Source organism: Anthonomus grandis, chromosome 14 (assembly GCF_022605725.1).
Source record: "Anthonomus grandis grandis chromosome 14, icAntGran1.3, whole genome shotgun sequence".
Classification (NCBI taxonomy): Eukaryota; Metazoa; Arthropoda; class Insecta; order Coleoptera; family Curculionidae; genus Anthonomus; species Anthonomus grandis.
In genome coordinates, this window is record NC_065559.1 from 17,719,583 (window position 1) to 18,873,015 (window position 1,153,433).

At 33.6% G+C, this 1,153,433-nt stretch overlaps 4 protein-coding genes, 4 long non-coding RNA genes and 1 pseudogene across 8 annotated transcripts; 4 read left to right on the forward strand and 5 right to left on the reverse strand.

The window, feature by feature from the left end:
• Positions 1-7,279: 7,279 nt before the first annotated feature.
• LOC126744484 (uncharacterized) lies at positions 7,280-15,334 on the reverse strand. The gene is made up of 3 exons (XR_007663207.1): positions 15,228-15,334; positions 7,667-8,609; positions 7,280-7,478 (listed from the first exon to the last, which is right to left on the reverse strand). It is a non-coding gene; the product is annotated as an uncharacterized LOC126744484 (long non-coding RNA).
• A 104-nt stretch (positions 15,335-15,438) lies between these two features.
• LOC126744483 (uncharacterized) lies at positions 15,439-71,026 on the forward strand. Its single transcript, XM_050451919.1, has 4 exons — positions 15,439-15,615; positions 49,091-49,201; positions 58,350-58,519; positions 70,817-71,026. Exons 1-4 carry the CDS (start codon positions 15,519-15,521, stop codon positions 70,907-70,909), a joined length of 471 nt encoding a protein of 156 aa, XP_050307876.1. The 5' UTR covers positions 15,439-15,518; the 3' UTR covers positions 70,910-71,026.
• Positions 35,417-36,113, reverse strand: LOC126744482 (60S ribosomal protein L18a-like). Its single transcript, XM_050451917.1, has one exon. It carries the CDS (start codon positions 36,017-36,019, stop codon positions 35,489-35,491), a length of 531 nt encoding a protein of 176 aa, XP_050307874.1. The 5' UTR covers positions 36,020-36,113; the 3' UTR covers positions 35,417-35,488.
• A 54,185-nt stretch (positions 71,027-125,211) lies between the features above and the next one.
• On the reverse strand, positions 125,212-862,343 carry LOC126744772 (nephrin). The gene is made up of 14 exons (XM_050452323.1): positions 862,340-862,343; positions 861,907-862,039; positions 396,673-396,881; positions 334,100-334,414; positions 325,978-326,123; positions 290,777-290,921; positions 246,098-246,228; positions 223,905-224,064; positions 194,113-194,213; positions 193,839-194,037; positions 177,358-177,657; positions 177,043-177,294; positions 133,958-134,124; positions 125,212-125,813 (listed from the first exon to the last, which is right to left on the reverse strand). Exons 1-14 carry the CDS (start codon positions 862,341-862,343, stop codon positions 125,628-125,630), a joined length of 2,448 nt encoding a protein of 815 aa, XP_050308280.1. The 3' UTR covers positions 125,212-125,627.
• Positions 202,449-202,894, forward strand: LOC126744642 (uncharacterized). Its single transcript, XR_007663260.1, has 3 exons — positions 202,449-202,617; positions 202,673-202,754; positions 202,811-202,894. It is a non-coding gene; the product is annotated as an uncharacterized LOC126744642 (long non-coding RNA).
• Positions 520,821-523,763, forward strand: LOC126744640 (uncharacterized). The gene is made up of 3 exons (XR_007663259.1): positions 520,821-521,207; positions 521,575-521,680; positions 521,817-523,763. It is a non-coding gene; the product is annotated as an uncharacterized LOC126744640 (long non-coding RNA).
• Positions 862,344-1,061,271: 198,928 nt separating the features above from the next.
• On the forward strand, positions 1,061,272-1,128,445 carry LOC126744723 (glucose dehydrogenase [FAD, quinone]-like). Its single transcript, XM_050452259.1, has 8 exons — positions 1,061,272-1,061,656; positions 1,085,081-1,085,275; positions 1,085,369-1,085,628; positions 1,085,679-1,086,126; positions 1,101,767-1,101,957; positions 1,117,683-1,117,880; positions 1,124,870-1,125,214; positions 1,127,791-1,128,445. Exons 1-8 carry the CDS (start codon positions 1,061,366-1,061,368, stop codon positions 1,128,107-1,128,109), a joined length of 2,247 nt encoding a protein of 748 aa, XP_050308216.1. The 5' UTR covers positions 1,061,272-1,061,365; the 3' UTR covers positions 1,128,110-1,128,445.
• On the reverse strand, positions 1,119,262-1,122,370 carry LOC126744728 (uncharacterized). The gene is made up of 2 exons (XR_007663298.1): positions 1,121,550-1,122,370; positions 1,119,262-1,119,992 (listed from the first exon to the last, which is right to left on the reverse strand). It is a non-coding gene; the product is annotated as an uncharacterized LOC126744728 (long non-coding RNA).
• Positions 1,128,446-1,129,152: 707 nt separating the features above from the next.
• LOC126744773 (uncharacterized) lies at positions 1,129,153-1,133,215 on the reverse strand (annotated as a pseudogene).
• Positions 1,133,216-1,153,433: the final 20,218 nt, after the last annotated feature.

The following is a 1,153,433-nucleotide window of genomic DNA, read 5'->3' on the forward strand; positions in this document are numbered from 1 at the left end:
CGCATCCCAGGTCATATTATTTTAGTATGACATACCCTTTCGCCTCTTAGGGTCGTAAAGCCAAACCAAGCCACCGTTGTTGTACTTATGGTCTTTGGAATTGACATCATATGCATCCTTTGTCAGATTGCTGGCATCTTAAATGGAAATACACAATTCACTATGAATGAAATCTATTCTTCTACGCAGCTCACTCACGTAGTTCTCCCCGGCAACATCGGTTTCTCGCGGTCAAGCGAACATGGGAGACGGACTTCTTTTTCCATCAGTATTTGAGCCGAAAATTCTCCTGTGCTTTCATAGATGGCCGATCGGTAACAAATGAAAACACCTATCCCAGTCCTTTTCATTGCCAGAGACTACTTTGGCCAAAGACCGATCAATCTATTTATTCGTTCTACCATGCCATCTGACTGAGGGTGTAATGCAGTACTCCTTATTTTCTTGATTCCAAGCGTCTTGCAGATGTTCTTGAACAAACTAGATTCAGAATTTCGTCCTTGCTCCCAATGTAGAGGGTACAACAAATCAGCAGATCCACTCTTTTATTAAAATATCGGCGACACTAGAGGCTTCCTGGTTTGGTAGAAGGTATGCCTCCACTCATTTGCTGAAGTAGTCTATCATGATTATGATGTACTTATTCCCTGCATCTGATTCGGGAAACAGACTGGTAACATCATTAACAATCCTTTCAAAAGGACTTTCCAATTTGTACTGACGCATCAAAACCTTCTGTTTTCTCTGCAGTCCATTACTTGCTGCATATACAACGCATTCCTGCATCAGTTCCTTACGTCTGCCTTGCTATTGACTCAGTAAAATCTTTCCCTCACTTTTCTGAGGATGACACACCGGCATGGATTGTTTTGAAATCTGAAACTTAGGCACAATGATTCGCCTCTTTTCGTCTTTTCTCAACTATTATATCGCTGCAAGAGTCCATCTTCCAGAGTAGGGCATTTCAGTGTGCCCAATATGATTTAGGAGGCGACTTGCTCCCAAGTTGGCTTCTTGCCTTCTTATATCCAGGTTAGGAATATGAAATATTTAAATATATCATATTCGGGTTCTTCTTCTTGGTCTCCTATAAGAACCCCATTTTACCAAGTGTCATCCACGATGGTGGTTCTTAACAACTTAGCATAATTCTACTCTACCCGCAGATAATGCTCGAACAGCCTCCGGACAGGATCTTCTTGCTACTGCTTGCTGAATACAGGTCCACGATCGCTTCTTTGCATTCATCTTCCTTAGTTTGGCATGGTGGTGTCTTCTGGATAGTATCTTTTTATGTGACCTGCTTTGCCATATTTCTGGTACTCTAATAATCTCGTTGTCTGTTGTTCTACGTCCTCCATAAACCTCGTCGTCTAATAACGTCGTGTTCGTGTTCTTGGCAGCTTTGATTTCCAAAGCCCTTTCCAGAGCCACAAAGCCAAAGCTTAAGTGGATGTGCTAGTATTGTCTCATTTCATCGCGGCATCCATCCAGGAATGCTTGAAATGCCAGGAATGCTGCCAGTTCCATGATTCTTTCCGGAAAATCTGTTTATGCCAGTCGAACCAAACGTGCAATATCGGCTTCGAATGCTTGCAAGAACTCGCCTCACTTTTGGCACTGATTTTTCAAATGCGTGTGGTAGACATGTTCCGGGTGTGACTGGCTATGCGCATCTCTAAATGCCTCATTACACATTTTTTGCAGGATGACAGCAGCATCTCCTCTCAGAGCCAACATAAGGGCAGTCGTCTTCTCTCTGGATGACCGTTTGCTTTTACAATCGCTTCAAACTGACGCTGATAAATATTCCGTGATGTAGTACATCAAAATTGAGACGGTTTAAGCTGCATTAACTCAACATATTTCATATTGGAACAAGAGCGAAGTTTGTACACAGGGCAGCTCATCGAATGTGTTGACATCCAATGTTGCGATTTTGTTCTGAACTTTCTAGATCCTGTCCCCTATAAATAAAAGAATTTGCTTTTCCAGAGAAGAAGATTTTTCAGAGAAAAACTTTTTTTGTGGTAGTAATAAAAACTTAGAGGTAGTGAAAAAGGTTTATAAAAAACGTGCTGTTTCCTTTCCAAAGTAAGTCATCCCCCATTCTGGCTAGTGATTCTTGGGCAGGTGTATCCTTTACTTCCCACTTGGAAATCTTGTCATTGTCTTCGGTAGCCTCTCTTAAGAGCCAATAGTAATTTCGTACAGACCTTTTGCCATTAATACCACTTTTATCTGGAAACGCCAAATATTCCAGTTTGTACCATTTAGCTTTATAATAGTGGTCGCCTCCATTTTCTTTATTCTTCACTTTTCACTGTATAAAAATAACTCTTCAGATTACTACCAGAATTGAGAATGTGCCTCGGCCCATAACCTGTGCTTGTGGAAATTTGAGGTAGTAATAAAACTTAAAGCTGGTGAAAAAGGTTTATTAATATAAAACACGTGCAAGAAGTAAAGTAACCTTATATGCTAGAAGAGGGAATCATTATTCATTTTATCTTTCACTTACTGACATCCGACTACCGTCAAAATAATAGTGAAGTTCAACAAAACTATTATTTCAGGAGGGATCAGTTGTTTATTACACTACAGTTTTTACCGTTCGTTTACATGTGAATCAAAATACTCGGTGCATAAAAATAGTCAGCTAATTTATTTACACACTTGCACTACTAAACACGATCACTTAACACTACTAGAAATATTTATTTACTTCTATTTATGTCGATTCAAATATCGCGCTATTATTTCTACTTGAACTGACCTTTCGGCGGCGTGGGCTTCTGATATACTTAGCAGACCATGGTTCCGGTATTCCGGATGATTCGCTAATCTTCCACGTGTCTCCAGTATCGCTTGCGTCATCGCGATGATTCGGGAATGACGAACAACAGTTGATATTCGCGGTGTTGCCAATATCGTTACATTATCTTTTAAGTTTAATGCCTATTCACATTGAAAACTGCACAAACTAGTTTTCTTAAGTAATATCTAGTAAAATCTGTGAAGTATTATAGTCCTTATGAAAACAGATATTCCGACAAAAATACTTTGAGATTCTTTCTGGTTTAATGTCATATATTCAACATGATTTCAAAAAAGAAGGTAAAGTAAAGGGTGTTTTTTTTAGAGGCGGAGAACTTTCATTTGGCAACACTGTTTTTTATGACACCCAACCTGACAGTTCTGGGTTATTTTTAGATTAGTTTGGTTTGGCAATTCATCATGAACAGACTCACGCCGGAGCAACGTTTCCAAATTGTTCAAATTTATTTTGAAAGACATGGTTCTATTCGAGAAACACATCGGGCATTACGTGAGTTTTATGGTGCTCATAATCGTCCTTAAGAGAGATTAATTCGAGAAACTGTTGATCGTTTTCGCAATACTTTTCTAGTCGACAATACGCATCCCGTAAGACGCCGTACAGTGCGCACGCAACAAGCGATAGCTGCTGTGCAGCATAGTGTTGATAATGATCCAAATGTTTCGTCGTTCCCAATAAGTGAACTTATGTCCTTCCATTTTATGGAAAATTTTGCGCAAAGATCTCGGATTGCGAGCATATAAAATTCAACTTGTCCAGGAGTTGAAACCCCGGGATCATCTTTTGCGCCGTACATTAGCTGAATGGGCAGAAGGCAAGATTGCTGTTGATCCATGATTTCAAATAAAAATTTTGTTCAGTGATGAGGCACACTTTTGGTTAAATGGCTATGTAAACAAGCAGAATTGCCGAATTTGGGGGGATGAGAATCCAGGAGCTATTGGCGAAAAACCGTTACATCCAGAAAAACTAACCGTTTGGGGCGATTTATTGGCCGGTGGAATCATTGGTCATTATGTCTTCAGAAATGCTGATGGTCAGAACGTTACGGTAAACGGTGAGCGATACAGAAACATGATAACCAGCTTTTTTGTGCCTCAATTGGAAGCCGTTGCAGGCGTTGCAGAATTGTGGTTTCAGCAGAACGGTGCCACGTGCCATACAGCGCACCAAACAATTAATTTACTGCAAGAGACATTCGAGAAACGAATAATTTCAAGGTATGGACCTGTAAACTGGCCAGCTCGTTCGTGCGACTTGACGCCATTAGATTATTTTCTTTGAGGCTATGTTAAGTCGCATGTCTACGCTGATAAATCCGAAACACTTGAGCACTTGGAAGCCAACATACGACGCGTGATTGCCGAAATACAGCCTGCAGTACTGAAAAGAGTGTGTGAAAATTGGACCTCTAGATTACGCCACGTACGCGCCAGCCGTGGGAGTCATATGCCCGAAATCATTTTTAAATATTAATGGCAAAAAAAATTCTTTAATATAAAAGCAAATTCGTTCATATCAATAAAATATTTTGTGTTTAATTTCAATTTAAAGTTCTCCGCCTACAAAAAAAACACCCTTTATAAGCCAATTGAATCAAAGAGAAAAACATTACGGCAACGTTAAATAGGATCTTAAGAAGAGAATAGAAGGAGGATAAACCCGAAGAAGGAATAGTTAAAATTGAACAGAACGTCATTTCAGTAAAAATATAATCGGAACAATACATATTTTTATACCACAGAAGCAACTTCCCAACCTAAATTCAAATTCATATTATATATGGTAAAAGGTGTGAAAAGGAATTTTATATATTATATAATTTGTTTAGCTTAGTGTGTAAATCTAAGGAACGTAAGGGAGATGTCAATCAGTAGCCTGGCTCTTGGGAATTTAGTTTCTATGAAGCGTTGACGTGCGCGAATTTTACAAAAATATAATTTTAGTTTTGCGACTATTACACGAAGAAATTTCTGCAATTTATCACAGACATATAGTGACTAGTCGATAGAAATTTGCTGTTATCAAACAATACAACATCCTGTCTTAACATTATGGTCCTTAATTAAAAACCGTACAAAAGCATCAGCAGAAAAGGTAAGTGTAAGATAAAGGTACTTAAGCTTAGAATTTACAGAGCGATTTATAATGTTGTTTTAATTTGTTTTTTTTTATACAAATAGCCTTTGCCTTCCCTATTGTAATAATCGAAGACTTAAGAAGTAGCTCTACACTTAGAGTTGACCTTGGACTGAGTTTAAAAGACAAACATTGTTGGAGAACCAGATTTTCAGCAGAAAATTCTTGCGTAAAATAAGGTTCTTATAAAGATGGACTAGTTTTGCCTGACTGGCACTACGAAATTGAACGTACTCGTTTCTTTTTCTTTAAGAGACTTACTTATTACACGAAAGCTACAAGTTGCATCTCGAATATATATTTCAATTGAAGAAACTTTTGACTTTGCAACTTCGGTTTTTCTTGAATAACTTTTGAAGTACTTGGTACAATTTAATAAAAATTTTACTCTCTATCTGAGAGTAATAAATCTAGATCTCTTTGTCCCTTCACTCAATTCGCAGATTTTCCTTTTCCGTTCCTCACTGAGCCTCAGCTCCGCACTCTAAGGTGGCGTTTTGCCAGCTCCAAGGTGGGGGTTTTTAACTGTTTGGAGAATCTAGAATGAAGACGGGATTGTGATGAGGGTTTTTTGAATTTTGAGGAGTCATCCGAAGTCTTACCCCGCTCTCTCTCTTGTCTACTTTTTGATTTGTTGCTATCTTCACTTTTCGTTGACCTATCGGTTAGGTAGCCGTCGGATAGGTCCATTTTTTTGCCTTTCTGCGTTCTTCTTGCGGCGCTGTTTAAGCCCACCACTGATAATGGGGGGCGTGGACGCTTTTCTCCGCCGTTTGTTTTGGTGTCTTGGCTGGTTGATGAAATAGATGTGGTTTACGCTGTGGATATTGCTGTGCTGCTAACTGCTCACAACTGTTCAACTGCTAACTACAGACTGATTGGAATGGACTGCACGCTGCCAGTTAGTGCATCGCGTTATAAAGAGAACGGACATGCGCGGTACTCTAACAGTAGTGGTGGTACGGACATAAGCGGTGCTGAGGTATTAAACGCGATGGTAAATTAATAATTAACGCGGTCGCACGTTTATTATTAAAATAGAAACTTTCCTAAATTTACTGGCCAAAGCTTAGTTGTCAATATGAATGTTGAAAATTATTAATTTAAGTTGGAAAAAGAACCGAGTAATTCTATAGATAAATGAGAGAACTACAGATAATTTAGTAACTTCTTTACAACGTGTTGTTTTTTTTTAGACAGTTATCGATATACAGCTGTTCTTTTTAGACAAAGGGTAGTTCGTTTTAAAATGAGAGTAGATTCCAGACACGCTAGCCCTAACAAACATCTTGAAGCTTAATTTCTTAGACCTTTTAGGATTGGCGTGTGTTTTCAGCTTTGGTTCCTTTATAGGATTTTATCACACTGTCTATCAAATGATGTTTTTCACCTTTTTTTCTAACAAAGACTTATTTTAAAATTTCCGTTTGAGTCAGTCGGGTTGATAAAAGTCACGTAATAGGGGACAGTGTACCCACTGGTATAGATGGATCATTTTTTGAAATGTCTATATATACATTCTAAGGTATCGTAAATACGTGAACATTAATAAGAAAGATAACCCAAAAAATAAAAATCATTTGGGAATAAATCTGGAGATCTAGAAGGTCATTTCATATCGCCAGTCCCACTAACAAAACGGTTGGAAAAAGTATTTGTTCAAAATTCTTTTACCATAACCGCATTATAAGCAAAAATAGACCATCCCTAAATCACAAATGATTTGAATGGCAAAAAGAACTTGGTTTTGCAGCAACTTAAGGTATTATTAAGCGTTTAAAGTACGACCAACAAAAAAATGGTTCTATTATATGGTTGCCCAAAATACTAGCCCAAACATTCAATTTTTGGGGATACCGAGTACGGAATTGAAAACCGAGTACGGAATTGAATTGTGCGCTTTTTCCCGAGACCAATATCAAATAACTGAAGAATTGTATTTCACATATAATAGAAAAAAAGATTAATCTACAAATAAAATATTTCGTCAAAAATTCGTTTAATTTTCCTTTGCTTTATCCATCAAGGTTTCGCAGAATTCTATTCGTCATTGGTCTTCGGAAACTATCATCTGACTTTTGAAATATTTGAAATATTTGTACTCAGTTTTTTTCAAACACTGGCAAGAGTTTTATGGTCCATAATCAACCTCCATCCTCTTCAACACTTATCGTGTTGAATCCACTTCTATGGCACTAAAAATAATTTCTTCCAGTCGTTCTTGCTCCTGGACCCTTTCGATAGAAGCTTCTTGCATTTTAGTGTAGCATTTATGATTATCTTAAAAACAAAAAGCATGTCTCAAAATTCGAAACCACATTTAAAATTTATTCGTTTCTTTCCATTTTTTATTTTGACAACGTGTCGATAAAATGTAGCAAACGGCTTTGGCTATCCCTCTGCACAATAAGCTGGTAACGCTTGAAGGGCTTCTTTCATCATCAACCGTGCTCCAATCATTCTCTGTCATACTTTTGTAAGTTCTCATCATTTTGACAGTCTGAAAAGGCGAAAAAGAAAAAAAAACATAAATTCAATACTGATCCAAGTATCTCTACCAATAAGATTCACGTATTCCCTCAGTGCATAAGCTAATTATTATATCTCTTACAATTAAACAGTAAAAATTAACCTAAAAGTATTAGAGTAATATGGTTAAATTAACAAAAGGTCATATGAATATATTACCTTCGTTAAAAAACAGTGAAAGTGATCTGAACGAAAACCAATTTGGTTTTCAACACGTTCTTGGTACCCGGGAAACAATTTTTACTTCTTCAAAATCACTATCAACGTAAAGACATTTTCGTATGCTTTATACACTAATGCTACGAGAAAGCACTCGACAGGATACAACATGAAAAACATATAGATATTTTGAGGAGCTGTATTTATTAAGAAGCTGTATTGGTGACATAAGGCGGTGGTTCGGGTAAATGGAAAACTAACTAACGAATGCCAGATTCGGCATGGCGTGAGACAGAGATGTATATCGTCTTCACTATTTTTTAATCTATATTCTGATAAAATATTTAAACCGGTGTTGCATGGCCAGATAAGATTAACGGAATACTGAACAATTGAAAAATAGTTTATTTTTTAAATGTGTCAATCCACAAAGCTGTATGAAATAAAAAATAGTCAGACCATTAACAAGATCTTGTTTGTTACATTGCAGAGCATCTCGACCTGGATAAAGAGGTCAAGTGCAGAATCGAATCGCCTCGCGTAACCTTTCCAAAAAATGACATCACTTTTCTGCAATAATAATCTAAATTTAAAACTCCGCCATAGAATGATTAAATGCTACATATGGTCCATACTGTTGTATAGAGCAGAGATTTGGACCTTAAAAGCAGCAACCATTAATCATCTTGAAGCATTTGAAATGTTGCTACATAGACGTATGCTCCAATTTCCATGCAGACAAATGAAGGAAGGTTTTGAATAGAGCAAGTCCCCAAACTACTAACAACAGTAAAATGCCAAAAGGTGTCCTATGTAGTTCACATACAGCCTCGTGGTTAAGAAATTTCAGATAGTGGACGGGAATTCGAAGTGCAGAACAACTCTTTAGACTCGCCGAAGGCAGACCACAGCTCGCCATTGTCGTTGCCAACGTCAGGAGGACCTGAAAAAAAGAACATTAAACTTAGTCCAGAGAAATTGCAAGTCACGTTTTTAGCCGTTTTAAGCGTAAAAAACGTATTCTGATAATAGAAATGCTAACACTCGTAAAAGATTCATATTCTTTTAAAAAAAGTTAGGTTTTCGATAGAGTTATTGACCGATGCTAGCGTTTCCCAAAGGTTCCTAGGAGCAGTAAATTTGTAGTTCTTTACTAAGTAGGTAATATTGCAGTAGGTCTAAGTCTAACTAAGGGTTCGATACACTCCCTCTTTTTTAAATATTAGAACATATTTTGCTTTTTTTAGCTTAATACAGGAAATGATTAGAGACGTTTAGGACAATATTAGTATATTTTTAAACAGTTTTATTAATTTGTAATTTATGTACATAATAGACGAATTAATGACCTAATAGAGTAACTTAACTATAATTCCTTACCTTGTTACCCACAACAATACCTTAATAGACAACTCACTACTCTTAAATGGCATTGTACTTGTAATCAGTTACTGTAAACCCATCTTAATTAGAAAAAACCATTCAAATGCATCAAAATTTCGTTGTTTATTATAAATTTAGTAAGTCTCCTTAATGTTCTGGCTCTAAATATTTAAAATGCTATTTGTTTATTCGCGCCTATGGTTTTCTATATTTGTTGTTACTAAGACATAAGTAACTCTCCAAAAAAATATAAGAAAGTAGGTATGGCTTAGAATGACAAGGCATATTATTAAAGTTTTGTTGCTACATTATTTTCATTTCTAATCCTAAATATTATATATCTCAGACGACTTTTCAATTTATCGTGCATCTAAGATTTTTTAAATCGATTTTGCGTTAAAAGTAATTCAAATATTTATTTATACTTCAATTCCATGAAAAATATATATCTTTGGTAAATAAAAATTGTTAAATCTCCATATCAAAAAAAAAGTATAGCTGCTGATAATCAAAAAAGTTAGATTGACGTCAAGGATTTACTTGGTTTAATATTTAGGATTTTGTATTCTCTTATCTCATTACGAGTGCATATACAGATCTTTGCGTAACCAGTTTTAAAATTATAGAAAAATATATTTAAATAGACTGTAATATTAATTCTCTGGTTAGATGGCAAATCCATATACATTAAATTTTTTACGAAATCTATAAGATGCCAAAATAAGATATGCCACAGACATTTCTTAATTGTAATATTTCATGTCAAAAGCGATATTTTACGTTGGCAATACCATATATATCTTATGTCTTCGTATAACTCGTTTGAAGCAAGAGTTGAACATAGCCATTTTGGGTAATTTTTTGAAAAAAGTGAGTGCTATCAAAAGTTAATAAAAATAGCAAACGAAAGGATAAAGAGATAGCTAGAAATGATGAAACAAGTGTAGTACTGGTTTTCGATTTACAACGGGTTCTGCCTACTCCGTATTTATCTACAAACCTAGTATTATAAGCGTTTGTTATCAGTCTACAATCCTACTATTCGAGATTGTTCATCGACTGAATCGTCTGTTTTATGTGCTACGAAGTTATTGTAAGCAGAGGATCTGACCAACTTACGTCACGTGTTTATAGTAAATTAATGACTTTAATGAACCATTCAGCATATCACAACATATTCGGACACGTTGTCCGAATATGATATAATGCCACGAGACTGGTCTAAGTTTGTATGCTTTCTTAGGGGCAAATCCAAATTGATAGTGGTTGACCATGGCCAAGAAGATTTTCTGACATGTTTAAAGATTATAGGAAACATACTAGTGAAAACTATCGACACTGACGGGGAAAAGATATATTGGCTAAAGATTAAATGGCTAAGATATACCAAAAAGTTTGACATAATTCAATTTAAGTATACATTTAATGAAGAAGCGCCATCTAAAATCTTTGATTTAAAAGGAAAGAGAAGATGTCGATTACCACTAGATCTGATGACTTTTCCTCGATCGTACGTCTTTGTTGAACCTGGATTAAAGGACTGTCATGCTTCTTTTCAAAATTTATCCTTAATTTCTAACACGTGATGAATTAGGTGATGATAAACTCACACAAGTCCATTGTCTTTTTCTTCCTAATCTACCTATATTTCATTATGTTCTACTAAAATAATGAATTTATAAGAAGGCAATAGATATCATAAAAGATCAAAGTATCCTTGAAAATAAAATATCAATTTTTTTCATAACTACTTTCAGTGGTACATACAAATTACCAAAACTTTTACAATAACGTTTATTACCGAATTTTATATTGAACTTTAAAACTTAACACTGCTCTCCTCATAACTACGAAAAATTAACATTGATGATTTTGCCATCTTTCCACATAATTATTATTATGAAACATTTTTAATTTAGCCACTACATCTTTAGGGAAAAATATTTATATGCAGAAATAATGAATACATTGAAGTGTAACATATAAAAGAGGTTAAATTGTGAAAATCATAGCTAATTAAATCAGTAAATACGATCATTTCTCAAATTACTCCCGATCTTCGAGAGTTTTAGAAACTGGAAAAATGAAAAGGTTGAATTTATCAAAGCGTATTTGGTAAACTGAAAAATGTATTCAGTACAAATATTGCTACCATTGAAGTGAGAATTTGTTTTAATTATGCGCGCGACATAGTCAATATGCAAAGGTAACAGCTTGATCGTGAAATACAGCTAAGAGCTGTTGGTGTAATACTGGGTGGTACGCGACGTCGGAGAAGCTGTAAATTTTATCAAGAGCACTATAGGAAGGTTGTGGCAGAGATTGGTGATGTATATATATATTTTGTGATGTATGTATATATATTATCTTTTAAAATCTTAAAATTTTTTCTGTAAAATGCACAGGGAAGCCAATAATTGACCCCCTTAAAATTTACATGGGATTTCCTATGTTCCGCTCGGCGACGCACCACCCGGTAAAAGTTATATATCTTTTATATATATATATATATATATATATATATATATATATATATATATATAATATATATATATAACTTTTACCTTTTTTAAATTATTTGGAAGGTATTTTATATCACTAAAATCCAAAATACCCTCGAAATAATACAATTGTCATATTTTTCAATGTCAAAAATAAACTATTGCTATTGGCTTAAATTATTCCATAAATCTAGCAATACTTTACAAAAAAAGTACAACCGAAGGTTAGCCAACTAAGTCTAAAATCCGTTTATAATACGAAACAGTTCTGAACCGCCGGTTAGATTTCAACCATTGGTTGGCCAACCAGGGGTTGACGTTCATTTTTATAATACCGGCCCTGAGCAAGCCCTACCATACCCGGATCTGACATATTGAATGTTCTAGAATTTACGACAACGGTTTGAAGATAATCTGTATTACTGTAAAGTTGGCAGAAAGCAGTTTGATCATTTACTTGACCAATACGATAAATTATAATGTAAAATAAATCCACTTGTGTACTTTTTGTTAGTCGTATTGCCGGTAGCTTAAAGCGCTAAATTTTCCTAAAACTAAACAGCAATGTAAAGGGTATTAAAAGCACTCTTGTATCAGTTGTCCCTTATTCTAATTAAAAAAAAGAAGGGAATGATACCCTCTCTAAGAGGGTTAAAATTTTTGGTTTATCTTTTGTGTAAAAACTTATCCTTCTCAGAAACAAACTTTACGTGTTTTAGAATCTTGCCGAGTTTTTTTCTATCCTGTAATGTCTTGCGGAACGTTTTCGATAAACCAGGCTGTATACAACTTTAAAAATTGATAAAACTTATGGGTCCCGCAAGAAAACAAAAGCATTTTTTAAGATTTTTTTTTTAATTTTTATATTCAAAGCTGTAAATTTGGCTGAAGTGTTTTCAATGGGTGGTCCAGTTTAAATTTCATTAATTTTAATACGTGATAAAGAATTTAAAAAGAAATAGACTTTCATTATAAAAATTTTCTCAGAAATATTTAATAACAAAGATACAGGGTGTTAAAATTACGAATAATTATTTGTTTATTTATCATAAGTTTTAAACTATCATCAATTTGAATTAAATTTCACATGCAGGTTATTGTAGTAAATTGTCAATTACAGATAAAGCCAATTAAAAAAAAAATGCCAGTGGCGTAACGTACGGAGGGACTTGGTCTTTTTTGTCTCAAATCTGCGAGGTGATAAAATATTTTTTTATAAGAAGTCAACTGCTAGATTCTCCATTTAATTTGGAAAAAAAGTAAATCTTGCAAAATTATGATTTAAGGCACTGTTTTTAAAATATTGTTATGCTATAAATAATAGTCCGGCAAGACTAACCGGTTTACAGGGACTATTTCTAGGGAGTTGAGTTTGTTCGACAGTCTTGATTTAAAAGTTCTAAACAACAAGAACAACTCCCTAGATCCGATAGGTTCTAAAAGCCCTGTTAGATTTAAATTATGAAAAAAAAAGAACCTATCAGGCCGGCTTTGTGGGTTCTCTGTATGGTCAGTTGTCTCAGTCACACTCACTCACTCAGTAGTAAAACACCTTTATTTAATTTAAATAGGGTGTTTATTAGGAGGTTAACGTCTTACTTGGTCAGAGACAATGAGTCAATTAAAGTTGTAAGGCAAACAAAATCTACACGGTAAGTAATTACAAGTAAATATACATAATGGTATTAAAAATGTAAACAAAAATAAATAAAGTTTAAAACCCAAAGGTACCAGAATTCGTCAGTGATCACTTCGGAAGCATTATATAATAAGGCGTAACGTTGAATTGTTTTAATTTACATAATTATAAGATAAATATAGTTACTTAAGTTTCAAAGATTAATATGAGAAGGTGATAAGATAATAAATTCATGTTAAATCATACAAAGAAATCAAAAGAATATAGTAAAGATCAATTAAAGAGGAAAAGAAGAAGACTAGTAAGCTTACGGGTTAAGTTCCATGGTGTTCTTCTTTCGGGGGCGAGAGAGGCATGATGTGAGTTGACGGGGCTAAGGGCGGCAAAATTATCTGCTTTTAGGCTTCAAGGCGAAATCCTCACCACTGCTGGGTCATGACTGGCGGTTTACAACTTCATATTTAAGTAGCCGAAGTTTCGAGAGGCATCAAACCACTAAAAACCATCCTGCTTCAAAAAAATATTTGCTTGAAAATTACACTAATGAATTTTAGTTTTTAGTATTAATGTAGATAAAAATGTGCTGGCGGAGAGAGATGATACTAGATTTATTTCACGACACGATTAATCTCTCTCCGTCACAGTGGACAGCACGGTTCACCTTTGACAGACGCAGGAGCTGGAAAGACCCCCCAGATGCGTCGGAACTGCTTAAGTAGTGTACCAAAAGACGTCTGGGCGCAAGACCGGAGATTGAGGAACTTCGCTCGTTACTTTATGGGTTTAGCCGCTATGGGCCCAACCAAAACCCATACATAGATCACTAATAAGCAAACCATAGAGTGCCTAGTAGAAAGTACAAATACGGGCCAAATCGTAATAATTCGACACGCGGCGCCACTGGCGTCCGCTTTAGTAAACCAGTTGACCAATTCAATTGTCGTGAAATCTTCTCCATGCACAGCATATTGTAAATATTAACAAAGAATTAAAATGGTGATAATATTGATAGTGGTTCAATGAAAAATATTGGCGAATTCCATTCCAATTCCAAGAGTCGAAGGCAATTGTAATTATGGTGGGTGTCTCAGTCAGCAGTCTCGTACTTTGAAAATTTTGAAAGAAAAATTTAAAACAAAGTAATTTTTAAATATTTTAACCAAATGAATAAAAGTTAGGATTATCCAGATCCCGTCTAAAGCGTAATTAATCCTGTAACAACTTAGTTTAATTGTTTAAACAGAAACGCTTGTTAAAATGCTGCGAAAACTTTGAGAAAAAAAAAGAAAATTAGGCTTGAATCTTAAATTAAACCTGTCAAATGAAATAATGACTTAAGGTAAATTTTGATCATCTTTTATATTCAACTTTTTTACAAATCCAAGCCCGATTTCCTTTTTTTTATACATTTTTGCAACACTTTAGCAGGTATTTGTAAACAATTAAATTAATAAGATAAAGTTAACAACTAATAAAACATAATTGAGAAGGTGCTCTGCAAATCGCAGTTTTTGAAATTTTATCGATTTGAGACAAAGATGTTTTTTTATTATTATCATTATTTACTTTTTATATTTATTTGTGAATGTTTTTTATTTACTGCTCAACCAAATATACTATCTTAAATTTGAAAAGCAATAAAATTAATACACTTACCAATGAAAATCTAACCCTCAGCATTGCTAAGCTACATAAGAAACTGCATTTTTATTTTCTGCATCCATAAAATTGCATTTTGAAAAACCAATCTAGCTTTTTATTAAAAAAATACATCGAAACGACAAAAACGAAAACGAAATTTAATTAAAATTGAGCTGATAGTTATGATAAATAAGCAAATAATTATTCTTAACTTTTACACCCTGTATCTTTGTTACTAAACATTTCTGAGAAAAATTTTATAATGAAAGTCTATTTTTAAATTCTCTATCACGTATTAAAATTAATGACGTTTAAACTGGACCACCTTGTATATAGAGCCAAACTCGTATCCATATGCAAGATGTTAATTGGATTTGAAAATTGACAGACCACTTACGTAGCAATTTCCAGCTAATATTTGACGTGGAAAGAAATGTTCTGTAAGCTATATGTCACCCTTACTGCGCAAAATATAATCGACAAGTCAAGGGCCCTAAAAGTTTTTGTTTTTTTTTGTATATAATGCAATTGCTAAAATGTATTCGGTATATATCACATTCAAGATTACAATACCTGATATTTAAGGCACTTGAGATAATTTGTCGCATATATTGTAGCTTTAGTGTATAACAAAAAGTTTACGTTGTGTGATTATTTATTATATTTGTGGCGTAGTGAAATAAAAACAATGGCGGAAAAATGTTTTGTAAAAAAGTGTGTTTTCTGGTTTATATTAGTTCCATGTGTATCTTCAGAAAAGTTTTCACAAAGTTTTATTGATTGTGGTAGGAAAAATATTAATATATTTTAATTGTTTAGAATTTAAGTACCTACATACAAAATACCGATTACCGCATTTTTAAAAGTACTTTTCCATTAAATATTCCCAATTTTTTATTAATAAATCAATACTAGTTATGATGGACGCTACTGTGTAAATTAATTATTAAAAATCTTTCACAAAAACTTCTGAGTCCCCTTTAAAATAGTTCTTAAATAAGTTGAAATTTTTATAAATTTTTTGAATTTCTCTATGAAATAAAATCTGTCTACTTTCTTTACTAAATCAAATTTACATCAATATAAATTAATTACTCCGATATTTTAATCAATACCATCACTTTTAAATTAAATATTATGTTATATAAAAAACACCATAACTACGTTATTTCTTATGGTTATGCATCTTTTAGACATTCATTCTAAAACTCTTTAAATAATAGAGAAACTCATATTCTTTAATTTTTTTTAAGATCGCGATAAGTACCTTATAGTTTTTGTTTTTAAGGTGAAGTTTTCTATTATAATTTCAGGATATATATATTATTTATTATTTTGAATTTTAGAGTTTAGTAGGGTGTATATAGGGTGTTCTTAATATCCTGCAGATATTTCAGAGAGTGATAAATCTCGTTAAAATAAGCAAAAAATTAAAATATATATATGCATAGTCTAAAAGGCGACGTTTGGATGGCAAATATCAATTTTCTTATCGCATTTTGTGTTTTGTCTCTTATCTTTTGCAATAATTGTTTCAAATTTGGTATTAAGCGATATTAATAAAATAATAAGTTTCAAATTAAATCCGGAAAAATAAACGGCCTCTTTCTATGTAAAAGTAGAAAAATGTTGAAAATTCGAAGTTCTCAAATCTATAATAGATTACACCACATTACACCAGACTTTATTTATATTTGAAGGATCCTACGAATCAATTAGTATATTAAATTTTTTTCACCTACACAATTAAATAAATTTCTATTTTACAATTTTTATAGATCTATACATTATTTACGAATGTACTATTACCAATATTAATGCGAATACGTGAACTAATCTAAAACTTTTTTAATAGTTTTTCCGTAAATTATTCTCGCACGTCGCTACATTAATTTGTTCAAGATTTTTTATCAGAATCTGATATTACTTTCCGAATCTGATATTACTTCATCTTGTAGAGACAACACTATCGCCACTAACGTAACACTTATCTTCTACATCTTTTACAATTCATTTTGAACCTATTTGATTACATTGATGTTTTTATGAAAAATCGGTATTTAAAAGGTTAGGCTTAACTACAGTGCGTCCCAAAAGTTATGTCTAAATTCATTCAAAATTAAGCGATGGGTTTTTTTGTAAAAACGCTCGGACCCGTCGATTTTTATTTTAAATTGCCCTTTTTTATACGTGAAGTTTGTATATACAGGATTATTTAAAAATAAATTTCGACCATCAGCTTAATTTTTTTAAATATTAGCACCTTTTTAATTTTATTTTTGAATTTCGCGTGGAATTCTACGTATATTTCATGCATCATATCGTATACCTAAAGTCAACAGTTATAAAAAAAGCACTATTCATTTTACACATAAAAAAAAAACAAAAATTAGATTCTCAAAATATTCAAAATAATAATAATTTATTCTCAAAATAATTGTCATTTATGGCTTGACAATATCCAAGGCGATCAATAAATTCTCGTTGCAAACTTTCAATCACTTCCGCGAGTTACGGTGCCACACATCTCTGCGAAACCTCTCTTTTAAGTCGTCTAGATTATTTGACCTATTAACAAATACCTTCGACTTAAGGTATCCCCACATAAAAAAAAAGTCCATTGGGGTTAGATCAGGCGACCTAACGCCATTCGATGGGTCCTCTATTTTGCATCCACCGATTGATAAGGGTAAGGGTTTCATCCAAAAATGTACGCACAGTGGCAGCATAGTGTGGAGAAGCACAAGAGGAAAATCCTATGTCACTCTTGGAGTGGTGCTTGCGCGAAGATATTTGTGGGCATTTATCTTGAATCGGAATTGTATGCGTCGGGAAATATGTGAGGTGGAACTCCGTTCCACAAAGAAGATGTTCTCGACGTCCTTGGGGTAGGCAGGTGGACTCGATGTTGATGAGCCGCAACTGCTAGACGCGTCCTTCTTGCCGGAACAGCCCTGGGTGGAATCAGGCCTGCCAGCTCAGAGGAGCACTTACCGTGATAATAACGGTAGAATAAACAGAGATCAGCCACCTTTCTCCTGTGCTCCAGACTATCCAGACTCTTTGTCAGTGCTGGTTTGTCGATAAGACGAATAGCTTTCTTCTGTATAGAATCCAGCAGGTTTAAACTATGCTTGGGTGCAGAGCTTCAGACATACGAGCAATACTCGAGGGAAGGGCGTATTTGAGCCTTATAAAGAGTCAGCAGCTGTTCTGGTGTATACAGTTTTTTCGTTTTGAAAAGCACTCCGAGTTTTTTGGAAGCCGCCCTGGCGACTTCGGCAACGTGGTCATGCCAGGACACACTGTTGGTGACCTCGACTCCTAGAAGATGTAAAGATGATTTCATTGGCAATGTTTTCCCTGCCATAACCAGCTCCGGGCCACCAAGGTTAGTCTTCATCGTAAATACTGCAGCCTGCGTTTTTTTAGCGTTAAAGTTGACCAAATTGTTATCGCCCCACTCCAAGATTGCTCTAATATCGTTGTTGGTTGAAGCTACTTGTTGCTGCCTAAGATTCTGAGAACTTGCGGCTGTCGTTGGTTTGGCGGACTTAAATGTGGAAATAAGTGTGCTATCGTCTGCAAAGCTGTAGATTGGATTGACAGTGGTTCCTAGCAAATCGTTGATATATACCAAGAAAAGGGTGGGGGATAGAATGCATCCTTAAGGGACTCCAGCGTTAATGTTAAATTTGTCGGAGAGGTATCCATCGACGGCTACTTGGATTGTTCGTTGTTCAAGAAAACCTTTGATCCAATTCAATAATGAGTTTTGTATGCCGATTGAGGAGAGCTTGGTTAGTAGTCCCTCATGCCACACTCTGTCAAATGCCTTGGAAATGTCAAGAGCGACTGAGCGGGACTCGCCGTGCTTCTCCATGGCCTCCGTCCACAAGTGTGTGACGTAGGCCAGAAGATCGCCGGTGGATCTAAGCTTTCGGAAGCCGTATTGATGATCGCTGATTAGTCCAGATGATTCCAGATATCTTAACAGTTGTTGGTTGACTGCTTTCTCCATAATCTTCGATATTACTAGACTAGTGCAATCGGGCGGTAATTGGAGGGCATCGTCTTCTTACCCTTTTTGGGTACAGCTTCCACTCGAGCAGTTTTCCAGCTTGTTGGAAATTTGCCCTGCTTATACGATGCCGTGACCAGTCTACATAAGGGAGGAGTCAATTCGTCTGCACAACGTTTTAGTATTAGGGCTGGAATTCCATCGGGTCCAGAAGCTTTGTTGGTGTCTACGCTTTTAAGAATTTTATTTATAATTCGTTGAGGAAACGAAATTTCTCCCATCGATGAATTCACCCTTGGCAAATATGGCGGTGTTTTGCCTTGCGAGTGCAGAGTAGAATTGGACGCGAAGAGTTTACCCAGTAAGTTGGCTTTTTCCCTTGCTGTTACCGCGATAGAACCATCATCTGCTGTTAGGGGTGGAAAGCCGACTTAGCAAATCCTTGATTATTGGCTTTCGATACCTACCAAAAAGATCTTGTTCCATTTGGGCAGTTTAGCAGTTTGTTTTTGATCCTGTTGTTGTGACTCTCTTTGCATTCATCAATAATTCGCTTGCAGCTATTTCTGGAGGCTAAAAAGTTCCTACGATTTTCGATGGAAGGATGTTGACGCCATTTGCGATATGCTGCGTTTTTAGTGTTTACTGCCTTTTTGCAATTCAGGTTGAACCATTGCTTGTTGTTTGATCCGCATTTGGTAGTAAAAGGGATATAAGCTTCCATTCCTGCCAAGATCGTCTCTGTAATTTGGTTTGCACATTCTGAGATGTTATTGGTTCTAAAGCAGACTTCTTTCCAAGGGAATGAGCGATAAAATTCCCGAAGATGGTTCCACTCTGCTAATTTGTAGTACCATACCTTCCGCGGCATCGGAGGATCCTGCGTTTTAACCTCCAACTGGCAAGAGACTGTTATCAATTTGTGGTCCGATGTTCCTAGGGGGGCATGTACTGATACTGTGTACGAGTCAGGGTCTGAAGCCATGACCAGATCTAGGAGACTCGCGAACTCACCGTCTCGATCGGGGATTCTGGTAGGTTCCTCCACAAGCTGCGTAAGCCCGCATATGGTGGCAAATAGCTCACCTTCTCATCCTTCATCGTCGTTCTTGTTGCAGAAGCGCAGCCAGTTGATATTGTGAACGTTAAAATCACCCACGACGATGATTTCTGCGCTTGGGTAGTCAATTTGCAGATGGTTAATGCAATCAACCAGGTTCAAAAAGAGCCGTCTATATTGGGTGTCGCTTGGTGGTCTGTAGATACAGTAGATAAATTTTGTGGCACCACTGGTTATTATTTTGAACCACATGACGTCGAAGTCCACAGGTTCAAGCGTTTCCTCCCGCTGGCAACTCAAATCGTTCTTGACAAATACTGCCAATCCAAAGTTTAGTCGAAATCGGGTGTGTAGATCGTATCCAGGATAAATGAGGTGAACATTTCTTGTTGAAGGTTTCACCTTTGTTTCTGCCAATGCCAGAATGTGAGGCTTATTTGATTGCAGGTGTTGGTGTACTGCATTAATATTGGTGTTTAGGCCTCTGATGTTGCAGAAATTGATTTTTAGGCTTTTTGATCCGCCTGATGGACCCCCCCGACCAGCCTCCGCCCGGAGATCCGAATGGGAGGAGAGTTTACCTCCGGAAAGTTTTGGTCGTGAGGGCGCCATCATGCATTTACTTTTCTTCTCCATTTCCCCTTTGGAAACCAGACACATCGACTTCACGCCGCCTAAGACCTATGTGGTGGTATTGAACCGGGCGATGCAAGTGGACAACATCTACCGCCAAAGGGGTTGCTCTTTTAGTCGCCTTTTACGACAGGCAGAGCGTACCGGAGGGCTATTCTACCCCGGCCCTCCCCGGGGAAAAAAATTAGTTCTTCGTCAGGATAATCTAGGTCTAATGGTTATGGAAATAACGCTAGTAATGCTACTATGAACTAATTCAAATTGGAGAAAATCTACACTTGTCCCGTTAACGTCTGTTTAAAGAAAAATGGATCTATTACTCTTCCGCGCATGTCATCCAATGCAAATTTTCTGTACCACAATATCGACAGTTTTGACTATTCACACAACTATTGAGACAAACGGCTTCATCGGTAAAAATAATATTTGTTACAAAATTATTATTCACATTGCACATGTTTTGCAAGCGGTCACAAAACTCATTTCCCCTATCGAAATCGTCATCAAATAACTCTCGCACTGGAATAACTTTATATGGGAAATATTTGTGCTTTATAACTATTCGGCGAACTTCAGATTTTACTACTTGTAAATTAGTCCCAATCTGCGACAGAGGAGTGCATGGATTTTCTTTTAAAAAAAGCAAAACGTCAAGTTGTTAATTTTCAGCTCGAGCAGGAGGACCACATTTCGGCAGATCTCTAACATGACCGAATTCTCTAAATTTAGCCTTTATTCTACTTACCACCTTTTGACATATCGAAGGACGATCAGTTAGTTACTGTTCTATCACCAAACCCAACCATGCACACAATTTCCATTTTTTCTCGTTCCGATAACTTCACCATTGTGAAATCTACAATTTTGCTTTGTTTGGCATACAACTATCATATAGTTTCTATGAAAATGCACAGTCATCAGCCAACATTAGAAAAACACGTATGAATGGAATTTTGCTCTATTTATAAAAATTCTCAGAAAAAAGGTGCGACCTTTAATTATAATGTTCGGCCGTGTTTTTTATGATAACTGTTGACTTTAGGTATAGAATATGATGCATGAAACATACGTAAAATTCCAGGATGATTAATTTTTGACAAATTCAAAAATGAAATAAAAAAGGTGATTTTATTTGAAAAAATGAAGTTGACGATCGAAATTTATTTTTGAGCAATCCTGTATATAAAAAATTCACGTACAAAAAGCGCAACTTAAAAAAAAATCGACGGGTCCGAGCATTATGACAAAAAACCCATCGCTTTTTTTAAAATAAATTAAGACATAACTTTTCGGACGTACTATATATATCTTTTCCCAAAACACGAAGTGACGTCACTCATTTTTGTATAGTTTAACAGGAGAGCAAAAAAAACACAAAAGTGTCCTATAGGCCGCAATAGTCTTAATGGCCTTCTGTTCGAGCAGGATACCGATACGACAATAAATGAATAAGGTATTGAAATGCAATAACAATATTTATCATTTTTATTGACACCACTCAATATTATTGTATATCCTGAATAGAAGCTCATAAGGAATGTAATACTTCAAGTTACAAAAAAAATATTTATTTTTAGTAAGCAACTTAAAATTTTATAAAATGTCTTAACTTCTGTCAATCGAATTATACAGGTTCTTTCATTGCACAGGGAAACCAGGTCCTTTTATATGATAATTCCGAACTCCACTCCGCGAGAATTACTGAAGAATACTTAAACGATATAGTCATTCCTGTTTTGAAGTGTCCAGCGTCCAGATGCCAAATGCGAACCCAATTGAATTCGATTATGTCAAATTCGTCAATTAGATGGTTGGTTTTAAAAGATATTTTATTTGGATGTTGTAATGAATAAATGAGCCGGTTCGATTAATAACATATTTATTAATCGTCTGGTACAGTTTTAACCTTACTCTACGGCTTAAATTAATTACAAACAAAACGTTTCGTGATTTCGTGTTGGAGAAAAATTACCGACTAACCCTTAAAAATAGTGATGCCGCCGGTCGTCCGTTCGACCAACAATGATAATTAGCTATTTTAGTTTTAACATCATGTAGAAATCCGTAAAAACGAAATGTCTAATGGGTTGCATAATGCATACCTTATATTCGAAAAACAGCTATAAAAAACGTTTATCGGACGGTCGAGCATTGAGCCCGAAGGCCGAAACATGGCATAATTTGCCGAACGGGCAAGACATCGAACGGGTGAATTAATCCGGATGAAAAAAACGAATTTTCAATACATCCGAATCAATACTAAATCCGGATTATTACAACACTACTTAAAAACTAAAACCGGTCATGTCTTTCTTTCACGAACTTAAAAATATACCTGGACTGCCAATTCAATGAAAAGTAAATGACCACTACTAGGGGGCCGCCATTTTGCGTGATTGTGTCCTTTCGATGTTGGTCACTCTGACAAATTTTAATTGTGCCAACTGTAGGGAAACAAAACAATTAAAGTTTTTGAGAGGTAATGTTTAGAAAAATACAAAATAGAAAGTTACATATAGGTAAGAATTTAAGATAGTTGCGTTAGATCTGTGATTTTTCTGGTACTTCTTTAAGAATTTCGTTAAAATTTATGAAAGAAAGTAACCCTCACCTAAAATGAGACAAAGTTTCAATACACTTGGAATAGATGCGTGCACTTTAAAATATTTGTTTTATCATTCTGATAATCTTAAATCTTATAAATCCTAATACCATGAAAATCATGATATTCATTTAAATTTTTGCTTGTATTTACTTAACAAATTCAGTTAAAAACACTTATTTTCTTTCTATTTTTACTATTACTTTTTTTAAGTTTTACTTTCCTTCCATGTACAGTGTTTCCACATCCACATTAATAGATACAACCATATATAAGAATCAAAATATAGATGATTTTATGAGGGTTTGTAATTATAAAGGGTTTATATAGAAAAATCTATTATTCTGTCAACAACTCAATATATTATTCTATTATAAACAACACAGACGGACAATTCACAATAATTCGGTTTTGAGAAACTGAACCAAATACCTTTAAATAAAGATGGTGATACATTATTCACGTATTAAATAAAGAGAAAGATACATCGCCTGTTCCAGACGATATACCCTAGCGTCGTTTACAAATCGTCAAAAACTAGGCAATCCGCTATACTCACACGTCAAATGTCAACTTCATTACCGCTATTTAATATATTTTTTGTTGGCAACACAAAACATTTTCAGAGTGACCAACATCAAAAGGACACAACCACTATAAAAATGGCAGCCACCATGCAGTGGTCATTTTTGGGTATCGCGGCCATATGCATTAGCAGTCCAGGTATATTTTTAAGTTCGTGCTTTCTTTTCACACCACGCAAATTTCTCGTGGCGCTTATTGGTCCGTCTGGTAATGGCTACTACCATAGTGCTAGGGCTGGGCACTCTATTGACATTTGTTACACTCCCCCTCTACTTCACACTAAAACGCCCTTTTGTGGGAAGTAGAACTCTTAATTCTCGTATCTCTTGGGTCTACCTCTCTTCCGGACAGGACGAGTAGGTGCAGGAATTTCGAGCGGTGACTTTCCAGTGGGGTCTCTCTATTTCTGTAAGTCAGACACATGGTATCTCCCAATAGTCTTACTGGACTGGGAAGGAAGGCACAATTCAAAACTTACAGGAGGTAGTTCTCTTAAAATCCGATATGGCCCATCTCTCTTTGGATAAAATTTAGAGGTAAGTCCCTTTTTTGCATCACTCAAAGCGTGTGTTTTCGATAGAACGAGATACCCTTTATAAAATGTTTCTGCCTCACGTCTTTATTGATCGGCAATCTCTTTCTGTCCTCTCCTAATTCTGAATTAACTTGGGCATCATGAAGATGGTTTCCAAGGCTCAATAGGTATGGTGTTATCATTGGAATGAAGTTTTCATATTCAATAATGGTTCTCATGTCATGAGCAACATCATCAGCAGTTCTGAGTTGGCGTCCAAAAGTAAGGAACGTGGGAGTCGGCCAGTATTTTGTCACTTCGCAGTATTTAGGGAAAAGGAATGGCTGTCAGGACTGTCTATGACACTTTTGCACATCTCTGGCCATAAGATATCCCCTTTCTAACCATCGGTTAAAGTCTGATGAGTCTTCAAAGAATTTTATTTTCTTGGCAAGTTCTGGATTTTCCATCTGATCCTTGCAAATATCTGCAGTTTAATATCTAGGTAATTCAATAGTCATATTACAAATGGCAACCTCTGACTCATCTGGTACTGGCAACCTGGAAAGTGTGTCGGCCACAACATTACTTGGCGTATACTCCACTTTGAGGTTGAAGGATTGCAATACCAGCGCCGAACGTGCAATACGTCCAGTGGGTGATTTTATAGATAGCAACCAGCGTAAGGGTTGATGGTCACTTCGGATGGTCACAATTTGTTCTTCAATGTATCCTCTAAATCTTTTTACCCAAACTAACGCCACTGCTTCTCTTTCCGTTGTGCTGTAGTTTCAGCTGCACAGAATAGTCGACTAGCGTAGTCAATAGGCCTTTCATCCTGTGAGGACTTCCTTTGGAGTAAAGCAGCTCCAATGGCATCCTTTTCACACCACGTAAGTTCTTCGCGGCGCTTATTGGTCCGCCTGATAGTGGCTACTACCATAGTGCTAGGGCTGGGCACTCTATTGACATTTGTTACAATGTATGATATTGTATTGACAATGTATGATTTCCATTGTCCGTCTAGTTTACTGCTTTTTCTGATGCACTTTTTCATATGGATAATAAAAATTCTCAATCTCTTAGACAAAGTTTTGAATTCCAAAAAATCTTTGTATGTCATTGGATAAACTTTATAGGGGTGTTGGCGTCTTGCTAACTTCATAATTGGTAACAGCTGAGCAGGTTCAAAAACATCTTCACTTTCGCAATGGCATGAGAAATATTGCTGTGAGCCGAATCTCCTTTATTTTCTCCATGGTTCGTAACAAGACATCTTAGCAATATCACCATAACGTGGGAAAAAATATTTAAAGTGTACGAAAGCATTGAAATCACAATCATGTTATAGTATTTTTACTTGAGCTATAACAACTGCCAGAAAACAAGAATACTTTTCTTTTACCTTGGCTTTTAAATATGTTTTTTGATACATATATATATTTTTTTTGATATGTTTTTTGTAATGTTCTGTATCTGATGATGGCTGTTTACACAGCCGAAATGCATAATACATTTACCTAAGTGACCTATATCCATTTTTCCTGGAGATAAAGACTTTCCCTATTTGTAATCTTTAATATCTTTGTTTAGTTTTGCCGCAACTTCTTGCCAAGCGTCATTCTTTTTATTTTAGAAGTAATAAAAAGGATTACTAAAATCCCATAGTACTGTGTACTGGTCGTACATGTCAATTAACTCCAAACACATTTCGTTACTCCATTACATTTTCATGCAAACAGTTGGCTTGATAGAGAAATAGAAGACAACTAAAGAACTACAGTCAATAAGTGAAATACTCAAAATGAAAGTACGCGAGACAGACGACTGCATGAAGAACGTCTACACTGAGCACGCATACGCGGACTGTTTTCTTTCAGCGGGGACCGAAAACCTAGGCTCAACGCGAGTCAAGCCGCATGCCGTGAGAACCGACGACTGGACAGTCTATATTTGCATATGCGTGTGTACTCAAACTATGTGGTCTCAAGTATGTACCCGGCTTTAGATTAATGAAAAATGAAACGTATTGCTAACAAAAACTGCAGAGGGGTATTGTCGCATTATTGGGCAATATCGAGAGCGTTCTTCTTGGAATGCCTAAGTGACGAATGTCTTGTCGAGGAGTAAGTCCCATTACGCTAAAGAGAGCATATTGTAATTTATTTAAATATAAAGGAGCAGTAACACAACTTCGTAGCCTTCGCTTAAGCATGTCCCAATTATGTTCAAATGGGTTCGAATCTGAACTTTACGCTGGCCACTCTAAAATAGAAATTATTACATTGTTTAAGTATCCTTAAGTAATTATTGCGGAATGGGGTTCGGAGTTATCATGCATCAAAATACATTTCTTTTCAATAAAACCAACATAAAGGACTACAAAATCTTGCGGAATTTCGTAAATATACCTGACAGCAGTTAAAGAACTTCTTGGAAGAACATAGAACTCTGTGCGTGTCTCCAGAGAAATTCCAACCCACCTCATAAGTGAACTTCTTGGTAGCCTAACCTAGGATTAAAGATACATTCTGCAAAAGGTTCTTATGTTCCTCACCATATCCTTTAACGACTTTTATCCCAAGCGATCATGATTGCTGGCAAACTGAAGTCGCGTAACACGATAACGTATAAGAAGTTCTGGACTTGTCGCAGACGTAGAACCTGAAGCCAATCTAGCAAGATTGGCTTCGATTTCGAAACCTTTGTAAGATTATAAAACGATCATCATGAGCGTTAGAACTTTAGAAAAGGATCTTTGAAATGATCTTTTCTTATGTGATCTGCTTTGCCTCAATTCCGTAATTCAAACTTCCGGTCCTGGAAGCTACGTTTTCCATTAACCTCACCAATGATCCGTTTGACTAATTCCTCAAAGACGTTCTCTGTTGGACTCACTTGCCAGGCATCAGCCTGGAGTTTGTTCCTTTTTTTGACAGCTTCGAGTTTAATAACCCTTTATCGATGCATCTATTAGCTTAGGTGGATGTGCTAGTAGTATCATTCTGCAATAGATCATTTCACATTCAGGAGTCCATCAGGACTGCTTGAACTTCCAAACATCCATAATTCTTTCAAAGACATCTGGTTATGCCAGTCGAAGCACATGTGCAATCTCAGCTTCAAATCCTCGCAAGTACTTCCCTGATTTCTGACACCAATTTTTCTACTGGGTGTGGTAGCCATAGTCCAGGCTGACTGGCCATAATGCATCTCCAAATACCTCATTAGGTGGGCGAAGACTTCTTGCTCTTCGGAAATATTCTTTGTAGGATGGTAGCAGCATCTCCTTTCAAGGTCAACATACGGGTAATCGCCTTCTCCCTGGATAACCAACCGCTTGCTTTTACAGCCGCTTCACACTGACGCTGCTAAACATTTATAATGTAGTAACATCAAATTTAAGGCACACACTTCGTTCTTGTTGTCCACTTGTAGAGGTCAATAGGGCAAAGGTTCTAGACACTTGAAAACAATTTTCAGCAAGTTCTCATGGCCTCTTTATAACATTAATTTTTTTACTAACCTGGCCACATGATTAATATTTGTCGAGGTATCTCCTAGAGTCATTCTTAAGTCCATAATATTAGTGTTACACCTACTGCAAAAATCGAAAATATATAAAATGTACTAAATTCGTGCTCGAAAAATTTAAAACCCAGCGATTTTCAGAAAAAACTTTGATTTAGTATTACATTTTGTACTAAAAAATCAAGAAAAACTTTTTACTAAATGACGTTATTTTTAAAACATTGCAATGCGAAAATGTTTCAGTATGTCAATTTTCTACTTGGATATTTGGCGTTGTTGCTTTACTTGACAAAATTGCATAAGACTCAGGTAAAACTCGGCAGTTATTAAGATGTTAATGATAAATTATGGTTTTTACTTGGAATTTCTTATAAGTGAATTTTCTATTTCTTAATGTTTGTATTACTAATATAAAAATATTGAAATAATTACTATAGTAAATATGCACTTTTTATAATATTTTTTTTACATTTAACATAGTATAGATCGATCATTTGATATGTAAAATATTCTTATATAGAGTACTCTTGTATGTATACGACTCAACCGAATCCAACATAAATCAACAAATCAACACAACCGACCTCTAACCAATCCAACCCAACTCTTCTTTTTTTGAGGTTGAGGAAAACTCGTTTGAATTAGTATCTTGGACTGCGCTCAAGCCAATGAACTAAACCTCCTTTTCTTAATTTATTATCCTTATACACGTTATCTGAAACCGCGCAAATATGACTTCAAATGGGTGGGGTTCGCCTTACTAGTTTTGTTCACATTTTCTTTCTTCCGCACTATTTTTAATTAAAATTCTATAAATCATTAGGGTAACTTGATCCCAGTTATCGTTGTTTGCTAAAATTTTATTGATTATGTTATCTAGCACTCTTCCCTTTCATCTTTCCAATGTGGGTAGTAGAGGACGGTATGCTCGGCTGTGTTTACTTGTTCCCAATAAATATATTCATTAGTATTGGTTTTAATAATTTCTAATGTGAAATCTCTGAAACTAATGTTAAGAATTGGGTCATATAGAAGTTTACGGCACAATGATTATATCCATGACTATTTGAGAAATCAGGCGCTTTGTCCACCTACATTTTTTACATTACTATTGCCAGCTGCGTTGCCAAACTTCCATGGTCCTTTCTCTATTTTCTCTATTTTTTTTTGGTTTTCTTTCGTTTTTCTTCCAGTCTTGTATATTGCTTTTCTTTCTTCTAGTAGAAGCTCTAACGCTATTATTAGAACAGCATCCTTGGGAGCGGGTCGATATGAGCTGCAAGGCGCATTGTCTCTGCGCTATTTTGAAGGTTTGACTATTTGTTTTAAATTTCATAGCATCGTTTCAGATAGAGGCAGTATATAGAATTATAGAGCTAGCAACTATTGCAAGAATTTTACATTTGCAGGTCAGAGGATCGCCTATGTTTGGAATGAGTCTGTTAAGTCCAGCATTGTTTGACTGGCTCGGGCAGCTGTTTTCTCAATGTAAGTCTTAAAACTAAGCTTTTGGTCAATTCTAGGCCAATTTTGGACTTATATCTTTGTGAAAGATTTTTAATGAGCCTTGAATCGCTCTCTTTCCTTTTATTACTATCACTAGATCTGTCTTTTTCATTGCAAGTACTAAATCATTACTTACTTATTAGCCACTCGTTTATAGCAGACATCGCGACATCAGTTTTTGCCCGAATTTATTCTAGGTCTCGTCCAACCGCTACCACAGTAACGTCGTCCGCCTGACCCACTAAAATAACTTCCTCTGGTAATTGTAGCTTAAGCAGTCCATCGTAAAATATATTCCACAGGGTAGGTGGAATATATTTTATGGAAAGTTATATTTATACTGTGGAAGACTTCAGATGGGACCGCAATTCATCTGGAAATCCTCGATGAGGTTCTTCGTTTCAAGGGTACTTTTCTTATTTGAGAAATAACTCTTCAAAAATCAGATTAGGTACCGAGTCAGCTTACGTTTACACAGTTCCTCTACGATTTTTTGTCAAGGCGCGAATCCAAATGCGTTTTTAATGTCCAGTGTTGTTAACAATCAGATTTTTCTGTTTCTATAGCTCATTTTTTGTATCGTCGATAGGAGCGTCTCTGTGACTTTTTTTAAGGCATTTTGAGTAGATCTTTCTGCCCTTAATTCATATTGTCGGTCTGAGAGCGTCTCTTTCAGGTTTAGGTCATATCAGGGTAGGTATTTAAATCATATTTAAGATTAGGTGCTTAAGTAGTTTATCGATTGTGTTAATGAGGCTGGCAGGTCTATAACTTGTTTTGTCCATAGGGTTTTTCTTCGGCTTTTCGATAAGAACTAGTTTTGCAATTTTCCACTAATGAGTAATCTTCGCTTATTAGAAAAACGAAAATTTATGTTGTATATGGACGACGATTTTCCTATGCTCCTATTTACTTATGGACACAAATATTAAAAATATAGTCCCTTTTATATTGAACAAAAATATTCTTACTTAATTCCTATATTAAATAAAACTATAAATCTACTAATAAACCATACAAACAATAGAAAACATTCGTGAAGATGTTGGTAATGATAGACCAATAATAACCCCACAAGACTTTTACAATATGGAAACTAAAATATATGACAATTCAATGCCATTTAAGAAAACTAATCAGAACGATGAAATTGCTGAGATAAGAAGAAAGTTCCAAAGATCCAGAAAGCTGCTTACCGACAAATAGACGCGAGGAATGAAGAGATGAGTCGCTAATCACTGAATATCAAGTCCAAAAAGGAACTGAAAATTCATAAATTCATGTAAATGAAGCTGCTGAAAAAACGTTTTTGAGAAAATAAACAACAACATCTGGGAGAAAAACTATAAAAACGATACAAGGAAACTAAAACTTAAAAGCCAAGCCAACCACTAAGGAATCAATGATTTAGAGACAAACGACTGCCAAGGAATTAGTTTCTACATACAGGCTAATCCATTACTCCCATACTGAAAACCCGAAGTTACCCTGGAAGAAATTAACGCCTCTAGGAGATTAAGAACAAAATAATACCGGGCATCGACTGGATCCCAAACAAAACTGTTTAAAAGGTTTTAAGCAGCAAACCCGAAGTCTTTCTCCTGGTAATAAATAAAATCCTATAAGAAAAAGCATTCCCAGAAAAGTGGGAAATTGCGAAATCAGTATTCATCAAAAAACCAAGAAAAATCTCCGCAGACCAAAGTATAGACCTAATTGTTTCTTAAATACCCGTTTAAACTACTTTAGTATTACATTAGAGTGCCACTACGGAGTTAGAATAGAGATATTTACCTTGGATGCAATAAAAACAGTCAGAGACAATTAAGCTAGCATTAAAAAAACTGTAGGAAAAATCCTGAAGAGACTCAGAAAACGAAAACTGCCGCCATACCTAATTCAATTAATAAGTAGTTTTACCAACAAAACAATTCTTCTTGAAGCCTAAAACCAGACGAGTGAAATATGTATGATGACGCGGTGTTCCTTAGGGCTCCATTTCTACCCTTTGGAATATTATATGATGATCTACTTAAACAAACTCTATTAGAAGGCGTCACTATGTTGACGATGTCGCCGCAGTAATCATTACTGACGGAACTTAAAGGAAATCCATTCAGAAATAGATGTAGCTTTCACAGCCACTAATGACTGGCTAAAAACAAAGAACTTAACAGAGAAAAAAGAACTCGTAATAATGACAAAGATACAAAAAGTCGAAGGCTCGCTAAAAACTTTTAATGCAAACACAACATCAAAGTCAAACACAAGTCAAAATATGCTTTATTATCTGAAGAATACAAATCTTATAGACAAAGCTTTTATATTTTATAATATCTACTAGACAAAATAAAACTTATAAATCTAAAAGAGAGAATGAAATAAAATAAAACTAAATAATATCTATTATAGGCTCCTATAATAGGCCTTTCTATTTTTTATCTTCCTTTTTGATTTGTTTATAATTATAAATTGTTCTAATGGAAATAGGAAGATGGTCAAACATTTGGACAAAGGTTTATTTTAAATGTAGAGCGAATAATAATAGTCTTCTGAGAAGTAATTTCCGTGAAATATTTTTTATGCATTAAGCAAACAGATTCGAGTAAAAATATTGATGGTAAGATTAAAATATTTCAAAAATAAAATATGCTTTACAAGATTCTTTATATCGAATATTGCAAAGGTATCTTAGGGCGCGCTTTTGGAAAATAAAGTTAGATCGAAACAAGTAACCTGAGCAACATCTTCAAAAGCAAAGGTACCATATCTCAAGTGGGAATCAATTAGGGCAGAATAAGCACTTTTTGTTATTTGTTTATTAAGTTGACTGGCAATGGTTCTAATTGCAAGGCAACCGGAAGCAAATTTTAGGGATAACTGCTCTATATGCTTATTAAACTTTAATTTGTCATCTATTATTAGGCCCAGAAACTTGTTATTATTTGTGTTTAAAATAGGTTCTGTGTTCAAAAGCATATTTTCAACATTTTCAATGCTCCACTCAAAATTTAAAACATTTGTTTTAGTTTCATTTAAGGGCAAAGTTACAGTTACACCAACTCTTGATTCTGCATAAGTCCCCATTTGTTTTCTTGAGTGGAAAATGTGCATCTGTATCATGCCATAGTAAAATATTATCAGCGAAATAGGTACACTATCCATGTCTTAATATCGGGGACATGCCATTGATATAAAAAAGAAAAATAACTGGACCTACAACAGATCCTTGTGATACTCCTGCTGAAATCTTCAAATGATCTGACTGGCTTCTTTCAGACAAATGTAACAAAACCATTGCAGAATACTCCCTCTAAGCCCATATATTTCAAGCTTCTGCAAAAGTAACTCATGCGACACAGAGTCAAAAGTCTTAGTGACTGCCGCTGCTTCTTCGTCATTGAGTCCGAAGTAGAGTTTTTCCAACAAGTGAAATACTGCATCATTGGTATTTGTTAAACTTTATTAGCTTCCAAAAATTCTACCATCATTTTCTTCGTAAGTTTATCCACAATTTCAGTTATAGTAGGCAACAAGGAGATGGGCCTATAGTTTGCTAAAGTGTTTGCACCTTGCATATGTTTAGGAACTACAATGGCTCTCTTTAAAAGATTTGAAAAGTTTATGCTCAAGAAAGAATCATTAATACAATTATTGGCCAATGATTTCAGTGCAGAGATTGAAAGATTCAAAAACACTAGAAATACTATGCCAGCCAGGTAGATGGTTTTTTGGCCAGGAAGGGATTTTTTTTCTGGATTCGGAGCGTTTCAATTTGAAAAGAGCAAAGTTCCCATTACGTAATGCCTCACACATTTACCCATAGGGAGTATGCTGACATGATATTCGTTTATGGTTTCTGTAATGGTAGCGCATTACGTGCTGTTGATAAATATCGACGTCGTTTTCCAAATCGAAGAATTCCTAATCGAAAAGTTTTAACTAAATGTGGAGAAAACATATGGCTGAAGAGAACCCGGGTGTTATTACGAGGCGGATTACAAGAGAACTTCGATTAGCATCACATGTGGACTTTTGGAAGACACTTAAGAAAAATGGCTTTAAGCCTTTCCATATTCAACCGGTTCAATATCTTCAAGAGGGTGATTATGGCTTTTGTATTAAATGAGCGTCTTACTGGAGAAGGATATTTACGTTTTTTGGAAGACCATTTAATACACATGTTGGATGATATTCCGCTAATTGTTCGACACCGAATGTATTTTCAACACGATGGAGCCTCACAGTACACCGCCTCATTTTAGTCGCCGAGTGCATAATTTCTTAGACAATCGTTTTCCTAATCTTTGGATTAGCAGAGGAGGACCTCAAGTTTGGCCACCAGACTTAAATCCACTGAATTATTGCCTCTGGGGGTAGATGAAAGTTCTAGTGTACGAAACACCAGTAGAAACCGTAGAAGGACCCCACAATCAAATTTTGAACGCTTCAAATATTATTAAAAACAATCCCCAGGCAATTAAACGTGCAACACGAGTGCTTAACAAACGTGCTGCAGCTTGCCTTGAACTCGAACTTTTTTTTCACTAATATTTGTTTGTGTTGCTTTTAAAATAAAAAATCTTTCAAAAAAACTTCAGAGCCGATTATCTCAGAAATGGTTGAGAATCGGATTAAAACATATAAGTTAATTTATCTTATTTTGACCTTCTGAACACGTTCCCAAAATATTTCCTTTTCCTCCCGAAACACCCTGTATATTCTGTAAATATGTTAAAGGGTTTATTGTAGTGGCTGGAATAGTCTTAGCAAGCCCATCTGCAATTAAACAATAAGAAGTATTAATGATATTTATATTCAATCGCGAGCTGCTGGCTTAACAATATTTTTTAAGATTCTTTTTACTTGTTGGGAGCATTACAAGCATCCTACTTTCATAAAATGATTGTTATGAACTGTAAACTTGCGAATTGAGTGAAAACATCTTATATTGCTATCACCTATCCGTAGATCTTTATCGATCCAAGGTTTTTGAGTAAATCTTAAAGTTATAATAGGAAATACTCTTTCAAAGACGCTGATAAGAAGAGTATGAAAGCTGGTCATTGAATTAGCTCCCACGCAGATACTCCAATCAAGATGCATGCATTAAACATGCATTAAACATAGGAGGTCCCTTGCCCAGCAAACGAATAGTACTAGTTGTAAAAGTGGCCAGTGTTGCTAACTCTATAAAGTATACTCCGTGCTCCGATCTAAAGTGACGCCATAAAATAAAAAATAAGCAAACTTTTAGAAGAGTACAAGTGCAGCAAATATGCAGCAAAAAAAACAGAAAAACATAATAATTTAAGCAAAGAACACTACAAGCACGATAGATAAATCGAATAACAATGCTACTCAATCATTCAAATGGACAAAAGGACTAATACCACAAATGAACCATGGTAAGATAAATTTCTATTTGATAGAAGTTCTGACGGGCCATGGAAGCTTTAGAGATTCCACGATAACGATTGGAAAACAGATTACGACAAATGCTAACTATGTGGCGAAAAAGATACGGCTGAACATACTGTCTTCTACAGTCTCAGATGGATTGAGGAAAGAGATACAGGTATCAACCATGTAGGGAAAATACTCACCGCAGAAAATATAATTACCGAAATGTTGGACGAAAATAAAAATGGAAATAAATGAATAACATGCTCAGATTGGCTTGAGATGCAGTCATACCAGCCTTTACACTCTAAATTTTACATATTAAATGATGCCTTATCCTTATTTACAAATTCCTAGTGAAAACCAGAATTTATCCTTGGATTTATTAATAACGGCTGACTTTTGCCTAAACCTTATGGACTTTTGTGAAGTATGGCAGCACGGCTGAACATCCTTGTAAAAAATTGAAACATTGGAGAGTTTTCGCTTTGCAATATATTGCAATGTGAAAATTATGTCATTTAGTAAAAAGTTTTTTTTTAGTACAAAATATGATTTATCCAATTTTTTTTGTTTTAAATTATTCTATAGACCGTACCCTTTATACCAAGAAATGTTTTTTTTCTCAGGAAAATTAGTGGGTCTTATATTGCTTAAGCATTAAAAAATCTATCGTGGCATATTATAATTATAAATATATATTATTGATTCATAAAAAAAAATAAACTTACTTTTCATTTTAAAATATTTTATTTAAAACTACTTCATCTTACAGTTAAATATTAACAGAACAAAAGAAATATTTACTGAAAATAAGTTCTAGGTTTTCGTACTGAAAACTTGTTCATAGGCTTATGCTGAATCCTCTTTATTATAGGAAAACGAATTTTGGAGTTGTGAAACTGTTTAACCTGTGCTCTTCTCGTATCAGCAGCTTTAACTTGCTCTACTTTAATAATATGAATAGAATGAGTCCTGGCTCTATGCCTCGCTCCCATATCCCTGTAGCACTGAGTTACTGCTCCAGAGATGCTTAGATCCCTATATTCTCTGTACATGTTATGGGTTCCAGACCGAGAGTCATACCTGAGCCAAATTCCAAAGTTTTTGATCTTGGTAGGATAGGGTTCTAGTAAAAGTTTCATCGAAATTATTTCACCAGTAGATTTTTTGAATTTCTTTAGCTGCCCCAAGAAATACCAGAAACGAGATTTGGCAACAATTTGGTCCGGGGCGAATATTCTCATTTTGTATAAAGGTGTAGTCTTCTCTTTTCTAGTGGGAAACTTGCGTCCAATAACTTCATATTCTTTTAAATCCCCTTTGGCTTTCATGATTATTACAACCAAAAACTTACGACAAACTTTTTAGAAATTGAAATTTATTTTGACGTCTAATATAGAATTGTCATTACCGATTTGTTGTCAACGACGGTTGCTAGGATACAGTAATATATAATTTACCTGCTTATTACTTTTATAGACCTTTTAAGCAAATTTAATTATTGTAAATAATATAGGGTGTTTGTAGTATTTTCTAGCTTGCTTTTTAGAGATATTTTATACAGGGTGTGTCGAATTTAAGGCGCACTATTGGGATCTCGGAAACTGAGATTCTAGGTCAGTTAAATTGGAGCAGAAATCCGTAATTTAATCCTTATTCAAATGTCGTCTAGAAATAAAAAAAATATTTACAGAAATAAATCCAAGAACAACGGAAAATTGAAAAATTCGCTTTTATTCTTAGAACATTGAAAGACTAGAATCGGTAAACAATAACTTTGTTTAAGTTCAACATGTTCTCAAGGACAAGGGGGTGTTTTGTATACAAACATATTTACCGATTCTCTGTGGTGAAGTTTACACATATTTGCAAAAGAGGAAATTTTCAGCTAAAATACATGATATTAATTATTTGTATTGGATTTTGGATTAAAAATAACACGTTGAAATAAATATAACCTATACCACAGATTTAACTAGCTACGCTCGTAGCGTAGCTAGTTAAATCTGTGCCTATACTAAGAGGTTATATTTAAACTAAAGAGGTTATTTTTGGTTTAAATAAGAGGTTATCTCCAAACCAAAAAAAAAATATTAGCATTCTTATTCCTAACGCTTTGTAAGGATTTGATAACTTGGTGGTAAAGGGTAATCAAAAGAAACATCTCGTTTCTACATAGTCTGATTTTAATATGTGTTACCTTTGTTACAAAATTGGTGCCAGTGTATATTGGTCAATGCTTAGCTATGCAATTTCATCACTGGTTATAATAATGTAATATATAGTTTATTTAATCGGTATACTCGTGCACGAAAAACAATAATTATATTAAATATACAGGGTGTTCTACCTCTAAATTACACCTCCCCCGGGTAATTGGAAGAAATTTACTTCCTTTGAATGGAAATTTCTGGAGACTGTAACATAAAAGTAAAACACTAGCAACACCGTGGATACACTTACTATCCATTAAATACTATTTCTAAAATTAACAACAAAACCAATGATTATATATTAAGCAAAACCAATATTTATATAATATAAAACTTAAATACCAATAATAGCATAATAATATGTACTTACTTAATTACCTATTTAATACTAAGCCACATTATATCTTTTAGTTCTATTTTTGTATACAACAATATTTTTATTATCCTTCAGAATCACAACATTTAGAGATTCCTCTCTAATTACTAAATAAGGGCCCAAGAAACAAGAACTTGAAATTTTATTTCCTTCCTCATTTTTCACTAATCTTAAATCTCCCTGATGATATCTAATGGGATTCATTTTTTCGTCGTAAGTTCGCTTTCGTTGTATTTTTGAATTAATTAAATCTTCGTGAGCCTTTTGCAACCTATATTTTAACTCAAGGGGGTAGTTTTCGAAATTGTAAAGAGGTTCAACATTGGAATTAATGTTGGTTGGGATTTGACACTGTTTACCAAAAACAAGTTCGAAAGGAGAGTACTTAGTTGAACTATGGACTGAAGTATTGTAAGAAAAACACCAGTAAGGAAGCCATGTACTCCATGTGACGTCATGACTTTGTGTTTAAATTCTTAAATAAGCACCTAACTCTTTGTGTGGGTTTTCTAAGGCATCAATACTTTCGTGGTGATAAGCTGTGAATTGTAATTGATTAACATTTAAAAGTTTACAAGTTTCAGTCATAGTATAACTAATAAACTCCGAGCCCCTATCGGTTGCGACTTCCTTGGGAATTCCAAAACGTAAAACAAAATTGTCTACAAATGTTTTTGCAATAGAGACTGCGTCTTTATTTTTAAGAGGATAAGTCTCCACAAATTTGGTTAACTCACATTGAAGTGTTAATATGTACGAATATCCGTTTACGTCTACAGGAAGTGGTCCAAAAATATCTTCTGGAACGAAGAGGTTGCCGTAGAAGTTATCGTCATCGGCTCTTTAGTATAATGATTTGAATGCTTCTGTCTCTGACATGAGTCACATCTTTTAACAAAAGTCTTTATTTCATTATACATATTTGACCAAAAATAATATTTTTTGATATTGTTTATTATTCTATTTACTCCTGCGTGACCACTAGTAGGAAGCAAATGGAAATCGTTTAAAATTATTCTGATTTCATATTTATCCGTTACTCTAATAATTCCTTTAATAATATTTATTCGGGGGCCCCTCCAATTATTTTTTATTTCTTTATTTATATATTTAATAAAATCTGCATTACTCTCATTTTTAAGAATAGACAGTTCTTTTATATCAATTTTCTTGCTCAGCTTCGCCAAGTCTGTCAGCATTCCGTCTCGCGGCAACGCTGATCCAGAATTCTCAGCCAAATACAAAGCAAGTTGTGATGGTACATAATAAAATTTCTCTAACCTTTCTGTTATAATATTTTCCGTTTTCTTTATTTCACAAGTCGTAGTGAGTCGTAATTCTACACAATTATTCGGTTTTTTTAGAATCTCTGCAATATTTGGTTGATCAGGCCAAACATCTGTAGAGGTTCTATTTCCTAACTCATCACACTCTTTTTCCATTCTCGCTCTTTGCGCCCTAGTCATTACATTCATAGTTTGCTCATTCAAACTTTTAAGTTCATCACTAGTTAAAATTATCCTACATAATGCATCAGCTGTTACATTTTCGCCGCCTTTGGCGTATTCTATATAAAAGTCATATTCTTCTTACCCTAATCGAAATTTTGTTAATCTACTAGAAGGGTCATTAAGTGTAAATAGGTATAGTAAAGGCGTATGGTCAGTTATAATTTTAAATCTCCGACCGTACAAGTAGGGCCGAAAATATCTAACCGCCCAAAAAATTGCTAAAAGTTCTTTATGTATTATTGGTTAATTATTAATTAATTTCCGCTTTACTTAAACTCCTGCTAGCGTAAGCTACCGGTTTAATATTTTTATTTGACAAGACTGCACCGCTAGCGAATTTAGATGCATCCGTTTATACAATAAATTAATTTTCTTTTGAAAAATCAGGATATTCCAAAATTGGATAACACTAATAAGGGCATTTTTTAAAACCTGAAAACATTTATCACAATATTCACAATCATTTGTTCATTCAAATCTAGCATACTTCCTACATAGTTTATTTAGTGGAACTGACAACTCTGCAAATTTCGGTATAAATTTGCGATAAAAAAAATAGCAAACGCGACAAAACGTTTGACCTCTTCTGCATTCTTTGGTACTAGGTATTCATTTTACGCTTTTATTTTATCTGTATCCGGTGATATCCCTTTTTCGCTTATAACATGACCTAAATAAAGGATTTCTTTCTTTAAAAACTCGCATTTTTCCGATATTAATTTGAGATTTACTTTGCGAAGTCTAGTAAAAACTTCCATTAGGTTTTTATTGTGTTCTTTTAGATTTCTTCTAAAAACTATGAGATCATCTAAATAAATGAAACATTTCTCATAATTTAATCCCGCCATTGCAATTGTCATTAGTCGGGAAAAAGCACTCGGACTTATTTTTAATCCCATAGGCAGCTGTTTCATTTGCCACTGACCTCGATCAGTAGTAAATGCGGTTACCTTTCTGCTTTGTTCGTCTAGCTCTACCTGATAGTATCCTTGACTTAGGTCTAAATGTGTAAAATAAACTGCTCCTGCCAAAGAATCTAGAATGTCTACCACGTTCCCAATAGGCCATTTTATATCCACTAAATTTTTATTTAAGAATCTGTAATCTAATACTAGACGTGAACGTGTTTGACGTGACGCATCTTTTTTTGGTACCAGTAAAACAGGCGATGACCATTCACTCTGCGCACTTTCAATAATTCCATTTTCGCACATTTGAGTAATTTGTCTATTTATGTCCTCTTTTTGAGATTGAGGAAGTCTATAAGGTTTTTACATAGACCGGCTGCGTATTAGGCTTTACTTGAATTGTCTTTTTAAAAATGTTAGTGACTGACAATTTGTCACCTGGCATTTGAAATATATCAGAAAATTTTGCACACAATTCTTCGATTGATTTCTTTTCTTCTTTATTTAAGTAGGTAAGATTCAGTTTATTAAACAATACTTTAACTCGGTTTACTGATATATTTTGACTGGCAAATTGACAGTAATTATACTCACTTAATGGTTGAACATTAGGCACATAATTTCTCAAACACACTTCATTCTCACGAGTATTTAAAATCCTAACTGGAATTTTTCCCTCATTGGGTTCCGCTATTATACCAGCTATAAAAACTCCTTGCGTTACTTCGCATGGTAAAATAACACATTCACTCTGATAACCCGTATCAACATACTGTATAGTCTTACACCTTGGAGGTATAGCCAAAACATTATCATTCCGAGAACCGAGCCCTAAACTAACTGATTTACTCTTATTAAAAAGAACTAATGTATTATTTTCGTAGTTCAGTTTACCTTGATATCTTCTTAAGAAATTTTCTCCTATTAAACCATCCGTATGGCAAGGTAAGGATTCAAAAACATACATTTTTTCGTCAAAATATAAATCCCCTACGTTAAAATTTAAAAAAACATATCCTATGGACTTTACTTTTCCGTCTATGCCGTTAATTTCTATTCTTTCTTTATGTATGGTAATATTTGAATTAAGACTATTTAATTTTAAAGCACATATTGACGCGCCCGTGTCAATTAGGAATTTTAATTTTTTACTATGTACATTAAATGATATATTATTTGCATAATTTTCAGCATATGTAAAAATATACTGACAACTGTTAATATTTTTCCTAGGGACGAAAAAATGTTTGCTCTTCAGAAATATTATACGAACTTGATTCCTGACCTACCTAATTCTCTTGAATGGCACAGTTTATTCCGTGACCTCGTCTAGCACCTCGATTACCTCGCATAAATGAACGACCTCTATAACCTCTCGAAAACTGCTGACTATTAGTTGTAGTACGATTATCTGAATTAAAATCATTCGAAGAACGATAGTTACTATTATTATAATATTATAGGTGTTAAAATTATGACTTCGATTGTTGTGGTTTCGATTATGATTATAATTATTGCCATGATTCCTGCCTGCATTTCTATTAAACCTTCCAGAAAAATTTGTATTTGAAGTGCCTCTACCTCTCTGCGAAAAATTGAAAATTTGTTGAGGATTATTTTAAAAAGATGTATCCTCATCCTGTGCGGAGCGAATTGCATCTTTCAAATAATTAAAATCCCTGGAAGATATAATAGTACTGAGTTTCTGATTTCTCAGTCCAGTAGCAAATCTCTTAATTGCAAGTTTTTCGTTTATTGGCCTTAAGGTCTCAAATGTATTATTATTCCCATTTGCTTGCGAAATAGTTAAATCTACGAATAGGTCTTCTAATTCTTTTCCAAATTCTGCGATGGATTTTTCATTTTGTTTTAACGAAAAAAATTTAGCCTGAAGGGCAATATCTCATTTTTTAGTTAAAAGGTGAGTTTTAATGTTATTTAAAAGAGCCTGCACTGACTCGTAGTTGGATTTGAGCCTTAATTTTGCACTGTTGGAAAGGCGTGTTTTTAGAATAAATTTAATTAACATAAATTTACCTTCAGCATTAAATATTGAGTCGTAAAATTCAGTAGATTCGATTAGTTTTAGAGTAGTGTCTTTCGAGACATTTAAAATGGGTAACAGACTAGTTGCTACCTTCAGATCAAAACCCGACATGTTGAAATCGTTAGTTTTTTCTATACTACAGTTATTTCCAAACTCTACAATTTCCTGATATACTTTTTTAATTTCTGAAACTATATCTTTTATGATGTCGATATCTTTAGCATCTATTTCTGAATTATTTATTTTTCCATTAATAATTTTTACTTCGCTATTTAATTCAGAATAAATAGCTTTCGCCTCATGTAGTTTAGCTTGAACTATTGGCGTTTTTCGTCTCTCGTAGCTTAACTTAATTAAATTACTTTTAATGCCATTTAGAGACTTTAAAATTTGCTTGATCCTATCTCCCATTAAAATTTAGTATTTATGTTTATTGGATCCTTATTTTAACTACGTAATATGACAATATACCTAACCATACATTATTGTACATACTAACTAAACTTACTTGAATATTTCTTTACACATTCATTTTAGCTATATATTTCCATATTGCATACATATATTATTTTAATTTTCCCTTTGATACATTTACATGCAACTTCTATATAATTTTTTTCCCCATTCCTTATTGTAGATACCTAAAAGAGAACCTAAAATGTTAGACAGCTTCTTCTCTACTCAGTTCGTCTCTGGATCTTTTCGCAGTTCATTTCTGTAAATTTCTCTCCTTATGGTAGTCCTGAAGCCTCTACTCAGACGTTTAATTGTCACATAAGCTATTAGCAGTACTATTGCAACTACCAGAAATACCAAAAGAGATTCAGTCAAAATAAGCCCATCATTCTTCCACTCAGTTTTCTGGCTCCGAGCGTCTCCATTGGAAGCCTGATTGATAACAATTTCTTCTTTGGACTTGGCACTGCTCATTTTGTCAGTTATGTGCCATATAAATCCTTATTAATTATATATTACGCCATCATGCTATTATTTCTGCTCTGCAGACAGCTGGCAGGGTCGCCATGTAAGGATTTGATAACTTGGTGGTAAAGGGCAATCAAAAGAAACATCTCGTTTCTACAAAGTCTGATTTTAATCTGTGTTACCTTTGTTACAAAATTGGTGTCAATGCGTAGCTATGCAATTTCATCACTGGTTATAATAATGTAATATATAGTTCATTTAATCGGTATACTCGTGCACGAAAAACAATAATTATATTAAATATACAGGGTGTTCTACCTCTACATTACAAAAATATCTCTACATACTAAAAAATGTGGCATGGCAATACCGCAAACATAAGCGAAATATCATTTTGTCAAAGTCACGGCTTTGTGTTTACACACGGTAATTGTGAGGTTCTGTGTTTTTTATTTAGTTTCTGGTAGAAAAAGAGAAAAGAGGCAATTAAAGTCGAACTTCTCACAAGTAAATATCGATATTTCAATATATGTATCACATCATGGAGGAACAGTTCCGTCAGCGCTAGGATTCTAAAATCACGATACAATCTCGATACGATCACGACTTCAAATTTGATCGCGAATGAGTCGTGACGAGAAGGGTAATTCTAAACTTCAATCGTCGGATAAACTCGTTTTATTCGATTTGATTTAGGTTTTTTGGTATATATTTCTTATTTCTTTTAATATTTGACAGATGGAAACATCAATTGCCTGTTCCATTGATCAGCACTCTAAGAATTTTAATTTTTTTTGTTAATTTTTTTGCCTCTCTGTGTTTTTAAATATATGCTCATATTATTTCTTTAAAATAAAAAATGTCGCTTAAAGCCACCACTGCCCATAGGGAAATAATAATTAAATTCATGAAAAATCACAAAAACTTGTTGTGTTCATCCACTTTTGGTTTTAATATGGCATCAATAGCACCTATAGCAAATTCGAAGAAGGGAAATTGGATCTCTCCATAAATGTTAATTGTTCATTAAGTTGTTTTGTTGTTGGGAAATTTAATGAATCGGTCAGCACGGTGATTCTCAATAATTTCAGTAATTTTTATGGATCCAACGATTTGCAGTAGTTTCGGTAATTCCAAAATTAAAATCTTGTCCAATGCTTCTTTGGTAACAACCTGTGGCATAAAATCTTGACATACTAGAACTGCCAATTCAATGGTAACTCTACTTCCTCTGCCTCTATTATTGACACGAGGTTGTGGAAAATAGTGTCAAATTAGATCTATTAGCTGCTGTGTTTAAGAAAGCTTCTTCATAAAAAAATGTTTAAAAAAGGATGCTGTCACATTATGCACGTATTAAAAAAGGAAAAAGCTATATCGTCTGGTGTATACAATATACTCAAGCGTGCCATCGTTAAAAACTAGGCAATCCGCAAGACACTCACGACTAAAAATTTTATTTAGAATCAGTCCTATCGAGTAATCGTGTCGAATCGTGATTTTAGAATGGACAGAGTGGACAGTCGTATTGAGAGGGAGAACGCGGTAAAAGTAGCGCCGGCTGTTAAAGAGGAGCGGCTCACAACAATGATTGCTGCGTAAGAGCGTCAGGTCGAGACGTTGCAACAAGCAATGCGCGATTTAACGCAGCGATTGCCAGTGAACCGCAAGCCCCAAACGGCATCAGTCGGCGGTGTAACTGCTAGCCATGTCTCGGAATCGCATCAAGGCGATTTGGCTACTGTTGAAGTGTCACCGGAAGGCAACATGAATACGTCTAGCCAAGACGAGAGCAACGACAACGAGTTCCAGGTGGTGAGCTATGGCAAGCGAAAAGCCAAAAGCGCACCTGCGAAGGCACTAAAGCCAACCAAGCTAACCCAAACCCGCTATGATGCTATCTTAAGTTGCCTCAAGAAAGAAAAGGCAGATTATGGGAGGGCTGTGAATACCTCTGAGGGTATCAAGTTCGACCCACCCACGATAGAAGACTACCGAAAGGCACAGGTCATCTCGGACAAGAGCATGAAGCAATACCATTCGTTTTCCTTTTCTGATGAGCGAAGGTTACACGTTATCCTCCGCGGAGTGTTGGAACACTGGGAGGAATCATACAACAAAGAAGAATTATAAGCCCAGTCGTTTCATCTCTTCGGGGTGTACAGGTGGTATAACGGGAATGACGGGCCGGTGCCAAAGGTCCTGGCAGTCCTACCCTCCACGGAAAAGAAAATCTTTAATATCCATTTCCTGGGAGGGCTCAGAATTAGGGTAGAAACCTAGAAAACCAGGAGTCGTTCAACTCAATGCCATCACTGTCAGCTCTTTGGTCATGCCCAGGGCAAATGTACGGCGTTGCCCAAATGTCTTGGCGAAAATCCCCTGTTTTTATTCATGAGCCGTAGGCGAATGCGACAAGTTTCTAAAGTTTCACTTTTAACGCACTAAAAAAGTCTTTTTACACACTAGTAGTACACATACTTAGTATTATGTACTTAGCAGGTCATCTAGCTATAAGGTCTGATGATGCTTTATTAGCGAAACATGTTACCTGATTAATTAAAAAGGTATTTTGAGACTGAGACTTAGAGTTTTCATTTTTTTCTCTAGCCCTTATGTGACTGGAAAGGTACCCGGGTACCTTTTCAGTTTTCAGATATGAATATCTTTTTAACTCACCTTCGATGAAGCTTGTACTTTTGTGACATTTCTTAATTTGGTTTTTTAAGTTATTGTTAAAATTTAAAATATTTTTTTTTTATTTTCAAGTAAATAAGGTGTAAAAAATTTTTACCCATAGTTGACTGGATGGTTACCCGGGTACCTATACTATGTTTATAATACTAATAAAATTTTCAAGAGTTAAAATCATATGTTTTATTATATATACAGTAATAAGAAGTCATAGAAAATTACAGTTAGGTACAAATTAACGCAGCATAGCAAACAAACACTTAAAAACACTAAAAAACATTACTTATGAATTACAGTGTTGACAAATAGTTTGAGCCAATGAATGCTCATTACAAACTGGTTTGGAGCACGATTTACAGGCTTTACGAGTTTTTTTCTGTTTATGGGTTCGCTCTCGGCATATTTGGCAACTACCAACCACCTTTACACGTCCAGATACATCTCGTTCACAAACTGCTTGTTCTCTAACTGGATTATCTAAAGGAACAGGCATTCGTCGGTGAAGTACCATTTTTATAGCCTGACGAGTAAAATGATTACCAACAACTTTTGGAATTTGGGATCTTATTTGGATACTTGACAAACACATCTCATTACCAAAATCTTTTAAAAATCGCCGACGTTGATCAGTAGCTTTGAAAGAAGGATTAGGTTCCTTGTATATACAATAAGAAGCTAAACTAGCAACGTCAATTATGTTGAAAAAAAATGCTAGTGGCTAGCGATTTGTTCTACGTTTGACAGTATATTCACATAGCATTTGGTCCATAGTATCAACACCGCGTTTAGTTTTGTTATAATGTCTGTTAATTTCAGGCTTTGCAACAGAAGTATTATCTACTTCGCCTGTTGTGTGCATAGTTGATAAAAAAATCACTGCCTTGTTTTTTTTGGAACATAAGAGCACAATGTAGCATCTTTGTTGAATGCAAAAATGGTTGAATTTATGGCTCTATCTTTTTGTGCTTGCATATTGGAAGGTAAAAACGTTTTATTTTTTCTAACTGTTCCTACTAAAGTCATATTCCATAAATTTACGTACAAAAGTACGAGCAAGTTGCAAACTTGTAAAAAAGTTGTCTGTTGTGATATTTCTTCCTGATCGCTTATAATGTGCAACTAAGTCCAATACTGTTCTCTCACCAATATTTGCCTGACGTTCACCTCCTGGTTTTCCGGTATATAGCTGACCCTTTAGAGGATAGGAATTTATCGCATCACAAGCCCAAAAAACCTTTATTCCATATTTCGCTGGTTTCGAGGGAATGTACTGGGTAAACTTAGTGTGTCCTCTATATGTAAATAATTGTTTATCTACTGTAATACACTCTGTTGGCCGATAATTTTTTGCCAAATTTGAATTCAGCATAATCCAGATATCTCGTATTGGAGCTGCTTTATCTGTCTTTGCACGTTCTATACGCGTATTCTGGTCATCAAACCCAATAAATCTTAGAAACATTTTGAAGCGATCACGAGGCATAGCTGCGCGAAACAAAGGGAGCGAATCCATCTTCCACATTTCAGAAATATGTTCTTTATTGAACCTAAGTAAACCAGCAGTAATTAGAATTCCGAAAAATGCATCTAGTTCTACATCAGTAAATGGAATAAATACTTTTGGAGAAAATCTTTTCGGCGGCTTAGTTATTGCCAATAACCTTTGGTTATATTCCTCCGTAACTCTATTCCCTTTTTTATTGCTATATTTTAGAATCAGGGTACACATTTCTGGGGATATAATAGTTTTGAAAATCTCTTTGGGCGTATATAAACGACTTAAGGCTGGTGCACCATTTTTTTCACGCAAAATATTTCGACCTACCGTTTGTCGTTGTGGTGTAGGTGAGTCATTCCACTGAGTGCCATCTTTACTAGTCCAATGGAATTGTGAAGCTAAATCTGGATGAACGTCATCATCATCATCAGACTCCGAATCTTCTAGCTCTACAACAGGATCGTTTTCAACATCAGAATCCTCGCCCTCTCCATCTGACAGTTTTGGAATATACTCCTCTTCATCAGAAGCAATAAATGGCTCTTCTTCTTCATCACTTAGGTGTTCTAAGGCTTCTTCTAATTCCGAATAGGTCAACCTATTATAATATTCCTATTATTATTTAATTTACCTCCTTTTGCACTCTGTATTAACTTTGACATTTTACCTATTATGTAAAAATAATAAATATATTTGTTTTACCTTGTCTTCCGCCATGTTCCTCTTGCACTATCGCTTCGACTAGGACCGGCCTCACTATCCGACATTTTAACGTTTTAAAAAATACTTTAGATTTAACGTAATTCAAACTCTACTCAAGTAGGTACAACGCGTTACTGACGAATATGAACTGATCTTGTGCAAAAACATAAACAGTCCGAGGCGCCAGAGATAGGGAAAATCCCACACAGATGTGCATGTTTATAGTTAAGGGTAGAAATTCACAGAAAAAGCCACGGCTCTATATAAAATACATAGTAGGTACCTGGGTACCCACGCCGTCCTTAGAAGGTGTTTTTTTCCCAGTCACATAAGGGCTAGTTACGTAGGTCTCTTTGAGATAATGGACGAGTTCTTTCAATTACCCCTTGGATTTTTCAGTCTGGGGATGTATGAAAGACTGTGTATATTGTTCCGATTTTAAACGAGGATCATATAAGGGAAAGAATAATTGCAGCTCTTCAGCTGCTGATTCTTCAGGTTAAAAGCAAATATTTTTCAAAACCTTAGATTTTCTTTAATCAAGGGGGCTCGTATATGTATACAAATGAATGGAGTACGTAAAAGAAATAATTTAGGGTCATTATTATTATCACTATGATTTTTATTACAATAAGTAATTTAGCATTAATTTAGAAAAAATAATTTACGTTTATTTTGTTAACTTGTTAAAATGTATCTAGATTTTAAAATTAAGATATCTAATAAATGGATTGTCAGGCCTAGATTTACTAAGAATACTTTTTTTACAAGAAAAGATTGGATGCCTAAAAGAATTTTTTACTAGAACTTTATTATACACGGGTACAAAACGTTTTGGTATTTTTACCACATGCAATATACCGCAGGTGGCGCCCTTTGCAAAGTATAGCGAATCCGTGAACGGATTTCAATTTTTCGTTCCAAAAAACCCCTTCACACCAAATTTTGATTTATTATCTTATGAAACACTCGACTTACTTAAAAAAAAACGATTTTATATTTCTCATGTTGACGCTTTGTATATTGAATACCGAGCGCTCAATTAAAAAATTGCATAACGAAAGTCGCATTATTTTGGTCCACCCTATATGTGGCCGGCGGATTGGCCTCCTTTTTCCGGACAGCCTGTATATTTTGTCTTAAATATTTCGGTTTCTAACTTCCATCCATACGTTTACTGAGGATGATCCACTGAATTTTACGTTATTCGCTCAGAGAGTTTCATTCATACATTTTTAATAGCCTTAAATTTGAAATTACCACAGCTTCTCTCAGTAGTCATGATTTTAGTTTCTTCCTTTTTTGTTAAGAAAAAGGAAGTTCATCAAAACAAACAAGTTCAACAAACATCAATACAGCTTTTCGTTTGGAGAATGCGGGCTGCAAATAATGAATTATGGAAAGCAAATGTAATAATTTTATTACCTATAGTATTTAATTACCGCTTAATCACAATTCTGCATTTTTAATATTATTAATAATAAATATTCATGCAATAAATATACTAATTTTTTTAAACGTTTTTTAAGGTTCATATAATATACACGTGGACGACGTTTCCATCCAGGGATGTGACCAAGCTACATGCTATCTCTACAGAGGACATAGTTACAATTTCATTATTACACCATTTTTTATCGGTAAGTAAATATTTAAACTAAGGTAATTACTATCTTAACCATATAACCTATTACTGAATATTGTTTTCTTCCAACTTAGCTTACACCTTCTGGCGTTTATTTTTTTTTCAATAAGCCTAAATATATCAATAGATCGTCAGTTAGGACGTTTATTATTCCTGAATCAGTTTTATAAAGAGTTCTATAAAGATGATTCATTTACCTAATTCCAAGAGACGATCGTTGGTTCAGTTATGTATTCGTGTGCTTCAAAATCTTGATAATCAAATTCAGAATTCCTGACTGTTCGTATTTCGATTCAGAGGGCGAAAAAGGTTCTTTATCCTTTCTCTCTGAGAACACGTACTTACATGCTGTGTTCAATTTAAAAAGCTTTAATGCGAATATTTAGCAAAATAGAAGAGTTGGATAAACGTAGCTTGGTATAACTCTGATAATTTTGGAGGAACTAGAATATTTTCTATATAGGGTGAGCCGGAAGGAACGCACCAAACTCCAGGTGACCAATATACAGTGTATCACAAAAGTTATGTCTTCTAATTCATTTAAAATTCAGGGTGTGTTCGAAAAAAAACGCTCGGACTCGTCGATTTTTATTTCAAGTTGCGCATTTTTCTACGTGAAGTTTGTATATGCAGTGTTGCTTAAAAATAAATTACCACCATTAACTTAATTTTTCCAAATGAAAGCACCTTTTTTATTTCATTTTTGAATTTCGCGTGGAATTCTACGTTGTTTGTTTCATGCATCATGTCCTATACCTAAAGTCAACAGTTATCATTCATTCGTGTTTTTTTATTGTTGGCTGGTGACCGTGTATTTTCATAGAAGTTGTATGACACTTGTACGCCAAACAGATATTGTCAAGTGTGAAGTGTACAAGCAAAGTTGCGGTTTTCACAATGGTAAAGTTAACGGAACGAGAAAAAATAGAAATTTTGTGTATGGTTGGGTTTGATGATAGAATACGTACTCAAAGAGAAGCTGCTCAATTATTCAATGAAATCCATCCTGATCGTCCTCCGATATGTCAGTCAAAAGGTGGTGAGTAGAATAGAGGCTAAATTTTCGGTCATGTTAGAGATCTGCCGAAATCTAGTCTTCCTGCTCGAGATAAAAATGAACAACTTAACGTTTTGCTTTCTTTGGAAGAAAATCCATGCACTCCTTTGTCGGAGATTGGGGCAAATTTACACATGGCGAAATCTATAGTTCACCGAATAGTAAAAAAGTACAAATATTACCCTTACAAAGTTATTCCTGTGCAAAAGTTATTTGATGACGATTTCGATAGGCGAAATGAGTTTTGTGAACGCTTACAAAACATGTGCAAATTTAATAATTTAGTAGCAAATATTATTTTTTCCGATGAAGCCACGTTCTGTTTAAATGGTAGTGTGAACAGATAAAATTGTCGATATTGGGCAACAGAAAATCCGCATTGCATGATGGAGGTAAACACCCAGTACCCTCAAAAACTAAATGTGTGGTGTGGAATAGTGCGCGGAAGAGTAAAAGGTCCCTTTTTCTTTGAACAGACTTTAACGGGACAAGTTTATCTCGATTTTCTCCAATTTGAATTAGTTTCAGCATTACTAGCTTTATTTCCAAATCCATTGGACCCAGACTATCCTGACGAAGAACTAATTTTCCAGCAAGATGGCGCTCCTCCGCACTATGCTGCCACTGTGCGTACATTTTTAAATGAAACCTTTCCCAATCGGTGGATAGGAAGGAGAGACCCATCGAATGGCCTGCTAGGTCGCCTGACCTAACATCAATGGACTTTTTTTTGTGGGGATACCTCAAGTCGAATGTATTTGTTAATAGGCCAAATAATCTAGACGATTTGAAAGAGAGAATTCGCAGAGAAGTGCGCGCCATAACTCCGGAAATGATTGAAAATGTGCAACGAGACTTTATTGATCGCCTTGGATGTTGTCAAGCCGTGAATGGCAACCATTTTAAATATTTAACTTAATTTTTGTTCTTTTTTTATTTGTTACATGAATCGTCTTTTTTTCCATAACTGTTGACTTTAGGTATAGGACATGATGCATGAAACATACGTAGAATTCCACGGGAAATTCAAAGATGAATTAAAAAAAAGGATGAAATAAAAAAAAATGAAAAAATGAAGTTGATGGTCATAATTTATTTTTGAGCAACCCTGTATATACAAACTTCACGTACAAAAATGCGCAACTTGAAATAAAAATCGCCGTGTCCGAGCGTTTTTTTTCGAACACACCCCTGAATTTTAAATGAATTTAGACATAACTTTTGGGATGTACTGTATACGTGAAAATAATTAATTGAGCTGAAAGAAACGCACTAAACTCAGGTGAACAATATATACATGAAAATAATTAATAATAATAACATTTAAATAAAAAATCATATATTTGTATGGGATCCTCATTTGTTTTCAAAATATGGTTTTAAATATAGCGCTGTTTTAACAAGTGTTGAAAAATACCGCCAATAACCTTTAAATCTATTATACTTCGTCTGCGAAGGGCTCTTGCTGCTTTTCTAGTTAATCATGTCTTTCTTTGACAAACACTACCGCATTTCTCATGCTTCGAATTAGAGCCTCCCGAGTGTCGACTTTCACTTTGTACATTTTAAAACTAGCCCCACAAACAGCAGTCCAGTTGTGTGAGTTCTGGAGATCTTGAAGGCCAACTAATAGGACCACCCCGACCAATCCATAGTCCTGAAAACTCTTCGTTCAAACGCGGAAGCTCACAATAACACATAACTATCGACGATACCAATCTGCACGTTTACCGAAAACTCGTGCTGAAGCTCAGTTTCGACTGTTGCGTGTAGAGTTTCGTCTGACCATACATGAGAATTGTGAATATTATTAATGCGATCACGGGTGAATGTTAATCGGTAAAAATGATTATAATATTATTTATCCAACCACAAAACTGCATTTGTCTAACATAATCTTCTGGTTGTACATGCTCTACACGCTGTACATGGTATGGATATAGGCTTTGCTCGTGGAGTGTGTTGATTATTCTTTTCTGTGGAATGACCAATGGAAAAGTAATTATTTGTGAGATGGCCGTTGCATTATCTTCCACCTTATTCAAAATATGTTTTACTTCTTCTAAGCCTTGTCGAGCGGCTCGTTCAGATGTTATGTTAGGACTGGGCAGATTTGCGGTCTCTAGTTGTGAAAAACTCCGATAAATACGTTTTTATCTGCATTTCTCCTGTATGTGAACATTTTTTATTTGCCATCACGGTGTCACAAAAGTGTATTCTTTGCCGCTGGGCATCGGGAAATATCTCCTGTATATATTTTTTTCCAAAAACTAATAATTGGTTAATGGTTAATACCCAGTTCCTTCTCAACACTTCTACTTGATCGTGTTGAAGCCACTTCTAGGGCACTACAAATCATTTGTTCTAGTTTTTTTTCTATTCTATCTCTCCTTGCTCCTGAATGCTTTTGATAAAAAGTTCTTGCACTTTAGAGCATTTATGACAATCTTGAAGATAAAAGCATGTCACAAAATTCGAAACCACATTTAAAATTATTTTTTCGCAAGGAATCGGTCTATTTTTAAATGTATTTGAAAGCAAATTCCTACATTATACAATCTATATCTATATGTTAGCGTTTATTAAAAAAAAACACAAAATTTATACAAAAAAAACTAGATTCTATTCGTTCTCCGGATTATAAAAGAAATACAGATTATGAAAGATACCGCGCGCTCTCGCAAAGAAAAGAAGACTGTTGTTTTCCTTCCAGCACCCGCTTCTCTACCTATTCCCCACCAGCGATCGTAAATTAGCCGAATGGCGACGGAGTGGTTCGACGTCGCAGTCGGCCACAAGGACGACGATCACCAAAAATAGCTGATGGTGCTGATACTCTTTATCGCTAACACGGCCATCCTGCTTTAGAACGACCTTGTTCCACTGACTTCTGAAATTATAAACAGATGTTATTCATTGCATAAAATAAAATAAACAAGCATAAGGGTACTCCCCTCTTAGTTGGTACTCCCAACAAATTTAAAACACAAGGGTACTCCCCTTTAATTTGGTACTCCCAACTTTCAGTAAAATTAAAACATAAGGGTACTCCCCTTTAATTTGGTACTCCCAACTATCAACAAAAATAAACATAAGGGTACTCCCCTTTAATTTGGTACTCCCAACTTTCAGTAAAATTAAAACATAAGGGTACTCCCCTTTAATTTGGTACTCACAACTATCAACAAAAATAAACATAAGGGTACTCGCCTTTAGGTTGGTACTCCCAACATACCTGTTTCTTAACATGTAGGCCATTTTCTTAACTGCTCATGAGCAGCTACAGTTGTACGCTTTCCATTTCGACGCAAAACGTATCTTTCATTCGGCAACAGCTTTTGCACTGTATAGGGGCCATTATATTTTGCTCTTAATTTCCCCCCTGCTGCAGATTGCGAATCTTCAACTGCCACTAAATCTCCTTCACTGAATAACTCTGGTGCGTATCTGCTCATATCAAATAGTGCGGCACTTTTTTCTTGGGCTTCAAACATCTTATTTTGAGCCGTTTCTCGAAGTTTCCCATGATCTGCCTGAAATCTCTGTATAGGTACATCTTTTAAAAATAATTCTGTAGCTTTTAATCTCGGATTCTCTCCAAAATGTAATAAATTTGGTATCACACCTGTCGCACTATGCACTGTTGAATTCAAATCATCTTCAATCTTTGGTAGGATATTCACCCAATTTTTCTCCTTATCACTCGTGAGGGTCGCTCCTAACAAGCTGAATATTGTTCGCATTAATCGCTCCACTTGCCTTTTTTGGCAATTGGCTTTAAGCAGCAATACTTACAATATTAATAGAGGCAATACTAGATACTAGAGCAATACTAGAGGACCTGCATGATCTATATGCCAGGTATCTAAAATATGTTCTGGTTTTCTAGAGTTCTGCCACAATCCTGCTCTACGCCCTGTATGTGATTTTCCTAATACACAACCACGACAGTTTCGAATGTATTTTTTAAAACATTTACCCATGTGTGGCCAAAACAATTCCTCTTTTAATTTTGCAATCCCTTTTTCCCAACCAATGTGTGCCGCTTCGTCATGAAATAAACGCATTGTTTGTAAACGAGCCTCAATGGGAACGAAATATCTAGTCAGACTTTGTTTACAAACAACCATATTATTTATCACTGTAAACTGGGTCTGCTCCTTATCAGTACCGTTTATTATACCTTGACAAAATGAATCATCCTTTTGGTATTCAGCCAAAGTTTTATCTGTGGTCATGGCTATGTTATCGTTCTTTTTCTTTCGGAGTAAACAGATGTTCTCTGCCGGATTTCTGCTTAGATAATCGACGTGAGCCATTTTATGACTAGGCCTATACTCGATACTAAAATCATAATCTTGCAACTTGATCCACCAACGTGCTACTCGGGGATGTAGTGTTTTTTTCATTGCCGTGGCTCTAACAGAATTACAATCTGTGTATATTGTGAAATGCGTGCCGTACAAGTATACTCGAAAATGTTCGACGGCATTCACAATTGCTAGCGTTTCTTAATCATAAGAATGATATTTTGCTTCGTATGGAGTCGTACGCCGACTATAGTAAGCTACTGGTCTGATGACGTCATTTTCGCTTTGCAGCAAGGCCGCTCCAATGCCGATCGCACTTGCGTCTGTGTGTAACTCAATATCTAGGCTCGGGTCGAAAATTCTCAGAATCGGTGTGTTGGCTTATTTAGTGATAATGGATTGTCGTATTTTTTCCTGTTCAGCAGTCCAAGCAAATTCGGTGTTTTTGGGTAATAACATGCTGATAGGAGATGTTATTATTGAGAATCCTTTTATGAATCACCTAAAATATCCGGCTAAACCCATGAATTGACGAACACCTTTTATGTCCTTCGGGGGCATAGTTGCTGTAAGAGCCTCCACTTTTCTGGGACTTGGTCGTACACATCCCTGACCTACAATAACACTTAAATATTCAGTCTCTCTGGTAAAAAACGTACACTTTGCATAATTTAAAGAGAATCCGGCGACTGATAAAGCTTGCAAAGTATTGCGTAAATGTTGGAATCCTTGTTCGATTGTTTTTGATGGCACTAATACGTCATCCATGTACACAAGGGCTTGTTTTCCCTTTAGGTCACCCAAAGCCTTATCAATTGCCCTTTGATAAGCCGCAGGAGAGTTGATAAATCCAAACGGCATTCTATTGTATTCAAAATGGCCGTCAGGAGTTACAAAAGCTGCTATATGTCGTGAAGATTCCTCAACTTTCATTTGATGAAACCCGGCCTTCATGTCTAGAGTAGTGTAAAAATTAGCGCCACAAAGAGCATCTATTTGATCCTGTATATTAGGGAGTGGGTACCTGTTTTTAACGACTTTCTTGTTAATGTCTCGATAGTCAACGCAAAGCCTTAGCTCACCACCCACAGAAACTCTCATGAATGATGTTATTATGCAACAAGTCTTGAACAATTTTTTGCACTTGTAATCTTTCTGCGTAAGCCAATCGTCTTGGCTTATAAGCAACGGGAATATCATCTTTAAGCGTAATACTAAGTTCATCTGTTTTTATGTGGTCTGGAGTATTTGCCCGGCTTTCTGTTAGCATTTGTTGTAACATTTCTCGGCGCCGCTGTCGATTAAATATTTTATGGTTTGCGCCTAATTACCATCAAGCAAAGTTGCTATTGGAGAAGTTGATAGTCCACGCCCTCTTCTGACTAGCATCGCCTCACTAACCTTACTATTTTTTTTTATCCAGGAATCCTTTTTAATCTCAAATTGCATCGGTTTACTTTTTGGGGCACTTCGGCAGACGCTTTGTCGGTGACCTTTTTCTCCACATTTAAAACAATTGCCTTCAAATTCTCTTTTTTGTTGGGAAGGTCGTCTGTTTAAAGAGCTGCCTTGCGAATATTTCTTGGGCCCTGCCTTCTGAGATGCCCCTAAGTAGCGATTAGTACGGGAGGCGCCATGTTTTTGGGCTTTAGCATCACATTCACCGAACAACTTCAATAACTCCCGTTCGGTCAACGGACGTTGGAGGCCTATAAACGTTTGCACCTCGGCATCGTTAAGCCCGTGTTCCACAATACTTAAAATTTTAAGCCAATCCGTATTGCTGTCGTATCTTCGGATGCTTCTTATTTTTGCTACTCCATACTCTGTAATAGTATGAAATTCACGACTTTGCATAGTAGCGGCTCGATGCATTAAGGTACCAGGAGTATCGCGGTCCGGCAAACCCACTTTAATATCCTCACAAAAATTGTCCCATGTACGACTTGCGGGTCGCCACTCGCGAAAATATCGATAAGCCCGACCGCGAAGAGCTTCGCCGGCTTTTGCAATCATTAGACTGTCATTTATGCCCATGTCTGTTTTTAAAGTCGTAGCATCTTTTAGCCAATCCGTAATGCTATAAGTACTACTATCTGGGTCAAACTCTACAAGCCTAAATGACGTGTCTATATTTACGCGTCGCGAACTTAGCATATTAACTTGATATCCGCTAGAGGTCGCCGTCGAACTAGGCGTTATCCCGTTCACGTCACCAACCGCTCGTGCTTGTCTTAGCTCAGCAACAAGTGCATTTTGACTTCCAATCATAGCTGCTAAAAGTTTAGGCAAATCAATATTTGTTCGCTTATTCGAATGTCCTTTTGGTGTGTGAGACCCACTATCACTGTCACTACTGTCTGAATCATTGCACCGTTTACGCGACGTTCCCGCCATTTTTTGAGCAATTAAGATAAAAATGTCCAAAAAAAATGAAAAGAGAGAAAAAAAATTGTCCTAGAGCCACTGGTAGGCTTTAAAGGGCTGAATCCCACTTCTGATGTTAGCGTTTATTTAAAAAAAACACAAAATTTATACAAAAAAGAAATAAATTCTATTCGTTCTCCGGATTATAAAAGAAATACAGATTATGAAAGATACCGCGCGCTCTCGCAAAGAAAAGAAGACTGTTGTTTTCCTTCCAGCACTCGCTTCTCTACCTATTCCCCACCAGCGATCGTAAATTAGCCGAATGGCGACGGAGTGGTTCGACGTCGCAGTCGGCCACAAGGACGACGATCACCAAAAATAGCTGATGGTGCTGAATACTCTTTATCGCTAACATATATAAAAGAGTTTGTCCTGACTAACTGACTCATCATCGCAGAGCCCAAACTACAATAGCTAGAAACGTGAAATTTTGCCAGCGGGTTCCTTTTATAATGTAGGCACCGGATAAGAACGGATTTTTCGAAATTCCACCGATAAGGGATAAAAAATGGGAAAATTGTTACCCGTAACCTCGAGAACTAAGGGGGCGTGGCTTCAGAGTTTGAACGGAGACTGCCCGCACCAACGAGTCGCAGGCATCAACTTAAGAAAAAAAAAAATTAACTGCAACAATGTTTTTTTATAATGTAGGCCCCGGATACGAACGAACTTTTTGAAATTCCACCGATAAGGGCTGTTAGCGATATGATAAATATCGCATAGTGGTATAAAACTGATTAATAAATACGATTGAAAAAGTGCCTCTGTATTATTTATATTTTGGTAGACATAACAACAAGGCGGGTCCATGCGAGACTGATACCCGAGAGGTGACTCAACTCAGTCTTACCGCTCGCTCTGCATCTAACGAATCATTTTTAAGATTATTTTGTGTCTTGGTTTTATAATAATTATATTATATTAATCGCGCCCCTTAACCTCAAGAAAAATGGCGTGGCAATTGTGGGTTGCATGTACTATCAATGAGGCGAGGCTTCGGATTTTATTTTTGTGTATTGTGGGTTGCATTTACTATTATTGGAGGCCTTCTTCGACTTTTCTTTTATTTTCACGCGAGCCACGCCGCGGACATTCAGCTAGTGGGTAATAATTGATTCCCCAACCTGTATACATACAAATCAGACCATTCCAAGAAAATAATTATACCAATTATGACAAGTTGAAGCGAAGCGAATGGAACAAAAAATATGGTGCTTTTTCCTAAATGATCTGAACGCAAAAAAACATAAATATTTTTTATTTAAAGCCTATACCATAATTAATAAGTACCATTTATTTATTTATTTTTTAAATTATTTTACCTCTAAAGTGTTTTTAAATTTTAGATCCTTATAAAGACAGCGTGGAAGTAGATGTGAAGATTCTTATAAGAGGAGCCTTATTTAATATAAATTCTAAATTGGAGGAGCCCTGTGGACTGCCATGCCCAATTGCCAATAGAGTTGTTGAGCCTGAAATACCAATTACAATTGATATTGGAACTAACCTATTAAGAGTAAGGATTTAAATTTTTTAGTCATATATAGAAATTACATTAATTAGAGTAAAAAAAAGTAGCAAATTACCATTCATATATTTTATCTAGAAATAGTAAAGGTAATATCTACCGCCTTGGGTTGTGAATTAATAACGAATAAATTTAACAAAAGGTGCAGTATTTCTTTTTTGAAAATATCTTTTGACACGTCGATTTTATTTTTGGATCGGGAATATTTTGACATCAAATGTAAATATGCAGGGTGTCTCAAAAAAGTGTGACCGAACATTTTTTCTTAAATGGAACCTTTTATATACTTTTGCATTTTCGGATTCTCCAGAAATGTCATGTTTATGTACATGTCATGTTATGTTAATTCTGGACATGTTTTATGTACAATACCTATCTTCAACCGTTCACGTTTAAATAATAATTATAAGACTTTATTGCAACATAAATTGATAAATTACATTTCACATTCTTAAAATTTTATTTTATTAAATGTTGGAAATGGCAGCCGTTAACACGATTTGAAACCAGTTATAGTCATTTTAATTACCTACACCTCTGTTTGTGAATATTTGACAAAGTCTTCAAATAAGTGTCAATTTTTTAAAAATTCAACTATATTGCTAATCGAAATTATTTGCAATGCGTTTAACTAATTCTCAGAGAATCGCAATAATAATTATGCTTAGGTGTGACAAAAAAGATAGAACACACAGCAAAGTTTGAATAATCTTCAACAATAAATATCCGAACAGGAAATAAAGATATTGAGGATAAGTGGAGAGAAACTGGTTAAGGGTCATGGCAAACCAGGAAAAACTAAAGTTCCTAATAATAAAAAATTGGATATCCTAGTTTCATTACACGAAAGTCCGATTTTCTCAAGTACTCAGCTTGCTTTTAAAAACGCGTTTCATAGAGCGACTTTAACAAAATTAATAAAGAAATGTTGCACCTGTATAATATTAAATTACTTCTAGAGCTACCAAAAGATGATTCAGAGGCAAAAAACGAGTTTTGCCAGACCATGAACGATATAACTGATATTAAATTTAGACTAGTGAAACAGATACTTTTTAGATGAAGCAACTTTTTGTTTGAATGGAAAAGTAAATAGGCATAATTTTAGGTAGTAAGCATCTAAAAATAGACCCTGGTTTACGGAAAGTCATTCTCAGATATATAAAAATTATTAAATACAGAGTAATAGAGATTATTAAAGCGATTGTTAGAAGATTTCTAGATAATGTTTTCCCAAACCGGTGTATAGCCGTGGATTAATTGAGAGGCCACCTAGGTCATCCGATCTTTATTCATTGGACTATTTTCTATGTGATTATGTCAGAAATTAAGTATATAAGCAACAAAGATCGCATTCATAATGTAATTACGAATATTTCTCTAGAAATAGTTGAAAATGTACAGCAAGAATCCATCGATCGTCTGGGGTACTGCAGAGCTATTAATCGCTGCCACTTTTGCTCATGTGGAATTTAATTTATCAATTTATGTTGCAATCAATTTATGTTCAAAGCCTTAATTTTATTTATAAAAATATATCGAGAAACCCTTTGTTTTTGGAATACAGGGTGTTTAAAATTTTCAGAAAGGAAAATTTCTTAGTTTCTTAGTAACATTTTTATTACTTAACATATTTTAAAGAAATTTGATGCATGGCTTGAAAGCAACAAAAATTATTTTTTGATCTTATTAGTGGTGTCCGTACGATATTTTTGGTTGAATATTCTTGAAAAAAAAAGTACGCCACAGCTTTCTAAAAGCAAACATTATTTCTAAACTCCTACTTCAGTTGGGAGCAAATTTGACTCTCTCGCTTTTGTTCGTACGATGCAAGGTTTTCGAGTAAATAAATAAAAACCCTGTATGTTCTCCATCGAAATTCTTAATTTTTTTTAGAGGAGGATGAGACAAGTCCAAACTCCTTACACCTAATCCAACGTGAAACTAAGATGACTCACTAGCGTTTTCAAGTTCTTTGAGAACTCTTTGTGAGGATCCAGAAATTCATGATGGTTCCTTACGTAAGCTTCTGGTTTATGTTAGTACCTCCAGTGATATAATTCATTCATTAATCAATTGTTTTCTTGGGAGCGAATTTTGAGCTTGCTTACCTCTTAGGATCTCATCCATGGTCACCAATATCAGCTCCAGTTAGCAGCAATATAATAATCAACTCGACATCATGATTTTAGTCAGTAATGTTGAAGGATGTTACAATATAAAAAAAGGTTTTAAAATCTCAAACGAAAAGTTTCTTCAAAATGACAAACAAAAAAAGAATTGATAACCCGAGAAATATTAGAGCTAATGGAAGAACGAAAACTGTGCAAAATCAGAATGACAATAATAAGTACAGAGACCTACAAAGAAGAATCAGAAATTAGATTAGAGGAGTAAACGAAAAATAGCTTACTGTACGATGTGAAGAAGCTGACCTTCTCAGTCGTCTTAATGATACTTTCAACCTACACAAAAAAGTGAAAGAAATAGCTGGCATATATAAAAAAGAAACAGATTCAAACCTGATTATTAGAGAGATAGATGAAACTAATTAAATGGTAGTGGATACATACAGAATATCGAAAACTGAAAGAAATATGCTCACAATTAAGCTTTGCAGTGACAACCGACCAAACAATTGAACGATTCAATTAAAATACCTGACAGAACCAAGTATACTAATAGCAAAAACCAGACACGCGGAAAAGGCTTACGAAGAATAACAAGTTTGTTCTCACTGCAAATTTCTTACAAGTTTGAAACTGTTTCCAAACCATTCGTGATGCGCATGGGTAAAATATTTCAACTTCTGATCGATTTGAAACCGTCTGTGCGAACATCAAATACGTGTTGCGTGGAGAAGAAAAATAACCACACTTTTTTATGCCATTGGGAAATAGGAAAATAAATAAAACATAAACAAAAAAAAAAAAACACTACAACATGGTCGAGAAACTCTGTTCTATTAAATTGGGACACAGTTTCATCCAAATAGTTTTGATTTTTGGGCCTTATCCGTTCTTTAAGTAAATCTTCTTTAAAAGTCAATCAACAAAATTATGATCAGATTCTTCCGACGATTCAATATCATTTCCTTAATGTGTATTTTTAGAGTAATCCAACAATTTAAAATACAATTTTTCAAAACGAATATCAGGAACTATACAACACGACAAAATACAAACCACAATTTAGAGGTTATGTTCATATTCCGAAGATCGGCGTTGACTGGCTACACGAATTCTCTGACACTTTGCTTGAAATAAATCCGAAAACAAATCTGACTATCAGATGGCAATCAGAAATGTGTGTAAAAATATAAAACTTTTGATTTGAAACCGATCAGAAGTTTCTGTGCGAACGCATTTTACTCTATTGCACATGTTTAGACAAAACTTGTTTCTTACTGCTGTGAGAATAAACCTAACAAAACTCAGGTCATGATAATATGTTGTCATCTGTCAATCACGACTAAAGTGTTGCTTGCTGTTTTTATCCCGAATGTGCTGGTATTGGGTTAATCTTTTTATAGTGAGTTCGCGATTTATCGATAGCTCACCGTTCAGTCTATGAAATTAAATCTTTTCACATTAAAATCAGCACTTTTTGTGCTTTTTTCTTATTATTAGTCCACGCGAGGGTCGGATTTTCACTAGAGTTGAACTGTATTATCGGTATCGCAAAATCTCTATGTCTTGCTCCAGGTGCAACAGTGCTCTCTATGAGAAGGAGATGAAATATAAAATCATTTGTGATTTCTGCAATGCTGCCCACTGTCTTGCTTGTTCTCAATTCTCGATTTCAGAAACTCAGGTTACGCAGCTAAAATCAAAAGCGATGTTGTATGCTTGTGCCACCTGTATTAACGTAAAAAAGCAGCAACAGGACAAATAATTTTCGGCAACTAATGTTCACAAGCACGTCCATACGTCTTTGGAGCAGTTGGGAGAAAGACTGTCCAGGAAAATATCCCAGAAAATTGAGACTTTTAGCACATCTGATCCAAGTTAGTTGAATTGGAGACTCAGAAACCTATTGCGAATTTGTGCCAGAAGATATCACTGATATTAAGTCATTATTAAGTGAATTTAAAACATCGGTTTCTGAGAATTCAAAGTCTGCTGGCGACAATCACGGAGGTTCTTTAGATCACCATCTGATAAACAAAATCAAATCACTTGAAACCTCAAACGCTGACGTAACGAAGCAACTACAAGCTATTGACGAGAAACTTAATAAAGTTTAGACGATCCAAGATGATAAATTATAATTATGAACAACATTTCGGATTGCCCGAGCAGGCTTGAGAAATTGTTGTAGCACAAATGCAGTACCTCTAAAGTCATCGGTGGAAGCTCGAGTTCATCATCCGCAACAAATTCTAATACGCAGCTCCATATCTCAGTCTATAGGTAAACCCCAACCGTCAATGCCAAAATCAGTAAATAATTCGTAATACCTCAATAGTTCGTAATATACATAAACAGTTGCAGAAAAGTCTCGGTCTGCACCACCAAGATTATTGGTAGCGACTGATGCCAGTAGCATATTATCTGCTGACAATCCGAACAAAACTGAATAGCAAGTCATCGAATATCTAGAGAAACAATTGTTAATAACCGATGTTAAGGATTTAACATGAGATAAAAACGAAGATGTAGCGTCATTTAAAGTTTATCTTAAGGATTTTTTGTTGAGGTGCCTACTTGATGCAAGCCTCTGGCCATTGGGAACTACTGTGAAAAAATTTCGACGCGACGAAACTTTGAAAAGTTTGGGAATGCTGTAAATTTTCTGCGCGGCCCAACAGAATGTCCGGGCCTGTAGATGATGATCTTCCCGTTTTCTACCAAAATGTTAGGAGCCTGAAAACTAAACTGAAGAAATTCTTGAGGGCTGCTCAATCAGAAGATTACAGTATCTTAGCTTTAACTGAAACATGGTTTGACCCTGACATTTGTGACTCTGAATTTCTTGACTCCTGCTATGCTGCGTACAGAACAGACCGAAACAACAAAAATACCTCCAAGAATTGCCGCGGCGGTGTACTCATCGTAGTTAAAAGTCATATAAAGTCGCATAGACTAAACATTTCCAATCCCTCTATTGAAGAAGCTTGGATATCTGTGACATTGGCTGATTCTCAGGAATGTTATATAGGCTGTGCAAACATTCCTCATTTCATGGATTTGTCTACAAACTGCACTGCAATACCGTGACCAAAGCCTGTGACCTTTACGATGAAGTGCTAGTAATTGGTGACTATAATCTGCCTAATATCTTGTAGGTTCATATTGATGGTCTCCATCCTAGTATTGTATTGCATGGAAAAGAGACCCTGCTATATGATACGATAGCTTTTGTAGCTTTGACTCAGTTCAATGGGGTGGTTAATCATGAGTCTATTCTGAGTCTTTGCTTCTCAAATCTTGATATATCTTTGACAGTTAAATGCAGTGGTCTTTTTAAACATGACCCTCATCACCCACCACTTGAATTGAAATTGCCTTCTCATCAACCTAAACTTTTGGATGCACCTGTAACTTGTTGATTTCAATCTTGTCAACAATTACTTATTAGATTACAACTGGGAAACCATCATGTTAGATTCTGATTTAGATATCACTGTTGCTAACTTTTATTCGAAGCTGTATGACTATTTTAATAAGCTTTTGCCTATAAAATACTTTTTTCCTTCTAAACATTATCCCCAATGGTTCCCCAAAAATTGAAAAAAACATTATAACTCGCATAAATTTTTTAACTCGAAAATCGCGCATAAATTTTATAAGCAGAGTGATTCTCTTCCTGCTTATGTAAACTTTAGTGCCTTGAGGTTAGAAGCTAGGAATCTGACCAATGAATGTGACAATAGTTATCTTATAAAAGTAGAAAATTTTATTATCAATGTCAGTAAATATTTCTGGAAGTTTGTTAATTCTCAGTCTAGTTATGGTATACTAGTCTTCCAAGTGAAATGTTTATTGGTGACTCTAAAGCTAAATCTGTTCTTTCTATTGCTGAATTATTTGCTTCACACGCTAGTATTTTAAACACAGGATTTGGATCTGGTAATGTTTTAAATAATCATGATTGTGAAAGATTTAATTTAGTGTCTTATGTATTAATAAGCCCTAGCGATGTGGAATGCTCTCTTTATAGACTAGACATCAACAAAAGAGCTGAACCTGATTTTATACCCAATAGAGTGCTAAAAGAATGTTGTCATTCACTCTATCTACCTCTTTATTATAGTTTTAATCAATCTTTATTACTTGGCGAGTTTCCCAATAATTGAAAATTATCAAATGTTAATCCTTAAATCTGGTAACAAGAATGACTTATCAGCATCTTATCATCTATCCCTAAACTTTTCGAGCACTGTATGGAAAATTTTCTATCTAAAGTTTTTCAAGAGAAAATTGTTGATCAGCAGCATGGCTTTATTAAGGGGCATTCAGTCGAAACAAATACTTTTTTGTGCAGAAATAGTCCATACTTGCAGTGGAGTCGTAGGCTAAGGTATTAACAACAACCAGGTAGGTACCTAGGTACTAACAACCACTTTGCCTTAAACTTAATCAATAAAATTTATTTCAAACATTTAAATAAAAATCTGATAATCAAACAATCAGACGATCAAAAATATTATCCAATCCCCTTTTGGGTACGGCAGTTTCATACCCAATCAAAAATATATTTAATTCACATAGCATCAATACTAGCTTTCAAACTAAACATACCGTTTTCTACCCGCAATGAACATTGTAGGGAGATTGAAAAGAGCAAGAACCGTAATATTTGCCCTACAAGCACCAAATCTAACTTTGCAAGGCATGTTTATACTAACAACCACAGTTTTAATCCAGCTACTGACTTAAAGCTTTTACATTTCTGCCGGAAAAGCAACAAACTTGATCTGTTGGAAATTTCGAAATAAATAAAGCTACACAAAACAACTACCATTACTGTGTTAATGATCAAGTACATCATTCTTGTACTCACTTTTTCAACTCACTGCGCCTGAACTCTTTATAGTCTCTTAATACATCGTTCTTACCCTTTACAATTTCTTTTATATCCCTTACGCTCCCGAGTCTACTTTTTTTAGAATTTTGAGACAAAACTTTACGCCAGTGCTTATTATGACCTCATTAGAGATCCTAATTTTTTCAGAAAAAAAAAATCACATTTGAAAAGATTTTAGGGACTCCCACGATTGTGTTGGATAGGAGTCAAAATGATACTGGAACAAATGTGAAAAAAACGAAAAATTTATTGAAAATGTTTATTTCTACGAAAATACACTACTTAACATGAAATGTTTTGAATTTTTGTTTTTTTTGTAAATATAAGTAAACATTACACTTAATACATTTGATTCCTGATCTACTTTCACAGGATTCCAGGCGACAAGTGTTGAGATTTTTTTGATCCTCATGTACTGGCCAATGATCAAACCCATCGAATCTTTATCTTCACAAGGTAAGGGTGTATATCTTACCTTCTTGGCAGAAGGTTCTTCATTTTCATCCGTTTGAGCGTGTTCATAGTTTAGATTTCTTTTTTTTGTTCCACAAACCATAAATTCTCCTAATGCTAGTCGAAACTGCAAAAAATCTAAGATTTGCTTCGAGCTATATCCATTTTTTTTACAGTCATTTCGATATTCCATCCAGCTATTCACAATAGCTATGTCAAATAAGTGTAAAATGGTTTTAAATGTCCATTTTCGGGTTTTAAAGTATGTTCGATAAGCCTCAGCCATTTGATCACAAATATCAACTCCGCCCATCTTTTTATTTAAACTTTAATTACATTTGGACAGGATACTTCTATATGTTTTTTTGTGTTTTTATCCCATCTCTGAACAGTTTTCACTGGTTCTATTCCAAAAGCCGTAGATGCCATGACGACTGATTTGTCATCTTTCCATTTTGTCAAACATACTTTTGTATCATTTTTTACGTGCACTTCTGCGTCGCCTCTTTTCATAGTAGCATCTTTTTGAAATACACATCCTTTTACTCCGTTTGTCATTATGGTTCCCGTTCCTTCCATTTTTAATTCTTTTAATTTTTCAAATAATGGTATTGTGGAAAAATATCGGTCAAAAAAAATGAAGCTTCCAGGTGGCAAGGTTTGTATTAAACGAAGAATAACTGATGGCCCTAAACCAAGTTGTTTATCTGGCAATGGCGTCAAGGAACCCTGGTATATTTCGAAGTCCAATATTCAACCGTCCTTGGTTTATTTTTGACAAATTGACGTATAGGACATCGTCCTAAAAAGTGTATCATTTGCTCATCAATTGAAAAACAACCATCCTCTGGCCTGTGAATTTCAAGACATCTTTGTCGAACTCGGTCTATCATTGGTTGAACTTTCCAGAGATGATTCTTCTTTTTGATATCATCCGATACTGATAGATTATCGACTACGTGAAAATTCGTTCGAAGTTTATAAAACCTGTCACGCGCCATAACATTAGCTATGAGAGGTAATCGATATTTGATACTCCAGTAAAGGTGGATTCTAGGAAACTTAAAACATCCCATAATTGCATGCATACCAAAAAATTGCCTAATTTCTTCATCAATCAGTTTTGGAGTGATTTCCCTACCATGTTGTTGCAAGTAATACTGAGAAGTTAACGCTGCCCCCATTTCAAAAAACTCATCATTGAAATATCTACTAAAATAACCCCATGGACTCAAAACTGGCTCAGGTTTATGGTTATCAAACAAAGTAGGGATTTCTTTGCCTTCAAATAGCTGCTTTACCCATGTTGGGGCAGAAGACTTTTTTTGGCTGGTACTAGGTCTAGGCGTGTCCTCCTCACTGCTGCTGTCGCTACTGCTTTCGGACTCTTCATCTTCCGATAAAACGCGTTCGGGTGGAGCAAAAAATCCATCATCATTATCGCTTTCCACCTCGAAATCGGACTCAAGTCCATCAAGGAGTTCATACACGTCATCTGGATTGGCTGTGAGCCTCTCCAAGTTCAATAATCTCTTGGATCCTAGAAAAAACATAACTATTAAAAAACGGTACCGAATTGTTTTTGTATTGGTTGGCTCTCAGCCGTTCCAATTGTGATACAGCGACATAGTACGCACTTCTAAAAATGGCCGCAAAAAATTTTAAAATATTTTTTAGCTTATTAGGGAAAACAATGCATTACTTAAATAATTTGACATTAAAAACACGGTTTAAATTAATTTTAGTTAAAACTTACCGTTATTCGCCATCACAAGTCACAAAAATTCGAAAAAACAAAAAAAACGGTAATTCATGCTCCTCTGCTGAAGTCAAAATGGCTACTTAGTCCAGCCCGTGCGTTAAAAGCATAAAGAGGTGTCTTGCACAATCGTGTCGTATCGTTTTGGACAGTTAAAATATCATTTTGATGTTTATATCCCATGTTAATAAGACTCACACAATTGTGACATGCTGGAGCGTAAGGGATATAGTACCTATCCGTTGCTTTCCTTCTCCACAGCGTACGAATCATTATGTTAACCGCGCCGTCTAATATGTTCTCTATGAACCTTCTGCTTTCCTCTTGCTTTTACCAAAAAAAATTGTAGTAACACATCATCAGGTACCATGGCACTTTTAGAACTTCTCCCATAGATGTCACCTACAGTGCTTGTCAACCACAGAATGTAAGCAAATAAAAATAAAAAATTAAAATTAAAAACAATAATAATAAATGGAGGGTTTTTGATATGTAATCAAACCCTGGGGCGTGTGCCTGTTACCAATTTTAAACCTTTATAAGTGTACCTTTTATTAATTTTTTAAGTTTTTTCTGTGTTTGTCTTTTGTTCGGAACTATTTCCTTTTAGTACCTCCTGATGATGGACACCACTATGTCCAAAACATGTAGGGAATTTTAAGTTAACTAAATGTTTAATAAATAAGTGGAGGGAGACTAAAGGATTTTCATTTAACCTTAAATCTATTTTTGCTTACCAACTATATTTTCAAATCTTTTGGAAAAGGCTATGAAACTCATGCCATTTACACAGACTTCAGTAAGGCGTTTGATAAACTCAATCATACCGTATTAGTTGATAAACTTGAAAAACTTGGCATTTGTGGATCTGTATGTATGTATGTACGCGAGCAGCAAGTAAAAATAGGAAACTTCCTATTTTCACCATTTCAGGCATCTTCTGGTGTTCCTCAAGGTTCCCATCTCGGACTCCTGCTTTTCAGTATTTTTATAAACGATCTTGGATCTCTCTTGAAATCCCATTATCTACTTTTTGCCGTCGACCTAAAAGTCTACAGACAAACCTCCAAATTATATTAATACTTTGCAAAATGTTACAAACACAATATATTTTATGAGATTTAGTAGACAAAAAAAAATTCACACTGTTTATTATTACATTAATAATGTTGCGTTGAAGAGTGTTGAATTGGTGAAGGCTCTGGGTGTTTATCTAGATCCAAAGCTGAATTTTTCTCACCATTTTGACGTTATGATCTGTAAGGCAAATAAACTCTTAGGCTTCGTAAGGACATCATCCAAGGATTTTATAAATATTCTGGCACTGAAAACGTTGTATCTATCTTTAGTTCGATTGAATCTTGAATTCGAAAATATAATCTGGTCCCTTTGTTATCAAAATAAAGTATGTCGAATTAAAAACATCCAATGCAGGTTTATAAAGTTTGTGAGATACAGACTATTAAAATTTGGGGTAGTTCTTAGTACTGAGCAAACTATGTCTTATTAGTCTATTACTGCGTTGTCACTAAGAAGAGAATTTTATGTCTGTTTTGCTTACAAAGGGCTGAGTGGTCTTACTAGATCTCCTGAGTTTTTGGATCTTTTCTCAATCCATATCCCATTTTATGCAACTAGAGGTCATATACCTTCTGCATATTCCTTTTTGTCAAATATATCTGTTAAACAATCCAATAAATAGGATTTCTGCAACTGTTAACAGATATGCAGTCTTGGTTTCTTTTACAGTAATTTAAAAAAAATTAAGAAATGTGCACAGGCTGTTATCTTAGTTTAGTTTTTCATTTCCAGATACTTAATAGTTAGTATTATACAGGGTGTTTCAGAACTATGGGATCAAACTTCTAAGGGTTGTTCAGTGCAACAGTAGAATCCCTTTGAGTATAGGAACCCTTATCCGGAAATGTGTCACTACGCCACTACGGCCCTAAGACGCGTTTAAATTTAGAAAAAATATTAATTACCTAAATAGGATTTGATGCATTTATTTTTACCTTTTGTATATGATAGTAGCTAACAGTTAGGCCGTGGATAGAGCTAAAGATTGCGACATATTCAAGATATTCAGTTCATATCATTTCTTCTTCACAATTCAGCTGGTTTCATAATAATCATTCGAATATTCAGCCGTTTCTGCTTTGATGCACTCTGTCAATGGTTGGAATTCATCAATAAATCAATAATTTTTGAGAGTGAATTGTGAATTTCTGTGTCCAGATTAAGGATACGATGAACCTCATCTCTGTGCGAACAAGAAAACTGTTCATTTTTATATAAACTGACATAGAACCTGCAGGAGATGGTTTTTATTTTTTTACTCGTAAACCTTGCATCCTACGACAAAAAAGTAAAGAATGCACTTTGTCCCAATCTGAATGAGAATTTCAGGACAAAAATTGGTTTTTTCGAAAAAACAGTGGCGTACTATTTTTTCTTAAAGAATATTCAATTAAATAATCAGTACCAAAGTTTATAAAAATATCTGAAGTAATAAAAAAGTTATGACTATAAAATTTTTCTCCTTAATTCTCTAGCACTCTTTTATTCTCCTTTCTCGACTTATGTTTATAGAGAAAATTAGGGCTTATTCTAATATACACTATAACGCGCTGTTAAATTATGGACACCCCGTGTATTTAAAATATTTTTTTTTAATACCTTCAATGTATCCGGGCAAAAACTTACATATAGATAATAAAAGGAAATTATTTAATTTAAATAAAAAAAAAATCCTATTTTTATTTACAATTATTTATCTCTTACATTAAAAAAATTCATGTATCTTAAATAACATATCAAAAAAACTATTGTTATTTATATAAAAAAACCTAAAACTAAATGTTCTTGCTATATCATGATTATCTTATGATTTTTAGATGAGATTCAATTTTGTCCCTTATAATTTTAAAAACATTTTAACAGTTTAATATCTTCCATAATATAACAAATATTTTTCCAATAATTTAGATTTATTTAATAATTTATTTGTTTCGTACTTGCATTAATATAAATATATTTTTTAGGGTTCAGCACCACTAATCATAAATGCGACCTATAAAAATGGACCCATTGGAGCCAGTCACTTTTGCATCTCTATTCCTGTGTATATTTGGTGACGCACTAATTTATTATTATTACTTAAGTAAATACATTTTTTAAGGGAACTTTGTTTCAAAGAGGGTTTAATATTGGATAAATAAAACACTTCTTGGAGTAATATTAGATTTATCAAAGTGCTTCTTATTCCTTAAAATATTCTTTTATACATCCTTCCCTTAGCCGTAGGTATACTATGTGCCAATTTTTTTAATAATTAATTGTTTTTAAATGAAGATTAAGAAGGGTCAATAGCAAAGTTTGACGAAGGAGTTCCGCAGATGCCATTTAGTCTCTTGAAAAGTAAAGAAATTAAGAATTAAAAAGTGGAAGGGGAGAGCGGTGAGAGTCTGGACGGCGGGAGCATATGGACGGTATTCAAACTTCCCGGCTAGAAAGCCTACATGTGATCAACGATGTGCAACCAAATTAGTTCTTCAGGTTGGATAGTACACGTTTAGCCAGTGCACCAGTCAGACATCGCACATGACTCCAAGCACATTTTCTACTATTCGAACTCCACTACACGTACACAAACACACTAGACTTATTATTGGAGTGTCACTATTGTGACCATGTTACATTTAACAGATATTTCGACTTTAGCTTTATATTATAAATTATTTTATGGCTACAACTTAGGGTAAGTCTAGATTCCTTGTTCATATGCTTTTCCTATTTATATTATCTGAATAAATATATTTTGCTTTCTGTCTTCGTGGGAGAAGCCAGGACGTATGTCCAAATCCTCCAGCATATGTCCAGAGGTCCCGCCTGTGTTTGTATGTATTATTTTTTTAAAAAACATGTCTAGAAAGTACTAAAGGGTGACAAACAAATCCTTTTCTGCAGAAAATATGAAAAATGCAACAGATGATGTTTTATCAGGACGAATGACATACAGGCAGAGCGCACTACGACATCATGTTAGAAAATTCATTTTAGCTGTTTATGTCAAGAAGTGTCGCAAAATTGGAATAGAACATATAACATTTTCTCCTCAGCATGTGTCAAACAATACAAGTGTTTTTGGGCGATATAAAGTCTGCACTAGTTAAATGTCTCATAAATTATTTGAATAAAAATTATGGTTTATCACCAAAATCGACACGCCGTTTAGCTTACGAATTTGCTATAAAAAATAAAGTCAAAACCCCAGCTTCATGGCACAAGAATCACCAGGAGGGAAAAGACTGGTTTATGGGGTTTTTATATTACCAATCTGACTTATAAATAGAGACGCCGAAAGCAACAAGTTTGGCAAGAACATCAAATTTTAACCCCATGACCGTTGGATATTTCCAGGACAAGTTAGAATCTGTTTTGAATCTATTTGAACACCAGTTTTCAGCATCCGATGTCTGGATAAAAGTTACTTATCATGAGAGGGTGATAAGTAATATATTAATTATAATTATTCCGCCGAAAAAAGTGCGATCCGCATAGAATGCTAAAAAATGTTCCACAGAATATGATGCTTTAGGTTTGGTTCATCAAAGTAAATGAATGACTAATATGAACTGACACCTTTCTAAAAGTACTAGAACATTTCGAAAAACATGCTCGGTGTTCTATTAAATACAAAGTTCTCATTATCATGAATTCTACCTATCGGTTGCAGGTATCGATCATTGCAAAGCAGTAGTTGCGGCAACGTAGCAAAAGAGTTGTAATTATTGTGTTGCAAAATATAGCTGAAATCATTTGTTTTGTACCATAATAATTGTTTTTCCTTTGTGATAGTTGTCCTTGGGTTGGGTTGGGTTGGTTATTGCTCCAGGGTATTATATGTAGCCGTGCTTCTGGGTTCTTTTTATGCCCTAAATCGTGATTGTTATTATTATAATATTGTAAAGTGTCGGATCATTCATCAAATTGTTGCTGTTATATGCTGGGCGTTATGAATTAATATCGCGGTGATCGACGTTAGCTAGCCAGGATCAACGAGCGTTCAAAGTTTGTACACAGTATACTATAACAACTGTTGTTATACTGTGGTTTGTACTTTCTTTTAGTTTTTTGATAAATTTTAATTATGCCATTGTGTTGTTCTTGTGACAGGCCCTTGTGAGTGCTGGCTTTACCGTTCTTGAATTCACAAGGGATGCCCTGGTCTGTCCAAATCGGAGTTTCACCAGTTGTAAGCTACCTTCAAAAAAAAAAAATTATAATGAGTGGAAGTGTAATTAGTGCACGAAAACAGTGTCTAGAAGGTTGAGTATGGGTCTTTATGTAGAAATGTTCTGGAAAATGCTGAATCAGGTCAGTCTGAGGTTTCCCAATTGCCAAAAATCCTTACTAAGAAGAATGGCTCTGTTAGTGATTTGTTGAATGGCATTATTGAGCTGCACGAACTCATCGTTTCGCAGCAGCTTACAATAAATAAATTGGTTGATGAAATGCCGAAGATTCAATCGAATCAGAATAACCTCCAGTCGACTGTCCACAAGGACATGGAAAATAATCTTAATGTAATTCCGATATAAATGATAGAAATTCCTGCAGAAATAATTTATTGATGTTTTACGTTAAGGAAAGCCGATCTGAAGTTATAGAGGCTAAAATCAGTCATAATAAATAGGTGGTATTGGAAGTAGTGACAAATAAGGTTGTTGATACCATACAGCATGCCTTTACCATTTCTACAGGCGAATCTACAGCATGGAAGAGCGTCCACCGCTGTTCTGTGCAAAAGGCTCACTGAGCTCCATATCGACGTCGCCTTATTACAGAAGCCCTGGACTTACCAGGGCTCTGTTAAAGGCCTGGGTTTAACTGGCGGCACAATACATAAACATGTACCTTGTGAGAATCCCCGCGCAATAATCCTTACTAGGAATGTGCGGTGCTTTCTCCTCTCAGGTCTCTGTACAAGGGACCTAGTAGCCGTCAAACTGTCAATGGACACGGGAAAGGATCTGGTAGTCTGCTCTGCCTACTTTTCCATCGACATTTAATCACCCCTCTTCCCCCCCGGCCGTCACTGCAGTGGTCAAATACTGTGAAGACTTGGGTCTCCCGCTTCTCATGGGTTGCGATTCGAATTCACATCACGGCCTTTGGGGATGCGGAGATGAGAACCCAAGGAGCCGCTCCCTGGTTGACTTCCTGTGCTCAAATGGCCTAGAACTACTCAACCGAGGCAGTGTCCCAACTTTCTACTGCAATAGGGGTCAATCAATTATTGACCTTACTATCTGTTCACCTAGTACTGTGAACCTTTTCAGCTCATGGAGAGTGTCCCTTGAGGTCACAATGTCGGACCACAGGCACATTCTTTTTGAATTAAAGAAGCAGGCTCGGTGCGATACCCCAGCCTAGAGAAACCCAAGGTGCACTGACTGGGACCACTTTCGAGAGGAACTAGTCGGTGGTCTTGCGGACATGCCGGCAAGGTACACACTTCCGACCAACACAGAGATCGGGACTGTTAACCTGACTCGTGTGATAGTCGCGGCATTCGAGGGCAGCTGTCCCCTCAGACGGAGACCCGCCAATGCCAAGAATGCCTAGTGAAACAGGAACATGGAAAAGCACCGTGACACTACGCGTGGGCTCCTTCGCAGGGCTGAGCGCACTAAGCTTTCCACTGACTGAGATGCGTTCCACGCAGCTCAACGGCAATACAAAAAGACACTCAGGGACTCCAAAAGACAGTGCTGGAGGCGGTTCTGCGATGACATTGAAAACACACCATCCGCAGCACGACTGTGCAAAGTACTGTCCAAGGAACCTGGAACTAAATTGGGGTCGCTGTCACTTCCAGATAGCGGCTTTACTACCAATGAGTCACTGGGAGTCACTGGAGGTCATGCTACGCACTCACTTCCCAGACTCTAACTCATCTCGCGATCCTCCTAGCTGTTCTCGGGCTCCGATTCGCTTAGAGTTCGAGACTGCTAGAAGAATAATTACCTACGAGAAGGTGAAATGGGCAATCAAGACATTCCCCCCCTTCAAATCTCCAGGCATGGATGGATTATACCCATGCCTTTTGCAAAACGGGTTAGAAGTACTAACCCCACACATAGTCAGACTATTCAGGTCGTCCCTTGCTCAGGGCTACCCCCTAAACTTATGGCGTTAAGTGAAAGTCGTCTTTATTCCGAAACCCGGAAAAAGCGATTTTACAGATCCCAAATCGTACCGATCTATCAGCCTTACCGGTTTTATGCTGAAGGCGATGGAGAGGCTGATTGATCGATACCTTAAGGAAAGCATCCTGGTCAACAAACCACTGCATGTGCACCAATACGCCTATCAGGCGGGCAAATCCATGGACCTGGCCCTACACCACCTAGTTAGGAAGGTGGAGGGTGCTCTGGGTAGGGGCAAGGCCTGTCTGGGTGCATTTCTAGACATTGAAGGGGCGTTCGACAACACTCCTTTTGCATTAATCTGCCAAGCACTCAAAAGCCGCGGCTCAGAACCCTGTTTGGTTAGCTGGATAGAGGCCATGCTCTCGAAACGTCATGTATCTGCCCAGCTCAACAACGAGATTGTCGAAACGTTGGCGGCTAGGGGCTGCCCGCAGGGAGAAGTATTGTCCCCTACCTTGTGGTGCCTTGTAGTCGACAGCCTGATGAATCTTTTAAACAATGCTGGTCTATACACACAGGCCTACGCTGATGATCTGGGGCCGTATTTTTGAAACCATTCGACTTTGATTCGCATACGAAATTAGAGGATTTCGCACGAAAAATCGATATTCGTATTTTCGACCGCTTCGTATGCGAACTTTTTCGCATGCGTGGATCGAATGGGTATATACCATTCGAATTTCAAGTTCGTGTGCGATTCTGCCACTTGTCTTGTTTTAATTTTAAACTAGCTTTGTTTTTTTTTTAATTTGTGAGTTGGTTAAGTATTTTCTTAGTGTTTTTTTATTGTTTATTGAAAAAAAAATAGCAATAATCAAATGGCAAGATTAAACAATCTTGTGCAAAGAAACGTGGTCGATGCACTGGAAGAGACTAAAACTCTGGCAGATAGAAGGAATAGGATGTACTCTTCATTTCTTGACGACCCATTTGAAATGTATGCAGATGCTTAATTTAATAAATTATATAAATTAAGCAAGCCTATTACGATAGAATGATTAAGCATATTACGATGATGTGATCTTTATGTGCTCCTGAGACTGTGTAATCTATCCACTAGTTTTAGATAAGGCTTGTGCAGTTTTAGCCGAAAAATTTTGGGTGAAATTGCCCGACTTTAATTCCGGGTGGTCTTCCATAAATGAAATTAGTTCTTTCTTTCGCTCACTCGACACAAAACCGCAATATTTTTTATTTTTTGAATTCATTAAAAAAAAAGTCAATTCGCAAAAACTTAAGAAACGCCATGAAAAAACCTCAAAATTCCTTGATGTTTTTAAACTTAAATTTTAGGTTAGGTTAAAAAATCGTTATCGTCTTCATCCCGGTTGACACGGCCTCCAATAGCACTCGACTTTGCTACGTTGCCACTACATTTCATGTTCGCATGCGAATGAAATATCGAATGCTGTTCAAAAATGCACTTTTTAATTCGTGTGCGAATTTTGCCGCTCGACTTTGTTCGCATTCGAAGATTCTCGCATGGTTTCGAAAATACGGCCCCTGGTAATCCTTTGCTCAGGGAAAGGCGCCGTCTCAATGCGGGGCCCTATGATGAGAGCCCTGCATATGGTGGATATATGATGCCTCTCGGGGGGTCTCAGGATTAACCCCAAAAAAGCAGAGCTCCTACTATTCACGAGGAAACGTAACTTTGGCACGCCCTCTGTTATATCTCTAGGTGGCGTGCAGCTGCATTACTCCAGGACAGTTCGATTTCTGGGAATCAAGTTGGATCCCAAACTCTCCTGGCACGATCATGCAGACACCAGAATGAAGAAAGCCACCTGTGCGCTATGGGCCTGCAGGCGGGCTTTCGGTAATAGCTGGGGTCTGTCTCCTAAGATCCTCCAGTGGATCTACTCGCGCATTGTGAGAGCATTTCTCACATACGGGGCTATCGTTTGGTGGCCATGTACGGAGAAAGCGAAAATTCGTGCTCAACTGGACAGAGTCCAACGTCTTGCATGTCTCAGCATAACGGGTTCCATGCGGACGGCGCCAACTAGAGCGCTTGAGACTCTGCTGAGCCTTCTACCTCTGGACCTCGTTGTGCAATTCGAGGCAATGAGGACTGCGTACAGGCTATACGTCCTCGGCGAACTACGTGCTGGCGAGACCGGTCACGCAAAAATTTGGTCACGGGCCATACAGGAATGTCCTCTCCTTCTGATGGGCAGTGACTGCATGGCTCCAGTGACTGTGGAGTGCGAGGGATTCGTGACGCACATTGCAGGCAGAGAGAAGTGGCAGCATTCCAACAGACCTGCATTGCTAAATAGGGGGACCATCTGGTACACAGATGGCTCCAGAATGTATAACAGAGCTGGATCAGGGCTTATTGGTGGGATCCCACACACCAGTAGGGCATACTTGTTGGGAGAGCACGCCACTGTCTTCCAGACCGAAGTATTCGCTGTATTAAAATGCAGACAGAAAATCCTAAGCTGCGGACAACGCAATACAGTCGTATCAATATGCTCGGACAGCAGAGCTGCCATTAAGGCTATCACGGCCGCAAAGGTAAGCTCCAAGCTTGTACTAGAGTGCATAAAAGTCCGGAAAAAACTGGTACAGGTTGGATGCAGGGTCCAGCTCGTCTGGATACCGGGCCACGCAGGCCATGCAGGTAATGAGGAAGCGGACTCTCTTGCCAGACTGGGATCCGCGAATGTGCCGATGGGCCGGAACCCATAGTTGGTATCGCCAAATGCGTTGCAGTCGCGTCAATGAAGGGTCTGCTGGACAAGTGGACCCTCCGAAGATGGACCGAGTCCCCTGGTATGAGACAGGCCAAAGCGCACATAAGTGGGCCCTCTGCTTGTCTCACCAAAAATCTACTACGCCTAAAAAGACGCGAAATTCGGCTAGTGACAGGTCTTTTAACCGGTCACTGGCACTTAAGAAGCCAGCTTCATACTATCGGTATTGCGGACAACCCGGAATGCCGATGGTGCTGTGAGGAGGATGAAACCGTTGACCATGTAGTCAGGGAGTGCCCAGCACTCACGCGCGCCAGGTTCAAATACTTGGGTAACACTTTCAGTATACCGAGCGACTTTAAGTCCTTCAGACCAGAGAGCCTTATCGGTTTCTCTAAGGCCGTTGGGCTCTGGTAACCCCCGGTGGGGCATGACGGGTCCATCAGGAGACCTATATGCACAACTGCCTTGGCAGCCCACTGTTTCGTCAATTCAATTCAATTCAAGGTTGTTGATGCAGATGCTGAGTCCTTCAAGGTCTACAGAATTGGCCGGTGTGGTACTTCTGACAGGCCTTTGAAAATATGTTTCAAAAATCCTGATTGTTGTTTACAAATACTTAAGGGAAATAAAGAAATTGGCTGAGACTAATATAGTTATCAAAACGGAGGAAATCAAGACTCTTCATGTAGAGTTGGCTAACAGAAAAGAGAAGGATGGGGATGTTGTATTACAATTTCTCAATGGAGTGCCTTCAGACAAGAAGAACTGATCGTGCTCCAAAAAACGGATAGATGAATCATTATTGATGTGTTATTTGAACGCATAAGGATCAAGTAAAAGCAGTTGAAGGTCTCAGTTCCGTCTCAGTTGGGAATCTCCGACTTTGAAGTTTTTAGATGTGACAGAAGTGCCCTGACAAGTGAAAAAAAAGATGGTAGTGGTGTTTTACTTGCTATGGTATCTTGTACATCTGTTAAGTAGGTTTTTATCTCAACGAAGTTAAATTATAAGTGTATTATTCTAGGTGAAGTTTATATGCCTCCCAAGTCTGATATAATGGGATAGAGGTGCCAATCCAAGTAATATCAAAGCTGGTTTTAAAAGTACAGGTATGCCATTCGACAAAAATATCTTTACTAAATAAGATTTCCTGTGTTCGTATGTCAGTGATAGACCCATATTTGCTCGAGACCTTGAAAAATCGGTATTCAATCGTATAGCTGATAACTCAGATGTAGTGTTGTCACCAAAAGCTGGTCCTTTCTCTGGAATAGATGATAGAAAGTTATGTTTTACATTTGTTATTTTTCAACAATGTTGCCATATTTGAAAACACCCGAAAAGAAGTCTACTTTGGCTAGAGGTCCTGTGTGGTGCATCTGCGAACTCTATAGCTAACATAAGTTCTAGATACACCGGCATGATTTGTTTTAATATAGATTTAGCAGAATTAAGATTTCTAGTTTTTAATTTTCTCTGTTGAGTACTCGGAAATTATATAACTTTTTTACATTTTTCCATTGTAACATTTTAAGCTATGCATTCTTAGTTTAATCGTTGATTGAATATTTGGGAAGATACGCAACCTTATGAGCTAAAGCGTGACCACAAATATGCGTGAAAAATAGATGGCGATTCTCTTCAGTATGCGCGAAAATAATTTCGTCCGTCGCTTCTCATTAGTAATCGGCCGATATCCCTGAGTCGTGTGGGAGAGTTTTTGCACAGGTTCGTGTTTCCCGTATTGCAATTTGGTAGTTGTTAAAAAAATTTCTTGGATATCATAATCACAAATAGATAGATATATGTAAAAGTGTTTAGTTTGTGAGACAATGGCTCCTTTAGGCAAAATTAATCAATGTGCGTATCGTGGGTGCAATAATGTAAGAAAATGTAAAAACAATGTTCTCAGATTTTCAAATTTCCGATTTTAAAACCAGTGTTGCTTAGCCAGTGGATAGAAAATATAGGCAATGCGGAAACATATGTTATGGATGAAAATTTATTAAAAAACAAAGTGGTTTACGAGAAACATTTTGACAAAATATATATTGCAGTAAGTAATAAGCGAAAGAGACTTTTAAAATCAGCTGTACCAATTTCATGGAAAGGTATTATTTTTGATATTTTACTGTTTCCTTCCAAATTAGTGTTATAAATTTACTCTAAATTATAGAACCGGCCTCTAGAAACACAATTTCTTTGTCTGATACCTGATGTAACGCTCAAAGCCTTGAGAGTTTAGATGCAAAAGTTTTATCAATAAATTGGGAAAATGGTAAGTAAAGAATATTATAATATTACTTAAACTTAAAACTTTATTTTTTATAGGCAGATTTTTTTAACTGTTGTATTAAAAGTACATGAGTGGGTATACTTTTAATACTCATTCTCGTGCTCGCATTACTGAAAATATTCCTATTTGCCCTTTTGCATATTTTCAAACCCTTTTACAAGTTAGTGACAAACCTTACCTATTACGACAATAAGTATTATAATATTATTATAACTATAATTATTATTATATATTACTTGCATATAGACAGGATAATTCTTTTAATGCACAAATGTAAATGGACGATAGATCTCATAATTTTAGGATAAAAAGTTTGTTTGTTTTTTAGCAAAATTTGGAAATGCCTATTTATTTTAAGAAAGCTTCGCTTTTCAAAAAAAGTTCTACAGCAAACAAATATTTTAAATTTAACAGGCCACTTAATTTGCTAACTAGAAGATGGATTAAAGACGTATCACAAACATTTTTGGGCGGGATAAAGATGCTTTTTATAGGATATTACTTTTTATTTATAGGGTCCGCTAATTATTTTTTGGTTTAAAATTTTTTTAAAGATTTTAGATATTAAAGTAAATGTTTTAAAAAGCAAATTACAGAAATGTAACGTTACAGGGAACAATACAGCAATTGTACACAAATAAATATAAGCTATTTGCAATACTCTATCCTTGTAATGTTTTTGTTTTAGCGGACACCATCAAAACTTATTCCAGAAAGAGAAATCCAGCAGTTGACGATGATAATGATGAGGCAGATATAAATTTATTTATTTATAGTGTTAAGCGTTTATGTACCACCCCCGAAAACCCTGTAACTGAAAAAAAAGAATTATGTAAAATAATAAGCCCAGAACGACAGGCAAATGAACTATGTCAAATATCAAGTCCCTCATTCACAAAATCCGATACAAAAAAACAGTTGGGTGCTGTACATTTCAAAATAGGTGTTTTAAAAAACTGAATTAGGGCTAAAAGAATGCAACATATCCGTTTAAAAAGAAAAAGAAATGTAAATACAAATATTTTTAGGGTTTAGGGGAGTTGCTCTAGAATGGTTAAAATTTTGTTTTGTTAGACAGAAAAAAGTTTGTTTGGCCAAATGGCAGTTTGTCTGAACTTTGTGTAGTAAGCAGGGTTCGTTTCTCGGTCCTATTTTATTTCTATTGTATATAAATGACCTGGCGTCTCTCCAGATAAGAGGATTCTTCACTATTTTTGCAGATGACACCACTATCTTATGGGCAGACAATAATAAAAGCACATTAACAAAAAAGGTTAGAATTTGTAAAAATTTGAAAATACATTTTGTGTTTATACTAGTATGTTGAACCCACTATTGTGTATTGCAATAATGCAAATTGTATATGTAATATTTGCAAAAAATTATTGACTTTAAAAAACTATAGTACCGTATATAGATATTAAATCTTTAATTATTTAATTTACTCTTTATATTTACGTGAAACCTACCTATATCATCACCTTTATTTAATATTTTTGTTAATTTTCTAATTAATAAATAAAAGCTTATTGAATTTTTTTTTGTTTTTATTTATTTATTTTTTTTCAAAAAAGGATTTTGGTAAGTAATTTATTATTTGTTAATAAAATTTAAGTTGTAAGAGATAGCACTTTCCAATACATTACTTGACCACCACATTTATCTAGTTATTTATGCGAAATCACAGCGCATTTAAATATCGGCAGTAACAAAATAAATAAAAGCGCTGTTATCATCATCGCCCTTGTCTTAAAAAAATAACAAAACGGCCGGGCGCCCAACGAGGGGGAATCGTTAAACTGCAAATGGTCAATATAGCGCCGACAAAGAAAAACAAAGTTGATGATGGCTCTTTAAAGACAGAACGTCGTATTTTAAATTTAAAGGTGTCATCGTATAGGCGAGAAAAAGTGGTCACAATAATTTATTCATTTAATAAATACTTTTGTCATATATTTTGAAATAACGCCAGAAAAAAAATTAAATGATTTTGCCAAATTTAGATTTTACAAAGTATTTAGATTTTATTATAAAAGGACACTATATCGCTCAACTTTCCTCTAATTATACCACCTCTATTGACGTCCTTTATAACCGTGATGCGGGGTCTTTAAACAAAATTTTTTTTTTTGTTACTAGATATCTTTTTATAGTTTTAAGCATAGTTGTAAAAATGTTTATTTTTTTTTGTTACTAGGTATCTTCTTATCGTTTTAAGTATTGTTGTTTACCCTAGTTTTACTGTGCAAGAAATTGTTGAAAAATGTTCTCGAATGAGTGGAATTGGAAAGTCCACCATTTTCAAATTGTTGCGGGAAAGAAAAGTAGCAGGTCAAGTGGAATCTCCCAAGCAAAAGCCAGGACGACCTACAAAAGTCCTTGATGAAAATGCTAAATGTATAATTCGAAGAAAAGTTCACTCTTTTTATTTTAAAAAGGAAATACCCACCCTAGACAAAATTTTAATGGAGCTTGGCCGAGATGACAGTATTCCGTTGATAAGTAGAAAACTTTTATGGAAAACTTTAAAAAATATGGATTTTGCCTGGGAAAAGCATAACCGCAAAGCACTTTTACTGGAGAGCGACGAAATTGTTTGTTGGAGACGACAATACTTGAGAAGTATCAAGCAGTACCGCAGGGAGCAAAAGAAAGTTTTTTATCTTGATGAGACGTGGATTAACGAAGGTTATTTAGTCCAAAAAATGTGGCAAGACAAAAATATAACCAGTGCTCGCCAAGCTTTCATAGAAGGCCTGTCTACGGGTATTAAAGTACCTTCGGGAAAAGGAAAAAGACATTATAATCACACATATTGGAAGCGAAGAGTGATTTTTAAAAGAAGGTCTGCTAACCTTTGAGTCGACTCGCACAGGAGATTACCATGAAGACATAAACTCAGACGTTTTCGAGGACTATTTTGGTGAAATGATAAAATTTCTTCCGGCTAATTCGGTGGTGGTTATGGATAACGCAAGCTATCATTCACGGCGAATAGAGAAGACGCCAACTTCAAGTTGGAGAAAGCAAGAAATTATCGATTGGCTGACTGCAAAAGGTATTGCGTTTGAAGCAAATTTGATAAAAAAAGAACTGCTAGCAATAGCAAACTTACACAAAACTCGTTTCATGAAATACGCCGTGGAAGATATAGCCGAAAAATATAATATAACTGTACTGCGCTTACCGCCATATCATTGCGAACTAAATCCTATAGAACTGATATGGGCGCAGGTAAAAGGATTTGTAGCAAGACAAAACACGACTTTTAAAATGAAAGATGTTAAGCTACTGTTTGATCAAGCCATTACGGAAGCGACACCAGAGAATTGGCGAAAAGCAGTCCAGCATGTAATTAAGCAAGAGGACAAAATGTGGGATCTTGACAACCTCATCGATCAGACAGTCGATCCTTTAATTATAATGTCAAGAGGTGATGACAGTTCGTCAGATGACGAAGAAGACTACAATCTATTATAATTTAAAATTGTTATACACTGTTCAAAAAGTGCCAGATCCAAAAGTGACATTTTCAACTGTTTTACTCTACATATTATGTTCAATAAATTTGTGAAAAAAATATATTATTCCATTTAAACAAAAGTAACTTTCTAAAATAAAATAGCATTTAAGTACATTAATTATAAGGTAAAAAACAAGTCCCAGTTGCACGCCTTTGGCGAACCGTTTTCAATGTTTATCAGTGGGTAACAATGGGCAAAACTCATAAATTGACCCAAAACCGGGTGGCACTACCTGCAATCAACGAAAAGAAAGAATTTTACATTGAAACTAATACCCAACTAAGGTAGTGGCATAAAATATTGGTGGATCACCAGGTACCACTTTTGCATACCTAATGAGGTTTTATTGCTCTACACACTTCTGAAATAGAGTATAGTTGTAACAACTGGTAATTGAGAATTTTCCTGTGTCGCTTAAAACCTAAAATGTGGCCTATTTTCTATTTCTATTAACATCCTCACTCACAACCCCTTACTTTACAGATCTCACTACGCTGCACAATTTTTCAGATATTGAATCACATGATAAAATGGGTTACTTTTTACAAAAAATTATTGATCAAGAAGTTACATTACCATCGGTATTAAGTCTTATGAATTATTTCAATTATTCTTTATAATATTTACGTGAAACCTACTTATATCTTAAAATTTGTTCCATATATTTTTTGTATATTAGTTTTTAGTTAATTAAGTGCAACGGGCTTTTTATTTAAAAACTTGACCCTTTTGAACACAAAATGAAAAAAACTTTTTTGATAATTTTGTAAAAATAGCTTTTTATATATATTATTTTATATATTTATGTATTAATTTTTGTCTAAAAAACATATTTTGGTAAGTAATTATTTGTTTATAAAATTAAACTTTTAAGAAATTTCAATATGCCTCCACCCTTAAGTATATCACTTATCACTTGACCACCACATAAACGACACGTGTTGTATGTTCAAAAAAAATAATAAAAACATAATTGGCAGCATCATCCCATATCTTAAAAAAATATCCAACACGGCCGCGTAACCGGAGATTCCAGCGTCGTTGAAAACCTGACTCAAAGAAGCCAAAAGCCATGTCCACGCAGCTTAAATAAATCGTTCCTAGATTTGACGCTTCGTGGCAGCACCACACGGTGCACGAAACTGAACGGCAATCCGATAGTCGACCGGGTACACTTTTTAATACAGGATTGCGTATCTTCCCAAATATTCAATCAACGGTTTAATTTTAAATAAATGCATTATTCTTATTTTGTAATCCTAACGTTGTTGTGGTCTGGATACTACATATAAATACCGAATAGCGCACGATAATTTTTATTATGAGTGAATTTAGTTTATTTAGGCCTTTATTTAGACACTAATAGTGTGGCAATTTATTGATATTTGTAAGTAGAAGTCCATTGTTGAAGTGAAGTGGCTATAATATAGCGGGTTGGAATGGGCGGGAAGACTTTTCTCTACAAATAGAAATATAAATTCAATTTTCTTCCCAACCCGCTAATTTATTGATAGATCAATTCACTTGGTAAGCACAATAAAATTTGTTTAAATGCAATTTAGCTGAAAAATGTCAATCCTCTCTCCGCTCTTCCCTATGTTAAAAATAACACAGGTCTACAGCGAAATTGATGTTTTTGAATCAACATCTCTTCTTAACTAATTTTGACCTCCTAAATACAAAACTCACCTTAGTTTTGTCCTATCACATCTTTATGTTTCCCAAACTGATATCTTAATAAAATTCCTTATTTTATAAGAATATAGTATATATAAAATTCTGCAAAAAGCTTTTTAGCATAAATGTGACAAAAACACATATTTTTTAAAAACATTAAAATACTTTAAACTTAACCTCGCTCAATATGGCCATACAAAAGGAGGCAGCCACGAGGGCAATATCTATCTATAGAAAAGAAAACCTTAAAACCTTACTGGTTCCATCATCCTGATGGAAATGTGAAATCTACTTGCTATGTCTCCATATGGACTCTGTAAACTACTTTGATAGGAAATTTGGGGATCCTGTAAGGGAAAAATGGTGTGTGGTGCCACCAGGATGGATCGAAAAAGCTCCGAGGAGTTGGGACAGGAGTAGTAGAGCCTAGAGCACACAAATCCATGAGAACACTAAGCATTTTAGTATTATAGCAATGACCCAGAGACTCGGAATCAGATCACTCTTGTCTAGGTACTAGGACATTAGGGGAACGCTGGTAATGAGATGGCGGACATGTGTGCAAAAAAAGGGCCTGAAGAGAACTTTATTGGACCCACCCCATCTATTGGGTTGAACAAAGGGTTCCTTAAAGGTGACGTTAGAATGATACCGATGGGTTGGTTTACTCTAAAAAGTTCCTAAGCTTCGACGCTAGGAGGGCGGATCCTCCTCTAATATGGACAGGAAAAGCCTACAGTATGGGTTTATTCGACACAGACATCTGCATATTCTGTGGTGAGACCGAATAGTCGATGGAACACTTGATTGCAAATTGTGAAGCACTGGGCCGCAGAAGATGAAGGATTTTACGCACATATATGCTGGGTGCATAGGATCTGCTGAGGGAGCTGATTCTGTACGCAAACGTATTGAATATAAGCACATATTGTGCTTATTGGGGAAGCACTATAGATCAACAATGGTTGCAGTGCATAAAATTTTAAAAAAATATGGTTTCTATTTGAAAATCTAAAGTGCAACGCTATATTTTATTTTTGGATTACCCTGTGTATCCTGTATACGTGTTCGAGCGTTTTTCGCCAAACATACCAGGAGAGTAACAAATAGAGGTGCGATTTTTATGTACATAAAGATGAAGTACAATCGTATAAGTATATACATGTATATATCGTCTATTAAATTTCTAGAAAGAAAAAGAAGAACAATGATATTTCTAAAGCTATCACCCCAAGATATCATCTAATACATCATACGTCCAACTACTGGGGTTGTAGTGTGTATGCTTTCTAAAAAATCCTGGTACCAGTATCCATCCAGAAACGACATCTACTATTTTCATGCGTTTATTTAGTACAGGACTTATAAGCTGCCTCTTTTTATTAAGCACATAGCCTGTTTTGCGAAACTTAGTCACCAATTCACGAAACATTTTTTCCAGGAACATGTTTACGACCATACTTTTGGTTCACATTGAAGTTCACATTTTTGGCCTCGTCTTGGTCCTTGAGACATAAATCTGGCTCTAGCTTAGCCTTAGAGGTTAATTAAGCCACAAGCCGCATTCATTCATCAAATTATTTAGTAAGGAGTGCACATACTTTCAGTGAAAACCTCGTGAAAATACTTACATTATTTTTTAATTTATTTTTCCAGGTTAAAAGTTGTCTTAAAACTTGGTTTATGAAAAAAAGCTCATTGGATTCTAGAGGTAAAAATATGTTTTAAATATCAAATCAATCTTCAGAAATTTTTTTATAAGCCTTTGAAAGAATTTTAAAAATATCTCAAACCCTTTTTCAGCAGCACCTTAGTGCTGCCAAAGTGCCCATTTTATACCCAAGTTTTTATTCTAGCTCTCTTTTCGTACTTGACTCATAAAACTCGCTCTAGCTAAAAAGTTTCTTAAAATACCAGGCTTGTTCATATATTAAGATATTCAGTGGGGAATGTAATAACTTTTAGTGAAAATCTAATGAAAATGCCTTGAATAGTTTTCAAATTATCTCAGTTAGAAATAGTACTAAAAAATCGTCAAATGTCCCCTCTATAAGTAGATAGTATACCTCGATTCACGAAAAATAACATAACTATGGATTATTATTTATAAATAATTTTTCTGGATATCGGCGTCGTTGAGTCTACACAAAAGCAAAGAGAATGACACACGTTTTTTATGTCTTATTACAAATGGTAAGCAAGCAAGATATGCAGAATTTTTATATTTAGAATAAATAAGCAGATGCAGAATTTTTATATTTAGAATAAATAAAAACACCAGACGTCTTTCCATTTATTACCTTGTAGTCATTAATGGACACAGTTTCCGTATTTAACACTCCATTCAATTTATTGCACTTTCCGTTAATATTTAATTCGTAAATGCTGTTATATTGCTGTTATATTTTTATAAATGTTGCTAGGATAAGGTCAAAAATAAAACTCACAGTGGTTACATTCAATGTTCTATTTATCTAACACTTAAAATAAACTACGCAAAATATCACATGGTTTTAAATTCAACTATATTATAAAAAAATGTCAGACTTGGTAGCAAGATATGGTTTTAAAAGCTTTGAAATTATATTTAAGTCAAGTACTACATTATAAGATAAAGTAACGTATTTTGAACATAGACTTGAACAGAAGTATAGACTATTAAGGAGCGCAGTTGAAAATGGTTATTTTTTTTATCCTTTTTAAAATACTCGGCTATTTAAACACCTATTTAATGTGACGCACACAAGATTAACTTTTAAAAAGAACTGATTTAAACGTAATTGGGCCGATTTCTATAAAATTGGCGTTATTGTATAGCTAAACTGGTTGAAAAGTAGCATTTATTTTATGACTATTTAAAGAGTTATAAAAAAATAATTTTCTAAAACACTCTTTAGTAGCCTGATCTCTGGAGGAGGAGCTTCTTAAAATTTCGAACATCTGAAATTCATAGATAGGACACTATATATTTACGCAAACACTTTAAAATAATACACACATTTTATATTATGACTTAATTTTATGATCTGTTACTAATTTTTAATTAAACCGTTACTAAAAATAAAAGAGATACATTAAGTAGCTAGTTATTTTCGTTTAAAATATTTATGAAATCCTTAAGTTAATCATTCTGCGGTTGGATCATTTGGTATGACACTCACAACACAAAACAGTTTTACCACAAACTTCGGAAGAAAATTGAAACTAGACTGAAACTACTTACAAGTGTTCTTATATACTAAATATGTAACTAATAGAGCGACAGATCCAATGAAGCAAGGCTGAATAAAATTCACTTTCATTGCTAAGCTTTCGTATGCATCTAATTTTCGATTGTTGTTAACTGGTCTTAGTAGTTTTAAGTTATTTATTCCTACAAAGTGGCCAGCATTAAAAACATGTCTAGCCCAACTTGACTTTTCAACTCTTCCATATTTCACATCAGCAACATTTAAATCTGAGATTAATTGATCTTTTTGTTTACCCTATGTATTTCATTTTACAATCGCTACAATTAATCTCATAGATCCGGGACTTCATCAGTCTTGGACGAACTTTGATAGACCAATCTTAGACATAAGTCTCTAAAAACCCTGTCAAAATCATAGGCAACGAAAGTTTGCTTATTTTCATCTTTTTGAAATGTGGTAGCATTTTTAAGATAGACCGTTTTGAATTAAATACAAAAAATACATTCCAATTCTTTCTACGAGTTTCATTAAGACATCCAGTTTGAAAAATTCCGGCCCTTAATATATTTCGTGCAGTCTATATGAAAAATCAGAAAGACACGTCAATTTTATTTGTATAAGAAGGACACTATATGGTTCAACCGCCTAGGAGGGGTAGATGTTACCTTTAGAATCTTAAATGGAAATAGGAATCAAGTGGCACATTGTTTTAAAGAGCGTTTAATTCTCTTTTTAGTGGTATCCTACTTTGTTGCTTTTTGTCAAGAGGTTTCCGAATAATCGCGTTTCAAAGTTGCAGCAACCATTAAACTTGCCTGCATTAAGATTTTGCTATTAACAAGAGCTCAACAAATACGTTGTTTTTCAACCAAACACGGTAAGCAAATTCAAAAGATCGTGAAGTGAGTTACAGATATGTGCTGGATTTCGTGGCAAAGTTTTCTGAAATTAGTTCGGTGGGTAATATAAAAAAAATAACGAGTAATGAATGAAAGAGCTCAAATTATAGTTTTGGGATTATTTGCTGCAGAGCCTACCAGTTTCTTGTGGACAGTGACTGAACAGACAAAAAAATCACACGAGACAGATTGAAAGGCACTGAAAATGCATAAACTCTATTCATACAAAATCCCGATACTTCAAATGCCATATCACGATGTTTTTGATAAACGAATAGAATTTTCTGAATTGATGAGTCAAGGTCATCCCTAATATTCTGCCCAAAATCTGTTTCAGCGATGAATGTTAATTTTTTCTAAATGGACATGTTAACAAACAAAATTGTCGATATTAGAGTGACGAAAACCCGCATATTCATCAAGAAGGACAATTAATGTTTGGGCTTATATTCTTACAAATAGCGTTACTGGTTATTTATTTATTTAAGGAAAGGAATTTATTTATTTATTTATTGAAAAAAATTATTTATTTGTTGACAGGTGATCTGTACCTCAATATACTTGAAGAAACCATTAATCCTCTTATCACCCATAAGCTAGAGACTTAAATTGGTAAAGAGGATAATTCAGTTTTACAAGAAGATTTTTTAACATTTTAGCAGGAGATTGCTTTACTTCATTATTTTCTTCCGGTCGGATAATGATTGAACGAGAGATTCCCCTATAAATAAATTAGCAGACGAGGACCAATTGAATGGCCTCCAAAATCACCGGATTTAACACTCTTAGTATTGCAAAACTAATTTGACAACAAAGGCAAATTTAATCGTACCTCCCTGTATAAAACATTTACTGGAACCAGAAATTGGTCGGCGTGCGTCGAGACTCGTTTTGTGCGACTTCGCGCAAATTTACTACCTCCAGTATGACGATAGATGCAAACCAAACAAGATTTCTGCTCAATTCAGCCACAGTTTGTGTCTTGTGACGACTTATTTTTAAATCTTTGCGTGGTAAAGGCCTGTTTCCTGTATAATTTAAATGAAAGCAAATTTATCCTGTACACACCTAAGGTATAAGCATAATCTCTTTAAACGTCTACTACGTTTAATGCTTAAACGTTAGTCGCGAAGTTTAAAAACTTAAACCTTTTTCTTTAGGGACATCTTAAATCAATCGTTTATAAAACTCAACCTGCTAATATTACTGATCTTAAAACACGAATTGCAGCACAATGCCTGTCAATTCGCGGTGAAGACTTTGTTATTGTTTACAGGAAACTAGAGACAACATTTTTAGCAACTTATAAGATAGTCCATAAGTAGATAGAAAATGTATTTTTTAAACTAGATTCTCTTAGTGTTATTCAACGATATTAACGGAGTATCCTACTCTTCTAATCATTTGTACCAGTAAAGTTTAATTGTTTCTGTAACTTTGTAACGCGATTATTCCGAAACCTCTAGACAAAAAGCAATAAAGTGAGATACTACTAAAAACGATGTGCCACCTGACCTCCATTCCTATTTATGATTCTAAGAGAGACATCTACCACCTCCAGGGGGTTGAAACAAGAAGGCTAAAAATATTAATTTAAAATGTTTTTAACAAATAAAACTGACGTGTGTTTTCGAATTTTCATATTTTTAGCCTCTTCTTCTTAGAGAGCCTATCCGTTTCGGATCGTGGTTATCATATTGAATATTCGAACTTTCTTAACAGCAGCGCGGAATAGTTGAGTGGTCGAACCACGTTCTTAAATTTCTTAGCCACGATATTCTCGTTCTTTCCACTTTATAGACCTTGACATGGAGGATCTTCTGCAAAAAGCATGCGCACATATCGGCGCTCATTACGCATTATACGTATGTGCAAGATATTTTTTGCTTTCGAGTCTTAACTTTATTCAGGACTTCTTTTTTCCTTTCGCATCCTTCTCAGCACTTCCGTGTTCTTCTCTCTGTCCAAGGTATTCGTTGGATTCTTTGGTACAGCTATATAACAAATGTTTTATACTTTTTGGAGGAGGCCTCCGTAAAGTACATAAGATTTGTATCTCTTCTTATTATCTTATTAACTTATCTGTCTGTCTACCATAAAATAATCCATCTGATTCCAGTAGAGATTTCTGATAATTTTAAGGACATCCAGGCCAGCTTTTTGCACTTCCATCGATTTCGTGTGCCGTATTTGATCAAACACCTTCATGAGAAGATATGTTTCATATATTATAAAGTCTACGAAATATACATAAGCGTATATATTGCAGTTGATATCTCGGCATCGCTGAATCAAGACCTGAATCAAAAATGGGGCCTCTCTAGTCCCTACAGCACTTTCAAAGCCGAGTTGCGTCTCAGATGTCTGTTCCTCTCATAGTTTAAAAATATTCTACTGTGAATTATCTTCAGGAGTATCTTTAGTAGATGCCTCACCAAACTTATTGTTCGAAACTCGTTACCATTCCTAGCATTAGGCTTTTTAGGAAGGGTAAATTAAAATTTCAGCCCTTCCATGGATATAACACTTTTGTAGGCCACTTTAGATTTTTGCCTTCGATCAACATCAATATTTTAGCACGAATTCTATTAGGACCCAACGTCTTTTGATCTTTTTCATTTTTCAAGGCTGCCTGTACTTCTTCGATTTTTACATAAAAGATTGAGTTGCACCATTCTCACGTCATCGAACAGCTGTTTAATGTACTCTTTCCAGGTTTGCTTAATTTCTGACTTCTTCACGATAACTCGGCCCTGGTTATTAGTACTTTACTGTTTTTTGAACTATTTCCGCCATTCCCTTATCCTTATCTTATTTTTCTTAAATTTGGCTTAACATTTGGCTTCGATTTCCGTGCATTTTTCAGGTTCTCCTTTTCCTTGGCTGTACTTATTTTCACTCTTATTTCTCTCTATATGTTCATGCATTCCCTTGTTTTATTTTTAAACAATCTCCTTCTTTCCATCAGTTCCAAGATCTCCTTCCAAGATTTCTTCATCTGTTTGTTATGTTTTAAGTACTTTTCTTTGATATTATGTATCTTTTCTTCAACCATTTTGAGTCCTTTTTCTACATTTAGTCTCTGTCAATAGATCACGTTTTTCCAAATTATTTGTATGTATATATATATATTATATTGCTGTGTCTTTTATTCTTCTGAATTCGTATAATCAAAAAAAAAAGTGATTAAGTTTTACTCTTAATTTAATTAAATAACTAATTAATTTACACCCGGTATGCTGATAATGTGTTTGCCGTATTCGACAAAAGTAAATGCAATATTGATAATTTTGTACAACCACTCAATACCTGTTTTCCATCCACTAAATTTGCCTTTGAACAAGAAACAAATAACGAACTTCTATTCCTAGAAACTCGTATCATCAAAAATAGTAATCAGTTAGTAATCAGTTGTAATCAGAATTCTATATTTATAGAAAAGAAACAAATACTTGTAGATAAATACCTAGTGACTCTAGCCATTGTTTTCAAACTAAAATGGCTAGCATGCATTTCTAAGTACATCGTTCAGTCTTCTAATTATATTAATAAATTTAATTGTTATTGCGATAGGATTATTGATAAGCTAATTACAAGACATACATTTCAAGTTAATCTTAAAAGCTCTACACATTTAAAAAATAAATAAATAAAGCTTCGTTACAATATCATAAGATCCTATCTTGAGAAAAGTCGTTGATAAGGTTTTAAAAACTTAGGTGAAAGAATGTTCTATGAAAGTTTGGCCAATTTTAAAAATCTTTTAGAAAACCCACAAGAGAAAAGACCAGTGAAAAGTACGAGGTCTATAAGATTAATTGTAATGATTGTGATAAGAAATACACAGAGCAAACAAAAAGTCAATTAATGTTAGATGTAAAGAACATGTAGCTCATGTGAAATATAAGAGTTGAAAAGTGAAGTTTGGCTGAAGATGTTTTAAATACTGGCCACTTTGTCGGAATAGATAACTCAAAATTACTAAAACCAGTTAACAATGAATCAGAATTAGATGCATACGAATGTTAAGCAATATTCAAAAATCAAAAAACGCTTCTTAATAATGATTAAGGTTCAATCCCTTATAGTCAATTGTATAGTTTAGTTAGTGTTTAAACTTTGTTCAGCTGTACTTTTTTGGATCTATTAGTTACATCTTAAGTATACATGGTGATTCATTAAGAATGGGCAATCTCTGAACTGGAGATACTACACACCAAAATATGGCGATTGAGCTTAACATGTCTTATACAAATGTTGCAGGTTTACGAGATACAGGGTATTTAAAGTTGGAATTTTAATTTAAAATTTCTTAATAATTTTGTGATTTTAAGCAGTATCGTCTTGAAAATTGGCAACTTTATGTGTTTTGACATGAAAATTACGAATTTTGTAGTGAATATAGCATTATTTATACAGGGCGTTAGTTACACCCTGTTACTTAGGTAAATTACAACATATCTTTTTTGCCTAATCAGCTATGGCTAAAAAGACTAGAAAACTAAATCTAAAAGACAGTTCAATTTTAAATAAAAAAGGAACTCTTGTTTATTTCATGTAACTCTATCAGTTTTGAAGTTCTTTGCATTTTAAACATTCAGCGTAAAGAATCCTAAGCCACCGTTATTATATTGACTTGGTTGATTGGACGAAAGGGTGTTTTCGTCCCAAAACCTTAAATGGTACTCCAAAAAATATCAACGTCGATGATGAAAAAGAGGTTTTAGCTCGTATTTCGGAAAATCCAGATGTCAGTACTCGTCGGTTAAGTACGGCAACAGGAACAAGCCAATCGTCTATCTAGAGAATTTTAAAGAAAGAGAATCTCTGTATATATCATTATACTCCTGTCCAAAATTTCCTACCTCAAGATTTACCAGTTCGCCTACAGTTTGCTCAATTTATGCTAGATAAACAATCCGAAAACCAGGAATTTCCTAATGACCTTCTTTTCACCGATGAGGCGACGTTTACTAGACGAGGTGTTTTTAATTGGAAAAACAATCATTTGTGCGACTCCGAAAATCCACATGCTTTAAAGGAACGACATTTTCAGCATGAATTCAAGGTAAATATATGGTGTGATATCTGGTTCTTTTGAACATCGTGCTAATCTGAACAGGTCCCTCTTTTTAAACATCCTTGGGCAAAGTTAAACTCACTACTAGAAAATGATACCTAAATGAATATTTTCCTCACCGGTGGATTGGGCGTGGCAGTGAGTTTGTTAAAAGTAATCGACAAATGTTATTTAATATTCAAAGATCTTTAAGGGGACGCCTTAGGGAGAGCGCCTACCAAAGATGTGCGCTTAAAGAGAAAAGGAATGATGTGCACATGATGCGTGCATTAAGTACAGTGTTTCTTGCTTTTATATGGACCGACTCTCACCGAAGCTGCGCGACGGCCGCTGGAAAGATTTTAAAGCATCTCGAGGCAGTGTCTCACTGCATGCGTGCTGAAACGTAGGACACGTACTATTTTCGACTGATGCGTACCGAGGTGCTAATATTATGTTTGGTTATGCATAAAATTGAGTTTTAATACTTTTGTTTATACATTTATTAAAAATATGCGTGATGATCAAGAATAAATTCTTAGAATAAATGCTAAATTCGTACAGTTAATAGAATCTCACCCATCTCTCTACGATATTACTAGCAAAGATTATCATCGAGTGAATGTGCAGAAGAAAGCTTGGCAAACAGCAAAACAATTAAATGCATCAGGTAAGCAGAAAAAAATATTTTTTTTTAGTTTTAAAATTGTTTATTTTAATTGTTGTTAAGTACAAATATATACATATGTATTATGCCATTGTTTTTAACTTTTAGAGCTGTGAAGCCAAAAAAAAGTTAAAACTTTGACAGTATTTTCTTATAATATTATTCTTGCACAAGGTATTTATTTTGCCATGGTATAGATCCTGTAGGTGTCATAAAAAAATCGGCGAGTTGGTCCCTAAAGGCTAGAGCTGTATTTGACGCTCGATTTTGGTTTTTGAGCCGAAGCTGCTCGTTGTTACGAAGAGTTGGAATTTGCTGGTCCACTGTTCGCCCTGAAAAAACTCCTTCACGTTTCCTGATAAAGTTATGTAAAACACATACAGCCTGGATGATGTCATCTACTTGCTTGACGTTGCAATTGATTGGTGTTTCTAGAATTCTAAACTTGGTATTTGAAGGGCATTTTAATCTGATGTGCTTCCCGTCTATACTTCCAATGCAGTTTGGTAGATTCCAGAGTTCCCAATAACGCTTTGCGGTATCAGTCCAAATTTCTAGTGTAGGGCTAGGTATATACTCTTGTTGCAAAGCATTCCATATACCAACTGCCGTATCTCTAATAATCATTCTCAAAGTGGTATGCCCCCTTAAAAAGTAGCACGACAGAGCTTTTAAGTTGCATCCTGTAGCAAAATACCTGTAATAAAATAGTATTAATTAGTCTTTAGTACTTCAGATTCTTTGTACTATTAACTAAATAAAAATGTGTTTAATATCTTTTACGCCTAATAAAACTAGTATAATTATAATTATAATAATAAATATACGTATTATAATTTTTATTCGGTTCCAGCTTCTGAGTGTAAGAAGCTACGATGGGGAAACCTGCGTGGCTGTTATGTTAGACGAAAGAAGAAATATGTGCCTTCTGGATCTGAATGTGTAAAATATAAACAGTATTACTTAGCAGAATATATGAATTTTTTGGACCCTTTCACCACTTTTCGAAAAAGCAAAAACAATTTACAGAGAACAGAGGATTCTGAAGAAGATGTTGACTTTTCACATTCTGAGCTTCCGGATAATTCCCAACGATCCAGTATCGGTGCAATAAAACGTGAAGACAGAACAGAAAATATGAGTATGGTGAGCTTAGATGAATCAAATGATGCTAACAGGTTGCCGATCAACCCGAAAATAACCTAGAAGAAGATCTTCAATTGCAGCAGCAAGATATAACTAATATTACTTCAAATGTTCACACTGACCTAATTCAAAGACAAAGCCAAAAAAGTTCGTCAACTCATTTAAATCAGGTACAGCGGGAACCAATTCAATCTCACCAACAAAGCGTGAACCAGAATGAAAGTAGTAAGAATTTTTCATCGAAAAGATGCAAAACAAGCACCACTCTCGAAGATGTCAATCGTTCGGCTCTTAATTATTTTGAATCAAGACGTGTAACGCAAGATCCTGAAGTTTCATTTTTATGAAACATATTATGAGACAGACATGCAAGCAATCAATCCAGAACAGAAGAGAAGATTCAAGATTGCTATAATCTAATTAGCTTCGGATATTTTAGAAGGGAAAAGTGTGATTGAAGTATCTTATCCCTCGCCCCCAACTCAGTGCTCAAAACAATCTCAAAATAGTAGTGTTGCTCAGTTTACAGTACTTCAACCAGCATCCCAACAAGATACTTATCTACTTTGGAACAACCCTCAGTAGAAAGAACAAGCTGAATCTGGTTTTAACGCAAATAATGGATATTTCACAATTCTAACAAGCCAGTGTGATTTATCAGACAAAAATAAAGAAAAGTTTGACAGCAGATTTTTTTACTTAGCTAACTTTAAATTAAATAACAGCCTACTTACTTCTGTTATTACTTGTAAAACATTTTTATACTGACCTCAAAGTAATAAGCAGACGTTCTTCTGTGGACACACTTTGCCTGTAGTTCGTATCCTTTTTTTGAATAAAAGGGCGGACTTTCTCAGTTAAAAGTTGGAAAGTCTCCTGACTTATCCTGTAGAATAACCTAAATTTATCCGGATACAGGTTTACTTCTTTAAAAACATTAAAAGCACTATGTCGTCTATGTTCTTGCCAAAAGGGATGCACCCAAAACCGCCTTCGTTTTTGTTGAAAATTAGCCTGGTTAATATTATTTAAAAACAAAACTGCAAGTAAATCATCTTCATCGGACGACGACATTTTAAAAACTCTCTTCAATTTGCATGCGTTTTGTACACCATTTTGGTATGCGATCATAAGACGCATGCATGTTGTACACTTGACTTGCTTTTTAGGTACGCTTCACCAACGCTTCACTTCAAGCATATCGCACCTTTGGTAGGCGTTCTCCCTTACAAGTGTATTATTTAAGTGGAAGGCGGGTATTTTAAGCATTTACTTTAAAGTTTTCTTTTAATATTGTTACTGATTGTTATTTGTTGTCTTTACTGTGTTATTACCCAGCATAGTAATAACTTAAAAGAATAAATTCCTATTAAGCCAATGTAATAACGGTGGCTTAGGATTTTTTACGCTGAATAACAAATAACTTAAAAACTGATCAGGCAAAAAAGCTATGTTGTAATTTACCTAAGTAACAGGGTGTAACTAACGCCCTGTATAAATAATGCTAAATTTACCACAAAATTCGTAATTTTCATGTCAAAACACATAAAGTCGCCAATTTTTAAGACGATACTGCTAAAAATCACAAAATTATTAAGAAATTTCAAATTAAAATTTCAACTTTAAATACACTGTATCTCGTAAACGTGCAACATTTATATAAGACATGTTAAGCACAATTGCCATATTTTGGTGTGTAGTATCTCCAGTGCAAAGTTACCCGTATAATGCCACTTGTAAGTAGTTTTATTTTAGCTTTAAGTCTTAAGTTATCAGTACAGGCGCGGTTGAAATTGAATTTAGAGGACAAAATCCTAAAATTTTTTTTTCAAAAAACTTATAAAAAGCAAATTAAAAAAATGTCACTTGCTACCATAAAAGAATATTTACATCAGGCAATAAAAACATGATTTTACATATTAAGATCAGATTTTTATACAGTTTCGATAATGATATACATTTTATTCTTAACAATTACTTTAGCGTATAAAATCTGCTAAAATTCGTTTACAATAAAAACTTCATTTTTCAAATTTTATATTTGCCAATCTAAAGCAGTTTGCCCACGTTGCATTACAATATCAGCTAAAATGCTTTGTTTTGACAAGTAAAATACAGTTTTTTTTTATTATTGTAACTGTTAAAGAAAATATTATTTTTAATACACCGCTTATATTTTATCTATCTACATTTTTCGTTAATGAGATATGTACAAAGTACTTTTTATTAGGTTTATATTTATAACAATGAAGAAATTACACTTTCTTACCGACAGACACTAAATTTCATAACTAATGTGTTAGTTATATACAATAATAAATATTAGAATTTGTGATATACTAACGTTTTTTTAATATGTAAGTTTACAAAGATATGTTACGTGTCAACCGCCAATTGATGCTATTCTTAATTTACTTATTCAAGCTAGTGCTATTACTACCTTACAACTAAAACTTATTTTGCTTTATACTTTTTACATATAAAATCTCAACCATTATTTGACCATTAAGAACTTATCATTAACATTTACCATAATTCTTAAAATTATCTGAGATAATTCCACTTATAACCAGGTATTCAAAAATTTAACAATATTCTTAATTATTATGGAAATTAAATATCCTTACTGATATGAGAAGTGTTACAGAGGGAATAAATTCTTCAACTTCATTTATCGGCAACGTAATGACTATATGCTAAGTAAATATATATTGATGGCGACTGAGACTCACATCTAGCGAGGCTTTTGTCAAGTACTGACATTTACTTATTAGTTCCAACCGCACTTTTGTCGTGTTAATAACTGTCTTTTTATTTTGAAATCATTTAATATTTTCTCTTAATTAAAACTCAAAAGTCATTTCCAGTCAGTCCAAATGAATTGTTTTTGACAGAAATCGATCGAAGCAAAGGAACAAACGTATTGAACAGTCACTATGTTAGCGACGTTTTTAAAAAGCAACGAGAAAATTCTGTTTTTATTTAAGAAAAAGTTTTGCGTGCAACCTCAGGAGCAAGTAGCACCCGAAAAAACAATAATTTTTACTCCCCTGTCATTCAGGTACTTTTTTGGTATCATCAAAATAAAATTCCTCTTTTGTGAACACTATGAATTTATACATGATACATATTAATATAAGATCGTGTTATCGTGAGCTACGTATTACCCAAAATAATGGCAACACCGTTTGGTTGCGGCTTGCAGGCGGCGAAATTTTTCGTTTTTATTTTTTGAACCGGGAGTCAGCAGACCTGACTTTGCTGTGTTACTGCACGTTGCATTAATAATTTTTGAGCGTTATTTTCGTGTTTTTTTTACTATGGCTGTTTATACCCCTTCCGAAAGAGTTCAACTAATTAAATGGTTTTATGGAGGCAATTCGGCATTACAATGTAGAGATTTGTTTTCAGTGACATTTGAGAATCGATTGATTCCTTGTGCAAAACGGTTTTAAATGTGGTTACAAATTTTTAGACATCTTTTTGTCTTCAAGATTGTAAAAAATGCCACACAAAACGTCAAGAAACACCTGTTGAAGTGGTCCAGGATATAGAACGGCGGGAAGAAATGGCTTGCAGTACCCTAGAACTTGATTCGATACGGTCCACTAGAAGTGTTGGAGAGGAACTGGGAATGAGCAATAAAACTGTTGCTCGTATCTGGAAAAAATATGGGTACAAATGTTTCAAGTATTCAAAAATTCAGAAAATATTTCCTAAAGACCAGTGGCGAAGAATGGAATTTTGTGAAATTATGATGGAAAAAATAAATGAAAACGAATATTTTTTGAAAAATATTTTGTTTTCTGATGAATCTTCTTTTCCATTACATGGCAAACACAATCCTTCCGTTGTTCGTTATTGGTCTCAGGAAAACGAGCACAGAAGTTTTCAGTTTCGTACCCAGTATCCTCGGAAATTGAATGTTTGGGCAGGTATTTTGGCGACAATGTTATAGGGCTATTTTTTATTGATGGCACTTTAAACGCCCAAAAGTACCTTGAGTTGCTGCAAAACCAAGTTCTTCCTGCCATTCAAATCCTACCTGATGTAGACCTGGGATCGGTTTATTTTCAGCACGATGGCTTTCCTGCTCATAACGCGGCTAGGGTAAAAGAATTTTGAACAAATACTTTTCCTAACCGGCTTATTAGTGGGACTGGTGATATTAAATGGCCTCCTAGATCTCCAGATTTGTCTCCAAATGACTTTTATCTGTGGGGTTACCTTAAGCAGACCATTTACAAGCATGAGTTTAGTAGGACAACAAATTTAGAGGAGTTGCGAAATAAAATTGTCGAAGGTGCCATTTCCATTTTACCTGAAACTCTTTTGGAGGTGCGAAATAGCTTTTACGATAGGTTAAGTTTTTGTTTAGCGAAAGAAGGTGGTTTATTGGAGCCTTTTATTTAAAAAATGATATGTTGTTAAGTTTATTTCTGATTTTTTATTATATTTTTATCAGAGTTGATATTTTATGTTTTATTAGAATAACGCTTTAATTTTCATTATGCAAAACACAGCATATTAAACATTTTAAGATTACAATTCTATGCGGGTTTTACACATTGTCATGTCTGTAAAAGCCGCATTGGAATAAATATTTTAAAAATGCCTGGATTTTCGCGTAATATTTTGGGACATTTTGTCGCCAAACCACGCAGCTCCCACGAAAGTCAGATGTTTACTAATCCCGTCCAGAGACAACCAAAGAGACGTGCAACTAGATAAAAAATTTTATCCTACTGTTGCTGCTCTCTTTAATTTATTTATACAGTATTTCGAGCTAAGGCGAGCTAAGGTGGCGTCACAATACTAATCTTTCGCAATGCTAAATGTATTTAATTATCAGAACACTCAAGAGAAAACATTCTTCCATCTCCGTCTAAATGAATGCAAAAATACGGGATAGCTTGTGTCCAATTCTCTTGTATTTCTAAAATTATAATTAAGTACGGCAACAGTGCAATCCCTGCTCAAAATAAACACGTGAATTTCAATATGGCTGAATAGTTGTTGTTGCTGATTAATTTTGTTTTGTTTTACACCATTAGTTGAGATTTTGAACGAGTGCTTAAATTTTACGTATTTTATTACCCATCGGATTTAGATGAACTTGATAATAGTAGTTAGTATTTGTAGTTTTTTGTAGGATACAGATTTTAATGTATTGATTTGTGTTAGGAACAGAAATATGTTCATTAAGGTAATTGTTAAGGCTGTAGTTAAAATAGGTATTCCATGGTGGTTCAAAAGGAAAAATTAAGAGATTTTCAAAAAAAAACATGTAAAAAAAATTAAAAAACTAACATAAATAGTCAAATGAATTTAATTTTAAATAATAAAACTTAATATAATTACAAGAGTAATATTTGTTCAGACTATCTGTGCTATTTTTAATTTAACTGTAATCTTCCTGTTTTATTCTTTTAATTAATTTTTATTGATTAAAAAAATACTACATCATTAATAATAAAACATGTGTATATGTATTTTATACACATACAAATTTAACAGTAAAATCTTCCATAAGAACCACTAAAATCTTTAAAAAAATCTTAAAACCGTTATGTCCGCGAATACTTCGGCCTGGAAGACAGTGGCGTGCTTCCCCAGCGAGTATGCCCTACTGGTATGTGGGATCCCACCAATAAGCCCTGATCCAGCTCTGTTATTCATTCTGGAGCCATCTGTGTACCAGATGGTTCCCCTATTTAGCAATGCAGGTCTGTTGGAATGCTGCCACTCCTCTCTGCCTGCAATATGCGTCACGAATCCCTCGCAGTCCACAGTTACTGGAGCCATGCAGTCACTGCCCATCAGAAGGAGAGGACATTCCTGTATGGCCCGTGGCCAAATTTTTGCGTGACGGTCTCGGCAGCACGTAGTTCGCCGAGGACGTATAGCCTGTACGCAGTCCTCATTGCCTCGAATTGGACAACGAGGTCCAGAGGCGGAAGGCTCAGCAGAGTCTCAAGCGCTCTAGTTGGCGCCGTCCGCATGGAACCCGTTATGCTGAGACATGCAAGACGTTGGACTCTGTCCAGTTGTGCACGAATTTTCGCTTTCTCAGTACATGACCACCAAACGATAGCCCCGTATGTGAGAAGAGGTCTCACAATGCGCGAGTAGATCCAGTGGAGGATCTTAGGAGACAGACTCCAGGACGAAGATGATATGATCGCGTTGGCATGCCTTGAGATAGAGAAACAAAATAGGAGATTTTGGGTCCACGAAATTAACCTCAAACGAGATGCATTTGGAGAATTTGTGAACCTGTTTCCTGATTTATTAAGAGATGACCAGAAATTATTCAAATTTTTTAGAATGTCACATGGAAAATTTTTTGATTTGGTTAAGATATTACCTTTAAAACGACAAGATACTAATTTTGGAAAAGCAATTTTCCCTGAAGAACGTTTAGCAGTAACACTGAAGTAAGTAAAACTATATTTATTTTAGTTTACCTAAAAACAAAAACATTATAACAAGAAAACTGATTTGAATATTGCCTTCATACAAATAAGCTGTGAATTCTTACCAAAAAAATTATAGGTTTTCAAAATGTGGCATGCATGGCTGTTCATATCCTATTGATAATTCTGACTCAGAAGGATAGAAATATTGTGGAGAAGCGGAATCCGCAAACTCGGGTGGTGAATGCGGTGAGTGATGTGATTATTATAGGTATTGTTGACCTAATAATGTAAATTGATTTGCCTGCTTGCGTGGCGTTTGTTGTATATTTTCATCCTGAACTGACTGAGATGATATTGTGGTCTCACGTTCGTAGAGATTTTTTAATTCATACTCTGTAACCAAGCCTGAAATTTTTTCAAGCCTTTAATTTTGATTTGTAAATGTGGCTCAAAAGTGCATACGGTTTCTTCCATAGCCTTAAAAAATTTTATTAGATGGTCTTTTTCTTGTAAGGGAGGTTTTTTTGATGCTACTTTTTTTTTTTAAATAGTTTTGTACTATTTTTGATATGAGTAGCTGTTGACGATCTTTAATACATTTAAATGAACTCATCGAAGAATGTGAAGGTGTAGGGTTGGAATTTTGTGGCGATTGTGGAGAATTTGGTTGAGAATCATTGATTTGGAAATTTGGAGTTTTGGTAACATCTATTCCATCCTCACTTTCATTTTTAGATGCAGTTCGTGCTAAATTTAAAGTTTGTTCTCGCTCACTAATAAACGGAAAGAGAAAATACATCTGTTTTTCAAACTTCCATGGCTTGTACTTTATAGCTGGTTGACCACTTTTGGTTTTTCGTTTTCTAGCAGCTTTACGGAAATTATCATAAAGAGCAGTCCATTTCTTTTTACATTTAGCCGCTGAAAATAATATATGTGGATATCAGTAAACTGGGTTTAGCATTAATTTGAGTATTTAATTATGTAAAGAGAAGTGTAATAAAATAATTTGCAGTTGCAGTAATTTATAACAAACAAACCAACACATAACAACAAATGATAAAAATCTAATTTTTTTCATTATTTGCACACGCACTGTAGTAATTTGTATATCTAACAGAATTTAGGTAGCTTTCTAATAATATTTTTACCTTGTAGGTTTTTGGGTTATGGTGATTCATTCTCTACAATTTCGTTCAGCTACCGATTGGGAGAAATCACATTTCGAAATATTATTTAAAATACATGTTTAAAAATATGGACAACATTGCAACCTTTGGTAATGCCAACTCCTATAACGGAACAATGGCAGAAAATGGAAAAAGGATTTTCCCAAAAATGGAATTGTCCGAATTGCTTGGGTGAACTCAACGGCAAGCATGTGTTATTTGAAAAACCACCTAATTCAGGATCTTTTTACCACAATTATAAAAAATAATTTAGTATCGTGCTTATTGCCCTACTAGACGTTGATTATAGATTTATAACTGTTGATATAGGAGCATATGAACGAAACAGAACGACGGTGGTATCTTTAATTTGTCACAATTAGGTAAAAAATAAATTTCTGGAAAACTGGGAATGCCACAAAGCAAAGCTCCGCAAAGGACAGACAAAGTTTTGCCTCATGTGATAGTGGGAGATGAAGCATTCCCTTTACTGCCAAACTTTATAAGACCGTATTCAGGTATACAAAGCGTTAATGACGAGGCTAAAAAAATTTATAATTATCGTTATAGCAGAGCAAGACGAGTAACGGAAAATGGGTTTGGCATTTTAGCAAAAAAATTTCGCATAAATTTAAAAAAATTAAATATTTCACCAGAGCATCTCGATTTGATTGTACAGGTCACTACCGTATTACATGATTTCCTTCGAAATGACAAATGTGAATGGCAGCCGGGGAAACTTGAGCACGAAGAAGAACTTATAGGCGTAGAACCTATGGCAAGACAGAGTGGCAATTTTCAAAGAAAAGTACATGCAATTCGAGCATCCTTTAAATAGTTTTTTATTTCTCCTCAAGGTTCTGTACCTTGGCAACGTGAAAGTATTTATCAAGAAGGAACATACCGTGATATGTATGAAAGCAAAATGTTGGCACACAAAATTACCTGCAACTACTAATGTTTTTATGTTAATAATATAATAATTTAAAATATACAGGGTGTCTCACGACGAATAGACGCGATCGATATCTCAGAAACTAATTTTTCAAAAATTTTGAAAATGTGGCAACATGGCACAGTCGATGGGGGCTACATAACTAAAATATTTTGACAGTTGTGACGTTTCCGGTTATACCGGAAGTAGGTGTCAACTTCGTTATTTTAAATGGAACACCCTGTATATTTTTACATTTTTGAGTTTTACGTGAAATTCTAAGTATATTTTGTGTATAATGTCCTATACCTAAGTGTAACCGTTTTTGACATATTTTTAATTTCATGTCAAAAACTATGTTTATAAGCCCTAACATAATTACCGATTACTCCCTTTTAGTAGCCTTCATTTATTGGTTAGTTTTGGTTTTATTTTAGAGGAAGGACCACTTTAAAAGACTATTATAATATTTGGCTAAAAAAAAGATACAGGGGGTCAAAAACTATCATTAAACATTAAAATGAAAAAATCATTAAAAGTCAATTTTTTTAAATGGAAACCTCCTATTTTTATAATTTTTTTATAAAGATAATTAAAAATAAGGTTAACTTTGTATAAGGTTATCTAGTCCAAAAATTGATAGTTTCCGAAATATTGGCAGTTTAAATTTGGCCTAATATTAAAAGCCGTATAGTAACACGGCTCAAGGATTGTTGATTAGTTGGGCATGACGGTTGTCATAGTAATCGCTAGAAGCGGCAGTAAGATAATGGATTATAACAGAAATGTACACTTTTTAATTAAATTACACTTTTACGAAGAAAACTTAAATAGCAAGTAACTTATAAATTGAATGACATACACAAAATATACTTAGAATTTCACGTAAAAGTCAAAAATGTAAAAATATATAGGGTGTTCCATTTAAAATAACGAAGTTGACACCTACTTCCGGTATAACCGGAAACGTCACAACTGTCATAATATTTTAGTTGTGTAGCCCCCATCGACTGTGCCATGTTGCCAAATTTTCAAAATTTTTGAAAAATTAGTTTTTGAGATATCGATCGCGTCTATTCGTCGTGAGACACCCTGTATACATGTGCAATGAAGAATTTGTCCTACTTTTTCCCAAGCATTTTCCTCTCGTGAACTGTCATGATAATATTTACTGGTTTGATCATATAGGTATCATATTCTCTAACAGTATCAATTAAAAGTTCTTCATCCATTGTGAACAATAAATAGCACACAAAATAATCAACTACAAGGTATCGGTGTATGCACGTCACATCAAACACAACGAGAAAGCTGATCGGACCTTCGGAATTTTTTGCCCTTTTTACCAAAACGGACTGATTCCGAAGCCAACCGATGGACGTTGCCGAACGTGACGGAAGAAGTGCGCGGATGTTAATCTATTTCTACGTATTTCAAATCATTCCGACAGGACTGTTCAGTGCCGATCCGATACGATTAAATGGGCGCCCTGCTTTAAGCATCATCAACACTAAACGTGTTCAGTGGGGCAAGCTGACACTGCAATGTTGTTTACAGAGCGATACACTCACATACCGACAAACACGAAAGCTCATTCAATTAGGACTTGACTAGAAAATTTTGAAAAATTAGCGCTAGAATAATTTCGAAATAATCGATACAGATAAGTATTGACGGAAGTCATGGCTTATGGTATAAAAACGAGAGAGCCAGAAGCAAAAGCAAGACTTTTTTAAGAAATGGTCTTGAAGATTTATGTATGCATGAGACAATCAGTCTTAGCTTGTAGTCTTTAGTCGTTTATTCAAAGAAGGATTTCATTTTGCTTAAAATCGAAAGAGATGAGGATTTTCTGAAAAACTTGATTCTACGTATTAAAGATTTTTTACTTTACCTTTTTTTTTGAATAAATTTATTTAAAACGCATCTTATCTTAACTGTGTTTGAAAGAACAATAATATACATAATAAGGTTACATTTGATGAAAACATGTTGCAAGCGTTAGTCACTATTTACAGCTGAGAGAGGTGAATCCCGCTACTATCAAATTTCACAAAAAGAGGGCGCCACGAGAGATATTCACTTAGATTATAGTAACAACGACAACGTATTATCTTTGTTTTTGTTTACCATTCTTAAAATTTTATTTTTTTAGTTTTTGAAAAGAAAACAATTCGTGAGAGCTAATTAGCATAGATATTTTTAGTTATTGCTCGTCCGTTTACTAGTGTTAAGCATAACAAAATGCCTTGAGTTTGAGGACGTCAAGATTGTCACCATGTAGTCGATCATCTTCTCTATTTATTGGAGGCAATATGACTGTGCGTGATGATGCCCTACAAACCAATTTACAGCTTTATGTAGAGGGCCGTGCACACGTCCTTTTTTAGAAAGATAACTCACGTCTCTATATTGCTAGTCATACTATGGACTTACTTCAAGAAGCAGTCGTTACTGTTTTGCGAGGTTACCTTATTCACCGGCTTTAAATTCCATCAAACATATGTGGGATATGATGGGAAGGTAGACTTAGCACTTTGCACTATCAATGACGTGCCACAACCAGACATCAATCAAATAATTTTGTCGATGCGTAGAAGTATATAGGAGTGTATTCAGCTGCAGAATCGCCAAACACAATGCAAAGTTGCATTTTTGATATAAGACTACCTCATTGCCGAAAAATTAAGTTGAAGAGATTATTCCTTCTGGGTGTAACACTTCTTATATCAGTGAGTATAACAAATTAAAATATGGCAGCCAAAAATAAGAAATACAGGCCTTATTAAAATACCAAATGCCATTAATCATTGGTAAATTTAGTTAAGTCTTTCTACATTACGAAAATAATTTTAATATATTTTTTTAACGGGTTTACCTACTATTGGCAAGAGGTGCCTTCTTACTAATCCCGTGCCAATTAAATTTTATTTTATTTCTTTATCAACAATATTTATGTTGTTATGGTTATGAATTAGGATAGGAAATTAACTCATCTATTCTTGCTGACCACATTTTACATAAAACCAAGAAGAAAATAATTTTAATCTTACCATGGCAAATGAACTAGATGCATTTAGAAATAAGGTAAACAGAATAAAAATAAAGTGAAGAGAGTATTCAGATACAGATAAACGAAGTATTCAATTTGGGTGTGCATTCGATTCATATCGAAGTATTCAAATACTGAAAAACAATCGAAAGCAGTAGCTCGATCGAGAAGAATCGATGATATTTGGAATTGGTATCAAACCAATTCGGTCCGGATCAACTGCGTTCGTCTTACGATTTTATAAGGCGACTGTATAATTTCGAATGCGGTAAGGTAGGTTTGATATGAGGTCAATATTTTTTAACATTTTTCAAAATTTAAATAATCAAAACACGTTATGAATAAAATAAAAATTTGGTAAGTGTGATACAAAAATTGTATTTTTACAGGTCGAATATAACATCAAAAATCAATAAAAGAAAAAAAACACAGGTTTACATATTACACATTCAAAATATTAAAATAATAATATTACCTGTCACTGGTGCTCGGCTCAGCACAATCTTGACTAACGACATTAATCGTCTTGATTTCTTTTTATTAGGGGCATTCGAAATTATTAGTATACAGGAATCCTGTTCAAAGCGTTGAGGACTCAAAAGTCAGAATTGTCGAGTAATATCTGACTATAAGAAATACACCGGATATTTTCGTTACTTAATGCTTAAGAGACTAGACGTCTGTATTAAAGGTGAAGGCGGCCACTTTAAACATTTATTGTACAACAATTAATCTATATTTTCTAGTGTTGTAATTTTTTCCCCAAAAATACAGGATATTAATATTTTTATCCATTTTCATATTGAGCCTCAGCGACCTGTAAAACCTGCAATATCGATCATAGGTTATACCAGCTGTTCAATAAATACGTTTCATTATAATGAACGTACCTAGAACATTACTTGCATTGCAATCTTGTCTATATATTTTATAAACATCCCGTATTTTAAGTCTTATAATAATCAGTCATAGACAATTTTAATTCGAAAACGAGACCCGAGACTCAAAAGTGCACTCGAGAGGTCGAATCGATCGCATTTTTGATAATAAGAAGTTCGAGAGACGCGACATAAATTATTCCATTCTTGGTATTTGAATATTGATTCGATTCTTAAAAGTATTTCAATATATTTAATTTTGAAAATCATTCGATTTTCTCACTACTAAGGCGGACTCTTTAAAATACTTGGGCCAATAGATAATTCGTTCATCAAAATGTTCGACGATGCGCCTGTCATACTTGTAGTTCGATTCAAAAAGACCTGACACTTTAGATAAATTAGATTTCCACAAGACAACTAAAGTTATGGAACACTTAAATTTTTCCTTTAGCCTTACTAGTGTAGAAGAACGGAAGTTCACAACATCTTAAATAACATAAAAACAAACACACTTAGTGTTGCTGGGATATACTTTGTTAAGTTAAACTACTGCAGCCCTTTTATCGATAAATTTATTCTACATATCTGCTGCATCGACAGTGAATATTTTACTGATTCTTGAAAGTACAGCTTAATCTAAAACTTTGTATAACTCAAACTAATATGGCTTTAATTTTTTTTTGTGTTAATAGCGATTTTACTCATTATTTTCATGCTTGTACTTGGCTACTTATTTATTGACTTTGTGGGTATTGCTCAAGATATTTTTGGTTAATGGTATAGTTGAGTAGGATAGCCTGACTAGACTTCGCCATAAACCATGTCCTGTATTTGATATTTAAAAAAAAAGAGATCTTTGCTTTTTCCCACATTTCAATTTTGATTACATATAATAAATTTTTGATTACAAATAGAACAATAAAAGAAAGATATAAATATTTTAAAACTCCTACCTAAAGTCTAGGGTTAATATGGTGCTTTTGCCAAAGAGTTAATTTATTTTGATTGGTGTATATTATGTCAGTATAAGAAGTCAATTATGTCCAGGGCTAAAAGAATAGTATTTCAAGCTACAGGAAACAATCAATTTTAAACAGGCCTAAATAATAATTTTAGCAGTGATTGACATTTATTAACGAATTTAAAAAATGATGACAAAAAGCTCAAACTTTTAAAACTTTTTCAGATTCTATTTTTATGTGAAAGAGAGTTCTCATTTTCTACATAAATAAATCTAAATAAGATTAGTCTTTCGGTAAGTTTTTCCGTTAACCTAATTAATATTCAGACATTTCTTACTAAAAATTTACGGGCCCTTATGCAATCATCCATAATTTCTTCAAGTGAATAAAAACTAATCATGAAATATATGTGTTAATTGTGTATACAGGGTGTCCCTTAGTCGACACAGAGCGACGGCATATTTTTCACTCAAAAATATTACGATTTGACAAAATTCTTTTAGTCTGAAAAACGATAATGACCAAGATAGATTATCTTGAAGCTTGAATTTTATTTTCATTATTTTTTAATAAGTCCTTCAATAAGTAGCATATCATCACAAAATTTGGTAGTATGGGATTTTTGGTGGCGTGAAATTCGAATTCAATAGTAATTTTTGTGTACCTAGAGGGCACAGTAAGCGACATTCCGATGTGACAAACACGTGTAAAACTTATACAATATTTTTGTGCCTCAGTGTATACTGAGACACGAGGTTTTTTTATAAAAATGTCAATTAATATTACTCTTAAAAGTTATACCTTTGTCAAATAAGTAAATTCCTATTTGTTTGTAAATTTTCTATTTGTTAAATAGAAAATTTATGTTATTTAGGATTTGAATTTTTTTCTAGGAAAATTCAGTTTTTATTTATCGAGGGGTAAATTATTCGAATATACATACAGAGCTAAGTAGTACTAATCGAAAATAACCCATATAAAAAAAAATTAGAAAGGCTCACATCCTGCATTATTGAAACCGTGACATTTGGATATACGTAAATTTTTAAGAAATATTAGGAGGCTTTGATAGAAATAAATAAATGTGGGGACCGCGTTATGGTGATATCAAATATGGTTTCTGTCAAAAGTTTGGTCGACTTTGCCATATGAGGAGGATACATGAAATCAGGTATTTATCAAGACACAATCAATACTCGGAAGGAAATATGGGAAAAACATCATGATTGCAGCAGAATGATTTTATTCGGACATCTATATTTATATAATTTGTATAGAAATTAACGAAGACCACCTTTAGCATTTGTTGTAAAATAAAAAAAATCATTTCCATTGCTATTGATATTACTGTTTTGTTCTTGGCCATATTCTTCATATTATAATAAAAAATATTATTTATTTTGTTATAAATTATTGTATGCAACATATATTTAACAATTAAATAAAGTACCGTGTCTCTATAAAACACATGAATATAACTAAAAATCAAAAATTGAAGCATTCCAAATTCAAAAACGGTTGCTCTCGACTCGAAAAAGATATTTTTTTTTAATTGATTGAAATCTTAGGATTTCTATGAAAAATCCATATACATAAGGGCACAAAAAAGTTGAACACGTTTTTATCTAATCGGAGTGTCACCGCGAGCGTCCTCTAGGATTTACACATAAGCTAATATTGAATTCGAATTTCTCGATATCAAAAACCCTCTATTACCAAATTTTGTGCTGATGTTTCTTAAATTCCGAGATACAGTATGTTAAATTAAAACGTTAACATACTGTATCTCGGTTATTATCAATTTTCGGACTACACAAGTTTGGTCAAATCGTAATATTTTCAAGCAAAGAATATGCTGTTTATATCCGCTAAGTTATGGGACATCCTATATTTAATGATGTTGAATATTATATTTCAATAATTCTTATTAATAACTATTAATCCGCAAACAATGAGCTCAATCATCAATAAATCATATCAATGCATTGGAGCGAACAAGTTTTTAAGTGTATAAACCCGAAAATCGTGGGACTGAGAGCTAAAAATAAGAGAATGCACTGCAAATTAATGGTTTTGAGTGTATTTAAACTTACAAACAAGATTCTAAACATGTCAAAGAAAAATCACCACCTCAGAATTCCGGGCCTGTTTAGAAACTCCCGGAGGAATTCCCCCCATTCTCTCCCCCTCTCGGTGGACCTGCAACTATTATTGTCAGCCAACCAAATCTGTGGCTACGGGGCATCGGTAAGGAGGACTCGGTTGTAAATAAAACATGGCTAATTTCATTCATAAAATGCACAGTTGCGTTTGTAAGTTTATATAATCATGATCACAGAACACTGAACATACGAACTTAAAAGGACACTAAACGAATACTTCGATATTAATCAATACTTTTAGAAACAACCAAATACGAGGTAGGGGTACGTGGGATATATTATGTCCAATTGCGAGTGGAGTTTCTCCAAAGCAGTAAGCATAGCAACCAAGTTAGATACGATTAGACTATATCGAGACACACACAAACATTTTTTTAGGCGAAATTTCATTCTTAAATGGTATCCAGTAGTAGATTAAATTAGATTAGATTAAAATAAGGGTAAAGTTACACTGCGGCCTATAAGACCTATTAGTCTCAAGTCAAATGACTTCGTACAATCGTATTGCTTTGATAAAGGCTAGTAATTGTGATGGCTTTAGTGACGGGTTGATTTCTTCCAAAAATCCATAGCTAACAAGATGTATGGCACCTTTTGTGACAACGATTTCGCATCTATTTACTAGATGTTTTGGAGTCTCTTCCTCGCAGAACTTGCATTCACTTGTCTGTTCTAGTTTTAATTTTTGCGGTATTCTCAAAGGTGACAATGCCCCGTTAAAAAACAAGTGAGAATATGTATTTTAGTTTTAGCTAAACTTACTAGAGCTATATATCTTTTCGGGCCGATGGTTCCAATTAATATTTTGGATTGCCTCAACCCCGGATGATCATCCTAGAGCAGTTCTTTGTATGGTAGGTATTCTTGCCTATGTCACCGAAAGCTTCCGGTCTCACAAACTGAGAGTTGGAGGCTTTTTCATTATCCTGCAATACAATATCTTAGGTACTTCTATATCCAGGTACCCAAAATATTGTAGCTTTATTTTTCTTTCTTAGCTCATTAAATTTCCCTAGACAGCCTCTTACCATTTTAGAACTGACGACACGTGAGCTCTGTGCTGCTATGGCCGCCTGAGTGTCAATGAAGATTGCGATGTCCTACTTGAGATAGTATCTATCCAGGATTAATTGAGGCTATCTTTCTATAGCGTGTATTTCTTTTTGAAAGACGCTGGTGTACTTACCCAGCGACTCAGAGTATTTGGTGCCAGGCCCGAATACTCCAGCTCCTGTTATTTTTTCGCATTACCAACAATCTGTGAACCATTTGATGATATTAGATTTAAGTAACTGGGTGACTTTTTAATTTTCCCAGTCACCTTTGCTCTCAATTTTTGTAGTGTAAATTCCTTATAAAGTTAAGGTAAAATGAAAATCCTGCAGTCCTCCTCCACCTATTTATTAAACATTTAGTTATTTAAAATTCCCTACATGTTTCGGACAGACTGGTGTCTATTTTGTGTGCATCAGTGGTGTCTAGTGGTGTGTTTTCATTTTACCTTACCTACGACTCCACTGCAAGTATGGACTATTTCTTCACTATCCTTACAAAGTGATATTACCTAGTTATATCGTTTTTGGCGCCTTCTATCTGGTTCTTATTTGTTCAACATAAACTCCTTCACAGTCTAATCGATGCGCATGCGGGTCTTGGTACTTTGTCGAGTTTACTGTGCTTAACTCTGTTGAGTGATGCCACACCACGGCCATTATGATTTTTACCATCATGGTGTACATCTATCGCAGATTTTGACAAAACATCCCCAGTTTTTTCCCGCTAGGTTTTTGCAGATCATAATACCTTTAGTACTGTAATTTCTAGATATTTATTCTAATTTAGTTTGCTATCCAGTGTCAGTCCCAGATATTTTACTTCATTCGATGTATGTAGAAGTTGTCCGCCCAGGTAGATATCCCTGGTGGGTTGCATCTTCCTTTTACGTTTTTGCTGTATTGATGCTCGGTCCTACTGATGTACACCATTCTTCTGTAATGGTTAGGCTTCTTTTATAATGTGTGCCCTCGTACCTACCTTTGACGATAATGACGATGTCATCAGCATACCCTATGCAGTTACCCCTTCTGGGGGCGTGCCACGAGTAGTTCTTATGCTTGTGGTTTGTTCACCCTCAGTTGTCTCAGCTGTACGTGTAGCAAGCATTTGACAAATCCATCGAATTATGATTTTGTTCAAACTTCTTTTCTCTAGGGAATTTTTGACCGCTACATGGGACGTGTTATCAAATGATAATCTACAAAAGCGCAGACAGCTATTCAGGCTTTTCTAGATGATTTGTGCTAGTTGATTTAGTGCGGTTTCTGTAGATCTGGTCGCTCTGTAAGCATGTTGACATGAATGTAGGGGTGCTCTCTCTCTAGAATGTCATTTCTGATGTGGTTTTCTATCTTTTCCATTGTTCTCAGAATAAAATATTTGTAGTTTGTAAAAAGATTTGAGGTTAGTCTCATTATTTTTTTAAACTTCAATTTTAAATTTAAATAAAAATATCTCTAAAATGAGATTTTGTAGCCATCGTTTAACACAACTGCATAAGAACGAGCCGTGAAATAAATCCCATACCTACTATCTGACAATGCTTTCTCCGACCACAAAAGAAATTTGGACAAACATTTTCGACGTTGCCGAATTTAATTGCAAAATATCAATTCAGCTAAACCAGAAGTCATTTTAATTTGTATATTATTTTAAGGTAAAGTGATACATTTTTATTACATTTTTTAAGCACCTTATCTGTACTGTAAAATTGGCAACGCCGCAGGAACGAAAACTGGTTATGTTGATTCGATCTTTTCACTTTAAATTTGTTGTTTTTACATCTCGTTGCTCTAAAGAACATCCGCAGTTAGACAGAGATGCCGTTTGTCTCCTCATGGTATTAGGTTTCCTCTAAAAAATATTTTGTTACATTGTAAATACTTTTTGGTTAGTTGTAATCGTTTTTATTTTTAATTTAAATAATTTATTAAGTCACATATACCACTGGTTATTTTATGAATGAAATCAGGTATGATAACTGTATCTCCGTTATCCCCTTGGATATAGCTGATTTGTTCGAAAATACTTTTCACGCTTTATCTAATATCAGCCTTCCACTAGAGTAACTTGGGATATTCCCAAAGTTGCATCTTATGTAATTATAAAAAATCAATTTTTATAAATTTATTGTCAATTTTTGTTTAAAATATGTTCCAATTTCAAAGTATAACTTTTCAACATTTACAGTATATTACCCAGCCAAACAGTAAGCTATGTCTACTTTATCTTTATAGAAAACTTATGTAACCCCAAAAGAAGTATTGTGTTTCGTTTTTACCTAATTTCAAGTATCTTTGTAAAAATTTCATAACAGAAAAAAGTTAAACTAAAAATATATTACGAGAAACTCAATGCTTACTAATAAGTTTAAAATATATATCAAAACTACAAAACTGATAAGATCAAACTGTGTGATTATTCAGGTATGCAACTCTTACGTCATGCGAAAGTGATAGTATTTAAAATCATCATGATAAGTACATCTGATTTATACATTAAAAATTCGAAATTTTCCTTTTTACTAACGATATTCAATATAGTTGAGATAAAAAGGCCCTCAAAATCGTGCTGCAGTAAGATTATGGCCTTTTATCTTTAAGATGTTTAGTACACATAAATTATAGTGTAATAATTACTAATTCTAAATATAATGCCTTTAACGAAAAATCATCTTCATCATTTGTAGCTCTACAACTCTTGGTGGATCTTGGCTAACTGCACGAGTATTATCCATCCTTCACCATCCTTAATGTTCCGTAACTTGTATCGTCCCCTATCTAACTCTTGGATATACTCTATCTAATGTTGTCAATGTCATATTGCTCTATGCATTTTCTTTAGATTGACAATCGCAATAATTTGGTTTATCAACTTTTTAAAAACCTCTGGGTTACTTCGCATTTTCATTACAAGCATTCTTTATTCTCGTAAATCTATGCTATAAACTTTAGGATATTAGAAGCCTCTCAAAGTAATAGTCGACAGGATCAGGAAAATCAGATCGAGATAAATATTAATTAAATTGTTTCTACCTTTCCACATATTTGGAAAATTGTCATTAAAAAAGTTAGTAACAGTGTCCGTCTGAAAAGTGGGGAAGCTCTGTTATTATCATGCTGAAACTATATATCTGCAATGTCTGCATCTCTATCAAATAGCAAAATTAGAAAAACATTTTTACTTAATTTTAAAAGAAATTCCACCAGGTAGTATATTTTGAAAAATATAAGGGCCAACAAGCTTATTACTATAGAATAGAATAGAAGTTTATTGGTAAGTATGATATAAATATAGTATTTTACAGGTCAAATATAACATCAAAAATTTATAAAACAGTAACACATATAGTTGGATCAATGGATCTTTGCGTTCACGTCACTAAACTCAAAAATCATTCAACTCAACACAATTGTTTTTCATCCGCTCTCTATCTAATTTAGACAAATCAAATGAGAAAGAGCACAGAACGTAAGTCTTCAAAATACTCGACCTACGGTCGGAGCGACAGTTATGAGTTAGACAAGGACAAACATTCGATCGCATGTCTATGATAAACTTTGACACAGCATTTGCTCCCCGTCGGGTTTTAAAATCGATTATTTCCTTCCGGGAGGGTGCCCGTTTTCTCAAAAATGTACTAAATATAATAAATTTTTTATATAGAAGTATACTGGTATAATATATGTTTTATGTTCAGATATTAAAAAAATAACTTTCTTCTAATGAACAAAGGAAACCACGGCTTGTAAATAAAACAAGTTTTAATTTAGAATTTTCTGTAATAACACCTCATGTTAAGTACATTTTGTGGAAAGTTCTTTGTACATCTTAGATCTTCGTCTGCAACCACAAGCAACCATGTTTGTTTATGCTCTTGACTTTGCTTTGCCTTGCCAAAGAGTTTTAGAGAAATTTGATTTGTTTTGTTTTCTTATTTACTGTTCATTGTTATGTTTTGTGTTTGGTTGAAGCTCTATTGAAATAGTTTTTTGCCAAACCTTTTTCTGTTTTACAAACAGTTCTTTCATAAAGACACAAGTTCTTTACATTTTTATAAAGATGAAAATGTACTGGATATGTGGAAAAAATCATTAGAGAAATGTACACCAGAAGTATGGAACGCTGAGGTTTGCCACACTGAAAAAATAATCAAGGACTGGTATGATAGGGAAGTCATTATTGACGAGATACCCCAAATTTCGATTAGTTTAAACAGTGAAACTAGCTCGGAAGATAGTGACAGTGATTATTCATAATTGAATTTTCTACCTTAAACTTATTGATATTTTTTTGTTCAATGAGAAAAAACTTGTTTTGAAAAAAATGTTTTGGTGTAAGAATATTTGGGTTACGGTATAATATACGGGTTGCTCCATTTATTTTAGCAATTATCATAATAAGTATCTCTTATTAACTAAATCTCTTGTTTGTAAAAAAAAAAATTAAATGGAGGTACAAATGATTCATTTTTTGTTTTTTTTTTGTCAATAACTTGTGTTTAGAAATAGGACTGCAATAAAGTAAATAATAATGGTTTTGTTTAAAACGCTCATGAAAACATTATAATTATGTCTCAAACCTTTATACAAAGCTTTTCATGAGCTTTAAAGGAATAAAGTTCATGGAAATTTATTGTTATATAATATGAATACTGTCTATTTTCGATGAAAATCTTTCTTTATTAAAAATTGTTATAAATATTTTATTGTGAAGTAGAAACAAATCTTATGATAACTTTTATGAGGTCCTAAAAGACACTGTGTATGAAGTACCTATTGCATTTATAAGTAGAAAAGACGTGAGTAATTTAAAGAAATATTCTACCAGTAATAAAGAACAGCAGGTTGAAATAGACAGCAAATAGCTATAAATAAATTAGCTGCCCTAAAAGTGACAATATACTAAAAACAAATTTCAAAGAATCGCAGAAATCATCTCTGGCGAAAATCGCCGCCCACGGAAATTGGGCATGAAATCCTATTATTTTTTTTAAGTTTAAAAATGCCGCCGCCACTGATGCTGGTTTGACAACTGATTGAATCATATAAACATCAACCTTGAACACGTGATGACGTAAACGCAAAGATCCATTGATCCAACTATAGGTTTACATATTACACACTAAAAATACTGATATAACCCTTTGTGTACTAGTTTCCCCACTGTGAAGCCACTTGAAAATAAATTTATTTCAAAGTTTCTAGTGTCTCTGTAACGGGCTCACCTATGATGACGCACGCTGCATACGCGTCCCACCACTGCAGAAATTTGCTAAAGCAGTTAAGCGGCGTTCTCCTACAAATTCGCCGGTCACTGGTAGCCGCGACTGAGTAGTTACTATCAATTCCTTAAGACAGCACTAATGTAATTTAAATAAGACTGTTCTCTTAGCTGCAACTAAGTAGCTGCTACTAACGACTATTCGCCAGTTGGTGGTCGTCAGTCGTTTATCTCGCCCGAGAGCAGTGCAGCGTCATATTCGCAACGAATTAAGTAAATTTATTATGTCGTTTTGGAAGACTTTATATTATTAATAATGAATGAATAAACTGCAGAAAATGATGAACAGCTTGTTCATCTCGTGAGTAAGCACCCAGAATTATATGGTCCTAAAAATGCGTCATATAAACTAACTTTAAAAAAAGATGTTACATAGAAGGCAGTCGCAGCAATTATAAATAAAGATAGTAAGTTTGTCAAAGTTTACTAATAAACATGTACATAATTATAAAAAGAAAACATAACGGTTTAAATTTGATTATTCTGTCACATCAGAGCTCCCTCGTTTAAAAAGTTGTTTAAAAAGCGAGTTCGTACATCAAAACCTTCGTGCAAGCATATCCACCCGTGCCTCTTAACGGAATCATATTCTCTCTAGGAATAGTAACAGTCATATCAAATTCTTGTTTTTTACTCGGGTGGTTCTGCACATATTCTCTGCGTAACATGTTGTGTAAACAGCAAGAAAAAAAAACAATTAGGTCGACAGTAGAGGGTTTTACGTTAATAGGAGTGAAAAATATTCGAAAAACATGGCATAGCATACCGAAAGCATTTTCAGTCACTCTTCTAGCACGACTAAGTCTGTAATTAAAAACTGGTTTACTGTTGTCTTCTAATGCTTGTTTTTTCGGGTACGGTTTCATAACATGTGTATGAAGTTGAAAAGCTTCGTCTCCAAGAATAACATAAGAGAGAATAGTATTTTTTAAATATGGAAGTAATCTTAGCTGAGGAAATTAAAATTTGTCTCCGTAAATTTCTTTGCTAATTTGAAATTTCCTAAAAATTTCCGCACCACCCTCTTTTCCATAAATGTCAACAGACAAAAATTTATAGTTAGCATCAACAACGGCCAAAAGCACAACTGAAAAATAGTTCTTATAATTAAAAAAAAGTGAACCACTTTGATCTGGATACATAATACGCACGTGTTTTCCGTCAATAGCCCCGATAACATTAGGAAAGTGCCTTGGGTTCCAAAATTCTTCTGCCTTTTCTTTGAAGTTCAGGTCCGATGGAGGTGGAAGAAACTTTGGCTTTAGCTTTTCGTATATGCTTTTCAAAACTAATAGTACAAAGACACATATGTAACTGTGACTTATGCGAAAAGCAAAAGATAATGATCTATATCACTCCCCAGTTGCCATGAACCTATAACAAAAATTAATGTTACGCATCTATTCATTATTTTGCTCATCCTGTATTTTATTTTAAAAAAAACGTTCGGACACGTCCATTTTGTTAATAAAATAAAGTGTGAGCAAAATAATGACATTATGTTGGATCTTATAAAGTCGCTCTTTGTAGGTACAGCTTTGAGAATTATAATATTAACAAATATGCATTTCAGCCGCATCTTGCAAAAAAAGATGGAAAAATATTCGGGATAATTTCTATAAACAAAAAAGCATGTCACAAAAACAACTGGCAGTGCTGGTTCTGGAAAGCGTAAAAGAAATCCAATTTTGGATTAATTAGGTTTTTTGGAGACGGTGGAACATGAAAGACAGTAATAATTATGTTTTAAGAATAAGAAAACTTGACTGCTATAATTATTTCTGTTTTTAGATTACTTTCAAAGGATGAGAATGCCGAAAGTATTAATAGTCAAGAGGAAATTAATGATGAATTTGATGAAACTGCGAACTCTCATGATACAAATACTTCTCAAAATCTAGTAACACATTTACCTTCGGTTAATAATGGTACCGGGCCTTTACTAAAAAAAGAAAGAAAGATTGTAGTTCTGACATCTTAAGGGCTATTAGCCAAAGTGCTGCAGAAAGGGAGAATTTAATGAAACAACTAGCAATAGTTCCTCCTACACCTCCCGAAGATGAAATTCATGCACTCAATTCAAAAGTTTCGCGATTACAGTGAAATCTTTTCCACCACTACTAAGACTAGAAAGAAAAAATCAAATTTTTCAGATAATTTCAGCTGCAGAACTTCAATTGGTACGACCCGAACCTCCCCCTTTGGGAAATATCATCTCGTATAAAAGCATCAGCTTTCCAATGCCTTCCCCTAATGTTTGGCAATAAGATGCGCCTTCGCAGCCTTTGACATCGGACACATCACAATATTTTGGAAACTTTAGACCTTAATTATGCCAACTTATTTAGTTCACTTAAAGTTTTCTTAAAAATTATATACTAAAATAAAATCGATTACTTATCATTATCATTTTCTTTACATTTAATTTATGCCTAGTACCTTTAAGCGAATCACTACATTCATGCATTTTTTAAGTATATACATACCTCAATGTTACTGCCAGTTTGTCTGATGGAGTTATTGGGTCTCTTACCCTATTACAAGGTTTTAGTTTAATATCGTCTTGTATACGATTTAAGATATAATTAAATTGAAATCGAGAAATTCTAAAAAAATTCGTTTCATTATCATTTAAATGGTTTTTAATTAAAATAGACTTAAAACCTTCTATTTGCCTATTTTTAAACATAGGCAATTCTTTCTTTCTACACTCCTCATTTTTTAGTGACAAAAGTAAAAGTAGATTCTCCTCTTAGCCCTGGTAATGTAATAACATTAAAATAATTGTCTTTTTACTAATATTCTTTTTACTATTTTGGCACTACATTCGCTAGAAATTAAGAAATACTGAATATGTAGGAGAACAGTTTCGGACCTGGCGACCAAGTAGCAGCTACTCAGTCGCGGCTACCAGCGACCGGCGAATTTGTAGGAGAACGCCGCTTAAGGCATCATTTTATTCAAATAGATGTCATTGAATGCACGTTATTTCGATAGGTGCGCGTTGGCCGTTTGTTTATTTATTATCATCCATATTTTATAATAATGGCGGGTAAGTTTTTACGCCATTTGTTATGTTGATCGTTTTATTATACATTTTACATATTGTAAATTAATAAATACAAATTAAAATGTGGGTTTTTGTCGAAAATTAATGGAGGCTTTGTCATGAGGACACTAGGAACTTAAATGCTTTCTTTTTTTTGTAGAGAATAAGCGCAATATTTATTTACAAGTAGTTGACATGGATCCAAATAATGTGTTTCATAGAATTGAGGACCTTCCTGATGACAATGTCAGTGAGCAGGGGATTCTGAAAATGATGATATCGAAGAAGAACAACAATCCGAAATGTTTGATATCGAGTCAATGCCCATTCTTTTTTGCAAATGATAACAATAGCAATGGGATAGAAGACAATTTTGGATGGGATACCGATGACGAAATACCTCTTTTAGTTATTCGAGCTAAAGAGATTTAAAAAAAACTTTGTGGACAAAATCTGTTACCAATTGTCTGCAAAATTTAAAACATTTCGATGAAGTATCCGGACCAGTAGTTGATATCAATGTAGAAACTCCCACCGACATGTTTTTATATATCTTTCCCGAAAGTATTTGTGAGAAACTAGTTTTTCATACAAATCGGTATGCCTTGCAAAAAGCTAGTGGAAACGTCCGTTCATTTATACCTACAAATTTGAAGGAAATGAGGGTATTTGTAGCAATAAATTTATTAATGCGCATAAAGAAATTGCTTAGCTATAAGGACTACTGGTCATCCAGACCAGAACTAAGATTTATACAGAATATATAAGTTAATCAATGTCAAGAGATCGATCTACCTGATTGTTAGCCCATGTCCACATAAATGATAATTTGTTGCAGCCAGGTAGAGATTCACAAGAATATAATAAATTATATAAGTTGCGATCTTTCCTAGATAAACTGTCTCAAACTTTTCTAAATTCTTTGAAACCTGATCAAAATCAGACTATAGACGAGTTAATGATTCGTTTCAAAGGTTGAAGCTATTTGAAGCAATAAAACAAATCATTAAAAAGGGGCTATAAAGTTTAGATTCATGCTGATAAAGGTCAAAGAAATCGTAGAAACAAATTTGGGTCACAGGGTAGTTGTTGACCTAACAAGGTCATTGGTTGGAAAACGTCATCTTGTCTATTTTGACAACTTTTTCAACTCCATGGTGCTTCAGAAAAAATTACAATCCGAATTAGGATCCGAGAACTCCTAAATGTTATTTTTACATTATAAATAAAATTTAGAAATTAAATTTAATTTATAATGTAAAAATATTCTTAAGAGAAAATGCCCGCCTCAAATATATAGTTTTTGCAAAAACATCTTGATCTAATCTTATTTGTAAGTTAAAATATTGACAGAAAAAAATTGCATATTTTTTTGGCCCGCATTTTTTATTACTAAGATTAAAAATGGTCAGTATTTTTCTACAGAATGTTTCCTCAAGAACATTTTTCAAATCTTTTACTACCTGTATTGAAACCTTAAACTTTTTTTATTAAAATTTTATGTGGAAAAATAAACATTACATTAAATGTCGATGAGATGTCGATTAGAGAATTTAGTACTTAATTCGCTAACAAAACAACATTTTCAAATACGCAGGGTATTATTTCTGAAAATTTACCAAGGATTGATCAAGTTTTTAAATTTTGGTAGTTCTAAGTTTCAGTTGGGCTAACATAAGTAAGTACACGAAATGTGGGAAAAAGTGTTCGAACTGCTCAGAAGTTATAAGTGAATTAAAAAAAATTCCATATTTATTAAACCCCCCAATATTCTGGACATAAAGGGCAATAGACCCATGAATTATGGGTTGGGTTGGGTTGGATCTCTTGTATAACTTCTATTTGCGTTTAAAATCTGTTAATTTTCCTATAAAACACCTTATATATATAAATCTAAGAAATTCATGAGAAGCCCTAGCCTTCCTTGCCTGCTCTAACTGACTGTGTATATATAAAGATTTACGAAATTGAGTTTCACCATCCTAATATAATATACTGTATAATACGTTATACTGTGATATACACACAAACTTATTAGGAATCATTTAGTGTTACATGACGCAGAGGCAAATCGCCAGAACGGTGAGAGTTACACAAGAAGTTGTTTCTGTTGGAACAACCACTAACTGGTAGCTAAATTTTGAAAAAAAGGTAGGTATACTATTCAGGGTTTTTGGAACTGAAAACACAAAAGAATAGACCGAAGAGACATCGTGGAAGAGTCAGTACAGAAGAGCAGGATCGTTTTGTAGCTCAAATACCAAGAAGAAAGCCTACAACATCTCATTCAGAGCTTCAACTGCAATTAGGAGAATCGGGCTATGATCCGATGACCGGCGAATTCCTATTTTAAGAGGTAAAGGAAGACAGGCTAGACTGCGTGCTGACAAACCTATCCCGAAATACAAAGGAGGTACTGTAATTTTTTGAGGTAGAATTATGAGTGGTGAAAGAACCCCTATAATTCCTATTTGACAAATCCTAACAAGTCAAAGGTTTGTTGATTTAGTTTTGTAACAATTAATGCAAGATAATGCACCTCCACATACCGGCAGAGTTTCCAGGCAAAGCCAAATCTTTTGGCCCAGTATCTTAGAAGGTGACGCTGTCGCAGTTTTTGAGTGGCCTTCTTGTTCACCGGATCTTAATCCTGGAGACCACTTATGACATAAAATCAAAAGATAGATTAAAGCTTGTCAATATAACCCAAGTAACACAAAACAACTTATACAGATGGTTTTAGAGGAATGGGTAAATGTTCCCCAAGAAGAAATTAACAACTTGATAGATAGCTACCTGGTCGAAGTTCGAATTCCACTGATGCTAGAAACTGATTATTGAAATTCTAATAGTGTTTCTGAAAACATCTTGTTGAACTTGCATTGTCTTATTTATTTAATGTAACACGACGTTTCGGTTGGTAAGTATCTCCAACCGTTATCAAGTGTAAACTGGATCCAGTTATAGTCCTTGATAACGGTTGGAGATACTTACCAACCGAAACGTCGTGTTACATTAAATAAATAAGACAATGCAAGTTCGACAAGATGTTTTCACTGTACCATTGTCTACCGCCTTCAAAAACAATAGTGTTTCTGTCAATACTATCAAAAACAGACGTCGCGCTCTAGAATTATTTAGTAGAAGACAGTTAAGACTTCCAGAACTTTCAAGGCAAATAAATCTTACCATTTAAATTGCTATTTAAAGCATGAAATTGGGTTATGAAAAATTGCACAAATGTCTTATTTTCGGATGAAACCAGAATCTCTTCCTATGATCCGATGACTAGCATATTCACGTTTTAAGAGATAGAGGGAGACAAGCTGCTAGACTCCGTGCTGCCAAACCTAAACCGAAATATAAAGGAAGTACTATAATGTTTTGAGGTGGAATTATGATTGCTGAATGAACTCCTTTAATTCCCATTCGACAAACCCTAACAAGTAACAGGCTTTGGTGAGCTAGTTTTGGCGATTTGTTTTTGTTTCTGCAAGGTAATGCAGCTCTAGAATCAGCAGAGTTGCAAAATATGTCTTAGAAGGTGAAGATGTTGCAGTTTCGACATGGCCTAGTCCTATAGAGCACTTATGGAATAATATCAAAAAATAGCCTATGCAGGCGGTTTTAGAGGAATGGACAAATGTTCCCCAAGAAGCATAAATAACAATTTGATAGATAGCTGATAAACAAGCTTCGTCGAATTCGTGCTTCAATCGATGCTAGACACTGATTATTAAAATTATTTAAATAGCATTATTTCTTGTTGAATTGACATTTTTGGAAAAATCTTTTTTATAGTAATCTATAGACCTGGTTCGAAAAAACTGCTCTTTACCATATAAGTTTGGTTGTGTGTATAATAATTATTTACTTTTCCGTACCGACCGTTTATCCAGAGTCCACTATGCTTATAAGTACAATATCAGATAATTTGAAACCCTGAAGCTTTATGACATAACACTTGGTATTTTTTACTTATATGTACCTGTGTAATATATAAATTGTGTTAAAATACAGTTACATACAAGCAGCATAGATTTCTTATTTACTCGCACTTGCAAGGAATCTATTTAGTACTAACTATTATAAGAAACACTTATAGCAAAAGTAATAACATAAATATTAAAATATTAAGACAAAACGATTATTTAAAAAAGTTTGAAACCGATATGAGAACCAAGATATGCATTAGTTTTTTATTTTGTGCAGTAATCATTAATTTTAAACTTTTATAAACATCTAATAATATTTTTTAAGTTTCTTTGATATATTAAACTCAAGATTAGTATAGTTTCCATATAATTTACTTTTGTCTTAACATTTCTTGCTTGCCCTCTTATTTTTTCTTGCTCTAAAATATGATTAATATATACAAGATATATTATTACATAAGCAGGAATAACAGCAACATGAAATATATGATAGAGTGGCACATAAACTGACATCTAGAATACTCGGAAAAGTTCTATCCTCCTGGACGGCAAGTAGACGGCTCCCGATGGATTTAGACACAACTTTCGGGCAAGCGGTTGGCCATCAGGCGTTCTTTTATAGCTAGTCCATTAAGTTCGACGTCCGAAGTTCGAGCGAGTGTTAAATGGTTTCCATTGTTAAGACACAAATCTTTTGGCCTAGTATCTCTAGGAAATGTTCCTGAGACCATTGCTACTGGATTGCTATACTGGTGGTACTAAAAGAAAATGAAAATGAGATTTTAAAAACAAATAGCAATAAAAAAAAACTAATATAAATATTAATTTATGTCATGTTACAATAATCATGCTCAAAACACTGGATAGAAATCAATAATTTTTATAAAAAAATATCATCATTATTTAATCATGGACATTCACTTGATATTATTATAATAATATTTTAATAATAAGGTATAATAATAGAAGAAGCCACCAGCAGCAAGATTCTCCTACAATTTAGAATCTAACTATTGTTCTGTTAATATTAATATTTTGCACTCTGGAGACTTTTTGAGTAATTTATTGTTTCCTAATGATTACTGACCTAACAAAGTTTTATACGGAACAAACGTATGTGGGCACCGAACCTACTTTGTGAATCGTAACTGAAGGGAAGTGATTGACATTATGATATTAGCATGCAACATAGCAGATATGGTAGGTAACTGAAGAGTATCGAATGTTATAAGTACGTCAGATCACCGAATGATTCGATTCGAACTAGAGGCGAATGAGGTGATTGTGTAGTGTAGTGAACAGTGCGATAAACGTACGATGAACGAACCAGAGCCAGAGCACCGCATAAGATACTCCTGATATAACTTTAAGGCCACTAGTAATTTTTAGTTGCAATTAAAAATCAGCCCTGTAAGCTTTCATGTACGTTTTGTGAATCCCGGCACAATAAAAAATATGGAATGGAGTGATTCGTGTTCATTTATATTACATAGTAAAGATGTAGAGGTGTCCAGACCGGGCGCGCCGAATCGCGCCAAGCAGTGCTGAACATTTGTGAACATTGCAGCAACGTTAGCGAACATAATTTGGTCTTTCCGCGAGAAACGTCTAAGCCAGCTGCTCCGCTATGTAACAAACAGTTGTTCGTCAGTGCTTCAACCCCTGCGATTAGTTGTTTGGTTTTGCCGTTGATATTGAAAAGAAAATGGTCAATTTCGACCAGGCTCTTGGCAACAAGAGGAAGATTAAAAAAATCGATTCTTCCTCTTCTTCGTTATTTTCGATGTGATAATATCGACATGCATATTTAGGCTATTAGCTATATCTTGCCAAGCGTCATACTTTTTGTTTTTTAGGTGGTAATTATTATTGGTTTAATCCAACAGTTCCGGTTTAGATTCATAAATATTTATTAACTACACGATTACCAAAAGCAGTCAATGTGAATATAGGACACTTACGTTAACAAAAAAAAACGTATGTTAAAGTCCAGTGCAACGATATATTAGAATGGTCACCCGTCAAAACACAAGCAGTCCACCTGCCAAACAATGTCATCCACCTTCTATTTACATTGTTTGAGAAATAAAATGCTGGTGTTTTGACGGGTGACCATTCTAATATATCGTTGCACTGGACTTTAACATTTCAGTTCAAACCGCGCCAAAATGCGCACGAGCCTCGGTTTTCTTTTGATGTACCGACAACTGGCAAAAGATCAAACAACGAACACGCGCAAAGAAGATCGTTAGTGCGCGTTTGTGCACAGTTTTTCGTCCTCAGTAAATGCCATGCAACGTTGCAAAACGTTTTGCGTGGTTTGGCGCGCCCGGTCTGGATGCACCTTAACAATTGGCGACGAGGATTTTGGAACAGTGAAGGTAATAAAGCCGGGATCTAGATTTTACAAGTTACGTCCGTAAAAATCTAAGTGTTATGAAAACTGTATTACACAGGAGTTAATTTACTAAATTGTGTTCTAATCACCATGGCGGACCATGAGGATCAGGCAGCACCAGTGGGCTACAGGCCCAAGTTTATAAACTAATAAGCCAGGTTTTGATAGTGCAAAATCTACTTGCGAAGTCTCAAAGTTTTCAAAAATAAAAAGAAAGTTAATGATATTGAGGAAGTAAAATGGGCCTAATACCTGCTTACTTATGTGAGATAAGAAAGTATGTCTCTATTAACTGAATTGTGTTTCCCTGAGGAAGTGGAGGAAAAGTCCATTCATGACCTTATCAAAATAGTACAGAAAGACCTGGACCGTGACCATTCTGAGATAGCAAAGACTTATAAATTTATGCGTAGAACTCAAAAAGAATTAGAGTTAATAACCGAATATGTAGCAGCTTTAAAAGCACTGGCTAGGACCTGCAACTTTGATAATTATTTAGATAGGGCTCTCCGGAATAAGTTTGTCCATGGGTTTAAAAACAAAACGATTATCCAAAAGCTATTTACTGCAGTGAATTTGGCCTTTCAGTAGGCAGCAAATATTGCCAAAAGTATGAAGTTAGCCAAAAGTAAATCCAAGATGGTGGCACAGAAAGGGGAAAGGTTCGTAGAGGTAAATAAGTTGACAACTACATGCAGTAAGGAGAGTGAGCCTGTTAATTTAGTCTGCCACGGTTGTGGTGAAAAATGGCACATAAAATCAAGCTGCAGTTTTAAGGATGAGAAGTGTCACAAGTGCAAAAAGAAGGGGCACTTAGCATTGGTTTGTAATAATCGCAATCCACCAGAAAAAAAGAAGTAACATTTTAATAAGCACCGTAAAGTCAAGGAAGTGGTTGCAGAAAACCAAAGCTCCGAGGACGAGGAGGGGTATTTAATGGTTCAAGTGTACTCTGAGGGTGCAAATGTTTTTCTTGAAGAAACACATCTGCTTAAGTCTAACAAAGCTTATGGAGTCGAGGTCCAAAAAGAAAATAGAGACATTATGCAGATTACAAAGTTGCAAAAACAAGGAGCCAGATCTCCGCATAAGACACTCGTGTACGTTTTGTAAATCCCGTTACAATAAAGAATAAAACATAATCAAGTAATTCGTGTTTCATTTAAATTACATGGTAAAGATGTAAAATATAGCGACGAGAATGGGCTAAGAAAGGAGAGGAAGTTTTACAACCATATATGGGTAAAGAACATGAGTTATACATAGTTAAAGGGGTCATTGTTTGGAGAGGTAGGACTGTCATTCCTGCTAAGTTAAAAGGGAAAACTGTTATTTCAGTTACATATAACAGATCTTGGATCATTTAAAATGACAACATTACCTAAGAGTTATTTTTGGTGTCCAAATATTTATTTAGATATTGAGTCTATTTCACAAAACTGTAAGGGGTGTTTACAAGTCAAAAATAAACCTGCAATTAAATCAATACATTGTTGAGAATGCCCTGGAAAACCTTGGCAAAGGCTTCATCTTGATTTTGCAGGTCTATTTTTGGGTTTAATGTGGTTAATTGTAGTAGATGCTCAGTCTAAATGGCCAGAAATTGCTCGAATGTCTAAAACTACTGCAGGTTTAATTATTAAGTGTTTATGCAGTATGTTTGCAAAATTTAAACTACCCAAACAGATGGTTCCTGATAATAGGCCTCAGTGAATTTCAGACGAGTTTAGCAATTTTTATAAAAACAATAACATTAGATATATTTGCACTGCCCCATACCACCCAGTCAGTAATGGCCAAGCTGAACTGGGGGCTCAATCCTTTAATAAAGCTCTGTTATCGAGTAAGTTTGATAGAGATGAAACTGAACAGAGGTTATTGTCTTGGTTGTTAAGTTATAGAACAGCACCACATATATCAATACACAAGGCTCCTTGTGAACTAATATTTGGGAGATCATTAAGAACTCGGTTGTCTATAATCAAAGAATCTGTTTTAATTCCGAAACAAACAATTAGTTTAAAGACAGTAAAGCAGTTTATGCCTAATTATAATGTGCAAGTTTCAATGTATAATGGTAGGGAAAATTGGTTGAAAGGGAGAGTTTTGAAACCTAATCTAATGTATAAAGTGCAAATTTCAAAAGGTGAGCTTGCAAGAAATGGTACACAGATGTTGCCAATTCGAAAAACAAATCTACCTAATAATGAAACCGAGAATGAAACTTTGATAGAAATTGTTAATACTCAATTAAATAAGGAAAACATACATGTAGAAAATAACGATAATTTCGAGTCAGCAGCAAATGATAGTATCTCGACTAGACCATAGGTTATAAGACATACTTCAACCCAGACAAGTGTTACATTTGTAAGGAATAAATTATAAGATTAGTGGGGAGGAATGTCGTGTAGCGAACAGTGCGGTAAACGTACGATGAACGCACCGAAGCCAGAGCCCCGCATAAGACACTACTGATATAACCTTAAGACCACAAGTAGTTCTTAACTGTAATTAAAAATCAGTCTTGTAAGGACTGGGTCACCTATATAGAAGGTCTGACAAGTATCTAAGATCCCAGGTTGGCCAATACTAACCATAGAAGATTTAAAAACAAGGGTAAATGAATTTGGACAACTACTCAATAAAGCTTTTAAGACACCATGTTCACTCAGCGGAGAAAGTATTCGCAAGTTAGGTGGAACAGGGCCCTCGATAAACTCAAAAGGGAGTCTAGGAGAGCCCACCACCGAGCACTTTGGAGAGGATCTCAAGAAGCTTGGGATGAGTATAAAAGGGTGAAAAATTGCTTTGAGCACGAGCTAGCTCGCAAAGGTTCTGTAGTTAACTGAATATCCGATTCCGCCTGACAGAAACTTTTCAACTGGGATAGAAGATATAAAATAGGCTCTTTAAAGATAGGATACAGCTGGACAAGCACTAAAGAGAAGACTCTTAAATATCTCCTTATAACTCACTTCCCAGGAGAGGGCGATGCGGTTATGAATCTCGTCAAGAACTATTAGGAACTATTAGGAGGTTCTAGATTGGGGATTGTCTGGACAAATTTTGACCGATAGCGCTATCAAATTGAAAGTGAGTGAATTTTGTCTATACAAGGCTACTGGGTCAGAAGGAATAATCTTAAACACGCTGCAGTTGGGCATGGACATAATATTTTCCGAGCCAATGCAGTAATGGGATATGTACTGAAGACATGGAGAATGGCGAATGTGGTCTTTATTTTCAAAGCGGCTAAAAAGGACTAGAGCCTGACCATTTCTTATAGGTCTATTAGTTTAACGTCCTTTCTAATGAGAACCTTAAAGAGGATGATTGACAAACATTCAGCTGCTAATAACTAAGGTAATTCTGAAGGCAAATCCACTCCGTAGGAATGAAGACGCGAAAAGAGCAGTCCACTGAAACTGCTCTACCGGCCGTAGTTGAGCAGAGAGAGTCATCAACAATAAGGAGGTTGTCATATGGTTGGAACCTTTGGTGTGCTCAAATTACGAGACAGTTTTACTACTAACCACAACTCTTTATTTTTAATCTCGACACGTGTTTCGCTAACGATGTTAGCATCTTCGGGAGAAGATTAAAAATAAACTAAAACTACTTACAGATCTTCTTATATACTAATGATGTAACTAATAGAGTGGAAAAAGCAATGAAGCATGGCCAAACAAATCATAAGCACTAACTGAACTATATAATTGACTATTAGGGATTGGACCTTTATCCCTGTTAAGAATATTTTTTTGATTTTTAAAATATTGCTAAGCTTTCATATGCATCTAATTTTCTATCGTTATTAACTAGTTTAAGTAATTTTAAGTTGTCTAACCCTACAAAGTGACCAGTATTGAAAACATGTTCAGCCACACTTGACCTTTCAACTCTTCCATATTTCACATCAACTACATGATATTTAAATCTGACATTAATTAATCTTCGTAACGTAAGATACGAAATCTTTTAGGAAACCCAAAAGATAAAATAAAGGCCAATCAAAAGTCTGGGATCTATGAGATTAAATGCAACCATTGTGATAAAAAGTAAATAGGATAAACCAGAAGATCACCAGGAACACGTAGCTCATGTGAAATATGGAAGAATTGAAAAGTCAAGGGTGGATGAACATGTTTTAAATACTGGTCACTTTGTAGGGATAGACAACTTAAAATTACTGAAACCAGTTAATAACAATAGAAAATTAGATGCACAAGTTTAGCAATATTCAAAAATCAAAAAAACATTCTTAACAGGGATAAAAGTCCAATCCCTTATAGTCAATTATATAGTCAAGAAGATCTGTAAGTAGTATTAGTTTAGTTTTAATCTTCTCCCGAAAATGCTAACATCGTTAACGAAACACGTGTCGAGAATAAAAATAAAGAGTTTTCGTTAGTGGTAAAACTGTCTCGTAATTTGAATAAGGAGGTTGCATTAGTCCTCTTCTTTGACCTTCGATAAGGCGAAAATCAAGAAGAACTACAAAATCCTACAGACGAAGAACGCATCGGCTTCGTTGATCGGTTGGGTCAGATAAGCGTTGCGAGAAAGGACTGCACACTCAGTAGATTCGAGTGGGGGGTATATGCCTGCACTTGCCTTTCGCCAAAGCTCTGGTGTCTCACCATGGTCTGTCTATGCGCAGACGATAGACTGGTCATAGTTACAGGCAAATTCATTGAGGTAGTGTGTATTTGCATGCAGAGCACATGCAGGATCTCATTGTCTTGAGACAAAACAGAGCTCTTAGATTTTACGAAAATGAGATAGGATAGCGTGAGTCCGTACAGATCACTGTAGACTCTGCATATATCATAGGCGTGTGTCATATCATAGTGTGTATCATGGTGCTGGGCACCACGCCTTTGATACACACCTCCTAGGGTGGCGGAGGAAACGGTATATTATATTATAGAAGAATGTTAAAATTAGGAGAGAAACCGTAGGTTCTCCTTTCCTGTCGCGAGAAGAACTAAAGGACCTTAACAAGGAAGGCTTGCCTTTCTTTATTTGAAGGCCGGGTCGCCGCTTAAAGAGACTAGGGAGGGTGGCTACCGGTAATGACGGGGTTTTAGGGGTTGGCGGAAAGGGACTCTTAGAGCTGACCTCCTGACACCATTACTACTATTACTATGTGATTTTTAATGCGCTAATAGTGCTATTAGTATTTTTTTTATTATTCGCTTCACATATTATGCTATATTTTTTCAATGTCACTGGACTTTTTAACTTTTATTCTGCTAGGATTTTATTCCGAGAATTAACTTTTTTAGTATTCGCTTTATAGGTATACAGGTTGGGGAATCGATCATTATGCATAAAGAAGTGCTCAAAGGCGAAATAAGACAACGCATAGACCCAAAAATAAACATTATTTGGGGACCAATCTGGCAATCTAGGAGGCTATTTAATATCGCCAATCCCCCAACAAGACGGTTAGGTATTTGTTATAATTTTACCACAATCGCATTATGAGCAGGATAGCTTGTTGAAAATAGACCGATCCCAGGTCTAAATCAAGGAGGATTTGAATAGCAGAAAGAACTTGCAACAACTCAAGAAATTTTTAAGGAATATGAAAGGAATAAAGTACCATCAATAAAAAATGGCCCTATAATATGATCGTAAAAAATATTTGCCCAAATATTTGTAGAACTGATTCGGATTTGAAAACTTCTGTACTCATTTTCCCTAGACTATAATCGTTTTATGGTCCATACCTAGTTCCTCTCATTTCGCATCTTCTTGATTATGTTGAATCCATTCCTAGGAAATCAAACCATTTTTCGAGTCGTTCTTGCTTCAGGACCCTTTTTATAGAAGGTTTTTGTACTTTAGTGTGGCATTTTTTTGCAAGGAATCGGTCTGTTTCCAAATATAATTTTATAATTTAAAACAAATTCATATGCATGCCAATATTATTATTGTTATTCTGTAAAAAAATAAAAACAGCAAATATCTATCAGACGAGTACTTCTCAGAGAAGTAGTGTTGCTATTATTCTGAACAATGCGTAATTTTCAATTCCCCAACCTGTATATATTTAAGAACTTCTTAGAAGCCGATTAATTTGGCATAAATGAAACGGTTTCTAAAGATGATTAATATTATTAGTAGTAGCAACACTTTAATGTAAACTAATTCCTGACCTGAAATCAATACCGAATAACTGAAAACTTGTATTGGAAATATTAGGCAACATAATTAAGTTCTATATTTTTTAATTGCATGGACAGTCCTTCATTCACATTTTTTAAAAATAAAAAGCATTCGCGATTTAAAAGTTAAAAAAGAGATAAGAGAATGTATGCTCTATTATTTTACCAACATAAAACGGAAAGTCACGATTACAAATTCTGTAATCATATGCTTTGCATGCAACTTATGATAAAAGCCGAGGGAAATATTAAATCATGCCGCTTTAAACTCCATCTCCGCAAACTAAATGTAATTATTCTGAAAATAGGAAAACACTGGTAAAGTTACCTGACTAACTTGCTTAATAGAGACCGGACTAGCAGGACTGGTCCATTGGGGAGCGGGCAACTCGGAAATGTAACAAAGGGAAGCCACATCAACGTCACCCATGGTCCCTATTTGGGACCCGTTTACCGACTGAAACATCAAGCGATTCTCCTCATTTTCAGCCGCTCCTGCAGATGAATACAAAATGCAAATTTATAGTGGGTTAGTTTAAGTTGATTCACTAAAGTTTTAAACACACAGTTACATAGTTTAACATTTGAAAAAGAGAAAGAAAGAGAGAAAATGTTATTGTTTTAAAAAATCCATATACGATACGATACGATATAAAGAAATAGTCACATAGTTTTACAGATTTAGTATACATAACATAATACAATTTACCCTTAGCCACTTGGAATTACTCAATTGAAGAGGGTCTGTTAGTTGAGTGCGCACTGACCTATCCAGCTAAAATAGTTTGTGAATCATTTTCTTATCTGAATATGAGACAATATAACACTATTCCATACAATCATGGTGTATTTTTAGATCTGATTTTTAACAGTATTGACAAATGCTATAAAATATCTGTTCAACAAGCTTTAGACAATCTTCTTTCAAACAACTTGCAACACAGCAACAATTTGTGATATTGTATTAGTGATAGGATTGAAAGGTTGGATTATAGTACAACTTATTTTGATTTTAAAAATGCTAATTTTGTAAGTTTGAAGGATTATTTTTCTTTAGTGGACTGGATTAGTATTTTTGATGATTTAGACATCGATAATTCAGTGAATAACTTTTATGAAGTAGTTTTATATGTAATCTCACTCTATGTACCCTAAAAAATATATAAACCTTCTAGGTTTGCTCGTTGATTTTTCCCAGAATTAAGGAATCTTATTTTATCACAAAAGACTACTCATGCTAAATTTCAAGTACTAACTTAGCTGAAGATTATATCCTGTTTGCTAACCTACGTACTCAATGTAAAGTTAATACTGAGCAATGCTATAGATCTTACATTGCTACCTTAAATGAGTCAATTCAATCTGACACCATACAATTTTGAAATCATATTAACTCCCTTAATAAAAGTCATGGTATCCCAAATGCTATGCATTTAAATGGTATTTCAGCAGATTCGGGGGACGATATTGCAAACTTATTTTCTACATATTTTTCTAGTGTTTATTACTCTGATAAGGATAATCTCACTAACTTTAATTTTCCAGTAGCAAATTCTGTCGACATGCCTTTTATCCAGTTCACCCTGTCTGAGGTTTTTGAATCTATATAGGGTGATTTTCAACCTATGCGCATAAACTTTTAAATTGGTAGGTGAAGATCAATAATGAATAATAATGAGAAAAAAAATTAGTAAAATATTTTTGGTTTCCGAAATAAAGTTAAACAAATGCCAACAGAACGTGTATCAGACGAACTTATTTTGTTTATTAATAACTGATAGTAAACAAGTCATAGGCACATTCTAAATCTGGAGGAGGATATTTTAAAAGTTATCGAAGAACAACCTGGAACTAGCACTAGGACAATTGCAGCGCAATTTGGAATATCGCAATCTACAAGTTGGCATATTTTAAGGCACGAGTTGCTGTACTCGTTTCATGTGCAGAGGGTACAAGCCCTACTTCCAAGAGATTTGCCGCTTCGAGTACTTTTGTAAGTGATTGTTACATCACCAGGAGTTAAGCCCAAACTTTACCATGAACATTTTAGTTACGGATGAGGGAAATTTTACGCGCAATGGAATTTTCAACTTTCATAACACTCATTACTGGGCTTTGGAAAATCCGTATATTACACGGAGAACATACTTTCAACAAAGTTTTTCTGTAAATGTATGGGCTGGAATTCTGAACGGGATGCTCATCGGATCTTTTATTCTGGAAATTCGTTTGACTGGTGCTCGGTATTTAGAATTTTTGCGCAACAATTTACCAGTGCTCCTTGAAAATGTGAATCTCAACGTTAGGCAGAATTTTTTTTCACCACATTTTTTACGACCAGTGCGACAACATTTAGATCTTGTGTTTCCCGGACGATGGATAGGCCGTGATGGTCCAGTTGGGTGGCCCCATCGCTCGCCTGACCTTAATCCATTAGACTTTTATTTGGGTCATATGAAAACAATGGTGTATGTAAGCGAAGTTGATACTGAGCAAGAGCTACGACATCGCATAAACGCTGCCAGTGATGCAATTCGCCTACAGCCTGGATTGGCCCGTGCATGTACGTCGTCATGGATTCGACGAGCTCAAGTCTGTATCGAAAATAATGGAAACAACTTCGAACAGTTGCTTTAAATTAGTTTAAATTAAACACGTTAAAAAATACACGTTTTTTATTTAAAAAAATATGGATATCTCCAAAACTAAAAATATTTTACTAATTTTTTTTTCATTATTACTCATCAGCTATCATTTCCCAAGTTTATGCGCATAGGTTGAAAATCACCCTATATGTGGTCTTAAGGACAAACTGAGTTATGGTCCTGATAATGTTCCTACCTATTTCCTAAAAAAATGTGTTTATAGGTTGTCTAGACCTTTGTGTACATTATTTAATTTATCTTTAAAATTACAAACTTTCCATGAGAAATGGCGTGACAGCTTTATAACTCCTGTATTCAAAAATGGTGACAGGGATGATATAAAAAAGTACAGGCCCATTGTTATGTTATCTGTTATCCCTAAGCTTTTTAAGCTTATCCTGAACAATCTTACTTGGCATTGTAGAGGTCTCTTGATCAACGAGCAACATGGGTTTAGGCGGGGTAAATCTACTTCTACAAACCTTATATTATATCATGATTTTATTGTCAGGGCTTTCGAGAAGGGTCATCAGGTCGACTCCATCCATACTGATTTCTCGAAGGCCTTTGACACAGTCATCCACTCATTGCTCATTTTTAAATTAAGATGCTATGGTTTCCCTAAGTGGTTTCTTTCTTGGCTAAATAGTTACCTACATAAAAGGATACAATTTGTTAAGGGGTGCCTCAGGGGTCACATTTGGGGCCTCTACTCTTTAATTTATTTATTAACGATATTTTTAGTATTATCAAATTCCAATTCCTATTATTTGCAGATGACCTGAAGCTATTTTTACATATTTTAAATTTGTCTGATTGCCTGATGATACAATCAGACATAGATTCTTTATATAATTGGTCTGTCTCTAATGGCTTACATCTTAATAAGGATAAGTGTTTTATCATTTCTTTTACTAAATCTAGAAAAGCTGTCCCATTTGACTACGACATAAATGGTAATATACTTTCAAGAGTATTGCTAATTAAAGATTTGGGGGTGTTGTTTGACAGTTCCCTGACTTTCATACCCCATATAGATAGTTTGTCTAGTAAAGCCCTTCGTACTCTTGGTTTTATAACTAGAAATACTCAAGACTTTTCAGTAGCTGCCTTCAGAATTTTATATCTTACACTTATTCGTAGTGTCATGTCTTTGTTACAGGATCAACTACGCTTTAGACGGAATCTGGAGAATTCTAACTTTTAGTCATTTGCTTAAAATATTTAAAAATGACCTTGTTCTAAATTTTTCTTTCAAAACTTTATAAGTACGAGACTGCTGACTGAGACACCCACCATAATTACAATTGCCTTCGACTCTTAATGGAATTGGCCAATATTTTTCATTGAATCACTATCAATATTATCACTATTTTAATTCTTTGTTATTGTTTACAATATGCTGTGCATGGAGAAGATTTCACGGTAATTGAATTGGTCACCGGCTTACTAAAGCGGACGCCAGTGGCGCCGCGTGTCGAATTATTACGATTTGGCCCGTATTTGTACTTTCTACCGGGCACTATGGTTTGCTTATTAGTGATCTACGTATGGGTTATGGCTGGACCCATAGCGGCTAAACCCATAAAGTAACGAGCGAAGTTCCTCAGGAGCGAATCTCCGGTCTTGCGCCCATATGTCTTTTGGTCGACTACTTAAGCAGTTGCGCGACGCATCTGGGGGGTCTTTCCAGCTCCTGCGTCTGTCAAAGGTAAACCGTGCTGTCCGCTCTGACGGAGAGAGATTAATGGTGTAGTGAAATCTATCTAGTATCTAGTATCTTCAAAACTTATCTTTAAAACTTAAGTAACTATATTTATCTTATAATTATGTAAATTAAAACAGTTCAATGTTTTAATTTACTGATGAATTCAGGTACAATGATCACTGATGAATTCAGGTACCTTTGGGTATAAACTTATATATGTATATCTTTTATTTATTTTTGTTTACACGTTTTTAAGACCATCATGTATATTTACTTGTATTTACTTACCATGTAGACTTTGTTTGCCTTACAACTTTAACTCATTGTGTCTGATGAAGTAAGATATTAACTTTAATAAACACCCTATTTAAATTAAATTAAGGTGTTTTACTACTGAGCGAGTGAGTGTGACTGAGACAACTGACCATACAGAGAACCCACGAAGCCGGCCTGATAGGTTCTTTTTTTTTCCATCATTTAAATTTAACAAGGTTTCTGGAACCTATCAGATCTAGGGAGTTATTCTTGTTGTTTAGAACTTTTAAATCAAGACTGTCGAACAAACTCAACTCTCTAGAAATAGTCCCTGTAAACCGGTTAGTCTTGCCGAAATATTATTTATAGCATAACATCTTATTCTTCCATAGTCTGGTCCCCTTATTATGCTAACCATATTTACAGTCTTGATAAGGTCCAAAATAAATTTCTCAGGACTTGTGCCTGGCGATTAAATGTACAAGATGAGTCTTTATTGGAACTTAAGTCAATGCTAAATATGACTTCTCTTTAGGGCTATCGAACTAGGTGTGATATGATATTTCTTCACAAGTTGATTACTAATGCTACTGATTGCCCTGAATTGTTATCGCGGATAAACTTTAGGTGCAATACCAGAGTCCTTAGAGAGACTAAATTAAACTTTTTTTGGTTGAATGTCACCATTTAAACTATAGTAAATTTTCTCCAATTAATCGACCCCACATGTTGGGAAATAGATTTAATCAGGCTTTTGACTTAGTGGATTTAAAGCCTTCAAAACTTAAAAGGTGTCTAAGTGAGTTTACTCGTTGAGTACCATATAAATGTATATAAATGTTAAGTATCAAATAAATTTGATTGCTTTTACTTTACTTTTTTTTGAATATTTTAACGGTATGTTTTTAGTTCTTTTATATATTTTTTTTATATAACTGGGGAAAACTATATATTGTTGTATTTATTTTTTTTGGCCCAGGTTGGCTTGTGGTTAAATTTTTCTGCAAGTTTTATCTTATTTGTTGATGGCAGAATAATTATATACATTTAGGGTTAGGAAATAATTTATTTTGTAATTTTGTTAGAATGGGGACATCCCGTAAATAAATAAATAAATAAATAAATAACATATTACATATCTATGTCATAGCTCATTGTAAATAAGTATTTTGAACTTGAAACATTGTGATCTCTGATGCCACAGGCAGTAAAATCATAATAATAATTAATAATAGAAACAACGAGTTAAGTTTCTCACGAAATCCGAACTGAACGCAGGCAATCTTATAAAGGCCATCAACACGTATACCCTCCTTGTTCTGACATATTCTTTCAGAATTTTCAAATGGAGTAATACAGAACTAGAGAAAATTCAGAAGACAACACGCACTATGCTTGCCTAGTCCAAGAATCAGCATCCAAGGTCTTTAACTTTAGAATGACATTTCTCAGGAGAGATGTCATTCTAAAGTTAAAGACCAGTTAAGGAGAGAGAAGTTGGATACGGATTGATTGATATCAATACTCTGCATGCGAACCAGGTAACGAAATTATCGGAACTCTTTGTCGGCAAGGCCCAATTATCTGAACTTCACTCAGTTATCTTAATATCTGATAGAAATTACTCGCCTTTGAACCTAGTGATGCCGTGACTTTATCATGACGTGTCTCTGATGCGCAAAAATAAGAACAAAGATCCCAAAGAAAATTTCTTGGAAAACATTATAACAAATTCAATTAACCACATGTCGATAAAGAGGCATCTAATAGATGGTTGATAAATGGAGAACTTCTACCTCAAATTAAGAGTTTTATACTGGCTATTTAGGACCAAATTATTAGTACAAATAACGACAAAAATGCATAATAAAGGATATAAATGCCGACATCGAACAAATGCAGTAAATGCCATCAGAAAACCGAAACTATTCAGCATATAACATCTAGTTGCTCGTACTTGGCTAACTCTGACGATCTTTACAAACACAACCAAATCTGCAATATTGTACATCAGAAACTTGCAAGCAAATACGGTATATTAAATGCATTTTCTTCCTTATTATAAATATAAAGACATTTTCTTAAACAGTCAGTTTAAGAAAATGATTATTTTAGGATGTATGACGATCGGCCTATTATCACTAATTGTATGGTTATAAATAACCGGCCTGATATTCTGGTACTAAATACAATGGATAATAAAGTATTTCTAATTGTCGTTGCTTGTCTAAATTTTATGTTATTGGATAAACACCAGAAGAACCGGGCGGTCAAAAAAAAGGCTAAATATGAAGACCTTGCCATAGAAATCAAACAAATGTTACATGTGAATTATATTGTTATTATACCAATAATTATTTCAGTCACATGTGTCGTTCCGAAAGGTCTCAAAACATATACAAGCTTTGATCACACAAAAACAGAAACAGAAATCTGAAACTGCTACAGAAATCCATCAGTTTGATAACCTAGCCAATTCCTTTTGATCCTTGTATCTGGGAAAGGTAAATAATATTCAGAATTTGCTGAGTAATAATAAAAGCCCCTTTTATTTTCACGAGGAGCAAATGCAACTCTTCCTTGCTATGACCTGTAAAATTTAAGAAATAAACGGGTAAAGCGGCATTGTACCGCCATAACCTCCTGTCGCGCTCATGATTTAGGTAGAGGATCTTGCGTGCTAAATGAGTTACAGTCTTCCTCGACTAGCGACGGAGGCAGCGTGATATCGAGTGTGGCTACAGCAACAAACCTATTGCCTATGGTCTCACCATCGACGTCTCAGGAGACAGTAACCCCACAAGAGCTGAAAAGCCAAGGAAGCGACGGAAATGGATCGAAGACATGAATTCTTTTATAATGAGCTCTTACTATAATATTACAAAACTTGAAATAGATTTAACCACCTACAGAACCGCCCTTCATCATGCTTTTATCCAAGAATATCGCGAATTGCAGATTGTAACCGACCGCTGACCAGAGTCGAGTATGATACTTTGGAAGAGCTTCAAACACTGATGTAGCTATTGCACTTATTCGATGCCATAAACAACAGGTGCATTCACAAGAACGGGAAAAAAAGACCAGTCAATAGCAAAAACCTGTAGGGCAAAGAAGAATCGAAAAAAGGGTTACAGAATTGAAGCAAGAAACTGGGAAGTATAGCAGAATTCCAGAAAAATAAAAAAAATATCTAAAAGACTGAGGCCTCGCATAAAGAATATCTGAGAGAAGATTGGCACACATCATATCGACCCGAACCATCACCAAATTGTGGCTAAGTATATAAACACACTGAAGCAGACACCACTAAAAGCTAAATTAAAGTGCCTGAGAAGATACATTAAGTGCTCCAAGAGAAAATGAAAAACTACCGTTTTTAACAACAACTAAAGGCAATTTTATCGAGAACTCAATAATGATAATATTACCAGTATTGAGAAAAAGTTGTCAAGCAAAGAATATCTCACCAGGTACTGGAAAACATATGGGTTATATCAAAAGAGCATAACCGTAATGCAAGATCGATTCAGACCCGACAGGACGCAATTACAATACTCCAAATGAAGTTTTATAGCTTCACAAGAGAGAAAGTCACCAACAACATCAAGAACTCAAAATAATTGAAAGTGGCCAGGAGTAGAAAACATCCACAATATTTGGTATAAAAAATTTGACGTCCTCCATAAATAGCGCGCTCGTCAATTTACTGCAATTATGCAGCATTTAAAAAAAACACCTGCATTCCTTTATGCCTGGATCAATAACTTACTCCTGAGAAGTAACATGACAAAAGACCTGTCCCAATATCGACCCAATACATGTCTGCCGACTAGGTACAAAATTTTTTTAACTTGACCATTCAGTAATACTAACGCAAGCTCAGGAAAAGAAACGAAACCGCGGAATGCCTTTATAGACTATAAAAAAGCCTTCGATAGCATACCTCAGTCCTGGCTCCTGGACGTGTTGAATATAAATAAAATTAAACCTACCACTATTCATTTCTTGGCCAATATTGAGCAATAATGAGAAAAAAACCTAAAAATATTTAATACATAACAGTCTCTCACTACCGAAGAAATATATATTAAAAGAGGAATTTTGCAGGGTGACCGTTGAAATGCCCGTTGAAAGGGATTTAACATTAGAGCTAACCAAGAAAACCTCCAAACTATCTCCCATCTCATGTACATGATGATATTAAGCTCTGCAGTGCAAACGATAGGCAGCTACTATGTTTATTTTCTAAGTTATTTAACAACAAATAGATATAACATATTGTCTAAAAAAATAATACAGCAGAAAATTATAAATTATAATACAGCCGGTCATTGCGCGCGATATTCGGCTTTAATAGGCCACTCAGGTTTAAATTTACATAAGTACATGTTAATATTATTATTTTAGTAAACTACATGTAGTATTTACTAATTAGCTCGGTTATTAGGTATTTAACAAATAGATTTACGCCGAAGGCGTAGCATTTCTCTCTGGATTGAGGGAATCTTTACTTATGCCAGATATCGAAGATATCAAATGATTCAGCTCCGTGGGGCTCATTTCCTTATTAATGGTTCTTTGTGAAATATTTATTTTTGAAACAGTTACATATAACTTAACAATAGACTTAAAGCTTAATCAGCTCACACTGTGAGTTCGTGTTCTAATTCGTTCAGTAATTAGAGTACATCTGAGTTTTCGATGAACATTCGAATGGGAACGATGAACATTCAGTTCGATGGGTGATGGGGATCACAATAGCGTTTTTTGCATTTATTTAAAGATGTTTTCATTTCATTTTAGTTCTTAAGACTATATACAAAGAGGCCATTGCAAAACCAACAACAACTACTACAAAAACACGCTGAGAAACCCTCGAAGACTCGTGACCTAGAAGTACGACTACCGAGACAATTGCAAATAAAACTAGAACATAAAATCGTCACTATGGTCTTGACAGTAGGAAAAACCTGCTACAAGGTCCCCTACACATAAAAATCTATATGCGTCTGCAGGGCCTTAATTTCCAAAATACAGGGTATTAAAATTTTTATTTAATTTCTCAATCGTTTAAATAAAATTTATGATAATGTAAATATTATAGTAAAATTGGTATGCGTGGGTTTTTTGGTATGACGAATTTAAATCTAATCTAAGTATGGGGCTTACTCATAGCGGCCCCACCTAGTTTTTCACAACTTTTTTTTACTATTTTAAACAATCACAACTTTTTGATGCGGCCCTGTATTATCCTTTGGAGTAAATTAAATAATTCTTTTGTAAATTTTACGTCAAAAAGGCATATTTGTTAAAGGTTAATCTGAGCAAGGGTTTTTGAGATATTTGGATTTAAAAAAAGATACGCCGCATTTGATTTTATTACAGCAAAATAAAAATAAGCATAATATATAACTAAACAATATGTATTTTAATTTTCAATAAAATTATTGTTCTTTATTTCTGTTCAACAAAATATAAGCTAGGTTTTCTGATTTTTAAAAATTCCACCATTTACTTCTAAGCACATGTCAGCTCTGTGGTGAATAGCTCGGGTTGCAGTATGGATAGATTCGGGCGAATTTCTTAGAGTTTATGCTGCGTTTGTTATCATGGAATTTCCCAATGATTTGAATCCTTAAATGCTTTAGTTTCTGCCATAAACAATTCTTTACATATTGGCATTTTTCCTTCATGTTTAAAAGAGGCAGTGGTTATCTCTTCATAAGGGTGGAGATTTGGATCAGCCTTGTAATTTCCGTCCCATTTCTATTTTGTCTACCCTCTCTAAGATAGTTGAAAAACTTGCAAAAAGCAGAATTTTGTCCTTTTTACATCATAATGGCATTTTGTCTGCAAATCAGTTTGGATTTCAAGCCGGTAAAGGGACTCATGATGCTGTTTTTAGCTTTTTGGAGAGCGTCTATGTGTCCTTGAATTCTGGAGAGTCATCGGCGGCAGTGTTTTGTGATCTATCCAAAGCATTTGACTGTGTGGATCATGGAAAACTGTTATCTAAGCTCGATAAATATGGTTTTAGGGGCGTAGTGTTGCGATGGCTTGAGTCCTATCTATCGAATCGTACTCAGAAGGTTACAGTGTCTGGGCGTTTGTCTGCTTCTAGATCCCTAAAATGCGGCGTTCCCCAGGGTTTAGTGTTGGGACCACTGTTATTTTTACTGTATGTGGAAGTTCCTAGGAATTACCATTGATGGTCGCCTTCGGTTTGAAAATCATATTTTACATTTAGCTGGGAAATTATCTTCTGGATGTTTTGCAGTAAGAATGGCAAAACAAGAGCTGGGAGGGGTGGTTGCACGTTCAGTGTACTTTTCACTTATTGAATCTCATATTCGGTATGGCTTGCCTTTTTGGGGTTTAACCAATAAGGGGCTACTTAACATTGTCTTTGTTATTCAAAAAAAAAAGCAGTTAGATACCTGTGTTCTGCTAAGTTAAGAGATCCTTGCAAACCCCTCTTCATTTCTGAAAAAATCCTAACTCTTTTTTTCACTCTTTATCTTAGAAACAGCTGCTCTTATTTACAAAATTCCCAAACTACCCTCTGACACTGGCCATTTGACTCGTCGTGTAAATGATGTTCCCCTACCTATTCCTACGTCTTCCCTTACCAAAAACTCATTAATTTACATAAGTACGAGTAAAAAAAATTACAATCATGTTCCTCTATGTGTTAGACATATATCGGATGTTAAGAAATTTAAAAGAGAATTAAAGACGCTTTTATTGGCTAAGGCATATTATAACCTGGATGACTTTTTTAATTATAGGTTTTAACCTTGGACATGTTGGAGAGTTTTTTTTTCTCCTTTTTTCTTCTCTAGTTTTGTCAACAAGTTTACCTTTATTTAGTAATTGATTGTTTTATTTAGTTATCTTTAATTCAAGTATGTTCAAAAAGTTTTGTCTTCTTGTGTTTAATTTTGTTTATTGTTTTGTCAATTTTTGAAATTGGATTTTTGTTTTGTTTTTTTTTAGCTTGTAGGATGCTTGTACACAAGCACATTTTCTTTCTTTCTTTCTTTCTTTCTTTCTTTCTTTCTTTCTTTCTTTCTTTCTTTCTTATTTTCTTTCTTTCTTTCTTTCACCCCCAAAAGCAATAATCCAAAGGATCCATTGGTTTGGAAAGTTTTAGTTTAAAAAATCTCTTATATATAAATTGTAGTGTGCAGGGACTCCATCATGCTGGAAATAAGTGTTTCGTCTTACTGTAAAGGAGGTATTTTCCAATAGATTGTGTAGAAGGTTAATAGATCTTTCCGAAGTGATTTTCAAGAAAGTTTGAATATTTTTCTTTAAAAGACTACTCTCGATTACAAATGGACCAATTAAAATGACCACTAAACATTTCAAACCACACATTAATACTTAATTTATGTTAAAAATTATGTTCCACGAAAGCAGATTCTACCTGTCGTTTAAATTTTTCCCGATGTATATTTGGAATTCCTATACTTTTAGCAAGACGGCTGTTTGCTTTATAATTCGGTTAGAGTAAAATATTTTTGAAGAAGCTATTTTCCTAACCGCTTTATGAGTAGGATCAGTGATATTAGGTGGACGTTTAGATCTCCTGATTTGTTTCCAAATGACTTTTTATTGTGGATATATATTTTAAAGAGACCATTTACAGTCACCACGGTAGTAGACCAGCTACTTTAAAGGAATCAAGGCAAAAAATTATTAAGTGTATATGTTAGGGTAGAAACTCTTTCGGAGGTAGAAAACAGTTTTTACAATAGGCCAAACATTTATTTAATATTGATTATAAAACTCGCCTATGTGAATTTTATCTGTTGTAATGTATATTCGTTGCATATTTGCTGCCTGACAAAAGTGTTAACAATTTTTTTGTAAGTTTTTCATTTTTGATTCGATTATTAGGGTCAAGCCCGTTATATTTAACGAGTTAACGTAAAAAGATGCCTTTATAAGTCATAAGTGAGATGGACTGTGCAAGAATAGTGGCTTTACTTAAAGAAGGCACTTCCAAAGGTTCGTACCTCATAGAGTTGAGGTTTGATAAAGTCATGCATCTCACACTTGGAATCATTTTCTCCAGAATAATTCTCTTCATGATAGACCAAAAAGTGGTAGAAGGCGTGTAACTAATCAACAACAGAACCGTTATATTCACTTAAACATCGAAAGCAACTCAACTATGCTAATACTAGCACTCCAAAGAGACATGCGTGATGCTTTGGAAATTCAAATATCGGTCTCTACATGCGGAGGTGAATACTAGCAACAGGTTTAAGGTGTCGTCGACCATTACCATGTACCTCGACTTGACTGAGCACAAAGCTTGTCGACTACAGTGGGCTCAAGAGCACATACCTGACCATGACGAAATAAGAATTTATAGAAGGAATTCATATGATCTGGGATAGTATCACGTCTAATGGTATCTAATAGCATCATGTATAATAGTATGAAAGCTGTAAATAGGTATCTGGAATCGAAAGACATCAATCGCTTGGACTGGCCCATACTATCGCCAGACATGAATCCCATAGAACTTGCTAGGGATATGCTTTCCAGGGCAGTTGTAGCATGCAGAAATCTACCTAAGACCATACAAGGGCCTGTTCATGCTGCTCGCGAAAAATGGCACAATATTCCTCAACAGCATAACTCCAATCTCATGTACAGTGTGGGCAGGCGTCTCTAACCCTGCATAAATGCTAGAGGTAAACATACACGGTATCATAAAATTCTTTAGCACTTTTGTTAATAAAAACTATGAATTTGTTAATTTTATTTGTATTAAGAAATTACCCTATATTAAGAAAAAACTTAAGGCTTACAAAGTTTTTTTCATAAGCATTTCAGTTGTTTTCTTAACTAATAAATTTATCGGCTTCTTATCTATTTTTGCCGATTAAAAAGTTATATAACTTATTTAATACATTATACATTATTAAAAAATTATATAACTCTTAGGCTCCAATGCCAAATATTTCTTGCGCTTATTATTTCAAAAACAAAATTACATTAGCTTTATATACTGGCAGTTTTACCTAAAGAAAAGCGTGGACTTTCAAATACATTTACTCGACATAGAAATAAAATATACAAAAAAAGCCAGTTTCTTTTCTGGAAAGTTTCTCTTCTAAGAAAATTGCGATGCCAGGTCTCAATAAGTCTTTAAAAACAGATAAAGAAATAATATTCTTGGGATATTTCTTTTTCAACATATACTTCTAGGTAATTACATGTCGACAGATGTCCCTTTGACTTTTTATGGCAAAAAAATCAATTCATATAATGTAATACTCCGCTAAGTCATTTACTATAAATTGAAAAACCAGGAAAAAATCAAAATATGTTAAGTCTGGTAAATACGACAATGGTCTACCGATCTAATCAATTTCTTAATGTGCATTATAGAGAAAATTAAGTTTTTTCGCAATTAAGGATAATACTCTTATATTATCTCTTTCAGGTGACTTAATAATGACGGATAATACTATCCAGTAATCGTCTGATATTTTTTCCAAATAGTTAATGAAGATTACCACATTTAAAGTCATAAAGTGTTTAAAATACAGGGGCAGCTGGGACATGAATTAAGTCCAACTTGATTTTTGAATGTATGATACCAAATAGTTTATAAAAAATAACGAAAATACAGGGTGGTTCAGCAAAAATACTATTTTTTTAAATTGACTTATAGCTTTTGAACCCAGTAAGCTTTTCATATTTTTTGGTGTAATCACTAAAGGTGGTCAAGCTAGAACTTTGTAAACATGAATTATTCTATGGATTGATATGGATTTGATCAACCGGTTTTCTAACAGACGTTTTTGGGAGGGATAATTGGGGACTTATATTGGGGACTTATATTGGGGACTTATATAGGGATAATTCGCCCGTTTTTCTTTACCTTAGAGACAGAAGAAGCGTAAAAAAAAATTTTAAAACAAACTTATGCATATTACTTTAAAATATTCCACTGATAATGAGGCAGCTAACGTGTGTGGCCTTCTACCAATAGTGTTTATTAAGCGCGTTTTATGTGTCGCTTTTAAAAAGTATATTTTGTTTAAGTAGTAGTCTCGCGGAGCTCATTGTATTATATTTTCTTGAATAAATAACTTTATTAAACTATTTTTTGTCTTGTCAATGGATTCTGAATCCTGCTGATCTAACAGGTTAGGGGCCCAGAAGCGCAAGACACTTTATTTTTTAAGTTATTTTACGTTTTGAGTTTGTTAAGTCGTGTCGTCGTCGTAAAAAAATATATAATGGCGAGTAACGAAAGCACGATACTCGGTTCGTCGATTGATAAACTTAAAGGACGTGAAAATTATTCGGTATGGAAGTTTCAAATCAGTGCGTTATTAAAGTTAGACGGACTTTGGAATTGTATTACCGGACAATGGGCTGCAGATGTTGATAGTGCGACAAAAATTCGACGTGAGGAGAAAGCTTTGTCCAAAATAATTCTTTCGTTTGACAAGTCAACGTTTCCGCATGTAATGCAAGCTGAAAATGGTAGATGCATGGAGTGCACTTGAAAAAGCGTTTGAAGATAAAGGCTTGCATAGAAGATTAAGACTACTAAGAAGTTTGTGCTCAATAAAATTGGAAAACTTTAGTACGATGGAAGAGTATGTCAATGAAGTTATGGCCTTTTCTCAGCAACTTATATCCATTGGTAAACCTCTAGATGATGAATTTGTAGGAGTTATAATGTTGCAGGGACTCGCTGAAGAATATGAGCCGATGGTTATGGCCCTTGAAAATTCGTGTGTTGATATAACGTCGGACTTTGTCATGACCAAATTACTTCAAGATAAAAAGTGGCAAAATGGCAAATTAAGCGGTGATAATGCTTTAGCTGCCAGGAAATACAAAAAACCTCTATGGTGCTGGAGCTGCAAACAAAAGGGATATTATAAAAATCAATGTCTTGCTCAAAATAAAAAGGATTCAGTCCATGATAAATCCTCACATCCTAGCAAAAATAGGGATAATCGGGGAGAAAAAAGTGTTTTATTTGCTGCTGCTCTGAGTGTTAATATGAAAGGATCGGCATGGCATGTTGACAGTGGTGCGTCCTCTCATATGACAGGAAATCGTAGTTTGCTGAAAGAGATTACTGATTTGCACTCAGAACAGGAAATTATAGTTGCAAATGACTCTAAGCTTTGTGTTAGTAACAGTGTTGTGAAACTAGGGGTAGATGGCAGGGAAATGGACGTTGTAGAAGTATGTTCCAGATCTTTCTGTTGATCTTTTATCTGTCAACTCTATTGTTTCAAAAGGATACTGTGTTTATTTTGATCTCGAGGGGTGCAAAATTGTTGATCAGGAAAGTGAAGAACCAACCGGTGGCTATGGCAACAAATGTTGATGAACAACTGGATGTAATTCCAGATTATGTCAACGTCGCAAGTATCTTAAATACACGGATGCTGTGGCATAGAAGATTAGAACATCTTAACCATTATAGCATGAAACTGCTACAAAATGGGTTGGCAGCAGTTATTTCTATTCAGAAAAACAGGTTCCGGAATACTGTAAAAGTTGTCTTAAAGGTAAACAAGCAAGAAAACCGTTTCTCTATAAAAAAGACAAAGAGGTTGTGTCATATAAATTGGACCTTATTCACTCAGATCTTATGGTACCTATGGAAGTTTGATCTTTTGGTGGTAAAAAATATAATATTTACCTTAATAGATAATAACAGCAGAAAAATATTTTGTTATTTATTTAAGGACAAAAGATGAGGTACCTGAAAAATTCAAGGAGTTTTGCTGTATGATGGAAAATCAAGTAGAACGAAAAATTAAAGTATTAAGAACGAATAATGGCGGTGAATACTGTAACGAAAAATTACAAAAATTCTTGCGTGATCGTGGGATTAAGCATGAACTGACAGTGCCGTACAGTCCTCAATAGAATGGAGTAGCGGAACGATACAATCGCTCCATACTTGAAAAAGTTCGTTCTATGCTGATTGATTCTAATAGTCCAAAGGAAATGTGGGCGAAAGCAGTCAACACAGCGGTATATTGGTTAAATCGTCCTCCAACAAAGAAAATACCTGGATTTACGCCAGAAGAAAAATGGACTGGCAAAATGGTTGATATAAGCCATCTGAGGATATTTGGGTGTCGGGCTTATGTTTACATACCAGACGTGAAACGAAGGAAATAGGATGCTAAAAGCAAGGAATACATCTTTGTGGGTTACTGTGAAAATAGTGTTGGATATCGACTTTTGGATCCAACCATAACCATAATTTAAAGATAGCCAGAGATGTTGTATTTTTAGAAGACTCAGTCACAGTGGATCCTACTAGCTTGGATGCTCATGCGTCATTAAGACACCTAAGATTTAGACTCACATTAAGTTTACCCTTATGATTAAGATTTATAATTTTTGGATGATTCAAAAATACAACCCGTATATTCGCTTATTTAACACCACAAAATGCTTCTATAATACTATCACCATTTCTTGTAATTATTGAAACTATTAGAAGAGTAATTCGTTTAGGAACATTTGTATGATACTCTACATAGCTCACACTTTGTAAGATACTCTAAAAGTCATAATACCTGTAGAGACTTTTGACAAGATTGTAGAAAATAATACTCTTAATTCTGACAACACCAGCAGTGATGATTTCGAAACATCGTCAGAACGTACACAATCGCCAGATAAAGTTAATAGTGAAGTGTCAGTGAGTGAAAGTGAAACCCAAGCAATAATCTGTGAAAAACCTGAGGAAGCTAGATATCCTTGTAGAATAAGACGTCAGCCTGAAAGGTACGGTGATTGTATAACTGATATTTCTGATTTTGCAATAATAAGTTTGTCAAATGATCTAGAGCCAACAACTGTTTCTGAAGCATTGTCAAGTACTAGAAGTTCTGAATGGCGACAAGCTATAAAAAACGAATTAGATGCCTTTAACCCTAACAATACTTAAGAAGTGGTTGACAAACCTCACAATAAAAACATTGTTAAAAATAAATGGGTTTTTAAAATCAAACATAATGAAAACGGGGAAATTGTTAAATATAAGGCTAGATTTGTAGCTAAGGGTTTCACCCAGAAATATGGTGTTGATTACCTTGAAACATTTTCACCTGTCATTAGATTTAGTAATCTGAGGTTATTGTTAGCTATGGCGGTAGAATTAAATTTAGAAGCCGATCATTTAGACGTAGAAACTGCTTCCCTGCTGAAGGCTTTGAAGCTAAAAGTTCGGAAAATAAAATATGCTTATTAAAAAAAAGGAATTTATGGCCTTAAGCAATAATCTAGACTTTGGTATGAAGAAGCTCATAAAGTACTTTGTAATTTAAAATATAAAGAATCAAATATTGAGCCTTGTATCTTCTTCAAAGTTACGCAGAGTTCTCTAGTTGTTGTAGCACTTTATGTTGATGATTTTTTTCTTTTCTATAATAACCATGAAGGGGCTAAACTTCTAAAACACGAATTAAATAAAAATGTCCACATCAAAGACTTAGGACCGATTTCTTATATGCTAGGTATGAAAATAGAGAGAAATCGTTCCAAAGGTAAATTAAAAATTAGTCAAGAAAACTATATACAAAAAATATTAGATAGGTTTGAAATGACTAACTGTAATACTGTTACTACTCCATTAGAGTTAGGTAAAAATTTTCTTAGTGAAGCAGTATTTTATGATTTTATGATGCCAGTTTAACAATAATCATTCAAAAGAACATTGGTTGGGTGCTAAGAGGGTTCTTAAATATTTAAACGCGACTAAAACTCTGCGAATTGTTTATAAAAAATCAAATAATTCTTTGACTGGTTTTGTAGATTCGGACTGGGCAAATAACAATGACAATAGGACATCTTTTTATGGTTATATTTTTACATTAGCTGGGGAGCCTGTATCTTGAGAATGTCAGAAACAAAAAACAGTTGCATTAAGTTCGACAGAAGCTGAATATATTGGTATATGTGAGGCATCTAAAGAATCATTGTATATCAAGACATTATGCTTTCACATTTTTGCGATTAATGATTCATGTAAATTTCTGAAGACAAATATGCCTATTGTTATCTATAACGACAATCAAAGTGCGATAAAATTATCAGAAAATCAAACCTTTCATAAACGCACTAAACATATACATATCAAATATCGTTTCATTCGTGAAAAAATACAAACAAATGATATTGAGCTTCTTTATATGACTACTTCAGAAATGGTTGCCGATATGTTGACTAAATCCTTAGGTAATAGGTAGCAAGAAATATATGTTTATTTGTAATAAACTAAATTTAAGTTAAAAGAAACCATGCTACTTAAGAGCAATCATCAGCACGTGACTTTGCCTGAAATGGATTGAACGCGCTTTATCGGGAAGGTGAGCATTTGGCAACAGCGCATCGTTAAAGCAAAGCAGAACACTGTTCGTCTCGCAGCAGACGGGTCAATGTTACCAGAGATTCATCGGGAGGAGCCGATTCGTGCATTTTTTAGTTTGCATGCGGTTGGAGTTTTTTGCGTTTACTAACAAATAAGTCTCACGCGTATTTTGGTATTTCAAGACGTTTGTCTCAGTAAAGAAAATAACATTTTTGTATAAGTTCAATCAAAATATCCTCATGTTCCTCTGGTACCTAATACAGTTTATTCACTATTCAAATTCAGGGATTCAATGTATTCATAAAAAATGCTTTTATATAGGAGGGTATTAGTATCACAAATTTAGAAGAGAAGGAATGAAATATAAAAATGTTTATAATTTTGTCTCACTTTCAAATATATGTACCTTAAACAGTTTTTAGTAATTAAGATATAAATAATAAATTAGAGACATGTGAGTGACTCAAAAAAGGGTAGAAGCAACCCTATAGATCGAAAAAATAAATTATCATATATATCATATATAAATTATATATATAAAACACTATTATATATATATATATATTTACAGGGTGTTCATTTGAAAACTTCCCACCACGAATTTATTGAAAACCACTGTTTAAAAAAAAAAAACGCCGAAATACGTCAAAAGGTTTGTCAAGGGGGACAACTTTCTAACCTAAAATTACTTCACCCCCTTTCACCATCTGCCCGCCAGGGTCATCCCCTTAAAAATTTTAAATGGCAAGGGGTATCGAGAAATAGCTTGTTTAAAAGGTCTTTCGAAGTCTTTTATTTTGACGGTTTACAGTGTCGTTTAAAAAGAACGAGATTCTGTATTATTATTCTGTATTATACAGGGTGGTTTTTTTTTTCGTTTTATCAATCTCACAACCATACATTCAAAGTAAGACACGTTAACATTACTTTTTTATCTAAACTTTTATTTAATATAAGCATGAAGTTAAATCAATAACAATTAATATTATCGATTATTAAAAAAATAATTTTATCATACTTAGAATTTGATTAAACCAATAGCAGTATCTGAAATATTTTCAATTTATTTTCCCATCAAGCCTATCTGGTCCATTTCAACCATTAAACCTATTGTTAGTAAATTCGAGTCCAAAGACATTGCAATTGTAAATTTTTAACTCAGAAGATCGAAAATAGATCCGAAAAAAGAGAGAACAGAATTCTTAATATTACTAAGTGTGGAAAAATTAAATAAAATAAAATAAAATACAATAACTTTTTTAAAAATAATAGAGAATTACATAAAAACATCAATTAATCAAATGTTCAAACAACCCCCCACTAACAGCTAAACAATATCCTAACCGATCATAAAATTCATTTCTACCGTTACTAAGTTGATATTGGGAAATTTTATGACATTCTAACGAAATAGCGTTTTGTAACTGGTTTAGATTCTCAAATTTTACACTTTTATAAATGAAACTTTAAATGACCCCACAAAAAGAAGTCATTCGGTGAAAGGTGATCAAGTGACCTGGCTGGCAAAAGTATCCGTTACCGTGGACCAATAATCTTGCCGTTAAAAGCATTTTCCAAGCACTCTCTAACCATACGGGCATTATGGGCCGGGCAACCATCCATTTGGTACCAGATCATTTGATCTTCCTGAACAACTTCTTCCAAGGCGGGTCCAATTTAATTGAATAATTCAAGATTAGTTTATTAAAATTTTTTAAAACTTTGCACAAGGGTTTGCCAGATTGGTCTCTTCAAAAAGTTATCTTACATTTTTTCTATAAAATGTACAGGGAAGCCAGTAATTGACCCCCTTAAAATTTACATGGGTTTTCCTATGTTCCGCTTGACGACGCACCACCCGGTATATTATAAAATCTATAAAATCTGTATTATTGCATGGCTTATAACGATGGCCATTTTCAGTATTTGTTGGACTAGTGTTTATAAATTTATAAATGAATATTTCAATAAAGAATTGCGATTTAATACAGTTTTTCCAAACACCCAACATTTAATAAAGGTTTTCCAAAAAACTATATTAAATGTTATAATAGTCAATGAGAACCGCTGAAGTAAAATCCTTTAAATTAGGTGTAGCCGTAAAGAAAATCAAAAGACCTCTCAAACAAGGTATAACTCAACCCACTATTCCATTTAAAATTTTTGAGGTTAGTTTCACCCTGGCTAGGGGATGACAGATGGGGGTGGTATTATACTCTGAAAATGTTTCCTCGTAGTAATCTAAATTGACGTGTCCGAGCGTTTTCTTTTTAAAATCTTTACGAGCCCGACATGGCCGCCGTTTCGTTTTCGTTTAGCCACCCTGTATACAGGGTGATTTTTAAGTTGATACCTTTTTTTTAACTGTGTATAGAACTCGGTATAATATACATTTTTTTTCAAATAACTTTTTTCGATACACTCAAAAACAAGGGACATACAGAATAAAAAAAGTGAATATGGGTTTGTTTTTCATCGTCTGTTTATGTTTATTTTTGCTCGCATTTTTGTATTATCGATCACGCAATGTACCGATCAGTTAGTCTTAGACACTTTTGGTTTATTGTTGTTAATTTTAAATTTGCAAAACCTAAAAATGGCACATCGTTGTGAAAACAATGAACTTGTGAATATGTTGCTTATTTATGGATAGTGTCTTCAAATTCTGCTGCTGCTTCGGTATTATACGCAGACCGCTCTCCTTTACGGAATCATCCTACACCCAGAAGTTTCATAAATCTTATTTAACGGTCTAGAGATACTGGCGATTTACGGGAACATCGTGGAGAGCATGCAGGAAGAGGAAGGAGACCTGAAAATGTTCACAGGGAAGAACAAATTTTAAATCTCATCGAAGAAGATCCAACCACAAGTAGTCAAGTTGTTGCAGGGCAGGTCGGATTAAGTCAAACAAAAGTATGGACAACATTGCGTGAGAATCAATTTAATCCCTTTCACGTTCAACGTGTCCAAGCGCTACTGCCTGAAGACATCCCCCGCAGAGTTCAGTTTTGTGAATGGTTCCTACAACAACATGAAAATGATCAACATTTTTCGAACAAAATTTTAGCCATGGACGAGGCAATATTCACCCGAAACGGAATTAACAATTTTCGAAATACGCATGTTTGGCCTGTTGATAATCCCCATGCAATTTGCAGAACCAATTTTTTAACATCGCTTTTCTGCTAATGTGTGGGCAGGAATTGTGAATGGGATACTTGTTGGACCATTTATCTTACCAGACCGTTTGACGGGCGATGTTTATTTGGACTTTTTGCAAAATAATCTGCCTTTTCTGTTAGAAGACGTGCAACTGAATATCAGGCAAGCTATGTGGCTCCTGCAGGATGGAGCACCCGCCCATTTTAGACGAGAAGTGAGCGAATTTTTGGATATAAGTTAGCCAAATCGGTGGATTGGCCGAAATGGACCAGTTGCATGGCCACCAAGATCGCCAGACCTAAATCCATATGACTTTTTTTTGTGGGGGGTATATGAAAAGTTTAGTTTTCAAGACGCCTATCGACACACAAGAAGAACTAATAGCACATATTGAGCAGGTTGCGGCAACAGTTAGACAAAAACCGATTTCTCTATTGCGTGCCGTTACGAAACAGTGGTTACGTCGAGCAAATCTTTGTGTTGAAGTTAATGGTGACAACTTTGAACAACTTATTTAAATTAGAGAGGACCGTATTGGACTCATTTTATAACATTTTGGCAATGCAATTTTTTTATTTTTCGGTTTTTTGAATAAAGTTATTTGAAAAAAATGTTTATTTTACCGAGTTCTATACACAGTTAAAAAAAAGTATCAACTTAAAAATCACCCCGTATACAGCTCTCGCAAAGAGAAATAAAAAAATAAATAAATATTAATTTCTTTTACTGTTAATCACCTTTAAATATGCCTTCTTAAACAGTTCTTAGCAATCAGAATACAAAAAATAAATTATGACATACGCGTGAGCTTCATCAAAGGGACATAAAATAAACCCCAAAGTTTAATTAATGTAAAAAAAATGTGTGTCTCAGTTTTGAACTCGTTACATTTACTTATTTTTTTTTGTATTTATGGATGTTGTGTGTACTTATAATGACGTAGGTACATGTTTTAGAACAAGCTGTATAAAATATAAGACAATATTAAACAGTTATGTAAGTAAGTATACAAAAATGAAAATTATAATATAACGAAGTGGTATATTCTAATGAAAATAGAAAAACCAAAGAATTGTAATTTACAGCTCAAGTTCTAGTATATGAGTCTATAATATGAGTTTCGAATTTCCATGCCTCTACTATGCCTAGGATCTATGATTCTACAGGCAGTAGACATTTAAAATAAAAAATCTTTAATTTTTCTATCATTTTTTCTTTCCAAAATAAATCATTTATTTTCATTTATATATAAATAGTAAAAGCAATGTGGCATTCTTATTCCATATTTGCAGCAATTCTAGGTCTAAACTGATCCTTTTTTGGCTTCCTACTTTTTCGTTTAGAATAATAAACTATTGACTTTCCTTCTTTTCTTTTTCCCATTTTTGAAAAATAAACGTAAAAAACTTAATAGTATAAAGAACAACGTGCAATAAATTGGAACACCTTTGCAATAAAATACTTCTAAGTGAAATCCCAATCAACATTTCAATTTTACATAATATTGAATTGTTGTTGACCAGTAGCCGATACCGTCGCTTGCACAGTATGCACAGATCGGGCCGAACAAGCGTCGCGCGTTTCTTGATTTGATACATGCTAGCCCGGGCATGCGTTGTTGCCATATGATACTAAAGTTATCGGCGGTTCAAGAAATTATAAGAAAAATGCCCGAATTTTGTATTTCCATTCTCAAAGGTTTATTATTAATTTTTTTGAAATGGTTTTTTAATATAATGTTTCTAAAATCGATGTATCCAGAGACGTATGAAAAGGTTTTTTTATTTATTTTTTTGGTTTTTAAATAAAAAATCAAAATTTCAGAAATTTAAAAAAGTGGCACCTATCAACTCTTGACAAAAATATGTACATTTCATTAGTGAAAACCGCATTAAAAAATATTGTAAAATAAAAAAGTTATCCAGGAAACAGAAATTTATGGGTGAATAATCCTCTTAATATATTTTTTAATGAAGTTAAGTTTAAGAATCTTTGTTTATGTTGATAAGACCTTTTATATTGAGGGAGGATGTTGTTATTTCAATATGTAAGGTCAAAATAATATTAATAGTACTTATTGGGCTCAACGTGTTTTAATTTCGTTACTGTAATATTTTTTGCTGAGCTTAGGATTCTGTATTTTTATCCTCTGGTTAGTGGCCTTCTACCAATAGTGTTTATTAAGCAAATATGTGTCGCCTTTAAAAAGTATATTTTGTTTAAGTAGTAGTCTCGCGAAGCGAGTCTATTTTCTTGAATAAATAACTTTAATAAACTATTTTTTGTCTTGTCATTGCATTCTGAATCCTGCTGATCTAACAGATAATGCACGATGGTGCAAATTTAAGGCTAACTGCTAGGCAATTTTTGAATCAAAACTCACCGACGATGCACAAGTTGAGGGGGTCCAGTGCCCTGGCAGCTAGATCTGCAAACCTCCAATGGACTTTTATTTGTAAGCTCATTCAAAGAAATTGTTTTTCCACACCTTTTGACTTTGATGAGACAGAGCAGGAATTTTGAAAGTTTGTTGGAAATAGGCCTCCTCTAAACGTTTCCAGTTCTCTTTGTTCTTGGCTGTTGCAATCCAATTTTTCGCTATCCTCTTTAGGTCATCCGTTCGTCAAGTGGGAGTCTGCCTCGGCTACGCTTGTCAGCTTTTGTTCTCCAATCCAACAGTGTTTTGGTCCATCGGTCGTCCTCCATTCTAGGAATTTGCCCACTCGTTTTCCATTTCTTTCCATCTACTCCAGTATGTTGGTGTATCTTTATTATCATGCACACACTTAACATGGCTCAATGGGAACCATTTTAAGTCATGATTTTGGTCTTTTTAAAATTTATTGTCAGTCCAATTGCTCCCGTGGGTGATAGAAGTCCAGCTTTGCTTTCAATACTTCTTATAATTCTGGTTTACAGTTTATAAAGATAATTAAGAAAACTAATTGGTGTATATGTTTCCAGGTTCGTTATATTTCTTTCTTGTACAAAAGTATAGTTATTGTATTGTTTTACTTTGTTGGGATATGCTGCTTCCACAAGTATATATTAAAGAGTTTTTGAATCATGGACATCATTACTGGTCTTCCTATCTTTATCGCTTCTGTGATGACGCCGTCATGCCCTGGAGCTTTAGTATCAAGAGAGCTCTCCAGAATATCCTCGGAGCCCTGATTTTGAACATCTCTCCGCAAATTTAATATTACTCCGGATTTAGAGTATTTTGTTGAGTATATAAAATTTTATAAAATGATATCACAATTTGTTACAAATGTTCTCTGTTCGACGTAATATTACCATCCTTGTTCTTGAGTTTGACAATTTCTCTTTTCTTACTTGTAAGTTTGCGTCCCATAACTTTCATAATTTTGTTCTCCTTGATAGTTTTAACCATTTTTTCCACTTGTACTTTCTTAAATCCTTTCTGATCGGTTTTTGCTACTTCCTTGTTCAATCTATTTATTTCTTCTTGGCTAGCGTTTTCGTCACTTTTCCGTGTTCTTTTCTGTTCCATTTTGTTGCGAGTTTCCATGCTTATATTTTCATCGTTCGAGATTTTATTATCATTTAATAAAGGTTTATTTAATTAAGTTTAGACAACACATTGGATCTACTAAAGAAAAAGAAATTTCATATATCCAGACAGAAATAGAGAACAAACTTAGGGAAGAATATGAAGTAGAACTAGAAGGACCAAAATTGCGTGAATAAAGAATAAAAGTGATGGGAGTTCATAAAAATTATTACAATACCGAAAACAATGTAATTATTGAAAAAATAATTAAACAAAATGAAGTAAAGCCAAAGGATAAAGATTTTTAGTGTTAGTAGTTGTTAAGTGGCCTTACAAACGAATAATTAGGTTTAACAAGTGTTGCAAATATGGGTATCAACAAAAAATGTGTGAAGAAAAAATTTTTTGTGCTAAATGTGGTGGCGAGCACGATGTTAAAAATTGTCATAGTAACGTAAGTAAATGCAACAACTGTGTATTGCCAAATAGCAAATGTGGATTGAAACTAAATATGGATCACACTGCATGCATTTCTTAAATAGCAACTGGACAGTAATACAGAGTTAATGTTAACAGCCGTTTATTTGAATTGTCAGAGTTTTATAAATAATAAAGAAAATACTGAAATACTGATTAATGACTGGAGGCCGAAAATATTGTTATTGTTTGAAATACATGTCTCTGTCGAGATAGATCGTGCTGAAATAAACATTGATGGTTATCAGTTGGAGCAGTGTACCACAACAAACAAGAGAACTGGTGGCGCTGTGATACAGAGTGTTTTCAAAACTATGGTTATTGTGCCTAGAAGTCGTCATAAGCGGGTTGAAATATTTCTTTACTGTTCTTTATCACCCTCCACAAACTGAAAATGCGGAATTTTTGGAATATTTTCTGGCTATTTGGATCTGATATCTAATTTTGAACGAGTCATTAACATAGATGTCATCAAATGCTTTTTGCTCAAAAACGATAAGTTTACGATAGACGACTTTTTGATAGAGTATCTTTTTTAGGAAAAATTATTTAAATTATAAGACAGTTTTACCATTAAGAAAAGATTAACACTTTTTGAGTTTTAGTTTTATCTTCTCCCGAATATGCTAACTGCATTTGCCTATCCACATATTATTGTTCAAGAAATTAGTTATAGTTCATCTGAAATGTGTGTAGCATCATTAAGTTGGTGTTTATATCTGTATAAACAAAATTGGTAAAACAGAGTAACATAAAAAAACAAATTTAAAAAAATACTAAAACAAATTTTGTCAGTTGGTTTATTGAGAAAAATACGAGGTCCAACAAGCTTATTGTCATTGGATTGAGTCCACACTACACCATTCGTTAGTAACTTTATGCTGGGATGGTGCCTCTTTTGTAGCTGTTGCATATTTTTTCTACAGATTTTTTTAAATTGTACACTTTATCTGTTAAAAAGTGATCATCACCCGTAAACAAACAGCGCTTAAACATTGTTTGATTTCGTATGACCTATCTGCTAAAATTCGTTCTACAATTTTTGTCACCAGCTTCCAAGGGTTGGGTCTCTATAAACGTCATAAAACTATAACATGGGGCACTTTTAAAGCATTAATTACTTTCCTGGTGCTGATTTTTATACATATGTTTATTATCCATATCCATATTTTCTTTAACATCTTAATAACGTCTTTTATTCGGGTGAGAACAGCTGCTTCTTCTTTTTCAAAAAGATGGAAACACAATTGTTTCATTGTGCCATTATAGGGACCTAGTGAACTTTAGTAGCTTTATTTTTTATTATGCGCGAAGGACCACTGCTTTTATAGTGCTTAGCCAATAGCATAATAAGTAAAACAAACTTGTACCAAAAAATATGCCCATTTATTAGCTCCAAAGATTAGTCATAGGGAAATATATTAAAAATAAATAACCGTTTCTCTATATTTAACTCTATATTTATTAAACGGACTCGATTCACTCACTTTCTCTGATAACGACCCAACTCGAGTGTGTACTGAAATTCTTACGCAAACAACTACCTGCAATTGGTTGCCAAGGGTCTGAAGAGAGAAGTTTATATTAGGGTTTAAGGCATATAGAGGAATAGGGGTAACGAATTTATGGGCGTAACGTATTTATAGCTTTTAACTTAACAATTAAAATTGACTGCTTTATAATCTCTGGAAACCTTTTAGGAATCGATTTCCTTAGACACAGGGTGTTGGGATAACACCTTTTTTGATGTGTTAAATATCTAGAATATTATTATACTTTTATGATCTCTGTTTTTCATTATTAAATATTCATAATTATGTCAATATCTTAGGCTTTGAGCTACGCGTAATAGATGGCGCTAGTAGTGTTATAATTTAATATTCGGGAATGTAAGTTTTCATGCTTTTACGCTTCTGTACTGTAGTAACTCCCTTATTACTATTAATTAGATTCATCTATATGTTTGTGTTGTTTGAATAGATTAAGAAGAATACTTTTTTTTATGTGATCAATGTGATCATTTATTTATTTCTGTAATCACCATCAAACGTTACTAATATACTTTAGTTTAATTGCTAACAAGAAGTTTAAATTAGTCCAATATTTTACCATGGTAGCAGAGCGTGGTTTATTGTTTTTGTAATACCTAAAATGTAAAGTGGTTGTCTGTGCTTGTAAACGTTTAGTGAACGTATTCTTCTGAAGAAATAAAGAGTGAAGCGAGTCCTACTTTTAGGATGTCCCTTATGAAATGTGATGATGTTGTTATACCGATATTTGATGTTGTGGAAATTGGAAGACCCTGTTATGTAAGTTTCTGACGTTTAAAAAAGCAAGGATGTCGTCCTTCGTGAAAAGGCTGCTACAGACAACGACGATAAGTGGAATCTAACGGAAATTAGGGCGGTCAATATTACATTTATAGTGGCATTTGTAACAGGCAGTTACAGTCTACTGCTTTACAGATTGTTTATCGAAGCGCTCTTGGGGGAATTAAGTTGGAGAACTTTACTGATGTAAATGCCTTTTTCGATGCCTTTGAAAGAAGTATAAATGACTTATAAGCTGCTGTGCTCCTATTAACGAAGTTGAACTATATGCTAAAGGTTCTGCCAAGCACATACAACTATATAGGAGACCTAATTGATGTTTTACCAGAAGCTGAAAGAACCTGTGAGTTTTTAAAGCAAAAAATTAAGTAAGCAGTTCAAATCAGGGTAGGTCTAATGTATTTATGGCCAGTCATTCCAGACCGCAGCCGCAATATCAATCAGGAGTGTGTTATTTGTGTGGAAAACCCGTACATATACAGAGAGACTGCAGAGTCCAAAGTTCAAGTAGCAATTCACATAGAGGATATGTTCATGGGAATCATGGCAATACCAATGAGCCTAGCAACAGAGGTGACTCTCAGGGTGGTCAATTTCAAGGCAGGAGAAGTAACTTTCATGTACATTTTTAATGGAGGACATGTTCATAAAAACCCGAACAGCAACAGTAGTGTATTTATGGTTAATGTAGGTGAAAATGTCAGTGAAACTGTAAGTAGTAAAATTTATGATAATAATGAGGTTACTTGGGTGCTTGATAGTGGATGCACAGACCACATAAACAATACATGTACAAATACTTTAGTACATTTATAACTTTAAAAACACCAAATAATGTCAAACTTGGAGATGGTCAAATACTACAAGCAACCAAGATAGGCACTGTTATATGTAATTTCTTTATTTATGATAGGGTGTCAACTGTTACTATTAAAAATGTTTTCTTTGTAAAAGAAATGAATAATAGCCTCTTAAGTTATAGTAAAATTACTAATAATAATAAAATTATATCTGAAGCTGATGTGAGTAAAATGTATAACAAAAATAATGAGAATAGTTGGAACTGCTAAGAAGTATAATAATTTATATTACATAAAATGCTTGTTGGTTAAAAACTAAATCAATGCCAATGTAATTACTTGTAAAATTGAACTTAAAAATGAAATGTCTCCTAAGGAAAAATGGACAGAATATTAGGGCATATAAACTTTAATTCTTTAAGTAAGGTTTGTAAAAATAATATGTTAGAGAATTTACCTAAAAATCTTGAATGTAACTTTATGAAATGTGCAATCTGTATTGAAAAATAAGATACATAACTTACCTTTTCAAAATAACAGAACTAAAGCCAATGATATTCTTGAAATAATTTACACTGATTTAAATGGACCTCATAGTACTGTTGGAAGTAATGGGGAGAAGTAAAGATCAAGTTTTTGAGTGTCTAGCTGAATATATTAATCAGGTTGAAAACATTTTTAATAAAAAGGTTAAAAGAATTAAGTGTGAAAATGGAATAGAATATATAAATTCGCAAAATTTTACATTTGCTTGTGAAAAAGGTATTATTGTTGACCCGTGTCCATCCTATGTACATGAACTTAATGGTACCGCAGAGAGATTGAACAGAAGTGTTATGGACATGGCTAGATGTCTTGTGGCTGAAGCTAAAATTAATCGATGCTATTGGCCTGAGACTGTTAAAATAGCTGCTTTCTTAAAGAACAGAATTCTAGTAAACCCCATAGAGAGACTCCTTATGAAATATTTTTTTAAAAAGAAGCCTGATACCAAATATTTAAGGATCTATGAAAGCAAAATATTTGTTAGAATTCCTAAAATAAAAAGATCTTCCAAATGGAATAAAAAGGCTGAATGTGGTATACTTGTTGGATATTCAGATGTGGGTTACCGAGTTCTAATAGGTAATAAGATTATTGTAGCGCGATATATGAATATAGTAGAGGAGGACACTGTTTGTATTGGTTTTGAAGATTCCAAAGAGATTATTGATCCCAAGGTAAAGGAAAAACTTAAGACAACTCAACAATTTAATCTAGAGGAACAGGAAGATGAGAATAGTGACTCAGATTATAGTGATGTACCGGATGACCTTAATCAAACTGTACAAGAAGAGAGGCAAGAAGTTGGTACATCCGAGGGTACACTATTAAGAAAATCAAAAAGAAACCCAAAACCAAACAAGAATGAAAACTATGTCTATCAAACAATGTGCTTAAATTATTGTAATGCAATGACTCCTTTAACTTTTGAAGAGACTCTGAGATTATCTTCTGAAGCGAAAAATTGGAAAGAAGCTATGGACTTAGAGCTGAAAGATTGGTTGAGAGACCCAAAGACCATCCAGTTATTGATGTTAAATGGGTGTATAAAAAGAAACCAGATGGGATTTTTAAAGCACGTGTAGTGGCTAAAGGTTTTCAATAAAAAAAAAACGTAGATGACACTTATTCGCCCGTTTTTAAAGGGAAAACTCTTAAAAGAGTTTAAGTTATCCTTTTGTCTTCAAAATAATTTCTTTATAGAGCAGATCGATGTCGAGACAGGGTTTCTAAGTGGAAAAAATAACGAGTAATATTTCTGTTGAAAAACCTGGAGGTTATAATGATGGGTCCAATAAAGTTTTTAAATTGTATAAAGCTCTATATGGCTTAAAAGAAAGTCCCCGTTTAAGGTATGAATACTTCCACCAGTACATGAGTGATGTTAATTTTTCTAGAAATAATTGGGATTATTGTTTATATTATAAAGATATTCAAAATGGCACCATTTACATATTACTTTTTGTGGATGATCTTCTCATTTGTAGTAATAATCAAACTTATATTTCTGATACAAAGCAAAAATTATCTCTACGCTTTAATATGAAAGATCTGGGTGAAATAAGCAATTATGTTGATATTGAAATAAAATACAATAAAAAGTCGATTATGTTGATGAAAATAATGATGATAGTGATAGTTTTTCCAGCTCATCAGAATAATAGTTGTTATGTTTATTTTCATTTTTGTTTTGAAACGTATATTATAGATATCATGTAAATTCAAATGTATAAAAAGCATTATATCATTTTTAATTCCAAAGTTATATCCTTACGACCCCTTAAAATTAAAAAAAGTTTAAAACGTAAAAAAATATTTAAATGTGTTTGCCACATCACTATTGTTTAATCAAAATTTTACGATAATATTTTAAACTATTCTCGAATCATTTACTTTTCAGCACTGTAAAAAACTCACTTCTTGCATATTATATTATTATTAAAGTGCGGCCCTGTTCAATACTTTCGCCGTGTCTGATCACGCGCTGGTGGCGTGTCACGGGCATGCGTTTGTTTTCGTCGTATCTACCTTGGAAATAAATAATATACTTTAGGTATATTATAGGTAGTCTTCTCTATTTTAGCACATCTACCAGACCTGATATATCATTAGATTTCAGAATTGCTATGAAGAAACTCATTTTAAATATGCCCTAAGAATACTTAAATATTTATATGAAACCAGAAACTTAGAAAGAAAGAAAGAAAGAAAGAAAATATGCTATATTACGTAAGACAACAAAATCTTGTGTAAAAGCATCCTAAAAACTAAAAAATTCCAAATTCACTTTAAATTTCAAACAAACATAACTTCTAAAACACTTTACCATAAAATTTACACACATTACCAAAATGAATCATAACAAAACAGATTGAGAAAAAAAAGCATCTTTTTGATAAATTTCATTAAAAAATAAGTAAAGCTGTCAATAAAACAGAATTTAGAAGAAGTAAATTACATTATTTAACAGGAAACAAAACTAAAACACTAAAATGATGTCAGAGCACAGGTTAAAAGGTATCATTAAAAAAATCGTCAAGGCTATAATATGCCCTGGATAATAAAAGTGATTTTAATTCCTTTTTGAATCTCTTAACTTCTAAAATTTGTCTGATACATAGAGGAACATGGTTGTAAATTTTTTTGCTGAGGTATATAAGCGAGTTCTTCGTGAGGGAGGATGTAGGGATTGGTAAGGGAAAATCGTTAACCTGACGAGTCATATGACCAGTGTTAGAGGGAGGTTTAGGACATTTATGAATAAGAGTAGCTGTTTCTAAGATAAAAAGAGAAAAAAGAGTTAGGATTTTTTGAAATATAAAGAGAGGTTTACAAGAATCTCTTAACCCAGCGGAACATAGGTATCTAACTGCCTTTTTTTGAATCACAAAAATTATGTTTAATAATCCCTTGTTGCTTAAACCCCAAAAAGGCAAGCCATAACGAAGGTGGGACTCAATAAGAGAAAAGTACACTGAACGTGCAACTTTCCCTCCCAGCTCATGCCACGCCATTCTTACTGCAAAGCATCCAGAGGATAATTTTGATGCAAGATTTAGGATATGATCTTCGAAGCGAAGGCGACCATCAATGGTAATACCAAGGAACTTACAGCTTTCTTTGTTTTGCAAGGGGGAGTTTTCACTAAACATAAGGCCCTGAACGTCACACTTAAATCCCATAATAAAGGTTTTGCCCACATTAAATACAAGCCTGTTTGCAGCACACCACTCCGATAAAATCTTAAGATCCTTAAAAACCTGGGCTCTAACATTATCAGAATCTCTATGATTCCATAAAATGGTGGTATCATCAGCAAACTGAACCACTTTGCCCTGCAGTTTTAATGAACCCAAATCATTTACATAGAGCAAAAATAATAGTGGTCCTAACACTGAACCCTGAGGTACTCCAGTTTTAAGGGATCTGGTATCGGATAAACATCCAGATACTGTAACTCTTTGGGTAAGATTAGACAGATAGGATTCCAGCCATTGCAATGCCACACCTCTTAAACTTAACTTATACAAAAAGTAATGAAAATTGTAAAGTTATTGACTTTGTAGACGCAGACTGAGCAGGTGACTCAAATGATAGAAAATCTACCACCGGTTTTGTTATTAGATTTTATGACAATGTTATTTACTGGAAATCTCGTAAACAGAATAGTGTAACTAAGTCATCTACTGCAGCTGAGTACGTTGCATTATCAGCTGCGATCTCAGAAATTCTTGTTGTAAGAGAAATTTTAAAAACTTTTAAAGTTAACTTAAATAATCCGATCCAAGTTTATAAAGATAATTCTGGCGCTGTAGCAATATCTAAGTACGGTAACTATACTAAAAATGCTAAGCATATTGAAATCCAATATCATTTTGTGCATGAGAATTATTTAGCTAAGGTAATAGATATCATAGAGATTTATTAAACTTAAAGTAAGTATGTGACTTGACTGTTTTAATATTGGAATTACCTGTTAAATTTTTGTAAGGAATAGGTAGAGAGCATAAAAGTTAGGAGGTGTGTTAAATATGTAGAATATTATACTTTTATGATCTCTGTATTTGATTGTTAAATATTCATAATTATGTCAATATATTAGGCTTTGAGCTACGCATAACAGATGGCGCTAGTAGTGTTATAATTTTATATTCGGGACTATAAGTTTTCATGCTTTTACGCTTCTGTACTATAGTAGCTCCCTCATTACTAGTAATTAGATTAAGAAGAATACTTTTGTTGTGTGATGTGATCAATGTGATCATTTGTTTATTTCTGTAATCACCATCAAACGTTACTAATATACTTTAGTTTAATTGCTAACAAGGCGTTGCAATTAGTATCATATTTTCACATGATGTTTATTTAATTTTACACTGGATAATGTACCGTATTTTTTAAGTTATTCAAATACTTTAGAAAACGTTCTAAAGTAGTAATCTTCTGTTGGGAAAACTAAATCACTTTTGCAGCATGAGCAGTACCAGTATAAAGTCCGTACACAAAAATATACTTCTGACTGGAATATTGGACTGGCATCTGTAATTATTTTAAAATAGATAGATATTATTTTGTAAAAAAGTTTGATCTTAATTCAATACAACTGTTTGATATTTATTGTGCAAATTAAAATAAAAGGCATTTAAACTAGCAACTTTAATTCCAGAGTAACTTTTTTAATGAAACTATAAAGGTATAATGATATGTCTTCAAGAAATATTGACTAACGATAAGTAAATCTAAAACTTTTTCATTTAAATTTATGTAGAAACGTACAATTAAATTTCGATTAGCCATTATATTTTCGATTATTATGTCATCCTCAATATTTTATCAAAACTTTACTATGATCTTTCATGTTTTAAGTTTTAGGAAGGCCGGTCACCATTAGTAATTACACCAAACCGCTCTTCCATGAAGCCTAAAAAAAGGTCAACATTTTCTAATTTTTTAAAGTTTTTTTGAGACGTGATAGCGCATGTCTAGAAAATATTCTCAAGTATACAGGGTGCTTCAAAAAAGTGTGGCGATATAAACAGCATTTTTTTAAAATAGAGTGCCATTATTTTTGGGACCACCTTAGGCTATTTGAATCGCTTATTTGAGAAACCCCACATGTCCATAAATTTGACATTTCGACTTTTTTAGCTTATCAATGTCTTCTATAATAGATGCATATTTTATAGAGAAATCACATACATATGTCCAGCCCATATATCGCTTTCAGCGCTACTTCAAAATATGTATTTATTTGAGAAACCCCATAAGTCGGACTTATGGTGTTTCTCAAATAAATGCCTACGTGACAAATAGCATGCCTTGCGTGTTGCGTTTATTTATATTTAGTTTTGAGGTAGTTATTCCTTAGAATAGAGAGAGAACGCAAAAGGGATTTAAACAAGTTATTTATAAAAATGAGGTGATTAAAAGTTCGCGAGTGAAGGGCAAAGAATATCTGAATTACAGAGGCATTAAAGTAAATGAGCGGGTAATGGGTGAACCATTCCGGTAAAATAAATAATTTTATTTTTGTCGATCTAAGTATCATTTCACTATGTTTTTCGCTTTTAGGTGTAGATCACACTGTTTCCATAAAATTCCCGAAGGTGATCGGCAAGAGATTTTTGATAAATTTTATGCTCTAGAAACTAACAAGAAAAAACTCTAAAAAATAAACAAGATGCATATTTGCAAACTTTAATTGAGTGTTCAGAAATTTCAAGAAAACGACCCAGGGCATTAACCAATAATGCCAAAAAGCAAAACATATAAATACTGTGTGTCTTCTAGTTTGGGAAAGTTTAGTGTCTGCAAAACCAAAACCTTTTAATAGTATCCATGGTGTTACAGTAGACCGTGTTTAAAGCTTGGTTAATTTATTATCCTTGGGAAAATCACCTAACGACAGACGAGGTAAAAGTACCCCAAGAAATGCAAAACCTAGAGGGGTGGTCAGGCTAGTAGAGGAACATATTCGAATATTTCCCGTAAAAAAATCACATTATGGCAGCCGAGACTATCCCTATCTTAGTGAAAAATTGGACATCAAAAAAATGCATGAGTTATTTATCATCAAATATCCTGAATCATCTGTAAAGTACAGCTTTTATCGCAAGTTATTCAAGGGACGTTTTAGCTTGTCGTTCAGTATACCACAGGTCGATACCTGCTGCACCTGTGAGGTACTTTCCAGCAAAATTAAATCTAAGGCTCTAAACGACGTAGCTAAACACTAAACATTAAAACAAACCTTATTCCAGTTCAAGATACATTTTACCTGCATCAATATGGGGTATATATACGCAATATTTTTCCCGGGGAGGGCCGGGGTAGAATAGCCCTCCGGTATGCTCTGCCTGTCGTAAAAGGCGACTAAAAGAGCAACCTCTTTGGTGGTAGATGTTGTCCACTTGCATCGCCCGGTTCAATACCACCACATAGGACTTAGGCGGCGTGAAGTGTTCCATGGAACTCACGTTTCGCCGCCATGTCGATGTGTCCGGTTTCCAAAGGGGAAATGGAGTAGTAAAATTAATGCATGATGGCGCCCTCACGACCAAAACTTTCCGGAGGTAAACTAGCCTCCCATTCGGATATCCGGGCGGAGGCTGGTCGGGGGGGTCAATCAGGCGGATTTAAAAGCCTAAAAATCAATTTCTGCAACATCAGAGGCCTAAACACCAATATTAATGCAGTACACCAACACCTGCAATCAAATAAGCCTCACATTCTGGCATTGGCAGAAACAAAGGTGAAACCTTCAAGAACAAATGTTCACCTCATTTATCCTGGATACGATCTACACACCCGATTTCGACTAAACTTTGGATTGGCAGTATTTGTCAAGAGCGATTTGAGTTGCCAGCGGGAGGAAACGCTTGAACCTGCGGACTTCGACGTTATGTGGTTCAAAATAATAGCCAGTGGAGCGACGAAATTTATCTTCTGTATCTACAGACCACCAAGCGACACTAAATATAGGCGGCTCTTTTTGAACCTGGTTGATTGCAATTGACTGCAAAATTAAACCAACTGCAAATTGACTACCCAAGCGCAGAAATCATCGTCATGGGTGATTTTAACGTTCACAATATCAACTGGCTGCGCTTCTGCAACAAGAACGACGATGAAGGACGAGAAGCTGAGCTATTTGCCACCATATGCGGGCTTACGCAGCTTGTGGAGGAACCTACCAGAATCCCCGATCGAGACGGCGAGTTCGGGAGTCTCCTAGATCTGGTCTTGGCTTTAGACCCTGACTCGTACACTGTATCAGTACAGTCCCCCCTAGGAACATCGTACCACAAATTGATAACAGTCTCTTGCCAGTTGGATGTTAAAACGCAGGATCCTCCGATGCCGCGGAAGGTATGGCACTATAAATCAGCAGAGTGGAACCATCTTTGGGAATTTTATCGCTCATTCCCTTGGAAAGAAGTCTGCTTTAGAACCAATAACATCTCAGAATGTGCAAACCAAATTACAGAGACGATCTTGGCAGGAATGGAAGCTTATATCCCTTTTTCTACTAAATGCAGATCAAACAACAAGCAATGGTTCAACCTGAATTGCAAAAAGGCAGTAAACACTAAAAATGCAGCATATCGCAAATGGCGTCAACATCCTTACACCGAAAACTGGAGGAACTTTTTAACCTCCAGAAATAGCTGCAAGCGAATTATTGATGAATGCAAAGAGAGTCACATCAACAGGATCAAAAACAAATTGCTAAACTGCCCAAATGGAACAAGATCTTTCTGGTCGGTATCGAAAGCCGTTAGTCAAGGATTTGCTAAGTCGGCCTTGCCACCCCTAACAGCAGATGATGGTTCTATCGCGGTAACAGCTAGGGAAAAAGCCAACTTACTGGGTAAACTCTTCGCGTCCAATTCTACCCTGCACTCGCAAGGCAAAACACCGCCATATTTGCCAAGGGTGAATTCATCGATGGGAGAAATTGCGTTTCCCCAACGAATTATAAATAAAATTCTTAAAAGCGTAGACACCAACAAAGCTTCTGGACCCGATGGAATTCCAGCCCTAGTCTTAACGTTGTGCAGACGAATTGACTCCTCCCTTATGTAGACTGTTCACGGCATCCTATAAACAGGGCTCATTTCCAACAAGCTGGAAAACTGCTCATGTGCAAGCTGTACCCAAAAAGGGTAAGAAGACGATGCCGTCCAATTACCGCCCGATTGCACTAGTTCCAGTAATATCGAAGATTATGGAGAAATCAGTCAACCAACAACTGTTAAGATATCTGGAATCATCTGGACTAATTAGCGATCATCAATACGGCTTCCGAAAGCTTAGATCCACCGGCGATCTTCTGGCTTACGTCACACACTTGTGGACGGAGGCCATGGAGAAGCACGGGGAGTCCCGCTCAGTCGCTCTTGACATTTCCAAGGCATTTGACAGAGTGTGGCATGAGGGACTACTAACCAAGCTCTCCTCAATCGGCATACAAAACTCATTATTGAATTGGATCAAAAGTTTTCTTGAACAACGAACAATTCAAGTAGCCGTCGATGGACACCTCTCCGACAAATTTAACATTAACGCTGGAGTCCCTCAAGGGTGCATTCTATCCCCCACCCTTTTCTTGATATATATCAACCATTTGCTAGGAACCACTGTCAATCCAATTTACAGCTTTGCGGACGATAGCACACTTATTTCCACATTTAAGTCCGCCAAACCAACGACAGCCGCAACTTCTCAGAATCTTAGGCAGCAACAAGTAGCTTCAACCAACAACGATATTAGAGCAATCTTGGAGTGGGGCGGTAACAATCTGGTCAATTTTAACGCTAAAAAAACGCAGGCTGCAGTATTTACGATGAAGACTAACGTTGATGGCCCAGAGCTGGTTATGGCAGGGAAAACATTGCCAATGAAATCATCTTTACATCTTCTAGGAGTCGAAGTCACCAACAGGTGTCCTGGCATGACCACGTTGCCGAGATCGCCAGGGCAGCTTCCAAAAAATTCAGAGTGCTTTTCAAAACCAAAAAACTGTATACACCAGAACAGCTGCTGACTCTTTATAAGGCTCAAATACGCCCTTCCCTCGAGTATTGCTCGCATGTCTGGAGCTCTGCACCCAAGCATAGTTTAAAGCTGCTAGATTCTATACAGAAGAGAGCTATTCGTCTTATCGACAAACCAAAACTGACAAAGAGTCTAGATAGTCTGGAGCACAGGAGAAAGGTGGCTGATCTCTGTTTATTCTACCGTTATTATCACGGTAAGTGCTCCTCTGAGCTGGCAGGCCTGATTCCACCCAGGGCTGTTCCGGCAAGAAGGACGCGCCTAGCAGTTGCGGCTCATCAACACCGAGTCCACCTGCCTACCCCAAGGACGTCACTGTATCGGGACTCATTCATCTGGAGAACATCTTCTTTGTGGAACGGGCTTCCACCTCACATATTTCCCGACGCATACAACCTGCAGCGATTCAAGATAAATGCCCACAAATATCTTCGCGCAAGCACCACTCCAAGAGTGACATAGGACTTTCCTCTTGTGCTTGTGTTTACCATAAAAAAAAATCAATCAATTTTAATATTCACGACCTTAAGAGTGGAAAAACAATGTTTTATGTATACCATGAAGGTATGGGCAAAAAAGGACCAAATGAGGTTTGTTCCTTTATTATGGATTTTATAAATAGTGAAATTCCACCAAACATTAACATCATATTTTTTCTGACGGATGCGGTGGTCAGAATAAAAACCATTCAGTTGTTAGGACGTGCTTAGGCCTTACAGACCTCGGATGATTTCAAAGTATGAACCAGTATTTTCCCATAAGAGGACATTCCTACATGCCATGTGACAGGGATTTTGCGATGGTGAAGAAGAAAATCAATAAAAATGATAGGGTTTTTTTACTAAAAGATTATGTTTCATTGATTGTCGGTTCAAGCACAAAAAAAAAATTTTTGGTGCACCTCATGGACGAGGAGAATAAATGGGGTCAAAAACTATAAGAGCTGGTGGCCCGTTTACTACAAAAAAAAGTTCTTTGCTTACGTCATCTTATGGAAGGGGTGTTAAAAAAGAAGATAAAGTTTCTTTTCTGATTTCTAATTTTATGCACTTCAGTTACAACAAGGACGAAAAAGGCGTCGTGACTGCCCGAGACTTTATTGATGGTCTTATAGAGCATGAATTTAGGTTAGGAATATCTACCTTTGTCAGATCTTTTACAGCAGTCATTGCATACCATAATACAAAAATCCCAATCAGTGCAAAAAAGATGCTGAATATCAAAAAGTTTAAAAAGTTTTTAGTAGGAAAAGGCGAAGAAATTGAAAATTTTTATCGGCAAATGTTTGAATGGCCAACTCTTGGTGGTGACGATCACGATGTTAATGAAGATTGATAGGGTTTTTGTATTATTTTGTATTGTATTTGATATTATTTTGACTTAATAAACTCGTTTTTAAAAAAAGTTGTATGTTTATTCTACAAACCCCACATGTCCACAGCCATCTTAATTTTTTTCTCACAAGACCAGAAGATTTTAGTTTTAATTTTTGCTAAAACCTTACAGCAAGTACCCATACTTTATTTTGGGACACTTGCTTTTTTAGATTTTTAACCTGTTTTTAATTAAAACAAGTTAAGTTTTTCCCAAAATATTGATTTTTAGACATGTGGCGTTTCTCAAATAAGTGATTCATTTAGTACCTGCGCTAAATATGGCTATTTTATCATCTGCACTGTGCAGTTTGGCTGGAATAATTTTTTTTACAAAAAAAAAAAGAAAATACTACATCATTTAAATTCATCTTGTCATTAGAAATGTTAATTCAATGTCAATAATAGGTTAAATTCGGATTCTAGAAGAACGGATGATCATTTTGACTTAACCCTTTCGAGACTAATGAGACAATACATCCCAAGGCAGATTTTATTTAGACTAGTGGGAAATGTGATCCCAAATAAGCGTGTAAAAACGCCAGTTCAGTCTTTTTAACGCCCAGAGTCATTTAGCCGTTGTTTGTTTACAAATAAAACAATATAATCTCAATATTTTCATACTTGTGGGTGCATGTGGTGCATTTATTTGCAATTTTTAAGTGTTTTTTTGATGAATAATCTGCTGTATATGGTGTATAATCATGTAAGTACCTCTATAGTAGTATGTCTAATGTTAGCATCATATTTAATGTTTTGGCTGAGGCAATATGAATGATTTTTTTTTCGTGGGACGTTATATCCCAGCAGGCTACTTTGGTGGGATTATTTATCCCAGTTGGCGTGAACATGTTTTTTTCTTTTCAGAATGAGTAAGAGAAAATTAACTCAAAAGGAGCCAGAGGCAATCGCTAAAAATTGTGATTTGTCTGACAGCGATACTGATCCCTATCACAATAGTGAGGATGAAGATCCAGACTGGACCTGCGAAAGTGAGTCTGCATCTAAAGGCGATAACCAGTCTTCAAGTTCTGATGAAAGCGTCATCGAGACTGAAGGTAATGAGGATTTTTTTGATAATAATATACCAGATACAGTTATGTCCGACATCCCAAATGCATCAGCAAGTCCTCAAACAGGGCCTTCAACTTCATCTGCATCAGACAACATAATCTGGAATTCAGTGCCGCAGAACTATACCCCAAGGATAGAACTTCCTATTGCAAGGAATACCGAAATTCTCTTGAGCTCTATAAATAGTCAGTCTACGCAGATTGATATTTTTCCAAAAAGCTTATATATATATCTATAAATATATATCTCTTATCTATATATCTCAGTGTACTAATGAAAGATTAATAATTTTTGAAAAAAAAAGTTAAGCAAACTGATCCTTCTGAAATTATGATGTTGACTGGTGTTATGATTGTAATGGCTTACAACACGGTTCTAAGTTTGAGTTGCTATTGGTCAAAGCATACTCCATGGGTAATAAAAATAAAAAATGCAATATCACGTGACCGTTATAAACTACTAATATCCAAATTATACTTCAACAATCTAGAGAAACCAGAAGATTGCTCGAAGATTTATTATGTGGAAGAGCTTCTAGAGTGTTTTAAGCATACATATCGAAGTGCAAGAGAGGATTCGGTCTATCAGTCTATAGATGAAAGTATGTCGAAATTCAAAGGGAGATCGAGTCTAAAGCAGTATTTGCCATTGAAGCCCATCAAACGTGGAATAAAGTTATGGATAAGAAGCAACTCTCTTAGCGGTTATGTATATGACCTCGATGTATATAGTGGAAAGCAGGATGGACAAGCAGATAGAACAGCAGGGGAAAGGGTTGTTAGAAAATTCACCAGCTCAGTAATAAAATCTGATGTTGTGATCTGTTTCGACCGAAATTTTACATCAGTGACATTTATGAAAACATTGTCATATGCTGCAGTAGAAACTTGTATTGGTACGCGAAAAAATATACCAAAAAGTAAGGATAAATTAGAAAAAAGTGAAGCAAAATTTTTATGCACGAATGACGGGATAACCTTTACTAGATGGCAGGATACCAAAGAAGTATTGGCAATTAGTAACTGTCATGGGGATCAGCGTACATTTGTTGACCGAAAACAAGAGGACGGCCAAAAACTTGCTGTCGAATGTCCCGAGATAAATCTCCTTTTACAACAAGTATATGGGAGGCGTCGATTTGACGATCATTTAGCTGACCTTTATGAATTCCGCAAGTCTACCCTAGACTAGTGGTGGAAAAAAGTTTTCTACAAATTATTAATGATAACAGCCGTAAACTCATTCATTATTTACAATTAAGTTAGACGTAAGAAGATACCATTTTTGGAATTTTTGATAGCCCTAGCCGAAAGCCTAATTGACCAAGGGAAAAGCAAAGCCAGTGCAAAGCGACAAAAAACTATGGTGAATGTTGGCGACCATATGCCAATTGTCGAGCAGAAACGGAGAAGGTGTATAAGATGTTCACAAAACAAGGTGGAGAAACGCACAAGAACTGTTTGCAGGGTATGTAGTGTGCCTCTATGCAATGACTGTTTTACCCCTTTCCATATGTGAAATTATGCAATATTTTGATAAAAACTATTTGTTCTACTTATGTATGTCTTTTAACCATTTAAGTAATCCTTCATTCTTCTAGAATCCGAATTTAACCTAATATTGACATTAAATTTATATTTCTGATGTCAAGATAAAATTAAATGATGTAGTGATTTTTTTTAATTTTTTTTTTTGTAAAAAAAAATTATTGCAGTCAAACTGCGCATGGCAAAGTAGCCATAGTTAGCGCATATACTAAGTAGCCTAGGGTGGTCCCAAGAATTAAATAAAATAAAAGCACATTATATTTAAAAAATGCCGCTTATATCGCTAAACTTTTTTTAAACACCCTGTATAAAAAAAAATTAAGAGGTTAGAAAATGTTAACCCTTTTTTTAGGCTTTATGGAAGACCGACTCACTGTTGCAGGAACCTGTATATCGGATATAAAAGATAATAGACTCATAAATTATGGGGTTTTTGAAATCTCCTTTACATTTAAAATATATTCCTTTTCGAGCAAAACCCTCTGTATATTCTATATTCTGTGTAATAAATACTATTTTAACTATCGGAAAAAACTTACCATATTTTGCAGGAATAATATCTGGATCCTTCTCATCAATGTCTCTTGGCGAAGCGCTTCTTAATAACGGTTTAGTTGATGAGGTGGTGTTACAATTATCAGGAACTCCTGCTATTTTTTCTTCTATCATCACCTGTGGGTTACTTTCTTGTTGCCGCGCTCTAATGACCACTATTGTAATTACAAGAATAATGGTAATTGTGGCTCCTATTAATATGCCTAGCATTGGAGAGATTCCATCACTGTCTGATGCTACAATATTTTGTAAATTTGAATTATCACTAAGCCAATATAATATATATTTATGGTAACTACCGGTTCTTTTCTCAGCATCCCTAAAAGTTATTTCCTCTAAAATAACTCCAGTACTTCTTCCTTTTGAATTAACTCCGTATACCACAATTTTAAAAGTGACGTCAGGTTCTAAATTATCCAGAAAGAAATAAGGTTCCGAGTAAGAGGTGATATTTAAACGAGGTACGGGGGAATTTGAAGAATATAATTCCAGTAAAAAATGTTGTGGAAGACCACCGTCGAAGCCAGGCTGGCAGTAAACTTCTACAGAGTTGCTCGTTTGGTTTGTAAGTGTGCAGTTTTTGACTGGAAATGGTTTAGCTGAAAAAACGAGTTTAAATTTAAATATAGAAAATATATATGTCAACAGAATTTAAAAAAAAATTCATTTAAGTCCGTCGATTTTAAAACAGTTGGACTTTAAGGCACATTGTATATCAAAAGACTTTTATTAACAATATATATAGTAGGCCAATGCACGCTGAGGTTTCAGATACCGAGCGTATAATAAAAATCGAGTTTTATTCACCCGATGAAAGATTTTGTCAGTATTATCAACTAAGCACTTTCACCTCTTTGTGGGGATGATCTTTAACTTCAAAATTTTGACGAGAATCGAGAAAGATAAAACATAATAAAAATATTTTACTTTAAAGGCAATCAAAATCTTTTTCCAATGATTGTTAGCTTTTAAAGTTAGTGTAAAAAAAAACGTTTCTTTTCTCTTATTTTCAACCCAAGTCACTTTAACCTCCTGCATATTAAAGTGGCATAGTCGTGTCTAGTTAACGGTTCATAAACTCATTTAATTCAGAATATTAAAACATTACTTAAGCTATTCTAACACATAACTAAAATTGTCATGATAAAGCATTTTCTATGAAAATTTTTTTAAATTTATTTTTAGACATGAAAACATTTTAAAAAAGAAGTTAATTTTTCTCAAAGAGACTTCCTAATAATATACACTGGCGGCAATTAAATTAGAGGATATAAGATAACATCAAAACCTAAAAGTGTGTGACCACCTTTATTGCCTAGAGTCACATGTCCGGACAATACCCGCTCAGTGCATCCGAGACATTCGTTCGGTGCGCGTCTGCTCGAGTTACAGCCAAGTTACCATTTTGACCTTCGTTGATGATTTTTGGCATATTATATCGCTTGCCATAAAGTGTGCAGGAAGTTAAAGTCAAACTTATTATTCCTACTGTAGTGTACCTGTATAGAAGCATCTTTTCACAAAAAAATTTATTGGTTATATTCGCCTATAAAAGGTAAGAAATACCTTTTGAAAAATACGTGCTTTGGGGCAAGATGGGATACCCTATTTGAGGCAAGATGGGGTATCCAAGTACCCATCTTGCTTCAATATATTTTTTCATGAAGAATTCAACGGAAAAATTGATTAGTTAAATATTGGTCAATTAAAATATTATTTTATTTGCAGCAGAATGGTTCGCAATTATAAAAAGAAAACAACGAGAGGAGAGTGGTCCAAGGAAAGCATGAAATAAGCGATTGAAAAAGTTTTGACCAAAGAAATAGGTTATCGTAAAGCTGCGTCGCAATACTCTGTTCCACAAACCACGTTGGAGAGACATGTCAACGCTATTAAAACCAAAGGTGAAATGAAATTGGATCTACCTTTAGGGTTGTTTTCACTGTTTTCACTGAAAAGGAAGAAAATAAATTGGTCGGATATTCGAAAGAAGTTAAGCATACCAACTTGCCGTCAAAAATGGCAAAAAACATAGATTTAATGAAACAGCCAAACTCGCCGGTGTTGACTGGGTTCAAGGATTTTTAAAACGTCACAGTGATTTATCTATAAGAAAGCCTGAGGCAACCTCAGCTGCTAGGGCTATGGGCTTTAATAAAATTTCCTTCACAAAATTTTATAAGGTTTTGGGTGATGTTTTAGATAACTATAAAATAGAACCAGATAGGATTTATAACTGTGATGAAACGGGAGTCTCTTCGGTTTCAAAAACAAAGTCAAAGATAATTTCACGCAAGGGTAGGAAGCAAGTTGGGTCGCTATCCTCAGCTGAACGAGGACAAACAGTTACGATCGAGATCTGTGTTAGCGCAGCAGGGAATTATATGCCCCCGATGCTAATCTTTCCTCGAAAACCAAGAGGAAGGAAAGCCGAATTAATGAATAACTCGGCACCAGGAACAACTTTTCATTGCAATACCAGTGGATGGATGACAACAGACATATTTGTCTCATGGTTCAAAGCTTTCGTCCAATTCAGTGGAGCAACTAAAGACAACCCGGTGCTACTTTTACTCGACGGCCACTGTACGCACACAAAGAACATCTAACTTATAGACGTTGCTAGAGATAACGATGTGATTATAATCTGCTTTCCACCTTATTGCACTCATCGGCTTCAGCCGTTGGATGTTTCTTTTATGAAGCCTTTGAGTGACGACCAAGCTGCAACAGCATGGCTTAGATCTAATCCAGGTAGAGTTATTAGCATGTTCCAAATTAGCGAAATTTTTGGTGAAGCTTTCATACATGCTGCCATTATGTCTACAGCGATTAACGGATTTTGGAAATGCGGCATATTGCCATTCAACTCTGAGAACTTTACAGATGCCGATTTTCTTGCTGCAGAAACAACAAACATAAGCCTAACGGAGGATGAGCAAGTTCCTCAATCACAAGCAAATGCAATTAAAGATGGTCTTCCCTCTATCATCCATGAGAAAAATCAGCCAAACTTAACTAAGAATGTAATTCTGGTTGCTGTTCCTAGTATTCACTCAACCATAGGTTCTAGTGATAATGTTCAGCCATCTACCAGCTATCAGGGCCATACAGATTATCATCTCACATCTCCCGGCTACTGATGAAGATAATTGCCCTTTGAGTAAGCTTGCCACATTATCTCATAGTCCGTTACATAAAACCCCAGAGGCAAGTGGGTCGCCACCTAAAAGAGTTTGGTCGAATTTTACAGAAAATGTTTGCCGTGACTAAGTACCAGCTTTGAAAACTGTACTTCAGCTCAGATAATACCTGTTCCTACTGTAGAAATAAAAGCCAGAACAAATAATTGCCGTCGAGGCATCCGAACTTGATCTAAAAACTTCTAGTTCCGAAGGAAAAAAAAAGCAAAAAGTGGTTAAAAAGAAAAAACAGGTCAAAAATAAAACTAAAGGAACAAATGGTGCTTCAGAGAATACAGCCGAAGCCGACACCGAATGTTTATACTATGGTGATAGGTAAAAGGGGGGTCCACTAAAGGATGGATAGCTTGTCAAATATGTCAAAAGTGGTCCCACAATTCTTGCACTGGAGTAGAAAAAGATGACTGTTTAGATATCTGCCATATATGTGATGTTTGTAAATAAACTCGTTACCCCCATCTTACCCCGAGGGCTGTCCCATCTTGCCCTGTACCCGGGGTAAGATGGGATTTTTCCTTTGTAAAGAAAATTGTGTTTTGTAATGTTACATTTTTATTGATATAAATCCTTAGCGTCTCCGTCTTTCCTCATGTTCCCCTACATCTTTATTTGTACAATTATTATGGCTATTGTTGCGGTTGGAATACGGTCTAAATATTGTTATTCTAAAGAATTTTTTGGATTCTATTACTATTCGAACTTAATAAACACGCTTTTTTGCTAGATTGAATTTAGTCGGTTTTAACTTTAGTTTCGGAAGTCGCTTATTTTATTCAAGTTTTTTTTATTCAAATTAAGAGTTGATTTTTTTACCATGACTTTAAAAGATTTAACATCCCCGGAAGTCAACAGAGCAGTTGGAATGATTCAAGCGGGGTTACGACAAGTTGATGTTGCTCGTGAGTTTAGAACATCATAAAGTGTTATAAGCAGGCTGGGGAATCCTTTTAGAGAACCAGGAACAGTCTCGAGGCGTGGACAAGGTCGTAGAAGGTGTACTACACAGCAACAAGATCGTTACATAAGTATTCGTTTGCCTTAGTATAAGAAGAAACCCAATTGTCCCTGCAACATAATTACGACGTCAGCTTGAACATCACATAGTAGTCCCAATTTCTGTAAGAATAGTGAGAAATTGTCTGCACGAAAGTGGTTTACTTGCTCGAAGAGCATTTCATGGTGTACCCATACACAGAGACACAGCATTTGGGCACAAAAAAGGGTAAATTAGGCTGCAGAATGGAGTTCGGTCCTTTTTACTGACGAATCTCGTTTTGGCTTGCATAGTGACTCAAGGCATTTAAGAGTCTGAAGAAGTCAACAACCACCTCGACATGGCAGCTTTATCTAAGACGTGCATCCCTTTAGAGGTGGTACTGTTATAGCTAAGCAGGAATCACTCTGGGACGTCGTACACCTTTCTATATATGCCAAAATAATATGACAGGAATGCTTTATGCTTCTGAAATCATAAGGGATATTGTCGAACCGATAAAGCAAGCAGTAGGGAAAAATTTTGTTTTTTTGGAAGATAGCGCACCTCAGCATCGCACTTTAGAAGTTCGAAATACACTTTAAAATTCGGGCATTTCACATCTTAGGCTAACACCACTTTCTCCAGACCTAAGCAGCCTGGGATATGCTCCAAACGGCTCCTCATAACCATCAACCCCTGTCTAAAAGCAGACAGGACTTACTGCCCCAATTATGAGAAACTTGTCTCAAGAACAGAATATTTCAACAATCAACTTGAATATTTAGTTCTTAGCATTCCAAGATGCATTAATGAAGTTCTGGAGGTCCACGGAAGTCACACACATTATTAATTTTTTTTAATGATTCAGCATGTTTTATTTTTTTTACTTTGAATAATATAACTAATTTCTGGAACTTACGTTTCGCCTTTTTTTAATTAAATTTGTTTTTTAATTTACAAAACTGCGATCTTTGTACCCGTTGGTACCCAGCCAAGTTTTAAAATTTTTTAGCTGTTTATAAGAAAAATAATTACTATATCCCCTATTTTTTGGCACCAGTGTATATACAGAGGGTGCAGGGACATAAAGTCAATGGGAGACCATTGACTTTGTGTCCCTTCACCCTCTGAATATATTAAAAACATTTTAATAGACTTTATGTGGCATGGTGGTTTATTATAAGCTTTTATAGTCATATAGATTGTACTAACTTGGACTATTATGTTTGATCATACTAAGGTTATGAGTATAAAGTATCTGCGCACCGTAACTAAGTTAGTTTCAGAGTTGGTTATTAAAAAATGGATAATATTTTGACGCAAAAGAAGTATTTTATAAATGTTTAATATCATTATCTTGCATTTTTTAAATGTCAGTCATTTTTTAATTCAACCAGGTAGTGCAGACTTCGCTTTTGTAAAATTAACAGCCTGTTTATTTCTAAGGAGCTTCCCCATATAATTATGCCATATGACAACTTGCTTTGGATACATGACTATATTTGATAACCATTTCTCTATTAACCTGACAAAGGTTGCTTATTATATAATACTCTGTTACCAGTTTTCATGCTGATTTATCGATGTGCAGGTGCCATGATAACTCGTTGTCTATGATTAAACCTAAAAACTTTTTGTTAGAATCTATTTTTATTATTTTGTTTTGGGCTTTTATATGAGCACTTTCTAAGAATTTCTTGAGAATAGTTCTATCATGGATAGTGAATCAACCCGTGCACTTCGTAGTTTCCAGGGGCCTTCTGGCTCAGAAATATAGCACCTAACTAGGACCTCTTGTCTAGGGTCATAGACAAAAACCACTATGGCAACAAAGGCCGAGAAGAATAAATATATTACAGCAGCACTGGCGGAACCTAGGTCGCTAGGGATGGTATAAGGTCAACCGGGCACCCTTTTTCTCAAAAAATACAAACAAGCAATACAGGTGTTGGTCCTGAGACTTATCTGAAGCTGCATAAGTATCAAGAGGATCTCAGGACCAAGACCTAATTATTATACCAAGAGCAGATCATGCAGCAAAGAAGAATTGAATGTTACATACTGAGCGATCGAGTAGCGCTCAGCGCCAGCTGGTGTGAAATGGGTGACCGGGCTTGCAGTGGTGAGCGACTAGGCCCTACACAGAATATGGGCTACTGATCGACCTAACACCGACCAACTTCTTAATAGTAGAGATATCGGAATATGGAATGTCAGGATAACTACTTCAGTCTAGGAGACTGCACATAATAGAAAGAGAACTGATCCGCCTCAATATAAATATCTGTCTTCAGAGACACGGTTGAAAACACTCTGCTATTAAAAACCGTATGGTACGGAACGGCGCTTGAGAACCAGTAGTTTACAATCCTTACCGGATGTCCGTTTCTGAGAGATCAATTTTACGGGAACTTATTAATGAATTGTTGTCCAATAATATAGGTTCTTTTGGTAAAGAAGAATATTGGAGGCTATCGACTAGCAATAGATTAGAGGAGACTAAATCTAAAATTAGTCAAAGAGAAATATCCCTTACCGTTGATAGAAGATCAGATTGACCGACTTGGGGGTAGTGATTATTTTATAACTCTAGATATGGCTTTCGGATTTTATCAGATATCTATGGATGAGATTTCTATTGAGATAACAGCTTTTATAACGCCAGAAGGGCATTATGAATTCCTAAGAATGCCTTTCGGTTTACTGCGAATTCTCCTGCAGTTTTTCAGCGGTTAGTTAATAACGCCTTAGGAGACTTGAAAAACACTATATCGTTTCCATACGTAGATGACATAATCGTTCCAAGCAAAACCATCAAACAGGGTTTAGAAAGTTTAAAACTGGTACTTTGCGCAAAAATAATTTAACGTTAAAGTTAGATAAATGTGAATTTTTCAAAACATCTATTGATTATTTGGGTAGAGAATTAAGTAAAGAAGGTGTACGTCCAGGGAGTAAAAAGATAGCTGCTTTAGTACATATGCCTTCACCTAAGAATGCAAAAGAAGTAAGGCAATTTTTAGGCCTGGCAGGGTGTTTCCGGAAATTTTTATAAAACTTTGCATATATTGTTGAACCACTAACGCGTCTTACACGCAGAGAAATCCGATGGTCCTGGACTGATGAACAAGAAGAAGCTATAAATAATATTAAAAAACATTTATCATCTAGACCTGTCTTATCCATATTTGATTAAACTTTACCTACTGAGTTGCATACTGATGCCAGTGCTAAGGGCGTTGAAGGAATCCTGATGGAGGGAGTAGTTAACGATAAAAAGGTTATGTGTTATTTCAGTAAACAAACAACTGATGATCAGAAGTGTTATCACTCCTACGAATTAAAGATATTAGCCGTAGTATTGTCTTTAAAATTTTTCAGAGTTTACCTAGTAGGAATCCAATTTAAAATAGAAACAGACTGTGACGCATTACGAACATTTTTAAAAAAAGATTTGATTCCTCGAGTTGGCCGTTGGTGGTTAGAGGTATAAGACTATGATTTCTAGATAGAATATCGCTCAGGTAAAAATATGCTACATGTGGATGAATTAAGTCTGAATTAAGATTTGAATGAATCTGATTGGATTCTAGCGGCGCAAATGCAGGATGAGAAGATACGAAAGATAAAAAGAATCTTAGATAAGACAGGAAAAAAATCGAATTTTGAGCAGTATTGAAAGGAATATAGCTTGCGAGATGGTAAAGTATATAGGAAGTTGGTGAACGGAAAATTAGCATGCGTGGTGCCTAAAGATGCAAAATGGCAAATATGTAAACTATGCCATGATGATGAATAGTTTAGTAGGACACCTTGCCTTGAAAAAGACTTTAGAAAGGATGTCACAGAATATCTGGTTCCCAAAAATGAGGAAGTTAGGAAGTTTACCTCTAAATATATTAAGGCTTGTCTCAATTGCCTTTATTATAAACATCATACTGGGAAAAGACAAGGTAAACTACATACCATAGAAAAACTCCAATTCTGTTTTAAACACTACATTTAGATCATTTAGGCCCATTTTTTTGCAGCACAAAGAAAAATCAATATATTTTTATTATTATTGATGGGTTTACAAAATTTATTTTTTTTTGGAAACCGTAAAAAGCACTAAAGTCCGTTATGTTGTCAAGTCTTTGCAGGATATTATGTATATATTTAGTTATCCTGTAAGGATAATTACAGACTGAGGAACTGCTTTCATTTGAGACATTTTTAATAAGTAAACGTTTTCTGTTGTTCTGTTTTTCTTAACTTGAGCCTTACATAATCTAAAATCAGAACCAAGTAGGGCATTCAAACCAGATGAACTATTAAAAACTGGACCCAATAGCTAAAACCATTAAACTAAACGCAAGTTGAACCCTCAATAAACTTTACTTAGCAACCTAAGCTACAAACTGAGAATAAGCCAGTATACAAAAACTATATGATTAATTAACTACATTTTCATAACACTATTATCATTAAAATAATCTTAGAAGCTTTTTCTTATCATCAACAGCGCGAAATGATACTGCACGGCAAATTGCTAAGTCGCATTATTTTACGTAACGACGACATCAGTTGGTCGTCGTAACAAGAAAAACCTATTGGGGAGCTGCAACAGGAGCTGATCATAGTAATCCTTTATCGCTTGAGCTGATTACACGTAAAATTAGCGGCATAGAAGCTGATCTATACATCAGATTAGTCGAAAATTTCCCCGAACGGATTACGTCCTACCGCATAAGCCGCGATGCATCATTTACCTGATATGATCTTTCACACATAATTGCAATTAACTATTGTCAAAGAACAAATATTATATATTTTTAATGTGGAACTAACTAGCGATAATTTTTTCGTAATTGTAAATGTAATTTACTTTAGTATTATTTATTACTATAAATAATAATTGCTATTATTATTATTTTTAATTATCTTTAACTTTTGTCATTACGTGCATGATAAAAAAATATTACAACCGAGCGGAATTTTTAGACTAAGGCATTTAATAAGAATTTCATCTTCCAGATCAAAAATGTACAGAGATTTTTTTTTCTAAAACAAGGCAATATACAGGAAAAACTTGTACTGCAATAAAATATTGTTATACTTGCCTCCGCTGATAAGTTAAGTTAACTACATATTTTTTATACTACCAAGTTTGTTACGTCCAAAAATGCTTACCTATTTAGCATCACTCTCACATCTCTCTTCAGAACTGGATTCGTTATTGGAATGTATTATAATTGGATTAATTCGCGGTATCTATTATACCTTAATTAAATTATTGTATTTAAGATTTTAGTTTGCTTAAAAATTTAAGTTCAAATATATTTTAAATATGTGAATAAGTCTATTTTCTTCTTCTTTTTAATATTTAAGCGTATGTGATAGTACTTTCTAAATTGATATTTAATATAAGTGACGTCGTTAATTTTAATGTCAAAAATTCAATTTAACCTTGAATTTTTGTCTTAAAAAACGGTACTGTATTTTCTTTTATTAAGCAAATATAAATGATATTTTTTATCGTACATTGTATTTAAAAGTTATAATTCAGGTTTAAAATATATTCAGGTCCAAAATGACACGTCTTAAGAAATTAATGCTCTTAAAATTTGATCGGTAAATCGATCATAAACTAACACATCAAAAACAGTATCAAAAGAAACAATATTTTCTTAAATTCATTCAAGTTTCAAGTAATTTTAAAAATTCCGTGAAATAAAATCAATAGTAGATATAAAATATGAAAGTATTATGGAAATTATTAAATACAATGGATGACAAAATAAAATCAAAAAATATGTTTAAAAAAATACGGGTATTGAATTTTATTATTCTAGCTACAGAACATATAGTTATTTCACGGTTCATTTTCAAATAACTCCTACTACTGTCTACTATGGATCTACAGCCTAATAAGTACAAAAAGTACTGCAGAAGCATCTCAGGCTTAAAAAAAAAACAGATTACTGATTAATAACGAAATATATATATAAAGGAGCAGCTGAACACAAGGGATGTAGATGAGGATCCAGGACTAGAAGAGACACTCAACAATCACAATATTACAGTTGGTTGACAGAATGACTCGAGCAGTGAACTCTATTGGAACTTAGGTTTTTCGATTTAAATGTTTACATATGGTTTTTGTTTTGTATTTCAGTTCATCTGTTGCTTTCTTGACATATATTGTAATTGCTTATATAAATAAAAAATTTAAACTTTATTTTAATTGTAATTTATAGGATAGAGGTTTTTTACCTTTATTAAGTCTTGCAAAAAAATCTGTTAGATGTTCGAGCCCTTCCAGCTCATTCTAATTTATTAAAAGATTATGTTGGAGTTTTCCCTCTTAATTGAGAAAAGTAAACACGACTCGTGGATATTCAGTTTGTTTATAAAAACAGGTGATATGAAATTTAACAACCCCAAAACAACATAAAAGTTTTTCTGCAAGAGCATTAGTGTAGCACCTAAACATATTAAGGTACAAACGATGACTTTTAATCCTTTTCGCTGCATTTCACACGTTAATAATATGACAAAAGGAAAGCGGCGTGGCCAATGTTATCAAAATTATGTGCCTTAATTCAAAATACATTATATATATTTACCATGTCGGAAGCATGGCTGCACAAAGATATCACGTCAGACAAAGTGGTAATTACGGGGTATATACTATTTAAAATAGATTGGTAAAGTAGGGAAGGGGGTTTAAAAATATATATTAAAAAAAGTTGGAAATTTAAATAACTTTTCACAAAATGATATAACTTAAGAACACTTCTTTATAAATGTTTCCAACAAGGGTCCCAATTATGGTATTGGCATTTTATCTCCACATCCTAAGTCAAATATTGATAATTTTTACGAGAAGCTTGAAAATATCCGAAAGTATTGCCAACTTGTATATTTTATAGATAGCTTGGGACTATTGAAAGAAAATAGACATGTTAAAAAGTGTAATATATTCTTATAATGTTATGGTTTAACCCAAATAATTGGAGAGAGTTAGTGGGATTAGTTAGGTTTTATTGGATGAAATCATCAGATCTAGTATTGAATTTATTTTTATTGAGATTTATATCATAATACGAAAAACGAGATAAAATAGGTGACTCGCATATTATTATATTACATATTATATATTATTAATTTAAATTTTTATTTTAATATAACTAGTAACAAATTTCCGTTCAGGACTATTGGCATCGAAAACATGCCACGGAATACGTAACTTAAGTATACGCAGTATATTTTTCCTTTCATTAGCTATACTATACTAAATTTATTTAAAACCTACGTTTTAATATAAAGTACAAATTCCTATTGACAAAAATAATAATTCATCATTGCTATCGGATGACGAATCCATTATGCAAGAGAGGAATAAACTACTGCTATCTACGCGACACCTGACAACAATGAAAATGTATTGTATCTTGTGATGTTCGTTTACGATTAGTTGATATTATACCATTAACTTAGTTGTAATTTATTATAAGCATTAATTTAAAGTTGAAATTGAAAGAAAAATCTTATTTGAAGAACTTGCCGATATTCAACCTGATTGAAGAGAGATATTTGAACTGTAGGCAACCTTATTATAAGACCGCTGCTTCTATCCATCACCCACTGGGACACTAATTAAATTTGAGAAAAAAGGTTTATACATGTGAGCTCGTATTCTAAAAAATTCTAGCTTAGTTGTGCCCTGTGCGTTTGTGTGGAGATATTTATCTCTATTTTTTGCAAAATAAATATTACTAAATATTTTCCTAAACCTTACAAATAACATATGGTTTCATTATAAAGAACCACTTTCATATTTCAGTGTAAACGTGCGCCGGTATTTAGATCAGCAATTTCTTTAATGATGGATTGAAACCTCTTTTAAGGTACCTGACCCGCGTGTTTCTCTGGTCTCAACCTCTTAGATTTTTTTTGGGTTATATGTAAAGGTTGGTCTACAAAACACCTCTTCGTAATGAAGAAGATTTAGTGATATTCAGTGGCAATAGCGACAGCGTAGAAACCATAACGAGCAGCTGACCACAAAGAAACCAAGCACTAAATAAAAAAAAAGGTAGTTTTTTTTATAGTACTTTCAACAGCAAAAATAGCCAACAGAACTAAACGTCGATTCACCCCGCGATTGTCAGTAGGGGGCCAAAGCAATGCCGAGTTTTCGATAGAAGACGAAAAGAAATGGATACGTCCGATGGTTACCTGACAGACCGGTCTACGAAGAGCGAGGATTCAAAGACCATAAAAAAAATAAAGAGCAGGGTAAGACTTCAATTCTAATCCAATCCAATCCATCACCTTTCCAAATTGTCAGTAGACTACCCAAGCCTCGAAAATCCATTCGGAATCCCGACTCAGTTGTGGTAAAGGGGATTATCTCGCGGGTGTACTTAGTACCGCTTTAGAGCAAAGAGATTTAAAAATGAAAGTTTTAAAAAGCAGATCTCTCAACTGTGGCTCAAGCTCGATTAGACGAAGCAGAACCATAACTTGATCACTTTTAACCAGAGCATCACCTCCCGGCTAGAGGTGCTGCAAGGACAAGTTTGTAATCATGTAAAACCGGAACAGATACTCAAAAACCCCAGGAGCCTCGCCCTCGCAGAGTGAGGAAGGGCTGCTTTCTGAACCGCAGAGTTCTGACACAAATTTAGTTCGGAAACTTGTTCCCTCACCATCTCCCGATGGGAGATAAGACATCAAAGAGGCTCCCAATGGTATAATTTGAATAAAAATAATAATATTATTTTTAATTAAGATATCTACTTTATAAGCCACTCAATAATCTCTTCCGAGTGGCAAACGGAAAAAGCGTTAAGCCTAGCATCATAAAAGTACCCAAAGTAGTTATTAGAGATATTACAAACTAGGCGGTAAAGTATAAACTTATTACAGATAATAAAATTAATATCACAAACATACAAAAAGATAGACTGGGCTTAGCGCTTTTTCCAAAAGCCCTAAGGACCACAGAAGTTTAATGAGACTTCTTAGGGAAAGAGAGGTGATTTTCCACTTTTGCTTTCTTTAGGAGAATACAACACTAAATGTCATTCTTCGAGGTATAGATATAAATTTAAACAACGAAGGATGGTAAAGGAAAAGCTGGAATTAATTGGCTTCAAACCTGAGGAGATGGACCCGGGCCCAGGACCCAAAAGAAAAACAAACCTAGTCAGATTCCTGGTCCCCAAAAAACAGGAAGACACATACAAAATGAACACGCTGCTTAACATCAGGTCGATGTCGAGAGCTGGAAAACCTTTAAAAATGACAATATTCGCCAAATAGGACAGTTTCATCGGTGTCATGTCATGAGTAATTGCAAAGCAAAGCCGCGTTGTCATAAATGTAAAGAAGAATATCTATATACAATCTATTGAATTTCGTCAGTTGTACGGTATAATTAACCATCGAGAAGGCCAAATTGACTATCGGCTGTAGGCCATAATCATGGCTATGACTTGGTTAAAGGACGACTCTACTTAAACGAATATACAGAAAAACCGAATGTTCGCATCTTAATGCTCAGTGTATATTCGGTTTATTATATAAGTTTTAAATAATAAAAAAAAAGTGGACCAGTTGTATACCGATAGCCTTCCATGTTCCTGTATGTTTAATTAAGTAGAGTCGTCCTTTAACGAAGTCATAGCTCTGATGATGGTCTACGGCCGAAAGCTCTAGGCAGATGTCAATATGCTGAATACTTATTTTTATTCCATTTGATTTCTCAATAATCTATATACAAAATGCACAAAATAAAAAAAAACAACACCGGCCCAGTTTCCTAATTGCGGTGGAGACCATCCAGCTAGCTTTTGTCGCCATTCTAAAAATACTTAATATGAGCAAAAATAAAAAAATAAAGATAAGGAGTTTTGCGGATATTGCAAAAAAACTGTTGGCCCAGACACGGTATTCAGTGAAGTGGAGCCTATGGCGATCATTTTGAGAGAGGGTAACTAGGGCGCTTCAGCGAAGCGAGTTGGGTTGCCTACCCAAGGTGCTCTAAATAACAACAACCTGTTGTATTTATTAAGTTTACCAGATGAGGTGCTGAAAAAAAATTGAAGCTCTTATGGCAAAAGTTAACAAACCAAACACCAGCGCAGCGGTCAAATAGCTCATCGGTTCGTGTTAATAAACATCTCTCCTCATACTTAAAGCGAACATCATTTCTGGTTTTTCTCTATTTTGTTTATAGCTTTGGTTCCGATTTTGAATTTTTTTTTCTTTTCTTTTCTTATTTTTTATTAAGTAAATAAATAAATGATATTCTTTCACTTAAATAAATTCATTTAACTAACAAAATTATCAAATTCAAAAACCGTTCACTCCTCCACCCGACTCATTTACATGAGTCCAAGAACCCTCGCTAGGAGAGGAAGTAGCCCACGCTTGGACTATCGCCCAATATACCAGACCAGTTCGAATATTATAAATATAACCAACAAACCCTTATTCACACACACATCGCAGTCGATTCCTAAGTTCCAAACCATCAACTACCTGAAGAACCAATGATACAGATAAGTGACGAAAAGACAAAAGATGGTGCTAATCTCAATAGAACATTGCTCACACATTCGGCAAGAGCCACTCATACTAGCCTGGAGGAAACCAGTGTAAGACATAATGAGAGTCATTGGTAAGGAAAATTATGAATTGTATTAATGTAGATGAGCTGATGCGACGGTACAATCTTTGCAATGCTTGATCGGCTTATGTCTTATTTGAAAAAAAATCAAATTATTTCTGCTGTTTTGGCATTTTTGTCGGGGTTAATCATTATTAATCAGGCATTAATGTCGAGAGGCTCTTGAGGCGGTTGAGCGACCTGCTGGGATATTTTGTGATCTCAGCAGGGCGTTTGACTGCGTAGATCACACTTTACTCTTGGATAGAATGGAATCCTATGGTGTAAGAGGAGTAGTGTTGAGCTGGTTTTCATCATTTTTGGCAGATCGCTCACAATATGTAGCAGTGAGGGATAGCTCCGGATCTAGTATGCGGTTTGAAAACCTTAAAGTGGAGATTGGGGTCCCACAAGATTCCGTATAGACCGCGGTATTGTTTCTTTTATGTATTAATCCTTTGCCTCTGGCAATAACACATAGAGTCATCACCATGTATGCTGATGATACATCTGCGCTGGTCCGAAGACAGAACATAGAAACAATTGATGTATCTGCGGGAAAAGCCTTAGAAGAACTTAGCAATTGGTTTATTTTAAATCAACTTTACTTAAACAATAAAAATACTAATTACATGGTTTTGGTATGCATTTTATAGTCAAATAAATAGTGATACTAATTTATGTGTAACCAATCATAATGATTGTTTGAGAAGCCAAAAATCAGTTAAGTTTCTTGGCTTAACATTGGATGAGTCAGTTTCTTGGGAATCTTATTTTGCTGAGTTGTCGATGAATCGGTAGTTTATGTTATGCCATTAGGAACCTTAGGGTGGTAATGGAAATTAATCAACTAATTTGTCTATACCACACTATTATACACTTACGAATTTCGTACGGTATGCAGCTCTGGGGCTGAACGTCGCAGGCACGTTGAGTATTTATTAGCCAAAAACAGAATCTAAGGTGTATTGCCGGAGTATCACCAATGACTTCCTATAGACCTCTTTTTAGGGAATATAGAATTTTGACGGTTCCGTGTGTGTATATATTTGAAGTTTGCTTATATGTTTTTGAGAATTTTAATTCCTTTATTGTTAATAATAGTTTTCATAATTACCCAATTATGAAAACAATTGCCTCATAGCAGGCTACTTATTTCTAAAAAAATTGTGCTCCAATAGCTCCAAAACTATAAAACAAATTACCGAATGATATAAAAATTAGCAAAATCGTTTCGATATTTAAAAGGAATTCCTAGCCAATAAATGTTTTTATGATGTAAATAACTATCTAGCCGATTAAGCAGTTAAGTATTATAACTTTTTTAATGATGTAATGTCACTTTACTTTTGACTATTTTAACTTTTTTTCTAATATATAGTATAGGTGGATATTTTTGAATTTTAGTCATCTAGGTAGTTAAAAATATTTCTTTTTTTTTGGGCTAAGATTATAAAATATAAAACTGACGAAATCACGAAATCCATACACTTTGTGTCAATTTTTTTTTTGGATAATAAAAGTTTTGATTTGATTAATTTGATTTAATTTTTATAATGAAGCAAATGGTCCATATTTTGAACAATTATTGTAAACCATGATTTATTTATCATTTAAAGAAAATTATAAATAAAACAGTGAATTAATTAATAACAACTACTTAATAGTGTTTTAATCCTACAGCTCCAATGGCTCAATTGCAAATATATGTTTAATAAACAAAAATGTTTGTCTTGAAGTGATATTTTTAGGACACTCCGTATATTAAATACATATATATGTATACTTGTTTTTTTTTAAATCCTGTTTAAATTAAGGCCTTAACCCTATATATAAGATAGACAATGTGACTTTTAAGTCCAATAGATTATTTCAAAAGTTTCATTATAATGTATTCAAATTTATCTGTTGATAGATATCTCTTAAAGATTTGTTACCCACCTGCTGCTACGACTTGAAAGACGCATGGGTTAATCTGGTATCCAACATCGTTTGATGCCCAACATGATAAAGAACCATAATCTAGTTCTGTTATGGGCGTATATTTTAGTATGCTTACGGACCCATTGCTAGTTTTTGCAAATCTCTCCTGTTCCAGCTCTAGAGTTTCTCCGGAGTTGTTAAATTTCCACTTGTAACTCTATAAACATTTTTTATTATTTTTTTTATTATTTGTCAAATGTTTATTCTCATATATAAATAAAACAAAACATACCTTTGCCGGTGGATCAGATTCAACTTCACAAACCACATCTATGTTCTCTCCCCTGGATGCTCCTACCACCATGATTTTGTCATATTTACAAGTCGGAGCATCTGAAATAGAAGTTTATATGGTATTATCGAACTTCAATGGAATTTTATTAGTTACTAGCACAAAAAATATACAGGGTGTCCCGAAAGTAATGGGACATAGAACAACAGTAAATTTCTTACGTCAAAATAATGTGATTGAGGTCAAGTTGGCTTATCCTAACTTTAATAGTAACTGCAATGCAGGGTGTCAAAGTATTATTATTTAATTTATCCTGTTTTTCTCATAGGTGTTGATAAAATTTCGTATACAGTTTTTGTGTTTTTGGTAGATGGCGCTCGTTGCATTAGCTTTTGCGTAAAAAATATATATCTTATTAAACCTTAATTTACCTTTTCAGATGCAGTGACGTTAATTCGCGTTTCAGAAATGACATTTAGAGGGTGCCACAGGCTGCTCTTTCGGAATCAAATGCGAGAACGAATACTTTCGAAAACTTTACTTAAAATCGGAATGTGTATATTTCGTAATAGTTGCTATGAAAAGGAAAATGAATTATAGGCCCTATCGCTTTCAACTTTATTACATATTAAAGAACACTAGAACGAGTAAGGATGGTGACTTTAACTTAGATTGTAATCATATTTTGAAAACTAACACATCCAAATATTAGGATGCCTTTTCAACAACCAGATGGAGGCCACAAATTGATATATTAGTATAACAGAAAAACAGATATAATTCTTGACTGGTGGTCGAAGTATCACCAATATTCTTAGCCTATTTTTATACAAAATACCAAATGATATTTATGTACTATGACAACTTCGTGCGGAAAAATTTATGTATGCTTAAATTTATTAAATATGTTCCTTCTATCTTCCCTTCCTCGCTAGAAGCAACCATTTTCAACATAATCACCATTTTTAAAAAAAAAATTTTAGAATAATATTTACTTACTACTTTATTTAAATCGCACACTTACTAGACACGGCGTATATAACTTTAAAAATGCTTATATGTGGGATACTGTAAACCTTCATTCAGTTGTCAGTCGTCATTTCCAGCATGAATTTAAAGTTATCATTTGGTGTGGTATTATTGGAAACCATATAATAGGCCCCCATAAAGCATTTTTACTCTAGTCAGGTGAGTTTGTGATCCATTTTAAAGTAAGTTAAGTAAAGTACTTAATTCTTCAATTTTAAATGTATGGTTTAGACTCAGGTGGTATGTTATTAATAGGTTATCCAGACTCAGTGATACTTTAACAGAAAGATATGATGATTTCTTTCTCATTAGAGATAGCGGATATCCATGTACGCCATTTAAAGATAGAGATGACTTAAGTAGAAGGCAAAGAAACATTAATTATCTTTTATGTTCGGATAGATATTTAATTAAACATTGCTATTAACGACCTAATTTGAACTAGACTCATACATAAACTTCTTACAAAATGAACTTGGAGCTCTTTTAGAAGATATACCAGTAAATGTTAGGCAGAACATGTATTTAATGCAAGATGGGGCGCCAGCGCATTTTTCTCGACACGTACGCAATTACCTTGACGAACAATATCACGGACGTTGGATTCGCCGCGGAGGACCTTTGCTTTGGCCTTCGCGTAGTCCAGACTTAAACCCTATGTATTTCTGTATTTGGGGATATTTGAAATAAATTGTTATGTTTATTAAATCTACTAAATTTAAGTCATTCACATATTATGAAAACATAAAATTGCGATTATTTTAAAAATGGTTGCTCCTAGCGACTTTAATAAGGTATACATTTTTTATGTAATATTAAAAAAGAAAATTATTTTGCTACTTTTCAAACCAATATGCGGAGCTGCAAAAAAGGGTATTTAAAAAAGTAAAAACCAATGCCACGAGTGCCCTCTTCCGAAAACACGAAAACTGTATAAGAAATTTTATTTTTCTTTTTAAAAATCTCGTATGTCCTAAATTTCATGTCAGTATGTCAATTGGTTAAGGACCTATGAGAAAAAAACGATAAATTAAATATTACTTTGACCCCCTGTATTTAAGTTACTATTAAAGTTAGGATGAAGCAAGTTGATCTCAATCACATTATTTTGACGTAAGGAATCTACTGTTGTTCTATGTCACATTAGTATCGGAACACCCTGTATATAAATCTTAAACTGTTTCATATAGTGTTTATATAATTTAAATAAAAGTTTAGATCTAACAATAAAATTCAAAGCTGATCAAAAAAGATTGAAAAGTGTTAGTAGCCAGACTGTCAACTTCTACGATTAATGATATTTTTGCATCGAATTTTACATGCTTATGGCAAATCGTTTCGAAAGCAAAACGTAGCTTCTGAGCATGGAAATGATAAAAGATGTTGAAGAAATCTTCTTTTGTCACATTCCCGTCATGCTCATTGGAATTAAAGTTTAAAAAACGGTAGGACTACTTCATAAAAATAAACGAGATTCACGGTTTACAATTTATATGGTTAACTTAAAAACCATGAAAGGAAAAAACTATGAAAAGGATTATAAAATTACACCTTAAGCAGTAGGCAGACGGAATAGTAGGTGCATTTTAACATTAATGTATACTTGGTGCTTAGGTAAAGTCCAGTTCAGAGATCTATTAGAATCTTTGATGTGCCGCGAATAGTCCGTGTGCTGGTGTTCTTTGTAATGTCACATGGCTTGCATGTTTAAATCGCAAAATTTTATTAGAAAGAGTCATAAAGTAATATTCTAAGAGATATTTAATCATTCCATTAAATAAATAAATGTTTTAAACATACATTTTTTTAATTTACACTATTGATTCGTAAAATTTGACTTCAGACGTCCACGTACTATTTTGTTAGACGTCTGACCTCAGTCCCAGCCACTCAAGCCTGAAAAGTTGCACAGGTCCGGCCTTTAAATTTATTTGTATGTAAAATTTTATTATTCCGGATTTTTGGGTTTAGTTTTATAAAGCTAGAAATTCAGGATAGTTCACAGCAAGATAATATTTCATTTAAAGATAAGGTTTAAGTACGTAAAATCAGTTTAACCAAAAATTTTAATTTAATAATTAGTTTTTAGCGCCATCGCAGTGGGATGTTTATAATAAGTGATGAGAGAATAGGTGGTACAAATTTCTAAGGCCTATTTATTCTGTGGATTAAGACATTAAAGATTTACTTTTTGATACAAAAAGGTAAAATGTTTTGGTTTGTCTTTAAATTTTATATATTTCCTTTTTTTGGGTATTGAGATTTATTTTTATTTGGAGGTTCTTATTAACGGGGATTTTGGCTGTCACATTCAATGTCCTTTATTATCGTTTTTCTTTTAATTTATACATATTATAATAATTTACCTATAAAAACCCCTTCTCTAAATTTAGTACCAACATCTTTTAATAAAAAGTAATTCTCTAGTCAGAAAAATGGAAGTATATTTTTCAAAATAAACTTTTACATTAAAAATCATCTAGCTGTCTATTTCTTATGCGTGTAAAAGACACAAGTTTTACTTATAAACAAAACACACTTTACATCCTGAATGTAATATATATTAATTTGTTTGCCTCATATTTAGTTATTGTGCATAATAGAAGAGATTAGATGAAAATTAACAAAAATAAACGCTTATACTAAAATCTTATACAAAACACTACATTTTAAGTATACTGGATCCTAAAACAACAGTGAGGATACTAAATACTTTTATAAATTTAACCACTTTTTTGAATCTGGCCCAAAGAGTTAATACAATTTTCTATAAAATTTATAAACTCTGTTTTTTTTGCCTTTGTTCTTTAGCAGTTTCTTCTATTAAGGAAGGAACGATTAGCAGTTTCTCTGTTGCCGCGATGGATTCTAACTTCATCTCGCACATCAGCATATGGATACTAAAACAGATTTAAAAAGTGTACACGAGTAGCAGAAATAATTTTTAAAATTAATTAATAATATAAATTTACAATAATTACAACTCAGATGTAAAATAGCCTTTTTTCTTTCAGTGAATTATGAAAGAAGTAGTCTTGCCTCTCTGGGACAGAACAAGTGTGGCAGCAACTATAAAAAAATAATTAAACTGGTTTTATAGTGTCTCTGTAAGACAAATCATGGACAAAAAACTGTAAAAAACAAAACTTTAAACTTGCTTAATTAATAAAAATAGGGTTGTCTTACCATATTACCATAACCATGTTACCATACCGCTGTTTTTTGCAAAGTACTACAATCATTTGTGAACTGAGGATCATTCCTTAGATTTATTAAAGATATTTTGTTGCTTCTACTTTCCTTACTTCTTCCTCTGCTTCCTTAACACTAGAAAATGAACCATCAGAACTATCTGAGTCTAAATCACTGTCCAGATCACTCTTATTGTTTTCATCACAAATGTTATTCTCTTTTTTGTGTACCCATGGTCTCCATAAGCCCACACAAACACTTTCCTCTTTATTTGCCAAATTTTCCTGCCTATTTTCCCAAGGTCGAAAAATTTTAAGGTCTTTAGGTATAATACCAAAACAAATCCACAAACACAAATAAAAAAAACACACTTCCTCACAGTAAAAAACTGCAAAAAAAAATAGACGAATACAGGCCAAATTCTAAATTTTCCACTTTCACAAACGCGTAAAAAACAAAACCGGCAAAACCCATCAAATAATAATAACCTCACATGACCCACCCCCCTCCCAACTATTAAAGGTGATAGACCCATCCAACAACTATTTTAAAGGCGATAGACCCATCCTTAAAGATCTCTTTAAAAACGCGACGAAAGTAATACAAAAACAGCCCAAAAATTTATTTGGGTACGGCCCTGTAATTCTCAAAATCAGTGGGATAGAGAGAGATACACAATCACTTGCACAGCCTAAAGTAGGAATCGCCAGAACGCAGATGTTTTATCTTTGTTTAATAGACTGGCTTAAAGAGGTGACAAGTCAATAAAAATTTGCTCTAAATTTGCCTCTAAAATGAATAGAAAACCTATTTCTTTGCATTTTTCAATTTTCGAACAAAATCCGGGGTCAAAATGACCATTTTTTCAAAATATGCTCCGAATTCAAAATTTATTTTTTCTGGTTAAAGGCCATTCAAAAACTAGTAAAAAGGCTTTATGATAAAATTTTCCACGATTTATACGAGTGCCACAATTTAAAGAGAAAGATCAGGTCTTATAAGAAGCAATGTATTAGGATAGGAAAAGGGGGTTTGCTTCCTGTTTTTTTTTTGTATTTTTATTTTAAAAGGCAATTATAATAGGAATAAAAAAAATTAAAGAAAAACGAATAAAAGAATTTATCAACTTACTGAATAGAAGCTATAAGAGCCGTGATATTAGTAATATGGTAAAAAAATACAAAAAAAACACCTTTTTTTGATACCGCATCAATGTTTTTTTTTCCTAAATTGGTAAACTATTAATATAAATTTATTACCAATTTAGCAACCCTCACTAAAAGAACCCTAACTAAATTAAAATATTATTACTGCTATTTTTTTCCAGATATTTATACTTTGACCTGACCTTTATGCTGCTATTACTATTATTATAAATAACGTCTTTCTTGTAAATGTCCTTAAACCTTAAAACCCACCGTATAATTCTATTTCTATACTATTATTATCCTCATAAATGTTCCGTAATATCAATACTCTCTGTATATTTCAAATATATATTTATTAATATTTATATTCATTTTATTTATCCTAGTAATTTATCAAAAAACCGTTTAAAATTGTCCCCTATAATATTAATAAATCATTAATAAAATAACTCATGACGTCACGAGACGAACACGACGCGTTTATAATTGTTGCCAGACATCCTTCATCCTTCTCTAAAACCGCTTTTCCTACTCTAACTCGTAACGCAAATGCGCCGAATTTGCCGCCGCGATACCGAAAAGTGAAAACCCCGCGATTACGTCATCTGGCCATGTGCGACTCGATAGTGACGTCCTAATGCTTTTACATTGGGTGCTGGACCGCCAACTTTATTGTACCATGAGCTGGTTCCCTGTGTCTCCAGGGTATGACTGGTTGATTGAAACGGCTTTTTTTTGGGGGTTTTTCTTAAATAACAGCGCGTTGTGGAAAAACGGAAACATTTAAAGAAAAACGGTTTTTAGTGGATAATAGCCAGATAGTGTCCGTTGATTTCAGAAAAAAAATGGTTCAACGGTTCAAACAATGGTTCAAACACAGCTCCCCCTATATAATACGTAGCGTCATGAGTAATACCTCTATTTAATCCTAAAGGATTAAGCTTTCAAATGGTGTTAACAAAAAAAAATTTAAAAATTTTTTTGAAGTAGAAAAAAATTTATTTCTCGAAAAATTTACTTTTTTTTTTTCGAAAAAAAAATTTTTAAGTTTGAGCTCGTTTATCTCGGAAGGAGTTTCTTCTGGAAAAAAATAGTTTTAATAAAAAAGAAAGCTACATTTACGTAGAAAAGGGCTGTTTTGTTCGCATTATCGGAAACATTACCGTTTAGGCCCCACAACCGTTTAAATCCGCGAGGTACCGCGCAAAAAGTTCAAAATTCATTCACAGAAAAATCCGACTTCTAACGGGTTTATCTTAAAAAGCGCCCTTTGGGAGCAGGTTTCTGTGGAGGTCTTTGATGTCAATGAGTTTCATAAAATCGGCTCAGTCAGTTTTCCACAAACTGCTGCACCGACTGTTTTCGCGAAAAAAGCGGTTTTTTGCCACGCCAAAAAAAATTTACATCATTACGTAGCCTCAACCTTCCCACATAAAACGGTGAAAACCAGAAAAAAAATTCGCCATAGAAGCAAAGCTATTAACGTTTATGTGACGCGAGTCCTAAAATCTGTCAATTCTTCACGAGCACATATACGAGCTTCGCTCTTAACAATATAAAATGTTGCCATTTAAACATGTATATCATGCGACAATAAATACGACATAGGCGCACGGACTAGTTAGTGCGGCATCTGCGACACATCAAAGATTCTAATAGATCTCTGAACTGGACAAGTCCGTGCGCCTATGTCATATTTATTGTTGCATGATATATATGTTTAAATGGCAAAATTTTATATTGTCTATCTATGAAATCATTTTAAATATACGTAAAACCCCATGTTTTATACTATTTTTTATTTTTCTTTCGAAAATGTCAATTTTTAGAAAGAAAATAATATCACAAGAAAATAATATCAAAAAATTGACCGCGGACTAAAATCCAAGCATCTTACAAAATATTTTAAACACTTTCAGCACTCACAGACTTGTCACCTCTTTTTAGCCAGTCTATTAAACAAAGATAAAACACCTGCGTTCTGACAATTCCTACTTTAGGCTGTGCAAGTGATTGTGTATCTCTCTCTATCCCACTGAATTTAAGAATTACGGGGCCGTACCCAAATAAATTTTTGGACCGTTTTTGTATTATTTTCGTCGTGTTTTTAAAGAGATCTTTACGGATGGGTCTATCGCCTTTAAAATAGTTGTTGGATGGGTCTATCAGCTTTAATAGTTGGGAGGGGGGCCATGTGAGGTTATTATTTGATGTGTTTTGCCGGTTATGCTTTTTACACGTTTATGAAAGTAAAGAATTTAGAATTTGGCCTGTATTCCTGTAAATTTTTTGCAGTTTTTACTGTGAGGATCAGTGTTTTTTTATTTGTGTTTGTGGATTTGTTTTGGTATTATACCTAAAGACCTTAAAATGTTTCGACCCTGGAAAAATAGGCAGGAAAATTTGGCAAATGAAGAGGAAAGTGTTTGTGCGGGCTTATGGAGACCGTGGGTGTACAAGAAAGACAATAACATTTGTGATAAAAATAATAAGAGTGATCTGGGCAGTGATTTAGACTTACATAGTTCTGATAGTTCATTTTCTAGTATTGAGGAAGCAAAAAGAAGCAAGGGAAGTAGAAGCTATAAGCTATTATACAGAAGAAATCAAGCAGTTTAAAAAAAAAATTATCTAAATATCTATAACAATCTAAGGAATGATACTCAGTTCACAAATGATTGTAGTGCTTTGCAAAAAATAGCGTTTTTAACAAGGGTTCCCTATAGTACAATATGCCTGTAAAAAAAAGGATTAAACACAGAATAAAAAGGAAAGATGCAGGACAATCAAAGGGACTTGACATGGATATTGTTAAATTGCTAAGGAAAGGTGTGTATTCTAAATACAAAAACAATGAGGTTCTGACCATATAGACACCTTATCGGCAAGGGAGAAACATTTCTCAGTCTCAACCTTGCGGAGATACCTGATAAAACTTGGATTTAAGCTTAAGATGGTTAACAAAAGAGCTGCTGTAATGGAATTGTCAGCTGGTGTATAGGATATTTGAGAGGAAAATTAAAAAAATTTGGGAGGAAGAAAGATCCATATATTATTTAGCCGAAACATGATATGATACATTTATGATTGATGTATGATTTCCATTCTCTGGGAAAAAAGTCTCTTTTTTGCCATAGTAAGAAAACCATATTTTTATTAATAAAACAAGTTTAAAATTTTGTTTTTTACAGCTTACTGCCCCTGTTGTCCTTCAGTGATACAATAAAGACTGCTTCTTCCACCATTCTCTGGGAAAAACCCTGTTTTGCTATGGTAAGAAAAACACTGTTTTTAATAAGAAAACAAATCTAAAATTTTGTTTTTTACAGCTTACTACCCCTGTTGTCCTTCAGCAACACAATAAAGACTGCTTCTTCCTCCATTCTCTGGAAAAAAGTCCCTTTTTTGCCATAGTAAGAAAATCCTATTTTTATTAATTAAACAAGTTTAAAGTTTTGTTTTTTTCAGCTTACTGCCCCTGTTTGTCCTTCAGCGACACAATAAAGTATATATAATGTAATGCTTTAGAATCCATATGCTGATGTGCGAGATGAAGTTGGAATCCATGGCGGCAACAGAGAAACTGTTTCCTTCCTTAATGGAAGAAACTGCTAAAGAACAATGGCTAAAAAACAGAATTTACAAAATTTGTATTAACTTTTTAGGCCAGATTCAAAAGAGTGGTTAAATTTATAAAAGTATTTAGTATCCTCACTGTAGTTTTAGGATCCAGTATACTTAAAATGTAGTGTTTTGTATAAGATTTTTAGTTTTTAGTATAAGCATTTATTTTTGTTAATTTTTATCTAATCTCTCCTAATATGCATAATAACTAAATACGAGGCAAACAAATTAATAAATACGTTAGGGATGTAAGGTGTGTTTTTTTTTTATAAGTAAAACTTGTGTCTTTTAAAGGCATAAAGTATAGACAGCCAGATGATTTTTAATGTAAAAGTTTATTTAAAAAAATATACTTCCAATTTTCTGACTACATAATTACTTTTTATCAAAAGAAGTTGGTACTAAATATAGAGATGGGGGGTTTTCATGAGTATATTATTATAATAATATATCATAATATGTATTAATTAAAAAAAAACTATAATAAAGGACATTGAATATGGCAGCCACAATCCCCATTAATAACCACCACCATGTAAAAATAAATCTCAATTCCCAAAAAAAGGAAATATGTAAAATTTGAAGACAAACCAAAACATTTTACACTTTTGTGTCAAAAAGTAACTATTTAATGTCTTAATCCACAGAATAAATGGGCCTAAGTAATTTGTCACCTACTCTCTCATTAAACTCAAAAATGCTTTATTGTCAATATAAACATAGAAGTTGTAGACAAAGCCAATAGACTGTACATTAAAGGAATAAAAACGAGAAACTAATTTAAAATAAAATAAAATTATATAGTAAAACTTTGAAAAATACTTAAATGCTAATCAATTCATCATAGTTTAGGTGCTACATAGTTTAGTACGCTTTACGAGCAAGAAATATTTTCTTCCTTGTACGTAGGCTTTTTTCAGTCTTAAGTTGTCTTATTTCTAGTGGAAGTTTATTAAACAGCTTTCTACCTCCATATATGATAGAGCTACGGACAAGTTCAAAATGAGGAATGGGTAGCCTCAACAAATAGTTTTGTCGCGTATTATAGTGGCTTCCTAAGTGGAGTTCCTGTTTATATTTTCTAAAAACTAAGCAAACTGTTTCCAAAATAAAAATACAACACAGGGTTAAAATATTATGACTTACAAAAAGCGGGCGACATAAATCACCAGGCTTGGCCCCACATAGATATCTAATGGCCCCTTTTTGGAGTACAAACACTGAACTAAAAAGTGAATTGGAACATGAACCCCAAAAGCAAATTCCATATCGAAGGTGCGACTCGATAATCGCGAAGTATGCAGATCTGGCGATGGAGAAATTAAGACTGGTGGCAATAACCCTTAGGGCGTAGCAGCCTGATGAGACTTTTCTACATACATTCACAATATGGTCTTCAAATTTAAGGAACTTGTCTATGGAAAGACCCAAAAACTTACTGAACGGTGGCATGTTGATGGCTTCATTATTTAAACATATATCATTTGTATTACATTTAAGGATATTTGTTTTGGAAACATTAAATGTCAAAAAATTTGCATCACACCAGTGTTTTATTTTTAACAAATCTGCACGTATATTGGCCTCCATTTGAGAAACATCAGAGTCGTGCCAGAGGATGGTGGTATCATCGGCACACCAGTTACCTGCAGTTGTGGCAGATCGTTCACATAAATAAGAAAAATTAAAAAACCAAGTATCCGCTGATCCTTGCGGAATACCCACATTTGTATTAAGTTCCTTAGACATACCACCATTAAAGTTGACAGCCTGGACACGATTTGATAAGTAGGAACGAAACCACTCAAGGGCAGTTCCCCTGAAACCATAGAGCTCCAGTTTCATCAGCAGCACTCTGTGACTCATGCAGTCAAATGCCTTGGACAAGTCACAGAATACCACTGCTGCAACTTCACCAACATTCAGTCGGTTGTACAGGTGCTCTAGAAAGCTAAAGATAGCATCATTTGTGCTCACAGACTCACGAAAGCCAAACTGCTGAAGACTCAATAGGCCAAATCTATTTGAAAATGAAACCATGCTCACCTTAACGAGCCGTTCCACTATCTTGGCTAAAGTAGGCAATAACTTTAGTTACGTAGTAACTTACTTAGTTTTCTATTTCGTTTCTTAATATTGACAACAGGAAAAGCAGTGTTAAAATTGTTTAATACTATTTGATGAAAGCTATGCAGTGGGTTAACAGTAGTCAATACATTATTCCAACTTGACATATTGCAAAGCAAAGAGACTTGACTTGTTATAAGGGACTGATGGCGCTAAAAACTAAACTTATGAAATTAAAATTTTTGGTTAAACTCATTTAACGTACTTAAATCTTATATTTAAATTAAATATTATCTTGCTATCAACTATCCTGAATTTCTAACTTAATAAAACTAAACCCAAAAATCCCGAATAATAAAGTTTTAAATACAAATAAATTTTAAGGCCGGACCTGTGCAACTTTTCACGCTTGAGTGGCTGTGACTAAGGTCAGGCATTTAACAAAATAGTACGCGGGCACATGCAGTCACATTTTACGAATCAAATGTATACATTCTTTAAAAAATGCTTAAAACATTTATTTATTTAATAAAATGATTAAATATCGCTTAGAATAATACTTTATGACTCTTTTCACATAAAATTTTGCGGTTTAAAGATGCATGTCATGTGACAATACAAGCAACACCGGCACACGGACTATTTGCGGTACATCAAAAATTCTAATAGATCTCTGAACTGAACTATAGCGGTATTGCGAGAGAAATCATCGTGTTATTACGCTTCTGTTTTTTCTTCCTTTTTAACTCTCGTAAAACAAAACATATCAATATCAATTTATTGTACCTAATATTAAGAAGGCTTTATAATATAAATAAGTAATTTTAACGTGTAGTTGCCTTTCTTTTATTAGTTAACGTTAGCAGTGTTAGAACAAACCATCATACAGTCCACTTTTAACATTTCCAACACTCACAATTTAATCAAATTATTATTTCTTAAGTGGCATAAAATATTGCTTCATCCGGGGCCTCAACTTTTATTTTCTAGCATTCGTGAATCATTTTGGCCTATATCAGGGCGTAATTTGGCTAGAAAATTTTATCATAACTGTGTCTGTTGCTTTAAAAGTAACCCTACGCCTATTTTACCAATAATGGGCAACCTACCAAAAACACGAGTAAATCCAGCGCCAGCATTTTTTACTACAGGTGTAGATTACGCTGGGCCGTTTTCGATCAAAGATAAACAAGGTCGCGGTTTTAAGGTTACGAAATCTTATATCTGTTTCCATATTTGTTTTGTTACCAAGGTTAACCTTCAGATCCGAAACTAACCTTGAGTTAGTTTCGGATCTGACTACGGAAGCATTCCTTGGTTCTTTTAAACGATTTATATCGCGTCGCGGTAAACCATATCAAATGTTTTCGGACAACGGAAGCAATTTTCTAGAAGCTAATCAAGAATTAAAACAACTTGAACTATGTCTACAAGAAAATAGTAAAACTTTGACTGAATCTCTTAACAATGAGGGCATTTCATGGTTTTTTATTTCGCCTCATTCCCCACACTTTGGTGGTCTGTGGGAAGCCGGTGTAAAGGCGACCAAATCTCATCTCAAGCGTGTTGCAGGTAATGCTTTATTAACATTCGACAAATTTTATACTTTGTTAGTTCAAATCGAGGCAGTCCTGAACTCGCGACCCTTAACGCCCTTATCTAGTGATCCCTCAGACTATACATCCTTAACTCTATCCCATTTTTTGATTGGATGACCATTAATAACATTACCTGATCCAGACTTTGTTGAGATACCTGAAAATCGTTTGTCACATTTTCAACAAATCCAGAAACTGCAGCAACATTTTTGGAGAAGATGGTCACTTGAATATGTCTCAGAGTTTGTGATAGCTTAGTTTGAGTTAGCGGTATTGCGAGAGAAATCATCGTGTTGTTACGCTTCTGTTTTTTCTTCTTTTTTAACTCTCGTAAAACAAAACATATCACTATCAATTTATTGTACCTAATATTAAGAAGGCTTTATAATATAAATAAGTAATTTTAACGTGTAGTTGCCTTTCTTTTATAAGTTAACGTTAGCAGTGTTAGAACAAACCATCATACAGTCCATTTTTAACACTTCCAACACTCACAATTTAATCATCAATATAATATTTTAAAGGCTAAATATTAATCGGCAACACGTATTTTATATCCTGTATGTTCTAAAGCTATCTGAATAATTAAATAGAGTTAAATAAATAAAGATAACAAGCATTTCCGAAGGCCTATTTTTAAAATGACAGTTAAAATTCGATTATCACTGTTAAATTTTACTGCTACTATATATTTCTTTTAATTATGTATAAGATTTTTGGCATGCTCCTCAAATATCAATTAAAGCTCCAAAATTCTGCGCGGCTTGACAAATCTCTAGTTTTAATAGCGGCAAATGTTTCTTATCTTTTGGCCGGAAAACAGTAATTTTAGATTTAGCAAAGTGAAGCTTTAATAGGCTGTTTAAAATAGAATATTTGATATTATTTCAAGGTCCCTATTTATGTTAACTAATTTAAATTTAAAATTCCTAATATTAAAGTAATAATAAAGTTGAGTATTGTCGGCGAATTCTTGACATTTCAAAACCTAAGAAACTCCAAAGAGTACCCTACATTCCTTTGAATATTTTTATCACCTAGTTCTATTCGCTGAATATATGATGTGATGTGAGCAGTCAGTCAACTCTAAGTTAAATCTCTTATGCCCTCTGGTAGCTAAATTATAAATTATTGTTTACATGCCAAATTTCTCTAAAATTTTTCACATTGCTGGTAATATAGATATTATTCTTAAATCGTTAAATAATTTGGACTATTAGCTTTTAATAAACATCTACCTATGCTCGTTTTCGAAGAGTTAAGGAGTACTGAGGGACAGGAGTACTCGAGTGATCGTCACAATAAGGGCTTACTATTGACCATAAAGGTAATAGGGACTAAGGCTTTAGGTCAACCAGAGGGGGTAATGGTGGGATAACTGGGAAGTGTCTAATGATAGAATCTCTCTCAGTTTTGAGACAAAAGGCTGCAGGAAAAATGTTTTGCTAACATCATTAGCGAAACTACTGTCGAGAGTAAAACTAAAGAGTTTTGGTTATTGGTATTTCCTGATTCGACAGAAAATGAAAGAATGTGAACAAAGTAATAATAATACCAAAGTGAAGATAATACCAAGATGCAATAAGAATAACATTAAATAGTGCTAAAAGTAAAGAAGGCTTGGAGATACAGAAACTTTAAGAACTAAACAAAATGTATAAAAAGGTACTGTTTAAAAAAAGAGTTTAGATAAACTCGGTGGCTGAGAACCGTGGGTGAGGGTATGAAAGGGGAAAGAATATTGGAGAAAAGGGAAAGAAGGAAATTAATAAATATAAATGCACAAATAAGTAAGCCGAGAAGATAATGGAATTCAGGGACAATCTAGGAACAGATAAGCAAATATTTCAGAAATGAGAAATAGCAGCAATCATAATTGGGTTCAATATGAACAATACATGAGGATCAACGGATGCTTTCCAAAAGTTTGGAGAACGACGAAGCTGATTAAGACTTCCCAAGGCTGCTAGACGCCCAAATAACCGTAACATATTGCCAAGGCTTGGAAAACTTCTAAACCGCTTACTAAACAGTTCAAAGTCTTATAGAGACCCAAAATAAGTTGAATAATAGACAAGTTGGATTTCGAAGGAGAAGTTTTATTTTGAAGGATCAATAGATGCTTTGAAAATATTGTAACGAAATTCGGGAACACACTTTTATTGTCAACGTCAAAAACACTAACCTAACTCGCTTTGACTGTCGTTTAATTGTTTCCAACGTAAAAACTGACTAAACAATTAAAACTGAATGATTTGTCACGAAGCGCGTCCTTTTTAAAACCCGATGGAACAGTTTCGAAATATTTAGAATTATCTTCATTGTTTTTGCCCAAAGAGACCAATAATTTTACGAGAATACTGACAGTCAAAGCAAGCAAGTATACAAATTCTAGAAAATTAGAACTACAGGGATTTACAATAATATAACCTAAATAACCTAAATTGGGGCCAAAATGGGGCTCTCAGACAAGATGAACTACCTAAAAACTAAACACTATAGATGAAAATAATAAACCAAACGTAAGTAGAACCCTAAAGAAACCCTACGAATCAACTTTAACTACAGAATACTAATAAAATTGTACAAAAACTAGCAGAATAATTAACGTATTTACATTTTCATAATACTGCTCCCCTCTTAAGTTTGATCGTCCCGATCAAACATGGGACCACCTGAGTCATGATAGGGCGCTAACCGGACGATGTTTACAATTTTCATCTTCGCTGTCGGATGTCGCTGGATACGGTACACCACGTCGTTGATTCTGGTGACCACATTGAATGGACCTTCCCAATCCTTCTGGAGCTTTGGTGACTTGCCCTTCGTCATCCGTGGATTGTATAACCAGACTTTATCCCCAGGATTAAAACCGGTAGAATTTGCCTTTATGTCATAACGTGATTTCATTCTGTTACTTTCTAGATGAAGTTTATCCCGTGCTTGTTCGTGAACAATTTGTAAACGCTCTTGTAAATGGTCGACGTACTCCTCCAGGGTTTCAGACTTATGGGGTCTTCCAGTAATAATGTCCAAAGGTAAACGAAGTTCATCACCGTAGACAACTTTTGCCGGGCTTTTTCCAGTTGACTTGTGGATAGAAGAACGATATGCCAATAGGAATGGTTGTATACAGGTATCCCAGTCGGTTTGCTTAGAGTTTACTACCATCCTTAAATAGGTTTCAAATGTGCGGTTAAATCTTTCAACCATTCCATCAGACTGAGGGTGTAGTGGGGTTGTACGGGTCTTATTGATTCCCAGCAACTGGCATACTTGTTGGAATATTTGTGACTCAAAGTTCCTTCCTTGGTCTGAATGTATCTCTCTGGGTACACCAAATCGACAAATTCAGTTCTGGAACAGCACTTCAGCTACTGTCGTTGCTTCTTGGTTTGGAATCGGATAAACCTCGGGCCACTTACTAAAGTAATCCATAGCAACAAGAGCATATCGGTTTCCGGAGCTACTAGTAGGAAAGGGTCCTGCTACGTCTATGGCAATTCGTTCAAAAGGTGCACCAACAAGATACTGCATCATCTTTCCTCTTGTCCGGGTTTTTGGGCCCTTGCTTGACGAACACTGCTCACACTGTCGGCACCAGCGTTCAACATCCTGATGACTGTTCAGCCAGTAAAACCGTTCTCTCACTTTTGCCAAGGTCTTACTAACTCCAAAATGTCCTCCGCCGACACCGCCATGAACAGCTTCAAGGACTTCCGGAATACGTTTTCGAGGAAGGACTGTCAGATATGTCTTTTCTTTTCCATCTACGCTCTCCCAGACTCTTTTTAATAATCCATCTTTTATAACCAATGAATTCCATTGAGACCAATAAGCTTTAAGTTCTGGAGATTTGTCAGAAATGTCTTTCCATTCTGGTTTTGAAATTTCTCGAGATTTCAGTTCGTAAATAAGACCAAATACTGGGTCATCACACTGATCTTGGATTAAACTAGCTACATCCCACTCTTTAGAACTGTGAAGGCCAATACGATTACAAGTAAATATCTCTGGATGCTGTTTTGATTCCTTTTTAAAACAATGTTGACATGTTTCAATACAGGGTCTTCTCGATAAAGCATCGGCATTTTGGTGATATGCGCCTTTCCTATGTTCTATTGTAAAGTCATACTCTTGTAATCGTTGAAGCCACCTTGCTATTTGTCCTTCGGGGTTTTTAAACTGAAACAGCCATTTCAACGAAGCATGGTCGGTTCTAAGGATAAATCGTTGACCATACAAATATTTATGGAAATGTTCAATAGCTTTTACTGCTGACAATAGCTCTCGTCTAGTGACACAATAGTTTCTTTCTGGTTTTGATAACGTTTTACTGAAATAAGCTATCACTTGCTCGCCATCTTCATATTTTTGTGATAGAACGGCCCCAATTCCAACATTACTCGCATCGGTATCCAAAATAAAAGTTTGTCCAGGAATCGGATATGTTAAAATTGAAGATGTGCATAGTGCTCTCTTTAACTGTTGAAATGCTTCTTCACAGTCTGTTGACCAACTAAATACCACTTTGGCCTCCGTGAGCTTATGTAGAGGCTTTGCAAGATTAGCGAAATTTCTTACAAATCTTCTGTAATAGGTACAAAGGCCCAGAAAGCTTCTTAACTGGTGTTTGTCAGTGGGTCGTGGCCATTTTTCGATCGCCTCTACTTTATCTGGATCAGTCTTGACACCTTTTTCTGATATTACATGGCCAAGGTATCGAACTTCTTTTTGAAATAAGCAACATTTTTTAGGACTTAGCTTCAGGTTGGCCTCTCGCAGTTTAACAAATACCTTTTGAATATTCTTCAAATGATCTTCAAATGTTTTCCCCAGTATGATAACGTCATCCAGATAAACTAAACATGATTCCCAAGTCATTCCACGTAAAACTGTGTCCATAAGTCTCTCAAAGGTAGCTGGAGCATTGCAGAGTCCAAAGGGCATTACTGTAAACTGCCAAAGTCCTGTTCCAGTCGAGAATGCGGTCTTTTCCTTATCTTCTGGGTGCATCTTTACCTGCCAGTATCCACTCTTTAGATCGAGTGTTAAGAACCATTGTGAACCTGATAGCGTGTCCAGGGTGTCGTCAATTCTTGGTAGGGGATAACTGTCTTTCTTGGTAATATCATTCAGTCGCCGATAGTCTACACAAAATCTAGTGGATCCATCCTTTTTCTTCACTAGCACAACTGGAGATGTCCAAGGACTCTGAGAAGGCTCTATCACTCCTTGTGTCCTCATTTCTTGAAGCATTGAGGAAACTTCTCCTTGTTTAGCTATCGGAATTCTTCGAGGTGCTTGTTTAATCGGAGCATTGTCTCCAGTGTTAATTCGATGCTGCACCAAATCAGTTCTTCCCAGGTCTTTATCGTGCAAGGAAAACACATCTTGATTTTCTTCAAGAAGACGTCGCAATTTACTACACTGGTCCATGGTTAAATTGGCAGAAGATTCTTCAAATAGGTTTTGTAAACATACAGGAAAAGGTCTGTTTGAATAACGACTTCTATCAGCATTTTTCATGACTGCCACTACTTTAGAGCATACGCCAATGTTCTCTCCTTGTTTCAGGTGTTGATCATATCCTTTTAAATTTACCATTCGAACCAAAATAGTAGATTTCTTCTGCGTAGATGTCTTGGCTGGAAAAATTCCTTGACCATATAGTTTGCAGTTTTCCATGGGCTCAATCAAAACAGTTTCTCCCTCTTTTCCTCCAGTTGTAGCATAAACCACCACCTCTGAATTACCTGGTATAGTAACATCCTTGAATACCTTAACGACTCTGGTATTTACTTTATCTTCATATAGGTGGTGCATAAAAATCTCTTCATTTCTCGTCGTCAATATCCGGTTATATACATCCATTTTAAACTGCTGAGCATTCATAACATCTAATCCTAATATGACATCATCCATGATTTCTGCCACTAGTACTGGCTGTTGGAATGTTGTTAAGCCAATTGTAACTGTAGCTTCATGCAATCCAAGAATCGGGATCCTTTTTCCATTTGCAGACTCCAGAATTAAATTGGGTGGTGCTGAGAGCTTACAGTGTGCTACGATGTTCGGCTTTACGATAGTATGACTTGATCCTGTATCCACTACCATCTCACATTCACGGCCGCATATTTTTCCCGGTACTACCAAGCTCTCTCCAGGATGTGGCAGCCGGTTTAGTCTTATACGTGGGGCTTGGTAGCACCCAGCCAGCTTGCGCCCCATAAAGCTGACTAGTTGAAGTTTTCCTGGTTCCTTGGATCTCTTAAAGGCTTGGGGCATTAACGTTTAAGGTGCCCCTCCTCATTGCAATTCCAGCATTGCAATGGTCTTTTAGGTTTCCTCGCTAATAATGATTCAATCTTCTTTAGGCGGTCTTCGAGATCACTTTCCGAAGTTCTGATTTGTCTTATTCGTGTCTGCCTTCTAGTTGCTTGAAAAGCTGCCTCATGTGCTGCCTGACTCTAGTCCATGGGCCAAAGCTTCTGATATACTTTTATGATGAACCATTCTTAGAGCGTGGTTAGTATCTGGATCTCGAACTCCGTCAATAAAACAATTTATAGAAATTTGTTCTCGGAACTCTGTTGGAGCTGAAGGGTAAGCCAGATTTACTAATCGAGCAACATCGGCCTCAAACTGTTGGAGTCCTTCCTCGGGCTGTTGTCTTCTAGACTTCAATTGAGCCTGGTACACTTGTTGTAGATGGGCTTCACCGTATCTCATCTCTAAGGTACGCACCAGTACGTCGAAATTGAGCTGATCCTCAGATGGCACCATTCTTAATATTTCTGTAGCTTCTCCTCTAAGGCTTAGCTTAAGATTGATTGCCTTTTCTTCGTTATCCCAGCGATTTCCCCTAGCAGCGGCCTCAAATTGATTCAAATAGGTACTCCAAGCTTCTTTGCCGTCGAATTTTGGTGGCTTTACTTTCATCATTGTTTGCATTCCAGGATCGGGATGAAGAGGAGTCCGTTTTACTTTCATCTCTAATTCTTGGATCTTTTTTTGTACTTGCCCCAATTCTTCTTCTACTGTTGCTTCAAAGTTAGTCATTAATTGTTTCTGATTTTTCTCCAGATCTTCTTTAAGTTGTAAAACTCGTTCCTCTTGTTTTCTGTCTCGTTCCTCCTGCTCCTTTTTAAGATTATTTTTTAAATTAAGTAAGTCATCTTTCATGGTTCGAATCAGGTCTTCATTTTCTTTCTTTAGGTCATCTTTCATGGTTCTTATCAGGTCTTCATTTTCCTTCTTCAGGTCAGATTTAATTGTCTTTAGTAAATCTTCCTGTTTCTTGTCTCGCTCTTCTTGTTTGCGGTCTCGTTCTTCTTGTTCTTCCTTCTGTTTACGGTCTCGTTCTTCTTGTTTGCGGTCTCGTTCTTCTTGTTCTACTTTTTGCTCGTCAAACTTCCTTAATAGCAGCTCCATCAATTTCTCGGTCTCCATCTTGGCCTGACTTCTTGTTAAAGGCATCCACTAAAATGAGCTTCCAAATATCCCACTTCTGACACCAATTGTAACGAAATTCGGGAACACACTTTTATTGTCAACGTCAAAAACACTAACCTAACTCGCTTTGACTGTCGTTTAATTGTTTCCAAGGTAAAAACTGACTAAACAATTAAAACTGAATGATTTGTCACGAAGCGCGTCCTTTTTAAAACCCGATGGAACAGTTTCGAAATATTTAGAATTATCTTCATTGTTTTTGCTCAAAGAGACCAATAATTTTACGAGAATACTGACAGTCAAAGCAAGCAAGTATACAAATTCTAGAAAATTAGAACTACAGGGATTTACAATAATATAACCTAAATAACCTAAATTGGGGCCAAAAATGGGGCTCTCAGACAAGATGAACTACCTAAAAACTAAACACTATAGATGAAAATAATAAACCAAACGTAAGTAGAACCCTAAAGAAACCCTACGAATCAACTTTAACTACAGAATACTAATAAAATTGTACAAAAACTAGCAGAATATTTAAGTATTTACATTTTCATAATAATATTAATGAGAGAGATAATGCTTTTTAAACCAGGGCAGCATCAGCTTATATTCATACGTTCAATTCGGTGGGGTTGAGTGCAGTGCTGAAGGAAGTGATAAAAATAATGATAAAAGCAATGGGATGGCAGTTTTGGATAATATTTGAATGAATTGTAACACCAGGGAAGGCTGAAAAAAAAATAGATAAAGTGTGAGGAGTGTTAAATGTAGCCCACTCACATCACTCCGTGAGATATTATTTCATCAGATTTAAGCGATGTGAATTAGCCCTGCGGGGCTCAAGTTTCGTCGTCATGCTCATGTGTCCGGTTTCTAGCGAGACGAAGGAAAAAAACACAAGATGATGTTCCCTTCTGGATCAAAACATTGCAGAGTTAAAATAGCCTCCCGTTCAGATCCCCAGGTGGAGACTGATCTGGAAATCTGTCAGGCGTGAAATATTTAAAGTGGATCTATGTAATATAAGAGGTCTAAACACGAACATAAACGCCGTGCATCAAAATCTGCAAAACAAACAGACCTCACATTTTAGCTCTAGCAGAGACGAAAGTGAACTCGGGAGTAATCAAGGTTCATATGTTGTATCCTGGATACGACATAGGGGTTTTTAGAACCAAAAGAACCACATAGTATGTCTGCTTCTTCTACAGACACTCATTGACCTTGCTGATCAAATTGACGATCTGCAAGCAAACCATCCAAGTGCCAAAATTGGTAGTGCTGGAGACTTTAACGTCCACAATGTCAACTGGATGACTTATTTTAACATGACTGATAATGAGGGGCGCCAGGTAGAACACTTTGTGATTAGTCACGGTCTAACACAACTTAGATCAGGTATATTCTGGTAGGGAGCCAACCAGAATACCACATAGACAAAAAGACTTTGCTAGCTTCCTGGATCAGTTTATGGCAACGAATCCTGACTGGTACAATATTACCGTATATGTACCACTTAAAAAACCAGATCACAAATTAATACCCGAAACATGTGAACTATAAATTAAACTTAGGTTTTACTCATGCCGTGTAGAGTTTGGCATTATACTGGAGATATTCAACAGTTCCTCTCTTCGGTTTTTCGGAATGATGTCTGTTATAAGACCAATGCTTCTTCAGCGCATGTAAGCGAGATTTCAAAGATGATTTGAGGGTATATAGGCTTATGTTCCGAACACCTTAAAAAGTTCTTCAGAGATCAAACAGTGTGATAAATGTTGCATCCAAGCAGTCAACAAGCCCTGCAAATCGTGTCAACTTTGTTGCCTTAAGAAATGCATGCAAGCAGACGATGGATACCTGCAGACTGGAAACTTGCGCGGATTCAAACGATGCCAAAAAACGGAAAAAAATACGGTGCCCATCAATTACCGTCGGATTGCTTTAGTTCCGGTAATCGTCAAGGTAATTGAAAAACTTGTAAACTAGTAAATTTTAAACCACAAGTAAGTCACGAACACGGGATCCATCAACATCATTATCGACTGTCAGTATGGTTTTCGAAAACACAGATCTACTGGGGATCTGTTGGGGATTTTTTTAGTTTGCCACCAAATTCTCGTTGTTTCGCTTGAAAGCTTTCTCTAGAACCAACCCATCTAGGTTATTATTGATAAACACATCTCGCAGAGGTTTCAAATTAACGCCGGTGCCCCTCAGAGATTCATTTTGTCCCCTACCCTTTTCCTATTATATATCAAGAACCTATACAAAAACAAGACTACAAGACTTCCAATTCAATTTACAACAAAATTTTATTTTGTTTTAATTTGCTTAGACATAATTTCCAGTAATTATGTTTTATGCAAATAAACTAAAAATAGAGACATATATCAGAACAGAGTTAAAAACCAAAAAGCTAAATTAAAAGTTCAAATTTTATGCCGAAATTCATATAGGGTTTTTTAAAAAAAGCTTTAAAGATAAGATTGTAGCCGATTTAACTGTTAATAGTCGAAAAAATGATAATTTTGATAACTTACGGTAGAGATTTTTAAGAAATAATTATTGTGCCAAATTTAAAACAATTATCAAAGAACATCAACAAAGGGAAAGAAATATCAACTAAGGGAAAGAAATTGCAAAATGGAAGATAAAGAAGCAAGTATTCTGGTCTATGTCTGATGAATACTATCACCTAAAATATCTGCATAACATTACTGCAGTCTGTATAAAAATCATAATAAACAAACACATTTAAATTAAAATAACAAAAACAAATTATTCATAAAAGTAATTCAAAAACTTATACCCTTGCCTTTCCAGACTTTTAATTACTTTAGGAGTAATCTTCTTTAAAAAATAAAAACTTTGGTTTCGTAATTAGGTAAAAGAGTAGCGGATTTTCCCTAAACGAGTCATTCTATTTTTAATTTAGTTGAAAAAACATGATTCAACTGAAAATTATATTCCATAGAACGACAGGGAATGTCTTTATTTAATATGCAAACGAGTTTTAAAAAGTATACACTCAGTACCAGTAAAGCCAAAGAGCTGACACTTAAATCTTTTACGAAGTTTTAAATTGCACTTCTGACTTCTTTATGTTTATTTAATATCCGGTCGGTTACAAGAAGCATTTGAGAGACTTATAAGTTCGCAAAATAAAAAAAAAGAATGCGATTAAATTTAAAATGATGTATAATGATAATATTTCAGTAATTTTCGTGTTAAAATAAATGTATGCTTTAAGTTTTTTTTTAAACATATAAAAAAATTATGAATTAGAAAAATGTTTAAAAAGATCGAATAAGGGCATAAAAGTGAATCAAAAAATGGTCTCGGAATTGTCAGCAACTCCAAAAAGTAGGCTAAAAAGACGAGATTGCCAAGACCTAATTTATGACAAACAGTTGTAACCTAAAGTTAAAAATAAAAGAAGAAAAGAAAAAGAAAAATAAAGAAATTTAATTACAAATATCACAGATACAAGATCCGAATGGAAAAAATAGGACAGACTTGAGATGGTTTTGGCACGCTAAGACATATATGCAGACAAGATACCGATATGTCTTAAAAGAAAGTGGTTTGAACAGGCGTCCTCCGAGCATATATATGGCTCGGAAACACTTTTGTTAACACAAAAAACTATCACTGAAAAAAGAATAACCCAATGAGCCATGGAGAGGTCTATGTAAGGAGTGACATTGCGGGATAAAATCCGAAATGAAAAACTACTTAGAAGAACAAAAGTAACGGATACAATTAAAAGAATTATACACTTAAAATGGAACTAGGCTGGATATGTCGCAAAAATGCCAGATAATAGATCGACAAAGAGATTAACGGAATGGCGTCCTAGAGATGAAGCATACAAAAATAGGAGACGACTGCTGACTAGATAGACGGACTATTTCAAGTGAATATCTTCAGATCCAAGACCGAGCAAAATGATCGCTGGAAAGAGACGAAAACTTAAACACAAAAATAATAGCAATGTTTACAAAACGTCCAAATGTCCCAAAAGTATGGACACACCCAAAAATCCTGGAAAATATGGGCGCTAGAAAAAATCTTTAAATACAAAAGTTTTGGGGAATCAATCGGTGCATCTGATGGTGACCTTAAACTTGACCTTGACCTTCAAGGTTATTTGAAGGTCAAAGCGATTTTTTTAAATGGGAACCCCTATTTTTGACACCGGATTCTGAAAGAGCGGAAAATTTTACGTCCGGGTATGTATTGAGGTATGAGGTTAAAGTAATCCCAAGAGGTCAAATAGAGGTCAAATAATGACTTCTTAAAAATCTCGCGAGTTCAGTGGTAAAGGAAAACAAATAAAGGTCATACTTACTGGTTACTGTTTTATTATTATTTTTTTTATTATTATTTTTATTATTATTTTAGTTTTAAACAATGTTTATTTGAGAAATCGGCGATTCTGCTAAGGTCATAATTAATAGCTGCTACGGCCTACTCGCTTTCCTCCCAACTAAATGATAAGTACCTTTGTGTATCATTAGCAAAGCTGTAATGTAAGCACGATGTTAATGTAGATGAACACTTAAAGGGATAAATTAAAAATAATCTCAGTGTCAAAACAGAACCTTGAACCACGCCTTTTATTATTTTGAAAAAGTTTGACATAGCCCCCGCATTTTCCACCGGTTGTTCCCTGCCAGTAAGGTAAGTGCTATTAAATTTTTCGACCCTTGTGATAACCCTATGTAAATTAAGATAGATAACATTAAATCATGATTCAAGGTATTGAATGCTCTCGAATAATCCAGTAAAAAAAGAATAGTTTATAACCCTTTATCAGTTGATTTTATTATGTAATCTGTAATGCTCAACAACGCAGTGTTACAACTGTGACTCCTCCTATAATCCAACTGATTCTGGCAAAATCTTCGTCGCATCAAGAAAATCTTGGAGCTGTTTATCTAAAATTTTTCCAAATAATTTCGAAAGGGTCGGAGTACACTAATTCGTCTGATGTCATTTAAATAGACTGGATTGGAGTTCTTAGGCAAAGGAATAATTTTTTATTTTTCCCACATACTTGGGAATACTAAATTTTTAATGTAGTGGTTCATAATATGCACATGATATGGCAGAAAAAAAGGCACACACAAGTTGATGGTAGGGATATTTATGCCATCGATTCCTGTGGCTTTACTTACGCTTTTTATAGCAATTAGAATGTCCGTTTGATTAATAAAGCAAAGCTAAAATTTAAGTGTTATTTGAATCTGTTATTTTGATAAAAGTCCGTTTGTTCTTGATCGGGTTATAGGTCAAGAATTGAATTTATAAAATGCTTATTGGAGCAACGTAAATTGCTACTTACTTGTGGCATATTAGGGAATCACATTTGTAACGAAGTTACTGAATTTTCTGTAATTCTCTTATTTATCTATAGAATTACTCGGTTCTTTTTCCAACTTAAATAAATAATTTTCAAGATTCATATTGACAACTAAGATTTACCCAGTAAAGTTAGGAATGTTTCTATTTTGTTAATAAACGCGCGACCGCGTTAATTATTAATTTATCACCGCGTTAATACCTCAGTAACGGTACTACGTGTCCATACCACCACTACTGTTACCGCGTTTACTAAGTACCGCGCATGTCCGTGCTCTATATAACGCGATGCACTGACCGGCAGTCGGCAGTTAAATCTCGTGCTCCGCGCCGCTCACAATCCAAAGCACTCCGATGCGACCGAATAAAACAAAGATAGGCGCCTATAAATAACGGTAACAAACACAGTACAGAAAACCGGCAAGAGCAGCAAAGGCTAGACCGGAAAAACAGTGGAGAACAATAGTCGGCAGTCCATTGAGTGACAGTCCGACCGAGGTAAGCCCCACAGTACCGTACATCGCTCCGCCGCTGTTGTCAGCATGTAAGTATAATAGGTAAGAAGGTAGGCAAACCCTTTTTTTCCTATTCCTAGTGTCTACAGGATACACAGGGATGCGTGCCGGACCATTACGGGGTAATACTGTGTATTCCTTTAAAAGTGCTAGGGGGCTACGTGTCGGACCGTTACGAGGTAGCACCCTGCATTGGACATTATTTGATTATTCCTAGTGTCCACGGGGTTAAGTGCCGGACCGTTACGGGGTAACACTGTGTATTCCTTAAAAAGTGCTAGGGGGCTACGTGTCGGACCGTTACGAGGTAGCACCCTGCATTGGACATTATCCTATTATTCCTAGTGTCCACAGGATACACGGGGTTGCGTGCCGGACCGTTACGGGGTAACACTGTGTAACCTGACAACCTTGCCATCTTCTACCTACATAATTAAGACCGCGTCTACCGACATTTTAAACAGAGTTGGCCAAGGTTACGAGCGACCGCATTTATATTAGACCTTAATTATCCTGTGGGTGACTTACCGCTTACCATTCCGATTAATACTGACCGTTTCATACTTTATTCTCTGGGCTGTATCTGATCCGTTCATTCACTGCCATAAATTACCGTACCGCTTTTACATTTTGCTTAGCGACATGGGTTCTCTTCATTGCACCTCTCCTCTTCCCGCACCGTACCGTATTGAATTTGGCCGTATGTAAAGCTTATTGAGAAGTGTTAGCAAAGAGATGACATGTTAGGTTTTGGGATTAATAAATGCGATTTTGTTACAATGTTGCCTATAGTTTTACTCACACAGAAGACCTGGATTACTTCCTCCACTGTCTAAAGGCTACCCGATAGGCCGTGGTCACTCATCTACATTAAACTTGAGGGTGGCGCCCGAGATAATGGTTGGATAACCAATTACAAACTTTGTAAATAACCCAGAAGATCAAGAGGGGATAGAAAAAATTAGTAAGCGCCAATAAATACCATTACACATTATTGGGCCTTTCTTTTTAGACCAAAATTTGACAGGGGACTTTTTCTTAAACATGTTGGAAAATGCAGTAGAACCACTGATCCTTGAGATTATTCAAGACAATCCTCATGAATTTGAGTTGGAAACAGTTTTTCAACAAGATGCACGTCTTACCTTAGCAGAAATGTTAGAGAATATTTGATTAATGCTTACCCTAATCGGTGGATTGGTCGCGGAGGGCCTACTGAGTGGCCAGCCAGGTCGCCCGATCTTACATCTATGGACTTTTTTTATAGGGCTACTTGAAACAAAAAGTCTACGTCACCCAGCCAAAATCTATCTTCGATTTACGTTAAAGAATGATTGATGCATGTTGCAATATTGATATTGACACTTTCCAAAATGTGAAGAGTTCTCCAATAGATTATTTTACTGTCTTAAAGTTAATGGTGCACATTTTCATAATTTTTTGTAGTGAAATAGTTACATTTCTGTGTTGCCTACAGTTTACTTATTTTAAATGGAAATAAAAATGCGAAAAATAAAATTTTGAAAGGCTGCCACTGCTTGCTATGGGTAAAAGTAATGACTTAATATTCTAGGACCAAAAAGCATTCAGAGGGAGCTTTCAAACTATGTATCGCATCTATTAAATTTAATTTTTCAAAATAGGGACCAAAATTTTAGTATTTAGGTTGCTAATTATGTGTGCCAAATTTCAAATTTTTATATAAACGCATTTAAACGATAAGAGGCGGGGGGAGGGGACAATTAAGAGCCGCACTGTATATGAAATATAGCATTCCATTGTATATTAAAAAAAAAATTTAAAAATGTTCGAGATTAAAATTTTAAAAATCGAAAATTTTAATAACTTTTTGTCTAGGTTTTTCAATTCTTATATTTAAAACTCAAAATGCATTTGTATTATGATCACTAATGTCTGAACTTACTGTACCGGAGTAAAGAAGTATTACTTTATTATTAATAAAAATTGGATGATAGATCACCTATTAAAGATTCTAGTAGTTTGTAATCAAGTTACAATAGCCGTAAGGATATAAAGTGTTGCGGATGGTATATTACTATTAATTATAAATATTAGTTTTAATATCCAGAAGCAGAAATTCAAAATTTACACTAGTTTTTATTATTTCGCATATAAGGTTTGCTCTAACGTAAACGCCTATACCACCTCCAACTCTAGTCTCTCTATTTCTTCTGTAAAATCTGTAACCTAGCAATGATAACACATCAGAAGATACATTACTTTTTAGTCATGTTTCGCTTACACAAATAATATCATAATATCAAGTGTTAACAACTAATTGAGAAAGACTTACAAAACTAAGGAGAAGCAATGTCACTTTAAAGTTAGCAATAATTAGTAACATGGTAAATATTTATATCTATATGTAAATACACAAAAAAGCTCTAAACAAAAAAAAGAATAAGAAAAAACGAAATAGAAAAAAAAACGTTTTCTTTGCTCATGTCAAATTGCAGTGAGTCGAAGAGTGCAATAATATTCGAAAGCTAGATAATGCAATATAGAGGGTTTCTGACAACTTAGGCCTATTTATTTTCATACTTTGCATACCCAAAGCGCTGTCGCAAAATGTCTTTTGCCCGCTTCACAAACTAGTTCTGTTTGAAAAGCACATCGGTAAAAGTGATTTTTTTAAATTTGGAATAGGGTATAACAAATTTATTTTAAAATTATTGTAAATTGTTCCGATAAGGATAAAATAAATTGTCAAAAACTTAAGAAATGGTAACGCTTTTTTTCTTTAAACTGGCCGTATAGTTTTGCCAAAATATTTCATATATATTCTTAGAGCATTGAAAGGATAGAGTTAGCATTGCCATGGAACTATGAGCTGTTTGCTTGCAACATCTATAATGCAATGATTCCAAAATGGCAAAAAAACACACTTTATAATAATATAAAAATTTGTCTCTTATTTTGACAGTCCAAAACAATATTATTCTTCTTCAATAAAATATGAAGCATTTTTTCATAAAATATGATAAGATACTCTATAAAGCAATTAATATTCAAAGTTAAATGAATGTATATAACATATACTAGAGAAAAAAGCAACAACATTGCAACGCTGCTCGAGGGCATTGTTGATTTCACCGACACAAGAAATCTTTACTCAATTTTTTCCTTTTTTAACCAAAAACTAAAGAAAAAACACAGAACTTCTCAAATGCCGAATGTAAACGCAAAGCCATTTGTCAAGATGATATTTCATAAGATGACATCAGCTTGTGCCTATGCTGTTGCCATTTCAAAATTTTTAGAAGCGTTTTTAAGAATAAGAATGTTGCTGTAAATTCTTTTTGCCCTAAAGATGTTATTTTTGCGCTTAGAATAACATAAATCTATTTCTAGTATCAATAAGTTAAATTAACATTCTGATATGTGTTCATATATAGCTGAAAATTTCCTCTGTTGAAAATACGTATAAACTTGACAACGGAGAATCGATAAATAGGTTTGTAAATAAATCACCCCCCTTGCTAATTTGTTGTTTACTAATTCTAGCCTTTCAATGTTCTAAGTATATATATCAAGCTTTTTTTATCTCTATAGCAATCCGTTCTAAGTAGTTTTAAACTCCCCTTTTATAACACTACTCAATCAAGCGATCAGTTTTTAATATGGCAAATGCATTGCCTGGCTGTCAAGTGTTTTAAATTTAAAAGTAGCGAACTTGGCTTCCGTAACTGTAAAGACCTTTTCCTAAGTAAAAAGAAGACATAAAAACCCACTTTTAAGTCTCGTTTTCTAAAGAAAAAAGTGCTTGTACTTACATTGCACCCTAAAGTGTAGCTCATCGCTGACGGTTTCTCCCTCGGAATTGACAACCGAACACCTGTAGACTCCTGCACTTTGCTTCGTGACCTTTTGCAGCACTAGACTTTGATTGCTGTGAATAATCCGACTCGACATGTTGTGCGCCAAAAACACATCCTGTAAAATTTCAACGAGAGAGGCGTTATTTTAATGGAACTACGACGTCGCAATATAATACAAGCATATCATTTTTTAGTAGCATAGTATATTTTTTATAGAAGAAAGTACATAAAATCTACTACAGGCATATTATTATTCCTATGACATTTTAGTACCGAAAATATTTTAGACGAAGTAAAAATTAATAAAATCTTTTACAAATAATAATCATATATCAATTAAATGACAATACTTATTAAGATGTAATCTATGCTACAGTGAAACATGGCAATCGTTCTAGAGAGTTTTTAGTTATAGGTGTACAAAAATCAATACATGGAATTTTTTAGATTTTCATATAATTTTATTAGGTTTTTATTTATTACGGTTTATTATCTATTAATGGTGTTCACTAAAAACTATGAAGATGATGTGTTAATTAGCATTGTTCATTAAGTTAACTCAGTCAAATAATAATATTAATAATAATAATAATTATACATTAAGGTAATAAAGGTTCTAAATATTAATTTGCTAAGAACTAAATTAAGCATTATTACATTATGTAAATAAAAAAAATCAATGGAATGGAGTTAAGAAAGTTATAACTGTATATTAATTAAGGTAAGGTTGGTAAAAGAGTATAATAAGAGGAAGAAAAAAAGAATTTACTCAAGAAATTTAGTACAGTCAATCTTCAACTTTTTTTGGCAAAAATAGGCGAAATCTTGATACTTTGCCAAAAGTTAGTGTTACTTTTTGTTTTTAGGCTTATGAAAAACCCAAAAATAAAAAGTTGCGATTCCTTCCCCGGTTTTTTTTTGAAAAACTGAAAATTTTTTTGTAATTTTTTTTTCTGCAAAAACCGTTGGTTTTAGGAAAAAGTATCAGGAAACAAAACAATGTTAGGAAACAAAAAATGTTTATGATTAAATTGCCTAGAATTTTTATATCCGGATCTTTTCGGTAAACTAAAATGCGCATAACCGAGAGCCATGGCTTTACACTCGTCAATATAAAACTATCCTAACATTTCTGTTTAATAATGGTTGGCGATTCATTATGAATCATTTAACGCTAAATCAATGCTTCCATGTTGTGAACACTCAGTTTGAAAAAAAATATATCTGTTTGTAAAGTATATAGAACACTTCGTCAATTTTACGGTCAACATAATCGGCTTAGTGATGAAGCAATTCATGCTATTATCGATCATTTTTGCACAAATTTTACTCTTGTCGATTAAAAACTATCAAGACAAATAAATGTGCGCATTGAAGCGCGAAGTATTGATGAAGTTGATTCGTCGTCGTTCTCAATTTGTTGGCATTTGTTCTTCGACAAAGTGACAAATTTTGGATCGCTCGGATGGATCTTGACTTACGTGCCTTTTAAATAAAGCTTGGGCTACAATTAAAGTAAAATGATCGTCGTTTACGTCATATTACGGCTAATTTGAAAGTGGCCGAAGGTTAGCATTTTTTTCACTCGAGACACCGCATGCGAAAAAGTTCGCATACGATGCGGTGGAAAATACGAATATCGATTTTGGGTGCGAAATCCCCTAATTTCGTATGCGAATCAAATTCGAATGGTTTCAAAAATACGGCCCCAGGACATCAAGTTGAACCATCTGTATAAAAATCTAACGCGCTCGAGTATTTCAAAGTTGCATTTTTTTTCATCATCTTCAAAAATCGGTCATGACTTTTGGTCCCGTCTGACGATTGACGTCAGACGGGACGTCAATGTCTGACGATTTGACATTTGATTATGACACTTTTCTGAGTTCACTTAGCGTCCCCTTTGAATATCTGATACGCTGTAATAACTTTTTTTTCTTTCCTTTTTCCTAGTCAGATTAATATCTCTTGGTTATCAGAAAGACATAGCGCGTATACACGATGAATGTCTAAATGTCTGACGTACTCGAATATTTCCGTGTGACTGTTTTCTTTTACATTTTTGAAGATTTGTACATGCTCACCTCCTCACTAAAATGGAAAACTTAACATAAGCTTTTTTTTCTTTTAGGACCTAATCTTCTCAATCTAATATTAAATAAGGGTGGGAGAATCAATTGAAAGTGTAATCATTAAAATCGGTGTAAATTCTAAACCACTTACTTGAGCAATTCAAAATTTGTTTGTAAGATCAATCTAGCTGTTTTAAATGCTCGATCTCATTATTACTCTATAGTTCCTAATAAAAGAGCTAGAGTACACAATTTCTAGTAATTCCAGTTTTTTCCATTTTACATCAACATTTTAAATCGAACGGCATATTTTTGATACATCGTATTGGAAAAGTAAAAAAAATGGAAAATTATTTTGAAAGTCGGACGATGATATCTTGTTTCTTGTTTCTTCATTCTAAAGTTTTAGCGAATTCAAGTTTTTTTTTACGCACAAAGTCTAAATTTTTCTACCGCCATCTAGCGCTCGACCTTCAAATGTCTAATTAACATTACTATAGCTGTTTTCTCAAGCTGTTAATTCCATGCAGCCTGTTGTCATAATTAATAAATTAATACTTAAACTAATGTATCACAGAATCAAAAGAAGCTTATGTGATTTTCTTGAATGATTGTCCTACATTTGTTAATAAATTTCTTGTCATACTAAAATTACGGTCTTCAAAAATACCGATTTTAAACCCAAACATGTTAGGTACCTATTTAATGCCTCGATAGATATTCAGACTGCTTTCAATCATATTCTAGACAAGCTTCCAATCTTCTTTGGGTGGATAAAACTGCTGTTTCGATTTCAGGAGCCGATGTTTATTTATGGTATCACGGATTCTGTTTTCCATATCATGTCTAGTTGTGGATGGAGTTTGGCACACAATATCTTTTAGGCGACCCCATAAGTAAAAGCGGACGAATTTTAAATCATGTGTGAAATAAAATAGACTTCCCCTTCCGATCCAGCGCCCATGAAAATAGTTATTAGTATGATCCCGCACGAAACGGGAAAAATATGCTGGACACCCGATCAATGGAAATACATGGCCCGTCTCACTTCCAATGTCAAATCTTTCATTAAAATAGACCAAGTATTTATAACAAAATTCAAAAAAACATTGCCGGTTAATGTACCATAAAAAAATAAGGACAAATAATATACATTCCGATAATGCCACACCACACCTTTACATTCCAGCGGCCTTGGTGCTAGAGCTTAACTCTAACATCGCTACTTAAATTAGCTTTCATTGTTTATAATAATTCATATGATCTCTACATTCTTTGTCTACATAGAACACCCGACTCTGACATCACTCCAGTCTATATTCGAGTCAATGGGCTTGATAATGTACATAGATTCACCCACCAGAATAACTAAAAATAGCTCCACCACCATCGATTACGTAGTATCATCCTTTGCTCCAGAACTCTTAAATTGTACTGTTTTCAGTTCGGACTTTTCAGATCATGAAGCTATATTGACCAGCTTCTCTTTGGATTCAATTAACAATAGCACTTTGCGTAAATTAGGCCGTGTTTATAACAAAAATAATTTTCTAAATTTTAAGAATCATTGTCTAGCGGAAAACTGGAACTTTCTTTCAAATGATGTCGATTCAAATGATTCTCCAGATTCTTAAATTTGCTATCAGATATTGCAAATATATCTTTTCCTCTAAGGCCAATTAAAACTAAAAAACAAAAGCTCTGGTTCTCCAAAGGTCTTCGTGTATCGGCAAAAAACATGCGCTCACTTTCCTACCTAAAAAAGTTCTCAGAATCTATTGCTTTTCATAATTACGTCAAGCAGTATAGGAAAACTTATCTTAAAACAATTAAGGCTGCAAAAGAAATCTATTACAGTGGGAGGCTGGCAAAATCTGGCAATGTAGCTAAAGAAACATGGTCTATTGTTAACGAACTAAGAAATAAGTCTACCTCAACTAGCACTATGTCTACATCACCCGAGGACCTAAACAATTACTTTGTAAACGTGGCAAAAAATATAATGGCCACCATAACACCTTCTGATGATCCTCTGTCATATCTTTCTAATGAAAATTTGCACAATTTATTTTTTACGCCAGTATCATTTACAGAACTTCAAAGTACAATTAACAAAATAAAAAACAAATCATCAGCTGGTACAGATGGGCTTACTCTTAAAATGTTTTCAAATATGCCTGATTGTACTCTAATCCATTTAGTAGACCTAATCAACATGTCATTTCAAAATGGGGTCTTTCCAAACTGCCTTAAAACTGCAATAATCATTCCATTACATAAAAGACGAGATAAAGATCAAGCCTCAAACTATCGTTCAATTGCACTTCTTCCAACCCTCTCAAAAATTATAGAACGCCTCGCTAAAAAAAGGTTTTTGTCATTTTTGTTTAACTATAATATCTTAACCCCTTAACAGTTTGGATTTCTGAGCAAAAAATGCACCAACGATGCTATGTTCTCCCCATTTAACAGCGTTTATTTAAATATCAACAAAAATTACTTAACAACAATTTTCTGTGACAAGGCTTTCGATTGCGTAAACCACATTATTTTAATTAACAAATTGCAGCACTATGGATTCAGAGGTATATCCCTTCAATGGTTTAAGACATATTTGTGCAACAGAAGTCAACTTGTAAAGGTCGATACGTCAAGATCTTCTTGTAAACCAATTGAATGTGGGGTACCTCAAGGTTACGTTTTGGGTCCTATGCTCTTTCTGCTGTTTATAAATGACCTGGCCAGCCTGAACATAAGCGGAAAAATCTGTCTTTTTGCTGATGATACTAGCTTCACTTGGAGCAATCCGAATGCAATGGCACTACATACAACAATATCCAACGACTTGGTCTTCATTAAATCGTGGTGCGATTCTAATCTTTTATGCCTAAATCTCTCAAAAACTAAAGTCTTATCATATAAAACGATATATATATTCCTCCATTTATTCTAAACAATACCAGACTAGAAGTTGTTGAGTCTGTCAAGTTCTTGGGTCTTGTTGTGGACGGCTCTTTGAAATGGGATTTGCACATAGATACGTTATCTCTAAACAATACCAGACTGGAAGTTGTTGAGTCTGTCAAGTTCTTGGGTCTTGTTGTGAACGGCTCTTTGAAATGGGATTTGCACATAGATACGTTATCTCTAAACAATACCAGACTGGAAGTTGTTGAGTCTGTCAAGTTCTTGGGTCTTGTTGTGGACGGCTCTTTGAAATGGGATTTGCCCATAGATACGTTATCTCTAAACAATACCAGACTGGAAGTTGTTGAGTCTGTCAAGTTCTTGGGTCTTGTTGTGAACGGCTCTTTGAAATGGGATTTGCACATAGATACGTTATCTCTAAACAATACCAGACTGGAAGTTGTTGAGTCTGTCAAGTTCTTGGGTCTTGTTGTGAACGGCTCTTTGAAATGGGATTTGCACATAGATACGTTATCTCTAAACAATACCAGACTGGAAGTTGTTGAGTCTGTCAAGTTCTTGGGTCTTGTTGTGGACGGCTCTTTGAAATGGGATTTGCACATAGATACGTTATCTCTAAACAATACCAGACTGGAAGTTGTTGAGTCTGTCAAGTTCTTGGGTCTTGTTGTGAACGGCTCTTTGAAATGGGATTTGCACATAGATACGTTATCTAAAAAACTAAGCTCGGCATGTTTTGCCATAAGATCAATCTCAAGAGAATTAGGCTTTTTCACAGCCAAAACAGTTTATTATACTCGTTTTGAGTCACATCTTCGTTACGCCCTTCCATTCTGGGGTACATGCTGCAAGACCCAATTTGAGCGTATATTTAAACTTCAAAAGAGTGCGCTTCGCTACTTATTAGGGCTTGATAGTAGAGCTCACTGCCAAGTAAATTTTATAAAATATAAGATCCTTACTCTTTCCTCGTTATTTATATTTGAATCTATCTGCCTTATCCGCAAACATATGTCGCAGATTCCAGAAAGACCATCCCACAGCTATTCACTAAGGAACGTTGATCATAATCTTCATCTGCCAATTCTACGGTCGGAATTAGTAAAGAACTCTATACTTTATGCAGCAATAAAAAGGCGCAACCATCTGCATTCCGTAATAAAATCGATGACTACTTTTAGTTGTTTTCGCAATTCCCTAAAATCTTTACTACTGCAAAAAGCCCTATATACATTAGAAGACTTTTTTAATATTTCCTTTTAAAGCACACACACGCTTTTTATTGTATGTTTTATTTTATTGTATGTTTTTTCTTGAGACTAAGGTTTTTGACAATTTTATACATATAATTGTGTGTATATTTGTATATAAAAATTATTTTATTTATGTATTTCGACCAAATTGTACAATTTGATAATTTGTACAGTATTTTTATTTTGTTATGTACCTATTTACTTTGTGTGTATTTTGTCTGAGTAATTTTTTTATATTTATATTTGTATTTTTTTTTTCCTTTAGCTTTGTCGATAAAATGTAAATTTTCTGACAATAAAGCATTTTTGATTGCTTCATCGGTCCACAGCATCTGTGACAAAAAATCATTCTGCGCTCAAAATCATGTTCGTTTAAGGCTTGATGTAGGATTATATCATAGGGATGTAGCCTTAAAATAAAGAGAAATGGCTATATATTGGAGGGGAAAATGATATTGAAAAGGTGTATCAAAAAGGATGTCCGCTAATGCAATTATTAACCTGTGGTCTTTTAGTACATTTATTTCCAAATCTAAAGATAATGCCCGGGTGTGAATATGCCTATGAAATTCTATGTACGCCAACACATTAATAATGTTTTCTTCTGTTCTTTCAGTAGACCGACGCCTTCTAAATCTGGGCCGACTAAAACTCAGTTTTAGTAATAAGAAGGTCAAGGTTTAAGTCATCATAACATTCTTGCCATAATAAGGGCGATTTGGATACCGAATGGAATGCTGTCTTTCAACTATTGCTACATTTTGAAAGCACTCAAAGAAAACCGCAATCACATCAACAGCTTCATCATTTTGTAAAAGGCATTTTACAAAAAATCGAGCAAATTTAAAAAAATATTCAGAACAGAAACCAAAATTTACAAAGATTAAAACTTAAGTCTAATAAATATTTGATGTTTCCATACAATATTATTTAAATGTTTTTTTTTGTTTTTGCCGCCTACTTCACTGCACCGCAAAATTAACGCATAATTTAAAATTTTGATTGGCCAAATAATTTGTTTTAAATGACGCCAATGGATCTTGGAGTACCAATTTTTTTTAAGAAAGAAAGAAGAAAGATTTTTTTAAATTTCTCTTAATATTTTTGGGCACCAAATCAGTAAAATCATACTAATAAAATCTGATAAAATTAATGAAAAAAATAAAATAACTAGTTTTTATATAAATTGATAGAATACTTTAAAAAAAAAGGAAAAAGTAGAAAAAGTTAGCCCAACATATATGTATGTTGCTAAAAGGGTAAAGAGAATTATGATTATTCTTAATGTATAAAAATTATTTAAAATAAGAAAATTAATAATTAGTCATTTAGGGATAAAGCCTAAAAATGGCAACAATCCTGCGAGTGATAGAAAATTTATTAGATAGATAAATTTCAAATTAAATAAGAAAATGTTATTAATTTAATTAAAATAAAAGATATTGCATTTTTGGAAGAATAAAATTATATTTATATTGATAAGGCTATATATTAGAAAATAGATTAATCAAATAGTATAAGATGAAAAAATGCTGCTAGCATCCAACCAATGTGGTTAATGATGAATAAGCTATAATTTTTCGTAGGCAAATTTGATTGAATCTTTGGATTCTTCCTGTAATTGTAGAGAAAATAATAAATAAAGACACAAAAATTGTTGAAAATCAAGAAATAACAATTAAAATTATAGGGGCAATTTTTTGTCAAGTTAGCAAAATAAAACTGTTTTCTCATGATATTCCACTGAGAATTTCTGTGTACCAAAAATGAAAGGGTGTGGACATATTTTTATAAAAAGGGGTGAATTTAATAGTAGGTAGGCTGAATTAATTAGCCTTGAATCTTTAGTTGTATTAAAAAAGTGGTAAAATTCTTAATAAATTTATTTCAAGAACGGTTCATACTGCGAACCATGAAATTCTCGAAATAGCTATTAATGATCCTAAATAAAAAGTATGGATGTTTTTTTAAATTTTCTTTTAAAATTTGCTAAAAGAAAATACAATTGTAATGTTTATTAACGTGTATTGCCTCCCCTAGCCCTGATCTATCTAATCCCATATTTCAATCAGCCTTAATGACAGTTCATTTAGGCCTCGGGATGGAGGCTGTAAAGCACTTCGACCCATCTTGTTCCATAAATGCTCTATGGGATTAAGGTCAGGACTTTTTGCTGTCCAAGGTAAAGTTGCAATTTATACTTCCTGGAGATAATTTTGTACCACTCTCGTCACGTGTGGGCGTGCATTATCATGCATAAATAAAAAATCATGTCCAACAAAGGCGGCGTTTTAGTACCTTCGCTTCTAAAATATCACTAATGTACCGATCAGCTGTCAGACGACCTCTATCAATTATGACTAATTTCGTGTGAGCCTCCAAACTAATGCCACGCCATACCATGACAGAACCTTCACCATAACTAACGGTTCTAACCATGTCACCCTGAGCATATCGCTCGCCAGGGCGTCGATATACTCTTCTTCCATATATCGATATACTCTCCATTCAGGCGCTCCCCAGTCTAACCCTTAACTGGTATGGCGGAAAAAATCACGTTCCAAGTATGGTGGGGTCAAATTAGACCTTTCGATTTTTCTTTAATCCTTAACTGGTATGGTGGATCAATTTTGACCCCATCCAAAATAAAAATTTTTATTAAAGAAAAACTATTGCAAGTGGCAACACTGCCTTCCATGTATTCCTCGGCCGTACTGAGTAGAATATTTCTGCGTGGCAGTCGCGTTTGAGTTTTCGTTTAGCTAAGGTCTGTGAATTAAATGGATCAAAATTGACCCCGCCATACGTTAAACGTTGGCGTTTGCATTTTTTGGGTTTTCTATTTTTTTTAATGTAATGGCTTCTTTAAAGGATAAAAAGGCACCACTAATAGAGCACGAGTTAGAACAGCTTGCTAACACTTTTTTTGATAATGACAGCGACATTTCTGATGCCGAGACTATCGTTGGTGAACATATTTCTGCAAGCGATAGTGATTCTGAACAGGGTATTGGTAATTTGCCAGATGAAATAAATTTGGATATTGAACCAGATAGTTTGGAAGATAGTAGTGATAATGAGAGTGAAATTGGCGTAAGAAGCTATTATGGGAAAAATAGAAAAAAATGGTCAACAAAAGCTCTTGCCACAAGCCGTGCTCGTGCAAGCAATATTGTTTCGCATCTACCAGGACTTTCTGGACCAGCACGAGTTAACAAACCAAATTCAGCCACAGAAGCTTTTAAGCTGTTAGTTGACGATACAATAATCGAGCAAATTACCGAGAAGACCAATGAAAAAATAACGAGCTTGCAAGCTAGTTATGGGCACAATGCCTTATCCTGCCAATTTTTAAACCATGTTGACGAAACCGAAATGTTGGCATTTTTTGGTCTCCTCTTCTTGGCAGGCGTATTCAAGTCGAACCACGAAGATTTTAATTCCCTTTTCGCAACTGATGGCACAGGTCGTGATATATTTCGTTCCGTAATGGCAAAAATATTTAATTTTCTCCTCACAGCTTTGAGATTTGATGATCCAGACACCAGAAGTCCGCGCACTGAAGCCGGAGACAAGCTAGTCCAAATTTCCGATATATTTTATCGCTTCGTGAATAATTGTCATACAAATTATTCATGTGGGGAATATGTAACTGTGGATGAAATGTTGATTGGTTTTCGCGGTAATTGTAGATTTCGAACTACCAAAGGAATTTTTGCCAAATAAGCAGCGACCGGTTTATTCTTCGATTTTCGGATTTACCAGAGACGTGACTTTGCTATCTTATGTTCCAGTAAAAAATCGAGCAGTTTGTCTTATATCAAGTTTTCATCATAATGATAGAATTTTGGACAGAGAAAATAAACTTAAAGATCTAATACATAACCAATTAATTCGCCGACCTCAAATGGAAAATATTCCCAGGGAATTAAAAGCGCTTATTCATCGAATTGGCCAGATTCCAGAGATAGGTCCAGGCAGAAATGAACATGGGGAAAGACCACCTAAGCGTGTAAGGTGTTCTATTTGTCCACGCAATTATAATAAACAATCACTTATATGTGATAACTGCCATAAATACGCTTGTAAAAATCATTGCGTAAAAAGAATTTGTAGCAATAATTGCCAATAATAGAAGGTTCAAACATGTTTGTTAGTTTTTTTATAAACCTTTTTAGGATTTTATTTTTAAGTGTTATGAACGTTTTCACATTTATATATTATAAGAACATTGTCTTAATTTTTCACCTAAATTTTGTGTTTTTTAGTTTATTTTCGAGTCATTTTGAAAAAAAGCCTATTTTTTAAAAAACCTTATATTTTTTAGTCTAGCTTTATTTTAAGTGCAATGTTTTTGGTTTATATGGCCTCAGAGTTGTTAATATATTATTATTTTCATATTTTTAAATTTGTTTTTGTTTGAGTTTAAATGATCTCGGGCAAAATGAAGACGCTGCCTTCGGTGATCTGTGGTGAAAAGGGGACCAGTTGCAGCACGATAGAGAGTAATTTCGCCTTCTGCCAACCTTCTTACTACTGTATCTTGACTAATATGGAAATTATACCTATGGAAAAATGCCTGCTGGAGTAAAGTGCTTTTAACAAATCGAGTTCGTTAGCACACGCCTGCAATCGCAAAAATCGGTCTTGATTATTGGTTTTCAACCGATTACGTCCCTGTCCAGGTCTTCTTTGGTTGGTGTTAGTCTCCTGATATCGTGCCAGTGCTCTGGATACCATTGATTATGCCACACCGACTCGAAGAGCTACTTGAACATACGACAAGCCTTTTTCTACACGTGCTATGCCAACAACACATTTCTCAGCTGAGAAATTTCTATTTTCGATTTTTGGAACTATGTGCAGAACAAGAAAGGAATTTCGCGTATTCCCGGAGTAATGCTGTTTCAGGATCGTACAATAAAAGATCCACAGCAAATTGTTGATGCATTTGGAACTTTCTTTCAAAGCATATATATTGAGTCGGACCCATCTAGTATTAATGTTGGTATTGAATCGAGCCAGACTATTAACAACTCCCTAAATTGCTCAAGATAAAATTGTCACCGCCTCTAATAAACTAAAAAGTAAGTTGACCTCCGGTACCGATGGAGTACCAAGTCTTATCGTTAAAGATTGTATTCGCGCTTTATCAGGGCCTATTGCCCACATATTTAATCTTATTTTATCTTCAACAGTATTTCCCGATAAATTGAGGACTGCAAGAATATCCCCGATACTCAAAAAGGGACCGAAGAACGACATTCAAAATTATAGAGCTATATCGATTTTATGTAATTTCTCCAAACTTTTTGAAATAGTTCTTTATAATAGAATATATGCCCATGTCAAATTAGACATAGCACCTAATCAATTTGGTTTCATCAAAAATCGCTCCTGTACAGTAAACCTGGCTTGCCTAAATGAGTATCTGTGTCAGCATTAGGATAATAGAGGTCAGGTTGATGTAATATACCTTGATTTCTGCAAAGCTTTTGACCAAATTGACCACTTTGTACTTCTTCATAAGCTAACAATTTTTGGTTTTTCTACGGATTTAGTTGCTTTGATAAAATCTTACTTACGAGGTCGTAAACAGTTTGTTGAATATAAAGGCTTTAAGTCTCCTATATATGAAGTGTGCTCGGGAGTTCCGCAAGGATCTAACTTGGGCCCGCTTCGTTTTTTATTATTTATAAACGATCTTGCCAATTTACTGTCTTGTCAGAGTTTACTGTTTGCGGATGATATAAAATTGTTCACAAAAATAGATACTGAAGACGATTGCGAATTTCTTCAGGTAAATCTTAACAAAGTAGGGAATTGGTGCAATGTTAATAGACTATATTTAAATGTTAATAAATGCTCTATTCTCTCATTTTCTAGAAAACTGTTGCCAATCAATTTTGACTATAGAGCAAATAATGTTGTGTTGGCCAGAGTGGATGAGGCGATTGATCTGGGAATTACTTATGATGCAAAATTAAGTTTCGCTTCGAAAAATAGAATACGGATCTCTAATTTGGTACTCAATTTATAGCTGATAGATGATATTGAGCACATTCAGCGCAAGTTTATGAAGTATCTCTAGTTTAAAGAGGAAGGTGTCTTTCCAGCCAGAGGTTTGGATAGTCAATGATACTTAAATAAATTTAATATTATACCCTTAGCAAAAAGAAGAGAAATTCTTTCCATAAAATTCTTATATAACCTTATTCATAACAAGATTGACTGTCCCACCCTTTTGGCTGGATTAAATTTTAGGGTACCAAGAATAAACTCTAGGCATTTTAGATTATTTTATGTAAATCCCGCTAGGACTAATATTTTGCTTAAATCCCCTATTAATATAATGTGTCACAATTATATTAATAATAATTTACATGAATGGTTCGATATTTTTGTTGACAGTTTAAAGTCCATTATAGAAGGTATTAACTAAATAGGTGATGATAGCAGAGTCTTTCTAGTATGTATATAGATAGTCTGTTTAAGTGCATAGAATGTTAAGCATTTTGATTTTTCATTTTTATACTTATTTTGGTAAATATATATATTTTTTTCCTTTTATTCTTTCCTGTAATGGGGTAACAAACCTGTTGGAAATAAAAGCTTTTTTTTTTTTTCACGTATATTTTGGGCCATTATAGACTGCAAGTATATGTAATAAAGTTTAATATTTTCAGTACTACGTACAACTGAAACTACACACATATAAATGGCAAAAAAGCGCTTTAACCAAATTAGGTTTATTTTTCATTATTTTTATAACCATGCACTAATGCCAGTATTTATTTATTGCATACCTAAAAAATTTTTCATTCATTTTTCAAAGGCATTGGTGTAGATTAAAAAAAAATTGTCCGGCCAAAATTCAGGTTTTTAAAATTATGCGGTAATTTTGCTGTGCAGTGTATATGTTAATTAGACATTCTAACGCCGACCGCTAGATGGCGGTACAAAATTTATAACTCGGTGCGTAAAAAAATGTAATTCACTATAACTTTAAAATGAGTAAAGAAATCATCGTCTAGTTCTTACAAGATTTTTGCAAGTTTTATCTATTTTTTAAATATGATGTCAAAAATATAGCGTTCAATTTGAACTTTTGAAGTAAAATGAAAAAAACTGGTATCACAACAAATAGTGCCCTCTAGCTCTTTTATTAAGAACTATAGACTAGTAATGAGATCGGAGATTTTAAAAATCTACATTGATCTTGCAAACAAATGTTGAATTGCTAAAATCGAATAAGTGGTTTAGAAAACACCGATTTTAATGATTACACTTTCAATAACTTCCCCCACCTCAGCTATCGTTTGTAGGTCAATGAGTCCTAAACCAAAATGATAAAGAATTTTCTAGGCTTTCTAACGAAAGAAAAAAAATACGTTTTTCTTATTTAATTCTTAGTTACGCCCTCTAGCAGTAAAATACGAAACTTGAAAATAATTTTCAGAATTTTATCATGGCCATTTTATAACTAGATGTACAGGTCCTGAGATACAGCCGCTTACCTGGCATATTTGCTCATGCTGTACTTATAGACAAACTATAACGCATTGCTCTTTTTTAAAGAACGCAGCCAGAATAAGACTATGTAACAGGGTATGAGTCTATGACGCAAATTCCATATCAGATGCGACCAACGATAGTTAAGCATTTTATCACAGCGATACTAGCCTTCCTTCTCACCAGTGGATATGAAGAAACAAGATAGCGACCAACACAAACTCCAGAACTTATCTTTAAATAGATGTGATTTTTTCAAACCTGACATAATAAACTTTACCTGTTAAGTAAGATTCGGATCAGTTCAACTAGTTTCCTCTAAAGCCGTGTATCTCCAACTTGCCAAGCAAAATTCCAAGACTGGTATAATCAAAACGATCTAAAGATATATACATACATTAAAGATAGATCAAAGAACATTTCACATTGATGATGAATAATTAACTTATTAATCAAAAATTAATTATTGTAAAATAAGGATGAGTAAATAAAATAATCCCTATATTAACAAAAATACTGGCATGAAGATAAATAACTAGTCTATTATTAATGATAAATTGACCCGACGTTTAAAGCATATTAAATCAATATGTAATTCCATTTTACATGTGTAAGTAAAACGGGCCAATGAACAGATAATGTTTTTATTATGATCAGCACACTAAACTAATGACCCGTGAGTAAAAAGGACTCCCATGAAGTAAATCTGGATTCGCTTATTCGATCCATGTGTTCATGCTTCATAAACTGTCCCGACGAATTTTTATAACCCGGGATTATTTATACTACCCCCATTATTATGTAAGGTCTCCCTTTATATCCTAGTTAAATTTTCACTTCTATTGATTTAGTTCGGTAATTAGTCTGTGAATGGCTTATTAGTTGCCTAATATTTGAAAAGAGCTTTGGATAGACAGACAAATTTATATATATATTTTTTGTTTAAAAGAAAAGAAAATGTGAAATCCTCTTTTACTCGCAAAGAAAACTTTACTCAACGGAACAAAGACTTCACGGAAATCCTTGTCCAATTTTTTATTTACAAGTCCATATAGTAAAGTTTTTGTTTTCTAAACAAATAAATTCCATTACTATAATAGTAAGGGATCCCAAGTGGGCTTTTTGCGCGTTACTCGAGCGCGTCAGAAAATCATATAATAACCATACCCCTATTAAACAGTGCATCCCAAAAGTTATGTCTAAATTCATTTAAAATTCAGGGGTGTGTTCGAAAAAAAAACGCTCGGACCCGTCGATTTTTATTTCAAGTTGCGCATTTTTGTACGTGAAGTTTGTATATACAGGATTGCTCAAAAATAAATTACGATTATCAACTTAATTTTTTCAAATGAAAGCACCTTTTTTTATTTCATTTTTGGATTTCACGTGGAATTCTACGTATGTTTCATGCATCATGTCCTATACCTAAAGTCAACAGTTATCGAAAAAAAGACGACCAAACATTATTATTGAACTTCAACTTACGAGTCACCTTATCTCTGAGAATTTTTATACAGAGCAAAATTCCATTCATTCGTGTTTTTTTATTGTTAGCTGGTGACCGTATACTTTCATAGAAACTGTATGACAGTTGTACGCCAAACAGATATTGTCAAGTGTGAAGTGTACGAGCAAAGTTGCGGTTTTCACAATGGTAAAGTTAATGGAACGAAAAAACAGAGAAATTCTATGCATGGTTAGATTTGGTGATAGAACACCGTACTAAAAGAGAAGCTGCTCAATTATTCAATGAAATCCATCCTGATCGTCCTCCGATATGTCAAAAGGTGGTGAGTAGAATAGAGGCTAAATTTCGAGAGAGGATTCGGTCATGCTAGAGATCTGCTGAAATCTGGTCGTTCTGCTCGAGATGAAAATGAACCACTTGACGTTTTGCCTTCTTTGAAAGAAAATCCATGCACTCCTCTGTCGCAAATTGGGGCAAAATTTACACATGGCGAAATCTATAGTTCACCAAATAGTTAAAAAGTGCAAGAGTTATTTGATGACGATTTCGATAGGCGAAATGAGTTTTGTGAACGCACAAAACATGTGCAATCTAAATAATAATTTAGTAACAAATATTATTTTTTCCGATGATGCCACGTTCTGTTTGAATGGTAGTATGAACAGACAAAATTGTCGATATTGGGCAACAGAAAATCCGCATTGGATGATTGAGGTAAACACCCAGTACCCTCAAAAACTAAATGTGTAGTGTGGAATAGTGCGCGAAAGAGTAATGGGTCCCTTTTACTTTGAACAGACTTTAACGGGACAAGTGTATCTCGATTTTCTCCTATTTGAGTTAGTTCCAGCATTACTAGCTTTATTTCCAAATCCATTGGACCCAGATTATCCTGACGAAGAACTAATTTTCCATCAAGATGGCGCTCCTCCGCACTATCCTGCCACTGTGCGTACATTTTTGGATGAAACCTTTTCCAATCGGTGGATAGGAAGGAGAGGACCCATCGAATGGCCTGCTAGGTCGCCTGACCTAACACCAATGGACTTTTTTTTGTGGGGATACCTCAAGTCGAAGGTATTTGTTAATAGGCCAAATAATCTAGACGACTTGAAACAGAGAATTCGCAGAGAAGTGCGTGCCATAATTCCGGAAATGATTGAAAATGTGCAACGAGAATTTATTGATCACCTTGGATATTGTCAAGCCGTGAATGGCAACCACTTTGAGCATTTAATTTAATTTTTGTTCTTTTTTTATTTGTTACATGAATCGTCTTTTTTTCGATAACTGTTGACTTTGGGTATAGGACATGATGCATGAAACATACGTAGAATTCCACTCAAAATTCAAAGATGAAATAAAAAAAGGTACTTTTATTTGAAAAAATGAAGTTGATGGTCGTAATTTATTTTTGAGCAACCCTGTATACACAAACTTCACGTACAAAAACGCGCAACTTGAAATAAAAATCGACGGGTCCGAGCGTTTTTTTTTCGAACACACTCCTGAATTTTAAATGAATTTAGACATAACTTTTGGGATGCACTGTATATGGATCCTTAGTATAGAGGCATTCGTTGACAGCAGTCTGTCAGATTAGTAAATCACCAGAAAAACTCGACCGCATCAGATTAAAGGTGCATTTACAATCAAATCGTGGGTGGAGTGATACTTGGACACGCATGCTAAGTAGATTATCAAATGGTCACAACCGCCCATTTTACATCCGATAACCAGTGATACCGTAATATGATGAATCAGCACAACAGATTGGACTCAAACCGAGAATACACAGCACCAGAATCAAACAGACGGAATATGTTACAGGATGCAAGGCCAGGTAGAAGGGATTTGCAAGGGACAAGTTAAAAAATACCTAGTCTTGAGGCAAAGTTTCACATCACCACTCTTATAGTCCATGAAATAAAATAGTCAATAAATATTCAATGATGTTATTACAAAAGTCTATTTTTACGGCCTCACTTCTGAAAGTTTTAAGACAGAATTGACCCGTTACAATGAAAAGTGAATCCAACGCATCACACCCGGGATAAAAAACAATCAGAACAATAGACTGAAAAGGCAGAGCTGGCTCCAAAGAAGGCAAAACCGTTTCATCTGTAGGCAAGGTCATGGCGTCGGTTTTTAGGATATTTTTTATTGATTATATTGAAAAAGATAAAACTATCAACACTGAGTATTATGCCAACCTATTGCAACATCTGAGGGAAGAAATCAAGCAAAATATTTATCAAGAGAATACACCAGCCCACAAATCACAAGCAAGCTATTACAATGGCCAAAATTAACGAATTAATGTTTAAATTGTTATCTTACATTACAATAAATTCGCCAGATTTACCCCTTACATTATTTTCTGTTCTGTATTTTCAAATTTCAAAAAGAATTGCCGCATGGTCAACGATTTTCTAATGATCAAGATTATTTCGGCAGTTAATGGATATTTTAAGAAGCAAGACAGAACACCACCGGGAAAAGTGTATAAAAAGGAGAATATATTGAAAAATAAAGAAATTTTTTCAAAAATTTTTATATTTTCTTTTTTGAGTCGGGTATTTCTGGGACCATGCTTGTATCTTAGTTAATGTTTACCATAGGGCATAATAAAAAATTGGCACATAGGAATAGCTCTCAAACAACGAAAGCGAACAAGTTGCTATTGAAGATCGGTAGGTATGATTTTTATAAAATTATATTAGATTAAAATAAATGTTTTTAATATCTATAATTTTTTGAACTGTGTATCTGGAGTTGGATTGCAACCAAAGTTTTACTTTTTTTTGAATAAATTTGAAGTTTAAGACTCTCTTATGTCTAGCGGAAGCTTATTGTTTTATTAGGATTTAATATAAGGAGGCAACTATTGAACCATTCATGTCATTGTAGATTATTACAGTATCACCTGTCAAACTAATAGTATCCCCGGCAAAGCTCAAATCAAAAAGATCATAGAAATATTTATTAATTATTTATTATTATACAAATAGGTATTAACTAAAAGCAACGGCCCTAGCCTGATGCCCTGGGGCATTCCATATTTGATAGTTTTAAACTCACTGATTCCTCTAATTTCACACTCTGTGGTCGATCTTTATATAGGGTCTGAATAGCTTAAGTATAGTGCCTACTCCTTTGCCTTAATCCAATTCTTTCAAGAACAGCAAAATATGGTTTTCGGTATCGAATGTTTTTTTGAAGCTTACGAAAATGAATAAGCTTTTTATGTATTAATTAACAAATTTATTAATTTTTTTAGTCAAAAATGCTGTTGCATTTTATGCGGACTTGTCCTCCGTAAATCAGAATTATGTATCTAAACGAATCTTGTATTTTCTAAGAATTTCTGAGAACTCGGATATTTTCTTCTGTAATATTTTTTCCATGATTTTAGCACAAATAGGAATTAGCGATGTAGAGCGAGCAAATAGGAATCTTCTTCCTCTTTATGCTCATCGGCATTCAATTTTATTTCAGTTTTTGTCACTTTACTATGTTTAGGATCTCGATCTTTGTATTTATACCTTTATGTATGTATACCTTTTTTGTTGCCAAGCAAAATATTTCACCTCTTTCTCTAAAAAAATTTTTGACATTTTGGTGAGAATATCATTTTTGTATGTGTATTATCAGCTTAAGTATTCAGTTATTTGAATTATCGTAACTTTGTTTGTAAAAGAAATTTGGAGTTTTGTTTCAGAAATCTAATCTGAACGAAATTTGCATACTCATAAAATGCATTTTAGCAAACACGTTGACATGATATTTGTGTTGGGGGAATCTGAAAAGAATTGCCTCTTAGCCTCTCGAATGTATGGGGTGCGCTATCCTGATAGAAGATGTCCAGAAGAAAAATCTTTTCGAAGGTTACTAGCAAGATTTGTGGAGACAGGGAGTGTTTGTTACCCCAAGCAAGATAGAATGAGGCCTGTTACTAGGCTACTATCAGGAGCAAGAGTTAGATGTGTTATTAAAGGTAACCGAAGATCCTCACCTAAGTCAGTCAAATATCGGAGCAGCAGTTGGAATAAGTGAAAGATCAGTACAACGAATTTTAAAAAGAAATCATTTTCATCCATACCACATCCATGAACATCAAGCACTTTTTGATAGGGATATACAAAACCGACTTGAATTTTGTACTTGGAGCAGAAATAAATTACAAAACGACCCCACATTTTTTAATAATGTCCTATTTACGGATGGGGCAACATTTCATAAAAACGGATTAGTAAATAGACATAACTTTCATTATTATTAATCCGAAAACCCCCATTTTATACGGCAGATCGACTACCAGCATAGGTGGTCATTAAATGTGTGGGGTGGAATTATTGGAAGCACCATTATCGGTCCCTATTTTTTTAATGGTCATCTCAATGGAGAAATGTACTTTTAATTTTTACAAAATGAACTGCCTAGATTACTTGCAAATGTTCCATTAATTACTAGAAACCGAATGTGGTTTCAACAGGACGGAGCTCCTCCACATTTTTCTGCAAATGTAACTGAATATTTAAATGTAACCTTTGAGGAAAAATGGATTGGAAGGAATGGACCTATTAATTGGCCAGCCAGATCACCTGACCTAACAAAATTAGATTTTTTATGGGGTTTTGTAAAAGAAATTGTTTATAGTGGAAATCCACCTACAACGGCAGTAGATATGGAACAGAGAATACGGGATGCGTTTGCTCAAGTAACTCCACAAATGCTACATGAAGTAGAAAGAAGTTTTCAGGAACGTATTAATTTATGTTTTGAACAAAACGGAGGACATATTGAACACTTAATGTAGTAATAATAAAAAGATAAATATTTTTAATATGCTTGTTAAATTATTATCGTGAATATTTTAAAAACGACTATGAAAATAGCTAATATGTTTACATAATAAAAAATGTTCACGTATTAAATTTTTAATAAATAGATAAAAAATATACAGGGTGTTCCATTTAAAAAAAGCGTAAATGGAGCTTTGAAACTCGTAAAATATGATTGCTAACTACGAACACCCTGTATATGACAGAAGGAAACAATTTACGTCAAAGTAATTCTCCATTCTTCTAGAATCCCAATTAAGTCCAATATTAATATTGAATTAACATTTCTAGTATCAAGATAAAATTAAATGATGTAATGATTTTTAGATTTTTCTTATAAAAAAAATTATTGCAGTTAAACTGCGCATGACAAAGCAGCCATATTTAGCGCATATACTAGGTAGCCTAAGGCGGTCTTAAAAATAAAATAAAAAGAATGGCATTCCATTTTAAAAAAATGCTGCTTATATCGCCCTACTTTTTTGAAGCACCCTGTATACTTCAAAATATTTTCCAGATATGCGCTATCAGGTCCCAACATTTTTTTAAGAGGTTAGACATTTTTTACCTTATTTTTTTAGGCTTTATGGAAGACCGAAGCACTGTTGCAGGATCCTGTATAGACTTTGCATAAATTTGGCATTTTTTTAAATTTTTTGGTAGTCTGTTGGCATTACCAGCCTGGTTAATTTATGCTAGTAACCATTGCAGATCCTTAGAAGAACTGCTGAATAATTCTGTATCGCAGCGGATGCTATTTATTGCTAAACCGTTTTCGTAAATTCCTTTTTTCGTTTTCAGACAAGGCTTAGAATAAAATAGATCCACAGTAGATATTAAACAATAAAGGGGAAAGCTCGCAGCCCTACCTGACTCTCTGAATTTCTATCTCATCTGATAAAAAGTTCTCCACCTGAAGAGAAGCTCGTTGATTCCAACATAGATTAGCGATCATTCTTGTCACGCGGATCCAGCCCCATGTTCTGAAGGTTTTGTATCATTTTAAAATGCGGTACTTTATCAAAAGCCTTGTCATAATCTAGAAAACACATTAATACTGGTCCATTCGAATAAGCGATACTGGTCTGTAATTATTGACATCCAGACGGTCCTTCCTTTTAAAAATGGGTGTTATGACGGCCAATTTAAAAATATTAGGGTATGCTCCTCTTTAACTAAAAAAATAATTATGTATGCTAAGGAAGGAAATATTTTATTTACTATTGCTAGAAGTTCGGCTTTTATATTGTCAATTAAGAGCGTTTTCTTATTTTTTAGTTTACTTATTAGATTTTTAACTTTAGATTTATCTGATTTTTGATTTTTATATTGGCTTTTAAGTTATTCCCAATGCTAATCTTATTTGTTAATTGACTTTTCACGTTTGTAATGTGTATGTGCTATAAGTGCTTACAAAATTTATTAGACATTTCACGATTATTTGTCACAATTAGTCCATTTGTTATCTTCTTGCACTTTCTGTATGACGACATTATCAGATTTCGCTTCTCGCTTTCTGTTAATTGAGTTGACACTGAATCAGTGATCCATTCTTTTCTTTTAATATATTTGTGCTTATTATACGTCTTTCAGTGTAAGATACCAGGAAATATTTGAATTTGATAAACAAATTAGCTGACTCGTTAGTTCAAATTCCGTACCACTTCTTTGGTAATGCAATGAAACTTTTAGTATAAAATCGATAATTATTAGTTAATTTAGCTTTATAAACCTTTTCAATCTAAAAAAGCAATAAGAAAATAGTTTAACGATATCAATTAAAGTCGGTATTAAATGGAAACCTGGTGATGATTAGAAGTTATAATACTTAAAATGTGAAGAAAATCAAAGATATGTATTAAAATTCCTCTCATACTTCTCAGGTCATTAAAGTTGAAGGCTCAAAGAACACAAGAGCCTCTCTATTCTATGTAATGCGAGTATGTGCAATGAATAGTTTTTGAATGATTATATACATAATTATAATTAGAAAAAAATGCTTAGGAGCTTAAAAAAATACCATCTAATATTAAAAACAAAACCTACAAAAATATCTAAATTTATTACTTACATTATGTAACCAAGTTAGACGTCTCATTGGAGGATTAGCTTTTACTTTGCACTCGAAATAAACGTCATCACCTTCTTTGATATCATTAGCATTCAAGGTACTGCCTAAAGATAGGTCTACTATAGGCGGATCTAAAAAAAAGAAAAAAATATATAAATAATGCAACATAAACTTAACAGATGAATTTGCTCTGCGGCCAACCTTTATTCGATTGGTCCGTTTTCAAAATTTCAAAAGTAGTTAAGTATAATTCTGAAAATACAACGAAATAAGTAGACTATTCAACACGGTGATGTAGAACTGATACACTTGCAAGTAGCTAATGCGCATGCGTAAAATTGACCGTATTTATTACAAAACTCACATATCTGCTGAGTCAATTAAGCTTGTACGTGTGTAGGATAAAGACGACTTTAGTTCTAGATGATCCCGATTAGCAATTTTTCGACGCGACAACGTTGCAAATTGCAACGCAACGTTGCATTGTTACGTTGTTTTAACCATAGAGACAACCCCGTTTTACACCAATTTGAAAGAGATTTTTTTGGTTGTCTCAACGTTACGCAGTGACTACCCGTTAACTTTCTAAACGCTTTTACAACGTTTTGAAGATTTACAAGCACTTAATTTGTAAACGGAACATAGTTTACTGTGAAAAGATGTTCTTTTAGTCCTAAATAACACGCGCGCCCTGAATTTATAGCGGATTTCGAAAAAAAAACTTTTTTTTTATTTACATAAGAAACTCGCTGTCGTTGTCCCTGGTTGGCCTGAAGCAAGAGGAAGAACAGATGGACCTATCCTAAAATTTTTATATTTCAATTTTTGTTTGCGGTTTGTTGCGGGTATGCAGCACGTTTTTTTACACACTTATATAAACAAAAACTTTAACTTTTAAAAAAAATTCAGAGGCTCTTTGAAAAATATAGACTCCGAGAGAATGGAAAGACATTTTAAAGTGGTTCATATCTTGGACCTGAAAGAAGTTGTAGCTGTACCACATTTGTGGGAAAGAAATGGTGCCGTGTACTGGCCCCCTACTCTTCAGCTTGTGCGAAAATTTTAATCTGATGCAAAAAGTAAGCCGGATGCTACATGGATAAAGTATATGTGTGTAGTTAAGGATGATAATATTCCTCTTTTTGTGTATGCATCAAAAAGCGCGGAGGGATATATGGACTCCACAGCAAGTGAATATAGCAGTGATTTCTGCTATGAACCATGCCAGAAACTTAAAACTAAACAGTCCTCTGACGAGTATATTTACGATTTCATAGGGTGCATCCAACCTTCAAAAAAAGAGACTTTGACTCCAAAGAAATCTGAGCAAAAACTAATAAAGATAAGAACAGAAGTTAAGGCAGATGAAGATTTAGATGTGACTCTGACACAAACAGATTACAACAAGAACATAGAGCATGAACAAGACAAGAAGCAGCTTCATCATATTGAAGAGCAGTTAAACAATCTAAGCAGCTTGTTCAAAGACTGTAGATTTACACTTAACCTTTACTACTAGCTAAAAATTTTTACCACAAATTCTCATTTACAATTATTTTTTTAGGAATCCTTAAAGTAAACTCTAACTTTGCTGAGCTCTCTGTTAAATTAGACCACATTGAGCAGATATTTTTAAAAAACAAGAATTATCGGACACTAGTACAAGTTTAAAAGAGTTTGAAATATTTTCTTTACAAACTGTTAAAGAGGTTTTAAATCTAGAGAAAGCATTAAAAGATCAAGATTACAAAAAAAAATATATTTAATTATATGTTCAGAATTGAGGCCTAACATGGAAAACTGCATGCTACAAGCTATGTAACTCAGTTTTTTCAAAAAAAGTCTTAAGCAGATGCTCTTGGACTGGTATGAGCCGAGGAAGTGACAAGAAAGCATTTAAAAAACTCAACCACATTTTAGATTTGTGGTACAAATTAATCTTTAAACCTGATGGCTCATTTACATATCCCCAAAGAAACTCATTCTTTCGGGATGGAATTCTAAAGCACAGCCATACTCGCCTCCGTACCCCATTGAAAAAGTTTTGAACTCAGGGCATTGACCATGGAGAAGATTGTTCTGTCAAACATGCAGAGGATTCCTCTGAGACACCAGCAGAAAATTGTGAAGATGAAGGCAGGGTATTTGGGAGGGGTCCAAGGGAGAACAGGTATTTATTTAATCGGGAGAGTAAGGAAGAAGAAGCAGCGTGCAGTATCATTAAAGTGTTTGTCCTATGGTTTGAACCTTTGGTGTGATGCTCAAATTACGAGACAGTTTTACCACAAATCAAAACTCTGTATTTTTAATCTCGACACGTGTTTCGCTAACGATTTTAGCATCTTCGAGAGAAGACTAAGACTAAACTAAAACTACTTACAAATCTCCTTTTATACTAATGATGTAACTAATAAAGCGGAGAAAGTAATGAAGCATGGCCAAACAAATCTTAAGCCCTAACTAAACTATATAATTGACTATAAGGGATTGGACCTTTATCCCTGTTAAGAATATTTTTTTGATTTTTGAAATATTGCTAAACTTTCGTATGCATCTCATTTTCTATTGTTACTAAACCTGCGATATAGAAAACAAAACCCTTGCAATCAACTGTACCAAGTCCTATATAGATAGCCCTGTATGTGAAAAGAGGTTTGACAATAGATGAATGGATCCAGTGAAGGAGTTTATGGGGCAGATCCTAGGTGTTTCCAAAAGCTTTCCTACAGTTAGTTCTGATATCTGCGTGATCGTACCAAGAGAGTGTGGAATCCAATGATATTCCCTGAAATCGAACTGGAATATTGCAACCCAAAGACACAACAGGTGGTAGGCCAAAGTTACGTTTCCTTGTGAATAGTAGGAGGTCTGCTTTTTCGGGGTTGGTTTTGAGATCCCCTGCGAGGAGAATTTTCATTTGTGCACTATACGTAGAGCCCTCATAATCGAGCCCAGCATTGTGGCAGCGTCCTCCTTAAGGTCAACTGCGTAGGTTTGTGTCTATAGGCAGGTCCTATTTAAATATTCGATGTCGACTACTAGGCACCACATGGTTGGGGATAATACTCCTCCCTACGGGTAGCTATTTGGGATTAGGCAGCAAATCCCCATTATAAAAGAAAGACCTTAATCGTCAAGCTCTGAGAGATTGCCAAAAAAAACGATGTTGTAATTACAGTGTGTAAGGATATTCATCTTGTAAGAGGTAATCACTGGTTAAAATGTGTTGAAAATGCAAATTTAGCAGTGCTTAAGGTGTGCACTCCAAACTGTCTTATCAATATATCTGTAACGTGCGGTCAGCATATTTTGGTTGCCCCAATATTAATAGTGCCAATTGAGATAAGTCTAAATAAGCCAATGATGTAGAGCATTTAGCTTTTTTATTGACTAGTAAAACGTGGAGAGACAAAAGGTTTAATCAAAATCTATGGTCCTGGATGTGAGATCCCAGTTTGGAATTGATGATAGTAATCTCATGGACCAATCTGTTAATTTCACTTCGATTAGGTTATAATTGCAATTTTTAAGCTATCTAGTGACATAGAAGTTGATTATCCTTCACAATGTTCACCTGCTTATCTAGGGACTTAATTTAGATTAAGATTAAGTAGATAAGATAGAGACTAGGAGTTTAATATCCATGTGGGTTACTTTATAGTTTGCATCTAATTTTGTTTTAACTTTTTGGGTGAGACTGGTTAATTTATCCATTTCATTTTGCAAATATTTTACAATTTTAAGAGTGGACGAAGGCTCTTTAAAATCAAGTCGAAATTCAGGGCATAGATGAATAAAAGTTCTAGTAGGACTAGGAATCATCCGAAATTTCAATGGCTGGCTCTTGTATAATCAGCACATAAATCGTGAATAGATGTGACATGGATGAAAAGTTTCTTTTTGAATCCAACATTTTTAATGTGGATTTCTTTTAAAACAGAAAATTTAAAAAAGAAACAGTCTTCGGAGCAAAGGACAAAGATAGAATTTATTAGCATTTCAAATATAAGTATGTTAGATTAAGAACATATGATTGTAATTGTAAGTAATTGTAAGGCAGTACGCTGCCAAAGGGGCTGTTATGCACATTGGTCTCCCAATAGACCCGTCGTGCTTCAACGAAGGTTACCAGAGGCTCTGATTTGAAAGATTTAATTTCGCTGGATGGATGGTAGGTGTTAACAAGATATTTAAACCTTAAGGGCGCGTTACTCACAATGCTGAGCATTCCTCGATAACGTGGTCTGCAGTTTCATTCTCCTTCCAATACCATCGGCAATTCGAGTTATCCACAATACTTATAGACTGGAGATACTGGCAATAGTTGAATTTCAGGTCTCTTTAAGAGCAGCAATGGTCTGGTGTCATAGGCAGGGTGTGTATTTATAGGTGCCTTAGCCTGTCACATTGCAGGTGCTTTTATTTTCCTCTGGAGGATTCATTTGTCCAGCAGACCCTTCACTGATGCAATGAGCCACCACACATTTGATAAAACGATTAGAGGTTCGGGCTTATCGACCGCTTCGCAGATCCCAGTCTAGCAAGGGAATCGGCATTCTCATTTACGGCATAGTCTGAGAGGCAAGACATCCAGACAAGCTGAACCCTGCATCTTACCTTCTCTAGTTCCTCCAGAACCTTTATGCAATCCAGTAAAAGCTTGGAGCACGCCTTGTCGGCCGTAATCGCAGATTGGTATGACTGTATTGAGGTGTCTGCAATTTCGGATTTTCTATCTCCATATCAATATAGCAAAGACTTCAGCATATAAGAAAGTAACGTGCTCCCCTGCTGCACCAGTTGCACCAGGTTATTCATTCTGTCATCTGTTCATTCTGGAGCAATCTGTATACCAAACTCCCTGTTTAGCAATGTAGCTGCTTCAATATCTAGGAATACACCGAGAGAGGTCCATTTCTCAGAGCACCCGCCACTTTTCTCACGATATGGTTTCGGGCTAGGTCGTTGATTTGTTGTATACAAAGTGGTCTTTAACCAAAATGCTTTATTTAAGGTATCGATCAATCAGTCTCTCCATTGTCTTCAGCAGAAACTTGGTGAGGCTGATTAGTCGGTACGATTTGGGGTCTGTGTAGTCGTCTTTTCCTGATTTTGGGATAGACACAATTTTCACCTCTTGCCATACTTGAGGACGCAGCTCTGAGTAACGGAAGTCTTGAATAGTTTTCGGATATGTGGAGTAATTACATTTAACCCATTTTGCAGGAGGCATAGATATGACCAAAAAATGATGTTGACAGTTCTAACCATTAACAAAGCAAAGTTCGCCACATACAAAAAAGCGACAAAACGTGGAAAAGTCTAATGGAAAGTTGACGAGACTACTGTTAGAAGCTGCTCTCAGATACTGCCAAGTATGAACCACAGTAGGCATTTTAAAATAAAAATAAATATCCAATTTCTAATCTAATTTTATACACAAATTAAGGGAGTAAAGCCAATAACATTTACGTCGCAATGTTTGGCTAGTTACTGAGTAAACACCCTTTAGATATTTATGAGGGATTGGGCAGTATGACAATTGCTTGGTTCACCCTATAATCTTGGGAAAATAATAGATATTGCCGGGTGTTATAACTAATTTATTTTGTAACACTTAATGGAGTTTACAGCCAAAAACACTTGTTTCAACGTAATCTTATTATACCTTAATATAACTAAAAACAGAGACAGCATACTTTTTGCGTATCGGGAGATAAAAAATAAAGAAGCTGAGAGAGAGAGAGAGACAGCTTACAGAGAGGGACTACCGAGGCATACACGTTTTTCTCCTTGTTGGGGAATCACCACAGTTTGACATATATCATTTATGTCAAACTTGACGCTATGCTTTACACATTTAGCCTGCTAAGCAAGGATTGGTTAAAATTAAAAGTAAATACCGCTTAATACAAGTGAAATTTGTTATTTATCGAGAGACGTCATCGGTTTTTCCGCCAGTAACCCTGCTTAGGAGGAAAGTTAAGAAAGAATAAAGAAGTTTACAAAAAATAGTAAACAAATAATGGACTGACCGCAATATTAATAAAGCATCGCATGTAAGCGTTAGCCTTAACCGTAACGTCATTTGATATTTTTGCCAGTAACCGTTGGTTCTTACCAGACTAACGCTTAGACAGACTAAGCCTTAATCCACAATGATACATAATTACGGATCCGTTGGGACCACGTGATTGATATGTGTGGTTTTACGTACCTACGTGAAGGAAAACATGGATAGTCTAGATCATCCACTAGAGACGCTTGTCTCTTGTGGATAAGATAAAAGTCACGGATAGGCTTGACAGCCTCACGTATCCGTAATTACGTAGCAATTTAGGCTAATTCACGCGATTAAAAGTCAACAATCCATCAAAGTCTTTTAAGATACATATTCACTGGTATCCTAACTAGCAAACGTTTTAAGGTACATATTTACTGGTTGTGCTGAGTCGCAACACTGATCGACCTTCGGGATGATGCTGACGTTGTGACCCATTTCCTTGGTAAATTTTCCCACTATTGGTTTAAATGGAATGGGAACATGTCACTTAGCGAATAATAAACCATATTATATGGCACGATATTTAAATATTAAATTTCGTATTAAATAATTGCCTAACAAAACATAAGTCCAAATATAAAAATTTTTATTGCTATTACTAAATAACTATAAATTTACTATTAAGGACGTAACAATTTGTTTTTAAATAATATCAAATATTGGCGAAAAAATTATATTTCCGATAGATAGATTTATGAGTTATATATTTATAACTAGATAGAAAAAAATTGGTTACGAAATAAAGCATTATAATGGATCCATAAATTTACCGTTTTTACAGTTTAAGCTTACATCTTAGCAAAATTTAACTTCTTATCTTGTATAAAACAAAATACACATAATTTTATTCTACTCTGCATTTCGACATCGCTTAAACCTTACACTTAAGAATTCAACACCCCTTTGTGCAAGATTTGACTCGGGATTTCGCTGTACGGGTTAGCATCGTACTAAATACTAACGTGAGCACAATTAATTAAATCCGGTAATTAGAATAAAGACGTATAATGTGTTATATAGCCGAATGTCTCCTGGTCGGTCTTATGTAGCTCACTCGCCTATTATCGGTATATTATCGATAATAGGCAAGTGAGCTAATTATAATTTAATTACCAAAGAGTGTCTCGGTTATAATTAAGACCCTAAAAATCTCTATTAATAAGGTAAAAAAAAACTCAAAACCGCAAACCCAATTGTTTTGGTATAACGCGTAAGTGCTCTAATTTTTGGTGCAATGAAACCTCTTACTCAGCATAAAGAAACTCTGCTGCGGCAGCAAGCTAATTCTCTCTAATAAATTAGTATATAGCGCCTATAAAAAATCCGCAGCGGGTTTCCTAGAGTAACTAAAGAGGACTAGTAATGGCATATAGCAAGCTTAAAACATTTAATGTTTGCCATTATAAAGCTGGAGAAGAATTTAATTCGTAATTTTAAGGCAGAAAAATGAGGAAGGTCGTAAATTCAAAAACACATTATATCAAGCGGGGGTAGCAGAAAATAAGTAACGATAATTAAAAAAGTTTTTTTTGTGCAACAATTTATTTTAAGTAATTAAAAACAGTTTTCTTTCGCGTCGCTAATGAAACGTTAAAAAAGAAAAAGGACGAGTAAGGTTACTCGGTTATTTTGTTTGAAAAATTGCCACTGTTTACCCTCTAGTGTATACAGTACCGGCGATTAAATAATTAGATTATTAAGTAATCATTCTATGGGGGAGTTTATGTTGGTAAATTACTTTTTATCTTTTCCGGAAATTGCTTCTGCAACAAAATTTAAAAAAAATGGTTTTTGGAATTAACTTAATACATTAGTATTATAGGTTTCAAATTTTATAGAGCGTTATTTGACAAGTCTGTCAAGTTTGAGCCTGCTATACAGGGTGTCCCAGAAGTCGACGATCAAACTTAAGGAGGGGAAGGAGGAGGTCATTTAGAATCTAAATATCTATATATGTGGGTATCAAAATATTGATGGGTAAAAAGTTATTCACCTTTTTGTATTTTTTATTAAAATTGAATACTGCGAACAATAAAAGAGTTATGCAAAATAAACGCGGTAAACTACTGTTTTATTTTTGATTTTGTTTAATTCTTAGGGATGTCCTTTTAATTTGAAAATAGTTTCAAAAACTCTAATGTCTTCTAGTCCAAAAAAAAATGTGTAAAAACAAGTTTTGATTTCAAAAAATCTTATTAGGTTTTTTTAATGGATGGTGATAAAAAGAAATTACCCTTTAAAAAACTGACCCGCCCTTAGAAAATCTTGAGAAATTATTGTAGATTCTTAACATAATAATAATAAATAATAAAAACAGATTTGTTTTACCAATTTCTAATGGAAAATACTTTACTTGTACCATTGTCAATTCTTTTAAAAATCACAAAAACTTTTAAAGGTTTTTATTTATTACCAATAAATATTAAGGTAGGTATTTACCATTTACCTATTCTTAAATTTAAGGTGAACGTTAAAGTTCAGTTTAAAAATATTTTGAATATTTTGCATTGTTCTTTTTTGTTGAGATAAAAATAACAAACGATTTGGTATTTTTCAAATCAGTCTTAGGTACGCTTTCCTCCATACTTTTTTATTACATTTCGACCTTTGCGATTAATAAGTACCTACTTTTTTTTATTTGTTAGTTCAACTATTAAAGATGCCTTATGCACCACAGGAATATGCAGAAATGCATTATGTCTACGGGTGTTGTGACGGTAATGCTCGGGCTGCTGTTAGAGATTATAGGGCACGATTTCCTAACAGAGCACATTATCCTGATTACAGAGTGTTTCAAATTGTTTATAGGATATACGTGAATGGTCAAATTCCTGGCCAGCATTTACCCAGAGAAGGAAGGCCTAAAGTTGATATTGGTGAATATGAGATAATAAATATGGTAGCAGAAAATCCGACTATTAGTATTCGTCGTATAGCAAGGCGTTTGGAAATATCATCTTCATCGGTGCATCGTACTTTGAGAAGATCTCTGTTACATTCATATCATGTGCAACGGGTGCAAGCATTGTTACCAGGAGACTACGCCACAAGAGTACGATTTTACAGGGATATGTTACGTCGCAACAGTACCGACCCTCAGTTTTTCCAAAGAATTTTGTGGAGCGACGAATCATTGTTTCAAAGGATAGGAATATTTAATATTCACAATTTACATCATTGGGAATATGTTAACACTAGAATTGTGCGCACTTCCCGTTTCCAACATCAATTTGGAATAAACATGTATGCTGGAATAATTGAGGGTAAGTTAATTGGCCCTTTTGAATTACCAAGACGACTCAATGGCGAAAGATATCTCAATTTTTTACAAAATCATTTAAATAGCTTACTAGAAGACGTATCTTTAGAAACACGTCGAAACATGTGGCTGCAGCATGATGGAACTCCTCCACACTACGCTCGAGTAGTGAGAGTTTATATCAACCAACAGTTTCCAAATTGTTGGATTGGAAGGGGTGGGACTATTCGCTGGCCACCGCGGTCCCCCGACCTTAACCCATTGGACTTCTTTTTGTGGGGTTATTTTTAAGAATTAGTTTGCGCTACAGAAAGTCGCACTGAACAGGAATTGCGTCAAAAAATAGGAGAAGCGATCAGAGTGATCAATAACAACCAGCGTTAATTCCAACGGTTAAAAAGAAATTTTATTCGACGATGTAGATTATGTGTAAGGGTAGGCGGCAGACATTTTGAACTTTTAATGTAGTTAATACCTTATTAATAATTAAATAAAAAAAATATTATTACAATTTCTTGTATTTTAAAAAAAATGTGGCAATGGTACAAATAAAGTATTTTCCATTAGAAATTGGGTTAGACAAATCTGTATTCGTTTTGTAAGTCTTTAATTATGTTATGAAACTACAGCACGGAAATATCAAAATGGCCAGTGAAATTTGGGTCCGCAGTAGCAAAATCCTCGAAGTCCATTTTAGGCCGTTGGTTTATCATTTTCTATCTTCATCGCACACTGACTCTCTCACTTTTTCTTCCCGCATCTCAAAGGCCATTTCGATATGGGCGAGTTGTACATTAATTTCTCAAGATTTTCGAAGGACGGGTCAGTTTTTTAAAGGTTAATTTCATTGAATCAGCATCCATTAAAAAAAATTATTCATATTTTTTGAAAACAAAACTTGTTTTTAAGATCATATTTTTCTTGACTAGAAAAGAACAGAGTTTTTGAAACTATTTTAAAATTAAAAGGACACTCCTAAGAATTAAACATGACTAAAAACAAATCAGTAGAATAATCTGTTTATTTTGCATAACTCTTTTATCGTTGCCAGCATTCAATTTTAATAAAAAGTACATAATATTAAATAACTTTTTAACTGTCAACAATTGGATAACCACATATATAGTTATTTTAATTTAAAATAACCTCCCCCTTCTCCCCTTTAAGTTTGATCGTCGACTTTTGGGACACCCTGTATAAAAATTTTTCATATTTGATAGTATTTTATTCCTTACAGGCCAATACAGAGCTAACATTTAAAGTTAAAAAACGAAAAAGCTGTATTTAAAAAAAAATATTTTTGAACATTATCAGTAACATCATGTATGTTTAATTTACAATGAATTCATGAGTTAAGACGTATTTTATTATAAAGAGAATTATATAAAATGGGGAAATTATTGACACATCGTAACACATTACTGTCCACATCCTAATACGCTACTCATCATGAAAACAAATTAGCAAATTAAATGACATTAAAGATTTGGTCGATTCTGTAGCTGTCTAGACGTTTGTTACTTTAACCAGGCACTTACGTAGCTGACGTCAAATCAATCAAATCAATTTTCAATGTTTTATCACTTATAGCATTTCGTATAAAAAGGCATTAGAAATTTTATGGAAATTGCAATAGTAAAAAGACATTACACTAAGGCCATGCCGACCCTAAAGTCAAACATCACAAAACTAAACTAACTTAAAAATACAATGAACTTAAACTGGCTGAAAGTAATAGGGAAGTATTCAAAAAACCTGAACAAATATATAACGGAAATAAGAACCAATAACAGCGTTAGAAATCAATTAAAGAACAAACAATAGCATAATATATGGTAAGAAAAGATAAACCGAAGAACCGTGGACGACATCCGAAAAATTGCACCTTATGGAGTAAAGGCGGCAAAATAAAACAAAACTCATAAAAATACAATAGGAGACACCAGGAAATAAAATAAAGAATTCGTAGACGGAGGACTAGAAATCCTAAAGTGTGAGGTTTTATATCTGCAAAAGCCAAAAAAGCCACCGGACCCGATGACATCTCAACGGAGCTGTTACGCATGATCGAAGAGGATGACATGAACATCGTCAGATAATAGTCCATTTTTTCTCAAAGAGACCGGCTTGAATTAAATTGTAATAAATTAAACTTCAAGTCATTAGTCTCAAATATACAGGGTGTTCCGTTGATCATGTTACAAACTTCTAGGGCAGATAGAAAACGTCAAAAGAAAAACAAAAGTTCATATAAACATGGGTCCGGAAAAGCTTCCTCAGGGAGCTAGAGCTCTTTGAAAATAACCTTTAAAAACTACTTTTTTTTTTATAGCTCCGGAATTACTTTAGCTACCGCAACCAATTTTGAAAAGAAATATTTACCAGGGGCTTCAGAATCAGGGGGGTATTTGGTAAATTAAGGCCCATTTCTTTAAGACTTTAATTTCTGCCCGTTTGGGCATTAGATTATGATGTTCCTATGCTTTTTACATAAAAAAGGTGCTCTTAGTAAAAGTCGGTAAATATCACCGTTTTTGTGGAAATTGACTAAAACCAAACTAAGATACAGCACCTGAATTAATTATTTTAATAATAATAATAATAATGCTAATTCATTGCCACTGTCAGTATTTTTTAAATTTGTCACTGACAGTATTTTTTACATGATATTAATTCCCTTTTTATTACGGTTAAGTAATGGAAGATTACACTTTTGCTGAATACGCCGATATGCTTTTAATTTGTGGGGAAGTTCGATGTAATGGTAGAGCTGCTTGTCGACTATATGAAGAGCGAAGAGCTTTTTGAAAGGGTCAATCAACGGCTCAGGGAGACTGGCTCCGTTAAAATAAAATGCCAAGATAATGGCGCGCAAAGGAACATCCGAATCCCGAATTTTGAGGAAGAAGTGCTTCAGCGATTTGAAGATAACCCATCAGTAAGTACTCGAGCAGTAGCTGATGCGATGCATGTAAATCATGTTAGGGTATGGTATGTTGTTAATGAACAGCTTCTTCGGCCCTACCACCTGCAAAAGGTGCAATCATTAGGACCCAATGATTTTATGCTCCGCATGAATTTTTGCCAGTGGTTTCTTGACCGGTGTACAGAAGAACCTCAATTTCCAAAATATGTCCTTTTTACTGACGAGGCTTTATTTACAAAAGAAGGCCTTTTTAATTCTAAGAATAATCATGTGTGGAGTGAGGAAAACCCTTATGGTATTCATTTTAGGAGCTATCAACATAAGTTTTCGGTCAATATGTGGGCCGGCATTGTTGGAGAACGCTTAATTGGTCCAATTATGTTGCCTCCTTTAACGGGAAATATTTATTTAATTTTTTTTAAGAAATGTACTGCCAGAACTATTAGATGATCTGCCCCTAAATATAGGACAGAACTTATGGCTACAACACGATGGAGCGCCAGCTCATTTTTCACTTATTGTCCGCGAGTTTATAAATGAAAATTTTGGAAGGGGCTGGATTAGCCGCGGAGGCCCTGTCACCTGGCCAGCGCGCTCACCAGATTTGATACCCTTAGATTTTTTTCTTTGGGGGCATATGAAAAGTCTCGTATATGAAACTCCAGTCGAGTCAGAAGAAGACCTGGTGGCCAGAATTTCCGCAGCTGCTGAAGTAATCCAAACCACGCCTGATATTTTTAACCACGTCAACCTTAATATGGTGCGTAGATACAATAAATGTATCGATCGTGGCGGCCGGCATTTTGAGCAATTAATATTTTAAGTTTATTTTTGTAATACCAATCTTTAATAAAATTTGTTTACGTTTCTAAAATTGTTAATTTGTTGGTTTTTTATTACACTTAAAATCATTTAAACATTTTACGCCTCAAGGTAATTAAAGTGACAGTTAATTAATTTAAGTACCAATTTAATTGGTTACCTTAACTTTTAATAAAGTGGCTACCTTAACTTTTTTTAAACATTTATTTTTTATTTACGCCAGATTTTTTTTAATTGTTTATTAATAATAATAGGTAATTCATTTTTGTATCTCATAACTTGCTTTTCGTCAATTTTCAAAAAAACGGTGATATTTACTATTTACCGACTTTTACTAAGAGCACCTTTTTTATGTAAAAAGCATAGGAACATCATAATCTAATGCCCAAACGGGCAGAAATTAAAAGAGAAAGAAATGGGCCTAAATTTACCAAATACCCTCCTGATTCTGAAGCCCCTGGTAAATATTTTTTTTATTTAGTAGGTTCAAAAGAATAAACGTACTAACAATAATTTACCTCCCAAAATTGGTTGCGGTAGCTAAAGTAGTTCCGGAGCTATTAAAAAAAAACTAGTTTTTAAAGGTTATTTTCAAAGAGCTCTAGCTCCCTGAGGAAGCTTTGTTTTTCTTTTGACGTTTTCTATCTGACGTATCACTATCGAAGCACTGTAGTTCTTCAGCAGTGGATCACAAGAGCAAAGTTGGTGCTAGTACAAAATCTGTAAAGCTGGTGCGCTATAAACGGCATCAATTTGATGGTACTACATCCTGGCATGCTTACCAGCATCAGTTTGAAGTGGCTGCAAAAGCAAATGGTTGGTCATCTAGAAAGCCACTGCCTTTACATTGGCCTTGAGAGGAGATGCTGCTGCTATCCTGCAAAGAGTGTCCTTCAAAAAACAAGATGTCTACGACCTAGTGAGGCATTTGGAGATGCGTTATGGCCAGTCACATCTGGAATATGTCTACCATACGCAGTTCAAAAATCGGTGCCAAGTCAGGGGAGTCTTTGCAAGCCGAAGTTGCACGTTTGGTTCGACTGCTATATCCAGATGTTTAGGAAAGGGTTATGGAATGTTTAGCAGTCTAAGTATTTCTGGATGAACTCCGCGATGGTGGAATGAGGCTGGCCTTACTACTAGCACACCTGACACGGGCATTAGAATTCGAGGGTCCCAAAAACGTGAATAGGAAAACTAAACTTTGAGGAATTGGTCAAGCGAATGATAGGGAGGCGATTGGAGGACGTAGCAACGATAACCGGAAGTTGGAGTGTTGGAATATGGCAAGACAGGTCACATAAGGAAAGAAGGAGCTAGTTCTACTCCCGCCAATCCAGAAAACTAAATAAGACTGATGTTAAGGGGCGATTGTATTCAGACAATGCTGGAGCACCATAGCAGTAGTGTTTACGTCGACGCGTGTGTGGATGGAACCCTCCGCATGCATACAAGTGTGACAAAGACAATCATAATACCCGATATAGTCCAATCTGCAGCTAAGGTTTGGCAATCAAACTGGCGTCTACGAACAGCGAAGGGGGATCGAGTCCTACTGAGCTTTGATACCCTACTGGTGTGAGATCGTTCTGGAGGGCTGCATTGATAGCAAGACCACGGAGAGTAAAGTAATCATGTTTCTAACCTGCAATGCATGACGAGGTTGTTGGTCGAAGAATCGCAGTCGGTAAGACTCTTGTATGTGCTAAAAGGAGTATTCCTGTAACGGTAATGAATGATTATTATATGTTATTAAAGAAGGTCACGGAGTTAGGACACTGCTCTGCAGTTTCATCAATACTTCGACAAGTTGCGGCTGTGGACATCAACCGGGAAGCCATTACAAAAGAATTAGAAGACCTGGTATCTTGATCATGCATCAGTCCAAGGCCAGACTAAAGAAAGAGGCTGCGATATTTGGTTCATAGATACCGAGACGTTTTAGACATTAAGAAAAAAGGAGAATCAACATAGATACAGCCCAAAATTGATACAGAAAATGCTCATCCCATCCGTCAGATAGCTCGAACACTAATACTGGCCAAGAGAGAGAAGGCCGATAAAATTATTAAGAGTATAGCCGAGGAAGGCGCCATAGAACTAACTGTCCATGGTCTTCACCGGTATTAATTGGTAAAGAAGAAAGATAGCTCGACCAGACTCGTAGCATTACCGGTAGATTAGTAATCTGATTAAAAAGGACGGCTATCCTCGCATTGATGATACTTTGGACACCCTGGCTGGATCGAAGATTTTCTCAGAGCTAGACCTGCCTCGTACTAGCAAGTTGAGTTGGCCCTTGAAGATCGGGAGAATATGGCTTTTATGGTAGGTGCTGGATTATGGCAATATAACGTGATGGTATTTCGACTGTGCAATGCGTCTGACACTTCTAAAGGCTCGGTGCTGGGAGAATCTATAAAAATGCAAATGCCTTATCAAGAAGATCTTGTCCAGAGAACTGCAAACATTGTGAGTGACACCTTGTAGAAACAAAGACCCTGGGAAAAGTAAGGGAAAGATTTTACTGAGTCAATAGCAGGGCAGACGTAAGGGACAGGTGCGGGAAATACGTTGTATGTGTGGCAAATAATGAGCCGCAGAGAAAGCAAAAGGCTTTTGCAATACGGCATAATGTGGGAAGTCCCTGAAAGGATTGCTGTGGACGTTGCTGGTGCGTTTCCCAAACCAGAAGCAGGGATTAAATACATCGTGGTCGTGATGAACTACTTCAGCAAATTGATAGAGGTATACCCTCTACCAAAACCAGGAAGCCTCGATTATTGCCGACGTTTTAATGAATAAATTTTAAAAGAATAGATCTGCTGATTTGGTGTATCTTTGGAGCTACAATCGTTACGTGAACTGTCAGTGAAACTTCAAATATCCTGGGATTGGTCTTACAAAGTCATTAAAGATGTTTTTTACAGAATTTATAGGCCGCCGAGGAGTAAAGCTCGAGTCATTCACTTCAACCGACTGCCTCCTTATTATAGAAACCAAGAAGACGCTAAGCTGCGGCATATTCAATGAGAATTGGATTTGACATCGGATGACTTTATAGCTCATCTTTCTAATAACCGAAAGAGTCGATACGGCGTGACAAGTACAGTAAGATTTGTTTACTGCTCCAGTGGAGGATGCTCTAGCACATTGTGTGGCTAAGGATTTACAAATGTAGGAATAGAGGAATAGTTAAAATTTTCCGAAGAAAGTTTCCGTAGAAAAATTCAAGAGCTGCATCGTTCTAGCCCCAGAGTTGAGCAAGCACTTAAGATAACCTATGAAGAGACTGGTAGAAAGATCCTGGTTACCAAAGAGGCGTCATACCAGAAGCCAACCTATAAGGCCTATTATATTAATGTACCTTCTATCCAAGCCTACATTTTTCAGAATTTCTACCAATTTTTGATGTTTTACTCTATCAAACCCTTCTCGTAGTCAATAAAACATGCAAACACGCGACAGTTAATGTCTCTGCATCGTTGGAATAAAACTTGGATGCTATATATGGCCTTTGGGTTGCATCTCTGCAACCAACTGCATAGGTGCTATTTGCTTTTCATAGGTCCTGTTTTTCGGTAAACGATTTTTAGAAATAGTTTTAGTAAAATGGCTCATTAGACTTATTGTTTTGAAGTCTTCACACTTTTTAGGTTTTGATTTTTAAGTTAAGGTGATGAGCTTCGATGCGAGCCATTCGTACGGATTCTTACCAGAACTGTTTATTTTTAATGTGTTGAATACATTTGTTAACCATCTCACGCTGTCTTCATCAAAAAGAACTCAAATATTTATAATATCGGGTCCTGGGGATTTTCCTTCCTCCAAGAATTATTGCTGCTGTGATCTCGTCAATAAGGATATCTTTATCATCATCTACTTTGGAAGGTTCGGGGCTTGTGTCAAAAAAGAGTTGTTATATGTATGAATTTATGTGTTCTTTAAGTCAGCAAAATTAGTTATAGGTTTTACCTCATTGTTGGTTAGGGTGGTCTTATGTTTAAGTTTACACATCCCAGTTAACTCTTCAATTTTTCTAGCGCTTGTTTAAAAAACAATAATGTTCAAATATTTGTTATCACTGGGAGATTACATAGTCGGTTTATAGTCGACTCATTTGTCAGAATTAAATGATGAAAGAAGCTGAAAAATAGATTATAGGTGGAAGGAACTATAGCTATTTATACATTATGCATGAATAACATGTGTCCATGTGTTCAACCCATGACACTAATTAAAGGCTATTTTTTGTTAATGAAAAGAGTCGCTTTCAATTGGTACAATTATTAATTAAGAAGTGCGGTATTATTATTTTTACTATGTTATTTTTTATATTTTTAGGCATAAAGAGTTTCAGGCCCTGTATATACCTGGTATATATTTGATTTATTTATTTATATATAAAAAAGGATTTAGCAAAACTCAATTAAATAATAATTAGAAACAGTTCTCTCTTAAAAACTACCATTTTAATTATTTAATCGCTTAACTTTGTACCTCCCTAATTAGTTCCGCCTTAAATACATTTCATCGTGAGCAAAAAATCACTTCCTTCTGCCAGGAGATAAGGGAATTAAGGCCGCCTTTGTCAAATTCCGGGTGAGTAAAAAGGACCGGAACCAGCAGCAGCGGGAAGATGTCATTAATAGGCCTTTACTATACATTTCGTCCTCCTTCATGCACATTTTGTTTCTCGATTCAGTAAACAATGCCGCAGAGATCTCTCCATCTTTATGTGGACAATTCATTATCTCTGGGCCTTTCTTGGTCTTTAATTTAAAATCGTATTTTTTTTCTTTTCCATACAATGGACAGAGCTGACAGGGTAATTTTTTTAAATAGGGATGAATCTGCTCAGCACAGTGATAATGAATTTGGCTTTCGATTACAAAAAATGAGTGTTTGTTCTTTTTTTTTCATTCCTATACTAAATAAATAATAAAGAAGTAATAATAACGGTTTTCAGTGCGTTTCTTTTCTACCCTCGCTTATTATTTGAACAAGTCGAAAATATTTTAATTATTTTTACTATCCCGATTTATGTTTTATAAGTAAATCGGAAAGCATGGCTACAACTTATTAATGTAAAAAAAAGATATGGAAAGGGACCAAGTCATTTTAAACATAAAGGGTGTTTCAATAAAAACGCAAGATTTAAATTCCGCACCTTGTTTGACAGTCATAAGGTCACATGATTATAAAAATTGACTGATGAGAGTTAGTAAACATGGAGCATTACACGGTAGAACGATGCGTCCTGGGGACTGTTACGTAAAAATGAAGAGTTGACAAGCGACGAGTGAAGAGTGAAGACTTGAGGAGTGAGAAGTAAATGCCGCTTTTGTTTCAAAATAAACTTGCATCTACTCCTCACTATTTATGAAGATTTGACAAGTACAACATAAAAACGAAGTATAGCCCGGTTTTTCTTTATCAACTATGAAATATCGTTGTACGGGCCGCAGATTCCCCAAATATCTGATAAAGTACTTTGACAATACAATTTTATATATAATACAATAACTGCGTATAAAAACCTTTTTGTATAGATTCAGCTGCTTCAGTACAGTGTACCAGTGTATCATTAATTTAGAGTAAAATTGCGAACAAAATGGAAAAAAAATTAATTTTTACGCAAATTGTGCGAATATAAAGAGATACTGGATGGAAATTTTCCAATAAGGTGCCAAACGAAAAAAAACAACAAGCGTGGGAAGAACTTTTGCAATATGCCAAATCAATTGGGGTGGTGACCGAAAGTTATACAAAAGAAAAGCTGAGAGACACAACTTGGGAAAATTGGAAAAGACGTGCCAAGGTAAGTGATTTTTATTCATAAATAAAGTCGGTTAATAATAGAGTTTCAATTTTTTTTTTAAAGTTTGTACAAAACTGTGTATCGATTAATTAAAAATTTTCCGGGGTAGGGAATGCTTTTTTGCTTGTATTGTATGCACGCCATTGAATCTTTTAATGCATGTAATAATTAATCTCTATTATTTCTTGGTGACAAAAATATTTTTTTTATTTTCAGGATAAAAGTCGGCAAATTAAAAGTGGAAAAGTGATTTTAACTAAACTGGATAATTTGGTGTTGAATATTTTGGGTGGAAATACTCCGTGGGTGGTGAGCATGATAGGCCTATCATCGAATAGTAAAGATGCCGATGAAGATACATGTAAAAGTGCAGTACCTATAAATTCATTCAGCAGCAAGACCAATACAGGAAGAACGACTGAAGAACCACCAGAACCTACACTACAAAAAGAAGAAAGGGTAATAAATAGCAAGACTAATAATGTAAAAACAAACGAAGGGCAGTATAAATTCCCACTAAAAAAGAAAACATAGTCAATTGACGATAAAATAAAGGTACTATATAAACAAAGAAAATCGCTCAAATCAGTTATCTCAATGCTTCAACGCATCTAGTTAATGCTCAAACATATAAAACTCAGTTAGAATGCCTTGCTTCAGTTACCTTCTACGCCTGTAACTTAAATTAAAAAGTGAATAAATGAAATTTATATATGTTCTTCCATAAGTATTTATAAAATAAATATAATTTTCTAATTTAACTAATGTTTTTATTAAGCCCCTACAGGGGCTGTATATAAACCATGGCCCTGTTTATTATCTAGCCCTTCCAATATGGTATTGCCTTACGACAATAAATCTAAACTTGTTATTTACATAAAATGTTATATAATTTCCTGATATCTGTTTTCAGCCATTTGTCTTCCAGCTGCATCGTTCTCGAACTGAACATCATTGTCGGGTTCAGGAAGGTTTTCGTCTGGTTCATCATTTTCTAGAAATAGTTCTCTTGCAATATCTTCTTCAACCAGTCTAATGAAGTTGCATAGCGCAACGCAGCACTTGAAAGTTCTCGCTGCAAAAATTAGATTAACATGCAAGCGGTAAAGATATGGAAATTTTTCTTTTAAAATCCCAAAAGCGCATTCTATGATTTTTCAGGTTGACTTGTGACTTTTAAGAAATCTTTGTTGCGCTATATTTTCAGCGTCTGTTCTGGTCAATCTTATTAAAGGATATAAGAAGTATAAGAGTATAGGCCAGCTTTTCAAAGGATATGCTCTATCTGCAAGAACAATTCCTCCTGGTAAATTCTTCCACTCTCAAAGTCACTAAATAAATTCGAGTTTCTGAAAACGCGGCTATCATGCGTGGATCCTGGCCAATGTGCATCAATAGCATAGAACTGAATATCAGGCCCACACACAGCCATACAATTAATAGATTGGTTCCCAATGTCTATCTACAAAGTCAGCTTAATTTTCTGTAGGAGCATCTATTTTTATTAATGTTCCATCCACTGCACCACACACCTAATAAAAAATTCTACTAGATAATAAAATTTATAGAAAATAATTGCTCGGTTAAAAACACTTCGATTAAAAAGACTTAACAACAGTGTAAGCGGCAACCGCGCTCCGTCATAGACAATTTCTGGGAAGCACACCTGCCCGTCTCCTGGAGCTTCATCAACAACTACGTTAGCAGTATCACCAGTATGAAGGTTGAATGTGGCGGGGCGGAATAGTCTGCCACCCAAGATGGCTGATTGATTCTGATTGTCTAATTTTTGACGTACATCAAATATGACAATAGTGACATTTTAACTGTCGCTTTTGACGATTGTCTTTTTTAAGTTTTCTTTGGGTGGAAAACAAGCCAAGCCTCATGATTTTCTTCCAATTTAAAGTTTTTAAGTATTTTATAGCTTTTTTTAGTTTTTTTGAGTTCTGGGTTGATACATTATTTTACAAACGTGCCAACATCGAATCATCGTGCAACTACATAGAGCAGGAGACAGGTAAATTTCAATTATGACATACCTAAGTGTTTTCTAATAATGTTTAGGTATATCTTGGATATTGGTCTTATCATTTTCCAGGATATAATTATAGATTTAATCCTATTTTGGACATATCTATGCCACTGTTCTCAATTTAACTTTTTTTTTACAATTCAGTTTTAATTCTTGAACCTTCACTGGGGAAATATGAAGTATTTCCTTTTCCTTGTCTTCATCTAGATTAAGATATTCATGCAAATATCCTTTATTCACTAGTTTATATATGAGGAATTGCCCAGACAGTCACAGAAATCATAAATATTTTAATTTCCATTGAATCCATCCTTACAAAAATCTTGTCTGTCATGCAAGTCCGACTAAAAATGTTTGCTCCAAACACTTTTCTGGTTCTTAAGTAAAAATGATATTCACATGGAGTATAAACACAATACCTATTTGTTCAATTTAACGAAAACAGATTGACATAATTATACTTCTCAAAAACTGATTTCTCTAATCGACTTAATCCACCTTAAGTTATATACATTTATGGATGGATAGCCATGGTCATTAGTCAATTTAGAGAAAAAGTTTTGGTTGGTTTATAAATATTTAAAGTATAAAATCAAAAGCAAACTTCAAAACCACAACAACAATCTTTAAGTGTTGGTCATTCTAAAAAACAGAAAAATATTTGACAATCTAAAATGCCTTTAAAAAAATAAAAATCTTGAATATCCTCATTTAAGACTCATGATACACAATCAGAATAATTTTGTTTTTTAACTTTTTAGCTAAGATTTTAGTATGTAATATCTTATTTTTTAAAATACTCAAATTACCTGAGACATTTTGATAGTAAATGCTATGCTTTTTACAGTCCTATTTTATTTTTACTGACCCATAATTAAATTCATATTATTAGCTTAAAGTAAAATTATGGACTAATATCAAATCTTTTAAGGTATTATTTAGAACCTTTATTGTAATCATAACTAATGTGATAATCAATACTTACTAATAATGAAAACTTATGTATTTTGGATCATTAGGATGAAATACTTTTAGGAGATTTAATTTTAACCCGATAGAATATATAATATTTTATACACAATACACTGTCTTAATCTGTTTTCTTATGTTTCATGTTGCATACTTACTGGAGACAACCCCACTGACTTCTGACATCTTTACCCGATTGTGACTAATCAAAAGTCATATTTTGTTTTTATTTGCTTATACTAAAAAAATAAAATAGAAAAAAACATGCATATTAACTCGTACATATGTATTTGTGTTATATCTAGTCATTATTAATTAACTTATTTACAATGAAAAGCTAGATTTATTTCAAGAGATAGGTTCAGTTTCTGTCTTTATAAGAGCTTATATTTCGTTTTTCATAATTTGTGGATATATATTATTTTATTGCAATTGTATAGATGGTTAAAAAAATATATGTTTAATTTTTTATTTAGGTATGTTTGTTATATATTTCTTATCATGTTTTACACACTTATGGAAACAAAAAAAAGCAGGTAATTTTTTTCTGAAACTCCAGAAATTAGGATTTTCAGTTAAAATTTGCTTTATACCTGCAACAATTCTATTTTTTACATAAAAGGTGTTATTAATACCATACTTACAGTTTGCAGTATTTCATTTAGAATATATTGTAACTTTTTTATGCATTTTAAAATCCTTTGTTAAATTTATTTTAATTCATCTTAAAATAAAACATTTAAAAGACAATTTAGCTTTGTTCTTTTTTATTTAAAATTTAGTCCCATATCTATCGGGCCAATTTATAATTCTTGGTAAGTATCTATAGCTAAATATCTTAAATAAGCAATGTCTTGAGAACCAAATTTAAATTAAATAATATTTTAGTTGATGTGTTAATTCTTGATTAAAGTGATGAGGGATGTCTGAGATGCAATATTTTAATTTTTTCTCAACATTTAAAATTAACGATTTTAATTAAATGTGGGTATTTCTAAAATGATAAGCATATTGTTTTTTTTTTTAAATAAAATAAAATTCTATTTAAATATATCTCATCACTCGTCAGTTAACGCATTAACTTTGTAATGCAACTGCAAATTTCTTGAAATTTAAATATCAGGCAATAGGTCAAGCTTAAATTTCCCGCCACACGCCACCCAAGATGGATGCCCCCGTCTTTGTCAATAAAGCTGTCAACAGAATTTCTGTCTGTTCATTAGGCAACACACATTTCTCTATATTTGTGTTCTGTGAGCAGGATTGCGAGAGAAACCATCGTGTTGGTACGCTTCTGTTTTTTCTCTTCCTTTTTTAACTCTCGTAAAACAAAACATATCAATCTATTGTACCTAATATTAAGAAGGCTTTATAATATAAATAAGTAATTTTAACGTGTAGTTGCCTTTCTTTTATTAGTTAACGCTAGCAGTGTCAGATCAAAACCAACATACAGTCCATTTTTAACATTTCCAACAATAATATTTCAAGAATGTACCTTTTAAATAATAGTAGTAGTAGTAGTATTTTTATTAATAATAATATATACATACAATGCATTATTACAAGTCAAGTCACTTACTTACAAATAAGGATAAAAGATAAAATACAAATTAACAAGTTTTGCCCAAAAGCAGATAAAATATAACATCTAATCACAATATTTGCACTAAACTTGAAACACTTAACATACATTCTTATTAGGACAATATTAACATATAATATTAAAATTAAAATTGGGATGAGAAATACTCCTCAAATGAGTAGAATGCACCCCTCAAAAGATGCATTTTTATTTGTTTTTTAAACTGCGGAAGGCTAAGAGATTTAATGTTTGTTGGAAGACAATTATAAAATTTTGGTGCAAAGTATCTGGTTCCATTTCTTGATCTCTCAAGCCGGCTAAACTCAGGCACTAGCTCATTACAATTCCTAGTTTCATAATTATGAAAATGTAGGTGGGTTCTATAGTGATCCAGATTTTGGTGAACACGCAAGAGGCACTGCATAATGTACACGGACTGCAAAGTTAATATTTTAAGCTTCCGAAAAGATTCCCTACAGTCATCTCGGTAACCCTGACCAGTCACAATACGAATACACTTTCTCTGTAGCCCAAATACTTTATCTATATGGCAGGAATGACCCCATGTCAGTATGGCATAAGTTAGCTGTGAGTGAAAACTACTATGATATGCCGTAAGTAAGACCTGCAAGGAAGTAATTCCCGCTAGATTTCTAAAGAAGAATAACAGACTGGACAGTATACTAGACAGTTTGATTATATGTTGTTCCCAAGTCAATCCTGGATCAAGGTGAACACCAAGAAACTTAGCCTCATCTGAACAGCTTCCAAAAGCAGGATGCTCAGTCAATGTATTGTGCCGCAAAGAAAAATTGTGTGTTTGTGACTTTGAACTATTGAGAGAAAGACGATTTGCCAAGAACCATTGAAAGAGGTTATTCTCCGGGGTCTGGAGATCTAAATTAATGATATTTGAAGGGTGATAACTTTGATAGTAAGTTGTGTCGTCAGCAAACAGAACAGTGCTAACAGAGCCCCCCTGTGAAAAGGCCAGATCATTTATGTAGATAAGAAATAGTATGGGTCCCAAGACAGACCCCTGTGGAACTCCATATTTCAAAGGCTTAATATCAGACTTATTCTGATTAAAGACAACAAACTGAACTCTATTCGACAGGTATGACTCAAGCATCTTAATTGCTTCCCGGTGAAAATTGTAGGCTTCCAGTTTTTTTAGAAGAATTAATAAATAATCCATTAAAATTACCTGTGGCATATTTGCTATTCGGTGAAAATTCTGGGCAACCAGATGCATGTTTTCTGGAAATTTAACGTTAGATTCATATATGCGTTTTAGTACAGCCTTTATGAATTATGTATGCATCGATGCCTGTGGCAGCGGATACACCATTCATGTCTCCGACAGCATGGTATTGTACGCCTGTTCCCAGCCAATGAAGAGACACCTCCATAATTTGTTAACTGTTAATCCTCCTCTTCTAGTACTTTGCTCAAGGTCCTTATTCACAATCATTTTCAGGGAAATAAATGTTTCTTCAGACATCCTAAATCTGGTAGTTGCATCAAAAGGTCTATTTTCTAATCACCCATAGCTATTTAAAACGTATCACTTGTAACACACAAATTTGTGGGTATACTGTGCCAAATGTTTTAACTTAGTCTCTTCCTATATAACTTTCTGTGCCTTTGTGGCACATTTTAATTCATTAATTCATCACTACTAATTAGTAGATTTTGCATGATATATGATGTGCACCAGAACATATTCATAATAGAAACGAGGGTCTTCGTAAACTCGTCAGTAAATCTTGACGAATTGAGGAGCGAAGAGTGTTTATGAAATGAAATTACACATTTTAAAAACTATTCAACTCTTCACCTCGTCACTCTTCAACCCTTTACTACTCAAATCTTCAAACTTTTTATGAAATGAAATTAAACATTATGCCGCTCCTCACTCCTCAACTCTTAAACTTTTCATTTTTATGAAGCAGGCTCCTAATTGTCATCAAAATGGTGAAAGTTTAATTGGCACTATTCGTCAACTGCGTCCAATAACGTGTAAACGTTACGTGAGTAACGTTTACACGTTATTGGACGCGTTATTGAATAAGTAACGTGAAAAAAATGATCAAAAAGTACTGGTTGGGTTAGTAATGTAAAACACACGATACGAGCTCATAGAGGTCGTTCAGAACAAAATACCACAGCAACTTGCGAGAGTATGATAAAGTATGTCAAGAATTAGATACCTATTTCAAGAGGTACTATCTAGCGAATTCTCACTAACTATTTACATCATGCCTACAAAATCCAATTGACTCAACAACTTCTGCCAGCAGACCAATTTAATCCTTAAGCAACCTGCTGATTTTGCAAATAATCAACCATAAGGCCTATTTTTATCGCGATGGCTTCAATAATAGGCAAAATTGTCACATTTTCGGTTTAGAAAATCCACGAATTATTCATCAGAAAGTAATGCATCCACGACGTGTCACTAGTGGTATGATGTGAATTATGGTTTGAAGAAATAATTGAAGCATTTTTCTTTAAAAGAAAAGAAGGTTAGCATTCACGATGAATGGCAAACGTTATTGTGTTATGATAAGCCTATTTCTTGTGCCTCATTTGAACGCTATTGATCTTGACGAGATGTGGTTTCGGAAACGGTAGGCATATGCCAGCAAAGCTGTGGCAGCTATTTTATTTTAAACATAATTCCCAAATGTATATTTTCTAAATCAATAAATATTTTAATATTTTCCTGCAGAAAACCATGTTTTATTAAACACTGAAATCTTTTTAGCGCTTTTATTGAAACACCCTTTACAATCGAATATAATGTAATGTGTAAAGTCCAGTGCAACGATATATTAGAATGGTCACCCGTCAAAACACCAGCATTCCACCTGCCAAACAATGTAAATAGAAGGTGGATGACATTGTTTGGCAGATGGAATGCTGGTGTTTTGACGGGTGACCATTCTAATATATCGTTGCACTGGACTTTATAATACCTACTTTGAGTTTAAGGGTCATATATTAACATTTTTCAAAATAGCGCTGTAATTATTATTATTTTCAAAAAATAACGGGAGGCAGCAATTACATTTTGGTAAAGACGACGAACGATAAATGGACCATTTTTAGCGACGAATCAAAATTTATTATTAGGCAGATGAAGTAACGCCAGCACAGAAACGTAGACATATGACGCAAACCCTGTAAATTTGATTTTTGCGACGTATTTTAAAAAAGGTCCAAAGTATATTTTTTTACGTTAATGTTAACGTAGAATCGATTCTGCACAAATTGTAGCGTTTACTTTTATATTTATAGGTTATGAAATGGAAATAGACAAAACTTAATAGAATATTAATAAATTGTTATTTGTTGTGATGTTGGTGATACAAGAGGGAAAGTTCTAATTAATTATGGACGAAATCCTCAATGCAGCCGCTATTAGAGATTAAGATTTTATTGACGATGATTTTGTAGACTCTCCTTTGGCATTTATTTCAGAACGAGCCCTTGGGAAGTAGAGCCGTGGGTGATATACCTAAACCAAATTACAAATACTAAAGAATAATCTATATTTTGATTTGACAATCATACAGCTGACTCATAAACGCTGTTTAGTCGGTTAAAATCGCTGCTATTCGCAAGTAATCGTAGCTAAGCGTAGCTATCTTAAGCGTTAGGATCGTCCGAGAAGCACCATATATATGCCTACGTTTCACGTAGAGACCTAAAGTCAAAGAGGTGAAACTGGGCATTCGCAGCTGTCCATTTACACGTATACGTATACATTCTTGATATCACTTCACCTTTTTATAAAGACAATATAGCAATCGCTACTTTGGGCGTGAGGTCTTTTGGAATGACCAGCAGGATCTCTTAACTTATCACGTTTATTTAAGTGAATAAATTTAAATTCAATATGTTACATATTGAATTACCTCACATTACTTTAAGCATCCCAATCGTACTAACACGAAATGCTATTCTGTTTCTAAATCTTGATTGTAGATATAGAATGCATGTTTGACAAAATGATTTATGATAAGTTTAAGACAATATTTGTTCTTTAAAATGTTAACATTTCATGGTAGCGAAATATAAAATAAAGGGCCATGATAATTAACAACATATCATATTGCTTTTCTTATTGCTCATCCTCTAAGATATTATGACAAAAATGTACATAGTACATAGCCAGTCTTGCAGCAACAAATATCCACATGTTGTTCCGATAACAGAAGCCTAGGAATTTTGACGTTTTTGTTTTTTAGTGGTTTTTTATGAGTAAAGTAAATAGAACTTAGCAGCATGCAAAACTTTTAAGGTAACCTCGCATTAAGGCTTCAAAGCAAGGCAAACGTGGCGTCCAGTGTGGAAATTATTCTGATTATTATTAAGCATTACGTAAGCACCGCATCTCGAACTGCTTTGGAAGTTCCCTTCTCCTCCTGACATAGGCTACATATACTTTTTTCTGGTGTTTAGAGCTACCACCTTGTTTTTCAAACCAGTTTTTAATTCTTGCTTTAGAAAGTCTTGAAATCCTATAAAACAGCTACAGTAGTAATAATGGAGGACAGTGTCTGGCGGGCATGTCTAAAGGTCCCTTTTCACCAACCTCTAAAGCCACGTCATTACCGCTGACCACCCTCTATAGTCTGCCTAAGTAGGCAACCCGTTCTCTTAATGAAGAAAAAAAAAGCCTTTCCAGTTAAGATTCTTTATTTCCTCTCATGGCAGGAAGGATGAGTGGGGGAGGGGGAGACAGCGGTAACGCTATCTTAGCTATAGTTTGATTTTATAGCAGCTGTTCCAGTTGTTTAGGATTTGGGATATGTGTCTCTTAATTAGTCCAAAATAGGGCTCTTAACTCTTTAACTCCAGAATGGCAAACACTTCTTTGAAAGAACGTCGAATATTTTCCAAGCGAGAAAGCTTGTTCTCAATCGGTATAGCAACGGTGTCGCAGTCCGGCTCCTGACAGCGTGACAGCCCTGTGTGGATCATTCTTAAACCAACTGTGTACCATATTTGCAAATTATTTAGAGATTAAACCTTAGTGTTAGGCCTTTCTTCCCTGTTTGCTATGCCAACCTTAAAAAAACTTCATCTGGCTTTGAATTGAGAGCAGAATTGGGATTTTCTTCTCCACCAGTTTGGTGGTGGATGTATGCCCTACTACCCCGGGTTAATACTGCCATGGCGCTATCCTTCATCCTTACATAGGGTGCAACGCCTCTTTCTGAAAATACATTGGGAGTTCAGGCAAACAAAGAAAAGGAAGAAAGAGGAGAAAACCCTTTTTTTGCCGTTCACCAGACCACCAATCCGTTTAGTACTGTAGATCTAATTACAGCGGTTTAAAGCCAGTGTGATGTTGGGATTTATACACCACTTTCGACCAACTACCTCGCTGAGCGTGGTGTCCAGGTGTACGCCTAAGTACTTGATCTTTTGCTTGATTTGCAGAGATCTCTAATACATTAATGGCGATTGTAGTACTGCAAGATTTCTCCTTTTCATAAAAAGTATGAGCTTTGTTTTGTCAGGATTGACAGAGATCGGTTTTTATGCACCATATGCGCTCTGCATGTGATTGCACACTACATAATAAATTTTCCTGTAACTATAACAAGTGTAGCGTCAGCATAAGCCTGCGCGTAGAACCATTCCTACTCAAGCTACCTTAGTCCTAGCTAAGGAGACCGTCTGTGATAAGACATAAAAAACTATAATTTCTAAAGTATTTAATAGTCTCCAACTCATTTGAAATTGAGTGTATGAATACTTTTAACTCCCGTTATTACCGCTTGACTGCCTAAATAAATTACTATACATTTAATCATTGATATTTCTTTTTTATAATTCTTTCAACCTGTGCCAAAAAGATACCGAAAATAATATCTTGAAATTTTAGATTGGGAGAATGTATGTGATATGCCACAGGAACTTCTTCAATCATCCCATCTCCACACTCATTGGGGAAATTGCTAATCTAAATACCGATACATATTTACACTAAAACTAAGAAATGCTTGTTTTGATGTCTCCTACAAACTCTTTTCAGAACACCCTGTATAAAGCACAGCACTATATAGCGGCGTCTTGCCTGCAATACTATGACAAATATTTCTAAGCTCGTAGCAATTTTGTCCTGGATCTGTCATCGTAAATTCCGGTACTACCTCCCCGGCCTTGATTGATCAGTTCTTTCCTGGCTGGTGTTGTGGACTTATTCTATATTGACTTGCTCTCTATTTTTCTTTATTTTTTAGGTCTCAGTTTAAAAACTAGATTCTATATATTAATAAGTTTTATCTACAGCGAAAACATTCATTTGAATAACCACGAGTATAGCGTGAGGTTAGTGGATTTGGCCCTAGATGTTCAGATATATTGATTGATTCGAATATATAGAGAACTATTTAAAACAAAATAGAGGTTTGTTGCCTCTTGAAATTGTTTAAGTAAAATTTCATTATTATCTACTTAACCTGGTTTATCTTATATATTATAACATTTCTTAGATGAACACGATTAAGATGAACCTCAGCAGAAGGAACAAAACGGTGACCTTATATAAACGTTATACGTTTTTAGATATTATAAATTAAACCGAAAGAATAATTAATTCAGTCTTATATGTTTTATTAAGGCCAATATATGGGTTACTAAGGTCAACCGAACCTCAAAAGATCGCTGCTGGTGTGGGATTCCTAATCAAAGTCTGACGATAATAAAAGAGCCGCATCGTGCCGACCCGAGTCAGAAGATGATTAAAGCGGCAATATGCTGTCGATGTATTTTGCCAACATCAATGATGGTATGTTTTTCACTACTGATTACATCTTTTTCAGCCATATCGCCCATAATAAAATATGTTCTATAGATTTTCCAACAGAAGCACATTTCCCTTATTGTTTTTCTATATTTAGCTAAAAACAGTAACAATAGTTTTTGATCTTGGTGTCTTCGGTTTCAAGATAAAGATCCTTTTTAATTTAATAAACTTAGGGTTTTTCATATTCTACGGTTGGATAGATCGTCAAGGTCGTATTATCCCTAAATTGTGTATTCTCAGACTTTTACAAATAATATTTTTGCTGCCGTGTTATAAATAGCAAGATGTATGTACTTTGTTAAACCATTTAATATTCTCCAAATGTGTTCACCTATAAGTGTGTTCCTTATGACGTTTTCAATGTTCTTAATAATTTTATATCTTAATACATAAAAGGTACTGTTCTGTGATCCTGTTAAGAAAGTTGATGTCGCTAATAAACTACACAGGTGATAGTTTCTCTTGAAGAATGTAATTATTTTTTTTAATCTAATGAAGCTCCATTCTCGCTTTATCACCTAACATTGTGCAGAAAACAAGTAAATAGGCATAAAGTAATGCCATTATTTGTAACTAAGTAGGTACTTAGTATGTTGCAGGTACTTAGTAAACCTGCAAGACACTATAAAATTAATTTATAAAACAATACATTATTTAGTAATAACACAAAAAAGGAATGCCTACACCTATATTTCAGTTAATACAGTAATTACTTCTCTCTTTTGTTTAGCATTTGAACATACATACTTAAAATATGAATGACTCCGCTGTCTAACCCTTTGTCTATCTTTGTCGGTCTATTACCCATCAGAAAATCAAGAAATGCAAGCATCAAGAAATGCAATAATTATGTCATTTTGCAGTCTGGGAGTTTCGAACTCATGCAAATTGATTAAATTTTAGGTCCGCTTTCTTGTATAAATCTTTGTAACATGTCAATGTTTCCTTAAAATAATTTAAATATATAACAATCTTAACATTTAATTTTACTCATAAAATGGCGAAACATTCAATAGTATAAATCGATAGTACCATTCCCTTCCTCTGAGTGTGCATAGATGGCATTGAATACTGGCTATTTAATAATGGTTTTAGGTAACCATCTACGCATAGTGTTTAAGGTCTTTCCTGCTATTGTACTACTTCTATTGTTAAGATAACTATGTATTTTGTTATTTAGTTAAGTTTGATTTATCATTCATATTAATTTTGCATTATGTATCACCTGAATTGTATGACCTCACGGTAACGTAATTTTACCTTACTTGACATCTTACGGCATTAACCGTTATTTTATTAAATTCAGCTTTTCTCTCTTTAACTTGGCAGAGTGCAGGTTGCCCATACTTCGGAATGTCTGTCTGAACATTTCACTATATGTTTATATTTCATGTTAGCAGTGCTCATTGCCTGTGACCTTGGCTGGGATTCTAAAATCACGATTCGACACGATTACTCAATATGACTGATTCTAAATAAAATTTTCAGTCGTGAGTTATCTAGTTTTTAACGATTTGTCGACGACACGCTTGGGTATATCGTATACACTAGACGATATAGCTTCTTCCTTTTTTAATACGTGCATAATGTGACAGCATCCATTTTTAAACGTATTTGTTTCATTTATTGTTTACCAATAGTCATACCAGGTTTTCATTAGTATATCAAGAAGCTTTCTTAAACACAATAACTAATAGATTTAATTAGACCCTATTTTCCATAACCTTCTGTTAATAATAGAGAGAGGAAGTAGAGTTACCATTGAATGGGCAGTTTTACTATGTTAAAATTTTATGCCACAGATTATTACCAAAGAAGCATTCGACAAGATTTTAAATTTGGAATTAGCGAAACTACTACAAGTCACTGGATCCATAAAATTACTGAAATTATTGACAATCACCTTTCTGACCAATTCATTAATTTTTCAAATATAAGACATGAGAGACAAATTAATAAATTAACATTTATAGAGAGATCCAATTTCTCTTGTGTTCTGGTCCTATTGATTGCACCCATGTTGCCATATTAAAACCAAGAGTGGATGAACACAACAAGTTTTTGTGATTTTCCATAAATTCAATTATTATTTTACTATGGGTAGCGGTGGTTTTAAAGGACTTTTTTTATTTTAAAGAAATAATATGGGCATATATTTAAATAAAAAAACACGAAGGCGAAAAAAAATAATAAAATAAAACAGAATAAATTCTTAGTGTTTACCAATAGAAAAGACAATTGACGTTTCCAGCTGTCAAATATTAGGGAAAATAACAAATATATACCAAGAAACCTAAATCAAATCGAATAAAACGAGTTTAGCCGACGATTGAAATTTAAAATCACCTTTCTCGTTACGACTGAGTCGCGATCGAATTCGAAGTCGTGATGGTATCGAGATCGAGTCGTGATTTTAGAATTCCAGTCCTTATTCTATTTCATTTCGATGTCAATATTTCAAAGCGACTCTGTCATGATATGCGTATTTGTTAGCGATTCTCAATCATTTCGATGTTAGTTACATCTAGGGATATTCAGTCAATAATGTTGGCATCGCATATATGTTATATTGGCTACACTTTTTCATTTGTCATTTATGGTGCATATTCGGCATATTTTTAAATGCGATTTTCGCGTTTTTTGAAAAGATCATAATTTACAATTGTAAGATTTAAGTTTTATTCTACTATATTTCATAGCCTACACACCTTTTTTATCATATAAGGCATAAAAAGGCTATTGAGAATCGACCACATTTTTTTGTTCAGACTTCCAATAAGTGTAGGTAAAGTTGTACTGTGTTGTGTTTTATTTGCATCTTTTGCCAGAATTTAATATAAAAGGTGAGCGTTTCGCACAGAGTAATATTTACTATTTAATGGCTTTTTTTTGAAAAATTTAATTCAAATTTGCTGATGTAAAACACGCTCAACAATAATTTATTACTGCATGATTATATTTTATATTATTTATCTGTCTTCTGATTGTAGTTTTGCGATCGTAAACGTTAACATTAGAAACCTCATTAATTGACATTTATTTCTTGATAAACCTTGTAGAAGGTTGAAGTTGTAATCTAATGATGTAATCCAAGATGTAATCTAAATCGAGTATTGCTCAATGAAAATGGGTTTTGCGTATCTCGGAACATTTTTATAATAAGTCGTTGTGCACGACTATTCTTTTCTACTTTTAATTCCCCCAAAGCAAGTAAATATGTATAAAGTAATGCCATTATTTGGAACTAAGTTTACTAAGTACCCACAAGACATTGTAAAATAAGAAATATTAATGTATAAAACAATAGGTACCTTATCTATTAATAACACAAAAAAGTCTTTAAAACATACTTATGTCTAATCACAAAAATAACTTTTAATGTTGGTAAATAATATCTGTTGTAAGTATTTCGACTTTAGAGGATGAAAGGTTGGGATATCACTTTTACCCACAAAACACAAACAATAATAATAGACGTCTGAGAACTAATTAATTCCATTCCATAATTTTGACTCGAAATTAAAATTTTAGCCATTTTCTTCAAGTTGAAATTAATTTCGATTAGTCGAGATTCAATGACTTCATATCCATAGTTCACCCGAAATCCGCAAGGCTCGCAAAGTCGCATTTCGATGTCACCATATTTATTTCGACCTGAAATATCAATTAGAATCAGGGTCCTGGACTTCTTTATCTGTCTATCAAGAAGGCTATTATGTGATTAAACCTCAATGAGACTAAGATGATAGCACTTTTACTCTATTTTTCAATATTCATTTCACGCAGTTTTTCTCATCTAGGAAATAAAAACAGTTTGACAATGACACTGACACTTGTAAACGTAATAATACAACTGTCAAATTTGACAGATTAGGATTTCTTTCTCTGCCTATCAAGGAGGTTATTATGTGACTCGACTAAAAGGATCCTAACCTCAATAAGGCCAAGATGATATGGGAACTTATCAATTCAATTGGTCAAGTTCGTCCTCTTTGCCAGTTCTTGGCTGGGATTCTAAAATCACGACTCGATCTCGATACGATCACGATTTCGAATTCGATCGCGACCCAGTCGTGACGACAAGGGTGATTCAAAATTTCAATCGTCGGCTAAACTCGTTTTATTCAATTTGATTTAGGTTTCTTGGTATATATTTGTTATTTTCCCTAATATTTGACAGATGGAAGCGTCAATTGTCTTTTCTATTGATAAACACAAGAGTTTTCATTTATTTTGTTAATTTTTTTCGCCTTCGTGTTTTTTTATTTAAATATATGCCTATATTATTTCTTTAAAATAAAAAATTGTCGTTTAAAACCATCACTATCCATTGGAAAATTATAATTGAATTCATGGAAAATCACAAAAACTTGTTGTGTTCATCCACTTTTGGTATGTTTAAACGTTTTAATATGGCAACATGTGTGCAATCAATAGGACCTAGAACACCAGGGAAATTGGATCTCTCTATAAATGTTAATTAATTAATTTCTCTAATCTCTTGTATTTGAAAAATTAATGAATCGGTCAGCAAGGTGATTGTCAATAATTTCAGTAGTTTTATGGATCCAATGACTTGTAGTAGTTTCGCTAATTTCAAATTTAAAATCTTGTCCAATGCTTCTTTGGTAACAATATGTGGCATAAAATCTTGATATATGTACTAAAACTGCCCATTCAATGGTAACTCTATTTCCTCTGCCTCTATTATTAACAGAAGGTTGTGGAAAATAGGGTCGAATTAAATCTATTAGTTGTTGTGTTTAAGAAAGCTTCTTGATATACTAATGAAAACCTGGTATCATAGATAATATATATAATAACTAAAAATGCCTGGTATGACTATTGGTAAACAATAAATGAAACAAATATGTTTAAAAAAGGATGCTGTTACATTATGCACGTATTAAAAAAGGAACAAGCTATATATATCGTCTGGTGTATACGATATACCCAAGCGTGTCGTCGACGAATCGTTAAAAACTAGGCAATCCGCAAGACACTCACGACTGAAAATTGTATTAGAATCAGTCATATCGAGTAATCGTGTCGAATCGTGATTTTAGAATCCCAGCCCAGGACTTCTTTCTCTTTCTACCTTACGACATAAATGTAGGAGGTCAATCTTTAAGGTAGTCATTTTTAAACCTTCTGGAAGTGGTACTTAATGTACTAGTTGACGCATTAAATCCTTCTATGTAAGTATGAGGTAGATTACCTTCCAATCTAAAATCAACAAAGGTTCTTTCAATCTAAAAGGCTGGAGCAATGGATAATCCTTCCAATTATCGTAACAGACCTCCACTGTCCACCCTGACGAAGGTGTTTAAAAAAAACTGATTAAAAATCGAGTCATGTCTTTCTTAAAATCGACTAATATCCTAAATTAATAAGTTTTCGTGATAATTTCAGTATATATTATTTAGTGGATTTGGTTCTATATTATAATGGTTGTAATAATGTTTTGGTTGTAATTCCTTCACATCCCTGTTCTTTATGGAACCAACTTTATAAAATGAGCTAGATTCTTTAAATCCCTAAATCTCAAAATTGCGTTTAAGATGGTCAATAATGTAAAGAACCAATGGGTCAGTGTAATGGACAAGGCAAACATCTTTTCTAAATCAACAGTTTACTCCTTAAAGTGCGGGGATTATAACGCAGCACACATTAACCAATCTGGTAGAGAAAGCGTTTTTTGAAAAACATAAAAATACCAACATCAGTGATACCAAATCAGCGTTTGCTAACAATTTACTGGCCTCAACACATATTTTTCCAGTACTTCAAGAATGCCCTAAAGGTAAGAAAGGTGATCTTCTATAGAAAATGGAAATTACAAAGGCTAAAAAGAATCCTGTTCTCGTGTGTGTGAATGACATTTTAACTTTAAGTTTTTACTAAGTTAGTTTTTAGCAACTTAATTTAGTTTAGTTTGTTTTCTTATTTTCTTACCATTATATACATATAGTCAAAATCTTCACCTTACGTTGGATAATTTTGATTTAAATTTTAATTTTGTTAGACTAATATTTTTGATTTTAGGCCTGATGATACTTTAGCTAGAGCAAAACACCTGTAGCCATTTACTATAAGCTGTGAGACTGTGTATTTTCTAGACTGTGTATTTTCCTTGTTTTCGTCAATTTTGTGTGTTGGTCTCTTTGAGAAGAATGGATGAGATTTTTGTATTATAGCCATTCATTTTTCTTCTATACATAAATGATATTATAATCTTAATGTTTAGCGAAAATCTTAGAAAATAGACCAAATTTAGGTCTATTTGCGGATGATACGATACTTCTCTGATAACATGGATTTTCTGCGGACTATAATAATCTCTGATCTTCAGGAAATAAGTACAAGTACTAATATAATACAAAATATTTGGATATAGTCAGTCATTGACGGAAAGCTTAGATTTAAGGGTATGCATTAGACATTTATAGAAAGCGTTTTGCAGGCATAACGGCTATTCAGGAGCTTAATGTATATTATGTCTCCGAGGTCGCAGTTTTTTGCAATTAATTGTTGAAAATCTTCCAAATTTTATGAGTTGCGTAGAGCTATCTGCAGTATATTAGATAATAACCAAATATTCTAAAAATAGTTTGCTCTTAAAATAGTTGAGCTCTAGAGATATAAAACACATGCAAAAAGATCCAGAAAAAAAATTAATTACAAAAAACTGCCACCGATTTTGATTTGCAGCAAATGAGTTTCGCATTTAGAGAATTCCTGTACTCCGTTGTTAGTTGACTGACATATAGAAGTGGTGTGCTCAATTATTCCGAATCGTTTTAAATTTATAACTTTAAATCCAAGATACATTATGCACAAAAGAACTGATTAAAATTTTCCAAGCTCCCTCTTCGCATTAAACACTATGCGTAGATGATTGCCTAAAACCATTGTTAAATAGCCAATACTCAATGCCATCTATGCACACTCAGAGCAAAAGAGTAGTAATATTGATTTATAAGTTTCGCCATTTTATGAGTAAAATTAAATGGTAAGATTATTATATATTTAAATTATTTTAACGTAACATTGACATGTTACAAAAAGTTATAGGAGAAAGGGGACCTAAATTTTTAATCAATTTGCATTAATCCGAAACTCTCAGACCGCAAAATGGCATAATTATTGCATTTCTTGATGTGGGTAATAAACCGTCAAAGATAGACAAAGGTTAGACAGCGAAGTCATTCATATTTTAATTATGTATTTTCAAATGCTAAATAAGAGAGAGAAGTAATTACTATATTAATTGGAATATAGGTGTAGCCATCTGTCTGTCTGAGTCAGAGATATGCACTTATGCAGTCTGAATCTGTATATATACAGGGCATCTCAAAAAAACAATTACAAATTTTAACAGCAGATTCCTTTCGAAAAAAAATGAGGTTAACTTAAATTTTCCTAGTCCGAAAGTCAAAGACAACCAAGATACAGGGTGATAAACTTAATATAATTTTTTGAATTTCGAGCCATAAATTAAGCATTTGTTTTTCGTTTTAACAAATTTTGGACAATGTTTTTAGTTTGATTGATCTTAAAATTAGCATTTTTTTAAATTATAGTATAGAGGGCGCCACCAGCGATTTTTAATATGTTTTGTTCATGTTCGTTACTTTTTTAGGGTTCGCAAAATTTAATTTTTTCTTTTAAATATGCATTATGCAAATAGGTTTGCTTATGAAAGGTATAGTTTAAAAATCCCGCTTTTTTTCAAGTCTTATATAGCTCTCGGAAAAAAGTTAAGTGGCGCACCTTTTAATTACTCTTCGAAAACGACAGAAATAACCACCTTTATCCCAGATTGGCCGTCGCTAAACAAAAACGAATTTCGGCCCCGGCTCTTAGACTAATAGAAATTGACACAGTCTCCTGCGGGACTTTTGTGGAGACACAACTGGGAAAACTACGTTAGTGTGAATAAGAAAACTATTATTTAGTTTTATTTTTAATTTTCTTTTTGTTAAATATTTTTTATTAGAAGCAATAGTCAAAATGATTTTTCTAACCTATTAAAAAGAATCTCATGCTCCACTGTATCAACAGCTTTAAATAAATCCAAAAAGATTGCTAGGGAATTATTTCTTTTTTGGGATTGTTATAATTAAAATAAATAACCTTTCTTAGATTATTAAAATAAAGTTGGAAAATGTTTGTTGATTTTATGCTGAAATTACATAAAGCATTATAAAATTTTTACATTCCATGGAAAGCTTTGTAATTTTTGTTTATTAGCCATTTTGAGCACTTCTAAATATCCCAGTCGTAATGTATAAGGTAATTTATTATTTGTTATAATCGTATATTGATGTTGTTTTTTATAAGTATAAACCTATTGAGAGCTTATTTATTTATTATATATAGAGTATTGTCTCTAAGATAGGTGTTTAATATAGATAGGAAATTACCTCGAATGAGCAAAGCCTATAAGCTGATGATTAAAAAAATGAGAGTTCCATTCTAGTTTTTATGGGGTATTTTACAGCTGAAAGAAATCGACACAATTTGAAAGGACTTTAGATCACCAATTTAAGAATTTTTTAATTATTTAAATAGGGTTCCCGTACTCTGTTGTTAGTTGACTGACATATAGAAGTGGTGTGCTCAATTATTCCGAATCGTTTTAAATTTATAACTTTAAATCCAAGATACATTATGCACGAAAGAAATGATTAAAATTTTCCAAGCTCCTTCTTCGTATTATCCTGTTTTTTGAATACAGAAATAAGTCGGTTCTGACTTATTTCTCTATTTTTTACAACAACAATTTTACTGCACTATATTATAATGATAATGTAAAATGCGTACCCTAAATATCAGATATGGTGAAGCTCTCTGTAGGACGTTTCGCATACAAATCTCTATAAAATACAAAATATACAAAGAATCGACCATGCCTCTAGGCCCTATTATAAAGTCCAGTTCAGAGATCTATTAGAATCTTTGATGTGCCGCGAATAGTCCGTGTGCCGGTGTTGCTTGTATTGTCACATGGCATGTATGTTTAAATCGCAAAATTTTATGTGGAAAGAGTCATATAGTAATATTCTAAGCGATATTTAATCGTTCCATCAAATAAATAAATATTTGAAACATTTTTTTTTTAATTTATACATTTGATTCGTAAGATTTGACTACAGATCCCCACGTACTATTTTGTTAAATGTCTGACCTCAGTCGCAGTCACTGAAGCGTGAAAAGTTGCACAGGTCCGGCCTTAAAATTTATTTGTATTTAAAGTTTTATTATTTGGGATTATTGGGTTTGGTTTTATAAAGTTAGAAATTAAGGATAGTTACTAGATAATATTTAATTAAAAGATAAGCTTTAAGTAAATAAAATCACTTTAACCGAAAATTTTCATTTAATAAGTTTATTATTTAGCGCTATCAGTGGGGTGTTTATAATAAGTGATGCGAGAATAGGTGGTACAAAGTACTTAGGCCTATTTATTCTCTGAATTAAGGCATTAAACATTTACTTTTTGACACAAAAGGGTAAAATGTTTTGGTTTTTTGTCTTCAAATTATATAAATTTCCTTTTTTGGGTATTGAGATTTATTTATTTTCCCAGGGTCGAAACATTTTAAGGTCTTTAGGTATAATACCACAAACACAAAAACACAAAAACAAATCCAGAGTAAGAATTAATAATTAAATTATGTTCTTTTGAGTATTGACTTATTAAGTGCAGTTATGGTTATAGCTTAGGTGTCATCAGCATATTCAGAATTCCTGACATTTGGTAGATCAAAAGTGTATATTAGGAGAAGTAAAGGATCTAGGATTGAACCTTGTGGCATATCCGAATCAATACGTTATCAAGTGTAAACAGTTAACACTTGATAACGGTTGGAGATACTTACCAACCGAAACGTCGTGTTACATTAAATAAATAAGACAATGCAAGTTCGACAAGATGTTTTCGCTTGGATTTTAGTCCGCGGTCAATTTTTTGATATTATTTTCTTTCTAAAAATGGACATTTTCGAAAGAAAAATAAAAAATAGGTTTTACGTATATTTAAAATGATTTCATAGATAAACAATATAAAATTTTGCCATTTAAACATGTATATCATGCGAAAATAAATACGATATAGGCCCACGGGTTAGTTAGTGCGGCATCTGCGACACATCAAAGATTCTAATAGATCTCTGAACTGGACTTTACCAGTAATAGCTAACTAGAAATATATTTTGATAGCATTGGCCTGTGGGTTAGAGTACTTAAAGTACGTCCAGCTTTTCTATACTAAAGGTACTTTGTATGAAAAAAATATTATTCCTAAAATTTGCTAGGCACTAATTAAATAGTTTTTAATATAATATTTGAGCTGTAGGACCGAATTTTTAATAGCTCCTTTCATTTGAAGCCCATGATTTAGGTTATTTTATTATAAATCTCGTATTTTCTATTTTATGTACTTGCCGGATTTCAGCAAAAAATTTTTAGTATTTTTGTTCGGCGAACTTTTAATCAGGTTTTTGTTTTTCTTAGAAACTTCCCAAAACTCAAAATTTAACGCCAGTCAGGTATAAGTTTTGTGACGTTGAGAAATAAAAAAATTCATTCCTGATAAAACTGTTTCTGAAATTATTCAGGGGCGGTTTCAATATAAAAATATTACCGTTTTTTGGAATCTCTCAAAAATGCAAACATGAATGCAAGCATGAATAATAAAATTCTTAAATATGAAGTAATACGTAATAAATTGAAGCCCAATATTCATTACTTTCATTGTAACTAAACAGTAGTTCTAAGAAAATACACTATAGAGCTGACATGCCTGAATATATATAAAGTCAATAAATCATAGCAACATTTAATTTTGGACACTAAATTTACATAAATAACTAATATGACAAATTTTAACAAAGCCAGTGATCGTACGAAAACCAACAGCCTAATCTTAAATATTAATACTCACGTAACAAGAATTATAATGAAGATAACATTAAATTAGCAGAAATGTTCGGTAAAAAGATGAATTAATTTTTTAAATCATCGTATAAATACATCCATTGAAGACAGTATGCCTTATCGATCTATATTTTTTAAATTCCACTGATCCTAATAAAATATTTAAATCAACCATTATTTTTCAAATAAATTTTGAGCAGCTATGGATGGGAAATATACAGCTTACATTGAATCTAGACCTCTATCTTATATTGTTAATGCATATTTTTCAATTGGGTCTTTTCTTTGAAGCTAAAATTAGCCAATACCAAAAAAAGTAATTCAATATTGGAAAAATATTGATCGACTTCTCCAATGCCATCAAAAGGACTTTGAAAAAAAAATATTTTCAGCTTACCATCAGTATGGTTTTGTACCCAACAAGTCAATTCAGCTGATAATTTTCAATGCATTCATCTAAATAACAAAACATTTTCATTATAAGCAAAAGATTATTGGTTGGTATTTTGATTGGTCTGTACTTTTTATTCAATGAAGTTGTCAAGCTTTAGACATTCCAAATAATCAGCTGTTTATTTATAGGCATTGCTCATTCGAGGTACTTTCCTATCTATATTAAACACCTTTCTTAGAGACAATACTTTATATTTTATTGATGAGCTCTCAATAGAATATTCTTCTGTTTAGGTAAGAAACCATAGTATTCTAAAGAGAAAGTGCTTCTAGTAATTTAACTTTACAGTATTAAAAAAATAAGAATTATCTTCAATTAGATATTGTTACGTCATTTCCTAATAATCTTATCGTCAAATTAAGAGTTGAAAAACTATAGCAACTGCACAATATTTACCTTTTTTAAATGATTAATGACATTTCGATTTGCTGATTTTCGTTATATTTATTAGGTAAATTAAATATATTTTACTTGCTGCATTAAATAAATATTTTCAATAAGCTTTTTAAAATGTGATTAGACGAATTATATATTTTTAGAATATTTAAATAACCTGTTGCTTCTAATAAAAAATATTTAGTAGAAGGAAAATAAAACTAAAGAAACTTCTCATTCACACTAACGTAGTTTTTCCAATAGTGTCTCCACAAGAGTGCCGCGGGAGACTGTGTCAGTTTCTATTAGTCTAAGAACCGGGGCCGAAATTCGTTTTTGTTTGGCGACAGCTAATCTGAGATAAAGGTGGTTATTTCTGTCGTTTTCGAAGAGTAATTAAAAGGGGCGCCACTTAAGTTTTTTCCGAGAGCTATATACGACTTGAAAAACAAGCGAGATATTCAAACTATACCTTTTATAAGCAAACCTATTTGCATAATGCATATTTCAAAGAAAAAATTAAATTTTGCCAAGCCTAAAAAAAAAATTACGAACATGTACAAAAAAAAATTAAAAATCGCTGTTGGGTCCTCTATACCATAATTTAAAAAAATGCCAATTTTAAGATTTGCCATATCAAACAAACAAAAATTGTCCAAAATTTGTTAAAACGAAAAAAAAATGCTATATTTATGGCCCGAAATTCAAAAAATTACAATAAGTTTATCACCCTGTATCTTGGTTGTCTTTGACTTTCGGACTAGGAAAATTTAAGTTAACCTCATTTTTTTTTTCAAAAAGAATCTGCTGTTAAAATTGTTTATATTATTTTTGAGATACCCTGTATATATTCAGATTCAGGCTGCCTATCTCTAACTCAGACAGTCAGATGCCTACACCTATATTCCAGTTAATACAGTAATTACTTCTCTCTTTTGTTTAGCATTTGAACAATTATGTACATACTTAAAATATGAATGACTCCGCTGTCTAACCTTTGTCTCTCTTTGTCGGTCTATTACCCACATCAAGAAATGCAATAATTATGCCATTTTGCAGTCTGGGAGTTTCGGACTCATGCAAATTGATTAAAAATTTAGGTCCGCTTTCTTGTATAAATCTTTGTAACATGTCAATGTTTCCTTAAAATAATTTAAATATATAACAATCTTAACATTTCATTTTACTCATAAAATGGCGAAACTTATAAATCGATAGTACCGTTCCCTTGCTCTGAGTGTGCATAGATGGCATTGAGTACTGGCTATTTAACAATGGTTTTAGACTACCATCTACTCATAGTGTTTAAGGTCTTTATTGCTATTGTACTACTTCTATTGTTAAGATAACTATGCATTTTGTTATTTAGATAAGATTTAATTTATCATTCATATTTAATTTTGCATTATGTATCACCTGAATTGTATGATCTTACGGTAACGTAATTTTGTAAATATTTTGTTATTCTCTATTTACAGGAACTTACTTGGAATCTTACGGCATTAACAGTTATTTTGTTATTTTTAACAATATTATTTGTAATTTTGAAGTAACTAAATTCAGCTTTTCTCCCTTTAACTTGACAGAGTGCAGGTTGCCCATGCTTCGAAATGTCTGTCTGAACATTTCACTATATGTATATATTTCATGGCAGTAGTGCTCATTATAGTGACCTTATCGGCCGACATGACGTTGACGGATTTTAAGCTGGTAGTCAGATCAGATGGAATTACTATGTTTTAATAAGCTTGTTTTTACAACAATGTAGATTCGCCGGACTTATTTATTTATATTTAGTTATTTTATGATTTTTCAGTATCAATATTTCTCCTTAATATTATTAACTACAGTGTCATTAGTGAAAAAGAGGCATTTAATTGTCTGGAAGCGTCACACTTAGTATATTTTTGAGCTTCTTTTATAAAATAAGAAGGAGACATTGACAGGCAAGGTGACTACCCTGGATATCACTTTAAATTTAATCCTTTCGTTGTTTTTTTTTAAATTTAATTTCATTTAATTTCTTTTAAATTTCGTATGTGTTATGTCAGACCTTTATTGGTTCTGAAGCATGAGGTAATTGGCATTTGTTTTAGCTCATCGGCTCTCATATAAATCTGCAGTATTTACTTAGCAGTATTTAATTTGCTGCATTCGAGCTCTATTCAATCATCTTATAGAAATGTGCTGAACTCACTGACGCCGACTTTACGTTACCTAGAGGTACAAAGGGGACAATCGAGTGATCTCAAATAGGTTTCAGACCACTAGAAAAAGAAAGTACCAAATAAACTGTGTTATCTTTTATTAAAAAAACTTTATTCCCACTGTCCCTACACACGAGAATATGTTGGTAGATTAATGGGTTCATCTATTTAACCTACACCCTACCAATACAATCTTGGCATATAGGGGACTAACTGTAAACCCCCAAGCTAACCCGTACAAGCTTGACACAGGCCTCAGCGAAGCTGAGTATTTATATGATGTAGTTAAAGGTTACATCATGTTTTTATGGTAAAAGGTCAAAAATACCTTCGAAAAAGGTAAATATATATGTGTATTTAATAAATAATTAGATAATTAAATATTATAAACTTACACACAACATCAATTTTCCAAGATGTTTCTAGAAAGAGCCCCGTTACATTTGGATTTTCTGCTCTACACGTGATTGATTTGCCGTCATCTTCTGTAGTGGGAACAAAGCTGAGTTCACTAATTGTTACGTTTTCCATCGTCTCTTCCTGCAATACAATAAATAAATGTATTAATTCTTGACATCAAAACTGGCTAGTGTTTAGTATTATAAAAGTATTAAGTATAGGGTATACAGTGACCGCCTAAAGTTCCGCATAAATTCGATAAAAATTAGAGACATGATTTTTTGAGAAAACGCTCGGACCCGTCGAATTTTATTTTAAGTTACGCATTATTTCACATAAATTTTTGTATACAGGGTAAAACAAAAAAAAAGATATCATCGTCATCGGACATTTTTTTTAAATGGAATGCTATATTTTTTATTGGATTTATGAAATATATGCGAAATTCCAAGAAACTTTCGTATAATCTCAAAACTCAAATGTTTCCGAAATATTTACATTAAAATAACAAGAAAACAAATAAGTACGTCTATTTACAAATTAAGGTAAAATCGAGGAGAAAAATAATGGTATAAACACTGCCAATTGTTTCTATATCCATGGTTGCACTTGTAAAGAATCTCCATTTTCGAATGTCACAGTCAGTTCGAAAATTAATACTTTTTTATCAGAATAAATTATGGCTAATTTAACGGAAACCCAACGAATTGAAATTTTGATGATGCTGGAGTACGGGGATCGAGTGCGCACGCAAAAAGAAGTAAGTGAACTGTTTAATACCAAATACCCAAACCATCCTACTTCTCAGTCAACAGTTAGTAGAATAGAGCACAAATTCATAACTTCAGCTCATGTTAGGAATTTGCCAAGATGAGATCGTCCAAAAATTTCTGAAGAAACAAAGTTAAACGTTCTGCTCTCCGTCGAAGAAAATCCAAACAATGCAACTTCCAAACAAATTTCAGTTGATAATAATATAGCCGAAACGTCAGTAAGACGCATCTTAAAAGCAAATGAATACCATCCTTATAAAATTAGACTAACACACGAATTAAATGAGGACGATCCTGATCAGTTTGTGTTACGAGTTTTGTGTTCGGATGAAGCAACTTTTTGTTTAAACGGTGTCGTAAATCGGCAAAATTGTCGGTACTGGTCAGTGTCAAATCCACACTGGGCAACTGAGGCTCATAGACGGTACCGTAAATATATTAATGTTTGGGCTGGTATCGTGGAAAACAAAGTAATAGGGCCATACTTTTTCGAAGAAAACTTCACAGGACAACGCTATTTGAACGCCACATTTCTTTCGAGATGTCCGTAATTACTTGGATACAGTGTTCCAAGGAAAATGGATAGGACGAAGAGGGCCAATAGAGTGGCCGGCTAGGTTACCAGACCTAAACCCCTGCGACTATTTTCTATGGGGGTACCTGAAAAGTAAAGTTTATATTGAGAAGCCAAACAACGTAGAAGATTTCAAAAATAGAATTATATATGAAATTAGACGTGTATCACCCGAAATAATTGGTAGTATTTTACATGAATTTGTAAACCGTCTTGCTTTCTGCCAAGAAGTAAATGGGGATAAGTTTGAACACTTGATACATTAATAAGAGTTTTCACAGTTCATAACATTTTATCCTCCATTTTATCTTAATTTGTAAATAGACGTACTTTTTTTTTTTTTTTTTTGGGTTGGTGGAGAAATTCTTTATGAACACTGGTTACGCGGCGCCGCCCCCAGTAGTGTGGGACTCAGTGTCGAGTCTGTTTCGTCCTATACCCACTAAAACTCCACCGCTGGGTGGTGCCTTGTGGCTCCCTACACTGCGGTCTGCTAAGAAGCAGTCCTATTGTGTCCCATATGTTTAGTCCCACAGGTTCAATTCTGTAGCTTCAAGGAAGTCCAGGATTGTGCCCAGTGGTAGATTTCTTATACCCTCTAGTGCGGGTTTCTCTTCCCCCAGGAATGTTGCCCTGGTTTGATTAAATGCTTCACAGAAGCACAGTATGTGAAGAGTTGTTTCGTCCTCCTTATTGCATCCCCTACATAGCGAGGTAACTGATTTCGCTAGCGTATGCAGGTGTTTCCTGCTAGGTGCATGGCCTGTAAGTAGCCCTGCGACCCTTCGCAGTTGTTGTCTGGAGAGGCCCAGTATGTTCTCACCCTTCTTGAAGGGTGGGCTGCCTATAAGTTGTTTGGATTGTTCCATCTTTGGCAGCTGCTCCCAGTAGAATTTGTTCTGGTTTGTTAGCCAGTTGCCGATTTCCCTCTTCCAGGTCTTATCGCTGACATAACATGTTGGTTCAGGGCCTACCAGGCTGTTGCTGGCTCCCTGGGTTGCAAGTTGGATAGCCCTTCTTGCAGCCTTATTGTTGCCCATATTCTCTGCTAGGATTATCTCTGGCCTATTTTGCGCTTCGGCGAGGTTCCTGAGATCCTCCCAGCAGCTTTGCACAGTCCTTGACTTAGTCTCGAACTGTTGTAGTGCAAGTGTCGCAGCCTGGTCTCCTGTGAAAATTGCGAAGGTTTTGCCTCTTGGCAGCCCTTCTCTCATCAGTTGGACACAGGTTTGAATTCCTATTATGCTTGCTTGTAAATTTGTTGTTTCGAGGCCCAGGTTTAGCATAAGTTGTCTGCCCTGTTGTTCGTCCTCCACCATGCCCACAGCTACCCCGATCTTGGATCGTTTGGTTGCCATGTGCCATACTGAGTAACCTCTTTGCCTGAGCCTGTTCGCTTCGGCGTCCAGTGGCCCCCTTTTTTCTTTGATGATAAAAGGTTTGTCTAGGTATGTGACCTTGGTTCTGTCTGTTCTTAGGGCCAGGCGCCCAAGGTCCTGTATCTTGTCAAATAGGGCATTGTGCCCATCTTTCGATAGGATTGTTGCGCCATTTGACAGCAGTCTTTTCGCCCCCGTTATAGCTTCAGCCCGTACCACTAAGTGTAGCGGGCTTAGTCCTATCAGGTTCTCTAGGGCAGCAGTCGGCGTTGTTGACATCGCTCCTGTTATGCCCAGACATGCTATTCGTTGTGTTTTGTTGAGTATCTGTATTACAGTCCTCTTTTCTGCCGCATGCCACCATATAGGTGCTGCGTATGTAATGATGGGTCTAACCATTGTCGTGTACATCCAATGTACCATTTTTGGTGACAGTCCCCATGATCTACCGAACATTCTCTTGCAGTACATAAGAGTTTTCGTGGCTTTATTTGTAGCCTGGATTACATGTTTCTTGAAGCTGAGTTTTTTATCCAGGGTTATACCTAGATATTTGACCTCATCTTCAAGTCGCAGATTTTCTCCATAAAATTTTATGTTTCTAATGGGCTCTAGTTTCCTTCTTTTGGTAAAGGAAACCAGAGTAGTTTTTGTGGGATTTACCCTTAGTTGTTCTTCCTCACACCAGTGCTCGACAGTAGTCAGGGCTCTTTGCATTTTTTCGAATACATGAGCCTGACTACCCCCTCGTGTAAGGATGACTATATCGTCAGCATATCCTATAGCAAGGATAAGCTGCCTCTCCAGTCGTATCAGCAAGCTGTCCGATACAAGGTTCCACAGCAGCGGTGACAGTACGCCCCCTTGCGGTGTTCCCCTGCACACTTTGGCCTTAACCGTTGTGCTGTTGAGATTTGCTGCTACTTTCCTATGATTTAGCATTTGGGTTATCCAGCCGCCAATCATGGGATGTATTTCTCGTGCTGCTATCGCACGGTTGATTGAGTCATATGATGTATTGTCGAATGCTCCCTCAATATCTAAGAAAGCTCCTAGGGCGATCTCTTTGTTGTTCAGAGATTGTTCGACCCTCTGGGTTATCTCGTGAATCGCTGATTCACAAGATTTACCTGTTTGGTAGGCATACTGGTGTCGATGAAGAGGGTTGACCCAATAGACGTACTTACTTGCTTTATTGTTGGTTAAATGTAAATATTTCTGAAACAGTTGAGTTTTGAAATAAGGTATGTTATACAAAACTTGCTTGGAATTTCGCCTATATTTCATAAATGCAATAAAAAATATAGCATTCCATATAAAAAAATGACTGATGACGTCTTATCTTTTTTTTGTTCCACCCTGTACACAAAAATGAACGTGAAATAATGCGCAACTTGAAATAAAAATCGACGGACCCGAGCGTTTTCTCAAGAAATCATGTCTCTATTTTTTATCGAATTTATGTGGAACTTTAGGCGGTCACTGTTTATATTGAAAAAAGTTAGGAATTAAACTAGGGAAGAAAGGCTCAGAAAAATTTTCAAAATTGGGTGCAATTTTGCACCCGAAATTTGCACTTTATTTTACCCCGTGGTAAGTAAGTAATTTTCATTGTTCAGCAGGCCGAAAGTATCACTTTCTTCCGGTGAAGCAAAAGTAAAGTTATCTCAATATTTTCTTCTAGGCTAGATAAGTAGTTATGAGAGAAATTCATATCTGTCTTTATCAGGTTAATAATTTTTTTTATATTTTAATTTGATGTGATATATTTGTAGCCTTGCCGAATCTCATCTATAGGGTATGCACGAATATGTCATAGTTAAGCTAATCTGAGATTTCCTTTGTCTTATAACACTTTCCCCTTGCAACTCCATATTTTTCTGACTTTTGGTTAAAGGCTTCCTCTAAATTAGGCTTCCAGATATCTCACTTCTGAAACCAATTGTGCGGAAAGTCAGGATCACACTCTTGAATGAAACACACTTTTAGTATAGTAAATACGTGCCATTTTATAATATTACCTAATATGCTTTCACTAGGCAGCTTATTCTTAATTTAACAACTTAGAGAAAAAAGAGTTCGTATTAGTAGCATAGTTAGTATTTTCAAACTGCTTTCGGTAAAACGATGCTAGGCTAATAAAGCTACTATACTCTATTTCAGAAGTGTGTAGAGCAATAAAACCTCATTAGGTATGCAAAAGTGGTACCTGGTGATCCACCAATATTTTATGCCACTACCTTAGTTGGGTATTAGTTTCAATGTAAAATTCTTTTGTTTTCGTTGATTGCAGATAGTGCCACCCGGTTTTGGGTCAATTTATGAGTTTTGCCCATTGTTACCCACTGATAAACATTGAAAACGGTTCGCCAAAGGCGTGCAACTGGGACTTGTTTTTTACCTTATAATTAATGTACTTAAATGCTGAAAACATCTTGTCGGACTTGCATTGTCTTATTTATTTAATGTAACACGACGTTTCGGTTGGTAAGTATCTCCAACCGTTATCAAGTGTAAACTGGTTTACACTTGATAACGGTTACATTAAATGGGATACATTAAATAAATAAGACAATGCATGTCCGACAAGATGTTTTCACTGTACCATTGTCTACCACCTTCAAAAACATACTTAAATGCTATTTTATTTTAGAAAGTTACTTTTGTTTAAATGGAATATTTTTTTTTTCAATTTTTATGTTTTATTATGTTCAATTAATTTTTTTCACAAATTTATTGAACATAATATGTAGAGTAAAACAGTTGAAAATGTCACTTTTGGATCTGGCACATTTTGAACAGTGTATAACAATTTTAAATTATAATAGATTGTAGTCTTCTTCGTCATCTGACGAACTGTCATCACCTCTTGACATTATAATTAAAGGATCGACTGTCTGATCGATGAGGTTGTCAAGATCCCACATTTTGTCCTCTTGCTTAATTACATGCTGGACTGCTTTTCGCCAATTCTCTGGTGTCGCTTCCGTAATGGCTTGATCAAACAGTAGCTTAACATCTTTCATTTTAAAAGTCGTGTTTTGTCTTGCTACAAATCCTTTTACCTGCGCCCATATCAGTTCTATAGGATTTAGTTCGCAATGATATGGCGGTAAGCGCAGTACAGTTATATTATATTTTTCGGCTATATCTTCTACGGCGTATTTCATGAAACGAGTTTTGTGTAAGTTTGCTATTGCCAGCAGTTCTTTTTTTATCAAATTTGCTTCAAACGCAATACCTTTTGCAGTCAGCCAATCGATAATTTCTTGCTTTCTCCAACTTGAAGTTGGCGTCTTCTCTATTCGCCGTGAATGATAGCTTGCGTTATCCATAACCACCACCGAATTAGCCGGAAGAAATTTTATCATTTCACCAAAATAGTCCTCGAAAACGTCTGAGTTCATGTCTTCATGGTAATCTCCTGTGCGAGTCGACTCAAAGGTTATCAGACCTTCTTTTAAAAATCCCTCTTCGCTTCCAATATGTGTGATTATAAGTCTTTTTCCTTTTCCCGAAGGTACTTTAATACCCGTAGACAGGCCTTCTATGAAAGCTTGGCGAGCACTGGTTATATTTTTGTCTTGCCACATTTTTTGGACTATATAACCTTCGTTAATCCATGTCTCATCAAGATAAAAAACTTTCTTTTGCTCCCTGCGGTACTGCTTGATACTTCTCATGTATTGTCGTCTCCAACAAACAATTTCGTCGCTCTCCAGTAAAAGTGCTTTGCGGTTATGCTTTTCCCAGGCAAAATCCATATTTTTTAAAGTTTTCCATAAAAGTTTTCTACTTATCAACGGAATACTGTCATCTCGGCCAAGCTCCATTAAAATTTTGTCTAGGGTGGGTATTTCCTTTTTAAAATAAAAAGAGTGAACTTTTCTTCGAATTATACATTTAGCATTTTCATCAAGGACTTTTGTAGGTCGTCCTGGCTTTTGCTTGGGAGATTCCACTTGACCTGCTACTTTTCTTTCCCGCAACAATTTGAAAATGGTGGACTTTCCAATTCCACTCATTCGAGAACATTTTTCAACAATTTCTTGCACAGTAAAACTAGGGTAATCGTGTTTTATGCAATCATGTACATTTAAAATAATAACTTTTTCACTCAGCGATAGTGGAGAATTTTTAGTACATCTTTTCGTTGGACTGAATACCTTTATATTATATATAATATAAATATTGGGATAATAATATTGTGATTACACTACAGCGTAGCAGTGACTACTAACGTTTAAAATATGATTTAAAAGTATTTATAGTCTGTATATATTACCTGACCCCATTTTTGCATGTTACAAAGCGTTAAAAGATAGGTACCTATACAAAAGGATTAAAAGTATTTATTTAGTATTTAATCTCTTTCAAAATAAAGGCATTTAATCCGTGAAAATTAAATTCATAAATATTATAAGTACCTGCCTGCGCCTATGAACTACCACGAAATGTAGCCAAACAGAACGGAATTCCCCAGTTTATTGCTCTATACACTTCTGAAATAGAGTATAGCTACTTTGTTTGATGCGTTTCAGCAAGAAATATTTGCCCTGGATAAAAATGATTGCTTTAAAAAATTTACATAGGTTAGCGACTATCTTACATATATTGCTTTTTATCTACATTTCGTAACGAGTTAATTATTCTGCAGCTAGTAATAGAATACACGTGTCCATAACTTCTTACTATGCTTTAATTGTCCTGCTTTATTTAGCAAAAAACATGGAAATAAAGTGATTCCCATACTTTTCTAATTTTCAGACTGAGATAGAGATATATAAATGAAAGTGTGACCTTTCCACCTTTTTATATACCTTCGTTAACTTTTTTTAATAAAGTATGGATCGCCTGCAAACAATGTTTTCTCCCTTAATTTGTCAAATCGAACCGAAAAAACATTACTTCGTTCCCATACTATTCTAATTTTCAGACTGAGATAAAGATATATAAATGAGAATTCGACTTTTCCACTTTTTTTTATATTATGAAGAAATTCTACTACCATTTTCAATTCTTTTTGATTATTTCACAAATATCATTAATATAAAAAAACAAATCCACCAAGAAAAAAGAATTTTTTTATAAGCATATCTTTATTTAACAATAAGTTAAATAAGGATTTAACTTTGAATTTTATTCTCTCGAACCCAACCCAACGTCGAAGATATTATTGCATCAGCCATTTATTTATTAAAAGCAAACTCTCAATATTTATCATTTATTTACACTGTATTTATTTTCTACTATTTATTTCAATTTAAAAGTCGCGTCAATATTTAGACTTATACTGACAAAAATAAACAGATATCTCCTAAAAAATTTAAATTTTTAACACACAACAGGAAAAATTAAAATAAAATTACACCCTGTAAAGCGTGCCCCAAAGTCCTGTCATGAAAATGAATACCTCGTAGGTCCACCCCTGGCACGTCTTAGTGCTGTCACCCTGTTGGGCATAGTTCTTATTAAGTTGTTAATGTAGTGTTGAGGAATGTTTTGCCATATTTCCGGTAATTAATTGGCTAGTTGTTCTAAGGTTAGAGGTGGCTGTTCGAGCTGGTTTAATCTTTAAGACATTTTGGCCCATACATGTTTCATAATTTAAAACTTCGTTCTAAAGAATCTAGTGCCAGCAAAACAAATATTGTGAAAAATTAGGTTAGCACTAAGTTTTTTTTATAGACTCTCTTATGTCTATAAATTGACGAACAAAAAATCACTTATTAGAACAACAAAAAATGCAGAATTCTTGTTGTAGATTGATTTTTGAAAAAAAAAATTAACATAATTCTAATAAAATATCAAAAACAAATTGGTTTCGCATGTTCAACCTATACAAAACTTTATCTTGGGAATTTTGTTCACAAACTCGTTAGCGGTACATCGATAACAACTTCTCCGACTAAGCTTCAAAGAAAATTTATTCCTCGGAGCAAAATTCGTAGTCGAGATATTGGAAGTAAAGATACCTTTACAATGCCTAAATTTAAAACAACTTTATTTAAACGGTCCTTCACTTTCAGCGCTATAAGTTTGTGTAACAATATTTTTATTCAATTTAAAGTTCTTAACATTATTGAATTTAGGTATAAATTCCCCATTATTAAGTGAAATTATTATACAGGCAATTACACCAACTAATTAATTTAATATAGAAAGAAGAGACAATGCCAACAAAATGGCAAGAAAGTATTATACCAATGCCAAAAACAAGGTGAAGTTAAAGTGCTCAAATTACAGGGAATCCTACAAAGTCTTAGCGAATATTGTTCTGGATAGACTAATGCTATATTCAGAGAATGTTCTAGAGGAATATTAGGCGATTTTCAGGAACTTTAGATCCACTATTGATGAACTTTGTACACTCAGACACCTAGAGAAATAATGGAATTTTAATAGTACTATTCATAATTTGGTTATAGATTTTCGGCAAGTAGACCACTGTATTGAACGATTTCAGGTGTGGAATGCAATGGCGAAGTTCGCAATTTTAAGAAAACTCATCCAAATGACGAAAGCATGTATGAAAGACGGAAAACCTAGAATGCGAATAAATAATAGGCTCTTGGATAGCTTTGAGGTACATAGCGGATTAAGACAGGGTAATATCATCCTAGAGATATCAAGTCAGCAGAAATTTAAACAAAACTCCTAAATGCCCGAAGCAAGAAACTATTATTAGCATATGATATTGACATCTTTAGAGACTTCACACCAACCGTAAAAAAGATCTTTAATCGCATAGAAAAATCCACGACAGAAATAAGATTAATGAGAAAAGAACAAATATATCTGTATAAACAGACAGAAGCTCAGAGATACAACAGGGAACAACGTGTAGCAATTATAGTCCAGAACGACGTCGCAGAAAAAATAAAACGTAGAATACAAGCCGGAAATCGATGTATGTTCTCTCTAACCAACTTTTTCAAATCCAAAAAGATTTCAAGGACCTCAAAGGTGAAATTCTACGAGGGTTGTCTTTTAAGTTTTGCATATGCAGCTGGAATAAAACAAAAAAATAACTTTTAACGACTTTATTCTTTTGAGACAAATGTTGCAACCATCTTTTTGGATACACCTCGAGAACGAATGACTTTTGTTGGCTTTTCTTCATCTTGAAATACCCATACAGACGACTGACGTTTATTTTCAGGTTCATATGAGTAAATCCATGATTCATCACCACTGACAATGCTGTACACATTTTTAGAGTTTCCTGCCTCAAAGCGGTCTAGAGTGGTTTGACACCACATCACCCTAGCTTCTTTCTGTTCTTCAGTTAACAGATGCGGTATCCAGCGGGAAACTAATTTTCTTACCCGTAATTCTTCATGCAAAATTTTTTGAATTGAGGTCTTTGAAATCGCCAATGAAGCCTCAATCTCACGATATGTCACATGTCGATCTTCCGTGATAAGCATACGCACAGCATCGATGTTTTCTTGGGTGACAGCCGTTTTTGGTGCACCTGACCTTGGATCGTCGCTAAGACTAACCCGTCCACGCTTGAATTCTGCATACCAACGAGAAACTGTCGACTGATGTGGTGCTTCATTACCGAAAACAGAAATCAACTCAGCACAGCATTCTTGTTGAGATAATTGCCTTCGAAAATTGTAAAAAATGATGGCCCGAAAATATTCTCTGTTTAATTCCATGGTATGCGCAATTTGCTACCTTTAAAAATTCACTGTAGCTGTAAAACTATATGTATCGCACTGACGTTTTGAATGTAAGAAAAGTAAAGTTTGAGGTTAAGTTTGACTAACGACATTTGATTAGTGACGCCCTCTATGTTTCTATATGCAAAACTTAAAAGACATCCCTTGTATAAAAGCATTATGAGGCCAATAGTCTCTTACGGGTGGGAGATATGACTAAGACTAATGAAGAAACACTCGTCTCGAAACAAAAATTAAAAAAAAATTGTTGCTTCCCTCCACAATTTTAATAGCAACCAGTATCGCATCAGGACAAACACCGATATTAGTGGCAACGCGATATTGTCAAAGAAATTAAGGCCCAGCGTCTAAGATGGTATGGACATGTACATACTTATACTACGAGATGACAGACTGAACTACGAGATGAAACTAAAATGCAAAAAGAAAAATAACCGTCGGGAAAAACGCCAGTTAAAAGAAATCCCGCCAAAGATGACGAGACAAACCGGATTTTATACAAATGAATATCCCTCTGAACACAATGGAGGATGGGAAAACTTGAAGGAGTATAATCAGCCAAGACTGGCATTCTAGCAGCAAAGGCTTCTTCACTGTTAGTAAGACCATTGTTGCAGAAGATTCGCTAACTTTCTACTTGTTTCCAGAGATGTCGCGCGGTATGCCTGCCGATCATGCGATCGAGATTCCTGATTCCTGAATGACCTAGTATATTGGCGCCGAATAAGATCTTTACAGTATAATAATTATTCTTTAGATATTATGCCTTTCTTCATCTTAAACAATTGCTTATGATGCAATGCCTGGGTTGTAGAGCTGCCTATGCGTTTGCAGCGGAGGCACTACCATCTCCTACCCTTTAATTTTTTTGGAAAAATGTCTCTTTTTTTTTAATAATAATCATTTACTTTAGAGGTATTGTAAAATATTCACTATTAGTCTTACTTGAATCATTACTCTGGTTAAAATTTTTAGTCTAAGGTGATTAAATTTAGATTGTTAAGTTAGACGACTAGACTTCGCCATTTTCAGCAATAATTGCTTAAATGTAATTTTTAAAATTCAAGTAAAGTCATTGTTTTTTAAACAACAATAATAATAGAGTATGTGCTCAAACTCCTGAAGTACCTATTAAATATTTTTCTGGGCATAGCTCGGCATTCATAAACTATTACTGCCGTCAGTTCGTTTACTAGGGTATTAATTAGAATAATTCTTTCCTAATAATTTCTTAACTAGAATTACATGATAAGGTGGTGGCCATTCCATTAAAAATTTAATAAATTTAAAAAAATTGGCATTATTAGCATGGTACGACTGTTTAATGAGATAGAAACTCAAAATATGAATTCTTTTGCTAATTTTTTACCATAAACATTTAACTCAGGACGATTAAAATAAATTGATGTTTTTCATCTACAGAAGACATAACTTAACTTAGACCCAAGAATCATATTCGATTAGACCCATTGCTATAAAATTCCATATTTCAATTTATATTTTATCGCTTCATTTCATTAATATAAAATTGCTTTTATGTATTTACGCTGCAAGGATCCAGACATAGTGGAAACAACCTGTTTACTAAAATTTAGTAAGTAATGCTAAAAAAAGTATTTGGTAAAGATCATAAAGAAAATCGTTAGGAAATGCCACAGTATAAGACTTAACTTTTATAGGTACTGTTTGTAATCAAGGATCAAATAATCGGTCAGCTATTCAAATGACAGTATGAAGTGTTTTTTCAGGAATTTTTTTAGTTTTTAAATATTAAATCATTGGCGAGCTCTTGCGAGGCACGCCATCTAGTAATAAAACATGTAAGCTATTACTTTCTTCCATACCGTTAGATGGCTCTAGGTGTGACAAAATAATGCTGTCGTGCATTAGCAAGGAACAGTCCATTCTATTTACTATGGTCTAGTCTTTATCTATAGTTAATAACAACCATGAAAGAATTTTAATTTTCCAGGTAGTTGATGTCATTCTAATTGTTCAAACTATGACTCGATAATGAATGATTCTCAAATGAAGAATTTGAATGAAGCTCAAAAAACGGCCAAAATATGAATTTTCTTGCTAATTTTTTAGCACAAAAATTGAACTCAGGACAATCCTAATAAAATGATGTTTATTACTTACTATCTGACTAATCTGTTTAATTGAGGTGCGCTTCTTTCTGATTCTCTAATTTATGAACAAACTATCAGATGCTGATTAGATCTTAATAGCATTTCAGATTATATTTCGCCATTTAAACCTAATCATCAATGCGTGCGTGAGTATGGCGGGTGAAGAAGGTGAGAAAAATAGCTCCAACAAATTTTGCAAATACTGCTAAAAAAATTTAAAATCGCCTAGATCTAGACCTCCAAACATCATATAGGGTACGGGTTGCTTTATAAATCACCATAAGTAAAGGAAGTCAAGTGAAATGTTGCCGTCAATCTAGTAATGAGACGATGTTAAAAAACTCAGGCGAGCAAATACCTAAGAGTGTTATTAAACTCTTGGAGGCAAAAGTTGAAATTATCAGAAGCAGAGATGAGCTAATGTTAGAATTAAAGGCAAAGGAAGTCATCTTTTATGAAAATCTTAAACTTCCTAAACAAACTACTTATAATACCCTGCCAGTTTTTAAGACTGACGAAGTTATCCAACAAGTCTGGCATGTAAGTCACGTGACCAGATATGTCGACGTCAAATGTAGCCGTCCATGCCCAAAACGTCGGCCGTTATTTTGATTCACTTTCGCGTTACCTTTCACCCACTCAACATGTAATTGTTCTTTGTACTTTCCGATCCTCCAAACCCCTTTCCCAGACCCTTCTCTAGCACTTACCGGCGGTAGCTGAACCTATTCACGATGGTAGCCAGGCCGGATGTATCGTGAGAGATGCAACATAATGCATTGAAGAATAAATAATATTTAATAACTATTAAAAAAGTCTCGAGTTGCTTTTTCAAAAAGAGGATGCTGCCAACACAGGTAGTTTCTCAAGATTAAATATTAATATCCTTACTACTCTAGATTTCATAATTTACTACCAACATATCCGAGGACTTCGAACAACAGTCACCGACTTCTATGTAACTACCTTGTCCGAAGAGCATAATATAATTACAACCACTGAGACTGGTCTTACTACTGATAAAGATTCAGAACTCTTTGATGTCCATTATGCTATCTACAGGAAGTCCAGTTTTAAAAAAAGATATTTATTATCCTGCATTCAGTTTCAGCTTGTCAGTATAAAATAATAAGGATTGTGATTTTTTATCTGGGGCTGGTCGGATGTGGAACTTGCCGATGATGTTACATGTGTAAATTTATTTTATGACAAGTTCGCTGGCTGTATTGACCAAGCTATACACAAAAAACAAACCAATAGTCGCTTACATCAATATCCTAAATTTCCAATTTTCTTCTTCATAAAAAGTAAACAAGATATTAGACTTGAAAACCTTCTTCATAAGCAGATCAAAGAAGGTCATGCAGATGTAGATACCATTAAAAAATTTAAAAACATGAAAACTTTTGTTAGCAGACGGCTAGTGAATTTAAGTTATAACAGGAAACCATAGAAATCCATGTTAGAATACTGATTGTAACAACTTTTGGAAGTTTGCGAAATCTAAGAAAAAACAATATTCCCACGGAGCTATTCTATAATTATAAAAAGGTCGGCACTCTACAGGATATAACTGATGCTTTTGTTCAGCATTTTAACTCTGCTTTTCAAATATCAAACTCCTACGTTAAATAAATTTCATGGTGATTTTGCTTTTTCTATTTTTACTGATAAATAGGTTATTATATAATTAAATGACTCGAAAGCAAAAGCTTGTTAAAAAAACAATTTATTAAACTTATACGAGTACAAGAACGACTTATACTAAAGAGACTACGAACTATACGAAAATCTATCAGCAAGTGTCTGTGAAAAGGGCTTACAGCTACTTAAGTATAACTATAATGTAAACAAATAAACAGTTATTATCATAATCTTAAGGGCTAAGGGTTACAATTTAGATAAATGGCTATGAGTCATATAACTCCTCCCTCCTCAAGTTCAGAAAATGCTGGCTCACGAATTTTCTGAGTGCTCGTGGGGTCAACTTTGGAGGCTTAAGGCAAGTAGTTTCTAAGTTTCCAAATGATTGCTATCAGGATTAGGATAATTCCTATTGGAATATTAGGTACCATCCATATTGAGGGCTAGAGTCCTTTGGGAATGTGCCGGCCATTTTCACATTGTTCAAGGCAGCTTGAGCATTTTTGATTTCTTCTAGGTTGACTTTTTGAACTACAAGTTGTGGGCTTTCGTCACTTGGTTTCGCAGTTAAGTCCAAGTCTGGAATTTCAAAGAAATATTGAAGGTCGGTTTTTTCTTCTTTTTCGTAGGTTCTTCCATTGATTTCTACTAAGCAATTTGATAGTTTTACTAGGTTGGTCTTCTTTAAATGGACTAGAAAGTTTTGACCACAGTTCGCTTTTGCGGTAGTTTTTCGTGCTAGGATTATGAGGAGTTCCTCTCCATGTAGCTTCTCTATCGTAGTTTCTGTGAAGTAAATACTGGTAGTTGGACATTTTTGTTATTGATAAGCAGATGTTTTCGAATACAAGTTTCTTCGTTTGACAACGTCTTTCGGCAGATATATACATCTTCAATTTCTGGACAGGGCGTCGTTGTAGACCATTGGGTTTGATCGTTCAGGAATACAAATGGTTTAGGAAGGATGATTGTTTGGTTAAGGATGGGTATGGGATATATTTTATACAAAGCAAATTGAATTGGGTCCAAAATTGGTATGTATATCGAGAATAAAATTATTTCATTTTTTAATATTACTTGAGTACTAAATAGATTATAGTAATTGATTAGTTCTTTAAGGTTTACAATTCTTTGTTTGCCATATATCTTTTGTAATGATGTTATTAACTTATTTAGTTGATAAGCATTTAAAATAGAGTTATGCATAATATTTACTTTTGCGAAGGAGATTACATTCTCAATATTATCAATTAGTTGTTTGATGTTATTTATTTGTGATAAGATATTATCTATCATAATTGATGTATAAAGTATCTTAATCGCTTCTAAATATGAGTCGAATCGTTTTTCGTCATCTGAATCTAATGATCCAAATAACCATTTGTTAGCTTTACCTACAATATTAAAAAGGCCTCTCTTATCTCTTTTATGTTTATAAAGAATAATAGAGTTATTTTGTAATGAATTTAGGAAGTCCAAGGTGATAATTAATTTCTTATCGTGCAAGCACCACTCCAAGAGTGACATAGGACTTTCCTCTTGTGCTTGTGTTTACCATAAAAAAAATATATATATATTTCTTATGAGTAATAGATATATATTTTTCTTTTGTAAAGTTTCCAAAGCTATTATTTAAACTTAATATATATTTTTCTAAATTGAATTAAACATTCTTCTATCTTATTGATGTCTATATGGTATAAAGCTGTATGCTGTGTATTACTTATGTATGCGGGACCTAGCGGACTTAGGTGATACGGGGAGGATTAAGTTTTTTAATTCTCTTACTTCTAGACTTACTACCAGTTGAATTGTCATTATGAGGACTAGCAGATGTTGATGCCTTTCCATAGTATTTTCTGCAATGATTCTTCCTGCCGTGAAATCGTGGAATGCAGTGGTAAATCTCGGATGAACAGTTTAAACTGACGGCTGCTTTTGTATTCAGGAACGGAGTTTCTCTTCTTTCCCAAGCACAGTCTTCCAAGATCCTACCGTCGACCGCATCAATTAAATAACTCGAAAGCAAAACCTTGTTAAAAAAACAATTAATTAAACTTATACGAGTACAAGAATGATTTAAACTAAAGAGACTAAGAACTACACGAAAATCTATTAGCAAGCATCTGTGAAAAGGGCTTACAACTACTTAAGTATAATTATAATGTAAACAAATAAACAGTCATTATCTTAAATTTTAAGGGCTAAGGGTTACAATTTAGATAAGTGGCTATGAATCATATAAATATATCGTCAATAAACTCAACCTTAAGAATTCAACTGGCAGTGATAATATTCCCTCTTGCATATACAGTGTGTCCTAAAAGTGACGTCCAAATAAAAGGAGGTCATTCGCAATCAAAAAAACTTTTTTAATAAAAATCGTTTCCTGCATCGTGTACAAAATTTATAGCAAGAATATCATAATTTATTTGCTTACAGGAAAAGTTACTTATTTAGAGAAGATTCTTACACGGTGATTTTGGTCAAAAATCCCCCCATAACTAATTCTTAATAATGTAAAAAAAAAAAAGATTTTATTGCTGCAATCACACTAGATGTTCAAAATCTGAACCACTTGCCCTTCACACGCATTCAGCAATGGCGGATAAAATTATTTTTTATGCGCCGGAAGGATCTTTTATAGTTAGTAATAACGTGGGCCGCTTGTCTTATTTTTCTTTTTAGTTCTACATCAGTCTGGCTTTCACTGATGAAAATAAGTTCTTTAAAACATCCCCATAGGAAAAAGTCTATAAGGTTCAGGTCAAGTGAGAGCGGCGGCCATTGGATAGTTCCTCCCCTTCCAATCCATCGATTATTAAGAGTAGTATTGAGATGTTACCTTACGAGGAGCTCTATCGCATTGCAGCTACATGTCTTTGCGTGTTGCTAGAAATACGTCTTTAACCAAACCGTTTAAGTTATGTTGCAACAAATGTAAATAATCCTTGCCGTTAAGTCTTCCTGGTAGCTCGAATCGTTCAATTAATTTGCCTTTAATGATTGACTGAAAACTGATACTGAAAATCATCATTACTTACCATTTTAGGATTAACATAGTCCGAACAATGTAAATTGCATATATTAAATATCCCAGCTCTTTCAACTACATTCATTACTCCGAAATTTAAAAAAAAAATTGGGTCTTGTCTATGACGATGCAACATTTCCTGACAAAACTGAATCCTTTTTTCATAGTCAGTGGTCAGAAAAGCTTTAAAAAAATTGTAAATAATAAGAATATAAAAGATTCCTTCGTAAAGTTCATAGAACAGAGAACTATAGATTTGGGAGGTTACAAACATCTTGATATGCAAGGAACACATGTTGGATTCTCAGATCTGCCCTGTGTTTGAATTTGATGGCCACCTAGTTTTTAATAACGGCGTAATAGAAGTGTATCATATAGATTCACAGAGCAGTAATCTGGGGTCTGAGTTGTTTGCCATCTTTGTAAACAATTTTCCTTGCTGTATTAAATATTCCTTTTCACCGATAAAATTCTCCTTTTCACAGATAATTTCAAATAGCACACTATTATTTTATTAAACTCAATTTCTATTGTTTACTATTTTGCTTTTTTGTTTTTTCTTAATATTTATGTATATGCTAGCTATCTTTTAGTTTTTTCATATAGTGTCCTAACGTTAATTTCATTAATCCAAGAAGCAGTCCTACATTTAATTAGTGTTCTGGTGCTTGTATGAGTAAAAAATAAATCAAATAATTAAAGCGGGTATTGCGTATGCCCTTCTCTTAACACTCCTGGATTCTCGTCATTCCAGCAATGGCAGATTTGTTTACTTAAGTGCCTAATATAAGTACATTCAAGGTCAAGGATCTACGGTAATGTTAACCGTCCCAATTTCACAAAATTCAAGCCTTCTCTATCGCTGTCATCATCAAATTCTTTAAAGATTTGTATTTTATACCTGCCTAGGATGCCTCTGGGTAAGTACTTGACCTGTTTTAACCAGACACTGATCTTCTTTATCATGTCCACATGTTTAGCTGTGATATAAACCATTTTGTCAGTTTTGAATTTGTCACCCTGCATACCAGTTAGAGATAGAATACATATAATATATCTAGATAATAACTATGAATTTTTTTTTCACTGCTATAATTAGCGATGTTAACATATTATTATACCGAGTTTCGATTATGTAGTCAATTTTGTAGCTATAAAGTAAAGCTGAGCTCATGCTTGTATATTATCATACACAATACAAGCACCTCGTATATTACTTATTTGTCCCGAATATTCATAAATTATCTAAGGCATTATACACCAATAATAAATTCATATAGTATATTGGAGTTTGTAGGTTAAAATTACTAAATTCAACGTTTTTCTTTCAAAAGATTGTATCGAGACTAATTTAAGACTTAACCTAGAAACTTTTTTAATAAAGACATAACTTGACTTAAGATAACAGTATTCTTGTAGGCCGAAAAAAAGTTTTAAAATTATTGTTATGCTCCTTTAACAAGTTTAAAAGTGGCTTTGTCGTCATTCTTCAAGAGGTAAGATAAATATTCAAATCAAAATGCAAATTTCATCGCACATTAAATTTACTTTCCATTAAAGTAATTACTTGGCCGGCAGTTTTTTTTCTTTTCAGCTTAATGGCCTAAAGTTTTCTGGATTCCTAAAAACCTCTTTAAGTTATTCGAAAATAAGCAAAAGCCAAGAGCACATTATGGAGCATGCTTATGACAGCATCCGAAATTTATAATAGAGTCTTATTACTGGTATAAATAAATTACAATCAAAAAGCTTTTTCGCCGTAATATATAAATTTTAGGTTAAACATTTCTCATTCCCAACAACGAAGCATTTTTCAGGGGATTAAGTTTTCTCGACCGCGGTAACGAGATTGAGATTGTTCTATTCTATAGAAAATAGTGCTTACTGTAGTTATGAGTTAAACACGAACATTTTCTATCATCAATTTCTTCAGCACAGCGAGGCTCTTTGTAAATTGTGTAACATTTTTCTTTCTTAAATCAAGAAACTTCACGATGCTCGAAGATTTCTGTAATAAATGGTCATCTTATAAATATTTGTGTTAGCTTTAAAACTTTCAACTTTAAAACATGTGAAACAGTTACAATAATTTTAGCTTACATCTGAAATGTATATATGCGTGTTTATAATGTTTTTTTTATTTTAAATAAAATATTATGGACTATATATTGACAGGCTGATGTTTTTGGAATTTGGTAGAAAAATATTTATTTTTTTTGCAGATTTTTTCAAACGTAAGATAAGGTGGGCCAAGTTGACGAGCTTAACTCTTTAAGGTACTTAGGGACAAAATTTAATCCACCTACAATTGTTTTTTCCCAGTAATGTACGTCGGTTTATTTATTAAACCGTCTGACTATATGATCATATAAGCCTAAAGCGGCCCAGTCACGAGCGAGCATCGAGCGAGCATGTTCGTCAACATGCTCCTCAACATGTTGTTGCGGTGGCTACACACAATTGCAAATTTTGATCGAACCTTGGATCGAACGTCAGTTTAATACCAAAGAGAAGATTCATATACATCATCAGGTGAGGTCCCCGTTCCTTTTGACTTGATTACTTTTCTGACTTCTCTTCGAAACGATGCCCGTAAACATTTTATTTTTTTATTTACAAATTCTTTATCCGTATCAGGAAAAATAGACTTGCATTTTTCTACCATTGTCTGCATTCCCTCCTCTTTCAGATGTTTGTTTGAATATTGCTTGTCTTTTATATTCCACAAGCAAGGCAGGGATTCATAAAGTTCTATAAACTCTTTCCAGAACTCTTTATTGTCACTGTAAGACATTTTTTTAATGTGCAATACTGGGTACGACTAACCACGCTGACGTCGACAACCTGACACAGCGGCACACACGTTGCAACATGCTCGGCTCTCGTTGCGGTTTTTCGATATTTTCCAAAAACCGGCAACTTGGCAGCATGTTGCGCAAATTACCCACACACACCAACAAATTTGTTGTCACCAACCACGTTGACGAGCATGTTAACGAACATGCTCGCTCGTGAGTGGGCCGCTTTAGAGATTAAGCGTATAAAGTGCAGATGTCGCTAGATTGTGCCTAGTAATTCAAGTGGTTATTCGTCTGTTTCTGTTTTGTTGTTGCACGTTTCCTTCTAAAAAGGGTAAGATATTTTTGTTTTTTTTTTAAGTTTTATTGTTTTTTTTATTAAAAATACTCGATATACTTTTTATATAACTGTTTTATACTAAATAACTTGAAATTATTGAGTTACTTACTTCTATATTCTGTATCTTTAACTATGGGTTAAATTTTGTCCCACCATACAAGTAAGGTTTTTATTTTTAGGTAGGAGCAAAATATTGCAAGTGACCGATTTCCAGAACCATTACCTTTTAACCTTATTGGTTTGACCGAAAAGGATCTTTATAATGAAAGTGAGAATATTGGAAATTCGGACAGTGAATTTTTAGGTAGTCCATCAGATATCGACTCGGATAATGATAGTTGTAATGGAAATGATGTAGAAATCACAAATAATTTATCAGAATTGGATAATATGGTAATATCATCATCTGATGAAGAACCGGAGGAATGGGACTATGAAGATCTTATTCCACTGAGCGAATTAAAAACATTATTCAAAATACAGTAAAGTAAGAATAATAAAACGGTTCCACCTGTCCAATTTATGGAATATTCAGGACTAGCCCATATGGACATATGGTGTTTCAAACAAATCTCTACGCAGAGCAAACTTTTCACAATTCCGGCAAAAGTTATAAGCCCACCGATAGTGTAGAAATGCGTACATTTATTAGTATAAACTTACTAATGGGTATCAAAAAGCTGCCGTCATATCGGGATTACTGGAGTACAGATCCAATTTTATATGATCCCTATATTAGTAGACTAATAACTGTCCATCGCTTTGGTTGGCTCCTAAGTAATGTACATCTTAATGACAACAACTTCATGCCCAACCGAAATTCCGATAATTTTAATAAATTATATAAGGTAAAACCATTTTTAGATATGTTGAAATCCAATTTTCAAGCTTGTCTGCATCCTCACGAATTTTTATCAGTGGACGAGTCTATGATAAAGTTTAAAGGCCGATCTACGATCAAACAATACATGCCTGCAAAGCCAGTAGAGGCTATAAAGTGTGGATGATAGCTGACAGCACTGAATATTGCTGGGATTTTGAAATATATTGTGGCAAAACCGGTCCTGTTGCAGAAAAATGTTTGGGTACCAAAGTAGTGTTTCAGATGACACAAAATTTAAAACATAGGTATTATAAAATTTTCTTTGATAAGTTTTTTACAAATGTAGCCCTAATGAATCAACTGTATCAAGAAAAGTTATATGCCTGTGGTACTGTTAGACATACCAGAAAAAATATGCCCCAATTTCTGGAAGATAAAGCAATGCACAGAGGTGACTGTGACTGATACGTGAATTCTACAGGACTTTCAGCATTTAAATGGCGCGATAAAAGAACAGTTCACCTTCTTTCAAATTATTACAACCCAGATGACAAAACTGAGGTCAAAAGGAAAGCGAAAGACGGCAGTGTAGATAACATACCTTGCCCAATAGCGCTGACTGATTACAATAAGCATATGAAGTAGATAAATTTGACCAAATGAGGGCTGTTTACGGCATCGACCGAAAAAGCAAAAAATGGTGGCATAGAATTATCTTTTTCTTTATTGATGCTGCTGTTGTTAATGTTTACGTGCTTTACAAGTTATCTAAAGGGCCTAAAATGAACATGAAAGAATTTCGTTTGAATATTATAGAACATCTAGTTGCTGACAAATTGGTAACATTATTACAGGGCACCGAAAAACCATTACCAACTCCCATCAAAAAAATAAATCCCTCCCAACTAGAAACGATTAGACTTACTCAAAGTACACATCAGCCAGTACGAACCAGTAGACGCAGATGTGCAGTCTGTAGTTCCAAGGAATTTGAAATACCCACAAACTGGACCTGCAGCGTGTGTCAGGTTCCTCTATGTTTGGGAAAGAACAAGTCTTGTTTTCAGTCCTACCATACAAAATAACTTTAGGCAGTGGTATGGTGGGTCAAAATATGTACCATGGGTTTTTTAAAGAAAAAAGTAAAAAATTTGATATTTCTCAATGTTATGTTTTATTTTAGAGCACCTTGAATTAGTTTTTATGTTTTTTTGTTATAAATTGGAATAAATTTTTTGTTGTACCACTTGGGTAAATTTTTACCATTTTTTCTGTACCTCAAAGAGTTAAGGTAAAAAATTGAATACACTACATATAATTTTAAAGTTTTCAAAAGTATAATAGAATCATAGAACATTACCTTGATTTTTCATAAAATATTCATAAATTAAAAAACAAATCATTACTAAAAAAATAAAAAATTTTCAAACTTGTTGCAATTTCGTCATCTTGCCCCAATGGTGGGGTATGATGACGAACATATTGGGGCAAGATGACGATTACATACAAATGTCACATATGAAGACACTTCTGTTCTCGTAGCTCGTGCAGGCCTCATGCCACCAATTTTCGCATACATCGCACTTTATCCAATCTTCAACTGAAGGCTCAGTGTATGGTTCCTCGCAGCTAAGACAAAAAATATCAGATTTTCTTTGCGCCTCTTTAATAGGTTTTCTTCCAGTCTTTTTGAAAATATTTCTTTTTGCTTTTTCTTCACACTTTCTTTTCCTAGCCTGAACTTTATCATTTTTTTCTCGTTCTTTCTCTTCAAGGTCTTCTTTATCGGGAGTAGAAGTTAATATCGACGCCTTTTGTTTCTTTGTCTTCGTTTTCAGGACCGGTCCATTTATTTTAGGCAAAGGCCTAATCTCAACAAAATTAATTTGCTGATTGGGTTTCAAATTTTGAAGACCCGATGGACCTGCGACATCATTATTTTGAAGTCCAACAACGCTAGGTTCATCATCACTAGACACTCCTTTTTAGACAGGCACTTTGTTAGAAAAAGAGGTATATTTGATAAAATGATGAAGGTATTGAACAAAAGCATCTGTATTCATCCATCCGCTCTGTTGAGCTATACCTCCGGAATTAGGAGGACATCCATGTAACAGAACGTCAGAACGCATTCTCACTCTGGCAAAAACAAAAAAGGGTGGAACGTACTATCCTTGTGCATTCATGCCACAAACAACAGTCGTGTTCCGGCCACGCATTAGCCACTAGCCACTTTTGCCACTCTCTTGCATCCAGTTGGTGATAAAATTTTTGGCTGCTTAGTTGCAACGGTGGACAAACCTGATTCGTCTGCATGATATATTCGATCAGGCGTAAAATTGTGTTTTATTTTAAGTCACGAATCAAAACAAAAAATCTCATCACTTCAACTCGATTAAATCCTATTAGACGTCTGATGGACGTAGACTCAGTCTTTAACCAGTCTTTACCAGCCAGCTTTAGAGTTTTGTTGAACTGATGGTGTGAAATATTGTTTCTTTCAGCAAACTCGTAGGCAAGTTTTCCGCATTGCAAAGAGGTGATACCAAATGCTCTAATGCTTAAATCATTGATATAGTTAGTTAGTTCAATTTCTTGTGCTTCTGTAAAAGTAGGTTTTAATCTGCCGCCGCCTTCTGGTAACATTTCGTTTTCCCTATTCTTCTTAATATACCGCCGCAATGTTGGTTCAGGCACTTCGTAAACAACGCTTGCTCTATTAACTGCCATATTTTCATTTTCGACGGCATAAATTGCAGAAATTAAACTATCTTTTGACCACGAATGGCGTTCACTTTTTCTCTTATAGTTATGCACCATCTGCAAAAAAAAATATTTGAAGAAAAACTCTTTGGGGCAAGATGACGAGTTCGTCAACTTGCCGCACTTTACTCTACATAACTATTTTTTTTAAGGTTTTGAAAGTCTTGTGTTTTCATCCAAAGGTTCCATTTGGCGTGACACTAAAATTACCAGACAGTTTTACCACTAACCAAAACTCTTTATTTTTACTCTCGACACGTGTTTCAATCTTCAAGAAAAGATTAAAACTGGCGTTTCAATTTTTAATTAAGCCAGGATCTTCTCCCGAAGATGCAAATCGTTAGGGAAACATGCGTCGAGAGTAAAAATAAAGAGTTTTGGTTAGTGGTAAAACTGTCTCGTAATTTAAGGTTTTGAAGTTGAAAGTAACTAAATCAAAAAGGACTGAAAATAACTAAAAAAGGGAAGGACATTTTATAACTTTAAATGTCTAACTAAATCTATAATTTATTTGACTTATACATATAATAATTATTAATTATTCACTTAATTATATAACTATAATTTACTTTAGACTTTTTATTATTTATTACTTATTTAATGGTTTGCAGGTGCCGACGCCGACCTCGATCAAGGCCTCAGCAACCCAGTAGAACTGGATGTAAAAAAGGTAGCATACTGGGATCTCAGAGACCCGAAAAAAAGACCAGAAACCCAAACTGGCAAGAAGACAAAGAACACATCTCGAAGGAGCAGGCTCACGCTCTAAAGTACTAGATCCTCAGGAGAATACTTCCTCTGCAAAGTGAGTCGCATTCAGTACAATTTTTTCTCAATAAAGGGAGTGCGATTATTCCCAATATGACTTAACGTTAGGAGAAGACTGAAAAACTTTTTCCCAATTTGGCTTTTTCTCTTCCTTCATTCAGGTTTCTCTGGTCTTATATCTTCCTTTTGGACTTTTATAAGATCTCTATTTTGCCAAGTATTATCGACGATGGTGGTCCTTAACAAATCAACATCTTTCAATGACATTGCTTGCAGCTTTCTGGATAGGGTCTTCGTAATCATTTCCATGGATTCTCCCTGCTCGATGTTCAGTATCAGAGTCAAACTCCTGTAGTCTCTCTTTTGATCTTGCCACTTGACTTCTTAAAGGAGCCACTTTAAAGCTGCGTCAGTTTGCAGCAGAAACTTCTACGCATACTTGTAGAAATGCTCCGTCGTCCTGACAACAACTAGCAACTCTCGGCGAATGATGCAATAATTACGCTCTGGCTCAAATAACATCTTTGTAAAATAGCCACATTGCTAGCGTCGGTGTTCCGTACAAAATTTTCTTCAGGTAGGGGATAGCTCAGGATAGGTATGCTTGTTAGAGCTTGTTTTAGGTAATTCAAGTTTCTTCACCATTGGAATTTTCGTTCTCCTTCTGGTCAATGTAGAAAATTGAAGGTTGCTAGCAATGGTCGGTAGTAAGTTGGTAAACCTAAGAAGCTGCGTAGCTTCTGGTTGCTTTTGGAAACTGGTCAATCTTTGATAGTTTAGACCTTTGTCAACTCCTCTTGACTGGAAACAACGTCACCCAGATACTGTACAGCCCTTTAAAATAGATGACAATTCTTTGAGTTGAACTTTAATCCAGAACCTAGAACACTTTGTCTAGGTTTTTTATGTGTTCCTCAAACGATTTTAATACCACAAAAATATCATCAAGGTAAACCAGATATTTCTAGGATTTGTCCTTTTAGCATCGTTTCCATAAACCGTTTGAAATTGGCAGGAGAGTTGCACGGTCCAAATAGCATTACATTAAACTGCGAAAACACAGCACCCACTCACTGCGAAAGCCGTCTTTTCTCGATTTTAAGGAGCCAACTCACATTACGTGTCCAAGGTGTCATCAATGCTAGGAAGACGACAGTTGTGCTTATTAAGCGCTTAGTCGCGTTGTTAGTAGCCGGTAATCGACCAAAATCTGGTCAATCCGTCTTTTTTCTTTACCAGTATCACCAGTGAAGACCATGGACTGCTTATATGGTACTATGATGTCTTCTTTGGCCATACTTTTAACAATGTTATGAGGCAGACACCTGGGGTCTCTCCCTTAAGATAACTGCACAGAGGCTACATGTTCTTGATAAACTACGGGCTGGTGAGACTGGTCATGTAAAAATCTGGTTACGGGCTGTACGGGAGGGCCCTCTCCTTCTGAGAGGGCCACTGCCACTGCCACAGTAACTGACTGTATGGTACCTGAGACTGTGGATTACAAGAGTTTCATCGCAGTAAATCACATCGCATCCAGAGTGGTATGGCAGTACTCCAATGGGCCTACACTGGGAAATAAAGGGACCATGTGGTATACAGATGGATCCAGAATGAACAAGTGAGCTAGTGCAGGGTAAGGTCCTACATACCAGCAGAGCATACTCTTCGGGGAAGCATGCTACTGTCTTACAGGTTAAAGTTTTTGCTGTGTTGAAATGCAGACAGAAAATTGCACTTGAACTGCGGACACCGCAACAGAGTCGTATCAATCTACTCGGACAGCAGGGCTGCTATTAAGACTATCACGGCTGAAAAGGTGAGCTACAAGCTTGTACTAGAGTGGACAACATTCCTGGTAGAAAGACACTGGTAAAGGTGGTCTGTTGGACTTAGCTTGTCTGGGCGCCTGGGTACTCAAACCATGCTGAAAATGAGGAAGTGGACTGCCTTGCTAGACTAGGATTTGCGAAATAGCCGGTGAGGCCTGAACCCATACTCAGTATAGCTAATGCATAGCAGGTTCATCGATGGCGAGCCTGCTGGCAAGTGTAGCCTTCGAAAATCTAGTGAGGCACCTGGCTTGAGACAAGCTAATGCACACAAAAACGGACCCGCTGCCTGCCTCACCACTAATCTACTGCGTTTAAAAGTGATGCGAAATTCGGCTAGTGACCGCTCTTTTAATCGGACACTTAAGACATTTAAGACAACCTGGAATGCCGGTGGTGTTGGGAGGAAGATGAGACTGCACACTACGTTATCGGAGAGTGCCCAGCACTCACGCGCACTAGGTTTAAATTCTTTGGTAACACTTACAGTGTACCGAGTGATTTTAAGTCCTTCAAATCAGAGAGCCTGATTAGTTTTTTCAAAGTTCTGATAACACTCGAAGGGGTACGACGGATCCGTCAGGAGACCTATCTTGATAACAGCCTTCGACCTCCCACTTTACTATAAATCAACAAATTAATAAGCCAGATAGGACAAGTATTTTCCGTAGTGATTTTGTGTGGGTCTACGTTGTTCCTCCCTTTCTTCCTAGTATAAAAATATCTCGATATCTGTGGTCTGGCCTTAGATCACTGCCTACCGACGATACTAGCTCTTCTAGTTTTTGCAAAATGCCTTCCCGAATATTTGCTACAACCGCAACTTGTTGCTAGTATTGCTAAAATTGCAGAGTAGTGTCCAAATTTCGTGCTTTTCTTTAACAATACAGCATAATCCTCAAACGATTACTCCTTTCAACACGTGCAAGAACCATGCCTTTTAGGTTTGAATATGATGTTTTTACTATGTGCGGTCTTGCTTTCAATGCATTCTGGTATCAAAGTCATCGTCTATCTTTGCAATTCGCTGCTTAAACCTTAGCTCAAAGCCCTTAGTGTCCAACATATCATATCATCTCATTCTCAATCTAAGGATATCACAGGATATTCAAATATGGCCTTTCCAATTATAAATGTGACATTTGCTTGATCTCCCGTTCGTTCCCGACGCTGTTCGTAGACGCGATTTTGATTGCCGCATCATAGTTGCAGATTTTACTACATCAGGTCTTATGAATATCTTTGTCGCACCTGTATCCAGCAGCACAAGGCGTAGGATTCCATTCATACAGGCATAAACAAAAAGACTGCTGGTATAGTACTGGAACAAGAAGACCTAAGCGGTATTTCCAGGGGCTTGCTGGAATATAGATCGACGATCGCTTTTTCGCATCAACCTTTTTTAATTTTTCGTATTGGCGAGAGTGGAACTAGCACCTTCTGGATAGGGTCTCCTTATATGACCTGCTTTATCATATTTTCAGCATTTAAACTAATATTCCTGGCGGCTACATCCTCCAGCCTTCCTAATAAATTGCTTAACCGATTTCTTAGTCGTCTTTTCCTGGACTCACTTGCCGGAAACAAGCCTGATCCTTGTTTGTGTTCTTGGCAGCTTTAAATTTAAGGAGCCGTGTTTAGTGCTTGAACTGCCAAACGTTTCATGATTCTTACCTACACATTTGGATATGGCAGTCGAGCTTCAAACTCTTGGAAGACTCCCCTGACTTTTGGCACCGATTTTTTAGCGTGTGAGATAGGCATGTTCCAGAATTAACTGAATATAGTGAATTCCCAAATGCCTCACCTTGCTCTTTGGAGAACATTTTTTGCAGGATGGCAGCAGAATCTCCTCCCCTGGCTAATGTAAGGGTAGTCGCCTTCTCTCAGACTGCGGCTGCTTTAAACTGATACTGTATAAATATTTTATGATGTAATACCATTAAATTGAGGCGGTTTGAGAAGCTTTAGCATAACGGATTTCATATTGACACAAACCTCGTTCTTGTTGTCCACTAGTGATGGCCTACAGTTTTTTTCTGATATTTCTAGATGCTGTTCTCCTATAATGAAAAAAAAAACCTGGAAGAATTCTCTCTTAGCTTTACTCTTACTCAAAGCTTACTTTTTAAATTGATGAGTGGGTTTTCGTTCATTTTTCAGAACTTTGCACCAATTTAGCTTCTAGTCCATCAGCTTTGCCATTTTAATACACTAATAGTCCGACTTATTAAAGTTCACATGTATTCACGTTCATTATTTATTTTTTAGTAATGTCCATGTCCAATTAACTGTTCTTCAATTCAGATCCCATATCTCACACCAATGTAGCTTTTTCACTGTTAGTTTCGGGTGAATTAAAACATTTGAAGACACAAAAATAGTCAACTGAATTATTGTCACGTATCAAATTTGATTTCATTATTTGGCTTGTTAACTATTTTAATTCCTTATTATAGATATTAAGCATTGGGTCATTTTACTTTATTATTTCATTGATTTATATTGCTTACAGTGCAGGTGTTTGACATTGACATTTCTTCGACCGCCTTCGGCCGGCAGGACTCCCGACTGACTTTTTTTCTGGTTATCGGTGGTTGAGCCCCTCGATATTTTCGTAACCCAATTTTAGGGATTTTGGGAGCTCACGGCCCACCATATTTATCTTGGCTTTTATCTTTGTTGCTTCTTGTGTACCTTTATAGCTTTGTGGATAACCTCCTTACGGGATTTATTTGTTCTTTTTCTTCTTGTTTTTTTTTTGCCAATGATTTTTTCCCTCGTATTTTATTCCACGTCCAACCGCACCTGCAAGCTGTAAAACCCTGCAGCCAATTGTGTTAACTGTAGTAACTAGTATTAGTTTTTTTTTAATAAATTGTAACATTAAGTGTGTGTTTTACTCGACCTCAGTGACCAAGGTAAATGCTTTTTTATTATTATTAAATTGTGTTATTGTTAGTGAGTGAGTTTTGGGTCTATCCAGGGAACTTTGGCTCATTCCGCCTTAAGCCAGTGGCGCTCTTTACTCACCCTATCCTCCTGGGCTGGGGCATAAATTTGTCACCACTGGGGCAACTTATCTACCAACAGGTAATCTTTCTTTTTTTAATTTTTTTTTTAGTAACTACTTAAAAATTGTTTAAATAACGTGACATAATTACATACTAAACACGATGACTTAAGGCTACTAGAAATATTTATTTACACTGTATGTATTTCGTACTAGTTATTTCAATTAAAAACTCGCGCCAACATTCCGACTTAAACTGACCTCCTAGCGACAAGGGCTTCTTATATACTAGCTAAACGATTGTTCCGAAAGATTAGCTAACCTTCTATATGTATTTCCAGAGATGTCACACGGAGTGCTCGCCACTTGCACCACCGAGATGAATTATGAATGGAGGAGAACAGCTGATATAGTTCTGCCGAATAAGACCGTTACAAAATTGTAAAACCTTTGTAGAAGCATGCCTACACATCGCAGTTCATATCACGACATCTCTGAAATAACACTTTTATGCAGAAAATTGATTTTCTTGTATCCATTGTAATCCTGAAGCCGACTTGCATTCTGCCAACATGTTTTTCACATAGCTTATATTAATGTTTGCTTATATGATGATTGTTGATGACTAATAAGTCATAATAGCGATATTCTGAACATTGTTTAGCATTGCGTTTCTTAAAAATTGGTATGACTTAAGCCATATTTTGGGTATGTTTCTCATATGTAGTCAAAATATTTATCAGCCATTTTATTCCTTCGCGATCGAGAAGTTTTAGGAGCTTAGAGTGGATGTTATCTGTGCCTGGGTCTTTATTGTCTTTCAAAAGTTTTATAGCTTTTTCAGTTTCATCTCTCAGTATAAGTGGGCTTATTTTGCCTTTAAAAATACCGATTATACTTTGTTTTAGCCTACTACCTTTGAAAAGTAGAAAGATATACTCTTTCCAAGTTTCGACTTTCTCTCTTTTGTCGGTCGTAACCATTCCATTGTTGTCGACTAGCTGTAGTATAGTGTTTGTATATTTATTACGTTGTTTGGTTTCCCTAATTTGCTGTCTGATTACTCTGTCAATTTGTTCACAAGGGGAACGAGATAAGAGACATTAGAAGACAAACGAGACAAGTAGAAAAAAAAAGAAAGAAATGAAAACGTCATTAAGGCCATGAAAGAAGATTTAGTGAATTTAAAAGCTGGTCTTCAAAAAAAGCAGCACAAGAGGTTGATAACACGAAAAGAAATAAAGAGAACTGATAACAAGCTGTGAAGCAACAGTTGAATAATTGGGACCAGAGCAGAGAAAAATACAGGAACTAGAATTAAAAGTAAAGCATGCTCCTGTTCGATTTTGTAGTGCAAATAATATTGTGACGTCACTCAAGTTCTATAGTAGAGAAGCATGGAGTATTAGTTTGAGGCTACTGGGATAACGAAGAAAAGGTATTAATCTTAAGCTATGCCTGAAAGGAGAATCTACCGAAATACTAAGAATGGTGTCTTCTGATGATCAGTTTAACTATGACGTAGTGGTAGGGTTCCTTGAGATGAGATACGATGAGTCATCTACAATAAGCATGCCAGGCCCAATTGGAATTAAAAGACAAGAACAGTCAGTTATATATCATTGTAATCTCTACGTAATTATTATCGCCGTAGTTTTAAGTATTTTGATGTAAATTTGATGATATTTCCAAATGAAGCAGTACATATTGTGGACGCATTTAACTCATATGGTCTTAAACTAGTTTTTTCTGAACCTTCTAGAGCTCAGGGATCATCCTGTACCTTGATTGATAATATATTCACTAACACTGTACTGTTTTCAACTGAAACCTTTGAAGTGGCGTTTTCTGATCATTGTGCTCAGGTAATGAGTTTTGACTTGGGAACCCCAATCAGTCACGATTTAGGCAAATTTTCTGTGAGTTCTACATCCTTTTCTGATGAAAATATACACTTTTTTAACAACTTGTTGTCCAAAGAACATTGGCTGTCAGTCATTGAGACTCTGAATTTTGAAAGTAAATTTTCATACTTCTTTGACACGTTCTCCAGTTTATTTAATATGAGCTTTCCTCATGTAAACAAATCGAAGGCATATCACAGAAAGTCTCATCAGTGGATAACACCATTGAGAATTAATGAGGGCAAACAGTTGACACTACTTCATACTCAACTAAAGACCGTTCATGACCATGAGTTACTGATATCCTATAGAAAGTACATAGAGAAAATATCGTAAATGCTAAAAATGCCTATAGTTCAACAAAGTTGCTTACTTCTAACAATATAACTCGAGTCTCATGGGAAATTATTAATTCAATCACGAACTTCTCAAGTCGCGGTACAAAGTGTGTTCCTAATTTGATTACTGATTATGGAAAGAAAGTTACTGCTAACCTCAATATTGTTAATACCTTTAATAATTTTTTTTCATGTCAGTGCGAAAGATCACACATAATTTTCAGGCACCCATGGGTATGAATGTGCCTTTTAATAGTTTTTCCCAATCTCTTTTTCTATTCCCTCTCACTAAAGGCGAAACATTTGAGATTATAAAATCTTCTTTGAGGAAAAAGCCATCTGGTGTAGACGAGGTACCTTGTTACTTATTGCTAGCATGTGCTGAGCATATTATCTCTCCACTTACCTATCTTCTGAATTTCCTAAAGAGCTAAAAACAGCTGTTTTCATACCCTTTTATAAAAAGTCTGTATTCTCAAAGATATTCGAAAAATCCTTTAAAAGAAGACTTAGTGCGTTTTTAGATTCTTTTGCTATACTGTCATGTCATCAGTTTGGATTCAGGTCTGGACTCTCTATATCAGATGCTATAATATCTCTTTATACACATATATTCAATAATTTTGAATTAAAGTTAAAATCTGTTGGTATCTTTTTTGATTTTACTAAAGCATTTGTTACCATTAATCATGCTTTACTATTAAATAAGATTTTTCATTATAGTATAAGAGGTCTGGCTTATAAATGGCTTAAATCATATTTGACAAAAGTTAAAAGTTAGTGGTCAGGTGACCATATCTGATTGGGCAACTGTCGTCACTGGGGTTCCACAGGATAGTGTTCTTGGGCCCATTTTGTTTTTACTTTTTATTAATGACTTGCCTCTCCTGGTTAACAACAGCTACATAACACTTTTTGCCAACGATACATCAGCGGTTGTCTCGGGTACTGACTATCAGTCTATCCACTCAAAAGCCACCAAGTGTATGGCTGATATTGCGGGGTGGTGCCAGAAAAAGGGTCTTTATTTATATAGTTTAAAAACCAATTTCATTATTTTCACTCCGATTTGAGTTATTCCGGACCGGAGCTTACTCCTTAGAGAGGAGTCATCAGTAGAGTAGCGTTATCCAACAACACTCCGCCAAGTTCTTGGGAATTGTAATTGATAGACATCTATAGTGGGATCCTCAGGTGGAATCTGTAAGCAATAGATTATCCCGCAGCAATTATGCCATCTTGCAGCGTTAACTTTACAGTGTTACTATTTTGCCAAGAGTTTGCAGACGGTAGCTCAGAATTATTGGAGGCTTGGGATTGTTCGAAAGTCCACTTATCACTGGCTAGTAAAGAATCTAAACTTGATTATAACTATTAATTAAGAGGGCGCCACTTAGTTGTTTTTTAAATGAAAGAAAACTAAGAAAAATAGTCGGTATATAGGTTTCAATTAACAATTAAATGACCCTGGATAAGGTAGATTAAAAGAGGCAAAAAAAAATCTCAACAATACAACCAAATTATATTTGCATCAAAGATGTACACACCTCATGTTCTAATCTGATAAATGTTAATAATTTGCTACGAATTAAAATATGAATAATGTTGATATGAATAAAATAAGTTTGACAAAAGTAACATTTAAATTATGATTTCGCTACTAGGTAGATTTCAGCACTTGAAAATTTAATTGCAATTATTAAAGTTTTTAGTATATATTGGTATTACGCAGGGAAAAGTTCATGAACCTTTCTACCTAAGGCATATCAGCCTTAACCGTGTTATATCTACTCAACTACCAAAAAGGGTACTGAAAAATACCGAACAAAAAATAATTAATATTATAGATAAGAAATTGACGTATTAAATTATGACATTGATTAATTATTTGTAATACTAAATTGAAATAAAAGGTATATTAATAAAAATTTAAATAAGTGAGACAAATCTATGGTTAGTAATATTTAAATAAAAAAAAAGCCTGCAGCCATCAACAATGTGAAGAAGAATAAAGAGGAAAACGGAAAAGTAAAACCCTAAAACAACAGTTGCCATTGTATTCACCGTCGATAAAAAATTAATGGCATTAAAAATGTGACACACTTATCTTGCTAGGTTTCATTATCTATCCATCAAAATCTTGGGCATCCCGCACCAGAATAATGAAATGAACGATTCTCTAAAGGAACAAGATTTAGGACCATAAATTATAAACCATATTGGCCACTTCCTGCTTCACAAACTTCGGAAATAAAAAAAAACTGGCCTTTTACGTGCGCCTACCTGCAACACGGGAACAAGTCGTCGAAAAATGGACGCAGTACCGACTAAATCAATAACGACCCCACTTGTCGCCTAAGCTGTCAATATCAGCCAATCAGAGAAAATATTAATTATGACCAATCAGAGAAGTAACGGGCCAGTCAACAGAAAGCATGGATAATTAAACCAGGAGAGTGATGCGTTACAGTAGTATACACTTAAAAGCTTTTATTATGCCTCAGTGCATTCCACTTTATCCTATGCCTTATTAGTTTGCGGTAATTCCTCCAGTAGTGGGAGAGTGCTAATAAATCAAAAGCATATTGTACGTACCATGTTTAGACTTTCCTTCAGAGAAACTTCCTTCCTTAACAAAAAATTACTTAAAATCCTTACTATAATTAACATCTATATCTTGAAGTGTGCATGTCAAGTACATAAAAATCTTTCCAACGACATGAGATCTGGAGATCTTAATTTTTATAAAACTCGAAATGCAGATAAATTATACATCTCTTTTACCCGGTTTTCGCAGGTACAGGATGGTCCGGAAATTACATCTCTTAAAATTTTTAATCATCTCCCATGTAGAATAAAGAGAGCTAAGACTTTTCCAACTTTTAAGAAAGCTCTTAGGACCATGTTAGCTGACTATCCTTTTCACTCGTTGACAGAGTTCTTTAACTGTAGATTTATTGACTAAATTTAGTTAAATTTGTTTCCTTTGATATTTTTGTAATTTTATACTATTTTTATTAGCGTTGTAGTTTTTTATTGACAATTCCTATACATTGTTATGATGTCGATGGAAATAAACGATGCTATGAACGATATACGATACAATATCATTTTATCATATCGGGATTCTTACAAGTCTTAATTTTATAAAAATAATTTTTGGACAATAGCATGCGATTGGATCGTATGATAAAAAATTAGTAAAATATAACTTAACGTTACATTTTAAAAACTTACAAACATATTTTTAGTATTGCCATATTCTGTGGATCTTATTAAAATACAAAGTCACAATAAAAAAATAATTTAAATTGTTTGTAGGAAAACAATAAAGCAAGATTCTAAGTAATTAACTACTTAATAATTATTAAAGTTTATATGTGCAATATACCTTTGTTCTTCGTAGTTGACGTTTCCCTTTATACCAGGTAATAATGGCGGGTGGTCTGGATCCTCCCGACTCGCACGAAACTTCGTATCTCTTGTCCGCTACCAAAGGGCTCTCGCTTTTCACGATGTTCACCGTCAGGGGCTTCACTGAAATTTCCGAACAACACGTTATTACTACGTAATATTAACCTCAATTACTTTGGCACTTCGTTAGCAACTAGTTTCGTAATTACAATTAAATTTATCGAGTTTTAGACTACTATAATAGGAAATAAGTTTTAAAGATATGTTATATACAGTGTGGTGACTTTAACTGGAATAAATTCAGTTAAAACTAATCAAATTTTATCTCGCAAAATTCCTGAGACCCGTCGATTTTTGTTTTTTTTTTTTCACATTTCAAGATAGTTTTTGTATTTTTTCACCTACAGGGGGGTCCAAATTAACCCAAACTTTTTTTTTTCAAATGAAAAGCCACTTTTTTTAAACTCTCATTGAAAAGAGCCCTTTTTCCTGATTAAATTGCCCTATTTACTTTTGTGATTATCTAAATGAGAAATACGAAAAAAAAAAAAAAAACATTAAATTATTAAAAGTCTCGAAATATTTTGTGTTGGTAAATTTTTGGCGTGTTTGTTTATTTTATTGGTATCAAGACATTTCCTGACATTGTTGTAGTGTCACTGTTAAAGAGAATTTCAACCAGTTGTTAAATAAGCTAACTTATATTGAAAAAATGCCTTATTTATCCGAATCTCACAAGATTGAAATCTTAATGATGATTGGTTATGGGGACAGAAGTCGTACTCAGCTAGAGGTTGTCCACTTATTCAGGCAGAAATATCAAGATTTGCCACCTATTAACCAAGGTACGGTTAGTAAAATCGAAAGCAGATTTCGAGAAGTTGGGCACGTAAGGGATGTTTTAAGACAAAGGTCTTCTAAAATCGATAAAAACACCCAATTAAATGCATTGCTAGCGATGGAAGAAAATCCGGTAACTGCAGACAAAAGAGTAGCTCGCGAAAACTCTATTCATCATAAATCTGTGCTAAAAATTTTAAAAAGTGCAAACAAACGACTTCATAAAATGCAACCCGTTCAAGAGTTATTGGAAGACGATCCAGATCGCAGAGTTCAGTTCTGTGAATTAATGATGAACACCGTTGACGAAAATCGCATATCTTCGGAGTGGATCGTTTTTTCTGATGAGGCTACATTCACCCTAAATGGCCATGTTAATAAGCAGAACTGTCGCTACTGGTCTGACGAGAACCCACACTGGGTAAGGGAAACTAATACACAATATCCCCAGAAAACTAATGTTTGGGCTGGCATAATTGGCAGGCAAGTTATAGGGCCCATATTCTTCAATGATACTTTAACTGGGGAAAGATATCTAAGATTTCTTGAATATGAACTAGTTCCAGTCTTACGTGCCTTATATCCGAGTCAGTTCGATCCAGATTTGTATGATGAAAGAATCTGGATGCAACAAGATGGTGCTCTCCCACATTATGCCTATAATGTACGCCAGTATTTAGATGACAATTTTCCAAACAGATGGATTGGTAGAAGGGGTGCAATCGAGTGGCCGGCACGTTCTCCCGATCTCACCCCACTTGATTTTTTTTTGTGGGGACATTTAAAAAGTCAAATTTATATGAGCAAACCAGGAAACCTAAACGAACTCAAAGAACGTATTAGGCAAGAAATCCGACAAATATCTCCAGGAGTGTCAGAAACGAATTTCATTATCGTCTTGGGCTTTGCCAACAAGTAAATGGTGCTCATTTTGAGCATCTTACACATTAAACGCAACTTTTAATAATTTAATGGTTTTTTTTTCGTATTTCTCCTTTAGATAATCACAAAAGTAAATAGGGCAATTTAATCAGGAAAAGGGGCTCTTTTCAATGAGAGTTTAAAAAAAGTGGCTTTCCATTTGAAAAAAAAAGTTTGGGTTAATTTGGATCCCCCCTGTAGGTGAAAAAATACAAAAACTATCTTGAAATGTGAAAAAAAAATAAACAAAAATCGACGGGTCTCAGGAATTTTGCGAGATAAATTTTGTTAGTTTTAACTGAATTTATTCCAGTTAAAGTCACCACACTGTATATAGAATAGGGTGTCCCTGTATAACATACCTTCATAAATTTAATTTCTTTTTGTTTGAAAGCAAAAAAGTTATAGAGTTTCTCTTTATCCTGAGCTTGCCGATATTTTTCAATATGCAGAGTGTTTTTCTAATATTGCAACAAAATTCAGGTCTTTTGGATAATAGCAAAAAAAAATCTTACGACATCTATCCTAAACGTCTTAAATTTTGAACTACTAAGTGATAAAGTTGTTAGAAAAAAATTTAATAATAATTGTAAGACGTGTGTTTCTTTTACTTATTATATTTTATCTGGTTTTTGTCGACCATCAAAAATGAATAAAAAAAGGCAAAAATAACCAACGGAAATGTTAAGAGCAGACATGTAAAGATAAGGACGATCTGTGAGAATCTTTGAGAATCGTGTAAAAAAGGTCACTTCGGAGAAAATTATAATGTGTGGGAATGTTGGTATTTACAAGTTCTCAAAAACATAGGCGATCACGACAGATGTTTACCAGGATTCTTTTAAGAGATATTTCTAATATGATCCTTTTTAGAATTCAGTTACGGTAATTTTACTCGAAAACAGTCGTGCAGCGGTGCCCACTTGTTCTCCCGTAACTTTTCGCTAGTTTTGGGGTTAGTGCCTAGTTGTCAAATTACAAAGGTGAGAGTTTTCACTGAGCAGTGTTTTACCTTATGCTTTTCCCATTATTTTAATCTTTATTAGTATAAAGAAAGTAGTACCTAAATTGGTACGTAAAACAACGCTCGCTAGTGCGAGTAGGTGCGTGGCACTAGTGCAATCCAGAGTGTTGAAGCACCTGGGATTATTTTGTAGACTGTGTAATTGGCGATTACATCAGTGTGTTGTTTTGTGGAGTGTTTGCTAGCACTATTCCATCAACTCGATTTCTATTGCTGGACATCAGATTTTGATCTGCCTGGATTGGAGAATAAATCTTCTAAGGCTGCTAATTTCTAAACAAGTTCTACTGATGTTTATAATTTGAAAGATGTTAGTCTTATTAATAGCTTTATGGTATTGTGTACAGGTGCTATAAACCTGAAATGGCCTTGTGTAAACGTATTTTACTTTTATTTAACAAGAACAATAACTAGGGTAAAATATTTGCTTACAGGTACCTTTTACTTTTTTGGTTTGTAGTATCCTATCATCTCATATCAATGATCGAATCTTGACGTAAGCAATACATATTCATTCTGTCTTCTTACTCGTTCCAAATATACACCACAAGTTACTGTAAGTACACTTATCGTTTTGCTACTGTTTAAAAGTTTACTGCTTACAAGTTTATTGTTGTAATACATCCTGACAAGATGTTATACATTTATTAAAATGAAATAAAAATAACTGGAAGTAATATAATACGCCCTCTCAAGAATTTAGGCAAATTTTCAGAATTAGGATTACCAATTAAAATAAAATGGGTGTATATTTTTCATAAGTGACGAGAAAGTTTATTTCAATGAATTTAAACTCTTATAAACCTTATCCACGATGTCAAAATATTTCCTACCTCTTTTGCACTGACTAAACGATTGGGGTGAATATATTGAGGCCAGCACTCGATTACCTGAAGGATGAGAATATTTCATTCCTCGTAACGTTATATCTATCAAAAACAGCCAAACTGCAGTTGTGCCATGTGTTAATTTATCCAACAAAGAAATTTTATTTCAGAAGGATTTGGTTCTAGTAAGAGGAGTAAGGTGCCTCGAAGATAAACCCGCTACCAAGCCAGTAATGAAAGTGACCCAAATAAAGTTACATCATTACCAATAGAGGACATTCATGTAGGAGCAGTCTCCGATAACCTTTAAGCAAACTTATATCAAATGCTCAATGATTATAGGGACTGTTTTGCATGTCGATCGCCAAACTCGGCGGCTCTACCTCTGCACCTATGAAGATTACTTTGAGCGATAACAAACCATTTAGTTATCAACCATACAGGATGGCAAGATCAGAACAAGAGGTTGTCAAAACCATTGTTGACGAACTTTTGGATAGTGACATTATACAAGAATCCAAATCTGAATATTCTTCACCTGTGTTATTCGTGAAAAAGAAAAATGGGGAGCAAAGACTGTGCATCAATTATAGGAAGTTGAATTCCATGACAGTCAAAGAAAATCAACCACTATCCCAAATTGATGATAAGATATGCACGCCGAAAACTTTTTCATAACCTTAGATCTTAAGTCAGGTTACCATCAAGTACCAATTGAAGACCCCTCAAAGCGATTCACAGCCTTATCACACCTGAAGGGCATTATGAATTTAATAGGGTACCTTTTGGTTTAACAAATGCCCCTCGAGTTTTCCAACGGCTAATGATGAAGATCCTAAGACCAATTAGCCCCAACTCAGCCCTGTATCTAGATGACGTTTTGAAAATTGCTGCGATAGCAGGAGCGGCCCTAAACAAACTAAGAGAAGCCTGAGAAATATTTCGAAATAAAGGTATTGCACTAAAACTAAATAAATGTTCATTTCTACAAACCACCGTCACATACCTGGGTTTTGAAATAGCCAAGGTAAAATAAGGCCAGGGACTGATAAAATATGTTTAGTTCAAGAGTTTCCCACACCGACTAATATTCATAACATTAGATAATTTTTTGGTCTTACTGGGTAGTAGAGAAATATGCATTAATAGCCAAACCATTAACCATGCTTACCAAAAAAAACTGTTCAATGGAAATAGGGACAAATTGAGACCGAGGCATTTAAGAGACTACGTGATGCTCTTACTACAAGCCTTATCCTAAAACTCTTTGATCCCAAAGCACCAACCGAAGTTTTTTGAATTGGACTAGCAGGTATATTACTGCAGCGCGGCGATAATAAGCGTCTACACCTTGTTGCCTAGTATAGTCGCCAAATTTCCGACAGCGAACAAAACTACCACTCGTACGAACTCAAAACTTTTGCCTTCGTGGAAACCTTAAAAAAGTTTTGCACTTATGTTGGGTATATCGTTTACCGTTATAACTGACTGCAATTCTTTAAAAGCCACTAGCAAGAAAAAGCAGTTAATACCCAGAGTTGCTAGGTGGTGGCTAGAATTACAGGAGTTTACCTTCGACGTCCAATACTGACCAGGTGATCGAATGAAATATGTGGATGCCTTAAGTCGAAATCCGTGCGAATGTAAAGCAAATATTTCAAAATCCAATACTATTTTACGTATTAAGGAAGCTGATTGGGTTTTATCGGGGCAGCCGGATGACACAAAGGACATTCGCAATATCTTGCTAAAACCCCCACAGACCGAATACGAAAAACACATTTATAAAAACTATTGTTTAAGGGACAGCCGTGTATCGTATAACAGTCAAAGGTATTTTATGGATTGTACCAAAGGGGATGAGGCAAAGAATACTTAAAGCTTCACATGACGATTTTGGGCATTTCGGAGTAGAAAGAACGCCACATGGCCTAAGCGAACATTATTGGTTCCCCAAAATGAGAAAATATTTAGAGAAATATATTGCCTGTTGCATACCATGCCTATACAATAAACGGAACTGTGGAAGGAAAGAGGGCTTTTTACACCCCATTCCGAAAAGAGTCCAGCCGTTGCGCACGTTTCACGGCGATCACTCGGACCATTGCCAAAGTCAGAAAGTAGTTGGAATTGACGGCTTTACTAAATTATCGTTTATGAGAGCGGCTAAGAATACGAAAACCAAATATGTAATCGACTACTTTAAAGATATATTTGCAACATATGGAGTGCCACAAGTTCTTATATCGGATCAGGAAAGTTCCTTTACCTCCAAAACTCTTCAGGTATTTTGTCAACAAAATAATGTCGGGCATATCATAAACGCAGTTGCAACACCGGGAGCAAAGTGTTCAAGTGGAGCGGTTAAATAACACCATTTTAGCAGCCTATTGCCATCCGTTCCCGAAGAAGAACTTGGGATGTACAGGTTCATATGGTTTCATATACAGGTAATAAGCCAATTGGCAAAACACCTAGTCAGTTAAAGTACGGATGCGTTACTGCTGGATCAGGTGCGTGAGATCCCAGAAATCTAAAACAATTTAACAGCTTTAAGGGACGAAGCAGCAGGAAAAATAAATTCGGTAAGCAAAAACGACATTACGATAAAAAACGTAAGAGGCCTAAAAACTATAAAGAAGGTGACTTGGTAATTATCATGAAGCAGGTGGCACCCACGGGTTCCAGCAGTAAGCTCGTTCCAACTTATAGTGGGCCAATGGTAGTTAAAGTTTCCAGCAGGAAGCCAGTTCCAACTTATAGTGGGCCAATGGTAGTTAAAGGCGTTTTACCGAACGACAGGTATGTCGTTCAAGATATGAATAATTCTCGCCGTATCTTATGATTTTCAAGGTACGAAAATACTATAGCTGTTGATCGCATGCGACCATGGTGTGTACCGGGAGGTATGTCATCCGATGACACGGATTATGAAAGTGGTGGTAAAGATGGAGTGCCCTTGTCGTCGGGTGAGGAAGACTACACCCCGACTAACCAACAAGTAGCTATCTCGGGACGAGATCATTGCAGGATGGCCTATTGTAAGACGAAAGTATATTTTACTTATTAATTTTACTCGAAAACAGTCGCGCAGCTGTGTCCACTTGTTTTCCCGTAGCTTTTCTCTAGTGTTGTGGTTAGTGCCTTTATTGAACCATTTATAGCTGTCAAATTACAAATGTGAGAGTTTTCACTAAGCAATGTTTTACCTTATGTTTTTCCAATTATTTTAATCATTATCAGTATAAAGAAAGTAGTACTTAAATGCGCATCTTTTTCTACTAACTGTAGTGGCCTGATACCCTGATACGTAAGACCACGCTAGCTAGTGTAAGTAGGTGCGTGGCACTAGTGCCACCTAGAGTGTTGTGGCACCTGGGCACAATTATTTTGTAGACTGTGTAATTGGCCATTACATCAGTGTGTTGTTTTGTGGAATGTTTGCTAGCACTTTCCCATCAACTCAATTTCTAATGCTGGACATCAGGTTTTGTTCTGCCTAAATTGGAGAACAGCTCTTTAACAAGGTCTACTGATGTCTATAATTTGAAGGATGTTAGTCTTATTGTTAGTTTTATGGTATTGTGTATAGGTGCTATCAACCTGAAATAGCCTTGCGTAAACGTATTTTACTTTTATTTAACAATCATAATAACTAGGGTAAAATATTTGCTCACAGGTATCTTTTGCTTTTAAGGTATGTAGTATCGTATCATCTTATATTAATGATCTCGAATTTTGACGTAAGCAATACCTCTATCATCCTGTCTTCTTACACGTTCCAAATATACACCACAAGTTACTGTAACTACACTTATCATTTTGCTACTCTTTAAAAGTTTACTGTTTACAAGTTTATTGTTGTACTACATCCTGAAAAGATGTTGTACATTTATTAAAATCAAATAGAAATAACAGGAAATAATATAATACGCCCTCACAAGAATTTAGGCCCTGACATAAGACTCTTTTACTACTCACGGATCTTAATTACAATGCATTATTTTTTTTTGTAAATAAGAAAAAAACAACAATTAATAAATACAGTAGTTACTATTAAATAAAAAAAAAATTAAGCAATAAAGTAATGCACCAAAATTATTTTTATTTTGTATAGGAACCTGTACAAAATTAGTCCAAAAGACCAGAAAGATTATAAATGAAATACACAATTCAAAAATATTATTGTTCAATGCCAGCATAAACGTATATGGCGAATTTAACAATTTATATTGTGTATCGAAAAATGCCGCTATTCAGAAAAATATCTACAGGGATATAAAATTTATTAAAGAAAATAATATTTTTTATTAAAATTTGTTAACCTGTATGTAATTCAAAAAATTTTAAGACTTTTAGAACACACGTCCATATAAACTTTTTTCCTTGATTTAATCTAGAAAACACATCCCTAAATTTTATTACAATATGAAAAAAAAACCAGTATATACGTATGAATAAATTGGGATAATATCATATTGACTTACAAATAAGATCCAAGACAACAGCAGCATCCTTGGATTCAGTTAATTTAGTATTTTGAGCTTGACAAGTGAAAATAGCGTCCAAGTCTTTCCTAGATATCGAAGGCCAAGTGAGTTTATTTTCAATAACATCTCCAGCATTATGTTCATAATCATCGTCGACAACAATGCCATTGACGAGCCATTTGACGGTCGGTTTTGGGTGACCACCAACCGCTCTGCATATCAAGATTATATCATCGCCCACTTCATGAGGTCCCACTGTGCCATTTAAATGACGTCCCCATTTGTCCAGGATAATCGGAGGTTCTGGAGGTACTAAAACAAAGAAAGAACTTAAAGAAACATGCTTGCTGATATTTAAATATGTGAAGAAAAAAAATAAATTTTAGTAGAAAAGTCCACGTTTTAAGTATTGCAATCATTCAATTTTGGTTTCCAGAAAAATCCTTCTTAGGCTTATCAATCAGGTTATTTATTATGGATAATGTATTTTTTGGCCGATTTAATTTGTATTTTAATTTCTTTCTACAATAATGTTATATTTCTAACACCAATGAGGTTCTTATATAGGGTTAGCATACCCTGGGTTTAAGACCTCACTAAATATTTTGATATTGACATAGTAAAACTGTGCTAATGTCAGAACTAGTTTCTATTTACATACCTATACTTCTAATTAAAATAAATAAAAACATTTTATACAACCCAACTCAAATACAATCAATACAGAAAAAAATGAAGATGAGAGACAGAAGTAAGAAAATATGTATTCAAAAAACAAGACATAAAAATACTAATTTACAAAAATCGCAAATATATTTGCCGCGTTCTGTGTCCGCACAAGCCTCATGTGACCACATCAAACAGCGTACCCACGACTCGCCCTTGACATCTTCCGAGACATGTCCTTCACAATAAATGCACGTTGCATCTTCGTTTTCAAGAGGAGTTTCGAATTCTTCAATGGCGTTATCTTTATCATCAGGAATAAATATTTGGACATCTTCACTCTCAGAGTCCGACGGTTCAACAATCTTTTTTTGTTTTGAAAGTTTTGGCTGGGACTTCGACTTACTTTTGGAGAGAGTTTTGCCAAAGATTCTGTTTTCCTTTTCCACTAATATTTTTTGTTTGTCCAATAGAAGTTTCTTATTCATCGTATGGAGAAGACTCATAGAATAATTCTATTTCGTATGGAAAAGATTAATAGAGAAAGACTCAAGAATAATTTCAGACTTAGAAGACTTTTTTCCATGATTAGTTACTTTTTTTATAGAAGGGATTGGAGAAATCGCAAAAGGCGACACAAACCTGGGTAATTTTGACAAACTAGGTGAAGTGAAGGCAGAAATATCATCAACATATCTAGAGCATCCGGGTTGGGGATCATTATTGGAACATGGCGGCTCAGTAGATTTAGTATTTTTGTTAATTTGACTTGCTGGACTGGACACGGGAGAGGAACTTTGATGAGGACTTATGATGAGGAAGTATTGCCGTCGGTGAAGTTTTCTTTAAAATCGCTGCATCTTTTAGCTGCTTCAGCTTTCTCAGTAATAAAGTCAGCATCACAAAAAATGTATCTATTAAAGAAGTAAATACCTGTCACTCGAAAACCGTTGATGGCTATTTGTGCAGTTTGTGACTTTAAGGATGCCTTTATCAATAGCTCGGCTATTTCAAAAACAAAAACAGGACGCTGATTAATACGTATCCAATTTCTTACTTCTTCGCTATAGTAGAGCTTAAATGGACCCATAAAACTTTTATCTAAGGGCTGTAATTTATGCGTAGAATGAGGGGGTAGTGACAATATTGAAATGTGATTCTCCCTGGCTATAAGCTAATAAGTTCCAAATTGCCGGTATGGCTGTAATGTCCATACAATATTAATAAAACAGGGTCATCTTGACATGGTTTAACAAATTTTATAAAGTGACGAAACGATTTGGTAAAGAGATTTTGTTGAATCTACCCACTGGAAGGTCCGTCATAAATTGTATCCAGGAGAGCACCACGAATTAACTGGTCATTTTTAGTTTTCCTTGAAAAATTAACATTGGCGGTATGAATTGTCCACCAGCACTCATACACGCAACGAATGTCACAAGTCATCCTCGTTCTGCTGAAGTGATGGCAGCTATCTATCTCTCAGATTATCAAAAAAACGTGATGCGTTTTCTGCATTAAAACCAAAAGCTCTTGCAAAAGACGTTCCAGTTGGCTTTCTCAAGCCAATCAAGCCAGCTTCTTCCTGCTATTTCATTTCTAAAGCTATTCTCACTATTTTTTTCAACTAAATTGTACGCCATAATTCGAATATCTCGTCTAGTGAGACCATAAATTTTGCCTCCATTGCCAGAACGTATTCAACAAGCTCCGTCTCCAGTTGACTACCTAAAACTATTTTTCGTCAGGATCTCCATCGACTTTAGAAAGAGTTTATAAAGTAGATCTTGGTACACAAAATGTTTTTTCTTTCTGCCTACAAGTTAATAAATTGTCTTTAATAGCAGTTATAGCTTTCGTCATATCACTGGTATTTAATTTTCTCATTTTTTCTGAAACGTATTTTTCCTTTGTTCGGGGCATTTTTATCTAAAAAATAACAATCGTGCCATTTTTCACAAGTCTATGATAAATATGGTCTAAATATGGGCCTGGCTCATATTTCAGACAGTTAAGTGGCCCATATTTCAAACATAACCAGAAAAATGTCCACATTTAAACAAAGCATTTTAATGCAATTTTGCGCGAAACTCTGTAGTAAATCTTAAACAGTAACATTTCAAGACCACAGATACCAATTTTTAATTTTAATGACTAAGAAATATTCACGAAAATACAAAATGTTTACACACTTGTATAAATTTGTGTAACCCTCGGAATATCAACCTGTCGATTGCTTTCCTATCCCATCTATGTTTAGACAGCTGACGCGAGAGATTTGTTCGCGGATCAAATACTGTTAATCTACTCTATGTGAAGCTCCGTATCGGTCCGCATTGTTGCCCAATAATAGAGGGGCCCATATTATAAGCATGGCTAATATTCGGATCTTCTCCTCTACTTTATTCTTCCAGGGCGCCTTCTACCAGCCGGCCTTTCGCTATGTCTCTAAAAACAGACCCTATAAATCCCTCTGTCGCCAAACAATACATAGACGACTCACTTAGAAATAAAATTGATAGCGCAATTAAAATTGGTCATTCATGATCATCAATTATCAATACGAATACTAGCACATATCGACTATTGTATACGAGTCGACCAAGAATGATATCAATTTAAGTAATAATATCAATCCAACTTAAAATTTTTCCGTATAAAGGTCGTTGAAAAAGTATAGTATACTACTCGCATGTAATAAGCTATGCACTTGTATGATTTCAACACTCGCCTGCGGCTTGTATCGCAAAGTTCATCCTCGTGATTCATAACTGTAATTACATGCTCATTAAATAATATACTATTTATAAATGATCGAACTGTATTTTCAGAGGAATCACGAAATTTTAAATAATTAGCTTAAAATAATTATTTTTAATTTATTAATAGATATTTTTAACTAAAGTCAAAGTCGTTTATAGTAGTCAGTGACTCATTCTTAGCATTATAGATGCGCCAAGTGAAGTAAGGAAAGAGGGAACTAAATTCAGTGGCGGCAACAATTTCTCTTTAATTATTAATTATTATACCTATTTTTCGACAACTTTATCTGTGTCTCGAAAAGGAATTTATGGGGTGTGCCATATCTATTAAAATGTTTAAAGTTAAGCTGTCATATTGATCCCCTAAAAAAACAAAATATTTTTGTAATCTTGTATATGCTATTAATTAATTTATTATTGTATATGTTAATTAATTCTTTAAAAACTAAAAAAAATAAACCTTTTTGTAGGTTCAATCTTATTCAACTTGAATAAAAAATTATGATATTGGATTGGCAATAACTTAGATTAAACCAATGCTACATACAACTATTTCCGCATATCTATTAAAAAAAAAACAATATGACAACATAGCATGGTAGAGGTGCAGCGCGCGATCGACAGGCATCTGATTGGATCGGTTACTACAACAGCAAAATCATGGCCGTTTTGCGCCGAATAAATTTTTAAACTCATGGGCCTCCAACCCAAATGTGTTCGAGGCGTTGGTGTTTTACGTCATTCTCAGGTTTTTTAGGAGGCGGTCCTCTACGACAAACACAAACGTAGGTATATTTATTATTTGTTTTATGCTACACGTGTTTATGAGACTTTATAAAATTTTAGTTATTTAAATTTTCTGAAAAATTAAAAATAGCACGTCAATGGAGTGGCCATATTTACCTCCCATCTCACCTACACCCTAGCTTCAGATAACTTTGTCGACCTGTAACAAATCTCGGCACAGCAACGTTCATCGAAAAGAAATCGTTGAACGTTGAACGTTGATCGAAAAAAAAATCGATCATTTAGTGTTGCCACCTCTGCACCGTCGTCGATCAATATCAGTCACGAACTTAATAAATATACCTGGACCGCTATGTGGTTAATATATCTATTTATCTATTCTAATGCATGCGGCCACGGAACCGAAACATGACCACTGCCTAGTGGCCGCCATTTTTTTAGTGGTTGTGTCCTTTTAATGTTGGTCACTCTGAACATTTTTAGTGTTGCCAACAAAGAATATAACGGTAATGAAGTTGACGACGCTGACGTTTGACGTGTGACCTGTCACGAAATAAATTAATATTTTTGTCATTGACATTGTATTTAAACCATCATTGGAATTCTAAAATCACGACTCGATATGACTGATTCTAAATAACATTCTCAATTGTGAGTATAGCGTATTGCCTAGTTTTTGGCAATTTGTGAACGACACTTGGGTATATCGTCTGCAACAGGCTATGTATCTTCCTCCTTACTTAATACCTACGTGGATAATGTATCTTTATTTAAACGTATTTGGTTCACTGTTTCTCAAAACCAAAATATTGTGAATTATCTGTCTATGTTCTTTATGATAAAATAATATATAGAGTTGTTAATTTTTACTATATAAACCCTTGCTAATTACAAACCCTCATAAAATCATCTGTATTTTGATTTTTATAGATGGTTGTACTTATTATATTTCAGCCTTGTCTCGTAAATAAGTAGAACAGGTAGTATCTCCGATGGCATCGAGTCTCACACAAATTCAAAGCAAATAAAAAACCCCCCCGGTCCTGCATACCTAAATCCATTGCATACCTTCAGTCTTCGTTTGTGTGTCGAGTCGACCATATGTACCGCTCGCCTTTCGAAATTGTCGATTTTTATTTTGTACCGTGTTACCGTGTTGTTCATTGTTCATTAAATAAATAGCTTAATATGCCTAAGCACAGCCGTAAACGACAACATTCTCGTAGTCGATCTAGAGAACGGAAAAATCGGTGTTTAGAAAAAAGACTGGCCGAAATGCAACGACAATTAGATGAAATTAATAGTCGGGAAAAAAAAAGGCGACGTTTGGAGGGTATGGGGAGCTCTAGAGGCGGTGATGCCGGAGAACCCAGTGCATATTCTTCACCGTATGATTTGTCGCCTCGCCACTCTGTTCGTGAAACAGTTAGGGTGGATGTCCACCAGTTAAATAGTAAGTACCAAATTGTACGTTTTTGGTGACGTACATTTTAAATTGTATGGTTTTGGTAACATACATACTTGTTGTTTTTGGTGACCACATAATATTTTGAGTATATTTTTGGTAACATACTTACCTACATTAATTTGTTGTTTTTGGTGACAATATAATTTAATGTTTAAAGTACCTATGTTTTTGGTAACATAAGTACATAATGTATGTATATATATTTGTTGTTTTTGGTGGCAACAGAATATTTTTAGTGTGTTTTTGTGGACATGCCTGTACCTTTGTTTATTTTTAGTGAAAAAATAAACTTAATTTTAAAATTATGTTTTTGGCAACATATTTTTTGTACAACCTACATGTATTTGTTGTTCGATACATGATATTATGTGTTTTTGATAACACTTTAATATGCTTATTGTTCTGATTCTGTTTTAATACAAATTAGAAATTAACATGTCTCTTTTATTGCTTCAGGTGATTCTGAACAGCAAGAAAATAATCCTCAGCCCCCGATCGTGCAATCAGAGGAAGCAAAAAAAAATCTTTGAGTTCTGAGGTTTTGCAGATACTTGGCGATGAGCCAATAAATAAGACCATCTTAGGACCTCCAATTTATAGGCAGTGTTTTAAGGCAGTAGTCCCTCGCTGGAGTAATATTTTACAGAATGGTTTAAGTGAGGAGAATATTCAAGTTCTTCTCCAAAAACATATAATACCCGAAAATTTTAAGTCTCTGAAAGTACCTCAGTTAAATCACGAGGTTAAGGCAGCCTTAACTGCTCAAATACTCCGCAGAGATGAGCGCCTGGTGCGAAAATAGCAGTTTGTGGCTGCAAGCATATCAGCAATTTCCCAAGCCTTAACTTTGATGCTAGCTGAAGAAGGGGGGGGGGGCAACAACGTATATATGCAATACCTAAGTAATGCTGACCGCCTATTATGTCATCTACACCATCTTGACACCATGACACGCAAAGATCTTATAAATTATTTAGAGCTAAAAGCTGTTTATTTGGTTTTAAAACATTTTGCTGAAAATACTTCAGATTGCAATATATTATTCCGAGTTGGCAATACAACTGTCATGGTTTATATTAATAAGATGGGAAGCGTACAGCACCAATCACTAAATAAATTATCTCGTATTATTTGGCAATGGTGCGAGGGTAAAAATATCTATTTATATGCCAGTTATATAAAGTCTAAAGACAATTTTGAAGCAGATGCACAATCCAGACTTAAATTATCCAAAGAAACCGAATGGGAAATAAGCAACTTAGTGTTTAAAGATATAATATCCACTTTCGGGAAACCAGAAGTTGATCTCTTTGCTTCAAAAATGAACGCTAAATGCAAAAAGCTTGTATCATGGTTGGGAGATTCAGAATGCATAGTGGACGCCTTTACGATAAAATGGAACAAGTTTTTCTTTTATGCTTTTCCACCATTTTCTGTTATTCTTCGTGCTTTGCACAAAATAAAAGAGGAAAAATCTAGAGGAATTGTCGTTGTGCCCTTCTGGACATCCCAGCCATGGTACCCAATTTTTACATCATGATTAGAATCAACACCTTTAGTTTTTGAGGCTGACGAACGTTTACTTTCTTTTAGGAACGTGCCTCATCCACTTTGGCGAAAAATTTTCCTGGTGGTAGGAGTGTTATCCTCCAAGCCCTGAGAGCTGGTTCAGTACCTGAAGAAGCTTTTGAAATTTGCTTGGCCTCCATTACTACCTCTACAATTCAACAATATAATTCAGGTCTTAAACTGTGGTGGCAATTTAGAAAATCTCGAAATATAAATGTTTATTCAGCCTCTGTCCCAGATATTTTAAAATTTTTTCCTACTCAATTTAAAAATGGAGCTACTTATACGTCTTTAAATTCATTTAGAGCAGCTCTTACTCAAATTTTGGGACCAGAATTAACTTCGGATTTTAGAATTAAGAGGTTTTTTAAAGGGGTCCATAGTTTAAGACCTACTGCTCCCAGATACAATTACACAGGGGACCCCTGTATTGTTTTGACATATGTTAAATCTATGTCTAATGAAACATTAAGCCTTCAAGACCTCACATATAAATTAGCAATCCTTATTGCCTTGGCTACTGGTCAAAGAGTACAGACTTTAGCCAACATAGAAGTTGAAAATATTATTATAGATGAAAACAAAGTTGAGGTTAAAATACCTAAAAAACTTAAAACTTCAGCCAAAGGTCGCATTCGAACTACTCTTCTTTTGCCTTTCTTTAATCAAGATAAGAAAATTTGTCCAGCTAGAACCTTAATTGAGTATTTAAATAAAACCAAGAATTTAAGACAGACGTCAAAACATATTTTTATTACCGTTAAGAAACCTCATAGAGATGTCACTTCTCAAACAATTTCTAGATGGTTAAAGGTGATTCTAAAGAAGAGTGGGTTGGATACGAACCAATTCACAGCTCATAGTACTCGCCATGCTGCAACGTCTGCAGCTGCGCGAAAGGGAGTATCTTATGACTCTATTTGCAGCTGGCTGGTCGGAGAAATCCTCTGTTTTTGCCAATCATTATAACAGACCTTTGCTTCAAAAAGACAATTTTGCAACGACTGTTCTTAGTTATTAGTATTATGATGAGTTTTTATTTTTAAGTTTCTTGTTTCTAATGTTAGTATAGGAAAATATTTTCCAGATTTGTTATTTGTCATATTAAGTAGGTACATTTTTATTAAGATATAAGTTATTTTAAAAAATAAATGTATAACCATATTATGTTGTTGCCATCCTTAGAATTAATGTTTTATGTACATACCAATTCTAAGTGTGTGCCTAATACTATTTTTTCTCGTTATTCTGTTCATTATGTTGTTTAATTATTATTAATATGACATGTTTCCAATGAAAATTGTTGCAACTTGCTTTAAATAGCTACCTGTTCTACTTGAACTACTACTGAAATATAATTAACAGATCAAACGAACTTACCTAAGTGAAGTTCGATCTGGATTATATGAAGCCTTGTCGAAGTAAATAAGTCCCTTCCCTACCCTATTATTTATTTCCCTTGGTTGCAACAATGTAGCTTTGAAGAAGACTGAAGGTATGCAATGGATTTAGGTATGCAGGACCGGGGGGTTTTTTATTTGCTTTGAATTTGTGTGAGACTCGATACCATCGGAGATACTACCTGTTCTACTTATTTACTTCGACAAGGCTTCATATAATCCAGATCGAACTTCACTTAGGTAAGTTCGTTTGATCTGTTAATTATTGTCGAAATACTGTACATGGAAAGAAAACAAAAGTGTTTTTAACTGAATTTGTTAAGTAAATACAAGCAAAAATTTAAATAAAAATCATCATTTTCATGGCATTAGGATTTATAAGATCAAGTTTAAGTTTAGATTTATAAGAATCAAGATTTTTAGAATAATAAAACAAATATTTTAACGTGCATGCATCACCAAGTAAATTGAAACTTTGTCTTATTTATTTACTTATGATTACTTTCTTTTATAAATTTTAACGAAATTCTTAAAGAAGTACAAGAAAATCATAGAACTAACGCAACTATGTTAAATTCTTAACTAAATATAACTTTCTATTTTGTATTTGTAAACATAACCTCTCAAAAACTTTAATTGTTTTGTTTCCCTACAATTGGCACAACTGAAATTTGTCAGAATGACCAACATCGAAAGGACACAATCACGCAAAATGGTGGCCCCCTAGTAAGGTTAAAAGATTTCAGTAAAAAAAAATTTCGCTGACTACGAACTTTCTTTAAACTAGATACTGCTTCAAATATTCCGTAAGCTACAAACCGTAAGCACCTCCCAAAATAAATTTAGCACCAGTGCACGTTGACTTTCTGGATATAAATTATAGTTTCAGTTTCTAAGGTTTTAAATAAGAGATCATATTTGCATTTAGATTTTTTCTGGTTGCGTAAAACTAATATTTTTAAATGGAATTTCCTTTAGAAATTTTAAATATATTTTCAGTTATTATAAGCATTTACTTCCGCCAGCTTAAAACAGCCTTTGTTTTTTAATTTTAAATTAGTGCATCTAACTCACTATTCAGTATAGTTAGAAAAGTTTATAAAGAACCGGTGACATCAACAGGAGGTAAAATCCGCGCATCTCGTTATTCTATCGATCGGGTCCGATGACTATGTCGAGGTCTGAAGACAGTGGAGGCGGCACACTTGTTGAAATTATTAATATTTATTTGTACTAGAGTATAAATAGCCCTAGATTTTTAGTAGGTATAGCTAGCGATATTATAAGTGCGTTTGATTTAGTTGAAATACCAACTAAGAATGCATATATTTGAATTTAATTGCTCCGAGATTCGTTTAAAAAAATGTAGATAAATTAAAATTATATTTTTTAGCATTGTGATGTGCCCATAAAAAATCTAATAAAAAATAGTTTTACTTATAGGAGGATGCTAATTATTTTTAAAACAGGACTTCAAATAGGTAGCTGAAAATTATTCTTTATTCGCATTTTTTTTTAAGGATTAGGTATTTTAAACGACTTGTGTAAAGAAACAAATTGGTATAAGCTTAAAGTTTTATTTCATTATTTTACATATTATATATTTTTATTCACTATCAGATAGTGTATTACAACCTAAATCAGATTCATCCGATGAAGACCATTCGATCTCTTCATCAGATGAGCCTGTATTTACTGTAAATTTTAAAGAATCCAATGCTTCATCAAAAAGGTGATGACTTTTGAAATATTGTTTTTCTATGTTGTCTATATGGTTGCAAATATTTATCCACTCATCATTCGAAATTTCCGCAAATTTCTGCCTTGTCAAAGTTTTCGTCATCCGCCAATTTAAAAGTGGAATTTCTGTTTGCTACCCAATTCTTAACAGTTGCCCAAATTTTTTCTATCGGATTAAGCTCTGGGTGGTATATGGAGGCAAACGTAACACAATATGTCCGTGCTTTTCCATTAGGTCGTCCAACTTGGTTTTTACAGTACAGTTACATATTTTTTTTTTTCAGACACTATTTCATATAACTCTGTCTTGGTGAGTTTTGCATCAAATGTAAAATTACGTTCCTTGAGCCAGTCAACTATTTCCTGCTTTTTACTTCCAGATGTAACATTCTTGACTACAGGCACATTGTGATAAGCTGCATTGTCTAACACTAGGACGAAATTAGGTAGTAAGGAATTAACTGAAATAATCTCTCTCCCTTGGCTGTGAATTATTTGTCCCTGTTTGCCTACTTTATTAGGTGACATCTAAAAAAAATAGAAAGTAAAAAAATTAATATACACATGCACATTCTAGGCTGTACATATATACCTACAAGTTAAATACCTATTATTTTGTCACTTAAAATCAAAGTATATTTTAAATAATTTAATTTTTAACAGTAATTAATTTTCATTTATTTTTTTAAATTATTAGACAATTGAATAATTTAAACCAATTTTACTTACCTTTTACAATAAAAATCGCATAGTCTAACTAAAAAAACTATAGTCTATTTTACTATTATACTTTAAAAAAAACACACAACAGATTTTAAATGCCTTATAATACGATTAACTCACTTTCCGTACGAGACGACACTGAGTAGGCCTTCAGGCTACCTCATAGGCTTTAAATTCTTGGCAGGTACAAAGAAACGAAGTACGGCGACTGCTTTGTTCTTGCGGTTTCTTTAATAAGAAGCGAGAGAAAATATATTGCGGTCGTCTTTTCTCTCTGCCATCGGATTTTCTATCGATTTTGTGTTGAAAAATGGGTTTGTGCGCATATTGAGCAGCCGGTTTTTAATAAACTTTTCTACCTATATGTCTGTAAAGTTTAAAATAAATCATTGCTATTAAGAAAGATCAGCATTACCAACCTCTTTCTCTACAGCTTAACTACTCATGAATAATTAGGCAAACATATTTTTTACCAAAGGGGTTACGCGTGCTAATAGGCGAGTGGCCTGAAATATTTTTTGTTCAATGTTAAAATAACAGAAAAATGTTCCAGAAATAAAGTATATTATTGTTTTTTAATATAAAATGTCATAGAATTTAATATCAATATCTCAACCAAAAACGTAAAAATAAAATCATCTGTTATTTTAACATTTATATTCTGATGCATCATGTAGTCAAGTTAATTAAGAATACCAATTAAAAATAAAATCCATCAGTGCTGTTTCGCGAATATTATTTTAAAAATTTTTTTGCTGCTATATTGCAGTAATATTGAATTTTCGGTATACATTTGTTTATAACAAAAAAATGTATTCATTGCTATATTACACCTAGTTAAAACTGTTAAAAAAAGAACTTTGTTTAAACGTAAGCATTCAGGAGTGTTTTCTAAAATTTTTGTAATAACGATTATTAAAAATCTTGTATCCTATAAAAAAAATCCTCATTCTTTCAACTACACAGGGTGTTCCGAAGCTATTGTGCCAAAATGTAAGGGTGGGTAGATCTGGCCAAAACAAACGTTTTTTACTTATTATACCCTATATCACAAGAAGAAAGTTTAACATATGTGCTTACACAAATAATATCGATATTGTGTGTGCCCAGTGCCCAGCTCTACCGAATTTGACGTTCGAGATCAATTTAACGTTCGCCGCGCGCTGGACACTCGCACTATTTACCATAGAGAAATGAATATTAAAAGAGTGTTCGAAAGGTAGCCTAACCTGATCATCAAGTTCTAAAACTTAACCTAACAAATTTAGTTCGGTTAGACCGCATCGAGGGCCAACTTCTGTCATAATTGTCATTAGATTATCGAATTTCTTTCGTTCCTTGACACCACCCACCTTCGCATCATCGATCGTCGCCATTGCTTATTCCTTTTTATTTTGGCGTCCATTGGGTGTGTCCTTTTGTTTTTTTCTCAACAAAAAATAGTTTAAAATATAGCTTAAAGTGTAATTTCATCATATAGAAGCTTTTTTGTTGTTTTATTGTGTGGCTTCAGATCCCTAGGATGGGGTAAGTGCAATTTTTTTTATCAAATAGTTTTCACCATGTTGTAGGTCACCTAAAATTGTTGTTTACCATTTTAAAACTGCCCTAATAATGTTATCACCAGGAAAATTCATTTTTAAATGCAAGGCACCTACTTGTTCTAATACATACTATTGGCCTATTGAGGATTCATACAAAAGTAAAATTTTCTTTAAATTTCCTGAAAGTGACATTATTAGGAGGTCCGAATGGCTTAAAATACTTGGTTTAAGCCCAACCTCAACAAGGTGTTATTTATGTCATGACCATTTTGATGATATTTCATTTACTAGTACTATACATACTCATTTAAGAAAGTGTGCTTTCCCAATTGCTGGCTCAAGTATTATTCAAAATGCCCCAGTACTGGTTGAGGCACAAGTACCTTGGGAAGATACATTGACTTTATTACCTGCTATCATAATCCAGCAATCTCAATATAATGTTCAGAATGAACATAATTATGCTAGACCACTTCTTACTAGGTCTGACGAAAGGTATCATCAGTGCTTTGCTGCTAGGAAGTACCAAAAGCACAATAAGTGAAACAACTTCCATTCTACCAGGTCACTACTCAAAGAAGTACCTCACCTCGATAAGGTGGGAGTAAGATCCAAGGATTCTCCTTGAATATTTAAGAAAAAGGACCGATGACATCTAGAATTTAGGGTATACATCAGTGTTAACTAATTTTTAATATCATACTCTACATAAAGAATATTTTAAATACAGGGTTAGTTTTTATATATTACCACTCCCCTAACATTTTTGGGTACCCTCTGTACAAAAAAGTAGGTAGTAAACGTAAAATTTTTAGAGCATATTTTTGAGAAATATAGTTCTTATGTGTATAAATAATTAATTTATAAATTTAATAAATTGTAATTTTTGTATCATATCCTCAAAATGTAGAAAAAGCAAAACACATACCATGGACAGTGTTGTGCTAAAGCAGCACAAAAACAAATTGTATCAGGATCCCTTTTAAGACAATAAATTATAGACTTAAATTATAACTTACTTTACAGTTGACTTTAATTCTACCCCTACCCTTGTTAATTTGTTGATAACAGTGAAATTAACATTGTTAGTATCGAGCATTTAATTCTCAAAATAGGACTTAATATATTATACTTAAATCTCTAAAATATTGTCTTACATAATTGACCCATTAAATCTTTTTTTGATAGCGTATTGGGCTGTAAAATCTATTTCACATTCTCTAAAAATCAATGAAAAAATGCATTATTAACAATTTATTTTTTTGAAGGGCCTTAATGCATTAACTTAACAGCTTAAAAGCAAATTTGATGAATTTAATATCAAAAAACTAACGAATTCAATTAAAAAATGTAAAAAATAAACTTAAATTACATACATTAGCCTCTTCAAAAATTAAATTAATACACTTGCACTATTTCATAATTTTTTAGAGTTTGTGATCGAGATTCACAGCCTTTACGCTGTTAAAAATTGATTTAATGGGTCAATCATTTTAAATTTCGCGCCATTCTAAAATTTTGAATAGCCTGCCCTTAATTTCTATGACGGATCGGTATTACAGTAGACTATTTTACCGACTGTGACAAATGTCAATTATTTTAGTTCGGTTAGACCGCAACCGTATGCTGCAATCGAGTTTAGGGTAAAGATGGTGCCTACTTGTCACTATAGGATTGAACCCTCTCATACTTTTAATTACTCTATGGTGTGCTAGTGCCTGCGGTGAGGACACTAACAAATTAATTTTTACTGACGGTCCTGGTGTGCTTACAGCGAAGATATCATTGATGACGTATGCGGAAGTGTGTCGCTCCTCTAAATTTAAGCGCCAATAAGAGTCGAATATTATTTGGACAGTTAGTTAATGTTCGCACGTGGTATTGTTGTAGTAACAAGTTTCCCTATTTTTTGGTTGTTAGAGCAGTTCTTGGGACCATGGGTGGTAAGATTTGCTTTTATATTAGAAATAAAATATCTTAGATGATATTTATGTTATCGCTAGAATGCAATTTTGGGAAAAAGGTATTAGTTTTATAGAAAATATATGGTGTGCTCAGGGCGGTGACACCAGTCTCTTAGACAAATAATTTTCTCAAAATTTCATGAGTATTTTTTTAACGGGTTTTTTATAATATTTTATTTTTATTTACAGATAAATGTTATAACAAGCTTATAAATCTCAACTCCATTGACCTGTATGATTATTTGGATGAAATTCCTTGTGACAACATTAGCGAGTTAGGAGATGTTAGTGAAGTGAGATTGAAGGGGACGCAGAAATAGTAGGCCCAACGGCAGCGGCGTCGCCAGCAATTGATTTTTTTGATATAGAAAATATGCCTATTATATTTGGGAATGATACTTTGTCCCAAGACGCTGATGCTGACTTAGCCGAATTGAGCAGTGAGGATGAGCTACCTTTGTCACTAATATGAGCCCAGGAATTTCGCAAAAAAACTATATGGACTAACTCCAACTCACACTGTGTTCGAAATTTTAAAGAATTTGGAGAAGAAATAGGACCAAACATTCCCACCGATATAGAAACCCCTACCGACATGGTTTTGCATATATTCCCTGAGCATCTGTTAGACCACATAGCTTTTCAAACTAACTTATATGCCTTGCAAAGAAACGGAGGTAATAGTCATGCATTTACGCCTACTAATGTAAAGGAAATAAAGGGTTTTATTGCAATAAATTTGATAATGGGCATAAAAAAGCTACCCAGCTACAAGGATTACTGGTCCTCACGATTGGCAATGAGAGAGCCATTCATAAGTTCAATAATATCAAGAGACAGGTTTTCATGGATGTTAGCCAACCTGCACCTAAACGACAACTCTGTACAGCCTGGCCGTGATCACCAAAACTTTGATAAGCTCTACAAATTACGGCCTTTGTTAGATGTATTATCTGATACATATAAAAATGCTTTGAAATCAAGTCAACATCAAGCTATTGATGAGTCGATGATCCGATTCAAAGGACGAAGCTCCTTAAAATAGTATATGCCAAAGAAACCAGTAAAACGTGGCTATAAAGTTTGGATTCGTTCCAAAAATTCAGGATACGCATGTCAATTTCTGATTTACACTGGTAAGATGGGTTGTTAGAGACCTTACGAGAGACTTAGTTGGAAAAGGGTACGAAATATATTTTGACAATTATTTTAATTCAGTCGAGCTGCAAAAACAACTGCAAACTGAGTTGATTTACGCTTGCGGTATAGTCAGAAAAGATCGAAAGAACCTACCAACAGATCTACTAGATGACAAGCAGTTAACAAGGGGTGAATTCGATTGGAGAGTTAGCACTGATGGGTTGACATTTTTGAAATGGATGGATAGTAGGCCAGTCCATTTTTAAACTAATTATCTGGATCCATGCAAAAATCAATGGGTTTTCCGCAAAAAAAAGATGGTTCCGCCGAAGATGTTACTTGTCCTGAACTAGAAAAGAAATATAATACGGATATGGGATACGTGGATAAGACGGACATGCTAAAAACTCTTCTCAGATTTATTTACATAGATTCATCCTTAGTAAATGCATTTATATTGTATCAAAAAAGAACGGATTCCAATGTGCTAAAACTTTTTCGACTTTCAGTGGGCCTAGGACTTGTGGGAGCTGAACAAGTTTTACCGAAAAGGGGTCGGCCATCAGCAACGGTGAATCATTTCAAACGTACTGTACCATACGAAATTCGGTACGACTCTTGTTCCCACATGCCTCTATATGGCAAGCCTGGAAGATGTGCTTTTTGTAGTACCAAGGTGGACCCTCACAAATCAAGATGGCATTGTACAAGCTGTTGATATTACATTGATAAATAAATAAACATAGTTAATTATTATTATTTTTTTAGGTGTGATGTTGCCCTGTGCCTTTCAGATAAGAAAAACTGTTTCCGTCAATATCATACCAAATAAATTTTTTATAATCGATGTATTTTTCTAGCAATAAAAAATTAGTTTTTTTTTGTTTATCTGCCTAGTGTCCTTACAGTGAGCACACCTCATTGTAACTAACGCATATGCAAAAAAAAGATTTAATATTAAAAACATATTAAATAATCTTTAATTCAGCAAAACAAAAATGTTCACCAAAAGTTAAAAAAAAATAAATTCGGCCTCAAAGGATATTAGGTCGTGGCAATGTGAAAAACCTTACTTAATCTGAATTGCAGTGTGACTGTTTAAAAGTTTAAAATAAAGAATTTTACATTCACTGAATTAGCAGACCTACACCTGGCTTATGGCACGGCTGATCGTAATGGAAAACGCGCGTTGTGGATTTATCAAGAACGCAGCGGCGCTTACCAAGTCGGCGATTATTTGCACGTTTGCATTCAAGATTGCGAGAGATTTGTTTATGTTCTTAAAGATTTGTTAATAAAGTGTTATTCATGCGGATTGTTTATGTCAACGAAACATTTAATTTGCAGCCTCATAGTGTAGGGGGAAGACCACGCACAGTACGTGTACCAGGCATGGAAGAGGAAATATTAACTCAAAATGACGAACCTCCTATCATAAGTACATGAGCTCTAGTGCACTCGTTGCGAATAAACCATGTTCAGATCTGGGAGGTCTTACACGAACAACAACCGCATCTATTTCATTTCCAAAAGGTGCACGCACTTTTACCTGAGGATTATCCCCGTCGGGTAGAATTCGCTTGATTGTTTTTTACAAAAAACGAGGCGCGACGCCGAATTTTCGTCCTTAGTGATGTTTACGGATGAAACCGCCTTTACCCGCGCAAAAATTTTCAACAGCCGCAACAGCCACGTTTGGGCTGAAGAGCAGATGCATAGCGCGAGGATTTCAACAAAAATGTATAGTGAATATTTGGGCAGAACTTGTTCATAATAGTCCGGTTAGCCTGTATCTCTTGCCACGACGATTAAATAGCAAACTTTACTTGACATTTTTGCATAAAACGCTTTCCGAATGGTTAGAAAATGTGCCCCTGAATGCTAGACAATACATGTGGTACCAACACGTATTACCGTAAGCCGTAAGGGAACATCTGAACCAGGTATATCAGAAAAGACTGATTGGCAGGGGCACACCAAATGCATGGCCTCTAGGTTCACCAGACCTGGGCTGGGATTTAAAAATCACAACTCGATCTCGATACGATCACGACTTCGAATTCGATCGCGATTCAGTCGAGATGAGAAGGGTGATTCTAAATTTCAATCGTTGGCTAAACTCGTCTTATTTGATTTGATCTAAGTTTCTTGGTATAAATTTGTTATTTTTCCTAATATTGGACAGATGGAAACCTCAATTGCCTTTTCTATTGATAAATACTAAGAATTCTCATTTATTTTGTAATTTTTTTCACCTCCGTGTTTTTTTATTTAAATATATGCCTATATTATTTCTTTAAAATAAAAAAATGACGTGTAAAACCACCACAACCCATTGGGAAATAATAATTGAATTCATGGAAAATTACAAAAACTTGTTGTGTTTTTTCACTTTTGGTTTTAATATGGCAACATGGGTGCAATCAATAAGACCTATAACACCAGGGAAATTGGATCTCTCCATAAATGGTGATTTATTAATTTTTCTCTGATCTCTTGTATTTGGAAAATTAATTAATCGGTCAACAAGATGATTTTCAATAATTTTAGTAATTTAATGCATCCAACGAACTGAAATAGTTTCGCCAATTTCAAATTTAAAATCTTGTCCAATGCTTCTTTGGTAATAATCTATGGCATAAAATCTTGATATACTAAAACTGCCCATTCAATGGCATCTCTACTTCCTCTGCCTCTATTATTAAAAAAAGGTTGTGGAAAATAGGGCCGAATTAGATCAATTACTTATTGTGTTTAAAAAAGCTTCTTGATATACTAATGGAAATCGGGTATGGCTATTGGTAAACAATCAGTGAAACAAATACGTTTAAAAAAAGGATGCTGACACATTATGCACGTATTAAATAAGGAAGAAACTATATTCCCTGGTGCATATGATTTACCCAAGCGTGTCATCGACAAATCGTTACAAACTAGGCAATCCGCAGACTCACGATTGAAAATTTTATTTAGAATCAGTCATATCGAGTAATCGTGTCAAATCGTAATTTTAGAATCCCAGTGCTGATCGCATGCGATTTCTTTTTATGGGGTCACATGAAAGTGCTTGTGTCAAAGCTCTGGTTGAACCGTGAGTGTCGTACTCCTTTCAACTAAAGGAAGAATTCGTGGAAAGGATTTTAGCGGCTGCTGCTGAAATTCAAGAATTTTTAGATGTTTTTTAACGTGTGCAGGTATGGGAGGCTTTACATAAACAATAACCGCATCTATTTCATTTTCCAAAGGTGCACGCACTTCTACCTGAGAATTATCCCCGTCGGATAGAATTCGCTTAATTGTTTTTTACAAAAAACGAGGCGCGACGCCAAATTTTCGTCCTTAGTTATGTAGTGTGAAGAGCAGGTGCATAGCGTGAAGGTTGCGTAGTTTTCAACAAAAATTTGTAGTGAATACTTGGGCAGAACTTATTCATAATACTTTGGTTAGCCCGTATCACTAGCCACCATGATTAAATAGGGAATTTTACTTGAAGTTTTTGCATGAAACGCTTCCCGAATTATTGGAAAATGTGCCCCTGAATGTAGACAATACATGTGGTACCAACACGTATTACCCGTTAGCCGTAAGGGAACCTCTGAACCAGGCATATCAGAAAAGCATAGAGAAATGAATATTAAAAGAGTGTTTAAAAGGTAGCCTAAATTGATCATCAAGTTTTAAACCTTAACCTAAGATATTTAGTTCGGTTAGACGGCATCGAGGGCCAACTTCTGTCATAATTGTCATTATTATTATCGATTTTCTTTCCTTCCTTGCCATCACCCACCTTCGCATCATCGATCGTCACCATTGCTTATTCCTTTTTATTTGGGCGTCCATTGGGTGTGTTCTTTTGTTTTTTTCTCAACAAAAAATAGTTAAAAATGTAGCTTAAAGTCATTAAAGTGTAATTTCATCATATAGGCAGAAGCTTTTTTGTTGTTTTATTGTGTGGTTTCAGATCCCTAGGATGGGGTAAGTGCAATTTTTTTTATCAAATAGTTTTCACCATGTTGTAGGTCACCTAAAATTGTTGTTTACCATTTTAAAACTGCCCTAATAATGTCATCACCAGGAAAATTAATTTTTAAATGCAAGGAACCCACTTGTTCTAATACATACTATTGTCCTATTGAAGATTCATACAAAAATAAAATTTTCTTTAAATTTCCTGAAAGTGACATTATTAGGAGGTCCCAATGGTTTAAAATACTTGGTTTAAACCCAACCTCAACAAGGTGTTATTTATGTCAAGACCATTTTGAGGATATTTCATTTACTAGTACTATACATACTCATTTAAGAAAATGTGCTCTCCCAATTGCTGGCCCAAGTATTATTCAAAATGCCCCAGTACTGGTTGAGGCACAAGTACCTTGGGAAGATACATTGACTTTATTACCTGCTATCATAATCCAGCAATCTCAATATAATGTTCAGAATGAACATAATTATGCTAGACCACTTTTTACTAGGTCTGACGAAAGGTATCATCAGTGCTTTGCTGCTAGGAAGTACCAAAAGCACAATAAGTGAAACAACTTCCATTCTACCAGGTCACTACTCAAGGAGGTACCTCACCTCGATAAGGTGGGAGTAAGATCCAGGGATGCTCTTTGAATATTTAAGAAAAAGGACCAATGACATCTAGAATTAAGGGTATACATCAGTGTCAACTAATTTTTAATATCATACTCTCCATAAAGAATATTTTAATTACAGGATTAGTTTTTATATATTACCACTCCTCTAACATTTTTGGGTACCCTCGGTACAAAAAAGTAGGTGGTAAACGTAAAATTTTTAGGGCATATTTTTGAGAAATATAGGTCTTATGTCTGTAAATAATTAATTTATAAATTTGATAAATTGTAATTTTTGTATCATATCCTCAAAATGTAAAATGTAAAAAGCAAAATACATACCATGGAGTGTTGTGCTAAAGCAGCACAAAAACAAATTGTATCAGGATCCCTTTTAAGACAATAAATTATAAACTTACTTTACAATTGACTTAAATTCTACCCCTACCCTTGTTAATTTGTTGATAACAGTGAAATTAACATTGTTAGTATCGAGCATTTAATTCTCAAAATAGGACTAAATATATTATACTTAATCTCTAAAATATTGTCTTACATAATTGACCCATTAAATCTTTTTTTGATAGCGTATTGGGCTGTAAAATCTCTTTCACATTCTCTAAAAATCAGTGAAAAAGTGCAATTAACGATTTATTTTTTTGAAGGGCCTAAATGCATTAACTTAACAGCTTAAAAGTAGATTTGATGAATTTAATGTCAAAACACTAACGTATTCAATTAAAAAATGTATAAAATAAACTTAAATTACAAACATTATCACTCTTAGCCTCTTCAAAAATTAAATTAATACACTTGCACTATTTTATAATTTTTTAGAGTTTGTGATCGAGATTCACAGCCTTTACGCTGTTAAAAATTGATTTAATGGGTCAATAATTTTAAATTTCGCGCCATTCTAAAATTTTGAATAGCCGTACTAAAATAATTGACATTTGTCACAGTCGGTAAAATAGTCTGCTGTAATACCGATCCGTCATAGAAATGACAGGCAGATTTCTATGACGAATCGGTATTACAGTAGACTATTTTACCGACTGTGACAAATGTCAATTATTTTAGTTCGGTTAGACCGCAACCGCACGCTGCAATCGAGTTTAGGGTAAAGATGATGCCTACTTGTCACTATGGGATTGAACCCTCTCATACTTTTAATTACTCTATGCAGAAAAGACTGATTGGCAGGGGCGCTTCAAATGCATGGCCTCCACGTTCACCAGACCTGACCGCAGTGACCGCAGTGACCGCATGCGACTTCTTTTTATGGTTACATGAGAGTCACATGAAAGGCTGCTGCTGAAATTCAAGAAATTCCAGACGTTTTTTAAGGTATGCAGGAGGAAATCGTACAACGTTGTCACGCTTGCATTGAAGCGGGTGGTCAGAATTTTAAACATCTTTAAAATTGAAACATGTTTTTTTTTCAGTAAACTCTTCCATTATCCTTGTGTCTTTATGTCGTTTACTAATATGGTTTCTGGTACAAACACGTTTCCTTCTGTTCGAGGTTGGATACCGCTGCACGGACCTTAATGCGCTATTATCAGTGAATGCATGCGCATGCGCCTCGGGTGGATATCTTAAATATCTTACAAATGGTGACATACTTAAGTTCAGCAGCGATAAAAATGTTATTTCTTAAATGTCATTTCTAGTTCTGATATCATTAATCATACTTAAGTGATTGATAGTCTCTGATTATTCTTAACTTAAAATTTAAAATTTGGAAAACATAAAAATAATATGTACTTCTAATATCTTTAAAATCTTGATGGCACTTTAGCCATGGGCAAAGTAAAAATAGCTTTTTTCCATTTACTTCACACTATTGGAAAACTGTTTTGCAAAATACAACAATTAATAATTTTTAACCTAGATTTTAAGTAGTAACGATGGCATATCCTAAAATCATTAATACAAATTTCATTAGTCCTACCGCATTCGTTCCAATATTTTTTATATTTATAGCTGCTTTTTCATTTATTAACTTTATGTTAGGTTTCTCCTGATTTATATCTTTTTTAGTTAGATAAAAATTGATTTTTCCATTATATGTCTATTATTAAATTTACAACTTAACTATTTCCAAGTGGCCGATCAAATTTGGATCCTTTAAGCTTCAGGCTTACATAAAACTTCCGGTCAGCAAAGAGGCTACTAGTTGAGGCAATGTTTTTATGAGTAAATTTTAAAAGTTGGTAGAACCTTGCGATTCCTATTTGGAACTCCTATATTCATTTTAAAAGTATGCTTACATTAAGAAATACCTTACGTAATAAAAAATATTTATGTTTTATCAGTAGTTCTTAACCACTAAGTTACTTAAACAATTCACAAATCATTGGTTAAGAAAATGTTTTGTACAAGTTACTACACTACTCAGGAAACCCCATTGTGTTTAATACATTTATAATATTAAATTCGTGTATATAATTTGCCTTGGTTATGTAACATAGTAAAACTTCTTTGAATATTTGAAATATTAATGGCAAGTAGCGAGTAGAGGTGGTTAGAATTAAATTAGTTTGAAGTTCAAGATGTTTAAGTTATGCAAGTTCAAACCTAATTCATCGAGTCTGACTACCCAACTAACACATTCCCACTAAAAAGTAAGTAATAAATATAAAACCAAATCCTAACAAAACAGTTTAATATCACATGTTTGTAAAACTTCTTCAAATAATGTTTCCTACATACTGGGTCCAAACAATTTAGTATATTATTTTAAATAATATTAATTTTTTGTATAAAGCCCAGCAATATTTAAGTTAAAACTTGTATAATAACTTCTTCAGAATCACCGTTTATCATTTACGGTTTAATATTCGCTCGTATAGATCCATTTTGTCGCATGTCGATGGCGATATTTACATTTTAAGTAGATGCTTGTGGCGTCACATTATCGAGCTATTATCTATATGCCTCGATATAACGCAGAAATAATTTACAAATATAGCATATAAATTGATATTTTGTAGTGGGAAATAATTTTCATAATGTTCTTGGGGCCTTTTTACATTTTGAATTATAGTATTTTACAGTTGGTTATTATATATACTTAATAACAAGATTCGATAATTCCTCAACACATATGTTTTAATGGTCAATAGTTTAATTATAGCAAATCATTCTCTATAAAAAAATATAATTTTAATCCTTGGGTGTCAAATAAAGGTTGATAAGCAGGGGCGTACCCAGGTAGGGGTTGGCAGTTGCCTTTCCCCTGGAACATAAAATAAACGTCAATTTTCCTGTCATGTGGGAATTAAAACTTGTTACCTACTCTACGCAAAATGAAGTGTTACCTTTTCTTTTAACAAAATATCTTTTCAGTCAAATATTTTGATTTAATATTTTTTTATCTATAATTAAATATATTATACTGTTAGCGACTCAATATAATTTAAATCTCCCGCGAAACCCCGTCGCATCTCATAGTTTCCGCTCCCGGCGAGACAATCAGAGCCATCTAAGATTAACGCCGAATATAATTGGAAGAAAACAACATCTAGCGTTATCTAGTTACGGACGACAGTACTTTTTCCAGTAAAGAGAATAAGAGAAATCTCAAATAGCATCAATTTATACGGTCATTAGGGACATCTTCTATTGAATAGCAATACCACGAAGAACGTTCTAGCTGGAAAGGAAAGGCAGTGATAGCAAGTATAAGACAAGGACGGAAATACAGTCGAGAGTCGAGTATTTTCTACGTATTTCGGGAACAGGAATATTTGAATATATAAGCGGGATCATGAGGCATAGCAAGGCAATTCAGTTCGATGAGACGACGGAGGACGACGTTTGGAGTTTAAAGGTGCGTGTCCACATTGAAATAAAAATGTCATAAAAATTTTATTTTATAAGACATTTATTTCATCATGGGTTTTCACAATGAGGATAAAATTTCTTCACTCACAAGTTTTGGCGATAGTTTGAAATTTTTGATTCATAAGACTCGTTGTACTATATTCTGCTGTTTCCACAGTGATTTGATTGTACGTATTTAGAAGCGATGGTTACAAAAAAAGATCGAAGAAGAGCTGTAGCTTATTATTAGTTAATAGCTTCCCGAAAAAAAAGGTTTCTCATAAATTTTGGATACGCGATTGGATTAAGCAAAGAGAAACACAAAATTTAATGAGTAGCTTATTGGAAAAGTTAGAGGATCAGGAGTGTTACAAAAATTTTCTCAGGATGTCGGCGGCCGATTTTCAGTATTTACTTAGCAAAATAAAACCTGCGATAGCAAAACAGAATACATTCATGCGAAATTCAATTCCAGGAGCTGAGAGATTAGCACTGACTCTTCGGTTTCTAGCAACAGGTAAGTAGTTATTAGCCCTTTTCGGATTTCACAATGGGACGGCTTTAGAACCCTTCAAAGCAGCAGACCAATACAAATATTGACAAATGTTATCATTTTAATGACATTACTATGACATTTGGTCAATCGCTTTGAACCGTTCTAAAAACGTCCCAATAAGAAACCCGAAAAAGGCCAATATTTTTAAAGAACTGATTTTATGATAAATACATATATTTTTTTGTAGGTGATAGCTACCATTCACTTGTGTATTTATTTCGTATACCTGTTTGTACTATATCAAGAGTAATACCTGAAGTATGCTCCACAATTTATAATATTCTAAAAGAAGAATACCTACATGTAAGTTCCATAAATTATATTTATTACAAAAGTTGTATTTTACATTTTAAATAATGCAGATCCGCTTTCCTCATAATACTTCAAAAGACTAATGTTATTATCCTCATCATCGGCAATGTCTTCTACCGGAGTATCATTAACTGCCGGTGCCAATGAAGGATTATTTACACATATGGATTGAAACTGTGAAGGTTTATTATAAGTTGGCCGCTGCAACTGTAAAGAAATATCGCTTAAATTGGCTGAATCTTCGTTAATAGACATCTGCGATTAAGACAAATTATCATTATGTAGCCTGGACTCATAGTTGTCATTCATATTTAACATGATTCGCTGTATTTCTCGTTTTGCATGTCTCTGCAAATCATGAGCTTTCAAATGTACGTTTAGCAATTCATCCGCCACATAATCTTCAAATATTTCAAAGGAATCTGCGGTCTTCGACATAACTCCAAGACATCGGTTCAGCAAGACTTGCTCTTGGTCTTTTTTTTTTTCTTTTTTCTCGAGCTTGAAGATGTGGTTGTATCTTGAGACATACAAGATGACGATGTAACACGTGATGTAGAAGCCACTGGAGTATTGCAATATCTGACGTTGAAGAGTCTCACAAAACTTCTTCGCTATACTTTGAATAATTACTTCCTTGATCTTCTGATAAATTACTCTGTAAGTTATCATCAGTCATATTGTCTTCGTTTGTCTAAAAACAAAACATTGTTTCAGGAATATAGTACCTAAAATTATTACTTATTTAGATTATACGTTTTTGCTTAAGCATGTTTTTTTTATTTGCAGACACCAACCACTGAAGAAGAGTGGTTAAAGATTTCACAGCAATTTGAGGATAAATGGAACTTTCCGAACTGCTTAGGTGGTCTTGACGGTAAACACATACATATTAAAACACCTCAACATAGTGGAAGTCTATTTTAATTACAAAGGCATGCATAGTATTGTTTTGATGGCATTGGGCGATGCAGATTATACATTTATATACATTAATGTTGGAAGCGTGGGCCGAATTTCTGATGGAGGAGTTTTCAATACGTGCTCCTTGGCAAGAAAACTAGATAACAATTGTTTGAATATTCCAAAGCCTAGGCCACTCCTAGGACGTATTAAGGCTATTCGATTTGTTATCGTAGCAGATGATGCTTTTGCTATGAAACCATATGTTATGAAACCTTACGCGTTTCGAAATATGCATGGTCGACAAAGGGTCTTTAATTATCAAGGGTCTTATGTGCACGTCGAATAATTGAGAATTGTTTTGGTTTAGCTTTAGCTAGATTCCGTGTTTTAAGAAAACCAATTGAATTAGACCCAGAAAAAGTTTCCACCGGAGTGTCGGCAATATGCGTTTTGCACAACTTTTTTATAACCCGTTCTCAAAGACTTTACGCCACTTATGGCAGTTTTGGTATTAAAAATCACCAAAATGGCAATATTCATCCGGGTGAATAAAGGCAGGAAACTCAAGGTCTTTACTAGTCTTACTTTACTTCAAGTCTTACTACCACTACAAGTTAATCGAAACCTTAGAGGAAATCTTGATGCCAAGGAAGTACAAGAGGAATTAATAACACAATATTTTCAAGAGGAAGGGGAAGTCCCATGGCAATATAAATATATATAAAATATTATATACTGAGTCCTAGAAATAATGTCTAAATTCATTTAAAATTCAGAGATTTGCTTTTTGGAGAAACGTTCGGATCCGTCGATTTTTATTTTTTAATGCGGTCTTTTCTCTGGAAAATTCATATATACAAGGCAGACAAAAAATAAGTTGGGACCATAACTTTATTTTTTTAAATGGAAATACCGATTTTTTAAATTTATTTTTCATCGTGGATCTGCACCTTAATACAAGCGAATATTTCATGCGCCATAGTGTCTTATAGTTTAGTTGCAGCGACACGAGATTTAATTTACGTTTACTGCGCAACAATTGAAGACTGGAAATATTACTCTGTCAAATGGATATCAGGAAATTCTTTGAAAGAGGTGAGTCAAAACAAAACAAAACCTAATATGATTATTTGATTTCTTTGTTCAAAGCACAAAGTTAACGAATTTTGAATATCGCAATTTTACTTTTACTGGATAGGAAGTCCGAAGTGAATGATATTTAAATGTGATGTTATTATAGGTATCTTGATTTTTATTTTCCGTATTTTCGTCCTATGCCTAAACACCGTAAGAGTAATTTTGTGTATTCATTTTTTAGCGACAACACGCGAAAAAAGAAAAAATGGTCGAGAAAGTAGCGGTGGAAGCGGAAGCGATGAAAATGACAACCATGATAAAACTACTCATGTAATGCTAAGATCATTGCGTACTAACATTGGACAATCGTCACATTCTCCAGCAGAACCTGTAAATATATCTGTTGCCGACTATTCTTCTCCATCGATGTCCCAACAAACTTATGACATCAACGTCGATACTGAAATTATAGAGGGCGATGGTTATCATAAAAATGAACCGGGTCGTTATGTTGGGTTGGCTACCCAGCTATCGATAGAAAAGAAGAAGGAGTTGTTACAAAATCCATGGATCCCGCCCAGAAATTACGATTTTGTAAGTGATGCAAGACATTTGAAAAGAAAATTTAATCATGCCTGGTTAGAATAATATGCAGCATGGCTAGTATATTCCAAGAGACTAAAAGGTGCTCTCTGTAAGCATTGTGTTTTGTTCCCTCTGCCTATCAGCACTGTGAGAGGAATTTTGGGATCATTTATGGTCAAGCCATATATAAAATTCAAAAATATGCATGACTGCCGAAAGCATAAAACGACCAACCTTCACCTAACAGCGACAAATGCTGCAGAAAATTTTCTTGAAAAAGTTCCTGTAGACATCCAACTGCAAAGTGGACACCAAAAAGCAATCGATGAAAACAGACAAATACTGTCATCAACTATTTCTTGTATAGTATTTTGCGATACACATGATGTGCCTGTTAGGGGAAAACAGACAAATAAGGGTATTTTATTAGATTTATTGAAGTTGAGAATCAATGCAGGGGGCGACAAATTAAAGAGTCAGCTGGAAAAGTGCCGTGGCAATGCAGTTTACACATCGCCAAAAATACCAAAAGTGAGCAACCAAATACCAAACACGAAGAGGGTGGCGTACAAGCCATTTTGAGAAAAAGACACAAATCCAATCTTGTTGTAAATGATGCAAATGCAGTGCCAGAAATTAGAAATACTGTCGCCACTGTAAAGGATGTTATAACGTTTTTAAGAGAATTGACCTATTACGAGTGTGTGAGACGAGATGGTCCAAAAAATATGAATCAGTCAGAGTTTTCAGACACAAGTTTTCTCAAAATTTCCCAGAGCTTGTGAAATTTCTAAAAACTTTATCCGTAGAGGGAAATTATGCCACCTGAAAATCTGCATATTAGTTGCATTCAACCGTTACAAAACCAGTGTTTATTATTACTCTACAAACAATAGCCAAATATTCAGTAGTTTTAGAACCAGTAGTTAGCGCACTGCAAGCTAAATCGATTGACATGATCTCGGTGGGGAAATACATCAAAAGTATCAAGGACATTCTCAGAAATGACCGCGAGTTTCCTGATAAAATAATTAATGAAATGCTTTAAAAAGCGCGAGCTGTTGCAATGGATTTTAACGTAGAAATTTGGTTCCACGTCTTGCTCACAAGCAAACACATAGAAGTAATCCGCCATCAGATAATGATAACGAATATTGGTGGCGTTTCCTGATAATACCTAGATTATTCACTGATTTCATCATGGAATATTCGATTCTCCCAAGAAAATACTTCGGCGTTTGCTTTAAGTAAGCTACTTCCTTGTATATGACCAAGACCAAAACCAGCATTACAGACTTACACAAGAACGCAGACTCATTCCAAGAATTTTAAAAACATGGATATCACCACCTGAACTTTTGGCATAATTAATGTGTGAAGAAGGCTTTATCAAAGGATCAATTAAGGGACATAAAGATAAATGATCTGTTCAACGAAGCCAACATTTTTTACCTTGCTATCAGAAAGGCATTGATTATTTTAAGCACCATCCCATGCACCACGGCGACCGTAGAACGGTTCTTCAGTACGCTGCGAAGAGTTAAAACGTGGCTTAGAAGCACCATGTGTGAAGAAAGGCTTTATACAGGTTTATGTCTGATGAGTATACATCGCAATTATTTAAAAGAAAGCAGTGAGTTTATTGAAAAGACTGTCATAGACAAATTTTCGGCAAATCCGAGAAGATTACTGTTAAATTAATATACATATATTTGAAATTGATATGATTATTATATATATAATTTTTTTTTTGTGTCAATCAGACTAACTAATAAAAGTCAATTTTCAAGATTTTTTCTTTTAATATACCCGACCGACCATCTTCTCGAAACAACACATAAAACAAAATACAATAAAGAAAAAATAAATATAATAATACTTATTTTGAGAGGAGAAAGTAACTGCAGACCATATAATTGAGAAATGTACAGCACTCATAGTTCGCGATATAAAATCAGACCGAAATACTTCATTGTCTTCTTAAATGCTATTAGGGGCGAAATAGCTTAAGCGATATTATAGGCTGCTTCTGATAGATTTTTAGGTACCTGACATTATCTGTATAGATTGCAAGAATATATTTTTTTAAATAGCTAAATTCCGGTAGACTTGGCTGTTTATACCATCACAAGCCAATAAACTACAAATACAGCAGCTCTACAAACAGTAGCAGACGAATAAAGAAACCCACAAAAACTAGATACATCCTGTTAAAATATTTAATACGTGTATGCCCAATTTAAAACATTTCTTTTGGATAAATTTATAATATTTTTTTTTAACAGATTATTGTAGAAATATCCCTAAGCTACACAAATTGTATCCCGACCAAGACCCCAGGCCAATAAATCTTCCATGCTAGATAAATCCCGTAATTCATTGCATACGGCCGTGAAAAATTTACCATTATTTCTAGTTTCTATAAATCGCTTTTCTTACAGTTTTACCTTTGTTTCAGTTCCTGCAGAGCTCCCCCATTATTCTTGATAAATTGGACCGTCATTTAAATGACAGAAGGTAGTGAGCTAAATAAGCAAATAGGGTAATACAATTTTATTTTGTAATAGATAAAATATGACATTCAAAAAGAAAAAATTAAAAATTATTTATTATACAAACAAATCCTTCTAGTCTAAAAGTTAAAATGCATAGACATTTATAAAATCAATTTCTCATATTTTTCAATTTTCTTATATATTTGCAAATAAAATCACACTATTTTAACTTGTATAGTGAAAAATATTATACTCTAAAAATAGTGTGAAAAAATATTTCGTCTATTAGTTTATACAAGATATATTATTAAACAATAAATGCTCTAAGATTCTAACTAAATAAATTACTGAGGAAACCAGATCTATTAAGCAAGAAGTTTCGGTCCAACCTTTGACAATTAAATAATACAAATCTGTAACAAATGTATCAGAAAATGAATTTCCTTGACATAAACCTAATAGCCTAATGCCAAGAAAATAAAGGCCAGGCCAGGGGTCAAATTAAATCTAAGATCCACTATAGTTTAAAATAAACCGGTTTCCATTCCAAGATTTCTCCAGATGGTATTCGGAGTATCGCAACGAAGGAGGAGAGTAATGAAACGCATCCGTCAGTCATTAAAACAGTTTAGTTGGTAAATACAGGCGATTAGTTTTGCTGTTTCTGTCTTTATCTAGATCTAAAACTTGTTTGTGGGTGCGGTAGTAATTTAAATGCAAAATAAATAGATTTGTGCAAGTTTGACAAGTGTAAAGGTCTTAGTTTGGTGTAATATTTTTAATTAAATTATAAATATCCAGTTAAAACTATTTAGTTTCGATAATAGTACGGGAGCCCGTGTACAAACATGTACACATGTGGTACAAGTTAAAAGTAATTTAAACTTGTTGACGACTTACTATTCGACGACGAATCGACCGTCAGCTGGCCAGGTTGCGTTGCGTAGGAGTGCTAAGGGGTTACAAAGACGTAAAAGAAAAAAATATGAGAACCATTAAAACTCATATGAGCGCAAGTTTATGTTATAAATTAATATAGAAAGTTGTCAGCTGACCAGAAAGCGTTGCTTTATCCGTCAGCTGACCAATCAAACCCAATAAAAATCACGAAAATTTAGAATCATTTGATACAAATTGATACTTTTGCGGATATTAGTATTTATATTGTGGCGCCACTGCCTACCAGCGCCATCCTACCAAGTCGTCGCCAACGCAAGCAAGTGCTTGTTCCGCGAACCGAGTTCTAGCCGTCTTGCCGTCTCTTCTCCTTGCCGATGTCACGTAGAGGTCAATGGTCAAAAAGGTGCAAGTCAGTCGGTCACGTTTGCTTTATGTCGAGAAATTCTCTCTGTTTTTGTTAATTTAGTTTTAGTTAGAGAAGTTGTAAAGAAGTGAATAAAACCCGAATCTGATGTTTAGGGTTGTTGTTAATTCCACCTCCGCAGTGCAGCACAAAAGCGGCCACCTGCGCGAGACTCATAGTGGATCTCGGGCGGAGTGCATTTAACACGAGGGAACAAGTCGCGTGATTCTCACGCCTTCACTCAAAACCCCTCTAAACTCTAAAATACTACTATTTATGGAAAACATAGTCAGCTGCAATTATGATGTTGCGAAAGTCGTCAGCTGATGCGGAAAAGGTGTTAAGCGCTTAACCATGTTTGCATTATAATACAAGCAGCAGAGACAGGCACAAAAGTCTCACGCTGTATCAAAAGGTTCTCATTACACCTTTTCCTAAAATAAAAAATCCAACGAAATTTAATCAAGTTGGTTCTATATCCATTCGTTAAGTATTCTCAAAGGTACTGGAAAAGATTGTGAAAAGCTAAATATTGGAATATTTAGACCAAAACAATCTGTTACCCGAGTATCAATCTGGATTTCGTAGAGGTTATAGTTTGTGCTCTGTAACAAGTTACTGATGATATATAAGGCCCTTGATATTCAGGCTATAGTTATGGTACTCCGAGACTTCACAAAGGCTTTTGACATAGAAAACCATGAGATGTTATTGGGGATATTGGAATATATCGGATTTAGTAATTCGGCTTTAGCATTGGTCACATCTTTTTTATCTAACCATAAGCAAAGGGTTATACTTGATGGTAGAGTAGCTGATGTACTTGCTGTTACATTATGGGAGTGCCTCAAGGTAGCGTTTTGGGCCCGTTATTATATACCCTTTATACATCACAAATCACTAATAATCTAACACACTGCAAACAACATTGCTATGCAGATGACACGCAGCTTTACTTTTTGTTCAAAAGTTTTGAGGTAGTTAATGCTAATCAATCTATTAATGAAGATTTAAATATGTTATATCTTGAGGTCCAAAAGCTAATTCGTTGGTTTTATCACTATTAAACTTTTGTGACACCATCTATGGCCCCTGTCTTGATTATTCTGATGCGGCCCGAATTCAGAAGCTTCAAAACTGTTGTCTAAGGCTTATTTATGGTATAAGGAGGAAATACCACATATCTCATAAGTTAACTAAAGCAAACTGGTTGAGTATGCTTTACCAACAAGACTTACATACACTCTGTTTTTTTTTTATAAAATTCTTAAATTTAAAACACCTCCATATTTATTTAAAAAAGTCAAATTTCGTACGAATTTGCATAATCTTAACATTATACGGAAGGATCTTTTAACTATCCCGTCGCACAATAAAGAATTATTTAAGAGGTCTTTTTCATATTCGATTGGTCATTATATAAATAAATTTAAGATTAGCCAGCTTGCTTCCTCCAAACTAAATTTTAAGCTTATAATGAAACGGCACTTTCTGAGTCAAATACAGCTCTGATGTCGGATTCGGTATGTGTTTTTTTGTTTGTTTGTTGAATGATCTCCAACACCAACGTGAATGAATCATTTGAGTTTCTTTATGTGGTAGTTTTAAGTGTGGGAGAGATCCTTTCTCTATCCTTCTGGTATTGATGTTATTTCTTTTGCTTCAAGCTCTTCTTTACGACTTAATGTTGATTATGTAATGTAATTTATTATTAAGTGTATGTAGTCTGTAGTATTTACTAGGCAATACCTAGCCTTCAATAGAATTCAGGCACTATTTTATTAAATGGTTCTGGAAGTCTGAATTAATGGCCTATTAGTTACCATATAATTAATTATTTTTAGCACTTATGAATAATAAATATAATTTATAATGTATTATTTTGGTAACTAATAAACTTATATATATTATAGGATAAGGTTCTTAATATATTTTATGAATAGAAACATTTATTATCGTTAATGAAAAAATTTATTGTTAACACAACTTTATAAAAAAATACTTCATAGAAAATTTTTTTAATCACTCTCTGAAATATAATCGTCTTCATCTAAATCATCGCTTTCTTTAAGTTGAACAGGTACCAGGTCATTGTCCACCTGTTCATTCTCTTCCAAAAATTATTAATTATTATTTATATGACAGCAACAGCCTGGTAGGCCCTGAACCAACATGTTGTGTCAACGATAAGACCTGGAAGAGGGAAATCGGCAACTGGCTAACAAACCAGAACAAATCCTACTGGGAACAGCTGCCAAAGATAGAACAATTCAAACAACTTATAGGCAGCCCACCCTTCAAGAAGGGTGAGAACATACTGGGCCTCTCCAGACAACAACTGCGAAGGGTCGCGGGGCTATTTACAGCCAATGCGCCCAGTAGGAAACACCTGCATACGCTAGGGAAATCAGTTACCTCGCTATGTAGGGGATGCAATGAGGAGGACGAAACAACTCTTCACATACTGTGCTTCTGTGAAGCATTTAACCAAACCAGGGCAACATTCCTGGGGGAAGAGAAACCCTCACCAGAGGGTATAAGAAATCTACCACTGGGCACAATCCTGGACTTCCTTGAAGCTACAGAATTGAACCTGTGGGACTAAACATATGGGACACAATAGGACTGCTTCTTAGCAGACCGCAGTGTAGGGAGCCAAAAGGCACCACCCAGCGGTGGAGTTTTAGTGGGTACAGGACGAAACAGACTCGACACTGAGTCCCACACTACTGGGGGCGGCGCCGCGTAACCAGTGTTCATAAAGAATTTCTCCACCGACCCCTACAAAAAAAAAATAAAAAATAAATTTATATGGCAATTTATAATAATAACAATTGCAATTAAATAAACAATGTAAGATCAATAAATACCTGTATTGTTTTCAGCGTCCTGAGTAATCATTTCCTCATTTTAAGCTAATTGATCGCCATCAAACCATTTGCAAACTAATTTTCCTTCCTCGAGCTGCCAGCCGTGCTCGCAGTAATCTAATGAGGATGGTACTTGTTTGTGTGCGTTCCGTTCTTGCTTTAATTTGATTGAAAGTTTCTGTATAATTTTAATTTTTTTCTAATAGTGTCTCGTTTTACCATTTTTCAAAAGTGCAGGATTATAGTCGCACCCTGTAAAAGCATGGAAAGTTGGCAGTGCGAGGCACCCAATGCATTATATAATGCGTTAATATCATAACCTTTTATTTCATTTCCTATTCCCATTTTCATCCACACTTGAACATTGTTATTTTTATTTTGCATATTCCCAGCATAGTTATTGCGATGTCAGTATCTAAACACCTGACTGCCATTTTAGTTAGCCACTAGAGTTCTCGGCGAGCTGGTAAATATGAAAATTTGGTGTCAGCCTCTTCATGAGTGTTCTTACATCGTCGTTTCTTCAGTATTTACATTTAAAAATGACTTCGGCATAGGCTCTGCTTCTACGCTTTCACGGATTTTCAAATTAAAACAATTAATTTGCTTTAATTGATTAATATTATTTCAGTAAACCTATAGTAAAAATTGAAAAGGAAAATAATTAGTTTTGTTATTTAATTTCAAATGAAAAATGTTCATCGTGCATTTTTTTATTTTGTTTCTTATTGAACGAAATAAACTGGTTGTCAGATTTATCAGGACATCTGAGTCCATTTTAACACTTGGTTAAACATTTTGTTTGATTATTTTAAATTTCTTATAGCCTAAAAAAATAAAAACCTTTTAGCTAGATGTTATTTACTTACTCAGCACTCTGATCGACAGTTGACATTTTCATATGAAAGATACACGCACTTTGTAAATACTGCGACATAAGCGAGGGGAAGCATCGTGATGCAACTTTACGGCGCAGGCGCAGTCAAGCCGTCTGCTCAGAAAAATCTGAGAGGGCGAGAGAGAGCAAGAAATATATAAAGGGCAGGTGGAGAGAAGGCAAAATATCCATCCAAGGATGCATCCTTTTCTTTCCTATTACTTTCAGTTCGGACTATATTCTTCTCACATTACAAGATGAGAACCATTTGATACAGCGTGAGACTTTTGTGGGAGTTAATTTAACATTAATTTTCCTGAAATACATCGTCAGCTGTATCATAACGTAAACATTGTCAGTTGATGTATGCAAGCAAGCGCGCGATACTATTCATCTATTCAACTATTTATCTATTGAGTCTATAGCCGGCAAAAGAATGTTAAGTATGCAATAGTTGAGTTCAACTGAGTTGCTAGCTTTTAGCTATGTTATGCATACTTTTTAATTTATTCTATTTGAATCTTAAAAGAAGAAAAATATGACTATAGTTCAGTTCAGAGATCTATTAGAATCTTTGATGTGCCGCGAATAGTCCGTGTGCCAGTGTTGCTTGTATTGTCACATGACATGCTTGTTTAAATTGCAAAATTTTATGTGGAAAGAGTCATAAAGTAATATTCTAAGCGATATTTAATTATTCCATTAAATAAATAAATGTTTTAAGCATTTTTTTAAGAATGTATACATTTGATTAATAAAATTTGACTATATGCACGCACGTACTATTTTGTTAGAGGTCTGACCTCAGTCACAGCCACTCAACCGTGAAAAGTTGCACAGGTCCGGCCTTAAAATGTATTTGTATTTAAAACTTTATTATTCGGGATTTTTGGGTTAAGTTTTATTAAGTTAGAAATTGAAGATAGTTGATAATATTAGCAAGATAATATTTAATTTAACTATAAGATTTAAGTACGTAAAATGAGTTTAACCAAAAATTTTAATTTAATCAGTTTAGTTTTTAGAGCCATCAGTGGGGGGTTTATAACAAGTGATAGGTGGAGAGAGAATAGGTGGTACGAATTACTTAGACCCATTTATTCTGTGGATTAAGGCATTAAAGATTTACTTTTTGACACAAAAGGGTAAAATGTTTTGGTTTGTCTTCAAATTTTATATATTTCCCTTTTTTGAGTATTGAGATTTATTTTTACTTGGTGGTGATTAATAAGGATTTTGGCTGCCATCACAGATATAACTAGCTAACGCAAGCTAGTTTTTTGCGTTAGCTAGTTATATCTGTGCTGCCATATTCAATGTCCTTTATTATTGTTTAATTAATACATATTATGTTATATTATTATTATAATTTACTCATGAAAACCCCCATCTCTATATTTAGTACCAACTTCTTTTGATAAAAAGTAATTATGTAGTCAGAAAAGTGGAAGTATCTTTTTTAAAATAAACTTTTACATTAAAAATCATCTAGCTATCTTATGCGTGTAAAAGACAAAAGTTTTACTTATAAAAAAAACACACACTTTACATCCTGAATGTAATATTTATTAATTTGTTTGCCTCATATTTAGTTATTGTGCATATTAGGAGAGATTAGATGAAAATTAACAAAAATAAATGCTTATACTAAAAATAAAAATCTTATACAAAACACTACATTTACAAGTATACTGGATCCTAAAAACTTTTATAAATTTAATCAATCTTTTGAATCTGGCCCAAAGAGTTAATAGAATTTTCTAAATTCTGGTTTTTTGCTTTTGTTCTTTAGCAGTTTTTTTCCAATAAGGAAGGAAATAGTTTCTCTGTTGCCACTATGGATTCCAATTGCATCTCGGACATCAGCATATGGATAATAAAGCATTACATTATATATACTTTATTGTGTCGCTGAAGGAGAAACAGGAGCAGTAAACTGAAAAAAACAGAATTTTAGACTTGTTTTCTTAATAAAAATAGTGTTTTTCTTACCATAACAAAAAAAGGGTTTTTTCCAGAGAATGGTGGAAGAAGCAGTCTTTATTGTGTCACTGAAGGACAAACAGGGGTTGTAAGCTGTAAAAAACAAAATTTTAAACTTGTTTAATTAATAAAAATATGGTTTTCTTACTATGGCAAAAACGACTTTTTCCCAGAGAATGGAAATCATACATCAATCATAAATGTATCATACCATGTTTTGGATAAATAATATATGGATCTTTCTTCCTCCTAAAATTTTTCAATTTTCTTCAAATATTCTATACACCAGCTGACAATTCGATTACAGCAGCTCTTTTGTAAACCATCTTAAGCTTAAATCCAAGTTTTATCAGATATCTCCGCAAGGTTGAGACTGAGAAATGTTTGTCCCTTGCCGATAAGGTGTCCTTAATCATCTCATGGTCAGAACCTCATTGTTTTTGTATGTCGAATACACACCTTTCCTTAGCAATTTGGCAATATCCGCGTCCCTTTGATTGTCCTGCATTTTTCCTTTTTATTCTGTCTTTAATCCCTTTTTTTACAGGCATATTGTACTATAGGGAACCCCTGTTAAAAAAGTTTTTTGCAAAGCACTACAATCATTTATAAACTGAGGATAATTACTTAAATTGTTATTGACATTTAGATAAATTTGTTTGGTGTCACAATTACGTTTTAAAACTGCTTGATTTTTTCCTGTAGCTTCTACTTCCCTTGCTTCTTTTTGCTTCCTCAACACTAGAAAATGAACTATCAGAACTGTGTAAGTCTAAATCACTGTCCAGATCACTCTTATTATTTTCCTCACAAATGTTATTATCTTTCTTAGGCACCCACGGTCTTCATAAGCCCACACAAATACTTTCCTCTTCATTTGCCAAATTTTCCTGCCTATTTTCCCAGGGTCTAAACATTTTAAGGCCTTTAGGTATAATACCGAAACAAATCCACAAACACAAATAAAAAAACACACTTCCTCACAGTAAGAACTACAAAAAATTTAAACGTATACAGGCCATTCTAAATTCTCCACATTCATAAACGTCTAAGAAGCAAAACCGGAAAAACTCATAAAATAATAATACCCTCACATGACCCCCCTCCCAACTATTAAAGGTGATAGACCCATCCAACAACTATTTTAAAGGCGATAGACCCATCCTTAAAGATCTCTTTAAGAATACGACGAATGTAATACAAAAACAGCCCAAAAATTTATTTGGGTACGGCCCCGTAATCTTCAAAATCAGTGGGATAGAGAGAGATACATAATCACATGCACAGCCTGAAGTAGGAATCGCCGAAACGCAAGTATTTTATCTTTGTTTAATAGACTGGCTAAAAAGAGATGACACGTCTGTGAGTGCTGGAAGTGTTTAAAATATTTTGTAAAATGCTTGGATTTTAGTCCGCGGTCAATTTTTTGATATAATTTTCTTGTGATATTATTTTTTTTCTAAAAATTGACATTTTCGAAAGAAAAATAAAAACATACTATAAAACATGGGGTTTTACATATATTTAAAATGATTTCATAGATAAACTGTATAAAATTTTGCCATTTAAACCTGTATATCATGCCACAATAAATACGACATAGGCGCACGGACTAGCTACTGCGGCATCTGCGACACATCAAAGATTCTAATAAATCTCTCTGAACTGAACTTTAACAGTGCATTTTTTTTTAACGTTTAATAATGAACTACGAATATATCGTGCGAGCTGTAACATTTTCAATAGGTTAAAAAGAAAAAAATTGTCCCACTGGCGTCCCATTGAGAATTGCCCATAAATTATGGTACATGTATATGCAGGTATTATATTAGTTTAATTATCAATTTATTAGTGTATTATAATAGTTGGAATATCAAGGAAAGAAAAATTTAGTACCTATATATTTATAAAATACTTAATAATCTATGACCTGCACCTAATCCTTTTATACATTTCGAGTTGCCTTTTTATTATTTACCAGTTTTATCTTAAAGGGCTAATCTGATAACAGTGGGTAAGCTGGGGTAAAACATGTTGTAATTAATTTGTTTTTGATATATATTCATATTATCATCATTAATGGTGCTGTTAGACTATAGTAAAGCATTTGATACTTTTGATCATACTATTTTGCTTGCCAAATTAAAATATTTTGGCCTACATGACTCAGCTTGTATCTGCGATTAGTTGGCTAATCGAGTGCAAAGAGTACGTCTCGGCTCAGCATTTTCGCAATATGTAGTTATTGGTCAAGGTAGTATTCTGGGACCACTTTTGTACTCAGTTTACACGTCTGATTTTCTTAAAACATGCAAGTCGCATCAATACGTGGATGATGTTCAATTTTATCACTCATTTTCAATTAATCAAATTAATACCGCCATAGGGAATATAAATTCTAATCTTGATGCTATTGTGCAGGTGTCTAGTTTCCATAAGCTGGCTCTTAATGCTGCTAAGTCAAAACTATTGGTTTTTCGGATTCCTGTGTGGAATGATTTGGGCGTGAATGTCTCCATCCAGGGAGTTAATCTGCAGCCGACTAGCTGCGAAAAAAACTTAGGTATATTTATCGATAATAGACTTAATTTTGAATATCATGTTTCTAATATTATACAAAAAGCTTACTATAAGCTAAAAGTCTTGCACAAATATTTAGATATTTTGAACTAACATTAAATTAAAGTTAACTCAATCATTAGTCCTCTCAGTGATCAGTTATGGAAGCGTCTTATTCTGGCCAGCCCTTGCTTAAAGAGATAAATATAGCTTGCAAAAATTACAAAATGCTTGCCTAAAATTAAGTTATTGTAAGCAAAAATATGACCATGTAACACGATTAATTATCGAATCTCAATGGCTAAGGCTGGAAGAACGATTCAAAGTTTATATGGCTAGTCTCATTTATAAAACTGTCCACAGTAGCGTCCCCAGGTACTTGTATGAGAAGCTGGTAATCTGCAGTAGCATTCATGGTCGTGATATGCGTCATTTTAAAAATTTTTGTGTCCCAAAGCATAGAACTACCAAATTTCAAGCCTCATTTAACTATACCGGTGTTAAAATATATAATGCGTTGCCTCATGATCTCAAGTGTAAGCACTCACTCGCTTCCTTCAAAAAATCTGCCAAACTCCATTTTAATAGTAGTTTATAGTTTAGTATTTTACGAAAATCATGGTTTTTATTTTTTTCACTTTTTAGTTAACTGTATTACTTGATTAAATGTATGATATGATTATGTCACTGTAGAATCGTTTTGTTTTATAAGCTTAATTATAATTACTAATTAATAGTTGGAACTTATCTATACGTATATTATTTTGAAGTACAATTTTTAAGTGTGCGGTTAGATAGAGTAGCCATAGGCTAGATTTATAATTATTATTGTAATTTTTTATTTCCGTAATATAAAAGCATATTTATTATTTCAGAGGGGGGGAGCTGACCTGGTCGAATTTGGAATTAAATTTAGTTTAAATTCAATGCATTTTCTTAATATCGTTGCTTTTTAATTTTGAATGGAGTATTTCACAAAATGCAAATTCCTAGTGTTCCTTTATAATTGTAGCTAATGATTGAGTAATTTATAGTTTATAATTTTTAATCTCTAATTTAAAGTATTTTAGCTTCAGTTATTGCTTTGTATAAAATGACTTTGCCGTCAATAAATAAATATATAATAATCTTCTTTCTTATCTTCGGGACTTTCTAAATAAAATACTTGCTATATCACTTTACGATATACGTCAATAGTTCGTCCTTGCAGAAGTTTATGTGCTCCTACAAAAAAAACGAGAAGAAGTATGATCGCCAAGAGAGCCACTCAATTTCACCCCTTCGTGTAAACCACTTTCCTGGAAACCTGTGAATTAAATATTTACGCGCATGTAGCGAATAATGGGAGGGGCTCCGTCTTATTGGAAAATCAGTTTTTGTTCATTGCATGCAGGATTATTCTCTATGATATTTATTAGAGTTGGGACGATGGTAAATTACAATAAATTCAAGATATCGCTTGTTAAATTAACAAGAAGGAAAAAACTAACAATGGAAATCCCAAAAATGTTTGCATTCACAAATGCATGTAAATTTATTCTGGGGATTTTGTGTGTGTTCTTAAAAATTGTAATATTGGCCCAGTATTGGCTATTATGGCTTACACTAAACCGTTCAAAAAAAACTTATAAGTTTTAATTTTTTCCTAAAGACGTTACCATCGTTAGCGGAACACGTTAGAGATCACGTCATCTATATTAAGTAATATGTATAATCCTCTATCCTAATAATAAATAATATAGGAGTAACATACAATTCTTTCTGCCTTTTTTTCAAAACGATGATGAATTTTTATGTTCTCTTGACTATAATTTAACACAAGACATTCTCACACTTTTTTTTTGCCAAGGTTCCGCTCCAATATATTGTTAAGATCCAAATTCTTTTTCGGTTCATGTGATCCATTGGTGCCTTAATTAATTTATTTTCTTTTTATTATTATTATTATTTTTTTTTTAAATACTCAAATTTATTTCAGGTGACGTATAGACTTTCACAACAAGATACGTACGCTGCTTCACGCTTCCAAAACTGACCTTACGATGTGTGTTGTGTCCAGGATTACAGATTTTTGCATAGTTTGATACTTTCAGTTTAATTACGTTCTTGTTCAGGTTCTTCGGGACGAGACCAATTGCTGATATCACCGACGGGACAATTTCGATACGCTTAAGATTTCAGAGCTCCCTGATTTCGCGTGTAAGAGGTTCGTAATTTTTAATTTTCTCTTTAATTTTTGACTTAATATTGCGACTATTAGGGATTGAAATGTCAACGAGCATAGCTTCTTTTGCTACTTCATCAACAATTATTATATCTGGTATGTTGTGTTTAACTGCATGATCTGTGATTAGTCCTTTGTCCCAATAAATTTCAACTTTCTCATTTTCAATGAATGATAGTGATTTTCACTGGTAGTATGGTATATCGGTGTGATGATTAATTTTTTGTGTCTTCAGTAACTCAGTGTCTTTAGTAAACAATTGGAGCCACTTTGTTATGGCTCTTCAAGTATCTTGTATTTGCTATTTGTGTGCATCCAGATGTAATATGTTGCATGGTTTCAATTTGGATATTGCACTTTGTCAGTCTCTATCTGTTGCTTCAGTATATATTTTTGATAATTTCTGGCGTTGATTACATTGGATTTGATAAGATCGATACCTGACTAGGTACCGATAACAGAACGGTTTCAAGTCTAAACGATATATGTCAAAAAAAGGACACTTCCGATGTTCATCCAGTGCACAAAAGCTGATTGGTCGATACCAGCCTGGTTTAAGGTATTTTGAACTCATGAACTTGTTACTTTGAATCATGTAGCTCTTTGGACAGCAGTTGTGTTCTCTTTTCGTCATCAGTTTTTAAGTTTAAGGTAAATAGTTTTTATTACTTAGATTAAGAGTTGACATTTTTACATCTGCTTTTGCTATTGTAATATAGAATGTGTTACTGTTTTAATGCTTTTGTAAAAATAGTTTCTTAGAGATTGTATTTGTTTGGCACATTGCTGAACGACGTCAAAGATTCCTCTGCCTCCATGTTCACGTGACAGTGTTATTCGTTCTTTGAAAGCGTTGAGGGGGGGCATTCTCTGTAAAGTCATTGTTTTTATGAGTCTGTTGATGTTTTCTAGCTCCGTTTGTGTTCAATGAATGACTCTAAATATATAGGATAATGTAGGCATGGTATAGTTATTTATTGTACTATCCTGTCTCGAAACAACTTCTTTTTCTTTTATAGCCATGTGTTCAATAAGGTTTATTTGAAGATATCCCAGATATTTATATGGGTCCTCAGTTATGGCCGATATATTAGTATCATCATTAAGTCTAATTTCACGACCTCCTGTAGATTTACCTTTTTTTACAATAATTGCTTGGCATTTGCCAACTCCTAATGTCATATCTATATCTCCACTAATCTTGGAAATGAGCCGCATGATTGACTTTAGATGTTGTTATGTGGCAGCATATATTTTCAGGTCATGAATGCACAGGTGATTAACTATTAATGATCTTCTAGTTTTAACTTTCATTCCATATCCACTATAGTTTAAGGTGGCTCACAAGGGGTTCAGCGCGAGACAAAACCACAATGCGCTATGTGAGGATAACCAGATATGGTGAAAATCTGTTGGTCGGCAGCATGTGGTAGTACCATGGTATGAAAGATATACCTCACACACAGCGTCACAAAATAGTTGCATAGTCCATATGTCCCACTATACGATCATTCCATTTATTTAACATGAAACTGAAATAAATATAAACATAGGCTTTAGTTTGGAACACCCTTTAAGAGGGGAGAGGGTGCGGAGAATTGAAACCGTTTATAAAAACTAACAGAATACACATATAAATAGGAAAGAAATCAAAATTGCAACGTAGAATATACGTACATACTGAAATTTATAGACTAGGGTTCAAGATCTTGGGGCTAGGCGAGGTACGATAGCCAGACACTGGGAATCATAGAATTAGAAATGGCGTTCCCTACTACTCTGGTGGCGACGATCCCAAATACAGTATGCCTCTGAGACTCACTACTGATAAGTTCTGAACATAATATAAGGGCATGCTACAACAGAGGATACGCCTAGTGAGACGGTTGACGAAATCTACTCAGCTTTAGAAGAATCTATGAACAACAAAACAAGGGGAGATGCGAGATGTTCTTGGCGACTTTAATGCCTTATTCGGCAAAGGTGTCGATGGTGCGGTATGTGAAGATCATAGTCTGAGAACACAAGCAACACTAGAGGTGATCGTCTAGTGCAATTTTGTACGGAGCACCACCTTTCTACTTTTTTCTTTTTGCCAACACTTTTTTCAAACAACAGCCTAGACCTCTATATATTCGTGGAAATCCTCAGCCGATCACGCTAACCACAAAGTGACAAACTAAATAGATTGCACCCTCATCAAGAGCCATTTAATGAAGTTTGTCGAATCAGTAACAACAGACTCTGGCCCCGACGTCAACAGCAATCACAATCCCGTAGTAATAAGTCTACAGCTTCACTACTTCACTAGAGCCCAATGTCCAAATATACCTAAGCGAATCAATGTCAACAATTTCTTGATCCCGAAATACGAGCAATTGAGTAACGAGCAACCGAGAATCTCGAAGCACGGCTACGAACAACTAACTTTTGTTATGACGACGACGTGGAGCCTAAGTTATCTTAAAAATAGCGCTTTTGGAAATCTAGGAAGAGGACATTGGATATGTACAGTACGAAAAAAGCACGACTTGTTTAAGCTCCCCAAAAAGATCAACAACGCAAACAGATCCCCGGTATTTTAAATGATACTAACAACTAGATCTTAACAAGCATTGAGGAAAAACTAAAAAGATGGAAGGAGTATTTTAAGGCCTTCTTCAATAACGCATGAACCAACCAACCACCTAGATATTATGATGATATCAATGAGCCAAGTCCTGTTATGATGACAGAAGAAGTGAGTGGAACTAGACGAATTCACGCGGTAACCCTGAAATTAATCGTTGGTGCAGACAATAGAGCCCTAAAAGTTCTCAAATCGTTGTTCACCTTATAATTTAATCAATAAACATTAATCAACATTCAATCAACTTTTATTACGCATATACGCCATATGTGAAGGTCAGAGTGTTGATATATAGGGTGTTTCAGAACTATGGGATCAAACTTCTAGGGGCTGTTCAGTGCAACAGTACAATCCATTTGAGTATAGGAACCCATGTCCGGAAATGTGTCACTACGCCACTACGACCCTAAGACGCGTTTAAATTTAGAAAAAATATTAATTACCTATAGGATCTGATGCATTTATTTTTACCTTTTGTATATGATACCATCACAACAATTGTTCAAAATGTCTTCCTCCAACCTCAATACACCGATTTAAAAGCCGCACATGATTTCAGCGGACTACACTAAAAATTTGATCCTCGTTTAGAATGATTTCAAATGCTGCTGTTATTCGTCCAATTAAGTCTAGCTTCTACGGGAGTTTCGTAGACTAAAGACTTTACATGTCCCTACAAGAAAAAATCGAGCGACGTTAAATCGGGTGACCTAGGAGGCCAAGAAACTGCTCCACCTCTGGCAATCCAACAGTGCCCAAACCGCTGAGCCAAATACTCGCGTACTGGTACCGCAAAGTGAGCCGGCGCTCCATCATGCTGAAACCACATTTGCTGTCTAACGTTTAGGGGAACATTTTCAAGGAGTTTTGGGAGAACTTTCTCCAAGAAACGCAGATAAATAGGTCCTGTTAACCGTTCCGGTAGAAGGTATGGCCCAATTAAATAATCATAGACAGACCAACAATTCTGATGTTTTCTTGGAAAAATTGTATAAGGATTTTCTTCGTCCCAAACATGGCTATTCCTACTATTAAAAATACCGTCTCTTGTGATAGAGGTTTCATCGGTCCACAAAACATATCGTAAAAAATTTGGGTGTGCAATGATGTGATCCAGAAGCCATCGACAAAATTGAACTCTAGGATGATAATCGGCTGCAGTCATAACTTGAAGTGGTAAGGATGGAGTTGTTGCTCGTGTAGTACCCGCCGGACAGAAGCGTTACTCGTATTCATATTCTTAGCGACGTCACGTGTGCTATTTGATGGTTCATCGGCAACTCGCTGAAGCACCAAAGTGGTTGTGTTCTCCAAGGCACCAAGACAGACAATACTTCAAATGAGCAACCAAGCGGTGGAACAAGTGCCGTCCATTAAATATCTTGGAACTCGAAAACCGTGACCTCAAAAATAGGAATCAGATTAAATACAGAACATACCAGAAGAACTTTTATCTCCATAAAGAAACTCTTCGCCAGTAGAGATCTAAATCTACAGCTCTACATACGTATATTGCGCTCTTATGTCTTCCTAGTACTACTTTATGGCTCCGAAAGCTGGACATTCCGTGAATCACTGTAGAGCCACATTGACGCCTTTAATATGTACTTATATCGCCATATACTATGTGTATTCTGGATAGACAAGATAACCCACGAGGAAATGCTAAGGAGAATAGTCAAAGATAAAGAACTGCTGACAACCATCAAAAAACAAAAGCTGCAATACATCAGGAACATTATCAGGGGGAAGCGATACGAATGCCTCCAAATCCAAGGAAAAGATTAGCAGCCGATCTGTGATCATACATCAGAACTCATGGCTGAGAGATTTATGTCGATGGTTCGGACGAACATCTATAGACATTTTCAGAAGTGCAATTTCATGACCGTCACAGCCAGTTGGATTATTAATCTTCGTAAGGAGATAACAGAGATGAAGGCAATTCGGCATTGTACTGCCAAATTGCCTTCCATTGTAGGGATCTGTTTTCAATTATATCTTAAAGTAGACCAATTCCTTGCAAAAAAATCATTTTAAATGTGGTTTCGAATTTAGTGACATCCTTTTTTCTTCAAGATAGTGTGGCATTACTAAAGTAGCTATAAAAGCCCCAGAAGTGGATTTAATTAATTCAAGTAGAAGTGTGAAAAGGAACTCGGTATGGATCGTAAAACTAGAATCGTACTTGTAAAACCAGTATTTGAGAAAATTATTGATACACCTATTTCAAATATGCTAAAGCTTAGGAGATATTTCCCGAAAAACAGTGGCGAAGAATGAAATTTAGATAATAAAATCATGATGCAAAAAGCAAATAAAAATTTAATTTTTTTATGAAATATTCCATTTTCAGATTAATCTTCCAGTGTAAGATATTGGTTTCGGGAAAATGAGCACTGAAGGTGGTACTTTAAACGCTCAAAATATACCTTAAATTAGCAGCAAAAATCATGTTCTTTCTGCCATTTGAATCCTCCCTGATTCAGACCTGGGATCGTTCTATCTTTAACAAGCCGGATGTCCTACTCATAATGTGGTTATGGTAAAAGAATTTTTTACAAATACTTGTCCTGAACGTCTTATTAGTGGCACTGGCAATATTAAATGGCCTCCTAGATCTCCAAATTTATCCTCAAGTGCCTGTTATTTTTGTGGTTATCTTGTGGAGACAATTTACAAACACGGATTAAGTAGGCCAACAAATTTACTCCTCTAAATTTGTGCATTTGTACAGTTGCCAGAAAAAATTTATAAATGTGTCTGTTTTATTAAAAACTCTTTTGGAAGTACAAAAGGCCTTTTATGTTAGGTGAACTTATTGTTTAGAAAAAGGAGGGCTGTTTAAGCCTTGTCTTCAAAGAATTACTTCTTGTTAAGTTTGTTTTTAAAAATTTTATTTTCTTAATAGAAATAGAACAAAAATTAAATTCTTTAGAATTTAATTTTTGTATAGTGCTTATATTTTTCTCCTTTTATTGTAGTTTATATTTTATTGCTATTAAAATAATGCTTTAATTTGCTTTATCCTGTGTATTGGATAATAAGAATTTTAAAATTTTTACTCATTCCATGTGGGTTTTAACAGGATGTATAAAAATCTGCATCAGAAAAATATTTTAGAAATGCCTGAACTTTCGCGTAACATTTTAGAAAATTTTGTTGTTAGTATTACTGTTACCCCCATCAAAATCAGATGCTGACAAACGTCAACTGAAAAACAACAACGAAGTAGGCAAGTAGCAGAGCGCACGAAATGGATGCGGGCGTGTTGCCATATTTCACCTTTAAGTACCTCTCTTTGCGTAATGACCGATTCCCTAACCTGTATGCAAAATTGCGTATTTTCATGTTTGTGGTAAAAAATTTATATTTTTTTTACATAAATAATTGGCATTAAATAGTTACATTTTATTCTGCGGATATCAAATAATGTTGCTGGGTTTTTCAAAGCATTAATAATTTATGACTCATAACCATACAGTTCTTTAGAAACTCCCTCTTAACTTTAATCTGAAATATCTCTTACTATTTGCTCCTAAATTTGCCCTAAGGTTATATTAAAGGAGCTTGCTTAATAAGTAAGTTTAACTAGCGATGGTAACATTTATATAAAATTCATAAGAAAGTATTCAATCGGTACTTGCTTTGGGACCTTTATCGATCTCTGTAAATATAATTTACCAAACTGTGTTTCTGGTCTAAATATCAAATAATAAAATAAAGTTTAAATATCAAATATTCTACGTTTACCACACATACATACATACATATATCGAAAGGATCAGACAAGCTAAATAAATACACCTGATTAATTTTGGAATTTCTATTTCAATCAGGACTTGAAACTTTGGTGTGTAATAAAATAAATGCGGAACAACGGGTCTGGACCTAAAAGTTTGTGAATCGCTGCTGCAACTTATGTACAGTTAAACGGACATGATACCTGATTTCCCAGCATTTGCTTCAGTTTTGCGGTGGGGTGAATGTGAGTCACGTAGTATGCGAAACTTTCAATTGGCCGGCGTAATTTCAGAGCACCCTTTTGTTTGTATTTTCTAGCTTTGTTATGACCTTTCTTATATTGAAAAGTTCTGTTAACTTGTTAAAAAATTTAAATTAGATTAACTTGTGATTCAGTATCAAACAATACCTTCTTATAATAGTTCCTACATTTAATAAAAATATTCTTCAGTACAATGCGAATAATACTATTGCCTTTAAACGAGCAATTAGATTAATTAAAATTAAATTTTCTTTAAAACTAATTTATCTTGGAGCGCAATTAATCTTGTTTATTAATGACTCTTGAATTATTATGTAATTACCAAAACCCCTTTCTTAAAACCTGCTTTAATTTAATCGGGCGCAGAAAGGTCGTAAATAACGTGACCCTATACAAACATGATAAATGGTAAAATATTATGTTTATTGAATTTCTTTTCTCGGTAATGTTAAACTCAGGAATACATTCTTTAATCTGTAACGTTACATAATTTTACTTAACGTATAATCGATTTATCTCCAAGATAAACAATACATTTTGTATTCAAGCCATAAGGATTTACAATAAAATAACCAAAACTTTACAAATATTAATATTTAGTACAAACATCACAATAGTCTAGGCAAAGTCTATACGGGTTGGCGAATAGAAGACTACGCATTGGCATTATAAATGGCAACACCGCTTCTCGCTTACTTTTTGGTTGTCTGATTTGCTATTTTCGACATCGCAAAATCAGCAGACCTCATTTTGCTGTGTGCCTGCATACTGCACTGTTGAGTCTTAAAGCGTTATTTTTTTAAATATTTATCATTATGACAAATTATACCCCTTCCTAAAAAACTCAATTGAATAAATGGTTTTATGGAGGCAATTCGGCAGTACAATGCAGGGATTTTTTCTCAGTGAATTTGGAAAATAGACTTTATGCTAAAGCTATTTTAAATGTCGTGTCAAATTTTGCAAAGGCACATGGAACTGAAAATTTCTTAGAAAATATGTTTTTTCACATAAGTCTTCTTTTCCATTGCATAGTAAACACAATCCTTCTATTGTTCGTTACTGGTCTCAAGAAAACGAGCACAGAAGTTTTCAGTTTCGTACTCAGTACCCCCAAAAGTTGAATGTTTGGCCTGGTATTTTGAGCGACCATAATAATGGGCCATTCTACATTGATGGTACTTTGAATGCCGAAAAATACCTTGAGTTGCTACAAAATCAAGTTCTTTCTGACGTTCAACTCCTCTTGGATATAGACGGAGATAGATGGGGTTAAAGTAAAAAAAAATTTAACAAATACTTTTTAACAAATTAGTGGCAAATTAAGCCTCCAAGGTCTTCCGATTTGTCACCAAATGACTTTTATTTATGGAGTTATCTTAAGGAGATTATTTATAAACATCATAATAGTAGGCCAACGAATTCAGAAAAGTTGAGAAACAAAATTGTTGAATTTGCCAATTCCATTTTACCATGAACTCTTTTGGAAGTAAGCAACAGCTTTTACTATAGGCTAAACTTGTTTATCTAAAGAAAGCGGTCTTTTTGAGTCTTTTATTTAAAGAATTATTTGATCCGTTTATTATTTAGAGTTTTATTTTCTGTTTTATTATATTATAATATTTAAATATTTTTTGAAAATTTTGCCGCAAGATATACAGCCTCCACCGACGTCAAACGCTTACTAAAATAAAGCTTAAAATAATCGAGCTCGAACCTCGAACATCAGCGTACTATTGACAAGACCTTAAGCAGCCACGGTCACAAAACATAATTCAGCTGGCAAGGAGCGCAACGTTGCCGATTCTTCAGAAAAAGAGCGACCGATCGTGTTACATTTCTGTTTGGTTTAAGTACCTTTTAGCCTTTGAGGTTTTGTTTTGTTGGCCAGTGACTATGAACTAACCTACTCTTAGTATTTATGCCTCGTCTCGTCTCTTCAAGCAAAATCTAAACGATTTCAGATTGAGACAAATGGTCTGCAATTTTACGTTCCATTTTTTTTTTAAGTTATCCACTAACAAAATTTTACATTTTGTTAACATTTTTGTAAGAAATATTTCTAACCAAAAACCACAAATTTTGAAAAGGAACAGGATTTTAATTTTATATTACTGGACAGCTTTTAAAAAGTTAAAGACAGACAAATGCAACGAAGAGAGAAAAAAACCACGCAACGTTTTTTTCTCTCTTAAATCGTTGGGATTTTATTAGTATGTTAAAGATGCAAAAAGGTTAGCAATATATAGACTTTTTTTAACGCATCGCCTTATGTGCTGTCACTGCATAGCTTAGGTATGGTTCAAAAATTTCAGGTCAGATAATTTGTGAAACACCTTTAATTTACCATTTATTTTCCTCTTTATACGATACTTAATTATATTGCTCTCATTTATTAATAAAAATTAGTCCAAAAGAATAGTTTTATTTCATCCAGAATTTGGGATCGGTTTTGGTGGAGATGAAGCAACAGGTAAAAATGAATCACTAAGAAAATATTACGTAATACCCATAAAAAAATCTTACTCTCTAAAATCGGAGTTGATGGAGGTATAACCTTTATAGCACCAACCAAAAATTTACAAAGCAAAATCAACTTAACAAATAGCCATCCACTAAGGAAAGAACTTTTCGATTTAGACGTAATATTATTGTAAATAAAAGCTTCGTATATTACATTCTGTATATTATGCGATCACTATAATAACGCTGTTCTTGTTGTGAGTGTTTACTATATAAAATTTTAATCATTTTATATTCAATAAATGAATGTATAAATCTTGATGGACTCTTTTTAATGACCATACCATTTAGCATACATCCTTAGGTATATTGATATTGATAAAGTTATATACTTTATCTACTTTATACATATATTATACATCCTATATATAATATATGTATAAAGCGTAGGTATACCTACCTACAAGAGAAATTTAAAAGCATTTAATAATTCTATTAAAATTATGCGAACATAAAAACTCGTGTTAATAGCTATATATTCAGACTCGTGTTAATGTCATATATTTTATAGATCTACCAATTAAATGCTTAATGCGGTTAAGAATAAGAAAACCTTATTTTTCAAACCAGAGAAAATACCGCAGTTCTGCCTTAATTGCAGTCAACTTGGCAACCGTGCCCGCATAACCCCCTGTCAATCAAATTGTGACCGTTGCTCTTTAAGGTCTGTGTACTATTGCGGTGGCGGCGTTGCAACATCTTGCCTGTTAGGAACTTTATTTGTGTAGTGATGCATTCGCCAATCTGTATATTTTAAGAAGTTGAAATATATAGACTTTGACTTTTATTTCAATTTGTTGAAATATATGTTGAATAATAACTTTGGTCTAGGGTACAAGGAAAGTAACCATTTTATTATTGGACGAAATCATTTGTTTACCAAATAAACTGTGTTTGTTACTTGTTGTACATTCCTTTAAACATATTCAATTCAATTAATTTATTGATGCAAAAAGGTATATATTTATATACAGATCGTGGTTTCGTTCGCAGGCAGTCGTTACTTATATGAAACCGCCTAGAGGCGAAATTTTGCAACGTCGCGCGTGTACGAGTGCCTGCGACAGAGCACCGCTCCGGCCGGCCCGAGGACGGGATTAGTAAACATCTGACTTTCGTGGAAGCTGCGTCGTTTGGCGACAAAATGTCCCAAAATATTACGCGAAAATCCAGGCATTTTTAAAATATTTATTCTAATGCGAGTTTTACAGCAGGGCATATAGCACACTACTAAAAAAAACTCAAAATATAAAAAATTTATAAACATAACAACCAAAATTCTTAATACTTTGTGGGATTAACTTTATTTTTAATCATCGCTTGCAATATGGATGGCATAGATTCCACTAAGGCTTGGCAATAGCCATTTGGGATAGGGGATCAAACTTCTTTTACATTCAGTCACAATTTTTCTTGTTTAATAGGTTTCGACCTTAAAGAGCCTGTTTTACTCGGTCCCAGAGGTTCTCAATAGGATTCAGGTCGGGACTTTGAGATGGCCACTCTAAAACATCCACCCCATTATCTTTAAGCCAGTTTTTTACCAGCCTGGATGAATGTTTTGGGTCATTATCATGCATACACTTATAGTTACGAGTAACTGGAAAAAATTCGTCCGTATATGTCATCGCTCCATTATATTTTCTAAGATTCTCTTGTATAAAAACTTATTACTCCGTTTATTTTATAAATAGGACCAACTCCCTGCGATGACATTGCTCCCCAAACCATCAAAAACCCACCGCCATGTTTAACAGTTTTTATAGTGTAACTTGGATAAAGAGCGAGGTTTAGGAGGACGTCTTACATAACATTTTCCGTCGGTCCCAAACAAATTAATTTAAGTTTAGTCGCTCCAAAGTAGGTTTTTCTAAAAACGTATATATTTATATTGGTGGTCACGCGCAAATTTCAACCTTTTCTTAATATTTCTTTTTAACACCAATGGTTTTCGCTTAGCAATACATCCTCGAAGGTTGACCTCATTTAATCTTCGCCTAACAGTTCTCACTGACAGTTGTATATCTTGATTAAAATCCAAGATTTCCCTTCTTATTGGAGATGCGTTGAAAAAAGCATTAGCTTAAGACATTCTAACTATTTCTCTTTCTAAGAGCTCTTTTCTAATTTTGTGTGCTCTATGAAGATTCATATAGCTTAAAAGCATTGTATACTAGCTTTCTAGGTCATTTTAGATTCCAGAGTCCAATATCTTTGAGGTGCGCAATAAGTCCTCTTCTTTTAGGTCCACAGTTCTTTGTTCCACCCACTAAAAAGGATACAGAAAAATAGCAAAATATAAAAAAATACATATAAATGAAAAACCACTTACTTTAAACAAGATGGAACAGCAATAAATTATTACAAACAAAAGTGTGCTATTTATTTGTCCTTTCACAGATGAGTGATACTTTAGTACTAAAGCCAAATGCCAACACAATTCGATAAGAGTTTGGGTTTTTTATTTTTTCTACTAAATAAACATAATCAAATCATCAGAATATTTAAATATTTCAATGTTAGTGTAAATATAAAAGAAATTCAAACTGTGCTATTTATATGATCGCGACTGTATATATAAAATGAATCTAACATTACTAACATAAAATACATTAAAACACTTAATTCCTCGTTATAGAATTATATTAAGATATGCATGGAAAAAATCCTCAAATTAATAAAATGCATTTAAAATTAGAAAGTTTTTTACTCTAAATTTAAATTTATTAAGCGACAAGGCTTTAACGGAGGTTGAAAAGGCATTAAAAACTTAACTCCATAGTACGGCACCCCACTGCGTAAATGCCATATTGAAGACTCTCCTTCAATATGGTTCCACCAAGGAACTTCACTTTACCTCTGATAAGTTATTGTAAGTATCAGAATGATTCACACACCTAGAAAGATATATCCTCACAAACAGCAGACACACAAGAATGTACGCACTGGGTAGGGTAAAAATCCTAAGATATTTCAAGTGGGATTTATAACACCCTTAAACAACGACGTTGCCGAGCAAATATTTTAGGCATATGTATTTAATGACCCCGACTAATTAGATTATACGTTATTAGGAGTGGAAAACAAGATGTCCTAAGTGTAGGAGTGGACATCAAACTAGCCAAGTTAAGGATAAGAAAAGTACATTTATATAGTTTAATAGCCATTTCCTTCACTTGACATTGCCATGTCAGACCTTAATCAAGAGTGACACCCAAGAAGTTCATAGACACCTCCAAGACCTGTTGATGAGTCGTAGCATCACGAAGGGAAAAAGTGATGTGTTGGGACTTTTGATTCATTCAAACATATTCTATTAGAAACAGTTTGGTTTTTTTTTTAGAGAAACAGACAACTCGTGTGTGCTAAGACAGATATCTAAATTTCTTAATCTAAAATCAAGTATCCTCAGCATACAAGTAACAAATGACATAGGGATGACAGTTGGGCAAGTCATTAGGGTACAGCAAAAAAAAAATGGGGCCAAAGCCAGATCCCTTAAGAATGAAGAACCAAATGAAGACCTACACCCTTCAAAGAAAAACTGACTTCTACCACTTAAATAGGACTGCAGTAACTTAATACTTTTATAAATGTATAATATTTATGACAGTTATTTTATGATAGTCATAATATTTGAGCTTATGTAGTAGAATATTGTGCTCTATACAATCAAATGCCCTGACGAAATTGTAAAAAGCAGCAAGGGCATGTAGACCTTCTTTAAATCCCTTAAGAATCTTTTCGCATAAGTCAATGGCTGCCCTGATGGTAGAATGTTACTTCCTAAAAACTTGTGCTTTACATGAATTAAAATTAAAATTATACAGTTCAAAGTAAATCTTCAAAAATCAAGCCGATAATTAGAACAAAGAAAATAGGGCAGTAGTTTTCGCCATCTTCTTTAGACCCTTTTTTGAAAACAGGTATTACCTTTGCAATTTTAAGACTAGTTGGAAATTTATTCTCAGAAATAGCCAAATTGATTAATTTGGTTAAGGTAGTAATAATCAGGTTTTTAATAGTCTCACTAATTAAATTTAAAAAGTCTTTGCTAATACTGTTTGTCATGCCTTCGATCACTACACGTACTTGACTGAAACTTACCTTACTAAAAGTAAAACCGGGACCGCAATTGCCAGTCAGAAAATCCAAAGGAGACTGCTTTAAATTAGTAGGCACACTATCACCAGCTTCATTAAAATGACTCGCATTAATTACACTATGTTCGGTTTTTCTAACATTATTATTGAAGGCTTTCATTATTTTCCACATAGCCTGGGCAGGATTACTTGCTTGATTAATTTTGTATATCATTGTATATCATAATAAAGTTTGTATATCATTGGCTTCTATTTTCTTGGCTCGGTATTTTTAACTATACATACGGACAGTATCCATCAATACTAAGTTAGAGTATTATTGATTACTTTGTTTCAAAAAATCAAGTATCTACCTCATTTTTGTCAGAGATGCGTCGAGTTACTTATATGCATCCAAGCCCCATATTTTGCAAATTGAGTAAGCCCCAGTCTATTATAGGATGATAACAAATACACACCGTACTTTTTTGATCAGGGATGCGCTTTTTAAATGGAAATATTAATTCCATATGGTCAGACAATGAGAGGTCATAAATAATTTAAACTAAAAATAATATTAAATATATTATCAAGAAAATTCAGCACTGGGATTCTAAAATTACGCTTCGACACGATTACTCAATATGACTGATTCTAAATAAAATTTTCAGGCGTGAGTGTCGTGCGGATTGCCTAGTTTTTAACGATTTGTCGACGACACGCTTGGGTATATCGTAAACACCGAGACGATATGGCTTTTTCCTTTTTTAATACGTGCATAATGTGACAGCATCCTTTTTTAAACGTATTTGTTTCATTTATTGTTTACTAACAGTCATACCAAGTTTTCATTAGTATATCAAGAAGCTTCCTTAAATACAACAACTAATAGGAATAATTCGACTCTATTTTCCACAACCTTCTGTTAATAATAGAGGCAGAGGAAGTAGAGTTACTATTGAATGGGCAGTTTTAGTATGTCAAGATTTTATGCCACAGATTGTTACCAAAGAAGCATTTGACAAGATTTTAAATTTGGAATTAGCGAAACTATTACAAGTCGTTGGATCAATAAAATTACTGACAATCACCTTGCTGACCGATTCATTAATTTTTCAAATATAAGAGATGAGAGACAAATTAATAAATTAACATTTATAGAGAGATCCAATTTCCCTGGTGTTGTAGGTCCTATTGATTGCACCCATGTTGCCATATTAAAACCAAAAGTGGACGAACACAACAAGTTTTTGTGATTTTCCATTAATTCAATTATTATTTACCAAAGGATAATGGTGGTTTTAAACGAAATTTTTTGTTTTAAAGAAATAATATAGGCATATATTTAAATAAAGAAACACGGAGGCGAAAAAAATGAACAAAATAAATGAAAATTCTTAGTGTTTATCAATAGAAAGACAATTGACGTTTCCATCTGTCAAATATTAGGGAAAATAACAAATATATACCAAGAAATCTAAATCAAATTGAGTCACGACCGAGTTATGATCGAATTGACAGTCGTGATCGTATCGAGATCGTGTCGTGATTTTAGAATTCCAGCCCAGATCCCTTGTAGCACTTTAATAACAGGACGAGGCCAAAAACTAGAAAAGAGATCAATCACACTACGAGTCTGGTTCAAGTTGAACTTAATATTAAAATCGCTAGTGATGACATATTTTTGGTTAATTGACAAACTGTCAATAAAACATTCAAGGCAGTTCAGACAAGAAATAAGATCTCCCAATGCTGATCTAAAAATATCTGAAAATTCTGATCTGAAAATACCGGGTTATAAGGGAATCCGAGCAGAACTACGAAATCGAGTATTTTTTCGACCTCGTTTTTGAGGCCAAAAATGGGCATCAGAAATGCCATATCTCCGCTATCATAAATGCTACGACCTTGCGGATGGTCTCGTTGAATTCAAAATGACAAAGACGAGATAAAACCGTTAGAATTTTCCCGATAGCTCTTATAGAAGCCGAGATATCAGCCTTAAAAGTTTGGGTTTTTTCGTTTTTTGGGTATACCCCCCCGTATCGATTTTTTTCAGAATTGTTTTTTTCCGAATTCGAACTCACTATACTAGCGGATTGTTCTAATTAAGTAGATCACGAAAATACCGGGTTATAAGGGAATCCGAGCAGAACTAACAAATCGAGTATTTTTTCGACCTCGTTTTTGAGGTCAAAAATGGGCATTGATTGAATCTCGGCTATCATAAAAGCTACGACCTTGCAGATGGTCTCGTTAAATTTAAAATGACAAAACTAAGACAAAACCGTTGGAATTTTCCAGATGGCTCCCATAGAAGCCGAGATATCAGCCTTCAAAGTTTGGGTTTTTTCGTTTTTCGGGTATACCCCACGTATCGATTTTTTTCAGAATTTTTTTTTCGAATTCGAACTAACTATACCAGCGGATTGTTCTCATTAAGTAGATCATGAAAATACCGGGTTATAAGGAAATCAACTAAGAAATCGAGTATTTTTTCGACCTCGTGTTTGAGGCCAAAAATCGGCATCGAATGCCATATCTCGGCTATCATAAAAGCTACGACCTTGCAAATCATCTCGTTGAATTCAAAATGACAAAACTAAGACAAAACCGTTAGAATTTTCCCGATATCTCCCATAGAAGCTGAGATACCAACCTATAACCCCCAGATCAATTTTTTTCAGAAATTTTTTTTTTTGAATTCGAACTAACTATACCAGCGGATTGTTCTCATCAAGTAGATCATGAAAATACCGGGTTATAACGAAATCCGCGCAGAACTACGAAATCGAGAATTTTCGACCTCGCTTTTGAGGCCAAAAATGAGCATCAAAAATGCCATATCTCAGCTATTAGAGGAGCTACGACCTTGCGGATAGTCTCATTGAATTCAAAATGACGAAACTAAGTAGACAATAAAAAATATAATACCAATATTCTAGTTGGTATTTCATAAATAGTTTAAATTTTGCAAGGCGTATTTAGTAAATTAAAAATTAATTCAGCACAACTCGCGTCGCAGAAACTGTAAATTCTTAAAAAAGCCCTATAGAATGGTTTTTTAGAGATTTGAAGAGACTGCTGATGTGAGAGAATGACCTACTGGTCGAACAAGAACAACAGCAGCTATATAGATGATAGGTTTACTCGCTTTTAGGCATTACAAAACCTCAGTATAACCAGCTAACAAGTGAGCCTCAAAGTTCGTAGCGCTATACGAGTTCTGGCTATTAAAGAACGAGACTGCGTGCCTAGAGGGCGCCCTAGACGGGTGGGGAAAAAAACGAGTAGTGCGTTGGGTATCTAGATATCTTGTCTATGCACGTACCAAAACACGTTTTTGTCACCCTTATAGTATTCGTGCAGTAGCGGTTTGAAACGAACGTGTTTTTTTTTTCGAAAACCATGTGTAACGAAAAACAAGAGCAACGCATCAATCTTAAATTTCTCGTTAAATTGAAAAAAACTCCGACTGAGTACTATAGATTGTTGCAAGAGACCTATGGGGAAAATTCTCTCTCTCGTGCGCGTGTTTTTGAGTGGTGTAAGCGCTTAAGTGAGGGCCGAGAGAGCACTGAAGATGACCAGCGCTCAGGTCGCCCTGTCACTGTTTCAACTCTGGAAACAGTGACCAAAATCAACCAAATTGTGCGTACAGATCGTCGAATGAGCACCCGGATGACTGCCAAGGCTGTAAACGCCGATAAAGAAACAGTTAGAAAAATTTTACACGGGGAATTACACATGATAAAAGTCTGTGCGAAATTTGTGCCAAAAAACCTGACTCCTAACCAAAAGCTCTTGCGTCAACAGGTCTGCTCAGATTTTCTTGCAAGGTTAGAAAAAGATCCCGGACTGATGAAAAACGTTATTACTTGCCACGAAACGTTGATTTTTCAATACGATGTTGAAACCAAGCGGCAATCGATGCATTGTAAGACGCCTGAATCGCCCAGAATAAAAAAAGCAAGGATGTCCAAATCAAAATTCAAGGCAATGTTGATCGTTTTTTTTGACATTAACGGTATCGTGATGACTAAATGGGTTGCAGAGGGTCAGACTGTCAACCAGACTTACTATTTGTCAGTTTTGGCAATACTGCGAGAACGAGTTCGTAAGAAACGGCCCAAGTTATGGAAAAACAACTCGTGGATTTTGCACCAGGACAACGCACCTGCCCATAACGCGCTATCTGTGAAGCAGTATTTGGCCGGTAAGCGCACTCCAGTGCTCGAACACGCGCCGTATTCGCCAGATTTGGCCCCGTGCGACTATTTTATGTTTCCGAAGATAAAATCTGCTTTGAGAGGGCCGAAAGGCCCTCACCAAAGAAGACTTCCAGCACTGCTTCGTTCAATGGAAAAAACGTATGGTAAGATGTTTGGCGAGGGGAGGGGAGTATATTGAAGGGGAGCATTCGAATGTATAATAATTTTTATAATAAAACCCTTTTTCGTAACCAGTCTCGTTATTTAATAGCCAGACCTCGTAGTTGCTCTGCTCAAATGCTCAACTGCTTAAACAATAAGCAACAGATGATATGATAACAATATTTACGCCAGAGGATAAAGCTCCAGTACTATTTCGTGGAAATCGCGCAAAAAGATAAGGACGGGTTGAAGAACATCAGCACGAGCGTAAGAGCTAAAACACACGGAGCTGTTTGGGAGCGTTTTGTGCCGAGTCTGCCGCCGATCGCCAGCCGACTGTTTCGAAACACACGGAGCTGTTTGTGAGCGGTGTGGGCCGAGTCGGCCGCTGGCGCTGGTCTCGCGCGTGTTGTGGAAAAAAAATCAGTTTGCTGTTGTCAGATGTATAGCGAAGACATTCGAAATGACTTCATCCGACAGTAGTAGTAGTGTTGAAGAGTTTCTTTTTTTATTAACTGTAAATGTATTATCACAAAAAATCTTTGATCTTGAAAGAATCTTTAGAATCTTTAGAAAGACCGCTTAATGTAGATCTAGAATTAGTTAAGGATATAATAAAAACATGCTGTGTATTACACAATTTTGTAAGAGTTAGAGATGGTCTTCATGAAGATGGCACTGCAAGAGGTAATTCTTTCGAAAATGTAAGGGCTGATATGCTTAGCAGAGGAAATCCAAGAGCCTTAGACCACAGGGAAAAATTTGTCAATTATTTTCTCAATATTGATCCACTACCATGGCAAAACCACTATTTTTAATGCGGCTCTCCAACTAAGTGTGGTATTTATTAAACTGTTATTTTCTAATAATATTTAATATATAATAAAGTACGTATCTACTATACAACTCGTATATATACATACATACTTATTATGTACTTATTAAATACAAAGCAAAATTAATGAAAACTGAAAGCAAAAATTAATTAGGAACAATATACCTACCAATTTGTTTTTTTTTTATCTACCGTAGTCTCTTCTGAAGAAAATATGGTAATTACCTCCTCCCACGATCTTTCCCTCTGAATACGATCGGAATATGCGTCATCGCGCATATTCCAAATCGCGGGTCTTAACTGTATCTCATTAATGAGTTTCTCGGTATCGAGCATGGATAATTCCATTTTTACTAATAATCAACTTACACACTGACAACACTGCCTTTTCGAACAGCTCGAAAAACGCTCTGCGTGTGTTTCGCAGCACTGAATACCCATAAATGATCCGCCGACTGAAGTAATAAAAACGCGTTCGGCACATGGCTGATGCGAGGGTACGCTAGGCCTGCACTGTTTTTACCCATGAATTAAAAATTGGTTCACGTCCTGATTTAGGAAGAATGCAGATAGGACGAATATCTAGCAATGCGCTTGCTTGCAAAGCATTTAAGATGTTGGCATGTATCAAGACGGAACTTTGATGGGTTGAGCTAAAATTTCATAGGTTATCGTACTAATCTGGTTCCCATTTAAGGGTTTTTAACAGCCAATGAATATCGGGATTAATCGACCGGGGATGGCCTGCGTAATCAATCCTAAAATAACTGAGTTACATGAACAAGATAATAACCTTCTACAAAATGAACTAATATTTAAAAAAAAAGGCACCACCACGTTATGCTGCTGCCGTTAGTCATTTTTTTAACGACGTATTTCCTGGACGATGGATTGGCTTGGGATTTGTTTTTTTTATGGGGCCATTGACAAACTAACGTCTTTCCCACAAAGCCTGACTCCCGTAAAGATCTTCGAAATAGAATTGTTGACGAATGTCAGTTAATAATGCCCGAAATGTTCGCTAATGTGCACATATGTTTTGAACGACAATTGTATTTTTGTATGGAGGTTAACGGAGATCATTACTAACATTTAATAAAATAAATGTTAGATACTTTTTTTCATTCAAAAAATAAGGTTAATTTTTTTTTCCATATTTATTTACATTTCTTGAGAACAAATTGAGAAAATAAAAAAATAAAAATAGGGTTATATAAAGAATGAAATTACCTTTAAATCAAGGTAATACTCGACCCTTATTTCCATTTAAGAGAATTGACATAGAGGCTCTGGGGTATGAGAGAATGACGTCAGAGAAACGCCTATTCTGTTAATAAATGTCCCGGTCAATATTAAATTTGACGTGTTCTGCCGTTTTTGGCTAAAGAATTTACTTTTCAAGATTTTCAGTATGGACTGACTGTTTTGTTTCGCACACCCTGTGCAACAAAGTGAGCAACATTGGCCATAAACCATTGGAGCCCTTTATTAGGTTGTTGTCTTCTAAATTTCAATTTTACTTAGTATACGTACCTTAGTATAAGAACTTTATCGTAAAGCTGATCCCCAAGTAGTAAAATTCTTTGTTCATTATCTTTTTTTGGGTCGTCTTTAATAATCATAAACAGGTTCCTTTTCTTTTATGTTATTTCCCATGTTTCGTTACTTGTCTTATTCCTTTTGTTTATTATAAATAACAAAACTTATAAATAGTATGAAACTCGACATCTTTTAAAGTTGCATGGATTAATTCAGAAATACTTGAAAAATGTTGTTTTATAGAGTCCAATTATTATTAATTTTACTCAATAATGAATAATCTTAAGAATCAGTCACTGTCAAAGCAAACTATAGTACATAAATATCTGCCTTGCATTTTCGCAACAATGTTTAATAGTTTAATATTTGGAAAATACTGATTAATTATTTTGTGAATGCGCATGCAAATTTAGATCCCATTAATGAACACATTTTATTGGTAGAAAAGGCTTATCTTGATGTTATTTCATCGTCATAAATGATGATGTGTTCTTGAATTCCGTTACAATATTAAATATGAGACAATACATTTAAAATGAGAAATGACGAGTAAATATTCATTTATATCTAACAATATGGAATAAAGATCTCCAAGCAAACCCTGAATTTATATTTTATAATATTAACGAGCATAAATGATGTGAAATAGCAACCAAGTTTCTATTAAAACCGATTTTTATCAATAATAAAATTATTACTTACCAATAACAGTCAAATTATACTTCACGCTTCGAGTCTGCGCATTTCGAAAATCAACCCTACAGCGATAAATGCCTTCGTCATGACGCTTAATGTCTTCCACTACTAATTGAGCAGGCTCAGACACTGTCCGAAAATATGCTCTTGTTCCAAATACTTCTGGCGCAGACCAATGGCGTGCTTGAGACATCGATTTGCCTCTCACGTCAAAACTGAAATAAATAAAAAATTATCGATATTTTGTCATGCTAGAATAACATAGTGGTATCTGACCCAAGTAAGAAATTGGGCTTTTGAAAGTTTTTAAGCCATATAGAATATTTGTCTTTATATTGCTTGAAATAAAATTTTACCAGGACATTTTGGAATTTTTGATTTACATACATTTATAAAATAAAATGTCGAAATATTCCATTTGTGATATTTCACAGCAGATAAAACTTTATTACTTACAAATACAATTTTGTAGTAATTTAGCTTAGGACTTACTTAGGAGCCTGTTAGTTAATTTTGTTATTGTTAGCCTAGTATTGTCAGAATAAAATAGTTCTAAGTGGTAAGTAGAACTATGTTATCATGACGATGGGTATAGTAAATAAAAGAAACCTGTGCTGGAAAAGAATACATATTACTGTATTTAAGATAAATTAACATTACAAATTAACATAAAAAATCTTTTGGTTTTTGTAGCGTCTTAGGGATTAACGATTTGAGTGGATGGGGAATGACGGAGGTTCTATTTGTTCTGGTCAAACGCGGAACTACGTCATAAATTAATAATTTTTGATGAAAATCTTCTTGTGTATCATGCAGCTTCTATTCCACATAATGTATATCTATATATAAAATTTTGTAAAATTTTGAATTGCATCGATGTAAATTTTGTAAGCGGAACTCCAATATAGCTCATAGAGGCACACTTTTTAAAATTTGTAAAATCATCAGTTTTCATTTGCATTATAATAAATGGTTTCTTTTTGTTCGCGTTTTTAAGCTCTTTAATAAAACCTACAGGAGAATATAACTCTTTTAAACTCATATGTCTCTCTATCTGACTATGGACGTTATCAACCTTCTGAACTGCCCTATAAAATATTTTATTGTCAAGCTTTTTAAATATGTATTCTGTCCAAGTGTGTCCAATACACAAAATGATATAAAGGAATTTCTATTCTGGGAACGCAGCTTTCGCTTAAAGTAATAAGATGCTTTACGTTGTTATCCTCTAAAACCTTGTCGGCAGTTTTTCGAAACGCATTGGCTAACCAGTTACCAGTTTGGCCCTGCATCATCTCAATCCAAATTACACAATACACTGTATTCGTGGAAGAAAGGTGAGCTGTAAGATTTTACATACTAAGTTTTGGTAAATAAAAGTGTTTTCCAACATAATTTCTGGGACAAGCTCTCACATTCTCTAAATCGAAACATAGAACTGGAATATCGCTCAATTAGCTTTAGCCATGTGCTATCTCATTTGTTCCTCTTCCTATTCATCCAGGTTATTTTTTTTTCTTTTTTATACAGGGTGTTTCAAAATTCACTACATATATTTTAAGGGCGTATTGAGGTCAAAATAAGACTTTTTTTCCTATAAACATGGGTCCTAAAATGCACCCCCTTCAAGCTACAGCCATCGCAAGAAGTGTAAAAAAAATCGATTTTTTAAAACTGTGTACTACAGTTTTGCATCAAATTTAACGAAATTTGGAATACCCCCGTTATTTTAGGCGGTCTATTTACTTTTTATCTTAGGAAAGGCGTAAAACTAATTTTAAGGGGTAAACTGAGGGGGTGCACACTTTTGACGGCCAAAATTTTATATACGCATACATTTTTTAAAAAATTAAGCTACACCAGAATATGGGCCATACAAAAATCTAAATTTTATGTCTCTTGTATTTTTTTGATAATACGAATAGTTTTTTGAAAATCACCGATTAATAAAAGGCTACCAATAACGTAATATTTAAAATTTAAACAGATAATATTAAGTAGTAGGCTGTGACTATTTGTTTTAGGACATTTTTTAAGCGGCGCGATATTTAACAATAAATAGGTAGACTGATTGTTGAAATTTTGTTATTGAGGTTTTTTCAATAAATTGATGAACAATTATTTACATTAAAGAATGACGGTTTATAAAAGTACAAAAATTGGTTAAAAAATTATTTAACATTTATTAACATAATAATTAATTATTTTTTAAATAAACAATAAACTTCTGAGAAACAAATATTTTTTTTTTATAAAAAGTGCTCGAAATGCGCACCCCCCGCTGCAATACAAGCCTCCATTCGTCTTCTCATAGATTGTCTTACTCGCTCTAAAATTCCGGGAGTATTTCTTATTGTTTCAAAGGCATCAATAATTCTTTGCCTTAGGACCTCGAGCGAAGGCACATGACCAGAATTATAGACGAGGCTTTTTACATATCCCCAGAAAAAAAAAAAGGATTGCTGTCCGGGGAGCGTGGAGGCCATGGTATTGGGCCTGCTCTACCAATCCATCTCTCAGGAAACACAAAGTTCAAATGGTCACGCACTGTTATACGGAAATGAGGGGGGGCACCGTCATGCATAAACCACATGTTCGCTCGCACATTTAAAGGTACATTGTCTAGTCAACCATTTAAATTGTGCTGTAGAAAGTCTAAATAAGTGTCGCCAACTAAAATTCTAGGAAAAAAGAAAGGACCAATTAACTCATCTCCCACTAAACCTGCCCCTACATTAAGGCTAAAGTGCTCCTGGTGGTAAGATTGCCTAATTTCGTGCGGATTCTCTGCTGCCCAAACATGCACATTGTGAAAATTCACCACCCCTTCCCGCGAAAAATGAGCTTCGTCTGTGAATAGAATACTTGATAAAAAATTATTATCTCTCGCGCATCTCTGAAGTAACCACCTTGCAAACTGTAAGCGCCTTGGGAAATCTTGAGGTAGCAAAGCTTGAACTCTTTGAATATGGTATGAATATAAGCTATTTTGCAAATTGCGTGCAAAAACCGCCAGACAGTTGCATGAGAAACATCAAAATTCCGAGCTATTTGTCGGGTGCTTAGGCCAGGATTGTCGTCGATGGCATTCAAAATTTGCTCCTCTGTCATTGGGTTTCGTGCTTGTTACGGTCTGCCTGCATTGTTCCTGGGGGTCCGAAAACTACCGTATTCCCTAAGATGCCGATGTGACTCTGAAAATGTTCGTACATTCGGGAGTCGGCGATTAGGAAACCTTAACTAATACAATCTTTGAGCTTTATACGCGTTACCATCAGCAAGACCATAAACAAAATGGATGTCTGCAAGATGTTCGAATGAATAACATTCATTTTCCATTTTAGCAATGTGTTTAGAGATAAAACATGGGAATAAAAACTACACTTTAAATCTAAAACGGGAAGTAAACTACTGGAATTAAACAAAGTCAACAATGACAGTAAATTTATTTTACACCAAATGTCAAGCAAGTTAAAAAATGTCTAAAACAAATACTCACAGCCTACTACTAAAACCTCAAAAATAAAAATGTCAACAATTGCGAAACACAGCCTACTTACTACAACCTACTACACATAAAATTTTGGCCGTCAAAAGTGTGCACCCCCATAAAGAGTAAATAGACCGCCTAAAATAACGGGGGTATTCCAAATTTCGTTAAATTTGATGTAAAACTGTAGACACAGTTTTAAAAAATCGATTTTTTTTACACTTCTTGCGATGGCTGTAGCTTGAAGGGGGTGCATTTTAGGCAAGACTAACCGGTTTACAGGGACTATTTCTAGGGACTTGAGTTTGTTCGACAGTCTTGATTTAAAAGTTTTAAACAACCAGAACAACTCCCTAGATCTGATAGGTTCCAGAAACCCTGTTAAATTTAAATGATAAAAAAAAGAACCTATCAGGCCGGCTTCGTGGGTTCTCTGTATGGTCAGTTGTCTCAGTCACACTCACTCACTCAGTAGTAAAACACCTTACTTTAATTTAAATAGGGTGTTTATTAAAGTTGTAAGGCAAACAAAATCTACAAGTAAATATACATGATGTTATTAAAAATGTAAACAAAAATCAATAAAAGATATATATCATAAGTTTATAACCTAAAGGTACCTGAGTTCGTCAGTGATCACTTCGGAAGCATTACATAATAAAGCGTAACATTGAATTGTTTTAATTTACATAATTATAAAATAAATATAACTTTAATTTTAAAGATTAAAATGAGAAGGTGATAAAATAATAAATTTATGTTAAATCATAGGACAAAGAAATCAAAAGAATAGGGTTAAGATCAATTAAAGAGGAAAAGAAAAAGTCTAGTAAGCTTACGGATCAAGTTCCATGGTGTTCTTCTTTCGGGGGCGAGAGCCCGCGATGGGTTATTTCTCACCACATAGGGCTTAAGGTATGATGTGGGTTGACGGGGGTAAGGGGCGGCGAAATTATCTGCTTTTTGGCTTCAGGGCGAAATCCTCATTACTGCTGGGTCATGGCTAGCGGTTTACAATTTCATATTCAAGGAACCCTAAGAGAGATTTCTCAATGGAAACACGGTACACCAAATAAAATGTCACCAATGGTGAAAACTACTTACGAGGTTTCAAGAGGCATCGAACCACTAAACACCATCCTGCTTCAAAAAATATTTAATTGAAAATGAAGAAACACTAATGAGTTTTAGTTTTCAGTATCAATTTAGCTAAAAATGTGCTGGCGGAGAGAGATGATACTAGATTTATTTCACGACACGATTAATCTCTCTCCGTCACAGCGGACAGCACGGTTCACCTTTGAGAGACGCAGGAGCTGGAAAGACCTTAAGCTTAAGTAGCACTCCAAAAGACGTCTGGGCGCAAGACCGGAGATTGAGGAACTTCGCTCGTTACTTTATGGGTTTAGCCGCTATGGGCCCAACCAAAACCCATACATAGATCACTAATAAGAAAACCATAGAGTGCCTAGTAGAAAGTACAAATACGGGACAAATCGTAATAATTCGAAATGCGGCGCCACTGGCATCCGCTTTAGTAAACCGGTTGACCAATTCAATTGCCGTGAAATATTCTCCATGCACAGCATATTGTAAACAATAACAAATAATTAAAGTGGAGATAACGTTGATAGTGGTTCAATGAAAAACATTGGCGAATTCCATTAAAAATCGAAGGCAATAATTGTAATTATGGTGGGTGTCTCAGTCAGCAGTCTCGTACTTACAAAGTTTTGAAAGAAAGATTTATAACAAGGTCATTTTTAAATATTTTAACCAAATGAATAAAAGTTAGGATTCTCCAGATCCCGTCTAAAGCGTAATTAATCCTAATACAACTCATCCTCTTCCCCCAAGAGAATTACCAGAAAAGTAATTCTCATGCAAAGAGAAGTAAGCATTCAACTGAGAAGGGAAGTAAAGATTGTGCGAACAATCTAATTATTTGAAAATGCTATTCAAGCATTAAAATAAGTCATAAAAATAAAAACTTCAAATTGATTGACTCATGACATAATAATACTATAATAACCAACGAAATACTAAATAACACAGAATTTCTAGTAACTTCTGACAGAATTCCTAATCGAAAATCCAAAACGCTTCAAGTGATAGAGTGGTAGGCCTTCACCACAAGAAACTTTACTAGAAAGAGAAAAACAAACAAGGTAGCTACTATCCAATAACCGAAAAAACATAAAAAATACCCAGTCTGCACAGCTATGAGGCAAGAAACTGGAGAAAAAGAAATTATATTAGGATTGAAAAATTAAAAAAACTAATAAGTAAAACACAAAAAAAAAGGATACGTCCCGACCAGTAAGCAAAATCGATAAAGTCTAATCGGAATCGGAATCAACAAGTAACTCTTCTTCTGGGATCTTTTTCAAGTCTTTAACATGCCAAGCACCCTTAAACTTGCGCTTTTCGTCAATCAGCTCATAGACTACCGGAGATAACTTCTTCTTTATTGTGAAGGGACCCAAAAATGTTGGTGTGAGTTTGGCAGTAATTTTTACTAGCATCAGAATTTTTTAAATAGACAAAGTAGCTTCTAAATATTTCTTATATGAACTAGCTCAGCAGTAATGGGATTCAATAACTGGAAACTTCGATATATGATCAATAACAAAATTTTGTGTATCATCATTAATTTTTCTGCTTCCAGTTTTGCCTCTCATGTTTTTCTTGGGTATGTTTTCTGACTTGATACTATGCGCTGTATATACAGGTTTTTGTAAAATGTTTAGTGTTCCAAGAAAGAATTGCTTGCAGACTTGAAATATTTTCTGTAAAAAAATACCTGAATATAAGACTTTGTTATAAGAGATTAACAGCTTTTCGCCCTTTTACGTATTTTTCAGCTGTACTTTTCAAGAAGAGATACTTTTAATTTTGAGTAAACCTGTAATATAAGTCAAAAAATGATTTTCTTTCTATGTTTGCATTTTTTTTTTCAAAAGAAAATTTACGTAAAACCTGTACTCTTCAAGGCAGTCCTTTTTATTAATCACTTTTTTACTTAAAACCATTTTCCCGCTACCACTAATGACTCTTTTTCAAACTGATACATCTTTTGCCTTTAATTAGTCCTTTACGTTCTCTTTTTTACCTTGTAGGGCGATTTGGTACAACAACTGAGGCGTCTCATAGCAAAACTCGTCTTATCCATGTTAAGTCGTTCTACGCCAATTCTGAAATACCTCTACTAAAGTTATTTTTTTGGATACAACGACAAAAAATAAATAATAATATAAAATGAGTTTTTAGAGAACACTCACATCAATTTATTTAAATTTAGAATATCCTTAATCGGCTAAAATAAATAAACAAAAATGGATAAGATAAGTTTTGATTAGTCATTTTGGATTTGACAAGTTATACTGCAAAAAAAAATAAAAAAACGCCGAGTTTGAGAAGGGACATCTATATTTTTAAAAGTACAAAAGTCTTAAAAGTTAAATTTTTAATTCTCCTTCATCTTCTGCTTCTCGTAGTTCGCAAAATTGATCTTCTGGAACTTCAGAATTAGGTCCTATTAATGGCTGCGATATTCCATCTAAAACATCTTTATAAAACTTTAAATCCTCTTTGCTCTTCCATTCATTTCCAAAATGTTTTTCTAGTAAATTATCAACATCCTTTAACTTGGCAGAATTTACTGGAGCTCCCATTGGAACAGTGTCTGGAGCAAAATGATCCCATTTTTTTCCTTTTTTTCAAATCGACTTAGGTACCCCAGTATCCGAGTAATAAAATTGTTCTCCTCTAACCATAATATTATTTTCACCAGAGTTTTTAGTCAATATAAACCTTTTAGCAAAGGAGAACTTAAAATGCCAAGAGCTAACATTTTTTTAAAAATCGCCAACTTGAGATTTCCAGTCCATAACCAGATAGTCTTGGCCTAAGTTTACTACAGTACCGTGTTTTTTAAATAAATCCAAATATATTTTAGGATCGATAATCGTCGACATTTTTTTAATTCCTTTTCAATTCTACCGAATACCCTATCAGGTGGTAAATATGAATGTCCAGGGACAGGAAAAATGATTTCTATGGATTTAATATTGGACGGTGCGATGAATGCGGTGTGAACCCTTTTTTGCTTTGGAAGAACCTTAAATAATAGTAAAGTTATATGTGTATAACTGCCTGCTATAATAAGCAATCTGGTCGGGGACCTTGGGATTGACCAAATTTTTTTGACAATCAAACGAACATGTATATCAAATGAATATGAATATCATATTGCAGTCAACCTCTTTAAGTTTAGCAAAAAATGCATTGGCTCTTAGCTTGTGTACCCTTTTTTCTATCATCAATTGTTTTTTTTTATCGACGTCTTTTTCTAATTTTATTTTTTCAGAAAGCTTAATGCACTTGGAACATGCATCGGTTATAGGACTTCCAAATCCAATGTTGTATTCTCTTAAAAATGTGATGGAAAAAAGTTTTTTTACTTTAAAAGTCGCTTTTTGATTGCAGAGCCTCCAATCCAAAGCTTGGAAACATTTAAATTACTACTCAAATATTGCCGACTACTTGATTTCAAATGACAATAATGGCTTTCCACTCCTTTCAAACTCTCCAGAAATTTTCTCACGGCCACTCACTTTTCTTCGTATTTTTTGCTTACGCGATCGCCACCACGATTTTCTCTGGGCAAAAGCCCATTTTTAAGATATCGCCTGGCAATTCTTTGGACGCGATCCTTAGAGATATTAAGAATATTCAAAAACGTTTTTTGGCAAACTTGTATTTCAAATTTTTGGCAATCGGACTTTTTCACAAAATACTTAACACTTACACCTTTTCGGCTGCTACCTACTTTTATATGTCTATCGCGCTTCGGTTGTGAACATTTACAAAATTTTAATATGTACGCATCTTGCTCCTTCTTGGTTTTCCTCTGATAAAAGTTTTGATGAAAGTCCTAAACATCTCGGCTGGTTAATCTTATACATTTGTATGTTTTTCCATTGTGACCGCAGGTTAGGATAGACTGGCAAACCTTTGGCGTAACGCCTAAAGTAGCAAAACAATTATCTTAAATACCCTGTCAATCTTGCAAAAAAAAAACATAAAATGCCTTTCGCGTTTTAGTATTTTTCTTTTCCACTGAGATCTGTCTTTGATATCTCTTCTGCATTTACCCCTTTCTGCGGGGATAATTTTTTGCTCCATATTAAAAATAACTAGATAGGTTTATGAATTATAACTCCAATAAAAATACCTTAAAAGTTAGTTAAAAACAAAGAATTTGGTAAGAATATCCCACAATAACTCTGTTATAACCTATACTAATCCAAATAATCTACAAAAATATAAAACGGGTGATACAAGCAGGCACGTGTTTCATGTTTTCGACTTCTGATTGGTCGCGCGGATAACGCGCGTTTTGAAACGACACATCAAGTCGATAAGGCAAGTTTTGCGATAACAGCAATATTTTGCCGTTGAATTTTAATGGTATAAGGCAAGTTTTGGTGAATATTATTCAGGTAGAAGGAGCATATATCTACCTATAGAGATATACAATCCTAAGAGAATATTGCCATATTTACCAAATTTTTCGTAAAATTTGGATAAGACGAGTTTTGCTATGAGACGCCTCAACTGTAATACGGTCTGTTGATTAATTGCGCCGAGTTCAAATAAAAAAATAAAATTAAAAAGTTAGTTAACTCACGATGAAAAAAAAGGAAAAAAAAAGGTAATTTAGTGGACTGTAAACACTTACTGAGATTAACTAAAAACTTGGAAAACGCTGTTGTGAGACCTTACCTTCTATTATTGGTGGCCGAGATTTACGAATTATCTACACTTTCACGCTAGCGATTTTTCGGTGTTGAGTCGCGACTCTAAACTGTTTGACGATTAGAGCTCGAATAAATCGCGCACTGTTTAAGGCCTCAAAACGAGGTGTTGAAATTCAACAAAAAAATAAATTATTTAAACAAATGAAATACTTCCTTAACAAGGTGAGTCAACCAAAGGCATTAAATTTAACTAAAGAAAAATACCGAGTGATAAAAGAACATGAATTAATATGAACTAAATAAACTAAATGAAAATTAAATAAAAACTTAACATACCGCCCACCAAAATGCATTGCATTTTTCAGTTCTCCGAAAGTGGCAAAGGACAGAGCTTCACCACAGGTCGCTTTAAAGTCCCATTACTAGTACGAACAGTAACAACTCTCACTATTCCATCTAAACCTGGATGTACCTCAGTTATGCGGCCCATTGACCAATGCAGAGGAGGGGCCAGATCATTGCGAATTAAAACTAAAGTTCCTGGTGAAAGATTACCACTGAATTTATGCCACTTAGCACGTTGGTGCAACGTATGCAAGTACTCACCAGACCAACGACGCCAAAAATCTTGGTGCATTTTTTGAAGCATTTGCCAACGATCCAATTGACGAACGGGAAGTGAGGTGACATCCAATTCAGGAGGAACACTCAGAGGTTCCAGGGTCAGGAAATGACCCGGGGTTAGAGCGGTCATATCATTGGGATCATTACTAAAAGGTGTAAGAGGTCGCGAGTTAAGAAAGGCTTCAATCTGAACCAATACAGTATTTAGCTCCTCATAGGTCAAACACTGCATACCAATGACTCTGTATAAATGAGTTTTTACAGATTTCACTCCGGCCTCCCACAATCCTCCAAAGTGGGGCGCAGAGGGGGGGTTAAAATGCCATGTTATACCTTCAGATGCGGCGGATTTTAACATAAAATTATTTAACTGCTTGGATGCACCAATAAAGTTGCTACCACAATCGCTGTACAAATGTTGGCAGCGACCTCGGCGAGCTACAAATCGTTTCAAAGCAGCTAGGAAAGCTTCCGTAGATAGACTGGATACCAATTCTAAATGCAAAGCTTTAGTCGCAAAGCAAACAAACAAACATAAATAGGCCTTACTGGTACGACAGCCGCGGTAACGAGACATCATGACATTGAATGGACCAGCATAATCAACGCCGGTATGAAGAAAAGGTTTTATCTGTGATACGCGGGATGCAGGCAAATCACCCATAGGAGGTTGAATTGACTGAGGCCTACATCTAAAGCATCTAACACATTTACCAAGAATACGACGAATAACGGCTTTAGATGACAATATCCAAAATTGCTGTGTAATAAGAAACTGAACACTCTGCACACCAGCGTGAAAATACTTTAAATGAAAAAAAGTAACTACAAGCCTTGTAAACTCGTGATTACTGGGTAGGAGAGTGGGATAGTTATTGCTAAAACTTAAAGAATGTTTTAATCTACTACCGACACGTAGTATCCTAACACTATCTAGGAAAAGATTCAATTTTCTAAACGCTTTCGAAGGTATTTTATTTCCCTGAATTAACATTATATCCGAGGAAAACGTTTGCGACTGAACATGTCTAACCAAAAGCATTAATGCATTGTGGAGTTCTACCAAAGTAAGGTTACCCTCATATTTTTTGCGGGGCAATGAAATATTATGCTTACAGCGAAGAATATAGGCCATAATGCGTTTCAGTTTGTCGAGCGACGAGAACCTTGAAATAAGATTATCCAGAAAACCCTTAGAAGAAAAAATTGAGAGACATGTTTTCTTTTCTTCAGGTAAATTGGGTGAAGTTGAAGGAGTGTTTATGACGGGGATCCAGTTGCGAGTTGAGCTAATTAAAAAACTAGGACCCGCCCACCAAAGCGAACTATTACATAACTCCATAGGGAGCAAACCTCTAGAACCGAGGTCGGCTGGATTATTCTCAGATGAAACATGATGCCAACAAGATAAAGGTAATCTTTCTTGGATAAAAGAAACGCGGTTGCTAACAAAAGTACTCCACCGATGCGGAGAAGCTTTAATCCAAGAAAGTGCTATTGTAGAATCACTCCAGGCGTATATTTTATTGATAACAAAAGATGTTTTATAAATATCGTAAACATGTGATAGCAAACGAGACAATAGCACGGCCGCACAAAGTTCTAGACGTGGTATAGAAAGTGTCTTTAGTGGTGCAACTTTTGATTTTGCACAACTAAAACGAGTGGTTGCCTGACCGTTAGGTAGTAAACTACAAAAATAAATAACGGCACAGTAACCCTTTTCGGAGCTATCACAGAAACCATGTAGTTCCAAAGTTTCAACAGGAGAATAAGGAAATAGTAGGCGAGGAATTTTGAGGCTAGAAAGGGTTGAAATATCTCTAACATATTGTTTCCAAAGATTAAGAATATCATTTGGCGGCGTTGCATCCCAATCCAACTTTAAATTCCACAAACGCTGAATTAAAAACTTGACGATAAACGTTAAAGGTGAAAGAAAGCACAGTGAGTCAAAAATTTTTGCCAAATTAGATAACAATAGGCGTTTAGTACAACCCCTATCCACAGAGTTAACGAAAAATTGAAACACGTCAGAGGAATGGTTCCAATAAAGACTGAATCAAAATTCAGAGAAATGTCCTCATTATACAAATAAGAAGGGGGTAAATCAGCTAGCAAGCGAGGATCATTGCTACACCACTTTCGAAGTTCGAACCCTCCTTTCTGCAGCATCAGTACTAAGTCTTTTTGAAGTTTTCTAGAATCTTCAATTGTGGATGAACCTCCAGTTAGATCATCAACATAGCATGAATTTAAAATAATTTGCGAGGCCTCAGGAAAATTATCCTTTTCCTCTTCAGCCAGAACAAACAATGACTTGATAGCCAAATAAGGCGCGCATGTTAGTCCATACGTTACCGTGAGAAGGCGGTAATCAGCTATAGGTTGATCTTTAGAAAGCGCCAAACAATGCTCTGATAATCAGTGTGGGCAGGGTTAACGATAATGCCGAAACATTTTACGAATATCCGCTAGGAAAACAAATCGATGAATTCTAAAACCAAGAAGCAACGCAAAAATGTCAGCTTGCAATTTCGGGCCAGACAGAAGATAATCATTAAGTGACATACCATCTGATGGTTTGGCAGAGGCATTGAATACGACACGAAGCTTAGTAGTGGGACTTGAATCCTTTAAAACACAGTGATGTGGAATATAGAACGACTTTTTTGGGATTACATCTGAAGATACTAATTCCATATGGTTCTGATCTAAATATTCCTTTATAAAAGCAGCATAATCTGCATAAAGCTTCGGATTTTGCTGTAACCTGCGTTCTAACGATAAGAAATTGCGAAGAGCTAATTCTCTACTTCCATAAAAAATAGGCTCATCACCTCGGAAGGGCAAGGAAACCACAAATCGGCCATCCCAATTGCGATACGTAGTTTTACAGAAAATATTTTCGCATTTCTCGTCCTCGGGAGATAAAACTTTGACATGTGGTACCTCTTCAACTTCCCAAAACTTTTGCATAGTATCAATAACTGATGCCTGATAACAGAGAAGCGATTGTGTAGCGATAGGTGAAGAGTTGGAAACCGTTTTACCCATCAATATAAAACCAAAAACAGTGTTAATTCCCACTGGCTCATTATAGTAACCGGTAAGTCTACCCTCCAGTAAAATATAGGGAAACAATGGAGCACCTATTAATAGATCAATAGAGCTAGGAGTATCATAGAAAGGATCAGCCAAGGACGCGCTGCGTAAATGAGGCCAGTTTGTGGTAGAAATAGGATGACTAGGTAATAGCCCGCAAATTTTTGGAAGAACTGCAGCTTCCAAATCAAAATTGGGAGTGAATTTATTACAAGGTCGAATCTTGGTAAATACACTTCTTGCACAGTTTTGTACATGAGCTTCTCCAATACCTTGAACGGAGCAAGGCGTCTTATAGGAAGTAAGTCCAAGACGTTTAACACAATTTTGTGAGATAAAGTGAAGTTGCGAGCCAGAATCAAGCAATATTCTAATTTTCTGAAATGTTCCTGACCCATCTAACATATCTATAAAAGCCGTAGAAAGCAGCACATTACTAGAATTATAATTGTTAAGGCTACTCGCTACCAGATGCGAAGAATTGGTAGACCTGGAGTCCGCCTGAGAGCTAGATGGTTGATCATTGTGGATGGAGCTGGTTGATGAGAGTGCGGGTGGTGTAGTACTGCTGCTACTACCAGAAAAATAATTTCTCTCAAAATGAAGTAAAGTATGATGTTTTTGTCTACATTTATGACAAACATGCGGCGATTTACATTCTTTGACAGAATGACTACTACTTAGGCAATTTAAACACATTTTCAGCGATTTTACAAGTTGGTATCTATCATTAGGAGTTTTTGTTAAAAAGATAGGACAACGATAAACAGAATGTGCTGTTTTACAAATAGCACAACTGCTAGATTTAGATTGCTCAGTGCCTAGAAGAGCAACCTTGGAATTTGAGAAGCGATCCTCTCTCTTAAGTGATTTTTTATCTTTCTCATGAAGGGCTGAGCAAACATTGTCGAGAGCGGCACAACGCTTATGTAGATAGGTTGTAAGCTGTTGAAATGATGGAGTAGTATGTGAATCATATTGCAATTCGAATTCAGTAGCAATAGAAATATGTAAGCGTTTAAGCAACATCTGAACCAAAATGAAATCCCATGAAGCTACAGGAAAGTTAAGATTTCCTAATGCAGCAAGATTATCAGAAAATGTATCCAAAAGTTGTCTTAACTCGGCAGGATTCTCAGTTGTGAGTTTGGTGGTATTTTCGATAGCTGCCCAGTGTGTGGCTGCAACTAAACGAGGGTTTTCATATCGCTTAACTACCATTTCATAAGCGGTTGTGTAATTGACATCTGTCATCGGTAACTTCTGAATCAAGGTCAGAGGCTGACCACGTAAGAAACTCAAAAGATAATTAAATTTTTCTATGTTACGCAAAGTACTGTTATTATGAATCAAAGCATCAAACATATCTTTAAACGTGGCAAACTTTGTAATATTTCCAGAAAAGGATGGAATCTCTAATTTTGGCAGTGTTACATGGGACTGATTAGTAGATAATGAAAACGAAGTATTTGTAGTCAATGATTCTCCAAACAGCTCAAAATAAATCGATTTAATATACCAAAAATCTTTTTCAAATGAGCTTCGTACCGCGTCTTGTTCGGTGAATTGATCCTCATCATCTAGAATGCAACTAATGACAACGTTATGCTGCTTGAAAAACTCAGTTCTAATTGATTCCAAAACATCATAACTCAATTTAAAGATTATGTGTTGGGAAGTGTCTTCTTTAGCACTTCTCGATATATTAAGAATATCCGATAGACGATTAAATTCAGTTTGTCTAAGAAGTTTGGCTCTTTTCAGTTTATCGGACATCCTACTATATCCGAAAAAAAAACGAAGAAAACAGAAGAAATTAAATGAATTTAGAAGAAAATTTCAAGGCAAGAAACGGAGTCTCAAGACCGACTTTAGACCGACTATAAAAAAACGAGAATGATGTTGCGTATACAGTACAAGCAACAATTAAAAAACTCCAATGAATGAACTTGTGACACCCTGTTAAAACCAATATAAAAATGAAACCTATTGGAAAAAAAGATGTGCACTGTTTACCTTTAGATATAATCCTGCAAAAGAATTCAACTTGAAAAACGACCTGTGTTGATTTAAACGATAATTCATAAATTCTTGTTAAGAAAATGCGATGAAATGTTTGCGATCGATATTTAAACTATCTGCAAACCAACTAAAGATGAAATGAATAATGCAATGTATTTTTGAAATTGAAAAAGAGAAGAAAATTGATCAACTAATTAATTGTACTTTTTAAGCCTATATGATTGAATTAACTGGGCGGTTTATTCTATAAAATTATAAGTTAATTTTCAAAAGGCCAAAGTGTGAATAGCAAAAAAATGCGGTTCGAAGTGACCAAAAATAATGTTGATTAATTGCGCTGAGTTCAAATAAAAAAATAAAATTAAAAAGTTAGTTAACTCACGATGAAAAAAAAGGTAATTTAGTGGATTGTAAACACTTACTGAGATTAACTAAAAACTTGGAAAACGCTGTTGTGAGACCTTACCTTTTATTATTGGTGGCCGAGATTTACGAATTATCTACACTTTCACGCTAGCGATTTTTCGGTGTTGAGTCGCGACTCTAAACTGTTTGACGATTAGAGCTCGAATGAATCGCGCACTGTTTAAGGCCTCAAAACGAGGTGTTGAAATTCAACAAAAAAATAAATTATTTAAACAAATGAAATACTTCCTTAACAAAGTGAGTCAACCAAAGGCATTAAATTTAACTAAAGAAAAATACCGAGTGATAAAAGAACATGAATTAATATGAACTAAATAAACTAAATGAAAATTAAATGAAAACTTAACACGGTCTTCTGAATTGAGAATATTTATTTCTGAATTATTAGTGTCAATATCATTATTTTGCGCTAAATTATCATTGCTTGATACGAGATGGATCAAGTTAATCTCTTCAGACTCAATACACTTTTATAGGAATTTGTAGTTCAGAACGATTGGAACTTGGTACTTGGAATGGAACAGATTATGTCTTTAGAAGAGCTTACATTTTTGTGACATATTTCAGCCAAACTCAAAAGTTCGTCGTCAGAAAGTGTTGTAAAATTGAAAAAATAAATACCTAATTTTATTGTAAAAAGAATTCGTTGACGCACTTTAAATTATTCAAATCATTCCTCCATTTTTTTATGCAAATTTCTTCTAACTCAGTTTATTCGTTTGCGACTACTACCTCATTCGAACAACCAACTTCATCTAACGAAACTGCAAATGAAATTAAAATACTGCAATAATTGATGAACCTTTGTACATAGTTTCAGATATATTCGGATCAAAATAATAGAAATAAACAAATCGGAAACACTACTTTCTTCTATTTTGTTCTCAGCGCGTCTGCAATCTTTTTTTTTTTTTTTTTTTTTGCAGTGTTTAAACCAACTGGCCACCACGATTTGTACCTGTGTAGTATTACAGGAATCGGCAAACCTATAATAAGTATGATTTAAACCAAACAATGAATAAAAGGAAATAATATTTAAACCTTTTTTTTCAAAAATTGCCGGATCCGAACACTCTGGTTCAGTCTCTACATAATTTGGCAACGAAGAAGAATCTGTAGCGTCTATGGCTCAGACCAAGATAGATCAATAATAATAACGAATTATTTAATTTTAAATTTTATAAATTCTTACCCAGTCTTATAATTTTAGATGTTATGGGTTCATATTCATTTGATAAGATATATAAACAATAGCATTAATGAAAGGGAAATACCTTTTTTATCTTTTATTAGAAGAAACAAAACACGTTAGAACAAATAATTTCTAGGTTATCTATAAAGTAACTTGGCAAAACAAAGGTGTATCTGCACATCTTAGCATTACAAAGTTCTATCTGCGCTTAAATAGAAGCTTGATAATCTAACATTCGCAAATAGGACTTTGTAACACTAAAGAACTTATACAAATAATATCAGATAGAGCTTTAATATAACGCACTTAGCTTAAGGTCGATGGCGCTAATACTTTGGAAATACCAAAATCTTATTTTCTGGAAAAACACAGATAGATCCTTAATATTCTAGTATGACGCTTTATTTCAATAACATCTATTATAACATACATTCTAAATATATAATCCGAATATTAAAAAATTTTAGACTTTTTGCTCTAGAAGTTATTTTCCAAGTTTTAGTCGAGAGTTACTAAATAAATTTATAAGCTGCTAATATAATGGTCAAAAATATAAAAGACCCTTTTAAGTCAAAAATTAAACTTTACTTGGTGGCGATAAATTTATTTCGCCCGCTTGGACAGAAAATCTTGGGCTATTAGAAAGACAATAAAGTCGCCGGCGAGCGATAAAGTCCTGTTTACTTAACCGCCTATATTTATTTGACAGTGGAGCTTTCCTTTCCAGGGCTCTGGATATTTGTTTTGTACTTCAACTCTGTATTTCTTTCGATACGGTTTTAGATTTACGACGGACGGACTTTGGGGAGGTCCTTTACAAACACTGAATCAGCTGCAGTAGCCCGTCTAAGCCTGAGGGTCCTTCTTCTTATTCCAGATGCCACCGGCGAGATTTATGGTTATTGGATATACTTATTTCGATATAAATTCTCGACCTCCGAGCTCTATTTTAAACTTTAAGGGCCGATGTTAAAAGAATTATTAGGGGACATCTGTTATACACCAACATTCTTTTGCGATAGGAATATTTTCCAATATTTTAAACGTTGTACATCTTGTGCTTATTTTTCAATCGAAAGAGGATCGTGATCTGTTAAACTCTAAAACTGTTGCGCTTTTGCCGGCATGATAAAATTTGAGATTAGAAAGCCGGTTAATAATTTCTAGAGGTGAATGGATTTAAAGAGCAATGTACTAAATACACCCTAGCACGTTACATAACATAATGTTTTGCATATACTTTTGGTATTTTAGTCATATTATATGATGTCACAGATATTGTCTCATCGTATCTCTATGACCAATTAAAGTAATCTTAAAATATCATGTACCCTTAATATTTTAATATTGCTCAGTTGTTATTGAAGTTTATTACAAGTAAATTACAAATTTTTATTACAAAAATTGTTTTTTCAATGCTACGTATACTTTCGAACATACGTAATTTAGTGCAGAAGTATCCTAAGTCCCCTGCCAATGAAAATCCCCGAAAAACCATTTCTTCCATAGTCTATCAATGTGGCCAACTCGTAGGAAATTTCCTGAATCATGGGAAATTTCGAGGTTCAAAGGGAAAAGGGCATTTTTAACCAAAACCACCATATTCGTGGGAAATTCTAACATTCATTTAAAAAAAATGTGTATATCATTCATACTCCTATATTTCTAGCAAACAATAAACCCAATTTTTTTAAAGCATTTTTATTAACAGCAATCGCGACTTACCAACTGTCAAATGGCCACATCGATAGTTTTCATGAAACATAAACATTACCATAACAGACTGCTGGTGGATCGAGAATGGTCACGAATTGCAGCAGATCTCCAGGAAACAAGTAAGTATTTTGAAATATATTGGCATGTTCTGATTTATATTATTAAAAAAAATTTTGTTTTTACACAATAAAACAAAATCTTGTGTTTACATACCGGGTGGTCCAGTTTTAATAAGATAAAGAATTTAAAAATAAATAATTTCATTAAATTTTTTTCTCAAAAACGTTAAATATCAATTCTCTGTCACATATTAAAATTAATGACCTTTAAGCACTTTAAACTGGACCACCCTGTAGAAATTAATTTTTTCTTCTAGCTATAATTAAAATTAAGTTTTTATTTTCAATAGAGAGTATTGAAATTAATTTTTTTTTTAAAAAAGGGTAATTGAATTGAAGAAAAAATTAAAATAAAACTAGCTGATAATCATAAAGAAAGTAAAAGAAATAAAAACAATAAGACTGAACTAAACATTTATTTATTAAAAAGAAGTTAAGAAAGGCCAACTAAAATAATGCTATTCATGATTTAAGGGGCAAAGTGTGAAAAACTGCAAAATTTCATTCTGGCCAATATGGCATCCCTCAATGATGCATTATGCCTTCTGCTGGGTCTCATACAATTTTTTATATCGATCGTAACGCTTCTATAATTGACCAAATCCACTTCAGATATGCCTTCAAGGTCTTTAATGATATTATGCAATAAAGTTATTGTTTTAGCACGGCAAAGTCTGTAGTTGAACATGTCATTTTCCTCCCCTTCTTGTAATTGTGCTTGTGGAAATTGTCTCAATAAATATTCCGTAAGGGGAAAAGCTTCATCACTAAGAAATATGTAGGGTGCAGTAATAGTTGAACCAGGCAATGTACTTTCTTCTGGTAGTACAATTGAGCCACTCTCAATTGCTTGGCGCAGAGGACAGTTTCCAGATACTCCAGCATCACTGTCTTTGCCATAAGATCCTACATTTATCATTATAAAATTATAGTTCGCATCTGTCAGTGCTAGCAGACCAATTAAAAAAAAAAATTTGTAACAATAGTACATTGATTCAGATTTCGGAGGCCGTTTTATCCTTATATGTTTGCCATCTAAACATCCGATGCAATTTGGAAACTGTCACCGTGTCCAAAAATCAGTAGCAATATTTTTAAAGTCTTCTGTTGTGGGTTGAGGCATGTGCTTCTGTACCAACGTTTTCCAAATTGCTTTGCACACTTCAAACATAATAGTAGCTACGGCAGTCTTAGATATCCTGAAGGAATATTGAAGTTGTCTGAATTGCATCCCAGTTGCTAAATATCTGAAAAATTAAAACCAAAATATTTTAAAATTAAATTTTAAAATACTATTCTTTTGTTTTAGAAGAAGTGATAAAAAATAAATGAAAGAATATAAAGGAAAAGATTTAAAAAAGAGCTAAACAAAATACCCAAATCCCGATTGGGAGACGAAGGAAAAAACGCCCTTCGGCACAACGGCACATGGTGTCATTTTGAAGCAATGCTGTTTTTGAAACACATATTAACACCTAAGGTGACAGAAGGAAATATAGGAGATTCTGGAAATAGCTCTCATGCTAGCGAGTTGTCCCAGGAACGTGAAACTGAACACGATATATTATCGCAGTCTTTACAAGCAAAATCTAATGAAGAAGTTGATGATGACGAACTACCACAGCCCAGAACTGTTTCTTCACAACCAGCAACAAAACGAGTTACACGTGTGCCCCGACAACAACCAAATGATGACTTGAAAAATGCATTACCGGGATTAGACACTCCAATTACTCCTATAGTAATACAACGGAAGTGAAAGGCACCAGCAAAAAACGAAGGGAACCTAGATGAGGAATTTTTACGATTAGAAGCTAAAAAGGTTGCCTTATTAGAAAAAAATGATGATGATGATAAAGATATCAATTTTTTCAAATCGCTTCTTCCTCACGTAAGGCAACTTCCGTCTTTGAATAAATTATCTTTTAGAAGCCAGGCTCAGAATCTTTTGGCTGCGGAATTATGGAAAGTACAGAACAATCGACATCCCTATAATACAAATCCAGCATCCGTCTCATCTTATCACCAACCTTCATATCCTTCTAATGCACAATCACCTGCCTCAAACAATTCAACCTGCTTCTTTGGACCTATCTCACCTGTCGAAAATCCACAGGCATCGACGTCTGGATATCAACAGTACCAAGGATTTCAAAGTGATAACTTCGTAAAATATTTTTAAATTAGTTCTGTGTTCTTCTAGTGTTCATCATGTATAATACTGTGTTAATAAAAAAAAGTTTGTATTTGGCTTACCTCAAAGTTAGCATTGACCTCTCTAACACTGAAATAGGGCGTTGAAAATTGGTTTCAGAATGTTTCAATTCGGAGGTGATTGCTTTTACAATGTAGTCAAAAGTTTCAGGTAACACTCTGCTATACCCGCGAAATAAAGCTGGACCTCTTGGGTAAGACCTTAATTTGTCATACAAATGATGAAATTCGCCGTATTTAGCTCTTTCCTAAAATATGGTATTCGTCTTGTGTCTTTTGTTGAGCCTTTTTTTACGCAATTTTAGAATTTTTTGAAGCTCTCAGTTAAAAGAATAGCGCGCGTCTTGTTCCACGACATCTCAAAAACTGCGAGACAAAACGCGGCGTGCATTTGCAAGTACGACAACCTTGCCGCGCTTGCCGCATATGCCGTCGACCGCGCCGGCCGCGGATTACCGCTCACGTAGGACGCCGCGTTACACGAATTCTTCGGGGGTTTACCGGCTTATTTATTTAGATTACTATTTTCATCTTGTTGCCGTTCTGCTTTTGCATTGTGATTTGTCATAATACGTATTAATCTAATTAATTAACTGACGGTGTTATCGTGTTGTTCAGCTGTAAATTGAGTTTATTTGAAAATATTCCTGCCAGATGAAGATAAAAGCATCGCAATAAATGAACCGCTACGAAAAAAATACAAAAATAAAACGAAAGTCTTTCAAAATTCTTGGTTGGAAAATCCAGTTTATAAAAATTGGTTAAAACCAGTTAAAAGAAATAATGAAAAATGCAGGTAGGTGATTTTTACCATTTTGATTGTATGTACGACTCACAAAATTATAATTTTTTACTTATGTAAATATACTTTTTAGATGTAATGTTAGCATTACATCTAAAAAGTATGTAATGTTAGCATATAATGTTACTTTAGTGTGCAGAAAATCCGAACTAGATAAACATAAGAAATCCCAAAAACCCATTAAGATAATGAATTCTGCAATGTGTACACCTTTCCGCATTTATCAAAGCTCCAGATGCCCATAATGACCAAGCTAAATCATTGGAAATAGCAATATCTTATAGTATTATCTACGAAATTTAGTATTTACCTAAAATTATCTTTTATACATATAGGTATCTGTAAATGTATTTCTTTATTTATTTATTAGTGTCAAAAAGTACAATACTTTTGCAAAAGTTAATCCAATGTTTTTATATAAACAAAAAAAAACTACAGTTAATCTACAAAATATAAATCTATTAAAAAGAAATCAAAAAAAAATTGTACTATCATAAAAAATATGTGCATGCTCTTCTCATTTAATTAATTTTATTATTACTATTTTAGGTACGATATGCAGATGAACAATTCAAAGTCTATACAAGGTTATTGGAACTAATAAAGCTAGATGCTAAGGATTGCTCTGCAGCTGCTTTGTTTGCAGCAGTAAAAAAATGCTTCATTGACAAGGGCATACCTTTTAATAATGTTATTGGTGTAGCATCGGATGGAGCTGCAGTAATGGCAGGAAAAAACGATTCTTTCTTTTCAAGGGTAAAAGAGGAAGTTCCTCATGCTTTATTGTTGAGATGCATATGCCAAACTAGCGCAATTGTGGCTAGCAAAGCGTGCGCTGAATTGCCACGGAGTCCAGGGGATTTAATTCGCAATATTGCCAACTACATTTCTGGCAGCGTTAAGCGTCGCGCAGTGTTATGCGAATTTTAAGAATTTTTTCACAATTTTTTCACAAAGGAAAAAATAAAATATTAAAACTATCATCAACGCGATGGCTTTCTCTGCATGAGTGCGTCAAAAAAATTCTCGAAAACTGGACGTTCTGGAACATTATTTCTTTATAGCAGTTGCCGAAGATGAATTAAAAATAGCAAGCACTATTTTAGAGGACATGAAGAATCCGTTTATTAAGGGTTATTTATTTTTTGTATCATTTGTATTAAATTATTTTAATTCATTTAACGCGCTCTTTCAAAGTCGTGATATTTTGATCGATCAATTGTCCGAACAGTGTTGCACAATTTTAAGGCAACTATCGCAAAACTTTTTAAAACTAAAATTTGTCTATAAATGTGTAACCATTAATTTAAAATACCCAGAACACTTAATTCCCATTGAAAATATTTGTTTGGGTGCTGCTTGTATCGAACATTTAAAACTGCAACCCAAAGATTTAGTTCACGAGTTTCGTCTTAAATGTCTGAATTTTTATTTAACTGCCACTCAAGAACTAAAGGATCGCATGCCGGTACAAAACCCTATATTTAGAGAATTTCAATTTTTAAGACCTGATGTTTCATTGGATATTCAGCGCAGAGAGATTGACGGGGTTAAGATGTTAGAGCTATTGATTAGTGGCAGAGTTTACCCTTTCATTTTCCTGAAAATAAAAAGGATGAACTCGTCAAGTTACCCATAGAAATATTTTGGAGCGAAGTTAGTGAAGCAACTGATTTTGATAAAATACCTGTATTTAGTAATTTAAGTATTGTCGCTAAATTAATATTGTCCCTGCCGCATTCAAATGCAGAAGCTGAAAGGATTTTTTCTATAGTAACAGATGTGAAAAATAAGAAAAGAAACCTTTTATCCGATGATACCTTAAATGCGGTAACAGTCTTTCGAAGCTCCATGCAATTAAAAAATATTGATTGTACAAATTTACAAGTTACTAAAGCACATTTGGATTTACATAATCAAAGTTTGTACTCTTTTAAAACTAAAAAATAAAATGAAATTTTTCCAGAATTATATTTGTTTGTTTATTGCCCATTTTCACCAACATTTTTAAGGAGGATTTAAGCCTTTAATTTAATTTAAGTGTTTTGACACTTTTTTTTTTACAAATTTCTTTATTTTCAAACATATTACAATCATATCTTTACAAAACCAAAATCCTTAAAACAGTGCCAATGCACTGGTACCAAGGATATGTAACGTTCAGAGTGTACAACAACCTTAACCATATGTACAGATATATTAAATATACTATAAACCTTTCAAAAAAAAAAGGAAACAAAACAAATCAAAATCCCTGACGATGTCAATTACATCACTACCCTTATAAATCCAATTAAATACCTACAATAAGTGTAATTTTAGATATTTTTCTTTAAGTATATTTATAGCAACCAAGCAAAACGAAAAAAAAAAAAAGAAAAACTATTCTAATATATGACTTAAAAGTTTCGCTGTGAACTTTTCAACCGAGTCCATGTTCTTAATGACTACTGGAAGACTATTATATACTATTATAGCCTGATAAACTGGATTACGTAAACCTACATTAGTCCTGATATTATTGTCCCAATAGATGTCAAGTTGAGCCCTGGTATAATGATCGTGAATATTTTCAGTAGAGACCATTCTCACATTAGTCTTTTGGATGTTATTAGTTACTTTAAACATATATTTGCCCTGTTCAAATATAAGTAACTCTCTCAGCATTAAGACACCCAACCCTCTATGTAGGTCCACAGTGCTTGTACGCCAATCAATTTTAAATAATCCCTTTAATATTTTATTTTGCAATACCTGCATTTTATTAAAATCCACCTGACCACAAGAGCCCCACAAAGGGAGAAGGTATCTAAAATGCGACAAGAAAAAGGAATTGTAAATATACATCTTGCTTTTAAACGTTAAATAGTCTCTAACCCTGTATATAGCTCCTAGCATTGGTATAATTTTATTAGTTACATGCATTAAGTGCTCTTTCCAGTTCAAGTTATTATCTATGATTAGCCCTAAATATTTAATGTGTGACACTTTTTCAATTAAAATATTGTTTCTTTTTACTACCGGATTTCTAGAAACTTTGTTTTTTTGTTTAAAAAATAGATAATTAGTTTTAAGAATATTAATTTTTAATTTATTGCACAGTAACCATTTCGAATATTTTTCAAGATCTGTGTTAACAACATGCTCCAGGCTCTCAAGATCACTATCACTGTACAACATAGCTGTGTCATCCGCAAACGTAAAATATCGACCAGTCAAGCCAGCACTCCTAAGACTGAGCACGTAAAGAGCGTAGAGTAGTGGCCCAAGAACAGAGCCCTGTGGAACCCCACACTCACTTAGTTCAATTTTGCTAACTATTTGATTAATATTCACAGCTTGTTGTCGATTATATAGATAGGATTTTAAAATGTTATAAACGGGCCCTCTAAATCCCATATTATGTAATTTAGCTAAAAGCACATCCCAGCTAACGACGTCAAAAGCCTTTTTCAGGTCGATAAAGACAGCCACTACCATTTTTTTACTTTCTAGTTGAGTAATTATTTCATTTAAGAAATCCATCGTAGCACTTAGCGTGTTAGAATTTTTTAAAAAGCCATACTAAAACTTGTCCATGTGCAAATATTTATTTATAAAGTCCAACATTCGGCCTTTTAAAACCCGTTCTATTATTTTTGAAAAAGTACTTATTAAACTAATGGGTCTGTAATTTACCCATAGAATCTTGAGATCCCGACTTAAAGATCGGCGTAATTTTAGCGAATTTGAGTTCGTCAGGAAAAAGACCAGAAGAAAAACTATCGTTAACCAGTTTTGTAAGAATTTTGATTAGACTGGGATCCAATACGCAAAGATTATTAACTGTAACTTGATCATCTCCAGGAGCAGAGTTACGTTTCAAACTATTAACTGTGTCTAATATTTCTTTATCAGTGACTTCTTCTAAATAAAAACTATTTGCATAAATGATTTCATTGAAACCAAAGGTGTCACGAATATTAAAGGGAATGCCTAGTATTTCAGTTTGAACCTCTTCAGTAATTTGTTTACCTATTCTAGCAAAGTGGCGATTCAAGCAGTTTGCAATTTCGTAAGTGTCCGAGACTATACTATTATTTACATTTATCTCCTTAATTTTATTTAAATTAAGGTTTTTTCTGCTTAATAAATTATTTATCACTGACCACTGTTTTTTGGTATCGGAACCTGCTTCTGCCCATTTTTTTCTAAAATGAGTATTTTTAAGTGTTTTAATTTTATGAGTAATTTTATTTTTTATGTTACGAAATTGGTTTTTTATTTCTCTGTTATTATCGTTATTACGCATGTCTTCAAATAGTCGATCTCGCTCTCTTATTAAGTTTACAAGCTCCTCTGTTATCCAGATATTATTATTTATGCATTTTATTTTTCGCTCGTATTCTGCAGCCTTGCTAGATTGTATTATATTAATAAGATACTGGAATGAGGTAATTTCTGTCTCTTTTATTGGTTGTTCAAATAATCTTTTAAACTTTCCATTGTTAATCCCTTTCAAAGTATGTGTCGTTTTTACGTTAGCCGGCCTAACTATCTCATCCAAATGTATAGTTAGTTTTTAATGATCTGATAGCGCATTAGATTCGACTTTTACTGAACATTTTTCCTTACATTTAAAATCAGTTAATACATGACCTAAAAGTTTATTGGTGTTTTGCGTAATTCTTGTAGCATTTAAAATATTTATTTTATTTTTAATATGAAAGTTATTAAGGGCTAGGGTGTTTTTATAATTAATTATTTCTCTATTACTAATATCTAATAAATCTAAATTAATATCACCAACAATAATATGATTAATTGGATAGGAACTCATAATACTTTCTAACATATTTAAGGTTTCACCATATGAATAAGATGGTGGTCTATACACTAAACTAACAATTAAATTTTTATGACCTATCTGAATACATGCCCAACTAAAATTATCATTTTGTTCTGATATTTGTAGTATCTTAAAATTTAAGCCACTCTTTAAATAAATAGAAGCTCCACCCCCTCTTTTTTCTCTACAAGAATGGATTGATTGATACCCGTCCAACTCAAATAGATGCGTTTCCTCAGAAGATAGCCAAGTTTCAACAAACATAAAAATATCTACATTACGGTCCTTTGCATAATATTCAATCTCATCGAATTTATTTCTAATACTCTGTATATTTAAATAAACAATATTTAGATTTTTTTATCTAGTTTTTTAAATCAGATTCTGTACTAATCACTAAAACCCTGCTATTTTCATGTTTCTTTAATAAAATAGACCCATTACTAAACCAAAGGTATTTATAATTATCCTCCTTTCTAAATGTTTGTGTCTTTTTAAATAAGTCTAGGTTATGTTTAGTTAGATCATGATTTAGATAGACATTATGATTTTCAGTAAACCCTAACACCAAAGTATTTAAATTATACTTTTTTTTGGAGATTTCATAAGTTTTTTCTTAATGTCCTCAGTTTTTATGTTAATCTTGATGGGTGTCTTCTTTCCTTTTTCTTTGGCTCCTACTCTAAGGGCTGTAAAATTACTATCTAGATCTACTTGAAGCTCCTTTCCAATGTTACAAACCAGCTGCTGCAGATTTTCTGTGGTTTTATAAGGGACCCCATAAACAATAACATTATTCGTGAGCTCCCTTTGTTCCTTCTTATTTAACTGGTTTTTTATACCACTAAGTTCCAGTTTCAGCTCTTCATTTATTTTGACCTGCTCTTCATATTTCTGGAAAAGAACATCGTACTTCTTTTCCATGTTTTTTAAGGCATTCATGACATCATTAATTGTGTAATTAGAAGTCTGAGACTCCGGCTTCTTAGTTCTTTTCACACACTTGCTACAAATCCATTCTTCTGTTGATTTGCTTAGCTTCTGGAAATGTTTTTGATTCATAGAGAGGCACAGCCTATGTTTCCAAACAAGACATTTATCACATAGTAAACTTTCTTCATTATCAGCCACATTTTTGTTACATATATCACAAACTTCTATTTCAGGCATAATGTTAGAAATTTAGCACGACGTTTGGCAACCTCGCAGGAACAGAACAATCGCAGAATGTAAACAAACACTTGTTGGCTATCACAAAAATCACGGTATAAAGGATCTTTTATATCTAAACTCACACATGTATGCTGTAACGATATTGCCTATAAGTTTTCTAGATTTAATTCGCCGTAAAAACTTGATAAAGTAACAATTATTATGCACGCTGAAAGCAAGCAGTTGCACACCGTTGCCACTTGCTCGAAAAAATTCAACACTTTTTTAAGCCTTCCCTTAATGTCGGTAAATGAAAATGCCCAGACTGCACACTCCATGGCCGGCTAGTCCCAAAATTCCAAACCCCTCCCTCTTTTCTGTCTGTATTTTATACCATTTTTAAATTGCTTGCACCGACTGCACTCAGCGTATCTCCATTTTTTTAAGGCCTTCAATAAAAGAAAAAGATAATAATAAAAATTGCACTCAGTGCAGCCGGTGCAAGCGAATGGAAAATGCTATAGAATTCGTGGAAAAAAAAGAGAATTTTCGTCCGTCGTTATGGGAAATACCATTTCATAAAGTTGGCAACACTGTAGCCTATGTTTTCGGAACTCCCCAGTCTTAGTCCAGAACGATTTCAACTGCGGAAGGGTACTCATCGTCGATCCTAATATTTATATAAATGTGGAGTTAGACCAGTACTGATAATAATTTTAGTTAGTATATTTTTTAAAGGACATGTGATAGTTCTGCAATTATCTCTTATAAAATTTTTTTATTTACCAAGGAATTGTTAGTGCCATTTAAGTTAAACTCCAACATGTCTGGTGTACGAGGCCGTAAATGTTTAGATTAATTTTATCATTAGGTCTACCAAAAAATAATAGTGGTAAGTTAATTTTAATTACAATATAAATTTAATTATAATGTTTTGTTAAATTAAATAAATATAATTTATTTATTTATTTCAACATATTTTTTGTTTTTTTTTTGTTTTTTTTAAGCGTGAAGCAAAATGTTAAATATGTTACTATTGCTATACATAAAATCTGTCTCTTTTTTATAAAAAATCTATTGCGGTTATGTTTTAGTAACTAAAACAAGTAGTTCGTCCAGCCTCAGAGTGTTGAGGCCTATATGATTATCGAAAACATTATGCACCTCTTGGCAACCGCGTATACCTGGGCAGCTTATATCGACGGCTCCGTGCAAGAAAGGAAGGGACTAGACTCCTCTTTAACACGCCGACGCGAAAGTAGCGTCTCTTCACGTTACGCAACAGTGACATAAATTATAATCGTTTGTTTTACGTTTTTCTTATAAGTTGTAATAATTAGTTTAAATAATACATATGTAACTGATTTACATTTCTACTTTAATAAATTAATGTTTAAAGTAGTGGTCCTTCAAATTATTAAAATCGAACAAGTCACGACAACGAAATTGGTTTCCACAGACCAATAAACATGGTCACTTCGAATCGGATGATATCGCCTATGGAATAATATGGTATGGATGGATCTACACACGAAGACAACAATTGGGTGAGCTCGTTCTTAATTTAATGCATTTAACCTAATTCCTAAATTGTTCTATCCTAGTAGAGAAAGCAAGCTTCTATTATATTATTTTCTCGTATATATACTTACTTTAAGACTGTATCGTATTTATCGTAACTCGCATTAACGTATGTTTATTTGTAACGATATTTATTTATATATCGAAATAAATAAATATTTAAAAAAAAAAATCACGGAAGAATCGTACATCGTTTATCGTTTAGTTTATAATTTACAAGTTGTATCGTCTTTAACTCGTTTATTGAACATAAAATTATTTAATCATTTAATCGATTGTGAGTGCCATTTTATTATCGAAATCTAGACAAAAAACAGCTCGTTTTCTCGTAAATAAATAAAAAAATAAAAAAAAGTTAAGAAAACATGTCTCGTAGAAAAACAAAACAGTCATCAGAGGATGTTGATCTTAATGAAATCGAAATATTAGAATTAAAACACGCCAGAAAAGTTATCTCGGATAGATTAAACAGATTCGTGGAATTTTTATATCAGGAACGCGAAAAAGACATTCTAAATTTAGATGAATTTCAAATCGAATGTCGGCTAAAAAGTGTCGAAGAGGATTTCTCTGAATTTGACAAAACTCAAACATGCCTAGAGTTTCTAGATTCAACAGAAATAGATTATCGCTTAGATACAGAATCATGTTTTTACAATCAAATTTCCCAAGCCAAAAAACTTATTTCTTTAGCTCAAACTGCGCTTACACAGCAAAAATTAGCATCCGATCCGCGTTATTTGGCGACGGAGGCAGCGGCAGCCGCTTCATCGTCACAAGCAGGCGTTCGCGTTGTTGCCAATAGTAAGATTCCGGATTTTGCTCTTCCTTCTTTTCACGGTAATTATGAGTCGTGGTATAGCTTTAAAGACGTTTTCTCTTCGATCGTAGGTAACAAGCAGGATATTAGTGACATCGACAAATTGTTAATTTTAAAATCATGCTGTAAAGACGACGCGAAAAAATTAATCGATTCAATTGAGCTAACCTCAGATAATTATACTATTTGAAATATTGATGAAGCGATATGAAAATCGTAGAGCTATAATCAACACGCACGTAAATAAAATACTATTTGACCTCCCAAACGTACAAAAGGAATCATCCTTTCATCTACGAAAATTGTTGGATACATTACACCAACATTTAGCCGCGTTGGAAAAATTGAAACTTCCGTGAGACAGTGGGACGTTCTTCTAATTCCAATCATAGTGCAAAAATTAGACAATCGTACTAAGCGAGAGTGGGAAAACAAACAGACCGAACAACTACCAACTTTAGAACAATTAAAAGAATTTTTAACCAAGAAATGTTTCACGCTAGAAGCTGTTCAAGTAACAGACACTCAAAAATCATTTAATACGCAAAATAAAAATTTGTACAATCAAAATTCTCAACATAAAGTTGCACAAAAATATTTACAAAAGGGTAACAGACTAGTTTCTTGTCCTAATACCCAATTTCAAGATAACAATTACTCGAACGACAATAATAACTCGGCTTCTAAATTTAATCAAACAAATCAATACTCCGGCAAATTTGGTCAACATTTTTCTTGTTTCATTTGTAAACAAAATCATCCTATTTTTACATGTCCAATTTTCAAAAATCTTCCAATCTCAGAAAAATATGCTGAGATAAATAAAAATAAACTCTGTAGTAACTGTTTAAGGCCAGGACATTTAAAGGTAAATTGTTTATCAAGAGGATGCAAAATATGCAATCGTAAGCATAATACTTTTTTGCATACTAATGAAAATCAGATCCAAAATAAAAATATGACTTTGCTCGCTCAAACGTATCCTCAGCAACACGGTAACTTCTCAAATAATCCTCAAGATGATAGTGGCAATCGCTCAATTTATACTCCAGGCATAACACGGAGCGATAACGCACCTTGTGTTTTTGCACAGAATTCAAATCCAAATTTTAGACAAATTCAGCATAATGAAGCGCCGCGAGGTCAGGGTTTATTGGAACCGGAAATAAAAAATAATCGTGTAGTTTCAAATACAAAAGTGAACGTTAAAAGGCCACACGAACTAACTGATAATAATCAAAGAATGTTTACGTACACCACTTTAAGTACAAATACTACAAGTACTGCTTTCGACTTCATCTATTTTGATTCAAGATAGTCAAAATAAATGGATAAAATGTAACGCGCTATTAGACTCAGGATCGCAGTGTAATTTGATGAGTCAATCTTTATTTAATGAACTAAATTTAAAAAGCGAACGAATTGATATTCCTTTATCGGGAATTAACCAAATAGAAACTAAAATTACTAGTAGAACAAAAACAACAATTAAGTCACGATTTAATAGCTTTGAAATGGATGTACAATTCTTAGTCTTGCCGCAAATAACTGAAAAATTACCGATATTTAAATTTGAAAAATCGGAAATACAATACCCGCGACATCTTGATTTAGCTGATGAGCAATTCAATACACCAAAGCAAATAGACTTGTTATTAGGAGCAGGTATTTATTTTGATTTGCTACAAGAGGGTATTATAAGATTAGGTAAAAATATGCCAATTTTAAAAGAAACGGTTTTAGGATGGATATTAACGGGGAATTTAAATTTAAATACTGATATGTACCAAAGGCAAGTATATAATGTAGCTACAAAGATTTCAAATAAACAATTACAAGATTCTTTACTTAAATTTTGGCAAATTGAAGAGCTAGAAGCAAAAAATATATTATCAAAAAACGAACAGTTCTGCGAAGAATATTTTAAAAATACCACGAAACAAAATGAAGACGGTTCATTTATAGTAAAATATCCGTTTTTAGAAGAAGATAAAGATAGGTTGGGAAACTCGAAAATTACAGCGTTAAAAAGATTTAATAGCTTAGAAAAAAGATTAAATAGAAACGAAACACTAAGAAATCAATATATTGAGTTTATGGAAAATTATGAATCGTTAGGGCATATGACACTAAAGGGCACATTAGACACAGATAATTCAATTGATAATCGTTCATATTTTTTACCACATACGGCGGTTCTAAGGGATTCATCGCTGACGACAAAATGTCGCGTTGTTTTTGACGCCAGTGCGAAAACAAATACGGATATCTCATTAAATGACATCATATTAGCAGGTCCTACAATACAAGAAGATCTTTTTTCTATACTTTTAAGATTACGCCTTAGAAAACATGTTTTAAGCGCTGACATTAAAATGATGTACAGATGTGTTCAAATTGATTCAACTGAGCGTAGTTATAAGAAAAAATTAAAGTATTTGAATTAAACACTGTCACATACGGCACCTCGACGCACCCTTCCAAGCGACGCGTTGGTTACTTGAGCTATCATTACAATATAAAGACAAGTATCCTCGTACTTCAGAAATTATACGTAAATCTTTCTACATGGATGATTTATTTTTAAGTTTAGACACGGAGCAAGAAGCAATAGAAGTTTATCACGAAATATCTGAAATTCTATCTAGCGCAAATTTTGATTTAAGAAAATGGTCCTCTAATAATAAAAATATATTGAATTACATTGTAAATAATAGTAATAGTCAAGACAAAAATTTAGTTTTGTTTCATGACCAAAAGGAACTAAAAACCTTGGGAATCAAGTGGGATCCTAATGAGGATGTTTTAAAATATGCGGTTACACCTTACACGAATGAAAATAAAATCACTAAACGTAATATTTTATCAACCATTGCGCAGATTTTCGACCCCCTTGGGTTAATAGGTCCGTCAATCATTAAAGCTAAATTAATTATGCAGCAACTTTGGCATTTAAAGATTGATTGGGATGAAGATATACTTAAAATGAAACTTAAAATAAACTTAAAATTTACTTAAAATAATGACTTAAAAACAGCTTGGTTGGAATTTATCCTACAAATCGATTATCTTAACAAAATAAGAATTCCTAGACAAGTGTTATTAACAGGTATAAAAAATCTAGAATTGTACGGATTCTGTGACAGCTCTGAAAAAGCATACAGTGCGCGTGTATATGTAGGATCAATGAATAATAATAAAAAACAAATTAGACTTTTAACAGCAAAATCTCGTGTAGCACCTCTCAAAAAACAATCATTACCTCGTCTCGAACTATTAGCAGCACATCTACTAGCGGAATTAATTCACAAATTGCAAAATATTTTAGACATGAACATTTCCAAAATAACTTACTTTAGCGACTCAACAATTGTACTTTCGTGGTTAAGAATTGAACCATGTCATCTTAAAACGTTCGTAGCAAATAGAGTAGCAAGAATTATACAGATTTCTGATGTCGAAAGGCGGAGACATGTAAGAAGCAAAGACAATGCTGCAGATATCATATCGCGAGGACTTAATCCTAAGGAACTTTCAGAAAATTACATCTGGTTTAACGGGCCAGAATTTCTTAAAAACAATAATGTTATCGAATTTCCTTATTTGGATAATTCAGATGAATTACCGGATTTAAAGTTAACATTGTTATTAGCTCGAGAAACAAATACGGTTAAAATCGATATCGATATTTTTGAAAGATTTTCCAGTTTCATTAAGTTGCTACGAGTATTTGCTTATATTTGCTTGCCCAATCGTCTATTGAGTTAACAGTAATCGAACTTACCGAGTCTCAACAAAAACTAATCAAATTAGCTCAAAGTGAATCATTCCCGGAAGAAATATTAAGACTGAACCTTGGTAAAACTCTGAATAAAAATAGTAAAATTTTAAGTTTGCGACCTTTTCTTGATCAACATAAAATCGTAAGAGTAGGTGGTAGATTAAGTAAATCTGAAATAACTTTCAATCAAAGACACCCCATAATTTTGCCTTACAAACACAAACTTACCGATCTAATCATTTTAGACCAACACACAAAGTATTTACACGCAGGGACTCAGAATTTGCTTGCCATAATTAGGTTGACTTATTGGCCTATTAACGGTAAAAATGCCGTTAAAAGAATCGTCAAATCATGCCTAAAATGCTACAGAATTAATCCTAAACTGTGTAAATTTCTAATGGGAGATTTACCAAGTGCAAGAGTAAATCCCAGTAGACCGTTTTCGAATTGCGGTGTCGATTATGCGGGACCTATTTATGTAAAAGAAGGCACATTGAGAAGGAGTAAAATTGTAAAAACATATTTATGTATATTTGTGTGTTTCTCTACCAAAGCAATTCATATTGAATTAGCTAGAGATTTGACAACGCCAAGTTTTTTAAATTGTTTAAAAAGGTTATGTTCACGCCGCGGAGAACCGAGCGACATTTTTTCTGACAATGGGTTAAATTTTATAGGAGCAAATAATCAATTCTTAGAGTTATATAATACATTAAATGATTGGAAACATAATGAAACGGTATCACGTTTTTTGTCAGGGGATAAAATAAAGTGGCATTTTATTCCTGCGCGGTCAGCACATATGGACGGACTTTGGGAAGCCGCAGTTAAATCAGTTAAATTTCATTTAAAGCGAGTTATTGGCGACGCTTCTTTGACGTATGAAGAAATGTATACGGTACTGGTACAAATAGAAGCCTGCCTAAACTCACGTCCTTTAACGCCTATATCAACAGATCCAAATGATTTCCAACCCTTAACTCCCTCGCATTTTTTAATTGGCGACTCACTAGCCAGTCTACCAGAAGAAAATATAACCGATCTTCAGATGACGAGACTGTCCCGTTACCAGCATATGCAGCAGCTTTATCAGCAGTTCTGGGTGCGGTGGTCTAGGGACTATCTTTGTCAATTACAAACACGATCCAAGTGGAAGACGGATCAAGACAATTCCTTGAAAGTTGGTGCGTTAGTGGTACTAATGGACGACAATTGGCCGCCATTAAAATGGACAATGGCTCGAATTATTGACATACATAAAGGTGCTGATAACATTGTGCGGGTGGTATCGGTGCGTTTGCCTAACGGTACGGTTTCCAAACGTGCAATAAACAAAGTATGTTTATTGCCCATTGAATAGTAAATATGAAGACTTTTTGTTTTGAAAAGCAGACTTTTCAAGGCGGGCGGCATGTTGAGGCCTATATGATTATCGAAAACATTATGCACCTCTTGGCAACCGCGTATACTTGGGCAGCTTATATCGACGGCTCCGTGCAAGAAAGGAAGGGACTAGACTCCTCTTTAACACGCCGACGCGAAAGTAGCGTCTCTTCACGTTACGCAACAGTGACATAAATTATAATCGTTTGTTTTACGTTTTTCTTATAAGTTGTAATAATTAGTTTAAATAATACATATGTAACTGATTTACATTTCTACTTTAATAAATTAATGTTTAAAGTAGTGGTCCTTCAAATTATTAAAATCGAACAAGTCACGACAACGAAATTGGTTTCCACAGACCAATAAACACAGAGACAAAAGCAAAAGTGACAGTCGCATTTAACGATGAAGTTAAAAATACAAAGAATGAAGGGCCAACTAGATCTCTTTCTGTACTGTAGTAATGGAAGATTCAATGGATTTAAAAATTTTCCGAATATTTGCTAGCGAAGGAAACTCTAACAACAAAAGACTCCTGTGTTCCGTACTGTTTGCCGTCAAAAGTTTTACTTTTTTTAAAAGCGTCCAAGATGCAAGATATCGTAAGTTGTTTATTTTGGTATATGCATGAATATAAAATTCAAACATGGACAAAAGTTTAGATAAAAGTCAGCAGTTATTAATAAAGTTAATGGAAGAAATAAATTTCGGTTTTCACTTGGAATTTCTTGGAAAACTTAAATGTTGTAAGTGAATTTCCTATTGTTCAATGTTTGCATTTTAGCATGCAATATCTGTTTATATTATTTTTTTTTTAATTTAATTGGTAAGGATCCCTCATTTGATATATAATTTTTTTTTCCCATTCCATTCTATTCCATCCCATCCCATCCCATCCCATTATACCATAATTTCAATTTATATGTGACAAAATGTAAGATAAGACTATGAAGTCCTTGTGTAAAAAAATCGACATGGAAATAAAACTTTAAACAAAGTAAACCTGGTCTAGTAAACTGGCCCGATACCTTTATGTAATAAAATAATATATGTAGTATAATGAAAGCTAAGAAAATAGCTTCACAATCCGGCAACGCTGTAGTGATTAGTTTGATTCTCCGTAATAGGTTGTATGTTAAATATCAATAATTTGACAATTATTTATAAACGTCAACGTTCCTAAATTAAAGGAGGCAATTAGGTAAACAGCTTTAAAAAAATTTTTGTGTTTTATCGTTATATTTTTTTTATTTAATAAAGGAACAAAGTAAACATATTTTAGATTATTGAATATGTGATTAGTCTGCTATAATCCTCTAGTATAATATTTACTTTTAATATTTGTGTCCATAAGTAAATAGAAGCATAGGGAAATCGTGGTCCATATACAACATAAATTTTGTTTTTTTTTTTTAATGGTTTATCTTATATTTTTTTATTTTACTTTATTGGATTTAAGGTAAGCTTTCTAAACATAAAGTTCATAAAGTTTGCTTATTTCATCACTGGATATAAGCTGATTTAAAGCAGGAGTAATATGTACAATTTAACAGTTTTTTTTACTCTACATATTTGGGATTAAAATACATGGTTTCTCCTCCTTTTTTTTGTAAATTATAATCTTTAAAATCTGATGTAAATAAAATAACACTGCCTGTTTTATACTGTTTTTTATTTAATATTTTAATTTATTTATGTGTATTTGTTTATTTAATTGTAAACTTTAATATGTCATTGCTAGCCCTGAAGATGGCCAAAACGTCGGCAATTCTTCTGAAATAAAATCAGTTTTATTTGAAGTCCTAAATCCGCGACACTTTCTCTCCATTTCACACTAAGGACTTTAAACTTTATTATTTTTTTTCGTAATCTTCATATGTAGTCTTGATGTTTGCATATAATATATACGTATGATAATGCATGAAATATTTTTCCTAAAATTTTCTGATCAGATTTCTAAGAGCAATGCATTTTACTCTTAAAAAAATTTAATTTTAAATTTAAACGTAACGTCACGATGCTATTGCTGCTGCTGGCTGTGGCCCAGCTGATCGTATTTACATAAAAAACGATAAGTGCAGTGTAATTTAGGTCAAGTATACAGGGTGTTTCAGAACTATGGGATCAAACTTCTAGGGGTTGTTCGGTGCAACAGTAGAATCCATTTGAGTATAGGAACCCATGTCCGGAAATGTGTCACTAAATAGGATTTGATGCATTTATTTTTACCTTTTGTGTCTGATACCATCACAACAATTGTTCAAAATGTCTTCCTCCAACCTCAATACACCGATTTAACGCCGCACATGATTTCGGCGGACTATACTAAAAATTTGATCCTCGTTTTGAATGATTTCAAATGCTGCTGTTATTCGTCCAATTAAGTCTAGCTCTGATTCTACTGGAGTTTCGTAGACTAAACACTTTACATGTCCCCACAAGAAAAAATCAAGCGACGTTAAATCGGGTGACCTAGGAGGCCAAGAAACTGCTCCACCTCTGGCAATCCAACGGTGCCCAAACCGCTGAGCCAAATACTCGCGTACTTGTACAGCAAAGTGAGCCGGCGCTCCATCATGCTGAAACCACATTTGCTGTCTAACATTTAGTGGAACATTTTCAAGGAGTTCTGGGAGAACTTCCTCCAAGAAACGCAGATAAATAGGTCCTGTTAACCGTTCCGGTAGAAGGTATGGCCCAATTAAATAATCATCAACAATGCCTGCCCATACGTTGACAGACCAACGATTCTGATGTTTTCTTGGAAAAATTGCATTAGGATTTTCTTCGTCCCTAACATGGCTATTCCTACTATTAAAAATACCGTCTCTTGTGAAAGAGGCTTCAACGGTCCACAAAACGTATCGTAAAAAATTTGGTTGTGCAATGATGTGATCCAGAAGCCATCGACAAATTTGAACTCTAGGATGATAATCGACTGCAGTCATACTTTGAACTTTCTGGAAGTGGTAAGGATGGAGTTGTTGCTCGTGTAGTACCCACCAGACAGAAGCGTTACTCGTATTCATATTCTTAGCGACGTCACGTGTGCTATTTGATGAATCATCGGCAACTCGCTGAAGCACCTCTTCTTCAAATTCGACCGTTCTTACGGTTCGAGCAACACCAGTATCATGCATCTTGGTCTTAAACATGCCTGTCTCAGCGAGCCGCCGATGAACTGCAATAATCTTTTTGTATCCAGCTCGTTCGGGATAACGTTCATGATACAACCGCGATGCTGCTCGTGCATTGCAATTTGTTGCTCCGTATGCCAAATGCATATCCGCCAATTCTTGATTGGCAAAGTTTTCCATTAGCAATAAATGTTTAAAAATTGTAAGCAATAAAATTTTTAAACATGACTTTGAGACATTGATAAGCGTTGATTTTAAACAATTGTTGTTATGTTATCATGTAAAAAAGGTAAAAATAAATCCAGCAGATCCTATTTAGGTAATTAATGATTTTTATAAATTTTAACGCATCTTAGGGCCGTAGTGGCGTAGTGACGCATTTCCGGACATGGATTTCTATACTCAAATGGATTCTTCTGTTGCACTGAACAACCCCCAGAAGTTTGATCCCATAGTTCTGAAACACACTGTATTAGGTTAACATTACATAAAACGAAAATGGCAAATGAAGTTACAGGAGTTGTTTTCTACTGAAGTGTCAAAACACAATAAAAAAAAGCGCCTTAGAGAAAAAAATACTTGCGGAAGGATGCAAATACATATGATATTTTGTGCCGCTTGGTACGTCAAAGTGTTAAACTGTAAATAAAATAGAATTTGCTTTATTGCCAAGATCATTTCATTTTAAACTTGCTGCGACAACGAGTAGTTTCCACAGCCAAAAATGCATAGTTCTGGTAGTCGGGTAGGTAGCAGAAATTTGCCACTAGCTGATGAATAGAAAGATTAAATGTGTTTCTACTACTAAATTCATAAAAATATCTTGTATATTAGATATCTAATTGTTTTTCTTTAGCCGTTGCAAAAAACTCGGCTATAAAACGGTTATATTTCCTAGCGTCGAAAAGTTTCTTAGTTGACGCTATGTGATAAGATACCGTACTTTGATGATTTTTCTGGTTCTTGTAACAGATGAAAGCAATGATTTTTTCTAATAACAAACAGTCTTAGTGGGAGATGGTTAATCATTTTGTTGTTGCAACCATACCAACATTGCAATACTATGTTTACAGCCACCTTATTGCTGCTTATAGGAGTCGTCAAAAAGAGTTAACATTAAAACTTTCAAAAAATAAGAATGTTAAAAGACAAATTTTCTTATATTCTCGGCGAATGCCGTGTATTTACACGAGTATTTCCTTTCCATCTTTATTGCCCTTACCATTTATCAAATTTTGTGTTATTGTATGGTTTTCAGTACGAATCTTTGGTTCGATCAGTTTTATCAGTCTTTAATATAATAGTGCGTGTTTCATTTGTCTGATTATTTTGTGCGGAAAAATGGCCCATGTTTACGAAAACAATGAAATATTTGACATAATATTTATCAACAAACTGCAGCCGCAGCATGCAGGTTATATGCGGAAAAGTTTCCATTAAGAAATCATCTGGCCCCCTACTTATGTTTGTAAATTTAGTTATCAGACTTCGTAGGGTATGTAAAAGATCAACGTTTAGGCCGCGCTTTAAGAGCTGCTTAACCTGAAATGTAAAGCCGCGTACAGACCGGATTTCCAACCTAAACCAACGCAGGCCAAGGCACATGTGGTTACAGATTTGGAGATGTTCGGATTGGTGTGTACGGCGCGAGCCAACGTAAGCCAACGGTTTCCAACCACTTCCAACGGCGCCGTTGGCGTTCGATTGCGTTCGGTCTTTGAGCGGTACATCAAAGGGAAATATGATTTGGTTTGGACAGGATTTGTCGCGATTTTAATGTTTTTATGTTTTTAGTCCTTTGTCTGCCTTCGTTGAGAGAAGATTCGCGTTTGTTTTTAATTTTCTGGTTGATGAGAAAAATGGAGTGGACCAGAAAATTAAGCCTTAAGTTAATTGAGTGCTATAGAAAATATCCAATATTGTGGGACCCCACTCATAAGCAATATAAAATGGCAAAGAAGAAACCAGATATATGGAAAACTATTGGAGCAGAATTTAAATGTGAAGAAAGTGAAGTAAAAAAGAAAATGGAGAGCTTGTTAACTTCGTATCGCCGTGAAATGAAACGTGAAGGGTCGGTACGTTCGAAAATGGGTACAGAACACACGTATTACTCAAAATGGTTGGCCTTCAAATTAATGCAGTTTTTAAATGATAAGTTTCGTCCAAGAACAACACAAAACACAGAAAAAGTAAGTACATTTTAATAGCATAGGTACATAGAATTAACTACACTCGGAAGCAAAATAAGCACACCACCTTAAAATTATGAAATGAAATAAAAAATGAATACTGTGCCAAAAATCAAAGAGCTGATACTAGATTTGCAAACTTCAATTCATTTCTCAGCTGACGTGTTTTGGCGATTTTTTTAATAAAATTTTTATTTTATTAAAAAAATCGAAAAACTTTAGGTGACATTGGCTAGTCCTATTTGAAAGAGCGGTGAAAATTATACAGATCCTGAAAATGCCATTAAACTTGAAGAAATGGATAGTTTAGATATGAAATTTTAAAAGTGGCAAAAATAGCGCGTTTTTTTGATTTCTGCAAAAATAGCGAAAAATGGGCAATTTTTGGCAATTTTAAAATTTTATATTTTGACTATCCATTGTTCAATTTTGATGAATTTTTAGAAAATGTATGATTTTTACCGCTCTTTCGAATGGGACTAGTCAATTTCACCTAAAGTTAGGAAAAAAGTTTTTTTAAGCGTTTTTTAAAAGTGTCAAAATGGCACTATAAAAATTTTATTAAAAAAATCGCCATAACACGATAGCTGAAAAATGGATTGAAGTTTGCAAATTCAGTATTAGCTCTTTGATTTTTGGCACAGTATTAATTTTTTTCATAATTTTAGAGTGGTGCGTTTAATATAATTAATATAAATAAAATGGAAAATATTATGCATAGTCATCTTGCCAGGGTACACGTCCTTGAAGTGCGAAATACTCTGCATATTCCTTTCGAATTTCTTCTGCCCTTGAAGCAGATTTTCTAGCCACTTTAGGTATTAAGGGTAAGGTGCTTTCACCCAATTGACGCCTCCACGATCCTTCTATTAGCTGCCCGTTTACTTCAGTATCAAAGTTCCATTCGGTGTGTAAACATGTTTGGTAGACTGGTTCTTTCTGAGAAAATTATGCAAATAAATGCACGCCATTACAATTATATCAGCTTTTTCTGGCTCTAAAAGCAATGATTTTCGTAGTACTCTGAAAACTGCGGATAGAATTCCAAATACATTCTCAACTATCCTTCTTGCCCTGGATAATCTGTAATTAAAAATGCGTTTAACTGACCCTTTTTCATGTAATCCTGGATAAGGTTTCATAATATTATTTTTTAAAGGGAATGCCTCATCCGCAAAAAAAACATGCGGAACTGGCTTATTTCTTCCTAGTAAATTATGTGGATCTGGTAAGTTCAAAGCATTTTGCCTAAGTTGTTTGCATAGAGATGTATTTCTAAATACACCTCCTTCCGAAATTCTTCCTTGACACCCAACGTTCGCATATAAAAAATTATAGTCAGCATCTACAAGTGTGATCAGAACAAAGCTAAATGTTGACTTATAATTAAATAAATTGCTGCCAGTATTAATTGAGGCTTCCAACTGTATGTGCTTCCCATCCAGGGCGCCGATACAATGCGGAAAGTTCCAGTTTTCTTCATACTGTAGGGCAACATTTAGCCACTTGTCTTTAGTTTCAGGCATCTGTAAAAAATAAACCATATTGATACAGGGTGTTACAAATTCGACCAGTGGTGCTTTTAAAATAAACTGCTCATCACTGAGTTCGGGACACCTCATTTTTTTTTATGAAATTCAACCACCTAATCTAATTAAAAAAAAATATATTCTTTTTTAATCAGGTTTTTAGTATTCGATTAGATAGCATAGATTGACCTATGTTTAGTTGGCCCCTGATTATAAATGTAATTAAAGATATACAGGGTGACAATTTAAAAACTTACAATGGCTATATCTAGGCAATACAAAAAAAATCGCTCGCACACGTCCATTTTTAATTTCAGGGGGATAATTTTTTTAAATATTTTGAGGCCCCAAGCTTCATCCCCGATGCAGTGGCGCGGTTGATTCCTAAAATCTTAAATGGGAATAAGGGTCGAGTGATACCTCATTTTAAAGCAGTGTAATATGAATAACATTTTATGGTTACTATCGTAATAATGCGTTCATTAGTAAATAGTCGTTAGATAAAATAAATTGTTTGTGTGGTTAATACCATAAAAGTTTTTTATTAAAACTATCTCAAAAGTAATATGTTACTTTTTTTATAGGAGTCTGCTTACGCCGATGATACTCAGGGATTTCAGGATGACGACGAATTAAACGCGTCAACAGAACCACAAGAAAACGAGAATGACGAGGTTACTATTTAGCAGGTTAGCTCCCCGGTTAGCTCTACACCAGCAGTTTTAGATAAAGAAAATAGTTCGAGTAGTTCTACATCAGTAATTTCAAATCGTAACCTATCGACTGAAAATAAGTCTAAGTCTAATTTTTTTAAACCGTCTACTTCGTTTAAAGTGGCAGCTAAAAGACGTGAACCGGAGGACCCCCGAATCGAAGCAGCTTTTGCTGTCATTCAAAATCTTAGTGACAAAAGGGCAAGGAAAAATTAAAAAAACTAATGCGTATTATATGGAGAATATATCGGCAGTCAGCTAGAAAAATTTGACAATTATACGCGTGCTGTTGTAAAGCACGAATTTGCAAATATCCTTTTTCAAGCTGAGATAGGAAGATACAAAATGCATTCAACGTTTCAATGGAGTAATACTTCAACCCCTAGTTACACGCCATTGCCATTGCCATCACCAGGAACTTACTATGGTTGCCATCAGAATTAGCAGCATTATACAAATACTAATTTGTCTACTCCTAGATCATCGATGGATCCATCATCCGCAGAATATCTTATTAACGCACCAAATGGGAATGAAACGTTAAGAACTCCCAAGCAGCAATCATCAATTTCTAATATGTTTGTACATAATAATTAAAATAATAAAACTTACCTTTATATATTCTTGTAGACTTTTAATAATAGCAGCACGCACTTCAGGAATAATACTCGATATAGACTGTTTTGATATTTTGAATGTAAATGCTAAACTTGAATAAGAATTTCCAGTTACCAAAAAATGCAGTGTAACAGCAAGCCTCTCTTTAGCTGGAATAGCACTTCTATAATTTGTATTCTTCCGCTCAATTTGTGGTTTCACAAGAAGCAATAATGTATTAAAAATTTCTGAGGTCATTCTACAAAAATTTTTAAAATGTCCACCATCTTCATTTTGTAGTTCATTTAGTAAGTGGCTGCCACTATACAAACTTCTATTCTTAAATGGTGTTGTTACCCATCAACGTCTAGTCCGTTTCTTCTTCTTTTTATTTGAAATAATTATAGAATTAATTATTAAAAACCCCGCACTCGCAAGCAGTAAATCGTCCTCGTCGCTTGACATGGTGTGACAGACTAGTATCCAGCACCTAGTCAGTCTCTGAACCTTTACCAACACAGTCCGACCAAGTCCAACTCAAATCTAAATTTTGGTGTGGACGAGCGAATTCCAATCGTTTCCAACGACCAACGCAACGCCAACGTCACATGTGCTTGGAACGAGAGGCTTGGCGTTGGAAACTCGGTCTGTACGCGGCTTAAGAAATCCAGGAAAACATTTAAGAAATGGTCTAATACGACCCAACAATGAATACTAGAGTCATAGCAGCTTAAGTTAAAGCTTCTCATAGTGAAGTGTATAAGCCAATACGACCAGAACAGTATTATCGTTGTAAGCGTTATAGCCTGAAGATCATCTTGGAAGAGTTGTATCTAGCTAGTGGCTCTTATACAGGTTCGATAGAAATGAAGATCTTACGAAATTAATTTTGTGTACAGGCGAGGCCACATGTACATGAGACGGAGTACAAGATTTCCACAACAATTATGTTTGGACAGTAGAAAATCCGGATGCTGTAAAAAGATCTAATTTTTAGCATAGATTTTTATTGAATATTCAAGCTAGCGTGGTAAATGGAAAGCTTATTGGACCCTACTTTTTTTCCACTTTGATTGACCTATGAAATTTATTTTCTTCGACGCAATCTATTACAATTATTAGAAGATGTTCCTTTAAATGTGAGACAGAATCTGTGGTTCCTACATGATGAGGCTCCACCACATTTTAGACAAAAAGTTCATAAGCATCTAAATAATGAGTTTCCGAATAGATACATTTCTTCGCCTCCTTGCTGCTCAGATTTAACGCCATGCCATGTTTTTCAAGAGTTGGTGTATCATGATGGACTAGTAAATATTCCGGAAGAACTTTAAGAGCACATTGAAAATGTTTGTGATTTATTCGACACCAGAATGTTATTTTTTAAGCTTGTAAAGAGTCATGGATTCCCTGAGCAAGATTTTGTGTTAATCGAACAAATGGGAATAATCCTGAAAATTTTTAGTAAAACAATAACCAAATGGTAACCTATGATGTAGTTTAAAAAAAAACACATTTTTAAGTCTAAACTACCGATACAGGGTATCCCATTTAAATAAAAAGCCTAAAAAAATGTTGCTCAATGTCGCAAAAACCGCATACCGCTAACGTTAAAATATCAAGGCAAATTCAGTCGATTTTAAAACCTCTTAGTTAAATGTTATAACATAAATCAATACTTAAAAACTGCAAATAAATTCTAAAATATCAATAAACTTGAACGTAATTTGATTTTCCTATTTACAGCCAAAACTGTACCTGAATACGAGTAGGTATATTTGCAAATATAAATATCCGCAAGCAGTTGAGCAAATAGGTAATTCGAACTCCGAAAGCTCTATTCCAATAAGTAAATTAGTTTTAGGGTTTTATTAGAATTAGGGTAGCTTTAGCTGCCATAAGTAGTGATCTAATTCGTTTTTATTATCATGGCTCTCGGATCTTTGAAACTAGCTGTGCATATTAAGTTTGGAAAATGGTGAAGGTAATTTTCTGTAATTAGTAAGGCTTAACCTGAAAAGAAGAAAAAACTTCTTATTATATTTTTTAATCAATAAATATTACTTACTTAACCGTTTACGGTTTCAAAATTGACCTTCTTCGGCTTAATATCGTAACGAATTCTCTCGTAATTTTTGCCTTATAGAAAAATCGTGTTAAACCCAGAGAAACTAAAACTTGGCACAGTATCAAGTTCTATTATAAAATCCGTAACCGATTCAATCCGATCCGATCCACAAAATTCGGCTGAATTTATAGGAAGCAATTTTGGGCATTAAGGCTTAATAATTAAATCTCCTTTTTTTCAGTGTCCTAAATTCCTGCATCGTATTGCTAGCCAAGAGAGCAAGAGAGCTAGTTTGGCATCCAGTAGTAATAGATCTTTATTAGCGTAAATGTGTACCATGAGGAGGCTATTTAATCTGTTATGATATGTGTTATGTCTTTATAGAGTTTTGTATACATTTTTATTTTTACTTATAATTTCCTTTTATCGTATTGTAAAGAATACACACGCTAAATAAATAAATAAATAAATTAAAGCTTCTGTTTTTAGGGTGTTTTTTCTAGGGGTGGTTGCTGCGGCCAATCAGATTTGAGGAGAATTAATGTTTTATGTATATTCGCCACAAACCTCTTCTGGTTTACTCGAGTTTAAGCACGTTTTATTTCTTTTACCTAACCCATCGCTTATGCGAAAATATTCTTAAAGCAAAAGGTATTTAAATAAAACCAATAATAAGAATGTTACAAGTACTATTAATATTGTAACAAGCAATAACACAAAATCCACACCATTACGTAAAACAATCAATAAAAAGGAGAAATGTTACATGTTTCGCCCGACTAGGGCATCATCAGACCTACAATAATTACGATGATGTAATAAAAAAAAGGGAAAAAAACTTACCATAACATTCATAATATACCTAAAACATAAATAAATAAAGCTTACAATAAAGTGACAACATATATGCATAAAGAAATTAACTAAACAGTTAAATTACTTAATACATTTCAGAAATCCTGCAAATCATTTGAGTGTCCCAAATTATTTTGATGTAATTATTATGATGCCTGATGATGTATTGCAATGTATATAATGTATTTTCTCAGGTCTCGTATAACAATAGGATCAGGATACAAAGACTTTTAGCGTTTTTGAATGCTTTTGTGCCAACGTTTCGACACCCTCCGTGTTATCCTCAGGGATAAAAAATCGATCAGGATATATTTATTTGACGCTTATTCTTATTAATTCTAAATATACATACAGGGTGTTCAGTTTAAAACTTCCCACCGCGGATTCACAAAAACCACTGTTTAAAAAAAAACGCCGAAATACCTCAAAAGGTTTGTCCAGGAGGACAACTTTCTAACCTAAAATTACTGCACCCCCTTTCACCCTTGCCCCCCAGAATTAGAAAAATCTTTGTTAACAAATTTCTTTGAATTTGGCTTTTATTGAATTTATTGGCTCAAGGTGGGTCTTTGTACTGCGACCATTGTTGATCTATTGTGCTTTCCCTGTCGTTATCTATCCAATACATTCGCCAACAGTATGTAGAATTCTGTATCTCCTGAAGCCCAGTGCCCCATAATTTACAATCAAGTGTTCCACCGACTCATCTTTCTCACCTCAGAATATACAGATATCCCAAGTAACAATTTAGGTTCTAAAAAGGTTATAAATAACTCCTAGAACCTCTTTAAGAAAAATTATTGATTATGCCATTAAGCACAAACAACGTTATTTATTAGCCCGCATAACCTCCTGTAGTAAAAAAAGGCCCAGCCCTAAAGAGGTTGTCGTTGCCAATAGGCCCTGGCCAATTTGAAACCAGATCGCATATCACAGAACCTATATAGCTAATAGAAATAACCTTTATTGAACCCGAAGATACCTAAAAGTAACCTGTATAGAACCTGAAAGCTTTTACGCCTACCTGTTTACAACCCTTTAGCAAAGTCCTTTTAGACTTTTAGGTGGTTATATAGTTTGGCCTGTTCGCCGGCTTTTGGCATTTCAGATACATATTGAAGTATTAAAATTTTGCCATTTAGTTTTAAATATGATACAGCCAGGGTAAAAATAAGACAACGCCAAAATAAAAAGCAATGGCGACATTTTCAGTAAGTATGACTTTATTTTAGAAAAAAATATATTATACTGGAATAGATGACCGATTTTCATTGCGCACACCAGTTTCTTGAAAAAGTTGGGTGTAATTTAACTGTAAAACACGCGCGCGTTTAATAACTTGAAAATTAAACATTATTCAGTGCCAATAAAAAAATAAAAAATTAATATATTTTTATTTCTGAGATGCTTTAGTGATAATATGTACTTAAATGCTCCAGTGTCTTTAATATTATATAAATTGTTTACATATTACATTATTTTTACCTGTATTTGAATAGCTTATAAAAATAGAAGAATTACATTTTTTCTTCAAAATGGACGCCTAGCAGGATATGCTTTTAAGCTGCTATAATAACTTAAGTAAGTATCAAAAGCTATGTCGTAGGACAAAAGGCTTAGAAAAATGCCAGTGGGTTTTAAAAAAAGCTAAAACAGGGCTAACTAGCATCTTCCAGGAATTTCAATAAATGGCTTTTAGGCATTTAGTAGGATCTATTGGCATTATTTATTACTACGCGGGATTTCTTGAGTCTTCTTTATTGCAATTCAGTTTGCGTTTGGTTTTGGTGGTTCCAGTTACTGTGAAAATAAAAGTGTGTTTTTTTATCGTTCAAATTGCATACAGGGATGTCTTGGCACAAAATTGTAAGAAGTGGTAATTTAAAAAAAAAAGTGAAGCGAAATTTCCACCGAATTACAACAACCGTCCGCAAACTGTGTTTTATTGTGACTAGTTGGTTAAACCTTATTCCATAAAGTTATCTTATTATCCATATGACTTTTAGCAAGTCTTTTAGGTGTTAAAAAATGCTATATTTTCCGGAATAGGCCGTATAAAGTGCCAAATAGTTAGGCAACTGATTCCAGACCATATGGTTCTGAATAGGTAATTTTAATGCTAAAATCGTTCTATATTGGAATTTTGATTGCCAAATTAATGCTGAAATATAACCTCTCCAAAACCTTATTATCTCAAAACCATCAAGCCCTCGTTTATGGCCATAACAACGTTATTGTTGACACTTCACTAGAACTAATTAGATTTTTAATTTACCTAAGGTTCCTAGTTCCTATTAGCACAAAATTTAACTTAAATAGTTTCATCAAGCAAGCCAATGACTATTGCAGAACCTTGGTGCGGCTAAAAGGCAACTTTAAAAACCAACTGCTTGAGAAAATGTTACTTGGGATCCGTGTCGAACAAAGCAATTCTTTATATGTCGTTGGAGGTGTAGTATCGCTGTGAACGCCCCTACCAGCGTCTATAGGCTTTTCTTTTCCAATCTTAGAACTAGATCTGCCCTTCCAGTATCGAAGCTTAAGAGCTTTTTGGAGTGAACCAACCCATTAGTGTCATTAACTAATTGGTTCAGATAGAAAACAAAACATGAAAATATCAGTTTTTATTTCAATGTGTTCAAAATGTTGCCCGTTAGGGTTTTCCAAATCTACAATTTGTTTATAATTTAAAACGGAAACTACCAACATAAACAGCAATTCCGAAGATTAGACGTGGAAAAAACGAAATAACCAGAATTTTCTTCCGCATTCTTTTCATCCACACAGATATCCTGGGCGAACTGTATTTATTGTTATACCTGCTTAGTTATTTATAGTTGCTAAGGAAAATAAAGAATCCGTCAGTTACATTTGTGACAGTCTTGGAATAGTGAAAATTTATTTGTTGAATTGAAGATTTTACTTCCAAAATGGTTTACACACTAGCCGAAAGAGTGGAAATTATTCTAATGTGCTCGGAAAACTGCCGTCACGTTTAACGCCAGACATCCGGAGGAGATAACTTCGCATAGGTATGTTTTGGACCCTGTTACTAAGTTTACTGAAACTGGAAGAAGATGAGAAGCCGCTCAAGTTGAAGTTTTGGGTCATTTTGGAATAAATCCTAATATTTCATTACGCAAAATTGTTGCTGCCACTGGTATTTCATTAGTCTATATTGCAAAAGTTAATCGAAGACGATTTCGATAGGCGAGTTGAGTATTGTGAAAAAATGACTGAAGCGATTAATGATAATATTATTCATGTAAAGAATATCTGCTTCAGCGATGAATGCATATTTTATCTAAATGGATTTGTTAATAAGCATAACTGTAGATATTGGAGCAATGAAAATCCTTATTCATTTGTAGAAGGGCATACCCAGTACCCTCAAAAAATTATGGCATTTTAGGAAATATAGTGATTGGGCCATTATTTATTAACGGAAATTTAAATGGAGATATTTATTTGGATATATTGGAAAATACCATCAATCCGCTTATCACTGAATCCATTGAAAACCAAATCGATGATGATGGAAACCCTATACTTGATGAGGCTGAAATACTATATTTCCAGCAAGACGGCGCTCCTCCTCACTATGTTCTTCCCATTTGGCAATGGCTAGACGATGAGATAAATGGATAGGGCGAAGGAGGCCTATAGAATGGCCTGCTAGATCTCTTGATATAACGCCGTTAGACTTTTTTTCTATGGGGTCATTTGAAATTGTTTTTACTCCCCAACCTGAAAGTTTGGATGAACTTTGTCAACGCATCATCGACAGCTGCCATGATATCCCACAACATGTTTTTGAAAATCATGTCAGGAATTTGAACACTGCCTATATCATTGTTTGGCCAAAAACGGGCAACATTTTGAACACTTATTGAAGAAAAAACTGATTTTTTCATGTTTTTGTTTTCTATCTGAACAAATTAGGATAAACAAAGATTTTTCTAATTTTCTCGAAAACAAATCGACCGATTTCAAAAAATAAAAGACTTCGAAAGACCTTTTAAACAAGCTATTACTCGATACCTCTTGCCGTTTAAAATTTTTAAGGGGATGACCCTGGGGGGCAATAGGTGAAAGGGGGTGAAGTAATTTTAGGTTAGAAAGTTGTCCCCCTTGACAAACCTTTTGACGTATTTCGGCAGTTTGTTTTAAAGGAAATATCTAGATTTTTAAATGAAGATATCTAATAAACGGATTCTCAGGTCGACATTTACTAAGAATACTTTTTTTACAAGTAAGGATTGGCTAATCAGAATTTTTTACTAGAACTTTATTATACAGGAGTACAAAAAGGTTTTGGTATTTATAACACATGCAATATACCGCAGGTGGCGCCCCCTGCAAGGTATAGCAAATCCGTGAACGGATTTCTATTTCTCGTTCCAAAAAACCCCCTTACACCAAATTTTAATTTAATACCTCATGAAACAGTCGACTTACATCGAAAAAACGATTTTATATTTCTCATTTTGACGCCCTGTATATTGAATACCGAGCGCCCAATTAAAAAATGGCATAACGAAAGTCGCATTATTTTGGTCCACCCTATATGTGGCCGGCGGATTGGCCTCCTTTTTCCGGACACCCTGTATATTTAGCGTAAAAACTATTCAATGAATAAATATGTACTAATGGGTAGTTCAACGGCGTTACTACCCGAAAAAAAAAACATTGTAAGGCTCTAGAGCAATAAAAAACAAAAAATTATAGCCGAGATCGCAAAAAACTGAGAAAGAAAGATGAGGGTCCAGTGACTTTCATCGATATTTCCTCTTATTATCAAGAACTTATACGGTTTTTCAATAAAAGCTCAATTTTACAAAATAAATCTTTATTGTTTGGTGACAAAATGGAGACTACGAAATAAAATAGAAATTCTCAATTGTGTGGCAGGCTGCAAATATACTCCTGTGCCGATTCTCCACAAAATCTTACAAGCTTAGTTAGATCTTTGAACTTAGCACCTGATAAAGGGAGTAGACCTGAAACAAGACAAACTGGATCAGGTAAAATCTCATCGGAAAATGCATACAAATTTATACCTTCGTAAGAAATTCCAGGTAATTCAAACTCCTCCCTATTGTTTGGCACCAATGGTTTTCCGACGATATCAGCTGACTGCCACTCCCCGTTGAATGTTGTCCGGAAATACACAAGCCTTGGATTTTCCTTTGCAAATTTTATTTCCCTAATAACTCTAGTTGGAAAGGGACATTTTTTTTTAAATGTATTTAGAAGCACTTCCCATTGCCGGAAAAAGTGTTGTTGAACATTTTCAGTTTTAAAGGGCGATAGTTTATTCCGACTTGACTCGAAAGCCTCTATCCAGTTTTGCGGTATTTCTGCTCTATGCTTTTGATTCACTGCGGCGAAGTCCTTGTTGCACTCCATATATGAATGGCCTTGAATCGGAAATGTCATTTGAATAAAGTCCAAACGTTTCTAGAAATGTATAACATAATGCAAGTATCTAAACATAGTCCAGTTTTTGAGTCCAGCATATGATGCAATAACGAACAAACATCCGGGCTTCCCTTTTTGCCTATTACTTCTGGATACGTATAGAAAATAGCTTGATTATCCGATAAAATGTGAATAATAAATGTGTAAATTGACAATTGACGGCAATAATACACGTCATTTATGAAAATATTTGGAACTGGCAAGTTCTTGGCATAATCGATGCATATTGATTCCATTTCCATTGTTTTTCTACTCTCATTCTTCGCAGCTGTTTTCCTTTTGTAAAAGGTATCTGCTTTCCTCAAATGAATATCTTTATCCAGTTGCAGTTTCTTCAGTTCTCTGAGAATTTCAGCAGTACTTTTTCCGTCTTTGAGAGTTTTGATTGAAGATTTTGTATTTTGACGTTTATCTCATCACAGAAAGAACAGGTATCTGAACGAGGGTACCCAAAACTAATGTTGAAGTTCTTGTTAAAAATTTCTCGATAGCTGTCGTAAGATAATTTCATATCATGATGTTTTTGTTTAAACAGTTTATGCATTTTTGCAACATTTAGGTCCTCCGATAGATACGTTTTCTTGGACTTACTTAAGCTGTAATGGCTGCTACGGGATTTGAAAGACGTGATGTGCTGCTTTACACATGCAATTGTTTCTTTGGACAGAGCATGCTTTCTATTCCTGTGCTTACCTCTGTTGTCAACTGGAGAAACACCTGTAATTTTTAATGACCTTTGAATTGTTTGGACACGCCGCCCTCTTATTCCGTGAATTGACAGGAACGCTTTGAAGCATATCTGAACGTCAGAAGTGACACCGTCTTGCCCCAAGACGGTGTCACTTCTGCGGTTTACGGGGTCGTCGTCGCTGAACGGGCACTACGGAAATTAGTCCGGCAAGATACGAGTTCTGGTGATTGTATGATGATAAAGAATAATTGAATTCACGCAAAATTATACGACGCGTTTCTTCGTTTACAACAGAAAAACATTTCAAATTCTTACACTTACAATCACTGCCAGTCTCATTAGATTTCAAGCGAAGTTTCTTTGTAGCATCACAAATACGTCCATCTTTCGTTCGTTTTTTCGTCAGAGCGCTAGGCAAACAATTCTCCATAACCTCAAAAATGCACGTGTTTACAATATTTATCAGTTATCACTCACAACAACACAGTCGCACTGATTTAAAAGTGATATTTTTATAATATTATGAAGTAATATTTTTAAAGGCGCCATTCAATCCATATGGGACTCTCAGCGTTTTTTCCGCTGACGCATGGACTTTCAGCGTTCTTTCCTAGTACATCTAATTTTATTTCGATTATAACTTTGGACTGTCATCTTTGTTTCTTCTTATACTGTAACCCGACAAAATAGAGGCTATAAGCATCGTTTTGCATTGAATACTTTATTTTTCGTTAAATGTGGACTTTCATCGTTCTTCCCCCTGACTCTTCATGTTAAATCATGAATTTTCTATACCCGAAATTGTAAAATTATTACGAAAGATTGATTCAATTAATAATTTTAATAGTAATACAAAAATACTTTTATATTTGAGATAAAAATGTCAACTTGTAATTTACATTTATATCAAGGATCGCAACGATGAGTTATATTATGTAATAATTAATAAATGGAGGAACTCACCTAGATTAATAATACTAAATAAATTAATATTAATAAAACATAAAACACTATCAAATTAAACATAAAGTCAGACAAACAAACTTTCTTAAAAATATTAGTAACATGAAATTTTAGCAATTTTTCAAGACCGCAGATGAACTGCAACAACAAAAACTGCATAATTTTCAAGGTGATTTTTCCACACAATCTCTCAGGCTTTTGCAACACTAAGCAAATAAGCAGTAAGAAAAAACAAGCAACAAAACATCCTCCAAACACTAAGGAAAACAAAGCGAAATATGGTAAGTGCTGGTCCTGGATAATAGTCCAGGGGCAGTATTTTTAAAACCATTTGACTTTGATTCGCATGCGGTATCTCGAATGGGTATATACCATTCGAATTTCAAAGTTCGTGTGCGATTTTCAATTTGATTCTGCCACTTGTCTTGTTTTGATTTTAAACTAGCAACTATCTTATGCAAAGAAACGTCGTCTATGCACTGGAAGTGAATAAAACTCTGGCAGATAGAAGGAATAAAATGTACTCTTTATTTCTTGACCCAATTGAAATGTATTCAGATGCTCAATTTAATAAATTATATAGATTAAGTAAGCCTATTACGATGAAATTGATGTGCTCCAGAGACCGTGTAATCTGTCCGCTACTTTTATCCATAAGGCTTGTGCAGTTTTAGCATGAAAAATCTTGAATTTGCCCGACTTTAATTCCGGGTGCTCCGCCATAAATGATTATTAGTTCTTTCTTTTGCACACTTGACACAAGACTCCTATATTTTTTATTTTTTGAGTCCATCTTAAAAAAAAGTCAAGAAACACCATGAAAAAAACCTCAAAATTCCCTGATATTTTTAGAGATGTTACAAAAAGAACGGAACAGGTTTTTGAGAATAGGTTTCACAAAGCCTGTTCAGTGAACAGTTCTTTTCAAAGAACGGTTAACGGAACAGTTCCGTAAGTTTCGCTATCGTTCCCCACGAACGGACTGACTACGCATGTTCTCAATATGTCGGGACTGCCACTGGCTATGCCGACGCCGGTTTTCGATTCCCGATTCCGTTCTTTGACGATTCGCAAGTGCTTGTCGGCTTGTTGACTTGTTCACGTGTATAGTTAGCGTGAGATGCCAAGATGTCGTACTCATCGGTTCTTTGCTGTTATTTAAAATGTTATTTTATTTAATTGTGGGTTCTAAAAATGTTTGTTTTGTTTGCTTTTATTTTTTATACGAACGTTTTGCTTTTATTAAATAGGTATATTTAGTTTTTTTACGTTTTATTACTCAATTTTTTGAAATCTCTAATAAATTTTTAAATAAGAATAAATGAAAAAAGTTAATTAAAAGTTTTACTTAGGTAGATATATTAAACAAATATCCATAAACAAATGTCTATATTATAAAATATACATTTTATACATTGAGTTTATTATATTGACAAACACCAAGATATTATAAACCTATAATAGCTTTGTGTTTGTATTCAAAAACAAAAGCTGATGTGCTTTAGAGTTTCCTAAACGGTTTCGCCTGTCAGTAAGTATTTGCCCAGCTTTTGAAAATAAATGCTCACAAGGAACAGAGGTCGCAACAACACAGCATTTTCCCTTACCAATAATGCTAAGTTTGGGTAAACAAATCTGTTCTCGAGCCACCAAGTCAAAGGGTCCATTTTTCTTTCAAGGGGTTCATCTTCCATATATCTCTGGACTTCAATAATGGATCTGGCTGTTGAGGATTTTATTTGAGTGGGTTTGTTTGAGCTTAATTTGTCAACGGAGGCCCATATTGAAAGTTTCTGTTTTTTCTCGACATTAAAAGGTTCGGCAATTTTTGACTCATTTTGTTGGCTTCCCGTTTCGTCAGTACTGGCATCTTTTTTAACTTTTTTCTGCTGCTCCAAATCTTTTCTATAAATAATGTCTGCTAATGCAGAAATTACTTCCTTTTGAGCTTTTTTTCCCGCATCTTCGCTCATAAAAAACAGGGTTTTAAAACGTGGATCCAAAAATACACATGGCTAATGTATTGCTATATTCCACATTTCCAAGGCGTTCCGTAAGTTCTTTTTCGAGTTTCTTTGCCACAACTTTTGCATTCACAGCAAAGTCTGAAGACTCTAAAATCTGTTTGCAGACACCCAACAGCCCATTAGTAACAACAATTACTAATGAGGCAGTCATGTACTGTTGACCGCTAACGACCTTTGTTGCCTCTTCAAAAGGTTCCAGCACTTTTTGCAGATCACGAAGTATTTGCCACTCTTCCAAACTAATGGGTGGCAATGTGACGTCCAAGAGAGCTACCGTACTCCGTACTGCTTCCTCCAGTTCGGTAAATCTTTGCAACATGTAGAATGTGGAGTTCCACCTTGTCGCCACATCTTGAATGAGTTTGAGAGGATTCTTGACTCCACTGTTCTGCTGAGTTTTTATCAGTTTAAATGTTGCCTTGGGGCTTCTTTTAAAATGACCAACAACAGTTTTAACTTTATCTAAAAGTTCTCTATTTAAGTCTAGATTTAGGGCACTTTGAACTATTAAATTAAGTGTGTGAGCAAAACACCCAAAATGCTTCCACCCAAGTTCTTTAGCTATTGCTGACTTGATATTTGATGCATTATCTGACACAGCGAGCATAATTTTTTTTTCAAGTCCCCATTCTTCTGCTACAGATTTCAAGTCAGCAGCAAGATTTATGCTAGTATGAGCCTTATCAAAGAAAGCACATTTTAATAAGGCTGACCGAAACCTAAATTCTTCATCTATAAAATGTATTGTAATTCCGACAAAACTATCATTTGTCTTGGAGGTCCAGGCATCAGTTGTTAGGGAAACTGATGAAACTTTCGAAATAATTTCTTTAACACGCAAGACGCACTCCTCATATAAACTAGGTATGTAACTCCTCGAAATTGTTTGGCAAGATGGAAGTTCATAATTAGGATTTAGTGCTTTGACGAATTCCCTGAATCCCAAATCATCGACAATTCTAAACGGCTGGTAGTCCCAATAAAAGAGTTTAAGTAGCTGGGCATCAATTTTTTTTTTACAGCTTACTGTCACTTTTTTTGGTAAATACGATGACAAGGTGGTTTGACGTGGTTTTGGGTGAATGGTGCCACTAGCAGGAACAGAGCTAATTGAACTAGTACCAGGACTGGAGCTCTCAGTAGGCAAAGGCGCTTGTTCCTGTGGTTTTTCTATCAGAAATTAAAAAATATACCTTAAAAATAACGCAAATATAATTTATTTATTTATTTTGTATCTCAAAGTCTTAAACAATCATTGGGCTAAAAAAACAAAATTAAATAGCAATATTATTCGCGATTCGCATTTCGCAAGCCTATATGAACTAGGCTTAATCCTCCTTATTCGCGTCTAAACTGTGAAACGTCATCTGACAAAGAAAAATTGAAGAAAGGATTGGCCTATTGCCTATTGGCCATGGTACATTTTGGCGGTAAACGCATCATCTAAAACTTATACATGACTTTTTTTACCAAATAGCAGAGGTGGCGCTAGGATATAGCGATATAATAAACTTAAGACTGTGATTACTCTACCACATAATATGTATGTATTATGTATAAATTAAAATATAAAATAAATTTATAACCAAGAATATGTACTTACCTCAGAATTCCCTATCGTAATGCCATTTCTAGTTGTTTGTGTTTGCCCTACTGACAATTGCACCGTAGGATGTTTTTTAGAAATATGTCTTTTTAAATTCGAAACAGAGGATTTAAAAGAAATATCACTCTTGCAAATGTCACATCTTGCGATTTGATTAGTCTTATCTACGATTGTAAAAAAACTCCATACAGGGCTGCTTTTTCTACTCATTTTGAATTAGACAAAAATGTTGATTGCAACACAGCACAACGCGAAAACAATTAAAACCACAAAACAAAAAAAACAGTAAATACTAAATAAAACAAGGGAGGCTACTAAGAATATACTGACAACAGGTTCTAACTTATCAGAACTGATCTGTCAATGTCAAAATCAAAACAATAATAAAAAATAAAATCCAAGAAAATAAAAACATTAATATTGTAAGCGATACCCAGATGACGGCGTATCAAACTATTATCAATTTTTTTTCGGTAGTTTATAGTTTTTTTTAAGGCTTAAGTGGAAAAACCATGTGTAACCATGTAAACATGCATTTTCTTGTATAACGGTGAATTTCGTATTTTTGAAAAAAATTAAAATACTTAAAAATAAGAAATTTTTTTCATAAAATTTTTTCTTTTGAATAAAGTATTTATTATTATACTATTATGAAACTTTTAACATAACGCATAAATAACATTTAAATACATACAATACAAAAAAAAATTATTAAGTGACCTTAACAAACATACAAAAATTGAGTAAGTTTAACTTTAACTTTATATAAAAGTATAAAACGCCATATAATCGATGTCTTACCATAGATCCATACAATTAAATCAAAAGAACAGATGAACAGGTGAACAGGTTTATAGAACATGTTCTCTGAAAAGAACGGAACAGTTTGAACCTGTTCACGATTTTTACCTGTTCTTTAACATCCCTAGATATTTTTAAACCTAAATTTTAGGTTAGGTTAAAAAATCTTTATCGTCTTAATCCCGTTTGACATGACCTCCAATAGCACTCGACTTTGCTACGTTGCTACTACATTTCATGTTCGTATGCTGTTCAAAAATGCACTTTCTAATTCGTGTGCGAATTTTACCGCTCGACTTTGTTCGCATTCAAAGATTCTCGCATGTTTTTGAAAATACGGCTCCAGACCCAGTCAGATTAAAGTGTTAGTACTATTAATACTTTAAACTTAATTTGTAATATTTTTACTATTCTGTTGAATAATTTTTAATTAATTAGTATAACTATATTTCTTAGCAAAATTTAGTTTCAATAAGTTTCCATAGGTCATAAAAGCCATCATATAATAAAACATTAGACTAATATTAGTTTAAGAATGACAGTACGAACAAAACAAATCCTACAGCTAATTTAACTTTTGAACAATAAATCAAGCACTTAGAGAAAAATAAATAACTACGGAGATTTTATACTTCTTCACAACAATGATTAATAACGGCTATTTTTCACTTAACTCCCAAACTTTATATTCCAAAATACCACAATAGATTCCAAAGTATTAAGAATGGAGGGAAACTTGGACTCCTCGCAGAAGTTCCTCATTGTTTTCTCATTCTAATTAATAAGCGATTCCATTGTTTGACGCATTACAAAAGAGAAAGAGAGACGGTTAGATATAGAGAGAAAGAAAGAGAATTGGCTTCTTAACAAATACCCGTCTGATAGTTAAACACAGAGTGTATTGTTCGTTGGAAATAGGTAGCCTCCTGGTAAAATTGGCAATATTTTATTTGAGCCCTATTGTTCCCCACCCACTGATATGCCCAACGCAATTTGCATTTCCCTTCAGTGATATGGTCGCTCTCCAATTGGTTTGTAACACGGAGCGCCCTTTTGTCCCTTCTTGTTTCAGATTTCCACGTTGTTGTTTTGTCGCTGCCGTCCCTCGCTGCTGTTACGAATTTCGGTTATTGTGCTGCCGAAATAGAACTTCGCTCGTATATACTCTTTTATTTTTTTTAATTGTTATCGGGAACTGATCGATTGGATTAATCCTAGTTGTTTATGCTGAAAACTGTATCCTCTTAAAATAATGACTGTTGAAGTTTGAATAAAAAAATTATTCAAATTATTAAAAATTAATTAATTATTAAAATTATTTATTTTTCGAACAGGCCAGAGCCCAATTAATAATAATAATAATGTTTATTTATTTAGCATATTGCTACATACAAGTACAATAATATATATTATAATTTTTTAAAACATACAACAACTTGATAAAAGTAAGCGAATAAATAATAAAACAGTAAAATACAACGTTAAACTACACAAATACTAAAATTAGATATACCCTCGTAACAACCATTTAAATTCTCTTATATAACTACATTTCTTAACATTATTTGGTAACTTATTAAATTCGTTTAACTATTTATAAAGAATAGAACATCATTTCGCTAGAATAGCATCTATAATAATAATAATAATAATAATAATAATAATAATAATAATAATAATAATAATAATAATAATAATAATAATAATAATAATAATACTAATAATAATAATAATAATAATAATAATAATATGTTTATTTAGCATATTTGGTACATACATGGTAATAAGGCAAGATCGAGAACTACAAACTCATAATTAACAATATAAAACCTAAAACTAGTGTGTTAAAAGTGTAAAAATAAAAATAAAAGGACAAAGCAAGACAATTTAAACATAAAACATATGTAATTCAAATGTGGATCCAAAACAACACCCAAATATTTAATTTCTTTCTGGTAGGATATTGTTTCATTATTTATCTCTACTTTTATTACATTCAAATTTACTTGGGTTAACCTAGTTTTACTCCCAAATAGACAAAATTTTGTTTTAGCTACATTAATATTCAAGTTATTATTACACAGCCATTTGTATATATTATTCAAATCAAAGTTTAGATCTTCTTGCATCTTTTCAATATCCTTTCCTACAACATACAGCATAGTGTTATCTGCAAATAATGCTGAGTTACTTCTACTAATGACTTTGACAATATCATTAATATACATAAGGAACAGAATTGGACCCAACACACTACCTTGGGGAACACCATGATTAATATCTTCAGCACCAGATAATTTATTTTTAAATTTGACCACTTGTTTCCTGTTATGCAAATACGATTTAAACCAACTTAAAACTGTACCTCCTATCCCCATTTTTTCCATTTTAAGAAGCAAAATATTGCGATTTACCGTCTCACACGCTCTTCTAAATCCAAGAAAATTGCCAAAACAAAATTACTCTTATCTATTTCTCTATTAAAATTATCACAGATGTTAACTATCATAGTTTCGCAAGAACGATCAGATCTAAACCTTGACTGATTTGTTGTTAAAATATTATTTTTATCACAGTAAGTTTGAAGTTGGGTTTTTACAATTAGTTTAAGAAGTTTTTTGTAAACTGGTACAGTATTAATAGGCCTAAACTCACTCGCCAACCTTGTGCCTGAGACCTTAGGAACCGGTAAGACTGTTGAGACCTTCCAATTTTCTGGGAGTTCACCATACTGAAGTGATGTATTAATTATATTTAACACACGGTTACCCACAACCTCAAACACATCTAAAAGCCCTTTTTTGAGATACCACTTTCCCCTTCTTTAACATTTTTCATATTTTTTAACAGAGATCTTGTATTACTCATAGTAGTATTTTAAAATTTATCCCATACATTATATCTTAATATATTTTGAACTGTATTAGTTAACCCTAAAAATTTGGGTAAAATATCTATAATTTGATCTATACTATTAATAAAATATTTATTAAATTTATCTGCTATATCAAACTCATTAGTAAATGTCTGCCTCTCAAATACAACCTCATTTGGTAAAATGAAATTTTTTCCCGGTAGAAGTGATTTAAGATTTTTCCAAAGCTCTGCTGAATTATTTCTATTGTTATCGATAACTTTTCGAAAATATGTATCTTTTTCTATTCTTATTTTATTAGCTATTTGGTTTCTAACTCTTTTATAGCTATCCTATAGATCTGGAGTGCCCTCATGAATTGCCCTTACATATAACTTGTCCCTATCTTCCATTAACTGTAAAATATCATAAGTTATCCATTTTTTATTTTTATATTTTAGGCTAACAGATATTTTTAACTTTGGACACATTATATTTAAACTATTTTCTAGAGCTAAAATAAAAGAATTTGCCAATATATTTACATCTGTTAAATTATTGTTCCATGACCTGTCAGACAAGATATTTTGTAAAGTTTCAGAATTATGTATAGTGTTTCATTGACCGATGGTAGTATGTAATTTTTTGTTTATCATCATCTACTTTTGAAAAACATACAGATACAATGGAGTGATTACTAATTTTTGGAGTATGGTGAACCTGAACTAATAGAATTTTATCATTTGATATAATAAAGTCAATTAATGTGCTGCTATTGTTTGTTATTCTCGTAGGACTATTGACTAGTTGAGCGAATCCAGAACCATTATATATGCTGTTTAATATTTTTCCATCATAAAAGGAGTATTTTGTTAAATCAAAAGTCACCGGCTATAATATTAATGCCGTCAGAGCTACTTACTTGGTCCAAATAGTTTGAAAAATATTCAATAAACTCTCTCTATTGTTAGGGGGTAATCTCTATTGTTAGGGGGATGATGCAATATACTATAATTCATTAAGAAATATTTTTACACTAACATTCCATACATACTCCTCCACACACTCTAATGTTACTCGCTTATATTTGATATCTTTTCTTATTAAGATCATTACACCGCCTGTTCCTCTAACTATTTGTGGTACATTGTTCTAAATAATTGGTTCTTCGTTTCCAACAATTTATTAATAAAACTATATTATTCTTGTTATTAAGATACCCCTGACAGCTTAGATAAACCACATTTGACTTTTTATCAATATCTTTTTCTAATTGCTACTTGAAATATTTGCCCCTTCGAAGATCTTCGAGCCTTTGATATGTCGCACACCTCTTAACATTCCAAACCACATGGTCAACTTCAACTTTCAAATCAGCAACGTATAATACCATAATCGTTGTAGACCCAGCAACGGTTTCATCCTCTATTAATTTTTTGCCTATCTATTATGAAATTATAGCTATCAATATCTATCTCGAATACAATATTAATTTTTTTATTTATAGGTTTAGTTTTACGAACAATTCTCATTTTGAAGTTTTTGCTTGTAGATTTAAGTTCATTTTGCCTATTACCTTATTAATAATTTCTTAAGCCCCGCTATTAACCTCACTTTCATCCACCCCGACTACTTTTATTCTGTTCTCCTTTATAGTTGGTTTAACCACAGTATAGTTTTCTCCCAGTTTACTTTGAATAGTTGACTGCACCCTGTGTATTTCCTTTTCTTCTCCACAATCAAGAATCACACCTCCATTTTTAGTATTTCTTCCAATTGTGATTCCAACATCCATGTCAGCAGGATCATTTTCTTTTCTTAAATCCTCTTTAATCTTTTTTGCATTCTTCGTTTCACCTTTTTGTTGTACTAAAAGAATGTTAGTTTTAGAACATTTGAATAGCTTTTTGACTCCTTTTTGAATAGCTTTTTCATTCCTTTTTTAGCTTTTTATTCTCCCTTAAAAGTATATCAATTTTTTCGGTCAACAAGTTCGTTTTATGAACAACAACCCCAAAGTTTCACTAATAGATTCTATGGTGTATTGATCAAAAAAGACTTCATCTACCCTGCGTTCGTTTTCTCGATCTTTCACGATTTATAGTACCAACATCGTTATTTATAGCAGTACAGTTTTTGCATTTCCAGGATGCTTTTTTCATGTGAAAGCCCCTTAAGTCAATACTTTCACACTTCGGAGACCCGACTAGCTTTAGTTTTGGTTCTATTACTGTTTTAAGGTAATAATTACGAAAGAGATTTATCACTTACAGTTTAAAAAGCATATAACAGAACTGATTAATTTAATCTTTAACTAGTTTGAAATACTTTATACTTGATAAAACAGCGAAAATCTGCAGAGCGATAATGAACACTACCGTTTAACTCAGTCGCCAGGACCGTAATTACAGGAAAATCAAAATTAGCAATGGTAAAATATAACACAAAGAGTACTAAAAACTAACAAAAAAATAAAGCTAAACTCTGTATTAAATTATTTAACAGAGCCAGAGTTGAAATGAAATTATAAAATGTAATACAAAGTAAAATAAAATTTTAAGCAATATTTTTAAAAAAAGGTATCACATTGAAAGATATTGTTATTTTATATTTATTTTTCTACTTGTAATTTGGGAGCACTTGATTGGGTACACTTGAATAATGGGATAGATTAATAACACTTTATAATTATTTTATTACTTGCTTTATTTTCCATAAGTGCAAGTCATACCATCAACCCAACCTACAACTACTCAAAAACCTCAGTTGTCTTTTGTCAATGTCTGACAAGCCATAAATAGGCAATTTCAAAGTATACTCTGGTTGTATACCTGACATCTCCCTTTTTTATAAAATTAAAAAAAATAAACATTCTTATCCTAATTAACTTACAGTACTACATCCTTAAAGATCTAACCTAGTAGGTGCTCTAACTAATCTACCTCTACGAGTAACCACAGGATTTAAGTTTTCTTCTTCTTTATCCTCACTTTCTGCACTATACATCTCAGTGTCTTCTGACTCATTTTCACTTTCATTCCCTAGTTCACTTTCACTTAACTCTAAGAAACACTTTTTGTTTTTACCTTCATCCCCCTCATTGTCTGAGAAGAACCTAACCGATTTATATTCATCTTTCACCCCTATATCTTTAGTATCTGAAGGCACAACTTTTATGAAAATCCTATTTCTAATAAATATAGAGCCAGAATCAGTTTTTACTTGATATGACCTGTCTCTAAGTTTTTGGACAACCCTACCAGGCACCCAAATACCTTTAGGCTTTAATTGAATTACAACTTTGGTATTAGGCAAAATGTCTGGTAACACTTTAACTCCTGGCCTATTATAATTATTGTACTGTGCCTGTTGTGTTTTTTCCAAAAACTTAGTATAAATCTTAGTATCTATTACATATGGTCTTAAGGTTTGCTCAGTGACAGGAATAGTTGTTTTTAGATTTCTCGACATTAATAAGTTTGCTGGAGAAACATTGTCAAAAATTGGCATATTTCTATAATACAGCAAAGCCAAATAGATATCTTTCTTTTCCTCTAAGACCTTTTTAAACATATTTTTAGATGTTTGAACATTTCTCTCTGCCATACCATTTGATTTGGCATAGGTTGAGGAACTAACAACATGAGTAAATTCCCATTCTTTAGTAAATCTTTTAAATAATTCTGACATGAACTGAGGTCCACCATCAGAAATAACTATTCTGGGAATCCCATGTCGGGAAAATATTGACTTCATTATTTGTACTACTGTAGAGCTATAAGTGTCAAAATTTAACTTTTCTATTTCAATATATTTTGAATAATAATCAATTAAAAGTAAATATTTTTCACCATACAGCTCAAACAAGTCACAACCTACTTTATTCCATGGGATTAAGGGTATATTATGACACATTAAGGGTTCAAGAGTTTGGGATTTAGAATGTTTTTGACATATATAGCATGATTCAATTTTTTGTTTAATATCATTAGACATTGTGGGCCAATAAATTGAACCTTTAGCTAAGTCCAAACACTTTTTAACACCCAAATGGTTATAGTGTACTTTGTTTAACATTTCACTGTGCAAACTTTTAGGTATTACTAGACAATTTCCTTTTAAAATCAAATTTTTATGCAAAGTGAACTCATCTCTGAATTTAAAATAGGGTTTTATACACTCCCTGACTTTTTTAATTGAATTGGGCCACCCATTTAAAATAACAGTTTTTAATTCCTGTAGAGTTTTATCACTTACAGTCATTTTTTCAATTTCATTTAATTTTCCTTCTGTAACATTTATTTCCGACACTACAAGACATACTTGCCTGCATTTCATTATCAAAATTATCATAACTTTTGTCTTGAATATAAGCCCTTGATAAAGTATCTGCTATAATAAGTTTTTTGCCTGGCTTATAGTATACTTCTAAATCATATTTTTGTACCTGTAATAACATTCTTTGAAGTCTAGGAGGGCACTTATTTAAAGGCTTTTTAACAATTGTTATTAAAGGCTGATGATCTGTCTCCACTTTATATGGCGAAGCAGGTTTGAGAATTACTTAAAGGCTTCAGAAGTCACTAAAAAGTCAGAAGAAGTACAGTGTGCTCAACTTTTACACTATGTGGGCAAAGAAGTATTTAAAATTTTTAGTACCTTCTCATTTGGTCAAGAAGAAAAAGACAAATTACAGCCTCTGCTCAGCAAATTTGAGATGCATTTCAAACCTAAGGTAAATTTATCCTACCGACTGCGCCATGTTATTTTATATTTATTTTTCTACTTGTAATTTGGGAGCACTTGATTGGGTACACTTGAATAATGGGATAGATTAATAACACTTTATAATTATTTTATTACTTGCTTTATTTTCCATAAGTGCAAGTCATACCATCAACCCAACCTACAACTACTCAAAAACCTCAGTTGTCTTTTGTCAATGTCTGACAAGCCATAAATAGGCAATTTCAAAGTATACTCTGGTTGTATACCTGACAGATATCACCGGTGAAAGCAAATTTGTTGAAGTTTTTGCACATAATAAAAATAGGATCTTTAATGTTAGGTCTGACACGATCAAGAGCAAAAGTAACATTTGGTCTGGAGGAAGGGCGCGACACCTGTAAAGAAATGTGACCAAGAAGAGTTGAAGAGTCTATGTAGCCATTGAGCAATTACCACAAGAATGCTACAGAGTAAGTCTCTCTCCTCAAAACAAGAGCCTTTAAGTTGAACCGGGATAACAAATGATTGTGATAACCTCTACTGGATAGACACCATCCTCTCTAAAAATAAGATAATTCAAAAAGCACCTTTGGATGTATTCAAGGGAGTTAATATGGTATTCACAAGATGGATACCAAACCAAAGACCCATATTCGAGCTTGGATCATTTATTATGAGGCCCATCAAAAACAGTCCAGCAAGGTATGAAGGAAGTCCTTTTTTAAAAAAATTTACAAATTGCTCGGACCCGTCGATTTTTGATTTTAGAGAGACAATTTTTTTTAATACTTTCAACCTCCTAACATCAAGCCCTTGGCGGGGGTTGCAACAACCTTCAAAATCTTAAATAGGAATGGTGGTCAAGAAGCTTATTTTAAAGCTCTTTTTATTCTAATTGCAACTACCAAGTTTGAAATTGCTAACTTGAGTTTTCCCAGTATGACGGCTTGTCAAATACTATGAAACAATGCCATTGTTTAATACTTTTAGCACTAGTTTTTAGAGGTTCTTGATTTACAAAACAAAAATGCTCGCACCCGTCGATTTTTGATTTTAAAAAATGTTTTTTGTTTTTTTATTAAATAAAACACACTACTTTTACTCAGCGTATATAATAAATTAAAAATTGCTGCCTAGCGCTTTCGGCCGTAGGTCCATCATCAGGGCTTAAGACACTATAAAAACATACATTAAATTATCATAAGTAGGAGCATTTTAGAATTAAACAAACATCGTTACAATACAAATCGTAATAAGTCATTAAAATAAATATTTGGTCAGTCACAAAAGGGACGAAGAAACATGAGAAAAGACATGATACTTTAGTCTAAACCTACGAGAAATTACGTTGATCATCACGTTGCTCTTATATTCAACGTTAATTTTTGGTACAGCAACACCTACGTTACCAATTAACCTTTTTCTGATGAACTTTGACAGTAATAATGACATTTGCTATGTTTATGATATGAATAACATATGTTTATGATAATTTGCCTTATCAGGCACAGCCTATCAAAATAATATTTTAACTTGAAGTAGAAAATTTAAATTTTATCTTGAGAACATTGAAAACTTTAAATGTAAATATCTTGAGAGTATTGAATCGTGGCGAGATATTTGAATTATAATGTTTTTAAACAAAACTAAAAAAAAATATGTAAATTTTGTTAGTAAGTTTGTCTAATTTTTGTTTGAACTAAGAAATTTAACCTATATTTTCTTTGTTGAAGGCACCTGCTGTTAAATTATTTACGGGATCATTTACAGGATTATCTATGGGATATCCCGTGTAAATTCAACTGTTAAATAAAAAAATAATCGATTGCAATAAATAAGATTCTTCTTCTTCCTTAGCCATTGCTTGACCACTACTGAACACAGGCATCTCCAACTTCCTTTCATCCTTTTTTGTTCTGTGCTATCTGTAATCAGTTGTTACCCGCAATTTCTTTTACATCATCATCCCATCTCTTCTAAGGTTTGTTGTTTATCTCGGTCTCTACCTTATTAGTCTAAATGTCCATCTATCTGTCTCACTTCTTGCTGCCTGCCCATTGTCATTTAATTTTAGCTATTCTTTCCACTATATCTGTCATTGTTCTTTCTCTTGTTTGTTATTTTGTCTTTTAGACTGATGTCCAACACCGCTCTATCTATGGCCCTCTGACTAATTCAGAGTTTTTAGCTGTTCCTTCTATGGTAATCATGGTTTTCAGTCCAGAAGTTATCACTGGTAAGACACAGCTATCACACACCTTTCTCTTTAACTTTATTTGTATGTCTTTGTTTTTAAGTATATATCCCATATTTCCAATTGCATTCTACGTTAGTGCAATTCTTCTTTTAATTACTGCTGTCTGATTTTTCTTTCCTATTCTAATCTTATGTCCCAGATATATGTATAATACTCACTGACCTTTATTTTTTCGTAGTTCATTTTCAGTCCGATTTGACACCATACATTCTTTAGTTGTTGCAACATAGTTTAAAGCTGATCTACTAGTCATGAGTACAAGATCATTAGCAAAACGGAGGTGGTTGAAGTAATGCCTATCGATATTAATTCCAAAACGGTCCGACATTTTGAATGCGTTGTTTCCTCTGTTCTCCCAATATTTTAGTTCAGGTCTTCCATTACGACTGTGTAGTATGTTTTCTCCTATTTTCTTGCAAGTGATTTGTATTCGAATAATTATTCTACCTCAAGGTCATTGCTGTGTTTGTTGGAGCGTAGATTTAAATTATTTGCACACTCAATTGCTTGTTGATTTTAAGGGTGACCTATATAACTTGATTCAACACTGCAAAAAATTTTGTTACTAGGTGCTTATGCCATTTGTGAGTCATGATCGCCTCCCTATGGAAAGTGAGTATCTGAGTTCTTACACATAATATATCCTGATTGCAAGGTTATGCATTTTTTAACTTGTAGTCTTGTCTCGCAAAAAGCCAGGATATCTCACTTGATATTTTTAATTTTCTTTCTAACTTTACTGCAATTAAATCTTACTATTTTTGTAATACAATTGCTTTTATTATTATATTCAAACACCTTGTTTTAAGGTTTGTACATATAGTTGTGTAACATAATGCCCTAATTTTAAACCACACATTATTTAAACATCTTTTACATACTTTAAGGTTAATCACGATTAAAGATAATAAATAACAATAGCTACTTAAAGAAATCCACGGCCAAACCTGGCCGTAACTCCTATTCTGAGCATTGAAAAATTGCGCATAAAATTTTCATAGACATTCGACTTGGGATCCTTTCCCAGTACCGGTAATATATTACACAAGTAATGGGCTTAAAACTTTTCCAATTTGTTCTGTCTTTTAATGTTTTATAGGAATAAATTTTGGTATATATAAGTTTTAGGTATTTTCTATACCTAAAAAATGTCAATTTAGATTTGTTTCTGAGAAAGATGGTTACAAAATTAAAACAATTTAACAAAATTGAAACAAACTGGGTGTACCATTAATTAATTAAAATTTGTTTAAAAGTTGCACGAAGACACAGTAGAATATATAGTGCTTTCATTTTAAAATAAATCACAGTTAATAATGTTGCTAAAAAAATATATTAATTTTTTGATATGAAGGTAGAAGAAGAAAGTTTATTTTGTAAACTTTTTTGTAAAATTTTGTAACTTCTGTCAATCATCTCTTTACCTACAGCTAACCCCACCCCTATAGTATGAAATACCAATGTATTCAACCGTATTAATAATAACTAAATCGATTGACCTTCAAGCGAATCGTAAGTAAAAAATGTGTGCTAATGTGGCATATTTTATAGAGCTTAAACTTTTATATGTCAAACAGCGACCTCATACTGTGACACACCATTTTTAACGCCATCCAATTATCCATCTTACTGCGCCAAAAGAATTTGATATATTAATTTCTATTTAATTTTCAAAACTAGCCCTACAGGAAAAGACATCCACCTACACGGGGAAAAATAATTCATTCATATAGAACAATACAACAATATTGAAAAGCAGCAGGAAAATAATCATAAGGAAAATAAAATTTAACGTGCTTTATACCCATCTCAGACCCAAATGATAAAAGAAAAAGCATCTAGAACAAGAATATACAATTTAACAAAAATCTGTCACTGTAGAGGTGTAGCGCGTAACTCGGTTCAAACCAATTTATTTCCAACCCGTGTGAGTCATATCTACCATCCAACCACAAAAAAATTACTAAGTCCAGACAAGCAAATTTTGTTTTAAAAGATTCCGAGATTTGGTGGCCGCCAGCTTTTCGACAGTGGAGAAGGTAGTGGGAGAAATTTTAATAAGAGCGCCACTTGATTTAAATATTTTACACCAAACCCTGATATATTATGATGGTAATATAAGCCCCCCTTAATCAAGAAAATGACCTATATTTATGCTTGTACCTAGATCCTAAAAGCTGAAAATAATTTGGAAAAACTCAAATAACAATCCATAGATCCACCAGATTGATATAATCATCCAAGAATTTACATAGTCACTTCCATTTATATAAAAAAATTAAGTTCCACTGAGATATTTAAATTTAGATAATTATTCAAAATGTAATACTGTAGTAATTTTAAGTAAATAAAAAAAATTGATAAAAGAATTAAGAGTTACTTGAGGTATGCTTAAGGCGAGGAATTAGTAAGAAAAAAAAACAAATCCGCACTGAACTACTGTTCAAGAGGACAATCTAAAACGTGATCACGTGTTGTTTACAAGAAGTATATGTTTGGAGCCTAATTCACAATACCTCACTGGCCCTAAAATACCTTTTACAAACTCTAGTCAAGTCACATTAATCTAAATAAAACTTTTAAATAGTAAGGTTCGAATTTGAAAGCCTATTAATGGTATGTTGGTGCAATAAAACCTATTAACCAACAACCAACATTATGACTAAATATGTTATTTGTAGCAAATAGCCGATCCCTTACAAGGTGATTCAGGCTCAATGTCAAAATCAATTATGTCGATGCTCGACTCAAATGAAAACCCTCAGGTTAATATTAATAGACTTAGCAAGAACCTCTTAACGTTCTTGTTTTACATAAAAGAAAATAAACCCATAAAATTCAAATTAATAAATCAACCCTCAACCCTAAATCAAACCGTTCAATAAGAGAAAAATAAACAGACAGCTCTGGAACCAGTCAGCTACAACCAGGGTAGCGACCACATGGGCAAATCGATTTCGGGCAAGTTCCAATCCAAAATCGCAGATCCTCTCTTGTGTATTTTGGCTAAGGTAGCTTAACTCGACAGCTCTAGAACCAGTCAGCTACAACCAGGGTAACGACCACATGGGCAAGTCGATTTCAGGCAAGTTCCAATCCAAAATTGCAGAGCCACAGTACAATGCTCAGTCCAGGCTGTGTTGAGGCTCACTTCAGCCGGTCTCCAACAGTGTTGAGATGACCAGAAGAAACCAGAGAGTAGGAAGAGACCAGAGAATAGGGGAGAGAATAAGAAAAAGGAGAGGCCTCTAAGGTGGTGAGCGAGGCCTAGAGTCTCGTTTTGTGGTTAGAAAATTTCAAAATCCCATAAATGGTGTGGGAGCAGCCGACCAAATCCTGACAACTCACCAGACAGTGACAGGTGACACTAGCAGTGAACTTGTCACTCTCTCTCTTTGACACGATCTGACCCTGCCTCTTGGTGCAAACCACAGCAAAATGATACTGCTCGGATACTAAAACATGGAAAACTAAAAAAATTTTCCCAACGGGGCTACGAAATTCCAATTTTCCTCTTACGTCGCTCTGCCTGATTTATGACGCTCCGTCATCCGCCAAATGGAAACTAAACTTTAATGGGAAACAGCAACGCTGCCAAACCTCCACAACAACAAGTGTGTCAATAGTCATTACTGTCAAGTCACAGTCACTGTCAATCGGCTAGTAGGGTTAGAAACCAGATGTCAAGGCACGTTTATTTACTAAAACTTAACTTGCAGAATTGAAGGGAAATATAGCAAGCAAAACTAGGGAGACCAATTTCAAATCAATTAGGATACCTTGCCCAACATGATTCCGCTATAGAAGAAAGTATTTGTAAGTTTTCCTACACTAACGGATCACCATCTAAAAGGTCTTATTTACTCCACTCATAACGCAATCTGTGGCACAACAGCACCCTCTAGAAGTCCCTCCATACCCCAGACATATACCGGCCTCATAGAAACTCTTGACAAACAAATCAAAGGTCAGAAAGTTCCCAACACCAGGTACATGAATAGGGACTAAGGAAACATAATACGACTAATTCCACAGAGGTGTGCTGACAGGATAGGGTAGGTAAATACATTCCTAAAAATAATCAAACCCCAAAAGCCTTAACAAAAATAAATTGCATTACTACCAAACCCCAAATATTATTTATAAAACTGTAAATCACACAACCCTTTCAAGCCGATACCAAAACCCATATACTTTTGCCCGAATTTATATGAAATCCCATGTTACAGGCTTAAGGCAAAATCTGCATGTAACAGAGGAAGGGAAGACAATAAGGAGACACCTCATCTCAGAAATCGTCAGAAATCAGAACGGACGTCTGTCGGCCAGGCGGGGATCCTGAAATGTCTTTTTGCTTGCTGAGGTTTCCAGACCTGAGGCAAGACCACTCAAGAGACCGACTTAAGTAAAATTCATCTACGGTTAAAGTATAATTTAAAACCTAAGCCTTAGAAAGTGGCAGCATCTTCAGACACAAAGAGAATCGGAAGGCTGGACCAAAAGCTTCCGTATCAGCCGGTCCGAGTATGGAGAAGCTGCAACAGGCTGGATGGCAGCTCTTCTACGAGCTGATTACCCTAAAAGGATTCAAAGTGTTAAGTTCGGTGGGTCTAGCCAGTCCAAACAGTAGGAGCTCTACCACTCCATCAAGACCTCGAAATAAATCAGATAATGGTAATTCAAGTTAAATTACAACAGTTATGCCGCTACCACTAAACTGTGGTAGTGGCTAGTATCCTTGTGTCGTGGCTGGAAAAAAACAAGAACTTGTACGAATTCAGAAACCTTACTGTTTTAGGGAACAAATTAGAGGGCTAGAAGCATCAGGCCTAAACATCCATACAGGTGCTCAAAAGGACGTAGATACACCTAAGATTTGTATAATGGCGTCTAAGGAGCTGCAGGTCACACCCCTTACCCAGATCGACTTTAAGGATATTACAACGGTTGTCCTAAACTATCGTGGTGGTTAAAGTATCCACAAGTTAATTGTTGCAAGTTTATATCTTTCCTGTGACATTTTGCAACTACCCCCTACAAAGGAATTAGTTTCTTTAGTTAGGAAAATTAAGAGTTTAGGTCTTCCGGAAATTAGTAGGTGCAACGCGAACGCGCATAATATGGTATGGGGTAGTACCAACGACAATGCGCATATCGTTGCGATGTTCGAATACTTTATGTCAGAAAATTTTGATGTCACGAATTGAAACGAACGAACCTACTTTTGTGAATTGCAACTGAAGAGGAGTGATTAATATTACGATGATGACACGCAACTTTCAAGAGTATATGCAACTGGAGAGTATCGAGTGACGTAACTAAACCAGATCACCGAATGATTCAATTCGAATTAAAGTCGAACGTGGTGCTTACACCGCATAGAAGGAACCCACGGACTGAGTCACCTATAAGGCGCAACAGAAAATCTTAGGCGGGCCGATACTAACCAGATAAGAATTACCAACTACTCAATCAAGCTTTTGACATAGGATGTCCTCTTAGAAGACAAAATGCCCACAAGATACTATGGTGGAACGAGACCATTATTAAGCTCAGAAGGTAGTCTAGGAGAACCCACCACCGCGGAGCCCTTCGAGGAGGATTTTAGAGGCCTGAGATGTGTATAAAGACGTAAAAAAGCGCTTTAGGGTAAAGGCAGAAGAAATAAAAGAGCTATCTAGCAAAGGTTTTGTAGTAAACTAAAAACGATGTCCGATTCCGTCAGACTGGTTAAACTTCTCAGCTAGAGACTAAAATATCTCCCCGTGATTTACTCCTCAGGAGAGGGCGATGTGCCTAATTGGGGATTGGCTGGACAAATTGTAACCATAATGGGTTACTTATTTTATTGGGTATTACGTCACTTATAGCAAAATTCAATTTAGAAATTACTATCTTACACGCTCACAAATTGAAAAGAAGAAGAAAATAGACTTATTCACGTATTTAAAAGAAGTATGAACTCAAATCTGTAATGATACCGTTCGATATACTTAATTTAATTTAAGTTTAATAAGTTTTAAATAAAACAATTTACTTGAGGTATAATAGATTATTTATATACCTAGGAGCTGAGGTTTAAGCTATTAATCTCTGAGCTCGTTTCTTCTTTTCAATATCCTACCTAATTTTATTATATATGAATATTAAAATTAAAAAACGATAAAAACAACGAGAAGACCTATTTTTTAAAAAATACGTAAAATTGAACCAACGTTTTGGTAGTTATATCTACTACCGTTATCAAAGTAATTAAAGTTTGATTTTTTTCAGATTTAAGTTCATATTTTTTTAAATACGTGAATAAGTCTATTTTCTCTTCTTTTAAATTTTTGAGCGTGTGAGATAGTAATTTCTAAATTGATTTTTGCTATGAGTGACGTAATACCCAATAAAATAAGTAACTCATTATAAATTCGTTACACCAATACAGATTTTACCTAAATAGTGACCACGTTGCGATTAAATAGGCAGTTAGTGAATTTGGTCCACAAAAGGAGCTGGGTCTGATGGAATAATCCCAAAAATGCTGCAGTCAGTTCTGGACATAATCCTTCCTCAACTGAAGGATATTTTCGTAGCCAGCGTAGTAACGAAGTATGAAGCGAAGCCGTGAAGAGCAGCGAATGTGGACTTTATCCCCAAGCCGGCCAAAACGTTTAAAATTCAAACAGTAGTTGGTAAGAATGTGGGGTATAAAGCCACTTCCATCCAACATCCTATATTGCCTATATATTTCTGTGATCAAGCCTAGAGTAATGTATCGCTCGGTGGTCTGGTGAACAGCAACAAACGAGGCTACGAATGCTCAGAAACTGGCAAGACTGCAAAGGCTGGCCAGTCTCCCAAAGACAGGTTCGATGAAAATTTTATTAGGTATAGCGCTAAACATCCTGCTTAGTTTTCCGTCTTAATCATTAAACTAGTGGAAAAGGAATCGCCAATTCTGCTGCCTCCTAATGCAAAACTAGAAGATACTGTACGGATAGGAGATTCCTTTAAGGTTGATATAACCAGAAGATAGATGTCACAAAGATTTGTAAATATGGTACACAGACGGTTTAAAAATGGTCCGCACAAGGCTGTCAGCAGAGGGAGTGTATCGTAGCGACATCAATCGAGGACAAGCTTTCTCGCAAGAAGTGTTCGCAATTCTGAAGATAAAGGGACAAGGAAACAAGTTAATGGCCTAAAAAAGGAAAAAATAATTTATTCCGATAGCCAGGCTAACTTAAAAGCCATCCATGCACTCAGGACCAGTGCCTAACTAGTCCAAAAATGCAGGGATGCGCTGGATGTTGGACATGTAGAAGAAGGCAGTACGACTGAGTTGAGTTCCGAGGCACAGTGCAGTGGAGGACATTCAGCGAGTGGACGAATTCGGCAGACTCGGATCATTTCTCTCACCGATCAGCCTCGAGCCCTACTAAGACACATTTTTGATATCTTAGACACCTAGGCATGGGAAAAGACTAGAGAAAATTGAAGTAGGAGCACTTAAGTTAGACAGCCACAACATGCAACAATAATATTGACTTTAACTTGGGAAATAGAAAATATGAAAGTGAGCACTGGAAGTTACGATAAAAGAAGATTGAAAGTGAACCCGGACAGGTGAGGTTTCCAGGTCAGGAATAGCAGAACAGCCATGGCCTAATGGCAACAACAAACATTATTATTTCTTTATAGAAGCTAAGATTTTGTGCAAGGATCTACTGAGATTTTCAATTAGAAAATCTCAATAAAATTGATATTTACTACATCTTGAGACTTCTACTGTCAGGACACTGCAAGATCTTATATAGTTATTATCGTCAGTTTACACTTAAAAACGGTTGTAGATACTCCCAACTGAAACGTCCTTCAAAATTTAAAATAAGGACAATAAGATTAGGATAAGGACTTTAAGAAGTTTAAAAATTAGATTTTCCTACTTTACCAATTTTTACAACTTTCGAAAATGTTTTTCCCTTATGTATAACGAGACAAGTTGTCTATAGCTGTAAGGTCGTGATATATATATAATATCGAGTAATTTAGTAGCACTTAGCTGTTAACTGGGGTAAAATATAAATTACTGTATATTTTTATTACAAAAAAGTTCACATAAAATATAACGACAAGTTAAGATTGCATCTATAATAAGATCCTATCCTAAAAAGCCGGTGAACCCTAAATTTTAAAGTTGTTTGGCAGGTGGGTAAGTAGGAAAATTCCCGGTAAATCCCGTTCTCTTAAAGTGAAGTCAGAACGAGATTTATTGTCAGTAAGCTATAAGTTTACGTTACGACGACGCGATTCCGACGTCGACATCGGCGTCGTAGTCGCCCGGTGAACGGCTATTTCGGATTTCCAACTTTGCGCCACTATTTGCGGCGCAGGATTAACTGCCGTATTTGATGATTACCCCAAAAGATAAGAGGAATTGGTTTTGTATAAAAAAGTAATTTAGTTAGGTTTTTTTTTTTGGATAGTGGCATTGTTTTTTGTTTTAGGTACTTGGAAAAATTAAAATTTTTTTTGGTCGGCGAAGTAATTATTTATGTTATGAATACCGGTAGTTCTTGAACCCCCGGTAGTGTGGGACTCCCTGGCCCGGTTACTAACTAAAACTTCCCCGCTAGGTGGTACCAGTTAAATACCTTAGATTTGCTCCCACATGTTAATTTCTGTTGCTTTTAGGAAGTGCAGTATTTTGCCCAGTGGTATATTTCTATATATATGGGCTGCCCAAAAGTTGTTTGGAGAGCTTCAGCAGCTGGCAGTTGTTTCGAGTAGTTTTTATGCCTAAGTTCGAACCAAGGTCTAATATCCCTTTTCCAAGTGTTATCGCTGACACAGCATGTGGTTTGAAACCTATGAGTCTGTTGCTAGCCACCATCATTGTAAGTTGGATTATGGTTCTTGCAGTACCATGGTTGCCCATATTCTGTGATATCATTATCTCTGGCCTGTTTTGAACTTTAGCTAGATCAGCAGTTTTATACAGTATTTGACCTAGTCTCGAACTGTCCTAAAGCATTTGTTGCTGCCTGGTCTCCTGTAATGATTGCGAGGGTACGGCACCTTGGCGCCCCTTCTCTTATCAATTGGACACAGGTCTGGTTTCCTATTATGTTTGCATTTAGGTCTGTTGCTTTCAGGCCCAGGTTCAGTGTGAGTTGTCTGCCCTATTCTCCACCCTGTTGTCCTCTAGTACGTCTACTGTTACCCCGATCTTCGATCGTATGGCCGTAGATACTGAGTAGCCGCTGTGCTTAGGCCGGGTAACTTCTGCTCTTACTGGTACCTTAGAAAATACCATACTATAGCAAAAAAATATAAGTATAATATGGCGCAGATAAGGATTACATTAATAACCATATTTTAAACCAACCTAGTACTCGACATATATCCCACTAGATCAGCGCACCCTAGTAATAAACTAAATAAATCATTGTTGTATAAACGTAAAGAAAACAAATGTCCGAGGATAAAGAAAAAACTGTTCTCTCTTTCTGTAGCTCTTACAAGTTACAACCCAGAATGGCTTTTGGCTGCCTCAATAGCTTTCCTACACTCGACTCTGTCTATCATTAGTTCTTTAGCTTTCACGCTATCCAGAGTTCAAAGATCTAATGCTATGTTGTCCCTCCACCGTAGTCGTTCTCTTCCTAATGGTCTTCTACTGGTCGCTAAGCCTGCTCTCTATACTTATTTCACAACTCTTGCATCTTTTTGTTTCTTGACATAGCAGGTTCATCTCAGTCTTTTAGCTTTAATTATTTTTACAGGATCTGGTTGGTCATTTAGTTCTTCTATTTCCCTATTTTTTCTACGGTACTGTTGCATAGTTTTATACCATGTGGGTCCGTATATAATCTGTAGGATTTTTCTCTCTACAATTGTAACTCTGTTTTCGTTTTCTTATATAGGCGTAAATCATAATCGGTCTTACAATGCAGTAGTATCTTTTTATTTTAGTTCTCCACGATATATTTCTTAGGTTTTATTATTTTCTGTAATGCAAAACAGCAGCGATTGGCACTTTGTATTCTAATGTTAATTTCCTTGGTCATGTCATTATCTGAAATAATAGTGGCACCCATATATTTAAATTCATGGATTCTTTTAAAGTGCTATATGTTTTGTTCTAACGCTCGGTTCTTGATCTGGTAATGTACTTGGTTTTACACTCATTTAATTTTCGGCCTATATTTTCCTCTGCAAATTCAATTTTTAGAAATTCTTCTTTAACGTTCACAGTTGAATTTCAAACAATGTCTATGTCACTTACAATGGCCAATGTAAGGACCTCAATTTGTAAATAAAAGAGTCTCCGTTTTTGCCTCCCTTGCTATCTTCTCTAAAGCTAGATTTAAAAAAAGTAGAAGAATAGTGTCTCCCTGTTTTAAGCCATTATTTATTTATAGCCAGAAAGCTTCAAAGTTTCTGTTCGATTCATACTTCACTTTCGCAGCCGTCTATGCTAATATTTGTAAACTTGACAAGTTTATTTGGGATTCCTAGTTCTATCTTAGCATTCCACAACTCCATGCAAAAGATATAGTCATACACTTGTTTAAAGTAAAACAAAGAGTAAATATAGGGCTTTATCGTATTTCCCACACTTCTTATTAATTGACGGATTGTGAAGATCAGATCACATTGGTAGTAACCTAGGTGATGCTCAACGTAGGACGTTAGTCTTTTGAGTAGTACTAGGGACCAAACCTTATAGTATTTATTATTGATATTCCCCAATAGTTGAAGCCTTTTTTATGTAGGGGCACGATAATACTCTCTTTGCAACCACTTGGCGTTTTCTATCCTTTTTACACAGTCTAACACAGTCAAGTCACTCGACCCTTTTCGACTAACCATCCGCACCTGCCGACGCCGCCCCTCTGCCAATCGGAGTTTATCGATCCCCCGCATGCGGGGGATTTATACCGGTTCGTCGACTAAATGTTATAGGGTTGACTCGGTTCAGTTTATTTTCGACGTTTACCGAGTGTGCCAATATTTTTTGTTTTTGTGAATTTAATATTCTGTCATTTAGTGCTAGTTTTACGCACTTTTACTTTTATATAATTTATATTAATAGTAGTTGTTTGGTAATGGTTTCTGACGGACAATACTAACTACAAAATTATACTCGTACATAGTTCCTCTAAATAAATATGTATTGTTTATAATTTAATATTTTTTACTGTGTAATAGAATAGTAAGTGTGCGTTGTAATGCAAATAAGAAATATATGCATATACCTACATATAAATCAAGTGTTTTTTTTAAATTATTTTCCTTTTTGCAGTTTCCCACTAATTACATGTGTTTTGATCAGCCAACTGTGATTCAACAAATTAATATTTCATTTAAAAATAAATGGTAGTAAACATCCAGGTAGAAATAAACGTCATTCTAATAAACGTCCAGGCAGAATAAAAGTCCAGGTTTCTACATACCTACATAGTAGGTAAAGTGCATTTTGGGAAAATCCCCAAACAAGTAAGGGATTAATAATAGGGTGTCTAAATTAAGTGTCTGAACCAAATGATTCCTCTTAAGTAACCAGGTCAATCAAAAAAATAAAGATAATCGGTACAATCCTACGTTTTTATTATTGAGAATAATAATGCTAAAATGACTAAAATAAGAAGTTGACCAAAATTCAACTAATATTTTATTTTTATTTGAAAACGAAAGTACGCACGGCGTTTTGGTCAGAAAACCCATTGAAAGACAAAGAGATAAAATTTACCTGGTATGTAATTGGTCAATTTCTTGAAATATACCTGGCATGTGATTGGTAATTCCTTATTTCTTATTTTATTTTATTTTGCTGTTTAAATGCATAAATGTCAAATAAGGCCTTATTTTATTCTATTTGTCTGTATAAATTCAGCTTAACTAGTCGGCAATTAAGGTATACATTTAGGTTTACACCCTTTATATTAGGTACACCTTTATTAAGATTAAAGGGTTTTTAGGGGATTCTAGTTTTCTTAACAACATTTCTAAGGTTTTGACTCAAATTTAAGCGTTTTATTAGTATTATAAAAAGAAATAAAAGCAAGGAAAAAATGGCGACTGGATGTATACATAAATATATTACCTATTACCTAGTTGTTGTTTATTTAATGTGTCACAATGAATAAGCATCAAAACTCATCAAAATATTTTAAAATAAAAAAACCTTGATTTTGCCCAATAATATTATTAAACTTAGTACTTTCCTTATTGCCCCCCGTAAACGCATTTCTAATGTGAACTTTGTGGACGGACTTGTATCCTGTCATGCGAGGGGTGCCGGCGTAGTTTACAAGTGATTTACGACCGCTTATAAAAAAAAAGGGGCATTTTGAGGCAATCAAAGAAGTGATTCTACTTGTTGAAATCTTTATACTTTGCTTTTTATATCTGACTGATGAGGGTGCAGAAGTATTTGAAAAAAGCTTCTTTTCCATATTTGAGACACTCTGCTGATATTGCGTCATCACCCGGTGTTTTGTTATTTTTTAGCCTGCTGATCGCCTTCGTTAACTCCTCAAGAGTTGGCTCTTCGACTAGTGGATCTGCGATATAGTAGGTAACCTTATCTCGCTCTTGGTCCTGCTGTGTGTTTGTTAATAAGTCGAACTAACTTCTCAACACTTCCATTATTTATTACACCTCGCTATTATTTGTTACCAGTATACCTGAATTTGTTTTAAAAAACTGTCAGTTCTCATTCTGAAGCTTCCTTTAACGCTCGCTTCTTAAAAAATTTCTTAGTTTGGTTTATTGTTCGAATTGCTTCCGGGTTTTTTAACATTTTTTGTTCTTGTACTCCATTTTTTACACTAAATGTTCTCCGTGCTGTGGCTCTTATTTGTTTGTATTTCTTCCTATTGAATTTTTTTGTTTGGGTTTTGCAGCACCTCCAGTCGTGCCAAGTGTCTTGCCCTTATCTTTTATTAGTTATTCTTTTCAGCCCTTTTTCTTCACTATCGTATGCATATTTGCAATTACTGGTATCTTGATGTCCCTCAATGTTTTCTCAACGCCGGATGTTGACGAAGGTATGCTGTTAGACTTCTGGTATTCTCGTTTCTTGCTATCATCTTTGAGTATTTCAGTATTCCGTGTAGGGGACTGGACTGGTTTGTTATACTTTTGGCTAGATATTCCTGCTCGTGCTTTGGCTCAAACAAAAAAATGAACACTATCTGCATCCAAATCTCTGACGCTGCTTACGTCGATTATATTGCTGCCATACCTTGCAATCATTAAGATATGGTCAATTTGATTCTTTGTTACTCCATCGTTAAATATCTAAGATTATTTGTGATTTTTTTTTGGGTTTGAACATTAATGATTTGCTCAATAGGTTATTGTATGCTGACATGGTAGTCGGATGCCATGGTTGGAAGCCCACAAATGAAAGGCATTTGGTGACAAATCGGGAGATCTTAAAAGCCATTAAATACTGCCAGCCCCACTAATAAGATGGTTAGGAAAATTTTATGTTAAACATTCTTTTACTCTTACCAGATTATAAGCAAGACAGCTATTTTATTGAAAATAGACTGATCCTAGGTCTATATCAGAGAGGAGTTAACGGCAAAAAAACTTGGTTTTATTGCAACTCAATGTCATTTTCTGCATTCAAAGTACAATCAATAAAAAATGGACCAAACATTTACCGATCACAGAACTGAAAACTTCTGTGTTCGCTTTTCTGAGACCAGTAAGGAACAATGGAAGGATTGTGTCTACGAGTTCGTGATTTTAAAAATAATAATGCATACCCAGTTCCTCTCCAACACTTACCTCTCCATACTTAACCTCTCTTAACTTTTCCACAGTGATCGATCATATTGAATTCAAAACTGAAGCACTATAAACCATTTATTTCCACTGTTCTCTCTCCTGGACCCTTTCAATGGGTATTTCTTAAGGTTTGATGTAAAAATTTCTACCTTCTTGGAGGCAAAAAGTGTCTCAAAATTTGACACGACATTGCCTCCACACAACCAAATTGCCTCCATAAAACCGTTTAATTTAACTTTTTTGGAAGAGGTATAAACAGCCATAATAATAAATATTTAAAAAAATTAAAATAGCGCTTTAATACTCAACAGTGCAGTATGCAGTCACATAGCAAAATGAGGTCTGCTGATTGTGCCGTGCCGAAAATAGCAAATCAAAATCCGCCGCCCCCTCCTTATCAACCAGAAAATAAGCGAGAAGCGGTGTTTTTATTTTTAATGTGTAGTCTTCTATTCGCCAAGCTGTATATAATAGCGAGCAAAGAAAAAATACTTATGGCAGTGAGCATTTGGCTGTAAAAAAATATACATATTTAATACGTAGCGATTGAGGCTAAAATATTACAACCTCCACTGGCATAAAAGTAAGCACGCTTGGCACCAGAGAAGGCTAGATCTCGTCTGTATTTCGTCGGCACAGCGAACGAAAAATTCATTAAATGTTGATAAAAAGCTTTACATTATAAGTAAAACCATGGAACGGAAAATTCATTCCTTTTTAAGTCGGAGGATATTCGAGAAAATTGGAGTTTTAATGTTACTTGCTACTAAATGGGAATCTACTTCAAGACATTCTAAAGACAGTATAGGTATATTTTTACCTTGCAAATAGAAACTTTTTGGTAAACAAAAGTATATAGTAACCATAATTGCTATAAATAAAGCTCACAAACTCTTATAATAACCAATTTCAAGAAAATCGATTAAATTTAGACTTATAGATGAAACGATTTGAAATAGCTAATAATGACTTTTCCCTATAATATTTCTTATCATTTTTTATATACATACCGTAAACTGAGGCTACCTGCACACCTTTTAAGCACATTTCCAATGTACCACAGGACATATAACTTTAAAACTTGAAAAAATTTCATTGTACCGACCTATTCGAGGGCTACCCAAGACTTGTATAAAAATTGGAAGAATCCAGCCATGGGTAAAAAAAAAATGTTTTTAGGATGTGCAAGTGCATGATTGGGGCTGGCTAATTTTTATCAACTAGGAAGTCCTTGTTTGCATCACTATCATCGGATAAAGATTCATTGTCTTCCGAATCTTCACACCATTCGCAATCAAAATAAGGATCTTTGCTGTCTTCATTACAGGGTCCACAAATCCATGCGGGATATTTCGTGTATTGTATCCAATCAATTGCGCCTCTTTAGTCTTTCCAAATAATCTTTTAGATACATTATTGAGAGCTGTTCTTTCTTTCCCTCTTTCTCTATCTGGCAGAGAGTAGATGTGCGCATGGCAAAACGCCAGATGAAAAGTATCGCGGTTCTTCGGCCATAATCTCAGATTCTTCAAAAACGTTTAGAGGATTTTCAGCCACATTAGGGTCTGTTATAATATAATTATATAATTATATCAGACGCATTACTTCCAGGTTCGACTTTTTTTTCTCCTTTAACGTTTTTTCTCAACCCCTGTTCCACGGTTCTTTTCTAATAAATTAACCAAGCTGTTGGATATCAATCCAAGATTAATTATTATTGAATATTTTTATTTTTTTTTTAATTATTTTTCGGAATGTTTAAATTGGGAAATTATAGGATGGTTCTTTAATAATTGACGATTTTATTTAAAATATATTTTTCCGCGAAAATACGCACATTGTTTTGCGGGCTTGTAACCTTATTGACCTTGCGTAATGCAGGCCAAATGCATTGCCAAAAAATGGAAGGAAGTCCGCGCAGTAGTACCTACACAGACTTGCAAGTAGGTTTTGTTAAACAGCTAACCGCTAACAGCCTTATATATTTCGACCGCCGGTGATTTTCGTGCAGCAATTATTTAATGAATTATTTCTAATAGACTTAAATTAAACTTTATAAATCTATTTCAAAAACCTAATACAGTCCACTAATCAAAATTCTGATGACGACACAAGCTGTTTTTTATGATTCTTTCGATATCTGAGTTACGGGTACCAACCCGCCACCTTATGCCGACCCTGCATACTTTATTTAGAAATAGCTTAGTTTGTATTGTCATCATTTTTAGAAAGTATAAATATAATGTAATAGACAAGAGCAATAACAATTAATATAGTAATCGATGTAGTCATTATCTATCAATCAAGTTAGTTGTAAGTTAGTTAGTCCCTGTTCTCAATAAATTTGTTTTTTAAAAAAGCAAATGCCGGTTGTTGTCCTTTAACTGGCGCAGTCGGTAGTTCGGTCTTTCCAATATTGGACAAAAATCGCCATATTTGGGTCCGTTTCTACGGTTTGAAGACCGCTACAATCCCTGGAAGCTGAAAGAAGACCTGCAGAAACCTTCAAAGAACAAGAATCGTCGGAAGTACCTGCAGCGATCCAATTGAAGCAACCACCCGTTCAACACCGGATTGAGAACAGCTATAGTTTAGGTCCTGTGAATACAAAAATCGATTCCTTTAGGAAATTAGGCTAAGAGACAAATGGAAATTTTGGCAAGAACCTTACTAATCTTCACCCTCGTTGGAAGAGAACTAGCCCTTCCCCAATTTCATAACCTCAACCAGAACCCTGGACTACTACCACTTAAACTCGGCAATGCCCAAAACACAGCAGACTATTGGTCTTTTGTACAAATTTTTGACCCCTTTGAACTCAATAGCTTAAACTTCGATGAACTTAAGAACATTCAAACCATGATGGACATCCAAGCCAAGAAAATGGAAGAAACCAGCCAAGGACCTGTCCATATAACAAATGTTAGCGTATGGACCATCATCTTGTATATCCTGATGACCACTGTAGCCGCCTTCCTGTTGCTAAGAAAGACAAGAAAATTAATCCAGACCAAAAGAAAACATCCCAACCAAACCACCACCACGACCAGTGACGACGAAGAAACTTTACAGAGTCCGAGCCATATTGTCATATAATTCACCCCTGGGCTCATTTCTTAGGAGGGAGGAGTTACGGGTACCAACCCGGCACCTTATGCCGACCCTGCATACTTTATTTAGAAATAGTTTAGTTTGTATTGTCATCATTTTTAGAACGTATAAATATAATGTAATAGACAAGAGCAATAACAATTAATATAGTAATCGATGTAGTCATTATCTATCAATCAAGTTAGTTGTAAGTTAGTTAGTCCCTGTTCTCAAGAAATTTGTTTTTTAAAAAAGCAAATGCCGGTTGTTGTCGTTTAACTTCTGTGTCTTCTAGTTCACCAGGAATGAGCTTTAATACTGCGTCAGAATTTGCAAGATGCAAATCCAATCTGTCCAGCAGATTCAGAAATTATTCTTTTGGGATACCACCTTAGAAATAAAACTCGTTTCTTCGCTGATCGAGAATCTATCTCCATTTTCTTTTTATTGGGGCGAATATAGCTAAGCTACATTAAGGGGCTGCATTAAATGTGTGGTGTTGGCTGGCAACGGAGTTATGTAGATACTATGTGTAGTACAAAATGTCTCTATTACCATTAGTGAAAAATGATATGCCAGATTTTCATGAACTTGAGCGGCTTGGTTATTATTCTCTCTGATGGATTTGGCGTGAGGCAGGAAGATCTAGAAGAACCTATTTCGAATAAAGTAATACATTTCGAATAAATTCATATTAAACTATCCACTCCCACTGCTAGCATATTTTGTTCCTCGTGGTCCACCTTACGTCCAGTAATTTGAAAATTTATATTGGTGATAAAAGGTCTCCCTTAACATTTCTACAAACCATTGAACTGATGGTAGCATGGAAATGCTTCTAAACTCTTTCTATTCTCTTTGTGTAACTTGGCACCACTACCTTCCTAGAGCTAAGATCATCAATAACGTTCGTTCCGTCAGAGTTATACAAATTTGAGCTTTTCATAATGGCTTAGTCAATATTATTAAAGAAATATAAAATTTTATCACGATCCACTGATAATCTGAATCTCTTTATGTTTAAAGCTATTCTGATGCTTAAATCGTTCCTTTATATAAATGATTGTAAGAAATCAATTCGTCCTTCAAACACCTTTTTCGTATTTGTCCAGGAGTTTTTCCATTACGTCACGAATATGGTGAAAGGAAATCTTCAATTAGCTACAACACCTTGAGCCTCTTCTTAATCGCCAAAGACTTTTAGACGACCAATTGTTTCCGAGTGTGCATCAAGAAGTAACAACGTAGTCCATATTACTCTGAAAGTTTTAGCTGCTAATTTAATCGACATACCTGTATTTACTGCTTTTACCGCTTGGCGTGAGGCGATATCTGAGTAATTCTGGTAAGCTTCCGTAGTTTTATGTAAGTATAAACCATTTTTCATCTTTATTTACCTGTAACAATAGAAAACCGGTAAGAAAACACAAAAAAACATAACCTAAAATAAAAATAAATTAAAATATGCGTGGTGTGCAAGTGAAACCGGGATGGGCAAGTAGCCTCCACTGTTCTAAAGTCGACGAGCTGCCACTTCTATTCTGCGACATTAAAAAACAGTCAAATAAGATCTACCAATGAATGTTACATAAACCGATTATACCATACCTTGAGTTCATAAATAAGAAAATATTTAATAAATTTGAAAAAGTTTTTGATTAAAAATTAACTTTTTTAGCTATTATTACCATTTGAGTAAATGTAATTTAAAAACAAAATTGTAATGAGAAAGTCCGAAGCTTATTCAATAACGCCCAGTAAGTAAAATCAGCTCCTCTGCAAATGAAGTGCAAGCTATGTATAAATTAGAGAGTTAATATACTGTCACAATTCATATATTGATGAAACGAAGTCGCTTTTTCATCTACGTAAAACCATACAGCTATGAATATATACTAAAATATGTATATCAATTTTTTAAGAAACCAATTTTTTTAAAAAATTTGCTTTTATAGTAAATATCTGAAAACATGGGATACAGACTGATGACGCAGCAGTCGTGGTAGAAACAGAAAACGATCTGCAAAGGCAACAACATAAGTTTTATCAGACTAGTGAAAAGTATGACCTTCTCCAAAGAACCAGTAAGGTGAAAAGTCGTAATAGACAATAAGCCTATAGAACAGGTAATGAGCTTCTGTTACTTAGGAGCGGACACATCAAGCAGCAGCAACCCGATAAACGACAAAAAACCACAGGCCAACAAAACCACAACGATTTCAGGATGTCTGAGAGATATCGTCTAGAAAAACCATTACATGCACATTGATAGTCCCATATTAGACCGGTGCTAACCTATGGCATCTTTAGAACAGTAGAGATTAAAACCTTAACCACAGATGTAAATAGCTCCGCACGCTATTAGTGCGGTTTTTACATCTGTGCCTTAACAACCATCACAGGGCAGACACTTAGATACAGGGTGAAGTTATTGGCGTGACCACATAGGCAGAATGAATCAAGAGAGAAGCAAAATCAATACATCGCTTAAAATATTGGAAAACCGGTAGGCTGATTACCGTTAAGAAGGCCAGATAAGAAATGGAAAGATTGCTGAAATTCTGTGTCATAGGATAACCAACCAGACTGAGCCCTTGCATTTAACAAACCTAAAGGCCTTCTCGTAATACAAGAGAAAAAGAAGAAGAAATATGAGCACAAATATATAAAGTTTACATATGTATAATGCTTTTTTCTTTCTACTTAATTGTATATCTTAATATTGGTCTCTACTAGGTAATTGGAATGAAGAATATTAAGGAAATAGGATTTAAGTATTTTATTACTTAATGATGGTAGTCACTATGATAATATACCAGGTGGTGCCGAGCGGAACATAGGAAAACCCATGTAAATTTTAAGGAGGTTAATTATTGGCTTCCCTGTACATTTTATAGAAAAAATGTAACATAACTTTTTAAAGAGACCAATCTGGCAAACTCTTGTGCAAAGTTTCAAAAAAATGTAATAAGCGAATCTTTAATTATTCAATTAAATGTAATTGCAAAATTAGCAAATTTTCGGTTCAGGTAAAACCAAACGTGCACCAGTAAAATAAATATTGTCACTGACGTGAGGAAAAGTGTCAATAAATCAGTGACAGTCGTTGTTTGAAAACAAGTATAAATTATTCAATCGACGAAAATAATATAAATAGCCATAATTAAGTGGCATTATGCGGGAAACAGTTTTAGAGCAGTATCTGTAACGTTTTCAGTTTATTTCAAAAAAACATTTCTTGTATTCGGCTGTACGTCAGATTTGACAAAGCCTTATAACAAATTGTTTGCTGGTGGCTGGTGTCTGGTTTTACCTGAACTGAAAATTTGGTAATTTTGCAGTTACATTTAATTGAACAATTTAAGATTCACTTATTAAAATTTTTTGAAGCTTTGCACGAGGGTTTGTCAGATTAGTCTCTTCAAAAAGTTATCTAACATTTTTTCTATAAAATGTAAAGGGAAGCCAGTAATTGACCCCCTTAAAATTTACATGGGATTTCCTATGTTCCGCTCGGCGACGCATCACCCGGTATAAGATTTTGTTATTATTATTGATTTATTTTATAGCTGCTCATAAATATTAACAAAAATCATATTTTATATCGATATGTATATCGTTCTCAAATAACTTGGACCCCCCGTATAACACCAAATTTAAAACCTTTATTAAAATTTTATTTATGCAGAAATAATCTCGTATAAATTCTTGTTTTTTACCATGAACGAAAAACACCATAAAATTTTATCACTTTCTTTAACTGCATTTATTGAAAATTGTCAGTTTCGTATTAATTTCAAAAAGTATAATTCATTTTTAATTCTTCAAAAATGCCTGGCCATCAAATTTCATATTTTGATAGAGCTAAAATAATCGCTCTACATCAATAAAACTGGTCAAATCATAGAACTTCAGCAACGCTTGGCATTCGTATGACGTCTGTTATCAGAACTAGTGCAACTATTTCAAGAAACTGGAGATGTGAATAAGAAACCTGGTAATGAACGTAATCGTATTACAGATGAAAGAGAGAATCGATATTTACCCAATCTTGTTCAATGCAATCGGAATATCACAGTTACAGTGATAAGAACGCATTTCAGAAGAACGTACGGCAGATTCGTTTCCAGGCCTAGAATTCGACGAAGGGATGAATGGCATAATGGGCTGGTGCCAATTTGCGATCAAAAAGACGTTTAAGAGTAGATAGACCTTTTAGTCACGAACTGGCTTGTACCTCGAAAAGGAGGGTTCCTTTTTTAGATAGAGTCCCGATTTGGATTGTCAAGTGACATCCGTCCTGTAAGGGTATGAAGAGAGTTAGGCCGTGCAGCACGGTTGGCCTTTCATCAAAAAGTAGTACCTTACTAAGGAGGAGCAGGTATGTTTTGGAGGCAAATGCATGGTTATCAACACTCCACTTATTCATATACCAGAAACGCTGACGGAAAACATCTACTTAGAAAGCGCCCACTCACATCGCATTAAAAGGATCCAAAATATGTTAGCAGAAACCAAACCCACCAATAACCCTTAAGGAGCTGATTGTGGTGGCACTGGAAGAGTGGAAATTATTACTCTTATTCGCTTAATGCCCAAGCAAGTCAATCAATGTATCGATAACAGAGGTGGTCACCCGCCATATTAATGTTGTTATTTTGTCTAGTTAATTTTTTCTTACATTAGGAATTTTGATAAATTCATTTTTGGCACCTAATTTGGTTTTAATTTTTTTTTCACCACCCACAACTTTTGCACCTAACAAAATTATATGAATTACGTGGTAAAAGAGTAACATATTTTATGATATATACAAATATAAATTTATATTTTCTGTTTCGAAGAAATTTGAAGGGTCCAAGTTCTTTGATGCTGTGTATATTAGAAATAGGAAATTATAGGAACCACTGATGTTAAATGAATTAAAATTATGCAGATTTGCTGATTCAGCTTGTCAAAACAGGATTCGATAAAATGAAGCTTTATCACTGCGCTGCTTTATTGTCAGCGAGTGCATCGACGACATTTGAGGTATAAAGGCTGAAGAGATTCGAGCTATTCAAGCTAATGTTAAAGAAGGTATAACGACTATTGAGTTAGATTTTTAAAAGTGGATGAGCTTCAATTTGCCATGTTGTCCTATTTCGAAGTTAGAGTTATTTGTTGGTACCTTAATAGGCATCTGCATACTTTTAGGGTTCTTGGAGCCATACCATACTTTAAGCCTTAGCAGCAGTTCTCCATTTAATTCATGCGAATCCGTATAGCTGCCACGTATGGGACTTTGTGGACCTAGTCTTTTCATCTCTATTACAACTCTACTCTGTTTTCTCTGGAACATCTTCTTCCCTAAGTAGAACGGCGAGAACTAGCAAAGACTGACGTCCAATATTCTTCCCCCTTTTAAGGAGCAGTAATGTTTATCTTTATTGATATGAAAGATAGATAGGTACACTTTCATTTTATTAATTGAAACTTCCTTTTTTAAAAACAACTCGTTTAATTAAAAAGAAGAATACAATTAAAACAACTTACAAACTAACATGAAGTTTGCTTAAAGACTACCGTTTAATGACTGCTTAATATTTCATAATTAGTAATTATGTCAATTGCCTGATCTAGAGTTTGAGAGTTTTGAACTATCAATAATGTTCTCAATTCACTAGAGATATTAGCAAGAAGATTTTGAGTTGCTGTTAGCTCGTTTTGATTTATAAATATAGTTCTGGCTTCTATATTATTTATTTCTGAGCAAATTTTATTATTAATTTTATTTACTAAAGCTTTTAATCTTTGAATGTAGTCATTTGTTGACTCATTCTTTCTAGTAAGGAAAATCAATTGTTGTTGTAAATGTGCTCTAGTTATAGGGTCACTGAATTTTTGCTGTAAGGCTAATTTAATTTCATCCCACGAATTCAAATCGCTTCTGGTAAGTCAAAAGTCTTCCGCTTCTCCTATGATGTTACTCTTAATGGCTAAAATAACATATTCCTGTTGCGATGGATCTGCATTGTAATATCTTGTGTAAAATAAGTTCGTAAGTAAGAATCGTTTTCAAAAATTGTAGTTTTAGTACTACGACGACTAACTCTTGGATAAGTTATATCACTTAACCGATCATTAAACTTTTTCATTTACAGAACATGTGTTTTAATCTTAATTAACAAGATGTACAACTATAAGAAACAATTCTGTAAACACTTACAATTGAAAGTTTCTCAGTTTCGTTCTTGTATCAACTATCTGGCGCTTCTGCCGTAGATGGTTGTAGTGGACACTAGCATACGCCAAATTGTCCTACTGGCCTCTCACAATGGCGAACCAATAATTAAGATGATCTGCCAGGAGCCAAAAAATGTAGTCTTGTTGCCTGAGATGTTCTAGATCCTTCTTTAACTGTTGAAACAGATGAGCGTTGAACTCAATCGATTGGATGCTATCACATACACTAAGTATCTAGTACTACTGACTATAAGATACTAGTAAGCACTGATAACTATCACTGAGCACTGATCACTAGCACTCACGTACTTACTGAGTATTCGCGTACTCAATTTTCGTGTTACTCGAAATGGATCAACTTTTTGCGCTTAAAGGATCCTACCGACTGCGCCACTTTTATTGCTTTAATTGTATTCTTCTTTTTAATTAAACGAATTGTTTTTAAAAAAGGAAGTTTCAATTAATAAAATAAAAGTGTACCCAAAGATTTTCGGGGTATTTATGTGATGGCATTTATGTAACTGCTTTATACAGTCGCGAGGAATGCACCGAACTCCAGATGAGTATTGTATACGTAAAAATAATTTAAAAATCCATATGTTCTAATGCAATTCTCATTTGTTTTCAAAATATAGCCTAATTACAAACAAACAAAATTTCCTACATTAACATGGTTTTAGTTATAACAATGTTTTACCAAATATTTAAAAATACTGCCAATAATCTCTAAACACATTCTATTTCATCTGTAAAGAGCCCTTGTTGCTTTTCTAAGTGATTAATGTCCTTCATTCACAAACACTACCACATTTTTAGTGCATCAATTTAGGGCCTTCTGAATATCAACTTTCACTTTGTACACCTCATTTTTAAACCAGCCGCAGAAATAATAATGTAGTGATGTGAGGTCTGGAGATCTTGGAGGCCAAGTCATAGGACCACCACAACCAATCCAGACCCCTGGAAACTCTTCGTTTAAATAATGGTTGACCTGACGAGCGAAATGTACCAGAGTTCCATCGAGCTGATAATACATTTGCATTCTGATGTTTACATGAACTTTCTTTAATAAAGCTTTTAACTCATTTCGCATAAAAAAATAAGTAGCTCTGTATTTGTGAGACGATTTTGTGAAATGTGTGAACAAATTAAATATCTATCGATCATGCGATACCATATGTTTACGAAAAACTTATGCTGAAAATTAGTTTCGTTTGTTGCATGTGGATTTTCGTCTGACCATGAGACTTATGACTGACTCATGAGAGTTGTGAGTATTATTGATGCCATCACAGGTAAATGTTGCTTCATCGGTAAAAAAATTTATCGGTAAAAAAACAGCAGCAAAATTTGCATACGCCTAACATAATCTTCCGACTGTAGGTGCTGTACAGGGTGGCCAAATAAGAATGCGAGGTACTGTATCTGGGAAACTATTCATCGTAGAAGCTTGCGATAAAAAAATTTATTACTAAAATGGCCAAGAGAATAACCTGGAAAATATTTTCAAGTTTCTAAAATGGCCGCTAGGGGGCGCAACTGCAATCTTGAATCTAGAAAACTGATGTTTCTGTAAATTTTGCTGAATTAACCTAACAAAAAAATAGCTGATTATTAAAGTAGAGACTAATCCGAACCTTTTTTATTTGAATAGTTTTGCTGTATCTCTAAAAATAAAGTGGTGGAGGGTGTTCAAAAGTTGGCTTAAAACACACCCTGTATACTAAAAACGCCTTAGCCGATATTCGTAGCTTAATAATAGCTCTTTTTAACTAGCCCAAGCTTGATAAAATCGGCTAAGGCGTTTTTAGTATACAGGGTGTGTTTTAAGCCAACTTTTGAACACCCTCCACCACTTTATTTTTAGAGATACAGCAAAACTATTCAAATAAAAAAGGTTCGGATTAGTCTCTACTTTAATAATCAGCTATTATTTTGTTAGGTTAATTCAGCAAAATTTACAGAAACATCAGTTTTGTAGATTCAAGATTGCAGTTGCGCCCTCTAGCGGCCATTTTAGAAAATTGAAAATATTTTCCAGGTCATTCTCTTGGCCATTTTAGTAATAAATTTTTTTATCGCAAGCTTCTACGATGAATAGTTTCCCAGATACAGTACCTCGCATTCTTATTTGGCCACCCTGTACATAATATGAATATTGGCCTGGCTCATCGAAATGTATTGATTACTTTTTTCTGTGGAATGACCAGTTGAGTAGTAATTCTTCGTAAGCTCTTCATTGCATCTCCTTCTACCAAATTTAGAATATTTTCTACTTCTGCTAAACCTTATGGAGTGGCTCGTTCAGAGGTTATGTTAGTACTGGGCAGAGTTCCGTTCTGGAAAAGTTTGGTAAAAACTCTGATAAATATGTTTTTATTTTTGACGATTTTGAAATCTTCGACGGTATTCTTGCTCACACTTGCTAACATTAGCTGTAGCATTCCATTATAAAAGCAGCAAACAAAAACCATATTTATATATTCTGAATTTGAATAGATGTGTGGCATTTTTACGACCTTTATCGGAAAAACTCGAAAATAATCGCGTCAAATACACTGATACGTGTCAGAACAACAAAACGGACCTGGAGTTTGGTGAATTTTATATATTTTTGAATTTATCTTTAACAGTGAGCTGTGATTTGGAGGTAGTGCCGTTGTCATGTGCTTGGTAGTTATTTGCTGAACGTCCCCTATAAAGGTACTATGGATGATCGGTAAATTCATTCAGTACCTTTGACACTAGTCGCTAGGATTGCTGCATTATTAATCACAGCCTTCAAAAAAACCATCAAGCAAATCTTTTTTGCAGCCGCCATGAAAGTGATAATAGCTTTTTTTTCTGGTAATTAACTCCCTTACCCTTGAGCCGTGGCTACAAGGAAAGATTTGCAAAATATGAACTGGTTACTTCGTCGATTCTCAAACTCAGCGCTTTAGGTTTTGGCCTTTCTTTGGGGTTTACGTATTAACCTACCTAATATAGTCTCCTCATCAACTACATGCCCCCCTACCTTCTTTCCTTTATTACCGTAACTTTGAGACTATATAATGTTTATATAAGATCAGGGTTAAAATTCCCATAAATCTTATTATAAGTTAAATAAAAAAGCTTCAATAAAATTTCAAACAATTTGCCATAATATTTTATCGTCTGATATCTTAGTTCCTAAGAATCCTTTTAAAAGAATATGCGGGGCATATATAACTTTTAAATTGGATATTTTCTGCTGGGAAATACTCAACATATAGTAAACTTAGAACAAATGGACCATTTACCTTTATGACGTACTTCAAAATAATCCAAACACAACCATTTTGACAATGATTGCATTTGAAATTTTTACGAAACTAGCGTTTCTCAACAACCTTTTTAAACTACCATGACTCGCCGCTGTTATAGCTAAAAAGTGCTCGCATTGTTTTGAATATAGCATGACTCTCGGATGTACCTTGTTATCTTTTAATAAATATACTATAATTGTGTAGATTAGAGTCGGTTTTAATTTATTTATATTATTTCTTAACTATATTAAAATATTTTTCTGCATAATAATAATAATTTTACTCTTCTGTTTGAAATGTTTAATAAATCAATTTCATCAATTTTATGACAGATTTTATCATATTTTCTATTTTGAATCTATCGGATTGCTTAAGAGGAGACTTATAAATGAAATCTGCATAACTAAATTGAGACATCACAAGGTTTTCTGATAACTTCTTCCATAAACTGATTTAGCTACAATTTCACAGCTACCATATTTTTTTTACTGATAAGTGTATGCTTTTTATAATATGCTCTTTATATATATTTATTGTAATAATTTTGGCACACCCATCAAGGCTTATCAATTAAAACTCCTAAATTACGTGCAACTTGACAAATCTTGTACCACCAATCCATAGACCTGGAAACTCTTCGTCCAAATATTGCTTGACCTGACGAGCGGAATGTGCAAGAGCTCCATCATGCTGCTAATATATTTGCATTCTGATGTTTAGAGAACCTCTAATAATGGTTTTAACTAATGTCGCAAAAAATAAGTAGTTCTCCTGTGATATGTGATGATATGGTGTAGATGTGAACTATAGACCATACAACCCGACACATTTACCGAAAACTTGTGCTGAAAATTAGTTTCCCCTATTGCGTGTGATTTTCGTCTGCCCATACATGATAGTTATCCATATTATTCATGCAACAATTCTTCTTTTTGAGAAGAAAATTAATTAGAACATGAACAGAAACCCCGAGAAATTAAATTACCGACAATTTTCTAAACGAAGCAATGGATGATCCAGCAGCCACTCCAACTAATATTTAAAAAATAGGAACAAAACGGCAAGTAAAACAAACATTTACAAAAAATCAAGTCTGCTTTTGATCAGGCAGTAAAAGCTCCAAAGGAAATTTCGCAAACTCATGGCAGTGATGATTCTTCAAACTTCCTTTATAGTCTGTAAAACTTCAAAGTAGCATACAGTCCATTACAATAACTCGCCTAAATTATTGGTGCTTTTTCGTAGAGTAGTTCCGTTACTTTAGTATTAGTGTTACACAATCTTAATAAAAAAATACATTATACCTTTTAACTGCCTTTTATATACAAAATTCTTACCTTACTTTACCTACTTCAATTATTATTATTTATAATATACCATCTTGAATATATTGTTTTCATAAATCGTAAGTCGCATTATATGGATCTGGTAACAAACGGCTTATAGTACATTTTGGTTTTCTATATGAGTATTTTAAAGCAACCAAGGACTATCCAGTTTCTAAGTATCTAAGGGCAGTTTCTAGTTTTAATTTAGCTTACGTAAGCTCTCTTAAAATAATGGTAGATGCTCTCTCCTTTGAATCTATATCCAGCACTTTTTGTTACACTTTCTATGAATTTTATTAATTTCTTACCCTAATATTTCAGTTACCACACGATCATAAGAACAACATCGCTTGACGCCATCTTTATAAAATTGGATGCCATAACAGTAAAAAAACGCTAATTCAATCTAAAAAAATTGTTTGTATTTGCATGATACCCAAAGTCGCAACGTTTACTGCCATCTGAGAATGAGCCTTCAGTTTGCGTTGTATTTTTATTCCAAAACTATCGGCACTGCTGCTGATTTATAGATGTAAAATTACCGGTAATTTAAAAATCGGTAATATTACCGGTAATATTACGGTAATATTGGCAATTTACTTAAAAAAAACAGCTTTTTAACTAATACTAGTTTTTTTAATTCAAAACTGTAAAAACTTTAGGACACATAAAAAAACGAGTCAGAATGAACTACGTAATAGCGTGGATAATGGTAAATCATCCTCATCATCCCCAACCTCTTCATCTGATTCTTCTTTCTCCTTGGTTAATTCAGTCAAGTCTATAATTTCGAAACCGAGATCTTCTTTTTCAATTTCTTCCTCAGAATCCTCAGTAGCTTTTTCTCTTCTTGAATGATCTTCGTTTAGTAAATTATAATTATGGGCAATATAGGTTAGTTTTCCAGCTTTTTCCCCGGTAAGCCTGTTTCTTATTTACCGATGAATAAATCCATAAGTACTAAACGTTCGTTCGGTTGCGGCTGTTGACGATGGTAAATTTAAAATGTCTACAGCCAAGCTACTTATTTTAGAACTGCAGCAAATTCCTGCCCACCAAACATGCCCAGACATAGATTTTTCGCTGGAAATAACGAATTCCTTAGCAAAAAGATTACCACCTCTAATTTTGTACTGTGCAAGTGCTTCCATAATAAGACCTACTTCTGAAGAATATTTTGGATGACGCCTTGCAGTTTCATAGATGAACTCCATCGCAACTAAATTTTCAGCTTCAGTTAAATTGTTGCCATGTTGGTTTGGTTTTAATAGGTAAGCATCAAGATAAACGGATTTTAAATATTTATTTTCTCGTTTTTCGAGAATTGAACATATTTTCTGAGATTCCAACATGGTAACGGATAAATTTGATACTTTGTCACGTAATATAGATCTTATTTCAAAAAAGCAGATAAACACTTTTGAGATTGTTGGCCCGTTAGCTTCAAAAAACGTTATCCACTTAGAGATTGGCTGGAACAAGTCATAAGTTGCTTCTATTTGTAACCAAAATTCATTTTGAAGAAGAAGTCTTACTGTATTTGTTGAAAGAACATCAGAAATATCTAGGTTATCATCAACTGCTAAACTTTTCAACGAATGTTTAGTGTAAAGCTTTTTAAATAAGAAACAAAGGAACCCCATCTTGTTTTCACCGGCAGTTTTAAAGAGATGTATCGCCCCGTTTTGTTTAACTGGATTTTTTCAAACCTTGCATGTAAAATCTGCGAATTTTTCAACTCTGATACAATTGAAATTATGTTCTTTTTAAAATTGGCAAAATGGTCTAATTTCAAGAAGTCTTTAACCAGAAGGTTTAGACTGTGACAAATACAACCATAATTAGTTATGTAATTGTACTTACAGCTAACTATTTCACGAGCCTTTTTTATGTTAGCTCCGTTGTCAGTGACAATAGCCAAAAAATTTGAAGCTCCCAATTCTTCCAATACTTTTTCAATTTCTGAAGCCAAAAATGTTGCTAAATGTCTATTATCTTCGGTATTAATTGATTTATAAAATACCGGAAGAGGTGTATTAATAACAAAATTGGATATAGAGTCATTTCTACAATTTGACCAACCATCCATTTGTAAGCTTAAGATAGGTGCTTCACTAATTTTTGAAGAAACTGCAGCTTGTACTCTAGTGTACTCGGATTCGAGTAGTGGATTTGACAACTGGTAACGAGAAGGCGGTTTATATGCGCATCTCATTGTTTTGAATACATCTAACCATACTTTTTTGTTGTCATATCTAATGGGGCTTCTGAGACATAAATAGCCCTTGCCAGTATTTCATCAATCTTGTTGTTTTCTTGAGAGGACATGTTATCAATAAACGAAGAAATTGTACCCTGTGATGATTTAGATGTACTTGAAAAAGAAGAACTAGCTGAGGAAGGCACAGGCTGAACTAGTAAAGCTATTTCTGAGTCTAAATTCTCAAATGCGTGTCCCTGCTGAGAGGTTTCATAATTAGCAATTTCAGTATCACTATCTTCTAATACCATGGGTGAACTTCGCGAGGTATTGGTACTATTGTTACTACCGAAAACATTTTTAACAGGCAATTTCCCTTTTTTAAGAATGTGTACTATATTTTCAGGTATTTTGACACATTTAAGCAAATGTTAGAACTGTCTGGTAGCATTCCTTTTAAAGGAGGTTTTACAATATTTACAGGAATAGTTGTCTTTATCTTTAAGATCGTAGTATCTCCAAACATCACTCTTTGGCTTAACCATATTATCGCAACTACAAAATAAACATCATGCATTTCAAGAAGAGGTCAACTTAAAAAATATTTACTCACCAGTTTAAATATCACCTACAATAATTTCAGTTATTTATTAAAAATTGCACTGATAGTGGCTATAAACAACCCTTTTGTACCAATAATGCCACTAATTATGATCAATACAGAGAGATTGTTTACAAAATATCGCTTGCCACGGCCCCGGGGGAATCACAGAATTTTTATTACTCATATTTTGGTTATTCCCCGATCCCGATCTATCAAGAAAGCGGCGGCGCAGCGTTAAGCACGGCGCCCACTGACTCGGCATTGACCGTTTCGGCACGGTCGGTACAATTGGCCGGATTTGCTTCACATGTATTTAAATGGGGCCGCGCGCACTGAATCGGTTCGGTACGTTCGGTCGGTTCGGTTTTCTCCGGCGACGATCTCCTATTGTGGGGAGGGCAACTTTTGCCGATTGCACCGAAAGCCTGCGACTATTTTAGCATTTTTTCGCATAGAGTGAGGAACTGTTTCAAAGAATTTTAAAAACCGCTGATTTGATAAATATGTTAAACGAAATTTTAATCGAAGCTGTTCACAGTTTTAGAATATTGTATGATAAACAAAACACATATTATTATGATAATTTAAGGAAAGAAAACTCTTAGGAGGAGGTATCAAAATTCACTGGATGTTCAGGTAAGTGTCATTTATTATATCTTAAATCGGTGTTTTCGTTATTTACTGTTTATTAAGTTGGTATCATCGGGAGATTTTAAAACTCAGTTTTAATTGCATGAGGATGCCAACTTGGTCGGCGAAATGTGCGAGTGTGAAAGTTCTCGTTTTGGTGTTAAGTGGTGTACAACTCTTGCTTTGAATATAATTTATGTTTTTACAAAATACACAAAAAAGACAGCTTATTATATAGTTTTAAATGCACGTTGGAATGTTATGTTATAATTTATTTTATTTGACTCGATACAGGGTGTCTCACAACGAATGCCTGCTATCTATTTCGCTTTTCTCGCTTTCGCAGCACAGTCTGCTGCAATAATAACATCCTCTTCAGAATCTGAGGAACTGCTCATTTTTATTTAAAAACGCTTAAACGGGAGCTTAATCACAATACTTCTATATGCTCGAATAGTCGAACCACTTTTAAACGTCGTCGTGTCTTCGTTCTGCCGATTGTATGAGCGCTACTTACCGACTGAACGGACCGAACGTGCTGAACCGACCGAGCCGATCCGATTCAGTGGGTGCCCTCCTTTAGCCCTCTCCGTACGGCACGATCGTCTTTCGTCCTTGCGCCTCGCGCCAGTAAAGCGAAGTAGAGCTGGGCGAATAGCGAATAAATGAGAGTATATAGAGTGAAAAAAACCCAATATTACCAATGTTACCGGTCTTGCAGTAATATTACCAAAATTACCGGTAATGTTACCTCGGTAATATTACCCTTTACATCACTATGCGGATTACAAAAATTGGTCGGCCGTTCCTGTTCGTGGCCTCTTATGTTTTTTTTTTCACTTTTTCTGACTGTCCTGTCCTGAAAAAACCAAAAAGCAGCGACACGTGTCAATAGGTACCACCTTTGTTCCTTTTGCTTCCTTAGGCCTTAGGCCTTCTGTAAAATATATTATTCTAATATACTATTTTAGTATAATATATTATATATTGAAAACTATTCTTTTGTAAAACTCATAACCTTGATGCTTTTAGATGGGTTCTAATTTTTCTTTTAAATATTTTTAGAAAAAGGTTAAAAGGCATATTTTAATAAACATCCACACTCTCTATTAAGCAGTGAGAAACCTAAAATCCATATTTTTGAGTAATTTTTTTGACAGAAATATATCTGTATACACTCATACTTCATAATAGATATAGGGATAAAGCAAAATCATAACCAAAAAGGGACATGTATATACTGAGCAAAATCCCAGAAGAGTGTTTTTTCTTAGACTTTTTTTTGGCTAAGGTAAGAAGACTTTTTATACCGGTAATAAAACTACTTTGCAGTGTGCATATAATTAACGTTTCTAGTAGCTCTATGCAAAAATTATAAGATTCTTTCTTAAAATAGAAAGTATTTTTTCTATACCAGGAATTTTTTGTTTTCGTAAATATTCATTTTCTAACCAAGAATTAAATTTCTCTGCCATAAATAAGTTCTTGCCTATCACTCGGTTAAACTGGCAACATCACGCAAAAGTTGTCACAACTATTTACTATCTGTCTTTTTCTTACTGTAGGAAGCTGTAAATAAGAACGAAACACTTGAAATCAAGATAATGTGAACCGCTTAGTATTCAGGATTGATCTTTTGATTCAGGATGTCAATATCAGAAAGAGAATTATTGAAAAAACGAATAAACTTTTTTGTCTTTGTAAATTCAAAGGTAATTTAAACAATTTCTACTATTTAATAACCCACCAATAATTTTGATTTGTAAGTTTTCATTAGACAGGTAGGTCTATTATCTTTCCGCAGTAAAATTATATTAAATTCAAAAATTAAAATACGTCATTCAAATTAAATTTGTCTAGTAACATGACTCATTGCATTTCCAGCAATCCTTTCGGTATTGCTGCAGTACCAATTTGTTAAACTAAGAGCAAACTACTTGATAATTAAAAATCAATATATAACTTATTGGTAATGTTTCTATAAGATTCAATACAAATACAGGCATATTGGCATGTTTTGTCGCTACCAGCTTTTCTTCATTCAAATTTTGAAGCAATTTTTGTCTGGAAATTTTATAAGTTTTTAATTTTTAAAATTTACATTTTGCAGAATAATATAGAGTCATTTTATTTATACAGTGCTTTCATTTTAAAACTGTAGATATACAGGATTCAATATTGCCCCGTGTGGGATTCGGGTACGATTGTAGAATAGCCCCAAGGTATTGTCTGCCTGTCGTAAGAGGCGACTAAAAGACAACCGAGTCTCTGCCGGTATAAGCAGAATACCTTAGGACAATCCACCATCATCGTCCTCAAGGAGAGAGTAGGAAATAACTTTCATCGCGTCCTGATTGGGAAGGAACTATCGTCGCAGACCGTCTGTGCCATAGACCTCCTTCATGCGATAGCAACTGGGTAGCAGGCGACCCTGATCTGGTTGTTTTCGACAATACCACAGTCGCAGCCTACATTTGAAGATGAATCGTTGGAACAGGACAAAACAATCCGGAGGTAAAATACCCTCCCACTCGGATCTCCGGGGGAGGGTGCCTGATCGAACGAATTATCAGAAAGACAACCACAAACGTAAAACCAAAAACTTATCCTTAGCTACCTGGAACATCCGCACCTTGCACGACTTGGACACTGCTACTCATGCACAACGAAGAACGGCAGTTATAGCAGATCAACTAAGCCGCCTTAATGTGGACATAGCCGCCCTTTCTGAGACCCATCTACTCGGTGAAGGTTCTTTAACCGAACAGAACTGTACCTTTTTCTGGAGAGGTTATCCAGAGGATGGTAGAAGGCTGCACGGAGTAGGCTTCGCGAAAAAGAACGGTATAGTCAAATCACTCCAACAACTACCTTATGGCATCTCCGAAATTATGCACCAACACTGGACGCAGACCTTGAAATAAATGAAGTATTTTATGAAGAACTCAACAATATCTTAGAAAGAATACCAAAGAAAGAACATGTTATTCTCTTGGGAGATTTCAATGCCAGGGTTGGTAAAGCAGCTGATATATGGCCAAAGGTTATCGGTGCCCACGGAATCGGAAAAGCAAATTCAAACGTGCAAGTTCAATTCATGGAACTGTGCACAGAACATGACTTAGCCATAACAAATACCTTCTTTCAAATGGATGATAAATTCAAAGGTACTTGGTGTCACCCTCGATCGGGACACTGGCATATGCTGGACTACATAATAGTACGCCAGAAAAATCTGAACGAAGTGCAAGTTACTAAAGCCAGAATTGACGTAGAGTGCTGGACGGACCACCGCCTGGTCCTGGCTAACTTAAAAATCAACTTAAAACCAAGGTATAGGCGTGGCAACAGTAAGAAAGTCAACAAAAAGCTTTGCCTAGAAAAACTCAAAAAGGATACAGCAGTAGCTTCGCATTTTCATAGTGAAATTAGGGAAAATCTTCATGCCGATAATTTCCCACAAGATCTAGAAGAACACTGGGCTTTAGTTAAATAAAATCTAATGGACATTTGCAGCTCAATTCTGGGAACCATGCCGCGCAATCATCAGCCAGACTGGTTCAAAGAGAATGAACTCCTGATAAAACCTCTATTGGGAGGTAAGTACGTAGCTCAGGAAAACGCTCTTAGCAATCCTCAGAACATAGCTGCGCGAACAAAGCTTAGAGATACTAAAACCGAACTCAGAAAGGAAACGCGAATGCTAAAGAATAACTGGTGGGCAAACAAGGCGCGCGAAATACAGCAGTTCGCAGATGACCGAGACTACAAAAAGTTTTTTCAAGCTCTAAAAGAAGTGTACGGTCCTTCCCACCGAAATATTGTTACAGTTTATTTTCGTCAGATACATAAAGAATAGGAAAATAAAATGAATCTAAAATGTTAGCGAAAGCATAGCTCGATTATAGAACTTTAAGAGGCAATTTCTAAGTTATTCTGGTGCTAAAATTAATAAAATAAACAGTTATCGTTTCAGTATTAATTCTATTTTTGATATCAATAATTTTCAACCCTTATGATAAAACTCAAATTATTAATCATAACATTAATTTTTTTTAATTGTTTTAATTTCATTAATGTCAGAAGTCATATCCTAGCCAATAAGATCCTAGCTCATTCTCCTATATCCCTACTAAAACCATTTCTGGCGTGAAAATCTTTGACCTTTTGAAGAACAAGCCTTTGAAGAAGGTTGTTTCTTGGTATTTTTGCCGATTTTACTCCTATGAAAAGTTTAAAACTCACCTTTTGGGTATTTTAGTTTGTGGATACTAAATGCCATACTGCAATAGTGCAGGATTATAAGTGGTGTAGTTAAATCCCAACTTTTTCAAGGTTCTTTGTTTAAGTGTCCAGTTTTGTGTTCCCGAGAAAAGGCCAATTCCATTGGTAAGTCCTAATATTTTGATTTGGCATCTTGGTTTATGATAATCTACATATTACACATGTAATTTTATATAAGTAGACTCACGCGTACCGTTAAGTTTAACCATCAATGCTTATATCTACTCACTCCATTGGCGATTCCTCAATCTGGGTATTCTTCCACTTTCAGGCTTTTTCTTTTATCCCCCGGTATGGTCTTTATCCACTATTATAAGAGGTAGAAATCTCCACTTATCTACTCCAATAACGTCCACAACATCTACATTGACATTCACTGTTAAACCGATCCACCCAGGTCCCCCATCGCAATCATGCAGCCCTTTTGGAGCCAGGTTTGATCAATGTTTGTGACGTTTAGTAAACCATGCATGCAGTCAGTAAAACAACCTAACCAGTAAACCAAAGTCCTGTCAACATTCATTAGCTTTACTGTAGTATATTAGACTAAATACTAACCTCAAAATTACATTGTTACCACTCTCATCATTAGATTTTACTACCACACCATTGTTTTGAATAGTTTCATAATAACTAGGTGCATATTAGTTATTTTATTGAAATAGACCGTATAGATCTTGTAAACTGGATAAATAGGCCTATTTCGAAAGTACTCATGCGAACTTTTAGCCCCAAACAACATAATATAAGATTTTAGTCTTGATATAAACACTATATTTAGGAAGGGCAACATAACTTGTTTTTAAAATAATAAGTTTGATTATTAATTTTTCTTTTAATATAGATTCACTTAAAACTGTCTGTTCTTCCTTGTGAGATTTTCTTTTAGGTTTATAGGTATAGTGCTTTTAGTAATTTCCTGTTTTCTTGGTCATCGGGATTTTCTTATCCATCTGGGATAAAACAGGTGGCGCTTATATTTTATATGAACTCTTGTTGAATCCACGCCACTCTACCAAAGTGGTTAGTGCTAGTCGGCTTCCCTTTGAGAAGATTCCCTGAGCTGTCTCTATAGTCTATAGTAAGTCTCCCTTCTTCCATTGGTTCCCTTGTACCCATTTTCTAACCCTCACTTCCCATACCTTTACTCTCCTTTTTCCTCCCTGTTATTACCCATCCCTCCATTCAACTTTCATTTAATCCAATTATAATAAAAGCGATATTAAAGTAATTAATTTTTATTGATTAATTCCTTAATTATTAATTTTTTTTTATTTTTATTTTTTTTATTTAACAATATATGCCCAGTAAAAGACATGCACGGCAATACTCTTAAGGACATAAAAGATATCATGCTCAGATGGAGGGAACACTAGTGCACAGTACTTAATCAATCAAACGAAGTTGACCTCAAAGTGATAGACATGATTCCACAATATGAAACGGCACACGAACTGGATGGTCCAATATCTGTGGAAGAAATTCGATCCGCTATCAAAAAATTAAAAAATAATAAAGCTGCGGGGCCCGACGGCTTACCAGCTGAGATCTACAAGGCGGCCGGTGACGATATTACTGTACCGTTGAAATCTATCTTAGACAAAATCTGGCTTAACGAAAAAACCCCGCAAGACTTTAAAAATGCCAATATCATAAACATTTACAAGAATAAAGGCTCCGCGTATGACTGTAACAACTATCGCGGCATTTCATTACTGTCGATAGCGGGAAAGATTCTATCAAAGATCTTAGCGGATAGACTACAACCAGTAGTGGAAAAACTTATTCCAGAAACCCAGAGCGGCTTTCGGCCAAACAGAGGAACCAACGATCTGATCTTTGCACTTCGCCAACTTCAAGAAAAGGCGAGAGAACATCAGACTCAATTACATGTCGCATTCATAGATCTGGCAAAGGCCTTTGATTCGGTTAACAGAAAGGTCCTCTGGTGAAAGAATCCCAAATAAATTCGTCTCAGTGGTCGAAAATTTACATACAAGTAATCAAGCACAAGTGCTAGTAAACGATGAGCTTTCTGAACCGTTCTCCACTGAGACAGAAGTTAGGCAGGGCTGCGTCCTGGCTCCTATTTTGTTCAATGTTTTCCTTGCGGCGCTATCGATCATTGTTGACAGAAATCTAACTGCTAGAGGGATTGGAATCAGATATAAATATGATGGAGGGCTTTTTAATTTAAAACGTCTTAGAGCTAGAACAAGAGTGCGTTTTATCACGGATCTTCAATATGCGGATGACTGTGCGCTGATTGCGTACACAGCAGAAACTCTTCAGGAAATTCTTGCTTCTTATGCCTGGGCATACCAAGCCTTAGGTCTAAAACTAAACACGTCAAAAACCAAGCTTCTTATAACTCCTGCATCAGATAATCCTCAGCTCATACAGGTCAATGGCGAGACTTTGGAGCAAGTTGAAAGCTTTAACTACCTAGGTAGCGTATTTAGTACAAAACTAAACATTGACGACGAAATAGCAATCAGAATTAGCTCTGCATCAAAAGCGTATTGGAGTCTTAAGGATCGATGTTTTACAATCATAATCTGAGTCTTAAAACGAAAACGGCAGTATATAGAGCAATAATTGTACCAACGCTATTATATGGCTGCGAATCATGGATCCCATACAGACGACATATAAAGGCTCTTGAACAATTTCAGCAATGGCAACTGCGACAAATGATGAAAATCAGATGGTTTCATAAAATTTCTAATAATGAGGTTCTGCAAAGATCAAACTGTATAAATATTGACACTATGGTACGAAGGACAAGAATGAGATGGCTGGTTCATGTATACAGAATGGACGAACGGCGCTTACCAAAATCTCTTTTGTATGGAGAACTAACAGAAGGTGCAAGGACCGGGGCCAATACAAACGCTTCAAAGATGTCGTCCACGATGATTTAAAGCTATTGGGAATTGAAAACAACTGGGAAGAGATAGTCAACAATCGTACCCAATGGAGAAGAGCGACGTCTGTTACTCCTCAACCGACTAGAAGAACCCAAAGACCGGCTCTGGAGAAATTTCCGTGTGATGTTTGTGGCCGGATTTGCAAATCTCGCATAGGATTGTTTAGCCATAGTAAAACTCACCAAAGACTGTCGCTTTATCTTTAGTTTAGATTTATCTTTTATAATGTAATTATTTTTTTTTTTACTCGGTAATCGAGCTCGGCAATATATCAATAATTTCAGTAATTTTATGGATTCAACGACTTGCAGACTGCAGTAGTTTCGCTAATTCCAAATTTAAAATCTTCGTCCAATGTCTTTGGTAATAATCTGTGGCATAAAATCTTGACATACTAAAACTGCCCATTCAATGATAACTCTGCTTCCTCTGCCTTTATTATTGACAGAAGGTTGTGGAAAATAGGGTCGAATTAAATCTATTAGTTGTGTTTAAGAAAGCTTCTTGATATACTAATGAAAACCTGGTATGAATAAATGAAACAAATACGTTTAAAAAAGGATGCTGACACATTATGCACGTATTAAATAAGGATGAAGCTATATCGTCTGGTGTATACGACAAATCGGTAAAAACTAGGCAATCCGCAAGACACTCACGACTGACAGTAATCGTGTCGCATCGTGATTTAAGAATCCCAGCCCTTTATAAGGAGCCGCATCGCCGATAGGAGTCAATTGTCAGTTCAGTGAAGTAGAGTTCAGAGAAATGGCGCGAAATCTAAATAGTTGATTTAAATATAGATACAGTAAAAATAAATATCTCTAGTAGTCGTGAGTGATGGTAGTAGTAGTAATGAAGTGTGTAAATAAATTAGTTGAACTTGAACTATTTTAGAATTGACAGATAATAAATTTTGATGTGATCTTCTTATGCTAAAATTAAATTACATGTTTTATTGTCAAAATAAATAATGAAATATCTACTACTTAACACTGATTAACAGAGACAAAAACGAAATCCCTAATCAAATCGTTTATTTAAAAGGGATAAGTTAAAGACATTTTATTTAGATTTTTAAAAGGCGCCGAGTATAAAATATATTATAACAAGTTGTAGACACATTAATTTTTCATAGTTTATTAAAATGGACTCATTGGTTAAAAAATATAAGAAGAAAAATAAGAGACTTTTGTTTAAATATTGCATTAAATAATAACTCTGTATGAAACTGGTATGAAAGTATTAAACTATTTAATACTTGCTTTTGTCTTTGATAGAAAAGAACCAATTTTTCACTCTTATGAAGAAAATAAGGATAGCAACTTTTTTTCTAATCAATTTCATATAAAAATATTTTATATGTCTATACTAAGATATCACGCCTTCTGTCATACATTTATTAAGAAGAATGTGTGAATGTATGACAGAAGGCGTGATACCCCAAGCATGGCAAAAGGCCCAGGTGATTTTACAGTACAAAAAAGGAGATGGGTTGAGAATCTACAACTATCGACCTATTGGCTTATTCCCCCACCCGTACAAACTTCTGACAAAGATAGTAACAAATATGCTTACAGCTAAACTAGATGCCTATCAGCCCCCAGAACAAGCTGGCTTCCGAAAAGGTCATAGAACAATAAAACACATACAATCCGTTCGCACTATAATAGAAAAATGCAACATACAATGAACCACTACACCTCGCATTTGTTGACTATAACAAAGCTTTTGACTCCGTAGAGTTGTGGGCTATTTTCAAGGCCATGAACAATGCAACAATCGACTCTCGATACAAGCAGCTTCTCAAACACATATACGGAAATGCCACAATCACCGTTAAAATCTCGGATGAGATAGAAACAAACAAAATTCAAATAAAAAGAGGAGTAAGACAAGGGGACACCATCTCCCCAAAGCTGTTTACACTGGCACTGGAAGACATTTTTAAAACTCTGGTCTGGAACGAGAGAGGCATCAAAATCGACGGCAAACATCTGAGCCATTTATACTACATGATATAGTACTCTTTAGCCAGAATATAATAGAATTACAGGAGATGTTGGCAGAACTTCAAAGAGAATCGAAAAGAATAGGTTTAACCATGAATTTAAATAAAACAAAAGTCACCTGACAATATTCAAGTACATATAGAAGACCGAATTATTGACAACGTCGAAGAATATGTATATTTGGGACATTGCATCAAATTGGGCAAAGAAAATCAAACTGCCGAAATAAACAGACGTGTTCGTTTGACATGGGCAGCCACGGGTAAACTGTCACACGTCTTGAGAAATGAAACTATTCCAATTAATTTGAAAAGAAAGGTCTTCAATGCCTGCTTACTGCCCGTGATGACTTACGGTTAATCAGCTAACAAGCTTAGGACCACCCAAAAAGCCATAGAGCGGATGATGCTAGGAATAAGCCTGAGAGACCATATCACAAATGAGAGTATTAGACAAAGAACTAAAGTTGAAGACGTCATAACATGCATGGCCAACACGCATTGAAATGGAGCTGGGTAGGACACGTCGCCCGACAGGACGACTTAAGATGGTCAAGACACATCGTTCAATGGAGACCTCGCATACATAAACGCAGCGTTGGCAGACCACAGTTACGCTGGCTCGATGATGTCAAAAACAAAGTGGGCAACAGATGGCACCAACTGGCACAGAACAAAGAAACATCGAAGAATATAGGGGAGACCTATGTCCAGGGGTGGACTGTGAAGGGTTGCTGAAAGAAGAAGAAGATACTAAGATAAAATATGGTTATGGAAGTTAAATAAATGAAAAGCTTGTATTTTTTTTGACCATTTATCCAAATAAACCCTTAAAAATTTTTAAAAATGGACGGGATCACTAAAACAACACACAACATAAATAACTGAATATATTTAATTATGTAATAACCAATATAGATAGAACATAGAAAGAACTTTTCTTAATTATACAAATATCTTTTAATTAAATTAAAATTCAGTGATCATAAAATCCAAATATTATACTATATTTTGGAATATACAATTTTAATAATGCAAATTGATTTGTAATATATGCAATATTTGTATTTACTGTTAAAACATTTATAATTAATTTTCATAGGAATTTAATTTTACGTCGAATTTCAGATAAAACTAGTGTTAAATCCTTTTACTGCTTTGAAATGAAGGTATTAAAATAATAAAAAAGGTATTTAAATACTAATATGTTAAAATTATACACCTATATTATATATTTTGTTCAATTTTTAATTATTGGTCTATAATAAAAAGTTAAATTAACATCTAATAGATAGTCATAACTCGTAGTAACATGCAAGTGAAAATTTAAGGATACTCTTATACGTTATGACAGTGGCTCCAGGTCTATCTATAACAAATGTTTTAGTTAAAATGCAACTGAAATACGTGTCATGGAACTCACAGATGGACGAATATTAAAATATCATTGCAACGATTGCTCAACAAAGGATTAGCCTCGATTCACACTATGATTCCGATCACGGTTCGCTCTCGGTCCAGTCTCGGTCCGGTAAAATATTATCTAATGAAAAACAATGATTCCGTTCACATTATCCGTACCACTCACGTTTCGGTACAGTCACCGTCTAGCACCGATCCAGTTTGACGAATATTTTGCTGGAGCGTGATTGAACTTTTCGCGACTTGTATCGATAGTGTGGATGGATTTGCGTTCTCGGGTCAGTCTTTCGAAGTGTTTAACCTGTGAAGATAGTCTGCAGTTTTGCAATGACTGAGAAATTTTGGACATTTCAAAAAGTTAAGTAATTGTATACAATATTTATTATTATAATTTTTGAAATTTTATTCGAATGCAGAATAACTAAAAAATATTTAGAATATAAAATTATACAGAATATAAAATAAAAAAAATAATATAATTAATTTTAGTTGAATGAGGAATTTATTAATTCTTATTTTTCAGATTAAATACTTATTGAACTAGAGAAAAGTAAGCCAGGAATGTATGACTTGCAGTCACATTCCTACAGTGACAATTATAAAAAAAGGCGTGGGACGAAATTGAGAAAACACTAGAATTAACTGGTAAGTCAAACAATAATCATAAATTATATAAAAAAAATAGAATATCTCTTGTCTACCACATAATACGCTCTGCTTGCCATGTCACTACACCTATCGGAGATTTAATTTTTTTTTTAATTTCTCTAGTTTCAAATGCTTCAGTCTGTGCATTTCCGCCTTGTCTTCTCAAGTTTTGTACACAATTAGTATTAGTACAGGTTGAAACTTTTTCATTATTTATAGTTCTGGTGTTCCTAATAATATTATGCAAAATACAAGTAGTCAAGACAATCAAAGTTGCATTTTCAGGGTTGGCTATCAATCTTCTCTGGTAGATACGAAACGTTTGCTATAAAATACCAAAGGCACATTCAACTAATCTTCTTCCTCGATATAGACGATAATTGAAGATTTTCTTTTCGTTGTCTTCTACATTTTTCAAACCTAGATAAGGCCGCATTAAATATTGTTTCAATGGAAATGCTTCATCTCCCAAAATAACATACGGAGCTAATATTTCTGTTCCTGGTAGTGGAGAGTCTTCGGGAATATTCATCGTCCCATTTTCTAATCCTTTTCCGAATGCATAATTCGCGAATATTCCTCCGTCACTATTTTTACCATAGGATCCAATGTCTACGGCTATAAATTTACAATTAGCGTCTACCAAAGCCAACAATACAATCGAAAACGTTTTTTTATAGTTAAAATATAAAGATCCACTGTTGGCTGGAGCTTGTATAATAACATGCTTGCCATCTAATGCTTTTAAGCAATTGGGAAAATTCCACATTGTCCACATTTCATGCGCAATTTGTTGCCATTTTTCCCGAGAAGGAGCTGGAATATATTCTGTCAATAAGCTTTCATTGATTGCTGCAGATACTTCAAGTACGATAGTCTGTACCGTTGAATGGCCCAGACTGTAGCTGAAAGTAATTGTTTCATAAGAATCTCCAGTAGCCAAAAATCTGAAAACCAATGAAAAAAACTTAACGTTAGATCATAATTCAATTAGTATTAATTAGTAATGACAGCCATTAAATTAATTAATTGGTAAGAAATCTGCACTAAGTTTTATTATTGTATTTCTTATCTGCTTCCCTTTTTAATTACAGGTGCCAAAAATCGTTGGGGGAATCTTTGAGATCTCAATACCGCAAATATTTGTCGAAATTAAAAACTAAAAGTGGCCAAGCAGCACGGAAAATTTCCAAATAGCGGCATTGTGATCATATGCAATTCCTCAATGACTTTGTCAATATTGATAGGCCACGAACGTCATCAATTATTGGCAAAGACAGTGGGAGAATTGTTGAAGTAGAGAAAGAGGATTCACCAGGTGTGCAAACCAGCTCGGTTAAATGCAATACAAATGAGGATGCTAAACCAACGAAAAATATTAGTAACACATTTACTAAGGCCACTCCGACAGCTTCAAAAGTGAAAAATAGACCAGACCATACACAACAAGAAAATGCATCGTCCACTTTAATGAAGTACATTTTAGAAAAAAAAGATCAAGAACGGGCCATACATCCAATAGATAATTTCTTTTCTTTGACGGCTTCTACTGTGAAAAACTTTACACAAATTGATCAGCATATGGTGAAGACGAAAATATTCACTATAGTTAGCCAAATCGAGGAAAAATATTTAACCTCAAGAGATACTTCGACTTCACAATTATTGCCACCACCACCAACCTATCATGGTTAACGAGCATCTCCTGTTCCATCATCTGTTCCATCTGCGTTGTCATCATCTTCATCGAATTTCTACGCCACAAACGTCGCTTCTCCACCCGATTTTTCAACACCATCCTCTCAATATTCATACATACATCAACATGCAACTACTCCACTCGGATGTACATCGTCTACTACTCCACTCGCATCCACATTTGGTGATTCTATGCCATACCCGCCACGTTATTCACACCATCGCCGCAATACCAACAAGTTGAAAATCAATCGTCACAAAATTTATATCAGTCACAATCCTCACATAACAATAATAATAATAATAATAATTAAGATATTTCTTCGCAGATTATTATATTTACTTCATTTATTAGTATTATATTAATATTTGTTTGATTTTGTTAGATACTTTTATAATAAAAATGATCACATACCTTAAACATACGAGTAATTTTTTACGTGGAAAAATAGCTTCACAAAAAATTGTATTTTTCTTCAAAATTTTATCTTGTATTTTTCGTAGGATCATTTCAAATGTTTCAGAATCCATTCCGTACTGCAAAAATTTTTCTTCATCGTCTTTTAAATGGCGATACAAAGTGTGGTATTCACCTTCGGTTTTTCTATTTATTAAACTTGGATGAATCCACATCCTTCGTCTCGAAATTTTTTTTTTTCTTAATTTTTTATTTTGATTTTCCTCATCAAGCAGGATAGCCATAATAGCTAGATCTTCAAAATCAAAATTGAATGCCATTTTTTGGTGAAAAATTCGAAATCTATATACGTCTTCATGCAACGAACGATGAATCTAGACTGGACCATAACCAATGCTAGAACGAAAATGTAGATGTCGACTGATTTTACCGGACCGAGACTGGACCGAGAGCGAACCGTGACAGTAGAGACTTATACAACATACTACTGTATAACATACTGATTTGCAAGATTTATTAAAAGTGGAAACAGGCTAGTTACTGAATGTAGTTAAACTTGAAAGACTAGGTCTAAAGCCAGAGAAAAACAATAGAGAAGCCTTAAAAATTGCGCTGAAAACTTGTTCAGAACGTTCCAGAACAGGTCAGAAAACGAAAAAATTTTTAATGATTTTAAAAATTAAAACTTCAAAATATGCTTTCTATTTGTAGATATTGGATTTGAAAATAAATTACGCACTAAAGCTCAATACGGAGCAGGATTGAGCTTATTGCTGTATAGACTTTTTTTTAACAAGCTCAATGTCAAAACATACTCAAAATATGACCCCAAACCTGAGAGAAAAGCAATTTCAGCTGTTTCAATGCATGAACAATTTTGGATCGTATACAAATCTTGGAGATTTTTAAAGGCAAATAGATGTAGTTGATAATATTATTTTCGCAACTGATCAAAAACCTACTGCACTGGTTTGCCTAGGTTATTCAAAAGCTTTTGTCACTGTTAATCATCAACTCCTAATAGCCAAATTAGGGCATGATGGATTTAGAGCATGATGGATTTTCATATTTATTTCATATTAATTTATAAATATCAAAAAATTTTTGCAACGATATTTTTTTTAACAAATTCAACTTTTATCTGGCGTCCCACAAGGCTCTATCCTGCGGCCATTGTTTTTTATTTTATACACGGCCGACATATTAAAATCTTTATTAATAATCATTGTAAAGTTATAGCGTACGCGGATGAAAAACATTTGTATTATCATTTTAATAAAACAGATTTTTTACATGCGTCAAGAATCATCACTAAGGATTTACAATTAATATTCAAGGTAAACTGCAATACAATAAATTACATAGGATAAGATAAGAGAATTACAGAGCCCTTAATATGCAAAAACTTTTAAAATAATCGTGGAAACCGAAAATGAGAACTTATGGTTTTATGAGATTTAATGTTCAGCAGTGACAGGTATATCCTAGATATAATATTAAAATCTTAGTTAATGTGAGTCTCTGATAAATGAGCATTCTGATGTGAGAAACTGTAATACAGCTAAAAATCACCTGTATATTGTGCCAACGCATATGTTTCAGATAGTCAGAAAAATTAGATATAAATGAAAACCAGTAAAGGGCCAGGAATGTTCGCCTGTGGAATCCTATGCATAATCTGAAAACCCCATTACAGAACTTTATTAAAAACCACTCTATGCTTTTTACCACAAGGACAATTTTGGACTAATCAGTCAGTTTAGCTAGAGCGGTTGTAGTGCTTTAGAACAAGATTAGGTAATCTGTGTTATAGAGTTCCAGGGCCTTGAAAGCTTGGGCGATTTACGTAGCACTAAAAAGCTTCTATTCCTTAACATTTAGATGACGCTAAGAATGAAAAACTACTTAAATTACCGCTTTTATCGAGGCTGCACGGACTATCAAGCATCAAATTATCTCATATAAGTTATGGTTATTATTCATAGTTCTTTAGCTTACCTAGGCTTTCTTCTTTACTTCTGCCAAAAAACTAACTTTAATTAATCAAATTTTGCCAAAAATCTTATAACATATTTGATCTGTTTTTATATTTTGCACAAAATTTTTTCAGTTATTTAGTTCAGTGTATTCTAGCTGTGATTCGTTTTCATTTGGGTGTGACCCGTGGGATATAGGAAAATGTCTAAAAGAGCTGTAAATTATATTGTTGTAAAAGAACTGAGATGTAAACAGTAAAAACTTTTAATGAAATATAGACATTGGCGACATTGCAATTGCATAAATAGTTACTGCAATATTTTTTTTTGTGAAAATAACAAGTGAAAATGTAGACAACAAAAATGGGAAATGTATTTTGAGAAGAAGCTTTTGTGTTAAATCTGTGGACAGCAAAAGATACAGATTGCCTGGTTTTTTAACAGGCCCAATATGTTTAATACTTGGGTTCAGATTCTTTAGCCTTGAAACCATAAAAATCTCAGTAATAAACAATTTTATGCATGTAAAGTAAATAATATTTTACTCCAATTTTACAAGCCCAATCGAGGAGAGTCCTAAAACTAGAAGCTATGTCTTGGGTTAACCTCCCAGGCATAATACAAGGTTAGTTACAATGGTTTTTGTAACAAGTAACCCCACCAAAGGTGTTAATTTAATGATAAACTGCATGAATTAAACTAAGCTCTTTAATTTATTATGGTAAAGAAATATTATACTTAACTTAGTAATATGTCTCTTAGACTGACACCACTATTGTGTGGCCAAATGGTATTTTGTATGATATATTTGAAATCAATAAAATAATATATTTTTTAAGAGTCTAAGATGTGCAGGATATTCCATTTAAAAATATCTTTTCTTAGACAAAGATTTGCCCACTTTTGAACACATAAAGCAGCAGCAGACAACATGATATGCTAACGAATTAATAGTGAAAAACTGCACCCAGGTCTTTAGAAATACCATGGAATCCTAGACGAACAAAATATGGAAAAATAGGGTAAGATTTTTTTAACGATTCACCCAGTGAAGCTCAATATGGAGCAGAATTCATCTTGTTTCTGTAAAAACTTGTTGATAGCCTCAATGTCAAAACTTACTCAAAATGTGACCCGAAACCTGAGAAAAGAGCAATTTCTGCAGTTTCAATGCATGAGCAATTTTGGATCCTATACAAATCTTGGAGTCTGAAATTTTCAGGTAAATAGAAAAATGGTGACTTTACTTTTAACATATTTGCTTACAGCCTCTTTTATTACAAATTTGTTGGAAGTTATTTAATTTATAACTGAAATTTATAACTAAGCACTACTAATGAATTGAGTAGGGGTAATTCCTTGGTGATTTTATAAAAAATTTTTGACTTTGTAGATTTACTATAATCTTTTGCCACACCCTGTATGAATTCTATTTTGCAAACTTTGCTCTTCATATAATTCTATCAAAATAGTCCAATAAATCATAATTTATAATATTTACTAAGGAACATTACTGGCAAATTAAATATGTAGTAATTTCTGGATGATGTTATTCAATTTTTATTGACCTTTATAAATTAACTACAACCTTTTTTAATACCCTGAATAAATCCTAACTTACAAAGTTTGTTCTTCATACAACAAAGTTCCTAATTAAATTAAGTTACAACTTTATACATCATGGAAATTGCAAGAATTTTTATATTTTATTTAATATTTTAACAAGAGTGTACAACTGTTAAGTTTTATCGTATAGCTTGTGAATTTTTTACTATACTCTCTTTTTATAATATAGTAATACATTCGGTGAATATTTCTTGTTTAATTTCTAAGACCCAAACCTATGTATCTAGTAGGAAATGTATGGGTCTTTGAGAAATTATAGATCGCAAATAGAAAAAGTGATAAATCGAGGATTTTATTTATTAAGGGGACAAAAAAGTCCTGATTTAACACTTTTTCAATCTGCCTACTATAATTCTCAAAAGAACCACACATTTCGCACTAATTTTAAGTGCAGGGTATAGTAGAGCAAAATTCAAATTTAGCGCCATAATCAAATTTTAAATTACCCTCTATTATAACTTCACAAACCCATTTTCATTTTCGATTAGTACTACTCCTCGACATTCACAGGGCGCACAACAGTCAATCGGCGTTCAGTGTTCTATTGGCTCTTATGGGAGTTTCCTATCTAAGAAGTATTAATCTTTGATCGAGTTCTCTGTAATATATGAAATGACTCTCAGCTTTAATTTTCACGGTTTATAAAAAGATATTTTCTTTTTGACCCAACTAAGATTTAAAAAAAATCTATATCGTCGACAATATTCTCAAACCTCGTAAGTCAATTTTTGTTCAAATTCGTTTTTTTTTACAGCAAACCAATCCTCATATGTTTCTACGTTATATTACCGAACCTCACATAAAAATAAAAATATTTTAACCTTCATAATACAAACAAACCAAACCTCGTAAATTTTATTGTCCAAAAATAACAATCCAAACCTCATACATGGACATTCGCGTGCTAGAGGCGGTTTTCGCGCGCTTTAAAAAGATATTCTTAGACCTCGTATGTCCGTTTGTTTACATTTAAAAAATACGTTTATAATTGCGTTATTCTTAGTAGAATTATATGGCCATTTCCGATGATCTAATAATAATTTATCATTGTATTAGTCATAACTAGTCATAAGAAGAATGCTTGTCTCAGCTATTTTCATATAATTATAAATACGACTCCAGTCATTTATGAGTCAGTTCATAAGTTGCTTCGCCGTGGATCACATATTTTGTAATTTCGTAAAATAAATTTTTTTTTAAAAAGCTTAGTTGCGAATTACTGAATAAAATTGGCGCAGTCGGTAGGATACCTTTCGGTGTGCTTTCTGGATTTTGGATTATCAGTGCTTTCTGGATTATCAGTGCTCTCTTAGTAGTGCTTTTACCAGCACCCTTTAGAGTGTAAGCTCTAATGTGAAAGTGCCCACATGACCAAGACTGTGCACCCTTCTGTGTCAACGGATTAAAAAAGGAATCAGAAACAGATCCCGGCCTAGAGCTTTGGCTCCTGGTTGAAAATCGCTTTTTGGTACGCCACAACGACGCAACCAATAAGACGTATTGGCCTATGCTAGCGTCTACTACAAGCAGCAACCTACCCAAGCAGTTCATGTTCTTGGCAAAGCTACTGCCTGATACAGGAAGAAGACAAGAACAATAATTGTAAGTGACTTACTAAAATTGTTTCTTATTGTTGGAAAGTCCTGTTAATTAAGAAAATTGATTTTTATTTTATCTTATTTTATTTTATTATTTTTATTTATAAACTGATTGATTAATGAATTTTTAATAACTTTAATGAGTAGAAATAGAACATTCTCTGAAGATATTACATATCCGAGAATTAGTAGTAATTTAAGAAGAAATAGTTCAGTAACAAATACTGATTTTTCTAATTTAGAAATAGAAACATTATATTCTGACATTGCTATTTGTACAAATAATTCTAATTTTAAAATGGCTGACGCTTTGAGATCAACAGTTACTCTTTTAAAAACATTTGATGGAACTCCATCACATTTGGAAGCCTTTATTAATCAAACTGATACATTTCATTTAAGATATTTTAATAATGATTCGTCTCAACAAGAGTATGTCAACTTGGCAATAAAATCTAAAATTTTAGGGCCAGCTGAAGATTTTCTTTTGACTCGACCTGATTTAGTAAATTGGGAAGAATTTAAACTAGCTCTAAGACAAAAATTTAGTGACCCAATTACTAGAAGTAACTTGCAACAACAATTAATATTTTTAAGTAAAAAGAATGAATCCACTCAAGATTACATACAAAAGCTCAAAGCCTTAGTTACTAAAATAAATACAAAAATATGCACCGAAGTTAATAATATTGAAGCAAGAACTATCTTAATCTCTCAAAATGAATTGAACGCAACACAAAATCTATTAGCCAATATTTCTAATGAACTAAGAACTTTATTAATAGTTCAAAATCCTCAAAACTTGGACAGTGCTATTGATATAATAACAAACTATGAAATTTTGACAAGTCAAGCTAATTTTAAAAATAATTTTGTACATAATCATTCTCAAAATAGACACAATGCAAATCAAAATACTTCTCCAATCAATATTTCACGAATGATGACACCCAACCAAATCTCTAATCACCCAAGAATGTCAATATTTAATAGACAACAAAGTCAACCTCCTCCATTACCCCCAAGAATTCCCTTCAAACCACAATATCAACATCAATTTTTGAATTCTAATCAAAGGAATGTCCCAATTCCGCTCAGTAAACAACAATATCCACAACCCATGTCAGGAGTAAGTATCCAACCTAAGAGAAACCCTTCTCAAATAAGATCACCTCAACCCTTTCAAAGACCCTTTCAAAACCATTTTCAAAACTCAAAACCCAACTATCTAATTCAGGAAATCACGCATTTAGAAGATGAAAATAAAACTGATGTTAATTATGAAGGTAATGAAGAGTACTTAATTGACCCACAATTCGAACCATCTGAAGATCAACTTTCAAATAATGATTTCTATCAAGAAAACCCTTATAATGATTACTTTGCTGAAGAGACTTTAACAGAAAAATTAGAAAATTTTCAGTTACAAGCCTCGGGAACAAATCATGCTTATATTTAAACAGTTTTCAAGTCAATCAATTACCCTATATCGAAATCCCCAATTATAATATTCGATTATTAATCGATACAGGATCTCATGCATCTCTTCTCAGACCATCAATAGTTGAAAACTTATTCCCTGAATCAATCGTACCCTATATTTCTACCCTTCAAACGTGTGCTGGATCAAGGAAAGCCACAGCTAAAGCTAAAATTCCATTACCTTTACCCTTTGGCATAAGCGAACACATAGACTTTGTCCTATACCCATTTCACGAATATTTCGATGGAATTTTAGGAGTAAAAGATCTTTGTAAACTAAACTTGACCATTGACTTAAAAATTCAGAAATTGAAGAATAATTACTTAGAAATTCCTTTTTAATAGAGACAAAACTTCGATCAATATACAATCAAAATATTGCCTAAGACAATTCAAAAAGTAGTATTTAAAACAAACCTACCTAATGATTCAACTTGGATAATGCCTTATTTTTCTGACGAAAATATTGAAATTCAGCCAACATAACAGTTAAAGACCATAAATATACAGTTGATATCCTTAATCATTTGGATAAAACTTTCGCTTTTGAATGCAATATAAATGAAAATTTACCATTAGAACCAATTGAAATCAATAATTACGAAGTAATAAATTTTGAAGAAACGCAACCACAAAAACTATATCAAGAAAGAAAAACTCTTGAATGCAGAGAATTATAATCTTTAATAAGACATCAACATTTAAACCCGGAAGAACGATTTCAGCTCTTTAAACTTCTAAAGAACTTTAGCCAAATTTTAACTAAACCTGGAGATTCTTTAACATCATCAAATCAAGTCAAACATGTTATAAATACGACAGATGAAATCCCAGTTCATTCCAAAAATTATAGATATTCATACATCCATAATTAAGAAGTAAATAATCAAATAGAACAAATGTTAAAAGACAAAATAATACAACCCTCTAGCTCACCCTGGAGTTCACCTGTATGGATTGTACCAAAAAAGATGGACGCATCTGGTAAAAGAAAATGGAGACTTGTGATCGATTATAGAAAATTAAATGAGAAAACAATCGATGATCGCTATCCATTGCCAAACGTAACGGATATTCTAGACAAACTAGGAAGATGTCAATATTTTACGACCATTGACTTAACAAGTGGATTTCACCAAATTGAAATGGAAAAAAATAGTATTCCTAAAACGGCATTCAACGTAGAACATGGACATTATGAATTCCTAAGAATGCCCTTTGGCCTCAAAAATGCTCTTTCAACATTTCAAAGAGCTATAGAAAATGTTTTAAGAGGATTACTAGGAAAACAATGCTTAGTATATATGGACGATATTATTGTCTATTCGACCTCACTTCAAGAACATATCGATGCCCTACGACGAGTATTCGAACGTCTAATATCATTTAATATGAAAATTCAATTAGATAAATGTGAATTCCTACGTAAAACTGTAGAATTCCTAGGACACGTCGTAACGGCAGACGGCATCAAGCCAAACCCAAAGAAAGTCGAAGCAATAAAAAATTTCAAGATTCCAAATACCACAAAGGAAATAAAATCTTTTTTAGGACTTATCGGATACTACAGGAAATTCATCAAGAATTTTGCTAAAATTACAAAACCCCTAACTCATTGTTTAAAGAAAAATGTTAAAATAATTCATGATAAACCTTTTGTAGAAGCATTTGATCTTTGTAAAACCATTTTAATGAATGATCCTATACTTCAACATCCTAACTTTGAAAAGCCATCCGTCCTGACTACAGACGCATCCAATTACGCAATCGGCGCTATACTTTCTCAAGGTTCCGTTGGATCAGATTTGCCTATAGCATATGCAAGCAGAACTCTTAATCAAGCTGAATGTAACTATTCTACAATAGAAAAGGAATTATTAGCAATTGTCTGGGCCACCAAATATTTCCGACCTTATTTATTTGGTAGAAAATTTACAGTGGTAACAGATCATAAACCACTTCAATGGTTACTCTCCATTAAAGAACCGAACTGAAAATTAGTCAGATCGAGACTAAAACTTCAAGAATTCGATTATACTATCCACTATAAGAAAGGTACTCGAAACTTAAATGCCGATGCACTTTCAAGACCACCGTTGGATATACACCCTTTAAATATAATAGATCCACCATTAACACATATGTCTGCTGTATGCGAAAGAAATAAAAAAACTGAAGACCAATATGCTTGGCATGATAAAATTAAACGATTTTTCGAATCGCAAGGAATTGAATCGCAGAAAAACCTGTTTGAACCACAAAAAGAAATTGAAAAAGCCAAACCAGAACCAAAAATTCGAATAATATCAGATATTCAAATAAGACCTCCGAATAAAAATAATAATGAACCACTACCATCAACTTCTAAACAAGAAAATGAAAATGGAAAAGAAGATTCAGAAACAGAGACAATTCATACATCAATAGAAAACCCAATACTAGGCGCACCCTATGTTAACAAAAGTGTAAATACTTATAAAAATCAAATCATTTTTAAATGGACAAGAAATGAAAAACCCTATTCAATAATGAAGAAATTATTCGAAACCAAGAAAAGAATAATAATGTTTATAAATGAAAACCCAATAACAGAAGAAATACAAATATTTCTAAGAGACCATTTACCACCAGACAGTTACTGTTTACATTTCCCTAACAAGGAACTAGAACCAGTAATTCTTAGAATATTCCAAGAAACGTTCTCAAGTAATATGTTTAAATTAGTCATTTCTAACACTCTACTTGAAGATGTGACAAATCAAGATGAACAAAAAGAAATAATTAATAGATATCATACAACAAAGACATCACATAGAGGAATAAACGAAAATATTAAAAATATTAAACAATCCTACTATTGGCCAAGCCTAGAAAGAGACGTAATAGATTTTATTAACACCTGTGAAGTATGTCAAAAAACGAAATATGATCGACAGCCACACAAAGTAATATTTAAACCAACCCCAACAGGATCTAAACCCTTTGAGCATATCTACATGGATATATATTTAATAGCAGCTCAAAAGTATCTAACAATAATAGATAATTTTTCAAAATTTGCTGCAGCATATCCAATAAATGAGACATCAATTGAGATATGTCAGAGTTTAATTAAATTCTTCTCACACCATGGAACCCCATGTCGAATCACAACAGACAATGCTCGAAATTTTAAAAGTAACTTAATTCAAGATCTTTGTAAAGCATATAAAATTGAGTTGCATTTTACAACACCATATAACCCGAATTCAAACTCACCTATTTTAAGATTTCATTCAACTCTAAAAGAAAGCCTAGTTGCTTTAAAAAACGATTATTCTCAAAAACCACTTCAAAATCTAATTGATTTAGCTGTATTAAATTATAACAATAGCATACATTCGTCACATGATTATACCCCATTCCAGATAATTAAAGGAAACCTTAATTATCAGTTAAATTTTGAGAAAAACCTAGACCAATTACAAACAGATTATATAAATGAGTTGACAGAAACCTTCAAAGAATTAAATAAAAACATTTATTCCAAAATGAATGCAAAAAAGGCAAATGTCCTTAGCAAACTTAATCAAAATAGAGAAAACGACCCTGAAATACCGGAAAATACTGATCAATTGTTAAAAACACCTAAAAAATTATTACAGAAATTAGAACCTATCTATAAAATAAAGACATTCAAAAAGCAAAGACATCCTAAAGATATTAAAAGGCATTCTAAATTTTAGGAAATGAAGACCCTTCTTGTAATACTTCCGCTGCTCGTGAACGCACAATACCAGATTGAAACTCTTAACAACCCAATATTACCAATTTACCAAGGAAAAGGGTATGTAGTAACTAGTTATCATCATATTTATTATCACGTAAATCTTACTAATATAAGGAATTGCTTAAAACTAACAAAGAAAACGCTTATGTATGCAAATAAGACTTTGGGAAAATCAAATCTACCCCTATATCATCTTTTAGCTGTAAAAACAAATGATCTTCTTAATCAATCAAGATCAATAGAATCATTTTTAGATCATTATACAACCAAGCCAAATTCAAAAAGAAATAAAAGAGGATTATTTAACTTCTTAGGAAAAGCGCAAAAATATCTATACGGCACATTAGACGCAGATGATGGAGAACGCTATGACAATTATATTAGAACTCTCCAAAATAATCAAGACACTTTACAAAAAGACATATTACAAACACAAACTGTCCTAAAGAAACTAACCGATGATATTGACACTCAGCTGACTAACATAGGAAATAATCAGCAAAAATTATATAAGGAAATTAATGACCTAAGACAGATGAGTCAGTCAACGTCTACTACACTATATTTTATTTTGCTACTCGATACGCTAGAAAACAATCTTCGCGTCATCAATGAGATACGTATGAATGTGCAAACTGCAATTAATTTCGCAGAAATAAACATTATGCATCATAGTATTCTCAAGTATCAAGAACTATTAGTCATTCTATCTAAGTTTAATCAGAAAACACGAATTCCTTTTGATAACATAATTAAATATTATGAAGTCGCACATGCTGACGTAACAATAAAAGAAGACCTAATAATTTTCTATATAGCAACACCCCTAATATCTGAGAAAACTTATGCTTTCTATCATGTTTTCCTTATCCCAATAAATAATCATTTAACAATGTTGAGTAATCCCTATTTATTGAAATCAGACAAAGATTTCTATAATTTAAAAAAAAGTTGCCAAAAAATCGAGGACATCTTTCTTTGCCATGCAAAAATATTAAATCAGAATGAACCTTGCATCTCTGAGACAATTAACCTGACAAATCATTGCCCAATGACTCCTGTTAATTATTTAAAAACATCTGTCACCCAATTAGAGGATAATTCAATTACAATAATTCCCAAAGACCAAGAAAAAAATAAATTTTCAATGCCCTAATCAACACACCATTGAAACAATCAATCAACCAACATTAATTCTACCCAAAAGTTGTATTGTCAAAATAAAGAATGATTATTTCGATTCTCAAAAATCAGATTCTATTAACTTAAGATTAAAACTACCACCAATAATAATTAATGAAGAACTAATTAAAAAATTAGAACCCTTAGAACTCGAAGAAATTAATTTAAATAATATACACGAAGAATTAAAAAATGTCAATAAATTAATAACACACCCCTTAGAAAAACTAAATATTATCAGCTCAGGTGTATCCATAACATTAATTATAATTATTATTATAATAATAATAGGGATAATAATCTTTGTATATTATAAGTATAAATGTAAAACAAAAGAAAATGTAAAAGTGGACATAAAATTGAATCCCCTTGAAAAACAACCCTTCGAAAATCAACCCCGATTTTCTCAGACTTAAGGAGGGGGGAATTATATGGCCATTTCCGATGATCTAATAATAATTAATCATTGTATTAGTCATAGTTAGTCATAAGAAGAATGCTTGTCTCAGCTATTTTCATATAATTATAAATACGACTCCAGTCATTTATGAGTCAGTTCATAAGTTGCTTCGCCGTGGATCACATATTTTGTAATTTCGTAAAATAAAGTTTTTTTTAAAAAGCTTAGTTGCGAATTACTGAATAAAATTGTAGTCTCAGTTTTTACGTGCTAAACTTTAAAATAAATTGTGCTAACATGCTGGAAGAGGATTCAGAATGTTAGCACTCGTTCGAAATAATCAACAAAGTGAAATTCCTGAAGTGGACAGGGTATTACCTCCAGAACATTCAATGCCTGAATCTAACCTTCAAACAGGTATGGATTTTATACAAATAGTATTGTATTTTTTTAATATTATTATTTTGAAAATTACTTACTTTCGTTAGCAATAAAATTATCTTCTCATCGCTTAAGGATGCTTTTAAAAGAAAGTAAAATGAATGCCATAGCTAAATATTGTTAAAATTGTCATACAAAACCAAATATTAGATAGGTTTTAACATAGAGTTTTTTAGATAGGTTTGTTTAATATTTTTGAACATTGGGCCAAGTGAATAATTAATTATATTATATTTTTTTAGGAAAACTAATTACTTTATTTTTATTCACTTGGCCCATTGAGCATTGAGTAGTATCTTATTTTTAAATCAAGCAGCTTAATTAATTTTAATTTTATTTTAAGGCTAAATACCAAAAGCATCAGAACCTATTAGTCAAGTCGAATCTGAAGAAATCACGTCACCCCTACTTTTCCTAACAGAATGTACACCCATAAGTACAACCCACCTGTAAGTTTAACTATTTGATATTATAATTTTTTTTGATAGAATTAGATGATTGGGTGTTTGTTTATTGGGTTTCAACTCGGTATTTTAGTAATGCTCGGGCAACATTTTTTTGAAAATAACTATATTATGTTTTTAGTACTGGTTATAACTGACTCTCATATAAGTGCAACAAAAACTAATATAATAATTGAATGTCCTGAAGATATTGCTCATGAGCTTGGCATCACAGTCGATGATGGCGAACCAAAATCAAACCAAGCAGAGCCTTCCACCTCAACTGGGAAAAATAGTTTTTGTGTTCAAAATCAGCATGCAAATAATAATTCTGATGATGAAAATTCTTCACACTCTAATGAAAGTTATGAATCTGACATGCCTTACGGGCCATCCAGTGATAAAAATGGCTCAAGCACTGACGACGAAGTTTTCATAAATGACGAAAACAGACAAGAAGCTGCAAATCTTGCAATTCCCAAAGAAAAGCAAGAGCGAAAGCGTTCTTTAAAGGGTCAAAGTGACTGCTCATTATGGCAAAAAAATATAAATATTGCTAAAAGAAGAAAAGGAGAAGACAACATAGATTGGGGCCAAAAAAAAGTATTTGTTTCAGGACTAATAGATGTTTGTCCACCAAAATCAAGAAAAAATGATCAACAAAAAAATCTGTTACTTTAGTTTATCACTTAAAAAAAGATAACCAAAGGTTAAGCGTATGCAAACAGATGTTTTTAAATAAATTGGGCATCGGAGAATGGACTGCTAGAGAATGGGCTTTAAAAGGACACCATAAGTCTTCTCTTAACATAGAAAAATTAAAAGTTCAGCTAAAACCCAAACAAAATAAACATTTGGAATCATTTCTAAATGTTCTGCCGAAAATGCCTTCGCATTACTGCAGGTCCCAATCTAGCAAGTTATATCCCAATATAGCAATTTAGAGTCGATCTTTAAATCCAAACAAGAAGTTTATGACGTATATGTCGAAAACTGCGCTAAAGCCAAAGTAAAGCCATTATCCCTTACTCAATTTAAAAAAAAAATTTACACAAATGAACATTGAGTTATTTCAACCTAAAAAAGATCAATGCGATCTATGTTGCATGCACGAAGTAAATAACCTAAGTGAGGAAAAATGGCTGGAACATCAACAAAGGAAGGAAGATGCAAGAAAAGAAATGCAAGAAGACACTAATAAAGCTAAATTAGATAAAAGCACACTGGTGATCACAATGGACTTACAGGCGGTTCTTTTGTCTCCACTTTTGAAAGCCTCAGCCATATACTCCAAAAAAAACTAATATTTCACAACTTTACATTGTTTAATAATGTTACACACGCAGTTTCCTGTTTCGTCTGGCATGAGGGCGAGGGAAATGTTACAGTTAATGAGTTTTCCTCGTGCATTGTAGACTATATTGAGAAAAATCATTATGAACAATTAAAAAAAATAATTCTATGGAGTGATGGTTGCACATATCAAAATAGGAACTCTATTTTATCAAACGCACTTCTGCAATATTCAGCACTAAAAAATGTGAGTATTATACAAAAGATTTTAGAGAAAGGCTATACACAAATTAGTTGCGATTCTGTGCATAGCGTAATAGAACGCAAAATTAAGAATAGAATTATCAGTGTTCCTGCTGATTACGTGAATATAATTGAAACAGCACGAAAACATCCTATGCCTTACAATGTGATTTATTTAGAACATACATTTTTTAAAGCATATTCTAATTTAAAATATTATAGTTCTATTCGTCCCGGAAAAAAGGCAGGTGATCCAGTTGTTACAGACATAAGAGCCTTGAAGTATAATGGATCAAACCTTACTATTGAATACAAATTGAAAATGACAGATATTTGGCAGCCTATACCTCAAAGACCAGGGAAATTTTTAACTAGAAAGCCTGCGGATTTATATACCACTGCTCCTGGAATTCAAAAGAACAAGTATGACCACTTGCAAGAGGTAACCAAAGTTCTTAAAGCAGACTACCATCTGTTTTACAAAAATTTAAATTATTATTAATTTATAAATATTATAAGTTTTTGTTAAATATTTCACAAAGTTTGTAAGTTTCAAAATAAAATGCCCTGATTACTTGTTTTCTTTTTTTTAGTTCCCTCACAAACCTCGTAAGTATAACTAATTTATAATATTCAAACCTCGTGAGTCATATTTTTCTATATAATTCGGTAATATTAGTCCAAAAAAAAATACAGTATATAATCAGTATAAATATATACAGTATATAATCAGTATATTTTTGTTTTACTTAACACATTGTAAATAATACCGTTTTTGAGCTCTCCTGAAAAGTTTCTGTTTCATACTTACGAGGTTTGAGAATATTGTCGACGCACGCATTCATCCGATTTGAACCCGAACATAGAGTGAGAATGACAAGCATATTTTTAGAGCAGTGCTATTTTTATTATATTGCTATTTCTTGTTATTTTCCTGTCAATCCAGACAACGTATGTAAAATCTATGATTTAATGTTTAGCGTAGCCGCTACCGTGTAAGATTAAATTTAATGAGATTACTATACGCACAATAGTGGAAAAAATTATCTAATAATTTAAACTGAAGCTTTGTATAAAAGGGTATTTAACATTTAAATAGTAAAAAGTATATATATTTCCGGTAATGAACAAACGAAAAGTACAAGCGTAGAATGAGTCAAGCACCGGCGTTGAAAATGAAAAGCATGTTTTAAATCAAATTGTCCGTAGTCGAGAGTTGCGGAAAGCCATTCGTTGCGGAACCTGTTAGTGTTAATGCGGAACAATTTAGGAATAATATAAAAAATGATTTCCCAATACGGCAGTAGCGGCATTACTTATTTGGCATGTAGCCAAGTATGTTTAGGGCAACCTTATAAATTCACTGGCAATGCAGCTAAAGCATTTAACTTGAAATATTCATTTTATCGAAATGTGGTACGTGAGAGGCGCATAAGCAGAAAAGTTAAATTTAACCGTTATGCAATAGGTATTTGAAATTTCCCAGTTTTCATCCAAACAAATGTAATATCCGGGCTTGGCAGGTTTAAGACCGGATTGGTTTCATTGACTTTCAATGGTTAGATTCTTGAATCAAACTATAATAGGAAATTTATCAATTTAATAGATTTAATTATTAGTCCAAATATATTTAAATTAGCTTACGCTATAACTTACGCTATATGGCTTACGCTATAACACCAACAATATTTGCCTTTTCAGGGTACTAACATAAAAATACAGCGTAATTATAGAAGATTTTTTAATACATTAAAAGTAGAAATAAATTATAGAGGTTTCACTCGATGACTGCAACTATATGCAAACTATAAAAAACTATATGCAATTACTGCAAATTATATTGTAATTTAAAATAAAACTATTTTTTAATAACGCATAAACAACTCAAAGCATTTAAAATGAATTTATTAATAAAGTCAGTCGCGTATTTTGCCAAACAGAAATATTACACAATGAAATATGTTTAACGTAGCGTATAAATTGTCTCGTTCTCCAAAAATAATATCAGCCTAAAGTTATAAGGGTCTACAAAGGACGCTTATCCGCGCACAATGCTGAAGATGTAAATGAGCGATATTTATAATGTCTACGGTTTTGGCGACAATGGGTCCCTTATAATTTTAATTACCAAAACAAAGTTTAACAGCTTTGAGTCGAGCCCCCCTCGGGAACAGGATTCGATCATAAGCTAACTGACAATTAGGGAAAATGGGATGCTACTTGTTTCCTTCTATGAATGTTATTGTTTTTTCGTGAACGAGGAAAGATGACAGCTCTTTTGTCTTTGATTAGGTCTGATGCTTTTATTCTTAACTTTATTCTTATTTATTAAAAGTTTAAAATAAAATTACTTTCTAAAACCTATAGTTAAATTAACTAAATTTCTTCTTATCCTATGTTTTAGGTCTTCAATATTGTCTTTGTAGAATACACTTTACTTTGAAGACAACCTCATAGATAAAACTCTAATGAAGTTGGACTATACTAGCTAGCTAGTCATTCAATCATTCCTTTTCATCCAATCCATTTATGTTAAAAGAAATATTAAGAAATTGGCGTCAATTAGCAGCAAAATATCTGTGCACTATCCTGGTGAAAGTAGACCCTTTTGTCGATGTTCCCATTGTTGGGAAAACCACAACACTGTCAAAGTCACATTTTTTTTTCATAATTCATAATTTATTCAACATAACAAATACATGCTTAATACAGGATAGATGTAAACAAAATTAATTTGTAGTACCAATACAATAAAGTACACCTAGGTGCAAGCACCTGTATGTGTATAACTTAAAATTAATTATATTACTATACAACACAATTATATTTACTAGGGGCCCCATACCACTACTTTACATAAACTTGAGGGTAGGACATTTAAAACACAGGTAAAACAACTATAAAACACAAAGATTAAAAATTTCAGATTTTATTCTTGTTGGTGACTTATGTAGTTTTTTTCTTTACGTTTATACCAGAATACGCTACTGGAGTATAAATATAAGGATCTGATATTAAGTATTTTGGTATCATTTAAGAGCGAGGTGGGGTACAATCTGTCTTTTATAGATTATTTTGATAATATAATTTTGAACAGTTTTTAAGGACTCAAGAGCATTATTGTAGGGTCTACCGCAGGTCACTTACCATGGCCTATCAGAGATTCCACAAATGGTTGGTACAACATTATTGAAGTTTTTTAGCCAATATATTTCTAATAAGGAAAAATGTATGACTTAAGCTTTTGAGTTTAGATGTTAAGTTTTGAATATGTGGTGTCCATTTTAATTTTTTGTCTATTATTATACCTAGATGTTTGGCGTTTTCTACTTCTTTTATAATAAAGTTTTGTTGTTTATCAATAACTATTTCCTTAAAATTTGGCGAATTTGCAATTTGAGTTATGTGACCCAGTTCCAGTACAACCCGGACATCGACCTCAAGGTTCTGATGAAAGTGCTTATTTTATATTATTGTTTTGCTTAGTTTATATTATTTTGTTATACTAATTAGCTTACGATTAATCGATATTAGAAATAAAAAAACACTCTATAATTAATTCTCGTCTTAAACGTAGTTATTTTTTGGTTGTCATATTTAATAAAATTAGTTTTTTTAAAGTAAATTTTCAATATAAAACACATAACTGGCGCAGTCGGTCGTAACTCAGAAGAACTTTTGGAAACCTGTGTGTTAGGAAACCGTGTGCGAGATTTCCAAAACCACAAAATCCAAAAATCGTTAGTTTTTACTATTTACTAAGTAAAGAACCTAGAAGAAGTCACCGTTGCGACTTGAAGCAGCATAAACGTAAGTAATACTTTATTCCTAACCATCATCGACAGTTGCTCAAAATTAGGTCAAGCGTATCCCTTATTAACCCCAACAAGTATATTGCGAATTGCCAATAAATTAATTATTTATTTCAACCACTATGGCCTACCCAGAAAAATTACGACAGACAATGCTTCGACATTTAAAAACGAGGTCATTCAAAACCTTTGCAGCCTACATCAAATTGAACTTCACTATTGTACCCCTCGAAACCCAAACTCAAACAGCCCCATAGAACGCCTACACTCCACATTGAGTGAAATAATCTTAACCCTCAAAGATAAAAGGCCCAAAGAAAATATCATCAATTTTATGAACTATGCTATTCTATCGCATAATAATTCGACCCATAGTTCATTAAAATATACCGCTTTCCAAATTGTTCGCGGAAAACCAGACTATAAAAATCCCCTCGACCTTTCAGAAGAACAAAAATTGACGCAATACATTCAAGAACACTCGGAAAATATAAAAGCCATGAATAAAGAAATTTATAAATCACTTACTACATAACAGACTTCTAATTTAAATAAAGCTAATAAAGATAGGCAAAATAAATTAGCGTAGATCCTGACCAACCCCTATTTACTAAAACCTTTCCCCAAAAATCAAAAGTAAAAGAAACTAACAAATATAAAAAAGTTGAGCCTCCTATAACAACTAAAGAAAACGTCATTATTTCTCAAAATAAAAATTCAAAGAAAAACATTCACAAAAGCGTAATAAAACTTCAACGCAAAATCGTTTCAGATGAAGCACTACCTGGTCCTTCTCGTACTACGCATCGTTACAATCTTAAAAATAAAAAAAAAATCCATAATCCTCTCCTTCCAACATCTCTAGGCAAAACCATTATTACGATTTTCCAGCATACTGCTCTTTACCATGTTAATTTAACACAGATAGAAAACTGTTTATTTAATATAAAACACATCCTAGATGCCTCAAATAAAACCCTAACGAACCCAAATAAAGCAGAATATTTTGCAACCCTAATAAGACAAAAATTTTAACAAACATATCAATTTTTAGAATCCATTCTATCGGATACCAAGTTATTTCACACACTACCCCTAAGACCGAAACGAGTACTATTCAACGCTGTTGGTAAAATTAATAAATGGTTATTTGGCTCTCTCGACTCAGACGACGAAAAAAGATTCGACCAATACTTTGACACTCTTAACCATAAACAAGAAAACTTAAAACAAGAAGTAAATAATAAAAATATCATCTTGACCAGCGTTATGGAAACCTATACGAAAAGCATTAAAGAACTCATGAATAATCAAAAAACGCTTTTAAATCAATTAAAAGTATTAGAAAGTTTAGAAGTAGACCTAACAAATATCTTATATGCATCCCTTATATTGGATAACATAATGTTTCAATTAAATACCATAAACCAAATTATAAATAACATAGAAAACGCAATATCCTTTGCTCATGCAAACATAATGCATAACTCAATAATAAACCCAAGCTTTTTCACCGATATTACAAATTTATATGGCGAAAATCGCGTCCCAAAATTCGATGAACCTATTAATTATTACAAATTCTTATCAGTCCAAGTAATCATAAAAAATAAAATAGTTTTATTTTTTATTCACACACCAATTACCTCTCCAAAAGAATTCACATTATACAAAATATACCCCATCCCTATCCTAAACCAAACAATCTCTCTATCCAACCCTTATATTATGCTTGCGAAAAACGACTACTGGACTTCAAAAGAAGAGTGCCCCCAAATAGAAGACATTTTTGTATGTAAACAAAATGCACTATCCAAAGACGATCCATGCCTATATCAACTATTAACTACAATCATAAACAAATGCCCGGTAATAAACGTCTACTACAAGAAAACAAGCATCCATCGTCTCAACGGAGAATAAATCCTTGCGATACCATCTGGAGAAACCATTATACGGAACCAATGTCAACAAGAACTACACAAAATCAAAGAGGCCAGCATTATAACCATACCGGACTGCCCTATCGAGATAGAGAACAAAATCTACGCGAAGGAGAAGAAAACAGAATTTCAGTATGTGATACAGCTACCGAAATTCTCAGACAAAGGCCCAAAAATTCTTATGTCAATCCTTCAACTAGAAGAGGTGAATTTGGAAGAATTGGCTGTAGCTCAAAAAACGATGTCTTCAGTCAACCTTCATCTCATCAAAACCTCCACCACAAATTACCACTGGATAACCCCTACAGCGATGCTAGCCATTCTTATCCTATGTGCAATGGCTTATGGCTCATGAAAATATATGCAGAGGAAGAAGCAGCCTAAGAAAGAACACCCCGATGCCCGGATTCCTCTTCGCAAAACGAAGTTACCCATGTTTTCCGAACTTGAGGAGGGAGGAGTTATGTGACCCAGTTCCAGTACAGCCCGGACATCGACCTCAAGGTTCTGATAAAAGTGCTTATTTTATTTTGTTATACTCTTTAGCTTACGATTAATCGATATTAGAAATAGAAAAACACTCCATAATTAATTCTCGTCTTGAACGTAGTTATTTTTTGGTTGTCATATTTAATAAAATTAGTTTTTTTTTAAAGTGTATTTTCAATATAAAACACATAACTCCTGTTAGAATCTGAGGCGATATAAACAGTTTTTTGAATATTTAGGGATAATTTAAACTTATTTAACTACATCTTTACATTCCTCATGCCATTTATGAGTTTCGTTCTTACAACATCCTTAAATACAAGAACTGTGTCATCCGCGTAAGATAGTGCCATGCCACCTATATGCAATGATAAAAGGGACTTTATATATAAAATAAGGTGAATAAAGAGTAAGGGTCCCACTGTGCCTTGGGGCACTCCAATTTACACAGTGCTAGGGTCACTCAGAAAATCTCTAATTTTTACCATTTGCTTTCTATCTGGTAGATAGTTGTTAAAGAGCCTCAACACTACACCCCTAATTCCATATCTTTCAAAAACATGAAGTAACGTAGAATGGGGTACAGTGTCGAAGGCTTTTGCTAGATCCATAAAAACTGCAACACACTTTTTCCCTGCTGCAATCCATATTTTATATTTTCTATTAGACACATTGCATCATTTGTACCAGTTTTTTTTGAAAACCAAATTGATTTTTGTTAACTACTTTATTTTTATTTAGGTAGTCATTAGTTATTCATTAGTAGTTCTTTTAAGCATTTTTCAAAAATTTTTTCAAATGTATTTATTAAGCTTATTGGTCTAGTTAGAAACATCACTTTTACTTCCTTTTTTGTTAATTGGTGTAATAATTGAAGTTTTGAGTTCTTCAAGTATCTCTGCTGATGAGAAAATAAGGTTAAATATATATTTAAGTGGTTCATCAGTATATGGATGACACAGCTTTACCATCTCAGAAGTTCTGCCATCTAGACCTGGAAAGCTGTTTTTCTTTAATGACGTTTTATATTCAAGTTTCAGTGTGTCATTATTTCTATTTTTTAATAACTTTTTCTTCATTTGGTCTCTTTTTTTAATTGATGTAATAATACCTTCAGTTATCCAAGGTTTAATTTTTGTATGTTTTTTTTTGTTGTATATCTTATTTAGTGTAAATTTCTTTTTTATGGACCTAAAAATGTTTATGAAGTTTTGACATGCCAGGATTCAGTTTTTTATTTCATATACTTCCTGCCAGGTTTGATTTCGTATAAGTTCTATAAACTTTTGCTTTTCAAAAATTGTATAATGAGTTATTAGGTTAATAGTATTATTAAATATGTACAACAAATACGCTCTTCGCTAGGAAGTATGAACCGTGCTTAACGATTGCATAAGCAGATCCGAACGCGAAGAAAATCTTTAGAATATGTATGAAGCTCATATGGCTTATATCGGAATCGCATGTCGGCCATCTTGCATGGCAAAATTGACAGAAATGCCGTTGTTGACGTTGACTGACGTAACATAATTTGTCATGTCATTTGAATCTGTTTTTCAATGTAAGCCGTAAGCGTGGGTTGGGTTTATTTTATGGATGCTATTTTAAATTTAATTACTTTTTTCCTTTTTCAGTACGAGGAGTATTGTTTAATCAATTTGTAGTAATTCCAGATTTTCGGTAAGAAAATGTAATTTTATTTATTACTGTTTTCTTTTTGCATTGTCAATTTTTAGTCTTTAATAAAATGAAATTCAGTTGGTTTCAATCAAAACCTTTTACCTTCCAACAACTAAAAATATTTAATTTTTAATCTGATAAATACATATTACAAAATGTTTGTTGCCTCATTTTTCTTCACAACCAAAAAATATATTAAAAGTTGTTGCAAATAAAAAAGAAAAACATGTAGTGTAATTCAATGTAAATTTTATTACGACTTAAGGCTATAGAATTTGTTCTGATCACTTCTCTTCAACAAATTTTATTAATGCTGATATTACTGATACTGCTGGCTTTACACTACAATACATATTTATTTAAACATATTTATTTTAGCAAAACAAATTTTGTTTTGCCGTTATTTGTCATATAAATTATTTAGTGAATTTATTTAGATGGTTTGCATTGCTTTTTTTTAAATTTTATTTAATGCTTGTATAATACCACTTGTTGTAAGTAATATGTACTTATGGCAGTACATAATACTAATCTGAACTTGTGTTTTATTTTCATATATAGTTGTGTATTTCACTTATAAATATTTTATGTATTATATTTTTGCAAACATTTCTTAATAATATAGTATTACCCTGTATTGAATCTATAATTGTGCTAATAGAGTAGAGATATTATCAACCTAATTGTAATTTTAATTAATAATTAATATATGTATTAAAGAAAAGCAATGTTTTATTGCTATTTTAAAATTGGTGATATGTAGTACACAATTGTTAACTAATTATTGCAGTATATTAACTCATTTAGATATATAAAATACAGGTAAACAGTTTTATTTTATTCTGATCAATATCTGATTCTAAGACCTAATCAAAAAGTAATCTTTTTGATTAGGTGTTTGCTATAGATATTGCGATTAAATAATAAAATTATGCAATTTTTTATTAATTGAAATTTTAATTTTCCAAGTTAGTTAGTTTAGTTAAGTCAGGTTAGTTACAACAGTTTTCGCTGCCAAGCGAGAGGGCGCTAGCAGATTTGTCAGATTGTATGCAAGCATCACTTCTCTCTATATTTGGGTTGTGTCGTCTTTAACAGTTCCTCCTAACTCTATGAAAATTGATTCGCCAAAAAAGAATTTCGGACGGCGGCCATCTCTGGGTGACTTGACATTAGGAAACTTTGTCTTATTAAAACTTTTGACTGTTTTGACGTTGACTTATTTTATTTCTAGTTTTGGAAAGGCGTCGCCTCATGGGCCATCAAAAATTTGCAAAAATTAATGGCTGTCTATTTACTGTAATTTTTAGTTTTAAGTTTTATTTTTTATGGAATTAGGGCATTGAATTTGGAATGGGATAAGTTTTCTACACATAGGGTTTCTTGGTGATGACAACAAGGGCTAAATGAATGGAAAAACCATGAAAGTTAACCGGTCTTTGTTTTTAAAATGTATTAATTTACCATCAATTATTCATTAGTCGTAGTATAATCTCAATAAATTTTATTGATAAATAATATTTTTTCCTAGAGAATAGAAAAGGCACTCTTACTAATGAGGGTATTTCAAAAGATAGCAGTAAACAACTCCTGAGCAGGAAATTGTTATACATTGAAAGGTAATTTATAATGTCCATAAATTTACCATGACCAAGTTACCTAGATTGTGGTTACTTCTGGAAATGAAAGAGCGTATACTTATTGCTCCTTTAAAGCCTCTTTATAATGATGGAAACTTTCAACATGAAGTAACTAAAGAATTCATTAGCTCTTAATTGCTATGAAAGATCGAAGAATTTTAGGGTTTACAGACTTAGGTTGTCTGAGTTAAAACTCCAACCAAGCATATCATGCTCTTGTATTCAAGATGTTTAAAAAACTTATAAAATGCCATTGTCCTTTTTTTTTTACACAACATACATTTTAGGCGGAGGTTTTAAAAAATCTTATAATTAACGGCATTATAGACTTGCACTCAATTGAGATGAAGATTTGTGCTACTATTTGTGATCAATACAGTACTAATATAGCCATTATAAAAGAGTTAACTATTGCGTACACTGAAAACAAGCAAACGCTATATATCATTTGTTGTTAATGGGCAATTATTTACTTTAAAATATAATGTTGTGTAACAACTAGTTGAACACTACATATTCCATTTACATATGTATAGTGTCTTTTACTATTTTGTCTTTTATTATTTCATGTAGAACTTGCCAGCTTTTACATCTTCAATTTTTAGCCCCGAACCAATGCAGACTATACCAGCAATTTATTAATTGGCATACATAGCCTATCTATAGGATTTTTATATCGATTATTATTGATTTTTAGAGTATAAATTGTTTGAAAGATTTATAATGACTTGCACCATAATATAACCAATGCCCGAAATATATTTATTTTTAAGAAAAGGTTTAAATTTTCCTGGTTGAGAAAATCTGCTACTGTCTTGAGTAATGAGTTTTCCAGCAGCAAATGTTTGTATTGGTGGGTAATTTTATAATAATAATTAGATGTATTTGTAAATTAGAACTTTAAATAATTTATATGTATGTAATATATACAGGGTGACAATTTCAAGAGTAGCCATGGCTTATAATTTTTAAACCGTAAAAGATATAAAAAAATGCTTAAAACCGTTTCTATAGTAACAAGGGGGAACCAAAATGATAAATTTTTTAGGGATATACTATCATCCCCCTAACCCCCAGAGCCACCCCCTTAAAAATTTTAAATTGGAAGGGTAGTCGAGTGATACCTTCTTTGAAAGGTCTATAATTCCCTATATTATGCGACCCTACTTATAATAATCAATGCATTTATTTAAGAGTTATGCCAATTTTAATATTTTTTTTGTTAAAGGTTATTTAAGTGTTTTTTAATTTCTTATAAAATTAACATATTTTGAAAATGTCATAAAATATTTAACATTTGAACATTAGTACAAATGGTTAAGAACTAGGAAAACACTCTGCAATATTGCGTTTATTCTATTTTTAAAACAATAAAAATCTGCATTGAACTTTAATTATTTTATTAAATGCTCAAAGTGGCTTCCATTATTTTGCAAGCAAAAGTACAATCTGTTTTCAAACTCTTGACGAACATTTCTAAAAACTTCAGTTGTTAATAATCGGCACTCTTGTGTAATTCTTTGTTTTAGCTCCTCAATGGTGGCAGGCTGCATTTTGAAAACGACCGATTTTAGGTGACCCCAAAGAAAAAAATCGAGAGGGGTGAGATCTGGCGATCTTGGCGGCCACTCAATAGGTCCTCTTCTACCAATCCATTGGTCTGGATAATGATTATCTAGCCACTCTCTAACAGGCAATACATAATGTGGTGGGGCCCCATCTTGTTGAAAATGCAATAAATTTTCATCAAGAACAAGATCTCCATTTTCATGCCTTTGGTTCTCCAATTCCGTTATTACTAAAGGCTCAACAGTTGTTTCTAACATTTCAGCATAAATTTCTCCATTTAGATTATCATCAATAAACAATGGCCCAATTATATTATTCCCTAGAATTCCGGCCCACACATTTATTTTTTGGGGATATTGGGTGTGCCCTTCCCTAAAAATATGGGGATTCTCATCACTCCAGTAACGGCAGTTTTGCTTATTAACGTTACCGTTTAAATAAAAAGTGCACTCGTCACTGAAACAAATGTTTTTTATAAAACGTGGCTCATTTATTATTTTTTGGGTCATTAATTCACAAAATTCGATCCGCCTGTCTGGATCGTCATCACCAAGTTCTTGAACAATCTGTAGCTTGTAAGGATGGAATTTATTAATTTTTAATATCTTTCGTACTGATTCACGAGACACTCCTGTGGCAGCTGCTGCTTGACGAGTCGACATACCAGGATCCATAGCAAAATGCCCAAGAACCTCAATTTGAGTTGCTTCATCCAGTATTCTTGGCTGATTTTTCTTTATATCACCTACAAACCCAGTTTCTTCAAATTTTCTTACCAACTTCTGGATGTAATAATGCCCAACCTGCTTATCTGGGTGCCTCTCATTAAATATTGTGGCACTTCTACGAAAACAGCGATTTTGAGAACCATAAATAAATATAATTTCAACTCTTTCGGCGATGGTATAAACCATTGTAAAAATAAAACTAGAGCAGTGAGAGAACTTTAAATCACAAAAAGAACCACGATATTACTAACCAAACCAAAAATTGAACATTTTAAGGCAAAATTTAAATAAACAAAAAACAACAAATATTTCGAGAATGGCAGGCATCGAAAATTTTCCTTTTTTTTACATCGCCAAATACCATTCCGACAATTCAATAATTTCAGTATAAGTGTACTATTTATTGGAGTTTTGTTTTGGCTTTTAACAATTCATTTTAGTATCAGAATAAATATTTTATTCTGATAGTAAAATGAATTGACTAACATTTAAAAGGACATACATATCTCGGAAATGGTTGCATTGATTTTAATGAGTAAGACGGCAAAATATAGGGAATTAATAGACCTTTCAAACAAGGTATCACTCGACTACCCTTCCAATTTAAAATTTTTAAGGGGGTGGCTCTGGGGGTTAGGGGGATGATAGTATATCCCTAAAAAATTCATCATTTTGGTTCCCCCTTGTTACTATAGAAACGGTTTTAAGCATTTCTTTATATCTTTTACCGTTTAAAAATTATAAGCCATGGCTACTCTTGAAATTGTAACCCTGTATGTATATGTATGTATATTGATGTAAGATGTTTTAATAATATTGGTATTTTTTCATTTTTGCATTGTGAATATGACTTTTCTTCAGTTAGAGAACTTTATGTATGTATATGTACTTTGTACTGAGGCAATAAACAATATTATTATTTTATGTAGACTTTATGTTGAGAGATATAAACTACAGCTTTTATATGGATTTATTTTTATAGTGATTGTTGAGATATATTGAAATATATTCTGTTTTTCTGCATTAGTGTAACAATTATATTTTTTGTTATTTATATATACACACCACAATATGGCGATTAAGCTTAACATGTCTTATACAAATGTTGCAGGCTTACGAGATACAGGGTATTTAAAGTTAGAATCTTAATTTGAAATTTATTAATATTTTTGTGATTTTAAGCAGTATCGTCTTGAAAATTGGCGACTTTATTTTATTTGACATGAAAATTACGAATTTTGTGGTGAATTTTGCATTATTTATACAGGATGTTAGTTACATCCTGTTACTTAGGTAAATTACAACATCAATCAGTTATGGCTATCAGTTATGGCTAAAACAACTAAAAAATCTAAAATACAGTTCAATTTTGAATAAAACAGGTACTCCTGTTTATTTCATGTTACTCTATCAGTTTTTAAGTTATTTGCATTTTAAACATTCCGCGTAAAAAATCCTAAGCCACCGTTGCATTGAATTGTCGAAACAGTGGGCTGCCAAGGCAGTTGTGCATATAGGTCTCCTGATGGACTCGTCATGCCCCACCGCCACCGGGGGTTACCAGAGCCCAACGGCCTTAGAGAAACCGATAAGGCTCTCTGGTCTGAAGGACTTAAAGTCACTCGGTACACTGAAAGTGTTACCTAAGTATTTGAACCGGGCGTGCGTGAGTGCTGGGCACTCCCCGACTACATGGTCAACGGTTTCATCCTCCTCACAACACCATCGGCATTCCGGGATGTCCGCAATACCGATAGTATGGAGATGGCTTCTTAAGTGCCAGTGACCGGTTAAAAGACCTGTCACTAGCCGAATTTCGCATCTTTTTAGGCATAGTAGATTTTTGGTGAGACAGGCAGAGCACCTATGTGTGCTTTGGCCTGTCTCATACCAGGGGACTCAGTCCATCTTCGGTCCAGCAGACCCTTCATTGAGGCGACCGCAACGCATTTGGCGATACCAACTATGGGTTCCGGCCTTATCGGCACATTCGCGGTTCCCAGTCTGGCAAGAGAGTCCGCTTCCTCATTACCTGCATGGCCTGCGTAGCCAGGTATCCAGACGAGCTGGACCCTGCAGCCAACCTGCACCAGTTTTTTCAGGACTTTTATGCACTCTAGTACAAGCTTGGAGCTTACTTTTGAGGCCGTGATAGCCTTAATGCCAGCTCTTAAGCCACCGAATAAATTACTACTATGCTGAATAACAACACTAAAGACAACAACTTCTAATAATATTAGAAGAAAACTTCGAAGTAAATGCTCAAAATGCCCGCCTTCCACTTCAATACATTTTGTAAGGCGTCTCCTTAAAGATCTTTGAATATTAAATAACATTTGTCGATTATTTTTGATGAAATTAGCAGCTTCTTGAATTTTCTGTCGTAATTCCTCGATGGAATTAATTGTATCTTTGTAAACCATGTCCTTCATGTGTGACCATATTGAGAAGTCTAGAGGGTTTAAGTCTTTTAGGACTTTTAGGTGGCCAAACAAATTCACTGCCACGCCCAATCCACCGGTGAGGACATTGTTCATTCAGGTATCGCCGTACTGGCAGAGAAAAATGTGGCGGCGCCCCGTCTTGCATAAACCACATGTTCCGCCTTATGGCAAGTGGTACATCTTCTAGTAGTGGCACAGATGTAAATAGCTCCGCGGAGCTATTTACATCTGTGGTAGTAGGTTTAACTGTTGTTCAAGGAATTTTAAATAGAGGGGCTTGTTCAGATTAGGAGAAAGTTCAAAAGGACCAATAAAAAAACCAGATATCATACCACACCAAATATTTACCTTGAATTCATGCTCAAAATGTTGTTCCTTTAGAGCATGTGGATTTTCGGAGTTCCACAAATGATTGTTTTTCCAATTAAAAACATCTCTTCTAGTAAACGTCACCTCATCGGTGAAAAGAAGGTCATCAAGCAATTCCTAGTTTTTGGATAGTTTATCTAGCATAAAGTGAGAAAACTGTAAGCGAACTGGTAAATCTTGAGGTAGCAAAATGTTGTTTGGACAGGAGTATAGTGATATGGATGGATATTCTCTTTCTTTAAAATTCTCGATTGGCTTATTCCTGTTGCCGTACTTAACCGACGAGTACTGAGATCTGGATTTTCCGAAATACGAGCTAAAACCTCTTTTTCATCATCGACGTTAATATTTTTTGGAGCACCATTTAAGGTTTTAGAACGAAAACACCCTGTTGCGCCTAGGCGGGTATAAATACGTCTGAACAGTTTGTGATTGGGTTATCTTCGATTTGGGTATTATTCTAAATACCTTCTGGCTGCACCAAGTCTACTATAATTTGACTAAGCAAAAACGCAAATCATATCACGCATTTCACTGTTGAAATATTTATTATGACGTGGCATTTTCTTATTTTAGAATTTTTACTACAAATAATATACTCTTACTTAGTGAAGGTAAAAATGTCATATAATTTCTTTACACGAAAAACTGATAAGTGCTGACACAAGGTTACTTGAAAAAAAATATCAATGTAATAACGATGGCTTAGGATTCTTTACGCTGAATGTTTAAAATGCAAATAACCTCAAAACTGATAGAGTTACACGAAATAAACAAGAGTACCTTTTTTATTCAAAATTGAACTGCCTTTTAGAATTTCTAGTCATTTTAGCCATAACTGATTAGGCAAAAAAAATATATGTTGTAATTTACCTAAGTAATAGGGTATAACTAACGCCCTATATAAATAATGCTAAGTTCACCACAAAATTCGTAATTTTCATGTCAAAACACATAAAGTCGCCAGTTTTCAGGACGATACGGCTTAAAATCACAAAATTAAGAAAAGAAATTTCAAATTAAAATCCCAACTTTAAATACCCTGTATCTCGTAAACCTGCAACATTTGTATAAGACATGTTAATCCTCCATATTTTGGTGTGTAGTATCTCCAGTTCAGAGATTGCCCATTATTAATGAATTACCCTGTATATTGTATTAGAATACTTAAAATTTTGTATTTTATTTTCCATATGATTAAATAATATACTTTTGCCTGCATCTTTCAAATCTTATTGGTTAGACGGGTTGCTAATAGTTATCGCTTACAAATATCAAAATTAGTTCCAATTATTGCACCTTCAGTAGAGGGCCAAAATTTCTTGGCGTTAACAAGGCAACCCGCACTTCTCTATATTTGTGTTCTGTGGCTCCTCATCTTTTACACTGTTGATGCGCTCGATCCCTGTAGAAAAAATATTTCTCGGAATTTCTAATGTTTTTTTTCTGTACTCCAAGTATTGCTTTATTGTTAGAAGTGAAAGTAATTTTAGCAATAGAAGTTCTCTGGACGCTTATATAAGTGTAGGGTTAATTATTAATTTGAGGAACCCTTAAGTGTGTTTTAATGTAACTCTTGCCTTTCCTGGGATAAAATTCAACATATCGTTGTGGTCCTTCGAAATCAAAAGTAGAATCAGTTACGCGGTTCTACGTGGTGTAACATAAAGACGTTGCACTCCCTTTAGATGGTGAGCATTCATGAAAACTCTACTCCTCCACCCATACTGAGTTGAAAATGTTTCCTTTAATTTTGGTACCAAATTGTTTTCCAAAAACTGAAGACCTCTCTAACCAGTTTAATTTTAACAAAAAAAAAATTAAATTTAAATATATAACTTAGAATTGTATAGTTATTAGAAAGTTAGTGTTTATGCCCTAAGTCACAAGTGATTTGTTGAGACCCAGTATTTCAGAATACAATAATAATTTAACAATATATTTAAGAGCCTATAAAGCCCAAATTAAATTATTTTGTAAATGTAATTAATAAATTGTTTCCTAAGTTTTTATCAATATAAACATCGGTGTATCTTGTGTACAAAACTAAAGAAATCTTAGAACCACAAGTACAATTTTCCATCTCATTTAAAAAACAACGATAAGTATGTATTGTTAGTTCCAAAGGTTCTTCTTGTTGATTACTGTTATATATAATTATTATTACTGTTTAGAGTTAGCAGATGCTTATCCATTAAAAGTTTAATTGAGCCAATAATGCGATCTACGATAATTCCCGCTCACACATTATAATTTTTGCTTGTTCTTATATATGTTGTTTGGCTACCCAAGATAAATAATAAAAAATATAAGTTGCAATGAGTAATAAATTAATGCCAAATGATTAGGAAAATTATTCCTTTAATCCTACAATTCATCTCAATATCTCGTCTTATTGCGTCGAAATAAAGCGTCGGAGTTTATCTCGACGGCCGCAACACTAATTGTACTTGGGGCAAAGTTATAATGGCCTAAACTTTCCTTCTTCGAAAGAAAACTATTTCTAACTAAAATTTAAACGGTCATTTTCAAGACTCCTCTATCCTCTAAATCGGCCGTCTAATGGATTTTTAATACCAGCACAGCTGGTCGAAAATATAAGAAATTTAAAGGGAGGGAACCTTCCTCGAAATGGCTGCGGGATGCATTATTGAGGAAGCGTATTTTTAATATTTAGATCAGTGTTTTTGAAAGCATTACTACGTAGGTATAAACATAAAAAACTACTTAGAGACCAGTATTTTTTCTTCAGCATTTTATTACTTTTCCGTATACATTTATAAGAGGTGAAACTTAATTGGCATTGATTACCTCAGGACTGCAAGGTGCAATTTAAATGAGCTAAGAATTTTGTCCTTGTTAAAGCCATTAGGCGTTTTAAGTTTTGATGGAAGGTTACTTTAATCTAAAAGGACTTTGATATGCCGGATTTTCGCATTAACAAGAGGAAGCAAATTAATAGAATCGTTTATTTATGGTTAACGGTCAGCTTAGATTGAAAAGAATTCATAACTGCATACCTATTTTAGCTAACTTTACATTATCCTTATTATTAATAGATGATGTATTTCGCGAATTAACTTTCTTCGATCATCTAGCTCAAAGTCTGACACGCCGGAATTTCTGTTAGCGTGTCAAGATATTATAATGGATCTTAGTGCAACTGCTTTCAGCTTGATTGATTCACGAAGATTCTTCGTATAGATGCACAATGCTTCAGTACAAGAACTCTATTACCACTTGAGACATCAATATGGTATCAATAAGATGCTGGTTGATGATGGTTTTGTAATATGCGTCAAACAAAATTAAATGACATATTAAATTTGATTTAATATTAGTAGTAGATCCGTAGCTTCAATTGGCAAAATTATTCATTTTAAGGTTAGTTAGATCTTACTACTTTTCGAATATGGCGTCATAGAATGTTAATTTTAAGGCAAGCAAGTTCTTTATCTTTTTTTAATTGAAAAATAAGCCCTATTCCTTACGACCATATCCACAAAGTTCTTTTTAAAATAACTTAAATATGCAACTTGATAGTACAAGTTTTATAATCAATAATAGAAATAAAATTGCTGCAATAATAGACTCAATAACAGAAATAGAACCAATAAAAGAAATAACATTTCTTTTTAATGCATGTTAGTTCAGAATACTTAAATTTTTGTTTTATTAGAAATATTTTTTTAGAACAATATTACTAAACCTATTAAAATGAAAAAACTCCGCCTGTAGTGACAAATGGGTGACTTAAGTAGTCCATTAGTCATTCCTGTTGGTCCCAAGCCCAGACAAAGAAGAAGGCGTGTGGACTACAACTCTCCCTCGTAAAAATCATATGTGTAATGTTAAGTGATTACTTGCCTCGGATTGGGATGAATCCACTACGAAAATTATGGTTATGGAAACAGGATTTGAAAGTCAAATCATCGAATGTTTTAAGCTGGTTAAGACTCGCAGCAGCGATACAAATGATAATGCAAATCAAACACGTTGGTATATATGTTACCGGCAAAGTATATAATTTAGGCATTCTATAGAATATCTAGTAGTTTCAGGCAATGTATAAAATATTATTCATTTTAATTATTTTTACGTACTTTGCCTAGTCATTTGATGCAATGCCTAGGAATTCTATAGAATACCTTTGTATTATTAGGAAAAGTGTTAAATTAAAAAATTAAACGTTTATTTACACAAAAACATATTCTTATCCAAATCTATTTAAAACTAAACAAACGTCAAACATTTCTTAAATATTTATGGAAGTACATGTTGCAAACTTAAATGACATTTACTGGAATAAAGTGTTTTTTTCTTAAAGCATAAGCATTTCATTCCACAGCTTTTTTTGCAGCTACTTTTCACAAATCCTTGACCCTTGCCAGTAGATTATAAAGTTGAAAAACTGAACGCAATGTGATTTCGTCATCAGGAACATCATTAATATCCAAGAATCCTTTGTAACAAACCGTAAATTGTGACCGAATCCTTTGTGACAAACCGTAATCTAGCATACAGTAACTTAACAACTCCTTGCTTTGTACCAAGCTGGTACAGCCCATCGTCTGTTTGCCTTATGAAAATGGCTAGAATACTTCAAGCATCACCACGTCCTCTATCAACTTCGGGCACTGGAATTCGAACAGTAGTTCCGACAGGTACCGGTAAAAATTTCTTGTCACTGTATTTCGACATCTTTTCTGCTTAAGTTTTCTTTTGCGCTATGACGATTTTCAGTTGCCACTAGATTTCTGGAGCATAAAGAACATACAATTTGAGATTCGTCACCTTTATCATTTTCTGAATTTTTCCGGTACAGCACAGATAGAATGAATAGGTTTTTTGCACTTTCTGCAACTTTGGGATCCAGTTGTCTCTTCCAAACAGACACAACATAATGGTTTGTTGATTATGTCCTCAATAATTGCTGGTAGATCACGTGACTTCGGCGTTTTAGGGCTAACATTCTGGGAAGGTTCCTTTGTGCCTTACCTTGAGTAGTATTAATCTTAGTTACCATTTCTAAATCTTCCTCGGTTTCAAGATTTTGCGCAATATTACTCGGTAATGTTATTCCTACCTTTACCTTACATCCAAAAAGAGCCGCGTAAGGCGTTCGCTTAATTCCAGAATGAAAAGCTCTATTTTTCATGAGCTGTACAACTCTTAAACCATTATTCCAATGTCCAGTATTATTATCTTGCATCCATATAGTCAACATGTTCTCAATGTCCAGATTCGCTCTATCAACACTACCTTGACTGAATGTGCCTCGGCTTACCATTAACAATTTTTAGCGAAGGCCAATACTGCTTTAAATTATAAACAATCTGATTCGCAAATTCTCTGCCATTATCAGATTGAAGTATAGCAGAGGCATCAATAGGGTAAAAATATCTAACAAGACGTAAGTTACCTCTTCTGCCCGTTTCGACTTCAGACTTCTCAACACAACGAATCTAGTTGGGTGATCCTGATAAACCAATATAAACTTGTATTCGCCATCTGATCATGAGACTGAAAGTCAATTAAGTCCACTTGAGAGCGGGAATTAAACTTCGACGAAATGATAGGCTTCACAACGGTGCCTTTTTTAATGCTTTTTTGTTTTTGCTGACATGGTTCACAAAGTTGAATGTATAGCTTTATATCGCGCCTTGTTATATTTTTATATCGATTTGATAGTTCCTTAAGCATACTGTTGCTTCTTCCGTGGCCAATAGTAACATGAGCTTCATGTAGGACACATAATAAAGAATGTTGCTCTCACATTCTTTAATAGGAAATATAAGTTTGTTTTTTTTTATCAATTTTAAGTATATCATACCCTTTCAATGGCCAATAATCTCGGGAAATCTTTTTAGGGGCCGACTTCGCATTATTAAAATCATTTGTTAACAGTGTATACAACTCGTCAAAAATACTATGATACTTGGTAAAAAAAAAATCTGCGTAAAAAGAAATGTTGTTATGTGTAATTTTGTTATGTCCCATTGATGTTGATGGGCACATACATATTAGATTTCAGGAAGTATTACTTGTAGGCCTGTATACCTATTAAAAAGAGTAAAAATTTGGAATAAAATTAAAATGGAAATAAAAGATGATACCTACTTAAGAAATTTTGCAAACGGCTTTAAATTATAATTGTTGTCTTAACTTAAAAAGGGCAAATAAAGAAAAAACAAAAAAATTGTTGGGACTATTTTATTCTTATCTTAATTACTTAAATTAAATAAGAACACTAAGAACACTATTCGCAAAAATTACTGTTTTAATTTATCTCAAAAATTATTGAAATATTAAAATTAAATTGGCGGCTAAATTTCGTCTTCTGACTCGGCACTACTGTTTTACAAAAAATCTGAATCACTATCGCTGTCATCTTTTTGCAAATGTGTAAGTAGCTCATCTACAACTAGGTCCAGAGCTGATTCTTGATGCATAAAATAACGCTCAAAAGAACTCGCATGATCGCAGCATTTCTTCCACTTCTCTTGGGAATATTCAGGAACAAATTCGTCACAATACTACAATCTATATTTTTATCAGCAACATATTGTTTTAAAGCAGCCAATACCAACTCAATTGGATTTAAGTTCGAGTGGTAGGGCGGTAGTCTTAAGACTGAATGACCTGCATTGACCATAAGCTTATCTATTTGATAGGTTTTATACTTAGGTTTATATATTTTTATTAAACTATAAAATTCCACTTTTAACATTTGTTCTGAAAATGAAATATTGCGTTGTCTCAACCAGTTCTTCATTACATCTTTCTTAGAGGCCATAGTAGGACATTTTTTCACTTGAACGTTATGATATGGGGCATTATCTATAATTAACACACTAGTGGGAGGAGTTTATCTTGAATCCATTTCTTATAATTTGTAAAGTTCATATCATTATGGTAGTCACCCGACTTAGTTCCAGATTTAAATTTTAAATACGCGTTTTTTGTAAAACCCATTTCACCGCCTGCATGAACAATAATCATTCTTTGCCCTTTTGATACTGGACCATGAAGGCCTTCATTAGTATTTTCTCCCCATGTTTTTTTTATGGGTATGCGAAGAATGAATGTAGGTTTCATCCTTATAAATTATGGGGCGTTTTTCTTCTCTATATTGCTTGATGCTTCTAAGAAAATTACTTCTGAGCACTTGTATGTCAGGCTTTTCCATTAAAATTTTCTGTTATTTTTAGCCTTTTTCCATCGAAATGCCATTTCTCTCATTGCTTTTCTTATAGTTTCAGAGGTCCCTGCGTAATTATTTGCTTCATTTAATTTTTTAGTTATTTGTCGCAAGGTAGGCACTCGTTTTTCCGTAACATTAAAGTTTATTATGATTCGACGGAGAAGGCCGTGGTCGAAATCGTCCTAGTTGGATTTTGATGCATCTTTAATTTTGTTTTTGTTGGGCGTTGTAAATGATGTTGAAGCACCCTCTTCAATATTTTTCATCTCCCTAGAGATGCGTTTGATGGTAGCCAAACGTACTCCTGTTGCTAAAGCAGCACACTCCTAAACTTTTTTTAAATCTTTTAGAGGCTGATTTTGTGCAGCCTTTTTTTGCATAAAAAAAGTACATTAGCTACCACCTGTCTCGTTTGTCCTGACAATACTTTTCTATTTAATTTCGAATAAAATTCCATGTTAACTATTAAAAAACACTTATCCAGAACTATCTTATCAACATCAACAACTTTAACACTTGAAAAATTGAACACACTCTTAACACCATAGATACGAAACTGGCGAGTGCAGCGCCAGAGACCACTATACATAGGTACCTTTTTTACCTAAACTTTGAATTTGCCCAAAAAATTCTCAAAATTGCCTACCTTCAATATTATTTTAATCTCTTAATTTTCTTGCAAAACTAATGTATTTGTTTGAAATTGCACTAACTTAATCCTCAATTTGTGAAAAGAAAAATAAAATCAACTAGGTAGGTATTATACCCTATAAAATCAACAACGATTATTGCATAAAATTTTATCGGTTTTAAGAATTACAGGTAGGTAGTGTTTGTATTTAATTGTATTATATAGATATTTATTTATTACCATTATTTGGTATATCTGGAAATTTGTCTTAATAATTTTTTAATCTTTATACCTATAAACAATATAAATGCCCAGTGACCACTGCTATTACAGTAATAAACAAAAATATAGTAAAAATCATACTCATTTGCCATGACGTAATTTTTTTGCAGCATTATAGAGTATAGAAAACAAATTAAAATAATTATAAAATATTTAATTCCATAATATTTCAAGCAAAAACACTAGTACTATTATATGTAGGTATAATCTTTTTTGTTTATATTGATTTGTTGCGGACTATACAAATGTTTCGTTCTCAAAAATGCATGAAATAATGAAGGAATTTTGTCGAATTTGGCCGCGATTTTGTGCGCATCGGAGCTGGAGCTTAATCCACGTCTCTTCCTATTCTTGACGAGTTGTACTGTTCATCGTCAATATAAACAAAATTTTTTGGTTTTCTGCATAAAATTTATCCTTTATAACAGAAATGCATGAATCAGATATTATTTTCTTAAACGACGTGTCGCGATAGGATGTATTGCAACACTGAACTAAAACAAAGAGGTATGCTACGTCACGGGCAGAGAAAGTACATCATCACACCCCCACCACTATTTCTAATACGACTCCTTTTAAAACATCAATTTCTTTCATATTTTGTCGGCTTTTAAATAGGTATTCTATAGGATGCCTAGGCAATGTATGTAATATAATTTATTTTACGCATTGTCTGATGATTTTAGGCATTTTATAAAATACCTAGCAATTCTATACCATGACGGATTTAATACTTTGCCGGTAACATATATATATTAAGGCAGTTCAAGAGGTACGATTTTTGGACTCGTCAAGTTAAAATGTCAGAAAATCTGTAGTATTCTACAGCGGAAATAAAGACCAGAGACACGAATTTTGGACCGGCTTTATTGATTTAGTAGCCGCTATTATCGCATTTATCATATATGTTACACTCTAGTGCTATGACCAAAGTATATAGATTTCAACAAGTAGAATCACTTCTTTGATCGCCTCAAAATGCCGCCTTTTTTTATAAGCGGTCGTAAATCACTTGTAAACTACGCCGGCACCTCTCGCATGACAGGATACAAGTCCGTCCACAAAGTTCACATTAGAAATGCGTTTACGGGGGGCAATAAGGAAAGTATTAAGTTTAATAATATTATTGGGTAAAATCAAGGTTTTTTTATTTTAAAATATTTTGATTGACGCTTATTCATTGTGACACATTAAATAAACAGCAACTAGGTAATAGGTATTATATTTATGTATGCATCCAGTCGCCATTTTTTCTTTGCTTTTATTTCTTTTTATAATACTAATAAAACGCTTAAATTTGAGTCAAAACCTTAGAAATGTTGTTAAGAAAACTAGAATCCCCTAAAAACCCTTTAATCTTAATAAAGGTGTACCTATTATAAAGGGTGTAAAACTAAATGTATACCTTAATTGCCGACTAGTTAAGCTGAATTTATACAGACAAATAGAATAAAATAAGGCCTTATTTGACATTTATGCATTTAAACAGCAAAATAAAATAAAATAAGAACTAAGGAATTACCAATCACATGCCAGGTATATTTCAAGAAATTGACCAATTACATACCAGTTAAATTTTATCTCTTTGTCTTTCAATGGGTTTTCTGACCAAAACGCCGTGCGTACTTTCGTTTTCAAATAAAAGTTAAATATTAGTTGCATTTTGGTCAACTTCTTATTTTATTCTTATTTTATTTTGCTGTATAAATGCCTTATGGGGGTTTGTGTAAATTAAACTCTTACTTTAGTCTTATTTTATTCAATCCAGCATTATAATTCTCAATATTAAAAACGTAGGGTTGTAACGATTATCTTTATTTTTTTGATTGACCTGGTAGAGGAATCATTTGGTTCAGACACTTAATATAGACACCCTTTATTTAATCCTTTACTTGTTTGGTGATTTTCCCAAAATCCACTTTACCTACTATGTAGGTATGTAGAAGCCTGGGCGTTTATTCTACCTGGACGTTTATTAGAATGACGTTTATTTCTACCTGGATGTTTACTACCATTTATTATTAAATGGAATATTAATTTGTTGAATCACAGTTGGCTGATCAAAACACATGTAATTAGTGGGAAACTGCAAAAAGGAAAATAATTAAAAAAAAACACTTGATTTATATGTAGGTATATGCATATATTTCTTATTTGCTAATAATCGTAATTGCATTACAATGCACACTTACTATTCTATTACACAGTAAAAAATATTAAATTATAAACAATACATATTTATTAGAGGAACTATGTACGAGTATAATTTTAGGTCTTATTCTAATCCAAAATTCAACACAGCAGTATTGTCCGTGAGAAGCCATTACCAAACAACTACTATTAATATAAATTATATTAAAGTAAAAGTCCGTAAAACTAGCACTAAATGACAGAATATTAAATTCACAAAAACAAAAAATATTGGCACACTCGGTAAACGTCGAAAATAAACTGAACCGAGTCAACCCTATAACCACATTTCGTCGACGATCCGGTATAAATCCCCCGCATGCGGGGGATCGATAAACTCCGATAGGCGAGAGGGGCAGCGTCGGCAGGTGCAGACGGTTAGTCGAAAAGGGTCGAGTGACTTGACTGTGTTAGACTGTGCTATAACTATAGGAGCCGGCAACCATGTGTGATGCCGCAGACATATTTCAGACGTCATAACAGTAGTATGTAATATACCTTACTTGACATTAATGTCGTAATCCTCAAGTTTGTAATAATAAACGGTTCACTCAAGAGTTCTTGATCGTTTAATTTACTTTATGGACAAGTGTATAACTTGGTGACAGTGGCAACGTGTCTTGAGTCGGAACTTTGATAATTTTATTTCGGTAACCTTAAAATTTCGCCGCGTAGTAAACAGCTGTGAACGGAAACATGGACGCGGCTGGAGTCAAACTCGCAAGTGTCAAAAGTATCGACCGATGAGTTATAGGCGGTGTTGTCAGGTTGCATTATAAGTATATAGAATTTTGATTGGTTTTGTTGGCTAATTTACAATAATAAACTACATCATAAATATGTATGAAATACCTATTTTTTGTAGAGATTTGGCTAGTAGTTGGAAGCTATGATGTTTAAACTTACTGGGGAAACCATTGACCAATTCATCTCAGCTCTAAGACAGCTAGTGCAGCATCGAGTTGCGATTTTATGGAAAAAAAACGTTTAAAATTGTGATAGAATTGTATTAGGTATACAAAATACTATTCAGGAACGACTCTTACAGTTCCCAAACCTAGATTTAAATGAGATCATAAACATTTATCATTCTATGGAGGCCAGCATAGTGACTTTAAAAGATATTACTAAAGATAATGTGTCAGTGAGATAAGAAGGTACACTACAAGGAGTTATAGGAGGAGTCCATCAGGGTAAATGGCTGCAGGAGAAATAACATTTCAGAGATAAATTTGCAGTGCATATGACAATCAAGCAGTATAAAGTCAATATCAGGGAGGTGGAGGTAATCAAAGATAAAACGGAGGTAATATTAATTTCAGAAATTGCAGCGAGCAACAAAATCTTTTAATTAAGCCCAGCATTTAATCGTTTTTGTAGTCAATGTAATTTCAAAAGTTAATATCGAAAGTAATTATCCACCAAATAGAGATAAAAATGTGCATAAAGTTCAGGAAGATTCTAGTAAGCCTTATAATACAGACTATTCTAGTGAATTCGACTTCTCTGAGCAAAATAGTGACTATCTGTCACCATTTTGAGGTAATTTAAATTGAGAACATTTTTATTTCTAAAGTTTAGGCTACAATGATAACAGACAGTAGAAGTATGGTTAACAATGCCTATCTAAGCCTATCAAACTTTTGTGCTTTAAATATACCAAGAGAAAAATTGCAAAGCCTTGGAAATTGTCGTCTAAGTCAGGTCATAAAATTAGTGTCTTAGGGAAAATTTATTTATATTGAACGTTTAAAATTAAAATTGACAATATACTAATTGACATATTAGATTCCAAAGAACCTTGCTCAATATTAGGTTTATCACTTGCCAATCTCTTGAAATTCTACCTGAAAAAATAGGAACAAATGCTAACTATATAATTAAAGTCAAAAACATTAATAATCATAACAATAACCTCTTTTTTGTATAAAATATGTAAATACTCTGCTATTTTCTATGGCATAGAAAAAGTTAATAAACAGTTATCCATATCTTTCTCTAAAGATTCTATTCCAACAGTGACTGCCTCACGGAAAGTCCCTCTAGTGTTAAGATAGAAGGTAAAAGATAAAATAAATAAGATGGCTTATGAAAATATTCTAGAGCCAATCACACAACCAACAGAATGAGTTTATCCTATTGTGGTGATCCCTTAACCAAATAATAATATTAGGATCTGTACCCAAATTTAAATAAATATATGAGACGTTTTTCGATTTTTAGTTTTAATTTTTTAAATTCCTATACAAGATGTACAATTTTCGCAACTATCTGGTGCTAAATATTTTAGCCTTTTGGATGCTTCGTCGGCTTTTCTTCAGCGTTTTCTCGGAATGATAACCTACTATCAAAATTTATTCCAAATTTGTCTAGTGAAATAAATCCTTTAAGGCAACCACTTAGTGAAAAAAATTAATAGCAGTAGTCATTAATTAAACAAAACTGTTTTGATCATTTTAAATAAATAGTATCTAAACCTACAACATTTGTTCCTTTGTTTGATCCTTTATCAGTAGATGCTGGTTTATATGGTCTTGGTGCCTATATTAGTAAGGACAATCACTCTATTGAGTTTGCCAGCGTCTCCTTAACTCCTACTCAACACAGGTATAACGATATAGTAAAGGAACAGTTAGCAGTGGTTTTTAAATGTGAGCGTTTTAACTTTTCCTTCTGTGTGCAAAAGAGTTTTATTATTGAACGTGACCTTCTCACAATATAACTTTTAAATTTACATAGAGGATGCTAATCATACTTATATTTGCTTAAACTTATTTTGTAAAGTATTTTCGATATTAGCATATAAAATAGAGCAACATAGGCTTTTTTGTATCTGGTAAATGAGCAAAAAAATAATGCTGTTTTAAAGTCATGTATCCTTAATACTTAAATACCTTAATACCTTACAGGGTAATGCTATCAACTGTACTATATTGGCATCATTAATCATGATGATATTTATCTCATGAGTTTAAATGAGTATTTTAGGGTTTGGTAGAAGTTTTCTATTTCCGTTTCAGTAGCTTCGTCTATAGATGCATAAACGTGAATAAAGTTTATGTCAGATGGTTAAAAGTAAATCTTCAAGAGTGCATTCTTATGTCCGATATGGGGTGAGTCCTATCACTACGTTCGTTATTTCCTTTTTTACTATTGTAGCTACGCCACCTCTAGTTCGTGTTGTGTCATCTGCCAAGTAATAGATATAGTGCTTGCCCATGACTGTTTTACCGAAATTTGCCGATCGACCTTCACTGCATCCTCAAAATATCGATGTTTAAGCATTTTATTTCTTGAATAATATTTGCTGCTTTGCCTGGTTGGTACCTGCTTCGAATGTTCCAGGTACTAACCTTTTTAGCGATTGGATATTTATTGACTAACTGTGAGGTTATTCGCACTGCCTTTTCACTTACTGCTTGGGGAGTATTAGACACCAGGTAGTTTCCCGTTGCTTTCCATGCCTTGTGAATCAGCGGCTTCTAATATTTTGTTTAATTTATTCATACATCAATACATAATAATATAAATTACATGAATGTAGGAATGTAGGAACATACTCATAGGCACCTAGGTAACTTAAAACCTGAATGAGCCTGTTAACAAGATTTTTTATATTACAAAATATCAATAAATCCATCTGATGCTAATTTATATTCACTTAAGACCTAAACTACATATTCGGTTACTTAAACCTAACCTATATAAATTCCAATTTATAATTTTAACTGCTGTTAAATAGTTCTTTAACTTTTTTATTATTTGTATAAATATAATGTCTGCAAGATTTCTTAAATTTTTTTTTATTCGCTATTTTTCTTATATCTTTTGGAACTAAATTAAATATTTTTGGTGCAAAATAATTTATAAAACGCTTATTTAATTTGTATTACTTTTGGGAGTTTTTAAGTGTTCATTCATCTTATTGCGAGTATTAAAGGTATGTGTTACAGCAATATTCAGTTCAGGATTTTTATGAACAAAGCAACAAACTTCCAAAACATAAAGTGATCGGACATCAAATATATCACATGAGTACAATAAATTGGTTGAATATAGTTTATTTTTCCCAAACATGATTTTTAAAATATAATTTTGTACCACATTTAAGGGTTTCAAAGAAGTTTGGTACAGTCCACCCCATGCAACAATACCGTATCTAATCAATGACTCAACCAATGCCCTATAAACTGCAACCAACAATTTCCGGCTTAAGATTTGTTTTAGAATGTAAAATTTGTGTAAGAGTTTTCGAATATTTTTGGTTAGATTTAAAATGTGGTGATTCCATTTCAGATGCCTATCAATAGTAACACCCAAATATTTAGTGAAGTAAACCTCTTTAATAATATTATCCTGTTGTGTATTGTTTTCTATATCAAGAGAATTAAATGATGGGCGGTTTGCTTCAGTTAATGAAAATGCAATATAGTGAGTTTTTGATATGTTAAGTGATAATTTAAAAGTGTCTAGCCAGTTTTTTATCTTACGTATTCCGATTATTGCACTGTCTTTCACATTTTCCCATGTTGTTCCAGAGAAAATTATTGCCGTATCATCTGCGTATGATATAACAGCACCATCTTTAATTTTTAATTCTGTTAGTGAGTTAATATATGTAATGAACAGTAAAGGTCCTAACACGGTTCCCTGAGGTATTCCTATTTTTATTTCTAATGGTTCACTTAATGTATCCTCAATTTTTAAATATTGCTGCCTTCCAGTTAAATAACTTTGAAAAACCTCCAATACTGGGCCCCTAACTCCATTTGAAGATAAAACATCCAAGAGAAGATCATAGGGCACAGTATCAAAGGCCTTTGCCAAATCCAGGAATACTGTAATACATTTCTTGTTCTTTTCCAGTTTATCTGTTATTTGTTTAGTAAGTTGATATAGGGCACCTGTTGTACTTGACCCACTAAGAAAACCGTATTGTCGTTTCGATATTAAGTTTTTACTTTGCAAAAATGTCATTAACCTATCTTTCAGGCACTTCTCAAAAACTTTAGCAAAATTATTTATTACACTGATTGGTCGATAATTATTTATATTACTTTTTTCTCCGGATTTAAAAATAGGTGACACAATTGATATTTTAAATTGTTCAGGGACTTTTCCCGTAGTGAATATTAAATTAATAATATGGGCGAGGGGGCGAACTAAAAATAAATGTGTCTTTTTTATTAAAGAAGAGGTAAAGTTATCTATCCCTGGAGAGCTATTGTTCTTAAGATTGTTAATCTGTTTAATTATATCATTATTATCAACTGGACTTAAATAAAATTAATTCAACAAGGCTGTATTTACATCTATTTCATTCTGGCTAGTTTTAATTTTGTTATACATTTCCAGTCCAATGTTAGTAAAGTAATTGTTACAATAATCGGCCAAACTCTTGATATTCGTAAAGGGGATGTTAGTTCTATTATTTACAATGGGAAGTATTTTATGTTTTTTTTAATTTTTGATTGACCATTAGTCGCTTCTGTTATTAATTTGTAAACTCTTTTAAGATTACTGCCAGCATTTTCAATTTCCGTTTTATAATATGTGTGTTTAGTTTTATTTATTAGTTTATTTAGGTTATTTCTATAATTTTTGTAAATCAGATTATCATTTTCATTAAAAGTTTGCAAAAGTAGTTTTTTCATTTTGTCTCTTTTCTTTATACTGGTTATTATACCATTGGTTATCCAAGGTTTACGTTTTTCATATTCTTTTATGTGAATCGTCTTTGTGTAACTGGCCTGGTCGCGATAGGTTACTAAAATTTTATAAAAACTATCTGTTGCTCTGGCTGAATCCGTTTCAGATAGGACAGTGTTCCAGCTTTCTTCTTGTAAAAGATTATAGAAAATTTGTTCATTTAGTCTATTTATTTTTTTAATTATATGTTTATTTTTATTGCAATTAAAATTTTTTTTAGATATGTTTAACATAACGGGATAGTGATCTGTCACATCAGCATGTAGTAAATATGAGTTGACCTGCATCGTATTATTATTTTTTTTGTTAAAGAAAATGTGATCAAGACATGTACTTGTTTCTGGGGTAATTCTTGTCGGAGAGTTTACACATGATAAAAAGCCGAAGTGATTTAAAAGGGAAAGATATGAGTTTACGCAGTCATCATCCTTGTTTAAAATATTTATGTTAATATCACCCAAAAAAATATTAAATTCACTTTTTTTACATTCTTGTAAATAAATTCCAAGGTCATTCAAAAAAAGGCGTTTATCTGTATTAGGGGTTCTGTAAGTGCAAATCACGCTGATAGTAGTGGCATCTTTTTTTAGATTGATCTGACTCAGTGTAACATTTGAATTTTTAAGTAAAACGTGATTAATATCAAAAGTTATATCGGATTTTACAAAAATGACAACACCATCATTTCTATTATATTTTGCTCCATTATAAAACATCTTATAGCCGTCAATATTATATTGATTGTCATAACTTTCAAAAGATTCTCCCAAAACAATTATATCGCTAAAATTTAACTCATAAGCTTGCAAGTATGCTACTAGTTCATTAAAATTCTTATGTATAGATCTAATATTAAAATGTAAAATATTAAAAAAAATATTATTGAGATTAATTTTACTTGTAATTGATTCACTGTCGACAGTCTCCTGATGCAATACATTATCCAGAACTTCTAGGTTTTGTAATAGTACTATTTCAGGTTGTTTACATACCATTAAGATTACCCATGATAATCTATTTTCGTTCGCAGAAGATTCAACTGGTACTGATAAGATGGACATTCTGGGTTGTTTGCTTCATGAACTGTGTTGTAATTACTTTTGTATTTCATGTTTGCTGAAATGCAGTTGACGCATTTTTTTTGTAATTTCGGACATTCAGATACATCATGTTTGTTGGAGCAAAATTCACATACAGCTTCATTAGGACAATTTTCAATTTTGTGGTAAAATTGTTGACACTTAAAACATCGCTGTATACTCAAATCCTCGTATACTGGATACCTTTGCCAACCAAAGAAAATTTTCTTTTCATATATCAGTTTACTAAATAAAATAGGGTCACATTCACCAAAAACTATGGATTTACCTTTGTCATTTCTAGCTTTTTTATTATATGTTATTTTAAGTTTATTTTGCTCGGTGATAAAATTGTTTTGCTTTCTTATAGAGTTCTCTATCTCCTTTTCGCTAAGATTGGTGGTACATCCTATTATTTTGAACCTCGGTAGCCTTAATTTTGTTACTTGTACTTCATAGTTCTTTAATTTGGATTCTGCTTCTTTTTTTAGAATGTCAACATGTTCCTTATTGCAGCATTGAATAAGAATACTACTATCTTTTATTTTTTTAGTATTTTTTACGGCAATTCGAAGATCTTTTGGAACTATAGCTTCCTTTATATCCTTTTCAGTTTTTTCGGCAGTTTGTTTTTGCTTTGGTTTAATAATGATTCCGGGAAGATTTATGTTTATTTTTGGTGATTTTTTTATTTCAGTTTGTGCTATTTGACTATATGATGATGTTGTTATTGGTATACGTGATGATTCGGACTCCGTTAGTTTTTGTTTAAGTAACGTTATTATTTCATCTTTGGATTCAATAATTTTTATTTTGTCTTCTATTGAGTTTTGAAGTAGAGTGTGCGTCTCGAATTGTAGACATTTTTCACAATAAAATATATGAAGTACCAATGCTGTTTCCAGCCCTTTATACTGGGTCAGACGCTGCAGCTCTTTGGTCCTTCGGTCCGCCCCAGCTATTTGATTTGAAGCGAAGTCTTGGCACACCCCATGTTTTCTATGTATGCGGACAGTAACGACTGCACGAATATGTTTTAAAATGTAGTATAAACTTCTCTACTCAAAACATCAATTTTTAGTATCAATTATTAAATTTGTGTAAAAACTTAAAATAAAAATAAGAACACTCTGCTTATTCTAATCCACGCATCTGCGTTAAAAAAATTTATCAAATCCAAGCACGTTTTAAAAATATATAAGCAAAACCTTAACAGCAATATTTGAAAAAAAGTTAGCTTAAGAAATTTAAACTCTCATTCATCTTATACGATAAAATATATTAGTATTTTTTTAATATCAAATATTGCTTAGTTTAGCCAAAAGTCGTGTAATCAAAAACCCATTAGGAACACCATGTTGAGAGAAAAGCGTGGCTGAGGATGCTCCCCTTTTTGATGTCATTATTAGGGCACGATTTTAAGACACTCCGCCCTACTAACGTTGTTCCTTCGGCGCTATATTATTAACTTTTATGAAAAGCCCCAAGTAAATTTCTCTGTCGTTATGTTTTAAAGACTATATTTTTACGAGCAAGCCTTGCTGAGTTATAAAATGTTATTATTATCTACTTTATTAATGAAATTTGACTTTTTTCAAAATAATTTTTTAAAGGGACAGTTTGAAACTTTTATTGTTATTAAGTTTCAAATTTTAATTTTCCTACATCAAAATGAGTAGACTAGTCAGTAAAAATTATCTTTTAGTCACTGACTGTAGCTTCAATTCAAAATTAAATAAATTCGAGCAAATAATTAATGTTAAGTGAAACTCGTATACTAGTCCTGGAACATTTAACGTACTCTTCTCTATTCTAAATGCTCTCTTAACTATATAGTTTGTTGTTTGTTCTTTAAGTGTATAAATTCCACTACTGGCTGATCAGCGAAATTAGCAACATTTTGCAATTCATGCGATTATGCATTTTTTAGTACATTGACTTTGATGAGGAAAAACAAAGCCTCAGTTGTGTTGTTGCATAGAATTGTGCTTAAGGATATTAACTGTTCTGAATACCACGATTAAATTCTAGGATTACTAAAACCTTTTACTGTACCAAGGCAAATACGAATACACTCTTATATTCACTCCTGTATGTAATGTGCAATAACGCTAATAGAGTCTCACAATATTGTGATTTATTTGTATGCTCTGGTGCTGATGTTGTAAGAGCGTTTTTGGGATTATCCAATTAACTTTGCTGTTTGTATTTGTATTGTTTATGTTTATAGGGGTATTTATTTATTTTGTTTAGGGTTTATAATTTGTGGTTACTTATTTTTATATAGTAAGCTTAAGATTATTGCTATAAATTGTTAAAATATAGTTTATACTATGACGTCGCGGAGAATATTTTAGTTTTAATTTATCTATGTCTTTATTATATCTTAAGACGACCAGACTTCTTGGGCAATCTACAAGCGACAATTTAAAGCAGCTGCAGCAGCGAATGACTAGGATAATGAAGATAAAGCAACTGCTTTGATAGTAGCTCTTCAGGAATCGGCCTTGGAGTTTCTCCAGCTTTTCACCAACGAGACTATGAGACATTAACCATATCCCTAGAGAAAAGATTTGGCGACCAACATCGAAGGCTATACGAATCTCAGTAAAATATAGACATCAAAAAGTCGGGAAAACTTAGAAGTTTGGGGCAGATATGAGGCGCCTTACTCATCTGGCCTATCCCGGAGCCTCTGAAGAATTCCAAGATGAACTTGCTGCCCAATAATTCGTAGATGGTATTAGAGATCAAGTAATCCAACGAATGCTGCGCATGACCAAATTTGAAAACAGCAGTAAAGCGCTGGCTAAAGCCTTTGAAATCGAAGCTGCATGTAACATTTCTAGGCCACAGATCAGAGCTGTTTCTATCGAAGAGAATAAGGGTGATGCCAATAGTGATGGTCTACAAAATCTGTTTACAGGGATCATCAAGATAATAAAGCAGGAAATAAAAGAAGGAATCCAGCAGCCTCCTAGCCGCCAAGGTATTCAGTGCTATCGATGTGGACTGGATACATGAAACGTGACTGTCGAGTCCAGATACGATCTTGTTCGCCATCCAGAGATCGCGGAATCTCTCAAATTAATCAGGAAAATTAAAAACAGTTAGCACTAGAGAGCGAGTATTGGCTTGTGCAGATAAAGGCCCCGGAATTATCTCCATCAGAAGTCAAAGTCAAAATCAAGTTTATTGTGCATTAATACAGCATATATAAATAAAAGATGTTATTCTCGTAAAATGATCACAACACCACACATTCACATACACAATTACGACACTGTTAAAAAAAATAATAAGAAGCAAACAGTTAAATAAAAATAAATATACAGACAAATTAAGCCGACTAACACAGCCCAGGCGTACAGTATTGACAAGAGAAGAAAAAACTAAGTTATCATCTGTTATAAAAACTTGGTGTATAAATTTTTAAAAGAATAATGACCAGAGCCAGCTACCACCAAATAATTTGCATTAAGAAATTCCACCGCACGGTAGGCAAAGTGCCCTTGCAGTTAAATATTCTGTAAGATCAGATCGAGAATTGTGTTTTACAATTTAATATAAAAACATAGCAAAGTGAAGGTCAACACGAATATTGTATTTTAAATGTTTGTTATTAACATATTATGGAGTGATGTGCTTAAACTTAGGATGGCCATATGCAAATATTTTAAATACCCACACACATATTTTGAGCCAATTGTATTTTAGTTTTATACTCTTCTGTGAGGTAGCTGTAGTAAACCGAGTTAGAGTAGTCTTGCTGTGGCAGTATAAGAGATTTTACCAAGAGATATTTAGTATAGTTGGAAAGAGCATATTTAAAAGAATAAAGGTTGTTCAATTTCTCAACCTTCTCTAAAACATGCTGCCGAAAATTCATCAAACATGCAACAGCCATTACAAGGCCCAGGTTTCTAGCATATTCAATAGACGAGATAATTACTCCTAAAATTAAACCTAATGACTGAACTTAGCTCTGATAGCCTCGAACCCAATAATTAGGTGTACACTTTTTTTTGCCATTAAGTAGAAAACCATGCCCAGAATACCAGTCAGAGATATTGTCCAGATCAATATTGACACCAGCAAGTCCTCCGCAAGAATCTTCAGAATAAAATAATGATAGAATCTGAGTGTCATCAGCATATAGATGTGATGAGCATTGATGAATCTGAGATAATAAGTCAGCAGTAAAAAGGACAAAAGTATGGACAAAAAGTATACCAAGAATAGACCCCTGAGGCACTCCATGTTTTGAGATATGCAACTAGTTACCCAACTAAGTGCTATGACAAGCTCTAAATCCAGATTGAACATCTGGCAGTATGTGTTGAGAGTGAACAGAATTGTTCATCATGCCGAAAACCAGTCATTCAAGCATTTGCCCAAAGATCGTCAAGAGGCTAATTGGACATAACTCATCCAGACTACTGATATATGTAGTCTTGGGCAATGACTTTACTTATGCCGTTTTCACATGATAGGATATTCACCATTCTGCAAACACTTATTGTAAATAGTCGTTCACAGGAGTCAAAAAAGCAATGCTAAACATATCTATATCATAATCATATCATAACTAATCTTATCAATACCCATACATGTTGATTTAATTTATGAAAATGATTTATAAACATCATATTGTGTAACGATTGATAATTTAAAGGTGTTATTCGATGAAGGCAACATAGTATTGGACAAATAATATTTGACCAGCTCTGGGTCCACTGGGATGGCCCTATCACCTATGCTGGCAAAGTAATTGCCAATTCGTGTGACATCTTTCAGGTTTTCAGAGATTTCAAATAAAGCTCTTGAAGGAATATTTCAACTATGAAGCTTTGACCAAATCCTTTCAGAATTATTTTTAACCTTATTCATTTGAAAAGTCAGGTAAGCCTTTTTTTAAATTTTTTATTGCAGTTGATAAGTAATGCTTAAGATCCAGGTAGTAATTTTTATCAGATGAAGCAAGTGAGCGCTATTATGTTCTTTTTTTTAGTTTTATAATTTCTTTGATTGTGTCACTTATATATGGTTGGTCGTATTCTAAGCTTTATAGTTTTTAAAGGCGTAAAGTAATCAAAGATGTCAATTAATTGCTTCAGTTCAGTATTTCAACGGAGTTGTCAGTAGAGCCTTGGGTGATTATTTAGCCAAACATCGAAGCTTAAATTCATGAAAGAATAAATAAGCCTATGGTCTGTTACATCGTACATTTCCACTGTTTCTGAATGACCTGTATACTTTGATCCACACATATAACATAAATCAGACTTTCAGAAAATTCACATAAGTTGTGGGTTTCTAAGATTGATTTAAAAAATAATTTTTCAAAAGCCTGGAAAAAATTGCCAAAAGTCTGACTATCAAAAAAGTAGTTAATGAAAGATTGGTTACAATTGTGGGTGATACGGGAGCAGCGGTGTCTCAAATAAGATCAAGCATACGAATACGTGAATGAAAGCCCTTATCTCGGAAATTGTGGAACCTGATGCTGCGCACGGTAAATGGAGACTCGAATTTTGCTGGGGACATGAAACTCTATATCCCGCTAGGATGTCTCACTTTAAGTCACAAGATATTAGTGGCTGATGTAGAGCTGAGTTTATTTGGGGAATGGATCTTATTAGACACCATAGATTCTCATTTGGCAGGCTAAGTATTCTTAGTTTCACTTTGTAAAAATTAATTTTATCCAGTGCAAGTGAAGGCGCAACTGCTATATGGGTTGAAGCAGCAGATTCTGTTCAAGTGGGTGGTAAAAGACCAATAGCCTTAAGATAAGAAAAGGTGACTTGGTGGCTTTATACCAATCAGTAAGATCTATGTCCAGATGTGAAGAAAGTTGCGCAATTTCCTTGACCAAGAGACTCGACACGAATCTGTACAGCTTCGCAAAAGATTGAAAACATCTTTCTCCTAACAAATTGAGCAGGGCGAAATAGTTCTTTACCGAGCATAGCGAGATCGTTTAAAACCTAAATGGTAAAACTGCAAGAACTGGCATAGTTAAGCATAAAATAAAAACGGGAAATGCTCAACCAATCTGTCAGCTATCTAGACGACTACGTGTTACTAAACACTAGGAGGCAGAGTCCCTTATAATCAAGATGCTTAAGGGGAGATCTCCAGCCGTCTTAGTGACGAAAAAGGATGGATCAACTAAATTCTATATCGACTATGAAAAACTTAATGACGTCATCAAGAAAAGTTGGTACCTACTTCCTAGAATTGACGATATGCTTTCGACTCTTGCCGGTCGAATCTGGTTTCCGAAATTAGTTTGTCTTTTAAAGAGAAAAATATGTATTAATTATATGTATGACTAATATGCCTTAAATCGATGGCACAGCGTCCATACTATAGAATTAAAAATATCCATACAAAGATAAATATTCGCGGTACTTGTAATTGTAGGTGCTAGATAATATCTTTAAAATAAATCATGAAGCTTGTATTTAGTTTCCTTATATAATGCTTCTAAGCACCTATGTAAGGTAAAACAAATAGCAGGATAGACGTCAACTTTGAAAACAAGAACGTTTGCATATTCTAGTATAGTCGAATATTAATAAGAGTTGAAGTATTAGAAGAGTTGATTACAAGAAAAATATAAAACCCAAATTACAAAAAACAACAACAACAAAGAGCAACAGTTTTTACTATTTTAAATGACCCATATAGCTTTAGCTACCTTTACTACCCACTTAGTTTTCTGTGAAAAAATCAATGTTTTAATTTACTTTTATTTAAAATGCTATTGTCCATTGTCTTTAAAAGTCACTCAACAGCCCCCTAACTTTCCGTGTTTCAGAACGTAAAAGCCCTTAACAGGATAAAGTCGAGAGATCGGGCAGCGTCGTTTTAAAAGAACACTAATGTTAAACTTTCCGGACAGCATTCCTAACATTAAATTAGGAAACTCCTCTAGAGTTTGAACTTTGTCGTTTAATGTGTTCAAAAGAGTAAATTTCACTTCGGAGATAAAATTCTAACATTGTAGTAACGTACCAACTGGTAAAAGGCTCACTGATTGAAAATACCTTGCTCGAGGGTTCTTTAGATCTTTGTTAAAATATAGACAGTATAAAAAGAATAGACAGGGTGAGCAGTACGATACTTTGAGAGTTTTCTTTTAGTGATGGTAAAAAAAAGTGTACTCTTTTTTTCGGTCCATATAAAAAATAAAATTGGATGATGATAACTTAGAGACGAAACGTCGAATTTAAATTATTTATACATTAAATTGTAAAGCACGAAAAGTGGCAATGAAACACTGATTTCGGTTTTTGATATCTGTTAAAATAGAGCTGGTAAAAAATAAAAGCCATTTTGCCAAATTTGTTTTTTTTTCAGATATCTCCGGAAGTATTCGGAATTTTAAAATGGTCGAAACTGTATTTAATTAGGGATCGAATTGAGCAACTTTTCTCTAATTTAACCGACTTCGCATCTTCTTTCGTTTTCGAGATCCCCATTGCTTGGGGATCCTCATCCTTATCTTACTGTATATGTAAGTTCAGTAATTTATAAAATATTGGAATTTTCTTAATTTTGTAAATGGTCTTATTAAGAAGACCCCATAAATATAAGTCCAAAATGGAAAATATCTCCTGACTTTTGAAATATGTTGTATCTACATTTTATCCAAATACTGCTTTGCAAAATGCCGCTCTTGCTCTGCCAAAAACAGTATTGTTGCTTATACCGAGTTCCTATTCAATAGTTCTAGTTGATCGTCTTGAATCCACTTCTAGTGCACGACACAACATTTCTTGCTTTTGGATTCTTTCGATAGAAGGTTCTTGCACTGTAGTGTGGCATTTATGACAATGTTGAAGACAAAAAGGATGAATCAAAATTGAAAACCCCATTTAGAATTATTTTTTGCAAGAAATATATTATATTTTCAAATATAATTGAAAACAAATCCGTAAATTGTACTGCAGAATTACCTCCATAAAACAATTCATAAATACCATCAAATCAGATGACCTGAGGTGGCCGCTCATCGATGAGAGCAAGCGGTGTTGTCATTATTTTGGGCAATGCGTAATCTTCAATTCCCCAATCTGTATACCTGTAAACAAAAATATAATAATATCCGAAACTCAGACCACAAATACGTGGTCTGCAAGCTCAGGACGTAGATTCCATGTAATGTCGCTTTCTACTGTAATGGTATTACTGACGCTTACTAATCTTTTTAATGCCCTGTCGATCTTCTGGGTTATTCATAAAGTTTGCAGTTGGTTATCAATCTCGGACGCCACCCTTAAGTTTGGTGTGGATGAGGGACCACGGCCTATCGACTAGTAGAGTATCGATGTACGGTACTGTGGGGCTTACCTCGGTCGGACTGTTCTCAGCGGACTGCCTACTCAGCTGACTGTTCTTCTCCACTGATTGTCCGGTCTGGCTTAGTTCGCTCTTGCCGGTTTAATGAACCTACTCAGCTGACTGATGATGTGTTGCACTGATTCCTCCGGACTAGCGTCGAGGCTCTTGCCGGTCTTATGTTAATGCTTTGCTTGCTATTTAGGCGCCTATCTATTTTTATGGGTCGTATCCATGTCCATCGGAGTTGTTGATGGCCCGGGTCGACAGGATTGACTACGCGGGATTTTGGGTGAGCTTATATTTATATGGTAGAAGGTGGGCTGCCATTGGTCACGAATCCAACAGCAGTCTCCGCCCCCCCAGAACGATCTTGATGTGGCCGTTTAGAAGCGGTCGGATTTGGATGACCTTGAGTACAGTTTGGTTTGGATTTACAAACGGAGCGTATTTTGTTGTTTGCTTTATTTATTTATGCCCGGTTTTCACTCATGCCACAGAGCGGTCCCTCAATTACAGTGTTTGGTTTAAAAACTCGCTGTTTAGGGCTTGTTTTCGTGCCGTTTTAGTAAAAGACAAAATATTTTTTGGATCTCAGGATGGTCCATGCTTTGAGACTTTCCTTGTCGAAAATTAAATAAATAAAAATAAAAAAAGTAAAATAAATAAACAAATAGAGAAAACAAAAAGATTGATAAAACCCTCAAGTCACTTAGTTAGCTCCTAGGAGTAGCTTAAGTGCTGGGTTATCGTTTAAAGTTCTTAGTTTAGTTATTAAATTGTCGATTTTTTTATTTATTTCTTCTTCAGGCAGACCTAGTAGAAAAAGTATGTTATTGTTTTTTATGCTATTTAGATTTTTTGTGTTCCTATTAGGCAATCCGTTTGACAGACCTGAGGTGCCCGCCCCCAATATGTCCGCCATAGGCTCCGCCCCCTTAATATCCTGGTTCCTGTTGAGAGATTTTTTTGCTATATCTGCAAAAGTGCCTGTATTTCTTTTGGTTTTTATGAAATTTGGATTTTTGGGGCACCGCCAGAAGTTAGCTGGGTGCTCTCCATCGCAATTGCAACACCTCGCCGGTGTTGTTTTGTCTTTTTGACATTCTGTATAGAAATGGTCTCCTTTACACTTATGACAACGCGGCTTGCCGTTGCAATTGCTCATGGAGTGCCCAAACTCTTGGCACTTATGGCACTGCCCCACTTGTCTTACGTTGTCTATGGTGAATGACTTTAATCTCTCAACACGCACTCTGATACTAAGGAGAGTTTCAACCTTGAAAATATCGTCTTGCTCTTTAGGAATAAGAAATCTTATTAAATCCATCTGCCTTTTACGCCCCGGCCCCGTCCTAAACCAGGAAAGTTCTTCGGGTGTGAAACCCATTTGGACCAATTCATCATTGATCTCATTAAGATTGAGACAAAGAAAGTTGTGTCGAACCCCCTGAGAACCACGTTTAACTTTCTATCCTCCTCAAGGAAGAAGGAATGGTACTCAATATCTCCCTCCTTGAGGAGTTTAGTGAGACTTCTGTGATCTTGAGGGGTGACAGGAAAGACTGCCAACCCCAACCTTTCTTTTTGAAAATTTGATGTTGTTTTCCACTATTAATTTGTATTTATGGGCCCAGTTTTTGGTGTCCCTTATAACAACTTTCGGTACTTTAGAAAGGGTGGGTTCGGCACTCCTTCTCTTCCCTGCAATTAAGAGCCCGCTCAGTGGCATATAGAGTGGGTTTTTTGAGTCTTTGTTGGCATTTTCTTTGTGTCTCCCTGCCATACCCGAGGTGGATAGGATCTCGCTTTCATGTGTGTCCTCCCGGTCGGAGCCAGCTATTTCGTCACCCTGTGGAGGCGACGAAACACCTGCCTCTTTCCTAGGGCGCTTTCTTGGTTGTTCTGCGTTATTTTTATTAGAAATGCGATCCTCCATTGCCCTCAGGTGCGCAGTGAGATTTTTATTGTTTTTAATTCGCGATTCGTTCTCTTTGGTCATCCCTTCCAGCTTTTGGGTCAGAACAGAGATCTGACTTTTGAAATATTGATTTTCAGAGATAATTATATTTATTTGCTCTTCAAACGATGCAATTTTGTTATTTAGTTCAACTATTTTCAGATCTCTATCCTGAGCCTCCTGCTGGAGTTCCCTGTTCCGCTTCTCCACGAGCCTCACCTTCTCGCGCTGGAGAGGCAGATCCACTACTGAACCCGATCCCCTTGACATGCCCGGGTCAGGATTGGTTTTTGAGGATGGTTTAGTGGTTCTAGTGCTTTTAGGATCAACTTTATCATGGGAAATGGGTTTCTTGAATCTTGAGGATAAGGATGAGGATGAGCCTTCCGATGACTTACCTCGATGGTTTTTTTGTCTGCTGTCGTCGCTTTTGGTGGAGAAATCAGTGAGATACCCGTCCGATGTATCCATTTTCTCCTTTTCGTGGGACATTCTTTTGTTTGGCCCCCCTCCGACTATGGGGGGTGATTTTGTGTTGTTCTCCGCCGTGAGATATTTGTTGAATTGTTAGTAAAACAAAGAGACTGGTCAGCTGCTCAACTGCCTACTCAGCTAACTGTTGTTGTTGTTGTTCTCCACTAATTGTCCGGTCTAGCAATTTCACGTTTCTACCGTGGGTTCGCGTTTCTACCGTATTGTGTTTATGCGGTAATTTGGTTGGGTGTTATTTAGGTTAGACTTGTTTAGGAGGTTGGTGGTTTTGTACGCGTGGGACGTTTGATGTATTGTGTTTTTGAGAACTTTAGTGTGATTTTTGTTAAGAATAATGTATGTTATTTAGAGAAGAAGGTGTGAAAAGTATAGATAGAGTGAAAATAGTGAAGTAGAAAGTAAAGAAAGAGAGAGAAAGATAAGCTTTGACTGAGGCTTTTGGTTTAATATTTATAAAAAATCCCCTTCCATGGGCGGTGTTCTCGCCATTTTAATAGGAACTTTCTTAGTTCCTCGTTTTGCAGGGCTTTTACCCGCTCCTTGAACTTTGTATGCTTCATAACAATAAACTCCTCGATTGTACCGGTACGGCAGTCCTCCCGTATATCTATGTTTCTGGCATATCTCGGGACATCTGTTATTATACGGAGTACCTTATTTTGAAAGATTTCCAACTTTTTGAGACTTGACCTTGTGATATTTGTTAAAACACAGGATCCGTACAACAACTTTGCCCTTATGATTTGCTTGTACAAGAGGAGCTTATTGCTAATCGACATCTTGCTTTTTCTATTCAGGAACGGGTAGAGACTCTGCACCAGGCCATTACATGAATTAATCTGCCTCTTGATGTGTGATTCAAAAGTGTTTTTTTTGTCAAAAATTACACCCAGGTGCCGAATTTCGTTCATCCAGGGGACTTCCTTGCCCAACACTACCAAGTTGGGAATGTCACGGTCTTTTTTTTTTGTGAATAATATCGCTTCCGTTTTGCTTTCGTTTATTTTGATTTTCCAATCATTCGCCCATGAACAAATTTTGTCCAGATGACTTTGGATATATGCGGTGATCTGAACCAGGTACTTACAACTGGCGAAGACACAAGTGTCGTCCGCGAACAGAGCCAACTCTGAATAATGGCTATTTTTCGGTATGTCAGCCTGATAGATGTTAAATAGGGTGGGTGAGAGTGGTGATCCCTGGGGAACTGCAGCTCTCATCTCCCTACAGGGTTATGTTATATCATTCACCTTTGAGGTGAATTTTCTATTTTTTATAAAACTTTGAGTGAGTTTTATCAACCCTGAAGACATACCGAATTTCGCCATTTTATGTATTAAACCACCATGCCACACCCTATCGAAAGCTTTTTCGACGTCGAGTGCGATCATGGCGGTTGAATACTTCGCATTGAAGGAGTCCACAAGACTCTGTTGGATCCTCGCCAGTTGCATTTCTGTTGACAGGCCCCTTACAAATCCGTGTTGTTCACCGGGGATAATTTTCAATTCCACGCATTCCTCTCTCAGTTTGCTAAGTACCGCTTTTTCATAAATTTTTCCAATTGATGGTAGCAGACTGATTGGGCGATAATTTTCCGGTTTTTCTGGGTTTTTCCCCGGTTTACGTATTAATACTATTATAGCCCTTTTCCACATTTCTGGGAAATGGCACAGGTTTAGGCATTGATTATATGTAATTTTTAAGTCTAAAAGTATATTATCAGGTAGCATTTTTAACATTTTATTATTTATGCCATCGTAACCAGGTGCTTTTCTATTTAGTTGGTTTTTTATTAAGTCTCTAATTTCATTTAGATTTATTTTTTTTGGGCTTCTAATGTTTTCAATTTGTATTTTTTCAATTGTGTCATATGATTTTTGTACTTCTATGTTTATTTGATTATTTTCTGGCATGTTATTGAGGTTGAATTGATTTTCTAATGTTGTATTAAAAACCTCGACTTTTTCTACATCAGTGTATGCTAGGCAGCCATCTTCTGCTTTTAGGGGCGGGAACTCGGTTTTTGTTTTCCCTCTCAGTATCTTTGAGACTCTCCAGTAATTTTTATGGTTTTCGTCGTAAGTGTTTAATTCTTGTAAAAAGTTATTCCACCTTTCATTTCTAAAATCAAAAACTTCATTTTTTTTTCTTCTAGTTAGATTATTCGCTATTTTTTTTGTTTCTGGGTCTTTATATAACCTTGCCTGTTTATTTAGTCTATTTCTAGTTTTTATTAGGTTTTTTATTCTCATTGGGAAAACCAAGAGGTGTGTGTTAGGAATGGGGATTTTAGTGGTGGCGTTATTGTAAGCTGTTTTAATGATATTTGTGATGTTTTCTACCTGAAAGTCTATTTCCTCCACGGTTAATGGAGTTGGGATAGGTGTGGTGTTTATTAAAAGTTCTTGGAAAGTTTCCCAATTAGTTATTTCTTTATCAGGTAGAGGGGATTTGGTGAAGGATTCAGATATAGTAATAAGGATAGGTGAATGGTCAGAGGAGCTTGAGGAATCAAGGTTTTCTACTGCAATGTTATGGCTAAGGTTTTTAGTTACTGCAATATCTAGTATATCTGGTGTTTGATGATGATAATGTGTTGGCTCTGAGGGAGCTACTACCTGTACAGTGTTTCTGTCTGTGTAGTTTTCTAGTTTCTTCCCAGCATCATTTTCTGTTATGCAACCCCAGACTCTGCTTTTGGCATTCCAATCTCCAGCGGCTATTGCTGGAATGTCTTCTTTAAAAAGCTCATCTAACTGTTTAAAATTTAATGTTTTCTTAGGTGGTTTATATACTGCGATAATTAAAACTTCTTTATTGCCAATGTAAAGTTTAATAGCCGTGTTTTCTATTACCGGGTCGGTGTTTCTTTGCGGTACTTCTTGATGTACTATATTTCTTTTTATAAAAATGGCTGTGCCTCCGCCCACAACGTTTGGTCTATCATTTCTGTATATTTTATAATTTGGTATTTTGATATTTGTGTAGGGCCTCAGGAAGGTTTCCTGGATCAGTGCAATGTCTAGGTTATTTGTATTTAGAAAATCAATAAATTCAAGCTTTTTAGGAAAGAATGACTGTGCATTCCAACTGATAATGTTTAGGCATTTGGAAAGGTCCCCCAGGTTCACTAATTAGCATCCAGGAGCAGTTTTATCGCCGGATTGGCGTTTAATTTATTTAATTTTTGCAATATATTTTGAATTTTTTTGTCAAGTACATCATCAGGCATACTTAAAAGATGTAAAAGACCATTATTTTGGGTAGGCAACCCAACTTGTTTTGTCAAAACTGCTGAGGTGCCCGCCCCCAATATGGCCCCCATAGACTCCTCCCCTTTATTTACTGTGATTATATTTGTTTTTTTTGTGGCCTCAGCAAAGCTTACCGTGTTTTTTTGTTTATTTAGGTTTAAGAAATTTGGATTTTTTGGACAGCGCCAAAAGTTTGCAGGGTGGTCACCCCCGCAATTGCAGCACTGTGCCGGCGAAGTCCTTTCTTTCTTGCATTCGCTATAGAAATGCTCCTCTTTGCATTTGTGGCATCTCGGCCTAGCAGTGCAATTTGTCATTGAGTGACCATACTCCTGACACCTGTGGCACTGTCCAATCTGTCTGATATTATCAATAGTGTAAGTTTTCAAACGTTCCACGCGCACTTTAATTTTTAATATGTTGTCTATTTTAAAGATGTTATCTTGTTCTTTGGGTACTAAGAATCTAATGAGGTCCGTGGGCCTTTTTCCACCTGGGCCGGTATTGAACCGGCCCAGTTCTTCGGGCTCGAACCCCATAGACCTCAGCTCCTCTTCAACTTCTTTGAGGTTAAAATTTCTATCTAATCCGCGTAGGATAACATTTAGTTTTCTGTCTTCCTCTAGGAAAAAGGAGTGGAATTCCATTCCCTTTTCCCGGAGGAGGCCTGTTAAAGCCCTGTGGTCCTGGGGCGTCTTTGGAAAGAGCACCAAACCCAACCTATTTTTTTGTGTTTTAATTAAATTAATTTTATTTTCAGCGATCATTTTATATTTAGCCGCCCAGTTTGACGTATCTCTAATGACTATTTTGGGTACTTTTTGTATGTTGGGTTGGGCGCTCTTCCCCGCCAGGGAGAGGTCATTATGTGGCATAAAAAGCGGATTTTTTTCTTTATTTACATTTGTGTTTTTTTCATTTATATTTGCTTTCTTTTTTCCCCTTTTACCCACCGTCACAAACCCCTCCTCCTCCTCATCTGAGGGAGCTGGAGAGGCCGAATCAAGGTTTTGTGTTACTATTTTATTTATTTTTTCATTATCGGAGACCTGCATCTCATCGTCTTTGTCGGGCGATGAGGTGCTTGCCTCCTCTCTTGGCCTTTTACGGGATTGTTCTAAATCCAATAATTTTTGTTTATCTGCCTCCACCTGCCTCAGATGAGCGGTTAAATTTTGATTATTTGTAACTAGATTTTGTTTTTCATTTTGTACTAGTTCGAGTTTTTCACTCAGGAGAAAGACCTGCTTCTGGAGCACAATTAACTGCTCTTCAAAATTTTTAAGTTTTTCTTTCAGCTGTTCATTTTCTACTTTTAATGAGATATTTTCGCTGTTTCTTTTTTCCAACAGCAAGTCCTTCTCATGAGTTTCCAACTCGAGGGTTTTAAGTTTTTTCTGTACAAGCAAATGCTTTTCACCCTGGAGTGGGGTTAGGCCGGCGCTGTGGCTCGCCCCCTTTACCGGGTTGGTGTCAGGAATAATAAGAGGTTTGTTTAAGGTTCGGGATGAGGTTGAAGATGGTTTTTTAAATTTTAAGGACGAGGATTGGCCATCCAAAGTCTTACCCCGCTCGGTCTCCTTTTTGATTTTAATTTCCTCGCTTTTGCAGGATCGGTCAGTGGTATATCCATCAGACGTGTCCATTAGTTCTCGCTCTTCGCTTTTGTCCACCTTCTCTCCAATAGATCGACGATGAGTTGGCCCCCCACTGACGATGGGGGGCGAAGGGACGCTAGGTTCCGCCGTGTTTGTTTTTTTTATCTTCACGAATTTCTTTTATGATTATTTGATAGATAAAGTATGCAAAAATAAAAAAGAAAAAAAACTGGTTGTTTGTTTATTTATTAAAATAAATTTAACGATGGTTCGCTGTTGTGTACAATTGATCCGGCGTCTCTATTGTACAAACTGCAACTCAACTGCCAACTGCCAACTAACAACTACTCAGCTGACTGCCGTCAGTGCATCACGTTATATAGAGCACGGGCATGCGCGATACTTAGTAAACGCGGTTACAGTGGTGGTGGTACGGACACGAACGGTGCTGAGGTATTAAACGCGATGATAAATTAGTAATTAACGCGGTCGCGCCTTTATTAACAAAATAGAAACTTTCCTAACTTTACTGGGCAAAGCTTAGTTGTCAATATGAATCTTGAAAATTATTAATTTAAGTTGGAAAAAGAACCGAGTAATTCTATAGATGAATAAGGGAATTACAGACAATTTAGTAACTTCGTTACACTACCTGTCATATTATATGGTTGATTTCCTCATGTAGAGTCAAGACGTAATCGAAAAGCTATTCTATGCATCCCTTGAGTCGAATTCAAGACGAAGTGTGTTGTCAATATGTCTATTTGGGTTATGTATTTATTTTAAAAATTCTTGTTTAAGTCCTAGTGACTTTTACAATATCTAGGGGATAGTGGGACAAATTCGACAGGTGGGGTAATTTTGTCAACGCGCTTTACTCGAAATTGGTTTTGTTTAGGAAATCACGCACTAGCTCGTCGGATGTGATCGTAAGTGTATATTAGTTGCCTGTTAGTTCTTAAGGCGTGCAGTTTTGTCCGCAAAACTAAAATATCACGTATTTTATTATTTTGATGTATGCATTGAGTTTAATTTAAGTAAGATTTTTGTTAAACAAGTGAATAATTTTTTTTTCTTCTAAATTCTTAACAGACGTTGTGTGTGAGTCCCAGGGACTCCCAGAACTATATTAAGACGTATTCATCTTTAGCCTTTTATCCCAGCACGGCGCGCTTTTTAGTACCTTCCTACTATGGCCTCAGCAACATCATGTTAGCGCGACAAAATTGTCAGTCACTTTTGAACCTGCGAACCAAGCGCGTGGTAGTCCCTGGGACCCCACAACGTAGTTTTCGTGACTTTGAGAAATAGCAACTCGTAGAAAAGTAGTGCAATCGGGTGATCCTTAATTTGAAGAGACTGTTCAGGCGTGGTATGATGATTTGGGCAGTGATTCTTCTGATCTAGAAGGAGATAGTATCGAAGATACTGAATGTGTGCAGTGCACATGAATCCCAAAGTGAAATATCCGAGGAAGAAATCGATACATCTGTAGGAGTCGAGAATCTTGTGGACGAAATGGAAGAGGAGATGAAGGAGAACTTAGATCAGGAAAGGGATAAACATAAGAAAAAATTATTATGTAATAAATTGTTAAAAGTGGTCATCGGTTGAACCTACACGAAACGTCCGCAGTCCCCGCCACAACATTCTAAAGCTCCCTTCTATGCGTGGCATATTTCAGTGGCATATTTGACGCTGATAATAATATACAGCCAATTGATGCCTGGAAGAAAATTTTTAGCCAAGACATATTAGAAGTTATGGTACATTACACTAACCTAAAATTACAGGAGTACAGATAAGAAGGCTTCCAATGAGAATCGCACTGAATTTAGAGACATCAACAAAATTGAGATTAATGGATTCCTTGCACTTGACATCTATATTCAAATCAAATAACGAAAGTATAGAAGCTATGTTTTCCACAGATGGAACTGGAAGGGAAATATTCTGACTGATTTTTTCAGCCCGTAGGTTTCAAGTGCTTCTGACATGTATTCGATTTTATACACGCAACGAAAGAAAGGAGCGAATAAAAGTTGATTTAGCAGCTGCACTATCAGAGATGTTGAAATAATTCAACAAAAATTCACAGGCTGCTTATACTTTGGGTGGATATGTTACGGTATGTTAACTGCTTGTGGGTTTTAGAAGTCACTGTCGTTTTAAAATGTACATACTTAGTAAGCGTGAAAAATATGGGGGAAAGGCAGAACTCATTATGTGTAAAACACATATATATTTGTTTACTCTAATATAAAGCTACGTGTTGACGTAGCTTTATATTATCTTTCGCTGTATTTGCTATTTTAGCCTATATATTATCACGTAACGGCCTTATGCCTTAATCTTCATTGCACCATAATTGCTGCTTGTATTAAATGTCAATTAAAAATTGTTTTTTTTTTAAACGTGCTTTTCATAATAACAAACAACTTATTTTAATATTTAAAATATGTCAGTTTTAGTCTTTCTTTTTTGCTCTCCTATGATAGTAGCCTTTCCTATGGTTCTAGCCCATGCTGATTCCTACATTTTACCTATTAAATTATTTTAGGCTATAATGCACACATATAGCCTGTCCAAGCCTTAGTATGGTAAGAACCAAAGGTTACTGTCAAATGACGTCACGATTAAGGCTATCGCTTAGATGGGATGTTTAAATATTACAGTCGATCGGTTATTTGTTTACATGGTATATTCTGTGGCGCTGTATTGTGTACATGGATGTTGTTCTTAAAACTTCATTGATCTTTTGGATGGAGTTTGAACAAAACCCACTTGTGGTTTTACAGTTCTTAAAATTGGGCCTAATACATTTTTGTATATTTTGGCAAATATATATAATATTATAGTAGTTTTTCTTTGTTTATGCATTCTGTTTTCGAATTTTTGTATTTGTCAGCTGTTAACCTTTATAACTTTCCTCCTAAGCAGGGTTACTGGCTGTTAAACCAATGACGTCATTTGACGTCTCTCGATAAATACCAAATATCGCTTGTATGAAGCGGTATTTACTTTTGGTTTTAACCACCCCTCGCTTGGACAGGCTATTAATGGTATTTCTACTGTGTTGTCTTTAAAAGCCAGTTCTGCCCTGATTGTATTATGAACCTGCAGCTAGAGATTCATAATACAATTAAGAATTGTCGTCAGCAAACATGCTAAGATCTTCTAGGTGATCGACGGTAGCTGGCAGATCATTGGCAAATCTTATAAATAAGGATGGATTCTTTTGAAGCTCCAAGATACCCTGTATCCCTATATGGAGGTTGGCGGACAGCAGTTTAAGCTTTTACTTCACTATTCCGATAAATTTTAAAGTAAAATTAGTAGATTTATGCATTTTTCATCAAACATATTGTTGGAATTTCATAGCTTCATATTTTTCAAAACAATGGATCGATTTTCAAAAACTAATAAGCAACATATACAAGCAGCAAAGCATTGTTTCATGAGGTATTGTTGTTTATCATTGACCTTCATTCTTATTTATAAAAAGAAGTGATTAAAAAAGGGGATGACTTAAAGGGTTGAAGCTTTTGCTGTATCTTTTCTGATAAACAGAAAACAGTCCTGAGAAACAAAATGACAGGTTTTTAGATGAAAACATCTTGTCGGACTTGCATTGTCTTATTTATTTAATGTAACACGACGTTTCGGTTGGTAAGTATCTCCAACCGTTATTAAGTGTAAACTATTCAGTAACTTACTAACTTCGTTAACTGAATAGTTTACACTTGATAACGGTTGGAGATACTTACCAACCGAAACGTCGTGTTACATTAAATAAATAAGACAATGCAAGTTCGACAAGATGTTTTCACTCTACCATTGTCTACCACCTTCAAAAACAGATAGGTTTTTAAATCTTGCCGAAAAGTTTTTTTCCATCTTATGTTATTTCAAAATAAGAGTAATTAATCATTAAGATTGGAATACTTCAAGGAAATTTAGTAATTTAATCTGGTAGCTATGAAATTTTATGATGATTATTAAGTGGCACTTATCAATTTTACATTACAACCATATTACTGTGTGCATTAATCAGTAGGGTAAACCTACTAGTTCTTGGACATTTGCGAGTTATTGACAACAAGAATTCTGTATTCAGTAGTTTGCTAAATTTTATTGAGATATCACCATTGTACTATTGTATATTGTACTGATACTATAATAGTATAATACTGTATAAGTATTGACATAAGTGACTTTTGATTGACGTTTCTGTTTTGGCGCCAAACGTGAGATTCTTTGGTTAAGCACAAAAAATACACTTTCCTTAAGTCTATCTTAAGAAACCTTAATTAAATTTTAGTGTTATATTTACTGGTGAAATTTGATAAAAGTGCTCCACATAAATATACAAAGTAGCAGTCCAGTCAAACAAAGTATTTTTTAAATTAAGATCAATATACTTTTGTTAGGTAATGTTTTAGATAGGGATAAACAATAACTGACTTAAAATATGATTATTTTCAGTTGTTGGAGATCTGTGCAATAATTGCATTTTGCAAAGTACTGTATAGTTTTTGTGTGAATTATTCATGTGTCTTCTTTATTTTCGGCAATTTGATTTTGGTTTCAATACTTACAGTGTAGCCAGTTATTGGACGCCTAAAACTGAAACTGTCCTATAACTGAAACGTGATATTTTTTAAATGTATAGTGATCATCATGCCCAAGAAAACCGAATATATAACAACATGTCGTATAGAAATGCGGCACATAAATACGGTGTACCCAAATCAACTTGCGGTCCAAATCCAATTCTTTCAGCAAGAGAAGAGTCTGATCTTGTAGGATAAAGTAAATTTAGTTAGGTAAGATATTAAACTGTTTGACAAATATTTTTATATTTGCGGCTGGGTAGAAGAGGCTACAAAAGGATTTCCTAGGAAACGAGAGGACGATTTGAATAGCGTTCAAATTTTTTTGACTGAAAATCCACAACCTAATCCTTTTACAAACAACAGGATTGATAATAGTTTGTTCATGGTAATCGGATAACAGAGGATATTTGAAAAATATATTGAATAAAATAGCACTTTATATTTTAGGCTTTTTTAAAAAAGCATCCAACAACTGTACGGCTAATAAGTAAAGTAGTAAGTGGTGCCAGCGCTTGTATTTCGAAAGCAGATATTCGAAAATGGTTTGAAGATATGAACAGTTATCTTATTTCCAAAAATTTAATCATTGATGACCCTTCATAAATTTACAATGGCGATGAACCAGCTTTGCCCAGACACAGGCGAAATTGCTAGAAAAGGCGAGAAGAATGTTTATTCTATGGAAAAGGGATCATTTAAGAAAAGCATCACTGTCATATTTTCGTTTTGTGAATCTGAATTAACTTGTCCACCAATGATAAATTATCCATATAAGCAAGTTCCAGAAAAAATAAGTCAGGCTGTCAAAAATCCTGATTGGGGTATTAGAAAATCAGATGGGTGGATCATGGCACATATGTTCTATGATTATGTGAAAAATGTATTTTATCGATTCTTGGTGAAAAATAATATCCAATTCCCTATATTATTTTTCTTTAGGTGGCCATAAGTCTCATTTAACTTATAAGTTATGTATACTTTGCAATGAATTGAACATTGAAGTTATAGCCTAATACTCGAATGCAACCATAATTGTTCTACCATGTTATGTTGTAGTATTCAGGCCAATAAAAATGGGATGGAAAAAAGTTTTCTATTGGAAAATGTAGTGGCGATTAATATTAAGAGAGAGACACTTTAATTAAATGGATTTTGTACGTATGGTTTATTCCCTTTCAACCCAAATGCTGTTAATTACACGAAGTATTTGGGAGACAAAAATGAGCGTCCTGAGGTACCTAATATTATAAAAACTTTCTTATTTAGCTATTGTTAATAGGTATCACGTTTTAGGTGAAAATACTATCTCCGCGCATGGACCGTAGAATATTTATCAGTTTGACGGGAAAGGATTTAATTGAAAGATATAAGTTGATGATCTTTTGGTTAGAGAAGGTATAATCGAAGACTTTTAACTTTGCACAAAATATGGAGTTATTTTAAAAAATCAGATTCATTACTGGATCATACAAAAAATGACTTGATAATTAGAGACCTGCCAGAATAATTTTGTAATCATGTATTGAACACAAGTGAGATTGAGTTAGATCCAACTGAGAATCAAACTACAAGTGCACCAAAAATTAAAATAAATTTGAATGTTGAATTAAATCCACCTGATGATTAGCTTTCAAATGAACCAAAATTTAATGTAACTCAAAATATTGTCATAAAACGTGATAAAGACACTATTTATAGTTTGCATCTATTAGTAAAAGCATAGGTAACTATGAAGAATATCTAATAGCTCCAGAATATAAATACAACAAGAAAAAATAAATAAAATATCGAAAGAGTTTCCTTTGCTATAACATCAAGAGAGTTTCAAAAAGAAGTGTGCTTAACGTTTATATTAAAAAATACCCAATTGGAGAGAAAGAGAAAAAGAAAAGTGTAGCAGCAAAAGCATTAAAAAAGACTACGCGAAAAATACTGACAAAAATAATTTATGTTTCGTATGCAAAGTGTGTAGAATAAAAAAAATTCCCTACATGTGATAGCTGCAAGAAAAAAAATATAACGACCATGTTTCTGAAGAAGGTAATGAGGATTTATTTACTTGTCACATGTATTACGTGGAGGTAAGCGATGATGATATTACTTCAGAATTGGAAAGTGAAGAAGATATTGAAATATATACAACCCCAAAATATATGAGGACGCCAAAGAAATAGCAGGTGAATGAGATGAAACTAACAGCAAAAATATGACGAACCAAAAATGAGAAATGAAAATCTTGAACAATATTAAAATGAAGCAAAAGTGGAAAATGATGACATATATGTCGATGAACTGTTTTGTATGTATTAAAGTTAAATTAAAGAAATATAATTAATTATAGTTTAGATTTAATAAAAGTTTTTGTTTACTGTTTTCAACTTATATTTGTTTTTACTCATTATTTTTCCAGTGTTCAATAACTGAATATTTTGTGTCCAGTAATTGAATTTTTTGTCCAATAACTAACTTTTTGGAACTTTTTCTGGACTTTTTAACTTTTCTAAAAGAACTGTATTATTGAGAAAATTTAAAACCCATGGGCTTAACATATAATATATGTACTAGGATAGAGCATAGGCTAAATAATATACGTTTAAAAATACTTAGAGAGGTATAACGACTTGATATTGAAAAAGGGCTTAACTGCCCAATGACTGTTAAGCTCTGTTATATTTACCCTACATAGTTTTATAAAAATTTAAATAAAATTGTATATTATGTAGTTTTATTTGCGTGTAACAAAAAATAAAAGTAGATATCACATCTTAATATATTTCTTCAAACTAAAGATGTTTCTCAAAATGCTGATAACTACGAGAACTAGCAATCCTATTTTTTAAACGATATCAGTTGTGCTATTGATGATAATGACAATTTTAATAAACAATGAGAAAAGAACAATTATATTACTACTATATCGATAATTCTTCAATAATATTACATTGTCAGATCGATTATTATAATTAAAATGCCAGAAGAGTGAATAAGTAACGACGCGTTAGTAGCGCTTAGTGGCTTAATAGGCCTTACTTTTGTAGTAATATTTTAACCGTCAAAAACCACACTATTTTGTGTAAAATGTAGTGTGTACTTTGGTGTTTTAGTTTTAGACCTGATGATGCTCTAACAGAGCGAAACACGTGTCGTCGATAATAAATATTTGGTAGCCTGTAACTTTGTTGTTTTTCTTCGTTTATTTATGTTGTACCTGGTCTCTTTGAGTAAATGAATGAAGCCTTTTTGTCGTCAAAAAGCTGTTAGACGAAAATATTGAACATCACATAATGCTTGTAAATTTATATGTTATTCTTTTGAAATGTTTCCAAAACTTTATAAATTATTAAGTAATTTTTATTTTATTTAAGGCACTAAAAACATTAAAAATTAAAAAGAAAACGCCGAACTAAAAGTAATAATCTGACGTCTTTATCCCGTTATCCTAACGAAATTCGTGTAGTTTAATATATCTCGCTTAAAACATCTAACGTACACACGCTCTTTAATTATATTTGCACCTCGTGAGATTTGCAAAATCCGACATGTAGTTTACCTCGTATCAAGTCTTTTCCACGTCTCTAAGCTGCTGTCTGGCTGGTACGAAGAACGTGAAATGAATTCAGAAAGTTAGCATCAAAGGCATATCAAAGGGATCGAGAGAACCCAGCTACTACTACTACTACTAGCTTAGTTATTTTTGCGTTGCTAACGTTCTTTCTGACTACTCGAGAAATGCATAAAATTGGATGGAATGCGGTGTGCAGTCAATAATTTTATTCTGGAGTTATGGCAGTTAAGTGGAGGGAAAACTCGTATACGAATATGTCGACCTCGTTCCACATAGCTGCGTTTTCAAAGAACAGGGGATGCAACAAAGCATGATGATGATGATGTTCAAGAAGTTGTTTCGATATTGTTGGTTTATTTGTAAAATAGTAAAATTTTAAAATAGGTTTTGTCGGCTTTTGTTAAAAAAAAGTTCTTTTTATTAAAATAAAAAAAAATGTGGGTAAAAAAGTATTGCAATTCTTTTATAGATTTTTTTATTTATGTTTTTTATTCTCAGCAGGGGCTTCAAAATTATATTCCATACTAAACAGGGCGATTGATAACCGATGAACTGCGTTATTCGAAAAACGGCACATGATGAGATAACTATATATTATTACATTAACTAGGTGCTATTAACCTTTTGTCGGGCGCAACTGCTGAAATTGATACATGCCTAATATTTAATTATGCTGTTTTAGAATGCACGGCTCTGATCACTTTTGTAATTAAGAACATTGAATGCCTAGAATAAGCTTAGCTGCAAACCATAGGCGAGGTTGTTTGAGTTCACTATCTCTCAGACAATGATATAAACTTGACTTTCCAATTTTTCATTCAATAAATGTTTTTCTTAATCTTTTCTTAATTAATTTTCTTATTTTTTAATGTGTTCTATTTTGTAACAGGTAAAATATTTAGTCTTTAAGAGTTTCGTTTATTTGCTAATAATAAACTAATAATATATACTCTGAGAGTAATCAACAAATTAAAAAAAAAAGATTCTTAACAAAAAAGTTGATTAAAAAAAAGCAACTTGGCAATGTAGAATACCTCCATGTTTACAGTGCAAGTATCCGATGTTTCCACTTTGTGTTTTTTTTCTACGTATTTTTGCACATGTGTGAAGCAAGCGTCCGATCGATATCGGGCAACCAAAAATCTAGAATGCAGCATATGTTGTTTGCCGGGAACCTATTTATAGTCCGCGCCCACTATTATTTAATCGATATAATGCTCGTATCTCTTAAAATTCTCAAGGAATTTTAATAATTTTTTGTCCAGATATTAACAATCAATAACTAAATCGACGAATAGTAGTTATAAACCTCTAAACACTAGTTTTTTTTGGGAAAATAAAACAAATTTACAAAAACAACCTTAGTTTGTCGCGGTTTATACGCACTATAAACTGTCTTAGTTATCTATTGTTATAATCTAGTCAAAAAATTATTAAAACTCCTTTGGAATTCCAGGAGATACGAGCATTATATTGAATAAATAAGAGTGGGCGCGGACTATTCATATGTTGCTGGCAAACGACATATGCTGTGTTCTCGATTCGGTTTTGTTACTACCTTAATTTTTGCACACATTATTTTTGAGATATGTCGGGTTCTAATAAGCAATAAATTTTCTAGATTATAGTAATATACTTAACTACCCATTTTTAATAATATTTTCCTAAAAGAAATAAAGGAAAAAAGCTTAGATACTCCACGAATATGTCGTCTTTTATAATATAATAAACTAAAAGGATCACTGACACCTAACTCGCCTGTGAAATGAACGATTTGAATTGCCTTTTTCCCAATATAATATATAACCCACTTCAAACTTTTTTATAATTTTTCAGCAAAATGTGCGTTTTTACTTTCAAAAAACAAATAAAAAAGTATTAAAGATAAACCCAAAATAATTTTTTAAACTAATACATTAACTTTTCTTAATCAAATCTAAATTTTTTTTCTTTCTAAATTAAAGAAGCTGAGATGCAGCTATTTGATTACATACCGTTAAAATTGCCATCTTTTACTCTTCTAAATTTTGATAACGCACATAATAAATCATCTTTATTTTAAGCTCTGCGAAGGGCAGCTAAAGCTGTTAACATAAATAATATTAGTACAAATAGAGCATTAATTGTAATGTAAAAAATTTTAAAAAATACAATACTTTAAAAACCAAGATTATCAATATACTATGTATACAATGCGGAAAATAGAAGAAGAAACAAGTAAAACTAACAGGAATAGAATCACATCGTTAATACTATTAATTTTGGCCAAGCAAAATATTTTTTCAGTTTTCTCTTAAGCATTTGGTGAGAGAGCTCATTGAGTTAGAGAAAAGAGAGTTATTGTACGCTTTGGGTCGCAGATAAGAAAAACTACGTTGAAAATGAGCCGTAATGGATTGATATACTAATAAAGTTGCTAAATCTAGTGAGTTAGTTGTGTGTGGTATATCTAAAGGAGAGTCTATTATACAGATAGGCAGACAAATTAATTTTTTCCAGACGGTATACAAAACAAGTGAAATGTAGGATTTGGCGATCTTGAATATTGAGGTTGACTCAATAGTTCAATAGGGCTCTGAAAGTTTATACCTGCGGTGGTCTCGCGCCCTAAGATTATATATGAATCTAATACAAGAGTTTTGTACACGTTGCAATCTTTGCCTAAAAGCAAAGTCTAAAAAGGGCCCGTACATAAAATTGCAATAATTTAAATGAGACAATACCAGGCTCTTAGATTAAAGCTTTTTTGAGGTCAGTATGGCGCATGTCTTCGGTCCAGAATCAGACCAAGACTTTAACATTCATCAACAGGTTGCAAAACTTCTTGGTCGATATAAAGTTGAAGGTTTTTGAAGGCTCATTCACTATTTGGAGAAGAAAATTCCTACACGAGATTTCAAAGGGTCGGTCGGTTATACACTGATTTCTCCGGCGTAGCTTTTGATCAACGATTCCATGCTTGTATCCGATGTCATTTCTAGAAATGATTCATAGATCTGATTTGGCATATTTTCAGGCTTCTCCAATTTAGATGAAAAAGGATTTTTAATCTATGAGATTATTTTCAGTTTTGTATTCTGTTCTTCAGGAAAGTAAGATTCAAAATTCAAAAGTCTCTTGCAGATCATTGAGATATTGCACCAATTCAACTCACTTAGCAATGAAAAGCTTTCGATTTCTCTCTTACCAAAACAAGTAATCCAAAAATCTAATTCTTTTAAAGGCAGTTATTTTGTTGTTAGCGATGAAAATTGTTGTCTGATTTCCTTGTAGTGACAGGTTTAATTCGTTAAGTTGTCCAAACATGTCTGCTAAAAATACTAGTCTAAATAACCAGCTTTTATCGGACAAACGGTCTATTAAATTAAAAGGAACATCTGTAAGAAAAGCTTCCAAGTCTGTTCTTAGTTCAAAAAGCCTTGTTAAAGTTTTACTCCGAGACAACCATCTCACTTCAGTATGAAGCAATAGTGTTTTATGATCGCTACCATAATCTTCACATAATATTGAGAACAATCGGGATTGTAGTGGACGTGACTTGATAAAATTAATAATTTTTACTGACTTATCAAGGACCAATTTTAGATTTAGTGGCATTTTCTTAACCGCGAGTGATTGTCTATGCAGGATGCAGTGGCTGGAACTACAATTTGGCGCTTTCATTTTTATTCGTAATATTGCTCCTGCTGTTCTACCTGTCATTGCCTTGGGTCCATCGGTACAAATATTAATGCAATCATTCCAATCGAGTTAGTTTTCCTCAAAAAATATGTTAATCGTGTTAAAAATTTCTTCTTCGGTTGTGTTAGTAGGCAGCGATGAGCACATAAGCAAGTCTTCTTCGAGTGAATGTTTATATGGATATCGCACAATTACTAGCAAGATGGCCAGTCCAGCAACATCAGTCGGCTCATCCATTTGCAAGACGAATTTGTTATTTTGAAGCCGTGAAACCAGTTCTTGTATTATGTTTGCTGCGATATCCCCAATTCAGCGCGTAACTGCATCGTTCGAAAGCGGCACTGTAGAAAGATGCTTCCACACCTGGTTTTATTAGCTTTTCAGCGATAGTGTGCGCTTCTCTTGCTTGGGCAATGCGGTAACTAACCAAATACGATGCCTCCGTGGCCTTTCCATTCACAGTCTGAGTCGCATACGTCATAGTTTCTTGGCTTCTTAATAATTGTTCTTTTTTACGTAGAAAAATTCTTTACTTTTGTTTTTGAAGTCGGGATGTATAGTTTCTAAAAGTCGGCGCATCTTAGCAGATACCATCGAACTATTAGGAAAAAGTTTGCTGCACAACATACAAAGAGGTGAGCCGTTGGAATCAACAAATCCGAGATTAGTGTATGATTCGTCATACTTTCAGTGTGTCATTAGATGTTTTACTACTTAACGCCGTCATATCACCTTGATTTGAATTTGACGCATCATCCAAGCGAACCACATTTTATGCAACACCTTTAAGCTAGCGCTCCATTCTTCTTTAACACTAATTTGATTTGGTCAATTTTATGACAAATAGTATCTCTTGACACACGAAATACAAGATTTTACAACCACTACGAACAACAACAAGATAAGCGAACATAAAATACTGAGCGCCGAATAAATTCTCCGCGCCAAACAATCCTCCTTTATGTTATACTAGCAACCATCAAATCATCTCGAATTCCTCAAAACTTCGGAGAGCCAGACGATTTTCTCCGAAGTACGCATCGACGCACGAGCATGAGAAACAGCGCGACGAACCGAGGTCATTCGATTGCTTATAGTCCGGGGGCGAATGTTGTAACATTTCGATATAATAGGTCGGGCATTTACTTAATAATACATATATTAAATTTTCGTATATGTACCAGTAACACCTATAAGTAGGCGTTTCGTTTTGGTTGTTTATTTTTATTTTAGGTAACTTTATTCTTATAGGGTTCACTTTAATACATGTATTCATTTATTATGATTGCTGGCGGAGCCCTACCGGAGGTTTCGCGGAGCACCCTTTGAGTAACGCTGGTATAGAGGAATGGAATTTAGAGCATCTTCAAGACGCCATGTTTTGTATAAAATGTCCTTAATTCGTCCCCATAAGTAATAGTCTAACACAGTTAAATTGGGAGATCTAGGTAGCCATGGGAACAAAACTACCCCTTCTGGATTATATCTGGATAACCGTTACTTAGAAAATGATGCATTAGATTACAGAAAGACATGATTCACCATAAAAAATAAATGGCCCAATTATTATATTTCCTAACACTCCGCACCAGACATTTACACTACACCTGTTCTGGTGATCTACTTTCCTCATCTAGTGAGAGTTTTCCTGTTACCAATACTGACTAGAAAAAAGAACTAGGGATTTTCGTTGTACATTCTCTAGGCCAATAACAATGGTCAAGTCATTTGTCAAAATTATTTTCTGATAGAGCTTGGTGCAAGGATGTATAAATGTATAATGGATGAAGTTTAAATTCTTTCAAAATTCGGAACCTGAAAGAATTACTAATACTTAATGAAGCAACATTTTTCTCGTGCTTAAATACGGTACAGTTTCAACGTATGCAAAAATGTTTATAGCATTATTATCTTCATGGATTTTTACCGGACGCCTTCTAATTGGAACATAAAGAGAATGTACATTTACCTTTGTTCTTAAATGTATTGCAAGTCAACGAATTACTTTTTTCTCATAATGCCTTCGTTCAGGATATTCTGCAGCATATGCACGTGCTGCAATAGGAGCATTTGACTTATACGAGGCATGTTTCTAAAGTAAGTACCGTTTTTAAATTACCTTTTGAATGACTCCCCAAGACATTTTAAGAACATAACATTATTTTTTCCAGTACGAAGCCACAGTTTTCTACCAGCAGACTGGGTCTTCGGTCGACTGGAGAAAGAAATTAGAAAGCATGTTGTAATAACCACCAACGAGGAATATAATGACATTTTTAAAAAAATTGGCACACTAAGATTATTGGGGCACGATTGGATTCTAAAAGATGTAAAAAGCTTGGAGGAATATTATAAAAAAGTGGATGGTATCCAGAAATTTAAACGAATGATTTTTACTAAAAAAAAGGTTCGAGGTCATTACACCATTGATTTAAAATGCTACGAGAACTATAGATTTGAGAATCCGTTGGAAAAATCTGTAACAATTCTTAAAAAGGGAAAGGCACCCTTTGTCATGGGATAATTTGAATTTGGGGTTACGTTCATTAAGCGAGAACAAAAAAAAGGACATAAAAAACTTGCTGAACAAACAGTTTGGTGATGAGTGGTTTAATTTGGAAGAACTACAGTGGTAGAAAAAATTAATAATTGATGATCCAAATAAAAAAAATCCGGCGTAGCGCTCCAGTCGCCGTTTGGCGTATGCGCGTAGTGTAGCTACATCAGTTGGAAAGCTACAGACGCCATTACGACGCCGTTTGATCGAGTCTTCGTTTGTTTATGTGATTTTAAAATGCCGCCGACTATCGAGAATCCTGCCGACTGTAAAGTGCATGATGTAATTCGTTTTCTCTGTGCTAAAGGCTTAAGCAATTGAAACGATCAATGTAATCTCATACTGTGAAACTTTAAAAAACTGCGCCGCGCAATTCAAAACAAAAGGCGTGGCATGCTGAGTGCAGGCGTCGTTTTGCTCCACGATAATGCTCGTCCACATTCAGCAAATCGAACGCAAAAGCTCATCACTTCATTTGGCTGGGAACAATAGGACCATCCTCCATACAGTCCCGATCTAGCGCCTAGCGACTACCATTTGTTTCTGAAAGCGTCATTCCGATGATGAAGAAGTAAAAACGTCTGTGCAGCAATGGTTGTCTAGTCTGGCGGCAAGCTTCTTTGACGACGGCATACAAAAGCTTGTTCCAAGATACGACAAGTGCCTTAATAATAATGGAAATTATGTAGAGAAATAGAGGAAAGAATGCTCTTTTAGGTTAATATAGTTTTATTTGAAAAAATGTACTTGTTGATTTTTTATATCAAAACGGTACTTTAAAAACATGCCTCGTAATATACGACGCATTTCTTTACACAACGGAGACCAAAATGTCTTTAGGGTAGTTGCATTCTCATTTTGTTTACTACTTACACATGCATGGGTACTAATAAGTGTCATAAAGGTAGGTTACTCTAGTTAATAATATTCATATAAGATGTAATATGATAATTGTGATTTTCAAAGGCTTTCTTATTAATTAAATATTAATTAACCTTTTAATTATTAACAAAATAATTAGAAGATACATTTCAAAATTATTTACGGAACAAAATTTGGCAGGTAAATAAAGAATTTATAGTGATCAAAATATTTTACTTCATTAAGTTTTATTAAATAAAGTACAATAAACGAATATGAATTAAAATAGGTTAAAAAAATAAAAAAAATAGGCTTTTATTTCTAATTGAACTAAAAAGTAGAAAATAAATACCAGTTTAAGAAAAACTAAAAAAACACGCTTTTATTGCTAATCGAACTGAAAAGTAGAAAATAATTTTTAAAAACAAAGAGTTTTTATTACAGTACTAGAAGGTCAAACAATCAATCATAATTAATTACCTTAAATATAGATAATAATATTTTTACTTCATTTTCATAACTCTTCTTATTATATTCTTTCATAGATAGTTGCCAATAAAATAATTGTCATAATTCATATATACAGGGTGTTTCAGAACTATGGGATCAAACTTCTAGGTGTTGTTCAGTGCAACAGTAGAATCCATTTGAATCCATCCACATTAGAATCCATATAGGAACCCATGTTCGAAAATGTGTCACTACGCCACTACGGCCCTAAGACGCGTTTAAATTTAGAAAAAATATTAATTACCTAAATAGGATCTGATGCATTTATTTTTACCTTCTGTATATGATACCATCACAACAATTGTTCAAAATGTCTTCCTCCAACCTCAATACACCGATTTAAGCGCCGCACATGATTTCGGCGAAATACACTAAAAATTTGATCCTCGTTTTGAATTATTTCAAATGCTGCTGTTATTCGTCCAATTAAGTCTAGCTCTGCTTCTACTGGAGTTTCGTAGACTAAAGACTTTACATGTCCCCACAAGAAAAAATCGAGCGACGTTAAATCGGGTGACCTAGGAGGCCAAGAAACTGTTCCACCTCTGGCAATCCAACAGTGCCCAAACCGCTGAGCCAAATACTCGCGTACTTGCACAGCAAAGTGAGTCGGCGCTCCATCATGCTGAAACCACATTTGCTGTCTAACGTTTAGCGGAACCTTTTCAAGGAGTTCTGGGAGAACTTCCTCCAAGAAACGCAGATAAATAGGTCCTGTTAACCGTTCCGGTAGAAGGTATGGCCCAAATAAATAATCATCAACAGTGCCTGCCCCTACGTTGACACACCAACGATTCTGATGTTTTCTTGGAAAAATTGCATAAGGATTTTCTTCGTCCCAAACATGGCTATTCCTACTATTAAAAATACCGCCTCTTGTGAAAGAGGCTTCATCGGTCCACAAAACATATCGTAAAAAATTTTGTTGTGCAATGATGTGATCCAGAAGCCATCGGCAGAATTGAACTCTAAGATGATAATCGGCTGCAGTCTTACCTTGAACTTTCTGGAAGTGGTAAGGATGGAGTTGTTGCTCGTGTAGTACCCGCCGGACAGAAGCGTTACTCGTATTCATATTCTTAGCGACGTCACGTGTGCTATTTGATCGGCTCTCGCTCATCGGCTCGGTTCATCGGCAACTCGCTGAAGCACCTCTTCTTCAAATTCGACCGTTCTTACGGTTCGAGCAACACCAGTATCATGCATCTTGGTCTTAAACATGCCTGTCTCAGCAAGCCGCCGATGAACCGCAATAAACTTTTTGTATCTAGGATGCTGTCGTTTGGGATAACGTTCATGATACAACCGCGATGCTGCTCGTGCATTGCAGTTTGTTGCTCCGTATGCCAAATGCATATCCGCCAATTCTTGATTGGTAAAGTTTTCCATTAGCAATAAATGTTTATAATTTGTAAGCTATAAAATTTTTAAACATGACATTGAGAATTGACATTGATAAGCGCTGATTTTAAACAATTGTTGTCATGTACAAAAGGTAAAAATAAACGCAGCAGATCCTATTTAGGTAATTAATGTTTTTTATAAATTTTAATGCGTCTTAGGGCCATAGTGGCGTAGTGACGCATTTCCGGACATGGGTTCCTATACTCAAATGGATTCTTCGGTTGCACTAAACAACCCCCAGAATTTTGATCCCATAGTTCTGAAACACCCTGTATATAGAGCACCGCATGCTTTTTACTCTGATTTGAATTATTTTTTTAATAACTTTAATTTGAGGTAATTAATGATTATTGATTGTCCGGCCTACTACTACTACTGTAATAAAAACTGTTTGTAATTAAAGAATATTTTTTACTTTTTTGATTGTTTAGCAATAAAAGCGTGTTCTTTTAGTTTTTTTATACTATTATTTATTTTCACATACGTTGGATTAGTATAATTTATAGATAAACTGCGAAGCGAGATTTTAAATATGCAAAAGACATTCAATAATTATTAATGCCAAGTGACATACCCTTATTAAGCGTTAAAAATTCCTATTTCGGTAATAACTCGAAAGTTAAGAAAGATAGCCTACTACGGTTTTGAGGCTTTTTCTGAGAAGTTTAATCTACTTTTTGATTCTACTATCAAAATTATACCGTGCCATTTAAATTTTTGTGGAAAAATCAAAGTAACTGTGTCTGATTCAAATGACGCCTCCTACCAATTTTACTAAACATTTTCACGTACAACTGAATGCAATATTTAAAAGTACTACGTTCTACTTTTAAACAAGCTCAAATTAAACCAAATCAGATAAGTATTTTAAAAGGTATATCCATTTAAACAATTACACTATCTATTCCTACTTCATGAGAATCGGTATGCCAATAATTCTTTGATCAAAATGATAAAAAATATTTCAATGCTTCTAACTATGTTAACAAAAAGGTATGAGTATTGCGAAGAAAATTATAATTTAACTAGTGACCTTTTAGTTATGCTCTCTAGTGGCCAAATTTAAAACTTAAAAATAAATTCGGATTGACAGTTGCTGAAATAGAACCGCGATCCACGCACAGTGAAACACTCTGTATTTAATTAAATATTATAAGCAGAAAATGTAGAAGTTTCTTTAAGAGTTGATAACTCAAAAAACAGTGGGATAATCATAGAAATATAGTACCCTCATTAAAAGAACACTGTGAATGAAAACACGCAGTATTGACCATAGGATCCCGAAATTTAATAATAAATCGTACGTTCCATTTAAAAAGCACATATAAAACATTTATAGCGTAAAATCTTTTCTTTTTAATGAAATTGTTTTTATATTGCAATATCTTTTTTTTAATCGAAATAGATGTGTAAGCTGATAATTTATTGTCTTTAAAGAGTTCTATGTAAATAATTTAAAATAGCGGGATAATATGATTTATTTATAATCTATTATATTGACATATGTTTAATTTTTTGTCTTTTTTTACGTTTTAAAAACAGCGGTAAAAGCGTATATTTACAAAGATATCAGAGCTTTAAAAACAATTTAAAATTTATTTTTTCATATTAAAATTTACTAATTAACTAAAAAACATCTCATAAATTCCAAATCTGCAAAAATCCTACGCTCACTTTATGAAGAAATAACAAAATAGTCATAGTGTTTACACAGAATATTTGACTTAAGAAATCCTTTACTCAAACAGACGACAGAAGGAGTTTTCGGCCGTCGATATGATAAACATTGGCTGAACTAACAGTCGAGCCTAAGCAAATGATCCTGTCAGCACATTGTATTATTACTCGATCTGAAAAGTAAACACAGTTGATCCTTGTTTTGGTCCTACTGAACAATCGGAAATTCAGTCAAGATTTAAAGAAATATTGTTAATAAAATATTAGAAAAAAACCTTTTAATAGAAATTATATTCATACAATGCTTAATAATTTTATATCATATTAACCATTACATACAGGGCGAGATTCCAGAAACGCATCAAGTTAATCGGTGGGAAAATTATAATTAGGAAAAATTTGAAAATTTAACATGGGGCCAAAATATTTCCAAGATGGCGACTCTCTCAATTATCACGGAAGTATATGTCAACTTATACAGGTTGTCCCGAAAGTAATCGAACCTAGAACAACAATAGATTCCTTACGTCAAAATGATGGGATTGAGGTCAACTTGCCTGATCATAACTTTAATATTAACTGAAATACAGGGTGTCAAAGGATTATTTGATTTATGGTTATTTCCCATAGGTCCGGAACCAATTGACATACTGACATGAAATTTAGAACATGCGAGTCTTTTAAAAAGAAAAATATAATTTCGTATATAGTTTTCGTGTTTTCCGTAAAGGGCGCTCGTTGCGTTTTTATTTTTTTAGAATCCCTCACTATTTTTCAGCCCCATATACCGGTTTAAAAAGTATCAAAATAAATTCCTTTTTTAATTTTACATAAAAAATGTATAACTAATTAAAGTCGTTAGGAGCAACCATTTTCGAAATAATCGCACTGTTAGGTTTACATAATATGTGAATGACTTAAATTTACTAGATTTTTAGAAATGCAATCCTAAATAAAACAAAATTAATACCTAAAATTATTAATATTTATGTAAAATTAGAATAGTTACTAAATTAAAAAAAAATATTACGACTTTTTTGTTAATTCTTATATCATAATCAAAGTAAATGATATTTATCTATTTTTCTTATTAATTATTTTCAAACAGACTAACCAAAAACAGTAATAAACAAAGAAACATATAAATAACGCTACTATAACAACTGTTCAAAATGCCCTCAGTTAACTTCAATGCGAATGAAAACACGAAAACTGAAATTTTATATTTGTTTTTAAAAGACTCGTATGTTCTAAATTTCATGTCAGTATATCATTTGGTACCTATGAGAAAAAAACAATAAATCAAATAATAATTTGACACTCCGTATTTCAGTTACTATTAAAGTTAGGATAAGGTAAGTTGACCTCACTCACTTGTATAATTGTATAATGTTCTATATGTAAGTCTTACCAGTTATGACTTATTTAAGTTTTTATATCAAAAAATTACATAAAAAGTTTGCAGACCATATAAGGCAACCCTTACCATTATATTTTGGTCGAGTTTCTTGTAGAGGAGAACCAATTTTAATAGAAGTTATATAAAATTTCAATAATTATTAATACAGGGTAGCCAAAAAATAAGAATATAAATGAAATTAAATAGACGGTTTTAAGTATATTTTTTATATAGGAGCGTCAACGACTCTACCGGGTGACACAAGAAAAAGGGAACACTTAATAAATATTTTACTCTACAAGATAAACAAATCAAATTTGGTATAAGAGCATCTTTTGATATATTCAGTTTTTTTTCGTTACTTCTTGTTTAGCCGAAAGTGACACTAACTTTCTTATTTTAAATAAGTGTCTTAATATCCTTTATATTTCGATAGAAAATAATATTCTGAGAACAATGATACTGCAATTGCTACTTTTTGTTTTAAACTCATAGAAAAAGTAAATTTTTTAAATTTTATAACACGGTGTCATCGTGTAATGCGTTGAAAGTTTTCACGGAAAAATATATTTAATTGCATTTTATGACTTAAATCTTTTACACGCCTATTTAAAATATCCAAACCAGTAATTTTGGGATATACATTATTTTTTTTATATCACGTTATTATTGGGAAACGTATAACTTTTAAAATATAGATTTTTTTTCCGTACAGTTTAATATGGTTAATTTTTAAATCGGTTCATAAATAAGAAAGCCTATAAGAAGAAAAAAACTAAGTCACATAAATAAACGCATTTAATTAATAAAAGGCTTTGATTTTTGATTAGGAGGCCGCCTTTTGACGCCTTCTTCAATTATTTTTCAATTAACATAATACATGACATTTTGTCAATTGAAATTTTAGTGGTTACTAATATTTGAAATGTTTACTGCATTAAAAAAACTAAAAGCATCTAAAAAACTGCATTTCAAAAGTGATTATTCATAATAAGGTGCTATTTAGAAAAATAAAGTGCTTGTCAAAAATACTGGTTTGGAAATTTTAAATAGGCGAGTCAAAGAGTCAAGTTTTAAATTACAATGAATATAATAACAGAATATAAGTACATACAGGGCGAGAAGGTCTGAACCAAAAATAATTTTTTGTTTAATAACTTTCTAGTGCCACAACAAGCCAATTATTTGTATGTGATTCTTCTAGCATAAATAGTTTTTGAGATATTTGAATTTTCGCGCTTTATTCATTTGCGCTCTTGCTTTACCTTATAACGAAAAGGAAAACGAAACCTCATGCATATGATCCCAAATTTAGTTGTTTAACAAATACGAAAATTTCGAAAATCTACCAATAGTAGAAATACCGAAAAACTTAAATTTTATAAAAAAAATCATTTTCCCGCCCTTTTTTCACTAAATGTCACTTGGGTGAACGAAGCCAACATGGCCGTTAACAGCTGATCACCTCTCTTTCCTTCGCATATGAACTTGGGCTCTTCCCAACTAACCAGACTTAAGTACACTTGATAGTTTGTGGTTTTCTTTAAGAATCCCTTATGGCTCTTCACAGACAAGACCTCAACGTTTCAAGCTGTTCCTCATGGATCAAAAGTATAGGAGCACCCAGTGATACCTACTACAAAAGACTTTTCACTGATCTTGTTGATGAATTCGACAATTCGACTTTTCGTTTCCTTGGAATGATGTCTGTTTTAGGATTAATGATCTTTTAGAGCTGTGCGGCGAGATTCCAGAGGTGATTTTGGCAGGTATGAAGGCTTACACTTCAAACAGTTTAAAAAGCTCTTTAGACAGCAAAGCGTGGTGAGATCTTGAAAAAGTTCTCAAAGGCTTAAACACTAACAAGGTCACCGGTCCTGATGGAATACCGTCAATATATCAAAAAAGTGTGCGGTCCTGCTGACACCACAGTTGTGCAATCTGTTTTCTCTTTCATACAGAAGACATCCGTTCCCTGGGGACTGTAAACTTGCGCGAATTCAATCGGTATCTAAAAAGGTAAAAAGACGGTGACAATCTTATTGCTTTAGTCCCGGTAATCCAATCCATCCAATCCAAGGTATTGAAGAAACTTTTAAACAGTAAGGTGTTTAGAAGTCATTAACATAATTAGCGACCATCAGTATGGTTTTCGAAAACACAGGTCTACTGGCGATCTGTTGGTCTATATCACGCATGTTTAGACCGAGGCTATCGAGTAATATGAAATCCCGTGCAATAGCTCTAAATATTTCGAAGGCATTCGAAAGGGTCTTGTAGTGTGTGGAGTTCAGATTATTTGCGTTTCACGTTAATTAAAAACAACATTTATTTTCCAAACACAGTAATAGGTACAAAGCGTTAAATTAAAAAGTATGACGCCATTGCTTGCGTCGTCAAAAAGTCAAGAGAGAGCGAGTAGTAGTTCCCGCTTCTACACCTCGCACGACGCTCTCCTCGCGCATGGTGACGTCGTGATGTGGAAGGGATGCGGTATTGCCAAGCGTTTACAAAAATAACCGTCGACCAGACAGGTCTGGTGTGGAAACCTCAAACAAACTGTAATACCGACCTTTACATCATTCTGGAGTGGGGAGAGTGTAATCTGATTGAGTTAAATGCAGTTAATACTCAGGCTGCTGTATTTACAAAAAAGCCTGCCTCTGCCACCCCAAGGCTTATTATGCCCGGGCTTACTTTGCCGCTGCCTTAGTCAGCTTGTTAGGTGTGGAAGTTGGAATCAATTTATCTTGTCATGATCATGTAGCAGAAATAGCTAAAGCGGCATCTCAGAAAATTGGGGCTTCCTTTATAATAAAATGGCTGTATACACCGCAACAACTTTTAACATTTTACAACGCTCAAATTTGTCTATCTTGAGTATTGCTCTCACATATGGAGCTCTGCACTCAAATACACTTTGAAGCTGGTTAATTTCAACATTGCTATATCGGGGCTCCTTTTTATAGAGAAGTGCAAGTCTGCGGCATCAACATTCAAAGCACGCCTCTTCCGAACATTAAGACGTGCAGAACTTTAAAAGAAATATCCAAAGACACCTTCGTAACACTGGCGTTACTCGTGATACTCAAGTAACATAGAGTTGGCCCTTTTGTGCCAGTGTATTAAGTAAAAAAAAATACAAAAATCAGTAAATTATATATTAGATATAGAGCATTTAAGTGATATTCATTTGAAGATTAAAAATTACTCGTAGAATTTAAAGAATGTAATGACAGAAAGTGTATCTTAATGCATACAAGCATACCAAATTTCAAACAAAAATAACTGATATGGTTTAAAGTTAGCATAAAAAAAATTATCATTAAATTTTACTGCAGCTACTCAAACAGCCATATGCGCACAAACTCCTTTGCTCCTCTACCTTGTCATCGGTGTTGAATTTTTGACCTCTGAGGGCTTCTTTCAGTGGTCCAAACATGTGGTAGTCGCTAGGTGATAAATCAGGACATGGAACTTTGGGTGCGCAGGAAGTTGTGCGCAGCGAATATTATTTGGTGTGCTGATGGTTCCCAGTCAACGGTCATGAAGCTCATTCTCGATGGTTTCGCGGCCATCCTTGAATGCTGATTGGCCCAGTTAAACACATCAACCTTACTCAGGCACTCGCTACCGAACTGATTTTGCAAAAATGAGACAACTGTTTTAAACGCCTTCCCACCATAGGCATATGATAAAGGTAGAATGGCCATAGACCACTGCGCATCCAATGTTAGGCGGATACGTAGGTGGCCGCCATTTGTATGGGCTTCCCCTTCTATTACAGCTGATCAGCTGTTTTTGGCAAATAATTTTGTTTTGTCTTGAATTAGAGCAGTTGAGGTTATTAATTTTGTTCTTTCTGTTAACAAATCGAAATTTTAATATTTTTTTTGTATTAGGTGCATGATAGTTTTTTTTATATTTTTTAAAATTTATACGTGACAGGAAAAACACATGCAATGCAGCTTTATTCTCGCGAAAGAAGACCATACTGGTGTTGGGCGATGTTTATCGATGTTTTTGCCATCGATGTTTCATTTCTATGCACTATCCAGATCCAGACTAAGTTCCAATTTATAAGTAAGGTGTTTATTTATTTAATTTTGATTAAGTTGGTTTTCGATGTTTTTCTGACATCGGCATAGTAAAATTCCGATGCTTTTAAGGCATCGATGTTATCTTTCGATGTCACCATCGATTTTTCATGGCGATGATCAGCACTAGACCATACAAATGGCGGTCATGGTCATTAAACAATCGGCGCAGGTCTTGGCCCATTCCACCCTTTCTTTATTTCTATGCTTCCCGCACTAAAAAACGAATAACAATAGGTTGCGCAACAGCGGTCGGCACTTGGCGTTCACTCATGGTCGTTAGCACGTGCGTGAAACATGCGCTCCTGACGAAAACTATGCCACACTGTTCGTAAGGAACACAGCTATCACATACTCGAGCCACGACCTTTAAAACATACATGCGCTTTATCTACATCATTTGTCTCGATCATATCTGAACCGCCCTCGTAATTCTCAGTTTCCATCTTGGCCTTACTTCTGGTTAAAGGGCCCCAAATTGGGTGTCTAGGTATTCTTCACTTTTGACACTAAATATAACGGAATTCGAAAACATCATATTGTAAATCTTTCATCTGACTCGCGTTGTCTATTTCTATACTGTTTCCAAAATCAATAACAAAATTAATTAAAATGTCGGGAGACATCCTTTAGCTAAACGTAAGTAGCAGCCTAAATAAACTTAACTAACTTTTTTATTTCCCTTGTACAATGTAATAAGCGATTTTGTATTAAAACTAGCAAATTATCAAAATGTAATTACAATGCTATTTAAAAGAGACATCTCTAACAAACCCTCTATTGCATCCCTTTGACGCAGTAAAATAAACACATTAAAATGAACTACATAGTGTTGTTTCACGCCGTTATTTACTAATACATAAATGGTACGCTTCCAGGTAGTGAAGCGAATTCTCGGTAAATCCTTATTTGGCTATGTATACAAAATATACTACTAATATAGCAACTGTTCAAATTTGCATTGTTTGGCGTAACGGCAACGGCACAAAGCCTCAAAAATTAAACAGTATTTTGTGGCTAAAAGCAAATTTGAATTTTACGTTTACAAGACCATCTTTTCAAATCCCTCTATGAATATTTGCTTATGAATGCAGTTCTGCAATTTCTAAATGGGTGAATTAGGCTTTTTTTAATTAATATTTAAATTTTTGGTAGCGCTGTACTACAATACGAAGAGGTACAACGTCGTGATTTCTGGTTAGTGTCAGATTATAAGTTACAGGAATCAGACATGTCATCTTTGTGCTTAGCGAAAATTGTCTCTTTTTCTTTTTAATAAAAGTGATCTCGTTGCTGTTTTACTTTTTATCCTAAGAGCAATAAGTTGTGGGTTCTATTCTATTAAGTACGATTTTTTATTAAAAACACGTATCTTTATTAAAAACGCGAATTACGCTTAAGTTGGCTACGGTTATATATACTTTATAAAAACTTTATGGATACGAGAGATATAAATTCTAAATGTTTCATTAAGGCGGACAAAAAGTATACTCATCCCGGAAAGTTTCGAAAGCAATATTTCGGGAAACGCGGCCCGAATATAGCTGCTTCTTTTATATATGCAGGTGTGCCGCGAATTTGGCATTTTCCTCTACTTTGTTCAGGTTTAAATAAGGTACAACATCTGGCGGAGGTCAAAAGAAAAGTTTTTTAAGAATATGATAAAATAAGGGGAAATCATAAAACTGATCAAAGACAAAACATTGACTTTGATTAGAAAGATAATCTTTATCATTAGTAATAAAAAAAAACATAACACAAGCATTTAATTTAAAACTACTTAAATGATTAGTAATAATCATTTGCTTCTCTCTATTTTAAAAACTTTGGACTATGAATTTTCTTATACAAGGTGGCCTATTAAAAGCAATCAAGCAGATTTACGGTTTTAAATGTAAAAATGTACTAATATTTTTTGCAAAGAGCCATATTTACACATAAGTTTAAATATTAATAAATTGGAACGTGTATGCTGTGAAATATCTCTTAAAAGGGCATTAAATTTTCTTTAAAATTTCGCTTTGTTTTTTTAACCTTGATTTACGGTTTTCGGAAAAATTTTAATTTTATTGATATATTTTAAGTTTATTAATATCACCTCCATACAATAGTACAGCAACTATTCAAAGTATTCTGAGATATTGTGAAGAATATCGGTTATAATTTTTAAATATTAGCAAGAAATCTACTGATGACAATGGTATAATTTTTGGTGTATTGGATCTCGTAACTGGATAATTAAAATGAAAAACGTATTTCAAATTCTCAAGTTGACTTTCATACCGTTTGACTTTTCAAAATAAATGAAAAACCAGGATAGTCATTCCCAAGTTATGACTCATCCAAAATGTCAATTCACATCAATATTCCTTTTAAATATATTTTCAACATAATGGGAAAATGTGTTTTAAAAAGATTTTCTAAAACAGAAGAAAGAAAATGCAAAATGTTTCTGGTTTATGCCTTACATTGTCTTTTATTTCTTCCTATTAAAAAAAATTAAATAGTGTCGAAGAACAAGGGCATATAAATAAGATCTTTAATTTCTACTTGCAAAGCCGCACTACCTAACTCTGGTAGTGCGTGTCTAGGAATGTTACTACTAGGGTTCCTTAGGGGACTCTATTTGGTTGCATTTTGTTCTTAGCATAAACAAGATGCCCAAAATGAAGATTCTAAGAAGATACCCAAGATGATGAGTCGGTATCTGTTGGAGATACAGCTTATGTTAGGTTAGAAAAGTGACACCTTTGAAGCAGATTAACATGTCCTTAAAAAACTTTCATGGTCTATTAGATCTATGAGATATTTTGAAAAAACGATTTTATATCGTTGTGATAAAAATGCTTCCTTTAGTTTAATCAATTTTTTTTATCATGATATCAACATGTCACATTTTTTCTAAGTTGAAATAAAAAATGCGCTTTTTCTTCTTTTTATCTTTTTTAAAATAAAAATTTCGTAGCAAGCAAACATCAAATACTTTTCGTATGTAAAAGGCCTCTATAACATACAGGGTCCTGTAACAGTGCGTCGGTCTTCCATAAAGCCTAAAAAAATAAGGTTAAAAATTTCTAACCTCTTAAAAAAATGTTGGGACCTGATAGCGCCTATCTGGAAGATATTTTGAAGTATACAGGGTGCTTCAAAAAAGTAGGGCGATATAAGAAGCATTTTTTTTTAAATGGAATGCCATTCTTTTTATTTTATTTTTAAGACCGCCTTAGGCTACCTAGTATATGCGCTAAATATGGCTGCTTTGTCATGCACAGTTTGACTGCAATAATTTTTTTTATTAAAAAAATCTAAAAACCTTTACATCATTTAATTTTATTTTGATACTAGAAATGTTAATTCAATGTCAATATTGGACTTAGTTGGGATTCTAGAATAATGGAAAATTACTTTGACTTAAATTGTTTCTTTCTGTCATATATAGGGTGTTCGTAGTTATACTCTATTTCAGAAGTGTGTAGAGCAATAAAACCTTATTAGGTATGCAAAAGTGGTACCTGGTGATCCACCAATATTTTATGCCACTACCTTAGTTGGGTATTAGTTTCAATGTAAAATTCTTTCTTTTCGTTGATTGCAGGTAGTGCCACCCGGTTTTGGGTCAATTTATGAGTTTTGCCCATTGTTACCCACTGATAAACATTGAAAACGGTTCGCCAAAGGCGTGCCACTGGGACTTGTTTTTTACCTTATAATTAATGTACTTAAATGCTATTTTATTTTAGAAAGTTACTTTTGTTTAAATGGAACAATATATTTTTTTCACAAATTTATTGAACATAATATGTAGAGTAAAATAGTTGAAAATGTCACTTTTGGATCTGGCACTTTTTGAACAGTGTAGAACAATTTTAAATTATAATAGATTGTAGTCTTCTTCGTCATCTGACGAACTGCCATCACCTCTTGACATTATAATTAAAGGATCGACTGTCTGATCGATGAGGTTGTCAAGATCCCACATTTTGTCCTCTTGCTTAATTACATGCTGGACTGCTTTTCGCCAATTCTCTGGTGTCGCTTCCGTAATGGCTTGATCAAACAGTAGCTTAACATCTTTCATTTTAAAAGTCGTGTTTTGTCTTGCTACAAATCCTTTTACCTGCGCCCATATCAGTTCTATAGGATTTAGTTCGCAATGATATGGCGGTAAGCGCAGTACAGTTATATTATATTTTTCGGCTATATCTTCCACGGCGTATTTCATGAAACGAGTTTTGTGTAAGTTTGCTATTGCCAGCAGTTCTTTTTTTATCAAATTTGCTTCAAACGCAATACCTTTTGCAGTCAGCCAATCGATAATTTCTTGCTTTCTCCAACTTGAAGTTGGCGTCTTCTCTATTCGCCGTGAATGATAGCTTGCGTTATCCATAACCACCACCGAATTAGCCGGAAGAAATTTTATTATTTCACCAAAATAGTCCTCGAAAACGTCTGAGTTCATGTCTTCATGGTAATCTCCTGTGCGAGTCGACTCAAAGGTTAGCAGACCGTCTTTTAAAAATCCCTCTTCGCTTCCAATATGTGTGATTATAAGTCTTTTTCCTTTTCCCGAAGGTACTCTAATACCCGTAGAGAGGCCTTCTATGAAAGCTTGGCGAGCACTGGTTATATTTTTGTCTTGCCACATTTTTTGGACTATATAACCTTCGTTAATCCACGTCTCATTAAGATAAAAAACTTTCTTTTGCTCCCTGCGGTACTGCTTGATACTTCTCAAGTATTGTCGTCTCCAACAAACAATTTCGTCGCTCTCCAGTAAAAGTGCTTTGCGGTTATGCTTTTCCCAGGCAAAATCCATATTTTTTAAAGTTTTCCATAAAAGTTTTCTACTTATCAACGGAATACTGTCATCTCGGCCAAGCTCCAATAAAATTTTGTCTAGGGTGGGTATTTCCTTTTTAAAATAAAAAGAGTGAACTTTTCTTCGAATTATACATTTAGCATTTTCATCAAGGACTTTTGTAGGTCGTCCTGGCTTTTGCTTGGGAGATTCCACTTGACCTGCTACTTTTCTTTCCCGCAACAATTTGAAAATGGTGGACTTTCCAATTCCACTCATTCGAGAACATTTTTCAACAATTTCTTGCACAGTAAAACTAGGGTAATCGTGTTTTATGCAATCATGTACATTTAAAATAATAACTTTTTCACTCAGCGATAGTGGAGAATTTTTAGTACATCTTTTCGTTGGACTGAATACCTCAATTTTTTAAATATTGGGATAATAATATTGTGATTACACTACAGCGTAGCAGTGACTACTAACGTTTAAAATATGATTTAAAAGTATTTATAGTCTGTATATATTACCTGACCCCATTTTTGCATGTTACAAAGCGTTAAAAGATAGGTACCTATACAAAAGGATTAAAAGTATTTATTTAGTATTTAATCTCTTTCAAAATAAAGGCATTTAATCCGTGAAAATTAAATTCATAAATATTATAAGTACCTGCGCCTATGAACTACCACGAAATGTAGCCAAACAGAACGGAATTCCCCAGTTTATTGCTCTATACACTTCTAAAATAGAGTATAGCAATCATATTTTACGAATTTTAAAGCTCCATTTCTCCCTTTTTTTAAATGGAACACTCTGTATATTTTTTATCAATTTAATGATGATTTAATACATGAACATTTTTTATTATGTAAACATATTAGCTATCTTTAGTCGTTTTTAAAATATTCACGATAATTATCCGTAGATAAAAAAATGTTTAAATAAAAACCAGGAAATCTGCATTCTTAACAAAATAGGTATTTTAATACCTTTCTTCTTGCCAAGAAAAATATTTCACCTATTTCTCTAAATAAATTTTTGACATTTTAGTGAGAATATAATTTTTGTATGTGTATTATCAGCTTAAGTCACAGCATAAAGAAACCAGCAGTCGCACTTCAATAAAAATACATTGGCTTGAATAAGCGAGTTCGGTGCATGTGTACTAACGCAGGAGCGGCATATTTGCTTATAGTAGGGATGCCGCTGACACTCGCTACGGTCGACGCAGCTTTTGCCTTGGCTAGAGCCGGACTTAAACATTTTTTTAGATATTATTATCTTGTAAAATAAAAATACCTACATAGTACAAATATTTATTTTTTAATATTAATAAAGTTCATACATTAACAAAATATTTAAACAAAAATAAACATCGCATTTCTACATCTAACAACGACGATATAGAAGAATACCTGCAGGAAGTTAATTAGGTATGTACCGTAAATTTAAGAGACCATTCTTTGAGTAATTTTAATCAAAATCACAAAAGTTTTTATAAAAAACGCTACGCTTTGTAAAAACGCTATCAAAATAGTCACTAAGTACGGCGCTGAACTAGGCGATACACCTAGGAACACAGTTCGATAAACAGTGAGCTCGGCATCCGGAGAACATGGCTGCGGCATGGCTAAGGATGCTATTAGTTCGCTTACATTTTCGAGCGGAGTGCGACTGCTGGTTTCTTTATGCTGTGCTTAAGTATTCAGTTATTTAAATTATCGTAACATTGTTTGTAAAAGAAATTTGGAGTTTTGTTTCAGAAATCTAATCTGAACGAAAATTGCATACTTATAAAATGCATTTTAGCAAAGACGAACTTGTTGACATGATATTTGTGTTGGGGGAATCTAAAAAGAATTGCCTCTTAGCCTCTCGAATGTATAAGGCGCGCTATCCTGATAGAAGAATGTCCAGAAGAAAAATCTTTTAGAACGTTACTAGCAAGATTTGTGGAGACAAGGAGTGTTTGTTACCCCAAGCAAGATAGAATGAGGCCTGTTACTAATCAGGAGCTAGAGTTAGATGTGTTATTAACGGTAACCGAAGATCCTCACCTAAGTCAGTCAAATATCGGAGCAGCAGTTGGAATAAGTGAAAGATCAGTGCAACGAATTTTAAAAAGAAATCATTTTCATCCATACCACATCCATGAACATCAAGCACTTTTTGATAGGGATATACAAAACCGACTTGAATTTTGTACTTGGAGCAGAAATAAATTACAAAACGATCCCACGTTCTTTAATAATGTCCTATTTACGGATGAGGCAACATTTCATTAAAACGGATCAGTAAATAGACATAACTTTTATTATTATTTATCCGAAAACCCCCATTTTATGCGGCAGATCGACTACCAGCATAGTTGGTTATTAAATGTGTGGGGTGGAATTATTGGAAGCACCATTATCGGTCCCTATTTTTTTAATAGTCATCTCAATGGAGAAATGTACCTTCAATTTTTACAAAATGAACTACCTAGATTACTTGCAAATGTTCCATTAATTACTAGAAACCGAATGTGGTTTCAACAGGAGGGAGCTCCTCCACATTTCTCTCGAAATGTCACTGAATATTTAAATGTAACCTTTGAAGAAAAATGGATTTAAAGAAATAGACCTATTATTGGCCCGCCAGATCACCTGACCTAACAAAATTAGATTTTTTTTTATGGGGTTTTGTAAAAGAAATTGTTTATAGTAGAAATCCACCTACAACGGCAGTAGATATAGAGCAGAGAGTACGGGATGCGTTTGCTCAAGTAACTCCACAATGCTACTTGAAGTAGAAAGAAGTTTTCAGGAACGTATTAATTTATGTTTTGAACAAAACGGAGGACATATTGAACACTTAATGAAATAATAATAAAATGATAAATATTTTTAATATGCTTGTTTAATTATTATCGTGAATATTTTAAAAACGACTAAAGATAGCTAATATGTTTACATAATAAAAAATGTTCATGTTTTTACCTATTAAATCTTCATTTAATAGATAAAAAATATACAGGGTGTTCCATTAAAAAAAAGCGAGAAGTGGAGCTTTGAAATTCGTAAAATATGATTGCTAACTACGAACACCCTGTATATGACAGAAGGAAACAATTTAAGTCAAAGTAATTCTCCATTCTTTTAAAATCTCAATTAAGCCCAATATTGACATTGAATTAACATTTCTAGTATCAAGATGAAATTAAATGATGTAATGATTTTTTTTTTATAAAAAAAAATATTGCAGTCAAACTGCGCATGACAAAGCAGCCATATTTAGCGCATATACTAGGTAGCCTAAGATGGTCTTAAAAATAAAATAAAAAGAATGGCATTCCATTTAAAAAAAATGCTGCTTATATCGCCCTACTTTTTTAAAGCACCCTGTATACTTCAAAATATTTTCCAGATATGCGCTATCAGGTCCCAACATTTTTTTAAGAGGTTAGAAATGTTTAACCTTATTTGTTTAGGCTTTATGGAAGACCGACGCACTGTTGCAGGACCCTGTATAACAAATTAGTATCTTATATGTAATAGTTATTTAAAAATTATATTATTCTAGTGGTATCCAAAGAATAATAAATATATTAAACCTTAAAAAAAAAGCAACTGTTTATCGGACACCCCACTGATAGCACTAAAAACTAAAGTTTTTAAATTAAAATTTTTGGTTAAACTGATTTTACGTACTTAAATCTTACATATAAATTAAATATTATCTTGCTATTAACTATCCTGAATTTCTAACTTTATAAAACTAATCCCAAAAATCCCGAATAATAAAATTTTAAATACAAATAAATTTTAAGGCCGGACCTACTAGTATGCAACTTTTCACGCTTCTGTCTGTAATCAAATTTTACGAATCAACTGTAAAAATTTAAAAATTTTTTTTTAAATATTTATTTATTTAATGGAGTGATGAAATATCGCCTAGAATATTACTTTACGACTCTTTCCACATAAAATTTGTTGTGGCAATACAAGCAACACCGGCACGCGGACTATTCGTGGTACATCAAACATAGTGGTACATCATAATAGATCTCTGAACTAAACTTTATAGTATTGTATCATCAGTGAACTGATATTTAAAATATCTTAAGCACTTGAATAGATCAGCAATTAAAAAAAACTGTTCTAGGACACTTTCCTGAGGTACACTGCTATTAACCTTACCAGAGTTATTGACAGAGAGGTATTGTAAAATACGCAATGCCTTCTAGTATCCAGTATTCTTGCTAAAATCGAAAATGCTTAAAAAAGTAGCTAGTTTTGTAGCATGAAATCCAAAAGCTTTGATATAGATTTATCTTTTTATCTTTTTGATAGTTTAGTGGCACTATAGTCGGATTACCGAATAGATGGAGTAAATGATGTGCGCGAAATATAGGCCCGCCCATCGATGCAACCTTGGCAGATTTAGACGAGGAGAATTATGCCTACTTATTTTAAATTATTTTACCGTACAGCTTTACTTTGTAAGCAGCTTTTTTTTTAAATATAATACGGTCACCTGTAAAATGGGTCCAAACCGATTTTTGGGGTTTACCGAAAAGGGATAGTAATCCTTTTAAGTAATCGTGCCAGATCAAACATTTAGGGTGTAATTGGCCAGGTTTATCAGAACCAAGCGCTACCTGAGCGCTGGAAGTTTTGCCTATAATAGTAAGGACCAATAAAAATTGTCATACCTGAGCAACAATCGAGCTCAGGGAGCGCTTTTTTCTGATGAACCCGGCCATTATAAAATAAAATTTTATGATCATAATCTGCTTTCGAGAATTACTTAAGTAGCTTTTATCTTTTTTAAATATGTGTTTTAAAATGAAAGAAGGAATAACAAGTTAGGGGCTGCGCTGGTAGGCCTGTGAGATTTAAATTTATAGATTGAATATAAGTATATATTTGTTCCTTATTTAAAAAAGGAACAAATACTACATTTATTTTAATACATTTTTTACACATTATATTTATAATTATGTAAAAAATTAAAATTATTTCATCATCTCATCCTGGGACACACTGTATATTAAAAATATTTATTACCTGCTGTTTCTGCTGTAAACTGGACTTTTTACACTTTGTTGTATGCTGGATGCTCGTTATCACATGTTTTATATATGTTCATAATCACTTCCTTTTCAGCAATGGTCAAATGTTTTCGTACTCTTTTCTTGGGGGGGACGACATGGGGTGTACGTGGCGCGTCAGCCATTGTTTGTTAACAAACAAATTAACAAAAAAATACACAATCTCAACTTTTCAATATTGCGAAGATTCAAATATTCGAATAGCAGAAAATTCAACCAAAACGATCTAAAGCCGCTCGACTAATAAAATTAAATAAAACCCCAAGTCATGAACCCTATCGAGGCTCACACCTCCGGCGCAGAACGATCACGTGACCAGTCCATCTGTTCGGTAACCCAAGTATACCACTGCAATATACTTCAGTTTTTCGGTTACCAGAGTACGACGTTTGGATTTGTATAATTAAAAATATGCAACTGTCACTTGAAAAGAGAAGTACTTTATTTAGGTTGCTTAAGGGAGAAAGGTTGTGCTACAAGCTTGACCAGCTTCCTTTTGCAATTATTTTGATTGTTCAACTATTTTGTTTTACCTTTAAACTTTACGATTTTGTTACTTTTTATCTGCTATATAAATGGATATATGTAAATATTCTTGTTTTAGATTTAAGTTTACGCTTTTAAATTTAGACTAGCAATAAGTAAAGTACATGTATAGTGATTCAGTAGGTATCTGAAATTGGATTCACTGATAATAACCTTTGTAAATAAATAAATAAATATGAACATGCTTACGCTGCTCTTTGTGCTCATGATAACTTTTTTCTTAAGTAGTATATCTTTTTTATTTGTTAAAAATAAATATCCTTAACATAAGTTCAAGGATAAAGATCAAGGAAAATTAGATCGTTTTGGTTGAATTTTCTGCTATTCGAATATTTGAATCTTCGCAAATATATACAATTCAATTCTATATATATATAATTCTGTATATATACTATTCAATCTATAAATTTAAATCTCATAGGCCTACCAGCGGTGCCCCTAACTTGTTATTCCTTCTTTCATTTTAAAACACATATTTAAAAAAAGATAAAAGCTACTTAAGTAATTCTCAAAACCAGATTATGATCACAAAATTATCAATCAATCAATCAATCATATGCTTTATTGTCAAAAAAATTACAAAATTTTGTAGACAAATCTAATTAAAAAAACATATAAAAACAAAACAAAATACACAAACAAAATAAATACATGATAAACTGTACAAAAACAATGTACCTAGTCAATATACATCATGATGTATAAAATGTAAATAAAAATAAACACAATAGTCAATAACAGTAAATTAATTAAATACAGAATGAAAGTACAGTTCATTTACTAAAAAAAAAAAACTAATATATTCTATATTTTAAGATATAAAAAGAGCCAGTGTGTGTGTGATACCCAAAAAGTTATCCTAGAAAAAAATCCTCCACTGCGTACAAGGTTTTTTCCAGAAAGTACGCCTTCAAAGCATTATGAAATCGAGGAAAAGAAGTAATTGATTTAATTTCCAAAGGCAAATGATTATGCATCTTTTTGGCTCTGTATAGAATAGAGCTTTTTACTAATACGGACCGAACGGTTTGCAGATAAAGATCATGCACTGCGTTGCGAAGTGAATAATTTTGAGACGGCCTACTTGGCATTTCTGACTTATGTTTGCGTACTAAGCAAATAGATTCCGATATGAATAAAGAGGGAAGAGTAAGAATCTTGTATTTTTTAAAGATTTCTTGACAATGAGCTCTGCTATTAAGTCCAAGCAGATACCGAACTGCTCCCTTTTGGAGTTTAAAGATGCGCTCAAATTGAGTCACACCGCATGTGCCCCAGAATGGAAGGGCGTAACGTATATATGACTCAAAAAGGACATAATAAACTGTTCTTGATATTTGAAAACTTAATTCCCTGGAAACTAATCTTAAGGATATTTTGCCTTAAGATCAGCTGAACTTAATTCTTTATATAAGGCATCAATATGCAAGTCCCATTTTAGGGAGTAGTCAACATTAAGTCCCAAGAACTTCACAGATTCAACGACGTCCAAACTAGTGTTGTTAAGTAGAAAGGGTTGAATAGTAGTTTTATATGATAAGACTTTGAGACATTTAGGCACAGATGATTAGAATCGCATCACGATTTAATGGTAATTAAGTCATTAGAAATAGTAGCATGTAGAGCCCTAGCATCCGGATTGCTCCATGTAAAGCTAGTATCGTCAGCAAAAAGACAGATTTTGCCACTGATGTTAAGACTGGCCATGTCATTTTTAAAGATCAGAAACAAAATAGGGCCCAGGACTGAACCTTGAGGTACCCCACATTCTATTGGTTTGCAAGAAGACTTTACTCGTATCAACCTTTACAAGCTAAGTTCTGTAACTGAGATACGATTTAAACCACTCAAGGGGCGTTCCTCTGAACCCATAGTGATTCAATTTGTCAATTAAGATGTTATGGTTTACACAATCAAAAGCCTTGTTCAATCAAAATTGTTGCTGTTGAATGATTATTATTTATACTGGTGTAAACACTATTAAAGAGAGAAAACATAGCATCATTTGTGCACTTGTTACTCAAGAATCCAAATTGGTAAGGAGTCAGAATTTTATATTTAAACAGAAGCGATAAGAGCCTTTTTTTAACCAATCGCTCAATGATCTTTGATAAAGTGGGAAGGAGTGCGATTGGGCGATAGTTTAAAGCTTGTTGTTTATCTCCTCCCTTATACAAAGGAATAATTATTGCAGTCTTAAGGCAGGTAGGAAAGACTCCATTTTGGAATTACTCGTTAATTAAGTTTGTTAGATGGATTAAGGTGCAATTTGGCAGATTGGAAAACATTTTGAGAGTGAGCCCATCTGTACCATATGATGATTTGTTTTTTATTTCATTTATTGTAGTTTGAAGCTCTGTTGATACAATGGGGGTAAAAAAGAAGCTGTGTAAATTTTCATTTGGAAGATATGAACGAGGATCGTGAGAAGGTGTTATGATAGCCATTAGATTTTTAGCTACGTCATTAACAAAGTGGTGATTAAGGTCCTCAGGTGAAGTAGGGCTAGTGCTAGATGAAGAAGTCTTATTTCTTAATTCATTTACAATAGACCATGTTTCTTCGGCAATATTACTTGATTCGATCATCCTTTTATTATAATAAATATCTTTTGCAGCTTTTGTAGTATTATGGTACATTTTTCTATAAAGCTTGACATGTTATGAAAAAATACGCTGTCTGTAAATTTTTTCAGGTGTAATAATGAGCGCATGATTTTTGCAGAAACACGTAAGCCTTTAGTGGTCCATGGCTTATGATGTTTTATTTTGATAGGTCTTAGAGGAAACGACTTATCTGCAATACTTAATAAAGACTTTATAAAACTAGAAAATTCACTATCTATATCATCAGAAAGAAAATCCCAGTGAGCCGTTTGGCATAGGCTCTTGAATTGTAGGAAATTATTTTTGCCAAAAACACGGCCTAATTTACGTAACGTGTTTTTGCCTTTAGAATTTATGGAAAATTCAGTTAATGCAGCTTCATGATCAGAAAATCCGGAATTAAAAACCGTACAATCTACGAATTCAGGAGCAAAAGATGACACGACATAGTCGATGGTACTAGAACTATTTCTAGTTATTCTGGTAGGAAAGTTAATATGCATTACTATACTTATTGAGACGAAAATAGAGTGAAGAGATTCTTGAGCAGCACACACACTGGAAAAATCAATATTAAGAACGCCACACAAAATTAATTTACCTTTCAAGGGCAAGGATTCTAGCAAGCTTAGCAGTTTTTGAAGGAAAGTCTATAAGTCAGCGTCAGGTGTTCTATATACACAAATAATATAGAGGTCGTATGTATTATGGTAAACTATGGAAAAGTCAAATACTTTTTCTGATAAAAAAAATTATATTTTATAATGGCGGGGTTCATCAGAAAAAAGTGCTCCCTGAGCGCTCGATTGTTGCTCAGGTATGACAATTTTTATTGGTCCTTACTATTATAGGCAAAACTCCCAGCGCTCAGGTAGTGCTCGGTTCTGATGAACCTGGCCAATTACACCCTAAATGTTTGACCTGGCACGGTTACTTAAAAGGATTACCTATCTTTTCGGTAAAACCCAATATATTAACATAACTTTGCATAAAAAAATACTTAAAAGGGATTATTATATCATTACCTGGCACAACCTCAAAATCGGTTTGGACCCATTTTATAGGCGACCGTATTATATTTTAAAAAAAGCTGTTTACAAAGCAAAGCTGTACGGTAAAATAATTTAAAATAAGTAGGCATAGTTCTCCTTGTCTAAATCTGCCAAGTTTGCATTGATGGGCGGGCCTATATTTCGCGCACATCATTTACTCCATCTGTTCGGTAATCCGACTATAGGAGCATCATTTCTTCTTCCGATCCAAGTGTTTGGAAATGTTACAAAAATTTAAAGGAAAATATAGTAGAGCATCATAATGCATCTCCTACAATATATCTATTGAAGTTTTAATAGCGACTCTTCTAATAAATCAGCATATTATATTCATTTTATTTATAAATATGAGCCTATTTATAAATAATCCACATCAAATAGACGTGACGGTAAAATAATAAAACTGATAATAAAATTGGCAATGATACTCGCTCATATGTTCATAATGAATTAATTTCAAAGTATTAAGATTTCTATTAACATAATTTTCAATTAAAACTTGCCAATTAAAATATATTCACAATTCCGAGAATACTATAATAAATAAAATCAGTGTACAGGAATATAATTTAGGTCTGATTTAATGAAACATTATATAAAAGCGTTGAGGTAAAAGGGGATAAATAAATAATATTATTAATTTTAGCTAAGTTTTCTGCCAAGATAATTTATTAAAAAAGTTCACAAATAAGCTACATCAAATTAGGAAAAGTTTAAATTCAATTAAGACAACACAAGTTATTAATTGCTGCGCCTATGTTAGTGAATCATTTATTTTTAATAATCTGTCAAAATATTAAGCCTGAGGATAATATATTACGGAAATTTAGGCATCCAGGCGCACCGTGCATTTTATACCAACGGAGCGGGGTGAAAACTTTTCGAGGGCTATGATAGCAGATTGTTAAATCAGAAAAAGGAGTTTTCAGGAAAACGTTTATCGTCCAACTTTTCATACGCTTTAATTTTAAATCAATATTGCTTCCCATATTTAATTAAACCCTTTATTTATAACATTTATAGTACTACTTACATTTAAATCTATAGTTATTAATTATGTCAATACTGTTGCCTGATGTGAAAGCCATTGTCAGTTATTTAACCAATCTTGCAATAGAGAAACTAAAAATCCCTTTTTTTAATTGAAATTGAGTAGATGCTGCTATCTATATCTTTGTATTTATCTCCCTAATTCTACGAAAATGTTGTGTGACAAAACCCTCAATATACCATTTATATTAAATAATAAAAACTTCGGTTAGTTGCAAAGCCAGCAATCCATTTCGATCAATCACCGCACATATCTGAAACACATTTTAAAATTATTAGGAATTTATTACTGGCAGTAGGTCAATTAACCGCTTTATATTTTAAAAGTTTTTGCTGTATTTTTTATTGCCCTTACATATTATTAAATTTAAACTAGAAATTAAGGCTATTTTTGTTACACTGACAAAGACTCGCGAGAAAATTCAACAAAAACATAAATAGAAATATTGCCAAAAAAAGATCGGTAAGATGGTTTTAACTGCTAAATCCTAATAGTTTATGTGTTCTAAACTTTTTATACTCGCTTGCGCTATTTGAATGTTAGTGTTCTCTTAAAATTATCAGCCAAGTCAATGCGGAAACGTCTAAGCATTTCTAAATTGGTCCCAAAAGGGACCGCGTTTCACAACATTAAAATTCTGAGTAAGGTTACGATTGGAGTTATATGTAAAGAATATCTGAAAGCTCATTTGAATAGATTCCCTTAGTCAGAACTCAGGTAAAAGACTGCAAACCTAATGGAGCAGTTAAAAAGAAACTCTGAGAAACTGAGAGAAGAACAAGATAAACATAAAGAACCAGTTAAAAAAGAAAGAGAGGAACATAATTTTAAAACGCTACATTTGTTTCGCTCCTATAGGAGCATTATCAGGCCTAGACCTATACCTACACAGGTCGCAACACAACAAATAAAATAATAAATATAAATAAATGTAAAGTTTTAGATTTCTATTTGTCAATATCTAGTTTAAAAAAAATATTAAAAATATGTTGCTTCTAAATGCATTATATCCCGCTGAACTCTGTTTGAATTTTTGTTTCTTTCTCGCTTTCCCTTTGTCTTTTTTATCTTTTAATTTCTCTCTCTCTTCTTTTTTCTGCTCTTCTCTTTGTTCCACAATTCATATAATACCATTCTGTGGTGATATTGTAAAACCATTTTTAAATTAAACCCTTGGAACATTGAAAGGCTAGAATTTGTAAACAACAACTTTGTTTGTGTTGATAAAAAAGTAATGTTAACGTGTCTTACTTTGAATGTATGGTTGTGAGATTGGTGAAACGAAAAAAAAAACATTTCTTGTATTCGGCTGTACGTCAGATTTGACAAAGCCTTATAACAAATTGTGTGCTGGTGGCTGATGTCTGGTTTTACCTGAACCGAAAATTTGGTAATTTTGCAATTACATTTAATTGAATAATTCAAGATTTGCTTATTTAAATTTTTTGAAACTTTGCACGAGGGTTTGCCAGATTGGTCTCTTCAAAAAGTTAACTTACATTTTTTCTGTAAAATGTACATGGAAGCCAATAATTGACCCCCTTAAAATTTACATGGATTTTCCTATGTTCCGCTCGGCGACGCACCACCCGGTATATTATCAATGACGTGGTGTACCGGCTTCAACGACTTCCGAAAACGAAGATGTAAATTGTGAACCTCATCTGACTGGCGCCTTAAGGTGCGTACAGACTTGCATGCGGTGAGCAGCGACGCATAGACATCATACATGTGCAAGTGTGGACGGCGGTTTCGTAGCCTCTCGCCGCATGCGTTGCCTCTCGCGAATAACTTGAGCACACATTTCGTGAGTGTCGGTTTTTTGACATGCACCAAAGAAACATACGTGTTCGTTCGCGCTCAATTTAGACAGATTTTTGCTCCATTCGTGAGACTAGTGCTGATGTGTTCAATTTTATTATTTGTGTGCTACATTTCAAATTTTGTGTTCTACAGTTCAATTTTATTAGCTGTGGCTAGTGGCTAGTCACTGAAAAATTGAGTGGTCAAACGAACAGTGTTTAGAATTAATAGATCTTTATGAAAAAAACCTATATTATGGGATCCACAAAAAAGTTTTATTTTTTAAAAATGAAAAAAGATGATGCATGGTAGTCAATTTCAAAAGAACTGAATATGGAAACAGTAGTGGTAAAAAAGAAAATAAGCAGCTTACTTGGTTTTTTCAGGGCACAAAGAAGTAAATGCAAAAAGTCTGTTGGTACAAAAGAAGGCATGTATTGTTTTTTTTGAGTACACCACATACAGTGCATCCCAAGTTATGTCAAAATTCATTTAAAATTCAGGGGTGTATTAGTGGAGGTATCCCCACAAAAAAAATTCCATTGGTGTTAGGTCAGGCAACCTAGCAGGCCATTCGATGGGTCCTCTCCTTCCTATCTACCGACTGGGAAAGGTTTCATTCAAAAATGTACGCACAGTGGCAGCATAGTGCGGAGGAGCGCCATCTTGCTGGAAAATTAGTTCTTCGTCAGGATAGTCTGGGTCCAATGGATTTGGAAATAAAGCTAGTAATGCTGGAGCTAATTTAAATTAGAGAAAATCGAGATACACTTGTCCCGTTTAAGTCTGTTCAAAGAAAAAGAGGCCTATTACTCTTCCGCACACTATTCCACACCACACATTTATTTTTTGAGGGTACTGGGTGTTTACCTCCATCATCCAATGCGGATTTTCTGTTTCCTCTTCTTTTGATTTTCGGCAGATCTCTAACATGACCGAATTCTCTAAATTTAGCCTCTATTTTACTCACCACCTTTTGACATATCGGAGAATGATCAGGATGGATTTCATTGAATAATTGAGGAGCTTCTTTTTGTTTACGTTCTCTATCACCAAACCTAACCATGCACAGAAATTCTATTTTTTCTCGTTCCGTGAACTTTACCATTGTGAAAACTGCAACTTTACTCGTACACTTCACACTTGACAATATCTGTTTGGCGTACAACTGTCATACAGTTTCTATGAAAATACACGGTCACCAGCCAACAATAAAAAAACACGAATGAATGGAATTTTGCTCTGTATAAAAATTCTCAGAGATAAGGTGACTCGTAAGGTGAACTTCAATAATATCAATCAATCAATCGCTTTATTGTCAAAAAATTGTACAATTTGTAGACAAAGCTGATAACTAAAGTAAACATAAAAACAAACAAAACACACAAAAATAAAATAAAACTAGTAAAACAAATATACAAACTTATACAAATCAATAATTGTATGTGGTCAAAAGTATGAAGAAATAAATAAAACACAATTAAAAATTAAAAAATATACAATGGCATGTATAGAATGTCAAAAAAAGAAAAAAAAAAGGGAATCCTAAAAAAGCAAAAAAGTATATATATAAAAATATACAAAAGTGTTCATTAAAAAAGTATAAAAGAAAAGTAAGATATAGATATAGCTACATAAAACAGTACATAAATAATGTTTGGACGTCCTTTTTTCGATAACTGTTGACTTTAGGTATAGGACATGATGGATGAAATTCAAAAATGAAATGAAAAAAGGCGCTTTCATTTGAAAAAAATAAGTTGATGGTCGTAATTTATTTTTGAGTAATCCTATATATACAAACTTCACGTACAAAAATGCGCAACTTGAAATAAAAATCGACGGGTCCGAGCGTTTTTTTTTCGAACACACCCCTGAATTTTAAATGAATTTAGACATAACTTTTAGGATGCACTGTATTAAACAAAATGAAAATAATAAATGATTTTTGAGTTCCTGTGTTTTTTTCAAATTTTTTCAGAGATAAATTAACAACGAGAGCTGAACTTTAAGGTCGTATTCATATTACGTATTATTTAAACAAATTTTAAAGTGGTCAAGAAAAGTTTGAAAGAAAATTAGAAAACGGATTAACGGTAATCAGTTGTGCATATCTGAAAACCTATAAAACATTCTAATAGCTGTCAAGTGACTACTAATATGGCGGTAAATTTGAAAAAAGATATATTTTTACAAAAAAACGAAAGTTGTACGAGGATACCAAATTAATGGAAGCATACAAAATTATGAACGAGACACAAGCCACTCTAGGCAAGAGAAAACACAAGATCGGTTTGATATCTATGGGCAACACATCGCATCAAAATTGAGAACTTATTCTAAAAGAGCAGAAATAATAGTCAAACACGCTTTTAACAATATACTTTTTGAAGTAAATCTGGAAAACTATAACAGGATGTCTTCTGGAAACTCTCTTCAGCAACAAAGACTAGTTAGTCCCTCTCTTCCTAGCCCTGCCACAAGTCAATATACGTCTTACTCGAACCCCCCATCAAATGCAGCAATGGAGAGTAGTCAGCCTTCAAATCATATGGATATAATATATCAACTCTACAAGACATTTCCGGAAGCTCTTTTCTGCAACATAGGCTACCTCGGCCCTCTCTTCCTAGCCTTGCCACAAGACAATATACGTCTTATTCGGACCCTCTAGAAAATGCAGTAACTAAGAGTAGTCGGCCTTCAAATCATATGAATACATCTGGACGCAACTTATCTCTACAGAACTTTGTTACCACATTCAACCCAATAAATTATAAACCAGAATAGCCAACAGATACTTTCCAATAAGTTTTTTCGTTTTCCATTTATACATATTAGCATTTACTTGTGTAACTAAGATTTGGTTTTGTTTCAATACTTTACCTTTATACACTCCCGCAAGTTTTTGTTTAAGGCTAAGCACACCTCAGGTTCTATTTGAAAGATAGATTGCTTCAAAAGTTTAAAAATATACTGGAGACTTGTATAGGAATCTCCTCTTACCAGAAATCTTAATGTTATAAGTAGGCGCTCTTGTATATATTATGTAGTTTTAAATACAATAATTTACTTGAGGTATAATAGATTTTTTTATATACCTAGGAGCTGAGGTTCAATCTATTAATCTCTGAGCTCGTTTCTTCTTTTCAATATCCTACCTAACTTTGTTATGAATATTATAATTAAAAAACGATAAAATACAACAAGAAGACCTACTTTTTTTTAAAATACCTAATTTGAACCAACGTTTCGGTAGTTATATCTACTACCGTTATCAAGGTAATTAAAGTAAAATTAAATTAAATTAAAAATAAAATATACTTATCTTTCAAATTTTTAGTAATCCAGTCTCATCAAAATTTCTTACTAATTCGAAAATACTTTATATACTTTTTTATATGATTTGACGGTTTATTAATAGTTTGACAAACTATTTTGAAAGATAACATGTATAACATAGATAATGGTATCGTTACAGATTTAAGTTCATATTTCTTTTAAATACGTGAATAAGTCTATTTTCTTCTTCTTTTCAATAATTGTTGAGCGTGTGAGATAAAAATTTCTAAATTGATTTTTGCTATAAGTGACGTAATACCCAATATAATAAGTAACTCATTATGAATTCGTCACAACAATACAGATTTTACTTAAGTCTTTTACTGACATACGTGTAAAGTTTTTAAATTGTCCGGTATTAGATACTAAATTAATTAGATAATAAATTTTTCTTTTAAATAAATGCGTCATCCACCATCGCCTATATTTCTTTTGTTTTTTCTCTTTTAATAGACTCCTAATAACCACAAACGCGGCACTAACCATAAGCAACTCTTTGAACATTTTTTCACGAGTGGATGAAACGACTTAAGCACGCAATGCGAAGATTTTTAATTTCAACGAATGCTCTGAGTGTGAATGGCCTAAGTACGCACGCATATGCGAAGGTTCTCAGCGCATGCGTGTGCAAGTCTGTACGCGCCTTTACGATACCTTAGGTAATTCCATCATTGACTTTGGCGGTGCTAATTGATCGGGACGACTTAAAGTGAGAAGGAAACAGTATTATGAAAGTGTAAATATAGTAATTATTCTTATAGTTTTTTAACAGCATTGCTTTTATTTAAAAATTAGGTAAGTTTATTTAGGCTTCTAGCTTAATAGTTTCCCCTATAGGATCTAATTTTTTGTAACTTATCAGGTTTGATTGCCACATTTGAGGTCTAATTTAGATTATTTTATTGTCAATCAAAATTTGTAGACTTTGTACGGTACACTTGCTTCCTTTAATTATCTCTTAGTGTTCTCTTAAAATTATTGATTGGTTTCTATCGGCAAGAACAGTGTAGAAACTTCTAGAATTTTCAAATCATTCCATTTAGAAGGGACCGTGTTTTATGACATTTTAATTTTGTTGTTTACGTTTTCGTTTACTTAACTTTTGTAATTTGATGTTGTTACTTGTGTGTTACTGACATAAAACGGTATTTTTGATGTAGGAGTATTCCAAAACGAGTGTCTTCCTGAGATCGCTACAATATTATATTTTAAAGAGGCATAAAAATATACGTACCTAACCGATAAGCCTCGCAAAATTTAGGTTAATATATTTTTTACTTATTTATTGCGACATTTCTATTTTAAATTTAAGTTTTTATTAAAAGCGTAGCATAGATGTAGTGTATGACATGGTGCAAATGTAGTATACACTCGAAAGGATGTATTACGTACATATTATGGGCGTATGTAAGATGACTACTTTTCGCAGAAATGTGGAACGTACATTTTAGGGCTTTTATGTCTCTTATTGAATCTAGAATGGCAAATCTTGGACGTCTACAGAACAAGTTATTTATGCATGAATGAATATATTTAAAAATAAAATTTGTAGGATGTAATAAATCTATAGGAATTTAAACTTACAAATATATTATGTATTAAAAATCTAAATATAATAATAATAATAATAATAATAATAATAATAATAATAATAATAATAATAATAATAATAATAATAATAATAATATATATTTATTTAGCAAACATGCTACATATATATCAGTAAAAAAAATAATTAAAATTTTACATAGACACTTAATTGCTATACGTTGCGTTCCACTTTAATGGCGAACTATTAACACTCGATTGTCCTGCTGAGGTTGCATCTCATGGTCGGCTCGTGGTGATATTTCGAGCATATTTCCACACATGTTTTTCTAGGTCGTTTATGTTGACCTAAAACAAACAGCACATCTCTGTCCTGGGAGACATTAGGTATTAGGTATCGTCTCGGTGTTTCATGGACAATAACAGCCTCCCGGTTTCTCAGAAATACCTCGTTAAGGAATCAGCTCACAACCTAAATGTGGTGCATACTAGAAATGTCGAATGTCGGTTCGTGTACTTTATCAAATTGGCCATTGTTGCCACGATATATAAAATATCACTAATGATCCATCTCTCCTGCTGTGACATCTCTCCTCGCTTTACCCTACTGGAAACAAGTGTTCTTTGATTTGTGCATTCATTATCTTCTCGAAAACTATAGAAAGACATGGCAAAATAGACACTGGTCTTAGGTTTACCTGTTATTAAGATCTAAAAATTGTTTTTGTCTATAGAAGCGTTATTTTTTTTCCGATACCCACAACAAGAGCGGTACTGCTTTAAAGTCAAAAATTCAAGTGAAAAAAACAGTAAAATTCCTTTTGCTAACGAGAACTTACACTTAAAGCCTTTAAATGATTTGAAATTTTTAGGACATAAGGGATAACGGAAGCTTAACAGCCCTATACTATCCTTTTTGGGTCAGATTTGGGGTGGAATAAGAATAACGATATGACTATGAATATGAATTGGGCGTCAAATTAAATTAGGTTTATTTTCTAAAGAATAATGAGTGGAAGTAGGATTGTAGCGTGGGAGAAGGATGGTGATGTCTGGCAATGCATTGTGTTCATCTCCTGACATCACGGGCTATTTTATTAGTTTGTTATTGATTTTATGAAGATAATTTTAAATGGGTTTTTTAACAAATTATTAGAATAATTAAAATAAATATAAATATTAATAAATAAATATTTGTAATATACAGAGGGTATTGATGTTTAGGAACATTTATGAGGATATTATAGTAATAGAATTATACTAAAGGTTTTAAGGTTTAGGGCATATATAATGCAAATGATAATTATAATAATAGTAATCGTAACGTTAAGGGTTTTTTAAAGTTTAAGGGCATTTTAAAAAAAATCATATATATACTTTTTTTAAGATAAGATTAATTAATTTTCAGAAGTCTGAATTTTAGGGTCACATGACTCAACTTCTTTTCTATTTGTCCGATTTACTTCAAATTAGATATTTGGGGATTACATAGTATACAATTAATAAATTCTGACATATAAAGAACATGTGAGTGTTTGGTCACGTGACTACCGTAACTTTTCTGCTATTGGTCCGATTGGGTTGAAATTTAGTATTTGGGGATGATTTATTACTTGACATATAAGGAACGACGAAGGAGTACGAACCATAAGTATAGGAGCGAAGCGACTATACTTGTTAAATTTGTCTATCCTTCACTAGTAACCTCTTGTAACTATTGAACAACAAGCGACTTGTTTTTGACATGCCTTAAAATTAAATATATGTACATATAGTAAAAAATTAATCCAAAAATGCTTAATTTTACTTATCACAAATTATTATAATCCATATATATTGCCATACTTTGTTGACCAGGTAACAACAAATTATATAGGTACTAAAATTAAAACAAGAATAAATTATATTAAGTAACAAAACAAATTAAATTAAATTTTTCTAATTTTAATAAAAGAAAATGGATATCTAAGGCAAGTGTAATGATTCGTGAGACAAAACGGAGAAAATAGGAAACTGCAAGCTCGGAAGCAGAAGTGAAATAGCTTTCTATAAAGAGTTGCAATATCTCTTTTCCTGTTAGGAATAATCTTTTTTTTAGACTAACTTTTGAATTATACTCGTATGAATGTATTACAAATTATATAAAAAAAATACAAATCTGAATATTCATATTGAAAACTTGGAAGACCATGCCAAAATGCAACCAGACATGAAAACATGATACACTTTATTCGAAAATAAAGTTCAATAACAATGCCAATTATATACACAACCGACCAATTTCGGTAATAGCATGGTTTACTAAAATTTTAACACGGGATGAGAGCACGTCTCGACAACGTGTCTGTTTAAAATTCAAAATTACGCATCGAGTAGCAGTATTTGTTGCTGGACCAGTAATTCGCGTCTAGTTTTTGGTTCTCTTGCACGTTTAGTTCGAAACCTGAGTATATTTAAATATAATTTAATAAATTATATAAAATATGTTCCTAATAGTAGTTAAAAAAAAATAAAATAATAATTATATTTTAATACTTAATTATATTTTTTTTTCAAAAATATAATTTTAGTAATCATTAGTTTGGGATCATTAGGGCACATTAATATTTTCTTAACTAAGGCATTGAAGTTTTCCTTGTTTTAATTAATTCTAATAATGTTTTAATTTACTGAGTTCATTTATTATTTAAAGTCGTTAACGATTCTTTTTTATTTTTGAAACGTTTAAGTAATATTTTAGTAAGAACTAGCATAAAAAAATATTTTAATATTTAAAATAGTCATTAAATAAAAATTATTGTTATTATGTTAAAATCAAATAAGAGACTTTTAGTTTATGTGTGAGTCAGATCTTAGATTTGTAGGGCTATTGTCGTTTTATAGGTATATATAATTTGGGATAACCACTTTGAGCCAATTTTCTCCCTTTAAGTAAGAAAAAACTGGTTGAGGCTTAAAATGCTGGTCTCCACCTATTGATGGGTTATCTCTCAAGGTATCTATCTGCCTTAGGGGTGGACCAACAGCGAGTAAGCGGCTATCTGTTGATTTTCTAATCTAAAGAAAAATTGAGTCAGACAGTTGTGTTCCTGCAAATCCTCGAGTGCTCACAACAAATGTATATTCCAGACTATCGGCCTTTTCCTTTTTAAAATACATTCTACCAGATCTAAAGTTTGTCCAAACAGTTGGATAACAGATGTGGCTAGATTCCCACCATAGTTCGAAGGCTCATTAGTATTCCTTTCACGCCCCAGCCTAGGGTTGCTTTTAGCACTATGTGGTCTCATTTTGGGCCCGGTACTTTTCCGTAGATTACAGTCGGCCTTCCTGACTACAATTCACGACCTCGTGAAGCTAGATTCACTAAAAAAAACAAAAAAAAACTTAATTAGTTACCTATATTATAAACAAATTCAGAAGACGAAACACATTTTTCGTCTACTGATGGTTGCTGCTGATATCGTCATCATCATCAGTAACTATCGTAACAAAAGGTATCTCTCTATCTGAAGGACATATGCCCGTATAAGCAGTCCTGCAGCGTTTGGAACCTTGTATTTCGTCAACTACATATCTATCGTTATCTAGTACTTTTGTTACAGCAAAAGGACCTTTATACCGAGGTTTAAGTTTTTTTACTCCTTCCGTCATTGGAGACCTTACTGGCTTGAACCACCACATATTCGCCAACTTCGTAATTCGTAACAGGGGCTTGCCTTTTATCATAATACTCTTCGTTTTCCAGTAACCTCTACTACCTCTTTACGCATAGCTTCCAAGTCTTGCCGTTCTTCGCATATGACTTCTGAAGCCAGAAAAGAGTCGTTCACGCTTCGTGGGCGGTAACCAAAGAAAACCTTGTATGGTGATTTTCCGGTCGTGGAATTAACCGTCGAATTAATTCCCCACCTCACTTTACTCACTGATTCATCCCAACGGGATTCATCTTCAATAGAAGCTGGAAGGGCCGACAGGATTGAGCGATTCATCCTCTCCACTTGCCCGTTAGCTCTAGGCGTCGCTGTTGCACATAAAACACGTTTAATACCTAACGTCTCACAAAAGCCTGTAAAGCTTTTGCTTGTAAATGCTGTGCCTCGATCACAAATTAATCTTCTTGGTACACCAAACATTTCAATGATGGATTCCAAGAAACGTGTCACTGGTAAACTTTTCGTATTAGGTACTGCCTTCATGAAAACCTTGTAAATGCGTCCACTACAACTATTAAATAAGGGTTTTTCGTAATACGCGTAACAAAGGGTCCCAGATGGTCGATATCTAGTGTATCCATGGGCACACTAAGCTTTTGTATTGGATTTAGATTTCCGTGTCGTTTTCCGGATGGAATTTTATTATAGAGACAGCCTAAACAAGATCTTATATAGTTTTTAACATAGTTTCTCATTTCTGGAAACCAGTATCTGGTATTTATGGCTCTCAATGTTTTGTCGAGAGCAAAATGGCCAGCACCATCATGGTATGTCGTAACAATAGTACGCCTAGATGCTATTGGTACTACCCATCTTGGGCCACCAGGTGTAATTCTATACAACCGATTATCCTTAAGGCAGTATCTTTTCTGATTTCCTTGACTCTCCCTATCTGGTCTTTTTCCTGACAATGACTCTATGATGCGTTTACAAAGTTCATCCTGCAGTTGTGCTAATAAAATCCAGTCCTCTTCAGATACGTTAACAATCATAATGTCGAAGTTTTCGATATTCTGCATCTATATTATATATATAGCTTAGTTATATATAGCTAGCGTTGGTCTCCCAGTAAGCTTCTTTTTCAATTCTTCAAAAGCAGACTCCGAACAACAGAGTCCCAAGCGAAGATTGCGTTTTTCTTGGTGAGGGCAGATATTGGTCTAGCAATATACGCAAATCCTTTTATAAACTTTCTAAAGTAGCTGCATAATCCTAGAAACCTTCTAACATCGTCTATATTAGTTGGTCTGGGAAACTCAGCTACCGCCTTAATCTTGTCTACACCAGGACGTATACCGAGTTCCGATACTTCGTGGCCAAGATATTCAATATTTTCCTGAAGAAAATGGCATTTATTTAGCCTGAGCGTCAGATCAGCTTGTCTAAGAACACCAAGTATGTGTTTGAGCTTTTCAAGACCTTCTTCTATGGTTTTCGAGAATATTATCAAGTCATCATTATGTATGCCATTGTAGTATCGAATCGTAGTGGCCCCAGTATTTGATTTATAGTTCTCTGGAACACGGCAGGCGCATTTACGGGTCCGAATGGCATTCTTAGAAACTCGTAATGTCCATCTGGTGTCACAAAAGCAGTTTTAGGGATAGACTCCTCACTTAGTGGAATTTGGTGATATCCAGAGGCCAAATCCAGAGTTGTGAAATGGCGGTTGCCTTCAAGAAAGTCCGGGAAAGTAGAGGATGTTTATCCTTTACTGTTTTGCGGTTTAGCGCCCTATAGTCAAGACACAGTCGTGGCTCACCATTCTTTTTCCTAACCAACAGAACGGGACTGGCGTATGGAGAACATGAATCGCGAACTATTCCATTCTCCATAAGGTCATTAACTACTTCTCGTACCACTTCCCTTTCTTTAAAAGCCATGCGATAGGGGCGATATACAATCGGTATGTCATCAGTTAATGTAATTGTCATTTCCGCTGTGTTTATTTTTCTGATTTCACTCGTACTAGTGGCAAAACAGTCACGATATTCATTAAGTAGATTTAACAATCTATTTGTTTCGGAATGCGTTAGTTTAGGATTGATTTGGGCCTGTACGTCGTGAATCGTTCTCGAACTCTTTGAATTCCGTAACTTCAGCACCTAATATAGAAATAAAGTTCTCAACTTTTTCGTGACAAGTATAACCCCTAACCACAACTCTACCCTTTTCGTAACAAATATCTGAATCTAAACAATTTACTATAGGTACGTAACATTCTTGATTAAGGTTCGTTACACAGCGAGGTATAACATGTTGTTGATTATTATTATTATTATTAAATAACCTAACTTGACATTCGCGAATTACTTCAGTAATATCTTTATGATTAATAAATGGTTGCCCTACAATCACAGGTACGTTTTGTACATTATCGGGTACTACCAAAGTTTCTACTCTAACAGAGGTTAAATCCACTGTTAGCTGTGCAGTTACTTTTTGATTTACGTAAACAGTACCACCACCGAAACCCCGTAACCAAGCCGCAGTTGGTTCGCGAGGTAAACCTATTCTATTTACATCTGATTGTTTAATTGTTGTGCTCTAATTGAGAAGCCATCAATAACGCAATCAATAAAATACCATGTATTTGCAGTATTTAAATTTGGAATTTCAGGTATTTGAATAATATTTATAGAGGACTTACCTGCTTCTGGTCGGCTTTTTGTTTTTACTTGAACCCTGCAGTTACTGGCTTCGTGACCCAATATATTGCACTTTTTACACACCACTCTTTGTTTCGGACAATCAGACTGGTAGTGTCCCCTTTACTTGCAATTGTAACACTGCACGCTTTTCACATCGGCCCTCCTAAGAGGCTCTCTTTTTACATCGGTACGTGCACGATTATTTTCACTCTTGATACTTGGAATTTTCCTAACATTTTCTACCATATTATAATATTTATCATCACGTAACGTTAATAAATATTCCTGATATAGAGCTTCTGGCATGACGTAACGGCCTGCTGTAGCACCATTCTGCGTCCCGATATCGGTAATGCCATCAATGATGCATGATACAGCATTGCTGCTAGTTATATTGCATGTTCTCAATAATTCCATTTTGTTAAAATAATAATTGGTCATGGTCTCTCCTCTTTCTTTATTGCGTCCCATCATCTTTCTCAGGGCCATGGCATAATCCACATGATCCGGAAATGTTGTGGAAATTAGCAATTTCCACTCATTTCAGGAACTAGGGTATTGCTGTAAACCATTGTACCAGTTTCGTGCCATCCCGCTTAATCGAGCTTGTACTTGATATATGGTTGTAACATCATCCCAATTGTTAATATTTTTTATCTGGTCAATTTTCTCTAACCAAACGGTGGCTGACAAATTTTGATTTTCTGGATCAAACTCTGGGATACAGTCACTTCTCACTGCTAAACGCCTTATTTCTGTTTGTGGGCCTTGCTTAACAAACAGCTCAACTAACTTTTCAAGGAGTTCAATACGTTCATCTACAGAATTTCCAACTGCGGAAGAGGTCGATTGTGTAGAAGTACTTGCCATAGCATCCCGTTGAATTATGTCAATTGTTTGTGTCGGTAAAGGAGGAGTGTTGCAACGGTCAATGATTCCACATACATTAGAAACCGCCGGTGACTGATTTTCTTTTTCTGGTAAACTTATGATAGATCTTTTTGACTTACCCCCGTATAAGGGTTTAGAGGAGCGTTTTCCGTTTAAGTTTAATCTGTAGAGAACGACTCACTAGAGAACGACTCACTTGAAGTAGACATATCACGTTTGGAATGTCTTTTACTACGGCCCATCGTAACAGGAAGTATCCAATAAAAACTTACAAGCAAAACTATATACACCTAACCACTAACAAAAATCCAAATCCCGTGAAAGTCCAAACAAAAACAATATATACACGTAACGTAACACGGAATTAATCAAAGTCAAAAGTCTATACTAATAAACGTAACAAATTATAGAAAATATTAGTTAACATCGAAGTTCAACCCCGCACCTGAACTGTAAACGACCAAAATTTTATAAATAAGACACGAGTGCTCACCACAAATATATATTCCAGACTGCCGGGCTTTTCCTTTTTAAAATACATTCTACCAGATCTAAAGTTTGTCCAAACAGTTGGATAACAGATGTGGCTAGATTCCCACCATAGTTCGAAGGCTCATTAGTATTCTTATCACGTCCCAGCCTAGGGTTGCTTTTAGCACCATGTGGTCTCATTTTGGGCCCGGTACTTTTCCGTAGATTACAATCGTTATACAAGAAATAGTTTTCAAGCCCTTTTCTTAATAAGAAAATCTCATCCATTTTTCACAAAGAGACCGACGTATACAACAGACGAAAAACAATGAAAAACACAAAGTCACGGTCTCACAACATTTACTTAAAGCTACACGTGTTTCGCTCTATTCAGAGCATCATCAGGCCTAAAACAATAATAATTAGTATTGAAAGAAAAAAAGAGGACATTAAAAAGACTAAAACCTTAAAAAGCCACTAACGTTGGCAAAACAGTAAATAAACATATATTTAAGGTTAGGATGACTATACAGTTATTTCGAACCAAAAAATAAAAAATAAAAAATTGCAAAACAATATCACACCTATTGGGAATCGAACCCGCGACAACAAGCTCACAAGCCAGAGACTATAACCTATGGGCTACCGGAACACTGACAAGAAGTTCAAAACATTTGTTGTTAAGCCAAGGCATTTTAACACAATATTAAACTTATTTCATAGGTTATAGTCTCTGGCTTGTGAGCTTGTTGTCGCGGGTTCGATTCCCAATAGGTGTGATATTGTTTTGCAATTTTTTATTTTTTATTTTTTGGTTCGAAATAACTGTATAGTCATCCTAACCTTAAATATATGTTTATTTACTGTTTTGCCAACGTTAGTGGCTTTTTAAGGTTTTAGTCTTTTTAATGTCCTCTTTTTTTCTTTCAATACTAATTATTATTGTTTTAGGCCTGATGATGCTCTGAATAGAGCGAAACACGTGTAGCTTTAAGTAAATGTTGTGCGACCGTGACTTTGTGTTTTTCATTGTTTTTCGTCTCTTTTCTTAATTTGAGTATTTCTATGGCAACGTCTGCACAACTGAAAATTCAGTAAGCCCTCAATGTTTAAAATTACAACCTTTACTACTCTCGGCCTATTAGTCTAAGGCAATTTCTAAACTTAGATAATAACCTGGTAAGCCAATACAAGTAACAAGCAAACTAAGTCTTTTCTTGAACTATCTGCCCAATTTATTTCAAATGTGTATAACTAAGGAACCAGAAAGGCCCTTTAACTAGTGTAATTGCGAGGAAAAAGCTAGAAGAAATTCTTTGGAAGACTTCGGAATGTGAATTATAAAGAAAAAATGGTGAAATGATGAAGATGTACAATTAAATATTAATATGTTGACATTATGGTGCACTGAAAAACATTTTATTTATTTTAGCATTTGGGAGAGCAGGTTTACTACTAATGTACGTCAAAAATTGGGAAAAATATGTAGATTTAAAAAACCATAATTAAAAAACTCCCAAAGACGAAACAAATAGGGAAAAAGTCTCTGTTTGAATACACTCATCAAATAGATAATGCTTAAAAGACGGCTAAAAATTACAATATTTCTAAAATAAGCTACTACAACGAGACCAGTTGCCAAATCACTACACTAGAGTGAAAGTAAATAACTAAGACAGTAAAACTAACCGTTACCCTTATACAAAAAAAGCCTATTTTAAAAAAAATCACCGCCATATAAAGAAAGTACCTCTATAACCCCAATTGCGCAACCACAAATAGAAAAAACCTCCTTACACAAGTTGCCACGATAAAAAAATCTAGCAGCATCCATTAGATTAGATTGAAATGAGGGTGAAGTTAATAAGATCTATTGTGTGCCTCTTTCTGATTACTGCTTAATATTAATGTCAAATCATATCACTTCATACAATGCTCTTGCTCTGATAAGGGCTAGTAATTGTGCCGACTTTAGTATTGGAATGATTTATTTTAAAACTTCAGAGCTACCGAGATGTGTAGCACGATTTTCAGCAAAGGTTTTACTAATAGGTGTTCTAAGCTCTCTTCCAGGCAGGATCTGTATTCACTTGTCTGTTCTAGTTTTAGTTTCCTGCGGTATTCTCGAAGGTGACAATGACCCATTAGAAAACCTGTGAGAATACGTAGTTTAGTTTAAGTTAAAGTTACTAGAGCTTATGATCTTTTTGGATCGATGGTTCCAAAAAATATTTGGGATTGCCTTAACCCTGGGGCATCATCCCAAGCATTCTGTGAGTTGCGTCTCCATTTTTGAAAGCTCATATAGGTAAGTACTCTTGTCGATGCCCCAGAAAGGTTCCGGTCTCCCAAACTGAGAGCCAGAATACTTTCTTGCCAAAATATTGTCTTTTTCGTTACTCTGCATGCCTGTGTGCCCATGTACTCAATATATTGTCTCTTTATTTTTTTTACTAGCTCATTAAGTTGCCGTAATTAGTTTCCATTTTAGAACTAATGATATGTAAGCTCAGTGCTGATGTGTTTACATTGTGACTCTGATTATTTGGTGCCAGGCCCGAATACTTGATCTCTTGTTTTTTTTTTTAAAACCATCTATGTTTTCCAGTCATATTGCTATCAAGTTTTGTAATTAAATTTTTTACAAAGTGATATTTCCTAGTTATATCGTCCTTGGGAAGATCGAAGAGGGAAACAGATCTTGTTTGAGATGTTAAATAAAGACTCTTTAGCAGCGCCCTCTGCCGCCAGATAAACAAGTTCAAGGTCAATTGTAACTTCTAGTACTGCTGTGAGGCACGTTTTAATAGCTCCTGTTATGCATATGCATGCGGGTTTTTGCACTTTGTCAATTTGACGCCTTCCTGTGCCTAACTTTGTTGAGTCGTGACACACCACTGCCCCGTAGGTGATTATAGGTTTTACCATCATAATGCACATCGATCGCAGTGTTTTGATGGAATATCCCCAGTTATTCCCCGCTAGATTTTTACAGCTCATAACGGCTTTAGTGGCTTTATTTACTGTCATTTCTTGATGTTTATTCTAACTAAGTTTGCTATCCAGTATCACCTCATAAATATTTTACTTCATTCGATGTATGCACAAGTTGTCCGCCCAAGTAGATATTTCTGGGTTGTATTTTCCTTTTACTAATGAATGGTACAATAGTATTTTTTGCTGAATTAAAGCTCAGCCCTACTGATTTACACTATTCTTCTGTAATGCTTAAGCTACTTTATATGAGGTCTTACAATGTGCCCTCATTGCTGGCCTTGACTATAATAAGGATATAACGTCATTAGCATATTCTATGCAGGTTATACCATGATTTATTTGAAGTATCAGTTCATCGGCTACTAGACTTCATAGTAAGGGTGCGGTTACCCCTCCTTAAGGCGTACCATGAATAGTTCTGATGCTTGTGATCTATTCATCCATAGCTGTGTCAACTGTACAAATCCATCGAATTATGGTTTTATTTAAATTTCTGTTCTCTAAGGCATTTGACCGCTACATGCGATGTATTATCAAATGCTCCAGATATATTTAGAAATACGCAGATGCCCATTCCTTTCTCATTCAGGATATAGTGCGATTTCTGTAGATCGTCCCGCACTATTGGCATGTTGATACGAATGTAGCCGTGCTCTCTCCAGAATGTCATTTCTTATGTGATTGTCTACAATGATTTTCATTATTTTCAGAATGAAAGATGTAAGACTGATAGGTTTCAAAGATTTGGGACCTATCTCTTCTTATTTTCGGTAAGAAGGTGACTTTTCCTTCCGCCAGCTCTAAGGGATATATCCCGATGCTAAACCTTTTCTTGCTGTTCTACCTAAATGAGAAAGAATTTTCTCCGTTTTGTAGGAGAACAGAAAATAATTTCATCCACTTCAGGTAGTTTCTACAGTTGAAAGGTATTTATTTCCGACCTTATACTTTTTGCTGTAAAGAGGGTTCTTACAACTTCAAAGTTTTTTTTAGGGATAGAAGTAATTTATTGGGATGGTTTTTATAGGTTCGCACTCCGGAATGTGTGTTTGAAGGAATAGGATGGCTTGCCCCTCTTCTCCCTTCGGGAAGGTACTATCTGGCTTTTTGAGGGCCATTATTGGATATGTGACTCTGCCTAGCCATTGCTTTGTGCAGTTTCCATAGACACATCTATCGAAAAGCGAATAAAAAAAACTCTAGATCTCTTTATTTTACAATATACAAGGTACGTCCAGAAAGTAAGTTCCGTTTCTATTTATATCCGCTGCGGCGCTGCGATCGCAGTTTCGCGCATGCGCGACAGACGCTTTATATCAAGGAAAAAAAACGTGTGTCAGTTTGAGATCGCTGTTAGCTACGTATGATTTGTTGTGATTGTTTACTAATGTGACCGTATTTTATAAAATGGTATTTTTGTTTTAATTAATGTTCTGCACACCTGATCTTGCTAATTGCAAATATTTACATTAAAATTGAATTCTCACTCGCCTGTTATCTACCCTCCGTGCTCGCCCCTATACCAATCTCGCTCGTCTTTGGATTCTTTTGTTTTTCTTTTTGCCCAGCTTCATAGCCACTCGCTAGTTCATTGTAAAATGCACATCTTGTCCCTTTTGATTTTGGTATGGACCTTATTGTAAATACATATTAAGTTTTTTTAGAAAATAGTTTATTTAGGAACACGGGTTGTACAGCACATGTACAAGTAATCTATGTACTTGCATGTGTATCGGTTTTTTTTTATAAAAATCGCGTTGCACTCCAATTACCAAACAAATTGTTGTAATTTTGAATTATTTGTATATTCATGGAATTTTGTTTTGTATATTCTGTAATAATGTTTAATAATTTTGAATGGTAATAAAAGTATTTTTTTTTTTTTTTTTATATAGGGTGGCCCATCAACAGTCCAGCAAGGTTTAAAAAAATTTTAAAAATGCTCAGACCCGTCGATTTTTTATTTTAGGGAGACGTATGGCCATCATCAAGGCTTAAGACACTATAAAAAGATTAAATTAGCATAAGTAGGAAGATTTTAGAATTAGACAAACATCGTTAAAATACATGACATGATACAAATATACAAATAAAAGTATGCAAAATAGAAGTAAAATAGTGTGGAGTTTATTTTCCTTTATTTCATTTTATTTTGTAACCCATTTAAATTTGATTTTTCATTTTCCGATAATTTTAAGTTTGGAAATCATGCGATAGGCAGAACCTGAATATTTGTTAATAAAATTCATTTCCACGCCGAACATCGGCCTGTTAGTTTATATTGAACACGGAATTTACATACAGTTATCGTTGATTGAAAAAAATGATGAAGAACGAAGTGGGCGTCTATCTTTGATTACAGTAGAACTGGTTCGAGCGCTTGATGAAAAGCTTAAGGAAAACCGTAAGTTTACAATTAGTGCCCTCGCTATGGAATTTCCCCAAATCTCACGATTGCAATCACTACAACACGAACCAAATCACTTATTCATGAAATTGTTACCGAAAAACTGAAATTTCGTAAACTTTGCTTACGTTGGATACCAAAAATTCTTACTGAGGAGCACATACGGATGCGTAGTGCACATCAGTTTTTAATCCGTTATGATGAAGGCGGCGAAAATTTTCTGTCACAGATAGTCACAGGAGATGAAACTTGGGTTTCTTATGCTACTCCTTAAACTAAGCGGCAATCAATGGAATGGAGGCACACTTTATCCCCAAGGCAAGAGTTAAACCGAAACAAATCTTGACACCTCGAAAAATGATGTGCACAGTGTTTTGCGACAGGAAAGGCATCTTACTGATTGATTTCTTACCGCGAGGTCAAACAATCAATGCAGATGTTTACTGTGAGTCATTTAACAAATTGCGCGGCGCAATACAGAATAAACGCCGAGGATTTCTGTCAAAAAGTGTTGTTTTTTTTCACGACAATGCACGACCACACACTGCAAATGTGACGAGAAACCTCCTACAGGGATTTGGCTGGGACGTGTTTGACCATCCTCCGTTCAGCCCTGACCTTGCTCCTAGAGATTTTTATCTGTTCTTACATCTTAAGTTTTTTCTTGGAGGTCAACACTTCAACAGCGACGAAGAGCTGAAAGAAAATGTTTCCATCTGGTTGAAGATATAGGCGGCAACCTTCTATGAAGAAGGCATAGAAAAACTTGTGTCACGCTATGACAAATGCCTGTAAAATTTTTGCAGTTATGTAAAAAATAGTTTAAGAGTTGTAGATTTTTGTGCAATAAATATTTTTCCTGTATCTGTACACAATATATTTTTATTACCAAACGGAACTTATATTAGAATTACTTAAGAAACTCATTATGAAATGCTTGCTCTAAATAAAATATTAGCAGAAAATACTCTTTGAGTAACATCTAAACAATCAACAAGAAATCTTACGTTAAATTCTAAAAATGTTATTTTTTATTATCTTATCGAAGACTTAAGTTTACGTTTTATTGAATTTTTTTGAATGCGTTTCACAGCCACCTTAATCATTTCTGTTAGATATGAAGTTAGCATCTATGTACTAGGCTATTTTTAACTAGTTTCAGAGCAACAATTTATTTATTAATTATTAGTTGTAAGAAAAATTTTAATACTTTGTATATTGGAAAACGAATTATGTATGGACATACTTCTATATCGCAAACTGTCATTAATTGAACATGCAGAATCACTCCCTGAAGTTTGTTGTACTTACTAACACTGTATAATATTAGGCTATCTGCAAAACTTAGACAGAAAAATCTTGCGTTACACAAACAAAAAGATATTAGTATAATTACATAAATATTTTTACTGATACATCTTAGAAGTAAAAATATATATATAAAGGCCAAACCTTAAATGGTGATTTTTTTCTACAGATTATAAAAAAATGATTGCTCGTATTAATATGAACATAGGTTACTAATTCTAAAAGCATTACGAGAAATTGTAAAGATTAATTGACAAAGCCATTTTCAACGATCAAATGCCAATCAATATTGGGGATTTTAGAAGTAATTTATTAGTGACATGAAAAGCTTGAAAGTGTGTTTGTGTAATTACTGCGACTGTTGATAAATGGAAAGCTATGAAAATGTCAACAAACAAATATAAATACGCCCCCAAACTGCTAAACTATTGCAAATTTCTGGTGAAAACAAAATTTACGGTTGGGCGCTCGCATTGTTCTATAGTTTTGGGAAATATTGACAAGCGCGATTATTACATTAAGGACGTTCAGCGTAAATCCCAGGAAAATTTAGCTGGTTAGCGCGTTCACAGTGTTACACATATTATGTTATAAGAGCATTTCAGAAATGTGTTTAATAATAAAATGCAAAATTCTTACTAGTTTTGCTGAATTTTGAGGACGTCTATAGGTAGATAAACATTTTAATATTATACTTAATGAGTCTTTTAAATTTGAGCAATCTTTTTGCATACCTAATAAGGTTTTCTACCACACAAAATAGTATTTAATGACGGTAGCTAATAAATAGACATATAATATACGGGTTGGGGAATCCATCATTATGCATAAAGAGGTAGTTAAAGGCGAAATAAAGTAACGCGCACGCATGAATTTCGTCCGCTTTGCTACTTGCCTACTACGTCGTTGTTTTTAGTACGACGTTAGTCAGGATCTGACTTTCATGTGTGTATTACTTGCAATCAAATTTCGTACAATATTACCTACCCGAAAGTTCAGGCATTTTTAAAATATTTTTCTGACGCAGGCTTTACGTTCATCTGTGTACAATCCACATAGAATCGTTATTTTAAAACATTTATTATACTGTGTATTGCATGATCAAAATTAAAGAATTATTTTTGTTTTTCTTCATTTCTCGTTTAATTGGCTTTGAATATACCCTAAAATATCCTAAAACCTAGAAAAAGGGGTGATACAATTGGTTCCATAGTGGTCTATCTAGACGACTTAATTTCACAAACAAAGGACAATTGACCAAGATAAAAGGATACAACCCATATGCATAATAAAAAGATATAATACCCTATAACTTTCTCTCGATTAGGGATTATACATTAATTACGAAAAACATTTTCTAACTTAGACAATAAAACTTAGAAGCATTTGTATTGTAATCGCATTAAATAAAAACAGTGTTCTAAATCATTAACTTTATCATTACAATATCACATGTCGTCTTTTGCAAGACCCATTTTTAAAAAAATTTACTTAAGACTATCATCGCCGGTTATCATCTGAAAAAGGGTTTAAAAAATATCTGTTAAGTTCTTGAAAATGAATAGAGAGTTTGAAATTGAGCTTAGGAGTACTACAAGTGTACTTATTTATATTTTTTGGCTTGCTTAATTACAGTAACAAATATTCCAAACATTAGACATATTTCTCTTGATGATTGCGTTTATGTGTCATAAAATAGGAGTAAAATAAGCACATTCAACACCTTCTGGTGTCTTAGAACTATCAGCATATACCGGGTGGTGCGTTGCCGACCGGAACATAGGAAATCCCATGTACATTTTAAGGGGGTCAATTTTTGGCTTCCCTGTACTTTTTACAGAAAAAATGTGACATAACTTTTTGAAGAGACCAATCTGGCAAACCCTTGTTCAAAGTTTCAAAAAAAATTAATATGCGAATCTTGAATTATTCAATTAAATGTAATTGCAAAATTAGCAAATTTGCGCTTCAGGTAAAACCAAACGGGCACCAGTAAAATGAATATTGTCACTGACATGAGAAAAAGTGTCAATGAATCAGTGACAGTCGATATTTGAAAACAAGTATGAATTATTCAATCGACGAAAGAATAGCCATAATTAAGTGGCATTATGCTGGAACCAGATAAAAAAGTAATGTTAACGTGTCTTACATTGAATGTATGGTTGTGGGATTGATAAAACGAAAAAAAAAACATTTCTTGTATTCGGCTGTACGTCACATTTGACAAAGCCTTATAACAAATTGTTTACTGGTGGCTGCTGTCTGGTTTTACCTGAACCGAAAATTTGGTAATTTAGCAATTACATTTATTTGAATAATTCAAGATTCGCTTATTAAAATTTTTTGTAACTTTGCACGAGGGTTTGCTATATTGGTCTCTTCAAAAAGTTATCTTACATTTTTTCTGTAAAATGTACAGGGAAGCCAATAATTGACCCCCTTAAAATTTACATGGGATTTTCTATGTTCCGCTCGGCGACGCACCACCCGGTATAGATATACTTTATTGTGATTTTACCGTAATATCGGTAACTATATCATTATTTTATATATAATAATATTACAATATGGTGGGTATGTAACAATGATATTAAACAAAACATTTTTATAATTGTTTGCCAAAAATGGTTATTTACCGTAAAAAATAATATCGTTTTGTAATAATGTTCTTTTCGTAAACGCATCAGCTAATTGAGATGAATGTTTGTGAATTCAAAATGATTCAATTAGATTCTGCCAACTTACTAACTTTATTTATAAAAAAGTTATTAGACATTCAAATTCAAATATATTACAAATATTACAAGTGATATACATATAATAAAAATCTTATTGAGTGCATGGATTGCAATGGATTACAATTTGTGCTTATACTACGTATGGATTACAACATGGTTTAATGAAATACAGAAAAAGAACTAATCATAAGTAATGGTAAATATAATATTACACTAAGTACTTAAATATGTAAATGATGAAAGGAATAAGTTATACCAGAAAATAGAGTAGCAAATAAGCACGAACAAAGTCATTTAATAATCCAATCTATATTATTTACAAGTAACCATGTATTAATTTTGAGTTGTATTTTATTAAAGTTTTTATTTTTTATATCAAATGGAAGCATGTTGTGTATTTTTGGCACTATATAAAACAGACTTTTTTGACATTTTCCAAGTTTTACTTTTGTGTTACTGCTTCTTTTTTACAGTATACCCTAGAGTCAAATGCATGAGTTGGAAAACTTATAAATAATTTGTCTCTTGATATGTATCTAAATACTGCTTTAACATATAATTGATTTAATTTTAATACATTATCTTCACAGAAAAGAGCAGTAGATGAGTACAATTAAGGTTTTTTTTTAAATAATTTTTAATATATATTTCTGGGTAATTACTAAAGGTTTTATAGTTGGTTTATTTGTTGCTCCCCATACAGCAATGCAATAATTCAATATAGTTTTTACGAAAGATAAATAAACTAACTTTAGTAAATGATAGTCCATAAACTGCCTTAGTTGGTAGACTTTATAAATAAGCTTTCTAATTTTGGCTAACAAATATTCTTTATGCGCCAACCATTTCAGATTTTAGTCAATCATTTTGGGTCCTGTTTTTTAAATAAGACTCGAAGAGCTTAAGCGCAATGCATCTTATGCCTATTTTATCTAGTTTATTGAGTAGAATTCGATGTGTTACAGTATCGAAAGCTTTACTTAAATCGAGGAATATGCCTATACATAACTTCTTCTCCCGAAAAGTTTTATTGACAGATTCCGTAAGGGATATTACGCCATCCTCAGTGCTAAATTTTTCTTTTAACCCATATTGATGCTTAGAAATTACCTTGTTTTGCTGGAGAAACTCGTTAAGTTTTAGCTTTGTGCACTTTTCAATTAATTTTGAGAGGCCGATAATTATTAGGTTGTTTCCTGTCCCCAGATTTAAAAATGGGTGATATTATAGCGTGTTTGAAGCAGAATGGAAATTCACCCGATTCAAAGATAAGATTTATTAGGTATTTTAGTTTTATTAGGTTTAAGCGAGTAAAGGTGATTTTGTTTCAGAGTGTTGATAGTGATTTCATCAAAACCGGGAGCAGAATTGTTTTTTAGGTTCCCTAATTGAGTTATAATTTCGTTTTCGGATATAGGTCTAAAAAATATTGAATTTAAGCAGGTCCTTTTAATACTTGGTGTGAATTATTTAGGACTGGGTAGGGATATTTTACTGGCTAGTTCTATACCAATATTACAGAAATATAATAGAAATGTGTTTTTTAAGTTTATCTCGTTTTCTTATTGAAGCTACCAAACCTTGGGTCCATAATCCATATTCCACGGTTTTAGTTTACGAAATGTGATCTTTATTTTTATTGTGTCAGTAGCTTCATCAGTATATTTTTTTACGGTATTGATAAAAAGTTCAGCACAAGTATGCACGTCGCGATTTTTATGTAATTCCTGCCAACTTTCGTTTTTTAAAAATGTGTTTAGTTTTGCATAATTGACTTTTTTTATTATATTCTTTTTTTTGTGGTATGGTATTTCCATGAAGATTAAAAGCTATATTTAACAAAATAGGATAGTGCTTGGATATACCACTGTAAACAATTTTCGAAAATACCTCTGTGTGTTTTGATAAATTTTTGACAAAATAATGATCAATACAAGATGGTTGCTGTCCTTCCCTGACTCTAGTCGGTTTATCTATTAGACTATTTAAACCATGCGTTAGTAAAATATTTAAATATCCTGCAATTTCTTTATCTTATTTTAGTATATGCATGTTGAAGTCACTCAAAAATACTTTTGATTAAGTTTTTTTTGGTATTTTTAAGGATAGTAAATTGTTTAGTTCTACTAAAAAATCCTTTTTATTTAAGGAAGCAGCCTATATGTTCCGGTAGAGTAAAGTGGGGCAAAAAGCCGCATAGGGGAAAAGTCCGAAAATGATTTTACTGATATATCCGTTGCAATTTGATAATGTCGCAAGAAGTGGTTTTAGCCTTACACATGCATGTATCGACGAGAAAAATATTTCTAGTTTAAGTGAATAATTGTGCGAATTATGAGGCAAGTTACAGATTTGCATGCTGTTCAAGTAATTTATTCATCATACTATTTAAGGTGTAACTAAAAACGGATTACTTTAAATCCGCATTTATAATATTTACAATATATAGATTATGTTTGGTTGTAAAGCATAAAGAGTAGTGCTTCCATCCTCGCTGTACCTAAAAGTAGAACATATTTTTGTGAGTCCGTTACATTTAAGGCAAAAGTCCGCAGTCGTGTGTGGGGTAAAAATCCGCACTGCGGACTTATGCTCCATAAGAATCCATTTTTTTTTTGCTATTTATCCTCACCTATTTTGTTTTAGGTCATATAAAAGGAAAACCGATTGTAAGATATGTACCGAGGATATGTTGGACACTACCAGAGGAATGATTAATAATGGTTCTTCTGTGAGAACTGCAGCAAAAGAATTAAAAATAGATGAGTCTACATTACGAAAAAGTTTAAAGTCAGGACACGGAGTGAAAAAGCTAGGAAAGTTTAGATCTGTTTTTTCAGAAGAAATGGAGCTTCAACTTCTACAGCATTGCAAAGATTTGGATAAACATTTTTACGGTCTCACATTCAAGGCTTTAAGAAAAATAGTATACGAATACGCCATTTTAAATAATATAAAAACCCTTTTGACTTAAAATTAAAAATGACAGGCAGAGACTAAGCATTTCATTTTATTAAAAAATATAACCTTTCGTTAAGAGCTCCTACAGCTACGAATCTCGCATGGATGATGGGGTTCAATGAATGCCAAATAAATATATTTTTTGAAAATCTGACAAAAGTTTATAACGAGTTTAAGTTTTCTCTTGTGCTATACTTAATATGGATGAAAGCGGTATATCAACTGTTCCGAATAAAATTCCAAAGATTGTAACTGCTAAGGGAAAAAGGATGGTGGGAAAGATTTCATCCGCTGAACGAGAGGAAACTGTTACTATTGTTTGTTGCATGTTTTTCCATGCCATAGTTTTTCCCCGTAAAATAGTAAAAAATTAGCTTATGGATGGTGCTGCACGAGAGTCCATTCCAATGTGTTCTGATTCGGGATACATAAACAGTACTTTGTTCATACAGCGGCTTAAGCATTTTAAATCTAAAGTATGGCCAGATAAAGAACATTCTGTGCTGCTGATTATGGATAATCACTCCTCCCATGAAAGCTTAGAAGCCGTAAACTACTGCAGAGAAAATTACATACATTTGTTAATGATACCACCACACAGTAGTCCCAGAACTCAGCTATTAGATAGATGCTACTTTAAGGCCCTTTAAACGTTCTATACAGATGAATGTGACCAATGGTTAACGAAAAATCCAGAAAAGTAAATTACTCACTTTCAAATTTCTAAGCTACTTGGCAAGGCATACGAACGTTGTTCGACTATGGACAATGGTGTTACCGGTTTTGAAGTGTGTGGAATATATCCAATAAATAGGAACCTGTTTACAGAAGATGATTTTCTTCCTTCCAAAGTCACAGACAAAGAAGCAGAGAAAGAGAAAAATGACTTGGACTCTGTAGCAGACTCGGATGGTATGCCTTTGTCTTATTTTTTCCGAGCATAAGCGGCACACAAAAGAATTCTGGAAACCAAGCAATAATACTACCATCCACTTCCAATAAAATTAATCTTTTGACACCAGAAAAGCCTTGTACATCAACACAAGTTTCCAGCAAAATTCCATCGGTGACACCTGAACAAATTATTCCGTTTCCGAAAAGAAAGGAAGAACAGAAAAGGAGGCTTCAAGATAAAAAGTGTACAATTCTGTCCAGTACACCCAACAAGAATAAATTGGAAGAACTGGCTGAAGAAAAATTGAGAAATGAAAGCCTTAAATTCAAAACCTGCGCCAAGAGAAAAATTACTGATCAGGTCGAAGGGTTAAAAAAAACAGAAAACCAAATCGAACGCATGTCTGGGCTACCTCAGGCCGTATGAAGAACCGATAGAAAAGTTACGGATATATGCCCCATATCAATCGGACTTTACCCCGTGGGTGGGGCAAAAGTCTTATTTTGTATGTTTAAATATTTTATTTTTTTTTGATGTTTAAAAACGTATTTTTAAATACAAAATAGCATTTATTTGTACTACCAAGTGATCAAACTTTCAAGTTTCATATATCAATAAAAATATGTTTTGAAACTTTAGGTTTTATAAGTTACCTTCTTAAGTTAAGTTAATATGTATGATATTAAGGTCATAAATCGTAAAGCTTAGATTCGAAATATTTTCACAGTACTCACAGTTTGGTAACAGATAAGCATCCAATAATATATTTTGGTCAGCCATTTAATAATATAGAGAAAAGTAAATTGGTGTATGCCCATAAAAATATGTGTAACGTGTGGCTTTACGCCATTACTTTATTTGTAACATCATCAGAATTAATTAAAATGGCTTTATCACCTTCCTCTTTACGTGCAAGTATTTTCCCGTTCTTATGCCATATGTATTTAAATTCTACATCTTTTAGCCTTTTGGCTGATTTGAAGAGATTATATACATATACGTATATATCTTTGGTAAGCTCTTCATTTATAAAAGTAGAAGTATCGGACGTGCTTAGCCCGCACATTGTTTGTGTGATTTTTCCTTTTTGAGAACGAGCGGGAAGGATACTATTTTTTATGTCTATATTAGTAAAAGTAACTGACACTGTAGTACCATTTTTTGTGTGAAAATGTTGGACCTGCGTAATTCCTACTAGTGCTTCAGCATTAGTAGGAATCTTTAGGGATGTGCATAGTTTTACTATATCATCGGTCGATGCTTTAGTTTTTGTTTTCAGCATTCAGAGGGATTCCCGAGATGCAGATGTTGTGCCTGAGCTGCTGAGCATTCTCCATTTTGATTGCTTTTTCAGGAGCTTGGACTCTTGTTTTTAAGTTTTGGTTTTCTTTAGAGAGTTCAGGAAACATATTTGCCAAAATTCTGTGTCTTTCTCTTTCCCACTCAAACTGTTCGTTTCTAAAATCTATAGATTTTCTGAACGCCCTAACTTCCCCCTGAAGATTTCGAATCATAACTTTTAATTTCGCCAGATCGCCATTCGAAGTGCGTCGTGATATACTGTTCTCGCACTTCATGCAAGTCCACGACGTTTTTTGAGCCTGCATAAGCCTAGCTGGCAATGCTGCGATTAGAACTGCTTAAACAGTATAATATAGCCGCAGTATTTATAGAGTCCAAAGTCCAATGCTCAGATACCAGTGATACGGAATTTGTCAGTTTTTCGTACACAATAACCCGATAGTTCAACAGAAACTCACCAGGCAGGTGCTCAGGCACAGTAATAATTTGGGTGAATAAATAGATAATAATTTATGTACAAAATAGCCGAAAAATATAAACAATCTATTTCTTTAGTGCAACGTTGCCACTCCACATATATATATATATATATATATATATATATATATATATATATATATACATATATATGTATATATATATATATATATATATATATATATGTGTATACATATATATGTGTATATATATATATATTTTTCATTAAAATTTTTTGAGCTTACAAAATAGCTTTTATTGATTGTCTTATTAATTCATTCATGCCTTTGTTAAAAACGTTGGCCAATTTTCGGTATTTTATTTAAGTAAGTCAAAAAAGTTAAAAAGAACAAGAGTATTTGCCATTAATACTGTAAACACTATTGACAGTAGTTAAAAATTATCAGGGGCATAGCGTATTTTTAAATCTGTAATAAAATAATTTAACTTGGTCTTCAGTATAAAATATTTACTGGTATAAGGTATTTTTAAATGCTATAAAAAATTCTTATGGTCAAATCCATCCATTCTTCAAATTGGCAATATCCGTTTTGGTATTACATTGTTTTTAATATTAAATTTTGTTGTTTTGTATAGGTCATACACATTTCAGTTCGATAGTTTTCGCTATTCAGTTTTGCTATTGTCTTGCATAATGCCGCAACTTTTTACATCAAATGAATTTGTCGATATGCTTCTTATTTACGGAGAGTGTAGAAAAAATTGTCGTGAAGCAGCAATGGTTTATCGAGAACGTTTTTCGTCCTGCACCCTTATATAAGTCGTTTTTAAGAGTAAAGGAACAAATGGGTACCAGATCATTTCTAAACTTTAACCATTATTAAATCGCAAGGTCGCAAGAAATTAGGAAAAAAAAGTATTGACTTATGATGCACTAAATCCACATGTTTCCGTTCGCACCATCGCTAGAGAATATAATATTGTAAAAAGTACCATTTAGCGAATTATTCGACAACAACAACACCACCCTTTTAAAATCCACCTAGAAAAAAAGAGTTCGCCCTATCGATGAACAACGAAGGCTAGAGTGTATTGCATCCCTTTGGGTTTTTATTTCATAAAAATCCCGAAGTTTTTTGTCACAAATCTGTTAAACTGATGAAAGTAGATTCCATAATAATGAGATAGTTAATAGACATTATGCACATTATTGGTCTAAAAACAATCTTCGATTGGAAAATGGAAACTTGTTTTCAAATTATATTTGGCATCAACGTGTGAGCCGGCGAATTTAATGGACATTTTGTTGGACCGTACTTTTACGAAGGTATATTAAGTTCAGGGCAGTATTTAAATTTTCATTAAAATTCACTGTAGAACTATTAGCAGACGTGCCTATTTTAGAGCGCAATTTAATTAGCTGGGAACAAGATGGCGCTCCACCCCATAATACCCAAATTATTACAGATTATTTAGATAATAGATATTCTCATAGGTGGATTGGAAATATGCCTATGAGATAATGCCGAAATGCCTATGCCTATAAGCCCTAATGGATTTTTTTTTCTGGGGTTATTTAAAGGATATTGTTAATTTAATAATCTTAAAGTGCTTAAAAACCAAATTAGTGAAGCCTGTCGAACAATTACTGCTCTCATGATTACTGCAGCTTGCACAAAAGAAATCTTTCGACAATATGAATAGATTAAAATTTTCCAAAATAAATTAATATGATGTTAAAATATTGTATAATACGTTATACGTTACGTATATACGTATATAATACGTTATATTATATAATAAATTGAATTTAAAAAGAAACTTGCTATTTTAATTATTGCAACAGAAACATTTTAATTTTAAAATTTTTAAATTTAAAAATTCCTTACGTTGATATTAACACATGATTTTTTTATGAAATTTAATTAATAATTTTACAAGCATTCCAAAAATTAGAAGAAATAATGGTGGTGCTATTTGAAAAAAAAGTTGGGTGGTTTTTAGGGAATAAATTTGTCGCAGGTAGTTTTTAAAATTAAATTTTGGGTAGTGGTCGTCCTATAGCTATTAAAAATACATTTTCTTAAAAATGTTGATATTTAAAAATGAAAACGTTACAGCCTGTGATGTTGATTGTGGGACACCCTAACGGTAGGCCTTCTTCCTTTTAAAGTTCCTGTATGATTTTGATATTGGATATTGGATAATATTCTCAGAGTCCAATTACTCAGAATATGACTGAGCTTCCACTTTTCTAACCTAAGCTACTACATTTTGCAAAGCCAAAATTAACGCCCTAAGTTCAAGAGTTCCATTGGCAAATTTTAATCAAATACTTTAAATCTAAGGTAAACTTTTTTTATTGATTTTAGTTCGCTAAATGTCAACATACCAATATTATTATAATAAAAGGTATTTTTGCAAACAACAAAGCTAGTAAATTTAATATCGTCTGCAGTTTTTCACAGAACTGTAATTTATTGAATTTATATAACGGACAATAGACCTTTGACTATGTTAAGTAGAATAATAGCTAAGAAATACTTTGTTTTTTGATGACGCGTTTTCTCAGACAAATCGATTCTACTTTTCATGGAACTTTTTTAATTAGTTTTTCAGCATATAAGAGATAATAATAGGATTATAGCAAACAATAGGCATCAAAATCTATTTAGTTTCAAAGGAAAACTCACCCCGACTTTTCAGTCAATTTATATAAAGCTGTTAATTAGCCTTACTTTATTTATAGAACTTATATGAAATACCTTTATAAAATACTAAAACTTAGTATTTCTTGGTTTGGTGAAAAACCATTCGATGGCCTCCGGATGTGGCAGTTCGACCACGAAAATTAGCATCTGCTAAAGTTGCGGTTGGAGAGTAATTATAACTATTATACGGTAATGGATATCTAAAATTCTAATAATTAGACCATTGTTTAATTAATGCTGGCAGTTTGATGCAACATATGAAGGATACAGGCAAAAAAGGTGCTATGTCAATTTTCACAGAAAATTAGTTCTTGGTCCCATCTGTTCCAGCCAGAGGTCTAAACTATCATCCTCTACATCAATCACGGCTAAAAGCGTATTTGGTCACGAATATCAGCCTATATAATATTCTCTAGTCATGCTAAAAAGTCTACGAGGTCCTGGCGAAAAATGTGCTGTGTCATGTTTCGCATATCGACTGATGCAAAACCTGCAATAAGTACGAGAGAGTTATTTTATAAACAAACGTGTTTCCTTCAGTGCACAATCATTATTAATTAAAAAGCAAGTATAATGGAGTCAAGTAAGAGTGACAATACGCGTAGTAATAAAGACATTACGCCTCCAAGAACCGATAGCAAAAAAGGAAGAAATACGGAAAACTGACTGACGTATATAAGTTAATAAACTTGAGAAGCCATACTAGGTGAAGACTGTGAGTGTAAAAGATTTAAGTGTTTTGAAAGTGTACTAGAAGATTCTCGAAAAAATCATTCAGAACTTCAACCTACTTAACTCAGTGGATGAGCAGAATATATATTTCTGTGGTCTCATCACGGCTCTTCCGATCAAACCATGAAGACCCAGAAAACAAGAGCAAGATTATTTGCTTCACGATGCTTGTTTTCGTTAACGTGTAAGAGTTGTGAATAATATAAATGGCCAGATATCGAAATATGGAAAAAGGCGTTCATGTCTACGCATGGAATAGGTCGAGGCAAATTAGCATTGCTACAGAAATCACTGAAATTAACAAGAGATACACCAGAAGATCAGAGAGGTAAGCACAACAATCAACCACACAAGCTTTCTGTTGAAACACTAAGCAAGATAAAAAGACACATTGGTTCGTTTAAGGGTCGTAAAAGTAATTATAGCTTACATGATTCGACCAAGCTATATCTACCAGAAAAACTAAATATCAAAAAAATGTTTAAGATATTTTGGCTTCCACGGAAGCAGTAGATATATTAATATACAGAGAATATTAATTTTGCAAAAAACCTTCCAGTTTCGAATATAAGTACGAGTGACGTATACTACAAAAGACTTGTCTACCTACGTATGCATTCAATATCCATGTCCTATTTACATCACAAAGCATCTTTTACATGTATCCAGAAACTGTGGGAAAAAAACGCAGTAATGATATCTGATTCTTACTACATCATTTTCTATATAATTACCTTAGCCCCGAAGTTTGTCACTTAGAAATTTTCTGCGATTCCTGTGGAGGGCAGAAAATTTCTAATTTAGTTTCCTGCATTATGTAGTACATGTAGAAAAAAACTCGATCTTATTAAAGTAACCTTTCTAATTAGAGATCATTCGTACAAGGAAAAACACGGGCCAAACTTCCAGAACAATGGCAGGAAGTATTCAGGTTGGCAAGAAATATACCCTCTCTATTTCAAGTGGAAAACGTTATCCAAACGCAGTTAAGAAGCTGGACAGATTTCTTTAAGTAACATTATAGACGAACGTGTCCGTTTCCTTCCAGGCCTATTAGGGAAATGAAGATAGTTTAAGAACATCCAAGAACGATTTTTCACCAAGAGAGCTACAATAGTACGTGGAAATCCACCGCTGTCACTGACTCCAAATTCAAATAAGGAGATAACGAATTTGAACTTCTGGATTACTTATATAACGGTAAGAAATGCTCATACGCTTATACCTGTTATGATCCTTGGAGTAATTTTACAATAGGAAAGGAATCTTTTTAGGGCTTCTACCTATGTAAAGTAAAATACAATAGAAGAATCTCTTTAGCCCAGGACTACTTTCACATTCTACCCTACTTATAGAGCAGAAGATCTTTTTTAGTAATTTTGATACTGATGATTTATTTATATCTCTAGGAAAAATCACCTATCTAAAGAAGTTTACCATATTGCTTTCTTTGTTGAAACTACTTACTTTCATTTGTAGTTCTTTCACAATTAAAATATTGCTTAGAATAAGCACAAATTGTCTGACATAACACCTTTTTTCTCTGTCTATTTTGTAGATTCTGTAAAAAACTTACCTTTATGTTTTTTGTGTTTCTTTTTCTGTGATGTATACTTGAATGTCTAGAAGATTATACTAAAATATACTACAAAATAATTTTTCACATTTCATTCTCCAATAATAAACGAACACGAGAGAGTCTAAACTTTAAAAACCGTTTTTCTCAAATTTAATTTTTTTGACATAGCACCTTCTTTGCCTGTAGCTTTCATATGTTTTAAATAATAATAAGGTCTATATGTATGCTTTATTTTATGCCAGATTGCAACGAAACGTATTCAACATAGAAGCGTCATCATTCTGTTCATAACACGTAATGGCGTTTTCTAAACAAGATTATAAATCTACGAAAATCGAACTGCGAGCGGCACATCCTCCGCGAAAGACTATTTCCGAAGAGTTGTAATAAAATTTTATTCTACGAAAATACTTTATTGCAGTCGCTATTTGGGTGAAACAGATTTTTCAAATATTGACTTCGTATTTTTCGAGTAAGTAAATTATTTGGCTTGCTTTTCAAATAGTATTAAAATAAATATTTTATTTTGGAGTTATTAAAATTTATAGACTCTATTTACATAAATTTAATATAAAACAAGTGCTTAAGGTATATTGATGACAAAGTTGATATATCTTACTTGTGATATTTATATATTTACATTAGAGTGTAGTGTCTTAAGGGATAATAGCTAACTTTTGCTGAAATAAGTTATATATATATACAATAAATAGTTATATGTATATAATTTAAAGATCATATGAACTTACCTAAGTGAAGTGTTATCTTAATTATATTGGGCCACGTCTCATAAATAAGTATAAAGTGTAGATGTTTAAAGAACTAATCTTTTTTGGACCAAATAAAAGAAGCAAATAAGAGATAAACAACAAATATGTATATTAAATTTAAAATCTAGCCCTAAAAGGGACAAATATATATTCTTTGTGATATCAACTATAAAATAAAATGGTATACAACCAAAAAACATAACGAACTTAACATTATACCAAAAAAAACTTAAAGTAACATTGTATGTTTTAACTAAAAACACTTTCAGCAAAATTACATTCATTTTGTAAGGGGCAATTATAAAAGTTTGCGAACGTTTTAGAGGTAGCAGACCAACCTGCAGCTAAACGAATGTTATCAAAAGACAAACCTTTCCTATATGCGGCTGATGTTGCTGCATGACGAGTACTGAGCTAAATTGCGAAATATCAACACCGGATAAATGCATAACTTTCTTTATCCATCTGGATATTGTTTGTGATGATGCATTGTGAAAAGGTTATTTAAAAGTTAGTAATAGGTTGTTACATTTGGTAACATTCGTTCTCAAAGATTTTGTTTTTGAAATATAAAATAAAATAGTACTTGCTACACAAACTGACTGATCTGTCTCAAAAAAAGGAAAGACCAAATAGGGTTGCAGTCTATTTGGGCCTGAGGTTTTGATTCTTTTAGGGATTTTTATATCAATACCCTTATTTGAATGTTTAATGTTTTTTAATTCAATTGATGCTATGGTCTTAATCATTTGACCAGTGGCAAGGGCTATAAGTATACAGAGTTTATAACTGAGAAATTCTAGACTGATGTCTTCATTTTTTAAACTACGTAGATAATTCAAGACAACTGAAGTATCCCAAGTACAAGAATATTTTGGTTTGCTTGGTCGCAAGTGATATATCCCCTTAAAAAAACGTTTAACCCTGTTATCTTGACCTAATTCCGGTCCCAAAATCTAAGCAATTACGGACCTGTAAGAATTTAAAGAGCTGAAAGATGCTACCTTATTAAAATGAAAAGATAAAAAGTTTTAAGACATCAGATACTGTCATTTGGAAAAAATTGATATTACTTGTTTGACAATACTCCCACGATAACTTGAGCGCAGAATCGTATTGCTTGAATGTTGATGTTGTCACCGAAGCCAAACATATGTCAGAAGCTGAGCCTGAAATCTGAACTAACTGCAAAGCTTGCCGGACAAGATTCCTACCTCCAGGGTAAGCTGTGCCCATAGTGGATCTGTCAATAGAAAGAAGTAAATCGATATTGGGCACTAGAGTTAGGGATTTTTTAATAAATAGGGATAGAAACACAGGATACCAAGGCTGGGTTGGCCATTTTGGAACTACCAAAATGCCTGTGGCTTTATCAGCAATAATTTTCTGTAAGCACTTAAGTATGATAGAAAATGGTGGAAATGCATGAAAATTGTATTGAGCCCAATATATGGTGAAAGCATCAACATCAAAAGCATCTAGATCTTTATGCCAAGATATAAATTTATTACATTTTTTGTTTATTCGGCTTGCAAAAAGATCTATATCGGGTTTAAAAAAAAGGTTTGTAATTTGATTGAAATATTTATTATTAAGTTCCCATTAAGTTTCAATCTGATTTTGGCGAGAACCAGAATCGGCTTCCCTATTATTACTTGAACGTATGTATGATGCATAAATGAATAAATTTCTTTTTTCGCACCGTAGCCATATATCTTGACATAAGAGATTAAAACTTTGAAAACGAACCCCTCTCATTTTATTTATAAAAGCTATTGCTGTTGTATTGTCAACACGTAATAGAATGTTTTTATTTTGAAGGTGACTGGCAAAACACGTTAAACCAAAGAAAGCAGCTTTCAGTTCTAAATAGTTTATGGGTAATTGACTTTCTTTAGCTGACCAAAAACCATAAGAAGTTATGTTACCACAATAGACTTACCATAACATCACTATGCCCCACCCAGATAAAGAAGATCTGAAAAGATTTCTAAATGAAAACTTGGAGAACATAATGTGTTAGATGCATGAGGCATTTTATTTAACCACCAGTTAAACTCTGTAAATAATGTGGGATGAATTCCCAAAACATCACTATAGTTGCCCTGTGACTTTTCCAATGCTAAAAAGCGGCGCCTTTCTAAAGGCTTTAAATGTAGTAACCATAGGGTACCGCTGGAGCAATAGATACTAGTTTTTTAACCAACTGTGCAAAAAATCGAATTGAACAAGATTTAAGTTTTAAGAAATTATTAATTAATTCTAGTAAACCCTCTTTCTTTTTTAGTGGTAATGATATTGAAAAGTTAATTGTGTCATAAATAAAACCCAAATACTGGCAAGACTGTGCAGGAACCAAGACACTCTTCTTAAAATTGATTATAAAACCAAGTCTAACCAGAGTATCAATGGTAAAATTAACGTTTTCTGTCCATTTATTATAAGTTTGCCCCAATAAAAGAACCTCATCCAGAAAAAGTACTGATAAAAAATCTCGACTTCTCAAAAATGCAACCACGGGCTTCATTATTTTGGTAAAAAATCAGTGGTGCACAATTTAGCCCAAAAGAAAGGCAATTAAACTCAAACAATTTGTCTTGAAATTTAAATCTCAAAAATTTTCTGTCGCTTTTCTGTACAGGAATTAAAAACACCTCTACTGAAGCCTGTCCCTCGGATACTGTGTTAGGATTAATATATGTTACAAATCTTTGATTTCTCCTTTTAGTCAGAAAAGGGATTTTGACAGTCTCCGCAGACGTGCTTCGTGTATGATAATTTGTAGTATATTTTTGTCTTAAGCCAGGATGTTTGTACACTAATAAAAGAATTGACTTAATATATAATTGCTTTACCGTCATAACTTGAGTTTAAGTTGATTTGTGTTCGTGCTTTCTATGTGTTTATCAAAGATTGGGTGCTTTGAAATAAAGATTCGTTCAACAAATAAGGAAGAGTGTGCATTTTAATTTCATCGGCTTCGTATTAATAATTGTCAAGAATACTAAAACATTTAAATGTTGTTTTATCCATATTTATTGTTAATTTATTCTCTCCCAACCATTGATGTAGTCTTGCGAATTCACGTATAATATGCTCGACTGTGTCGCTCTATTTACCGCCTTGTACAAGAAGAACAGTGTCATCTGCATACGAGATCACTCTACTTATTGTTAAATATAAGAGATCGTTAATGCATAAAGAAAAAACACAAACAAAAATTTAAAAAAACTACTTCTAAATTAATTTTTAATTTCTGACCCTATCCAACAACTATTTGTAGTAATAATACTTATTGCTTTATACCTCCATCGCTACCATCATAAAATGATTTCAATAGGGTACTAAATACGTGGATACGTATAAAAGTCAAATTTGGCAACAAGTTATAAATTACCTATTTTCATATTCTAAAAGATCTTGATCACGCTGTAAATATATATATAAAAAATAATTAATTTACTAATCTATAACAGCTACAATATATTTATATTTCTTTATTAAGCGTCTTTTATATGCACATCGCATTTCTTTTTCCATCTAAAATCTAAATGCCTAACAAAACAAAGTCCTATATTAACAAATATATAGGTCAGAGAAAACAAATCTCGCTGTTCAACTACATGCATCGAAAAATTCGTATTTTGAATTTTGGCGGCACGCAAGCTACGCTTCTGTAGTGCCGGAATGCTCTCATTGGCTACGCATATTCGTCTTTTAACGTATGCTCTAGGCAGTCGGGATATAAACTCTAAGGCGGCGGTTACATTGGACGCGAATTCGTACGAAATTTCATTCTTACGAACGTATGCGAATTCGTACGAATTGTTCGGACGTAAACAAACAAATGCTTTTGTATTTGGGTGGTTATATTGCTCACGACAAGTTCTTACGAGTTCGCCCAGTTCGTACGAATATCTTGTCGCGATTTCGCGATAATTTTGTTTTTCATCCGAATTCGCATGAACGTGTTGTCAAAGATATCGGTTGTTTTTAATATTACAATTATTAAAACATGATAAATTGTGAAAAGTTAATAAATCTTGTACAAGAAAGGCCCTCTCTGTGGAATCAGAAAAGCAAAAGTTACCATAATAGGGAACTCAATAAAAAACTATGGAGGGAAGTGGCTGAAAATTTGCGAACAAGTGGTAAGTGATTTTTAGATAATATATTATTGCTTTTAACTTAATGACAATATAACACAACTTTTAATTAAAAAAAAAAATTCTCTTGAGTAAAATACTGTAAAAAATTATTTCGGATCTGATAGGCTGTGTTTGTGGCTCTGTTAAGATGACGTCCCCCCTTGCGTTTAATTTTTACTTTCGTTCACTTTATTGTGACTCTGTAACAGATCTGGCATCCCTTCTATATCTAAAATTATGTTATGTAATAGACATATACATTTTATTATTAAATCTACTTTGTCAGGATGAATTTCAATTTCTGTTTTTAAAATTCTCCATTTTGATGTTATAATTCCAAAAGCACATTCAACGAGGCGTCTCGCTCGAGATTATAGTTAAAATTTTCTTGCTGTGGTGTCAGAACTGCTTCCGAAAATGGCCTCATTAAATATGTCTTTAATGGATATGCGGCATCTCCAACGAAAACATGTGGTACTATTATGGTTGTACCTGGTAGGGCTTTTGGTGGGGGAATATTAAAAGTTTCGTTTTCAAGGTGACTGAACAATGAAGAAAGTATAAAGATACCACCATCACTTTGCTTTCCATAGCTTCCCACGTCAACGGCAATAAACTTATAGTCCACATCCACTACAGCCTGGAGAACTATAGAAAAATATTTTTTATAATTAAAGTACATTGACCCCGAATTTACAGGACACTTAATTCTTATGTGTTTTCCATCAATTGCCCCGATGCAATTGGGAAATTTCCATTTTCTATAAAACTTATCCGCAATTGATGTAAACATATCGGTTGTTGGAAAAGGCATGTGCTTCTGATGCAACGCATTCCATATAGCGTCGCATGTTTGATAAACTACTAATATTATTGTAGTATGAGACATTTGAAATGAGAAGGCCAAAGCACGAAAAGAAATTCCTGTAGCTAGATACCTAAAACAAAGAAAAAAAATTAATTTATATATGCGGTATCGTTTAATAATTTTGGTTTTGTAATAAAAGTGCCCAATTTTGATGTACAGTGGTGGCCAATAAAATAAGAGTGGCAGAAAATTTATAATAAAAACAATACTGCAGCAATTATTAAAAAACTAATTCGCCTATTTTTGCAGAAATCATGAAAAACCTGCTGTTTTTGGGAGTTTTAAAATTTTATATCTAGACTATTTATTCTTCAATTGTCATGAAATTTTCAGGGGGTGTATAATTTTTCCCGCTCTTTCAAATGCGACTAGTAAATTTTATCTAGAACTACACAGAAAAAAAATAATTTTTTAGCTTTTTTTAATGGGGACAAAAAGGCACTATAAAAACCATATGAAAAAAATCGCCGAAACACGTCAACTGAGAAATGGATTGAAGTTTCCAAATACACTATTAGTTCTTTAATAATTGCTGCAGTATTGTTTTTATTTTAAATTTTCGACCACTCTTATTTTATTGGCCAATGGAGAGGCCTACAGGACACATTTAGGAAAAAACTTTCGAAATTAGAGCAAAAACGAAGTGGAGATGCGGCGGATGAAATCATAGAATCAAAGTGGTAGTTTTTTGATATGTTTTTTGTTAAAGACTAATGTGTGCCTCGGAAAACCACTGGAAATATTCCCAACTATAATACATAAAGTCAAACTGACATGGAAGAAATTGAATCGCCGTCTTATGCGGATTCGCAAAATTACGATGGAGAAAGTGATCATGAAATCGACGACACGTTAATAAACACCCCACTCCCTAAAAAGAGACAGGCAATAATAGATACAGGTTCTCACGAAAAAAATCTACCAAAAAAAAGGAAACTTAGTGAAAATAATATAAAAGGGCAGACATTGGAAAATTTTCTTAAAATAGAAGAACAAAAATTAAAACAATTTCAAGAGAGCATGCAAAGGCCGCAACAGCAAAACGTGAATGATGATTCGCATTTTCTTTTAAGTTTGGTACCATTTTTCAAAGACTTGCCAATGAACAAAAAGTTGCATGTAAGAGGAAAATTTATTGACATACTTACAAAAGAACATGAACTTATCTATCGTCAAGGTACTTATCAACAAGCTACAACCTCAACAATTTTTCAGTCTTTCACACTAATTCCAACACCTTCGCCTGCATATATCAGTTCTTCTTTAGAATATTCACTTCCAGCACAACCACTTCTAGCCCAATCAGCAAACGAAGAGCTCTCTCTATATTCAATGCACACCACTGCCCAAGAAGTTAATAATACATCTACATACTTTTCAAATTTCCAACCAAATTGAAAACATAATATTTTTAACTATAAACCTAATGTTCTTTGTTATCACCATTTTAAAATAAATAATAATGGGTAATAATAATTGGTTTAATTGGTTAATAATATTAATTGGTTTATTTTACTTACCTTAACGTTAAAATGAGCTTTTCTTCTGGTGATATACATTCTCGAAAATTTGAATATTTTTGAAGATCATTATTAATAGCTTCCAAAATAATATTGAAGGACAGTTTTGACATCCTTGTATATTCAAAGAACTTTTCATCGTATTCTTTAATTTCTCTAAAGGATCTTTGAAACTCTCCATTTTGGGTTCGTGTCAAGAAATAATCGTCAACCCAGGTACGTTTCTCTTTTTCTTCAAGTAAGAGTCTTTTTAAATAAGTTGATGTCTGATATAAGTAAAACAAATTTGCAACCGAATTTGCTCTGTCCATTGTAAAAATTGACTTAAAACACTGAATTAATCATTTTAAACGCATCTAATGTAACCACTTATTCTTACGAATTGATTTTGTACGAATTCGTACGAATAAAATTTCGTATGAATTCGCGTCCAATGTAACTGCCGCCTAAAGGAGTACCATACGATACAAAATAAAGATACCGGCGTCTGCTGGAACAACTGTGCCCGGCAGAAGGTTAAGTTTCTTTATCAGCAAGCCTGAATTCGATCTAGGGCAGGAGCGTTCCAATGTGCTTTTCTTGATAGTGCTTTATATATGTCATTTTTGTCAATAGTAATCTCCGGCATTTTCTAGTTGTTCTCCCCTTTTGCTCTCTCTTTCTGAATCCAGTAGGTATTTCGGTCATGTTGTTTTTGGTGCTCTCATATACTAGCAGCTTCAGTGTAAAGTGTGTATTCTTTGCATATAAGTTGCGTAAATTGCATTATGTTTATGAACAAAAAGTTTGTTTTGTTGGTACCTCTTAACTCTTACGTCACATTTTCTCATTCTTTAATCTAACACTGCCGTTTTTTGTTTTAGATATATTGTAGCTGCCCTTTATTTCGCTTTTTTAAAAGTTTTAAATTTAAATATTAATTTAATATTTGATCAGTTTTTTTTGGAGAAGAAAAACAGGTTAAAAAAATTAACTTTTTGCAGTCGAGAGAACCTATTATACGTATAATTTCTCTAAAAACTCACTAGAATACACACCATTTATCTGATAATAATTCAGTTAATATATATTTTCTTTTCCCGAGAGAACACATTAAATTATCATCAGCAAAGCGCCTCGAAATAGTCAATTTTAAATTTTAATGGAAGAAAAATACATCGTGTAAAAAGTTTTTAACGAAAAGAAAACATCAAAGATTACTGGTAAGCGCCGTGGGAATTACTTTCGTTTATTATGATAGAATTTAATTAGCTTAAGCCCGTTTATGGCCAGTTTCTTTTTTAATTTTAAATTATATGACAGTATAACGGTAATATTATAAAAACTTTTGTTGAAGGAAAGCATTATTACATTTTCTTTTACTGCAGAAGGATCCGGTTCAGTAGCACAAAAACTGAAAAGTTATACTGGGTGGAGAATAAAGCGAACATTAGGTAGTTTTTATGCTCGATTTAGAGAGTATTCCCTTCCCATTATCTTGTCCCCCCAATTTAGTGTATTTTGAGAAACGATTTTTATTAAGAACAGACGTATTTAAAAACTTTTGAAAGGGAAATTATTAAAGTCCTGCAGCAAAGAAAGGTTATTTTTTTAGGTTATTTTATTTATATCCTCCTGGGATGCGGACATGTTTTTGTTACAAGTTATTGCGTACTAATAACTTTTTTTCTTACTTTGACAGATACATGACGTCCATTAAAATGGACATTGGGTCTTAACCTAAACAAAAATTCCTATGAAAACGCAGAAAATAAATGTAAACTTAAATTTATTTGCTATGGAACTTCATGAAACAGTTTCTGTTGCACGTAATGCACAAAAATGTGTTGCATGTATTATAAAAAAACTTGTTTTTTTTTGGCACAAGAGTCATTTTTACATCTAACCGAATTTTTTAAGTCTGTGGTAATTTTTGGAAAGTGTTGTTTCCGTTTTCTTTCGGTGTCTAATGACGATGACGGTGAATCGACAAAGATATTTCCCTCAGGATTTCTTCTAGTACCTACACCTCGGATGTTTTCTTGGGATTCACTTTGTGGGTTGGGTGTATTTGCGAAAAGTTGAGTGGCAATTTCGATAAAAAATCCATGAGTTAGCTATTGCTAGATTAAAGAAATAGAAAATGACCCTTACAGTCCATTTTTTCGATCTGGCTCGAATTCTATAATAGCTAATCATTCGGTCTATCAAGTCTATTCCTCCCATACAATCATTGTATTTAGCAACAACGCAAGATCTTTTAACCTGAATTTATTTAGAGTCTTTCTTAGACCACCTTTTACACTCATCGCTAGGTTGAATTCCTACAGCAGTAGATGACAAAAGTACAGATTTCAGATCATACCATTGTACAACTACTATTTCGCCATTTTGTTTTACAATTTGTTCCGAGCTGCCTCTACCTATCTTGGCCATCATTTTTTCCGAAGTTAAATTTGCTGCCGCTGGTACACGAGATTTCATAATGGTTTCAGTACAATATTTCTCTTGTTGACGAAGATATTCAAGAAGTGGTATTATCGTGAAATATCTATATGTACACATGACTTCCAGGAAATAATGTCCTTCCAGGGCGAACAACAGCAGAAGGTCCAACACCAAGTCGTTTTATAGAATCATCTGGAAAAGTATCTTTTCCTTAATATAATTCAAAGTCTACGACAAGACCATCAGGGGCAGCAACAACAAAATTTTTCAAGCCCTCTGGATTTGGCTTTCCTCTAACGAACTGCTTCATTTTACAAGTCCCTGTAAATGGGATCATCTGTTCATCTACAGCAACCACTTTTTCTCTAGGTAGCTGCAAACACCTCTGCCATACTGCTTTTGTAATAGGACGTACTTTCCAAAATTTGTCAGACCTGCGTACCTCTTCAGCGATGCTGCCATTAATGACGATTTTAAGGTTACTTCTTATCGCAAAAAATCTCGAGTCATTGTATCTGCAATAGCTGAAATTTTAGTGGTTTTTGCCCAGTACATTCTGATTTTGGGATATTTTAGACAGGACATCAAACAAATTATTCCAAAAAAATGTTTAATCTCATTAGGAGTCAATTTAAGAGATACTCCTTTATGTTCAACGTACCTTGCATTTGTGCAATCACACACTTTTTGGAATAACTCATCTTCAAAGAACATGGCTAAATACGATTTTGCAGTCCAATCATACCGGAGCTCTGCGCTGCATTCACTAGAGGAGCCTACAAAATTTGGAGGTGCAAAAGTATCATCTCTTCTCCAAGATTTTTGCTTTAAAGGATCCACAGATTGCTTGGCCATTTTTAAGTTTTCTCTCAGGACACTAAGAGGAATTCTATCTTCTTCTTCTTCCTCCTCACTGCTGCTTACTAGTTCTTCATTAATTATTTCTTTTTCTCCCCCCATTAAATTATCCATAGTTTGAATTTCTTCTTCATCATCAGACATTTCAATGTCAGAGTCATCATTTCCAATGACTTTTAGTATTTGCTCCAATTTTTCGTCATTTTCCCTTGGCCGAAGCACTCTTTAATTGCCAAAAATTCCTCAAATAAATTTTATGAGTTAATTTCAAATGTGCATGAGATAGACCCAATGTCCATTTAAATGGACGCGAATAACTTAGGGTAGCGTTAAGTGGGGTAAGTGTAAATAAAATGATAGTGGCACTTTAAAATTTCATAACAAAAAAACCAAAAGAGAAATCAGGTTCATTTTTAGTAGGTACAGAGCTTATTTCTTTGTTAAATCAATGTCATATTTATTTATTTTTTGTCTACTTTTGTATTTTTTATAAACCAAAATAAAAAAAAACATGTCGGCTGATTACTGATTATGCCCCATTCTCTGGGGCAGGTGTACTCACGGCTCCTAACGGTCATATGCCTACTCTGCCGATGGATCTGGGGCAAGTGTACTATAGTATGAAAAATTCTGGGCTAAAAAAAATTGCTTGATACCTATCTTAATTTATAAGGAAGTTATGAACTTTTTTTGTGGAGTAATGATAGGGAATAAAACTCAAAGATGTTCTGAAAAGTATATTACGTAGGTAAGTTGAGCAAAACAGGCTGTGACATGTTTTTTTTTATTTATTTAACGTTATATGAGGTAAAAAGTACTGGAAAAGTTAGTTCTTCTCTTCGCTCTAAAGTGGGTTCTGGTAAAACTCGCTCTATAGGCGCTTATAACTATGCGCGTTTCGGTTTGATTTTTTTTAAACTTAATGGTAGGTTGTGATTCTTTATCAAGAGTTGTTATTTGACCAGCATAGAAAAGTATACTTTTCTTTCCTTTAAATAAGACCAAAAACCAGTTTCCAATGTTAAGGTTTTCTACCCCTTTGAGAAACAATTCGTCTTGTTTTAATGCTTCTTTATCTTCCTCTAACCTTTTTGCATAAGTCTCAAATGTGAAGTTGTCGGATTCACTGTCACTTAAAATTTGCAGTTCGTTTTCATCTGAAGAGCTCTCATCAATATGTTTTGCTGTCATTTTTTTTGATTCCTTCTTTGTTTTCTTTGCTAATTCTTTCGGTTTCTTTGCTTTATCTTTCGCTATCCTTTCATCTTCTTTTTCTTGCTCAGCCTTTTTCTTTTTTTCTATGTTTTCTTTTGCTGTTATAATTTCAGCTTCCGGAGCTACCTTTCTTTCTTTCTTTTTCGTTAGGGCGGGGCGATTGCCTTACTGTTTCCAGCAACAATTCTTCAAATGATACAGAACCGCTACTTGGTGCTGCTATTGGTATTGATCTATTTGGCCCTGCTATTAGTTCTGGTCGCGGTTCTGATGCTAGCTGCTGCGTGGTTGGTTTCTCTCTCGATGGCTCTTCATGGCTGCTTGTGCTGGGTTCAATAAGAGGTTGTTCTGTGGCAGGTTGGGGATTTCTCAAACGTTCTTCATATCTTCGTAGAGCTTCTGGATCATATTTAGAGCGGTCGATGACAGATCTATTAAAAGGGCATATTCCTCCTCTACGAAAGCCCGATGTCAGTAAAGCTGGATCTGTCTCTTTCCAAATTGTGCTCACAAGTACCGAAAAATCTTTCTTTGGTATTTTAACACCCACATGTTTTCTTTGGTACTCCGCTAATTTGGAATCCCACCGTGACTTAAGGCTCTTAAAGACCGCTAGGTCCATGGGTTGCAATAGGTGGCTGGAGTGTGGAGGTAATTTAAGTACAATTATATCATTTTCGACAGCCGCCTCGATAAGTTTTGGGTCTAAGTGCGTTGAATGTCCATCATACAAAAGCAGGATTGGTCTTTCAGGTACAGCGTTGCGAATAAAAGTTTTTGTAAAATAGTTTACAAAGATTTCGGTTTCCATCCAACCATTTGGTGACGCAGAATATGAAGTACCTGGAAAGGTAGATTCCTTGGAAGCCAGACAGGTACCCCATAGATTTTTTCTGTTAAAAACAATGATTTGAGGCAGTTTATCCCCATTGGCGTTGCATGAGAACTGTCATACTCTCTCTTCCAGGCCCGGTGGTTATTCTTGAAGCAGGGACATTTTTCTGACCCACAATTTTAGTTTTACTTGGATCAAGCGTAAAACTAGTTTCGTTGATGTTATAAATCTGAGAAGGCTTATTTTGCAGGTCGTTATTTTCTAAGGTTACTTTTAACATGTCAAAATATTGTTTCATTACAAATGGATCATTGGCTTTTTTTCTGGCATACTCCAGTCCTTGTGGTTTTTTTAAAGATAGCATGTGCCTTTTTTCAAAGGATGAGAACCAATCATCGCCAGGTATTTCATCTTTAAATGGCGTTTTTATATTATTTTTCGTTACATACTTTCCCACCAATTCTAAGATTTCCTTTCTGCTGAGCCTCCAACCCCACTTCTCCATGATTTTTATGGCATTCACTAAATTTTCTTCATCAGCTGCAGGTATTGCGGTGCGTCTTCCTTTGGACGTGCCTTTTGATCCTTGGGTTCCTTGTAGGTGTTTTTGAAGAGTGGAAAATGGGATTTGATACCTCTGGGCAGCACCACGAATACTGATACGATTTTCTTCAGTATTATATCAATATTATACTATACGATTTTCTTGGATGTTTCTGATCGCATCTTTTAAAAGTTCAGCACTGTAAGAAGGGTGTTGTTTCTTTTTTTAATACACTCTCACCATTTTGAAGGAACTCACTAGGAACTGTAGAAACTAGTCTTAGTTCGGTCCTACTTTAAAGATTTCCACACTGTCTTTACAATTAATTAAAGTCTTTGGTAAGTATTTACACTGTTTCTTTGATATTAGTCTTAGCCTGTAACAATAAAGAAAATTATAGGTTATAGCCTAAAAACTCAAGAAGGAGGAGGCTGAGGCAAATATATTCAGTGATTACATTCACCCCAGTCTCAGTGATTACACTTACCCCATATGCGTATTTCAGTGGGGTAAATGTAATCGCTGGCATACATTTTTTTTTAAGTATCGAAAATCAAATCTGATAGCAGAATCAACATCCTTGTCGAAAATTACCTAAGGGAGCAAAATATTACAACTAAGTACTAATATTAGCAGTAGTAATAGAGAATTAAAATTCCTAAAAGGCACTCACAAAATTATTATAAATGTCAAAGTACAAAAAAGAAAAAGGGAAATCTTGGAAACTGGAACTAAGAGGTTAATAAAAAGTAATATGGGTATAAAAAGAGTCACATTTTCGAATTTCGAAAAAAATATGTTTCAAAACGTTATAAAAAAAATCATAGGGCTTGATTACATTTGCCCCATGATTACATTTACCTCACTTCACCCTAATACAAAACTTATTTAATTTTTGTATTATTGTAATGTTATTTACATTTGTCTATTAAACATTTGCAAATAAAAACTTTCACAAAAATTATTACAAAACGTTAAAAAATAGGCTACATACCATCATAACGAGAACCACGTGCAGCCGCCATCACAACAGAAAATAAACAACTGATTCCCAGCACATGTGCACAATTAAAGTCGACCGAATCGGACTGGGCGGCAGCACCGAAGTATCCAACGTAGTGGATACGAGGTCTAAAGCCGCGTATCCACTGGCATTAACATTTGTAGCAACATTTGTAAACGTTTGCGAATATTGATAAATGCTTGCAAAACGAAGTACCCACCGATCAGCACATGTTGTTTGAAATTGTTCACAAAGCAGTTTTGAGAGCGTTTATCGCGTATCCAGGTCTTTTTTTATTTTGAGGAAAACCGAGAATAGAAAAATTGTAAAAATGGCCCCGTTAAGTAGAAAGAAACTTGCTGCCTGTACTGCATTAGTATTTTGTATGTAGCACTAATAGAAAAAGAAAAGAAGAAAATAAGAAGCGCCTCCAACTTTGATGTCAAAAAATATTAAACAAGAAAAACAGGTTCACTAAATATACAGACCTTTTCCTGTTCCCAAACTTTGTGTTTCTTTGTTTCTCTCTTCTAAATGAAGTTATCAACGAGCCTATTTTAGCCTTTACAATAATATAGATGGTTGCATTTGCTATATCCGCCCAGGCGTTGTGTTTCTTAATTTTATTATAATAAAAACCATGTCTGGCATTCCATAGTTCCGGTTTTTGTCTATATAAATTTATTAAGTAAATACACTGCTCGTGGTCCCATTCCGTAGTAATATTCATCGTAAATAAACAAATTAAATAAAAAAATAATGATTATTGTTCGAGTTATTGATCAAAAACTGAACGGTGACAAACGCCTGCAAACGTTTGCAAATGTGAGTGACCGACGTATCCACCGGATAAACATCGTGTTTGTAAACGATTGCAAATGTTTCTAAACGTTCCGTTTGTCGGGTGGATACGCGGCTTTAGCTGCTTAAATAATAAATTAACGAAACTGGAAACATAAAACTGGCATGTCCATTTAAATGGACGCTAGGTCCCAGGAAGATATGTTAGGTGTTTTGTGTATGTTATGGTAAGTTTTGTTGAATTTTCCTTTTTTCGGGTTACATCATCTTAATTATTATAGGTCTGATGATGCTCTAGTCGAGCGAACCATGTAACCTTTGTCATTTTATTAAATGTTTCTGTGATGCTGTAGATTTTGTGTTTTTACCTTTGATAAAAGTGTATGACCAGCATCTTTCGGATAATGAATAAATTTTTCGAGCTAAGAAAGGGTATGTTATAGACTTTTTAGACATAGTCACTTGCCAGGTGCACAGCGTAAATTTTTCTCGTTGAGGTTAAAGGTTGTTAGCAAAAACTAAATGAGCATTTGAGTTACAATTAACATTTTTTTATAGAATAAAATGATGTACCGTCTTCATTTTGTGGTAACTCTAAAAGTGGTCGAATTAGGAGAGGTGATATTGACAAAGATTACAGGTATCACTGATGCATGGCAGTCACATACTTAGCAACCTTGTTAAATTAATAGATGGCAATGTTGATTAAACAGGTTTAAAAGGGAACTGTTAAGAGCGGTCCAGACACAACGTCTTATCAAACAGTTTCTCAAATTAGACAAATCGCATCAAGTAAAACGGTCCGTGTAGACCACAAAACGTACGTCTTGCATGATCGAAATAAAGTTGGACGATAAGTCGAAAATTTAAAGTGCGAGGCATCATTTTATGAAAATTGATTCGACAAGTTGAAGCGTATGGCCAAACTTCGATTTTATCGAAAATTGTTTCAGTATATTTTTGGTGTACGTATAGCACTGTGTTGCTTCGTGTATGTCTATTTAAAAATATATTGCATTTAAAAATTTAAAAGCAATATGTCCGATATTCTTCAGTGTTCCCCGCAATTTTTGAGGAAATTTATTGAACTCTATCGTGATTTTCATTATTTGTGGTAACTTAAAAGTGCTGCCGAGTATAGTGATCGGAATAAGAAGTCACGGACATATGAAATAATGATTGAAAGATACAAGAAAATTGATAGGGCGGTAAACAACAAGACAGTTACCACAAAAAAATTAAAATCGAATAAAGATCGAATAATATTATCCGTCACATCGCATAGAGCGGTCGTACAGCTATGATTAGAACGGAATCCAGACTACTTCAAAGGAAGGATAAAATTGCTTGATTTAATAATAATAAAAGTAAATTCTATAGGTATTTAATTTTCTTTTTATAACATGTAGGGGAAAAGGGGGCACAGAGGACCGGCGGGGCACATAGGTCCGCTAGGATTATTTTAATACAGGTAGCGCCATCTATTGGTACATATTAAAAAGGGCAAGCACGGACTCTACTTCACAACGTATATCAGTTACAGCCATGCTGTTGTAGTGTAAGAGTCAACCTAACCTAAAATCTGATTTTCAAGGTACGCTATAATAAATTTTATACTTACTTCAAGTGTAATTATACCATTGTTGTTTAAATAATATCATCTTTTATATCCCATAAAGAAACTACTAATATTATGCTATAAAATAAGTTAGTTGTCATTGGCGTAAATTAAGGTTAGTTTGAGTGGTGGTCATTTTAATTTTTTTTGTGACGTTGGGGCACATAGGTCCTCTCATGGTCCTCTGTGCCCCAGTTAGGACCTATGTGCCCCACTTATAGTTTTTATTTTTGATTTGCTCTGGTTTTTTTAAATCTATGTCTTCCTAAATGTTGTTTTTTTAGATGGTTCGTACCTACGTAAAAAAAAAGACCAGAACCTTCATGGACGGAAGAAGATATGAGAAGAGCATTTCAACTGATCAACGAAAATTAAATTTCGGTACGAAAGGCCTCTGAACGGTTTAATATACCTAAGACTTGTATTTTGCGTCGCAAAAAAAACGAATTAATTCCAAAATCACCAAGGAACGACCACTTTAAACAAGTTTTTACTGAGCAGCAAGAAAAAGAAGTAGTAGCGCATATTTTGGACTTAGAAAAACGCTTTTATGGTGTAACTTCTTTGGATGCTCGTAGATTGGCCTTTGAGTTAGCGGAGATTATGAAGCTTAAACATCCGTTTAACAAGACCGCAAAATTGGCTTGAGTTGACTGGCTTAGTTAGAGCACCCGAGCCTACTAGCATGGCGCAAGCAGCTGGGTTTAATAAGCCTCAAGTTAAAAAATTCTTTAATGTTATAAGAGCAGTTTTGGACACCCTAATCTTCAACCAGACCAGATCTATAATATAGATGAAACTGGGGTCAATTCGGTTCCAGTTCCCAGGAAAATTTTGGCTGAAAAGGGGAAAAAACAAGGTAGCCTTATAGTAAGTACTGAACGTGGATTCAATGTTATAGCCGTTTGTGGAATTTCAGCTGCAGGAACCTACAGTCCGCCGTTTTTTCTTTTCCCTCGACAGCGAATGAATTACAGCCATTATTTATGAAGGAATGTTCACCAGGTGCAGTGGGTTATGCCAATGGTTCTGGATGGATGGATTTTGTCAATTATTTAGACCATTTTATAAGCTACATAAAGCCTAGTCCATACAAAAAAATATTATTAATCCTTGATAATCACAATAGCCACAGGACATTGGCTGCAAAAAATAAGGCAAGAGCAAATAATATTATAACGGTCTTCCTTCCACCCCATACGAGTCATCGTCTACAGCCACTTGACTGCACTGTGTTTGGGTCTTTAAAGCACCAGTATGCAAAGGAGTGCGATTTATGGCATACTAATAATCTCGGTTCTCGTGTGTCATTATATGACATTGTGGAAATGTTTTCCAAGGCATTCCTTCATGTTGCTACTATGGAACAGGCTGTAAAAGGCTTTCATACCACAGGAATATTTCCATTTAATGATGAAATTTTTCCCGATGATTGTTTTCTGCCGCCGAAGTTACAGATGTGCAAGTGGAAGAAGTTGAAAGTTCCGTGATCCATGACCCTTTACCTTGTGAAAATTCTCTACCTGTTGGAAATCTAAGAAACGACAACCAATCTGAAACTGAAAATCCGGTTAAGAATACACAGCCAAGCTGCAGTTATAGGACTTCGTTTAAAGATGCCATTATAAAAGTGTCTCCAAGGCCAAAGTCAGATGCCCGTAAAAATGCTCAGAAAAAAAATAGCCGAGCTCAGCATGCAGAAGAATTGACTAGTTCTCCATTTAAAGACCAGCTGATTGCAAAAGAAGCTGAAATTAAGCAAAAGACCAATAAGGTGAAGAGGAAACTTAAAGAAAATGTAACTGTAAAGCCTTCAACGAGTATGGAAAAAAATAAAAAGACAAGGAAAGATAAAAAACAAGTTGCAGAGCTTTCAAGCAGCGAGAGTGATGAAGAAGACGCTAGCACACTTTGCATTTATTGTCCAAGCAAATATGGAGAGTCAAAAGCAGGAGAGGGATGGATTTAATGCCAGAACTGCCGTGGCTGGGCGCATGATGCTTGCGCAGGCGTATCGGAGGACGAACTAGAATTTATCTGTTTAAACTGTTCCTAAATATAAATTAATTTCCTAAATTTCTAAAAATTAACGTAAAAGTTTGTTAATAAATATATGATTTAAAGTAAATATTTGTTTTATAATTTTGTTGTTGTTAAAAAAACACTATTATTGGTATCGTAAAATGTCTCTTTATTTAATTATAAACGATAAGGCTCATGGTCCCATGTACCCCAGGAGAAGGTCCCTTGTGCCCCGGTACCAAGGGGCACATAGGACCAGCGCAAATTATTAAATAATCCTTTTAATTATATGTTTTGTAACTGTTTATATCAGTTTATGCATTTAAATGAGTAAAGCAATAAATATAGTATAATTAGTGAGGTTTTCTCAATCTTAGCTGCCATTGGGAAAAATGCATAGCTATTAATTCCTTAAGCGATCCCCTGTCCCCTTTCCTCCCCTAATACAAACAATGACTATCAACTTCATTTTTTCAAATGAAAGCACCTTTTTTATTTTATTGTTTAATTTCGCGTGGAATTCTACGTATGTTTCATGCATCATGTCCTATACCTAAAGTTAACAGTTATCGAAAAAAAGACGACCAAACATTATTATTGAAGTTACTGAAGTTATCACCTTACGAGTCACCTCATCTTTGAGAATTTTTATACAGAGCAAAATTCCATTAATTCGTGTTTTTTTATTGTTAGCTGGTGTCCGTGTATTTTTATAGAAACTGTATGACAGTTGTACGCCAAACAGATATTGTCAAGTGTGAAGTATAGGAGCAAAGTTGCCCAATCGGTGGATAGGAAGGAGAGGACCCATCGAATGGTCTGCTTGGTCGCCTGACCTAACACCAATGGACTTTTTTTTGCGGGGATACCTCAAGTCGAAGGTATTTGTTAATAGGTCAAATAATCTAGACGACTTGAATGAGAGAACTCGCCGAGAAATGCGAGACTTTATTGATCGCCTTGAATATTGTCAAGCCGTGAATGGCAACCATTTTGAACATTTAACTTAATTTTTGTTCTTTTTTTATTTGTTACATGAATCGTCTTTTTTTTGATAACTGTTGACTTTAGGTATTAGACATGATTTCATTTGAAAAAATGAAGTTGATGGTCATAATTTATTTTTGAGCAACCCTGTATATACAAACTTCACGTATAAAAATGCGCAACTTAAAATAAAAATCGACGGGTCCGAGCGTTTTTTTTCCCACACACCCCTGAATTTTAAATGAATTTAGACATAACTTTTGGGATGCACTGTATAAGAATCCTACTACTACTGGATATATTTTCAAGAAAATGTAACGGAATAAAGTTTTTAGAATGCACTGATGTAAGTGTTTTTAATTAGAATGTGGACTAAAACGGTAAATATATTATTAAATATATAGGTAGACATATATAGGTTTAATTGCAGAAATTAAAAGACACTTCGTAAATCGAGAGAAGGTCGATTTTGTCCTTGCTGTCAATTAGTAAAGAGCCCAAATTATTTTTCGTGGAAAATTAGAATTCTAGGTTTTTTTTTGACAGTGTGTATAGGTTATTATTAGGATTGATTGCATGCAATTTGCTTTAAAATATTAACCTCTTTAATAAAATTATCTTTAAAAAGTGGTATTTTTGCCAGACATCGATTTTGTGATAAAATATAACTATGATTTAAATGATAGGATATAAGATGACCGGTTTGAGAAGGCTTTCTATAGAGAAAGTTTGATTACCATTAATATAGTTAAATTGGTTGTTGTACTGTCACTTTTAAGTGTAAAGAAGATGTTTGGCTGCAGCTTAGAAAATAAAAAAAAATAATCAACGCTTCTATATTAACGAATGATTTCAGAATTGGTAATCATAAAGATATTCTCCATTGGCTATTATAGATAACAGCACCTGGTTTTTTATATAAGTGACCACTAAAGGAAAAAATGTCTTGTAAAATCCAGGATATTAACAAAACTTAAATTAAAAATACATTAAAACCATTTGTGTTCATGTTTTAGTAAGTTAGACATTAGGTCGGAAGCTTCATTTTTGAGGACTTTGGTTTCAAGTTTTGTGACATTAACGGAAGTTAAAATGGACATTGGTAGAACCTGTATATCTTCAGTTTTATCAACCAGGTCAAGGGTATTTTTATGCCTTAATTTAGGGATAAAATTAGTTGTTGTGTGACTGTTGTGCTAGTGAAAGTGGTCATAGGCCCGATGAAAATGTTAATTTTATGTAACGTTGGCAAAGCGCAAAAACAATACATGGAAGGATTGCTTAGATTATAAGGGGTAATATATTCACTGAAGAACGATATACGCGTCAATATAACCTGTAAAAATTCACAAGGTAATTGCCCTTATAACAGATTTTTGTCATAAATTTAATTTTTAAGAAATTTAAAAAGATTTTGAAAGAGATTGATGTTTGGGAGAAGTTAACTTTAGAAATTTCTTTTTTAAGTAGTATAGAATATTATAAAGGTCGAGGCAAAGTGTTTTTTTTTAAATTCTTAATCATTAAATTTTTAACCTTAACAACTAATTATCCACCGAGATTGTTCTTCTTTACATACCATGTCCTCTTAGGACGTCGACGATCATCATTGTAAGTTTTACTTTATTAGCAGCGGTACGAAATGGGGGCAGTACAGGCATGTAGAATTAACGCCATACCGTTCTCTCAGGTTTTTCAGCCAGAACGTACGTCTTTTTTCTTGGATTTTGCCTTGCATAGCATTTTGTAAGATATGGTACTCTGGTTACTAGATATGGAACATGTCCAAACGATTCCAAGTTGGGTTTCTCCATGGTAAACAAAACTTATAGTTACTCGGTGTTTCGAACTCTACCCATCATATTTTACCTATGAAGCATTACGTCTCGAATGTTTCCACATTGCTTTTGTTAAACTCCACGCTTTTATTTCATTGGGATCTCGAAAACCGTAAGAGTTACGGGGTTGATTAAATAGAGGCAAAGTTGCGCAATTTGGAGCTTAATAATACGACGTTTAAAAAATTTTAAAATTCCGGATACTTCCAGAGTTATCCGAAAAAACTGTCAAAATCGTCTTTACCTTCTACCGACTTTATTTAAAGAGACATCGGAAAACCAAAAACAGTTTTTCATTGCCACTTTTTATGTCCTACAATATGACGCAAAAAAAATTAATCCGACGTTTGGTTTTTTTTCGATCATCATCAACTTTATTTTTTTTATGGGCGCGATATTGGATTTTCTCATTTTTAAAAAGTATTTTTAATTGCGTTTAAGATGAGGTATGGCACTTACATGTCCGATTACTCCTTCTAGTACGTCCCATAAGAACTTCATGAGTGCAAGAGAGAAAGATATATCAATGGGATTTCCAAATAAATTAATTTTATATAAACTGAAGCTATAAAATACTCTGTATTTGATATAGTTTTTTTTTTAAACCAATTCAATGAAAATGCATCCTTTCATTTTATTAAGTTTAACCGGCTAACGTCATTTTGTTATGGCCTACTATATAAATTTTAAAAAATCAAAATATTTGGTTAGGAATTGCGTAACTTTGCCTCCATTTAACCGACCCTGTAACTCTTACGGTTTCCGAGATTCCAATAGCCACCCTCGAATTTGGGACACCCTGTACAGAATTGGAAATATGTATCACCGTAATAAACGAATACGTAGGAGTACTGTCAATTTTCGACAAATAAGAACGTTCCTCATGTTACTCAATGCTGCCATAGTCTGTTGGATGCCAGACCTTATTTCCTGTGTACTGTCCCACTTACTATTTAATAAGCATCCAACGTATCTGAAGCTGGAGCTTCATATAACCATAGCTTTGATTTTGCTGATATTTAAATGACCCCCACTTTCTTCTCTTTTAGCTATCTCGCTGAATACGAACGTCCTTAAGTTGTAACACAGATTTTTTATAATACTATCGTTTCTGCCATCTAAGTTTATAATCTGAAGGATGTTGATAAGTTTCCCATGGTGTAAATAGTCAAGCGCTTTCTGGTAATCGAAAAAACAAGCGTATACATCGATGTACATGTCACGGCATCTTCTGTATAAAGACACCTGCATACCGAATAGGGATTTTCCCATTCCAAACTCGTTACTAAATCCAAATTGAGTATCGGAGAGGTGTTTTTCACGTTTATGGTATAACTGACCATGTATTTTTTTGAGCATTGTTCTTAGCATATAGCTCATTATGCTTATCATAAAAGATTACCATAATGGTCTTCGCATATTTTTGGTCATGTCTTATTAGGTAATGTTCTTCGACATACTTCTTCCACCATTTCAGCTTTTCGTTAACCAGCATCTTTATATCCAACTCACCACCTTTCCAGCAAGATTAATAAAACCCTAAGTCTAAGAAAAATTTACCACCGGGTAATTCGATATAATAAGTGTTAATGCTTTTTAAATAAATTTTTATATTACAAACTATTTTGCAAATAAAAAGTTAATAGTTAATACCTATGGTATAATTAAACTTACCCTAATATTTTTTTCTAAATTATTATATATTGATTTACTGACATTAGCCATAAACTGTAATATAGTGTTTTGGGCAGTCGGTACATTGCACCTTTAGATTTATCATCAGACATTCTTAAAGGATTTTTATAGTTATCTAGCTTGCCTATTGCCCATTATATTAACAGCTTTGCTGAATCACCTTCAGATCTACGTTTTATAGCGCATTTACACATTCCTACGAACGATGAGTCGAATCGTAAGGCGAGCGGCGAGGCAAATGTGTAGTCGGTTCACTCGTTATTTGCCTTGTCGTTCGTCGCGATCGCGTCAAAAGCGGTTTTTAGACACGAATCAAAGGAATCATATCCACAAGGCGAACTTGTGTTTACACAATCGCTGTTCTGTTCGCAAAGAGTGCGTTTATTATCAACACATTATTTTGTTTTCGGTTAGTAGTAGTTAGTGAAAATGGAGTGGAGTAATGCTGAAGTTTCTGGAACTGTACCATGGTGAACCGGCTATTTGGAATCCAAAGCATCCATTGCATAAAAACAAGAAAAAAACTGTACGATGCATGGACTCGAATATCGTCCAATTTGCATGTATATATGAACAATATATGAACCAATAGGGTTTACTTACCAAAAAATGGCGGAATTTTTGGCGCCTGTGTATGACTGTGGACAGACTACAAGTACCTTGGACGCTGATGATGTAAGTAATTTGTTTTATTATATTAGTAATAAAAATAATAATAAAACAAGATTGTTGTTCACTGTAGTTTTATATTTCTATTTGGGACTTAATTACCTATATCCTTGTACATATACATAATTTAAGAACCTACGACTATATTATTATAAAAGTAGTCAGCGAATTCTTATCTTATCTGTAAGGCGCTTATCCTTGAACGTCTAGCTCTAGTTATCAAAGGTCTTATAGCAGACCTCTCTGAAGCATTTTGCCTTCAAGATCCTTCCTGAACTATTTCGCCATTGGTTGTCGTGTCAAAGCTTCGTGGAGGCTATTTGCGGATGTCTCTCTTCTCCTTAACAAATTATGTAATATGACGCAAAACAGTGTAATTAGGGTAGCCGGTTTTGGTTGAAGTTCCATAGGGTTTTTAAAGATCCTGAATACTGATGTCAATACACCGAAAACATTTCCCACAGTGACATGTGAACTTGATAGTCGATAGTTAAAAGTTAGTTGTAATGAATCACTGTCGTGATTGCCTGGATAAGGCTTCATTACAAACGTACTTAAGGCAAATGCTCCATCACCAAGGAATACATAAGGAACATTTCTTGTTTTTCCAGGAAGTGGATAGTCCGACGGTAAATTTAAATCTTCTCTCACAATTTTATTCCAAAGAAGACTATTTTGAAATACTCCTCCGTCACTAATTTGTCCTGAAGCACCGATATCGGCATATATAAAATTGTAATTGCTATCAACTAAAGCTAATAGAACAATGCTGAATGTATTCTTGTAATTGTAGTATTGGGAGCCACTACAAATTGCATTGTGTAGGACGATGTGTTTACCATCGATTGCGCCAATACAATGTGGAAAGTTTTCTCTGAATCCTTCTTCTATTGCTATCCATTCTTCTGGTGTCTGTGGCAACTAGAATACAATAAAAATCCCTATTAACACTACTTTCAATTGAGCTGATTACATTAATATCATGACATACTATATAATACATTCCGCTGTCCATAAATAATTAATTTCATTATTTCAGGCGATACAACGTCAGCCTGAAGAGGAACAGCAGAATGAAACAGAAGAGCCTAGAATTACTGATAATGAAAGTGATGAGTCAAGATAAGCGGATGAAGAGAGCCAACTTAATGCAGATTCATACCCAAAGAAATTTCCTGTGCCTGCTACGTAACGTGCAAAGCGACGCCGGCTAGCGTCCCAAATTGATGACGCAAGAAATTACATGAAGCAAACATTTACGACAATCAAAAACGTGCTCCAAAAAAATGAGGAGAAAAAAGAATTAGACGATTGCGATTTGTATGACCAACTACTGGCGAAAAAACTAAAAAATTATTCCACCAACGAAAAATATCTTCTGATGCACGAGATAGATGGATTGCTTTTGCAAAAATCACCTCGCAGTAGCATTATATCACCTTTCACTTCCTATTCTTCTTCTCCTGCACATTCTCCTATCCCTCAACATGTCCCAAATTCTCGTATTTCCCTGAATAAACCATCTAGCAGCGCTTCCTATAACTTTTATTCATCACGTTCACCACTACACGTTAATATCTCCAGCCGACCATCTTACGCTACACAGTTGCAGACTGGATCACAGCAATTCCCAATATCCGTTGAGACCTCAACGCATGAAGCCACAGAAAACGTAAATGTGTCTTTTCCACAAAATACAAGACCAATTTTTAATGAAGGAATTCTGAAGGCAGTCTGGATAAGTGCTGAACTAGATGAAAATTAAAATAGCAAAGAACTATTACACATATTTTTCAACTGGACTTAATATTAAATAAATGTCTAGTAGTTGAATAGAAGTCCATATTTTGTAGGAGAATGCGTATATAAAGATAACAAATAGGGGAAGTCTTTATCTCCAAGAAAAATGCATGTGGGACACTTAGGTAAATGTATTATGCATTTCGGCTGTGTAAACAGCCATCATCAGATACAGAACATTACAAAAAACATATACGTTCACCAAATAAACCAAAAAATTACCCGTTATCGGGAAAAAAACAACAATAAATAAAAGCTTTTATAAAGACTTTCCCTATTTGTTATCTTTAATGTCTAGTATTCTCCATTTAGTTTCTTTTTTTTCAATGATTGGTTTAATTTTATTCAATATATAATTAAAATCAATTGGCGACATTCTGCAAAAGTTTGAAAATTCTCCAGAATATTCACACATCATTTCTAGAAAAATATTTTTTCTAATATTATTGGTAGTTAATACTTTGGCTGTAACTGAATAAATGAAAACAAACTGCACTATTACTTTCAGTTAGTAAATGTCTGACTAAATTTACAAATTGTTTATACTCACAAAGATCTGTTGCGATGAACGGCTATCATCCACCATCGTCTACGACGACGTCTTTTTCAAGTTTTTTCATGAATAATATGAAGATATCTATCGATACTTGCTAAGTCATCCATCATACATTTGCTTCTACGCACTAAATTTTCGCACTCCGCAGCGAATGTGGTAACGGTCATTTCGCGTTGGGGATCTGTTGTGCGAATCTGGTGGCAAATATCGGTAAGTTGCGGGGCGAAACACGAATGCGAATGTGTAAATGCGATATTAGGATCGACTCTCTGCCCCATTAACGACGAGTACTTTTCTTACTTTTTCTGCTGCTAATTACATTTTTTAAAATTTGTAGACATTTTTAAATGAACATTACTGACACATTATAAAGTGAATATTCCATATTGGTGGATGAATGTGTTCAAATTCATCATTCAATTCTATGCTCAGTCGCATAAGTTCATTATTATTCATCACTAAAATTGACTCATGAGAACGCACCTAGCCTCCGTATTTTAATAATGCTCCTTGTCTTAAAATATATATTTAGCACCATAAAATTAAAAACTTTTTAAAGTGAACAAAGGTTTCTTTAACTATTTTACAAAATCCGATTAGGTTAGGCAATTACCGCAAACTACAAGGCAGTAACGCTTTAAAAGGTAAAATACGACAACACTTAAACACCTGTGAACGTGGAACTCATTACGATGAAGTTTACGAGACACTTATTTGACTCCGCTGCCACTTCTCAAAGACCCTCTCTGCTCGCTGAGATGTGCCCTACACTCGCTCTTTTCCCTTTTATGTAGATTACTATTTTTGGTTTTTCTGATATGCGAAAACTCAACCGGTAAAGCGCTTTGACGCCTATATATTTTTCACAAACTTTCCAATTTCAATAGACGGAACTTTTTAAAAGTAAATAGACTGGGATAGATACTGAAAGTGATAAGATAATAAATGTGACAGAAAAACGATTTTTAAAATAAAAGAAGATCATCAAGAAACATGTTTGTTCTAAACTTATAGAAAGTAGGTATAAAGAGATTTATATAAGAATATATTTATTAATTTTAATGTGTCTTAAAAGTTATTTAGTCTTGGATTTCTATTGAATCATGGAATATTATCAGGTTAATATCGTAGATTTATTATGATTTTTTAAAATTTTAATTGAATATAACAATCCTAGTTCTTAATGAAAATACTCTGCAAAAAGACTATAAGCTCTTGGAGTTTTTTACTTGGATAATGGATATACACTAAGAAACTTAAATACTAAGAAAAAATTTTTTTCTAAAATTTTTCCTTAGCTTTTCAGTGAAAAATAGATTTTGCAGGACAAGAAAGAATTATAAAAAGAAATTCATTCATACATTGGGGGTACAGGGTCGAGGCTTACCCTCTACACAAGCCAGGAAGCCTCTTATAACGCTGACGCCTTAATAAAAGAATGGATCTGCCTAATGTAGCTCCAAAGATTTGAAACCAAGAGCAAAGACGAAATTTTGAATTCAGCTTGTTTCAGAACATCTGTAAGACACTCGAGTCAAGAAAACGCAGTCAGATGGCATGGTGGAGCGAATAACTAAGACCATTAATCGGTATCTGGCCAAAGTAGTCTCTAGCTACCAAAGAGATTGAGATCGGTTTCTTTATTTGTTTCTGCTGGCTTATAGATCGGAAATCCATAAAAGCACAGCCGAGTCTTTGGCTGGAATAGTGATGGGAAGAGAGATTGTTATTTCTAAAAGAGGTCCAGTTGCAAGAGTGCATGCTTCTGCCGATATCGTTATCCACTCTCTTTGGAATTATTTCGGAAATGACGGAAATCGGAATTATGGCGATAATAGCAATGCCACCGATACCACCTCTTCTCCGTATTTCCGGGTTGACACAAGCATTTACATTGCACGACATCTCTGGAGATGCATGAAAGTTTCGCGAATTTTTCGGAGGGTGTTCTGCCCAGTATAATAGTCGCGTCGCCGCTGGGAAGTCAGTTCAGTGCACTGCAGTTAGGAATATTGGTGCTATCGTTGATTGAATATTTGGGAAGATACGCAATCCTGTGTTAAAAAGTGTACCCGGTCGACTATCGGATTGCCGTTCAGTTTCGTGCACCGTGTGGTGCTGCCGCAAAGCGTCAAATCTAGGAACGATTTATTTTAGCTGCGTGGACCTGGCTTTTGGCTTCTTTGAGTCAGGTTTTCAACGACGATGGAATCTCCGGTTACGCGGCCGTGTTGGATATTTTTTTAAGATATGGGATGATGCTGCCAACTATGTTTTTATTATTTTTTTTGAACATACAACACAGTGTCATTTATGTAGTGGTCAAGTGATAAGTGATATACTTAAGGGTGGAGGCATATTGAAATTTCTTAAAAGTTAAATTTTATAAACAAATAATTACTTACCAAAATATGTTTTTGAGACAAAAATTAATACAAAAATATACATAAAAAGCTATTTTTACAAAATTACCAATAAAGTTTAATACAAGTTATAATTCCAACAAACATTATGTTTCCTTCATTTTGTGTTCAAGAGGGTCAAGTTTTTAAATAAAAAGCCCGTTGCACTTAATTAACTAAAAACTAATATACAAAAAATATGTGGAACAAATTTTAAGATATAAGTAGGTTTCACGTAAATATTATAAAGAATAATTTAAATAATTCATAAGACTTAATACCGATGGTAATATAACTTCTTGATCAATAATTTTTTGTAAAAAGTAACCCATTTTGTCATGTGATTCAATATCTGAAAAATTGTGCAGCCTAGTGAGATCTGTAAAGTAAGGGGTTGTAAGTAAGGATGTTAATAGAAATAGAAAATAGGCCACATTTTAAGTTTTAAGCGACACAGGAAAATTCTCAATTACCAGTTGTTACAACTATACTTAAAACTATAAAAAGATACCTAGTAACAAAAAAAAACATTTTGTTTAAAGACCCCGCATCACGGTTATACAGGACGTCAATAGAGGTGGTCAATTAGAGGAAAGTTGAGCAATATAGTGTCCTTTTATAATAAAATCTAAATACTTCCTAAATTTTGCAAAAAACTGAAATTTGGCAAAATCATTTTATTTTTTTTCTGGCGTTATTTCAAAATATATGACAAAAGTTTTTATTAAATGAATAAATTATTGTGACCACTTTTTCTCGCCTATACGATGACACCTTTAAATTTAAAATACGACGTTCTGTCTTTAAAGAGCCATCATCAACTTTGTTTTTCTTTGTCGGCGCTATATTGACCATTTGCAGTTTAACGACGCGGGAATCTTTGGGCGCCCGGCCGTTTTGTTATTTTTTTAAGACAAGGGCGATGATGATAACAGCGCTTTTATTTATTTTGTTATTGCCGATATTTAAATGCGCTGTGATCTCGCATAAATAACTAGATACCTAAATGTGGTGGTCAAGTAATGTATTGGAAGGTGCTATCTCTTACAACTTAAATTTTATTAACAAATAATAAATTACTTACCAAAATCCTTTTTTGAGACAAAAATAAATAAATAAAAACAAAAGAAAAATTCAATAAGCTTTTATTTATTAATTAGAAAATTAACAAAAATATTAAATAAAGGTGATGATATAGGTAGGTTTCACGTAAATATAAAGAGTAAATTAAATAATTAAAGATTTAATATCTATATACGATACTATAGTTTTTTAGAGTGAATAATTTATTGCAAAAAGTAGCCCGTAATGTGATTTTTGACAATACGGGTTTGTGAAACCAGCCAATATCTCAAAAACTGTGTAGGGTAGTGAGATCTGTGAAGTACATTTTTTTTGGACAAAAATATTGAAAAATAGATACCTTTAACTGAAATTAATATAAAAATAAAATCGCAAAATTTAAAAGGTTTTGAATAAGGGTGTAACAACACTATAAAATATAGAAAATAGGCCACATTTTAATTTGCAATACAGGCAAACACTTAATTACTAATTCTTAAAACTAGAAAAAGTTAATTAGAAAAAAAACAAATATTTTGTTTAACAGTATGAAGGGTCTCATCGCGATTATACAGGATGTCCAAAATAAGGATGAGCAGTAAATGGTTTAATTAGGCGAAAGTTGCGCAATATAAATGCAATGATTGAATAAATGCAATCTAAAAATTGGAAAAATGCCAAATACTTCCTAATATTCAGGAAAAAGGTGAAATTTGGCAAAATGGTTTTTTTATTTTTTTCTGGCGTTATTTGAAAATATAAAATAAAATCATTTATACATTGTTGTAAACACTTTCTCTCATCTACAAGTTAACATCTTTAACTTTTAAATACGACGTTCCTTCTTTAGAGAGTCATAATCAACTTTGTTTCTTCTTGTCGACGCCATGTTGGCCACTTGCAGTTTTGAATAACCCTTTTAATTACTTTATCAACGAGGTAATTTCTAGCTAGTAGTTGGAATCATCCCTATTAAATATTATATACCTCTCTCTCTTTTAAATACAATTTCGAATTTCAAAAAATTCAAAACATACTTTATTCATAAATACATACTATAAATAATACATCACAAATTCTAACCTTTACATCTTTACTAAAAACTAATTATATACTATTGGCCTATTCCTAACTATCTTCAAAAAATTCTAATGCTATAAAAATATTTGCTTTTAAGAAGTTTCGTTAAGGACTTTTTAAAGCGAGGAGACTTTTATGACATTTGGAAAATGATTAAAAATTTTTATGCTCAAGTAAATAAGAGAATTCTTAGTTCACTTTTCGGGATGGGCATTGGAATATTGTATTTTTTTCTGATATTATAATGTTTTAAGGAGCCATTATTTTGAAGATACAATTTATATTTTTTGTATATTAGTCAAGCAGACTCAACAATAAACAAGCAACACAAGGAAAGTATCTTTAAATAGGGGTCTGCATGTCCTGTGGAGATTTATGACACATATATTTAATGGCTTGTTTTTTAAAAACAAACATCGAGTCAAAAAGCCGTTTATTAATGCAACTCCAAAATGTTATTCCATACTGTAGGTATTTTTGTATGAAAGTAAGTTCCAACTTTCGACAAAAAAAATATCAATCTCAGTTCATTTAAAACCATTCTAACAGCATAACATCGTCTAGCCAGTTTTTGCCTCCTGACATATCTCCATAAAACTTAGGTTTATGATCGATTACAATTCCAAGAAATCTGTTAAAATTATTCACTTCCAATTCTTTGTTGTGAATCATGAACTGCTCTGAGCATAAAAACTTAACAATTTAGTCTTATCTATGTTTAAAGACATCAAATTAGCATCAAACCACTGTTTAATCATTAATAAATCTTTAGAAATTGTTCTAGGTTAATGTGCTTTTATTATTGTCCATAAGATAGTGGTGTCATCTGCAAAAATAGTGAAGAATCCTCTTATCTGGAGCGACCCCAGGTCATTTATATACAATAGAAATAAAATAGGACCGAGAAACGAACCCTGCTTACTACACAAAGTTCAGACAAACTGCCATTTGGCCAAACAAACTTTTTTCTGTCTAACAAAACAAAATTTTAACCATTCTAGAGCAACTCCCCTAAACCCATATCTAGAAAGCTTACCGAGCAATATTCCATGGTTGACACAGTCAAAGTGTTTAGAGAAGTCGCAGAATACCGCTGCAGCAAAGTGACCTTCTTCAAGCTCAAATATAATCTCTCCAGGAATGAAAACATTACTCGACATTCATTTAATATGTTATTTTTTTTAATTAGGAAAGCTACCATTCGTACTATAACCAGTTTCTCAATAACTTTAAAGGCTTTTTAGGCTTTATTTTTATCTTTTTCATGAATGAATTTCATCATGAAAACAATTATTGAAAATACTTAAAACACTAAAGACCATAAACATAATATATTGATTTAAAATTTTCTTAAAGTAAAAAAAAGAAAAAGAGAAAATGGCTCTCATAGACATGAAGAGACAGTATTTTTAAGAGTTCGGATTGATTTTTGTAGATAAAATAGATAATTTTCTGTGAGGTTTATAATTAGATTTTTTTAAAGATTTTCTAATAAGATTTTGAGATTCCCATATTAGGTTGTTATAAATCAAAGTCTTAATTAATATACGCACACTGATTAATTTTGCCTAAAGAAGCCATCGTCTCACAAACTAAATACATTTACATATATCTATCTATTTGTGATTATGATATCCAAGAAAAATTTTTAACAACTACCAAATTGCAATACGGCAAACACGAACCTGTGCAAAAACTCTCCCACACGACTCTGATGATCGGCCGATTACTAATGAGAAGCGACGGACGAAATTATTTTCGCGCATAATGGAGAGAATCGCCATCTATTTTTCACGCATATTTGCGGTCACGTTTTAGCCCATAAGGTTGCGTATCTTCCCAAATATTCAATCAACGGTGCTATATTTAAATCGGACATAAATAGTAGTAAATAATTACAGTGAAAATTAATATTTCTAGTTGTTATAAGTGATCCTGTTTAGTAGTGTAAGTGTGTAAATAAATAAGTTGACTATTTTCGTGCATCGATTGTTTTAATTTAGACCTACCGAACTCTTGATATCTTTTGCACTGATTTTAAAAGTTGTTCAATATAGTCTTAAGTTATTTACTTTTATACGTTTTGAATTTCTTAACTCAATTCGTTTACATTAGAGAAGTTTTTTTGATGGATTTTTTTTGGATCAATTTCATCCCACGAATTCTCGATTGGATTGAGGTCTAAGTTTTGGGCTCGAAAAAGCATACCGTTAACTTTATTAGTACTTCACCAATTTTCAAGTAGTTTTGATTGGAGTTTTGGAAGGATTATTGTCATGCTGAAAAAATTCATCTTAAGCACAGGTCTTTTGCGCAAGATAGTATCTCATTTCCTAATATATTTTGGTATATAAAGCGAAACTACTGGAAGATCGACTAACAGTTCAGTGCACTGCAGTTAGGAATATTGGCGCGATATTTAAATTGGACATAAATAGTACTAAATAATTACCGTGAAAATAAATATTTCTAGTTGTTGTAAGTGATTCTGTTTAGTAGTCTAAGTGTGTAAATAAATTAGTTCAATATTTTCGTGCATCGATTCAATTTAGACTTGTTTTAATTTAGACCTAACGAATTTTACATATCTTTTTCACTGATTTTAAAAGTTATTCAATATAGTCTTGAGGAATTGACTTTCATACGTTTTGAATTTCTTAATTCAGTTAATTCACAATAGAATTTTTTTTTATGGATTCTTTTATCATTTTCATCCCACGAATTCTCGATTGGGTTGCGGTCTGGGTTTTGAGCTGGAAAAAGCATACCGTTAACTTTATTAGCACTTTACCAATTTTTAAGTAGCTTTGATGTGTGCTTTGGATTGTTGTCATGCTGAAAAAATTAATTTTAAGCACATGTCTTTTTTGCCCAAGGTAGCATCTCGTTTTCTAATATGTTTTGGTACATGAAGCGAAACATAATACCTTTAATTTTAATCAATGGACTTATACCAAAGCCTCCAAAGCCATGACAACTCTAGACCTTGATACCACCACCACCGTGTTTTATTGTAAGTCTCGTATGTTTTGGATTAAGTCTTTCATTCACTGGTTTCCTAATCCAGCAAATGCCATCTGAACCTAATAATTTAAAACAATTTTCATCTGAAAAACACTACTGTTTTCCAATTGTAAGACCAGTTAAAATATAGCAAATCGAAGTCGGGTCTCTCTGTTTTTCTTTAAGATTAAGGGTTTGTTCGCTGACTTTCTACCGTATAAACTAGCTTCCTTAAGTCTTCCTTTTATAGTGCTTACCGATATTAAAATATGTCCCAATTGTTGTTTAATTCGAGAAGCGCTGATAAATAGATCTTGCACAACCATGCAATCTCTTCATTTTCTATCCACCACACTATCAGCTTTTCCAAGGTATTCCTTATGCGAGAATTAAAAATAGTTCTGGATACTACTAATTTATTTAAATTTAGATTTTTAACTATTTTACATTTATTTTAACCATTTTTCAATTTTCTAGTTTTTCCAAAAAATAGTTTTTTATTTACACAGAGCACAATTTAAATTCACCACAGACAAAGTTAGGAGTACAAAACTGAATAAAAAATATAAGATTTAGTTGCTTTAGATATGACCTGCTTAAAAACCTACAGAACTATCGGCAAGAATGTCACAAAAACATTCCAATGATGGTATCTGTTTAATACCAAACCTTATTTATGTCTGAATTACTAAATGCTATCATATTAAATATTGTTAAAAAGTTGCTCTACATACGGGCGATAGTGCATTAATTTTTTATTTATTCCATAACAGATCCATATGCACAAGGTGCACAAATTTAGTATCTAGATCTATCAAGTCTTACATCATGCAAGACAAAAACAACAATGATTATATAATGCATAAGACAATTCTTTTTTTCACAGCAAATCTTCTTCGGAAATCATGTAAAATTTACTCTTTTAGAAATTAGAGTGTATGTGTTTAGTACTAGATTCATGAATCTGTGGTAAATATTCAAAACAAAAAGAATAATTATTTTTAACTAACACGATGGATTCATAGAAAAGTAATTATAAAGAATTAAGATTCTATGCAATAAATGCTTGTTTGTAATATTTTTATTTTGAAAATAGCCCAAAAGAATTCTGTTTCTCATTGCAATATTACCTCAAAATACTATGCAATATCTGAACCTGCAGTGCACCAAGCTATGTGATGTCAGTGCGGCGCTTGCTCCAACATTGTTTTTTTATAACAGACAGGGCAAAGCAAAATGTTGAAATACTGACTGCTACATGATCTATGTATGCGCTTCTTCCAATCCAATCTTTTGTCGATAATTATTCCCAGGAAAGGTAGGTTTACGAGTGAATGAGTGAATCACATTATTATTAAGAGTGGGTGGTACACTTAAAGGCTTTTCATAGCCAAATAATAGCAATTGGGTTTTTGATATATTAAGTAAACCAATCATTGGTCATGTTGAATATTTCATTGTGTACAAGAGCCTTTATCTCTTGTAGAGGATCTAGCTCCTGTAGCTCCTGTAGCATATTAATTTTTCTATTTAAGAGTACCCTCTTTTTATTGAAATTTGTTTTTGAGACCCTCAAAAACTGCACATCATGCGATACTTTTCAATTTTTCAAAAGCCTCAATAAGTCCAAATGTAATGATGCTGTAATCGGTTTATTGTTAAATTATTTATTTATTTTTCAATGGGTTAAAAAAGATGCACTAAACCTAACTTATAACATGAAGAACTATTTTATGTAGAAGTAAAGAGCAAACACTTATAAAATAAAAAAATATATATATCTTAGAATTTTGTGTTGCACACTTTCTATTTTATGAATATGTTCACTATAGAAAGGGAAGGAAGAGAACAGCTATACTCAATATGTTAACGTACCAGTAAATAGTCTAGCAAATGAATAGAAGCAATCATATGAAAATTCCGATAACATCTCTTAATGAATCGAAGTATCTGGGATTATTTATTTACAACATTTTAAATATGTGGAATGAAGCTCAATCCGCTGTCAATTAAAATCTCTAAGTCCCTCATTTGATTAACAGATATTTTATTTCATAGGGGTATGGTAACATCTATGAAATAAAAGTGATTCCAAAGTTCCCTATACTTATTAAAGCCCATTAAAGAACATTTTCTAGCATTTAAGTCCATATTATTCTTAGAGCACCAATCATTAACTCTTACTGAAGCTTAAAGCACTCATCTATATGATAAAACTCTACAAACAAATTTTAATCTATAAAACTAATTATTTGTTTAGATATAAGCAATGAATTAATATAGACAAGGAAAAGAATTGACCCTAATACTGTTCCTTGTAGTAATTCAAATTTTATTAACTCTGGGTCGCTGAGAATATCATTTATTTCTAGACACTCTTCTCTATCTTCAAAAAAACTAGCTGTTTGGCCGTACCTCTAATACCATAGTATTCTAGGGTATCTAGAATATAAGTCCTGAGGTACAGTATCAAATGCCTTTGCTAAGTCAATAAAAACAGCTATGCATTTTTTTACCACTGTTCAAGTTCAGATGCTAGTTTGTATACTGCATGTGCTGTGCTAAGACCCTCCGAAAAACCAAATTAATTTTGTAATAATGCCCAAGAGAAGGACTTTGAAAAGGTTTTTAGGCGATCTTTTATACATTTTTCTACTACTTTTAAAAGGTTATTTTATATGCTGATTGGTCGATAGTTTTTAATATTTGCTGTAGGTCCTTCGTATTTTGGAATTATGCTAGTCGTAAATATTAGGTTTGCAATTTTAATGACTCGTATTGGGATTTGATCTACGCTCGGTGCCGAGGTACTCTTTAAAGTTGAAATATGTTTAAAGATTTCATTTTTGTAATCAGGAGTCAAAAATAATAAGTTAATTAAATGAGTTTATAATATCTGTGATCGGAATTTCTTTCTCTGGAGGATTTATTTTAATTTTTTAATTTTCTTTTATCTTAGCTTCTATATTTATAAAGTAAGAATTACAATAGTTGGTCATTTCCTTTTTCAGTATAAACTTTACGTTTTTGTTGCTTGCTACATATAATTAATTCTTTTTGTTCATTCTATTGTTTGTTGCATTGTTATATTTTTTTTTTCTAAAGTGCAATAAAATGGAATGATGGTAGTGAAGCGATGAATGCCAAGTTAATCAAAAGAAAAGAAGTACTAAAAATAGTGAAAGGTTTATGGCCTTAAGAGGGTCTCCAAAAGTTGTTTGATGCCCGGAGGAACTTAACCCCTCTTACCTGAAACGCCCAGAGAAGGAATCCTTCACAATGCTGCTAGCTCAAGCCGATGTGGGTTCTAGCTTCTTTCTCAACCAAATGAACCAAAATTTCTTAGGTAGTAACTACCCAAGAGTTACCCAACTAAATGTCAAAATCAGTATGGCGCCACCAAGTTTTGGATTTTATATAATCCCAAAGGACGCCCAATATTTATCAAAATTTATTTAGGCAAGTTCAAAACGAAACTTGGAAAACAAAATCAAAGTCAAATCAGTATACACTATTGTTTCCAAATTACCTATGATATTCCAACCTACTCAACTCAAGTGAAAAACAAATTAACAACAGAAAATAACAATTTATTTAAGTCTTGATTATCACAGAGAATTATGTTATCTTATTTATCATTAAGAGGAATAATTATTTAAGTTGGTAATAAGGAACCACAACATCACACAAAAAAATACACAATCAAAGTGTGGTTGTCAAAATAAAATAAATTATGTTACACCCAAACTTTGGGGAATGAAGCTTCAATTCAATTAAACTAATAACTTACATGGCCCGGTATATCCCGCCACGGACATTGACCTAAGCAAGAAAAAAAAATAACAACCCTAACTGTTGAAGCTTCCCCACTTAAAATTACCCTTTTATTAGTTTACTCTAATATTTACTAGCTAATCTGAGAAAATTTGACATCTTAGGAGTAGTCTGAAAATAAATAATATAACTCAAGTATATACTCGTAGTACTACGAAGCCGGCTGCGTCTTACCTCACAGGAGTCACTTGTCACATATATATGTACTCATATCAGTAATATTCAATAATAAAATAGCATCGATTAAATAATGTCAATAAAATTTTAAATAAGCTTATGTATGTATCTCAACTCAAAAGATAAAAGTTGTGATAATAAAAATAAAATAAGTGAATAAAAAAAATGTTATGTTGTGTCACCTAGCTCCACACACAGCAGACTACTTCAGATTCGAGACTCTCCCAGACATCCAAGAAAAACTGCAGGCTTCCAAGCTTCACCTCTTCCACTTCACAAGCTCTGGTAGTGGTCTAGGTTAGACGTTAGCTCACAGTTGCTTAAAATCTCCTTCTAGATTAGAGCCAGTAGAGTACATAACCCCAAAACGAAAGCACCATGTGGCCTGAAGAAATCAGGTCCGTACAAAAAAAATCCGTCCAAAATCCATGTTATGTAGCTCTAGTAGCCAAAAGAAAAGAAAAAATCTATACTATCAGTATAAACGATAAATTCAAGAATACCTACTTGCTAATTAAATTGTCCCCTGCCAATGCCAATCAGAACCGCTATTTTGCCGATGTTCGAGGGCACGTGAAAAATTATTAGGTTTTAAATCGCCATAAAGGCCAGTAAATTCAACAAAACAACAAATTATAGCATTACGCCCAAAAAGTTGATTTACTATCACCACATTTAGTCAATTATATCCCCATATGGGTAAAATTCACACGAATTTCAAAAAGAACTAAAGCACTCTTCACTTCATGACGGCGGTCTGGGAAAAGGAACGACCGCAGAGGTCAAACCCGTATTTAAGCAATCACGCACAAGGTGTATTGCCAATCGAAATATATAACAAAATAACTTAACTTTTTTTATAAGTACCATAAAACCTTTTATAAAAAATAAATAACAAAATTTGTGGCCCAAGGAAGTTGGCAATGAAAATATGTGTCACTATGACAATCAATTTCGATTTTGCCTAGACCAGCAACTTCTTGCTATCTTCCAAGAAAACTAATATTTACATAAGATAAAAAGAGACAAAAATTAGATAGGTCAGTCGGAGTAAAATCAACCAGCATATCTGGTATGGTCAAGCCAAAATCAGATATTGTACTATGAACAGTACAACATACACAATAATTGTACATGCCCAATTAATCATTATTCGTTATAAAATAATTAAATAATCAATATGGGATATAATTTAAATTCTAAAATATTTCTTTAGTCCAGAACCGGGTTTTATAAGAGTATAAATAAAATTTCATTAACAACCAGTACAATATGAAGCTGAAATGTACAAAACTAAATGTGTCCTTAAAAAAAAAGAATACTGTAATTTGAAATGGCTAGAGAACAGAACTATGGTTTACTTGGGAGGCTATTACAGAGAGGGCATTACTAGTATCAATCATTAATATTTGTAAAATATCTATTTTGAAAATATAACTGTAATCAGTGCTTTTAATAAAGAGTATAAAATGCCAATTTTAACCTGTAACAGCTACCCTCTTTTTCCCCCAAAAAAAATTTTTTTCTAAAAAAAATTTTTTTTTTTTAACTACTAATTTATAGGTGTATAGCCAATTAAGAAAATAATTACACTACCATCCAAATTAAATTTAATTATCTATTGAGTTAAGTAATAGGCAATGAAAATAAAAAAAAATAAATTAAATAGGTAGCTAGTTTCCAACTTCATCATAATAAGGTTTAAGATCTTGCACATGCCAATTTCCTTTTGATTTCCCATGCATATCCTCAAGTTCATAAATGCAGTAACCCACTTTATTTTTTTACCCTAAAAGGACCTTCAAAATTACCTGCCAACTTAGCAGTAAAATAGTTCCCTGCATCTGACAATGCATACAATCTTTTCCAAACTAAATCACCAATATTGAATTCTACATTTCGACGTCTTAAGTTATATTGATCCCTAGATTTCTGGCCTGCTTGTAATAATTTCTTCGATACAAATTCCCTTAGCTTCCCTAAAGATTTAAGCCTTTTAATGGAATTCCCCTGAGATTGATCAGAAACTATATTTTGGTTAACGTCCCTATATTGAAAAAATTCTGATGCATGCAAAATCATTTCAGTACCATAATTAATAAAGTAAGGCGTTTTACTTGTAACTTCATGAGTTGCTGTATTAATGGCACAAGCTAAAGCTGCTAGGTTTTCATCCCATATTCTATGATTTTCCGAAGCAAAAGCAGTTAACATGGATTTTAGTACTCTATTGACTCTCTCTGTAACATTAGGAGAAGGATGATAATTGGGATTATACATGATTTTAGATCCATATTTTTTTGCTAAATTTTGAAATTCTTTGCTCTTAAACTGTACCCCATTGTCACACCTAATAACCTCTGGAACTCCATGAAAAAGAAAAATATGTTCCTCAAGAATATTGCATATTTTAGCAGAATTAGCCTTCCTAATGGCAAAGAAACGATTAAATTTACTAAATACATCAGTGACCACAAATATATACATATTGCCACGTTTACTCTTAGGCAAAGGACCAAATAAATCCATACTCACAACCTGCCAACAATGTTTAGGGACCAAATTAGAAACCATTAAGCCTGCTGGCTTCTTTTGTTCAGGTTTGATTTTCTGACAAGTAACACAATGTCTCACAAACCTTACCACGGTCGACCTCATCCCTGGCCAATAATACAATCTGCCTATCTTGGCATAAGTCTTATAGACACCTAAATGACCTCCTAAAGGCGAGCAGTGGCAGCTTGCAAAAACCTCGTGTCTCCTATCCTTAGGAATAACTAATTTCCAATAGTCAGCAGCGTCACGTAAATCTGGGTAATCTAACCTCACATATTTATAAATCTTGTCCTCACTAACTCTCCAAAGAGGAAAATCTAATGGATTTTTGACAATTCTATCTCTCAATTTAATATACCAAGAATCACTAGTTTTATGAAAATCATGGTTGGAGAACTGAACAGAATCACAATTTACCGGGACATTCCTCGATAAAGCATCCGCTACTACATTATCGCGCCCTTTCCTATGAATTATTTTATAGTCGAATTGCTGTAGCCTTAAAGCCCATCTCCCCAATCTACCTTGAGGATTTTTAAGATTATCCAGCCACTGTAAACTATGATGATCACAAATAACCGAAAACTTAGCACCTTCCAAATAACATCTTAATTTTTCTATACCAAATAGGACTGCTAGAAGTTCTCGCTCAGTAGCTGAATACAACTTTTCCTGTCGAGTCAAGGTACGAGATATATAACAAATTACATTTTCACGCCCATCATAAATTTGATATAAAACAGCGCCAACCCCATATCCTGAGGCATCTGTTTGCAAAACGAAGTCATATTCGAACCTAGGGCAAGTTAAAATAGGTGCTGAAATCAAGGAATTTTTAACTTTTTGAAAAGCTTCATCACATTTTACATCCCAATAAAATTTAGTTCCCTTTCTTAAAAGTTTGGTAAATGGTGCAATTATATCAGAAAAGGTAGGAATAAATCGACGATACCAAGAGAGCATACCAATAATTCTACGAACTTCTGTCACTGATTTTGGAGTTGGCATGTTAGTAATGGCTTCGACTTTGGAAGGATCCACAGAAATTCCATGACGATTTACTACATAACCCAAATATCTTAACTCGGCTCTACAAAATTTACTTTTTTCCTTATTAAGTGTAAGACCGGCCTCCTCCAAACACTGAAAAACATCTTTTAGAAGCTGTAAATGGCTCTTAAAATCTGGGCTTATTAGAATAATATCATCGATATATCTAAACACTGAATTCTGAAACTTGGGACCGAGGATGGTGTCGATCAACCTTTGGAAGGTTGCGGGGGCATTATGTAATCCAAATGGAAGTCTACGGAACTGAAATAAACCACGTCCAGGAACGGTAAATGCAGTATACTGCTTACTATTTTCCTCCAATTCAACCTGCCAATAAGCACTCTTCAAATCCAAAGAACTAAGATATTTGGCTCCACCCAACTTATCCAAAATGGCTGAAATGTAGGGAAGTGGATATGCACAACGCTCGGATACAGCATTTAATTTCCTAAAATCAACGCAGAATCTCATTTTGCCGTCACTTTTAGGCACCAAAAGAACCGGAGAGGACCAAGCTGAAGTAGATGGTTCGATGACTCCCAACTCCAACATCTTGTCAACCTCCTCATCAATGAGTTTCTGTTTGAAAGGTGATACAGGATAATACCTTTGCTTAATAGGCTCACTATTAGTGGTTATCTTATGTTTAACAACTGAAGTGCATCCCAGCCTATCCCCAATCTTTTGAAAGTAAGATGAAACTAATTTATCCAAAGCCAAATGTTCTTCTGCAGATAAATCTGCTTCACACTGAATCAAGGAAATTTCAGAATTTAAAGGTTCTTCAGAAAAATGCCATTCACCTCGACGCATGTCAGGAACAATACCCAAGCTTTTCCAGAAATCAATACCCAAAACCAACTCATGACGAATTTCTGGGACTATAAAAATGTCAATAACCCTAATAATTCCTTTTACACTTACAGGCACGCTAACAACGCCTATACATTCACACGACATATTATTAGCTATTGTACAAGATGTTCTCCTATTAATGTCCAAAGTAACTCCCAATATTTTCAATTTTTCCCAACCAGAACTACCCATAAAAGTCCTATTTGCACCTGAATCCAAAAGACCATAAAATTTAGACCCAAAAATTTCTACTGATAAATAAGGACATTCCCCTGGACCTACATGTGCTAACACATAGTCAAGTACAATTTTATTTTTACAATCCATGGTCGAATCAAAACCAGAAGCAAACCCTCGACCTAAGATTGGCTTCTCGGGCCGTTTCCCTGATTATTATGTCTATTACAATCTGGACAGTTTATTTTAGTAAAGTTATCTTTTCCACAGCCAAAACATTTTTTAATTTTTGATGTACAATTTTTAGCAAAATGATTTGGTTGGTCACATTTAAAACAAAGTTTTACTCCAGAATTAGCATTACCAAAATTATTGTTATTTTTGTTGCCAGAATTGTGATGATTTAGACCACTAGGACCTGTTTTAAAATAACTGTTCTTAAAATTATTAGAATTAAAATTTCTGTTTTGTCCATAACGATCTGAACCTTGGAATTTATTGTGGTTACTAGATCTTTGAATAAAATGTTGATTTTGTCCTGGCCTATTTTGATTATTAATATTATTATTCTTTGCAAATCTATTTGTATTAAGAAAAGAACTCTGATTTGAATGAGGTATATTCTGGTTATAATTACTTGAACATCTGTTATTATTATTGTTGGAATTTTGAAAATTTGAGTTTATTGATTCACAATTATTCAGATTGTCAAATTCTGTACTATTAAGTTTACTACTTATTTTAAAATTTTCTAAACTTGTCCTATTATATTGATAATCTAAATCAGGTTCGAGTGACAAATTGCCCTTCTTAGGTGGTTTAAAATCCTCTACCCTTAACCGAGTCTCCTCTAACTTTCTACACAATTCAATAAGTTCAAAAGGTGTATTTATTTCATGCAAAGTTAATCTTTCCTGATAAAAAGGTAAAATGTTTGATCTTAAGACCCTTAATCTTAACTGATCACCAACTGGAGTAGGCATTCTATCAAAAAGTTGAGACATAGCTGCAACATAAATACCAATTGGTTCATCACTACCCTGAGTTCTTTCTAAAATTTGTTTCCATAATTTATCAGCAAAGTGTGGAGGTACAAATTCATCTTTCATTAATTTAATTAAAGAGTCCCAATCTGTTGCATATCTAGATATTAAGTGATAATAATTTAAAGCTTGACAGTCAAAAAGATCAGAAGCTGAGTTGAAAAGTTCTGCCTTTGAAACACCCCTTGAAATAGATAGTTCTTCTACCCTCTGTAAAAATGCATTGAAGCTTAAACCTGACTTATTACCTGAAAATTTTAAATTCCATTTAAAAACTGGAACACTTTTGAAATGAGATGTAGATGGTTGCATATTGGTATTTATCGCAGTCATATTAACTTCATTTCGAGTAGGCGTAGAATTATCATGAATAGAAGTTCGAGTTGAATCTAACAAAGTATTTACTTCAAAATTATTATCTAAGGGTGGATCAATGTTAGAGTCTGAAAGAAGTTTTATTTTATTTTCATACTCAGAAACTAATGTTGTAAGTTCAAGAAGTAAAGAGGACCTTTTTGAAGCCACCTCTTTATCGGTGTCTGTAATCCTATTTATTCTGCCAGTTAAATGAGCAAATTTTGTTTCTATTTTCAAATGTTGTGTAGTTGTGCCAGGAAAAGATGAAATTGAATCTTTTAACTCAGTAAGTTTATTTGCACAAATCGGAATTTCGATATCAGGGTCAAGAGTTGCTGAGCTTTGAACTGAATTGCCTGATTTTTCTAATTGTAAAAGGGAACACAAACATTTACGCAAGGAATCTGCTGTACCAGAAGGGTCAATACCTCTAACTTTAACTTCATATTCCAGCTCATCCTTTTGCAATCTTTCTATTGTAATCTTATACATGTTGTACTAAAAAAAATGACAAAAATCAAAAACAAATATATATGTACTATATGAATAGATAGGTCAAAATTAATAGGTTACCAAAATCAACTCCCATATTTTCCTGTAAAAATTCACCAAAAATTAAATAGAAGATTTTTATCCTATTCCAAATCCAAATATCATTTGAACACCTGTCCTAAAATTTCAGCTTAACCTTAAAAAAAATTCAAATCCAAAATATGAATATTAAAGTCCAATCCAGTGAAAGAAGAAAAAAAAATTTTTGGGTAACTATAGAGAAAGAAGAGTAAGTTGGGGCGCCAGTGTTATATTATTTTTTTTTCTAAAGTGCAATAAAATGGAATGATGGTAGTGAAGCGATGAATGCCAAGTTAATCAAAAGAAAAGAAGTACTAAAAATAGTGAAAGGTTTATGGCCTTAAGAGGGTCTCCAAAAGTTGTTTGATGCCCGGAGGAACTTAACCCCTCTTACCTGAAACGCCCAGAGAAGGAATCCTTCACAATGCTGCTAGCTCAAGCCGATGTGGGTTCTAGCTTCTTTCTCAACCAAATGAACCAAAATTTCTTAGGTAGTAACTACCCAAGAGTTACCCAACTAAATGTCAAAATCAGTATGGCGCCACCAAGTTTTGGATTTTATATAATCCCAAAGGACGCCCAATATTTATCAAAATTTATTTAGGCAAGTTCAAAACGAAACTTGGAAAACAAAATCAAAGTCAAATCAGTATACACTATTGTTTCCAAATTACCTATGATATTCCAACCTACTCAACTCAAGTGAAAAACAAATTAACAACAGAAAATAACAATTTATTTAAGTCTTGATTATCACAGAGAATTATGTTATCTTATTTATCATTAAGAGGAATAATTATTTAAGTTGGTAATAAGGAACCACAACATCACACAAAAAAATACACAATCAAAGTGTGGTTGTCAAAATAAAATAAATTATGTTACACCCAAACTTTGGGGAATGAAGCTTCAATTCAATTAAACTAATAACTTACATGGCCCGGTATATCCCGCCACGGACATTGACCTAAGCAAGAAAAAAAAATAACAACCCTAACTGTTGAAGCTTCCCCACTTAAAATTACCCTTTTATTAGTTTACTCTAATATTTACTAGCTAATCTGAGAAAATTTGACATCTTAGGAGTAGTCTGAAAATAAATAATATAACTCAAGTATATACTCGTAGTACTACGAAGCCGGCTGCGTCTTACCTCACAGGAGTCACTTGTCACATATATATGTACTCATATCAGTAATATTCAATAATAAAATAGCATCGATTAAATAATGTCAATAAAATTTTAAATAAGCTTATGTATGTATCTCAACTCAAAAGATAAAAGTTGTGATAATAAAAATAAAATAAGTGAATAAAAAAAATGTTATGTTGTGTCACCTAGCTCCACACACAGCAGACTACTTCAGATTCGAGACTCTCCCAGACATCCAAGAAAAACTGCAGGCTTCCAAGCTTCACCTCTTCCACTTCACAAGCTCTGGTAGTGGTCTAGGTTAGACGTTAGCTCACAGTTGCTTAAAATCTCCTTCTAGATTAGAGCCAGTAGAGTACATAACCCCAAAACGAAAGCACCATGTGGCCTGAAGAAATCAGGTCCGTACAAAAAAAATCCGTCCAAAATCCATGTTATGTAGCTCTAGTAGCCAAAAGAAAAGAAAAAACCTATACTATCAGTATAAACGATAAATTCAAGAATACCTACTTGCTAATTAAATTGTCCCCTGCCAATGCCAATCAGAACCGCTATTTTGCCGATGTTCGAGGGCACGTGAAAAATTATTAGGTTTTAAATCGCCATAAAGGCCAGTAAATTCAACAAAACAACAAATTATAGCATTACGCCCAAAAAGTTGATTTACTATCACCACATTTAGTCAATTATATCCCCATATGGGTAAAATTCACACGAATTTCAAAAAGAACTAAAGCACTCTTCACTTCATGACGGCGGTCTGGGAAAAGGAACGACCGCAGAGGTCAAACCCGTATTTAAGCAATCACGCACAAGGTGTATTGCCAATCGAAATATATAACAAAATAACTTAACTTTTTTTATAAGTACCATAAAACCTTTTATAAAAAATAAATAACAAAATTTGTGGCCCAAGGAAGTTGGCAATGAAAATATGTGTCACTATGACAATCAATTTCGATTTTGCCTAGACCAGCAACTTCTTGCTATCTTCCAAGAAAACTAATATTTACATAAGATAAAAAGAGACAAAAATTAGATAGGTCAGTCGGAGTAAAATCAACCAGCATATCTGGTATGGTCAAGCCAAAATCAGATATTGTACTATGAACAGTACAACATACACAATAATTGTACATGCCCAATTAATCATTATTCGTTATAAAATAATTAAATAATCAATATGGGATATAATTTAAATTCTAAAATATTTCTTTAGTCCAGAACCGGGTTTTATAAGAGTATAAATAAAATTTCATTAACAACCAGTACAATATGAAGCTGAAATGTACAAAACTAAATGTGTCCTTAAAAAAAAAGAATACTGTAATTTGAAATGGCTAGAGAACAGAACTATGGTTTACTTGGGAGGCTATTACAGAGAGGGCACTACTAGTATCAATCATTAATATTTGTAAAATATCTATTTTGAAAATATAACTGTAATCAGTGCTTTTAATAAAGAGTATAAAATGCCAATTTTAACCTGTAACAGCATCCTTTATATTTTGGTAGATTTTCTTTAGGTTTTTATTATATAAATGTTGTTTTTGTAATATTGATATTTTTTTTTAATTAAGTCATTTACGTAATTTCTAAGTTACTTATATTCATTAATGAGATTTGTACTATTTGTAAAATTTTTATTAAATTTTTCTCAGTTTATTTTTTAACCGAATAGCTATAATTAGTTTACTGAATATTCATTATTTGACATTTCTTGTTTTATTTTTATTGCTTTTTAATTTTATATTCAATAAAAACAAATTAAATTATTTGTAGGTTTCTTAAAGCTCCAAATGAAAATATTTTTGTCACTAGTTCTTACAACTTATTTTACAACAACTATTAATAATTAAAATAGTGGCAATTTAAAAAAAAAAGTTTAACACAAAATTTAAGCCTCACACATTTCCTCGAATAGTTTAGAATAGCTCTTTTTACTCAAAGATGCATTAGGTAGTTATGCAAATTAAAGTGATGCTTTGCCAGGTGTGTAAAACTTATATAAATTACGTGTTATGAAATACAACTAGGAATCAGGGGGAAATCACTCCGTAATTTAAATACTGATTCGTAACTGTCAATAATCATTATTATAAAATTTCTTTAGTCTTAAATATAATTAACCCCCGGAAACAACAAGTCTTAGCCATTCCATTGAATCCGGATATATATTTACACGCTTCATCTATAGGGATTAACAATATCGACATTGATATAACACTATTGTCTCGTACACAATAAGGGCGATAATTAATGGATGACCAATCTCATGGTCAGTAGTTCTCCTTCGTATAGTATATGTAGGAACAATCCAGTTTGGTTGCTGCTTCCGTTTTACCGGATCTCCTTTGGCATCAGGATCTGCTTACATAACAGCAAACACAGGCCCTTAACTAGATCGAGTATAGAATAATAGAATCGTTTTAGCACGTAATTCATTAGAGAGAGGTGCACAAACAGGTATGTGTTTTCGGATCTAAGGTTAGTTTAATTCTAAGGATAAGGGAATTTTTTAAGTTTAATTTAGAATTTCCTCGGAAAATTTCATTATTTTTAAGTAAAAGACAAAGGTTTTCAATTCGTTCTGGATTTGCTATTTAATTTGGATGTTTCACTTTAGGAAATTAAAGTCTCTGATCCGATTTCTTCACGGCGACGTTTAATTCCGTTTTGTAATGTAGCTTATTTAGTTACATTACATCGGTGAACTCACTAAATCTTATTTCTTTGAATAAAGCTTTAAGAAAGAATAATAAATAGTATTGACTATTTTTTTTTAATATATAGGATATGTGGGGAAAATGCGGCCCATCTCTCGGATTTGGCCAAACGTCAATGGGTTTAAACTGATGTTGGTGATCTGATACAGTACTGACTTATTACAATATATTTATATACAATGCTGACTTATTGGCATACACCGTACATACAGTAGGCTTATTGGTAGACTTGTGGGTGAATTGTGGTTCACCCACAAATGTAAATTGTGATAATTAATAATGATGTTTTTTAAAATCCAACTTTATCAGTAAAATAAATTCACCAAATGAAATTTGCATTATTTTCATATCTATCCCAAACCTAATGTAAGAAATATATTCGTCACTTTTTATACAGAGTAAGAATGTAACTGTGGTCCTTTAAGAATTCGATTAACCGTAGATCTTGGGCAATCAAACTAGACTGCTTATTTTCGCACACTCGTAGGCTTAAGGCTCTATAACATTAAAAATATTTTAATGTTATAGAGCTAATGTTATAGATTGATATCCACCGTAATTGAGCAATACCTCCTATAATAAGGCTGGAGCGCTTAACGCGTGACGTCATCGTAATTAAGTAGGGCTAGGCATTTAGCAATATATATAAATCAGAAGTTTTAACGTAGAATAAGCATAGTATGTTAATTTTTTGAATTATATTTAAAAGTATATGGTTTAAACAGGGCTACTAGGACATGAACTGAACCCTTAATCGCACCCCATTCGATTTTTTTTAGCAAAACAAAATGTCAAAGCATGCCCTTTATTGTATTTGATGACTTTTTCTTACAATGAGTACTAGTTTTTTCTTAAATATGCTTCTAGTATTATTTTGGTGAAAGGTTCTTAGTACTTATTTAATAAATGTTTTCCCTTTACCTTTACAATTTTCCATCATGTATATATAATGCCAATAAAATCTGCTGTATCTTGTGAAAAATACATATTACTAACAAAGCTCATCAGAGCCATTTTTTAGTAATAATTTGTCTTGTTCCAATTAATGCAGTCTTTTCATGATGGAAAAAGTAGCACATTTTTCTTGACTTGTCTCAAAATTAGGATTAGAAAATGTTTGATCAGGCTTTGAATTAAGCCAGTTATTAAAAATACATTTCAATAAATGAACTATCAAAAAGATAAAATAGGGTTCTTGCTGGATCAATAGGATGTGGGTAAACAATGCTGAGTTTATAAAAGGGTGAAATATTACTTATTACTCATTGCCTTACTATTTACTGCATTATTAGCACTAACTGTACAAAATACTAGGCAACCAATTTCCTCTAAATCTTCTATTTATGTTTTAATAAACTGATATAACACTTTCGAATTTATTCTGTACACAGGACATATATTAATACCTTCCTTGAAACTTGAACATGGGCTAGTTAGCATAAATACCACCGCAGACGATGCAATAGTATTGTTATTTACTGGGGCCAATATAAATTTTATCAAAAAGAAATATAACATTTTATTCTTTATTTCATCCATGTGAGGATCTGTTAAAAATGTATTGCAAATGTTTTTTACTGTTTTGGGATAAGGCAGTATAAGAGGTATATGGTTAGGCAAATATTTATAACAACAGGGACTGATAGTAAATAAAATTGAACATAAGATGATGGTGCTGGTTGAATATCTATACCTCTCCCTTGTTAAACATAATAAAGTTAGCTGTCCTGAAACAAATTTTGAGTTTTGTGTTAATTTATAAGAGCCTTTTATAGTTGAAAATGAATATCTATAACAAAATTTATTATGTTTTTAGTTTTGTCGGAAACAGTTTGGTTATCACCTTAGTAATTTAGCTCGGTAGTTGGTTTATATATTTCATTGCTACTAGTTGGTAGGTAACTTAAAAGTTCAGTGTTAAAACTTAAGGGAGTTGACATCATCTTATTATTAATTATATCTACCATAAGCCCTAACTTATCCAAACTGCTAGTTCTAAATTTAAAAAAAAATCAAAAATCGCTTTATTGTTATAAACCTAAAAGTTGTTAATAAAGCTGTAAAAAAGAGAAAATAGTGGAAATATTTATAAAACAAAATAAGAATACATTACAGGTAAAGGTTTTAAAACTTCTTTGTAAAGTTGTTCCCATTATAAATAAGGAGGACAAGGTTAGCATGAAAAGATTCAGGAAAAGATTCCGACAAGAAGCGCGAAAAGGGACACGGCACATATAGCGAATTGCCTTCTTCTGCATAACAAATAAAGAATTAAGCAGATACTGGGAACAAACTCCGCAGAAGACAATTCCATACCTAAGATGGGATTCAATGAAAGTATTGTAAGCATTCTTGGCTACAACAAAGTTAAGGAAATTAGCAATTACTTTAATAGCATAACAAATAGATGATTTTTTTTCAAGTAAGAGATTTGGTCTTCAAATTTTAAAAGCTTATCGATCGTCACTCCCAAAAATTTGAAAACATCTTGTCGGACTTGCATTGTCTTATTTATTTCATGTAACACGACGTTTCGGTTTCTCCAACCGTTATCAAGTGTAAACTGACAGCAAACTACTATTCTATAGGCTTATATACTAGATGTGTGTAGCGATGTGGAAAGGAAAGTCATCCGTGAGAAGAGTTGGGGGGGAGGACACGCCTCTCTCTAGATCCTACACTGTCCTGAGAGTAGAGGCTTCCAGATGTTGGGTATATCGACGCTTGGCTGGCTGAAGATCCCCTGATTCTGTGAAATGAAAGCTGCCTCTATGAACTTCCTCTTCCGCCAGTGCTGTTCCTTATGCAGAATCTTGGCTTCTGACCAGTGGATATTGTGTCCATTATGCCACGCGTGCTCTGCTATTCCGGATTTGGAAACCTTTCCTCTTTGGGTCCAGCTGTGATGTTCCTTCGCTCTGATTTCTAGGGGGCGCTTCGTTTCACCTATGTATGAGTCACCGCACTCACATGGGATCCGGTAGACGCAATTTTTGGTATCCAACATGCCATCTGGTTTGGTCTTTGATACCACGCTTCTGATAGTGGTGCTAGATCTAAAGGCAGTTCTAATATTGTACTTGCTGGCAATGCGTCGGATTTGTTCCGATGTACCCCTAATGTAAGGTATGGGTAGAAGTCTGGTTGTCGTGGTGGCCTCGTCTCTGATTTGATTTGGATGCGTCCTTTGGATGGTCCTACTTATTAGCTTCTTTGGATATCCATTCTGTTGTAGGTCTTTGTAGATGGTATCCACTTCAGTCTTGAGATCCTCGTCGTTTCTACAGATGGTTCAAGCTCTATTGTAGAGGGATCTTATGATGCCTACTTTGGTGGTTGCAGGATGGTTGGACTCATAGTGAAGATACTGGCCCGTGTGTGTTGGTTTTCTATAAACTGAAGTTCGTAGATTTCCACCGACCTTTTTAACGAGAACATCTAGGAAAGGTGTCGACGCTGCATTTCCCTGGATCGGTCTAATGATCTCCAAAAGGAATTTCGAGAGTTCTGATGTCGGCGAATTTCTAGAGCTCGTGATGGGCCACAGAGCCATTTGCTCCTTATGAATCTTGGATAGTCCGTATAGGTGTGGAGGTTTGCTATAATGTGGTGTTAGCCTAAAGCGTACCGCATCCGACATACGAAAACAAGGTTGAGGAAGTTTTGAACAAAGGCGAATACAGATTACTATCTAAAGATCCGACGACAACCATAGAAGGTCGAATTTACAGAGCACTTAAAAAGTACTCCTCAACATTGTCGGATGCGGTACGCTTTAGGCTGACACCACATTATAGCAAACCTCCACACCTATACGGACTACCCAAGATTCATAAGGAGCAAATGCCTCTGCGGCCCATCACGAGCTCTAGAAATTCGCCGACATCAGAACTCTCGAAATTCCTTTTGGAGATCATTAGACCGATCCAGGGAAATGCAGCGTCTTTCGTGCGAAACTCTGCCCACTTTGTAGACCTTCTTGAAGGGATCGAAGTCGAGACCAATGACAGATTGGTGAGTTTTGATGTCGAAAGTCTCTACACCAATGTACCCATAGGAGAGTCTCTTAACATCATCCGAGACAAACTAAGCAAGGATGCAGCTTTCTTAACTCGGACCACACTGCCTCTGGACGGGGTGATGAAACTTTTGGAGATCTGTCTTCGTAATTCTTACTTTCAGGTCAAGGATAGATTCTACGCCCAAGACGAAGGACTTCCGATGGGTTCATCTTTTTCCCCAGTAGTTGCAAACATCTTTATGGAATGGTTCGAGGAACATGCAATAGATGCCTCCCATTGTAAACCCAAGCTCTGGCTTCGATATGTGGACGACACCTTCATCATCTGGGACAAAGAGGAAAAAGTACTTCAGGAGTTTCTGCTTCACCTCAACAGCTTCAGACCAACAATCAAGTTCACGATGGAGACAGAGAAGGACTCAGCTCTACCTTTCCTAGATGTCCTCGTTAAAAAGGTCGGTGGAAATCTACGAACTTTAGTTTATAGAAAACCAACACACACGGGCCAGTATTTTCACTATGAGTCCAACCATCCTGCAACCACCAAAGTAGGCATCATAAGATACCTCTACAATAGAGCTTGAACCATCTGTAGAAACGACGAGGATCTCAAGACTGAAGTGGATACCATCTACAAAGACCTACAACAGAATGGATATCCAAAGAAGCTAATAAGTAGGACCATCCAAAGGACGCGTCCAAATTAAATCAGAGACGAGGCAACCACGATAACCAGACTTCTACCCATACCTTACATTAGGGGTACATCGGAACAAATCCGACGCATTGCCAGCAAGTACAATATTAGAACTGCCTTTAGATCTAGCACCACTATCAGAAGCGTGGTATCAAAGACCAAACCAGATGGCATGTTGGATACCAAAAATTGCGTCTACCGGATCCCATGTGAGTGCGGTGACTTATAATAGGTGAAACGAAGCGCCCCCTAGAAATCAGAGCGAAGGAACATCACAGCTGGACCCAAAGAGGAGAGGTCTCCAAATCCGGAATAGCAGAGCACGCGTGGCATAATGGACACAATATCCACTGGTCAGAAGCCAAGATTCTGCATAAGGAACAGCACTGGCGGAAGAGGAAGTTCATAGAGGCAGCTTTCATTTCACAGAATCAGGGGATCTTCAGCCAGCCAAGCGTCGATATACCCAACATCTGGAAGCCTCTACTCTCAGGGGATCTAGAGAGAGGCGTGTCCTCCCCCCCAACTCTTCTCACGGATGACTTTCCTTTCCACATCGCTGCACACATCTAGTATATAAGCATATAGAATAGTAGTTTGCTGTCAGTTTACACTTGATAACGGTTGGAGATACTTACCAACCGAAACGTCGTGTTACATGAAATAAATAAGACAATGCAAGTCCGACAAGATGTTTTCACTGTACCATTGTCTACCACCTTCAAAAACAGACCCAAAAATTTGCTTGCGGCAAATGAACTGATTGAATTATTATGTAAAGTAACTGCCTCTAGATCATAGCTAAAGGATAGAACTTTAGTTTTAGAAATGTTAAAAACTAACTTGTTAGCATCACACCACAGCTTAACAAGAGTCAGATCCCTATCAATGGCAACTCTCATTCTTTAAAGATCGGTATCATGCCAAAGTATAGTGGTATCGTCCGCTAAAAGTGTAAACTTTTCAGAAATAAGGACTGAACCTGGGGAATGCCAGTATCAATGAGTAGCCTACCAGACTTGGTGTTATCAAAGAGCACTCTCTGAGTTCTACCCGAAAGATAGGACCGAAACCAGTTAAGAGCAACTCTCCTGAAACCATAGATCTCGAGTTCCCGCAGAAGAATTCTGCGATTCACACTATCAAAAGGCGTGGATAATTTACAAAAAACCGCTGCCGCACATCGACCAGAATTCAATTCCAAGTAATAAAATTTGGTATCGAAACAGAAACTGACTGGTCATATAAATATGTCTGAAATCATTATAAATAAGAATTGCCCAAGTTATTACAAGACCAGGAGTATACTCTAATTTAAATAATGTTAAATTATCAAAATTTGATACTAAGAACTACCCTCCCTTAATATTTAAACTTTTAAACCCTTTCAAAATTGAGGAAATATGTCTCCTCTTTATGAATATTAAACCCTTGTTTACTTTGCTCTAAAGCTTACAAAAGATGTAACTCGGCAAGTTCCTTGTATTTTTCTTCCTTACTTTTCTGCACAACTTAATTTTTCGAAAAATAATCAGGGCAATTTGGATGAAACAGTTGGAATAGAATTTTGCTTTAATCGGATTTTTTTTTAATTGACTAAAATAATTTTACCTGTTTTGGGATCCTGCTTAGAAATATATTGCAAATTACATTACCTTTAGAAAAATATAATTCGCACACTTTAGAGTATTTACCAGGCACTTAATCGTATCGCGGCATTGCTCGTAACCATTTGTTTTGCCAATCACTCTCTTATATGATGACGTCACGCCAACATTATTGTGAGCGTTCTGGCCTTTCTAAAGAGGGATTGGATTAAGGCATCTATTTCCCAATAAGAAAAATAAAATAAATTATATTTTTTAGCAATTTCCAGATTATGGTGAATGCTTTCTCAACCGTTTTTCTATTAAGAACTTTGCGATTTGAAAATCGTTCCTCCTAGCTTTCAAGGCATAACATGATGCGTCCATATGAATATCGTGGCATTCAGAAAATGTAAATTCCATTATGACAATTAAATCTAAAAAGATTATAATAATGAAAAATAAATATGTAAAAATTTACCACAAAGTTTTTAGGTTTGTCTACGGCTAAGGGACATCAGCTAAAAATACACACATCAAAATGACCTAAGGGAAAGATAAATATTTTTTTACTCTAGTAGACTGGCTTTTCAAGTTAAGTGTTTTAACCCTTAACTACTGTGGTGCGGTCACCATGACCGCAGCGCTTATCAAGATCTCTAAAATTTGCCCCCTCTCAAGTTATAATGCCTTGGGCGTCCTTGTACCTTTAAATTAGTACAACTCAAGAAAGCAGTGCGAGTACGTCGTGTTTTATGTCTCTATTTTTTTAGTTACGCCGAGTTAAATTTTTTTTGCGGTCATAGTGACCGCAGTACAGTAACGGTGAAATATTTTATTCTTTGCTTGTAACGAATATTCAAATTTATTATGGCTAATGATGCGCCAGGTCCGTCAAAAAAAATTCGGTTTTGCGATACTGATTTTGAGTCTACAGGTTTAAGGTGGTTAGATGAAATCGAAAATAAAATGTTGACTGCAATTGAGAGTGATGAAGATAGTGCCAGTGAAAGTATTTATGAACCAAGTGAACATGACACTGATACAGAACAGGAAGGGGAAGAAGAGGAGTTTGCCAATACCGACGAGCAGGAAGATTCTGAGGATTATGAGGAACCGGTAAACCAAGCTTCCAAAAAATCAAGAAATTTCTATGGCAAAAACCGATTCAAGTGGTCATCTGAGAGCTTTACATCGCGAAGCCGAACTCCAAAGCACAATATTGTGCTTCGTTTACCAACTCTACGAGGATCCGCTAGTCTGTTAGGGCATGAAGCACAACCTTTTGCAGTTTGGAACTTGCTGATCACGGATGATATGTTAAAAACTATTTTGCATTGGACTAATGAGAAAATAAAGAAACAAAGGGCCAATCTAAAAAATTCATCAAGATCAGAGCATCAAGATTTGGACATACAGCGCAATTTTTGTGTCAAATCATGAAAATATATCCAGAATATTTGCAACCGATGGCACTGGACGAGAAATATTTCGATGTGTGATGAGTAAGCAGAGGTTTGCATTTCTATTAGCGTGCTTACGCTTTGACAATTCTTTAGACCGAAATATCAGGAAACAAGAAAATCCACTTGCTGCAATATCTGAACTTTTTAATCAGTTTATCAAAAATTGTCAGACTCTATATTCTTTGGGAGTAAACTGCTGCATTGATGAGATGTTGGCCTCTTTTCGAGGAAGGTGCAGGTTTAAAATGTATATGCCCAATAAGCCATGCAAATATGGAATCAAGATCGTATGTATGACAGATGCACGTACACACTATTTTTTTAATGGGTATATATATACTGGAAAAGACTCTGATGGATTTGGTTTGGAAGAACATTTAAAAAAATTTAATAAACCAACGCAGTCTGTATTGAGATTAGTACAACCAATAGCTGGATCAAATCGAAATATTACCGCCGATAACTGGTTTACTTCTTTAGAACTTGTCGAGCAATTAAAGAATAGGAAACTTACGTATGTCGGAACTGTTAAAAAAAATAAAAAAGAGATTCCCCCAGATTTTTTACCTAAAAAAGACAGAAAAGTTGGTAAGGATGGAACTTTATTTGGTTTTACTAAAGACGTAACCTTAGTTTCATATGTTCCACAAAAAAATAGAGCAGTGATTCTCGTATCATCCATGCACCATTCGACATCATTTGACGATGGCACGGAAAAGCCAGAAATTGTAACCTACTATAACTCTACGAAGGGCGGGGTAGATGCCATAGATGAAAAATGTGCCAAACACTCTACAAGTCGCCGTACAAGAAGATGGCCTATGGTTATATTTTTCCGAATCTTGGACATAAGCGGAGTAAATGCCTATATTCGTCATCAGAGTTATAAGAACAATAAAGTAATGGAAAAAACCGACTTTATTAAAATTCTTGCTGATGAGCTAGTCAGGCCGCATTTAGAAAGAAGAGCCAATAATCCAAGAATTGCTCGAGATCTACGGTCTACAATAAAAAGAATTCTAAATATTCCTGAACAACGTCTGGAACAGGTGGAAATGGAAAAATTGGAAAAAAGGAAAACGTGTTACACTTGTCCTTCAAAACTAAAAAGAAAAACTTTTCATTTGTGCTACATGTGTACAAAACCCATTTGTGTTGAGTGTTCGACAAAGCTTTGCATAAACTGCAGGCATAATTTGTAACTTTTTTAACATGTGCAATTTTTTTTAGATAATGTTGTTTATGTAATGTTAAGTTTTTTTTTGTAACTCCATACCTTTATCTTTAAGAAAAAATAAGCCATATTATTTTAGAATTATTACTTTTTGTTTAATGTTTATTTTAAAAAAAACTGTAAAATTTTGAAAAAAAAGCCTTATGAAATAAAAACATTTAAAAAAATATATATATTTACTGGTTTTGTTTGTTTACCTTCGATTTTCATTAAAAACCTTTTAATATTTATTATAAATAATAAAACAATATGAAAAACACAAAAATATATTTTTTGGCGGTAATTATATTTGCGGTCACCATGACCGCACTACATGCGTAACGCTATTAAATCGACACTACAGTAGTTAAGGGTTAACCACAAAATTATATTTATTTACAGAATTACATTTATATAATAAATCAGACGCATACTAGCGACACAGCTGGGATTCGAACTGAAGACCCATAACTGCATGGCAGGCAATCAACCCGCCACGTTGCCGCTATTAAATAAAAATTTGGAAAATATCGCATGTCCGAAGAAAAAGTCACATTGTGTATACTTATTTTCTTGCAAAAACGACTTTTTTTTGGAAAAGTCTATTATGTTGCTTATTTAGGATTATTCTTTAGTAGGAAACAGATTTTTGTTCAGTGGGGTATACAGTGTGTCCCACTTAAAGGTTAGCCACCCCTCTAAAATTTTTGTTTCTTGACCAATTTTCAAAAACTTTTTTTTGTTGGATAGATGGTCAAAAATGGCACTTATGAGCCAAGTTCGAAATTTAGAGAAAGCAGGTCATGGCCTACTCTATTCAAGTTTGAAGTGCGAAAAATCGAGAAGTAGTATTAGCGATATTTATTTTTAAAAAATGGTACTGGATTATTGTTCAGGATCACTTAAAACATAAGTGTACCAAATTTGGTTATGATAGTATACAGGGTGTTGAAATAAATTGGAGTCAAATTTTTAAAAGGCGCAATACCATTCTTAATCAAATACGAATATTTTTTAAATTTTTGGCTAATTGGCATGCGTCTTGAGAACACAAAGGATGGAAATATCATATCATACTATTTTGGGCTCAATTTGTTTGTTTTTTTTTATGAGTTTGTTTGTTAAATTCCAAAGATATGATTGTGTCTGGTTAAAAATTATTTTGTGGGAATTTTACCCAAGTATGCTATGAAAGAAAATGTTCCTGACAGTTTGTCAAAGTTTTCATGTATTTAGTTCATTTTGACTGCTTGTCGAACAATTATGGGTGATTATAATTTAAACGAAAGAGTTGAAGTAGTGCTGCTAGTTGACGATGGAGTTAGAACATTTCGTGAAGCTGCGGCAAAATTTAACAGGAGACATCCTAGTAAAAACATCCACCATTTAACAATAGCCAGAATAAACTACGGGTTTGATCAGTCTGGTTCAGTAGGCGGAGTACGTCCTCATTTACTCGTAATCGAGTAAATAATAATAACTAAATAATTCTTGAATACTTTAATGCTAATCCGCAATCTAGCATTAGAGTTGCTAGTACCAACTTAAGTATTTCCAAAAATTGCATATGGAGGTGTTTAAAGAAAAATAACAAGAAGGATTTCAAGCCTATATTCCTTCACACTTTGGAACACGGGGATAAAGAACGCAGGATGGAATATTGTTTGTGGTTACAAGGCGAGTATTTGGCTAACCCTACATTTTTGAAAAATATTTTATACACCGATGAGGCAACATTTACTACAAACGGCATTGTGTCATCTCAAAATATTAGAATGTGGAGTAACGTAAATCCCCATTGGGTGATACAATGTAAAAGGCAGTATTCGCAGAAAATTAACGTATGGTGCGGTATCTTGAACGAACGTATATAGTTCAGTTCAGAGATCTATTAGAATCTTTGATGTACCGCAAATAGTCCGTGTGCCGGTGTTGCTTGTATTGTCACATGACATGCATGTTTAAATCGCAAAATTTTATGTGGAAAGAGTCATAAAGTAATATTTTAAGCGATATTTAATCATTTCATTAAATAAATAAATGTTTTAAGCATTTTTTTAAGAATTTATACATTTGATTCGTAAAATGTGACTACATGCGCCCACGTACTATTTTGTTAAACGCCTGACCTTAGTCACAGCCACTCAAGCGTGAAAAGTTGCACAGGTCCGGCCTTAAAATTTATTTGTATTTAAAACTTTATTATTCGGGATTTTTGGGTTTAGTTTCATTAAGTTAGAAATTCAGGATAGTTGATAGTAAGATAATATTTAATTTAAATATAAGATTTAAGTACGTTAAATGAGTTTAACCAAAAATTTTAATTTCATAAGTTTAGTTTTTAGCGCCATCACTCCCTTATAACAAGTCAAGTCTCTTTGCTTTGCAATATGTCAAGTTGGAATAATGTATTGACTACTGTTAACCCACTGCATAGCTTTCATCAAATAGTATTAAACAATTTTAACACTGCTTTTCCTGTTGTCAATATTAAGAAACGAAATAGAAAACCTTGGTATACTAAGGGTTTACGAGTATCTAAGAAAAATATGCGCTCCATTTTTTACATAAGGAAATACGCTATGAACAATGCAACATTTTTAAATTATTATAACAGATACCGCAAGATTTACAGAAACTCAATCAGAATGTCTAAGTGGAACTACTTTCAAAGGAGGATCAATAATTCCTCCAATAGAGCAAAAGAGTCTTGAAAGATTTTAAATGAGCTTAGGTGTAAAAATAATGTCTTGGTTATTCCAAGTACCTTAGATTCCAATGTCCTCAATTCCTTCTACTGTGATATTGCTAGTAACCTTGCAGCCAATCTCTCACAAAAAATAGATCCCAGGAGCTATCTCAGCAATGTGGTAGTAGCCGAATCTTTCTTTTTTGCCCCCACCTTGTTATGTACAAGTGTAGAAGAGCTTAAACAGTTAATGGTTAATATTAAGAATAAGAGTTCATCAGGTTGGGATGGGCTTTCTCTTAAAATATTTTCTGTTTTACCTCTTGTTGCTTTGCAAGTCTTGGCCGAGTCAATTAACTTTTCATTTATGTCTGGAGTTTTCCCAGAGTGCTTAAAAAGAGCAATGATTGTTGCTCTTTACAAGGGTGGCGATCGCGACTGTCCCTCTAACTTTAGACCTAGATCGTTATTGCCTACTTTAGCCAAGATAGTGGAACGGCTCGTTAAGGTAAGGATGGTTACATTTTTAAATAGATTTGGCCTATTGAGTCTTCAGCAGTTTGGCTTTCGTGAGTCTGTGAGCACAAATGATGCTATCTTTAGCTTTCTAGAGCACCTGTACAACAGACTGAATATTGGTGAAGTTGCAGCAGCGGTATTCTGTGACTTGTCCAAGGCATTTGACTGCGTGAGTCACAGAGTGCTGCTGATGAAACTGGAGTTCTATGGTTTTCAGTTTCGTTATTGCCACCAGTCTTAATTTCTCCATCGCCAGATCTGCATAATTCGCGATTATCGAGTCGCACCTTCGATATGGAATTTGCTTTTGGGGTTAATGTTCAAATTCACTTTTTAGTTCAGTGTTTGTACTTCAAAAAAGGGCCATTAGATATCTATGTGGGGCCAAGCCTCGTGATTCATGTCGCCCGCTTTTTGTAAGGTATAATATTTTAACCCTGTGTTGTATTTTTATTTTGTTGTAAACAGGAACTCCACTTAGGAAGGGAGGTAGAAAGCTGTTTAATAAACTTCCACTAGAAATAAGACAACTTAAGACTGAAAAAAGCCTACGTACAAAGACGAAAAAAAACTTCTATGTTTATATTGACAATAAAGCATTTCTGAGTTTAATGAGAGAATGAATAGGTGACAAATTACTTAGGCCCATTTATTCTGTGGATTAAGGCATTAAATAGTTACTTTTTGATACAAAAGTGTAAAATGTTTTGGTTTGTCTTCAAATTTTATATATTTTCTTTTTTTGGGAATTGAGATTTATTTTTACATGGTGGTGATTATTAATGGGGATTGTGGCTGCCATATTCAATGTCAAAGAAGTATATTTTTTATATATATAATATATAATAAACTTTTACATTAAAAATCATTTGTCTATACTTTATGCCTTTAAAAGACACAAGTAAAACTTACTCTGTCTTTTAAAGGCTTACTACATTTAATTTTACTTACTTAAAAAAACACACTTTACATCCTGAATGTAATATTTATTAATTTGTTTGCCTCGTATTTAGTTATTATGCATATTAGGAGAGATTAGATAAAAATTAACAAAAAATTATAATACTAAAAACTAAAAATCTTATAGAAAATACTACATTTTAAGTATACTGGATCCTAAAACTACAGTGAGGATACTAAATACTTTTATAAATTTAACCACTCTTTTGAATCTGGCCCAAAAAGTTACTAATACAATTTTTTAAATTCTGTTTTTTTGCCGTTGTTCTTTAGCAGTTTCTTCCATTAAGGAAGGAAACAGTTTCTCTGTTGCCGCCATGGATTCCAACTTCATCTCGCACATCAGCATATGGATACTAAAGCATTACATTATATATACTTTATTGTGTCGCTGAAGGACAAACAGGGGCAGTAAGCTGAAAAAAATAAAACTTTAAACTTGTTTAATTAATAAAATTAGGATTTTCTTACTATGGCAAAAAAGGGTTTTTTTTCCAGAGAATGGAGGAAGAAGCAGTCTTCATTGTGTCACTGAAGGACAACAGAGGTAGTAAGCTGTAAAAAACAAAATTTTAAACTTGTTTTCTTATTAAAAACAGTGTTTTTCTTACCATAGCAAAAAAGGGTTTTTTCCCAGAGAATGGTGGAAGAAGCAGTCTTTATTGTGCACTGAAGGACAAACAGGGGCAGTAAGCTGTAAAAAACAAAATTTTAAACTTGTTTTATTAATAAAAATCTGGTTTTCTTACTATGGCAAAAAAGGGACTTTTTTCCCAGAGAATGGAAATCATACATCAATCATAAATGTATCATATCATGTTTCGGCTAAATAATATATGGATCTTTCTTCCTCCCAAATTTTTTAAATTTTCCTCAAATATTCTATACACCACCTGACAATTCCATTACAGCAGCTCTTTTGTTAACCATCTTAAGCTTAAATCCAAGTTTTATTAGGTATCTCCACAAGGTTGAGACTGAGAAATGTTTGTTCCTTGCCGATAAGGTGTCTCTATGGTTAGAACCTCATTGTTTTTGTATTAAGAATATACACCTTTCATTAGCAATTTGGTAATATCCGTGTCAAGTCCCTTTGATTGTCCTGCATCTTTCCTTTTTATTCTGTCTTTATTAATCCTTTTTTTTACAGGCATATTGTACTATAGGGAACCCCTGTTAAAAACGCTATTTTTTGCAAAGCACTACAATCATTTGTGAACTGAGGATCATTCCTTAGATTGTTATAGATATTTAGATAAATTTGTTCTTTTAAAACTGCTTGATTTCCTCTTTAGCTTCTACTTCCCTTGCTTCTTTTTGCTTCCTCAATACTAGAAAATGAACTATCAGAACTATACAAGTCTAAATCACTGTCCAGATCACTCTTATTGTTTTTATCACAAATGTTATTGTCTTTCTTGTACACCCACGGTCTCCATAAGCCCGCACAAATACTTTCCTCTTCATCTGCCAAATTTTCCTGCCTATTTTCCCAGGGTCGAAACATTTTAAGGTTTTTAGGTATAATACCAAAACAAATCCACAAACACAAATAAAAAAACACACTTCCTGACAGTAATTTAGACGAATACAGGCCAAATTCTAAATTCTTTACTTTCATAAACGTATAAAAAGCATAACCGGCAAAACACATCAAATAATAACCACAAAGCAACCACCAATGTTGCTTTGTGATAATAACTTCACATGGCCCCCCTCCCAACTATTAAAGGTGATAGACCCATCCAACAACTATTTTAAAGGCGATAGACCCATCCTTAAAGATCTCTTTAAAAACACGTCGAAAGTAATACAAAAACTGCCCAAAAATTTATTTGGGTACGGCCCCGTAATTCTTAAAATCAGTGGGATAGAGAGAGATACACAATCACTTGCACAGCCTAAAGTAGGAATCGTCAGAACGCAGGTGTTTTATCTTTGTTTAATAGACTGTCTAAAAAGAGGTGACAAGTCTGTGAGTGCTGGAAGTGTTTAAAATATTTTGTAAGATGCTTGGATTTTAGTCCGCGGTCAATTTTTTGATATTATTTTCTTTCTAAAAATTGACATCTTCGAAAGAAAAATAAAAAATAGTATAAAACATGGGGTTTTACGTATATTTAAAATGATTTCATAGATAGCCAATATAAAATTTTGCCATTTAAACATATATATCATGCAACAATAAATATGACATAGGCGCACGGACTAGTTAGTGCGGCATCTGCGACACATCAAAGATTCTAATAGATCTCTGAACTGGACTTTAATCGGGCCGTTTTTCTTTAATGAAAATCTAAATGGACTTAATTTTCTTCGATTCCTGGAAGGCGATTTTAGTGATGTAATCGATGATTTGCCGTTAGCCGAAACAAGAACCTTACACATACAATTTGACGGTGCACCTATCCACAAGGCAGTGGTAGTGCGGAATTGGCTAAATCAGAATAATTATCCGAATCGATGGATAGGACGAAACAGTCCATTAATTCAGTGGCCAGCACATTTCCCCGACCTTTCTCCCTTAGATTTTTTTCTTTGGGGAACCCTTAAAAACAAAGTGTACAAATCAAGACCGAAAACTCTACATGATCTTTGTGAGCGCATTAGACAAGAGTGTAATGAAATAAGCAGGGTACAGTTAAGAAGGGTGGTAGTAAACAACAGAAGACGCATAGAAAAATGTATAAGAATTAATGGAGGACATATTGAAGGAACTAATATTTAGTTTTGTGGCATTAATTTTTATATTTGAGTGTTAGCAAAGATAAAATACTAGTTGTATTATTATCTTTAGTGTTAGGTAATTCCTTAAGGTAATTATTTTCAGTTTTTGCTGCTTAGCCTACATTACATTATTAAGTAACTAGTGAAGTGTGAATTGCAATCTAACAATGAAATAAAACTAAAAAATTTATAAATGAAGTTGTATTATGGTGAAGCCCAGAATAGTATGATAATATGATCCATTGTAGTTTATTGAAGGATATTTCCAACCTTTGTGTTCTCAAGACGCATGCCAATTAGCCAAAAATTTTAAAAATATTCGTATTTGATTAAGAATGTTATTGCGCCTTTTAAAAGTTTGACTCCAATTTATTTCAACACCCTGTATACTATCATAACCAAATTTGGTACACTTATGTTTTAAGTAGTCCTGAACAATAATCCAGTACCATTTTTCAAAAATAAACTTCGCTAATACTACTTCTCGATTTTTCGCACTTCAAACTTGAATACAGTAGGCCATGACCTGCTTTCTCTAAATGTGGAACTTGCCTCATAAGTGCCATTTTTGACCATCTATCCAACAAAAAAAAGTTTTTGAAAATTGGTCAAGAAACAAAAATTTTAGAGGGGTGGCTAACCCTTAAGTGGGACACACTGAATATGAGTCCTAAAAATTACACGTTTTTTGTAATTGTGTCGTTTTCCTTGTTTTACAATATATCAAAACAACTTCAAAAAAGTGTGGCAATATAAATGGCATTTTTTTTTAATGGAGCGCCATTTTTTTAATTTTATTTTTGGGGTTACCTTAGTTTATGCGCTAAATATGGCTACTTTGTCATGCGCAGTTTGATTGCAATCATTTTTTTACAAAAATAATTAAAAAATCACTACATTATTTAATTTCATCTTGGCATCAGAAATGTTAATATAATGTGAATATTAGGTTAAATTCGGATTCTAAAAGAATGGAGGATTACTTTGACTTAAATAGTTTTTCTTTCTCATATACAGGGTTTTCGCAGTTATCATTCAAATTTAATAAATTTCAAAGCTTCATTTCTCGCTTTTTTCAAATAGGAATACCCTGTATATTTTTTATGCATTTAATTAAGAATTACACCCATAGCAAACATATATTATATGTAAATGCTATGTATATTCATAATATTCTGAGGTATATACATACAATATCTATTTTTAATGCTTTGTTTATTTTATGGATATGAAATAAATTGTCACACACTAGAATACACGGAATATACTATTAGTATGTACAGTGCTTATCCTGAATATACTAAATATATAAACTATGCCCAAGAGTTATATTCTATGGATGTCTCATAAACATCTATTGTATTCTATGTATCTGTTACACGTATCTTTATAGAATACACAAATACATTTTTAATATTCCATGATATATAATAAATATTCCTAGGTATATAGGTACCTGTATCCATGAAACATGTTCTGGATATACCATATATTCATAATTTCCTAGGCAATAAAATGACGTCTTGAATACGTTGTTTTTCGTACTTTATGGTCTATATGACGAGTCATTTTGACAGCCTTACTTTAAAGTGACGCACAAATGTCACATCCAAAATGACGTCCTAAATAAAGGCTAAAAGATGTCTTTATACGGAATTGAAAAAGGCTTCTGAAAGGCGTCAAATATTTATATAGGACGACGGTAAAAGACTATTTTTTAAATCAAAGGTCATAAAAAGCTTGACCTCTTAATTTATGCACGCGATGTTGCGTAATGAGGGTTTGTTTGTTTTGTTCGTCTTTGGTTGTTCGAATTTCTTTTGTTAACTCTAAATAAGTAGAACAAGCGTCTGTACGAGGAGTTCCGAAATCAAGGTTATATAAAAGGCATATCAAATTTAAACGAAATCTTGATATTCCAAAAATATCTGTAAATGTTTTGAGGCAAACAGGTACTAAACTCATACCAGAGTTAGGAATAAATTATTTGGTACGGCAATCTGGTGCATTATATTTTTTATTATTTGAGCGGCATGTTTTCTTTTTTGTGATTATTATAAATTTAATTATTTTTAAATTTATCTTGTCCAAGTTTCTTTTTCGAACTATAAAAGCTTTGATGAAACTTATGAATTTATTGCATGGTTAAAGATTGGCACTTTAACTTTAAAGATTTATGACATTTAGAACTGACATTTTGGAAATTCAGGAAGTTTTTTTGTGCAATATCTAGAAGAAAACACGATAAAAATAATAAAACTTCTTATAGTAGTATAAGAAAAATGTACCTTTTTTCTTTTCACATATTACATTGCCACTGGTCCGGTGTTCTTCTGGGTTTTCTTGTTTTAGACGCATTTGGACTGGGAGCAACAGGTTTCATTTTAACGTAAAAACAAAACTGCTTAGAAAAGACAGTGCACAACACTACACAACTGACGCCTTATACGTTCGAAAATGGCGAAACAAACAAGAACCAATAATAATTCCCACAAGAAAGATAAACACGTGCGTTTTTTGGAAAACGTTAGTTTAAAAATAGCAAACACACTTGCAATTATGTCAACATGGCAAAATAAGAGTTTTGTTACTTCTGTTTATGATGATCGCCATAGACTTAATATTTGCTGGATAATGTGAGTTTTGTTCGTGAACTCAATATTTTGAAAAGGATTTATGTGGTAAAATGAAAGTTTTGTCACGAATTCAACATCTAAATACGTAGATATGTAGAATATTTATGAGATGAAGCCACTAACTCGTAACTCATTTCTTAAAAATATGGAAACTGTGACTTTTGATACTAGACCCCTCAATTACAAAACAGGGTTGCCGCTAAAGCCGGTCGTCAGTCGGTAGCACGAACTTAATAAATATACCTGGACTGCTAATGTATATGGCCACCATAACCAAAAATGACCACTGCTATTTTTATAGTGGTTGTGTCCTTTTGATGTTGGTCACTCTGAGTATTTTCAGTGTTGCCAACAAAAAATATATTAAATACATTGAACTACTACTCTATACTATTTGTAACTGGAATGGCAACGCACTGATTAAAGACTGAGGCAAATTTAGTTGGTAGGCAACCAGCAGTGATGTGGTAGCCCCGTCCTTGCTTATCTCATTGCTTTCAATTGAGGATTTCTAGCATACTTTGAATAAATTATAATTTTTTAATTATATTATATATTATATATATAATTATAGTTATATTTTGAAATATTTAGTTATGATATATTAATTAAATAAACAAGTTATTTTGTATAATTTATATAATAAAGAACGTCTCTCTTGATATATATTCAAAAAAGCAACAAAATTAAACAAGTTTATTTAAAAATTTTGAAATTACTAAATTTAAACATAACCTTTAAATTATTTTTAATAGATAATTATAGTACTCACGAATGAAAAGGGATTTTATTTCTTTTATCGTATAAATTATTCAGCGATACGCTACACAATTAAATAGCATTTTATTTTAATTTTATTTTCATAAGAAAACATGTTACAAAAATTGGCGCTTCTTGGTTCAATAATTCAATGTTTATTCAATGTGTTCACTATACACAATACACAAATGAGTTTTTAATGGAGAAGTTTCACTTTTTAAACTAATATGATCACATACAAAGCATTACAAGAAACTCTATTTGGCGATGACTATCGAAAGAGTCCTAAGGCACCAAATAACACTAAAATCTGTTTAAATTTCATTATCACAAGAATAGCCCTTTACAAAAATGAGTAGAAGAGAGAGGCAAATACTACTTATAGTGCCTTGCTTGTCTGTTGCACCTGACAGGTTTTTCAAGCGTTTGCTGCATTAACGCATCTATTCCAGTTTCCAAAGGTATTAAATTCGATGATTAAATAACGGACGTTGATTTTTAACCATCAATTTTCAAGGGATTTTAAAATCACGACTCGATATGACTACTTCTAAATAACATTTTCAATTGTGAGTATAGCGAATTGCCTAGTTTGTGGCGATTTGTAAACGACACCCTTGGGTATGTCGTGAGTTAGCATATAGGTACAAAATTTTCACTAAAGTCTGTAGCGCCTGGAGAAAAATTTCCAGAATTTGATTCTGATATTTGTTTGCTGTTAAAAATTCTTCAATGAGAACCAGATAAGTAAAATCTACTGAAAGTCCAGCCCAAACTCTAAAAGTTTCGCTTTGGTACCCATTAACTTTTCCCCTTTCAATATTCAATATTCAAATATTTATTCCCATAGACTCAAAAGTAAACTATACAAATAAGTATCGGATAATATAAAAAAAATAAAACTATAAGACCTAAACAGGCCTTAAAAAAATAATAAAAATTCTAAAATTAACTAAAAACTAAGAATAGAGGAAAATAGTACCATACTACAGCTTTTAACAAACAAACAAATATCAATTAGGGAAGTAGAGACCAGAGGCTGCAATTTAAATATTCTGTTACCGTATAAAAGGAATTTTTAATTAAAATCCTTTCCAATGAAGCATTGAAATTATTAACCTTCTCATTTTTTTTTACTTCGATGGGAATATTATTGTATAATTTAATTGGTAAAACTAATGGGCTGTTTGCCACTTTGGTTAAATCCAAATTTAAATTAACCCTAAGTTCATAGTGGGTACCTCTAGACAAAGAATAGTCAGCCAGGTTACGCTTTATATGGATATCCAAATTGAATATAAATAGGCAAGGAAATAGCATAATTTTCAAGTCTGGAAAGAGTGTTCTACAAGAAAATGTATATGGCTTAAATAGAATAGTTCTAATTATTTTTTTCTGGGCTGTAAAAACTTCACTAAGACTAAAAAATATCATTTAAGTTTTTGACTCATTAAGCACTAGGCTGTTCTTGCTACTGATACTCATCATTTGGTCAACTACCCCGGTTAAACCTCTAGATAGTTCTTCTAAATCACCACTCGACGTTGATATGACAATACCATCTGCAAACGCCGCTATATGGTTACCAGGAAATTTGTCCAAGATGCTACCAAAAAATATAACAAATAATATTGGCCAACCATTCACGCTCTTATTAATTCTAATATTTGTCGGCCTTCTTAATGTGCTTACATGATTTCCATGAGGTGGTTCTGGAACGCTAACGTCTAGCGTAAAGATTGTTTTCAAGTAACATATTCCCTATTGCTTATGCAATAACACTAATGGTATAAACAGCCAGCAATATTGGCGTTTCGTAATACCTAAAGGCGAATAAACCTATATTGTATGGGGTTGTGTTACTCTTGTTGGAAAAGTATGTCTTTCTCTCATCACCAATCTCTTCAAATCTCTGCCACAATCTTTCTATAATGCTCTTAATAGGATTTACTGCTTCTACGACGTCATGAATGTTTATGCCATCCTGTATCATACCAAAAGCTGGTAACTGTGTTTCACAATGAAGATGTTGCTTTGTATATTGACTTTGTTGCAAAAACAGATTTTTAGTATACTGGCAGCAAAAGTTGTAATAAATAAATTTTTCAGCTTATTTATTATACAGAAAATAGTACAAACCTTAGGAAGAAAAATGGGGTGGCGGTATTCAACTGAGGCTGCTTATAGAACCAATCTAATACATTATTTGTAAAAAATTTGCTTAATGCAATTTTAATAACTCAAGTTTAGTACTATGTAGGTAATACTCATATAAAACAATTATAATGTATAATCCAATGGTCAGTCACTGAATCTAATATTCAATAAGTTAACTTTTCTAGTACCGATTAACTGATACGGAGTAAGAAATGCCTAGTCTTTCTACGGAAACTAAATAAAGCTGCTATCAAGCTAAATGAAGTTCTGGTAACGCTAGAAGGTAGCGAGTTAAATAAAAAAGCTGCTAAATGAGCTGAAACATCTTTTAAAAAAAGTATCATAATATCTTAATATACAGTACCAAAGTTTACTGAATAAAATACAAGTTGCTTCACTCGGCTCCACGCACCGAATTACCTATTCACCGCCCCTCACTTCATTTGCCGGGTGACGCTCCTACAATCGAATCTGTTGGGTTACATAATGAGTAGAGTTTAAATCGTTTTGATGTGCGAGCGTTTTTTTACTAGTTGTACCGGGTGGACTCAGTGGACTGGCAAATTATTATAATCTATTATATTAAAATGTCGACTTATTGTTCGGTAGACAGTTGTTTTACAAAGCGTGGAAGTGGATTAATATTTTTTAGATGTCCGAAAAATGAAAATAGGTAAGTACATTGGAATTAGTTGTTTAATAAATTCATGATTGCATTCCTAGTTACTTTATGATCTGGTTCCTGTTTCTTTTTTTAAATTAATCAAAAAAGTGGATTATAGGTGCTCTGGAAAGGTATTTTGGGATTTACTGGCGAACATAGATATGCCGATCTTACTCCGGAACAATGTTATAAAAGGGTTAATATCTGTAGCTTGCATTTTGCGGAGAGCAGTTTTATGTCCCGTTCAAATCAACGTCTTAGACCCGACGCAATTCCTACATTGTTCCTGACCAGAGCATCGACAAGTATGTTTTATATTTTCTTCTAATTTGTGCACTTATAATGGCAATATGTATTATAGAAGGTACCTTTTAATATTTGCAATTTTTTGGTGTATAGGGAAATCAGAATTATCTACAAATTTACGTACTATTTTTCCAGGCACAGATAATTCTAACATCATTGCAAGTCACATATTAAGGAAGGAATTCAGTGACGCTTCCGTGCAAACTAACACTCCGATGCAGGTTAATGTTTCTGTCCAGACGGATGTATGTAATAATACAGGTAAGTAAAAGAATCGGCACTGTGAACTTTTTTATAATATGCAAAACAATTACACTTGCACTATACTCAAATGTTTTACTTAAAGTACAATAAAAATTAAGAAAAACCTAGTAATTTAATAATGAATACGACGCTACCCCTATAATAGTTTTTTAGCTCCTGAGTAAAAAAATCTATATTTTTTGGTAAATTTTATTATTTCAGTTTGAGTAAAGTTCAATAATATCCAAAAAACATTACCTTAAATTTTTTTAAATTATTTTGATCTTGTTTTGAGTTAAATTTTAATGTTGTATTAAAACAGGTATCGTATATCTAAAATAAAATTTACTTTCAAGATAAGTTCTGTCAAACGTCAATGAAGATTTTGGCAATGACTCCAAGAAAAATTTAATTAAGAAAAGAAATTAAAACACTGGAAAAGGAAGGCTTTCACGCAAAAAGATCCCTGGAAATAGGAGTTACTTTGGACGATGTTCAAAAATTCCTAGATGACAACTACCCAGCAGATTCTTGTGCATTCCTTAAGAGTCAGCTATCTCATCTGAACAAGTCTCCTCAGGGAAGCAGGTACACAAATGAATATAAACAATTTGCTATGAATTTATACCTTGTTGGACCAAATGCCTATAAAAAAATTTCATCCGTTTGTCGTGTCCCGTCAAAGTCCACTCTTCAACGTTTTAGAAAAAAACTGGCCAATAAATCCAGGATTTAATGATTTTATTTTTCGATTAACAGAATTGAAATCGCGTTTTTTAAATGACAAAGCAAAAGACTGTTTTTTATGTATAGATGAGATGTCCATTAAGTCACATCTATATTACAATATCTCAAGTGACAAGGTAGTTGGTTTCCAGGAAGGTTTGAGAGGAAACACTACAGATATTGCCAGCAACGTTTTGGTTCTAATGGCCCAGGGTATTGCAACCAGTTGGAAGCAGCCTATCGCATATTTTTCTATAAATCATCTCCAAATTTACATGAACTTAAAAATATTTTATTTGAATCAGTTCGGAAAATAAATTCAACAGATTTAAATGTCCAAATCAGGAATTGTACTGGAAATGTGAGAAATCCAACTCCCATACAGTTTTGCCGGGCCTTTAAAAAAAATTTTGCATTACGGCATTTTGACCAAACCGATGGTGCGAATTGTATGGAAGATATAAATGAAGTTTTATTAGCTCTTACACCAGATGTTCTCCAATAATGTAATGAAATATTTTTTCAACCTAACCTTCCAAACATCTTACTTAAAGTATTAACAAAAGATTATCAGAATCTTAAGACCCCTGAAGGTAATGCTGTAGTTTATGTTACAGAATATTTTTTAAGGAAATGTTTAGAAAAACATTCTTGCGATGTATATATAAGCTTTAGGAATTCTAATACGTTAGGTGAAGACGAAACTAAATTTTGTCATTTTAAATCATACAATGAAACTAATTTTGGATTAGTAGTCCCATTTAAGAATATGACTGATTATGTTATTGCGCTGGAGAATATATTTACTAGTAAATTCGAAGAACTAGCTCATCAAATCAATGTTGGAAATAAACTAAAAAATCAATTTTTAGAAGTCAAATGTAGTTAATTTCCTTGCAGTTAATTTCCTGTAGTTTATTTTGTCCGACTTTATACGAGAGTTCGTATTTATTTAACCTTAAAATTCGCGAACCAAGATGAAGCCACTAAAAAAAGCAATTATAGTATGAAGCTCTCTATTTTGCAACATCTGTAAAGATCAAAGATATTATAACTAATGGTGGATTTACACAGACAAATAACATAAAATAAGAAATAAAATAGGGACTTATTTGACACTTGGCATTTATACAGGCAAATGAAATAACAAATAAGAAATAAGGGTAACCAACTATATGCCAGGTTATAGTACCTCTCTGTGTTGAGAGGGTGTGTTGTGGCCAAAATAATGTTCGCAGTTTCGTTTTCACATAAAATAAAATATGAAAGTTGGATTTTGGTCAACTTCTTATTTTATTCTTATATTATTTTGCTATATAAATGCGTTATGGAACTTTTGTACATTTAACTCTTATTTTGTTTTTATTTTATTTCTTATTTTACTTTATTTGTCTGTATAAATTCAGCTTAAGAGACTGCATTGTTTACATTTTAAAATGGCAAAATATATTTTCCTCTCAATCTTTTGTCCTTCTTTTACAATATTGCACTTTTGCCAGAGCTATTTATCCGCTTTTTAAGTATTAAAAAATGTAATACCTTTTAAAGGTTATTTGAGTCGGAAACATAACTGAGCTTATAATGAAAAAAAACTAATTAAAAATTAATAAAATTCATAGAAAAATCGACTTAATTTAAAAGCAAAAATATTAATAAAAGCAGCAGTCCAAACAAAAATATCTTGGAGCATTAAGAAATTTAGTCACTTCGGCAACGTTGCGCCACAGTCTTACGCACGTTTTAGTATTTTTCGAGTTCTGTCAAAAATTATGAATGAATGAATCTCGAGCGATGTTGCCAAGGAATTAAAACAAATAAACGCTTTAAATTATTGAGCCTAAGGGTGTATTTTATGTTTAGAGTGTGTTTTATCAGTTTTTTGTTGTTTTCGTACTTTTTTTGGAGAAAATTAATGCCAAAAGAAATGATCATGGTGCATTCTTGTGTAGTAAAGAGAGTAGAGCATTAAAATCCAAATTTCATCGGTAAGTTTATTTGTTTACGTTTAAACAGCAAAAGACTTTTGTATTTTTACCACCAGCGTCGTCACATGAAAAATATTACGGTTAATTAATTATGTAATGACATTTTTCGCCTCTATTTAAAATTGCACAAGAGCGACGAAAACAACACATATAGATATAGAAAATTAGTTGTACACTACACAATCCTTTCTCCATCCTTTTCTCTCTCACTACTAATTTTAAAACAATAAAATTCCACATTATTGGGCTGGCTATGAATGAAACATTACGTTTATTACTTATAATATCTTTGGTAATGCTATTATTAGTCTGACAAAATAACAAAAACGTCAAAAAGTGTAGTAATCAATCATTTAAAATTCATCATTTAAAATTCATTTCAACATGTCATTACTTAGTAGTTATGTCTATCTTTAGTTGTTAAGTTTAGTAACAGTAATATATGCATTTTTTCACATAAACTTTTGACTTTGATTTAAAACTAAATCCTAATGAAACCAGTCGTACCAAAACAACCTTTAATAAGATACCTAAGTATCTAATTATTAACAAAAAAAAATTAACCATTTATAACTTATAGTTGTTGAATTAGGTAAACGTTGATACTGTAAAATTTATTTAGTTTGGTGGTTATAAAAACAAATAATTTAATTAACAACAAACAAATAATTCCCCTTTACAATTTTTGCTAGTTCCCCGTCGGCGAGGAGCTCGGCGGCCTGCCTTTGAGATCGAAAGATAAAAGGTTTTTCGCCGAGTGAAGCAACTTGTATTTTATTCAGTAAACTTTGACAGTACCGACCACCATGAGTCCTAACTGAACCAGCAGCATGAAAATCAAAAAGACTGTTAAGTTACCGGTATAGATACTCTGGCAATTGAGTTTGGATTTTAAGGCCAAGCACAAAATATGTAACTGGTATCCTTCTCTTATAACCAGCCGGATTCCTTTAAATGCGGCGATATATGATCAAACTTACGAACACCATAACTAGAGCTCAGGCATGCAATGATTTTGCTGAATTAAACAAGGCATATAAATAATATGGCGGTAATTCAAAATCTACCTTTATTTTAATTTTTAATAAAACAACGGCTACGATAACTTATCACATTTTCCTGAAACGGGACACATATTATACCATAAAAGTCAATGCCTATGACGAGAAGGTTATCGAGCGCGGAAAAAGTTCATAACGCCATTACCCTTTTAAAAGGAGCCACTTATATATCATCCTTTAATATTAGAGCAGAAGTGTGCATGTAAAGCGAGCGCGAGCCATTTTGTTTTTCTTCTATCGGAAATCTGGGTTAAATATCATGTCAACATTATGAATAATGGAACATGCCTTTAAAGTGTGCTGTCACACACAAAGGGGATTTAGCGGAAATTAATGTGTGATTGCCAGGAGGGGCAAAAAAGAATGGCTTTCCTTAAAATTTCCTTAAAGTCTTTGTATATTTTTTTTAATTACACTAGGCTCATATTGTTAAAATAGTATGTACCTATTTTGATTAAGTACCTAATAAAGTTTAAAAATATCCATATCTTCATTGGATTTTTGACTGTCGTTAAGCATTGGCGCTTGTGTTACAAATATAAACAATATTTAAAGTTTACTGATAAACAGATTACTTGTTTTTAATAAAAGTTGATACATTGGAAACAAATATTATATTTGACACTTCCAAAATTAAAAAAAAAAAAATACTTTAATACCTAGAGCTCAATAAAAGCACGCCTATCGTTAAATCCTAATAATTGAAGGTTACAGGGAAAAAAACGGGCTAAGTCAACAAAACTGAGATATTCACATTATCCGATGAAAAGAAAATTTGCCAAATACGATAAGTCAGTAGTTATTAAATTAGAAAATTATCCCGTACAGGGGAATAACGTGATAAGTCCGTGCGGCACCGAGCAAAAAAGGGCTAAGTCGCGTTTACACTTGTCTATTTAGTAGCGTTGCGGTCGCCATTTTAATCGTTTTCGTGTCGATTTATCAGTGTTTTTTATTAATAAACATCATCAGGAACCTTGTTCTAGCATGGAAAGTAACTTAAGTAATTATGAGGGTGCGCAGATGAGTGTGTGTGTTTGAGTGTGCATAATGAGTGTTTTCTATGAAAAAGGGGCCCAAATATGAAAGATTTACAGATGTAAATAAGAAAATTAGGTTGCAAAGCCATGAAATTGGCAAAGAATGCGATTGCAAATGTTCACAGTACTCCAAAAAGATTTTAGCCGAGGGTAAACAATATATTATAAGTAGTTTCAATCTTTTAGAGTCCACTGAATACGAAATTCCTATTTATGTGGCATTATTAGTATTGTTCCAGTCAAAAATAGACGATCTCGACTAGATGAAGACAATGCTCGTTTAAGATATGTTTTTGCTCTTTATAAGATTAGATATTTATAAAAAAATTATCTTACACAATTAGAGGTTTGTCGAGATAAGTTTATAATTTTACATGGCATTACAAAACGTAAAATTAAGTATTTATTCAATTCTTTAAAAATTACCGGCATTCCTCCAATCGAGAAAAGAGGCAAACACTACAAAAGACTATTAAAACTGTCTGATTATACCCGTAATAAAACTAAAGAGCATATATCATCATTTAAAGGCAGAGGCAGTCATTATAGTATTAACGACTCTCACAAGAAATATTTGCCTGAAGAGCTCAATATAAGACGTGGGAAATGTACAAAAAGATGCATCCCGGCAACAAAGTATTATACGAAACCTATATTACTATTTTCACCACAAATTTCAATATAGCTTTTGGTTACCCATGAACAGACATATGCAGCACATGTGATGAGTACCTAGCTAAAATGAAATGTCTCGAGCATGAGAAAGAAAAAAGCAATGAAATACATGTACACTCGTTTGTAAATAAAAAACAAATAATAAATCGAGCTAAGGAAGACATAATAGCTGAAATAAAAGAACTGACCACATTGCATGACCTGCATTTATGTAAAGCAAAATCGTTTTATTCAATTAAAAAAACCATCATAGCTTTTAAGTCGTAAATCAAGAGTCAATCTGTATAGACTTTGGTAAATATTTTCCAATCCCCAAAATTCCTACCAATGATGTATACTATAAACGGCAATTATCCATTTATCCAGTATCGGTTTAGCAGTCGTACAGAGTAGACGTCTATACTCGTAGGAGGCGCCGGTGCTCAGTTTTGTTTTGTTTTGATTTGTTTTGATTTGTTTTGATTTGTTTTGATTTGTTTTGATTTGTTTTGATTTAATTTAAATTGTTTTGATCTAGTGTTGCGTGTTTACATTAACGTGCTTTATTTTCGCGGTACAAGTGCTTCCAAAAAAACTAATTAAGTTCTTGCATCAGTAAATGTTTTTGTTTTATAATCAGTTCCTGTTTTGACTAAATTTAAATTATCTGGCTACCATTGACCTTAACTTGAAATAATTGAACATTAACCGTAGGACGTGCAATTGTGTGTTTTGTTGTACGTTTGTTTCCTGCTTTGGGTTTAAGTTCAAGTTACTGTTTACTTGCAGTTCCTGTTTTAATATTTATTTCAATTTAATAACATTGCCTTATAATATAAAATGAACTGCAGTTTCAAATGTTGTCAGAAGAGGGATTTTCCAAATTATTGCTGCATCTCTTGTATTTCAATATTCCACCCAAGTTGTCTGGAAAGAAATTCTGATGCCATAATTTTATGCTCACAAAAATGTCAAGATGATTTTAATGAAAGAGATCAGGAAGGAAAAATTAATGAGCAAAAGATTTATGATTTGTTGACAGAATTGAAAGAGAAGGATAAACATATAGAGAGAATGAGAAGAAACAGCATGGTTTTTGAAGATGAAGTGTCGGAGGCCGAAAAGAAGTTTTCCTCATCCCTGGAAAATCTGCATAAACGGAATGAAGAGCTTAAAGTTGAATTGGAAAACTTAAAAATTAAAGAAGGTGAATTGTTGGCATTACTAGAAGTGAGCGAAAGGGCAAGTCTTAAGTTCAATTCACAAATAAGCGAGCTAAATATCCTAAATAAAAATTTAAAAGTAATGATAAAAACATTAGAAAATGAGTCTTCAACCCATAAGACTGAAATAAACTTGCTACAAAAAGACGTAAACGACTAACTAATTTAAATAAGAAGATGTTAGACTCCGTAAAGGTGTTGGAGGTTGAAAAAGATACCTGTTATTCCGACATTTGTGCATTGAAGGAACAGTTACAGATATCCAAATCTGTTGTTATTATGTTATTCTCCAACACAGCTACCAACTAGGCCAAATACACCTGACGATAGTTGACCTCGGCTTCTCTTTGTTGGTGGAAATTGTAGTAGGTGATTAGGACAGCATCAAATTTAGTTAAGGACTTTACGAAAGAAGATTTTTTTAATAGTAATGTTAAATGGAATTTGTTCTTTATCTGATGTTTTAAAAAATTTAATTCAAAATCATGTTGATACAAACACTTTAGTGATGACAAGCCCTTATACTTATTTAAACCATAATGTTATCTATAATAGTAATAAGGCCCTTTATCGTACTTTTCATGAGAATAATATTAATCTGTGTGGGATTTTGGAGTCTAATCACGCCAGTAACTTTGGTTCAGACTTGGCATCATTATTACATGCACATATTTTCAAATATTTTAAAATTAATATTTCATCGAATAAATTGTCTTTGAATCATCAAATTAATGAGTCTGAACTAGTTACTGATCGTGAATTGGATCTTCTTTTTTATAGACATGTCCACGAAAGTTGAATCTCATTCATGTTCATATTCTACTAGTAAAATTGAAATTAGCTCTTCGAAAACCTTAAGTATCTTTATTCTTAATATACAATCCCTAAGAAACAAGATGGATAAGCTTCATCTTTTGCTGGACACATGTAATTTTCCTGATATTGTACTTCTGACTGAGCACTGGTTGAGGCCTAGTGAATGTTTTTTAATATCTGATTATCTTCCTATATCAAATTTTTGTCGTCAACAATCTATACATGGAGGAACCATGATCTTGGCTAGGCAAACAATTGAAACGATTTTTTGTAATATTGATAAGTTTGATAATCTTCTATTAAAGAATGTTTTTGAATTCTCTCTTTCTTTTTGTAAGCGTTTTAATTTATATATTCTTTGTGTTTATAGGCCACCTACAGGAGATATTGCTATGTTTCTGGACAAACTTGATTCTCTTTTATCCCAGTTGTCCCTACACTCTAAGGTTATATTGGCTGGTGACTTTAATATCAACTACACTGATGAAACCTTGCCACGTACCTCTCTTTTAAGTATTTTAAATTCTTACGACTTGAAAATGCACGTTCTTTCGCCCACACGAATAACTTCTTCATCTGCAACTACAATTGACTATTTCTGTACAAATTTTGATGACGTTTTATGCACAATACTCCCATCTGGTATTTCCGACCATGAAGCTATTCTTGCTAAAATGCCATATAATACTGTGTCATCTTCATCTCATTATATGGAAAGAATTTTCAGCAGGAGAAATTTCAATGCTTTTTCTGCTGCTACAGATTCGGTAAATTGGAATACACTTGAAACGGCTTCTGACCCACTTACTTTATTTTTTTAAGTTCTGTGTGATAAGATCAATCAGTGCTTTCCTAAAATGAGGCTTAAAACTAAGGAACGAAAACCATGGGTTACAAGAGGCCTTAGAATTTCTGCTAAAAACCTCCATTTTTTGACTAAATTGTGCAAATATACCACAAATGAAAATATCCTTGTATATCATCAGAAATACCGTAGTCTGTACAGGAAGACAATTAAAGCAGCAAAATCTAATTATTATAGGGATCGCTTAAATATGTCATCAAATAGGCAAAGAGAGTGTTGGTCGATTATTAATAATTTTATCCATTGCCATAGAAAAGTATCGGAACCGGAGTTAAGACCTGACATTTTAATGTCAGGTCTATCCTAGTATCTTGCTCAAGGGCATTCGTAGTCATTCAGTTCAACCTTGATCCCTTACACTATCTTCAACAAGTTTCGGTTGAGCATTCATTTTTCTTTCATCCTGTCGAACTTACCGAAGTAAAAAATGAAATCAGACGCCTAAAAAACCATAAATCATCTGGAGCTGATGGGATATCTTCGAGGTTGTTACTCTTTTTGCCTGATTCAGCCTTAAATGCTTTAGTTTTTGCCATAAACAATTCTTTACATAATGGCATTTTTCCTTCATGTTTAAAGGAGGCAGTGGTTATCCCTCTTCATAAGGGTGGAGATTTGGATCAGCCTTGTAATTTCCGTCTCATTTCTATTTTGTCTACCCTCTCTAAGATAGTTGAAAAACTTGCAAAAAGCAGAATTTTGTCCTTTTTACATCATAATGGCATTTTGTCTGCAAATCAGTTTGGATTTCAAGCCGGTGTGATGATGCTGTTTTTAGCTTTTTGGAGAGCGTCTATGTGTCCTTGAATTCTGGAGAGTCATCGGCGGCAGTGTTTTGTGATCTATCCAAAACATTTGACTGTGTGGATCATGAAATACTGTTATCTAAGCTCGATAAATATGGTTTTAGGGGCGTAGCGTTGCGGTGGCTTAAGTCCTATCTATCAAATCGTACTCAGAAGGTTTTAGTGTCTGGGCGTTTGTCTGCTTCTAGATCCCTAAAATGCGGCGTTCCCCAGGGTTCAGTGTTGGGACCACTGTTATTTTTACTGTATGTGGATGACTTGAGTTCATTGAAACTGCAAGGCAAGGTGGTTCAGTTTGCTGATGATACCACCATACTATGGAGCCATAAAAATTCTGACTATATTAAGACTTGTATCCTTGAAGACCTTCAGATTTTATCAGGGTGGTGTGCTTCCAACAGGCTCGTGTTTAATGTAAGAAAGACGTCTATTATGGGGTTTAAGTGCGATGTTCAGGGTCTGATGTTTGACGAAAATTCCCTCTTGCAGAATAAAGAGTGCTGCAAGCTCCTAGGAATTACCATTGATGGTCGCCTTCGGTTTGAAGATCATATTTTACATTTAGCTGGGAAATTATCTTCTGGATGTTTCGCAGTAAGAATGGCAAAACAAAAAAAGCTGGGAGGGGTGGTTGCACGTTCAGTGTACTTTTCACTTATTGAATCTCATATTCGGTATGGCTTGCCTTTTTGCGGTTTAACCAATAAGGGGCTACTTAACATTATCTTTGTTATTCAAAAAAAAGCAGTTAGATACCTGTGTTCTGCTAAGTTAAGAGATTCTTGCAAACCCCTCTTCATTTCTGAAAAAATCCTAACTCTTTTTTCACTCTTTATCTTAGAAACAGCTGCTCCTATTCACAAAATGTTTGGGAATTTTGTACCCTCTGACACTGGCCATTTGACTCGTCGTGTAAATAATGTTCCTCTACCTATTCCTACGTCTTCCCTTACCAAAAACTCATTAATTTACATAAGTAAAAAAATTTACAATCATGTTCCTCTGTGTGTTAGACATATATCGGATGTTAAGAAATTTAAAAGAGAATTAAAGTCGCTTTTATTGGCTAAGGCATATTATAACCTGGATGACTTTTTTAATGATAGGTGTTAACCTTGGACATGTTGGAAAGTTTTCTTTTTTTCCTTTTTTCTTCTCTAGTTTTGTCAACAAGTTTACCTTTATTTAGTAATTGATTGTTTTATTTAGTTATCTTTAATTCAAGTATGTTCATTGTTTTGTCAATTTTTGAAATTGTATTTGTGTTTTGTTTTTTTAGCTTGTAGGATGCTTGTACACAAGATTATTCTTACGTAATATAGCACATTTTCTTTCTTTCTTTCTTTCTTTCTTATGTTCAACGTATATGTTCTCTCTGACTCAAGAAGTGTTTTTTATGTATACCCAAAAACCGTTGCCAAAAAAGGTAGTGATGATGTTTCTTCTCTACTAAATTATTTTGTCCATAATCACCTTGATTCAAACATAAAGCCGAATTTACAAGTGTCAAGTAGCTAAAGCAAGTTACTAAGACAAGTAGTTAAAATTTAGTCCTTTTGTTTTTGCGAGCTTTTACATGATTTGTTGTTTAGTTGTTTAATGTTGATAAAACATGGCCGGAAAATTTACACGTGCAACAGTGCTGAATTGTATTTTAAAAGTATATGGCGAGTTATTCGAAATACTTGCAAAAGAAATGAACAAAACCAAAAAGAAACGTTGCTGGGTGAGAAAATGGCTGAGTCGAAGAGAAATATATGGTGCTTCATCTACTTTATTAAGAGAATTAGCAGCTGAAGACGTACCAGAATATACAAATTGGCTCAGGATGTCTAAAGAACATTTTGATATATTGTTGGCTCAAATTGCTCCTCAAATTACGAAAAAGAACACTGTAATGAGATCAGCTATTCCAACTAGAATAAAATTGGGAATCACATTGTCTTATTTAGCCACAGGAAATAGTTATAGAACTTTGCAGAGGTTATTTCGTGTGTCAACACCTGCAATCTCCAAATTTATACCCGAGGTGTGTGATGCTATTTATGAAAGTCTGAAAGAATATATAAAGGTATTATTTTTAAATATTTTTATTACGAAAAAGCTGTTGATGAACAAAACATGTTAAATGTTGGAAAAAGCTTTTGCTATTAACTGTGATCGTACAATATCATCGGCAACTGATTCTGCACGAGTTATATTTGTGGATCCATCGCTATGCGAAAAATGCATGTCGGAATATGTAGGGTACTGCAGTGGTGTATAGATGGAAGATGAGGCGTGAGCACTACTGGTATCTGCATATGTGTCGTATGCACATGGGTGCATCTGTGCCTGGAGGTCTTGTAGTTTAAAACTTGTCAGAACAGGCTGAATGCGTTCCTGTGCTTGTATGGCGGAAAGAGGAGTTAACGTCATTAATTGTGCAGCAACACTGCGACCAAAAGCTATGTATTCATGCTCATTGGCAGGTTCATGTGTCATAGTTTCGCTTATTTTTTTTAGGTCGTTAACTGCTGCAGTAACTTTCCTCAATTTTGACCTAGTTCTACTTTTTTCTGCGGTACTTCCTGAGACGTTTCGTTTCTTGCAGCCATTATTTCTTCTTCATATTCTCGTTTTTATTCATTAACTTCTTCTTCGCGTTGTATCTGAAGTAGAAAAAAATATTTGTACCGTATTAGCCAAATTCATATACTTATAGGTAATACTGATAATACAACCAGCAGCAAATTTCATATTATTTTAGGTGCCGGAGTCCCAAGAAGAATGGAACGTTATTGAGAAGGGATTTCGTTTGAAGTGGAATTTCCCCAAATGTTACAGTACGATTGATGAGAAACATGTGACGATTTATGCACCGGCAAATTGTGGCAGTGAATTCTTTAATTATAAGGGTACTAACAGCATTAGTTTGTTAGCTCTGGTAGATGACAACTATTGTTTTTCCTATATAAATGTTGGATGTCCTGGAAGACAATCCGATGGTGGAGTTTTTCAACAATCGTCTCTATTTGAAGCCCTAGAAAATGGTTTATTATCACATTGTGATTTCATTGTAGGTGACGATGCATTTGCACTGAAAACGTATTTGATGAAACCGTATTCAAAAGTAGCACTTTCGGAAAATCAGAAAATATTTAATTACCGCCTTTCGCGGGCAAGACGAATAGTAGAAAATGCTTTCGGAATTCTGCTTAGCACATTTCGCATTTTTAAAAGCCTATGGCATGCTTACCAGAAACTGTGGACAAAATTATTAAGGCCTGTTGCGCAATACACAATTATTTGCGAATCACTTCTCATAACACTTACACACCAAGTGGATCGTTAGATCAAGAAGATATAGAAAGCGGTCAGGTTAGACTAGGTTCGTAAAGAAATGAAACTAATACTCCCTTGCCGTCAATAAGAACCTTAGGGGGTAATCATTCTTCAAGATGTGCAAGAGAACTACGAGATCGACTCTGCCAGTACTTTATGGGCGAAGGTGCGATGCCATGGCAGCAACGGATGATATTTTGACTGTACTTTAATATAAATAATATAATATGGAAATTATTGTTCGGTATACGTGTTTTCTTTTGATAAGAGAGTTTTAAGAAATGATTTTCTATTATTTTTCTATAGGGTTTTGTATAAACAAATTGATACTTACGGGTTACGGGACGGGAAAACGCGTATATCGAATTAATTACTTATAATATGAGCACTACTACAATACACTTACATTGAAATTATCCTGCGTAGGCCTCTTATTATCCTCTACGTTACGTAAAAATGTGTCCATTTCCTTAAACCATTTTACACTGGAGACATATCCTCCGATCCTGCTCCTGACTTCATAGAGTCTCTTATTTTCTTTTTTTCTTGAGAATAAGTTGACTTTAACGCCCGTATTTTGTTCTTGATTTCAGGCACTCCGAATCCTTCTATCCCCATGATCTCCTCAATTCCTTTATACGCCGAGTCCCGAGCTTGTTTATTTTTGTAAATGACAGTCCTTGTATCCCATAAGCATCGCCTTTCTCGATACTCTTCTACAAATTTTATTGTTGTTTCTTCACTGCAACGAGACATTTTTAAAACACGCCACAAATAAAAGAAAAATCAACGTCGCAGTCTGTACTTATGAACTCGACTAAAAAACTGTCTACACTTGTTTAGTCGGCGATTTAGTTTCTAGAAAGCAAAGGTGGAGGAGACAACTTGCTCAAGTAAATAGAAATTGTTTCTAAAGTACTAAATCAAGTTGTTTACACCATACAAGTAACTAAATTTAGTAACTTGCTTTAGTTACTTGACACGTGTAAATTCGGCTTAAGAGAATTGGATTTGTTTTGTGACTCTTGCGGTGACCAAAACAAGAATTACACTTTTTTTTTCTACTTTCAAAATCTTCTTCATCAACAAAAAGATTTGATTCTGTTCGAGTTACTTTCCCTATTAGAGGCCATTCTTATAAGGAAAATATAAGAATATGAGAATCATCAATCAGAAAGCCAGAGTTATAAGCAATTATGTGACCTTATTCAATCTTCCAGAAGAAAACCTTTACTCTTTGTAGTGGAACGTCTTACAGAAGACAATCAACACATGTTTCAAAAGTAGACCGAACGCTCGAATAAATTCTACAAGAGAAAAGCTAGCTTTCCAATTCAGCCTATAAGGCAGTTCGAAGTTTCAAAAGAACACCCTAGGTTAATGAAGTATAGAAACACAGTGCAGTCGTGATGGATAGAAAACCTCTTGTTCTCAAAAAATTGGAACAACCAATTTCTTCTTCCCAAAATATTTTGTGCAGGTAAACTTATACTCATTATACTGTTACCTTGACTTTTAAATTTCTCGTATTCGCTCCAGGTCCAATACCAATTTTGTCCGAAAAATTTGCCAATTTGCAGAGTTTAGAAAAGAAGCTCAGGATTATTTTACCTCACTGAGACATAACTAACTGGGAATAGGGGGGACGTGTTTGCTATAAAGCAACTCTCAAGGTAAACACAAAACAACTTGTTTATTTTTTTACACTAATGGACTTATTAATTTTTTATTTTTTAGGTGATCAAATTCATCTCAGATATTTTTCACTTCACTTTTGTTTTACTATATTATATTTTATGTAGGCAGGCAGCTGGTTGTTAAGTGAAATAAACATACTTCCAAAAACAAAATTGTTATAAATTCAGGGAAAAAACAGGCTAAGTCACCCCCAATTACCAATAAATTGTTGATTTTTTTATCAATTCTATTTTTAAAATGCATTCAGTTTATGAAATAAAGATCTTAGATAGTTAGGAAACATGTTGGATGTTTGGTTGTGGCACCCCATTTCAAGTAACTCGAACGTCGTGGACTAACTGTGGTGGATGGTGCAAGTGCTGGTGTCCTCCCCATCATATCTAATACAAATTTCATGGGATTTAGATCCGGTAAACGGGATGGCTACGGCAAAGCAGAAACGTCTGCTTCGTAAAGAAAGTCTCTTGTATAACGTGCAATATGGGAACAAGCGTTATATTGCTAAAAAAGGGCATGTGGACGGCCCTCTAGATAAGGCATTAAAGTGATTTGTAGAACATCTAATATAATGCGCAGCAATCATATTGCCTCAAAGAAAAAGAAGAGATAATCGTCTACAGTCAGAGAAAACACTAACCGTCGATGGTATATTAAAAAAAAAACAAAGGCTAATTACGGATTCTAACACGCTCCCTTATGCCGACCCTTTATATTAATTATATAACAATCTTTTGTCAGTAAATATATTAACATAAATGCCATAGATTTTATTATAACCAGGTTCAATTAAGTTCAGTTAGATTTAAGACTTAAGGTTAATCGTTTAATATTCTCAAATAAATTTGTTTTTTTAAAAAGGAAAAGCCCGGAGCTTTCTTTTAACTAGCGCAGTCAGTAGGACTTATTTCTAGTTTTTTGCAAAAAATTACGTCTTAAGAATTTATTGGTTCGACCTCAAATAGCTTGTTTATATTAATTTTTTTGAGGATTTCATTACTACTAGTAATCATTGTATATGCACAAAAATTTAAAATCTTTACGAGAGCTTATGGAATTTCTACACCATTTTTAAAGTTTGTATACTCAAGAATACTTAGACCAGATTCTATATTTACTGCTAATTTATTAACTGCTTGGGATCTTGGTGAAATTGTTAATTATAAATTTTTGAAAAAAATTCGAAATTTATTTTAAAGGGTTAATATAAATTTCGAAGGGTTACACAAACAAAAACAAAATATTTTTTAATATAGAGGTACTAATTGTTGAACTCGAAGATTATGTATTGTATCACCTTTATCCACCACCTGTGCCTCTAAATTTCAAATAAAAACTCCTAAAGACTTATTCTAAACGAGCACTCATATGTACTGTTTAGTGCCAAATATCAAGAAGTAGCCCCAGAAACATCAATCTGTAAAGAAAGCAGCCCTCTTAACATATCTGAAGAGCCACTATGTGAAGTTTGGATGATAATGTTCTCAAACCACCCTTCAAATTGTCGAGCCATGCAGACCGATGTTTAGTTCTTAAAAATCTATAGACCTGAATGAAAAGAATGGATATTCGTCTCACTACAGAAAACAGTGGCTGTATAACAATGTGGCCAAAATAAGAGCAATATTCCAATACAAGGCACCCTTTGCCATGAACTTAACTCCACCTGTACTATACACATCTAGGACTTAAATTAGAAGCTCCTATGCTAACAAAAACTCATTCCACTACATATAGCTGCCAAATCTTATATTCGACCCGAATATTTGCCGTCTCGCTATGAATTTGCCACCCTTTGAACTCGACAATCTTAATTTTCACGAATTAAAAAACATAGTAACTATGCTTAACATCCAGGACAAGAAATTTAAAGAAACCGGCCATGGACCCATCCGAGTTACAAAAGTCCCGTTACTGAAGAAGATGAAAAATTTTAAGAAGGAAATAATTAATAACGCCACCATAGAAGAAGAGACTCTATAGCATTCAAGCCATATTTTACTATGATTCACCCCTAAGCTCATCTCTTAAGGAGGGAGGAGCTACGGGTCCTAACACGCTATCTTATGCCGATTCTAAATATTAATTATATAATAACCTTTGTTAGCAAATATATTAATATAAATGCCATAGATTTTATTGTAACCAGGATCAATTAAGTTATGTTAATTGTATCCATTCTCAAATAAATTTGTTTTTTAAAAAGTAAATGTCCGGAGCTCTCGTTTAACTGGCTCAAATGCGATTATAGAGTCTACGCATAGTGACATATTTATCTTCTTCTGGTGATAATTTTAATGACTTCGAAATCGAAGCATTTTGTTGTGCTTAATACTGTTGTCAGGATATACACGAAAATCAAATAAACAAGTATCTTTTACAAATAACGCTGGCCTTGTGTATGTTTATATTTAAGGAAATAGATCCTTAAATCAATGAACTGTATAATCTATATCACTAGTTTTATTCAAATATAGCAAGAAAAAAAGTAGCGTGTATAAGTTAGCCAGTAAAAGGGAAAAGCAAATTATTCCTATTGTGTTGAAGACAAGCGAGAGATGAGGCGATTAAAAAACGAATAATAATCTAAAAATAGTATGTGTCTTAATACGCGTACCCTTCCTCCATTCTCCTCAAAGAAGCAGAAAAACCAATGCTGTGAATTTTCAAATTTCTTGTTGAATTTGTCACTGAAATTATCAAAATAGTGGGCTGTCACTCGGTGCACTGAAGGTCTTACCCAAGTATTTGAACCTGGCGCCCGTGAGTGCTGGGCACCCCCTAACCACATGGTAAACGGTTTTAACGTCCTCTCAGTACCACCGGTATTCCGGGTTGTCCGCAATACCGATGATATGGAGATGGCTTCTTAAGTGTCAGTGTCCGGTTAAAAGACCTGTCACTAACCGAATTTCGCGGCTTTTTAGGCGTAGTAGATTTTTGGTGAGACAGGCAGAGGGCTCACTTATGTACATTTAGCCTGTCTCATACTAGGGGACAGTCCATCTTCGGTGGGTCTCCTAACGCTTCATTGACGCGACCGCTACGCATTTGGCGATACCAATTATGGGTTTCGGCCCCATCGGCACATTCGCGAATCCCAGTCTGGTATGAGAGTCCGCTTCTTCGTTACCTTCATGGCAGCTCTGCTGTCCGAGCATATTGATACGACTGTATTGCGGTTTTTGCAACTTAGAATTTTCTATCACTGAAGCCATGCAGTCACTGCCCATCAGAAGGAGAAGACATTCTTATATGCCTGTATGTGAGCAGATTTTTGCGTCACTGGTCTCGCCAGCACGTAGTTCGCCGAAGACGTATGGCCTGTACGCAGTCCTCATTGCCTCGAATTGCACAACGAGGTCCAGTGGCGGAAGGCTCAGCAGAGTCTCAAGCGCTCTAGTTGGCATCGTTCGCATGGAACCCGTTATGCTGAGACATGCAAGGCGTTGGATTCTGTCCAGTTGAGCACAAATTTTCATTTCTCCGTACATGGCCACCAAACGATAGCCCCGTATGTGAGAAGGGATCTCACAATGCGCGAGTAGATCCAGTGGAGGATCTTAGGAGACAGACCCCAGGTATTGCTCTTCCTTGCGGGCAGCCTCGAGCCGCTAACGTTTTGACAATCTCGCTGTTAAGCTGGACAGACACATGACATTGCGAGAGCATGGCCCCTAACCAGCTAACCAAACAGGGTTCTGAGCCGCGGCTCTCGATGCTTGGAAGAGTATTACGAAAGGGGTGTTGTCAAACGCCCCTTCAATGTCTAGGAACGCACCCAGGCAGGCGTTGCCACTACCCAGAGCACCCTCCACCTTCCTCACGAAGTGGTGTAGGGCCAGGTCCATGGATTTGCCCGCCCGATAGACGTATTGATGCACATGCAGTGGTTTTTTAACCAGGATGCTTTTCTTAAGGTACCGATCAATTAACCTCTCCATCGCCTTCAGCATAAAGCTGATAGGTCGGTACGATTTGGGATCTGTAAAATCGCCTTTTCCATGTTTTGGAATGAAGACGACTGGACTTCGGATGAAGGTCCTGAATAGTCTGACTATGTGTGGGGTTAGTACTTCTAACCCGTTTTGCAAAAGGCATGGATATAACCCATCCATGAGATTTAAAGGGGGGGAATGTTTTGATTGCCCATTTCACCCTCTCGCAGGTAATTATTCTTCTAGCAGTCTCGTACTCTAAGCGAATCGGAGCTTGAGAGCAGCTAGGAGGATCGCGAGATGAGGTGGAGTCAGGAAAGTAAGTGACTCCCGCTTATTGGTAGTAAAGCCGCCATCGGGAGTGATAGCGACTCCAATTTAATTCCAGGGTCTTTCTAAATTCCTTTTATGATTACAATATTATCATACCGTTTTTTGAGATCTAGTGCAACCGTATAGTTAAATTGCGTAAGTAATAAATCAATGATAGTTGATGCCTCATTTAATAAATATTAAATAATATTAAAGATTTACCACAGCCCTTTAAATACATACATTTTTGTACATTAATTAAATGAGAATTGCTGCCTATCATAGCACTGAATAAATCTGTGAAAGTTTTTCACTCTAATTTTCCAAAAAATGGGTGTGAGTTTATATTTGGTATTATTATTATTATATTTTCTTAATTTTATCTAAGTCGTTCTTTAAGGCAAAATATGCTATATTACATTAACCATATTAGGCTGTTGCAAATTAGCTGTATTTCGTTATTCAATAAGCGGTTTTTGTTAAAAATAAATTTAAGAGAAATCATTTTTTTAATTAAGAGGTTCAAACAGATCTTCTTATTCGCTAAGCAATATAACAAGTTAACCTATCATAAAAGCCATTTCTTACATCCAAAAGATATTCTGGTGAAATAAAGTTGGCAGACTCAACAATTTTCTCGCGCAACTACCCTTAATTTGTTGGCCTACTAAGTTCATGTTTGTAAATGGTCTCCTTAAAATAACCCTAACCATAAAAATGATTTGAGGACAAATCTGGAGATCTACGAGGGTATTTATTGATACCAGTCCCACTAACTAGATGGTTAGAAAAAGTAAATTATTAAAAATTCTTTTGCCATTTTCAGCAGGGCAGCCATCTCGTTGGATATAGGTCAATCCCAGATTTATGAGGGAAAATTTAAATGGTAGGAAGAGCTTGGTTTTAAGGCAACTTAAGGTATTTTTAGATGTTTATAGTCAATAAAAAATTACCCTATAGTATGGTCTCCTAAAATGGATAAGGAATTAAAAACTTCTGTGATTGCTCTCCTAAGCTCATTGATTTGGTGAATCGTGTTTATAACTTGGAAACTAAAGTTCAGGATATCAAAAACAAAACAGATAAGTGTTTAGAATTTGGCTCCATGATCAATGAAATTAAAGAAGAGGTAAAACTCTTAAATGTTGCTTTCTTATCATCCTTAAATGGCATCAGGAACGATATTAAATTATTACAACAGCCTCAACTAACCAGTTTGCCTACTGCTCCATCGGTAAGTGATAATCTCATACAGGAAATGTCCGAACGACAGAAAAAGCAAACAAACATCATGCTTTTTAATGTTTCTAAAGATAATGATGATAGCACCTGCGCCAAAGACTTACTGGATAGTATCACTAGATATCCAACACAGATTCGTAGTGTGACCAGAGTTGGCCAAAAAAATAAGAATGGGCGGGCAAATGTCCTTTAGAATCGAATTAAGTAGCAACGAGGAAGTAGTAAGGGTTTTGAGAAGCAAAGGAAATCTGGACAGGAGTACACACTACACAGGTCTATATTGAAGCTGATCTTACACTTTAACAGAGAAAGGATCTCAATGAGTTAAAGGGCAACTTGAAAGAAATATACAAAAAAGGGTGAAAAGGATCTACTTATTAAGTATTTTTCAGGAATTCCTAAAATTGTTTGTAAAAAACATTAAAAAAACTGAATGTGCCGCTTTCTCAGTTCCAATAGATGGTCTATTACCAAATCGTGAGGGGCCTACAAACCAAGCTTGACCTGTTGCACCAGAATATGTCCTATTGCTCTCAATATCATATAATTGTCTTAAATGAGACCTGGGTAACCAGTAAGTACTTTGATAACGAACTCTAATTATACGATTATACTGTATACCGAAGGGATAGATCGGCTTTTACTAGTCAATGTTCTCGTGGTAGTGGAGTGCTGATTGCAGTGCATAAAGGTATAACCAGTCGGGTTTTGTCATAAAGTAAGGAAATAGAGGCATTATTTGTTTATGTAGGCTCAGAAAGCCATCAGCTATTAGTGGCTGCTTCATATTTTGATCAGCATCACCTAGTGAAGTCGAGTCTGTCCAGACAGTAGCCAGACACTGTTTGCGCCCTATATAATTTATTTTAGGTCAACCACACTTCAAACGATACTGGCTCAATTCTGGACTTGATATTGGCACCTTCCTCAGATGTAACGTAATGTGTTTCGAGGGCAGATTTTGCATAACTTCCAACAGAGAATCATCACCCTCCAGTATACTGTTGTGTGGAGTGTGGTCTTAATAGAAATTCAAATGAACTGACTGCCTGTGATTCCTATAGGGACTTTCATTTGGTCGACTGGGATGCCATTTTAAATTTTATATTGCAGTTTGGATGAGATACACTGTTAACAAATTTAGCTTTGAACGATATGTTAAATGTATTCTATGTATTGACTGCTTTTTTCCTTTAAAGAAATATTCTGCTACAAAATGTCCATATTGGCTTTCATCAGAGTTGAAAGAGTTAATTGCAAAGAAGAGGGCACAAAAGAGATTTTTGAAATCATAATTTGATGCCGATGATCGTGCTTTTTCGGTTCTACGGTCAATATGTAAAATTTTAAAAAAACACTGCTATGATGAATATGTCTTTCTCAAAGAACAATCTCTGAGGAATGATCTGCGAAATTTTTGAAAACTTGTAAACAATAAAACAGGCAATAGTGGAGTCCCTCAAGAGACATTTTACGAAAACGTTAAATGCTCTTCTGATACTGATATAGTCAATCTGTTCTCCAATTTTTTTTCTGAAATATATAGGAATGCGCCACCTAACTGTAACGATTTAGTATCTGTAAGTCAAGCTATAAATAATTTGAATGTTTCTAAGTTTAGAATAACATTCTCTAAAATTTATTTTAAGCTGAGTACATTGGATGCTTGCAAAAGTCCTGGCCCCGATGGGTTGCCTCCTATCTTCTTAAAGCATTGCAGCTTTATTATCTCAAGACCTTTGTTTATATTATTTAATTTATCCCTAAAGACAGGTGTTTTCCTTGATTTTTGGACATCAAGCTTTGGGACGCCTTAAATCTCATCATCATGATAGAGTGTACAGAGGCTTGTCCTGCCAGAAGCGCTTCTGGAAGTACTTTTGTACAGAGACACATGTCCTGCCGGCAGGACTTCTTTCCGCTCATAAGATTAGCCTGCAAGCAGAACAAAACGTCCTTCTGGCAGTACAGGTGCAAAATAAAAAAATAAAACATGCAGCCTCATCATCTTAATCAGTGCATGTCCTGCTGGCAAGACTCATATTTAGGCATATTTCTACTTCCAGAAGTTCAATGTTTAAAAACGATTATTTTTATTAACTTTATCTTGATATGTAAGTACAAAATAAAAAATAAAACATTTTAAATAAAACGGTAATATTTTAATCAACTTAACATATAAGGATTTTATAAAAAAAATTAAATAAATTTATGTTGATAGAAAATTAGGCTGGTATACCATGCGTGTGATATGTGAAACAATTTTTTCCAGTAGTTGGAGAACACATTACTGCTCGGATTCTACAAGCGCTACATCTGTAACTAGACTTCTGCTGCACATTTCTTATTCTACTGCAAATAATACACTTTCTTTGCACTCTTTGCCGTTCATCTTCCTTACTCAGGGCAATGAGAGTGTGTTCTCCAGGAAGCCAATCTTGTCTCGGGGGTAGCCGTGCTTCATTATGTACTTGCCGCGGAGGCAGCGGAGTTTCTACTACAGCACCTATCCATTGGTTAATAATAAGTTGTAATACCAAATCTGCAGTAAAATCAGAATGCTTTTTATTAAAATCTTTTTTAAAATATTTATACGCTAGAAAGGCATTTGTCTTTATAATTCCAAACATGCTAGCAAAAATTCTATGCTGCCATCTCTGAGTATTCCATGTAGTTTCTAGAGCTAAGCCATTTTGACGAATATGGTTATGAATATCGACTGCGGGGGCTCCATCAAAATAATCCTCCACTAGCTTGATTCGCTCCACGTCTTTGATAATATGTCCTTTTTTTTCTCGCAGGTTTACCTGGCAGAGTTGTACTGCAAGAACATATGAATGTGTGAACCTTCTTGTCACGCCAAGCAATACATGTTAGTTTGATCTATGGGTCTGCGATTACACAGGTGGCAGCAATAGACTTGCCTTTTTCTTCTGGGCAACGTATTTTTGCCTCCTGTATTGGATAATTTCGGGTTGCTGTTTTTACGATTCCTAAAAAATACAGGCCCCTTTTATTGAGCTCTACAGCCGTCTTGACAGAAGCAAACCACGAGTCGCCTACTACAATACGTCCAGATCCATGCCACGGACGGGTAAGTCTCAGAGTTGTCGTAGTTCTTACGCCCCGTTGCCATTCCTTTTTCTGCATTGCCTCTTTTCTTTCGTTTATTTCAAGCCCTATCATGATTCCAGACTGAACATCAGCAATGGTTTTGCATTCGCAACTGACACCTTTTGGCTTTCTTTGTATTTTTATTACAGCTGGCATACCATCGCGTTCATTTTGAAGTCCCTTCCCGTACCACGCAAACATCGATTCGTCGACGGTTACCTTATAGCCCGGGCTGAAAATATCATTCCATTTAGATGTTGTCATATCGAAGAATGCTCTGACTTGGTACCAGTTATCCATATTTTCTTCATTGTTAAGTTCTTCAGCAGTAGGCATTGCAAATGCCAGGCAATTTATGATTTCTTCGAATCGATGTAATCCCATCCCAAACCTTTGACCAAAAGCAGGAGCCGGAAAACAAACCAGATTCGGTACTCCAATACTCTCGCTTTGTATGCAGTGAATTCAAAGTCATCGCATACATAATTCCTAAAGCCTTGTACAGGTCGCCCGCCCTTGGTAACAGCTCTTCGGCGCTCCCTCAATCTTGCATTGGTACTTTGGATAATAAGATCTATATCTTCAGACGGAAAAAAATGCTAGCCAAAAATCTAACTCAGTCATGTTTGGTGTGTTATTAACACGTAATTGGGGCTTATATTGCGCATCTTTGAAAGCATTGATGCTCACGGTTTCTCCAAAAGTCCAGGTACAGTCATGAACTGTTACTTGATTACTGTGAATAACTGGCATGTACTTCTCAGATTCTGTCTCCATGGTGGATACTGTATCGTCGTCAGCTGAATCTGAATCAGATGATGCAGAGGAAGACGAAGATGACGTTTGGTGAGGCGGCTCATCATTACAGCTGGATATTATGGCATCAGTAATTTTGCATTTGAGTGGTGGGGCTTTTGTCTCTAATACGCCTTGAAAGAAAAATAATATTAAAAAGAATGGCAATTACGGGCAGTTAGCTTTTTTAGAAAACGCTCGGATGCGTTGATTCTATTTACGAGTGGGACACCAAATATTTACAAAATCACCTTCATACCAACCAACAAACACCAACCAACAGTTTTTTTCAACACTAATTTCAACAAGTTTTTTTCAACACTAAAATCTTACCTATTCCCAAAAATTAAATTTGTATTTCATAAAAAGAGTATTTTAGCCTTCATTAAATTTTCCTAATTTTTAAAAAAACATGTACCTGTAATCCTTACCAAAATAATATTGGCTAGCTCCCTGAATAAATAAAAAACGGGAATGTAAAAATTCGCCGAGATAAAATACAAATAAAATCCTGTACTTCTATTTGCTCTAAATTACAAACATATGCTACTAAAAACTTACCATTATTAGCAAGTCGCAGATATTTGCAACTAATTTTTGTTTGGTTTCCATCTAATTCCCACTTTACTAATGCCATATTTGTTGCTTTAAACATTTTTTTCACAACGCCATAACACACTGAAGTTTGCCATTTATTCCCAAACTGTGATTTACTCCACGAATTATCATTTTTTGAATCAAAAACCGTAGCGGGTGTAAAAATACGACTGCCGACTTTCATTTTTCACGCGTAACTAATTGACAAGTTTAAACTCTTATAAAATCGGACTCAATACAGATATTGACGTCATTCAAAAATGCGCTTGTAGGACAATCTTTTACAAATCAGAATATATGCACATTTGTCCTGCTGGTAGGACCTAAAGTCTTAATATTTAGCGATTTCTTACGTACTCAAATGTGCCTCATACGCCCTGCCGGAAGGCCGCTGTACAATCTATCATTAAAGTCTGGTGACAGCACTCAGGTCAAGAATTATAGACCAGTAAGTAACGTTAGCTCTATCCCAAAGCTTTTGAGAGAATTGTTTATGGTTTTTTGGTGCATTATGTTGATATTGTAATTAATGACAGACAATTTGGATTTATGTAAGGGCGGCCTACTGAGCTGAATGTTTTCACTTTTACTGACTTTGTTATCCAGTCAGTTAGGAGCGTTGTCATTTATATGCAGTGTATATGGACTTCAGTAAAGCTTTTGACCGCGTTAATCATGCAATTTTGTTAAGCAAATTGAGCCTTACCGGTCCTCTATATATGTGGCAGAAAAGCTATTTATCTAACCATAGTCAGATTGCTTAACTGCGCAATTTTAAATCAAATGAAGTACAGACTCCATCTGTTGTTCCACAAGGATCCCACTTGGGGCAGTTGCTTTTTTAACATCTTCATCAGTGATACTGGAAGGTGTTTTATGAATAGCTACTATCTGAAGTTTGCGGATGATCTTAAGGCTTACCGTAGAGTATCAGGTTTGGATAATTTCCTCAAACTTTAGCTTGACTTAAATAGGCTTGCTGGTGCGCCGCTACTAATATGATCTTGAATACCAGTAAATGTCAATCCAAACTTTTCACTTAAAGTATAGGCTAGGTTAATCATGTTTATACTATTAATAGTACTCCTCTGGGAGTGTTATGTAGTGTAAAAGACCATGGTATAACCTGGGATTCCCAGTTAAATTTTCTTTTCATGTCACAACAACTGTATTAAAGGCTATGCAAATGCTGGGTTTTATTAAGAGATGCACCGGAGATTTCCAGAACATTGCTTCTATTGAGTTGCTTTACTGTGTATTAGTTCGTTCTTACTCAGAGTATGGTTCATGTATTTGGTAACCTTATTATAACAATCACATTCAGATGATTGAACTAGTTCAGCATAAATTTTTAAGATACATTGCTTTCAAAAGGCAAGGTATTTACCACGAGTTTGAGTCTGAACTTAATATCCATACTCTCCAAACCCATCGTAAACTTTATGACCTGTCAGTCTTCTATGACTTCTTATCCATTCTAGATCTTGCTGCCCAGATATACTCGGTAAAATTGGTGTATGTGTTCCTTACAGGCAGACCCGTCAGACACTCTCATTCCATATTCCATCTCACCGAACCAATTATGAAAATAATTCCTTTGTTACCAAGGCAGGCAAACTTGCTAACCAGTACTCGGATCAGTTGGATTGTTTTTCTAATAGAATAGAATTTTTAAGACTGTTAAAAGCCAATTTTCTGTTAATTTATTCTGTGATGTAAAAATATTTAAGTCAAAGTACCTTATCTATTTTTAAGGTTTTTATCATACGCTTTATTGTCAAAATTACAAAATTTTGTAATTTTTCAACATTTAATTTTATCAAACATTTATGAGGTATCATTATGAATTTTGTGCATTATGTGTAGTGTAGGTTAGGTTTTTCTTCTCTTGTAAAATGTTTTATATTGTTGTAAATTGGGCAATTGCTCGTTGGAAGAGAAATAAATGAATAAATAACCATTGTTCATTTTCATTTGTTTTTTCCATCATTATTTCACAAATTTTTTAATCTCCTCTTTGGTCTTCAGGATTAATGTTCTGAGTTTGGAAATATTTAAAACATAACAAACATGAATTCTCCAAATACTAGAACAGTTTTATGGTCAACACTTATTTCCGCTCCAACACTCTTCATCATCTTCTTCTAGGGTACTACAAACCATTTCTTCCCGTCGTTCTTGCTCTTAAACCATTTAGATAGAAGGTTCTCGCACTTTAGTAAATAATTTATGATAATCTGATAAAAGGTTAAAAAACTTAAATGGTTCGTTTAGAATTGCTAACGTAGCTAGGTTTTGAATGACCATAAAAATATTAGAAATTATATATTTATCCAATTTACGGCGTCGATAACGTCAATAACCTGTTGGTGTTTCGTTGCTAATTCAGGGCCGGCCAGATTCTTTTAAACACTGCTACTCTGTCTCAAATCATGATTTTGGAGATGGTTGTCGTTTCGAAGCACAGACAGAACAGAACCTCCGTATGGAGGACAAACGTGCACCTGTCGAAGTCATCATTGACGCATGCACGCGTTACAAATTGTAATTGGTCAAATTCAATTAAGTCGGATTCGCGGTGCATTCAAAAACCTCTCAAGGCGGCAATTCTAAACATAATTTTAAAGACAAAAGAATGTCTGGAAATTCGATACCACATTCAAAATTGTTTTTTTTTTCGTAAGGAATTGATCTATTTTCAAATGCGTAATCATTAATACACCAACCTGTATATTAGCCATTTTAAAGTTAGTGTATTTATACCCAATATCTCTGTTGTACTTAACATTATTAACTCTCCTACTTTCTAGTTAATTTAATGAATCATTCTCGAATCAAAGTTTATTATTACAAAACCGCATCCTATTTTTAAGTTAATAACGGGAAGGGAGAATCCTTCTCAAATATCTACTCTAAACAGCAAAGAGAAACTTGTGCTTGAATTCGCCGGAGGGGCTTTAAGACTTGGGATTAGTCTCGGTATTGTTTTGGTCTCGAGACCGAAACCGGCAATTTAACTTTACACTTTGATATGCAAAAAGCGCAATTCTCTAAATACTCAAGTTACCATTATCTAATACAGCAACTAATGGTGTAGGCATAGATTTCCTAAAAGAATTAATGATAAATATAACCGTGTTAAAAAGTAATTATTAATTTGATGAAACGTAATTTAAAAAGACGAAATAAATTTTAAATTTATTCAATAAAAAATTTAATTCAGAAATAAGAGATAAAGTAAAAATGCCTCACCCTTAAGCCAATTAAAAGTTAACAAGAGAAGGACATCAATTTTACGCTCCAAATTCGTTGACAGTAAAAAAAATATAAATTCCGAAAATAACATCTTAATTGAAGACCTTTTTATGGTCTATTGGCTTATAAAAATCATAATTAAATAAGGCATTAGGTAAGTTTATTACCTTTCATTAATACAAATTAGCAAGAGAAAATAAATGCTCAGCTGCAATAAATGCTAGTAGCACAGCTTTCGCAAAATAAGAATTTAAAAAATTTGCGTGTAGTATAGTGAAAAAATTGCGAGTAGTTTGTGTGTAGTCGCAGTTAGCCAAATAGTGAACTGTAGAGGTACTGAAAGTCCGAATGAAGCTGTTCAAAAAATTCTATTACCGATGTATCAATCAAAAATAACAGCTCAGAAGGATCAGCAGAATCTCGGCGAAATTAATGATAAACCAATGGATAAAACAGGAAAATGGATGATGTGATTAGCCTAGTCAAAAAATAACCTGAAGCAATGTATCATAGGAAATAGTATTCATGTCTTATACAAAAGTATAAATGTTAATTATTACTTATAATTGAAAATCAGCTGTATATACAGGATTGGTAATAAAAATATGCACAACAAAAGAAAAGCACTTTATCTACTAGGAACTCTAATTATGATAAAGGTTCTTAACATTAAAGTCTTTTTATTTTCAGGTAGTTTATAGGCTAGCATCTTCATCAAGTAAAAAAAACATTTAATCAATCTGTTATGTAAGTTCTATAGTTTAGATAAGTTTTAAAAGAAATAAGCGATTTTTAAAATGAAGTTGTTTTTGATCAAAGCCATTTTCTTATGTAACATAATTTTGTCTATTAGGTGAACAGGTTTGACCGTTTATTCTAATTTGAACAGGCGACTGAAAAAAGATCTTCCATGGGCAAGGTGAGAGCTATTGGATCAATTTTATTTATTTCGTTTTATCTTTCTAAATTTATTCATTTCGTGTAATTTGAATTTGTTAGAACTTAGGCATTTTCTTCCTGGAGCTTATGGTCATTTGCTTTTTATTTTAACTCATTGACCGACAAGTTTGCAACAACATTTTTGCAATGAGATTTACCTTCTAAGTGGGCAAAGAAGATCGAATAACGACGCCGTATAAATAGTTAATCTTGTATAGTCTTAAACAAAAATGATACTACTGAATGCACTTTAAACGTCTTTTATTATTAAATCGCAACTCAAAAACATTACGTGACAGCACACAACTCTTCACCAGGGCGTTTCAACTCTCAAAGAACTCCCTCCACATACTTTTTATATATTCCTTAAAATCTACGAACAACAAACAGAGCATTAAGAATACAATGTACTAGGCGAGAAGCTCTTAACATCTATTTTGCATTAGGTCGGCATTCGGTATTTTCTATAAATCCTTAAAACTACGAAATAGAGGCAGAAGGTGAACTGATAGTACTGCATGGCTTAATTGGTATTGGGAACTATCTAGTCTGGTGTAATTGACTACACTCGCCCATACTGACGGAACGGTCGTCCTCGACCATCATTATCATCCATCCATCAGCTTCACTCATCACTACGTGTTGTATCTTCTTCATTAATGCATTGCCTATTGGGAAAAGATCATTTTGAATCAGTCATTTAAAACCATAAAATAATCACCACTCAGTAACAGATTGTATACATCAGATACATCACAATCTTTTATATCAGATATTAAAAAAAAAAAATTTATGCGCCAGATACGCTACTTGGTAACATTGTGTAAGTCAGATCCATCACAACTCAATTTTCAATCAAATATAAAAAAAAAGTGTATGTGCGTCAGATACGCCACTTGGTAATATTGTGTACGTCAGATAAGTCACAATCCAATTTTACATATTTTGAGACCTAAAAAGTTGCATATGTTCACTGCCAACAACTGCTTCATATCGGTGTCTGGTTCTCGTAGAATGAATGTCCTCTTTCACTCTGCACCTATCATTCGGCGCAGAACTTCAACAATTGTGACAGGTCTTCAAAATTTGTCAAACAGCTTCATACTTGCATCCTTATTTTGTGGAAAACTTGTCTCTATCTGTTACAAAATATTCCACTAGTTGAGCCCTCTTTTTGTTAAAGTGCTCGTCTTGTTTATCTTTATTCTCTTCAAATTTTCTAGCTACATCCTTCCTGAGCATAGTAATGTCAATTATTTTATTAATGTCTTCAACCTCACTTAAAACTTTAACTTCATCGGTTCTTAATTTAAATTCAAAAAAAATTATCTTAGTGTTGTTTATGTTAATTGAAGTTTCATAATGTTTATACCCTGCTGAATATTCTTTAAATTCATATCCCATATATTATTTTCCAGAGCCCATCGCTGCAAAGGAATCCAATACAACCCTGTTAGTTCTTTCTACTTGTCCGTTTCCTCTGGCCATTCCTACTGCTGTTGTAAAAACCCTCACTCCTCTTTGTTCTGTATTATTTTTAAACTCTTTAGAAATAAGTGCTTTTCCAGCATCTCTTATTAATCGTTTTGCATTTCCAAAGTTTCGAAAAATACTTTCTAAAGTCCTAATTACGTGGCTACTTGATATGTCAGGTACTGCCGTTAAAAATTCAAATTTTGTTCATGCATCGACGATCAATAATAAATACTTCTATATGAAGATTGTGGTATATTCGTGCGAACTTAGGGATGGAATGTAAATAACCTATTTTTTTTTTGCCTGGGTATTTATGGTTTTTTATTTATTTTAGAAAGTCCTAAAATATTAGTGTTAATATTTTGGTCCTTTAGCACCGAAACTGGATTTATAAATCGTGTTTTTTAAATAGGCTGCTAACAAATTTGGGTCTTTTATATTAGCAGCATCAATTGCTAATGTAATATTTTGCTTATTTATTACATAATTACGGTGGATCTCTTTGTGAGTGCGAGTAGGAATTATATTCCTCCTTTTTGTTCCGCGCAAGAATATGCATGCGTGTTTCATGGATAATGCTGCAAATGGTGCAGCAGGATACGCCAATTGATCTGGATGGATGTGCCAAGAAAAGTTTATGTGTGTCATGGAGTACTTTATGAAGTTCGTCGAGCCGACAGTCGCTTTGTTAGTTTTGTTGTTGTTGGATAACTACGCGTCTCATTTACAGATTGATGCTATGGATTTGCCGGTTGAAAATAAGGTTCACATACTCTCCTCTCCTCCCCACTTCAGTCACAATTTTCGTCCACTCGACTTTTGTGTGTTTGGGCAAATAAAGAGTTGCTACAAGACCCAATGTTCCGCTTGACAAAAATACAAGGCCTAAGGTGTACATGTTTATTTTATCATCGCGCATCATTTTTAGTATTTTAAACTAGTTTTGTATAAAATGACATTTTTAATAAATTTTAGAAACTTTTTCTGAATTAATTGTCGATATTTTTCTTCGTATTCTTATACAGTCTGTCAAAAACTTCACATGTTTATTTCTATTTTCGAAACAGGTCTCGGAAATTTGGCACGTTATTGGCCTTGTTTGTAAGATATTGGACTTGGCCCTGACGTCCAAAATAATAAAATCAGGATTTTCGCCAACTGGTATTAAACGATTCAACCTTGACATTTTTAATGATGCTGATTTTGTTCTCTCCTCTTTTGAGTGAGATTTGTATGCACCATTTGGAGAAAAGGATTGTCAATGGGAAGTTTGATGCATTTCTCACTGTATATAGGAGATACGTGGATGATATTTTTGTGGTATGGAATGGAAATGATCTAGAATTGGCGAATTTCCTCATTTCTATAAACTCTCTTCACGCAAATATCTCGTTTACCATTAAAGAAGAAAGAGATGAAAGGTTGCCTTTTGTTGATGTGCTTGTTTCAAAAAATATCAACAAACTTGAATTTGAGATTTACCGCAACCCCAACACTACGGACAATAACATCCAATACTCTTAAAACTCAATTTATATTTTCTACAAATTTGCCTCTTTTAATTCACTTTTCTATCGCCTTTTCAACATCCCCCTTTCTAGAGAAGCTTTCCTTGATGAACCAAATGTAATTAAACATATTGCTTTTAATAATGGTTTTCCACTTGATATAATTAATCGCCTTTATTCTAAATTCTATAATAAATATAAACTCACTTACAACTTAATCCATCTTAATAATGAAAATAGTGACCTTTTTAGATCAATTTCATTTTTTGGTAATATTTCTTTTCAGCTTGCAAAGTTTTTCAAGTTTACAAATCTCACAATTGCTTTTAAAACTACAAACAGTTTAAAAAGGCAGCTAGTTAGTACAATAGATAAAGCAGATTTCTTTTTAAAATCAGGGGTATATTCATTAAGATGTAATGACTGTAATGCCATTTACATAGGGCAATCAGGGAGAAAAATTTCCACCAGAATAAAGGAACATACAAGTTTGGTGGACAGGTACAGGGATACTGACATGATTGAAACTAAATCGGCGTTTGAAAATCATTTATTGGCCTCCTCACATGGTTTTTCTTTAACTCATGGAGCGGATATTTTGCATGAGTGCTCAAAAGGCAAAAAACTGGACTTGTTGGAAAAAATGGAAATAACTAAAGCTAAGAAGAGCCCAGTCCTTGTGCGTGTGAACAATATTTTGACGTTTGAACCTCACCTCATTTATAACAACCTCTTTCAAAGAATTTAAAAAGTCTTTTCCTTTTCGATTTTATATATTTTTTGTTTCTTATTGTTAAGATTGTTTACTTATATTCATACTTATTAATATAGTTCGGATTGTTCCCCATGTTTGATTATGTTACTTAGTGGCCTATGGGTTAGACGCGCGCCTGTGAATCTAAAGGTTACTGGATCGTTCCCCACTGGTGACATTTTACATTTTTACTTTTTTATTTTTTAAGCATACATTTTTATCTATGGTGGGAATTGTTTACTTAACCTAGCTTTTCTTTAGTTGTTAGTTGTAATGTGATCTGTGTAGGTCTAGGTAATGAGTTTTATCATAATTTATAAGCGTTCTCTTTGTGAAAAATATCTTAATGTATTTTTTAGGCCTGATGATGCTCCGATAGGAGCGAAACACGTGTAGCTTTGAAAAAATTATATGGATTTGATGAGACCGTGACTTTGTGTTCTTACCTTTATTTTGTTTTCGTTTGGTCTCTTAGAGAAAAATGGATGATACGTTTCTATTTGTTCAGGTTGTAGAAGTGAATAGTCGTGAAGGTCAAGTCGATGCTGATCTCGGTTAAAACGAACAACGACAAATAATATTCGATCCATTAAACGATGGGTGTGAAGAAAACTTTGACAGCACTCCATCTGCTTTTAGTGATTTCTCCACTTCTCGCCCTGTATCAGTATCGTCACTCAGTAACAGTGTTTCGGAGCTTCTGGATGAAATTGGCCCATTACATGGAGTAAGTTTTTAATTTTACTACCAAAAAATCAAAACGTGGCCGAAATACTTATGAAGCAAAGGAAATAAGCAACAAAGTCACCAGGAAGAGCAGCGAAAAAGAAGGTACGACCACCATCAGCCAAGCGTCTCAACACAAAAAAAAATCATCAACACCTTCAGAACCATCGAATGAAGACATAGATTTTTGCACCATTTGTTTGCGGTTTCTGCCAAAAAAACTGATTCCTAACAACTTCATTAATTGCAACTCATGTGCTCGGCCTGTTTACTTAAAGTGCGCCAAAATGAGGCGTTCGTATTTTATTTGCAAACATTGCGTTACTGACATGGATGATGATGACCAATGAAATGGCGGTAAAAAAATTTCATTCCTTCTGATTGTTAATCCAACGTAGAGTTATTTCTCTATTACTTCCTTAACTTGTACTTTACTTGTTTTACCTTTTAAAGAGTTGTAAATAAATACATTTTTCTTTTTTCATCCAATTTTGAGTGTTAAACTCCAGTTTTTCCGATTCTCATCAGGATTTGACCGGTGGTTCACAACCCAGCCACTTTTTAAAATAGCCAAAAATAACGTCCTTTGAAAATCAGCTTTTAAAAAGTTATATTGCCTTCTTTGATGTCTTCATTCTATAAAAAGTTACCGATCAAAAACAAAACCCAGTTCACGACCCAGTATCCTCTCCCATATATGTTAATTTTGTTTTAACAAACCGACATAATTTATTTTTAATTTTTATTTTATACATTTCTTATATTAAAAGTTTTTCAAAATGATTTCATGTCTTTTTACTTGATCGTAATAGATCTTAGACATTCCATCTTTTTATACCATTTACAGTAATATCATAAGCACTGAATTTTTACAATAATGTCTTTATCACTAGTAAACTGGATTATAGTTAATATAGAAACTTCAGTCGCCTGTTGACACCCAGTTTTTTTTTCCTAGTATAAAATATTTAACACTAGAAATTGATTCACGTACATGTCAAGTTTTCTCGAATAACTTGAAAATATATAAGTCATACAGGTAATTTTTGTTTAAGTACGCAGATTATTTTAAAAATATTTATTTATATATACAATCTAACAACCTTCTAGCTCAGTTTTCAAAAATATACAGAAACTCTATTTTCAAGTCTAAGATTTCAATCGTCATTTTCTCGAAATCTACATTTTAGTAGCTACGGTCTTTGTCACAAGGACGGCAGAATAGTGGTCGCTACTAGTTGTAGTGGTTTTAAAGTCACTTGAATAATCACAAAAACTTACTTGAAGACTTGTAGACCGGGGCCTGTTTTAAACACATTGCTTTGCTTTAAAAGATCGCTAAATCCGCGTCAGCATACCGCTTTGTGCAGCGATTCATAGAAATCGGTTATCAAAAGCGGATGCCGCGCCCAGGGCCCCTGCCGCCTTAAAAAAAAAAGTCGCCTTTAACAAGCCGAATATTTTAAAGTTTTAGGACAGTGGCAGGTGGCAGGACGAATCGAGGCAGGCGGCTCTTTTAGTCTTGCTCTGATGCTTAATGAGAGTGTTGTATGAATATTATAATATTTCTTTGTTTTTTAATTTGCGATTTGTTAAGGTTTGTGGCGTTACATTGTTGTTTATTTCTTTTTTGATATAATTAAATAGTATTTATTTCCTTGTTAATTCTTATAGGTATTTTAGTGTTGTTATTGTTTTTTTGTTTATTAATATGGCTTTCTGGAGACCTTTTGAGGTAGTCGATACAGTATCGACAAGTAGTGTAGCTAGTGAGGAATCCAGCGAGTTTGGACCTTAGAACATTGAAAGGCTAGAATTAGTAAACAACAACTTTGTTTGAGTCCAACATGTGCACAGGGGCAAGAGGGGTGTTTTGTTTACAAACATATTTGCCGATTCTCTGTTGTCAAGTCGACGCAAATTTCCAACGGAGGAAATTTTTAGCTATATTTTAACAACCATTATAACGTTAATTTAACTTATTTGTGTTGTATTTTATAGGAAAATTTAAAATAAAAAGTATAAATACTACCATTAACCTATTTTAAGAATAAATATAATATCCTTAAGCAAAAAAAAACAAAATTATTAACATTCTTATCCCTAAAACTGCTTCTAAAAAATTTGAAGCGACAACACCGAAGCTTAAGCGCCTGAGCCATACGCGTAGTGTCATCTGTCAAACGGCTTTTTGTTTATTTTCGGGATTCGTGTATTTTCTTTAATTTTCGGTTTCAAAAGGAAAAAGACCACATTTTTGTGTTTTTTTTAATTGCTAGGATGGGAAAAACTTGTGTCGTTTGTGCTGCATCATGATAAAAAGGTGATTTAGGCCGATCTTTTCACAAGTTAGTACCGATACTTTCATAACATCACATCATGGGGTAACCATCATCATAAACGTAGAATAGGGGATCTTATAGATAAACCTAATAAAAACTTGAATGTGAAAGTGTGCGTAAAATACCAAAATATTTATATTTTTAAATCTAAATATTTTTTTGAACATATACCTATCTATGTATAGTTATGTTTTTTTTAATATAGACATTAGGTAGATAGATAAAATTACTAATTTTTTATTGCCTTGTTTTACCACATTGCAACTTACAATAATATATATAGTAATTGGCACCACATATTAATTCATTACTGTAATTTTTTTTTCTTTTTGATTAAATATCAAATACTTATCATAGATCGCCTAATATATGCCCAAAGGGAACAATGGATTTCATTCATGGAAATCAACACAATTAGACAGAACATATTTGTTTGTTCAGATCACATCCTTAGAAGTGATTTCTTATATAAGGAAGATAATATTATCAGTAGCCAGACTTTATTAAAAAAATCAGCTCTACCTCAAAGCTAATTTTTTTTTAAATATATTTTTCTAGTATTAAAAAATCGTCAAAAAAGATTAGTGTTACTCATATAAGCTTTATTTATACCTAATACTTATTAAATTAGGTATGTATGTAAAACAATTTTCTTACTAGGATTTCTGATGCACTGGTTAAAAACACAGCAGCTGATAACTCAGTTAATTTACCAAGTGATTTACCCTTCAAAGCTGCAGGGGTAGCTTTCCTGAAGAGTGCAAAAACTTCTTTAGCTTCCAAAATGGTATATAGTACAAACACTGAAGCTAATATAGACAAGTATGGATAATTAAAATAGATTAATATTCTTGATACACCAAATTTTGTATAATTACAGATCTGATCATTCATCATCAACAATAACTGCATCTAAGATTAATAGTTCTACAGTAACCGTGGGGTCTAGGTCAACAATTACTATTTCTCATCCAAGCCGTTTTTGTTTAACTGCTACACATTCCCTGACTCTGCCAAGGAAAAGGTAAAAATACACTCAAAATAGACTACTAGTTTTATGCCATGTATCATCCTATTCTATATATCTTATTTAAAAGTGATATAGTATTTTATTGTGTTATATTTGTTTAATTAAATGCAATTAATCAAATGTCTGATATTACAAAGATTCTTTATAATAACATACATTTTATTGATCAATTGGATTATTATAATAAATTTTTTAAATTTTTTCTTTTTTATTTTGGTATTACTATATTTTTAGGTATATTATTCTAGGGTAAAATCAAAATGATATCCTGAGGACCTAAGCACTGATGATTCCACAGTTTCAAAAGCTAAATCACTTGTTACCAAATTATGGAAAAAAAAATAAAGAACAAAAAATTAAAATTCGAAGATTGCAATAAACAAATTTGCCCCAAAGAAATTGAATTAGATGTCTCAAGTCATTATTAAAATACTTAAGAAATAATAACTTGATTTTCGAAAAAGCCCAGCATACTACATATTTTATTTGACTTGTAAAAGTACTTGTTTGTATATTACTACTAGTATAAATTAATATGATATAATATTTGGTATTAGGTATTATATAGGTCACTGTTAAACGTCTCAAAACAATTGTACAGGCTAAATACTCATAATAAAAATCTTATAACCTATAAAAAACCTGCAACTCCTTCACAATTTGAACATTTGTAGTTTTAACTCTTTCCGCTGAATCAATACTGTCCCTTTGAAAAAGTCAGCACCATAGAAGTATATATTATGTGATATAAAGTAAGTGATGTAAAACTGAGTTTTGTTCAATATAATAATAACAATAAAATTTTGCAAAATGTTAATAATTTGTATCAGGTAAATATTTATTGACGACGTCACTGGTCGAGAGTGCTTGTATCAGTGGCAACAACAATGCGATCGAGCGGCGTTGCGATGCCATTACCGTTTTCTCGTTTTTTCCTACTTTATTTTCATTTATTTAAAGTTAATATTGATTTCGATATAGAGTATTTTATCAAATTTATTTTTAAAAAATGCTTGATATTTTATTAAGGGGGAGCAGTAGTATTGTTTTGAGCCTTCGGAAACAACTGAAAATTTTTATGATATTATAAGGTGATTTTTGCCATTTATCTATAAGCATTTGGCATCATTGCATCAGAGATGTTGCAAGCAAACAAACCTGCCCATAGTTCCACGGCATGCTACTTCTAGCCTTTTAATGTTCTAAGGTTTGGACATAAAGACTTACATGGTCAGTGTCAAAGAGTAATCTTAAATATTTTTAATTGCCTTAGACAAGAAAGCCCGGATATGTCAGAAAATGCCATAATTAAACGTATTCATAAATTAACTTAATTTCCGTCGTCGACAATTTATCGCGTTCTAAAAGTGGGAGATGTTACAGACCATTCTGTGAAAAGAAAAAGAGTCTGCCAAAAACTTAGAAGAGTTGATGAAGCTACCAAAGACGTTATCTGGCGTATAGTATACGACTTTTATAAGGCTAACTTGGTTCCAACATTGGAAATGATTAGAGAAAAACTTGTCGAGTACCCTGATTATGATTATAAGTGCTTAGCAACACTCCGGTGTATCTTAAGAGAGTGCGGGTTTAAACACCAAAAACTAAATAATAGAATGGTTATTATGTTATCGCGGTTCATTGTTGAACTTCGGCAAGAATATTTACGTAGTATTAAGTTGTATCGGGACCTAAATAGGCATATTATTTATATAGATGAAACTTGGTTTGATACGCATGACGTAGTTAAATACGGTTGGGTTGATAGTTCAACAAATTGTGTTTTGAATACGCCATGTTCAAGAGGAAAGCGAATCATTATACTTCATGCTGACAGTACAGAAGGATTTGTTAAAAATGCTTTACTTTCATCTGCTAAAAATATTTCTGAATCGTTGGCTGATTACCACGAAGACATGACTGCGGCATTATTTGAAAAGTGGTTTTCTGAGCAGCTCCTACCAAACATTGCTCCAAACTCGGTAATTGTTATGGACAATGCATCTTACCATTCCAGGATATTAAATAAAATACCAAACAACAGCTCTAAAAAAACAAGATATCATAACTATTATGAAAATTAAGAACATTCCAGTCCCTAACAAAATCCCCTTAAAAATAGGGTTGCTTAATACCATTAAAGGTTATAACTTTAAAAATGAGTATGTTATTAATAACATTACTAAGAATAATGGATACACCGTTTTAAGGTTGCCTCCATATTTTTGTATTTTTAACCCCATTGAACTAGTATGGGGCACATAAAAAATAAAAAAACAACTCCGAAAGTGCAGCAGTTCACTAACATTAAGTGCGGTAGTTATTGAAAATATAATAATAATATTAATAATAATAATAATAATAAATGTCTTTTATTATTCAAATTCATTACAAACTTGATACAAAAAAAAAAACAAAGTACCTGAACCTGGCGCAGTCTAGCTTTATATAGCTACTCCACTGAACCAGATCAGGGTGTATTTGAAGTAACATTATAACAACATGTTATATGTAAAGAAATATTCCCAATTATATTATAACACAAAAAAAGTTTTCTTCTTCTATAAAAAACAGCAAATTTGATACATATTAAATAGTAAGAGAATTGTTTTGAATATTCATAAGAACAATTTTATATTTCCTCCTAAATTTATCTGCACGAAGGTCAACAAATTCTGCAGGTATTTTATTGTAGCACTGAACAGCATTGTAAGAAAACGATCGCTGAAACATAGCACTCCTATGGACCGGCATGGTTAACTTATTTCTAGCTCTAAGATTTACCCCGTGTACATTTGCTCTAAACAACAATCTATTCCTTATAGTCGCAGGTGCCTTTGGGCTGCTAATGATTTTTATTAAAAAAGTGGAAAAATTAAGAATTCTACGATTGTCTATTTTAAGCCAGTTAATTGTTTGATAATATTGCGAAATATGATCATACTTACGTAAGCCATAAACCAATCTGATACAGGCATTTTGAATTTTTTGTATGCGCATTTTACAATCATTATCTAAGCAAAAACCATAAACATAATCACAGTAGTTAAAATTAGAGAGCACCATGGCCTCACATAGGCTGCGTTTAAGACTTAGATTAAAAATATCTCTATTACTATATAAGAGTTTTAAAGCTGCAAACGATTTTTGAACAATTTTTTTAACATGCTCCCTGAATCTCAACTTACTGTCCATCACAATGCCTAAATTTTTGGCAGTTTCAACAACCGAAAGCTTAGAGCCCTCCACATGAACATTTATTACACTTTTAATATTTGTAATTTTATTTGTATTTCCAAAAACCATAAAACAAGACTTTGAGGAATTTAATTTTAAATTATGTTTTTTAGATAATTGATTTATTATATTTAAGTCATTGTTTATACCAATCTCCGCTTCTTTAAGATTATCAGGTTTGAAAGTTGTATATATCTGCGTATCATCAGCAAACGCTTGCACCTTACAAACTTTTAAGGACTTAAGAATGTCTGCTGTATATACAAGGAAAAGCAGAGGTCCCAGGACAGAACCCTGGGGTACTCCAGACAAAATGTGAGCCTGATTAGAATAAGAATTATTTGTAAATATTGTCTGAAATCTATTATTCAAATAAGACTCAATTAACTGTATAGACTCCATTGAAAAGCCATAATATTTAAGCTTAGCTAGTAAAAGGGCATGATTTATTGTATCGAATGCCTTAGAGAAATCTAAAAGCACCAGAACAGCAATCTGTTGCTTATCAATAGCGTCCATTATATCATCCAGTACGTTTAGTAGAGCTACAGAGGTACCAAAGTTCTCCCTAAAGCCACATTGCGTAGCCGGAATAATGTCATTATCAATAAAATAACAAACCATCTGATGGTAAAGTACCTTTTCAAATATTTTTGAAAGTACTGGAAGTATACTTATAACGCGCAAGTCGTTATAATTTTCTGGGCTAGCAACTTTTGATAAGGGTTTACCAATCGAAATTTTCCATTGATCGGGGAAATAGTGAGCTTCTATACAACAATTTATTATGTGGCATACGTACTTATCAATAAAGGGGCTACAATACCTTAACATTTTTGGTGAAATCTGATCCACACCAGTCGCATTAGACTTAATACTATTTAAAATTCTACTTACATCTTCAACAGTTGCAAGATTAAGTGTGAAATGCAGGCTATTATCAAATACACCATTATTATAACACTGAACTTGTTCATCACAATTCGCAGAATTTTGAAGAAATTGAGAAAAAAAGATGTTAATTTGATTTGGATCAGACAGGTGTTCCGGAATATTGGTATTATTTTTATCTCTACAAATGTTAAACTTTTTTAATGACGACCAAAGCTGACGTTTATTTTTTTCGTTACTCAACAGATTAAGGTGCTTCTTTTTTTCTCTTCTAATTGTAGCCAGAGTATGATTTCTCAGAAATTTATAATTCTCCCATGGTAGAATGGTAGGAAATATAAATCCTGCAAAAAAAGTTGGTTATTAAAATTTTTAAAGCTAGCTTTGGGTCTTCAATTATTTGAGTGAGATTATAATTTTGAAATAATGATGTAAGGGGATTATTAAAGTTTAAAAGATTAATATTAAAATCTCCTAAACAGAAAACTTCGTCAACACACGGGTATATAAAAGAAAATATATTATCAAAATCAGAAATTAGGCTATTAAAGTTAAGAGTAGGGGGCTTATAAAAACCACCAAAAGCATAATTTTTATTTTTGATTTTTGTTTTTAAGAAAAGAAGTTCCAATTGAGCATTAATATTAAAGTCAAATGAAACAATATTAACTTTATACTTGTCTCTTACATAAGCCGCCACGCCCCCGCCTCTCCCCTGACGATTCTTCTTAAAAAATTGGTATCCCGGAATTTGAAACAACAATGAGTCATCGGTATTGGAGAGCCATGTTTCAGATAAAAAGATAATGTCTACATTTTGATGTTCTACTAGGAATCTAAATTCATTGAACCTTGTATGCAATGATCTTACGTTTAAATGTGCAATTCTCATTTATCTATAAAATATATAACACCTCACTATAACAGACACTATAATATACCTTTTTATACCAAAAAGAGAAAAATTAATAAAAAAATAAAAAATTAATATATAAAAATAATATACAAATAAAAATTATTTAACATAAAAAAAGTAAATGGTTAGAGGTTAAGAACCACAGATGAATGATGAATGAGTCGCTCTCATTCCCATTTTTAATACCTAAGACAAGTTTTTACCAAAGAAACAATTATAAAAACAAAACGAAAAAAAAAATACAAATTCTACCATTCCGCAAATTCTTGCATATCTGCAAAATTGTGTCAGAATTCAAAACTAATAGATGGAAAAATTGTGTTGAGCACGTAATTAAAACTGAAAGAGAGTATACCGTTTTTCCATCCATACCCCAAATAATAATTCAACCTGGCCTCGATGATTCTACTTCTGAGGATAGTCTTTCAGAAGGTTAGTTAAACATTGGTGAGTACTTTGCAATAATATAAATAAGTGTTTGAGTGAATAATCCTAGTCGACTTTACTGCGTTATAAAAATGTACCTAAGTAGGCAACATAAAAATAAGTTCTCATCTCAAAAATAACCAGATCAACGAAATAATAGTCAGTAAAACTCTAACTTTAACTTAACATTTTTTATTTTATTATTCACCAAGAGATTTTTATAAATAACATCGCGGCGGCAGAATTCTTTATGGTTTTTATGGGTCTTTAAGTTTTTGCTTCTTCAAGTGAGGTTAAAACTACTATACTTGATTACGATTGGAGGTAAGTTCGAAAATATAAGTTTCGGACTTTGTAGTAAAAAACAATAATTTAAAATGCTTAGTCTTATATGTAGAGTATATACTGAACGTTTTATTATCAAAACTGCAAAAATAAGTTTCAAATACTTATTCGCTTAATCTAAGACTGCAATTTCGCTAAAGCTGGCACCATTTTATATAAATCTTTTACGTTGCCGCCACGAAATCCTTACTATCTTCGTAACTTTTCTCGCAGGGCAATCTTCGCGGAACCGTAATATTTTTACCTTTCACTCTCGCCCGCTAAAATATTTTCCACGCTATACATTTACCTCTAAATACGTTTCTTAATATACAATATTTTGCACTTTTCAAACTTCTTGAGGCCGTAAAGCTGAAAATAAGAAAGTTTTTCACTTTCATTAGTTAAATTAAAAATGCTTGGGAGCTCTTGCAGCGATACAGTTTTATTTATGAGTTTTAAATATTGTTTTAAGAAAGTGATTTTATTATGAATGGTGAACGGCTTTTTAACTTTTTTAATTACTTACAATTTTAAAAGAAAGTTTACGTAATTTTATGAATTGTGTAAGTTACCATCTAGGGGATCAATGAAAAAAATTTTTAATATAATCTTAAGATTTTGTTTTGTATTATACTGTCTTTAACTGTTTGTCATTTTTTTCTATATACATTCCTTTGCTTAAGGCAAATTGTAGAATATTTCACTTTTAAAGGCAATGTTGAGTAGATTTGGAGTATATAAAGCTGCGAAAGTAAAAAGAACAGAAGCATTTTTACAAAACTGATAGCTATTTTGGCCTTGATAGTGTTATAATTAGGACGACTATCAAAAAATATGAGAAACTAGTGTTGGGCGATGTTCATTGATATTTTTGAAATATCGATGTTTTCCTATCGATAGTCGATATTTTGTCAACGGATCGATATTTTGATCATATACATAGAAAATGACCACTTAAAATTATTGGAAACGTTTTGGTTTGCGTTTATTTATTTATTTACTTATTTATTACAAGTTCAGGTTGCGAACAGTACACAAGTACCAAAAAAGCATCCACTGTGTATATATAACAAACTTATGATAGGTTTACCAAACAATGTCTTAAATTTACATGTTACGTGTGTAGATACAATCAAAAAGAAAAGGGAAATTTAGATGAATACACTAATGAGATTAAATAGAGCGTAAACTGTTACAAGTTCAGAATTAAATAAACAAAAATAAAATTATTCTATCTTTTTTAAAAAATAGGTTTTTAATTGGCGTTTGTAGGATCCTATCGGCGTTCCAAAAATATCCGAATTCAGAAAATTGTTGTAAAAATTAAAAACATTTTGAATTCTAGAAAGTGGAGAGTTCTGTCCTACGTTGGTTCGATAAAAATCAGCTGCAAACAAGTCTCGGTTTCTTGCATTTTGCCTTGGTATCCGTATATTAATGTGAGATAGAAGATAATGTAAATCGACGTGACAATTTACTATTTTATAAAGCGTAAAAAGATCTGTGATATTTCTTCTGTATTCAAGAGTTAAAAATTTAAATTTGGCTCGTATAATGGTATAATTATGGTTGTATATTGGCATATTGGTCTTAAATCCTAGATATTTTAGAAACCTATTTTGTACCCGCTCTAGGCGCGTAATGTCTACATTGTACTTCGGATTCCATATTACTGAGGCAAAAGAAAGTTTACTGAGGACAAAAGCATTATATAAGGAGATAATTGAATTTGGGTTTTTAAAATCCGTTGAATTTCTTTTTATGAAACCAGCCATCTTATTGGACTCGCATATCACTCGCTCAATGTAAGATTTAAAAGTCCATTTTTCATCCAGGATTACTCCCAGATCTCTAATCTGTACAACTCGTTTCAGATTACTGCTATTTATAGAGTAAGGCGATATTATTTTGTTAATATTTTTTGTAAAAGAAATACAAAAGCACTTTGCAGAATTTAGAAAGAGACGATTTTTCTGACAGTATTGTTCAAGGCGCAAAAGGTCTTGTTGGATTTTGAGGCAGTCATCCATGGTCTCGATTTTTAAGTAGATTTTCAAATCATCTGCAAAAAGTGATATTTTACAGTGTTTGAAACATTTTTTTATTGAATTTATATATATTATAAAAAACAACGGACCCAGGTGACTGCCTTGCGGTACACCTGATGTTATGTCAAACCACTCGGATTTATGGCCATCAATAGTTTACTACTTTTACAACTCTACTTTTTCTACCTGTATTATAGGAACAGGATAATCTAATTATTGCAGGATCAACATCGACTTCTTCAAGCCTTTGTATTAATATTTCAGGATCAATTTTGTCGAATGCTTTACTGAAGTCGGTATATATCACATCCACTTGACCTTTGTTATCTATTGTTTTAGTGGCAAATTCTGAAAAGCATAGTAGATTTGTTTTAAGAGATCTTTTAGGGTAAAAACCATGCTGTTCTTGAATAATTCTATGTTTTACACTCGGAAAAATTGTGTCATACATAATTTTTTCCAGGATTTTGCCAAAAATGCATAACTTGCTAATGGACCGATAGTTTGTCACGTCTTCCCTATCACCATTTTTAAAAATTGGTAAAATTTCGCTTAATTTCCATTTTTGAGGAAAAACTCCTGATTTTAACGACTTATTGAATATAATGCCTAGTGGCTTGACCAAGCTATTTGCGCAGTTCCTTACCAAGATAGGTGGAATATTATCTGGCCCAGGACTTTTATTTACATCTAAATTTTTACATATCTCAAGGATTTTATTTTCTGAAATTTCGTATATTTTAATATTACTTTTATTAAAAACAACTGGATTTGATGTATTATAAACACTCTTAAAAGATTGAGCAAACAAATTGCTTACATCCCTGCCACCTTTTGCAGAAATATTACCTAATTTTACGGCATGTGGAATAGACACATTGTTTTTTCTCTTACTGCCAACAAAACCCCAAAATTTCTTTGTATTTTCCAAAATGTTGGATTCTATGCTATTTATATACTCTTTATAGTCATTTTTTATCATTTGTTTAGATAGGGTTCTAAGCTCACAAAATCGATCGTATGAAGCTCGATCACTGTATATTTTATATTTTTTATGGAGTTTGATTTTTTCTTTTATTACTGCGATTGTTTCGAAACGAAAATAGATAGGAAAGTTGCCTTTAACTCTACGCACCGGAACTAATTTTTCTATAATTAGTTCTATTTTGTGATAAAACTGGTCCACCAGGACATCTACGTGAGCGCCCGTTAAACATTGACTTCAATTGATTTCTGATAAGGATTGAATTATGTTATCGAAATTAGCTTTTTTAAAGTTATATATTTTATTATTTGAGGCTCGGAGAGGTCTCATGCAAGAAACTGACCAAGCAAATTCAATTGCTTTATGGTTAGCATTTTCTTTAACTAAACAGCTAAGAGATTGTTGTAGATTACTTACTAAGCCTCTATTACAAAGAACTAAGTCTAGTATTTTACTTTTAAAATTTTTCAAAAAATTATATTGTTTAAATTCAAGATAAGAAAACATGTCAAGAACTTCCGAAAACTTGTTCCCAGATTGGACTGACTCAAAGAACGATTCATTAATAATTGTACGCCAACTTACCGTTGACATGTTGAAGTCTCCAACGATCAGGACAGAACTACTCTGCAACACATTTTCAAACCTAACCAAACCACTTATAAACGTTGTCATTGAATAATCACATCCTGGTGGAATATAGACACAACACACTAATACGTTCTCTCCAGTGCTGGACTTGATTGACACCCAAATATCTTCACACTCCAGCTCCAGATCATATCGTCGGTTGGACTCCAGTGTTGACTTAACCGCCACTAGGCCTCCTCCATCCTTCCTCTTTGAGCTTGTTGTCTCTCGATCCCGGCGGCGTATTCACCGACCATCTAGTGTTAAGACCGTAATAAGGATTCATCGACGTTGATTGGTCAAGATTTGAGTATCGATTAGGTAGGTATAACAGCTGTTTGCTGTTCTCATTCGAATAAATTTTGGAGCGACCATCTAATTTAAGTTTTTTTATAGTTGAATTTTAATTAAAAAAAACAACAAAACTATAAATAAAACAATTTAGTGCCGTATAAAGCCCATTACATGATTAACTATTTGTATGTGTACCTGTGTTAATGTGACGAGAAGTGTTCTGTTTAGTTATATTTTGGGTTTTAGGGTGAATCACATTTTGTTTCTTTTATTTTTTTCTTATTATAATCAATAAACATTTACAAATTGAATAGAGTGAGTTTTATTTTAGGAGTTGTACATTTAAATAATTATTTCTCTTAATCTTTATGTTTTTTGTGGGCATAAGATTGCATTACTCAATTAATTTCAACTATAACTAGATAAATGTAATCATTCATAAAAAAAAACTGTAACACTAGGTACTACTTTTTTCTGCTCGTGATCCGTATTTTTGATGTAAAGATGTAGATATTGTAAAATTTTATAAAAAATATAATGTTTGATTGATTGTAGTTTTTTAACAACTTATTATGAAGAATGAAATGTTGAGTTTGACAATGATCAAGAATGTTACGTTGTAAAGCGAGTGAAAGATCCTTCTGTCAGTAAATAAATAATTTATTTTGTTAAACTTGTAAGAAACTGTATAAAAAGAATAAATAAAATAAAGTTGTTATATTATCGAACTTGTTTATTTCATACATTGAAAATAAAATATAAAATAAGGTAGATAACTCTGGCACATTGCAAAGATACATAACAACACAGAATGTAACATTGGGTTTGATTAACAATCTTATTTTCATATTAGAAAAATTAGATAATATCAATACACAAAAAGGTTAGCATCTACCAATTTATTGATTAGTTACCTACCATGAGATTTGGCACTGGGTAAATTTGCCATAATATTTTTATGTAAATTTCTTGGCCTTTTTTTAACTCTGTTAGACTTAAATTTTGTTGGAGGGCGTCCAGCAGCTATATGAGCCTTTGGTGACTCCATTTCTTCATCATGCAATAGAAGTTGGAACGCGAATAGCTGCACCACCTTTGAAATTCCGAGACACCTGAGCTACCACAGTAGCAACAAAACTGTTAAACTGTTCTTGAGTGTGTATTTTGGCTATACAAAGGTTTAACTTCCTTTTCAAATTCAATGGCAAGTTCTGTAGAAATGGTCTGAATTTTACAACCTCACTACAAATTTGTTCATAATATTTAGATAAAACTTCACTCGGTTCTGCCATTTTTTCTCTTATTCGATTGCAGTTACTGGATGAGATGGAAGAGCCGTCGCTGTTATTAGGGATGTCCTCGCTTAAACCTAAAAAGAATGAAAGTTCTGGACATTTTTCTCCCAATGCTAATTGTCCTAAATTGTATCTTTCACTAGCAGACACTAAAGGCAAATTCGGCAAACTATATTGGAAACAATTATACATAAAAGCCTGATGTTTACAAAAACGACCCTGTGCACCAAAATGACATTCACAAATACCTATTTTTACTATATAACTACAATTTAAATCTTTCGCACTTGGCACTTTGTACAAATAATTATCAATTTTTTCTACGCATTCAGCACCAACACCTTCCATTTTTTTAAAAAGATTATGAAAATTTACAACACATTTGTTTTTTCGATTATAAGCATAGCTTAATATTCTTTTGTGTAAGTATTCTGCAAATACTACTACCAGAAAATCTACAAGTGCAACTACATTAAAAGCTTTTGTGCGTCCCAAAACCACATCTTTGATTATTCGTACTGTTGTCTTGGAGAAGTTATTTCCTTTTCTTGCAAACAGTGTCCATTCTTCACATCGTACCGCAAAGTAGCACATTCTTTTTCGGACTTCTCTAGCACAACACAAAACGTCTCGCTTAGTTTCGTAATTACATTTGTTAAATCATACATTTTGAGATTTTGAAAACAACACAACACCCTACAACGCCGAACAAATGAAAAACGAAACATTAACCACGAACACGAAACACGAGTTCGAGTTTAAGAGTTTTAAGTATCGACATATGTCTAATACGTCATCTCAAATTAAATTTGACCAATCAGCGTCAATGAATCCTCATTAAGGTCTTAACACTAGATGGTCGGTGAATACGCATCCCGGCGATATACCAAGTAACTGTCGCTAAAAAGCTCGCTTGATAAGATATTATTGTTTAGCCAGGTTTCGGTTAGGCAGATGACGTCATAATCGTTAAGGAGTAGATTTTGGGAGAAGTCATTAGTTTTTGTACGAAGACCCTGTGTGTTTTGGTAGTATATTTGTAGATTTTCAGCCATTATACTGAGCTAATTTTCTCATGGCATGATTAAATTTGGTGGCAAGTTACAGCTTTTCCAATACATCACAATCACTGATATGAATAATGCGCGAAGAATCATCTTTTCGAACAAATATCCTTCCATTCCTAGACCAGCAGTATTTATAGTTCTTGTTTTTAGCAGCAGATCTGGCTTCTTTAAAAATAATTTTATTTTTCATGGTAAGATGCTCATTAATATATATGCTGTCAGATATTCCTGGTATTGACATTTTTGGAGAACCATTTTCCTTTTCTAGCCGTTTTACTTTTGCGGCTGTAAGAAATTTTTCTTTATCTCGGCGAGAAACAAACCGGACTATTATGTTTTTAGTTTTGTTTCTTGAATTCTTATTTAGTTGGACTCTTGTAACGTATTCAGTTATCTCGTTTTTAATTTCACATTTTACATACTGACCTATACTCTGAACAATGTTATTTAAATTTTCGTTTTCCCTCTCAGGTATACCTTGTATTTCAACATTGTTTAACCTTGATGTTTGGTCTAGTTCATCTAACTTGGTTTCCAGTGCAAGCACCTGTTGCTTAAGCGTGAGGTTTTCTTTTATTAGTTTGTCGGTATTACGCATCCACTCGTTCATTCTGTTCAGTTTTTCTTCAAAATCGGACACTTTATCTGAACAAAATGTAACGGAGTTGTATAGGCCGACCTGCTGTTCTCTTATTCCACGTAACTCAGATTTTAGGTCATCGATGGCAACCAGTAAGTCCTCGTTTGTAGTTGTTGTGTGTAACAGTTGCATCCCAGTAGGATTACGGTAAGCATCGACTGAAATATTGTTTAATTGATTATTCGCCTGGACTAAACCACTCATAGACTGCAGAGTTTCACCGGTGAACTGGCGAGTTACGTCAAAATTTTTAATAATCACACAACCCACGAGAGTGAGAGCACAGGGACATCCTTTTCTTCAAACTTTTCACAGATAGAAATAGCAGAGAAGTTGAAGGATAGGTCAATCTCCCATTCATTATTTAGCAAAAACTGGCAAAAAACAATAACTGAAAGTTTCTCAAGTTTGAAATCACACTCACCTGGTGGAAGAAGACATTTTAAAATAACAAATCCTGAAGAAATTGCGTCTGAAGTTTGAAGCTAACTACAAAGTCCAGTGTTTCCTGAAGCCAGGAAGTACAAACAATGAACTGATTTATACTGCATCATCTATGGTTAAGGAATTTACAGAAAATGATATGTTGATTTTAATGTTAAATGGTATTTGCTCATCATTCGATATTTTAAAAAAATTTATACATTTACACAGCAATATTTAGTAATGACAAGCCCTTACATGTATCCAAACCATAATGTAATTTATAATAGCAATAAGGCTCTCTATATAATATTTCACGCAAATAATATTAATCTAAATAGAATTTTAGAGTCTAATCATGCCAGCAACTTTAGATCAGATTTGGCATCATTACTGTATACCCATATTTTAAAACATTTCAAAAGTAGCATTTCATCAAAAAATGTGTCCACAATAAAACCAAGTAATCAATCTGGACTTCTAGATACTCACTGTGATAGGGATTCTTTTTTATAGATAAATACACAGAAGATGAAGCTCACTCACATTCTATAAATAACATTGAAAATAAGCATGCGAAAAGTTTCAGTAGTTTTATTTTAAATATACAGTCTCTAAGAAATAAAATGGACGAGCTTCATCTTTTACTTGATTCATGTGATTTTCCTGATATTGTATTACTAACTGAGCACTGGTTAAAGCCTAACGAATGTTTCTTAATATCTGATTATATGCCTATATCAATTTTTTGTCGGCAACACTCCATACATGGAGGAACAGCTATTTTAGTTAAACAAACAATTGAAGCTTTTTTCTGTAAAATTAATAAGTATGATAGCTTTCTGTTGGAGAAGGTTTTTGAATTCTCCCTTTGTTTTTGTAAGCGATTTAATTTATATGTTCTTTGTGTTTATAGACCACCCACAGGAGATATTGGTATGTTCCTGGACAAACTTGATTCTCTATTATCCCAATTATCTCTACACTCTATAGTTATATTGGCTGGTGACTTTAATATTAACGTCACTGATGTAAGCTTGCCATCATATCATACATCCCTTTTAAATATATTGGAATCTTATGACTTGAAGATGCATGTTCTTTCACCCACACGTATAACATCCTCATCTGCAACTACTATTGATTATTTGTGTACAAATTTAAATGATGTGTCATGTAGAGTACTCTCATCTGGTATTTCTGACCATGAAGCCATTCTCGCTAGGATTCCATGCAACACTGTATTTCCTTCATCTCATTATATAGGAAGAATTTTCAGCAGAGCAAATTTTAATGCTTTTTCTTCTACTACAGCTTTGGTTAATTGGAATGCAGTTGAAATGGCTCCTGACCCGTTTACTTTCTTATTTCATGTGCTATGTGACGAGATCAATCAGTGTTTTCCTAAAAAGAGGCTTAAAATGAATAATAGAAAACCATGGGTCACAGCAGGCCTCAGAACTTTAGCTAAAAACCTCCATTTTTTGGCTAAGCTGTGCAAGTTTACAACTAATGCAAACATTATTCTTTATCATTAGAAATATCGTAGTCTATATAGAAAGACGATAAAAGCAGCTAAGGTTAAATATTATAGTGACCGCTTGAATATGTCCTCAAATAGGCAGAGAAAATGTTGGTCAATTATAAATGACTTCAGGCATTCTCACAAGAAAGTTTCAGAACCAGAAGTAAGACCAAATAGTTTAAATGATTATTACTGTAATATTCCTCATTTATTGCTCAAGGATGTGAATACTACTATTGATCCTTTGCATTATATTCAACAAGTGTCAGTTCAAAATTCTTTTTTCTTTTATCCTGTTAGCCTTACTGATGTTAGAGATGCAATTAAAAGCTTAAAAAACCATAAATCAGCTGGAGCTGATGGAATATCATCAAAATTACTACTCCTTTTGCCTGACTCAGCATTGAATGCCTTAGCTTCTGCCATAAACAATTCCTTTCCTAATGGCATCTTTCCAGCATGTTTGAAGGAGGCAGTGGTTATCCCTCTTTATAAGGGTGGAGATGTGAGTGAGCCTTGTAATTTCCGTCCAATTTCTATATTATCTACCCTCTCCAAGATAGTTGAAAAACTTGCAAAAATCAGAATTTTATCTTTTTTGCAACATAATTGCATTTTATCTGCAAATCAGTTTGGATTTCAAACGGGAAAAGGGACTCATGACGCTGTTTTCGGCTTTTTGGAGAGTGTCTATGTGTCCTTGAATTCTGGAGAGTCCGCGGCGGCAGTGTTTTGCGATTTATCCAAGGCATTTGAATGTGTAGATCATGGAATACTGCTGTCTAAGCTCAATAATTATGGCTTTAGAGGTGTGGCATTGCAATGGCTGGAATCCTATCTGTCTAATCGTACCCAAAGAGTTACAGTATCTGGATGTTTATCCGATTCCAGATCCCTTAAAACTGGAGTACCTCAGAATTCAGTGTTAGGACCACTATTATTTTTGCTCTATGTAAATTATTTGGGTTCATTAAAACTGCAGGGCAAAGTGGTTCAGTTTGCTGATGATACCACTATTTTATGGAATCATAGAGATTCTGATAATGTTAGAACCCAGGTTTTTAAGGATCTTAAGATTTTATCGGAGTGGTGTGCTGCAAACAGGCTTGTATTTAATGTGAGCAAAACCTTTATTATGGGATTTAAGTATGACGTTCAGGGCCTTATGTTTAGTGAAAACTCCCCCTTGCAAAACAAAGAAAGCTGTAAGTTACTTGGTATTACCATTGATAGTCGCCTTCGCTTCGAAGATCATATCCTAAATCTTGCATCAAAATTATCCTCTGGATGCTTTGCAGTAAGAATGGCGGGGCATGAGCTAGGAGGGGTAGTTGCACGTTCAGTGTACTTTTCTCTTATTGAGTCCCACCTTCGTTATGGCTTGCCTTTTTGGGGTTTAAGCAACAAGGGATTATTTAACATAATTTTTGTGATTTAAAAAAAGGCAGTTAGATACCTATGTTCCGCTGAGTTAAGAGATTCTTGTAAACCTCTCTTTATATCTCAAAAAATCCTAACCCTTTTTTCTCTTTTTTTTTCTTAGAAACAGCTACTCTTATTCATAAATGTCCTAAACCTCCCTCTAACACTGGTCATATGACTCGCCAGGTTAACGATTTTCCCTTACCAATCCCTTCATCCTCCCTCACCAAGAACTCACTTATATACCTTAGCAAAAAAATTTACAACCATGTTCCTCTATGTATCAGACAAATTTTAGAAGTTAAGAGATTCAAAAAGAAATTAAAATCACTTTTATTATCCAGGGCATATTATAGCCTTGACGATTTTTTAATGATACCTTTTAACCTGTGCTCTGACATCATTTTAGTGTTTTAGTTTTGTTTCCTGTTAAATAATTTAATTTACTTCTTCTAAGTTCTGTTTTATTGACAGCTTTACTTATTTTTTAATGAAATTTATCAAAAAGATGCTTTTTTTTCTCAATCTGTTTTGTTATGATTAATTTTGGTAATGTGTGTAAATTTTATGGTAAAGTGTTTTAGATGTTATGTTTGTTTGAAATTTGAAATTTAAAGTGAATTTGGATTTTTTTAGTTTTTAGGATGCTTGTACACAAGATTTTGTTGTCTTACGTAATAAAGCACATTTTCTTTCTTTCTTTCTTTCTTTCTTTCTTTCAAATTCCCTTTTATTCATGATATGTCGTGACTATCAGTTCATTAATATAGTTGAAAATGAAGGATTTGTACAGCTTATGCGCACAATTTGCCCACAATACCAGATAACATCACGAAAAACTATTGGCAATCTACTTGATGAAAATTACACGGCAATCACTAGTATCTTTCGAAAAAAATTGAAAGAGTGAAAAATATCACTATTAAAGCGGATATTTAGACAGAAACTATTAAATCTAAAAGTTTTCTTGGAGTTACGTTATATCTTCTTAAAGATAATAAAATTATAGACACAACCTTGGGAATATATGAGTTAACTAAACGACATACCTCTGAATATATTGCGGATATGTTAAAGAGGTTATGTCAATAATAGAACATACCAGATGAAAAAATTTCTTGCGTTGTGACTGATGGTGCAGCTAATATGATGAAAGCCATAGACATCGCTTTCGGTAAACAAAGACACCTCATTTGTTTTGCACACATATTAAATTTAGTAGTTATAAAAGATGAAAATGAAAGGTAAAATGGTTCAAGCAAAGCGTCACAGCAAGTGATGCATTACGAAAGGCACAAAGTGGCGAGCATCACTTAACACTTAAACAGATCATTATAACTAGATGAACGATTCTTGAAGTTACAAATCCATATTAATTCCATAGTTCTCACTGAAATGTCAGCATCAACCATGTTATCTGCAAGAGAAATAAAAGAAATTGAAGCTGTGGTCAATCTCCTACAACCCTTGGAATCTGCTACTCGTGAAATATCTGATTCCAAATACACTACAAGCAGTATCCAGATATCTGGAAAAAAATAATAGTGCTAAAAATAATAATCGCTACAATATTTAAAGATAATTTGTCAACAGAAATAGAGAAAAGGTTAGCTACAGCAGAGCAAATAAAACTATTATCTGCTGCAATAATATCTGATCCGCGATTTAAAAAGCTATACTTCAATAATCCCATACATTGTGCGAGAGCTGTCGAGTTCATACTAGGTTCTATCAAAAAATTTTCTCTAAATTTGGCCCAACCAAAAAACATCGAAGAAAATAAACTAGATAAAATAATATATAGAAACAACAGAAGTAAAACATATATATAAATAACAATATATATATAATATAAACATATAATAACGATATATAAATACTCTTGGTGCCCTCATCAACAGTCCTGTGAGAATAACGTCAATTAGTTGACATTGTGGACTTTATAGTGTCCAGCAATAATAATTTCTGCACTTAGATCGTATGCTTGCAGATCTTCGATTTTACTAGTAACTGATGAAAAGACTTTTATAGTATGTATCACTGGATGGTCTCTAGAAAAAGCAGAAACAGAAACCACATCTATCACATTGACTATTGCACATATAATTCGATTACTCAGATCAAAATATCAAATTACTAGGTTGCCACGGAACTGCAGAAAATATATTTTATTTATATATTTTTTGAAACTCTCCAGGTAGTTTTATAATTTTTTTATATTATTATGTGGTATTATACCATCTGTAGCATATAAAATATCCAAGATCGTTAATAAATCGAAATTCAAATAAATAAAACAAATTATAACAATAATTAATCAAAATGCTTTCAATGAAGTGTAGAGTTTTAAGCCTTTGGATGACGCAACCTTTCGCGACAATCCTTACGAAATGCTTATGTTTTAACCCGATTAACCAGCTTTCAATAATCTACCTCGCAGGCATGAAACTTGATTTCGTCGCTATAGATATAGTTATTCCAGAGAAAAACAAACCACCGAGAAGGGACAAAGCCGGGACCGATTTTTCTTGCGCATGTGCGAGCTTATTTGGTATACCTGTCTTATTGCCGGTCCCCTGCCAGCCGTCGGTTAGTCCGGTAATATTCGACGCCTACTTTAGTCTAGTCAAGTGTTGCCTGAATTTTCTCTGTGTTTATTTTTTGTGTGTGTTGTCATTGTGCTCTTTATTTTATTAAAAACTTTTATAATATGCCTTATACCTGTGCTTTTCGTGGATGTCATTCAAAGACAGGGTGTGGGGTTTTTTTTCTTTGCTTTTCCGCAGGAAGAAGATCGGTAAGTTCAACTTTTCTTTTAATTGTTTCCACTCAAAATAAGTTGTTTCTTTTTTTGTTTTTCGTAATTACAGTAATTCATTATTTATTTTTTATTAAATTCGTAATTACAGTAATTAGAGGATTTATCTATGCAGTAATTAAAAAAAAAAATTTAGCTTTTGAATTAAACATGTAATTTTATGACTTTCAGTGTCAAGTTATGGCTGGCAGCTTGCTATAGAACAGACTTGTTTTCGATATCTAGAGAACAACTAACCAGGAACTATAAGCTCTGTGAGTACCATTTTGATGAGAAGTTTTATAGTGCAGGGCCCTCAAGAAAGCGTTTGTTACCTAACGCGTTACCAACATTATTTCCTAATCCCACAAAAAGGACTTGTGAAGGTGAACAGCTTGAGGATGAACAGCCAAAAAAAGTCTCAAAGGAAAAGGACATAAAAATTCTATCCTGTTAGCTTTTGATGGGTTAACTTAACTATAATTTTTACCTACTAACTAATATTAATTTTATGCTTGAAACCTTATTTTGCACATAAAAATATATTCTGTATCTATTATATTTCTTCTTTTTAGATATTTTAATACAGCCTGCAATTATGAAACCAGCAACGTTGGCCCAGCAAAGTATTGCCGAAAAAAATTCTCCTTATGACAAAACTAAGACGCCTAAAAAACACTCATTATTGGATATTTTTTCTGGTAAGACTCTCTTCTTTTAGTTTAGTAGGTTGGAATAAGATTTCAGTAAGAATGGATTATTTTTCAAAAAACTCTAATTAGTTTTATACCATTTTATAACAAGGCCCAGACAAGGTCTTGTTATAAAATGGTTATATAAAACTTGTCTGGGACAGGTACCAGGATTAGGATTAGGTACCAAAATGTCTGGACCCCATATAAAATGGGTAAAATAATACCCTTTGTCTTTGTTTCCTATAAAAACCAACCTCACCATCACTTATTTATAATTTATTTAAAGTTTGAAAACCAAATACATAGGTAGTTTTACCTGAGCAGAATTTCCAAATTTATTTTAGTTTACCAAAGACTATATGGTAAATCAGTTTTACTTTCTAATTTTATTCATATTAAAGATGTAAAGTTTTAAAATGTTAAAGCATTTTTTTATTATTTGCAGGCCCAAGCACTTCACAATATTCAGTGTGCGAGCCCCTCGGCAACCTCCTATCTATCGAAATAGATAAACCGTCCGAGAATTCTCCACCAGGCCTTCTTTCTCCGTCAGCTTCTACTCAGACTTCTTCTCAGCTGAGTAGTAACACTCCCTTAAATACAGATTGTATCGAAAATTTCTTTGGTGCTGTAAGGCAGCAAAGTGAGACTAATGTTAATCCAACACCACTGCAATTCCAAAGAGCGTTTAAAAAGCTGTTTTGTCAGAATTACTTACATTCGGAAAGAATGAATTGTAAAAATGATTTGGATAGTATATTGATGAACGTCAAATCCATCAATATACCCGAAATTTTCAATGAAAAAAAATCTGAAGTTGCAAAAGGTATTGCACTTTAAAACTATAGTTATAGGACAGACCATATTCCCACAGAAAATGCCCAATGGTATGTTTGTGGCTATATTATGAAAAGAGCACTTGAAGTTCATATTAACTGTGATACCTGCACCAATTTCGGCAAAATGTGTGATGAAATGGATATAAATAGATTATTTCTTCATTTTAAGGCTTATAATTCCAGTATATGTAACTTTGGTGGCTTACAATCTCCTCCAGAAGAGTTTGTTTCATATATATTTAAATTAGAGGAAATATTCAATTGTAATTTTGAGAAAATGTGCATAAACCAGGGAATATCTAACAATTTATTTAACATAATGAAAACTATTAATTATGAACACCCTTGTGCACATTTTCCAAAAACCTTTATCTTAAAATTATTTATAAGGTTGAAAATATTTTACACCATTAAATATAATAATAGGGTCTTAAAAACAAATAAAGATAAAAATGTTCGAAAACTAAAAATTTTGCGGAATGTTTAAATGTACCTAGGTTTAATTTAATTATTGCCAATGTATTTTTGTGTTTTATTATACAATGAGCCAATATTATTTTCTCAAAAAATAAAAGTTTGTTTAGAAGATTTTTTGTTTTCCAGTATTTATCCTAAATGCTAATTTTTATAGTTGGCACTATACCGGATGACACAGGAAAAAGGGAATACGCAATAACTTTTTTATTTTTCAAGATAAACTAATGAAATTTGGTATGTCAATAGAATGGTTATAAAGGCATATTTTGACGTATTCAATTGTTTTATATTGAAAAATAAAAAAGTTGTTGCGTGTCCCCTTTTTCCTTAACTATACCAACAGTAAAATAATGTAATAGTTTTGATTTCAAATTCCCAATAAAGTTTTTAATCTATTAATTGTCGTATTTCTCTCCGTGTACGGAACTATTAAATTGCCAAAACGATTTTTCTCCGTTACTTTATATGTAGCGCCAGTCATTTAAGCCCGCTCACGGGCACCAAAATTGGACCCCAGAAAATCAACGGTAAATGCGGGTTTTGTCGCTTCTCGGTGGTTTGTTTTTCTTTGGTTATTCCAGTTATATTTGGTCCACGAAAGTCCTGATTTGGCCCAAATATTAGGATTTCGTTTTTGGTTTTCCATCAAAAATGATGTTTATATAAAAACTAAGACCACTAGTGTGGTGAACATGTTTGCGACAGCCTTGTCTGCAACATTTATCCCAGTATTTTTCATCCAGTGTATTTTATTCCGACTTACATATTCTAATTAAATGCCTTATATTTCTTTGAGAAACAACTTTTGGACGGTTTAAGCTTTCGTCGCAAACATTAATACTGGCAGTTTCAACATATTTATTTATTATTTTAAAAACAACAGTTATTGCTGCAGTCAATTCAGTGGAAATTTTCCGCATTGCTTTTCCTTTATGGTACCGATAGATCATAATTTCTCACACTTAGATTAGTAGGTTTTTCATGTGCCATTATTTTATTTTACTCGAAATACTACTGATGGTTTTAATAATTATTAATACTCAAACGATTCATAACAATAACTGTTGACAAAGCACTACTTACTCGTATGTTTCATTGCAAAGCCCTCTTCGGGTCAGGCTGATAAAACTTAATAAACGTGAGCAAAACATATTCCAATATTTAGTTGTCAGCATTTTTCAATTATGAAACTATTTATTAACTAGTAATCAATATAAAATATAAGCAAAAATAACTCCTTAAATTATAAGAAAGAAATATTTTTTATTTTATATTTACAATTTAAGAAATTAGAATAAAAGAGTTTCTATAAATTTGCATTTTATGTGCAAAATCAATGCTTATGCCAACATATAGTTGTTAGGGATCGTATTATAATTTTGCTAATTAGTATATACTTTAAGTTTAAAATATTGAAAACAGTAATACTATAACCCTTAAACACGTTTAAATAATGTATATTTGGTAAAAAAGGCCATGTTTTGGAGAGAAATTAATAATATCCAACAAATTCATTTTTATGTTTACTAGTAGACATAAATTTTTTTCATTTTACTTAATTAAATTATAATACGGCAAAAAATTCTTTCATCAGAAAATCCTTTAGATGAGTAGGAATTTCACCTCGACGCTGACGATAAAACTTTAAGCATATACCTCCTTTAAGCCGTTATTTGAATAAATTATGAAGAAGTAAGGTTTGCTATAGCCACTATTCATGCTAATAAATTCCTATATATACCAGCATAAATTTTCGAATAGTACGGTTAAGTGAATGTCGGAATCATATAGTAGACGTCTAGGTTTCCCTACTTATTACGGCTTCAACATTACCTTGGGTTAGAGTTTATTGGGCTTTAACGGAAATTTTATTGTTATAAATTGGCTGTATTTACTGGAATGGTGAATTAACTTAAATTTGAAACACGTTTGGATAAGGGTATTATATACAGGTTGTCCTCTATTCGAGAGAGGTATTGAGATTTAGGAAACCCTAAAAGGAGTCGGTTATGGTAAACTAGCATAATTTGATACTTATTACAATCTAAATAATTTGAAAAATCATATAAATATTTAAATTATTATAGTTTCGTATAAAAGGTTAACACGTTACACAGGATTGAAAAAATATTTGGACTACTAGGCTTAGCTAAAATAGTCCATGTTCTTTATGGGATAGATAAAATACAAAACACAATAAAATACAAAGTCAAAGTCAGCGGTATATTAGGATAACTACATGTGTTACTAGTATTTATAAAAATTAATTTTAAACGTTTTTTTTTTCAATTAAAACGGTCCTTATAAAATTTTCCTGTAAATACAACAATAATTTTCAAATAATCAGGTAGACTTTTATTGAATTGATAATTTCTTAATACAGTATAAATATATATATTATAAATATTGCAACTTTTCGATTGATACATCTAACATTTACAACTAGCTAAGGGATTACAAAAACCTATTACAATTGATAATTCTTTTAGAAAAAAATTCGTCGCAAATTTTAAAAAAACTTCCAATAAAGATGTGCCCTTACCTTTTCCATCACATAAATGTATTGGATTACATCGCTTGAATGGATTAAAATGACCTTTTTTTTTAACAATTTATGGCGTCAGATTAAAGTCGTTTTATAAGTGGCCGCAGGTTGGTAATAAATCAAGGACTAAGTTTACTCACCCCTAAATAAAATCCGTTGCGATATTCATCATATAAACTCAGATTTAGTGTTCTTTAATCAATAAAAAGAACAAGTTTTTGTCTTTGCGATTATATTTTATTAGCAGAAGAACAACATATTAAAATTATATTAATATAATACCGTTTAACAAACAAATACGTTTATAATTTAAACAAACCATTTACATATACAGGGTGTCCCAAAATTAGTGGACGAAACGCGAAACCTGTATTATTTGGTCAAAAATAACCTCACTTTTTCCTATAAACATATATCGGCAAACGCCCCCCAAGGGAGCTACGCCCCTTTTAAAGGGGGCACCTGAAGATGGTTTTTTCCACTTATTTGCGAAACGGGTAAATATAAAAATTTTAAATTTTCGTATTCTCCCAATTTTGATATGCTAAATTTAGTTGTCATTTCATAATTTTCATTATTTAGTCAGGTGCGTATCATTTAGAAGGTGAGCCTAAAAAAATACCTAAAAAAAAATTGTGTGCAAAGTTTTTGTTTTTTTTTTCTTTAAATTTTAAAAATTTGAAGCTTTTTACGTAAAAAAGTACCTCTTGGTCAATAACTCTACGAGTAACCATTTTCGAGAAAAACGCATTTAAAAATAACGCTGCATAGTATTATTTTCACTACCAATTTTTATGAAAACTTAGTAGCAGGCTTTCGAAAAAATTGACACACTGCATAATGACATTAACATTTGTTGTAATTGATTAGTTGTCATTTTGCATTCAAATTGTTAATATCTTTTTAACTATGGAAGACTTTTCGACCCGTGAAAAAGTAGATATTCATTTTATGTATGGGTTTTGCAATGGAAACGCATATGCCGCTGCACGAGAGTATCGGCGGAGGTTTCCTGCAAGAAGGCTTCCACATTGGAAAGTTTTTGTTAAAATTCATAGAAATTTACTTGAATATGGATCCTTCGAACGTGCTCAAGGGCAAGGAAGACCAATTGCAAATGATGGTTATGGGGAAGTACTGAATTTAATTGAAGAAAACCCTCAAATATCATTGAGAACCTTAGAAGAGATTACCAATATCCCAAAGTCAAATGTAAGTAAAATTAAATATGATAAATAAATAATAAGTACTTAACTTGTTATCCAAAAAATTAAATTTAAAGTACTTATAACTGAAAATTGAGATTGGTATAAATAGTGTTGTTATTAATTATTACCGTCGGATCGCATTAAATTCATTTCAAAATACTCTAATTACTATTATTATTATTATTATTTACTTTATTTACTTGGATAAGTCTTATCACAAACATCAAACACCCCAAAACAAATCCTTTTGACAACTAACTGGAATGTTTAGGAGCTTACTAAGGTTTAGGCTTATTTCCTATGCAATTTAAAATATTTAAAAATAATTTCAGATTGGAAGAATGACTAAGATATTAGGATACCATCCTTTTCATTTTAAAAGGGTTCAGGAGTTAGAAGAAGAAGATTTTCCAGCTCGAGTAGACTTTTGTCATTCGATTTTAAATCACCCAAATCTTCGTAAAAAAAATTTTGTGGTCGGGTGAGGCAACTTTTTCTAGGAGTAAGGGCTTTAACAGCCATAATACTCATTTTTGGAGCATCGAGAATCCAAGAGTAGTTGGACGAATTAACTTTCAGCATAGATTTTCCTTTAACGTATGGGCGGGTTTGATAGGAGATAAATTGATAGGCCCAATTATTTTACCACACAGGTTAACTGATCGTCATTATTTAAATTTTCTTTAAAACAATCTCAGAGATTTACTGGACGATGTTCCTATAGAAACTCGGCTGGAAATGATTTTTCACTACGATGGGGCACCAGCTCACTACAGCCGACAGGTGAGAAACTGGCTGGACAATAATTTTACAGGCAGATGGATAGGCCGAGGTGGTCCAATAAACTGGCCTGCACGATCGCCCAACCTTAATCCTCTGGATTATTATCTTTGGGGAAATATGTGCAATATTATTTATGCCACCGAAATTGATACTCCAGAAGAGCTTTAGAGGCGAATTCTCGCAGTTGCAGGCCAAATAAGAGAAAACCGGTTTGAAATTCTTAGATCGACCCAAAACATTCAAAAAAGATTCAGGTTATGCATTCAGGAAAACGGAAACTTATTTGAACATTTGCCTTAAATAAATTAGTATTATTATCTGTTTGCAATTTTATTTGTCAATTTACTTTTGAAGCGTGCTATTGAGTTTTAATAAAAATTGTTATTAATAATACTATGCAGCGTTATTTTTAAATGCGTTTTTCTCGAAAATGGTAATTCCTGGCGTTATTGACCAAAAAGTACTTTTTTACGTAAAAAGCTTTAAATTTTTAAAATTTAAAGAAAAAAAAATAAAAACTTTACAAACAATTTTTTTTAAGTATATTTTTAGGCTTACCCCCTAAATGATACGCACCTGACTAAATAATGAAAATTATGAAATGACAACTAAATACAGCATATCAAAATTGGGAGAATACCAAAATTTAAAATTTTTATATTTACCCGTTTCGAAAATAAGTGGAAAAAACCATCTTCAGGTGCTTCCTTTAAAAGAGGCGTAGCTCCCTTGGGGGGCGTTTGCCGATATATGTTTATAGGAAAAAGTGAGGTTATTTTTGACCAAAGAATACAGGGTTCGCGTTTCGTCCACTAATTTTGGGACACCCTGTATATTTAAAAGAAACAATACGCGTTTAAAAAAATATACAGCGCAGGTAATCAAGACACTGGTATTGTCACTAAGAGTCAGCGGCATACGTGGCAATTGTGGAGATGTTAAATATTTACATCATTGTTGTTTATTATTTAATACAGATAGATTCATGAAAGACATAGATCACGGCGATTTTAAATAAAAAATATATAGGAATACAACAGCCGGTCACAAGTGAATATTAAGGAAAACATTACATATGTCTGGCGGCCGAAAGCCTAATGCGAATTCCCATCAGACAGGTGCAAAGAACAACTGTTTTGTAACAATCGCAGCTACATCACTACAAATATCCATGTCTTTTTTTTTAAATAAAGATCGCATTCTAGAGTACATAAATAAATATGTCGGATAGGAAATTTGTTGATGCAAATGTATATTGGGGAGGCTTTAATCTAATGACCTGCAACCCTAGGAGATGGTTATGTACGTAATTACGTACGTCTGCGCAGAATTATCGTTTACCTTAATAAATTGTGGGTGAAGAATATAACACATTGTTTTCCACTAAAGACAAATTTGTTTTTAAAATACAAGACGTATTCATAAAGTAAGAGCCGTTTGCTTATATTTAAATAATGGTGATTCATCCTGCTGCGCCATCAACTAGTTCATAGCAAAGCTACAGCAATAATTGTTTTGTTTCAAATATCGTCTGGTTGTTCGCGAACCCGTAAACTACGTTCAGTTGTTACGATAATTTCTTGGCCACGGGGTGTTTAGATTTAGGTCATGGACTAAGTTGACTTCCATGCAGGATACTCCCCTGTAGTGGAATAATGCTTTGGGCCTATGAGTTATCCATTATTCTCTGTGGTGGAGTCTATGTTTGTTGTCATTCCATAACAGTGAGACTTCTATTGGCAAAATCATTAATCGGCATCGATGACATAGTAACTTCATTTACGCTTATTTCAGGGTTCATCTGATAGACTATTTCGTGTCGTGATTAAATTAAAGAAATTATCACCTTTCAAATATCCTAAAAGTAAAACACACCATGCCAAACTTAACCTTCATCAACAAAACAAACCTTAACCTTCCTCAAACAGAAATCGTAATTGTTGCTTTCGTCATAGCCGGAGACGTCACGCGCTCAGCTGATTGTCGTAGGTTGGCAACACTTCATCACCTGAATTGATCTGGTGTGTCACTCTACGAATATCGATTAACCAAATGGGCAGGGCCGCATTCAGAATCACATTCACTTTTACGATAGTAAATTTTGAAATCCTATAGTTACTTGCGGTTGATCATGTGAGAATATTCCTTTACAGTCTTCCTGCAGCATCGTTGAATACATTTTTTTTCTGAGTTTCTTTCTTCTTTTTCCTACATTTCTTTAAATGAGGAAAACAAATATCAAAACTGAAATTTCTTCCAAATCCCATCCTGTGCTTTAGGTAAATAATGCTACTATAAATGGGGTTTTCGTTTAAGGTTATGAGGGTTAAATGAGTTACTCTTGCAGGGCTGGAGCTTCTCCCGAATCTTGATTCAATTTCCTGGTTCTCTTTCGTCTTCAACTTTGACAGAGAGCAGCCACCATCTTGAAGTAGAAGTCGGTATTAATCGACTAATATCCCAGCCGGGAATTATCATCCACTAATTGTGAGATTTCACCGTTACTTCAAAATTTATCGGCTTGCAGATTTAGGCAGGTATATTGCTGATTATTCTATTAAAGAAGGGTTTAACTAGGAGTTTTAGGAAGATGGAGTTAAGGGCTCGTCGGAAACCAGGCTCGTGGCTCACTGGCACGATGTTCATATTATATTAAATGGGAATTGGGCATGGTATATTTTGAACATCCGAGTTTGTTGAGGAATTATCGAGAGGGAATTGAGGATGAATTTGATTATCCAAAACAACATATAGCGCCATCCAAATAGGTGTAAATCTGGTTAGCGAGGTACACTTCTCAGGATATCCAGTGGAAGGCATGTTCAAGCCTGGGGCAGATAGTCTAGTGGTGCAGCCGCAGGGGTGGCAGACGTACCTACATCCAAATCGGGCAAGGGAACATCCCAGACGAGAATAACTTAAGTACCTCCTCAGTCAGTTTTGTTCAATGTATTTCTTTCATTTTAACATTTGTTCAACCGACTCAAAGATTAAATTTGGTTGATAATAAATAAAATATAATTTGCTCTTAAAATAAATTATTTAATTTTGTCTCGATTCCTCTTAACCCAACTCAAAATGTAATTTAGTTCTTGTATGATAAATGAGATTTGTAAATAATTCTTTTTTAACTCAAAAAAAGGGGTGAAGTTTCGCCTAAATAACTACCGTCAGTATTTAGCATGTAAGATGAGCTGTGAGCTTATTGCAATTGCATTAGGTAGTCTCTAATGTCAATGTTCTTGATTGGAATTTTTTTAGTTATGATAAACTATTTATTACTGATTTAATTTAGGCTGTACCGCTATCTAAAATAAATAACCCCGTCTCACTGAATTCTCAGTCTTATTTAATGTCAATTCATCATCTATTCTAAAGGGAAATATTAAATATTGTGTAAGCAGGCTGAGCCAGTTCCGTGAATGGCTCATCATTGCTCATGGTTGATAACTGGTCTGGTGGTAACCTTACACAAACTAAGACTATCCCATATTTTAGCGTCCCTGGAGTTGGTGAAGGAGCCTGCAGCTTTGCGACTAGGCAGCTGGAGTGTAGCTCTGTGGCCTGGCCAAGAAATCATCACCCGCACACTGCGCTGACCGAACTGACCTCTCGATCAATGTCTTTAGTGGGAGATTATGGGGTATACGGGTGAGATCTTTCCATGTTGTTGAGTTTATTTATGGTTTTCTCTATTGCTTCGTATAAGGAATCTTTTAAATTGTACATACTATAGAAAGTATATGAATCTTATAAGTCTCATTGCTCCATAGTTTTACCCTTTTTGACACATTTAACGTTAGGTGTTATTTGTAGTAGTTTTTACGTTACACAGTCATACAATTCTTGTGTGCAGAAGGATCATTAGCTGCTAAACTTTATTAGGAGTTTGTCCTAGTTTATAAAACCTAAAGATATGAGTGAAGAAAAAGTTAGAAAATGGTGGCATGATTTTAAAAATCAAGGAACAAATGTCCATCACGAAGAGCAAAGTTGCAGGTCCATTATCCCGAGTAAAGTCGCGTCGTGCGCAGCAGTGGTTGCACATGTTGTTTGTGAGCTCCGCATTATTTCGTATATTCTAACTGCTATAAATTTGTCTGTACTATTGTTCCATATTAACTGTTGAATAATTCGCTAATCACTTATTTTGAATTCGCAATTAGAGTATATTTTTCAGTTACAATAATGGATAAGTGTATAGCCTGTGATTCTAAAGTCAGAAGAAATCAACCAGGAATTCCATGCGATGTTTGTAAACAAGTATACCATGCTAACGCGCAGTGCTGCGAAGTGAGAAAGGATCAAGTAAATTTATTTTGACCAACCTCTGGTGTAAAATGGAACTGCCCATCATGTCGTACTGGGCGCCGTGAAGACCAAGAGTCTAGCGATCGGCGATCATCGATGTTGGCGTCGGCGGCGCCCAGACGACAGTCGATTATTATCGGCAGCGACGCCGGTGGCCGCGGTGATGGTACTAGTACCGGTGCGCCAAACGCTGTTTCGTCGTTGTCGCAGGGCTTGTCGGCTGTTTGCTTGGAAAATGAACTGAGGATGCTGCGGGAGTTTGTTACATTTTGTTCTGACAAAATTTCAGATTTTGAGGCTACTTTAAAAGCACTTTCTGAAAGCATTAAATGCATTAAAATCTTGAGAGAGGAAAACGAGAGATTAAAGGCTGATTTTCTGTTAATCACGCAAAAAATTAACTCACTCGAACAGTTTTCCAGATCCAATAATATAGAGATCCATGGGATACCAGAAATAAAAAATGAAAATCTTATTACAATTGTAAGTAATATAGGTAAATCTATTCAGTGCAATATCGAAGAAGAAAAAATTGATTTTATTCATCGTGTCCAGAGTCGAAATCAAAATCTACCAAAGCCTATAGTAGTTCGATTTTCATCCCGCATTTTTAAGGAGAAAGTGATGGGTGCTGTGAAGGCCAAGATTCGTTCTACTGGGAAAAATGGACCTGGTTTAATGCTGGCCAGTGCTCAAAAGCCAATATTTATCAATGAAAGCTTAATCAGCGAAAAGAAGATATTGTTGAAGGAGGTCAAGCAGTTTGCTAAGGATCATCAGTTAAAATTTGTCTTGGTCAAGAATGGCAATATCTTCTTGAGAAAAAATGAAACATCACGAATTTTTCTTGTGGGAAACTCATCTGTTTTGGAGAAGTTGGGTGATGGCTCTGCGTAATATATTTATAATGTTTCATTAATTGATTAATGAATTTTCTATGGCCATGGATGGAATGAACTTTGATATTGTTTGTTTAAGTGAATCCTGGTTTAATAAAAACATATCTGATGGAGAACTGTTTGACAGAAATAAGTACAATGTCTTTCGACGTGATCGGGAGACAACAATTTCACAAAAGAAGGATGGGGGTGGTGTGTTAATAGCAACCAAGAAAGTGCTTAATGCAGTTAGTGTACCAGGGTTTTTCAGTGATGCAGAAGATGTATGGGTGGCTTTGAAAGTCGGTATCAATACAGTGTATCTTTGTAGCGTTTATATTCCGCCAAGTGATTGTATGGCATATTCTTGTTTTTCTTCAAAATTATCCTGGATAAGTGACAATGTGGGTGATAGTTCTATTCTGGTGTGTGGTGATATAAACTGTTCTTCGTTTACATGGGAAAAGAAAAATAAAACTGAGGATTTTTTGATACCTATTACCGTAAGTGCTGAGCATGCAGAACTTATAGATACATTATCATTTAGTGGACTAATGCAATATAATCCTATTAAAAATAATAATAACAGAATTTTGGATTTAATTCTTTGTAATAAAAACTATATTAGTCATATTATAAAATGTTTAGCCCCAGCAGTTAAAGAGGATAGCCATCATCCTGCTCTTGAATTTTTGTTTTGCCTAGATATTCCTAAATCCTTAAGAAACCCAAAACATAGTTTTTTTAATTATAAAAAGGCAAACTTTGAGGAAATCAATAATGAAATGTCTAAAATTTATTGGGATACTATTCTCACTAGTGTTAATATTGATATAAATCTAAGTAAATTTTATAATATTTGAATGGATATAATCAAAGAGAAGGTCCCACTTATCCATCAGAGTAGTGGTTACCCTCATTATTTGTCAAAAATTGTTCTAGAGGGCTCTCATATCCTTTATATATATTATATAATCAATCGCTTTTACAAGGTCAATTTCCGGATGCTTGGAAGGTTTCCAATGTAATTCCTATATATAAGAATGGACAAAAAAATATTATCTCCAACTACCGTCCAATAAGTAAGCTCAGTATATTTGCAAAATTATTTGAAAAACTTTTGTATACATATTTTTTTAAGTTGGTGAAAGGACAATTGATTTTTGAACAACATGGGTTTTTTGCAAACCGTTCTGTAGACAGCAATCTTCTCACCTATCTTGAATTTTTAAAGAAAAATATGGACAAACGTATTCAGGTTGATAGCATCTACACAGACTTCAGCAAGGCCTTCGATAAAATTAACATTTCAATTTTGCTAAAGAAACTAGCTTTGGTAGGGGTGGGTGGTTTTCTTTTAAAATGGGTTGAATCTTACCTCTCAAATCGAAGGTTCACAGTCTGCATAAACGGCGTAAACTCCGAAATAGTTAATGTAACGTCGGGGGTGCCCCAAGGATCTCATTTGGGCCCCCTTTTTTTCATAATATTTATAAATGATATATTTAAATGTTTTAAACACTCGGAGTTTTTGCTTTATGCAGATGATCTTAAATTCTTTAGACCTATAAAATCACACGAAGACTGCCAGCTCCTGTAAGAGGATATAGAAAGCCTTGTTGAATACTGTCGGATCAATTGCCTTTTTTTAAATATTGAAAAATGTCAGTTTATTTCATTTACTAAAAATAAATTAAAAATCCAATTTAATTATAATGTAAATAATGTTGATTTTAAAAGGGCTCAAGATGTGAAGGATTTGGGAATCATTTTTGACGAGAAGTTACTTTTTGATAAACATATTAATACCTTAGTGTTAAGTGCGTATAAAATGTTTATTAATAGGCAGGCTAAAATTTTGAATTCCTCTGAATCCTATATTTTTTTGTATTATGCATTTGTTTATAGCAAGCTTAATTTTGGGCGTGTTGTTTGGAATTCGATTTACTCAATTTATAAAGATAGATTGGAATCTGTGCAGAACAAATTTTTAAAGTGTCTTTATTATAGGGATAATTTAAATATTGTTACTAATGACTTAGGTGATATAAGAAAACATTTTGGTATACTTACTCTTGACAACAGAAGAAAAATTTTAGACCTTTTATTTTTGCATAAACTGTTAAATAATAAAGTGGATTGTCCATGTTTGATGCAGGGGATGAGGTTTAATGTTCCATCACGGCAGTTAAGACTTAGTGATCTTTTTAATTTACCTTTCAGAAATACTAACAGTTGTCAGTCATCTCCACTGTGTAGAATGATAAGATTATCAAATTTTTATAATAACATAGATCTCTTTTTTGTAACCCAGAAAAACCTGAGAGGTGTATTGAAGAGAGAGCTACTATAATTCGTGTCCCAGACTTTGTCTTTTGTGTAGGAATTAGTATTTACAGATTAGTATTTGAAATTTAATAGTCTTTTTCTGGTTTAGCAATTGTTAAGTGTATTTAACTTTAGTGTTTGCAAGTTTATATTTGCTTCTATATTTATGAGTGGATACTGTAGTGGGTTTACCTGTTTGTATCCTTAAGAAAATAAATAAATAAATAAATAAATAAATAAATAAATAAAAGAAATCGTTTCGAAAGTAGACCGAAAACTCCGATTAGATCGTCGATTGACTATTATTGGCTGAACAATTTCCTCAAGTTAGAATATGCAGTGGACGAGAGTTTTTGGGCCGTTACCGACAAGATAGAGATGATTTGGTTTCTCACATTGTAACCGGGGACAAGACGTGGACCTGCGTCAATCCAGAAAGAAAACAGTAAAACAGAAAAATTTACTAAAGTAAACTCCATGCACAAGTCAAAAATTGATGGGTTTCCTCATTGATGGTTTTTTTAGTGGACTTATGAAACATGGGATAAGAATTACAGCTGATGTGAAATGTTAAACGCTCAATAAACTTAGACATTTAATCCAAAACTAATGACGCGAAAAACTGGCACGTTTTCTAATAGTTTAAAGGTTTATTATAGGAAATTATTATTTAGAATAATTATAAATTAAATATTCAGTGTTTCTCATTAGTTCAGAACAGCCATTGTAAATGGTTTTATAATTGTGGAGCAATCCTTTAAAATTATAGTAAATAGAATATTTGAAATCGTTTTTATGTAATAGAGTAAGAATTTCTTTATATTACTTACAGAAAAAAAATAATAATAATAAAGTTTGTTTCTAGAAAACTTATATATGTATAAGTAATATCTATAAGTAAAATCTCGTATTTGTCAAGAAAATTTTTTGACAAAAGTTATGCAAAGTTATTAAATTTAAAAAAACAATTCAGAAATTATAAAAAGAATTATTTTAAGACTATTTAAGGGAAAAGGAACTCTTCTATATTTGACCTAAAATTATCTTTCATCCTTGATTAAAATTGTAGGTATATTGTTTAATTTACGTAGTGTTACATGGAGATATACTAAATGCTTTAAAAGTACATTTTCAGGTTATCTTTAAATATTTACAGATTGTTTTGTCATTAAAAAAAAATACAATTAAAAAATATATCCTACTACTATTTGATAATTAACATAATATTTCATTACTACTTGTGGGGGTGAGAGCAATAAATTTATGAGAGAAAAAGGATAATAAAAATGAACATACATAGGCTGTTGATTCCTTTCTTCTATATACTTGAGCTGCCCGTCACTCCCGCTACCGGCCGGTATTTTCGATAATCAGCGAGGTTTTACGGGATTAGTTACTTAATTTGAGTACTAGTGAAGTATACATTCAAAATGCTTCATATACATGAAAATAGTTCCCTTTTAAGTGCTTGTCCACTCCTCTCACATCTGGTTCCTCGTTCATTTTAGGAGGGGAATGAGGAATTTTGGTGTTAGCGAGCAGACATATTTTTAGATATAGGGGTCATTTAAAATTTACTTAGAGAAGTGAGATTAATATAAGTATTTAAATAATTACTGCAAGTTATGCTAATGCCATTACTGAACATACCGCCCGCTTAAAATGTGAATTTTACAGTTAACATACAAACCCCAAACCAAAAAAATGTATCACTTATTTCGAAATAAGAACATTAATTAAAATATAATAAAAATAATAATAAAAATTTAATAAGAGTGTAATAAGAAAAATTAATTGACTGGTAGAGGACATAGTTTATTCACTGGGCGAATAAAAGTTCCCTTACTAGTTTTTAATGTGACAACTCTTGTGATGCCATTGCGACCGGGATATGCATGAGTAACTCGACCCAAAGAGCATTTATAGGGAGGTAAATCATCTTCTTTAATTAAGACTAAAGTGTCCATTTACTGCGTTGCATTAGAGTATGTAAATATTCTGTGTGCCATCTGGCCCAAAAACTTTGATGAAGTTGTTGCAATAATTGCCAGCGTGAAAGACGACCAATATTGATAGCACCTAAGTCAGGTTCAGGAAAAGAATTCAAAGGGGCGAGTGTTAGGAAATGTCCTGGAGTTAAAACCTTAAAATCATTTGGGTCCGAGCTTTGAGGGCATAAGGGGCGAGAGTTAAGAACACTTTCTATTTGAATGAGGACGGTATTGAGTTCTTCAAATGTGAGTGTTTGCAAACCAATTACACGAACAAGGTGTGTTTTTACTGATTTGATACCTGCTTCCCACAAACCTCCGAAATTTGGAGCATAGGGTGGATTAAAATGCCATTCAATTTTTTCTTCTTGTGAGGCGAGATGCATAAAAGAACTAATTTCTTTCCATGCACCGGTAAAGTTTCTTCCCTGATCGCTATAAATGTGGTTCACCCTACCTCTCTGAGCAATAAAACGACGCAAGGCCGCCAAAAATGCAGCACTTGACATGTCTGAAGCAAGTTCTATATGCAGAGCCTTAGTTGCCATACATATAAAAAGACAAACATATGTTTTTAAAATCTTAGTACCTTTAACACGGCTTGAGGTTATAGAGAAGGGTCCAGCGTAATCATCACCAACATGAGCAAAGGCCTTTACTGCTATTAGACGACTAGGGGGTAAGTTACCCATGAGAGGTTGAACTGCGTAGGGTTAGAGCGAAAACAATTATGACATTTAGAAATTATTCGACGAATGGTACGTTTTGGAGCCATAATCCAGTATTTTTGGGAGAGAATATATTGAAGAGTTTGTAAGCCAGGGTGTAACATGATTTTATAAGAATATTCTTTAATTAAATCCGTTAAACGATTATTGGAAGGTAAGAGAATTGGATGCTTTTTATCAAAATCAATTTGGCTATATTTAATACGGCCGCCAACGCGTAAAATATCTCTTTTATCGAGAAATGGGGTGAGTTTGCGAAATACTTTTGTTAAAATTTTATGAAATTTAAGAGCGTGTATTTCAACTGAAAAACATTCATGTTGAACAAACTTTATGAGGAGGAGCAATGATTCTTCCAATTCAAAAATTGAAAACATTCGATATTTGCGATTTGAGGGTTGAATTTTACAATTATCAATAAATCTCTTTAAGTAACAAACAGTGTTTTAAATCTTTGTCAGAGAAGAAAATCGATTAATTATTAGTGCAAAGAAAGAAGAAGTCTCAAATGCCGAGAAGCATTGAATGCGACATTCTTCGGAGGGTTCGAAAAGTTCAAAATTGCTTGTTGGCCAATTAGAATGAGGTTGAGTAAGCCAAGGGGACCCCGCCCGCCATAAGTTATTAGTAAGTAAATCCAAGGGAAAAAGACCTCTGGAAATTGGGTCAGCCGGGTTATCCTCTGAAATAACATGATGCCATTTAGAGGGAAAAATTAATTCTTGGATATGAGCAACTCTATTTGCGACAAGGGTTGTCCATTTTCGTGGCTCATTTTTTATCCAACACAAAACAATAATTGTTGCATCTGTCCAAGCAAAAATCTCATTAATTTTAATTTTATTAGAGAAAATTCCCAAAACATAAGTTACCAGATTTGAGAGTAATACGGCCGCGCATAACTCTAAGCGGGGAATAGAAATCCTTCTTAAAGGGCATACCTTAGATTTTGAAATCAAAAAATTGGTTTTTATTGAGCCATCTTTATACAAATTTCGTAAGTATACTACTGCACAATATGCGTCCTGACTAGAATCGCAAAATCCTTGCAATTGAGATGAGACTAAATCATTTTCAATGATTCGCCGAGGAATTTTTAATTAAGATAAATTATTAAGTTGCATTCTTATTTTAGTTCAGGTATCAATAATATTTTTTGGAGGCTGGGAATCCCAATCACACCCGCTACTCCAAAGCCTTTGAATTAAAATCTTTAGAGAGATTGTCACTGGAGGCAAAAACCCAGAGGATCAAATATTCTAGCAAGTTCTGATAGTAAGTGTCTCTTAGTGCAAGCTATATCTCTTTGAGCAATTTTGAATGTAAGACAATCAAAGTTGAAATTCCATGAAAGTTCCAAAATTTTTAAAGTAGAGTCATCACTTAAGTTAAATGAAAAAGGATCGAATACCCTGGAACAGGAAGGTAAGTGCGAGAGAAGATCGGGATGGTTATTGGCCCATTTTCGTAATTCAAAACCAGAAGACCTAAGAATTAATATGAGATCATTTTGCAAGCTAAATAGGGACTACAACTAACGCCAAAAGTAACAGTTTTTAATTCAAAGACCTGGATTGGATCATTGGGGGAGAATCGATGCAATATTCGTTGATAGGGAGTGTGCTTAGGGTTTACTAAAATTTGTCTATACATCTGCTTTATATCCGCAGTAAAGACAATAGAGGGGAATCTAAAATTTAAGAGAATAGTAACAATATTTTGTTGAAGTCTGGGGCCTGCATAAAGACATTTATTTAAACTTTGCCCATTTAAATCAGGTGCGCTAGCATCAAAAACAACTCTTAACTTGCTAGTAGAGCTATCTGGTTTGATAACACAATGATGAGGTATTTAGTAAGACCGTAAGCATCCAATATTTTTCGAAATATCAATGGGATACATATGTCCCAAATCAAGATATTCTTTTAAACATTCATTATACTTATTGTAAAGAGATAAAAACTTTCGCAGAGCTATATCTCGGGATCCATCAAAGGAAGGTTCCGCCACCTTGAACGGTAGTTCAACAACATATCTGTCATCATTATTTCTAGAAGCGGTCTTTTTATAATGCTCCTCAATCAAAACATCATTTGAAGATAACTGAGAGCTTGCAGGAACCTCTTCTATTTCCCAAAAATGTTTTATGGCGTCTTCGAGATTATTGACAGAGGTTAAATAAGTATTACTAGAAGGAAAGATATTTTGAGAGGGGGAGGTAGAAACTTTACCCGTAACAATCCATCCAAAAGAGGTATCTAGTGCTACAGGTTTATCGAGTGGCATAGAGAGAGAATTTCCGCTTAATAAATATCCAAAAATATCAGCACCTAAGAGCATGTCTATGGGTCGAGATTCATAAAATTTTGAGTCAGCGAGAGATAAAGAGAAAAATTCTTATAATAATCTTGAGGGAGAGAGACAGTAGGATAATTATTACATATTTTGGGCAAAATAACAAAATCGAGTGTATAAGAGGGGGTGAGTTTTCCTACTGGCTTAAAAGTACATGAGACGCCACCTGTAGCCCGTGAGTGAGTTTGACCGATACCATTTATATCTAGAGAAAGAGACTAAGACCTAATTTTTTAAAACATTTCGAGGTTATAAAATTACTTTGAGATGCACTATCTAGAAGAGCTCATATACCCATTGCATCGCGGATTTCTATAATAGCAGTGGCTAATAATACTGTGCTAGAATTATTTGAGACTAGTGAGGCTGTAGTGGCTAAGTTACAATCAACATTTGACGTATTACTTGAGGAGAGAGGAACATTGGTTTCAAATCCAGAGTTACTATTAATGACTGGAGGAGTGTCCATATGTAAGAGTGTGTGATGTTTTTTAGAGCAAATTTGACACACTGCACGAGAATTGCAGTGCCAGGACGTGTGTTTCGTACCCAAACTGCTGCACCATCTCTTTTCTTTTATAAGAGAAAATCTCTCACCTGGATTTTTTGTACTAAAAATTGGGCAATTATATATGAGATGATCTTCAAGACATAACTGACAGGACATTTTCTTATTTATTACACTGTTCCTCTGATTTTGTTGTAACGACAAAACTAGAAGTAGGTTTTGCTTTATACTGAGAGTGATTATTTGGTTTTTTATCATTGAGTTTAAAATGCGACTTTGATTTCTCATACTCCGACCTTTTAACAGAGCTATTAGAGTAAAAAACAGTGTCTAATGCTGAACATTGTTTATTTAAAAAACTGACAAGTATTTGAAAGTTGTTATGTAAGTTTTCATCTTTGACTAATTCTGAACCATATTCTAATTCAAAATGAGTAGCAGTCGTTTGATCCAATCGATCCATTAACATATTAAATGAAATAAAATCCCAGAAGTTGACAGGGTAACCTAAATTTTCCAAAACTGAGATATTTTCCAAAAAACTATCCACTAATAATCGTAAAGGAGCAAAGGTATCTAGCTGAGGAATTCGAACAGTTGATTGAATAGAGAGCCAGTGAATATGAGCAATCAAACGCTTATTATCATACCTAGCTTTTAATGCATTATAGGCAACTATATAATTTTGGTTTGTCAATGGTGTACATTTAACGAGACAGAGAGGAGCGTCTTTTAAATAACTAACCAAATAATTAAACTTTTGAATATTAGTGATAGTCATTATTATGAATCAAAGAGTCGTACATATCGATAAATGTCGGCCATGTTTTCAAATCTCCATCAAATGCAGGTACAGAAATTTTAGGAAGTTTGGCATTATTATATTTTTATTGAGTTTGAATTTGAGTATCATTATTTTCTTCAAAATGTGTAGAAAATATAGCTTGAATTTCAAAATTAGTTTTATCAAAATTCACTAAAATTTCTTTTTGATTATCCAATTCAGAATTTTCCTGTACAGAAATTAATACAATTATGTTGTTGTGAATTTTCATAAAATTATCATAATTATATAACATCAATCAACTTGTACCTACACTTAAAAATAGAGTGCTGAGAAGGATCTCTTAGCGCCTCTTGCGCTACTTTAAGTAATTCTGTCATTTTTGTTATTTCAATATCGCGCTGAGCAATGTATTGTTTTAACTTCTTTTGATCAGTCATTTTTAAAAAAAGTTAGAAAATGTGTATGTGTACGCGTATAAGAATGAATGTAAATAAGCTTTCTTGTGTATAATAATGATAATTTTAGTATTTAAATAACCATTTACATACAAGATTCGAACTCTTAAGCGCAAAATATTAAAGAATTCCTGAAAAAATTACGCGAGAATGCGCCAAGAATTTATTTCTGCAGTAAACAATACAACTATGCTCGGTAAAAAAAAATATAAATAAACAAAATAAATGTGGATACAACGTGAAACCTGTTTTTGGTCAAATAGGAGTCGAGTTAATAATATAAATAAACTAATATTATCGATAATGAGCAGGTGAAACTATAAGGGAACTGATATGGCGGATTTAAGAGTGTCTAAATGTATGAGTACGAGATTTTAAAAATTATTTTTTATTTAATTTTGAAAATATGAGAATATTGGTATGTGGGTAGCTCAGTATTTTTAGAAAGGATATCCGGCTCGAAGGACCAACATGTGGGGGTGAGAGCAATAAATTTATGAGAGAAAAAGGATAATAAAAATGAACATACCATAGGCTGTTGATTCCTTTCTTCTATATACTTGAGCTGCCCGTCACTCCCGCTACCGGCCGGTATTTTCGATAATCGGCGAGGTTTTACGGGATTAGTTACTTAATTTGAGTACTAGTGAAGTATACATTCAAAATGCTTCATATATATGAAAATGGTTCCCTTTTAAGTGCTTGTCCACTCCTCTCACGTCTGGTTCCTTTTCATTTTAGGAGGGAAATGAGGAATTTTGGTGTTAGCGAGCAGATATATTTTTAGATATAGGGGTCATTTAAAATTTACTTAGAGAAGTGAGATTAATATAAGTATTTAAATAATTACTGCAAGTAATGCTAATGCCATTACTGAACACTAGTTATCCTACTAGCTTTAGAAATGCTACCATAAAATATGCCTTTAAATGTTAATATCAAATATTAATGGCTTTAGTATATTTTTTAACGATAAACTTTATTCGCTGATATATCTACCTGAAAACAAAACTACTATGTTAAATTAAAACAATTTGTCTCAATTATTACAATTTATATGAGATAGAGCCTGAGAATATTTTAGTTGGCTTAATATTCTAAATGCAAATTCAGTAATACTGTCTGCCTATCAATCAATTATCAGCAAGGACAATTAACCCTTATCAGGGGGAACGTCATGATGAATAGCAGACGCAATAATTTTGTAAATTACAAGAGTGACTTTAATAAACTGCAAACTGTTTGACAGGTTCATAGGTCTCTAAATAAGAGAGACACTTTGTGTAATAATGAATTTTTAAATGAAAGAATTAAAAATCATTATTACAATATTAACTAAGCTACAGTTACTAACTACTGCGCTTATAAGTTCCAAAATATAAGATTCATTTTAATTACGCCAAAGGTTTTTATAAAAAAAACATGATTACCATAAAATACGCATCATTACAATAGCTAACGGTTTTGTATGCAAATTTCTGTCATAATAATGTTCCGAAAATGAAGCCTCATTTCAATAATAAAACTTATAAACCTGTAAATGGACCATGATTTAAAATGATTTTTTGAAAGGTGAGCAGCCCTTTCAATAATTTGTCCTAAAAGATTTTAATGAATTCTCTTAGGTTTCGCCATTTGCTTGAATAGTTTTTTGCTAGCTGTTACCGTCACTTTTGATTCTGATGGTCATATTATAAAAAATTAAAACTGATATTAATTTCATAAAGAGTAACGGTAATATAGGTGTTAGTTCAATGTTTATCTAAATTAAACTTAGGGTTTGATTCTTATATGTAGAAGGCTCTGGCATATATAATATTTTAGTTGAAGAATGATTGTCTAGAAAAAAATTTGAGATCTTGTCTACTTCTTTTCTATCACCCAAATTTAATTAAGTTTTAAATTAAATATTATATACGATTTTTTATTATAGTGAAAATGTAGGTAGCGAAATTGGAGACAACAAATCAAACCTCAAGTTTTTAATTGGCCGACGTTTCGACGATATATAATTTTCGTCTTTATCAAGGCTAAAAAGACATAAATTTCCATTGTTGGTTTCATAAAAAATAAGGTACTTTTATTCTGCTTTCGGATACCGAGGTGCTCCATGTTTGTCAGAAGGGGTTAAGGTTGGATCTTTTGGAAATCCTGGAAATAAATAAAGCCATCAAATCACCGGTTTACACTTGTGTTAATGAGCAAACTCAATTTGAGAGCAACACATTCTTTAATACCTTGGGTCCTAACAGTAACACTGACATTTGATTTGATCTGACTTATTAACACACATTTATTTGTTTATTATTCACACCCTATAACACTACAGTCCGATGGTTCTTTCTCGCTCGCTCCCAGCACTTAGTAAAAATCTGCTAATCATATATTGTTCAATTTTATTATAGTTTTAACTGTTCATTAGATGTTGTGCAATGTACTATTCAAGTATTGTTTGTTATTGTTTAGAATTTGTGTAAGTGTTAAGTAACCCAGTAAGTATTTTACAATTTCATAATTTTATCTGTATTTTTTATATCACCTGTCAAGGAAAAAATTTTCGTATATGTTTTTGAACTGTTTGCAATATATTTTAGAGTCTGATGATGGCAAGAACACTTGTCGAAATGCATTACTCCTGAAATTAGAGGATTAGCGTTTTATTTGTGGAGAAAAGACTTCCCCTACTAACTTTTCAATTATATATTGACTCGACTTCAGAATAGACTTCTTCCTTAATATAAACAAAGAGTTTTCTAATTTGCTCGAAAACAAATTAACCGATTTAAAAAAATTAAACGTCAGAATAAAAGACTTTGAAAGACCTTTTAAACAAGCTATTACTCGATACCTCTTGCGATTTAAAATTTTTAAAGGGATGATCCTGGGGGGTAGAGAGTAAAAGGGGGTGAAGTAATTTTAGGTTAGAAAGTTGTCCCCCTTGACAAACCTTTTGACGTATTTCGGCGTTTTTTTTTAACAGTGGTTTTCGATAAATCCGTGGTGGGAAGTTTTCAAATCAACACACTGTATATGTATGTACATACTGTTCAGTTTGTAAGAAAAATTATTAGGTTCGGCAACGCCGCTTCAGTCATGTGACGGCTGGTGGTTCAGCAGTCTCCGCGTTCCGCGCTCTTTATGTGTCTCTTCTATCGCCGTCGGCCATCGCGTGCACAATATAATAAATACAGTCCGCTTAGAAAAAAAGTAATTGGCTTTTATTTACTTGAAAGTTAATTAAATTAGTACAAGTCTAAGAGAAAATAATTCAGTCCATAAGGGTTGAATCATTGGTCCATTCGAGCCTGATCAAAATCTTTCCAAACCGAGTAAAAACCGGTGAATATTAGTGAATTTAGCCGGCCGGCGGCAAAAACGAGCACAGGTAAGTAGACGCCACTAAAAAGCACCCGATTCCCGTCATCATTCGGCTATCTCCGACTGTCCCGTTCGGATATTTAAATAATTATGTGAATGGCGGGCAACCAACAAAAGAGCAATGTTTGCTGCTAGAAGCAACGGTTTCTGGCAATAAGAATAATTAATGTAAATAATAATTAATGGAATAATAATTGAATTAAAATTTAAAAAAAGCGTTTCTGGAATAATAATAATTATTGATTCTTTAAATAAATTAAATATAAATAAAGGATGCACACAAAAAAATTGAATTATTAATCTTATACATAAAACCCTAATATAAGTATCAAAAAAATGCAGTTTGGTTGAACGATCCAATGGAATGGAAATTGAATTATTTTTTTTTTAATAAATATTTTGAAAAATTTCTTTGGGCGGACATGGATTTTTTTGATTTTGGATATTATTTAAAATTACTATAGTTTATTTTTGAGGAAGTGTTATTTGAAAAATTTATTTTTCTACTACCTTATAAGAAAATTTTTAATTTTATTTCCCTGCATAATTGATTTTTTTTATTTGACTATATCTTGCTTATTATTTTTTATGAAATTAATGTTTACATTAAATTGTGCTTATTAATAAGAATGAAAGTAGAAAATTATGCACTGTAGGAGCAGTGTCATTTCCCCACTGTGGATGCTTTTGCTGGATCAAACTTCACCCACTTAAGGAAATTATGCACTTTGCTCCCTTTCGTTATACAAATAACTATTATTTTTTTAAGTTCTCTATATGTGGACATATCAAAAGGAAAAGCCCAACTTAAACAATAGGGTATTGTATATTTAGAAAAAATAAATAAATGGAAAACATAATTTATAAAATATTGTAGTATCGTACTTTAATTTTAATCTTAAATATATAAATGTTATTAATCTTTTTGAAATAAGTACCTATTTTTTTAAATAACTTTTATACCTAGGGAGAGAGGTAATTTTGGTAAGTGAAAACACAACGGATTTAATTAGTTATACTGTTATATAAATGTATCATATATTAACAATTTTTATTTTATAAATGCTGCAAAGACATGTATATGACTGATTTGAAAAGAAACTTAATTATTTTATGCTAAAATACTAATTTACAATTCGCAGTTTCGATTAATACTCATAAGAAGAAACTGCAAGAAACTTAAAATATTTACTTCAAATATTTGCCTAAAACTTACATAAAAAATTATAATACACATATACATACATATATAGTTAAACCTATAAAAATATACCTACTATTATATAAAAAAAATACTGATAAATAGAAAAAATATACATTTAATTATTTTTATTTACTGCTCCTTCTTCTTCTTCTTTGATGGAAAATAAACTTGTTTGTCCATTTTTCGTTTACTTGTATTTGTCTTATTTATCTGTTTCATCATTGATGTCAGTTGTCTCATGCACCTAGACATTTACAGGTATATGTTAATATATTTTATATAATTTTATAAAAAGATAACTTACTTATCATAAGTTTCATCATTTAAAGATCTTAAAAAGATATTGATTAATACACTTTCAATTTCTCTTGTTGATTGCTTGTTCAATCGTTGTACTGCTACTTGTTGATTTTTAGTTGTCTTTTCATTAACAAATGTTTCAATTTCTAGACTATGGCTAGCTTCAATATTATTGAAAGAACATTGCCCGAGGAATTCACCTAAAACAGAATCGCTTCCCTTCCTTTGCTCACATACCATAATGAACAATTGAAATTGCTACAAATTACCTCTAAAATCACTTCGATTGCAACAATATACTTTTTTAATTTTGTCTTCAATTTTCCTTGTGCGAACAAGTGCATAGTTTGTGCTTATTTTATGCTCTCTTAACCATTCCTCAAATGTTTCTTCGCTGGAAAAATGGAAAGTTGAGGACTCTATTTTGATATCATGACTTAACCTGTAAATGAGCTTCAAGTCTTTAATAAGTCTCACAAGAATACTTAGTCTCTTTGCATAAGGGACAAGAAATGTGTGACTTTGGGTTATCTGGGAGCTGCTGCTTATGAATAACTTTAATATGTTTGTTCAATGCTGAAATGGAAGAAAACATTTTACTGCATAAGTGGCACAAATTTTTGTTGATAGTCCTGATTCTGATAGTTTTGAGTAGGGCCGTCCATCTTTACAGCTAAAATCGCTGAATTGGAATTGATACAGCTTTTCAGGTATTATTTTAAAACACTATAAGCAACAATATGGTCAATATTTCACAAAGAAACAAATTCAGTATAATCGCAATAATTGATCAAATAAGTTGGAGCTTTTTTACGTAAGTAAACAACTAACAAACGCGGGAACATTCGTGTCGTTATTCTTGTCATTCACGTCAAACGACCGAATTTTTCTCCGAACATACACGATCACCGCCGGGAATCGGGTGCTTTTTAGTGGCGTCTCAGGTAAGTCCCCGTGACCTATTTATCCTTTTCAATTCTCTTCCTATAGGCAATTTTGTGAGTTTTTTAGTACCGATAGTTTTGTATACACAATACTCTTGTTTGGGGAATTTTGGGGATATTTTTCCATTGGAAATAGGTTGGCCTAGCTATTATGCAAAGGTCAACGGGGTCAAGTTCAAGAAGAATTTAAGACGCCGTCGTTTCGTTTGCGTCATGTTGCCCGCGTCCAGCAATAGATGGCGGGATAGATCTTATTTTTATCATTTAGAATAACGGGCACGTATAGTTTACGGTTGGTGACTTTTCGCGCGCTATACGGTAAAATAACGTGTTGAATTTTAGACAAGCTTATATTATAATAATTGGTTATTAGAATTTATAGACGCTTTGTATACATTTATAGTAAAATATATTGGTAGAATATTTTACGTTAGACATTTTTTTCTATCAAGATTTGAACTAGTTCGTTGTTAGTTTCTTTAGCTTTTTGTAGGTACAATGGGTAGAAAACAGCTGCTGCTGAAGAGCAGGATAAACTAAATAGGTTTATCAAACGTCGTAAACAAATTTTAGACAAACTGAGAACATTTCAGAAATTTGTTTCAAATTTTAGTGATGAATCTCAGGTAGCCGAATTAAAATTTCGATTAGCGAATATAGAAAATCTTTTCGAAGAATTTGAGAGTGTCTCTTTAGAAATTAGTCTTATAGATGAGTCGCGATGTGATCCTATAGAATACGAAGAGTTTGAACAAGATTATTTTTTATGCCTGGCGGCTGCCAATGAGCATGTAGACAGACTCAAGATAGAGCAAAATTCATTTTCTAGTAGTGTGCCACAACAATCGTCCCCTGGTTTAGGTCAATCAAATTTATTTAATTCAAATGCTAGACTACCAAATATAGGAATACCCAAATTTCACGGTGGTTTTGACAAGTTTCCCCAGTTTTTTAAGACAAAAACCCATCCATAGACAATATTCAGAAATTCTACTATCTATTGGACTCTTTAGAGGGGGAGGCTAAAAGAGTGTTGGACTGTTTAGAAGTTTCTAGCATTAATTATACGGTAGCATTAGATCTATTAAAAAAGCGTTTTTACAATAAGCCCGTGATAATTAATTTGCACTTAACAGCTTTGTTTGACATTCCAATAATTAAACAAGGGTCTCATAAAATCATTCAGGATTTGGTAGACAAATTAGAAAAACACCTAAGGGCTTAAAGGGCGCTAGGTGAACCTGTAGACTATTGGGATAGGCTCGTAATATTTTTTATTTCTAGGAAATTAGACTTAGAAACTAAAAAGGAATGGAAAGAAAAATCTATATCAGATTTTAGTAGTTCTCCAAATCTTAGTAATTTTATAGATTTTCTAGGTAATAAGGCTAGAATTCTTAGTGCGGTAGATTTAAATAATAGACCGGCTAAACAAAACCATAATCCCGGCAATAGTAGCGCTTCAAAGGTGTCATATGGGGCATTTGAAGGCAATAAAAGTAGTATTAAGTGCGAATTTTGCAAGGGATCTCATTTTGTTTACTATTGTAAGAAATTGTTAGCACTAGAAGTTTCCCAACGTATAGAACAAATAAAAAGGTTAAAATTATGTTGGAACTGTTTACGTTCTAGTCATCGGTAAAAGTGTTAAATATCCGGTTGTAGAAAATGCGGTGCTAGGCATAATACTCTTTTACACCTTGACAAAACGCCATCATCTGATATTAGATCTTCACATTCAGTTACAGAAGACTCAGTTATAGATCAGAATGCCTTAGAGGAGGAAGTAGCGGTTGCCATTTCATGTAGTAAGTTGACAAAGCCACAATTGTCTCAAGTATTACTATCAACGGCAGCTATAAAAATTAAAAACTCTAAAAATGAGTTTATTCAGCATTTGTAGAGCACTTTTAGACTCGGGCTCTCAGGTTAATTTTATAACTCGAGAATCAGTCAACAAACTAAATTTAAAAGTGTATAGGAAAAATATTCCAATTTCAGGAATAAACCAGAGGATTAGCCAAATAACTAATGAAGCTCATTTAACCTTCTGATCATTACACAACAATTACAAAGCAGATATTTCATGTCTAGTGTTAGATAATATAACCTCAGATATTCCTTTACACTCTTTCAGCATCTCAAATCTTGAAATTCCAACAAATTTAACTTTGGCTGACCCAGAATTTAATCGATCTGAAAAAATAGATATTTTATTGGGTGCAGGAATTTTCTTCGATTTACTTAGTGTAGGTCAAATTAGATTAGGCAAAAACAAGCCATTGTTGCAAAAGACTTTATTGGGTTGGGTTGTATCAGGATCCTTTTCTGGTCAAAATGTAAATGTAGATAACAGACAAGTGTGTTATTTTGCTAGAATGGATATCGATGCGACATTAAAAAGGTTCTGGTCAATCGAAGAGGTCCAAACAAAGAAAATTTACTCAAGGGAAGAGTTAGAATGTGAACATAATTTTGTAGAGACAGTTAGTAGGGATGAAAATGGTGGATTTTGTGTGACATGACCACTAAAAAATAATATTTCTCAATTAGGCGATTCGTTAGATACTGCAAGGCATAGATTTAAAACTTTAGAATCAAAATTGCAAAAAAATCCATTGCTCAAAAAAAGTACACTGATTTTATGTTAGAATATAGGCAGTTAGGTCATATGACAAAAATATTAGAGCAGGAAATTAATATAGATACTTCGGTATACTACCTGCCTCATAACGCGGTATTTAATGAGGCTAGCGAAACCACAAAGTTGCGAGTGGTATTTGATGCGAGTGCCAAAACCTCTACCGGCATTTTATTAAATGATGCGCTTAAAGTCGGTCCCACTGTACAAGACGAGTTATTTGACATTTTAGTTCGTTTTCGTCAGCATAATGTCGTGCTTACAGCCGACATAGAGAAAATCTATAGGCAGATCCAAATTGATCCTGCGCATAGAGAGTTACAGCGCATCCTTTGGCGAGATGACCCTACGAAGCCCATTGAATATTATAGACTCAACACGGTGACCTATGGCACAGCATCTGCCTCTTTTGTGGCAACTAGATGTTTAAAGCATTTATCTATATACATTAAAGACAGTTATCCAAGATTAAGCGACATTATTTCCAAATCATTTTACGTGGATGATTTTATTTTCACAACACCAACTATTAGTGATGCTATAGATTTAGGGCAATCGTTAACTAATATTTTAGCAAAATATGGCTTTCCACTTCGAAAGTGGGGTTCTAATAAATCCCAAGTTTTAGAGACGTTAGCACAAGACAAAGAGTTATCTTCGGGATATTTTATAACAAACGACGATACAAAGAAAACGCTCGGAGTATTTTAGTCAGCTAGGCAGGACACTTTAGAGTACTTTATAAATATTAGAAATACTAATGATTCCAGAATAACTAAAAGGTTAATTTTATCGGTCATTGCTCAAATATTCGACCCTTTAGGTCTGGTAGGTCCTGTCACAATTACAGCTAAAATAATTCTACAAAAATTATGGAAGCTTAAATTGGACTGGGATGAGGCTATTACCCTGGAATTGTTAAGTTTGTGGAATAGATTTTACACCAACCTGGAGTCTTTAAATGCAATTAGAATTTCTCGACAATGTGTGATAGACAATGCAGTTGACATTCAGTGCTATGGGTTTTGTGATGCTAGTGAGACATCCTATGGTGCATGTATATATTTAAAATCCATAGATTCTTCTGGAAAGGTGTTAGTCAAATTGGTATGCGCGAAATCCAGAGTAGCGCCTCTTAAATGTGTATCAATTCCCAGATTAGAGCTATGTGAGGCTTTGCTGCTGTCGCAATTGGCAAGGAAGGTTTTATCTGCATTAGATGTGCCGATTTCAAAAATTTGCTATTGGACAGATTCCACAATAGTCTTGTCTTGGTTGGCTCAAGAACCGAGTACCTGGACGGTTTTTGTGGCGAATCGCGTCGCCGAAATCCAGGAATTGTCCGATAGGGCTACTTGGAATCACGTTTGTTCAGCAGACAATCCTGCTGATATAATTTCTCGCGGCGTGAGTCCCTTCGAGTTAAAGACCTTAGACTTATGGTGGACAGGCCCATCTTTGTTGCAGTATCCTCAAGAAGATTGGCCTTCTTCCTTATTTATTTGTCACAATATTCCTGAATAGAAAAAACATAAAATAGTCCTGGCAGGCATCATTCAAGACAACTATTTTTGAATTAAAATCGATCCTTTTTCAGTTGTTAAAGTAAGTAGCGTGGTGTCTCAGATTTTCTCGTAATTTTCGCATTCCGGCTGCAAGTAGAAATCTTGAATCTACTCTTTCAGTTTCCGAAATGGATGCTACCTTAATTTGTTTAGTAAAGGTGGCTCAAAATCAAGATTTTTTCCCCAAATTGACTTCCTTAGAAAAGCATGGCTTTGTTCATACAACAAGTCATATTAAGTCCTTAGACCCGTTTTATAAAGACGGCCTAATTTTAGTTGGTGGAAGGTTAGCTAACTCTAAAAAGACCTTTGAAGTCAAGCATCCTATAATTCTGCCCCATAGACATCCCCTTACTCGCTTGATAATATTAGATTATCATTGGAAACACATGCGGGAGCTCAAGCTCTTTTAGCTATCATAAGACAACGATTTTGGATTATTAATGCTAGAAGCGCTATACGCTCTGTTTTAGCTAAATGCCATACATGTATTAGAGTAAAGCCAATCAGCTTTACCCAAAAGATGGAAAATTTGCCAAAGGCACGAGTGACCCCCCAAAGACCTTTTTATTCTTGCGGCATGGATTTTGCTGGCCTCTTCAATCTTTAGGACGGAAAGCTTGGAAACCGAAAAATTGTCAAAGGGTATATGTGTCTGTTTATATGCTTTGCGACACAAGCCGTGCATATTGAATTGGTAGGGGAACTTAGTGCCGATTCATTCTTAAATTGCTTGAAAAGGTTCGTGTCCCGCCGCGGTTTGTGTAAGCATATTTATACAGATAACGGTAGTAACTTTGTTGGAGCAAACAACGAGCTAGTTAAAATTTATGATGCTCTAACTAAAGTTCAACACGATATTCCTTTTAAAAATTACTGTTTAGATAATCATATAGAATGGCATTTTATCCCAGCCAGATCCCCACACCAGGGCGGGTTATGGGAGTCAACAATTAAATCGGCTAAAGCGCATTTGATACGCATTATCGGTAATAGAAATTTGCTGTTTGAGGATCTATACACTATATTTTCTCAAATAGAAGCTGTCCTCAACTCTCGGCCCCTAACCCCATTATCTTCTGATCCCAACGATCTAGCCGTTCTCACCCCTGGTCATTTCCTTATGGGGGACTCTTTATGTGCACTGCCGCAACGTGATGTCATGGCGCCACCCAGCAATAGGCTTAGTTACTACCAACAGTTGCAACAAGTGGTTCAGCACCTGTGGGCCAGATGAAGCCTCGAGTATTTGGCAAGCCTGCAGCAAAGAACCAAATGGCATGGACCTTCAGCTAACATCAAGATTGGTTCGGTGGTCATCCTAAAGGAAGACTCGACCCCTCCGTTGTGTTGGAAGATTGGGCGGATCGTGGAACATCATCCTGGGCCTGATGGTTTGGTGCGAGTAGCTAGTGTCAAGACAAGTAGTGGAATTAGTAGTTCGCAGATCCATCCAAAAATTATGTGCTCTCCCCGTGTACAATGGCAGTACTTCAGGTTAAATGCGAGACAATATGCAATTTAAAATTTAGAGTGGCTCAAGGTATTTGTGCCATTTAAACTTTTCAATGTGCAAAACGTGTTTAACTTAATGTAGGCTTGAAAAAAATTAAAACTTAATTTTTAGTTTGTGTTGTACACATATTTAATTATGTACAAATGTTTATTTTGTGTTTGTGTTGTAAGTCTCACGCTATTTTCCGTTTTACACCGTCTTATACTATGACAGTAGGGATTTAACACTTACAATGTAATTTTTAGTATCCTGTTAGCTTTTAAGGCTATGAAGGTTTACCTAGTAGTTTATATTATGTAGTCAAGTTGAAAGGCAGAGCTTTCAAGGGCGGCGGTATGTTCAGTTTGTAAGAAAAATTATTAGGTTTGGCAACGCCGCTTCAGTTATGTGACGGCTGGTGGTTCAGCAGTCTCCGCGTTCCGCGCTCTTTATCTGTCTCTTCTATCGCCGTCGGCCATCGCGTGCACAATATAATAAATAAAGTCCGCTTAGAAAAAAAGTAATTGGCTTTTATTTACTTGAAAGTTAATTAAATTAGTACAAGTCTAAGAGAAAATAACTCAGTCCATAAGGGTTGAATCACATACTTATATATGAAATATAAATATAAATGAAACTGTTCTTTATTACTATTTTTATAAATGTATATTTTATTTATCTATATAGTATTGTATAGTAGATATTTAATCATAAAAAACGTAATAAAAATATGATCCTGTTCAACTTGCAATGTAAAAATGTACATGTACAAACAAGTTTTTAACGAGAAAAAATTCTATGTTTAATTGTAGATCATTTCTATAATTCCGGTAAATCTACTTAAATACTCTATTCATTTGTAAAACTAATTTTAAAAAGTACTTAGAAATCTGCACACCACGCTACTTTCTCATTTTTTTCCATTTAGCATATGGTGCAAACCATTAAAAATTCATCCAGAGCAGTTAGTAAATAGAACCGGCGGAATCGTAAAATATTTTTCAGCAACTTGCGTCAATCATTTTACGCCAGCTTTATAATTACAAACCCTAAAAACGTTTCAACCCTTTCATAAGCATTTAATATCTTTTTAATATTAGGAAGTTAAAAATAAATGATTTTTGCCCGCTGAGGAAAAATTTTAATTAATATCAGTAGGGATATTTCAGGCAGTCAATTAAACTAAATGGGCTTAGCACCCATCCTTTAAAAACTAATAGGATTATTTAAAAAAGTTTTTGCTGGTCTTAGAAAAAAAATTATGAAAGCTTACATAAAAGTACAAATAGCGAATGTTGTTATTTATTATTTATATTTTTTAAGTTCAAAAGTTCACGTTAAGGATATTCTCAAGGTCTAATTTGCGGTCACCGTTTTGTTCCCTTTTGAATTCCTTGTAACTTTTGTTTTAACTTCTTTCATGAAAACTATTATTTCAGAGATATTGGACTGTTCAAATATTTAACAGACATCCGATATAATAATAATCATAATGTTTATTTTCAAATGCAATATAACAAAAGAAATACAAGTAAATTAAATAAACATAGGTTCGGCAATCTATATACAGGGTGTTTCAAAAGTCATGGTCCAGACAGCAAGGGGGGGTAGGGGAGGCTATTTTGAATCACATTAACCCCCTATGTGGCTATCCGATTTTTGATGGTTTTAAAGTTATAGCTGTTTTTCAGTTTTTTTCTATAATTTACTTCTGGCTCAAACAATAATTTTTTTCTATGTCTGGGGCTTTATTTTCTAAATATATTTTTTTGTTTTTATTCCAACAAATGTCGAGTCTTTTTAATAAAAGTGTAGTGTAATTTTTTTTTGTTTCGCTGCAGAAAATCCTGTATAAATTTGTTTTTGGATTCTTCAAAAATGAATTTTAATAATTTAATGAAGCACTACACAGTACACAAGGACCTACAGGAATTTAAACCAATGTTTAAAAACTTCCTACTATTTCTAGTCTTTCAAATATCTTTCAAATAAAAACATTTACCTTATATTCTTTATTATTTAATCAATGGATGTTAAGAAAATTTTTAGAAAAATGAAACGTAAAAGAAATAAAATCATACCATATTTTTTGGCTGCATATCACAAATTTGGTACTATTTAAGTGCGCTTGATCTTCAAATTGGTATTCAGAATGCTATCAAGAGCCACAAACAAAAATTGTATTCTCACATGGACCATTTTAAATAGCCAAACCGACTATTGTTGGTATTTTCTGTATTGTTTTCTGTTTGTCTTTAGCTAACGTGTTAATCGATTTTTTTTTTCTGTTTTCTAACCTATTATACCATTAAAGTAATAATTAATCTGCATCGAGATGCCGGATCGGTATACCCCACGGGAATATGCTGAAATGCATTACATTTACGGATTGTGCGGTGGGAACGCTCGCCTTGCTGCAAGAGAGTATCGTGATCATTATCCGGATCGTGAACGCTTTTCCGATCACAGAGTGTTCATACGAGTACATAACTCATATTTGCGGGGAGAAATACCTGGTGATGTACAACAAATAGGCAGACCGCGGTTGGATGATGAAGAGATGCTTGCTTTGATAGAGGCGGACCCTTCTGCAAGTATTCGTAGAATTTATAGAGCTACTGGATTAGCTATAGCTACGATACATCGCATGTTGCGAAGGAACAACCAGCATCCATACCACGTGCAACGTGTTCAAGCCCTCTTACCCCGTGACTACGCGCCTAGAGTAGCATTTTGCAGAGAAATGCTTCGACGCTGTCTGCAAGAGCCGGACTTTTTTGACTGCATTTTGTGGTCCGATGAGTCTTCATTTCAAAAACTTGGTATATTTAATATTCACAATCTTCACTATTGGGCTGTAGAAAATCCGAGAATAATAAGGCAAGATCGCTTCCAGTACCAATTTGGTGTAAATTTGTGGGCAGGAATTCTCGGTGGTAGGCTGATTGGCCCTTTAGAGTTACCGGTCAGATGAAATGGAGAGAGCTACCTAGATTTTTTAGAACACCAAATCTATGACCTTTTAAAAGATGTGCCTCTGGAATAAGGGGCAAGAATGTGGCTGCAACACGCCGGAGCGCCAGCGCAGAGTGCACGAATAGTCAGAGACTATCTAAATGGTGCTTACCCAGATCGTTGGATAGGCAGAGGAGGAGTGGTAACGTGGCCGCCGCGCTCACCTGACCTTAATCCTTTTGACTATTTTTTATGGGGATACTTTAAAGAACTTGTATACCAAACGGAAAATAATACTGAAAATCAGCTTCGTCAAAAACTGCGAGATGCAGCAACAAGTTTACGAAACAATGCTCGAGCATTTAGAAACTTAAAAAGAAATTTTATAAGACGATGTCGTTTCTGTATAAGAGCCGACGGCGGCCATTTTGAACATCTTTTTTAAATAAATGCCAATGAAATATTCGAAGTTTTATTTTAGCTTTTATTTCTTTTACGTTCCATTTTTCTAAAAATTTACTTAACTTATATTAAACAGATAAAGACTTTTAAGTTAAACGTTTCTATTGAAAGGCTATAAGTTGTAAGAATTTTTAAAATATTGGTTTAAATTCTTGCAGCCCCTTTCTGTACTGTGGTGCCTTATTAAAACGGTAAAATTTGTTTTTAAAGAAACCACAAAAAAATTAAACATGATTTTCTGCAGCGATAATACAAATTTTTTTTATAATATACTTTTATTAAAAAGACTTGGCATTTTTTAAATAAAATACTAAAAAAATATATTTAAAAAATAAATCCCAGACATTAAAAAAAAAATAATTTTTTAAGCCAGAAGTAAATTATAGCAAACAAGTGAAAAACAGCTATAACTTCTAAACCATCAAAAATCGGATAACAACATAGGGGGTTATTTTGATTCCAAATAGGCTCCCCTACACCCCCTTTCAGTTTGGACCATGACTTTTGAAACACCCGGTATATAAAAGAGTTTGTCCTCACTGACTGACTCATCATCGCAGAGCCCAAACTACAATAGCTAGAAACCTGAAATTTTACCAACGGATTTTTCGAAATTCCACCGATGAGGGAAAAAAATGGGAAATTTGTTACCCGTGATCTCGAGAACTAAGGGGGCGTGGCTTCGGAGTTTGAACGGAGACTGCCCGCACCAACGAGTCGCAAGCATCAACTTAAGAAAAAAAAATTAACTGCAACAATGTTTTTTTATAATGTAGGCCCTGGATACGAACGAACTTTTTAAAATTCCACCGATAAGGGGTGTTAGCGATATGATAAATATCGGCATAAAACTGATTAATAAATACGATTGCAAAAGTGCCTCTGTACTATTTATATTTTGGTAGACATAACAAGGCGGGTCCGTGCGAGACTGATAGAGAGGTGACTCGACTCAGTCTTACCGCTCGCTCTGTATCTAACGAATCATTTTTAAGAATATTTGTGTCTTGGTTTTATAATAATTATATTATATTAATCGCGCCCCTTGACCTCAAGAAAAATGGCGTGGCTATTGTGGGTTCCATTTACTATTATTGGAGGCCTTCTTTGACTTTTCTTTTATTTGCACGCGAGCAACGCCGCGGGCATTCAGCTAGTAAATACATAATGCCCCAAGCCCTCCGGAGCTAGTACGCTAAACAAAGACTTGCTGGTATTTTTTTTTGATGGTCAACGTTTTACGGATGGTATGATATGTGGCATCGCCTTGCTGAAGCCAGATGTTCTCAAGAAACTATGTTATCATAGCACGATATCATTCACCATTCAGCGTCACTGCATTTTCGAAGCAACACGGTCCAATTATTGCTCCAGCCAATAATACATACCATACAGGACCACGTTGTGGATGCATTACTTTCTGATGAATAATTCGAAGATCTCCAAACGCGAAAGTTTGGCATATTAATGAATCCATCCAGGTATGAATGGGCTTAATCACTGAACATGATTTTGACTGGACACAAAAACAGTTTACACTTGATAACGGTTGGAGATACTTACCAACCGAAACGTCGTGTTACATTAAATAAATAAGACAATGCAAGTCCGACAAGATGTTTTCAAGATTTATGTTTTATTAAAAGAATGAAAAGGTCATTGTTGTTCCACAAAAAATGTTTTCGAGTAATTTTAAAATAACCTATTTTTCAAATTTTAAATATAAGTACCTATAAATAATTTAACAAATGATTCAGAATTAGCAGGAATTGACAGATTAGATAAGTCGGAATAAGTTTGTCTCAGCGTTTTTACATATATTGAGTCGCATTAATATACAGGGTGATTCACGGTAGATGGCCTATTAGACGTTTTAGGCGAATGGCAACGCCGATCAATCTGAAAAAACTGAACTCAACGGATGCTTCTAGAATAATATATATGCTATGCGGTATCCAGAACAGAGGCATTATACGAAAAGGACATTTGCAAGATTAGCTACTCGGTTAGCAGAAAATGGCAGTATCCGTTTACCTCTTATTCAATCTTCAAAATCCTTCTGACTAAACAAATAAAACAAATAGCGCAAATTAATACTAAATATAAAATAAATAAAATAAAACATATAACTAAATCAATTTCTTTCAAGATGTTCGAAGTGTCCACCATCGTTACTAATACAGTCGCGTACTTTTCGATAAGTAACGTGAACTGCAGCCTTCACTTCGGCAACTGATAGGCTTCTTACCGCATTTCTGATCCTGGCTATCATATCATCTCGTGTTGTAGGTCTGGTTTGGTAAACGATATCCTTTAATCTTCCCCCCAAATAAAAATCTAGGCAAGTCAGATCAGGAGACCGCGGGTGCCAAGGAAATATACTTCCTCGACCAATCCACCTATGAGGAAACCTTAAATTTAAAAAATTTCTCACATTTATCGCAAAATGCGTGGGACATCCATCGTGCTGTAAAAACATCCTTGCACGGGTTTGAATTGGGATGTCTTCAAGCAGTACAGGCAAGTGATCTTGTAAAAAAAACCTAAATAGGTGTGTCCATTGAGGAGCTCTTCAAAAATGTATGGACCAATAATTCTTCCCCCTATTATCCCACACCAGACATTAACAGACCACCGACCCTGATACTGCACTTCTTTCATCAAGTGGGGATTTGTGGGAGCCCAATAGTGCATATTGTGTAAATTTACACTACCAACACTGGTGAAAGTTGCCTCGTCTGTTCATAGAATGTTTGAGACAAACTGGGGATCTTCTTCCATCATATTGCTAAACCAGTTACAATAATCAAGTCGTCTATCAAAATCGGTTCCTGTTAATTCCTGATGCAGTACCATATAATATGGATGCAACCTAAAATAACATTCAAATTAGGTAAAAAATTAAAATAATATATATTTTTTAATATTCGATTCTAGTAATAGTCAAATTTAATTATCAACTTTTTAACAAACCTGTGGTCTCTTAAAATGTTAGGCACAGTTCATTTCGAAATGCCCAAATCCAATGAAATTTGCCTTATTCTTATGTGAGGGTATAATCCAATATAAGCAAGCACATTAACAGTATTTTCTTCAGATCGTTCAGAGCGACGTCTTCTGTTAAGAGGTAAATGGATACTGCCATTTTCTCGCAACCGAGTAGCTAATCTTGCAAATGTCCTTCTCGTATAATGTCTCTGTTCTGGATACCGCATAGCATATAGTCGAGAGGCAACCGTTGAGTTATGATTGCATTCGAAATAAACTGCTGACATATTATAGGCAACTTCATTTGGAATTTTCATTTTTAAACTTATTAATTTGTAGTAAAAAAACACATACACATAAGAAATAACTTAAAACTGACAACTGTCAATTTAAGTAACTTTAAATGACATTTTCCAATCCTTTGTTTCTGGTTATATTTCCATAGGCCTCTTGATATAATAGTAATATTTAAATAGAATTAATAAATAATGCTCTAATGAATCATATTCGGAGATTCTCGATTGCCAATTATATTTTCAAGTGGAAATATGATTATGAGCTTTCAAATAATTTTCAGTAATTTTTGATAATATTCTGTCACAAAGACCGCCCTAATATTGCTATTAATATTTAAAATTTGAAAAATAGGTTATTTTAAAATTACTCGAAAACAAATGGAGATATCGAAACGCGATTTTCACTGGTTTATTAGTATGTTTTAAGTCTTCGAAACCGCAGTGAAAAAATCATATCATTGCATTTAACTTTTTAGAGAAAATCTCTAAAAACCCAGTCTTTGTTAAACAACGCCCTTTGACGACTTCACTGAAAACAAAGTGACATTGATAGGTGCATATTTTGAAAGCCCTTTGAATTTCCTTTTAAACGAGTACCCACTTGAATTACTTTTAATAAAGAATCTGAATACAGGGTGATTAAAAAGTTGCATTATTTATGATCTTCTCCCACCCTTCTCATTGGAGATATGAAGAAAATTCTTTAGCCAAATTAAGGTAAAATTAATGAAGATTATTCTGATGTTTTCAAAATGGTACCTAATACTGGCTATTTTAGACGAAATTTGAATTTTTTGAAATTACTGTGCAGGTACGCCCTCTTGTGGTCGTCTTACGAACTTGTAAATATTTTCCAGCCATTTTTTTGGCCACTTTTCTTAAGAAATTTTTTTTTCAGCGCTGTGCAATGAATAGTTTCCGAGGTACAGCCGGCGTCCTTTCTTATTTGGACACCCGGTACATTATGGATGTTGAAAATTTGGAAACGTCGACATGAGGATTCGTCACTCCAAAGAATACTCTTAAAAAAGTCTGGATTCGTACTTATTCTTCTCAGCATGACAAAATACTACCCGTTTTCTGTAATCGGCTGGAAGAAGAGCTTGTACTCTTTGAACATGGGTGCATTTGGTATCTTCTTAATGTACGATGCACAGTAGTTTTTGAAATTCCCGTTCATCGTTTGATGCTCTTATTAAAATTAATGGATCTTCATGCACTTCATCTAAGATTACCTCATGCACCTGATACGGTTTAACATTTTGTACTAACACCCCTTAATAATTTTATCTCTTTTACTAATCCTATTGATAACAAAATGTAAAAAAAAGTGTTCATAGTGATTAATTTAAGTATTTTAAAATAATAAGATATTTGTAGAACGATGGTGTTTAGTTTCGTCTAAGTTCGTTCTAGTAGAATCGTCCTTTAACGAGTAAATAACTTTTAATTTTGTTTAGTTTTGTAATTTTTACACCTTAAAGAAATTAGCTAGAATTTTAATTTTACCAATTTTTAAAAAATATTTAATAATAATTTTAAACTATTGACATTTTATTGTCATATCCATGAGTCATATCCCTGATGACGGCCTATGGCCGAAAGCGCAAGGCTAATATTCATATATTTCTTACGCTAAATATGTGTTGGTGGTCTACTTGTTGATTTTTTTCATAATATACTACTAATTTTTATTCTTTATGTTCACCTAAGATTATTTACCTTTAATCGAATCCGATAAGTCAAGTGGTATTGACGCTTTGTTTGAGCGCACGGTTCTGACCTTTGGTGAAATAATTCCTTCTAACATGTGCAAGGTACTGTATCTTTATTTAGGTTTAAGCAATTCATGTAAGATGGTGAAATACGTGTCACCTGTTTGAATATATTTAAGATATAAAACTCATGATGAAACTGTTGTTTTTTTTTGCATAACAAACTGGTTCATGTAAAGGAGAATTTAAACTAGGAGATAAAAGAGGAATGGCAGCAGAATAATACTGAAAAGATAAAATTTTTGTTCGAGTTTTACATTTTTTTTTTCAAAATGAAGTTGATTAAAATATTGCATCATTTTAAAATGTAGATTTATAAATTCTAACCGTATTGATTTGTTTATCTCATATACTTATAAAGGCTATCTATTTCCAATAAATACTAATTTTAAAAGTGCCCACATATAGCAAACTCGGAATAGAGTCAGTATAGTTCCAATAACTAATAATCTATTTTGCGGTTTTACGGTTGCATCATCAAAGGTGTCGCTCGAAGGAACCTTTTGTGGCACCTTCATCAAATAAACCGCAAAATAGAATATTGGTAAAGGCAACTAGACTACTAATGCATCAGCAACCCTGTCAGGGAGGCGATTTACATCGCTAATGCATCGACTCTTTTGGAATGATGGAAATGTATTTATTGAAACATAAGGTCTAATTTAATTTCGAAAAGTCCTAATTAAAAAAGTAAGTGTTACACTTCCTTGTGTTGTGAAAATTTTATTATATAAAGTTCAACCTTGACTCGAAAATAAATACCCATTAATATTCTGTCCCATTACCTTATAAATATTTCAATTTAGTTACTTCATAAGTAATATTGGGGAAAAAATCTGGCTGCTACTCCAATTAATTTTTTGTTAAATCTGTAGTTAAAAATTAAAATTGAAAGATGTTTAGGCTCATCGCGTTCCTGGTAAATCCCTATAGAAAAATCGGTTTAACGTACGTCAGCTTAATACTATCTGGGATATACACATACATAGACACAGTGAAGGACTCGAGAGAATTTCAAAATAGGACATGTGTTCCTATAACATAGCAGAATTATACGTTGTTCATCAACAGAACGCTCGTATAGCGTGCACTCAAATTGTTAATTCGAACGTTAACATGATAAATAGCCTGATAGACGTTGCGTGCAATCAGAAAATCTTGTATAAAACAATATATTGACTTTTTATTATGTTTATTATATCAAAAATTTGTAAAATAAAGTATGTTTGAAGTTGAAGAAGTAGTCTATACTTGCAGTGGAGTTATTATGTTAATGGGTAACTAAAATGATTCGTTCATCCTCCACTAAATTTACTTAAAAATTAATAATCCTACATTTTTCGGACATCTTAACATCTTAATATGCCATTTTTATTCATTGTTAGTTTTAATCTTTTGACCTTGCCGAAGGCACTATCGCTTTAATATGTATTGACGAAAACCCTCAATTTGTATCCCTGATGATAGACATGCTATATTTCCGAAACATGTAGGATTAATAATTTTTAAATAAATTTAGTGAAGGATGACCGAAGCATTTTTAGTTACCCATTGACTTTAAATTATGTTTGTTAAAAATTACTTTTAAATAAATATTTTTGAAATATTGGTAAATCCTCAGCAATAGACCCTATATCTGAAATGTTTTTGAAATATATTTCTCTAAGAAAAACGCTTCAATTGCTGACCTAATGAATAAATTTCATATTATTTTTTTCAGCTAAAGACAATTAAGAATTGTATAGTTTGTAGTAATTGTAAAAGCTTTTTTCTTCTGGCAATAGGTTTTATTTAAATATTTTCATAAACAAATTTTATGGTTTATTATAGGGGGCAATTAGGAATTTCGTTCCTACTAAGTCGTAAATATGTGGTTTTAGAGAATTATTGAAGTAAGAAAGAAAGAAAAATTTATTTACAATTTTTTGGGCGCGTATTTGCGATGAATTAGTCGTAACTTCATTTAGTACCATTATGGATTTTACTGAAACTGCTTGTGTGGTTGCTGTAATATTACAAAATAAAGAAATTGTTTTCAATATTATAGGATGAGTGTGAACAGTTTTGATGAATTACTTCAAAGAATAAGGCCGAAAATAACATATGAAAATACTAAGTGGAGAAATTCTGTACCATCCGAAGAGCACTTATCGGTCACATTCAGGTAAGTAAATATACACTATTTTTTTAAATTATTTTATTCTGAAATAATTTTGTGTTATTAGTTCGATAGGTCAAACAAATCACTGTTATAATCAGAGGGCGCAGGTGATGATACAATAGAATAGTTACATGAGGAGGAACCTGCTGTAGGGGATAGTAAACGATTTGAAAACTGCGAATAGTAACTCCTCGTAGAACATTCTGAATTTTGTGAAACGGTGGTCTGTGGATGTGACTGCGAAATAGTTTGTAGGTGTCCCGGTGGCTGAAAATTTGGCAATAGAAGTACCTGTGAAGGCAGTTGGTAGATACCTCTACGATTTATGTTATAAGGATAGTGAATAACTGGCGGAGCATAGTAATTCCTGGCATATTTCATTACATTTAAGATCTCTGTTTTAGCGTAATGTTTTTGTTCGTCGTTCAGTTTTTTTAGCATGGGGACAAGCATTAAAGCAAATTGCTTATTCTCGTCGATATCTTCGTTTGCTTTTTGTTAAAGGGTGCTTAATCGAGTGCTTTCGTACGACGTTATGTTTTGAGCTGTTTTCTTAGGACGCCGAGTTATAGTGTTCAGTCGATCTTCATTGTCTTGAAAAGTAAGACGTTGAGTGGGCAGTGTGTCCTGTTCTTCCTGGATATTATCATTAGAATTTTCTATAGGTGCAGTTTAACTACTTGTGGGACGATCATTAATGGAAGGAAGCAGAAATAATAACAAATCGTCGAAATATATGTATTTTGTTCTTTTTTTTGCAGGTTCACCACTCTTCACTTTTCGTTGAGTTGCCAGTTCCCTTGCAAAGCAATCCTTCAGATTCTTCCACTTTTTTTTCCTGCAACATGAAACCAAGCAATATACAGGGTGTCTCACGACAAGTTTTCGCGATTTATATTTGGGACATCGTGTAGTATATATTAGCTTAAATATATCTGATACATTAGTGTTCTTGAAATTTTGCGTGGAATTTAAAAAAATATATACTGGGTGTTCTATTTAAAATAAGCGAGTAAAGGTCTATTTCTGGTATAAGCGAAAGTGTCTTCAAAATATTTTAGAAGGAAAGAGCATCCTCAAAAACCTCATATACATATATTTAAGCTAATGTATACTACACGGTGTCCCAAATATAAACATGATAACTCGTCGTTAAACACCCTGTATCATATATTTTTATACCAGAGTTGTTAAATTCGAACAAGCAAGTAATTATTATTATCACTTTATTGATACAATGTGTTCCAGATATCTTGCCACTGGTAATAGTTTCAATTCTTTACACTTCGAATACCTACTAGGAGCTACTACAATCAGAGAAATTGTTAAGGACGCCTGTGAACAATTTTGAATATATTTGCAACCAGACTTAATGCCCGATGTTTCCGAAGAGAACTGGGTGAATATTGCCACAAAGATTTATAATACAACTGATTTTCCAAATTGTATTGGGGCTGTGGACGGGAAACACATACGATTAAAGAAAGCTGATAAAACCGGCACAGAGTTTTATAACTATAAAAATTATTTCTCGACAATTCTTCTGGATGTAGTTGACGCAAACTATTGTTTCATTGCAACAGATGTGGGTGCATATGGTGGCGGTAGTGACTCTAATGTATTCAGAAATTCTAATTTCGGCAAAAGACTACATAATAAGCAATTAAATGTTCCAAATCCACAAACACTACCTCATGATGAAGTTGGACAAGTTATGCCGTACTTTCTTGTAGGAGAACATGCTTTACGGCTTTATCCTCGAAGAAACCTAACAATGAAACAACGAGTATATAATTACAGATTGACTCGCGCTCGTCGGATGGTTGAATGTACACTGTGTCCCAATTTGGTTGTATTTGCAGGTTATCTCTGTTATTTTTAAAGATAGACATGTGCGGTTTTCGCGAACCTATGTCACTTTTTTGTAAAACTTTTATTGCCGCAAACAGAATTGAGATACCTTTTTTTGTTTCTGAGATACAGGGTGAAATTGAAAATTTTCACTTTTTGACGACTTGCTCTATCTCACGAACCATATAAGTTATAAAAAAAGTAAAAACTGCTATGGATAGATAATTTTAAATAAAATTCAGTGGCGTAGTCAAAAATTTTATTAAAGGCATTATTTAAGAGATATGACCCAAACTTGCATTTTTTTAAGCGGAACACCCTGTATTTTTTCATACCAATAAATTGCGCTATTTTTTCCGATTAAAATGATATATAACACTTGGTATCTTAAGTCATGATAAATGGCCAAAACATGCAAAAAAAACAAATCATAGCGAAAAAACATTAGTTGGCCATGAAACAGAAAAAATTAAAGTTGGCTGTTTAAAGATGTCAGTATGAAGCTGTCAATAATTGTTTAGAATTTATTTATTTCGAACGAAAGTTTTTAAGTAAATATTTTAGTATTTTTCTTAAGGGATAGAGCGTAATTTTTAAGAATGACTAATAATTTTGAAAACAGTCACAAATATGACATGATAGCTTGTTTTATTGAGTGCCAAGAAAATAGTGACAGGGCATCCGATTTGTATTTAAACAGGTATGTGTTAGTGTCGTTACTTAATATTTGCTATTATACTTAAAACAATTTTTCTAAGATATCCTGAAAGGCGTCAACCAAACAAGTCTATTTTTCGGAGATTAAAAATGAGTTTGATTAATAATGGATCATTTACAAAGCCAAGAAATAAAAATTACCATAGGCAAAATCAGGAAAATAATGAAATTGCGGTTTTACCAAGTGTTGAGGCAAATCATTCAAATTCCTGTCGAAATATTGAAACTAATGTAGGAGTGTCAAAGAGTCAAACACAGCGAATATAAAAAAAATATAAATATAAACCATACAAAGTTAACATAGTTCAACAATTACATCCCGGGGATGCGCAAAGGCGAATAGTTTTTTGCAATTGGTTTTTAGAGCAAACTCGAATTGTTCCAAATTTTGCCAGAAAAGTTATATGGTCCGATGAAGCATATATAAGTTGCACTGGAATTTTTAACCGTCATAATAACAGGCATTGGTACACTCAGAATCCATACTTATTACGGGAACGCCAACAACAGGACAGATTTGGATTTAGTGTATCATGCTTTATTTTGGGCACTAAAATAAAGTATGTTTTTTATGAACACACTTACAGCAGCCTGATATCTGGAAATATTGCAGCGGATTTTACCAGAACTTCTAGATGAGATACCGTTGGCATTTTTAAATAGCATATATTTTCAGCAAAATGGGGCGCCAGCTCATAATTCTCAAATAGTAAGGCCATTTATAATCGAGATATTCGAAGATCGATGGATTGGTACCCACGCTCCAAATAGGTGGCCAGCTAGATCACCGGATCTTTGTTTTGGACTTTTTTGTCTGGTCTTTCTTAAAAAACAAAATTTATTTAAATGTGGTGCATAATTTGCAAGAACTTCAGGATGCTACAGTTCAAGCCTTTGAAGCCTTGCAAGCAAGGCCGCTTATTATTTTAAATGCCTTGCGGAGAATAACAACTATATGCCAATTATGCGTTCAGGAAAATGGCAACTATTTCGAGAAATTTAATTAGTTTTTACAAATTTTTTTATAGGACTGTAGAATTAATAAATAAAAAATAGCTTGTTAAGGTTCTTTGTTAAATTTATTCAGTTGTTACAATATTTTTTTTAATAAAATTGCTTAAAACAACAGTTTTTGTATCTAAGACTTTTAAATATTATATAATTAAAACGTTTTTATTTGGTTATAAAAACTTCTATCACGGTATGATTGACATCTTTAAATAGCCAACTTCAATTTTTTCTGTTTCATGGCCAACTAATGTTTCTTTCGCTATGATTTGTTTTTTTTGGCATATTTTGGCCATTTATCATGACTTAAGATACCAAGTATTATATATCATTTTAATAAGAAAAAATAGCGCAATTTATTGGTATGAAAAAATACAGGGTATTCCATTTAAAAAAATGCAAGTTTGGGTCATATCTCTTAAATAATGCCTTTAATAAAATTTTTAAATACGCCACTGAATTTTATTTAAAATTATCTATCCATAGCAGTTTTTACTTTTTTTATAACTTATATGGTTCGTGAGATAGAGCAAGTCGTCAAAAAGTGAAAATTTTCAATTTCACCCTGTATCTCAGAAACAAAAAAAGGTATCTCAATTCTGTTTGCGGCAATAAAAGTTTTACAAAAAAGTGACACAGGTTCGCGAAAACCGCACATCTCTATCTTTAAAAATAACAGAGATAACCTGCAAATACAACCAAATTGGGACACAGTGTACTTTTTCAATTGCTTGTTGTGAAGAGCAGGTCTTTTTTCCACCTCGGTAATTATTCTTTCTCTGTCCAGGACAGTATCTGAACGGTCATCCCTGGTGGACAATTCATCATTCGTCGAACATTTTATAACCGGCAGCCAAGAACGATAATATGCAATGAATCGGCGTGACACAGTCGTTGAACACTGAATTGCTACTAAATAGTCGCAGGTGCGTGCACGCTCATTTCTCTCCATGCGACTTATTTTGCTTTGCGATAATCGCGTCGCGTCAAAAATAGAACTGGTCGCATCTTTTTAATCGCGGCGCATTATTTAGTCGCATATGCGCGCATTTGTATTAAAAAAACTGTGTTTAATTTTTGCGACTAAATAATCGTGCGACCGAAACCTCTTTACGCATGGTTGAGTTGGGGATTAAGCTGGCAAATGCTTTACGAAAAGTGTGATCGGGCGAGGCGAAGGGAAGTTGAGAAGGAGATATCAGTTAGTGAAGATAGAAAGAGGGAGAGTTACGGTTCGTATATTACTGTAGGTGTAAGAGAAAGCCGTGCGCAATTTCCTTTCTCTCTTCCTCTCATAGCCAGTGCATAGAACATATATATAGCACACTGTAGCACTAAAAGAGAGCAGTGCGCGCGCACATTTTTCTTTCTCTCTTACTCTCATAGTCAGTCAGTAGTTCAATTGCGAGTTTGATAGCCTTATGCGACTGGTGATTTCTTGATTATTTCGTAATTTTATTTCGTTCTTGAACAATTTTATAAAAAAAAATTGTTGCTTAATGTATCAATTATTCTACGTTTGTGAATAAAATTAGAAATTCATTTTAAAGTTCATATTTTGTAAATTTTTGGGTAAATAATAAGAAACTATGGCAGGATGTATTACAAACTCTGAATATGAAAATAGTTCTCCAGGACCATGAACTAATAAAAAATTACGTACAGAAATTATGAATATACATATGAATTGAGTTTAAGAAGTTTTACTTTAGTCATGTGGTCTCAAGCGCACTAATTTTTTTTATCGTACAGAAACTTTCAGTTATGTGCTTTCTGTTGATTTGTGAGACACATAAGCAATATTAGAGTCAAATATGAATTCTAAACATATATTTTTTTATGCTTGAACTAGTGTCGGAGGAGATACAATAAACTTACTTGCTTACCTCACAGTTTGTATATAGTCAACATTACCAAAGCTTTTAGATGCAATAGTAATAAACCAATTTTATAATCATGTAAATGTAAAAATCAAAATATTATAAATCAACATGATTTTCAACTAGGAATCTAGGATTTGCATATAAATTAACATGGAATTCAAATTTCTTTATACAAAAAACCTTCTGTTACCAAATTTTATGCTGATATATTATTTTTTCGTACGAATTATTAAGAAATAATTAACATAAAATTTAAACTTTAACATCCTGTATCTCGGTTATTATCATTTTCTGAATTATACAAATTTGGTCAAGGCGTAATATTTCAACCAAAGAATATGCTGTTGCTCTATGTCCACTAAGTTATGGTATATATTTTTTAAAAAACTATAAGTATACAGAGTAATTTAAAAAATCTAAGGAAGTATTCAGTAGATAGTTCTAAGAATGGCAACTACTTATACAGAGTCTCAATCAATGACTCTAATAATACAGGATGTGAATCATTGATTAACACTCATGAATAGAGAAAGAAAAGAATATTAATATTTAATAATAAAATATTACTGTATTTATTATTATTTTATAAATTGAACTCGTAAAAAGGTTTAAGTACAGAACTACTACAAAATCTTAAAAACAAAACTTTTATCACAAAACACATATTGTATGCCATAATGTATGACAGCGATGCTATCCCCATTATGACATACAGCTTTGTTGTTATTTCGTGGACTTAAATTGACCTAGACAAGCTCAACTGCCTGATAAGGAGTAAGCTTCACGAAGCATCGCAAGCATCATCTCAGAGCATGCATTGAAAGGTTCTACCTGCCTAAGATAATAAGGAGATACAAAAGCCGGGTTAAATTGTTCAGAAAGTATTTTTTCAGTCAAAAAGCAAATTCAATCTCTTCTTTTACTTAGAGCAGTCATTAGCTTGGATAGAAACCTATCGCTTCTTAAACTTGCGGGAACTTGCTAAACTTAAGAGATAATGAGTACCGATGCGATCTAACAAAGGAAAAGCGACTATCCAGACCCCAAATCATACCGGTTAACAATCAGGTTTACCAGTTTTCTTCTGATGACACACACAGACCTACGCTGTTGACCTGATAATCTTTTTTTCCGGGTAAGGACGACACCACAAGGCCGGATGATGAGGCCTCCGCGTATAGTGGACTGGAGCCTCTGGGGTCTGAAGATCAATCCCAAAAAACAAAGCTCCCACTATTCACGAGTAGACGGAACTTTGGCACACCACCTGTTGTGACTCTGGGTGGAGTGCAGTTGCAATATTCCAGGATAGTTTGATTTCTGCAAACCACATAAGATTCTAAATTCTTTTGGTACTATCACGTAGACATCAGAATAAGGAAGGCAATCTGCGCGCTATGGGCCTGCAGAAGGACTTTTGCCAACACCTGGAATCTGTCTTCTAAAAACCGTCACTGAATCAATTTATCTATTGTCAAACCTCTTTTCACATACGGGGCTATTGTTTGGTGGCCATGTACAGAGAAAGCAAAAATCAGGGCCCAACTATATAGAGAGCAGCGCCCTACATATCTCAGCATAACGGGTTCCATAAAAATGACGCTAACTAAAGCGTTAAAGACTCTGTTGCGCATTTCGTCATTAGACCTGGTGGCAATTCGAGGCAATGAGGACGATTTATAGGCTAAGTGTCCTGGGTCAGCTAAGTGGTGCTGAGAGTGATCATAAAAAAATATGGTAAGAGGTAGTACAGGCATGCCCTCTCCTTCTGATGGACAGTGACTGTAGGGCACCTGAGACTATGGATTGCAAGGGTTTTTGTAACCCAAATCGCAAAGTGGAGTGGCAGCACTCCAATAGGCATACACTGCAAAATAAGGGAACCATCTAGTATCTAGTTGGCTCCAGAATGAACAATAGAGCTGGTGCAGGGCTCTGTATTGGGGTTCCACATATTAAGACAGCAGGGCTGCCAATATGGCTGAAAAGGTCAGTTTCAAGCTCATTTTGAAGTGCACAAAAGTTCTGAAGGAACTGGTCAAGGTAGGCCAGACGGATCAGCTTATCTAGGTGTATGGATATTTAAACCATTCTGAAAATGAGGAAGCGGACGCTCTCCCTAGACTAGGATCTGCAAAACGGCAGGTGGAGCCTAAACTCATAATCAGTATAGCTAAATGCGTAGCAGTTGTGTCATTAAAAGTATGCTGGGCAAGTGGATCCTCGGACGATCGACTGAAGCATTTAACATGAGACAGGCTCAAGCACACATAGACGGGTCTTCTAACTGTCTGATTAGAAATCTACTACGCTTAGAAATACGTAAAATTCGGTTACTGATAGATCTTTTCCCTGGACACTGGCATTTAAGACGCCGTCTCCATATCATTGACAACCAGTGATATTGCGAGGAAGACGAAACTATAGACCACGTTATCGGGTATTGGGTACCTATAGTGTACTTAGCGACCTTAAGTCCTTTAATCCAAAGAGCCTCAATGCTTTTTCCAATGGCTTCTGGTAACCGTCAGTTCGGCTTGACCGGTGCATTAGGAGACCTATGTGCATAAGAGCCTCAGTCTGCCTACTGCGCTACAAATCTGCAATCTACCCATGCGATTAAAAATACACCATCACATTTCACGTGAACTCCACATGGATGACTTAAAACTAAAACCACGACAAACTAAAAAAAAAACTGATCCTGTTGGTGGAAAAGTTTTCCAAAAATTTTTGTTTTGTTTTGGGACTATAAATAGACAAAAAATTATAATTAATTAAATGAACAGAAAAAAGTGTCAAAGAGGGGACATGCATTTTATGAATGAAAATAAAAACTCCTAATACCCAGGATACCAACAAGCGAAAAAAATAGAACACACACAAATTAAGCAAATCTGTAAAAGTCTTTTTAAAGCATTTAATACCCTAGCTTTACCAGTGAACTTACTTCTCTGATGCAAGTACATGGGCAGAAGCCGACATTGCAACTACATGACGACAACTCGAATTATCGTAATCTAACATCGGAAATATCATCCCAAAGCGATCCCAATAAGAATGACATTCGAAGAGGAGAACAAGGCCAAGAACTTAGGGACATCATAAACATTTACCTACTAAGAGCCTATTTCCATAAAAGAGAAAAAAATTTCAATATTTATTTCGCGAAAAGAGCATACACAACACTCAACCTTACTTGCAAGATCTTACTTACCTACCTTAACTACCTTACGGCAAGATTTAGACCAACATCTCGACAAATAAGCATCGAACGAGTGGCTGAAATGTAGAGAACTCTATCCGGAATAAGCAGGGCTTTAGGGTAGCTATATAAGTAAGGTCGGGTTTTAAATACGAGAGGCTACTTTAAACGTCTTGTTAAAAATCCAACAATACAGGAAGAAGGATGTAAGAAAAACAGCTGAGCAGTTCAAATAGGTTCTTTGAAGTCATGAATACTTGCATACATTCTAGCAAAGGTTTAAATGCCTACAAAAATTTGAGCCATTCTCAAAGTGGTCATTAGGATGATTGTAAAACAACATCCAGAAGTTGACAATGTGGTACACATCGCAACATTTCGCATAAATCAAAGACTTTATTAAAGGCCGGTGGTGTGTCATTTAATATATTCTTACTATTTATTAAAATTTTTTTTATTACTTGTAGTTTAGTAGATGGTTTAATTTTGCATAATGTACAGGTGTGTGGATTACTTCTAGAAAACAAAAACCGTAATATTTAAAATTTTCTTTTCGCATTCTTATAATTCTCGTATAATTGATTATATTCTTTCAAAAAAGAACTTTACATTTCTTTTGTTGGCAAAAATATAGAACTTAATTCGAAATATTCATACATTGTTTTTAAAGAGACTTCTCATATAAAAAAAGTGATATAAAAGATGAGAAATTTATCAGACTTTGACTTAGGGCTCAATTTTTCTCCTTTTAATATACAAGGCAAGTTAAATTTGTTTTACTTTTTCAAATTTATTCGTAGATTTCAATTTTTTATATTTTCCCCTCAAAATGGCGCGGAGTGGGGTTCAATATATTTGTCAGCGAGAAGTGGTAATTTTTTGGGCTCCAAATGAACAGTCCAACAATTAAAATACAGCACTTATACGTGTGCGTTTCAAGACGCTAATTTATGGCCTTTTAATTTAGTTATCCTATGTGATCTACTATTCTGGTGGTAATGACATTGAGGAACGTTAAGAAATTTAAAACAAAATTTTTTCCAATTGTACTAATTGAGAAATTGTAGTAAGTGCCATGCTTTTCATTAGTGTGGGATTTAATATTTCCATTTCAAGTAATATTTATTTTTTTAAAAGTCTGCCTTCGAAAATTACATTATTTTACATTATCCGGTGTTAAGTTTTATATCTCTATTTAATATTTTATTTTGTGTTTAATTTATGAATTAATAGGGTTTGTATTTATCTTTTTATATCTTCACAATAACAAAAAACCTATCTCTTTTATTGAAGAGGTTAGTAATGATTTATCAAAACGTCGGCATAATTATCCCAAATAAAGCTAATGTCCTTTAAAAAGCCATTCTCAAGGTAACTGTAATTTATCGATTTAGCTTAGCTTTTACAACTCATCTGTAGATGGCAGCACTGAAGTCGTTATTAAGAAGGCCAAGCGTGTCAGAATTTTGAGGTTAGCTGTCTGTTTTTTGTTTTGCAAGCATAGTTTAGCTGTTATTGTTGTTTAAAATAATTTTAAATGCAAACATGGCGAATTGGAAGGAAGTACATCTAGTGTTAATAAATTTTGTGTAATATAGTATTTAAAATCTTAATATTTATAATCTTTTGTTATGATTTTTTAATTCGAAGTGAAAAATTATCATTTTTGGAAAAAAATATTTTGAATTTTGGGTTGTTCTTTTTAAAGGACTTTAGCCTAATGTAATGCCCAATTTTTATGTTATTGTTTATATTTACAAATTTATTTATTTGTATCTTTTTAGTGATAGGCGACCATTAAAATATGATAACAGAATTGGAAGATATGGATGATATCCTATCTCAGGGGGCTACTATAACAATCTTTCCACCGGAAAATGCTAACGGCGAAGTTACTGATGAGGATTCCGGAGACGAAGACAACATAGTCATCGATAATCTTCCTGGTAGCCAACTCAGAGTTTCTGCAGAGATTAGTTTTGATGGAGCACCACCGGCTGAAAGTCTAAATGAAGATGAAAATGAAGATTCTTTCGATGAAGAAGACAATTCGCCACTTTCTCACTTTGTGCCGCTAAAGAAATTACAAAAATTTAATTGGATTACTGACCGTGATATTCCAGAATCAACATTTGCCTGGAATGCGCCCCATAAAGTTGAAAATCAGCAAAGTCCTATTGAGATTTTAAAATTGTTTTTTGACGATTCTCTTATATCCAAAGTATGCCAATTTTCAAACATATATGCCGCACAAAATAATCGGCCGGCAGATATATCGGAGTCTGAAATATGGTGTTTTTTGGGCGTGCTGATTTTGAGCGGATATTCTGAACTTCCTAGAAAGCACATGTATTGGGAAAACTCAAGTGACACAAAAAATGAACTTGTGAGGAATGCCATATCACGTGATAGATTTAGGTACGTAATGCAAAATATCCACCTTTGCGATAACAATGATTTGAATGCCAATGACAAGTTTGCAAAAGTTAGACCCTTCATAAAAACCCTAAATGAGAAATTTATGGAGTTTGCGCCTACTGAAGAAGTCCACAGCTTAGGTGAATCGATGGTTCCATACTATGGACGACATGGAACAAAGCAATTCATTAGAGGGAAACCTATACGCTGGGGGTACAAATTTTGGACAGCTACTACCCGACTTGGATATATTGAATGGTTTGACCCTTACCAGGGATCCTCGTGTATGATTCCAGAAAAATATAAATTATTAGGTCTTGGATCTAGCGTCGTATTGCAGTTTGCTGATGAACTTCAAAAGATTTATCCCAACTTGGCATTCCATATCTACTTTGACAACTTTTTTACATCTCTTTCGCTTCTCCATCAACTTAGCCAAAGGCAATTATATGGCACTGGGACGATAAGAGAAAACCGTATTCCTGAGAGTAAGCTGGGACCATCAAAAGACCATAAGACGAAAAATAGAGGCTCTTACGAATATATGTATGATCCTGATAACCATATAGTTGTGTGCAGATGGAATGACAATAGCCTAGTTACTTTGGCATCTAACAGTACCACTGTGAATCCAATTTTACAAGCCAAAAGATATTCTCAAAAGGAAAAGAAACGGATAATGGTAGATCAACCTTATATTGTAAAAAAATATAATGAAAATATGGGCGGGGTCGATAGAGCGGACCAAAACATCAGCCTTTACCGAGTATCCATAAGAGGCAAAAAGTGGTATTTTCCAATTTTTTGTCACTTCTTGGACTTGGTAGTTCAGAATTCTTGGCAATTGAACAGAAATAGTGGGGATAAAATGGACCAATTAGCATTTAGAAGAGCAATAGCCCAAAGCATATTGGAGACACACAAGAAACCATCAGCTTATCAAACTGGAAAGACAAGTAAATATTTGCATCAATCATCGCGTTATGACCGCATGGACCATCTTATTTTATATAGTGAAACACAAATCAGATGCAAATATTGCACAAAAAAAGTTAATTTTACATGTAGCAAATGCAAAATTGGGCTCCATCCAAAGGATGTTTTTATCTTTACCACACTCAGCATTAACTTATATTATCGTTTTTGTTTTGATTTAGCACTAAACATGGCAATAAAAAAATTTTCTTGGTACGATATTGATTATAATTTTTTTTTCAATCGTATAGCAATAAAGCTAAAGTCCTTTTAAAAGGACAGTGACTTACCATAAATCTACCACTTACTAATTTTTTCAAATATTTTTTTAGGGCTTCTAGGTACACTAGCATTAAATATTTAGTGGTAAAAATAAACTTTTCAATTATTTTTTTTGTCAGCCTTATTTGGGTTATAGTGTAGTGTGCAAAAACAAAGATTATACCTAGCTTATAAATTGGCTTACATTATTAAAAACCATTAGGACGTGACTATTTCTAATAAATTTATTTTATATATTTTATCTAACACTAGTAAATATATTTACAAGCACTGTACAGAAAACCAATAACCCTCGTTAAATTAAATCGTTCAATAAATTCCCTAATATTTCTTTTCATCTAATAGTATCATTTAGCAAAAGCTAATAATTTCATAACCGAGATCAAAAATATTCAATTTAATCGCTATCCGGATTATTAAGAACTCGGCAATATATCAAAGTTAGGAAACTCAAGCATCTGGAATTGAAAAATATTTTAGTTCGTAATGTAAGGTCGAAAAGAAAAAACACGAGTTTCATTTGATATTTTTGAAGCAACTTAATTTAAAAATGATTTGCAATTATAGTAAATACTTGTTTATTAATTTTTTTTACAAACTGCTCAAGATATTTTATTTCAAGAAGAGTATTTAATTTAATAGAAAACATCTATCTTGATTATATATGAAGTGGACTTCCTATGTATTATATTTTTTATATGTAAAATATACTATAATCATTATTTTCTTAAAAACAACAGTTTTAATATGAATAGGAGTTAAGTTTTTGGATGAAAAAAACTTCTTCAGTAGGCTGTATTAATATTTTGATAATTAATAAATAAAAGATAATCGAAAATAAGCCTTAAAGTGATGTTTTTTTGAAAATGAAAATCCTACTTTTTTTTATCCTATCGAATTTAAGATTAAACAGAAATATAAGTTTGTAACAATATCAAAGTTATTGCATTGATTTCTAAAAATTACTAGTTTTTGAAATATTGACAATTTGACTAATATTTATCTATTTGAAAAATACCCTCAGTTACGGCGCTATTAGTTGTCGATAATGGCATATGTGCCATAATGGCAATGAGATGTAATACATTTATACACCTATAGCAGCTATTTTAAAAAACAAGGAGCAGAAAATATCGCTTATTGATCAAAAATGGAGATAATTAGAAAACATCATCCATTTTCGATAGGTAGAGGATATAAATTTACGATTGGCGTCTAATAATTTCCGCTACCGGCTACACTACAGAGACAACACGAATGTATTCATCCTCGCCAGGGTATAATTCAATTACTCAACCGATAGGTCAGTGCAAGGGTGATTTATTGTCAATTAATACAACAACTAAGTCATTAAGTTTTATCACTGAACAGAAATCAAACTGTTTTAATTGGTATTGCTAGGTGTTCCGAGAAATATATATTTTTTTTAATCTTTCTTAAAATGTGTCCGGGAATCAGAAGTGGGATTGTTCGGATCCGAGGATTGAGCCGTAAGTTGAAGTGAGTTGACGATCCTATATATGCCTCTATTTGATAATTGATAATAGAATCTATGGAAATCTCTGAAACTGCCGTCCGTTAAATATGTTATAGCCCTCGTCAACGAGAACAGTGACTCCAAAATGGAAATCAGAGCAGGAATAGAACAGACCTAAGCCTACAGCGTCGCATACATATATTGAGCTCTTATGTCTTCCTAGTACCACTTAATGATTTCGAAAGCTGGATATCTGGCTATTCTACGCATCAATGGAGAGCCAGGATAACCAACAAGGAAATACCAAGAAGAATAGGTAAAGATAAAGTACTACTGCCTACCACCAAATAACGGAACTTCCAATACGTCGGTAATTTTATGAAGAGGGAGCAATACGAGTTCTTTCGAGTCCTTATCGAGCGAAAGATCGAGGGCAGATTATCTGTGGGCAGACGGTAGAGCTTATGGCTGAGAGATTTGTGTCAATGGTTTAGACGCACATCTAGAGAGATTTTCAGAGGTTCGGCTTCATGCTTTATTACAGGCAGTTGGATCGCCAATTTTTGTAGGAACACGGCGTCCTAAGAAGAAGATTAAAATCTTTTTATTTGTCAATTTTTGATGACCAACATCTTTGATTAAGTAGGTTTTGAAACTTTTAACTCGAGCTTCCGCAAAACCATTAAAATGGAGGCTCTGCTTACTGCCAGCAGTCGTCGCCCATCTGCTTATCATTGGCAATCAGTAAATGAGCCGCATCAGGCTACAAAGCGATAAAATGCTGCAATGATTCTTTCAATAGATAAATCCATAGTAAATTCCAAGTGTAAACGTTGTACACTTATACAATACAGTACATAAGCCCACGTTCTAATGCACATTTTCACGTTAGGCCTCACTCATAAATGAAGGTGCATTCCACCCCAGTTCACATATTATTAATGGATCAAGTAATCCCACGAAAAGCTACATTAGCGACATTTTAGCTGAAGAAAAGTAGTGTCACATACAAGAAAAATCTAATTCATGCATTGGACTTAAAATCAGCTTTTTTAAGCCTGACTTATAAATTCGATCTATTGAAAATTGTTTGAACTAAAATATTTGGTTTTAATTAATTTAGCGGAGTTGTTATTTAGGGAATCTATATATCCGATAATCTCCCGCTCTGTGGTTGGACTCAAATACATAGACGCAACACTTAACTTAAGGTATGGACACACTATTAACACGTGTGTATTATAGAAATATCTATCACTGTTATTTTAAATAGAACCGTACATATTGTTATGAAAAGTTGTAAAAGACCAACAACATGCTTAAACATAGAAAAAACTACGTATTTCTGTACGATGTTTAAAATAAAGATTATAGAGTTTAGTTAAAACGACGAGAGGCTTCGGAGGAGATGCAAATAAAGCTGTAAGTACCTACTTATATTATATTTTTAATATTTTATAAACTTAAACAAACAGTGCTCTTGGATGACCTAGGAATGTATTAAAAATATATTAAATGCGTTTTGTATTTTGTACTTTTTAATAACTAATTACGCCTTCCCCTATGAATAATGTCTCTCTGCCACGGACACATTACATTGCCTGTATCAGGAATGAAAACATTCTTATATAGTTCTCGTACGGTAAAAGAGTCCAATGCATAGTTTCTTCGGATAAAAACAATAGATCTTAATGTGTGGATTGAATTCACAATCTTAATGAGTTGGTTGAATTTGCATCCAAAGGTTCCACAGATTCAGTCGACGAAATTCCCAAGAAATTATGCAAGCAACATGCTCCCATTATTATTTTATCCGCAACTTCTGGGCTAGGTTCAATTGGCTTTCTGGAAATTCTCCATCGCGCTGCTAGGATGCCAAAAGCATTTTCTACAATGCGGCGTGCTCTTGAAAGTCTGTAATTAAAAAAATTGTCTGCTTCGCCGACTAAGTTATTTCTACGAAAAGGTCTCATCAAATAACGTTTGAGAGGAAATGCTTCATCACTAACCATAACAAATGGACAAAGAGGTCCTGTGCGCGTCAAAGGTTCATCTGTGGGAAAACCAATTATGTTGCTTGCGGACCCTTGGCCTAATAGCGATCTTTCAAAAATACCTTCATTACTGTTTCTACCATAATTTCCGACGTCTATCTATGTAAATTTGTAATTTGCATCGACTAAAGCAAAAAGAACATGCTTACAATCTAGGGCACCAAGATGATGCGAGAACTGCCACTTTTCTTTGAACTGTCTAGCAATTTGTTTCCTATGCTTTTGGTCAGGTTGGGGCATGTATATAGGGTGTAGTGTTTCCCATATGGCTTGACAACATTCTTTCACAATTTGACCCACTGTACTAAATCCAATGCGGAACTCAAAGCCCATTGATTATCCTGTCGCCAAAAATCTAAAAATAAAAAAAAACTAATAAATTATTTTGTAGTCATTAATCTTTCAGGGCAAGAATGTAGAGATGCTTGGAAAAGCTTAGAAATGGCTATACCAACGAATTTAAAAAAAGAAAGACGACTAGTGGCCAGTCAAAAAAAAATTATTATAAAGAAATTTGAAGATTAAATCTAATTTTTGACACCCTATATGGAACCCAGGATATCGCAAAAAAGCTTCCAGTCTCAAAATGAACCAAACATTGAAAACCAAACTGTGGAGAGTGCAAAAAATGGGACTGATGATGTTAAAACGCAAGATGCTAAAAATAGCTTATGAAGACCAGGCTGCGAGTACATCTTAACTTCAGTTCCTGAAGTATTAACAAACTCAAATGATTTTAATATGCCAAATGTTTGAGCGAATACCAGTTCTTTTTCTAGAACAGCAACAAGCAAAAAGAGAATTGAGAAGTTAGTGACTGACTTAGTCGATATAATGAAATCTAATAACCGTATTAGAACCCAGAAAATGCGAGCTCCAGAACCACCTGTAGTACGTGAAGTTGATGTCGATTTGTTCTTTCGAAATTAAGCTAAATCAGTGAAGAGACTTCTCAAAATAAGCATGAGTAATTTGGTGTTTGAAGCCGAATTGAGAAACATATAACCAGTCACATAATCCCAGGTTATAACAGTAGCAATGCCACATCCTTCCCCAGTACTATCTTCCTCTGCAAATTCCTACTCGATTAAATCTAAATCTTTTATACAGTCGCCATGATCAAAACATTATTTCCCCCACATTGACGTAAATTTACAAACCATACCCCATTATTTGGAAGATACTGAAGGAACCACCAATTTCAACCCAGAAGATAATTCAAATTTATTGGCTTTATAACAATATTAAAAATAAGTACTTATATTATGTTTTTTTACTTAATTTAGTTGTTTTTTTTTAAAGAATACAGTTTTTTATTTTATTTAATACTTACCTTAAGGTCAATAAAAGTCTTTTCTTTGGAGATATTGCTTCTCTGAAGTTTGTGTTTTGCTTTTTTATTTTAGTTTCTGATAAGTTGTAAAGCACGTCAAATTCTTTCTTGGTCATCCTTATGTACATTTTACACCTTTCATTGTCAATGGAGATTTCGGGCCACAGAACATGAAATTCACCAGTCGTGTCTACGCTGTAGCACGATCTGTAGCGCAAACCATGTCGCAGGTCCACCATTAGAAAATAGATTTAAAAAAGTTGGCAGTAATGCTAACTTTAAACGTGAAATAACTTTATCTTTCAAAAAACTTCGAAATGTCAGCACCACACGTTTCATCACAACAGAAAGATGTGTTCGACATATCTGATGTGTTATCTTCTGACGTGTCGTGTTAACACGATACGCGTTAATAGTGTGTCCGTACCTTTACCCTGATATGTTTTAATATTCTTTGTATCCTTTTGGCCATTTCAATTTCATTGTTTACAAAGTATTGATTGCAGTAGTTAGCCATTTTAAGGTTGCCATCAAAAGAAATATTATCCGCGTCACTGATGGATAAATTTGTTACTTTTTTGTCATTGTTAAGAAAACAATAAAATAATTATTTTATATATTTTTTTAAGGTTGTTTTTGTTATTTTTTATTATATTTTTATAATATTTATATATTTGTTGCTTTAAAAGTTAGTTTAAAAAAAATCTGTAACGTTTGCATTTAGTTTCTAATGTAGGAGCATGATTTTTTAAAAGTGCCTTTTTAACATATCTCTATGTTTAATGGACTTTATCGGCTCATTACTAATCCAATTTTTAATTTTTTTAATATTTTTAAACTTAGTTTTCTGTACTCTTGTTACTGTTTTTTTATGCTAATAAATACTTTTATAAAGTTATTAGTCGCTTCATTGGGGTCAGAACAGTTAATTATTTCCTTCCAGTTTTCCATATACATTTTTCTTTAAACAAATAATAATCTATATAGGTGTAATAATAAGGCAAATTTTCTTTCATCTTCTATAAATCGCTGTTGAGTCGACATGAACGGAATTTCAGGTTTTGACTTCTTAGTTTTTGTTTCCCAAATAAATATTCTTTATATAAGTTTAAATGGTTTGTTACTCGAATGGACAAGTTTACATATGATAAACATTAATTTTTTCCCATCAACGACAAGTATCCATTTACTAAATGATTATTTTTAATATTGATGTTGATGTTAATAGCACCCATATAATTTTATATGTTTTTAGATATTTTTTTCTTCAAAACGGGTACTTAAATCATCATTATAGCTGTTATTCCGTATGTGGTACCTTCGAAAGCAAACTGTATCCTACTAATATTGGTCCCTAACAAAGATCGCATCACTGATTAACGTCGTTTTTTGTTGCTGATTCTATAAAAAAAAGTCTTATCATTCCTACCATCTGCATTATAATAAGTCGTATAGCCTGGAAATTCTCGAACGTTCCCTTGTATTTGAAAACATTTTCTCAAGATTAAACCATGACATTGTTGACATTATACCGCTCATAAAAAATCAACAATTGATCAAAATTCTTTCTGATACTTCATATATTCAAATGCAAAACACTCCTAGTCGTAACATAAAGAAAAAGTGCGATTAAATAAAGTACCCCATAAAAGAGGTTCATCCCGCTCTGCACCATTCGTACCCAAATCTTCGAGTATGGTATTTTCTATTAGGGTAAAATTTTTATATTAAAAATTACCATCTATAATTGTGATAACTGAGAACTTGAATTGTCTTGGACAGAATAAGACAGACTTACATATGCCTGCCTAACCAAGGAAGTAGCACCTACTTCCTTGTTAGGCCATATTATTATTAGCAACAAAATTATTCAAATTAATAATGACCATAAGCAATCTTATTTCTTAAACCTTGAAGGTGATACTGATACGTTGGGCAAGCTTCTCTATTATCGACTTCGTGATTATAATTATATTTTGTTCTATACTTATTATTTGCTAGCTCACAGTTGACGCACCTCTTCGTGACCTCGGGGCAGTCATTCTTGAAATGACTTTCACCATAATATGAACATATTTTTCCATTTTGACACTACGTTTATGGTATAGCACACAACTTTAATTCACTTATAAATATAATTTTATACTACATAGTTACATAAAAGCTGATAGCCTTGTGACTTAAACAACTCAATATCCAAAAGTAATAGGGTCTGGTATTTGCTTGGATTTCTGGAATAAAATAAAAACATACCAACAAAGCAAATTCTGGCAAAATCATTTATATTGGCTTAACAACTTGACATCACGTTGGGCGCCATTATAATTTTATTCTAGAAATCTAGGAGTAATACCATATTTTCTTATTATCGGGAAACACAATACACACAGAAACACTTTTCATAATATAATACCTTATCTTATAGGCTTAACACTTATTTTACCTAAAAAATATATTTAATCGGGTAATAAATCAAATTTGATTTTTAATTTAATTAGTCCACAAGGGGACTTTTTGGGCGAGTGCAATCATGCGCAAATAATGCACGCTCTCTAATAATTGAAATTGGATTTTCAATTCTTATTTTCCCGGTTAAGCGGATACAGGGCTTGCGCATTAAATAAGAAGGTTTGGTCACAATTGTCAAGGTACGAGAGTAAGATTCTTATTTTTCCATGTTGCAGAATTAAGGCGACAGGTGCTTTTAAGGTAAGGCCACGAAGGGTTAGGCTCCAAAGTCTGCTTTCTTTTAAAATAAATTGTAATTTTAGAAAAAAATTAGTGCTAAATTTTGGTGCATTCTGACTCTAGTATATCCTGTTAGCCTTGATATAGATTCTCTGCATAAATGAAGGAGAAAGAGGCGAAGATCCAGATAGTATTCACTTCGTTTCGTAATTCCCGGCCAATCCGCGCTTTTGTAGAACTCATTGCTTTGAGCAACATTCCAGAGAGGAGCCTATGAGATTGAGGTGTATGCAAATTTTATGAATATAGTCGACTAGTGCTAGTTCAAAAGAAATTAATTTTGGAGAAAAACAAAATCGTTTGTTGCAGTCTAGACTAGTGTAATCCAAGAGCTAATATTGAGGACCAAATCTCTAAAGCAAAAATTAATTCAAAAATTAACGTGAGACGCTTGCAGGACAATTTGCCCATCGTGGTTTAGGTAATCTAAAGTGTTGAATTATGAAAAAGATTAAACTGAAAACATTAGTTTTATTACAAGTTAATAATATATCCTCTATATGAAAGGAAGAAATCTTTTGATACAGATCTATTCTCTTAGTCAGCAAAACTTAATTTCGTAAAATATATACGTATAAAATATAAACGTAATTTCATAACAGCATATTCCGTGGTGTATTTGCATAACATTCGATAAATATAATATCACTCTTAGAAAAAATAAAGCAAAGAGTTTTTTTGCGAAACTCAAAAGCATGTAGAATAGAAAATTGATTAAAGTCAACCAAAAGATAACACCCTTCTCTTGATTAAAGAAGAAAGTTTACCTCCAAGTCAATGGAAACTTTGCTGGTGGTGGAAAAATTGCTGATGGTAACCATAAAATGCGTGTACCATAAAATAGTTGAGTAATCAAGAGAGGATTTCAAAACTGTATCCATTACTTGATGTAATATACTATTAAACCAATTAGTTAGTGGATGGATTTGTGTTCTATCCTAGTGACTGGAAGTTAAGGGGTAATGTTTATGCGCCAAACACTTTTATTATTTGAACACTTTGTAGCTGCCACAAGTTCTTTATCACATACATTTAAAAATAGGAAACCAATTTTAAGATCGATTATGAAACCATTACGTACACACCCTATTAATATATCCGCTGGTAAGAGGGGAGAGACAAAGTGTTTGTGTAAAACGCTTTCAAAACTAAGTTTAATGATACTGCGGCTTTATTTAAATGTATTCTCTAGGGGAAATCAGCCAAAATAACTCAGGAACATACTCTTTTTCTACAAATAAATCAAGTAATATTTTTGCATTTAATTTAAACCAGCAAACTTTAACACAGGTCTGACATCGTCACCGGTTTTGCTGTCAATCTTCTTACAGTCATAAGTTGAAAAGTCCATTTCTATACTGTTGCACTGGTTTGTTAGAAGTGGGGCGTATTTTTTTTTTCCACTTATTGCTTTTACAATGTATGCAACTCATGAATGTGATCAAACTACCTATAATGTTTGTTTATACTAATATGAGTAAAAAAACTTTGTTGGAAACCTTAGTTAAACTTTACTCTGAGGACTAAGGGTTCAAAAAGATATTAGACTATTTTTAGCCTTCCCTCCTAATCTACTTGTTTATATTACCGGTATTAAAATTCCATACACATCCATTCTATCAATCTTGGAATGACTTTTACTATAATATGCACATATTTTTCCATTGTGACCCTTACTACATTTATGGTATAGCGCATAGCATTTATAGCACTGTAGAACCGCTATATCTTCATATACACAGAGTTTTTTCCAGCCCAAATATATAATAATAATAATAATAATAATAATAAACGTCTTTTATTTAACAAACAAGTAATTTACAGTTCATTGAGCATCATTCATACATTTCTATAGGGATTTAAGAGAGGCGAAGTCTAGCCGTGTGGCTACTCTTACTTAACCTACCTATTCCCTTTAAAGTGAAAATAAAACAATATCATGCAACTTATTAGCGAAAAGCTCTTTAAATGTACGCACACATTGTAGAAAAAGAAAGTTACTTGACGAATTATTATACACAACGACAAACTATGCGATACAAAAGATGTAATAGCTTTATCTAGTAGCAGATAGAGATTTTCTTTAAAAAGTAGATAGTTATATTGTGAAATAATTAATTTTATTTTATATGATATCTTTCTGTAAAAATATATTTTTAATCCATAAATATATTTTTAGTGCAGTTATTTGATTTCGATGAGATTATAATTTAACTTCAAATAACTTACTGAGCAACAATAACAGCACCTAATAATTACATGGCCAACATTTAAACTTTAATAGGAGCCCCTCCGGTCTTTGTAGCGATACTAAGATACCATTCTGTGCGAAATAAACCACGCATCGAATCATTACTAAATTTACCTTTGCAATTAAAAGTTAGATAGAAGCGGAACTTCGGAATGTAAATTATTCCATGAATTAAGGAAAGGTTGATTACCTATAATTGTTGCATTAGAAACTTTGCTTGTAGCAAAACTGGACAAAGGAATCCAATAAGATCAAATATAGTTTTTATTAGAGGAAAAACAGTATTTGGTAAAATTTTTATAAGTGATTTTTCATTTGACATTGGACGCTTAAGACAACCTATTATAAGCTCGAACAAGAACTTTAAAACATTATTTTTATATAAGCAATTGGATTTATAACGGAAGGTTAAGAATAAACATCTATCTTTTTGAACCTTTTGTCCTTAGAGTCAGTTTGATTAAGGCAGGGTTACTTAAACTTTTTTCGTGACGGAACCCTTTTAAAAAACTTAATTTTTAACAGAACCCTAAACTCTAAACTAAAAGCAAAACCAGTTATATGTCAATTGTTTATTAATAATTATACAAAAAAAGATAGATACAGTAAGTACTGAGTTAGTAAGCAAATGATAACACTAAGTTCATTTAATGCGAGGCATGTAATTGTTTTTTATTCCTTATCAATTGGGTAATGGCTTGATAGAAGCAAGTTGAATTCTCATATCTGGTTCGGCATCCAGTTTCTTGCGATATTTTGTTTTTGTAGCTGTCTATGCTGAAAATCCTGTTTCACACAAATACGTTGTTGAGATCGGCAGAAGACCATTCAAAGCTTCTGTGGCAAGTTGTGGATATTCATCACGAACCCTGCACCAAAAATCATTTAGTGAAATTGCGTTTTGAACAATGATTCCATGCTTGAATCCGATGTAATTTCTAGAAATGATTCATAGATTTGATTTGACATATTTTCCGGCTTCTGCAATTTAGTTAAAAAAGGGTTTTGAATCCATAAGTTTATTTTCAGTTTTGTATTCTGTTCTTCAGGAAAGTAAGATTCAAAAGTCCCTTGCAGATCCTTGAGATATTGCACCAATTCAGAAAATATTTCATTTTGAAATATTCCTATATCACTATGGCTATGGTGACTAAGAAACTCACTTAGCAATGAAAAGCTTTCGATTTCTCTCTTAACAAAACAAGTAATCCAAAAATCAAATTTTCTTTTAAAGGCAGTTATTTTGGTGTTAGCATTGAAAACTGTTGTCTGTTTTCCTTGTAGTGACAGGTTTAATTCGTTAAGTTTTCCAAACATGTCTGCTAAAAATGCTAGTCTAAATAACCAGCTTTTATTTAACAAACGGTCTTTGAAATTAAAAGGAACATCTGTAAAAATAGCTTCTAATTCTGTCTTTAGTTTAAAAAGCCTTGTCAAAGTTTTACCCCGAGACCACCATCTCACTTCAGTATGGAGCAATAGTGTTTTATAATCGCTGCCATAATCTTCACATAATATTGAGAATAATTGGGATTATAGTGGACGTGACCTGACAAAATTAATTATTTTTACTGACTCATCAAGAACCAATTTTAGATTTGGTGGCATTTTCTTAACCGCGAGTGATTGTCTATGCAGGATGTAGTGGCTGGCACTATAATTTGGCGCTTTCATTTTTATTCGTGATATTGCTCCTGCTGTTCTACTTGTCATTACCTTGGCTCCATTGGTACAAATATCAATGCAATCATTCCAATCTGGGTTTTCAAGTTGGTTTTCTTCAAAAAATATGTCATTCTTGTTAAAAATTTCTTCTCCGGTTGTGTTAGTAGGCCGCGATGAGCACATAAGCAAGTCTCCTTCGAGTGAATGTTTATATGGATATGGCACAATTACTAGCAAGATGACCAGTCCAGCAACATCAGTCGACTCATCCATTTGTAAGACGAATTTGTTATTTTGAAGCCATGAAACCAGTTCTTGTTTTATGTTTGCTGCGTAAGTAAGTGGGCATTTCGTTTTAGTAGTTTATTTTTATCTTAGGTAACTTTATTCTTATAGGGTCCACTTTAATACCCTACATGCATTCATTTATTATGACTGCTGGCGGAGCCCTACCGGAGGTTTCGCGGAGCACACTTTCTGTAACGCTGGATTAAGGTTTGCAAGAAACTTTTTTCACTCATATTAGAATAAACAAACATTGTGGGTAGTTTCAACACATCCATGAGCTTGCATACATTGTAAAAGCAATAAGTGGAAAAAAATACGTCCTACTTCTAACAAAGCAGTGTCAACATTCTGATATTGAGACGGAACTGCTATGAAACTGCAACGTGACTGACGTATGGAAATAGAGTTTTCAAATTATGACTGTAAAGAGAATGACAGCAAAACCGGTGACGAGGTCAGACCTGTGTTAAAGATTGCTGGTTTAAATTGAAGTAAAAAAAAATGTTTAAACCGATACTTGTTAGATGTGTTTAAATAGTTTTATTATTATAGTTTATTTGTAAAAAAGGGTTTGTTCATAAGTTATTTTGTTCGATTTCCCTTAGAGAAATCATTAAAACAGAGCCGCAGTATTATTCAATTTAGTTTTGAAAGGGTTTTACACAAACACTTAATACAATTGCCTCTTCCCTCCTATCAGCTGATCCAAATATATTAATAGGGTATGCACGAATTGGTTTCATATTCGATCTGTAAATTGGTTCCCTATATTTAAACGTATATGATAAAGAACTTGTGGTAGCTACAAAGTGTTCAAATAATAAAAGTGTTTGGTGCATAAACATTACCCCTTAATTTCAAGTCACTAGGATCGAACACAAATCCATCACTAACTAATTGGTTTAATAGTATATTACATCAAGTAATGGAGACAGTTTTGAAATCCTCTCTTGATTACTCAACTATTTTATGGTTACTATCAGCAATTTTTCCACCACCAGCAAAGTTTCCATTGACTAGGAGGTAAACTTTTTTCTTTCTTCAAGAGAAGAGTCTTCTGGTTGACTTTAATCAATTTTTTATTGTAGATGCTTTTGAGTTTCGCCAAAAATTCTTTGCATCATATATTCTAAGACTGGGATTGCATTTATTGAATATTATATAAATACACCACGGAAGATGCTGGTATTAAATTTAAAGTATTGGTGACTAAGATATTAGATCTGTACCTAAAGATTTTCTCCTTTAATATAGAGGATATATTATTTACTTGTTATAAAACTAATGTTTTTAGTTTTATCTTTTTCATAATTCGACAAACTGTATTATCCAAACGACGATGGGCAAATTATCTTTGAAGCGTCTCACATTAATTCTTAAATTAATTTTTACTCTTGAGATTTAGTATTCAATAATGGCTCTAATATTACACTAGGAAAGAAGTATACCTCAGAAGGATTGCGTTGATCTTGTCTTGAATTTGCTAATTATAACTTCTTTACCTAAACTAATTAAAGACAACCTAATCACTTTATTATCGATTGTTATCGACCAAAATTTTTTTTACAAATGGTATGTGGATGATATCTGTTTAGCCTGGAGTGAGGATGAACTCGGACTGGATAAATTTTTGTATTTTTTAAACTCTCTACATCCGAACATAACTTTTACCTTAAAAAAAGAAAAAGACGGTAAGCTTCCTTTTTTAGACCTTTTACTGACTAAAGAAAACAGCAAAATCACCTTTGATATTTGTAGAAAACCTTTCTTGATGGACAACATTATCCAGTTTGATTCTAATTTCCTCTATTCTCATAAATTTGCTGCATTCAACTCCTTTTTCTACCGGTTATTTAAAATACCATTATCAGCAAGCGCCTTTCAAAAAGAGTTAGCTACAATTAAACAAATTGCAGTAAATAATGGGTTTCCATTAAGCATAATTAATAAAATGTATTCAAATTTTATAAGAAATACAAGCTCTCCTATAATTTAATCCATAACACGAGGATTAAAAATTCTAGATTTCATTGCCTCACTTATTTTGGTAGTATCTCCTTTCGATTGGCTAATTTTTTTAAAAACTATAATTTACAGATAGCATTCAAAACTTTCAACACATTATTTAAGAAGCTCGTAAACATAAAGATCAAAGAGAACCCTTAACCCAATCCGGAGTTTACTCACTTAACTGCGGGGACTGTAGTGCTATTTACATTGGTCAGTCTGGAAGAAAAATAATAGTACGTGAGTACACGAACACTTAAAAGAATATAACAAACACAAAGATACTGAAATCACCGAGACTAAATCGGCTTTTGCAAGCCATTTATTGTCTTTAAAACACTTGCCTTTCATCCCGGAAAATGTAAAAAAAATCCTTCATGAGTGCCCCAAGGGAAAGAAGGGAGATCACAAGGGTAAAAAGGAGTTCTGTACTGTCTTATCTGAATGATGTTTTTACCTTTGAACCGCATTTAATTTTTAACAATATATATATCATGACCTGGATAGCACGTAAGTTTAGCGCTTACCTACGAATCCGATGGTCGCTGCTTCAATTCTCGACCAAGTCATATTTTAATTTTTATTTTTTGCTTTATTTCCGTTCTCCCGTTCAACCTAACCTCATTCTGCTTGTTTTATTTATTTTTATTTTATTTAGTTTTGAAACCGGATTTAATATGAACGTCAGCAATATTTTTTTAAATATTTATTTTTTGTTTTAACTTAAATGTTTGTGGTGTTAAACGAATAGCTTTACCGGTAAGTCGTATCTCAACATAGTATTTCGTGTCTATGCATTGTTGTTTTTTATACTAGGGTTGCTTTCCACTTTTAGATCTGATGATGCCTTCGGGCGAAACAGGTGTAATAGTTTTTTAAAAAATAAACATAATCAGAGACCATTGACTCTGAATTTTTAAAAATCTTTATTCCATTTATTAGAGAGCGTGCAACATTGACTCATGTTTGCACCCGCTCAAGAGGTCCTCTTGTGGATTATTTAAATCAAAAAACAAATTTGCATTAACATCTGATTACTTAATTAATATAATTTATTATTATGATTAAAATAATTTATTTTATTATGAAAAGTGTGTATAGTGTTTTCCGATTATAAGAAAATATGGTGTTACTCCTAGATATCTAGAATAAAATTAAAATAGCGCCCAACGTGGGGACAAGTTGTTAAGCCAATATAAATGATAACGCCACAATTTGCTTTGGTGGTATGTTATAATTTTATTCCAGAGATCCAAGCTAATAACAGACCAAGCTAATACCAAGCCTTTATAACTATGTAGTATAAGATTATATTTATAAATGATTTAGAGCTGGTGTTAAATATAAGGACGTAAACGTGTACAAATTTTGCTAATCCGGTAGACATCCCGGAACGTATGACAAAAATCATTTTGGCTTGGCATTTGATTGATCAGAATGTGTAAGCTACAGTTGAAATCTCTAGTAATCCGACAGATAAACCCAAATTAATTAATACATTAAAGTTGAACCTAAATTGGATTATTAAGACAGACAAATAATTATGATGGATTTTAATATTTATTTTCCATAAAGAGAAAAACTACTATTTTTAAAGTGCAGTTTCAATATTTGTTATAAAATTATCTTGTATCTAAAAAACATGTTTTATCCATATCGATAATAATTTATATAATATATTATTGTTTATTTGTATATAATATTTATTTTATTACTTTTATTAGATAACGACAAACACACACGATATTCTGTCAATAAGTTGCCCCCTAATATTTCATGTAGAATTACATTAAATATTGAAAAGTTATTATAGTATTGAATTTTACATGTAAAAAGTTCTTTCTCTATTTTATTGAATTGCAAGTTAATGGATTAAATTTTTGATTGATAATATGTTTTCCTTTTGTTCCATTTAGTTGTCAATAAAAATTTATAATAAAATATTTTAAATACACGATGTCCCACTAAAAGTAGTGTCAAATAATCAACTTTTATAGCGCAATTTTTTTGCAGCCCCTGCAATAGTTGCGTACAGTACAGTATTTACAAACTATAAAAAAATACATAAAATTGTACTAGGTTCGAAGATTGCAGGTTGAGATTAGAAGTTTACAAATACTGGCATTTATCGCTTTTTTTTCACAAAACATTTTAATTGCTATAGCCTGTTTGGGTCAATGTTTAACATCACAGTTTTAGTTTATTCCTATATGTTATTGAGGACGGTTGGTGGTTTCGCTTCACAAAAATATATAATATAACAGTAATACCAGCCGACACAGATTTTAATAATACAGATAAATTTGTTTTATGTTTTGATTTAACTGTTATTTGTTTGTTATGGTCTAGCTTATAAAATAATTTATCTCTATTAAAAAGAACGAGCATTATTTTATGCTTATGGTATTATTTTAACTTTTTAAATAACCTTGTCCTTAGTGTATAATTGTAACGCATCTATTAGAATTATCACTAATATTTATGTGGAATTATCACATTGACTGTTATCTGATTCAACATAAAAACTCTTAGCATTATATGTTGGAATTAATATTCTTTTACATTAGTACAAAAACCAATAAACCAGGTTCCGAAAGGAAAATAAAACCCGCGAACATAAATTAGACATAGGGCTCATAGAAAGTAATAGAAAGGCAAAAGTGGCAATAAAGTTAAGTATCCTAAAAGACCTTTTTTTAGGTTGTCAAGAAAATGGTTCAGTTATACAAACAAACATATTTGATTTATTTGACATTTTGAAATGAAGCAAAAAGGCTTTTGGTGTGAGTTTGTAATTTTAGTCTAAAGCAGAAACGTGTTGAATACAGATGTATTAAAAATATACTTTCGTTTAATTTAAATTTCCATACACCATTATATTTTCGGTAAAATTTAATAGGTTATGGGCCCAGGATCGCGTAAAGTATATTAGTAAACTGTATACGTTCGTTTAATTGTGATAATTATTTGCCAGTACCGGACTTGACTTGGACGGACCGGTGGCATTAAACGTATGTAAAAATTTCTTTGTGTGTTTGTGAGTGTTGTTTTGGTGTTTAAAATAATGGAGAAAACCAAGCCACGAAATGTTCAACCATTTAACGGTGAAAAGTATAGTATTTGGAAATTTCGTGTGAAATTATTATTAGCAGAAGCACAAGTTCTTTATGTTGTTGACGAGGGGCTCCCGAATCAATCTGACGAGAGATGGAAAAGGCATGATATTTATGCGAAGGGAATAATCACTGAAAATCTAAGTGATTCTTTTTTGAACTTTGTCAAGGATAAACCAAATGAAAGGCGAAGTTTAGCTACCCAATTGGCATTACGTAAAAGACTTCTCAGTTTTAAATTTCGAGGAGATCAACAGCTGCTTCAACATTTTGCTATTTTTGATGATACAATTGCAGAATTTCTAGCTGCAGGAGCAAAATTAGATGAGATGGATAAAATTTCTCATCTACTTATAACAATGCCTTCCGCTTATGATGGTGTAATCACTGCATTGGAAACCTTGGGAGAAGAAAGTCTAAACTTGTCATTTGTGAAAACTCGACTTCTGGATCAAGAAGTAAAACTTAAAAACGACAATACTACAACAAGTTTTAAAATACTAAATACATTCAAAGATGCTTCAACCACCCAGGGTACTTTTAGATCCAAAGACAATACACGACACAAAAAGAAGAAATTTACACAAAATAAACACAAAGGGCATTTCAAAAAGGGCTATAAAAATCATAATAAAACATTAAATATGAAATGCAATTATTGTGGCCAAAATAACCATTTAATTAAAGATTGCTACTTTCACAAACAAATGCTTGACAAGCAACGTACAATCCAAACTGTTTCACGCACCAAATCAGAAGAAAATAGTTTTGCTTTCATGCTTCGAAATGCCGTAATGAAAACATTGGAGAAAACTGAAAATACATTGTTCGTGCTTGATTCTGGGGCAACGGACCATATTGTCAACCAAGAACGTTTCTTTTCAACAAAGTACCACTTACCAAAACCAATTTCTATAGCTGTAGCTAAGATTGATACAGCTGTTCTGGCTACAAAAGGCGGGCCAATAGATGTGGTGACGAATCTTGGAGTTAAGGGGACGTTGGAAAATGTCCTCTTTATACCTGAAGTACCCTACAACTTGATTTCTGTGCCGTGTCTCCAGAAGAAAGGAATGGTAATCATTTTTGATGAGCATGGAGTGAAAATTCAACACAACTCACAAACAATAGCTACGGGTAAGCCCATAAATGGTTTAATAGGTATTTATTTTAAAATAACTAAAAACCATGGAAATCAAATTAATATGATTGATAATAAAAACTACCAAAAATGGCATGAACGTTTGGGACATCCCAGTGCAGCATGCATAAACGGGAAACAATCTAGACTACCGTTTGCAAAGTCCAAATTAAAATCACATATTCAAAGACCATTGTTTATTATTCATTCTGATGTTTGTGGGCCAATAACTCCTCCTACTGTCGATAGTAAAAATTATTTTGTGACATTTATAGATGAATTTACACACTATACTGTAGTATATTTAATTGAATTAAAATCTGAAATCTTTAAGGTTTTTAAAGATTTTGTTGCTAAAGCAGAAACACACTGTAATTGTCAAGTAGTAAACATCTATTGCGACAATGGAGGAGAATATTTGTCTACTGAAATAAAAGGGTATTGTGTTCAGAAGGGCATTTCATATCATTTAACGGTACCTCATACTTCCCAACAAAATGGTGTAGCAGAGCGGATGAATCGTACTATAATTGAAAAGGCGAGATCGATGATTTATACATCGGGGTTGGATAAATCTTTTTATGGTGAAGCTGTTTTAACAGCTAGCTACCTAATAAATATTTTACCAACTGCCGCACTGCATATTAATAAAACACCATATGAACTGTGGCATAATAAAAAGCCCAGATTGGACAATTTAAAAATTTTCGGTTCAACCGTCTATGTCCACAATAAAAGTCGAAAGACAAAATTTGAAGAAAAATCCAAAAAGGGTATTTTAATGGGGTATGTTTTTAATATGTATAAAATCTGAGATGTGGAAAAAGAAAATTTTATCATAGCTCGCGACGTAATAGTTGACCAGGTAAATTTCAAAGTCACTAGACCTCTTAAAAGTGACATGGAATTAACACCCTCGCCCAAAACTAATAAAACCGATTCAAACTCGGAAAAATTAGTAAATTCTGAACATGAAAATATCCATGTAGACCAACAAACATCATATGAATTAGAAGCTTCCACCTTAAGGAAAAGCGAGAGGATAAAAAATCGTTCATTACCTCTGTACACTGATGACGATGATTATGATATAAATAATGACACATTTTCAATCATATATTATGTGCACAAACTCTTGTAAAATCAATTCCAAAATTCTATCATGAAATTGAAACAAGGGATGATCGTTGTCAGTGGGAGGTGGCCATTAAGAATGAACTTGATTCTCTTAATTTAAACTTGGACTATTGTAAACAAACCCATAAACAAAAACATTGTTGATTGCAAATGGGTATTTACTGTCAAAACTGATGAACAAGGAGCACCAATAAAATATAAAACTAGATTGGTAGCAAAAGGGTTTAGTCAGCAATATTTACTTGATTATCAAGAAACTTTTTTCACCAGTTGCCCGCATTACAACATTTAGACTAATGCTAGCAATTTGTAATCAGTACAATTTACTTGTTCATCATATGGACGTAAAGACTGCATTTTTGCACAGTAGTTTAGATGAAGAAAGATACATGAAAATTCCCGAAGGCCTAAAAGCAGATAATAGTAAAGTTTGCAAATTAAATAAATCAATTTATGGCCTAAAACAATGCTGGTATGAATATTTTAATAAAAAATTAAAAACATGTAATTTTAAAAGCTCACTGGTTGATCCATGTTTATATTTATTAGACAAAGGCGACTTAAATAAAAATATTTATGTTATTTTATACGTTGATGATATTTTAATTTGTACCGCAAAACAAAACACGATGGTAACATTTAAAAATTATGTTAGGAATGAATTTCCAATGAAAGATTTAAAAGATGTAAAACTGTTTTTAGGAATTCGAATTTTGAGAACAGAAAACACCATAACCTTAGACCAAAGTTTTTATTTAAAAACCGTATTAAATAAATTTAATATGTCTGAATGTAAATCAGTTAGCACGCCATTAGAAAATAAATTAAATTATATAAATCTAAATAAAGACGAGAATTTAAATGTTCCATGTAGAAATTTAATTGGGTGCCTTATGTATGCCATGCTTTGTACAAGACCAGATCTTTGCATTGCAATTAATATCTTAAGTAGGTTTCAAAGTAAGAGTAATAAAGAACTATGCATGTGCTTAAAACGAGTGTTAAGATATCTTAAAGGTTCTGTAAATATAAAATTAACATATACACGTAATGATAATTATGTCAATATAATTGAGGGCTATGTTGATTCAGATTGGGGAAATAATGAGTTAAACAGGAAAAGTACAAGAGGTTATTTATTTAAAGACTTTAAAAATTGTACAATATCCTGGAACTCAAAACAACAATCCTCGGTAGCTGCTTCTTCAACAGAAGCAGAATATATCAGAATATATACTCTTTTCGAATATGTTAGAGAAGCTATATGGCTAAGAAGTTTATTAGAAAGCCTTAATTTTAAAATGCTAGCACCAACAATTATTTTTGAAGATAATAACGGTTGCATAAATATAGCAAAAACTCTATAAATCATAAAAGAACTAAACATATTGACATAAAGTATCATTTTATACGTGAACAAATCATACAGAAAACCATAGTATTAGAATATATTTCCACAGGTGAACAATTAGCTGATGCCTTTACCAAACCACTCCCAGCAGTAAAATTCCTCAAGATAAGATCCGAGATAGGGTTAAAGTAATTTTTTTTTTACCTAGAATATATTATGAATAAACATCTTTTCTATTATTATGTTATAATGTTAATCAATATGTTTGTGTATTCCTTATATTCACATAGATATAGGTATATTTAGGTATAATATTAGTTTTTTTTTAATGTTATTATTTTAACTTACTATAAGAAAAATATTTTTCTTTAGGATCATAGGATTGCAGGGATGTATAAAATGGTTAATTATGTTTTTGAGTGGGAGTGTTGGAATTAATATTCTTTTATATTAGTACAAAAACCAATAAACCAGTTTCCGAAAGGAAAATAAAACCCGCAAACATAAATTAGACATAGGGTTCATAAAAAGTAATAGAAAGGCAAAAGTGGCAATAAAGTTAAGTATCCTAAAAGACCTTTTTTTAGGTTGTCAAGAAAATGGTTCAGTCATACAAACAAACATATTTGATTTATTTGACATTTTGAAATGAAGCAAAAAGGCTTTTGGTGTGAGTTTGTAATTTTAGTGTAAAGCAGAAACGTGTTGAATACAGATGTATTAAAAATATACGTTCGTTTAATTTAAATTCCCATACACCATTATATTTTCGGTAAAATTTAATATTATACTTATCTAGACCTTTCCAAGTCTCAAAAATTGTTTTACGAACTTTATCTTATTTTAATTCAGACTCGAATAATGATGGAGTAACGGAAAATATTATTTGACACCGAGGTGAATTGGAAAATGGTTTACTTTGGCCCTTTTAAACATATAATCAGTCAGAAATAAGACGGATACATTGAGTTTATTTTAGGTTAAAGTTAATAATCCCGATACTGTTATTTTAACCGAGCCAAATAAACCTTTTTTCATGGAAGACTACATTTTGGTGCCAATCTTTTCTCGCAATCAATATAGTCATGGTGGAATACGGATAATGTGTAGAAATTACTTTTATAATAATTTTCGCCTTGTTAACATTCATAAGTTTCTTTTTTAGATGAAAGGATTTGTGAATTTTCTAATGTATAAGTTTCATCTTTTCCACAATTCGACAACCTAAATTACTTAAACGACGACGAGCAACTTCTCGTCAATCAAGCGTCTTACGAGCAAGAATTAATTTTTGCTTTTGAGAATTAGTCTTCAATAATGGCTCTTATAGTCTAGGCTGCAACAATTTTTTTTTATCTCCAAAAGTTCTCGTGAACTATGGACTTAAGAAGTCATAAAAGTTGCAAATGCGTCAATCGCATAAGCTTACCAGGAATGTCGCTTGGAGCAATAAATTCTACAAAAACGTCTAAATACAAGGCTAATTTTCTGTTCACGATTTATGAATTAATAAAAAGTAGACTTTTATGCTTAACCCTTCGTTGCTTTACCTTAAAAGCACCTGTTACTTTAATTCCTTACAACAAAAGTAAGAATCTCACTCTCGTACCTTGGCAGTCAATTTTATTAAAGACATTTAATTTTATTAAAAAAAGTAATTAAATTATTAATTATAATAATTATTTAATTTAATTTTATTACAAAAAGTGTTTTTGTCTGTATAGCCTTCCGTGATTATAATAAAAGAAAATCTAGTATTAGTTCTGGATTTATAGAATAAAATTATAATGGCGCTCAACGTGGGGACAAGTTGTTAAGCCAATATAAATGAGAACGCCAGAATTTGCTTTGTTGATATGTTATAATTTTATTTCAGAAATCCAAGCTAATACCATACCCAATTACTTTGGGGTACTTACTTTTTACTATAGTAGTAATTTCTAGTAATCCGATAAATTAAGCTAGATCGCTAACAAATAAATTATTACAATAAGGATGAACCTAAAATAATAATAATAAATTATTATGACAGATTTTAAAAGTTTCATAATTATTTTTAGTAGGCAAAATCTAAAAAATAAAGTAGTTTCGATATTTGTTATGAAATTATCTTATATCTAGTAACACTTTTTATCCTTATCACATAAATAAATGTGTATATTATATTTATTGTATTACGATTACTTATTAAGTAACGACACACACACACGATATTCTGTCAAATAGTAGGTTCCTAATATTCCATGTAGAATTACATTAAATATTGACAAGTTATTATAGTATTGAATTTTACATGTAAAAATTTTTCCTCTATTTTATTGAATTGCAAGTTAATGGATTAATTTTTTGATTGACAATAAGTTTTCTTTTTGTTCCATTTAGTTGTCATTAAAAATTTATAATAAAATATTTTAAATACCCGATGTCCCACTAAAGGTAGTGTCAAATAATCAACTTTTATAGCGCAATTTTTTTGCAGCCGCTGCAATAGTTGCGTACAGTGTTTACAAACTACAAAAAATACATAAAATTGTACTACTTTCGAAGATTGCAGGTTGAGACTAGAAGTTTAGAAATGCTCGCATTTATCGCTGTTTTTACAAAACATTTTAATTGCTGTAGCCTTGTTTGGGTTACTGTTTAACATCGCAGTTTCAGTTTATTCGTTTATGTTATTGAGGACGGTTGGTGGTTTCGCTTCAAAAAAATATATTATATAATAGTAATGTCAGCGGACACGGATTTTAATAATACAGATAAATTTGTTTTATGTTTTGATTTAACTGTTATTTGTTTGTTATGGTCTAGCTTATAAAATAATTTATCTCTATTAAAAAGAACGAGCATTATTTTATGCTTATGGTATTATTTTAACCTTTTAAATAACCTTGTAAACTCCTTAGTGCATAATTGTAACGCATCTGTTAGAATTATCACTAACATATATGTGGAATTATCACATTGACTGTCATCTGATTCAACATAAAAACTCGTAGCATTATACTTATCTAAACCATTCCAATTCTCAAAAATTGTTTTACGAACTTTATCTTATTTTAATTCAGACTCGAATAATGATGGAGTAACAGAAAATGTTAATTGACACCGAGGTGAATTGGAAAATGGTTTACTTTGGCCCTTTTAAATATATATTCAGTCAGAAATAAGACGAATACATTGAATTTATTTTGGGTTAAAGTGAATAATCCCGATACTGTTATTTTAACCGAGCCAAATGAACCTTTTTTCATGGAAGACTACATTTTGGTGCCCATCTTTTCTCGTAATCAATATAATTCAAATTCAAATTCAAAATTGTTTATTTTGCCAAAAGTAAAAAATACATGTATCATTTAGTTACACATAATATACACAGTTGACAAAAAGGACCAATTCACGATTATAAAACCGGTAACAGTGACCGCTGAGCGGACGCCTGCGAAAGGACCCTTAACCTAATAAATAGCTACTATAATAAATACAAAAAATAAATTAAAAAAATAGTACATATAAAGTATGCAAAGAGAAATAAATAAAAAACTACTTAATAAAATAATTCCCAAAAAAAAACAAAAGAAAACAAAAAGACAAATTAAAAGTAAGAGTTCTGAAGAGAATGGGAGCGCGCAGAAGGAAAACGAGTCTTGATGACAGTTAGATTTTAGGTATAAGTTAGGGCGTGGCAGAATATTAGAAACAATATGAAATAAAAAAATAAAAAATCAAATAAAAAATAAAAAATGTCAACATCGAAGTTATTATAATATTGATCTTATTTAAGTACTTAAATTTATTTATGTGACTTTTAAAACTTATAACCTAATCTGTTCTTCCAATAAGATCTTATTTATTGAATTTTTAAAAAACAAAAATTTTGAATTCTTAAGGACTTGTGTCAAGCTATTTCACATTTTAACAGCAGTGTATGTAAAACTTTTTTCATAGCATGAAGTTCTATGGTGGGGTACAATATAGCTTTGGCCATTGGCGGTACGCTGTAGCCCTAAAGTAGTTCTTGGAAGCGGTTTAAATTTTTCTAAAAGGTAGGGGGGTTTGCCAGTACTTATTACTCTGTGTATGAGACAGTAAAAATGTTGTTTTCGTCTGTTGGCCATATTTAAAATTTTAAATTCATTTAGATAGGGCGTTATATGCTCTCTATAAGATATATTATATGATAACCTCATACACCAGTTTTGCATCTTTTGAATGGATCTTTTAGTTACCAATGATAGCGAGTCACCATAGACAACAACAATAGTCATACAGGGACAGAACCAGAGAATTACATACAAAATATTTTTGTTTTTGAGGTAGATACTTTTTATTATAATTAATATTTTTATGTCTTAAATATGCAGTGGAAAGTTTACTATTTATGTGTTGCTGAAAAGATAGGTCTGTGTCAAAAATAACCCCCAAATTTTTTGCATTTTGAACGACTGGTATAGTATTATTATTTAAAGATACCTGAAATATTTGTTCAATTTGTTCACGAAGTTGTTTATCTTTGTTTATTATAAGAATTTTAGATTTATTTGCGTTTAATTTTAAATTATGGTTCTTTGAATATAAGAATAATTGGTCTAAGTCATTAGTAAGTTTTTCTTTAGCTTCTATCACATTACTCTTCACTACAGGTATAGTAAGTTGGGTGTCGTCGGCAAATTGATTGAATTTACAAAATTTAATACTCCTGTACATATCTGCTACATAAATGGCAAATAACAGAGGAGAAAGGACGAATCCTTGAGGTACTCCCTTTTTGACAAGTTTGAGATCCGACTTTATTATTGTAGAGTCTTTTTTTGTACTTACGTAACTATACCTAAAGGTTAAGATATTTTGTAACAAATTTAGTGCATCTGTAGAGAATCCATAACACTTTAATTTTGCTAATAACAGTTCAAGATGTACCGTATCGAAAGCTTTACTAAAATCTAAAAGTGTCATGCAAGTACTATTTGTTTGTTCTTGATTTTCTCTTATATCATTGAGGATATTAGTTAGTGCTGATGTTGTGCTAAAATTCTTTCTAAAACCAAATTGGCAGGTTGGGACTATATTTTGCTGTTCTATGAATGACTCAATTTGTGAGTAGATATGCTTTTCAAATATTTTTGACATAGCAGAAAGTGTACTAATTGGTCTTAGGGTAGGGTTGCCTATATTGGACCGGCTCCTAAATTGGACCTTTGAAGATTTGAGCAAACCGACAACAAGTGGCGCCATCTGTCAATGCCAACTAAAAATATACCTCGAAAACTGTTAGAGTTTCAACACGTGTGTGCGTCTATAAACAACGGTTGAGGAAATATTAGTGTTTTCGTGATTTTTTAACTTCCGATACAAATATACTAGTACTCACCGTTCAAGTAAGTAATCACAACATTTATAATATCATTATTTCTCAAGATTCATTAAAGGCCATAGTTTAGGGGTTATTTTAGTGACCTAACCTCCAAATTGGTAAAATCCGTTGTGGGTGAAATTTGATAAAAAGTTTAGTTTTGAGAACGAGGTTCCTAAATTGGACAGCAATTGACTTGTAAATTGGACCGGTCCAATTTAGGCAACCACTTCCATTTACTTAGTTCTTAATATATTTTTTTCAGAATGTCATCACGTGGTAAATACGGCAAGTGGAGCACAGAAGATTTAAGCAGTGCTATTTCCGCTTTTCGTAATGGTTCTTATGGGCTTAATGAATGTGCAAGGTTGTTTAAAGTACCTAAAGCTACACTAAAAAGACATCTCGAAGAGAAAAACAAACGGGCAAATAATTCAATTAAAAAAATGGGCAGGTTTAGTGTATTTAATGAAGAAGTTGAAGCAGAATTGGCTAGGCATATTTTGATTTTCGAAGAGCGAATGTTCGGGATGGGCATACGAGACGTCCGCAAACTGGCATTTGATTTGGCAACAAGAAACTATTTGAAACACAATTTCAACACAGATAAACGTATGGCAGGCAAAAAGTGGTATTATGGTTTCATGTCAAGACATAAAGAAATATCGTTACGGCAGCCGGAGAAAACATCAATGGCAAGGGCTGCAGGATTTAGAAAAGTACGAGTTAATAAATTCTATGAACTTAAAAAAAAAATCTGTGAAGAGGATAAATTGACCGCCACACGCATATTCAACGTCGACGAGACAGGCTGCTCAACCGTACAACGGCAATGTCAGAAAATATTAGCCAAGAAGGGAAAACATCAAATTAAGAGCATTTATAGTGGAGAGAGGAGGGCAAATACTACTGTGGTTTGTTGTGCAAGTGCAGCAGGGCAGTTTGTACCACCCATGATAATTTTTAAGAGGAAACGTTTTCAAGAGGAACTTTCATTAGGTGCTCCGCCTGGCAGCATTGTCACTATTAGCGATACTGGATATATCAGTAGCGATCTTTTTGTGACATGGCTTAAACTCATTGAAACAGTTAAGCCAAGCCCTGAGGCCCCTGTTTTGTTATTGTTGGACGGCCACAGCACCCACAGCAAAAACCTAAAAGCTCTACAAATTTCCAGGGATAATGGAATTAGGTTGTTGCAGTTACCAAGTCACACAACACACAGACTTCAACCGTTGGATGTTGGATTCTTCAGAGCCTTTCAAAATGTTTATGGACAATGCATTCAAAAATGGCTGCGAAATAACGTGGGTCGAACTGTATCAATGTTTCAGATTTCCGGGATAATTGGAGAGGCTTATGGGCTTGCTGCAACAGTGAGAAACGCACAGAACGCTTTTCATGCTATTGGCATTTGGCCTATAGATGAAAATATTTTTAAAGAATCTGATTTTGCAGCTTCAATGATGTTTGAAAGTGCATCAAACTCTAACCATGAATCCCAACAGGAGGCATCCTCTTCTGAAGAAGATAATATTCCATTGGCGCAAGTCGTTAGGTCGCAAGGATTACGAACGAAGAGAGCAGCATCAACTTCCCTAAATATTTCAGTCCAGGATATTTCGCCGTTACCTATAAAAAAATCGAAATCATCAAAAGTTTGCCGCACCCAGGACGCAGTTGAATTGACTAGTTCCCCGTACAAAAATGAACTTGAAGCAAGAGCTAAGACATCTAAAGCAAAATCGGTTAAAACTACTTTAAAATTTTCAAAGATTAGTGATAAAAAAAAGGTAGTAAAATTAGGTGGAGCTAAGTCGGACAGCTGGTATTGTAAAATATGCGAGTCTGAATCAGTCGAAGAAATGATCCAGTGTCTTAAATGTAAAATTTGGTTTCATGCAAAATGTTTCAATGTATCGCTAAAAACTAAGATATTTTATTGTTCAAACTGTAAAACTTAAGATTATGATTTTTAATATTACATAATAATAAAGATTTTTTACATTTAGGTTAAGTTTATCAGTTAAAAAACGTTGAATATTAGTTTATGTTATGCTAGTATATATCTTTTTTCGCGTTCCTCATGTTTAAATATAGGTTCTAACATCGGTCCAATTTAGGGTGCTAATGGTCCAATTAAGGATACCGGTATCCCAAATTGGACTTTTGTTTATATTTTTTTCATTTGAAAAATAAAATATTATAAAGTACCATGTATCTATTATTTGTGAATTTTTGGAATATAAACAGTACTTAGTAAATGATTTTTATAATAAAATTTTGAAATATTTATTAACCTGTGTAATACAATAGATGTTTGAAAAGTGGTCCAAATTAGGATACCTTACCCTATATCTTTAAGGGTTTTTGGATCGTTAGTTTTAGGTACTGGTAAAATTTTTGTAGTTTTCCAGATTGTTGGATAGGTTGAAGTTGATATGCAAGAATTAATAACATTTACAATAGCATCCGCACAAAAGGGTAGACACAATTTTATATCCCTTATTGATAAAAGGTCCTCGCCAACAGTATTAGATTTTATTTTAGAAATAATTTGAAACAAATTTTCATGGGTAATTAATTTGAATTTTAAATTAATATGAGTAATTAGTTTGTTGTTTTTATAAAAGTCAATGAGATGATTTGGTACTGTATTAGGCTCATTATCTGTTTCTAAAAAAAATCATGTACATGAGTGGCCTTATTAAGAGTTTCCGGAATATCTATTTGATTATTTTTAGATGTAAGATGAAGTTTTTTTGCTGTACTCCAAAAAGCCTTTCCATTACTCTTCGCAAAAGTATTAAAAAATGTAATTTTTTCCCTAGAAATTGCATGTTTTGTGAAGTTTCGAAGCTGTCTGTAATACTGTAAATGTTGATGTAATTTTCTTCTTAAAAATTTTTTGTGGGCATTATCTCTTAATTTTATTAACTTTTTAACATTATCTGTTATCCAGCGTAAGTAACACTTTTCAACAATTTTTTTAGTTTTTAAGGAAGCATGTTCCTTTATTATTTGTATTAAAGTGGAATTTAAAATTGAAACTTTTTCATTTACATCGTTAGCCCTATACAATCGATCCCAAGATATTAACTTCCCTTGGTTTATAAATGTGTCAATGTTAATGATAATCTAATCTCTAAAACTAATAGTTTTAAACTTATTATGATTTTTTGATATCTTGAGAAGAGAATATATTAAATTGTGATCCGTAATATTTTTGACAAATAGCCAGGGATCCAGATTTTGTACAATTAATATTTTGACCTGTGATTATAAAATCAATGAGGCTATGTGTCTGATGTGTAAAGTCAAATCTAGTAGGTTCCTGAATGTGCTGCGTATATTGAAATATTTGTAATAACTGCCTAAGCTTGTTGGGGTAGGTAGAGTTACTTAAGAGGTTTATATTAAAGTCACCCACTATAATAATATTGTCATAGTTGACAGATAAGTTACCTAACACATCCTCAAATTGATCAAGAAATAAAGAATTGTTCACTGTGGGTGCTTTATAAAAATTGATAAAAATATGGTTTTTGTTTTTAATTATAAATTTTATAGCTATATATTCAAATAAATTTTGATTTAGATCAACTAGCGCAAAACTTATGTTTTTATTAATATACAGTGCTACCCCGCCTCCCCTTTGAGCCCTATCTTGCCTGACAAATCTATATCCAGGAATATTATACAAGTTATTAGGAATACCTGGATTTAACCATGTTTCAGTTAAGCCCAGTATATCAAATTTATATTCTGACATATAATTTTGGAACTCGTCAAATCCTGTATTTATCGATCTCACATTAAGATGACCCACCAAAAAACCCTGCAAGTCTATAAGATAGTTATCATTTGACACACAATTATATACATTTTCTCGATGTTGAGCAGACAAGTGATCAGCCATATTCCCAAACATACCACCACATTTTCCCTGACTCCCTATTATGCGTAGTTAGCCCCAATTTTGCGCGCTCCATACCCCTAGAGAAAAAAAATAACAAAAAAACCAGTTTTGAAAAAATTCCCAAAATAACAAAAAAACACCAAAAACAAAAAAAAACATGATTTGTAAACATTTAGAATTAATTGAAATAAGTAAAACAAAAAACTCAACATATTATGTAAGTATGTATGTGATTTTGTTGACAACCGCCCAATGTAATATATTTAAAGTTTGCATAAGTACCAACATCATAATGTACAAACATGTATAACACAGTCCAAATTAATAATTTAAAATATCTAGGGTATACATACTCTCATTAATAAAGTCTTAATCAAATTAATATATATGTATATTAAAGCAATAAGGATTTTTTCAGGAAAAATAATAAAATAAACGCATAGGTAAATAGATAAGTACCCCAGAACAAATTAAAAAATAGTAACAATGTAGATTTACCTTTATTTATTTTTGTTAAGTAAATCCAATAATCATGGTGCAACATGGATAATGTGTAGAAATGACTCAAAATAGATAAGTTTAAGTCTTTTTTAGATGAAAGGATTTGTGAATTTTCTAATGTAGAGTCATTAAGGGTAAGTGTGCGCAGTGGGAAAGTGTGCGCATGTCATATATCTTTACGAAATTAGTAGTCGTAAGTCGTATTTCTTTTTCAGCCACGTACAAATTTTCTTTTTGTGTTATAGGTTGTGTATAAAGATAAATCCGGTAAGTTTTAATTTAGTGTATAGAAGGTTCAATAGAGAATTATTTACCTCCATTGGATTTTTATATGTTTTTCTTATTTTTAAAATTTTTATCTTTTTGTTGTTATCTGGGGTAAGTGTACGCAGGGTGTATACGCGTATAAGTATACGCGCGCACACTTGCCCCGTCTTCTTCCATTTACTTATATTTCTTTATTTTTTAGCAAAATGCCCCGAAATTACCAAAGAAAAAAACCAGAAAAAACGTTAGTGACTCAAGCCCAAATAGACGAAGCGAGAAATCTGATTGGTCAAGGTGTTAGCCAAAGAGGAGCCGCAGAACGAGTTGAAATGAGTAAGTACAGCTTTAAGAAAAAGACTGGCCTTAAAGTCTGTTGCAGTTTCGCTAGGCCGCTTTAGACCGACATTTACTGGCGAGCAAGAGCGCAAAATCGTTGAGTATTGCTTAGCTATGGACAATATGTTTTATGGTATTACGATTCACACCTTACGCAGATTAGTTTTTCAATATGCCGAAATTAACAATATTCGTAATCGATTTAACAAAGTTTCTAAGATGGCAGGACGCGATTGGGTTGCAGAATTCCTGAAAAGACACCAGCAATTGGGGCTACGCCAATCAACGCCTACAAGTCCTGCCAGAGCGATAGGATTTAATAAGGCTCAAGTGGATAGATTTTTCATAAATTTAAATCTGCTTTATGAAAAATATAAATTTGATGCTAGTCGTGTTTACAACATGGATGAAACTGGGATTAGCACAGCTCCAAAGAAAACACCTAGAGTAGTGTCAGCAAAGGGCAAAAAAATAGTAGGTAAGGTTGTATCTGCAGAAAGAGGCATAACAGTAGCAGCGATATGTTGCATAAGCGCTACTGGTCAATATGTGCCTCCCGCTTTTATTTTTCCCAGGAAAAGGATGAAAGGTGAACTTCTTGATGCAGGGCCAACTGGCTGTGTTGGTATGGTATCCGACTCAGGATATATAAACACAGATTTGTTTAGGCAGTGGCTGTATCACTTTAAGGATCGTGCCCGTCCCCAAAAAGAAGCGCCAGTTTTATTAATCGATGGCTTAGAATCATAGTAACGTAACTACAAAATTGGCGAAATTGAGTTAATATACCCAAACGGATGTTCAATTCTTCAAGAGTTTAGTGCCAAAGAAACGGAAGAGTTATTATTAATATTAAAGAAGTTGCCGTCATGCGTAAATACAGAAGCAACAGCGCTTAAGCCGTAGCCGATCGATAGTTCTAGCCCTTGCTTCCATCGATACCTCACAACAGAAGCCGAAATCATGCGAGCCGACGACCGCATCGCGATGGCAAAAATTCCGCGCTGGGGCACATATTTTGCGTTGATTCGAAATAATATTTTACTGCAGTTATTATTGTAGTTTATAGTAAGATTACGCATTTAAAATTTTAAACTACCAAACTATTTTGATACTCACTTTGAGTTTTAAAAAGAATAAAAATTCGGTATTTAAATTAGGTGGGTAAATTAACAATTTTATTTTTAACTTACATTTTACAATCTTAATTTTATTTAGAATAATGCCTACCTCTTGCTGCATTCCTGCTTAAGCTCAGAAAAAATTCAAATGGATTTTAAATTTTTTTTTGGTTTTTTTGATTATCTTCGGAATCATTCAAATTTTCGATTTTTTAAATAAGCAACTAAAATTTGGCGTAGGTACCTACCTAATTTTGTTTTCGGCATTAACATTTTTACGAAAAACTAATACAGCAATGCAAACACTTTCCCATAGCAACCAAGATAATTCACAAAAGTGTCAAGAATAAGTTTTTGAAAAATTGTTTTTTTTCAATAATCTTTAAAACCACATAAAATATAATATATATTATATTTTTTTATATGGCATATTCTTTTACAAGTAAATAATGTGCAACTTTGGGGTAAAACTAATGCTAAAAAAATATTTTATAAACGTAGATTGGCTGTTTCTAACTTAACAGTTTTTAATGTTGCTTCCAGGTAGGCAAACAATTATGTTTGGCATGAAGAAATAGCTAAATGTAGTTCCGTAGAGATTGCTTCCTGTATCTGGAAATATTTATCTGGAAACCAGCAGCATAGGGATTTTTTTTTTCAGGCACATGCAGTGGGCAAAATCGAAATGTGAATATGGTTGCCATGTTTCTTTATGCCGTAAAAAATTTGGAAAACATTTTTATAATTAATCAGTTTTTCTTTGAGCCTGGTCATTTTATGATGGAATGCGATTCTGTCCATGCGCAAATTAAAAAACAAAGTAAAAATGTAGATATTTTTCATCTATCTGGTTGGTACACTATTATAAGGACAGCTTCCAAAAAGTTAAAGTATGAAGTAATTGAAATGAATCAATCAGCTTTTCTAGATTTTAATAGTTTGACAAAGAAAACAATACATAATAGAAAACTAGATAAAAATGGAAACAAAATAAATTGGCTCAAAATCGTTTGGTTTCAGTTCAAAAAAGAGAGCCCAAACACAGTGTTTTTTAAATACGAAATGGATTCGGAAACCTTCCTAGAGTTTGAAATCTTGATAATGCCTGTAAGACGAAGCTTACGAAAAGAGCAAAAAGTGGAAGAAGTTGAAAGTCTTGGAAAAATGTATACAAGTACTATTGCTATCTCTGCCAAAAAACACAAAAATCTTATGGAGCTCTGTCAAGATATTATTCTTAAGACGTATCATGCTTTTTATACATCTTTAAATCAATCTCATGAAACAAAGGAGACTAAAAACTTCAGCGACCATGAAGATGGTGATTAAACTGAATAAAATACTGTTTATTTCATAAGTGTTTCTTAATTTTTTATATTAATAAAAGTATCCAACAGTACACATATCTACAGTTTTTAGTGCAACAAAAACGTAACTACTTATAGGAGTAACAAAAACCTATACCAATTTTACAAAAACAAAGAAAACACACATTTTACTTTTAATCCTATTTATTATAATGTTACTTCATTAGAAAAAACGCTTTTGATTGATATGCTATCATTTAATATTAAACAGTTAGCTAGAATATTGTTTTGAAATGCTAATTTTTGCTTTATTCAAAATTGTGTCTTTTGTAGTTACGTCACTATGGTTCTAAGCCATCGTAATATTGGATAACCATTTATCGCACATCAACCTAGAGGCATCCAATTATGGCAGACAATTGGGAATTGAAATTCTTACACTTGCTCCACACACCAGCCATAAGATCCAACCCCTAGACAAAAGTTTTTTTGGTCCTCTAAAAGCTAAATATTCTGTAGAATATGAGCGCTGGATGAATCAAGAGTCAATCAAGGAAAAGCAATAAAGCAGTACCAGATAGCTGGCCTTTTTAACGAGGCCTACTAACAAGTATCAACAGTTGAGAATGCTGCATCTGGTTTTTCTGTCACTAGGATATTTCCGTTTAATGACGACATTTTCCAAGAACATGATTTTCTGCCCGCTTCGGTAACTGATGTTGAAAATATTCGTCAGCAAGAGGAGATAACCACCAACACTGAAAAATTAAATGAAACAACCGAACTTCCTGCGATTTCCTGCGAATGAGGAGGAAAAGTAAATGACCATGTAGCTCTGATCACTATTAGCCCTTTTCCAAAAGCATTAGTTTCGCAAAAGAGAAAAAGAAAGGCCCAAAAATCTGAAATTGCCACATCAGGTCCTTTTAAAGAAGACTTAGAAAATAGACGAAGAAAAAAGTAATAAAGAGAAAAAATTACTGAATTTGCGCAGTGTTTCTCTCCAAGCAGGACCGTCTACCCTAAAAAAAGAGACGTAAAAAAGAAAATTTTAACTGAAAATATAAAACAATATTTTTGCCCACTTTGCAGTGAAAAATTTGAAGAGCCTTTGAGTGAAAATTGGATTCAGTGTTCCAAGGGTTCGGAGTGGTGGCATGAAGCATGCACATCGTACGAAACTGGAATTTTTGTGTGCGATTTGTGTCAATAAACTAGTGCGTACACTTATACCTAAAGCTACGTACACTTACCCTTATTCGCGGACAAGTGTGCGCAAACTGCCTTAAAAATTTTTTTTTGTATTATCTGCGAAATGTTTAAGTTTAACTGTATATTATGTTTATGTATTTATTAGGCATACCTAAACGTAATAAATATTCTTTTTATACAATTTTGACTTTTAAATTTTTTTATTTTACGCGATAGAAAACACAAAAGTGCGCACACTTCCCCCAATCGACTATATAAGTTTCTTCAGATCTCCTTCTGCAAATATTTATATATTTATTGACAGATTGGAATATGTTTTAAGTAAAATATTAGTTAATGCCTTAATAGTTCTCACTGGTGACCTAAACATAAAGTTATTGGACTTTGTGTTTATTTTCAAACTAGCTTAGCTTTGAGTAGATTGTTTAAGTTTTTCAATCTTACTATGCATGTTTAGCGCCAACTTCACAACTCGGTTAGACTTTAAGATTATGTTTGATCAGCTTTTGGTAACACCAAGCTTATTTTTAATGTGACGAATTTTGGGCTATCCGACCACAATGCTGTGCTGTGGTCCTTTATGCGGAAGATGTTTCTGAAATGCCAGCATGTCTTTTTATTTAGTTATAATACCACTCACCTTTGATGGTTCATAAGCATTCTCTTGCTTTTACGGCCTCGACTATTAGCTTGATTTGTTCCTTTCTACAACTTGTGTAGAGTGAAAAGCCATTTCAATGTATTTGTTAATTAAAAAAAGGTCTCAATACGTGCACAGCTCCCGCATTCAATAAAATACTGCATTGATGATCACAGTCAAGTTTAAACTGAATAAATAACTTTTGCTGCGCTTGCGTCCTTTCTTGCTACTTGTTTACAAACAGCTTTTTCTTAAAACACGCGTAACAAAAAAGTAGTCAATGAAACGATGCTTGCTTCGCAAATATTGCGGGTTGCTAAGGTGTTTACGCTTGCAGCACATCCCATTGCGTAGTTTTTTTATATGCGCGACAAAAGTAGCTGTGTCTGACATTACCTTAAGAATGGCTTTCAATTCTATCTCAGAAATTCTTAACTGTATAGCCTGCAGAATAATGATTATCAAAAAGGCCATGAGAAATTTCTGCCCGAAATACGAAATCCGTTCTTAACAAGTCACCCGGTACATGTTATTTATAATTTTTAATCATTATTATTTTTTACCTAAGGAAACTGTATGTTACAACAAATATATAATTTAAGTAAATTGTATTAAATTTAGAGAATTATAAAAAACTTACCTGTATATGGGATATCCTGATCCTTGTTGAAACCAAAACACCATATAAACTTTGTCATGACCTGGTGGTGTTACGTCACATGGTAGACTAACACTTTTACCCTCCACTGCTTGTATGTCTAGAACGGTTGTAACTGAAACAAAAAATAGATTTAAAACGTTGGAAAATCTAAAAAGATTTGCGTTTTTTTTACATTTTAGGTATAAAACTGAATATATACTTTATTTTAATAGTAGCTAAACATAATGGCTGATACCGGCAAAGCCATAATTTATGGAAACTAATTCAGTTACGGCAGAATGTGCATTACTTTATACTTCAGTTAAGGTTTAACGAGAATCAGAAAATATGCGACACTAGGATAGTAAAACTTAGTATTTCGCTCTCGTAAGCGTAAGTGTAATAAATTTTATAATTTCCTATATGCATTAACGCATCGTAAGATTATATCGTGATATAAGTGTCATAAACACTTTACCCCTGTGCACGTGCAAGATATTAACTCGTGAATAGTTTTTGTTATATAGGTACTTAAAAGTGCACATGTTTCTATCTTTGGAGGTAGTTTAATTAGAGCTGATTAGTATTAATGAAGTATTTAGATACAACAAAATTAAACTAATTTAAACAAGATTGAAATTTATTTTTTCCTGAACCCATTTTTCATAGCCAAAGAAGAAAAATCATCTATTTTTCACGAAGACACCGATATATTCTTGCGCTGATTCCTACAATTTACCTATTATCTATTGAGTTATTTTAGGGTATAATGCACAGGTGCTGCTATTTTGTCTTTACACAGGTTGTACGACACATGCGCTGAGTCCCATGGGTATCCGTTTTAAAAAATCGCAGTACACTCTGATTACCAGAAAAGGATATTTATTCGTGATAAATAGTGGTTAATTAGAGTTTAATCTTAAAAAGCGTATTATTTGTGTATTTTTTTGTATTTCTAAATATTAATAAGAATGTTTTTGATTTAATTTTTGATTTGATATACATGTATTACATCATAAAAATAAACTCAAAATCTATAGTAATCTATGATGGTTTTTGCTTATACTGTAATAAGCCAAATATTTATTTTTATTTATTTATTGCAAGATTTACGAAAAACCCCATTTTTACAAAAAAGATGAATAATCCTAATATACAATCAATCAATCATATGCTTTATTGTCAAAAGGTCTAAGAGGAAACGACTTATCTGCAATATTTGATAAAGACTTTATAAAACTAGAAAATTCACTATCTATATCGTCAGAAAGAAAATCCCAATCAGCCGTTTGGCATAAGTTCTTAAATTGTAAGAAATTATTTTTGCAAAAAAATTTACGTGGTCTAATTTACGTAACGTGTTTTTGCCTTTAGAATTTATGGAAAATTTAGTTAATGAAGCTTCATGATCAGAAAATCCGGAATTAAAAACCGTGCAATCTACGAATTCAGGAGCAAAAGATGAGACGACATAGTCGATGGTACTGGAACTATTTCTAGTTATTCTGGTAGGAAAGTTAATATGCATTACTATACCCATTGAGACGAAAATAGAGTGAAGAGATTTTTGAGCATCACACACACTGGAAAACTCAATATTAAGGTCGCCACACAAAATTAATTTACCTTTTAAGGGCAAGGATTCTAGCAAGCTTGGTAGTTTTTGAAGGAAAGTCTGTAAGTCAGCGTCAGGTGTTCTATATACACAAATAATATAGAGGTCGTATGTATTATGGTAAACTATGGAAAATTCAAATAGTTTTTCTGATAAAAAGTAATCAAACTTAGTTACCGGTGAAAAATCGTTGTTTATAGACATAATCTTAGTGCCCCCAAGAGATAAATTAGTTCTATTAAATCTTGCTATTATAGTGTAATTTTGAACAAAAACAGGTTCATTAATGTTTAGCCAGTGTTCGGTTATAGCAACTATTTCTGGAAAATTTAGCTCTTCTAATAAAAGAAATAATTCATTAGTTTTGTGTCTTAAGGACTAAATGTTAATAAGAAATACACTAAAGATTACAAATAGGGGAAGTCTTTATCTCCAAGAAATTTTTCTTGGAGATAAAGACTTCCCCTATTTGTAATCTTTATATACGCATTCTCCTACAAAATATGGACTTCTATTCAACTAGAAATACACTAAGCTTGCTATCATCCGATTTATCAGAGGGTGCTTGATCCTCTGGCCGCGTCATGTTATTTAAAAATTTTTGTTCCTAGATGAGGAACCACTAGAAAAATAATTACATTGACTTTCTCGTATTTTTTGAAGCCTTAAAATTTTTTCTGAAGAAAAGAAGGATCCAAAAGCGGAGAGGTCTTCTTCCACTTCGGCTGCACCAATTCCATAGACGTCGTGGAAATGGATATACAAGCATCGGAGGGAGTCTATATTAGTAGGTAGGCCCTCCGAAGCTAGCATTAGCTTGACACTGGTCTTGGTGTGGCCTTCGAGATAGACGTTGGAAGCCTGGTCATAGAGGTATGCCAAGTAGAGCCTAAAGGCGCATCTACACTATGCCAATCGGCATCATTCGGCTTATGCCGATCGACAAAACCGAATTAGTGTAGACGTACCAGTCGGCCTTGCCGACTTGCCAAAAGCCGGCCCGAATCATGCCGAATTCAACCCGACTAAAGTCGGTCTCCTTCAAAGAAAACCGAACCGAATGAAATCAAAATCCAAGTGTGTATATGCCGGGCGGCTTTAGTCTTAGTCGAAGGAAGATCGCATGCGTGCAAATTTATTTTATTTGTTTTTTAAATGTTTAGAGTTGGTGACAGTGCGTTATTTTTTGCATTGAGTTCGGAGTTTTTGCTTTTAGTTTAGAATTATGACGTGGACTGACGAAGAAACGTTGGCCTTTATTTATATCTATCGTGTTCGTTCTTCATTATGGAACAGTTCAAATTCCGATTACAAAAATAAAAACCGAATACATGACGCTCTCACGGAAATTGCTGTTTCATTTGGTATAAAGAAGCAGGAGGTTGAGCGAAAAATCAAAAATTTACAAAGCCATTTTTCGAGGGAAAGAAAGAAAGAACTCGAAAGCAAAAAAACTGAAAGTGGTACTGACGAAGCGTACGTAAGCAAATGGTTTGCATACCAAGCTATGTTGTTCTTAAGCGACAAGAATAAACCACGAAAAACAGTAGATAATGTTGAGGTAAGTTCATATTTTTATTTTTTATATTTGTCGATTTGAAAATTCAAGATTGTCCGTTAGTAGGTCAACCTAAAATAGCCCTGTGATATTAATATAAACAGCCGAAACAAAAAAAAAATATTTTTTTTTTCACCAATTTTTTTTCTTCAAAACTATGGACTTTAATTAAAAATTTATTGGAACAAAAAAGTCTTGGAATTAGTCAAGGAATACTTTTGAATTTTTTCAAAACTTTTTGTCAACTTTTTTGAAATTAAAAATTATTTAATTTTCCAAAAATCAAAAATTTTGTTAAAAAAATTTTGAAAAAATTTAAGAGTGTCCCTTGGAAATTTTAAGACATTTTTATTTTTATAATTTTTTTGCCAACACCTCAACTTTCTGAAAAAGAATCATCAAGTTTAAAATATAATTTTTTTGTTTCTCTATTTTAGCTCAGACATCGAGGACACCTTTTCAACCGGTTTTAGACGATAAAAAAGTGTATAGGCTAAAAAAAATCAGTTAAGAATTTTTTTTTTAATTTTAATTTTTAAGAGGTTACAAGATTTTTTTTGACTCCTAACCATCATCACTCGAAAGAGCACCCTTGAAAACATAGGGTACAATTAGTTTTAAGTTATTCTTGTTCGAATTCATTGCGAGGTATCAATTCCAACTGAAACTTAAAAAATGTGTCCTGTGGACGTTAACGGGTTGCTGTACAGTTTTTTTTAAACTGTACAGCAATAAGAAATATGTAGGCATTTATTTATTGTACTGAAAACTCACTTCGCCTTGAGCAGAGACAAAATATTCCACGAATTCATCTCTGATAGCTTAAGCTGTCGCTTGACTTCTTCTTGGAACTCTTGGGAGGTCTCTTAGTTAAGAAGAAGAAGTGTCTTGCCTCCAAAGTCCAGGAGTAACGTCACCATCTCGTGCAGATTCAAAGTCGAATATTCCGACAGGGTTGTAAACAGATCTCGAAGCGCTTTTCCCCAAATAGTTATGAAGGTGAACAGCAGTCATCGTTACTTTCGTTGCTGTTTCAGGTTCCAATTCCATGGGAGATCTAAATACACGAAAACTGGTCGATAGTGCCCCAAATGAATTTTCTGAGACTCTGCGTGCCCTGCTTAATATATAGCTGAATATCCTTTTCTTTGTTCCTTTATCATGACATCCGGAGTATGGTTTCATAATATTGGGAGTGAGAGGGAAAGCATCGTCCGCAACTATTACAAAAGTACTCGGGGTGATTCGCCCAGGCAAAGTCCGCGATGCAGGAATATGTAGAGTGTTTTCTTCAAGTCCTTTTTTAAAAAATGTATTATTGAAGACGCCACCATCGGAAATTGTCCCTTGATAATCCACATTCACATATATAAAATTGTAATTTGCGTCTACTACAGTGAGCAATACGATGCTAAAAAAACCCTTATAATTGAAAAATTCCTATCCAGAATGAATCGGAGCCTTCACAGCGATGTGCTTGCCATCTATGGCTCCGACACAGTTCGGAAAGCTTCCATTTTTCTTCATATTCTTTGGCGATTTCTTACCATTCTTCTTCTCTTTGGGGCATCTGAAAATTTAATAAAAAAATGTTTGTTTCAGGATTTAGTGGATTATGATGAGGGAGAAAAAGATTTACAAGAGGAAGACAATGGAAATGGAGAAGAAGTTCAAGGCCAAGTTTCAACTCAACCATCAACTTCTCAAGAGAAACAGGCAGCAGCGGAGACTCCTACAAAAATACTCAAACCCAAAGTTTTCACATCTCCGAAAACTCCCAAAAGCAAATCCGCAAAACTTTCATTGAGTAATTCTGCTAAGGCACCTATCTTTGATGAAGCGGTGAGTCTCATGAGATCCATTCAGCCAAAAAGAGTGGACGACAACAAAGATAAATATTCATTGTTTGGTGAACAGGTAGCGATGAAGATACGCAGACTTGCTACACCACGAACCAGATTTTTGGTGCAAAATGCTATAAACCAAACACTGTTTGACGCAGAAATAGGGATGTATGAACAATACAGTGCACCAACTAGGGCTGCATACAGTAACATGGCACCTTCTACCTCAAACATTCCAAGTCATGTTTTCCCCATGACGTACCACTTATCATCTAGTATGGCGCTCAATCAGACTCATACAATGATGCAATCACTTGCATGTTCCCAGTCGCCGTCACCTGCATATTCCCAGTCATCGTCGCCTGCATGTTCTCAAGCGCCGTCACCTGGATCTGTTTTCTCTGATGGCTTTATGGACAACTACTCCCAGCAGCACTCTTAAGAACGATCCAACCATGAGGATGACTCTACACACTTAGCGCTTCTTTCTAGCACATGAAGATCTCTACCATTTTGGATTATCTTTTCAAACATCATTTTTCTTTTTCTAATTTTCAATTATTTACTTTTTTTTGTAAATTTGTAAAACTATTTTTCAGTACACTTTTTCTACTAACACGTATGGTTTCTTAAGACAATTTTAAAAGAAGAAATCTTTAACCACCTTGTTTTTAGATTTAAAAGTCTGATGCCGGACAGTGTTTGTTTAATAATACATAATGTAGTATTACTTTGATGCCTTTTTCCCCAGTGTCATAAATAAATGAAAAGTTTTTTTTCTATTTTTTTACTTTTCTTACCTTGACGTAATTTTAAAGAGCTTTGACAAGGGCATCACAAACTTCTGGCACGAAACGAGAAATAGCTTGCTTGGATATTTTTATAGTGTACATCAATGAATTGTACGAATCTCCAGTCGCAATGAAACGCAGTGTGGCTGCAAGGCGTTCACTTGCTGGAATACCTTCCCTGAAAGATGTAGTTTTTTTAGAGATTTTTGGTCCAATCATATTCAATAAAACCTCAAAATCAGAAATTTTCATTCTGAAAAAGTTGCTGAACCCCACGTCGTTTCTGTACTCAATATTTAACTCATCTACCTCATCAAGTAGTATCTCTTTCATAAATTCACTAGCTCTATACTTCTTTCTACCACTGAGGATACTGCGGCGAATCCAAAATCTCCGAGGGTGAAAGCAACGACGTTCACTAGCGACTACTCCAATTATGATTGCTGCAGCAGCAGCTAAAACAACGTCTTCTTTATCACCTATGATTTTAAAACACTTTCATGCGCAAATGGGAAAGCGACACCACTACATTCCAAACGCGGTGCACTAATGATGATTCGACAGCCGGCACCGATCGGGACATCCACACTACAAAACAATATAGACGCAATGCCGACTTGATTATGCCGAACCGAACGTGCTGAGCGGTACAGGCCGATCGGCCTCTTTCGGCATAATGTGGACGCGCCATAAGAGTTTTTAAGATGGTGGGGTCTCTCAGTCTAGCCAACAGGTACCGTCCATTTTCCGCATCGGATTTTTGGGATAGTCGCACTACTGGAGGAGTCATCGGGTCCATATTATGCAGTCCATCATCATCGTTGGCCTTCTCCACAAGTTTGAAGCTGACATTTTCTTGCACAAATGACTTAGATGCATTCTTTTTATAGGGGTCGAAACTTCTAATTCCTGATCGGTCTGTATAGAAATGGAAATGGATCTTTTTGCTATTGGTGGAATGTATTAAGGGATTTCTTTTTCCTTAACTGTCAACTTTTCCATTTTAAGGGCCATTTGATTAATACTCTTCCGTAAATCTTCCATTTCCTTGGCAAGTTCTTGTTTGGGGGAATCATGAATCTGTATCTTGACGGATTCGTCGTGATTTCCCAAAAGAAGTGAAGACAGGTTAAAGAGCTCTTGTTTCATATCCCTGATTGAGTGAAACATTGACTCTTGACCATTTTCAGATCTACTATTGGCAAGCAAGTTGTAAATGTCATCCATTTTCTCGAACAAAACCTTTCATTTGGGATTATTTTGACTCAAGATGTCATAAAGTTCTGTAATCACAGGTAGAGATCCGTATTCTTTTTGAGACATGAACCCAAAGCATCAATAATGTCTAAAGGAATCTGCGCTTTTTGTAACTGTGAAACCTTGTCGTAAAGGTATTTTAAGGTAGGAGAGTCACAAACATTGCAGAAGAATCTATTGTTATGGTACTTTTGATTATACAGTACCTTTGTTGTGGCCTTATCCAAACCAGTACAGGACATGCGAAAATTTCGGCGACATTCCCCGCTACAGCGAAGCTTATATTTTTCTTTCTCCAAGATGGTCTTTTGACAGGAATCCCACTTAAATTCAGCCATAATTTCTTAAGATTGATTTCAAAAAGTGTCCAAATATTTAAATAAAAAATATTGTTCCGTTAACGAGAACTATTTATAAAGCAGGAGACCGGAACTGTTTATTATCAAATCACACGCACTGCGAAAACTTGACGTTGTAGAGTTTAAGTTCAATAAATTGTGATTTTAAGGTCAAGTTTAGGTTAACAGGTACTAATTTAATCGGAAATCAAAACTAATGTTTATACAGGAAGCAAATGAAAACTATTTATACCGAAAGCACACATACAGCAAAACTTCGCGTCGCGTCTGGTAAGGTCAAAAACAGAAAGACAAATCAAAGTCAAAACAAAACTTATCAACCATCAGAGCCGACGAGCGAAGATACAACCGTCTTCGTACGACTACCAATGATCAAATGAAACTACTCGAGGAAATAATTATATTACTCGAGAAAATAATTAATTAATAATAAACCTAAAGTAAAACAAGATGTAAATAGTCATGAAAACAACATGATGAGATATATCTTAATTTATTTAGTTAACTCACATTAAACAATATGACTAATAGCCCTAAATAAAGATATTCTGAAGCTAGACATTGACATATTAAAAACATATATTTCCTAACTAATAGAATTTAACAATCTAAGAGATCTATCTATGGGAGAGTGCTTTCCATAATTTGTCGGGTGATGTTGTATGAAAAATAGATGTGGGTGACGCAGGGATCTATTTGGAACGTTTAAACGAATTTGAGACAATAGTTGAGGACAATCCGATTTTCCATTAATTAATTTATTTGAAAATAAAACATAAATCTCTGACTACCCGTCTATGTTCCAAGCTATCCAACTCAAGAATAATTAACATATTTTCTCTATGAGCCTGAAACTACATTGATACGTAGTTACGGATCCGTTGATACCACGTGATTGCTATCAGCCAATAAGAGACCCGAAAGGATTCACGTACCTACGTGAAGGAAAACACGAATAGAAGTTGGTTAATTCGAACTTCATTCCGTATTTTTGGTCCGTTGTACTATTTATTTTTATTGTTATTTTTGAACTTTTACCATTTTTTTTTTACTTATTCTTGTTTTGTATCATTCTTTTTAGAATGTCAAGTTTAAATTCGACCCCGGGTTCCATATATTTTCAATGTGACTACTGCGGCTTTTTAATTAATAGGCAGTGCCAAAATTATTTAGAACACTAACGTTTCTTAGTATATGTGGAAAAGAACCAGGGTTTTACCTTCGAGCTTTGCGCCAATGAAGACAATAATTTAACTTTAGTGGCCTCTATGGAATCCGAAAACCCTTTTACAATCAAGGCATAAAAATAGGTTAACTCTGTAAACAACTGTTTAAAACTATAAACACCAAAAACTCGACTAAAATATAAAGTTATTTTACAGATACACTTGTCTTTAGTAGATGGGATAAAAGTCACGGATAGGCTTGACAGCCTCACGTATCCGTAATTACGTACCAATATGGATTTAGGCTTTACTATTAAGTTAAGTAACTATATACTCAGAACTTATGTGATATTTAAAGGCCACAAATCTCAAACGTTTGTGCTGAGCCCGTTTCATTTGTTTTTGCAAATCATAGTAAGGTGACCATATAACCGTAGCATATTCCAATCCAGACCTCACCAATAACGCAAGTTTTTTATGACAAATGGAAAGAAATCATCACGATTCTTTATCACTAGACCCAACATGCTCATAGCCTTAAGAGAAATTGCTGAAACATGGTCATTAAAAGATAATCTTTCATTAAAATTAAATTTCATTAATTAAACACCAAGGTCCCTTACAGAAAAGGAGTATGATAAATTAGTTTTATTAAGGGTGTATTAATTTAGTATCCGAGATTTGTTACGATAGAAACTATTAAAATAGCATTTTCCCACATTCAAAAGCAAATTATTTTCGAGTATACAACACAGAGAGTTCAAATGTGATGGAAGCTGCATCAAAGTCAGTTCGAATGGCTTTGAAAATTTTACAGTCATCAGCGAATAGTAGGCCAGTTGAATAACTAAGTAACCTGTAAAGATCATTGTTGAACAATATAAATAACAGGGGAGCACAATGAGAACCCTGAGGTACCACAGATGTTACAGGAAAGGAATTGGAAATCGAGTTATTGATTTTTGCAGGTTGTGTTCTAACCTTAAGAAAACTCTCCAGCCAGACCAAAAGTCTCCCTGAACAACCAGAAGCCTTTAACTTAGCTTAAAGGATCCTAAAGTTTACCCTGTCGAAGGCCTTGGCGAAATCGGTGTAGGTCGCGTCTACCTGGTAGCCCTGCTTTAAGGCATGTTGCAGAGCTATTTTATAAGTGGCAAGGTTATCTTTAGTAGTACGGTTTCTGCAAAATGCAATCTGCTGATTATTCACTGAAGTACTCTCCCAGCTATTGCTAACTGATCCGCCACCAAACTATCAAACAATTTAGTAAGTGCGGACTAAATACTTTCCCCTCTATAATTACTCACATTATTCGCTTTCCCAGACTTAAGATCAGTATAATGTAACTATGCTTCTATGATTCTGTAAATATATCAGAATTAATTGATTTATTAAATATGATACATAAAGATTAAGTGATGGTAAATAGGCAGTTTTAAAAAAATTAATTTAGAATATTATCATGTCCTAGAGTAATTTTATTGGGCAGTTTTTGAAGTTTGTTAAGCACTTCTAATAATGTTAGGTTATTAAGCAAAATATATTTATGATGTTAAACTTAGTAATCTGGAATATATATAGACTAGGTCCCAAAATTACATCGCATTATTTTACCAGCCGCATCTTTATCTAAAAATAAGACAAAAATTTCATATACAGGAATCTTTAAAAGTAAATCGTTTTCATGTAACAGGGTGTTTTATAATTCCTATTGAAGATGGTTTTTTGTTATTATTTTTGAAACGCCCGGTCATTACTTTTTGAAATTTTTATCGTATTCTCTTATTGTTACTAACTGATTTTATAACATCTTATGCCAAGATGTATACAGGGTTGTTTAAAATTAGAGTTCAATGCAATTTATGGCTGAATGATGTAGACGAAAATTGCCTGTATATTTTCGATTGATTTCAGATTTTCACCCCGATATCAGATTAATGCCAAAACAAAAGCTACAGAAAAACACTCCTGCGATTTAGTAAATTATTTATCTGAAAAATATTTAAATATGCAAATTGTTTCGAAAGAATATATGCAGGAGAGTTAATAGGTCAACGTACATCAAAGTATTTCATCTCGTATGTTGAAGTCCCCATATGCAATCAGTTCTCCAAGAGGGTGATGTTCCATACGTTCCTGAATTCAAGCATAATTGAGTTTATACTTGAAATGAGGAGAAGCTGGGGGGGATATAGACACAACCCACAATAAAGGAATTTTTCTGACATTTAACCTGCACAAACAATTGTTCCACTTCACTGCATGGAACGACAATATTCTTTAACACCAGTTTATTGGATTCTGCAATAAAAACACCTACCGCCTCTTGCTGTCTTACTAGGTGCAATATAACGGCCACTTCTTTACACAGTAAATCCAGGAAAGCTTATATAACCCGAAGAAAACAAATCATACAGTGATATTTCTACCAAAATTACTATATCATAGTCGCTAAGACTTAATGCAACCCTTAGTTCTTTAATTTTTGTTCTGTCATTTTGAAAATAGCACTCTAAATTTACCTGTTTTTTTGAGGGTTTACTTTGCATATCCCGGAATTTGGTGATATAAGGGATTCCATTTTTATACCTAATGCCTAGGTTGCTTTGTTTTCATAGAAATAATTATTTATTACTCTAAGTTTTTAGTCAATGCAGAAAATGTATCCAAAGAGATATAGTAGATAGATTGAAGAACTCTTTTCACTAACTAACATGGTGAACATATGTGAAAACCTATTAAATATCATACTTTAAAGTGATTAATATAATTTATTTTATTTCTTTGAAATAGTCGCGTACCGCTCGCAGAGTAACTCCATAAAAATAGTATATTTTTGGTTCAATAAAGGCAATTTAAAAAATCGGTATGTGAACGGAACTATACGTATTTTCTACTCAAAGTTGCTAGAATTAACCTAAACTTGCGTTGTTTTGCTGCGTTTATGTACTGATGTGCTGCGTCTCAGTATACAGGTCAAAGAATAATAAATTTACCCCATACAATATGACTGAGGATAATCTAGTACGGTACAACACGTCGTTGATCCTGGCGACCACATGAAATGAACCTTCTTAATCCTTCTGGAGCTTTGGTGACTTGCCCTTCGTCTTGCATGGATTATATAACCAAACTTTATTTCCAGGATTAAAACAGGTAGAATTTGCCTTTATGTCATAACATGATTTCATTCTGTTACTTTCTAGGTAAAGTTCATCCCGTGCATGTTCATGAACAATTTGCTAACGCTCTTGAAGATGGTCGACGTACTCCTCAAGGGTTTCAGACTTGTGGGTTTCCCCAGTAATATATCAAGTTCATCACCAAAGATAACTTTTGCTGGGGAAATGGTTATATATAGTATCCCAGTTGGTTTGCTTAGAGTCTACCACCATTCTCAAATAGGTTTTAAATGTGCGATTAAATCTTTCAAACATTTAATCAGACTAAGGGTGTTGGGGGTTTGGACAGGTCTTATTGATTCTCAGCCACTGGCATACTTGTTGGAATATTTGTGACTCAAAGTTTCTTCCTTCGTCAAAATGTATCTCTCTGGGGACACCAAATTAACAAATAGAGTTCTGCAACAGCACTTTAGCTATTGTCGTTGCTTCTTGGTTTAGAATCGGATAAACCCATACTAAAGTAATCCATAGCGGCAATAGCATATCGATTTCCGAAGATACTAGTAGCAAACGGTCCTGCTACGTCTATGGCAATTCATTTAAAGGGTGTACCAATAAGATATTGCATCATTTTTCCTCTGGTCCGGGTCCTTTAACTTTTTTTCACGAACATTGCTCATACTGTTAGCACCAGCGTTCAACATCTTCATGACCGTTCACTTTTGCCAAGGTTTTATTAACTCCAAAATGTCCTCCGCTAACACCGCCATGAACGCTAAGAACTTCTGGAATCCTTTTTGGAGCAAAGACTATCAAATATGTCTTTTCTCTTCTACCTACGCTCTCTTAGACACTTTTTAACAATCCATCTTGTATAACCAACGAATTCCATTGAGACCAATAAGCCTTTAGTTCTGAATATTTGTGTAAAATATCTTCTATCCATTCTAGTTTTAAAATTTTTCGAGACTTTAGTTCATAAATAAGACCTAATACTGGGTCATCGCACTAATCCTGGATTAAACTAGATACATCCCATTCGTCAGAACTGTTAAGGCCAATACAATTACAAGTAAATATTTCTGGATTTTGTTTTGATTCATTTTTAAGGCAATGTTGATATGTTTTAATACAGGGTCTTCTCGAAAAAGCATCGGCGTTTTGGTGATGTTAGCCTTTTCTATGTTCTATTGTAAAGTGATACTCTTGTAATCGTTGAGTTCACCGTACTATTTATCCTTCGAGGATTGTAAACTAAAACAGCCATTTCAGAGAAGCATAGTCAGTCCTAAGTATGAATCATTGATCATACAAATATTTATGGAAATGTTCAATAGCTTTTACTGCTGCCAATAGCTCTCGTCTAGTGACACAATAGTTTCTTTTTGGTTTTGATAGCGTTTTACTAAAATAAGCTATCACTTGTTCGCCATCCTCATATTTTTGTGCTAGGACGACTCTAATTCCAACATTGCTTGCATCTATATCTAAAATAAAGTTTGTCCAGGTATTGGATACATTAAAATCGGAGATGTACACAGTGCTTTTTAGCCCTGGAAATGCTTCTTCACAGTCTGACCAACTAAATACCATTTTGTCCTTCGTGAGCTTATGTAGAGGCTTTGCAAGATTAGCAAAATTTCTTACAAATCTTCTGTAATAGGGTCCAAGGCCCAGAAAGCTTCTTAGCTGGTGTTTATCAGTGTATCGTGGCCAGTTTTCGATTCCTCTTAGTTTATCTGGATCAGTCTTGATATATTTTTCTGATATTACATGGCCAAGCTATTGAATTTCTTTTTGAAATAAGCACCATGTTTTAGGACTTAGCTTCAGATTCCCCTCTCGGAGCTTAACAAATACATTTTGAATATTCTTTAAATGATTTTCAGATGTTTATCCTAGTGTGATCACGACATTCAGATAAACTCAACATGATTCCCAAGTCATTTTACACACAGTTTCCATAAGTCTCTCCAAGGTGGCTGTAGCATTGCAGAGTCAAAAGGACATGACTGTAAGTTGCCAAAGTCCTGTCCAGTCTAGAATGCGGTCTTTTCCTTATCTTCTGGGTCCATCTTTACCTGCCAGTATCCCTGTCTTTCTTGGTAATGTCATTCAGTCGCCGATAGTCTACACAAAAACTTCTGTCCTTGTTCTTCACTAGTATAACTGGAGATGTCCAAGGACTTTGGGAAAGCATTATCACGCCTTGTGTCCTCATTTCTTAAAGTATTAAGGAAATTTTACCTTGCTTACTATCGGAATCTTTCAAAGTGCTTGTTTTATCGGGGCATCGTCTCCAGTGTTAATTTGATCCTGTAGCAAATCAGCACTTCCCAGGTCATTATCGTGCAAGGAAAACACATCTTAATTTTCTTCAAGAAGACATTGCCATTTACTACACTGGTTCATGATTAAAATCGCTTCAAATAGGTTTTGTAAACATACAGGAAAAGGTTTGCTTAAATAGCGACTTCTATCAGCATTTTTCATGACTGACACTACTTCAAGGCATACACCAATATTCTCTTCTTGCTTCAGGTGTTGATCAAATTCTTTTAAGTTTACCATTTGAACCAAAACAGTAGATTTCTTCTGCGTATATAACGTCTTTGCTAGAAAAATTCAATACTATATACTTTGCAGCTTTCCATGGGCTCAATCAAAATAGTTTTTTTTTCTTCCAGTTGTAGCTTAAGCCATCACCTCTGGAGATATTGGTATGGTAATATCCTTAGATAACTTAACGAATCTAGTATTTTCTTTATCTTCATCTAGGTGGTGCATAAAAATCTCTTAATTTCTCATCATCAATATCCGGTTACATCCATCAATTTTAAACTGCTGAGCATTTATAACATCTAATCCTAATATAACATCATCTTTGATTTCTGCTACTAGTACTGGCTATTGGAATATTGTTAAGCCAATGGTGACTGTAGCTTTATGCGATCCAAAAATCGGAATCCTTTTTCTATCCGCGGACTCCAGAATTAAATTTGGGGGTGCTAAAATCCTATAGTAAGTTCATCCATATCCTACAATGTTCGGCTTCACGAAAGTATGACTTAATCCTCTATTCACCACTATCTCACATTTCCCGGTAGTACCAAGCTCTCTTTAGGATATGGCAGCCGGTTTACTCTTATACGTGGGGCTTGGTAGCACCCAGCCAGTATGCGCCCTATAAAGCTGACTAGTTAAAGTTTTCCTGGTTCCTTAGATCTCTCAAAGACTTGAGGCATTTTAAGGTGCCCCTCCTCATTGCAATTCCAACATTGGATAAGTCTAAAATAATTAAATTGACAAGTTTAAAATAATTATTCATTATTCTCAAAGAGATTTAGACATATGACCAAAGGAAGAGAAAGTATACTCAAGGTACTGATATTTTAGTTAATAACAGTACACGATGTTGTAGACATATAATATTTTATATTTTTATTTATGTTAGTGTAAGTAAGTGTGTAGTTTTTGTATTTAGATGAGGTGTGATGATGCCTTAATGCGGTGAAGCGTGCAACCCTTTAAATAGATGCATAATTTGTGAGACTTTAACTTTGAGTATACTTTCTCTTCCTTTAATCAAAATCTTTTAGGTTTCCTAGCTAAAAATGGCTCAATCTTCTTTAGGCGGTCTTCGATATCACTTTACGAAGTTCTGATTTGTCTTATTTGTGTCTGCCTTCTAGTTGTTTGAAAAGCTACCTCTAGAGTATGAGGCAGCTTTTCAAGCTATGGGTCAAAACTTCCGAAATACTTTTATAATGAGTCATCCTTAGAGCATGGTTAGAATCTGGATCTTGAACCCCGTTAATAAAAGCAGAGGTTTAATCAGATTATATACCGCTAGTAGGTGCTTTAAGAATGGGACTAAATGAAGTTAAGAAGAAAATGTTTATTAAAAAAAAATTTCTTAATAAGACAACAAGTTGAAAAGAATCTATTTTATATGACATAAAGGCCTCTCAACAACATATAATAAAATAAAAAGCAAGCAAGAAAGAATTTTTAAAACTGAAAAAAATCCTGGATGTCCAGTAAAATTTTAAAAGCTATATTTACTAACTGTTTATTGCAGGAATTGCCTCTTTTTATTATTAGTAACGCTACCAAATAAAACTTAAGTGTTTTGAGATTTTCTTGTATGGATGGTTCTTTCTAAATGCTCTGTATAAATGTATCTCTTCATTTAAGGTACGATTTTATTTTGAAATTTAATATATTTAAGTTTTCTTGTTAACTCTTTGTCGGATAACACGTTTTCTAGCTTGGCAAAGAGCTTTATAGAGCATAAAGCAACTAAAGCTGACAAAGTTTTCTGACAAGCGGTAAAGTAACAGAATAAGAATTCTTTGTTACTTTTCGTACTTCTATAAATTTATTTATTTTTCGCGTAATATTCGTGAAAACTTTGTGAGACTCCAAGAACAGTATTTTAGCAAGAAAACTTTATTAGCTTTCAATTTCTCCAATAAACTCTACAAGAGAACATGATGATCGGCAGCGTATGTATCGAGACATAATTTATTTTCATTATATTTGTAACTATTGGTGTCATTTGTTTAACGTTTTGCTGTCTCTCGTCGAGGAAAATTTCAAGCTAGATATGAGACATTTTTTATTTCTTAGCTTAATATATTATATATAGAGTTAATGTGTATGAATAAGTGCATGTTAAAATCTCCTCTGGTAATTGAAACTAGTATTTGTACAATTTAAATTAAAATAAATTTTGTAAGTAGTCAAGATTTTGCATTCATATTTAGGTTACCTTTTATACATATAGTATGGTAAAAAAAATACATATTGTGTAATTATTCAAGAAAGAAAAAAATTATACAGCGGGTCCAAATAATACAAAATTTGATTAACTGAATTTTTGTTTAATTCTATTTTTTTTTTCAATTAAAAATCGTAAATTCTTTGATCGGTTTACCTTATTATTTATCATACTAATTGTTGCAAAATCAGTTGCAACATAAAGAAAAACACATTCAAATACACACTTAAACCATCCACACATTTATTCATACCCAAATTAAATAAAACACAACATTTACAATAGAAGTCGACTTAAATAAAAATTTATATTCGTCACAAGATATACATTCCCGGAATCATTCTTCTTCGTTCTATTGGTCGCGACGAGCTTCCTCACACCCCCGCGCAGGTAACAGTTTTTAAGGGAAATTGCATCATCCGACTTTTTGGCGTCAGTCGCAATAAATACCTAGAAAACCTAGAAACCAGTTTCTAGTACCTAGAAACAACCTAGATAATGGTTGTGTAAGGAGACTCTCGGTCTCGCTGTTCTGTCCCGCCAGCTCGCATTTTTTTAAAATAAGAACAACAAATTCTCTCACACAAAATTAAATGGTTTTAAATTAAATTGTTTAAAGTACTTTTCGCGTTTCTGTTTTGGTGCCCTTTTCACATAGCCAGCTGTTCCTTCGTAGCCCTAAATAGAGATACAAGAAAGCCCTCAAGTATTGTGGGTTTGGATGCAGCCCAAATTCCATCATTTTATGGTCCTAGCGAGCCGGATAGGGCCTTAATTTTAACAGATCGAGCCCTAAATTCTATCGAAGTGAGCCCCGGATTGATCCTGAGATGAAGCAGGATTGACGAGCAGCTTGCAGTTTTGCTCTTGTTGAGCCTGTAGTGCAGTTTTAAAGCACGAATTGGTGAGATTTTGCCCTGTTAAGGCCAGATTTTTGTATGGATTGTGGATCCATTGCAGCCCAAGAAAACCAAATTTGGTGAGTTTGTTCCAATTATTTATGTATGAACTGTTGACTCTAAGAACTACTGTTGTTTTGTTTGCTTTAAAAATCACGATGGCTGATTTAGAACTCTTTAAAAAAGACCGTAAATCCGCGAAAAGTACAATTACCCGGTATTATAACTGGTTGACAAATAACCAGAACGCGTTTGTAGAAGAAGATGTAACCGATCTTCAGGCCCGCGAAGAGACTCTTAAATTGTACTTTAATAAATACTGTAAAGCCCAAGATGAAATTGAGGAATTGGACGAAAATGATGAAGAAAATCGTGAAGAATTAGAAAATAAGCGCTACACTTGTATAAAAATAGTTAGAAATGTTTGTCAAAGGTTTTCATTTTTATCTGAAGCTCAAAATGTTCCCAAAGAAAATTATTTATCCACCCCGCGTGTAAATAGTGTAAATAGTAATAATTTTAATTCAAATAAATTTACCTGAAATTGATATACCCCCATTTGATAGTCAAATTTTAAATTGGCAGTCATATTTTGAAATGTTCACTGCACTTGTTATTGACAATACAAATCTCACTATTGTTAAACGCTTATGGTACTTAAGATCTACGGTTAAAGGTGAAGGTTTAAAGTAGATTGAAACTTTGAAATTAACTAATGATAATTTTGAAATCGCTATTGATATTTTAAAATCTAGATATGAAAATTTGACTTGTGTAGTAAATAGTTTTTTAAGTAGTTTGATTGACATATCGCCCATAAGTAAATGTACATCCCCCATATTGAGAGAATTTGTTGTTACAATCAAGAAAAAATTAGAATGTCTAAAAAAATTTAATATCCCTACAGAACAAATCTTTGAGTATTTACTAATTTATATTTTTGAAAGAAAATTAGATTTTAACACAAAACGAGGCTTTGAACAGGAGAGAAATTATAACACGTTGCCAAGTTTACAACATTTTTTAGATTTTCTGGAAAAAAGATGCATGATGTTAGAAAATATTAGTGATTCTCAGCCCCATTCAACAAGTAAATATTTTGTAAAAAAAAGTGGACAAAAAGTTTCTTTTCACGCGCAATCAGATGATTTTCAAAACTCTGAAAATAAAAACTCGATTTGTCCTTATTGTAGCTTGGCTAATCACCGCATTTACTCGTGTCAAAAATTTTTAAATTTGCATCTGAATGAAAAAGAGCAGTTTGTTAAATCAAAAAAGTTGTGTTTTAATTGTTTGGGTAATAAACACTTTACAAGTAATTGTCTTTCAAAATCAAAATGTAGAATATGTCAAAGAAGACACCACACACTCAGGCATACGGATTTAAATGTTGCACAAAATAATTCACACTCACAATCACACGGTAGTTATCGCTCTGAACCTACACACAACAACCCTACACACAACCCTATCCCTAGAAACACACAAAATGTAGTAAATAATGCACGCAATCAATATTCTCAATCACGACCAAATTGTAATAATCACACAAGACAAGCGCCCTCACACTCACTCAATCGAAATACTCCTCACTTTGAAGACAATCACAATAACAGAGCCACACATTTGCCCACTCAAACTCGCAGCAATCAACACACTGATGAATATTCACCCAGAAGCTCACATACTTGCACGCCCAGTACAAATGAGGACCCACATAATTTTAGTGGTATAGCCACCCAAAGAAATCAAGTTCTTTTAGCAACTGCTCAGATTGAAATGTTTTCAAAAACAGGAAAAATTATCACAGCCCGAGCACTCCTAGATAACGGGAGTCAAATCTCCTTTATTACCAAAAAGCTATTAGATAAACTCAACTATACTCGCTATACAAAAGTGTTAAATACTACAGGTATTTCCCAAAACTCAATTGTCTCTAACCAAATGGTAGGTCTCTTGATACACTCAAAAATAGAAAATTAAAATTTCTCACTCTCTTGCGCCATAATAAATAATATTACTAATAGGTTACCACAAAACCCAATTCATCCAAAAAATGTGAATATCCCTGATTCTATTTCTCTCGATTTGGCTGATCCCAATTTTTACATTCCCTCGGAAGCAGATATGCTTATAGGAGCAGATTTATTCTACAATTTATTGGTTCCTGGAATTTGTAAACTTGAAAATAACTCGTTGGTTTTGATAAACAGTCACCTCAGATGGATTATCTCGGGTAATTTATCTTTAAATTTGTTTGATTGTGAACAACAACATTATGCATTTTTTACACAGATCTCGGAGGGAAATAGCTGGGAAGATAATCTAGAAAATATTCTCACTTCTTTAGTGTCACAAGTTTTAGTGTATCGAAGATATTCCCCAAAAATCAATTTTATCCCCGGAAGATAAACTTGCTGAGGATATCTTCGAAAAAACAACAAAAATATTAGATGATTGGTTCATACCAAATTTATTTAATCCCCTGATGAGCACTTAAAATTGGGCGATTCGTTTAAAATAGCGCAAAAACGCTTTTTAACCCTAGAAAATCGTTTTAAAAGTAACCCGGATTTGTTTCACGAATATAAATAGTTTATAGACGAATATGTTGAACTTGGTCATTCGAAATACGTTCCTTTGGCTCTTTACAATAAAACGGGACACTTAAAATATTTTATTCCACATCTTTGCGTTATTCGGGACTCCGCTATCACAACAAAATTACGCGTAGTCTTTGACGCGTTAGCAAAAACGTCACAGGGATTCGCGTTAAATAATGTAACACTAAAGGGTTATCAAGTTCAACCAGAACTTTTTGATATTTTGTGCAGATTTCGCGTTTTTAAATACACTCTCACTTCTGACATTATGAAAATGTACAGAATGATTAGAACTAACCCGGCACATAACTTTCTTCAAAACATACTCTGGAGAGAAAACTCGAATGAAGATTTAAAATGTATAGAGTTACAAACCGTGACCTACGGTACAAATTTCGCACCGTTTAGTGCAACTCGTGTTTTGAAAGATGTAGCGCTCAAAAATATAAATAAATATCCCCTAGCTGCTAATGCGTTGCTAAAACAATGTTATATGGACGATATTATTGAAGGATGTGATAAAATTGAAGATTTATTTGATTTATATGCCCAATTAAACTCTTTGCTAAATAGTGCAGGTTTCACACTCCATAAATTTAATTCAAACTCACACAATTTGTTAGAATATCTTAAAAAAAGCTCGTCCCTAGAATGTGACCTAAATCTCGATAAATCCCCAAGCAAAATACTTGGCCTAAAATGGCAACTTACTGATGACTGTTTAAAAATCTCTGTTCCTAAAATAACCTCGTGTGATTTCCCTACAAAAAGAATTATTTTATCTACTCTGGCCCAGTGTTTTGATCCTCTTGGTTTGGTTAACCCAATTATAGTTAAAGGTAAATTTCTCATGCAAAAACTTTGGAAATGTAAGGCCGATTGGGACACAAAAATATCTGATGAACATATTCTCAAAGAATGGCAATAATTTTTAGAACATCTTAAGTTAATTTGCAATTTAAAAATTCCCAGATGTTTGTTTTCACATAAACCAATTTAAAAATTTGAATTGCATGGTTTCGCAGACGCGTCCTCGCTAGCTTATGGTGCTTGCATATATATCCGCACAATTTATGAGGACTCTGTTTCTTGTTCCCTGATATCCTCAAAGTCCAAGGTATCTCCCATAAAAACGAAAACAATTCCTTCAAGGCTCGAATTGTGTGCTATGTTGCTCTTAGCAAATCTTGCTTCCCGAATTTTTGACATTTTTAAAGAAAAAATATCCTTTGAATCAGTAAATCTTTGGTCAGATTCAGAAATTGTCCTAGCTGGTGTAAAAAAGAGCCGAGTATATGGTCTGTGTTCGTCTCAAATAGAGTTGCCCAAATACAGAATTTGACTTCAGATTTTCATTGGAGACACATAAAATCAAGTGAAAACGCGGCTGAAATTTTATCAAGGGGTATTTTTACCCAAGAAATTCTGGATTCTGGTGCATGATACTCTGGTCCACATTTTTTACAAGATCCAGGAGTAATTTTGGATACTTTGGATAACCCAACTAAAATTGTAGATCTCCCTGAGGAAAAAGTTTCCTCTATAAAACTCTGTTGTGTAGTCACGGAGACTAAAAGTAGTTTCCAATATTGGAATGATATATTCCAAAAATTCTCGAGCATTACCCGATTAAAACGAACGTTAGCTTATGTCCTTAGATTTCTACATAATACAAAAAATGTAAAAAATAATAAATAATTGTATAAAAATCGCTAAAGATCTGGAACAAAAAATTAAAGGCCCTTTACCAATAAGCGAATTAAAAAAAAGCTCAAAACTTAATCGTTAAAAATTTGCATGGTCAGTATTTTTGTAAAGAAATCGCAGAGCTTACCCAGAATAAATGTGCTTCAAATAAAAGCATCAATTCACTTAAACCCTTTTTGGATCAAAACAATTTTCTAAGAGTTGGAGGTAGATTAGAAAATGCCCACATAAGTTTTGAGCAAAAACACCCGTTACTTTTGCCCTCTCATAATTCCACAGTTGGATTAATGTTAAAACATGAACACCTTCGCTTAGGACACAGTGGTACTCAGAATGTCTTCTCTAATTTTAGACTCCTATTTTGGCCCTTGAATGGACTCAAAGAGACAAAAAAGATAATAAGGCAATGCGTCACTTGTGCGCGTTTTTCCTCTAGTCCCGCCAGCCAACTTATGGCAAATATACCCAAAGATCGATTGTTACAAGTTTCTAAGCCCTTTGAAAAAACAGGAATTGATTTTGGTGGCCCATTCCAGATCAAATCTTCACGTTTGCGTAAAGCCCCAATAATAAAAGGTTATATCTGTATTTTCGTTTGCATGGTGACCAAGGCAATACACCTGGAAGTAGTTACTAGTCTGTCTATAGAAGCTTTTTTGATGACACTCGAGCGATTCATTTCTCGGCGTGGTAACCCCTCAATAATTTACACAGGCAATGGCACAAACTTCCTAGGTGCTAAAAATCAATTAAAAGAGCTCTATGACTTTTTCAATAAATCTTCGGTCACTAATGAGATTAAGAATTATTTGTCTCAAAACAAGACTCACTGGAAATTCATCTCACCCAAAGCTCCACACTGGGGAGGCCTGTGGGAAGCTGCTGTTAAAATATCATTTATATAGACTCGTTGGAAATATGCAGTTAACATACAAAGAATTTAGTACAATCTTAACTCAAATTGAAGCTATACTGAATTCTAGGCCCTTGTGCCCCCTATCAAATCAGACTTTCAGTATCTTACCCCTTGTCATTTTCTAATCGGTTCCAATATTACAGCTTACTTTGAAAAAGACGTTAGTGACGTTCCCGAAAATAGAGTTTCTCATTGGCAAAAGTGTAGCCAAATTAAGCAACTATTTTGGAAAAGGTGGTCAAAGGACTACCTATGTAGGCTATAAAGCAGGCCTAAATGGTAAAAAAAAGGTAATTTAGAAGAGAACGACTTAGTCTTATTAAAAGAAGATAACACTCCACCGCTATACTGGCCAAGAGCTAGAATTCTAGAAATTTTTAAAGGTCCTGATGGAAGGGTTCGTGTGGTGAAAATTAAAACTAAAGATGGAAAATTTGTACGCCCGATTACCAAATTATATCCTTTACCCTCACCTTTGCCCAATGATGGTTAAAATTATTTTTTTTTAATTTTTGTTTGTTTAGAAGCAACGATGCTTCAAAAGGGGGGAGAATGTTGCAAAACGAGTTGCAACATAAAGAAAAACACATTCAAATACACACTTAAACCATCCACACATTAATTCATACCCAAATTAAATAAAACACAGCATTTACAATGGAAGTCGAATATAATATAAATAAAAATTTATATTCGTCACAAGATATACATTCCCGGAATCATTCCCCTTCGTTCTATTGGTCGCGACGAGCTTCCTCACACCCCCGCGCAGGTAACGGTTTTTAAGGGAAATTGCATCATCCGACTTTTTGGCGTCAGTCGCTCCTAGATAATGGTTGTGTAAGGAGACTCTCGGTCTCGCTGTGCTGTCCCGCCCGCTCGCATTTTTTTTAAATATGAACAACAAATTCTCTCACACAAAATTAAATGGTTTTAAATTAAATTGTTTAAAGTACTTTTCGCGTTTCTGTTTTGGTGCTCTTTTTACATAGCAAGCTGGTCCTTTGTACCCCTAAATAGAGATTCAAGAAAGCCCTCAAGTGTTGTGGGTTTGGATGCAGCCCAAATTCCATCACTAATCGTCTAATAAAGTATATGAATCAAATCCATTTAAGTTATGCCTAATGTATAACTTTTAATATCATAGCTTATGCAATATTTAGGAAAAATGTATGTATATATTATTAAGTAATATATATGTATAAAACTTTAATTCTTTGAATATTTTTTTTTTTACAGTTTTAATGCTATTTTCAAGCACCTAATATGAAATTGTATACCAGGCATATTAAAAACTGCAATATTACTAATGTTTAAAATACTGCTTGGATTTAAGGTGACAGCATTAAAAAGTTACACTTACGCTACACTTAAAAGTTACTATACATTTTGGTTAAATAAATAGTAACATACTTGAAATAGCTTGGAAATTGTTGGGTGACGTTAGGTCATCGATTTCTAACGATTGGTCATTCGTGATTAATCGATTAATACATCCTGAAACTTATTTTGTAATTTTTACAATAGTTTTTATTTTTTTACAACAAAATTATGGATGACCAAACGAGGAAAACGAATGACCAATTCTCCTGAGGTGATTCTACATTGATTACAAAAAAGCCTTGATCTGAAGAAAGTGGGAGGCCAACTTTGTTTGTTAAATTAGTTTTCAAAAACTGAATTGTCAATAAAAAAAAACTTGTAATGACCTAACGAAATTTCATATTGACCTTTCATGACCTAACGATTACATTTTTTTTTGTAATTATTTGCGAAGAGTGGGAGGCTAACTTTATGGAGCCGACTGCGAGTCCGTTATTTTTAGAGATAGAGAGTGACAAGTTAAGTTTTACAAGCTTACAAGTTAAACGTTATGTAATAGCTCGGTAGTTTATAAAACTCTGTAATAAATATGGCACTCGTTTTAATTTTCTATTTGTTTTGGAGATGATACTTTTTTTTATATACCTGGCGTCAAATTTGAAATATTGTGGTTCAATGTCCGTTTTATTTGTTTTTTTTTTCGACTGTTTAAGAGGTATCTTGGAGTTTTAATTTTTTAGGAAGATATCGCATACCTATATACGAGGTGTTTACGGCTAATATTTAAAAAAATGTTTCTTGTATTGGATTAAAGTTTAAAAAAAAAGTGTCTATAAATATATATCTGAAATCACCATATTTTTAAAATACAGAGTGTTCAAGCTTTAAAGCAAAAATATTTTTTTTTTGTTTTGAACCTGTTGTGCAGGTAAATCTATTTATAAGATTGGAGTCTTTGTAATACAGGTTTTTAAAAATCTAAGCATTATAATCTACATAACATAATCCGCCCTTGGTAAAATAAATAAGGTAAATGTGTTTTAAGGACTCTTTTTTAAGAGGTCTTTAGTACTGTTGATCAAGTGAAATTTGTATTAAATATATATCAAGTACTTTAAAAGCTATTCAAGAAAAACCGATTTTTAGCGGTGTCTTTAAGGGGCCGTATTTTCGTAGAGCAAAGAAATTTTTTTATAAGAAAGTTCCATATTATTTTTTTATTTCTTAATTAAATCCGAGAGATTTCCCACATTTTCCGGGACACACTGTATTAATATAACCTCTATAGATCCATCTGCTTTTGCTCTCTTTAAGTTCCTCTTGCCCTAAATCACTATGTCAAATAAGTTGTACTGTAATGTAACCTATATAATTTGATTATCTTTAATGCCGGAAATGAGGAAATTATTGAATATGTGTAACGAATCAATTATTCTAAAAGAAATGTTTTTCAACGGTAATCCCTTAGACATTTTTGGCGTTAAATATTAATACTCCCTGAATCTATATCTATATTGATAGCCTAAAACCATAAAAAAAATAGTTTTTGTCTGTAAGATAAAAACGCCTGTAAGACCTATTTATATAAAACCACAAATTTTTAAATTTATAGATAATTCGGGATTTTCTGCTTTAACAGATTCCTGAAAATAAACGAATATCTGAATAAGGTTCGGTAGCTTGAGTGCCGTCATATCCCCGAGATTCTGCCAATAAATAACGGAACTTTTGGAACAGAAAGTTAATTAACGTATTCCAAAGTTGCAGGCAACAAAATTGTGACCGCTAATGGTCCCCAGGACGGTAAACCGCGTGGGCTTAAATTCGAGTTTTCCAGTTTCCTATTCTCATATTTCAGCCATAAAAGTACGAGGGTTTAATTAAAAATGACAGCAAAAACTGAACTGGATACTAGCCGGTGCCCAGTTACCCTTTTTGCAGTGTCAGAGGAGCGACGAATATCGCAAAATGAAATGCTAATGAAAATAGGCAATGGAAAATATACTTTTTTCATCTTCTTCTGTGTACCTACCGTCAGGACGACTGCTCTGACGATCAATACTGTTTTAATTGAGTTTTATTTTCTTTAGAAAAAATATATATATATAAATTGTGGAATAAGATATACGTATATGAGTAATATACGTATATAATATAATACAACATTCATAAGCATGCATGATTTATTTTTTATACTGCTTTGCATTTATTTTGCAATTTGCATTTAGTAATATTGTTACATTATAGTTCTAGTTTTGAAAATCGATGTTCTGGACAACTTAGGTCTTAGGTGCGGATATCTGTTGTTTAATTGTCTCTTCGTCCGATCTAATATTGCTTCTATATTTTAGCCACTTTAACGCAAGTTGGTAGGATTTATCCCAACTCATTGCATAGCTCATCCCATTTTGTTTCTTTCTTTTAAGTTGCTTTTTTATCTCATCGTACATCTCTACTATGTTTTTTCATTCGCATGACGTGTTTTTCGCTAATAAATTTTGTTCGCGCAATGTTTGTTGTTTCGTTCCACCAATATGTTTGTTTACGGTTGGCATAATTTGTCTCTTCTATCAATAAATAATATTTGCGAATATACCTGTAATTATAACATTTGTGTACGTTAGCAAAGGTAGCTTTAACAAAACATTTTCACAGTTACACCTGATCCATTAGATTATTCGTATATTAAACAGTTTTTTTCTTATAACCTTAACCTTTCAGTGGTCGCGCGCGGACTCGCTCCATTTTAAAATGTTTTTGGTTATTGACTAAGAGTTACTGCGCACCTCGGGCTGCGGTTCTCAGTACCATAATGAAATAGCATTATTAGTGTACCGCTAAACTCGGGAGCGTTCAGTTGTAGTGCGTTAGAGAGATATTTATATTTGCGGAGTATCAGTCCGCAGCGACTAGCGGCGTGTCGAAATTCGTTTTTATAGTAAATAATTATTTTATTGCTAAAAGGTATGTAAATATTGCCAATTTTCGATCTATTTACTAATAGTTTACTTTTGTTTACCCTTTAGACTGGCTTTGTATGAAAAGGAGCAAGACAGACTAGAAAAATTAATGCAGGAATGTTTGGAAAATGACTTTGAAGAAGAATTGCCTCTGGATGAATCTGATGATGAAGAATAACGCATCGTCGAAACAGAGATTTATGATCCTGAAATTTTTTATCGAAAATTTGGTTACGCATTTACCTGGTCCCAAAGGAGATTTAAAAAATCAAAAGTCTCTAATAAAAATATGGCAGCACTGTTTTTCTGAAAATATATCAAATATTATTGTCCAGTATACAAACCAGCATATTGAATCCGTCTGTGGCAATTATTCACGCGAAAGAGATGCTAAACCCACAGATTCTGTTGAATTGTTTGCTTTGATAGGTCTCCTTTATTTAGGTGGATTGTTAAAAAGCAGTCATTTAAATGCTGAAGATTTGTGGAAAACCGATGGCATTGGTGTTGAAATTTTTGTTGTTGTTGGCGCCAATAAGGGCTGTTTTATGTGTGACTCAAAGGTGTTTTATACATGTAGTATGGAAGTTAATGTGGGTAAACAACCTGTAAACAAGGCCCTTTTCAAGCTAGCAACTCTCCAGATGCTGTTGTACAAAGATTGTGTGAAACAATTAGAGGTACTGGTAGGAATGTAACAACTGATAACTGGTTTATCAGTTACAGCCTTAAAGCAAAATTTAAGACTAACTTTAATGGGAACAGTAAGAAAAAATAAAAGAGAACTTCCGATCGAATTTTCACAACCCATAAATCGTCGAAAAAAATCATTAATGTTTGGATTTAATGAAACCTGTACACTTGTATCCTACATACCCAAGAGGAGTAAAAATGTTTTGCTAATGTCCAGTTTACAAAAGGATGATGTTTTGCATTCTGAAAATAGAAAACCGGAAATTATTACAATGTACAATCAAACTAAAGGAGGGGTCGATACGGTAGATAAGTTATGTTCAGTTTATAATTGTGCCCGTGCTACTTGAAGATGGCGAATAGTCATATTTTATAGTATGTTAAATGTTGCCGGAATAAATTAGTTGTGTACAAAGCTAATGATCCAGATGCAAAAATAAAACTTTCATTCAAGCTTATTGATGCTTAACTTAAAGCTCGTGTAGAGATTCCAAATATATCAAAAGTTACCAAACCTAGAATCCACGAGATCCTTGAAACAGAGACTTCAGACAATCCTGTTGAAAATGTACCAAATCAACGCGGACGTTGTATTTTATGCAACAGAAAAAAATCGTCCTACCCGATATTTTTGCAAAAAATGCAATGCAGCTGTATGCTTAGAGCATGCTATCACCACATGTCCAGATTGCTTTGAAATAGCTGAGTGGGAAAATTGGCCTTTTAGTTTTAGGTTTTTTTAATCTCGTTTTTTTTTCTCTTGAATAACTACTCGCCAATTATGTTAAAATAAAAAACAAACAGTTAAAATAAATGTTACTAACGTTAAAATGTCTTTTTTATCCAAACCAAAAATAGTTTTAGTTTTTATTTTAAAAGAAATGATCTTTTTAGCTACAAGTGGTTGCTGTGGACTTTGAGTCCGCAGCGACCACAATTTTTTTGAAAATCGGCGCGACCGCTGAAAGGTTAAAAGCGTGTGATAAAATTAAAGATTTGTGGCCCCACATACGAAATATAATGTTGACAAATTGTAAACTCTACCTTAGTCAAAAAACCAATTCTCTCGTAACAGATCTAGTAATATTAAGGCGTTGGGGTATATTTTTATAAATGTTTTTATGAAGAATTAAAGTTAAGGGTGCTCTTCAGGTAAAGTTTTCTTACAGTGAGAGCACCACTTTCCAGAAACAAATTAACCGTTGGTTTTTTATTTATTGTTTTTAGTATTAATTTTTGAGTAATAACCAGGTTTGTTAACATTGTACTACACGCACTACCCGAAATTCTTATATCATAATTTAGAACGGATTCAATCAGAGCCTGATCACCACCACCTGAGACCACTTCCAACAACTCTCGAGGTATAAATAACAATCTCGAGGCGTAGTGGATAAAACAAGTTTAATTAATGTGATATATTTTTCAGCTAGCTTTTGCACTTCTGACCATGATTTTGCTTTTACTAGAATTACTGTATCATCAGCGTAACAAATAATAGAACAATTTATTTTAGGTAAAATTCTTGTAAGGTTGTTTATGTAGATCAAAAATAAGAGTGGCCCCAGGACTGTACCTATCTCTCCAACGAGAGATGGGTACATTTTTAATTTTTACTTGTTGTGTTCGATCACTAAGATATGATTCAAAGAGTGGTAACTCAGTACCTCTTAAACCCACGTCACCCAGTGTTTGCAAGAGAATGTGATGTGCCACAGTGTCAAAGGCTCTTGCGAGATTAATAAAAATGCCTAAGGTCTTATAAACCTCATTAAAACCATTCAATATTCGCTCTGTTAATTGTTGAATTGCATCTTCAGTGCTCATTTTACTTCGAAAACCAAATAGAGAATCTGACAATAATTTATTATTTTTTAATTTAATTTTAATGTACTTTTTAAGTAGTTTATTTAGGGTACTTATTATTGCAATAGACCGATAGTTTTCAACGCACTGGCTATCACCAGACTTAAATATGGGAGTTATTATGGAGTTTTTCAGAATATTTGGGTAAATGCCTGTTTTGTCTATACCCGTCTAATTATTATAAACCATAGATATACAATTATGAACCTACTTAAATATTATATTAACTACATACATTTTTGCGTAATATTTAATTAGGTATTATATAATTTAACTCTATTTTTATGAATTTCTTTGATCTTATTCTCTATCGATATTATAACATTTGGACATTTTTCATCTATTACTACATATGGACCATTAAAAATTGGTTGAAGTTTATTACCAGTTTTGTTTTTTACTAAAACCTGGTCGCCTTTTTTGTAGTTTTTCGAATTTACTTTTGAATTGTGATTTTGTACACGTTTAATTTTTGAATGAATTAAGATTATTTTTTGGATCTTCCCATGCTTTCTGTAATCTATATTTTAGCTCCAGTGGGTAATTATCAAAATTTTATAATGCTATAATGTGCCCGATTTAATATTTGAAGGGAGTTTGCATTGTTTACCAAAAACGAGTTCATATGGTGTATACCTTGTATTAGTATGAACTGTATTATTGAATGCAAAACACCAGAACTAAACCCATGGGCTCCTACTGTCATTGTGTTCTGCCGTTTGCATTCACAAATAAGCTGCTAAATGTTTATGAGTATTTTCCAAAGAGCCTTTTGTTTGATGGTGATAAGCTGTTGATGAAAGCTGTTGTATATTTAAAATTTTGCAAACCTCCTTCAAAGTTGCAGCTATTAATTCTGTTCCTTGATCGAACACTATTGTTTCGGGTATACCATATCTTAGAATAAAATTATCTACAGAAGATCTAGCAATTGTTTCTGCTTCTTTATTTTTGATACGGTAACCTTCCACAAATTTTGATAATTCGCACTACAATATTAATATATATTTATTTTCATATATATCTTCTGGTAGAGGTCCCACAAGATCTAAAAAAATTTTTTGAAACGCTGCCCAAGCAGTTGTAGTTATTGACATCGGTTCGACATTAGGGTTAGAATGCTTAAACCTTTGACAAGAGTCACAACGCTTTACAAAACAACTAACATCATTATGTAAATTCGGCCAAAAATTGTTGTTGTTTATGGTATTATATATTCCATTACTACCTGCCTGACCTCCACTAGGTAAAATATAAATATCATTTAAAATGATCTGTCGCATTTCTATATCAGCAATTCTTTGTACATCTTTTATAATTGAGATTTTTATCCTAGCTATTTTTAATTCTGAGGGATCTCTACCTATAATATTTATTAAATGCGCATTACTTTCATTTTTTAAAATATATATTTCTGATGTGTCATATTTTATGCAAATTTCTAATTCAAAGATCTCTCAACGATGCAGTTAATGCGAACGTCGATCGAAAATTCTTAATTTTCAAAATTTTTTCTTTCTCTGAATAAATTATATGGTTCGTGTAATAATTACAATTTGTATCCCTTATAAAATTATTAAATTCTAAATCTGAAATGCAACAAACTTCAAAAGAATTTTTTAACGGCTTTAAAAGTTCTAGTACTCCAGGGTGATCAAGCCTTTCATGTAAGGAACTATCAAAACTTTGCCTATTTAATTCTTTTTTTGTTTGCTGTCTTGTCCTAACAAATATTGTTTTACACACTCTGTTTGACATTTGTTTGAGTTGCTCAGATGTGATTTCGATTTTACAAAGCGCATCAGCCACAACATTTTTGTTTATGTATCTTACGTCAAAATCATATTTCTCCAATAAAAGTCGAAATTATGTGACCCTACTAATGGGATTATTTATCCCAAAAAGATAAACAAGAGGCCTATGATCTGTACAGATTATAAATTTTCTTCCAAATAAGTAGCTTCTAAAAGTATTTACCGCAAAAACAATTCCCAAGAGTTCCTTTTCAATAACAGGATAGTTTAGTTCTGCTTTATTTAATTGCCTAGAAATATATATGCGACTGGTGAACCATCTCCGTTTGAAAGAGTGGCTCCTAAAGCTTTATTAGAAGCATCAGTAGTCAAAATGAAAGTGTTATTTTCCGAAAGTTTTGGATATTGTAAAACTGGAGGACTAATTAGTGCCTTCTTTAAACTATTAAAAGCCTGCTAACATTCTAATGTCTATTGAAATTTTACACATTTACGTGTTAAATAGTTTAATGGAGAAACAATATGCGCAAAATGTTTTATGCTTTTCCTATAAAAATTTGCTGACGCAACAAATCTTTTAAATTCTTTGTCGTCTTTCGGTACAGGGTAATTTTGTATAGTCTGGACTTTTTGAGGGTCAGGAATTACACCTTCTGCTGATATAACATGCCCTAAATACAAAAGTTCTTTTTTCAAAAAATCGCATTTTTTCAGATTTAATTTAAGATTAACTTTGCGTAACCTTTGGAGAACTTTTATAATTTTATAAGTTTGTGTTATGAGTTTCGGAGCTGTTTCCAAAAATAATTAAACCTGATAAAGCTATTGACATTGCCCTAGGAAAGGAACTGGGACTTATTTTCAGACCCATTGGTCTTGTCATTTGAAATTGTCCCCGATCAGTTACAAATGCAGTACAAGGCCTACTTTCCTCCTCTAACACAATTTGATAATATCCATAGGATAAATCTAGATGTGAGAAGTATATAGTTCCGGACAAAGAATCTAAAATTTCAGTTATACACGGTAATAGAAATTTATCATCCTGTATATTTGAATTTAGAGTTTTTCTGTAATCCATGACCATTCTCCATTTTTTATTACCTTGCTCATCTTCTTATTTAGGTACTAATAAAATTGGGGCTGACCATGGAGAACTGGCTTCTTCAATTATATTATCTTGTAACATTTTTTCTATTTGTTTGTTAAGTTCAGCTTTTTGAGAATAAGGTAAACGATATGGTTTAACATAAACAGAATTAATATTAGGTTTTAGATTAATTTTTTGTTTGTATATTTTTGTTGTTGTTAAAGTTTCTCCCGTTAAGTGAAAAACATCTGAATACTTTGAACACATTTTTTGCAAAGAGAACTTTTGTAATTTTTTGAGATGATCTAGTTTTAAGGTATTTAATAAATTATCTACTCTATTCACTGTTTTGGGAACTGGGTTAAACTGACAGATATTATAATGGTTTAACGGTTTTGGCGAAAATTTTTTTATGTTTACATCTTCATTTCGTGTGTTAAGAATTCGTACCGGAATACGATTAGAAACAGATTTTACTAAAATTCCTGCAACAAAAACACCTTCACAAATTTCATCTTGCAAAAATTTTTTTCGAAAAAAAAAATTTCATTTGTGTTAATGTTAAAATATTTTATCTCTTCATACCATGCCGGAATACAAGTACAATAATTCTCATATTTCGATTGAAAAGGCGCAACTATTTTGTTATTGTCTACTTTAAATGACAATAAAAACTTTTAGAAATCTAAATTTGCAAAATAGAGCTTAAAAAAATCTGTGCCAATGACCCCGTGTACGCTGTGCTCAAAACTGTCGATAAGCAAAAACTCATGATACATATTTGACCCATTTATATCTAAACACAAATTTGCTGAGCCTTGCGAAATTATTATTCCAGCAACTTCGTTAATTTTTATTTTCTTTGATCCATTAATTTTTTCTGTTGGATCTATGCAATTTTCAAAAACTACGCTTATTGAGGCGCCAGTATCAAGTAAAATTTTTAAATTTTTATTTTTGTATTTCACGTAAATAAAATTAAGCCCGTTGCTATTAAATATAAAGGGATCATGAAAATCTGTTTTTACTCCGCTGAGCCTTGAAAAAATGTATCGCTATTATTTTGATGATGGTTTCCAATATTATTAGTATTTTCATCAGGTTCATTATTCATCTCAAAAAACCCCTTTGATTGGAATGATTGCCATTACTAATAAAATGGCCTCTTCTACTAGATTGACCTCTTGGTAAATAATTACTAAAACGAGAGCCCCTACCCCTGAAATTATTATTACTTCGCGGACCTCGAGAAAAATTCCCTCTAAAATTATTATCATTATTGCCCCTAAATTCAAAATTATTTCTGCCTCTATTACTTCTAAAATTATTATTTTGTCCCCGCTGATTGTTATACCCTCTATTATTATAATGTGAATAATTATTATTGTTTCTACCGCGAAAATGAAATAAAGAATTTGTACTGGTTTGATCCAAATCCTCATCTTTAGCACCACATATTGCCTCATTAAGGGTATCATAGTTTCGTGCCTTAATTATGGTTCGTAAGCTTGCATTTCGAAGGTCGTTTGCAAAAGAGTTTATGGCAATTATCTCATCGACTGGCCTTAAAATCCATTGGCAGAGTCTCCCCCAGATTAAGATATTGTCAGGTCAGCCATTAGTTGTTCAATTGCTCTACCAAACTCTTGTACAGACTTTGAATCTTGTTTAATGTTATTTAATTTAGTAGATAAAGCAGTGGCCGATTTTCTGGTGATAAAATGCCGCTCAAGATTCATAACTAATAAAGCATTTGAACCATAGGAAGATTTTAGCCTAATATTTGCACTCTGAGATAAACGTGTTTTTTGTACATATGTAGTCAAAAATTTTTTATTTTTATCGTCTAAAAGTGCATCATACCACTCAATACCCTTAATTAATTGCAAAGTAACGGCCTTAGAGCCATCCATAATTGGTAATAGACTTGATGAAGTTTTAGGGTCGTATTTCTGTGTCGTGTTTACTTTTTTGTTTAAATTACTTTCAACAATACTTTCTGAATCTGAGTCAGAAGATACCAAATTTTTACTTTTTTCACTTACTTTTTTGATATCCCCTAATCTAGATTCTAAAATATCCTAACTAGCTTTAAGATATTTTTCTATCTGTTCTATATATTCCTTAACTAATTGTATTAATTTAGAGTCATTTAATTTTAAGCTAAAATTTTCCCTAATATTTTCTAATTCTAATACATAATTATTAAATGTAGCTAACTTACATAGGTTATATTTCTCCTTTTGTCTCTTTTTTAAATTATCCTTTATTAAATTTCTCTTAAATACCTTAATTTCGTCTAGTAAATATATAAATTCCGTGGGCACCGACATTCCATGTTATATTAGTCATAAATACTGGTTACTTTTGCAACCTAAAAAAAAACCTAAAATGTTTCCTAAGTCTTCCCTTTAGAATCATTCTCGGCTTCTTCCAATTTCCTCTCTTATTTCTGCACGCATCCTTCTTAGCATCGTTTTCTTTACTTTTGTATATAAAAACCATTCAAGGAACAGTGCCAAAAGCCCAAAAATAGCAATGCTTAAAATATCCTGGATCGAACCAAAACCATGTGTGCTGGGACTATTGGTTTGTCCACCACTATTTTCTGCTTGAGCTATTATAATTTCCTCCTTGCTCTGTGGTTTTCCCATTTTTCTTTAATCACTTTTACGTTACTTTACTATATGGTTTAAAAGGCAGGGTCGCCATGTGATAAAAAGGTATTGATTAAGGGTTTTTCATTAATTTAGAAGTATGTCCATTTTCGTTTTAAGGTAAAATACCATGTCTATTGTTAATTGTAATTCAATGCAATCAAAACCCCAAAATGCTTACTAACTAAAACATACATATTGCGAATTTATTACGATTAACTTAGAATTTCTTGCTTACGTCTGTACACTATTAATATTATATTTTCATACATTATTTATACCGAATGTATTTTAAAATTAAATAGTTATACTTACACTACACCATTTTCAGTTATAAAGTTTATAATTATATTTTTATTTACGGTTTTATTGGTTACTTCCCTGATGGTTTCCCATATTTTTTTTGTATCGTTAATGTTTGTATTTAATTTGTTTTAAAAAAATAAATATTTAGCTCTTTTAATTAATTCGGTGAGGACATTTCTGTAGAGTCTGTAAGGTTTTTGTGTTGGGAAATTTAACGAATGTTTCAGGGTCAACCTCCTTAGTTTATCGCGATTTTTAACGGAATTGATAATCTCAGAGGTAATCCATCCTTTTTTTTACGAGCGTATCTTATAGTTTTAAAGATAAAGATGAAGAAAATGTTTATTTATGCAAATATTCGGGTCATTACATTACAATATATCGCCCCAATCAACATTTATTAGAGTGTCTGCTAGTTTTTGGAAGTTAACCATTTGTTTACTATTAATTTGAAATTTTTTTCGGGTCATTACTCTAAAAACTGCATATTCAGTAGTGTTGGAAAATGGTCCATCAAACCACTCGATATAATATAAGAACTGACAATTATATCGTTGGCGGTAGTTTTTAAAAGGATGTGGTCTATGCAGGTTTTTGCATTTCCTGCTACCCGAGTAAAACCATTTATTTGACTAATGTATCTTATGTGATTTAGATAGTTGAGATATTCTGTAGAGCATTGAGTTACTTTATTTCCTATAATATTAATATTTATATCTCCATAAAAAACCTCGACTGGACATCTCCGGACGTTTATTTCAAATAAAAGCCTTACATTATTGATAAATTTTGTTTTGCTTAAACTAGAAGAGGTATATATTGCGATAAGCCCTATTTTTACATTATTTTTTTGACAAAGTTACTCTTAAAACTTAAGAGAAATTTACAGTTATAATTTCGGACTTAGGTAATAGCGAGGTTCTAAATATATACTATGGTGCCATCACATTTGATTATTTGGCTTTCGTTATAAAAAACTTCAAACTGATCCAAACGAAAATCATTTAAATTATTTATCCTATGTGTCTCTGAGAGTACTATAACATCAAATTTTTTATCAGTTGACTCAAGGTATGCCACCAAATCATCACAATGAGCATTAATGCTTGAAATGTTAAGATGTATTAACATTTAGGCAATTAGAATTAGTTGCGGTATTTATATCCCCAATATGATTGCAGGTCTTAGTTTCAATAAGTTGATAGTAATCAAAAAGATTATTATGATCCAGGTTATTTAGAGAATTGTTTATAACAATGTTTGTTTGAATATAAAACAACCAATTAAATGACTATTATCTAATAAATATCTAAACTTACATGGCATTTGCAATATTTCGAATTTGATCCACAGCTTAATTTCCTTTAAAAGGTCTTCGCTAATAAAAATGTTATGGGATTCTCCGGCAATTCCACAATCCGTAGTTTTTAAAGAGCGTGTTGTTTTTCTTTTTTCTATTATCTCATTCCTTTGGTATACATACTGTAGCACAACTTTAATAATACTGTGGCCCTTTATATGGTAAGGTCTCAGTTCTATATTCATCCGGTTTCAGAGGTACGTTCAATTTTTCAAGAGATTTTTCACTTTCATGAGATTATCCTTTGCCTTTCCATCATTGGGAAGTCCCATTTTTGCTTCGTTCGTGCACCTTATCTTTCTTAAGATGATCCTGTAGATGATTCCAGATTTTTTCCACTCTATATTTTAGAGTTTTATTTTCCTCTTTTAGTGCCTTATTTTCTGTTGTAATTTGCTTAACTTTCTTGTTAAAATCTTTTAGATATTTCCATTTTTAATTAAGTGACTCTTCAAGTTCTTCGAATTTCCTGGTAAAAAAAACTCAAAACATCCTTTATAGAGGGATTTGCTAATGCCATTATTTGCTGTATTATGCTCTGGTCCATCGTTTTCGGAGCTTTTACCAGATCTTCGTTGCACTTGTTACAAATCCATGTTTCATCTGTTGCTTTAGTTTCATAGGCACTGAACTTTTCTGTGCTCAACCCGCTGCAGCTTTTATGATAATATTTCCTACATTCTCTATTACAACGGATGCTGTAATGCGTTTTTGTTATGCTTTTAGGGCAATGAGGACAAATAATTGTTTTCCCGTTCTTATTTTTGGGTCCCATAACGTTATGTTATACGAAAACACCTTACGGCAGAGAGACCTAGCATCTCTAAGCATAAGGAATTGGAATTTGATGTTATAGTTTAGGGGAAGTTACTTGGACAAGCATGAAAACTAAAAACGTTTAGCACGCGGCGTTTTCTTTATGAGGCATTGGCGTGCATATAATTTTTGTTTCTTCGGTTTAATATTTATATAGTAAATATGTTATTTTAAAACCAACAAAAACATTTATCAAGTTACGCAAAAGTCATGGTTAAATTTAATGATACATATTTTTCGCACAGTTTTTTTGTAAATTATTACAAAAATTGTCAAAAAAATAAAATACCCAATAAAATACTCATTAAATTTAATGTCAATGCTAATTAACCTTGAATTTTTATCTTAAAAAACAGTACTGTATTTTTTTTATTAAGCGGATATATTAATCTATTAACAACGTATATTGCATTTAAAAATTGTAATTCAGGTTTAAAATATATTTAGGTCGAAAATAACACATATTAAGAAATTGATACTCTCTAAAAATTTGATCGCTAAAACGGTCATAAACTAACACATTATAAAATGCCTAAAAATATTTACCAAAACTATTCGATTTATTATTACTAGTATCAAAAGGCCGCCAAAATGACATTTTTATTGTTCAAAGTTCAACGGTATATAGCAAATAGAATAACAGCAAGAACTACAGTATAATATAAACGCGAAACCGATTTTAGGGTGAGTCAAGTCTGCACCATGTTATTTAAAACACAGTGACAAAATTCAAAATTGTTATAATTGTTGCCATATACAGACCTATATATTACGGCACGCCTCTTAAGAAATGGTTAATTCTTCGAAATTTAAAGAAATATAAATTTAAATACTTTTTATACAAATTTTGAAATGGCACATTTTTAGGCTCAAAAATGTACAACCTTGGCCTAAATCTAACCACCTTCTTATCTCTTATACCGGGATCCCAATAGTGAACTAGGAATTTTTAATAAGCCGTATAATTGCACGGTCCATCAGAGGAATAGGATGTTTTTGAAATAATTATAAAATCATTAATTTTTGCTTTAGGGAAAATTTATTATATATAGGACGTTTATTAAACAAATGTAAAATACAATTTTAATTCAATATTAATCTCGATATTAGTACATATTTTACCATAAATTTACCGTAATAAAAAGTATTGTCAAAAAAGCAAAAATCATTTTGCTTTTTGTGTGACACTTTCTTACACTTTTTCACTTCAATATAAGTCTTTGGGTATATAATTTAATATTTGTTTTCTTTTTGGTTCACAAAACTGTTTAAATCCTTTCGCAATAGTACCCTCAGTAACCAGTCTGACACTTTTCTTTTAAAACTAATAAAACTTTCACAACATTTAATATCATCAGGGATTTTATTATATAGTCTTGGAGTTGGTATAGCCAGCTTCTTCTATTGGTAGAACAACATACATAAAGACATAGCATTTGATAATACTTGGATCGATTTTTAGTTGTAGAAAAGAATATCAGGCATAGGGTAATGGAAATTATTCTCGACTTTAGTAGCAAATTTTTATTGATTTCACTAATTTCTTGGCAGATTACATCTTTTAATTCATCTAATTTACGACAATTATATTACTTGAGGTACCGAAGGGGCCATAAAACGTCATCGAATCTTGAAAATAAATGGTTGGAAAACAAAGGACAAAAAACAGCTATGGATGCCCTGGTGGTGTGCGCTGTGGCTCTATCTTGCTGAAACCACAAACGGTCACGGTCATTTCTAACTCGGGGATAAAGAAGGTGTTTACCAGATTAACGTAACGTTCAGATGTTACTGAAACGGTAACCCTATTTTCTTCAAAAAAATAGGAGCCTATCAAGCCGAATTTGAATTCAATTGAAATGCTTTGAGTCAAGGCACCGAATGTAATCTGACGCACACCCCTTCCTTCTCCAATGGCCAATCGGTACCTGCCCTAAGAACGTTCACTCTTTGTGTCGCACCCTGTATAATATCTAGTAAAAATGACGTTTTTAAATAAAACAACGCAATACAAGTTAATATTTTACTTATATTCGTTTATTTGAAGAAAACTGTAAAATAACAATATTGAAACGTATAAAATAATTGCATTTCCTATTTTTGAGCGCGCGACTCTGTTTCATATTCCCGGCCTGTTTACAATTCAATCCCAGCAGCATCGAGAGTATCTCGTATGTTCGTCTGTTTCACGTTATCCTTGCCGAACTTGCCTATCTTTATCTGATAAATATTGATTGTTGAACGGGCCGGGGTGCCGTGGAAAGACTCGAATCGACCATAAATATATACGGGGATCGATCACTAAATATCGTATTATATTTTGCAGTTTATTTTAATGTATTTTAGTTTATTTACATGTAATTCTATGTAAAGGTCTTACTACCTGCTATTGGCAAAATATCGCCAAAAATGTTATATTTAGGTTTAATACTGGAGCAAAAATTTTACGTGCGCTCTTGTTGATAAGACACTGTCGAATGTCGTGCATAAATCTCTCTAGGTTTTCGTGTTCTGTATTTGGTGATAGGGAAATAGAAAATAAAATTCGACCGCGGTAAAGCAAAGTTCGCCAAAGACTTGCAAGATTTAAATTTTATAATTTATGTATATACGTATAAATATCAATTATAGGCATATATCAAATATGTATTTAGGGCCGTGTTTGGTATACAGCCACAACCAGGTCAAAATTTATTTTCGATTATTTCATTGAATAGTAAATCGTGTGCCACTCTACACCTGTTTATATTTAGTGAAAATAATATTTTATTTATTTATTTAATCAATCAATTACATATTAATTGAAAATTATCATGAGATGTAATATGCATACAATGGATATAATGTGTCCGTGTGCATGTACATTCAGCTCATCAATAATTAGTTCATAATGAACTTTAACACTAGTAATAGTAACACATACCTGCTTAAATAATATTATCAAATTCAGAAATATTAAATTGGCTGAATACTAATTAGTTATAATTTAATGGAAGTTAATGGCACGCTTGATGAAATTTCTGTTATCTTTAATCTATGAGTACAATTTTTTCTTTACAGTATAATAATTTTTGTTTTTAAATTGTTATGGCAACGTATTAAATAATTTTGGAGCTATACGGGGGCGTTCCTTAAAGACGTGATTTAAAGAGTGATTCCTGGGTCTATTTTAAATAAAAAAGTTTTTACGAACATATATCCTAAACGTCTTAACTTTTGAGATACAGAGTGTTAAAGTTTTCAAAACAAATTAGTTTTTTAATAATAACTTAAACAATATTGTAGACATTTTTATGAAATTTGGTACGAGGATTCTATGCATTAAGACGCATTTGTTGATGTACAAAAAAATATATTATCTGCCAGTGGCGCCCCTACATGTCTTATATTAAATATTTTAAGAAAAAAAACCAATACGTCACTGCTTTTTCTTAAAATAAAAATTATTTTTAAAATCCTCAATCGCTTTTGAGCAAATTTGTTCTCTTGGTTTTTTTTCGTCCGACGTATGGTTTTCGCTTCAGAAAATAAAAACAGTTTAACTTCCCTTAAAATCTGATCCGCTGTGAAAATGTTTGTTCGTCGATTGCAAGCAAATTAAGGGATCAGATTTATTACAAAAAGTATACAAATTAAAAAAATTTAAATAGTTTAAGAAATACTCATTTTTTAATGCGTTTAAAAAGTAAATGGGAGTAAAAAAGTGCCGTAACGCGTCTTTATTTAACGCAAATAAAGTTGCCGTAGTCGCCTATGCATGTTTCCTCTTGCTCGTTGCTATGGTGTTTTATATGTCAAATTGTTAAAAAAACAATAGTGCGTCATTCATTTGATATGCGTATTTATTAGGAATGGTATCCGAGTCGTGTCCTACCAGATATTCATCGTCGACTTAGGGAAACTGGTTGTTTCAAGAAAGGTACTCCGAAAGGTAGATCTTGAAGTGCCAGAACCCCTGAATTGAGAACGCGGTACTATAAGCAATCGAATAATACCCTGAGATGAGTACGAGGAAGATCGCTAGAACTCTGCATATCTGTCATCAATTTTTTATTATACCCATACCATATTTTAAGAGTATAGACATTACTTCCTGGAGATTTTTCGCAGCGAGTGAACTTCTGTTAGTGGTATCTCTAGAATATTATACTAAATCCGTAGTTTGCGTCACAGATTTTGTTCAGAGACTAATAAGATAAGGTGATAATAAGGTCAAAGATTGAATTCTCCTAATTTACGCTGTACTAATTAGATTTGGTATGTACAACCGAAGCCGAGTTACGTGCAGCATTAACACTGCAGATTTCTTCTATTTACTCTAGCTTTCTACTGGTACAACACCAGAAGATAACAAGATATTCACAAAATCTATAATGTTCTCCAGCGAACAAAAAACTGCTAGTATTTAAGTACGATTTCTTATTAAGTTTCGGGTCAATGAGTGCCATCCAACAAACATAATTTAAAAGGTTTCACATGCAAATTTACAGGGGTTAAAGGCAAAAATATTAACTTTTTTAACTCCATAAAAAAGAAGATACTATAAAATGTAAGGCCGAAGTTTCAGGTCTTTTAAAGTATTATGAAGTCCAAAGGGGAAATATTTTAAGAGTATTAAATAATAAAGTTAATAAGTTAAATTAATTTATTAAGGTTATTTTGTTAAATATAAATTCTTCTTTAAAGACTTTCAGAGGTAGGGGATTACCTCCATCTTTCTTGTTGTTATTAAATGGGTTATTTCTGCTAAGTTGAGGCCAAAGACTTTCATAAGAAGTTAAAAGTTAGAATTTTGGAATAGTAATTAAATACTTATAGACAGACAGTATTATAGTCTATAAATATTTATTATCTATAGTAGATTGGTTTTGATGCTGTGTGCTTTTAGGTTGGGATCACTCTATTATGCCGGTTCTGCATATTTTCTCACTGGTTGTCTGTTGTCCATTGATCGCGATATCCTGCTGCTTTCTAAAAGGGAAGTCTCATTGTCAGGATCCCTTTATACGGAATTTATAGAATAGGAAATAATCCTGATTTTGAAGCAAGTAAGTCTTGGTGACCGAATCGTTCGGACTGTGATAGTGGCATCCCAAGTAACACATTATATATTATTATCGGTAAATATATACACATCAAAATGGTCTAAGGAACTTTTTTGTCTAAGGAACGTTCTTTTTACGGATGAGTCTCGATTTTCATTTTATCCTGATTCTGGTAGAATTCGTGTCTGGAGAGAGGAAGGAAATGAAAGTCGTTTGCGTCATGCCCGGGAAGTAGTAAGGCAACGTGGTGGATCACTAATGTTTTGGGGTAGCATTAGACTTGACGGAAAAACGAACCTCATTTTTGTGGAAAATATAATGACTGGAATAAGTTATAGGGATAATATACTACTGCCTGTAATTATTCCATATTTACGCGAAATGGGCCCAAATTCGTTGTTGCAACAAGATAATGCCCCACCACATCGAGCACGGCTTGTACGAATCGCTATTGAGGAAAATCAAATCAATCTTCTACCCTGGCCCTCTAACTCACCGGACCTTAATCCAATTGAGCATGTTTGGGATTGGTTAAAAAGGTAACTTCTTTAAAAGGTAACGATTTGACTTTTTTTAAAGCGCTCTGGAGCTTCGTCTTGCTGTGACACATGTTTGGGAGGAGTTGCTCCAAGAATTAATTAATAATTTAACTTTAAGTATGCCTAGGCGATGCCAAAGTGTTATTAATAATAGAGGTGGACCATCTGGCTACTAGTTTAATTTCTATTTGGTAAATTTTTATTTTTATAATTTTTTTTAATAAACGGTAATAAATGGGATTTTGTTCTTTATTTTTATTTGGGCCCTAAATTATGAGTAAATTATAATCTACAGAAAAAGTTAATAATTATATTGTTATTTTATTCGAATAATGTAAAAAAATTGCAATAATTAACTTTTTTCCAATCTTCTCAAAAATATTAACATATTTGTATATGTTCCCTAGACCATTTTGATGTGTGTATGTTTATTCAACAATTGTTAGTAAATTTCTGGTTTTCGTATATTTGAATTGAATTGACGAAACAGTGGGCTGCCAAGGCAGTTGTGCATATAGGTCTCCTGATGGACCCGTCATGCCCCACCGGGGGTTACCAGAGCCCAACGGCTTTAGAGAAACCTATAAGGCTCTGGTCTGGAGGACTTAAAATCGCTCACTTAAAGTGTAACCTGGCGCGCGTGAGTGCTGGGCACTCCCCGACTACATTGTCAAGGGTTTCATCCTCCTCACAGCACCATCGGCATTCCAGGTTGTCCGCAATACCGATAGTATGGAGATGGCTTCTTAAGTGCCAGTGACCGGTTAAAAGACCTGTCACGAGCCGAATTTCGCGTCTTTTTAGGCGTAGTAGATTTTTGGTGAGACAGGCAGAGGGCCCACCTATGTGCGCTTTGGCCTGTCTCATACCAGGAGACTCAGTCCATCTTCGGTGGGTCCACTTGTTCAGCAGACCCTTCATTGACGCGACCATCATATTTATCAACTGTATATAGTCAAGGTATATTTATTAAACTGTAGTATATACGTATATCTTATACGATTCTGTTTACAAAAAAAAAAAAAAATTTGGAATTTAAACAAATTGATACGGGGTTTACATATCTAGTTTTTAAACCTGATTACTATACCTCAAATATTTGATGAAATTCTTCTAAAAAATCACTGTTTTTCGTCCATATTATTCAACCTAATAACGCTATTTTTATACTAAATATTTTTATATAAAATTATATCAAATTTAAATAAACTGTATGATTAAATTAAATACTGAATATATATTTTCTGCAAAAACATTGTTTTTCGTCAACACAACCCTTACCCCCCCACCCCCGCCAAACTATAAGCAAACTAAACTTTGCCTAGTAAGAAATTCTTTTGAAAAATTACTGTTTTTCATCCATAATATCGAATCTAATAGCACTATTTTTCTATTAAATATTTATTAATATACATATAAATAATAACTAGTTTGAACCCGTCGAAATTCGACGCTAGAACACAGGCCAAAGCATGTTAAAAAAAGTAATCTATAAAATTACCCGTCTTCCAATTCAAAGAACTTCTTTGTACACCACATTTGAAGTAATGTTGCCCTTGGGTACTATTTGTACTTTTAAATTGTCAAACGATCTGGCGCGAGACATAGCTACGTATAGCTAGCTGGCCATGGCTAAACACCGGTTCCGGTAAATAAATACCAACCCGTTCTAGGGTTTGTCCTTGAGCCTTGTTTATAGTCATGCAAAAAGTAAGACGAATGGGGAATTGGCGTCTTTTAAAACTAAATAGCAGTGAACTATCTGAAGGCGTAAGATCTATTCTTGGAATTAATACCCTTTGTCCTGTTTTAACTCCTGTGATAATTTCCAAATCTAAACAGTTTTCATACATATGTCTTATAATTAATCTGAGATACATTTAAATTTCTTAATAGCATTACAATGGCACCCACCTTTAGTGTCAAAATATGAGGAGGCAAACCGCTTAATTCCAAACTATTTAAAAACTCTACTGGAAATTGAAGAATTTCGTTTTCTTCTTCAGTGACTAAATGATTTACACTAACATACGTTTTTGCGATTCCAGGCATTAAATCTAAAACTTTTGTATTAATGTGATTGCAATGTTCGTTTTTTAGTGCAATAATTGCGTATTTGGAGACTTGTATTACATCTTCAGCTTTTAGAAATCCAACGCCAAAAATTTCGGTCACGATGTCCTTTTTGCTTATTATACTTAAAGGCAATTCAATCAAAACTGAATTTTCAGTTTGCTCATTACTTAAAACAGGATATTCACCATTGCCAATTTTAAGAAGAAAGTCACTAAAGTCTAGCTCTTCCGATTTAGCGCGCATGTTTTTATACAATTTAAATATTTTAAATTTCGATTACAGTGGAGAAAATTTAATACAATGGTGAACAATTGTCTGTCTCGAAGAGTGAGGAACAACCGGCAAAACTTGTCGAAAGTCTCCCCCAAGCAAAATTATTTTACCTCCAAAGGGATGTTTATTACCCATTAGATCCTGAAGGAGACGATTTACATACAGTAATGCATGAGCACTGGCCATTGGCGCTTCGTCCCATATAATTAGTCGTGTTAATTTAATATCTTCTGCCACTTTATTGTTAATATTTAAAGATGATACCGAAGATTCGTGAAAGTTCCGTGAATTCGAGATTTCGTAAGTTAAGAGGTAGTTTAAATCTGCTATGTACTGTGCGACCATTTGGTAAAAGCATTGCAGCAATGCCAGTCCATGCTACTGATATTACGTCAAAACCCTCTTTGTGACACTTCGATATAAGACACTGATTCAAAAAAGTGTTTCCTGTACCCCCTGGACCATCTATAAAATAAGCATTGCTCCTGTTAATATTGTTTTCTTATATAATTTTACTTATTTCATTAATAATTAGACGTTGCTCCTGATTTGCCTGCAAAATCATAGAATCACAATCGTAATTTAAACTTAAGTGAGGTGCATTGTCTGGAACTAATGGTACATTATTTACAATTGGTAAATTAAATGTCGAAAGAGAAAAACCATGCAATGTTAAGGATTTATTAATATCATTAAGAGTGAGTTTATAAGCAATATCCTGACTGTAAAGAAGCAAGTAGTCTTCGCTCAGAGAATCCCTAAAAGTATCCCACAATGAGACTGCATTAGAAGGTTGCTAAAATATGCAAATATAAGCAAAAAGTTGCCTCATTTGAAAAACGGATGCTTCTTGTAAACAACGATGCCATTCGGTATCGTCCTGAAGCAGCCCACGTCGCATCGCTGCCTCTTTAAAAGAAGCATAATGGACATTATCGTAAGTCCTTAAGTCGTCAAAACTTGTAGCACCTACGACATAAAATAGTAAGAGACGAAGGTGATATCGATCAGATTCAATTGGAGAAACATTGTACATTCGACCAATAATTTTTAGCATCTTGACACGTTTTTTCCAGGTATGCCCTTGCTTATTTCAGACATAATGAACTGGTGTTTCCGGATAAATGTAAGAACTTGTGCTAGACGGATTTTTATTCAACTCAAACCACGCAGTTAACTCTGTATGTTGCATTTCTGCTCTGAATAATGCTTCAGTTGCATTGTCCTCGCGAAAGTATATTTGTTGTTCTTGCGGTAAGTGTACGGGTGAGCGAATAACTGTGTGAGACTGTTCATGCATAGGAAAGCAAAAAATTATGTAGGCGGCTTCAGTGGGACTAACATATCGTGTATTCAGAAATGTTGACACTTCATCATGGTGGAGTGTACCTTTCTCCGCCGCAGTAATCTGTATATTAGCACAATCATGTCCCTTATAAACATATTTATGTATATATTTTATACTGTGAACGCTTGCATAAAGTTCAACATTAATGTGAGCCTAAAAATACGTTAATAAAAATGGATTGTAAGGAACAATGTATTGGTTGTCAATTTCCACATTTTTGCCATGAATATTTTTAGTGATAGTCCTACAATTATTTCTTCTTTGATAAAGAGGATAACCATTAACGTTTTCTTTTTTTTATTCTATAAATGGTTTTAGGAATTCTTTTGTACACTTACCCTCATTCATACAAACTGATTTGGGGTTAAGATTGCCGCAAGGACCGTGCACCATATGTGCCTTAACTAAATTGTACAGTGTTGTGTTATTCGAGTCTGGAATTTCTGCGGAAATACATTTATCAATATCCGAAATTTCTTAAAACTGGCAGTTATCTTTTAAACTAAGTAACAAATGAACATGAGGTAAACTTTTGAGATTTTGCATCATATTACGTGGACTACCTGTAAAGCTAGAAGGTAATATAACAATTCGTCCAGTACTTAAATTGTCATTTTCAGCTCTTACATGTAAGGCATCTGCAAGACCAATATAAGTATCTACTCGAAGTTTTGCTTGTTGGTTGCAGATAAACTTTAATCTGTCACCTTCAATACGGCAGTAGTAATCTACAACTAATTGTTGGCTTAATTTTCCTGCATTAATTACAGAATTAAAATCACCTTTAGGAGGATTACCACGAACCATAGGCCTGTATGAAACATATTCTCGCATCGAAATATTTTGCTGTACTTTAGTTTTTCGCTCACCTCCAGTTGGCATTGAAATATACCAACCTGGCTCTCCACACGGCCATATAAGTACATACGACATAGGGTCACAGTCCATGCTGTCGTAATCAATATTTTTTAGCCCACGCTCGCTTGGGTAAACAGCAATATTCCTATGGGAAGGAGGAGCTCCACCTACTGATTAAAATACTGCTGCTACTTCTGGATATGTAGGATGATTATATCGTCGCAGATCTGACCGAGGTTTATGATAAAACCACATTACAAAATTTAAGGGCATCCGATTTTCTTTTAAAGTCAGCTTTTTTCCTCACATATCTTTTGATGCATCGTTTTATATGAACGCACATAGGGATTATGTTGAGTTAATATTTTATTTAATATTTTAAGAATATCTTTGCGTAAAGAAGTGTTTGCAGAATTTTGAAGTCTAATTTGGTTGGCTTCAGAAAAATCCAAAATATGAAGTTGACCGTAAGAAGCAGAATTTACGCTTTTAGAATATAATTCAGAAATCTTGTGATATACCGTCCCAAGAATTCTAAAACAATAAGGACCATATCCCAGAGGTAATTTTAGATTTGCTCCAACAGACACGAAGGATAAAGAATTATTATATTGAGGAATATTCGCCTTAAAATTTTTTGATAAATCAATATCATTAGTAAAGAGCTGTTTTATTTTATCAGGAGTCTTAAAATCAGCCGGTTTAAACTTTTTATTGCTGCAACAAAGACCAAAATATCCAGAGGTGTTCGTTTCATATGAAAAAAGTAGTGCAAAACAGTAATCACATAAGTTATCCAAATTGCCTAAGCTAAAAGAAGGCACAACCTTTGAAATGTTGTTTGATACAGCACGTCTACACTTTTGTTTTAGGTAATTTTCTTGGTTCTGTATCCGTTTCGTTAACTTTTCCCTGTAACCAGTCAAAGTTTTTTTTCGCTTACGTTTATTATTTTTAGACTGTTGAAGAGCATTGCTTTCCTCAACAAAACTGGTGTTTTCATTTTCTGCAAAATTTGTGGGGCGAAAACGTAAAACACTATAATGACCCCTATCAAGATTGCCAGAAAAAAGCAAATTGCAAATAATATTTACTGTGCCATACTCTTGACTTTCATTATTTTCATGCCCCTAAATAAATAGTTAGGAAACAACTGCCCAATGCAGTGTAATTCAACATGGCCCGCATATTCACCATCCAACGATAGCAAGTTTTCGTAATCTACTGCGCTTCTGATCGGCAGTCTGTAAGATAAATCTCCTATAATAAAATGTCGGTAATACTCCCATTCATTTTTAATTTTTTCCACAAACATTAATCGTATTTTCCTATGATGTCCATCGTTATTATACAAACAATAAGAAATCGATCGAAACAAACAATTTCCATCTCCTAAAATAGGAATAACTTCCCTTTCCATATTTATTTCCCAAATTAACAACTTGAAAAATGAGAATAAGGAAAAAAAGTTCTTAACTTTTTTAACGATTCTATATAAACACCCTTTAATCAGAAAAAAACAATAAAATCCGAAATAGAAAATGAAACAAAAGCAACCTATTTCGGAAATTCTCTATAGCCTAAAACTTATTAAAAACAACAAAAACTTAAAAACAGTATTCTATTATATAAATAGAAAAAAAAAACAAACGCAACGCCAACTATCCTATAATAACAAAAAAGAAACAAACACAGCGACAACTATCCTAACTTTATCTAAATTATAAACGATCAGCGACTACTACGATCCGAACACGAAATGTTGAAAGTAGAGCAACGATCAACAATAAAGCGAGTGCCTCTGGCAGTAGTATTTATAACCTATCGTTCGTGTGACGTCAGATGTGCATGTCGCACCTCGAGTCGCCTCGCCCGGTCTTGTCGATCCACGTACCAGCGCATTCGCCATACTGCACAGAAAATGTTATCGGCTTAAAAACTATATTGTTTTTATAAAAAAATATACGCAATAAAACAATAAATAAAATAGTGTTGAAAGGTCTCGGTAACCAGAGGATTATTTAAAAAAAAAGATCGTGTAAATTGATGCAATACAACTCTCTCACGAACTTGCTGAAAAATTTGGCTTAGTGTTTTAAATATATAGATAGATATCAAATTTAAATAATTAAACTGAAGCGACGAAACCAGCTGTTATACATGCGTATTATTTTGGAAAATAATGATTTTAGAAAATAATTTCTTACTGGTAAGTTTTGTGGGGTGGGTGGGGGGTTTAAGGGTAGGTTTACTGAAAAATGTTTTTTTTGCAGAAAATTATTTCCGGAGAAAAAATGCTTTTTAATAAAATTATAGGTGATAAAAAAATCTATAGTTTTTGTATCTGTACTTTCCTCACATAACTTTAAGGTTTTCCAATAAAACGTGAAAAAACCCTATTTTACTTCTCGAAAGCAAGGTGTATCGCGATGAAAATTGGAGTAGCTGTGCCATTTTTTTATCGCAAATAAGAGAAAATTCAGTTTTTTGAAGATAAGAATAAGTTTTAAAAAGTTAAGTGTTTCTTGACAGACAACTTTGCATTATCTAGGTTCAAAAATACAGTTTTTAAATTAAAACTATTAGTATATTTATCAACCGTATATGGTCAAGGTATATTTAATAAACTGCAGAATATACGTATATCATATACGATTCTGGTTACAAAAGGGAGAAAATTTCGGCATTTAAAAAAATTGGCAAAGGATTTTCGTATCTAGCCTTTTAACTCGCTCACTACGTCTCAAATATGTGATAAAATGACCCTAATATCACATATATGCCACTGAGTAGCAATATACTATATACTTTTCATACACGTATATATTTTATAGTGTAATAATGGAATATCATACACAGAGAAATCTAAAAAAAAAGAAGTGCATTAACGTGTATGAAACAATAACTATACCAAATAAGATATACAAATACAAAAACCTCAAAAATACAAATTTGGTAAGAACTAAACAAGGATTAAAAAAATAAAATTTATTTTAAAAACAAGCATTGGTACACTTTTTTGTATTAAATAATATTTACCATAAACGCTTATGGACGCCATTGGAAAAAATTTTTTTTTTGTGCATCGAAAAGTACCTCCTGATGTAAAAACACATCTGCAAATTTAAAGAAAATAACTCCTATGATAGTGAAGTTATTAAAAGAAAATCTCATGTTAATAAACCCTTTTTATAAAAGTCTTTAAGTAGTGCACAATATACAATACTTACAGGTTTAATTTTTATGAAATAATAATTGTATATTATTAACATGTAATAAACCTTCTTGTTAAAAGTGAATAAAACATAAAGGTATTATTAAATTTCTCAACGTATATCACGCGGACATTTTATAGTTGAAGTTATAAGCATCCGATATTTTTAGTTGAAGTTTAACCAAAAATGTACATCCGACGTAAACCAAAATTAGAAGTTTATTTAACTATCGTGTTTTGCTTGGGTTATATAATTTTATATAATTATTCCATTCCAACTCCAAGTGAGGTTAATGAAGCAATAAACAGTTTAAAACATTCTAGGGCAGTTACCAATTAAACAGTGCTATAATAAAGCATACCAAGGACATTCTAGTTGTTCCATTGACCTTAATTTTGAACTTATATTTTGAACAAGGAACAAGGGCTTTTTCCAGAAAATCTCAAGGTTAGCAGGGTCATACCGATCTTCAAATGGGGTGATAAAGAGGACCCGTCAAACTATCGACCCATATCCATTATATTAATTTTTGGAAAGGTATTTGAGATATTAATTAAGACCAGATTGACTAAGTACATAACACTTCATAACATCTTGCACCCTGGCCAGTTTGGTTTTAGGACTGGTCTATCAAGCAGTTATCAGCAATGGCATAGTCAAGGGCTTTGAGAGGGGCAAACACACTGCTCTGACTCTGTGCGACTTCAGCAAGGCCTTCGACTGTGTCAACCCAGAGATCCTTTTGAATAAGCTGGAAGCATTTTATGGCTTTAGGAAAGGAGTGGTCCTCGCTTTCTTCAGATCTTGTCTCACTAATAGACGTCAATGCACTGGAAACTATGGTAATGCCTCTAGTATTTGTCCTGTAAAGTTCAGAGTCCCACAGGAGTCATCGAGCCAATACTATTTATACTTTATATTAATGATCTGTGTACCTTTCTGAAGCCGAATCCCTCTTTTTTATTTGCCGATGATACAACATTGCTTTCATCATCTGAGAGTCTTGAGGAACTACAGACCAATATGACTTCTATTATATCAAGGGCCAAGAAATGGTTTGAGGGAAATTAACTTAGCTTGAACGAAGGCAAAACTTAGAAGCTAATTGTGTCAAGTAAATAGTGCATACTATGCATATTTGTATTCACACATTTCATATGGTGTAATTTTATGGGGTTATTAACTCAACAAGAGTGTTTCGACTCCAGAAGAGAGCTTTGAGGACGATTTTAAATCTTCACTGTAGGGAGCACTGTAGAGCATTTTTCATAAAATTAATAATTTTAACCCTTCCTTGTAAATACATTCTTAACTGTCTTGTTGAAATTCATAAAAACAAAGATAGTTATAAAAAAAATTTAGGTTTTTGCTCTGATAGATAACACAAGAGGTGCACAACAAATATGTCCTCCTTATTTTATAACTACAAAAATCAAAGAATAATTCACTGCTACTTAGTCTTTACAACAAATTACAATGTTATACTCGCCAGCTATCTCCTAAGAAATTCAAAGTATTCGTCAGTGATACACTTCTAGAACGCAACTTTTATTCTGTTGATGAGTTTATAACCACGCCTCTGAATGATATATATTATAACTTTGTTTAGCGACAGTATTTATGTTCTTGTTAAGATGTCATAACTTTGTACTTGTTTATATATGTTTATATTTCTTTGCCTATATTTATATGTTTTTGTTTGTATTTGATTTTAAATTTGTGTAATGACTTATAGGTATGTAATTTTTTTTCTTTTAACCTCTCAATTGTTATTGAACTGTATTTTTAACTTCTGCATACACTGTTTTTCTTGGTTTAATTTTGTGACTTGTGTAAGTTAGTAAGGTTACTAGCATTATTAAACTACTTTACTTTACTTTACTTTATCCTGGCTGCTCAGTTACCCTTTGGCATTTTTACTTTGCCCTATTTTGTAACGTTTGATTCGATGGGGATCGATTTTCTTTGATTTCGTCCTTGATGAAATATATTCGGCGCTTGTGTTTCTTGAGCTTGTGAATCAACTCGGTAACTCGGATCACGTGACAGGGTTTTGTTGACTGGGACTTAAAGGCGCCGTAGTCTTGCAGCGCTGCTAAGGAATACTCTAAAATCCTACAAACTAGGATGTCTTGTCATGTCACATTGGGAACCGATTATTTATCACAGGATATTTCGGCGATCGCGATAGATTTCTATGAGGTGTTGGTTCAGTGGGATGTGCGAGGATTCGGCTATCTATTGGTGTGTATATGTTTGTTTGTGACGTCATCGTGGTCACCCTAAAGATTATTGGTTACCATTATCATATCCGGTAGGGTTTCAATACCGGATTTCTGTATGAGCTATTTTCGCCGACGATGCTTGATAACAGGGTTGAGCTTGAGCTATTGTCACTGCTCGTCACTCTTGTGGAAAAGAATTTTTTTTTCCATGGTTTTGTTATGTTAAAGAGGAATTTGCCAAGTTAGTTAGGTTCGTTGTTGCTGTGGCTTCTAAGAGGTTAAGAAGAATTTTACGGGCACTGTCACTAGTGATATTTCCTATTTGGATTAATGTGTTCTTGAGAAAAAATCCATTTGAGAATTCGAAGTACGTGCCCACTACTTATTTCGCTACCCAGCATTAACATTGGCTCACTAAACTCATATTCATTAGAAGAGGGTTACTAAGTAAGTTTTATTCCTCTTCCCCAGGAATTTTTTTTTGGTTATATGGCTTCAAGCCCAAGAGCTTAGAGCCCATGGGCTATTTTAATTCTCTGTAGCTTTATCAGCAGCTGTGATGGAAAAAAAAGTTGCTGTTACTTTGGTGCACCAGCACGTATTTAGCATAAGAAATATATTAATATTAGCCTAGCGCTTTCGACGGTAGGCCATCATCAGGGCTATGATTATGTTAAAGGATGACTCTACTACAACGAACATAGATGAAAATCGCAGACCATCGTTTTACAAATGTCTTCTTATATTACGTACTTCGCCCACAGTTTTTTAACAATTCAAAAAAAGTTGAATAAATAAAAAAATTTCTAAGAATAAATCATAAAATAATATTATTAATAATAATGATAAGTTTATTTACATACAATTTGTCAATATTATAACTGAGTAAAACAAATAGGGTACCATAAATAATTAATTAATAATTAATAACAATAACAAAGAAAAAAATATCTCTATACCTTAAACATAATTTTTTCCTAAGATTATATAAAAACGTCTAATATCTAAGTAGCTAAAACTTTTTCATATTCCTTAGCTAACCATAAAAAAAAATGTATATATTTATATATCGTAGAAGAACATAAGAATAAAAGGGGAATGAAAGACTAGAGAAAAGGCAGCTGAACAAGAGATGATTAGGATTTTGAAGCTAACAAGTAGATACATTTTCCATTTGGTATGTCTGTATGCCTTCAGAAAGAAAAAAAGATAAGTAAATAAATAAAGTCCTATAAATAGAATAAAATGAAATATAAATATAAAATTTTGCGTATTTGCAATTCAACTTTAACAATCATGGAATAATTGTCTTTAATTTTTTCTACCTCATCCAATAAAAATATTTTTCTTCTCTTAAGAGTTCTTAAAATCAATAATATTTTCAACTTTGATTTTTTAAAATCCATTCTTTTAATTGAAGCTTAAAGCTTTTAACTCTCGGTGAAGCTCGTAACTCTTGGTGAATTTTTGGGCTAATATACCAATACCCGCGTTGAGCAAGTGCTGTTTTGACTTTGGACTGTGATCCAATGTAATCTTTAAATCGTGTTTTATGAGTATGTGAAATATTTGAAAGAGTATCTTTCTTTTTATATTGTCTTATCACAATGCTTTGAAAAAAGAATTGTCTAAGATCTGCTTTCTTTGTATAACCGTCATTCCGCTTTCTTTGTATAATTGATCTGAACAGCATTGTTTGTTTCTACCTAAAACAATTTTTTAGAATCCATTTTTGAACAATTTCCAATGGGTGTAAGTGAATCTTTAGTGCTCCATCCCAAACTAAAATACTATAGTTCAAATGTGGTTAAATAAGTACTCCATATAATGATAATAAATATTTCTCATCAAAATAATTTTTCAGTTTCTTAAATTTAATAACGAAATATCTTTATTAGCTACATATTGAATGTGATTATGTTATTTGAGATTTGCGTAAAAAAATATACCTAAATATTTTATGTTTTCTGCCCTTTTAATCTTAAAACCTATATTTTTTATTTAAATGCTAAGGTTTTTAAAAAGTGGCAATGAATCCTGATAGCATCCCAATGGCATAAAATATGTTTTATCAAAATGTATTGTTAATACTTGATTGTTAAACCGATGAAATATGTTTGCTAAATCTAATTCCGCCATATCCTTGAGATCGTCCCAGGTAGCTCCCACATAAATTATGCATGTGTCAACAGCAAAACATAAAAATTTGTCTGTAGAACGAATACGGAATAAATTATTCATATACAAAACAGTACCCTGAGGGACGCTTATATTAATTAGGATCCTTTCACTATTATTATTGTTAATGGATAGGCATTGCGTTCTTTTTAACAGATCACTCTTAAAGAGATTAAACGAACTCCTTTAATCCCAAGGTTCTCTAAAACATCCATAAAAATTCTGTGGTCATCGGTGTCGTAAGCCTTGGCTAGATCTAAAAACACACACAAGATTTTTTCCCTTTATCAAAAGTGGAATATAATTTTGTAGCTAATTTCACTAAGGCATCTTCTGTTGACATGCCTTACCTAAGGCCGAACTGCTTTTCTGACAATACGTTAAACTTTTTTTAAAACTTTACCAAGCGTATCTCGATTATTTTCTCAAAAATTTTACTGATACAGCTTAATAATGATATAGGCCTATAATTATTAAGGTCACCCTGCGAGACGCTCTTATAAAGAGGCTTTATAACAGTTTTTTTAATGCTCTTGGCAAATATCCTAATTTAAAACTTCTATTTGTCAAAAATGCGAAGGGCCTGCTCAGTGCCTCAGAAGTACCCCTGATTATATCACTCTTTATGCCGTCGATCCCTGGAGTCTTACCCTTCTTTAGAGTCGATATTACTTCTAGTATTTTATTAACATCGGTAGGAAATAAAAACAAGTTGTTATCAATCTTTAGGCGAGGAGACTGCTAGTTTTTTTTCATCTTTATTTGCTTGGCCATATTATGACCAATGGTACTAAAATGGTTGTTAAAGTGAGAAAAAATTTCTTTTGTATCATAGACACTAGAATTCTTGACCTCAATACGTATGCTTGTTCTAATAATATGTTATAAAATTCCGTACTTTTTAAATTCTTCTTGACACTCTAGGTTTTGTAAGTGTTTCCAAGTGTGTGAGTTATTGAGTGATTTTTTTTTGTAGCTCTTTATTGAAGTACAAAATTCAATATAACTTTTCAAAAAATGAATAAAATTATCTGTTGCAAGATCCAAATTACCTTCAGAGTAAACAAAATCGTATCGTTCCTGCAACAAACAAATTTTAAGCTTTTTTTTATTTAAATACATTTTATCAAAAGTTTGGCAGTAGTTGTTATTGTTAATGACAGGAGTACTAAGAAAAATATTTAAAATAATAGGACAATGGCCTGTAACTTTAGTGCTATAATATAATATGTAACTTTGGTGCAATATAAACCACTGCTCTGGTATTGTATCATTGGTATTTAAACTCCTCTCACTATAGATTAACTCATATCCCCGGAATAATAAGCAGTGATGTATCGCTCAAAACAAAGGTTTCAGTTAAAATTATCACAGGACTAATTAAGAATATTTGTAGTTCTTTAAAATTCGTTGATAAACTTCTAATGTTGGTACGAAAAATTAAAAAGTGCTTATCGCCTTTTATTATTTTATTATGTTGGGAAAATCGTTATTATTTTTTTATAACAATACTTGATATATCATTATGCTTAAAATATCTTAAATAATTATTTATTTTGGCTAAGAAACAATTTGCACATAGACAAATACAATTTATGAGTAATATTCTAAGTGCTAATCCCAACAAAACTGTATACAACAAATATGAAAATAAAGTTAAAATTAATAAAATAATGAATAAAGTTACAAATTTGTTAAAATTTTATAACTAAAATACTGATATAAGATATATATTTAAAAAATGATACCTAAAATTAGTGTATTTATTTTTCTCCACCTGCCCTTCTCCCTAGATAGCCTTATTTATTGGCGTTGCTGCTAGCGCTAGCGCTCCTAAGATTTCTCTTCGGTTGTTGGATAGCGTTTTCACTTTTGTCAACAGGAACTTTTCGTTTGTTGTTACTTATGGGTACTGGTAAGGATTCTTCCGATCTTCCTGGGATAGGCTGCTGGAGAAGATTACTAGATGTGTGCCTTCTTAGTTCATCAGGAGTTTACCTTTGACCATCAATAAATAAAGCTTTATTTTTTATGTATGTTTTCTTGGAGTTTAGTCTAGCCTATTTAAGATGGTCGTAAGGGACTTTTTGATCGGCGCGCTCTTCCTCTGTATAATCTAGTTGAACAAACACAGAAGTTCCCTTAAGTTTATTGCCGTTTTTGAATATTTCTTTTTTTAGAAAATATTTAGTTGTTTCGTTTTAAAGACGCTGCGCGATGATTTTCCCAAACGAAAGAAGTTCTTCACGTCAGAAAAACGACACTCTACACCTAGTTTTTGATTTATCAAATCGAGGCAAGTTCTAAGATCTGAGATTTGGCACTGTTCTTCTTCTAGGCTGTAAAATATGAACTTAAATTTCCTGGATACTTGATCGACTTTTTTTAGCCTATTCTTTAATTGTTCAACTTCTTCTTTAGGAGCACTATTTTCCTTTTTTATTTGTGAATTTTTTTCTAAGAGTTTCGATTTTGAAGCCTTGATTTCTTTGATAATAGCAAGTTGTTGATGCCCTATCTGATTTTTTATTATTTCGTTACTTTTAACGAGATTCTGAATCTGTCCTGAAAGGTCCAAAGATAAAATAAAAAACAAGCATCAAAGACATAGTTTTTTTTCAAATATGTAAGTTTTTAACTCAGTTCAGGCCTATAAAGGTTACATTTTTTTTAATATAATATAAATATAATAATTATATATAAGGTTAAAATAGATAGCCTGTAAGCACGGTTAAATAGGATACTTTATTCAGAACTACGGTCCTATTTCCTAACATATGAAATACAATTTTCTTTTTTAGATATCAGAATACTACCATTAATCAAACAAACGTGAAAGCTTAAAATGCCTTTGTATTCATATAACTTGGTTCGAATAGTGAAGATTGTACACGTATTTATTTAATCCGACAATGAAGTACATTCATCCTCATTTGCGGCAAATACGAACTCACGCATCAAGGGAGATATATAGAACAATGCGTTAATATTGTTTGTACTGGGACTGGCAAATTGGTTTCCGTTATCCTTGTAAATTGGCAACGGGGGAATTTTAGCTGATTTCAATTCAACGTACGCTACGATTTATACCTCGCGTCATCCAAATATTAAACGGCGCGCCGCGGCTGCTTTACCAATCTCTCTAATCTATCAATTATTGTTGCCATTACTCCGGAAATTGCATTATTTAATTTAACTGATGGTTCAGTATTGCAGCTGGACCAACATCAATGAATCCATTTTCGGAAAATGTTGACTTCTTAATGATATATGGTTGCTTCAATAACCGTATTAATGTAACACGTACTGTCTTTTATCTGTCAACATAAAGTCTACACTAATTAACATATTTTTTAACAGAGGAGGTTTAGAACATAAAACCTAGCAGCATCGGAACTTCAACGCTTTACAACAATCAGTACACGAGACATACAAATTGACTTATTTATGCATGTATATTTAAAACATAAGAAATGGAAGAAAGACAGTATAGCCATGTTAGAAATTAGTCAGTCACGAATTAAAATTACACATTCTTTGATTTTTGTTATTAGTGAAGGTATATCAAAGGGATTTTCACATGATGAAAATGAATAAACGTGCATTTTTTTCTTAAATGTCTGATGAGTCACGTAAGAAAAATGGTCAGGTCACGCAAAAAGGTTAATTAACACATCAGCTTTACGTTGTAAGTTTATTATATGTCTGCTTTAATTCCCATCACTTTTTTAGAGATAGACTGGCTGGGTTCTATTTATCGATCTCATCGTTACCAAATGCGTAAGGCTTCTGTATTCCTGATGTAAGAATATCTGTGTTATTCTACCAGATAGGCATCTTCAAAAGCTCTAACGACTACACCCACTAGTTTAATTGCGTAGCCTTAAGGCCAGTATGAAAATACCTTTCTTTGGTTTCTCCGTTGCAGAAATTTCCATTGCGTATTACATTTATACAAACTTCGCCCCATAGTTTTTCTTTCAAATTTCGGTCACTATACTCTTTAAATTGCTTGTTGTAAAGAGCAGGTTTTTTTCCACTTCGGTAGTTATTTTTTTGTGTCCAGGACAGTATCTGAACGGTCATCCCTGGCGGACAATTCGGCATTCATCGAACATTCGTCAGACATTTTATAACCGGCAGCCAAAAACGATAATATGCAATGAATCGGCGTGGCACAGTCGTTGAACATTGAATTGCTACTAAATAGTCGCAGGTGCGTGGACGTTCATTTCTCTCCATGCGATTCATTTTGCTTTGCGATAGTCGCGTCGCGTCAAAAATAGAACTGGTCGCATCTTCTTAATCGCGGCGATTATTTAGTGGCATATGCGCGCATTTGTATTGAAAAACCTGTGTTTCATTTTTGCGACTAAATAATCGTGCGACCGAAAATCGCATGTGCGGGCCTGAACTAATATATTCTGCAAAGGTTTAAAATTAGCTCTTAATCTTTGGTTTTGGTCTTCTCCTTCTTGAGAAAAGTCGGTGGGGGCCAAAAATTCCAGTACCATTTTGAAAATTAATTTAGTAGTCATAGTATAGTGCGATTATAGTATAGTGAATTTATAGCAGTAAAAGTGCGAAGACTACAATAATCAAGTTTCAAGCCAATCAAATACCTAACATCATTCTATACTACGGACTACTAAAGGTTCATTAACATCATACAAGTGCCGATTTACCTGCTTCATAGTGGCGGATATACGATGCTCTTGCATGCTGATGACACCAACCTCTTAGTTTCCGAGTGTATTCCGCTTGGCCTCACAAAGGATAAAATGTTGATTACAATCTTCAAGTCTTATAATGTTCTAAAAAAGTTAGAGCCATAGTTCCTTGACTTCTTTGGGTAAATCCTTAGCCTTTTGGCAAGGAGCTCTATATTATAGCTGTCTTGATGAAAATCTTTGAGCCCTTCAGTGTTTTAAAGAATGCACTATGTAACACTTCATTGTTGTTACTGCAATATCTTATACAATTCCTCGACTTCTGCCTTTTTTGGATAAATCCATAGCATTTCGGCAAGGAGCTCCATAATAGAGCCCTCATGATTCTAGATTAAGTCGTAAATCACATGAACTTAAGATCGTCTTTTGTGCTTAACAAATCGTCGCTTCCTAAGCAGAAGCATCCCGTATTTTCTTCAACCCAAGTTCTATCCCAATCACATGAGTATATTCTGAACTTCTTTGCCACTTTGAGAAATTTATGTCGCTCTTTAACAAGGCGTAGAGCGTAAGGTTATCGATATAAAATAGTTGCGAGGCCTTATGCACCCCACGTTCAGGAATAACTCACATGTATCATTTGGTGTTTTAGAGAGCAAGCAATAGTGGTAGTAGTAAGATGTAAAAACCGTAAAAATGATACCAGACCAGATGACACTTATTGTGGTAAAACGAGTCCTTCATAGGTGCATACATAATAGTAAGCATCTCACAAATAATACTGGTGAATTCTTAGCAAATTAATGAGGTGTCGAATCAAATCCCTTACGGTAATTGATCCCGGTCATTATCAGATTTCTGAGAGGAGTCTTGGGTTATACTTCTGCTAAACAGTAGATTTTTTTTACACTCTTACTTCTCATATACTCCGCTAATTTATCTATGGTAGTATCCATATATAGATGAGGAATGCATCCGTTGTAATTTATATCTAATGAAGATTTACTGTTCCCGACGTAATTGGAGCATTCTCGTCTACTAGACGAACCTGTGGTTCTTCTATTGCAGGTTCGTCCGGCAGAAGAGGGATACCTCACATGTCTTCTTCATTGCAGTAGTTTTTATGCTTCCAAAACTTATTTTTACTAGCCAGAACAAGATCAAATGAGATATTCAATGGCAAGAATAAGACTTTTCCTTTAAGGCAAGGTAAGACTCTTGCACTAGTGCAACAATTATCGTAATAAAAAAGAAAAAAATTATGTTCCCGAATACATACTAATCACTAAAAGGACATCAGCGAAAAAGTTGTTTTTTATAAACTGGATCTTTTGGGATCTTTTTTACTGCCAGAGTAATCCATCAAATATCTTTGAATTTCAGGTATTTAGGTATGTATTAAGGCTAATTACATTTATATTAAAGGGCTATGATATTAAGCAAATTAAAAAAAATTATTATCTAGTACTGTACCTACCTTTAAACTTACAAACATATAAGTATATCATGAGACAAACTTTTAACCGTAGACAGTATACAGGGTTGTTCCGCAAGTAAGACAGTTTTGTTACAAAGGACTGTACTTCCTTTATAAATATTTAAATTAAAAACTTTCTGTCTTTTACAAATTGGAGAAATCTTGAACTTGATTTTTTGGGTATAGATTTTCTACTGCATCTAGGATAATTTAAATATTGATTTTTCGGATCTACATTAGAAAGGGAACTTCGCATATTATCCAGGAGGCGTCACAACAGTAGTAGAGACCAAAGTTACTTTTTTCAAATCGAATGGTATATTTTTATTATTTATGTGTTTTCCGATTGTACCCAAAATTTTAACACAATTGTGTAAATATTCATGTAACACATGCTATAGCTAACTTCATCACAACAAAAGGTACAATGGTTTAAAAAATTATTATTTAAAATTTATTATAGTAAAAAAAGTATTTAAACAAATGACCTATTTAATTTAATGTTAAAAATGGCCTCCTTGAACGGTTTGATAATTTGCCAAATAGTAGGAAAAGATCAGGACTTCTTGCTGGCCATTCAATTTTATCTCCTAAGCCAATCCAACAATTTGGAAAAGTCGTAACTAAGAATATTCTTACCTGAACTCCAAACTTAGGAGAGGCGCCATCTTGTTGACACCATATTTGGTGAAAATCAGCATTAACATGTGTTCTTATTTCTGGTACTATCTGATTTTCGGGACGGGTTTAGGGCTTCTTTAACACACGGTATATTAAACATAACAAAACATAGATATAAATATAATTTGTTATTTTTAGTTGTCTACTAGTTTCAAAACTAAACTTCTTACGTTTACATGATAAATACCTTATAAAAGTAAACAGACTCAACAAATCCAGGTTTATTTTAGAGAACAGATCTGTTCTTGCTTACCTTAAAAACCTTAGACAGTTAATGCGAGTCAGATGCAAGTTTCATAATCTGATTTTGACAACAAAAATAATGTGTTTTAGACAGGAATATGTTTCTCTATTTCGTTACATTTCGTGTCAGAAGTAAATGGTATCTATATATTAAATGGTATCTATATATTATTACCACTAAATTTGATCCTAAAGTCAGCAAATGGAAAAAGGATCCTGATCAACATTACGTCAACATTATCATAGGTATAACAATAGTCCAAAAGCAATTAAACTTGCGTTATATTAGCTTTCAGAAAAATGCACAACAACCTTATTGTAGACATTTACATTCCGGAAGATCCCAAGCAGCTAATATAATCTAGGATCAGTATGATAATCCAATATTTGGCCCTATTTACGAACTTATGTTAGCCTCGATGAATTCCAAAGCCAAAATGGAAAGTTATTTCTAACAAATCCAGAATTTAAATCTTACTAGGCTCAAATGAATTTGTTGGTTTTCAAGTTGGATTAAAAAAATTATGAAATCTCCATAATTAAAAGCTTATTATGCTTAATTGAATTCGTTGATTATAGAAAATTAAATGACTCTGGGCGAGAGAAAATAAAAAAGAAAACAGAATCTGATAGTCTTTCGCCAAAAATTAATTCCAAAAGTTCTTGAATTCATGCGGGAGACATTTAGAAGTAAGAAAATACTGGGTAAATATGAAAAAAATATTTTACTGATTGAACCTTTTCCTTTAATAGAATTGTTGAATCTTTTCCTATCAGCACTTAAGGATATCGACATTTTCTTGTTACTAGGAATTATTGCATTAACTGGCCCAAGGCTTATTCTATTTTCAATCAAGAAGCAACCAAAATGCTGAACTGGATATACCGGTTTTGTCCCATTCAGACCAATTAAGAAACTTTAAATTACAACCATTCCAACAAGTATTTCAATTGCTGGAAACTAATAAGACCCGAACAACTGCAATAATTGTCTTCGAAGATGAACTTCGTTGAACTTTGGATATTGTTACCAGGAGATCAGACAAGGCTGAAACTTTTGATAAGTACATAACAGAATGAAATCACATTATGATATACATAGAGGAGAGTTCGAGCGGTTTTAATCCTGGGGACAGAGTCTGGTTATATAATCCACGACGGACGAAAGGTAAGTTACTAAAATTTTTAAAGGATAGACAAGCTTTACTCAACGTAGTGACCAGAGTTAATAACGTGTACAGATCCGGTGACACTCAATAACGAAAGTAAGAATTATAAGCATTGTCATTATAAGTTAGGTTAGGTTTGTTGTGAGTCTTGTGTTCCTCCACTGCGACCCTAGGTCTATTAGAACTTACTCCTTGGTGTTTATACTTCCCCAATCTAGTTCGCCGTCTTTAAAGTTCGGTAATTTGATAGGAAGAAGCATTCTTAATGTCTTTTGTTTTGGGTAAGGTATTGCCGAAGATCGCCTGATTTTCTCTAGTGCCGGATATCTGCATAGGATATGCTCTGCAGCTTCGTCTTTCTCCATGCATAGTCTGCATTCGACTTCCGCCAAACAAATCCTATTTGTGTGATGACGCACTCCGCAGTGGCCGGTACACATTCGCATTTGGGCTTTTATTAATTTTGTTCCCTTTCTCAAGCGGTATGAGCTTGTTTTTGCAGCTCAATATTGCCGTAGATGTACAGATTGGGGATTCAAGCACCTTTAGAGCCGCCTGACTGTCGCTGTAGATTTTGATGGGTCTATTTTCAAGTTGCATTTGGTTAAGCATTCTTGCACAAATTTCAATAGCATTCACTTCCGTCTGAAAAATTGATGAGTGACTTATTAGGCTTCTTACTTTTCTCTTTCTATGTTGCGGACATGAATCAGTGCATTGAAAATTCTAAGTTGCAGCAATTTGCTGACGACTCCCAAATTTATAATCCTTTTAAAATCGCAGACGTTCAGGTGGCACAGAATAAAATTAACGCCGACCCAAATCAGATTGCTTTGTTTGGGGAAAACCAACCCCTCAAATTAAATGCATGTGCATGTGCAATGTTTTTTCTTTTGCAAAATAAAAGTCATCTTCTAGACTGCATGAAAATTTTTAACATTAATATTAATGGAACAGTCATTCCAACCGTTGCGAAAAAACGTAATCTAGGGGTTATATTCGATTCAAATCTCAGCTTTTTTTTATGGTAAACACAAGCACAAGAGGAAAGTCCTATGTCACTCTTGGAGTGGTGCTTGCGCGAAGATATTTGTGGGCATTTATCTTGAATCGCTGCAGGTTGTATGCCTCGGGAAATATGTGAGGTGGAAGCCCGTTCCACAAAGAAGATGTTCTCCAGATGAATGAGTCCCGATACAGCGACGTTCTTGGGGTAGGCAGGTGGACTCGATGTTGATGAGCCGCAACTGCTAGACGCGTCCTTCTTGCCGGAACAGCCCTGGGTGGAATCAGGCCTGCCAGCTCAGAGGAGCACTTACTGTGATAATAACGGTAGAATAAACAGAGATCAGCCACCTTTCTCCTGTGCTCCAGAATATCCATACTCTTTGTCAGTTCTGGTTTGTCGAGAAGACGAATAGCTCTCTTCTGTATGGGTGCAGATTTCCAGACATGCGAGCAATACTCGAGGGAAGGGCGTATTTGAGCCTTATAAAGAGTCAGCAGCTATTCTGGTGTATAGAGTTTTTTCGTTTTGAAAAGCACTCCGAGTTTTTTGGAAGCTGCCCTAGCGATTTCGGCAACGTGGTCATACCAGGACATACTGTTGGTGACTTCGACTCCTAGAAGATGTAAAGATGATTTCATTGGCAATGTTTTCCCTGCCATAACCAGCTCCGGGCCAGTAAGGTTAGTTTTCGTCGTAAATACTGCAGCCTGCGTTTTTTTAGCATTAAAATTGACCAGATTGTTATCGCCCCACTCCAAGATTGCTCTAATATCGTTGTTGGTTGAAGCTACTTGTTGCTGCCTAAGATTCTGAGAAGTTGCGGCTGTCGTTTGTTTGGCGCACTTAAATGTGGAAATAAGTGTGCTATCGTCCGCAAAGCTGTAAATTGGATTGACAGTGGTTTCTAGCAAATCGTTGATATATATCAAGAAAAGGGTGGGGGATAGAATGCATCCGTGAGGGACTCCAGCGTTAATATTAAATTTGTCGGAGAGGTGTCCATCGACGGCTACTTGGATTGTTCGTTGTTCAAGAAAACTTTTGATCCAATTCAATAATGAGTTTTGTATGCCGATTGAGGAGAGCTTGGTTAGTAGTCCCCCATGCCAGGAATTCTCTATTATAATTCTAATTTAGAATTTATTATTAGAATTTTAGAATTTCCGAATTATAATTCTAAATAATTATAATTGGGAAAGTCTTTATTCTTGTTTTAGTTATAATTAGGTTAGTATGTTTTAACGGTCTGTGCAGCACATGCGCGCTAGCTCGTGTATGTGTTATCAGTTGTTTCTATAATCGCAGTTCAGTCCGCATTAATCTTAGCATTGTAAATTATTGTAATAAAATAAATATAATTTTTGGTCTACAATTTTTAGGTGGTAATAAAAGTCTTTTATATTTGAATTAAGCAGTTAATCTATGCCTGCTATGTATTAAATGAAATTTTCATTAATCTATGCCAAAAAATATTTACAAAAAAAAAGACATACACAACTTAATTAAAAACAGGAAAGAAGATAATCGTATTTTATTCATAATCCCTAAAAGCCAAATGAGATTAATATCACACCGTCAAAATCAAAATCAAGTAATCTCAAATATAATCCCGTCGCGTCGTCGTCGTCGAGCAAATCCAGAACCTCATAATACGCTCTGCAATAAAGTATTTTCGAGGACTTAACCGAACTGGTGCTTTATTAATAAAAATGTGCTTTAAAGCCGCGATCCGACTCTAGACGAGACGAGATAGATGAAAGGCAAAATAATTGCAAAAATCGCAAAAACTTAGTATGTCATTACAATTTCCTTCTATTGTTTTTTATGTGGTAAAGTGTTTTAAGGATGTACTTTCTTTATGGATTTTAATGGTGTAAGTATTTTTGAAATTAATAATTGTACTTCATTAAGTATCCTCTAAATAAAAATACAAAAAAAAGACTTCTAAAAAGCAACCTCTAATTAGTAAAATCTCATTTTTGAAAATCCAATGTCTTTATTTTATATTTAGCACAACGTTACGGTTGGGAAGTATCATGGGAAGATTTTGTCGAGGGCGGAAAGGAGATTTATAGGACGATAGCTGGATGGAAGGGGTGTGTGACTCATACTTGTGTGCATTAATAATTATTAATAAGTGAGTATGATGATTCAGACTTTCTTTCATTTCTAAGATTTTCAAGATTAGCTAAAATAGGATTTTTATTACTGGTTATTTTACAAAAAAATAAAGATTATTCTAAGCTAAATACCTACTATATCTTATATATATATTTGTTTTTTTAATACTAGTGAGTTACAAATATACTACAAATTATATGCTGAAAAATAATAGAATACTACAAGACTAATGAATAATTCTATAAATTGATGTGATCAGAACAGATAAGTCGAGTGTAGGACTCTGTCCGACCACGTGATTATCACTACTTGCTCGATTACTACATGTACGAGTACATAAAAACCTTAAGAGCAACAGCTGATCTATAAACTGTAGAATAAAAACTGGAGGCACAGATCTCCTACTTCAATATTAAACTCACAAATGCGCATTAAACCTGGAATCGGTTTAATGCGCATTTTCCTCCTTGTGGCGTATTGATGTTTATTACATAAATTAAGTTTTCGCTCGTGTTTGTACGTACGTATTTTTCTCTATTTTTCTTGAAGAAGCCAATAAGGAGAAAGAAGTGTCGGCAAGTTCATTTTTTCTGCTTCCTGAGTCCGGGAATATCTCAACATTATAAGAACTAAAAAAAAAAATATTGCATAAGATTTAAATTTTGATGATTCGGTAACCTGTACCACCAGAATGTACCTCAAAATATGTATTACTGAAATAGTTTACCCTAAATACTTAGAGAGTGAGTTCTTAAATCGAATAGTTTAAAAATGCACCCTCTTGATATATTTGTATAATGCGACTTAGACTTTTAGACCTCTATACTTGAACATTAAAACTGGGTAATAGGATGAATAATAATAATAATAGTAATAACAGCAAGAAACAGAAAATCATATACAGGAGAATTTACAATAAATGCAAAAAACCAATATTAGAAAAAAAATTGGTTTTATAAATGCAGTCGGAGCCAGAGAGACACTCTTTGACGTTCTAATCCAAAAATACAAGAACGTCAACTGTCATGTATACGCATGTCTAATGTATATTATAGTTATAGCAGATAGCTTGGAAGAACTGCAAAGGTTAATGGACCCTATTAATTAATGGCGAAGTACAGTCAATATTATGGTAAAAAAAACAGAACAAATGATCAGAAGTAAAGAACGGAGATCACATATATGTCAACGGAACCCGAATTGAACTTGTTTAACAACATTGGTACCTAAGGACAATTCACAAAAAATAAAATGCATACAATATTTAACAAAATGAGTGCCATCTTCAAAAATAACAACATATCTTTTAAAACAAAAGTTAGGCAATTAAGATGCTATATCTTTTCTGTTTTATTGTATGAGATAGAATTCTGAATACTTATAAAAGCCACCACCAAAAATCTGCAAGCATTTAAGATGTGACTGTATAGGAGAATGCTTAGGATACCATGGACAGGTCATATTACAAATACTTCCTACTGTCAACCATAATACAAGAAAAGGTATTGAGTAAAAGAGGGCCTTAAAGAAGAAGAACATCATGGTTGCGGAATTGCTATGGACCTGGTTTGGAAAAAGCTCAGTAGAATTCTTTTGAGCTCTTACAAAAAACTTGTAGTTTCCAATATGATTGCCTACATTTCAAATGGATAGGTACCCAAAGAAAAAAAATAGGGTAAAATAAGGGGTGCTAGAAGTTATAGTTAGAACATAAAAAATTTAATACTAGAGTCTTTTCAATACTTTTTACTCCTTTTTAGCTACCACTACTGTCATAGTAATTTATCAGAACATAAATTTTAATATTTAATATACTAGTAGTCGCATGAACCTAACACTTTAAATTTTGTTTTTTTTTTTAATCTTTACTCGTGTCTTTGCCTATTGGCACCAATATTTCTAAAGTTGTATGTCGTACAAGGTCAATTAAATTAGATTTTTTTTAACTGCCTATAGCACATATAATTCAAGTAGTAAAAGAGTCATTAAAGATAAAACTCAATTAAATAATTTTTATTATTATGCAAATGACACTTCTATTTTTTGATTATCATTTAAGTAGCATGAATTGTAAAATATTATGGCAGAATCAATATTCTGAATACCTACTTACTTATTCAGTTTTTGAAAACTGATATATTCAACCTATTATTTTACTAAAATCAGATGCAACAACAATTATAAAAAAAATTAATTCTTGGGATGGAAATAAACAAATTATATTTTTGATAATAAATAATAGTTCTTATATATAAATTTTTTTTTGTAATAAAGTATAAAATATGACCTATATTTTAAGTTTCATGTTCCTTATGAAATCCTATTTTCTCGAGTAAATTTAGCGTATTCTTTTTATCCGTTACTCAAGGGAAATTATTTCGTATTGATTTAGATCTTTTAATATAAATTCTATGTTTGATAGGTGCAATGCGAAGTACGAATTGAAATACGTATGCATTCAAAGTTTTAAAATAGCAATATAAGCTACCAGTTTCTCATATACTGAAACTCAATATTTGTAAGAGGTTCGACAGGCTTAAGAATATGTATATTAAATTTTTTTTAAATGAAATTGCTTTCTATTTGGGTGTCGTTTTGAAATTCCACCTCTTTAATAAAGAAGACAGTTTTAATTAAAAACTTCGCTCTATCAATTTAATCAAATAATATAATTAAATGAAAACTCTTCAACCGTGTAACTTTTATTTGTCTTGCCCGAGTTCCTTAAAGGTGAGTTTCTTTAGGCTAAAAATTACTTAGGTCGAGAAACGACTTTTGGGATTGTAAAATTTAAATGTAAATAATAAACTAAATATTTGAACTCATTAACAATAGTATTTTGCAGACAAAATGTACTTTTATGGATTTCTAGTTTCTTGTAAATAGTATTTTGAAGTTGCATGCAAATTTCGAAAATTTAATTTTTAGTGGCTTGCTAAATATAAACACGGAATTTTTATGTCGCTATTTTAAAACTATTTAAATTTATGTAAACAAAGTACACTTTGATTTTTAAAAGCTTTTTCATTAAAATAAACGTTAATGTTCAATGTGTTTCCAAATTTCATGTTTGCTAAAATTGGTAATTTTGCCAATGGTTGGAATGTAATAATTTTTTCCATTGAAAAATGTAACGAAATTACAAGATTTTTCCTTTTAATTTATATGGCATAGTATTACACCGTTAATATTTTATTACAGGTTTATGGTTTTCATATAAATAATTCATATTTTAAGCTTACTTGTAGGTTATAAGTAATCTATAGTCATTAACATATACAGGTTGGGGAATTCAAGATTCTGCATTTTTTTAAATAATGACACGCTTCTTCTAGTTGAGGAGCGGATGCTTCCGGTCCTTTGATAGGTATTTGCTGTTTTTATTTCTTACAGAATAACAATATATCAATAAATAAATACATCAATAAATAAAAACGCACTTATTATAAAATCAGTAAATTTAGAAAAATACAATAACCTATAAAGGAAAGTAATATGGCAATGAAAAAAAAACAAGTTTTTCATTATAGAACTATAAAATATTATACAAAAAAATTACATTACATATGTGTACATAAAGAAAATAAGTTATACAGGGTGTCCAAGATAAGAATCCTTAGCATGGGGATCTCGGTACCTGTTGGAGATACACCTTCGGTTCAATTAGGAAAAAGTTGTGTACTTTGAAGCGTATTTACATGCCGTTGAGAAACTTCAAAAATTTCCATGGCCTGCTGAGATATTTGGAAAAAACGGAAATTTGCCAAGATCGATTTTATTTTTTCCTGGCTTTATTTTAAAAGATATCAAAAAACTATTGACACTTTCTCATTGATACTTTTGAAGTAGTACGTAACGGCGCTTTTAAATTTTATATCCGAGGTTTCGTTTCCGAGAAACCACCATCAACTTTATTTTTTTATATGGCGCGAAAAGAAAGTACACCCTGTATCTGATTCCATTTTTTATTACAAATTCAACGATATATCACATGTTAAATTTTTTTGTTAATTAAAAGGAAAAATACAATTTTTTTTTTTTTTAAACATATTATTAAGTAGGCTTTGGAAACAAATGCTTTGACACTTTGACGTAAATACCTTTTACCCTGTCACATATCTGTCACATATTTTTTATTAAATATTAATTGCCGTTGTTGTTACCGTGATTGCCGAGGTGTTGTTTGTTGAGTAATTATTGTTATTATTATTTACTGTTGTCGTTATTATTGCTAAAATTGTGTTATTATCTTCAAATATGCCTGGTGGTCATTATAGTCATGAAGAGAAGTTTGACATGCTGTCGTGCTACATTTTGTGCTACAAAAATACTGTAAATACAGCAGCAATGTATCTTAATAAATTTCCAGATAGAAAGCAACCATGTAAATCCATTTTCTTAGAGTTGCCTCGAAATTTAAAAGAATATGGTTCGTTTACAAAGCCTGTTTTATCTCGAAAAAAGGAATCTCTTGAAGAAACTCAAAATAATGTTTTACAAGCAGTTATTGAAAACCCCGAGATATCAACCAGGCAAATTGAAAAAAATGTAGGAGTGGCCAAATCTACGGCTCAGTTTATTTTACGTAAAAACAGATATCACCCCTACAAATTTAGAATTTGCCAAGGACTTAAACCTGGGGATTTCGAACGACGTCGGCATTTTTGTAAGTGGTATACACGTGCCTGTGAAGGAGATTTTAATTTTCCATCAAAAATAATATGGTCCGACGAAAGTATGGTCACTAATAATGGTATCTTTAACCGCAGCAATAGTCATTACTGGGTCCAACAAAATCCGCGCGTTAAAAAAATATCTAGACATCAACAATGTTTTGGATTTAATATGTGGTGTGGAATTTTAGGAACCAAAATACTAGGTCCATTTATTTACCATTATTCATTAATAGCAGAACGATATTTTAATTTATTGCAAAATGATTTAGAAGACTGCTTAGATGATTTACCTTTGGCACAAGTCAATAGCTGTTGGTTTCAACAAGACGGGGCTCCTGCACATAATTCTGGGCAAGTTCGGCAGTACCTTTCGCAGCGTTTTCCTGAAAAGTGGATTGGAACCTCCAGTGAAGTGTCCTGGCCAGCGCGATCCCCGGACTTAACCCCTTTGGACTTCTTCCTTTGGGGATTTATTAAAAACCGAGTCTATCAACATTCTTTTGGAACTGAGCAGGAGTTACGAGAATGTGTGACGGCCGCTTTTCAAAGTATTACGCCAGGGATATTGTGATGTTTTAACTGCTACTGTAAGAAGATCATACTTATGTCTAGAAAATAACGGAAACCTGTTTGAACACCTGTTTTAAATTAAATTTATAAATTGCGTTAATTTATTTGCTTTTTTCGTTATTTTTAAAATGTATTCATTATTTGTTGCATATCGTTAGAAAAATCATAAAACATTTGCCTATTACTGGTTACATTTTTTTATTTATAAGTAGTACAATATACAATGCAAATTAATGCTTCATTTAGCTTCATCACTTTCTAAATAGATATTAAGAAAAATGTGACAGACTCGGTAACAGGTATTTACATACGTCAAAGCATTTGTTTCCAAAGCTTACTTAAAAAATATGCTAAAAAAATAGAAAATTTGCATTTTTCCTTTCAACTAACAAAAAAAATGTGACATGTGATACATCATTGAATTTGTAATAAAAAATGGAATCAGATACAGGGTGTACTTTCTTTTTGTGCCATATAAAAAAATTAAGTTGATGATGGTTTCTCGAAAACGAAACGTCGGATATAAAATTTAAAAGCGCCATCACGTACTACATCAAAAGTGTCAATAAGAAAGTGTCAATAGTTTTTTGATATCTTTTAAAATAAAGCCAGGAAAAAATAAAATCGATATTGGCAAATTTCCGTTTTTTCCAAATATCTCAGCAGGCCATGGAAATTATTGAAGTTTGTCAACGGCATGTAAATACGCTTCAAAGTGCACAACTTTTTCCTAATTTAACCGAAGCTGTATCTCCAACAGGTACCGAGATCCCCATACTTAGGATCCTTATCTTGGACACCCTGTATATGAACAAGCCTGTACATGAAAAAAGCAGTGTTAAACAAGAATTAACCAAACTTTTCCGAAATAATTTTTCAATCAGTTACTGAGGGCTTTTAGTTTAAACCAATTTATAAAGGAAGCAAGCAAGCAAAATGTTACTTTTCTCAATTAATAAATATTTAGTTCAAATAAAATAAGCCTATTTTAAAAGTCTATCAATATTTTTTACCTTAGACTTATAAGCAATTTTGCCTCGGCACTGACAGGTTTTTTCATATTAATGTCTTCTCCTGTCAATGCTCCTTTTACTCTATGAGGTAGGTCATTAAAAGTAAAAGAATACATTCGAAAATAATTGAAGAATTTGTTTTCATCTCTTCTTAATCTACACATAAGATTCCTCAAGGACCCCAGATTACATCTTTCTTTGACAATAAGATGCAACAAATATCTCCTCATTACTCGTCTTTCACGACGTCTACGATACCAATACAAAAAAACAAATATAATATTAACTCTATGAGTCAAAAAGAACTATCAAAAAGTCTATTTAACGCATTCGCGTAAACAGATTATACCCCTTCGTATGAACGGTTAACTCAACTTAATTAAAATATTGTTCCGTAGAAATTCTCGTACCGAATAGTGTCATGTGAACGATTCCTTAGATGTACCGTAATTGCCGCACAATCCAAAACCAAAAAACTAGAGCTCGCCGTGACATTCAATAACGAACTAATAAATATTTTGGAGGTGTACATGCTGTGACGTCAAATCGAGTGGCAACAGTGTGCACACATTCCCCACCCTAACTATTATTGTAATTTTATGTATGGTCTTTGGCTAGATCTGTTTAATAAGAATTAGCTTCAAAAAATGCAGAATTTTTGCTTCCGTTCATAAATTCTCCAAACGAAATAGTTAAATAGTTCCAATTGAGAAAAGTTACATTTTGCTTGCTTGCTTCCTTTATAAATTGGTTTAAACTAAAAGCCCTCAGTAACTGATTGAAAAATTATCTCGGAAAAGTTTGGTTAATTCTCGTTTAACACTGCTTTTTTCATGTACAGGCTTGTTCATATACAGGGTGTCCAAGATAAGGATCCTAAGCATGGGGATCTTGGTACCTGTTGGAGATACAGCTTCGGTTAAATTAATATATATATATATATACAGTGTGACCCATTTGTTTTCGGGTCACCCTGATAAAAAGTTTATTTTTGGTGCGATTTTGCTCGGGTTTTTTTTTAATTAGGTCCAGAAAAACTGCATCATTATAACAAAAAAAAATTCTACCATGCAAATTCCAAGTCCTACTAATGTCAGTTTTTAAGGGCCAAATTTTAAGAAACCATGCTAGGCATTTTTTTATTTTTTAGCAAAAAATTGTGCACACCACTGGATTCGGCATCCCCCAAAACGGCCTTATACCAAATTTCACCAAAAAATAAAGTTTGGTCCTTAACATCCCCAGAGAAAGTATAAGAAGATGTTTGCAAAAAAATAACATAAAAGCATTAAATAAAATCTGTATTGTTGTGACGAATTCATAATGAGTTACTGATTATATTGGGTATTACGTCACTTATAGCAAAAATCAATTTAGAAATTTTTATCTCACACGCTCAACAATTATTGAAAAGAAGAAGAAAATAGACTTATTCACGTATTTAAAAGAAATATGAACTTAAATCTGTAACGATACCGTTCGATATACTTAATTTAATTTAAGTTCAATAAGTTTTAAATACAATAATTTACTTGAGGTATAATAGATTTTTTTATATACCTAGGAGCTGAGGTTCAATCTATTAATTAATTAATTAACCGAGCTCAGAGATTAATAGATTGAACCTCAGCTCCTAGGTATATAAAAAAATCTATTATACCTCAAGTAAATTATTGTATTTAAAACTTATTGAACTTAAATTAAATTAAGTATATCGAACGGTATCGTTACAGATTTAAGTTCATATTTCTTTTAAATACGTGAATAAGTCTATTTTCTTCTTCTTTTCAATAATTGTTGAGCGTGTGAGATAAAAATTTCTAAATTGATTTTTGCTATAAGTGACGTAATACCCAATATAATCAGTAACTCATTAAAAGCATTAAAGCCAAAATGTTTGCACACCTTAGAGGATGGTGACCAGGCAAGAAGATTAGAGTTTTGCTATTGGCTTCAGGGAGAATATTTAAACAACAGAAACTTTCTAGATGAAATCCTTTTTAGCGACGAAGCCACTTTTACCACAAATGGCGTAGTCTCCAGTCAAAATTGCCGCCACTGGTCCGTGCAGAATCCAGAATTTACAATAAATGCAAGGAGACAGTATTCGCAAAAAATTAACGTTTGGTGTGGAATACTAAGCGACAAAATTATTGGCCCTTTTTTCTTTAATAGTAATTTGAATCAACATTTTGAAAACTGTTGGATAGGACGAAACAGTCCTTTCGTTGACCGAGATCCCCTGACTTAACGCCACTCGATTTTTTTCTCTGGGGCTTACTTAAAATAAAAGTGTACAAATCAAGACCTCAAAATTTAGAAGATCAACAAGTCAGAATAATCTAGGTTTGTTCAGAAATTACTCCAGAGCAAGTCCGTTAAGTTATTTTAAATGTAGGCAAAAGGAATGTAAAATGCATAGAAAACATGGTGAATTAGTAAAAATTTTAAAGATTTAGTAGCGGATAATTTTTAATTTTTTTGTTTGTTGTTTTTATTTTCTTTGTATTTATTTTTGTTAGTTTATTGTTTGTTTTTATTTGTATTTAGTTTGGAATTGTTATTTGCTTGTATTATCTTTGTTCAATTTGTTTTTTTCATGGCTATCTTCACATTTTTAAATGTAAATAAATGCATAATCTCCCTTTTTATATTTTGTTATAAAATTGTTATTACTTAATATTTTTTGGTGAAATTTAGTATAAGGCCGTTTTGGGGGATGCCGAATCCAGTGGTGTGCAAAATTTTTTGCTAAAAAAATGCCTAGCATGGTTTCTTAATATTTGGCCCTTAAAAACTGACATAAGTAGGCCTTGGAATTTGCATGGCAGAATTTTTTTTTGTTATAATGATGCAGTTTTTCTGCACCTAATATTTAAAAAAAACCCGAGCAAAATCGCACCAAAAATAAACTTTTTATCAGGGTGGCCCGAAAACAAATGGGTCACACTGTATATATACAGGGTGTCTCAAAAGTCAACGATAAGCCGAAAAAGGGCAATAGACCAGGTGCAAATTATAGGCATTCATAGAAAAACCGAAAAAAAATTGACACCTCCTGTTGACCTTTTTAGTACTGTGGCTACAAATTTTCGAATTTCTTAACAATTTTTTTTAATGTTACCCTAAATAACCTTTCGATAAATTACAAAACTAAATTCAACTGTTGACATATTTAAGGAATTATCAGATTTTTGCTCAACTTGTGTCTTTTGACCATCATTTCCCAAATGTAACTAACTGTCCTGAAAAAGAAAATTACTTGACTGCTTGGCAAGTAATTTCAAAAGTTATCGTAGGCGTTAAGCGTATCTAATTTAGATTTCAAAATGGTAAGATACTTGCTAGATTATTGCTTCAATGTGTATTTTTATTTTTTTTAGTACATAGTCAAATGTACGGCGCTACCCTAAGCTAAGTTAAGATGTGCAATCTGGATTTCGAAAGAGCCATAGCTGTTCTATGGCTTTTATTCATATAACCGGTGATATTTTGAGGGCCAACGACATGGAAAAATATTACAATTTTTACACATTAAGATTACATCAAAGCCTTTGATACTATAGGTCATAACTTATTATTGGTAATTTTAGCTTATGTAGTATTTAAAAGAAAAACGGTTTAATTTTTGAACATGAATTAACAGAAAGAAGTCTTAGGATTGATGAGATATTACCTAGCTCACAGTATATTCAGTGTGTGGTTCTCCAAGGATCGGTTGTAAGTCTATTGTTGTACGCCATAATTATATATCAAACATGATTAAGGTAATAAAAACATAAAGTTTACTAGTACGCGGATAATATCACTCGTTTATTATATATTCACTTATTTAATATTTAAGTATAAGTAACATTAGTTAATAATAATACTTGATATTTATTAATACAGAATTAGAAAACTTAAGATCTATTACCCTATAGCAGTCTCTTTATCTTAAATCCAGGCAAATGCTGTTTGCCAATATTTCGTCCTAAAAATTATGCTCAAATTATAAAAATTCAAATTAATGTTACGGTAGGTAAAGTGTCTTTAGAAATTAAATAAAATATCAAAAATCTTGGTCTTATTTTCGACGGTCAAATCCGATGTGACCAGCACGTATCTCATTGTATCCAAAAAGCTTATCTTAGACTTAAATTATTATACAGCTATCAACACATTCTATCCAAATATCAAAAAAAAAAAAATTATGTGACGCTCTTCTTCTGTCTGTGGTTGACTAGGGAGATGTGGTTTATAGAAACTGCTTGACACAAATTCAAAAAAATTATATTCAAAAAGTGCAAAATTCCTGTTTACGGTATATCTATGAAATTCGTGAATATAAAATAATTTCTTAAGGTGCATCCAGACTAGGCGCGCCGAACCGCGCTAAGCATTTGTGAACGTTGCAACAACGTTAGCGAACATAATTTGGTCGTTGCGCGAGAAACGTCCAAGCCGGCTGCTCCACTTTACCAAGCGTCACACTTTTTGTTTTTAAGGTGGTAATTGTTATTGGTTTGATCCCACCATTTCGGCTAAGATTCATAAATATTTATTAACTATTACCAAAACTAGTCAATGTGGATAAAGGACGCAATCAGTACACGCACGTGCACAAACAAAGAAAACGAATGTTAACAGTTCACGTCAAAAACTTTGTCCAAACTAACCGCGCCAAGACGCCTCGGTTTTCTTTTGATGTACCGACAACTGGTAGAACAACAACGAACACGCGCAAAGAAGATCGTTAGTGCGTGTTTGTGCACACTTTTCCGTCCACACTAAAGGCAATGCAACATTGCAAAACGTTTTACGCGGTTCGGCGCGTTCTGGACGCACCTTTATAAACTCTCTACAACAAATCAGCTTAAAATAAAAACCAGCCGTACAATGCGCCGGGCATCTTTTTAAAATAGGTTACTATTTTATAAGACATCTATATATCTTCACAATAAAATTATTTAAGGATTGCATGTAGATAATATAAACATTAGACTTTGATAACATCTCTTCTATTTTGAACATCTTTTATGAACGATGAATTTTTCATATAATATTGCAAAGCTGTACAACTCTATTCCCGATTGCTTCAAGATTGTGGACTCACGAATCTTTTAACATAAAATCTTTGAGTATTATTTCCAGTAGGAGAGTTGAATAAAAAAAAATTTCTTTAGTTAAGGTACACTACGGGCATCTAAAGTAGTAGATGCCCGTAGTAAAGTAGAGTAGCTATTTGTATAGGTTTTCTACATCTGGACTTCGACTCTCTTAATTAAAGTACAATTGTGTTTAGGATAGGATTATTTGTAAATGTAACTTGTTTAACTGTGAAAATACAGTCTTTATTATTATTACTTGGGGCTGGCGATATTAAATGTCGTCCTAGATCTTAAAGGACTTTTATTTAAGGACTTTATACAATACGCAGCATAATAGACATTTTAAAAATACGATTCTATGTAGTTTTTATACAGATGTCTTAAGTCTATATCAAAATTTAATATTTTGCAAAATTTCATTGCAAGTAATAGAGTTACCCTTATCAAAATCAGATGCTTATTAACGTCATAATGAAAAACAAGCACATACTAGTAGCAAGTGAGTAGCAGAGCGTACAAAATGAATGCTTGCGCGTTGCTGTATTTTGTCTTTGTACATCTGTCTAAGCGTAAAGATCGATTTTACAATCTGTATATCATGCCTTTATTTAAAAACGAACAACCCTGATAAGGAATTGATTGACAAAATTGTATAAACTACCTTCTGTATATACAAATTATTGTTTTCTTTTCTTTTTTGAAGAAAGGCATTAAAGGTGGTTCGCTTTCAAATAAAAGCAGCGTATAGTGCAATGCTATTAGATAATATCAATATAACCTTGTTACGTACAACTTTGAATTAGCTATGTACCTTATTGGTTACTTAGTTATTTATATATTAAATCCATAAATCATTTTAGGAGCCGATTTGAGGTATAGTTTGTTTTAAGATATAATAACTTAATTTTCGCAGTAATGATAATGAATGTGGTAAAAAACTAACAATCTCCATTTTTTTCGCGATTTGGGACAAAGTGCTTTGATGGATTCTTGAACTTAAGTACTTACCAGTATAAATTAGAAATAGGTTTATATTAAGCCACTTAAATTTTGTGTTAAATATTGAATACTTAGAGATAAAAAAATTTTTCGTTGTTATACAAAATTAAAGGGTAATGTGCATATATTTATTTATTTAAATACAATTTGTGTACGAGTGCATTAAAAATACAAAAATTGTTTACGCTTAGGTGACATGAAAGTAGCATTATAAACAACACTGGCCTCACATACATAATATACTAAAGCGAATGCAAACTTTATAATGACCGGATCCCTATCGCACTGCCATTTGTCGTCAGAACTCTTAATTAAGTTTTTTAATCCGATTTTGAAACGTGAATTAAGGATGATAGTGCTTCGTGTTTTTTTAATAAAGTTTAATAGGCTAATTTTAGCCTTTAAAGGAAATTATTATATATTCTGAAAATATGTTTAGCGTTTAAAAAAAAAATACAATAATAAATTAATTGGTTTTTATTTTGTTATATTTAGGAATATTATGCTAAGATTATTAGGTTTAATTTTATAATAGAACTAAGCTTCAATAGCAACTTTCTAAGAATATTATATTTAATTTGATTACAATTTTTTAAAACCTTAAAAAAACTTTACCCTATGATTTAAATTTCATAGGCCTATAGGATCTTCATTATATCAACATTTTTTATTCATAATCTATTATACAGGGTGTTTTTTTATATATTGCGATAAAATTCAGGAACGTGTTCTTTGGACAAAAATTCGCAAAAAAGTTCGCAAAAGAAGACCATAAACATAGGTCCTAAACCTTTTAGATTTTGAGCTACAGGGTGGTAAAGTTTTAACAAAAAAATTATTTTTTTTCAATAACCTAAATACCCCTGTAGATATTTGTCCAAAGATTGGTATGCAGAGTCTGTGTATACAGAGCCATTTACCAACATACTTTTAACATTTTGATGTTCTCCAGTGCCGTGTGTGCGGGTTTTCCGCTGAATACTCTTATAAATAAAAATAATACGCCACAGGTTTTTCTTGTATTAAAAAATATTTTTAAATTCCCCGTTTTATTTGCAACATTTTTAATCCCTTGGACTTTATCCGTTAGATGCAGGGTTTTCGCACAAAATATTAAAAAACATTTTTCAACTTTGACTGATCGCTAAAATTTATTTATTAAAATATTAAATATTAAAATATATATAATATTTATTTTATGTATATTAAAATTTATAATATTTATTCTTTCTATAATCGTTATAAAAACTAAGATTTTTTTTTAATTTTATTTAAAATTTCATTGTAGTTCATAATATGTCACTTTATTTAACATGTTAATAAAAGTGACATATGAGTAACGTGTTATTATTTCACGCTTCCAAAATCGCGAAGTAGCCTGTGAACATAATTTTTTTTTAACGTAACTACGGACAATGCCGCCGCAACGATAATCACATTCTTATCTGTTTTTGAAGGTGGTAGACAATGGTACAGTGAAAACATCTTGTCAGACTTGCATTGTCTTATTCATTTAATGTAACACGACGTTTCGGTTGGTAAGTATCTCCAACCGTTATCAAGTGTAAACTGACAGCAAATTACTATTCTAAAGGCTCATATACTAGATGTGTGCAGCGATGTAGAAAGCAAAGTCATCCGTGAAAAGAGTTGGGGGGAGGACACGCCTCTCTCTAGATCCTACACCGTCCTGAGAGTAGAGGCTTTCAGATGTTGTCCTTTCAAAACCTTAAATCCAGACAAACCAACGCACCAATCTCTAACCTCCCCGCCACCATCATTAATGTGTCAAAAAGAACCCTTACCGATGCTGAACAAAAGATGTTAAACAGAGGACTAAACTTATATCCGGCATATCCTCAAAACCATCCTTTATAAACATAGTGTCTTCAGTAGAATCAATCCACCTACCACGTCCTGAGGCCGATGAATTTCGACACGAGGTAAGGGTTGCTCTGGACTCACTTAAAAAACAGAAACCTTCGCAGAACATCATCAAAGAAGAGGAAACAGCTCTCAGGAATCTCAAAAGTGAAAAGAACGTCAAAATTCTTCCTGCAGATAAGGGCAATGCAACTGTGATTATGGACCTGGAAACCTACGAAAACAAGGTTGAGGAAGTTTTGAACAAAGGCGAATACAGGCTACTATCTAAGGATCCGACGACAACCATAGAAGCTCGAATTTACAGAGCACTTAAAAAGTACTCCTCAACATTGTCGGATGCGGTACGCTCTAGGCTGATACCACATTATAGCAAACCTCCACACCTATACGGACTACCCAAGATTCATAAGGAGCGAATGCAGAACTCTCGAAATTCCCTTTGGAGATCATTAGACCAATCCAGGGAAATGCAGCGTCTTTTGTGTGAAACTCTGCCCACTTTGTAGACCTTTTTGGAGGGATCGAAGTCGAGACAAATGACAGATTGGTGAGTTTTGATGTCGAAAGTCTCGACACCAATGTACCCATAGGAGCGTCTCTTAACATCATCCGAGACAAACTAAGCAAGGATGCAGCTTTCTCAACTCGGACCACACTGCCTCTGGACGGGGTGATGGAACTTTTGGAGATATGTCTTCGTAATTCTTACTTTCAGGTCAAGCATAGATTCTACGCCCAAGACGAAGGACTTCCGATTGGTTCATCTCTTTCCCCAGTAATAGCAAACATCTTTATGGAATGGTTCAAGGAACATGCAATAGATGCCTCCTATTACAAACCCAAGCTCTGGCTTCGATAAGTGGACGACACCTTCATCATCTGGGACAAAGAGGAAAAAGCACTTCAGGAGTTTCTGCTTCACCTCAACAACTTTAGACCAACAATCAAGTTCACGATGGAGACAGAGAAGGACTCAGGTCTACCTTTCTTAGATGTCCTCGTTAAAAAGGTCGGTGGAAATCTACGAACTTCAGTTTATAGAAAACCAACATACACGAACCAGTATCTTCACTATGAGTCCAACCATCCTGCAACCACCAAAGTAGGCATCATAAGATCCCTCTACAATAGAGCTCAAACCATCTGTAGAAGCGACGAGGATCTCAAGACTGTGGATACCATCTACAAAGACCTACAACAGAATGGATATCCAAAGAAGCTAATAAGTAGGACCATCCAAAAGACGCATCCAAATCAAATCAGAGACGAGGCCACCACGACAACCAGACCCATACCTTACATTAGGGGTACATCGGAACAAATCCGACGCATTGCCAGTAAGTACAATATTAGAACTGCCTTTAGATCTAGCACCACTATCAGAAGCGTGGTATCAAAGACCAAACCAGATGGCCTGTTGGATAGCAAAAATTGCGTCTACCGGATCCCATGTGAGTGCGGTGACTCATACATAGGTGAAACGAAGCGCCCCCTAGAAGTCAGAGCGAAGGACCCAAAGAGGAGAGGTTTCCAAATCCGGAATAGCAGAGCACACGTGGCATAATGGACACAATATCCATTGGTCAGAAGCCAAGATTCTGCACAAGGAACAGCACTGGCGGAAGAGGAAGTTCGTAGAGGCAGCTTTCATTTCACAGAATCAGGGGATCTTCAGCCAGCCAAGCGTCGATATACCCAACATCTGGAAGCCTCTACTCTCAGGACAGTGTAGGATCTAGAGAGAGGCGTGTCCTCCCCCCAACTCTTTTCACGGATGACTTTCCTTTCTACATCGCTGCACACATCTAGTATATAAGCCTTTAGAATAGTAGTTTGCTGTCAGTTTACACTTGATAACGGTTGGAGATACCTACCAACCGAAACGTCGTGTTACATTAAATAAATAAGACAATGCCGACAAGATGTTTTCAATCACATTCTTGTTTAAGAGTTTAATCTTTTTACCAAATTCTTGCCCATGAAAAAGTTGATATTTGTAAGATTTTGTGATATTTTAAATCATAGTCATTGTCCGTCAGTTGACAAGATTAATTTGTTAAAAAAATGGCTAACAATTACACAAGTAATGAAATGTGCAATATGCACTTCATTTATGGACTGGCTAACGGAAACGCACGAGAAGCCTTGCGTATTTATGATGAACCTTACCCGAATCGTGTTATTCCTCATCATTCCATGTTTACGCGTTCACACCAACGTCTAAGTGAAATCGGCAGCTTTAAAAAACTCACCGCTGAAAACGGACATCCCCGAACAGTTACTCCTCAAATTGAAGAACAGCACAAGCACTAGGAAAATTGCTCAGACGGTACACAGTAAAATTGAATATGAAAATGAATTACCAGCAATGCTAGAAGATGTCCCCATTCAGCTAAGACAGCAAATGTTCTTTTTACATGACGGTGCTCCAGCCCATTTTAGTTTAGTGGCTCGGCAGTATTTGGATATTACGCATCCAAATCGTTGGATAGGTCGGGGAAGTTTTCACCCTTGGCCCCCACGGTCTCCCGACTTAAATCCGCTGGATTTTTTTTTGTGGGGCCACCTAAAGTCACTGGTTTATAGAAATCCAATTGATAATGTGGAGGAATAGCGTAATCGCATTATAACGTCTTGTGACATAATTCGGCAGACACCAGGAATTTTTGAGCGTGTCCGCCAATCAATGCGACGTCAATTAGATGCTTGTATTGATGTTGGAGGAGCACACTTTGAACAACTCTTGTAAAAATAATAATATTACTTAAATAAATAATAAAAAATTAAATATTTTTTTTATCACTTAAAAACTTGTATTTTAAATTAAAGATTATAGAAGCAAAAGTTTTAAATCCTCAATTACAATTTTATTAAATTGGGCTGGCTTTTGTACTAAATTAATTAATAAAATGTTTGTTATTTATTATTAAAATTGCAATAAATTAAAAAAACGAATAATTACTAAAATAAAGAAAGTCTAATCAAATTCAAAATTCAAATTCTAACTCAAAAGACTTTTATTACCACTTAAACATTGTACATAGAAAATTACATTTTTTTATTACAAGAATTTACACAATGCTAAGAGTAACGCGGACTGAACTGCGATAACACATACACGAGCTAGCGCGCATGTGCTGCTTAGACCGTTAAAACATACTAACCTAATTACAACTAAATGAAGAATAAAGACTTTCCCAATTATAATTATTTAGAAAATAAGTCATTAAACCCCATAAAAACATATAACAGACAAAAACAAAAAAAATATAGTGTAATAATTTACTATATCAATTACATTAATATAGGTACCATTTGTGCAATAGACAGAGAGGAGGAAGGGCAGCAAAAAATACGAGCCGAGGCTGGAAAACCAGGGCAACACGACGCAAAAATGAATAGATATTCCAAAATGAACCATTTAAAATTTTATTTTTATGCCTGCAGGACTATTGTTGATTTAAAAAGTAAGAACTCAAAAATAATATGGTTGCAATTAAATAAAAATAATTAAATTATATTTTTAATAAAAATTTGGTGGTGTGAATTTGTTAAAATGCCTATGTTAGTTGGAAATTAAGAATTTCTTTAACATATGCAATAAATTTCTTTGGTGAACTATTTTTAATGTAATCCGGTAACTTGTTCCACATATGAATGCCTACATACTGGAATGATTTTTTAAAACCTGATGTTGGATGAAATGGAATTCTAATCAAGTTTGGATTTCTCACATTGTGTATATAATCATGCTGAAAAAATAATTCTCTTAAATATTGCGGCTGTCCTGATTTAATTATTTTGTAAATTAAATTATACATATGACACTTCCTTCTATTTCTCATATTTAATATAAAGTGTTAATTTAGATAAGGAGTAATAAATGTGGTCCCTATACGATATATTAAAGGAAAAAAGCATACAACTATTTTGCAGTTTTTGCACCGTCCTTGACAGAGATACGATTAGTGAGTCGCCATACACAATGTCTGCATAATCCACCAAGTACAAGCGAATTGCAAAGCAAATATTTGGTGTTTGATGGTAACTGATTTTTGAATTGATATAAGTTTTTTAAACGACCGTAAGCAATTTTAATTTTGTTCCTAATGTGAGACGCAAAGCTGAGATTTGAATCGAATATAACCCCTAGATTACGTTTTTCCGCAACGGTTGGTATAACTGTTCCATTAATATTAATTTTAAAATTTTCCATGCAATCTAGAAGATGACTTTTATTTTGTGAAAAAAATATTGCACATGACTTTGAAGCATTTAATTTGAGGTTATGGTTTTCAGCAAATAAAGCAATCTGATTTAAGTCGGCGTTAATTTTATTCTGTTCCACCTGAATGTCTGATATTTTTAAAAGAATTATAAATTTGGGACTCGTCAGCAAATTGGTGCAGCTTAAAATTTTCAATGCACTGATTCATGTTTGCAACATATAAAGAGAAAAGTAAGGGGCCTAATATGGAACCCTGAGGCACCCCTTTTTTAAATGACAAAAATCTTGAAAATTTAAATTCAACATCATTCACCGTTCGAACACAATGTAAACGATCTTTAAGATAAGAGCTAAAATAATTTATGGCATTTGCCGAAAAACCATAATAGTGCAGTTTTGCCAAAAGCATTTGGTGATCTATGGTATCAAATGCTTTACTTAGATCTAAAAGAGTTAGACAAATTATTTCCTTTGAATCCTCTTTAAACCTGATATCATAAAAAATACTGATAAGACTTGTTATAGTACTAAAAGATTTACGAAATCCTGACTGGCAATCAGGAATAATTTTTAAATTATAAACATAGTCAGCTATTTCGTTATATACGTGACAATCTAAGATTTTTGAAATGACAGGCAGAATACTAATTGGCCTAATGTCTTTATAATCTATTGGACAAGGTATTTTTGGTAAGGGAATGAGTATCGCTTTTTTCCAATCATCGGGGAATTGGTTTTCTAAGATGCAAGAATTTAAAATATTGACTAATGGCTTAAGACAAAAAGGAAGACATAGTTTAAGATCTCTAATGGAAATTCCATCACCATCTATTGCATTTGATCCTATTTTATTTATAATATCGACAGTTTTATTTTCAGTTATAAGACTTATATTAAATTCTGTCTCAAAGTGACTAAATGTATTTGAATTATAAAAGTTAAGTTTTTCTAATGATGTTGAATTAGTAGGGTCCACGGTGTTTGAAAAAAAATTATTTAAGTCCTCGGGTAAATTGAGATTTTCAGGAATAGGGTCAATCTTCTTTTTAGTAAAATTAAGTTTTTTGTTTTGTTCCAAAATTCTTTACCCTTTTCTATAGACATTTGCTTGAAAAAAGTAATTTTTTCGCGATTAATTGCGGGTTTAGTATAATTCTTTAATTACCTGTAATATGTCAAATTCACGAGAGTTTTTTGTCAAGTATATTTTTTGCGCGCTTTGTCTCTTAATTTAATTAGATATTTAATATTACTCGTTATCCACGGCGTAAATGGTCTATCCCACAAAACATAACCTTCAGGTTATGTTTTGAAGGTTATGTTTTGTGGTCTATCCTTATATAGTCTTGTCTTAAACGGAGCGTATTTATTTATTAAATAGGAAATATTATTTGTAAGTAATGACACTTTTTGATTAATGTCAGAAATATAATAAATATTATGCCACTGTAGCTGCTGTGCCTCCTCTCCAAATGAAGTCATGTTAATACTATTGTAGTCCCTGGACCTAACAACTTTTTTACATAATTTAGATTTTGGTAAGTTTAGAATCGCTTGAACTAGATTATGATCAGATATGGACTCCGATATACAGATAGATTGAGAGCTAATACACTCGATGTTACTGCTAGCTACAATGACGTCAATAAGGGTATTAGACCGATTGTTGATTCTAGTAGGGTTATTAATCAGTTGTCGAAGATCGAATACTTCCAAAAGATACTTAAAGTTTTAAGTTGCTGCAGTTGGTCTATATTTAAGTCCTCCATAAAAATTATATAGCATGGAACAGATATAGTAAAAATTTTTTTAACAAGTTCAAGAAATGTAGGCATGCTAGAAGAGGCTGGCCTATACATATTTACTAATAAAATATTTCTTTTATTTGAGTAACAAATCTGAGCAACATGTCCATGGTTTTTAATTTTTTGTGCGAAAACCGTTTATCTAACGGACAAAGTCCAAGGGATCAAACATGTTGCAAATAAAACGAGGAATTTAAAAATGTTTTATAATACAAGAAAAACTAGTGGCGTACCATTTTATAAAAGTATTCAGCGGAAAACCCGCACACACATCACTGGAGAACATAAAAGTGTTAAAAGTATACAAAAACAAAGGTAAGGACACAAAGTCACGGTCTCATCCAATCTATATAATTTATTAAAAAAGCTTAAAAGCTACACGTGTTTCGACCTATGTTTATAGGAGTTTTTTTGCGAATTTTTGTCCAAAGAACACGTTTCTGAATTTTATCGCAATATATGAAAACACCCTGTATAAGGGTATGGTCCTTTAATCATAATTGTTAATAACCTAATATACTAGTAGCTAAGCTATCATTAGAAATAAAATATTTTGCAAACTCCTTCTAGTTGTACTATTATGCTATGTTACATAACAAAAACAACATAAACCAACTAATCACCATAATTCGTCTTAGCAGCTAGGTACAGTAAAATTCATAGACGATTTGGCAATATTATAAGTTTATTTCTATTTTATGTAGGTACAGAAATTATTACAAAAACGTAGTAGTGTTAAATGGCCTTAGTCGCTGGATGAAAATAATTTCTATGCCAATGATTTGTTTAAGGTATAAAAAAATAGGGTAATATAATATGCTTTGCAGATGATCCCTTCTTGTCTTCGGTAATACCTGGATAGAAACCGCATCTAACTCTAAATACAGATAAATAAGTTTTCCGTTGCTCAAATTTGTACACACCATTCACTAGGCTACGAGTGCACCAGTATTCCTTTCAGGATATTAACTCATGTCAATGCTTTCTTAACATTAAACGTGCTAATGATTGCAAGTATCTTGGATTAATGGATAATGCTAACTTATACTGGTAGAGATATATACAATACAAACAAAATAAGTAAAGGAAAGTTATATATATATTTTATCTAATTGAAATAAAATCAGTTTATTCTCCTTTAGCAGAGCCTATATTAAATTAGCATATCAAGTGCATAGTTTCGGGTGCCTGTTGTTTTTTTAAGCCATTAATTATTACTAAAAAATACCTTTTTAAAATTTTAAGTACAAAAAACAAATTTTATAACCCTGATCGTTTATTTCAAGAATCTGAGAGGTTACAGATTAACCAAATTTATATTTCTGGTCAAATAATCGTCTAAAGATAAAAGGGATATAGTCGGCAATACAAAATGTTAACTCGGCAAAATGAAATTATTGCAGTAATTCTAAATGCACGGCTATTAAAATGTCAATGGAATCTAATGTATAGCATCCCAAAGATATTCAATATGAAATTTAAAAAAATATGCCATATATAAAAAGCCACAAACTAAAAAAACTAATTAATTCATAATTAGGATGGCTTGGTGGCACCTAATTTCCATATTTATCATAAAATTAAATTTATGATAATTGTATTTGCAAATTTTGCTTTTCAATATTTTTAATTGTTATCATTGATTTTAGTATTAGTGAATATTTGATAATTTCTTTTAAATTAAAATATGTCATAATATTAATATTAACTGTTTTAAATTGAGAAGACAAAAATACAGGAACATAAATATTTCGAGTAATAGTAAGGATAACCGTGTTTCGTAGTATAAGTATCTCAATAAATTAGTTTGTTAACTATTTAAGATTATTTTAATTCACATCTAACAATTGGTAACAGGCCTGGGGTGTGAATTAGACATCGGTCAACTGAACATTGGGAACCTTAAAGACCTTCAGCAGGCGACAATAAGAACGAAGTGTCTACCTATATGGAATCTGTTGGGCTGCTGAGCCTTAAAGCGCTTCAGTTTGATGGTACTACATCCTGAAATATTTATCAGCATCAGTTTGAAGCAGCTACAAAAGCAAATAGTCATTTAGGGAAAAGGCCACTGCCGTTACATTAGCCTTGAGAGGCGATGCTGCTGTCATCCTGCAAATAATGTCCCCAGAAGAACTGAAAAAATGTACGAGCATCTAGTGAGGCATTTGGAGATGCGTTATGGCCAGTCACACCTAGAACACGTCTACCCACAGGTAGCTGAATGGGTGCTAAAAGCCAACTGACATATCCAGATTTGTCGAAAAGCATCTTGGAGCGTTTGGCAGCCCAAGCATTTCTAGATAGATTCCGCTTGATAGTGAAATGAGGCAGTATTTAGCACATCCACCTAAGCTAGTAGATGCACTAACACGGGCCCTTGAGTTCAAAGCTGCCAAGAACACGAATAAGGGTCAGGCTCATGTTTGACTAGTGATTCCAGAAGAGCACGACTTTAAGGTATCGGTCAATCGGATAATTAGGGAGGCAGTTAGAGGGCGTAGCCTTCAGGTAATGTGATAAAGCATATCATGTTAAAAGACACCCTCCAGAAGGCGCTAGTTCCACTTCAGTTAAATTAAGGAAGGTCGATGCAAAGAGACCATCGTCAATCTTAAGCAAGCTATAGCCAAAAGATCCTGTCCGAGAAGTTCAAGCTTTATCAGTGGACAGAGGAAAAAGATGCCAAGTTATTAAAAAGCACTATCGTCGATGATGCTTGGTAAGGAGGATCTCGATATCCAGGTAGTCCTAATCTGGATAAAAATGGGAGGTAGTCCTAATCTGAATAAGCCAAGTGGGAAGAAGTCGCCAAGTGAAGCCTCCCAATGTGAAGTCATATTGGGCACAATAGAACTTTCCTAATTTTGGAAGATGGACTCCTAAGGCGGAAAATGGTTGACCATGATGGCAAAGAGGATAGGGAGACGGAGTTCTCTTCCTTTTGCTGTTTTAACTGTAGATTTGCCTGTGCTTTTAAGGATGGCCGATCGATAAGTCAGCCGAAATAAATGAAGAAACCTATCCTAGTCTCTTTGGTGACTAGAGACTACCTTGATCAAATACCGATTAATAGTCCTACTCATTCGTTCTACCATGCCATCTCACTACGGGTGTAATACAGTAGTTCTCGATTTCCTAATTAAAACCTCGATGCATCAAAATAGTAAACCGATTTATTACACATGTACTCACTAAACACAATGTCTTAAGACTATTAGATATAATTATTTACACTGAATAGATAATATAGCAGCAAAACTAATACACTAAAAAGCCCAAAAGATAAAAGCTAAACATAGACCTAAAGGTAAAACACAAAAAAGAAAACAATCCATATCACCATTACACTGCAGAAAGTATTATTGAAAATAAAATTCACAAACTATAATATGATGTTATCGTCAATTTGCAGGTATTGTTTTATCCATATGAATTATAACTATAATATGATGTTATAATTCATATGGATAAAACAATACCTGCAAATTGACGAGATACTGCAATAATACATAAAATACAAAAAACAACGTACTATATTGAGATCTTAACACCATCAGATGTAAACACTACTAAAAAGTACAGCGAAAAATTTGAAAAATATCCACCCCTTGCAATGAAAGTCTAACTTATTTATATTATATTTATCTACATACATATTATACCATTTACCATATTTACAATAAAAATTACTCTCGAAAAATGTGTTATACATTTAAAATATTTAAACTTTAATTCATATGTCCATTTAGAAGTCAAATTTAGAAGGCGATCATCCTAAAAACTTATAACATTGTTCGATCATTCCTATGATAATAAAAACTATTTAAGCTTAAGAACATAAGTTCATTTGGAGAAAACAAAAATAAAAGTAATAATAACGAATAATTTGAACAAAAAACATGAAACATATATTTAAAATAATATGACACTTAATAAGACAAGATTCAGTTCGTCCAACCACAGTATAAAGAACAAGACAGTAGGTTCACTCTCTTGCGGCCGTTTGAAGTAGAGACTTCTAAACAGTGCCGACTTTTTTTACGCGGTCGTAAATCATTATTTAGTTTCGACGGCAATCCTTTACGATACGGGGGGTGTTTGAAACATTTTTAATAAGGAATATTTTCGTACATCGCGGCGGGCAGCGTGTAATATATGGAATTTTTTGAAATTAAAGGCACTTTGTATTATTGTTAAAATGAAATTGAAAGAATATTATTAAGTATCTCTTTTGAACAAATAACTGTAAGAAAAACACTTGGTAGATAGCTTTAAAATTAAGTTTATTAGAATGTACGCAATTAAATCTTAGCTTTACGTTCCTTTCATGCTCTTTTCTTAACTCACCAAGAAACTACCTACCTAATATTACATACACTTAATTAATAATAACTTCGTTAATATACCCATTTTTTAAATATTTAATAAAATTTACATAATAATGTGATAACAACACTCAGCATATGGAACTCGGTAACAGTGAAATATAAAAAGGCAGTTAAATAAAAAAAACTTATTAAATGCCTAATTATTTGCTTTTTAAATAGGGGATGAAAGAACAAACCACTAAAATTCAAATAAAACAAAAATAGGTGTTTTACAACCTAGAATTCATATAAATATGCAAAATAAATATAGTTTTACATTGGGGATTATAGTACACATCAACATTTTGAAACTTAAACCCTTAAAAACCACCCTTAATGACGAAAAAAATGCAGTTTTAAGTATGGTTAAACGGTATAAGTGGCTAAAATTTATATCATTCAAATGATTGCAATGCAACTAATAATAAATCGGATAGCTTTCACTATTAAAAACCACCACTAATAACAGAATATTACCGCGAATTTACCTTATTTGCCGCGGCAACGCGGCAACAAATCGTAAAGTATTGTTTATAAATTTCTCCTGGTTAATATCATCGATTTACTGCTTTAATTGATGAATTTAATATTACCGACTGCATAATCTTCAAGAAACCATCATACAGCTGTGGAATTCGATGGTAAATAGGCAATAAACTAATCTTTTAACACATATTTTTACCTTATAACACACTGCATAATCCGCCGATTGAACTTTGTACTTGACGAGCTAAGAACTGCTGCCAGGATCCTTGCGTCCGAACACCGGGCAGAGTTGCCGCTGTGCACAATTTTTCTTCTGCTCCAAATAATCGATCTACTCGAGCGGTAGAATACATGGACTGCGCAAACTGCACCAGCCGTGTTGAGGCACGCAACGCAATTCAGTGCGATGCCTGCAAAGGCACCATGCACGCGTCCTGCGCCGGGCTATCAACCGATGACTATACCCGCATTACGAGGAAAAGAGCACGGGCCTTGAAATTTGTCTGCGCTCGCTGTGAGACCCGAATGGAAAATCTGTCTAATTTTAAATCTATCATTCAGGAAGAAACATCCAAACTTATGGCCAAAATTACTGAGCTCGAAAGTAAATTGCGAGAACTCAGTTCAACCAATAGTGGCGCTCCTACAAGCATTGTACCAGCCCAATTTGAGGAAATTATTTCGGAGGTCAACGAGCGTAATATCCGTAAGAGAAATTTGATCATATTTAATCTAAAGGAACCCTCGTCTAATGAAAGTAAAGAACAAAGAATTCGCAAAGAGCGAGAGGATGTTAAGAATATAATGAAGACAATCACTCCCGACACTCAGATCAATGATTTCGATATGCACAGGTTGGGCAAATATGATCCTGGAAGAAACACACCGCGACCAATTAAAGTGTCACTCCCAGGAGAAGATACGATCCATAAACTAATAAAAAACAGCAAAAAACTTCGTGATTCGCAATATTATAAAAATGTAACCATATCTTACGATAAAACTCCCAAACAAATTAGTTATTATAAAGATGTGAAGGCGCAACTTAATGCTAGGGTAGATCAGGGTGAACATGATCTTACAATTAAATATGTACTAGGAATTCCTAGAATTGTATCTTTAAACTCATAAGGTCACCCCCTTCCGATACGAATTTAAGCAAAGATCTTATATTATACTATCAAAACTCTAGAGGCTGTAATAGTAAAACTCATGAAATTTATAACTCATTATCTACGGGTTTTTGTGACATTGTGGGACTTACTGAAACGTGGTTAAAAGACGACATCTCAAGTTCTGAACTGTTTCCAACTTATTATGACGTCTATCGCGCCGACCGTAACTTCGAGTCTCATAGTGTCGCAAGGGGCGGGGGTGTACTCTTGGCCATCAAAGGGGAACTCAGGGCTGTGCCTATTGACTTTTCCCATATAAATCAACATTTTGCATTAATAGATATTGTAGGGTGTAGACTAAATATTAACTCTCATTTTCGTATTGGTGTAATTATAATTTATCTTATGCCGTCTTTATCCTATGATTATCTGGAAAATTTTATTGAGGCACTATGCCTGCATGATGCAGTTTTAAACCAGAAGTTGATTGTCTTGGGTGATTTCAACGTACCTCTCTTTGGTATTAGTGAACTTGATAATAAATGTGCACTTATTAATTATTTTCTAAATATTTTAGATCTAAAGCAATTAAACAATGTCAAAAATATTATTGACCGAACCCTGGATTTGGTAATTTCGAATGTTGACTGTACGGTCATAGAATCAGACATGCCGATTTCGAGGGTTGATCAATATCACCCCCCGCTACTCGTCTATGTTAATAACTTAAAAATCGAAAAATCACCATCATTTGAACTATGCAGAAATGCACCCAAGACGTTCAATTTTCGAAGGGCCAATTTTCCTTTGTTATACGATTCAATATTGCATGCAAATTGGGAACAATTGTTTAAGTGTTTGGGTGTCAACGAAGCCTGTGACCATTTATATAACTCTCTTAACGTTATGTTTCAGAACACTGTACCTTTGAGGAAGGATCGAAGGCGTCGGTATCCTCCCTGGTTTACCTCAGAGATCATACAGTTAATTAAAAGTAAAGAATCAGCCCACAAGAATTATAAAAGATATAATACAATCTACCATTATGATAAATTTAAAAACATACGAACTACTCTCAAAACAGTAAAAACAAACGCATATAATAACTATTTACGTAATATAGAAACGAATATTTGCAGGGATAGTTCTGAGTTTTGGAGGTACATTCAAATGAGGAAGGGCGATTCTAGAATACCGGGTATTATAAGGGATGGTGCCGATGAGTTTTCGAATCCACAATCGATAGTTGATGCTTTCGCCAATTTTTTTCAGAGTGTTTACATTGAGTCTGACGCTAACAACTTTACTTCATCTACACTAAAACATTGTCAAAGTGATGTAACTTTAAATTTTTTAAATGAGTCTGATATTATTGAAGCCTCCAAAAAACTTAAAAACAAGTCAACTTGCGGTACAGACTTTATTCCGAGCTTCATAGTGAAAGACTGTATTGCGGCATTGGCGAAACCATTGACTTACATTTTTAACCTCTGCATACGCACAGGTATATTTCCTTCTTGCTGGAAGATAGCGCGAGTCATACCAATCTTTAAAAAGGGCGATAAGTCGGAGCTTCGAAATTATAGACCTATATCTATTTTATGCAATTTTTCCAAGCTCTTTGAAATTTGTATTCATAAACAACTGTACAATCAAGTTAAATCTTTCATCTCGATCGATCAGCACGGGTTTGTGGAGCAGAGATCATGTGTCACAAACCTGAGCTGTCTTTCTGAATATGTGTGTCAGGCGCTAAATGCTAGAGGTCAGGTAGATGTCCTTTACATGGACTTTCAGAAGGCGTTTGATCAGGTAGATCTCAGAATTTTATTAAAAAAACTGGATTATCTGGGCTGTTCCACAGGTCTGTTAAGTTTTCTTTCCTCGTATCTCAACGGGCGTAGGCAGTTTGTCGAGATCGACGGCTTTCGTTCTTCTCAATATATAGTGAAATCTGGAGTTCCCCAGGGAGCAAATTTGGGTCCTTTGTTGTTTATATTGTTTATTAACGATCTCGCATCAATCATCTCTTGTTATAAATTGCTTTTTGCCGACGATCTGAAAATTTACACTAAAATTAACTGTTTAGCCGACTGCCAACATCTTCAAGAAGTATTAAATAGTATTAATAACTGGTGTCAGAATAACAGACTTTTTCTTAATGTATCAAAATGTTTTCTTGTTTCCTATTGTAGAAATAAAACTTCTATACAATATGATTACCATATACAGAATCTTCCTTTAACAAGATGCCATGAAATCAAGGATTTGGGTGTAACGTTTGATGAAAATTTTGACTTTAAAAGCCACATTCAGAATATTGTACTATCATCATCCAGGTCTTTGGGGTTTATTATTAGAAATTGTCGTAATTTTAACGATACCAGCGTGGTACTATTATTATATCAATCTTTTGTACGCTCAAGACTCGAGTATGCGTCACTTATATGGCATCCAATATATGAAACTGAAATCAAAAACGTTGAATATATACAACGCAGGTTTATAAAGTATTTGCACTATAGGGAAGATGGCGTTTATCCAGCCAGAGGCACTTGCCAAAATGTCATGCTTGGACGGTTCAATATGAAAACCTTACTCGATCGTCGTGTGACAACGGCTATAACTTTCTTATATAAGCTAGTAAACAACAAAATAGACTGCATTTCACTCTTAAATCAGATTCGGTACATTGTCCCAAGGATAAACTCCAGAAATTCTCGCACTTTTTATTGCAACAGAGCATTAAATAATATTTTCAAGAGAGCTCCGATTTTTTACATATGTAATTTGTTTAATACGCTTTGTAACCACAACATAGATCTATTTGTTGATACGCTATCTTCTGTGCTGAGGCTACTCAATCAATAACCTAGTATTGCAACCTGTAAGTACCTGTCTAATGCTGTTTGTTATTTAGAAGTGTGGCATAAAGGTTTGTTGAGTTCTTTTTTTTTATTTTTCTTTTCTTTTTGTTTATTCTTTAAATTAGTTTTAACTGTTTTACTTTACTACTTTGTTTTTTTGCATTTAATTTTTATTCTGTTATTATTGTTTTGATTTGTATATTTTTTTTTTCTGCATTTCCTGTAAGTGGGTGACCGTTGGAAATAAAGACTTATTTATTTATTTATTTATTTATTACCAAAAATTTTGCATTTTTTTAGATTAAAATCACGATTTAAAAAAAGTATGTACTCTAAATCGCTGACACTTTTTGAATTTTGTTGTAGGATCTCAATTTTCCGAGATATTTAAGAAATACCGAAGAAAAGCGTGTATTTTTTTCTGTAAACTAATCCATTTTTATTTTTAAAAAAATGTATATCCCCTTTTACTCCTGCAGCCATCTACGCAACATATCGCCGGCATTTTTAAAGTACAAAATTTCCGCACAACGCTATTATAGTTCTAATATTGAAGACGCCCCTGTATAACGCAGTCGCCACCGGGCAGCAAAAAAGAGAAGCATCAAAAAGCGAGTGAGAAAGGCAACATTTTGGGCGGCGCTTAGAGTGATCCTTCTATTCTAGTTTATGTTCGGTTTATGTTCGGTGGTCTTTTCTTTCTAGTTTATGTTCTAGTTATGTTTTATTTCTAGTTTATGTTCGGTGGTCCAACTAAGGCTACTTTCTAAAGTTACCCTATCTTATCCTAATTATTTGTAACTGAGTTAAATACTATACGAACTTTGTTAACTAACTATTTCACTTCTCTGGAATTTATTTATTTACTGAACAAATATATGGCAAATACGAAAAAAATATATTTTAGGAATATCTAAATATATAATTTCATACCTACACTTTTAGTTTAACTATGTAGATAATAGATTTTTCTTGGACGTGTTCCATAAATTTTTTATTGCTGCATTAATCAGTAAGGCAATGTTGTATAAGAATTTAGAGATTTTTTAAAGAAAGTTGTGTGGTGACAAAGAATGGTTATAGTATTGAATTGAATTGACGAAACAGTGGGCTGCCAAGGCAGTTGTGCATATAGGTCTCCTGATGGACCCGTCATGCGTCATGGGTCTGGTCACCGGGGGTTACCAGAGCCCAACGGCCTTAGAGAAACCGATAGGGCTCTCTGGTCTGAAGGACTTAAAGTCGCTCGGTACACTGAAAGTGTTACCCAAGTATTTGAACCTGGCGCGCGTGAGTGCTGGGCACTCCCCGAATTCCGGGTTGTCCGCAATACCGATAGTATGGAGATGGCTTCTTAAGTGCCAGTGACCGGTTAAAAGACCTGTCACTAGCCGAATTTCGCGTCTTTTTAGGCGTAGTAGATTTTTGGTGAGACAGGCATAGGGCCCACCTATGTGCGCTTTGGCCTGTCTCATACCAGGGGACTCAGTCCATCTTCGGTGGGTCCACTTGTCCAGCAGACCCGTCATTGACGCGACCGCAACGCATTTGGCGATACCAACTATGGGTTCCGGCCCCATCTGTACCAGTTTTTTCAGGACTTTTATGCACTCTAGTACAAGCTTGGCGCTTATCTTTGCGGCCGTGATAGCCTTAATGGCAGCTCTGCTATCCGAGCATATTGATACGACTGTATTACGATGTCCGCAGCTTAGGATTTTCTGTCCGCATTTTAATACAGCGAATACTTCGGCCTGGAAGACAGTGGCGTGCTCCCCCAGCGAGTATGCCCTACTGGTATGTGGAATCCCACCAATAAGCCCTGATCCAGCTCGTTGGACTCTGTCCAGTTGAGCACAAATTTTTGCTTTCTCCGTACATGGCCACCAAACGATAGCCCCATACGTTTCCTCGTGAATAGTAGGAGCTCTGCTTTTTTGGGGTTAATCCTGAGACTCCCCGAGAGGCACCATATATCCACCATACGCAGGGCTCTCGTCATAGGGCCCCGCATTGAGACGGCATCTTTCCCTGGGCAAAGGATTACCAGATCATCAGCGTAGGCCTGTGTGTATAGGCCAGCATTGTTTAAAAGATTTATCAGGCTGTCTACCACAAGGCACCACAAGGTAGGGGACAATACTCCTCCCTGCGGGCAGCCCCTAGCCGCCAACGTTTCGACAATCTCGTTGTTGAGCTGGGCAGATACATAACGTTTCGAGAGCATGGCCTTTATCCAGCTAACCAAACAGGGTTCTGAGCCGCGGCTCTCAAGTGCTTGGCAGATTAATGCAACAGGGGCGTTGTCGAACGCCCAGTAACAAATCACATAACAGAATGAAATCCTTCAAAAAGTATGACCATATATATTTTTTTAAGTAGTAAGAAATTTATAAATGTTTTATTATCTATCTGAAACAAAGCAAACGGATTATAAACTAACAAAGTATTTTTTTTATTTTCATCAGCTCTGTGTTTCAAAAACATACTAATCCAACATTTTATGGCTTTAAATTAAGCGTTTAAATTCATAACCAGAAAACCATGGGATACTAAAAATGTCTCTTCTTTCATACTTAGCCCTTCCTCTAGAATAATCCGCTTATTACAGAAATATGCGCGTTCATACTTGGGGAAAATAGCTTAAGAGAGGCAGCGGATAATCTCTGCCAGTTCAAAGCTCTAAGTCAAGCTCTAATTAGAAAGTTTAGGCAGCAGCTAAAACATGCAAATTTACTTCTTAACGCCAACTGGGCCGAGGCTAAGTAAAATATATTAAATAAAGCCAATTCACCATGCGATTTAAAGAGGAATAGTAATAGATGCTTTACTTGCTTAACTGCAAAACATTATAAATATTCAAGAAGCAGAAATTAGTAAAGCATAGAAACTGCATTAGCATCTATATTCCTATTAGAAAAATATACATTTTAGATGTAATTTTCCGTGCCCTACTTTTCATTAAATTCATGTTCCATACAAAAGACGTATCCTGGTATAAGTTTAAAATAAGGTCAAACCGGAGAAAATCGTTTGAATGCAGCAACTCAACGAATGCCTTCCGGTGAGAAGGCGTTGATGCGAATAGAATCATTTATTTAGAAATATTTTTCTAAATTTTGCAAAACGTTATTTATTTTCTTGCTAGTTATTTTATAACTGAAATAAAAACAAAAATCGTCAATTTTTCGAAGGTGCAGTTAAAAAGTTGTAAAGTTAAATGAGAGAAATAGTTCCCTTTTTGAATTTAGTAAAGTCTTAAATCTTTTTGCAAGCGCACAATTTTATCAATTTTTTTTTAGTTATTTATTTATTTTTTAATATGAGCATGTGACCCGTACTTCAAACCATGTAACTGTGAGAGTGCGTATTCTACTGATATTGATGCTATGCATCTGTCACCTGTCTTGTCATATACATGACTCATGAAAATTTTAACGGGGCATATAAATTTACCAGGAGATAAATAAATTGCGCATGGCTGTTTTCGAGTCAAATTCAAACGTTTGAATTATTACCTACCATAACCAAAGGAATAAAAGATGGTGCAGTCTGGAAAAAATCGACGGGTTTAAAGGTGATTTTAGTGATTTTTACCAAAATACAGTATCGTGGGGAACAAGGTGATAAATAAGAAGCCGTTTTTGTCGAGTAAAATGAGAAATTCTTGGCAGATTCACCGATGTCAACAAAATGAAAATTGAAAACCCGTTAAGCTACATGTAAGCCATGTTTAACTTATTAAATCCAACTAAGCATAGCCATAATTTTCTGAATAATAATAATGAATTTTTGACCTATTATGCCCATGAACATGTGAAAAATTTCTAAATTACTTAAAAGCAATGGAAATGATTATAAAGGCAGAATCAGGATTGGTAAAGTTAAAGGGACGTCTAAAAACCGTTTTTTTTTGAAAATTTTTACATAGATGAGATCGTTGAGTTTTAACATTTTATTGATAAGAAAGTGGAGATGAACTGAAAAAATAGAAAAATTATAAAGGATTTTCTACTTACGTATAAATCACAATTTCACTCTGCTTAACTGAACCCTATGTGCGGCTAGCCATCACGCTGATCATTACAAATGCTATTAATTAAACTTTAAAGACTTAATTAATCAAACTCTGTAACTTATAAGGATTTACATCACTTCTTTAGGTCATAAACACAAATTTCCACCCGCAAATCAGGAATATCAAATATGTATATACGGATAAATTCATGAATAAAAAAGACTGTCAAATGTCATTTACGTCAACAAATATTATTTTATTACTTAAAGGCAGTTACTACTGTACTATCGTATCGGTCACGTGATCGTTCTGTGCCGGAGGTGTGGCCTAGAACCTCGATAGGGTTCATGACTTGGGGTTTTATTTAATTTTATTAATCGAGCGGCTTTAGATCGTTTTGGTTGAATTTTCTGCTATTCGAATATTTGAATCTTCGCAATATTGAAAAGTTGGATTGTGTTTATTTTTTTGTTAATTTGTTTGTTAACAAATAATGGCCGATGCGCCACGTATACCCCCATTGTCACCCCCCAAGAAAAGAGTACGAAAACATTTGACCATTGCTGTAAAGGAAGTGATTATGAACATATATAAAATATGTGATAAGGAGCATCCAGCATACAACAAAGTGCAAAAAGTCGAGTAAAAAAGTCCAGAAAAAAGCGCTCCCTGAGCACTCGATTATTGCTCAGGTATGACAATTTTTATTGGTCCTTACTAATATAGGCAAAACTTCCAGCGCTCAGGTAGCGCTCGGTTCTGATGAACCTGGCCAATTACACACTAAATGTTTGACCTGACACGATTACTTAAAAACATTAGCTACCCCTTTTCGGTAAACCCCAATATATTAACATAACTTTGCATAACAAAATACTTAAAAGGGATTATTATATCATTACCTGGCACAACCTCAAAATCGGTTTGGACCCATTTTACAGGCGACCGTATTATATTTAAAAAAAAAGCTGCTTACAAAGCAAAGCTGTACTGCTGATTGCAAAGGGCGGGCCAATATTTCGCGCACATCATTTACTCCATCTGTTCGGTAATCCGACCTTAGCTGATGCCCGGATTTCATTGTTGAAAATATTTTGCCCAAATGCTCGTCGCTGATCGCGCACCGCTCGCCAATGTGTACACGACCTCAGAATCAAACATAGTTAATATAAAAGTCCTATAGATAAACCATATCCGCCAACTAATAGTAAGTTGCTGGTCTGCATTGGTTCGGGTCCAAGAATTGAAATTGAAATAATAAAAGATGGAACAGTAAAAGACACTATACATAGGACTATGTAGTGTTCAACTAGTTGTTTAACATTATATTTTATAGTAATATATTGCTTTTTAATAACAAAATGATATAGAATTGGCTTGTTTTCCTTCTACTCAATAGTTAACTATTTTATAGTATCTATATTAGTACTACCTTGATCACAAATAGTTTTTTTTATTATATCAATGGTGTAACTATGTATGTCTTAGATTATATAACTAAATTATTTTAAATACTTCGTTAAAACGCGCGGTTACCAAGTCTCTTCTGGAACTTTTAAAAATATTTTCCCTGGGTATATAAATAGAGTGGAGGTGACTGTTGTTACGTTAAACAAAAAGGTAATTAAAAAAAATTTAAAATAGTTAAAAACTATCTTGAATTATATAAACGTTGAGTGAGTTTCAAAACAAAAACAATGGCTTATGAAAGTTGTACTTTTACAATGAGGGTGTTATTAATGATGAGTTCCAATCGCCGAAAATTGGTGGATTTTTTAGTGAACCATGGTTGGTATTTGGTAATTGGTAGGATCAACCAACTGTAACACATGAACAAACGTTCGGGGCATACGGGGGCGTAAGCCTCCTGTGCGCTGAACGGGTTGGGATGGGATGGAATGGGTTGGGTTGGGATGGCTTTTTTACCCCAACCAGCACCTCTATTCATTCCCGGGTTCCGGAAGCTTGTAGGGTAAAAAAGACCACACAAAAACACTTTTTAGTGTGGTCGCAAGTAGCGCCAATAGTTTTGTGTTCTATAAAGACGCTAGAAAATGCCTATATAGAAAAATTTTCTTATAGTAGTAAAATAGCAGAAAACCATTTTGTATACTGTAACTCAAAATTGTTTTGATTTGTCCAGAATTGAAATATTGGAGATTATAGATTAAAGCGTTTTTAGAGATGGTAATTGAAAAAAGTGCCTTAAATACTTGTAAGGCTGCGTTTAAGAAGTGAAAGGATAAAGAGTTCATCTTTCACTGAGCACCTGCAAATAAAAGGTGAACGATTTCCATTTAGCAATTCGGAGTGAATGAATTCTGTACTTATTTCATTAAGATTTCCTTCTATAAACTGAAACTTTTCGTAATTATAAAGAAACTTTAAAGAAGCAATATATGCTCTTTTATTTTTCAGAAGTAAGCTCAATTTAGTTAACTTGCTCATGTTGGATTTATCGATGGTATACATTGCTTTTTAGTGAATAACAACAATTTCCTGCGCACCAGTTAAGCTATCTTTTGAAAAACCAGTTTTAGTAAGAAATGCCGTATTCTACAAAAAATAAAATTTGAAACGATAATTATGGAGAACTACGGTAAATAGAAAGCCATTAATTTCAGCAAATTTTTCTTGACCCACGAGGCGACGCCATCTCAAAATTAAAAATAAAAAAAGTCAAAACTTTTTCTAATGTCAAGTCACCCTAAGATGACCACTGAAATTCCACTTTATCAATCAATCAAATAAATGCTTTATTGTCAAAAAATTTAAAAAAATTTGTAGGCAAAGCTATACATAAAAAAGCAAAACACACAAATATAGAAATCAAAATACAAGTACTAAATAAATATATACAAAACTGGGTATAAAATACATAAATGTACCTAGTCAAATTTCTTATACTAAATGTAAAAAGTAAGAAAATAGGAAAGTAAAAGTTTAGTTATAGAATTCATGAAGCAGATCCAATTAAATTTTAATTCCCTTTATTACTCTTCCTATATTTGTGTTCTGTGACTCTTCCTCGACATTCAACTGCCAATAGAACAGTCAACGCCGCTGACCGTTCTATTGGCTCTTATGGAGGTTTCGTATCATATATTAATTTTTTTCTATCGTATTGACGTATCATATATTTCAGCAAGAAGTATTAAACTATGAGGCAGTTCCAAACGAGGCGTCAATGACGTCATGTATTACGAAAAAATATAAGCCGATTTTCAGCGTGGAACGGTTTTTAGTTGGTATTTACCAATGCGTTTCTGCGATTCTGGTTTTAACCAAAATAGGAGAAAATGTGGCGTCATGGATCAGCTGTTTGGCGTTTGGTATTTACCAATTATTACCCGGTTTTCGACGGAGAAAAATAAATACCAATTATAATAATAAAAATACCAATTATACTACTTGTTCTTAATGATTTAATACTATAAATTTAATACCAAGTACTTAGGTTACCGAACAGATGGAGTGGTCACGTGATCGTTCTGCGTAGGAGGTGTGGCCTAGAGCCTCGATAGGGTTCATGACTTGGGGTTTTATTTAATTTTATTAGTCGCGCGGCTTTAGATCGTTTTTTTACCTATCCCTTTTCGGTAAACCCCAATATATTAACATAACTTTGCATTATAAAATACTTAAAAGGGATTATTATATCATTACCTGGCACAACCTCAAAACCGGTTGGACCCTATTTATAGGCGACCATATTATATTTAAAAAAAAGCTGCTTACAAAGCAAAACTGTACGGTAAAATAATTTAAAATAAGTAAGCATAATTCTCCTCGTCTAAATCTGCCAAGGTTGCATCGATGGGCGGGCCAATATTTCGCGCACATCATTTACTCCATCTGTTCGGTAATCCGACTATAGTACGATTATTGCAAGGAGCCTAGAAGTCGGGAGACGGATCTATATGCTTAAAGCATGTAAAAAATTAACGAAAACTAGTTTTAGAAAGTGGCCACATCGACGCTGTTGGTCAGAAGGGTGCCTAACTCTGATTGGCTGGACTTACCTTTTGATAATGTTGTGGCTTTCAAAACCGTAATATTAATTGTTTTTTCTTTTAGGCATAGTAACAATAATTGTTAAGACAATTGTTAGTCATAATAATAACCTATGGTACGAGTACGAGTGTGTACGGTTTCCAGTTGCCTAATAATAATTATTACCTATGAAATTAAATTAATATAAAATTTGGCAATGTCTTGTTTACTAAAAACATTTTCTGTTTTTGAAGGTGGTAGACAATGGTACAGTGAAAACATCTTGTCGGACTTGCATGTACCTATAGGAGAATCTCTTAACATCATCCGAGACAAACTAAGCAAGGATGCAGCTTTCTCAACTCGGACCACACTGCCTCTGGACAGGGTGATGGAACTTTTGGAGATCTGTCTTCGTAATTCTTACTTTCAGGTCAAGGATAGATTCTACGCCCAAGACGAAGGACTTCCGATGGATTCATCTCTTTCCCCAGTAATAGCAAACATCTTCATGGAATGGTTCGAGAAACATGCAATAGATGCCTCCCATTGCAAACCCAAGCTCTGGCTTTGATATGTGGACGACACCTTCATCATCTGGGACAAAGAGGAAAAAGCACTTCAGGAGTTTCTACTTCACCTCAACAACTTTAGACCAACAATCAAGTTCACGATGGAGACAGAGAAGGACTCAGGTCTACCTTTCTTAGATGTCCTCGTTAAAAAGGTCGGTGGAAATCTACGAACTTCAGTTTATAGAAAACCAACACTTACGGGCCAGTATCTTCACTATGAGTCCAACCATCCTGCAACCACCAAAGTAGGCATCATAAGATCCCTCTACAATAGAGCTCGAACCATCTGTAGAAGCGAGGAGGATCTCAAGACTGAAGTGGATACCATCTACAAAGACCTACAACAGAATGGATATCCAAAGAAGCTAATAAGTAGGACCATCCAAAGGACGCGTCCAAATCAAATCAGAGACGAGGCCACCACGACAACCAGACTTCTACCCATACCTTACATTAGGTGTACATCGGAACAAATCCGACGCATTGCCAGAAAGTACAATATTAGAACTGCCTTTAGATCTAGCACCACTATCAGAAGCGTGGTATCAAAGACCAAACCAGATTGCCTGTTGGATACCAAAAATTGCGTCTACCGGATCCCATGTGAGTGCGGTGACTCATACATAGGTGAAACGAAGCGCCCCCTAGAAGTCAGAGCGAAGGAACATCGCAGCTGGACCCAAAGAGGAGAGGTCTCCAAATCCGGAATAGCAGAGCACGCGTGGCATAATGGACACAATATCCATTGGTCAGAAGCCAAGATTCTGCACAAGGAACCGCACGCGAAGTCCGACAAGATGTTTTCAAAAATATTTTCTATTTAAAAAGTTTGCAAGACTGCCGCTGCCCTTATCAGAACAAAGTGCATCTATAGGAGTATAATATATAACAAAATACATTTTTAAGTTCCCGAACATTACCTGAAATGCTGAGATACATTATTTTCTTGGAATCCTACTGGATCGTTTGATCATCGATCGAACACTATAATGTACCTTTCTTTCCAGACTTTCTAGCTTACCTACCTAATAGTGCAGTTTTAAAAAGTTTAAATCCTCCTTTTTTCCCGATCAGAAGAAGAGCCAAATTTAAAACGATTGCATATCAAAAATTTTCTTTTAGAGAACGTCAAATTGACGCAAGTGAAAATAAAAACAACCTGGCTACTCTAGCCAATCAAAGTCAGGTACACTTCTGACCAACAGCGCTAAGATGGCTACTCTGCGAACCCAGTTATCGTTCAATTTTGCGTACGCGTGACCTCATTTAGAAGGCACGGAGATCAGTCTCTTTATATCTTGTCTCCTTGGATTACCGTAATTTTCTCTCGTGTCACATTATAGGTAAATATTTGTTTATTCATATAATCATAAAAATATTTATTTTTTTAAGTTATTTTAATTTTTATTAAATATAGGTATTTTGATTATTTTATGAAATACAAAATACATAGTAACTCGCTAAAATAATTTTAATTCTTACAAAATTATACAGTGTGGCCCAAATTGGGTGTACATGTATGGGTATCTTGGAAACTATAAGAGATAGAAAATTGGTTAAATGGGGAAAGTTGTAGGGCATTTAGTTACCAATTAAGTGCTGCTTTCAGAACGATTTTATCTTTTTCCGATTTTGAAATATTTGGAAAAAATCAAAAAGTTGCATTTTTGAAAAAGAACTGTATTTTTTTTATTTCAACATATTTTTAAAATCTGTAAAAACATTATTAGGACAACTTTTTAAGGATAACGCATACCTGAATTCAGTTTTCTTATGGCGGTCATTTTGTTTTTTTGCTAAATTAAAAAGATCTTTTTTGTCCCTTTAAAATAATGTATAACACTTTATGAAAATATTTTATGTTTACGTCAAAAAATTAAATAGTTTATTTTTCGCTGAGTTGGCCATGGTTTTTATTGGCATTTTGTCATACACACAATTATTATTAACTTACTAACTTACTAACTTACATAATTTCTTTACATTACTAACTTACTTAATACCTTTACATAATTTCTAAATAAAATAAATAACTACTTGTAACAATAATATTAAATGAAACTATTCAAAATGACTGCCATTTTTGTTAAAACATTTTTCACATTTCTTTAAAACACTTCTAGTTACCTTGCGCAGGGTGTTTTTATTTATATTATTTAAGACAGTCTAAACCTTGTCCTCTAGTTGTTCGAGAGTCGCAGGTGGTTTAGACTCGTAAACTTCATTTGTAACATATCCCCAAAGATAAAAATTCAAGGGTGGAAAATCTGGAGACCTAGCTGGCCAATTTACAGCACCGCGGTTCGCGATAAGTTTATTGTTAAATGCTTGCGTTAACAAGTTTTGAACGTCTCGAGTATTATGTGCGGGACACCCGTCTTATTGAAACCACACTTCACTCCGTATTTATTCTTCAGGTATTATAGCTTTCACGGTACGTAATATCTGCGCTTCCAAAAGATTTAAATATCTTTGACCTGTCAATATTTGGTGATAAATAAAGGGCCCAATAAGGTGATTATCTAAAAACAAATATAGCATTTTACTTGAAAATAATTTTGTGGAGTGGGTAATTAACTTACCATACATACCACACCATACATTAAATCCAAATGTTACTTATAGCCTACGTTCAGCCACTTCATGAGGATTTTCACTAGCCCAAAAATGACGATTATGCCTGTTGAATACTCCGCAGTTGCTTAAAAACGTCTCGTCGGTCTAAATAATTTTCCTGCTGAAATTAGGTATTTCTTGACATTGGCTTACAAACCAGTTTGAAAATTCTAATCGTCTTGGGTAGTCTGTATCCCTTAAACCTTGAACAATAGTAGGCTTTTATGGACGATATTTTTTTTAAGGACTCTTTAAATAGTAGTCCTTGGTATATTCATATCAGTTGCAACTTTTGGAGTCAATGTTTTTGGGTTCGCATTAAAATGGTCTAAAATGTTTTCATTTCAAATGTTTTGGCGTTGGTATTTCAAAACTTTCATGAGTTCTAAGGTTCATGACAAGTATAGCGAATAGTCTTGGACCTGGCAGTTGTCTCTCAGGATACAGTTCCAAATATCTGCCGATTGCAAGATTTGCATTCCTATTACATGTAATATAACATTCCCATATGTCAAATTTGTCTTCACTGGTATATCGCATGGCGATTTTTGGAAATTACAATTTTAGACAAAACTCGCTAAAAACAAACGAAAAGAACTAGATACGAAAAAACTATGTAACACTAACAAAAATAAGAAACATGAAATGAACAAGATAAAAACTACTAAACAAGATAAAAAGTTAAATCAAATAAATAATATTTTGCAGAATTGTTAGTAAATGACGCTAAATTATTAAACAATAATAAATGTTTATACGACAAATTGCCTCCGTAGTCATGGCCTCCGCATTCGTGGCCAACTCCGCGAAAAATAAACTATTTAATGTTTTGACGTAAACATAAAATATTTTCATAAAGTGTTATACATCATTTTAAAGAAAAAAAAAGATCTTTTTACTTTAGCAAAAAAAAACAAAATGGCCGCCATAAGAAAAAAAGAAGTTGAGGATGAAATCTCAGAACCGAAACGTCGAAAACAAAAACTGAATTCAGGTATGCGTTGTCCTTAAAAAGTTGTCCTAATAATGTTTTTACAGATTTTAAAAATACGTTGAAATAAAAAAAAATACAGCCCTTTTTCAAAAATCCAACTTTTTGATTTTTTCCAAATATTTCAAAATCGGAAAAAGATAAAATCGTTCTGAAAGCGGCACTTAATTGGTAACTAATTGGCCTACAACTTTCTTTATTTAACCAATTTTCTATCTCTTATAGTTTCCAACATACCCATACATGTACACCCAATTTGGGCCACACTGTATACAATAAACGATTTCCAAAAAAAGCGACCTCTATACGCGTTTCTTTAAAATTTTATAAATTTTTTTGTTGGCTTTGATTGCTTTAAAACAAATAAATTTCCTATTTATTTAAGGATTTTTACTTATTGTTGGCGAAATTTTTTCTACTGAGTACTGGTTTACTGTTAAATAAAATTACATTTAAAAAATTAATAAATAAAATGAAAATTCAAGACTCTTGAAATTAATACTATTTTAAGGCTTAGCAACGAAGAACTTTTAAATTATTTAAGAGACCGCGGACTGGTGAGGGATGAGTTGCGAAAGAAAAACCGCTGATGTCGGAGGGTATGCGTTTTGCGACTTGATGTCTCAAAGCTGTTGGCCGCGTCTTTTTTTTCTGTAGAAACTGCAAAAGAAAATATTCCGTTCTGTGCAAAAGCAAAATAGGCATCAGGTAGAACATATTTTTTCAAACTTTTCCTATCTTCTAGGTGGTTATTCAGGTAACCTATATAGTTAAGTAAAATCTGTATTGTTAAATATATGTACTTGCTTGTTTTTAACTTGTGCAATAAAGAATATATTATTTTTATTAGGACGCAGATCTGTTGTATGTCTGAGCGTGTAAAATGTCAACGACCACTGCACAATATTTTCGTTTTTTCGGAATGTTTGTTCCTGACACCTATTACCTATATCGGTTGAATTTCACTTAGGTAAGATAATTGTTATTTAATAATTTAATTACAAAGGAATTTTAACAATTTTATAAAGCAACAATTAATTTTAAAGTTAAAACCGCCAAACTTTAAGAGGTGATTAAACAAGTCATTTGCAACAAAAAAGTCGTATAACATTTTTTTTGAAAAGTTGTTAGTTCTTCTGGTATTTAACATTTTTTGATTTTATTAAATTTCTTTGTTTTTTTTCATATAAACAAGAATATCTCCGTTATTCTTACCACCACATAAAATTTAGATATACCATCTGAAAGAGAATTAAATTTGCTATAAGATGAATATATTTAAGTTTTTGAATAATTTTTTATACCGGGTGTTATCAGAAGTTAAATGTAACATTTGGGAAATGTGCAAAATTAGTGGTATTTTATTCGTTGTCATTTTTCTAAAATTTAGTAAATAGGGACATGTTTTTTTTTAGCAAAAACTACTGCATTTAATATGATTTCCAATAATATACTTACTTTTGTGATAGCTACTTGTTTTCACAGCAATATCATGGGCAAAAGAAAGAAAACCACAAAAATTAAAAATTTTCAAATTTTATATTTCTTAATTGACCAAAATTAAAAAATCAAAATTTCATTAAACAAACCTAAAATTATAACAACTGTTTAAAATGTTTTCCCTCTTGTTCAATACATTTATTGCATCTTTTTCTGACACTATCAACAACCCGTTCAAGTTCAACGCGTTTTTGTCGCATTTCATTGCAACACACCCTTATTCGATTAATTAGTTCGTTCAAGTATTAATGTTAATACTATAAACATTAGATTTCAATGTGCCCCAGATATAAAAGTCGAGGGGCGTAAGGTTAGGGCTTCTGGGCGGCCATCTTACCGGACCGTATCTTCCGATCCATTTCTCCCCAAAGCATTGATTTAAGGAATTTTGCACAATTCTGCCATTATGGGCTGGACTTCCGTCCATTTGAAACCAAAGTTCCTGTCTAGCGGCTAAGGGGATTTCTTCCAGAAAGGCAGCAAGGCCATTATTTAATAAATTTAAAAACTCATTGGAATTGAGCCGATCAGGAAGTATTGCAGGCTCAAAAAGGAGACCTTTCAATAATCCTATCCATATACGTTGACCCTTATCTCATGCTGAAAATGTGAAACAACAGTCGCATGAGGGTATTCTATATGCCATATATGGTTGTTTCTTAAATTCATTATTCCGGCTCTTGTAAATATTGCTTCATCTGTCCAAAATATTTGATCTGTTTCCCACTCTTGCAACTTGTTTAAGTACCACCTACAGAATTGAAGCCTCACCTCACCATCCACTCGCAATAAATCCTGGACTTTTTTCAAATGAAACGGATCCAAATTATTTTTTTAAGAACTCTATGTACAGTGAAATGGTGAATCCTTAATGCAACACCAATGCGGCGAGTACTTCTAGATCTATCTTCTGTAACAGCTCTCATAATCGCAGGTTCTTGGTTCTTGTCTCCAGCGTTGATTTTGATCACCTTCTCTAATCCGCAAACCTCGGAAGGAAAGAGTTTCCCCACAGCGTCTGAACACTTCTGCAAATGTACTTCTATGGGATGCCGTCTATTAGGAAAACGAAGCGCATACTCCCTTGCTGCCTCCCGCGAGTTTCCATTTACGACACCGTAAATAAATAAGATATCCCGATAATCAATGTTTGTGAAACTAGGCATTATTTTTTTAAGCACGTTTAAATCAAATTACTTATTTAACTACTTTAAGTCGAAGTGAAAACTTAATGACAGTTCTTGTCAAATTGTAAATATCTATGCTTTTGTTTTAAAATCAAGTAATACATGGTTTGTGAATTTCCTTCTTCTGCGGATTCATTGCTATTTACAAAAGAAGGAAAACCTGCCTTTTTTCTTAAAGAATGAATATCGCGATATGTTATTTGTTTACTGCTTCTCTAATGGAAATTTGTGGAGTTGTTGTGTTAGGAAAGATAGATCTACAAGTACTCACCGCATTAGTGCTCAAAAGATCAAAAAAAATAAAATTTGAAAATTTGAAAATTTTTATGGTTTTTTTCTTTTGTTCATGATATTGCTGTGAAAATAAATAGCTATCACAAAAGTATGTATATCATTAAAAAGCATATTAAATGCAGTAGTTTTTGCTGAAAAAAAAACATGTCTCTATTTACTAAATTTTAGAAAAACGACAACGAAGAAGATACCACTAATTTTGCAAATTTCCCAAATATTACATTTAACTTCTGATAAAACCCGGTATAAAAAATTACTCAAAAACTTAAATATATCCATCTTATAGCAAATTTAATTCACTTTCAGATAGTATATCTAAATTTTATGTGGTGGTAAGAATAACGGAGATACTCTTGTTTATATGAAAAAAAACAAAGAAATTTGATAAAATCAAAAAAATTTTAAATACCAGAAGAACTAACAACTTTTCGAAAAAATATTATACGACTTTTTTGTTGCAAATGACTTGTATAATCACCTCTTAAAGATTGGCGGTTTTTATAGTAGACACCCTGTATACATACGAGGTACAAACTATGTAAGTATATACGCTCAACTGCAAACGCATGTGCTGTGTGGTTGGTGGAAGGCAAAATTTGGGATTTCAAAAAGGTAATCTTTTAAACCATATTCGAAATTTACAACAAAAAAACTTAATTGGGTTGAAGAAATTTGGGGTTGGATTGGGAGTTACGCATGCGCAGATGGGGCGGTAGCCCATGCCCCGCATACAAGGCAAGCGCATCCATGTTCGTGTGTGCACATGGAACTGTGTGGTTGGCGCAAGGGAAAAGTTTACACGGATTGGCGCACATGCGAAGTTGGGATTGCAAAAAGGTATTGGAACCTTGGGTTGGCGCCTAATAGTGGGTCACGTAGTCGTTTAAGTCTTATTTAAAATTTAAAATAAGATATATAATTAGGTTGAGGAATAAGTTAGGGATACACAAAACAGTCAAGAACTTTTGTAAATCCTTAAACAGGGGTTTGCATTCATTCTATAAAGGGACATTGGGCACATCTAAAGAAGTTTCTCCGTAAACTTGACTTTATGTGTTCCCCATTTTTAGCGGAATATATTGACCAATTTTTATGGTTTCAGAGATTTGGAAGATCTCCAGATGCAATTTTTAACATAACAGTGCAAATAGCCAGACGTTATGTACTATAATCTACCCTTTTTTTAATTTTTAAATATTGCTTTACTAATTATTTTGCTAATCTTGAATTTAAAATTTATAAATTATTTGATTTACTTAATTTTATTGTTTAAGTAGGACATAATTAGTTTTAAAATTATTAAATTAGAGGATAAGATGTAGGTTAGTTTATTACTTTTGTAGTTTTGTTGATAATTTTGCAATAAATTTGTATTAGTTATTTTAGACCTGTATTTAGAACAACAGTTAGTAATAATTAATAGTTCTACCACTCTACAACTTTCCGCTTACATTTTTGTCAATAAAGTTGTCTGTTTTATTTTTGTGTATGTAAATTATAACATATCAAATTATAGCGGCACAAATCATTAAAAAATCTTATAAGTTTACAATTTAAGCTCCCAAAATGTTTCAAAATTGCCTTAATATATGTATATATTTTAATTATAGCACAATCAAAAGCTAAAAAATCTTGTGTAAAGTATTAAATAAAATATAACAACTTATTAAATATTTCACGTATGTAAAAAAAAACTTGTTTTGTATTTCCAAAGTTTTGTATTTTTTCCAATCATCCTCAATACTTTTTCAATATTTTGACTACACTCAACATTATATTCTGCCGATGGTTTACGCATGTACAACACATTTCAGTTAGAGGAAACTGAGACATTGGATACTGTACTTAAAAATGTGAACAATTTAATTACCAGAAAAACTTAAGGTATGAAAATTATAAGTTTTTTTGATTTAGACAAAAAACTGTAGAATAATTCATAACTGACTTTAAAACATTGCAAGTTGAAGGAAAAGCTGCCCCAGTCGGTTGGTATTATGGACGAGGAGATTAGAATGCGTCTAAGTACTGAATCCACCAACAAACACAACCGTCAAATTACCAACGAGCTTCAATCCTATGATATTGCTTCAGTATCAAGGTCAGCCCGACAAACATGAAAACCACCAAATCAGTTTATAGCTAGGTTTAGTAGTATCAGCCATAGTATACCACTCAGAGACAGCAGACAGCCTGTACCAAGTGTAAAAGTGCCCATGCACTTCGGAATTATCCTGATTACCAAGCCAAGTGTTCCAAATGTTTTAAATTTAATAACTATGTAAATGTTTTTTTAAAAAACAATGCCCAAAAGAAGAACTCTTCAAAAAATAAATCTTATATTTACAATAATGATCACTTTGGAAATGATGTTCGATATTATAGGTCCAATTTTAACAGCAAACATGCAAATCAATCAAAAAAGATACATCTGGTTGATCAAAATCAGAGTCATTTGAATAATACTAGCTAAAAATACTTTAGATAAATTAGAAAAAGACCAAATTATTCAAAGAGTCAAAAAGAGCTTTGAGTAGGTAAACCCTTTGGTAATTGTCAAGAAACAAAACATATCATAAAGGATATGCCTTGATCCCCAAGAGTTAAATTCTCAAATTCAAAGACCATTTTTCAACTACCAATCTTAGACAGAAAAATTCAGAGATGGTAGGTTCCAAACATTTTAGTAAACTTGATTGCACGCAGGGTTTCTTACAAATAAAATTACACAGGGAGAGTGCTAAACTTGCTTTTTTGCTACTTTATTTAGGAGATATTATTTTAAAAGGTCAGCATACAAATCGTGTTTTCGTTCGTTACTTATAGAAAACCGCATAGAGGCGAAATTTTGCAACGTCGCGCGTGTACGAGTGCCTGCGACAGAGCACCGTACCGAGAGGCCGGCCCGAGGACGGGATTAGTAAACGCCTGACTTTCGTGGGAGCTGCATCGTTTGGCGACAAAATGTCCCAAAATTTTACGCAAAAATCCAGGCATTTTTAAAATATTTATTCTAATGCGGGTTTTACAGTCATGTCTGTGTAAAACCCGCATAGTTTTTTATTAAAAAATTGTCTTTTATTAAAAAAACAATTTTTTTAATAAAAGGCTCAAATAAACCGCCTTCTTTCGCTAAACAAAAACTTAACCTATCGTAAAAGCCTTTTCGCACCTCCAAAAGAGTTTCAGGTAAAATGGAATTGGCACCTTCGACAATTTTATTTCGCAACTCCTCTAAATTTGTTGGCCTACTAAATTCATGCTTGTAATTGGTCTGCTTAAGGTAATATATTTTCGAATAATGCTCAAATCGTCTGTGTTGCCTAAATGTTTGTCTATTAAATTGCTGGTTTTTTTTTTAGTTATTACTGAAAAAGACCTTTGACTCTCAACGAACTCTTAGCTGAGGCAGAGAAGTTGGAACTTTGTGATGACGCAGTTCCCACTGAAATAGTGATTTTCCCACCTGAAAACGATGATATAACAGATGAAGACAGTGGCGATGAAGGTAACGTGGACATAAATAACCTACCTGGAGGACAGCTTAGAGCTAATGCTGAGGTAAATTTTGAAAATGTTGATCCTGAGAGTACATCCGACTCCGATAGTGAAGATAGTTTACCATTATCTCGTCTTGTAAAAAGAAAAAAAATGTCTAAGCCAGCGAAAGCAAAAAATGAATTTTCGTGGACCAAAAATGACATCACTTCTGATTTAACTACTTGGGAGGCTGTTTGTATGCCAAAATAACAACAGTTGCCAGTGGACACGTTCTTTTTATTGTTTGACGGTGAAATGATAAACTTGCTGGTCACTTACACAAATTTGTACGCCAGTAGTAATAATCGTAATGCTGATGTAACAAACGATGAAATGCGTTGTTTTATTGGAATATTGTTACGTAACTACAATTGTCTTTCGCGTCGGGAAATATACTGGGAAAATTCTCCTGATACTAACAATAGCTTGGTCACTACTTCAATGTCAAGAAACCGGTATCGTCATATAATGCAAAATCTACATTGTTGCGACAATGCTAATCTTGTGCCTGATGACAGATTTCGAAAACTTCGTCCGATGATAAATCTTTTGAATAAAAAGTTTATGGATATGGCCCCTCCAGCCGAGCATCACAGTGTAGACGAGTCGATGGTGCCCTACTATGGAAGACATCCAACGAAACAATTCATTCGTGGGAAACCCATTCGCTGGGGATATAAAATATGGACTGGAACCAACAGATTAGGATATATTGAGTGGTTTGAGCCATGTCAAGGCTCAAATACTAAACTGTCAGATTAATATAAACCTTTAGGAACGGGCGCAAGTATTGTCCTTGAGTTCGTAAATGCATTAAAGGCTTCTCAAAAAGACATGAATTACCACATCTTTTTTGACAATTTATTTACGTCGTTGTCGCTGCTTTCTGAATTAAAATCTAGAGGCGTAAAGGTACTGGAACAATTCGGGAAAATCGTTTACCGATAAAATTGCCCAATAGTGACACCCAGTGAAATAAAGAAACAACCACGTGGTAATTTTGACTATGCTACAACAGAAGAGAATGAAATTGTGGTCTGCAAGTGGCATGACAATGGTATTGTCAACATCGCTTCCAATTATTCTATGGTTTTTCCAACTATACAAGTCAGAAGATTTTCTAAGAAAGATAACAAGGTGATTCTCGTCCCACGGCCGCATATTATCAAAATATATAACGAAAACATGGGCGGAGTAAACAGGGCAGACCAAAACAGAACATCCATTCGAGGCAAAAAATGGTATTTTCCCCTTTTTAGTCATTTTGTTGATATGGCTCTACAAAACTCCTGGCGTCTTCACAAATTCAATGATGTAAAAATGAATCATCTTAGTTTCAGACGGTCCATTGCGGTGGGAATACTGGAATCATTCAAAAAGAAATCGAAAGGAAGGACAAGTAAACTTTCAGAAAAAGCACTTGCTTTTTCCAAATATGATCGAGTGGATCATCTGGTTGCTTACCAAGAAAAGCAAACTCGCTGTGCTTTGTGTCACAAAAAAAACAACTTTTTTTGTAAAAAGTGTAAAGTAGCCTTACATTCCAAGGATTGTTTCGAGCAATATCACACAAAAAATTAGTTTATTTGAGGTTTTTTTTGTTCTAAGGGCTCTTTATTAGTATGTTACAAGGATATTTTTTTGTTAAAATATGTTTTAGCAGGAGTTAAGTTTTGTGTTTAGATTTATAATAAAATAAATATACTTACTTATGGTCATATTTTTTTAATAGGGTAAGCCATCAACAAAATATTTACGAGATTATATAGTAGGGCATTATGCCACTGTCCTTTAAAAAGAACACTTAAAAAGAACACCAAATTTCTCACAAATGACTTACGAAAAGGCAAATTTAATAATTTTCTATTTTATTTTTATGGCCAGGGGTGTACTTCTTATCTTCTAAAATAATAAGTGAAAAACATTTTTTTCTGGCAAAATGGCAGGTATGGCTTTTAAAAGAACAGTGGCAATATCTGGGTTAACAGAGAATTATAAAAATTTTATTGGAATAGTCAACAATCAAGTCAAAAAATTGTTTGATTTTATAGATAAGTGATAAGGTAAGTCAATAAGGGAGAAGTCAATAACTTAATTAGCTTCATTAGATAACAAGACATAAAAAAATTAATAATAAAATAAAAGCTTATTATTGCTTAATACTGAAACAAAAAAAAATGCCAAGTTTAAGCTTTTTAGAAATATCTCATTAACTCAAATTTACTTCGTAATTTTTAGAATGTACGTGAATAAGCTCGAAAGGGTGTAAATTTTTTTCACTTAACCCGACTTTTATAACCACTGAATGTCGGAGATTCCTATGCAGACCAAATAAAAATACAAGAGAATGTACACTGGCAAACCAAAAAATATAAAAAGCTTCTTCTCAGTATTTCCCACCAGAACATTCGTATTCATTAGGAAATTTTAAGCCATAAAAGTAAAGTTCGCTTCCGGTATTAGCTCCTTATACGTAAAACCTGGCAAGACGTATTTTAAAAAAGCCATGAATTTTCATTTCCTGAGTTTAGGATGAGAAACACATCACATAAAGATCGACTCTGGCTTGTTGTGAAAGCTCTAATTCAAAATCATAATAGTAAAAGATTACTTGCCGCTAATTTTGACTAAGAAAAATATAAAAAATTATTTACCTTTTCAAATTTTACAAGTGATTTATTATTCAATTAAAATGGGACAAACCAGCAATTAAAATGATTGAACAGGCCGGCGTCAAATGCAATATTTAAATAATAACCCGCATAATCGACGTGTAACACGATACAGGAATAATGATTTAACAAAAAACTGGGTTGTGCATTTCCGTCACGGAGAAACAATATTGAAAGAAATTGTAATTGTTATGAAACGGAATTACCGGGAAAGTATATTTAGTAATGTTCGAAGTTTGAGATGAGAGATTGGTAAAACCCAAAATGAATTAAGATTAAGCTAAGATTAAGGTAAGTAAATAAATGGTAATAAGTAGTAGTTATTAGTAAGTTAGCCAAGATTTTTACTAAAGTTTGTTTTAAAAACTACTTACTCGCTATTTTATTACTATGATCATAAAAAATGTCTTACTTTAGGCCATAAATAAATATTAAATTCAAGAATTTTTTTTTCATAACCTGAAATTTATACCGGTATAAGTTTTTATGGTGGCACAGCAACCATAAAACAGGATCTAATTTTTTTGGTTTTTAATTTTGGAAATGTAAATAATTATTATGGAACTGCTTAATTTATATAAAAAAATATATTTTCTTAAATTCCGGTTCAATCGGAAGTAACCACAACTTTTTTTGGACCTCTGTAAATTTTTTACGCCATTCGCAGCGTATTAAATTTTTTTCAGCGACATATTATAAGTTATATCATCTAGCTAATCATCTAGATAGCAATAGACACCTAGTTAGCAATGGTTTTAGCTAAGTGTGCTGTTATTTAGAAATTGTGAACATGCGTGTACATAATTACATTTTTTTTGTCAATAATCAATAACTGTTTTTACTTGTATGATCTTATTTTGCAAATAACGTTTATTATTTCTTTAGATAATTTAAAAACTAGGGTAGAAGGATAGAAACTTAAAGGTTTTAATTAACCCATATTAACCTTGCGTTTCCATATAGTAACGCCTTTACGCTTCCATATAAAGAGGGCCTTAGTTCGTGAGTAGCGTTGTAGTAAATAGATGGCATCGGCTTTTAATTGTCAGTTGTCTAAAACACCTGTTCAAATAGTGCTGTTTATGTTTCTAATTTCAGATATGTGCGGATTTAAAAAACGGTTGTTAGTGAAGTGCGTAAAAACGTGGAACCTATTTCTGTGTAGGTTTTAAATTATATATCTGTTATAATTATATAATGCTAAACTTATCATATTCTATTTCTAATATTTGAATATACATAACTAGAAATTTTTTTTGTCATTTTACTACGGGGTTACGTTAATTTTTGTGTGACCATATGGTAACGCAAGGGCTTTACACTACCTATTTATATTGTTTCTTGGTAAATGTAAAAAAAAAACTTACTGTAAAAATGGTGTTTGCTCTTAAAACAGTCTACAATAATATTTTATTGTGGTATTTTAATTTTTGAGACTATGGGTTTGATTTTTTGTTGTTTTTTGGTTACAGGCGCGGTTTTAGACTAGAGGATGCGCTAAAGATTGTTTATAAAGAGAATCTATCTGCCCAATCTATCTATGTTGAATCATTCGCTTGTAATGTCTTTACGGATGAAGAATCTAGGGATGAAGATGAGGAATGCGACATAGATCATCTACCAGGTCGTCAACTAGCAGCACAAGCAGAGCTAATTTATCGAATTAGCAATGATGATATAATATTGACTAAAAACCTTGCTGATGCACAAGAGGAGCCGAAACAGCGGGAAACCAGAAAAAAGAAGGGAAAAAATAACCTATTCTAAAGGGAGATAAAGTGAACAACTGTCACTAAGTTCTTCTCAAATCAGATTACTCCAAATATATAAAAAAGACGCTGGTGGAATTATTTGAACTTCTTTTTTTATCGTAATGTTTATTCTCTAGTTACCAACGAATTAACTAAATATGCAGCTTTTCGGAACTAAGACGATCCTAAACTTACTGGCTTACTGACGAAGATTTAAAATGTACAATAGCCATTCTAGTTTTAAGCGGATATAATAAAATAATAAATTAGATTTTACTAGAATTATCAAAATGATATGCTTAACAATATGGTGATGGATGCTATGCGCAGAGACCGCTTTTTGTAAATTCTCTAATATTTGCCTTTTTCTGACAATGCCTATCCTAGTAATACTGACAAAATGTAGAAACTTCGCCCCTTAATAAAAATTCTAAAAAAATTTCTGTAAAGCTCCATACCAGAAGAAAATCTGTAATACAACGAATCCATAATGTAGGTATTATGGTCATAATGGATATAAACAATTGGTAAGAGGAATCTAAATATAGTAGCTAAATACAACTTCGGGATATCTTGTAAACTTATATTAGGGCAATGGGCCAAACCCAAACGAAGAAGATGACAGTGCTTTTGAAAAAGCTACTTCGCCTTTACTAAAGATGCTTAGAGAGTTTCCAGAAGATTGCCGTATCAGATTTATATAAACAATTTATTTACAAGTGTAAATCCCGTAATTTATTTGAAAGAAAAAGGATATGGGGCAATCGAAACAATAAGAGCCAATAGGGCCAAAAAAAAATATTTCAATAGAGCCAAAAAAAAAATTCCACTACCAAATTATACGAAAACCTTTTCACAAACTGCAAAATAGGGAGAATTTGCCTCAATAATTGACAAAAATAGTGGCAATATATTTGTAAATGGACTAAATAACAATGTCATTACTATAACATCTACATCATTTAGAGTGGCTCCCACCAGCCAGGTAAAGAGATATTCACCAGAAATATAGCCAAGTAAATAGGCCAAGTCTTATTAGGAAATACAACAATGGGATGGGAGGCACAAATCTTATGGATCAAAATATTTCCCGGTATAGAATTTCAATACGAAGCAAGATAGAAGTGGTGGTGGTGTGTATTTAGTCGGCTGCTTGACGTTTCAATTGAAAATGCTTGGATAATCTATAAGAAATCCGGAGGCAATTTGTGCCAACTTGCGTTCAGATGCCCAATTATAACGTCATACCTACTGCGCTATGGGATACCTGCAAAAGATCCTGGTTGTCCAGGAATCTCTAGAAAAAGCCTAAAGTTAAACAGAATAGGTGATGATGTCGATCCTTGTTCGAATTCGAGATAACAAAAAACACCGTTTTACAGAAGAAGGCTGCTGCACAAGTGGACGTACAACGTGTAATAAGTATAACGTTGGTCTGTGCATTGATTGTAATCTAATTTATCACTCTCCGTAATGGTCTAGGTTATTATATATTAAATTCTATTCTTTTTATAGGCCATGAGAAAAACCAGTATACCATTACAAGTAAATAAATAAGTAGCCTTGCCAAATATTAAAACACCGTTTTTCTTTAAAACTTATATTTCAACAAAAAATACTAGATTTACGAAAAAAATATATTTGGGTTAACATATATCAAATGCATTTAGTTGTAATTGAGAATTTTCTCGGTGAACTTCCTTTAAATTTTAACTCCATAATATTCCAGCGAGATGGAGGATCAAGACATGTTATGTAGCATTATATATATATTATATATGTATATTATACACGTAACATGTGGCGATGTTCCTTCCAATCTTATCTTTCTAATCCACGAATTCCCAAGATACCTACTAAGCGACAAAGGCAAAATATTTCAATCAGACATTGTCAGACAAACCACAGACAAAGGGGAATCAATCGCCGATTCACAATTGCATACTATCCGAGGTGTAATGGATTACCAGAAAGCCTCAACAAAATAGTAGCAGACATGCTGTCCAAATACTGCAACATGCAACAAACATATTTAGTGTTTCTAATCTTTACTTATATTGCAGCTATAGAGGATTCTACCAAATTCAGCCCATTTATGATAACATACGTCAGGGAACACATGCTACCATTAGAAGCTGCCGTAAATGCATCAAGCATAAAATAAAACATAGGGCACATCGGTATTAAGACTACGATGACTGTCAAATCAGCAGAGAATTTCACAAAGCGCAGATAAAGGAAGATATGATGAGAAACGTAGGGAGCAAAACTTCTTAAGAGGGATAAACTTACGACTATTCGACTCTATAAGAAAAGTATTGAAAAGGGAAAAAGGCTCCTTTTGCGATGGCTTGGACTATACAAAATAATTAAAAAATTAGAGAAGGTGGAATAATACATATTAAAAAAAAATGAAGAAAAACAGACACGCGGTTCGCGTTAATAGAATATTACCATACAATGACCCATGGCATACAGAAGAACCTATAAAAAAAGATGAAGATGAGGAAATAAAGGACAGAGGACAGGAAAAAGATACAACAAACGTTTGTCCACGGTGTTTATCTTCATGTCCAGACCTCTTATATTACATAGATCTACTCTTATACACGCGCTTGATAGAGGCTATTTGAATTCTGGAATATTTTGATCCAGGAGACACCATCATGCTACTTTTTTTTCAATTGCACAATTTCAGTTGGCCAAAAAAAATTATTACCAATGTCAAAATAAAGTTTATCCAACCTGGATTAAAAATCGTCTAAATTTCAAAAATTCTAAACTCTTTAAAAGCGAAAATTTTACAGGAATAAACTTCTACCGACTGTTCATGAAAATCAATATGTCTTTCTCCTTTAAATGTATTCTTTAATAAATCCATTACTTATAAGTGGACAGCATGGACATAAAAAAGGGTTCAAAAATTGCAAAATTGCTGTCTGAGACTCATATTTGGCATAAGGCGTAGACAAAGAATATCTCGCAAATTGTCCAAAATAGGATGGCTTAATATGAGTGGACGGCGCAGTTTACATTCAGCGGTATTTTTTTTATAAAATTATTAAATTTCAATATCCTCCATATCTCCACCGCAAAATTAAATATCGCACCGATGTTCATAACATCAATATTCGAAAATTAAACCTTTGAACTCTACCACCTCATAAAACTGAAACATTTTAAAAGTAATTTACCTATCAAATTGCCTCTGGAGTTAATAAATACAAAATAATGGACTTTTCTTTATCGATACCAGCCTTCAAAAGAAAGTTTAAAGCCAAATTGGTTGAAGAGCGTTAATTTGCACATCAGCTCACCGTGCTATCTCATTTCTATCTGATCTTACTTATCTTCTGTTTTATTTTAATTAATCTCTCTCCTTCTCTCTCTCTCTCTTTTTCTCTTCTCTTTAATTTCTCTTGTAATTTGTAAACTGAAAACTATATTGTTTTTTGCATTTCATTGCTCACTGCCATGTATTTTTTTTATATAATTTTTTCCTTTGCTCTAGCAGCTGCCTCTTTTTGGAGGTAAGCTGATGTAGCTTTTTATTCCGAATAGTTCATAGTTTTATTATGTATTATTTTATTTATAAGCATGTATATTTGGGAATAAATAAACCCTTTTTTCATTTTTTTTATTTATCAGTTGATGCCGTGAAATTCTTGTACGTGACCATCCTTATCGTGTTTCTGTTCCGTGTATTCTGTGTATGAAGGGTTTTGGTATTTCGGACCTGCACAAAAAAACCTTCAGAATGATCCAAATTAGACCAGCCTCTTCCAATTTTCACAAAAACCAGCCAATCAGCGAATAATAATTTCATAATTTAACCATTCTTATATGTCGATAGCTTCGATTTATAGTCAATCTGTTACCTGTAAAAATATACTACTTACTTTTTTTAAAAAATATATTTTTTTTAAAGAAATTGGTGAGGTCAATAAACGTATTTAGCATAACATATACATATATTGCTAAACTTTGTATAAAATATTATAAGGACGAATCACATCGTGTTGATAGATGTAGATAAAGTAGTGAGGTAAAATCTAATATGACACAATTAATTTTAAATTCAATGGTTGTTTCAAGAAACTAAACTAATGTGGCTTATCGCAAATATTAACATAACATTCCGGGATCCCCGGTTTATAAAAACCGCAAGGTAAACGTAACGAAAAGAATTCAATTTATTGTTTCTTTATATTTAAATATACAAACCGGTAAATTTACAACGTGCTGGTTCATCTTGCCTGCAGATACGTTTGAACTTGGCCTGAGCTCCGGACGACCGCTATACGAGGACGCTCTACTTCTTAAGGCTTAACTGTTCGCTTTATTTTTATTACCTCCTATTTTTGGTTTAAGTGCGTGAAAATGTATAGTTGGCACCTTATTTTGCATTTTACTTTGAAAGCTGAGGTTATTGCGTGTAAAAATATTTATGACATACTATGTAAATGTGTTGGAAAAATTTTATTTTGTGGTGCATGAACTTATAAATAAATACAATATTGTAAAGTAAATTACAAGAATAAAATACGACGATTTTGGTTTTCTGCTCCGGCTTTTCCTATATTTGATGATGTTGTCTTATTTCCAGAATATGATCTCATTGACTCTTTAAATCCGTGCCAAGATATGTTTAGCTTAAGGAAAAAGTCCATTCTGAAGTGGAGTCAATTTAAGATTGTAAAGTTAATAGGGAAAATATTTTCTTCACAAATAAAATGCTTTTTAGTCTGATAATGGCAAGAACGCTTGCAGAAATGCATTACTCCTGAAATTAGGGGATTAGTATTTTATTTGTGAAGAAAAGACTTTACCTACTAACTTTTCAATATGTGTAGCTTTTAAGTTTTTTAATTGGTTTCTTGTTGTTTGATGTGAGCAGTCAGCTGTGCTAAGATTGCACGTTTGCTAATGACTATATATTTTGTTTTGTTTGTGTTTGGGTTTAATCCGTAACAGTAGCTAATTTCAGTTATTCATATCATCAATGTTTCTAGGCTTTCCTGACTATCTGCAAATATCACTGCGCCTTTTGCGTATCTGTTGTTTAAACGCTGGTCATTAATAATTACGCATTCATCACATTCTGCCAAGGCTGGTTTATAGATAAATACGGAGTAAACATTAAACAACCTAGGAGATAGTACACATCATTGCTTCGCTCTTCTTATATTACCATTTTAAATAGTATCTAGGCCAAATTCTTAAATTCAAGCAGTAATATAAGTTCGCCATACCTAACTCTATCTAACGCCTTCTGGTAGTCCACAGTTGGCGTCTCTGCACTCTGGAAGAAGACCGGAATAGAGCAAACCTCTTGTGTACACAGAATATCACAACATCAAAATTGTGTACATGTTATTTGTACTTCGCAATTTACTACATACAGATCGTTCTTTTTCGTTCGTTACTATAGGAAACGGCATAGAGCCGAAATTTTGCAACGTCGCGCGTGTACGAGTGCCTGCGACAGAGCACTGCCCCGGCCGGCCCGAGGACGGGATTAGTAAACATCTGACTTTCGTGGGAGCTGCGTCGTTTGCCGACAAATTGTCCTAAAATATTACGCGAAAATCCAGGCATTTTTAAAATATTTATTCTAATGCGGGTTTTACAGACATGACAATGTGTAAAACCCGCATAGAATTGTAATCTTAAAATGTTTAATATGCTGTGTTTTGCAAAATGAAAATTAAAGCGTTATTCTAATAAAAAATAAATTACCAACTCTGATAAAAATATACTTTTCGCCTTCTTTCGCTAAACAAAAACTTAACCTATCGTAAAAGCTATTTCGCACCTCCAAAAGAGTTTCAGGTAAAATGGAATTGGCACCTTTAACAATTTTAGTTCGCAACTCCTCTAAATTTGTTGGCCTACTAAATTCATGCTTGTATAACCCCACAGATAAAAGGCATTTGGAGACAAATCTGGAGATCTAGGAGGCCATTTAATATCGCCAGTCCCACTAATAAGGCGGTTAGGAAAAGTATTTGTTAAAAATTCTTTTACCCTAGCCGCGTTATGAGCAGCAGAGCCATTTTGCTGAAAATAAACCGATCCCAGGTCTACATCAGGTAGGATTTGAATGGCAGGAAGAACTTGGTTTTGCAGCAACTTAAGGTAATTTTGGGTGTTTAAAGTGCCATCAATAAAAAATGGCCCTATAACATTGTCGTCCAAAATACCTGCCCAAATATTCAATTTCTGAGGATACTGGGTACGAAACTGAAAACTTCTGTGCTCGTTTTCTTCAGACCAATAATGAACAATAGAAGGATTGTGTTTGCCATGCAATGGAAAAGAAGATTCATCAGAAAACAAAATATTTTTTTAAAAATATTCGTTATCATTTGCCTTTTCCATCATGGTTTCACAAAATTCCATTCTTCGCCACTTGTCTTCAGGAAATATTTCCTATGTTTTTGAATACTTGAATCATTTGTATCCATATTTTTCCAGATACGAGCAACATTTTTATTGCTCATTCCCAGTTCCTCTCCAACACTTCTAGTGGACCGTGTCGAATCAAGTTCTAGGGTACTGCAAACCATTTCTTCCCGCCGTTCTATATCCTGGACCACTTCAACGGGTGGTTCTTGACGTTTTGTGAGGAATTTTTTACAATCTTGAAGACAAAAAGATGTCTCAAAATTTGTAACCACATTTAAAACCGTTTTTACACAAGGCATCGGTCTATTCTCAAATATCACTGGAAAAAAAATCTCTACATTGTACTGCCGAATTGCCTCCATAAAACCATTTAATTAGTTGAACTCTTTCGGAAGGGGTATAAACAGCCATAGTGAAAAAAACACGAAAATAACGCTCAAAAATTATTAATGCAACGTGCAGTAACACAACAAAGTGAGGTCTGCTGACTCCCGGTTCAAAAAATAAAAACGAAAAATTCCGCCGCCTGCAAGCCGCAACCAAGCGGTGATGCCATTATTTTGGGTAATACGTAGCTCACGATAACACGATCTGTTTACTCTCTTATAATTCTATACTCGTCACACTTTTTGGCATTTGGTTTCTTTAGTAAGGCCAGTATTATAGATACTAGTAAATATTTTTGTGAGGCATTTTATTTCGGTGCCATCCATTAACTTTAATTCATAATTTTTGAGTAAAAGTTATCAAGTCCTATTGTCTTACTATATTTTTTCCTCTTATAGCAACTCATATCTCGTCAGTTGTAATAAAAGGTTCAGTTATACAGTCTGTGGTACTTATGTCGTTTATCCATAAATATTTCCTCTACATATTTCATTTAAGCGTCCTATTATTGAATTATCTACCTTCTATTATTATATCTATTTTGTGTTGTTCTCTTTTGATATGGTTCTATTCTATTATCATGTTTTCTCGACTATTAATGAGGCCTCAACTTATTTAGGCTTATATAAGCCAGCTGCCTCTTTGACCTTTTCGTGGATGTTGAATGAGTCATGCTTTTGTTATAATAGTTGCATTTCTGTTTATTTCTCCGTTATTCATTTTTTGCATTTTTAACTTCCTTGCCTATTCTTTTGTATGTTGTTATATTTTGGTTTTCAACCTTACGTCTTCCTTCCATTATTTCTAATATCTCTTCAGGCATTTATGTCTTTCTCTTTAGCTTTGTTGGTTTTAGGTGCTTGTCAAGTATGTCCTGAGTTATTCTGTAAAGTTTTTCCAGTTCTTCTTCTATATTACGGGTATCATTTCTAATATTTAAATGTTCTTTTATGTACTATTGTACATTCTGTTTTATGCTTTACATTCTGTTGGCTGAGTCTTAAAAAATTGTTGAGTGTTTTCCAAGGCAGAGATATATTTTGATCCTTGGGTAAGTGCATTATATTCTAGCTCCTACTTCAAAATTGGTTTTTTAGCCGTCTATGTCGTATGTCTGCTTTCTCTCATTCCATCCGTGTCTGATCCCAGTCGATTCGGTCTGGTATGTTGACCGACCAAACTTGTGTTTAGTATTTTTCTTGGCATTAGGTCTGATGGCATACTAGCATACTAAGTGTGCTATAATTGCACACCTTCTCAACAAGTTCAGTTGATGCCTATCCAGAATTTGATTGCCGAGATGCCATTTAATGACAATAGTCCAACCTTTGATTGAAGTAATTCTTTTTTAAGGCCTGATGCAAAACAACATTATATGAATGCGTTCTAAAATTAATTAAAATTACAAGTAAAAATTAAAACATATATTAGATAAATTCAGAGAATATTAAAATAAGTCAGTTTATTGTGACAGTCATTTAAACAGAGCTATGATCTTTAAAAATATTTTGAATCGGTGTTCGCGATATGCTTAACTGAAAGGATAATTCTCTTGTGTAAACATAAAGTTTTTTTAATTAATTTTACGGGAATCCCCATTTTACAAAATAAATGTACAAAATAGATTATTATATAATAGATAACTTAACCTAGTAAGTTGATACAATGTAAATAAATAATATCTATATATATATATATATCTAAGAACTGAGTTGACACCATTACAGCCATAGTCTGTTCAGGCTATTCTTAAAAACGGACAGTGAACTACTACATAAATCAATGTTATGAGCATTTAAGACACTCAGAGATCTATCGATAGGAGAATGACGGCCATATTCAGTTCCGTGCATAGGAACATGATAAAGGTCAAAATTGCGTAGAGTTCTATTTGGAACATTGAGACCCACTTTAGAAAGAAGGTCAGAAGCATTAATCATGCCATTAACCAGCTTAAAGACAAAACAAAGATCAGCGTTCACACGCCTTTTGGCCAATGTATCCAGGTTAGGTCATACTCTCATGTCCTCACGATGGTACTCGTCAAAGCTAATGCCCATTCTAAATGCAGCACAGCGTAAAAATCCATCATGCACTCTCTCAATCATATCTATTGAATTCTGATATAGAGGAGACCACACTACTGGAGAGAATTCAAAATTAGATCTAACCAGTGAGACATAAAGGAGTCTATAGGCTTGCAGAGAGAGATGTGAACTATACCTATTTACAGCACCCAACACTCTTAGTCCCTTTAAAGTTATTTTAGAGATGTGATGAACAAATCTAAGATGCTCATCGAACCACACGCCCAAATCCTTGACTACATTCACATACTGCAAGGACTTACCAAGGATACTATATGTAGAATTAAATCTTTTCGAACCTCTATGAAATGATATGTAGCAACACTTGGAAATATTGAGCCTCAATCCGTTTATCACTGACCGCTCACATAAAGCATCAAGGTCTTCCTGAAGTTTGGCTATATCATTCACCTGCTTAATCTGCATGTAGAACTTTAGGTCATCAGGAAACATACTTACAGAACTATGATTGATCACATTAACAATATCATTCACAAATAGATTGAAGAGCAGAGGAGCACAGTGAGATCCCCGAGGAACCCCTGAGACTACATTAGTAGGTGCAGAAGTACAGCCATGCACCTTCACACTCTGAGTTCTTCCTATCAGAAAACTCTTTAGACATTTTAAGAAGGAGTCATGAAAACCGGCACTTTCCAACTTGGCCAGCAAGAGACCAAAGTTCACCCTGTCGAAGGCCTTGGAGAAGTCGGTATAGACCGCATCAGTCAGTCTAAACCCCCCTCTCCAAACCCCCCAACAGATCACACTTGTAATGAACCAAACTGCTGGTTGTGGATTTCCCAAAAGAGAATCTTGACCGTTTTTCACTAATGATTCCTTTGCATTGCCATGTTAGCTGACCGCAAACCAAACTATCAAACAACTTGGCCAATGAGTTTTGAATACATACTCCACGATAGTTGGTAATATCCCCCCTACAATACTAAATCTTAACTACACTAAATCACTAAATCTACTAACTCTACTAACTCTCTAAATATTAACTACGTCCCAGTACGTAGTTAATATTTTCATGGGTCCTTCCAATTCGTTGCCATTGCAATATAGGCCTAAAACTACCATTGGCTCGTAAGTTAGACACAAATCAAGGAAAAACTCTAACATCGCCTGGACGTCGATTTGGATATCGAGCCGCGTAAACATTCAAAAAAAGCCGCACGCAAATTTACAGCTTTATCGTTCGTAAAACGCATTACTAGGACAAAAAGTATACAAAAATAAGCGAAACTATTGATAATTTAAAGTATATTTATGTTTTGATTAAATATTTGTTTTTTTTTTATTTTATGCTTCCTTCTATGGCCTACCATTAAATGCCAAAAAAAATTATAGGATTTTCATGTAAAATTTTCTGTAGCCTAAATTTTAGGTTAGGAATAAGATATTGAAATTTAGTTTTTGCGAGCCTGTTTGGGCATCATTTAGCTACTTTTTTATGGAAAAAAATCATACCAAAGCATTTAATTTTTTTGCGAAAACTTACCATTTCTGTCAAAATGTTCAAAAAAGCCTCTGGCGACATGTGAAACTAACAAAACTTCGAGTACCAAAATAGTTAAAGCTCAAGAATAGCTTTTTTTAAAGAACACAATTGTCCTAAATTTGACTAAGCCATTTCAAGATACAGGGTTTTAATGGAAACCTTTGAACTCCCTCCCACCACTTTATTGCCAGAGGTAACCGCAAACAAGCTATTTGGAATCTTCGAATGATTTGTAAACATCGATTATCTAAACGTAAACCATACAAAAAATCACAGTATTTAAAATTACACCGACTATGTTTAAGTGATTGATCTAAAATAAACTTAGAACTATACAGGGTGTCCTATTTGTTATGTATGCCTATTACTATTTGCGAAACTATAGAAGATACGAGGACGGTTAAATTAGAAAAAAAGCTGCCAATTAGAATGCTTGTTCTAAATCCCTTTGCAGCGTTGCAAAATGTCCTTTTTATTAGTTCGCGAATAACAAGGTGATTTATAAAAAACGCCAAAAATGTATTTTAATTATTATTTCCAAAGCAATTGGTTTTAGAAACTTAATTTTAACTACAAATTTTCATAATTTTTTGTGTTCTACAAAACTTCACCTTTAATTTGTTTTTCTACATTTTTAGATTATGGTACCTCGGGTTTTAAGCTTTTAATTAATTAAATTTTAAATCACGAGGAAAAAAAAAACATTTAAAAGTATTTAAGTTTTTTAGCAGTTAAAAAAGTCAGATCCACACTAAGGATACATTTCTGATGATCGTTATTAATACCTTAAAACGGTATGAAACCTATGAATAAGGAACATCATTTTAAAGGGAATAAGAAATGCTTTCAAAATAAGTTATAAAAAATGCAGGTGCATATTTAAAAAAAAAATTTGATAGCCGTTGCCAAGATACCAAACCTCATTAAAAAAATTAAAGGGAAATAACAAAACTGAACACAAAAAATTATAAAACTTTGTAATTAAAAGTAAGTCTCCAAAATCAATAATTTTAGAAATTATAATTAAAATAAAATTTGGCCTTTTTATAAATCACCCTGTAATCCATGAACCAATAAACATTTTGCAACGCTGTAAAAGGATTTAGAATAAGCATAAAGATTGACAACTTTTTTTCTAATTTAAACGCTCTCATATCTTTCATAGTTTCGGAAATAGCAATAGTCACACATCGCAAATAGGACACCCTGTTTAAGAGTCGTAAACCCATGAATGATTTTTAAATTTTTTTTTTTAATATGTTCCCTGAATCTTAGTTGATGATCTAACAAAATCCCCAAATTTTTTGCTGTATCAACAAACTCAAGTTTTGCATTAGTTATATGGACATTAATATATTTTTTTTCCAAAAATCATAATATTAGATCAATTGCATTTGGAAGTAAATTGATATGTAAGTAAACTTGGATTAATTACTTATAAATTTTAGATCTGTATATTAATGTACATTTCAGCTTCACAAATCCTCACGAATATTCAGCAAATGCTAGCTGAGTTATCCATTTCCAAAACTCGTTTTGTCACTTTTATTAAAATTACAGAGAATCGAAAAAAACTGTTAATTTTTGTCTATGTTTACCTAAGTGCTTATTTTTTTTACTAAAGGGTAATAAGTACATTATTTAATTTTTTTTGGGTAATATGGTTAGTAAAATTTCGAAGAAGTTTGAAAAAAATTAGATTAAAAAATCAGCAAGGCTAGTTTTGGATTTGATATTTTAAAAATAAATCGTTGAAAAATGAATCATAATCGGCTTTTAAAGTTAGTCTATCTATATTACATAGAAATATGCTAATATTAACAAAATGATAAAAGTAATTTTTTTGACTTATAAAACATCAAGAATATCAAATTATACCCGTAATTCATCCTCTTCAGGGACTTCAGTGGCTAATTCATCTTCATCCACTTCGTTTGGCGCTAAATCTTCACCTGGTTCATCAAAGGCATTATCATTCTGTATAGCTGTAACATAATACTGAAGCCTTGGATTTTCCTGCCACTTTACTCCAAAGTGAAGTGTTAACAATTTGTTAACGTTCTGTAATTTTATCTGCTTAACATTTTTCTTTACACCTAATTCTTTTGGTCTTATAGAAAGAACAGACTTTCCTTTTTTAAAAATGCTGGAATTTGTTCCTAGGTCATTTTTATAAAATTGTTCCCCTCTTAATACAACAGTTTCTGTTATATTACGAGATAAAATGAAACGTTTAGTCAAGGCAAATGAGAAGTGCCAGCTTTGAAGAGATTTAAAGGCCCTTTCAGACGTTTCTTTCCAATCAAAGACAGTAAAATCCTTTAAAGGTTGTAGTACAGTACCAAATCTTACAAAAATATTTAAATACTCCTCTGGGTCTAATATGGATTCTTCCTTATTTACAATACGTTCAATATTTTCAAAGACTCTATCCGGAGGTATATAAGAGTGTCCTGGTACTGGAAATGTTATGATAATATTTTTTAATGACATCGGAGCCTCACTAAAAAACTTAGTCAACATGCCTAACATGGATCGATTCTTGTTTTACCCCCCGCAACCGTCGCAGAAAAGACGTACAGATTGTATACCTGGAAAAAATATTAATTAAAATGTTTAAAAGATTAAAATAATTTTAGGTCATACCTGCTAAATTTAGGAGTTGAAGTCGATGATAAACACACGAAACAATCTCATTAGACCCCTTTGGACGTTCTATTTCATTCCAAGTGTAAATAAAAGTGTTTTCTGGTGTCTGTTTTGATTTGGAAGATCCCTGGCAAATAGTAAAGTTGTACTGATAAAGCTGCCTACTAAAATAGGTTTGCTGGTCTGGAATTAGGCAAAACCATATTTTTTTGATAATCAAAAGACAAGGTAATCTCATATTCCCTATTTCGCCGATGCAATTCAAAAAATGCATTTGCTTTTAATTTATGGATGCGACTAGCTGCCATTGCGTCTATTTTTTCCTTTTGTGTCTTGGCTTGTCGAATTTGAACCCCAAAATTCATCTGTCGCAGGGCTGGCAAAGTTAATATTAAATTTTTGTACAAAAATTTGTCTGAAAAACTCGTAGTTTACTAAATTTTCCGGGTTTTTGGATCTATATAACTTCCAAAGTTGTTTTATATTTAAACTCATTGGCATGTACTGTTTTGTCACATTTGCGTTTCGGCAGTAGTGAGACTGTAATGGATTCAATCCTTTAAGAAATGCAACCGCGGCTTGTTTTTTGACAAGATATTTTCGGCTTCTAGTATCGCCACCTCGTAACTCACTTGGCAAGTCTCCACTGTACAAATATTTTCTGCAAATATTTTGCAAACGGAATTTAGATATAGATAAACAACGAATAATATTTTTTTGACAAACTTGCATTCTAAGTATCTTCCATCTCTTTTGGTTTGTATAAAATATTTAATTGCAACGGATTTTCGAAATTTTGTTTCATGGACTACAGGCTTTTGATTTTTCTTTGGTAATTTAGCTGAACAATTTTTCAGTAAAAAAATATCTTGATTAACTTTATCTTTCGATTTATAAAAGAGCTCATGAAATTTTCTTATATCTTGCATTGTTAGACTTGCACATTGGTAACAAGAATAAGCAAGATGCTTACAATCGGTCATTTTGGGTAATGATTTAATTACCAAATATAAATCTAAAATTACTAACCAATAAAAATATAAAATTACCAAAAAAATTGTTGTTAGTAAATAAGTAAAAATTAAAAAAAAATCTGCAAACTTACCTAGCTGCTTTTTTTATGTTTTTCTTCCAGGATAACTCATTTCGTAACTTTTTTCTTCCTTTACCGTACACTACTTGTTTAACAGGGACACTACCTGCCTTTAAACTATCTTCCAAATTCATTTTTATGTATAAATACAAATAATATTATCTTCTGTAAGCACACTTAAGTATTTAAATAAAATAAACAAATACACGTGTTAATTACAACACTGTCGAATGCAAACAGAAACAGAATTAGGTCAGTTACGCACCTGCAAGTTTATGGCGCAGAATATTTCATACCAATAAGGCAAGTTTTGGAACTTTATAAAAAAAAAAGACAGTTTTGGATCTGCAAAGCAAATATATATAAGTTTAGTTTTGGAACTGTACCTTATTTTAAGAGCTAATGTTAAAGGGGGTAAGACGAGTTCTGGTAATGTTTCTTATTATATTTATGTTTATTTTAGTATGTAGTTTAATTATATACCAAAAACTCAAATTCGGTAAAAAGTGACAAAACGAGTTTTGGAAATGGATAACTCAAATACTTTAGAAAAATCTAGGAGTATCAAAATACTCGGCCTAAAGCTATACTGGGTTATAGATAAAATTTTACGTTCGACAAGAAACTTATACATTTGAAAATACAATAGTTTTTCAAAAATGCAGTCAAAAATGATTTGATGGTCATTGAATAATGAAGAATTAGTTACTATCAAAAGCGACTTTGCAATAGAAGCTTTCAATTGATCAGGAAAATAATTGGCCTCAACACAGAAATTAATACTGTGAAATATACAGATCGTGTTTTCGTTCGTTACTTATAGGAAACCGCATAGAGGCGAAATTTTGCAACGTCGCGCGTGTACGAGTGCCTGCGACAGAGCACCGCCCCGGCCGGCCCGAGGACGGGATTAGTAAACATCTGACTTGATCGTGGTAGCTGCGTCGTTTGGCGACAAAATGTCTCAAAATATTACGCGAAAATCCAGGCATTTTTTAAATATTTATTCCAATGCGGGTTTTACAGACATGACAATGTGTAAAACCCGCATAGAATTATAATCTTAAAATGTTTAATATGCTGTGTTTTGCATAATGAAAATTAAAGCGTTATTCTAATAAAAAATAAAATATCAACTCTGATAAAAATATATTAAAAAATCAGAAATAAAACTCTAATAAACAAACTTAACAACATATCATTTTTTAAAGAAAAGGTTCAAATAAACCGCTTTCTTTCGATAAACAAAAACTTAACCTATCGTAAAAGCTATTTCGCACCTCCAACAGAGTTTATGTGGAGTACAATGGAATTGGCACCTTCGACAATTTTATTTCGCAACTCCTCTAAATTTGTTGACCTACTAAATTCATGCTTGTAAATGGTCTGCTTAAAATAACCCCACAGATAAAAGTCATTTGGAGCCAAATCTGGAGATCTAGGAGGCTATTTAATATCGCCAGTCCCACTAATAAGGCGGCTAGGAAAAGTATTTGTTAAAAATTCTTTTACCCTAGCTGCGTTATGAGCAGGACAGCCATCTTGCTGAAAATAAACCAGCTATCCCAGGTCTACATCAGGTAGGACTGAATGGCAGAAAGAACTTGGTTTTGCAGCAACTCAAGGTACTTTTGGGCGTGTAAAGTGCCATCAATAAAAAATGGCTCTATAACGTTGTCGCCCAAAATACCTGCCCAAACATCAATTTGTGAGGATACTGGGTACGAAACTGAAAACTTCTGTGCTCGTTTTCCTGAGACCAATAACGAACAATCGAAGGATTGTGTTTGCCATGTAATGGAAAAGAAGATTCATCAGAAAACAACATATTTTTAAAAAAATATTGGTTTTCATTTGCCTTTTCCATCTTGGTTTCACAAAATTCCATTCTTCGCCACTGGTCTTCAGGAAATATTTCCTGAGTTTTTGATTACTTGAAACTTTTGTACCCATATTTTTTCTAGATACGAGCAACAGTTTTATTGCTCATTCCCAGTTCCTCTGCAACACTTCTAGTGGACTGTGTCGAATCAGTACTACAAACCACTACAAACCATTTCTTCCCGCCGTTCTTTATCCTGGATCACTTCAACAGGTGGTTTTTGACGTTTTGTGTGTCATTTTTTACAATCTTGAAGACAAAAAGATGTCTCAAAATTTGTAACCACATTTAAAACCGTTTTTGCACAAGGAATCGGTCTATTCTCAAATGTCATTGAAAACAAATCTCTACATTGTACTGCCGAATTGCCTCCATAAAACCATTTAATTAGTTGAACTCTTTCGGAAGGGGTATAAACAGCCATAGTGAAAAAAACACGAAAATGACGCTCAAAAATTATTAATGCAACGTGCAGTAACACAGCAAAGTGAGGTCTGCTGACTCCCGGTTCAAAAAATAAAAACGAAAAAATCCGCCGCCTGCAAGCCGCAACCAAGCGGTGTTGCCATTATTTTGGGTAATACGTAGCTCACGATAACACGATCTGTATATTTTTTTAATAAAAGAGCAATATTTAAGTATCGTAGGTAAAATTTGGTTAGAGCATGTCGCATTGCTTTTTATATTATTTAAAATTTTACTGATTTTTTATAAGTGGGAAAGAAAAATATAAGTATTTAATTAAGTTTAATTAACTTAATTAGTGCAAAATATTTTCGGACGACTCGGTAAGTATTGTAAAAACAAATTATTAATATCATTATCACATTGTTAAGTGAGCAGGAATACAGTTATTATTATTATTATTTTTACATACACATAATAAATCGTCTATTATTTAGTTTACATCCATCATTTAAATAAATCTTCTTTTCCTTTCTAGTAGCAGCTTGTTGTGATTTTTTAATTGTTTGTACCTAATTTTCACTTCCTTTAAATTTTTTAAACTTTCTTAGAGCGTCGTTCCTCTGATTTATAAATAAAATTATGTTTCCACTTAGCCATTGTTTAGTTACACGAGATTCCTTAATAGGCGCGTGCCTATTAAATATTTCTAAAATAGGTTTACTGAAACACCCAATTATTCCAAAGTAATAGATGTAAAAAAATAATTATAATAAGTGATTTTTTCCTGACCATTATTTTCGATATTTTCAAGATGTTTATTAAGTTAATTATTTGGATATAAAACTTACATAAAACCACTTACTTCTGTTTTTTAAGACTATGAATAAATTAAATACTATTGAGAACCGAAAAGTAATATTTTCATAAATTCGTTCTACATTCTGTTCGAAATAATATATACTTAGGAACGAAAATTGCAAAATAAAAACATTTTATTAAATTTCACCTCAGTTATTATTTAATTCTTCTTTCAAGTCTAAAGAGTGCTGCAATTAGGAAATAATATATTATTGTTATTGCAAGAAGGGTAATTTGGTAAATTATTAGGTGTAAGACGAAGATATTTTTATTATTGTGTGCCGTATTATTAAGTTTTATGTATATTTAATTTTCAAGGATAATAAAGTAGATGTAGGCATAATTGACAATAATTAAATAGGTATTAAAGCATTTATATTTAACGATATTTTATTTAAGGGTTCAAGAAGAAGAGCCTATTTTAAATTAAAGAGGGTGTTTTAAAATAGCAGGTTAATCCGTAAACCAATTGTGGCAAATATTTCTTTAGTGTAAAGATGTACCATAAAATGCCAAAGTGGACTTTAATTTGACATGTAGATTATATGTATGGTTAACATATTCACCTACTAATTTGTAATACGCTTTGTATTCACGATATTGTTATTGTCATGAAAATGTAAAATATCAGTAATCCCTGTATTTTTTTTTACTTTTTAATTAAATTATTACTATATGAATAAAGGTTCTACTTATCCGTAATTTATTAATTTTAACTAAAGGGTTTCATTTTGTTGTTATCCGGTTTGAAGACCCCGATTATTATCGCTATTTTCTTTTGAAACCTCGTAGGTTGAATATTCTTTATTTTAGGTATATCGGTTATTTTTGAATTTAGAAGTTTACAGTTTACAAGAAACAGTGCCACTATTTTTTTAAACTAATAATTCTGCAAATAAAATTATTCTAACTTATTTTGCCGTTGAGATACAAGTTGAAAATTATTTTTCTTGTATTTTTAATAATAGCTCACACTCTGTATTAGATAATAAAAAGATAAAAACTGCTTTGATTCGGTCTTACTCAGAACTACTTAAAAAAAAATAGGGGCGTTTTTGGAACTTGATCTTTTTAAATGAAATATTCTGTATTTTTTTACCGTTCTTGATAATATTTATTTTTAATTTATTTTCTTTGATGTAAAATACTAAGCAGTTAATTTTTATTAAAATGCAAAAAACCTAATATTTAGCTCAAATTTATTAGTTGTCAATGAAAATTAAAAAAATATATAAAAAAGTTTAGCAGGGGAGTAAAGCATTTTATTAAAGAAAAAAGCGCTTTTACCAATATATAATTTTTAATTTGCCAGGAAAAAAACCACCCGTATTTTAAGGACTCAAATACATTAATTATCAAGCTAATTAAATTGCTTACAGTATTACATTTTTAGAAGTAATTTTTTTTTTCTGTATTAAATCGCACCCCGTAAGAGATCAAGCTCAAGTTAAGTAGTAAATAATACAAAGGCATTTTAGTAACCCATTACAATTTCTACAACTTAGATATACAGGGTGTTCGGCACATAAGCCGACAAAATTGTCTGGCATATTTTTGGGGTCATTTGAAAGCTTTTTACTCTAATACTATCCTATAATAGGTCCTAAAAATTACTGTCACGATGATATGAATTTTTTAGTGTTTTTTTTTCAAATTAATTAAAATGTCAAATGTCTTTAAAAATAGTGAAAAATATAATATGATTGATAATATGATTTTGAGTTTGCTCCATGAATACCTATAACTCTATACAGGAGGAGAGATTTTATCTCAAATTGTTTCGATAAGAATATAATAATAATAATAATAATAATAGTAATAATAGACAGTTTATATTTCCTCATAAGATATTACATATGCTCACTCATAGATATAAATAAGTTTACAATATAAATACAAAGAAAAAGAAATCCATCAGTGTATATTAATTCAACATGTAACTGTAAAGAGGAAATAAAGGTCATGTTTCAGCTACCCTCAGAAGAAGGAGCTGTTAAGACCTTGAATATTACACTTATAATTTTAAAAAAAATATCGCGAACCGCATTATAAACTGTACGAGTAGCATGCATACCCTACATCCATAACTAACCGAAAAGAAAAGAAATCTAAATTATCCTAGCTTACTTATTATTTACTAATAGGAGGCAGGAAAGGAGGAACGAGGGGTACAGGTATATTAACTATATTTCTGTTGTAGACTCTTGTAGTAGAGAAAAATATACATAAAAAAATTTATATTTCCAAACGCCCGCCAGATCCAAACACGGAATCCCGACACAAAAGAGAGCAAAACCAGGGCGACTGATTTACTGACTGATATACTGATGTCAGTATTAAAAAGAAATAACATAAATTATTTCAATGCATTAAATATTATTTTGTTTAGATGAAAGAACCATTTTTATTGATTTTTTAAAAGCCGATGTAGATTTAGAAAAATCCCAAATTTTGTATTTATTAATTTTGGACACAATATTGTAAGAAAATGACTTTTTAAAGATTTCTTTCTTATGTAAAGGTATAGACAAAAGGTCATGTCTGCGAATATTTATATTGTGAACGTCAGTGCGGTATCTGAGCTTATTATAGAGATATGGTGGTGCTTTAAATTTTATTATTTTATAAAAAAAACATATGGAGTGCAACTCTCGGCGATTTAACATATTAAGCCATTTAAGATCGACTAATTTATGAGATACCCTTTCCCTACGTCTAATTCCACAAATAAACCTTATGCACGAGTTCTGTAATTTTTGAATTCTTGCAGAGTTAGCGCAGTCTAAAAATGGTCCATATACTGTATCTGCATAATTAAAATGGGATAGAATTAATGAGTCGCATAAAATTTTTTTTGTTTCTTTTGACAAATAAGATCTATGCTTGTAAAGTTTTTTTAGCATTGAAAATCCTTTCTTAAGACAACTTGTAATGTGATCTGTGAACTGTAGCTTGACATCTATGATTAGGCCTAGAGTTTTAGTTGAGACATGAAAAGGGATAAGTTCTCCATTAAGAATTAGCTGGACATGATCCAAAACCGCCCTTCTGCTATTATCACCACAAAATAACATTGCCACGCTCTTGGCTGGATTCAATTTAAGAGAATGATCTGTCGAGACTCTATTTACTAGAGCAAGGTCAGCATTTAAACAAAAATTAGCTCTTTCAATATTACTAGCAATTAATGACAAATATAATTGTGTGTCGTCGGCGTAGAGATGGTATTTACAGAATTGCAATTTATCCATAAAAGCCGACGTAAAAATGCTATACAACAAAGGACCCAGAATGCTACCCTGTGGGACGCCAGACCTTACTATTGCCACCCTAGACTTATCTTCTCCAATTAAAACTCGTTGTATTCTATCACTTAAAACAAAAAAGATAAAATTAATTTAGTAGCTGCAGTATTAAAACCGAAATAATGTAAAATATTAATCAAAAGTTCATGATTTAGCATATCAAATGCTTTAGAGTAATCAAGCTGTATTAAAATCATTGCATCACCCCTGTCCAAACTGGCGACAACCTCATCAGTGACGTCAGTAAGAGCGGTAACACAGCTAAATCCCTTTCGAAATCCCGACTGTTTTTGTAATATAATATTCTTATCAGTAACATAGGCGGTAATTTGTTTTTCCATTACTTTTTCCAAGATTTTTGAAAGGGCTGGTAAAATTGAAATTGATCTAAGTTCGCCATAATTTAAGGGATTATTTTTTTTAGGAAGTGGCAAAATAAAAGCAGATTTCCAAGATTTTGGAAAGTACGAGTTTAACAAACAACTATTTATAATATGGGTAATAAATGGTATTATAAATGGACAAAAAAGAATTATTAATGTTGTGTTTAAATTATCAGGCCCAAACGCCTTAGATTTAAGTTTAATAATTAAATTAACTGGTGTAAAAGAAAATAATGGTGGAAACTTCTGATTAGATTTATAGAAATTGAAGGTTTCTTTTGTCGGAGGAGTAATATTAGAAGTTAAATGACTGAACCAGTCGTTAAGTTCATCGACTTTTTTTAGATGTTCGGGAATTTGTCTAGATTTGTAATTTATTATATTCAGTTTATAAAGCTCCTTCCATTTGTCTCGAGTAGGGCAGTTTTGAAATTTGTTATTTAAATAAGCCTTTTTTTCATTACGTACGGCAGTGGTGGTAAAATTTCTTATCTGCTTATAATAGTTCCAATGTTCCAAATTTCTTGTTTTTCGAAAGCGCATTAAAGCCCGATTTCTGTGTTGCTTCATTATTATTATATTATCAGTAATCCATGGACAGTAAGGTCTATTTTTACAAGTTTTAACAGTAAGAGGTGCGTGAATATCTAGTATATTAAGCATATGATTAGTAAGTATAGACACCTTTTCATCAATATCTTCAGTATCATAAATTTGATGCCAGGGTGCACCTTCTAGATCAATCTGAAAATTATCAAAGTTAATTCGTGTCAAAGGTCTGTAAGAAAACATATTGTTTTCCTTATTTAATTAATTTAGTTGTAGATTACAGTATGTTAAAAAATGATCCGATATATGTATATTTATAATACCAGAGTCAACTAAATTATCCGAATTATAGCATATTAGATCGAGGAGAGTTAACGAACCATTAGAGACTCTCGTTGGTTCAGAAATATACTGTTTTAAATCAAAAGTATCAAGAATCCCATTTAAGTCATCAACCCTACTCGACTCCAACTTAAGCATGTCTACGTTAAAGTCCCCAAAACATAAAATTTTATCACATAATGTGTTAAGATTTATTAAAGTGTCCTCAAACATTGACAAAAATTCACTATAATTTTCCCTTGGCGGCCTATAAATAACTCCAACTATAATTATTTCATTCTCAATCTTTACTTTAACCCATAAATGCTCGATTGCATCAGCACACTCGCGATATATAATTGAGTAATTTAATGTGTTGTGGATATATAAACCAACCCCACCACCTCTAGTGTATCGATCTTGCCTTTTAAAGTTGTAGTTTTCAATGAAAGTAGCCTGATCGTCAATGCCCTGAAACAACCAGCTCTCCGTTATGCCAATAACACCGTAGTCCTGGCCCGCCACATGATTCTTAAGAATATCAAAGTTATTAAGAAGTGATCTGACATTAACATGAGCACACAACATAAATTCAACAAATTATAATATAAGTTATAAGGGAGTGGTAAGAAAAGGATCGGATGGGATATATAATATTAAAACAAAGGAAAGCCTCCCAGGAGAAAAAAATAATCTAAAACCACTGTAGTGTAGTAAACGATAATCCTACTTAAGTGCATCAAAACCAAACACTGACCAATCACATTAAACTAAACAATATCCAAATAATTTCTAGCCAAATTTATATTTTTCACAATTGTAGTTATTTTAATTAAGGCTTTTATATAAAACATTAAATTTATGTTTATTTAGTTAAATACAAAAATAAGTTTGTAGTAACAGAAAAAAAGAAGAAAAATTTTGTTATTTGCTAACATTACAAAATGAGAAAAAAATCCTAAGGGTTTAGTAATAGAGCAGTAAATGACAGATAAATCAATAGGTGAATTTTTTTTGAAATAACAAACGAAGGTAGAATAATAAAACTTATTTACTTAATAAAACCCTGTTTATGGTTAATTTATATCAACTTACTTAACTGCTATCAGCTAAGCATAATACGTAATGCTACCATTATCAATAAAAATTTACAAAACTCAGGTATTAACTACTTCTGCGAATGAACCCAATAGAAAAAAAAACATAAAAATAAAAAAAAGATATAATATATGAATAAAACATAAAAGTCACCTACTTGCATTGTTCACTTATTGTTATTAGGTCTCCTTCGTCATCAGCCCTATGTACTTCACCACCAGCCTTCACATACACAACTCCAAAATGATGACAGGTTCACAAAAACAAAAGAGACATATGATGACAGGTTCACAAAGACATCAATTAGTATGTAAATGTCAGTCAAGTCAGTCTGTTATTTTGTTTGTTTGTCTACGCATATTTACTTAATAAACTTTTCGAATTTCTTTTTACTCTTATGGTTGAAATCTATGGTGTGACCTAAACTAGGCAATTTTAGACTAAGTTAACTATAAGAGATTTAGGAGGAACTTTATCTTTTATAAGAATAGTTTTTTTTGACTTTTAAATATTGCTAATATTAAAATTAACTGATTTTACTATTTCTACAGAGTGGCCAATATTTGAAACATGTTCAGCCAAACATGACTTCTCAACTCTTTCATATTTCACATGAGCTACCTGTTCTTTAAAACTGACATTAATTGATCTCCTTGTCTACCCTATGTATTTCTTATCACATGCGGTATAATTAATCTCATACAGACCGGGTTTCCAACGCCAAACCCCTCGTTGCAAGCACATATGACGTTGACGTTGGTCATTGGAAACGATTGGAATGCGCTTGTCCACACCAAAATTTACATTTGCGTTGGACTTGGTCGGACTGTGTTGGTAAAGGTTCGGAGACTGACTAGTGCTGGATGGTAGTCTGTCACACTATGTCAAGCGATGAGGACGATTTACTGTTTGCGAGTGCGGGGTTTTTAATAATTAATTCTTTAATTATTTCAAATAAAAAGAAGAAGAAACGGCCTAGACGTTAGTGAGTATCAACACCATTTAAGAATAGAAGTTTGTATAGTGGCAGCCACTTACTAAATGAACTACAAAATGAAGATGGTGGACATTTTAAATTTTTTTGTAGAATGACCCCAGAAATTTTTAATACATTATTGCTTCATGTGAAACCAAAAATTGAGCGGAAGAATACAAATTATAGAAGTGCTATTCCAGCTAAAGAGAGATTTGCTATTACACTGCATTTTTTGGTAACTGGAAATTCTTATTCAAGTTAAGCATTTACATTCAAAATGTCAAAACAGTCTATATCGAGTATTATTCCTGAAGTGTGTGCCGCTATTATTGAAAGTCTACAAAAATATATAAAGGTAAGTTTTATTATTTTAATTATTATCTACAAACAGATTAGAAATTGATGATTGCTGTTTGGGAGTACTTCACGTTTTATTCTCATTTGTTGCGTTAATAAGATATTCTGCGGATGATGCAGCCATCGATGATCTAGGAATAGACCAATTAGTATTTGTATATTGCTGCTGATTCTGATGGCCACCATAGTAAGTTCCTGGTGATGGCAATGGCGATGGCACGTAACTAGGGGTTGAAGTTATTACTCCATTGAAACGTTGATTGTATTTTGTATCTTCCCATCTCAGCTTGAAAAAGGATATTTGCAAATTCGTGCTTTACAACAGCACGCGTATGATTGTCAAATTTTTCTAGCTGACTGCCGATATATTTTCCTTATAATACGCATTTGTTTTTTTCATTTTTCCTTGCCCTTTTGTCACTAAGATTTTATATGACAGCAAAAGCTGCTTTGATTCGAGAGTTCTCCGGTTTACGTCTTTTAGCTGCCACTTTAAACGAAGTAGAAGGTTTAGAAAAATTAGACTTATTTTCAGTCGATAGGTTACGGTTCGAAATTACTGATGAGGAATTCTTTATCTAGAACTGCTGGTGTAGAGCTAACCGGGGAGCTAACCTGCCGAATAGTAACCTCGTCATCCTCGTTTTCTTGTGGTTCTGTTGACGCGTTTGATTGGTCGCCATCCTGAGATCCTGAGTATCATCGGCGTAAGCAGACTCCTATAAAAAAGTAACATATTACTTTTGAGATAGTTTTAATAAAAAACTTTAATGGTATTAACCACACAAACAATTTATTTTATCTAAGGACTATTTACTAATGAACGCATTATGCTTGTCATAGTAACCATAAAGTGTTTTTCATATTACACTGCTTTAAAATGAGGTATCACTCGACCCTTATTTCCATTTAGGATTTTAGAAATCAACCGCGCCACTGCATAGGAGATGAAGCTAGGGGCCTCAAAATTTTTAAAAAGTCACCCCCCTGAAATTAAAAATGGACGTGTGCGAGCGATTTTTTTTTATTGCCTAGTTATAGCCATTGTAAGTTTTTAAATTGTCACCCTGTATATCTTTAATTACATTTATAATCAGGGGCCAACTAAACATAGATTGACCAATCGAATACTAAAAACCTGATTAAAAAAGAATATTTTTTTTAAGGTTGGTTTTTGGTGGTTGAATTTTATCCAAAAAAATTAAGTGTCCCAAACTCAGTGATGAGCAGTTTATTTTAAAAGCACCACTGGTCGAATTTGTAACACCCTGTATCAATACGGTTTATTTTTTACAGATGCCTGAAACTAAAGACGAGTGGCTAAATGTTGCCCGACAGTACGAAGAAAACTGGAACTTTCCGCATTGTATCGGCGCCATGGATGGGAAGCACATACAGTTACAAGCCTCAATTAATACTGACAGCAATTTTTTTAATTATAAGTCAACATTTAGCACTGTTCTGTTCGCACTTGTAGATGGTGACTATAATTTTTTATATGCGAACGTTGGATGTCAGGGAAGAATTTCGGATGGAGGCGTATTTAGAAATACATCTCTATGCAAACAATTTGAGCAAAATCCTTTGAACTTACCAGATCCAAATAATAATATACTACGAAGAAATAAGCCAGTTCCGTATGTTTTTGTTGCGAATGAGGCATTCCCTTTAAAAAATAATATTATAAAACCTTATCCAGGATCACATGAAAAAGGGTCAGTTAAACGCATTTTCAATTATAGATTATCCAGGGCAAGGATAGTTGAGAATGTATTTAGAATTCTATCAGCAGTTTTTAGAGTACTAAGAAAACCATTGCTTTTAGAGCCAGCAAAAGCCGATATAATTGTAATAGCGTGCATTTATTTGCATAATTTTCTCAGAAAGAACCCGTCTACCAAACATGTTTACACACCGAATGGAACTTTGGCAATGAAGTAAACGGGCAGCTAATAGAAGGATCGTGGAGGCGTCAATTGGGTGAGAGCACTTTACCCTCAATACCTAAAGTGGCTAGAAAATCTGCTTCAAGTGCAGAAGAAATTCGAAAGAAATATGCAGAGTATTTCGCACTTCAAAAACGTGTACCCTGGCAAGATGACTATGCATAATATTTTCCATTTTAGTTTGTATTAATAATTATACACTCGGAAGCAAAATAAACGCACCACCCTAAAATTATGAAATGAAATAAGAAATGAATACTGTGCCAAAAATCAAAGAGCTAATACTGGATTTGTAAACTTCAATCCATTTCTTAGCTGACCTGTTTTGGCGATTTTTTTTAATAAAATTGCCATTTTGACACTTTTAAAAAACGCGCTATTTTTGCCAGTTTTAAAATTTCATATCTAAACTATCCATTTCTTCAAGTTTAATGGCATTTTCAGGATGTGTGTAATTTTCACCGCTCCTTCAAATGGGACTAGCCAATTTTACCTAAAGTTACACAAAAAAAGTTTTTTTTAAAGCTTTTTTTAAAAGTGTCAAAAAGGCGCTATAAAATTTTTATTAAAAAAATCGCCAAAACACGTCAGCTGAGAAATGAATTAAAGTTCTTGCAAATCCAGTATTAGCTCTTTGATTTTTGACACAGTATTCATTTTTTATTTCATTTCATAATTTTAAGGTGGTGTGTTTATTTTGCTTCCAAGTGTAGTTAATTCTATGTATCTATGTTATTAAAATGTACTTACTTTTTCTGTGTTTTGTGTTGTTCTTGGACGAAACTTATCATTTAAAAACTGCATTGATTTAAAGCCCAACCATTTTGAGTGATACGTGTCTTCTGTACCCATTCCCGAATGCACCGACCCTTCACGTTTCATTTCACGGCGATACGAAGTTAACAAGCTCTCCATTTTCTTTTTTACTTCACTTTCTTCACATTTAAATTCTGCTCCAATAGTTTTCCATATATCTGGTTTCTTCTTTGCCATTTTATATTGCTTATGAGTGGGGTCCCACAATATTGGATGTTGTCTATAGCACTCAATTAACTTAAGGCTTAATTTTCTGGTCCACTCCATTTTTCTCGTCAACCAGAAAATTAAAAACAAACGCGAATCTTCTCTCATCGAAGGCAGACAAAGGACTAAAAACATTAAAATCGCGACAAATCCTGTCCAAACCAAATCATATTTCCCTTTGATGTACCGCTCAAAGACCGAACGCAATCGAACGCCAACGGCGCCGTTGGAAGCGGTTGGAAACCGTTGGCTTACGTTGGCTCGCGCCGTACACACCAATCCGAATACCTCCAAATCTGTAACCATATGTGCCTTGGCCTGCGTTGGTTTAGGTTGGAAATCCGGTCTGTACGCGGCTTAAACAATGTCTTAAGAAATGCATGCTAGCCACCATTGGTAAAATACGTGTCGAGAATAAATTAAGGAACTTGTAAGGTAAGTAATAAAACTATTTTGTGCTTTGCTTTTTATGAAAATGCTCTATACATATAGTATACAACTTGATATTCTACTTAGGCAGTAGGCAACGCCAATAATACTGGATAAACAAATAACTTGAGAGCATAAATTATGTCATAAAACTGTTTTGGGAATTCTAAAGTCAACAGGGAGGAGAGCTTTTAAAATAAACGCAGTCCAGGACAAAAAGATGATTCTGATCAAGATTTTTTTTTATGCATATATAACTCATGCTAGATATTTTCAGTTTTATTAAAATGCCTTATTAGTATAACTGCCCACTATGTGGTTAATGTAGGCTAATTTCTAAATATTTTTTTTTCAAAATAAGTGGATTGGACGGAGAGGAGCAATTGAGTACCAATATCACCTGACTCAAGCTCATTGGATTTTTTATGGATATTTATCTATGGGGTTACCTCAGAAGCACAAGTGTATTTTACAAAGCCAAGAAATATTAAAGACTGAAAATATGCGTTTAGGCAAAGAATGCAGTTTATTCCCTGAAGTGTACAAAGGGAATTCTACCATTATTCAATTATCACTTTGTCAAGAAGTAAATAGTTTTCATTTGATGAGTACGCGCTTAACTGCGGTAGAATACAGTCGACAAGGTCGTTCCGTGATTCTCGAGTGCGAACCGCAAAAAAAGTGCCAAGTATGCGATTAATCCGTGAGAATACTATTGTAGCGGATTTTAAAAACGTTCGAAAAAAGCCGTTTCAAATAGAAATTCATAAATGGATTAAAGAAACATTTAACTTTTCTGTTGACCAAGTGTGTGGCATACAATGTAACACTTTGTCAAAAAAAGTGTACATTAAACTTATATCCAACCTGTTAGTGAAAAATACACTAAAAAAGTTTGAAACCGAATCTCCGAAATTTATCGATAATGAAGGTATAAGGCATGAAATTCCTTTGGAAGAGGAGGGACAAGACGTTGTTTTAAGAATCTATGATCTACCATTAGAATTAGAAGACTGTAAAATTAAGGAATATTTGTCAATATATGGCAGTGTCAAAGGTGTAAGAAGGGAAAAATGCTCCGGCTCAGAATACTATGAAGTGGAGAATGGAATTCGATCGGTCCTTATAACCATGAAAAAGCCAGTACCGTCTTATATTTCAATAGAAAGTTATACATCCCTGGTGATGTATAAAAACCAAATAAGGACCTGCATGTTATGCAACAAACCTGGGCATGAAAGGCGTGACTGCCCTGATCGTATCGTAGCTCGTATTCAGGAAATTCGTAGGCCACAGGCACCTGTGCCTACTGAAGAGGATCAACAAATAAGGAAGCTATACTCCGAGATAATAATCAAAAATAAATACAATAATGACAATGGCCACAACTCAGAACAACCCCTATCGGAATCGGAATCCAATAGTACACAAACTCCAGACGAAATCATCAGTATTAAAGAGGCACAGCCTCCTTCTTCCGATATAATTGAAGCGACACCACAGGACCAAATCCATCATATGGAAGGCAATGGAGGATCAAAGCGATGTAGAGATGCTCTTACATCCAGCAAAGAAGAAGGATTTAAACCCCTTAAGACTAAATTTCGAAAGGATAAAAAAACCTGTCAATATGTCTTAGGTGAACAGTCTAGTGAGGTTGACAATGAAGAATGTGAAGTGGAGAAAACAAGTGATAATGAAAATTAAATTAAAAAAAAAGGATATCTACTGTAAGTTAAAATATCTTGTTAACTTTTAGGATTAAGTTAATAAATTTCTGTGGGGTATTTTTTTCTCTATATCGCTATTAATGGCTCAATTAACAACAATATGTTCCATAAATATAAATGGTATTAGAAATAATATAAACCAGTCACTCTTATCAGATTTTATTAAAAAGTATGATATAGATATTTGCTTTCTACAAGAAGTTAATACCGATTGTATAAAAACCTTAAAAGGATATGATTTTTATACAAATCTAGGGCCAGATAATAGGGGAACAGGCTTTGTATATAGAACAGGTATTTCTGTACAAGATATTTTATGCTCACCAGATGGTAGGATTATCTCAGTATAAATAACTCCTGAATGGAGTTATTTATACTAAGTTTAACAATAAAGTGCATCGTATACCTAGTGAAAGTGACTTAATTAAAATAAAGTCTGCTTAGCTTAATAATGGACAGTAATTTAATACGTTTTGTTATTGTTATCAATACTCATGCAATTTCGATTTTCGGTAAGAAAATACTTTTTAACCAATAACTTAATCATAATTACAAAATTTTTTTGCTTGGTTTTGGTTCTATATGAATAATTATTATTTTTTACAAAGTAATCCCGGGGCATTGTGTGGAAGTGCTGTTTTTTCTATTTTGTTTTCTATTGTTTTGTTTTTAGGCTAAGCTATTTATTATCTATATATACCTGTATAGGGAAACACTGATATATTTTCGAGCTTGCATAACATTAAATTTTTCCGCATTTTTCCTATAATTATACATACATATATTATTGTTAATAAGAATCAAATTGGTTACTGGATGATGACTACTAGTAAATTCAAAGTTGGCCACTTAAACGTAAGATCTATCTTTACGGGTTTTGCTGAATTACGTGATATGATAGAAGCAAATAATTTTGAGATATTTTTGTTGTCTGAAACTTGGCTGTCTGAGGGGGATGATTCTGACGCATTTAAGATTCCGGGTTACCAAATGTTTAGAAAAGATAGGGTCGGCAGGGGGGGAGGTGTGGCTGCTTTTGTTAAATGTACATATCAAGTTGATATATTGACTTTTGATTTTAATATTAATCCTAAACTTGAATACCTTGTTTTTAAGATTAGGTTGGGAAATAAGTATTATGGCTTTTGTGTTTTTTACAAGCCACCAACGCTAAATTTTGGTGCATTAACCGCTGACTTTGATAATATATTTTCATGTCTTTATCCTGCTGTAGAAGAAACTTTTTGTTTAGGGGACTTTAATATTAATTTATTAAGTCTTCAAAATCCACTTACTACACTTTTTGAAAACTACAACCTACATCAAGTAATTGAAGAGCCCACACGAGTAACGGCAAATGTAAGTACTCTTTTAGATGTCATATTTGTTTCTAATGTGCTGTTGGTTTCTAATAAGGGTGTGTTATCGGCTGATGCCGTATCCGACCATAAAATTATATATTGTGAATTAAATTTAGCAAAAATAAATTGCAGTCAAAAAATTGTTAGGTACCGTTGTTTTAAAAATTTTAATGTATACAATTTCAATGCAGACATGCACAATTTGCCGTGGGATAATATTTTTTACGAAAATGACATTAATATGAAGATATCTATGTTTAATAACTTTATTTTAACCCTTTTTGATAGGCATGCGCCTGTCCGAGAATCTCGCATTACTAAGCCTAAAGCACCATGGCTCACAGAAAACCTAAAAATCTTTATGAGACAAAGGGACGATGCCTTGCGTATATTCAAACAGTCAAAACTATTGGAAGATTGGAATACTTACAAAGGTTTAAGAAATTTTACTTTGTCTCGGGTTCGGAGAGAGAAGAGGAAGTATATCGATTCACTTTTTTTAAATAAAAGAGAACCGAGTCAGCTGTGGAATGCACTAAAAAGTTTTAATATTTGTAAGAATAAGGATGGTCTAATTCCGTCGTTTCTCTCTGATCCCAATGAGATAAGTAATTTTTTTGACTTAACTGCGCAGGTCAATCCAGGCTGTGAGGAAAAAACGTCTTATTATAATAATAACTTTTATAGAGATGCGAATATGTTTAGTTTCCATTTAACGAGTCCGGATGAGGTTAACAAAATTTTAAATAATATAAAAACAATTGCGATAGGTACCGATCAAATTTCTTCATTAATGCTTAAGTATTGTAGCCCCTTTGTTGACTTGTACTTAACCCACATTATAAATTGTTGCATAGAGATAAGTTACTTTCCTGATCAATGGAAAACTTCAATGGGAAAACCTTTGCCTAAAATGTCTACTCCTACAACTCTTAATGACATTCGCATTATAAGTATTTTGCCTGCCGTTTCGAAAATTTTTGAAAGAATTCTTTATAATCAGATATATAACTATTGCTTATCTAATGAAATAATACCAAATTCACAATGTGGGTTTAGGAAACATTTTAACACTTCGATAGCACTTTGTAATGTAACTGATGACTTATTTAGAGCTTGTGATAAAAACATGCATACCGTTTTAGTGCTGTTAGATTATTCTAAGGCGTTTGACACCATTAACCATAATTTGTTGTGCGCTAAGCTTAAGTATTACGGTTTTAATAATAACTCCTATTTGCTTTTAAAATCCTATTTGTCTAATAGATATCAAACGATTTTTTCCGATAACAGAAAGTCTGAACAAGTAAGTATTAGTTGTGGAGTACCGCAGGGTTCTATTTTGGGTCCTTTGCTTTTTATAATGTATACCTCAGATGTTTTAAAATCGCTTAAATATTGTAAGCTTCAGGCATTTGCTGATGATACTCAAATTTATTATTGTTTTGATTACAGCGACTATAAAGAGGCCGAATCACTCATAAATGAAGACCTGCAAGCACTAGGCTTAAACTCAAAAAATCACAATTTAAAATTAAATCCTAATAAGTCCCAGCTTATGATATTTGGTAACAAAAATCAAAGAGAGTTTTTAAAATCTAATATAAATATTAATTTCGATAATACAAGATTGGAATTTGTAAACAACGGTAAAAACTTGGGGGTTATTTTGGATGAACAATTAAGATTTAAGGAACACCTTAAAAAAATTTTTCAAAGAACTTTTATGTCCCTGAAAACATTGTATAATAACCGCCATATGTTAAATGTAAAGTTAAGAAAACAATTATGTGAATCCCTTGTACTGTCTCATTTTAATTATGCTGACGTAGTTTATGGGTTTTGTCTAGATTTGGAAAGTCGGCTAAGAATTCAAAGGGTCCAAAATGCTTGCGTTCGATTTGTTTATGGATTCCGAAAATTTGACCATGTATCTTATTTATATAGAGATATTAGATGGCTTAAAATGGATATGCGCAGGATATTACATTTTGCAGTGTTTTTATTGAAAATAATTAATGACACATCTTCCCCTGTCTCCCTTAAAGAAAGACTAATTTTTCGGGACACTGTTCATGGTTTAAATATAAGGTTTTCTAAAAGAATTACGGTTCCACTTCATCATAGTGCCATGTTTCAGAGGTCATATTCTTATAATGCAGCAAATATTTTTAATAAAGTACCAACAAACCTAATTAATTTATCAATTCAATCTTTTAAAATAAAATTCAAGGAACATCTATTTAATTTGCAAACCAATGGAGATTTTTTTTAGTGGCTTTTGTTATTTGTGCAATTTTTCTGGCAAATTTAATGTTTGTTATGCAAGTTTCTTCTAGTTTCTTCTGATTGTAATATTTAATTAATAATTTATTGTAATTTACTAATTAATTTGCCTAAGATAATTTTTTTTTAACTACCTTATTTATTTACTGATGGTAAAGTATAGCTTCTGGTTCAGTAGAGTAGCTCTTTAAAGCTAGACTGCGCCAGTGGTTTATGCTACTTTTTTTTTAATAATGTTTTTTTTTTCAGCTTTTTAATAATGTTTTTTTTTTCTCAGCTATGTTTATCTAATTTTAAAAATAAAAGGCATATTTATTTATTTATTTATTTATTTAATAGCATACGGTATGTTAATATATATGCACCTTCTGGTTCAAACAAGAATAAAGAAAGAAATCTGTTTTTTCAAAATAATATGTCAATTCATTTAAACTTCGATGGGCCAGTAACTCTTTTAGGCGATTTTAATTGTATAATTAAAAAGAAAGACTCAAAAAATCCGACAACAATAAATAAAATACTAGAAAAAATTGTACAAAATTTAAAACTTATTGACATATGGGAACTTAAGTACAAAAATAGGGTAAACTTTACATTTTTCAGATCTCAAGCTGCCTCTCGCATAGATAGGGCTTATATAAGCAAGGAACATAAATATTTGGTACATAAATGTGATACATATGCTGTCCCTTTCTCAGACCATTATGCTTTAATTTTCTTATTAAAAAATGACCATACAGTTAAAACATTTAAGTATGGATATGGATATTGGACGCTAAAAAAATCTACTTTGCTCGAAAATATAGACAACTTTAAACCAGAAATAGCTCAAATTAAAAGACATCCCCTGTATGAAAAAAATTTTTTAGATTGGTGGTTTAGAATTTTCAAAAAAAGAACATTAAATTTTTTCAAAAATATTGATATTAATATCGCAGTAGATAGACGAGACACTTTAAATTTTTATTATTCGGCCTTACATCAAGCGAAAGAAAAATTAAATTCTGGAGAAAATTATTTTAAAGAATATACCGAAATTAAAAATACCATATTCTACATAAAAGAAAAATACGTCATGCAAAACTTTAATAATAAAAGTCAGGACCTAGTAAATGATAAATTTAGCCTTTATGATATTATGAGAAAGAGAAAACAATCCAATTCCGCGATAACAAATTTAAAAACAGAGCAGGGACAAGACCTAACTACCACAAATAGCATTCTCAAGTACTCTAAAAATTATTTTAAAGACAAGTTTAAAAATCGAGAGACCATAGACAAAGATACAAAATGCTTACTTGCGCATATTAAGAAAAAAAATTCAGATATGGATAATCATTACATAACACAAAAAATAACAAAACAAGAAATCTTAGGAGTCCTAAATTTATCTCAAAATAAGAAAATACCTGGCCTTGATGGACTTAGCTATGAATTTTATAAAACTTTCTTTTCTGAGATAGGTGATGAATTGGAAAAGTTGTATAATAGTTTCCTAATTGATCTAGTTAGACCACCAGAAAATTTCTGTGATGGAGTGATTATATTAATTCCAAAGAAAAAAAATGCAAATTTTTTAAGTGCATTTCGGCCTATAACGCTTCTTAATTGTGACTATAAAATCTTTACAAAAATTTTGACCAATCGTCTTAAAATCTACTCAGAAAAAATAATAAGCAAAGAACAATCATGTGGGACAAACTACTCAATATTTAACAACTTACTGTTAATAAGAGACTTAGTAATCCATTCGGAAAATAACTCTCAAATATCGGGAGGGATATTAAGCTTAGATTTTCATCAGGCTTTTGATAGAGTTAATCATAATTATCTCTGGCAAGTTATGCAGAAACTTGGATGTGATATGAAACTAATAAATGTAATTAAAAACCTATACAATAACTCATTCTCAAAAATTTTAATAAATGGCTGCATCTCGGATTCATTTCAGATTCTTAGCTCTGTAAGACAAGGTTGTCCCTTATCTATGCTTCTTTTCGCTTTAAGCCTAGAACCCTTTTTGTACCTGGTCAAATTTGTGATAGAGGGAATTAATATTAATAATCAAAATTTTAAAATTGCAGCCTTTGCTGATGATGTAAATATATTTTTAAAAAACAAAAATGACTTAGATCAAATTCAAAACATAATTGACATATTTACCAAGGGAACCAACGCAAAAATAAATTACAATAAATCTGAAATTTTATTATTAGGTAATTGGAAGTCTGATCGTTCTCACCTAAATAATTTTATTGTAAAAAAAAATATAAAAATTCTAGGAATGCAAGTATACAACAATTTTAAAGAAATGGTTAATGAAAATTGGATTAATATTATAAAAAATATACAAAACTTTCTAATAAAAAATCAGCTGCGAAATTTGGATATAATAAGAAGAAATTGGGTAATTAATATTTATGCTTTAGCAAAATTATGGTACATTGCACAGATAATTCCTATGACTCACCAAATCAGTCAAAAAATTGTTTGCATCACAGGAAAATATATCTGGGCAGGAAGACTATATAGAGTTAAAAGACAACAATTAGAACTGCCGATCCAAAATGGCGGTTTAAATTTAATAAATATTGAAACAAAGACCCTTGCACTTCTTTTAAAAACTCAATTTTATTCATGGACAAATCAACCCTCAAAAATTTGGTATAAATCATATTGTAACAGTGTTTTTGACCCCCAGAATAATAACTTAAATAATAAATTTTGTAAAGATATTAGGTCTAAAATAGAAAAATTTCAACTTATTTTTGACCCAGATAGATTAATTCATACAAAAGATATATACATCTCAATAATGTTAAAACAAAATATAAAACCCGAAATTGAATTAAAAAATCCCCAGACAAACTGGAAAATCATTTGGTCAATAATACGGAACAGAAATATACCGACTAAATGGCGGAGTTCTGTATACCTAGCTATAAACAATGTAGTTCCAATATTAGAGAAAATTTTTAAACATGGGATGTCCAATAGTCCAGATTGTCAAAATTGCTTCACAATCGAAACATTATGGCACAAAATTAAAAACTGTATTAAATCCATCACGGTCTGGAATTGGGTCAGCAACCTTGTATTAATAAAATTTGGAAAAAATATTAATAGTCATAGCACAATACTAAAATTATTAGAAACAAAAATTAATAACGTAAAGGACAGAAATGTCTGGCAGTTTTTCATATGTGCTTTAATATTTTATAATTTAGAAAAGCAAGATGGAAACCTTGAAAATTTTGTTCAAATATTGAGAATAGAAAGATTTAAAAAGGTTAAAACAGGGACCATACAATATATGTCAAAAAAAATATTTAGTTTTTAGGTTTTAAGTTGAATTTAGTATATAACATATTAATATACAAATTACGGATAAGAATCACAATACACTTATTTTGTAATATTTATTTATTTTTTGTTTTTTATTTTGTTTGTATATATGTATATATATACATTTCCTTTTCTCTCATGCTATTAATACTTAGATAAAGTATTTAGGCTCGTATTTAGGTATGCTCCTTTTATTTTTATAGAATAACTGTTAATTTTGTGATAACTAGTTATAATTTTTAATTGTAACAATATTTTGATAATAAAGGTTTTTAAAAAAAAAAAACAGTTATTAAATTAATAGAATATTAGCTAGTTTATTTTAATTGTATTTTTCCAAAAAAATCTGTTTTTAATACAAGCAAGTCACAGTGCCGTTCTTAAAATAACATGGTCACTTTTGGGTTGGATTGGGTTAGGTTGGGTTTCGATTTTATTACTTATATTTTTTTTTAGATCTGTCTAGACCTAGTAGATTAGGTCGATGTGAAAAAATAATTTTCTGATAAATTATTTTTGAAAAAACGTAAATATTTTACTATTTTTATATCGGTTCTTAAGACACACAATTTAAATATCGAAAATATCCCAGTTTAATAATATTAATAGTGATAATAAAGTTTATTTGTCATCAGTTTTAATGGAAATATTACAATTGTCAAATAATTGAAGCAGAAGTTTACAATATACCATATAATACTATTAAAACCACCCATCTACATAAGTTAATGAAATAAATACATAAGAAACACAATACATACAAAGAATCATAACAATAATTGACTCCAAATAGCTTGTTTAAAACAGGCGTGAGTTTAGTGTCTGCGATATGTGGTTATAAAATTCACCAAGTGAATAAAAGGGATTTTCACACAATAATTGTTTAGGTCTAGATTTAAATACTTTATCACTTGAACATTTTTTAAAACTGTCAGGTAAATTATTATATACCCCAATGCAATAATAGTAGGGACATCTTTTAAACATTGCCGTTCGATGTGAGGGAATTCTAAGACTATTGCATTGCCTTGTCGTCATTACATTATAGACATCTGAAATTTTTTGAAATGACGTAAAATGATTTCCTCCTATCATGGAAATGTTTTAGCATGGCATGTTTTAGCCTATTCTGCGACACCATCTTGACATTTCGGTTATGGCAATGCTTGTTTTCTTTGCCAGTATGGATTCATTTTCAGCAATAAGAATACAAGACCTTCATCAGCAAACTGAAAAATTGAATTAGAGGTTATTACTTCACTTATCTCATTTACAAACACAATATCGAATCGAATTTCGCGTTTCCGATTTTAGTGGGTATGTATATGGCCTGCCCTCTATTATTTAAATAAGACGTGATGAGGTTATTAACTGAACCTCTCAACCCATATTCCTCAATTTTAGTTAAAAGTAGGTTATGTTGTATCATGTCAAAGGCTTTTGGCAAAAACCAAAAAAAACAGGACTTACAAAATGGCCTCTGCCAATTTGTTCCATTATCTTGTTCATGAAATAAAATATTACATTTGTCGTTGACCTTTTAAATAAAAAACCAAACTGGTTCGGAGAAAAAATCTCTTTTTGTTGCAAAAAGTAAAGTAACCTATCATATATTGCTCTTTCTAATATATATTTATTTATTTATTTAAGTACAAGGCTCTCCTACAGATAGACTAAGCAATCCAATAACAGGAAAGCACAAAGTATCTTATGAATTTAAATATAAGTAAGCGCTTTGCCAAACATTAGATTTTCACCAAACCTAACAAATATACCAAGCAATATAAACCTAACTAACTTATTTAATAGTATCTCTTATAAACAATAAAGAAGCATATATATATATGAATAATGACAATAGGGAAAAAAGGACAATATTTATCGTTCTTTGCGAAATTAGGTAGAATTCCTTAACTATCGCTTAAATGAAGCCATACTGGAGAAAAATACATCATTATTTAAATAAGTTTCTTAAAAATTATTAAAACTACGGGCGCATCTGAACAATGGAGAGTTAGACAAATAGTTTGAAAAATATCTTGAGCGGCTAAAGGTCGATCTATTACGCAAAATATAAGGATTAACGTTGATATGTACATTTTTCAGAGAGAAAGGCCAGTCTATTAAATTATTAATAATTTTATAAATCAATATTAAATCAAAATTGTTTCTACGACTCTCTAAGGGCTTCATACCATAAAACTTTAAGTTATCATAGTAAGTAAAAAAATGTCTTTGTGTATTAAAGCGGAAATTCACAAACTTGCGTTGATCTAATTACGTGGTGGCCACAATAAAAACTATTTTTTAAAACAATTTATTTCGACTGAAGTACAAATATATCTAACTAGTTTTTGTTCCTTGGGTCCTATATATACAATCTTAACTTAAAGATAAGCAATTGCTGTCAAAGCACTGTAAGCAGTAATATAATATAGTTAAAATATATAGAATAAGCAAAAGGGGGTATATAACTCCTCCGCCCTAAAATAAAAGCATACCCTTTAGGGTGTGGTTTTACAAACCTAAAATATAAAATTAAAAATAAAAAGAATAAATCGATTATTACACAATTATTTCATTTTCGTCATTATCGGGTATTCTGTCATTATCAGGTTTTCTCTTTAAAACAAATAAGTAAATCCATTTTCCTATAAAAAATAAACAAATTAAAATTATAAATAAATATAGCAAAACAGTCCAAAAGTTAATTGATTGGATATTAACAGGGTCTTTAATTTCTTCAAGGCGTCTTCGTTGATCTTGAAGTGCAGTGGAGAACTTCTTGGTTTCTTCCAAGCTAATAGTGTTAAGGTCCAATGTAGGGGGGTTGAAGATTTTCTTCTGGTTGTGGAAATGGAAACTTAAATTTAGTTTCGGTAGAGACACGTCATCATAGTTCAGCTTGCTGGGCTTGTATGTCCTAAGGATGAATGACTTAATTTGGACGGTACATTCGTTAGTGGCTTCAACAAGGTAGGAACCATGTAGGGGTACATTATCCTTGGAGTTTGGGCAAGAGACTGGAACAATCAACTGTTCTGGTATGGATAACAACCATTTTCCATCCATGATTTTGTTAACTTGAACATCTTGGAGTTCTATCCGGAAAGGGTGACACGTAGTGGCATTTTCTTGGTACTTAATCAGTTGAACAGCACAAGGAGGATCTTGGCTGATGTAGGCGGTATGAGTGTCTTTACATAGATACTCATTAAGTTGTAGCTCAATACATTGTTTTTCCATGTAAGAATATTTGCTATCGCTAAGCGCTAGGAATGGTTTTTGGGGTAGGTTTAGGAAAAATTGCTTATTTTGGTCTTCAGGGATAGGTAGAGGATATAATTGATAGTAATGATAGACATCTGATTCGACCAATGGCAATTCCAAAATGAAAGTGATAACCGCGCCTTTTGAATATGATTTTATTTCAATGATTTTTTCAAAGTTTAAGATATTATTAATATCTGTTTCTAATGGCAGGCTATCAATTGCCAATTGATTTTTGAATGCTTTGATTTCGTTTATCAATTCGATAGGATCAATTATTGAGTTATGTAGCGTGTTAAGCTTAGCAAAGGATATAGCTATTTCTGTTTTTTCTAAAATATCATAAATAGTTTGATACATCATAGATACCTGGTTAATCATTATGTGTAATCCTAAGTATTGATTGCTATTTGTTTGATTGAGAGCTACTTTTTTGATTGTTGTTTCCAATTGTAAAATACGACTTTTTAAAATGTATTGGTTTGCAGAAACATTCGATATAATATTTTGAAATTCGTTAATAGATTTTTCTAATAAAGTTGCTTGGTTAATCGAAGCTTCTTTTAATTTATTTTGGTTTTCTTTTAGTTGGCTTATTAAATTGTCATATCTTTCCGCGTCGTTTTGATCAAGATTTCCAGTTATTATCTTTATTAGGGATCCAATAGGGTTGAAAATACCTCGTTTTTGTTTTTCATGAATGTTAAAATTAGGGTCAATTTGTTTTATACTTTTCTCTATTCTTTTTTCATAAACAAATAAAGGTAACAAAGTATTTTCATATTCTCTCATATAAATAAAGTCTGTCTTTAAAGCATTAATTAATGTTTCAGCAAATTGTTTTAAAGTCCTAAATTCTTTAATTAGGGGTGTTAAGTCTTGGATTTGTATTAGTGACCAGTAATTAGTTATTAGTTTTGTTGTGCCTAGTTTGTATGGCAATATACCGGGATTATGGTTTAAGTTATGGAATTTTACTCCGTTTGCATTGATGTAGATGATTCCGATCCATCTGCAACAAAGGGTATTATTTTAGATTCATTAACATGAATTATTTCCGTTTTATTATTATTTGGGTTCATTATTTCGATTTTGTTATTATCTAGTATTTTAGTTAAAGTAAAAGGTCCTTTGAATTTCGGTTTTAGTTTACCAATACGTTTTTCTTGCTTTTTATATACTTGACAACCTACGTGTGGTATTTGTGGTTTTTTATTTTTATTATGTTTTTCAATTACCTTTTCCTTTAAGTTTAAAGTGTCACTTTTAATTTTTTCGTATAAAGCTTTTGTTTTAATTCGATGAGAATTAATGTATTCTGCATAGATGTGTGCAGGCATGAGTTTCATAGGATCTTGTGTGTCAGTGTGTCCTAATATTAATTCGTAAGGGGTGAAATGAGTACTAGAGTGTATTGTGCTGTTATATGCTATGATTGCATAAGGCATTAAACTTACTATGTCTTCATTCCTGTCTTTTTCTTTTAAAAGTCTTATATGTTCGATTAATGTTGAATTTAATCGTTCAACAGGGCTGTTTGATTCGTGATGTTGAGGGGTTGTAAAGTGTATTTTTACGTTATGAGATTCTAGGAGTTCTTTGACAGTTTGATTTTTAAATTCGGTACCGTTATCTGATACAATTGTTTTGGGAATACCACAAAAAGAAAAGAATTGTACTAAAGTTTGTACAACTGAAATTGTTGTGCCAAAATATGGTAAGGCTTGGCCGTATTTTGAAAATTTGTCTATTATGACAAGAAATTTCTCTTTTCCTATTAATAATGTATCAATGTGTATTATTTCGAATGGTTTAGAGGGAGTTTCTGTAATTAGTAAAGGAACATTTGGGGGTCTCCTATTATATTTTGCTCGTTGGCAAATTTCGCAATTGTCAATATAGTTGGTAATATCATTTTTCATGTTTTGCCAATAGTAGGTTAGTTTTATCCTAGTAAGGGTTTCTAATATTCCACGGTGATTAGTTTTTCCTTCGTGTGAAAATTTAATTATTTGTGAACGTTCATCTGGTTGTACATTATTAATTAATTTTGTACATTCGACTACTTTTGATTCACTAAAATGGTTACTTAATACGTCTTGGAATAGTGGGCGTAAATTGGGTGATAAGAAGTATAGATAGGTGGTCTTGTCAGTCATGTATTCTCTAAGGAATTTAAAGATAACGTTTACATTAGCGGGTATTGTTGCATAAATAATTTTTTTTGTTGTCAAAGGTTTCAGGTTTAATATTTATATATGCGTCATATGGGGATTTTTTTATAATAAATTGAATATTTTTATTATTAATTATTTCGTCTAGGATTGGGATTTCTTTTAGTGTTTCATTTACGTTTGTACTATGAATGGTATTAGAGGCATATGAAATATCGGGAGGTCTTATTTGTATGTTTTGAAGAATTTTAATTTTAGGTTTTTTCTTCAAATTAGGATTTGTCTCGATGTTTTCTAAAGTTTCAGATACATCGTTATTACTTAAATTATTCGGGTTAAAATTATCTATGTTAAAATCTTGTAAGAATTGATCGATGTCGTTTACAATATCTCCAGGGTTGTTAAGTATAGATTGGGTTTCTAACGCGTTTAGTTGGATACGAGATAAAGCGTCAGCGTTTGTGTTTTGTTTGCCGCTTTTATAGATAATATTATAATCGTATTCTTCGAGTTTTAGTCTCCATCTCATGAGTTTAGAATTGGGTTCCTTTAGATTGAATAACCATACAAGGGGTCTATGGTCTGTATAGATAGTAAACTTTTTTCCGTAAAGATATGGTCTAAAATACTTACAGGCCCATACAATGGCTAATAATTCTTTTTCTATTGTCGAGTATTTTTGTTCTGTTTCATTTAGTGTTCTGGATGCATAAGCTACGGGGTGATCATTGGGTGGTGTGTCTTGGGAAAGTACTGCGCCAATAGCATAGTTTGATGCGTCAGTAGTTAAAACAAATGATTTTGTAAAGTCGGGGTATTTTAATATTGGTGCATTAATTAGTAGATTCTTTAGATGGTTAAAAGATTGAACAAAAGAGGGTGTGTGGGTTACGTTACTGTTCTTTTTAAGACATAAGGTGAGGGGTTTAGATATTTTCGCAAAGTCTTTGATAAATCTACGATAGTAACCGGCTAGACCTAAGAAAGATTTAATTTCTTTCTGTGTTTTAGGGATAGGAAAGTCTTTTACAGCTTTAATTTTGTCTTCGTTTGGCTTTACACCGTCTTGTGTTATTAAGTGACCTAGAAAACTTACTTCAGTTCTTAGAAATTCAGATTTGTCAAGTTGGATTTTAAAGTTCGATTGTCTGAATCTATCAAAAATTAGTTTTAACCGTTCAATATGTTCTTGAAGAGAGGTGCTATAAATAATTACGTCATCTAAATATACGCAACATATTTCATTTTGAAATCCTCTTAAGACATTATTCATTACCCGTTGGAATGTGGCAGGTGCATTCTTAAGTCCGAATGGCATTCTTTTAAATTCGAAATGTCCGGTGTCAGTGGAAAATGCAGTTTTGTGTATGTCGTTAGGGTTCATTTCAATTTGATGAAATCCATTTGCCAAGTCTAAGGTGGTGAAGTACTGTGCTTTACCTAGTTTATCTAGTATGTCGGATATGTTTGGGAGTGGAAATTTATCGTCAATCGTTTTGAGATTTAATTTACGGTAATCGATTACGATTCTCCATTTCTTTTTTTTGCTTGAATCTGATTTTTTTGGAACTATCCATATTGGACTAGAATAGGGTGAGTTTGGATGTTGTATGATGTTATTTTTTAACATCTTATTGATTTGAGACTTTACTTCGGTTTTATGTACTTCAGGATATCGGTAACTTTTTGTGAAAATAGGTGAGTCATCGGTTAAGTTAATTTTGTGATTGATTTGATTAGTGAAAGTTAAGGGAATATCTTCAGAATAGAAGATATCTCGATATTGGTAGCAAAGATTACGTATAGCTTTATATTCTTCTTTGTTACAATGTTCGAGTCTTAGATTTTTTAAATTGGCTTTTAACTTATCGTCAATTTCTTGATTTATATTAGTGTCTGTTTCCATTTTTTCTATAAAATTATTTTCCATTTCATTAATTAACTCAATGTCAAAAGGGTTAAAAAATTCTAATTTCATAGGGGTTTCACGAGTATTGGTTATTATTGTGGTAGCATAAAAATTTTCGATAGTAACAAGGGCTTCTGGCATTTCAGCTCCGTTAAAATATGTATAATTAATTATACCTACACCGTGTTTTAATTTAACAGGTATTTTGACCTTTTGAGACATACGCGGTTCTAAGATAACAGTGTTGCATTTTTGTATGATCTCACGTGCGTTGCAATTTTGATCGTCTGAGGTTTTTGCTGTGTCAAATTTTAAAGGCAATGTTACACTGGGTGTTTCTAAAGTGGAGTTTTTGAAATTAATTATGGCATTAATATCCATAAAAAAGTCAATTCCTAGTAAACCGTCGAATTTATCCGAAAAATTGAATAAATAGAATGAATGGTTTTTATTTACGTTAAAACAGGGAAAAATAGGAATATCAATTACTTCATTATGTATAGAAGTTCCATGTGCAGTTTTAACTGTAAAATATTCATTAAAGATGTTATTTGGATAAAGATTATATGCTATAGATGGTTTTATGAAACTTTTACCACTTCCTGTATCTAATAAAAACTTAGCATTTAGTTCAGGGATGTAGAGGATTGGTAAGTTGGTGGCTACATAAGTGTTTAAAAATACTACGTCACATTGTTTTGTGTTGGAGTCAGGAGAAAATTTTCCTCTTCGTTATTAGGATTTTCTTCGATTGAGGGCTCATTATTGTCATCTGGATTTTGACAGAATTGTTCATAATAGAATTGGTTATAATCAAAATCAGGGTCATAGTTGTTAAATGGGTCATAAGGGTTATTTTCCGCATTATTCGCAGAAGAATAATTATTCGTTGAATCAAGGTTATTATTAAAAATTGGTTGGGGTCTTGTTTGGATAGATCTAATTCTGGAATTAGATGAAGAAGTATCCATAGGTTCTGGAATATCGTTATTTCTGTTTTGATTAAAAGGTCTAAAGTTATTATTATTATTATGATTTGGTTGATTGTTTGATCCAAATCTATTTTGTCTGAATTGGGCTGAATTATTACTTTGTCTAAAATTGGGGTTTTGTTGGTTAAACCTCTGAGGGTAGTGGTTGTGATAATTATTATTATTAAAGTTCTGATTTTGTCTCTGTATATTAGCGAGGCGATTAAATGAATCGTTATAACTTAAAGGTAATACTACAGGTTTGTTGTGATTTTTATTTTGTGAATTCGATTGGTTATGATGTTTATTTGAATTATTATGGTTTGATTGGTTATTAGAGTTACTACTATTACTAGAGTTTGCTCTATTTTTGAATTGTAAGAAGTTCTCTTCTTCCCTTACAAAGGAAAGCGCTTGTTCGAGGGAATCAGGATTTTTTAATCGGACAATTAATTGCATATGATAATTTAAATTGTTAATAAACGTTTTTAAACAAATATCGTCGTATTGTGTGATTTTTAAAAGTTTAATATCTGCTGTTGCATTTGAACTGTTTATTTTTGTAAAAAGAAGTGATCTCGCGTCTTGAATTCTTTGACCAAATGAAGCTGGATTTTCGTGTCTTTCTAATTTCATACTGACTATATCTTGTACTAAGCAATCTTCTGATCTTTGATCTGAGAATGTTATTATTAAAACTTCTTTAATTTTATGCCAAGAATCTAGTTCTGTTCGAGGAGCTATTAGTTCTGCTGCTCGACCTATTAATTTTCCAATTATCGTATCGAAAAGACAAATGTTAATCGGGTTATTAGGTTCTGTCCTATTTTGGTGGTTAGAAAGAAAATGTTCGCATGAAGCGATAAATCTATTTAGAGTTTTTGAATTGCCGTCATATAAAGGGATGTTATCAGCTTGATAACGTATCAATTGGTAATTGGGTTGTGCCATTTTAGGTTTTTGTCTTAACTTTAGGTTATCAAAGAGTTCAACTAAATAATCTGAATCTTCCAGGTTGGAATTAAAATATAAATATATGCAATAAAATATATAAATAAGTCAAATCAGAAAAATATCAAAAATATCAATAGGTTAAATAAGGATATTGATAAAAAGGAGTACTTACGATAGCAGTAGTACTGTAGACTTCAAATACATTATCTTATCTTATGGGATTCGGCGATGCTGTCCTTCTTCCGTACCAATAGGGTTCTGGACGATGCGTGTTCACGGTCCCCTGGTCAGTCTTAAGCTATGGACTCAAGGCGATGTTTGTCCCGTTGTCCGTACTAATAGGGCTCTGGACGATGTCTGTTCACGGTCCCCTAGTCTTGAGATACATTCGGCTTCGACGAAACGTCTTCTGGACACTACGCGTTTTCGATAGGCTTGTTAAATTGTTGAAACAAACGAACGGACGACTTTTTCGGCTTATACTCAAGATTTCAGTATAGATTCCTACTCTCGACACGTACTTTTAGCCTATCCTACCGACTGCGCCAATTACGTGGTGGCCACAATAAAAACTATTTTTAAAAACAATTTATTTCGACTGAAGTACAAATATATCTAACTAGTTTTTGTTCCTTGGGTCCTATATATACAATCTTAACTTAAAGATAAGCAATTGCTGTCAAAGCACTGTAAGCAGTAATATAATATAGTTAAAATATATAGAATAAGCAAAAGGGGGTATATAACTATCTCTTTCAATTTGGTCAATATATTTGTAATACTTCGGATTCCAAGCCACTGTCGCACATTCTATAGTAGGTTTAACGAGTGCATTATATAGTAATATTAATGATGTTAGATTACTAAAACCCTTTGTAATTCGAGATATAAAACCGAGATTTTTTAGAGCGTTCTGAACAATGCTTTCTATATGAACGTCGATGAGCAGTCTGGAATCCAACGTCACACCTAAATCCTTAATAAACTCTACATACTTTAAGATAGTGCCCCCGAGATAAACATGGCGTTTGTTTTGTGTCTGAAATGGTTTTTTGCTAAAAAGTATAGAATTATATTTTTCTGCATTAATAAATAATTTATTTAAGGTACAGTACCTTTCAAAATTGGCAAGATCAGATTGCAGGGCACGAAAATCTGATATCTTCTTAATTGTTGTAAAGATTTTTAGGTCATCTGCATATGCAAGATATTTACAGGTAGAGAAACATTGACCAATGTCATTTAAAAAAATTGAGAACAAAATCGGTCCTAAATGAGAACCTTGCTGTACTCCTGAAGTTCGGTTGTACAAGAAGACTTTACTCCATTTATGACAACATACTGAGAGCGATTTGTTAGGTAACTTTTAATGAGTTTGAGTAGGGCTCCGTGCACACCGAAATTCTCCAACTTCACGAAAAGTGTAGGAGGATGTACCTTATCAAAAGCCTTGGAAAAGTCGGTATACACGGCACAAGTTTCCAGACCACTATCCATACTTTCGTTTATACTCTGAATAAATGGTATTAAGTTGGTTATTACCGATCTTTTTTGGAAAAAGCCATGTTGGTTAACATCAATAGCTTCTTTGACCTTAAAGAATAATTGTTTTAACAGCAAATATTTAAAAAGTTTTTCCAAAGTGACTAAGTAGGGAAATAGGCCTGTAATTCCGTACATAAGTTTTTTCTCTAGATTTAAATACTAGCACAATTTGAGCTGTTTTTCAAATATTAGGTAAAATGCCGCTGGATAAACATTGATTATACAAAATATGCAAAGGCTTGCACAAGCTAGGACAGGACTTCAAAAAAAATGAGGGAAAACCGTCTGGGCTAGGTCCCTTTTTAGGATCCATAGATTTTAGTGCGGATTTAAAGTAATTTATATCAATATTGTTAACTACAAAACATTCTTGACATTGACTAGCCTTAATTAAAGTTGGTTTATCAGAAGGTTCAAATACTCCACTAAAATACTTAGAAAAGAGTTCACTAATGTCAACATAATTTGAAGCTTCCTGATCATTAAATTTCATTTTTATTGGTAAGCTTTTAGTGTTTTTTTTTGTTGTGAAAAAATGACCAGAAATATTTAACGTCTTTTTACAATATTTATTTCTGTTTTATAAATATAATCTTTATAATCATTGCGTATATTAATCTTTACTGTTTTGCGTAAATTTGAAAAGTTGTCGTAATCAGATTGTCTTCGGTACAGTTTCCACATTTTATGCGCCTTTTAATTATTTTTAATCAGATTGATTGTGTGTTTAGAAAACCATAAAGGGTATTGTCCCTTATTGATCTTAATTCTAGGGATGTGGTTAATAACAATGTTATCTAAAACTGTTAAAAAACATGCAAGATTAATATTTACATCTTTAGATGATAATAATTTGTCCCAATGAGTAGAAATAATAATTTCATTGATAGTATCGTAATTGGCATTATTAAATTTTAACTTGGTATATGAATTACTAACAATGTTTTTCTCTTGAATTGTAAGATGTTTTTCTCTGATATTAAATTAACATATCCAAACATGTGATGGCTATCTTCAGGCACAAATGGATCCATAGTTTTATTTACAATAACTTTTGTAGAATTAGAAATAATAAGATCCACATTATTAAAGTAAAAAGCATCAGAAAATGCTTTGCTGTAAGGATCAGTGGCGTTGATAGGCAATAAATCCTTAACATTCGGTTTTTGTGACCATATTGAATTAGATAGTTATTTTTTAATGATGGGTGACCCATTATTAAAAAATAACTATTAATATTGGTGCTTATAGTATTTTCTAGTTTAGATAGTTATTTACTGCCGCATGAGGTGGAATATAAACAGTGCATGAAAATAAATTTCTGCCCTCCTCTAAAGTAACGCTCACCCATATGTCTTCGATTATTGTGTTAGAATTATACAACTTAGAGACAAGTTCCGTGTGGTATATGTTACGAATTGCCAATAAGACACCGCCACCATCACTTTTGCCACTAATGTTAGCGTTCCTGTTAAGTCTAAAAACGTTATAGTTGTTAGGAAACAGCTCGGAGTCCAGAACGTTGGGATTTAACCAAGACTCGGTTATTGAGATACAGTCGTATAGACAGGTGCTGGCAGACTGATAAAAGTCTACTTACTGTCTTTGTCCTAAGGCCTCTGGTGTTTTGGTAGTAAATAAAAAATTGCTGAGACGAAGTCATTAAAAAAGAAAAAAAATTGTAATGATAATATTGATGCCACAAGAAATTACAAAAGTACTAATAAGAAGATATGGTTTATAGTAATGCTAGCATGGAAGACAGAGTGTGCTCATTAATAATATTAATGGCTTTACTGTTCTTGTCCCTCTTTATGAAAACTTTCATTTCTTTTACCCAGCAAAATTTGAAGTTATTTAATTTTTACAAAATTCCCTAGCTTTCTTGTAAAGTTGCTTATAGTAAGTGAAAGGTGAAAAGTGTTAGCAAATATTTTTGGGTTATGTTTAAATCCTAAGTCTGTTTCCTTTAACCCATGATTTCTTTTTAATTTAGCGGCATTAATAAATTCGTTTCTTTTAGCTACGGATGAGAATTTGTATATATACAGTGCGAACGTAAAGGTTGGAATAAATTCATTTAAAATTCAGGGGTATGTTAAAAAAAAAACGCTCGGACATGTCGATTTTTATTTTTATCTGCGGGTTTTCTTACTATAATTTTATGTATACAGGGTGGCCCAAAAATAAGTTACGGTCATCAACGTAATTTTTTTAAATGTAAATACCTATTTTTTATTTTAGATTTAGGTTCTACATCAAATTCTAAGTACATTTCATGTACTATGTCCTATACCTAAACTCGACCGTTGACGATTGAACACAATAAAAGGCTATTTTTGGAAGAGTTATTTATATCAAGCAACCTATCAGTTATTGTTTGGTTATTTACATTTGTGGTTGGTGTTTTTGATTGTTAACTTGTCACAATTTGTTGACATCAAATAATTTTGAGTGAATTTAGTTTGATTTAGATGCTTAAGCAAAGTTTTGCTTGTGTTAAATTTATCAAAAGATAAAATTAAAATTTCAAAAAATGGTACGTCTTAGTGAGCGAGAGCGAATAGAGATTTTGATGATGATTGGTTATGGAAACAGGATGCGCACTCAGATGGAAGTCTGTGAAATTTATCATGCCAAGTATTTGCCAAAATTACGTAACTTATTTTTGGGCCACCCTGTATACATAAAATTATAGTAAGAAAACCCGCAGTTAAAAATAAAAATCGACATGTCCGAGCGTTTTTTTTTTTGAACATACGCCTGAATTTTAAATGAATTTATTCCAACCTTTACGTTCGCACTGTATATAATATTCTTGAGAACACAGATAAAAGAAAAATAGGTCTATAATTATTGCAGTGCTGTTTATTGCCTTTGATTTTATAGATTGAGATAACTTTGGCTATTTTTAAGGCATCAGGAAACACCGCTTGCTCGAAACAGGCACAAGATTTGAGCCAATGGATAACATATTATGTCAGGAACTATTTTTAATGTGGTTGCCGGTATTTCATCAATTTCCCTTGAATATTTAGGTGGGAGACGTACTATAATATCTTTAATGTTTGCAGATTTATTCTTCTATTTTGATAAATTGTGTTATGCCTTTAAAGTATATTCAAATATAATGGAGGCCATAATTGATTTAAGCTAATATTAAAATAAGTATGTAATTTAAAAATTACACGTCCAATTTCATAATACTTTTTATATGATCATAATATTTGCCTATTTAATTTATTAAACTATCTTAAGCTTAGCGTAGGCAAAAAATTATTCCAATAAGCTTAAGACAGTCAGTCAACACAACGGATGCTGATTCTACTTTTTGTAGGGATGATCAACTATGTGTAAGAAAAAGTGAGATGTAGATTTTCAGTAGTGTTTTCAGCGAAAATTAGGTTCATTATGTTGATTCGGTGTTTAGTAATATCCGTTAATATCCATGAGCACTATTATTTAAGACGGTCAGCAAAGCATTCTACATTTTATCTCTTATATAAGTGTATCACTTTATCTAGGAGCACTTTCTTGAAGTTTTGAATTACATGACCTAAGGCTTTAGGCCCTTATTTAACTATAATATTATTAATAATACATCCAAAAAGGTCTGTAAGTTGAAAAAAATCCATGCAATCGTGGTTTTTCAATAGACATTAGTGGTCTAAGCAGAAAGCTTATGAACAAAAAAGTGTATTTTTGCTACTGCGCTGTTTTGTGCAACTTCCAATATATTTTTTAACTAAACCATCTAGAAAAACTTATAAAACAAGAATTAAAGATTATCAACTCATTTTTTGTAACATTGGAGTTACAAAAATTTTTGGTAGCTTATTTTTTTAATTTTATATTTTTCTTGGAGCCCTCAAGCTTCATGCTAATTAGTTGTATAGCTTCGCTATGAGAAAGTAAAATATAGAAAGTTTCATTATTTTAATTTGCTGTTTCTATATCTAACATGTTATTTTTATAAAAAGTTTTAAAATAATAAAATGTTGAATATTCTACGACTCTTGAGGCCAGATTTATGCACTGTGAGTGCTTATGTAAAATCGAATTGTGAATTTGTTTTACAGAATTATACACCTGTTTTCAGAAAAAGCATAATAAACTCGAAATATGCCTTATTTTAAAACTCGCCTTTTTATATATTCAAACATTTTTTTTATTATTATTTTTCCAACATACTTTTGGGGTACTTAATTTGGAAAAAAAAATATTATTTACACTTTTTTTAGGCAAGCGAGACATGTTATTTATTAAAAAACCTATTAAAAATACTTCTAAAACGTGTTCCATTAGTACAAATATTTTTCTTATCGTTACAGCCCGACTGACTGATTTCACATGGAGGAATATAAGCTTGTTTGCACATCTTATTCATCGAGTTCGCCGGTCCTGAGGGAATGTTATCTCATCTTCTTAGCGCAAGTGGTCCGGGCGGCATCAATGTTTATTTGAAATTATGATTTGCCTTTTTCCAAAGCTGAATCTCTAATCAAATGAAAATACGACCGCGATGCCCATTTCTGCTAAGGATGACCGTAAAATCATAGCCCAGTGGAATAAGATATCGCAAATAAATAGAAGTGACTATATATTAAAGGATTATTACTCAACTTAGTGGAAATGAAATAAGTTGTTTTTCTAATAAAATAAACTCCAAGATTATCCTAAAACTTTTTTTTAACAAGTTTATTTTAGACCTTAAAACAGTTGCAAAATAATCGGCACCAAGGCCTTTACAGTAATTATTATATTTTTGTCCATTTCACCAGTAATCCGGACTAATAATTCAACATGTGCTCAAAGAGTATTATTATTTTTTTTTGGAAACCATATTAATTTTTGTCAAAATGAAAGTGTGTATCTATGAAATTTACAATACTAATCTCTATGACTTTTTCTAGTATCTTAATAAAAGTACCTAATAAAGAGATTGGGAATGGTTTAGGTCATCTGTTGCTCCTTTCTTATGGACTGGAATAATTTTGGTTAAAATACATTTAATTACCTTCTATTTTTATTGTTTACAAAAGTCTCATAATAATAACTTATTATATTTGCAAATAACTAATTTGCGATAATCAATATGAGCTAGAATAAAATTAATATAAGAGTAAACTTTTTTTTTTCATTTATTATTTTCTTGAGATCATACTGAATTTGCCAAATACTTTTTTAAGACTTTTACTATAAGCTCAAGAATTAGAACGCGAATAATTTTTTTTTGTTTCGGAGTTTTAAAGTGGTCTCTTAACTTCTAATTATCAGGGTTTTTAATCTATAACTTGATCAAGATTTGATTTTCATCACGTAAAACTGACGAGATACTGGAAAAAATTTAAGTTTGTAATTAATATTTCCAAAATATTCCATCCATCCATTTAGTCCATTCCATCTTGTAAAGTATAATTGTATACGAGACATAGTTTTGCAGATATTGACTGCAGTTTCGTCTTCCTCCATGCATAGTCTGCATTTGGCGATGTCCGACAAAAAAATAATATTATTCATGTGGTGACGCAGTCTGCAGTAGCCGGTATACGTTCACCTTAGTTCTTTTAGTCCAAGAAGTACCTCCTGTTAAGTAGAAGTTATCTTAGTAGTTATTCCCTTATGGCATCTGTTACCTTTCTTGTTATGTCCGGTATAAAAGCCTTCACTCTTGGTAATCCCTTCCAGTCGCGCTTTGCTTTATATGCACCACATTTGTGATTGTGTGTTTGATCTTATTGTGGGCAATGCATAATGTTGGTTCTGGACCTGTCAGGTTGGATTCTGCCCCTTTTTTGGCTGCCTTGTCAGCCGTTCCTGTAAGCCCACCATAACCCAAAATCCATATTGGGGTAATTTTGCTACCTTTTGAAAGCAGTATGAGCTCGTTTTTGCAACTCCATATTGCTCTAGATGTACTTGCTAAACCTTTGATGATTCAGTTTTGAAGTTACAATTAATTAAGCATTCTTGCGCAGATTTCAGTAGCATGTACACGTAGGGCGGGCTGAAAAAGGCTAAAATAATTTTTTTTGCGAAATTTTATTTGGTATAGTGAAAAAAAGTTGTGGAATGGTTTAAAAATAATGTTGTATTTTTTCAAGATTTTAAAATAAAATTTGACCGCGCCTCAATGACCTTAAAATAAAAAAAATATTTTGGATTTGGTATAACTGTAAATAGTTTATAAATAATATATTTAAAACACCAATAAAATATCAAAACCAAAAAATCCACCAAAAAACCAAATTGTGATATCGAAATTAAGATACAAGGAATTTATTTTGATGAAAGAAAAGATCAGACTATGGTTTTAAGTGAAGGACGCCGTGTTATCAGACAAGAAGAACACATAGCTCTTATAGAAAAACCAAAAAGCAAGTATCTTGACCATTTAACAATTAAAGGATCTGGAACTTCTGCCAATATTATAAAAAGTATGATTTCTTGTTTAAAGGCCAAATCAATAAGTTTAAACTCCATTAGGGCAATCGGTTGTGATGGTACAAATGTTAACACGGGCTGGAAAGGTGGTGTGATTAGATTAATGGAAAAGCAGATTGGAAAATTTGGCTGATATGTTTGCTTCACGCCAACGAGTTACCTCTTCGACATTTGTTGCAAGCTTTGGAAGGAAAAACTACAGGGCCACATTCACTTTCAGGACCCATTGGATCACTTTTGACAACTTGCGAGTCACGACCTGTTCAAAAATTTCATTCAATTGAAACTGATTTACCAGAAATAAATAAAGAAGATCTAAGTACTGATCAGCAGTACTTATATCAGATATGTTGTGCCATTAAAACTGGAACTTATATTCGGATACTCTAAGCAAAAAAAAAATCCAGGAAAATTAAGTCATGCTCGATGGTTAACAATGGCTAACAGGGTATTACATTTATATATATCAACCAGTGAACCTTCTGACACCTTGGTCGTTTTATCAAGGTTTATTATGAAGGTTTATGCACCAATGTGGTTTCATATCAAAACGAAATCATTGTGCCAGCGCAACATTTATGGCAATCTATAATTTTGTCTCGAGAATTTCCCGAAAACGTAAAGAAAATAATTGATAATGTCATAAGCACTAACGCTTACTTTGCCCACCCCGAGAACATTCTGTTAGGAATGATTACTGACTCGCGGAGTCATATACGAGAACTGGGGCTTCGCCGAATTTTAAAGTCAAGAAATGCTAAAGGTCAAGAAAATCTAAGAGTTTTTAAAATACCTGCTCTCAACTGGAATGCCAGAGACTACACCGATCTTATAGACTGGAACAGATGCGTTGTGACCGAACCTCCTTTATTAATGGACATTTCAAATGAGGATTTGACGGAAGCAATACAGCAAAAATCGGTCATTATGTTAAATAAATATCCATGTCACACTCAAGCTGTGGAGAGATGTGTTAAAATTATCACTGAAGCATCAAGGAAAGTTTGTGGCCATGACAAAAGAGATGGCTACATTCGAAAAAAATTTGAAGGTAGAAGTGATCTTCCATCATATGAAAATCAGGAAAAGTATTACAAATCAAAGAAAAGTAAAGTTAACTAAGTAAATTACATCTTTTTTAGATTATTAAAGAACCAAAGGGCACGGTGGTGTGGAGGAGGGGGGGATGGGGGTGGAACTCGATTAAGCAGCCACCTCCTCGTAGTGAGTTCTGGTTTGAGTAATTGATGAAATATGGTATACTTTACCAAATAAAGCCACCTGTAATAAAACCTTTCTAGAAAAGTTCATCAAATTCTCAAGCGAAGAGCTGCTTTTATATACTTAAGGGATGGAGCGTGGTGAAAAATCATTTTTTCGCTTTAATTTTTTTTGTGAATACTTAATACGTTAATACCTAAATTTTAACTACTATACCAAATACATTTTCAAAAAAAATTTTTTTCGGCCCGCCCTATGTACAGGGTGTCCCATTTTCATGTGGGGTATCTCGCTTATGAGTTATGTCCTTATTTAAACTTGCGGTTTTCGCGCTACTTTTCTGTGAAACTTAATATGCCGTTGTCAAAACTTTGACAGCTGTCATAGTTTTTAATCTACAGGGTTTTTTTTTAAACTTTAGATTTTCGCACTCTCCTCGTAGGTATCTTTGTTACTGTATAACATTTTGAAAAAATAAAAATCTGTTTTGATAGAATTTTTTCCGTAGAATTTGATTCCGGCATTCATTTTATTGTAAGTTTTTTATTTTTGAAAATAAAAATAAAATATAGTTTTCTTAAATGGAACACGCTGTATATTTATAGACACTTAAATTGGTCGTATTTTACCCTTTTCAAAAATCCATAACACTCTGAACTTTTTTTAAAATAAGTAAATAAATAACGATTTTAGAAGTTTGAATACAAATTTTGATATACGAGTAGTATGCCATGAATTAATAATAAAATTTATAAAAAACAGGTGCTTATAGTTATAATTACACCGATTTGTTTTAAAAATAGCTAATTCTACATAAAAAAGAAGGAAACTTGTAACTTAAGAATAAAACATTAAATAAATGACCAACAATTATTAAGGAAATGCCACTACATATATAAAATTATAAACAATGCTCAAATTGTAACCCATTTTCTTTAATACATAGCCGGCATAGCTTATTCTTTCCAAGGCTTTCAGAATAATCATAAGGTGACTTCTCAATTCTCTAAAGGCATCTTCTATAGCACGCATAATTTAAATTGTATCTTATCGCCTTTTGTAAACCTTATTTTGCCCCATAAAAAAAATCCAAAATCAAAAGGTCAGAGGACCTAGGTGGCCACCGAACAGGTCCATTTGTTCCGATCCAATGATTGGGGAAATGCTCATCAAACCAGTATGTCACATCTCGCGCATTGTGCGCTGGAGCTCCATCTTGCTGGAAATCAATATTTTGAACTTGAGCTAGACGAACATCATCCAAGAGTTCGAATAGGTTGGCGTAAAGAATTTCCAAGTAGCGATTAGCTGTTAAGCTACCTTCATACATAACATATGCAATTTTTCTTCCAAAAATAAAACATGAGACACTCAACCCAAATCTGCCCTGACGTTCTCTTGGAAACATGTTATGCGGATCTTCTTGCACCCAGTTTTGTGAATTATGCCTATTTAAAATTCGACTACTTGAGAAAAATGCCTCGTCCGGCCATATAACTTGTCTCTCGAAATTTCTGCTACGCCATCGGTCTATGAACCAATGGAAAATTTGAAGGCGTCTTTGGGCATCGACTGAACTTGAAAAGTTGATCAGTGTTTCCCAGCGCAGAAAGATATTTCTATCCTTGGGTTAGTGCCGTATATTCCAGCTATTACTCCAAAATTAAATAAAGTCGGGTGTCCACTTTCTCTAGTTCCATCCGTTTTTGATCCCAGTTCGCTCGGTCTGGTATGCTGACCTAGTATGGACTTGTGTTCACTGTTTTTCTTGGCGTTAGGTCTCATGGTATACCAAGTGTCCTGTGATTGTACACCTTCTTAACCAGTTCAGTTAATTCCATCCAGACTTTTTTACCGAGATGCCATTTATGATATGCTGTAGTCTGTAAGTAGTTCTTAGGGTTTCCCTATGCAGGTATATCTGCAGAGGGGTCAGTTCAAGTAGTACTTCTATGACGGCTGTCGGCTGTTCTGATAGCCCCCTTAATGAACAAGTAAGCCGCTTTTGAAGGCTGTTAAGTTTTGTTTTTGCCAGTTGTTTTGTTGCTTTGCTCCACCACACCACAGAGCCGTAGAATATCGTAGATCCTGTATATATTACCACTGCATCTGTTTTGGTGTTCATTCTCTAGGTTCTACCGCATATCCTGCGGTTCCATAAGGATAGTTTTGCTTTTTTGATTGTTTTGTCAAAATACGAGTTCCAATTAAGCGTTCTATCTAACGTTAACCCAAGTTATTTCACCTTCATTGCAAATTGGATCGTTTCACCTCTCAAGAACTCAAATCGCTAGAGTTCGCCCATATTCCTTTCTCTGGTAAATGGTACTATACATCTGTAATAGAATCAATTGCGCAATTCCACTCTGTTTTATCAGAGGTTACTCCGATTTTTGATCATGTTGTGGTAACAGGTGAAGGAATGGAAAGTCAATCTTCTAAACCTCGGTTATCCTTTAAGCGATTGTTTTAACTCCTATAATTTAAACGAAGTAATTAATGAATCAACAAGTATTACTGAAAAAATAGTCGCTTTACTGGATCCAATACTGGTTAGCGATTCATCTCTCGTTATAAGTCATGGTGTTATAAATACAAACATAATTGAAAGCTTCTGTGGTCAATTTTTCGATACTATTATTGAACAACAAAAGGATTGTGATTCCCATGTAATGTAAAAGAAGATTCATTTAAAAATTGAATATTTTGTAGAAAATTTTAATTTTCATTTGTTTTTTCCAGCGTGGTTTCACAAAATCCTATTTTTCACCACCAGGTCTTCGGGAAATATAAAGTTTTGGAATATTTGAAATATTTGTAGTTATGTTATTTCGAAATAATCGTAACAGTTTTAAGCTTAGTCCAAACCAAGTTCCTTTCCAACACTCCTTTGTGTTGAGTACTGCTGCACTTTGCACTTAGAAGATAAGAGAATGTCTCAAAACCCGAAACTGCAAATTGGCCTTTTTTTAAATCTAATTGAAAAAAAATCCTTACATTGTACTGCTGCGCCGAATTGCTTTCATTAAACTATTTAATAATTTGCCCTCTTTTGGAAGAAACATAAATAGATCTAATATGTTAAGAAAAAAATTATACCACTTTAAGGTTCAACAGTGCAGGGTGCAGTCGTACAGGAAAATGAGGCATTTCGATATAATTATTGTTATTCTGCAAAAGATAAAATCAGACCGAACACAACCGGTTATCGACGAGAGGAAGTGGTGTTACCATTATTTTCTCCAACGTGTATATCAACATCCCACTAATAATAGCACCTTCACTGTTTCAACTCAAAGACCATAAAAGAACTCCTAACCCCTAACATTGGCAAGTTGCTCCACATTTAAATAGCAATAAATCTATAACCTTTTTAAAAAGAGCCTAATGTGGTGTTGTATAATAAATTTGTCTTTACTTCTAGACAAATGGAAATATTGACCAGAAATAAACAGTGTTTTTTGTTCTGTTAGTTAGTTTAATACTTTTATTATCTAGTTGGAATTTGGTTTTATTCATATGTTTAGTTAGTATTAGACGTGGCAACGTTGGATCGGCTGTAAATGACGGGCAGTGACAGAACCAACACGTTGTGTCAACAGGCCTTGATTTCGCTTTTGAATAAATGATATAATTTAAAAAGTAAAAACGAGTTACAGCGACCAAAGTAGGTTTCATTTCAAGAAATAATCCAATAATCAAACAAGATAAAATGGCTTTCCAATGCTTAAACTTCTATACATCTCTATAAAATTCTATAGATTCCATACATTCTATACATTAATCTGTATAAAAGTCTATACGTTCTCTATCATTGAAAATTAAATGACATTTACGCCTGTAGACATAGATAAAATCCCATTAGGCTTTAAGGTTGGAGTTCTGACAATAGACATGCTATTTAAATGGAATATTGAATGAAAAGCGCAAACAAGAGCTATATTTTTTTTTGTATTGACTGAGAAATTATAAAATAAAAATAGAATTGATTAACATAAAAGATACTTAATTATAGATAACTGGCTGATGGCTTTTTTATATCCGATTTAAAAAAAAGGCTAAGAATCAAAGCTTTACGCACATTTTTCACCTCTGGAACTATACCAATAATAGGGTTTAAGTCATCAATAAAGTTTGTTGGAGTTATCCTTTATTCAGCTAGGAAAATGACATATTATTTAAAGTGTTATACACATATCAGCAACATAAAGTGAAAATAATAGGCGACTCAAGAAAGCGACTCTGTTAGACACCTTTGCTTAATGGTAAATAAATACATTTCCTATTTAAATCGTAATTACGTAACAAAACGTAGAAGCATATTTTGGTCTACAGTCTCCAATGCCTTTCAAAGAAACAGAAGCGTAAAGTACGTGTATACAAGTCAACTTGGACCCATTTTAAACTTTTTATCCCCTGATGATGTTATCCGAAACAAGTCGGGAATTATAAACCAGAATTATGTTTAATAAGCAAGTAGTGGGAGACTGTAGGATTTTCATTTAATCTTAATCTATCATTCCACTGCAAGTATGGACTATTTCTTCATGACTACCGAGATTAGTCAAGGATAGAGCGCAAATTAAAATTTTAGGTCAGGTTGCAATGAATTCAAGTTTGTCAACTCATCAGGAAGCTGTAGCAACTGGATTATCTCGTGAATCAATAAGAAAGGTACTTGAATTTTACATGTTTTATACCTATAAACTGTAAATACTACGAGAACTTGGTGACGATGACCCGGATAGAAAAATCCGGTTTTGTGAAATAATGAGATAGAATTACGGCAGAGCTTCGACTTGTTAAAAATATTTGCTTTGATAATGAGTGTCTTTTATTTAAATGTGCGTGTTAATAAGCAAAACTTTCGTTACTGGAATGATGAGAACCCACGCGTATTTATAGAATGGCATACCCAGTACCCCTAGAAAATTAATATATGGGAAATGGTATTATCGGCCCAATATTTATAGCAGGTAATTTAATTGGCGACATCTATGCTGAAATGCTTCAGAGATCTATCGAACCACTAATAGTGCAGGAATTAGAAAATCAGAGGGACATACACGGAAATGTATGTTAAGGAGAACGCTTACTACAATTCCAACAGGATGAAGCACCTACACATTGTGTAGTTCCTGTTAAACAATAGGAGATGATTATTATCCTATCGAGGGGATTGGAAGAAGAGGTCCTATTGAATGGCCACCTAGATCTCGAGACCTATAGTCGGATTACCGAACAGATGGAGTAAATGATGTGCGCGAAATATAGGCCCGCCCATCGATGCAACCTTGGGAGATTTAGACGAGGAGAATTATGCCTACTTATTTTAAATTATTTTACCGTATAGCTTTGCTTTGTAAGCAGCTTTTTTTTAAATATAATACGGTCGCCTGTAAAATGGGTCCAAACCGATTTTGAGGTTGTGCCAGGTAATGATATAATAATCCCTTTTAAGTATTTTGTTATGCAAAGTTATGTTAATATATTGGGGTTTACCGAAAAGGGATAGGTAATCCTTTTAAGTAATCGTGCCAGGTCAAACATTTAGGGTGTAATTGGTCAGGTTCATCAGAACCGAGCGCTACCTGAGCGCTGGAAGTTAAATTCGCTCATCCTGGGACACACTGTATATTAAAAATATTTATTACCTGCTGCTTCTGCTGTAAACTGGACTTTTTGCACTTTGTTGTATGCTGGATGCTCGTTATCACATGTTTTATATATGTTCATAATTACTTCCTTTTCAGCAATAGTCAAATGTTTTCGTACTCTTTTCTTGGGGGGTGACAATGGAGGTGTACGTGGCGCGTCAGCCATTATTTGTTAACAAATAAATTAACAAAAAAATAAACACAATCTCAACTTTTCAATATTGCGAAGATTCAAATATTCGAATAGCAGAAAATTCAACCAAAACGATCTGAAGCCGCTCGACTAATAAAATTAAATAAAACCCCAAGTCATGAACCCTATCGAGGCTCTAGGCCACAACTCCGGCGCAGAACGATCACGTGACCACTCCATCTGTTCGGTAACCGAAGTATAACACCTCTTGACTTCTTTTTCTGTGCCAGCTAAAATCTGTAGTTTTTAAAACGCAACAGTTACTAGAGCATAAAAGCCATTTCAAAGTTTTAAATTGTCACCATGGTTATATTATATTAGTGTAAAAATATAACTCGGGTATCACTATTGTCGTACCATTGTAAAGGATATGGATGATGTGGAATAAATTTGATAAAAAATAAATATAAAAGCTTTCAAAAAATGATCAAACACTTCAACAGGTATTTTCAGTTATGGATTTTTTGTAATATTTTTTGTCTATAAGGTGTGTTATGAAGTAATAGTCAAAATATAGTTTTTTTTAAATTGAAACACTCCTTATGTTAATCCATTTTTAGGTTTCAAATAGTCAAAATGCTTCATGTACTACATGCATGAGTATGCATATACTTTAAATTAACTATAGGATAACAAATTATTATTACTTGCGTTGTTTGTACTTGTATAGTTTAGGGATCAAATAATCGAATTTAGTAAGTATCATGTGATGGCATTTGTAATAAAAACTGTTATCAATGCAAAAGTCAGTCTATTTGTCTATCTATTTCCCTGCTATTTAAACTCAATTAATACATTTTTTTTGTACATAAAAATGCACTAGCTAATGGTAGAGAGGTCATGGATAATAATGAATATCACCCAACACCGAAACAACATAATTTATTTAAATTTGATGAAAAAAGCGCTGAAAAAACCATTGAAAATCTACAGTCTAATCTTTGGTACACATAGTTGTACCCTACCTGTACCCTATCACTAGAAAAATTAGAAATAACATACATTGTGTTAAAAGACTGTTTTGAGCTGCATGGAATAATTTTTATGCTTGCGATAACCTATAAACCTAGGATAGCTTAATAAATTAGATTAGACAAATAATATTATGAATTGAAAATAAAGCAATCTTGGAATTAAAAGTGTAACTTATAGGTTATATACTTATATTATTATTAGCTAAAATCAATCATGGCCTCCATTATGTTTGATTATGCTTTAAACGCATAACACTACTTATCAAAATAGAAAAATAAATCTGAAAATATTTTTTAGAAATTGAAATATTTATACGTTTATCAGATAACTTATTCATTTCTCACACTGACCTAATCATCTAACGGTAGACGGGTCCAAAAATAACTATAACTAGTAAAATGGAAAATGTATATAAATATTAATGAGCTATTAATTATTTATTTAAACATGTTACATTTTTAAGCGATTTTCTAGTAGAATTGTCTATCGTTGTTATCAAATTACTAGACGGTGAAGGACCATGCGTTTTATTATTTAATTCATACATGGTTAGTAATATTTTCCATAACTGAGCATTTAATTTTCATTTAAGAAAGGCGCTTAGACTACATGGAATATTCATAACAGTAGAAATCTAGAACCACATTTAATTTTTTTTATATTTTATATACATACAGGGTGTTTCGGGACGAAAGGGAAATATTTTGGGAACATCTTCAGAAGGTCAAAATAAGATAAATTAACCCATAGGTTTTAATCCGATTCTCAACCGGATCAAAAAAGAAAACAAAATTTTACTAAATTAAAATGTTTTCGAAAATACCCCCACCAACTTCAAGGCAAGCTCCAGCACGTTGGTTAAGCGCTCGTGTTGCACGTTTAATTGCTTGGAAATTATTTTTAATAATATTTGATGCATTTAAAATTTGATTATGGAGTCCTTCTACGGTTTCTGCTAGTGTTCCGTACACTAGAGCTTTTGTCCACCCCAGAGGCAATGATCCAGTGGATTTAGGTATGGTGACCTCGGTGACCAAACTTGAGGTCCTGCTCTGCCAATCCAACGATCAGAAAAATGACTGTCTAAGAAATTACGCACTCGGCGACTAAAATGAGGCAGCGTTCCATCGTGTTGAAAATACATTCGGTGTCGAAAAATTAGCGGAACATCATCCAACATGTGTATTAAATGGTATTCCAAAAAGCGTAAAGATCGTTCTCCAGTAAGACGCTCATCTAATATAAAAGTACCAAGCAATTGGTCGTTCAGCATTCCACAGCACACGTTAACACTGAATCGATGTTGAAAGTTTGGCATGAGGATTTTCATTTGACCACCGATGTTCATTGTGTCGGTTATTAATTCCGTTGCGGGTAAAATGAGCTTCATCGCTAAATAAAATGTATTTTTGTAGACCTTGATTTTATTGGATCCATTCGCAAAATTAAACCGTTAAGCCTTAAGCCATAATCACCCTCTTGAAGATGTTGAACCGGTTGAATATGGAAATGCTTAAAACCGTATTTCCTAAATGTCTTCGAAACGTCCACATGTGATGCTAATCGAAGTTCTTTTGTAATTCGCCTCATACTCAGCCATATCTTATAATTCTTATGCTTGGAAACATTCCTGTTTCCGGAGAATTTGCAAAAACTGTCTGAAAAACTTTTTGATTAGGAATTCTTCGATTTAGAAAACGACGTCGGTATTCATCAACAGCACGTAATGCGTTACCATTACAGAAACCATACACGAATATCATGTCAGCATGGGTGAATGTGTGAGGCATTATGTAATGGAAACTTTGCTCTTTTCAAATTGAAACGCTCAGAATCAATCAAACTGACAACCATGCTTGTAAAAACTACCATTTAATTAAAATAGGTATTAACAAACAATGATGAAATACTTGCAACGTGAGTTAGAAATTCAGAGAACGTAATTATTCCAAAAAATACAAAAGAAAATAGAGCCGATTATTTCAGAAACGGTTAAGAATCGGATTCAAACATATGGGTTAATTTATCTTATTTTGACCTTCTGAATATGTTCCCAAAATATTTCCTTTCCTCCCGAAACACTCTGTACATGCAAGATTTAATCATCTGGTTAACCAGAAGTGCATTTTGATGTGGCGAGTTGAAGTCTATAAGAATCATTTCCAGTATTTCTTTTATAATATATTTTTGATAATTTGTGTTTAAGATGACTTCATATTCTATATGCGAGCATAAATCCCTTAGTTTCACCAAAATATATTTGAGCATAGCAACTATCTGTTAGTCGCTTTGAGGTTTCTATATTGTTTCTTAAGAATATGTACATTCCTTTTTTAAGATTTTTCCTCTGGGTCTTATTTCACTCTTTATAATCAGTATCTATTTCATTAAGTTGCTACCATCTCTGGCACGTATAGTAAAAAAAGGAATTTATTTCAAACAGGTTTGTTACCCAATTACAGGAAAGATTAAAAAAAGAAGAAACATGTTGATGTTCGTACTTCAGCAGATGCAAAGCAAGAAAGAAAAAAGAAAATAACAAAATATATATAAAAATGCTTAACATTCTATGTACTTAAACAGACTATCTATACACATATTAGAAAGACTCTGCATCACCTATCTACTTTATACTTTCTATAATGGACCTTAAACTGTCAACAAAAATATCGCACTATTCATGTAAATTATTAATAATATAATTCCGACACATTATAATAATAGGGGATTTAAACAAAATATTAGTCCTAGCGCGATTTAAATAAAATAATCTAAAGTACCTTTTTCAGATCAGAGTTTATTCTTGGTACCCGAAAATTTAATCTAGCCAAAAGGGTGAGACAATCAATCTTGTTATGAGGTTTACATAAGAATTTTATGTAAAGAATTTCTCTTCTTTTTGCTCAGGGTATAATATTAAATTTATTTAAGTATAATTGACTATCCAAACCTCTTGCCGGAAAGACATCTTCCTCTCTAAACCAGAGATACCTCATAAACTTGCGCTGAATGCGCTCAATATCATCTATCAGCTAGAAATTGGGTACCAAATTACAGATCCGTATTCTAATTTTAAGCATATGTAAGAGAAGAAAAGTAGTTTTAAAGTATTAATCTCTTCAAAATGCCAACAGTTTCGATAAATAAAACTCAACAATTTGGCAGAGTCAAAAACTATTTTTGCTACATGCTTGGCGAAACTTAATTTCTCATCATAAGTAATTCCCAGTTCGATCGCCATAATTTGATGTATACAGACTGGGTGTCTCCATTCAACTGGTCAAAATCTTAGAGTATATACAGCAATCATACAGAGTACTACCCCTTTTATGATACCTTAAATTAAAAGTCTTTTGTATATTTTTAAGCAGTATTCACCTGCATTTAAATTTTTCCTAAATTTTATATAGGGTGAAAGAAAGGTATGAGTTAAATAAAATAAACACTATTTTATAAAGTGCTATTTTATTTAACTAGATGCTCAAAATGCTTTCCATTTTAGAGTAAATAAAAATAATATTTTTTAAACTCATTTCTAACATTCTGAAAGCCTTCCGTTGGAATAGATGCACACTTTGTAATAAATCCGTTGCCAAAGAAGATCAACTAATCTACGCTAACTGTTTTTTATGTTTGCAACTGATTACTCCAATTTAAGTCAAGTGTCAGATTGTACTTCACAGTCAAAAAAGTAAAAAGTAGCAATAATTTTTTTAATCCGATAAAAAAGTTTGTTTACCAAGCTGGAATGCTAATGTTGCAATGCAAGTTTTAGGTCGTACCGCAAAGCAGATGCTTGGACCTAGTTTAAAAAAATATTTTACATTGTACATCGTCTTGTGACTTTTCACTGACTTACCTAAATTCACTCACTTCACACAATGGTTTGCAATATGGCTGAAAGAATTGAATATTTATGGTTCTTAAAATCGTTGTATTTTAAGGACAGCGGCATTATTTAACGAAAGAAATTTGGAAAAAAATAAGTCATACTTACATGAGGTAACTAGTTTTTAAATTTAAAGAAACAGGATCGGCAGAAAACAAAAAAAAAGAGTTTAGCGTAGAGTACTTGATAAAGCGGGACAAGTAGAAGTATTAGGATATTTTGCTACGAATTCTACATTATCTCTACGCCAAGCTTCCTCGGTAGCAGGAATTTGTCATACGTTACGTGCTTAAACTAAGTCATTCCTATCCATACAAAGTACAAATTCTTTAAAAATAGGGTGAATATAACCCTGAACAAAGAATAGAATTTTACGAGGGATGAAAAAATTTGTATTACACCTGTGGTGCTAGAACTTATTATTTTTTTAAATATTTTTTAAAATTATTTTGTAAATTAACACAACTATAGATAGTGGAGTGATGAAAATCCGCATGTTTTCAAGAAAGTATACACATAGTATCCAGAAAAAATAAATGTGTGGGCGAGAATATTATGTGATTCTACTGTTGGGCCTCTATTTACAAAGGGTATCCATAATGGTGAAACTTACTTGGAAAAATTAGAAACCACCATTAAACTTGGAAAAATTGAAAATGAGTTGGATATATACATTGAGGTAGAAACCTTAACGAAGATTCATTACTTTTCTAATAAGATGGAGCGTTACCCCACTATGTTTTTCCTGTAAGGCATTTTTTACATGATGCGTTTCCAGTTCAGTCGATTGGGGGAAGAGGTCCAATGGAATGGCCAGATCACCAGAGCTAACACCCCTAGACTTTTTTCTCTGAGGTTACTTAAAAACTGTTATGTTTACAACGCAACCAGCTTCTCTCTATGATATTCAGCAACGCATTATTACAGAATGTACATCTATTTCGAGAGAAGTATTTTAAAATGTGATAAATAAGTTTGAAATTAGATTATACTTTTTTTTAGCCCAAAATGCATTTTGAATAATTAATCTAATAAGATAGCACTTCATAAAAATAGTGTTTGTTTTATTTAACTTGTACCTTTCTTTGATATTGCATAAAATTAAGGAAAAATTCTTGCTGATGTTAGCAGGTGAATACTACTCCAAAAGCCCTTTAATTTAAGGTATAATTAAAGAGGTGGTTCAATTTAAAATTTTTGTATTGGGGTGCATCGGGCTTAAAGAAGTGACTCACCCTATAACCAAAATATGGTGTTGTTTCCCCCTACCTGTATAATATTTATATCAAATTGCGCTTTTTCTATTTCTATTCCACAGAGTTGCGTTGAAAGTATTTAAAATAAGTCCCTGTATATACAGAGTGTCTCATAATTTAGTGAACATAGAGCAGCAGCATATTACTTGCTTAAAAATATTATGATTTGGGTAAGTTCTTTTAATTCGAAAACCGATAATAACCAAGATACAGGACGTTAAAGTTTGAATTTTTTTTCTTTTTTTTTTTCAAAAAGTCACCACAAAATTTGGTAGTAGGAAGTTTTTGGAAAATTCGAATTTAATGCTAATATTTGTGTACGTTTTAGAGGGCGCTGTCAACAATACTCCGAGGTAATAAAAACGTGTACAACTTTTTTATACCTCAGTGTATATGTGTTTTTCATAGAAATCTCAGCTTCTCAAATAAAACTACTCTAAAAAATATACCTTTGTCGAGTTGCTTAGAGCAACCGTTTTCAAGATAATTGAGCTTTCCATTTCTAATGTGGCCTTAATAAAAAGTTTATTAAAAAGTTTACTACGATTTGTATTTTTTTTTAGGGAAATTCTCTTTTTTATTTATTGTGGAGTAAATTATTTTAAAAGTCATACAAAGCTTAGCAGTGCTTATCAAAACTAACCCAAATAAAAATAATAATATTAAAGCGCCACATCTTGCATTATCGATACCGTGTTTTTTGGATATACGTAAATTTACAATATTTTTATAGTAAGCTTTGATAGAAACGAATTAATGTTGAGGCCGCATTATAGTGATATCTAAATTTTGGTGCTTAATTAGAACCGTTTAAGCTCTTAGGTTGATAAGCAAAAATTGAAGTCAATAATGCCACGATACGATGGTTTTTTCTAGCCTAGAAGTGCAGGAAATGATATGCATACAACAGACTTGAAACGGTTCCTCTGATCTTTCACGAAACTTTGGAGAGCTCCAAAAAACTATAACACCTGAGCAAAACCAAGAAATTCTAGTTTCTTTCGCTAAAAATCAGCGAGAGGCGTATGGCTCACCATACTGCGGTTAGTAAATCAACAATTTCTTGAATATTCCATAAAGAAAAACTGCACTTACCATTTCACTCGTGTTTCAAATTGTCTACTCCCCAACCTACAGAAAAGACTTAAATTTACTCGTTTCTCTCATAACAGGCAAACTTCTGACCCATTTTTCTTCAATTTTGAAAAATCAAGATCTTGTTCAGTGACAAATTGACTTTTACTAGAAGGGGAGTTGTTAACTTCAGAAATAAACATGTTTGGGTTATTGAAAACCCTTATTTAAAAAAGGAACGTCACTTCCTGCAAGATTTCAAAACAAATACTTATTCGTATTAATAGTACTGTTGGTTACTATTATTGGTAATTACTCTCTGGTACTAACAGAGTTAACAACGAATTTAAATAGCGAACTCTATCTAAATTTTTTACCAAACATTCTGATTGAACTTTAAGATGATCTTTCATTGCAATTACGGAGATGCATGATCTTCATACACGATAGTGCCCCTGTTTATTTTTCCCGACCTATCAAGGAATATCCTAACCGCTGGATCGGTCATGACAGCCAAATACTTTGGCCGCCTCAAAGCCATGATTTCAACCCTCTTGGCTCTGCCTTATGGATATGTACCATACATCAAATACCAGTTGTTTATCAAGGCGCAATTAATACTCGGGAACAGCCCTGGGAAAAAATCCAGAATTCAGCAGAATAATTTCGAGGCAATAACATATTAATTAATATTAGGCAGGTCTTTTGATAAACGGGTAGCCAAGTGTATTGAACTTAACAACGACCACTTTAAGCATATGTTTTAAGATAAAGAAAAGGAAATTTTTATTGCTATTGATATACCGTTTTGTTCTTGTTCCATATTTTTTTTATATAATCATATTACAATTGAGATAATTTATTTTGTAATATATTATTGTATCTAACACATATTTATAAATAAAATAATTGAGGCAATTGCGAAGTCTAGCCTAGGGCTAATTAACTTAACTAATAATTACTTGAACAAAAATATCTACCAAGTTACATAGAAAGCACTTACAAACACAAAAGATAATAGGAAACCTACTTTTAAATGATAAGTGGTAAGGCCGCTTTTTGAGAAATTGCAAGTAATTTGACTTGTTCAGGGACGAACTTGCAGTACATGCACGTTAAATTTGTTATAAAAAAAGGTAAGCCACTCTTTTTAAAAGAAAAAAATATTACTTTGAATTTTTGTTTATTTCTAACAAAGCATAACCCTTGCATTTTTGCAGCCCGACACACTGTTTTTGTGCAAAAAAATTAAATCCATTTCAGAGTTCTTTATTTTATCAGTATTTTTTATTTCGGGCAGTTTTTCATGGTAATCTCCATAAAATAAATAATAATGACAACGGAGCATGTTTTTGTTATGTTTAGCGTCGGTGCATACCTACTATCGTATTTTCACGTTATAGAAATCACTTTTTTAGGAGATCGGATCGGAAGTCAATTTTTACAAAAGATCGAGATTTCATACCCAATTGCAAATAATATTGTCAGACAGAATATTAGAGATCAGAGAGAACACTGGTTTTAGCAGGATGGTTGTCCAATGCATTTTGCTCGTACTGTAAGGCCTTTCTTAGATCAGAACTACAACAACAGGTGGATTAGTAGAGGTGATTCAGTCCCTTGGCCAGCAAGGTCACCTGATCTGACACCTCTAGACTTTTTTGTCTGGGGCGCTATGGAACAGCTTATCTACGCAACACCTATAACCAACAGAGAAGACCTGCTTGCTAGAGTTGTGGTGGCTGCGGGCTTTCTGAGAAATGATCCAGTGTCTTTGCTCGCGTACATCTTGGGTCAACAGGTACAGAAAATGTGTGGAAATGCATGGAGGACACTTTGAGGATTTGGTTTAAATTGTTTTATTTAAATTGTTTTTTGTTTAGTTAAATTATTTATTTTTTATTGTAATGATATTCAAATTTTCGTTGTGACAAAAAGGATCACAACGAAAATTTGAAGAATCCTTGTGTGGATTCTATTTTTTTTGCACGAAAACGGTGCATCGGAGCGCACAATTCAAGGGATTTGTTTTATTAAAAATGGACAAAATAATTTGAATTTTTTTAACGTGACGTATTTTTATTTAAAAAAAATAAACACATGCAATTTCGTTCCTGGACAGGTCAAATCACCTGCAATGTCTTAAAAATTTGCCTCACCACTTACCATTTAAAATTTAAAAGTTTCATTTAAATCGCTATCAGTGTTTTAATACAGAGAAAAAATATCGACTTTTTTGAAATATTTCATTACCCTGTATTTTGGAAACAGCGCTTTTTCGACCATCGGTGTCCTATCTCAAATTATTTCTTTATGGCTCCTGTATATACTCTAGCATTTTTGATCATTTGAATGGGGACAGGGGACACCCTGTAGATTGTCGTCGTGCACATCTCATCGAAAACTGATTTTTCCCGAAGGTAAGCAGGGGAGGATGTACCAGAGAATAGATGCACAAAAACAGCCAACTAATAAAAATAAAGATTCTCTACATACTATCATCCAAGAGTATACATTTTTTCTGAAACTCATATTTTTAAGTTAAAAATGAATCTATAGCATTGATTTTTAAGCTTTTACAAAGAATGCAGGGTGACTTTATTTAAACTAGGAATATAAACAACATTACAGTATTTCATAATAGGAAGTACTAAAGACTCACATAATTTCTTTCTTACTTTGTACCTTTGTAGTTATTACTTCTAGTAGTCTACAATCCTTTGGGCACAAAATAAAATATTTTAAACTATTTTTAACTGGGTGGGAATGAGAGACAATTTTTCTTAAATTTTTTAAAGAGAAACACATTGCAGAACACTTGCTAGGATTTAATTTCAAATTGTTACTCGACGAGAAAGTTGAAACGTATGATAAATATTCATTTATTTTACTACAACTCCCCAATACATCATCAGCTTTAAAAGAATAATAAACTTGCGTATCATCCGCAAAGACCTGGATATTGCAACATTTAGTAACCTTATTATTATTTATGTATTAATGTCTGCTATGCACATTAAAAATAAGATAAGACCCAAGACGGATCCTTAAGGTAGCCTAAAACTTATATAAGAGCTATTTGACTAAGTTTGATTTTCTAATACCAGCTGCTTTCTTTCAGAAAGATGAGACCTAAAGAAGTTTAATGAATTATAAAGCTTTAGAAAAGTTAAGCAATTATGTGCTGTAGTATCACCCTTATCCAAAGCCTCAATGATTTTTTAAGTAACTTTTAGCAAGGCAGATGTGGTACTGTGCTGCTTTTGGAAGCCAGACTGGCCCTGCGAAATTATGTTATTTCTGATAAAGAAATCATAAACCTGTGGTGGAATAAACTTCTCTAAAATTTGTGAAATTACTGGAATAATGATTTTGAAATTACTGGTCGCACTTTAGCTAAGGTCGCACTGATCTTAGATACTTATTTAGTACCTACTTAAGTGGAGCATCTGCTCCGTATTTTTATTCATATGACATAGAGTATTTGCTCCAAATTCCTGAGTAGACACTAAATGCTCATTTTTATTCATACGACCCATTATGTCGTGGAGTACGTACAAAATGTATCTTTAGTCCGTATCTGAGCTGTTTGGGTTATTTTATGAAGTTTTAATTGTGCTTTCTTTTCCCGCCTAATCATCCCCACCACCGAGCTTCGAAGTTTAAACCTCGATAAGGCTTTTTTTTTCTTTTATAAAGAGTTTAACGCTTTCCGTAATCCATGAAGAATAAGGATTAGAAAGCCTTAAGGTAGTAAATGAGGCAAGTGTCTCAAATAAGGAACAAAAGTTGCTGAACAAAAACTCGACTCTTTCAACCAAATTATACATATATTTAACAATTGAATTAAGATATCATATCTTTACAAAACACATTACTTTGCTGGAGTTCTTATTTGCATACTATTCATTAAGTGAACAAAATAAAAAATTGACGCATTAAAAATTTTAAATGGAATTATCTCAAAAACAGTTACTCTAAGTGACTCGACAAAGGTATACCTTCTTAAGTATAATTGATGGAAATTTTATTTCTATGAAAAATCCATATACACTAAATCGCAAAAAAGTTGTACACGTTTTTATATATATTATGAATTGGAATTTATCGGTACCAAAAATCTTCTATTACCAAATTATGTTCTGATACGCTTCTTTTTGTATGTGTTGAGAAATAACCCAACAACACCATTTTCTATCATCGAGGTGTTTTTATTTGGTTTACATTCATAATTTTAAGGACTTCATCAATCCCTAGAAGGTTCCTACGGGTCAGAAAAATATCATTTTGAAGTGGTTCCTTTTAAACGCTTTAAACTTTAAAAAACAACAAATATAACCCATAAATTGCCATGAAACTGTCAGGCTCTTAGGCCTTAAGCCTTTTTTTACCTCACTTGTTGATGAAAGATGCACTTATTGAGTATCTTTATACCCACTAAGTAAAACAAGCTGATAAAAAAGTCACAAGGTCAAAGTTTAGTTATTACAGTCGATCTCAGTTGTTGTATGTGATGTGGAGTCGCGAGTTGTAGTCGCGATCGGAGTCAGAAGTTACTCACGACTTACTCCTCTTTCCTTTACTCTTTAAACCCTAACATTGAGTCCCTCTCTCTCTCCAGACCCTTGATGGCCAAATACTGGTCCAAGAGTTGTAGTACACAGTCGAGTTGAGTTAGTGTTATAGTCAAATTGAGGCACTGTCGTCGAGAAGTAGTGTGTGAGTCGAGACGCGAGTCGTAGTCGCGATCGGAGTGAGAAGTTGCTCACGGAAGTTTTCCCTATTATCCCTAATACCCAAGACGGGTTTTTCTCTTTCTCTCTCTCTCTCTCTCTTTACACTTTTAGTGACCTAGGAAGGTCCGTAAGCACCCTTATACTCTAAGCCCAGTTAAAACTACCTGTATTATTGTCGCTAGTTTAGTAGTTAGTAAGAAGTGCATGAAATTACCTGCTAAGAAGCAAAGTAAGTGTAAATAAAGTCAATTTAAGTATGCAGAAACACAGCAAAGACATTCCATAATTTACAACTGCATTAATAAATACCTGTTCCATTGTTCTGTCTTCGGATCTAATAAATTAGCATATTTTGCATTGTAAAAGTTTTGCTTCATTTATTAAGTTAATTGGTTCAGCGCCATATGAGCTGTGGTCCTTCGATAAACATACAAAATAAATAAGTACAGTCCATTAGTACTCTTCAATGGCACAATTAAACAATTGTGTCCCCCTCTATTTGGGAAAGAAGCCAGGCAGCAGTTCTGTCCTGAATAGTATGAAGTATTAAGAAATAATGAGCCTATTTAATTTAATAATTTAGCCACGTGTTCCAATATAGGAACTCATTCATAATAGAACAGGTTGCTAATATAGTATTTAAAAAATTATACTATTGGGTAGTATGACATTATATATAATAAAAAAAGTATAAAGAAAGGAATAGTGCAAGAAAGATTTCTACTAGGGATCATAGACAGGGTCACACGCTTTTCGTCCTGGAGCCAATGCAGGATATTTTTTAAGATATTTTTTAAGGATATTTTTTAAGACAAAACATAGGAGGGCTCGGATATGTAGGTAAACAATAGGGAAAAAACAAAGGGATCTCCAAGTAACTAAAATTATTAACTAGTGCATATACGTTCAAGTTATATTTTCCTTTTGCACAATTTCAAAAATTTTAGGAAAATAGACTACATTCTATCGTCCGCAATAACTACGTTTGCCATAAGTGAACTATGACACGTAGAAAGCAAGCCTAGCTCTTTCAATTTATTATGCAGAAACATCACTGCGTCAATAATATTTTTACATTCAAATAAAATATGGTTCAAAGCATCAATTGACTGGTTGTCACAATTACATATATATGAGTTATTTATTCCTAATTTATCTAAATATTTAATTACCATGACCCACTAGAAATCTTAAGAAACGTGTTGTCAAATATCTTGGAAAGATACATTTGGAAACCATACTCGGGTAACGGGTACAGTCATTGGCCACTTAAGGGATTTCGAATTATATTAATCTTGTAAATGGGAATGTTTCTAAATAAAACATTTTTAATGGATGTTTTAGTAATAAGAAAACGCCAAATTTTACAAAAAAAAATCAATTTATTTTAAGTAAAATAACATTGGGTATAAAAAATAAACACAAATTTAAAAACTTATAAGACTTCACAGTTAATGGCCATACAAATACAGTTATTGGCCATTATAAATTTTTTTATTGTATTATGTTTTTTTTGTTATAGCATGTAGAGCACACAAAATCTTCTAAGTTTGTCAATGTCTTGTTGTTTATTTGCACAAGTGCCGATATGATAACTTCTAACACAAAATTGACATCTTATTCCAACTTTGGATCTAGTCATATTATACGAACAAGAATAACATCATCCAGTATACAAGAGATTCTTTACAGATGGTTTGGTATCTTCTGAGTGTTTCACTGTTGTATCTGAGAGAATACGAATTTTTTCCTGTTCTGGATACCTATCAGTTTCAAAAAATAACTTTCTTTTAGCCGACTCACCAGCATGTTTTTCTATCCTGGTTTCCAAATTAGCATATTTGCTACTGAAAACATCAAAAAATGTGTCATCAATTGTGGAATTAATATTTTCCTCTACAGAATCAGAAAATTGGTTCTGTTCTGTGAATAATTCTTGGCTATCATCTTTGGGGCGAATTACTTCTGGTATGTGCACTCTAACTCCACTTTTTAAAGTCATGCTTTTAATTGTGTGACTGGAAACTGTATCTGCCTTTAAAATATCTACGTCTACAGTATCACCTGCATCAACGTTCAGATCTCGGGAACTATTATTTAGATCATAATAAAACTTTTCCTTGCTGCTACTTCCAATTTGGTCTACTCGTTTGTCAGTAGATAGAGCAACAATTTCTTTTTTCTTTAGAACAGTTTGACTTTTTTTGCTCTCAGCATTGTCTTTTGTTGCATTTTTTTTTAATTACTTTAATCTTGGTGTTTTTATTTTTTTGACTTGTTCGTTTGTTAGCTTTTGCATCAATTCGCTTTTCTTTCCGTTCTAATTTTATTTTTTCGTGCTCTGCTTTTTCTTCAATTTTACGCCTCTCTGCATTTTAACGAAACGAAGAAGTGAGCACAAAAGCCAACCTTTCTGTTTGTTTTTTACCCTTTCTTTTTTATATTTTTCTATTAAGGTGTCAGTTTCTTTAGACAATGAATTGTCCTGTGGTAATTGTTGTTCAGAAGCATCTCCAAAGGATTGATTATGTAAAGGAATATTGGATGTCGATGGAATATCTAAAGCCATTATATTATCTTCTGTGATACTAGTACTATCTTTTATGACGGTGATATCACCGTTTTCTGGAAGTTGTACTCTAAAATCCAAAAGTAGATCGTCTTCCGTGATAACAGGGATATCTTGTACGTTGCATATGATTTCATTGCTCTCTGACGGCTCAAGTGAAATATCTGAAGCTATATGGTTTTCTCTGGTAATAGAGATATCTTGTTTATCATTTCTAATTCCATTGGTTTCTGTAAGCTGTGTTGTGGGTTGGTTAGTTTGAAATAAATTAAATATTCTGAAGAGCAATTTTGAATCTCCAATTATTTCTTCGGAATATTCTAGACTTTCAAATTCTAAAATTTTTGCGGCTCCAACTGTGTTTACAAAATCTTCATATGTTATTGATTTTTGTTGCAGAAATATTTCGATTAATACCTTTACTGGGGTCGTTAATCTTTCCTAAACATTTGGAATAATCGATTGCTTCGGGATTCATGGCTGTATTTAGTTCCAATGCAAAATTCTCCTTGGTAACTACTGAGTTTGGATTATCTCGTAAAAACTTTAACACTGCCCGATTCCAATTCACCTTTAATGGTTTAAATGCAGCAACATCTGTTGGCTGCATAATTCTGGTAGCATTGGGATACAATGCCACTAAAATGATTTGTAACTTTAAACATAATTCATTAGTTTGAATGGTTAAATGAATTTTATGTCCATAACAGGAAATTTTGTGTTTTTGGCAACTAAGTATTTGTATAAGACGTTTCCTATGTATTCATAGAAGATTTCATTTTTCATCCACCCCGTATCGCTACATCCTACGCCCCATTCTCGTGGAACTGAATTTACGACATTGCTAGGAATCCGTTTATAAGGGTAAATAACCATTGGGGTTGTTACTTCTCTGGATGCTGCAAAAGTAAACATAACTGTCAAATTTACTTTTAAGTGATGATCTATTTGTTATACATTTTTGCTTCCCTTGACAGCTAACACTCGTTTATTCTTGGGGCACAAGAGAAAGCAGGTTTCATCCCCATTTAAAACACGTGAAGGGTCTTGAAGAACTTCACTGTAGCCTTTACGATCCAAGTATTCTTGAACACTGGTGAACCATTTTTTTATATCTTTTTTTGGCACAACTGAACTTGCTCCTGTAACTGCCTCTGGAGTTCTCTTGCTTAAATCTGGGTGTCACTTTAAAAAGGATCTATACCAACCTCTACCGGGCCGATTGTCAGTAAGAATTGGCACGTGGATTTGCGTCCAGAAAACCTTTAACTGAATCTTGTATATCTTCCACTCTTACCGGAAAACATTTGTCTTAGCATGTTTTAATTCAATTTTTTAAACGATTCTCTTCCTCCAAAGAAAGAGTAGGATTGGGGCCAAGGGTCGTTTTTTCTAAAAAACCCAAATTATAATAAATATTTTAATTTAAAGTAAGTACAGTAATTGGCCGGCAGGCCAATCATTATAACACGGACATTTTTTTAAACACAGTCGCTGGCCACTAAATATTACCGCCAAAATATATAACCTTACTTTTAAAACCGCCAATAATCTAAGAAATACCCTTCTAAATCGCTATAAAAGTGTAATATATAAATATAGAACAATACTATTACCCAGGATAACTAACCTTATTTATAGCTTCCCTTAACAAATTCCTTGTAAAATCCTTAAAACTGGATGCACCTGTTAGGCTTCGAACAACACATGCAGTAACAACAAAAAAATCTTGACTGAGACAGATGACAGTTAGAGAAAATAAATATCAATGTTGCCAGATTGCAATGCAAATAATAACATTTCCTTTTAATTTTTAAAAACCCTATTATTTCGGAATTTTGTAAAAGTGGCCAATCACTAGTGGCCGGCCAACAACTATTCCCGTTACCCATAACTGCTAAGGGATGGTTTTATTAAAGTGTATGTATTTAAAGTATTTGCTAAATATGCAAGATATTTTCTTTTCCAAGTTTCTAAAGACTTCTTTCGGATAATTGGAACTATGTTACTAAAGTGTACTTTGGAAACAATCCTATCTGTATTAATTGCTTCCTTGGCCTCTTTATCTGCTAATTCATTTCCTAGGAATTCTGTGTGTCCTTTTAACCAAATGAAAGCTACCTTAGTATTAAGTTTATCAAGATTACTGATAGGCTCTCGAATCTTAAAAATATCTGGGTGTCTAAAATTATGTCCGTTTTTCAGTGATTGCAAAACTGATTATGAATCAGAAAGTATTAAAACGTTTGAAATTATATTAGCATCACTAATAAATTCGAGGCCTTTTAATATTGCTAATGCCTTTGCAGTAAAAATAGAAGCATGATCCTGACACTTGTATTTTCTTTTAATATTAATTTTCGGAATAATAAATCCACAACCTGTACCATCAGCAGTCTTTGATCCATCTGTGTATATTTCTAAGTAATTTTGAAATTTATTTAAAGTATCCTTAACCCTAGAACTGCACAGTGGGGTCTAAAAAACCTAGGCACTCAAGTTGTTCAATGTAACTCGCGCAGGCGTGCGTTTTTGACCAACCGTTTCACGTAAATTTAGTCGAGAGCTGACCGCGTTAAGAGCCAGTCGCTGCGCCGAATACGTTAATCCATTACTTTGCAATTACGATATTAGTGGATCTGTGGGTACGTCAGACCCCAGTGTGCAGTTAACGACTTTTAATGTTTCGAGGTGATTTTTTTGTCATTTCCTAATATGGATAATTCTAAGAGAGGCAATCGTCGTAAGTTAACGGAAAAAGAGTTAGAGTTTGAAGCTGAAAATCTGTGGACAAATGAAGAACAACCTGAGATCATTGAAGATATTTTTGATGACTTATCAGATGAAGAAGAAAACGATGTTCTTGAACAACAGTCTGACACCGATAATGAACAAAGTGAAGATGAAGAACAAGGAGGCCCTAGTACGTCACAAAGAAATGTCACCAGTATACTTGGGCCTCGTTCGACCACACAGGCGCCAGCACGCCAAGGACGTCCAAGACGAGACAACATTGTTTTACATTTACCCGGCCCAAAGAAAGAGGCAAGAAATATTCACAGCCCTGTCGAATCATGGAATTTACTGTTCACCGAGGAGATTTTGGACATAATTGTACTGCATACCAATCAGGAAATTCGTAGGAAATGTCAAAGCGGCTTGCCTCAGAGTTACAAAAAAATAACTAATACGACAGAATTGAAGGCATTCATTGGTCTACTGTATCTTGCTGGTGCGTTACGTGTCTCAAATTATAATTTAGATGAACTTTGGTCAATAAAGTACGGCAATGGACTATTTCGGGCAACCATGCCCCAGCAAAGATTTCAGTTTATAGCTCTTGTCTAAGATTTGATGATAAAATGGACAGAAATGCTAGAAAACTGGTAGACAAGTTCAGTCATTCGACAAATATGGGATATTTTTATAAATAACTGCAAATCATACTATACGCCCTATGAACTGCACCATTGATGAACAGCTTGTGAGTTTTCGAGTAAAATGTCCATTCCGCATATATATGGCAAGCAAGCCAGATAAATACGGAATGAAAGTGATGATGATTAACGATTCAAAAACATTTTATGTGCTAAATGCTGATTCATACGTTGAAAAAGTTAATGTTGAGAGTGAAAGAAAAGTGTAGAAAACTTTCTTAACCAATACACGGTACTCACCGTAACATTACGATTGATAATTGGTTCACGTCAATACCTCTAAGTGAACAAATGTTGGAACAGTATCAGCTAACAATCCTTGGAACTTTGCGAAAAAATAAAAGAGAAATACCTCTGAAGTTTATACAGAAAAAAGATGTAGGCACATCCTTATTTGCTTTTGACAGAAACAAAACCTTAGTTTCATACACACTAAAGAAAAATAAAACGGTACTGCTTTTATTAACTTTGCATCCTGATTCGTCACTTAACTGGAAAACCAAACCTTATACATTCCTATAATGAAACCAAAGGTGGTACAGACACCTTTGATCAGATGTGTCACTCTTACACCACTTCTCGGAAAATCAGACGCTGGCCTCTTAGAAGTTTTTTAATATATTGGATGCTAGCAGAATAAATGCTATATACTATTTTCATTTGCAAATCCTCAATGGAAAGAAGAAATAAAAAACAATAGAAAAACATTTCTAAAAGAACTTTCAATGGCACTAATCGAACCGCACCTAAAAGAACGCTTACAAGTTACCAATTTGCAAACGCTACGTCTAAAAATAAGCGAAATATTAGGAGTAGATGAACCTCAAAGGGAACGTTTCGATGTTAATTTGCCTAAAAAGGTCAAATGCTGCTTTTGTCCACGTGGTAAAGATCGAAAAACAAATTTGGCCTATGCAATGTGCCACAAACCATACTGTTTGGAGCATAGGGCTGAACTATGTTGTGAGTGTCAGAACAAAAATTGAAGTGCCTGGCTAAGAAAACAAAATACTTTTCTCGTTAAAAAATTTAGATTTTCTTTTAGTTTTAAGGTTTTTTGAGAGACTAGTTACATTTTGTTGATATTTTATTTATATTTTTTTGTTATAGCTTCATATTTGTAAAAAATGCAAGAGAAGGCACTTGCCTACATATATTTTTTATTTTTATTTTTGTACTTCTATGAATTTTCTTTTAATAAACATTTGTTGATAATAAAACAATGTTCTTTGTTCTGTAATCCACACATAAAAAAAACATTGAATAATAGTTATTTAAACGTAAAAAACAAGTAAGGTTTTCGAGACCCCACTGTGCAGTGTACGTAAGATAAAATAACTGTGCTGTTCCAGGGTTAAGAATAGTTTGTGATAGTTCGTAAATGTAGGAAATATTATTGTGGGGTCAAAAAAATTAACCCCAAAAGGTAACTGGTACATCCCTAGTATATGCGTTTCATTAATGAATTTATGGAGGTTTTTTGTTTCAGTATAAGCTTCAGCCAATGGAGGACTGTTTTTATTCAACCAATATTTATTAGTTAAATTAGACATACTCAGTTAATGAATTTTAGCTATTAGTGGGTTATTCTGTTATTGCACATTTTTAATCAAAAGTTTATCTGCTAAAAAAACTTAATATCTTGTGTCTCGTTTATTGTCAATTTTTGGACTAGAAAAATTTGGTCAAATTGTAATATTCAAGCAAAGGATATGCTGTTGTTCTACGCCAAATAACTTATGGGACACCCTGTATAGATACACTTTAATAGCCTATTGTTTTAATAACAACATACACTAATCATTTCATTGCTATTCTATAAGATCCTGTTAAAAGTCTGCCTTCCATATAAAATGATGATCCCGCGAAGATGCTTTACCAGTCATCATAATTATCCAACGATTAACAGTATTTTTTTTAATACATTTATCCGGTCGCGAGCGTAAGATAGTGAACCGTAAACGAAAAAGAGTCAGTTGAAAATGAACTGTGGTTGTGCTGAGACGTACATTGGACCGCCCCTCACCAATACGTGTGGGGGTGGTACCTTCGTGATGTTCATGGCCCTTTTGGACACATTTATCAAAAGAAGATGCGAGATTTCAGAAATCTGTGAGAGAATTACGCCTCGATTAAGACCGGATATGGAGTATGATTTTGTGGTTATTGGTGGAGGAAGTGGGGGAGCGACTGCCGCGGGAAAGTTAGCGCAGGAAAAGGGGTGGAGGGTGCTATTGATCGAAGCTGGTGGAGATGAACCTCCGGGATCTCAGGTAATTTTTGATTTTTTTTTACTATATGATATTATATGAAGTTATTATTAATTTGTTTCATCTTCTTACCTGTACAAAACCAGAAAATATTTTAATTATTTTAAAGGGTTTAAAAAAATTATCTTTATACTTTAAACCAGAATAGATTACACGATAAATTAAAATGATTGAGTATTTTATTTATTTTTATTATGATTTAAAGAATAAAATAAATAATAAGTACTACTATTTATTATTTAATTTAACGGATTATTAGAGTAATATTAAATTTTGAAGGAATCCATGACTTAGAATGAAAATTCATTACAAAAGTATTATTAGGATCCTAGAAAAATATATGAAAATTTTTAGAATAAAAACTTAATAATCGACTTTAATTTGTTACGACAAAACGCAAATGGTCTTAAATCTAATTAATATTCGCATATAAAAAAAAAAAAAGAAATTGGTATACTGAAATCTTGATCTAAATCTCAATTTATTTACATAAACATGAAACAAAATATTAAAAATAAAAAAATTTTATAATAAGGTGGAAAAGAATAAAATACATAAAACAAAAAAAGAATAAATTGACATTAAGGCAGAAGTCATCAAATAGTTTTTATTTTCACGCTTTTTAGGGTGCCTGAACAAGGCGTACGGCAAAAATAGCGTCTAAGCTATAGGACATTATGTAAAAGGTTCTACAGCAAAGTTGTAGGGTTGCCAAAAATCCACAAACTGAAAATATTTGTACGTATACAGGGTGGGCCACAAAAAAGTTATTAAATTTTTTTATTTTAAATAAACGCCCTATACAGGGTGTCCTATTTGCCATGTGTGACTATTGCTACTTCCGAAACTATAGGAGATACGAGGGCGGTTAAATTAGAAAAATTGTGCGAATTTTGATGTTTATTCTAAATCCTTTTACAGTGTTGCAAAATGTTTATTAGTTCCTAAATTAAAGGGTGATTTATAAAAAGCGCCAAATTTTATTTTTATTGTTATTTCCAAAATTATTGATTTTAAAAACTTTCTTTTAAATACAAAGTTTTATAATTTTTTGTGCTCTACAAAAGTTCACCTTTAATTTTTTTTATTTTTTATAACTTACTTTAAAAGCATTTTTTATTCCCTTTAAAATGATGTATCTCATTCATATGTTTCTCAACATTCCGTTGTATTAATAACCATCATCAGGAATTTTCTTAATGCGGGTGTGATTTTTTGTTAAATTGTAAATTAATTACTTATTAATACAGTTAAAAGTTTTTTCTTTTTAATTATTATTTAAAACTATTTATAGACGCTACAATAATATAAAAGCAGCAAAATTAATAATAATTCCATTTTAGACATAAAAGTACTTTTTTAAAAATCTTTATAAAGTATACAATTTGTTTAGCTGTCATGAATTTATCTATTTAATAATGATATAATTTTACCTATAAATTTGAGAGGAATAGAAGCAAACAAAAAAATAGATTCTTAAATTCTGTAGAATCTCTAATTTTACGCTACGAAACAATTTGGGCCTCCTTTCACTTTTCAGAAAAAAAAATTACAGGCAGCAATTTATAATAACGGTCAAATATCAATATAACAAATCAAATAGTATTATTTAAATTGTCAGCTCCTAAAACTTTTCTTTTTATAGATTCAAAAATGTTTACTACTAAAATTTACTCAGTAAAAGAAAACCTTAAATCATAAATGTCTAAAAAAAATTAATATTCCTTAAAAAGTATAATGAAATCGTTATTAGGCCGAGCGTCTTTTTATTTTCCTCCAAAATATATACAATATAAACATTTATCAACGTCATGGCAAGATCTAGCCTAGGGTTAATCTATCAAGCTAACCATACTAATTAAAACTAGCAAATTATTGATAAATTATAGAGTAAATAGGAAATCTAATTAATATACAGGGTGTTTCAAAATTCACTACATATATTTTAAGGGCGTATTCCTGAGGTCAAAATAAGACTTTTTTTTCCTATAAACATGGGTCCTAAAATGCACCCCCTTCAAGCTACAGCCATCGCAAGAAGTGTAAAAAAATCGATTTTTTAAAACTGTGTCTACAGTTTTGCATTAAATTTAACGAAATTTGGAATACCCCTGTTATTTTAGGCGGTATATTTACTTTTTATCTTAGAAAAGGCGTAAAACTAATTTTAAGAGGTAAACTGAGGGGATGCACACTTTTGACGGCCAAAATTTTATGTACGCATACATTTTTTTAAAAATTAAGCTACACCAGAATATGGGCCATACAAAAATCTAAATTTTATATCTCTTGCATTTTTTTGATAATACAAATAGTTTTTGAGAAAATCTCCGATTAATAAAAGGCTACCAATAACGTAATAATTAAAATTTAAACAGATAATATTAAGTAGTAGGCTGTGACTATTTGTTTTAGGACATTTTTTAAGCGGCACGACATTTAACAATAAATAGGTAGACTGGTTTTGTTATTGTTGAAACTTTGTTTTTGAGGTTTTTTTAATAAATTGATGAATAATTATTTACATTAGAGAATTACGGTTTATAAAAATACAAAAATTGGTTAAAAAATTATTTAACATTTATTAACATAATAATTAATTATTTTTTAAATAAACAATAAACTTCTGAGAAACAAATATTTTTTTTATAAAAAGTGCTCGAAATGCGCACCCCCCGCTGCAATACAAGCCTTCATTCGTCTTCTCATAGATTGTGTTACTCGCTCTAAAATTCCGGGAGTATTTCTTATTGTTTCAAAGGCATCAATAATTCTTTGCCTTAGGACCTCGAGTGAAGGCACTTGACCAGGATTATAGACGAGGCTTTTTACATATCCCCGAAAAAAGAAATCCAGAGGATTGCGGTCTGGGGAGCGTGGAGGCCATGGTATTGGGCCTGCTCTACCAATCCATCTCTCAGGAAACACAAAGTTCAAATAGTCACGCACTGTTATATGGAAATGAGGGGGGGCACCGTCATGCATAAACCACATGTTCGCTCGCACATTTAAAGGTATATTGTCTAGTAAACCATTTAAATGGTGCTGTAGAAAGTCTAAATAAGTGTCGCCAACTAAAATTCTAGAAAAAAAGAAAGGACCAATTAACTCATCTCCCACTAAACCTGCCCATACATTAAGGCTAAAGTGCTCCTGGTGGTGAGACTGCCTAATTTCGTGCGGATTCTCTGCTGCCCAAACATGCACATTGTAAAAATTCACCACCCCTTCCCGCGAAAAATGAGCTTCGTCTGTGAATAGAATACTTGATAAAAAATTATTATCTCTCGCGCATCTCTGAAGTAAACACCTTGCAAACTGTAAGCGCCTTGGGAAATCTTGAGGTAGCAAAGCTTGAACTCTTTGAATATGGTATGGATACAAGCTATTTTCGTGCAAAACCCGCCAGACAGTTGCATGAGAAACATCCAAATTCCGAGCTATTTGTCGGGTGCTTAGGCCAGGATCGTCGTCGATTGCATTCAAAATTTGCTCCTCTGTCACTGGGTTTCGTGCTTGTTGCGGTCTGCCTGCATTGTTCCTTGTATGAAAAAAATGCAAGAGACCAAAAATTTAAATTTTTGTATGGTCTATTTTTTGGTGTAGCTTAATTTTTAAAAAAATGTATGTACACATAAAATTTTGGCCGTCAAAAGTATGCACTTCCTCAGTTTACCCCTTAAAATAAGTTTTACGCCTTTTCTAAGATAAAGAGTAAATAGACCGCCTAAAATAACGGGGATATTCCAAATTTCGTTAAATTTGATGCAAAACTGTAGACACAGTTTTAAAAAATCGATTTTTTTTACACTTCTTGCGATGGCTGTAGCTTGAAGGGGGTGCATTTTAGGACCCATGTTTATAGGAAAAAAAAATTCTTATTTTGACCTTAGGAATACGCCCTTAAAATATATGTAGTGAATTTTAAAACACCCTGTATACAATACACCAAGAGTATATAAAATGAGCAAGAACTAAACATTTATTTAACCTAGAATAATAATTATTTTAACTGCTTAAAGGTTGTTACAGGATAGAGAGACTTTTTTACAGAGACAATAATAAATTATACAGATACTTTGGGATGTATTTTTATATATGATGCTGTACAGTAAGTTATTTACAAAGACTAGTTTTTTTTAATTCACTCCAAATTTCTTTAGTGCTACAATGTCAAGTTTTTAGATTAAATAGGCATTTTTCTCTGCTCGAATCGCAGTAGTTATATTATTTCTATGCTGGTTATACGTATTTCAGGCCTCCTAAACTACTCCTAAACTTTATAAGAGCCCTATTACGAGGCGCTAGAATCAGCTTAAGGGTTGTCCATGAGCTGTAAATTTTTTTTTATTATTAACTCTTTATGTTGACCCATGTTTATCTAAAATATAAAATATTATTGAACTTGAGATATACATTTTGCAATAAGAGACAAAATCTTTTGATCCTTATAAACACTCTGGAACAGGAAATTTATTACCTTGACTTTGTTTTAAATGGATTTTAGTAATTTTTTTTTAAAGACTTCAAAGTAATTCATAGATCATAATTTTTAAATTTGGACCATTCGAATCCAAGATATTCACTTGCTAATAAGAGACAAAGTCTTTCGTTCCTTACAGGTACTCCTAAAAAAAACTCAAATACCTTCTCCTTTTTTTTTTAAAGGATTTTTAAGAAATTTCTTTAATAAACGTTTGAATAATATTCAATTATTCAATTAAATGAAGACTTTCTAAATTTCATCTACAAGAATTGGAAATATTCCCTACTTTATGAGAGAGAACTTAGTTTGTCTCTCACAGATCCTTTAATAGAACAAACTTTTCTAGTTCACCGCACCATGCATGTTATTCTCTGGTAAGATTATATCGTTGCCATGACACAGGGAAGACACACAGCTTTAAAACCGAATTCGGAGGGATGATATATATATATGGGCTTGAGTAAAAAAAACCTTCTTTGTGACGTAAGTCAATTTCTTAGATACATAGTGCGTTATGATATCGACTTTAGATCAGACTAAAAAAGCAAATTTTCAATAGTATGTAGAATTATTTAAGTTAAAATAAAGCTTCTAGCTTCAGAAACTTGAAAATTAATTTAACGATAAATTAGCCTATAGTCATTTATTTTTAGCTTTATCCAAATTTGTTTACGAAAAGCTGCAGATTCTCTGTGTAAAATTCGAAAGTTTAAAGTATTTTTAAATTGCACAGCGATATCATCATTTCTAGAATATAATTACCCTTATCATAAATATAGGCATTTATAGGCTAGGTTGCTGAGACAACGACTTATTGACGTCACATATATACTTTTCTATAGTATGAAGAAAAACGAGAAATAAGGAGATATAAAGATTAAAAAAATATACTTTTCTTTAATATCTCTCCCCTCTCTTTATTTTTTGAATCAATTCAAAATATTGAAACTTGAGGTAATGCAATTGATGAATAAATGTTATGTTTTAAAGCAAAATTGACAGATGAAAATTTCAAGATGGTTGCTGGGCGCCATCTTGGAAAAAAAATTAATTAGAAAGGGTGGTCTTAAAGCACATCATTTTAAAGCTCCTGACGAGTACTTTATAACCCTAGAATATAAATTCAATATCTTTACCTACTACAAAATGGTGGTACATTTAATAATTACCTGAATTCGTTAACATTTAACTTAATATATCGAATAAATACATTGAGTTCAATTAAGAAGGTGCTGGAAATGGTTGCCTTGAACTTCTTGACACAAGAACAGTCGGTCCGAAATTCCACACCGAACATTGTCAAATACACTAACATCGATATTTCTACAAATATTCGTTATTGTCTGTCGTAAATCCAATTCTGAAACACATTCAGTTTCATACACCTTTTGATTCAAATATTCCCACAAAAAAAAGTCTAGAGGTATCAAATCTAGCGAGCGAGCTGGCCATTCCACAGCTCCTTGACAGCCAATCCAACGACCGGGGAAATTGCTTTCTAAATAGTTCTAAACTTGTCTGGAGTAGTGTTGTGGAGCTCCATCTTGCGGAAAAGCAATATCCATATCGAATTCATTTGGATTCGTTTCGACAATTTCGGTGACTAGAGAGTCAATAGTATTTTCCAGCATATCCAAATACAGTTCCCCTGTTAAATTTTGTTTGATGCAGAGGCTCCATAATATGATTTCCCAATATGAGTCTTCAGAAAGACGTGTGGATTAGTGTCAGTCCAATAATGACAATTTTGTCGATGAACATTACCTTTGAAGAAAATAAACATTTATCACTAGAGCAAATATTATGGAGATATGGTAGGATGCCGTGCAATGGTTTCCGTCATAATTTCGCAGAATTTTGTTCTTTGATCAGGGTCATCTTCAGTTAACTGGTGTCCTATTTGGATTTTGTATGGATGATCCTTATTCCTTTTCAAAAGTCTTCATACAGTAGAAGGACAAACCTCATGTTCATTCGCGAAGGAGGAAGTTGATTGTTAGGGATTAACATCATTAGGGATCATCTCACCAATTATTTGAAGTTGATTTTCTTTCAAAATGAACGGATATACCGGCGGCTTTTTGTTGTTTACACTAACAGTAGTTGTAAATTTAGATACAAGTTCCCGTAAATATTTTCTACAAATAGGACGATTAGGGAAACGATCGTTGAATATCGTGAAAGTTACCTGTCGCACCGTAAATAGAAATTGCTTAGATTTTTTCTTCCAATGGACGAGAATTGACCATTTTAAACTACTACCACTAAAACCGAAAACTAAATGAGGATATTTTAACTGCACAATGATATTTGCTTTCGTACTGATGTTTTTGTTATTATCAACAAAAAAAGAACCAATACCAATTTTTATCGAAATTATCGCTGTCGCTGTGGATACGGCAGAATAACCATTATTTGTAGAGTAGAGGATGTCAGTGTTTTGGTATTCAGGTAATTATTAAATGTGCCACCATTTTGTAGTAAGTAAAGATATTGAATTTATATATAAGTATAAAGAAAAGCACTGTTTATTTGATAAATATTGCATCTTGATTTAATATTATTTTCCACAAATATGAGTGCTAAAATTCGAGAATCATTAGGGTATGACAAGGTGTAACATCAAAACAGATTTTTTTACTCGTATTAAAGATAAATATGTCCGAAAAGAAGCCGTTTGGGTTATAGACCTTAAAAGACTATATGCTATTGCTTTATTGACGTATAGTTTATACCATCATGACATGGAAATTCTTTGGACTATACCGAAATTAAATAGGCTATAAACACACCGTTAAAACTTTTTATAATAAGTGTATAAATTGTAAAAACGCAAAACAACAAATCGCGCTCCTTAAACGTTTAGCTTAAATGGAAGCCTTTTTCCCTGACAAAAAGCTGTAAAGCCTGGTTAATTGAAAATGGGGGAGCCAGCCGCCAAGATCTCTCAGGTAATTTTATTACAACAGCTTAAGATAAATTTATTTATATTAGATTTTGTTTGCCTGGGATACTAATTAAAATTTTAAGTGGTTAAGAATTTTTGGTTATGAAAGGAAAATAGAATTTTGAAAATTAATTTGATCGCCGCAAATTTGTATTTTGCTTTATGAGTTTTATCTTAGTGCTCAAGGTAGGGTAAGAAAAAGTTATAGGGTCTTTGGATAATAATATGTTAATTGTGGCACACGTTGTGTACGGGAAGTGGTCTCCTTTAAAAGTATTTCCTTAATTATATGGCCTCCAATAGACTACGAAATATTGTTATATTTATTGTTTCTAAGAGTTTAAAAAAGTATCTTTAAAAGATTGTGTAATTTTCGGAAAAATCCGAAAAAAAAACGAAAAATATTTTTGTAACGTTATTTCATGTTACAAAGCAGATTACATTACCTCATAACCACTTTTTCTTATACTAAACGATGGTAACTACAATTAATCATACAAAGATCGACAAAATAAATTATTATTGATTCATATATCATTAACATGATAAAATACTATTGTAAGTTAGAAGTAATATCTAATTTACTTTAGAGTTAAAGCTATGCTAATAATACAGAGGTTTTTTCAGTAATGCACCTAAATATTTAATGTATGAGACATAAATTTTTAGAAATTGAGGCTTTAAGCCTTAAATACAATATAATATATTTTAGTGAACATTGGCTTAAGCCTCATGAAGCTGATTCCTTTAAATTACATGGTTACAGCTGTATTGCATATTTTTGTAGAGTTACTCACTTTCATGGTGGAGTGGCAATTTTGGATAATAATAAATTTCTTGGTAATTTTATACCTCGAAATGATATCTCTAATCTATCTCTAGAAATCCACAATGAAATGTGTGCTGTAAAATCTGATAAATACAAATTGGTGATAATGACTTGTTATAGGCCACCATCTGGTGACTTTGACCAATTTATACAGAGACTAGAAAATGCATTGCAGATTTTGGACACTTCAAAATACCACCTTATACTAAATGGCGATTTTAATATTAACTTTTTGCTAAGAGATAATAAAACAGATAGACTCCTTGATTTAGTTGAAACTTATAGCATTTCTCAAAGGATCTTCTGCCCATCTATGCCTCAAGGTAATTAAAGTGACAGTTAATTAATTTGAGTACCAATTTAATAAAGTGGCTACCTTAACTTTTTTTAAACATTTATTTTTATTTACGCCAGATTTTTTTTAAATTATTTATTAATAATAATAGGTAATTCATTTTTATATCTCATAACTTGCTTTTCGTCAATTTTTACAAGAACGGTGATATTTACCAATTACCGACTTTTACTAAGAGCACCTTTTTTATGTAAAAAGCATAGGAACATCATAATCTAATGCCCAAACGGGCAGAAATTAAAATCTTAAAGAAATGGGCCTAAATTTACCAAATACCCCCCTGATTCTGAAACCCCTGGTAAATATTTTTTTTATTTAGTAGGTTCAAAAGAATAAACGTACTAACAATAATTTACCTCCCAAAATTGGTTGCGGTAGCTAAAGTAGTTCCGGAGCTATTAAAAAAAACTAGTTTTTAAAGGTTATTTTCAAAGAGCTCTAGCTCCCTGAGGAAGCTTTTCCGAAACCATGTTTATATGAACTTTTGTTTTTCTTTTGACGTTTTCTATCTGCCCTAGAAGTTTGTAACATGATCAACGGAACACCCTGTATAGGAAAGTACATATTAAAGAAATATGAGTGATACCGAAAGGGTGAATTAAAAACATGTTTTTTTTTTAATTGTAGGTTTAAAAAACGAGATAAGATTTCGAAAAAAAATCCTCTGCCATAAATTTTAACCATAAATCAAATGGTGATACTGAAAAATTATTTGAAAAAGTCGAAAGGATAGTTTTTGCGAAGGTAGAGGGTTTTTGCATGAATACCTTTTTTGAGATTATTTTTGTTGGAAAAAAGGTAAATTTTTTAAAAACAACGTATTTTCTTCTTACAAAAAAGATAAAGATACTTCTGTTAAAAATCGCCTAGAGAGATGGTTTTCGAGAAATGGATTGGCGATGATGGATTGCTACCTGGTAACTCAACATAAGCTGATAAAAGTTATGGCGCTTCAAAAGTAATTATTTAATTATTAAATACTTAATTGAATAATTAAAATTTCCTGATTTTTTAAAACTTCTTATAGCTTTAGAAAATGAAATAAACCAAATACCAACATACAATAACAAGCCTACAACTTAAAAAACCCGTTTCTTGAATTCACCCTTTCAGTGCCCCTAACTCCCTTGATAAGCATGTTCTGCCCTATATTTGTAGGAACTTTTTTTAATATTTTTAGAAGTACTATCTCCCTCTAAACTTTTTTACACGATTTCAATGATTACTCTGTATATTGTTGGATTTAGATAAAGATCAAGCAACCGTTTTATTTTAATTAGACTTTATCAAATAATTTTCTTCTCCTTGTTAAAATTACATGACATTACGTGTTTTTTTATTAATTTGTATTTTTAGAAAATGTTTACTTCGTAAATATGAATAAAATTATAAGGATGTTTACTTATGCGCTTAATTTTTTATCTTTCCTCTTTTAATTTTAGCATAATTTCCTTTATACCTCCTCCCTTATTCTATTCCTTAATCTTCTTCTTTTTTTCCGTCGGATGGTTTTCCTTCAGAAGTACGCTTTTTAAATCGTTACATAATAATATTTTTTTATTAAAGCCTCAACAAAGTTTAGAGAACTTTCTATAAAAGATATTTCAAACACTCTGCATATTATAGCCTATTGCCATCTTTAAGTATTACATTTTTTATTACACAATCTAAGATTTTTTCTGTTGTTTAATACTCAAAACCACATATTTACCGGAATTTTTGAAGCTATATTATTATTTATAATAAAATTTATGTAATCATGGTACTAAATGTAGCAGGAAGGTGCAAATTAGTCTTCTTTACTTATCTTCTGAATAATATACCACGAATTCTTTTATTACTAATATAAAAATATTAATTTTTAATTAGAAAATAAAATAAGGCACCCTATTAAACCCTATTAAAATTTTGTTGATAGGTTGCTTAATGCCCCTGAATCCTCAAAAACCTTAAAATTTAAATTTTCACCTAGGACAGCTATACATAATAGAAATGTAAGATATTGGCATCGATATGCTATAACACAACATAAAACTGCTATTTTTGAAAGATCATTTATACAGTGCATCCCAAAAGTTATGTCTAAATTCATTTAAAATTCGTGGGTGTGTTCGAAAAAAAAAACGCTCGGACCCGTCGATTTTTATTTCAAGTTGCGCATTTTTGTACGTGAAGTTTGTATATACAGGGTTGCTCAAAAATAAATTACGATCATCAACTTAATTTTTTCAAATAAAAGCACCTTTTTTTTATTTAATTTTTGAGTTTCGCGTGGAATTCTACGTATGTTTCATGCATTATGTCCTATACCTAAAGTCAACAGTTATCGAAAAAAAGACGACCAAACCTTATTATTGAAGTTCACCTTACGAGTCACCTTATCTCTGAGAATTTTTATACAGAGCAAAATTCCATTCATTCGTGTTTTTTGTTGGCTGGTGACCGTGTATTTTCTTAAAACTGTATGACAGTTGTACGCCAAACAGATATTGTCAAGTGTGAAGTGTACGAGCAAAGTTGCGGTTTTCACAATGGTAAAGTTAACGGAACCAGAAAAAATAGAAATTCTGTGCATGGTTGGGTTTGGTGATAGAACACGTACTCAAAAAGAAGCTGCTCAATTATCCAATGAAATTCATCTTGATCGTCCTCTGATATGTCAAAAGGTGGTGAGTAGAATAGAGGCTAAATTTAGAGAATTCGGTCATGTTAGAGATCTGCCGAAATCTGGTCGTCCTGCTTGAGATGAAAATGAACAACTTGACGTTTTGCTTTCTTTGGAAGAAAATCCATGCACTCTTCTATCGCAGATTGGGGCAAATTTACACATGGCGAAATCACAAATAAAAAGCACATATATCACCCCTATAAAGTTATTTCTGTGCAAGAGTTATGAGTTATTTGATGACTATTTCGATAGGCGAAATGAGTTTTGTGAAAGCTTACAAAACATGTGCAATCTAAATAATAATTTAGTAACAAATATTATTTTTTCCGATGAAGCTACGTTCTGTTTAAATGGTAGTGTGAACAGACAAAATTGTCGATATTGGGCAACAGAAAATCCGCATTGGATGATGGAGCTAAACACTCACGTACTCAAAAACTAAATGTGTGGTGTGGAATAGTGCGCGAAAGAGCAATAGGTCCCTTTTTCTTTGAACAGACTTTAACGGGACAAGTGTATCTCGATTTTCTCCAATTTGAATTAGTTCCAGCATTACTAGCTTTATTTCCGAATCCATTGGACCCAGACTATCCTGATGAAGAACTAATTTTCAAGCAAGATGGCGCTCCTCTGCACTATGCTGCCACTGCGCGTAGATTTTTGGATAAAACCTTTCCCAATCGGTGGATAGAAAGGAGAGGACCCATCGAATGGCCTGCTGGATCGCCTGACCTAACAACAATGGACTTTTTTTTTGTGGGGATACTTCAAGTCGAAGGTATTTGTTAATAGGTCAAATAATCTAGACGACTTGAAAGAGAGAATTCGCAGAGAAGTGCGCGCCATAACTCCGGAAATGATTGAAAATGTACAACGAGATGATTGCCTAATATCCAAGGTCAAGCCGTGAATGGCAACCATTTTGAACATTTAACTTAATTTTTGTTCTTTTTTTATTTGTTACATGAACCGTCTTTTTTTCGATAACTATTGACTTGCAAAGGTGCTTTCATTTGAAAAAATTAAGTTGATGATCGTAATTAATTTTTGAGCAACCTTGTATATACAAACTTTACGTACAAAAATGCGCAACTTGAAATAAAAATCGACGGGTTCGAGCGTTTTTTTTTTCGAACATACCCCTGAATTTTAAATGAATTTAGACATCACTTTTGCGATGCACTGTATATAACGTTATCAGCATATACAATTTAATACCGGATAATTTGGAAACTTTTAATATCAACAAATTTAAATTTAAGTCGCGACAGTTTTTTATGGACATACAAACAAATGGACTATGAACTTGCTGGGTGATTTGTGGTGGAAAGGGGCTAACTACCATTGGCTAAAGCATATCTACTTTATTAGTTAAGCACTATGAAGAAGATTGGGCGACTGACTAACACCTTAATTTTTTCAAACAGGCATTTGATTTTGAAAACCCTTATGATGTAGATCATCTAGAGGACCCTGAAGAGGAGATTATCTCTGATAATGAGGATGAAGATTTAAGAATTTAATTTTTGATATTTTGTTTAATAAAAACATTACCTTTAAAGTTCGTTTTTGTTTTATTGCAAAGGCTTAATTTTTTTTTATTATAAATTTTATAATAATAATGAAACTTTTTTTATTCTCTAGTCTCATTAAGAAAATAATCACAACACTTATAAAAAATAAGATGCAAAAGCAGATATTTGCTGGTCTAAGGTGCAAAACCAGACATATCCATTTTTTTTCTCAAGATATCTTTTTATTGATAAGCTATTTTTTTATATAGCGATTATTAGCTATCAACATTTCAAATATTTTATTCAAAACCGGTTAAAGTTAATTAGGTAAAAATTATGATTTTTGCAGGTTTTTCTCATTTTACTCAAAATGGCTTATATGTCAAATGTCTGGTTTTGCTTTTATACGCTTCATATGATAGGATATCTCACTAGATTGTATATACAAGTTTTTTTTCCTTTAGCTTTGTCGATAAAATATAAATTTTCTGACAATAAAGCATTTGATTGATTGGTTGATTGGTTAGGGAATCGATCATTACGCATAGACAGGTGCTTAAAGACGAAATAAAGTAACGCGCACGCATGCATTTCGTGTACTACACTACTCGCCTGTTTCGTCATTGTCTTTCAGTACGACATGAGTAAGCATCTGTTTTTGATAGGGGTACTAATATTCTTCGGCTGAATAATAAGTTAAAATAAAAGTAATTTGGAGACAAATCTGTGGATCTAGGAGGTTATTTAATTTTACCAGTCCCACTAATGAGAAGGTTAGGAAAAGTATTTATTAATTATATAAATTCTTTTTTAATTTTAAGATGACTTTGGTTTTGCAGTAAGTTAACGTATTGTTGAGCGCTTAAAGTATCATTAATAAAAAATAACCCTATATTATGGTTTCCCAAAATACCATTCAATTTTTTAAAATACTCGGTAAGGAATTAAAAGTTTTTGTGCTCATTTGGTTGCCCGAGATCAATATCGCACAATAAGGGAATTGTGTTTCCCATGTAATCGAAAAGAAGATTCAACTGAAAATAAAATATTTCGTAAAAAAATTACATCATGGTTTGACAAAATTCTATTCTTTGACTCTGATCTTCAGGAAATATCTCCAGAGTTTATTCCAAATACCGGTAACAGTTTTAAGCCAGCTACTTACACGCCTGTCGCAGGAACAACATAGAGTTATGGCCCTTAGTTGCTTCCCTAAATGTGCTGTGTGTAGGCAAGCAGGACAATTTTCGTAAATCCACTTCGCACATGTATAAAATCACATTATACATGCGGGCCAATTTGAGCACAATTTGAATCAGTTCGTACATAACCAACGAAGCGCGTGGTATTGTTCATCCCGTCAATACTAAATACAATCTCCCACGCCTTCCCTTTAGTATCAAGCGCAACCCCTCTTTTTTTCAGACATCTTCTCACGAAATTCCAGCTTCTGAATCACAATGTGCGGGTAGGAATTCACCACATATCGAGATCATACAAAATAAAAATTGCGATATGGTATAACAGAGTTCCTATAACTAATATTTAATAAAGCTTAAAAATAACACCAGACAAAAACAACAGTTACTACGAATATATCCAAATTCTGTGTAACTAGAAAGAAATAAACCATTTCATAAATATTACTATTTTTATTTCTTACCTTTATGTAGTGTTTAAGAGATTTGTAGATAGCCCAACATGTCCCAGGAATCATTATTGACATTAATTAAGGTGATATAATAGTTCTTAATTTTAAATCTTCATAGCTTTGTCCGCTAAATAAAAATCATAGAGTAGCAGTTAGACGTTGTCGAGCACTTATAGTTTTCCGCATCAATGAATCTTGTTTTTTTATTATTGGTGTCACCATATCAAGGAGCTCTTCAAAGGAATCTACATATGTCCATTCGCAAAAAGTTTTTAGGATCATCTACTTCCAATAATTGCCTGACGTTCATGTGGCACAAATCTTTTCTTTTCTATAGCCACCCCTTCACTCAATATCTCCTTTTTTTTCTTTTTTTTTAGTAGAATAACGGAAAGAGTTAATGCTACATCAACTTTTTGCTGTAATGACAATATCGGCGCCGGCTTCTTAATTAGTGCGGTACAACTCACACGCACTTGCACACTTAACCTGAACAGTCAAATTAAAAAACATCCAGGAACGTGGGTAGTAGAGCTTCCTAAATTGCCCCATTTGCCATATGCCCTAGGTTGCCCCTGCTGCAGCCGTGTGAATAGTCTGCTTTATGGTCCATATTCAGTTCTACTTAACCGTGACTACTTACTCTTCAACAGTTCTACTTAATAGTGTTTAATTCACTTGTATGGCATTTGTATTATGTGGTGGCATTTGGTCAAATACATTTGAAAACAAATCTCTACATTGAAATGCCGAACTGTCTCCATTAAACCATTTAATAATTCAAACTCTTTAAGAAGGAATATAAACAGCTATAATACGTTAAGAAAAAAATTATAGCGCTTTAAAATTCAACAGTGCAGTGTGCAGTCATAAGAAAATGACGCATGCCGATATTCTGTAAAAAATAAAAACAGCAAATATCTGTCAGACGACCGGAGAGGGCCGCTTATTGACGACATGAAGCGGTGCTGTCAATATTTTAATAATGCGTAATCTTTAATTCCCCATCCTGTATATTTTCAAATCGATTGCTTTGTAAGTACATATTTGAAAGTCGTTGGAATAAGAAACCTCAATTGTTTGGATGAGAATGAAAAAAAGATTTAAAAGAATTATTTCAAATTAAAAAAAGGCTAAACTCCTCACTCCTCTCTCTCATATTTAATGGTTAAACAGTGAGTCTCTAAATTTGAAAAGAGTTGTACGAGCACTTCCGATAAATCACGTTGAGGACCCCCGTATAAGTCACATTTGAAATCATTAAAAATCATCATACCATAAAATGGTGATGAAGGACAACACAATCAAAATAAGTGAGATAGCTGAGTCTGCTAGGATGGCGATTGAATATACGTTATATTTTATATCAACATTTGCACATAAAGAAGCTCTGTGCAAGGTGACCGTGAGCGTGATTGCTCATGTTCAATCAAAAGTTGACCAAGAGGAAAATTTTGCGCTATATAAGCAGAACCCAATAAATTTTTGCAATGAGAACTGTTAACGAAACTTGCATTACACTCAGTCTAAACACTAAATTGAGGCTCACAAAGAAGGCAAAAAGAAAATTATCGTTAGGTTTATTGATTTCTGGAGAAAGGTATAACTATTACTAGTCAATATTACGCAGGTTTCGAAAGATGAGGTCAAAAATCAGAGATCCTATTTGACAAAAAAAATATTCTTGTTTTGCTATGACATTAGCCTTGTCTATTTGTCGGTGGATGCAATGGCTAAAATCAACGAATTCAAACTCGAAAGTTTCTCTAATAATTCCTATTTGCAGCCCACAGTGACTATTTTTCAAATTTCAGAAGTTAAAAAATATAACTTGGAGGTGAAAAATTTAAGAAAAACAAAGGAGTCATCAATGCCGCAAATTAATATTTTAAGGGACTTTGACGATTCGAATTAAGATTAGAGCAACGTTATGAAAAATGATTTTATTATGATAAAGATAAGGTAAAAAAAATAAAGCGAAAAAAGAAATTTCAAAAGTAGTTTTTATTTATCAGGTTTTGCAGAACAAAACAGTCCATAAAAAATGTAAATTTCTTAGCATAAGCCTTGTAAATTTTTAATACCCTGCATCAAATATTCATCAGATTGCCATAACCTTTATAATTTTATTTCCCCTGCATCGTACAAATGGCATTATCTTCCTACTCAAGATTTCGGCCGGCAGATGAACCTCTTTAATATTCAAGACCAGCGACGCAAAATTTAATATAAGTAAATTTTATTTTAAAACGGAATAATGAACAAAATCACCTTAAATACGTTAAGATGTTTCATCTCCCCCAGGTTTAATTAGCAACGGGCTTTTGCAACCCTTTTCTTTATTGCGAGAAAAAAATTTATATTCACCGTTTCTTACCCGTAACAAAAGAAGCTGTGAATTTTTTTTTTTACAATAAAGGCGAAATTTTTATCATTATTCTTTGTTATTTTTTTTATTATTTTGTAACCACTTTTTATTAGATTTTTGCTTTTAATAAAAATTAACTGATGTTAAAAGTCTTTAATATAGTGGCACATATGCTAACGACAGCTTATCAGTCTGGAGGACATTAATTGGTGGTAGGTTGGCATGAATTATTCTAGAGATGCTTACCTTTTAAATTGTGGGCGCCATCCAAGTTTGATGTGTTTATTTAAAGTGCAGTTAAAAGAACCTTTATCTGGCAAATCGGTTCTCATATAAACAAAGGGATGTAAAAAAATATAACACATAGTAAGACTTAAAATAAGCTTCAATTATTACCAACACTATATTATAAAAAAATAAGCAATTACTGGTTAATATTCGTTGTTTAATCTTTTACTCAAATAAATCATTGTTAAAAATTATAAAATAAAATTTTCTTAAAAGGTATAACCTCTGAAATCAAAACTCTATGCACCACAGTTATAAAACATTAAAAAAATCAATAACCTGCTAGTATCTAGCTACCCTTTGGCCAAAGTCAGTAACCTAGCACACAGTACACTGTACAGTGTACAACATGCATGTACTAGATCAACTAAAATTAATTAATTCTTGGCTTAGGATCTGGCTTAAGACCCTGCATAAAATGCTGCATAAGACTTTAAAATTACCACGTGAAACTTCATGATGTTGGAGGGTTTTTTATATTAATTTAATTAAAGTAATCTTTCACATTTCATGGGTAGTGTTGCTATGAAATAACCATGAGGTCGAATCCACACCTCGAGCAATTGAACTTGTTAACTTGAAGCGTACATCATTTAGAAAGAAAACCAAAATGCAAATTCTGGGTACCTCTTCGATGGATAATCCCACGCAGACCCAGCTTTACAAGAATTGACAATACAATGTTACTCCGCTTAGATTTAAGTTGCAATGAGCAGAGACAACCAAAGAGACGTGCAACTAGATAGAAATTTACCCTATTGTTGTTGCTCTCTTTAATCTGTATATATGGTTTCTCGTTGTCTTTCTCTTCCCTTATAAAAGGTGAGCTAAGGTGGCGCCACAATACTAATCATAACTTTAATAATAAGTTTAACATAATTAAAAACATATCAATAACTTTTTATTTGTTTTAATTAAAATCAGCCGTTCTGTCTCAGAACATAATTATGATGTTCTGACTTCTGAGACATAACAACTAATTTTAATTAAAATAAATAATTAAATGCTTAATAGCCGAGGTTTGAATTATGGCGGCAAAAGCTATCTGCGCCATCTACGTCCACCTTTCACGAAGAGAGACAAAGATGGAAAATAATCGGATATTTTTTTACGGCACAGTTGCGCGTCTCTTTGGTTGTCTCTGGCAGCGAGTACGGCCATTAATCTAATACCAAAAGGTAAATAATTCAAATTACAGCCATTACAATAGCCACAACAGCCCGCTATCAAAAATGTCAATACCTAAAAAGTTGATCCTTGAGCATGTGACGCGTACGTGACTAATGAAAAAAGGATATACAAATAGGCGAAACACGTTAGTCAGAGAGAAAAACAACGTGATTCCAATAAATTGCCTAAAATTCAAAACGAAGAACAGCTAACGCCATCTAGGAGTTCTTATTTTTCTTACAAGGTCATTAACACACTTTAGACTAGATGTCGCGATCAGTGCTATTTTCATACAATATTTAAAAGAAAATTGAATCTTTGTATAAATATATGTCTCACCAATGATAAAATGTATAAATTCATTTCTTTGAGATTATTAAACAATTAAGAAAAATAATAACAAAAAATATCGAAACAAATATTGGTATATATAAGTAGATCGATGATGAACTTAAGTTATCTTCGTTTTATAGCAAGCAGGTGTTTATTTTCAAATAAAGATGATGTACCAAAAAACAATAAACTTAAATGCTAAATAAGGCGTTATGAAATTGTAAGAAAATGAGATCAAATTTTAAAAAACCTTTAGAATTACGCTGAGTATGCAAATGGGATAGTTAGTAATAGAGGCTCTATCATTTGACTTTAAGAAGCCCTAATAAAACTCTCATTAAAAAATCTGGAAAATCCCTTGTCTAAATACAGAGATTGAAGATAAGATGCAATAGTATACATAGTATACAAACTTTTAGAAATAATGTAGATATTATATCTGATCCTGGATAGCCTTTATTGGTGTTTAGAGAACAGAGCTTACTGAATATGCCTGAAATCATAAAATAATTAAATAGATATTTCATGGGCAGAAACATTAAGACTAGTACGTGTATACACAGTTGAGAAGTAAATCCCAGTCATGGTAACGATTCCCTCACCTAAAATGCTCTTATTTAAATATTAAAGGTTGTTGGGAAAACAACAGGTTTTTCGCTTGGTATTGACAAAAATGCTGCAGGTACGAGTGTAACAAAAGAACATATTTTTAATAACGTCTGTACTGCTTTAAGTCTGTACCTTACATTTACAAGATGAAACACGCGTTTCAATTTTTGTATCCAGGTTTTCAGTAGTTTAGCTTGGTTTCATTTGAGCCCCAACTTCATTCATCATCATAAATTAAAGCATCTGTGTCCATTATTGAGCATAGGCCTCTCCAATCATTTTCTATTCCAATCGATTTTGTGCTGGTTCTATCCAGCCGATCCTCTTAATATCATCCAACAAACGCATAGCTGTCTTTCTCTACTTCAGTTGTCCGTTCTAGGTCTCCACGCGATATCGATCATCCACATCGGTGCAACGTGACCAGCTCAGTTCCACTTAAGCTTTGCAATAGCTTCAACGACATTTCCGACACCGGTTCTTTTGCGCAGATCTTCCTTTATGTGGTCCATTAAGGTCACACCAAGCAAGTATCTCTTCATCTTCTTTTGTGTAACTCTAAGTTTTTTAGCTGTTGCTGTTGTTAGTATTAGGATTTATGAGCCATATGTCATTACTAGTAGCACGCACTGATCAAAAATACTTCTTTTTAAATTGATGAAAATGTCACTCTTGAAAACGTTTTAAATCTTCCAAAAGCTGTGCATGAGAGACTAAACTTTCTCTTTAGTTCGCATGTCTGGTTATCCCTAAATATGCTGACCTCATGGCCAAGCTACACATCTATCGACTATTTGAATTTCAGCTCCGCCAATCTTCAAGCCGAGAATAAGGTTTGTCATAAATTGTGTTTCTAAATTACTGATATTAAGGCGGAATTTTCCATACACCTCTTGCAGGTCCTGCAACATCAGTCACATTTCTTCTAGATTGTCCAAGAATAGCACTATATCATCTACAAAACGTAAGTTGCTTAGGTTTTGCCAACTATGTTTATATCACTCCAGTTCAATTGTTTGAATGCACTCTCCAAAACTCTAATAGTTTTAGTGACATTGTGTTGCCTTGCTGAACATCAGATTTAATAAACAGGCTTATTCAAAACTATAAAAAAAGGAATATGAGGATATGATTATGATTATGAAAAAAGATATAAAAATTTAAAAGTATTATTATATATATTTCAAAGAAGCAACGAGTTAGGAAAAGTTGATTTAATTAGTACGGTGTTCTTTGAAGACCTGTGGATGCTTACTCAAGAGGGATATGGTGAGGCCATCCATGGTAGTGGATACATTAGTGATCAAGTCATCTGTTGGCTGAAGTACGTGCGCTTTACTTACAGCTATTCATGCAATTGCATTTACGGCTATGTGTAAATCTTTAAAATTTTAGTCTAGTAAATTTTCCAGAACACCAACTTTTGTGCTGCCGCTCCCTTGGTCATAGTTGGTCTTTCTGTCGCTTCGGTTTCAGCAAATTTCATACAAGAATTTACTATTCCACGTCATTATCTGAATCTGGATTTCCTGTTTTAGTACCATCTAGTGCCGGCAAAGGGTTGGGTTTTTACTCGAGAAATTATTGCAAATGTTTAAGTTTCTCTAACTCCTTTAACAAGCTTTCTTTGGAATGATTTTAATTTATATTAAGATTATAGTATTAGATTTATAGTATTATTATATTGTTATTTTCTTCCCAATATACATCTTTTCTACTTTATCTGCCACGCTAGCATATGTGCGTTTATTCTTATGATTATAGTAAATACTCGTATATTTTAAGTTTTGATTGTATCTCACACAACTATTTCTAGCCTTCAATCCATAGCAACTATTTCAAATTAATGAAAAAAAGAAAATAGACGGTGCTTATCAATTACCGTCCGATGCCTTTAGTCCCGGCAATCACCAAGATAATAAAGACACTTGTTAACAACCAAATTTTGAAAAACCTGGACTCCATCAACATCATTAGCGACCGTCAGTATGGTTTTTGAAAACACAGGTCTACTGGTGATTTATGGTGAGCCTATATCACGCATGTTTAGACCAAGCCTATCGAGAATTGTGGTGAATCCCGTGCAATAGCTCTGGATATTTCAAAGGTATAGGGCCTAGCATGAAAACCTTTTAAACAAATGGTATTCGTACGGTTTACCACCAACTCTCGTTGCTTGGTTTAGAACCTTCCTCGAGAATTAAGCCATCTAAGTTTTCGTTGATGGAGACTCCTTGTAGAGGTTTCAAATTAACGTAAGTGGCTCTTAGGAATATATTTTGTTCCTTACCCTTTTCCTGTTACATCTCAACGACCTTTTCGATAAGACTGCTAATCCAATTTACAACTTTGCTGATGACAGTACATACATTAGTGTCTTCTTTAAAGTCGCTTAATTAAATTACGTCAGCCGAAACCTAGTGCCATATGCGACCTTAATATGATTTTGGTGTGGCATGAGTGCAATCTGATTGAGTTAAATGCAGCTCAGACACAAGTAGCTGCTGTATTTACAAAGAAGGCTGCCTCTGGCATCCCAAACCTTATTATGTTCGGACTTAGTTTGCCGCTGTCTTCGTTAGTTTGTTTGTTAGGTATGAAGATTGGAAGCAAAATATCTTGGCATGATCATGTAACGGAAATAGCTAAATCGGGTACTCAAAAACTTGGGGCTCTCTTTAAAACGAAAAGCTGTATACAGCGCAACAGCTTTTAACGCTTAACAAGATACTTACATATAACGCTCTCCGCCTAAATAACTAGAAGTAGGGTAGTTTGGCACATAGAAGAATGGTGGCGGACCTATTTATTTTATCGATACCATCATGGTAAATTCTCTTCCAAACTGGCGTATATCATTCCACCTAGAGGTATACAGGCAAGATCTACTCGACAGGCATATGCTACTTATTATTATTGAGTGCATTGGCAGACGCCTAGAACATCGCTATATCGAGACTCTTTTTTTACGGAGAAGTGCAAGTCTGTGGAATCAACTGCCAAAACACGTTTTTCCCGAATATTACAACTTGCAGAAATTTTAAAAAAATATCCAGTATGGTACTCGTGAATACTATAGGGTTTACCCTTTTGTGCTAGTGTTTTTCGTAAAAAAAATTAATTGAACAGAATAGTTCGATCTGTGATGCGGTAGATTACGTACCGGTCGTCCTGTACGACAGAAATGGTTCAAACTTGTAATAAAGTATCTTCTGGGCTTTTTGCTTTATTTCGAGCTTGGCGAGTCTGCCAGTCTTTAAATGACTTGATAAGCTACCATAATCGAGTACCCGATTATGGTGATGGAGATATTCATTCTAAGCCATCATCCTGCATAAGTGTTTTTAAATATTTACTACTTATTATTAGTTGAATAGAAGTCCATATTTTGTAGGAGAATGCGTATATAAAGATTACAAATAGGGGAAGTCTTTATCTCCAAGAAAAATGCATGTAGGACACTTAGGTAAATGTATTATGCATTTCGGCTGTGTAAACAGCCATCATCAGATACAGAACATTACAAAAAACATATACGTTACATAACATATACTTATTATTAAATCGCAAGCATAAATCTTTTAATTTCCTTATATCTTTGCACGTCAACCTTGCTTTCGATGGAGCTATATCGGCATGTGTTTGGTCGAGTTCTTATATCTTAAGTCAAAATCAGTTAAAAAACAAAAAGTAACATAATTAATTTGAAAGTAAGTTTTGACTCCACTGAGCTCCTACAAGAATGCCTAGAATTTACATCAACCAGAAGGATTGAATGTACAAATCATGCAGTGCAATGGAAATGATGAAATGTTGTTTAAGTCTTTATGTAAGAGGTAGGCAATAAAAACGATAAATCAATAAATTTATATGTGCATACACAATACGTACTTTTAAGGTTTTATTTCAGAAGAACTATGCCAAGAAGGAATAACTAAAATAAATCAACTAATTTTCTAAATTTTACTCGCATAAGACATTGGCTTTACTTAATGTGGTCATACTCAGAACCCAAGTTGCATACATTTTATGTAAAAAGTTATTCCACTCATACCATATCTAGTGTCCTTAAATTCTTTTGACGTATTTTGTAGAGAAATGCTTGGAAGCCTAGGGGCTGATGTAGAAACTAAGACTAAAGAGTTGTAAAGTGCAATTATTTCAGTTGGCGAAAAGATAAGAATTGCATAAAATTTACTGATTTTTCAGGTACCGGCAATGGTAGTAAACTACTTTGGAAACCCGTATATGGACTGGAACTACCGTACCGAACCAGAACCAGAAGCTTGTCAAGGATATCCAGATAAAAGATGTACTTGGCCAAGAGGAAAAGTTTTAGGAGGATGTAGTGTTATAAATGGCATGATGTATACAAGAGGAACGCCCAGAGACTACGAGAAATGGGTAAGTTGCAAACAAAGTAGCCAGTTAACTAAATTAACGAGAATTAGTAAGAAATAATTAAAATATTTATTACCTTAATTCAACATTTACTAGGTTGAAGCAGGGAACCCAGGCTGGAGCTATGAAGAGGTCTTACCAGTATTTAAGAGATTCGAAGATAATAAAGATGTAGGCACGTTAGTGGATGCAAAGTATCATGGCGTAAACGGTCCTTTAACGACGTCCCGCTTTCGACATCAACCTGAGATGGCATTTGATATATTAAAAGCTGCTCAACAAATTGGAGAAAATGTGTCAGACGACTTAAATGGTGAAAAATATACTGGATTTGCTATTGCGCAATCAAACACGAGGTAATTTAATATTTTATGGTCAAACTATTATTATTTATTGGTTTTTACAGAGATGGGGTGAGATTAAGTAGTGCCAGAGCATATGTCCGCCCTCAACGTAATAATCCGAATTTCCATGTTATGCTTAACTCTACGGCTTCTAAAATTATACTTCAAAATAGAAACAATGAGAAAACCGCTGTCGGTGTAGAGTTTATTTATAAAGACATTACATATTCTGTGAGGGTTCGACGTGAAGTTATTTTATCTGCAGGAGCTTTAAACACACCACAAATTCTTCTTCTTTCTGGAATAGGCCCTAAAGAAGAACTGGACAAGTTTAATATTAAAGTGACTCATGAATTGCCTGGCGTTGGAAGAAGTCTACAGAACCACGTGGCTTTTTATATGGGATATAAATTGAATAAGATACCGGCTGTGAATGATTTAGACTGGGCGACTGCTTTGGATTATATATTATATCAAACGGGTCCAATGAGTTCCACTGGGCTTTCTCAAGTAAGTTTAAAATTTCCATAATGAATATTGCCAACTTTTTTATATTTAGTTACATATAGACGATCATACTTATATGGAATCAGCCAGTATTATTATGAAATATTCGTTTAATTGTTTTTTGTTACAAACGTTAAAAAAGTTTGTGTGTCTGTTTGTTTCTTGTTTGTTGGTAGTTTTTATTTTACTGTTCCACTTGCAAGTGGCATCGAGTTTATAATTTCTTTATTTTCGCACATTTAGTCTAGAGGGTAAGAATTATTGCTCTGACAGAATAAGGCGTGGCTGAAGAACAGTGGAGGTTACACAAGGGGTTGTTTTAAAAATCTATTCAAGGTTTCTTAAACTGAGAACACTTAATGAAAAAGAATAGACCAAGGAGAAGTCGTGAAAAAATCACTACAGAGAGGCGAGATCGCTTTGTAGCTCGAATAACAAGAAAAAATCCAATAATATCTGTGGATAATATTTACATCTTTAAATGTAATTTTTGCAAGCTACAGGTATTAGTGTTTCTGTCAAAACTATCAGAAGAAAACTTCGTACTCGGGAATTATTTACCTGAAGATAATTAAGAGATTCAGAAGTTTTAAGGAAAATATTAAACTGACCGTTTAAATTTTTGTTTGCAACAGGAAAATTGTACTAATAAAAATTGGAAAAACGTCTTATTTTCGGATGAAACCAAAATCCGCCTACGATCCGATGACCGGCTAATCCTCATTTTAAGAGGTAGAGGGAGACAAGCGGACAAGACACCGTGCTTCCAAACCTATCCCGAAATACAAAGGAGGTGCTGTAATGTTTCGGGATAGAATTATGATTAGTGAAAGAACTCATTTAATTCCCATTACACGATAACAGATCAAAGGTATGTTGAATTAGTTTTGCAACCCGTAGTCAGGCTTTGGAGAGCTTTTGACGATTTTTTTATATTTATGCAAGTTAATGTACCTTCACATACCAGCAGAGTTGCAAAATACTTCTTAGAATCTGCTACAGTTTTGGAGTGGCCTTCTTGCTCACTAGATTTTAATCATACAGAACTCTTAAGGAATAAGATCAAAAAAGGACTAGAGCTCGTCAAAATAACCATAGTAAAATAAAATAACTTAAACAGACAGCTTTTTTTTTTTTTTTTTTTTTTTTTTTTTATGGTAAACACAAGCACAAGAGGAAAGTCCTATGTCACTCTTGGAGTGGTGCTTGATCGAAGATATTTGTTGGCTTTTATCTTGAATCGCTGCAGGTTGTATGTGTCGGGAAATATGTGAGGTGGAAGCCCGATCCACAAAAAAGATGTTCTCCAGATGAATGAGTCTCGATACAGCGACGTCCTTGGGGTAGGCAGGTAGACTCGATGTTGATGAACCGTAACTGCTAGACGCGTCCTTCTTGCCGGAACAGTCCTGGGTGGAATCAGGCCTGCCAGCTCAGAGGAGCACTTACTGTGATAATAACGGTAGAATAAACAGAGATCAGCCACCTTTCTCCTGTGCTTCAAACTATCCAGACTCTTTGTCAGATCTGGTTTGTCGATAAGACGAATAGCTCTGTTCTAGATAGAATCTAGCAGCTTTAAACTATGCTTGGGTGCAGAGCTCCAGACATGCGAGCAATACTCGAGGGAAGGGCGTATTTGAGCCTTATAAAGAGTCAGTAGCTGTTCTGGTGTATACAGTTTTTTCGTTTTGAAAAGCACTCCGAGTTTTTTGGAAGCTGCCCTGGCGATCTCGGCAACGTGGTCATGCCAAGACACACTGTTGGTGACTTCGACTCCTAGAAGATGTAAAGATGATTTCATTGGCAATGTTTTCCCTGCCATACCCAGCTCCGGGCCATCAACGTTAGTCTTCATCGTAAATACTGCAGCCTGCGTTTTTTTGGCGTTAAAATTGACCAGATTGTTACCGCCCCATTCCAAGATTGCTCTAATATCGTTGTTGGTTGAAGCTACTTATTGCTGCCTAAGATTCTGAGAAGTTGCGGCTGTCGTTGGTTTGGTGGACTTGAATGTGGAAATAAGTGTGCTATCGTCCGCAAAGCTGTAGATTGGATTGACAGTGGTTCCTAGCAAATCGTTGATATATATCAAGAAAAGGGTGGGGGATAGAATGCATCCTTGAGGGACTCCAGCGTTAATGTTAAATTTGTCGGAGAGGTGTCCATCGACGGCTACTTGGATTGTTCGTTGTTCAAGAAAACTTTTAATCCAATTCAATAATGAGTTTTGTATGCCGATTGAGGAGAGCTTGGTTAGTAGTCTCTCATGCCACACTCTGTCAAATGCCTTGGAAATGTCAAGAGCGACTGAGCGGGACTCGCCGTGCTTCTCCATGGCCTCCGTTCACAAGTGTGTGACGTAAGCCAGAAGATCGCCGGTGGATCTAAGCTTTCGGAAGCCGTATTGATGATCGCTGATTAGTCTAGATGATTCCAGATATCTTAACAGTTGTTGTTTGACTGCTTTCTCCATAATCTTCGATATTACTGGAACTAGTGCAATCGGGCGGTAATTGGAGGAATGCTTTGGAATGCTAAAAGCTTTGGAAGAATGCGTAAATGTTCCCCAATAAGAAGTTAATAATTTAATAGATTAGCATAGCCTTCATAAAGTCGACGAGGCATCGATGCTAGGGGTAGCAATACAGATTACTAATATTACTTACATACAATTATTTTTTGTTAAATTGACATTTTCAGGAAAATTATGTTTGTAAATAGAAAACTATATTTTGTTTTCATTCATTCTATTATTAGGAAATTCGTAATAATCTAGTTTTATTATTTACTTGGTTTGGAAAGACTGCTCTTTATTCCTCAAAGATTTTCTTTCAAATTAATTTCTATTGCTCAAAATTACTAGGTGATTCCATATAAGTAGTAGGTTGTGCAATTAACATTTACGAAGTGATTGATGACCCATGGTACATACATAAATAAGAGATGAAAATTAGTTTACTATGGAAACAGACCTTGCTATTGTATTGATATTGGCAACGTCGCAAACATCAGATGTGCTTCGTCATTTCGGAATTATCGTGGTGATACTAGCGGATACACCACACGACAATACTGGAGATGTATGGAAGGTTAGCAAATTTTCCAGAACCACAATCTCGCGAGGAGACAGGGTGTATGCGGACAAAATTCAGAGGCGTATTCCTTGGACGAAATTAAGCAAAAAAGTTCATATGAACATATGTTCTAAACGTTTAAGATTTTACCCTACAGGGTGGTAAAGTTAAAAGAAAAAAAATTACTTTTTTCGAAAAATGTGATACTTCTGTAGATTTTTTTTACTAGTACTTCTGTAGTTTCTAAGCATCCATAGCGTTTTTCCTATATACAATTTAGATTTGTATATTCGCCATTGGCGTTTATGCGGACTTTGAATTGAATATTTTTTTTTTAATGCTTTCAGGATGGAATTATTTTTTATCGAAAATTAAATGAAAACCGTAAAAACTTACTTAATATTGATGTCAGGAGTGCACATTTACTATTTATTTTTAATATGAGTTTTTAATTAATTGTTAATTATGTGTCATCACTATAAAGACACCAGGCCTATATGATTGTCAATAACAACTAAATAGTATTTTTTACAAATTGTATATCTTTAAAGATCTTTAATAACTAATAAATTACAATTATATTATTATTTTTTGTTAAATTCTAAAAAAGAGTTCTTTTTATCCATGAGGCATAACCCAACATCGCATCTGAAAACACATATATATTACTTTGTGCAAATCCATTTTGACTTGTGGGATTCCGATTTGCTGCTGCAAAATGCACATCTTCTTGGCTTGTCAATATGCTGCAGCATGTGTGCATATGAATCGTACCTAATTTCGTAAGGCACAGTCCGCTTGAAATGATTTACTATAGATGTTATTAGACGACCTCGTTTGGTACTTATTTCTTCTGCTCCAGTCAATTCTAATGCCACAAAATGTCGAAACTGTTTCAAGTTCAATTGAGCATTTGAATTTGGATTTCTTATCTTGAAAAAGATAAATGTATTAACGGTTGACAAAGCAATAATATTAAAAAATATTCGATGCCACTATTTCTTCGATTTCCTGTCAACTTCGTACAAGCTTTTCAACATGTCCACCTTGTCGACATATCCCATGTATTTGCGAGACAAGCAATTTCCTGATTGGTTCCATCTCTCTTTTATCTGGTTGCAGTTTCCACAATGGTGGGATCCAGGTAGATGCTCAAAAAATATACAGGTCTATTGTCAATCCATTTTACAAAAACCAGTCCGTCAGTACTTACTCGCCGATCAGATTCTCCTCTTTTCATTACTTTGTCACCAGTTAGATCTATAGATAAATCCTCCCTGTTTCTTACAGTTCCACATGCGTAAATATATTCGGATTGTAATTTTTTCTAGAAAACTATGGAAAAAGTTGTCAAAATAGACAAAATGAAGACTGTAGTAAAACAATAGACCTTGTTAGATCAACAACTACGCTGTGGCCAAAATTTTTTTCGACGATTTCTTTGACCTTTTCGGTGTAAATCTGGAATTCACGTACAAAGCCGGACGCGTCAGCACGTATCCAAACTTTATATACCCTTTTTATTGGTTTGTTTGGCATATATTGCTTCAAATAGCTTTGACCCTTGAAACGAATCATTGATTCGTCTATAGCCTGATTTTCATCAGGTTTCAAAGAAGTTAGAAAAGTTCGAGATAGTTTATCTAGGAAAGATCGCAACTTATATAATAATTTATCATATTCTTGTGAATCTCTGCCTGGCTGCAACGAATTATTATTTATGTGGACATAGGCTAACAACCAGGTAAATCGATCTCTTGATGAACTTATATATGAGTCTTTTAGTTCTGGTCTGGATGACTAGTAGTCTTTATAGCTAGGTAATTTCTTTATGCTCAATAATAAATTTATTGCTATAAATACCTTCATTTCCTTCAAATTTATAGGTATAAATGAACAGACGTTTCCACCACCAGCTTTTTGCAAGGCATACAGATCTGTATGAATACTAGGTTCTCACAAATACTTTCGGGAAAGACATATAAAAACATGTCGGTGGGAATTTGTACATTGATATTAACTACTGGTCCGGATGCTTCATCGAAATGTTTTAAATTTTGCAGACAATTGGTAACAGAAGTTTTTTTTGCAATCTCTTTGACTCGAATAACTGAAAGAGGTATTTCGTCATCGGTATCTTATCCAAAATTTTCGTTATTGTCGTTTTGAGCTTATTGCTATTGTTCTCATTTGCAAAAATAATGGGCATTGACTCGATGTCAAACATTTCGAATTATTGTTCTTCTTCGATATCATCATTATCAGAATCCCCTAATTCACTGACATTGTCATCAGGAAGCTCCTCAATTATATCAAACACATCATTTGGATTTTTGTCAAATAATTGTGCATAAATATTGCGCTTATTCTCTACAAAAAAATAAAGCACTTAAGTTCCTAATGTCTTCATGACAAAGCCACCACCCATTTTCCACAAAAACCCACATTTTAATTTGTATTTATTAATTTACAATATTTAAAATGTATAATAAAATGCCCAAAGTAACAAATGACGTTAAAACTTACCCGCCATTATTATAAAATATCGATTATAATAAGATAAACAAACTGCCACCGCGCACCTGTCGAAAAAACATGCATTCAATCGCATGTATTAGAATAAAATGGCGCCTAACTGCTTCGGCTTAGGATGTGCGATACGATACGATTTTCTCAAGTACCGGTATTTTTTCTTCCGATACTCGATATTTTGTACCGGTACTTTAACGTACGATACGGTCCGATTCGTTTGAGTTTTATGCAGTACCTATCGTATCCCGTATCAAAGAATGCTATGAAATAAATTTAATTTAATCAAAAAGATACCACATAAATTAATTTGAATGAAGCAGTGAAGCACGGATTTACTCCTGTTTCCTTCTGTCTATGTTTATCCGTAGTGTTGGCAGATGCAACCCATTTTCTGAACGCCTATTTTCAAAGTCTGATGCGATAATGGATGAATGCCGTAACAGACTTCTTGGAGATAGACTTTCAAGGCTATTATTTTTAAATTCGTTAGAATTAAGTTACTGGAATTTGTAATTATTTTTCATTTTCTAGAATAATTATTTTTGTCTTATGTTTTAATGTTTTCTGTTGTTCGGTTTTAATTTAAGTGACGACAAATGTCAAATTTTCACTTGTAGTTATTTCGAAATAAATGCTGTTAATAAATAATACTAAAAACATCAGTAATGGCCATACCAGTCCGCGCTAATTTAACAGTTTTAAAAAAATTTATATTTAGTTAAATCGTACCGGTACTTGGAATATCGGTACTGAACTTGTCGATATTGTAACCAACCGGTACTTTTAAAACGATACGATACGATCCGAAATACTGGTACTTTCCTCAGTATCGCACATCCCTAGGCTTCGGCAAATTATTTCGGCGGTGAGTCCGCTGCAGAGACACTAGAAACTTTGAAATAAATTTATTTATATGTACGCCACTGGTTTTTCCTATACGTAAACATATTTTTAAATTATTTATTTCTTTTAGAGCATATCTGGTCTCTGAGTAATTTTTCACGCGATGCACGGTTTTCGCATAAAAAAATAAAAAGCTTTATTGCGGATTGCCATAACGCCTTAATCAAGTATTACTTTTATAACTCGAAAAATAAAAGTTTTTTTTTATTTTAACTTTATTACGGAATTAAGATGTTTAGGACATATGTTGATAAAAGCTTTTTTGCTTGATTTCGTCCTATGATCACACCCCTGAATTTTGTCGCAATAAAAAGAAAACACTCTAAATATCAAAATTCTGCCAACCGGGAAGCTATTGTAGCGTTTTTTTTTTGCTTGTAATTATTTAATATTGTATGAGTATCACTGATCACATCTAGTGTAAACTAGATTAATGGCACTGTAAAAAAAATAAGAACTCCTAGATGACGTTAGCTATTGTTCGCTTTGATTTAATTTTGAGCAATTTACTGGAATCAGGTTGTTTTTCTTTCTCTCTCTTTGACTAACGTGATTTTTTGTCTGTCTGTCTTAGTCATTGGTCACGTACGCCATGCTCAAGGATGAACTTTTTACGTATTGGCATTTTCTATACTGGGCTGTTGTTGCCATTGTTTTTCCTATAATTTGAATACATTTCTTTTTGGGATTAGATTGATTTCCGTACTCGCTGCTAAGCAAGGCAACATTGTCTTGCCAATTCTTGTAAAACTGGGCCTACGTAAGATTATCCATTAAAGAGGTACCCAGAAATTGCGTCTTAGCTTTCTTTTCAATTGATGTGGTCTTTAGTTTAACAAGTTCAATTGCTCGACATGGCGACACTAGCCATGTAATAAGAAAAATTACTTTAATATACTTTATAAAAGACTCTCCAAAATCTTGAGGTAAGCTTAATTCCTATTTTTTGTAAAACTTTTTCTCATGGTTTTCAAGGCTGTCATTTTGAAGTTGTGTTAATTTTAGGTATTAAGTAAGATCTTATGCAGGGACTTAAGCTAGATCTTAAGCCAGATCTTTAGCGAAGTATTAAGTCTTTAGGGCCATCCCAAGACCATCTTGAGCCATCCAGTTGTTGTTCCTATTTGCCATCATAAATTAGAGCTTTATCATGATTTATTGCTTGTTCATGACGACAATTTGCCAGTTAATGGTTCTTTCAACTGCACTTTAAATAAACACATCAAACTGGATGTCTCTAACAATTTAAAAGGTAGGAATCTCTAGAATAATTCATGCCAACCCACCACCAATTAGTGTTCTCCAGACTGATAAGCTGCCATTAGCATATGTGCCACTCTATTAAAGACTTTTAATATAATTCAAATTTTATAAAAAACAGAAATCTAATAAAAGGTGGTTACAAAGTTGCTTGAAAATCCTGCAAAGATGGAACAAAATTTTACAAAACTGCATAAAAACTTTGTCACACTCACTATTTAAAAAGTGAACTTGAGGAAAAGCTGAGAGAGAATTATGTCAGATTGGAAAAAACGATTTTCGAAAATAATAATGCCAATTAAAAAAGTCAATTAACACTATCAATGATTTGCCCTGTAGACCTTCGTAAAACAAATAAGAAGAACAAGAAGTGTAAGACCACCTAGTGAGGAATTTAAACATACGTTAAGGCCCATCACACCTGGAGATGTCTACTAGATGCAGATAAAAAATCGGTGATAATAATCAGATAAGTCCTTGAAGGAATGTATAAAAATGTTGATATTGTTGAAAATGCCTAAATCGAACACAAAAATATAAAGAATAAACTTCATATAGACTACTGCAGAAGAATTAGAGGCACCTTAAAAACCAACTTAACGCAAAAAATTAAATTTCAAGCCTTTACATGACTTGCTGTACACGTCATCTAATACAGTTTTGGTATTATTAAATGGACATAATCTGACAATAGAAAACTTGATGGACAAAGAAGGAAATTACTGAATATGTATGGCACTTTACACTCTAGGACTGACATTGATTGATCAATTCTATCAACAAAAGGATGGAGGAAAAAAGCTAGTAAGCATACCAGGTAGCATACCTAGTAAGGAGACCAGTCTATTGTCTATCTATTTCTATTCAAGGAATTCAGCAATATCTGAAGCTAAAAAGGTTATCATACAGACAGATTGAAACTTAACTAATACCATTGAATTTGAAATAAAAATGGTTAAATCGTTTAGAGAAAATTCAAAAAACAAAAAGAAACAAGAGCAAATGACTCTATTGAGAAAAAAACAATTACATTGAGAAATAATTAATAAAAGAGACTAAAAAACACATTATTTAGAAGTGAAGTACAGAAGCATTGATAACGGCGTGTCAAAAGAAATTGCAAGTAACTACATACAATTATGAAAACCGGCATAGGCCCTATATATAGACTCTGCCATGAATAGAATGAAACTGTCCATCATGTAGTATCAGGATGCACTATTCTGGCAAAAAAGCTGTATATGGATCGCTACAATACCGTCGCCTCACATATGCACTGAAATATCTGCCAGGAATATGGGATACAAGTTGAAGAGAAATAGTAGGAGCTGAAATTGCAGATTTTGTTAAACTGGCATGTGAAACATTTGGTAGCCAAAGCATTCCTAAATGGACCCTGCGATGGTGAAATGAGGTAGTTCGTCTTCGGCTACATCCACATCCACCTAAGCTAGTAGATGCACTAAAACGCGCCATTGAATTCGATATTGCTCGGAAGAACTACGCCGGTAGCTGACTTTGGCTTTATGATCCTAAAAGACGGAAGGTTTTGTCAAAGAAACTTTAAAACAATCGCTGAAGGATAAAGCTCCACTCATTCACCGACTGACTGCCGACTTAGTAGTGTAATTGTGTAAATAAATAGGTTTACTATTTTTGAGAGTATTCTTATTCACACCTTAATGAATGGTAAAAACGCTACACTTTATTAACCTAAAATATTTTCAATGAATGCAACGTTCCACTTATTTTGAAAAATAGAAATAGAAGCAACCTTGACTTTTTTAAAGGAATACTTCCTATATTAGCATATTTTGTAATAATCTATTTAAATGAAAGAGCATTTGTTTAAATTTTTTAACGAGATTGCTATTAAAACATGTTAGTTATCCTTAAGAAAAATGGTTCTATATTATACAGGATCCTCTAAAACTAATTATTAATATTTAAATACCAAAAGTTTAATTTTTTATATACAGGGTGTTTCCTAACTACGGTACGAAACTATACAAAGTGAATCGTTAGGTCGTTTTATGAAAAAAAGTTCCTATAAACGTATACCGGGAGTTGCTTTGTTTCTGAGATACAGGGCGATGAAAGTTCAAAAGAATAACGGTATTTTAAAAATACTATAACTATCCTTAAACCGATTTGGTTGAAATTTGGTGCAGTTATTTGAAGTTATAAGACTTATTTAGCTGTAACTAGATTGAAATTATTAGGTCCAATGGCGTGTCAGTGAGCACCACATGCTTATTGTTGAGAAAAAAACAAGGCCAATAATTATTTTATTTTTGTATTTAAGCAACTAAAAATACAACTTTTTCGTATCTTCATATCTGGTTTGTTTTCGAAAAAAAAAAATTTAAGTATCTTTAACTCATTCTAAAAATTATCCATGGACGACAACATGAAATAAAAACCAATTAATTCGATAAACAATTTCGACCTTAAAGTACATGAGCAAAATGTCCACCCTCCAATGTACGACTTTTTGGTCTCTTGTGTCTTGTTTACTATGATAATAAACATTCAACTTCTACATATATATTATCAGATTTTTGAAATACAACAAAATAACAAATACATTGCTTCTTATGACAAATAATTGGCAAGTCCATTCAAGTACCTCCTTTATACCTACCTGCTTTGGAAACCAGCTGATAGTGATAGAATTGCTATAAGTAAAATTCAGCTGTCAATTAGCAGTGATTCATTACTCCATCATGAATAATTTTACTAATTATGAAATGACCGACATGCACTTTATTTATGGATTAGCAAATGGAAATGCGGAAGAAGTACGAAGAATTTACCAGGACAGATATCCTAACAGAGTAATTCCATGTGCGAAAACATTTAGAAAACTACATGCAAGATTATGTGAAACTGGGAGTTTTAATAAAAATATGGGTGGTGGAAGACCAGAAACTATAACAACGCCTGAACTGGAAGAAGCTATACTTGATGCGATAGAAGAAGATCCTTCCAATAGTATCAGGAAGATTGCACTGTAGTTTGAAGTCAGTTCAAAAACCGTTTGGAAAGTTCTAAAAAGAAACCTCCTGCATCCATATCACATACAGCGTATACAAGCTCTACTGCCTCAGGATTTTCATCCAAGATTAATGTTTTGCAGGTGGTTGATTCATACGATGGCACACAATAATAATTTCCTACCAATATTTTATTTACGGACAAGGCAAATTTTTCAAGAGATGCTATTATGAACTTTCACAATGATCATTTTTGGGCCGACGAAAATCCCCACGTTATTAGAGAAACTCATTTTCACCAACAACTTTCGCTGAACGTTTGTATAGGAATTATTGGTGACTACCTAATTGGCCCATTTTTTTTACCGGCAAGATTAATAGATGAATCCTACACGGATTTCTGGCAACACATTTACCCACTTTATTAGAAGAAGTACCCCTACAAGTAAGAGTCAACATGTGGTTTATGCACGACGGGGCTCCAGCTCATTTCAGTGTTCTTGCTCGTCAGCATCTCGGCATCATCTACCCTAATTGCTGGATTGGACGTGCAGGACCTCAAAATTGGCCGGCTCGCAGTCCTGATATGAATCCCCATCCCCTGTATTACTATTTATGGGGCCATCTGAAGGATCTTGTTTATAAAACTCCTGTTCTAGATGTGAATGACTTGAGGAATCGGATAATTGTCAATTGCAATATCATAAGGGATACTCCAGGTATTTTTGAGCGTGTCAGACACTCAATGACAAATCGTTTGCAATCGTGTATTTTATCAGAAGATGGGCATTTTGCTCATTTACTTTAAGGTCAAAATTGTTTATCGAATTAATTGGTTTTTATTTCATGTTGTCGTCCATGGATAATTTTTAGAATGAGTTAAAGATACTTTAATTTTTTTTTCGAAAACAAAGCTAGATATGAAGATAATATAAGATACGAAAAAATTGTATTTTTAGTTGCATTTTTGTATTTTTGAATACAAAAATAAATAAAAAGCTGCAAAACAGTTATGCGCCGTTTTTTTTCTTAAAAATAAGCATGCCCACTGACAGGCCACTGGACCTAATAATTTCAATCTAGTTACAGCTAAATCAGGGTCTCATAACTTCAAATAACTGCACCAAATTTCAACCAAATCGGTTTAACGATAGTTATAGTATTTTTAAAATACCGTTATTTTTTTGAACCTTCAACAGAAGCAAAGCAACTACCGACATACGTTCATAGGAACTTTTTTTCATAAAATGATCTAACGATTCTCCCTGAATAGTTTTGTACCGTAGTTAGGAAACACCCTGTATATTTCTAAAATATCCAAGAATTATATTGGCAATTAATTTTAATATCATAATATAACTTCCTTTAAATGGGTGTGCTATATTTCTATAGCTAGTCGCATTTTTAAAATAAAAGCAATTACTATAGGAATTGGTATATTTCAAAAAACGTAACCGTAAACCAAGTGGCTATAAAATGTCATAATGGTTGTTAAGTGAAATTTGCAGCTTTTATATAACTATGTGCAGTTATCATTAAAGTAACCATTCCCGGGAGAACTGCTGCCTGGCTTGTTTTCCAAATAGAAAGAGATACAATTGCTTAATTGTGCTGATAAAATGTTCTAGTGAACTGTATTAGTTTATTTGATAAAATTAATGATAATAATAAAGGTCTTTTCTTGTATATTATAAAGGTTATAAAATTTAAACAACCACTAATATTAACAATATAAACCTAATATATAATATACAAAAAGGTGAGTTCTTAAAATAAGCTATAGTTAATTTATGTATAAAACAAGCAAATAGCTAAGTAACTGCAATTGTGTATAATTAAAAGTGAGAGTATGAAGAGAACAACGAATAAAACAAATAGGCAAAGAATAAATAAAAGATAAAAGATATTGTATACAAATAAAAATATCTTGTTATGCCATAATAAGATTCTACGCACAATTTTGAAATATGGCTTAAGACAAATCAATTATGCCATCAAATACTTTGCTATTGGATAGGAAAAAGCTCCTTTAAACAAGGAGGTATAACAGGCCGAAATAGTAAGTTGGCCCTTAAACTTTATACTCACATTGTGATCGTCTGTCTTGTAAAAAATATTGTAAAGATAGGTCTTTTTCATTAATAATTCTATACAACAATAAGACAATGTGAACTTATCAGGATAAGTCATATTAAGCCATCAAGATTCCCAAAATACATGACTGATTTGATCATATTTCCTAATGCCAAACATGAAACTTTCACATGAGTTTTGTTGTCTTTGTATACAACCAGTCACCTGCAGGGTAACGCAACTTTCTTCGACGACATTACAAAAATTAATTTGAGGAAGGATAAAAGCTTAACACCAAGTAGTATTATAAGTAATTTTTTTATTAGGGTAATGTCGGTGCTACAAAATTAGTTTTAAGTTTATGTAGGCTTTTTAAATGGACTTGCTAATATGCTCGGTAACTCTGAAAATTATTTAAAATCATAGAATTTAAAACTTGTTCTACTACTCGTTCTCTGTCATTATTTTTTCCATGAGAAAGAGATTTTTTTTAATTAATATTAAATTATGATTTAAGGAAATTGGATAAAATGTCGACAAATCATAATTAATTGCATCAATTGCTTAAGAGCTCTTTTCAGGAAAAAAGGATAGATATAGTTAGCTAAACATCCGCATAGCTGTGTGATTTGCAGAGAATAAGAAGACTTTTAAGTTTTTATATAATAAACAAAAGAGAACCCAGGGTATAGTCCTATAGAATTTGGACGGCACCATCAGTTCATCGCTGTTGATCTAGGTGATGTAAACAAAAAAAATGACTGGCAAAACCTCTAAAGAGCACAATGCAAAATTTTAAGCAATTCTCTTATTATTTCATCATTGAAATGGTGCTTGAAGAAACCGAGATTTCATTTTGGTAATAATTTTCTGCATGTTCAGAAAGCGATATTATAGTAACTGCACATAGTAATGTTTATATGTATTATAAAACTGTCAATGTCACGTAATAATTATTATGGTATTTTATGAGCACCTGGTTTATCTATGAATTAAATAATATATATACAGTGCTTTCGTGTGATACATCATAGTAAACAGCGTAAAATTCTCTATTCAGCGGTACCAAAAAAATGAAATCGGTAAATGTGTAAGCAAATAGTTAGCAAAAATAATAAATATTTTATTTACGCCAAACTTTGGTATTTTAAATGAATTTAGTGTGGTACCTACATCATTTTAAAATTCTTACATTTTTTATAATAGATCATCAAAAAAAATACAAGCAATTTAGAAGTTAAAATGGAGTTAGAATGATGCTCCCGCGCACTACACTTTGGTAGTTCGTGGCTTGATGAAAATTTTCGAGAAAAGTGGATTGGCAGACGTGGTGCAATCGAATGGCCTGCGCGGTCTCCGGACCTAACCCCACTAGACTTTTTTCTTTGGGGCTACTTAAAAAGCAAAGTTTATAAGACCCCACATGAAAGTATTGAGAATTTAAAAAATAGAATATTTCAAGAATGCAGAGAAATTAGCGGGCAGACCCTTGCCAATGTTCGTAAGGAGATTGAAAATAGGCTTTTTTATTGTCTTGCTAATAACGGCGCGCATTTTGAACATTTAATAAAATAAATTTGTTAAACTAATTAAATTTGTTTTTCTACCCTACCGATTTACACTTTAATTGCTTCTTGGTCAATCAATGTTATTTTTTTTTACAACCATTGATAGCATAATGAATGCCCTTTAAAATAATGTATCACACCATGGGGTAGCCATTTGACATACCAAAGTTTAGATTTCATTTTTTTTGGTACCGTTGAATAGAGAAATTTACGCTGCTTACTATGATGTATCACACGATGGGGGTTCCCATTTGACATATTAAAGTGAGGTTAGCTGGAGGTGAGGAGGTGATTGACAGACTTAAACGTCCCCCTGTATATCTAATTTGACGTGTTTTTTTTTTTTTTTTTTTTTTAAGAAAGTTATTAAGGGTGGATCGTTTTGAAATGAAAGCACTGTATACGAATCTTTATAGTAAATTGCTTTTTATAATTATAATTTAAAAGCATTTTTTCTTTATGCAAATATTTAATAGTATACAAAATGCTCCAATTGAGAACATTTAATTTGACCCTGTATAATATATAGCGCAAATCTGCTAGAGTAAACTTAATATTCAGGCCCTTTAAAAGAAGTGTTTAAAATAATAGGTAATTTGGAGCTTTATTTGCCTAGCACTAGTCCCACACAAAAAATAGGAATATATTATAAGCTTTTCTCCTTTGAAACTTTGCTGTCAGTAAGTCTAGCATAGTTAATATGGATCCAATTTATATGTAATAGGTCTCGGGTAGATATTTTATATATATTTTTAATATTTATTTTACCGACATTGCATTTTGATGTGTGAAAAAGAAGAGCGGGAATCCGAGGGTCCCATACGCAGCATATAGCGGTTCTCAAATTGAAAACGCAGCTATTACAATCTATGAGAGTTTTAGAAGTTAAAGCTCTTTCAACAACAACAAATTTTGACAAACAGCACTCCAAACACATTTTCTGCCTAAATCAATCGAGTTTTACGGCTTAAAAATGGTTGTTAATGCTCACACCATAACCTGGTACCTAAACGTGTATATACTTTTTTTTGGTAGTATTGTTTTACATATCAAGACACTATCGACAAAGATTTATTACCGTATTAAACACATTTTCAGAAGAATTCAATACTCGTTCATCAGTATAGTATAATATTTCGATATTTGAAAATTCTAGTAGAATTAATGACCTTAAAAAATAAACATAAATAAGTTTATGTAACAATTTTTCATACTATTATATTTTCTATATTAGGTTACTGCCAGAATTAACTCTCCGTATGCAGATCCAAGAGGTAATGATCCAGATCTGCAAATTTTCTTTGCGGGTTACACAGCTAACTGTGCTTCTACTGGAACAGTTGGCGCCTTCGAAGATCCTGAACATCCTGAAGCCAAAAAAGATTTTACTTTTTCTCCGGTTACTTTACATCCTAAAAGTAAAGGGTAAGAGTAGCTCTTTCTTTAATTTGAATAAGAATGTTTTTTTTTACAATTTTTTAATTATGAAAATATTATTGTAATGGTAAGTAATATTATTTGATATATTATTATGATCTTTGCTTGATGATACTTTGGGAATATACGGGTTTTATACGGAATCCAAAACAGCTGAAGTCAAAACATTTCCGGCTTTCTTAAATCTTTTTTATCTGGTAATTTAAGCTGCCGCTAGAGCATATCGGTAAGGGGGATGCAATTGTTGATAAAACATGGCTCATTTCATCCATTAAATGCCCCGCCGCGTCTATTTTCATGTATTTATTATCATGAAATGTAAAACAAACTTATAAGAAAACTGAAACTCCTCCTACTCAATATTAGTCAATACTTGACACAACCATATACCATTTGGGAACACGTAAAACCTATGTCCAATTGCGAGTCGAATGCAACCATAGGAACCAATTAAATGCGACTTAAACCATATCGTCACACCTTTTTTGCGTGACGTTGCCAGTTTGATCGATAAGGATAAGATCTTTCGCAAAATTATTCGTTAACTTTAAATTATATCCAGTATTATAGTAGTATATAAGTTATAGAAATCCACAGATAACTTAAAATTAATCAGTGGCGAAGCGTATGAGTAGACAAGGTAGACACTGTCTACCCAAAATTATCCAGTTATTTGTCATTAATTTATCACGTAATTATTTCATGTAATTGTTGAATTAAAATTTTAAAAAAATAACACAGAACCTAGTCGCTATCCTTACTATTATTATATAGTATCTAAACATGATTAATCCGAAGGCGCGCCCCGCCTGCTGCACCGATTAAGATAAAAATACAGGGCTGATACCCAATTAATGTATACGAGCCCCAGGAAAACACATTGATATTTGTCTTCCAAAATTTGGACCATATCGAACCAAATACGCATCAAGCAGGCTACAGAGGTCCGGCCGCATTCAGCCTATTACGTATGCAAAATTAACTCGCGGGGAAGACATTCGAGCTTTTGTCTATCGAAGTCGACCAGCTATTTTATTACGCTGTTGAGGGTTATTGTTTATGGACACGCTTGATCTGGTCGGCCGCAATACATCTTCAGTTTTGTCTGCATTTGGTGGGGGCGCGTGCTATAGTAATTTAATAATTAGGATTTTTATTTTTGGGTGTATAGAAAAGGTTTTTTTAGTAGTTATTTATGAACGACTGTTTGATATTGGCAATTATATTTTAGTTGTGTTTTTTTGTAAGTAGTATTCATTTCTATCTATCTATCTTTTTATGCTAGTAGTAATTATTTATTTCTTTTTTATATCACTAGATAATTTTTCTCTTTGAGTTAATATTTCATGCGCTTTCATTCTATATTTCATTAAAGTAAATAATATTAAATACAAGATTTTTCTAATTAACGATTTTTATTGTTTGTCTACCCGAAAAAAAAGTTCAAGCTTCGCCACTGAAATTAATACCTTTGTAATTAACCTCTTGGCAACTTAAGAATTTTTGTCCGAGCTCCTATCGTAGCCGCAAATTCGATAGTCATATACTTAGCGTTTAAGCAATTTTCAAATATTTTGCGTCACGTGTCATTAAATGTCTTGAAAATGAGAAAGTATAAGATACAATTCACAGTAATAAATACTCTCAAAATATTCTTTCTATTATGAGATATATCATTAAAATCCATATATACTATACGTAAAGTAAACGAAAAAAAAATCAAAGTGAACAGATTTATTTGAAAGGTGACTAAACTATTAGCTTATCATAGTTTTTTATTCAGGAACAATTTTGTGCAGCATACAACACTTAAAATTGAACCATAGAATCTATAAATATAATACAATATACAGTGGTCAATTACTTTTTTATTACGATTTTTAAATTCTCTGAGCTAAAATAAATCGATTGGCTTTAATCTTAAATTTCTTGAAAATTGGGAAAGTAAAAAAAAAATTGCGGTTTTTCCTCTTAAATGGAAATACGGCTTTTCTCTCGATTATAAACCCGCATATAAATTTTTCTACTAGCGATAATCTTGTAATGATTCTTATTTTCTTTTAATTCTCAGCAGTTAGTCAAGTAAGTGCTGAAAATGCTGCCTGGGACTTCCATTCAACAGAAGAGATTTTGTTCCATGAGTTTTTAATAAATAGTCTAAAGGATCTATGGGGTGAATTAATAATTATCCACTATCGCAGATCTTCTAGTGATATTGGCTGGGTGGAATGAATTTTAGTTTTTAAGTGGCCCCATAAAATATCCAACCAGCTTAGATCCGAAAAATGTGGAGGCCTCTCAATACCTCATAAAAAAGTTTGATTCAAATACTGACGAAAAGTCAGTACATAATTAGATTGTGTTGGATTTCACTCCAGCAGCTACAGTAGTGAAATTGTAGGAGATGATAATACTGCATATGCTTTTAATTCCTATTTCATCACAATTGGAAAAATGAGCTTAAAAATAATAATTAAAAATAATAGCTTAAACCCAAAAAATAATCCAAGTAGAAACTCTATGTATTTTAATCCTATAACGCAAAATGAACTAATTCAATTAATAAGCACTCTTAAGACTAATGCAGCATCCGGGCCTAACGAAATACCTGCACTATTTTTGAAAAAGTATCATAAACACCTTAATAAACCAATTCTACATCTTGTAAATTTATTATTTGAGACTGGTGCTTTTCCCTCAATTTTCAAACATGCCACTGTAACCCCGTTGCATAATTCGGCAGATACCAAAATTATTAGTATCTTTCAAAAATCATAGAGAAATGCATGAAACATAGACTTAAAGAGTTTTTAGATAAAAAAAATATTTTTAGTCACAATTTCAATTTGGATTTAAACAAAATAAAAGTACAGAACCGCAATAATGATTAAAGAAAAGTCTTGGGAGGATGTAAAGACTGTTGCGGAGTCTTCCATGAAAAAAATCAAAACTCAGCTTGGTTTAAATTATTTAATACTAAACTCAGAAAAATCAAGCTTTTTATGCTTTTCCGTAGATTCAAGAACATCTAGCACATTAAAAGAGATCACATTACATAAAAACGACTGTGGCATAATTGAATGTTCTTGCACCTTGCAAATAAAAAGGCAGACCAAGATTAAATATTGAGGTATTATTTTGGATGAAAATCTAAAGTAGCGCCACCATGTTGAGAAAATTTCCACTCGAGTTCGGAAACTTACTTATAATGTGTATCTATGTGTATAACTGTTACTGTATAACTGTTAAATGCTCTGGTTGAATTAATTATAAACTATTGCATAACAGCATAGGGCAGAACAAGTAAGACCATCCTGAAACCTCTTATGATTACCCAAAAATATGTTCTGAAGGTAATGTTTAACAAACTAAAATTGGATATTTTATTTAGAGAAGCTAGATTGTTGCAAGTAAATCAGATTTACTTGAAAGCAGTGGTTAAGCTTCTGTGTAAGAATCCGTACTACTTGCATTTAATATCTCACAATCAGAACACTAGACAAGCTTTAAGTTCTGGTTGAATTAATTATAAACTATTGCATAACAGCATAGGGCAGAACAAGTAAGACCATCCTGAAACCTCTTATGATTACTCAAAAATAGGTTCTGAAGGTAATGTTTAACAAACTAAAATTGGATATTTTATTTAGAGAAGCTAGATTGTTGCAAGTAAATCAAATTTACTTGAAAGCAGTGGTTAAGCTTCTGTGTAAGAATCCGTACTACTTGTATTTAATATCTCACAATCAGAACACTAGACAAGCTTTAAATAAAAAGTAACTATCCCAAAGACCACAAAAACTAAATGTCAAAAAACTTTAACATATACCTCAGCAAAAATTTATTATCAACTTCACGTAGAACTTACAAATAAATAAACCCTATAAAAAATTAAACGTAGAATCCACGACTAGATATTAGATGATAACGTCACTTAGTATCATACACATAGCTAGCATGTTTTTTCCCCTTCTTTCCCCTATTTTAATTTAATTCTATTTTATTTTTTAAATCACTTTTGTTTATATATTATTTTCTTAAAAATAGCACACACAGTATTTTTAAAACACCATTGTGCATTGGGTATTCTTAGCAGTTAAGTAGTTGTTATTTTATAATATTATAATATATGAATATATTATCTGCTGAATATATTATATATTACTTATTAGGTTGGGTTGCTGGAATACTAAAATATGTACTGACCATTCTCAATCAAGTCTACTAGTGCTGTATAAGTGGTATTTTCTAATAATTTTAGATACATTTCTACTGTTAAATTAATAGTTAATTATTTCAATTGTTTTTTTCTGTTAAGACCAATACACCTAAGTTCTCACTTTTATAAAACAGAGACTGCGGATACTCTCCTCCAGTTCGTCGCTATCACTGTATTTAAAACTTGCTATGGGACTAGAAGAACGAATCATATCAGAGCGGAGGTACTTTTACGGTGGCACTTAAATGTACAATTTTAATTATAGAATAATCTTTGTACTGTACTGTTTGTAATGCACATTTAATTTTTTTCTTAAATAATATAATAGCTTTATGCAGATAGTTAGTACGAACATCTAGACCGTCATATATATAACTAAACTAGCATGAGCAGAACATTGAGAACAGGCAGAGAGTATGAGCAGACCCAGAACATAGTAACTTTGTTAAAGCTTTAACATTCAATTTTTTCAGATATTGCGTATGTTGCTTCGACTTGGGCTGGGATTTAAATAGACGTTATCCAGTGGCGAAGCGTGAACTTTTCTTTCGGGTAGACAAACAATAAAAATTGTTAATTAGAAAAAAAAAAGGATTCAATATTATTCACTTTAATGAAATAGAGAATGAAAGCGCATGAAATATTAACTCAAAGAGACAAATATGTAGTGTAATAAAAAAGAAAAAAATTATTACTACTAGCATGAAAAGATAGATAAAAATAAATACTACTTACAAAAAAACACAACTAAAATACAATTGCCAATATCAAACAGTCGTTCATAAATAACCCCTAAAATATCCACTAAAAAAATCTTTTCTATACACCCAAAAATAAAAATACTAATTATTAAATTACAATAGCACGCGCCCGCACCAAATTCCAAATGCAGATTCATCAAAGAACAAAACTGAAGATGTATAGCGGCCGACCAGATCAAGCGTGTCCATAAATAATAACCCTCAAGAGCATAATAAAATAGCTGGTCGACTTCGATAGACAAAAGCTCAAATGTCTTTCCCTCGAGTAAATTTAGGCTGAATACTGATGCGGCTGGACCTCTGTCACCTGCTTGATGCGTATATGGTTTGATTAGATGATCCAAATTTCGGAAGACAAATATCAATGTGTCTTCCTGGGGCTCGTATACATTAATTAGGTGTCAGCTCTGCATTTTTATTTTAATTGGTACGTCAGGCGGGGCGCGCCTTCGATATTATAGATAGATAGATATTATAGCCGTTTAGATACTATATAATAATAGTAAGGAGAGCGACTACATTCTGTGTTATTTTTTTTTTTAATTTGAATTCAACAATTACATGAAATAATTACATAATAAATTAATGAGAAATAACTGAATAATTTTGGGTAGACAGTGTCTACCTTGTCTACTCGTACGCTTCGCCACTGACAATAACGATAGTTGTGATTGTATCGTACCATTTACAAAAAAAGTGCACTCGTTAGAAAAACAGATTTGGTAAAAAAAATGCTATATGCTAAATTGCTCGTTCAGTCATAATTCTATATAATTCTAATCATCTATTAAAATTGCCTTCGTTAAATTCTTGTACCTATTTTATAAAAATAAAACTGGATTTTCCAATATTATGTCATGAAATCACCACTTTTAGAATATTAAAAATCTAGAATTATTAAGCAACAACTTTGTTTGAATTCAGCATGTGTACAGAGGCAAGGGACTGTTTTGTTAACAAATGTATTCATCGATTCTCTATTGTCAAGTTTACACGTATTTTTAAAACAGAAAATTTTCAGCTATATATCAACACATATAATAATGTTAATATAACTTATTGATGTTAGATTTTGGATTAAAAATAAAAAGTAGAAATAAAAATATATTATTGAAAACGGGAAAATGCCATCTTTAGAGCCAAAAAAAATTAACATTCCTATTCCTAAAACAGCTTCTAAGAGATCTGAAATGGCAACACCGTGGGCAAAAGCTAATGTCATCTTGACAAACGGCTGTGTGTTTACATTCGCCATTTGTGAAGTTCTGTGTATGTTCTTTAGTTTTTAGTTAAAAAAGAAAAAAGATTGAGTTATTTCAGTATTTTTGTGAACCGTTACGATAGTAAAAACTTGTGCTGTTTGTGCCGTACAACATAATAAGGGATAAAGGCGACTTAAGCCGATCTTTTCACAAGTAAATACCGATATTGTCATAACATCATATCAAGGCAACCATCGTCATAAACGTAGAATAAGAAAGACGAAAAGAAAGAGAAACTTATTAAAAAATCATTTTTATAAAATATTTACTTTCCATAAAAATGCTTTTTATGGAATAAGTACCTTTACTCTAATAAATATTTATCATGTAAATATTTTTGGACGACGTCACTGGTAAACATTACTTGTGTCGGTGGAATCAACAATTCGATCAAGCGGCGTTGCGATGTTGTTGCTTTTTTCTCTAATACACGTTATCTAAATTCATTTAACTATGAATGTTGACTTCTTTATAGAATATCTTATCTATTATATTTTATGAAAAAAAATGCTTTTCATATTTAACTAAAGAGGAATAGTATTGTTTTGTGCCTGTCGCAATAAGACAAATAGAAAAGACACATTTTTATGATATTATAGAGTGTGTTTTTTTGCCATTTCTACATAAGCATTTGACATCATTGCATCAGAGATGTTGCAAGCAAATAAACTGCCCATAGTTCTACGGCAATGCTAATTCTAGCCTTTCAATGTTCTAAGTCGCTACTTCTGTAGCTTCAATTACTACAGCATTTTCGATTTCACGTTTTTCGTTAGCTGAGACATTACTAACCTTGATTTCCGGAATTTTTATAATTTCAAGTTCAAAATATTTTTGCGATAGAATGATAGATTTTGATTGTTAAACAGTTGGGTAGTTCAACTGGCTCTTACGTGAAATAAGTTAATTAACTGCCCAACAATAAATATGTATAATTAATACTTTTGTAGAAGTGACAAGTTAGAAAAATTTGTGAATTTTCAATGTAGTATTCACACCTCACAAATTTTTAGTTATTTGTGCTAACTTCAATTGTGCTTTCGTCTAGCTACAGTTTGAAGGCATATGTCACTGAAATTACTCGAATCAACAAACAATTCGATAATATTTGCCGTAATATCATTTCAGAGTCACTTGTGGGGCAAGTGATTGTTACAAATATCTCAGACTATTTTGATAATTTCCTAGAGTTTAATCACAATTGTTATAGCAAAGGATCATTTACAAAAAGGAGATTCTTTACTGACACAAATATTTTTGATCTAAAGAATTCCTTCAGGATGAAATATGATATGAATTGTATTGGATAAGAGGTGTAGATAAGTTGTATAAAGGACCATACATTGCTTCATTTTTTTTAATATTTAATTCCCTGTCTGACCACTAGAGTTAGAAGTAATACCAAAAAGTGGATTAACCCAGATTATAAGAACTACTCGCAATATATAAAAGATCTCTTATGTCTGATACAGACAAGAAGCCTAATATTATATCAGCAGTATAAATAAAACTCAAAGAAAGATGTATCTTAGATAACTTTATAAATAAAAATAAAATACCTATTTCTAAAAATAAAATTTAAACTGATTCGAGCAATTTTTGAGATTTAAATCTAGAAAAAAATTAAAGGGATAATGGTGCCAATTTCAACTTGACTGGGAATAACGGTGGAAGAGTACGAAGAATAATGGTGAATTCTAGGTGCAGTGTTTATTACCCTTCTAGCACTAAGTGAAATTGTTAATTATCTTCTTAACACCAATTATTGACCTTATGGAAACCTGCCAAAAAAAAAATTCAGCTAGATTGGGTGAAATTCCTGTGATAAATCTAAAACATATAACAAAGGTCAAATAAAGACCTACAATAGCTTTATAACCAATCCTTAAGGCATTGCTTGCAGCTAAATCCGAAGAAGTCTGTCGCTATGCTATTTACTAAATACACTTTAAGACAAAACCTTCTTAGTCACACTCAGTTGCACATCAATATTGAACCAGTTTCATTTCAAAACATGAGTAGGAATCTTGGTGCATATGTTACCGGACAAACCCGATTTTAGGATAAACTAGTTTTTCCTAGGCCAAATCAGTTTATCCGAAGAGCGATAGAATGAAGTAATTTATCCTAGCCTAGACTAGTTTTTCCTGAAATAAACTAAGTATGATTAGGAAAAACTGATTTGTCCTAGTCAAAACTACTTCGGACCGCGATTTAACTAGTCGGAACTCGTTAAAAGGTAGCTGCTCCGTTTCTTTGGTTCGCAGATCATAATGATTTAGTTTGCACGTGTACGTTGACTGTTATAGGGCGATCGTATTATTGCAGAATCGTTGGGTATTGTGCGTGTGTCTTAAGCTAGACATTTTGAAATATTTTGTGTTGTTTATCGATCTAAAGTTCGAAGTGTATGTAGCTAGTTATTATGGATGAGCCTTCATCAAGTGGACACGTGGACACGTAGGTCAAAAAGAGTGGCGGGAAAAATTCTTGGTAGAGGTTTTAAGATCTGAGGATGAAAAAGGAACTCATTTTAATATTTTGACAAAGGAAAAGTATTTGGCACCTATACTACAAGTGAAAGAGATATTATTTTTATCGACACTACACCATTCTGATCGAATTGATGATTCCACGGGTGATAAACGCAAACCAGAAATTGTAACCTTTTATAATTCTACAAAAGGGGGAGTCGATGTAGTTGATGAACTCTCAGGCAACTATAATGTGTCACGTAAAAGTCGCAGGTGGTCACTAACAGTCTTTTTTTCACTATTGAATACAGCTTCAGTGAATTCCTTTGTTGTCTTTAATTCCAATACTGAAAAGTCAGTGAAACGTAAGGAATTCATAAAAAGATTCGGAAAAGATTTGCATCTTCCATATCTTAAAAATAGACAGTTAAATCCGAGGCTTCCGGTATATGTTAAAAGGAAAATTTTAGAAGTCAGAGGTGAAGGCTCTATAGCCTTTGCATGAGAGGGACGGTGAAAATCCTGGAAAGAAATTAAAAAAAAGGTAGAAGATGCTTCATTTCTAAGTAGAGTAAGGACCGCAAATCTTTTTATATATGCGTTACTTGTAATAAATTTGTTTGCTTGGAGCATTCTGTCAAAACATGTGATTCATGTTTCGATTCGAATTCATTCAATTTGTTCGAAAAGTAATTTGAATCTCGCGCGCGCGCTATTTGAATCTAGCCCCCAAAAATATTAAGTCAAGTAACATCGCTTGCCGCCTTTATATAAAGTTCAAGATAGTAGAGAAATCAAGAATTTTCAAGTGCGATGTGAGCAAGCGAGATAGCAATAAGCCCAAATTCCCGATTGCTCGCGTAGGTAGATACACGAAGCTTCCAGAGTCTTATGCGCGGTATAAAAGTCACTCTAACCGCAGCGACCGATAGTTCGGTTTTAATTTAAGTGAACTGTCAACAGAAAGAAATAAGCACAAAAGTACAAAGCGAAGTAATAAGTGCAGTTTAATAGTGTTTTGGGGAGGCAAGATTTTAACTCGACTAGCCGGTGTCATATATTTTGATTCACAAACAACGTAGATTTTCTGTTGCAGTGTTAACCCGTAAAGTGTTGTGTATAATTGAATTGTGAAATCGTAAGTAAAACTCTGTTATTAATAAGTTTTACTTTACCTATTTCATTGATTTTAATTAAATGTAGCTTTAATGTTATCTAAATATTAAAATAAAACAAATAAATTACAATTTTTTTTTCAGAATTTCTCTAACTGTAATAACTACGTCATTATTTCAGATATAAAATCTGTATTAAAATATTAAAATTTCTGAGGAATACTATTTAATCAATTATTTTGGATAAATTAAAAAAGGATGGGTAATTTAAGTAGGTACTGTAATTGTTTTTAGGTGCTGTGTTAATACGCAACATGGAGAAGCCAGGACCTAGTAAAAAACGTAAGGTTAAAGATGAAAATCAGCAGTTTCAAGAAATTTGCAATAAGAAATACTTTTTTGTATGGTCGAATAACAAAGTCGCTTGTTTAATTTGCAAGAATTCTGTTGCGATTGCAAAGGAATATAATCTAAAAAGGCACTGTGAAACACAGCATCCTTCTTTTACCAAGTGTACAGGTGAATTAAGAAAGCAAAAGATGTTGTCTTTAAAACGGGAGCTTAGTGGTCAGCAAGTTATGTTTACAAAACCCATTCAAGATTCAGAAACAGCTACAGAAGTTAGTTGAAATTTCTCCAATGATAGCAAAGCGAAGTCGCCCCTTTAATGATGGCGATTTTGTAAAAGAATGCTTAGAAATTACCACTAAGAAAATGTGTCCAGAAGCAGCAAAAAGGTTTGAGAAAATTCAACTGAATCCTATGACTAGTCAAAGACGAATTATGTCTTTGTCAGGTAATATTACGGAACAATTAATTGAAAAAACTAAGATCATTGAATTTTTTTCATTAGCACTCGACGAATCCACTGATAATAGTCCAACAGATTAACTTCTCATATTCATACAAGATGTTCATACTCAAGATTTTGAAGTCTTAGAAGAGTTATTAGGAATGTGTTCATTAAAAGGTCAAACCAAGAGGAGTTGATAAACTCAATGTACTTTTGAATGAGTGTTCAAAAACTGATTTAGACTCAAAATTATCAGGAGTTGCGACTGACGGTGCTCCTTCGATGATTGGTGTCAATTCCGGGCTAGTCACTTTGCTGAAAAAGCATCTGCAAGAAAAAAACATAAACACTGAAGATCTCATGCAGTTTCACTGCATTATACACCAAGAAGCCCTCTGTTCTAAAAAAATTGAATTTCAAAATGTCATGAAAGTGGTAGTTTCGACTGTAATTTTCATAAAATCACGAGGACTCAATCACAGACAATTCAAACAATTCCTTAATGAAATCGAAAGCGAATATGGAGATTTATTATACAGAAGTAAGGTGTCTAAATCGTGGATTGACATTAGTTTTACCTCATAACAAATCTTTTCGATGCAAGCTGACACTTTTCAGATCACAACTGAATTTTGGAAATCACAATCATTTCCCAAATTTTAAAAAAATGGCTGAAAAATTTAACAACGCTGCGATTAATTTCAGTTATGTATAAAAGCCAGATGTTTTGATTCAATCTTTTTAAAACAGATTTTGGGAGTTTAAAACGTCAGCAATCCTGGAGTCCATGAGATCCGCTAGAGTCAATGCAGTTAGAAATTATCGACATTCAAAACGACCAAGATTTATGCAACAAATTCAACGAAGGAGACTTGCTGAACTTTTACCGTTGCATTGATAAAAATATGTACAAAGAGTTGCGCTAAACAGCTGCTGGCTGAATACCTTGTAAACTGTCTTACTCTTAATGACGGTAGGATCCACTCACTGGAGGTCCCTCTTAATCCCAACATCCAGCTATCATCAAGCAGAAATCCGTCAGGCGTGGAATCAATGCAGGTTCCCAACACAGATGAAAATATTTTATTGGCCCTTCAGAGTCAAGATAGCCCCAAATTCCAAGTTTTCGTTAATGTTACTAAATGTACAATCTCTCCGTAATAAAACAGGTGAACTTTCTCTACTTTTGAATGAACTAAAGGAACCCAATATTATCCTCCTCATAGAACATTGGCTTAAAGGAACGAAATGATGTACATTAGTAACTATGTAGTGATTTCTAGCTTTTGTAGAACTGAATTATCTCATGGAGGATGTATGATCTTAGCTGGCAAAAGTTTTTTAATGGAAAGCACTTTTCAAAAGATCGATAAATTTAACCATCTTCTAAAGCAATCTGTTTTTGAATTTGCTGCATCTTTTTGTAAGGATTTAAACCTATACATTATTTGTATTTATCGGTCACCATTATCTGATAGCTCTGAATTCTGCTTATGCTTGGAAAGTCTCCTGCTTATGATCCCATGTTCATCCTCCATACTGTTGGCGGGTGATTTCAATGTGAATTATAATGAGAAATCTATTGCAACACTCTGACCCTCCGTAATTTACTCAGTTCATTTAACCTTCAAATACATGTTAGGTCTCCCACTCGCATCACACGGTTCTCGTCCAGCACCATTGACTATGTTTGCACTAATTATCCCGAACATATGGTGGATTGCACTGTTGTGAATTCTGGCATGTCGGACCACGAGGCAGTGATCTGTGAAATCAATGAAGAGAAATGCCCCAAAACTGCTGAGTGCTCCTACGGTCGAATTTTCAGCAGGCGGTACTACGACAGATTCCATGACTCGTGTGTGGCTGCTGGATGGGAAAGCGTGTTGAATTCGTCGGATCCATTGTCGTGTTCGTGTAAATTGATAAACCTCTTTGATATCTCTTTTCTCATGATGAAAATTAGCCCAAAAAAGAACAAGAAGTCATGGTTAACTAGGGGACTTAAAACTTCATGTAGAAATTTCAGATCCCTTCACACATTAAGAAAGTTCACGAATTGCCCGGCTTTTCATCAATATTTTAACTCTTATAGGTCCTTGTATCGGCGACTAATAAAAATCGCCAAAAGATCCTTCTACTCAAATTGCCTAAATAAGGCCACAAACAAGTCTAAAGAATGCTGGAAGATTGTTAATGATCAGCCGATCATACAGCAATTATTCCATGGCAGTCCCTGAATGTTCTGCTAGTCATATAAATGACTTTTTTATTGGAATTGCTGATAAAATCCATAAAGATTTGGGTTTCCCAACAACAGATCCACTTACTTATTTATCAAGCACCAGTATTCAAGGATCATTTTTCTTTATACCTACAGACTTGGTTGAGCTTAAGGAGGTATTAACTTCTATAAAAAACAAAAACTCAGCCGGGGAGGATGGCCTATCTGCCAAAATACTCCTGAACATACCGGACATCTCTCTGAGTGTCCTTGTTGAAGCTATAGATGCATCATGGGTTATGGGCACCTTTCCCGCTTGCCTAAAATCTGCTAAGGTTATCCCAATTCATAAGACGGGGAGCCTCGCTGAACCATCAAACTTTAAACCAATATCCCTTCTGTCCACACTTTCAAAGATTATTAAAAAATTGGTTAAAAAACGTGTGATGTCTTATTTAAAATCAAAGATTATTCTTAGTGGTTCTCAGTTTGGCTTTCAAGAAAATAAAAACACAAATGACGCAATGTTTAACTTTATGAGTGATGTCTACTGTCAGATGTGGAGTGATGTCTACTGTCAGATCAGGTGGTGGAGTTTCCGCTGCTGTGTTTTGTGACTTGTCGAAAGCCTTCGACTGCGTCAGTCACGAGGTTCTACTGCGAAAGCTCTTCCACTATGGTTTTAGGGGCTTGGCGGCGAGTTGGTTTTGTTCATATCTAAAGGGTCGTCGTCAGAGTGTGTGTGTGGGGTCGGAGTATTCTGAATATCAATCTGTTGCCTGGGGAGTACCTCAGGGGTCGGTACTAGGACCAATACTTTTTTTTCTATATATTAATGACCTCATCCGACTTAATATCCAGGGAAAATTCACGCTCTTTGCTGACGATACTACCGTTTTCTGGCATGGGTATGATACCGACTCTTTGAGAATAGCCATGTTGGCTGATCTTCAACTTATATATGAGTGGTTCAGGGCAAATTTAATATCATTAAATCCAGAGAAGACCAAACTAATTTGTTTTACAAATAACCGTAGTCTTGATAATATTCTTATTACTAACTGCCCTGTCCTGCCTTATTCTAACAATAGGTTTTTGGGTCTGGTGATTGACAAGGAACTTAAATTCATTTCATGGATTGGGAGAGCCGTGTACTTTTCCCTGATTGAGTCCCATCTCAGGTATGGTGTCTGCTTTTGGGGTAGTGCAAGCAACTATCTTCTACAGATGTTCTTTGTTCTACAGAAACGTGCTGTGCGTTATATATGCGGGATATCACCTAGGGAATCATGCCGACCATATTTTATCAGGGAGGGCATTCTTACAATCTACTGCCTATACATACAGGAGGTGGCATGCCTTATTTTCTCCCATCAATACAGGTTTGTCCTACAGAATCCACGATATGTCACCCGTCAGCGGAATAATTTGCGGCTTCCCATTCCAACATCTGCCTTGGTAAAGAGATCAATTTTTTATGAAGGTATAAAAATCTTTAACCACCTACCAGAGGACATCAAATTTAAGTTTCTCTTGAGGAGATTTCTGAGTGGTCGAGCTTATTATTCTGTGGCTAAATATTTCAACGACAATCAGATTTTAATTAATTAAGGGAGACCTAGCTCTTTTCCTAACCTGTTTGTTTAAAATGTTTTTCTTTTTTTTATCCCTAAATGTTGAACTGTACTTAGTTAAGAAAAGTTAGATATAGTTGATTTAATTAATTCAAAAAAAAAAATGTAAATTTTAACTGTTTAACTTTGATTCGTCATTGTAACTTGTATTTTTAAATATAATTTTAACCTTGTAACTCTGTCTCTTTAGGATTAGGTGAAGCTTTGTTTATAACAATATTTTATTCAAACATTAAAGCATATTTGAATTTTAATTTGAATTTGAATAAACGCTCTGAAATGTGCCAGCTTATTTGGTTCTACCTATATTAGTGAACAAACTTTTTTATAATAATAAAACAAAAAATCGAAACCACCTTGTAAATGAAAGTTTGGAATCAGTTTTACGTGTTGCTACAAGTACATTTGAGCCAAATGTAAAAAAGATTGTAAGCACTATGCAGTGCCACGCTTCAAATTCAAATTCTTTTTCAATTTTCATAAATTATTATCAATTCTTTATTGTCTTTATTTACCTGTACTTCTGGCGACCAGCCCGCCATTAGTTCATGATTTGCTCGAGTGGCCCCTGGTCTTAATAAGTCTGTGCAACCATGGTTTAGAACAGTAGGTATTAGACTTTTTGTATTTTAGCACAGAATAAACTATTTTTTGGACAGTTATATTATTTCTTTGCTTATACTTCATCGTACCGATTGTGAAACATAAGTCAACCGTCGCGTCGGGTTATATGTATATGTGAATATATGAAGTAAATAAATAAATAGAATATTTAAGTATTCACTGCCGAGGGTTTCTGTTATTTTATAAATGAAATCAGGCATAATTTATCAAAAAAATGGGTTTTTTCCTTACTGATGCTTGCGGCCGCCGATTGAATGACAGGTGATAGAAGCAATGTAAAACTCAGAGCTTATAATCTAGGTAAAAAAATAAAGCGTCACTCGACCCCTCTTTCCATTTAAGATTTTGGGGATAACTCTCACCCTCGCTTGAGGGTTTCCGTTCAGAGGGTGAAACTGGCAAAAAACTGTTTTCCCTAAAATCAAAAATCAAGAGGTCCGAGTGCTTTTTCGCAAATAAAAACATTGGGGTGCTCAAAGTCTGCTCTGTTTTGTTTCCAAATGGCTATTTTTAAGCAAAAGGTTTTCTTTTCTGAAATTCAAATATCCCATGTATACAGAATCCAAAAATGATATTCATAATTAATATTTTACTGTTTAAATATTAGATACGTGGGGCTGCATACGACTAATCCTTTAGACCCGCCTAAAATGGTTGCCAATTACTTAACCGAGGCAGACGACGTAAAAGTTTTAGTGGCAGGAATTCGAGTCATCCAGCGTCTCGCGAACTCGTCTATTATGCAACAGAAATATGGAATGACTATAGATTATGAAGAATATGGAAATTGTGCCGCTCAGTATGGGTAAGTTAGCGCTATACACGCTTTAAAATTTCATAAGCTACATTTTGTAATATAAAATAAATGAGCGAGGCTCGTTCTGGGACAGGTTTATAGTTTCTTTTAAGGCGGTTTTAGGGAATATTACACACAATGCTTAATTGAAAGTTATTGCAAAATGTATTAATTGTGACTGGTAATCTACTAATAATATTATGGCGTTTTCTATAGACACGTTGATTATAGAAATTAATTCCAGCTAGTAAATAGGATATTGTGATCGGTATTAATTATCTTTATAGGGTTATAAAATTAGTAGGTTTCTATTTTCATCCTTTTGATGCATGAGATGTGGAGAAATGATTAGAAAAAATGTTTTTTTAAAGTGGTTCGGCGATGCAATATATATCAAGATATAAATAAGCCTTATCGCGATATACATTACTGTAAATAATTCTACAATATTGTTTCCAAGAATATGCGGTTAAAATAAGAGAGTTTGACTGTTCGATCATCTGCTTACAGCAAGAACTGGTATTTTATTTGGATAATAATAAGGTGTTTTAATTTGACTGTGGAGATTATATGACTTTTATTTATTCTAACTATTGAAGTAGCATTTGTTACAGGATTAAGTACGCTTTAGACGGGATCTGGAGAATCCTAACTTTTATTCACTTGGTTGAGATATTTAAGAACGACCCTGTTATCAATATTTGTTTTAAAACTTCATAACGTACGAGACTACTGACTGAGACACCCACCATAATTACAATTGCCTTCGATTTTTAATGGAATTCAATATTATCAATGTTATCACCGCTTTAATTCTTTGATATCGTTTACAATATGCTATGCATAGAGAAGATTTCACGACAATTGAATTGGTCAACCGGTTTACTAAGTGGGCTTTCACACCAAAGTAGCATGCGACTGCTTGGAAGCAAGAAGCACGTCGCAACTAGCATCTTTCACGTTTAGCTTCACACCGAAGCCGTAAATTGCGACTTATCTTCAGTTCTGTGTTGGAAGTGTACAATAACAAAACCATATTGAAAATGTCGTTGGAAGAAGACAATGTTGTGTTAATTGCTGCTATAATTGCAAGAAGAAAAAGAAGGAAAAAAAGAAGAAAAGTTTGGATTCATCCGTATTTACGTGATAATGTTGACACGCATAGCACTTATATTGTATCTCAGCAGCTACAATTACATCCTCAAAAATTTCAAAACTTCTACAGGATGGAACAAACAACATTCAAGAAGCTTGTTGATCTAATGAAACCATCAATGCAGTTACAGGATACAAATTACCGAAGAGCTATCACTGTGGAGGAAAGACTTCTTATATTTTTGAGGTAGGTAGGTAATAAACCAGTTAATGCATGAAAATAAACCACAAGACAATTTGCTAAAACATGTTTTCATTATACATATACTTAAAAAACTTATATATCACTAAATCGCTACTGCGTCAATGATTGATCATTTTGGTTAGGTGTATTAGCGTCATAAGCAGGCTGATTATGTGATGTGGAGTTACCTTCGTTGATGAGCATACCTCCAAATTAATCCGGAGTGAATGTGCCAACAGGAATGTTATTATACATATGGGACGTATGCGCCGTGTTTGATGCTGAAAGATCAGAAGAATACATTAAAACAGCATTAGCCTGCCTGTCATTCGTAGACAAAGAAGCGCTCGCTGATGTTGATGTATTCTTTTCTTGCAACATATTGCCTAATGTCTGTCACTACTTTGAATCTTCGTTTCTGAGATGCATTTAAAATACCCATATCCGGAAAAATGCTTTAAAAAAAATGTAGGTCAGAGTTTTCAGGTTGTGGCGCGCTTATTTGAGAAAGATAATTAATGACAGCATGCTCCATTTCATCGTCTGGTGGTATTGCAGAAGTTTTTCTTTTTGTAGATGGTGTACTTAAAAAAGAATTTCCATCTTGCAAACTTGCCTCCGAATGAGGTCTTGATTTGGTGAATGGTAATACGAATTGCATAACGTCCCATAAGTAATACGGCTTTTTTGATTTAGCTGAATCTCCACTTTTTCCAGCACGCTGTTTCACGTATCTCGTGAGGCTACCTCGAAGTGTTTTCCATTTTTTTTGCATTCAGATGCTAAAACAAAACGTATGTCAATAAATTAGTGAAGTCCGCATCTTATAATTTATTTCAGTTAATACTATTAATGTAATTAATACTGATTATGATTTTGGTTTATCAAATATTTTATTTGCTTCATTTTCAGGTTTCTCGCAACTGGTATGACATTTACAGCGCTTCACTTTGAATTTTATCGAGGAATTTAAACAATAAGTAGCATTATTGCGGATATTGCTGAACAATTATGGATAGTTCTCCAACCTACAGTGGAGCAATGGAAAGAGATTTCTGTCACATATTATGACCTATGGAATATGCCAAATTGCATGGGATCTTTAGACGGCAAACACATAAGAATAAAGTACCCTAAAAAATCAGGTTCATCATATTATAATTACAAAGGCTAATTTTCAATAGTTTTAATGGCAAGTGCGAACGCAGATGGCATATTCACTTTTGTGAGTGTTGGTGACTACGGTAGAAATAGCGATGGTCGTGTGATTAAATATTCCGGTTTTTTTCGCGCTCTGGCAGAAAACAAATTGAACATTCCACCTCCTACTGCCTTACCGAATGATGAGAATAATTCAGCGTTTCCTATGTTCTTTATATTAGATGAAGCATTTCCGTTCAAAAAATATTATGCGACCTTACCCCAGAAAAACCCTAACCAACTCCAAAAGAATATGTAACCACAGACTTTCGAGAGCTAGGAAAAGTGTTGAATGTGCATTTGATATGCTGGTTTCAAAATTTAGAATTTTTGAAACACAATTAACTGTAAACCAGATAAAGTTACTCATATTGTCAAAGCTGCTTGTATTTTGCATAATTATGTTCGCAAGCACGATGGCAGGTTTTTGCATGTCAACAACGAACAAGATGTTGATGCTGCTCACAATGCATTGCCGAGTTTACAACAAGAGCTTCACGGACGTCAACCAACAGCGGCAAGCAGTTTATGAGATAGGCTATGCGCATACTTTGTAAAACCTGAAAATGCACTACCGTGGCAAAACAATATTTGTATATAAATACTAATTAAATATGTATGTGTTGATTATAAATAAATGTGTTTAAACTCCGTCGTATCGATTTAGAACTTCGGTTTTAAACTCTCCGGCAGATACTTCATATTTACTTCATATACTAAACACTAACGTGAACAACTCTTCCAGAAAAAAAGTAAATAAAAAATAAATCAAATTCGAAGTGCACTTAAATGAATTCAATTTATTTTGGTGTTGAAAACTTTTTTAAAATTACGCACGCCCATTTTTCGCCGACTATCAGCCGAGATTTCAGTTTTTTGTTGTTCAAGTGACTTCGTATAGACTTTACGAGTTATATTGAAAAAGTAAAAAAAGAATAAACTTGCCCGTAAAAAAATATTTCCCAGCTACTTGATTCCAAGCTTTATCTGGCTCGCTTCTGTTGTCATATGCTTTTAATGCGTGGTCATAAAGACACTGATAGGTTTCTACAGTTTGAACAAACGATATACTGAATTTTTCATCGTCTGGTAAACGTTTTGTGCACGACGTTATGAGACAATATACAAATAATACCTACCTCAATCACCAAATGGCTATAAACAACGTGTGGGCAGCAAGGGAACACGCAGCCGCGTAGCATATTATACGACCTGTCGTATACTCACGTCGCACGCCGCACGTTGCCACGTAGCATTTTTGCGACGCTACTTCGGTGTGAAACCGTTCATAAAATGTATAGGTTTTAGATAAGTAGCATGCTTCTTGCTTCCAAGCAGCAAGTCGCACGTCGCATGCTACTTTGGTGTGAAAGCCCACTAAAGCGGACGCTAGTGACGCCGCGTGTCGGATTATTCCGATTTGTCCCGTATTTGTATTTTCTACTAGGCACTCTATGGTTTACTGATTCGTGATCTATGTATGAGTTTTGGTTGGGCCCATACAATATCTCTCTCATATATACAACTCTCGAAGGTTAAGCTTTTCTCTTACTATCCAGTTGCTGCTGTATTAATGGCCTTGCTGCTAGGCAATCGCCAGATCCAGTTAGCTACTATTGTTTTTATGAAATTGATTTGTATTGTTTGAGGTTGTTCCCTATTTCTATATACTTGTATTCGCGTCAAAACTATCTTTATCCATCGGTCATCATTTGCTCTGACTGTATGGCCAGCTAAGTTCCACTTTATAAGCCCCATTCTATTCCAGTCGACGTTTTTACATGCATACAACACAGCTCCAAATAACTTTGAAGAAATTGTGTCTTGTTGAGGTTAAGTACAAAGGAATTCTAAGGGCTTAAATTTAGGAATTTGGGAATAATATACACACCTCTCTTAAATGATATATTAAAAGAAACCTACTACTAACTTTTTTGTATGCAGCCTGTTACTATCTTAAACTTCTTTTGTGATATATTATGTTGTAAAATAAGGGCTATGAGGTACCTAAAATAGGGATCTATACAGACAAATACTTAAATCATAGTACCACATATTTAACCTTATCAGGTATACATACCACTTATTTATCTTGACAAAATTAAATATTTAACAGATAAAGTTTAAAAACTTTCCTTTCTCGGCGTGATTCAGCAGAAAAAGAATAAATAAAATTAAGTCATCTATCATGTCAGTTATGAACCATAGAACACGTCAAATGCTGGAGATGCAACAAGGTAAGTATAAGACAGTACCAACTGACAATGGCGTTTTCCGTTTGTACGTTTAGTGCAAAGTAATTATTATAAACTTCAAAATACGAAAGGTCTCCGTATCCTCGTGAAGCCTTACACAAATATAGGAAGTTCATTGATATATTCCATCAGGGAGGTATACCTTTAGCCTGCTTTACATGCAGTGCTCTGGCTGCCAAACATTGCTTTTTGGTTGACAGAGTTAAAAGCTATTTCGAAGTCAGCGAAGCTCAGGATTAAAGGTTTATTGTATTCCATAGTCTTCTCAATCAGCATTTTCATGGTTTTTTGGTGGATATTTGTTGCATACTGAGCTTATAGTTCATAGCTTATAGATCAACGGACTGATAAATATTTGTTTAATTGAACCACATTTTTTTCCCGAACGACTAAGGGCTGTTGTGAACTTAGACTTTGTATTAGTATTTTACTTTACTTTAATGACGGAGGCCATTTTGAACACCTGGGTCGCCATTAGATCACTTTCTTGTTCCTTTCATGTTTCATTTGTTTCATTTTCCAAGGTCTACCTATAATATTAAAGGGACTTATTACGTTCGGGATGCGTTTTTTTTCCTTATTTTCCCAATATTTGCGGTTAGGAAAGACATTTTGACAAACGGTTTTCACTGGCCTATTTGGATGTTATTTGGCTACTTTTTCATAAAGAAAAAGTCATATCATTCCATTTGATTTTTTTGATTTTTTTAGGATTTTGGGTGATGGTGTCAAAGCTAGCCCCCAGGCGGAAAAGGATTCAACTAAATCAACTATATTTTGGTTGATTCTTATTGCCCAAGGAATGCTCTTTTCAACGATACCAAATTTGTTAAAATCGGTTAAACCGTTAAGAAGTTAAAGCAAGTTATTGCAAAAACAACTGAACGCGCTCCACCATCTTTGTTTTTGAAATGGCTGATTTTTTTATTTTACGAAAATCATAGATAACCTGGTTCTCTTTAAAAATGTAAAAAAAAAAAATTTGGTTGTTATGCGAAATTTAAAGAAAAATGCAATTTTAAAATTTAAGATGGCAATTACGCCCTCTGGTGGTAATTTTTAGAACTTGAAAATATTTTCCAACGATTTTTCATGACCGATTTACCTAATAATTTTTTTTTTTTTAATTTTTTTTATGAACAGTTCCCGAGATATGGCCGAGGAACAGTCTTATTGGGTCACCCTGTACAGTGTTTCAATCGAAACTAGGGATCAATTAATAAATCTGGGAAATTTTATTGTGACGAGATTAAAGAAAACCCTCAAATGATGCACTACAAAAAAGCGTGTACAAAAATATAAAGAAATCGGTGGTACGCATTATGAAAACATTTTGTAATTTTAATGCGTTGATATCCAACTCCTTGCTTTTGCTCCTTTTTAAAACATTAAGTCCCGGTTTCATTTCCGTGTCTTTTATAAATTAGCTTCATTTGCATTTTTGTCCCTATCTAAATTTTGTACAACTAAAAATAAAAAATAAAAAAAGAGATAGTATTTTGAATTTATTAGTATTAGAGTAAGTTTTGAAATATTTTAAAGGCCAAGCAGTAAACATTGTTTGAAACGATTGTTTCTTTATTCCTCTATTATTTCTCAATATAATGGCATATGTTCATTTGAAAATTACCCTGTATGTTAGTAATAAAGCCGAATTGATCAATTTAAATATCCATTTCGTTATACCCAGGCATTCCCTATACTCCACATAAGTATGCACAGTGGGTCGCGAATCACCCTGTATTTTTAATCAAAGTTGTATTACGGTTGTCTAATCGGCCCTTACTTAGCGCGTTTAACATAGTCCATGTTTCGATAGAGTAGAGGACTTTTTTGTAATCGGAAAAAGCTATCCAAAGAGAAAAGTTGTATTCATTTGCCTTTTCTATGATTTTTCTTATAACTTGAGCTTAATAGAGCTAAAATTTCCTTGACAAATATCTAGATGATATTTTTCGGCCGCATAAGCCCATAACAGCGAACTAGTGTGCACCTCATGACAAAGAGACCATGCTATTTCGCTCGATCTAACTGCATCGACTAAAGACTATGTTGCCACGTTCTCATAAGAAGTTGGGAAATTAATATAATATTAGAATAAAGCGTAATAAGGCTAATGTTTAATCCTAAACCATATTAAATAAAAATGCTTTTAGGCTAATAATTCTGCTTTAATATAATTGAATTATTATATTTTTGTTTAGGTACGACACAGACAACTTCTGGTCCTGCGCAATCAAGTACTATACTGGCCCCGAAAATCATCAAGCGTGCTCCTGTAAAATGGGTCCTAAAACAGACCCATTGGCCGTCGTCGATAACAAACTTCTAGTTCATGGATTAAGTAATGTTCGGATCATGGATGCTTCTGCAATGCCTATGTTGGTATCAGGCAATACGCATGCTACGATCGTCATGATGGCTGAGCGCGGAGTTGATTTCATTAAAGAAAAATGGTTGGGTAACAGAAATATTATGGACAGATTTGGCGGAGCTGCAAGTGAAACGCAAAGAACACCCGCTATCAAGGCTCCTAGTTCCTTATACCAGTAAGTCAAATTATTTGTTAAAAGTAGTGGTTTTTTAGCTAACTGTGTATTTGGCTCTCAATTCTTTATGTATTTTAAATCGTTTTGTACCTTTGAAATTATTGGAAGAAACAGCAATTACTCCCGACATTAATGTATATATGAAAGACGAAAACTTTTTTAAAAGAAACTCTTCCAGAGGCGCAATCAGGACAAAAATGGGACTAGAACACAAAATAAGACCATTGATCGCAACTATCACAAATATTTTTCGTCGATGGATATCAATAATCAAAACATACATAATGAAACATTATTATCCTATCTAAATAACTAGGTCACTATTACAAATTCATTTTCTTTTATTTCTGTGGCAGGTAGCGATGTATTAAAACTAGTTTATAACCTAAAATCAAATGCAATTGGCCAAGATAATTTAAATTTAAATCATATTTTATACTGTTGTCCATTTTTAATTTATCATATTAGACATCTTCTAAACTTTTGCTTGATATCAGGTACATTTCCTGACTCATGGAAGCAAGACAAGAAGTCAGTTGTCATTGTGCAAATGTAATAACCCTAAGGAATTTAGCGACCTTCGATCAATCTCTATCCTTCCTTGCTTATCCAAGATTTTAGAAAAAGTAGTGGAGACTCAGATTGGCACTTGTTTTATTTTCACATTGTAAATTTTAACAATATTTTACCCGTTAAACAATTGGGTTTTAGACAGGGGCATAGTTGTGAGACAATTCTTGCTTAGGTCACTGATTCAATAATTGAATCATTACATTTGAAAAATGCATCTGTTCTTATTATGCTAGAATACTCTTAAGCATTTGAAACTGAAATATTCTATTTACACTTGTAACATTTACAAATGTCTTCAATACTGTGATCACCATATGTATGCTGATGATACCCAATAAATTTAAAGCTTCACTGTTCCTGGTACTGAGGAAGCCAATTTAAAAATAAATAGTGACCTTCAGTATTTATACGAAACATCTACAAATATGCAGCTTAAACTTAATCCAGCCAAATCCGTAGCAATCGTCTTTGCCAGTGTCATTCACCAAACGAATATAGTTAATGATCTACACTTAAAAATAGGAAATGAAAAGATAAGAATTAAAGATAGTGCAAAAAACTTGGGATTAATTATAGATCATAAATTAGAAGTTAAAGAACACATCACAACAAAACTTAAAATAGCCTATTTAACCCTAAAAATGCTTTAACCACACAGACATTATTTAAATCAAATGACAAAAAAAACATTATGCGAATCCTTAGTCTTATCTCAATCCGTAGTCTTATAATTGAAAATTCAATATGAAGGGCCAATAAATAAGTACTTAAAGCCCGTTTAGGAATGTGTACTTTTAACATTGGACCTATGGATCGACATAAATTGACAGAATTATCAGCAAAATTAAATGGGACAATTTACCTTATTAAACGTTTCGGTATAGTAATAGCCTACTAATACTCTCTGTTCCTTTGATGCTGGACGAGAGCAGAAAGAAGTTACATTGGCTTTTACATGGGCTAATTGTAAATAAGTAAAATTAGCATTTTAACGTATGTTACGGCGAACATATAGTTTACCTTAAATCGGTATAACTGGAGAAAAAGTTAAAAAATTACCGTTTTAATAAATTACCTATCCAGATCATAATTACAATTAATCTAACGAAACAAGTAAATTGACGCCAAATGGCTAAAACAGTACCCGACTACTTAAAGTTAATATTTTAAAAACGAAAATTCTTTTATAATTAAGGAAAATTCTTTGCTTTATTACTCGCATATTTTAAAACTTTCAAACGGCTTATTATTTTTAGATAAAAAAATTTGAAGGAATTTTCGAACTATATAGCCTGTACCCAATAAACTTCGATGCTTGTTACGTGTGACGTAATTCAGTTGCGGTTTAGTCTTAAGGTTATTATTTTTTTTTAACTTTAACTATGAAATTAATTTCAAACTAAAGTCTCAAAACTTTGTTTAATAATTTCAGCATTTACATTGTACAATAAGGTGAACATATTTATAAATTTGGTCGGTTTTTATTAACTTTCAAGTTTTCGCGTTTTATTATAAATTAGACAGCTTATTATCATAATATCAATGAAAAAGAGCCAAATATGCAAATTTATCAATTTTATTAAGATTTTTGCCTGACAATATTGCTGAAGTTTTTACTATCACAGTGGCTTTTAGTGTCACATTTTTTAAAATTAAAGTCAAAATAGAATCCTTGTAAGTTGGAACTATTTTATAATATTAGCGCTGATTGAATAATACGATATTAGATAACACTATTATTTAATCAACGGTATTAGATTATTTTTATAGGGAGTTTTTATTCAGAACTTTTAATATAATTATTAGTTTGATAATTGCATCAAATGACGGTTTTTAATATAATACCCTATAAATTACCCTAATAAATCTCAATATTAGTTATAGATATATTATTAAAATATATAAAAGCTAATAGCGTAATTGTAAACATAAAACCCCAATTACAATTACAAAATGCCTAGAAATATTTCACCGTAGTAAACACAAATAAATTTCATTTACAGAAGTTCGAACGCATTTAACCGCGGTCCAAGCTATTCTGCCGCATCGGGCAGCTATCATCAACATCACCACAACCAGCAGCAACAGCACAACGAAGTATTCCACCAACAAAATCCCCATTTACCAAATCCATATTTCGGTTATAATAGTAAATACAGCGGAATGAGTAACTATTACAACCAGTACAATCATAATTACGGGTCTAATCAGCCCGGTTATCAGCCGAAACAGCAAAATACAAGAACTGAATACGGATACGACGGTAATGAGCCGTATAGGTACAACAGGACGCACGATAATAATGGCGGCGGACGGTATTAGCATCGAATTTGGTATTTGGTGCATTTGCTCGTGTTATTTATTATTAGCGTTTAGAGCTCCACTCTTGTTTAAAATATTATTATTAAATTGTGACTTGAATTTCAATGAATGGGCCTAGTGTTTGTAGAATTATACAGATTTGAAAAACGTAAATTAGCTATTAAAATTAGATAAATTATTATTTTTTTTTAGTAAACAACCAAAAATGTTAAAATTAATATTAGCAAATTTAAAAAAATTAATTTATTAGTAAGAGTAAACAATGAATTGTATCTGAACTATATTTTTAACCCATTCCAAAGAAATAAAATAATAAATATTTAGTAAAAGGAAGTATATCAGTGTTTAATATGGTTAGAAGCCTAAGGGCCTTTTACATGATCAGTTCAGTTGTCATTTCAGTTTCAGTTTCAGTGGAACTGTCCGTTTTTCCTATGTGTAAAAAGTAATAACTGAAACGGAGACTGACAAATGACGAGAGCGGTAGAACTATTTTGTTTCATTTCAGTTCTTCTTCAACAACGCTTCATGCTTGTAATCACGTAGTCAGTTCTCGTATAAAATTGACGCTATGCCGCGACACAAAGATCACGATTTTATTGTGGAATTTATTGAAATTTATAAAGCGTCTCCATGTTTATGGAGAAAGAAAGATCTTAACTATCATAATGTAAATATCAGGGAGACTGCTTACAGTCTCCTATTGGAAAAATTTAAAGAATATAACGCAGCAACAAAGGCGATGGTAAAATCTAAAATTAATAGCCTGCGCTCAACTTTTAACAAGGAAATTATAAGAGTCAAGGGCAGTGAGAGGAGTACTCACCTTCACTATGGTATTATGATCTTCTTTCATTCCTTAGCGACCAACAGCTCACCCAAACTAATGTGAGCACCATGGATGACGACAGTGACAATGAGGGAGCGGTAAGTGTTTAAATAATCCATAAATAATTCATAAAGCAAAAACTATGAAAAACGAAGTTATTTTGTTCTTAAATTGTTTAAGTTAACCAAAAAATTATCAAAAATATGTTTTCTGCACTAAATCATCTTGCTATTCAACTCGTCCTTCATTTACAAAGTATTCTACGAACCCATTTCGACAGTATTTAGCATGATTACTAACATTGCCGCTATTGATGTAATTTTGGAGATCTACTAGCCCTTGCACTTCACATATCTCTGAATTCGTGTCATTTAAATCGGGTATGATGTATGAGTCTTGGGACTGCCTCTTTAAGAAATTGTGGAGGTAACAACACGTCAGGACCAAGGTATTTACATTTTTAGTATCTCTCAAATTTATGGCAGAATGGAAAATTCGAAATCTATTTGACAATATGCCAAAGGCATTTTCGACGATTCTTCTTGCTCTTGATAATCTGTAGTTAAAGATCATCCGCTCATAATTCAACTGTTTCTTATTGAATGGCTTCAAAACGTTTCGCCTTAATGCAAAGGCCTCGTCTGCCACAAATAAATACGGAAACGCGGAGGTGCTACCTTTTGAATTTTCATCGGGAGGTAAATACAGACGGTTGTTACTTAATCTTTCGTAAAAATTAGTGCTGGAAATTACGCCACCATCTGAAATGCTTCCATAGGCTCCCACATCACACATTATAAATTCGTAATTTGAATCCACAACAGCCATGAGGACAATGCTATGAAATTTCTTGTAGTTCCAGTATAGTGATGCACTTCCTGTTGGCGGAATTATGCGTACATGCTTTCCGTCGACAGCTCCTACACAATTTGGGAACTACCATCTTTCACGAAAACCTTCCGCAACTTTTCTCCATTCAAATTCATTCCTTGGGAGCTACGGGAGAACAAAAAATAGTCAAGTAGTAGTTATAAAATAAATATTATGAAAGTTTGTATTAAAATAAAATATGAAAATATCTAATGCATGTTTTGTTTTCGTTTCAGGATGACTCGCAGTCGATCAATGAAAAAGAACCAGTAGAACATGAATGTTATGCACGGAGCTAATCATCGTCTCAGTCTTAATCCACGAGACCATCCCCATCACCATCAGGATTCAAGCGACCATCCAGTAACACAAAACAAGATGAAGTTGTATCTTCGAACAAAAAGGTGCTACAGTTGGTGGCTGACCGATTAAAAAAGAGTGATGGCATAGTACTCGGAAAGCATGATAGCTTTGGCAAGCATGTAGCTGATGAATTAAATAATTTGCCCCTTGAAATGGCATATGCAAACATTAAATAGATTTTCATCAACACAAGAAGCCTCAAGCCATGCTCCAGCTATTCAACCACCACAGAGCCACTTTTCATTAACCCCACAGCCATCACAAGATTATTTTCGGACGCGACTACAGACACAAGGACATTTTACGACTCCCCAGCTTCCACACACCCATTTCCCAAATCCTCAGAATGTAATACAAAGTGAAAGGACCCCAAATATGACTTCTCATAATGAACTTATTTTTAGGACAAATATGATCTAATGAAAAACGTTTTTACTTTTATTATTAAACACGTTGTAAACGGTTCAACTTATGTGCATTACTTACCTTTATATAATCCTTGAGTACCTCAGTAATTGCCTAGCATGTCTCAGGTATTATTTTACTTAGACTTGGTGTTGATATTACAGTATGAAACCTAAGATTCTGGTAAGTGCTTCCACTTGCCAAAAATCTTAGTGTCGCACTTAGCCTTTCATGAGGAGTTAGAGCCTCCCTCATATTAGTGTCCTGTTTTTCTATAATAGGCGTTACAGTAATAGTAGCAGATACGCATCTTCATTCATCCGTAAAAAGTTTAACCAATCACATGGTTCTAAGCGAAGTTCTTTCATTAAATTTATATGTGATAATGAGTTTCTTTTTAGATACCAAGCGTTACTCCATTGGCTTCTTTTCTTCCGCGGCTTCTTTAGTGCCAAAGCTAAAGCTATTGGAATAGGACCGTCTTCGTCAATGATGATATCACCTGATATTATTACTATGAACACTGTTTAAAAAATACTATAACATTATTTTTTCTATGATTTGCTTCTCTGGTTTTCGACACAATGCGAACAAAGATACATCAGCGGACTGAATAGACAACTGAGACGATTAAAACGGATCATGTAAAAATGTAGCTCTTTGCGGACTGAAATGAAATGAACACGGAAAATGAAACTGAAATGAGAACTGAACTGATCGTGTAAAAGGCCCTTTAAGGATATTCAAATCTAGCTTGCACAACTTTTCTGGAAATCTTTCACAAGACTGGTAGGAAATGTATATTTGATAATGACTTTGATAATCAAGACAGTCTAACTCAAGCATGTTTTTGAAAAAAAGTTCAGTAATTTTAGACTGTAAATTTAATTTAGAACTAATGCTTGTAATGATTTTTTGCAACAATATCTCTAGAGGAATATTCTATTAGAGGCTTAAAAACTGCAATAAGCCAATAATTAGGACAGATTTCTTTAATATTATATTCTTTCGCTAATAACATAGCCGTCTGGTATGTTCTTCGAAATAAGAAGACCAAGTATTAGAGTAGCTAAGGGTCACTCGAATCGCTTCAATGTCAACTCAGTATGGAAAGATCTATATGACTCTTGCTTAATAGATGTGCAGTCATCCAAATTTTGGATTGAGTATGTAAGAGTAAATTTTAGCACTAAATTTATGTGAAGTAACTACAATATTTGACGGTACGAAAAATTGACGGATTTTGCCCCTTAATTGAGCTGTTTTCATTTTTGACATGAATAAGTAATACATATTTTTGTTTGCCTATATAACACATACAGGGTGTTATCTCCAGGCCAAACTCCAGGAGGTGATTCTGTAAATAATTTCAAGATGAAAAGTTCACATAAACATAGGTCCAGATATGCTTCATTTTCAAGACACAGCGAGTCAATTTTTTTTTCAAAATCGGTTTTTCCAAAATACCTTAATAAGCTATCAGTCGATTTTGTTCAAATTTAAAAAAAAAACCTGTTTTTAGATCTACCCTTAAACTTTTATTTTAATAAAAAAAATTAACAATAAATAATATCAGACTTATAATAGTTGCTAAAAATGCCCTCCTTCAACCTTAACGCAAACATTAGCTCGTCTTAACATTGATTGCCGAACTCGTTGAAATATTCCCGGCGTATGTCTTATCTGATCACATGAATCCCGTATCCGTTGGGTTAATTCTTCTTCAATGTTGACTGGAGTTTTGTAAGCGAGGGACTTTAAATGCCCCAAAGAAAAAAATCTAACGGATTTATGTCTGGTGACCTGGGTGGCCATGACTGTCGACCTGCGCGCCCGATCCAGTTTTCTCCAAAAGTTGCATCCAAAAATTGGCGAGACACTATGCTGAAGTAAGGTGAAGCGCCATCTTGCATGAGCCACGTTACTTCTCTTACTTCTAGCGAGACATTTTCTAATAATCCAGGTAAAATAAATTTCAAAAAATTACGATATTCTTGACCTCTTAATCTCGGGGGTAAAAAATGAGGTCCAATGAGATGATTATCTACAATACCACCCAAACATTTACGGAAAACTGTTGCTGAAAATTAACTTCTGTAACCGCATGGGGATTTTCTTTAGCCCAGATATGATTATTATCAAAGTTTATATATGAATTTCGGGAAAAACACGCTCCATCGGTAAATAAAATACGGGATAAAAATCTTGGAAATGTTACCTATAGGTGCAAAAGTCAAGTAAAATAAACAACTTGTGGGGGAAAGTCGCCAGGTAATAACGTTTGAACACGCTGTATGTGGTAAGGATACAGGATATTCTTTAAAAATGTGCCATACAGTAAAGTGAGAAATATTTAATTGTTCCGCAATTTTGCGTGTACTTGTATCGGGGCTGCGCCTAACTTCGTGTAAAACTGCTTCCTAAATCTCCACTGGTCTTACTATGGCAGGTCTTCCAATTACAGCAGCCGACCTTTGAAATGTGCCTGATTCGCACAGCCTTTGATGTATTCAAATTCAAATTCTCACAAATGTTTGTCTATTTGGTATAATGCGATTAGTATATCTTTATTGATAAATACCCCTAGCCGCTCTAGAATTGCCTTCAGCCATTCTACACACAAAATCCATATCGGCCATTTCTGTATTTGTAAATTTAACCGTTTTCCAATATTTGTAATTTTATTAGCTTAATACTCTTCGAAACACTTCAAATAAATGCAATCGTTAAGTACGCACTCTTTTAAGTAAGTTATGTGAAAGTCAGACATGTTTAACCCCGATACACCTACCGTCCGTTATAACAATCACCTAATAGTTCGCTGCAGATTTGAAACTCTGTCACTCCGCGTTAGATAACGTTGGGTTATTCGTTGTTAGAAACGCGTGTTTTAGCAAAATTTTGTTTTCTAACGTCTTAAAGGGAGAGTTCTGTATGCGAGAAAGTGTTTGGAATAACAGGTGATTCGTTTCTTGTAAACAATGGATAATTATAGGTAAATATACTGATAAACTATTCATATTATTTTTCCATCTTGTGAATAAGTAATTTTGGAAAACATCAATCTTTATACTTGTAAACAAATAAGTTAAAAATTTTCATCTCACCGGCAAAAATATAACCTCAAATACCGATGTCCGTTTTAACGGACAGTAGGAAAATCCGGTATTATTCGATTTTTTCCTTATATTTGCAGTTATTGGAAGCGGCCCTTGAAACTTCATGAACTCATAGCAGGAAATGAAAACCTTGATGACGATGAGTTGATTCCTGATGCTATTGCCGTTCTACAGCCAGTTAACGCAAATGAATATAACACTGATGAAGATTCCGGCGACGAAAATGAAGTAGATATAAACAACCTCCCTGGAAGTCAGCTGATGACTGAAGTTGAGGTTATATTTGAAAACAAGGGATCTAACCAAACTACAGTTGAGAGTGATTTTGATAGCGACGATATAGACAAAGGTACCTAAGATACCTTTGTCTACCTTTCTTACGAAAAAACGACCAAAATTATCGACCTCAAAACCAAATTACTCTTGGAAAAAAAATGACATCAACCAAGATTTTCCAGAATGGGTAAACGCAAGTGGTCCAATAAATTCTTTATCTCCTTTAGAACTATTTTTTTTGTTTATAGATGACGAAATTAATGACTTAAAAAAAATATTCCAATTTGTATGCTATTCAGCATAATAGCCAAGATGATATACATTCCAGTGAAATAAATTGTTTCGTTGGTGTTTTACTGCTCTCTGGATACAACTCATTTCCTCGACGGTCAATGTAATGGGAAAATAACAGTGACGCAGGAAATAAGTTAGTCTATTCGGCGATTTCTCGAGATCGCTTTAGTTTTATAATGCAGAATTTGCACCTGAATGATAAAAACAATCTTGAAAATTCCGATAAGTTTTCGAAACTGAGGCCTTTGTTTTCTACACTGAATAAGAAATTTCAGTCATTTGCACCCCTTGAAGAGTGCCATAGCGTGGACGAGTTGATGGTACCCTATTACGGCAGTCATGGATCAAAACAGTTCATCCGAGGAAAGCCCATTCGTTGGGGTTATCAGGTATGGGTAGGAACAAATAAAAAGGGGTAAATTGAATGGTTTGAGCCGTATCAAGGGTCCACAACTATTATTTCTGAAAAATATCGTCCTCTTGGCTTAGGGGCTAGTGTTGTACTTCAGTTTGCTGATATTATTCAGTCTCAATGTGAAAAAGCTCCTTTCCATATCTTTTCTGACAATTTTTTAACGTCATTACGTCTGTTGGCTGAGCTGACCTCCAGGGGGCTCAAATGTACAGAAACTCTGCGAGAAAATAGACTATCAGATTGCCCTCTTGAAAAATCCAGTATGTTCAAGAAAAAATCCCGTGGTAGTTTTGATTATCTTTTAGAGGAGAACCAACATAATATTGTATGTAAATGGAATGACAATAGTGTTGTTACAATCACCTCAAATGTAACATCTCCTTTTCCGACACAGCAAGTCAAACGCTTCTCTCAGAAAGAAAAGAAAATGATACATGTTGAGCAGCCATGTTTGATCAAAAAATACAACGAAAACATGGGCGGTGTTGATAGGGCTGACCAAAATATAAGCCTTTACCGCGTAGGAATCAGAGGAAAGAAGTGGTATTTTTGCTAGTTTTCACATGCTTTGGATATGGCAGAACAAAACGCATGGCAACTTCATAAACATTCTGGCGGGAAAATGGATCATTTGCAGTTTAGGAGGTGTATTGCTGCGGAATTATTAAAAACATATAAGAAAGAAACAAAACGGGGGCCATCTAAACCAGGCAAATACCTGCATTATGAGTCCAGATATGATCGGATGGATCATCTTGTGAATTATCAGGAAAAGCAAACCTGCTACGCATTTTGCCACAAACAAGCAGCATTCAGATGCCAGAAGTGTGATGTTGCACTTCATCCAAAAATGTGTTTTTTAAGTTACCATACTAAAAACTAATCTATTTTTTTCACTTTAATTTTTTGTTACTTTTAAAACACTGCTGTTTTATGTTAATTTGTCTTATCAAAATTAGTTTTAATCTGTGCGAATACATACAAGCGACAGCTAATTTTCATTGCTTAATTAGTTTGTTGGTTCTAATATTTTATTAGATCATTTTCCCAGGAACATGCAATAACGTGCTTTTAACTTTTAATTTCTCGCAAACGAAGAGTGATATGTAAGAAACTCATAAGTTTGAAAAAGCTTTAAAAAACAAAAGTTTTAAAAACATTGAAAAAAAGTCTGTGGCGCATAATTTTTGTGTCAAAAATATTGGTTAGGGTGTCTTCCGGGTTGCCACTGGACATAATAATTTCAATCTAATTGGTACCAAATCAGCCTCTTACTGCCCTTATTATCACTGTAAAATTTAAACAAAATCGACTAAAAGCTTATTAAGATATTTAGGAAAAACCTATTTTGAAAAAAAGTTTGACCTAAGTATCTTGAAAATGAAGCATTTCTGGACCTATGTTTACGTGAACTTTTCATCTTGAAATTACTCATAGAATCACCTCCTGGAGTTTGGCCACGTACTTATATAACACCCTGTATATAAAGTTTATATATCAATGATATACAGGGTGGTCGTAAAGTAAGGAATAAATTCAATATCTCGTGAAAAAAATTTTTTAACTGCTCGGACTCGTCGATTTTATTTTCTTTCGAGGCATATTTTGCGAAACAAAAATTTTATACAGGATGTTTCAAAAAAGCTTTGCTTGATTTTTTTTTTCAAATTGCAACCCAATTTTATTTAAACATTTTTTGTGTAGCATGTGCTATATCCAAGTCAAAGCGTGTTGGAGTTATTTTTATTCAAAACTCGAAAATTCAATATTTTAGAATAGCTCCATAGTAGGCTACATTATTGTTACCAGTTTTGTGGGTATTTTGGTAATGTTTTACTAGTTTTTCAGTCTATTTTCGTTTTTTTAACACTAAATTACATTAATATGCGGCTTACTGAGACACAGCGCATAGAGGTCTTAATGATGATTGGCTACGGTAATCAAGTTACAACGCATCAGGAAGTTTGTGAGTTATTAATTCAAAAATGCCCCAATCAGCCGCCAATATCGTAATCGAGTTAGCAAGATTGAGTAGAAGCTTAGTTAATTCGGTCGGTCCTAGATAATCAGCATGCAGTATCTATGTAGGTATGGATATTAAAAGAACAAGTAATTATTTTAAAAGATGCAAGTTTATTACGAACTCTTGAAAGGAGACTTTGAGAAGCGCCTTGAATTTTGTCAGCTTTTGCAAAATATGTGTTTGAAGCTACTTCCTCCTTGACTGGTGGCGTAAACATGCAGAACTATCATTCGTTTCCGATTGCGCCATCTATAATGTTGCTGGCTACAAAAGCAAATATTTGCTAGCCTTAGGTGCAAAACTAGACATATCTATTTTTTTTAGGAAAATATCTTTTTACCTTTATGAGCGAGGCAATATTAATTACTTACTATCAAAAGTTTAAATGTTTTAGTCAAAACGGAAAGTTTATTAGTATAAAGCTATGATTTTGGCAGGTTCCTCTGATTTAACTCGAAACAGCTTATACATACATTAAATTTCTGGTTTTGCAGTTATAGGCTTCATATATACTTGTTTTAGTTATTTAATATTTAATATAACGTATATTGAAAATTAATACAACTATGATTTCTTTTTGTCCATGGATTGCCAAAAACAAGAATATATTGAAATATATGAGAAATCAAGTACTAACATACTGTACATTTTTGGTTCTAGGTATATTATTTATTAAGATGAACGAACCAAGTTCCAGAACAAAAAAAATTTTGGCTCTAACAACCGAATTAAACAAACAGCTTAAAGAGCAAAAGGAAGTTTATCGATCTTTAGCAAGTTGCTCAAAAACAAATCGTAGTGAGACTGAGGCAAATGATCCGGATTATTATGTTTCTAGTTCAGATATGGAATCAAGTGAATCGGACGAAAATATGTTGGAAAGCCCAACAAATAAAATTTTTGCAGAGAAAGATGATGGTAATGAGACGATTGAGGAAACAGTAAAATTTATCATGGAAAAGCTACTAACTCACGTCGATGAACATTTTACGACACGCGGGACAAAAAGGAAGAGAAGAAAATATAAGATCCCACTTAGAGAAAGGAGTCTTCTTAAATTGGAAAATTTAAAAAATAAGCATCGCGTCAAACAACCTTGTTCTGCTGTATGCAAAAAAATATATTAGTAAAATTTCATATGAAAGGCGAGTACAAATTAACCAAGAGTTTTGGGCAATGACACCATAAGAACGAAAAAACTATATGTACTCTAAAACAAAAAAAAGTACCTGTAAAAAGACGTACTGCTGGTTTAAATTCACGCAGAAACTTTACTGTGACTTATGTTTGTCCAGATGATGGGGATATTGACCAAGAAGTTTGAAAAACTTTCTTTTTAGTAACTATGGGTTTCAACAACAAAGTGGATAAATGTTTACGTACTGTGCTTGAAAATACTCCTAATAGTTCTTTGCAAGCAACTTCGGATCGTTGTGGCAGTCATTCACGTACAAACAAAATAGACAGAACGTCCATAATAAATCATATTAAGTCCTTTGAGCCTTCCATATCACACTATCGCAGGGTGCATGCTCCCAACCGAAAATATTTACCTACAGATCTCAATATTCAGATGATGTACAATGATTTTAAAATAAAAGAACCAAATATTGTGTGTTCCTACGAGTTATATAGAAAAACACTACAATCAATGAATATATCTTTTGTGAAGTTGGGATACGAAGAATGTCAAGGTCAAACCAATGACGTCATTTTATGGTCCCCTGGAAACCATTTAAACTTCACATGAAACATTTTCTGGATACATGTTTAGTTTTCGAGATATTGCGATGTCTCAAGTTAAATGGACCACCCTGTATATTTATTGTGTTCTTTAATTACATATTGAAGTATAAATTAAATATAACGATATTATAATAGTTAAATTTTACAGATCATATTTCTATATACGTAAATAAGTCTAGTTTCCACTTCTTTACAATAATAAAGCATATGCAATAGCTTTTTTTAAATTAATATGTGCTTAAATATATACATAATATAAAACCAAGTAGGTAAGTAATTATGAATTTATCACAAAAATTTAGACTTCCCTTAAAAACCAAGAGACAGAGAGAAATTTTTTTTTTATATGAGAATAAATAGTTGCGTACTATTTTCTTTTTTCAAATTATCCAGTTCAAAGCTTATGCGAACGTCAACTTAATTTTATTGAAGGAACACATCCCTAATTTGTGGCGCAATATTAAAAAGATACCCTGTATATAAAAAACAGTAAATAAGTTACAATTTTTTATGCTGATTTTTGAATGTAATAGGTATGTGTTTCTTAATGCTTTTTAAATTATGCTTGAATGTTTGGCTTCTTTGGTTATTCACTTTGACAAAAATACAATACACTTACAATGTTATATTATCTCTCTTGATACTTTAATAAATGCACCAAAGACTATAATTATATCTTAAGTTTTCCAACCGACCGTAAATCAGTTTTCTTTAAACCACGCTGATTGCCGTAAAATTTCCAACAGCTGAGGTCATTTGAGGAACAAGTTGGGCCAAAACTCGTGCAAAGATCTTCTATAAATTACGCAAACTACAGCGTTTTGCCACAGACTGAAACCTAAAAGGAAATTTATTACGGTGAAAAATAAGCTGTTGGTCGAGCAGAAAAGCAAATTTATCGTTATCTTGATAACGCCGTAGTTTCTGATTGTTGTTTCGCCAATTAAGTCATTATTTACCTTGGGGGGCTAACGTAAAAGTTAATAATTATGAAATTAATCAAGTTACTCAGCGCCTTCGTAAGCTAACGTTCGTTTGCATGCGAGCCGAGTTACTGATGAGCTGACAGATATCCTCGTTGCGAAAACTAGAGCTTTTCCTGGACGTAAGCCATAAATTAAAAAATCAATGTACTATATAAGGAAAATTCTATCTAAGCTTAAAACAAGCTATATTTATCTTACTTGAACAAAATACGTTACGCTGCTACAGGCTTTAAAAGTATATTTTATATTTTAGGAATCTAGCGGACTTCAAAACGGAGCTTCATATTATAGTTTGATTTTTTTTTTAATAAATACATTTAACCCCTTCAGACCTGGTGCACATTCTTATGTACATGGACTTCCTTATTTTTTTATTTACCTTATATACATTTAAAATTACCGCAGACCTGCTGTACATCTCCACGTATACAATACGTATACCTTAAAAAATAATAATTCACATGGCTCCATCTAGTGACGTATCGGGCAAATAACGTCCAGAACACGTGTATGAAGCTTGTATGGTGAAAATCGGAATCGTCTGTCGGCCATCTTGCTTGGCAAAATTGACAGGGAGCTGACAGGCACTTGTTGACATTGACTAATAGAACATCATTTGTCATTAACAAACTATTTGAGTTTGTTTTTCATTTCAATGAATGCAAGCGTGGGTTGAGTTTGCTATTTGTTTTAAGGATGTTATTTTAAATTCATGACTTTTTTTCTAAAAAGTTCTCTTCCAATATTGGGAGTTTTTGGATGTTTTCATTGATTTAAGCAATTCCAGGTTTCTGGTAAGAAAATCTGATTTTATTTATTACTATTACGTTTTTGTATTGTCAATCTTTAGTCTTTAATAAAATCAAAACAAAGGTAAGAATACAAAGTCACGGTCTCATCCAATCCATATAATTTTTTTTTTTAAGCTACACGTGTTTCGCTCCTATCGGAGCATCATCAGGCATAGACCTACACAGATCACATTACGACTAACAACAAAAGAAAAACAGCTTTTCTTTTTAGTTGTTTTGTTGAGCGCTAGGGGGCGGTTTGTGTTAATTTGGATTTTTTAGCGATTTTCTGGCAAATATTAAATACAACAATGTAATTTTTGTAATTTAGGCTGAAAGAGCATGAAAAAACATAAAAATTGTCTAATTTTATTCCAAAATTATTAATTAAAATGTTTTTAAACAATAAAAATAACACTCCGGAACTCAAATTTTTGTAATAAATAAATTGTTTTATATTTTTAATGGTGTGCTAGATGCTTAAACTGTTTCCCTCATTTTCAATACACAGTCATTGTAAATCGTATCCTTGACAGAACCGCTATCTAGATTTCTGTTGTGGGTAAGGAATTTATTGCATTACGAATTCGGTCCTGCATGTTGTGGGTGGGGTGGCAAAAACTAAATCTTTAATCCCTCCGTACAGATAAAAATCTAGGACAGTCAGATCTGGGCATCGAGCAGGCCAAGGAAATATACTTCCTCTTCCTATCCACAAACGATACTGCCTTGTGCAGGACAACCATCATGTTGGAAAATTATTTGTTCTCTTGTTTCCAAATCAACATCTTCCATTAACCCCGGGAGATTATTTTGCAAATAATTTAAATATACACTACCAGAAAGTGTTTGATTGAAAAAGAAAGGACCAATAATTTTCCCGACAATAATGCCACACATTTACAGTCTATCTCCATTGGTGTTGTCTCGCGGATCCAACGGGATTTTCTTCTGCCCAATAATGCAAATTATGCAGGTTTACACCACCATCGCTGCTAAATGATGCCTCGTCCGGCCATAATATCTTCGAGATAAATCAGGGGTCTTCTTTAACCATGTTTAGCAGCCAATGACAGAAATTGAATCTGTTATTAAAGTCTTGTTCGAGAAGCGCCTGATGCAGAACCACGTAAAATGGATGAAGTCAAGTAAAAAACAATAAATATAAGATGTTAGGATGCTTATTAGTGTTGTAACAAATAAAAATAGGTACCTGTGCTCTTTCAGAATATTTTCTACTGTACCGTGGGATTCCCAACTTCCTAGAAATATTTCGGTCCTGGACCCTCTTCTACTCGTTTTTGCAGACAAATCCGTTTACAATTTTTACGCTAGGCATAAACAGTCGAATTAAGAAGAAAAACGCACTATTGATAACAAAATTGCATCCCTTGAGAAATTCAACACAGTCATTAACGAAAGATTGTGGAAGTTGCTTTCAAATTAGCATGCACAATAATTGATAGCAAGGTTTGTAATGATGTTACGAATACGTCATCTGCAATACATTGCTATTTGTGCAATGCGACATCCAAACAATTTAGTGACATTGCAAAATGAAAAAAAATCGAAATTGACGAGAGGATTAAAACATCTTTTGCATGTAGTTTACAAAAATGAAATCGGGAAATGGCAATCCCGATCCCGTGGTAAAGAAAATAAAGAAGCTTTGAAACTGCATAAATCCACGATTTAAAAAGCGCTAAAAGATGAATTAAATTTGTTAATTAATCGCTTAAAGCAGGGAATGGGTAACTCTAATGATGGTAACATAGAGTTGATCCAGATTTATGTCAAAGAATTTATGTCATATTAAGTTTTGTTAAGCGGATTTAACATCAACATTGCAGTGTTCGATGAATATTGTCTAGAAGCTGCGCGTTTGTTTGTCGCTGAATATCCGTGGTACTACATGCCAACAACTATGCACCAGTTTCTCCTTCATGGCGCAAAATTGTTTAATCCGTAATTTTGCCCATTGAACAATTTTCAGAAGAAGCTCAGGAAGCTCGTAATAAAGATGTTCGGAGTTACAGACAAAACAATGCGCGCAAATGTTCAAGAAAAAGTACGATGGTTTACGAACAAGTTTCACTTGCTCTTGATTTCTTTTTGAGTTTGCAAAAGTTGAAACCAAAAAAAGGGAAGAGCTTATCTGCCGAACCGTTGGCTCGACTTACTTACAACAGCGCAGATGAAAAGATTTGTAATAGCGATGATTAGAATAAGGTTCGCAATATCATTTGTAATAACAACATGTTTAATAATGTATCTTTGAGTAAAAGTTAATATAAAAAATTATTTCAATTTACTGCATTTCCTACTTTTATATGTGCTAATTCACTTATATATCATGTTAACAACAAAACAATCAATTTCAATATTATTTAACCATTTTGTTTTCATTATTCGAAATTCCAAAAAAGGAAAAAAAACTTAATTTTTTTAAAAAATAAATTTGTTTTTGACTCGAAATACGACTTACAAATCGAAGAATATGTTTTTGAGAAAATTTAAAAAAACTATCCTATTTTCCCCCCCGTCGCTTTTTTTAATAATTTTTTCATACACTTCCCTTCCTACACACACTAATCGACACCGTGCCAAATTTCAACGTTCCACCTATTTCCCTGTCCCCGTTATACCCAAAAAACTAAAGGACCTCCTAAGCCACTCCAAAATCCCCCCTTTTTAATGTTTTTTTTTACTATACCTAAATGACCCCTATTTGTAGAGGGGCCACTACCGAGTAGTGGACCCACCATTTTAAGCCCCTAAACGTACTCCTTCACCCGGAAAAGTCAATTTTTAATTTTTAAACCCCTATAACTATCGCCCCTGATCCCCCAATGACCCCAAAATTTCATCAAAAGTTGCATCCTCCCACCCACTAATATTATACAAAATTTCATTATTCCACCATGACGAACCCGAATAGAAGTAAAACAATTTCGAACCTCCTCACACCTCCTCTATTAATCGGACACCTCCAAACTAAACTCAGTTCCCATTCTAACATCATTTTCTATTTCCATTGAAAATTTTATTAAAATCCATTAATAATTTCACTCTAATACGTATCGCAAGCCGAACTCGGATATGGTTAAATGACTAGGGCGGTATCTGTTTGGCTTCTTCGAAAAACCTCTAACTTTCGTTCTTGATCAATGAAAGCGTTTTTGGCAAATGCTTTCACTTCTGTTCGTCTTGCGACGATCCAAGAATTTCACCTCTAACCCGTCGCAATACGAATGCCCCCATCATCCGTTCCTATTAAGTGTTATAAGAAACTTTTCTATCTACTACTACGGTATACTATTATACCCTTTAAATTTTTATTTCAATTTAAGAATTGATGACCCACTACTTATTTTCATAGAAACCCTTTCTTTCTTTAATGATAGACCTTCTTTCATTCATCTACTAAGATCACCCTCTAGTTATATTTTTATGAACCACTACTTTTTTTAGTGATAGACTTTTTTATGCATTTTTAATAATTTATCGACATTGTTATTTGTAAATTTTAACAACACAATATTTGGCCCAAATATTCAATCAACGCTAATAGCCTTGGAAAAACCAAAGAGGCTCTTTACTTTAAAGGATTTTAAGTAGGTCGGTACACTGTAGGTGTTACCCTAAAACTTCAACCTAGCGCGCATAAGTGCTGGACACTTCTCCATAACGTAGTCTGCAGTTTTGTCCTCCCCCCAACACCATCGGCATTTTGGGTTGTCACAATGCCGATGATGTACAGATGGCATCTTTAATGCTAGTGTCCGGTTAAAAGACCCGTCACTAGCCGAATTTCGCGTCTTTTTAAACAAAGTAGATTTCTGGTGAGATAGCCAGAGGGGCGTCTATATGTGCCTTAGCCGGTCTCATTCCAGGTGCTTCCGTCTAGCTTCGGAAGGTCAACATATTCAACAGACTCTTTATTGATGCTACTGCTATATATTTAGCTATAACGATAATGGATTCAGACTCCACCGGCCAACTCTAATCTAGCAAGGGAGTCCACTTCCTCGTTTTTAGTATCGCCTGAGTGCCCAGACAAGCTGAATCCTGCAGCCGACCTTTACTAGTTCTTCCAGAACCTTTATGCACATATAATAGCTTTAACGGCACACTGTGTTTTGTCTTATAGGGAAATTAAAATTTTGTCCTATGCGGCAGCCCTGCTGTCCATGCACTTTGATATGACTGTGTTGCGGTGTACGCAGCTTAGAATTTTCTGTCCGCATTTCAATATAGTAAACATTTCAGCCTAGGAGACAGTAGCATGCTTCCCCATCAAGGATGCCCTACTGATATGTGCGACCTACTGCCTACTAAAGTGCGGTCACTCCTTTCTGTCTGCGATATGGGTCACAAAACACTAATAATCGATAATCTAAGGCATACAGTCAGTGCCCACCAGTAGGAGAGGACACTCCTTTACGGCCTGTCATCAGGCTCTTGCGTGACCAGTCTGACCAGCCCGTAGTTCACCAAGAACATGTAGCATATGCGTGATCTACATTACCTCGAATTGCCCCACTAGGTCCAATAGCGGAAGGCGTAATAAATTCTCTAGCGCTCTAGTTGGCGCCTTTTGCATGGAACCCATTGCAGTATGTTTAATGTAACCATTTGAACCAACTATTTGATCACTTCTATTTGATCGGATTGACGTTCCACTTCTAGGACACTACAAACCATTTCTTTCGGTTGGTCTTGCTCCAAGACTTATTAGATAGAATGTTCTTGCACTTAAGTGTGGCATTTATGACAATATTAAAGACAAAAGTGTTCTCAAAATATGAAACGATATTTAAAATTATTTTCCAACCAGTTATCGGTCTATTTTGCAATGGAATTGAAAACAAATCCGTATATTGGATGTCTGAATTGCCTCCATGAAGTAGTTTGATAATTTAAACTCTTTTGGAAGGGGTATAAACAGATATTGTAAGTTAAGTAAAGAATTTAAGCACTGTAAAAATTAACAACAGCAGTGTGCAAATAGGAAAATAAGGCATGTGGATATTATTATTGTTATTCTGTAAAACTTAAAACAGCAAATACCTATTAATATCTAGAAGCGGCCTTTTATCAACAGGAGGAAGCGGTTTTGTCATTATTTTAGGTAATGCGTGGTTTTCAATACCCCAACCTGTATATACCTTAGTGCAAACCTCTAAAATAACAGTAATTAAGTTATAAAAACTTCAAAAGAGCTATGTAAGATATAGGATGACAGCCAAAGAGTACTTACTTAAGTATAAAAACCTGAAGGTGACAAATGCTTTAATTTATAATATAATATAGCTTGTATGATTCTAATAATTCCATGTTACTAGTATTAAAATATATATTTTTTGTCTCTTAAATAAAAAAGTAAACTGCAGCCTATTAAAGTTCTTCAGTATTAAAATTGAAATTGCATTAAATTGTCATTGTGTCGAAGATGCGATTAAACTAAAGAAACGAGTGATACCCTGATTCTTAGAGATAATTGTTATATAGATAGACCAGTGTAAGATAAATTATTTTCCTTTATTATTTTTTTTATCTGTAGATATTAAATGCTTTTTATTATTAATCAATACTTGTAACTAAAACAAGTACCACAGATACCAGGATATGGCATCCATCTTATCGTTGAGTTTCTATTAAAATTTGTATATATTTTGGTTGAACAGTATATCCGAAATCATTTCTACTGTAGCAAAGTCTCCGTCTGCGCATCTGTTTAGTACATTTATGTCGAAAATCTCGTACATATCTCTCTTGTGACATGACCCTTAATCATTTTATTTATTTTCATAATTGCGCATTAACAACTGACCCCAGCTTTACAAGTGGCGGGTTGTACTGTTACAGATCATTAAAACCGGGAAAAGTTATCATAAATAAACGTTGTTTAAAAGTGAAATAATTATGAAACAAGTTTGGACGATTCTCTTTAATGAGGGATACATTTTCTGAATGTTTAAATGGTGTTTTATTTCGTCTGTTAGACCCATAATATTAAGTTTTGAACATTGATAATTTAAAGCGAATTAGACTTTTTTTCTTTTTATTTCATTTTATTGTTTTTTTTGAGCCAAGAACAAGTTTTATAATACTAATATCAACCTCTAGAAATAGTGGAAATGTGTATATATTGATAAAATGACATATTATAAATATTGACAAAAAGCTTTACTAGATGGCGTCTTTGCAATCCTTAATAAATCCGTTTTGCTACCTCGTATTGTATATCATAATTTAGTTCCTCTTGAGCAACTATGTGAATAGCACGTAGTCAAAAATTTATTTTTGGACCAAAAATGTTTGTTCTTGTGTTTGTTTAAAAGTGTAAATAAGTTTTATTTAATATATGACCTCATAGGTTTATGTGAATATAAGTGCTTATTTTTCTGTTAGGTATGATTTAATGCAACTATATAAAAAGATCGAAAGGCAGTCTAATGCCGGGTCCAGACCAAGCAGACAAAACGAAAACACAATTCTGAAACAAAAACACGACAAAGCGTTGACAAAATTTGTCGTCAAAAGACAAAACAAAATTGAGACAAACTGTTCACACCAGACCAACAAAATATAAAAACAAAATTCAGTTGGTGACGTTGTTGTTGTTGTGATTAGTATTGGTTAACCATGTGGCGTTTTAATAAAAGAAATTAAACTGAAGATTTATTGTTAGCCTCAAGTTGTTTTTCTTGCTCTCATCATAATTCCAGGTTGCTAAAACAAAACCCAAACGTTTTTGGATTAGACCAAGCGTAAAAGTGCGAGAAAGTTGTTCGATAGAAAATTTGTTAGTTCAGCTGCGCGCAGATGATATTGGAGTAAGTGGTGAGATTTGATCAGGCTTCAAAAATTTTTTAAGAATGTCCTCCCTTGTTGGTCCTTCAGTTGCAAAAAGACATACTAACTTTAGAAATGCTATATGTGTAACAGAAAGGTTAGCAATCACTTTAAGATTTTTAGCAACAGGTGATTCCTACTACAGCGTAATGTATCTTTTAAAAGTGTCAAAGCAATCAATATCTGTAATAATATCTGAAGTATGTAAAGCTGTAATTAACAGTCTTGGTGGTTATGTACAGGTATATGTTTAACTTTTTTCATTACTATTTTACTTTTAATACATCTTAAAATAAACTCCATATTTATTGGTTAAATATTTAATACAAAAAAAAATTGACGATTAAGTACATACTACATATAAAATAATGACGAGTCTACTTGTTTTTACATTCAATAAGTTCATCGCCAGTTTCGTTTGTTTCCTTGATCTGATAAATACTGAGTTTGATGGATTTAAGTAAGAATTTTTTGGGTCAGCGTTGGATGGATTTGAGTATAAATTTGTGTCAATGCTGAGAGGATTTGAGTATGAATATTGTGTGTCAGTGCTGGGTGGATTTGAGTAAATATGTGTTGGAGTTGGATGGAGTTGAGTGGACATTTGTGTTGACACTTAGTGGATTTGAGCATGAAGAACCAGAAATTCCTGTGGGAAACCGAATAAATTCTTTCATCTGGCGTTGCACTTGGAATAGTGATGGCTTTTTGGGTTCATTATATTTGCCCATTTCAGCGTCATCTAATAGATTGTGAATTAGATGTTCTACTGTGGACTGGGCATAGGGTGTGGGTAGACTCCTCCATTTTTGAGCTACCAATTCACCTATTATATCAAATTTATCAGTGTGATTGTGTGATCTTTCTAGTCGACCCTTCTGTAATTATATGACTATGTTGTAGACTTCTTCATTCCTACGCTCTATATTTTGTGATATATCCTTCTGTTTATAAGCTTTGTTTATTGTAGCCATTTTAGAAGTTTTTTTATTGTCCTTTACTTTCCCTTTTTTCTTTACCGTTATAGAAGACGTATTAAGTTCATCAGTAGTCACCTCAGTATGTTCTTGCATATTCTGCATGGTTTCAATATCGGTTGTCTGTTGTCTCTCGTTAGATATAGTATCAGTGTCATCTGGTTCAGTTTCATATACTTAAGACTGTGAAGAGTCAGATTCCTAGAAAAAAACATCAAAATACAATTTCTATGCAAATTTAATCAAAACTTTTCAGATACCCACATATGAAAAGATTTGGAATTTTCCCCACTGCCTTGGATGGCAAGCATGTAGTAGTCAAAGGACCCATGCATAGTGGTAGTGAATTTTATATTTCATTGTATTGTTTGCAATTGTAAATGCAAACTATAACTTCCTTTATGCAAGTGTGGGCTGTCAGGGATGTATTTCAAACGAAGGTGTATTTAAAAGTACTCCTTTAATAAATTGCTGGAGGATTCTGCGTTAAATCGCCCCCAAAATTGTGGGCTACCTGGTAAGCAATTACCTGGACCCTATATCCTTGGCGGATGATGCCTTTCCCTGGATAAATACTATAACGAAGCCATATGGTGGTCATCAAGAAAAACACTCAACAAATCGAGTGTTTAATTACCGGTTATCCAGAGCACGTAGGGTGGTTGAAAATGTTTTTCGGATACTTGCAGCTGTTTTTCGCGTACTTCGTACACCGATGTCATTACAACCAGAGAAGGCCGAAAAAATAGTATTAACTATTTATTAAAATAATACTCCTTGTAAAGTTTGCATGTATCACAACTTTCTCGCACTTTTATGCTTGGTCTAATCCAAAAACGTTTGGGTTTTGTTTTAGCAATTTGGAATAATGATGAGAGCAAAAAAAAACAACTTGAGGCTAACAATAAATCTTCAGTTTAATTTTTTTTATTAAAACGCCACATGGTTAACCAATACTAATCACAACAACAACAACGTCACCAACTGAATTTTGTTTTTATATTTTGTTGGTCTGGTGTGAACAGTTTGTCTCAATTTTGTTTTGTCTTTTGACGACAAATTTTGTCAACGGTTTGTCGTGTTTTTGTTTCAGAATTGTGTTTTCGTTTTGTCTACTTGCAATCGCAATTTTTTGGGTTAACTAGAAAAGATGTTTTGAAGCTAGCTTGTACAATAAATGCTGCTTGCTAATTTTGTACACCCTTCCCCTATATGTATAAGAACCTTTTTTTTATTATAAATAACAACACATTTTAAAAATATTAAAACTATGAATTTTTAAGTGTAGCATCTTAAGTAATCAGTATAATAAAATGGAGAAAATTGAATTATTTTAGCGTAGCATACAATAAATTATATATGACATTTATCTAAGGTTATTTTACTCTCAATATTAAACGCACGAAAATTTCCTACAGGGACTGTAGCCTTGTTGTCCAGAACTATTTTAATTTTATTTATGAGGATTCTGTATAACGTATTTGCTATAAGTGGATATAAAATAGCAGTAAAAGTTATTTTTTATTTACTTTTTACTAAGATTTGTTTTATTATTTTTTAGGGTTTTAAACAGGAAATACATTTTTGCTTTTTCGAACTGGTAATTTGCAAACAAACGAAACTTGCAATGCCTTTATTTTTAAATTGAAACACAACGTTTTATATGGTGTGTATATCCAACCGTTATCAAGTGTAAACTAGCAACAACTACTATTATTCGGGCTTATATACTACTGAGATGCGTAGTCATGTTGAACTTTTGGTCATGCGTGAAATGCATTACATCGTAACAGTAGAGGTTCTTAGATGTTGGAAATTTTGACACTGGGCTGGATAAAGATTCCTTGATTTTGCGCGATGTACTTTGCTTCAAGAATTTTTTTTTCAGTGTTGTTATTTACATAGAATGTTTGCTTCTGCCTATTGTAGTTATGGCTATTGGAGCAAGCGTATTCTGCAATTCCTAATCTAAAAACTTCTCCTATTTGGGTCCATTTTTGGTTCTTCTTTTTTCCTAACTTCCAAGGTTCGATTTGTCTCGCCAATGTATGAGTGCCCGCGTTGATATGATATTTGATATACAGGGTGGTCCGGTTCAAACGTCATTAAATTTAATACTTAGTGGAAAATTTAAAAGAAAAGTTGACTTTTATAAGGAAATTTTCCTCAAAAATGGTTTATAGCAAATCTACAGGATGTTAAAGTTGGAAAAAAATTGTGTTTTCTCTTAATAATTTTTAAACCAATTGATATTTTTTTTTTAAATTTTGCATACAGGTTAACAGGTTGTCCTCCTAAATAAAGATAAAGCCAATTTAAAAAGAATTACCAGTGGCGTAACATACAGGGAGATTCGATCTTTTTTTGTCATCAATCTGCGAAGCGACGAGATATTTTCTGACAAAAGTTTAATTCTTAGACTCTGTGTTTAATTTAGAAGAAACAGTTGCTCTCGCAAAATTTTGATGTAAAGCACCGTGTTTGACATATTTTAGTTTAAAAGTTTAAAAACAATCTAAAAAGAGACTAATTAAAAAAAATCGAAAGGGCTACTTATCAATAAGATAAATAAACGAGATATTTCAAGTGTCAACATTTTACAGTTTGGGTTTATTTTTGCCTATTTTTCTTATTTAAAAAAATTATTCATTAAAAAAATAATAACAAGAAAACACAAATATGAATAACCTGCTAACATCATTTTCTTAAAAAACAAAAAATTACAAAAAGAATAATTAAAATTTAACTTTCACAGGAAGTGCTCAAAATGAAATCCTTGGGTTTCCAGACATTTTTTAGCTCTTTTGGCTACACAACTATTTGCCGCTAAAACTTGAACCCGATTTTCCCGCAGCTGATGACAAGCTCTATTAATGCGTTCTACTAACTCTTCTCGTGTTTGCCCTGGTTTCTCGTAAGCAATTTCTTTTAGGTAACCCCACACATGGAAATCCAAAGGGGGAAGGTTTGGTGACCTTGGAGGCCATTACACAGGCCCCCTACCAATTTCTGGTTGCTAGGGGACATTCGCTGTCAAACGTCCTATCCATTTCTTTGGATAACTTTCATGCTCTCACCTGTCTTCCAAAATGTGCTGAAGCGCCGTCCATTTGAAACCAACTATCAATTCTTGTACCCAGAGGTACTTCATCCAACAAATCATGAAGGTGGTTGGTCAAGAAATTTAAAAAAAGTTCAACGTTGAGCTATGGAGGGAGAACGAATGGACCAATAACATAACCGTTAATAATACCTAGCCAAACGTTAACACATGCTGAAAAAACCTAACACGAGTTTCTCTCGGATTTTCTTTGGCTCAGACATGACAATTATGATGGTTGAAAGATCCCCTTCGAAAAAAACTGGCCTCATCTGGCCAGACATTTTTTTAAAAAAAATTGATCAGTTTCATCAGCTGAATTAAGTATCCAATTACAAAACATCATGCGATGATTTCTATCATCAGGAAGCAAATGTTGTACAGGTTGCAAATAGTATGGTTGCCTATAATTTTTACGAAGTACCTGAAGCACTTTTGATTTTGTTGTATTCAACTGTATGGCTGCTCGTCGAGAACTTAGTCGAGGATTATTGTCAAATATTCTCAGTATGGCATTTTCATAATCATTTCTTCTTACTGGCCGGTCTTGGTCTTGCCTATTTTTCTAGAACTTTTGAAAACGATGACAAAAACACGATCATTTGGTTGCCTTTATTCTGAATATCTTTTCTGATATTCTCGAACAGCAGCCGCTGCATTTCAGTTGCAGAATCCATAAATAAAATGCAATTCTGCAGTTTAGCGGCTTTTGTCTAAAGTAACGAAAAATGATTGTCTTGAGTTGAGACGTCGAGCACATGGGGAGCGTAAGCCCCCATGTGCTCGATATTTACGAGCACTCTATATACTTTTTATGTTAGAAAGTATGAAGAGTCTGAACTTCATATTCACATTTCAGAGGTCAGCCAGGCTGGGGACAAGGCTTAAGCTGCAAAGTGACAAAACGCAGTTGACAACAGAACTGGCAACACCACACCTAACCTCACCTCAGGTTGTCACCTATTTGTTGACACAACTAATCGAATACAGGGTTCTAATGATTAATCACGTCCCATAGTGAGTGAGTGCGTGATAATACCCTCGTCGTGATAAAATTTGGCTCTCCGCCACTCTTAGTGAAAGATATATACCTGAATCTACTCATTTTGTAAAAAACCCGACCTTTTTTGTCAGTTTCAAAAGCCGCTAAACTGCAGAATTACCTTATCAGGCCATAACATTTATTACATATTTTCTTTTTTAGATCTCTTTATGTAAATACAAATAAGAAACTTTAAACTAAATTGGCACAATCAAAATGAAATAAACAAAAATTGTCAAAATAAATAATGACTTTAGATCACTCGGTCTGGTTTATTTATCTCATTGACAAGTCCAAGTTTTAGTCATCAGTCGTTTTTTTCGATGCAGGTTTTTAGATTGTTTTCGAACTTTTAGACTAAAATATTTCAAAAACGGTGCCAAAAATGGAAATTTTGCAAAAGCAACTGTTTTTTCTAAATTAAACACACAGAGTCTAAAAATTAAACTTTCGTTCTAAAATATCTCGTCGCTTCGCACATTGGTGAGAAAAGAAGATTTAATCCCCCTGTATGTTGCGCTACTGGTAATTTTTTTTTTAATTTGCTGTTCATCAAATCTGTTAACATGTAAGCAAAATTAAAAAAAAATCGCTCAATTGGTTTAAAAGTTATTAGGAAAAAACACAATTTTTTTTCCAACTTTGACACCCTGTAGATTTATAGCAAGTAACATTTTTGAGCAAAATTTTCTTTCGGGCTTTCTGGTTTGGTGTTCGTTACTAAAACTCGTATGGTTGTATTCAACGTAGAGGCAGTTTTCACGTTGAACTTCCTAGTGGTTCTCCTGATTTTCTCTGAAGTTTCCCTGACGTATGGGATTGCTAAAAATACGTTTATCTAATCGTCAAATTTAAAAATAAAGGCGTTGCAAGTTCAAAAATTTAGTTATTACTACAGTTGCAATGGCTACCAGTAAAGAAGATGAAATATAGTCTCTAAAATTTAATAACAGCATCTTAAAGAAAGAAAAAAATGGCTATAAGAAAGTGTCATTTATTTTTAGAATTATTTTGTAATAAACTCAGCAAACATTTTTTTTTCGAAAATTCATTTTTTTTGGATATTTCCGGAACATGAAATGTTTTTGAGCACCCAAAGCCGCTAGATTTTTCCTATTTAACTCACTCCCTATCTCTCATGGTTATGGAGATACCTGTATTGGCCCTCGTTATCTCGAGCACATTGTATATATATTCGCTTTATCATCTTTCAAAGTCTCCAAGATCATT

What these genes read in the sequence shown, in the direction of transcription:
- LOC126744482 (XM_050451917.1), bottom strand. Translation starts at nt 36,019, where the DNA reads ATGAAAGCCAAAGGGGATTTAAAAGAATATGAAGTTATTGGACGCAAG.
- LOC126744772 (XM_050452323.1), bottom strand. An exon ending in GCTACACTTTAGGGTGCAAT is followed by an intron (nt 194,214 to 223,904) that starts GTAAGTACAAGC and finishes CTTCTATTTCAG; the next exon opens with ATGCTCCGACTTGTAAATAT. An exon ending in CTATTAAGCAAGTTAGTCAG is followed by an intron (nt 125,814 to 133,957) that starts GTAACTTTACCA and finishes ATTTTCTTTTAG; the next exon opens with TACCACCAGTATAGCAATCC.
- LOC126744723 (XM_050452259.1), top strand. Translation starts at nt 1,061,366, where the DNA reads ATGAACTGTGGTTGTGCTGAGACGTACATTGGACCGCCCCTCACCAAT. An exon ending in ATTGCGCAATCAAACACGAG is followed by an intron (nt 1,085,629 to 1,085,678) that starts GTAATTTAATAT and finishes TGGTTTTTACAG; the next exon opens with AGATGGGGTGAGATTAAGTA. An exon ending in GTTCCACTGGGCTTTCTCAA is followed by an intron (nt 1,086,127 to 1,101,766) that starts GTAAGTTTAAAA and finishes TTTCTATATTAG; the next exon opens with GTTACTGCCAGAATTAACTC.
- LOC126744483 (XM_050451919.1), top strand. Translation starts at nt 15,519, where the DNA reads ATGGCGGAAAAATGTTTTGTAAAAAAGTGTGTTTTCTGGTTTATATTA. An exon ending in TATTACACCATTTTTTATCG is followed by an intron (nt 49,202 to 58,349) that starts GTAAGTAAATAT and finishes TTTAAATTTTAG; the next exon opens with ATCCTTATAAAGACAGCGTG. An exon ending in TTGGAACTAACCTATTAAGA is followed by an intron (nt 58,520 to 70,816) that starts GTAAGGATTTAA and finishes TATATTTTTTAG; the next exon opens with GGTTCAGCACCACTAATCAT.